General features: G+C 44.5%; 1 protein-coding gene and 1 long non-coding RNA gene across 7 annotated transcripts; one reads left to right on the top strand and one right to left on the bottom strand.

The window, feature by feature from the left end:
* Positions 1 to 597788: 597788 nt before the first annotated feature.
* Positions 597789 to 599017, bottom strand: LOC143781086 (uncharacterized). Of its 2 annotated transcripts, XR_013216542.1 has the most exons (5): positions 598866 to 599017; positions 598703 to 598767; positions 598549 to 598618; positions 598299 to 598351; positions 597789 to 598147 (listed from the first exon to the last, which is right to left on the bottom strand). It is a non-coding gene; the product is annotated as an uncharacterized LOC143781086 (long non-coding RNA). The 2 variants fall into 2 exon arrangements; XR_013216541.1 differs by lacking the exon at positions 598866 to 599017 and having other exon boundaries at positions 598549 to 598859.
* Positions 599018 to 601434: 2417 nt separating this feature from the next.
* On the top strand, positions 601435 to 605126 carry LOC143782289 (uncharacterized). Of its 5 annotated transcripts, XR_013216918.1 has the most exons (5): positions 603831 to 603982; positions 604081 to 604145; positions 604230 to 604299; positions 604497 to 604549; positions 604701 to 605126. XR_013216918.1 is itself a non-coding variant. In XM_077269605.1 (3 exons), exon 1 carries the CDS (start codon positions 601488 to 601490, stop codon positions 603417 to 603419), a length of 1932 nt encoding a protein of 643 aa, XP_077125720.1. In that variant the 5' UTR covers positions 601435 to 601487; the 3' UTR covers positions 603420 to 603577; positions 604497 to 604549; positions 604701 to 605126. The 5 variants fall into 5 exon arrangements, 1 of the variants encoding a protein (XP_077125720.1); XM_077269605.1 differs by lacking the exons at positions 603831 to 603982; positions 604081 to 604145; positions 604230 to 604299 and adding an exon at positions 601435 to 603577; XR_013216917.1 differs by having other exon boundaries at positions 604081 to 604549.
* Positions 605127 to 1153433: the final 548307 nt, after the last annotated feature.

The following is a 1153433-nucleotide window of genomic DNA, read 5'->3' on the forward strand; positions in this document are numbered from 1 at the left end:
CAAAATAATAAAATAGGCTCTATGCAGATTCCATTATGTGGCAGGGGTACACAGGCAGCGTTGATGTGTTCAGCGGAGGACAATTGGAAGGAGGGACCGCAGACAGACTTCCTAGGCCTAAAATAATAAAATAGGCTCTATGCAGCTTCCATTATGTGGCAGGGGTACACAGGCAGCATTGGTGTGGTCAGCGGAGGACAACTGGAAGGAGGGACCGCAGACAGACTTCCTAGGCCTAAAATAATAAAATAGGCTCTATGCAGCTTCCATTATGTGGCAGGGGTACACAGGCAGCATTGGTGTGGTCAGCGGAGGACAATTGGAAGGAGGGACCGCAGACAGACTTCATTGGCCTAAAATAATAAAGTAGGCTATATGCAGCTTCCATTATGTGGCAGGGGTACACAGGCAGCATTGGTGTGGTCAGCGGAGGACAATTGGAAGGAGGGAACGCAGACAGACTTCCTAGGCCCAAAATAATAAAATAGGCTCTATGCAGCTTCCATTATGTGGCAGGGGCACACAGGCAGCATTGGTGTGTTCAGCGGAGGACAATTGGAAGGAGGGACCGCAGACAGACTTCCTAGGCACAAAACAATAAAATAGGCTCTATGCAGCTTCCATTATGTGGCAGGGGTACACAGGCAGCGTTGGTGTGGTCAGCGGAGGACAATTGGAAGGAGGGACCGCAGACAGACTTCCCAGGCCCAAAATAATAAAATAGGCTCTATGCAGCTTCCATTATGTGGCAGGGGTACACAGGCAGCATTGGTGTGGTCAGCGGAGGACAATTGGAAGGAGGGTCTGACACAGTAAGTACTCCCAAAAACTAAATTGATGTTAATGTATCCCCCCAAAAAAAAACAACAACAAAAAAAGGGTGGCATACTTAGGTACAGGGGTGTGCTCCTATGCTGACTTTCAGACATTTTAAATAGGGGGAAAATATTTACTGGTGTAAATGTAGGACAGGGCCCCTGACTATTTTAACTAGCATCATACATGTCAACAAATTGTTATTGTCTGTGCCAGCCATTGAAGGATTTCAGCGCATAGATTAAACAGTGGTGGAGCAGCGACAGATAATTTTGCAAGTGGTAGAGCACTGTTTGACCTGGGGGGGACACTCTCTCCTGGCCGGCGGTACAAGCCCAGGGCCCCTCATGTTACAATGGTGTGTCTGACGTTGGGTGCGCGCCACCACCGCCAGAGACACTTCATTGTACTATGAGGGACCCAGTGCCAGTGCCGTCGACCAAAAGTGGGCACACCCACCTCTTCAGACAAACGGTACTCTGACGGGTGCTTGCACCAAGTGGCGAGACAACGGCCCTGTGGGGGGAGTTAGGCCAGTTAGGGAGGTGTAAACATGTCGTATGCTGGACAAACAGCAGCTGCAAATTAAGAGATTGGAACAGTCAGTAACACCAGTCCCAAAGCAAGACCTTTTTACAGGAAAGCTAGGTGTCAGCCGGGAAAGGTGGGGCAAAATAATTTGAAATCCATGAGTGGTTCATTTTAATGAAGGTTAGATCATCAACATTTTGGGTAGCCAGACGAGTCCTTTTTTCGGTCAGTATTGAACGAGCAGCACGGAATACTCTTTCTGATAGCACACTAGCCGCTGGGCAAGCAAGCTCCTGCAATGCATATTCAGCCAATTCAGGCCAGGTGTCTATTTTGGATGCCCAGTAATCAAAGGGGAATGACGGTTGAGGGAGAACATCGGTAATGGAGGAACAATAGTTAGTAACCATACTGGACAAATGTTGTCTCCTGTCACTTTGAATTGATGCTGCTGTACCTGTCGTGTCTGCGGTCATTGCGAAATCACTCCACAACCTGGTCAGAAAACCCCTCTGTCCTACGCCAATTCTGATTTGTGCACCTCTAACACCTCTGCCCTGTTGCCCCCTGAAGCTCGTGTGAGAACCATCACCGGCGCTGTGTGCTGGGAATGTCTGAATCAAACGATCTACAAGAGTAGCTTGTTTAGTTGCCAATATCTGTTCGAGGTTCTCATGTGGCATGATATTTTGCAATTTGCCTTTATAGCGAGGATCAAGGAGGCAGGCCAACCAGTAATCATCATCGGTCATCATTTTTATAATGCGTGGGTCCCTTTTGAGGATACGCAAGGCATAATCCGCCATGTGGGCCAATGTTTCAGTTGTCAAGTCAGTGCATATGCTGGGTTCAGGAGCACTTTCTGGCAAATCAACATCACTTGTCTCCCTCAAAAACCCTGAACCCAGCCTTGCACCGCCAGCAGTTTCTATTGCCCCCTGAGAAGCTTCCTCATCCAAAAAATGCTCATCCCCATCATCCTCCTCGTCCTCCTCCTCTTCGCCCGCCACCTCGTCCTGTAGACTTCCCTGAGCAGACAATGGCTGACTGTCATCAAGGCTTCCCTCGTCCTCGGCTGCAGACGCCTGCTCCTTTATGTGCGTCAAACTTTGCATCAGCAGACGCATTAGGGGGATGCTCATGCTTATTACGGCGTTGTCTGCACTAACCAGCCATGTGCATTCCTCAAAACACTGAAGGACTTTGACGCAGGTCTTGGAGCATCGACCACTGCACAGCTGACAACTCCATGTCTGCCATCCAACTGCCTGCCCGTGTATGTGTATCCTCCCACAAATACATAACAGCACGCCTCTGTTCACACAGTCTATGAAGCATGTGCAGTGTGGAGTTCCACCTTGTTGCAATGTCAATGATTAGGCGATGCTGGGGAAGGTTCAAAGACCGCTGATGGTTATGCATATGGCTGGAGTGTACGGGCGAACGGCGGATGTGAGTGCAAAGTCTGCGCACTTTCAGCAGCAGGTCGGGTAACCCCAGATAACTTTTCAGGAAGAACTGCACCACCAGGTTTAAGATGTGAGCCAGGCAAGGAATGTGTTTCAGTTGTGAAAGGGCTATGGCAGCCATAAAATTCCTTCCGTTATCACTCACTACCTTGCCTGCCTCAAGATGTACAGTGCCCAGCCATGACTGAGTTTCTTGCTGCAAGAACTCGGACAGAACTTCCGCGGTGTGTCTGTTGTCACCCAAACACTTCATTGCCAATACAGCCTGCTGACGCTTGCCACTTGCTGTTCCATAATTGGACACCTCGTGTGCAACAGTGTCATCTGCGGATGAAGTGGTCGTGCGACTGCGGTCTGTGAACGAGCTCTCGCTTCTGCTGGAGGACGAGGAGGAGGAGGGGTGACGAACGCCTACAGCCAACTGTTTCCTAGACCGTGGGCTAGGCAGAACTGTCCCAATATTACTGTCCCCTGTGGACCCTGCATCCACCACATTAACCCAGTGTGCCGTGATGGAGACGTAACGCCCCTGGCCATGCCTACTGGTCCATGCATCTGTTGTCAGGTGCACCTTTCTACTCACAGATTGACTGAGCGCATGGACAAAGCGGTCTTTTACATGCTGGTGTAGGGCTGGGATGGCTTTTCTGGAAAAAGTGTCTACTGGGTAGCTCGTAGCGTGGTACAGCGTAGTCCATCAGGGCTTTGAAAGCTTCGCTTTCAACTAACCGTTAGCGAGATTAGTCTAGCAATGTGGGCGTTCAAACCCTGTTTACGCGGATGCGAGGATGAGTACTTCATTTTCCTAATGAGAGTCTCATGTAGGGTGAGCTGGACTGGAGAGCTGCATAGGGTGGAACTGGCGGTGGTGCCGGTGGACATGGGTGACTGAGAGAGGGTTGGTGATGGTATTCTTGCTGTTGCCCTATATACAGTTTTTCCTACCACGAACCTGGTGATTCCCTAACTGCTTTGGCCTTGCGATGAAACCGCCACATTACCTGCAGGTGGTGTGGTAAATGGTGGGCTTACAGTGAGGGAAGGGATGTCGCATTGCTGACTAGCTTCATTGTGAGAGGGTGCTACAACGTTAAGGGACTTTTGGTAGTTTGTCCAGGCTTGCAAGTGCATGGTGGTTAAATGTCTACGCATGCAACTTGTATTTAGATTTTTAACATTCTGACCTCTGCTGAAGGTCCTTGATCATTTCTTACAGATGACTTTGCACTGATCATTGGGATCTTGGTTAAAAAAATTCCAGACTGTACTCTTCTTACTATCGGATACCTTTTCAGGCATTGCACACTGAGCTACTTTAACCGGATGGCCACGCTGTCCTACAACTGGTTTTGTTTTTGCCACATGTTTTTGACCAGATACGGGCCTGCCAGATGGAACCTGTTGCGATGTTGATGCCTGCTGCGGCTCCTCCTCCACTTCAGAGCTACTGCCGCCTGCACCCTGTTCCCCCAATGGCTGCCAATCGGGGTCAACAACTGGATCATCTATGACCTCCTCTTCTATGTCCTGTGCACCTTCCTCTGGGTCACCATGTAAGCCGGTGCTATAGCGTTCGTGACGGGGCTCCATAGTCTCATCGGGGTCAGATTCTGGATCAGTACACTGCGAGGGCAATGTTCTGATCTGAGTCAAAGGAACAGCATAATAATCTGGCTGTGGCTGTGCATCTGTGCACTCCATGTCCGATTCATCTTGTAATGGGCATGGCCTGTTAACAACTTCCCTTTCTAACCCAGGCACAGTATGTGTAAAGAGCTCCATGGAGTAACCTGTTGTGTCGCCTGACGCATTCTTCACTGTTGTTCTGGGTGAAGGACACAAGGAAGCGACTTGTTCCTGACCGGGAACATCCACTGATGACGCACTGCTCTGACATTTGGCACTTTCCGAGGAGGAGGCAAAAGAGCTAGAGGCAGAGTCAGCAATGAAAGCCAATACTTGTTCCTCCTGCTCCGGCTTCAAAAGCGGTTTTCCTACTCCCAGAAAAGGGAGCCTTCGAGGCCTTGTGCAGCCAGACGATGACGCTGGCTCAACAACTCGAGACATAGGGGCTATATTGCTTTACCCACGACCACCTGATGCTCCACGACCACCACCACTACCATCATTACCAGCTGGCAATGAACGCCCACGGCCACGACCTCTTCCACCAGACTTCCTCATTCTTGGAAAAATGTAACCAAACTAACAACCGTTATGTGGTCCTGTAAAACCAGGTAGAAGGTGTATGTGAACTTGTTGTGAATTTCGATCTCCCTTTTTTATGTGTGGGAGAATGCAGGAAAAAATCAGGCCCACTGTATTACACTACACAGTTTGATTGGCAGAAAGAGGCTGGCAGATATGGCACTAACAGGACTGATGCAGATGCACACACTAGCAATAGAAATGTCCCTCTTTATGTGTGGGAGAATGCAGGGAAAAATCAGGCCCACTGTATTACACTACACAGTTTGATTGGCAGAAAGAGGCTGGCAGATATGGCACTAACAGGACTGACGCAGATGCACACACTGGCAATAGAAATGTCCCTCTTTATGTGTGGGAGAAAGCAGGGAAAAATCAGGCCCACTGTATTACACTACACAGTTTGATTGGCAGAAAGAGGCTGGCAGATATGGCGCTAACAGGACTGACGCAGATGCACACACTGGCAATAGAAATGTCCCTCTTTATGTGTGGGAGAATGCAGGGAAAAATCAGGCCCACTGTATTACACTACACAGTTTGATTGGCAGAAAGAGGCTGGCAGATATGGCACTAACAGGACTGACACAGATGCACACACTGGCAATAGAAATGTCCCTCTTTATGTGTGGGAGAATGCAGGAAAAAATCAGGCCCACTGTATTACACTACACAGTTTGATTGGCAGAAAGAGGCTGGCAGATATGGCACTAACAGGACTGACGCAGATGCACACACTGGCAATAGAAATGTCCCTCTTTATGTGTGGGAGAATGCAGGGAAAAATCAGGCCCACTGTATTACACTACACAGTTTGATTGGCAGAAAGAGGCTGGCAGATATGGCACTAACAGGACTGACGCAGATGCACACAATGGCAATAGAAATATCCCTCTTTAAGTGTGGGAGAATGCAGGGAAAAATCAGGCCCACTGTATTATACTACACAGTTTGATTGGCAGAAAGAGGCTGGCAGATATGGCACTAACAGGACTGACGTAGATGCACACACTGGCAATAGAAATGTCCCTATTTTTTTGATATGGGAGACAAGGGATTTAATCAGTCCCACTATATCACAGTATAGTTCCTGTGGCACTAAATGACTGACAGATACCACAGACGGCACTGGCACAGATGCACAGATTTGGCAAGATTATTCTCCCCTTATTTTATTATTTTGGATATGGGAGACAAGTGATTTAATCAGGCCCACTGTTATACAGTAGGTTTTCTGTGGCGGAAAAACAAAGACATATGCCACACACAGGACTGGCACTGATGCAGATTTGCCAATCTTAATCTCCCACTTGTTTTATTTTTTATGGGAGAATTGTGAAGAAATCAGGCCCACTGTTGTACAGTAGGTTTTCTGTGGCAGAAAAACAAAGACAGATGCCACACACAGGACTGGCACTGATGCAGATTTGCCAATCTTAATCTCCCACTTGTTTTATTTTTTATGGGAGAATTGTGAAGAAATCAAGCCCACTGTTGTACAGTAGGTTTTCTGTGGCAGAAAAACAAAGACAGATGCCACACACAGGACTGGCACTGATGCAGATTTGTCAATCTTAATCTCCCACTTGTTTTATTTTTTATGGGAGAATTGTGAAGAAATCAGGCCCACTGTTGTACAGTAGGTTTTCTGTGGCAGAAAAACAAAGACAGATGCCACACACAGGACTAGCACTGATGCAGATTTGCCAATCTTAATCTCCCACTTGTTTTTTTTTATGGGAGAATTGTGAAGAAATCAGGCCCACTGTTATTCTGTAGGTTTTCTGTGGCAGAAAAACAAAGACAGATGCCACACACAGGACTGGCACTGATGCAGATTTGCCAATCTTAATCTCCCACTTGGTTTTTTTTTATGGGAGAATTGTGAAGAAATCAGGCCCACTGTTAAACAGTAGGTTTTCTGTGGCAGAAAAACAAAGACAGATGCCACAGACAGGACTGGCACTGATGCGGATTTGCCAATCTTAATCTCCCAGTTGTTTTTTTTATGGGAGAATTGTGAAGAAATCAGGCCCACTGTTATACAGTAGGTTTTCTGTGGCAGAAAAACAAAGACAGATGCCACACACAGGACTGGCACTGATGCAGATTTGCCAATCTTAATCTCCCACTTGTTTTATTTTTTTTATGAGAATTGTGAAGAAATCAGGCCCACTGTTATACTGTAGGTTTTCTGTGGCAGGAAAACAAAGACAGATGCCACACACAATACTGACACTGATGCAGATTTGCCAATCTTAATCTCCCACTTGTTTTATTTTTTATGGGAGAATTGTGAAGAAATCAGGCCCACTGTTATACAGTAGGTTTTCTGTGGCAGAAAAACAAAGACAGATGCCACACACAGGACTGGCACTGATGCAGATTTGCCAATCTTAATCTCCCAATTAGAGTATATTTTCTGTGGCAGAAAGTGGCTTGAATAGATATAACAAAAAAAAAAAAAGGACTGTACTACAATTACTATCTCCCTACAGTAATCTCAGAATCTCGCAGGCAGCAATAAAAAGGACTGCTGCACACAAAAGTCAAAAGGGTGGACAAACAAACAAGATAGCTGTGCAGAAAGGAAGGAGCAACAGGATTTGTGCTTTGAAAAAAGCAGTTGGTTTGCACAGCGGCGTACACACAGCAACGCAGCTATCAGGGAGCCTTATAACCTACAGAGCTGTTGCACAGAAATCTAACCTCCACTGTCCCTGCAAAGAAAAGGTGGTGTTGGACAGTGGAAATTGCTACAGAACAAGCGGTTTTGGGGTTAATTTACCCTGCCTAACGCTATCCCTGCTTCTGACGAAGCGGCAGCATCCTCTCCCTATGCTCAGATCAGCAGCAGTAAGATGGCGGTCGGCGGGAACGCCCCTTTATAGCCCCTGTGACGCCGCAGAAAGCAAGCCAATCTCTGCCATGCCCTTCTCTAACATGGTGGGGACCAGGACCTATGCCATCACGCTGCACACACTCTGCGTGCACCTTCATTGGCTGAGAAATGGCGCTTTAAGCGTCATAGGAAACGCGACTTTGGCGCGAAGATCGTGTACCGCATGGCCGATCCCACGCTGGGATCGGGTCGGGTTTCATGAAACCCAACTTTGCCAAAAGTCGGCGACTTTTGAAAATGACCGATCCATTTCGCTCAACCCTAGTTTGTACCTTTTAATGGCTAACTGAATAGATGTTGACACATTGCAAGCTTTCAAGACTACACAGTTCCCTTCATCAGGCATATAAAGAAAATGTCATTTAAACTGGATGGGTATGCTGGAATCTCCCCTGCTTCTTCCATAATTACTGAATGCCTAATCTCTGATGCCCTCATCTCCTGCAAACAAACAAAAAATAATAAACCAACATATAATACTATCCTGTCCGATGTAGTCCACTTAATACAGAGTGTCCCACGGCGAACTCAAGTGTAAAACAGTCACATCGGGAGATGTGACTGCTCTACCTGGCCGCCAGTGATACACTGACAGGAGGTAATCGCTCCCGCAGTGTATCACTGAGCTGCCTTCCATGAGAGTTCACCGGAGCTCATCAGCTCCGGTGCTCTCACTTATGACATTACCACTGTGTGAGAACTTTCTCATGCAGCGGTGCCATAAGTGAGAGCACTAGAGATGATCAGCTGATGAACTCTGGTGAACTCTCACGGTGGCTCAGTGACACACTGTGGGAGCGATTACCTCCTCTCAGTGTATTGCCGGAGGCCGAGTAAGATCGAAGTTGGACACTTGGTATTAAATGGACTAGGGTGTAAAGATAAGTATATGTTGGTTTATTGTTTTTGATTGGTTGCAGGAGACATAGGCATTGGGGATTAGGCATTCGGTGAGTATGTACTGTGTATGTGAATATGTATGTATGTATGTTTTTATTTTTTTTACATTTGAACACAGGCGCCGGATGATGAGACTGTTCTCCCATCATCAGCTCATGTTGTTTCTGTTACATGTGACAAAAGACGTAGCCAGATGGAAGCAGTAGTCCCATCAGACGAAGCATGGGTACACACAAACAAACACACACAGACAGACACGCACAGGCACACACACATATTCTCTGCCCACACACAGGGACAAGCACACACATTCTCTGCCCACACACAGAGACAAACACACACATTCTCCACCCACACCCAGAGACACACACATTCTCCACCTACACACAGAGACACACACACATTCTCTGCCCACACACAGAGACACACATGTTCTCCACCCACACAGGGACACACATACACATTCTCCACCCACACACATAGACAAACACACACATTCTCCACCCACACACAGAGACACACACACACATTCTCCGCCCACACACAGAGACACACACACATTCTCTGCCCACACACTCTTCCTCCTTCTGACATCATTTCCTTTGACAATTTACAGTGTTTCTGGCAGCAAATCTACATCAAATAAGCAGCAAATACGCAAACCTTTTACATCTGCGTTTTTGCTGCACTTGACTGACTCAATGAAGTCAATGAGTCAAAAACGCTGCAGAAATGCAAAAAGAATTGACATGCTGTAGTCATTGCATTACCATGCATAAGTATTCCATTGCATTTTTGCGCAATTTATGCGTGCAATAAAAATGTATCAACAACGCATCGTGTGCACATAGCCTTATTGTTCAGGTTGGTGCAATTACAGAGATTACCATTTTATATTTTTTTATGTTTTGCTGCTATGACACACTACAAGACACTTTTTTTTTCTTGCAAAATAAAGTTTTTGCATCGCCATATTTTGAGAACTATAATTTTTCCACAGAGTAATGTGAAGGATTTTTTGTGGGACGAGTTAACATTTTTATTGGTACCATTTTTAGGTATATTTTAGACGTAAAATCAAAGTTTGTCATTAGGGTTGAGCGAAACGGGTCGGCCATTTTCAGAAGTCGCCGACTTTTGGCAAAGTCGGGTTTCATGAAACCCGACCCGACCCCTGTGTGGGGTCGGCCATGAGGTCGGCGATCTTCTGAATCTGGTATCGGAATTCCGATACCGAGTTCCGATATGTTTGCGATATCGGGAATCAGTGTCGGAATCCATATTTAAGTGTAAAATAAAGAATCAAAATAAAAAATATTGGTAAACTCACCCTCGGATGCGCCCTGGTACTAATCGGCAGGCTTCCTTCCTAAGAATGAGCGCGTGAATGACCTGCGGTGACGTCGCGGCTTGTGATTGATCGCGAGCGGTCACATGGACAAGCCACGACGTCATCTAAGGTCCTTCACGCGCTCATTCTTAGGAAGGAAGGCTGCCGGAAAGAAGCAGGGCGCGTCCGAGGGTGAGTATATACCTAATAGGAATATACTCACCATCGGATGCGCCCTGCTTCTTTCCGGCAGCCTTCCTTCCTAAGAATGAGCGCGCGAAGGACCTTAGATGACGTCGCGGCTTGTCCATGTGACCACTCGCGACCAATCACAAGCCGCGACATCACCGCAGGTCATTCACGCGCTCATTCTTAGGAAAGAAGACTGCCGATTAGTACCAAGGCGCGTCCGAGGGTGAGTATATCAATATTTTTTATTTTGATCCTTTATTTTACACATTAATATGGATCCCAGGGCCTGAAGGAGAGTTTCCTCTCCTTCAGACCCTGGGAACCATAGTATCCCATTGCACTGCATTGGGTTTCGTGTTTCGGCCAACCCCGATCCCGACTTTTTTTTAGGATCGGCCGATTTCACTCGACCCGACTTTTGAGAAAGTCGGGTTTCGTGAAACCCGACCCGATCCTATAAAAATAAAAGTCACTCAACCCTATTTGTCATATTGTTTATTATTTTTCTTTACGGAGCTCACTTAAGAGGTTAAATAGTATGACAGTTTTATAGGTCCGGTCTCGGCGATACCAGATATGTTTTTATTTTGTTTCTTTTTTTACAGAAAAATACACATTTTTGTGTAATAATTTTTCTTTCTTTTGTGTGTTTATTTTATGAGTTTTTAAAAACTTTTTTTCTGTTTTTATTTACCTTTTTACTTAGTCCCTCTTTGGGGCTTTAACTTTCATTTGTCTGGTCACTGGTTCAACGCACTATACCTGTCAGGCTGGTTTCAGACTTGCGTTCCGGTGCGCTGTGAATGGCAGTGTACTTCCTCCTTGCTTCCTCCGTGAAGCTCTACCCAGGCTCCACCTACTGCCGGCTGCGTGCAGCGTTTCCCTGCATACCTATCTTTAACATTGGGTACGCAGGGACATGCATTGTATGTGGATGTGTCCGCATGCAGTGATTTCAGGTGTGCGGCACCCGCACGGAAATGCAAAGGAGGAAGTATGCTGCCATCTGAAACCAGCCTTAGACCATGCTCTCAGCATGGTTTAATAAGTTTCCTGAAGCTGTCTAACCTGCCGTGCTTTTCTTTTTTTCCTTTGTGAGTATATGGGTTTGCTCTTTTGATTGCAGCAGATTCTAAAATGAGTGAGAGTAGGTCAATAATGTTTTTACAGTTCTATAAGTGAACAAAAATAATCCCTTAATAAGAATCCTAAACCTAACACAAACATTAAAGGTACCGTCACACTCAGCAACTTTGCAACGAGAACGACAACAATCCGTGACGTTGCAGCGTCCTGGATAGCGATCTCGTTGTGTTTGACATGCAGCAGCGATCTGGATCCTGCTGTGCTATTGCTGGTTGGAGATAGAAGTCCAGAACTTTATTTCATCACCAGGTTGGCGTGTATCGTCATGTTTGACATCAAAAGCCAGCAATGTTTGAAATGGAGCTAACAACCAGCGAGTCGCCGTTACATCACTGGATCGCTCCTGCATCGTTCTGGAGTTGCTGTGTTTGAAGCCTCTACAGCGACCTAAACAGCGACGCTCCAGCGATCTAGTTTAGGTCGGCTCGTTGTCTATATCGCCGCAGCGTCGCTGCATGTGACTGTACCTTAAGGGTACTGTCACACTCTGCAACTTTCCAACGATCACGACCAGCAATACGACCTGGCCGTGATCGTTGGAATGTCGTTGTGTGGTCGCTGGAGAGCTGTCACACAGACCGCTCTCCAGTGACCAACGATGCCGAGGTCCCGGGTAACCAGGGTAAACATCGGGTTACTAAGCGCAGGGCCGCGCTTAGTAACCCGATGTTTACCGTGGTTACCAGCGTAAAAGTAAAAAAAAAAAAACGTACATACTCACATTCCGGTGTCCTTCAGGTCCCTTGCAGTCTGCTTCCCGCTCTGACTGAGTGCCGCCGTAAAGTGAAAGCAGATCACAGTGGTGACGTCACCGCTGTGATCTGCTCTTACTTTCCGGCTGGCAGTCAGTCAGAGCGGGAAGCAGACGGCAAGGGACCTGAAGGACACCGGAATGTGAGTATGTACGGTTTGGTTTTTTTAACTTTTACGCTGGTAACCACGGTAAACATCGGGTTACTAAGCGCGGCCCTGCGCTTAGTAACCCGATGTTTACCCTGGTTACAAGCGAACGCATCGCTGGATCGCTGTCACACACAACAATCCAGCGATGACAGCGGGAGATCCAGCAACGAAATAAAGTTTCAATCGATCTGCTACGACGTACGATTCTCAGCGGGGTCCATGATTGCAGTAGCATGTCAGACACTGCGATATCGTATGGATATCGCTGGAACGTCACGGATCGTACCGTCGTAGTGATCAAAGTGCCACTGTGTGACAGTACCCTAAGTCTAGTTCTCTCCAGGTGGAAATTTCTCATACTCATTTATTAAATAGAGGAAACAATGAGATCAGCAGGTTCCAAGAAAAACACTTTTACCTTTATATATACTACATTGTTTGTCAGGGAAACTAAACCACAGGTAACCATAGTGTTATCTACAATTCACAAGAAGGCAAGTAAATAAATAAAATAGCTCTGCATTTTATATACATAGGAGAGAAAAAGAATTGTGACCTATTCCATCAGATGCCATATTATGGGGCTAAACTTTCTTAGAAAGCTCCCTTGTATAGCTCTAAACTAGCACTAAACTATGATATTGGCCTATTCTCTAATAACATCTCAGCAGCTCCTGCAATAATGGAAGATCTCTTGGAGGAATTAGCAAACATCGCTAGCACTATCTTAGCACTAAAGGTACCTTCACACTCAGCAACTTTACAACGAGAACGACAACGATCCGTGATGTTGCAGCGTCCTGGATAGCGATCTCGTTGTGTTTGACATGCAGCAGCGATCTGGGTCCCGCTGTGATATCGCTGGTCGGACCTAGAAGTCCAGAACTTTAATTGGTCATCAGGTCGGCGTGTATCGTCATGTTTGACAGCAAAAGCAACAATGCCAGCAATGTTTTACATGGAGCTAATGACCTGTGAGAACGATAAGTGAGTCACCGTTACGTCACAGGATCGCTCCTGCATCGTTCTGGAGCTGCTGTGTTTGACATCTCTACAGCGACCTAAACAGCGACGCTGCAGCGATCGGCTCGTTGTCTATATGGCTGCAGCGTCGCTAAGTGTTAAGGTACCTTAAGCTCGCTGGAGGCCTCTTTGAAGCAAGCATGTTGATGGGCATTTCCTATGGGTTTTTAACAGGATTCTCCATCATTAGACTGAACCCCAGTAGCATTTTTGTAAGAGTCTAGAATGGACAGTAGAGGGGCTTTTAAAAATGAAAAGCACTCTGAATTCTTATGGAAAAACAGCTCAAATGTAACCATACCTCTATTTAGCAGAATTGTAGAATTGTGTGTGCCTCCACATAGGTTCAGTGGGCAAGTTTTAATTTCTTCCACTTGCTGTTTGGAGCATACCCATTTTTATAAGCCACAAAGTCATCTCAAGTTAAATAGTATTAATAAAAGTAAATTAATGTAAATGCAATATAGTAATACAAACTATATTTTCTGTAATTATTTAACCCATAAATAAGTTCCTTAAATGGGCAAACCCTTTAAAAAAATAATCAAACTACATATATGAATTACATCCCTTTCTTAATAAATCCTCTCAATTCCATTTGTGCATTGTAGCAAAACCAACACTAATAATGGCATAATAAATATATTTATATCCCTTCTTTTAGTGAATGATCTGTAAAGTAAACAGAATGAACTCCAATGATAAAAGCATTAATTTCTGAAAGCTTTATTTCCTTTTCAATCAATTAATTGTACTTAAAGTCATATGCCGTATGTCAAATGTTTATTAATGTTAACATTGAAGTGTGCAGAGCATTAAGGGGATTAAATTCTTAAATCTTCTGAACGCTAAGCCTTAGTACAAACATGGCTGAGATAGAGAATCTTTTAAGTGATTGTTTCAGAGTAGTTTTTTTCTTTTACTTTTTCAATTGTGAATGTTCTTTTCTTTGAAATTATTATTGGACATCTGTTCCATCTGATATCCTGTGCTAAACTATCTTTTATGAGGTTGAAAGGTTTTTTTCTCCTCACAGTGGCAGTGCATGCAAGACCCTCAGCTGATATTACAAAAAATGGCTCTTGTAATTTTGCTCTCTTTATATATTAGATCAGATAGGTATGATGGTGACAGTAAGTTGGAACACATGTTTCTTTCTCTAGAAATTGACAGCATGTGATTATTTCCTGTATAATAACAGTTTCAATTTCCTGTTCACCATTTTACCAGTTCCTGGTGAGACAATCATGAGATATCATCTTTGGGAAGGAGCAGAGTTTGATTTCTAAAGATAGCTATTAATATATTCTACACACAGAAATGACCCCTAACTAATTATAATTCTATGTCATTGCAATGTCTGTGTTTATTAAACACACATTTTCTTCAATGCCATATATCAAAGACCAATTTATTAAACTATCCGCCTTTCAAACTGACATCATATAAGGGTAGCAAAATTAATTTTGCAACTCAAATTGGATTACATTATGGTTCATATCTTTATCATAGATACTGTAAAATTAGAGTGCATAGTTGGTGGATACCATAGCTATTGAAATGGTGCTGCAACTAAATCACAATATCCCATGTGCAAATATTTTTAGACTGTTTTTGTAAAACAACAACCCAATGCAATGAATATACATTTTTTAACATACATATGCTAATAGCAGATCTTGCAAAATTCAAATTCACCTGTTGACCCAATTTCTCCTGAGGAAAAAAACAATAAAGTTTGCAATTATGCTATGAGATGGGGTAGTTCCAGAACCTAGGGCATAATAAATGTGAGATTTAAAAAAATCCTAATATCAACCTTACCACTCACTTCTCCATCTCCACCACTTCCCACTGTCACTGATCCTTGCAACATAACATCATTGATGCCAAGATGTTTCTCAAGCTTGAGTGGAATCCCATGGTTTTCAGCAGGAGAGGTAGCAATCTGAAGATGGTACAAGGATCCTTTGGGTGACATACAGTGGCCAGGTGAGCAATAAGTTGAGTATAAGGATTTTTTTTTCATTATTTATCCCTTTGATGGCCTTTAACAGTTTAGAAAAATGGTGACCGGCAGCCGCCATTTTGTTAAATTCACGTGGAAGCAACTAACAAAAAATCCACAATTTGGTGATTGTGGAGTTCTGTAAAATTTAGAATTTATTTGCCCATGCCTACTTGTTAATCCAGCTTGAAACCAAAATAGGCATAAATTATTTAAACCACATGACAAGATAAAGGAGACAGAGGAATAGCTGAATCCCTATGCAAATCAGCAACAAGACCTGTCGTATATAAGACTAGAGTTTTTTATGAGGCAAAGGGGTCATTGGTCTCCCTCAGACTCCAGGGTTTTGGTACAACTTTACACCCTATAACTGCACCTCTGAATGTCAAATGGATTATTTCATATGTAACTTATTAAGACATCAGAGTATTGGTTCTGTGGGATAGGCAACATTGATACTTTGAACCTGTTTACTGTGGCTTATTTATGTGCAGAAGACTTGGTTAAGAGTAATGGTAGACAATAGTACATTGGAGATGGCATGACATAGAAGTATTGAAGATGAGGTGCGATGGGTGCTACAGAAATATCAATGATGGTTTACTAATTTTTACTTGCACTGATTTTATACTGAGAAAGAAATGGGGAAAATTGTGCAACCACAGAAAAAAAGTGAAAAAAAGTTCAAACATTACATTTATTTGGTCCATTAAAACCAGGGATATGAAAAAAAAACAAATGAAAAAAAGAAAAAATAGACATTGGGTCTGCGCGTTTTGAGCTACCAGCTCTTAGTCCCCTATTTCTTTCCCATGATTTCCTTTGCCCAGGAAGTTTCCTTGCATTCCTTGTACCACGCTCTAATTCATGGATTTCCTATACCAGTGTGATCATGTCAGTTTCTCTTCTTTTTTTTGCCAACTAATTTTATAATATTAAGATTAAGCCCTTGAATTTTTTTGGTTGCTTATACCAATATTTCATTCAGTAGATTGTAATATGTATCATGAATGTGAATCATTTGATCATTGTCATGAATTTTTCTTATCAAATCACACTGATAAAAATCTGCACTTTTTTTTTACAATACCTGCATCCATATGTATTTAAGATATTTCAAGGAAGCAGTAAATGTAGTCCTATTCAAATGTTACATTGTTCATGTGTTGCAAGAACATTTTCAAGCGCAATATAAACCACAATTTTTTATTTCTTTAAGGCTAAAAAGAAGTGTTACAGCAATAAATACAAAATTCTGTTTGTGAAGAATACATTACATTTCCTAATATGGCTGATTAACAATGCCAAGAACTATTGTTTACGTGATGCAGAACAATAAGACCATTTTCAGTAGAGTTGTTTCATTCCACATGGGTTAGACAGACAGTAATAGATAATTGTATCAATTTGTAGAGAAGTAAGCCCAAACACTGTGTCTCTTCTATTGTATAAGTCACAGACTAGGAAACATTTTAGTGAAAGCAGCACTATGGGATGTATGTTTGTCTCTGTTTTGTCCGCAAATCTATTTTACACAACACAGCAGTATTGTGCTGCTAATCCTCAGTGCCTTGCCAGGGGTTACCTTATTGGTGTTATTACACTAGAAAATACATGAGATGACAATGTTGCTATACAAGGACTGCAAGATTTCCAGATAAACTGCTGTCACAGGAAAAAAAGAATCCTTTAGATCTGAGGACACGATGTGCAATCCTGTAGAAGAAGAGGATGTATTGAGAATACAATAGAATTCATAGACAGATATAACTAAGTTATCCTTATACCTGCCTGTCTGTTCTATCTGCTTTTATCAGGCGCTGGTGGTAATATACTTTACTCTTTCATTGTTTGACCTCACAAATCCATAAGCAGTTCTGTCTTTTTTAATATCTGGCTGTCATTTAGAGCCTAGATATAATTCCATTAGCGAATCGACTTCAGTTTATTTTCTTTTTTCAATCATGTTTCTTTCCCCAGCTCCTTTGCTTTTTATTCCACTCAAATGTTCTTTTATTGTTTAGTCTCAGATTTTCTGCTCAGTCTCAAGGACATATGAGTTTGCTGATTGATGATGATTATTATAACACAACCATTGGGCTCAGGGAGAATAAAACTGCAAAGTAGTTAAAAAAAAACTGGTAATTCTGAAGTCTGAAAGCAGAGGGGCCTATTTTCTTTAAGTTCATGATCTCCTGAATATTTGCAATGGCAATACAATATTTAAGGACACCTCTATTTTATTATGAACAAACTGTAGAACATTGCAAAAAAAAAAGATTTAATAATAAATAAAGTTCATTAAAGGGAACCTGTTGTTAGGGGTCAAGTTCCCTCCTCTGCACAGGGGGAATCTCGGTCCATCTCTGCTGCGGTCTCCCATTCTTCTCCTGCCGCAGTGGAGCCTGCTCAGCGGAGACGTCGGTCCCAGTGTCTCGCTCAGTCTGACTCTGTGCTAAGAGTTACTGCTGCCTTTCCTGCTTCCGCCATTGAAGTCGGTGCTGGGCAGCGACGAGCAGACGCTTCTGGGTCTAAGTCCTGCTTTGCTCGTTCTGAGCATGCCCAGAGTAAAATCTCTCAGTGGAGATCGAGGGTCACATGATCTGATACTGCAGCTAAGGTCATTGGCTACTTCAGGAAGGTCCTGTTCATGCTCTGGTGTAGCTTCTCATTGGTCCTTCTAGGAAGGTCCTGTATGTGCTGCAGCTATTTAAGGTTCACATGACTGCACGGCCATGCGCAATTATTGTTCTTTGTTAAGTGCTTTGCGCCAGTGTGGTCATTAGAGTATGTGTTCAGGGACTCGGCTGAAATAAGCCCCTAGAATGCTGGCACCTCCGGCGAGGAGTTTGTGTTTGAATGTGTTCAGGGACCCGGCTGAAATAAGCCCCTAGAATGCTGGCACCTCCGGCGAGGAGTTTTGTGTGCATGCATGACCACTGACTGCTCTCTGTGTGGGCAGTTAGCCTGTGCCTCTGTGAAGCCTAACAGGGCACAGTGCTTTTCTTTCACGACTACTCGGTGAAGTAACTGAGTTAGTCCATACCGCCATATCGTGCCCCCGTTGCTAGCAGCAGGCACTCGTGCATGGTGGACCCCGGGCTGCGAACGCACCAATATCAATAAAAACATCTCTATTTATTTGGTGCGTTCCGCTAGCCGTAACATAATACTAGTGCCAGGGTCTGGCTAGTAAATGGCGGACATTCAGCAAACTTTGCGGTATATCCAGCAGCTGGAGGGTAGGTTGGCGGCTCTCGAGAGCTCAACCCCAGCTGTGGATAATACCGCAGTTGCTGTACAGGCTGCTAGCGTGGTTGCAGCTACCTTGTCCACTGCCACCCCTGTTCCGACATTATCTCACCTCCCGCTGCCAGAAAAATTTTCTGGAGACAGCAAATCTTGTAGGGGTTTCGTGAGTCAGTGCTCTATTCATCTCGAGCTCCTGGCTGCACGTTTCCCTATTGAGCGGGCTAAGGTGGGATTTATTCTGTCTCTCTTGTCAGACAGGGCGTTGGAGTGGGCTACGCCGCTGTGGGAGCGTGGTGATCATGTGGTGCAGAGTGCTCCGCAGTTCCTGAGCACTCTGAAACAGGTCTTTTTAGGACCTCAAGTCACCCATGACACGGCGCTCCAACTGCTGGCATTAACTCAGGGTGAGTCCATGGTCAGCCATTTTGCCATCCGATTTCGGACTCTGGCTTCTGAGCTGGAGTGGTCAGATAAAGCCCTTATCCCCATATTTTGGAGGGGCCTGGCTGATCACATTAAGGACGCTCTGGCCACTAGGGAGATTCCTGCCACACTGGAGGAGTTAATATCGGTCTCTACTCGAATTGACCTCCGTTTTAATGAGCGGAGGTTAGAGCGAGCCCAGTGTAGGCAGAGGTTTCGGCTGGCTCCCACCTTCACCAAACCTCTCGAATCTTCGGTCATGGTACCTGAGTCACATGAGGCCATGGAAGTGGCATGAGCGGGTTCTAAGTCCCGGACTGCTCGTGCACTCCAGGTTTGTCATGTTTGCCAGCAGTCAGGACATCTGGCCACCAGATGTTCTCAGCGGTCGAGGAAACGTCTAGTGGTAGTAGGTGGAGGTACACTAGACACGGTGACGTTTGACTCCAAATTGTCCTTTAAGGGGACAATTATTATTGGCTTGTCCTCCCACTCGGTAGAGCTCTGCATGGATTCTGGGGCGGAGGGCAATTTTATGTCTTCTGCCTTTGCCCAACGCCATGCAATACCCCTGGTTATGCTTGCTCAACCAGTGACGGTACGATTGGTGAATGGGTCGACACTGCCCTCACAGATAACACACCAGACCATCCCTTTTACTCAGTCCATGTCACCATCCCATCAGGAGATTATATCTCTGCTCGTCATTTCTGAGGGAATTGATGAGGTCCTGTTGGGGATACCTTGGTTACGGTACCACTCTCCTCATATCGAGTGGTCCTCAGGCAGAATTCTGGGATGTGGTGAATCTTGTGGGGGTAGGTGTCAGAGGGAGTGCATTCAGGTTGCTACTACAGAGGTACCCGCAGATCTATCCTCTCTCCCCAAGCAGTATTGGTCTTAAGCGGACGTGTTCTCCAAAAAGGCGGCGGAGACCCTTCCGCCCCATCGCCCCTATGACTGTCCTATTGATCTCTTGCCTGGTGCTGAGCCTCCTCGGGGTCGAGTTTATCCATTATCTCTCCCGGAGATGGAGGCAATGTCTCAGTACATTCAAGAGAATCTGGCAAGAGGGTTCATCAGGAAGTCAGTGTCACCTGCTGGGGCTGGGTTCTTCTTCGTGCAGAAGAAGAATGGGGAACTGCGTCCATGCATAGACTACAGGGGTCTCAACGCCATCACCCTTAAGAATAAGTACCCTTTGCCCTTGATATCTGAGCTCTTCGATAGGCTTTGGGGAGCAAGGGTGTTTACTAAACTAGATCTGTGGGGTGCTTACAACCTGATTCGCATGAGGGGGACGAATGGAAGATGGCTTTTAACACCAGGGATGGGCACTATGAATTTCTGGTGATGCCCTTTGGGGTCTGTAATGCCCCAGCTGTTTTCCAAGACTTTGTGAACGACATCTTCCGGGATATGCTCACCACCTCGGTCGTAGTCTATCTGGATGATATTCTCATCTACTCTCCAGATATTGACTCCCACCGGAGAGATGTTTGCAAAGTCTTTGACCTCCTACGGGCAAACTTCCTATATGCCAAGTTGGAGAAGTGTGTGATTGAGCAGGAGTCCTTACCTTTCCTGGGCTATATCATCTCTGCCCAGGGCTTGGCCATGGATCCTGCCAAACTACAGGCTGTGACGGACTGGCAGGAACCCCATTCTCTTAAAGCGGTGCAGCGCTTTATGGGGTTCATAAATTATTATCGTCAGTTTATTCCGCACTTCTCGACTTTGGTAGCTCCCTTGGTTGCCCTCACCAAGAAGGGAGCAAATCCCAAATTGTGGTCGGTGGAGGTCTCCAAGGCCTTTAACTCCATAAATCTCACTTCGCTAGCGCTCCCATCCTACATCGCCCCGATGTAGATAGGCCATTTATCATGGAGGTGGATGCCTCATCTGTTGGTGCTGGAGCAGTCCTCTTCCAAAAGGATGCTCAAGGTTGGAAGCATCCTTGCTTCTTCTTTTCTAAGACCTTCTCACCAGCAAAGAGGAATTATTCCATCGGGGACAGGGAGTTGCTAGCCATGAAATTGGCGTTCTCGGAGTGGAGACATCTCTTGGAGGGAGCTCGTTTTCGCTTCCAAGTCTACACAGATCACAAAAATTTGGTGTACCTGCAGACAGCCCAGCGGTTAAATTCTCGCCAGGCCAGATGGTCCTTGTTCTTCTCCCGGTTTCATTTCACCCTCCATTTCCTTTCTGGGGAGAAGAACATTCGTGCCGATGCTCTCTCTCACTCCGTTGTGTCATCTGTGGAGGAGGAAGAGGAGCCTCGGCTTATTGTCCCTACTGAGAGCCTGAGAACTGTGGCCCCGGTTTCGCTAGAGTCTGTGCCTCCGGGCAAGACTTTTGTACCATCCAGTTTGCGACTGGAGGTTCTCTCTTGGGCACACTAGTCCAGGGTGGGTGGACATTTTGGTTCCAAAAGGACATCTGAGTTACTGGCGAGGACATACTGGTGGCCGCATATGGCTCGTGATGTTGCAGACTATGTTCAGGCGTGTGTCTCCTGCACCAAAAATAAGTCTCCTCGACAACGGCCAGCTGGGTTATTATATCCTCTGCCGGTGGCAGATAGGCCCTGGAAGATGGTCGGGATGGACTTTGTGGTGGGTTTGCCTAAGTCTCGTGGCTGTACCGTCATTTGGGTTATCACCGATCATTTTTCTAAAATGGTGCACTTGGTGCCGCTTCCACGGCTACCTTCTGCACGGGCCTTGGCAGCGTTGTTTATTAAACACATCTTCCGCCTACATGGTATGCCAGACAAAATTGTCCCCAGTTTGTGTCTCGGTTCTGGAGAGAGCTTTGTCATCTTCTCAGTATTGAGTTAAATCTCTCTTCTGCTTATCATCCCGAGACGAATGGGTTGGTAGAGAGGGCCAACCAGACCTTGGTCACATATCTGCGACATTTTGTCTCAGCCAGGCAGGATGACTGGGCATCCTTGCTATCGTGGGCAGAGTTTGCACTGAACAACGCTGTAGCCAACTCCACTGGACAGACACCATTCCTCCTTAATTATGGTCAGCATCCGCGGGTACCTGTGCCTATGCCCATGTCTTCCGCCGACTCCAGGGTGGCAGACTGGGCTGTGGAGGCATGGGACATTTGGGACCGCACTCAGGATGCCATTCGGGCCTTCAAGGAGAGAATGAGGTCTTCCGCCGATGCACATCAACTCCCCGCTCTGACCTTTGCTCCCGGCGATTTAGTGTGGCTCTCCGCCCGTAACATCAGGCTGCGTGTTGAGTCCACTAAGTTTGCTCCTCGCTACTTGGGTCCCTTCAAGGTCCTCGAACAGGTTAATCCTGTGGTCTGCCGTCTAGCTCTTCCTCCACGCCTAGGTATCACCAACACCTTTCATGTGTCCCTCCTTAAGCCCGTATACATGTCCCGGTTTTCTGAGTCATCTGCCGGGACATCGGGTTCATCTATGGACAATTACGAGGTGAACGCTATTTTGGGGTACAAGGTGGTTCATGGCAAAAAATTTTATTTGGTGGACTGGAAGGGTTACGGTCCTGAGGATAGGTCCTGGGAGCCTGCTGAGCACATTCGGGCTCCGCAGCTCATTGCTGCCTTCGAACGTAGCGAGACCCAAGGAGGGGGGGGCACTAGGAGGGGGGTAATGTTAGGGGTCGAGTTCCCTCCTCTGCACAGGGGGAATCTCGTTCCATCTCCGCTGCGGTCTCCCATTCTTCTCCTGCCACAGTGGAGCCTGCTCAGCAGAGACGTCGGTCCCAGCGTCTTGCTCAGTCTGACTCTGTTCTAAGAGTTACTGCTGCCTTTCCTGCTTCTGCCATTGAAGTCGGTGCTGGGCAGCGGCGAGCAGACGCTTCTGGGTCTAAGTCCTGCTTTGCTCGTTCTGAGCATTCCCAGAGTAAGATCTCTCAGTGGAGATCAAGGGTCACATGATCTGATACTGCAACTAAGGTCATTGGCTCCTTCAGGAAGGTCCTGTAGGTGCTCACTCTCTGGTGTAGCTTCTCATTGGTGCTTCTAGGAAGGTCCTGTATGTGCTGCAGCTATTTAAGGTTCGCATGACCGCATGGCCATGCGCTAGTATTGTTCTTTGTTAAGTGCTTTGCGCCAGTGTGGTCACGAGAGTATGTGTTCAGGGACCCGGCTGAAATAAGCCCCTAGAATGCTGGCACCTCCGGCGAGGAGTTTTGTGTGCATGCGTGACCACTGACTGCTCTCTGTGTGGGCAGTTAGGCTTCACAGAGGCACAGGCTTACAGGGCACAGTGCTTTTCTTTCACGACTACTCGGTGAAGCAACTGAGTTAGTCCATACCGCCATATCGTGCCCCCGTTGCTAGCAGCAGGTAGTTCTGCACGGTGGACCCCAGGCTGCGAACGCACCAATATCAATAAAATCATCTCTATTTATTCGGCGTGTTCCGCTAGCCGTAACACCTGTCACCCCCAAAATCGAAGGTGAGATAAGCCAACCAGCATCAGGGGCTTATCTAAAGTATTCTGGAATGCTGTAGATAAGCCCCCAATGTATCCTAAAAAATGAGAAAAAGAGGTTAGATTATACTCACCCAAGGGCGGTCTTGCTGCGGTCCAGTCCGATAGCCGTCGCGGTCCGGGTCCAACGCCTCCTATCTTTATCAGATGACATCCTCTTCTGTAATGCTGCAGCTCTGGTGCAGACTTATTTTGTCTGCCCTGTTGAGGACAGAGCAAATTACTGCAGTGCACAGGTGCTGGGCCTCTCTGACCTTTCCCGGCGCCTGCGCACTGCAGTACTTTGTTCTGCCCTCAACAGGACAAAGTACACCTGCGCAGGAGCCGCAGAGTGAAGACAAGAAGAGGACGTCATCGTAAGAAGATGGGAGGCCCTGGACCGGACCGTGATGCCCATCGGACCAGGACCGCCCCTGGGTGAGTATAATCTTATCTCTTTTTCTCATCTTTTAGGATACATTGGGGGCTTATCTACAGGATTACAGAATGCTGTAGATAAACCCCTGATGCTGGTGAGCTTAGATCACCTTCGATTTTGGGGGTGACACGTTCCCTTTAAATTGCTTTTAAAGGGAACTCGTCATGTAAAAAAAATTCTACTAACCTGCAGATGCAGGGTTGATCTGCAGTTTGATAATGTTTTAAGGTTGTGTAGCTGTCACACTAAAAGCCTGGCTATTGGGAAGAAATGAACTTCATTCCTCCCGGCAGCTTCCAGCTTTCAGTCATAGAGGCTCAGCCGATGAAGCTTTAGATGCCGCTCAGTACATAGTGAATGACTGCTGGCTTTGCACTATCAGGCAGTGCCAGGGCATTAATACAGCTGCTGATTACTGTGAATGAAGTGTTGACTGAAGCAGCATCGGCAGCACCTCTATGACTGAAAGCTGGAGATTGCTGGGGGAAATAAAGTTCATTTTCATCCAGTAGCAGGATTTAAAGTGTGGTTGCCGCACATCTTTACAATGATATTAACTTGCACATTAACCCCTTAATGACCACCAATATGTCATTTTGCTGACCTGCAATATAAGAGCCTAGCATTTCCCGATGGGTGACAACCCTGTAGATGTCAGTTGTACACTGTAGCTGACAACTTGCTCACTTGCTGTCAACTTGCTCAAGCCATTATCATTATTAGCATCAATTATGGCTCTTTTACCCCTTAAATGCTGCTGTCAGTAGTGACTATATCTAGATGGTTAACAGATTTTGGTGCTCCTCGTTAACACCAATGGTACCCTGAGAGCATGATTGTGTGGTCCTGATGGCTGCCATGGCAGTTCACAGCCAAATAACAGTCTTAAGGTACCGTCACATTTAGCGACGCTGCAGCGATCTAGACAACGATGCCTCACTAGGGTCAGGTGCAGCAACAGACACAGAGTTCAGCGGTATTCCCAGAGGGGATAAACTGACAAAAAGGACTCGGGTTACCCGTCGAACCAGGACCCGGGAGGGACAGATTGAGTCGGCAGCCAGTTCACATACAGCAGCAGGGCCACATGGAAACTGCGCATAATAAGAGATAGAAATCTTGACAAGGTCAGAGTAATTCAGAGTGCTCATACAGACTCCGGTGACAGTACTGATTGCAAATCCCTTCATGTTGAAGTAAACTGGTTAAATGTTTCAACGCCTCAGTCTTTCATTTGGATAATAATCATCTACTTAAGATCGGGATCATCACTACTGGGAGGATCTGCTGCTGATCAAGTAAGTGCCTGTTCCTTCACGATACCCCTTACACTGTGCATTGCCTGAGACCACAGCACTGGGTCAAGCCATTCGTGACATCCCCCTCAAGAGACAGACTTCATTGGTCTAGTGCTCGGTACCTCGGTCTCCCGGGCATCACAACTGGCGTCACGAACAGGATAGGGCCAACCCGTACACCAGGTATTGTGTGCCGTGATTGGAGCCTAAAACTGTGAAAACTTGGATGAAAAGTTTTGAAAATGAACTTTATTAAAGAAAATCCCGTTCTCCATTGAAAACTATTGAAAGTGACTTTTCTCCATTGGTTATAATGGCGTAAAAATGGCCACCATCCCCTGAGGTAATCATCTCATAACCGTTAGGCACAAAACTGTTAATCGAGCTACATCATTACCCAAGCCCCAGTCTAACTGAAAAACTTCAAAATCCACCATTACAGAGCATGCGGCAGATAGAGGCAGCAGGGGGCGTGTCATTGTGAGCGGTACCAAGCAGAGTGCTCTGACATCAGAGCGAGGGGAAAACCAATCCTGTTGCACAGAGGAACGAATCTACATTATCTAGACGGAAGCAGAGACCGGAAGGGTCTAGATTAACTAAGGGGGTACAGTATGTCGCAACACGGAGACGCCGAAGCACCCGGCGACGCTAATGCAGCTGAAAGACAGAGTGTCGATAGAGAGCCCGGCAGCGTAGCAGTGCAAGGAGTGGCGCCCATCATGCCGGTGTTGATGCCATATACCCCGGGTGGCCCGTGGCTTCCAATGTATGAAGGTGAACCTAATACCCTTGACGGTTTCAGGGAAAAGATGCTGGCTCATTTTGATGTTCCCCGTGGGTGAAGCTCAGCGTGTTAGTCTCCTGATGATGCAGTTAAGTGGCCATGCTAAGCGAGAAGTCACGGCATGGGCAACTGATCTAAAAGGTACGGTTGAACTTGTATTTGCTGGATTAAAAGCTACATTTGAAACCACTGCCAGCAGCAAAGCTAAAGTACGATTCTTTAATTGCAAACAAAAAGCTAATGAGGGCGTGAGAGATTTTGCCTTAAACCTACAGGAAGCCCTTAAATCACTTACACTGGCTGAACCCATTTTTAACACTGGAGTGGATAAACTACTAAGAGATCAATTTATTGAGGGACTCTACACCCCTTCTCACCGGGGGCATGTGAGCATGCTTGTTTTTAAGAACCCTGAATTGACATTTGCCCAATTAAAAGAGAGCGCTATACGTCTCCAGCTGGCAGAGGCACCTCGGGATCAGGATTTTGCGCAACCCATGGCAGGTGCATCTCAACAACAGGAAGTGCCAGTGACATCGGCTATGTCTGGGGCCATTGCTAAGCCCCAGGGGCCTAGTACTAATGAGACTCTTCAACAAAAGCTTGACTCTTTAACAGATATTGTTGCTTCAATGGCTAAAACCATGCAGGAGATGAGAGGACTGAAGATAGAGTTGGCAAACCATAGAGAGGATGTCCCATGGATGAGACCCCGGAGATACCTGACATGGAGAGGGCAACCCCACGACCGTTTCCAACCAGATGGACAGCCCATTTGCCGCCGTTGCCAGCAGCCAGGCCACTTTGCAAGAGATTGTGGTTTAAACGGGAATCCCCTGGGAATGCGTGCCGCTTCGCGGTTATTAAGTTTCAAGGCCCAACACCCTGGCACGACAGGTACATCGGAGGACGACCCATCATTAGTGTTGAGCATTCCGATACTGCAAGTATCGGGTATCGGCCGATACTTGCTGTATCGGAATTTCAGATACCGAGATCCGATACTTTTGTGGTATCGGGTATCGGGTATCGCAACAACATTAATGTATTAATGTGTAAAAAAGAGAATTAAAATAAAAAATATCGCTATACTCACCTGTCCGACGCAGCCGGGACCTCAGCGAGGGAACCGGCAGCGTTGTTTGTTTAAATTTCGCGCTTTTACTTGGTTACGTGAAGTCCCGGCTTGTGATTGGTCAGGGCGGCCATGTTGCCGGGACGCGGACCAATCACAGCAAGCCGTGACGAAATTACGTCACGGCTTGCTGTGATTGGTCCGCGTCCCGGCAACATGGCCGCCATTAACCAATCACAAGCCGTGACGTCACGGGAGGCTGGACATGCGCGTATTTTGAAAAGCGCGCGTGTCCAGCCTCCAGTGACGTCCCGGCAACATGGCCGCCATTAACCAATCACAAGCCGTGACGTCACGGGAGGCTGGACATGCGCGTATTTTGAAAAGCGCGCGTGTCCAGCCTCCAGTGACGTCCCGGCAACATGGCCGCCATTAACCAATCACAAGCCGGGACGTCACGGGAGGCTGGACACGCGCGTATTTTGAAAAGCGCGCGTGTCCAGCCTCCCGTGACGTCACGGCTTGTGATTGGTTAATGGCGGCCATGTTGCCGGGACGCGGACCAATCACAGCAAGCCGTGACGTAATTTCGTCACGGCTTGCTGTGATTGGTCCGCGTCCCGGCAACATGGCGCCGTGACCAATCATAAGCCGGGACGTCACTGGAGGCTGGACACGCGCGCTTTTCAAAATACGCGCATGTCCAGCCTCCCGTGACGTCACGGCTTGTGATTGGTTAATGGCGGCCATGTTGCCGGGACGCGGACCAATCACAGCAAGCCGTGACGTAATTTCGTCACGGCTTGCTGTGATTGGTCCGCGTCCCGGCAACATGGTCGCCCTGACCAATCACAAGCCGGGACCTCACGTAACCAAGTAAAAGCGCGAATTTTAAACAAACAACGCTGCCGGTTCCCTCGCTGAGGTCCCGGCTGCGTCGGACAGGTGAGTATAGCGATATTTTTTATTTTAATTCTTTCTTTTACACATTAATATGGTTCCCAGGGCCTGAAGGAGAGTTTCCTCTCCTTCAGACCCTGGGAACCATCAGGAATACCGTCCGATACCTGAGTCCCATTGACTTGTATTGGTATCGGGTATCGGTATCGGATTGGATCCGATACTTTGCCGGTATCGGCCGATACTTTCCGATACCGATACTTTCAAGTATCGGACGGTATCGCTCAACACTACCCATCATCCCTATCATGCTGGACGGAATTCCCCTCAACGCTTTGTTGGATACAGGTTCCCAGATTTCATCTATACCATATATCCTTTATAAGAGGTACTGGGCTGATGTAGATATTGATAAAGGGCCCTCTGATGTTGAACTAGATATATGGGCCAGTAATGGTAAGTTGGTACCGAAACTAGGATTCAGGGAGATGACCATAAAGATTGGTAAAGCAGAATTGAAGAAACAGGGTATAATTGTCGTTGATGTTGACCGGCAGAACTGTGAACCAACTGTATTGATAGGATTGAATGTGTTAGAGAACTGCTTTTCCGAAGTTATTTCTGTCTTACAGCAAATTGCTGAAACTGCCCGATCCTGCCAGCTGAGAGTTCTCAGGAGGGAAATAAAAGTATTAATGTTAAGGCAACAGGTAGAAGTTGCAGGTGGAGAAATCGGCAGTGTGAGGGTGAGTGATCCAACGTCTATTGTAATCCCACCAAAAACAGAAATGCTGGTATGGTGTAGAGCGGCCATTGGTACTAAAGGACAAGACTATCAAGCCTTAATAGAACCAGCGTACACCGACAGCAGGCCCACTATACTCACGGCACGAGGGGTGGTCGAGGTACACCGGGGACGGGTGCCGGTACGACTTTTGAACTGTTGAGAGGAAGAGGTCAATTTGCCAAGGTACGCTACAGTGGCAAAGTTATATACTGTTGACAACAATGCCATCACAACCGTTGAGCCCTTAGAATCGACCTGTCAGGTGGAAAATAACGGCTCAGATGGAGAATCGGAGGATTGGTGCCAACAGCTAGACGTGGGCGTAGATTCAACACCTACCCATCAAAGACAAGGGGTGTATAGATTAGTGACGGAATATGAACAGTTCTTCAGTAAACACCCATTGGACTTCGGACGGATAGAAGGGGTGGAACATACAATCCACACCGGTGACCATCCCCCGATAAAAGAAAGATATAGGCCCATACCGCCCGCTCGCTATCAATGCGCGAAAGACATGCTGAGAGAGATGAAACAGGCCGGGGTAATAAGAGATAGTTGTAGCCCTTGGGCGGCCCCTCTGGTGATTGTCAAAAAAAAGGACGGAACCATGAGAATGTGCGTAGACTACCGGCGGATTAATAACATCACCCATAAAGACGCCTATCCCTTGCCTAGGATAGAAGAGTCCTTGACCGCTTTGAAATCTGCTAATTATTTTTCCACCTTAGACTTAACAAGTGGGTATTGGCAAGTCCCTGTGGCTGAGAGGGATAAAGAAAAAATGGCATTCACCACACCAATGGGTCTAAGCGAATTTAATCGCATGCCGTTCGGACTCTGCAACGCATCCGGTACTTTCCAGCGACTGATGGAATGTTGCCTCGGACACAAGAACTTCGAGACCGTCCTCCTGTACCTAGATGATGTGATCGTCTACTCAAAGACTTACGAACAGCACTTAACAGACCTGGCAGAGGTGTTCGAAGCCTTATCCAAGTATGGTATGAAAATCAAACCATCCAAATGTCACCTTCTCAAGCCAAAGGTACAATACTTAGGGCACATCGTGAGTTCGGAGGGAGTAGCACCGGATCCCGAGAAAATAACTGCCATAAGGGATTGGCCAAGACCTACCAACGCAAAATAAGTGAGGCAATTCTTGGGATTGGTGGGTTACTATCGCAGATTTATAAAAGGATTTACCAAGTTTGCAGCACCCTTGCAAGACGCTTTGGTAGGGCAGACGAAGAAACCTTCGAACCGAAACCCTCCTTTTCAGTGGGACGACGAAAGAGAAGACTCCTTTGAGCAACTAAAGAAGGCACTAACTGGAGAAGAAGTTCTGGCGTATCTGGATTACCATCAACCTTTCATCCTCTACACCGATGCCAGTAATGTAGGATTGGGAGCGGTGCTGTCACAAAAGCAAGAAGGTCGGGAGAAAGTCATCGCCTTTGCAAGTAGAAATCTCCGGCCTACTGAAAGAAATTCAGAAAATTATAGTTCCTTCAAATTGGAGCTACTGGCAGTAGTTTGGGCAGTGACTGAACGTTTCAACCACTATTTGACCGGTGCAGAATTTATTGTATACACTGACAACAATCCGTTGACCCATCTAGACACGGCTAAATTAGGTGCGTTAGAACAGCGATGGATGGCCCGGTTATCTAAGTACAACTTCGTGATCAAGTATCGAGCAGGTCACAAGAATGGAAATGCCGATGCCCTATCCCGGATGCCACACTTAAGAGATGTAGAAGAAGAAACGGGGGAACTTGAAGAAATTGAACTACCAGCCTTTCATCAGCCCAAGGCAAAACATCGTCAGTCAAATACCTATCAGAAACAACAAGAAGTGAATTTTAATCCGTTAGCACACCGGATGGTTTGGACACCCAAGATAGCAATGGCTGACACCCAAGATAGCAATGGATGGCTGACACCCAAGATAGCAATCCGGCTGTGAAGTTAGTGAAGGAACTATTGACTGAGCAAAGTGCATATCCCGATGAGGATGCCCCAGAAGAGACGCATCAACTCTGGAAAGAGAGAGGTAAAATGTTCCTGTATCAAAAGAAGCTCTGTAGGAGGTACACCAATCCAAAAACACATGAATTGGTTTGGCAAATTATCGTGCCTAAACAAGATGTGAGGATGGTCCTCGAGGCATACAACAATGGTGCTGGTCACTTCGGTTGGAAAAAGTTAGAAGTGCTTCTAAGAGAAAGATTTTATTGGGTCGGGATGAGAAAATCAATCGAACAGTGGTGCAGAAACTGTGGCCCGTGCAACCTCAGAAGGAGCGATCAAAAGAGCCAAAGAGCACCACTGCAGCCCATAATCACCAAACAACCACTTGAACTTGTAGCCATGGACCACGTGAAGTTGACACCGAGCCGGTCTGGTTATGTTTATGCCTTGACCATCGTGGACCATTATTCGCGCTTCTTGGTAGTAGTACCTGTAAAAGATCTGACTGCAAAAACAGCAGCCAAAGCGTTCCAAACGTACTTTTGTAGACCCCATGGATATCCGGAACAGGTTCTCACTGACCAGGGTACAGCCTTTGAATCAGAGATCTTCAGAGAATTCTGTAATATGTATGGTTGCAAAAAGATCCGGACGACGGCCTATCATCCGCAAACAAATGGCTTATGTGAGAAGATGAACCATATTGTGATAGACCTACTAAAGACTTTACCTGAAACGGAAAGGAATCAATGGCCAGAGAAATTGCCTGACTTGGTGGATCTGTATAATCATGTCCCGGTGAGCTCTACCAACTGCACCCCAGCTTATCTTATGCGTGCACGATCCGGCCAATTGCCAATCGATCTAGAAATGGGAATTCTGAAACCAGACGCAGAAGTTCAAGACTCCAATTGGGATGTCGTATGGCAAAAGCAGTATCGCCAAGTGCAAGGGAGTGTGGAAAGAAGCCTCCAGCAAACCAGAGAAAGACAAGAGCGAACTTTCAACCAGAATGCTCTAGCAACTCCATTAAGACCTGGTGACCAAGTACTCAAGAGGAATCGTCGAACCAATAAACTGGATAATCAATGGGAAACCGTACCCTACACAGTTTTACCAACAAGAATGGATAATCCTAAAATGTGTCTCATTAGCAAAAACGGAGGTTTAACATTTGTACTAGTGTCAAGAGACAATCTTAAATTATGTCCGGAAACGTTGAAAGAGCCAGAAGTTGTCCAGCCAGAACCAGAAGTTATTCAACCCATACAGGTTCAACCAGTAAAGGAAAAAGAAGAGGAAATGTATCACACCTGTATAGGAGACTTTCCCAAAACCCTACTAACATACCATGGTGCGGTAGTGGTTCCCATGGTGGCCTTTTATCCAACACCGAACCCAATATTAGAAGTCCCAAGACAGGAAGAGGCTGATCCCGTACTGCAAGAGGTTCCAGACCAGGAAGAACAGATTCCTGATCAGAGTAATCTCATTCACGGTGGACTTGCCAACCCCATAGTTGTGGAATTATCTGTAGCAGAGAGGGCAGATACTATATCCGCAGTAGACAGAAGTACACCACATAAAGAGACACCGCTATTACGTAGATCCCAGCGTAGTACCCAGGGTCAATTACCGGCCAGGTATGCGGATTACCAACTATAAGACTATAGTCATTGTTATCGTTCTGTAACGTTTAAGCCCAGTACCTACAGAGACTTACCTGTATGAACTTCTTGCATATTCTTGAACTTTTTATCAGCCCGGAAACACCAAATCAAAGCTCCGGAAAGACTGCTTTGTGAACTTTACTTCATAGTACCTTCAAGGATAGAACTGTATTAATGGACGCTATTTGAAGTGACTTTTTACAGAATTCCATTTTTTTTGTTTCTTTGAGTGGTTTTTGTAACTTTTCATTTTTAAGACTCTGTACATACCAATTGTTATTTCAAAATGTTATTGTCCCACAGTCCCGGAGTACTGTTCTTAACTAAGGGGGAATGTGGCGCCCCTAGGGGTATTTGCCACAAAAATAGTTATTGACACCAAATACAAATACTAAAATAGCAAGACTGCACTACCATCTCTGGCCAGAAGGGGGAGCTCCAGAGACTCCCCTTGATCTATTCTGGTCTGAGAAAAGGACTGGCAGTTGGGCTAAGGAGCTAGGAGTGAAAGGTCATACAACTGATTTTCTAACTTCCCTATGACGGTTGATAAGTCAGGACCACCGACCTGAAGAGAAGGAGAATAGAGAAAAAGGACATTGTGAGAACCGGGTAGCATTAATTATTACCCAGAATAGGCGCAGAGACGGATACCGGATCCGCGGCTATATTCATTATATATAATACAGCAACCGGAAAGACGTGAGGTGATATCAGCCTCACTAGGGTCAGGCGCAGCAACAGTCACAGAGTTCAGCGGTATTCCCAGAGGGGATAAACTGACAAAAAGGACTCGGGTTACCCGTCGAACCAGGACCCAGGAGGGACAGATTGAGTCGGCAGCCAGTTCACATACAGCAGCAGGGCCACATGGAAACTGCGCATAATAAGAGATAGAAATCTTGACAAGGTCAGAGTAATTCAGAGTGCTCATACAGACTCCGGTGACAGTACTGATTGCAAATACCTTCATGTTGAAGTAAACTGGTTAAACGTTTCAACTCCTCAGTCTTTCATTTGGATAATAATCATCTACTTAAGATCGGGATCATCACTACTGGGAGGATCTGCTGCTGATCAAGTAAGTGCCTGTTCCTTCACGATATCCCTTACACTGTGCATTGCCTGAGACCACAGCACTGGGTCAAGCCATTTGTGACATCCCCCTCAAGAGACAGACTTCATTGGTCTAGTGCTGGGTACCTCGGTCTCCCGGGCATCACATAAGTATGTAGTGTTTTTTTTTTTTTTTACATTTACACTGGTAACCAGGGTAAATATTCGGTTACTAAGCGCGGCCCTGCGCTTAGTAATCCGATGTTTACCCTGGTTACCAGTGAATACATCGCTGAATCGGCGTCACACACGCCGACTCAGCGATGTCTGCGGGAGATCCAGTGACAAAATAAGGTGCTGGCCTTCTAGCTCCGAGCAACGATGTCACAGCAGGATCCTGATCGCTGCTGCGTGTCAAACACAACGATATCGCTATCCAGGACGCTGCAACATCACGGATTGCTAGCGATATCGTTGTTAAGTTGTTCAGTGTGAAGGTACCTTTTGAGTCTGCCGGTTATAGTGGTCTGTTCAAAAGTTAGCAACATTTAGGTGGCAAAACTAAAGTTTTTCATTCATGTTATGCCACATTGAAAGCAATTTTGAATACTTTGGGGTGTGCGGTTTTTAAAATGGTATCACTTTCTGGGGGTTTCCAATATACAGGACTCCCAAAGTCACTTCAAAACTGAATAGGTCCTCATAAAAATAAGTTTTGTAAGTTTTCTTGAAGAAATGAAAAATTATTGCTACATTATTAAACCTTCTAAAATGCTAACAAATTAAAACATCATTTTAAAAAGGTGCTCTTGTGAAGCAGACATGAGGGAAATGTCATTTATTATTGTTTTATGCGGTCTATCTGGATTAAAGAGATAATCATTCAAAGTTTGAAAATTGCAATTTTTAAAATATATTTTTGTCAAATTTATGAATTTTTTTTAATAAATAAACAGAAAACATATCAACCTAAATTTTCCATTACCATAATGTATAATTTGTCATGAAAAAACTTTCACAAACTCAATGGGATAAATTGAAGGATTCCAGAGTTATTGCTACATAAAGTGACACATGTCAGACTTTAAAAAAATGAGCCCGGTCACTAAGGGGTTAATTCCATATCTGCAAGTTAAAAGCCTTTCAGGACATGATAGGTTCCCTTTAATGACTGAAGGTATACAAGTGTGTAAAATGTGTGCTTACATAATTTTGAAGAGTTTGTAGCATAGCTGTATAGGTGGTTGTCCTCCAATAAAAATGTTACCTTTTTGTGGAGATTCATTATTCCAATTACAATGGAAAATGTATCATGGAAGCTATTTGCCAATCAGATTGCTAGTGTATTGGGACAAAGTGAATGCATTTTAACTGCTGCTTCAATCTTTGTTTCTCACCTACCAAAGCCACTCTACCCTCACTTATTGACAATTCTGGTCTCTGATACATTGTTTTTAACGGGCTGAAATTATAGTCTTCTGTTATTAGAGCCTAGACCGATGCAGATGCAGTATACTCTCATGTGCGAGCAAATGCAGCCATCGCATGATATAATGGAGGCAACAGCTGTCGATCAAGGAGAGGAGGATTGCAGTAATGCAGGGAAAAAAGCAGTCCAAGGCCATTGACATGCCCCAATGCACTTCCAGCTTGAATTGAATTTGGAGAGCCAGCTGTCGGGGCATGGTTACAGCCGCTGCTCACTATTCACTGAGCAGTGACAGGCCACGCGTGCCCACCCCTATGGCTGAAAGCTGGAGGCTGCCACGAGGCATAAAGTTCATTTCCTTCCGGCAGTGGGGCTCTCATTGGTGTTGGGCAGCTTCAGAGCACTATTAGCCTGCAAATTATCCCAATATATGCTGATTAATAGCCGTTTTATTAACATGACAGGACCCCTTTAAGTTAAAAAAACAGTCATATTCTATATTCCTAATTTCATATTTTGTATTGTAGAAGTTATGGCTGATAGTGTTCAGATAGACAAAGGCCAAGGTTAGATTCATACTAGAGGAATTAATGCAAATATGGCATAACCCTGTGAATAGCATTGGTACAGTATATCTGCAAAACAAACATGTAATAAACTGATATATTTCTACCACTTTGTGAACACTTCTTAAAGCAACATTAAAGTATAATTGCATTTACATCTCATATTAACTTTTATTTTATTTAAAAATTGCATTTAATCAGGGCAAGTAGAACATCAGCAACAATATGCACACATACGATGATACACACAAGGTCTGCATTGGGTGTCTGGAGACATTTATGTTTCTTCTCCGCGTCATGGATCAAACTTTACCATTCAAGTCTGTGATTCTGTGAATATCACTGACAACACATTTCCCAGTGTGCAATTCATCTCCTGTCCATGATTAACAGTGTAATTAATAGGAGAAGCTTTGCAATTAATATATTTTTTTCATATGTGAAAATCACTGATGAAACTCTAATTATTATTATTATTATTTATATTATTATTATTTATTTATATAGTACCATTGATTCCATGGTGCTGTACATGAGAAGGGGTTACAGATAAATTACAGATATCACTTACAGTAAGCAATGACAGACTGATACAGAGGGGCGAGGACCCTGCCCTTGCGGGCTTACATTCTACAGGATGGTGGGGATGGAGACAATAGGTTGAGGGTTGCAGTAGCTCCCATGTTGGTGAGGCTGTAGCTCCGGTAGTGGTGAGGAGGCAGCGGGGTCAGTGCAGGCTGTAGGCTTTCCTGAAGAGATGGGTTTTCAGGTTCCATCTGAAGGATCCGAATGTGGTTGATAGTCGGATGTGTTGGGGCAAAGAATTCCAGAGGATGGGGGATGTTCAAGAGAAGTCTTGGAGGCAGTTGGGTGAGGAGCGAATAAGTGTGGAGGAGAGAAGGAGGTCTTGGGAGGATCGGAGATTACGTGAGGGAAGATATCGGGAGATTAGTACAGAGACGTATGGAGGTGAAACGTGACACACTGAGGAAACACCAATGAAACTCTGATTCAAAACACTGATGAACAATGAACCAAGATTTCACGTGCAAGAAAAATAAATGAGGCCTTAAGCCGATTATCAGTGTGGCTCTTTATTTATCCATTAAAAGGAGTGTGTAATCAGAAAATGACAGACTGATATGTATATAAAAAAAAGCAATAATAATTAATTAAAAATTATTTGAATCACTTTGTCATTTTTCTTACATCAATAAAATCTACAGTATTATTATTATTTTTCATAATAACAATGTAAAACTCACATCTAACAAATGTAATAAAATACACAGTGATTTACAGTAAATAACATTTAATTAAATTATTAAAATTTTATTATTAACATTAATTTTTTCTTATTAGGAAAATACATTTGCTAGTTTTTTACATTTCCACATTTTTTGTATTCAAAAATGATGGAATTTTGACATATATTTAGCTAGTGATAGCCTTCTAGGACATTACAAGTATTCATCAGGGAAAGTTTTCAGAGTTTAAAGTAAACAATAACCCTAAGTGCTGCAGGCCTGTAAACATTGTGTAGAAATGTCCCATCTCACAGGCTTGTTTCACAAAGAATGAATTATTAGTGTAGTATCCAGTTATTGTGTTTCATATTAATAGAGATTCACATTTCATCAGGAAACCATACTTACTAAGCCAAGATGTTACCATTGTCAGGTTATTCATGCTAGACAGAATGGCTAATCTTGTTCCTAAGCCCGATAACATTTGGCATATTTGTGTAGACAATAAATTGACCATTAGCCAGTCCAAAACTGTCATTGATACCTCTTCCTCTAGGTAAAATATGTTATGCATTTTAAAAGCACAATTCATTCTTTCATTGATTTAGTGTTGAAAGGAGATATAGGTAAGAATCAAGCTCCTATAATGCTTTTGTTCAAATATTTCTCGAGACATAATAAAACACCAAAGATTGTGAGTGTAACGTATGCAATATTTGTTTTATTAGACAACAAATTTCTTCTGTCTTTCATACAGCTGCTCTTTTTAATTTTATTGTAATGCTCCCAGGCATTTGAGTCAGAGGTGAGCTGAACATCTGCAAACCACAGATGTCTGTCTTTCAGTTTTTTTTTCAAGAAGCTGTGGCATATGACACAGTAATCTTTTCTAGGCTGCTTTCAGTGTGAGAGGCACATTTACATCGCTGGATGGAATAATCTGGGGTTTACCCTTGGTAGATCAACTACACATACACTATATATTAGGGACTTCCATATATACTTTTCTTAATTTATATTTAATATAGGATGCATTTCCTTTACAATCTGCTTTAATCTGATAATAAGGTCAAAGGACTTCATAGAATTCAAGTTCCATGTCATATTCCTTATCATTCATTGGCAGAATCCAGACCATTTGCAATTTCTGTGCTCCACATACAGAATGAAGCTAAAGCAAAAAACTACTGCATGAAAGTCTATTTTGGCAGACTGGCAAGTCATACGATATTCCCAACTATTAATATTAGTTCTCACTTGCAAAAATCAGATTAGAATGGAAAGACAAACAACAGTAGTAGCTTATTATTGGTGCACCTATCACACAGTCATATCTCACTGCTGATTGGTAGAAACCTTCAGGTTTGAAACCCCATTGGTTTAAAATGAATGTCCTTTCCTTTATTTCTATTATTGGAATTTTTTTACCTTAATGTAGTATGAGGTATTGTCTTTTTGATTGATACATTTAATTTTTACATGGATTGCTTTTAAGTAACACATTTTCTCTATATTTTTTATTACAATGAAATGCCTAGTTTACATAATTTACATCCGTATATGATTCTTGAACATATTAGCCTTCCCTAAAATACTGGATCATAGGTCAACATAGAGATTTTTAGTTAAGGCTGTAATGAAAGAAGAAAAAACTTAACATAAGAGTATCACAAATGAAAATCTTTATCTTTGTGCACATACCATTACTGATATATAATTTTCATTAACGCCAAGTGTAAAACTGCTGTGCGATTCAACAACAAACAAATCTGACTGACTTCCTGTATTGTTGATTAGAGATTATTGTGCTCAATTTTGTTACAAACCATTATTCTACCAAAAAATACTTCTCTCCCGGACCAATCTGGCCAACGGGATTCATTAAAAAGTGAAGTGAAAGGGACATTAAGTCAGCGTAGCAGCATTTCTAAAAATGAAAAATTGATCTGCTATCAACAAATTTTGAACCCAAGTATAAGGCCTCATACAAATAAACCCAAATACCAAAAGATCGTGCCAGCCTACTGGAAGCATTGAATACGTTAATAGTCCCACTAGCCCAGAAATGTGTACGTTCCACAGGTTGGTCTTGACATTTCTTTTACAAATTATCCAATAAATTTGGTAGGCCTCTTACTATTTGCCTTCATGCCTTCAATTCTAAGCACCAATACTTCTATACATGCTTTCAAAACCACTCAGGTATTAGATAGACATGAGCCTGAAGATAATGTTAGGACACTCAAGGGCTATTATCACTCCCTTTACCACCTTGTAGGGCAACTGGTGAGCATGCACTACCATAATACCATCAAAAAGTACACTCCTTCTAATTGAAACTACCCTGGAAGAAGAATAAACTACCGTAGAAGTGATCTTTACAAAAGCAAATTAGAGGAAGATATTAAAGCCTCCCCAAAAAGGTAAATGTCCATGGCTGAATGACTATGCAGAGCAACTTTATAACATTTTTGCCACCAACTTACATCATCTATGTCCAAGATCTTCAGTTTCACAAGGTTCTCACTTTTATCTATAGACATTAATGGCCAGACTCTCTGTCATCTCAAGCCCCAAAAGATGCATATATATTTTCAGATAACAATTCAATCTCCATAATCACTATTAAAATCAAACATTATGATGAAATAATAGCCAACTGGCTATCCCTCTTCTTCCCTTCGGTTATCAATACTGGCAAAGTAGACTTTGGTTATCTAGAGATGCTTGAGATAACAATATATTGTTATTCATGATAGTGTTAAAATTTCTTTGGTATGACTTGCGTTTATTTGTGGAAAAAAAAATGGAAATTTGGCAAAAATTTTGCAATTTTCCAACTTTGAATTTTCATGCCCTTACATCACACAGATATGTCACACAAAATACTTAATATGTAACATTTCCCACATGTCTACTTTACATCAGCACAATTTTGGAACCAAATTTTTTTTGTTAAGGAGTTATAAGGATTAAAATTGACCAGCGATTTCATATTTTTGCAACACCATTTTTTTAAGGACCACATCACATTTGAAGTCACTTTGAGGGGTCTATAGGAAAGAAAATACCAAAAAGTGATACCATTCTAAAAACTGCTCCCCTCATGATGCTCAAAACCACATTAAATAAGTTTATTAACACTTCGAGTTCTTCACAGGAAGTTTTGTTATGTTTAAAAAAATGAACATTTAACTTTTTTTCATAAAATTTTTTATTCATATCCAATTTGCTTTATTTTACCAAGGGTAACAGGAGAAATTGGACACCAAAAGTTGTTGTGCAATTTTTCCTGAGTACGCTGATACCCCATCTGTGGGAGTAAACTACTGTTTAGGCACATGGCAAAGCTCGGAAAGGAAGGAGCATCTTTTGAGTTTGCAACGCAAAATTGGCTGTAATTGAGATTGGACGACATGTCGCGTTTGGAGAGCCCCTGATGTGCCTAAATAGTGCCTAAATAGTGGAAACTCCCCACAAGTGACAGTATTTTGGAAAGTAGACCCCCTAAGGAACTTATCTAGATGTGTGGTGAGGGCTTTGAACCCTCAAGTGTTTCACAGAAGTATATAATGTAAAGCTGTGTGATGTGAACACTTACCCATGGCTAATAACAGGATAAAGCCTACTTATATAGGAGGCTCAGAACCAATTGTGTTGAGATGTAATTAAAACCTGGAGAAGGGCAGGGCGTTCAAGTCAGAAAATAGTATATAATAAAATAGATCAACTGACCGAACAATATATATATATATATATATATATATATATATATATATATATATATATATATATATATATATATATATATATAAAAATAGTTTGTAGCCAAAAAAAGGTCACATACAAAATAGATCAATGGCCAAACTTATATGTGCTAAAAAACAAGGAAATGTGAAATATGTGAAATGTGAATAGCATACTGGCTTATGAACTTTATGAACAAACACATGAGATTTTTAGCACAAGATTTGCAAATGTTGTGAGCCCATTCACCAAAACGTCAAGGTAATCTCAGATCGAATGGGTAACTACACTGACTGTCTGGTGTGAACACTTACCTATGGTATCTGAGCTGAATGCCTAATGTGAACACTTACCCATGGCTAATAACAGGATAAAGCCTACTTATATAGGAGGCTCAGAACCAATTGTGTTGAGCTGTAAAGATAATAAATCATATTTTTTTTCACACAAAAAGATATTTTTGCTCACAATTTTTAATTTTCCCAAGGGTAACTGGAGAAATTAGACATCAAAATTAGTTGTGCAATTTGTACTGAGTATGCTGATACCCGATATGTGGGAGTAAACCACTGTTTGGGCGCATGGCAGAGCTCGGAAGGGAAGGGGCACCGTTTGACTTTTTCAACGCAGAACTGTCTGGAATTGAGATCAGATCCCATGTCGCGTTTGGAGAGCCCCTAATGTGCCTAAACAGTGGAAATCCCCTACAAGTGACCCCATTTTGGAAACTAGACCATCAAAGGAACTTATGTAGATATGTCATGAGGACTTTCAACCCCCAATTTTTTCACTAAAGTTTATAATGTAGAGCCGTGAAAATAAAAAAAAAATCATTTTTTTCCCACAAAAATGATATTTTAGCCTGCAATTTTTTATTTTTCCCAGGGTATCAGAAGAAATTGGACCCAAAAAGTTGCTGTGCCATTTGTCCTGAGTATGCTGATACAATGGCAAACTACGCTGAAGAAGAAAGATTGAACCCTGTGGTAAACATATTCTCAAAGTCTTTATCTAATGACCAAGTGTTCACATTAGGCATTCAGCTCAGATACCATAGGTAAGTGTTCACACCAGACAGTCAGTGTAGTTACCCATTCGATCTGAGATTACCTTGACGTTTTGGTGAATGGGCTCACAACATTTGCAAATCTTGTGCTAAAAATCTCATGTGTTTGTTCATAAAGTTCATAAGCCAGTATGCTATTCACATTTCACATATTTCACATTTCCTTGTTTTTTAGCACATATAAGTTTGGCCATTGATCTATTTTGTATTTGACTTTTTTTGGCTACAAACTATTTATATATATATATATATATATATTGTTCGGTCAGTTGATCTATTTTATTATATACTATTTTCTGACTTGAACGCCCTGCCCTTCTCCAGGTTTTAATTACATCTCAACTAGTGTTGAGCGATACCGTCCGATACTTGAAAGTATCGGTATCGGAAAGTATCGGCCGATACCGGCAAAGTATCGGATCCAATCCGATACCGATACCCGATACCAATACAAGTCAATGGGACTCAAGTATCGGACGGTATTCCTGATGGTTCCCAGGGTCTGAAGGAGAGGAAACTCTCCTTCAGACCCTGGGATCCATATAAATGTGTAAAATAAAGAATTAAAATAAAAAATATTGCTATACTCACCTGTCCGACGCAGCCTGGACCTCAGCGAGGGAACCGGCAGCGTTGTTTGTTTAAAATTCGCGCTTTTACTTGGTTACGTGAAGTCCCGGCTTGTGATTGGTCAGGGCGGCCATGTTGCCGGGACGCGGACCAATCACAGCAAGCCGTGACGAAATTACGTCACGGCTTGCTGTGATTGGTCCGCGTCCCGGCAACATGGCCGCCATTAACCAATCACAAGCCGTGACGTCATGTGAGGCTGGACACGCGCGCATTTTAAAATGGGCGCGTGTCCAGCCTCCCGTGACGTCCCGGCTTGTGATTGGTTGCGGCGCGGTCAACCAATCACAAGCCGGGAGGCTGGACACGCGCGCATTTTAAAATGCGTTTTAAAATGCGCGCGTGTCCAAATTGTACACTTATTTATATGTATACAGAAGTATGATGTTTTCAACCCTGTAGTTTGGCTTAGCTTGGCACTTTTTGATGTATTGCGAGGCTCAGGTCTTGATTGTGAGCTTGGTACACACTTGTGATTGGTTGACCGCGCCGCAACCAATCACAAGCCGGGACGTCACGGGAGGCTGGACACGCGCCCATTTTAAAATGCGCGCGTGTCCAGCCTCCCGGCTTGTGATTGGTTGACCGCGCCGCAACCAATCACAAGCCGGGACGTCACGGGAGGCTGGACACGCGCCCATTTTAAAATGCGCGCGTGTCCAGCCTCCCGTGACGTCCCGGCTTGTGATTGGTTGCATCGCGGTCAACCAATCACAAGCCGGGAGGCTGGACGCGCGCATTTTAAAATGTGCGCGTGTCCAGCCTCCCGTGACGTCACGGCTTGTGATTGGTCGCGGCGGCCATGTTGCCGGGACGCGGACCAATCACAGCAAGCCGTGACGTAATTTCAGGTCCTGCAGGATTTTAAAATTACGTTCCGGCGTTGTGATTGGTCCGCGTCCCGGCAACATGGCCGCCGCGACCAATCACAAGCCGGGACGTCACGGGAGGCTGGACACGCGCGCATTTTAAAATGTGCGCGTGTCCAGCCTCCCGTGACGTCCCGGCTTGTGATTGGTTACGTCGCCCATGTGACCACGACGCGCCCAATCACAACGCCGGAACGTAATTTTAAAATCCTGCAAGGACCTGAAATTACGTCACAGCTTGCTGTGATTGGTCCGCGTCCCGGCAACATGGCCGCCGCGACCAATCACAAGCCGGGACTTCACGTAACCAAGTAAACGCGCGAATTTTAAACAAACAACGCTGCCGGTTCCCTCGCTGAGGTCCGGGCTGCGTCGGAGAGGTGAGTATAGCAATATTTTTTATTTTAATTCTCTCTTTTACACATTATTACATTAATGTTGTTTCGATACCCGATACCCGATACCACAAAAGTATCGGATCTCGGTATCGGAATTCCGATACAGCAAGTATCGGCCGATACCCGATACTTGCAGTATCGGAATGCTCAACACTAATCTCAACACAATTGGTTCTGAGCCTCCTATATAAGTAGGCTTTATCCTGTTATTAGCCATGGGTAAGTGTTCACATCAGGCATTCAGCTCAGATACCATAGGTAAGTGTTCACACCAGACAGTCAGTGTAGTTACCCATTCGATCTGAGATTACCTTGACGTTTTGGTGAATGGGCTCACAACATTTGCAAATCTTGTGCTAAAAATCTCATGTGTTTGTTCATAAAGTTCATAAGCTATTCACATTTCACATATTTCACATTTCCTTGTTTTTTAGCACATATAAGTTTGGCCATTGATCTATTTTGTATACAGAAAACTGCCGGGGGACCCACAGCTTGAGATTGGTAAAAAAATAAAAATAGTACTAGATCAAGACAAACAAAAAAAACATAATTGATGATAAATTACATACATATCTTACAGTCGACAAGACTATTACACCAGTAATTTATATGTTACCAAAAATTCACAAGTCTTTGGATGACCCCCTCGGCAGACGGATTGTTTCAGGTTGTGATTAAAAAAAATCTTATTTTGTTCTTTTTTCAGGTTATATGGTCGTGCTTCACGACTTACCCCATTGAACAGAACTTGCAAGAATAATTTCTCATCTTCTTGGAATTTATTATCTATAAAGCAATAGTGGCAACCATAGGAATGAAACAAGAGAATGTATCACCCTGTATGTAGTTTAAATGGATCTGTGGCATTAAGGGAGCATTGCAGCCTTTAGAAATCTGGGGTTGAGATGCGGATCCCATATAGGGTTTCGTCTCCCCCATTTTTCCTATGGTGTGTAGCCAGACCCAGCTAATGGGGGGTATACGCACCTGACTGGTTGCACCCATAAATAGTACACTCATTCTCCATGCAGAAAGGAGAAAAACCAAGGCATACAAAGATTTAAAAAATGTCCAAAAGTTTTTATTAAGAAAAACATTTTTTTTCCATAACAATATGATTAGCCAAAAGGATCTATAAATACAGAAGAAAACTCAATAAAAACAAACAGCAACGGACCAAAATTGAAAAAAAATTACCTATAAATGGCATGAGCTATACGTGACAAAAAATTAGGATAAGGCACTAGAATAATATGTACAAAAAAATGTATATATGTACCCTGGGGTGGCAGCACGGACCTTATAGGTGCATCCTATTACACAGCATGTAAGTTGCATTCATTGCATTTAAGCTTCATGGCATTTGAGCTGCTGAATAGGTTTTAGTGATATATACAGGCAGCTAGTAAATGTTATCCTTTTTATGTACTGTTGCGCTTTAAGTGATTTGCGGTTCTACTGAGACTGCTGATCTTTAGCACATGGCACTTTGGTTGCGGCTTTGTACATATATACATTTTTTTGCACATATTATTCTAGTGCCTTATCCTAATTTTTTGTCACGTATTGCTGATGCCATTTATAGGTTATTTTTTTTTCAATTTTGGCCCGTTGCTGTTTGTTTTTATTGAGTTTTCTTCTGTATTTATAGATCCTTTTGGCTAATCATATTGTTATGGAAAAAATTTTTTTTTCTTAATAACAACTTTTGGACATTTTTTAAATCTTTGTATGCCTTGTTTTTTCTCCTTTCCGTATGGAGAATGAGTGTACTATTTATTGTTTTTGAGGTTAATATGTGCTAGTGTTGGATTTTGTTTGATTATTATGGTTGCACCCATAGCCAATCCTATCCACTTCCATGGGGCATTATTCAAAATCACTTTCATAATGTCTGGGCTAACCGACGCTTTGATACTCCTCTTTAAATGGCATGTTATTTCCATATCCTATTTCTGCTCATAACAGTGTGTTCTGTATTGTCCTATGGCTGCTTCATTTTCATGTCCCTTCAATGTGTGTGACATGCATTTGCTTGTACAAAAGTTAGCACTATGCTTCTGTATATGGCTCATTGCCACTAACCAAAATGGCGCTTGAATCACAGATATCGCCACTGCGCATGCGCCAACGAGTGCTTTCACCTTGCATTGAACTTTGCTTTTCCTGACATGCGCACTGGAGCAAACAAGACGCCGACAAACGCATTGTTTAGTTTGTGTTGTATGGTGTAAGCCATGGAACCAATCTGTTTGTCATTTTCTAATATCATACAACTGTATGTTGATTTTTAATTAGCTCAATAATGCGTATTTTACGAAGTTCTTTATATTTTTATCACTGCACTGCACTTTATGGCATATATGAACAATTGAATGATATCTGGCACTTGATGTATACTTCATATAAAGAGGGATTATGCTCTTATTTTTTTGATTATTGTTAAACTATGCAATTTTGCATATACTTTAAATGCTTAGTATTTGTCACCTGTACACTGCTTGAAAAAGGTTAATTTGTCCAAAACGTCGCTGTCATGAGCTAATTAAAAACTCCTCTTTTTTCCTTTTTTCACTGATCATTGTGTGCTGCTCCTATTTTTTTTGTGTGTATATATATATATATATATATATATATATATATATATACATATATATATATAAATATTTATATGTATGTATGTATATATGTGTGTATATATATGTATATATATATATATATATATATATATATATATATACATACATATATATATATATATATATATATATATATATATATATATATATATATATATATTTACAGGATGGGCCATATACATGGATACACCTAAATAAAATGGGAATGGCTGTTGATATCAACCTCCTTTTTATGGCACATTAGTATATGGGAGGGGAAAAACTTTTCAAGATGGGTGGTGACCATGGTGTCCATTTTGAAGTTGGCCATTTTGGATCCAACTTTATTTTTTCCAATGTAAAGAGGGTCATGTGACTTATCCCACTTATTGAGAATTTCACAAGAAAAACAATGGTGCTTGGTTTTAACGTAACTTTATTCTTTCATGAGTTGTTTACAATTTTCTCTTTGTTTACAGCCATTGACATGTCACAGAGGTTAACATGTGAGGAGCGGATAGACATTGTATTGATGTCTGCTGAACGCAGTACCCGGGTCACTGCAGCAGATTTCAATGCAAGACACCCTACGCAAGAAAACTGTTACCATTTCCATTTGATTTAGGTGTATCCATATAAATGGCCCACCCAAAAACGTTTGCCTCATCACTGAACATAATGTTCTGTGTAAACTGAGGGTCCTGTTCCAATTTTTGTTTTGCACATTCTGCAAATTCAGCGTGCCTATCTCGCATCAGTCCAACATCCTTTCGGCGGACTCACAAATGGCACCATTACAAAATCCAGCTGCTGCAGCATCTCATCAAGGATGACCCAGATACCTCTTTACCTTTTTACCTTTTGGTGAGTGTTTGTATGTTTTTTGGTTTCTGTTATCCCTGTTCTGTCTTTGTATCTTGTTTGCTTTATATTTCTGTCCCAATCCTCATGGACAGATAAGGGGATAACCGGAACACAGTAAGGTTGGAGACACTGATGTTTCTACCTTCAAGAGTACCCCTGAGACAGAGATAGCAAGTGTCCCAGATCCAGGGACAGTTTGAGGCCCCCTTCCTTACTGAAGATCGTCATAGCATGAAACTGGACTTCTCTAAGGATTTTGTGGTCCAGACAGATGCATCAGATGTCAGCCTGGGTGCTGTCTTGTCCCAGGACGTGAACAAGGAAGAGAACCCAATAATATATCTAAGTCAAAAGCTGTCTTCCTGCAGGAAGAACTACTCCACAATGGAGAAGGAAAGTTTGGCCATCAAGTGGGCATTGGACACTCTAAGGTACTACTGTTTGGCAGGAAATTCAAGCTGGTATCAGACAATGCACTGATAAGGTGAATGCAGGAGAAAAAGGGCAACAATGCCCAGGTAACAAGGAGTTTCATAGAACTTCAAGATTTTAGCTTCCATGTAAAATATAGGCCTGGGAACTACATGGCAATGCTTATGCTGTGTTGAGGGTCCATTATTTGATGGAGAAAGGTACCAAGCCCCCCATCTTTGAGCAGAGGGGTGGATATATATTGTGGCCACTGGACCTTTAAGGGAGATGTTTCATTGAGCCTTGTAGCCTTGGTGATGTAAGCCAGGGAAAGCAGGCTCCAGCATGTATAGTGCCGAGAGAGTTAATAGGGCATATCAAGGCCGTGTTTATGAGCAAAGAGATGGATGGGACTGGCTGCTCACATATCCCCACCTCTGGTGCATGGAATGACAGATAAAAAGGAGACCAGTTGTCTCATTCAGTGTCTGTGTCTGAAGGTATGCAGACCTTCAGTATTGTATGTATTTTTTAAAGTACTCAAGAGCTGGAAACTGACTTGAGTGGGTGAATCTGTACAACTGTATGGGCTATTTACCTTCTGTTTTCACTTTGTAAAAAGGCTGTCTTTTTGATTGATTATGTTGAGCGGTTTTTGAAGTTTTAATAAGCCAGTCTAGACATTTTACTGCAACCGCTTTCTGTGCCTACCTCAACCGTAGCAGGGTGATTAGAAACTCTACAGTAGATATACAAAGCAAATTCAGAAAACTGGTGCAACTTGCAATGTCTGGTCAGAATTCCAGAAGATCAGGCATCCAACATTTAATAGAAAAGTATGGAATTGCAGACTTTGGTTTCCATTGCAATTAGTCAATATGGAATTATGATAATATGAACCTGATAGGGGGTTGTAGTAATAACTAAAATAGTCAGAAATTAAGTTCTAATTCTCATACTTTAGGCTAAAAGCTGCACGTATCAGTGTGAGAGTTTGCGTATGCCGTGAGGACAAATATATGATGTAGTTTACTAGCTCACACAAGTAATATTGATGATCCAATTCTTTTCCAAAGGAATTGATCAATGGTTATTGTGTACATTCATGAAACCAGCCATCCAAATTCTGGGTGAATACCTTTTGTATAATCCTTTCAGTGTCTTGAAGATAATGTTCTATGGTGCGAAATAAAGTATGCTACATATTTCAAAGGCAATGTCTTTTTAAGCATTCAAAAATAAAGAATATATTCAGTACATTTTAAAAAATAACAATATTCATCTTTAACGTTTTGTTAGGAATCAGGAAGGCATTTAAAACATCCCTCCTACATCCAGATGATTTTGCTATATTTTATTGTTATTGCTCTTAAATCTGGTTGCATTTTGAAACATGTCAGAGAAGAACCTGCTTAGTTATGTGTATAATTCCATTATGATAAATGTAAGGATTAATCAACAAATCAATTAATTTAATGCTGATCTTTCAGGTAAGTGTATTGCTATGTATAAATGCTTTCTCATTTTTGTTTGTTCATAGACTTTATAGGCTTAATGAATAAATATTTTCCAATTCTTATTGAAGAGAAATTAATGTGGCATGCCCATAACACTTTTAATAACGTAAGGTCAGTTTTGTATAATGCATTACTCAGCATATCACATTGCATAGGGCCAGCTAGTGACTCAGTTATAGGGATTTAATACAAGCAGACATAATAAAAGAGTCAAGATTGAAAGCTATCTAACTATGATCTAGCTGATGCGGCATGACCACAGGGAAGAAAAATGAAAACTCAATAGGCTGAATTTCCTTATTTCATATTCACAGCCTTTCAGCCAAACTCAGTCACAACCTATGTTTCTCTGTCTTTTCTTCTTTGTTAGATTCACACACTACTCTTCCAATTGCTTTCGCCTGAAGCAGTTGACATTTACCCCAGCTAGATAATCGAGGAATAACATTTGCGTTACAGTTTAACATGACCCCTGCCTCTACAGCTCTTTTTAGATTACCTTCCAAAAAATGGTTGCTGACACCGTAGTGATGCGGAGGGTGGAAGAGTGGTGGGGGTACAGAGGATAAAGAAAAAGGAAAGCTTATTATTGTAGCAGCACAGTCAATGTCATGAGAAGCTGCTCTGCCCTTTTCAGTTCTGGGTGAGCTACTATTAAGGAAAAGGTATTAAAAAGAAGGACGCTTGTGATGCGTACGACACACAGGTTAAGAAAAAAGCAAAGGTTAATGGATTGACTGTTACCTGTGTATGAGGCTTAAGTGTTGCCCTACACACAAGAGGATTGAGTCTGCATTTTTTTCCTAGGGAAAACTGAATTAAAGACCTAATATATTCACAAAAGAGGGTGATGGTCTTTTTTGATAACCAAGGACAAATGCTAATTTCAGATTTACAAAGCTTATATTTGACTGCATAAACCATTTTTTATGTCTGTCTCTATGCTTTTATTGTATTGTTCAATTTCAGTAAATTATATGTACTTATTATCACTTAATTAAATGATGGACGTTTATCAACAGATTAGCTTTTAAATACTATGTGCAAGAGTAATATATAATCAGGATAGAATACACACTAGAGATTAAACTAATTCACATAAGTAAAGATTAGTTGTCTTATCTCTTTCAACTCATATAATTCATAGAAAGAAAAACGCAAGACTTTGGTTACTTTGGTCTGCACTGATTTTTTTACATGAATTTTGTTTCCATTTTCTTATAAATTATTATTATAATTATTTCTATTGTTGGTATTTTTTGCCATCCTCTGTGTCCCTAAATAAGGCGTGATTTTCATATTTAGGATTTATTGCTATTTTTGGTGGAAAAAGTTTTGAGGCACATCGCAACATTGCGATCTCCGTATATTACATTGTTGATGCATTAATTTTGATAGGCAAACATATTTTTCCAACATTCACTCTCTGCACAGGATATTATTACATATTCACTTTTGTCACATGGTATTAACAATTTATTTATTAATTAACCCTTTAAGAACAAGCATATTTTTCACTTTCTTGCCCTTCTACCAAGAGCCATAACTTTGCATTTATGTGTCAGCACTAAACAATATGACTTGTTTTTTGCTGGATAAATTTGTAGTTTTGAATGGCACCATTCATTTTATCCTGTAATGTACAACAATAAAAAGGGAGGTGAAATGATGAAAAAAGGCAATTCTGCCATGTTTTTTCCAGTTTGGTTTGTATGGTTTTTTTTGTGGCTCATAAATAACCTGGATTATTCAGGTTAGAGATATTACAGCAATGTAATACTTCTAGCTTTTTATATATATATTTCAAAGGCAAATTAAGATTCTGAACTTTCAATTGCCATTTTCTTAAATAAGTAATTTTTTACTCTTCCATTGATGGAGCTGTGTGAGGGCTTGTTTTTGCACATTAAGCTATAGCTGATATGGATAAAAAATATATACATATAATGTTTTTACTGCATTTGTGTGGAAGTATGGCTCTGGGATTTCTATATTTAAAAAAAAAATGTTTTCAAATATTGTGGTTCATCATATTAGAGGAATGTTTTTATGACTCAATAGTTTGTGTATTTATGAAAATTGCAATTTCAAATATATTATTTTATCATTTTATATACTTTTGTACATTTTAGAAATAAAAAAAATTATTGGACATGAACGTGCAACAGTTTTATGGCCTTAACAATACACTGAACTATATCAGGACTTTAGTGGAGCACATAAGCTGTTGTCATATGAAATTTGCACAGATACTGCTGATGGACTGTAAAAGCCTGTTTCAAAGTGACTAAGAATATAGTTACTCCAAAATGTAGTTCTTAGATCCATAAGGCCCATAGGATCCTCAGTAATAGAGATGAGCGGTTTAGGCAAAATTCCCAGGAAATTCAATTTGCAAAGAAGTTATGCCCATAAACTTAAAGTCCCTCATTGTGCTCTGGGGTCTTATGCTGAAATACTGATGAGGCCAAAGGGGTGATGTGTGCAAGCACTCAAAAAGTCAAAACATCATGACGTCAATGACATGCGTAATGACCTTACGCATGCATGCACAGAACTTAGCAATTTCAGCCCTTGTGGCTGTCATGAAAACATGCAATAAGGGCTGGGCAGGTGAAGTTGAGGAGCATAAGAACTGTACAGGTGAGCAGTGAGGTGAGCATTTTTTCAACCTTTAAGGCTCAGAAAAATAGCAGCCAGGATCTGTGATTTTTATGAATCTACGAGGAAGCCAATTAAAAAATACCGGTATCCGTATTTTAGCAAACATAGATTTTTGTAAAATTCATGTACAATTCAATATAATTCAAATAAATGTGCTTAACTATACTCATTTAAATTCACAAATTATTCATAATTGCTCACTACCCTTTAATATTTTTATCTAAAAGACTACAGCAAACTTACATTTTATATTTGATAAAAATTGAAAAAACTTATAACCTGTTTTTACCTATTTGAGTCCTTTATGTTTGATCACTGTAATTTAATGAAACCCAGAATATTTGATAACTCTTAATCATCCCTAATATTCAAAAGTTATTAATATTAATATTCAATTTTGATAAATAAATCTCCAACTTTTTCAAAAATGTTTGTTTTCATTATTTATATTAGATGCCACATTGTAGATAGAATAGAAAACCTTTGGAGGGAGTTGAAAGTCCATATTGACCAGCGACAGGTCCAAAACATCACTGCTTTAGAGGAGATCGGGATGGAGGAATGGGCCAACATACCACCAACAGTGTGTGCCAATCTTGTGAACACTTGTACTCTGTTATTGCCAACAAAGGATATATAACAAAATATTGACATGGACTTTTGTTAATTACCAAATACTTATTTTCCACCAAAATTTTAAAAATAAATCTTGCCAAATCAGACAAGGTGATTTTCTGGATTTGTTTTCTCATTTTGACTCTCATAGTTGTGGTCTGCTTATGATGTCATTTAAAGGCCTCTCTCATCTTTTTAAGTGGGAGAACTTGCACAATTGGTGGCTGACTAGATACTTTTTTTCCCAACTGTGCACCTATTCTATTCGGTTCTTATCTAGTTTCAGAGGTTGGCACTTTAAAATGATGATATGGTGCATCTCTTTGCCATCGACTTAAGGTACCTTCACACGAAGCGACGCTGCAGCGATAGCGACAACGATGTCGATCGCTGCAGCGTCGCTGTTTGGTCGCTGGAGAGCTGTCACACAGACCGCTCTCCAGCGATCAACTATGCCGAGGTCCCCTGGTAACCAGGGTAAACATCGGGTAACTAAGCGCAGGGCCGCGCTTAGTAACCCGATGTTTACCCTGGTTACCAGCGTAAAATCTAAAAAAAACAAACAGCACATACTTACATTCACGTCCCCCTGCGTCCACTTCCTGACTGACTGAGCGCCGTACAGTGAGAGCAGAGCGGTGACGTCACCGCTGTGCTGCTTTCACTTTCACTTTGCGGCGCTGAGTCAGAGGAGGAAGCAGACTGCAGGGGACGCAATGTGAGTATGTGCTGTTTGTTTTTTTTACATTTTACGCTAGTAACCAGGGTAAACATCGGGTAACTAAGCGCGGCCCTGCGCTTAGTAACCCGATGTTTACCCTGGTTACCAGTGTAAAATATCGCTGGTATCGTTGCTTTTGCTTTCAAACACAACGATACACAGCGATCGGACGACCAAATAAAGTTCTGGACTTTATTCAGCGACCAGCGACATCACAGCAGGATCCTGATCGCTGCTGCGTGTCAAACGAAACGATATCGCTAGCGAGGACGCTGCAACGTCACGGATTGCTAGCGATATCGTTATAATGTCGTTTCGTGTGAAGGTACCTTTACCCTCAGAGAACACTAGCGATCCTATATCAAAATTAACACTTTGCCACATACGGTGGGGACAATAAGTATTTGATAATCTGCTGATTTTTCAAATTTCCCTACCTGCAAAGAAAGGAGAGGTCTGTAATTTTTATAGTAGGTACACTACATCTGAGAGAGACAGAGTCTTAAAAAAGTACAGAAAATCGCAGTGTATGATTTTTACATAGTTAATTTACATTTTATTGTATGAAATAATATTTGATACAAGATAAAAACAGAACATAATATTTCTTATAGAAACCTTTGTTTGAAATTATAGATTGCAAACGTTTCTTGAAGTTCTTTATCTAGTTTGCACACACTGCATCAGTGATTTTGGCCCACTCCTCCATACAGATCTTCTCCAGGTCTTTCAAGTTTCAGGGCTGTCACTGGGCAACATTGAGTTTCAGCTCCCTCCAAAGTTTTTCTATTGGGTTTAGGTCTGGAAACTGCCTAGGCCACTCAAGGAACTTGAAATGCTTCTTACGGGGCCACTCTTTAGTTGCCTTTTGTGTTTCGGGTCATTGTCATGGTGGAAGATCCAGCCACGACCAATCTTCAATGCTCTTACTGAGGGATGGAGGTTGTTGGCCAAAATCTTGCAGTACATGACACAATCCATCCTGCCTTCAATATGGTGCAGTCGTCCTGGCCCCATTGCAGAAAAGCATTTCCAAAGTATGATGTTATCCCCACTGTGCTTCACGGTTGGGATGGTTTTCTTGGAGTTGTACTATTCTTTCTTCTTCCTCCAAGTACGGTCAGTGGAGTTGATACCAAAAAGTTCAATTTTGGGCTCATCTGACCACATGATTTCTCCCATGCCTTTTAGATTGATAAACTTCAAACAGGCCTGGACATGTTCTGGCTTGAGCAGGAAGACCTTAAGTGCCCTGCAGGATTTTAATCCATGGTGGCATAAGGTGTTATGAATGCTAATGTTTGAGACTGTGTAACCAGCGCTCTTCAGGTCACTGATCAGTTCCTCCTGTGTAGTGCTGTGCTGATTCCTGATCTTTCTCAGATTCATCCTTACCATACGAGGTGAGATCTAACATGGAGCAACACTCCAAGGAAGATTGACAATCAACTTGTTTTTCTTCCATTTTCTAATAATTATGCCCACAGTTTTTGCCTTCTCACCAAGCTGCTTGCTAGCCAATCCAGCCTTTTTTACGTCTACAATTTTGTCCCTGGTGTCCTTAGACAGCTCTTTGGTCTTGATCATGGTGGAGAAGTTGGAGTGTGATTGAGTTTCTGGACAGGTGTCTTTTATACAAGCAATAGGATCAAACAGGTGCAAGTAATACAGGTAATGAATGCAGAATAGGAGGGCTTCTTAAGGAAAAAATAACAGGTCTGTGAGAGCCAGAATTCTTGCAGGTTGGTAGGTGATCAAATACTTATTTCATGACAATAAAATGCAATTTAATTACTTAAAATCATAAAATGTGATTTTCTGGTTTTATTTTTAGATTCTGACTCTCACAGTTGTAGTGTACCTACAATAAAAATGACAGATCTCTCCATTCTTTAAAGGAGAGAAATCTTGCAAAATCTGTAGTGTATGAAACACATATTTTCTCGACTGTACATGTAATACATAATACTTATATGAAAATTTGTAAGAAACCAAAAAAATCAGTTTAACCCCTTCACCCCCAAGGGTGGTTTGCACGTTAATGACCGGGCCAATTTTTACAATTCTGACCACTGTCCCTTTATGAGGCTATAACTCTGGAACGCTTTGACGGATCTTGGCGATTCTGACATTGTTTTCTCGTGACATATTGTACTTCATGATAGTGGTAAAATTTCTTTGATATAACTTGCGTTTATTTGTGAAAAAAATGGAAATTTGGCGAAAATTTTGAAAATGTTGCAATTTTCCAACTTTGAATTTTTATGCCCTTAAATCACAGACATATGTCATGCAAAATACTTAATAAGTAACATTTCCCACATGTCTACTTTACATCAGTACAATTTTGGAACCAAAATTTTTTTTTGTGACGGAGTTATAAGGGTTAAAAGTTGACCAGCAATTTCTCATTTTTACAACACCATTTTTTTTTAGGGACCACATCTCATTTGAAGTCATTTTGAGGGGTCTATATGATAGAAAATACTCAAGTGTGACACCATTCTAAAAACTGCACCCCTCAAGGTGCTCAAAACCACATTCAAGAAGTTTATTAACCCTTCAGGTGTTTCACAGGAATTTTTGGAATGTTTAAATAAAAATGAACATTTAACTTTTTTTCACACAAAATTTATTTCAGCTCCAATTTGTTTTATTTTACCAAGGGTAACAGGAGAAAATGGACCCCCAAAGTTGTTGTACAATTTGTCCTGAGTACGCTGATACCCCATATGTGGGGGTAAACCACTGTTTGGGCGTATGGCAGAGCTCGGAAGGAAAGGAGCGCCATTTGACTTTTCAATGCAAAATTTACTGGAATTGAGATGGGACGCCATGTTGCGTTTGGAGAGCCCCTGATGTGCCTAAACACTGAAACCCCCTACAAGTGACACCATTTTGGAAAGTAGACCCCATAAGGAACTTATCTTGATGTGTGGTGAGCACTTTGACCCACCAAGTGCTTCACAGAAGTTTATAATGCAGAGCCGTAAAAATAAAAAATCATATTTTTTCATAAAAATGATCTTTTTGCCCCCAATTTTTTATTTTCCCAAGGGTAAGAGAAGAAATTGGACCCAAAAAAATGTTGTGCAATTTGTCCTGAGTACGCTGATACCCCATATGTGGGTGTAAACCATTGTTTGGGCGCATGGCAGAGCTTGGAAGGGAAGGAGCGCCATTTGACTTTTCAATGCAAAATTGACTGGAATTGAGATGGGACGCCATGTTGCGTTTGGAGAGCCCCTGATGTGCCTAAACATTGAAACTCCCTACAAATGACACCATTTTGGAAAGTAGACCCCCTAAGGAACTTATCTAGATGTGTTTTGAGAGCTTTGAACCCCCAAGTGTTTCACTACAGATTATAACGCAGAGCCGTGAAAATAATTTTTTTTTTTTCTCAAAAATGATTTTTTAGCCCCCAGCTTTGTATTTTTACAAGGGTAACAGAATAAATTGGACCCCAAAATTTGTTGTCCAATTTGTCCTGAGTACGCTGATACCCCATATGTGGGGGGGAACCACTGTTTGGGCGCATGACAGAGCTCGGAAGGGAAGGAGCGCCATTTGGAATGCAGACTTAAATGGATTGGTCAGCAGCCGTCACGTTGCATTTGCAGAGCCCCTGATGTACCCAAACAGTACAAACCCCCCACAAGTGACCCCATATTGGAAACTAGACCTCCCAAGGAACTTATCTAGATGTGTTTTGAGAACTTTGAACCCCCAAGTGTTTCACTAAAGTTTATAGCGCAAATCCGTGAAAATAAAAATTCTTTTTTTTTTTCACAAAAATGATTTTTTAGCCCCCAGTTTTGTATTTTCACAAGGGTAACAGGATAAATTGGACCCCAAAAGTTGTTGTCCAATTTGTCCTGAGTACGCTGATACCCCATATGTGGGGGGGAACCACTGTTTGGGTGCATGACAGAGCTCGGAAGGGAAGGAGCGCCATTTGGAATGCAGCCTTAAATGGATTGGTCTGCAGGCGTCACGTTGCATTTGCAGAGCCCCTGATGTACCCAAACAGTACAAACCCCCCACAAGTGACCCCATATTGGAAACTAGACCTCCCAAGGAACTTATCTAGATGTGTTGTGAGAACTTTGAACCCCCAAGTGTTTCACTACAGTTTATAACGCAGAGCCGTGAAAATAAAACATCTTTTTTTTCCCACAAAAATGATTTTTAGCCCCCCAAATTTTTATTTTCCTAAGGATAACAAGAGAGCTTGGACCCCAGAAGTTGTTGTTCAATTTGTCCCGAGTACGCTGATAACACATATGTTGGGGTAAACCCCTTTTTGGGCGCACGGGAGAGCTCGGAAGGGAAGGAGCACTGTTTTACTTTTTCAACGCAGAATTGGCTGGAATTGAGATTGGACGCCATGTCGCGCTTGGAGAGCCCCTGATGTGCCTGGACAGTGGAAACTCCCCAATTCTACCTGAAACCCTAACCCAAAGACACCCCTAACCCTAATCCCAACGGTAACCCTAACCACACCCCTAGCCCTGACACACCCATAATTCTAATCCCAACCCTAATCCAAACGTAAATGTAATCCAAACCCTAACCCTAACTTTAGCCCCAACCCTAACTTTAGCCCCAACCCTAACTTTAGCCCCAACCCTAACTTTACCTCCAACCCTAGCCCTAACCCTAACCCTACCCCTAACCCTAACCCTAAACGTGACTGAAATACGTGGCACTGAAATACGTGGCACTGAAATACGTGGCACTGAAATACGTGGCACTGAAATACGTGGCACTGAAATACGTGGCACTTAAATATGTGATACGTGGCACTTAAATACGTGGCACTGAAACACGTGGCACTGAAATACGTGATACGTGGCACTGAAATACGTGGCACTGAAATACGTGGCACTGAAATACGTGGCACTGAAATACGTGGCACTGAAACACGTGCAACTGAAATACGTGGTACTAAAATATGTGGCACTGAAATACGTGATACGTGGCACTGAAATACGTGATACGTGGCACTGAAATACGTGGCACTGAAACACGTGGCACTGAAATACGTGATACGTTGCCCTGAAATACATGGCACTGAAATACGTGGCACTGAAATACGTGGCACTGAAATACGTGGCACTATGACTGTCAGAAAATGTTCATTAAACGGTTAGGGGTGAGGTTAGGGGTAGAGTTAGGGTTAGGGTTTGGATCCCTTTATCACCTTGATGGTGGTGGGTGGCTTTTCAGTGTGTTTTCTGTTTTTTTTCGATAAAAATGCATGCGTTTTTAACGCAAACAAACGCATGTGCTTAAAAACACCAAGAAAATACTGCAGGTTGTATTTCTGAAAATTAACGCATGCAGAAAAAAACCGCATGCGTTTGAAAACGCGACCAAACGTGTACAAAAAAAACGCATGCGTTTTCAATGTTAAATATAGGGAAAAAACGCATGCGTTTTTTTGTGCAAAAAACGCTGCAGACAAAAACGCAAGTGTGAAACCAGCGACGCTTTTTATAGCAAAAAAGTTTTTGCGTCTCCACATTTTGAGAGCTATAATTTTTCCACATTTTGCTCCACAGAGTCATGTGTGGTCTTGTTTTTTGCGGGACGAGTTGACGTTTTTATTGGTAACATTTTCGGACACGTGACCATTTTTGATCGCTTTTTATTCCGATTTTTGTGAGGCAGAATGACCAAAAACCAGCAATTCCTGAATTTCTTTTGGGAGAGGCGTTTATACCGTTCCGCGTTTGGTAAAATTGATAAAGCAGTTTTATTCTTCGGGTCAGTACGATTACAGCGATATCTCATTTATATAATTTTTTTATGTTTTGGCGCTTTTATACGATAAAAACTATTTTATAGAAAAAATAATTATTTTGGTATCGCTTTTTTCTCAGGACTATAACTTTTTTATTTTTTTGCTGATGATGCTGTATGGCAGCTTGTTTTTTGCGGGACAAGATGACGTTTTCAGTGGTACCATGGATATTTATATCAGTCTTTTTGATCGCGTGTTATTCCACTTTTTGTTCGGCGGTATGGTAATAAAGCGTTGTTTTTTGCCTCGTTTTTTTTTTTTTTTCTTACGGTGTTTACTGAAGGGGTTAACTAGTGGGGCAGTTTTATAGGTGGGGTCGTTACGGACGCGGTGATACTAAATATGTGTACTTTTATTGTTTTTTTTTTTTATTTAGATAAAGAAATGTATTTATGGGAATAATATATATATATATTTTTTCATTATTTTGGAATATTTTTTTTTATTTTTTTTTACACATTTGGAATTTTTTTTTTTTACTTTTTTACTTTGCCCCAGGGGGGGACAATACAGATCGGTGATCTGCCAGTTTGCATAGCACTCTGACAGATCACCGATCTGCGAGAAGTACAGGCTGCTTCACAGTGCCTGCTCTGAGCAGGCTTCTGTGAAGCCACCTCCCTCCCTGCAGGACCCGGATCCGCGGCCATCTTGGATCCGGGTCTGGAGCAGGCAGGGAGGGAGGTAAGACCCTCGCAGCAACGCGATCACATCGCGTTGCTGCGGGGGGCTCAGGGAAGCCCGCAGGGAGCCCCCTCCCTGCGCGATGCTTCCCTGCACCGCCGGCACATCGCGATCATGTTTGATCGCGGTGTGCCGGGGGTTAATGTGCCGGGAGCGGTCCGTGACCGCTCCTGGCACATAGTGCCGGATGTCAGCTGCGATATGCAGCCGACACCCGGCCGCGATCGGCCGCGCTCCCCCCGTGAGCGCGGCCGATCGGCTATGACGTACTATCCCGTCGGCGGTCATACGGGCCCACCCCACCTCGACGGGATAGTACGTCGGATGTCAGGAAGGGGTTAAAATTGTTGCAGAAAAAGTACAAAGCTCCAATAAATAGGCTACTTATGTAGACATTGTGGTATAGCTTTTCCCTATATCATTTCCAGACATGTTAAAATTAATCTGCTAGCAGGTTTTTGTTATGTAACCTAATGTAATCTAATCTCTGCTCAATGTATGAATTTACCATCTCCCCTCTCCCGCTCTGACCACAACCTTCTTTCATTCTCTTTCAAGAACTGCCACCCCACTCAGGTCACCCCCACTTTCCACACTTGTAAAAATATACAGGCGATTAACACACAGAAAGCAGAAACTTATGAAGAACTTGCAGTCATCATTGACCCCAACCTCCTCCCTCTCATGTCATGATTATGCACTGAAGCATTGCAATGAAACACTGCAAAGTGCCCTGGATGAAACTGCTCCTCCTATACATAGAACAACTCGGCACATAGAGCAACAACCCTAAAACACGCTGCAAACATGTTTCCTACGGCGGTGCTCCAGGTGCACCGAACGTCTGTGGATAAAATCCAATCTACCCGAAGATTTCATCCATTATAAGTTTATGCTAAAAACATACAATACTGCCCTTCACCTTTCTAATCAAACTTATTTCAACACCCTCATCACCTCACTATCCAGTAACCCTAAATGTCTCATTGACACTTTTAATTCCCCACTCAACCCAAGAGTGCAGGCCCCAACCACGGATCTACGCACCGACTATCTGGCCAATTACTTCAAATAAAAAACTGACCACATACGACAGGAAATTTTCTCCCAGTCCCCTCATACCATGCACTGTCCTCCTCCAGTCCCTTTCCCCTGTTTTCACCACTCACCTAACAAAAATATTCAACCTCTCTCTCTCTTCCGGCATCTTTCCATCCTCATTTAAGCAAGCCATCATACATCCATTACTTAAAAAACCATCCCTTGACCAAAACTGTGACTATAACTATAGACCAGTCTCTAATCTCCCCTTCATCTCTAAACTCCTCAAACGCCTTGTCCACTCCCATCTTATCTGTTATCTTTCAGATAGCTCTCTTTTCGACCCTCTTCAATCCGGTTTCCGCTCTTTACACTTTACTGAAACTGCCCTCACTAAAGTCTCTAATGATCAATTGACAGCTAAATATAATGGTCACTGCTCCATGCTAATTCTCCTGGATCTCTCTGCAGCATTTGACACTGGATCATCAGCTCCTCCTCACTATGCTCTGCTCCATCAGCCTCAAGGACCCTGTTCTCTCCTGGTTCTCCTCCTATCTCTCTGACATTCATTCATCATATCTTTTGCTTGCTCCTCCTCCTCTCACCTTCCGCTTACTGTTGGAGTTACTTAAGGATCAGTCCTAGGCCACCTCCTCTTCTCTTTGTATACTGCCCTGTCATGATCTCAATGGCAAGAGAACATAGCATAAGCATATATAGGAACTAGCTCTTGGAAGATGGGAACTGAGCTGACCATGAACTAAACCTAACGCACAACTAGCAGTGGCCGGGTAGCATGCCTACGTTGATTCTAGATGCCCAGCCCAGCCGGAGGACTAAATAAAGCTAGCAGAGGAAAATATTAGTCCTAGCTCACCTCTAGAGAAATACCCCGAAAGGAGACAGAGGCCCCCCACATGTATTGGCGGTGAGTTGAGATGAAATAACAAACGTAGTATGAAAATAGGTTTAGCAAATTTGAGGTCCACTTACTACATAGCAGAAGACAGAAAGGACACTTTCATGGTCAGCTGAAAACCCTATCAAAAACACCATCCAGAAATTACTTTAAAACTCTGGCATTAACTCATAACACCAGAGTGGCAATTCCCGTTCACAAGAGCTTTCCAGACACAGTAACGAAACTACAGCTGTGAACTGGAACAAAATGCAAAAACAAACATGGACAAGAGTCCAACTTATCTAGTAGTTGTCTAGGAGCAGGAACAAGCACAGAGAGGCTTCTGATAACATTGTTGACCGGCAAGCAACTAACAGAGCAGCAAGGTTATATAGCGACTCCCACATCTTGATGGGAACAGGTGAACAGAGAAGATGAAGACACCAGTTCAATTCCACCAGTAGCCACCGGGGGAGCCCAGAATCCAAATTCACAACAGTACCCCCCCCTCAAGGAGGGGGCACCGAACCCTCACCAGAACCACCAGGGCGATCAGGATGGGCCCTATGAAAGGCACGAACCAGATCGGAGGCATGAACATCAGATGCATTCACCCAAGAATTATCCTCCTGGCCGTATCCCTTCCACTTGACCAGATACTGGAGTCTCCGTCTGGAAACACGAGAGTCCAAGATTTTCTCCACAACGTACTCCAACTCACCCTCAACCAACACCGGAGCAGGAGGCTCAACGGAAGGCACAACCGGTACCTCATACCTGCGCAATAATGACCGATGAAAAACATTATGAATAGAAAAGGATGCAGGGAGGTCCAAACGGAAGGAAACAGGGTTAAGAATCTCCAATATCCTATACGGGCCGATAAACCGAGGCTTAAACTTAGGAGAAGAGACCCTCATAGGGATAAAACGAGAAGACAACCACACCAAATCCCCAACAGAAAGCCGAGGACCAACACGACGGTGGCGGTTGGCAAAAAGCTGAGTCTTCTCCTGGGACAACCTCAAATTGTCCACCACCTGCCCCCAGATCTGATGCAATCTCTCCACCACAGCATCCACTCCAGGACAATCCGAAGATTCCACCTGACCAGAGGAAAATCGAGGATGAAACCCCGAATTACAGAAAAACGGGGACACCAAAGTGGCAGAGCTGGCCCGATTATTGAGAGCGAACTCCGCCAATGGCAAAAAAGCAACCCAATCATCCTGGTCAGCAGACACAAAACACCTCAGATATGTCTCCAGGGTCTGATTAATCCGCTCGGTCTGGCCATTCGTCTGAGGATGGAAAGCGGACGAAAAAGATAAATCTATGCCCATCCTAGCACAGAATGCCCGCCAAAATCTAGACACGAATTGGGTCCCTCTGTCAGAAACGATATTCTCAGGAATACCATGCAAACGAACAACATTTTGAAAAAACAGAGGAACCAACTCGGAAGAAGAAGGTAACTTGGGCAGAGGAACCAAATGGACCATCTTAGAAAAACGGTCACACACCACCCAGATGACAGACATCTTCTGAGAAACAGGCAGATCTGAAATAAAATCCATCGAGATGTGCGTCCAAGGCCTCTTAGGAATAGGCAAGGGCAACAATAATCCACTAGCCCGAGAACAACAAGGCTTGGCCCGAGCACAAACGTCACAAGACTGCACAAAGCCTCGCACATCTCGTGACAGGGAAGGCCACCAGAAGGACCTTGCCACCAAATCCCTGGTACCAAAAATGCCAGGATGACCTGCCAACGCAGAAGAATGAACCTCAGAGATGACTCTATTGGTCCAATCATCAGGAACAAACAGTTTATCAGGTGGGCAACGATCAGGTCTCTCCGCCTGAAACTCCTGCAAGGCCCGCCGCAGGTCTGGAGAAACGGCTGACAATACCACTCCATCCTTAAGGATACCTGTGGGCTCAGAGTTACCAGGCGAGTCAGGCTCAAAACTCCTAGAAAGGGCATCCGCCTTAACATTCTTAGAACCCGGTAGGTATGACACCACAAAATTAAACCGAGAGAAAAATAATGACCAGCGCGCCTGTCTAGGATTCAGGCGCCTGGCGGTCTCAAGATAAATCAAATTTTTGTGGTCAGTCAATACCACCACCTGATGTCTGGCCCCCTCAAGCCAATGGCGCCACTCCTCAAAAGCCCACTTCATGGCCAAAAGCTCCCGATTCCCAACATCATAATTCCGCTCAGCGGGCGAAAATTTACGGGAAAAGAAGGCACAAGGCCTCATCACGGAGCAGTCAGAACTTTTCTGCGACAACACTGCCCCAGCTCCGATCTCAGAAGCGTCGACCTCAACCTGAAAAGGTAGAGCAACATCAGGCTGACGCAACACAGGGGCAGAGGAAAAACGGCGCTTAAGCTCCCGAAAGGCCTCCACAGCATCAGGGGACCAATCAGCAACATCAGCACCCTTCTTAGTCAAATCGGTCAATGGCTTAGCAATATCCGAAAAACCAGCAATAAATCGACGATAAAAGTTAGCAAAGCCCAAAAATTTCTGAAGACTCTTAAGAGAAGAGGGCTGCGTCCAATCACAAATAGCTTGAACCTTGACAGGATCCATTTCAATGGAAGAGGGGGAAAAAATATATCCCAAAAAGGAAATCCTCTGTACCCCAAAAACACACTTCGAACCCTTCACACACAAAGAATTAGACCGCAAAACCTGAAAAACCCTCCTGACTTGCTGGACATGAGAGTCCCAGTCATCCGAAAAAATCAGAATATCATCCAGATACACAATCATAAATTTATCCAAATAATCGCGAAAAATATCATGCATAAAGGACTGGAAAACTGACGGAGCATTAGAAAGACCAAAAGGCATCACTAAATACTCAAAGTGGCCCTCGGGCGTATTAAATGCGGTTTTCCACTCATCCCCCTGCCTGATTCGCACCAAATTATACGCCCCACGAAGGTCAATCTTAGAGAACCACTTGGCCCCCTTTATGCGAGCAAACAAATCAGTCAGGAACGGCAATGGGTATTGATATTTAACAGTGATTTTATTCAAAAGCCGATAATCAATACATGGTCTCAAAGAGCCGTCTTTTTTTGACACAAAGAAAAAACCGGCTCCTAAGGGAGATGACGATGGACGAATATGTCCCTTTTCCAAGGACTCCTTTATATATTCTCGCATAGCAGCATGTTCAGGCACAGACAGATTAAATAAACGACCCTTTGGGTATTTACTACCCGGGATTAAATCTATGGCACAATCGCACTCTCGGTGCGGAGGTAACGAACCAAGCTTGGATTCTTCAAAGACGTCATGATAGTCAGACAGGAACTCAGGAATTTCAGAGGGAATGGATGATGAAATGGAAACCACAGGTACATCCCCATGAGCCCCCTTACATCCCCAGCTCAACACAGACATAGCTCTCCAGTCGAGGACTGGGTTGTGAGATTGCAGCCAAGGCAATCCTAGCACCAAATCATCATGTAGATTATACAGCACCAGAAAGCGAATAATCTCCTGGTGATCCGGATTAATACGCATAGTTACTTGTGTCCAGCATTGTGGTTTATTATTAGCCAATGGGGTGGAGTCAATCCCCTTCAGAGGAATAGGAGTCTCCAAAGGCTCTAAATCATACCCACAGCGTTTGGCAAAGGACCAATCCATAAGACTCAAAGCGGCGCCAGAGTCGACATAGGCGTCCGTGGTAATAGATGACAAAGAGCAAATCAGGGTCACAGATAGAATAAATTTAGACGGTAAGGTGCAAATGGAAACAGATTTACCAAGCTTTTTAGTGCGCTTAGAGCATGCTGATATAACATGAGTAGAATCACCACAATAGAAACACAACCCATTTTTCCGTCTAAAATTCTGCCGCTCGCTTCGGGACAGAATTCTATCACACTGCATACTCTCTGGCGACTTCTCAGTGGACACCGCCAGATGGTGCACTGGTTTGCGCTCCCGCAAACGCCTATCGATCTGAATAGCCATTGTCATGGACTCATTCAGACCCGTAGGCACAGGGAACCCCACCATAACATCCTTAATGGCATCAGAGAGACCCTCTCTGAAAGTCGCCGCCAGGGCGCACTCATTCCACTGAGTAAGCACAGACCATTTACGGAATCTTTGGCAGTAAATTTCCGCTTCATCTTGCCCCTGAGATAGGGACATCAAAGTTTTTTCTGCCTGAAGCTCCAAATGAGGTTCGTCATAAAGCAACCCCAAGGCCAGAAAAAACGCATCCACATTGAGCAACGCAGGATCCCCTGGTGTCAATGAAAAAGCCCAGTCTTGAGGGTCGCCCCGGAGCAAGGAAATCACAATCCTGACCTGCTGTGCAGGGTCTCCGGCAGAGCGAGATTTCAGAGACAAAAATAATTTGCAATTATTTCGAAAATTCTGAAACCCGGATCTATTCCCCGAGAAAAATTCCGGCAAAGGAATTCTCGGCTCAGATACAGGTGCATGACAAACAAAATCTTGCAAATTTTGTACCTTCGTGGCGAGATTATTCAAACCTGCAGTTACACTCTGAAGATCCATTACAAACAGGTGGACACAGAGCCATTCAAGGGTTAAGAGGAGGTAAGAAGCAGCTAGACAGCAATTAAGGGCTAGGCAGCAAAACTCTGAGGGGAAAAAAAAAAAATTTCCCTTCAACACTTCTTTTTCTCCTGCTTCAGCCCAAACAATTAACACTTTGCGGGCCGGTCAAACTATCATGATCTCAATGGCAAGAGAACATAGCATAAGCATATATAGGAACTAGCTCTTGGAAGATGGGAACTGAGCTGACCATGAACTAAACCTAACGCACAACTAGCAGTGGCCGGGTAGCATGCCTACGTTGATTCTAGATGCCCAGCCCAGCCGGAGGACTAAATAAAGCTAGCAGAGGAAAATATTAGTCCTAGCTCACCTCTAGAGAAATACCCCGAAAGGAGACAGAGGCCCCCCACATGTATTGGCGGTGAGTTGAGATGAAATAACAAACGTAGTATGAAAATAGGTTTAGCAAATTTGAGGTCCACTTACTACATAGCAGAAGACAGAAAGGACACTTTCATGGTCAGCTGAAAACCCTATCAAAAACACCATCCAGAAATTACTTTAAAACTCTGGCATTAACTCATAACACCAGAGTGGCAATTCCCGTTCACAAGAGCTTTCCAGACACAGTAACGAAACTACAGCTGTGAACTGGAACAAAATGCAAAAACAAACATGGACAAGAGTCCAACTTATCTAGTAGTTGTCTAGGAGCAGGAACAAGCACAGAGAGGCTTCTGATAACATTGTTGACCGGCAAGCAACTAACAGAGCAGCAAGGTTATATAGCGACTCCCACATCTTGATGGGAACAGGTGAACAGAGAAGATGAAGACACCAGTTCAATTCCACCAGTAGCCACCGGGGGAGCCCAGAATCCAAATTCACAACACTGCCCCTATTGGACAAACAATCAGAAGATTTGGTTTCTAGTACCACCTCTATGCTAATGACACCCAATTATACACTCCTTCTTCTGACAACACGCCTGCCTTTTTAGAAAACACCAGTGATTGTCTGACCACTGTCTCTAACATCATGGCCTCCTCTATCTAAAACTGAACCTGTCAAAAACTCCCTCTACTAACTTACTTATGCCCGACATTGCCATTTCCGTGTGTGGTTCCACCATTACTCCCCAGCAACATGCCCACTGTCTTGGGGTCATACTTGATTCTGAGCTTTCATTTACCCCCCACATCCGAACACTGGCTCGCTATTGCTATGAGCACCTCAAAAACATTTCTAGAGATCGACCTTTTCTTACTTTCAACTCTGCAAAATTCTTATTGCTTCTCTTATTCATTCTCGTCTGGACCATTGTATCTCTCTACTAATCGGTCTCCCTCTTACCATACTCTCCCCGCTCCAATCTGTCTTGAATGCTGCTGCCAGGATCATATTCCTCACCAATCGTTACACTGATGCCTCTACCTTGTGTCAATCATTACACTGGTTGCCCACCCACTCTAGAATCCAGTATAAACTTATTGCCCTCACCCACAAAGCACTCATTGGCTCAGCACCACTCTATATCTCCTCCCTCGTCTCAGTCTACCTCCCTACCCATGCCCTCCATTTTGCTAATCACTTGACGTTAACATACTTAATAATCAGAACCTCCCACTGCCGTCTCCAAGACTTTTCACATGCTGCATCAATTTTTTGGAATGCACTACCCAGGTTAATCCCCAAAACACACAGTTTTAAGCGTGCCCTAAATACTCATTTCTTCAGACTGGCCTACCACCTCAACACAATAACCTAACTATCCCTGTGTTGCCCATTCAAAATTGTTATCAAAACCAGGTTCCTCATATCATGTTCTAACATGCTTTATGCATTTAATAGCCCTCTGTGTCTGTGCTGTTACATACTTAGGCTGTTAACTGGTTCATGCAGCTTAACATGAACACCCAATTCTTACACTATAGCTGGTCCGAACAATGAAAGCAATTGTTACCATCCACCTTTCATGACTCCCGTTTTCCTCATAGATTGTAAGCTTACAAGCAGGGGCCTCATTCTTTTTGGTATCCGTTTTGATCTATGTGTTTATTGTTATGCTGCACTGTCTATTGTCTGTACAAATCCCCTCTAAAATGTAAAGTGCTGTGGAATATGTTGGCACTATAGAAATAACATTATTATTATTATTATTATTACTATTAGGACAGCATGAGTTAGGGGCTGAGACACTGATTTCAGAAATGTGTCACTTATTAGTGCTGTTGTTTCAATACAATAAGTGTTTTATCAGCAGGAGACAAACTGTTTTTATCACTTTTGGTCTAGCTGCCCACATGCATCCTGGTCCAGTCATGTATTGAGCACTAGAGAAAAAGTCAAATCACCGCACTCATCACGTTGATTTTTGCTACCGTGCAAATTTATTCAAGATGAAGACGAAAACAACAGGGCAATAGTATTTAATGTTTCGGCCACTCAGTGGCCTTGATCAAAAAATAAGTGCTGTAACAAGATAGAAAAAAGAATGTATGAAGACAAAATATATACAGTGCTCAAATATACAATATATACAAAGTTTGCTGTATAGGTTATATACATAATAAAATTTATAAAGAAAACAAGTCAGATGTCTATGGACAATAAGCGAACAAGTAGGGATTTATCAAAGTTCTGCAATCAAGGCATGGTTAGATGAGGGTTGGGTATAAATCTGAAAAAAGACTAGAGATGGTAAGATGAAGGAGGTAAAGACGGATTAACGTACCCTTTATGGTTGTTTTGTGTTCCGTCATGTGATATTTAGATATTCTACTGAATTCATAGATGGAGATGGCCCCGTATTTCCCAAGGTTGGGGGAATAAGGCCTTTAGTCCAATGAGCGGTTATCAGGGACAGGGTATATATGGTTCTAGTACCTCTGTCAACAGTTAGGTAGGCTGTAAAAAATATAAATTGTAGGTCTATATATATACACATATGTATGTGGCCTCCGGGCCCCGGGCGGAAAAACAGGGTTTCCATATAGAGAGTGGTAATACCTGGGTCTTGGTCTATATGTCTCGTTTTAACTGTAAGATCCGGTACAGACGCAGTGAGAGTTCTGTTAATTAGGAGCAAAAAAGCTCCAAGGTGTGTAGATCCACTTAAATGGAGTGGAGGTGTCTGCTCAGATCTGAAAAAGTACATATTACAAATAACTACCTGTTCCTATGTGCGTTAGAATTATCTGTTGTGCATCTGTTGCCTCACATCCAGTGTCAGGGGGAGCGCAATCCGAGAGCCTGAAATCTGCATTGGTTGTAAGGTGGGAGACGCCGACACAGACTGTGTCTTGGCGGTGAAGACAGCAGTGTCAGAAGCTGCACAGTGCCGCTTTTTAGAGACGCTCTGTCCGGTCATGTGACTGGAAGTATGGGGGATGCCGGCGCTTGCGCTGTATAACATGTGCAGAGCCCGGTGTCTGGCTGGCGTCTGCGCAGTGGGATCACAGCCGGCGTGAGCGTTGGGCGGTGTTTGACTGGCGCCTGTGTGGTAGAAGCACAGCCAGCACATGCGCAAGGCAGGGCAAGAGGAACAGCGCCTGTGTAGGCTGTGATGCGGCGGCACCAATGAATATCACCGGTGCCTGCGCACTGGAAGTTTCACCTGCGCCTGCGCTGTACATAGTTGAGGAGTCCTAATGCTAGGAGTTGATGCGTGGTTGTGGAGCACAGTAGGGTTTATTAAAGGGAGAGATATGGATAATAGTAAGCCCTCCCGGGTCTGTGTGGTATAGTATAGTAAAAAAATAGCACAGTTAAAGGAAATGCATATACCAATGTGTGAAACATGTATGGGGCTAGTAGAATGATATCACATAACATGACATAATAAAATAATAGGAAGTAGGAGTCCAAACATGATTATTCAAACTGAAAAGGAAACCTTGAGTTGAAAAATTGGGAAACAAAATATAGTATAGTAAAATAATCGAAAAAAATGAAATGAAATGGATAATGAAATAAATAGTGACATAATGAAATGAAAAAATGAAAAAATGAAAAAGATGAAATGAAAAGATGAAATGAAAAAATGAAAAAATGAATGAAATAAATAAAATAAATAGAATGAATGAATAAATAAAGAAAAATTAAAAAAATGAAAAAATGAAAAAAATGATGAAAAAAATGATGAAAAAAATGATGAAAAAAATGATGAAAAAAATGATAACTAAGAAAAAATCACAAAAAGGAAAAGATAAAAATTGAAAAATGAAACTTGAAAAATTACTACTAAGGGGTACAAGTCTTACCATCCTGCGTAAATAGAGTATGAATTCTATAGGTGCGGTGGGTCAATTCGCCTAAGGGAAATAAAAGTCTGGTTAGATAAACCACTCAAGTTCCCTGTTGAGACCTCTAGGATGGAGTGTGTCAAGCGTATAAATCCAAAAAGTTTCTCTTTGTTTAAGCAATTGGATGTGGTTACCCCCCTCCTTGGGCGATGGACTTTTTCAATAACCTGAAATCTTAATTGAGCGACACTATGTTGTGCTTCCTTGAAGTGTAGGGGAAGTGGTAGCCAGGTCTTATTGCACCTTATGGTGGATTTGTGGCTTGAGATCTCATCCCTGATCGCTTGGGTGGTCTCGCCTACATAGAGTAATCCACATGGACACTTGATAATGTAAACCACAAAATTCGACTCGCACGTGTGATATTCCCTAACGGGAAAAGCCTTTCCAGTGTGGGGATGTAGTATTTCACTACCCTTGATAATGTTAGAACAACACCTGCAATTTAGACAGGGGAATGTGCCCACCCTCTTTTGTCCTGTTAGTGTCCTGGGTGGAGGTGCTTTAGATGTGCCTAGGTCTGCCCGGACCACTCTATTTCTTACATTCTGTGGTCGTCTCATGCTCATCAAGGGAGGTTCTTTAAAGATTTGGATTTGTGGGTAGGCCTTTGTCAAGAGGGGCCAGTGTCCTTGGATGAGGTTGTGGATTCTGCGCATAGTGGGGTGATGGTTGTGAACAAAAGGAAGTCTAGGGTTCCTGTATGTGGTTGTGGCTACATTATCCATGTTGTTGAGGGCCCTGCAGGTTTCTAATTCAAGGAGCCCAGTAGGGTAGTTGCGTGCCCTAAATTTGTCGGTCATTTCATGCACTTTAATGTTCCTAGTCTCTGGGTTGGAGACAATCCTAGTGACTCTGCCAAATTGTGATCTAGGGAGACTATCCCTGGTAGATTTAGGGTGGCAACTATTGTATAGCAATAAACTGTTACAGTCAGTTGGTTTCACGTATAAATCTGTGCTCAAATTTCCAGACGTATCCTTCAAGATGTTGGTGTCTAAGAATGAGACCTCCTCATGATGGTGTACCAGAGTGAATGATAACTCCGGTCTAGCTGTGTTAATGATGTTGAAAAACTCCTGTAGGCTAGTTTGATCTCCTTTCCAGATGCAAAAGATGTCATCTATATACCTATACCATGTCAAGGCATTCTGTTGGAAAATGGGGTTCGAGTAGACATGTGTATGCTCAAAGTGATCCATATATAGATTAGCGTACACCGGGGCCACATTAGACCCCATGGCGGCCCCGCAGATCTGTAAGAAGAAGTCATCTTCAAACATGAAGAAGTTTTCCCTCAAGACAAGGTTAAGGAGATCAATGCATAGTTTTTGTGAGTCACTGTCAATATTAGCCTCACGGAGGGTCAATGCTACTGCTTCTATTCCTCTATCATGTTGGATGGATGTATAGAGACTATTTACATCGAGGGTAGATAAATTGCTTCTGGGTGGAACATTTTTGATGTCACAAATTTTCTTGAGAAAGTCACCTGTGTCCAGGATGTAGGACCTTGCTGAGCGAGCATAAGGGGTGAGGATTTTCTCAAGAAAAATGGATAGAGGATTCAAAATAGAATTGGTGGATGCCACCATAGGGCAGCCGGGAGGGTTATGGAGATCTTTGTGGATTTTAGGGAGAATGTATAATACTGGAGTTACTGGGTGGTGATTCATGAGATACATTCTAGTTTTGGTGTCGATAGTTTTGAGTTGTAAATGTTTGTCCAGTACAGTATTGATTTTCTCCATCTATGAATTCAGTAGAATATCTAAATATCACATGATGGAACACAAAACAACCATAGAGGGTATGTTAATCCGTCTTTACCTCCTGTATCTTACCATCGCTAGTCTTTTTTCAGATTTATACCCAACCCTCGTCTAACCATGCCTTGATTGTAGAACTTTGATAAATCCCTACTTGTTCGCTTATTGCCCATAGACATCTGACTTGTTTTCTTTATAAATTTTATTATGTATATAACCTATACAGCAAACTTTGTATATATTGTATATTTGAGCACTGTATATATTTTGTCTTCATACATTCTTTTTTCTATCTTGTTACAGCACTTATTTTGTGATCAAGGCCACTGAGTGGCCGAAACGTTAAATACTATTGAGAACTTATATAGGATAAAATATAACTTTTACTTATTATTTTAAAAGCCAAAAGCTCACATTAAAAAAGTGCAAGGTGCATAGTACAAACAGACATACAAATAACTGTGAAAGAAATATAGCGCTGAAAATCCTTTTCGGAAACCTATGGCCCTATAACCCTTTTAAATAGTTCAAAAAATAGGGTACAACAGCGCAAAAAAACCTCTATGGTCTCTAATACCTTATAGCATAGGTATAGAGCATTATTATTAACACCAAAGTAAGGACCTTGGACATATGACACCACTAAGAAGTTTTTATAATCCCAGTATAGCAGTAGAAATCATTCACATTTATAAACTGCAAACTGGAATACAACTATGGATTCAAACTTTGCCAAAATTACATCAGTATTCAGTCCATCCAAGACTGCACCGTAACCTTATTAGGCCCGCTAAAGAATCCATTAGTTGTGGCTGGTTTTACGCAGAAATAATAAAGAACGATCTCACCCGCATTGTATTCTATTGTACTGATGGCGGTGGATGTTCTCCCCTATTGTCCCGACGTGTTTCGTTTCCAACTCCTCAGGGGATATCATCGGGGTTAATCTAACATGCCCGTCCAGCCGACGCTGCCAATCCATGCGCGTGTTAGGTATAAGTATGCTAGCTTTTTATATAGTGCATCTTACATACCGGCATCCGGTCCGTCTCCCGCCCGAAGCTGAGCATCCGACCGGATGTGAGATCATTTGACCGCATCAGCTGACCGAAGGATAAGTCTGCTGTATACCACGCCTACTCTGGAATGCAAGCTTTTTCAATGCGCCTGCGCTCTCAGTTGCAGTATATTTGGAACGCAAACATTCTCAATGCGCCTGCGCTGCTAATTGCGGTCATCCATTTACTTCGAATACCGCTTGATAGCTGTGCAGCCCAGTTCTCATGCGTAAATCAGTAGATGGATGCATATATCAAATCTCATTTATCCTGCATCCCTAGTGTACAACCATATTATGTACATGTAATTTCTCTTATCGGTAAGACATTCATTAAGGTATCATCAGACATATTGGGCGTAGAACAAATTTGTATAGATCAAAGTACACTCCTACATTGGGGACTAGAAACCCATAATCAAAGCACCATAGATTATACCAGGGGAATCATTCATTCTTTACATTTTTAATTAATTACGACAGACTATTCTCAGGAGTATTGGAGGCATGGAGGGGATAGTTTTAGATAGAAAGAGACTGAGTGGAGAAAAAGCCTAGTACGCCCCTAGGGGACCCTAAACCTCCTTACCCTACCTCACGTGGAGGTTGGCACCCTAGGACCTACGCAGTGGCGCCCCCACTCAACGTTGACTCACCCTCTCTATTGACCCTAATATACCCTACATTAGAGGAAGGAAGCAAACGAGAGCTGGTCATTCAGACCATTTGGATGGACAGTACCCAGCCAAAAAATCCATTTACACTCCTTTTGGAGAATCATTTGATCCCAATTCACCCCTCTTACGGGTGGTTTGATTCTATCAATTCCTACAAAGGTCATCTTCTTGCTGTTACCTTGGTGATGTCTATTTACATGATTGGCTATAGAAGTATCCTTCTTATTCATAATGTCACGTATATGCTCTCTTATCCTTCTACAAAACTCCCTCTTGGTTTTTCCTACATATTCAAGTCCACATTCGCATTTAGCCTTGTACACCACTCCCTTTGTCTGGCAGTTAATAAATTGCCTAATCTGGTAGGTCCTTCCTGTATTATTTCCCACAAATGTCTTGCCTGTCTGTACAGAAGTACAGGCTTTACATCTGCCACATTTGTAGCAGCCAGCCGGCTGCGTACTGAGCCATGAGTGATTCCTTTTATTATAGTAGTGGCTATGGACGAGTCTATCCTTTATGGATTTCCCCCTACGAAAAGTAACCTGAGGCAATGAGTTTATGCTACTCTTGATGTCCGGGTCCATACGAGAATTTGCCAATGTTTTCCTAGGATTTTTCGAATCTCATTCGCTCCATTGGAAAACCGAGTTATAAATCGTGTGATCCCCTCCTCCCCCTTTTTTGGTTTTTGTATCAGCAACTCCCTGCGTTCTCTTGCAAGAGAGGATCTATATGCTTTGTTAAGTACATGCTCAGGGTACCCTCTATCACAGAACCTTCCTCTCAAATCATCCGCTTGTTCTTTAAAGTTACTTAGTTCAGAACAGTTTCGGCGGAGTCTTAAATATTGTCCTTTCGGTATACCCTGTTTAAGAGATCTAGGGTGGTTACTTTCCCACCTTAATAGCGAATTTGTAGCTGTGGGTTTTCGATAATTTTTTGTAACTATCATCCCGCCATCACCTCTTTGGACCAGGACATCAAGGAAAGCCAGACTGTTTTTATCCATTTCACATGTAAAGTGTAATCCAAGGTTATTCTCGTTCAGGTTGTCCAAAAAATTGTGAAAATCCAACTCACTACCCCTCCACAACACAAATACATCATCCAGATATCGTAGCCATAACGCCACTTTCTCTTCCAGACCCTTAGTTGTCTCGCCAAACACGACTTTTTCTTCCCACCAGCCCAGGAGCAGATTTGCGTACGTAGGGGCACAAGGGCTCCCCATCGCAGTGCCCCTGAGCTGGTGGAAGTATCTGCCGTCAAACAAAATCACGTTGTTGTCCAGGCAAAAACGTAGGGCTTTTAGCACAAACTCATTATGCCTATTAAATTGCCGGCCCCTTGTCTGCAAGAAATCACTCACGGCCCTCAGGCCTATATTGTGCGGAATTGAGGAATATAATGATTCGACATCAATACTACAAAGCATCATGTCTGTTTCCATATAAATGCCATCCAATCTCCTGAGAAAGTCAGTCGTATCTCTCACATAGGAATTTAGCGCCAAGACAAATGGTCTTAGTACTTGGTCGATGTATAGGCCAAGATTTTGAGTCATGCTGTTAATGCCCGCCACTATGGGTCTACCCCTCAAAGGGTTAGTCCCCTTGTGCACTTTTGGCAAACAGTAAAACGTGGCCATTACAGGATGAACAGGGGTTAGAAATTCTCTTTCATTTTGGTCTATCACCACAATTTCGTATCCCTCATTGATTATATTTTTAAGATCACTCATGATACTTTCACTCGGATCATGGGTGAGAATTTCATAACCATTAGTGTCCCCAAGTAGAGACATGCACATTGAATAGTTATATTGTCGTCATTCTCCAAATTCTTAAGACTCATCATTTCCTGCTTGGAGAGATTATGATTCCACTTATTAATTGACCTCGGTATTTTCAATAATTCCTCCGTCACCAAATTAACAAAAACATCCACCAAATTAACATCTGCCGTTATTGGAGGCATTTTTTTACTTTTAGTCCTTAAATTGGTAAACGGACCATCCCCCCTGCAATTAGGATTAACATCTCCAAGATGGAACAATAAACGCACATCGGATAACATTTCATCAGGGATACCCAATTCATTCGAAACCCTCTTCTCCTCTTTGGCAAAATGCTTCCTCCATTTTAGCTTACGTGCAAAGAGGTGCAAGTCTTTAATTGTTTCAAAACAGTCATAGTCATTGGAGGGGACAAAAGAAAGTCATTTACTCAGAACACACATCTCGCTAGTTGTTAAATTACGTGAGGATAAATTAAGGTCTTGGGGTTCTATGGAGCGTTGTGTAGGTTTTGCCAATTTCTGAGCGGATAACTTAGCTCTAAAAAATCCCTTTGTGGTGATCTTTTACCACTTCCTCTCGCACCTCCCTGTTATGGACCTGGTGGTTAGGAGCACCCGAAATGACCTGATGGTTAAAATGGAAAACCTGGGACAAGCTCTGAGGAAGTGGTAACTCTACTGACCGCAATCCCTAATCCTATCACACACACTAGAAATAGCCGTGGAGCGTACCTAACTCTCCCTAGACGCCTCTTCGCAGCCTAAGAGCTAACTACCCCTAAAGATAGAAATAGCAGCCTACCTTGCCTCAGAGAAATTCCCCAAAGTAAAGGTAGCCCCCCACAAATATTAACCGTGAGTTAAGAGGGAAGTAACAAACACAGGAATGAAACAGATTTTAGCAAAGGAGGCCGAATCTTCTCTAGATAGACAGAGGATAGGAAAGGGAACTATGCGGTCAGTATTAAAAACTACAAAAACCATGCAGAGTGTGCAAAAAGACCTCCACACCGACTCACGGTGTGGAGGTGCAGCTCTGCACCCCCAGAGCTTCCAGCTAGCAAGGAAATATCATAATAGCAGGCTGGACAAAAAACATAGCATGTACTGAGAAATATATTCAAAAACCAATGAAAAGCAAATGGACTAGCAAGGACTTAGCTTCTGCTGGAGTAGACAGGTCATCAGAGAAATCCAAAAGAGATCTGAACCAGTACTGAGACATTGACAGCTGGCATGAACCAACGACCTGGGCAGAGTTAAATAGGGAAGCCAGCCGCAGCAATAAACGAGGGCAGCTGAGAAAGCCAACCTCAAAGATCAGCAGTTCCACTCAAAGCCACCAGAGGGTGTCCAAGGACAGAACTCACCAAAGTACCATTAACGACCACAGGAGGGAGCACGAGAACGGAATTCACAACACCTCCCCGTCCCCCTTTTCCTCTTCCTCTACCTCTCTGATGTTTAAATTTTGTTTCCGAGTCCAAAAACTCTGCCTCAGAGGAGGAAATATCAGTCTCTGGGCCTTTGAAATTACGATTATTAGCTACAGAGTAAGCCTTGTTCTCTTTAAACTCCAAAAGGTCCCTGTTATAGAATTTATGTTTGCGTTCTTTTAAATGGAACTGAAATCTCTCTAAACTATTCTGCAAACCAGTCTCTTTTACTGAGAAGTCAAGCTCACTTACAAACTTCTTTGTGACCTCTATATCTTCCTTTAATGTCTCATTTAACTTGCTGAGAGTATTTTTCTCTTCTTCTAACAGCAGTCTCATTAATCTAATGGAGCTTTCAGTGGCCTCCTTCTCCCATTTTGCCAATAGACCAGAGTTCTTATATCTGTACCCCGGAGTCAGCGATATTCTTAGATGTCGTGGGACAATTCCTGCTTTTATATAACTGTCCAAACTTTGGACTTCCCACCACGATGTAATTTGGCTTTTGTATGTTTTTTCCAATTCCCTAAATGCAGTGTTGTAGGAAGGAGTGTACCTTTTCTGCACAAACTCTCTCTCTGAAAATACGTCCCTAGCTTCTGATATCCATGTATTTGTGTCTATCCCTGTTGAGAGAAAACCTGCCATACTATATATATAGAATATATTAATCAGCCGATGGTATTATCCCAAAATTTATATCAAGAACTTATATAGGATAAAATATAACTTTTACTTATTATTTTAAAAGCCAAAAGCTCACATTAAAAAAGTGCAAGGTGCATAGTACAAACAGACATACAAATAACTGTGAAAGAAATATAGCGCTGAAAATCCTTTTCGGAAACCTATGGCCCTATAACCCTTTTAAATAGTTCAAAAAATAGGGTACAACAGCGCAAAAAAACCTCTATGGTCTCTAATACCTTATAGCATAGGTATAGAGCATTATTATTAACACCAAAGTAAGGACCTTGGACATATGACACCACTAAGGCTACTTTCACACTAGCGTTAACTGCAAACCGTCTCAAAACGTCTTTTTTCAGAAAAAACGCATCCAGCAAAAGTTTTTGCTGGATGCGTTTTTTCCCCATAGACTTGTATTGGCGACGTATTGTGACGGATTGGCATACGTCGTGTCCGTTTTACAACGTATGCGTCGAAATTTGGCGACACGTCGTCGGCAAAAAACATTGATTGTAACGTTTTTTGTCTCCGCCTAAAAAACGTGTCGCGACGTATCCTGCGGCATACGTCGTTGGCTGCAATGGAAGCCTATGAGCGACGGATGCATCGGGACACGTCGTACGACGCAATACAGCGCTGCAATACGTTTTTTTACACTGAGCATGCTCAGAAGCAGGATTTTGTTGCCAATTGGCCAGACACCCCCAAATCTATATAAACCTGGCCTGGGCCTTCAACCCCACATATGCCTGCAAGACCCAAGAGAGAAGACTGCCAGCAAGACCCCAGCCAGCCACAAGACCCCAACCAGCAACAGGACCCCAGCCATAAGACCCCAGCCTGACACAGGAGCCAGCCACAGGAGCCAGCCACAGGAAGGAGCCAGCAACAGGACCCCAGCCATAAGACCCCAGCCTGACACAGGAGCCAGCCACAGGAGCCAGCCACAGGAAGGAGCCAGCCACAGGACTCCAGCCACAAGACTCCAGCCACCATAGAGCCAGTGTGAGTATTGCAATTTTTGTGTGCATCTGTGTGCCTGTGCATTTCTGTGTGTATGAGGTACTACTGACTACAGCAAGAGCTTAAAACCTGAAGAGAACCTGAGGCCTGCCATCGTCCTGCACCAGCCAGTGCCATGCTAGAGTCCAGATCCACCATGATGCCAGCCACTGTGAAGACCTGCAGCTCCAGCCAAAGGATTGTCAGCCTTTTGTATGTGTGTGTGTGTGTGTGTGTGTGTGTGTGTGTGTGTATGCGTCTTCTGATTGGGTTCACCTTTCTGCCTTTGTTGTACATATGTGTATTTGCATAAAGCTTATGTGTGTGTGTATTTTTGTATGGCTGTGTGCTTTTGTAAGTATGTCTTCATGTGCCTGCACCTTATTATGCCTTTGCCAATCTTATGCCTGTTCATGTGGGAGGGTATGTGTCCATGTTCAGGATTGCATCAGGATTTGGTCAGGATTTTCCATCAGTATTTGTACGCCAAAACCAGGAGTGGGTGATAAAAGCAAAAGTGTGCCTGTTTTCCTATTATACTTTCCCTCTAATTGTTACACTCCTGGTTTTGGCTTACAAATACTGATGGAAAATCCTGACCAAATCCTGATGCGATCCGGAATGTGGACACATACCATGCATGTTTGTGTGCGTCTTGTTGATTGCATGTGCATTTGTCCATGCTTTAATTGGTTAATTGCCTTTTTCTGATGTATTGACTGTATAGTGGTCTGTGCAGCATGTGGTTTAAATGTGTTTTTTTTTTTAATCTGATGTATTTTTTAAAAGTCTAGCGGTCTGCAGCTTGTGGTTTGAATGTGTGAGTGTGGTTTTTTTTTTCTACTTAAAAGTGTTGATTTTATTTTACTGTTAAAACCATTTGCAGTTGATGTACTTGTATTTAAAAAAAAGAGCATTTCAGCTCCTAATTGTGATTTAAAAAAAAAAAGAGTGAAAAAAAAGAAAATAATAAAATGTTTGTTAAAAAAATGTCCGTAGTATCATTTCATAAAGGTAAATTTAAAACTGGTGTATGTGCCAATGGTTACACATGCAATACAGAGTTGGTTGAGGGCTTATTTTTTAATAAAGGTTATACTGTAAAGGTTTTTTTGGGGGGGAGGTGATTTTTTAAAATAAAATGTGGCAAATATATTTTTGCATGGTGGGTTCACATTTCAAAATTTTTTTTTTAGGGACATGGAATTAATGGTATAACGTGCCTCTTTTTTTGGGTTTTGGTGTTCACCTTTAATGAACATTTCTCACATCATTTTAGCAGGGTGTTTATCTTTAAACATTGCCTACTTCGGGGGGTGGTCTAACTATAAATCCATTATACTTATTACAGATACACCAGGGACCACATCCACTGAGCAGCCCACCAGGACCACAGCCACAAATCTTTAAAAGTAAGTTTTGAAGACCCCAAATCTGCTGCTTCAATGTGTAGAGCAGATTGCAAGTGTTGTTTAACTTACAGACACACCAGGACCACAGCCGCCGCCTGTCGTCAGCCCAGGACCAGCCCACCAGGACCACAGCCACAAATCTTTACAAGGAAGTTTTGAAGACCCCACATCTGCTGCTTCAATGTGTAGAGCAGATTGCAAGTGTCTTTTAACTTACAGAGACACCAGGACCACAGCCGCCGCCTGTCGTCAGCCCAGGACCAGCCCACCAGGACCACAGCCACAAATCTTTACAAGTAAGTTTTGAAGACCCCAAATCTGCTGCTTCAATGTGTAGAGCAGATTGCAAGTGTCTTTTAACTTACAGATACACCAGGACCACAGCCGCCGCCTGTCGTCAGCCCAGGACCAGCCCACCAGGACCACAGCCACAAATCTTTACAAGTAAGTTTTGAAGATCCCACATCTGCTGCTTCAATGTGTAGAGCAGATTGCAAGTGTCTTTTAACTTACAGAGACACCAGGACCACAGCCGCCGCCTGTCGTCAGCCCAGGACCAGCACACCAGGACCACAGCCACAAATCTTTACAAGTAAGTTTTGAAGACCCCAAATCTGCTGCTTCAATGTGTAGAGCAGATTGCAAGTGTCTTTTAACTTACAGATACACCAGGACCACAGCCGCCGCCTGTCGTCAGCCCAGGACCAGCCCACCAGGACCACAGCCACAAATCTTTACAAGTAAGTTTTGAAGACCCCCAAATCTGCTGCTTCAATGTGTAAAGCAGATTGCAAGTGTCTTTTAACTTACAGAGACACCAGGACCACAGCCGCCGCCTGTCGTCAGCCCAGGACCAGCCCACCAGGACCACAGCCACAAATCTTTACAAGTAAGTTTTGAAGACCCCAAATCTGCTGCTTCAATGTGTAGAGCAGATTGCAAGTGTCTTTTAACTTACAGAGACACCAGGACCACAGCCGCCGGCCTTGCTACTGCAACAATGTCCTCTTCTGACAGCCCTCCTCCACAGCAACAGCGTGTATCGGTAAGTTAACACAAAAAATGTTTTTTATTTATTTTTTTCTTTTAATTTACATTTTTTTTGATCACTACATGCATAAATTATGTTTCAACAGGAAGCTGAATCAGAGGAGGAGCTGTCAGAAGGGGGCGAGACGGGTGGAGAGATGCAAGTGGAGGAGGAACCAAGTGTAAGTAGTGGTGAAACAGTTGCTTCGCACATCACACTGCACCATACACAAAACAGATTTTCATACATAACTAAACACAGAAAATATATGCCTACATTACTGAGAATTTGTTTCCTTTATTTCAGGCTGCTGCTGCTGCTGCTGCTCCTGCTGCTGCCGCTGAAGGTTCTCCCAGACACTCCCAGAGTCGGCAGACTCGTCGCCGCGGTCGGCCATCAGTGAGTTGTTTTTTTTTTGGGGGGAGGGGGATTCTATTGGTACTTTAGTGTTTCAGTGTACTAATTTGTTTGTTTTTCTTCTTCTTTTTTTTTGGCACAGGCTTCACAGCGTGCTCCCGCAGGAGATGACAATGACGATGATGACGACATCGACATAGATGGAAGTGGAACATGGCTGATCGCAGGCATGCCAATACCGGTGTCACCCGTCGGCTCTGGGACGAAGTGTGTCACAACCTCTTTCCAAGGTGGGAGAGCCTTCATCCTCAGCAGCTGAGCAAACTAGGTAAGTATTCACTTTCCAGTGATGTTTTGAGCTGACTGTAATGTATTGCATTTACCAATTTTTTTTTTTTCTTTTCATTCTTGTCTTCACAGTTGGAAAAGTTAGGAAGCGGTGGCGGTCACTGAGGGATCGCTTTAAGAGGGAATTCAACGCGGAGATGCAGGCCCCGACTGGCTCTGCAGGAAGGAAGAGCAAATACAAACACGGCCCGGCCCTCTCCTTCCTGAGGTGAACAATGCTGAGCAGAGTGTAAGTATTCTACAGTCCACTAATAACCATGTTAACCTGTCTACTTAGTTTGCTTTCAGTCAGGGCTTTTTCATATCAATGTATTAATTTATTTTGTTTTTTCTTTCACAGCACCTTCTCCAGCCACCGGGCACCTGAATCTTCCTCTGCGCCCTCTGGAGCGATCCCTCCTGAGTCCGCCACTGAGGGCCACGTCGGTAGGCCCCACACCACTGACCCCTCCTCTGACCCCTCTGTCCCCTCCTCTGACCCCTCTGTCCCCTCCACTTCATCCGCCCCAAGCAGTGGAGCATTATTGCAGCCTTCATTGCTCGCATCTGATGCTGAACAGTTAGCGTTCCCTTTACCCCACCCCTCTGATCCTGCCACCTCTAGACCACCATTAGGTTCTTGGCGGCAGCGACAGAGGGGTCAGGAAAGGAGCTATGCTCCTGAGTTCTTACACCTGAATGCATCCTTCCAAGGCTCTTTCAAAATTTTGGGAGTGCAAGTGACTGCTGGTTTCAACATGGTGCAGTCACGCATCAGTGAAACAAGCCAGGAAACCAGCAGTCGCTTGGATAGGCTGCATTCAGCTGTAAGTCCAGATCCGGCCAATATTTTTTTCCAATCCATGCTCAGGAGCATGGAGAAGCTTTCTTTTGAGCAACAGATGCGGGTAATGAATACCTGCCATAATGCTCTACTGCAGGCCATTAACGAGCCCCAATCGACCCACACACCTCCCCACACATCCACTATAATTCCACCCCAGGCCCCATTTCCACCCCAGGCCCAACCCCAGGCCCCATTTACACACCATGCCCAACCCCAGGCCCCATTTCCACACCATACCCACCATTACCAAACCCAGCCCCAATACCCACACCAGCACCATTACCAAACCCAGCCCCAATCCCCACACCAGCCCCATTACCAAACCCAGTCCCACTACCCAACCCAGTCCCACTACCCAACCCAGTCACAATACCCAACCCAGTCCCGATACCCATCCCGGCCCCCAAACCAAATTCATTCCCCACTGTTTTCTTCCTTGCCCAGCTTACCTTCCCCAGTAAGTATTCCCCCTACCCCAACACCACCCCCCTCTGGTCAGCCTACTGGTTTTACCCCCCCTTCCACTGCACCCCAAACAAGTAGGGTTTCCCCACCTATCGACGTGGTCCAACCTTCCTGCCCCTCCTCCCCTCGTATCTCCACCCCACACTTTGAAGAATTGTAAAAATGTATTTAAAATGTTAATGTTACAAAATGTTACAAAATGTTAAAAAAATGTGCAAATTTTTCAAAAAAAAAATTGGAAAATAAAAAATATATTTTTTTGGCAAAAAAAAAATTTATTTTAAAAAAAAAGTTAAAATACATTTTTCTCTGATTTAAATTCTAGTCTTTGTGTGTGTGTGGATTTATTAAGGTAATATAAATAAAAAAGGTAAAATAAAAACAAACACCAGACGTGTGAAAGGTATAACATATTGGTTTTACTAGCAAGAAAACCACGCTTTTGGGTCTTTTTTTTTTTGTTTTGGTAGAAACACATTTTTTACATAAACAAAACACATGGGAAACAGGTTACACAATCATGTCTTGCCATGGGATCTGCCCGACAGGTGACACAAAATAATCGGCAAACTGGTCCCTCATCCTTGTAACAGAACCTGTAGAGCGAACCGAGCTGCTGCGGTAGTCCCACAAGGTGGTCTCCAACTCTTCGTCATCCAAGGAAACGGGCTCCTTTGAAAGGACAAAGTTGTGGAGCACCACACAGGCTTTAACTACCTCATCTATAGTTGTGTTTTTCAGTTTGATAGCCGTCAGCAGAACTCGCCACTTCGCCGTCAATATGCCAAAAGAACACTCCACTACTCTTGCTCTAGTAAGCCGGTAATTAAAGACCCGCTTGGTATGGGTTAAGTTCCGGCTACTATACAGTTTCAGTAGGTGCAGCGACAGTTGAAAGGCTTCATCACCTACACAGACATATTTCATGGCTGGTTCACTTGTTCCTGGCAGTGGTCTGGCTGACGGGAAATCGTAGCTCTCTCCATAAAGGCAACGACCCATTGGTGAGTTTTTAAAAACTTGCAAATCGTTGGACCGTCCATACGCTCCGATGTCCACAGCAAGGAACCTGCAGTTGGCATCTGCAATAGCCATAAGGACGATGGAGAAATACTTCTTATAATTATAGTACTCCGATCCTGTTCCTGCCGGTTTCGCAATCCGTATGTGTTTCCCGTCAACTGCGCCCAAACAATTTGGGAAATTGCAAAATTGCTGAAACTCTTCTGCACTTCGCAACCATATTTCCATGGATGGTTGGGGGATATACTCTGGTTGCAAAGTGGTCCAAATAGCCCGACATGTGTCCTTCACTATTCCGGAAATAGTGGAAATGCCCAGCCTGAATTGGTAATGGAGCGAAGTCATAGATTCACCCGTAGCTAGAAAACTTAAAAAAAAAAAAAAAAATGTTAGAAAAAATTGCACAGACCAACAAGTTTCAATATGGCAATGTTAATTTTTTTTTAAGGACGGGACACACAATCAAACCATCATGAAACCGGTGTAAAAAAAAAAGGGGAATGTCCGCCAAGAAAACCAAAATTACATGCTGCAGAAAATAGTGTGCAGTATGCCAGGGCAGTATTGTCTGCAGCATGTAATATAACATTAAAAATGACCAATGACAGGAAAAAAAGCAGTGGAATGTCCGCCAAGAAAACCAAAATTACATGCTGCAGAATATAGTGCGCAGTATGCCAGCGCAGTATTGTCTGCAGCATGTAATATAACATTAAAAATGACCAATGACAGGAAAAAAAGCAGTGGAATGTCCGCCAAGAAAACCAAAATTACATGCTGCAGAAAATAGTGCGCAGTATGCCAGCGCAGTATTGTCTGCAGCATGTAATATAACATTAAAAATGACCAATGACAGGAAAAAAAGCAGTGGAATGTCCGCCAAGAAAACCAAAATTGCATGCTGCAGAAAATAGTGCTCAGTATGCCAGCGCAGTATTGTCTGCAGCATGTAATATAACATTAAAAATGACCAATGACAGGAAAAAAAGCAGTGGAATGTCCGCCAAGAAAACCAAAATTACATGCTGCAGAAAATAGTGCGCAGTATGCCAGCGCAGTATTGTCTGCAGCATGTAATATAACATTAAAAATGACCAATGACAGGAAAAAAAGCAGTGGAATGTCCGCCAAGAAAACCAAAATTACATGCTGTAGAAAATAGTGCGCAGTATGCCAGCGCAGTATTGTCTGCAGCATGTAATATAACATTAAAAATGACCAATGACAGGAAAAAAAGCAGTGGAATGTCCGCCAAGAAAACCAAAATTACATGCTGCAGAATATAGTGCGCAGTATGCCAGCGCAGTATTGTCTGCAGCATGTAATATAACATTAAAAATGACCAATGACAGGAAAAAAAGCAGTGGAATGTCCGCCAAGAAAACCAAAATTACATGCTGCAGAATATAGTGCGCAGTATGCCAGCGCAGTATTGTCTGCAGCATGTAATATAACATTAAAAATGACCAATGACAGGAAAAAAAGCAGTGGAATGTCCGCCAAGAAAACCAAAATTACATGCTGCAGAATATAGTGCGCAGTATGCCAGCGCAGTATTGTCTGCAGCATGTAATATAACATTAAAAATGACCAATGACAGGAAAAAAAGCAGTGGAATGTCCGCCAAGAAAACCAAAATTACATGCTGCAGAAAATAGTGCGCAGTATGCCAGCGCAGTATTGTCTGCAGCATGTAATATAACATTAAAAATGACCAATGACAGGAAAAAAAGCAGTGGAATGTCCGCCAAGAAAACCAAAATTACATGCTGCAGAATATAGTACGCAGTATGCCAGCGCAGTATTGTCTGCAGCATGTAATATAACATTAAAAATGACCAATGACAGGAAAAAAAGCAGTGGAATGTCCGCCAAGAAAACCAAAATTACATGCTGCAGAATATAGTGCGCAGTATGCCAGCGCAGTATTGTCTGCAGCATGTAATATAACATTAAAAATGACCAATGACAGGAAAAAAAGCAGTGGAATGTCCGCCAAGAAAACCAAAATTACATGCTGCAGAAAATAGTGCGCAGTATGCCAGCGCAGTATTGTCTGCAGCATGTAATATAACATTAAAAATGACCAATGACAGGAAAAAAAGCAGTGGAATGTCCGCCAAGAAAACCAAAATTACATGCTGCAGAAAATAGTGCTCAGTATGCCAGCGCAGTATTGTCTGCAGCATGTAATATAACATTAAAAATGACCAATGACAGGAAAAAAAGCAGTGGAATGTCCGCCAAGAAAACCAAAATCACATGCTGCAGAAAATAGTGCGCAGTATGCCAGCGCAGTATTGTCTGCAGCATGTAATATAACATTAAAAATGACCAATGACAGGAAAAAAAGCAGTGGAATGTCCGCCAAGAAAACCAAAATTACATGCTGCAGAAAATAGTGCGCAGTATGCCAGCGCAGTATTGTCTGCAGCATGTAATATAACATTAACAATGACCAATGACAGGAAAAAAAGCAGTGGAATGTCCGCCAAGAAAACCAAAATTACATGCTGCAGAATATAGTGCGCAGTATGCCAGCGCAGTATTGTCTGCAGCATGTAATATAACATTAAAAATGACCAATGACAGGAAAAAAAGCAGTGGAATGTCCGCCAAGAAAACCAAAATTACATGCTGCAGAAAATAGTGCGCAGTATGCCAGCGCAGTATTGTCTGCAGCATGTAATATAACATTAAAAATGACCAATGACAGGAAAAAAAGCAGTGGAATGTCCGCCAAGAAAACCAAAATTACATGCTGCAGAAAATAGTGCTCAGTATGCCAGCGCAGTATTGTCTGCAGCATGTAATATAACATTAAAAATGACCAATGACAGGAAAAAAAGCAGTGGAATGTCCGCCAAGAAAACCAAAATTACATGCTGCAGAAAATAGTGCGCAGTATGCCAGCGCAGTATTGTCTGCAGCATGTAATATAACATTAAAAATGACTAATGACAGGAAAAAAAGCAGTGGAATGTCCGCCAAGAAAACCAAAATTACATGCTGCAGAAAATAGTGCGCAGTATGCCAGCGCAGTATTGTCTGCAGCATGTAATATAACATTAAAAATGACAAATGACAGGAAAAAAAGCAGTGGAATGTCCGCCAAGAAAACCAAAATTACATGCTGCAGAAAATAGTGCGCAGTATGCCAGCGCAGTATTGTCTGCAGCATGTAATATAACATTAAAAATGACCAATGACAGGAAAAAAAGCAGTGGAATGTCCGCCAAGAAAACCAAAATTACATGCTGCAGAAAATAGTGCGCAGTATGCCAGCGCAGTATTGTCTGCAGCATGTAATATAACATTAAAAATGACCAATGACAGGAAAAAAAGCAGTGGAATGTCCACCAAGAAAACCAAAATTACATGCTGCAGAAAATAGTGCGCAGTATGCCAGCGCAGTATTGTCTGCAGCATGTAATATAACATTAAAAATGACCAATGACAGGAAAAAAAGCAGTGGAATGTCCGCCAAGAAAACCAAAATTACATGCTGCAGAAAATAGTGCTCAGTATGCCAGCGCAGTATTGTCTGCAGCATGTAATATAACATTAAAAATGACCAATGACAGGAAAAAAAGCAGTGGAATGTCCGCCAAGAAAACCAAAATTACATGCTGCAGAAAATAGTGCGCAGTATGCCAGCGCAGTATTGTCTGCAGCATGTAATATAACATTAAAAATGACCAATGACAGGAAAAAAAGCAGTGGAATGTCCGCCAAGAAAACCAAAATTACATGCTGCAGAAAATAGTGCGCAGTATGCCAGCGCAGTATTGTCTGCAGCATGTAATATAACATTAAAAATGACCAATGACAGGAAAAAAAGCAGTGGAATGTCCGCCAAGAAAACCAAAATTACATGCTGCAGAAAATAGTGCTCAGTATGCCAGCGCAGTATTGTCTGCAGCATGTAATATAACATTAAAAATGACCAATGACAGGAAAAAAAGCAGTGGAATGTCCGCCAAGAAAACCAAAATTACATGCTGCAGAAAATACTGCGCAGTATGCCAGCGCAGTATTGTCTGCAGCATGTAATATAACATTAAAAATGACCAATGACAGGAAAAAAAGCAGTGGAATGTCCGCCAAGAAAACCAAAATTACATGCTGCAGAAAATAGTGCTCAGTATGCCAGCGCAGTATTGTCTGCAGCATGTAATATAACATTAAAAATGACCAATGACAGGAAAAAAAGCAGTGGAATGTCCGCCAAGAAAACCAAAATTACATGCTGCAGAAAATAGTGCGCAGTATGCCAGCGCAGTATTGTCTGCAGCATGTAATATAACATTAAAAATGACTAATGACAGGAAAAATAGCAGTGGAATGTCCGCCAAGAAAACCAAAATTACATGCTGCAGAAAATAGTGCGCAGTATGCCAGCGCAGTATTGTCTGCAGCATGTAATATAACATTAAAAATGACCAATGACAGGAAAAAAAGCAGTGGAATGTCCGCCAAGAAAACCAAAATTACATGCTGCAGAAAATAGTGCGCAGTATGCCAGCGCAGTATTGTCTGCAGCATGTAATATAACATTAAAAATGACCAATGACAGGAAAAAAAGCAGTGGAATGTCCACCAAGAAAACCAAAATTACATGCTGCAGAAAATAGTGCGCAGTATGCCAGCGCAGTATTGTCTGCAGCATGTAATATAACATTAAAAATGACTAATGACAGGAAAAATAGCAGTGGAATGTCCGCCAAGAAAACCAAAATTACATGCTGCAGAAAATAGTGCGCAGTATGCCAGCGCAGTATTGTCTGCAGCATGTAATATAACATTAAAAATGACCAATGACAGGAAAAAAAGCAGTGGAATGTCCGCCAAGAAAACCAAAATTACATGCTGCAGAAAATAGTGCGCAGTATGCCAGCGCAGTATTGTCTGCAGCATGTAATATAACATTAAAAATGACCAATGACAGGAAAAAAAGCAGTGGAATGTCCGCCAAGAAAACCAAAATTACATGCTGCAGAAAATAGTGCGCAGTATGCCAGCGCAGTATTGTCTGCAGCATGTAATATAACATTAAAAATGACCAATGACAGGAAAAAAAGCAGTGGAATGTCCGCCAAGAAAACCAAAATTACATGCTGCAGAAAATAGTGCGCAGTATGCCAGCGCAGTATTGTCTGCAGCATGTAATATAACATTAAAAATGACCAATGACAGGAAAAAAAGCAGTGGAATGTCCACCAAGAAAACCAAAATTACATGCTGCAGAAAATAGTGCGCAGTATGCCAGCGCAGTATTGTCTGCAGCATGTAATATAACATTAAAAATGACCAATGACAGGAAAAAAAGCAGTGGAATGTCCGCCAAGAAAACCAAAATTACATGCTGCAGAAAATAGTGCGCAGTATGCCAGCGCAGTATTGTCTGCAGCATGTAATATAACATTAAAAATGACCAATGACAGGAAAAAAAGCAGTGGAATGTCCGCCAAGAAAACCAAAATTACATGCTGCAGAAAATAGTGCGCAGTATGCCAGCGCAGTATTGTCTGCAGCATGTAATATAACATTAAAAATGACCAATGACAGGAAAAAAAGCAGTGGAATGTCCGCCAAGAAAACCAAAATTACATGCTGCAGAAAATAGTGCTCAGTATGCCAGCGCAGTATTGTCTGCAGCATGTAATATAACATTAAAAATGACCAATGACAGGAAAAAAAGCAGTGGAATGTCCGCCAAGAAAACCAAAATTACATGCTGCAGAAAATAGTGCGCAGTATGCCAGCGCAGTATTGTCTGCAGCATGTAATATAACATTAAAAATGACTAATGACAGGAAAAAAAGCAGTGGAATGTCCGCCAAGAAAACCAAAATTACATGCTGCAGAAAATAGTGCGCAGTATGCCAGCGCAGTATTGTCTGCAGCATGTAATATATCATTAAAAATGACCAATGACAGGAAAAAAAGCAGTGGAATGTCCGCCAAGAAAACCAAAATTACATGCTGCAGAAAATAGTGCGCAGTATGCCAGCGCAGTATTGTCTGCAGCATGTAATATAACATTAAAAATGACCAATGACAGGAAAAAAAGCAGTGGAATGTCCGCCAAGAAAACCAAAATTACATGCTGCAGAAAATAGTGCGCAGTATGCCAGCGCAGTATTGTCTGCAGCATGTAATATAACATTAAAAATGACCAATGACAGGAAAAAAAGCAGTGGAATGTCTGCCAAGAAAACCAAAATTACATGCTGCAGAAAATAGTGCGCAGTATGCCAGCGCAGTATTGTCTGCAGCATGTAATATAACATTAAAAATGACCAATGACAGGAAAAAAAGCAGTGGAATGTCCGCCAAGAAAACCAAAATTACATGCTGCAGAAAATAGTGCGCAGTATGCCAGCGCAGTATTGTCTGCAGCATGTAATATAACATTAAAAATGACCAATGACAGGAAAAAAAGCAGTGGAATGTCCGCCAAGAAAACCAAAATTACATGCTGTAGAAAATAGTGCGCAGTATGCCAGCGCAGTATTGTCTGCAGCATGTAATATAACATTAAAAATGACCAATGACAGGAAAAAAAGCAGTGGAATGTCCACCAAGAAAACCAAAATTACATGCTGCAGAAAATAGTGCGCAGTATGCCAGCGCAGTATTGTCTGCAGCATGTAATATAACATTAAAAATGACTAATGACAGGAAAAAAAGCAGTGGAATGTCCGCCAAGAAAACCAAAATTACATGCTGCAGAAAATAGTGCGCAGTATGCCAGCGCAGTATTGTCTGCAGCATGTAATATAACATTAAAAATGACCAATGACAGGAAAAAAAGCAGTGGAATGTCCGCCAAGAAAACCAAAATTACATGCTGCAGAAAATAGTGCGCAGTATGCCAGCGCAGTATTGTCTGCAGCATGTAATATAACATTAAAAATGACCAATGACAGGAAAAAAAGCAGTGGAATGTCCGCCAAGAAAACCAAAATTACATGCTGCAGAAAATAGTGCGCAGTATGCCAGCGCAGTATTGTCTGCAGCATGTAATATAACATTAAAAATGACCAATGACAGGAAAAAAAGCAGTGGAATGTCCGCCAAGAAAACCAAAATTACATGCTGCAGAAAATAGTGCTCAGTATGCCAGCGCAGTATTGTCTGCAGCATGTAATATAACATTAAAAATGACCAATGACAGGAAAAAAAGCAGTGGAATGTCCGCCAAGAAAACCAAAATTACATGCTGCAGAAAATAGTGCGCAGTATGCCAGCGCAGTATTGTCTGCAGCATGTAATATAACATTAAAAATGACTAATGACAGGAAAAAAAGCAGTGGAATGTCCGCCAAGAAAACCAAAATTACATGCTGCAGAAAATAGTGCGCAGTATGCCAGCGCAGTATTGTCTGCAGCATGTAATATAACATTAAAAATGACCAATGACAGGAAAAAAAGCAGTGGAATGTCCGCCAAGAAAACCAAAATTACATGCTGCAGAATATAGTGCGCAGTATGCCAGCGCAGTATTGTCTGCAGCATGTAATATAACATTAAAAATGACCAATGACAGGAAAAAAAGCAGTGGAATGTCCGCCAAGAAAACCAAAATTACATGCTGCAGAAAATAGTGCGCAGTATGCCAGCGCAGTATTGTCTGCAGCATGTAATATAACATTAAAAATGACCAATGACAGGAAAAAAAGCAGTGGAATGTCCGCCAAGAAAACCAAAATTACATGCTGCAGAAAATAGTGCTCAGTATGCCAGCGCAGTATTGTCTGCAGCATGTAATATAACATTAAAAATGACCAATGACAGGAAAAAAAGCAGTGGAATGTCCGCCAAGAAAACCAAAATTACATGCTGCAGAAAATAGTGCGCAGTATGCCAGCGCAGTATTGTCTGCAGCATGTAATATAACATTAAAAATGACTAATGACAGGAAAAAAAGCAGTGGAATGTCCGCCAAGAAAACCAAAATTACATGCTGCAGAAAATAGTGCGCAGTATGCCAGCGCAGTATTGTCTGCAGCATGTAATATAACATTAAAAATGACCAATGACAGGAAAAAAAGCAGTGGAATGTCCGCCAAGAAAACCAAAATTACATGCTGCAGAAAATAGTGCGCAGTATGCCAGCGCAGTATTGTCTGCAGCATGTAATATAACATTAAAAATGACCAATGACAGGAAAAAAAGCAGTGGAATGTCCGCCAAGAAAACCAAAATTACATGCTGCAGAAAATAGTGCGCAGTATGCCAGCGCAGTATTGTCTGCAGCATGTAATATAACATTAAAAATGACCAATGACAGGAAAAAAAGCAGTGGAATGTCCACCAAGAAAACCAAAATTACATGCTGCAGAAAATAGTGCGCAGTATGCCAGCGCAGTATTGTCTGCAGCATGTAATATAACATTAAAAATGACCAATGACAGGAAAAAAAGCAGTGGAATGTCCGCCAAGAAAACCAAAATTACATGCTGCAGAAAATAGTGCGCAGTATGCCAGCGCAGTATTGTCTGCAGCATGTAATATAACATTAAAAATGACCAATGACAGGAAAAAAAGCAGTGGAATGTCCGCCAAGAAAACCAAAATTACATGCTGCAGAAAATAGTGCGCAGTATGCCAGCGCAGTATTGTCTGCAGCATGTAATATAACATTAAAAATGACCAATGACAGGAAAAAAAGCAGTGGAATGTCCGCCAAGAAAACCAAAATTACATGCTGCAGAAAATAGTGCGTAGTATGCCAGCGCAGTATTGTCTGCAGCATGTAATATAACATTAAAAATGACCAATGACAGAAAAAAAAGAGGCTTACTGCAAGGTCACCATCAGCCGCTGCGCCGGTGTGATGGCAAGCCTCATCCTTGTGTCCTGCCTTCGGATGACATCCTCCAGTTTTTGAAGCAAAAAGTCGAAATGTTCCATCCTCATCCGCACGTAGTTGTAGAATTTGTGTGGATTGTGCCGCAACTCCAGGTACAGAGTGGACTGGACACCCCGGGTCATCCGTAGTTCATTAATCGGATGAATCCACAGTCGTCTCCGTCTCCGTTGCTGCAGAAGCATCCTACGCCTTTCCGCTGCTGCCTCCTTCTCCCGCACTATGATATCTTGTGACACAATGTGACCCAGGTACTCGATCTCCCTCTTGAAGAGGTGGCATTTCTTTGGCTTCAACTTCAGGTTATGAGCACGCAATCTTCCGAGTACCTGTCCAAGCCGGGCAAGGTGGTCTTCGAAAGAGGATGAAAACACAATGATGTCATCCAGATAGATCAGGGTAGCCTCGAAATTTAAATCTCCCAAACACTTTTCCATCAGCCGTTGAAAGGTGCCTGGAGCATTGGAGAGCCCGAAGGGCATCCGGTTAAACTCGAACAGTCCCATAGGGAGGATGAAGGCAGTTTTCTCTCTGTCTTTCTCTGCCACGGCTACTTGCCAATATCCGCTTGCTAGGTCCAGGGTGGAGAAGTACTTGGCTTTCCCCAATGCTGTCAAGGATTCCTCGATGCGGGGCAATGGATACGAGTCTCGAACAGTGCAGGCATTGAGTTTTCTGTAATCTACACAGAACCGGATGGTCCCGTCCTTTTTCTTGACGAGCACCACCGGGGCTGCCCAAGGGCTCTGACTACTCTGCACCACTCCTGAATCCAGCATCTGCCTCAATAATGTTTTCACCTCTTGGTACATTTTGGGCGGGATCTGCCGGTATCGTTCTCAAATTGGACGAGCTTCCCCAGTCGGGATCTCATGCGTGATGGCTTCAGTACAGCCGAAATCTTCGGCATGACGGGCGAATGCGGCCTGATTCTTCCACAGCATAGTTTCTATCGCTTGCACATGCTCAGGGCCCATAGCCTTCACATCCACTTCCATTTGCTCAAGGATGACCCGTCCACTCCACTCCGGGGATGGTGTCTCTTCGTCTTCCGCAGCAACTGCTAGGGTCCACCCCACGCCTTCTTTCGGTGATAAAGACATCTCCTTCTGACTCACCACTTCACCCTTATGCAGGTACACCAGGGCCAGATCTGTCCCTCGTGGCAAGGCGACCTCCCTGGGGCTCACATTCAAAGCTCTTATGGGGACATGTCCTCGCTGGACCACAGCTATCGTACGAGCTATCATGACTTCTTGATCCACTCCTCCACCTACCACAGGCTGAACAACCACTTCCAACCCATCAAGGTTGCGGTGAGTCCCCACTGGGAGGTACACTATAGTTTCTTGCTCGGGAGGTAGGATTACAGGTTATTTCCCAGGTTACCGGATGACCCCTACCGTCTGATAAGATGGCACACTCTTCTGCGTCCCACAGACGCGGATCAGTCGTTGAAGGGCTTCTTGAGTAGGCTTATGTGGGGTAGCCTTCTTCCAATATCCAGGTCCCCGTTTGGTAAACATAATCTGATCGAGTTCACGTAGGATATTCATTCCCAGTACTACAGGCACATCTTTCTTGATAGGCTCAGGGACTAGCAGGATCCCTTTTCTCCCAACTTCTTGGCCACAGATTCGAATATTCATCCACACGACCCCTGTGACCGGGATCGGTTGTTGGTTGGCAGCAAACAACCGGATCAATGTCTCTTTTTCTGGCTTGGCCAGGTCCTGGAAATGCTGCTTGAAGTACGCTTCTGGCATCGTTGTCACTTGTGACCCAGTATCTACCAGGCAATCCACCAGAACTCCTTCAAATTCAGCACGTAGGATGGGGCTCCCAGCGATCAAGTGTTCGTTATGATATGGAGCGGCCTCTCTTCTCGCCTCCCCCGCAGAGTGCCGCACTACTGCGGGGGTTGGTAGTTTAACGGCGGCTTCCACTGGCCTTGAGTATAGTTCCGACAGTCTCTGGCAAGGTGCCCCCGTCCTCTACACTCCCAGCATTGAACGCCTCCCCCTCGCCGAGGGGTACTTCCAGCCTGTCCTCGGGCCGCCGATGTCTGACGGGAGGGGGCTTGTTCCCACTGATCCCTTGTCGATCGGGCCGAAGAATGGTTGTATGAGTATGGTGGGTCAGTTTCTTGTAGTTCCCCCACTCTCCGCTCCATCTGGGTCAGTTTCTCTTGTACGTTCACAAGGGACCGCTGCAAATCTTGCACTACCTGGACCAGCACTTCTTGATGGTTTGGGTCCCCTCTGGCATTGGCGCCCTGGACACGCATCACTCCAGACGCATAGCTTTCTTCTTTACTTCGGGCCACTGTTTCCGCCAGGACTTGACGAAACGTAAGGGCCGGGTCTGCCCGGACCCGTTCTGACAGTGCTCTCCTCAAGGATGTACTGTGTAGTCCCAGAATGAATTGCTCCCGGAGTATCCGGTCTTTAGAGCCCATGCCGCCAAGTCCATCTGCCTCCTTTCTCTGCACCTCTTCAAACACTTCTTGCAGTACTGTTGCATACTGAGAAATTCCTTCTTCTTCCCGCTGCAGCCTAGAGAAAAATTTGGCGCGAAGATGTCCCGCGCTAGCAGTCTCACCGTAGATCTCTTCCAGGAACTTCACTAGCTCCTTCAGGGTGCTGCGGATGAGTTCTGGTTGTAGGCAGACGTTTCTGCGGGCTTCCCCCTCTAGGGCAGTTAAAGCAATGTCCACTTCAAGGTCTGGGCTTATGTTATAAATCTTCAGGGTGCATTGCAGTCGGGACACCCAGTCGGACAGTGGCATATTCTTGCCGTCAAATTTTGGGAGCACACTAAATATGGTGCCCATAGGGAGTGTCCTTGCAGGGGTTCCACCAATGCCCACAGCATCCCCATTAATGTTAGCATTCCCGCCATTGCTGTCTGCTGCCTCCATCTTGTTGACAGTACCCTGCTCGCAGCGCCACTTGAAGCGATGGCCCGGGGACCACCACAGTGCAGGAAGACTACTGTACACAAGACGAGGTGCAAACAACAAAGGATAGATTTATTGGGAGACGGGATGAAAGGGACAAGGAAGGTGCAAACAGGAATTTACAATAGCAAAAGATAATGCACATGAGTCGACTTGTCTGTATAACAGCACGGTACTTCAACAATTACAAACTCAAAATCTATCTCACAAGCAACTGTACACAATGAAACATATATCGATGCTACTCTGCACATAGCCTCCCTGGCCTTTACTACTCAGGCCACACGGCTACCGTGCTCTAACTACTGGAGCCTGCACTATGCCCTAACTGGTGCACCAGGCAGGAACAGACTCACGGTGATGTTGGGGACACAGGTCCAGTCCCAGGGGGCCCCAGAAGTCCAAAACGGTGGTGCGCACAGATTCCTATCGGCTCTGCAAAGCGAGGTCTTCTCCTTGCTCCTGGAAACTGTAAGTCCCCTTTCAAGTATCTTCGTGGCTTCACAAACCAGCACAGAACAGCCACTCTTTGCTGTAACCGGGAAAGTCTATTTAACAAACGCAGTTCGTCTCAAGCTGTGTGATATTTCTTGTAGCCAACGACTCTTCCTTGCAAACAGACCAGCACACAGTTCTCTCAGTTCCCTCTGGAAACTTCTTCTTCCACACGCAGTCCAGGCTCAACTCCTCCCCTCAAGCTAGGGCAGTTCATCATCACAGCCCAAAGCAGGGGAAAACAGAACATTCCATCTCACACCAGACAAGGGGGTGCAGTCTCTTAAAGTGACAGTGTGTTCCTTACTGTGAATAACAGCACCACCCTCTTACATATTGAGCACTGATTAGCAGCTTACTGTCAATAGTTACAAAGAAAGTTGTGGTGAAGGGAAGGGCAAGTTTACCTTTATGAGCACTGCTACATCTACAGCAGAGAAAATCACAGCTGTTCACCCACCAAATGAAACATCACTACAATCAGGGTCTCTTTTCTAACATTATGCTGCTTAGATAAGATAAAAAAAAACCTTCTGACGGATTCCTTTTAAATTCCAACCCTCTGTTAAATACTAAGTTTTTTTGTCCAGCAAACAAAAAAAAAATAGCTTAATGTTTGCAGAATTATCTGGGAAATGTAATCTGGATCTGGCTTCACTAGTTTTTCCCAGTGATTTTGCATTTGAATTGAGTTTTTATCACTGGTCTTTCACCTTTTCCCTAAGCAGCAAGCATAATTTTTAATGAATAATTCTAGATTTTGTTATTTTTTTTATATTCCTTCACTAATAGTTTTTTCATTCAGAAAAACCTGTTTTTTTTCATTCAAGTACAATATAGTCTCATTTATGAATATGTATTATGGCTTTAATTTCTAGTGACTCGGACTGATCCATCATAGATAGCTTTAAAATAGTTAGTTTTGACTTCTGGCTGGTACATGGGCATAGAAATGCACCCTCATTATTCTGTGATCAAACAGGCCTTAATTAAAGCCAGCAAGTCTTTTTAGCCCCAAGGGTTAGCTTGCTATATATTTTCATTGCTGATGCTAATATAGAGATTTTTTTTTAGAAATGAGCAAATATTTTGTAATTTTAATTCACCAACTTCAGAAAATTTTTCCAAAATATTGAGTTTGAAACAAATTGATTTGCTGTGAATTACACAGGTCTACGAAAAAAAATTAGGTGCCAAGGGTTTTTTAATACAGGCAGTGCACACTTTCACTTTAGAAGTCATGTTTTTTGGCAAGTGATGGTACAGAAATTATCCCTATTTGGGGAGCAGCAATATTTTTTTGTTAAATGATGCAACAATAGGATTGCTCTTTGGAAAGAGAAGAAGAAATATATTTTTACAAGCTGTCCAAAGCAAAAATGATCCCTATTTAAGGATGAGCAAGCAACAGGTCTATGGAAAGAGAATAAGCAATAGCCCAAGTGCTTTTCTATTTAAAAATGTTCCCTCATTTTGTGATCAGAAACTTTTTTCCTGTTCTGGAAATGAAGAATAGTTTTATAATAAGTAGTGTTGAGCATTCCGATACCGCAAGTATCGGGTATCGGCCGATACTTGCGGTATCGGAATTCCGATACCGGGATTCCGATACTTGCCGCGTATCAGATACCGGAATCGGAAGTTCCCAGATTCAAAATTCCGAAATTCAGCCAATGAGAATGATTCCAAGTGTGGGCACATCCTGTTTAGCATGGAGGGCATGAAACTACTGGCAAGGCTGTGATTGGCTGCTGAAATGATGTCATGATGCAGATTAAAAGTCGCTGGCGCCATTTTGCGATCACTCTGCTGTGAATTCAGTTAGTGACAGGACGCTGTTTGCTGACTGAGGGACAGTTTAGAGATAGCGATTTGCTTCTTTGTGCTTTCCAAAGGCTAATTTAGCAACCGCTGTGTTCACCTACTATTCACCTTGCTTTTGCCTTGTAGCGCTGTTTTCACAGCGATCTGCAAGGTCTGTGTGTGTGTGTGTGTGTGAGTGCAGCCCACTCTCTAGTCTGAGTGCAGCCACATAGGCCATCCATAGCTGGTTGTATTCAGTTCAGGGAGGGTGGTTCATTGCCTCATACTGTTCTTTTTTTTTTTTTTTTTCAAGTAGTGTAGTCTGCTGCTAATTTATTCAAAAAAATCCTATTAGTGTCTTTCCACCCGTCTCCAGCTAATTTGTGGAAAAACACTACATAGGATAAAGTAGAGGAGGGTTTTTGGGCCTTGCAGCGCCGTTTACGGCTGTCTGCACGGTCTCCGTGTGACTGCAGCTCGCCCTGTAGTCTGTGAGCAGCCGTAGCCTGGTTGTCTCCAGCTCAGGGTTGTTCACTGCGTCATACCGCCAAATCAATTTTAATTTTTTTTCAAGTAGTGTAGTCTGCTGCTAATTAATTTAAAAAAATCCTATTAGTGTCTTTCCACCCGTCTCCAGCTAATTTGTGGAAAAACACTACATAGGATAAAGTAGAGGAGGGTTTTTGGGCCTTGCAGCGCCGTTTACGGCTGTCTGCACGGTCTCCGTGTGACTGCAGCTCGCCCTGTAGTCTGTGAGCAGCCGTAGCCTGGTTGTCTCCAGCTCAGGGTTGTTCACTGCGTCATACCGCCAAATCAATTTTAATTTTTTTTCAAGTAGTGTAGTCTGCTGCTAATTAATTTAAAAAAATCCTATTAGTGTCTTTCCACCCGTCTCCAGCTAATTTGTGGAAAAACACTACATAGGATAAAGTAGAGGAGGGTTTTTGGGCCTTGCAGCGCCGTTTACGGCTGTCTGCACGGTCTCCGTGTGACTGCAGCTCGCCCTGTAGTCTGTGAGCAGCCGTAGCCTGGTTGTCTCCAGCTCAGGGTTGTTCACTGCGTCATACCGCCAAATCAATTTTAATTTTTTTTCAAGTAGTGTAGTCTGCTGCTAATTAATTTTAAAAAATCCTATTAGTGTCTTTCCACCCGTCTCCAGCTAATTTGTGGAAAAACACTACATAGGATAAAGTAGAGGAGGGTTTTTGGGCCTTGCAGCGCCGTTTACGGCTGTCTGCACGGTCTCCATGTGACTGCAGCTCGCCCTGTAGTCTGTGAGCAGCCGTAGCCTGGTTGTCTCCAGCTCAGGGTTGTTCACTGCGTCATACCGCCAAATCAATTTTAATTTTTTTTCAAGTAGTGTAGTCTGCTGCTAATTAATTTAAAAAAATCCTATTAGTGTCTTTCCACCCGTCTCCAGCTAATTTGTGGAAAAACACTACATAGGATAAAGTAGAGGAGGGTTTTTGGGCCTTGCAGCGCCGTTTACGGCTGTCTGCACGGTCTCCGTGTGACTGCAGCTCGCCCTGTAGTCTGTGAGCAGCCGTAGCCTGGTTGTCTCCAGCTCAGGGTTGTTCACTGCGTCATACCGCCAAATCAATTTTAATTTTTTTTCAAGTAGTGTAGTCTGCTGCTAATTAATTTAAAAAAATCCTATTAGTGTCTTTCCACCCGTCTCCAGCTAATTTGTGGAAAAACACTACATAGGATAAAGTAGAGGAGGGTTTTTGGGCCTTGCAGCGCCGTTTACGTCTGTCTGCACGGTCTCCGTGTGACTGCAGCTCTATCTGTTGTCAGTTCAGCCCCCAAAAAAGAAATAAATAATAAAGTTCACCAAACACACCAGTTACACCACTTTACATTTCTGTAGGCCACATTAGCTCATATTAAAGTCTAGTCCACACTTTAGAAAATTAGTGTTTCTTATACCTGTTAGGAGGAGTTGCTCAGGAATAAGCACACAAATCTGTTAGTACTTTTCTGCTTATCTTTATCAGTCAACCAAGATGAAGAAGGCAGTGAGTAAGGCACGTGGGCGTGGGCGTGGGCGCGGAGCAGGGAGGGGACGTGGGGATTCTGTGCCTGCTGCGGGCACCGGTGACTCATCAGCACCCACTTTCACCAGGCAACAGTCGTTCATGCGCAGCTTTGTGTCAGAGCGCCGTACACCGCTGCTGCGTCAAGACCAAATTGAAGCTGTTGTCGGATGGATGGCAGCTAATGCATCAACTTCCATTAGTGCCACATCCTCTCAGACACAGAGCACTGGAGAGCAGCCATCTGTCTCTTCACCACCTGCCAAATTGCCCAGGCAGACAGAGAGCCCAGGACAGGAGCCGTCTCTACTTCTGTTCTCTGAATCTCTTGGCTTGGAAACAGGGGGCCAGCCAAGCAGCATTGGAGAAATGGAAGAAGAGGCAGGGTGCAGTGATGCCCAACAGCTTTTTCTGTCTTCCTCTGAAGAGGCGGGTGGGCCAGTGGCTCCGGTCACCACATCGCAGGCCGCATCAGCTGATGATGACACTCAGGTGCCACTTACTGGTGCGTGCTCTGCTGCTGAGACTACCCAGGAGGAGCAGTTGGGGGCAGAGGGTAGTGTAGATGATGAGGTCCTCGACCCATCTTGGCGTGAGGGACAGGAAGGTGGTGGGAGCAGCTCTGAGGAAGAGATTCCCCGTACGGCCCAAAGAGGGAGAGGGAGGGGGAAGACTGCGGATCCTGCAGCCTCCGCTTTGGCACCCGTTAGGAGCATGTCTCTTCCAAAAGCCAAAAAGGGCGCTCCCAAGACTTGCAGTGCCTGGTCCTTTTTTGACACAGTTGCAGATGACATTTGCTATGTCAGATGCAACGTGTGTCATCAAAAAGTCAAAAGAGGGAAAAATGTCAGCAACCTCAATACCTCCAACATGTGGAAACATGTGCGCAACAGGCACCCGGCGGAGTTAGAAAAACACACTGAAGAGGTAGGCCAACCAACAGCGGCAGCTACCACCTCTTCAGCTCGTGTTGCCTCTTCCTCTAGCTCACACGCAGCTGGTTCGGCTTCCTCCCAGGATCGCCGTGGAAGAACCTCTGGCCCTGTTGTCCAGAGACCCGCTGTAATTCCACCCGCAGCACCACTTTCCCAGTCATCCACACACTCCCAGCCCAGTCTACAGCCATCGGTAGTACAGGCATGGGAGAAAAGGCGGCCTTTCTCGTCAAACCACCCACGAGCACAGGCTCTGACTGCAGGCATTGCCAAACTGCTGTCACTGGAAATGCTGTCATTCAGGCTGGTGGAGACTGACAGCTTCCGTGACTTGATGTCATTGGCAGTCCCACAGTACAATGTGCCCAGCCGCTTTTACTTCAGCAGGCAAGCCGTCCCTGCCCTGCACAAGCATGTGGAGGGACACATAAAACACGCGCTTCTGAACGCCGTCAGTAGCAAGGTCCACCTCACCACCGATGCGTGGACCAGTCAACATGGACAGGGGCGATACCTTTCCCTCACTGCCCATTGGGTTAATGTCGTTGAGCCAGGTACAGACCGTGCGAGTGGCGCAGGACGTGTCCTGCCCACTCCAAGGATTGCAGGAATCCATTCTGTACGCATTGACTCCTCCTCTTACACCAGTTCCTCAGAATCATCGCTGCAGGAGCCGTCACAGTCCACCTCCACATGGACCCGTGATGAACGTGTACCTGTTACGACCGACATGAGCACAGCCGTGGCCAAACGTCAACAGGCCGTGTTGAAATTAATTTTTTTGGGGAATCGTAGCCACACAGCGCAGGAGCTCTGGAATGCCATCAAGCAGGAGAGCGATGTGTGGTTTGTGCCAGCGAATCTCCAGCCAGGCATGGTAGTGTGTGATAATGGCCGAAATCTGGTGGCAGCTCTGGGCCTCGGCAACCTCACTCACATCCCATGTCTGGCACATGTGCTCAATTTGGTCGTGCAGAGCTTTTTGAGGGACTATCCGGATCTTGATGCACTGCTGCACAAGGTCCGCCTAGAGTGTGCTCACTTGCGGCGTTCCAGCACGGCAAAAGCGCGCATTGCGGCTCTGCAGCGCCGACACCGCCTGCCGGAACATCGCATCATATGTGACCTACCTACCAGGTGGAATTCCACGTTACATATGTTGGAGCGGTTGTGTGAGCAGCAGCAAGCTGTAATGGAGTACCAGCTGCTTCAGGCGCAAAAAAGTCGCAGTCAGCGCCGTACAGACTTCACAACCACAGAGTGGGCCACTATGAATGACGTCTGCCAGGTTTTGCGTCCCTTTGATTATTCCACGCGGATGGCGAGTGCAGATGATGCACTAGTCAGCATGACTGTCCCCCTTATCTGCCTGCTTGAAAAATCACTGCAAGCGCTAAGGGATGATGTTGTGGAAGAGGTGGAGGATGAGGATTCACCATTTCCATCATCTTCTGGACAGTCAGCGCCACGTGGTTCCTCACAAGCGCGTAGGCAGGGGACAGTTTGTGAGGAGGATGAGGAGGAGTCAATGGAGGAGGAAGACGTCCGTCCAGAGGAGGGAGTTACCGAATTGTCCAGTACTCAGTGTGTACAGCGAGGGTGGGGTGATGACGAGCAGGCAGAGATCACGCCTCCAGCAGGGGACAGCGTTTCTTGGGCAGTTGGCAGTCTGCAGCACATGGTGGATTACATGCTGCAGTGCCTGAGAAACGACCGCTGCATCGCCCACATTCTCAACATGTCTGATTATTGGGTGTTCACCCTCCTCGATCCTCGCTACCGGGACAACGTAGAAAGCCTCATCACACCGTTGAACCGGGAGCGAAAAATGCGGGAGTACCAAGACACACTGGTCAATTCCATCATCTTCTCCATTCCAACTGAGAGAAGTGCTGCTAGTGCATTACAAAGCAGCTCAGTGCGTCCAGGCAGTGGAGGAGGCTCTGCACAAAGAGGGAGCAGAAGCAGTGCCTCTGCCCAAGGCAAGACCAGTATGGCCCAACTGTGGCACAGTTTTCTGTGCCCCCCACAAAAGTCTACACCATCACAGACGGCTCCAGTCAGCAGGAGGCAACGGTTCCGTCAGATGGTGACAGACTACATATCTTGCCCTCTTGCTGTACTCCCAGACGGCTCTTCCCCTTTCAAGTTTTGGGTCTCAAAGCTGGATACATGGCCAGAGCTAAGCCAGTATGCATTGGAGGTGCTGTCTTGCCCTGCGGCCAGTGTATTATCGGAACGTGTCTTTAGTGCTGCAGGTGGTGTACTAACTGACCGTCGCATGCGACTATCCTCCGATAACGTTGACCGGCTTACTTTCCTGAAAATGAACAAGGCCTGGATCTCGCAGGAATTTGCCACTCCTCCTCCTGATTAAACAATTAGGTCACTGTATACGTTATCCAGGTCTCCTGTTGTGTTCATCTTTCTACCACCTGAACTTAAATTCCTGTGCTCCAACACCGCCAGTTGAGGCTCAGAAGTGCCGTCTGCACAGTCAAAACATACGACCCAGTGTTATTGGGTTTCAGTAACGTCAGCTGATCCCCAGCTGTGTAGCCGGCAATGTGTCATGCGCCCGCCACGCTGACACAACAACTGAAATGTAAGGGAATCTGTCCCCCCCCCCCAAGGCGTTTGTTACTGAAAGAGCCACCTTGTGCAGCAGTAATGCTGCACAAGGAAAAGGTAGCTATTTTTGTTTAGCTCCTTGCACACGCAGAACTTAACACTTATAAAATGTGTCCACTGATACCGTAAAACCGTCCCGGAGGTGGGACTTTCCTTCGTAATGTGACGCAGCACAGCCGTCATTCCTACCCCCACGGCGCCGCGCACCGGCTCCTCAGCGTTGTTTTATTCCGTCCCGGAGCCTGCGCTGTTATGTTATCCCGTGGCCAGGCACACTTAGCGCTGCCCGTCTTCTGGCATCATTTGGTGTCAGGATGGCTGCGCCTGTGCGGCCGTGCTGGCAGAGAGCCCGCCTCGCAGTGTCTTCTGATTTAATCCCACTGGGGGCCTGGGATCCATGGACATGCGCAGTGCATATCTGAACCTCCACCTCTCACTCATTTCCCTATGGCTTCTTCAGACTGTTCGGTGTCAGCTGGTCCCTAATAGCATGCCACGGCCGTGACACCGCACAGTCTTAAGAAGCCGTAGGGAGGGGAGTGAGAGGCGAGGATATGCACTGCGCATGTCCATGGATCCCAGGCCCCCAGTGGGATTAAATCAGAAGACACTGCGAGGCGGGCTCTCTGCCAGCGCGGCCGCACAGGCGCAGCCATCCTGACACCAAATGATGCCAGAAGACGGGCAGCGCTAAGTGTGCCTGGCCACGGGATAACATAACAGCGCAGGCTCCGGGACGGAATAAAACAACGCTGAGGAGCCGGTGCGCGGCGCCGGGGGGGTAGGAATGACGGCTGTGCTGCGTCACATTACGAAGGAAAGTCCCACCTCCGGGACGGTTTTACGGTTGCAGGGGACACATTTTATAAGTGTTTAGTTCTGTGTTTGCAAGGAGCATGATGAAAAGAGCCACCTTTTCCTTTTGCATCTTTTGTGCTGCACAAGCTGGCTCTTTCAGCTACAAACGCCTTGGGGGGGGGTTAAAGGTTCCCTTTCGACTTTCTCAGGCTTCGGCCTACATTGTGTTCCTCTGCTTTTCCACCTGTCCCTGGGCTCCAACACCGCCAGTTGCCGTCCAGAAGTGCTGTACGCACAGTCAACAGTCCCTCCTCTGTTATTGGGGTTCAGTAACGTCAGCTGTTCCCCTGCTGTGTGTGTGGCAATCCCTCCTACCTCCTCCAACCTCCTCCTCCTCCACCTGTCCCTGGGCTCCAACACCGCCAGTTGCCGTCCAGAAGTGCTGTACGCACAGTCAACAGTCCCTCCTCTGTTATTGGGGTTCAGTAACGTCAGCTGTTCCCCTGCTGTGTGTGTGGCAATCCCTCCTACCTCCTCCAACCTCCTCCTTCTCCACCTGTCCCTGGGCTCCAACACCGCCAGTTGCCGTCCAGAAGTGCTGTACGCACAGTCAACAGTCCCTCCTCTGTTATTGGGGTTCAGTAACGTCAGCTGTTCCCCTGCTGTGTGTGTGGCAATCCCTCCTACCTCCTCCAACCTCCTCCTCCTCCACCTGTCCCTGGGCTCCAACACCGCCAGTTGCCGTCCAGAAGTGCTGTACGCACAGTCAACAGTCCCTCCTCTGTTATTGGGGTTCAGTAACGTCAGCTGTTCCCCTGCTGTGTGTGTGGCAATCCCTCCTACCTCCTCCAACCTCCTCCTCCTCCACCTGTCCCTGGGCTTCAACACCGCCAGTTGCCGTCCAGAAGTGCTGTATGCACAGTCAACAGTCCCTCCTCTGTTATTGGGGTTCAGTAACGTCAGCTGTTCCCCTGCTGTGTGTGTGGCAATCCCTCCTACCTCCTCCAACCTCCTCCTCCTCCACCTGCCCCTGGGCTCCAACACCGCCAGTTGCCGTCCAGAAGTGCTGTACGCACAGTCAACAGTCCCTCCTCTGTTATTGGGGTTCAGTAACGTCAGCTGTTCCCCTGCTGTGTGTGTGGCAATCCCTCCTACCTCCTCCAACCTCCTCCTCCTCCACCTGTCCCTGGGCTCCAACACCGCCAGTTGCCGTCCAGAAGTGCTGTACGCACAGTCAACAGTCCCTCCTCTGTTATTGGGGTTCAGTAACGTCAGCTGTTCCCCTGCTGTGTGTGTGGCAATCCCTCCTACCTCCTCCAACCTCCTCCTCCTCCACCTGTCCCTGGGCTCCAACACCGCCAGTTGCCGTCCAGAAGTGCTGTACGCACAGTCAACAGTCCCTCCTCTGTTATTGGGGTTCAGTAACGTCAGCTGTTCCCCTGCTGTGTGTGTGGCAATCCCTCCTACCTCCTCCAACCTCCTCCTCCTCCACCTGCCCCTGGGCTTCAACACCGCCAGTTGCCCTCCAGAAGTGCTGTACGCACAGTCAACAGTCCCTCCTCTGTTATTGGGGTTCAGTAACGTCAGCTGTTCCCCTGCTGTGTGTGTGGCAATCCCTCCTACCTCCTCCAACCTCCTCCTCCTCCACCTGTCCCTGGGCTCCAACACCGCCAGTTGCCGTCCAGAAGTGCTGTACGCACAGTCAACAGTCCCTCCTCTGTTATTGGGGTTCAGTAACGTCAGCTGTTCCCCTGCTGTGTGTGTGGCAATCCCTCCTACCTCCTCCAACCTCCTCCTCCTCCACCTGTCTCTGGGCTCCAACACCGCCAGTTGCCGTCCAGAAGTGCTGTACGCACAGTCAACAGTCCCTCCTCTGTTATTGGGGTTCAGTAACGTCAGCTGTTCCCCTGCTGTGTGTGTGGCAATCCCTCCTACCTCCTCCAACCTCCTCCTCCTCCACCTGTCCCTGGGCTCCAACACCGCCAGTTGCCGTCCAGAAGTGCTGTACGCACAGTCAACAGTCCCTCCTCTGTTATTGGGGTTCAGTAACGTCAGCTGTTCCCCTGCTGTGTGTGTGGCAATCCCTCCTACCTCCTCCAACCTCCTCCTCCTCCACCTGTCCCTGGGCTTCAACACCGCCAGTTGCCCTCCAGAAGTGCTGTACGCACAGTCAACAGTCCCTCCTCTGTTATTGGGGTTCAGTAACGTCAGCTGTTCCCCTGCTGTGTGTGTGGCAATCCCTCCTACCTCCTCCAACCTCCTCCTCCTCCACCTGCCCCTGGGCTTCAACACCGCCAGTTGCCGTCCAGAAGTGCTGTACGCACAGTCAACAGTCCCTCCTCTGTTATTGGGGTTCAGTAACGTCAGCTGTTCCCCTGCTGTGTGTGTGGCAATCCCTCCTACCTCCTCCAACCTCCTCCTCCTCCACCTGTCCCTGGGCTCCAACACCGCCAGTTGCCGTCCAGAAGTGCTGTACGCACAGAGCCAAACACCTCGCCAATGTGTTAGTGGGGTTCAGCACCGCCAGCTGTTCCCCTGCTGTGTATACGGCAACGTGTACTGCGACCGCCACGCAGGCACAACAAGTTAAATTTAAGGGAACCTGTCCCCCCCCCAGGCGTTTGTTACTGAAGGAGCCACCTTGTGCAGCAGTAATGATGCAAAGGGAAAAAGTGCCTCTTTTCGTGGTGCTCCTTGCAGATGCTGAACCTAACACTTATGAAATGTGTCCCCTCACAGCGTTCAACCGTCCGGTAGGTGGAACTTTCCTTTGTCATGTGACGCAGCACAGCCATCATTTTTACCCCCTTGTCGCCGTGCGCCGCCTCCTCAGCGTTGTTTGAATCTGTCCCGGAGCCTGCGCTGTTAGGTTACCCCTTGGCCATGCACACATTTTGCGCTGCCCGTCTTCTGACATCATTTGCTGTCAGGCTGGCTGCGCCTGTGCGGGTGCGCTGTCCGAGATTCAGCCTCGCGGTGTCGTCTAATGTAATCCCACCGCGGGCCTGGGATCCGTGTCCATGCGCAGTGCATATCCTCGCCTCTCACTCCCCTCCCTACGGCTTCTAAAGACTGTTCGGTGTCAGCTGATCCCTAATAGCATGCCACGGCCGGCCAGCTGTTCCCCTGCTGTGCAGCCGGCAACGTGTCCTGCAACAGCCACGCAGGCACAACAGACCCAAAGCTGCCGCCAGTGCAGGCTTCGGCCTACACTCTGCTCCCTCTCCTCCTCCTGCTGACCCCGGGCTCCAACACCGCCAGTTGGGGCCCGGTACTGCTAGCTGCACAGAGAAAAACACCTCGCCAATGTGTCAGTGGGGTTCAGCACCGCCAGCTGTTCCCCTGCTGTGCAGCCGGCATTGTGTCCTGCAAAAGCCACGCAGACACCAGAACTGAAATTGAAGGGAACCTGTCCCCCCTCCCCCAGGCGTTTGTACGTTTTTAAGGCCACCTTGTACAGCGGTAATGCTGCATGTGTGCAAGGTGGCTCATAAACGTATTCTCCTCGCACATGTGGAACGGAAAACACGTCTAAAATGTGTCCTCTGTGTGACCATTTAACCGTCCCGGTGGTGTGACTTTCCTTTGTAATGACACGCTGCAACCCCCTTGGTAGCGCTGCCCGTCTTCTGGCATCATTGTTTGGCTGCCTGCTCCTCTGCGGCCGCCCTGACCCACACAACGCCCCTCGGTGTCTTATTTCTTGGGACTGCGAGGGTGTGTTTGATGGGCATGAGCAGTGCATCAGTTCGCCTGTCCCTCATCTCCTTCCGCCTTCTTCAGACTGTGCGGCTTCATGGCCGTGGCATGCGATAAGGGATCAGCTGACGCCACATAGTCTGAAGCAGGTGTAAGAACCCAAGCGAGAGGCGAACATATGTACTGCGCCAGGCCATGAATCCCAGCCCCGCAGTGTTTTAACTATGTCAATACACTGCGGGGCTGTGATTCATGGGCATCGCGAACCGCACCAGCCAACATTAAATGAGGTCAGAAGATGGGCAGCGCTAACAGCGCTAGGCCAGGGGATAACACGACAGCGCAGACTCCTGTACAGCAAATAACAACGCTCAGGAGGCTGCACCCAGCACCAAGGTGGGATTCTTGACATCTGTGCTGCGTCTCATTACAAAGGGAACTCGCGCCTCCAACACAGTTTGACTGTTTAAAGGGCTAAATGTTATACGTGTTCCATTCAGCGTGTGCAAGGAGCCAAATTAAAAGAGCAACCTTTGACTTGTGCACCACTACTGCTGCATAAGCTGTGGCTCTTCTACTTTGTAACCCCTGAGGGGGGGTTAAAGGTTACCTTTGAAATTGGTTCGATTAGGCTTCGGCCTACACTCTGCTCCCCCTGCAGAGCCCGGGCTCCAACACCGCCAGTTGGGGCCCGGTACTGCTAGCTGCACAGAGAAAAACACCTCGCCAATGTGTCAGTGGGGTTCAGCACCGCCAGCTGTTCCCCTGCCGTGCAGCCGGCAACGTGTCCTGCAACAGCCACGCAGGCACAACAGACCCAAAGCTGCCGCCAGTGCAGGCTTCGGCCTACACTCTGCTCCCTCTCCTCCTCCTGCTGACCCCGGGCTCCAACACCGCCAGTTGGGGCCCGGTACTGCTAGCTGCACAGAGAAAAACACCTCGCCAATGTGTCAGTGGGGTTCAGCACCGCCAGCTGTTCCCCTGCTGTGCAGCCGGCATTGTGTCCTGCAAAAGCCACGCAGACACCAGAACTGAAATTGAAGGGAACCTGTCCCCCCTCCCCCAGGCGTTTGTACGTTTTTAAGGCCACCTTGTACAGCGGTAATGCTGCATGTGTGCAAGGTGGCTCATAAACGTATTCTCCTCGCACATGTGGAACGGAAAACACGTCTAAAATGTGTCCTCTGTGTGACCATTTAACCGTCCCGGTGGTGTGACTTTCCTTTGTAATGACACGCTGCAACCCCCTTGGTAGCGCTGCCCGTCTTCTGGCATCATTGTTTGGCTGCCTGCTCCTCTGCGGCCGCCCTGACCCACACAACGCCCCTCGGTGTCTTATTTCTTGGGACTGCGAGGGTGTGTTTGATGGGCATGAGCAGTGCATCAGTTCGCCTGTCCCTCATCTCCTTCCGCCTTCTTCAGACTGTGCGGCTTCATGGCCGTGGCATGCGATAAGGGATCAGCTGACGCCACATAGTCTGAAGCAGGTGTAAGAACCCAAGCGAGAGGCGAACATATGTACTGCGCCAGGCCATGAATCCCAGCCCCGCAGTGTTTTAACTATGTCAATACACTGCGGGGCTGTGATTCATGGGCATCGCGAACCGCACCAGCCAACATTAAATGAGGTCAGAAGATGGGCAGCGCTAACAGCGCTAGGCCAGGGGATAACACGACAGCGCAGACTCCTGTACAGCAAATAACAACGCTCAGGAGGCTGCACCCAGCACCAAGGTGGGATTCTTGACATCTGTGCTGCGTCTCATTACAAAGGGAACTCGCGCCTCCAACACAGTTTGACTGTATAAAGGGCTAAATGTTATACGTGTTCCATTCAGCGTGTGCAAGGAGCCAAATTAAAAGAGCAACCTTTGACTTGTGCACCACTACTGCTGCATAAGCTGTGGCTCTTCTACTTTGTAACCCCTGAGGGGGGGTTAAAGGTTACCTTTGAAATTGGTTCGATTAGGCTTCGGCCTACACTCTGCTCCCCCTGCAGAGCCCGGGCTCCAACACCGCCAGTTGGGGCCCGGTACTGCTAGCTGCACAGAGAAAAACACCTCGCCAATGTGTCAGTGGGGTTCAGCACCGCCAGCTGTTCCCCTGCTGTGCAGCCGGCAACGTGTCCTGCAACAGCCACGCAGGCACAACAGACCCAAAGCTGCCGCCAGTGCAGGCTTCGGCCTACACTCTGCTCCCTCTCCTCCTCCTGCTGACCCCGGGCTCCAACACCGCCAGTTGGGGCCCGGTACTGCTAGCTGCACAGAGAAAAACACCTCGCCAATGTGTCAGTGGGGTTCAGCACCGCCAGCTGTTCCCCTGCTGTGCAGCCGGCATCGTGTCCTGCAAAAGCCACGCAGACACCAGAACTGAAATTGAAGGGAACCTGTCCCCCCTCCCCCAGGCGTTTGTACGTTTTTAAGGCCACCTTGTACAGCGGTAATGCTGCATGTGTGCAAGGTGGCTCATAAACGTATTCTCCTCGCACATGTGGAACGGAAAACACGTCTAAAATGTGTCCTCTGTGTGACCATTTAACCGTCCCGGTGGTGTGACTTTCCTTTGTAATGACACGCTGCAACCCCCTTGGTAGCGCTGCCCGTCTTCTGGCATCATTGTTTGGCTGCCTGCGCCTCTGCGGCCGCCCTGACCCACACAACGCCCCTCGGTGTCTTATTTCTTGGGACTGCGAGGGTGTGTTTGATGGGCATGAGCAGTGCATCAGTTCGCCTGTCCCTCATCTCCTTCCGCCTTCTTCAGACTGTGCGGCTTCATGGCCGTGGCATGCGATAAGGGATCAGCTGACGCCACATAGTCTGAAGCAGGTGTAAGAACCCAAGCGAGAGGCGAACATATGTACTGCGCCAGGCCATGAATCCCAGCCCCGCAGTGTTTTAACTATGTCAATACACTGCGGGGCTGTGATTCATGGGCATCGCGAACCGCACCAGCCAACATTAAATGAGGTCAGAAGATGGGCAGCGCTAACAGCGCTAGGCCAGGGGATAACACGACAGCGCAGACTCCTGTACAGCAAATAACAACGCTCAGGAGGCTGCACCCAGCACCAAGGTGGGATTCTTGACATCTGTGCTGCGTCTCATTACAAAGGGAACTCGCGCCTCCAACACAGTTTGACTGTATAAAGGGCTAAATGTTATACGTGTTCCATTCAGCGTGTGCAAGGAGCCAAATTAAAAGAGCAACCTTTGACTTGTGCACCACTACTGCTGCATAAGCTGTGGCTCTTCTACTTTGTAACCCCTGAGGGGGGGTTAAAGGTTACCTTTGAAATTGGTTCGATTAGGCTTCGGCCTACACTCTGCTCCCCCTGCAGAGCCCGGGCTCCAACACCGCCAGTTGGGGCCCGGTACTGCTAGCTGCACAGAGAAAAACACCTCGCCAATGTGTCAGTGGGGTTCAGCACCGCCAGCTGTTCCCCTGCTGTGCAGCCGGCAACGTGTCCTGCAACAGCCACGCAGGCACAACAGACCCAAAGCTGCCGCCAGTGCAGGCTTCGGCCTACACTCTGCTCCCTCTCCTCCTCCTGCTGACCCCGAGCTCCAACACCGCCAGTTGGGGCCCGGTACTGCTAGCTGCACAGAGAAAAACACCTCGCCAATGTGTCAGTGGGGTTCAGCACCGCCAGCTGTTCCCCTGCTGTGCAGCCGGCATCGTGTCCTGCAAAAGCCACGCAGACACTTGCTCTTGTACCTTCTGCTCCCCATCCTGGTTCCAGTACCGTCAGCTGGTTCCGGGCAGAGCCTTTGGCTTAGGTGCCTCCCTCTGGGTATCCGAGTTCCACCAACGTCAGGTGGTCCTTGGTAGTGCTTTCAGGCACGGGTACCTCCTGCTTAGTAACCGGGTTCCAGTAACGTCAGCTGGTCCTCGGTAGTTCCATTGGCTCTTGGACCTTCGGCTACCCATCCGGGTTCCAGCACCGTCAGCTGGTTCTCGGCACTGTCTTTTGCTCTTGTACCTTCTGCTCCCCATCCTGGTTCCAGTACCGTCAGCTGGTTCCGGGCAGAGCCTTTGGCTTAGGTGCCTCCCTCTGGGTATCCGAGTTCCACCAACGTCAGGTGGTCCTTGGTAGTGCTTTCAGGCACGGGTACCTCCTGCTTAGTAACCGGGTTCCAGTAACGTCAGCTGGTCCTCGGTAGTTCCATTGGCTCTTGGACCTTCGGCTACCCATCCGGGTTCCAGCACCGTCAGCTGGTTCTCGGCACTGTCTTCTGCTCTTGTACCTTCTGCTCCCCATCCTGGTTCCAGTACCGTCAGCTGGTTCCGGGCAGAGCCTTTGGCTTAGGTGCCTCCCTCTGGGTATCCGAGTTCCACCAACGTCAGGTGGTCCTTGGTAGTGCTTTCAGGCATGGGTACCTCCTGCTTAGTAACCGGGTTCCAGTAACGTCAGCTGGTCCTCGGTAGTTCCATTGGCTCTTGGACCTTTGGGTAGCCATCCGAGTTCCAGTTCCATCAGCTGGTTCTCGGCATTTTCTCAGCCTTCTTGTACCTTCTGCTACATTTCCAAGTTCAAGAGACTAAACACGATGACCCGGAAGAACACCCCTAAGATGACGACGACACCAGAGACGACAACCACCGTGATGACGACGACCCTGGAGACGATGACCCTGAAGACCACCGTGATGACGACGACCCCGGAGACGACGACCCTGAAGACCACCCCGATGACGACGACCCGGGAGACGACGACCCTGGAGACGACGACGACCTGGAAGACCGAGAAGCAGAAGAACAAGAGGCTGCAGAACAAAGAGCAGAAGAACATTAAGCATAACACTAAATATCAGAGCAAAAAATATTATCTAAATTATAAGCAGAAGAAGACTAAGCAGTGTATGGGGGTGAGTCCGTTCCTCCTCGTGGTGCCCCTGGATAAAGCCTGATGCTGCAGGCCAAACTGAACGCGGACAAATGTAACTGTTTTGTGACAGGCAGAACGGAAGGTGTAATCTTCAAACTTTTATAGATAACAACTACAGGAATGCCTGTCACAAATAAGAATATGATGAAGAAGTAGAATATGATGAAGATAATAGTAAAATAAAAAGAATATGAACAATGTAACCCAAAAAATAATAGGTAGAAGATGAAGAAGAAGATGAATAAGGTGAAGAAGTTGATGTCAAAGAAGCTGATGATGAGGATAATGAAGAAGAAAGCGTGGGCGAAGAAAAAAAGAAGGTGAAGGGCGTTGAAGTAGTGAAACATCAATATGTGGCATAAAAAAAAAAAAAAATTAACATAGTCAAATTCTTTCTAACGCCGAACGTCATCCAAAAAAAAAAAAATCCTGCTATTCTATTACATTGGGCTAAACCTCTGTGCCTTTAATGTCTCCGCCACGTCCCCCAATACATCCTACATTATTCTTAGTTGTTTTCCTTCATGTAGAATGAACCTACAAGTGTATAAAGGGTTTATTTTAATTCCGATATTTTCGTCCCATTGACTTGCATTGGGATCGGGTATCGGTATCGGATTGGATCCGATATTTTGACGGTATCGGCCGATACTTTCCGATACCGATACTTTCCGATATCGGAAAGTATCGCTCAACACTAATAATAAGTCATCCAAAAAATATCCCTTTCTATGGGTGTAGTAACAGGTTTGCTGTTTTATAATTGAAGAAGCATTGGCTTCTTAAAAAGTTATGTAAAACCTATCCCTTTTGAGGTTTCACGTTTTAGCTGTTTGGCTGTCTATCGGCCGAGGCATTGGCAAAATCTATAGTGTTATTAAATGTGAGGGTACAAACAATTGAATGTCTGGCCGTGTAGTCAAAAAATGGTAGCTGAAGAAGCAACAGAAGCACAGTAGAAATATAGCATGATGAACAGAGAGAAAATTCCCAGCTGGTGGGGAGCATTGGCACTGATGGCAGTTGAACAGTGTAAATCACAATGGACAATTAGGCAAATGCAATGGCTGATGTAATCTTTGGCATAAGCTGTAGGTGTATTAACTGTGGCCCTGATTCAATTTAGGAAAGGTATGGTTTTCCACGTTTGCGCAGTAAAGCCTGGTTTGTTCGAGTGTGACAAAACCACTAGCCACACTAAATACTCTCTCTGATAGTTTACTGGAGATTGGATAACACAGTATGCATAAGGTAAATTGTGAATAGTTCTTGCCACTGGTCCAATCAGCTGACTCAGAAGTCGAGGCTGCCTGAGAAAAAACGCCATCCAAGTGTGAATGAACCTGGTTGAGACACTGTGTCTCTGTTTGCTGATGTGCTTAAGATTGGTGCATTGGCATATAAAACATCTGGTCCACCACAAAAAAATGGTAAAGCTGGATAGACAAAAAGCGCCAATAGGGTCTTATCTGATAGCAAAGTGGTGTAAGATATTTTAGGTACGCTCAACTGATAGGATTGTGACAGTAACATCAGCAATAGAAGTATGTAAAGGCTGCAGCAGGACCATCAAGGAGATACGATGCAATGAATGAGGAATTAATCACAGATGGGGTGCCCTATATATTGAATTTATATATTTTATAGGGTGGGTGTACTATTGGGTAATGCTGCGCTGTGTTACGGCGGCGTCCACTTCACCCACACCCTTTGCCCCAGCAACAGACATGGTGGAGGAGTTGGTCTTCTCCTTTCTTCAAACTGCATCTTTAACCCAATCCCACTGCTGTCCTCTCTTATCTTCCCCTCTTTTGAAGTCCACTCTGTCTCCACTCCACTCTCCCTCCAACCTCCAAGTGGCCATCATATACCGACCTCCAGGCCCAGCCACTGCCTTTACTGACCAATTCTCCAGCTGGCTTCTTCACTTTCTCTTTGCTGACATTCCCACCATCATCATGGGTGACTTCAACATCCCCACTGATACCCTTCAGTCAACAGCCTCCAAACTTCTGTCCCTTACTTCATCTTTTGGACTTACTCAGTGGTCCTCTGCAGCCACCCACACAGACATTCATTAGACCTGGTCTTCACCCATCTCTGCTCTCTATCTAACGTCACCACCTCACCTCTCCCTCTATCCAACCACCATCTGCTCACTTCTCATCCCTGTCCTCCTCACCGATCACCCATGTCCAGCAACATGCACACCCCTACAAACCTTGCACACCTAGATACCCACACACTCTCTGACTCTATCCTACCACTGGCATCCATATCCTCACTCTGCGACACAGGCAGTGTCACTGCTTTCTACAATGCCACTCTCGCATCAGCTATTGACATGGTTGCCCCTCTCGTTCATGGCAGAGTGCGACATATCAATAGACAACCCTGGCACACGCTGCAAACATGTTTCATATGTCGGTGCTCCAGGTGCACTGAACGTCTGTGGATAAAATCCAATCTCCCCGAAGATTTCATCCATTATAAGTTTATGCTTAAAACATACAACACTGCCCTTCACCTCTCTAATCAAACTTATTTGACAGACAACCCTGGCACAATAACACCACTAAAAAGCTCCAGCAATTGTCCAGGGTTGCAGAGCAACATTGGAAGAAATCACATTCGCAAGATGACTTCACTTCATTCAAACAGGCAACACTCGCTTTTAAATCTGCTCTCACCTCTGCTAAACAGGCCTACTTCACAACCCTCGTATCTTCCCTATCATACAACCCCAAACAGTTATTCAAAACCTTTAACTCCCTCCTCCACCCCCCACTGCCCACTCCAACCTCCCTCCTCTCTGCTGAGGACTTTGCCGCATACTTTAAAAATACAGTCATATGAAAAAGTTTGGGCACCCCTATTAATCTTAAGCTTAATGTTTTATAAAAAATTTTTTTTTGCAACAGCTATTTCAGTTTCATATATCTAATAACTGTTGGACACAGTAATGTTTCTGCCTTGAAATGAGGTTTATTGTATTAACAGAAAATGTGCAATCTGCATTCAAACAAAATTTGACAGGTGCATAAGTATGGGCACCCTTATCATTTTCTTGTTTTAAATATGCCTACATACTTTTTACTGACTTACTAAAGCACTTTTTTTTGTTTTGTAACCTCATTGAGCTTTGAACTTCATAGCTAGGTGTGTGCAATCATGAGAAAAGCTACTTAAAGTGGCCACTTGCAAGTTGTTCTCCTGTTTGAATCTCCTCTGAAGAGTGGCATCATGGGCTCCTCAAAACAACTGTCAAATGATCTGAAAACAAAGATTATTCAACATAGTTGTTCAGGGGAAGGATACAAAAAGCTGTCTCAGAGATTTAACCTGTCAATTTCCACTGTGAGGAACATAGTAAAGAAATGGAAGAACACAGGTACAGTTTTTGTTAAGGCCAGAAGAGGCAGGCCAAGAAAAACATCAGAAAGGCAGAGAAGAAGAATGGTGAGATCAGTCAAGGACAATCCTCAGACCATCTCCAGAGAGCTGCAGCATCAACTTGCTGCAGATGGTGTCACTGTGCATCGGTCAACTATACAACGCACTGTGTTTTTTTGCCGCCATGCATAACGCCTTTTTGTATTACCAAACAACTCAATCTTGGTTTTATCAGTCCACAGGACCTTCTTCCAAAAAGAAATTGGCTTCTCCAAATGTGCTTTTGCATACCTCAGCCGACTCTGTTTGTGGCGTGCTTGCAGAAACTGCTTCTTTCGCATCACTCTCCCATACAGCTTCTCCTTGTGCAAAGTGCGTTGTATAGTTGACCGATGCACAGTGACACCATCTGCAGCAAGTTGATGCTGCAGATCTCTGGAGGTGGTCTGAAGATTGTCCTTGACTGATCTCACCATTCTTCTTCTCTGCCTTTCTGATGTTTTTCTTGGCCTGCCACTTCTGGCCTTAACAAGAACTGTACCTGTGTTCTTCCATTTCCTTACTATGTTCCTCACAGTGGAAATTGACAGGTTAAACCTCTGAGACAGCTTTTTGTATCCTTCCCCTGAACAACTATGTTGAATAATCTTTGTTTTCAGATCATTTGACAGTTGTTTTGAGGAGCCCATGATGCCACTCTTCAGAGGAGATTCAAACAGGAGAACAACTTACAAGTGGCCACTTTAAGTAGCTTTTCTCATGATTGCATACACCTAGCTATGAAGTTCAAAGCTCAATGAGGTTACAAAACCAAAAAAAGTGCTTTAGTAAGTCAGTAAAAAGTAGGTAGGAGTATTTAAAACAAGAAAATAATAAGGGTGCCCATACTTATGCACCTGTCAAATTTTGTTTGAATGCAGATTGTACATTTTCTGTTAGTACAATAAACCTCATTTCAAGGCAGAAACATTACTGTGTTCAACAGTTATTAGATATATGAAACTGAAATAGCTGTTGCAAAAAAAAATTTTTTTATAAAACATTAAGCTTAAGATTAATAGGGGTGCCCAAACTTTTTCATATGACTGTAAGATAGACCAAACAAGGCAAGTCTTCATTGTTCAACCACCACAACCCATTCATATAATAGACCAATGCCCAAACCCCGTAACCTCCCTATCCAACATCACTGAAGGGGGCTTAACTGTCTCCTCCCCAAATCGCACCTCACCACCTGTGTGCTCGACCCCATCCCTTCTCACCTTCTCCCCAACCTCACCACCACTCTTATCCCATCCCTATCCCACCTCTTCAATTTATCACTAACTTCTGGCACCTTCCCTTCACATGTCACAATGACGCCTATCCTTAACCCCATTCTGCCAGCTGATGGAATAGTACATCAGCTGGCAGAACCCCCGCTTTGAGGTGGGCTCCGGCGGTAAGCCAACCTCAAAGCCGCGACATGTCAGCTGTTTTGTACAGCTGACATGTGCGCGCGATGAGCGCGAGCGGAATTGCGATCCACCCGCGCCCATTAACTAGTTAAATGCCGCTGTCAAGCGCTGACAGTGGCATTTAACTAGTGCTCCCTGCCGCGTGGCCGGAAATGCTCGCACCGCTCACCCCCGTCACATGATCGGGGGTCATCGGTGCATTGTCATAACAACCAGAGGTCTCCCTGAGACCTCTATGGTTGTTGATGGCCGATTGCTTTGAGCGCCACCCTGTGGTCGGCGTTCAAAGTACACCTGCATTTCTGCTACATAGAGGTGATCTGTACTTCACCTCTATGTAGCAGAGGCGATCGAGTTGTGCATCCTTCTGACCTCCTATGGAAACTATTGAAGCATGCCAAAATCTAAAAAAAAAAAAAAAAGTGTTTAAAAATTTAAAAAAATAAAAAATATATAAAAGTTCAAATCACCCAAAACTCAATAATGATCCCCCAAAATGGTACTAAAATTATTAATTTTATTGATATAACTTTTAAAATAAATACTTAAAAGAGTTAAGATGAGAGCATTAGAAAAGGGTGCTGAGTTCAAATGGAAAAAGGGACCATTGTACCATGGGAAAACACTAAATTACGGACGAACAATAATAAAGGTGTTCAAAACACAGTGAGGTGATGCATTCAGTGCAAGACAAATAAAATTAAAATTGTATAGAGGTTACAAATAATGTGTGCCTAAAATAATGGTAAATAGCCAAATCACAATGTGAATTTACCTAAGTGACCATGAGTTAATCTCCGGGCGTGCCTCGCCTGGCGTGCGTTTCGCTGTGCTTCTTCTTCACGCCTCCTGAAGAAGTACAACGAAACGCGCGTCGGGGCAAGGGACGCCAGGAGATTAACACACGGCCACTTAGATAACATGCTCAATTTGTTTCATTCAGTGTTCTACAGTCATAGGCATGGGCAGTACTCATTAGATTAGGAAGAAGATTTTCCATCCTGCACTATGCACATGACTATCCCATGACTATTACTTCTTCCCTAACATATTGGTGCAACATATAAATTCATATTGCGATTTGGCTATTTACCATTATTTTAGGCACACATTCTTTGTAACCTTTATACAGTTTTAATTTTATTTGTCTTGCATTGAATGCATCACCTCACATTACCTGTTTTGAACACCTTTATAATTGTTCAGCCGTAATTTAGTGTTTTCCCATGGTACAATGGTCCCTTTTTTCAATTGAAATCAGCACCTTTTTCTACTGTTCTCATCTTAACTCTTTTAAGTATTTATTTTAAAACTTATATCAATAAAATTATTAATTTTAGTACCATTTTTTGGGATCATTATTGAGTTTTGGTCACCAATACAGTGATTTAATGAATGAGGAATACGGTGATTCAAAGATCGCGCTTCCCAAGGCTCCAAAAATGCAATCACATGGAGGTGAAGCATGAACGCAGTTTATTTGTCAATGCATTTGAAGGTTTACAAACCTCTTCATCAGGACCAAACCACAGTGATAAGATTATTTTTGTTTAGTCCTGATGAAGAGGTTTGGAAACCTTGAAACACGTTGACAAATAAGCAGCTTGCCTGCTTCACCTCCATGTGTGATCACATTTCTGGAACGTTGGGCAGCAAGGGCTTTGAACCACCATATTCCTCATTTATTGCATCTGATGCACCATGTGATATATACTGTTATCACTGCTACTGCTGCTTTAGCTACTTTTTGCAATTGTTGGTGCAGGTGGGAATGCATTGGCCCCACAAGGAGTGGAAAGAGGGGTCTCCTGGTCAGACATGTGGCAGCAGGAAACTGCTCGACAAAAGCTTTGCCAATCAGGGAACCCAGATTAATTTAGTAAACACCGATTTAACTCCTTTTCCAAAGTAAAAAAAAAAATCCCTCCTTTTGTTTTCATAGCAAGGGTTTACAAGCATGGCTTCCAATAGTCATTCTGCTGCTTGATGCTAGTTTTCAAGCACTTGAGCACGCGGCTTGCCATGCTCAAGAGCATGATGGAGGGCATTGTTGGTTCACTAACAACAACATGCTGTGATGGTTGGTTATCAAGGCCAGCGTAATCTTTATTATCATCTGTTTCACACTGACTGTCAGTGTCTCTCATCCTGTCTGTGCCTGGGTTAAATCAATGTCCCCCTCTGTATCCACCAGATTATCTTCTTCATCCTTCTCCACATACTATGTCATGTAATATTGATATTTAAGGCCCTCAACAGTCCCAAGGATGGACGTGTAGAAATAGTTGTTCTTAGGTTTTGGTCACATGACAGTATAAAAAAAGAAAAGTGGCACGATTTTTTTCTCACTTACTGTCTGAGGGCTGTCTGTGTGCTGTCCACATGAAATCTGTTTTTTTACTCATCAGTTATTAATAATTTGCAGGACAATTTACAGTTTCTTATGTTACAGAATTGCAATGTACGTATACATAAAAATTGGATTCCCTAAGGTATCCAATATTTTTTTCACACCCACCCAATTTCAGAGTGAAATCGCAGCATGATGCAATTTTTTTCACAGATAAATTCTTTCTATAAAAAAAATGTCATTAACACTGCCTTATTAAATAACATTGGTCAGTGTGCTATGAGATAAAAAAAAATGGATAGCACTCATCCGATTTATACTGTGGTGTGAGCGAGCCATTACTCTTTCTCTCGTTGCATGTATCTTATTGTTTTTTTCCCAAGATAAATATAAGGGGAATGATATTGTTGATGCCATAGTTCTGCCTACTAACAAATTTAATACATCTAACATTTCAGATTTTTAGCGGGAATTTTTTAACAGCAAAGTGAACATATATCCCTTTAAAACGCAACTTTTAATAATATTAATATAAAATTTAACACCATACAGTGTGTCTCCCAGCAAAAAATATTGCTAAAAATTACCCAAGGTGACCACCTAGCAAATACCCTACAATGAACTAGCTATAACCTGCCTTGCTGTGGAGGTTGGCACCCTAAACACGCTTTTTTGGCGCCCCCACTCACCGTAGACTGTCCCTTTCTGCCCTATCTCACCCTATATACAAAGGTGAGAAAACAATATTTAATAGAACAGAAATGAAAAAAGCAAAATAATTTATTGGTCACACCAACCCATATATAAAAAATAAATATAATGAACTTAGCAAAAATAGGGAGGAGGGTGCAAGGCAGAGCAACATGCAGTCATATATAATTTAAATGTGCATCCAACTGACTGCAAAGTGATTACTCACAATAATAAGTATATTGCCAGGTTTTGCCATATCATAACGGCAATAAATCAGTATCAAAAAACAAACAAAACAAAAGAAAGAGGCACAGGAAAGCACCCATATAATATTATACCATCTAGAGTATCACCAGAGATAGCTTAAAGATTAGATAGTGCCCATAGATGAGGACACACATTCAATAATCCATACAAGATAAACTGTTTCTATGCAATAGTAAAGATGGGGATCACTTATCCTGATAATGTATGCCTCTGTACGCCTCAACGCGTTTCCCCGTGGTACGGTTCATCAGGAGGCCCATCACACGTCAGATACCAGATGCCATGGATAAAAAAAAGGCATAACCGGCGGTTACCCCCGGGCGGAATTAAGTACCCCCGTTTATACATATGCTCCAATCAGCGCCACCGCCAAATCAGCGGTGGCTAAGAGAAACAAGCATTCAGGTGTTTTACCTGCCATATCACAAACATAGATTACGCCATCCGGCGCGAGTCCCCAGACATTGCGCTCACCCACCGGTGCCTCCATTTTAGTTCTCAGCCACTTACAGCGCCGCAGCGTGTGTTCCACCTCAGGGCGCAGGACCGGAAGTGACTCCTACCGTTCATCTGACTGTGGTAAACCTTACACATCCAGAGATAATGCGCATGCCCAGTGGTGTCTACCCGCTTTGTAGAGAATCAGAGTAGTTCTATCCAACTCCAGCATATCACTCAAATACAGCGGTATTGCGCATGTCCAGGTTATTTATATAAGGTAAACCAGATATCTTATCAGTAAAACTGCGGTATCAGTGGGATTTTTAGGAGCTCAATATTAAAAGTATCCTTACAGAAGAATATGGCAGTATTATTAATAGAAAAACAGAACTAATGAACAAACAATAAATTATAATAGATCCCACAATGGGGTGTATGCAAACGCACCCAAGTAACATGGCTTCATTATTCAAAAAATACATGCCCAAAAACACTTAAAGAGCCCATAAATGGATCCAATCAGTAAAGGTACATAAAATCAAATAAAGCAGGTATATGAAAGATACTCATTAAGACCCTTCGGGGATAGAGATTGTAATCTATACATCCACTCTGTTTCTTTACGTAGGATGGCCCTATCCAGATTGCCACCCCTTACTTTAGGTCTAATCAATTCCACCATATTGAAAGTGATTTCTCTCAGATTCCCTGCATGTACCTCGTTCATATGTCTGGCAATCGGGGTATCCCTTTTATTTCTTACATCGCTCATGTGCTCTCCAACCCTTACTCTCAATTCCCTAATCGTTTTGCCGATATAGTCTTTCGGGCAAGAGCACGTGGCTTTGTATACCATCCCGGTTGACTTACAATTACCGAAGTCTCTGATCTGATATACTCTCCCATTTGACGCACTACAGAAGGTCTTGCACTGTACCATCATTGTACACTTTGAGCAGTTACCACATCTGAAAAAACCACATGGTTGCCTGTCAAGCCATGTACCCTCCTTCTTGGGCTTCTCATATAAGCTGTGAACAAGGGAATCCCCAATGGTTCTCCCTCTCCTGTATGTAATGCTTGGTCTAGGGGACACCAAATTGTTCAGTCTGGGGTCCGCAAGCAAGATATCCCAATGCTTGCGAAAGATCTGAAATACCCTATTAGACTGTCCATCATAGGTACCTATCATCCTGACAACCTTCTCAGTTGTTTCACGATCCCTCTTAGCCAACAGGGACTGCCTATTGGTTGTCAGGGCCTCCCTAAACGGGCCATCCAGTACCTCTTTGGGATACCCCCTTGCTCTGAACCTCCCATATAGGTCTTTAGCCTGTTTCCTAAAGACCCCCACATCTGAACAATTTCTCCTAACCCGTAGGAACTGCCCTTTAGGTATTCCTCTCCTCAAGGGCAAAGGATGATGGCTTGTCCACTTCAACAAATTGTTAGCCGCAGTGGGCTTCCGAAAGGTACACGTATCGATCCCTCCATCCTGTCTTTTTGAAATGGTTAAATCAAGGAAATTTATACTGTGCTCATGGTGTTCCGATGTAAATCTTAAACCGATAGCATTGACGTTCATACTCTCAACGAATCTGCAGAACTCACTTGACGACCCGGACCAAAATATCAGTATGTCGTCAATATATCTGGCCCATAGTGTAATCAGCGGGCTCCACCATGCCTCCTCCTCCCCAAAAACCTGGGTTTCCTCCCACCAGCCCAGGAAGATGTTAGCATACGTGGGGGCACAAGGGCTCCCCATCGCTGTACCTCTGAGCTGGTGGAAGTACCTCCCACTAAACAGGAAGTAATTGTGGGTAAGGACGAATGACAATAAACTCAACACAAACCCATTGTGTTCCACACACTCCACCGCCCTTGTTTTCAGGAAGTGCGCCACGGCTTTACTTCCAAACTCATGCGGGATACTACTATAAAGCGCCTCCACGTCTATCGACGCTAACAGTATGTCATTTCCTACAGTAATCCCATCTAGCATAGATAATAAATGGGATGTATCTCTCACATGAGATGGAAGCTGAGTAACAAATGGTCTTAATACCCTATCCAGGTACACCCCGCTATTTTGCGTGAGCGAGTCAATCCCAGATACTATGGGTCGGCCCTTCAAGGGCTCCAAGCCCTTGTGCACCTTGGGTAAGGTATAAAACGTTGCAGTCATGGGTTTTTTGGGTAACATAAATTTATATTCACTGTCAGATATTAAACCGTCCTCCTTAGCTTTGTCCAAAATATCCCCCAATTCCCTCCTGTATTCAATTGTGGGATCCTTCACCAACACCTCATAGGTGTCATGTTCATATAGTAAAGCATGGCACATATTCAGATATATCACATGGTCCATTATGACAAGGTTACCACCTTTATCCGAGGCTTTTATAATAATTTCCTTGTTCTTCTCCAGCCTCTTTAAGGATGCTCTCTCACCGTATGTCAAATTATTCGCCCATTCATGACCTTCACTCTTGATTTTAGACAGATCATCCTCCACCAACTTCATAAAAATATCTATACTAGTGATGTCACTGATGGGTGGCATCCCAGTACTTTTGTTCTTTAAATTCGTAAAGGGGCCCTTACCTCTCGCCTGATCATTCTCAGTTAACAGATCCGTAAGAGCACGCCAGCTTTCAATATCGTCCTCCGCTATACCCAGACTCCTACAGTGTTCCAAATCATTTTGTTGAAAAAACAGCCTCCATTTCAAATTTCGTCCAAATAGGTTTAGATCCTTAACCCATCTAAAACAATCATAAGAGCCCGTGGGGACAAAATTTAAACCCCTTCCCAGTAGGGAATAATCCTCTTTAGTTAGTACATATGAGGAAAGATTAATAATTTCACCTTGCCCTATACTGCTTTTCTCCTCAGGTCGTATCCTCCAGTGGGACCCCGATCTAAAAAAGAAGAAGATGTTTGAGGTACTAATGAAGAGGTAGATGATGAGGGTGTACCCTGATGCACTCTGGGCTCTCTGCCGCCCCCTCTTTGCCTTTGTTGATATCTCGGCATACGCCATTTTCCTCGCGGCTGCCTACCCCTCCCCCTAAATGTGGTGAAATTTTCTGTTCTCTCCGTATCTGATGTATCTATGTCAGATGACGATACCTCCGATTGAACACCACTCTGATAATTGTACGCTCTATTTTCTTTAAACTCGCTCAGGTCCCGTGTAAATTGCGTGTGTTTACGATCTTTTAAATTAGATTGAAATCTCTCCACAGATGTTTGTAGCGTGTTCTCACGCCTAATGAAGTCTGGGTCTAATTTATGCCTCTGAGCCTTTTCAATCAAATTATTCAATTTTTTGGTTGACTCCTCAAACAGCTTTTTCTCTTCTATAAGGAGCAATTGCATAAATCTTATCGACGCCTCAGTTGACTCCTTTGTCCACGCCACCAATAATTGAGGGTTAGCAGTCCTAGGTGAGGGTTGGATATCTATACGAAGGCCCTTAGGGACAATTTTGTTTTTTATATAATTTTCCAGCCCCTTAGTTTCCCACCAGGATTTTATGTTCTCCTTATAGGCTATATACAGTTCCTTAAATAGTGTTTTAAGTGATGGATTCTCTGCACTCTCAGTTGCTTCGTAATTGGTTGAAAACACCTGATTGGCGTCCTGCGCCCATACATCCGTGTTAATGGGATTTGACAAAAAACTAGCCATGTTACAATATATTTATTTCATCTAACATTTCAGATTTTTAGCGGGAATTTTTTAACAGCAAAGTGAACATATATCCCTTTAAAACGCAACTTTTAATAATATTAATATAAAATTTAACACCATACAGTGTGTCTCCCAGCAAAAAATATTGCTAAAAATTACCCAAGGTGACCACCTAGCAAATACCCTACAATGAACTAGCTATAACCTGCCTTGCTGTGGAGGTTGGCACCCTAAACACGCTTTTTTGGCGCCCCCACTCACCGTAGACTGTCCCTTTCTGCCCTATCTCACCCTATATACAAAGGTGAGAAAACAATATTTAATAGAACAGAAATGAAAAAAGCAAAATAATTTATTGGTCACACCAACCCATATATAAAAAATAAATATAATGAACTTAGCAAAAATAGGGAGGAGGGTGCAAGGCAGAGCAACATGCAGTCATATATAATTTAAATGTGCATCCAACTGACTGCAAAGTGATTACTCACAATAATAAGTATATTGCCAGGTTTTGCCATATCATAACGGCAATAAATCAGTATCAAAAAACAAACAAAACAAAAGAAAGAGGCACAGGAAAGCACCCATATAATATTATACCATCTAGAGTATCACCAGAGATAGCTTAAAGATTAGATAGTGCCCATAGATGAGGACACACATTCAATAATCCATACAAGATAAACTGTTTCTATGCAATAGTAAAGATGGGGATCACTTATCCTGATAATGTATGCCTCTGTACGCCTCAACGCGTTTCCCCGTGGTACGGTTCATCAGGAGGCCCATCACACGTCAGATACCAGATGCCATGGATAAAAAAAAGGCATAACCGGCGGTTACCCCCGGGCGGAATTAAGTACCCCCGTTTATACATATGCTCCAATCAGCGCCACCGCCAAATCAGCGGTGGCTAAGAGAAACAAGCATTCAGGTGTTTTACCTGCCATATCACAAACATAGATTACGCCATCCGGCGCGAGTCCCCAGACATTGCGCTCACCCACCGGTGCCTCCATTTTAGTTCTCAGCCACTTACAGCGCCGCAGCGTGTGTTCCACCTCAGGGCGCAGGACCGGAAGTGACTCCTACCGTTCATCTGACTGTGGTAAACCTTACACATCCAGAGATAATGCGCATGCCCAGTGGTGTCTACCCGCTTTGTAGAGAATCAGAGTAGTTCTATCCAACTCCAGCATATCACTCAAATACAGCGGTATTGCGCATGTCCAGGTTATTTATATAAGGTAAACCAGATATCTTATCAGTAAAACTGCGGTATCAGTGGGATTTTTAGGAGCTCAATATTAAAAGTATCCTTACAGAAGAATATGGCAGTATTATTAATAGAAAAACAGAACTAATGAACAAACAATAAATTATAATAGATCCCATAATGGGGTGTATGCAAACGCACCCAAGTAACATGGCTTCATTATTCAAAAAATACATGCCCAAAAACACTTAAAGAGCCCATAAATGGATCCAATCAGTAAAGGTACATAAAATCAAATAAAGCAGGTATATGAAAGATACTCATTAAGACCCTTCGGGGATAGAGATTGTAATCTATACATCCACTCTGTTTCTTTACGTAGGATGGCCCTATCCAGATTGCCACCCCTTACTTTAGGTCTAATCAATTCCACCATATTGAAAGTGATTTCTCTCAGATTCCCTGCATGTACCTCGTTCATATGTCTGGCAATCGGGGTATCCCTTTTATTTCTTACATCGCTCATGTGCTCTCCAACCCTTACTCTCAATTCCCTAATCGTTTTGCCGATATAGTCTTTCGGGCAAGAGCACGTGGCTTTGTATACCATCCCGGTTGACTTACAATTACCGAAGTCTCTGATCTGATATACTCTCCCATTTGACGCACTACAGAAGGTCTTGCACTGTACCATCATTGTACACTTTGAGCAGTTACCACATCTGAAAAAACCACATGGTTGCCTGTCAAGCCATGTACCCTCCTTCTTGGGCTTCTCATATAAGCTGTGAACAAGGGAATCCCCAATGGTTCTCCCTCTCCTGTATGTAATGCTTGGTCTAGGGGACACCAAATTGTTCTCTTACGCTCTCTCTTGTGCTCTTACGGATCTGTTAACTGAGAATGATCAGGCGAGAGGTAAGGGCCCCTTTACGAATTTAAAGAACAAAAGTACTGGGATGCCACCCATCAGTGACATCACTAGTATAGATATTTTTATGAAGTTGGTGGAGGATGATCTGTCTAAAATCAAGAGTGAAGGTCATGAATGGGCGAATAATTTGACATACGGTGAGAGAGCATCCTTAAAGAGGCTGGAGAAGAACAAGGAAATTATTATAAAAGCCTCGGATAAAGGTGGTAACCTTGTCATAATGGACCATGTGATATATCTGAATATGTGCCATGCTTTACTATATGAACATGACACCTATGAGGTGTTGGTGAAGGATCCCACAATTGAATACAGGAGGGAATTGGGGGATATTTTGGACAAAGCTAAGGAGGACGGTTTAATATCTGACAGTGAATATAAATTTATGTTACCCAAAAAACCCATGACTGCAACGTTTTATACCTTACCCAAGGTGCACAAGGGCTTGGAGCCCTTGAAGGGCCGACCCATAGTATCTGGGATTGACTCGCTCACGCAAAATAGCGGGGTGTACCTGGATAGGGTATTAAGACCATTTGTTACTCAGCTTCCATCTCATGTGAGAGATACATCCCATTTATTATCTATGCTAGATGGGATTACTGTAGGAAATGACATACTGTTAGCGTCGATAGACGTGGAGGCGCTTTATAGTAGTATCCCGCATGAGTTTGGAAGTAAAGCCGTGGCGCACTTCCTGAAAACAAGGGCGGTGGAGTGTGTGGAACACAATGGGTTTGTGTTGAGTTTATTGTCATTCGTCCTTACCCACAATTACTTCCTGTTTAGTGGGAGGTACTTCCACCAGCTCAGAGGTACAGCGATGGGGAGCCCTTGTGCCCCCACGTATGCTAACATCTTCCTGGGCTGGTGGGAGGAAACCCAGGTTTTTGGGGAGGAGGAGGCATGGTGGAGCCCGCTGATTACACTATGGGCCAGATATATTGACGACATACTGATATTTTGGTCCGGGTCGTCAAGTGAGTTCTGCAGATTCGTTGAGAGTATGAACGTCAATGCTATCGGTTTAAGATTTACATCGGAACACCATGAGCACAGTATAAATTTCCTTGATTTAACCATTTCAAAAAGACAGGATGGAGGGATCGATACGTGTACCTTTCGGAAGCCCACTGCGGCTAACAATTTGTTGAAGTGGACAAGCCATCATCCTTTGCCCTTGAGGAGAGGAATACCTAAAGGGCAGTTCCTACGGGTTAGGAGAAATTGTTCAGATGTGGGGGTCTTTAGGAAACAGGCTAAAGACCTATATGGGAGGTTCAGAGCAAGGGGGTATCCCAAAGAGGTACTGGATGGCCCGTTTAGGGAGGCCCTGACAACCAATAGGCAGTCCCTGTTGGCTAAGAGGGATCGTGAAACAACTGAGAAGGTTGTCAGGATGATAGGTACCTATGATGGACAGACTAATAGGGTATTTCAGATCTTTCGCAAGCATTGGGATATCTTGCTTGCGGACCCCAGACTGAACAATTTGGTGTCCCCTAGACCAAGCATTACATACAGGAGAGGGAGAACCATTGGGGATTCCCTTGTTCACAGCTTATATGAGAAGCCCAAGAAGGAGGGTACATGGCTTGACAGGCAACCATGTGGTTTTTTCAGATGTGGTAACTGCTCAAAGTGTACAATGATGGTACAGTGCAAGACCTTCTGTAGTGCGTCAAATGGGAGAGTATATCAGATCAGAGACTTCGGTAATTGTAAGTCAACCGGGATGGTATACAAAGCCACGTGCTCTTGCCCGAAAGACTATATCGGCAAAACGATTAGGGAATTGAGAGTAAGGGTTGGAGAGCACATGAGCGATGTAAGAAATAAAAGGGATACCCCGATTGCCAGACATATGAACGAGGTACATGCAGGGAATCTGAGAGAAATCACTTTCAATATGGTGGAATTGATTAGACCTAAAGTAAGGGGTGGCAATCTGGATAGGGCCATCCTACGTAAAGAAACAGAGTGGATGTATAGATTACAATCTCTATCCCCGAAGGGTCTTAATGAGTATCTTTCATATACCTGCTTTATTTGATTTTATGTACCTTTACTGATTGGATCCATTTATGGGCTCTTTAAGTGTTTTTGGGCATGTATTTTTTGAATAATGAAGCCATGTTACTTGGGTGCGTTTGCATACACCCCATTGTGGGATCTATTATAATTTATTGTTTGTTCATTAGTTCTGTTTTTCTATTAATAATACTGCCATATTCTTCTGTAAGGATACTTTTAATATTGAGCTCCTAAAAATCCCACTGATACCGCAGTTTTACTGATAAGATATCTGGTTTACCTTATATAAATAACCTGGACATGCGCAATACCGCTGTATTTGAGTGATATGCTGGAGTTGGATAGAACTACTCTGATTCTCTACAAAGCGGGTAGACACCACTGGGCATGCGCATTATCTCTGGATGTGTAAGGTTTACCACAGTCAGATGAACGGTAGGAGTCACTTCCGGTCCTGCGCCCTGAGGTGGAACACACGCTGCGGCGCTGTAAGTGGCTGAGAACTAAAATGGAGGCACCGGTGGGTGAGCGCAATGTCTGGGGACTCGCGCCGGATGGCGTAATCTATGTTTGTGATATGGCAGGTAAAACACCTGAATGCTTGTTTCTCTTAGCCACCGCTGATTTGGCGGTGGCGCTGATTGGAGCATATGTATAAACGGGGGTACTTAATTCCGCCCGGGGGTAACCGCCGGTTATGCCTTTTTTTTATCCATGGCATCTGGTATCTGACGTGTGATGGGCCTCCTGATGAACCGTACCACGGGGAAACGCGTTGAGGCGTACAGAGGCATACATTATCAGGATAAGTGATCCCCATCTTTACTATTGCATAGAAACAGTTTATCTTGTATGGATTATTGAATGTGTGTCCTCATCTATGGGCACTATCTAATCTTTAAGCTATCTCTGGTGATACTCTAGATGGTATAATATTATATGGGTGCTTTCCTGTGCCTCTTTCTTTTGTTTTGTTTGTTTTTTGATACTGATTTATTGCCGTTATGATATGGCAAAACCTGGCAATATACTTATTATTGTGAGTAATCACTTTGCAGTCAGTTGGATGCACATTTAAATTATATATGACTGCATGTTGCTCTGCCTTGCACCCTCCTCCCTATTTTTGCTAAGTTCATTATATTTATTTTTTATATATGGGTTGGTGTGACCAATAAATTATTTTGCTTTTTTCATTTCTGTTCTATTAAATATTGTTTTCTCACCTTTGTATATAGGGTGAGATAGGGCAGAAAGGGACAGTCTACGGTGAGTGGGGGCGCCAAAAAAGCGTGTTTAGGGTGCCAACCTCCACAGCAAGGCAGGTTATAGCTAGTTCATTGTAGGGTATTTGCTAGGTGGTCACCTTGGGTAATTTTTAGCAATATTTTTTGCTGGGAGACACACTGTATGGTGTTAAATTTTATATTAATATTATTAAAAGTTGCGTTTTAAAGGGATATATGTTCACTTTGCTGTTAAAAAATTCCCGCTAAAAATCTGAAATGTTAGATGAAATAAATATATTGTAACATGGCTAGTTTTTTGTCAAATCCCATTAACACGGATGTATGGGCGCAGGACGCCAATCAGGTGTTTTCAACCAATTACGAAGCAACTGAGAGTGCAGAGAATCCATCACTTAAAACACTATTTAAGGAACTGTATATAGCCTATAAGGAGAACATAAAATCCTGGTGGGAAACTAAGGGGCTGGAAAATTATATAAAAAACAAAATTGTCCCTAAGGGCCTTCGTATAGATATCCAACCCTCACCTAGGACTGCTAACCCTCAATTATTGGTGGCGTGGACAAAGGAGTCAACTGAGGCGTCGATAAGATTTATGCAATTGCTCCTTATAGAAGAGAAAAAGCTGTTTGAGGAGTCAACCAAAAAATTGAATAATTTGATTGAAAAGGCTCAGAGGCATAAATTAGACCCAGACTTCATTAGGCGTGAGAACACGCTACAAACATCTGTGGAGAGATTTCAATCTAATTTAAAAGATCGTAAACACACGCAATTTACACGGGACCTGAGCGAGTTTAAAGAAAATAGAGCGTACAATTATCAGAGTGGTGTTCAATCGGAGGTATCGTCATCTGACATAGATACATCAGATACGGAGAGAACAGAAAATTTCACCACATTTAGGGGGAGGGGTAGGCAGCCGCGAGGAAAATGGCGTATGCCGAGATATCAACAAAGGCAAAGAGGGGGCGGCAGAGAGCCCAGAGTGCATCAGGGTACACCCTCATCATCTACCTCTTCATTAGTACCTCAAACATCTTCTTCTTTTTTAGATCGGGGTCCCACTGGAGGATACGACCTGAGGAGAAAAGCAGTATAGGGCAAGGTGAAATTATTAATCTTTCCTCATATGTACTAACTAAAGAGGATTATTCCCTACTGGGAAGGGGTTTAAATTTTGTCCCCACGGGCTCTTATGATTGTTTTAGATGGGTTAAGGATCTAAACCTATTTGGACGAAATTTGAAATGGAGGCTGTTTTTTCAACAAAATGATTTGGAACACTGTAGGAGTCTGGGTATAGCGGAGGACGATATTGAAAGCTGGCGTGCTCTTACGGATCTGTTAACTGAGAATGATCAGGCGAGAGGTAAGGGCCCCTTTACGAATTTAAAGAACAAAAGTACTGGGATGCCACCCATCAGTGACATCACTAGTATAGATATTTTTATGAAGTTGGTGGAGGATGATCTGTCTAAAATCAAGAGTGAAGGTCATGAATGGGCGAATAATTTGACATACGGTGAGAGAGCATCCTTAAAGAGGCTGGAGAAGAACAAGGAAATTATTATAAAAGCCTTGGATAAAGGTGGTAACCTTGTCATAATGGACCATGTGATATATCTGAATATGTGCCATGCTTTACTATATGAACATGACACCTATGAGGTGTTGGTGAAGGATCCCACAATTGAATACAGGAGGGAATTGGGGGATATTTTGGACAAAGCTAAGGAGGACGGTTTAATATCTGACAGTGAATATAAATTTATGTTACCCAAAAAACCCATGACTGCAACGTTTTATACCTTACCCAAGGTGCACAAGGGCTTGGAGCCCTTGAAGGGCCGACCCATAGTATCTGGGATTGACTCGCTCACGCAAAATAGCGGGGTGTACCTGGATAGGGTATTAAGACCATTTGTTACTCAGCTTCCATCTCATGTGAGAGATACATCCCATTTATTATCTATGCTAGATGGGATTACTGTAGGAAATGACATACTGTTAGCGTCGATAGACGTGGAGGCGCTTTATAGTAGTATCCCGCATGAGTTTGGAAGTAAAGCCGTGGCGCACTTCCTGAAAACAAGGGCGGTGGAGTGTGTGGAACACAATGGGTTTGTGTTGAGTTTATTGTCATTCGTCCTTACCCACAATTACTTCCTGTTTAGTGGGAGGTACTTCCACCAGCTCACAGGTACAGCGATGGGGAGCCCTTGTGCCCCCACGTATGCTAACATCTTCCTGGGCTGGTGGGAGGAAACCCAGGTTTTTGGGGAGGAGGAGGCATGGTGGAGCCCGCTGATTACACTATGGGCCAGATATATTGACGACATACTGATATTTTGGTCCGGGTCGTCAAGTGAGTTCTGCAGATTCGTTGAGAGTATGAACGTCAATGCTATCGGTTTAAGATTTACATCGGAACACCATGAGCACAGTATAAATTTCCTTGATTTAACCATTTCAAAAAGACAGGATGGAGGGATCGATACGTGTACCTTTCGGAAGCCCACTGCGGCTAACAATTTGTTGAAGTGGACAAGCCATCATCCTTTGCCCTTGAGGAGAGGAATACCTAAAGGGCAGTTCCTACGGGTTAGGAGAAATTGTTCAGATGTGGGGGTCTTTAGGAAACAGGCTAAAGACCTATATGGGAGGTTCAGAGCAAGGGGGTATCCCAAAGAGGTACTGGATGGCCCGTTTAGGGAGGCCCTGACAACCAATAGGCAGTCCCTGTTGGCTAAGAGGGATCGTGAAACAACTGAGAAGGTTGTCAGGATGATAGGTACCTATGATGGACAGTCTAATAGGGTATTTCAGATCTTTCGCAAGCATTGGGATATCTTGCTTGCGGACCCCAGACTGAACAATTTGGTGTCCCCTAGACCAAGCATTACATACAGGAGAGGGAGAACCATTGGGGATTCCCTTGTTCACAGCTTATATGAGAAGCCCAAGAAGGAGGGTACATGGCTTGACAGGCAACCATGTGGTTTTTTCAGATGTGGTAACTGCTCAAAGTGTACAATGATGGTACAGTGCAAGACCTTCTGTAGTGCGTCAAATGGGAGAGTATATCAGATCAGAGACTTCGGTAATTGTAAGTCAACCGGGATGGTATACAAAGCCACGTGCTCTTGCCCGAAAGACTATATCGGCAAAACGATTAGGGAATTGAGAGTAAGGGTTGGAGAGCACATGAGCGATGTAAGAAATAAAAGGGATACCCCGATTGCCAGACATATGAACGAGGTACATGCAGGGAATCTGAGAGAAATCACTTTCAATATGGTGGAATTGATTAGACCTAAAGTAAGGGGTGGCAATCTGGATAGGGCCATCCTACGTAAAGAAACAGAGTGGATGTATAGATTACAATCTCTATCCCCGAAGGGTCTTAATGAGTATCTTTCATATACCTGCTTTATTTGATTTTATGTACCTTTACTGATTGGATCCATTTATGGGCTCTTTAAGTGTTTTTGGGCATGTATTTTTTGAATAATGAAGCCATGTTACTTGGGTGCGTTTGCATACACCCCATTGTGGGATCTATTATAATTTATTGTTTGTTCATTAGTTCTGTTTTTCTATTAATAATACTGCCATATTCTTCTGTAAGGATACTTTTAATATTGAGCTCCTAAAAATCCCACTGATACCGCAGTTTTACTGATAAGATATCTGGTTTACCTTATATAAATAACCTGGACATGCGCAATACCGCTGTATTTGAGTGATATGCTGGAGTTGGATAGAACTACTCTGATTCTCTACAAAGCGGGTAGACACCACTGGGCATGCGCATTATCTCTGGATGTGTAAGGTTTACCACAGTCAGATGAACGGTAGGAGTCACTTCCGGTCCTGCGCCCTGAGGTGGAACACACGCTGCGGCGCTGTAAGTGGCTGAGAACTAAAATGGAGGCACCGGTGGGTGAGCGCAATGTCTGGGGACTCGCGCCGGATGGCGTAATCTATGTTTGTGATATGGCAGGTAAAACACCTGAATGCTTGTTTCTCTTAGCCACCGCTGATTTGGCGGTGGCGCTGATTGGAGCATATGTATAAACGGGGGTACTTAATTCCGCCCGGGGGTAACCGCCGGTTATGCCTTTTTTTTATCCATGGCATCTGGTATCTGACGTGTGATGGGCCTCCTGATGAACCGTACCACGGGGAAACGCGTTGAGGCGTACAGAGGCATACATTATCAGGATAAGTGATCCCCATCTTTACTATTGCATAGAAACAGTTTATCTTGTATGGATTATTGAATGTGTGTCCTCATCTATGGGCACTATCTAATCTTTAAGCTATCTCTGGTGATACTCTAGATGGTATAATATTATATGGGTGCTTTCCTGTGCCTCTTTCTTTTGTTTTGTTTGTTTTTTGATACTGATTTATTGCCGTTATGATATGGCAAAACCTGGCAATATACTTATTATTGTGAGTAATCACTTTGCAGTCAGTTGGATGCACATTTAAATTATATATGACTGCATGTTGCTCTGCCTTGCACCCTCCTCCCTATTTTTGCTAAGTTCATTATATTTATTTTTTATATATGGGTTGGTGTGACCAATAAATTATTTTGCTTTTTTCATTTCTGTTCTATTAAATATTGTTTTCTCACCTTTGTATATAGGGTGAGATAGGGCAGAAAGGGACAGTCTACGGTGAGTGGGGGCGCCAAAAAAGCGTGTTTAGGGTGCCAACCTCCACAGCAAGGCAGGTTATAGCTAGTTCATTGTAGGGTATTTGCTAGGTGGTCACCTTGGGTAATTTTTAGCAATATTTTTTGCTGGGAGACACACTGTATGGTGTTAAATTTTATATTAATATTATTAAAAGTTGCGTTTTAAAGGGATATATGTTCACTTAACAAATTTAATAGCCATTTGAATGGCTTCAGCAGGTGACATCAGCTCCCAATGAAAAATGCTAAAGTAATCCAAGCTCCAGCTTGCCTGCTGCATGAAATAACCAGCCACAGCTTTATGCTGTTCATTCAGTGTTCCATCAAATGCAGCAATGAACTTCATCTAGATAAATATCCATTTTGGCAGACCATTCTATTTTTGCCATGCCCTAAAGGGCGTGCTTGGCCACATTGAAAGAACAGTTGAAATTAATTTAAGAAATTGTGAATAATTAAACTCAGGACATGTGCCATGCAAGGAGCATGAGTTACTTTGCCCAAAAGGTGTTGCAGAAAGAATGATCTGCGGTGAACACATTGAGCTGAACTGCGGTGAAAACACAAACTCTATCTCATGGTGCTGATGTCACCGCAGTTCAGCCCTGCTGGGAATGCAGCCTCAGTGACTGGAGGTAATCTTGATAATTTCACCGCTGCTCACTGATGCTGTGCTTGCAGCAGCTCATTCATCAGAGGCTCTCAGCTTAATCGTTCACATCTTGGCACCATCTAGGATGAAAACTTTTTATCCCCAGACAGGAATTACAGAGTGGGACAGAACAACAGACAGGTGAGGGATACGGTTGTTTTTTATTACAGGAGACAATGGCTTTAATGGAATGAGTGTTATGTGGGTATAACTGTTTGTTATTTTTAATTTAAAAAGGATGTGTTTTTTTATTTTGAATAAAGGACTTTATACTTGCTGAATGTTTATTTAGAATACGTACAACTATTGGATTAGAAATTCATAGGCGACTTACAGATGCCTATTCATTACAAAGCCTTGAGCTTGATGTCACCCAACAATACAAAGGTGACATCAACCTCACATATATGAACCCCACTTGCCACCACTAAGTTAGGCAATACAACTGCTTAGACAGCTAGTGCCCCTAGAGTTGACGGTGCGGCTGCTTGTGGCTCCCACATTCTTGGTTGTGGTATGTTGTTTTTATTGTTTTACACAGCACACCATCCATTGTCACTTTTTCTAGATAAAAAATATTTCCCATGAAGATTTTTTTTAGATACATCTGTGTATATGACAATGTAGTATGCTATGAATTTGTTAATATTCTCACCTACTGCCAACTTCAACAGGATCCAGGGCCATTCTGTTTCTCTTTTCAGTGACATCACTGTATTTCAGCTATCCTGCTCACTCTGTTCTTTGCAAGAGCTGGAAGTATATTTTACAATGTAATTCTATGAAGCCTTGCCACTTCTAGGTATGCAGAGTTCAGTGTGACCAGAAGAGTCACACCACTCAAAAGAGGAGAGTATCGCCACGTCCTGTAAGCTAAATGCACAAAATGTGAGAAGCAGTGTTGGTGTGCCCAAGTAAAAGTGTGCAAAAACAGTTATATGTCTGAATTTTATTTATTTTTTTCTTGCTTCTTTTTTAACTAAATTTTTCCCCATATCCCAATTAAAACATAACAGGAAACGGTAGTTAGGCATACCTTCAAAAAGCCGAATGCAACCACAATCGCAGTATTGATGTGTTGCATATGTTTATCAAATTTGGACTAGTAAAACTGGGGTACAAAACAGAAATGCAGTTATAAATCACAATTTGTATTATGATTTTTGCAATGTATTAAAAAAATGTTCCCAAAAAGAACACAACAGGAAATGCTAAGTAGATAAGAACACATCCAACAACCCAGCAAACAAACAGTCCACTGTATAGCATGACTCATAAGGGTGTCAAATTAGACTAGTAAAACTGATATTTATGGACAGTTAATTACCTGAATTGTTTTTCAGATCTTGTAAAACAAATTTTTTAAAAGAAACGCTAGGCAGATAAGTTGGTAGGTACACATGCAGGAAGCGAAATGCGGTAACAGTCCGCTGTATTAGTATCGAGTGCTAAATTACACTAATAACAAAAAAGGGATGAAAAACAGATGTGCAAAGTAAAAGATCTGGATAGTTTTAAGTTTTAAGTGATTAAAAATATATATATTACCCCCTCAAATTCAAAAAAAAGGACTTGAAATGTGAGATGAGTAAATGTCCAAAATGCCAGCAACTGAAACGGGTCACTGCATTGGTGTGGCATGTATAAATGCGGCATGTGACTAGGAAAATAGATGTCCTAAAACATTTTTGACATGCACACAACTTTGTGATGTAGACAGCTGTAGTTAAATGTCAGGTTTCTGGTTATTTTTAATCTTTAAATATTGAAATCATAATTATTTTCCCATTTGCCAATAGGAATGCACAAGACGTGCAAAAACTCAGTGGATGGGAACACATTCTCTGACTTAGGCCATGTTCACACGTTCACAAAGTATTTGGTCAGCATTTTGTCTCAGTATTTGTAAGCCAATATCATTAGTGGGTGAAAAATTCTGAAGTGGTGACGTGTTTCTATTATACTTTTCCTCTGATTGTTTCACTCTTGATTTTGGCAAACAAATACTGAGATAAAATAGTAACCAAATGCTGAACATATGAATGTAGCCTTACACTGAGTTCAATTTTTTTTAGATTGTGTTGGCTTGCTGCTTCCTAAATGCATAAAATATTAAGAACAAATCATTCAAATGCATCAAGACAAGCTGCCAACTTTTGTCATTGATCAAGCTGCTGGCACATTTCCTATTTCTCTCTCTCCAATCAATTGAATATTTTTATTAATGTTCGTGCACACAATCATATTTTTGGGCTGAGTGTAATTCATGAGAAAAGTGGCTTGCACTAGGTCCAAAGTTATTCAATGGCTGTGCATATGAAAGATTTTTTTCACTAACTGAATCAGCATGTGAAAAATTTTTTGGCATGCATGCTTTTCCTGCCATAAATGGATGAGACTTACCCAGTCAAGTCTATGGGTGTGAGAAAAAAAATCTGATACCACAGTGTAGCATACAATTTTTACAGATACATTGCAATTATTTAAGTTTGTCTTTAGTAAAAATAAAACATATTGATGAACTGTATAATGTAATGCATGGATGGATGGAGCCTGTACTGTCTCTGTAAGAAAGATGCAGAAAACATTCTATACAATATTGAATTGGAAAGTTTAAATATAATTTTATCTAATCTCTCTGGCTAAATAAATGTAGGTAAAATAGTGGAATTTTCTTGTAGGATAGAAAATGCTGCAAATGAAAATTTATATTTCTTGCTGCAGTAAGATATATTGTGGTGTGTAATAGTTTCCTCAGTTTTGCCTTTAGTTAAACACCAAATCATGGCTGTATCTTTCACTTGGATGTATTTTGTTTCATGGCTCTTAAAAGCTGACTTTTATGAGATTATTTCGGCAGTGATTATTTTTGTTGAGAAATGTGTGCTTTATCCTACTCATTCATCTGCAGCTACAATATTTCTGTTTGTCAGAATGCCACCCTCCCTGATAAATGACTGAAGACTGTCTGCTACACTTTATTAAAAAGAAATAACAATTTTTGTATGCACCCTTCACAATGTAAAAGGGGACCATGAATCAAAGGACACTGCCTGTCTGTGCCTGATAAATGCATCGTTTACCAGCTGAGGAGTTATTTAGGACTGGCTATTAATTTAAATCACATTTATCTTCCTGGAATGGGGGAAGGTTGCTGTGATAGGACTGTGAATGACCAATGGTGCAGCTAAGTGCACATTATTTATTGCCATTGCCTGGGAGCACAGCACAATATGTAAAAAAAATTACCATGGTTAATCTAGTAAGGGCAGTAACACTTTTCTTTCTAATAGCATTAGCATTTACATAGGTAAAATAGAAAAAGAAGCACTGTCAATTATTCTGATCACTGGCCTTATTACTGGACGTATATTTTCACATTTTTATAGTAACATACAGTATCATTACTATTTTTACAAATACTGTACAATATCTTAACCTGCAAATATTTACCAGAACTAAGAAGCATTCCGAAAGATAATTACATCACTGTTAATTATGAAATGCTCACAATCTTTTATTATTTCATCCTATCTGGTGCTAGAGAAGACCGACTATCCTCCATTTCACTTTGCACTCAGGACACCCTATATTCCCATATCATGAACTCAACACATTGCTTAGGCTCGGACTCTAGTAAAGAGACATTTACACGAACATGCATAATTAAAAACGTTCATTGGCACTCATCTTGTTGTGCGAACAGGCTGAAAATCACCGGATGAAGTTAAAATGCTTGTTCGTTGGGTAAAACGATCATTAATGAAGCGCTAATAGATCATCATTCTAGGCTATGTGACCCCGACTGTCCCAAGTTACAGCTGCTGCTAGCATGTACTGTATGATGGCCTTTTCTGTGGTTCCTATTATTTGTGCATATATGAAATGTAACATTTAATGGTTCTAGAGTCTCAAGCTCTGCACATGATGAAATGCACATTTTAGAGCACTTTATGCAAGTAATGTATCGCATTATTAATTGCATTTACAGAGGTTGACCATGTACCTTAAACCTGTAGAAAATGTAAAATAAAAATAAAATATTGAATAAAACAATCTTTTTCCATTTTTTGTCTCAAAGGTAAAAACTTTCACAGAAGTCTGCATAATATAGTCATTGCCTCTTCAGAGATGAAGAGGATTAGAACTCTAGCACCATTTATTGGATGCAGCAATCCTAAAATTTAATATTGACCATTTGAAAAACCTAGCTGCATGCCTTGGGATAAGAAGCCAAACCACAATCTCCATTTAAAGACGCATGTTTTGGGGTATTCAGTTAGGTAAGAAGCCTCTAACTTGGGATCTAAGAGGGAATGTTTCATGAGGAAATTTAATCATGCATAGTTAATTTATTTTTCACTATTTTAATAAAACCTAGGGCATGGGTGGGAAACTTTAATTCTGCCAAGGGGTATTTAGAAATTTAGGCCATCCTTCGGGGCCGTACAAATTATGTGCTATCTCTGCCCACAAAGTAAGTCTTGATGCTAGCATTGGTGTCAATCTTTCATTGCAAGCATTCAGTAGGCAACGCTGTGTGCATGTGCTCACAGAGCAAGAAGAAATTAAAAGGCCAATGGCCATCAAAACATGGCTGCTGACTAGAAATGGGTGAACTCGACCAATAAAGTTCGGCGTCCATACCGAACACCTACTGTTCGGGCACGGACACTGAACATCGACTTTGCCAGGAAGTCCATGTTACTGATCAGGTTCAGCTGAGCGAGCATCGGGTGTTTGTCGTGCTGTCATGCGCATGACAGAGCAGGAAACACTGCTTCGGATCTGGGATAAAATCATCATCGCCAGTCAGACAACCGCGGTTCCCACGCTGTCAAAATAAAGTGTGAGCGCACAGCTGTGACCAGAGGTATAAAGTTTGGTGTCAGCTGATGGGACAACTGCTCCCATTAGCCAACACCTGCTGCCGCTAATAAAAGTGAGAGCAGGAGCCGCTGATGGGAGTAATCATCAGCAGGCTAATGCTCTGTAAATAAATAATAATAAAAAAAGAGGCGTGAGTTTCCATTTATTTTTCATAACCAGTCAGGCAAGATCCACAGCTGGAGGCAACCCTCAGCTGTCAGTTTCAGCAAGGCTGGTTTTCAAGAATAGAGGGGTGGGTCTCCACGCCATATTTTTTAATTATATAAATAAATCATTTAAAAAAATGGCATGGGGTCTCCCCATTTTTGACAACCAGCCTTGCTAAAGTAGACAGCTGGGGCTGTTATTCTCAGGTTCGGTCCCAAAAAAGAGTGTGGACCTTTTTCAGGCAATACAAAGGTGCAAATGCATAGTATTTAAAGTAGCCAAATTATGTAGGTATTTAACAATTTAACATCAGTTATTAAATATAGACGATATACCACATTATTTTACATAATGCAAAAGCATAGTGATAAAGTGCATTAATAATGTGATGTGTTAAAGTGCATAGTATTATAAAAACACATACATATAGTCATTATTTACATGTCCAAAGCATAAATAACAATCAAAGACAGCTGTGTATTAAATATGACTCACCCCATTCATATTCAAAAAAATGGGGTGAGTCATATTTGATGTAATTAAATAATATGCATTTTAACACATCACATTTTTAGTGCACTTTATCACTATGCCTTTGCATTATATAACATAATGTGGTATATTGTATATATATATAATAATTTTTGTTAAATACCTAAATAATTTTGCTACTTGAAATACTCTGCATTTGCACCTTTGTGTTGCTTGAAAAAGGTTTTTTTGGGGAGTGAAACATCGCCATATGGGCAATTAAACTGCACGTAGATTGACTTTACCACGGTGTGCTGCTTCCATTTTTGTGGATATATTTACTAGGATGGGTACATACCTCGGAAGCTTTTGCACCCTATGACTATTTTTTGTGCTGCTTTTTCACTTTCCTTTTATCTATCTATCTAGCTATCCATCATATATCTATCTATCTATCTATCTGCGACTTTCCCCTCTCCAGTCTATCCTTAATGCAGCAGCCAGGGTCGTCCATCTGGCTAATCGTTACTCGGACGTGTCCGCTCTTCGCCAGTCGTTACACTGGCTGCCCATTCATTACAGGATACAATTCAAAGTACTTGTTCTCACCCACAAAGCTCTTCACAGTGCGGCACCCCCTTACATCTCCTCCCTCATTTCTGTCTATCGGCCTAACCGACCTCTGCGCTCTGCAAACGACTTTCGACTAACCTCTGCACTAATCCGTACCTCCCACTCCCGACTCCAAGACTTCTCCCGTGCTGCGCCAATCCTCTGGAATGCTCTACCCCAAGATATTAGGACCATCCACAACTTGCATAGCTTTAGGCGCTCACTCAAAACTCATTTGTTCAGAGCGGCCTATCGCGTTCCCTAATCAGTCATTTTATGTTTGTGCGTGTGTGTGTAGCCCATTCACTATCTCACCTACCCCCCACCCCCTGAAGATGGCTGGACCATCATTGTAAATACATCATTGTAAATACACACCTGTGCTTTGTATCTCCCCACCTCATTGTAGATTGTAAGCTCTCACGAGCAGGGTCGTCTTATTTTGCTTTATTGCTGTATTGTTAACATTGTTACCTATGCCCGTTGTGTTTGAAACTGTTAACCCCTTCCCGACATGTGACGGTATAGTACGTCACATGTCGGGACCCCCGCTTTGATGTGCGCTCCGGCGGTGAGCGCACATCAAAGTCGCGACATGTCAGCTGTTTTTTACAGCTGACATGTGCGCGCAATAGCGGCGGGTGAAATCGCGATCACCCGCCGCTATTAACTAGTTAAATGCCGCTGTCAAGCGCAGACAGCGGCATTTAACTACCGCATCCGGCCGTGCGGCCGGATATGAGCGCATCGCCGACCCCCGTCACATGATCGGGGGTCGGCGATGTGTCAGGAAGGTAACCATAGAGGTCCTTGAGACCTCTATGGTTACTGATTGCCGGTGGCTGTGAGCGCCCCCCTGTGGTCGGCGCTCACAGCACACCTGCAATTCTGCTATATAGCAGCGATCTTATGATCACTGCTGCATAGCAGAGCCGATCGGGCTGTGCCTGCTTCTAGCCTCCCATGGAGGCTATTGAAGCATGGCAAAAGTAAAAAAAAAAAGTTTTTAAAAATGTGAAAAAAATAAAAAAAATATAAAAGTTTAAATCACCCCCCTTTCGCCCCAATCAAAATAAATCAATAAAAAAAAAACCCAACCTACACATATTTGGTATCGCCGCGTTCAGAATCGCCCGATCTATCAATAAAAAAAAAGCATTAACCTGATCGCTAAATGGCGTAATGAGAAAAAAATTCGAAACGCCAGATTTACGTTTTTTTGGTCGCCACGACATTGCATTAAAATGCAATAACGGGCGATCAAAAGAACGTATCTACACCAAAATGCTATCATTAAAAACGCCAGCTCGGCACGCAAAAAATAAGCCCTCACCTGACCCCAGATCACGAAAAATGGAGACGCTACGAGTATCGGAAAATGGCGCAATTTTGTTTTGTTTTGTTTTTTGCAAAGTTTGGAATTTTTTTTCACCACTTAGGTGAAAAATAACCTAGTCATGTTAGGTGTCTATAAACTCGTAGTGACCTGGAGAATCATAATGGCAGGTCAGTTTTAGCATTTAGTGAACCTAGCAAAATAGGCAAGCAAAAAACAAGTGTGGGATTGCACTTTTTTTGCAATTTCACTGCACTTGGAATTTTTTTCCCGTTTTCTAGTACACGACATGCTAAAACCAATGATGTCGTTCAAAAGTACAACTCGTCCCGCAAAAAATAAGCCCTCACATGGCCAAATTGACGGAAAAATAAAAAAGTTATGGCTCTGGGAAGGAGGGTAGCGAAAAACGAAAATGGAAAAACGGAAAAAGCTCCGGGGGTGAAGGGGTTAAACTGTAAAGCGCTGCGGAATATGTTGGCGCTATATAAATAAAGATTATTATTATTATTATTATTATCTATCTATGTATCTATTTATCTATCTGTCTATCTATCCCATATCTATCTATCTGTTTATCTATCTGTGCAAAAAAACTGACCAGCACCTCCTAAGTGTTAACATGTGCAAGCTGCCAGACTGCATTATATAAAAAAAAGAAAGCACAGCAGCACTATGTATAAGTTTTGGCCGTGTGAAAACACAGAAAAACATTAAGAACATAACTAGATTTTAGAACTCAAAAAAACATTTCATTTTAATCTTTTTGAAATTAATGAAAATGAAGGTTCTTAGCGCATATATTGGCCAATTCATGTATGTCCATCAACCATGACAAGGTGACCTCCCTCTGATGGCTCCCTGCTCTACATGGGTACATGCCTTCTCTTGGACTATCAACCTAAAATTTTGGACACTCATGTCTACTCGTGGGTTTAGCCTACAATTTATGGGCAAGTAGAGCTGATTATGGCAACCTGCAGGTCAGTGGGATATCTGTCTATCTATCCCATATCTATCCATCCATCCATCCATCTAAAGCAACCATTCATTTTTACGGTAAGCAAATTATTATGTTCTTATTCCCTTTCTGTGGTCAAACGACTGAATATTAATTGGATATTACTGTGAAATATACTATTAAATAATATATCAATTTAACTGTTTTGCTTCCAGAGAAAGTAAAACATGTCTTATTTAGTGAAATCAAAATGTGGTTCAGCTCAGTCATTTACTGCTGTGTGTTGCAATAGACATGGGATATACACTCACCGGCCACTTTATTAGGTACACCATGCTAGTAACGGGTTGGACCCCCTTTTGCCTTCAGAACTGCCTCAATTCTTCGTGGCATAGATTCAACAAGGTGCTGGAAGCATTCCTCAGAGATTTTGGTCCATATTGACATGATGGCATCACACAGTTGCCGCAGATTTGTCGGCTGCACATCCCAAAGATGCTCCATACAAGGCAGGATGGATCCATGCTTTCATGTTGTTTACGCCAAATTCTGACCCTACCATCCGAATGTCGCAGCAGAAATCGAGACTCATCAGACCAATCAACGTTTTTCCAATCTTCTACTGTCCAATTTCGATGAGCTTGTACAAATTGTAGCCTCAGTTTCCTGTTCTTAGCTGAAAGGAGTGGTACCCGGTGTGGTCTTCTGCTGCTGTAGCCCATCTGCCTCAAAGTTCGACGCACTGTGCGTTCAGAGATGCTCTTAGGCCTACCTTGGTTGTAACGGGTGGCGATTTGAGTCACTGTTGCCTTTCTATCAGCTCGAACCAGTCTGCCCATTCTCCTCTGACCTCTGGCATCAACAAGGCATTTCCGCCCACAGAACTGCCGCTCACTGGATTTTTTTTCTTTTTCGGACCATTCTCTGTAAACCCTAGAGATGGTTGTGCGTGAAAATCCCAGTAGATCAGCAGTTTCTGAAATACTCAGACCAGCCCTTCTGGCACCAACAACCATGCCACGTTCAAAGGCACTCAAATCACCTTTCTTCCCCATACTGATGCTCGGTTTGAACTGCAGGAGATTGTCTTGACCATGTCTACATGCCTAAATGCACTGAGTTGCCGCCATGTGATTGGCTGATTAGAAATTAAGTGTTAACAAGAAGTTGGACAGGTGTACCTAATAAAGTGGCCAGTGAGTGTATATGTGTATGTGTGTGTCTTTATAACAATGGGCGTTAAAGCTACAAAAGTATTGAACTTAAAACAGTTATATAAAAACAGGTTTTTAAAAGTAATAAGTAATCATTTAATGCCCTGTTCTTCTCCTATATCACATCAAACCTGTTTTCTTTAAAACCTACTCCCCAGAAGTCTCTTCATTATTTATTAGAAAAAAGCAATCTGGTTTGCTATAAGCTATTAGCAGCTGAAATTCAATACAAAAAGGTCATCAAGGGAAATGATGAAAGAGAAGGTGTTAGCCTAAATAAAATACATCTTTTTAATTTTAACATGACTCATTAAACTACAATTGAGCAGAGTCACAGGTCACAAGGCTTCTATAGTTAGGGTCAGAGAGATAAACTAGCGCCCGAGGGTCTGATGATAGGAGATACTCTTAAAGCATCTTTGACACCTTTCTAATACAGGCTCCATGGTTTGCTATAAGAGTTTGAAAGAATAGTTACATGGAAAACAAAATTTTCTATAAGTACCAGTACCTTGTTTCCTATAGCTGTAGGCCATTTTTGTAAAGAACATCTTAAAGTTAACTACGCACATTGAAGAGAGATACCATTTGCTGTTTATAATTGTTACTACAAAATATATAAAAGCAAAAAAATTGCTCTTTTAGAATTAATAAATATGAATTAAACAATTTGTATGCAATTATTATTATCATTATTATTATTTTCAAAGTTTGTGCTAGTGGATAAAAAAAACCCTTCCTTTATCCGTTAACCAGTTTTTATATTTTTCGATACTTCTGTCATTGACAGCCATTAAACATGTGCATGGTGCAGTATGTTTTTTAGTCATTTGCAGTTACATTTAAATACAGTTGAAGCAAACGTGTAAGCTAACCAAAAGGTGGTTAAATTATATATGAAGGCCACAACATTTTTCCAGTCTTAGGCAGGGGACATACTATCATAAAATAAATTGTCCAAATTGTATCCGTATTATCATTGTCTGTTATCTGTGAGTCCATATTTTACATTCATGTGGATATATATACTGTATATCAACAGTTTAAAATATACATGATCAAATACAGTTTCCTACTTTAGTGAGGGCAAAATATTCATGAAAATCAGATACAATAAGAGCATTCCAAAAGACTTTGAATTTATTGTGCAGCCATAGACTTCAACGGGAGAGTTCATCTGAAACATGGAAGAGAATAATGCATGCTGTAATTTTTTTCACATGGAGACTTGGTCCATGTAAAGAAAATGTAATTTAAAAAGCCCTATTAAATTGCATTGGTCAGTGTGCTTTCCGATTTTAACCCCTTCCCGACTTCCGCCATACTAGTACTGCGCTGCGTGAGGTGCATTTCTGACAGTACTAGTACGGTGCCGCCATTTTCTGGTCACTAGGGTTGAGCGAAACAGATCGGCCAATTTCAAAATCACCGACTTTTGGGAAAGTCGGGTTTCGTGAAACCCGACCCGATCACACTGTGGGATCGGGTTGGCCGTCTGCGATCTTCGCTCCAAAGTCGGGTTTCGTTTTTTATATATATATAAATATATATATATGTCATTGAGACACACATATATATATATATATATATTTATATTTATATTTACTTCAGCGCGATATATGTGAAAAGCCGGTAATTCAATTGCCGGCTTTTAATTTCTCCTGCCTAAACCCGACATGATATGAGACATGGTTTACATACAGTAAACCATGTCATATCCCCCTTTATTTTGCATATTCCACACTACTAATGTTAGTAGTGTGTATGTGCAAAATTTCGGCGCTGTAGCTATTAAATTTAAGGGTTAAATCGCGGAAAAAATTGGCGTGGGCTCCCGCGCAATTTTCTCCGCCAGAGTGGTAAAGCCAGTGACTGAGAGCAGATATTAATAGCCTAGAGAGGGTCCATGGTTATTGGCCCCCCCTGACTACAAACATCTGCCCCCAGCCAACCCAGAAAAGGCACATCTGGAAGATGCGCCTATTCTGGCACTTGGCCACTCTCTTCCCACTCCCGTGTAGTGGTGGGATATGGGGTAATGAAGGGTTAATGCCACCTTGCTATTGTAAGGTGACATTAAGCCAGATTAATAATGGAGAGGCGTCAATTATGACACCTATCCATTATTAATCCAATTGTATGAAATGGTTAAAAAAAACATACACCAAATATTGCAAAGTATTTTAATGAAATAAACACACAGGTTGTTGTAATATTTTATTGTTCTCTCAATCCACCTGAAGACCCTCGCTCTGTAACAAAGGAAACATAATAAACCAACAATATACATACCATCTGTAGATCTGTAACGTCCCACGATGTAAATCCATCTGAAAGGGTTAAAATATTTTACAGGCAGGAGCTCTGCTAATGCAGCTGTGCTCCTGCCTGTAAACCCCGGGGAATGAAGGAAATGTAGGTCAATGACCTATAGTTACCTTCAGTCGCGGTGATGCGCCCTCTGCTGGATGTCCTCATATGACGTCGAGCGTGGGAAAAAGTTCCCAGGCTGCAGTTTATGGGGACATCCAGCAGAGGCCGAAATTTTGCACTTACACACTACTAACATTAGTAGTGTGGAATATGCAAAAAAAAGGGGGATATGACATGGTTTACTGTATGTAAACCATGTCTCATATCATGTCGGATTTAGGCAGGAGAAATTAAAAGCCGGCAATTGAATTACCGTCTTTTCACATATATAGCGCTGAAGTAAATATAAAAATATATAGATTTTCCATTACCTTGCATTGGGTTTCGTGTTTTGGCCGATCCCCGACCCCGACGTTTCAAGATCGGCCGATTTCATTCGACTCGACTTTTGAGAAAGTCGGGTTTTGTGAAACTCGACTCGACCTCAAAAAAGGAAAAGTCGCTCAACCCTGCTGGTCACCATGTGGCATGATAGCAGACCATTTCCGCATGTAGCCCCGGGGGGCTGCACCACCCCCCCACATCGGCGATCGCTGTGATTGGCTGGTCAATTCTGACCAGCCAATCACAGCAATAAAACAATAGTTATTAAAAAAAAAGCTTGTGACCCGCTGTGATCTGTGCTGAGTGACGTTGCACCAATCACAGCCGTCACAGTGCATGGGGTGATCACCACGTCACCTCACCTGATTAACCCCTAGGACACTGATTGGCTGAACAATAGCTTCTAGCCAATCAGCGCCAAAGGGGTTAATCTAAAATAGCTATCACCACCCTGCAAGCCATCTTTCTCTCAGATTTGGCATGCAGAGCAGTTGTCTAAGCCCCTCTGAGTACCTGAGTCAAAGAATCCATTGGTGGCCAGTGTGATCAACCCAGCGATCTCCTGCCTCCTTCTGCAGTGTCCTGCTCCAGCTTCGTGCTCTGTGCTTTCTGCTGCAATTTGCCTTCTGTGTGAGGCCTGTGATCACAGCAGAGCAGCAGCACTTCCCCCACCCCTTTCCCATCCCCCATCCCTGTTCCAGTACCTCTCCACCCTTCAACTGATTTTTTTGCGCACCTTTTTAGCACTTTTTTCCTGTGTGCTGCGTCCTGCACAGAGCATTAATGCTCTTCCCATGTCCGCAGTGCTCTGACCAGTATCGCTGCTGCTTTTTTTAGATAGTTAGCATAGCGGACTTCGCCGTCTAAGTGACGTCCGATTTTTTTTTTTTAGAAAATAATAATAGTAGTTAATACAGTGTAGTTTTAGAAATAGCGTAGCCGGTGTCAGTGTTTGGTGATGCCCCCTTTCCCATCCCCCTCCCTGTTCCAGTACCCCCTCCCCCACCTCCAATTGAATTTTTAGCCCTCTTTTTTGCACTTTTTTGTGTGCGCTGCATCCTGCGCAGAGCATTTGTGCTCTTCCTGTGTCTGCAGCGCTCTGATTGGTATCGCTGCTGATCAAAGGCTGCACCACAGGGATTTATCTCTTTTTAGCTAGCTAGCGTAGCGGACATCACTGTCTAAGTGAAGTCCGATTTTTTTTTTTAGAAAAAAGTAATTATAGTAGTTAGTACAGTGTAGATTTAAACGTAGCACGGTAGCGTAACCGGCGTCACAGCGTTAGTGACGACCGATCTTTTATAGAAAAAAAAATTGTATAGAGTAGTTTTATAGGTAGTGTATTAGGTATAGTAGGCCTCAGTGTTTGGTGATGTCCGATCTTGTTGTAGGGAAAAAATCATACAGAGTAATTTTATAGGTAGTGTGCTAGGTTTCAGTCAGTCGGCGTCAGTGTTTAAGTTTCAGTCAGTCGGCGTCATAGTTTGTTGCTATCGCCGGGTAATTTCTAGTGCATTAGGGGAGCGTACGTCACATTGTTGCTGACGTCCGTTTTTCTTTTGGAAAAAAAAAGAATTAGTTGCGTCAATTAACTTTTTAGCAAGTGCATTAGGGTAGCATACGTCACATTGTTGCTGACGTCCGTTTTTCTTTTGTAAAAAAAAAGAATTAGTTGCGTCGATTAACTTTTTAGCAAGTGCATTAGGGGAGCGTACATCACATTGTTGCTGACGTCCGTTTTTCTTTTGTAAAAAAGAATTATTTGCGGCAGGTAAATTTATAAGGAGGGCATTAGTGTAGTGAACATCTAATCTTTTCAACAAACTTTTTTTTTAACATCTGATTTTTCTTTTCATTTTTTTTATTTTCTACATTCTATCTCTCTACTTTTTTTCTCTCCGTTTTGTTATAATAAAGAGTACCCTATTACACAAGCTCCACACATTACACGTGTAAAAGCACCACTTACACACACATCCCCAGGGTTTGGGAAAAAAAATAAAAATGGCCCATTCGTCAACAAGGTGCTAGTCACTAGAGGAGGCTTACGCCATCCTTGCGTCCGACACAGATTCAGCCAGTGAGGAAGATCACACATTCCTCTATTCCTCATCATCCTCCTCCTCCTCTCATCTGGTGAGGAATGACCCCCAGCAAGGTGCCCTAGGACCCAGGCAACTCCTGCAGCAATTTATCCCATATAGATTGCACCCCCTGAACATTTTCAGCTCGTCATTCCAGATTTCAGCAGCAGCTCAGGAATCCAGTTTGACACCACTGGCCTAACTGAAATTGACTTCTTCAAATTCTTTTTCAGTGATGAAATAATAAATCTTATAATGGCCCAGACGAACCTGTGTGCCCAAAAATTTTTCACCCAAAATCCCACGTCATCATACGCCAGATGGACCCTCGTAAATGCAGCAGAGATGATGACATTTTGGGGAATTTTGCTGCATATGGGCATAATATAAAAACCAGAGATTCGTCAATACAGGAGTACTGATATTCTCTACAGTACACCGGTATTCCGCATGGCCATGACAAGGAAACGTTTTGAAGGGATCCATAAATTTTTGCTTTATAATGATAATGCTCAGTGTCCTCCCCGAGACGATTCCTAACTTTGATCGTCTATATAAAATTCAGCCAGTGGTTGAACACTTCAGCAGAAAATTTGCTGAGGCGTACATACCCCAGAGGGACATCGCTATTGATGAATCTCTCGTTCACTTCAAAGGGAGGCTAAAATTCCGACAATACCTGCCCAGTAAGAGGTCCAGGTATGGAATAAAGCTGTTCAAACTGTGCCAGAGTACCTCAGGGTACACCGACAGATTTAGGGTCTACGAGGGGAAGGACACCCAAATTAACCCCCCTGAATGCCCCTCCGTCCTGGGGGTGAGTGGGAAAATTGTGTGGGAATTGCTGCACCCACTGCTGGAAAAGGGTTATCACCTCTACATTGATAACTTTTACACCAGCGTCCCACTCTTCAAAGCCCTCTCTGCCAAAGGTACAGCAGCATGTGTCACTGTGCGAAAAAATTAGCAAGGCCTCCCTAAGCCGCTAATTGGGCAAATGCTGAGAAAAGGGGAAAGCAAAGCCCAATGCAGCGACAACATGCTGGTGGCCAAGTATAAGGACAAAATGGATGTCCTCATCCTGACCACCATACACCGTGACAACAGCACCCTTGTCATTGTTCGTGGAACCACAACACAAGTCCCAAAGCCAGATTGTATCTTGGATTACAATCGGTACATGGGGGGTGTGGATCTACCAGATCAGTTCAGAAAAAATATTGATAATAGTAATAAGACAAAACATTATAGTTCACAACTAGTGTTGAGCGATACCATCCGATACTTGAAAGTATCGGTATCGGAAAGTATCGGCCGATACCGGCAAAGTATCGGATCTAATCCGATACCGATACCCGATACCGATACCCGATACCAATACAAGTCAATGGGACTCATGTATCGGACGGTATCCCTGATGGTTCCCAGGGTCTGAAGGAGAGGAAACTCTCCTTCAGGCCCTGGGAACCATATTAATGTGTAAAATAAAGAATTAAAATAAAAAATATTGCTATACTCACCTCTCCGACGCAGCCTGCACCTTACCGAGGGAACCGGCAGCATTGTTTGCTTAAAATTCGCGCTTTAACTTCCTTACTCGAAGTCCCGGCTTGTGATTGGTCGCGCGCCGCCCATGTGGCCGGGACGCAACCAATCACAGCAAGCCGTGACGTAATTTCAGGTCCTTCAGGATTTTAAAATTACGTTCCGGCGTTGTGATTGGTTGCGTCGCGGTCACATGGGCGCACGTCTCCTGCCTCCCGTGACGTCACGGCTTGTGATTGGTTGCGTCGCCCATGTGACCGCTTGCTGTGATTGGTTGCGTCCCGGCCACATGGGCGGCGAGCGACCAATCACAAGCCGGGACTTCGCGTAAGGAAGTTAAAGCGCAAATTTTAAGCAAACAACGCTGCCGGTTCCCTCGGTAAGGTGCAGGCTGCGTCGGAGAGGTGAGTATAGCAATATTTTTTATTTTAATTCTTTATTTTACACATTAATGTTGTTTCGATACCGATACCCGATACCACAAAAGTATCGGATCTCGGTATCGGAATTGCGATACAGCAAATATCGGCCGATACCCGATACTTGCGGTATCGGAATGCTCAACACTATTCACAACCCTTTGTTGCACTTATCATACAACAAATGAAATGCAAATTAAATTTACTTTGTTCTCATACCTCCAATACATTTTTGAAATACAATGTTTTACTTGCGCAAAGCATTGACTTCTGTGAAATTATTATGACCATCTGTAGAATAATTTTGTCCTGACATTTCTCAGATGTTATATTAATATGCCCATCATGTTGAAAGCCCTCACCTATTCTGATGCTCAACGACCATACTACCTCCTCAGGAATTCTGTCTACTCAAATCATCCACAGAATCAAAAGGCAGTTATATTCAGTATGTTTCTAAGGTCCTTGAAAAGAGAGCTTCTTAAGATTATGAAGGCATATTTTAGAAACACCTGGTTTATATGTAGACTAGATGCTTTAACCCTTTAGTGACAGAGCCAATTTGGTACTTAATGACCGGAAACATTTTTACAATTCTGACCACTGTCACTTTACGAGGTTATAACTCTGGAATGCTTTAACGGATCCTGCTGATTCTGAGAATTGTTTTATGACATATTGTACTTCATGTTAGTGGTAACTAGGGTTGAGCGACCTTTACTTTTATAGGATCGGGTCGGGTTTCACAAAACCCGACTTTTTCAAAAGTCGGGACGAGTGAAATCGGCCAATCCTATAAAAAAGTCGGGGTCGGGGTCGGCCGAAACTCGAAACCCAATGCAGTGCATTGGGTTTCCAATGGTTCCCAGGGTCTGAAGGAGCGGAAACTCTCCTTCAGGCCCTGGGATCCATATTTAAGTGTAAAATAAAGAATTAAAATAAAAAATATCGCTATACTTACCCTCTGACGGGCTCTGGTACTAACCGGGAACCTTCCTTCCTTAGAATCAGCCTTCCAGGACCTTGCGGTGACGTCGCGGTGACGTCGCGGCTTGTGATTGGTCGCGCGGCTGCCCATGTGACCGCTCGCGCGACCAATCAGAAGCCGCGACGTCACCGTGACGTCACCGAAGGTCCTGGAAGGGCTGATTCCTATGAAGGAAGGCTGCCGGAAAGAAGCAGGGCATGTCCAAGGGGGAGTATATACCTAATAGGAATATACTCACCCTCGGTTTCATTCCGGCAGCCTTCCTTCCTAAGAATCAGCCCTTCCAGGACCTTCGGTGACGTCACGGTGACGTCGCGGCTTGTGATTGGTCGCGCGAGCGGTCACATGGGTAGCCGCGCGACCAATCTCAAGCCGCGACGTCACCGCGACGTCACCGCAAGGTCCTGGAAGGCTGATTCTAAGGAAGGAAGGTTCCCGGTTAGTACCTGGGCCCGTCAGAGGGTAAGTATAGCAATATTTTTTATTTTAATTCTTTATTTTACACTTAAATCTGAATTCCGATACCAATTCCCGATATCTTAAACATATCGGGAATCGGTATCGGAATTCCGATTCCAGATTCAGAAGATCGCCGATTTCATGGCCGACCCCACACAGGGGTCGGTTCGGGTTTCATGAAACCCGACTTTGCCAAAAGTCGGCGACTTCTGAAAATTGCCGACCCGTTTCGCTCAACCCTAGTGGTAACATTTCTTCAATATTACTTGCGATTATTCATGAAAAAACGGAAAGATGGCGAAAATTTTTAACATTTTGCAATTTTAAAATTTTTAATTTTTATGCCCTTTAATCAGAGAGATATGTCACACAAAATTGTTAATAAATAACATTTCCCACAAGTCTACTTTACAGCAGCACAATTTTGGAAACATTTTTTTTTGTTAGGAAGTTATAAGGGTTAAAAGTTGACCAGCGATTTCTCATTTTTACAACATTTACAAAACCATTTTTTAGGGACCATCTCATATTTAAAGTCACTTTGATGGGTGTACGTGACAGAAAATACCCAAACTTGACACCATTCTAAAAACTACACCCCTCAAGGTGCTCAAAACCAAATTCAAGAAGTTCATTAACGCTTTACGTGCTTCACAGGATCTGAAACAATGTGGAAGGAAAAAATGAACATTTAACTTTTTTTGCAAACATTTTAATTTAGAACCAATTTTTTTTATTTTCACAAGCGTAAAAAGAGAAAATGAACCACAAAATTTGTTGTGCAATTTCTCCTGAATACGCCGATACCCCATATGCGGGGGTAAACCACTGCTTGGGGGCACGGTAGGGCTTGGAAGAGAAGGAGCACCGTTTGATTTTTTCAATGCGGAATTGGCTGGAATTGAGATCGGATGCCATGTCGCGTTTGGAGAGCCCCTGATGTGCCTAAACAGTGGAAACACCCCACAAGTGACCCCATTTTGGAAACTAGATGCATTAAGGAACTTATCTAGATGTGTGCTGAGCACTTTGAACCCCCAAGTGCTTCACAGAAGTTTATAGCGTAGAGCCGTAAAATACAAAATCAAATTTTTTACACAAAAAACGATCTTTTCGCCCACAAATTCTTATTTTCACAAGGGTAACAGGAGAAATTAGATAACAAAAGTTGTTGTGCAATTTCTCCTGAGTACGTTGATACCCCATTTGTGAGAGTAAACCGCTGTTTGGGCGCACGGCAGAGCTTGAAAGAGAAGGAGCGCCGATTGCCTTTTTCAATGCAGAATTGGCTGGAATTGAGATTGAGCGCCATGTTGCGTTTGGAGAGCCCCTGATGTGCTTAAACAGTAGAAACCACCCACAAGTGACACCATTTTTGGAAACTAGACCCATTAAAGAACTTATCTAGATGTGTGGTGAGCACTTTCAACCCCCAAGTGCTTCACAGAAGTTTATAACGTAGAGCCGTGAAAATAAAAAAATCAAATTTTTTACACAAAAATGATCTTTTCGCCCACAAATTCTTATTTTCACAAGGGTAACAGGAGATATTAGACCATGAAAGTTGTTGTGCAATTGCTCCTGAGTAAGTTGATACCCCATATGTGTGGGTAAACCACTGCTTGGGCGCAAGACAGAGCTTGGAAGAGAAGGAGCGCCTTTTGACTTTTTCAATGCAGAATTGGCTGGAATTGAGATCGGATGCCATGTCTCTTTTGGGGATCCCCTGATGTGCCTAAACAGTAGAAACCCCCACAAGTGACACCATTTTGGAAACTAGGCCCTTTAAGGAACTTGTATAGATGTGTGGTGAGCACTTTAAATCCCCAGGTGCTTCACAGACGTTTATAACGTAGAGCCGTGAAAATAAAAAATTACATTTTTTCTACTAAAATTATATTTTCGCACCCAAGTTTTTATTTTCACAAGGGTAACAGGAGAAATTAGACCACTAAAGTTGTTGAGCAATTTGTCCTGAGAACGCCAATACCCCATATGTGGGGGTAAGCCACAGTTTGGGCGCATGGCAGAGCTTGGAAGAGAAGGAGTTCCGTTTGACTTTTTTCAATGGAGAATTGGCTGGAATTGAGATTGGACGCCATGTCGACCTTTGAAGAGCCCCTGATGTGCCTAAACAGTAGAAACCCCCCACAAGTAACCCCATTTTGGAAACTAGACCCATTAAGGAATTTATCTAGATGTGTGGTGAGCACTTTGAACCCCCAAGTGCTTCACAGAAATTTATAACGTAGAGCCGTGAAAATAAAAAATCATTTTTTTTCCTCAAAAATTATTTTTTTATTTTTTAGTTTGCAATATTTTATTTTCTCAAGGGTAATAGGAGAAATTGGACCCCTAAATTTGTTGTCCAGTTTGTCCTGAGTACGCTGATACCACATATGTAGGGGGGACCACTGTTTGGGCACACATCGGGGCTCAGAAGGGAAGTAGTGACGTTTTAAAATGCAGACATGGATGGAATGGTCTGCGGGCATCATGCTGCATTTGCAGAGCTCCTGATGTATGTAAACAGTGGAAACCCCACACAAGTGACCCCATTTTGGAAACTAGACCCCCAAAGAGCTTATCTGGATGTGTGGTGAGCACTATGAACCCCCAACTGCTTCACAGGAGTTTATAATGTAGAGCCATGAAAATAAAAAATCATATTTTTTCCACAAAAATTATCTTTTCACCCCCAAATTTTTACTTGCGCAAGAGTAACAGGAGAGATTGGACCCCAAAATTTATTGTGCAATTTATGCATGGTTCCGCATATGTGGGGGGGACCACAGTTTGGGTGCATGGCAGAGCTCAGAAGGGAAGAAGTGCCATTTTGGAATGCAGACTTTGATAGAATGGTCTGCTGGCATTATGCTGCTTTTGCAGAGCCCTTGATGTACCTAAACAGTAGAAATCCCCACAATTGACCCCATTTTGGAAACTAGACCCCCCAAGGAACTTATCTAGATGTCTGCTGAGCACTTTGAATGCCCAAGTGCTTCACAGAAGTTTATAATGCAGAGTTGTGAAAATAAAAATTATTTTTTTTTCACAGTAATGATTTTTTTTAGCCCCCAATTTTTTATTTTCCCAAGGGTAACAGGAAAAATTGGACCCCAAAATTTATTGTGCAATTTATTCTGAGTATGCTGATACCACATATGTGCAGCGCTGTTTTGGAATGCAGACTTTGATAGAATGGTCTGCCGGCATTATGTTGCTTTTGCAGAGCCACTGATGTACATAAACAGTAGAAACCCCCCACAAGTGACACCATTTTGGAAACTTGACCCCCCAAGGGACTTATCTAGATATATGGTAAGCATTTGGAACGCTCAAGTGCTTCACAGAAGTTTGACACAGAGCCGTGAAAATAAAACATCATTTTTTTTCCACAAAAATGATTTTTTTAGCCCCAAATTTTTTTTTTATTTTTGCAAGGGTTACAGGAGAAACTGGACCCCAAAAGTTGTTGTCCAACTAGTACTTAGTATGCTGATGCCCCACATATGGGGGTGAACCACTGTTTGGGTGCATGGCAGAGCTCAGAAGGGAGGGAGCACCATTTGACTTTTTGAGCGCAAAATTGGCTGTCTCATTTGGAGACCCCCTGATGTACCTAAACAGTTGAAACCCCCAATTCTATCACCAACCCTAGTTGAGTAGAGTAAAAAGTCATCAAATGTATTTCCACATATTTAAAATTCGGAAAAAGCTGCTTACAAATAGCTGCACAACAATTCCAGAAAAGAAGCCATAAGTTAGCTGAGCGCGTTTCGAGCACGCATGGTGTTCTTTGTCCACAGCATAAACTTGAATAGCCCAGCAAGTCATATAAAAACACATTAAAATGCGTTCAGCTAACTTATGGCTTCTTTTCTGGAATAGTTGTGCAGCTATTTGTAAGCAGCTTTTTCCGATTTTTAAATATGTGGAAATAAATTTGATGACTTTTTACTCCGGAGCTGGATTTTCTTCATAATCCCAATACACGCAAAACCATAATCCCAACCCTAACCTTAACCCTAATTTCAAACCTAACCGTAATCCCAAATGTAACCCCAATGCCAACCCTATCCCTAATGCCAACCCTAACCCTAATCCAAACCCCAATCCCAACCCTAACCCTAATCCCTACTCTAACCCTAACTTTAGCCCCAACCCTAACCCTAGCTCCAACCCTAACCCTAACTTTAGCCCCAACCCTAACCCTAACCCTAACCCTAACCCCAAATGTAACCTGTTGTGAAATTGGATTTTGGGCTCCCCCGGTGGCCACTGGTGGAATTGAACTTGTGTGCATCATCCCCTCTGTTCACCTGTTCCCATCAGGATGTGGGAGTCGCTATTTAACCTTGCTCCTCTGTCACTTCCATGCCGGTCAACATTGTAATCAGAAGCCTTTCTGTGCATGTTCCTGCTACCAGACAACTTCCAGCTAAGTCGGACTTTTGTCCTTGTTTGTTTTTTGCATTTTGTTCCAGTTCACAGCTGCAGTTTCGTTTCTGTGTCTGGAAAGCTCTTGTGATCTGAAATTGCCACTCTGATGTTATGAGTTAATACTAGAGTCTTAAAGTAATTTCAGGATGGTGTATTGATAGGGTTTTCAGCTGACCATGAAAGTACCCTTTCTGTCTTCCTGCTATCTAGTAAAGCGGACCTCGATTTTGCTAAACCTATTTTCATACTACGTTTGTCATTTTCATCTTAAATCACCGCCAATATATGTGGGGGCCTCTGTCTGCCTTTCGGGGAAATTTCTCTAGAGGTGAGCCAGGACTATATTTTCCTCTGCGAATGATTTAGAGCCTCTTGAAACTCCTATACCTCTGAAGGGGATTGACTCCACCCCATTGGCTAGTAATAAACCACAATACTGGACACAAGTAACTATGCGAATTAATCCGGATCATCAGGAGATTATTCGCTTTCTTGTGCTGTATAATCTACATGATGTGTTGGTGCTTGGATTGCCATGGCTGCAATCTCATAACCCAGTCCTCGACTGGAACGCTATGTCTGTGTTAAGCTGGGGATGTAAGGGGATGCATGGGGACGTACCTTTGGTTTCCATTTCGTCATCTATTCCCTCTGAGATTCCTGAATTCTTGTCTGACTATCGTGACGTTTTTGAAGAACCTAAGCTTGGTTCATTACCTCCGCACCGGGAGTGCAATTGTGCCATAGATTTGATTCCGGGTAGTAAATACCCTAATGGTTGTTTATTTAATCTGTCTGTGCCTGAACATGCTGCTATGCGAGAATATATAAAGGAGTCCTTGGAAAAGGGACATATTCGTCCTTCGTCATCTCCCTTAGGAGCCGGTTTTTTCTTTGTGTCTAAGAAAGATGGCTCTTTGAGGCCGTGTATTGATTATCGGCTTTTGAATAAAATCACGGTTAAATATCAATATCCGTTGCCACTGCTGACTGATTTGTTTGCTCGCATAAAGGGGGCCAAGTGGTTCTCTAAGATAGATCTCCGTGGGGCGTATAATTTGGTGCGAATTAAGCAGGGGGATGAGTGGAAAACCGCATTTAATACGCCCGAGGGCCACTTTGAGTATTTGGTGATGCCTTTTGGCCTTTCAAATGCCCCTTCAGTCTTTCAGTCCTTTATGCATGACATTTTCCGTGATTATTTGGATAAATTTATGATCGTGTATCTGGATGATATTCTGATTTTTTCGGATGACTGGGACTCTCATGTCCAGCAGGTCAGGAGGGTTTTTCAGGTTTTGCGGTCTAATTCCTTGTGTGTGAAGGGTTCTAAGTGCGTTTTTGGGGTTCAAAAGATTTCCTTCTTGGGATACATTTTTTCCCCCTCTTCCATCGAGATGGATCCTGTCAAGGTTCGGGCTATTTGTGATTGGACGCAACCCTCTTCTCTTAAGAGTCTTCAGAAATTTTTGGGCTTTGCTAACTTTTATCGTCGATTTATTGCTGGTTTTTCTGATGTTGTTAAACCATTGACTGATTTGACTAAGAAGGGTGCTGATGTTGCTGATTGGTCCCCTGCTGCTGTGGAGGCCTTTCGGGAGCTTAAGCGCCGCTTTTCTTCCGCCCCTGTGTTGCGTCAGCCTGATGTTGCTCTTCCTTTTCAGGTTGAGGTCGACGCTTCTGAAATCGGAGCTGGGGCGGTTTTGTCGCAAAGAAGTTCCGACTGCTCCGTGATGAAACCTTGTGCTTTTTTTTCTCGTAAATTTTCGCCCGCCGAGCGGAATTATGATATTGGGAATCGGGAGCTTTTGGCCATGAAGTGGGCTTTTGAGGAGTGGCGTCATTGGCTTGAGGGGGCTAGACATCAGGTGGTGGTATTGACCGACCACAAGAATTTGATTTATCTTGAGTCCGCCAGACGCCTGAATCCTAGACAGGCGCGCTGGTCGTTGTTTTTCTCTCGGTTTAATTTTGTGGTGTCATACCTACCGGGTTCTAAGAATGTTAAGGCGGATGCCCTTTCTAGGAGTTTTGAGCCTGACTCCCCTGGTAATTCTGAACCTACAGGTATCCTTAAGGATGGAGTGATATTGTCTGCCGTTTCTCCAGACCTGCGGCGGGCCTTGCAGGATTTTCAGGCGGATAGACCTGATCGTTGCCCACCTGGTAGACTGTTTGTTCCTGATGATTGGACCAGTAAAGTCATTTCTGAGGTTCATTCTTCTGCGTTGGCAGGTCATCCTGGAATCTTTGGTACCAGGGATTTGGTGCCAAGGTCCTTCTGGTGGCCTTCCCTGTCACGAGATGTACGAGGCTTTGTGCAGTCTTGTGACGTTTGTGCTCGGGCCAAGCCTTGTTGTTCTCGGGCTAGTGGATTGTTGTTGCCCTTGCCTATCCCGAAGAGGCCTTGGACGCACATCTCGATGGATTTTATTTCGGATCTTCCTGTTTCTCAGAAGATGTCTGTCATCTGGGTGGTGTGTGACCGTTTCTCTAAGATGGTCCATTTGGTTCCCCTGCCTAAGTTGCCTTCTTCTTCCGAGTTGGTTCCTCTGTTTTTTCAAAATGTGGTTCGTTTGCATGGTATTCCGGAGAATATCGTTTCTGACAGAGGAACCCAATTCGTGTCTAGATTTTGGCGGGCATTCTGTGCTAGGATGGGCATAGATTTGTCTTTCTCGTCTGCTTTCCATCCTCAGACTAATGGCCAGACCGAGCGGACGAATCAGACTTTGGAGACATATTTGAGGTGTTTTGTGTCTGCAGATCAGGATGATTGGGTTGCTTTTTTGCCTTTAGCGGAGTTTGCCCTCAATAATCGGGCCAGCTCTGCCACCTTGGTGTCTCCTTTTTTCTGTAATTCGGGGTTTCATCCTCGATTTTCCTCCGGTCAGGTGGAATCTTCGGATTGTCCTGGAGTGGATGCTGTGGTGGAGAGGTTGCATCAGATTTGGGGGCAGATGGTGGACAATTTGAAGTTGTCCCAGGAGAAGACTCAGCTTTTTGCCAACCGCCGGCGTCGGGTTGGTCCTCGGCTTTGTGTCGGGGACTTGGTGTGGTTGTCTTCTTGTTTTGTCCCTATGAGGGTTTCTTCTCCTAAGTTTAAGCCTCGGTTCATCGGCCCGTACAAGATATTGGAGATTCTTAACCCTGTGTCCTTCCGTTTGGACCTCCCTGCATCTTTTTCTATTCATAATGTTTTTCATCGGTCATTGTTGCGCAGGTATGAGGTACCGGTTGTGCCTTCCGTTGAGCCTCCTGCTCCGGTGTTGGTTGAGGGCGAGTTGGAGTACGTTGTGGAAAAAATCTTGGACTCCCGTGTTTCCAGACGGAAACTCCAGTATCTGGTCAAATGGAAGGGATACGGTCAGGAGGATAATTCTTGGGTGACTGCCTCTGATGTTCATGCCTCCGATCTGGTCCGTGCCTTTCATAGGACTCATCCTGATCGCCCTGGTGGTTCTGGTGAGGGTTCGGTGCCCCCTCCTTGAGGGGGGGGTACTGTTGTGAAATTGGATTTTGGGCTCCCCCGGTGGCCACTGGTGGAATTGAACTTGTGTGCATCATCCCCTCTGTTCACCTGTTCCCATCAGGATGTGGGAGTCGCTATTTAACCTTGCTCCTCTGTCACTTCCATGCCGGTCAACATTGTAATCAGAAGCCTTTCTGTGCATGTTCCTGCTACCAGACAACTTCCAGCTAAGTCGGACTTTTGTCCTTGTTTGTTTTTTGCATTTTGTTCCAGTTCACAGCTGCAGTTTCGTTTCTGTGTCTGGAAAGCTCTTGTGATCTGAAATTGCCACTCTGATGTTATGAGTTAATACTAGAGTCTTAAAGTAATTTCAGGATGGTGTATTGATAGGGTTTTCAGCTGACCATGAAAGTACCCTTTCTGTCTTCCTGCTATCTAGTAAAGCGGACCTCGATTTTGCTAAACCTATTTTCATACTACGTTTGTCATTTTCATCTTAAATCACCGCCAATATATGTGGGGGCCTCTGTCTGCCTTTCGGGGAAATTTCTCTAGAGGTGAGCCAGGACTATATTTTCCTCTGCCAGGATTAGTTAGTCCTCCGGCCGGCGCTGGGCGTCTAGGGATAAAACGCAGGCTACGCTACCCGGCTACTGTTAGTTGTGCGGCAGGTTTAGTTCATGGTCAGTTTAAGTTTCCATCCTTCCAAGAGCTAGTTCCTATGTATGCTGGGCTATGTTCTCTTGCCATTGAGAACCATAACAGTAACCCTAATGCCAACCCTAACCCTAATGCCAATCCTAACCCTAATCCAAACCCTAATCCCAACCCTAATCCTAATCCCTACTCTAACCCTAACTTTAGCCCCAACCCTAACCCTAACCCTAGCCCTAACCCTAGCACTAACCCTAAATCTAGCCCTAGCACTAACCCTAGCCCTAACCCTAACCCTAACCCTAGCCCTAAGCCTAACCCTAATTGGAAAATAGAAATACATACTTTTTTTATTTTATTATTTTTTCCTAACTAAGGGGGCGATAAAGGGGGGGGGTATTTACTATTTTTTTTATTTTGATCACTGTGATAGGATCTCACTGTGACCAAAATAAAACAAGAGGAAGAATCTTCCTGTGCCGGCAAGCAGATCACGGCGGGCACACTGCACATGCACCCACCATTTTCTTACCGAAGCAAGAAGCCGGTGGCCAGGATCATGTTCTTTGGGGTCTCGGCTACCCCCCGGCAACTGAGACCCCAAAGATCTGCCGGCAGTGCGCCCGCCATTTTTTTCAGAAAAAGATAGCGGCTCCCAAGGGAAATCACGAGGAGCACCGGGGGACACGGGTGAGTATCGGGGAGCGATTGGGGACCCCATTTTTCTGTCCTCTGATGTGCGACCACATCGGAGGACAGAGAAATTAAATGGCAAATCACTTTTTTCTTTTTTTTGCGACCTCCGGTAAACGGTTTATTACTGGCGATTGCAACTCGGGGGTCAGTAAAAACCAACCCGAATCATGCTCTCTGGGGTCTCAGCTACCCCTGGCAACCAAGACCCCAGAGAAAATCCGACGCTGGGGGGCGCTATACACTTTTTCCACAGCGCCGTTAATTAACGGCGCTGTGGTTTAAGTACCCTTAACTGCCGCAGTTAAAAGGCGTATCGGCAGTCGTTAAGGGGTTAGAGGGAATCTGTCAGTAGCATCAACTCTTCTATGTCATCTATATGGACATGTAGGTCATAGGAAGCTGAATAAAATGATACCTTGATATCTGCGATCCAATGTCTTATTCCAGGGAAATTAACATTTTTCTTATATGTAAATGGCATGTTCACAACTATGGATAGGGCACTGATATGTATGAGAATATGTCTCCACAAGATTATTTTTAGTGAAAGGGGGAGTTATCAGTGTGAGACATATGTGACTAACAGAGAACAGGAGAACTGAACTTTGTCTCATTACAAACACATTTGCTGTAGCTCTACAGCTCTGCTATATGTCAATGCTGTGATGACATAGCATTTAATCTTAATTAAAGGAAGATTACATATCTGCTCCACTGAACATCACTGAACCCATGGAGACATTCGGGGAAGCCAGGTTGGGACCATCTGGTCACCTGGCCCCATGGAGACATTTAGAGAAGAGAGGTTGTGACCCTCCTATCATCTGGCCACATGCCTCAATGGATTGTCAACTTCCTAAACTTGACATTCCATCCTCTCTATGGGTGTCTGCCAAAAGCAGGGTGCCACTGGTGAGGGTAGTCGGTCTTGGAAGCCATAAAGTCTCAGCTGCTCTAATCCCGGCAAGTCAGTGAGACTGTAATTTTGCGCCATCTTGGGCATTTTGCCTGGACTGTTCTATATGTTATTGTATGTTGGTGGTTCAATAAAGTATTGCCATACTTTTTTACCCTCACCCTGTGTTGTCTGAGAAGTAGTCTGCCCAAAGGAAAGGAAAGTGGGTGTTCAGCGGACGAGAGCACCCACTGACCCTCAATGTCTTCACAAATGCTTTACAATACTGGCTGCCTGCGAGGTGGAAGCTGAATCACTGAGAGGACACCTGCTGATTTGCCAGTGTTAATCACACGCATCTCTACAGTGAGTTCAGTAGAGCAGAGAGCGGCCATTACATTTAACACTGATAATGCCCCATTTTATTTAAAATGAGCTCTGGAGTCAGATTTTCATGCAGATTAGTGTACAGCCCATAGTCCTGAACAACTCATTTACATATAAGAAAAAATGTGGATTCCTCTGGAATAAGAAGACATTGGATCTCAGATACCAAATTATCATTTTATTCAGCTTCCTATGTCCTGCTTGCCCCCTATAGATGGCTTCTATTTTATTCCTGCTGCCTCTATGTATTCTGTTTATTTATTTATTTTTTTTAAATCTTTTAAATTCTTCCAAATTCTCAGAGGGCCACTTTATTTTGAACAAACTTTTCTGGTCTTTTCCAGGGCAGCAGACTAAAGGATTCAATGGAGGCATATGTTTAGGCTTCTTTCTCTTAATACACTCTAAGAATCATTCATTGAGTATAACGGGGGCATTGCGCGATATTCACCTGCACTCGTTCCACCACCAGGCTCCATCTTCCGCGTCCTCTGTCTGTGACATTCAGGTCAGAGGGTGCGATGACGTGTTTGTGTGTGCCGCCCTCTGCCTGAATAGTCACTGCGGGGGACGCTGAGGAGCAGCGGACAGCAACGAGAGGTAAGTATGTCATTTTTTTTTTGCAGCAGCAGCAGATATACTGTACAGTTATTATCAGCATAAACTGAAACTACATTTTATGGGGCCATAATCTACTTTTATACAGCATTATATGAGGCAAATTTCCTACGGAGCATGTTATGGGGCAATAATAAACTTTTATGCAGCATTATATGGGGCAAATGTTTCAATGGAGCATCTTATGGGGCAATAATCAACTTTTATGCAGCATTATATGTTGCAAATTTCCTATGAAGCACCTTATGGGGCAATAATCAGCTTTATGCAGCATTATATGGGGCAAATGTTTCCATGGAGCATCTTATGGGGCAATAATCAACTTTTATGCAGCATTGTATGGGGCAACTTTCCTAAGGAGCATCTTATGGGGCAATAATCAACTTTTATGCAGCATTATATGGGGCAAATTTCCTATGGAGCATCTTATGGGGCCATAATCAACATTTGTTCGCGTTACGGTTGGGGCTAAAGTTAGGGCTAGGGTTGCGGCTAAAGTTAGGGTTACAGTTAGGGTTAGGGTTTGGATTAGGGTTGGCATTAAGGTTACGTTTGGGATTAGGGTTAGGTTTGGGATTAGGGTTAAGGTTAGGGTTGGGATTAGGGTTAGGGGTGTATTGGGATTAGGGTTAGGTTTGAGGTTAGGGTTGAGATTAGGATTAGGGGTGTGTTGGATTTAGGGTTCTGATTAGGGTTTTGGTTACGGTTGGGATTAGGGTTGTTTTGGGGTTAGGGTTGTGATTATCGTTATGGTTGTGATTAGGATTATGGATTGGGTTGGAATTAGGGTTAGGGGTGTGTTGGGGTTAGGGTTGGAGTTAGAATTGGGGGGGTTTCCACTGTTTAGGTACATCAGGGGGTAAAACGCCACAGCCAATTTTGTACTCAAGAAGTTAAACGGTGCTCCCTCCCTTCTGAGCTTTGCTGTGCGCCCAAACAGTGCTTTACCCCCCACATATGGGGCATCAGCGTACTTGGGATAAATTGGACAATAACTTTTGGGGTCCAATTTCTCCTGTTACCCTTGTGAAAATAAAAACTTGGGGGCTAAAAAAATATTTTTTGTGGAAGAAAAAATATTTTTTATTTTCACAACTCCGCATTATAAACTTCTGTAAAGCACTTGGGCATTCAAAGTTCTCACCACACATCTAGATAAGTTCCTTGGGGGGTCTAGTTTCCAAAATGGGGTCACTTGTGGGGGGTTTCTACTGTTTAGGTACATCAGGGGCTCTGCAAACGCAACATAACGCCCGCAGACCATTCTATCAAAGTCTGCATTTCAAAACAGCGCTCCTTCCCTTCCGAGCTCTGCCGTACACCCAAACAGTGGTTTAACCCCACACATGGGGTATCAGTGTACTCAGGACAAATTGGACAACAACTTTTGGGGTCCAATTTCTCTTGTTACCCTTGTGAAAATAAAAATTTGGGGGCAAAAATATCTTTTTTGTGGAAATTTTTTATTTTTTATTTTCACGACTCTGCATTATAAACTTCTGTGAAGCACTTGGGCATTAAAAGTTCTCACCACGCATCTAGATAAGTTCCTTGGGGGGTCTAGTTCCCAAAATGGGGTCACTTGTGGGGGGTTTCTACTGTTTAGGTACATCAGGGGCTCTGCAAACGCAACATAACGCCCGCAGACCATTCTATCAAAGTCTGCATTCCAAAACGGCGCTCCTTCCCTTCCGAGCTCTGCCATGCGCCCAAACAGTAGTTTACCCCCACATATGGGGTATCAGCCTACTCAGCATAAATTGCACAATACATTTTGGGTCCAATTTCTCCTGTTACCCTTGTGAAAGTAAAAATTTGGGGGTGAAATATAATTTTTGTGGAAAAAATATGATTTTTTTTATTTTCATGGCTCTACATTATAAACTTCTGTGAAGCAGTTGGGGGTTCATAGTGCTCACCACACATCTAGATAAGCTGTTAGGGGGGTCTAGTTTCCAAAATGGGGTCACTTGTGGGGGTTTCTACTGTTTAGGTACATCAGAAGCTCTGCAAATGCAACATGCTGCCCGCAGACCATCCCATCAAAGTCTGCATTCCAAGTGGTGCTCCTTCCCTTCCAAGCCCCGATGGGTGCCCAAACAGTGCCACCCACATATGGGGTATCAGCGTTCTCAGAACAAATTGTTCAACAGATTTTGTGGTCCAATGTCTCCTTTTACCCTTGAGAAAATAAAAAAATGCAGGCTAAAAAATCATTTTTGAGGAAAAAAAAAGGATTTTTTATTTTCACGGCCCTACTTTATTAATTTCTGTGAAGCACTTGGGGGATTAAAGTGCTCACGACACATCTAGATAGTTCCTTAAGGGGTCTAGTTTCAAAAATGGGGTCACTTGTGGGGGGTTTCTACTGTTTAGGCACATCAGGGGCTCTGCAAACGCGAAATGGTGTTTGATCTCAATTCCACCCAATTCTACATTGAAAAAGTAAAACGGCACTCCTTCTCTTCCAAGCTCTGCAGTGCGCCCAAACAGTGGTTTACCCCCACATATGGGGTATCAACGTACTCAGGAGAAATTGCACAACAACTTTTGTGGTCTAATTTATCCTGTTAACCCTGTGAAAATAAAAATTTGGGGCCAAATGATCATTTTTGTAGAAAAAATGCAATTTTTTATTTTCACGGCTCTACGTTATAAACTTCTGTGAAGCACCTGGGGGTTTAAAGTGCTCACCACTAGGGTTGAGTGAAACGGATCGGACAAATTCAAAAATCGCCGACTTTCGGCAAAGTTGGGTCTCATGAAATTCAAACCGATCCCAGTGTGGGATCGGCCATGAGGTCGGCGATCTTCGCGCCAAAGTCGCGTTTCGTATGACACTTTCAGTGCAATTTTTCAGCCAATGAAGGAGGACGCAGAGTGTGGGCAGCGTGATGACATAGGTCTCAGTCCCCACCATCTTAGAGAAGGGCATGACAGTGATTGGCTTGCTTTCTGCGGCATCACAGGGGCTATAAAGGGGCGTGAACGCCGGCCGCCATCTTACTTCTGCCGATCTCAGCATAGGGAGAGGTTGCTGCAGCTTCATCAGAAGCAGGGATATCATTAGGGAGGGAAGATTAACCCCCAAACTGCTTGTGCTGTAGCGATTTGCACTGTCTAACACCACCTTTTCTTTGCAGGGACAGTGGAGGCTAGATTTTTGTGCATCAGCTCTGTAGCTTATTAGGCTGCATTATAAGGCTCCCTGATAGCTGCATTGCTGTTTGTACGCCGCTGTGCAAACCAACTGCTTTTTTAAAAGCAAAAATCCAGTTGCTCCCTTCTGCACAGTTATCTTGTTTATTTGTCCACACTTTTGTGTGCAGCAGTCCTTTTTATTACTGGCTGCCATACTTATCCTGAGATCATTGAAGTGAGATTGAAATTGTAGTACAGTCCTTGTATTCTTTGATATATCTTCCAGTCACGTTCTGCCACTTACATTGTATAGTCTAATACACAGGGCCTGTTTTTTTGCTGCAGTCTCCCCCCCCCAAAAAAGGGAGATTTAAATTGCCAACAAGTTTATATACGTCAGTTCTGTTTGTCGTATATCTGCCAGCCACGTTCTGCCTTTTACATTGTGTAGTGTAATACATAGGGCCTGTTTTTTGCTGCAGTCTCCCCCCGCCAAAAAAAGGGAGATTTAAATTGCCACTAAGTGGATCTACGTCAGTTCTGTTTGTCGTATATCTGCCAGCCACATTCTGCCTTTTACATTGTGTAGTGTAATACATAGGGCCTGTTTTTTGCTGCAGTCTCCCCCCCAAAAAGGGAGATTTAAAATGCCAACAAGTTTATGTACGTCAGTTCTGTTTGTCGTATATATCTGCCAGCCACGTTCTGCCACTTACATTGTATAGTCTAATACACAGGGCCTGTTTTTTGCGGCAGTCTCACCCCCAAAAAAGGGAGATTTAAATTGCCACTAAGTGGATCTACGTCAGTTCTGTTTGTCGTATATCTGAAAGCCACGTTCTGCCACTTACATTGTGTAGTGTATTACACAGGGCCTGTTTTTTGCTGCAGTTTCCCCTCAAAACAAGGGAGATTTAAATTGCCAACAAGTTTATATATGTCAGTTCTGTTTGTCGTATATCTGCCAGCCACGTTCTGCCACTTACATTGTATAGTCTAATACACAGGGCCTGTTTTTTGCTGCAGTCTCCCCCCCAAAAAAAAGGAAGATTTAAATTAATAATAATAATTAATAATAATAATAATAATAATTTTATTTATATAGCGCCAACATATTCCGCAGCGCTTTACAACTTATAGAGGGGACTTATACAGACAACAGACATTACAGCATAACAGAAATCACAGTTCAAAACAGATACCAGGAGGAAAGAGGGCCCTGCTGCTCGCAAGCTTACAATCTATGAGGAAAAGGGGAGACACAAGAGGTGGATGGTAACAATTGCTTTAGTTATTTGGACCAGCCATAGTGTAAGGCTCGGGTGTTCATGTAAAGCTGCATGAACCAGTTAACTGCCTAAGTATGTAACAGTACAGACACAGAGGCTATTAACTGCATAAAGTGTATGAGAACATGATGGAGGAACGTGATTATGTTGTTGTTTTTTATTAATAGGCCACACAGGGATAATTAGGTTAATGCGTTGAGGCGGTAGGCCAATCTGAACAAATGAGTTTTTAGTGCACGCTTAAAACTGTGGGGATTGGGGATTAATTGTATTAACCAAGGTAGTGCATTCCAAAGAATCGGCGCCGCACGTGTAAAGTCTTGGAGACGGGAGTGGGAGGTTCTGATTATTGAGGATGCTAACCTGAGGTCATTAGCAGAGCGGAGGGCACGGGTAGGTTGGTAGACTGAGACCAGAGAGGAGATGTAGGGTGGTGCTGAGCCATGGAGTGCTTTGTGGATGAGGGTAGTAGTTTTGTACTGGATTCTGGATTGGATGGGTAGCCAGTGTAATGACTGGCACAAGGTAGAGGCATCGGTGTAACGGTTGGCGAGGAATATGATCCTGGCAGCAGCATTCAGGACAGATTGGAGCGGGGAGAGTCTGGTAAAAGGTAGGCCAATTAGTAGAGAGTTACAATAGTCCAGACGAGAATGAATAAGTGAGACAGTAAGAGTTTTTGCAGAGTCGAAAGTAAGAAAAGGGCGAATTCTGGAAATGTTTTTGAGATGCAGATAAGAAGAGCGAGCCAGTGATCGGATGTGGGGGGTGAATGAAAGCTCGGAATCAAGGATGACTCCAAGGCAGCGGGCATGTTGCTTTGGAGTAATGGTGGAACCGCACACAGAGATGGCAATGTCGGGCAAAGGTAGGTTTGTAGAGGGAGAGAACACGAGGAGTTCAGTTTTTGACAGGTTCAGTTTCAGATAGAGGGAGGACATGATGTTAGAGACAGCGGTAAGACAATCACTGGTGTTTTCTAAAAAGGTCGGCGTGATAACAGGAGAAGAGGTATATAATTGGGTGTCGTCAGCATAGAGATGGTACTGGAAACCAAATCTACTGATTGTTTGTCCAATAGGGGCAGTATACAAAGAGAAGAGGAGGGGGCCTAGGACTGATCCTTGAGGAACCCCAACAGTAAGGGGAAGGTGAGAGGAGGAGGAACCAGCAAAACAAACAGTGAAGGATCGGCCAGAGAGATAGGAGGAGAACCAAGAGAGAACGGTGTCCTTGAGGCCGATGGAGCGGAGCATAGTGAGGAGGAGCTGATGATCCACAGTGTCGAATGCTGCGGAGAGATCCAAGAGAATTAGCATGGAATAGTGACCATTAGATTTAGCTGTTAGTAGGTCATTAGAGACTTTAGTGAGGGCAGTTTCAGTAGAGTGTAAAGAGCGGAAACCAGATTGAAGAGGGTCGAGAAGAGAATTATCTGAGAGATAGCGGGTAAGACGGGAGTGGACCAGGCGTTCCAGGAGTTTAGAGATGAAGGGAAGATTAGAGACAGGTCTATAATTAGCGGCACAATTTTGATCGAGGGAGGGCTTTTTAAGTAGTGGATGTATGATGGCATGCTTAAATGAGGAGGGAAAAATACCGGAAGTGAGGGAAAGGTTGAATATTTTTGTTAGGTGAGAGGTGACAGCCGGGGAAAGGGACTGGAGGAGATGCGACGGAATGGGGTCGCTGGTGCAAGTGGTCGGGCGAGAAGATGCAAGGAGCCTGCTTACTTCTTCTTCTGTAACTGGTTCAAAGTCAGAGAGTGAACTAGATGCAGTGGGGGAGGGAGGACAGTGCTTGGTATGAAGAGATTGGGAAATGATTTCCTGTCGAATGTGGTCAATTTTTTCTTTGAAGTAATTGGCCAGATCGTCAGCGTGGAGATCTGTGGTTGGGGCCTGCTCTCTTGGGTTGAGTAGGGACCGGAAAGTGTCAAAGAGACGTTTAGGGTTATTGGACAGCGAGGTGATGAGGGTGTTGAAATAGGTTTGTTTAGAGAGGTGAAGGGCAGAGTTGTATGTTTTTAACATGAACTTATAATGGATGAAATCTTCAGGCAGATTAGATTTTCTCCACAGACGTTCGGCGCACCTGGAGCACCGCTGCAGGAAACGTGTTTGCAGCGTGTGCCACGGTTGTCGCCGTCTGTGCCGAGTTGTTCTATGTATAGGAGGTGCAGCTTCTTCCAGGGCACTTTGCAGGGTTTCATTGTAATGCTTCAGAGCAGAATCAGGACAAGAGATGGAGGAGATTGGGGCCAATGAAGACTGCAAGTTCTTCATAAGTTTCTGGGTGTTAATGGCCTGTATGTTTCTATAAGTGTGGAAAGTGGGGATGACCTGAGCGGGATGGCAGTTCTTGATAGAGAATGAAAGAAGGTTGTGGTCAGAGAGCGGGAGAGAAGTGTTTGTGAAATCATCCACTGAGCAAAGCCGGGAGAAGACCAAATCAAGGGAGTTTCCATCATCATGTGTTGGAGAGTTAGTATGCTGCGAGAGGCCGAAAGAGGAGGTTAGAGATAAAAGGTGAGAAGCAGATGGGGAGAGGGGAGAAGCAATTGGGATATTGAAATCACCCATGATGAGGGTGGGGGTGTCATAAGAGAGAAAGTGTGGAAGCCAGGTGGCAAAATGATCCAGGAACTGGTGAGAGGGGCCGGGAGGACGATACACCACCGCCACTCGCATGGAGAATGGATCTACGTCAGTTCTGTTTGTCGTATATCTGCCAGCCACTTTCTGCCTTTTACAATGTATAGTCTAATACACAGGGCCTGTTTTTTGCTGCAGTCTCCCCCCAAAAAAAGGGAGATTTAAATTGCCAACAAGTTTATATACGTCAGTTCTGTTTGTCTTACATCTGCCAGCCACTTTCTGCCTTTTACATTGTGTAGTGTAATACATAGGGCCTGTTTTTTGCTTCAGTCTCCCCCCAAAAAAAGGGAGATTTATATTGCTACTAAGTTTATCTATGTCAGTTCTGTTTGTCGTATATCTGCCAGCCACGTTCTGCCACTTACAGTGTGTAGTGTAATACACAGGGCCTGTTTTTTGCTGCAGTCTCCCCCCAAAAAAGGGAGATTTAAATTGCCAACAAGTTTATATACGTCTGTTCTGTTTGTCGTATATCTGCCAGCTACGTTCTGCCACTTACATTGTATAGTCTAATACACAGGGTCTGTTTTTTGCTGCAGTCTCCTCCCCAAAAAAGGGAGATTTAAATTGCCAACAAGTTTATATATATATCAGTTCTGTTTGTCGTATATCTGCCAGGCACGTTCTGCCACTTACAATGTATAGTCTAATACGCAGGGCTTGTTTTTTGCTGCAGTCTCCCCCCAAAAAAATAGGGAGATTTACTTTGCCAACAAGTTTATATACGTCAGTTCTGTTTGTCGTATATCTGCCAGCCACGTTCTGCCTTTTACATTGTGTAGTGTAATACATAGGGCCTGTTTTTTGTTGCAGTCTCCCCCTCAAAAAAGAGAGATTTAAATTGCCACTAAGTGGATCTACTTCAGTTCTGTTTGTCGTATATCTGCCAGCCACGTTCTGCCACTTACATTGTATAGTCTAATACACAGGGCCTGTTTTTTGCTGCAGTCTCCCCCCAAAAAAGGGAGATTTAAATTGCCAACAAGTTTATATACATCAGTTCTGTTTGTCGTATATCTGCCAGCCACGTTCTGCCACTTACATTGTGTAGTGTAATACACTTGACCTGAGTTTTACTGCAGTCTCCCCCCTCAAAAAAGGGAGATTTAAATTCTCAACAAGTTTAAATTCACCTTCTACCTTGTTTTACAGTACCATATAACGGTTGTTAGTTTGGTTACATTCTCCCAAAAATGAGGAAGTCTGGTGGAAGAGGCCGTGGGCGGTCGTTGACAGCTGGTAATGATGGTGGTGGTGGTGGTGGTGGAGCATCTGGTGGTAGTGGGAAAATAGCACCTAAGGCTCGAGTTGTTGAGCCAGCGTCATCGTCTGGCTACACAAGGCCTCGAAGGCTCCCTTATCTGGGAGTAGGAAAATCGCTTTTAAAGCCGGAGCAGCAGGAAAAAGTTTGGGCTTTCCTTGCTGACTCAGCCTCTAGCTCTTTCGCCTCCTCTTCAGAAAGTTTGAAATATAAAAGCAGCGAGTCATCAGTGGATGTTCGCGGTCAGGAACAAGTTGCTTCATTGTGTCCTTCACCTAAAGCAAAAGTGAAGGATGCAGCAGGCGACACTACAGTTTACTCCATGGAGCTCTTTACACATACCGTGCCAGGGTTAGAAAGGGAAATAGTTAACAGCCCATTACAAGATGAATCGGACATGGAGTGTACAGATGCACAGCCACAGCTAGATTATTATGCTGTTCCATTGACTCAGATCACTACATTGCCCTCGCAGTGTACTGAGCCAGAATCTGACCCTGATGAGACTATGGGGCCTCGTCCCGAACGCTATAGCACCTTACACGGTGACACAGAGGAAGGTGCACATGACATTGAAGAGAAGGTCATAGATGACCCAGTTGTTGACCCAGATTGGCAGCCATTGGGGGAACAGGGTGCCGCTGGCAGTAGTTCTGAAGCGGAGGAGGATAATCCGCAGCAGGCATCTACATCGCAACAGCTTTCATCTGGCAGGCCCGTATCTGGCCAAAAAGGTTTGACAAAACCAAAAACACTTTTAGGACAGCCTGGCCATCCGGTGAAAGTAGCACAGCGTGCAATGCCTAAAAAGGTATTTGATAGTAGGAAGAGTGCAGTGTGGCAATTTTTTAACCAAGATCAGAATGATCAGTGCAAAGTTATCTGTAAGAAATGCTCAAAGGCCTTTAGCAGAGGGAAGAATGTCCAAAATTTAAATACAACGTGCATGTGTAGACATTTAACCAGCATGCACTTGTAAGCCTGGACTAACTACCAAACGTCCCGTAACGTTGGTGCACCCGCTCAGAATGAAGGTAGTCAGCAACGCTACATTGCTTCCCTCACTGTAAGCCCACCGCTTAGGACACCACCAGCAGCAAATGTGGAGGTATCGTCACAAGGCCAAAGCAGTCAGGGAATCACAAGGTTCTTGGTAGGAAGCACTGTATGTAGGCCAACATCAAGAATACCATCACCAACCCTCTCTCAATCTGCCATGTCCACCACCACCCCTACTAGTTCCACCATATGCAGCTCTCCAGTCCAGCTCACCCTACAAGAGACTCTCATTAGGAAAAGGAAGTACTCATCCTCTCATCCGCATACGCATGGTTTGAACGCCCACATTGCTAGACTAATCTCGTTAGAGATGATGCCCTACCGGTTGGTTGAAAGTGAAGCTTTCAAAGCCCTGATGGCCTATGCAGTACCACGCTATGACCTACCCAGTTGACACTTCTTTGCGAGAAAAGCCATCCCAGCCCTCCACCAGCATTTCAAAGACCGCATTATCCATGCACTGAGGCAATCAGTCAGTAGAAAGGTGCACCTCACAACAGATGCATGGACCAGTAGGCATGACCAGGGACATTACGTGTCCATCATGGCGCACTGGGTTCATGTGGTGGATGCAGGGTCCACAGGGGACAGCCATAGTGGGACAGTTCTGCCTAGCCCATGGTCTAGGAAACAGTTGGCTGTAGGCGTTCGCCACCCCTCCTCCTCCTCCTCCTCCTCCTCCTCCAGAAGCGAAAGCTCATCCACAGAGCGCAGTCACTCAACCACTCCATCCGCAGCTGCCAGTGTTGCACTGGAGGTGTCCCATTTTGGAACATCTAGTGGTAAGCGTCAGCAGGCTGTGTTGGTAATGAAGTGTTTGGGCGACAACAGGCACACCGCGGAAGTACTGGCCGAGTACTTGCAGCAAGAAACTCAGTCATGGCATGGCTGGGCAGTGTACATCTTGAGGCAGGCAAGGTAGTCAGTGATAACGGAAGGGGTTTTATGGCTGCCATAGCCCTTTCAGAACAGAAACACATACCTTGCCTGTCTCACACCTTGAACCTGGTGGTGCAGTGCTTCCTGAAAAATTATCCGGGGTTACCAGTCCTGCTCCTGAAGGTGCGAAGACTTTGCTCGCACATCCGCCGGTCGCCCATACACTCCAGCCGTATGCTGAACCATCAGCGATCGCTAAAGATTCCCCAGCACCGCCTAATAATCGACGGTGCAACAAGGTGGAACTCTACACTGCACATGCTTCAGAGGCTGTGCGAACAGAGGTGTGCTGTAATGTATTTGTGGGAGGATACACATACATGGGCAGGCAGTTGGATGGCAGACATGGAGTTGTCTGGTGTGCAGTGGTCGAAGCTACAAGACCTCTGTCAAGTCCTTAATTTTTTTTAGGAATGCACACGTCTGGTAAGTGCAGACGACGCCATCATAAGCATGAGCATCCCACTAATGCATCTGCTGATGCAAAGTTTGATGCACATTAAGGAGCAGGCGTCTGCGGCCGAGGAGGAGGGAAGCCTTGATGACAGTCAGCCATTGTCTGCTCAGGGAACTCTCCTGGATGAGGTGGCGGACGAAGAGGAGGAGGATGATGGGGATGATTACTTTTGGGAGGAGGATGCTTCTCAGGGGGCAATAGAAACTGGTGGCGTTGCAAGGTCAGGTACAAGGTTTTTGCGGGAGACAAGTGATGTTGATTTGCAAGAAAGTGCTCCTCAACCCAGCACAAGCAGTGAATTGACACCTGCAACATTGGCCTACATGGCTGATTATGCCTTGCGTATCCTAAAAAGGGACCCCTGCATTATAAAAATGATGACCGATGACGATTACTGGTTGGCCTGCCTCCTGGATCCACGATATAAAGGGAAATTACAAAATATCATGTCACATGAGAACCTCGAGCAAATATTGGCTACCAAACAAGCAACTCTTGCAGACCGTTTGGTTCAGGCATTCCCAGCACACAGCGGCGATGATGGTTCTCACATGAGCTGTAGGGGGCAACAGGGCAGAGGTGTTAGAGGTGCAAAAATCAGAAGTGGCGTTGGACAGTCAGGTTTTATGACTAGGTTGTGGAGTGATTTCGCAATGACCGCAGACACGACAGGTACTGCTGCATCGATTCAAAGTGACAGGAGACAGCATTTGTCCAGTATGGTTACCAACTATTTTTCCGCCATTATCGATGTTCTCCCTCACACGTCATTCCCCTTTGATTATTGGGCATCTAAAATAGACACCTGGCCTGAATTGGCAGAATATGCATTACAGCAGCTCGCTTGCCCAGCTGCTAGTGTGCTATCAGAAAGAGTCTTCAGTGCTGCTGGTTCAATGCTGACCGAAAAAAGGATTCGTCTGGCTACCAGAAATGTTGATGATCTAACCTTCATTAAAATGAACCAATCATGGATTTCAAATTATTTTGCCCCACCTTCCCATGCTGACACGTAGCTTGCCTGAAAAATGTCTTGCTTTTGGCCTCCTCTTACTGACTGCTCCAATTCCTCCATTTGCAGCTGCTGATTGCCCACCATAGGCCATTTTTATACCTCCCTAAATGGTCTGACTCCCCCCACAGGGCCATGGTCACCACTTGGCGCAAGCACCCGTGCGAGTGCCATTTGCCTGGACAGGTGGGTGTGCCCACTTTTGGGCAACGGCACTGGCACAGGGTCCCTCATGGTGCAATGAAGTGTCTCTGATGGTGGTGGTGCACACCCAACGTCAGACACACCATCGTAATATGAGGGGCCCTGTGCCAGTACCGCCGCCCACGAGAGAGTGTTCCTCCCAGCTCAAACAGTGATCTACCACTTGCAAAACTTACCTCTCACTGCTCCACCACTGTTTAGTCTGTGCTGTTAAATCCTTCAAATGGCACTGCCAATACAAATTTGTTGAAATGATAGTAAAAATATACAGGGGCTCTGCCCTCCATTTAGACCAGTTAATACTGTGCGCAAACTACCACTGTCTGCTACTCAGCAGAGGAGCCGACCCCTGTACCTAGCTATGCCACCTGTTTATTTAGGAACATTGTTTTGGCAGACATTTAGCCCACTTTACTATTTTGGCCTACTAACTGTGTCAGCCATTCCTTCCAGTTGTCCTCCACCGAACAAAGCAATGCCGCCTGTGTACTCCAGTTACCAATTTTGAACTGCATTTAGCCTACTTTTTAATTTGGGCCTACAAACTGTGTCTGCACCACTCATTACAGTTGTCCTCCATTGAACAAAGCGATGCCGCCAGTTTACTCCTGTTACCAGTTTTGAACTGGATTAGGCTACTTACTTTTTTGGGCCTACTAACTGTGTCAGCCCTTCCTTACAATTGTCCTCTGCTGAACAAAACAATGCCGCCTGTTGAGTCCTGTTACCAATTTTAAACTGCATTTAGCCTACTTTTTTATTTTAGGCCTACTAAGTCTGTCTGCGCCACTCATTACAGCTGTCCTCCATTGAACAAAGCTATGCTGCCTGTGTACTCCAGTTACCAATTTTGAACTGCATTTAGCCTACTTACTTATTTAGGCCTACTAACTGTGTCTGCCTCCCATTACAGTTGTCCTCCACTGAACAAAGCTGAGCCTCAATTTTAATCCTGTTTCAAATATTAAACTGCATTTGGCCTACTTGTTTGGTTGGGCCTACTAACGGTGTCTGCCGCTGCTTGTTGTTCTCCTCCATTGAACAAAGCTGAGCCTCAATTTTCATCCTGTTTCAGATATTAAACTGCATTTGGCCTACTTGTTTGGTTGGGCCTACTAACGGTGTATGCCACTCCTTGCTTTTCTCCTCCACTGAACAAAGCTGAGCCTCAATTTTCATCCTGTTTTGAATATTAAACTGCATTGAAAGACCTTAGATGACGTCGCGGCTTGTGATTGGTCGCGTGGCGGTCACGTGACCGCTCACGTGACCAATCACAAGCCGCGACGTCATCTAAGGTCTTTCAAGCGCTCATTCTTAGGAATGGAAGCTGCCGGTTACATCGGTAAGGTCCAGGCTGCGTCGGAGAGGTGAGCATATCAATATTTTTTATTTTTATTCTTTATTTTACACATTAATATGGATCCCAGGGCTTGAAGGAGAGTTTCCTCTCCTTCAGACCCTGGGAACCATCCAGGATACCTTCCGATACTTGGTGTCCCATTGACTTGTATTGGTATCGGGTATCGGTATCGGCGATATCCGATACTTTTCGGGTATCGGCCAATACTATCCGATACCGATACTTTCAAGTATCGGACGGTATCGCTCAACACTAGTCATCATACTATTCATCTGAAAGGTGCTGTGTTGGAATTCACTGTGTGGATATCATACCGACTTTGAGAAGAACATTTGTTGGCATCATACTTTATGAGGGCAATGAAAGAGGAATCTAGGACTTAAATAGGAGGAAAATTACTCTGTAAGAGCTGCTAAGTTGTGAGATATGCTCTTCTGTGCCCCATCGAATATTATTATTTATTTCTTGGGAGAGGGGGCGTGGGCCGATTATAATTTCTTCTTTTTTGCCCTATGGATTCTATAAAAGCTCCAGATCTGATCTATGGTGCTGTGTAACTTTAATGAGTCACTGGAAAGTATCAATACAATGAAGAAGAACAATGGAAGCATTATTTCTGTGTACAAGCACAAAGGGTATGGGTCTACAAGTATTGCACAAAGGGACATTGTTATTATCTAGGGCACTGGTTACAGCACTTTATGGTTTGTATAGAGGTGAGGGAATGTAAGAATGGTGCTAGAAAACCAGTAAGACAAAGATGTCTCTGTTTCATTTTACAGGAACAAATTATTAACCCCTTTAGCCCCTAGGGTGGTTTGCACGTTAATGACTGGGCCAATTTTAACAATTCTGACCACTGTCCCTTTATGAGGTTATAACTCTGGAATGCTTCAAGGGATCCTGATGATTCTGACATTGTTTTCTCATGGCACATTGTACTTCATGATAGTGGTAACATTTCTTTGATATTACCTGTGTTTATTTGTGAAAAAAATGGAAATTTTGCAAAAATTTTGAAAATGTCGCAATTTTCCAACTTTGGATTTTTATGCCCTTAAATCACAGAGATATGTCACACAAAATGCTTAATAAGTAACATTTACAAACATGTCTACTTTACATCAGCACAATTTTGGAACCAAATCTTTTTGTTTGTTAAGGAGTTAGAAGTAGTGTTGAGCGATACCTTCCGATACTTGAAAGTATCGGTATCGGATAGTATCGGCCAATACCCGAAAAATATCGGATATCGCCGATACCAATACCCGATACCAATACAAGTCAATGGGACACAAGTATCAGAAGCTATCCTGGATGGTTCCCAGGGTCTGAAGGAGAGGAAACTGAAATGAGGAGTTTAGGACCTGCGATGACGTCGCGGCTTGTGATTGGTCGCATTAGCGGTCACATGAGCGGCACGCGACCAATCACAAGCCGCGACATCATCGAGGGTCCTAAACTCCTCATTCTTAGGAATGGAGGCTGCCGGTTACAATCGGTAAGGTCCAGGGGCCGCCGGACCGGTGAGTATATCCATATTTTTTTATTTTAATTCTTTATTTTTTACATGAATATGGATCCCAGGGCCTGAAGGAGAGTCTCCTCTCCTCCAGACCCTGGGAACCATACACTGGGAACTTCCGATTCTGATTTCCGATACCACAAAAATATCGGAACTCGGTATCAGAATTCCGATACCGCAAGTATCGGCCGATACCCGATACTTGCGGTATCGGAATGCTCAACACTAGTTATAAGGGTTAAATTTTGACCAGCAATTTCTCATTTTTACAACACCATATAGAGGGGTCTATATGATAGAAAGTACCCAAGTGTGACACCATTCTAAAAACGGCACCCCTCAAGGTGCTCAAAACCACATTCAAGAAGATTATTAACCCTTCAGATGCTTCACAGGAATTTTTGAAATGTTTAAAAAAATGAACATTTAATTTTTTATCACAAAAAATTTACTTCAGCTTCAATTTGTTTTGTTTTACCAAGGATAACAGGAGAAATTGGACCCTGAAAGTTCTTGTGCAATTTGTCCTGAGTACGCTGATACCCCATATGTGGGGGTAAACCACTGTTTCGGTGAACAGCAGAGCTCGGAAGGGAAGGAGCAGTGTTTTGGAATGCAGACTTTGATAGAATGGTCTGCTGGCGCTATGTTGACATTTGACTTTTCAATGCAAAATTGACTGGAATTGAGATAGGATGCCATGTCACGCTTGGAGAGCCCTTGAAGTGCCTAAACATTAAAAACCCCAACAAGTGACACCATTTTCGAAAGTAGACCCCCTAAGGAACTTATCTAGATGTGTGGTGAGCACTTTGACCCACCAAGTGCTTCACAGAAGTTTATAATGCAGAGCCTTAAAAATAAAAAATCATATTATTTCACAAAAATGATATTTTCGCCCCCAATTTTTTATTTTCCCAAGTGTAGCAGAATAAATTGGACCCCAAATGTTGTTTTGCAATTTGTTCTGAGTACTCTGATACCCCAAATGTGGGGGTATACCACTGTTTGGGTGAACATCAGCGCTCGGAAGGGAAGCAGCACTGTTTTGGAATGCAGACTTTGATAGAATGGTCTGCTGGCGCTATGTTGATTTTGCAGAGCCCCTGATGTACCTAAACAGTAGAAACCCCACACAAGTGACACCATTTTGGAAAGTAGACCCCCTAAGGAACTTATCTAGATGTGTGGTAAGCACTTTGACCCACCAAGTGCTTCACAGATGTAGAGCTGTGAAAATAAAATTCTTTTTTTTCCACAAAAATTATTTTTTTAGCCCCAGTTTTGTATTTTCCCAAGGGTATCAGGAGAATTGGACCACAAAAGTTGTTGATTAATTTGTCCTGAGTACGCTGATACCCCATATGTGGGGGGAAACACCGTTAAAGCGCATGGCAGAGCTCGGAAAGGAAGGAGCACCGTTTGGAATGCAGAATTAGGTGGATTGGTCTGCAGGCTTCACGTTGCATTTGCAGAGCCCCTGATGTACCTAAACAGTAGAAACCCCCCACAAGTGACCCCATATTGGAAACTAGACCTCCCAAGGAACTTATCTAGATGTGTTGTGAGAACTTTGAACCCCCAAATGTTTCACTACAGTTAATAACGCAGAGCTGTGAAAATAAAAATCTTTTTTAGCCCCCAATTTTGTATTTTCCCAAAGCTAACAGGAGAAATTGGACCCCAAAAGTTGTTGTCCAATGTGTCCTGAGTACGCTGATACCGCATATGTTAGTGTAAACCAATGTTTGGGTGCACAGGAAAGCTCAGAAGGGAAGGATCACTGTTTTACCTTTTCAATGCAGAATTGGCTGGAATTGAGATCAGACGCCATGTCGCGTTGGAAGAGCCCCTGATGTGCCTAAACAGTGGAAACCCCCAATTCTAACTAAAACCCTAATCCAAACACACCCCTAACCCTAATCCCAATGGTAACCCTAACCACACCCCATTAACCCTGACACACCCTAAACCCTAATCCCAACCCTAATCCCAACCGTAAATGTAATCCAAACCCTAACCCTAAATTTAGCCCCAACCCTAACCCTAACTTTAGCCCCAACCCTAACTGTAGCACCAACCCTCTCCCTAGCCTTAACCCTAACCCTAGTCCCAACCCTAACCCTAGTCCCAACCCTAACCCTAGCCCCAAACCTAACCTAATCCTAGCCTTATCCCTAACCCTAGCCCCAATCCTAACCCTAACCCTAGCCCCAACCCTAACTTTAGCCCCAACCCTAACCCTAGCCCTAACCCTAGCCCTAACCCTAACCCTAATGGGAAAATGGAAATAAATACATTTTTTAAATTTTATTATTTTTCCCTAACTAAGGGGGTGATGAAGGGGAGTTTTATTTACTTTTATAGCTTTTTTAGCTGATTTTTATGATTGTCAGCTGTCACACACTAAAAGACGCTTTTTATTGCAAAAAATAGTTTTTGCACCTTCACATTTTGAGAGCTATAATTTTTCCATATTTTGGTTCACAGTCATGTGAGGTCTTGTTTTTTGCGGGACGAGTCGACGTTTTTATTGGAACCAATTTTGGGCACGTGACATTTTTTGATCGCTTTTTATTTTGAATTATGTGAGGCAGAATTACCAAAAACCAGCCATTCATGAATTTCTTTTTTTTTTTTTGGGGGGGGGCGTTTATACCGTTCCGAGTTTGGTAAAATTTATAAAGCAGTTTTATTCTTTGGGTCAGTACGATTACAGCGATACCCCATTGATATTTTTTTATGTTTTGGCGCTTTTATACGATAAAAACTATTTTATATAAAAAATAATTATTTTTGCATTGCTTTATTCTGAGAACTATAACTTTTTAATTTTTTTACTAATGACGCTGTATGGCGGTTCGTTTTTTGCAGGACAAGATGACGTTTTCAGCGGTACCATTGATATTTATATCTTTTTTTATCACGTGTTATTCCACTTTTTGTTCGGCGGTATGACAATAAAGCGTTGTTTTTTGTCTCTTTTTTCGTGACAGTGTTCACTGAAGGGGATAACTAGTGGGACAGTTTTATAGGTCGGGTCGTTATGGACACGGCGATGCTAAATATGCTAAATATGGGTACTTTTATTGTTTTGTTTTTTTTATTTAGATAAAGAAATGTATTTATTGGAACAATATTTTTTTTCTTTATTTAGGAATTTTTTTTTTTTACACATGTAAACATTTTTTTTTACTTTTTTACATTGCCCCAGTGGGGACATCACACTAGGCGCTGGTAAGCTACCTCCCTGCAGGACCCGGAAGCAGCCCCTCGGATATATTTGGATCCGGGGCCTGCAGGGAGAAGGAGGTAGGAGACCCTCAGAGCAACGCGATCACATCACATCACGTTGCTCCGAGGGTCTCAGGGAAGCACGCAGTGAGCCCCCTCTCTGCGCGATGCTTCACTATGCCACCGGAAAGCTGCGATCATCTTTGATCTCAGTGTGCCGGGGGTTAATGTGCCAGGAGCGGTCCGTGACCGCTCCAGGCACATAGTGCCGGATTTCAGCTGTGATAGTCAGCTGACACCCGGCCGCGATCTGCCGCACTCCCCCAGTGAGCGCAGCCGGTCGCATATGACGTACTATCCCATCGGTGGTCATATGGGCCCACTTCGACAGGATAGTCTGTCTAATGTCAGAAAGGGGTTAATGGAAAAAAATGTCACGATAGTCTGGGTCATATGGAAAAAAAACCAAGATAAAATGTATAACTACCATTATTAAGAACATCACTAATGAGTATTTTTACAGCATGAACTTATATTGTCTGCAGAACACTAGATTGGAACTGATATTACCAGTACATTTTTACTGTCTGGTGGTAATGTAAATCCTAGCAGATTTAATTAATGATTAGTATGGCCGTGTTATCACTACTGTATAGCCCGAAACACCGTGTCTGCAAATTGAGATTTCAATTTGGCTTTTATCCTAAGTCATATAGCAAGACATGTTAAAGGGTTGATTGTGACTTGTAGGATGGCTGCTTCCAAAAGGTGGCACTATGGAGTTCAAGTCCTCTTTCTGTCTGAAGAGGCAATTTGCACAGTACTGTTCAAAATTACTGTTATTGTGTACAGTTTAGCAAGTTGAAGATGAAATAATCTCTAAAAGGCATAACATTAAGTATGACACATTCCATTTGTACTTTAAGCAAAAAATACGTACCATATATATTCTCATCTTTTACATTTTAAAAATTACAAAAAAAGAAAATGAGTTGATGCTAAAATTTGGGCACCGTGCATGGATAGTACCCTTTTGAAAGTATCACTATGGGTGAATAGTTATACACTCTGAACTTTTCAGTTATTTTGTCCTATTTGTTGTTTGCTGCACAATAAAGAGAAAACCAAATGTTCACAGTTGTAGGCATGTTCTCTTACATGAACTGATGCAAACCTTCCAAAAAATACAGTGAATTTCCAGGTTGTGAGGTAACATGCCAAGGTGGGAGTGGGGGTGAATACTTTTGCATAGCGTTATAACTTGTCTGAACTAGCATTTCACAAAGATTAAGTGAGGGCAGGGGCTTTCTCATGGACAATATGGTCAATATCACTGTTCAATGATGCAATTTCACTCACTTGGAGCACTAGTCTTTTCGATTTTACATACGCATTTGTCTCAACAATTGCACTGATATGGGCCTGGTAATGGATTTATACTATTTAGTGTGACATTTTGTAGTTTCATCACTTTTTTTAATGTAGCAACAATTTTTACAGTGCAGTATATCACTTTGAGATTGTACACTACATGCACCATTATAGGGGTACATTTGTTACTTGACACGTTAAAATATTGTTCTTATTGAAAGGCATGCAGTTGTTACTGTCTGAGATAGTAGTTTGTTTAATTTGAAAAACTGAAGAGTTTCTCGGACCACCTAGATTGCTATTGCCACTTAATTCTCATGCTATATATTTGCATTAAAAGTTTGTTTCCTTTACTAGGTTGCTTATTTGAAGAACAACTCTTGACTGTATGGAGCTGTATTTTAAAGCATAATTTTCTAAGTCATGGAGTTCATGTTCAAGACTGTTTACAAATGATCAGATCTGAACTTAGGACTCTATCTTATTTGTGCTCATTAGTGATCTGAGTTTATAAATCAAATAACAATAGAGCACAATATATAAACTCCATGTTTGATGATAGGTTAAATCTCCAAAATAAAGTCATATTTCATCCAAATATCTTGCAGTGTGTGTGGCCTATAACATAAGAAAAAACAATCCTTATGCTATTTTATATGTGCATGAATGTATAAATATATTATATCGTATTAAAAGTGTATTAACAATAATAATAGTAATAAAAATAGCCATAATCATAAAATGAAAAAAGAAGAAAATTACTATGTGATGAATGAAACGTTTCTAAATGACAAACTTAAAATAAATAAATAAGTATAATAATAATAATAATAATAATAATAATTGTGAACTAGCATGCAAGAGAAAATATGTCTTGCAGTAATGTCAGCTAAATATCCACCATATGCAATGCAAACAAAAGTTTTCGTATACCTAGTATTAAAAAAAATCAGTACCATGTGCCATTATCTTCCAGTCAGACAGCTGATACACACCTAATAAATAATAATAATAATAATAATAATAATAATTTTATTCATATAGCGCCAACATATTCCGCAGCGCTTTACAAATTATAGAGGGGACTTGTACAGACAATAGACATTACAGCATAACAGAAATCACAGTTCAAAATAGATACCAGTAGGAATGAGGGCCCTGCTCGCAAGCTTACAAACTATGAGGAAAAGGGGAGACACGAGAGGTGGATGGTAACAATTGCTTTAGTTATTTGGACCAGCCATAGTGTAAGGCTCGGGTGTTCATGTAAAGCTGCATGAACCAATTAACAGCCTAAGTATGTAGCAGTACAGACACAGAGTGCTATTAACTGCATAAAGTGTATGAGAACATGATGCGAGGAACCTGATTATGGGTTTTTTTTTTTTTTTTTGTTTTTTTTTATGATAGGCCACACAGGGATCGTTAGGTTAATGCGTTGAGGCGGTAGGCCAATCTGAACAAATGAGTTGTTAGGGCATGCTTAAAACTGTGGGGATTGGGGATTATTCGTATTCACCTAGGTAGTGCATTCCAAAGAATCGGCGCAGCACGTGTAAAGTCTTGGAGATGGGAGTGGGAGGTTCTGATTATTGAAGATGCTAACCTGAGGTCAATAGCGGAGGGCACGGGTAGGGTGGTAGACTGAGACCAGAGAGGAGATGTAGAGACACCTCCTTTTATTTGTTTTGTTACTATCCAAGTAACAGTCAGCAGCCAATTACAAGATGCCTAACAATTACGTTTATTTCCATACTTATTGTGGTGTGAAAACAGGAGAATGTGGAGTATGACAGGTTTAGATGAAAAAGTTTTGTAATAGGTAAATCACATATAAAACAAAAATTAGTAATTAGTAGTTGGGAAAAGACAAAGACAAGCAAACGAATGGCAAGTACAAGTCAATCAGATATAGTAATGTTACAGTCTCACAAAATGTGATTGTAGATAAAGTGCACAGATGAAAACAACCACTATTATATATTAATCTCATTCTAAGTGGATATGCAAGCAGATATATGTACAGTTGGGAAAGGTGCCTCGAACCTATGTAGGGAAGAAGGGCTCAGGCTGTCAAGAAACCAGTTATTGGGGATATTGAGCATGGAACAAAGAAGGACCTTTTTATCCCCATGGTGACGGGTCAACACGATCAGTCACTGGGGACACTCACATACAGTCACATACAGCAGCACATGCACAGGAGCGCATCTGCTTCGTAGCTCACAGTCAGGTGCAGCAGAAATGAAGACGCTGGGCCACGTTTGAGACACACGGCAGCGTGACATGCATTGCACCTCAGCTCCAAGAGTGGATAGATGTTATTAGAAGCAGAGCCCGATTAAAGCAAATATAAAAAACATGGAAAAAATATATGCAATGCCACACAGCGCATCATGAGTTCAAAGCGTATGTACACATACAGGTAATTGATATTTTTTTAATATTCTAATATATGTCTATGGTGTGCAATATTATCGAAGGCACCAATAAAAGTTCTTATTCAGAGGGAGATCATAAATGTCGATGATGGCATCATAGATCAGTATGAACTCTAAAGGTGAAACATAAAACAAAGACTTAAATACAAATAACTTGATAAAATCAAGTATTCATAAATATGATAGGAATAGTAAGAGAATATTCAAAAAATAACTCATTTGTTTATTCAAAACAGGAAAAACTGAGAGACTCTGTCAAGCGGTTTGGAGTCAAAGTTCCTAGAGTCTCGATCCATGTTGCTTTACAATGGGCTAGAAGTTTTTTAATATTTCCCTCTCTAATCCCAGTATGGATAATGCCAATGTCCCTAACCATGAATGACCTCAGATCACAGTTGAGATGGGCCTTGAAATTCCAGGGAGTTGTTTTAAGTTGAGATGGATCAGCTAGTCTCTTGGCCATGTCAATGTCCCACACTCACACTCAAAGTTATCTGGATATCAATTTCGCATAAATTAGTGGGCAGCTACATGTAGCATAGCAGATTACCCTTATGCTACTTCATTAAATATGATGCCTAATGTGAAATTATGACCATTTGTTGAATCGAATGTTGAGCAGCAGAAAACATTGGCGCAGGCGAGACAGCGGTTGCGGGGGAAAACTACTAGCATTGGTCCTGTTGATCTAAAAAACTTTACCTGGAACATAATGACTTTTTACTAGAGTATTGTTAAGATTTTTAGATATCTTAGATGTCATCAATGGGAAATTGCCAAGGGAAGGTCCCAGGGATGGCTCTTTCCTCAATATTGTCCAATGTTTGGCCAGAATGTTCTGTATACTTGTCCACTCATGGTTATAGCTGGATATGAACCTGATTTTATCATTCTTGCCTGTATATTTCTTTTGGTACAGGAGGTTACTGAGAGAAGTCAACTGTGCCCTATTATTGCCATGCTTAATGCATCTCTAGCTATAGACTCGCTGTACAAATCTCATTTTCAAGTCACTAGTCTGCCCCTCGAATCTGTCATTCCAGGAGCAGATGTGCTTCATTCTCAGGAACTGTCCAACCAGGACGGCCCCTAATAGTGGCTGGATTGTAAGCTGAATCTGCATCTATCAGGGCACTGACAGAAGTAGGCTTTCCATAGACATCTGTCTGTATGCAGAGATTCTTGTGAATCTCCAGAGTGATGTCCAGGAAGTCAATCTTTTTGATGTTATATGTGTAGGTCAACCTGAAATTGCGTGACTTGTTATTAAAGGGAACCAGTCAGCAGACTTGTGCACAGTAACCTACAGACATTGTCAGGTTGATGCCGTTATACTGATTAAAATGATACTTTGGTGGATGAAATCCTTCTTGTGGTTGTTGTGTAATTTTGATTTTCTGTTATGAGCTAATGACATACTTGTGCTCAGGGGCGGGCCTCTGGGGGGTGTCATGTGGCACTCTGATTAGCTATTCATAATGAAGACTGTGACAGGTCACTGATCCCTCAGTCACCTGCCCCCTAGTTTACGTAATAAATATTATATACTGTAAATATTGATTGTCGGTAGCTGCTACTGCACAGGTGCAGGCGGTGCCATCTTGGAGGAGGACCTTTTTTTCTTCTCTAGCAAGATAGTGCCTCCAGCGCATGCACTATAGCTATTAGTGATCGCCAATAGCTGCTACTAGGCAGGCAACGGCGGCACCATCTTGGAGGAAATTTTTTTTTCCTCTAGCAAGATGGAGCCGCTGGCGCCTGTGCAATAGCCATGATGAGTGCAATTTTTTTTGTGGAATATCAGGATAACCTCAAATATATTACATATGCGATTATGCTGCAGCACAGGTGCCATGGCTGGCTCTTGCCTGCAGAAGAGTTTTTTTTTCAATATGTATCAATAATATTCATTTGTTCATTCATTCATGTAAACTAGGGGGCAGGTCACTGAGGGAGCAGTCTTCATTATGAATAGCTAATTAGAGCACCACATGAAGAACCCCCCAACAGGCCCGCCCTGAGGCACAAGCATATCAATAACTCAAAACTGAAAATAATGATTAAACAACAACCGCAAGACCGATTTCATTATATATATATCATTTTAATCAGAATAACGGCTCCGACATGACACGGACTGTAGGTTAATGTGCACAATCTTGCTGACAGGATCCTTGTAGGCTGGTCATTGAACATCTTGAGCTGCCACAGCAATAGAATATCATCTATATATCTGAGCCAGTGCAACAGATGGTAAGGGCACCTATGCCATCGTCGCCAAACAGGCATCTCTCCTAAAAGCCAAGGAAGAGATTGTTGTGCGAGGGTGAGCAGGCTGCACCCATGGCCGTGCCACATTTCTGCAAATAGAAGGAGTCATTTAATTAAATAAAAATGTGGGTAAGAACAAAGTGTAGCAGCGCAAGAATGAGCTCACACATATGGCCGTCCAGGTTGGAGGACCCAAGAAGAGGCGGGTTGCATCCAAACAGATGCAAGTCTATAGCATCTCAATATCAGCTGTGATGAGTAGAGTTTCCTCTTCCAAAAACATCCTGCCAACTCGGGTGAGGACCTCCATCATGTCTCTGACAAAGGTTGATAACGGATCTGGCATAGATTTTAAAGTAAATTAATTTGCAATTTGTATCACATAGTGCTTCCATTCCAGACACAATTGGATGCCCAGGTGGGTTGACTGCATCTTTGTTGATTTTGGGCAAGAGACAGAAGGTGGGGTTCTTTGCATATCTGACTGTTAGTCGTTCCAAAAGATTTTTATTAATAACTCCCGTTGTGAGGGGGAAAAAAGGTCCTTCTTGATTCCATGCTCAATATCCCTTTGAAAAAGCGTTATTCTAAAACTCAAAATGCACATTTGGGTTAATCATCTGGTTTCTTGACAGCCTGAGTGTTTGTCCTTACTCTGCATATATCTGCATGCATTGGCTCTCATGAAATGGCCAATTTCTGTAATAAGTACCTTCATTTTTCTGCTATATATCCTATATAGCAGCAATGCAGTTCAAATTTCGTATATCCAATATTTGCATACATCTTAGTGTGTACAGAGTGCTACTGTTTTCTCTTTGTTTCACATTTGCTTTATTATGTTTGGAGGTGCTGATCAGTTTTTATATATACAAAAGGCTTTTACTTATGGGTTTTTGTGCTTCCATACATGTTCTTCTGTTTTATAACCCTATATTGTTTACAAATATTTCTGTTTTGTCATGTACAAGTTCATTATTAGGTTTATTTAATAGAATATGTTCAGATACTACATCAATGGTATTCCATTATCAATTATGAACCAATCTGACTTTTTCCACTTCATGTGTTCTTTCTAATTGTTATACTGTAATTTGTGATTTTTCACCAAAATTTCATACTTTGTCAAGTTTCTTAACAGACATACTGTATAAAGTTTTTCTGCACACTAAGAATGCTATCTTATAAAATAAGTAGATTTTATTTAATTTGGCTACTGCACAATGACTTACAAAAATGTAGTGCCTTCTAAAAGCAGAAATTACCTGAACAGACCTGCATGGACATTACTTAAGCAAAAAAGTTTTGTCATTTCAGTTTGCAAAATTGTGACTGTAGGGTGAATTATACTGTAAGCAAAATTCGAAAAATTTTGAGCCAAAAGAACTGTCTTCAAAGTAAATACAAAATTGCATTTATTAAATATCAATATCACATAATATAGTGTAAAAATACAAAAGTACAACTAGACACACATAGAATTCAAATGGTATCTAGAACAAGAAGGACACAGGTAAATAAAGTCCAGAAAATCACACTAATAAAACAAAGTGAAGTCCGACCAGAGAAATCAAGGTCTTTAGGCTAATAGACCATATAATATAATGTGTGTACATATTTAAGAACAACTAATCAATTTGGTTAGCCAAAGATTGATCCTCAACCATATTGGTTGCAGTGTGGAAGCGGGCTGCCAGCCCCTACGCGCGTTTCACGTTCGTTTTGATGGCCCCCTGAAGAAGCCTATGCGAAACGTTGTTCTTAAAGATGTACACACATTATATTATATGCTATGTGCAAAAAGAAAAAAAAGAGCATGAACCGCACATCCCAAAATCATACGTTGATCTAAAGCCGCTAGGCAAAAATTTAAATACTGAACATGAGGTTTTCAGTTTAACATTCTGATCAGAATGTATGAAGCCCACTGCCCCTTCACGGCAAACCTCGTAGTGGGTCCTAACGCCCTAACGGAGCGGAGCCGTGCGGCGACCACCGCCGCAGCGGCCATGCACCAGCAGGGCGGACGGCCTGTTGCCGCACAGCACCCATGCTGCGAGACTGAGTCCCCAAGACTCCAGACCGCGCCGCCCCACCAGCACAAAGCCACAGCAACAATGGCCGCCACACAGCACCAGCACCAAAATGAAGGGAGCATTTAAACTCACCTTCCTCCAGCTCTTCAGTGAGAGCCAAAATGGGCTAGACCCCTTACTTTGCAGTCTCCTGCTAATTAAAATCACCTGAGCCAAATGGGAGGAGTGCTGGTCCAAAAAAAGAGACAAGTACATGCTATGTGCAAAAAGAAAAAAAAGAGCATGAACCGCACATCCCAAAATCATACGTTGATCTAAAGCCGCTAGGCAAATATTTAAATACTGAACATGAGGTTTTCAGTTTAACATTCTGATCAGACTGTATGAAGCCCACTGCCCCTTCATGGCAAACCTCGTAGTGGGTCCTAACGCCCTAACAGAGCGGAGCCGTGCGGCGACCACCGCCGCAGCGGCCATGCACCAGCAGGGCGGACGGCCTGTTGCCGCACAGCACCCATGCTGCGAGACTGAGTCCCCAAGACTCCAGACCGCGCCGCCCCACCAGCACAAAGCCACAGCAACAGTGGCCGCCACACAGCACCAGCACCAAAATGAAGGGAGCATTTCAACTCACCTTCCTCCAGCTCTTCAGTGAGAGCCAAAATGGGCAAGACCCCTTACTTTGCAGTCTCCTGCTAATTAAAATCACCTGAGCCAAATGGGAGGAGTGCTGGTCCAAAAAAAGAGACAAGTACATGCTATGTGCAAAAAGAAAAAAAAGAGCATGAACCGCACATCCCAAAATCATACGTTGATCTAAAGCCGCTAGGCAAAAATTTAAATACTGAACATGAGGTTTTCAGTTTAACATTCTGATCAGACTGTATGAAGCCCACTGCCCCTTCATGGCAAACCTCGTAGTGGGTCCTAACGCCCTAACGAAGCGGAGCCGTGCGGCGACCACCGCCGCAGCGGCCATGCACCAGCAGGGCGGACGGCCTGTTGCCGCACAGCACCCATGCTGCGAGACTGAGTCCCCAAGACTCCAGACCGCGCCGCCCCACCAGCACAAAGCCACAGCAACAATGGCCGCCACACAGCACCAGCACCAAAATGAAGGGAGCATTTCAACTCACCTTCCTCCAGCTCTTCAGTGAGAGCCAAAATGGGCTAGACCCCTTACTTTGCAGTCTCCTGCTAATTAAAATCACCTGAGCCAAATGGGAGGAGTGCTGGTCCAAAAAAAGAGACAAGTACATGCTATGTGCAAAAAGAAAAAAAAGAGCATGAACCGCACATCCCAAAATCATACGTTGATCTAAAGCCGCTAGGCAAAAATTTAAATACTGAACATGAGGTTTTCAGTTTAACATTCTGATCAGACTGTATGAAGCCCACTGCCCCTTCACGGCAAACCTCGTAGTGGGTCCTAACGCCCTAACGGAGCGGAGCCGTGCGGCGACCACCGCCGCAGCGGCCATGCACCAGCAGGCTTCATACAGTATGCTCAGAATGTTAAACTGAAAACCTCATGTTCAGTATTTAAATTTTTGCCTAGCGGCTTTAGATCAACGTATGATTTTGGGATGTGCGGTTCATGCTCTTTTTTTTTCTTTTTGCACAAAGCATGTACTTGTCTCTTTTTTTGGACCAGCACTCCTCCCATTTGGCTCAGGTGATTTTAATTAGCAGGAGACTGCAAAGTAAGGGGTCTAGCCCATTTTGGCTGTCACTGAAGAGCTGGAGGAAGGTGAGTTTAAATGCTCCCTTCATTTTGGTGCTGGTGCTGTGTGGCGGCCATTGTTGCTGTGGCTTTGTACTGGTGGGGTGGCGCGGTCTGGAGTCATGGGGACTCAGTCTCGCAGCATGGGTGCTGTGGGGCAACAGGCCGTCCGCCCTGCTGGTGCATGGCCGCTGCGGCGGTGGTCGCCGCATGGCTCCGCTCCGTTAGGGCATTAGGACCCACTACGAGGTTTGCCGTGAAGGGGCAGTGGGCTTCATACAGTCTGATCAGAATGTTAAACTGAAAACCTCATGTTCAGTATTTAAATTTTTGCCTAGCGGCTTTAGATCAACATATGATTTTGGGATGTGCGGTTCATGCTCTTTTTTTTTTCTTTTTGCACAAAGCATGTACTTGTCTCTTTTTTTGGACTAGCACTCCTCCCATTTGGCTCAGGTGATTTTAATTAGCAGGAGACTGCAAAGTAAGGGGTCTAGCCCATTTTGGCTCTCACTGAAGAGCTGGAGGAAGGTGAGTTTAAATGCTCCCTTCATTTTGGTGCTGGTGCTGTGTGGCGGCCATTGTTGCTGTGGCTTTGTGCTGGTGGGGTGGCGCGGTCTGGAGTCATGGGGGCTCAGTCTCGCAGCATGGGTGCTGTGGGGCAACAGGCCGTCCGCCCTGCTGGTGCATGGCCGCTGCGGCGGTGGTCGCCGCATGGCTCCGCTCCGTTAGGGCGTTAGGACCCACTACGAGGTTTGCCGTGAAGGGGCAGTGGGCTTCATACTGTCTGATCAGAATGTTAAACCAAAAACCTCATGTTCAGTATTTAAATTTTTGCCTAGCGGCTTTAGATCAACGTATGATTTTGGGATGTGCGGTTCATGCTCTTTTTTTTTTTTCTTTTTGCACAAAGCATGTACTTGTCTCTTTTTTTGGACCAGCACTCCTCCCATTTGGCTCAGGTGATTTTAATTAGCAGGAGACTGCAAAGTAAGGGGTCTAGCCCATTTTGGCTCTCACTGAAGAGCTGGAGGAAGGTGAGTTGAAATGCTCCCTTCATTTTGGTGCTGGTGCTGTGTGGCGGCCATTGTTGCTGTGGCTTTGTGCTGGTGGGGCGGCGCGGTCTGGAGTCATGGGGGCTCAGTCTCGCAGCATGGGTGCTGTGGGGCAACAGGCCGTCCGCCCTGCTGGTGCATGGCCGCTGCGGCGGTAGTCGCCGCACGGCTCCGCTCCGTTAGGGCGTTAGGACCCACTACGAGGTTTGCCGTGAAGGGGCAGTGGGCTTCATACAGTCTGATCAGAATGTTAAACTGAAAACCTCATGTTCAGTATTTAAATTTTTGCCTAGCGGCTTTAGATCAACGTATGATTTTGGGATGTGCGGTTCATGCTCTTTTTTTTTTCTTTTTGCACAAAGCATGTACTCGTCTCTTTTTTTGGACCAGCACTCCTCCCATTTGGCTCAGGTGATTTTAATTAGCAGGAGACTGCAAAGTAAGGGGTCTAGCCCATTTTGGCTCTCACTGAAGAGCTGGAGGAAGGTGAGTTTAAATGCTCCCTTCATTTTGGTGCTGGTGCTGTGTGGCGGCCATTGTTGCTGTGGCTTTGTGCTGGTGGGGTGGCGCGGTCTGGAGTCATGGGGGCTCAGTCTCGCAGCATGGGTGCTGTGGGGCAACAGGCCGTCCGTCCTGCTGGTGCATGGCCGCTGCGGCGGTGGTCGCCGCACGGCTCCGCTCCGTTAGGGCGTTAGGACCCACTACGAGGTTTGCCGTGAAGGGGCAGTGGGCTTCATACAGTCTGATCAGAATGTTAAACTGAAAACCTCATGTTCAGTATTTAAATTTTTGCCTAGCGGCTTTAGATCAACGTATGATTTTGGGATGTGCGGTTCATGCTCTTTTTTTTTTCTTTTTGCACAAAGCATGTACTTGTCTCTTTTTTTGGACCAGCACTCCTCCCATTTGCCTCAGGTGATTTTAATTAGCAGGAGACTGCAAAGTAAGGGGTCTAGCCCATTTTGGCTCTCACTGAAGAGCTGGAGGAAGGTGAGTTGAAATGCTCCCTTCATTTTGGTGCTGGTGCTGTGTGGCGGCCATTGTTGCTGTGGCTTTGTGCTGGTGGGGTGGCGCGGTCTGGAGTCATGGGGGCTCAGTCTTGCAGCATGGGTGCTGTGGGGCAACAGGCCGTCTGCCCTGCTGGAGCATGGCTGCTGCGGCGGTGGTCGCCGCACGTCTCCGCTCCGTTAGGGCGTTAGGACCCACTACGAGGTTTGCCGTGAAGGGGCAGTGGGCTTCATACAGTCTGATCAGAATGTTAAACTGAAAACCTCATGTTCAGTATTTAAATTTTTGCCTAGCGGCTTTAGATCAACGTATGATTTTGGGATGTGTGGTTCATGCTCTTTTTTTTTTCTTTTTGCACAAAGCATGTACTTGTCTCTTTTTTTGGACCAGCACTCCTCCCATTTGGCTCAGGTGATTTTAATTAGCAGGAGACTGCAAAGTAAGGGGTCTAGCCCATTTTGGCTCTCACTGAAGAGCTGGAGGAAGGTGAGTTTAAATGCTCACTTCATTTTCGTGCTGGTGCTGTGTGGCGGCCATTGTTGCTGTGGCTTTGTGCTGGTGGGGTGGCGCGGTCTGGAGTCATGGGGGCTCAGTCTCGCAGCATGGGTGCTGTGGGGCAACAGGCCGTCCGCCCTGCTGGTGCATGGCCACTGCGGCGGTGGTCGCCGCACGGCTCCGCTCCGTTAGGGCGTTAGGACCCACTACGAGGTTTGCCGTGAAGGGGCAGTGGGCTTCATACAGTCTGATCAGAATGTTAAACTGAAAACCTCATGTTCAGTATTTAAATTTTTGCCTAGCGGCATTAGATCAACGTATGATTTTGGGATGTGCGGTTCATGCTCTTTTTTTTTTTCTTTTTGCACAAAGCATGTACTTGTCTCTTTTTTTGGACCAGCACTCCTCCCATTTGGCTCAGGTGATTTTAATTAGCAGGAGACTGCAAAGTAAGGGGTCTAGCCCATTTTGGCTCTCACTGAAGAGCTGGAGGAAGGTGAGTTTAAATGCTCCCTTCATTTTGGTGCTGGTGCTGTGTGGCGGCCATTGTTGCTGTGGCTTTGTGCTGGTGGGGTGGCGCGGTCTGGAGTCATGGGGGCTCAGTCTCGCAGCATGGGTGCTGTGGGGCAACAGGCCGTCCGCCCTGCTGGTGCATGGCCGCTGCGGCGGTGGTCGCCGCACGGCTCCGCTCCGTTAGGGCGTTAGGACCCACTACGAGGTTTGCCGTGAAGGGGCAGTGGGCTTCATACAGTCTGATCAGAATGTTAAACTGAAAACCTCATGTTCAGTATTTAAATTTTTGCCTAGCGGCTTTAGATCAACGTATGATTTTGGGATGTGCGGTTCATGAGCTTTTTTTTTTTTTTCTTTTTGCACAAAGCATTATATTATATGGTCTATTAGCCTAAAGAACTTGATTTCTCTGATTGGACTTCACTTGTTTTATCAGTGTGATTTTCTGGACTTTATTTACCTGTGTCCTTGTTCTAGATACCCATTTGAATTCTGTGTGTCTAAGTAGTAGAGCATAGGGCCCTTTCGTCAAACTCAATTTGACAGGTGGACACGCCCCTATCAGAGTGTATCAAAGCGTGTAACCCCTCCCTGTCAGCCAGCTGTCCTCCTTGTCTGGCTGTCCCTTTTTGATATAGTTTAATTTAACACAGTGAATATTATCCCAGTAATTGTTTTATATTAGAGGTTTATATCTCATTTATATGTGTTTTATAATGGGCACATTATGTATGTGGCCATATTACAACACCCGCAAGTATGGAGCGCGGTGTTTTATACACGCCCCTATCAAAGTGTATCAAAGTGTGTAACCCCACCCCTCCCTGTCTGCTGACAATAGCTGTGTGCCTGCTCCCCCCTCCCTTTTTTTTTGACATAGTTTAATATTATTATCGCTGTATTTGATACAGTGTTTATTATCCCAGCAATTGTTTTATATTAGTTGTTTATATGCTATATTAAGAGTAGCCTTATTTGATAATCTGCTGGTAGGGAGAGTGAGGCTGTGTTTCTGTAGTATTATTCTGCTGTGAGCTTGAATGTTTCTAGTACTATAATTGCTAACAGATGCTAAGAGTTTCTGTGATGGAGATACAAACATTCCACTAGCTAGCAGCTGTTAAAATGTATTTGTACTGATCACTAACTAGATGTCAGGGTGTGTGTGTTAAGAGGTGTTTACCAAATATGTGAAACTTCTTACAAAATAATATGTTGTTACAAGTCATTTATCCACTATAAGATGTGCTTCTGACATTTTCATAAACCTATAGTAGAGCACCCGATCTGAGCATATGTGGCTGACAGTATAATGACTGTTGATTAGCGTTTATTTATAGTTAAATAATATTTTTCTCTTTTATTGACAATTTGATACAGCTACAGTATTTATATAGGTAGGACCCTCTTTTATTGACAGTTTGATACTATAAACAGAACTGATCTTTGTAAAATAAAGAACGAGAGAACTTTTTCAGATAAAAGTAATAACGTTTATACAAACTTCTTACAAAATAAATATCAATGCTGCATCGTACAAAATAAATAGCACAATGATTACACATCATTACACTTCTTATAATGCGCACATTATGTATGTGGGCCATGTTACAACACCCGCAAGTATGAAGCGTGGTGTTTTTATACGTTTATAAAAAGCAAAGACACGGTAATGTAAAAATGTAAAAGATTTTTATTGTAAAATAAACACATCTCAGAGACATTTCAATGATTCTTGCAGAGTATTGTTACAGTATTTTATTTTCCCGGTGTTACTTTTGTTCATGTATTACCGGATTCTTCTGCAGTTGTGATTCTCACCTTTCTATATAAATAGTGCAATAATTCACACCCATGGCCAGTTTTCCGTTAAAAATATGAATATTATTGAATATAATGTTTTACATATGTTACAGTTTTATTTTTTATTTTTATTTATTTATTTATTTATTTATTTATTTATTTTTTTCTGATGCTACTTTTGTTCGTGTATTATCGGCGGCTTCTTCAGTTGTGATTCTCACCTTTTCTATATAAATATGGGGCAAATGAATTGTCCAGTGCCAGCATAATTTTCAGCGTGGCCAGGGGTTGTGTTTAACTACCCTTTTAGAGTGTCTAGTAGTTTTATATTCTTTGTATGATATATTTCTACACAAAGCTTCAAAACTATTTTGTAATTTATAATGTATCACAGTAGTTTCATATGAAGTTACATCTTAGGCTCTGTTCAGACTAATGTAATATCTGTAGCTTAAAATAGAGCCAAATAGCTACTTTCAAATCCGGACACACACCATTGATTTTAATGGGGTCTAAGGGGATTCTATCAAGCTTTTCCACATAACAGTTATGGAAAGAATAATGCTACAGAATTGGCAGCTCCAGTTATAAAACAAAAATGATGAAAATTATCCTTGATGATAATGTGAAAAAGGCTTATGCAGTGGGTTTATGGATCTCTACAATAAACACCATGTGTGGAAATTTGGTTCTAGAACTTGTTGGATTAGTGAATATAATAACGTTTGGCATATTTTATAACATACAGCTAATGACTCATGCCTTTAACTTGTATGTAACTGGTTAGTGTTACTAATACCCTCTAACATGGGGTCATGGTTCTGCATTTTCTGAAGAGTTGTGTTTCATCTCCATCTTTCTTTAATTCTACATTATTTTATCACATATTAATTTCACAGTTGTCTGTGCGGGCTAATTGCACACAGCCTTCTTGAATTCAATGTTTGTAGATTTTTCTGTCATGGAAAAAAAAAAAAAAAAAAAAGTGTACAAAGTTAAACCATAATTAAAATAAAGAATAATGACCTAGCTTGTTGTTTGGGTGATATTGTAAAATCATTTACTGTTTCTACTACTTGGCAATTGTTACACTCAGTTATTTTTATTTATTTATTTATTTTTATTTTTATTTCCCTTGGATTTTGTTAGTCATTACAATTATTTCTGCTCCCAAGATAGGGTTTTAGAGTCACCAAGTAACATAAATGTGCAGACTCCTGACTATTACAATTACAAAACATTCAAAGTTTGTTTCTCCACTTTTTGCAGATAATAAATCTTAATTTCTTTATAATTTGACTTTTAGTTATAGTTTGTTTCAGCTCTTTGTCGTTCTATGTATACCGTAAATTTTGCTTCCTTTCAGTGAATAATATAAGACAAATTATTTTTATTCAAAGAAATCTAACTTATGTATACTTTTAAAGCTTTGTTACATTTCTATCCAGTCTACACCATGCTGTGCAACATAAATACATGTGGTCTTGTAGTATGGTTTTGGTTTCTCTGAACTGTCGCAAACAAAACATATAAGGTAGCACGGCACAAGATGTGAGCGTACCCGCAGCTCACTGAGCATTACCACCGCACTCATGGCCAATTCTCTTTGCAGCTTCTGAATGTACACTATTCTCACCCATGGAGAGATTTCCTTTAAAAATATGAATATTGTTGAATATAATGTTTTACATATGTTACAGTATTTTATTTTCCATGCAAAAATCCATCTTTGTGTGTGTTGTGTGTGTTGTGTGTGTTGTGTGTGTTGTGTGTGTTGTGTGTGTTGTGTGTGTTGTGTGTGTTGTGTATGTTGTGTATGTTTGTTGTGTGTGTTGTGTGTGTTCTGTATGTTGTGTGTGTATGTTTGTTGTGTGTATTGTATGTGTTGTGTGTTCTGTATGTTGTGTGTGTGTGTGTTGTGTGTGTTGTGTGTGTTGTGTGTGTTGTGTGTGTTGTGTGTGTTGTGTGTGTTCTGTATGTTGCGTGTGATGTGTGTGACTGCCTCCAACAGCACAAAGATGGATTTTTGCATGGAAAATAAAATACTGTAACATATATAAAACATTATATTCAACAATATTCATATTTTTAAAGGAAAACTCTCCATGGGTGAGAATAGTGTACATTCAGAAGCTGCAAAGAGAATTGGCCATGAGTGCGGCGGTAATGCTCAGTGAGCTGCGGGTACGCTCATCTTGTGCCGTGCTACCTTATATGTTTTATTTGCGACAGTTCAGAGAAACCAAAACCATACTACAAGACCACATGTAATTATGTTGCACAGCATGGTGTAGACTGGATAGAAATGTAACAAAGCTTTAAAAGTATACATAAGTTAGATTTATTCGGACTCCCATGACAGCACTACGAGAGAGGGGATCCGCCCTTCAGGAACAGGAAACCTACAGAGATACAAAAGGACGGCACCTCTCCCTATGCATCAGTTGGTTTCCTGTTCCTGAAGGGACAGGATCCTACAGATGAAATCTCCGTAATGGATCCCAGGCCGGCCGGCCGAATCTGGTAGCGGGGGGGTCTCCTACCTCGGCCGGTGCGGATGTCCCTGGAGACGCCACGGTGGTCCTGACTGGACTGCACGTCAGTGGCGTGTTGCAGCAGGGAGCAGGGTCCGGAGGAATTCCTGATCTCCATTTGGTGCCGGTGTTGGTAAGTATAACTGCCCCCCTTGGTCCATGCGGCGCTGCGGCGGTGCAGCGGTGTAGTGGGGTAGCGGTGACAGGAGAGCGGCGCCGACCGGAGCGCTGTCGTACATCTCTGGCGTCCTGCACCGTTCTCAGGAGCGTTTCCGGAGTGCTGTGATGCCGGGGGCGTAGTCGGCAGGCACTTCCGGGTTACTGGATGGCTGCGCATGCGCAGTCTATCCAAGATGGCGGCGCCCATCGATCCTGGACACCGGTTTCCTCACTGACTACCGCTGACCTCCCAGCTGCGGTCTGGTCAGCAGAAACCAATGGGAGGACGCCAGGCAGCCTGCTGACCGGAACTCAGGGGGATTTAAGCAGGTGTCGGATTTAGAGCCCTGCTTTTGGTCACATTTCCATCATGGAGAGTGATGGTGAGCAGCCTCAGCTACTGGAGGTGCGACAGAAGCCCTTGGAGAAGCAGCATGTCAGGAGTGACCAGTCCAGCCGCAAAAGCTCGTCCAAGCAGGGATCGAGAGCTTCGACTGGGAAAGAACCCCCTCGTGTTCCGGTACCTTTCTTGGCGTACGCTGGTAAGTGATCTACGTGAATGTTCACTCAGTGACGCGGGCCCCCTTATAGTTTGTCATTCTAGGGGAAGAAAAGTGCAAAGACGAAACATAAGGAGTGCGCCCTATGTGGAATCCCCTTACCAGATTCTTATCCCAAAAAGTTATGTGCCCCCTGTATACAGCAGACGGTGAGGTCTACAGGTGTGGTAGGGGTTAAGGGACATCAGGTCGGATAGATGGTATCACCTTATTGTCCTCCCCTAGGTAGCGGAAGAATCTGCAACTACGGCTAACTTAAAAGAGATGATCCGTATGGAAGTAAGGGAATCCCTGCGGTCTCTATCCCAGGCGGGAAGTTCAAAACCTAAAACTCCCTTAATCTGAGTCTTCGGAGGAAGAAAGAGAGGAAGGTTCCTATGGCTCTATTCCCTCTTCCTCGTCATCGGAAGAGGACTCTGGCCGTTTTTGTCTACCGCTGGACCGAGTTGATAAACTAGTTAAATCGGTCAGGGGTACGATGGGCCTGGAAGAGCCAAAAACTCAACCTTCCAGGCAGGAAATAATGTTCAGCGGATTAGCCCATAAGAAGCGCAGATCTTTTCCGGTGATAGATAAAGTTCAAGAGTTAATTCTCCGAGAGTGGAAGAAACCGGAGAAAAAAGGCTCGTTACCACCAGCCTTAAAACGCAGGTATCCCTTTGAGGATGCAGCCGTTGATACCTGGGACAAGGCCCCTAAGCTAGATGCTGCGGTGGCGAAAGCGTCCAAAAAAGCCGCATTACCCTTTGAGGATATGGGGTCCCTTAAAGATCCGCTTGATAGGAAGGCAGACACCTTCCTTAAAGGTACCTGGGAGATGGCGGCCGGATCTCTGAGACCAGCGGTGGCCGCAACGTGTACAGGAAGATCCTTAATGGTCTGGCTGAATCAGTTGGAGTCACAACTTAAGGAAGGTGCGTCCAGGAATACAATCCTGAATGCGCTCCCAGTAATTCAAGATGCTGCGGCCTTCCTGTCGGACGCTTCATTGGATTCTGTCAGAATGGCGGCCAGAGCAGCAGGTCTTTCCAACGCGGCTCGTAGAGCCTTATGGTTAAAATGTTGGTCCGGTGACATCCAATCAAGATCCAAGCTCTGCGCTATCCCATTTAAAGGGGAATATCTCTTCGGACCAACTCTGGATGACTTGCTTGAGAAAGCAGGAGATGATAAGAAGAAGTTCCCTAATCTGGCATCAGCATCTTACCGTCGCCCCTTCAACAGAAGGAGGTTTGGTCGCGGAAGGAAACGCGCGTCCTCACCCTCTAGAGATAATTTCAGATGGGAGGATAGACGCAAGAGAGGTACGGGCTATATGTTCCGCCGTTCCTCAAAAGAACGTAAAAAGTCAGACCAATGACTAGCAATCCCTGTGGGAGGGAGATTGGCAGCCTTCTCTTCCGCATGGTCTGACATCACTAATAGTGACTGGGTCCGAGGCATTATATCAGACGGTCTGAGACTGGAGTTTGACCATTGGCCTTGTGATAAATTTAAATTAACCCCCTTACGTTCCTCCTCTATTGAACAGACAGCTTTGGAAGCTGAAGTCATCAATTTATGTCTTAAAAAAGTGCTGATTGAGATCCCAGATTCAGAAAGAGGAAAAGGGTTCTACTCTCCTCTTTTTCTGATTCAAAAACCAGATAAGTCATTTAGGACCATCATTAATCTTAAATCTCTTAATTAATTCATGGTTAATAAAACCTTCAAAATGGAGTCTATCAGTACTACAATAAAGATGTTGTTCAAACACTACTTTATGGTAGTTGTAGATCTTAAGGACGCATACTATCATGTACCTATCCATGAGAACTTCCAGAGGTTCCTGAGGGTGGCGGTGTCTATAGAGGGAATTGTTCGTCATTTTCAATATCGAGCCCTTCCCTTCGGCATTTCTGCAGCTCCTAGGGTATTTACTAAGGTAGTCGCTGAGGTTATGGCATATTTGCGAGAATCCGATATCCTCATAATACCTTATCTGGATGATTTCCTTATTGTGGGGAATTCAGCAGATCATTGCCTTTCGCAAGCAAAGACGGCCATAGCCAAACTAGAACATCTGGGCTGGATTATAAATTATGACAAATCCCGTTTACAGCCCCTAAAAATTCAAAGATTCCTCGGACTGTTATTAAATTCAGAGACCCAACAATGCTGTCTGCCGCCTGATAAATTACTCCACATTCAACAACAGGTGTTAAAAGCAATCAATAAACCATCCATGACCCTTAGACAGGCTATGTCACTGTTAGGATCCCTAACTTCGTGCATTCCTGCTGTCCGTTGGGCCCAATTCCATACCAGACCTTTGCAGTTTGAGGTTCTGGACAATGATAGAGCCTTAGAGCCTTACAGGGATCCTTGCAGGGTCAGGTGACGTTAAGTCCAGTAGTACTTACATCTCTCAGATGGTGGCTAGTAGAAGACAATCTGTCGGCAGGAGTTCCCTGGGTGACCCATGTGACTCGTGTAATAACAACTGACGCCAGCCCTACGGGATGGGGGGCACACATGGGTGACATCGTAGTTCAAGGGCTATGGGACCCTCAAACATCAGCTTCTTCCAATCAGAGAGAGTTAATGGCTATCGAACTAGCAGTTAAAAAACTCCTCGTGTATCTACAGGGTCACCATGTCAAGATCCTCTCCGACAACCAGGTGGCAGTAGCCTACGTAAACCACCAGGGTGGAACACACTCCGAATCTCTGATGGAGGTAGCGGACCGCCTTCTCCAGACAGCAGAGAGCAATTTACTATCTTTAACTGCTCTACATTTAAGAGGGAAAGAAAACATAAAAGCGGACTTTCTAAGCCGCAACACCTTAAAACAAGGGGAATGGTCCCTGAACAAAGACATCTTCGGTCAGATTGTCCGCATGTGGGGTCATCCAGACGTGGACCTGTTTGCCACCAGGGACAACAGAAAAACAAAAAAATTCTGTTCTCTGAATCCCAGGGAGACGCCTTCCTGATCAAATGGGACTTCCGATTGGCTTATGCGTTTCCCCCGCTGGGCCTATTACCTCTTGTGGTCAGGAAAATAAGGGAGGACCGAGCAAGGGTCATACTGGTCGCCCCTTTCTGGCCCAAGAGAGCTTGGTTCGCGTGGCTCAGGACCATGTCGGTGGAAGACCCCTGGGTACTTCCGGACATTCCCAATTTACTCCATCAAGGTCCGATCACCCATCCGCAGGTGAAGGGGCTCCATTTGACGGCATGGTGTTTGAGAGGTCATTATTAAAAAAGAGGTTTTTCCCCAAACTTAATTGATACCCTTATGAAGAGTAGAAAAAATATAACAACAAAGATCTACTCTAGAACCTGGAGGAAGTTCTTGGCCTCTTCAGATTTCAGAATTGAAGAAGGGTTACCAATTAACCAAATTTTAGAATTCCTGCAGAAGGGGTTAGAGCTAAACCTATCTACGAGTACGCTAAAAGTACAAGTCTCAGCCCTGGGGGCCCTGTTTTCTTGTAACATTGCTAATAATTATTGGGTATCAAGGTTTATAAAAGCTTCTAGTAGAGCTAGACCTATACACAAGAACAGGTCGGTACCTTGGGATCTCAACCTAGTCCTGTCAGCCTTGACTGGAGAACCGTTTGAGCCCTTACATTCAGCTTCAGTTAAATTATTGTCCCTCAAGACAGCATTCTTGGTAGCGATAACATCTGCTCGTAGAGTAGGGGACATACAAGCGCTCTCTAGACTCTCCCCATATACAGAGTTTCTACAGGACAGAGTAGTCCTAAAACCGGACCCCGCCTATTTGCCAAAAGTCGCATCACATTTTCACAGATCACAGGAGATAGTGTTACCATCATTCCTCCCTAACCCCTCTAACACTAAGGAAGAACTACTTCATACATTAGATGTTAGGAGATGCCTGTTAGAATATATCACGGTCACTAACGCTTGGAAGAGAGAGGATGCATTATTTTTATCCTTCCAAGGTCCTAGGAAAGGGCTTAGAGTTTCGAAGTACACACTAGCGAAGTGGATTAGGGAGGCTATCTCTCTGGCTTATACTGCAGGTGGAGGTCCGGCTCCGCAGAATCTGAGGGCGCATTCCACCAGGGCCATGGCTACATCCTGGGCGGAAAGATCTGGAGTATCAATCGACCAGATATGTAAGGCAGCTACGTGGTCGTCCCCTTCCACCTTTTTCAAGCACTATCGGTTGGACTTGGGGTGCTCCTCTGATCTCACCTTCGGGTTAAGGGTGCTTCAAGCTATAGTCCCTCCCTAAGGTAGTGTTACATCTCTGTAAATCTCTCGTAGTGCTGTCATGGGAGTCCGAATAAAGCATTAAGCTACTTACGGGTAGCGGCATTTTTCGGAGGCCCATGACAGCACCCTTAGTTCCCTCCCTATTCACGTGGGGGTTGCACTTCCTATAATGTACATAATGAGATATATATAGATCTCACGTGTGGTATTTTTATTGGTTTAGTTTTGTATATAAACTGTATATAATATTTATGTGCTACTAACCGCGGTAGTCCTCTCAGGCTCTAATATACAACTGATGCATAGGGAGAGGTGTCGCCCTTTTGTATCTCTGTAGGTTTCCTGTTCCTGAAGGGCGGATCCCCTCTCTCGTAGTGCTGTCATGGGCCTCCGAAAAATGCCGCTACCCGTAAGTAGCTTAATGCTTTCTTTGAATAAAAATAATTTGTCTTATATTATTCACTGAAAGGAAGCAAAATTTACGGTATACATAGAACGACAAAGAGCTGAAACAAACTATAACTAAAAGTCAAATTATAAAGAAATTACGATTTATTATCTGCAAAAAGTGGAGAAACAAACTTTGAATGTTTTGTAATTGTAATAGTCAGGAGTCTGCACATTTATGTTACTTGGTGACTCTAAAACCCTATCTTGGGAGCAGAAATAATTGTAATGACTAACAAAATCCAAGGGAAAAAAATAAAAATAAAATAAAAATAAATAAATAAATAAAAATAACTAAGTGTAACAATTGCCAAGTAGTAGAAACAGTAAATGATTTTACAATATCACCCAAACAACAAGCTAGGTCATTATTCTTTTTTTTTTCCATGACAGAAAAATCTACAAACATTGAATTCAAGAAGGCTGTGTGCAATTAGCCCGCACAGACAACTGTGAAATTAATATGTGATAAAATAATGTAGAATTAAAGAAAGATGGAGATGAAACACAACTCTTCAGAAAATGCAGAACCATGACCCCATGTTAGAGGGTATTAGTAACACTAACCAGTTACATACAAGTTAAAGGCATGAGTCATTAGCTGTATGTTATAAAATATGCCAAACGTTATTATATTCACTAATCCAACAAGTTCTAGAACCAAATTTCTACACATGGTGTTTATTGTAGAGATCCATAAACCCACTGCATAAGCCTTTTTCACATTATCATCAAGGATAATTTTCATCATTTTTGTTTTATAACTGGAGCTGCCAATTCTGTAGCATTATTCTTTCCATAACTGTTATGTGGAAAAGCTTGATAGAATCCCCTTAGACCCCATTAAAATCAATGGTGTGTGTCCGGATTTGAAAGTAGCTATTTGGCTCTATTTTAAGCTACAGATATTACATTAGTCTGAACAGAGCCTAAGATGTAACTTCATATGAAACTACTGTGATACATTATAAATTACAAAATATTTTTGAAGCTTTGTGTAGAAATATATCATACAAAGAATATAAAACTACTAGACACTCTAAAAGGGTAGTTAAACACAACCCCTGGCCACGCTGAAAATTATGCTGGCACTGGACAATTCATTTGCCCCATATTTATATAGAAAAGGTGAGAATCACAACTGAAGAAGCCGCCGATAATACACGAACAAAAGTAGCATCAGAAAAAAATAAATAAATAAATAAATAAATAAAAATAAATAAAAAATAAAACTGTAACATACGTAAAACATTATATTCAATAATATTCATATTTTTAACGGAAAACTGGCCGTGGGTGTGAATTATTGCACTATTTATATAGAAAGGTGAGAATCACAACTGCAGAAGAATCCGGTAATACATGAACAAAAGTAACACCGGGAAAATAAAATAATGTAGCAATACTCTGCAAGAATCATTGAAATGTCTCTGAGATGTGTTTATTTTACAATAAAAATCTTTTACATTTTTACATTACCGTGTCTTTGCTTTTTATAAACGTATAAAAACACCACGCTTCATACTTGCGGGTGTTGTAACATGGCCCACATACATAATGTGCGCATTATAAGAAGTGTAATGATGTGTAATCATCGTGCTATTTATTTTGTACGATGCAGCATTGATATTTATTTTGTAAGAAGTTTGTATAAACGTTATTACTTTTATCTGAAAAAGTTCTCTCGTTCTTTATTTTACAAAGATCAGCTCTGTTTATAATATCAAACTGTCAATAAAAGAGGGCCCTACCTATGTAAATACTGTAGCTGTATCAAAATTACTTTTATCTGAAAAAGTTCTCTCGTTCTTTATTTTACAAAGATCAGTTCTGTTTATAGTATCAAACTGTCAATAAAAGAGGGTCCTACCTATATAAATACTGTAGCTGTATCAAATTGTCAATAAAAGAGAAAAATATTATTTAACTATAAATAAACGCTAATCAACAAAAATCTTTTACATTTTTACATTACCGCGTCTTTGCTTTTTATAAACGTATAAAAACACCACGCTTCATACTTGCGGGTGTTGTAACATGGCCTACATACATAATGTGCGCATTATAAGAAGTGTAATGATGTGTAATCATCGTGCTATTTATTTTGTACGATGCAGCATTGATATTTATTTTGTAAGAAGTTTGTATAAACGTTATTACTTTTATCTGAAAAAGTTCTCTCGTTCTTTATTTTACAAAGATCAGTACTGTTTATAGTATCAAACTGTCAATAAAAGAGGGTCCTACCTATATAAATACTGTAGCTGTATCAAATTTTCAATAAAAGAGAAAAATATTATTTAACTATAAATAAACGCTAATCAACAGTCATTATACTGTCAGCCACATATGCTCAGATCGGGTGCTCTACTATAGGTTTATGAAAATGTCAGAAGCACATCTTATAGTGGATAAATGACTTGTAACAACATATTATTTTGTAAGAAGTTTCACATATTTGGTAAACACCTCTTAACACACACACCCTGACATCTAGTTAGTGATCAGTACAAATACATTTTAACAGCTGCTAGCTAGTGGAATGTTTGTATCTCCATCACAGAAACTCTTAGCATCTGTTAGCAATTATAGTACTAGAAACATTCACGCTCACAGCAGAATAATACTACAGAAACACAGCCTCACTCTCCCTACCAGCGGATTATCAAATAAGGCTACTCTTAGTATAGCATATAAACAACTAATATAAAACAATTACTGGGATAATAAACACTGTATCAAATACAGCGATAATAATATTAAACTATGTAAAAAAAAAGGGAGGGGGGAGCAGGCACACAGCTGCTGTCAGCAGACAGGGAGGGGTGGGTTTACACACTTTGATACACTTTGATAGGGGCGTGTATAAAACACCGCGCTCCATACTTGCAGTTGTTGTAATATGGCCACATACATAATGTGCCCATTATAAAACACATATAAATGAGATATAAACCTCTAATATAAAACAATTACTGGGATAATATTCACTGTATTAACAAATTAAACTGTATCAAAAAGGGACAGCCAGACAAGGAGGACAGCTGGCTGACAGAGAGGGGTTACTCACTTTGATACACTCTGATAGGGGCGTGTCCACCTGTCAAATTGAGTTTGATGAAAGGGCCCAATGCTCTACTACTTGTCTATTTGTACTTTTGTATTTTTTACACTATATTATCTGATATTGATATTTAATAAATGCAATTTTGTATTCACTTTGAAGGCAATTCTTTTGGCTCCAAATTTTTCAAATTTTGCATGTGTATGGGAGTTTTTCTGTCATGCTGCATGTTGAATTTTTCCAATATTGCCAGATTTTATATAATACTATTGTTGCTCTGATCTATATTTTCACATGAATTATAATGTAAGCTGTAATTCAGGATAAGTACAAGGTACCACTACAAAGAAAGTCAACTTTTAAGTAATGTCATTGTACAGTATATGTGAACTGTAAAATGACATTAAAAGCTACACATACATATGTAGAAAATTGTTGTGTATTATAGTCTTGAATATGTAGAAACATCATAAACTGTCTTTTGTTTCCATTTCTAAACAGAAATGTAAGAATGTGTACTTTTAATTTCCCAATAACTTCTTTAATTTCTCAGATTACGCAGGAGTCTAAAAACTCTTCACAGTACTTCTCATTCTATTCATAATGCCTTCTTCAGTAAATAAGCACCAAAGCTTTCAAGTGGTTTCAGGGTTAATCGCTGTTTGCATAACCCCTTACTGAACTTTCTTTAGTCTGTAAAAACTGTTAGGGATCCCAAGCAGAGCCACTTGGATAGTAATAAAAGCCTCTTAATTTCTAAGCAAAAGGTTATGTAGCTGAATAAAGCACCTTATGTATAAAGAAACTTCAAGGGTAGTTCCTTAAAGAGAAGTAGCAATCTAATGCCATTTTGTGATTAATGCCATAAAACATGAGTCAGAATTTTTAGCGAATTAATTTACTTTGAAGTAAATTGTACTTTATTTTTAAACTGGTTTTCAAGTATAATTGTAAAGGTGGACCATATTAACAATTTACAGACAAGATTTTAAATTTTATTCTTCGGTGCTGAAATTGTAAAACTGTAAGTACAGGTGAGGTGATCCATTTGAGGAAAGTCACATTTGCCTCAAATTTACCCCAAAAAATTCAGAGTGACCAAAAACAAAATTTGTTGCAACTTACTTAGGGTAAATGAACCAAAATTGATGCAAACCAGTCAACATTTTTCAGAATTATATAGGGCCTAGAAGGTGTTAAAAGTATGTTATACTTACTTTTCATTGGCTCTGCCTGTTCCTGTCCCACCGCCAGTCCCCTGATTTGTTCTTCTATCTTCTATCATCCGCCTTTTATCTTCTACCTTCCTTCCAGCTGTATTCTTCCATTCACTAGGTCATTCAGTTTAGAAATTTTGTGGATATCATCCATGCTGCTGTTGAAAAATGAATGACCAGGCATATTGGAAATGAAGGATGATGGCTTATTTTCAACGCGTTTCAAAGTTATTAGGACTTCTTCCTCAGGAGATGCCAGGTGTCAGGTGTGAGGTGCAGTGTCAGTCTGGTGTGCAGAGCAGAGGCCTGCAGTGCACTGGCTGAGATCTTTTATTTTTTTCTTCTTTTGTCAGATTCAAGTTATTTCTATGATCATTGTTGGTATTTCTGTCATTAAACGAGGGGTACCAACAATTTTGACCACGTGTGTATGTGTAGTGTTGATGAGAAGTGAATACAAGTTTCAAAAGAAAAAAAAACAATGACACACTGGGGCTAATGAAAAATATATGTGCAAGCTGCTGATATCAGACAGGTACCGTGCCTCCCCTGTCACACCTACAGGTGAACAAAAACACACATAAAAATAAGATATCGCGCTAAAACACTATTGAACTATTCTGACTTATTGTAGATTATGCAGAAAACTTATCTGCAATCACAAGCTGCCGCTACTAGAAATGCCAAAAAGAATATTGATGATACAAAGAAAGGTGAGCAGAGCACTGCTCCTTACCTAGAAGATGGCACAATAGGGGTTACGACTGGCATAGCGGTGCTGGTTGTAGGTGTCGGTTGCTGCGAATACCGGACACCTGGCGGCAGGAGTGAGCTGTGGGAATGCCCGTAGTTAGAGAACGCGCAGAGCCAGAAGCGCTCCGGCCGGTAGCGATCCTGGATGCGCGTGTGAAAAAATGGCCGACACTGCTAACCCAGCAGCGTGTGACGTCACAAAAACTACGGCGTGTAGAGCGGGGCAAGAAGCTAACCAACGCGGTTTGAGGGACTCCGTCCCTCTTCGTCAGGGTTACCGCCCCCTCACTGCCGATCGCTATATATAGTTTACCAGTGTAATTGAGGAAATAACAAATTGACAAATCGACCCCTAAAAAGAATATGAATGCGCAATAATTGCTCACCTTGATTTGTTATAATAACACCCCTATATTTATATAATATGTGGGATGCTACAGCAATATGTAGTGGGACTGCCAACAATACTTATATAAAATACATATATAAAAAACAATCATTTTTATTTTTATTATAATTAAACAACCAAAACTATGGAAAAGGGGAAGGGAGGGGGATATGGAAAGGGAATATTAAAATGTATATACCACTACGGTAAAAAAATTTTTTTTGCTAAGGTATATGAATTAAAAGTTACTTATAAATAGGAAATAAAAATAAATGTATATGACCTATAATTATTATATAAATAAGAAAGTATATCCGTATATTTGAACATTTTTAATAAAACTAATAAAGTTAAAAAGAAATTAAAACGCATATAGTTCCAATTCATAGTTTAGGCCCATAGGGGCCAGACTATTTAAATTAAAAATCCATAGGGATTCAACCCTAGACATTTTCATCAGGTAGTCCCCACCCCTTTGGCTGTAAGGAACAATCTGTATACCACAAAAGGTGACATTTCTCAAGGATTGGTTATGTTTGTCCTTAAAATGATGAGAAAGGGGGTGTCCTAAGAAGCCTTTTTGTATGTTTCTAAAGTGTTCCTTGATACGCTCCATAAGACGGTGTTTGGTACGACCAACATATAACTTCCCGCATGGGCATTTAATAAAGTAAATAACTCCTGAGGAAAAACAGGAATTTTTTTCTTTGATTTGGAATTCTTTACCGCCGTCTGTGTCATAAAACGTACTTTGTCGGATCTTTTTAAAAGAAGTATGTAAGCAACCAAAACAGCCACCACATGGCAAAAAGCCAGCATTTGATTGGTTCGCTGTTTGAAAGCCCTTCTTACTGTTGATAGCCAAAGTAGGGGCTATGAGATTGCCCAATGTTTGTGCTTTCCTATATATAAATCTAGGGTGAGGAGGAAGAAGTTCACCTACCACTTTGACTTTCTGTAAGACAGGCCAATGTTTGCGGATAATGCGGGCAAATTTATTATAACCCGCATGAAATTGTGTCACAAATGACAGACCATACACTTGTTCCGGTAAATCACTATTCTTTAAGCCCTCTTTAGATGTTGGTCCGAGTAGAGCACCCCTATCTGTTTGGGCCAGCTCGTTTCTTGTTTTTTCCAACAGCGGCATAGGGTACCCCTTTTCCACAAATTTCTTAGTGAGAAAACTTGATTCCAAGTGATAGTCCTCAATTGTTGAGCAATTGCATCTAATCCTTGTAAACTACCCTTTCGGTATGTTTGTAAGCCAAACCGGAAGGTGGCAGCTGGTAAGATGTATAAAACTATTGGAGTCTACCGCCTTCCGGTGGCATTTGGTACGCAATTGGTTATTCTCCATATAGATGGTGAGATCCAAAAAGTTAGCCTCCACAGAACTTGTATGTGATGTAAATTCCAGGCCATAGGAGTTATTATTAAGTCCCAATAAAAAGGTACTAAGCTCAGTTTGGGACCCTTCCCATATAAACAAAATGTCGTCAATAAAACGACGCCACATCACCAAACCAGGATGTAGCTTACCCTCTTTATATATGTGGGACTCCTCGCACTTGGCCACATAGATGTTAGCATAACTTGGGGCAAACCGCGTGCCCATGGTGGTGCCCCCAGTTTGTAAATAATAGTGACCCTCATATATAAAATAGTTGTGTTGCAAAATGAACTTAATGCAATCCACAATAAAAAGAGTCTGTTCCCTTGTGTATGTATCAAGGGCCATAAGAAAAGACTCGGCCGCTTGGCATCCTTTATCCTGGTTGATGACCGTATATAATGACCTGATGTCTAATGTGCCTATTACATAATTCCATTCCCATTTTATAGTGTACAATATCTGTAGAGTATGGCCTGTATCTTTTAAATATGAAGGTATCCTTGACATACATTTTTGTAAGTGTGTGTCAACATATCGTGACAGATTAGATGTTAAACTGTTAATACCTGATATTATAGGTCTACCAAGGGGACAGGTGAGGCTCTTATGGAGCTTGGGGATATGATAGAATAAGGCCCTACTCGGATTCTTATTCATTATAAATTTAAATTCCTTAGCATTCAAAATGCCCGATGATTTGCCTTTCTGTGCTAGGACATTGCGCTTACTAATATAATGTGAAGTAGGGTCCCCAGTCAGCTGTTTATAGGTTACTTGATCCTGTAAAAGTCTAATTGATTCCTTATGGTACATAGATCGATCAAGAACTACTATCCCTCCCCCCTTGTCCGCAGGCCATACAATAATATCCTGATTATTTTAAAGATCTTTTATTGCCTTTTTTTTCCTTAGATGTTAAATTATGTGGAGCATATTTTGGGTTTCTGGGATTAATTCTCCTTATGTCCTTAGATACAAGCATATCGAATGTGTGGAAAGCACTAGAATATTCCTGAAGTGGGTTATAGGTGGAGGGGTTAGCCAGATTGGTGTGAACAATAGTTCCCTGGTGTATGCTAGCCGCAACAGATGGTCCCTTTTTAATAAAGAATTTTTTAAGTGCAAGGTTGCGCAGGTATTTTTTCATGGTGATATATAGGTTTCCTCAGGAGTTATTTACTTTATTAAATGCCCATGAGGGAAGTTATATGTTGGTCGTACCAAACGCCGTCTTATGGAGCGTATCAAGGAACACTTTAGAAACATACAAAAAGGCTTCTTAGGACACCCCCTTTCTCGTCATTTTAAGGACAAACATAACCAATCCTTGAGAAATGTCACCTTTTGTGGTATACAGATTGTTCCTTACAGCCAAAGGGGTGGGGACTACCTGATGAAAATGTCTAGGGTTGAATCCCTATGGATTTTTAATTTAAATAGTCTGGCCCCTATGGGCCTAAACTATGAATTGGAACTATATGCGTTTTAATTTCTTTTTAACTTTATTAGTTTTATTAAAAATGTTCAAATATACGGATATACTTTCTTATTTATATAATAATTATAAGTCATATACATTTATTTTTATTTCCTATTTATAAGTAACTTTTAATTCATATACCTTAGCAAAAAATTTTTTTACCGTATTGGTATATACATTTTAATTTTCCCTTTCCATATCCCCCTCCCTTCCCCTTTTCCATAGTTTTGGTTGTTTAATTATAATAAAAATAAAAATGATTGTTTTTTATATATTTATTTTATATATGTATTGTTGGCAGTCCCACTACATATTGCTGTAGCATCCCACATATTATATAAATATAGGAGTGTTATTATAACAAATCAAGGTGAGCAATTATTGCGCATTCATATTCTTTTTAGGGGTCGATTTGTCAATTTGTTAATTCCTCAATTACACTGGTAAACTATATATAGCGATCGGCAGTGAGGGGGCGGTAACCCTGATGAAGAGGGACAGAGTCCCTTGAAACGCGTTGAAACGCTTCTTGCCCCGCTCTACACGCCGTAGTTTTTGTGACGTCACACGCTGCTGGGTTAGCAGTGTCGGCCATTTTTTCACACGCGCATCCAGGATCGCTACCGGCCGGAGCGCTTCTGGCTCTGCGCGTTCTCTAACTACGGGCATTCCCACAGCTCACTCCTGCCGCCAGGTGTCCGGTATTCACAGCAACCGACACCTACAACCAGCACCGCTATGCCAGTCGTAACCCCTATTGTGCCATCTTCTAGGTAAGGAGCAGTGCTCACCTTTCTTTGTATCATCAATATCGTTTTTGGCATTTCTAGTAGCGGCAGCTTGTGGTTGCAGATAAGTTTTCTGCATAAGCTACAATAAGTCAGAATAGTTCAATAGTGTTTTAGCGTGATATCTTATTTTTATGTGTGAATACAATTTTCCCTGTGAGTATTTACTTGAGATAGGAAAATTAGATAATTACCCCCATTAGGGAAAAGTGCTGCTGTAAGTGGAGATAAGGATTGTACAAAATTGTGAATCTTGTTTTCAGAAAATTAAAAATAAATTTGCGGCATAAAACTTGAGAAAAAGGAAATCATAACACAAACAAAATCTTAGTGAACTTGTTATTTTTGTAAAGACCTGAAACAAGATTAACCCCTTCATGACCCAGCTGTAATGATTATAAGAGATAACTCAGGATACTCTTTGCATGGAACAAGACAACTACAGGACACAGTTTTATAAGTGGTAAAGTCTATATTATCACACGGTGATTCAAACAGGTGCAAATAGAAACTCAAGTCCACAACACTTGGTGTAAATATTAAATGCAGCTTAACAGTCTATAGGAAACTTCAGAGGAAAATGCAATCACGCAGAAAGTCTATGAAGCACAATTATCCTTGAGGATACTTGACACGAATAAGTCCTTGGCAGTCCAAAACACAGATAGATATGCTTATAAGGCAGTTCAAATAATATCTTAGCACAAGCAGGGAGGCCTGGGTAAAAGTCTCAGGTTTAAGCAGAGCAGCAACAGCTTACATGTCCAGCAAATGCAGATAAGAACAAACATAAGCAGCCAGATGGAGGATTACTGGAAACCAATGTATGCAGCAGAAACTCAGAGCTGAGTAGCAGGATCTCCATATAGGTTCACAGGAGCAGGTGCAGGTGCAGGTGCAAGTGCAAAGCCAGGGAGTCGTCAGGAGCTGGATGAAAAGCAGAATACTCTAGCACAGACTGAAGGCTGGGGTGGAGTTTTATAGCAGGAAGACACAGTGCACATGAGACCAAAGATGCCATCTTGGAAAAGGGCAGTAATGCACAAAAGGTAATCAAAATGTTCAGAGTCCTGACATTACTCCCTCCTTAGAAGCGGCCTCAGGACGATCCTGGACCTGGTTTCTCAGGGAATCTTTGATGAAAACTAGAGATCTTCTGTTGGGCATTGATGTTTTCCACAGGTTCCCAAGAGTCTTCCTCAGGGGGATATCCCTGCCATCTTATAAGACATTGGAGCCGATTCCTGCGTATCTTGTAATCAATAATTTCCTCCACCACAAATTGTTCTTGACCATCAATCACCACAGGCTGAGGAGGTGGCACAACACGTCCCTGGAAGGTATTAGGAGATACAGGCTTTAGTAAAGATACATGAAAAACTGGGTGTACCTTTATAGTCTTATTCAGCTTCAGACGGCAGGCCACAGAGCTCACAATACCGTTGATCTTGAAAGCACCAATGAATTTCTGTCCAAGTTTTTGTGAAGGAATGTTTAACTTCAGATTCTTAGTTGATAACCACACGAAATCTCCTACCTCCTACCTAGGGTTTATGGAATCTATTAGCCGATCTCTTATAACTTTCTTGAGCCGCGGTCAGGGATTCCTTCAGAACCTCCATATTTTGCCTCATCTCAGTCAGCCTTTCCTCAACTGCTGGAACCGGAGAATTAATCGGAGACCTAGGTAAGATACATGGATGATAACCCAGACTGGCAAAGAAAGGAGTGAACTTAGTGGAGGCGCTCTGAGAATTATTGTATGAAAATTCTGCTAACCGCAGTAATTCTCAAAACTTCTCACAAAATTTCAAATAGAACTGTCCTTTATTCAAATAACTCACCGAAAAATGACACTATGAACGATATAGTAAATGACAACAATAAAACTTAACATTTACTTATTATTTTTATAAAACAGTACAAACACACACGACCTCTAAAATTGTATGACTGCTAGCAAAGATACATGGTGCTCTCAATCCTTATAGGGCAAACTATCTGTACCCTACCTTGCAGCGGAGGTTGGCACCCAATAAATCCTGCGCAATGGCACCCCCGCTCAACGTAGTGTATCCCTAACTGTCCCTAATGGGCCCTATCGTGCGGAAAAGAGCACTCTCAGCAGACCATACATAACACAGACAAAAACCTATAAATAGTGACTGGATTGACATCATCCAAAAAAATGTGCTTGATAGAAAAAATGCACATATATTTATGGCACATATACTGTACAGGTAGAGATTCTTAAACAGATTTGTGCAACAAGTGTATTTAACTAATTAATCAATATCAACACTTGTATGTTGTATTGCACAATAGGGCCTTACCTTGCCCATTTACTCTATACTCTTATACTGTACCTAACAAATGCGCCCTACCTGCCTGCGGGGGTTGGCACCCTATAATCCTGCGCAAATGGCGCCCCCGCTCCAGTTGTCTGTCCCTATTACACCCTATGATAGAGAAACATGTGAGAGACAGCTTCTGCTATAATAAATACCACCAAGGCAGGTAAGCCATTCAAAGCAAACGCCAAAGCCTTCTGAAAGCTGACAGAGACCAGCAGTTGCTGGATGGATATTGTTCCCCACTGCGGCAGAGGGCACATCGCTCCCCTGATTATAGTCAGATAAGTTTTTAATAATCTCAGTTATGATATGGCTATGTCTCCTGATGAACCTACAGAGGGGAAACGCGTTGAGTAAAGCATACTCAATGCTATAAACAAGCTAAGCATATTTAATGCTAAAAACATACTTGGTCATATTAATCTAATGTCACTGGGTTGGGTCATTTTTGCACTATTTTTGCACTTTTGGCGTTTGCTTTGATTGGCTTACCTGCCTTGGTGGTCTTTATTATAGCAGAAGCTGTCTCTCACATGTTTCTCTATCACAGGGTGTAATAGGGACAGACAACTGGAGCGGGGGCGCCATTTGCGCAGGATTATAGGGTGCCAACCCCCGCAGGCTGGTAGGGCGCATTTGTTAGGTACAGTATAGGAGTATAGAGTAAATGGGCAAGGTAAGGCCCTATTGTGCAATACAACATACAAGTGTTGATATTGATTAATTAGTTAAATACACTTGTTGCACAAATCTGTTTAAGAATCTCTACCTGTACAATATATGTGCCATAAATATATGTGCATTTTTTCTATCAAGCACATTTTTTTGGATGATGTCAATCCAGTGACTATTGTTTTTTGTCTGTCTGTTATGTATGGTCTGCTGAGAGTGCTCTTTTCCGCACGATAGGGCCCATTAGGGACAGTTAGGGATACCCTACTTTGAGCGGGGGCGCCATTGCGCAGGATTTATAAGGTGCCAACCTCCGCTGCAAGGTAGGGTACAGATAGTTTGCCCTATAGGGATTGAGAGCACTATGTATCTTTTTTAGCAGTCATACAATTTTAGAGGTTGTGTGTGTTTGTACTGTTTTATAAAAATAATAAGTAAATGTTAAGTTTTATTGTTGTCATTTACTATATCGTTCATAGTGTCATTTGTCGGTGAGTTAACGGCAGTAATTCCAACCAATCATCTTGGAGATGGCTAACATAGCATCTTAGATATTGTTCCAACATCTGGTTGGTATGCTCAGTCTGACCATTTGCCTGGGGATGGTAATCGGAAGAGAGACAGACATTAATATTGAGTGCAGAGCAAAACCCCTTCCAGAATCTTGAAGTGAACTGTACGCCACAGTCAGAGATGATCTCATCCGGGACCCCATGCAGCCGGAAGACATTCTGAACAACCAAGTTCACTGTATCCTTAGCTGAGGGGAGGCCGGTGCATGGAACAAAATGAGCGGCTTTAGTCAGGCGATCAACTACTACCATGATCGTATTCATGCCCCCCGATGTAGGCAGCTCCACAATAAAGTCCATTGATGTAGACCCCCAAGGTCGGGACGGAACAGGTAATGGTTGCAGGAGTCTCGCAGGTGCCACACGAGGAGTCTTGTAATGAGCACATACCTCGCAAGAGAGAACATAGTCCTTAGTATCCTTCAGGCAAGTTGGCCACCAGAAAAATCGGCTTAGGAACTCTTGTGTCTTCTGTACCCCCCTGTGACCAGCCAACTTGGAGTCATGTACCAACTTGAGGATCTGCAGACGGACGGCCTCAGGGACGTAGATACGTCAATCTCTGAACCACATGCCACTCTTAAAGACAAGATTAATATCCACAGGTGGGTTGGCCAGAAATACATCACCGCCATAAGCCTCCCTGCACTTCTTCCACAAGTCCTGTTCGTGGATAACTCCGATGAAATTGGCATCAGATAGAATGGTCTTGGACGGGGCTCCAGGTACGGAATCCGCAGCATGGATTCAGGATAAAGCATCATCCTTCCCATTACGAGAACCTGGACAGTACGAGATAACAAAATTAAATTGATTTAAAAATAAATTCCAACGAGCCTGACGAGGAGAAAGACATCTAGCGGATCTGAGGAACTCTAAATTGCGATGATCAGTAAGCACTACGATCTGTTGTGCAGCTCCTTGCAGATTATGCCTCCATTCCTTGAAAGCTGCAATAATAGACAGCAATTCCTTGTCTCCCACATTGTAATTCTTCTCTGCTGAGGTTAGTCTACAGGAAACGAAAGCACAAGGATGTAGCAGACCCTTCTCTCCAGTTCCTTGGGAGAGAATAGCCCCCAAGGCATTATCAGAAGCGTCCACCTCCACAATGAAAGCAAGTGTTGAATCTGGGTGTATTAACAGCGGTGCTGAGGTGAAACAGATGTTAAGCCAATCAAAAGCTTCTTGAGCCTGTGATGACCACTTAAAGGGCTTTTCCTTCTTTGTCAAGGAAGTAATGGGACGGACAATATCAGAAAAATTTTGAATAAAACATCTGTAGAAATTTGCAAAAACAATAAAACGTTGGACCTCCTTAACGTTCTTGGGTACCGGCCAGTCAAGGAGAGCCTGAATCTTACCAGATTCCATGTTCAGCCCCTGGGGAGAGATGATATAACCTAAGAACTGTATCTCAGAACGATGGAACTCGCATTTCTCTGGCTTGATATACAGATGGTTCTCTTTCAGAAATCTTAAAACAGCTTTGACATGTTCTTCATGTTCCTGTAGAGAGTCAGAAAAGATTAGAATATCGTCCAAATAGATCACCACAAACTTTTCCAACAAATCTCTGAAAATGTCATTAGCAAGGTGTTGAAACGTTACAGGGGCATTACAAAGCCCAAAGGGCATCACGAGATATTCAAAGTGTCCATACCGGCATCGGAATGCTGTCTTCCACTCATCCCCTGGACGAATACGCACCAAATTATAAGCCCCACGAAGACCCAGTTTAGAGAACACCTTAGCATGGCGGACTCTTTCCAGTAATTCAGGAATCAGAGGCAAAGGGTTATGATTCCATACGGTTACCTTATTGAGCTCTTGATAGTCCACACAGGGTCTCAGGGACCCATCCTTCTTCTTTACAAAAAATATAGGTGCCCCTGCTGGTGAAGAAGTAGGACGTATGAAGCCTTTGGCCAGATTTTCATCAATATACTCCTTTAAGGCTTGAAGCTCAGGTGCCACAAAAGGATATACGTTACCAAAAGGAATAGCTGCCCCAGGAAGCAACTCAATGGGACAGTCTAAATGCCTGTGTGGAGGAAGCTGATCTGCATTCTTCTTGTCACAGATGTCAGAGAACTCTTTATATGCTGAAGGTAAAGTAAATACCTGTACCGGTGGTTCCGTAGCTGTGGACTCGGGGACAGCTTCAGTTAATGCTGAGTTGCTCCTTGTTGGAAAGATAATCTCCTTTGTCTCCCAGTTGATAGTTGGATTCTGACAACGCAGCCAAGTGATGCCTAAAATCACAGGAAAATGAGGAGAAGATATTAACAAGAAAGAGAGTGTTTCCATGGTAATTGGAGAGGCTCTTTGCTGAATTTCAATACCATGTTCCTTGGCAAATGCGATATCCATAAAATTGCCACCTGCACCAGAGTCAATCATAGCTGCACTGGAAATCCACTGTCCTGTACACAGGATCTTAATTGGGAGAGAACAGTGAGAGTTCTTTTCATTTAGCTCCTTGGCTGGTGAAGTCATAGAAAGTGAATGGAATACGCTGTTTAAAGGCAGGCTACATTCAGAGATGTCAGATTCATCATCATAGTTGTCATACTGCCGTACTGCTGCTAGCATCTTGTTAGGCCGCTTAGGACACTTGGGACAGTTGATTAGAAAGTGGTCAGACTGGCCGCAGTAGAAACATAGACATTCTTGAAGGCAATGCTCCCAGCGCTCATTACTCTCGCGCCTCTGAACAGAATCAATTTGCATGGGCACCTCCTCTACCTCTCGAGATGTTTTACCTGCAGGCTCTTTGGCAGGAAGTGAAAATTTAGAAATATGATTATATGCAGCAAACTTCTCCTGCCTACGCTCAGTAAGGCGAATGTCAATGCGCACACAATGCTGTATAAATGTCTCTAGCTTTTGTGGTGATTCAGAGCGAGCTAATTCATCCTTTACAATGCTAGACAGACCCCTTTATAAAATAGGTAATTGTGGATAACTGTCCCACTTAGTATCTACCGCTAATCTCCTGAATTCAGTAGCATACTTAATAACAGAACGTTTAGCCTGGCGTAAAGACAATAAAGCAGATTCAGCGGTTGCACAACGATTCGGGTCATCGAACACTAATGCCATAGCGGCCAAAAAATCGTCCAAATCGTCCAAATTATTTAGCCGCGGGTCACGAGACTCAATCATCGGATTCGCCCAGGCGAGCGCTCGTACGGTCAGCAGCATTATTACACACAATACTTTGGATCTATCATTAGGAAACGGTCAGCATGCACATCAAAATATAGCATACATTGATTCACAAAGCCACGAAATTTGTCGCGATCACCATTAAATCTGAATGGGGGCAACTTAGGTGGGCTAGCTGGTGGCGGTTGCCCAGATGGTAAAGTCACTTGTGCAGCCATTTGCGTGCATATGTCCTGAAAAGCCCATCCATACTGGGACTCTATGACAGCAAGTCTGGGCTGCCATGCGGGTGCTTAAGTCCTGCAAAGTTTGTCCAAACACTTGTTGATTGTGTTCAAAGCTTCCAAACTTCTTTTGTAGACCTTCCACATCTTTCTGCAGTGATCTAATTATGGAGAACACCTGCTCTAGTCTGCTTTCTGCAGTCATTGTTCCAGCAGTCTCCTCTTTTGAGGCTAGAGTATCCTGTAAGGATTATAAGAGATAACTCAGGAGACTCTTTGCATGGAACAAGACAACTACAAAACACAGTTTTATAAGTGGTAAAGTCTATATTATCACACGGTGATTCAAACAGGTGCAGATAGAAACTCAAGTCCACAACACTTGGTGTTAATATTAAACGCAGCTTAACAGTCTATAGAAAACTTCAGAGGAAAATGTAATCATGCAGAAAGTCTATGAAGCACAATTATTCTTGAGGATACTTGACACGAATAAGTCCTTGGTAGTCCAAAGCACAGATAGATATGCTTATAAGGCAGTTCAAATAATATCTTAGCACAAGCAGGGAGGCCTGGGTAAAAGTCTCAGGTTTAAGCAGAGCAGCAACAGCTTACATGTCCAGCAAATGCAGATGGAAACAAACACAAGCAGCCAGATGGAGGATTACTGGAAACCGATGTATGCAGCAGAAACTCAGAGCTGAGTAGCAGGATCTCCACAAAGGTTCACAGGAGCAGGTGCAAGTGCAAAGCCAGGGAGTCATCAGGAGCTGGATGCAAGGCAGAATACTCTAGCACAGACTGAAGGCTGGGGTGGAGTTTTACAGCAGGAAGACACAGTGCACATGAGACCAAATATGCCATCTTGGAAAAGGGCAGTAATGCACAAAAGGTAATCAAAATGTTCAGAGTCCTGACACCAGCCTATTTTGAACTTAATGACCTGGCCATTTTTTGCAATTCTGACCAGTGTCCATTTATGAGGTAATATCTCAGGAACGCTTAAACGGATCCTAGCAGTTCTGAGATTGTTTTTCCGAGACATATTGGGCTTCATGTTAGTGGTAAATTTAGGTCGATAATTTTTGCGTTGATTTGTGAAAAAAATGGAAATTTGGCTAAAATTTTGAAAATTTAGCAATTTTCAAATTTTGAATTTTTATTCTGTTAAACCAGAGAGTTATGTGACACAAAATAGTTAATAAATAACATTCCCCCATGTCTACTTTACATCAGCACAACTTTGGAAATATTTTTTTTTTTTTTGCTAGGAAGTTATAAGGGTTAAAATTTGACCAGCAATTTCTAATTTTTACAACAAAATTTACAAAACCATTTTTTTAGGGACCACCTCACATTTGAAGTCAGTTTGAGTGGGCTATATGGCTGAAAATACCCAAAAGTGACACCATTCTAAAAACTGCACCCCTCAAGGTGCTCAAAACCACATTCAAGAAGTTTATTAACCCTTCAGATGCTTTACAGCAGCAGAAGCAACATTGAAGGAAAAAATGAACATTTAACATTTTAGTCACAAAAATGATCTGTTTGTAACAATTTTTTTTTATTTTCTCAAGGGTAAAAGGAGAAACTAGACACTGAAAGTTATTGTGCAATTTGTCCTGAGTATGCTGATACCCCATATTTGGGGTGAACCACTGCTTGGGCACAACAGGGCTCGGAAGGGAAGGAGCGCCATTTGACTTTTTAAATGAAAAATTGGCTCCAATCTTTAGCGGACACCATGATGCGTTTGGAGAGCCCCTGTGTGGCTAAACAATGGAGCTGCCCCACAAGTGACCCCGTTTTGGAAGCTAGACCCCCCAAGGAGCTTATCTAGATGCATAGTGAGCACTTTGAATCCCCAGGTTCTTCTCAAATTGATCCATAAAAATGAAAAAGTACTTTTTTTGCACACAAAAATACTACTTTTAGCCTCAATTTGTTCATTTTCACATGGGCAACAGGATAAAAAGGATACTAAAATTTATTAGGCAATTTTTCTTGAGTACAACGATACCTCACATGTGGGGGTAAACCACTGTTTGGGCACACGGCAGGGCTTGGAAGGGAAGGAGCGCCATTTGAGTTTTTGAATGAATAATTTGCTCCAATCGTTAGCTGACACCATGTTGTTTTTGGAGAGCCCCTGTGTGCCTAAACATTGGAGATCACCCACAAGTGACCCCATTTTGGAAACTAGACCTCCCAAGGAACTAATGTAGATGTTCGTTGACCACTTTAAACCCCTAAGTGCTTCACAGAAGTTTATAACGCAGAGCCGTGAAAATAAAAAAAATATTTTTCTTTCCTCAAAAATTATTTTTTAGCCCACAATTTTTTATTTTCACAAGGGAAACAGGAGAAATTAGACCTCGAAAGTTGTTGTACAGTTTATCCTGAGTACGATGATACCCCATATGTTGGGGGTAACCACTGTTTGGGCACACGTCGGGACTCGGAAGGGAAGTAGTGACGTTTTGAAATGCAGACTTTGATGGAATGGTCGGCAGGCATCACGTTGTGTTTGCAGAGCACCTGATGTGCCTAAACAGTGGAAACCCTCTACAAGTGACCCCATTTTGGAAACTAGACCCCCCAAGGAACTTATCTAGATATGTGATGAGCACTTTGAACCCCCAAGTGCTTCACAGAATTTTATAATGCACAGCCGTGAAAATAAAAAAATATATTTTTCCCACAAAAATAATTTTTTAGCCCCCTTTTTTATTTTCTCAAGGGTAACAGGAGAAATTAGACCCTTAAATTTATTGTACAATTTTTCCTAAGTAAGCTTATGCCACATATGTTTGGGTAAACCACTGTTTGGGCGCACGTCGGGGCTCGGAAGGGAGAGAGCACCATTTGACTTTTTGAACGCAAGATGGGCTGGAATCAATGGTGGCGCCATGTTGCATTTGGATGTAGGATAGCTTCCCGAGGCCAATCATCTGTTCCTTCACAGCCTTTTACTAGGCACTGCTCCTAATAGCCAGATTCCTACTCCACACTGATGAGGGGCAAACACCCCAAAACAGCTGTCTGTGGATGGATACCATGCTTGGCATAGGTGGTTTTCCTGTATTGGATGTTTTCCTTTATTGGATGCTGCCCTTCCCGTGGTTGTTCCTTCCCGGGGAAAGGTCTGGCTATTCACTGCTTGCGTTGAGAAACACGTGATGGTGTCTCCGCAGCTATCCTACATGCATTTGCATATTTCCCATAAGGGATGGGGGCAGTGTTCTGGATCACTGCATTGAGAAACACGTGATGGTGTCTCCGCGGTGTTGGATGTTTTGGTCTCCCCGAGGCCAATCATCTGTTCCTTCACATGTTGCATTTGGAGACACCTGATGTGCCTAAACAGTGGAAACCCCTCAAATCTAACTCCAACACTAACCCCAACACACCCCTAACCCTAATCCCAACTCTAGCCATACCCTAATCATAACCCTAACCCCAACAAACCCCTAACCACAACCCTAACCCAACACACCCCTAACTCTAATCCCAGCCCTAACTCTAATCCCAACCCTAACAAAAACCTTAATCCCAACACACCCCTAACCCTAATAACAACCCTAACCATAATCCTAGCCACAAGCCTAATCTTAACAATATTTCCAACCATAACCCTAATTCCAAACCTAACTCTAATTCCAACCCTAACCCTAAGGTTATGTGCCCACATTGCAGATCTGTGTGAGGATTTTTCCACACCGTTTTTCAAAAATCTGCAGGTAAAAGGCACTGCACTTTACCTGCCGATTTACCTGCGGATTTCCAGTGTTTTTTGTGTGGATTTCACCTGCGGATTCCTATTGAGGAACAGATGTAAAATGCTGCCGAATCCGCACAAAGAATTGACATGCTGCGGAAAATGCAACGCAGCGTTTCCGTGCGGTATTTTCTGCACCATGGGCACAGTGGATTTGGTTTTCCATAGGTTTACATGATACTGTAAAACGTGATGGAAAACTGCTACGAATCCGGAGCGACCAATCCGCTGCGGAACCGTAGCCAAATCCGCAACATGTGCACATAGCCTAATTCTAACCCTAATTCTAACCCAAACCCTAATTGCAACCTTAACCCTAATTGTAACCCTAACCCTAATTCTAACCCTAGTTCTAACCTTAACTCTAGTTCTAACCCTAGCCCTAGTTCTAACCCTAGCCCTAGTTCTAACCATAACCCTAGTTCTAACCCTAACCCTAATTCTAACCCTAGTTCTAACCCTAACCCTAGTTCTAAACCTAACCCTAATTCTAAACCTAGTTCTTACTCTAACCCTAGTTCTAACCCTAACCCTAGTTCTAACCCTAACCCTAGATCTAACCCTAACCCTAATTCTAACCCTAACCCTAGTTCTAACCCTAATTCTAACCCTAGCCCTAGTTCTAACCCTAATTCTAACCCTAACCCTAGTTCTCACCCTAACCCTAGTTCGAACTCAAACCCTAGTTCTAACTAGTGTTGAGCATTCCGATGCTGCAAGTATCGGGTATCGGCCGATACTTGCTGTATCGGAATTCCGATACCGGGATTCCGATACTCTTGTGGTATCGGGTATCGGGTATCGGAACAACATTAATGTTAAAATGTGTAAAATAGAGAATTAAAATAAAAAATATCGCTATACTCACCTGTCCGACGCAGCCGGGACCTCAGCGCAGGAACCGGCAGCGTTGTTTGTTTAAAATTCCCGCTTTTACATGGTTACGCGAAGTCCCGGCTTGTGATTGGTCAGGGCGGCCATGTTGCCGGGCCGCGGACCAATCACAGCAAGCCGTGACGAAAATACGTCACGGCTTGCTGTGATTGGTCCGCGTCCCGGCAACATGGCCGCCATTAACCAATCACAAGCAGTGACGTCACGGGAGGCTGGAAACGCGCTCATTTTAAAAAGGGCGCGTGTCCAGCCTCCCGTGACGTCACGGCTTGTGATTGGTTGCGTCGCGGTCAACCAATCACAAGCCGGGAGGCTGGACACGCGCCCATTTCAAAATGAGCGCGTCCAGCCTCCCGGCTTGTGATTGGTTGATCGCGGCGCAACCAATCACAAGCCGTGACATCACGGGAGGCTGGACACGCGCCCATTTCAAAATGAGCGCGTCCAGCCTCCCGGCTTGTGATTGGTTGATCGCGGCGCAACCAATCACAAGCCGTGACGTCACGGGAGGCTGGACACGCGCCCATTTTAAAATGAGCGCGTGTCCAGCCTCCCGTGACGTCCCGGCTTGTGATTGGTCAGGGCGGCCATATTGCCGGGACGCGGACCAATCACAGCAAGCCGTGACGTAATTTCGTCACGGCTTGCTGTGATTGGTCCGCGTCCCGGCAACATGGCCGACCTGACCAATCACAAGCCGGGAATTCACGTAACCAAGTAATAGCGCGATTTTTAAACAAACAACGCTGCCGGTTCCCTCGCTGAAGTCCCGGCTGCGTCGGACAGGTGAGTATAGCGATATTTTTTATTTTAATTCTTTCTTTTACACATTTATATGGTTCCCAGGGCCTGAAGGAGAGTTTCCTCTCCTTCAGACCCTGGGAACCATCAGGGATACCGTCCGATACATGAGTCCCATTGACTTGTATTGGTATCGGGTATCGGTATCGGATTGGATTCCGATACTGTGACGGTATCGGCCGATACTTTCCGATACCGATACTTTCAAGTATCGGACGGTATCGCTCAACACTAGTTCTAACCCTAACCCTAGTGGAAAAATAAAAGTAAATATATTTTCTTTATTTTATTATTGTCCATACCAATGTGGGTGATAAAGGGGGGGTTAATTTACTATTTTTTTATTTTGATCACTGTGACAGGTATTATCACAGTGATCAAAATGTACCTGGAATGAATCTGCCGGCCAGCAGATTCGGCAGGCGCACTGCGCATGCGCCCGCTATTTTGGAAGATGTCGGCACCCATAGAGAAGATGGACGGACACTGGAGCTCGTTAAGTATGGGGGGTGAAATCGGAGCATAGGAGGGTGGGATCGGAGCACGAGGTAGCGGACAGGAGGATGGAGGGGAGTGGAGCACAATACAGGACAGGATGGAGGACTGGGGAGGAGATCGTTGGCGGAGGCAGATCAGGGTTTCCAGCCATGGCCGATGATATTGCAGCATCAGCCATGGCTGGATTGTAATATTTCTCCAATTTTTATTTGTGAAATACAACGATTGCTCTGATTGACTGTTTCACTTTCAACAGCCAATCAGAGTGATCGTAGCCACGGGGGGCAAAGCCACCTCCGGGGCTGAAGTACCACTCCCCCGTTCCTCTAGGTCGGTGAAATTACAGTTAACCCTTTCACCTGACCTGCAGGAACGTGATCATTCTGTGACACAGCATGTGTGTCACAGGTTGGATTGGCACTGTCTTTCATGACGCATATGCTGTGTCACAGGTCGGGAATGGGTTAACCCCTTAGTGACATAGCCAATTTGATGCTTAATGACTTTTACAATTTTTACAATTGTGAACACTGTCAATTTATGAGGTTATAGCTCTGGAACGCTTCAATGTAACCTACTGATTCTGAGAAAGTTTTTTAGTCACTTATTGTACTTCATGTCAATGGTAAAATTTCTTCACTATAACTTGCATTTATTGATTAAAAAGAAATTGGCAAACATTTTGAAAATTTTGCAATTTTCAAAATTTTTATTTTTGCATGCTTAAATCACAAAAATAAAATGAGTCATGTCACAAAAAAAGTTAATAAATAACATTTCCCACATGTATACTTTAAATCAGCACAATTTAAGAATCATATTTTTTTTTATTAGGACTTTATAAGGGTTAAAAGTTGACCAGCAATTTCTCATTTTTCCAGCAAAATATACAAAACTCTTTTTTTTAGGGACCATCTCACATTTGAAGTGAGTTTAGGGGTCAATATAACAGAAAATACCCAAAAGTGACACCATTCTAAATACTACACCCCTCAAGGAGAGCAAAACCACATTCAAGAAGTTTATTAACCCATCAGGTGCTTCACGAGAACTAAAGCAATTTAGAAGGAAAAACAAACGTTTTACTTTGTTCACAAAATAATTATTTTGGAACCAATTTTTTTCATTTTCACAAGGGTATCAGGAGAAAATAGACCACAAAATTTGTTGTGCAATATCTCCTGAGTATGCCAATACCCCATATGTGGGGGAAAGCCACTGTTTGGACGTATGGTAGGGCCCAGAAGGCTCAGAACTTTTTGAATGCAAAATTGGCTGGAATCAATGATGGTGCCATGTCACGTTTGGAGACCCCCTGATATAACTAAAAAGAGGAACCCCCCAATTCTAACTCCAACCCTAACCTCAACACACCCCTATACTATAATCCCAAACCTAAACATAACCCTAACCACAACTCTAACTCCAACACACCACTAACCCTAATCGCACCCCTAACCATAACCCTAACCACAAATCAAAGCCTAACTAACCCCTAACCCTAATCCCAACCCTAACCAAAACCCTAACTACAAACCTAACCCTAACAGACCCCTAAGCGCAACCCTAACCGTAATCCCAATCATAACCACAAGACTAACCCTAGCCCTACCCTAACTTTAGCCCAACCATAACTTTAACCCAACCCTAACCCTAGCCCCAACTTTCACACTACCCAACCCTAAGCCTTTAGCCCAACCCTACCTTTAGCCCAACTCTAACCCTAATTGAAAACTGGAAATAAATAAAAAAAAATTTTTTTATTATTTTTACCTAACTAAGGGGTTGATAAAGGGTGTTTGATTTCCTATTTTTAAATAATAATATTAACCAATAGGAAAAAATTGCTATTGCTTCTGGGTGCCGACAGGCAGATCTCAGGGGGGGGGGAGGGCTGCACTGTGCATGACCCGCCCCATTTTCTCCCGGAAGAAGAATCGCCATTATTGACCCCTGAACTTGATGTCAGAGGACAATACGCCACTGACATCAACTACAAAATCATTACTCTGCTTGCCAATGCACCAGGGCAAGGGGAAAAAGCCGAGGCTCTAATGGATGCACCATTTCTGGGTCAGCTGATGGCTTGTGTTACTAGTCTGGGGGGGGCTATATCCATGGCAACTTCCCACCCTATTAAGGTCAGCCCACAGCTGTCTGTTAACCCTTTGCTGGTTACTAAATATAGTGGGAAACCATTTCATTTTTTTGGGTCCCTCCTTTTTAATAACTAGTACAGGCTATGGAGACAGTGATGAGCTGTTATTAAAAGGCCGGCCAGGAACCCTTATGGATTTTGGCCCCTTCACAGAATAATAACACCAGCTCTCAGCTGTCTGCTTTCACTCAGATGGTTAATAAAATAAGGGAACCCAGGCAATCTTTTAAATTTTTTTACTTATGTAAAGGAAACTATTCTCAGGTGGCAATGCTGACTACAACTATCATCAGTGCTGCCTGATCTCACTGATCGCAAGGATACCAGGCGAAGATTATTAAGGTTGTAGTCATCAAACGAAGGCTGGGAGAATCGCTAATTGTACTGCTCTCCCCTGACGCTGAAGAATTTAATCTGGGTACGTGTCACACAGATGTCACACATATATCATCCATGTATCATCAGTGTGCACATGTGTGGTATTCATTAGCTCCGTGGTGCCAGAAAAAAAAGAACATGTCTGCAGGTTTTTCACACTGACACATAGTCCTTGTGATATGCCTGACCTGTGTGCACCACCAATGAATGCAATGGGTGTGCATGTTTCCGTATTTGCGGTTCTTAAAAAATGGACAGCATACAGTCATAAAAAACTGATGTGTGTGGGGGGGGCAAAAAGTGTTGCAATTATTTTTCTTTCTTTTTTTGAACATTTTCTATGTTTAGTATTTTTTTTCTTTTACAATACTATTAAAGGTTGAAGAGAAAAGTAAAATAAAGTTCAACTTACAATGAAATGCTTAATCCCTTCCCGACCTATGACACATGCGGGTGCAGAGAAGAGCGACCAAGGTTATTAGAGGACTGAGGGGTCTGCAATACCAAGATAGGTTATTACACTTGGGGCTATTTAGTTTGGAAAAACGAAGACTAAGGGGTGATCTTATGTTAATGTATAAATATATGAGGGGACAGTACAAAGACCTTTCTGATGATCTTTTTAATCATAGACCTGAGACAGGGACAAGGGGGCATCCTCTACGTCTGGAGGAAAGAAGGTTTAAGCATAATAACAGACGCGGATTCTTTACTGTAAGAGCAGTGAGACTATGGAACTCTCTGCCGTATGATGTTGTAATGAGTGATTCATTAATTCAATTTAAGAGGGGACTGGATACCTTTCTGGAAAAGTATAATGTTACAGGGTATATACACTAGATTCCTTGATAAGGCGTTGATCCAGGGAACTAGTCTGATTGCCGTATGTGGAGTCGGGAAGGAATTTTTTTCCCCATGGTGGAGTTACTCTTTGCCACATGGGGTTTTTTTGCCTTCCCCTGGATCAACATGTTAGGGCATGTTAGGCTAGGCTATGGGTTGAACTAGATGGACTTACAGTCTTCTTTCAACCTTAATAACTATGTAACTATGTAACTATGTAACATATGCTGCGTCATGAAAGTCGGTGCCAATCCGACCTGTGACGGAGCATATGCGTCATGGATAGTGTTGAGCATTCCGATACCGCAAGTATCGGGTATCAGCTGATACTTGCGGTATGGGAATCCCGATACCGAGATCCGATACTTGCTGCATATCGGATACCGGAATCGGAAGTTCCCAGGATTCAAACTGCATGAATTCAGCCAATGAGGAATGATTCTGAGTGTGGGCACATCCTGTTCAGCATGGTGGGCATGTAACTACTGGCAAGGCTGTGATTGGCTGCTGAAATGATGTCATGCTGCAGTTTAAAAGTCGCTGGCGCCATTTTGCGCTCACTCTGCTGTGAATTCAGTTAGTGACAGGACGCTGTGTGCTGACTGAGGGCCAGTTGAGATAGCGATTTGCTTCATTGTTCTTTTCCAAGGCTAATTTAGCAACCGCTGTGTTCACCTACTAATCACCTTGCTTTTGCTTTGCAGTGCTGTTTTCACAGCGATCTGCAAGGTCTCTGTGTGTGTGTGTGTGTGTGTGTGTGTGCAGCCCACTCTCTAGTCTGTGTGCAGCCATAGGCCATAGCTGGTTGTATTCAGTTCAGGGAGGGTGGTTCACTGCCTCATACTGTTCTATTTTCTTTTTTTTTTTTTCAAGTAGTGCAGGCTGCTGCACATTTTTTCTAATAATTCCTATTAGTGACTTTCCACCCGTATCCAGCTAAATTGTGGAAAAACACTAGATAGGATAACGTAGAGGAGTGTTTTTGGGCCTTGCAGCGCCGTTTACGGCTGTCTGCACGGTCTCCGTGTGACTACAGCTCGCCCTGTAGTCTGTGTGCAGCCATAGCCGGTTGTATCCAGCTCAGGGTGCGTCACTGCGTCATACCGTAAAATCCATTTTCCTTTTTTTTTAAGTAGTGCAGGCTGCTGCACATTTTTTCTAATAATTCCTATTAGTGTCTTTCCACCCGTATCCAGCTAAATTGTGGAAAAACACTACATAGGATAACGCAGAGGAGGTTTTTGGGGCCTTGCAGCGCCATTTACGGCTGTCTGCACGGTCTCCGTGTGACTGCAGCTCTCCCTGTTGTCAGTTCAGCCCCCACAAAATAAATAAATAATAAAGTTCACCAAACACACCACTTTACAGTTGTGTAGGCCACATTAGCTCATACTAAAGTCTAGTCCACACTTTAGAAAATTAGTGTTTCTTATACCTGTTAGGAGCTGTTCAGGAATAAGCACACAAAGCTGTTAGTACTTTTCTGCTTATCTTTATCAGTCAACCAAGATGAAGAAGGCAGGGAGTAAGGCACGTGGGCGTGGGCGCGGAGCAGGGAGAGGACGTGGGGATTCTGTGCCTGCTGCGGGCACCGGTGACTCATCATCACCCAGTTTCAGCAGGGAACAGTCCTTCATGCGCAGCTTTGTCGTAGAGCGCCGTGCACCGCTGCTGCGTGAAGACCAAATTGGAGTCGTTGTCGGATGGATGGCAGCTAACGCATCGACTTCAATTAGTGCCACATCCTCTCAGACACAGAGCACTGGAGAGCACTAATCTGTCTCTTCACCACCTGCCAAATTGCCCAGGCAGACAGAGAGCCCAGGACAGGAGCCATCTCTACTTCTCTGAATCTCTTGGCTTGGAAACAAGGGGCCAGCCAAGCAGCATTGGAGAAATGGAAGAAGAGGCAGTGTGCAGTGATGCCCAACAGCTTTTTCTCTCTGAGTCTGAAGAGGCGGGTGGGCCAGTGCCTCCGGTCACCACATCGCAGGACACATCCGCTGATGACAGTCAGGTGCCACTTTCTGGTGCGTGCTCTGCTGCTGAGACTACCCAGGAGGAGCAGTTGGTGGCAGAGGGTAGTGTAGATGATGAGGTCCTTGACCCATCTTGGCGTGAGGGACAGGAAGGTGGTGGGAGCAGCTCTGAGGAAGAGATTCCCCGAACGGGCCAAAGAGGGAGAGGGAGGGGGAAGACTGCGGATCCTGTAGCCTCCACTTTGGCACCCGTAAGGAGCATGTCTCTTCCAAAAGCCAAAAAGGGCGCTCCCAAGACTTGCAGTGCCTGGTCCTTTTTTGACACAGTTGCAGATGACATTTGCTATGTCAAATGCAAGGTGTGTCATCACAAAGGCAAAAGAGGGAGAGATGTCAGCAACCTCAATACCTCCAACATGTGGAAACATGTGCGGACCAGGCATGCGGCGGAGTTACAAAAACACACTGAAGAGCTAGGCCAACCAACAGCAGCAGCTACCACCTCTTCAGCTCGTGTTGCCTCTTCCTCCAGCTCACACACAGCTGGTTCGGCTTCCTCCCAGGATCGCCGTGGAAGAACCTCTGGCACTGTTGTCCAGAGACCCACTGTAATTCCACCCGCAGCACAACGTTCCCAGTTATCCTCACACTCCCAGGCCTGTCTACAGCCATAGGTAGTACAGGCATGGGAGAAAAGGCGGCCTTTCTCAGCAAACCACCCACGAGCACAGGCTCTGACTGCAGGCATTGCAAAACTTCTGTCACTGGAAATGCTGTCATTCAGGCTGGTGGAGACTGACAGCGTCCGTGACTTGATGTCATTGGCAGTCCCACAGTACAATGTGACCAGCCGCTTTTATTTCAGCAGGCAAGCCGTCCCTGCCCTGCACAAGCATGTGGAGGGACACATAAAACACGCGCTACTGAACGCCGTCAGTAGCAAGGTCCACCTCACCACCCATGCGTGGACCAGTCAACATGGACAGAAGTGATACCTTTCCCTCACTGCCCATTGGGTTAATGTTGTTGAGCCGGGTACAGATCGTGCGAGTGGCGCAGGACGTGTCCTGCCCACTCCAAGGATTGCAGGAATCCAGTCTGTACGCATTGACTCCTCCTCTTACACAAGTTCCTCAGAATCATCGCTGCAGGACCAGTCACAGTCCACCTCCACATGGACCCGTGAACGTTTACCTGTTATGACCGACATGAGCACAGCCGTGGCCAAACGTCAACAGGCCGTCTTGAAATTAATTTCTTTGGGGAATACAAGCCACACAGCGCAGGAGCTCTGGAATGCCATCAAGCAGGAGAGCGATGTGTGGTTTGTGCCAGCGAATCTCCAGCCAGGCATGGTAGTGTGTGATAATGGCCGAAATGTGGCAGCTCTGGGCCTCGGCAACCTCACTCACATCCCATGTCTGGCACATGTGCTCAATTTGGTCGTGCAGAGCTTTTTGAGGGACTATCTGGATCTTGATGCACTGCTGCACAAGGTCCGCCTAGAGTGTGCTCACTTGCGGTGTTCCGGCATGGCAAAATCGCGCATTGCGGCTCTGCAGCGCCGATTCCGCCTTCCGGAACATCGCATGATATGTGACCTACCTACCAGGTGGAATTCCACGTTACATATGTTGGAGCGGTTGTGTGAGCAGCAGCAAGCAGTAATGGAGTACCAGCTGCATCAGGCGCAAAGAAGTCGCACTCCGCGCCGTTCAGACTTCACAACCACAGAGTGGGCCACTATGAAGGACGTCTGCCAGGTTATGCGTCCCTTCGATTATTCCATGCGGATGGCGAGTGAAGATGATGCACTAGTCAGCATGACTGTCCCCCTTATCTGCCTGCTTGAAAAATCACTGCAAGCGCTAAGGGATGATGTTGTGAAAGAGGTGGAGGATGAGGATTCATCATTTCCATCATCTTCTGGGCAGTCAGCGCCACGTGGTTCCTCACAAACGCGTAGGCAGGGGACACTTTGTGAGGAGGATGAGGAGGAGTCAATGGAGAAGGAAGACATCCGTCCAGAGGAGGGAGTTACACAATTGTCCAGTAGTCAGTGTGTACAGCGAGGGTGGGGTGATGACGAGCGGGCAGAGATCACGCCTCAAGCAGGGGACAGCGTTTCTTGGCCAGTTGGCAGTCTGCAGCACATGGTGGATTACATGCTGCAGTGCCTGAGAAACGACCACCGCATCGCCCACATTCTCAACATGTCTGATTATTGGGTGTTCACCCTCCTCGATCCTTGCTACCGGGACAACGTAGAAAGCCTCATCACACCGTTCAACCGGGAGCGAAAAATGCGGGAGTACCAAGACACACTGGTGAATTCCATCATCTTCTCCAGTCCAACTGAGAGAAGTGCTGCTAGTGCTTTACAAAGCAGCTCAGTGCGTCCAGGCAGTGGAGGAGGCTCTGCACAAAGAGGGAGCAGAAGCAGTGCCTCTGCCCAAGGCAAGACCAGTATGGCCCAACTGTGGCACAGTTTTGTGTGCCCGCCACAAAAGTCTACACTATCACAGACGGCTCCAGTCAGCAGGAGGCAACGGTTCCGTCAGATGGTGACAGACTACATGTCTTGCCCTCTTGCTGTACTCCCAGACGGCTCTTCCCCTTTCAAGTTTTGGGTCTCAAAGCTGGATACATGGCCAGAGCTAAGCCAGTATGCATTGGAGGTGCTGGCTTGCCCTGCGGCTAGTGTATTATCGGAACGCGTCTTTAGTGCTGCAGGTGGTGTACTAACTGACCGTCGCATGCGACTATCCACCGATAACGTTGACCGGCTTACTTTCCTGAAAATGAACCAGGCCTGGATCTCGCAGGAATTTGCCACTCCTCATCCTGATTAAATAATTAGGTGACTGTCTACAGTATCCAGGTCTCCTGTTGTGTTCATCTTTCTACCACCTTAACTTTAATTCCTGGGCTCCAACACCGCCAGTTGAGGCTCAGAAGTGCCGTCTGCACAGTCAAAACATGCGACCCAGTGTTATTGGGTGTCAGTAACGTCAGCTGATCCCAAGCTGTGTAGCCGGCAATGTGTCCTGCGACCGCCACGCTGACACAACAACTGAAATGTAAGGGAACCTGTCCCCCCCCCAGGCGTTTGTTACTGAAAGAGCCACCTTGTGCAGCAGTAATGCTGCACAAGGAAAAGGTAGCTATTTTTGTTTAGCTCCTTGCACACGCAGAACTTAACACTTATAAAATGTGTCCACTGATACCGTAAAACCGTCCGGAAGGTGGGACTTTCCTTCGTAATGTGACGCAGCACAGCCGTCATTCTTACCCCCTTGGCGCCGTGCGCCGGCTCCTCAGCATTGTTTGATTCTGTCCCGAAGCCTGCGCTGTTATGTTATCCCTTGGCCAGGCACACTTAGCGCTGCCCCTCTTCTGACATCATTTGGTGTCAGCATGACTGCGCCTGTGCGTCCGCGCTGGCCGTGATCCCGCCTCGCAGTGTCTTCTGATTTAATCACACTGCGGGCCTGGGATCCATGGGCATGCACAGTGCATATCTTCATCTCCGCCTCTCACTCATCTCCCTTCGCCTTCTTCAGACTGTGCGCCGTCAGCTGATCCCTAATAGCATGCCACGGCCGTGACACCGCACAGTCTGAAGAAGCCGGAGGGAGGGGAGTGAGAGGCGATGATATGCACTGCGCATGGCCACGGATCCCAGGCCCACGGTGGGATTACATTAGACGACACTGCGAGGCAGGCTCTCGGCCAGCGCGGCCGCACAGGCGCAGCCAGACTGACATCAAATGATGTCAGAAGATGGGCAGCGCTAAGTGTGCCTGGCCAAGGGATAACATAACAGCGCAGGCTCCGGGACGGAATCAAACAACGCTGAGGAGCCGGGGCACGGCGCCAAGGGGGTAGGAATGACGGCTGTGCTGCGTCATATTACGAAGGAAAGTCCCACCTCCGGGACGATCTCACGGTATCAGGGGACACATTTTATAAGTGTTTAGTTCTGTGTTTGCAAGGAGCATAATGAAAAGAGCCACCTTTTCCTTTTGCATCCTTTGTGCTGCACAAGCTGGCTCTTTCAGCTACAAACGCCTTGGGGGGTTAAAGGTTCCCTTTTGACTTTCTCCAATCAGGCTTCGGCCTACACTGTGTTCCTCTGCTCCTCCTGCTGTCCCTGGGCTCCAACACTGCTAGTTGGTGCCTGGAAGTGCTGTCCGCACAGTCAACACTTGCTGCCGTGCTATTGGGGTTCAGTAACGTCAGCTGCTCCCCTACTGTGTGTGCTGCAAAACCTCCTATCTGCTCCTCCTGCTGTCCCTGGGCTCCAACACTGCTAGTTGTTGCCTGGAAGTGCTGTCCGCACAGTCAACAGTCGCTCCTCTGTTATTGGGATTCAGTAACGTCAGCTGTTCCCCAGCTGTGTGTGTGGCAATCCCTCCTATCTCCTCCACCTCCTCCTACTGCTGTCCCTGGGCTCCAACACCGCTAGTTGTTGCCTGGAAGTGCTGTCCACACAGTCAACAGTCGCTCCTCTGTTATTGGGGTTCAGTAACGTCAGCTGTTCCCCAGCTGTGTGTGTGGCAATCCCTCCTATCTCCTCCACCTCCTCCTCCTGCTGTCCCTGGGCTCCAACACCGCTAGTTGTTGCCTGGAAGTGCTGTCCGCACAGTCAACAGTCGCTCCTCTGTTATTGGGGTTCAGTAACATCAGCTGTTCCCCAGCTGTGTGTGTGGCAATCCCTCCTATCTCCTCCACCTCCTCCTCCTGCTGTCCCTGGGCTCCAACACCGCTAGTTGTTGCCTGGAAGTGCTGTCCGCACAGTCAACAGTCGCTCCTCTGTTAATGGGGTTCAGAAACGTCAGCTGTTCCCCAGCTGTGTGTGTGGCAATCCCTCCTATCTCCTCCACCTCCTCCTCCTGATGTACTTGGGCTCCAACACCGCTAGTTGCTGCCTGGAAGTGCTGTCCGCACAGTCAACAGTCACTCCTCTGTTATTGGGGTTCAGTAACGTCAGCTGTTCCCCAGCTGTGTGTGTGGCAATCCCTCCTATCTGCTCCTCCTGCTGTCCCTGGGCTCCAACACCCCTAGTTGTTGCCTGGAAGTGCTGTCCGCACAGTCAACAGTCGCTCCTCTGTTATTGGGGTTCAGTAACGTCAGCTGTTCCCCAGCTGTGTGTGTGGCAATCCCTCCTATCTCCTCCACCTCCTCCTCCTGATGTACTTGGGCTCCAACACCGTGTGAGTTTCCTTTTTAATGACACGCTGCACCCCCCTTGGTAGCGCTGCCCGTCTTCTCACATCATTGTTTGGCTGGCTGCGCCTCTGCGTCCACCCTGCCCGACATAACGCCCCTCGGTGTCTTAGGGACCCGAGTGAGAGGCGAACATATGTACTGCGCAAGGCCATGAATCCCAGCCCCGCAGTGTGAAACAATGTAAAGATTCTGGAGGAATTGGCGGTAGAGCATTTACATGAAGGAGGTAAGGTTCCTCCCTCTATACGGCCTCGGTCAAGAAAGTTTCCCCCCCTGTCCTCATGTGCCAACATAGACCTCTTTGTTAAGGTGGTTACGGAGGAGTTTAACAAAATCCCAGGGTTCATCCCTAGGGATAATCTGTCACGGGAGGAGAGAGCTAGGCTTGGGGCTCTTCAGAGGCTACCGGACGTTCTTGTGAAGCCAGCGGACAAGGGTGGTAACGTCGTTCTGTGGCCAACAGTTATGTATGAGAGGGAGGCATTTCGGCAGTTAAATAATACAACCTGTTATAAAAAACTGACCTACAACCCCCTCTCTGCATATTGTGCTCAGTTAGATACCATCATTAAGCGGGCTTTACAGAGCGACGTTATCACCAAGGACCTGGCCTCCGCCATGGTGGTGTCTGAACCTACCATAGCCACGCTGTATCTCCTCCCAAAAATACATAAAAATATCACGTCGCCACCGGGGAGGCCTATAATTTCAGGGAGGGGAAACTTCCTTGAGAACATTAATAGATGGATCGATTTCCACCTCCAGTCCTTGGTCATCAACCTTCCTTCTTTTCTTAAAGACACAGGGGAGTTGTTGCGCAAGGTCGATGGGTTGTGTCTTGGGGGTGATACTCTATTGGTTTCAGCTGATGTAGAGTCCCTCTATACTAATATCAAACATTCTGATGGTATTTTTGCTGTTCGTTATTATCTTGGCATGTCCACATTATCTTGTGGTTTGAGGGACCTACTGCTGGAGCTACTAGAGTTCACACTTACTCACAATTTTTTTGTGTTTAAGGGGTCGTTCTACCTACAGCTCCAGGGGACGGCTATGGGGGCCTCCTTTGCGCCCTCTTATGCCTGTCTCTTTCTGGGGCTGTGGGAGAGGGACCTCTTCCTGTCCGACGAACAGGGGTTGATAGACCGCGTCCCACTCTGGACGCGGTACATCGACGACATCTTCTTCGTATGGCAGGGCACACCCACCGACCTTGCGCAATTCATCTCTACACTTAATAGTAATGACCGTAATATCCATCTGACTTTTGTGTGGAGTACAGATAAGATTGACTTCTTGGATGTTACTATTTCCAGGGACTCTGCAGGGATGGCACAGACAGACATCTTTAGGAAAACCACTGCCACTAATTCACTTCTCCATGCCTCCTCTAGCCATCCATCCCATATGGTTAGGTCGATTCCGGTCGGACAGTTTTTGCGGCTGCGCCGCATCTGTTCGACCGAATCGGACTTTGAAAAGAGGTCCCGGGAATTAAGGGAACGTTTTAAGTCACGGGGATATAGCAATAGAGTGATAAAAATAGCATATCATAGGGCAAAATATACCCCGCGCCAGAATCTGCTTTATGGGATCAAAACTAAAAGTGGACGTCAGGGTAGTGAAGTTAGATTCATTACCTCGTTTAGCTCACAAGCTAAGAAAGTGAGGGCTGCATTGGAAAAAGCTTGGCCTATCCTGACTGTTGACCCCATAATTAGTAGATTTCTTCCAGCTAGGCCATCTATTACTTTCCGCCGGTCTAGGAATCTCAGAGATGTCTTAACTAAAAGTCATTATGTTGGGTCACGTCCATCCACTTTTTTGGATGATCGTCCCGGTAGGGGTGGTTGTGTCCCCTGTGGTAGGTGTGTCGCCTGTCCTAACATTGATCGATGTGCTTCCTTCACGGACTCAAGTGGCAGGAAAAGCTTTAGTATCAAACAACGTATCACATGTACTACAAGATATGTAGTTTATTATGCATCATGCCCATGTGGCCTGATATACGTTGGTTTGACTACACGCCAACTGAAGGTCCGTGTTAGGGAGCATGTCCTGGGTATTCAGGCGGCATCCACACAGGAGGACACTTCCACCCTTAAGACGCTACCTCGCCATTTTAAGACCTTTCATGACTGTGACGGTTCATTATTACGGGTACGTGGGATTGATGCCCTCCATATTAATATCCGGGGAGGCCAGCTGTCTAAACGTCTGGGTATGATGGAGTCGCGCTGGATTTGGACCCTTGGGACTGTCCATCCTCATGGATTGAATGAGAACCTTTCATTTGCCCCATTTTTGTGATCGCCCCACTGCTGCCGCTTTTATTATGCTGCAGTGTATTGTTTTTAACTGTTTTTAATGTTCTTTATTCTTTATAGTATACTATGTGCCTCTGGATTGTCATGTGCACACATGTGGACACAGCGCCTCGTCTGATCGTCGGTCTGGACATCGTATCTGCACAGCTAATAATTCGTCCATTATGGATTGTTTATCTGCAAGGAAATTACATGAATAATGAACTGAATATAACTAAGGAAATATTTATATGTCCTTCCTTTGTATATCTGTGTTAAATGGATTATTTTGGTCTTTAAGCTGTACTATGTTTCTAGTACACTCTCCTGATATTATGTGTTACAATGATGTTTGCTGTACTTTTATATTTATATACCGTTTTGGCTGTGTAGCACTGTATTATATTATATACTATATACTGCTGGAATAATAATGATGAGTGTTGCCATGACGCCGGTACGCACGTATTTATTCATTCATTTTCTATTTTCTGTTTATTTTTTGTTCATTTTTATGTTCCCCACTCAGTTTAGTGGTTATTTGTTGCCGATTTGGTCCGTATTTTTGGTTGTCGCCATTTGCATAGAGCAATGTTTAGCGTTTCATCTAATGTGGCTATCTGTTGCCGAGCCTTATATCTATTGCTCATTTGTACTTTGGGGCTGGTTCAGTTTTGTGTTGCCTTTGTTGCGCGATCGCGGTTGGTCTCTGGACTCCGTGTCCTGTGGTGGGTCTGGCGTCCGGTCACGTGGGGCCCCACGTGTGCCGGCATCAGCTAACCAATAGGCGCTGAGTGAGCCCAGCGTTTTAGTATCCCAGGAGACGGCGCTTCTCTTTTGCTGAACTGCAAACACTTGTTAATTTTGTCCCCATAGTAATCATGTCATTTCCGGTCTAGCGATATTTTACTTCCGGTCCAGCGGTAACAATACACGCTATAAAATGCTGTACACAGCTAACCACGGCACGCCCCCTGAGGAAGGTTTCACACCGAAACGCGCGTCGGGGTGAGCGGTCGACGGTGCGGTGGTGGTGTACATACTATCGGTAAGCCTGGGGATCTGTTCCCTCCCACTCTGCTATGTTCTTCTACGTTATATAACATGAATGGGATAATATATTCCACTACGGGAGTGGGGCTCTGCACTTGCATGTATATTAGCTTAGTGGCTTTATGTTAGCCTTGTGATATGGAATCTCCCCATGCATTATATTTGATCTACCCCATGTACCGTCGGTTGCTCCGTGTGGGCATATTGTGTTACACTGTGTGCATATCTCCCTTATGTTCACCCTCTACCTGTTGTTGGTATTTTACTGATTATAATAAACAATTTTGATATTTTGGACTACAATACTGCCTGGGTGCTTTTTTGTGTTTCAATGAATATATTGCAGTTTGTCCTGTGATTTGTCCTGGTTTCTTTGGGGTACTATCAGGACTGTTTTTGGGTGTCAGCCGATTGGTCATCTTGGTCCCCTTTTTATATATAATGTCACTGACTATATATCCTATAACAGCCACCTTGTACAGCAGTAATGCTGCATTTGTACAAGGTGGCTCATTAAGTTACTCTCTTTGCACACGCCGAACGCAACAAGTCTAAAATGTGTCCCCTGAGACCATTAAAACGTCCCTCAGGTGTGACTTTCCTTTGTAATGACACGCTGCACCCCCCTTTGTAGCGCTGCCCGTCTTCTCACAACATTGTTTGGCTGGCTGCGCCTCTGCAGCCACCCTGCCTGACACAATGCCCCTCGGTGTCTTATTTATTTTGACTGTGAGGGTGTGATTGACGGGCATGAGCAGTGCATATCTTCGCCTGTCACTCATCTCCTTCCGCCTTCTTCAGACTGTACGGCTTCATGGCCGTGGCATGCGATAAGGGATCAGCTGATGCCGCACAGTCTGTAGCAGGTGTAAGGACCCGAGTGAGAGGCGAACTTATGTACTGCGCAAGACCATGAATCCCAGCCCCGCAGTGTGAAACAATGTAAAGACACTGCGGGGCTGGGATTCATGGGCATCGCGAACCGCACCGGCCGACATCAAATGATGTCAGAAGACGGACAGCGCATGGCCAAGGGATAACGCAACAGCGCAGACTCCTGTACAGCAAAATGCGATGCTCAGGAGGCCGCGCCAAGCACCAAGTTGGTATTTTTGCCAGCTGTGCTGCGTCTCATTACGAAGGGAACTCCCGCCTCCAAGACAGATTGACTGTATAAGGGCTAAAATGTTGTATGTGTTTCATTCAGCTTGTGCAAGGAACAAAATTAAAAGAGCAACCTTTGATTTGTGCAGCACTACTGCTGCATAAGGTGTGGCTCTTCTAGTTTGTAACACCCGAGGGGGGGTTAAAGGTTACCTTTAAAATTGGTTCAATTAGGCTTCGGCCTACACTCTTCTACCTCTGCTCCTGCTGACCCTGGGCTCTAACAACGCCAGTTGGGGCCTGAAAGTGCTGGCTGCACAGAGCAAAACACCCGCCACTCTGTCAGTGGGGTTCAGCACCGCCAGCTGTTCCCTGCTGTGTAGCCGGCATCGTGTCCTGCAAAAGCCACGCAGACACAAAGCTGCCACCAGTGTAGGCATCGGCCTACACTCTGCTCCCTCTACTCCTCCTGCTGACCCTGGGCTCTAACAACGCCAGTTGGGGCCCGGAAGTGCTGGCTGCACAGAGCCAAACACCTCGCCAATGTGTCAGTGGGGTTCAGCAACGCCAGCTGTTCCCCTGCTGTGTAGCCGGCATCGTGTCCTGCAAACGCCACGCAGACACAAGAACTGAAATTGAAGTGAACCTGTCCCCCTACCCCAGGCGTTCGCATGTATAACAGCGACCTTGTACAGCAGTAATGCTGCATTTGTACAAGGTGGCTCATTAAGTTACTCTCCTTGCACACACCGAACGCAACACGTCTAAAATGTATCCCCTGAGACCATTAAAACATCCCTCAGGTGTGAGTTTCCTTTGTAATGACACGCTGCACCCCCCTTGGTAGCGCTGCCCGTCTTCTCACATCATTGTTTGGCTGGCTGCGCCTCTGCGTCCACCCTGCCCGACATAACGCCCCTCGGTGTCTTATTTATTTTGACTGCGTGGGTGTGATTGACGGGCATGAGCAGTGCATATCTTCGTCTGTCACTCATCTCCTTCCGCCTTCTTCAGACTGTACGGCTTCAAGACCGTGGCATGCGATAAGGGATCAGCTGACGCCGCACAGTCTGTAGCAGGTGTAAGGACCCGAGTGAGAGGCGAACATATGTACTGCGCAAGGCCATGAATCCCAGCCCCGCAGTGTGAAACAATGTATAGACACTGCGGGGCTGGGATTCATGGGCATCTCGAACCGCACCAGCCGACATGAAATGATGTCAGAAGACAGGTGCAGCGCCCCAGAGTCCTGGTCGTTGCAGTAATGTCGCTCTGCCACTAAGGGGAGTGATGTTACGTCTGACTGCACTAAAGGAGTTCACCTGACCAGGTAACACTCACACTACACTTCACACTCCGGCCACCAGGGGGAGTGGTCCTATCTAGTAGGCCACTCCTCACACTCTGGTAAAACTGGGGGTTGGACAGGAAGACAGAGAGAAGTAACTAGGAAGAGCTAGAGAGAGGACCTGTCAGGGATGGGATCCTGACAGATTGCTAAGAAAGGACAAAAAGAGAGAGAAAAACGGGAATACAGCAAAGAGGCGATAGGACCAGAAGGAGTCGTGCTGTAAGATCGAGGCAACATCCTTCTGAGGCGCAAACAGTCGGTGGCTGGAACGCCGAGAAAGTAAGAGACTTTAAGCATTACTTCAAACCACGGCCGGACAGTCAATTATAGGTTGGCTGTCTCACTAAAACACCTAAGCAGACAACGGAGGCAGCTGTGGGAGAGCGGCGACTCTAGAGTCCCGGAAGCACTCCAGGCCTACTCCGTCATACGGGTGCATCCTAACCATATCATCTGGGGGACGGAGAGAGAACGAACATCAGAGACAGACAGAATCAGTTGTGAGGACTATCCTGGGGAGCTCAGCAAGGAAGGACTACAACACACAGGCGCTAGAAGGTAGACACTGATTCCCACCTGCAAAGGGAACTCTGGATGTGCCGTCGGACCGGCCGGTCTCAGCCAGCCCTGTTAACAGTGCTCTGGATTGGGTACCTCCAAACCTTCAGTAAAAAGGTAAAGAGACTGCAACCTGGTGTCCTCGTTATTTACTGTGACCTGCACCGCACCACCACAACATCATCACCATTCCCTCCACCTTCATTGTACGCCCCTCAGCAGGGTCACGGACCGGGTCTAGCCACCGTGACAACCCCAGAGCAGAGACTCAGAGGCCTGGTACCGGGTACCCATCGGCCCTGCGGCAGTGGGGGCGCTACACAGGCAGCACAAACTGCACATGGCCAAGGGATAACACAACAGCGCAGACTCCTGTGCACCAAGGTGGGATTTTTGACAGCTGGGCTGCGTCTCATTAAGAAGGAAAGTCACGCCTCCAAGACAGTTTGACTGTATAAGTGGCTAAATGTTATACGTGTTTTATTCAGCGTCTGCAAGATTCAAAACTTAAAGAGCAACCTTTGACTTGTGCAGCATTACAGCTGCACAGGGTGTGGCTCTTCTAGTTTAAAACACCTGAGGGGGGGTTAAAGGTTACCTTTAAAATTGGTTCAATTAGGCTTCGGCCTACACTCTGCTCCCTCTCCTCCTGCTGACCCTGGGCTCTAACACCGCCAGTTGGCGCCCGGAAGTGCTAGCTGCACAGAGCAAAACACCCGCCAATGTGTCAGTGGGGTTCAGCACCGCCAGCTGTTGCCCTGCTGTGTAGCTGGCATCGTGTCCTGCAAAAGCCACGCAGACACAAAGCTGCCGCCAGTGCAGGCTTCGGCCTACACTCTGCTCCCTCTACTCCTCCTGCTGACCCTGGGCTCTCACAACGCCAGTTGGGGCCCGGAAGTGCTGGCTGCACAGAGCAAAACACCCGCCACTCTGTCAGTGGGGTTCAGCACCGCCAGCTGTTCCCCTGCTGTGTAGCCGGCAACGTGTCCTGCAAAAGCCACGCAGACACAAAGCTGCCGCCAGTGCAGGCTTCGGCCTACACTCTGCTCCCTCTACTCCTCCTGCTGACCCTGGGCTCTAACAACGCCAGTTGGGGCTGGCTGCACAGAGCCAAACACCTCGCCGATGTGTCAGTGGGGTTCAGCAACGCCAGCTGTTCCCCTGCTGTGTAGCCAGCATCGTGTCCTGCAAACGCCACGCAAACACAAGAACTGAAATTGAAGGGAACCTGTCCCCCTACTCCAGGCGTTTGTATGTATTACAGCCACCTTGTACAGCAGTCATGCTGCATTTGTGCAAGGTGGCTCATAAACGTATTCTCCTTGCACACGTGGAACTGAACACGTCTAAAATGTGTTCCCTGAGACCATTAAAACGTCCTTCAGGTGTGACTTTCCTTTGTAATGACACGCTGCACCCCCCTTGGTAGCGCTGCCCGTCTTCTCACATCATTGTTTGGCTGGCTGCACCTCTGCGGCCGCCCTGCCCGACACAACGCCCCTCGGTGTCTTATTTATTTTGACTGCGAGGGTGTGATTGACGGGCATGAGCAGTGCATATCTTCGCCTGTCACTCATCTCCTTCCGCCTTCTTCAGACTGTGCGGCTTCATGGCCGTGGCATGCGATAAGGGATCAGCTGACGCCGCACAGTCTGAAGCAGGTGTAAGGACCCGAGTGAGAGGCGAACATATGTACTGCGCAAGGCCATGAATCCCAGCCCCGCAGTGTGAAACAATGTAAAGGCTTTGCTGGGCTGGGATTCGTGGGCATCGCGAACCGCACCAGCCGACATGAAATGATGTCAGAAGACGGACAGCGCATGGCCAAGGGATAACGCAACAGCGCAGACTCCTGTACAGCAAAATGCGATGCTCAGGAGGCAGCGCCAAGCACCAAGGTGGTATTTTTGCCAGCTGTGCTGCGTCTCATTAAGAAGGGAACTCCCTCCTCCAAGACAGTTTTGACTGTATAAGGGCCTAAATGTGGTACGTGTTTCATTCAGCGTGTGCAAGGAACAAAATTAAAAGAGCAACTACTGCCCAAGGTGTGGCTCTTCTAGTTTTTAACACCTGAGGGGGGGTTAAAGGTTACCTTTAAAATTGGTTCAATTAGGCTTCGGCCTACACTCTGCTCCCTCTCCTCCTGCTGTCCCTGGGCTCTAACACTGCCAGTTGGTGCCCGGAAGTGCTGGCTGCACAGAGCAAAACACCCGCCACTCTGTCAGTGGGGTTCAGCACCGCCAGCTGTTCCCCTGCTGTGTAGCTGGCAACGTGTCCTGCAAAAACCACGCAGACACAAAACTGCCGCCAGTGCAGGCTTCGGCCTACACTCTGCTCCCTCTCCTCCTGCTGACCCTGGGCTCTAACACCGCCAGTTGGCGCCCGGAAGTGCTGGCTGCACAGAGCAAAACACCCGCCACTCTGTCAGTGGGGTTCAGCACCGCCAGCTGTTCCCCTGCTGTGTAGCTGGCAACGTGTCCTGCAAATGCCACGCAGACACAACAGACCTCCAAATGCCTCCAGTGCAGGCTTGGGCCTACACTCTGCTCCCCCTGCTGACCCTTTGCTCCAAACCCACTAGTTGGGGCTGTAAGAAGACAAGCTTGAATAGGTCCCCATCCTGGTTCCAGTACCGTCAGCTGGTTCCGGGCAGAGCCCTTGGCTTAGGTGCCTCCCTCTGGGTATCCGAGTTCCACCAACGTCAGGTGGTCCTTGGTAGTGCTTTCAGGCACGGGTACCTCCTGCTTAGTAACCGGGTTCCAGTAACGTCAGCTGGTCCTCGGTAGTTCCATTGGCTCTTGGACCTTCGGGTAGCCATCTGAGTTCCAGTTCCATCAGCTGTTTCTCGGCATTTTCTCAGCCTTCTTGTACCTTCTGCTACATTTCCAAGTTCAAGACCCTAAAGACGATGACCCGGAAGACCACCCCTAAGATGACGACGACACCAGAGACGACAACCACTGAGATGACGACGACCCTGGAGACGATGACCCTGGAGATGACTACGACATGGGAGACTGAGAAACAGAAGAACAAGAGGCTGCAGAACAAAGAGCAGAAGAACATTAAGCATAACACAAAATATCAGAGCAAAAGATATTATCTAAATTATAAGCAGAAGAAGACTAAGCAGTGTATCGGGGTGAGTCCGTTCCTCCTCGTGGTGCCCCTGGATAAAGCCTGATGCTGCAGGCCAAACTGAACGTGGACAAATGTAACTCTTTTGTAACAGGCAGAACGGAAGGTGTAATCTTCAAACTTTTATAGATAACAACTACGGGAATGCCTGTCACAAATAAGAATATGATGAAGAACTTGAATATGAAGAAGAATAAGAGTTAAATAAAAAGAATATGAACAATGTAACAAAAAAAATTATAGGTAGAAGATGAAGAAGAAGATGAATAAGGTGAAGAAGAACTTGATGTCAAAGATGCTGATGATGATGAAGAAGAAAGTGTGGGAGAAGTAAAAAAGAGGGTGAAGGGCGTGGAAGTAGTGAAACATCAATATCTGACAAAATAAAAAAAATCTTAACATAGTCAATATCTTTGTAACTCCGAACGTCTTAAAAAAAAATTAAAATTCCTGCTATTCTATTTGATTGGGCTAAACCTCTATGCCTTTAATGTCTCCGCCACCTCCCCCAATACATCCTACATTATTCTTAGTTGTTTTCCTTCATGTAGAATGAACCTACAAGGAAAGAAAGAGTTTATTTTAATTCTGATATTTTCGTCCCATTGACTTGCATTGGTATCGGGTATCGGAATCGGTGAGATCCGATACTTTGCCGGTATCTGCCGATACTTTCCGATACCGATACTTTCCGATATCGGAAGGTATCGCTCACCACTAGTCATGGAGGGATCGCGTCCCTGCAGATCGGGTGAAAGGGTTAACTCCAATTTCACCCGATCTGCAGGGACAGGGGGAGTGGTACTTCAACCCAGGGGGGCTTCACCCCCCGTGGCTACCATCACACTGATTGGCTGTTGAAAGTGAAACAGCCAATCATAGCGATTTGTAATATTTTTCCTATGAAAAGTGATGAAATATTACAATCCAGCCATGGCCGATGCTGCAATATCATTGGCCATGGCTGGAAACCCTGATCTTCCCCCCGCCACTGCCACCGATCTCCTCCCCAGTCCTCCGTCCTGTGCTCCGCTCCCCACCATCCGCCTGTCTGCTTCCCCGTCCTCCTGTACACTCTCCCAGTGCTCCGATTCCACCTTCCGTGCTGTGATCCCCCCCATGCTCCGATCCCCCCTCATACTTACCGAGCCTCCCAGTGTCCATCCGTCTGCTCCATGGGTGCCACCATCTTACTAAATGGTGGGCGCATGCGCAGTGCGCCTGCCGAATCTGCTGGCCGGAAGATTCGTTCCAGGTACATTTTGATCGCTGTGATAAAATCACAGTGATCAAAATAAAAAAATAGTAAATGAACTATTATCACCCCCATAGGTAGGGACAATAATAAAATAAAGAAAATATATTTACTTTTATTTTTCCACTATGGTTAGGGTTAGAACTAGGGTTAGGGTTAGAACTAGGCTTAGGGTTAGAGCTAGAATTAGGGTTAGGGCTAGGGTTAGAATTAGGGTTAGAATTAGGCTATGTGCACACGGTGTGGATTTGGCTGCATATCTGCGGCGGATTGGCCGCTGCTGATTCGTAGCAGTTTTCCATCAGATTTACAGTACCATGTAAACCTATGGAAAACCAAATCCGCTGTGCCCATGGTGCAGAAAATACAGCGCAGAAACGCTGCATTGTATTTTCCGCAGCATGCCAATTTTTTGTGTGGATTCTGCAGCGTTTTACCCCTGTTACTCAAAATGAATCCGCAGGTGAAATCCGCACAAAAAACACTGGAAATCCGCAGTAAATCTGCAGGTAAAACGCAGTGCATTTTACCTGCGAATTTTTCATAAATGGTGCGGAAAAATCTCACATGAATCCACAACGTAGGCTAGGCACATAGCCTTAGGGTTAGGGTTGCAATTAGATTTAGGGTTAAAATTAGGGCTGGGGTTGGAAATAGGGTTAAGATTAGGCTTGTGGTTAGGGTTATGGTTAGGGGTGTGTTGGGGTTAGGGTTGTGGTTAGGGTTGGGATTAGGGTTAGGGTTGGGATTAGGGTTAGGATTAGGGTTAGGGTTGGGATTAGGGTTAGGGGTGTGTCAGGGTTAGGGTTGTGGTTAGGGTTGTGTTGGAGTTAGGGTTGTGATTAGGGTTATGGCTAGAGTTGGGATTAGGGTTAGGGGTGTGTTGGGGTTAGTGTTGTAGTCAGAATTGAGGGGTTTCCACTGTTTAGGCACATCGGGGGTCTCCAAACGCATCATGGTGCCACCATTGATTCCAGCCAATCTTGCGTTCAAAAAGTCAAATGGTACGCCCTCCCTTTCGAGCCCTGACGTGCACCCAAACAGTGTTTTACCCCCACATATAAGGTACCAGCGTACTCATGACAAACTGGGCAACAACTATTGGGGTCCAATTTATGCTGTTACCCTTGCAAAAATAAAAAAAATTGCTTGCTAAAACATAATTTTTGTGGAAAGAAAAAAGATTTTTTTTATTTTCATGGCACTGCGTTATAAACTTCTGTGAAGCACTTGGGAGTTCAAAGTGCTTAACACACACATCTAGATAAGTTCCTTTGGGGGTCTAGTTTCCAAAATGGTGTCACTTGTGGGGGGTTTCTACTGTTTAGGCACATCAGAGGCTCTGCAAACGCAACGTGATGCCCAAACAGTGGTTCCCCCCAAATTTGGGGTATCAGCGTACTCAGGATAAACTGGACAACAACTTTTGGGGTCCAATTTCTCCTGTTAGTGTTGTGAAAATAAAAAATTGAGGGCTAAAAAAATACTTTTTTGAGGAAAGCAAAAATGATTTATTTTATTTTCACGGCTCTGCGTTATAAACTTCTGTGAAGCACTTGGGGGTTTAAAGTTGTCACTGCACATGTAGATTAGTTCCACGGGAGGTCTTGTTTCCAAAATGGGGTCACATGTGGGAGAGCTCCAATGTTTAGGCACACAGGGGCTCTCCAAATGCGACATGGTGTATGCTAACGTTTGGAGCTAATTTTTCATTCAAAAAGTCAAATGGCGCTCCTTCCCTTCCGAGCCCTGCCGTGTGCCCAAACAGTGGTTTACCCCCACATGTGAGGCATCAGTGTACTCAGGATAAATTGCCCAATAAATTTTAGGATCCATTTTATCCTGTTGCCCATGTGGAAATGAGCAAATTGAGGCTAAAATAATTTTTTTGTGAAAAAAAAGTACTTTTTCCATTTTTACGGATCAATTTGTGAAGCACCTGGGGGTTCAAAGTGCTCACTATGCATCTAGATAAGTTCCTTGGGGGGTCTAGTTTCCAAAATGGGGTCACTTGTGGGGGAGCTCCAATCTTTTGTTACACAGGGGCTCTCCAAATGCAACATGGTGTCTGCTAACAATTGGAGCTAATTTTTTATTCAAAAGTCAAATGATGCTCCTTCCTTTCCGAGCCTTGATGTGTGCGCAAACAGTAGTTTGTGACCACATATGAGGTATCCTTGTACTCAGCAGAAATTGACCAACACATTTTAGGATCCATTTTATCCTGTTGCCCATGTGAAAATGAACAAATTGAGGCTAAAATAAATTTTTTGTGAGAAAAAAGTACTTTTTCATTTTTACGGATCAATTTGTGAAGCACCTGGGGGTTCAAAGTGCTCATTATGCATCTAGATATGCATCTAGATAATCTCCTTGGGGGGTCTAGTTTCCAAAATGGGATCACTTGTGGGGGAGTTCCAATGTTTAGGCACACAGGGGCTCTCCAAACATGACATGGTGTCCGCTAAAGATTGGAGCCAATTTTTCACTGAAAAAGTTAAATGGCGCTCCTTCCCTTCCGAGCCTTGTCATGCGCCCAAACAGTGGTTGCCCCCCATATGGGGTATCGGCGTACTCAGGACAAATTGTACAATAACTTTTGGGGTCCAGTTTCTCCTTTTACCCTTGGGAAAATAAAAAAAATTGTTGCTAAAAGATGATTTTTGTGACTAAAAAGTTAAATGTTCATTTTTTCCTTCCATGTTGCTTCTGCTGCTGTGAAGCACCTGAAGGGTTAATACATTTTTTGAATGTGGTTTTGAGCACCTTGAGGGGTGCAGTTTTTAGAATGGTGTCACTTTTGGGTATTTTCCGCCATATAGACCCCTCAAACTGACTTCAAATGTGAGGTGGTCCCTAAAAAAATGGTTTTGTAAATTTCGTTGTAAAAATGAGAAATCGCTGGTCAAATTTTAACTCTTATAACTACCTAGCAAAAATATTTTGTTTCCAAAATTGTGCTGATGTAAGTAGACATGTGGATAATGTTATTTATTAACTATTTTGTGTCACATAACTTTCTCGTTTAATAGAATAAAAATTCAAAATTTGAAAATTGTGAAAATTTCAAAATTTTAGCCAAATTTCCATTTTTTTCACAAAAAAACGCAAAAATTATCGACCTAAATTTACCACTAACATGAAGCCCAAATATGTCTCAAAAAAACAATCTCAGAACTGCTAGGATCTGTGGAAGCGTTCCTGAGTTATTACCTAATAAAGGGACACTAGTCAGAATTGCAAAAAACGGCCAGGTCATTAAGGTCAAAATAGGCTGGGTCATGAAGGGGTTAAGAGAGTTTCCAAAATTTGTATCAAAAAGGCACATTGTGCTACAAATTGAAACATTCTCTAAAACTCTGTTTACTACTTACCAAAGACCATGAACTATGGAGCTGATGGAGGATTTGCTCTGAAGACTCAGCAATTATTGCCACTCAACGTAAATATAACATGTTTTCAGTTCTCAAATTTTACACTAAAATAATGTTTGCACTTATACGATTAATATAAATTTTCATTGGAGAAGAAAACAATCACAGCTTGGCATTTTTTCTTGGTGTTGGATTTAGAGATGGAAGAATTGTAGATATCCTCACCCATACTCATCAATTTCCTGAGAGTATTATGAGGATCAAGAAAATTGTTGTGGATAGTGGGATGAGAGTCCCCTGTTGTGTGACAAGAAAGGATAGGGGATGTTGGATTTCAAAACAATTTTGATGACATCAGCTAATACTCTTTCTCAGGAGAATCTGGATAGATGAATATGCTTTCTTTTTTAAATGGCCAGCATTGTGGACAGGGTCCATTGTATCATTTTGTATAATCACAACATCCGCTATCCATAAATACTGCACAAAAATTGTGAGCAGCACTATGTAAATAATGGTTAATTGGACTCCTTACACTTATCACTGTCCCCAATCTCTTCTTTTTCCTGTCCTGATCTGGCTGTACATCACTACAATGACACACTTAGAAGCACCCTAGACCAAGTAGCTCCCCTCACCCTCAGAACCTCCAAACGCAGAGTGAAACAGCCCTGGCTCACATCGCAAACACGATTTCTCCAGCGATGCTCTAGGAGTGCTGAACGCTTATGGAGGAAAACTCGCACCCCAGAAGACTTCGTACACTTCAAATTTATGTTAAGGACCTATAACTCTGCCCTTCACCTCGCCAAACAGTCCTACTACACCAACCTGATCTCCTCACTATCCAACAACCCCAAGAAACTTTTTAACACCTTTCACTCCCTCCTCAGGCCAAAAGCACAAGACCCTATCACAGACATTTGTGCTGATGACCTGGCCTCCCACTTTATAGAGAAAATAGACAATATCCGTCAGGAAATCCGCTCCCAGACACCAAGTGCAATGACTCCCATTCCTCCCTGCATCTCCCCTGCCTCACTCTCTACATTCGATCCCATCACAGAAGAAGAAGTCTCCAAGCTCCTCTCCTCTTCTCGTCCGACTACATGCACCACAGACCCCATTCCCTCACACCTCCTCCAGTCTCTCTCTCCAGTCGTCACAACTCACCTAACTACAATTTTTAATCTCTCCCTTTCCTCTGGCATTTTTCCCTCCTCCTTCAAACACTCTATCATTACTCCATTACTAAAAAAACCCACCCTTGACCCATCATGTACAAGCAACTACAGACCGGTCTCCAATCTCCCCTTCATCTCAAAACTCCTGGAGCGCCTAGTCTACTCCCGCCTTACCCGTTACCTCTCCACTCATTCCCTCCTAGACCCTTCACAGTCTGGGTTCCGCCCCCTACATTCGACAGAAACTGCACTCATCAAGGTGACCAATGACCTTCTGACAGCAAAATGTAACGGTGACCACTCTCTGCTCATTCTCCTCGATCTTTCTGCAGCTTTCGACACAGTTGACCACCCTCTCCTACTCTCTAGGCTCCAGTCACTAGGCATTAAGGATACTGCTCTCTCCTGGTTCTCTTCCTATCTTTCTGAATGCTCCTTCAGTGTTCTGTTCTCCGGCTCCACTTCATCTCCTCTTCCTCTCACTGTCGGGGTACCTCAGTCTCAGTCCTTGGCCCCCTTCTCTTCTCCCTCTACACGGCCCCAATTTGACAGACCATCAGAAGATTTGGCTTTCAGTACCATCTTTATGCTGATGACACACAACTATACACATCATCCCCTGACCTTACCCCCGCTGTACTACAGAACGCCACTGACTGTCCGCAGTCTCTGACATCATGTCTGCTCTCTATCTGAAACTCAACCTCTCCAAAACTGAACTTCTTCTGCTCCCACCTTCTACTAACCTCCCTAAATCTGACATTTCCCTCTCCGTGGGTGGCACCATAATAACACCCCGGCAGCAGGCACGCTGTCTGGGTGTTATGTTTGACTCCGATCTCTCCTTCACCTCCCACATACAATCTCTTGCCCGCTCGTGCCGCTTACACCTAAAGAACATCTCAAGAATCCGCACTTTTCTCACCATGGAGACAACAAAAACTCTCACTGTCGCCCTAATCCACTCCCGTCTGGACTACTGTAACGCTCTATTAATTGGCCTCCCCCTCACTCGACTTTCCCCTCTCCAGTCTATCCTTAATACGGCAGCCAGGGTTGTCCATCTGGCTAATTGTTACTTGGACGTGTCCGCCAGTGACTCTTCGCCAGTCATTACACTGGCAGCCCATTCATTACTGGATACAATTCAAAGCACTTGTTCTCACACATAAAGCTCTCCACAGTGCGGCACCCCCTTACATCCCCTCCCTCATTTCTGTCTATCGGCCTAGCCGACCACTGCGCTCTGCAACCGACTTTCGACTAACCTCTGCACTAATCCGTACCTCCCACTCCCGACTCCAAGACTTCTCCTGTGCTGCGCCAATCCTCTGGAATGCTCTACCCCAAGATATTAGAACCATCCACAACTTGCATAGTTTTAGGCGCTCGCTCAAAACTCATTTGTTCAGAGCGGCTTATCACGTTCCCTAATCAAACTCATTTTATGTTTGTGTGTGTAGCCCATTCACTATCTCCATCTACCCCCCACTCCCTGAAGATGGCTGGACCATCATTGTAAATACATCATTGTAAATACACACCTGTACTTTGTTTCTCCCCACCTCATTGTAGATTGTAAGCTCTCACGAGCAGGGTCATCTTATTTTGTCTTATTTTGCTTTATTATTGTATTGTTAACATTGTTACCCATGACTGTTGTGTTTGAAACTGTTAAACTGTAAAGTGCTGCGGAATATGTTGGCGCTATATAAATAAAGATTATTATAATTATTATTAGTGGTGTGGATTATTTTCGTTCTCATTTGTGTTGTGCGATGTTGCGTCGGAGACGCAACGCACAACGCAAACAAAATCGCAACAAAACGCATGCTAAAACGCTGCGTTTTGCAACGCATGCGTCCTTTTTTGACGAAAGTTGGACGCAAAAAAAATGCAACTTGCTGCGTTTTCTGCGCCCAACGCTTGCGGCCAAAAAAACGCATGCGTCGCAAAACGCAGCACAACGCATGTCCATGCGCCCTATGTTAAATATAGGGGCGCATGACGCATGAGGCGACGCTGCGGCGCCAAACGCTAATGTGAACGTAGACTAAAAGGCCTCCTCAAGCCACCAACTGGATAGTTAAAACTGGTAGTGTTGCATTGTAACTGAGGTATCATGTCATACAACTACAGCATACAGAAAAAGGTAGGAGACAACTTCTGTATTTCTCCTGGCTTATCTTTCCAGACTGGAAGCTTCTCCCACATTCTGTATTCTGAGTAGAACAGCTAAAGAATTGAGGAGGTTAACCAATATCTATACCCTTATAAAGCAAATTGGGAAAATTATTTTCATAATATTAGAAAGCTGTAAAGGATTAAATATGCTGACTTGTGTAGCTGCTACTATAAACAAAGGATTCTGATAAAGAAATTTCAGGAGAAGTTGGCAAGGAAAGCTTTAGCTTAGGATGGATACTGTAACTCATGATGGAAGAGTACAATATGAAAAAGGGAGTGGGAAAAAGGAGAGTCAGCTCACCAATGATGAAGCAGCATAGTCCTGCTGTGGATCCTACATGGAGTAGCCCGGCATCAGGGCATCTATTAAAGAAAAAAGAGAAAAATCGAGCTAAGCAGCAGGTATATATGAATAAAATACATGATTTATTGAATATCTTTAAAGAAAAAAACAAAGTTCCTCCAGTGGCCTGACAACTTACGCGTTTCAGCTACTAAGAGCCTTACTCATGGTAAATGACTTATACCACTCTTCTTATCTCTCTCTGGCTGGCTGCCTCTCTCTGTCTAGCTGTCTCTCTCTCACTGGAGGTCCCTCTCTGGCTGGCTGTCGCTCTCTCTAGTTGTCTCTCTATTTAGCTAACTGTCTCTATCTCACTGTGGACAGCTGGGGGCTGGTATTTTTAGACTGGGAAAAGGCCAATATCCATGGAGCTGCCAAGCCTATTAATATCAACCTACAGCTGTCTAATTTGCCTTAGCTGGTTATTTGTGGTCCCCTTATTTTTAACAACTAGTTAAGGCAAAGCAGACAGCGGCTGGCTGAGATTAATAGACTGTTAAGGGGCAATGTATATTGGCCCCCTCCCAGCCTAATACACCAGCCCTCAGCATGTCAATTATTTTTGAGGATCTGCAGCATTTCTGCAATCATTGACTTCCATTGAGTCAGTCAAATCCGCAGCAAAAACGCAGGTGTAAAAAGGTTTGCAGATTGGCTGCGGATTTGCTGTGAATTTGCTGCCAAAAACACTGTGATTTGTCAAATGGAAATTATGTCAGAAGGAGGAAGAGTGTGTGGGCGGAGAATATGTGTGTGTCTGTGTGTGGGCTGAGAATATGTGCGTGTGTCTCTGTGTGTGGATGGAGAATATGTGCATGTGTCTGTCTGTGTGTCTCTCTGTGTGTGTCTGTGTGCCTGTGTCTGTCTGTGTGTGTGTACCCATGTGATGTGTGTACCCAGGTGCTGTCTGATAGGACTACAAGTCCTATGAGGCTACATGTTTTGTCACAAATAACAGTGACAGCATGAGCCAATGATAGGAGAATAGTCTCATCATCCGGCACCTGTGTTCAATTGTAAAAAAAAAAATCAAAATATTTACATATTGACATACACAATACATACTGTACTCACCGAACGCCTAATCCCCGACTCCCACATCACCTACAAACAATCATAAATAATAAACAAACATATACTCACATTTCCGCTGTAGTCCATTTAATACCAAGTGTCCAAAGTCAATCTCATCCGGCTGCTTGCGATACATTGACAGGAGGTCATCACTCATGCAGTGTATCACTGAGCCACCGTGAGAGTTCATGAAGTTCATCAGCTGATCAGCTCCGGTGCTCTCACTTACAGCACCACTGCAATGTTACTGTTCTACATGTGAGATCGCCATGGGACACTCGGTATTAAATGGACTATGTAGGACAGGATAGTATTATATGTTGGTTTATTATTTTATTTTTGTTGCAGGAGATGAGGTGTCGGGGATTAGGCATTCAGTAAGCATGGTAACTTTAGATTCAATAAAGGAGTCTGTGTGATTATTTCAAATACTGAACTTTTTTCTGGCCATGTCTTTATTTACTATGTAACTATAGGATTAGTAACGGATAGGTGTCTTATAGATGCCTCTCCATTACTAAGCCTTGGGCTTGATTCCACCTGATAATGCAAAGGTGACATCAACCCCACAAATATGAACCCCACTTGCCACCACTACAGGGCAAGTGGGAAGAACAAGGTTAAGTGCCAGAATTGGCACATCTATAAGATGCTCCATTTGAGAGCTGATGTTTTTAGCCTGGGGGAATGCCAATATCCATGGCCCCTTCCCAGGCTATTAATATCATCTCGCAGCTGTCTGCCTAGCCTTTGCTAGTTTGATTTTATAGGAGGACCCCCATGTCAATTATGTCAATTTTTTTCTGGGGTTCACTTTTAAACTAGCAAATAAAGGCTAAGCAAACAGCTGTGAACTGATATTAATAGCCCTGGAACCTTTGGCTATTGGCTCCTTCCTAGAATATTAACATCTGCCCTCAGCCATCGGATTACCCTCTGCTGGTTATTAAAATTATGCTGGAGCCCACACATTTTTTAAATCTTTTTTTTTTTTTTTAATAAACAGATATTGCATTTCATGCAGATTTCTGTCAGTTGCTTTTTTGCTACAGCATATGTAGGTTAATTATGTTAATGTACCTCCATAGGCTGGTGTGTGTGTCTTTATTTAATATTAATGAGGGTAGCTGTCTGAAGAGATTGAACCAGAAAACACCATCACAATCCTTTTTTATATAATAATATCTTTATTTAGCTCTATGGATTTACAAAACCACATGAAATACCGCATCAAAAATGCCATAAAAAAGCATAAAACCGCATAAAACCACATAAAACATTTTCCACTGCATTTTTCTGACAAGAGATGCAGAAACCATGCAGAAATTTCTGCAAGCAAATGCACAATGTGCACGCACAGTCTTAGATTCACCAATTCTGGCACTTAGCTTTGACTCTTCCCACTTGCTCTAGTGTGTTGACAAGTGGGGTAATAGTTGATGTCAGTTTTCTAATGTCAGCTGATATCAAACCTATAGGTTAGTAATGGAAAGGCATTTATCAGATGCCCCCATTACTAACCGAGTAAGTTAAAAGAAAAAAATACACACACAAGAAAAAACATTTTATTTGAATAAAGACTCCCCTACACATTCCCTGGTTTGCACATTTAATAATAAAAAAAAATCTCCACAGATCCGACAACATCCAACTAGGTCCCTCATCATACACCAATTTTCTCAAGGGTAATAGTGTCAGTAACATCGTTGCCCTGAGCCTCCTTTTCCTTACAGACTAGAGTTGAGCGACTTTTACTTTTTTCGGATCGAGTCGGGTTTCGTGAAACCCGACTTTTTCAAAAGTCGGGTCTGGTGAAATAGGCCAATTATTGCAAAAAGTCGGGGGCCGACTGAAACATGAAACCCAATGCAAGTCAATGGGGAATCAATGTCGGCAGTGAGTGGAGGACAGGAAAACCCCTACAGTGCCCATTTTAATGCCAAAAACATCAATTCTTATTACTGAAGCTTGTCAATCTTAATTTACTTTATAATAATAGTTAGGCACTGAAAACTAAGGGTCATTTGGCTAAAGTTGTGGGGGGGGGGTAGGGCTGGCTCAAGATTTTCTTGGGCCCAGGAAACGCGGAATACGTCACGGCGGTGGAGCAGGGAGAGGTAAGTATTTCAACTTTGCAAGTGTTGTGATCCTGAGCAAGCAGGGGGGGCACTCGTTGGCATTGGCACTGGCACAGGTCCCCTCATAGTACGGCGGTGTGTTTGACGGCGGGTGGCACCTCCCACCGGCAGAGACACTTTTGCGTACTATGAGGGGCCCTGTGACAGTGACATCGCCAATGAGTATGCCCCCTCAGATGATGAAGGAGCCTGCACTTTCATCTGCACCTTCCTCTTTGTCCCCGTGTAAGGTGGTAAAGTATGCGAGAAGGGGAACCTGACTTTCAGCAGGGTCACATTCTGGCTGTGTAGAGTGCAAGGGGAATGTAGTAATCTGGGTCTATGTACCAGTAGACTCATCTAGCAGTGGTTGGGCAATGGGCAGGATGAGGAGGAAACACAGATATAGGCCCAAATAATAAAGTGGGCTAAATGCAGTTCAAAATTGGTAACAGGACTAAACAGGCAGCATTGCTTTGTTCAGTGGAGGACAACTGTAATGAGTGGCAGACACAGTTAGTAGGCCCAAATAATTAAGTAGGCTTAATGCAGTTCCAAATTGGTAACAAGACTAAACAGGCTGCATTGCTTTGTTCAGTGGAGAACAACTGTAATGAGTGGCTGACACAGTTAGTAGACCCAAATAAGTAGGCTTAATGCAGTTCAAAATTGGTAACAGGACTAAACAGGCAGCATTTCTTTGTTCATTGAAGGACAACTGTAATGAGTGGCTGACACAGTTAGTAGGCCCAAATAATTAAGTAGGCTAAATGTAGTTCAAAATTAGTAACAGGACTAAACAGGCGGCATTGCTTTGTTCAGTGGAGGACAACTGTAATGAGCGGCAGACACAGTTAGTAGGTTCAAATAATTAAGTAGGTTTGATGCAGTTCAAAATTGGTAACAGGACTAAACAGGCGGCATTGCTTTGTTCACTGGAGGACAACTGTAATGAGTGACAGACACAGTTAGTAAGCCCAAATAATTAAGTAGGCTAAATGCAGTTCAAAATTGGTAACAGGACTAAACAGTTGGCATTGCTTTGTTCAGCGGAGGACAACTGTAATGAGCAGCAGACACAGTTAGTAGGCCCTAATAATAAAGTAGGCTAAATGTCTGCTAAAAAATTGTTCATAAATAAACAGGTGGCATAGCTAGGTACAGGGGTGGGCTCCTCTGCTGAGTAGCAGACAGTGGTAATAGGTGCAAAGTGTTAACTGGTCTAAATGGAGGCCAGGGACCCTGTATATTTTAACTATCATCTATCAATTCAACAAATTTGTATTGGCAGTGCCATTGAACGATTTAACAGCACAGACTACACAGTGGTGGAGCAGGGAGAGGTAAGTATTGCAAGTGTAGAGCACTGTTCGAGCTGGGCTGAACAATCTCTCGTTGGCGGCGGTTCTGGCACAGGGCCCTTCATATTACGACAGAGTGGGCACACCCACCTGTCCAGGCAAATGGCATTCGCACAGGTGCTTGCGCCAGGTGGTGACCACGGCCGTGTGGGGGGAGTCAGACCATTTAGGGATGTATAAAAATGGCCTATAGTGGACATTCAGCAGCTGCAAATGGAGGAATTGAAGCAGTCAGTAAGAGGAGGCCAAAAGCAAGAAATTTTTCAGGCAAGCTATCTGTCAGCAGGGGAAGGTGGGGCCACATAATTTGAAATCCATGATTGGTTCATTTTAATGAAGGTTAGATCATCGACATTTCAGGTAGCCAGACGTTTCCTTTTTTCAGTCAGTATTGAACCAGCAGCACTGAAGACTCTTTCGGATAGCACACTAGCAGCAGGGCAAGCGAACCCCTGTAATGCATATTCTTCCAATTCAGGCCAGGTGTATATTTTAGATGCCCAGTAATCAAAGGGGAATGACCTGTGAGGGAGAACATTGATGAGGGAGGAAAAGTAGTTCGTAACCATACTGGAAAAATGCTGTCTCCTGTCACTTTGAATCGATGCAGCAGTACCTGTCGTGTGAGCGGTAGTGTTGAGCGATACCGTCCGATACTTGAAAGTATCGGTATCGGAAAGTATCGGCCGATACCGTCACAGTATCGGAATCCAATCCGATACCGATACCCGATACCAATACAAGTCAATGGGACTCATGTATCGGACGGTATCCCTGATGGTTCCCAGGGTCTGAAGGAGAGGAAACTCTCCTTCAGGCCCTGGGAACCATATAAATGTGTAAAAGAAAGAATTAAAATAAAAAATATCGCTATACTCACCTGTCCGACGCAGCCGGGACTTCAGCGAGGGAACCGGCAGCGTTGTTTGTTTAAAAATCGCGCTATTACTTGGTTACGTGAATTCCCGGCTTGTGATTGGTCAGGTCGGCCATGTTGCCGGGACGCGGACCAATCACAGCAAGCCGTGACGAAATTACGTCACGGCTTGCTGTGATTGGTCCGCGTCCCGGCAATATGGCCGCCCTGACCAATCACAAGCCGGGACGTCACGGGAGGCTGGACACGCGCTCATTTTAAAATGGGCGCGTGTCCAGCCTCCCGTGACGTCACGGCTTGTGATTGGTTGCGCCGCGATCAACCAATCACAAGCCGGGAGGCTGGACGCGCTCATTTTGAAATGGGCGCGTGTCCAGCCTCCCGTGACGTCACGGCTTGTGATTGGTTGCGCCGCGATCAACCAATCACAAGCCGGGAGGCTGGACGCGCTCATTTTGAAATGGGCGCGTGTCCAGCCTCCCGGCTTGTGATTGGTTGACCGCGACGCAACCAATCACAAGCCGTGACGTCACGGGAGGCTGGACACGCGCCCTTTTTAAAATGAGCGCGTTTCCAGCCTCCCGTGACGTCACGGCTTGTGATTGGTTAATGGCGGCCATGTTGCCGGGACGCGGACCAATCACAGCAAGCCGTGACGTATTTTCGTCACGGCTTGCTGTGATTGGTCCGCGGCCCTGCAACATGGCCGCCCTGACCAATCACAAGCCGGGACTTCGCGTAACCATGTAAAAGCGGGAATTTTAAACAAACAACGCTGCCGGTTCCTGCGCTGAGGTCCCGGCTGCGTCGGACAGGTGAGTATAGCGATATTTTTTATTTTAATTCTCTATTTTACACATTTTAACATTAATGTTGTTCCGATACCCGATACCCGATACCACAAGAGTATCGGAATCCCGGTATCGGAATTCCGATACAGCAAGTATCGGCCGATACCCGATACTTGCAGCATCGGAATGCTCAACACTAGTGAGCGGTCATTGCGAAATCACTCCACAACCTGGTCTTAAAACCCCTTTGTCCAATGCCACTTTGGATTTGTGCACCTCTAACACCTCTTCCATGTTGCCCCCTACGGCTCATGTGAGAACCATCACCGCCGCTGTGTGCTGGGAATGCCTGAACCAAATGATCTACAAGAGTTGCTTGTTTGGTAGCCAATATTTGCTCAAGGTTCTCATGTGGCATGATATTTTGTAATTTTCCTTTATATCGTGGATCCAGGAGGCAGGCCAACCAGTAATCGTCATCGGTCATCATTTTGAAAATGCGGGGGTCCCTTTTTTGGATACGCAAGGCATACTCACCCATGTGGCCAATGTTCCTGTTAGGGCTAGCGGAACGCACCGAGTAAATAGAGATGTTTTTATTGATATTGGTGTGTTCGCAGCCCGGGGTCCACCGTGCAGGAGTACCTGCTGCTAACAAACGGCAGCACTATATGGCGGTATGGGCTAACTCAGTTAATTCACCGAGTAGCCATGAAAGCAAAGCACTGTGCCCTGTTAGACTTCACAGAGACACAGGCTAACTGCCCAAACAGAGAGCAGTCAGTGGTCACGCATGCACACAAAACTCCTTGCCGGAAGTGCCAGCATTCTAGCGGCTTACTTCAGCCAGGTCCCTGAATACATACAAACACAAACTCCTCGCCGGAGGTGCCATCATTCTAACTGCTTATTTCAGCCGTATCCCTGAACACACTCTCACGTGACCACACTGGTGCAAAGCACATAACAAAGAACAATACTTGCGCATGGCCGTGCTGCCATGTGAGCCTTAAATATTTGCAGCACGTACAGGACCTTCCTAGAAGGACCAATGAGAGGCTGCCACAGAGTGTGAGCACCCACAGGACCTTCCTGAAGGCCCAATGGCCTTAGCTGCAGTATCTGATCATGTGACCCTCTATCTCCACTAAGAGATCTTACTCTGGGCATGCTCAGAATGAGAAAAGCAGGACTTAGTCCCAGAAGCGTCTGCTCGCCACTAGGGTTGAGCGAAACGGGTCGATCATTTTCAAAAGTCGCCGACTTTTGGCTAAGTCGGCGTCTCATGAAACCCGATCCGACCCCTGTGCTTGTCGGCCATGCGGTACGCGACTTTCGCGCCAAAGTCGCGTTTCAATGACGCGAAAAGCGCCATTTCTCAGCCAATGAAGGTGAACGCAGAGTGTGGGCAGCGTGATGACATAGATCCTGGTCCCCACCATCTTAGAGAAGGGCATTGCAGTGATTGGCTTGCTGTCTGCGGCGTCACAGGGGCTATAAAGGGGCGTTCCCGCCGACCGCCATCTTACTGCTGCTGATCTGAGCTTAGGGACAGGTTGCTGCCGCTTCATCAGAAGCAGGGAGAGCGTTAGGCAGGGTCCACTAACCACCAAACCGCTTGTGCTGCAGCGATTTCCACTGTCCAACACCACCTTCGGTGTGCAGGAACAGTGGAAGCTATTTTTTTTTTTTTTTCCCCTCAGCGCTGTAGCTCATTGGGCTGCCCTAGAAGGCTCCGTGATAGCTGTATTGCTGTGTGTACGCCACTGTGGAAACCAACTGCTTTTTTCAAAGCACATATCCTCTTGTTCCTTCCTTTCTGCACAGCTATCTTTTTTGTTTGTCCACACTTTTTATTTAATTTGTGCATCAGTCCACTCCTATTGCTGCCTGCCATACCTGGCTTACATTACTGCAGGGAGATAGTAATTGTAGGACAGTTTTTTTTTTTTTTTTGTTTTTTTTTTGTGGGAGATTAAGATTGGCATTTCTGCTACAGTGCCATCCCTGTGTGTGCCATCTCTCACTGAGTGGGCCATAGAAAGCCTATTTATTTTTTCCGTGATTTGTGTTCTAAAATCTACCTCAACACAGAAACACTACATCAATCAGTGGGAGAAAAATATTGGCCTCAGTCAGGGCTTGTGTGCCACTGCTGTGTGTGCGCTATCTCTCATTCAGTGGGCTATAGCAAGCCTATATTTTTTTTTTTTTTTTTTTTTTAATATTATTTGGTTTCAAAAGTCTCCCTGAAAAAAAAAAAAAACCTAAAAAAACAGTGGGAGAGTAATATTGCCCTTTCAGCTTGTGTGCCAGTCTTGACTCCTGGGTGTGCCACCTCTCTCCCTCTCATTCAGTGGGCCATAGAAAGCCTATTTATTTATTTTTTTAAATATTATTGGGTTTCTAAAGTCTCCCTGAAAAAAACAAAAAATACATAAAAAAACAGTGGGAGAGTAATATTGCCCTTTCAGCTTGTGTGCCAGTCTTGACTCCTGGGTGTGCCACCTCTCTCCCTTTCATTCAGTGGGCCATAGAAAGCCTATTTATTTTTTCCGTGATTTGTGTTCTAAATTCTACCTCAACACAAAAACACTACATCAATCAGTGGGAGAAAAATATTGGCCTCAGTCAGGGCTTGTGTGCCACTGCTGTGTGTGCTATCTCTCATTCAGTGGGCTATAGCAAGCCTATTTTTTTTTTTTTTTTTTTTTTTTAATATTATTTGGTTTCTAAAGTCTCCCTGAAAAAAAAAAAAAACCTAAAAAAACAGTGGGAGAGTAATATTGCCCTTTCAGCTTGTGTGCCAGTCTTGACTCCTGGGTGTGCCACCTCTCTCCCTCTCATTCAGTGGGCCATAGAAAGCCTATTTATTTTTTTTTTTAAATATTATTGGGTTTCTAAAGTCTCCCTGAAAAAACAAAAAATACATAAAAAAACAGTGGGAGAGTAATATTGCCCTTTCAGCTTGTGTGCCAGTCTTGACTCCTGGGTGTGCCACCTCTCTCCCTTTCATTCAGTGGGCCATAGAAAGCCTATTTTTTTTTTTTTTAATATTATTTGGTTTCTAATTCTCCCTGAAAAAAAAAAAAAAACCTAAAAAAACAGTGGGAGAGTAATATTGCCCTTTCAGCTTGTGTGCCAGTCTTGACTCCTGGGTGTGCCACCTCTCTCCCTCTCATTCAGTGGGCCATAGAAAGCCTATTTATTTTTTTTTTTAAATATTATTGGGTTTCTAAAGTCTCCCTGAAAAAACAAAAAATACATAAAAAAACAGTGGGAGAGTAATATTGCCCTTTCAGCTTGTGTGCCAGTCTTGACTCCTGGGTGTGCCACCTCTCTCCCTTTCATTCAGTGGGCCATAGAAAGCCTATTTTTTTTTTTTTTAATATTATTTGGTTTCTAATTCTCCCTGAAAAAAAAAAAAAAACCTAAAAAAACAGTGGGAGAGTAATATTGCCCTTTCAGCTTGTGTGCCAGTCTTGACTCCTGGGTGTGCCACCTCTCTCCCTCTCATTCAGTGGGCCATAGAAAGCCTATTTATTTTTTTTTTTAAATATTATTGGGTTTCTAAAGTCTCCCTGAAAAAACAAAAAATACATAAAAAAACAGTGGGAGAGTAATATTGCCCTTTCAGCTTGTGTGCCAGTCTTGACTCCTGGGTGTGCCACCTCTCTCCCTTTCATTCAGTGGGCCATAGAAAGCCTATTTTTTTTTTTTTTAATATTATTTGGTTTCTAATTCTCCCTGAAAAAAAAAAAAAAACCTAAAAAAACAGTGGGAGAGTAATATTGCCCTTTCAGCTTGTGTGCCAGTCTTGACTCCTGGGTGTGCCACCTCTCTCCCTCTCATTCAGTGGGCCATAGAAAGCCTTTTTTTTTTTTGGTTTTTTTAATATTATTTGGTTTCTAAAGTCTCCCTGAAAAAAACAAAAAAAACATAAAAAAACAGTGGGAGAGTAATATTGCCCTTTCAGCTTGTGTGCCAGTCTTGACTCCTGGGTGTGCCACCTCTCTCCCTTTCATTCAGTGGGCCATAGAAAGCCTATTTTTTTTTTTTTTAATATTATTTGGTTTCTAATTCTCCCTGAAAAAAAAAAAAAAACCTAAAAAAACAGTGGGAGAGTAATATTGCCCTTTCAGCTTGTGTGCCAGTCTTGACTCCTGGGTGTGCCACCTCTCTCCCTCTCATTCAGTGGGCCATAGAAAGCCTTTTTTTTTTTTGGTTTTTTTAATATTATTTGGTTTCTAAAGTCTCCCTGAAAAAAACAAAAAAAACATAAAAAACAGTGGGAGAGTAATATTGCCCTTTCAGCTTGTGCGCCAGTCTTGACTCCTGGTTGTGCCACCTCTCTCTCTCTAATTGTGGGCCATAGAAAGCCTTTTTTTTTTTTTTTTTTAATATTATTTGGTTTCTAAAGTCTCCCTGAGAAAAAAAAATAAATAAATTAGGTGGGAGATTAATATTGACATTAGTGCTTGAGTGACAGTCCTGCGTGTGTGTCATCTCTGTGATTTTGTGCCACAGAAAACAGAGTGTGTAACATTGTGCCTGATTTTCCTTGTGGTCTCACCAACCTGTTAAGGGATATTGAAATCATACTGAAGTTATAGCTCACCGTGTAAGTTGTTTGATAGCAACAAATAAAGTTACTTTGGTTAAGATTTTAAAACAATGAGGAAGTCTGGTGCAAGAGGTCGTCGTGGGCGTTCATTGTCAGCTGGTAATGATGGTAGTGGTAGTGGAGCATCAGGTGGTCGTGGGGATAAAAATATTCCACCTAAGTCTGGAGCTGTGGAGCCAGTTTCGTCGTCAGGCTACACAAGGCCTCGAACGCTCTCTTTTCTGGGAGTAGGAAAACCGCTTTTAAAGGCGGAGCAGCAACAGCAAGTTTTGGCTTACATTGCAGACTCAGCCTCTAGCTCTTTTGCCTCCTCTTCCGAAACTGGTAAATGTAAAAGCAGCGCGTCGCTTGTGGATGTTCACGGTCAGGGACAAGTCGCTTCCTTGTCCTCCTCAGCAAAAACTACAACAAGAGAGAAGGATGCAGCAGGCGACACAACGGGTCACTCCATGGAGCTCTTTACACATACCGTCCCTGGCTTAGAAAGTGAAACATTTAACAGGCCATGCCCATTACAAGTATATTCTGACATGGAGTGCACTGATGCACAGCCACAGCCAGAGTACTATGCTGCTCCTTTGACTCAGACCACCACATTGCCCTCTCAGGGTACAGATCCACAATCAGACCCTGATGAGACTATGTTGCCCCGCCACGAACGCTATACCACCGACCGACACAGTGACACAGACGAAGTTGCACACGAGCTCGAAGAGGAGGTAATAGATGACCCAGTTATTGACCCCGATTGGCAGCCATTGGGGGAACAGGGTGCAGGCGGCAGTAGTTCAGAAGCGGAGGTGGAGGAGGGGCCGCAGCAGGCATCAACATCGCAACAGGTTCCATCTGCCGGGCCCGTATCTGGACCAAAACGCGTGTCAAAGCCAAAACCTGTTGGAGCACAGCGTTGCCATCCGGTTAAAGCTCAGTCTGCAATCCCTGAAAAGGGATCAGAGTCTAGGAAGAGTGCAGTCTGGCATTTTTTTAAACAACATCCAACTGATCAGCGCAAAGTCATCTGTCAAAAATGTTCAACTAGCTTAAGCAGAGGTCAGAATCTGAAAAGTCTAAATACTAGTTGCATGCATAGACACTTAACCACCATGCATTCTCAAGCCTGGACTAACTACCAAACGTCCCTCAAGGTTGTAGCACCCTCGGCCAATGAAGCTAGTCAGCAACGCAACATCCCTTCCGTCACTGTAAGGCCACCATTTTCCGCACCACCGGCAGTATCTGTGCAGGTTTCTTTGCCAGCCAAAAGCAGTCAGGGTCAGGGAATCACCAGTTTTGTAGGAGGAAATATTGCATGTAGGGCACCGGCGGAAACAATACCGTCTCCAACCGTCTCTCAGTCTGCCATGTCCACCGGCACACCCGAAAGTTCCACGATCTACAGCTCTCCAGTCCAGCTCACCCTACATGAGACTCTGGTTAGAAAAAGGAAGTACTTATCCTCGCATCCGCGTACACAGGGTTTTAACGCCCACATAGCTAGACTAATCTCGTTAGAGATGATGCCCTACCGGTTAGTTGAAAGCGAAGCTTTCAAAGCCCTGATGGAGTACGCTGAACCACGATACGAGCTACCCAGTCGACACTTTTTTTCCAGAAAAGCCATCCCAGCCCTGCACCAGCATGTTAAACAGCGCATCGTCCATGCACTCAGGCAATCTGTGAGTACAAAGGTGCACCTGACTACAGATGCATGGACCAGTAGGCATGGCCAGGGACGTTATGTGTCCATCACGGCACACTGGGTGAATGTGGTGGATGCAGGGTCCACAGGCGACATCAATTTAGGGACAGTTGTGCCTAGCCCACGGTCTAGGAAACAGTTGGCTGTAGGCGTTCGCACCCCCTCCTCCTCCTCCTCGTCCTCCTGCAGAAGCTACAGCTCTTCCACAGAACGCAGTCGGCCAACCACTCCATCGGCAGATGACACTGTTGCACACCAGTTGTCCCATTATGGGCCAGCTACTGCCAAGCGTCAGCAGGCTGTATTGGCTATGAAGTGTTTGGGCGACAACAGACACACCGCGGAAGTTCTGTCCGAGTTCTTGCAACAAGAAACGCAGTCGTGGCTGGGCACAGTAGATCTTGAGGCAGGCAAGGTAGTGAGTGATAACGGAAGGAATTTCATGGCTGCCATCTCCCTTTCCCAACTGAAACACATTCCTTGCCTGGCTCACACCTTAAACCTGGTGGTGCAGTGCTTATTGAAAACTTATCCTGGGTTCTCCGACCTGCTCCTCAAAGTGCGTGCACTTTGCTCACATATCCGACGTTCGCCTGTACACGCCAGCCGTATGCAAACCTATCAGCGGTCTTTGAACCTTCCCCAGCATCGCCTAATCATAGACGTTGCAACAAGGTGGAACTCAACACTGCACATGCTTCAGAGACTGTGCGAACAGAGGCGTGCTGTTATTTATTTGTGGGAGGATACACGGGCAGGCAGTAGGATGGCAGACATGGAGTTGTCAGGTGTGCAGTGGTCGAAGATACAAGACATGTGTCAAGTCCTTCAGTGTTTTGAGGAATGCACACGGCTGGTTAGTGCAGACAACGCCGTAATAAGCATGAGCATCCCCCTAATGCGTCTGCTGATGCAAAGTTTGACGCACATAAAGGAGCAGGCGTCTGCACCAGAGGAAGAGGGAAGCCTTGATGACAGTCAGCCATTGTCTGGTCAGGGCAGTGTACAGGACGAGGTAGCGGGCGAAGAGGAGGTGGAGGACGAGGAGGATGATGGGGATGAGTATATTTTTAATGCGGAAACTTTCACGGGGGCACAGGAAATTGGTTGCGTGTCACGGCCGGGTTCTGGTTTTTTGAGGGACACAAGTGACGTAGATTTGCCTGCAACTGCCCCTCAACCAATCACAACCGGAGATTTGACAACTGGAACTTTGGCCCACATGGCGGATTATGCCTTACGTATCCTAAAAAGGGACACACGCATTACGAAAATGATGAACGATGACGATTACTGGTTGGCCTGCCTCCTTGATCCACGCTATAAAGGCAAATTGCAAAATATTATGCCACATGAGAACTTGGAACTAATATTAGCAACCAAACAATCAACTCTTGTTGACCGTTTGCTTCAGGCATTCCCAGCACACAGCGCACGTGATCGTTCTCACACGAGCTCCAGGGGGCAGCAGACTAGGAGTGTTAGGGGTGCACACATCAGAAGTGGCGTTGGACAGAGGGGTTTTCTGACCAGGTTGTGGAGTGATTTTGCTATGACCGCAGACAGGACAGGTACTGCTGCATCAATTGAAAGTGACAGGAGACAACATTTGTCCAGTATGGTTACTAACTATTTTTCATCCCTTATCGATGTTCTCCCTCAACCGTCATTCCCATTTGATTACTGGGCCTCCAAATTAGACACCTGGCCAGAATTGGCAGAATATGCATTGCAGGAGCTTGCTTGCCCGGCAGCAAGTGTCCTATCAGAAAGAGTATTCAGTGCTGCAGGGTCAATATTAACCGAAAAAAGGACTCGTCTGGCTACCCAAAATGTTGACGATCTAACATTCATTAAAATGAACCACAACTGGATTTCAAAATCTTTTGCCCCACCTTGCCCGGCCGACACCTAGCTTTCCTATGAAAAGCTCTTGCCTGTGAATTACTTTTCTAATGTCTAATTTGCTGCTGCAGATTGTACAGCATACGACATGTTTACACCTCCCTAAATGGCCAAACTCCCCACACGGGGCCGTGGTATCGCGACTTGGCGCAAGCACCCGTGAGACTGCTGTTTGTCTGAAGAGGTGGGTGTGCTCGCTTTTGGTTGACGGCATTGCTACTGGGTCCCTCATAGTACAATGTAGTGTCTCTGGCGGTGGTGGTGCGCACCCAACGTCAGACACACCGTTGTAACATGAGTGGCCCTGGGGCGGTCCCGCCGGCCTCAAGAGAGTTCCCCCCTACCCCAGCTCAAACTGGGCTCTACTACGTGCAAAATTATGTCGCACAGCTCCACCAATCTTTAGTCTATTCGCTGACATCATTCAATGTCTGGCACTGACAATACAAATTTGTAGACATCTATGATGCAACTTAAAGTAGTCTGTGTCTGTGTCCTATATTGGCACCATTAAATAGTTACTGCCAAATTACTATGTCAGAAACACAGCAGATGAGCCCACCCCTGTACCTAAGTATGCCATCTTTTTTTTTGTTTTGGTTGTTTTGCGAGACATTAACATCTATTTATATTTTGGGAGTACTGGGACAGACACTCCTTGCACTACTCCTCCACTCAGCACCAAGCTGCCTGCCCGTGTATCCATGTAACCGCTGTAAAACTGCCATGAGCCTATTGTTTGTTATTTTAGGCCTTTGATAGCCTGTCTGCGGTCCCTACTCCTCCACTGACCACCAAGCTGCCTGCCCGTGTATCCATGTAACCGCTGTAAAACTGCCATGAGCCTATTGTTTGTTATGTTAGGCCTTTGATAGCCTGTCTGCGGTCCTTACTTTAAATACTCCTCCACTCACCACCTAGCTGCCTGTGTATCCATGTAACCGATGTAAAACTGCCATGACTGCCTACTGTTTGTTATTTTAGGCCTTTGATAGCCTGTCTGCGGCCCCTACTTGCAATACTCCTCCACTGACCACAATGCTGCCTGGAGTGCCTGCCTGTGTATCCATGTAACCGATGTAAAACTGCCATGACTGCCTACTGTTTGTTATTTTAGGCCTTTGATAGCCTGTCTGCGGCCCCTACTTGCAATACTCCTCCACTGAGCACAATGCTGCCTGGAGTGCCTGCCTGTGTATCCATGTAACCGATGTAAAACTGCCATGACTGCCTACTGTTTGTTATTTTAGGCCTTTGATAGCCTGTCTGCAGCCCCTACTTGCAATACTCCTCCACTGACCACACCAATGCTGCCCGTGTACCCCTGGAACCTATTTAAAAGTTCATAGAGCCTAGTTATATATTTTATTTACTATTAATAAGGCCATGATGGACTACGCTGTACCACGCTACAAGCTAACCAGTCGACACTTCTTTTGCGAGAAAAGCCATCCCAACCCTCCACCAGCATGTAGAAGACCGCATTGTCCATGCACTCTGGCAATCTGTGAGTACAAAGGTGCACCTGACAACAGACGCATGGACCTGTAGGCATGGCCACGGAAGATTACGTGTCCATTACGGCGCAATGGGTTAATGTGGTGGATGCATGGTCCACAGGGGACAGCCTACTAAGTCTGTCTGCAGTCCCTAATTCAAATTGTCCTCCACTGTCTAAATCGGAACTTCCACCTTCTGGCTTTCGGCCTATAGTATCAGAAATTAAACTGCATTTGGCCTTCAACTTTGGTTAGGGCCTACTAACGGCTTCTGCCCCTCCCTGGTGTTGTCCTCAACTAAATAAAGCTGAGCTTCAACCTTCCGGCTCTCATTATGTGGTTTTAAAAAAAAAAATGGTGGTTAGGGCCTACTAACGGCTTCTGCCCCTCCCTGGTGTTGTCCTCAACTAAATAAAGCTGAGCTTCAACCTTCCGGCTCTCATTAAGTGGTTTTTTAAAAAAAATGGTGGTTAGGGCCTACTAACGGCTTCTGCCCCTCCCTGGTGTTGTCCTCAACTAAATAAAGCTGAGCTTCAACCTTCCGGCTCTCATTAAGTGGTTTAAAAAAAAAAAAAAATGGTGGTTAGGGCCTACTAACGGCTTCTGCCCCTCCCTGGTGTTGTCCTCAACTAAATAAAGCTGAGCTTCAACCTTCCGGCTCTCATTATGTGGTTTAAAAAAAAAAAATGGTGGTTAGGGCCTACTAACGGCTTCTGCCCCTCCCTGGTGTTGTCCTCAACTAAATAAAGCTGAGCTTCAACCTTCCGGCTCTCATTAAGTGGTTTTAAAAAAAAAATGGTGGTTAGGGCCTACTAACGGCTTCTGCCCCTCCCTGGTGTTGTCCTCAACTAAATAAAGCTGAGCTTCAACCTTCCGGCTCTCATTAAGTGGTTTTAAAAAAAAAAAAAATGGTGGTTAGGGCCTACTAACGGCTTCTGCCCCTCCCTGGTGTTGTCCTCAACTAAATAAAGCTGAGCTTCAACCTTCCGGCTCTCATTAAGTGGTTTTAAAAAAAAAAAAAATGGTGGTTAGGGCCTACTAACGGCTTCTGCCCCTCCCTGGTGTTGTCCTCAACTAAATAAAGCTGAGCTTCAACCTTCCGGCTCTCATTATGTGGTTTAAAAAAAAAAAATGGTGGTTAGGGCCTACTAACGGCTTCTGCCCCTCCCTGGTGTTGTCCTCAACTAAATAAAGCTGAGCTTCAACCTTCCGGCTCTCATTAAGTGGTTTTAAAAAAAAAATGGTGGTTAGGGCCTACTAACGGCTTCTGCCCCTCCCTGGTGTTGTCCTCAACTAAATAAAGCTGAGCTTCAACCTTCCGGCTCTCATTAAGTGGTTTTAAAAAAAAAAAAAATGGTGGTTAGGGCCTACTAACGGCTTCTGCCCCTCCCTGGTGTTGTCCTCAACTAAATAAAGCTGAGCTTCAACCTTCCGGCTCTCATTAAGTGGTTTTAAAAAAAAAATGGTGGTTAGGGCCTACTAACGGCTTCTGCCCCTCCCTGGTGTTGTCCTCAACTAAATAAAGCTGAGCTTCAACCTTCCGGCTCTCATTAAGTGGTTTTAAAAAAAAAAAAAATGGTGGTTAGGGCCTACTAACGGCTTCTGCCCCTCCCTGGTGTTGTCCTCAACTAAATAAAGCTGAGCTTCAACCTTCCGGCTCTCATTAAGTGGTTTTAAAAAAAAAATGGTGGTTAGGGCCTACTAACGGCTTCTGCCCCTCCCTGGTGTTGTCCTCAACTAAATAAAGCTGAGCTTCAACCTTCCGGCTCTCATTAAGTGGTTTTAAAAAAAAAATGGTGGTTAGGGCCTACTAACGGCTTCTGCCCCTCCCTGGTGTTGTCCTCAACTAAATAAAGCTGAGCTTCAACCTTCCGGCTCTCATTAAGTGGTTTTAAAAAAAAAAAAAATGGTGGTTAGGGCCTACTAACGGCTTCTGCCCCTCCCTGGTGTTGCCCTCAACTAAATAAAGCTGAGCTTCAACCTTCTGCTCCAAATTACCATTTTAAAAAATGCAATAGGCTTTTCCGGCCTACTAAAGGTGTCTGCCCCTCCCTGGTGTTGTCCTCAACTGAACAAAGCTGAGCTTCCACATTCTGGCTTTCGCCCTATACTATCAGATATTAAACTGCATTTGGCCTACTAGTGTGGTTAGGCCCTTGAAACAGTGTCTGCTGCTCTTGGGTTTGCTACTCCACTGAACAAAGCAATGCCGCCTGTTTAGTCCTGTTACCAATTTTGAACTGCATGTAGCCTACTTTATTCTTTGGCCCTATATCTGTTTCCTCCTCATCCTGCCCATTGCCCAGCCACTGCTAAATGAGTCTGCTGGTACATTGACCTAGACCACTACATTCCCCTTGTACTCTACACAGCCAGAATCTGTCCCTGCTGAAAGTAAGGTTCCCCTTCCCGCATGTTATACCACCTTACACAGGGACAAAGAGGAAGGTGCAGATGAAAGTGCAGGTTCCTTCATCAGGTGGGGGGGCATACTCGTTGGCGACGTCACTGGCACAGGGCCCCTCAGAGTACGCAAAAGTGTCGCTGCTGGTGGGAGGCGCCCCCGCCATGCAAACACACCGCCGTACTTTGAGGGGCCCTGTGCCAGTGGCAATGCGAACGAGTGGGCCCCCCCTGCTTGCTCAGGATCACAGCACTTGCAACTTTTAAATACTTACCTTTCCCTGCAACACCGCCGTGACGTAGTCCGCATTTCCTGGGCCCACGAAAAACTTGAGCCAGCCCTACTCCCCCCACAACTTTCCCCCAATTCCCTATGCCCAACTATTATTATACAGTTAATTAAGATTGGCAAGCTTCAGAAACAAGAATGGATGTTTTTGGCATTAAAATGGGCACTGTAGGTGTTTTCCTGGCCTCCACTCACTGCCGACTATGCTTCCCCATTGACTTGCATTGGGTTTCGTGTTTCGGTCGATCCCCGATTTTTAGCGATAATCGGCCGACTGCACTCGACTCGACTCTGGACAAAATCGGGTTTCCCAAAACCCTACTCGATCTTAAAAAAATGAAAGTCGCTCAACCCTACTCGCCACTGCCCAGCAATGACTTCAATGGCAGAAGCAGGAAAGGCAGCAGTAACCCTTTGTACAGAGTCAGACTGAGCGAGATGATGGGACCGACGTCTCCGCTGAGCAGGCTCCACTGAGGCAGGAGAAGAATGGAAGACCGCAGCGGAGATGGCCCGAGATTCCCCCTGTGCAGAGGTGGGAACTCGACCCCTAATATTACCCCCCCTCCCAGGGCCTCCCCCCCCTGGGCCTCGCTACGTTCGAAGGCAGCAATGAGCTGTGGAGCCCAAATGTGCTCAGCAGGCTCCCAGAACCTATCCTCAGGACCGTAACCCTTCCAGTCCACCAAATAAAATTTTTTGCCACGAACCACCTTGCACCCCAAAATAGCGTTCACCTCGCAATCGTCCGTAGACGAACCCGATGTCCCGGCAGATGACTCAGAAAACCGGGACATGTATACGGGCTTAAAGAGGGACACATGAAAGGTGTCAGTGATACCTAGGCGTGGAGGAAGGGCTAGACGGTAGACCACAGGATTAACCTGTTCGAGGACCTTGAAGGGACCCAAGTAGTGAGGAGCAAACTTAGTGGACTCAACACGCAGCCTGATGTTACGAGTGGAGAGCCACACTAAGTCGCCAGGAGCAAAGGTCTGGGCAGGGTGCTGATGTGCATCGGCGGAGGACCTCATTCTCTCCTTGGAGGCCCGGATGGCATCCTGAGTGCGGTCCCAAATGTCTTGTGCCTCCACTGCCCAGTCTGCCACCCTGGAGTCAGCAGAGGACACGGGCATAGGCACAGGAACCCAGGGATGCTGGCCATAATTAAGGAGGAAAGGAGTCTGACTGGTGGAATCAGCTACAGCGTTGTTAAGGGCAAACTCTGCCCACGGTAACAAGTATGCCCAGTCATCCTGCCTGACAGAAACAAAATGTTGTAAATAAGTGACCAGAATCTGATTGGCTCTCTCAACCAACCCATTCGTCTCGGGATGATAAGCCGAGGAGAGATTTAACTCAATACTGAGTAGACGACAAAGCTCCCTCCAGAATCGAGACGGAAACTGGGGACCCCAGTCACTGACAGTCTAGTCCGGCATACCATGTAAGCGAAAGATATGCATAATGAACAAGGCTGCCAGAGCCCGTGCAGAAGGTAGATGTGGAAGAGGCACCAAATGAACCATTTTGGAAAAATGGTCGGTGATCCCCCAGATAATGGTGCAAATACGAGACTTGGGTAAGCCCACCACAAAGTCCATCCCGACCATCTCCCAGGGTCTGTCTTCCACCGGCAAAGGGTAAAGCAACCCAGCTGGCCGTTGCTGAGGGGACTTGTACTTGGCGCAAGAGACACACGCCCGAACATAGTCTGTGACATCACGAGCCATATGCAGCCACCAGTATGTCTTCGCCAGTAACTCTGATGTCCTTTTGGAACCAAAATGTCCACCCACCCTGGAAGAGTGTGCCCAAGAGAGAACCTCCAGTCGCAAACTGGATGGTACGAAAGTCTTGCCCGGAGGCACAGACTCTAGCAAAACCGGGGCCACAGTTCTCAGGCTCTTGGTGGGGACAATAAGCCGAGGCTCCTCTTCCTCCTCCACAGATGACACAACGGAGCGAGAGAGAGAGTGTTGGCACGAATATTCTTCTCCCCAGAAAGAAAATGGAGGATGAAATGAAACTGGGAGAAGAAAAAGGACCACTAGCCTGGCGAGAATTTAACCGCTGGGCTGTCTGCAGGTACACCAAATTTTTATGATCTGTGAAGATTTGGAAGGGAAAACAAGCTTCTTCCAAGAGATGTCTCCACTCCGAGAATGCCAACTTCATGGCTAGCAACTCCTTGTCCCTGATGGAATAATTCCTCTCTGCTGGTGAGAAGGTCTTAGAAAAGAAGAAGCAAGGATGCTTCCAACCTTGAGCATCCTTTTGGAAGAGGACTGCTCCAGCACCAACAGATGAGGCATCCACCTCCATGATAAATGGCTTATCTACATTGGGGCGATGTAGGATGGGAGCGCTAGCAAAGTGTGACTTTATGGAGTTAAAGCCTTGGAGACCTCCACCGACCACAATTTGGGATTTGCCCCCTTCTTGGTGAGGGCAACCAAGGGAGCTACCAAAGTTGAGAAGTGCGGAATGAACTGGCGATAATAATTAATGAACCCCATAAAGCGCTGCACCGCTTTAAGAGAATGGGGTTCCTGCCAGTCCATTACAGCCTGTAGTTTGGCAGGATCCATAGCCAATCCCTGGGCAGAGATGATATAGCCTAGGAAAAGTAAGGACTCCTGCTCGAACATACACTTCTCCAACTTGGCATAGAGGGAGTTTGCCCGTAGGAGGTCGAAGACTTTGCAAACATCTCTCCGGTGGGAGTCAATATCTGGAGAGTAGATGAGAATATCATCCAGATAGACTACGACCGAGGTGGTGAGCATATTCCGGAAGATGTCGTTCACAAAGTCTTGGAAAACGGCTGGGGCATTACAGAGCCCGAAGGGCATCACCAGATATTCATAGTGCCCATCCCTGGTGTTAAAAGCTGTCTTCCATTCGTCCCCCTCACAGATGCGAATCAGGTTGTAAGCACCCCCCAGATCTAGTTTAGTAAACACCCTTGCTCCCCGAAGCATATCAAAGAGCTCAGATATCAAGGGCAAAGAGTACTTATTCTTAACGGTGATGGCGTTAAGACCCCTGTAGTCTATACATGGATGCAGTTCCCCATTCTTCTTCTGCACGAAGAAGAACCCAGCCCCAGCAGGTGACACTGACTTCCTGATGAACCCTTTTGCCAGATTCTCTTGAATGTACTGAGACATTGCCTCCATCTCCGGGAGAGATAACGGATAAACTCGACCCCGGGGAGGCTCAGCACCAGGCAAGAGATCAATAGGACAGTCATAGGGGCGATGGGGCGGAAGGGTCTCCGCCGACTTTTTGGAGAACACGTCTGCATAAGACCAATATTGCTTGGGGAGAGAGGATAGATCTGCGGGTACCTCTGTAGTCGCAACCTGAACGCACTCCCTCTGACACCTACCCCCACAAGATTCACCCCATCCCAGAATTCTGCCTGAGGACCACTCGATATGAGGAGAGTGGTACCATAACCAAGGTATCCCCAACAGGACCTCATCAATTCCCTCAGGAATGACCAGCAGAGATATAATCTCCTGATGGGATGGCAACATGGACAGAGTAAGTCTGGTGTGTTATCTGTGAGGGCAGTGTCACCACTCATACCCAGGGCCGTATTTAGAGTTTCTGCTGCCCTAGGCACTTTTAGTGCTGCCTCCCCCTTTGGTGAGTATGACACTATCGGCAGTGACTTTGGCAAGAATCGCTGATGTGAAAGTCACCTTTTGCAGCAGATCCGGCAGTTTTTCTGCATGTGCCACGTAACGGATCACTTACAGCAACACTGCGTTCAGCCTCATTCATTCCGTATGGGATTTGCTGCACTTTGCCATGATCTGGCAAATACATTACCATGCCTCCCAACTTTTGAAGGGAAGGAGGTACAAAGCTTGCGGCGCACTATGTGCGCCGCGGCAAATTTTAGGCCACGCCTCTGACCACACCCATTTCACAACTAGTCACACCCATATCCACGTCCCAACCACAGCCATTTAGCACTGCTGATCACACTGTTTTATATACAATAATTATAACCGAAAAAATATGGCCACACAGTGCCCCATACTGTATAATGGCCACACATGATGCTCCATACTGTATAAAGGCCACACATGATGCTCCATACTGTATAACGGCCACACATGATGCTCCATACTGTATAACGGCCACACATGATGCTCCACACTGTATAACGGCCACACATGATGCTCCACACTGTATAATGGCCACACATGATGCTCCATACTGTATAATGGCCACACATGATGCGCCATACTGTATAATGGCCACACATGATGCTCCATCCTGTATAATGGCTACACATGATGCTCAATACTGTATTATGGCCACACACAGTTCTCCATACTGTATAATGCCCCCCCTCCTGTATGCATGGCTCTTATTCCCCCCCGTATGCATGGCTCATATTCACCCCCCTACTGTATGCATGGCTCATATTAACCCCCCTTCTGTATGCATGGCTCATATTAACCCCCCCTTCTGTATGTATGGCTCATATTAACCCCCCTACTGTATGCATGGCTCATATTAACCCCCCTACTGTATGCATGGCTCATATTAACCCCCCTTCTGTATGCATGGCTCATATTAACCCCCCCTTCTGTATGCATGGCTCATATTAACCCCCCTTCTGTATGCATGGCTCATATTAACCCCCCTTCTGTATGCATGGCTCATATTAACCCCCCTACTGTATGCATGGCTCATATTAACCCCCCTACTGTATGCATGGCTCATATTAACCCCCCTACTGTATGCATGGCTCATATTAACCCCCCCTTCTGTATGCATGGCTCATATTAACCCCCCTTCTGTATGCATGGCTCATATTAACCCCCCTTCTGTATGCATGGCTCATATTAACCCCCTACTGTGTGCATGGCTCATATTAACCCCCCTTTTGTATGCATGGCTCATATTAACCCCCCTTCTGTATGCATGGGGCATGTTAACCCCCCTTCTGTATGCACGGCTCATATTAACCCCCCCTACTGTATGCATGGCTCATATTAACCCCCCTACTGTATGCATGGCTCATATTAACCCCCCCCCCCGGTATGCATGGCTCATATTCCACCCCCCATCTTGAATGGCGCGGCTTACCGTCCTCCTTCTTCCCCCCTCCCCTGTCCCCCCATCCCTCAGTCATACTCACCTGTTCCTCACCGAACGGCCGCGACGTCCCTCTGGCTGTCCCGACTCCCGGCGCGCTGCACCTTCTTCCTGCGTGAGCGGTCAGGTGATACCGCTCTGCTTAATTAAGGTCATGAATATGCGCATATTCATGACCTTAATTAGCAGAGCGGTATCACCTGACCGCTCATTCAGGACGAGCTCCAGACGCCGAGACCAGGCATCGCTGGAGCAGGTGAGTATCGTCTTCAAGGGGGGAGGCAGGGAGGCGGGGGGGCGGGTCGGGAGGTGACCCAGCTTTAAAAAAAAATAAATAAATAAAAAAAAAACACCAAACCTTGCTCAGGTGCCGCCCCCTGCAGTGTCCCCGCCCTAGGCACGTGCCCTCACGTGCCTAGTGGCAAATACGGCCCTGCTCATACCGTTACTGGTTGAGTTAGCATAACCAGGGGTATTGCATGATGTTGGGCGAAGGCAGAAGACATAAAATTGCCCTCCGCCCCAGAATCCACGCAGAGCTCTACCGAGTGGGTGGATGAGCCTATAATAATTGTCCCCTTAAAGGTCAATTTGGGAGCAAACTTCGCCGTGTCTAGTGTACCTCCACCTACTACCACTAGACGCTGACGTTTCCTCGACCGCTGGGGACATCTGGTGGCAAGATGTCCTGACTGCTGGCAAACATGACAGACCTTGAGTGCACAAGCGGTCTGGGACTTAGATCCTGCTCGTGACACTTCCATGGCCTCATGTGACTCAGGAACCAGGACCGGAGATTCCAGAGGTTTGGCGAAGGTGGGAGCCAGCCGAAACCTCTGCCTACACTGGGCTCGCTCTAACCTCCGCTCATTAAAATGGAGGTCAATTCGAGTAGAGACAGTTATTAACTCCTCCAGTGTGGCAGGAATCTCCCTAGTGGCCAGAGCGTCCTTAACGTGATCAGCCAGGCCCCTCCAAAATATGGGGATAAGGGCTTTATCCGGCCACTCCAGATCAGAAGCTAAAGTACGAAAGCAGACGGCGAAATGGCTGACCAAGGACTCACCCTGAGTTAATGCCAGCAGTTGGAACGCCGTGTCATGGGTGACTTGAGGTCCAAAAAAGACCTGTTTCAGAGTGCTCAGGAACAGCGGAGCACTCTGCACCACATGATCGCCACTCTCCCATAGCGGCGTAGCCCATTCCAACGCCCTGTCCGACAAGAGAGACAGAATAAATCCCACCTTAGCCCGCTCAGTAGGAAAACGTGCAGCCAGGAGCTGGAGGTGCATAGAGCACTGACTCACGAATACCGTACGAGATTTGCTATCTCCAGAAAATTTTTCTGGCAGCGGGAGGCGAGATAATGTCGGAACAGGGGTGGCAGTGGACAAGGTTGCTGCAGCCATGCTAGCAGCCTGTACAGCAACTGCGGTAACATCCACAGCTGAGGTTGAGCTCTCGAGAGCCGCCAACCTACCCTCCAGCTGCTGGAAATACTGCAAGGATTGCTCAATGTCTGCCATTTACTAGCCAGACCCTGGCGCTAGTATTCTGTTAGGGCTAGTGGAACGCACCGAGTAAATAGAGATGTTTTTATTGATATTGGTGAGTTTGCAGCCCGGGGTCCACCGTGCAGGAGTACCTGCTGCTAGCAAATGGTGGCACTATATAGCGGTATGGACTAACTCAGTTAATTCACCGAGTAGCCGTGAAAGCAGGGCACTGTGCCCTGTTAGACTTCACAGAGGCACAGGCTGACTGCCCAAACAGAGAGCAGTCAGTGGTCACGCATGCACACAAAACTCCTTGCCGGAGGTGCCAGCATTCTAAGGGCTTATTTCAGCCAGGTCCCTGAATACATACAAGCACAAACTCCTCGCAGGAGGTGCCAGCATTCTAGGGGCTTAATTCAGCCGGATCCCTGAACACACTCTCACATGACCACACTGGCGCAAAGCACATAACAAAGAACAATACTAGCGCATGGCAGTGCAGCCATGCGAGCCTTAAATAGTTGCAGCACATACAGGACCTTCCTAGAAGGACCAATGAGAGGCTGCCACAGAGCGTGAGCACCCACAGGACCTTCCTGAAGGACCAATGGCCTTAGCTGCAGTATCTGATCATGTGACCCTCGATCTCCACTGAGAGATCTTACTCTGGGCATGCTCAGAACGAGAAAAGCAGGACTTAGTCCCAGAAGCATCTGCTTGCCACTGCCCAGCACTGACTTCAATGGCAGAAGCAGGAAAGGCAGCAGTAACTCTTTGTACAGAGTCAGACTGACCAAGATGCAGGGACCGACGTCTCCACTGAGCAGGCTCCACTGCGGCAGGAGAAGAATGGGAGACCGCAGTGGAGATGGCCCGAGATTCCCCCTGTGAAGAGGGGGGAACTCAACCCCTAACAGTTCCAAGTCTCAATTCACTGCTTGTTCTGGGTTGAGGAGCACTTTCTTGCAAATCAACATCACTTGTGTCCTGCAAAAACCCTGTACCTGACCTTGTAACGCCACCAGTTTCTATTGCCCCCTGAGAAGCATCCTCCTCCCATAAATATTCATCCCCATCATTGTCTGCCACCTCATCCAGGAGAGTTCCCTGAGCAGACAATGGCTGACTGTCATCAAGGCTTCCCTCCTCTTCGGCTGCAGATGCCTGCTCCTTAATGTGCATCAAACTTTGCATCAGCAGATGCATAAGTGGGATGCTCATGCTTATGATTATGATAGCGTCGTCTGCACTTACCAGCTGTGTGCATTCCTCAAAACACTGAAGGACTTGACAGAGGTCTTGTAGCTTTGACCAATGCACACCAGACAACTCCATGTCTGCCATCCAAGTGCCAGCCCGTGTATGTGTATCCTCCCACAAATAAATTACAGCACGCCTCTGTTCGCATAGCCTCTGAAGCATGTGCAGTGTGGAGTTCCACCTTGTTGCAACATCAATTATTAGGCGGTGCTGGGGAAGATTCAGCGATCACTGATGTTTCAGCATACTGCTGGAGTGTACGGGCGACCGGCGGATGTGCGAGCAAAGTCTTCGCACCTTCAGGAGCAGGGTTGGAACCCCAGATAATTTTTCAGGAAGCACTGCACCACCAGGTTCAAGGTGTGAGCCAGGCAATGTATGTGTTTCAGTTCTGAAAGGGCTATGGCAGCCATAAAATTCCTTCTGTTATCACTGACTACCTTGCCTGCCTCAAGATGTACACTGCCCAGCCATGACTGAGTTTCTTGCTGCAAGTACTCAGCCAGTACTTCCACGGTGTGTCTGTTGTCACCCAAAACACTTCATTTGTAACACAGCCTGCTGACGCTTACCACTAGCTGTTCGATAATGGGACACCTTGTGTGCAACACTGGCAGCTGCGGATGGAGTGGTCGTGCGACTGCTCTCTGTGGATGAGCTTTCGCTTCCGGAGGAGGAGGAGGAGGAGGAGGAAGATGGGTGGTGAATGCCTACAGCCAACTGTTTCCTAGACTGTGGGCTAGGCAGAACTGTCCCACTATCCTGTCCCCTGTGGACCCTGCATCCACCACATTAACCCATTTCGCCGTGATGGACACGTAACGTCCCTGGCCATGCCTACTGGTCCATGCATCTGTTGTGAGGTGCACCTTTCCACTGACTGATTGCCTCAGTGCATGGACAATGCGGTCTTTGACATTCTGGTGGAGGGCTGGGATGGCTTTTCTCTCAAAGAAGTGCCAACTGGGTAGGTCATAGCGTGGTCCTGTGTAGGCCATCAGGTAGTGAAAGCTTCGCTTTCAACCAACCGGTAGGGCATTGCTAGACAAGATTAGTCTAGCAATGTGGGCATTCAAACCCTGTGTACGCAGAAGAGAGGATGAGTACTTTCTTTTCCTAACGAGAGTCTCTTGTAGGCTGAGCTGGACTGGAGAGCTGCATATGGTGGAACTAGCGGTGGTGGTGGACATGGCGGATTGAGAGAGGGTTGGTGATGGTATTCTTGATGTTGGCCCACATACAGTGTTTCCTACCAAAAACCTTGTGATTCCCTGACTGCTTTGGCCTTGCGACGATACCTCCACATTTGCTGCTGGTGGTGTCCTAACCGGTGGGCTTACAGTGAGGGAAGCAATGTAGCGTTGCTGACTACGTTTATTCTGAGCAGGTGCACCAACAGTACAGGACGTTTGGTAGTTAGTCCAGGCTTGCAAGTGCATGCTGGTTAAATGTCTAAGCATGCACGTTGTATTTAAATTTTGGAGATTCTTCCCTCTGCTAAAGGTCTTTGAGCATTTCTTACAGATAACTTTGCACTGATCATTCGGATCTTGGTTAAAAAATTGCCACACTACACTCGTCCTACTATGGAATACCTTTTCAGGCATTGCACGCTGTGCTACTTTCACCATGTGGCCATGCTGTCCTAAAACTGTTTTTGTTTTTTACAAACGTTTTTGGCCAGATACGGGCCTGCCAGATGACAACTGTTGCGATGTAGATGGCTGCTGCGGATCATCCTCCTCCGCTTCTGAGCTACTGGCAGCGGCACCCTCTTCCCCAATGGCTGCCAATCTGGGTCAACAACTGGGTCATCTATCACCTCCTCTTCAATGTCATGTGCACCTTCCTCTGTGTCACTGTGTAAGGTGCTATAGCGTTTGGGACGGGGCACCATAGTCTCATCAGGGTCAGATTCTGGCTGAATACACTGCGAGGGCAATGTAGTGATCTGAGTCAATGGAACAGCATAATAATCTAGCTGTGGCTGTGCCTCAATGCACTCCATGTCCGATTCATCTTGTAATGGGCAGTTAACAATTTTAACAATTTCACTTTCTAACCCAGGCATGGTATGTGTAAAGAGCTCCATGGAATAACCTGTAGTGTCGCCTGATGCATCCTTCACTTTTGGTTTGGGTGAAGGACACAAGGAAACTTCTTGTTCCTGACCGGGAGCATCCACTGACAACTTGCTGCTTTTATATTTTGAACTTTCTGAAGAGGAGGCGAAAGAGCTAGAGGCTGAGTCAGCAAGGAAAGCCCAAACTTTTTCCTGCTGTTCCGGCTTTAAAAGCTGTTTTCCTACTCCAAGATAAGGGAGCCTTTTAGGCCTTGTGTAGCCAGACGATGACGCTGGCTCAACACCTCCAGCCTTAGGTGCTATTTTGCTTTTCCCACTACCACCAGATGCTCCACCACCACCACCAGCATCAGTACCAGCTGGCAACGACCGCCCACGGCCTCTTCCACCAGACTTCCTCATTTTTGGGGAAATGTAACCAAAATAACAACCGTTATATGGTACTGTAAAACAAGGTAGAAGGTGTATATCAACTTGTTGAGAATTTAAATCTCCCTTTTTTTTGGGGGGGAGACTGCACCAAAACTCAGGCCCAGTGTATAACACAACACAATGTAAGTGGCAGAAGGTGGCTGGCTGATGTATGACAAACTAACATAACTGACGTATATTGTGACAATTTGAATCTCCTTTTCTGGGGGGGAGACTGCACCAAAACTCAGGCCCAGTGTATAAGACAACACAATGTAAGTGGCAGAACATGGCTGGCTGATATACGACAAACTAACAGAACTGACGTATATCCACTTTGTGACACTTTGAATCTCCCTTTTTTTGGGGGGAGACTGCACCAAAACTCAGGCCCAGTGTATAACACAACACAATGTAAGTGGCAGAAAGTGGCTGGAAGATATATGAAAAAATACTGTATAACAATTTCAATCTCCCTACAATGATCTCAGGACAAGTATGGCAGCAATACAAAGGACTGCTGCACACAAAAGTGTGGACAAATAAACAAGATAACTGCAAAAAGGAGCAACAGGATTTTTGCTTTTAAAAAAGCAGTTGGTTTGCACAGCAGCGTGCAAACAGCAATGCAGCTATCAGGGAGCCTTATAAGGCAGCCTAATAAGCTAAAGAGCTGATGCACAAAAATATACCCTCTACTGTCCCTGCAAAAAAAAGGTGGTGTTGGACAGTGGAAATCGCTACAGCACAAGCGGCTTGGGGGTTAATCTTCCCTCCCTAACTATATCCCTTCTTCTGGTGAAGCTGCAGTAACATCTCCCTCTGCTAAGATCAGCAGAAGTAAGATGGCGGTCGGTGTGCATGCCCCTTTATAGCCCCTGTGACGCCGCAGAAAGCAAGCCAATCACTGTCATGCCCTTCTCTAAGATGGTGGGGACCGAGACCTATGTCATCACGCTGCCCACACTCTGCGTCCTCCTTCATTGGCTGAAAAATGGCGCTGAACGCGTCATATGAAACACGACTTTGGCGCGAAGATCGCCGACCTCATGGCCGATCCCACACAAGGATCGGGTCGGGTTTCATGAAACCTGATTTTGCAGAAAGTCGGCGATTTTTGAATTTGTCCGATCCGTTTCGCTCAACCCTATTACAGACCATTGCACATGTGCATACTGCGCTGCTGCAGTTCGAGCCTCATCCTGACTTCTTTCATTTCCGGCCACCTCATATATAGAATGGTGCCCGGCTGCACTCTCCCACACACCACCGCAGCTCCTTGATGCAGCATACAAGTAGGTTGGTACGCTCTCCATTATCCTCTTTTCAAGCTCGCATCTACCTTTATCTTACTTCTGTGACATTCTCCCCCACAGTCCCTAATGGGACTCCAGCAATTTACATGAGAATGCCTCATCCTCTTGTTTTCTATTATGAGGTTAGTACCTACCGCTTTATAACTGCAATCCACATCCACCACTTGCCTGTTATTGTGATCTCTGTAGACCTTTATTATGATCTCTGTGGACATTTATCATTGTGATCTTTGTGAACGTTTAATATTGAGCTTTCTTTGGACATTTATTTCCTCTCTTAATACGTGTATATACACATAACTGGGTTCGTTTATAGCAGTCTCCTTGATATACCTTTGGTATTACCCATGAAACTACTAGATTGATGTATTTATTATTGTAACTAAGGGTACTTAAAATACCCACAATCCCCTCTGGGGTACCACCGCGCTATAGTTCATAGGATCTTGTTTTCTTGTTTTTTTGTCAGTGTTTCACTCTTGTATGAGTGTACAAATATATACATATCTATTCATTATTTAAAGGGCCTTTGTATAATTTTTATATTATTTTATATTGTATATTCTATTTGTTTTTTCACGTAAGACCAACACTTTGTATTTTTGCTTTTTCCAGTAAGGTTTGATAAAGACCCAGCGGGTCGAAACGTTAACTTATACCACTGCGGTGAACCACTTAGTTTTGGTGTATTGAAGATAAAAAGCCACAATTTTTGCAATTTAAAGGAACTTTGAGTGCGACTGTTCATTCTCGAGACTACATTTTGGTGGATTAACTCCACGTACAGTCAGCACCACCGAATGAACAAGAGTGCGCGACTTTCTCTTCTCTATTGCCCTGAGTCATGACAGTGTGAATGAGATTACAGAGCTTATTTGAGGTACTTTCTCTCAGGCGATAAATTATGATCCTGAGAAATGACTGCGAGCAACCTCTGCAGTCTTGCTCTCGCGGTCCTGGCTTACAGCGATGACATGACCACAACATTGAGACTGCAGAGGTTATGCAAGGTAATTTCTCATGAGTGATGACAGAGAGATTTGAAGTGATAAGATTGGGTTTGTTTTAACTTGTATCATTCAGACAGCAGCTTGAGAATGGTCTAGGATAACAGTTGCAAGTCCAGGGGTAGCTTTGCTATGGAAAATACAAGACAAGAGATTACATAATTCCGTATATACACCCTTCAGGTGTAGGAGAAATCGGAAGCAGCTCAGAGAGAAGAAACTGCCCTAACAAAAGCAGAATTGCATTTAGGATCCAGATTATAACATGGGTGGTAACAACCAGTCAATACCCACAGAATATATGCCAAAAGCACTAGTGGCTGAAAGAGAAGAGAAAAACGTAAAGACCGTCCTCACATTTTCAGGGCTATTAAACCATGGAGAAAGACTGGATGAGAAGAAATTGAAGGATGTGCTAAATGAAAAGCGACTCCTTATGGATCATAAAGCCATAAAGGATGTTGAGGCTTGTACAGAATGGCAAAGGAAGTGAGAAAATAGGTGTGGACTGAAACACATAATGTTGATAATGGATGTCATAAAGGATAGTATAATGTTTGTTATAAACCTCCATAAAGGTTGATGGTACCATAAGATGCTCAATAGCATAATATGCCCCATATGCTGCTCCATAAAGGTTGATGGCCCCATAAGATGCTCCATAGCATAATATGCCCATATGCTGCTGCGATAAAAAAATGGCATACTTACCTCTCATTGCTGGGCGCTGAGTGCTGGGGTCCTGAGCAAGCGGGGACACTGGCGCGCTATGGGGGTCAGGTGCCGGTGTCGTCACTGGCTCAGGCTCACAGCACCTGCAATATTAAGCTGTCCCCGTTTCACCGCCGTGCGCCTCTGTGTCTTCCGGGTCTCTGCAGTGACTGTTCAGTCAGAGGGCACTCACTAAACATGTCATCGTGCCCTCTGACCTGAACGTCACAGCCAGAATATGCGGAAGACACAACACGGCGGTGGAACGTGGACAGGTGAATATCGCATGGCTCACCCTCATCCATCCTACTCACCCCTTCCAGGCATGGTCTGTCTCTCTGCAAGTCCCTGCTTCTCTGATGGTCTCTGGTGCGTGCCGGCAGCTTGTTCCTGTGTTCATCGGTCACATGGTACCGCTAATTAAAGTAATGAATATGCGCGCAACGCCTATGAAGTGAAGTCACGTCCATATTCATTACTTTAATGAGCGGTACCATGTGGCCGATGAACACAGGAAGAGCTGCAGGAACCAGAGACCATCTGAGAAGCAGGGATGTGCAGAGATTGTGCCGGGAGGGTGAGTATGATGTGACAGCCACCACTCCTGCCACTCCCCCTCTGATCCCTGGGACTATGACTCTAGAATAAGCCGAGAGGGGCATAAAAAATGGGCTGAAAATCTCAACTTATACTCGAGTATATACGGTAACTTGTAGACATGTATCACCCATTAATATTCCTACTGATTCATTATGGTTTTTTAATGTTTCAGCAAATAAATGTTGGCTGTCTATGATTTTCGGGATAAGTTGTCCAGAAATAACAAAAAATCAAGTATTATATGCATCTTGAATTAAAACTTCTGTGAAAAGATATTAAAAAGCTAAAAATAAGTAAGGATGCATTAGCATAAGGCTGTGCTGAGAGAGTACATATTGTAAAAGCACATTAACAGTAAAATTCTGATACCTGAATTCCATTGAAATCTATGAGACCTGAACTTTGGACCCGGAAAATTTTCTCTCTCTTCTCCGAGCATTAAAATGGACTTCTGGGAGAAGTCTGTGTTCTGAGTTCGGTACCGGACACTAAGTGCCCAACATGAACTCAAACTGTAAAATAAGGATGAGAGAACTAGTGGAAGCTTGGGTTCTGTTATCCAACATGAACTTTATTTCAAAGTTTGTTTCAGGTGCCAGAACTATACCCGAACTTGAACCAGAACCCCATTGAAAACGATGGGAACCTGGACTTTTGAACCTCTCTACAATGGACTTCCCTCTGTAAGAATGCCAAACTTTTAAGTTCGGGTTCCCTCATCTCTAATCCCTACTGCTGACCAAAGGCCACAAAAACATCACAATATTTTCTTTACTAATATATCACCACCCACATTTGTCATTTGAAAACCTTGCCATGCCATTTTAACGCATATCATGGTTAAAACCCAAAATTTTTGATGTAATTCATGGTGGCAATAGGGGTGACATTGTTAAAAAATTGTTATCCCAAAGGGAAACCAGGTGAATAGTCTCTTTGATAACTTTGTCTACTGCTGGCCTTAATAAGGCACTCAGTTTTGCTCCTTTTCTGTACACATCTGCCATTCATCTTTTTAAAATTCTGTATTGTTTTTCACAGTATATTCCTGTATTTTTAATTAGTGTAGTGCCGCGGTAGCACACTTATGCAGTGATGTGGCGGTGTCCCAGCAAAGTTCCAACACAAAGTCTCTTTAATGCAGTTACTTCACAGCATTAAGGTCCAATTCACACAACTGCATAGCATTAATGTCCAGTTCATAGCACTACATACTACCCAATATCCTTTAGATTGCAGTCACTAAACACGTCAGTCTTCCTCTCACAGTTGCCATGGGGACTATGCCACCGTGTTAATGTTTCTTACTCACAGCATAACACAGTCCATGATATCCTCCGGATCACAGGCACTAAACACGTCAGTCCTCCTTTGACTGGTTGCCATGGGCGTCTGCACCACTGTGTCCATTGTGGGTACCTTTCATCTTCCTTGGCTGTTCAGCTCTGCTTGCTTGTGTCGCTTCACACACACAGCCAGTGCTCTGCAGGGCCTCTGCTATGCAGTCTCGTCGAACACCAGACTCACACTGACATTACACCTGACACACCCAAACCCTTTACTGCAGTACTTTTAACAAAGAAAACTGTGGCCTTTAGCCACATGAAAAACCCGGGCCTGAAATTAAACGGACTGCACGACTACCATCCTGCAATCTGTTCCACAACAACGCCCATGACTGCCATGCACTCCTATGGCCTTCATACACCTCCGTGCACAACTTGTGGAGAACACAAAGTGACCCCTACCTGTGACATCAGTCACTGCTTCATCATTGCAATCACAGCTACACCTGTGACTGCAATGCCACCCTATGGCCTCACTACACCTCTGTACACATCCTGGGGAGAACAAACAGTGACCCCTACCTGTGACACCAGTCACTGCCTCACATTAGTTATGTTTTTTCAAATTGGTGAGTTCTTTCTTTTTGTCAAACAACACTTTGCCCAGCGCCTATCCATTAGGAATCCTGTAGTCATTTTGTAAATAAACACAGAGCCATGCACATGACAGCGTGGCAAACACTGTATGTTCGGGCACCCCATTCAAGTAAACTTTTCGTAACTGTTTGGCTGAACCGACCGGGTTCAAACATCCAGGTGTTCCCCCATCTCTAGCTGCCATACAATACAAAGATGACATCAACCCCACGAATATGAACCTCACTTGCCACCGCCACAGGGCAAATAGGAAGTTCAGGGCAAAGCACTAAAAAGGTGCATCTAATTGAGGCGTCTTTCCAGGAGCGGTTGCAATGTACTATTTTTAGGCTAGAGGGGCCAATATCCATGGTACCTTACCAGCATGAGAGTACCAAACCCCAGCTGTCTGCTTTAGCTTGGCTGGTTGTCGAAAATGTGGAGAACTACATTCCGTTTTTGTTTTTTTTCTATTGTTGATAACCAGCCATGATAATGCTGACAGCTGAGGGCTGCAGCCCACAGCTGTCAATTTTGCTGGCTGGTTATCAAAAATACAAGGGAGCCTACTTCATTATTTTATTTGTTTATTTATTTATAGCACAGACGCCAGCTGATTAATACACATATCAGTGGCTCCCGTTCTCCCTGCTGTCAGTCACATCAGGCATAGGCTGAAGAAACTTTTTACCTCCGGTCAGAGCTCTGGACTCACGCTGTCATCTGACAGCGTGGAAACTGGAGTGCTCTGGCCAGTGGTAATGTGTGTTTTAAAAAAAAATCTTTTGTATAAATAAATTCATATATTTTAAGCCTAAAGCTTAATTTTCAGTCTTATTTGCTCTACATTTGTCATATGTAGAAATAATTTTTGAGGATGTTATACCTGTTGGTCAATCACTAGTAATTATTTTTTGTGATATATATTAAGATATTGCATAAGATAATTGCAAGTTTGGATTTCTTTAGAAAACTTTTAAACCTTGTCTATGGCTGAATGAGTAAATATTTGAACTGACATGAATTCAATTTTTTTTTCCTTTTTTCAGTTTCTTTATGTAAAACAATCAATAACACTTTGCACCTAATCTTTATTCCAGCTTTTAGGCTTTTGAATGCTCCATTTGCTGCCTTGTATCACTGATACAAAAGATTTAGTTTTATGCTATAGTAAACAAAGTGTAACCCTATTCTGCTTTATAAAAATATATATATATAAAAAAAAAAAAAAAATATATATATATATATATATATATATATATATATATATATATATATATATATATATATATATATATATATATATATATATATATATCCATGTATATATGTATATATTTATAATGCAGTATTATTATTAATGATCATTGCTTTAGGAATATTTGGATCTGTGTGATATGATTCAATCATGAGGATGCATTTCAATGAATAAAAGACCATATGCAATTCATGATTTTATTATTATTATTATTATTATTATTATTATTATTATTATTATTATATTTGTTTTCTCTGGTTATATCATAAAATTGCCACTGCTTATATAGAATGGTTGATAAATTATTCATACAAAAGCTATATAAATAGGAAGATGTTTCAAGAGTTTTAGGACTCCAGATTATGTGTATCCACTATCTTTCAATCTAGCCAGGATATGTCACACCAGTGCTCGCCAATGAAACTAAGGGTATATTTATGAAGTCTTTATTTAGAAAAATGATGCCGATATATTTTTTGTACTTTTTTGAAAAATGCCACTAAATTGCAGCAGCTGACACTAATTTATATTCAATTTCCAAAAATTGAGTTCTGCATATCTTTAGGTAGCCTTCCCTCATTCCAAAGGCTGGAATGTTTTTCATTTTTACATTGCTCCAACTATGTGAGGTCTTGTTGGTAAATCTTTTAGGGTATGTTTCCACGGTAAGTAAACGCTGCTTGTTTGACGCTGCAGCGTCAAACAAGCAGCGTCCAGATGTTCCAGCATAGTGGAGGGGATTTTATGAAATCCCGTCTCCACTATGCGTGGAAACCCGCACGCGGCGGCCCTGCGACTCCAGACATGCTGCTCGTCTTTTCAGAACGCAGCATGTCCGTACACCTTGCGGGGACGCAGCGTCCCCGCAAGGCATATCACAGGGCCCTATGGCGAGGGGTGCGATGATCCCGGATGTGTACTGTACACATCCGGCACCATCGCGTCCCATTAAGGGGGCGGGGCTTAGCGCCGAGCGGCTTCGTCGCTGCGGCGATACCGCCGCGTAGCCTTAACGTGGAGACATAGCCTTAGATAGCATTTTTTGAAACACATAAATCAGTTTAATTTCAGTGAACCTTTTCTTTGTTGCAATTGCAGAAGACAATTGAATTTTAACATATAATGATCACTGAAAATAATGGTTTGCTGTGGCATAGGCTGTTTCAATCAGGAGCAGACTTACTACTTGAGGCCGGTTTCACACGTCAGTGATTCCGGTACGTGAGGTGTCAGTTTTCTCACGTACCGGAGACACTGACACATGTAGACACATTAAAATCAATGTGTCTCTGCACATGTCAGTGTGTTTTCACGGACCGTGTGTCCGTGTGCAAAACACGGAGGCATGTCAGTGTTCGTGGGAGCGCACGGATCACACGGACCCATTAAAGTCAATGGGTCCATGTAAAACACGTACCGCACACGGATGCTGTCCGTGTGCAGTCCGTGTGCTGTACAGGAGACATGGCTACAGTAAGCGCTGTCCCCTCAGCGTGGTGCTGAAGCCGCCATTCATTTCTTCTCTCCAGCAGCGTTCGCTGGAGAGAAGAAATGAAAAATCTTTTTTTTTTGTTTTTTTTGTGTTTGAAATAAAGATCTTTGTCACCCCCCCTCCCACCCCCTGTGCGCCCTCCCGCTGGAAATTAAATACTCACCCGGCTCCCTCGAAGCATCCTCTCCATGCCACAGCTTCTCCTGTATGAGCGGTCACGTGGTGCCGCCCATTACAGTTATGAATATGCGGCTCCATTTCCATAGATATTAATAGCCTAGGAAGGGGCCATGGATATTGACCCTCTCCCAGATTAAGAACATCAGCTCACAGCCATCCCAGAAATGGCACATCTATAAGATACACCAAATCTGGCAATTTTCCACTTGTCCTGGTGTGGTGGCAAGGTGGGGTGATTGCTGGGGGATAGATGTGACCTTTGTATTGTCAGGTAACACCAAGCCCACAAGTTAGTAATGGAGAGGCATTTATAAGATGCCCTTATTACTAACCCAATATTATTGTATGAAAAAAACACACAGCAAGAATAAAGTCTTTAAATTGAAATAATAATAATCTTTATTTATTTAGCGCCAACATATTCCGCAGCGCTTTACAGTTTAACAGTTTCAAACACAACAGTCATAAGTAACAACATTAACAATACAATAATTAAAGCAAAATAAGACAACCCTGCTCATGAGAGCTTACAATCTACAATGAGGTGGGGGAGATACAAAGTACAAGTGGGTATTTACAGTGATGTATTTACAATGATGATCCAGCCATCTTCAGGGGGTGGGTGAAAGATGGAGATAGTGAATGGGTTACGCACCCAAACACAAAATGACTTTGATAAGTGAACGTGGTAGGCCGCTCTGAACAAATGTATTTTGAGCGAGCGCCTAAAACTATGCAAATTGTGAATGGTCCTAATTAGGGTTGAGCGACCTTAGCTTTTTTAGGATCGAGGTGGGTTTTGTGAAACCCGACCTTCTCGGATGTCGGATCGTATGGAATCGGCCGATTCTACTGTAAAGTCGGGTTCCGGACCCGGAACACGAAACCCAATGTATGTCAATGAAATTATTTTTTTTATTCTCTCTCTCTCTCTCTCTCTCTCTCTCTCTCTCTCTCTCTCTCTCTCTCCTCCGTGCAAGGCATATGTTATTTTTTGACTCCGGAAATTACTACGTCCGAAAACGTAACATAGCACTATGATGCCGCAGGACCCGGAACCTATGTCATCACGCTGCCCACAATTAATTGGCTCAAAAAAATGGCGGGGAAGGCGTCATTCGAAACGCGACTTTGGCGCCAAGTTCGCGTTCCACGTGGCCGACCCACACTGGGATCGGATCGGGTTTCATGAGACGCCGACTTTGCCAAAAGTCGGCGACTTATGAAAATGAACGACCCGTTTCGCTCAACCCTAGTCCTAATATCTTGGGGTAGAGTATTCCAGAGGATTGGCGCAGCACGGGAGAAGTCTTGGAGTCAGGAATGGGAGGTACGGATTAGTGCAGAGGTTAATCAAAAGTAATTTGCAGAACGCAGTGGTCGGTTAGGCCAATAGACCGAAATGAGGGAGCAGATGTATGGGGGTGCCGCACTGCGGAGAGCTTTTTTGGTGAGAACAAGTACTTTGAATTGTATTCTGTAATAAATGGGCAGCCAGTGTAATGACTGTCGAAGAGTGGATGCGTCCGAGTAACGATTAGCCAGATGGACAACCCTGGCTGCTGCATTAAGGATAGACTGGAGAGGGGAAAATCGAGTAAGGGGGAATCCAATTAATAGAGCATTGCAGTAGTCCAGGCGGGAGTGGATCAAGGTGACAGTGAGGGTTTTTGTTGTTTCCATTGTGAGAAAAGGGCAGATTCTTGAGATGTTCTTTAGGTGCAAGCGGCATGAGGGAGCAAGAGATTGTATATGGGATGAGAAGGAGAGATCGGAATCAAACATTACACCCAGACAGCGCGCCTGCTGCCAGGGTGTTATTATGGTGCCACCCACAGAGAGGGAAATGTCAGATTTAGGGAGGCTAGTAGATGGCGGGAGCAGAAGAAGTTCAGTTTTGGAGAGGTTGAGTTTCAGATAGAGAGCGGACATGATGTTGGAGACTGCAGACAGACAGTCAGTGGCGTTCTGTAGTACAGCGGGGGTAAGGTCAGGGGATGACGTGTATAGTTGTGTGTCATCAGCATAAAGATAGTACTGAAAGCCAAATCTGCTGATGGTCTGTCCAATTGGGGCTGTGTAGAGGGAAAAGAGAAGGGGGCCAAGGACTGAGACTGAGACCTGAGGTACCCCGACAGTGAGAAGAAGAGGAGATGAAGTGGAGCCAGAGAACAGAACACTGAAGGAGCAGTCAGAAAGATAGGAGAAGAACCAGGAGAGAGCAGTGTCCTAGTTACTGGAGCCTATAGAGTAGGAGAGGGTGGTTAACAGTGTCGAAAGCTGCAGAAAGGTTGAGAAGAATGAGCAGAGAGTGGTCACCATTACATTTTGCTGTCAGAAGGTCATTTGTCACCTTGATGAGTGCAGTTTCTGTCGAATGTAGGGGGCAGAAACCGAACTGTGAAGGGTCTAGGAGGGAGTGAGTGGAGAGGTAATGGGTAAGGCCGGAGTATATCAGGTGCTCCAAGAGTTTAGAGATGAAGGGGTGATTGGAGACCAGTCTGTAGTTATTTGTGCAGGATGGGTCAAGGATGGGTTTCTTTAGTAATGGAGTAATGATAGAGTGTTTGAAGGAGGAGGGGGAAATGCCAGAGGAGAGGGAGAGATTAAAGATTGTAGTTAGGTGAGTTGTGACAACTGGAGAGAGAGGCTGGAAGAGATGTGAGGGAATGGGGTCTGTGGTGCATGTAGTCGGACGAGAAGAAGAGAAGAGCATGAAAACTTCTTCTTCTGTGATGGGATTAAATGTGGAGAGTGAGCCAGGGGAGATGCAGGGAGGGATGGGAGTCACTGCACTTGGTGTCTGGAAGCAGATTTCCTGATGGATATTATCTATTTTCTCTATAAAGTGGGAGGCCAGGTCATCAGCACAAATGTCTGTGTTAGGGGCTTTTGCTTTTGGCCTAAAGAGGGTGTGAAAGGTGTAAAAAAAATTCTTGGGGTTGTTGGATAGTGAGGAGATCAGAGTGGTGAAGTAGGTCTGTTTGGCGAGGTGAAGGGCAGAATTATAGGTTTTTAACATAAGTTTGAAGTGGATGAAGTCTTCTGATGTGCGAGTTTTCCTCCATAACCGTTCAGCACACCTAAAAGCATCGCTGTTGAAATCTGGTTTGCGATGTGAGCCAGGGCTGTTTTACTCTGTGTTTGGAGGTTCTGAGGATGATGGGACCTACTTGGTCAAGGGTGCTTCTAAGAGTGTCATTGAAGTGATGTACAGCCAGATCAGGACAGGAAAAAGAGGTGATTGGGGACAATGATGAGTGTAGGGAGTCTGAAAGTGTGGGGTTAATAGCATGTAGATTTCTGAATGTGTGGTAGGTAGGAGAGCGTTGAGGTGGGCGAGGAATTGTGAGTGTGAAGGATAGAATGTTGTGGTCAGAGAGAGGAAGCGGTGAGTTATCTAGGTAGGATATTGAACAGAGCCAAAGACCAGGTCAAGGGTGTTACCGTCTTTGTGTGTTTCAGAGGTTGAAAGCTGTGAGAGTCCTAGAGAAGTGGTTCGTGATAGAAGCTGGGATGCAGATGTGGAAGTGGGGCTGTTAATGGAGATGTTGAAGTCATTTGAAAGAATGACACAGACAACTTAACCCCTTTCTGACAGTGGATGTAATATTCCTCCATGTTCCTAGGCCTATTTGACCATGGACGTAATATTACATCTGAGCGATCACCTGCACACGGGGGTGGGGGTGGGTGGTGGGAGATCACCGCCAGGTGTCTGCTGATTCTGACATCTGACACCTGACACTAGGTGCCAGGAGCGGTCACAGACCACTCCCAGCACTTTAACCCCCAAAATGCTGCAATTGAACATGAATGCAGCATTCTGGGAGCAGGCAGAGGGCTGACAGTCCCTCTGCCTTTGGATTGGAGACATGGGGTCCCGATTATTGCCATGGTGACCTGATGTTGTGATGATGACATCCGGGTCACCAGACCTAGCAAACTTGCTGATGATGCCCAGTACATGAAGAGCAGATGAGCAAGTTTGTCTGTCAGTGTAGAGCTGACAGTTTCTGCAGCGTGGAGATGCTGCTTCATCCCCATGCTGTAGAAGCGGTCAGCCAGCAAAAAATGATTGTCCCGTAGTGGGATGAAATAAATAAAAATAGAAAAATGGGAAAAAAATTACATAATTTTAAAAATATTTAAAAAATAATAATAAAAATATCCAAAGAAATTGTATGTCTAAATAAATATTAGATGGAAAAAACAAAACAATAAAAGTACACATATTTGGTATCACCACGTCCGCCATGACCCGACCTATAAAACTCCACTTGTTAACTCCTTTAGTGAACATTATTAAAAAAAACAAGGAAAAAGAAAAGCTTTATCATGATACTGCAGAACAAAAAGTGGAATAAAACGCTATAAAAAAGACGGATATAAATAAATATGGTACAGTTGAAAATGTAATTTTGTCCTGCAAAAAACAAGCCATCATACAGCTCCATCAGCGACAAAATAAAAAAGTTATAGCTCTCACAATAAAGCAATGCAAAAATAATAATTTTTTCTATAAAATAGTTTTTATTGTATAAAAGCGCCAATACATAAAAAAATATAAATAAGTTACCGTTGTAATCATACTGACCCAAAAAATAGAACTGCCTTATCAAATTTACCATGCACAGAATGGCATAAACCCCTCCCCCAAAATATGGAAAAATTATAGTTCTCAAAATGTAGTGATGCAAAAATCATTTTTTGCAATAAAAAGTGTCTTTTAGTGTGTGACAGCAGCCAAAAACCGATATAATTCTGGTATCTCTGTAATCGGACCGTCCCGAAGAGTAAAGTTGCCTAATCACTTATATCACACGAGGAACGGCCTAAAAAATAAATAAAACTAATTCTTCACCTACTGTTCATTTTTTCATTCTGCCTGCCAAAGATCACAGTAAGACTCAGCTCACATTTATCCTGCACTCTGCGTTAAGCGCTCACACCAGGGTTTCCATGTAAAACCCTGAAATACATGATTCAGACGGAACCCTCGGAGAAGATTCCCAATAATGAGGCAGATGGAGGCACTGTGCACGCCGTCTGGCCTGTGATCCAGTGATGTCCATCTGCATAAAAGTGCCATCAGCCACAGTTTTTTGCACTTCTGAAAAGGACATCACTGAACAGAAGCCAGATGGAGTCCAGAGTAACTCTTCTGCCTCATTATAGTGAATGGATCCCTCTGGGGGTTTCATCTGAATCACGTCACTCAGAGATTTAGATGAAAATCCCAAAGTAAGTGCCCAGCATAGAAAGCCAGATAAATGTGATCCCAAACATTATGTAAAATGTTCCCAATTAAAGCTTACTCAATCCACAAAAAAAGCAAGTCCTCACTCAGATCCGTTATCTGTTAACGTAAATATAGGTTACTATTAGTGTTGAGCGATACCGTATAGTATCGGATAGTATCGGCCGATACCGGCAAAGTATCGGATCTCGCCGATTCCGATACCCGATACCCATGCAAGTCAATGGGACACCAAGTATCGGACGGTATCCTGATGGTTCCCAGGGTCTGAAGGCAAGGAAACTCTCCTTCAGGCCCTGGGATCCATATTACTGTGTAAAATAAAGAATTAAAATAAAAAATATTGATATACTCACCTGTCCGGAGGCCCCTGGACATCACCGCTGGTAAACGGCAGCCTTCTTTGCTTAAAATGAGCGCGTTCAGGGCCTTGCATGACGTCACGGCTTCTGATTGGTCGCGTGCCGCTCATGTGACTGCCACGCGACCAATCACAAGCCATGACGTAATTCTCAGGTCTTAAATTCCTAATTCTAGGAATTTACGACCTGAGAATGACGTCACGGCTTGTGGGGAAGGAGCACCATTTGACTTTTTGAATGCAAAATTTGCTGCAACAATTAGCGGATGCCATGTCGTGTTTGGAGTGCCTCTGATGTGCCTTAATACTGAAGATCCCCAACAACTGACACCATTTTGAAAACTAGACCCCTCAGGGAACAGATCTAGATGTGTGGTGAGCACATTGAACCCTTAGGTGCTTCACAGAAGTTTATAACGTTGAGCTGTAAAAATAAAAAAGAAATCACATTTTCCCCACAAATATGTTTTTAGCACAAAATTTTGCATTTTCATAAGGCTAACAGGAGAAATTATACAATACAATTTGTTGTGAAATTTCTCCTGAGTACCCCATACCCCATATGAGGGAGAAAATCACTGTTTGGGCGCACGGCAGGGCTCAGAAGGGAAGGAGTGTTATTTGACTTTTTTAATGTAAAAATTCCTGGAATCATTAGCGCATGTCATGTCCCATTTAGAGAGACCCTGATGTGCCTCAGGTCCTAAATTCCAAATTCTAGGAATTTAGGACCTGAGAATGACGTCACGGCTTGTGATTGGTCGCGTGGCGGTCACATGAGCGGCACGCGACCAATCAGAAGCCGTGACGTCATGGAAGGCCCTGAACGTGCTCATTTTAAGCAAAGAAGGCTGCCATTTACCAGCGGTGATGTCCAGGGGCCTCTTGACAGGTGAGTATATCAATATTTTTTATTTTAATCCTTTATTTTACACACTAATATGGATCCGATACCGATTCCCGATACCACAAAAGTATCGGATCTCGGTATCGGAATTCCGATACCGCAAGTATCGGCCGATACCCGATACTTGCGGTATCGGAATGCTCAACACTAGTTACTATATACCCCGTAAAAAGGTTCTGGAAAAGCAAAATGGCTCCTCACGCACCAAAATAAATTCAGCAAATTCTGCTCTCCCAAACCCAAATTCTGCTCTCCACGTTTGGCATTTCTGAAGCAATGAGAGCCCACCTAACTTGCAGGTGCATATCTCCAGAAGCATGGGCTGGGCATAACATACTGGTGACTGAAACATACTGTTCACTACAGAGGCAGTTTGCAATTTTCACTTGTCAACATTCATTTCTGCTTGTTTCTGGAAAATTCCAATGGAGTCAAAATCAACACTACACCTGTAGATAAATTCCCAAAGGGGTATAATTTCCAAAATGGAGTCACTTGAAAGGGGATTCTGCTCTTCTAGCAATTAGGGGCTCTGTATACGGATTCCGCAAACTCTTCTAGGAAAATCTGCCGTCCAGGAGGCAAATAACGCTCCATTCCTCCCAAGTCTCTCTGTATGGCTAAATAGTACTGTACAGCCAGATATGGGGTATTGCCACATTCAGTAGAAATTGTGGCACATATTTTGGCTCCATTTTTACCCACTTCTTGTGTGAAAATGTAAAATCTGGGGCTAAAACTACATTTTGATTGTAAAAATGTAGATTTTTTTCTTCACTGCTCAATAGTATAAAATTCTATGAAACACCTGTGCTGTCAATATGATCACTGCATACCTAGATAAATTCATTGAGAGGTATAGTTTGTAAAATGGGGCCACTTATGGAGGGTTCTGCTGTTGTGGCACCTCATGGGCTCTCACAGTGGGTCATAGTGCCTGCAAACCACAACAGTAAAATCTGGTGCTCCTTGTCATCTGAGCTTTGCACTGTCCCTGAAGAATATTTCCTGATTACATGTAGGGTATTGGCAAACTCAGGAAATAATGGACCTCAGTTTGTTGCAAAAAAATCTTATTAGCCCTTAGAAAAATTAAAAACTTGTTGCTAAAACAACATTTTTGTGAGGAAAATGTGATTTTATTATTTTCACGGCTTAACATAATAAACTACTGTAAAGCACCTGGGGGTTCAAGGTGCTTACAATGCATCTAAATACATTCCTTTAGGGGTCAATCTTCCAAAATGGTGCCACTTGTGGGGATTTCCACTGTTTAGGCACATCAGGGTCTCTCTAAATGGGACATGACATGCGCTAATGATTCCAGGAATTTTTACATTAAAAAAGTCAAATAACACTCCTTCCCTTCTGAGCCCTGCCGTGCGCCCAAACAGTGATTTTCTCCCTCATATGGGGTATGGGGTACTCAGGAGAAATTTCACAACAAATTGTATTGTATAATTTCTCCTGTTACCCTTATGAAAATGCAATATTTTGTGCTAAAAACATATTTGTGGGGAAAATGTGATTTCTTTTTTATTTTTACAGCTCAACGTTATAAACTTCTGTGAAGCACCTAAGGGTTCAATGTGCTCACCACACATCTAGATCTGTTCCCTGAGGGGTCTAGTTTTCAATATGGTGTCAGTTGTTGGGGATCTTCAGTATTAAGGCACATCAGAGGCTCTCCAAACACGACATGGCATCCGCTAATTGCTGCAGCAAATTTTGCATTCAAAAAGTCAAATGGTGCTCCTTCCCTTCTGAGCCCTGCCATGTGCCTAAACAGTAGTTTTCTCCCTCATATGGGGTATTGGCATACTCAAGAGAAATTACACAACAAATTTTGGGATACAGTTTTTCCTGTTACCCTTGTCAAAATAAAAAAATTTGATCTGAAGTACATTTTTTGGGAAAAGAAGTTAAAAGTAAATTTTTTTCCACATTCTAAAAATTCCTGTGAGGCACCTGAAGGGTTAATTAACTTCTTGAATGTAGTTTTGAGCACCTTGAGGGGTACAATTATTAGAGTGGTGTCACTTTTGGGTATCTTCTATCATATAGACCCCTCAAAGTGACAATTCAAATGTTATGTAGTCCCTAAAAAAAATGGTGTTGTAAAAATGAGAAATGGTCAATTTTTAACTCATATAACTTCCTAACAAAAAAAAAATGTGCTGTTGTGAAGTAGACATGTGGGAAATGTTATTTATTAAGTTTTTGTGTGACATGACATATCTCTGTGATTTAAGGGCATGAAAATTCAAAATTGGAAAATTGCGACATTTTAAAAATTTTCGCCAAATTTCAGGGTTTTTTTTTTTTACAAATAAACACATCTCATATCAACATTTTTTTACCACTATCATGAAATACAAAATGTCCTGAAAAAACTGTCTCATAATCACCACTATCCATTGAAGCATTCCAGAGTTATTACCTCATAGAAAGACAGTGGTCTGAATTGTAAAATCTGGCCTGGTCATTAATGTGCAAACCACTCTCGTGGGTAAAGGCGTTAAATGAGCCTAAATTAAACCATACTCACATCATCACCCAGTCCACAGAAGCCAATGTCTCCTGTAACAGAATTAAAATAAAAAACAATATTCCTTACCTGTTCTCCGAGAATAAAATAATTCAATTGCATGTGCAAGTGCAGTGCCCCAGAGTCATGGTCGTTGCAGTACTGATGCTCCACCACTAAGGGGAGTGATGGTACGTCTGATGGCACTTAAGGAGTTCACCTGACCAGGTATCACAGTCACACATTACACGTCAAACTCTGGCCACCAGGGGGAGCAAAGGGTTCTATGTATTAGGCCACTCCTCACAATCTGGTAAAACTGGGGGCCGGATAGGAAGTTAGTCAGAAGCTGACTGGGTTGGATCCAGGCAACATCCTGTGGCAGAGGGTGTTGCGGGGGGAAGATTCAGGGGGGTCTCTGTCAGGGGTGGGATCCTGACAGTGGCCTAGCGAACAGAACAGAACGTTACGGAGCCGCGCCTGCACCCATTGCGGTGGCATCCTAAGAAAGGAAACAAAGCGAGGTTTATTGTGGAGAAGTGAGAAGCAAGATCACAGCAAAAAGGAGATAAAGCCAGTAGGAGTCGTGCCTTAAGAACGTGGCAACATCCTACTGAGGCGCGTAGCCGGTGGCCGGAACGCCGAGGAAGTATTAGGCTCCAAGCATTACATCAAACAGCGGCAGGACAGTTGATTATAGGTTGGCTGTCTCACCTAAAACACCTAAGCAGACATAGGGGGCAATTGTGGGACAGGGGCGACGCTAGGGTCCCGGAAGAACTCCAGGCCTACCCGTCATACGGGTGCGTCCTATCCATATCATCTGGGGGACGGAGAAGAACATCAGAACAGATACGAGTTGTGAGAAAGAACATCAGAAACAGACACAACAGTTGTGAGGACTATCCCGTGGTGCTCAGCAGGGAGGTACTACAACACTCAGGCGCTAGAAGGTAGGCACTGATTTCCACCTGAAAAGGGAACTCTGGATGTGCCTTCGGACCGGCCGGTCTCAGTCAGCCCTGTTAGCAGTACTCTGGATTGCAGATCCTGAAGCCTTCAGTAAAGAGGTAGAGAGACTGCCACCCTGTGTCCTCGTTATTCATCGCACCTTGCACCACGCACCACCATCACACCTTTCATTGGACGCCCCTTTGCAGGGTCACGGACCGGGTCTAGCCACCGTGACAACCCCAGGACCGAGACAGAGAGGCCCGGTACCGAGTACCCCGCGGCCCTGTGTCTGGGGGCGCTCCACAAGCACTGCTCAGTGTTTTGCAGTGAACTTCTATGACCTGACTGAAGTCACCGCAAGTGTGATAAAGTTCTCATGCTAAAATGAAAAACAGTGGGCCCCACTTAATCTAATGTGATTAATCCATATAGCCAGGTACTACTCAATGCGCAACCAAAGTTGTGAATGATAAGAAAAAGAGAGAGCGCAAAATTTTGTGCACACAAGGCAATCATGCATAAGAAAAAGGCTTTATTACAACAACAATGGCAGACAGACAAAGAATTACAATTTAAAACAATTTAAATCAATATGGAGCGACATGCAAGACAATGAAAGGCCAGTGAATAGAAAATGTGCACAGAATTAAATACAAAAATATATGAAAAAAAATGATTACAATGGCAGTCAAAAATATGAATATAAAGACAACAAAATATGAATATAAGACAACCTAGAGAAAGGGAGGCAATGAAAGGATTGCCAGGGGGAGTGATACCAATTATATATGGCTTGAGATGATGGCCAACAGAGGTATAAAAGTGTCTAATACAATATATAATGAACCGAAAAGAATTTGAATAATCAAGTATATCCTAATCCAGAGGACCACTCACCCTGAGAACCAAATCATATAAGAAAATATTCCAAGCAGTTTCTATGAAAATAAATGAAAAAAATATACTGACCCAAAAATGAGACCAGTGTATAGGTGGCTAAAGCGCAACTGTGGATATGTGTTATATGTATATCAATAAATACTAGGGCCAAAAATATGGCAATAAATAATCACACATAAGCACAAGCCACCAAAAATGAACTGACACCCATCAAGGTCTCAATAAAGACTGCACAAATGCAAAAACATACTTGCTGCATATGTGTTGCTGCCTAAAAGCAGCTTCATCAGGGGAAGTTGTCATGGTGTAAGTCAGAACCCATTTTTAGAAAGCAAGTGCACTTGCTAACCACTCAGCCAAACGTCGACACATGCAAGCGGTGTCCGCTGAGTGCTTACAGTCAGGTGAGGTAGGAAGATACGGTGATCAGTGCGCACGCTCTCAATAGATCATATGTGTTCCAACATACAGGAAGCAAAGTATCTGCATGTCAAATGCCGGAACAAGCCGTCCGGCCAACAATACGCATGCACAGATTAAATCTGTGTATACCGCAGCACTTGGAAAATCCAGCCAAGCGCATGCACAGATGAATTCAATGTGTCAAATACTAGCAGAAGAACAATATGTTTGAGTATAGCTACAAAAATTAAAAAAAAAACAATGAACATCCAGCAGCCGGAACGCACACTCGGATAGATAAAAGTACTAAACATAAGAAAAATTAACATCTAGTGCAAGAATGACATAAACAAGCACGCCAAGAGTGTGGGAGCATGCAATGCCCCACAACCTAAAGGCCCCAATGACCTATTCCCCTGTAATCCAAAAACCTAAGTCATGAGAAAGCCTGCAAAACATAAATCTTCATTGATGCCAAACGGCTTGACCGAGTTCAATTCATAGACCCACCGAGATTCCAATCACAGCAGCTCACCCTGCCGATACAATCTGCGTATATTGGGTTTAACCTTTCAAAGACCCAATACCCTTAAACCTCGTGTGATTCCCGCATGATACTCCACAAAATGAGAAGCTACAGTAGTTAAGGTATTCCCTTTAGCCATGTCAGATCTAGCCAAGCTTATGTTCGATATATGTTGCTGTATGAGTTTCCGCATTTCCTGCGATGTTTGACCAACATATAACTTGGAGCAAGGGCAGATGAGTGCATAAACAACATTATGTGTTTTGCAATTGATATAATCCTTCAATGCATAAGTACTGGAATCACCTGGATTAACAAAAGAGGTAGTATGCTCCACATACCCATAGATGTTGCACTCGCCACAAGGGTAAGTTCCCCGTAGCTGATAACCCATACCCAGCCTAATAGTAGGTTGAAAAATATGACTTTTCATCAAAGAGTAACAAAGGTTCGGAGCCCTTCTAGCAGTCAGTATCGGTCATTCCGGCAAAAATCAGAGATACGCGATTCAGTTTTAAGAATTTGCCAATGTGTCTGGAACAAACCTCTCATCCATTCCCATTGATTATGAAAAGTGGTTTTGAACCTCATATCATTATTAGGAGTACGTGGGCTTGGGATTAATAATTGATCTCGAGTCGTAGAGACCGTTGTGCGATAAGCCTGTGTGATCACTGATCTGGGATAACCCCTTCTGCGTAAACACACCGAGAGGTCCCTCGATTGGGTCTTGAAGTCCTGTGTCTCTGAACAATTGCGACGTAATCTTGTGAATTGTCCATAGGGTATGCCACATTTAGGATGTTCTGGGTGGAAACTCCTATAGTCCAATGACCCATTAGTTGCTGTCTTCTTCCGAAAAAGATTTGGGCACAAGTGGTTACCTTGGAGAGAAAGCCTGAGGTCCAAAAACTCTACAGTGGAAAAAGAAAAAGTGAGTCAAACAAATATTAAATGGATTCTGATTCAATGATGTAATGAAATCCTCACATTCAATTTGAGTACCAGTCTAAATAATAAAAAAAAAAGTTCTCATGCTCGTGATGCTCTCAGAAAGGACCTGGGAATTCAAAGCCAATGAACTCAGTTCAACTTACTGACGTCAGCATGAGCCTCATTACAACTTTTCCACTGTGCTCATGCTAAAGTCAGTGAGAGAACTGAGTTGAGCTTTCTCATGCTTGCGGTGATGTCAGTGAGGTCATAGGAGTTCATCACAAGACACTGAGCAGTGCTAGCACACACAAATGGATTATTATATTCTCAGGAGACAGGTAATTAATATTGTTGTTTATTATTTTAATTCTATTACAGGAGACCATGTCTTCTGTGTACTGAGTGATGGAGTGAGAATGGTTAAATTTAGATTAATTAACCCCTTCCTGACCTTTGACCTTTTGCAGCTTATGCGTCATGAAAACCTGTGCCAATCCAACCTGTGACGCAGCATATGCGTCATGGTTGTATCGCGCTCCTGCAGGTCGGGTGAAAGGGTTAATTGTAATTTCACCCGACCTGCAGGGACAGAGGGAGTGGTACTTGAGCCCAGGGGGGTGGCTTCACTCCCCCGTGGCTACGATTGCTCTGTTTGGCTGTTGAAAGTGATGTTTCACTTTCACTTTCAATCAGAGCAATCGTAATATTTCACCAATGAAAATTGGTGAAATATTACAATCCAGCCATGGCCGATGCTGCATTATCATTGGCCATGGCTGGAGACCACGATCTGCCCCTCCACCGCCACCGATCCACCGCCCCCATCCTCTGTCCTGTGCTCCGCTCCCCTCTGTCCTACTGTCCGCTCCCTCGCAGTCCAATCTCACCCCCCTGGGGTCCGATCCCACCCCCGCATACTTACCGAACTCCGGTGTCCCTCCCGGTGTCCGTCTGTCTTCTCCATGGGCACCACCATCTTCCAAAATGGTGGGCGCATGCGCAGTGCGCCTGCCGAATCTGCCTGCCGGGCAGATTCATTCCAGGTACATTTTGATCGCTGTGATAGGTTCTATCACAGAGATCAAAATAAAAAAATAATAAATAAACCCCCCTTTATCACCCCCATAGGTAGGGACAATAATAACATAAAGAAAATATATTTACTTTTATTTTTCCACTAGGGTTAGGGTTAGAACTAGGGTTAGGGTTAGAACTAGGGTTAGGGTTAGAACTAGGGTTAGGGCTTCAATTAGGGATAGGGTTAGAATTAGGGTTAGGGTTGCAATTAGGGTTAAGGTTAGAATTGGGGTAAGGTTTGCAATTAGGGTTAGAATTACAGTTAGAATTAGAATTAGGCTATGTGCACATGGTGTGGACTTGGATGAGGATTCATAGCAATTTTCCATCACGTTAACAGTACCATGTAGGGTTGAGCGAAACAGGTAGTTCATTTTCAAAAGTCGCCGACTTTTGGCTAAGTCGGCGTCTCATGAAACCCGATCCGACCCCTGTGCTTGTCGGCCATGCGGTACGTGACTTTCGCGCCAAAGTCGCGTTTCAATGATGCGAAAAGCGCCATTTCTCAGCCAATGAAGGTGAACGCAGAGTGTGGGCAGCGTGATGACATAGGTCCTGGTCCCCACCATCTTAGAGAAGGGCATTGCAGTGATTGGCTTGCTGTCTGCGGCGTCACAGGGGCTATAAAGGGGCGTTCCCGCTGACCGCCATCTCACTGCTGCTGATCTGAGCTTAGGGAGAGGTTGCTGCCGCTTTGTCAGAAGCAGGGAGAGCGTTAGGCAGGGTCCACTAACCACCAAACCGCTTGTGCTGTAGCGATTTCCACTGTCCAACACCACCTTCGGTGTGCAGGGACAGTGGAAGCTAATTTTTTTTTTTTTTCCTCTCAGCGCTGTAGCTCATTGGGCTGACCTAGAAGGCTCCCTGATAGCTGTATTGCTGTGTGTACGCCACTGTGGAAACCAACTGCTTTTTTCAAAGCACATATCCTCTTGTTCCTTCCTTTCTGCACAGCTATCTTTTTTGTTTGTCCACACTTTTTATTTAATTTGTGCATCAGTCCACTCCTTATTGCTGCCTGCCATACCTGGCTGAGATTACTGCAGGGAGAAAGTAATTGTAGGACAGTCCCTGTTTTTTTTTTTTTTTTTTTGTGGGAGATTAAGATTGGCATTTCTGCTAGAGTGCCATCCCTGTGTGTGCCATCTCTCACTGAGTGGGCCATAGAAAGCCTATTTATTTTTTTCCTTGATTTGGGTTTTAAAATCTACCTTAACAAAAAAACACTACATCAATCAGTGGGAGAAAAATATTGGCCTCAGTCAGGGCTTGTGTGCCACTCCTGTGTGTGCCATCTCTCACTCAGTGGGCCATAGAAAGCCTTTTTTTTTTTAATTTTATTATTTGGTTTCTAAAGTCTCCCTGAAAAAAATAAAAATAAAAAAAAAACAGTGGGAGATTAATATTGCCCTTTCAGCTTGTGTGCCAGTCTTGACTCCTGGGTGTGCCACCTCTCTCTCTCAAATTGTGGGCCATAGAAAGCCTATTTATTTTTTTGCTTGATTTGGGTTCTAAAATCTACCTTAAAAAAAACACTACATCAATCAGTGGGAGAAAAATATTGGCCTCAGTCAGGGCTTGTGTGCCACTCCTGTGTGTGCCATCTCTCACTCAGTGGGCCATAGAAAGCCTATTTATTTTTTTGCTTGATTTGGGTTCTAAAATCTACCTTAAAAATAAACACTACATCAATCAGTGGGAGAAAAATATTGGCCTCAGTCAGGGCTTGTGTGCCACTCCTGTGTGTGCCATCTCTCACTCAGTGGGCCATAGAAAGCCTTTTTTTTTTTTATTATTATTTGGTTTCTAAAGTCTTCCATTGAAAACACAGATATGGCATCCACCGAGTGTTGTCCTGTCGCGTCTTCTTTATATTATTGCCAAGAAGCTGCAACTGAATAAAGCTGAGCTTCTACCTTCGGCCTCTTATTAACTGCTTTTTTTAAAAAAAATTGGCCACCAGCTACAAAAACTTTCTCCTGCAAGTAGTTAACTGAAAGGTTTTTTTCCATTGAAAACACAGATATGGCATCCACCGAGTGTTGTCCTGTCGCGTCTTCTTTATATTATTGCCAAGAAGCTGCAACTGAATAAAGCAGAGCTTCAACCTTCTGTTCCAAAATAACGATTTTTAAAAATGAAATTGGCTGTTCCGGCCTAGTAAAGGTGTCTGCCCCTGCCTGGTGTTGTCCTCAACTGAATAAAGCTGAGCTTCAACCTTCTGTTCCAAATTACGATTTTTAAAAATGAAATTGGCTGTTCCGGCCTACTAAAGGTGTCTGCCCCTGCCTGGTGTTGTCCTCAACTGAATAAAGCTGAGCTTCTACCTTCTGCCTCTTATTAACTGCTGTTTTTTTTAAAAAATTGGCTGTTCCGGCCTAGTAAAGGTGTCTGCCCCTGCCTGGTGTTGTCCTCAACTGAATAAAGCTGAGCTTCAACCTTCTGTTCCAAAATAACGATTTTTAAAAATGAAATTGGCTGTTCCGGCCTACTAAAGGTGTCTGCCCCTGCCTGGTGTTGTCCTCAACCGAATAAAGCTGAGCTTCAACCTTCTGTTCCAAATTACGATTTTTAAAAATGAAATTGGCTGTTCCGGCCTACTAAAGGTGTCAGCCCCTGCCTGGTGTTGTCCTCAACTGAATAAAGCTGAGCTTCAACCTTCTGTTCCAAATGACGATTTTTAAAAATGAAATTGGCTGTTCCGGCCTACTAAAGGTGTCAGCCCCTGCCTGGTGTTGTCCTCAACTGAATAAAGCTGAGCTTCAACCTTCTGTTCCAAAATAACGATTTTTAAAAATGAAATTGGCTGTTCCGGCCTAGTAAAGGTGTCTGCCCCTGCCTGGTGTTGTCCTCAACTGAATAAAGCTGAGCTTCAACCTTCTGTTCCAAATTACGATTTTTAAAAATGAAATTGGCTGTTCCGGCCTACTAAAGGTGTCTGCCCCTGCCTGGTGTTGTCCTCAACTGAATAAAGCTGAGCTTCAACCTTCTGTTCCAAATGACGATTTTTAAAAATGAAATTGGCTGCTCCGGCCTACTAAAGGTGTCTGCCCCTGCCTGGTGTTGTCCTCAACTGAATAAAGCTGAGCTTCAACCTTCTGTTCCAAATTACGATTTTTAAAAATGAAATTGGCTGTTCCGGCCTACTAAAGGTGTCTGCCCCTGCCTGGTGTTGTCCTCAACTGAATAAAGCTGAGCTTCAACCTTCTGTTCCAAATGACGATTTTTAAAAATGAAATTGGTTGTTCCGGCCTACTAAAGGTGTCTGCCCCTGCCTGGTGTTGTCCTCAACTGAATAAAGCTGAGCTTCAACCTTCTGTTCCAAAATAACGATTTTTAAAAATGAAATTGGCTGTTCCGGCCTACTAAAGGTGTCTGCCCCTGCCTGGTGTTGTCCTCAACTGAATAAAGCTGAGCTTCAACCTTCTGTTCCAAAATAACGATTTTTAAAAATGAAATTGGCTGTTCCGGCCTACTAAAGGTGTCTGCCCCTGCCTGGTGTTGTCCTCAACTGAATAAAGCTGAGCTTCAACCTTCTGTTCCAAATTACGATTTTTAAAAATGAAATTGGCTGTTCCGGCCTAGTAAAGGTGTCTGCCCCTGCCTGGTGTTGTCCTCAACTGAATAAAGCTGAGCTTCAACCTTCTGTTCCAAAATAACGATTTTTAAAAATGAAATTGGCTGTTCCGGCCTACTAAAGGTGTCTGCCCCTGCCTGGTGTTGTCCTCAACTGAATAAAGCTGAGCTTCTACCTTCTGCCTCTTATTAACTGCTGTTTTTTTTAAAAAATTGGCTGTTCCGGCCTACTAAAGGTGTCTGCCCCTGCCTGGTGTTGTCCTCAACTGAACAAAGCTGAGCTTCCACATTCTGGCTTTCGGCCTATACTATCAGATATTAAACTGCATTTGGCCTACTAGTGTGGTTAGGCCCTTGAAACAGTGTCTGCTGCTCTTGGGTTTGCTACTCCACTGAACAAAGCAATGCCGCCTGTTTAGTCCTGTTACCAATTTTGAACTGCATTTAGCCTACTTTATTCTTTGGCCCTATATCTGTTTCCTCCTCATCCTGCCCATTGCCCAGCCACTGCTAGATGAGTCTGCTGGTACATTGACCTAGACCACTACATTCCCCTTGTACTCTACACAGCCAGAATCTGACCCTGCTGAAAGTAAGGTTCCCCTTCCCGCATGTTATACCACCTTACACAGGGAAAAGAGGAAGATGCAGATGAAAGTGCAGGTTCCTTCATCAGGTGGGGGGGCATACTCGTTGGCGACGTCACTGGCACAGGGCCCCTCAGAGTACGCAAAAGTGTCGCTGCTGGTGGGAGGCGCCCCCGCCATGCAAACACACCGCCGTACTTTGAGGGGCCCTGTGCCAGTGCCAATGCGAACGAGTGGGCCCCCCCTGCTTGCTCAGGATCACAGCACTTGCAACGTTGAAATACTTACCTCTCCCTGCAACACCGCCGTGACGTAGTCCGCATTTCCTGGGCCCACGAAAAACTTGAGCCAGCCCTACTCCCCCCACAACTTTTGCCAAATGACCCCCAATTTCCTATGCCCAACTATTATTATAAAGTTAATTAAGATTGACAAGCTTCAGAAACAAGAATGGATGTTTTTGGCATTAAAATGGGCACTGTAGGTGTTTTCCTGGCCTCCACTCACTGCCGACTATGCTTCCCCATTGACTTGCATTGGGTTTCGCGTTTCGGTCGATCCCCGACTTTTAGCGATAATCAGCCGACTGCACTCGACTCGACTCTGGACAAAGTCGGGTTTCACAAAACCCGACTCGATCTTAAAAAAATGAAAGTCGCTCAACTCTAGTACCATGTAAACCTATGGAAAACCAAATCTGCTGTGCCCATGGTGCTGAAAATACAGTGCGGAAACGCTGCATTGTATTTTCCGCAGCATGTCAATTCTTTGTGCGGGTTCCGCAGTGTTTTACACCTGTTTCTGAATAGGAAACCACAGGTGGAATCCACACAAATGACACTAAAAATCTGCGGTAAATCCGCAAGTAAAACGAAGTGTGTTTTACCTGCGGATTTTTCAAAAACTGTGCAGAAAAATCCTCACACGAATCCACAACGTGAGCACATAGCCTTAGGGATAGGGTTGGAATTAGAGTTAGGGCTGGAATTAGGGTTAAGATTAGGGTTAGAGGTGTATTGGGGTTAAGGTTAGACTTGTGGTTAGGGTTATGGTTAGGGCTGGGATTAGGGTTAGGGATGTGTTGGGGTTAGGGTTGTGGTTAGTGTTGGGGTTAGGGTTGTGGTTAGGGGTGTGTTGGGGTAAGGGTTGGGATTAGGGTTATGGCTAGAGTTGGGATTAGGGTAGAGGTGTGTTGGGGTTAGTGTTGGAGTTAGAATTGGGGGGTTTCCACTGTTTAGGCACATCAGGGGTCTCTAAACGTGACATGGCGCCACCATTGATTCCAGCCAGTCTTGCGTTCGAAAAGTCAAATGTGCTCCCTCCCTACTGAGCCCCGACATGCGCCCAAACAGTGGTTTACCCAACATATGGGGCACAAGCATACTCAGGAAAATTTGCACCCTTGTTACCCTTGGGAAATTGCACCCTTGTTACCCTTGGGAAAATAAAATAATGGGGGTTGAAAACTTATTTTTGTGGGGAAAAAAATATTTTTTATTTTCACGTCTCCGTTTTATAAATTTTTGTGAAGCACTTGGGGGTTCAAAGTGCTCACCACTCATCTAGATAAGATCCTTGGGGGGGGTCTAGTTTACAAAATGGGGTCACTTGTGGGGTGTTTCTACTGTTTAAGCAAATCAGGGGCTCTGCAAACATAACATGATGCATGCAGACCATTTAATCAAAGTCTGCATTCCAAAACATCACTACTTCCCTTCCGAGCCCCGACATGTGCCCAAACAGTGGTTTCCCCCCACATATGGGGTATCAGCATACTCAGGACAAACTGGACAACAACTATTGGGCAAAATTTCTCCTGTTACCCTTGTGAAAATAAAAAATTGCTTGCTAAAACATAATTTTTGAGGAAAGAAAAATTATTTTTTATTTTCACGGCTCTGCGTTATAAACTTCTGTGAAGCACTTGGGGGTTCAAAGTGCTCATTGCACATCTAGATTAGTTCCTTGGGAGGTCTAGTTTCCAAAATGTGGTCACTTGTGGGGGAGCTCCAATGCTTAGGCACACAGGGGCTCTCCAAATGCGACATGGTATCCGGTAACGATTGGAGCTAATTTTTCATTCAAAAAGTCAAATGTCGCTCCTTTCCTTCCAAGCTCTGATATGAGCCCAAACAGTGGTTTCTGACCACATATGAGGTATCGTTGTACTTAGGAGAAATTTCTCAACAAATTGTATGATCCATTTTATCCTGTTGCCATGTAAAAATGAAAAATTGAGGCTAAAAGAATTTATTTGTGAAAAAAAGTACTTTTTCATTTTTACGGATCAATTTGTGAAGCACCTGGGGGTTCAAAGTGCTCACTATGAATCTAGATAAGTTCCTTGGGGTGTCTAGTTTCCAAAATGGGGTCACTTGTGGGGGAGCTCCTATGTTTAGGCACACAGGGGCTCTCCAAACGCGACATGGTGTCCGCTAACGATTGGAGCTAATTTTTCATTTAAAAGTCAAATGGCGCTCCTTTCCTTCTGAGCCTTGCCGTGTGCCCAAACAGTAGTTTACTCCTACATGTCAGGTATTGTTGTACTCAGGAGAAATTGTCCAACCAATTTTATGATCTATTTTATCCTGTTGCCCATGTGAAAATGAAAAAAATTGAGGCTAAAAGAAATTTTTTGTAAATAAAAAAAAGTACTTTTTCATTTTTATGGATAAATTTGTGAAGCACCTGGGGTTCAAAGTGCACACTATGCATCTAGATAAGTTCCTTGGGGGGTCTAGTTTCCAAAATGGGGTCACTTGTGGGGGATCTCCAATATTTAGGCACACAGGGGCTCTCCAAACGCAACATGGTGTCCACTAAAGATTGGAGCCAATTTTTCATTCAAAAAGTCAAATGGCGCTCCTTCCCTTCTGAGCCCTGTCGTGCACTCAAACAATGGTTCCCCCCCACATATGGGGCATTGGCGTATTCAGGACAAATTGTAAAATAAATTTTGGGGTCCAGTTTCTCCTTTTACCCTTGGGAAAATAAAAAAATTGTTGCTAAATATCATTTTTGTGACTAAAAAGTTAAATGTTCATTTTTTCCTTCCATGTTGCCTCTGCTTCTGTGAAGCACCTAAAGGGTTAATAAACATCTTGAATGTGGTTTTGAGTGGAGACTACATGCATCTATGTTGGTCATGCCCAACTATAAAAATCTTTTGGTCATCAGTGGAGAAGTTCATTCAAGAAACTACGAGGAAAACACTGAAACTGACACCCGAAATTACACTCTTAAACTTCCCTATTGGGCCCGAGTATGCTTGTTCAACCACTCTTATCAGCAATATCATAGCTGCTGCTAAACTACTGATTCCGTTATACTGGAAGTCAACAAACATGCCCTCACACTCTCAGTTATTAGTGAAAATAGATCAACTATACCGCATGGCCGAACTAGTTGCTTCAGTACACCACTCACAAACAAAATTTACAGAGATGTGGCGTCCATGGGCCCTTTATGGAGCTCACCGTTATACAGAATCTGAAGACTCAATTTGAGGGTCATCTGAGGTTGCTATAGGGTGCTTTCCCCCCCTTCCTTCCCAATCTACGCCCTCTCTTCTCTCTCACCCGCTAACCCCCTCTTTTCTGTCCTTCTCTACTCTTCCATTGTTAATTATTCTTGTAGGATCACTTCTTGTTTGCAACTAAGGCAAGTTATAATCAGTGTCTCAAACCACAGTTCAACCGTTTTCTGATGAGACTTTTGAGATATTCCAATGCTAGACACAATAGAGTTACTGATCGAAGTGCAGAGCTCCATCGTTATTAATCTATACCAATTCTCAGGACTCTATATGTTTGTTTTATGCCTGATCATTTGTCTGCATGTAATGACCCAACTCTTTTTCTTTGATATAACTTGTTACAATTTGCTACTGTATGTTTCAACTTGTTAAATTTAATAAAAAAGAGCATTGAAAATAAAAAATAAATAAAAAAAAGAGTGTGGTTTTGAGCACCTTGAGGGGTGCAGTTTTTAGAATGGTGTCACTTTTGGGTATTTTCAGCCATATAGACCCCTCAAACTAACTTCAAATGTGAGGTGGTCCCTAAAAAAAAATGGTTTTGTAAATTTTGTTGTAAAAATTAGAAATCGCTGGTCAAATTTGAACCCTTATAACTTCCTAGCAAAAAAAAAAATTGTTTCCAAAATTGTGCTGATGTAAAGTAGACATGTGGGTAATGTTATTTATTAACTATTTTGTGCCACATCACTCTCTGGTTTAACAGAATAAAAATTCAAAATTTGAAAATTGCAAGATTTTCGCCAAATTTCAGATTTTTTCACAAATAAATGCAAAAATTATCGACCTAAATTTACTACTAACATAAAGCCCAATATGTCACAAAAAAACAGTCTAAGAATCACTAGGATCCATTGACGCGTTCCTGAGTTATTGCCTCATAAAGGGACACTGGTCAGAATTGCAAAAAATGGCTAGGTCATTAAGGCCAAAATAGGCTGGGTCATGAAGGCGTTAAAGAAGTCTATGTCATTCATTGAATTAAAGGACTTTATTTTGGGTATGTGTTTATTTACAATAAAACTATAGGATTAGTAATGGAGAGGCGTCTTATTGATGCCTCTCCATCACATAGCCATGGGCTTCATGTCACCGGACAATACAAACATGTTATCAACCCAACCAATATCAACTCCACTTGCGACCACTGCAGGGCAAGTGGAAAGAGTTGGGCAAAGCACAAGAATTGGTGCCTCTAATAGAGGCACCTTTTCTGGGGCAGCTGTAGGCTGCTATATTATGCTCAGGGGTCAATATCCATGGCCCCTTAGCAGCCTGAGAATACTATTACCCAGCTGTCTGCTTTTGGTTGGCTGGTTGCCAAAAAATGGTGGGACCCCACAATGTTTTTTTTAATCATTTATTTAAATTAATAAAAAATATTGTGTGGGACCCCTGTATTCATTATAAACAATAGTGATGAGCTAGTGTACTCATTCCTCGGGTTTTCTCGAGCACGCTGGGGTGACCTCCAAGTATTTATGACTAGGGTTGATCGATCACCCTAAAAATCGGATCGGAAAGGATCGGTCCGATCACACTTGAAAAGTGGCGATCGGGAATTCTGATTTCCGATCCTCATTGAAGTCAATGGGGATAAAAATTTGGAATTCCTAAAACACCTATTTTACATTGTGGTGTTTTCTAAATGAATAAAAGTGCCAAAATAACATGTAGAATTAGTAATCAGAGGCAGCGGAGCCAGAGAAATCAAATAATAATGGGCACAAGTACTGTTTTTAGTATGAATAGTAGGGTTGCTCTATCCGAACATGTAAAATTGGAATTATACCGATTTTCACTATATGATCGGAATTCCGAATCCTGATTCAGATCTTTGAATGTGATTGGAAATCGGAAATCGGAAATGCACTTTTTTTTTTGCAATGCTTGTGATTGACACATGAACCACCCAATGAAGAGCCTGTGTAATGTGGGCACATCCAGTTTGGGAGGGGGGAAGAGTGTGGGCGGAGTGTGGGCGGTGCATGGGTGGAGACTGTGCGTGTCTGTGCAGGCTGTCGGTGGTTTGTGTGGGCCTTTTGTGGGTCTGTGCAGGCCTGCCGGGGGTCTGTGTGGGCCTGCCGGGGGTCTGTGCGGGCTGCTGGGGGTCTGTGGGGGCTGCCGGGGGGTCTGATCGGGCCTGATAAGGGTCTGTGTGGGCTGCTGGGGGGTCTGCGTGGGCCAGTCGGGGGTCTGTGCGGGCCTGTCGGGGGTCTGTGCGGGCCTATCGGGGGTCTTTGTGTGTGTGTGCAGGCATTGTCCGATGGGACTACAAGTCCCATCAGGCTATGCCTGCTACAATGAGAGTGATTGACACATTAGCCTATGATGGGACAGTAGTATTCCCATCATCCGGCTAATGTGTTGAATGTAAAAAAACACACAAACATACATATTACATACTACATACAACATACTACATACATACAATATACATACTACATACATACTACATGCATACTACATACATCATACATACTACATACATACAACATACATTGTCATGATCTCCATGGCCAGAGAACTAGCATAAGCCTCTATAGGAACAAGCTCTTGGAAGATGTAACTATACTGACCATGAACTAAACCTACCGCATCATCTAGAAGTAGCCAGGTAGCATGTCCTACTTTTTATCCCTATATGCCCAGCGCCGGCCGGAGAACTAAATAATGCTAGCAGAGGGAAATATAAGACCTGACTCACCTCTAGAGAAATGCCCAAAAAGGAGACAGAGGCCCCCCACATATATTGGCGGTGATATGAGATGAAACAACAAACGCAGCAGGAAAATAGTTTTAGCAAATTTGAGGTCCGCTTTCTAGATAGCAGAAGACAGAAAGCATACTTTCATGGTCAGTAGAAAACCCTAACAAAACACATCCAGAAATTACTTTAGGACTCTGGCATTAACTCATAATACCAGAGTGGCAATTCCTGATCAACAAGAGCTTTCCAGACACAGTAACGAAACTGCAGCTGTGAACTGGAACCAAAATACAAAAACAAAACATGGACGAATGTCCAACTTATCTAGTAGATGTCTGGGAGCAGGAACAAGCACAGAGAGGCTTCTGATAACATTGTTGACCGGCAAGCATCTAACAGAGAAGCCAGGTTATATAGCGACACCCAGATCTAATCAGAACAGGTGAACAGGGAAGATGATGTCACAAGTTCAATTCCACCAGTAGCCACCGGGGGAGCCCAGAATCCAAATTCACAACAGTACCCCCCCCTCAAGGAGGGGGCACCGAACCCTCACCAGAACCACCAGGGCGATCAGGATGGGCCCTATGAAAGGCACGAACCAGATCAGAGGCATGAACATCAGATGCAGTGACCCAAGAATTATCCTCCTGGCCGTATCCCTTCCACTTGACCAGATACTGGAGTCTCCGTCTGGAAACACGGGAGTCTAGGATTTTTTCCACAACGTACTCCAACTCACCCTCCACCAACACCGGAGCAGGAGGCTCAACGGAAGGCACAACCGGTGCCTCATACCTGCGCAATAACGACCGATGAAAAACGTTATGAATAGAAAAGGATGCAGGGAGGTCCAAACGGAAGGAAACAGGGTTAAGAATCTCCAATATTTTATACGGACCGATGAACCGAGGCTTAAACTTAGGAGATGAGACCCTCATAGGGACAAAACGAGAAGACAACCACACCAAATCTCCAACACAAAGCCGAGGACCAACACGACGGTGACGGTTGGCAAAAAGCTGAGTCTTCTCCTGGGACAACTTTAAATTGTCCATCACCTGCCCCCAGATATGATGCAATCTCTCCACCACCGCATCCACTCCAGGACAATCCGAGGATTCCATCTGACCGGAGGAAAATCGAGGATGGAACCCCGAATTACAGAAAAACGGGGAAACCAAGGTGGCAGAGCTGGCCCGATTATTGAGGGCGAACTCCGCCAATGGCAAAAAAGCAACCCAATCATCCTGGTCAGCAGACACAAAACACCTCAGATATGTCTCCAGGGTCTGATTAGTCCGCTCGGTCTGGCCATTAGTCTGAGGGTGAAAAGCAGACGAAAAAGACAAATCTATGCCCATCCTAGCACAAAATGCCCGCCAAAATCTAGACACAAATTGGGTTCCTCTGTCAGAAACGATATTCTCAGGAATACCATGCAAACGAACAACATTTTGAAAAAACAGGGGCACCAACTCGGAAGAAGAAGGCAATTTGGGCAGGGGAACCAAATGAACCATCTTAGAAAAACGGTCACACACCACCCAGATGACAGACATCTTCTGAGAAACAGGCAGATCTGAAATAAAATCCATCGAGATGTGTGTCCAAGGCCTCTTAGGAATAGGCAAGGGCAACAATAATCCACTAGCCCGAGAACAACAAGGCTTGGCCCGAGCACAAACGTCACAAGACTGCACAAAGCCTCGCACATCTCGTGACAGGGAAGGCCACCAGAAGGATCTTGCCACCAAATCCCTGGTACCAAAAATTCCAGGATGACCTGCCAACGCAGAAGAATGCACCTCAGAGATGACTTTACTGGTCCAATCATCAGGAACAAACAGCCTATCAGGCGGACAACGATCCGGTCTATCCGCCTGAAACTCCTGCAAGGCCCGCCGCAGGTCTGGAGAAACGGCTGACAAGATAACTCCCTCCTTAAGAATACCTGTGGGGTCAGAGTTGCCAGGTGAATCAGGCTCAAAACTCCTAGAAAGGGCATCCGCCTTAACATTCTTAGAACCTGGTAGGTACGATACCACAAAATTAAACCGAGAAAAAAATAATGACCAGCGCGCCTGTCTAGGATTCAGGCGCCTGGCGGTCTCAAGATAAATCAAGTTTTTGTGGTCAGTCAATACCACCACCTGATGTCTGGCCCCCTCGAGCCAATGGCGCCACTCCTCAAACGCCCACTTCATGGCCAAAAGCTCCCGATTCCCAACATCATAATTCCGCTCAGCGGGCGAAAATTTACGGGAAAAGAAGGCACAAGGCCTCATCACGGCGCAGTCAGAACTTTTCTGCGACAACACTGCCCCAGCTCCGATCTCAGAAGCGTCGACCTCAACCTGAAAAGGAAGAGTCACATCAGGCTGACGCAACACAGGGGCAGAAGAAAAACAGCGCTTAAGCTCCTGAAAGGCCTCCACAGCATCAGGGGACCAATTAGCAACATCAGCACCCTGTCTAGTCAAATCGGTCAATGGCTTAACGACATCCGAAAAACCAGAAATAAATCGACGATAAAAGTTGGCAAAGCCCAAAAATTTCTGAAGACTTTTAAGAGAAGAGGGCTGCGTCCATTTACAAATAGCTTGAACCTTGACAGGATCCATCTCAATGGAAGAGGGAGAAAAAATATATCCCAAAAAGGAAATTCTCTGAACCCCAAAAACGCACTTAGAACCCTTGACACACAGAGAATTAGACCGCAAAACCTGAAAAACCCTCTTAACTTGCCGGACATGAGAGTCCCAGTCATCCGAAAAAATCAGAATATCATCCAGATACACTATCATAAATTTATCCAAAAAATCGCGGAAAATATCATGCATAAAGGACTGGAAGACTGAAGGGGCATTAGAAAGACCAAAAGGCATCACCAAATACTCAAAGTGGCCCTCGGGCGTATTAAATGCGGTTTTCCACTCATCCCCCTGCCTGATCCGCACCAAATTATACGCCCCACGGAGATCAATCTTAGAGAACCACTTGGCCCCCTTTATGCGAGCAAACAAATCAGTCAGCAACGGCAATGGGTATTGATATTTAACCGTGATTTTATTCAAAAGCCGATAATCAATACATGGTCTCAAAGAGCCGTCTTTTTTTGACACAAAGAAAAAACCGGCTCCCAAGGGAGATGACGATGGACGAATATGTCCCTTTTCCAAGGACTCCTTTATATATTCTCGCATAGCAGTATGTTCAGGCACAGACAGATTAAATAAACGACCCTTTGGGTTTTTACTACCCGGAATTAAATCTATAGCACAATCGCACTCACGGTGCGGAGGTAGTGAACCAAGCTTGGGTTCTTCAAAGACGTCACGATAGTCAGACAGGAACTCAGGGATTTCAGAGGGGATAGATGATGAAATGGACACCAAAGGTACGTCCCCATGAGTCCCCTTACATCCCCAGCTCAACACAGACATAGCTCTCCAGTCAAGGACTGGGTTGTGAGACTGCAGCCATGGCAATCCCAGCACCAAATCCTCATGTAGATTATACAGCACTAGAAAACGAATAGTCTCCTGGTGATCCGGATTAATACACATAGTCACCTGTGTCCAGTATTGTGGTTTATTATTAGCCAATGGGGTGGAGTCAATCCCCTTCAGAGGAATAAGAGTTTCCAAAGGCTCTAAATCATACCCACAACGATTGGCAAAGGACCAATCCATAAGACTCAAAGCGGCGCCAGAGTCGATATAGGCGTCAGTAGTAATAGATGACAAAGAGCAAATCAGGGTCACAGACAAAATAAATTTAGACTGTAAAGTGCCAATGGAAACGGATTTATCAAGCTTTTTAGTACGCTTAGAGCATGCTGATATAACATGAGTAGAATCCCCACAATAGAAACACAACCCATTTTTCCGTCTAAAATTCTGCCGCTCGCTTCTGGACAGAATTCTATCACACTGCATGCTTTCTGGCGTCTTCTCAGTGGACACCGCCAGATGGTGCACTGGTTTGCGCTCCCGCAGACGCCTATCGATCTGAATGGCCATTGTCATGGACTCATTCAGACCCGCAGGCACAGGGAACCCCACCATAACATCCTTAATGGCATCAGAGAGACCCTCTCTGAAAGTAGCCGCCAAGGCACACTCATTCCACTGAGTAAGCACAGACCATTTACGGAATCTTTGGCAGTAAATTTCAGCTTCATCTTGCCCCTGCGATAGGGACATCAAAGTTTTTTCTGCCTGAAGTTCCAAATGAGGTTCCTCATACAGCAAGCCCAAGGCCAAAAAAAACGCATCCACATTGCGCAACGCAGGATCCCCTGGTGCCAATGCAAAAGCCCAGTCTTGAGGGTCGCCGCGGAGCAAGGAAATCACAATCCCAACCTGCTGTGCAGGGTCTCCAGCAGAACGAGATTTCAGGGACAAAAATAGCTTACAATTATTTCTAAAATTCTGAAAGCTAGATCTATTCCCTGAGAAGAATTCCGGCAAAGGAATTCTCGGCTCAGATACCGGAGCATGAATAATAAAATCTTGCAAATTTTGTACTTTCGTGGTGAGATTATTCAAACCTGCAGTTACACTCTGAAGATCCATTATTAACAGGTGAACACAAAGCCATTCAAAGATTATAAGGAGAGAGAAAAAAAAAGAAAGACTGCAGCATAGACAGACTGGCAAGTGATCCAATTAAGAGCACAGAGAAAAAAAAAAAAAAAAAAAAAAAACTCTCAGCAGACTTCTTATTTCTCTCCTTTCTCAGCCAAGGATTTTAACCCTTTAGTGGGCCGGTCAAACTGTCATGATCTCCATGGCCAGAGAACTAGCATAAGCCTCTATAGGAACAAGCTCTTGGAAGATGTAACTATACTGACCATGAACTAAACCTACCGCATCATCTAGAAGTAGCCAGGTAGCATGTCCTACTTTTTATCCCTATATGCCCAGCGCCGGCCGGAGAACTAAATAATGCTAGCAGAGGGAAATATAAGACCTGACTCACCTCTAGAGAAATGCCCAAAAAGGAGACAGAGGCCCCCCACATATATTGGCGGTGATATGAGATGAAACAACAAACGCAGCAGGAAAATAGTTTTAGCAAATTTGAGGTCCGCTTTCTAGATAGCAGAAGACAGAAAGCATACTTTCATGGTCAGTAGAAAACCCTAACAAAACACATCCAGAAATTACTTTAGGACTCTGGCATTAACTCATAATACCAGAGTGGCAATTCCTGATCAACAAGAGCTTTCCAGACACAGTAACGAAACTGCAGCTGTGAACTGGAACCAAAATACAAAAACAAAACATGGACGAATGTCCAACTTATCTAGTAGATGTCTGGGAGCAGGAACAAGCACAGAGAGGCTTCTGATAACATTGTTGACCGGCAAGCATCTAACAGAGAAGCCAGGTTATATAGCGACACCCAGATCTAATCAGAACAGGTGAACAGGGAAGATGATGTCACAAGTTCAATTCCACCAGTAGCCACCGGGGGAGCCCAGAATCCAAATTCACAACAATACATACTACATACATACATACAACATACTATATACATACTACATACATTCAACATACTATATACATACTGCATACATACATACTACATACATACAACATACTACATACATACTACATACATACAACATACATACAACTTACATACTACATACATACAACATACATACAACATACTACATACATACTACATACATACAACATACATACTACGTACATACTACATACATACAACATACTACATACATACTACATACATACTGCATACATACAGGGGTTGGACAAAATAATGGAAACACCTGGAAACATCAACAAAAGTTAGTTTAATATGGTGTAGGTCCACCTTTTGCGGCGATTACAGCCTCAATTCTCCAAGGTATGGATTCATACAAGGTGTGAATTGTTTCCAAAGGTATATTAGCCTATTCTGCAGTTAAAACACCCTCCAGTTCTTTGAGTGACGATGGCGGCGGAAATTGACGTCTAACTTGAATCTCAAAAATCGACCATAAATGCTCAATAATGTTGAGGTTTGGGGATTGTGGGGGCCAGGTGAGATGCTCAACTTCATTAGAATGTTCCTCGTGCCATGCTTTAACGATTCTAGCTGTATGAATTGGTGCATTATCATTCTGAAAGATGTTGTTCCCCTCCGGGAACAGTGCTTGAACCATTGGATGCACTTGGTCGCCCAAAATGCCTAAATAATCTCGGCTGTTAATTCTTCCATGAAGGGATATCATTGGCCCAGCGGATCTCCACGAAATAGTGCCCCAGATCATCACAGAACCTCCACCATGTTTTACAGTTGGGAGAAGGCAGTCTGGATGGAATGCTTCTTTTGGCCGTCTCCAAACGTACACTCGACCGGAGGTCGGAAATAGGGTAAATGATGATTCGTCTGAGAATATCACATGTTTCCACTGCTCGAGGGACCAATTCTGGAGTTTTCTACACTACTCTAAATGCTTGGAAACATTTGTCATTAAGAGCAGCGGTTTTCTAATTGCAGCTCTTCCGTGGAATCCAGATTTGTGCAGCTCCCGATGAACAGTTTTCGTGGAAACTTGGTTCTGTAGGTGTTCATTGAGCTCAGCAGTGATTTTTGGAGCCGTGGTCTTGCAATCCTCTCTCACAATTCGCTTTAGAGTCCGACGGTCTCTCTCAGTCAACTTTGACTTTCGGCCGGACCTGTGCTTTGCTGCGGACGTTTTTCCTTCTCTTTCAAATGCAGTCATTACTTTGGAGACCTTACCTCTTGACACGCCAAGCATTCGGGCACTTTCTGTTACACCAGCGCCTGCCATACGAGCACCAACAATTTGGCCTCTTTGAAAATCCGAGAGGTCTGCCATTGGTATCAGGTTCTCATCAATGTTCTTACAATTCAGCAAAACAAACAGTTAATTTACATACACATATCACATGACACAAATAATCAACTACAAAATATTACCATATGTTACGGTTTGCATGTTTATCACATGTTCGAAGATTATGATGCCAAAATGTTAGGTGTTTCCATTATTTTGTCCAACCGCTGTACATACTACATACATAAAACATACTACATACAACATACATACATACATACATACAACATACATACTACATGCACACAACATATTACATGCATACTACATACATACAACATGCATACATACATACAACATGCATACATACATACAACATACTACATACATACTACATACATACTACATACAAAACATTCATACATTACATACAATACATACATATAACATACAGTGCATATAACATAGAGTACATACTGACCATCACTTGTCACTTTGATCCCCGAAGCCAGTGTCACCTGTAAAAAATATTAAAATAATAAACAAACTCTATACTCCCTGATCCACAGAAATCCAATTAAAACGAGTGTCCCACGACGATCTCCCGTGGAGAGCAGCAGCATCAGCTGATGCGACCGCTCTCCAGTGGCTCCAGGAATACAATGAAGGAAGGTATCCTTCCGCACTGTATTCCTCCACCACTGTAAAGAATAGTCCCTAGTCTCACTTGTGGCACTGCTGTGTAAGAAAGTTCCCACCCAGTAATGCCATAAAGTGAGACCCTGAACAGAGGTAACCAGAGGTCCTATTGAGCAGTGACATCACCCGATGTCATGGTTCTATAAGGGAGATCGTTGTGGGACACTCGTTATTAATGGGACTGAGTCGGACAGGGAGTATACGATTTATTATTTTACGTTTTTGCCAGCACTGAAGTATGGTAAGTATGGTTAAATTAAGAATAACAAAAATACTTTTTTCTGGCTGTGTCTTTATTTTTTTTAACTCTTTCACTACTCTAGGATTAATAATGGATAGGCGTCTTATTGACACCTCTCCATAATTAACCGGGCTTACTGTCACCTTACAATAGCAAGGTGACATTAACCCCTTATTACCCCATATCCCACCGCTGCATAGCCTTTCTGGCTATAAAATATAGGGGAACCCCACGTCAAAAAAGCGTCGTTTTTTGGTGGGCTCCCCTATTTTATTAGCCAGTAAAGGCTACGCAGACAGCTGCGAGCTGATATTCAAAGCCTGGGAGGGGCCATGGGTTCAAAAATTCACCGGATCCTGCCTGACAGAACCAAACTGATGTGTGAAAGTAGCATAACTATCCATATATCCATCTACATCTATCCATTAGGCAGGATCCGGCGAATTTTTGAAAAAAAAACAGATTCGTTGCAAATAGTGAAAAACTGATGCGATTGATCTGGATTTTTTTTAGAGAGAGAGAATGAAAGATGTGCATGATTCCAATGGAAAATATGCATGAAAAACTGGATTCGGAGGCCGGATTCATCATTTCAGATCTCAGCTTCATACATTTTTCGCTGGATCCTTTGCTGTTCGTTTTTTCTTCTGTACATTTTCTCAGTCCACCGGAAACAGCTTTTCTGAAGGATCTGGCAAAAAACAGATGAAACCTGTGGCCATTAGGCGTAATCCGGCGCTAATAAAACTCTATGAGAAAAAAACGGATCTGGCAGAAAAAAAGGATCCGTTTCTTTCAAAACTTGCGGGATTGTGGCTGACGGCAAAAACCTGATGTGTGAAAGCAACCAGATATATGGATAGATACATCTATGTATCTATAGATATATCTATCTATAAACATATCTATAGATCAACATATCCATAGATATATAATAGAAAGGCTGATGCTTCTTAATGAGCGTTTAATAAAAAAAAAAACGGAAAAAAATGGCGTGGGCTCCAGCGCAATTTTCTGCGCCAGAGGGGGAGAGCCGATGTCCGGAGGCCAATATTTATAGCCTGGGCAGGGGGTAATACCCATGGCCCCTCCCAGGCTATGAATATCAGACCGCAGCTGTGTGCGTAGCCTTTACTGGCTATTAAAATAGGGGGACCCTCAAAAAAATTGACGTGGGGTCCCCCTATATTTTATAGCCAGAAAGGCTATGCAGACAGCTGCGGGCTGATATTCATAGCCTAGAGAGGGGCCATGAATATTGGCCCCCCCGGCTACAAATACCAGTCCTCAGCCACCCCAGAATTGGTGCATCTGTAAGATGCACCAATTCCGGCACTTAGCCCCTCTCTTCCCACTCTCGAGTAGCGGTGGGATATGGGGTAATAAGGGGTTAATGTCACCTTGCTATTGTAAGGTGACATTAAGCTGGGTTAATAATGGAGAGGCATCAATAAGACGCCTATCCATTATTAATCCTAGAGTAGTGAAAGAGTTAAAAACAAAATAAAGACACAGCCAGAAAAAAAGTATTTTATTATTCTTAATTTAACCATACTTACTATACTTCAGCGCCTGCAAAAAATGTTAAATAATAAACCATATACTCCCTGTCCGATGCAGTCCAATTAATAACGAGTGTCCCACGATGATCTCCCCTACAGAACAGTGACATGGGGTGATGTCACTGCTCTATAGGACCTCCAGTGACACACTGACAGGAGACAATGGCTCAAGCAGTGCATCACTGAGAGGTTACTGTAGTTCACTGGTCTCACTTTATGCCATTGCTGCATGGGAACTTTCTCACACAGCAGTGCCAAAAGTGAGACTAGGGACTATTTTTTACAGTGGCAGAGGAATACAGTGCGGAAGGATACCTCCCACCCATCATTGTATTCCTGGAGCCCCTAGAGCGCGGTCGCATCAGCTGATGCTGCTGCTCTCAGCGGGATATTGTCGTGGGACACTCGTGGAATTCTGCGGATCAGGGAGTATATTGTTTGTTTGTTATTTTAATATTTTTTACAGGTGACACTGGCTTCGGGGATCAAAGTGACAAATGATGGTGAGTATGTACTCTATGTCATAAGTACTGTATGTTATATGTATGTATTGTATGTAATGTATGAATGTATTGTATGTAGTATGTATGTAGTATGTATGGAGTATGTATGTTGTATGTATGTAGTATGTATGTAGTATGTTGTATGTATGTATGTTGTATGTATGTAGCATGTATGTGTTATGTTGTAAGTATGTTGTAGGCAACCCCCACATGTACTTATGCTGGCTAATAGCTGTAAATCATTCAGCTGTTGCAATGAAAACTAAATCTACGAGCAGTCATAAATATTCAGAGGTCACCCCAGTGTGCTCGGGAAAACCCGAGCAATGAGTACACTCGCACATCACTAATAACCAACCTTGCTGAAGCTGACAACTGAGGGTTGCAGCCTGCAGCTGTCAGTTTTGCCTGGCTCGCTATCAGACATACAGGGGAACCCCTCGTCATTTTTTCTTTAAATTTATTTATTTATTTACAGCGCAGTCGACGACTGATGAATACACAGATCAGCTGATTGGTCAAACAGTTAAAAAAAAGTTTGGGTTCAGGTACCAGAACAGTAGACGGACCCCGTTCACTTGAATTGGGGGCCCAAACATCCAGTGTTTGCCATGCTGTCATGTGCATGACAGCGCAGCAAACACTACTTCTGATCAGCAATAAAATCATTGCCTGTGGCCTGACAGCTGTGGTTTCCACGTTATTAAATGACAGTGTGAGCCCGCAGCTGTGATTGGAGATATGAACTTAATCTTTGGGTACTGGCACCGGCTGATGGGACTACTGCTCCCATCAGCCTACGCCTGCTTCCACTAACAGCAGCATGAGCAGGAGCGACTAATGGGAGTATTCATCAACACGATCCTGCGCTCTAAATAAATAATTTAAAAGAAAACGTTGTAGGTTTCCCTGTATTTTTAATAACCAGCAAGGCAAAACTCAGCTGTCAGCAGTAGCAAGGTTGGTTATCATGATTAGAGGGTCCCCACAATGTTTTTTTTAAATTATTTAAATAAATAATTTTTAAAAATGATGTGGGGTTCCCCCCATTTTTGACAATCAGCCGTGCTAAAGCAGAAAGCTGGGGGCTGGTATTCTCAGGCTTGTAAGGGGCCCCCTCTAGCCTAAAAACTGCAGCATGCAGCTGCCCAGAAAAGGCACATCTATTAGATGCACCAATTTTGGTGCTTTGCCTGTCTATTCCCACTTGCCATGTAGCGGTGGAAAGTGGGGAACATATTTGTGGAATTGATGTCACCTTTGTATTGTCTGACATCCAGCCCTTGGCTCAGTAATGGAGAGGCGTCCATAAGACAGCTATCCATTACTAGTCCTATAGTTATATTGTAAATAAACACATAGCCAGAAAAAAAGTATTTTAATTGAAAGATTGACATAGACTTCTTTAATAAATCTAAATTTAACCATATTCACATTATTGCCCATTCCATTGAAGCCATTATCTCCTGTAATAAAAAAGAACAACAACCATGTCCCTCACCTGTCTGTCATTCTGTCCCACGCCATAATTCATGGGGATAAACAGTTTTCAATCTGGGCTATTCCAAGATACAGACATCCATACTGAGAACCATAGCATCAGTGACTAGCGGTGACATCATCAATGTTACCACTGGTCACTGAAGCTGTCTTCCCAGCCTGGCCCCTGAACTGCTGTGAACTTGGTGAAATCTCTAGTGCAGCGCTGAGCTCAGATAGTTCACCCCAGTTCACTGTGAGAAATTTCTCCACCCCTGCACAGTGAGGCTATTTCACACTTTGCTAGCATGGCTCTCGCAGCAGCTCATTCATTGGTGGTTCTCAGCCTGGATGGTCTCATCTTGGCACTGTCCATGTTTTAAACTGTTTATCCGCAGCCATGGAGTATGGCATGGGACAGAACGACGGACAGGTGTGGGCTATGGTTGTTTTTTTTTTTTTTCACTATAGGAGACAATGACTGCAATGGAATGGGCAATGGTGTGAGTATGGTTTAATTTTGAATCATTAATGGAGTCTGTGTAATTATTTCAATTAAAGAACTTTATTCTGGCTATGTGTTTATTTGCAATAAATATAGACGACTCTCATTACTAAGCCACACCGGACAATACAAAGATGACATCAATGCCACAAATATGAACCCCAGTTCCCACTGCTTTAAGGCATGATACCAGTTCTGGAATATAAATATATGAACTTCATGTGAAAAATTTGACTCATATGGACCCATCATAAATAGACATTATACCTGCTACCAAAGGAAACAATGATGTAAAAGTCCAAAATTAAAAATATAAATTCTTTATTATCACAAAAAAGATAACAAAATTCCCAAAAGTTGTTAGGCGCTGGGATTCTTCCGCTGTGTGGGATGGATTGGATCCCGGGCTTTGTCTGCCTTTGCGGTCCCCCATTTAGGCCCGGCTGCTGGGATTGTTGCTTAGAGCAGACTTTGGTCCCAGCATCTTGCACTGCTTTGTAGTGTCCATGTGGTTACTACTGGCTGTCCAGCTAAAGTCTATGGTAACCAGTGGTTTACAGAGGCCGCCCTTTGAACTTTATTATTTAATTTATTTAGTGCAATCCACCAACCCTAACAGTACGCTAGCACCAAGGTCTGGCTACTAATGGTGGATGAACGGTTGGAGCAAAGGAGTACTTTGTCCATCAAGCAAAAGCTCTTCCATGCCTACCAGCATGTGGTGGCTTGCTGACGTTGCCAGGAGGGGGATGTTAAGATGGGGGTAATGTAGGCACTGGGATTCTTCTGCTGCATGGGATGGATGCCAATCCTTCTCTGCCTCTGCGGTCCCCCATTCAGGCCCAGCCCCTGGGATTGTTGCTTAGTACAGACATCAGTCCCAGCATCTTGCACTGCTTTGTAGTGTCCATGTGGTTACTGCTGGTTCTCCAGCTAAAGTCTATGGTTACTAGTGGTATGTAGAGGCAGCCCTACCCTCTGGAGCTTAAGTCCAGAAATCATCTTACTGAGCATGTCCGTGATATGGCGTCTTCTCATTGGTGCTTGGATGCTGACTGCTCTGGTGATGTGGCAGCTCCGGATTTTCCCACGGGCGACACCCCGACCGACTGGGCATGAGTGTTTTGGGTAGAGCCTAGCACATAAAAGCCTTCCAGCGGTGCACGCAGGGGTGCTAGCATCAATTGTGTTTTGGTATGTGTGGGTGGATACGCTACCACTCTGTTTGCTCATGTTTGTGAGTCACTCTTGTTTCAGTGTCTGTGAGTCTAGGCAGGCAGTATAGGGTCAGAAACTCCGCTGGGCTCAGCATCTGTTTCCATCATGTTTGCGGTTAGCACAAACTGAGTTACAGAGCAAGTCCAATCTTATTCTAGACTTCCCTGGGAGAGCGATCGGGTAACACACCTAGCGTCATAGTTGCTTCTTATCCTGTGATGTTTTGCAGAGTTTTGTACTTCATTTACTGTTTGCATATCCGCTCTGTCTGTATGCCTTTGTGTGTGCTCAGCACGTGTCAGTTGCGGGGCAAGCTGATCCCACGTGCTTTTCCCTGCGGGTTTAACAGGGCATTGCACACTTCTTATTTTTCAGTGCCACTCAGTGGTTAGCTGAGTTTGGTACTTACATTTTTCTGTGCCTCTCGGTGGTTAGCTGAGTTTGATACTTATATTTTCTGAGCTTGTTACTCTGGATTAGAGTTGAGCGACTTTTACTTTTTTCGGATCAAGTTTGATTTCGTGAAACCCGACTTTGTCAAAAGTCGGGTCGGGTGAAATCGGACGATTATTGCGTAGAGTCGGGGGCCGACTGAAACACGAAACCCAATGCAAGTCAATGGGGAATCAAAGTCGGCAGTGAGTGGAGGACAGGAAAACACCTACAGTGCCCATTTTAATGCCAAAAACATCAATTCTTATTACTGAAGCTTGTCAATCTTAATTTACTTTATAATAATAGCTAGGCATTGAAAACTGGGGGTCATTTGGCTAAAGTTGTGAGGGGGTAGGGCTGGCTCAAGTTTTTCGTGGGCCCAGGAAATGCGGAATACGTCATGGCGGTGGAGAAGGGAGAGTTAAGTATTTCAACTTTGCAAGTGCTGTGATCCTGAGCAAGCAGTGGGGGCCCACTCGATGGCATTGGCACTGGCACAGGGCCCCTCATAGTACGGCAGTGTGTTTGATGGCGGGTGGCGCCTCCCACCGGCAGAGACACTTTTGCGTACTGTGAGGGGCCCTGTGTCAGTGATGTCACCAATGAGTATGCCCCCCACCTGATGAAGGAACCTGCACATTCATCTGCACCTTCCTCTTTGTCCCCGTGTAAGGTGGTATAGTATGCGGGAAGGGAACCTGACATTCAGCAGGGTCAGATTCTGGCTGTGTAGAGTGCAAGGGGAATGTAGTGGTCTGGGTAAATGTACCAGCAGACTCATCTAGCAGTGGCTGGGCAATGGGCAGGATGAGGAGGAAACACAGATATAGGCCCAAATAATAACGTGGGCTAAATGCAGTTCAAAATTGGTAACAGGTCTAACCAGGTGGCATTGCTTTGTTCAGCGGAGGACAACTGTAAGGAGAGGCTGACACAGTGAGTAGGCCCAAATAAGTAAGTAGCCTAAATGCAGTTCAAAATTGGTAACAGGTCTAACCAGGTGGCATTGCTTTGTTCAGCGGAGGACAACTGTAAGGAGAGGCTGACACAGTGAGTAGGCCCAAATAAGTAAGTAAGCTAAATGCAGTTCAAAATTGGTAACAGGACTAAACTGGCGGCATTGCTTTGTTCAGCGGAGGACAACAGTAAGGAGAGGCTGACACAGTGAGTAGGCCCAAATAAGTAAGTAGGCTAAATGCAGTTCAAAATTGGTAACAGGACTAACCAGGTGGCATTGCTTTGTTCAGAGGAGTACAAATGTAATGAGAAGCTGACACAGTGAGTAGGCCCAAATAAGTAAGTAGGCTAAATGTCTGCCAAAATTTTTTTCATAAATAAACAGGTGGCATAGCTAGGTACAGGGGTGGGCTCCTCTGCTGAATAGCAGACAGTGGTAGTAGGGGCAAAGTATTAACTGGTCTAAATGGGGGCCGGCCAGGGCCCCTGTATATTTTAACTATCATCTATCATTTCAACAAATTTGTATTGGCAGTGCCATTGAAGGATTTAACAGAACAGACTACACAGTGGTGGAGCAGGGAGAGGTAAGTATTGCAAGTGGTAGAGCACTGTTCGAGCTGGGATGTAATGCGGTAATGGCACAAGGCCCCTCATATTACGATGGTGTGTTTGACGTTGGTTGTGCACCACCACCATCAGAGACACTTCATTGTACTATGAGGGACCCTGTGCCAGTGCCGTCGCCCAAGAGTGGGCACACCCACCTGTCCAGGAAAACGGCACTCGCATGGGTGCTTGCTCCAGGTGGTGACGATGGCCCTGTGGGGGGAGTGAGCCAATTTAGGGAGGTATAAAAATGTCCTATGGTGGACACTCAGCAGCTGCAAATGGAGTAATTGGAGAAGTCAGTAAGAGGAGGCCAAAAGCAAGACATTTTTCAGGCAAACTACTTGTCAGCAGGGGAACGTGGGGCCAAATAATTTGAAATCCATGATTGGTTCATTTTAATGAAGGTTAGATCATCAACATTTCGGGTAGCCAGACGTGTCCTTTTTTTGGTCAGTATTGAACCAGCAGCACTGAATACTCTTTCTGATAGCACACTAGCAGCAGGGCATGTGAGCTCTTGTAATGCATATTCTGCCAATTCAGGCCAGGTGTCTATTTTAGATACCCAGTAATCAAAGGGGAATACCCTGTGAGGGAGAACATCGATGAGGGAGGAAAAGTAGTTCGTAACCATACTGGAAAAATGCTGTCTCCTGTCACTTTGAATCGATGCAGCAGTACCTGACGTGTCAGCGGTCGTTGCGAAATCACTCCACAACCTGGTCATAAAACCCCTCTGTCCAACGCCCCTTCAGATTTTTGCACCTCTAACACCTCTGCCATGTTGCCCACTACGGCTCGTGTGAGAACCTTCACCGCTGCTGTGTGCTGGGAATGCCTGAACCAAATGGTCTACAAGAGTTGCTTGTTTGGTAGCCAATATTTGCTCAAGGTTCTCATGTGGCATGATATTTTGTAATTTTCCTTTATATCGTGGATCCAGGAGGCAGGCCAACCAGTAATCGTCATCGGTAGTGTTGAGCGATACCGTCCGATACTTGAAAGTATCGGTATCGGAAAGTATCGGCCGATACCGGCAAAGTATCGGATCCAATCCGATACCGATACCCAATACCAATACAAGTCAATGGGACTCAAGTATCGGACGGTATCCCTGATGGTTCCCAGGGTCTGAAGGAGAGGAAACTCTCCTTCAGGCCCTGGGATCCATATTAATGTGTAAAAGAAAGAATTAAAATAAAAAATATTGCTATACTCACCTCTCCGACGCAGCCTGGACCTCACCGAGGGAACCGGCAGCGTTCTTTGCTTAAAATTCGCGCGTTTACTTCCTTACGTGAAGTCCCGGCTTGTGAGTGGTCGCGTGCCGCCCATGTGGCCGCGACGCGACCAATCACAGCAAGCCGTGACGTAATTTCAGGTCCTTCAGGATTTTAAAATTACGTTCTGGCTTGTGATTGGTCGCGTCGTGGCCACATGGGCGACGCGACCAATCACAAGCCGGGACGTCACGGGAGGCAGGACACGCGCGCATTTTAAAATGCGCGCGTGTCCAGCCTCCCGTGACATCACGGCTTGTGATTGGTCGCGTCGCCCATGTGACCGCGACGTGACCAATCACAAAGCCGGAACGTAATTTTAAAATCCTGAAGGACCTGAAATTACGTCACGGCTTGCTGTGATTGGTCGCGTCGCGGCCACATGGGCGATGCGACCAATCACAAGCCGGGACTTCACGTAAGGAAGTTAAAGCGCAAATTTTAAGCAAACAACGCTGCCGGTTCCCTCGGTGAGGTGCAGGCTGCGTCGGAGAGGTGAGTATAGCAATATTTTTTATTTTAATTCTTTATTTTACACATTAATATGGTTCCCAGGGCCTGAAGGAGAGTTTCCTCTCCTTCAGACCCTGGGAACCATCAGGAATACCGTCCGATACATGAGTCCCATTGACTTGTATTGGTATCGGGTATCGGTATCGGATTAGTTCCGATACTTTGCCGGTATCGGCCGATACTTTCCGATACCGATACTTTCAAGTATCGGACGGTATCGCTCAACACTACTTACCAGCCATATGCATTCCTCAAAACACTGAAGGACTTGACAGAGGTCTTGTAGCTTTGACCACTGCACACCAGACAACTCCATGTCTGCCATCCAAGTGCCTGCCCGTGTATGTGTATCCTCCCACAAATAAATTACAGCATGCCTCTGTTCGCACAGCCTCTGAAGCATGTGCAGTGTGGAGTTCTACCTTGCTGAAACATCGATTATTAGCCGGTGCTGGGGAAGATTCAGCAATCGCTGATGGTTCAGCATTCGGCTGGAGTGTACGGGCGACCAGCGGATGTGCGAGCAAAGTCTTTGCACCTTCAGGAGCTGGACTGGTAATCCCGGATAATTTTTCAGGAAGCACTGCACCACCAAGTTCAAGGTGTGAGCCAGGCAAGGTATGTGTTTCAGTTCTGAAAGGGCTATGGAAGCATAAAATTCCTTCTGTTATCACTGACTACCTTGCCTGCCTCAAGATGTACACTGCCCAGCCATGACTGAGTTTCTTGCTGCAAGTACTTGGCCAGTACTTCCGCGGTGCATCTGTTGGCACCCAAACACTTCATTTGTAACACAGCCTGCTGACGCTTACTACCAGCTGTTCGATAATGGGACACCTCGCGTGCAACACTGGCAGCTGCAGATGGAGTGGTCATGCGACTGCGCTCTGTGGAAGAGCTTTCGCTTCTGGATGAGGAGGAGGAGGAGGGGTGGCAAATGCCTACAGCAAATTGTTTCCTGGACCGTGGGCTAGGCAGAACTGTCCCACTATGGCTGTCCCCTGTGGACCCGGCATCCACCACATTAACCCAGTGTGCCGTGATGGACACGTAATGTCCCTGGCCATGCCTACTGGTCCATGCATCAGTTGTTAGGTGCGCCTTTCTACTGACCGATTGCCTTAGTGCATGGACAATGCGTTCTTTGACATGTTGGTGGAGTGCTGGGATGGCTTTTATCACAAAGAAGTGTAGACTGGGTAGGTCATAGCGTGGTACTGCGTAGGCCATCAGGGCTTTGAAAGCTTTGCTTTCAACCAACCAGTAGGGCATCATCTCTAAAGAGATTAGTCGAGCAATGTAGGCGTTCAAACTCTGTGTACGTGGATGAGAGGAAGAGTACTTTCTTTTCCTATCTAAAGTCTCTTGTAGGCTGAGCTGGACTGGAGAGCTGCATATGGTGGAACTAGCGGGGGTGGTGGTGGACATGGCAGATTGAGAGAGGCTTGGCGATTGTATTCTTGATGTGGGCCTACCTACAGTGTTTCCAACCAAGAACCTTGTGGTTCCCTGATTGCTTTGGCATTGCGACAATACCTCCACATTTGTTACTGGTGGTGCCATAACTGGTGGGCTTCCAGTGAGGGGAGCAAAGTTGCGTTGCTGACTAACTTCAATATCAGCAGGTGCATCAGCGGTACGGGAAGTTTGGTAGTTAGTCCATGCTTCCAAGTGCCTGCTGGTTAGATGTCTACGCATGCACATTGTATTTAAACTCTGTAGATTCTTCCCTCTGCTAAAGGTCTTGGAGCATTTCTTACATATAACTTTGGAATGATCATTCGGATCTTGGTTAAAAAATTGCCACACTGCACTCGTCCTACTATGGAATACCTTTTCAGGCTTTGCACGCCGTGCTACTGTCACCAGATTGCAATGCTGTCCTACACCTGTTGAGTTTTTTGACACATGTTTTGGGCCTGATGCGGGCCTGCCAGATGACAGCTTTTGCGATGTAGATGGATGCAGCAGATCATCCTCCTCCGCTTCTGGACCCTGCATCCACCACATTAACCCAGTGCGCCGTGATGGACACGTAACATCCCTGGCCATGCCTACTGGTCCATGCATCTGTTGTGAGGTGCACCTTTCCACTGACTGATTGCCTCAATGCATTGGCAATGCGGTCTTTGACATGCTGGTGGAGGGCTGGTATGGCTTTTCTCGCAAAGAAGTGCCGACTGGGTAGGTCATAGCGTGGTACTGCGTAGGCCATCAGGTCTTTGAAAGCTTCGCTTTCAACCAACCGGTAGGGCATCATCTCTAATGAGATTAGTCTAGCAATGTGGGTGTTCAAACCCTGTGTACACGGATGAGAGGATGAGTACTTTCTTTTCCTAACGAGAGTCTCTTGTAGGGTGAGCTGGACTGCAGAGCTGCATATGGTGGAACTAGCGGTGGTGGTAGTGATGGACATGGCGGATTGAGAGAGGGTTGGTGATGGTATTCTTGATGTTGGCCTACATACAGTGTTTCCTACCAAAAACCTTGTGATTCCCTGACTGCTTTGTCCTTGCGACGATACCTCCACATTTGCTGCTGTTGGTGTCCTAACCGGTGGGCTTACAGTGAAGGAAGCAATGTAGCGTTGCTGACTACCTTCATTCTGAGCAGGTGCACCAACGGTACGTGACGTTTGGTAGTTAGTCCAGGCTTGCAAGTACATGATGGTTAAATGTCTACGCATGCACATTGTATTTAAATTTTGAAGATTCTTCCCTCTGCTAAAGGTCTTTGAGCATTTCTTACAGATAACTTTTGACTGATTATTCGGATCTTGGTTAAAAAATTGCCACACTGCACTCTTCCTACTATCGAATACCTTTTCAGGCATTGCACGCTGTGCTACTTTCACCGGATGGCCACGCTGTCCTAAAATTGTTTTTTTTTTTAAAAAAAACCTGCCAGATGACAGCTGTTGCGATGTAGATGGCTGCTGTGGATCATCCTCCTCCGCTTCTGAGCTACTGGCAGCAGCACCCTCTTCCCCCAATGGCTGCCAATCTGGGTCAACAACTAGATCATCTATCACCTCCTCTTCAATGTCATGTTAACCTTCCTCTGTGTCACCGTGTAAGGTGCTATAGCGTTCAGGACGGTGCACCATAGTCTCATCAGGGTCAGATTCTGGCTCAGTACACTGCGAGGGCAATGTAGTGATCTGACTCAATGGAACAGCATAATAATCTAGCTGTGACTGTGCATCAGTGCACTCCATGTCCGATTCATCTTGTAATGGGCAGTTAACAATTTCCCTTTCTAACCCAGGCATGGTATGTGTAAAGATCTCCATGGAGTAACCTGTAGTGTCGCCTGACGTATCCTTCACTTTTGGCTTGAGTGAAGGACACAAGGAAACGTCTTGTTCCTGACTGGGAGCATCCACTGATGACTCGCTGCTTTTATATTTTGAACTTTATGAAGAGGAGGCGAAAGAGCTAGAGGCTGAGTCAGCAAGGAAAGCCAAAACTTTTTCCTGCTGCTCCGGCTTTAAAAGTGATTTTCCTACTCCAAGTTAAGGGAGCCTTCAAGGCCTTGTGTAGCCAGACGATGACGCTGGCTCAACATCTCCAGCCTTAGGTGCTTTTTTGCTTTTCCCATTACCTCCAGATGCTGCACCACCACCACCACCATCAGTACCAGCTGGCAATGACCGCCCACGCCCTCTTCCACCAGACTTCCTCATTTTTGGGAAAATGTTACCAAAATAACAACTGTTATATGGTACTGGAAAACAAGGTAGAAGGTGTATATAAACTTGTTGAGAATTTAAATCTCCCTTTTTATTTTGGGGAGACTGAACCAAAACTCATGCCCAGTGTATAACACAACACAACAAGAGGCAGAACGTGGCTTGCTGATATACGACAAACTAACAGAATTGACGTATATCCACTTTGTGACAATTTGAATCTCCCTTTTTTTTGGGGGGAAACTGCACCACAACTCAGGCCCAGTGTATAACACAACACAATGTAAGTGGCAGAATGTGGCTGGCTGATATACTACAAACTAATAGAACTGACGTATATCCACTTTGTGACAATCTGAATCTCCCTTTTTTGGGGGGGGAGACTGCACCGCAACTCAGGCCCAGTGTATAACACAACACAATGTAAGTGGCAGAACGTGGCTGGCTGATATACGGCAAACTAACAGAACTGACGTATATCCACTTTGTGACAATTTGAATCTCCCTTTTTTGGGGGGGGGAGACAGCACCACAACTCAGGCCCAGTGTGTAACACAACACAATGTAAGTGGCAGAAAGTGGCTGGAAGATATGTGAAAAAATCCAAGGACTGTAGTGAAATTTCAATCTCCCTACAATGATCTCAGGACAAGTATGGCAGCAACAAAAAGGACTGCTCCACACAAAAGTGTGGACAAATAAACAAGATAACTGCAGAAAGGAGCTACAGAGCTGATGCACAAAAAAATAGCCTCCACTGTCCCTGCAAAAAAAGGTGGTGTTGGACAGTGGAAATTGCTACAGCACAAGCGGTTTGGGGGTTAATCTTCCCTCCCTAACTAGATCCCTTCTTATGATGAAGCTGCAGCAACCTCTCCCTATGCTGATATCGGCAGAAGTAAGATGGCGATCGGCGTGCATGCCCCTTTATAGTCCCTGTGACGCCGCAGAAAGCAAGCCAATCACTGTCATGCCCTTCTCTAAGATGGTGGGGACCGAGACCTATGTCATCACGCTGCCCAAACTATGCGTCCTCCTTCATTGGCTGAGAAATGGCGCTGAACGCGTCATACGAAACGCGACTTTGGCGCGAAGATTGTCGACCTCATGGCCGATCCCACACTAGGAACGGGTCGGGTTTCATGATTTTAGAATTTGTCCGATCCGTTTTGCTCAACCCTACTCTGGATCCCATTCGCTCTGTTTGGTTTTAACGCAGTGTATTCTCTAGTTTTTTTTATCCGTCATTATTTACACTAGCAGCAGTTTTATATCTCTGAATGGTGGACACCAGGTTGCGATTGCACTTTATTATTTAATTTATTTAGTGCAATCTGCCAACCCTAACACAAGTAGACAGTGGGAACGAGAAATAACATATAATTTACACTTTAATTGTGCATGTATGCCGTTAGCAAAAAGGAGCACACCCACCCCACATGAAACCCCAACCCAGAATAATGTGGGCAAATTGAGATATTATTCAATCAGCAATAAATGTACCTACAATTCACATATGAATTCCTCACAAGCTTCATGATTGTTATATGGGGCTCATGCCCAGTGGAGTTACATTTATTGTGCAGGGTGTAATAATAAATTACACCCTGCACAATAAATGTAACTCCACTGGGCATGAGCCCCATATAACAATCATGAAGCTTGTGAGGAATTCATAATTCAGCCACCACAAAGCTCTTATAATAATCCATGATAAATTACCTGAGCAAAAAGTGCAAAGTGTGCTGCTCCTGATGAGGGTACAGAGGGGTGTGTGTGCCTGCTCTAATGTATGTTTCGGCACTACCTTCGTCAGGGGGCCCCTGCTTGGAAAGCATTGCCATCCGCGCGCCGTAGAACATTGTTGCAAGAAAGTTTGGCTGATTGAGTAGATTACACAAGAAGGAAAAAACACAGCAGATTGCACAAGAAGGTTACACACAGTAGATTAGAAAAGAAGGAAGACACACAGCAAGTCAGCAGGATCTAGGAGCAACATGGCAGATATGACAACCTACATGGTGAGCTGCAACATGTGCTACATGTTCACAGATCGACCAGAAGAAGCATCCATAACAACATACTCGGAAGGGAGGTAAGAAAATTTCTACAACAATCCACAGGGAGGAGATTGGAACAAATCCAAATTCTCTAAACTGTATGCTAGTAAACGCAAGAAGCCTGACAAACAAGGTGGAAGAACTAGAAGCAGAAATATCTACAGGTAACTGTGACATAGTGGGAATAACCAAGACATGGTTAGATGAAAGCTATGACTGGGCAGTTCACTTACAAGGTTACAGTCTGTTTAGAAATGATCATAAAAATCGGAGAGGAGGAGGGGTTTGTCTTTATGTAAAGTCTTGTCTAAAGTCCACTTTAAGGGAGGATATTAGTGAAGGGAATGAGGATGTCGAGTCCATATGTGTCGAAATACATGGAGGGAAAAATAGTAACAAAATTCTCAATGGGGTCTGTTACAAATATAACAGAAATCATGGACATTGGGGTCTGTTACAAACCCCCAAATATAACATAAATCATGGAAAGTCTACTACTAAGGCAAATAAATGAAGCTGCTACCCATAATGAGGTCCTGGTTATGGGGGACTTTAAGTACCAGGATATTAACTGGGAAACAGAGACCTGCAAAACCCTTAAAGGCAACAGGTTTCTGCTAATAACCAAGAAAAACTGTCTTTCACAACTGGTGCAGAATCCAACTAGATGAGCAGCAATTTTAGACCTAATACTATTTAATAGACCTGACAGAATAACAAATCTGCAGGTCGTCGGGCATCTAGGAAATAGCGACCACAATATTGTACAGTTTCACTTGTCTTTGACTAGGAGGACTTGTCAGGGAGTCACAAAAACACTGAACTTTAGGAAGGCAAAGTTTGACCAGCTTAGAGATGCACTTAATCTGGTTGACTGGGACAATGTCCTCAGAAATAAGAATACAGATAATAAATGAGAAATGTTTAAGAACATCCTAAATAAGCACTATAAGCGGTTTATACCTTGTGGGAATGAAAGGACAAGAAATAGGAAAAACCTAATGTGGCTAAACAAATAAGTAAGACAGGCAATTAACAGTAAAAAGAAAGCATTTCAACTACCAAAGCACAATGGCACCGCTGAAGCTCTAAAAAACTATAGGGAGAAAAATACTTTATCTAAAAAACTAATTAAATCTGCCAAAATGGAAACAGAGAAGCACATTGCTATGAAGAGTAAAAGTAATCTCAAACTATTCTTCAACTCTATCAATAGTAAAAGAATCAAAAGTGAAAGTGAAGACCCCTTAAATAATTGTGAGGAAAGAATGTTTGTAGATGACGAGGAAAAAGCTAATATATTAAACGTCTTCTTTTCCTTGGTATTCATGGTGGAAAACAAAATGCTAGGTGAAATGCCGAAAGACAAAGAAAACTCTATGTTAAGGGTTACCAATCTAACCCAAGAAGAGGTGCGAAACCGGTTAAAAATAATTAAAATAGATAAATGTCCGAGTACTAAGAGAACTAAGTAATGTAATAGACAAACCATTATTTCTTATATTTAGGGACTACACAGCAATGGGGTCTGTTCCACAGGACTGGTGCATAGCAGATGTGGTACCAATATTCAAAAAGGGCTCTAAAAGTGAACCTGGAAATTATAGGCCAGTAAGTCTAATCTCTTTTGTTGGTAAAATATTTGAGGGGTTTCTGAGGGATGTTATTCTAGATTATCTCAATGAGAATAACTGTTTAACTCTATATCAGCATGGGTTTATTAGGAATCATTCCTGTCAAATCAATCAAATCAGTTTTTATGAAGAGGTAAGCTGTAGCCTGGACCAAGGTGAGTCATTGGACGTGGTATATCTTGATTTTTCCAAAGCGTTTGATACCGTGCCACACAAGAGGTTGGTGCACAAAATGAGAATGCTGGATCTAGGGGAAAATGTGTGTAAATGGGTAAGTAACTGGCTTAGTGATAGAAAGCAGAGGGTGGTTATACATGATATATTCTCTAATTGGGGAGCTGTGACCTGTGGGGTACTGCAGGGGTCGGTGTTGGGACCTATTCACTTCAACATATTTATTAACGATCTGGTAAAAAGTTTACACAGTAAAATATCGATATTTGCAGATGATACAAAACTATGTAAAGCAGTGAATACAAGAGAAGATAGTATTCTGCTACAGATGGATCTGGATAGGCTGTAAACTTGGGCCGAGAGGTGGCAGATGCAATTTAACAATGATAAATGTAAGGTTATACACATGGGAAGAAGGAATCAATATCACCATTACACACTGAACAGGAAACCACTGGGTAAATCTGATATGGAGAAGGATTTGGGGATTCTAGCTAATGATAAACTTACCTGAAGCAGTCAGTGCCAGGCAGCGGCTTCCAAGGCAAACAGGATCATGGGGTGCATTAAAAGAGGTCTGGATACACATGAGAGCCTTATACTGCCTCTGTACAAATTCCTGATTAGACCACACATGGAGTACTGTGTACAGTTTTGGGCACCCGTGCTCAGTAAGGATGTAATGGAACTAGAGCAAGTACAAAGGAGGGCTACAAAATTAATAAAGGGGATGGGGGAACTACAATACCCAGAGAGATTAGCAAAATTAGGATTATTTAGTCTAGAAAAAAGATGACTGAGGGGTGATATAATAACCATGTATAAGTATATAAGGAGACAATACAAATTCTCTCCGAGGATCTGTTTATACGAAAGAAGGTGACTGTCACAAACGTTCATTCTCTGCGTCTGGAGGAGAAAAGGTTTTTCCACCAACATAGAAGAAGATTCTTTACTGTTAGGCCAGTGAGAATCTGGAATTTCTTGCCTGAGGAGGTGGTGATGGTGAACTCAGTCAAGGGGTTCAAGAGAGGCCTGGATGTCTTCCTGGAGCGTAACAATATTGTATCTTACAGTTATGAGGTTCTTTAGAAGGACGTAGATCTGGGGATTTATTCTGATGGAATATAGGCTGAACTGGATGGACAAATGTCTTTTTTCGGCCTTGCTAACTATGTCACTATGTTACTGTGTTACTATGATTTTGACTGTTTCCTGCTTGAAAAAAGTCTTCTAAAAATTGTCAGTAGGTTTTGGATTTGAGTTTGAGTCCATCTTCAACCCAAAATAATCCAACTGCCTCATCTTTATTAAAACTAGCTCATAGCAATACCCCACCACTACTTTGTTTCAGTCGAAGTAGAGGTCTGTGCCCCTTACTGATCCAACCACGAACCCATCTGGCCTATCAGACTCATTTCATAAGTCCATAAAACCATTAAAAAATCTGTGAACAGTTATTTCTTAACCCAGTCTTACATTGCAACGTATGTTCCTTGTTCAGTGTTGGTGATCGGGTTTCTACCTACATTATCTAAGCCATGTATCTCAGCACCGAGCATCTTGTACTTCTGGGCACTCCAGGGAGATTACAGTTCTTGAACATGATGGCACTAGAGGATAATGGGTTCCTGGTGACTTTACATTTGATTATTCTCAAATTTTTGACAGTCAATGGTACCTTTTTTCTTAACAGGTCTTTTGTGACACTGTTGACTATTTCATCAAAACCTTTGATTGTTCTGTGATCAGATCCCAATATCTAACAACTTCAAGATTTGCATACCTTTGTAATACGTAGCAAATTTTGTCTTTTCAGAATATACTGTATGCTGTCCCACTTTGCTTGGTAAATACAAACTGTCTAATAGCTAGGCACACCTTTATAAGGGGGGTTGATATCTTTAGACCACACCCTCCCTCATTACACAAATACACAAAACCTAATATGTTTCAAAACTATAAGCATTCAAATGTATACATCTTGGAGTTAAAAAATATGCATAAAAATGATGAAATTATCAAAATAATCACTTGCCTAGTAATTGTGCACGTATTGTATAATACACATACAGTCATGGCTGAAGTGTTGACACCCTTGAAATTATTCCAGAAAATGAAGTATTTTTGCCAAAAAATTATTGAAATTACACGTTTCATGATACACTTTTATTTCCTTTGCATCTATTGGACCAACACAAAAAAAAAACTCAGAAAAAAAGACAAATTGGTCATAATTTCACACAAAGCCTGAAAAATGAGGCAGACAAAATTTTTGGCATCTTTCCAAAAATGTGGGTAAACAATTTTGTTTAAAGCATGTGATGCTCGTTCAAATTTGTCTATTGTAAGTAACAGGTGTAGCAATATAAAAATCACACCTGAAACAAGATACTGTAAAAAGGGGATAAATTGACTATATCTTTGCATTTTGTGCCTCCATACTAAGTATGAAGAGGAACAAAACACTGGGGAGATAATAGCGCAAAATAAGGTCTTAGCCAAAAAACATTACACTGGTCAACAGCATTTTTGGTGCCAAAGATATTTCATCTAATTTAGGGTATTTTTGGGGTGCTGATTCTGAATATGTCATCAGTTTTGCCAGATTGGCTCAAGTTTTTGAGATTTTTGGTATCTTATTTATAGCACTTGTTGGTAAATGCGATGCATCATCTCATTAATTTCTTTGGATTAGTACTTGAACTGAGCAGTTCTCAATATAGTTTTGTGTTAATTAGTGTTCTAAAAGTTTGTTCATAGCTTGATTTTTGCACTAACTTTATGTTGTTGTCTGTTTTCCAGTGAAAAGCATGAACTCATCAAGAAGAAGTTGTCTTAACGATCCAGACTCATTCTGTTACATTTGTGGTGAATACACACTGCCAAAACATAGAAGAAACATAACAGACTTCGTAAAAAAAAGTGTATTTTGCCTATTTTGGGGTTATGCTTGGGGACCAAGACAAGTTTTGGGCACCACACATAGTGTGCAAAGCATGTATCGAATTATTACGAAAATGGAGCAAAGGACAAAGAAAAAGCTTCAAATTTGGTGTTCCAATGGTGTGGAGAGAGCCAAAATATCATCATGATGACTGTTATTTTTTGGTAAACACAGGTACAGGCACATCTTCACAATGAGGGACAGGCCTTCTTGCAGATTCCATGTTACTCCCATTTTCGTTTCTTATGCTTATTGAATCCTTGCACTTGCACTGCACAGAAATAACAGTCATCATGATGATTTTTTGGCTCTCTCCACACCATTGGAACACCAAATTTGAAGCTTTTTCTTTGTCCTTTGCTCCATTTTCGTAATAATTCGATACATGCTTTGCACACTATGTGTGGTGCCCAAAACTTGTCTTGGTCCCCAAGCATAACCCCAAAATAGGCAAAATACACTTTTTTTACGAAGTCTGTTATGTTTCTTCTATGTTTTGGCAGTGTGTATTCACCACAAATGTAACAGAATGAGTCTGGATCGTTAAGACACCTTCTTCTTGATGAGTTCATGCTTTTCACTGGAAAACAGACAACAACATAAAGTTAGTGCAAAAATCAAGCTATGAACAAACTTTTAGAACACTAATTAACACAAAACTATATTGAGAACTGCTCAGTTCAAGTACTAATCCAAAGAAATTAATGAGATGATGCGTCGCATTTACCAACAAGTGCTATAAATAAGATACCAAAAATGTCAAAAACTTGAGCCAATCTGGCAAAACTGATAGCATATTCAGAATCAGCACCCCAAAAATACCCCAAATTCATTAAAATATTTTGGACACCAGAAAAAAAATTTTTTTTTGTTGACCTGTGTTATAGGTATTAATACCAGATTGTGCTAAACTGATCGATTAGTAGTATGCATTTTCAAGATCTTCAGATGCTGAAGATCCACGAGTTACAAACTAACCATCAGATATCTGTGTCTGAAGGAATTTTATGGAGTTCTTCCGTGCTGTTGAGCTATTGAAGAGGTCAATCCAAGAGTACATTTGAAAAATATGTTTGCGGTTCTTATTCAGCGTGTTTCGAAGTGACAAGCATTTCTTCTTCAGGAAACAACCTCTATTTTTATTCATCTAATGTGTTGAATATAAATCACAAATATATTTATTAATTATGCTCTTGGATTGCCATGTTCAAAAACTCAGCAGCGCCGAAGATCTCCACAAAATTCCTTCTTACACAAGTATGGAAAAGAGAAAGAGGAGAAAAGAACTGTCTGAGGACTTCAGATCCAAAATTGTTCAAAAATATCAACAATCTCAAGGTTACAAGTCCATCTCCAGAGATCTTAACCCCTTCCCGACATGTGACGGTATAGTACGTCACATGTCGGGACCCCCGCTTTGATGTGCGCTCCGGCGGTGAGCGCACATCAAAGTCGCGACATGTCAGCTGTTTCTTACAGCTGACATGTGCGCGCAATAGCGGCGGGTGAAATCGCGATCACCCGCCGCTATTAACTAGTTAAATGCCGCTGTCAAACACAGACAGCGGCATTTAACTACCGCATCCGGCCGTGCGGCCGGATATGAGCGCATCGCCGACCCCCGTCACATGATCGGGGGTCGGCGATGCATCAGGACAGTAACCATAGAGGTCCTTGAGACCTCTATGGTTACTGATTGCCGGTGGCTGTGAGCGCCCCCCTGTGGTCGGCGCTCACAGCACACCTGCAATTCTGCTGTGTAGCAGCGATCTTATGATCGGTGCTGCATAGCAGAGCCGATCGGGCTGTGCCTGCTTCTAGCCTCCCATGGAGGCTATTGAAGCATGGCAAAAGTAAAAAAAAAAAGTTTTTAAAAATGTGAAAAAAAAAAAAAAAACATAAAAGTTTAAATCACCCCCCTTTCGCCCCAATCAAAATAAATCAATAAAAAAAGCGCCCAACCTACACATATTTGGTATCGCCGCGTTCAGAATCGCCCGATGTATCAATAAAAAAAAAGCATTAACCTGATCGCAAAACGGCGTAACGAGAAAAAAAATCGGAACGCCAGAATTACGTTTTTTTGGTCGCCACGGCATTGCATTAAAATGCAATAACGGGCGATCAAAAGAACGTGTCTGCACCAAAATGCTATCATTAAAAACGCCAGCTCGGCATGCAAAAAATAAGCCCTCACCTGACCCCAGATCACGAAAAATGGAGACGCTACGAGTATCGGAAAATGGCGCAATTTTGTTTTGTTTTGTTTTTTGCAAAGTTTGGAATTTTTTTTCACCACTTAGGTGAAAAATAACCTAGTCATGTTAGGTGTCTATGAACTCGTACTGACCTGGAGAATCATAATGGCAGGTCAGTTTTAGCATTTAGTGAACCTAGCAAAATAGGCAAGCAAAAAACAAGTGTGCGATTGCACTTTTTTTGCAATTTCACTGCACTTGGAATTTTTTTCCCGTTTTCTAGTACACGACATGCTAAAACCAATGATGTCGTTGAAAAGTACAACTCGTCCCGCAAAAAATAAGCCCTCACATGGCCATATTGACGGAAAAATAAAAAAGTTATGGCTCTGGGAAGGAGGGGAGCGAAAAACGAAAACGGAAAAACGGAAAAAGCTCCGGGGGTGAAGGGGTTAATGTTCCTTCGTCCATGGTGCGCAGCATAATCAAGAAGATTACAAGCCATGGCATTGTAGCTTATCTGCTTGGATGGGGTGGCATAGAAACATGAATAAAAGTTTGCAATGCAGGATAGTCCAGATGGTGGATAAGCTGCCCCATTCAAGTTCCAAAGAAAATCAAGCTGTCTTGCCAGCTCAGGGTGTATCAGTGTCAGCGTGAACTTTATCCATAGACATTTGCATGTAATAAAACACTATGGCAGGAGACCCAAGAGACCCAGGAGGACCCCACTGCTGACACAGAGTCATAAAAAGTTAGACTGCAGTTTGTCAAAATATACGTGAGTGAGCCTAAATGCTTCTGGGAAAGCATCTTGCGGACATATGAAACAAAGATAGAGCTTTTTGGTAAAGAACATTATCATGGAAAACATTAAAATCTATAAAGCCATACTAGTAGGGGGCATTCACCCCTGTCCCTGATCCTTTCTCACATGCAATTGCAGTAGAAAACAGAGTTTACATTCTAAGTCTCTTAGGCTACCGTCTCACAGTGGCACTTTGATCGCTACGACGGTACGATCCGTGACGTTCCAGCGATATCCATACGATATCGCTGTGTCTGACACGCAGCAGCGATCAGGGATCCCGCTGAGAATTGTACGTCATAGCAGATCGTTTGGAACTTTATTTCGTCGCTGGATCTCCCGTTGTCATCGGTGGATCGGTGTGTGTGACACCGATCCAACGATGCGTTTGCTTGTAACCAGGGTAAACATCGGGTTACTAAGCGCAGGGCCGCACTTAGTAACCCGATGTTTACCCTGGTTACCATCGTAAAAGTAAAAAAAACAAACAGTACATACTCACATTCGCGTCCCCCGGCATCCGCTTCCTGCACTGACTGAGCGCTGGCCGTAAAGTGAAAGCACAGCACAGTGGTGACGTCACCGCTCTGCTGTTAGGGCCAGCACTCAGTCAGTGCAGGGAAGCGGACGCCGGGGGACGCGAAGGTGAGTATTTACTATTTGTTTTTTTACATTTTACACTGGTAACCAGGGTAAACATCGGGTTACTAAGCGCGGCCCTGCGCTTAGTAACCCGATGTTTACCCTGGTTACCCGGGGACCTCGGCATCGTTGGTCGCTGGAGAGCGGTCTGTGTGACAGCTCCCCAGCGACCACACAACGACTTACCAACGATCACAGCCAGGTCGTATCGCTGGTCGTGATCGTTGGTAAATCGTTATGTGAGACGGTACCCTTAGATGTAGAGCTGCACAATGGACATAGGGAAGAGGGTAAATTACTTACAGCCAGAGGGTGAGGAAAACAATTAAGAGATGAATAGTTAACCATTCAAGTTCTCCTTGAAGCCAAGGCTCCATGGAGTGAACAAACAATTAAGGCATGCCACCTACTGTGCCCTCTCCAGTATGAGCTGCTTTGATTAAAGAACTTCCCACCAGATTTTGTGTCTCCAATGGAAAGTTATGAATATTGGGGTTTGTATAAATCCGTTATTGATGGGACATATATCTTCAACTTTAGGGCTACTCGGATAAAAATATGCATATGAGCCAGCAAGAAGACATGAGTACCAGCACTAAAACCAGAGTGCTGGTATATGCTTGCCAGATGCAGCTTTATAGGAATTGGGGAAGAAAGGAAAACTCAGGTGCTTTCCAAGAATAAAGCTAACAGCAATGTCCATAAATAGAAGGAGGCAGCACTCACCACTCCTGATGCAATTCTTTATTCAGTATCGTGCATACATGGCGGTGTGAGACGTGTGTTTAGACAAATGCAGACTACGTCCATTTCATGCTGCATGCACTTCAACTGGTTGGTTTGTTTATGATCAAATTTATAATCAAATTGTGTTAACTTCATGACAAATTGATCTCATATAAATCGTTGAATGGACCTACAGTGAATGGGGTATGGGGTATGGGTATATATGAACCACTATTGTAGAGATTCATCTGTGTGAGGTCACCTAGCTGTTTCAGGTGGGCTCCCAATAATGTAAACAATATTTGGATATACAGTATAAATGTGAGTCCACATTAGAATGTGAAAATTGAATGATCTGAGCAACATTGAGGGCTAGTAATGGGTACCAGGTAGTTGGCACTGTTATTTCAAAATTACCAATTGTTAGGGGTTTTGTCTTGTAATATTGTATGGAGTATACCAAGAATGTGGTGATCAAGATAAACATACAATGAATGAGAATCTTGGGCTGGAGACACACTAGAGATTTTAAAATCGGTCCGATTTTGATGCAGGAGAGTTGGACGAGTGTAATGCAAGTGGCATGCAAGTGTCATTCATTTTTTAAGTACAATCCGATTTTTCACACCTAGCATCTGATTTACATCAGAATGCAGTGTGATTGCTATCTGATTGCTATCTGATTTTAACATGAGCTTTTACATACAGCAATTCTCACCGATTTACACATCGTTTTCAAACAAAATATTCTTCAAAACACACATATACAGCTCTGGCAATAATTAAGAGACAACTGCAAAATGTTCAGTTTGTCTGATTTTTCTCTTTATAGGTATATTTTTGAGTAAAATGTAAATTGTTCATTTACTCTATAAACTACTAACAACATGTCTCCGAATTTCCAAGCAATGCATTTTGTATTTTTTTTCTAAAAATGAGAAAAGGTAAAAATAATAATAATAAAAAAACAGTGCTTTCAAACATCAAATAATGCACAGAAAACAAGTTCATAATCATTTAGAAACAACAATACTAATGTTTTAACCCAGTCATTTGCTTTCCCTCTGGTGGTTCCGAAAATTGCATGGGAGCTCACACCACTCTTTTCCCCAAAAAGAATATTTTATTAATTACATACATGTACCATAATTTGTACACACACTACTAATTATATTGGTCACTGACATCTATATATCTACCTATTCTGCATCTATTTACTGTATGTAAACCATGTCTTCTATACTGATCTGAGCTGGAAAAAAAATGTAGATGAGCACCCACTATAGATTAACACTGGTCCGAATTCAATCCGATTTTTTATCGGATTGCATTCGTCTAATTTCATCGCAAGTCGGCATGAGCCCTTGTGAAAGTAAGCAGCTCATCGACAAAAAGAGTTCGAGAAGGATACTTTTTGGTCTATGATTTCAGTTTCAGATAGAAATTGTAATTTTTACAACTTTAAATTTATGTTGAAGTCTTGTATTGTAGAACACTAGAAATATGGATAAAGTGGTTGCAGTGATGTAATAAATTATTGCAGTAGTAATATGTATTTGCTGTAAACTATCAAATTATTTGTTTATAATCTTGATTACTGAGTGATACAATTATCTCTCTTATGAAATATGTGTTACATATTTACTATTTATATACAAAATTTTATTATAAAAGAATCATTTTTTTTAACAAATAATATCCATCGGATCTATGTAAATGTTGATGTCAAACTATTTTGAGGGTATTTATTCCACAATATTTTATGTCATTTTGACTTCAAGTATTTCAAATATCCTTGCAAAATGCTATTATGACATATATTATTACATTGCACATTATTAGGATGGTAAAGTAAATAATTAATCACTCAGCTTCTATTCACTAATGGAGAGGTGAAATCAGAGATGTGTAGCTGAAGCTGTGTAGTCAGACATGGGAACAATGTCATGAAATAGCTTTGTTAGAAAAAATACAAAATTAATACCTGGATTACATAGGTTTATTAAAATTCATGTGCAAGCCATATTTAGATTTAAGTAATAGTGTTAGATAATTTGACTTAGGCCTGTCCCACACGTCCAGATAATTCCGGTACCGGAAAAATCGGTACCGGAATTATCCGTGTCCATGTGCCCGTGCGTTTCTGCGGCACATCAGTGTGGCACACGTGCGGCACACGTGTGCCTCCTGTGTGCCGACTGGGTACCACACGCACCGTGCAGGAGACAGCGCTAGAGATAAGCGCTGTCCCCCCCACGTGGTGCTGAAGCCGCCATTCATATCTTCTCTGCAGCAGCGTTTGCTGTAAAGAAGATATGAATAATCCTTTTTTTTGTTTGTTTCTCATGTTTAACATAAAGATCCATGTCCCCACCCCCTGTGCGGCCACCCGCTGGTATTAAAATACTTACCCGGCTCCCTCGCAGTGTCCTGTCCTGGCCGCGTCTACTGTATGAGCGGTCACGTGGGGCCGCCGATTACAGTCATGAATATGCGGCTCCATCTCCCATAGGGGTGGAGCCGCATATTCATTTCTGTAATGGGCGGCCCCACGTGACCGCATACAGTAGAAGCTGCGGCCAGGACAGGACACTGCGAGGGAGCCAGGTAAGTATTTTAATAACAGCGGGCGGCCGCACAGGGGGTGGGAGGGGGGTGGGGACATGGATCTTTATGTTAAACACGAGAAACAAAAAAAAAGGATTATTCATATCTTCTCTACAGCAAACGCTGCTGCAGAGAAGATATGAATGGCGGCTTCAGCACCATGTGGGGGGGACAGCGCTTACTGTAGCGCTGTCTCCTGCATGGCACACGGACTGCACAAGGACAACGTCCGTGTGTGGTACGTGTTTTACATGGACCCATTGACTTTAATGGGTCCGTGTAATACGTGCGCTCCCACGAACACTGACATGTCTCCGTGTTTGGCACACGGAGACACGGTTCGCAAAAAATCAATGACATCTGCACAGATGCATTGATTTCAATGTGTCTACGTGTGTCAGTGGCTCTGGTACATGAGGAAACTGTCACCTCACGTACTGGAGCCACTGACGTGTGAAACCGGCCTAAAAGCATAACATTTTGTAGTAGAGATATTGCCATTGAGAATAAATATGCTACATCACATAAAATAAAGAAAAAAAATTCTGTTTAAAAAAAGAAAGGTAAAGAAGAACTGACCTTTTTTTGCCCAGAAAAAGCTATTCATACTAAAGGATACCTGTCATGTTTTACAAGTAGTCTGCTCAGTTGACAGAGAAGGAAAAGCTGAGTAGAGATATATAGGTTTGTTGGAAAAGATTCACTATAACTTGTTTTTATTTTAAATCCCTAGTATTTGCATGCATATGTGTCTAGTTTGTGATTAAATACCATCTCTGCCTTCACGGACAAACTGGGAAGTCTGTCAATTACTGAATAGTACCACGCACTGTACTCATTTGCATGCAAACAATGGGGATTTCAATAAATAACATGTAAATACACTGCTCAAAAAAATAAAGGGAACACTAAAATACCACATCCTAGATATTACTGAATGAACTGAATGAAATATTTCAGTTGCAAATATATATTCATTACAAAGTGGAATGTGTTGAGAACAATAAACCATAAAAATGATCAATGTAAATCAAAATGAATATCCCATGGAGGTCTGGATTTGGAATGACTCAAAATCAAAGTGGAAAATCAAATTACAGGCTGATCCAACTTCAGAGAAATTGCCTGAAGAAAAGGAATTGATGCTCAGTAGTGTGTGTGTGTGTGTGTGTGTTGCCTCCATGTGCCTGTATGACCTCCCTACAATGCCTGGGCATGCTCCTGATGAGGCGGCAGATGGTTTCCTGAGGGATCTTCTCCCAGACCTGGACTAAAGCATCCGCCAACTCCTGGACAGTATGTGGTGTTACTGGATAGTGCGAGATATGATGTCCCAGATGTATTCAATTGGATTCAGGTCTGGGGAACGGGTTGGCCAGTCCATAGCTTCAATGCCTTCATCTTGCAGGAACTGCTGACACAGTCCAGCCACATGAGGTCTGGTATTGTCCTGCATTATGAGGAACTCAGGGCCAACCGCACCAGCACATGGTCTCAAAGGGGTCTGAGGATCTCATCTCGGTATCAAATGGCAGTCAGGCTACCTCTGACGAGCACATGGAGGGCTGTGCGGCCCTCCAAAGAAATGCCACCCCACATCATTACTAACCCACTGCCAAACCGGTCATGCTGAAGGATGATACAGGCAGCACATCGCTCTCCACAGCATCTCCAGACTCTGTCACATCTGTCACATGTGCTCATTGTGACCCTGCTTTCATCTGTGAAGAGCACAGGGCACCAGTGGTGAATTTGCCAATCCTGGTGTTCTGTGGCAAATGCCAATCGTCCTGCACGGTGTTGAGCTGTGAGCACAACCCCCATCTGTGGACGTTGGGCACTAAGACCATCCTCATGGAGTCGGTTTCTAACCTTTGTGCAGACACATAAGCATTTGTGGAATGTTGGAGGTCATTTTGCAGGGCCCTTGCAGTGCTCCTCCTCTAACTCCTTGCACAAAGACTGAGGTAGCGGTACTGCTGCTGGGTTGTTACCCTCCTACAGCCCCCTCCACATCTCCTGGTGTACTGACCTGTCTCTTGGTAGCGCCTCCAGCCTCTGGACACTATGCTGACAGACACAGCAAACCTCCTTGCCACAGATCACATTGATGTGCCATCCTGGATGAGCTGCACTACCTGAGCCACTTGTGTTGGTTATAGAGTCCATCTCATGCTACCACGAGTGTGAAATCACAACCAACATTCAAAAGTGAGCAAAACATCAGAAAGAAAGCATTGGTACTGAGATGTGGTCTGTGGTCCCCACCTGCAGAACCACTCCTTCATTGAGTGTGTCTTGATAATTGCCAATAATTTTCATCTGTTGTATATTCCATTTGTATAACAGCCTGTGAAATTGATTGTCAAATAGTGTTGCTTCCTAAGTGGACAGTTTAATTTCACAGAAGTTTGATTTACTTGGAGTTATATTCTGTTGTTTAAGTGTTCCCTTTATTTTTTGGTCATTGTATTATTGAAACTTTTCCTACAAATTTTATATCAACCTGAAAAGCTCCAGCTGTTCTACTGTTTCACTTCCTGCCTTCACATTAGATAACATTTTTAACATGAAAGACTCACTTTAAGTTTCATAATCTTGAAAAAGTACTTCACAGACATTAATGTAAAGCGAAAGAAGAAAAAGAACATATAACTTTTTTCACAAAAAATTTACTTTAGCCTCAAATTTTTTTGCAAAATGTATTGTGCAATTTCTCCTAAGTATGCCTATAACCCATATGTGGGTGAAAACTACTGTGTTGATGCATGGTAGGAGTCAGAAGAGATGGAGCAAATTTTGACTTTATGAATGCAAAATTGGCTGGAATCGAGAGTGCACATGATGTTGAGTTTAGAGAGCCCCTAATATGCTTAAATAGTGGAAACTCCCCCCACATTATAAATCTAGATGTGTGGTGAGCACCTTGAATCCTGCTCACAGAATTTTATTACATAGAAGAAAATAAAAAATGTCAAATTTTTTCCACAAAAATGTTCTTTTAGCCCCAAATTTTCAATTTTCATAAGGGTGACAGGAAAAAAAATGCACCATACAGTTTGTTCTGAAATTTCTCCTGAATATGCGCATACCCCATTTGTGGAGAAAAACTAGTGTTTGGGTGCATGTCAGGGCTTGGAAGTGATAGAGCACCATTTCACTTTTTGAACGCAAATTTTGATTGTATCGCTAGCGGATGCAATGCCACGTTTGGAGAACCCCTAATGTACCTAAACAGTGGAAACCCCCTACAAGAGACACCATTTTGGAACCTAGACCTCTCAAGGAATGTAACTAGATGTGTGGTGAGCACTTTGAATCCCAAGGTGCTTCACAGAAGTTTGTGACGTTGAACTGTGAACATGAAAAAATAAATTTTTCCCACAAAAATGTTGGTTTTGCCCCCAATTTTTTCATTTTCACAAGGGTAACAGGAGAGAAATGGACCATGCAATTTGTTCAATTTCTTCTGAGTACACAGATATATCACATATGATTAAAAACTGCTTTTGAGACACAGTGCATAGCCCAGAAGGGAAGAAACGACACATTGGAGTTCATATTTGCTTGGCTTGGGGGTGCCATGTCACATTGGCAGAAGCCCTGAGGTGCCAGAACAGAAGAAACTCTCTCATTTTACAAACTAAATCTCTCAATGTCACCTAATTTTATAGCAGTGAAGAAATAATAATTACATTTTTACCACAAAAATTTAGTGTTAGCCCCAAATTTTACATTTTCATATGTGAAATCAGTAAAAAGACACCATAATTTGTCACAATTTCTGCTGAAAGTAGAAAAACCCCAGAGACTCGAGTGGGACATATCACTATTTGACTCCTGGAGCGCAGATTTCCTAGAATAGTTTGCAGACTTCATATACAGTGCCCTTAATTGCTAGAAGAGCAGAATACCCCCTACAAGCGACCCCATTTTGGAAATCATACCCCTTTGGGAACTTATCTACAGGTGTATTGATGATTTAATTCCATGGGTGTTTACCAGAAACAAGCAGTAGTGAATGTTGCTGAGTGAAAATTGCAATTCTGCTATTGTAGTGCCAGTACATTGTAATGTCCAGTATGTTGTAGTGCCCAGTACGTTATACGGAACTTGTGTTATAGGAGACATGCACCCACAAACTAAACGGGCTCTCAGGCTATGTGCACACGTTGCGGATTCTCTGCGGATCCGCAGCATTTTTTGCAGTACAATGTAAATCAATGAGAAATTAAAAATGCTGTGCACACTTTGCGGAAATTCCACTGCGGAAACGCTGCGGTTTAAAAGAAGTAGCATGTCACTTCTTTTTTGTGAATCTGCAGCGTTTTTGTACCCATTCCATTATAGAAAACCGCAGGGGTAAAAAATGCAGCAAATCCGCAAGAAAACCGCAGCAAAAACGCTGCGGAACCGCACAAACACCGCGACAAATTCGCAGGTGCGTTTTCTGCCAGGAGAGGCAGAATCCGCGCCAGAAATTCCTAAGCCTAATCCGCAACGTGTGCACATAGCCTAAATGTGGTTTAGGCACACTGTGGGGATTAGAAAGGAGGGGGGGAAATTTGGATTTTTTTTATAGAGGGAGAGGAGCCATAGCGCTTTTCCAAAGCCTTTGTACTACCAGTAACGTGGAAGCCTCCTATATTTCCGTTAACAGATGACTGACATGAGTGGGGACTTGCTGTTTTTGTGGATTGAGTTTTTGCTGAAGGAGCTGTATGGCAGCTTGTTTTTTGTGGAACGAGATGATGTTTTCAAATGTACCATTTTTATTTGCAAACGTCTATTTGATTGCGTTTTATTCCATTTTTTGTTTAGTTGTATGATGAAAAAGCATAGTTTTTGGCTCATTTTCTCCCCTATCCTGGTATATATGGTCCCCTTTTCCCCATCCTGGCATATATGGCCACCTCATCACTAACCTGGTATACATGGCCCACTCATCCTTATCCTGGCATGCATGCCCCCCTCATCACTACCCTGGTATACAGGTCCCCCTCATCCATACACTGATATGCATGGCCTCCTAATGACTATCCTGGTATGCATAGCCTCATCATCCCTATACTGGTATGCATGGCCCCCATCTCCATCCTGGTATGCATGGCCCCCTCATCCCTATACTGGTATGCATGCCCCCCCTCATCCCTGTCCTGGTATGCATTATCCCCTTCATCCCTGTCCTGGTATGAATGGCTTCCTCATCCCTATCCTGGCATGCATGTCCCGCTCATCCCTACCCTGTGTGTATGTTCTTTTCAGGTTTGCTGTACAAATTCGGAGCAGCGAGGGATTTTAAATAAGAAAGTGATGAACAAGGGAATGTATTGGGGAGAGTTTATTTAAATAAATACATTGTTTTTTTCATGGGTTAGTAATAGGGGGTGTCTGAAGACACCTCTCTATGGGCAACACCAGTACTTGATGTCAGCTGTGTTTTGTAAAACTCACAGCTAATATTAACCCCAAACACCATTACCCTGACTGCCATGTGATATTCCACTTCTGGGGCAGCTGCAGGCTGGTATTTTTAAGCGGGGAAGGACCCAATAGCCAGAGACCTTCACAACCTGCTCTCAGCTGTCTATTTTACCTTTGCAGCTTACCAAAAATGGGGGGACCTGATGTCATTTTTTTCATTCATTCATTCATTCATTCATTCATTCATTCATTCATTTATTAGGTTACTACATGTACAGCAAGCTACATATGCACATATGCAAGCAATAAATTATATATCTCACAAATTTCTATTCATCTATGTATTATCTAAATATTTATCAATGTTGTATCTATCTACAGTGGGGATAAAATGGAATTAGACTTACCAGTAATTCGGTTTCTAATAACCTACCACTACAGCACACAGGAGGATGTCATCTTATCCTAATAGGGACAGGAAACACGAAAGAAGTCAAATAGCCCCTCCCACCTCCATTCCCCAGTGTTATTATAAAGATCCACAATATAATGAATGCTTAACTATATTTATTACTACTAGATCCAATAATTAAGTAGAGGGGTGGGAATTTCCCGTGCTGCTGTGGTAGGTTATTAGAAACCGAATTACCGGTAAGTCTAATTCCATTTTCTCTAATAACCCCCACGACAGCACACAGGAGGAATACCAAAGACTAATGCTTTAGGGAGGGACAACCACCTGAACAATCTTTCTCCCAAATGATAGGTCTCTGACGGATGTTAAGTCAAGTCTATAATGTTTGATAAAGGTGTTGACAGAAGACCACGTAGCGGCTCTGGATTTCTGCTCGATAGAGGCACTGCCTCTTTCCGCCCATGGAACCGCTACTGCTCTAGTGGAATTAGCTGTAAACCTCTCTGGAGGCTTGAGATTCTGAATCTGATAAGCTTCAATAATTGCTCTCTTGATCCAATTTGTCATTTTAGTCTTGGATACCTTTTTTCCCCTATTCTGGCCATAGGGTTGAATAAACAGGTTCTTATCTTTCCTCCACTCCTTGGATATGTGGACATAATGTAAGACCCCTTTCCTTACATCAAGAGAATGTAAATCCTCTTCATCCTTGTTTTTTTTTGGATTCTCGTAAAATGAAGGTATTATATCCTAATTCCTGTGGAAATCTGAAGCCACCTTTGGTAGAAACGAGGGATCCAGACAGAACACTAGCTGGTTTTCCAATACCCTCAGGTAGTGCTCCTCTATTGAGAGAGCCTGTAACTCCCCCATTCGCCTGGCCACTGTGATTCCTTCCAGGAATGCCATCGTACAGGACAATCGGTCCAACATTACTACCGGCAGGGGCTCAAACAGTGGGAGCATTAATCCTTTCAGGATGATGTTGAGGTCCCAAGGGGACCAGACTGATTGCTCTAGGATGGAGTTGTGTAGCCACTGTTATGAATTACTTTATCCACGGGTGTTCTGCAAAGACCTGGTCAAAGTATGCGCTCAATTCCGCCACCTGCACTTTAAGGGTACTGGGTCTAAGTCCATTCTCTAGTCCATTCTCCAGAAAATCTAGGATCCAGGTGATACTGGACTGTCGGAGATCCAGCCGTTCTGATGCACACCATGACACAAATCTCTTCCAGGTCTTCAGGTATATTGCGTTAGTCTCTGGCTTTCTTTTCTGAAGCATGTTGATGACTCTGTCTGAGATACCTTTGGGCTTCAGGATGGAAAACTCAGAAGCCAAGCTACCAGATGCAAGTTCTATATGTCCGGGTGATAGACTGGTCCCTGGTGTAGGAGATCCCTGATTGGTGGAAGGATTAGAGGACTGTCTATACTTAAGCTGGACATGGTGCCTTACTAGCTTCTCTTTGGCCAGAAGGATGCCACCAGAATGAACCTGGTCTGCTCATCTCATACTTTCTGAACAGTTCTTGGCAAGAGGGGGATCGGGGGAAAGGCATAAGCCAACTTCAATTGCCATTGGTGGGCCAAGACATCTATGCCTAGGCATCTGTTAACTGGGTTTAGTGAATAACAGAAGGTCACATTTGTATTCTGCCAGTCTGCAAATAGGTCGACCTCTGGGTAACCCCATCTTTCTGCCAACATCAGGAACACCTCTGGATTCAGACTCCACTCCCCTGGGTGGATATCCCTTCTGTTCAGGAAGTCAGCCTGCTTGTTGTCTGCTCAATTTATGTGAAGGGCTGAAACCGAAAGAAGCTTTTTTCGGCCCAAGAGAATATTGTTGCAAAAATGGCTTTTAGTTCCTCATACTTTGAACTTCCCTGGTGTCGGAGGTGTGCAATATTGGTTACATTGTCGGAGTAGACTCTCACATGGGCATCTCGGATTATTGAAACAGCTGCCCTGAGGGTCTCTTGCACAGTCTTCAATTCCCTGAAGCCCCAACCACTCTTGCTGGCATCCACCTCTATGGTGATTAGCAGGGCCTGGACCCAAGGCACCCCGCTGTTCAGTTTTCTCTAATTGTCCAACCAGGACAACAAGGCTCGCATCTGGGCTGGTATTGACACCTTCTTGTCCAGTGAACTGGGGAAACCATCCCATTCTGCTATTATATAACTCTGCAGGTCTCTGGTGTGTGCCTGGACCCAGGCTACTGACTGGATATAAGATATCCTGGAGCCTAGAACTGACATAGCAGACCTCATGGACACCAATCTTCTTCTCAGGATGTTTATCTTTGCCCTGTCTGCTGATATCTGATAAGGGCCATGGCTTCCGACATAATTTTTATGAAAATTCAGGGTGCTGATAGACCAAATGGGAGCATGTTCAATTGGTAATGAAATACCAATTTACATTGGATCACTGTGAATCTCAGGAACTCCTGATGGTTGGGGTGTATCGGAACATGATAATATGCATCCTGTAGATCGATTGTTGCCATAGCAAAACCTTTCCCTATCAGGGGAACTGCAGATCTGCCTAACTTTATCTTGAACCTTCTGTAATGGATATACTGGGTTAGAGGCCTCAGATTTATTATAATTCAGTGGGATCCATTTGGTTTCTTTATCATAAAGAGCCTGGAGTAGTAACCCCTAGGGTTGAGCGAAACGGGTCGGCCATTTTCAGAAGTCGACGACTTTTGGCAAAGTCGGGTTTCATGAAAACCGACCCGACCCCTGTGTGGGGTCGGCCATGAGGTCGGCGATCTTCTGAATCTGGTATCGGAATTCCGATACCGAGTTCCGATATGTTTGCGATATCGGAAATCGGTATCGGAATCCACATTTAAGTGTAAAATAAAGAATTAAAATAAAAAATATTAATATACTCACCTCTCCGGAGGCCCCTGGACATCGCCGCAGCCTTCTTTGCTTAAAATGAGCGCGTTTAGCGCCTTCCTTGACGTCACGGCTTGTGATTGGTCGCGGCCACCCATGTGACCGCTCACGCGACCAATCACAAGCCGTGACGTAATTCTCAGGTCCTAAATTCCTAATTCTAGAAATTTAGGACCTGAGAATTACTTCACGGCTTGTGATTGGTCCCGTGGCGGTCACATGAGTGGCCGCGACCAATCACAAGCCGTGACATCATCTAAGGCCCTTCACGAGCTCATTCTTAAGAAGGAAGGCTGCCGGAAAGAAGCAGGGCGCGTCCGAGGGTGAGTATATACCTAATAGGAATATACTCACCCTCGGCTTCTTTCCGGCAGCCTTCCTTCCTAAGAATGAGCGCGTGAAGGGCCTTAGATGATGTCACGGCTTGTGATTGGTCGCGGCCGCTCATGTGACCGCCACACGACCAATCACAAGCCGTAACGTAATTCTCAGGTCCTAAATTCCTAGAATTAGGAATTTAGGACCTGAGAATTACGTCACGGCTTGTGATTGGTCGCGTGAGCGGTCACATGGGCGGCCGCGACCAATCACAAGCCGTGACGTCATGGAAGGCGCTAAACGCGCTCATTTTAAGCAAAGAAGGCTGCCGGTTACCAGCGGCGATATCCAGGGGCCTCCGGAGAGGTGAGTATATTAATATTTTTTATTTTAATTCTTTATTTTACACTTAAATATGGATCCCAGGGCCTTAAGGAGAGTTTCCTCTCCTTCAGACCCTGGGAACCATAGTATCCCATTGCACTGCATTGGGTTTTGTGTTTCGGCCGACCCCGACCCCGACTTTTTTATAGGATCGGCCGATTTCACTCGACCCGACTTTTGAGAAAGTCGGGTTTCGTGAAACCCGACCCGATCCTATAAAAATAAAAGTCGCTCAACCCTAGTAACCCCTGTTCTACTCTCTCTGCGACTAGAGAAATTGCCTCTGAAGCTAGTCATTTCTTGAGACCTGACTCCAGGGTGGTCTGGAGTGTCTGTGTAGAGAGCTGCGTAACTCTTACTCTCTGAAGAGGGTAGGAAGTAAATTCTATTCTTACCCCCTCCTGGATGGATCTTAGGACCCATGGGTTGGTATATGTGTCCCGCCATTTCCGAAAGAAGTGAGAAATGCGACCTCCTACTTTTCTCTGAGCGTCATGGTTTACTTCGATGGTGGTCCTGGGAGAGAAAAATATTTCTGCCCCAGCCTCCTTTGGTATAGCTCCATCTCCTGTCTTTCTTTTGCCTCATTATTGGGAAGGCTACTCCTGTGAGGGCAAATAGGATCTCTTTTTGTATCCTTTTTGGTATTCTTCGGCTCTGGTAGCAAATTCTTTTTGTCTGAAACATTCTCTAATTACTCATCCAAAGCCGGCCCAAACATATATTTCCCTTTAAAGAGGATGGAACATAATTTGATTTTAGATGCTATGTTCCTGCTCCAAGATCTCAGCAACAGGGCTCGTCCTGCTTAGTTAGATAGGGCCACTGATTTAGTCGCCACTCTGACGGTTTCTGCCGAGGCGTCAGTCAGGAAGGCTATAGCATTTTGGAGAAGGGGAAGTGAGGCGAGGATCTCTTCTCTGGGGGTTCCTGATGCCAGGTGTTCCTCCAGCTGCCCCAACCAGCGAGACATTGATCTAGCGACGTCTCCCAGATTTTCCTGAGGAGACCCTCCATTTTGCACTCCAGGGGATCCTTCAACTTAGAGGATTCCTCAAATGGCATTCATCTTCTTGGCTACCCGGGCAACTTGAATGTCTACCTTGGGTACCTTGGACCAGCAGCCTGTAGTCTTGTCATTGACTGGGTATCTATCCTTTAATTCTGAAGGAGTTCTTAGACTCTTCTCTGGAGTCTCCCACTCTTCCAGCACCAGCTCCCGGATATTTTTGGGTATCGGGAAGAAAAGCTTCTTATAGGATTGGAGCCTTCCGAACATCTCTTGTACCAAATGTGCTGGCCTTTCTTTCTCTGCTTTAATGGTTCTTGTTACCGTTGTGATGAGCTCCTCCATGTTCACTGCTGATAAGTAGTACCTCTTCTCCTGTGACTCCAGATCAGAACTTAGTTTGCCTTTTTCCTGGAACTCCTCCGGCATAGACTCCTGGGAGTCTGAATCCTCTTCCTGTTGAATTCTTCTCTTTTTTGCTGCTTGAGAATCACTAGGGGCTGGTGTTATCTGGGAGAAGGATGCCAGGGAAGCTTTTATTTCCTGATTTACAATGCTTTTAATGTCCTCTCTTAAGAAGGGCTGTTACTCCTTCTTTAAAACTTTCTCAATACACTCCTGACATAAGGATTTGCCATGTGAGAAGGAGAGTCTTTTGGCACATAGCACACATTTGCGGCTAGTAACCTAGAATTTGCTCCTGGGTGCAGGATCCTTGTTCCCCTGAAAGAGAGGAGAAGGTAGAAAATGATCTCCGTAACCACACCTGCACCCTGGAGGAGACTCATTGTCTGAATACTCACAGGGATTGGAAGGGCGCTGGGCTCCACAGACGCAAAGCGGGAAGGATCATACTCCATGCTACTGTTTGTCCTACCTTACTTGATCTACTGTCTGGGGCTTCTTAAATAGGGCATTCAGACCAGCATCTCACTCAAAAGTGAGGGGCTCCTCCCCCCTCTTCCCTGGTTGGTGCAATCCTTCAATGGAGTTCAACTGGGTCCTCTATTCAAATCTCCTGCTGCGTTTAACCCTGGAAAGCAAAAAAACCGGAAGTGACTATCCCAGCATGCCGGCCGGCATCTGACTTCACTTTTAGCCACCGGGACCCCAAAGCTTACAGCGAGGGAAGCCTGAAGAAAGCCCCCTCACATCACAGCAGTCTGCCAGCTGGAACAGGGAGAAGAAAATGGGCACAGACAGCTCACAGGGGCCTCCTACCTGAGAACTTCTCAGACCTTACCTGAAGGCGCCGAAGGGGGGAATACATCCTGAGTGCATGCATGGCACATAGATGGCGCACGGATGATAACATGCACACATGGATTGCACACAGATGGTACACACGTACACAAGGATGGCCAACAGAAAACCTCACAGATGATAAAAACCAATTATCTTACTCATACATTTTTTTAAGCAGTCGTGTGAAGGGGGTCTTACTGGGTATAACAGAGCTGAAGAAACAATTTAGTAATTATGTCTTCTCTATATGCTCAATGGCCAACTTCCCAATACAAATATTTCCCACATTTGCTAAATTTATGCCCTTTCATTAAGGCAATTTTAACAATAGGTTAAAGTTATGGGAAGTTTAATTTTTGTCATCTATTTTTGATACTTACTGCAATATAGTTTTCAGTCTAATAATCAATATTTAAAGTTCTCTCATTTATCATTTGTATTACTATCAGTACCTTAGATTATTGGCTCCCAGTTAATGACTTGAAATGCAGCCTTCACTCTGGGAAATTTGCAATTTTAACCCCTTTCTGACATCGACATTTACGCCGATATCAGACTCTCCCCTTTGATGTGTGCTCCGGCAGTAAGCCCACATCTTAACGGGGACATGTCAGCTGTTTTGAACAGCTGACATGTGCCAGCAATAGCCACGGGTGGAATCTGACAGTGGCATTTAAATTGCACTTCCGGCAATCACGCTGGAAATATGCACACCGATGATCCCCATGAAGCAACCGTGGGTCACTGGTATGTTGGCACGACAACCTCAGGCCTCCTGGAGACCTCTATGGTTGTCAGTGCCAGCTTGCTGTGAGCGCCACACAGTGGTCGGTGCTAGAGTTGAGCAACTTTTACTTTTTTCAGATCGAGTCGGGTTTCGCGAAACCCGACTTTGTCAAAAGTCGGGTCGGGTGAAATCGGCCGCTTATTGCGTAAAGTCGGGGGCCGACTGAAACACGAAACCCAATGCAAGTCAATGGGGAATCAAAGTCGGCAGTGAGTGGAGGAGAGGAAAACACCTACAGTGCCCATTTTAATGCCAAAAACATCAATTCTTATTACTGAAGCTTGTCAATCTTAATTTACTTTATAATAATAGTTAGGCATTGAAAACTGGGGGACATTTGGCTAAAGTTGTGAGGGCATAGGGCTGGCTCAAGTTTTTCATGGGCCCAGGAAATGAGGAATACGTCATGGCGGTGGAGCAGGGAGAGGTAAGTATTTCAACTTTGCAAGTGCTGTAATCCTGAGCAAGCAGTGGGGGCCCACTCGATGGCATTGGCTCTGGCACAGGGCCCCTCATAGCACGGCGGTGTGTTTGACGGTGGGTGGGGCCTCCCACTGGCAGAGACACTTTTGCATACTATGAGGGGCCCTGTGCCAGTGACGTCGCCAACGAGTATGCCCCTCACCTGATGAAGGAACCTGCACATTCATCTGCACCTTCCTCTTTGTCCCCGTGTAAGGTGGTATAGTATGCGGGAAGGGAACCTGACATTCAGCAGGGTCAGATTCTGGCTGTGTAGAGTGCAAGGGGAATGTAGTGGTCTGGGTAAATGTACCAGCAGACTCATCTAGCAGTGGCTCGGCAATGGGCAGGATGAGGAGGAAACACAGATATAGGCCCAAATAATAATGTGGGCTAAATGCAGTTCAAAATTGGTAACAGGACTAACCGGGCGGCATTGCTTTGTTCAGCGGAGGACAACTGTAAGGAGAGGCTGACACAGTGAGTAGGCCCAAATAAGTAAGTAGGCTAAATGCAGTTCAAAATTGGTAAGAGGACTAAACTGGCAGAATTGCTTTGTTCAGCGGAGGACAACTGTAATGGGAGGCTGACACAGTGAGTAGGCCCAAAAAAGTAAGTAGGCTAAATGCAGTTCAAAATTGGTAACAGGACTAAACTGGCGGCATTGCTTTGTTGAGCGGAGGACAACTGTAAGGAGAGGCTGACACAGTGAGTAGGCCCAAATAAGTAAATAGGCTAAATGCAGTTCAAAATTGGTAACAGGACTAAACTGGCGGCATTGCTTTGTTCAGCGGAGGACAACTGTAATGAGAGGCTGACACAGTGAGTAGACCCAAATAAGTAAGTAGGCTAAATGCAGTTCAAAATTGGTAACAGGACTAACCAGGCGGCATTGCTTTGTTCAGCGGAGGACAACTGTAAGGAGAGGCTGACACAGTGAGTAGGCCCAAATAAGTAAGTAGATTTAATGCAGTTCAAAATTGGTAACAGGACTAAACTGGCGGCATTGCTTTGTTAAACGGAGGACAACTGTAATGAGAGGTTGACACAGTTAGTAGGCCCAAATAATTAAGTAGGCTAAATGTCTGCCAAAAAATTGTTCATAAATAAACAGGTGGCATAGCTAGGTACATGGGTGGGCTCCTATGCTGAGTAGCAGACAGTGGTAGTAGGCGCAAAGTATTAACTGATCTAAATGGAGGCCAGGGCCCCTGTATATTTTAACTATCATCTATCATTTCAACAAATTTATATTGGCAGTGCCATTGAAGGATTTAACAGCACATAATACACAGTGGTGGAGCAGGGAGAGGTAAGTATTGCAAGTGGTAGAGCGCTGTTCGAGCTGGGGGCGAACACTCTCATGGGAGTTGGAACTGGCACACGGCCCCTCATATTACGACGGTGTGCCTGACATTGGTTGTGCACCACCACCGTCAGAGACACTTCATTGTACTATGAGGGACCCTGTGCCAGTGCCGTCACCCAATAGTGGGCACACCCACCTGTCCAGGCAAATGGCACTTGCACGGGTGCTTGCACCAGGTGGTGACCACGGTCCTTTGGGGGGAGTCAGCCCATTTAGGGAGGTAAAAAAATGGCCTATGGTGGACATTCTGCAGCTGCAAATGGAGGAATTGAAGCAGTCAGTAAGAGGAGGCCAAAAGCAAGACATTTTTCAGGCAAGCTACGTGTCAGCAGGGGAAGGTTGGGCCAAATAATTTGAAATCCATGATTGGCTCATTTTAATGAAGGTTAGATCATCGACATTTCAGGTAGCCAGACATGTCCTTTTTTCGGTCAGTATTGAACCAGCAGCACTGAAGACTCTTTCTGATAGCACACTAGCAGCAGGGCAAGCGAGCTCCTGTAATGCATATTCTGCCAATTCAGGACAGGTGTCTATTTTAAATGCCCAGTAATCAAAGGGGAATGAACTGTGAGGGAGAACATCGATGAGGGAGGAAAAGTAGTTTGTAACCACACTGGAAAAATACTGTCTCCTGTCACTTTGAATCGATGCAGCAGTACCTGTCGTGTCAGCGGTCATTGCAAAGTCACTCCACAACCTGGTCAGAAAACCCCTCTGTTCAACGCCACTTCAGATTTGTGCACCTCTAACACCTCTTCCATGTTGCCCACTACGGCTCGTATGAGAACCATCACCACCGCTGTGTGCTGGGAATGCCTGAACCAAACGGTCTACAAGAGTTGCTTGTTTGGTAGCCAATATTTGCTCAAGGTTCTCATGTGGCATGATATTTTGTAATTTTCCTTTATATCATGGATCCAGGAGGCAGGCCAACCAGTAATCGTCATCGGTCATCATTTTCATAATGCGGGGGTCCCTTTTTAGGATACACAAGGCATATTCAGCCACGTGGGCCTATGTTCCAGGTGTCAATTCACTGCTTGTGCTGGGTTGAGGAGCACTTTCTTGCAAATCAACATCACTTGTGTCCCGCAAAAACCCTGTACCTGACCTTGCAATGCCACCAGTTTCTATTGCCCTCTGAGAAGCATCCTCCTCCCATAAATATTCATCCCCCATTATCCTCCTCCTCCTCTTCTTTGTCCGCCACCTCATCCAGGAGAGTTCCCTGAGCATACAATGGCTGACTGTCATCAAGGCTTCCCTCCTCCTCGGCTGCAGATGCCTGCTCCTTAGGGTATGTGCATGTAGCGCCCCCTCCACCGCCGCAGGGCCGAGGGGTACCCGGTACCGGGCCTCTGAGTCTCTGCTTCTGGGGTTGTCACGGCGGCTAGGCCCCGGTCCGTGACCCTGCCGTGGGGCGCACAGTAGAATGCAAGGTGTGGGTGTTGGTAGTAATGATAGCGATGTAGCGGTGCAGTTGTGGGGTGCAGGTCGCAGTAAATAACAAGGACACCAGGTTGCAGTCTCTTTACCTCTTTACTGGAGATCTCTGAGTCCTCAGTCCAGAACACGGTTCACCAGGCTACGCAAGTCCAGCCGGTCCAATGGCACCTCCAGAGTCCTCCTCTCAGGTGGAAATCTGTGCCTTCCTTCTAGCGCTATGTGTTGTAGTCCTTCCCTGCTGTGCTCACGGAAAGTGACCCCACAACGGTTGTGTCTGTTTCTTAAGTTCCCTCACAACTCGATTTGATGTTCCTCTGTAATCCACCCCTCCCTGTATTCAGGTTGGAATGGCACCCGTTTGTCAGGTAGGCCTGGAGTTCTTCCGGGACCCTAGAGACGCCCCTCTCCCGCAATTGCCCCCCAAGACTTCATAGGTGATATGTGGTAGACAGCCCGCCTGAGACCGACTGTCCTGCCGCTGTTTGGAGTATGGCTTGAAGCTGTATTCTAATCCACTCCCTCGGCGTTCCGGCCACCGGTATTGCGCCTCAGCAGGGTGCTGCCTCTTTCAACAAAACCCCTGCTGGTATTCTCCTTCTGCTTGATCTCGTTTCTCACTCAGCACAATCTGCCTCGCTTCTAGTCCTTTCTTGGGCACCGCCGCTAAGCTGAGCAGGCACGGTCCCGTTACGTTCTCTCAATGCCAAGCCTCTGCCAGGATCCCACCCCTGGCAGAGACCCTACAGTCTCTCCCTTCACAACACCCTCTGCCACAGGGTGTTGCTCTGTTCAATCCCGTCAGCGTTCTCTCTCTAACTTCCTGCCTGACCCCCAGTTTACCCACTATGGTGGGGAGTGGCCTAATGAATAGCACCCTTAGCTCCCCCCGGAGGCCCTGCTGTGAAACATATTGGTGTCTGTGATACCTGATTGGAGGAACTCCTTCAGTGCCATCGAACGTACCATGGCTCCCCTTAGTGGCAGAGCCACAGTACTGCAACGACCAGGACTCTGGGGCGCTGCACTCCCCCCTGGTTAAACACAGTACTCCGGGACTGGGAAGAAAAACAACAATACAGATTAGTAAACAGACATACAATTTTGTTGAGTGCAAAACAATAAGTATACTTGAACAGGCTTCCCTTTATGGGAGGTGAGGACACTTTTAACGTTACAAACATAGTCAACATTATAAATTACAGGCTATACATAACTCCTGTTACCCAACCGGGTATTCTACTTAGTGCAAATTCTGGAACAATAAATTAACATTGCCTTTAAGAAACATACACTCTTAGTTTACCAAAGGCCTTCCTATAATCACATTACAGGGTAGGGTAACTTCACATTCTCCTACTTTGAACCTGCAGGACCGCCTGTCCCTATGGCACCAGACCTACTGCCTCTCCTTTCTTTTACAGGACCGCCCCGTTCAGCCAGGGCCTACTGCCTTTCGCTACTATACATAGTATAGACATAACATTCCTTTCGTTTAAAGAACTCTGAGCCAGCTCTACTCGGCTCCTTTAAGGACTCACTCTCTAACCCCTACGGGTTCGCTTTCTGTCCTTAGTAACAAAGTAACTTTCTATGGGGACGCAGGGTTTACCTTCTATCCTCACCTTCATCATTACTTCTTTACTTTCAACTATGCAGATCTCTACTTCTACCCCTGCGGGCTCTCTGCATCTTTTCCTTTCACAAAACATTATTTTCAGATTTCACAATTCAAACAATTTAAACACATATAACTTTTCATGTAAAACAGTTACATTCTTTCTCAAAGCATCATCATATTACCGTTCTAAAACAGTATCGCTTTCAAGTTCAATTCCACGCATCCCCTTTAAGAGGGGACCAAGCCTTTCTGAGGTAGCTCGTCTTCTCAGCCTACCAGTCCACGCAAAGGCTCCGGAATGGCATCTTCGCAAAGTGTCTTTTAACTAAAACCAGTAGGAAAGGTATCTTCGCAAAGTGTCTTTTAACTAAAACCAGTAGGAGGCACCCTTAAGAAGGTGCAACTATTTACAAGGAAGTTCGAATCATGCACAGTCCATGATTACTACAGTTTGTGTAAAACTTCTGGAAAACAACAATAGTGACCCCGGGTCAACAAAGGGGTCACCTTTTAAAGTTTACCCTGGACGGGTTTAGCAACAAACAATCAGGAACAGTTAAAGGAAAACTATTTACATTTTTATAAAGCAATAAAATCTTACTGGGGTTCTGCGGAAGGCGACCTCTTATCCGGCCTCACCAGGCCAACAGATCGCACCGGTGAGCCAGGACGCCATTCCGGTCCCAGTAATGATAAAATCCCTCGCCGGGAGGTCCTCCTTGTCGGCAGGTGCACCCGTCCTTCTGGGGCGCGGCGAGGCTGTGCTTCTCGTGATTCCGCGGGGCCGGGTCCCGCTGCCTTCCCTGCGGGATCATCCCCTTCTTGTGTTCCAGCAGCCTGGAGGGCAACGCATCGCTGAACACCTCGGGCGAACCAGCCCGTCTCGCCAGTGTCCTTCCTCCACCTCGTGTAGGTGACGGTATCTCCTGGCTCCAGGTCACGATCGAGCCTCCCGCTGCAAGGCTCCACCTCCTCCCGATCCACGCGGACCTGCAGCGGCTCTCCAATTTCCTGAATCACCCCTCTTCCATACCGGGGATTGAAGGCCACCACTACACCCCAGTGTGAGGACGGAATCTCTGGAACACTGACCAGATCAATTTGCTCTGCAAGTTGGGGCCGGCTCCGCCATGCTGCCATCAGACGCCGTAGATGCTCGGCGTCCGGCATGATCTTTAAATCCGGTGTTGATAGCGTACTTCCAGCCGCGGTCAGTTGGGAGGGGACAGGAGACGCTGGAGTCAGACGGATCTCCGTGGGCTCACCTAACCGGGTGAGCACTCGGGCAGCGGCCTTCAGCCGGCGGCTTAGCTGTCTGGCCTCGGCTGCAGCCACACATTCCTCGGACAGCGGCAAAGGGGGTCGACCCATCGGTGGCTCTGTGGGGATCAGACCCCGCAGTGTTGGCGTCCCCGGGGTTATTTCAGGCTGTGCAGGCTCAGGCCGAACCGGGTCGGCGCCGCGTGGTGCTCCGGGTGTCGCCATTTCTCGTTCTTTTCCCGCGTCTTCCTCCCGCGGTCTCTTCCGTGGGCGGCCCCGTCCCCATGGTCTCCACCCTCCGACCAAGATCAGGAGGCGTACCTCGGCTGTTGACGGGCACGTCCTCAGGACACAGAAATACTTAGACTGGGCGGCCATTGCTGTTTGCGCTCTCCAGCTTGCCTACGCCCCCTTCACGCCCCTCTTCTCTTCCTGCGCTCTCCTCAGCGCTACAATGGCGGCGGATTTTGGCGGCAAATGGCACAACACACAGTCCTCTCAATAAAGTACAGTTCAAGCACAGTAAATCACAGTCTCTAGGCACACATGACCTGATTCTTCAGGCTTAAGTAGATCCTGTTCGTGACGCCAAGTTCTGTAGCGCCCCCTCCACCGCCGCAGGGCCGAGGGGTACCCGGTACCGGGCCTCTGAGTCTCTGCTTCTGGGGTTGTCACGGCGGCTAGGCCCCGGTCCGTGACCCTGCCGTGGGGCGCACAGTAGAATGCAAGGTGTGGGTGTTGGTAGTAATGATAGCGATGTAGCGGTGCAGTTGTGGGGTGCAGGTCGCAGTAAATAACAAGGACACCAGGTTGCAGTCTCTTTACCTCTTTACTGGAGATCTCTGAGTCCTCAGTCCAGAACACGGTTCACCAGGCTACGCAAGTCCAGCCGGTCCAATGGCACCTCCAGAGTCCTCCTCTCAGGTGGAAATCTGTGCCTTCCTTCTAGCGCTATGTGTTGTAGTCCTTCCCTGCTGTGCTCACGGAAAGTGACCCCACAACGGTTGTGTCTGTTTCTTAAGTTCCCTCACAACTCGATTTGATGTTCCTCTGTAATCCACCCCTCCCTGTATTCAGGTTGGAATGGCACCCGTTTGTCAGGTAGGCCTGGAGTTCTTCCGGGACCCTAGAGACGCCCCTCTCCCGCAATTGCCCCCCAAGACTTCATAGGTGATATGTGGTAGACAGCCCGCCTGAGACCGACTGTCCTGCCGCTGTTTGGAGTATGGCTTGAAGCTGTATTCTAATCCACTCCCTCGGCGTTCCGGCGACCGGTATTGCGCCTCAGCAGGGTGCTGCCTCTTTCAACAAAACCCCTGCTGGTATTCTCCTTCTGCTTGATCTCGTTTCTCACTCAGCACAATCTGCCTCGCTTCTAGTCCTTTCTTGGGCACCGCCGCTAAGCTGAGCAGGCACGGTCCCGTTACGTTCTCTCAATGCCAAGCCTCTGCCAGGATCCCACCCCTGGCAGAGACCCTACAGTCTCTCCCTTCACAACACCCTCTGCCACAGGGTGTTGCTCTGTTCAATCCCATCAGCGTTCTCTCTCTAACTTCCTGCCTGACCCCCAGTTTACCCACTATGGTGGGGAGTGGCCTAATGAATAGCACCCTTAGCTCCCCCCGGAGGCCCTGCTGTGAAACATATTGGTGTCTGTGATACCTGATTGGAGGAACTCCTTCAGTGCCATCGAACGTACCATGGCTCCCCTTAGTGGCAGAGCCACAGTACTGCAACGACCAGGACTCTGGGGCGCTGGACGCACACGTCAGGATTTCTTGCAGAAATTTCCTGAAGAAAACCGGAAATTTTCTGCAAGAAATCCGCATTTTTTTTTGCTTTTTTTTCCCGTTTTTTTCGCGTTTTTTTTAGCATTTTGCAAGCGTAATTAGCTTGCAGAATGCTAAAGTTTTTCAAGCGATCTGTAGCATCTCTTGGAAAACTGACCGACAGGTTGGTCACACTTGTCAAACATAGTGTTTGACAAGTGTGACCAACTTTTTACTATAGATGCTGCTTATGCAGCATCTATAGTAAGAGATAGAATGTTTAAAAATAATAAAAAAAATTAAGAAATGGTTATACTCACCCTCTGCAGACAGCCGATATCCTCAGCGGCGTCCGTTCCTATAGATGGTGTGGTTCAGGACCTTCGATGACGTCGCGGTCACGTGAGCGGTCACATGACCGGTCTCGCGACCAATCACAAAACAGCGACGTCATCGCAGGTCCTGAACCACACCATCTTTAGGAACCGAAGCGGCAGCATGCAGCGGTAAGAGGCGGGAACACTCCGGGGGCCATCGAAGGTGAGAATATGACTATTTTTTATTTTAATTCTTTTTTTTTGACCAATTATATGGTGCCCAGTCCGTGGAGGAGAGTCTCCTCTCCTCCACCCTGGGTTCCAACTGCATATAATCTGCTTACATCCCGCATGGTGTGCACAGCCCCATGCGGGAAGTAAGCAGATCAATGCACTCCTAGGTGTGCGGAATCCCCGCAATTCCGCATTTTTAATTAACATGTTGCTTTTTTTTCCACAATGCGATTTTTTCGCCTAAAAAAATGCAACATTTGCACAAAAAATGCGGAATACACTGTAAATAATAGGAGGCATATGTTAGTGTTTTTTTCGCGTTTTTATCACGTTTTTATAGCGAAAAAACGTGAAAAAACCGTGAAAAATACTGAACGTGTGCACATGGCCTCAATGTGTGTCAAAATTTGCATCAGCAGATGCATTAGTGGGATGCTCATGCTTATGATGGCATCGTCTGCACTTACCAGCCATGTGCATTCCTCAAACCACTGAAGCACTTGACAGAGGTCTTGTAGCTTCGACCACTGCACACCAGACAACTCCATGTCTGCCATCCAAGTGCCTGCCCGTGTATGTGTATCCTCCCACAAATAAATTACAGCATGCCTCTGTTCGTACAGCCTCTGAAGCATGTGCAGTGTGGAGTTCCACCTTGTTGCAACGTCGATTATTAGGCGGTGCTAGGGAAGATTCAGCGATCGCTGATGTTTCAGCATATGGCTGGAGTGTATGGGTGACCGGCGGATGTGCAAGCAAAGTCTTTGCACCTTCAGGAGCAGGGCTGGTAACCCCGGATAATTTTTCAGGAAGCACTGCACCACCAAGTTCAAGGTGTGAGCCAGGCAAGGTATGTGTTTAAATTCTGAAAGGGCTATGGCAGCCATAAAATTCCTTCCGTTATCACTGACTACCTTGCCTGCCTCAAGATGTACACTGCCCAGCCATGACTGAGTTTCTTGCTGCAAGTACTTGGCCAGTACTTCCGCGGTGTGTCTGTTGTCGCCCAAACACTTCATTTGTAACACAGCCTGCTGATGCTTACCACTAGCTGTTCGATAATGGGACACCTCGTGTGCAACACTGGCAGCTGTGGATGGAGTGGTCGTGTGACTGCACTCTGTGGATGAACTTTCGCTTCTGGAGGAGGAGGAGGAGGGGTGACGAATGCCTACAGCCAACTGTTTCCTAGACCGTGGGCTAGGCAGAACTGTCCCACTATGATTGTACCCTGTGGACACTGCATCCACCACATTAACCCAGTGCGCCGTGATGGACACGTAACGTCCCTGGTCATGCCTACTGGTCCATGCATCTGTTGTGAGGTGCACCTTTCCACTGACTGATTGCCTCAGTGCATGGACAATGCGGTCTTTGACATGCTGGTGGAGGGCTGGAATGGCTTTTCTCGCAAAGAAGTGCCGACTAGGTAGGTCATAGCGTGGGGACTGCATAGGCCATCAGGTCTTTGAAAGCTTCACTTTCAACCAACGGTAGGGCATCATCTCTAACGAGATTAGTCTAGCAATGTGGGCGTTCAAACCCTGTGTACACGGATGAGAGGATGAGTACTTTCTTTTCCTATCGAGAGTCTCTTGTAGGGTGAGATGGACTGGAGAGCTGCATATGGTGGAACTAGCGGTGGTGGTGGTGATGGACATGGCGGATTGAGAGAGGGTTGGTGATGGTATTCTTGATGTTGGCCTACATACAGTGTTTCCTACCAAAAACCTTGTGATTCCCTGATTGCTTCGGCCTTGCGACGATACCTCCACATTTGATGCTGGTGGTGTCCTTACCGGTGGACTGTAAGTGAGGGAAGCAATGGAGCGTTGCTGACTACCTTCATTCTGAGCGGGTGCACCAACGGTACGGGACTTTTTGCAGTTAGTCCAGCCTTGCAAGTGCATGCTGGTTAAATGTCTACGCATGCACGTTGTATTTAAATTTTGATGATTCTCCCTCTGCTAAAGGTCTTTGAGCATTTCTTACAGATAACTTTTGACAGATCATTCGGATCTTGGTTACAAAATTGCCACACTGCACCCTTCCTACTATTGAATACCTTTTCAGGCATTGCACGCTGTGCTACTTTCACCAGATGGCCATGCTGTCCTAATACTGTTTTTGTTTTTGACACACGTTTTTGGCCTGATACGGGCCTGCCAGATGACAGCTGTTGTGATGTAGATGGCTGCTGCGGATCATCCTCCTCCGCTTCTGAGCTACTGGCAGAGGCACCTTCTACACACAATGGCTGCCAATCTGGGTCAACATCTGGGTCATCTATCACCTCCTCTTCAATGTCATGTGAACCTTCCTCTGTGTCACCTTGTAAGGTGCTATAGCGTTCGGGACGGGGCACCATAGTCTCATCAGGGTCAGATTCTGGCTGAGTACACTGCGAGGGCAATTTAGTGATCTGAGTCAATGGAACAGCATAATAATCTAGCTGTGGCTGTGCATCAGTGCACTCCATGTCCCATTCATCTTGTAATGGGCAGTTAACACTTTCCCTTTCTAACCCAGGCACGGTATGTGTAAAGAGCTCCATGGAGTAACCTGTAGTGTCGCCTGACGCATCCTTCACTTTTGGTTTGGGTGAAGGACACAAGGAAACGTCTTGTTCCTGACCGGGAGCATCCACTGAGGACTCGCTGCTTTTATATTTTGAACTTTCTGAAGAGGAGGAGAAAGAGCTAGAGGCTGAGTTAGCAAGGAAAGCCAAAACTTTTTCCTGCTTCTCCGGCTTTAAAAACGGTTTTCCTACTCCAAGATAAGGGAGCCTTCGAGGCCTTGTGTAGCCAGACGATGATGCTGGCTCAACACCTCCAGCCTTAGGTGCTATTTTGCTTTTCCCACTACCTCCAGATGCTCCACCACCACCTCCACCATCAGTACCAGCTGGCAACGACCACCCACAGCCTCTTCCACCAGACTTCCTCATTTTTGGGAAAATGTTACCAAAATAACAACCGTTATATGGTACTGTAAAAAAAGGTAGAAGGTGTATAGAAAACTTGTTGAGAATTTAAATCTCCCTTTTTATTTTGGGGAGACTGCACCGCAACTCAGGCCCAGTGTATAACACAACACAATGTAAGTGGCAGAACGTGGCTGGCTGATATTCGACAAACTAACAGAACTGACGTAAATCCACTTTGTGACAATTTGAAACACCCTTTTTTGGGGGGGAGACTGCACCGCAACTCAGGCCCAGTGTATAACACAACACAATGTAAGTGGCAGAACGTGGCTGGCTGATATACGACAAACTAACAGAACTGATGTATATCCACTTTGTGACAATTTGAATCTCCCTTTTTTGGGGGGGAGACTGCAACACAACTCAGGCCCAGTGTATAACACAACACAATGTAAGGGGCAGAACGTGGCTGGCTGATATACGACAAACTAACAGAACTGACGTATATCCACTTTGTGACAATTTGAAACACCCTTTTTTGGGGGGGAGACTGCACCGCAACTCAGGCCCAGTGTATAACACAACACAATGTAAGAGGCAGAACGTGGCTGGCTGATATACGACAAACTAACAGAACTGACGTATATCCACTTTGTGTCAATTTGAATCTCCTTTTTTTGGGGGGGAGACTGCACCGCAGCTCAGGCCCAGTGTATAACACAACACAATGTAAGTGGCAGAATGTGGCTGGCTGATATACGACAAACTAACAGAACTGACGGATATACACTTTGTGACAATTTGAATTTCCCTTTTTTGGGGGGCAGACAGCACCACAACTCAGGCCCAGTGTATAACACAACACAATGTAAGTGGCAGAAAGTGGCTGGAAGATATCTGAAAAAATCCAAGGACTGCAGTACAATTTCAATCTCCCTAAAATGATCTCAGGACAAGTATGGCAGCAACAAAAAGGAGTGCTGCACACAAAAGTGTGGACAAATAAACAAGATATCTGCAAAAAGGAGCAACAGGATGTTTGCTTTTAAAAAAGCAGTTGGTTTGAACAGCAGCGTGCAAAGAGCAATGCAGCTATCAGGGAGCCTTATAAGGCAGCCTAATAAGCTACAGAGCTGATGCACAAAAAAATAGCCTCCACTGTCCCTGCAAAAAAAGGTGGTGTTTGACAGTGGAAATCGCTACAGCACAAGTGGCTTGGGGGTTAATCTTCCCTCCCTAACTATATCCCTTCTTCTGACGAAGCTGCAGCAATCTCTCCCTATGCTAAGATCGGCAGAAGTAAGATGGCGGTCGGCGTGCACGCCCCTTTATACCCCCTGTGACGCCGCAGAAAGCAAACCAATCACTGTCATGCCCTTCTCTAAGATGGTGGGGACCGAGACCTATGTCATCACGCTGCCCACACTCTGCGTCCTCCTTCATTGGCTGTGAAATGGCGCTGAACGCGTCATACGAAACGCGACTTTGGCGCGAAGATCGCCGACCACATGGCCGATCCCACACTAGGATTGAGTCGGGTTTCATGAAACCCGACTTTGCCGAAAGTCAGCGATTTTTTAATTTGTCGGATCCGTTTCGCTCAACCCTAGTCGGTGCTCATAGCTAGTGAGTAAATCTGCTATATAAAGGCGATCTGAGCATCGCCTTTATGTAGCAGAGCAGATCGGGTTGTGGCAGCTTCTAGTCTCTTATGAAGACTATTGAAGAATGCCAAAAGTAAAAAAAAAGTTTTTAAAATTATAAAAAAATAAATAAAAGTTTAAATTATCCACCTTTTGCCCAATTCAAAATAAAACAATAAAATTAATATTAAACATACACATATTTGGTATCGCCGTGTTCAGAATTTCCCGATCTATCATTAAAAAAAGGATTAACCAGAATTATGTTTTCTTGGTCAACACGACATTGCATTAAAATGCAATAATGGGCAATCAGAAGATTATATCTGCACCAAAAGAGTATCATTAAAAATGTCAGCTCAGCGCAAAAAAAATAAGCCCTCACTCATCCCGAGATAATGAAAAATGGAGAAGCTAAGGGTATCAGAAAATGACACAACTTTTTTTATTTTTTTAACAAAGCTTGGAATTTTTTTTCACATTTTAGATAAAAAAGATCCTAGACACATTTGGTGTCTCTGAACTTGTAGTGACCTGGAAAATCAGTAACGCAGGTCAGTTTTAGCATTTAGTGAAACTAGTAAAAAAGCCAAACAAAAAACAAGCGTGGGATTGCACTTTTTTGCAATTTCACCGAACTTGGAATTTTTATTTTCAATTTCTAGTACACGACATGGTAAAACCAATGATGTTGTTCAAAAGTACAATTCTTCCCCCAAAAAACAAGCACTCACATGGCCATATTGATGGAAAAATAAAAAAGTTATGGCTCTGGGTAAAAGAGTAGTGAAAAACGAAAACGCAAAACCGAAAAAAGCTCCGGGGGTTAAGGGGTTATAGTTAAGTGTTTTAGCTTCCTTTTTTTGTCAATTTAAGGAAAATGAAATGATATTTAGATCACTGATAGCAAATATTTCATTAAATGTGACATTGTCTTTCGTCGGGTTTTCCACAAACTTGCCCATAAAAATATCCTACAAGAAGCTGAGAATTTTTTCCCCTTTGCAGTAGAAGTAGAACCACAACCCTAGTCAAAATCTCAGTAGTTAAAATAGACCATATTCTCCACTGTACCAACCTATGCAGCCCTCCCATCTGATTATACAGATCACCTTCCAACTTTCCAGTAATGTCTATAGAGTACACCAAAAGTTAATTTTTTAGTGTTTTACCTCTAGTGATGACCAAGCACTAAAATGCTCGAGTGCTCGTTGCTTGGGTCGAGCAATTAATAATACTCGGGTACTCGGCCAGAACAATAAGCCCAATGTAAGTCTATGGGAAACCTGAGCATTTTTACCACGATTCTGCCTGGGGGTCCTTTTAAGGGCCCCTTTCCACTTGCGAGAAAAAAAACGGTCCGTAATCTGGACCGAAAAAACTGATGTAGTGTATGCGATTGTCATGCGAGTGTTATGCGAGTGCCATGCGATTTTTTAATCGCACCATCCGTATGCAATCCATTTTTTACGTACAGCAAAAACGCAAGCAATCAGAATTCATGTGTGCTATCCCTATATAAAGGCATTTAGCAACATGTGTGATTGCTTGTTGTGATGTTTTGGGCATTTTTGGATAAACACCAAGCAAGCATGGCTGCAAGAAATCTTAGTCTGGACCCTACTGAGGAGCTCCTCTTTAACTGGATGTTATCATGGGAATATGGAGTCAGATATCCCCTTGTTGATGCTCCCAGGAGGCGGCGTCGATTTTGGGTGCATCCGTTCCTCACCCATCGTCCGAGAAAAGGACAATTTGCGCGCCTATATGAACATCTGCGGATGCATAGGGATACATTTTTTTGCCTACACAAGGATGTCAGTTGAGGCCTTTGACTTTCTCCTTGCAGAGCTTCGTCCAGCCATTACGTTTCAAAATACCCATTTTTGTCGCTGCATTTCTGCAGAAGAACGTCTCCTGTTAACCTTAAGTTATATTTATAATTGAAAAGCACATATTGTAAACATATCTGAATGTAGATATTTCACAAAGCAAATTGACATGTTTGCTTAAATTTTTGGAAAGCCATTCCTGCACAATGGTTTTTGACATGTTAATGAATGGCCAAATTAAGACAATTAACATCACTCTCCCTTTATGATTTAAACTCAGGTATGTATCCTGATGATTCCGACATTGTTTGATTGCTACATATTGTACTTTAAGATATGAAAAGAAAATTATCATAAAATTTTTTTAATACAAACATTTTGTTCTGATACTATTTATTTCCTTTCAGCAAGGGTAACATGAAAAATGTTACTCACAAAGTTGGCCTATTTGCCCGGAGTACACAGATAACCCATATGTGTGCTTATCCCACTGTTTGGCCGTACCACTCTCCATAACCATAACCCTACCCCTACCTATACTTAGGGGTATGGTTACGGTTTGTATTTTTATTCTATTTCCTTTTTTTAGTATCCGAATATTTTTTCTTTATTTAAACATGGTCTGATATACATCATTTATAATTTTGGCTGTTTTGGTTTTGCTCTTTACATTTCTAGGTTTTTGTCAACGGGACAATCCTATGCTTCACTCCATCTAGCGTTTCTTCTGGGCGTACCAGCTATATCAAATATAGTGAAGCACACATGCTCCCAGATATGGATTGCCCTAAAGAACAAAGTGATGCCTCAGCCCACAACAGAAGATTGGGATTGTATTGCTAATGGCATCTACGACACGTGCCACTTTCAGAATTGTCTAGGTGCCCTAGATGGGAAGCACATCCGGGTCAAGAAGCCGCCGAACTCTGGGTCCCTATACTACAATTATAAGGGTTATTTTTCTGTTATCTTGTTGGCCTTAGTTGACAGCAAGTACAATTTTATAATTGTAGATATAGGGGCCTATGGAAGAACTGGAGATTCTCGAATCTTCAGTTCTTCCATTATGGGTAGGCGGCTGAAGGCCAATGAATTGGGTGTGCCACCCTCAAGGAGTCTTCCTTCTTCTGGTGGTCAACCAATGCCATATGTCGTAGTTGGTGATGAGGCATTTCAGCTAACACGGAATGTGATGAGGCCTTATCCACGATGGGGTCTGGACAGACATGGGCGCATTTTTAACTACAGATTAACTCGTGCGCGTCGTCTGGTGGAATGTGCATTTGGTATCTTGACAGCTAAATGGAGGGTCTTGCATAGTTCCATCCAGTTAAGCCCAAACAATGTGGACATAGTAGTAAAGGACTGCGTCATACTACACAACTTTACCCGTCAACATGATGCCTCTGTGTCTCTGGATGGCGTTTTAGGCTCAACAATCAATCCTCCACACATTGCACAGACTTTGCCCATACGCACCCAGCTGTCAGGCGTCAGAGTCCGTAACTTTTTCGCAAATTATTTTGTTTCGCAGGAGGGAGCAATACCCTGCCAAGAAAATGTTGTAATGATTGGTTAAAATTGTGGTGTATTCGTTATGTTTCTTCTAATTGTTCAAAAATTGAGTTTCTATCTGTATCCCAACAATGTTTATATTTTTCAAATAATGTAACAAATAAAAGCCAGAACAAACGAGTTGTTTAATTTAACAAACATAAAAACAATAATCAGCCTTCATTTTGAGAAACCAAAAAAGTGCCATACTTGGCAATGCCTTGCTAATTTCACAAATAACAAACATTACAAGTCAAACAAACAATGATTGGCTGTTGAGGGTGAGGTTGCTCTTTGTGATGTTTGCAATTACTAGTGATGTTTATTGTTTGTAGGCAAATGAACATTGTGTGAATGGGTGGGTCTATGATGTTCTGTTATGGATTCCTGACTGCGGATATACGCATCAGGTCATACATAACTGCAACCAGTATGTTTTCCCGAATGGCAGGATAGTCTTGTTTTGCGTTGCCCAAAAAGGCCTTGGTGTTGTGGTTGTTGTTGGCCAAATTGACCATGGCCATAAGCATTACAAAAATCATTTATTGGCCCATGGTGGTACCTCGCACTCCCTAAATGTGATCAATCAGATGATGGAGGCATGGTGGCATGAAGAGGCTAGTTACAAATAATGGCCTATGTTATGAGGGCTTATACTCGGCGGGGTCTTGACCGTCGTATGAGGAATTTGAATTACGTAATAATTTGGAACAACAAATATACTTTACTATATGCCGATATTTAATGGGCATTTATCAAGGCCACAAATTCCCCCTCTTGGCTTATACTCGAGTATCTTGGGCAATTATTTGTAATCATTACATTGGCTACATGTTGTAATGTAAAAATATACACAGATATTTTTGGTAACTACATTTTGCCTTGGAAATAGAACAACCAAAAATAACAAGGCTTCCTTTTGCCTAAAGTTTCAACTAGACAATGTTGGCAAATAATTTAACATTGAAACAGTTCCAAACATTACAAATCAATAAAAGAATGATGTGATGTGGTTGGTGAAGAGGTTGAAATGTGAATATTGCGGTCTTCTGGAAGAGTGCTTTGCTCACGTGGAGCATTTTGATTGCTGCTGGGGGGTTGGCCTGTGTTCGCATTGGTTGTTGCTGACTGGACACATAATCAGCTTGGCCATGAGAATAGAAAGCTGCTTGTTGTGTATGTTGCTGGGGAAATATGTTGCTGGGTTGGGCAAAATTATAATTTTGGTGTTGAGCCCGAGGAAGCCAGCCTTCACCCTGCCCAACTACATTTGCTGCCCTATACTGCTATACTGTGGACCATATTGGCCTTGCTGACCATAATGTCTTTGGTATGGGGGCCATGCTTGCTGAGTCTGTGTGGGGGGAATATTGCTGATGGTGTTTGAATAACCACCAAAAGGAGGCGGTTGGTGTTATGGACCTGGTGGTTAGGAGCACCCGGAATGACCTGATGGTTAAAACGTAAAACCTGGGACAAGCTCTGAGGAGGTGGTAACTCTACTGACCGCAATCCCTAATCCTATCACACACACGAGAAATAGCCGTGGAGCGTACCTAACTCTCCCTAGACGCCTCTTCACAGCCTAAGAGCTAACTACCCCTAAAGATAGAAATAGGAGCCTACCTTGCCTCAGAGAAATTCCCCAAAGTAAAGGTAGCCCCCCACAAATATTGACTGTGAATTAAGAGGGAAGTGACAAACACAGGAATGAAACAGATTTTAGCAAAGGAGGCCGAATCTTCTCTAGAAAGACAGAGGATAGGAAAGGGAACTGTGCGGTCAGTATTAAAAGCTACAAAAACCACGCAGAGTGTGCAAAAAGACCTCCACACCGACTCACGGTGTGGAGGTGCAACTCTGCACCCCCAGAGCTTCCAGCTAGCAAGGAAATATCATAATAGCAAGCTGGACTAGAAACATAGCATGTACTGAGAAATATATTCAAAAACCAATGAACAACAAATGAACTAGCAGGGACTTAGCTTCTGCTGGAGTAGACAGGTCATCAGAGAAATTCAAGAGAGATCTGAACCAGTACTGAGACATTGACAGCTGGCATGAACTAACGATCTAAGCAGAGTTAAATATGAAAGCCAGCAGAAGCAATAAGCGAGGGCAGCTGAGAAAGCCAACCTCAAAGATCAGCAGTTCCACTCAAAGCCACCAGAGGGTGTCCAAGGACAGAACTCACCAAAGTACCATTCATGACCACAGGAGGGAGCCCGAGAACGGAATTCACAACAGTACCCCCCCCCTTGAGGAGGGGTCACCGAACCCTCACCAGAGCCCCCAGGCTGATCAGGACGAGCCAAATGAAAGGCACGAACCAAATCGGCAGCATGGACATCGGAGGCAACAACCCAGGAATTATCCTTCTGACCATAACCCTTCCACTTAACTAGGTACTGAAGCTTCTGTCTCGAAATACGAGAATCCAAAATCTTCTCCACCACATACTCCAACTCCCCCTCAACCAACACCGGAGCAGGAGGATCAACGGAAGGAACCATAGGCACCACATATCTCCGCAACAACAACCTATGGAACACATTATGGATGGCAAAAGAAGCTGGAAGGGCCAAACGAAACGACACAGGATTGATAATTTCAGAAATCTTATAAGGACCAATGAAACGAGGCTTGAACTTAGGAGAAGAAACCTTCATAGGAACATAACGAGAAGACAACCAAACCAAATCCCCAACACGAAGTCGGGGACCAACACAGCGACGGCGGTTAGCAAAACGTTGCCCCTTCTCCTGAGACAACGTCAAGTTGTCCACCACTTGAGTCCAAATTTGCTGCAACCTGTCCACCACAGAATCCACACCAGGACAGTCAGAAGGCTCAACCTGCCTTGAAGAAAAACGAGGATGAAAACCAGAATTACAAAAAAAGGCGAAACCAAAGTGGCCGAACTAGCCCGATTATTAAGGGCGAACTCGGCCAATGGCAAGAAGGTCACCCAATCATCCTGATCAGCAGAAACAAAGCATCTCAGATAGGTTTCCAAGGTCTGATTGGTTCGTTCGGTTTGGCCATTTGTCTGAGGATGGAACGCTGAAGAAAAAGACAGATCAATGCCCATCTTAGCACAAAAGGACCGCCAAAACCTAGAAACAAACTGGGAACCTCTGTCAGACACAATGTTCTCCGGAATGCCATGCAAACGAACCACATTCTGAAAAAATAATGGAACCAAATCAGAGGAGGAAGGCAATTTAGGCAAGGGTACCAAATGGACCATCATAGAAAACCGATCACAAACCACCCAGATGACGGACATCCTTTGAGAGACAGGAAGATCAGAAATAAAATCCATGGAAGTATGCGTCCAGGGCCTCTTCGGGACAGGCAACGGCAAAAGCAACCCACTGGCACGAGAACAGCAAGGCTTGGCCCGAGCACAAGTCCCACAGGACTGCACAAAAGAACGCACATCCCGTGACAAGGAAGGCCACCAAAAGGACCTAGCAACAAAATGTCTGGTACCAAAAATCCCAGGATGACCAGCCAATACTGAACAATGAACCTCAGAAATAACTTTACTAGTCCATCTATCAGGGACAAACAGTTTCCCCACTGGACAGCGGTCAGGTCTATCAGCCTGAAACTCCTGCAGCACCCGCCACAAATCAGGGGAGATGGCAGACAGAATCACCCCCTCTTTGAGAATACCAGCCGGCTCAGGGACTCCCGGAGAATCAGGCAAAAAACTCCTAGAAAGGGCATCAGCCTTCACATTCTTAGATCCCGGAAGGTAAGAGACCACAAAATCGAAACGGGAGAAAAACAGCGACCATCGAGCCTGTCTAGGATTCAACCGCTTGGCAGACTCGAGGTAAGTCAGATTCTTGTGATCAATCAAGACCACTACACGATGTTTGGCTCCCTCTAGCCAATGTCGCCACTCCTCGAATGCCCACTTCATAGCCAACAACTCCCGATTGCCGACATCTGTCATGATCTCCATGGCCAGAGAACTAGCATAAGCCTCTATAGGAACAAGCTCTTGGAAGATGTAACTGTACTGACCATGAACTAAACCTACCGCATCATCTAGAAGTAGCCAGGTAGCATGTCCTACTTTTTATCCCTATATGCCCAGCGCCGGCCGGAGAACTAAATAATGCTAGCAGAGGGAAATATAAGACCTGACTCACCTCTAGAGAAATGCCCCAAAAAAGGAGACAGAGGCCCCCCACATATATTGGCGGTGATTTTAGAAGAAATAACAAACGCAGCAGGAAAATAGTTTTAGCAAATTTGAGGTCCGCTTTCTAGATAGCAGAAGACAGAAAGCATACTTTCATGGTCAGTAGAAAACCCTAACAAAACACATCCAGAAATTACTTTAGGACTCTGGCATTAACTCATAATACCAGAGTGGCAATTCCTGATCAACAAGAGCTTTCCAGACACAGTAACGAAACTGCAGCTGTGAACTGGAACCAAAATACAAAAACAAAACATGGACGAATGTCCAACTTATCTAGTAGATGTCTGGGAGCAGGAACAAGCACAGAGAGGCTTCTGATAACATTGTTGACCGGCAAGCATCTAACAGAGAAGCCAGGTTATATAGCGACACCCAGATCTAATCAGAACAGGTGAACAGGGAAGATGATGTCACAAGTTCAATTCCACCAGTAGCCACCGGGGGAGCCCAGAATCCAAATTCACAACAGTACCCCCCCCTCAAGGAGGGGGCACCGAACCCTCACCAGAACCACCAGGGCGATCAGGATGGGCCCTATGAAAGGCACGAACCAGATCAGAGGCATGAACATCAGATGCAGTGACCCAAGAATTATCCTCCTGGCCATATCCCTTCCACTTGACCAGATACTGGAGTCTCCGTCTGGAAACACGGGAGTCTAGGATTTTTTCCACAACGTACTCCAACTCACCCTCAACCAACACCGGAGCAGGAGGCTCAACGGAAGGCACAACCGGTGCCTCATACCTGCGCAATAACGACCGATGAAAAACGTTATGAATAGAAAAGGATGCAGGGAGGTCCAAACGGAAGGAAACAGGGTTAAGAATCTCCAATATTTTATACGGACCGATGAACCGAGGCTTAAACTTAGGAGATGAGACCCTCATAGGGACAAAACGAGAAGACAACCACACCAAATCTCCAACACAAAGCCGAGGACCAACACGACGGTGACGGTTGGCAAAAAGCTGAGTCTTCTCCTGGGACAACTTTAAATTGTCCATCACCTGCCCCCAGATATGATGCAATCTCTCCACCACCGCATCCACTCCAGGACAATCCGAGGATTCCATCTGACCGGAGGAAAATCGAGGATGGAACCCCGAATTACAGAAAAACGGGGAAACCAAGGTGGCAGAGCTGGCCCGATTATTGAGGGCGAACTCCGCCAATGGCAAAAAAGCAACCCAATCATCCTGGTCAGCAGACACAAAACACCTCAGATATGTCTCCAGGGTCTGATTAGTCCGCTCGGTCTGGCCATTAGTCTGAGGGTGAAAAGCAGACGAAAAAGACAAATCTATGCCCATCCTAGCACAAAATGCCCGCCAAAATCTAGACACAAATTGGGTTCCTCTGTCAGAAACGATATTCTCAGGAATACCATGCAAACGAACAACATTTTGAAAAAACAGGGGCACCAACTCGGAAGAAGAAGGCAATTTGGGCAGGGGAACCAAATGAACCATCTTAGAAAAACGGTCACACACCACCCAGATGACAGACATCTTCTGAGAAACAGGCAGATCTGAAATAAAATCCATCGAGATGTGTGTCCAAGGCCTCTTAGGAATAGGCAAGGGCAATAATAATCCACTAGCCCGAGAACAACAAGGCTTGGCCCGAGCACAAACGTCACAAGACTGCACAAAGCCTCGCACATCTCGTGACAGGGAAGGCCACCAGAAGGATCTTGCCACCAAATCCCTGGTACCAAAAATTCCAGGATGACCTGCCAACGCAGAAGAATGCACCTCAGAGATGACTTTACTGGTCCAATCATCAGGAACAAACAGCCTATCAGGCGGACAACGATCCGGTCTATCCGCCTGAAACTCCTGCAAGGCCCGCCGCAGGTCTGGAGAAACGGCTGACAAGATAACTCCCTCCTTAAGAATACCTGTGGGGTCAGAGTTGCCAGGTGAATCAGGCTCAAAACTCCTAGAAAGGGCATCCGCCTTAACATTCTTAGAACCTGGTAGGTACGATACCACAAAATTAAACCGAGAAAAAAATAATGACCAGCGCGCCTGTCTAGGATTCAGGCGCCTGGCGGTCTCAAGATAAATCAAATTTTTGTGGTCAGTCAATACCACCACCTGATGTCTGGCCCCCTCGAGCCAATGGCGCCACTCCTCAAACGCCCACTTCATGGCCAAAAGCTCCCGATTCCCAACATCATAATTCCGCTCAGCGGGCGAAAATTTACGGGAAAAGAAGGCACAAGGCCTCATCACGGCGCAGTCAGAACTTTTCTGCGACAACACTGCCCCAGCTCCGATCTCAGAAGCGTCGACCTCAACCTGAAAAGGAAGAGTCACATCAGGCTGACGCAACACAGGGGCAGAAGAAAAACAGCGCTTAAGCTCCTGAAAGGCCTCCACAGCATCAGGGGACCAATTAGCAACATCAGCACCCTGTCTAGTCAAATCGGTCAATGGCTTAACGACATCCGAAAAACCAGAAATAAATCGACGATAAAAGTTGGCAAAGCCCAAAAATTTCTGAAGACTTTTAAGAGAAGAGGGCTGCGTCCAATCACAAATAGCTTGAACCTTGACAGGATCCATCTCAATGGAAGAGGGAGAAAAAATATATCCCAAAAAGGAAATTCTCTGAACCCCAAAAACGCACTTAGAACCCTTGACACACAGAGAATTAGACCGCAAAACCTGAAAAACCCTCTTAACTTGCCGGACATGAGAGTCCCAGTCATCCGAAAAAATCAGAATATCATCCAGATACACTATCATAAATTTATCCAAAAAATCGCGGAAAATATCATGCATAAAGGACTGGAAGACTGAAGGGGCATTAGAAAGACCAAAAGGCATCACCAAATACTCAAAGTGGCCCTCGGGCGTATTAAATGCGGTTTTCCACTCATCCCCCTGCCTGATCCGCACCAAATTATACGCCCCACGGAGATCAATCTTAGAGAACCACTTGGCCCCCTTTATGCGAGCAAACAAATCAGTCAGCAACGGCAATGGGTATTGATATTTAACCGTGATTTTATTCAAAAGCCGATAATCAATACATGGTCTCAAAGAGCCGTCTTTTTTTGACACAAAGAAAAAACCGGCTCCTAAGGGAGATGACGATGGACGAATATGTCCCTTTTCCAAGGACTCCTTTATATATTCTCGCATAGCAGTATGTTCAGGCACAGACAGATTAAATAAACGACCCTTTGGGTATTTACTACCCGGAATTAAATCTATAGCACAATCGCACTCACGGTGCGGAGGTAGTGAACCCAGCTTGGGTTCTTCAAAGACGTCACGATAATCAGACAGGAACTCAGGGATTTCAGAGGGAATAGATGATGAAATGGACACCAAAGGTACGTCCCCATGAGTCCCCTTACATCCCCAGCTCAACACAGACATAGCTCTCCAGTCAAGGACTGGGTTGTGAGACTGCAGCCATGGCAATCCCAGCACCAAATCATCATGTAGATTATACAGCACCAGAAAACGAATAGTCTCCTGGTGATCCGGATTAATACACATAGTCACTTGTGTCCAGTATTGTGGTTTATTATTAGCCAATGGGGTGGAGTCAATCCCCTTCAGAGGAATAAGAGTTTCCAAAGGCTCTAAATCATACCCACAACGATTGGCAAAGGACCAATCCATAAGACTCAAAGCGGCGCCAGAGTCGATATAGGCGTCAGTAGTAATAGATGACAAAGAGCAAATCAGGGTCACAGACAAAATAAATTTAGACTGTAAAGTGCCAATGGAAACGGATTTATCAAGCTTTTTAGTACGCTTAGAGCATGCTGATATAACATGAGTAGAATCCCCACAATAGAAACACAACCCATTTCTCCGTCTAAAATTCTGCCGCTCGCTTCTGGACAGAATTCTATCACACTGCATGCTTTCTGGCGTCTTCTCAGTGGACACCGCCAGATGGTGCACTGGTTTGCGCTCCCGCAGACGCCTATCGATCTGAATGGCCATTGTCATGGACTCATTCAGACCCGCAGGCACAGGGAACCCCACCATAACATCCTTAATGGCATCAGAGAGACCCTCTCTGAAAGTAGCCGCCAAGGCACACTCATTCCACTGAGTAAGCACAGACCATTTACGGAATCTTTGGCAGTAAATTTCAGCTTCATCTTGCCCCTGCGATAGGGACATCAAAGTTTTTTCTGCCTGAAGTTCCAAATGAGGTTCCTCATACAGCAAGCCCAAGGCCAAAAAAAACGCATCCACATTGCGCAACGCAGGATCCCCTGGTGCCAATGCAAAAGCCCAGTCTTGAGGGTCGCCCCGGAGCAAGGAAATCACAATCCCAACCTGCTGTGCAGGGTCTCCAGCAGAACGAGATTTCAGGGACAAAAATAGCTTACAATTATTTCTAAAATTCTGAAAGCTAGATCTATTCCCTGAGAAGAATTCCGGCAAAGGAATTCTCGGCTCAGATACCGGAGCATGAATAATAAAATCTTGCAAATTTTGTACTTTCGTGGTGAGATTATTCAAACCTGCAGTTACACTCTGAAGATCCATTATTAACAGGTGAACACAAAGCCATTCAAAGATTATAAGGAGAGAGAAAAAAAAGAAAGACTGCAGCATAGACAGACTGGCAAGTGATCCAATTAAGAGCACAGAGAAAAAAAAAAAAAAAAAAAAAAAAAACTCTCAGCAGACTTCTTATTTCTCTCCTTTCTCAGCCAAGGATTTTAACCCTTTAGTGGCCGGTCAAACTGTCATGATCTCCATGGCCAGAGAACTAGCATAAGCCTCTATAGGAACAAGCTCTTGGAAGATGTAACTGTACTGACCATGAACTAAACCTACCGCATCATCTAGAAGTAGCCAGGTAGCATGTCCTACTTTTTATCCCTATATGCCCAGCGCCGGCCGGAGAACTAAATAATGCTAGCAGAGGGAAATATAAGACCTGACTCACCTCTAGAGAAATGCCCCAAAAAAGGAGACAGAGGCCCCCCACATATATTGGCGGTGATTTTAGAAGAAATAACAAACGCAGCAGGAAAATAGTTTTAGCAAATTTGAGGTCCGCTTTCTAGATAGCAGAAGACAGAAAGCATACTTTCATGGTCAGTAGAAAACCCTAACAAAACACATCCAGAAATTACTTTAGGACTCTGGCATTAACTCATAATACCAGAGTGGCAATTCCTGATCAACAAGAGCTTTCCAGACACAGTAACGAAACTGCAGCTGTGAACTGGAACCAAAATACAAAAACAAAACATGGACGAATGTCCAACTTATCTAGTAGATGTCTGGGAGCAGGAACAAGCACAGAGAGGCTTCTGATAACATTGTTGACCGGCAAGCATCTAACAGAGAAGCCAGGTTATATAGCGACACCCAGATCTAATCAGAACAGGTGAACAGGGAAGATGATGTCACAAGTTCAATTCCACCAGTAGCCACCGGGGGAGCCCAGAATCCAAATTCACAACAGACATCATAATTATGCTCAGCAGGCGAAAACTTTCTAGAAAAGAAAGCACATGGCTTCATCAAAGAGCCATCAGAACTTCTCTGAGACAAAACAGCCCCTGCCCCAATCTCAGAAGCATCAACCTCGACCTGAAAAGGGAGCGAAACATCTGGCTGACGCAACACAGGGGCCGAAGTAAAACGACGTTTAAGATCCTGAAAAGCCTCAACGGCCGCATGGGGCCAATTCACCACATCAGCACCTTTCTTCGTCAAATCAGTCAAAGGCTTAACCACACTAGAAAAATTAGCGATGAAGCGACGGTAAAAATTAGCAAAGCCCAGAAACTTCTGAAGACTCTTCACAGATGTAGGTTGAGTCCAATCATAAATGGTCTGAACTTTAACAGGGTCCATCTCGATAGTAGAAGGAGAAAAAATGAAGCCCAAAAAGGAAACTTTCTGAACTCCAAAGAGGCATTTAGACCCCTTCACAAACAACGCATTAGCACGAAGGACCTGGAACACCATCCTGACCTGCCTCACATGAGACTCCCAATCATCTGAAAAGACCAAAATATCATCCAAATATACAATCATGAACCTATCCAGATACTTCCAGAAGATGTCGTGCATAAAGGACTGAAACACAGATGGAGCATTAGAAAGCCCGAATGGCATCACCAGGTGCTCAAAATGGCCCTCGGGCGTATTAAATGCTGTTTTCCATTCATCGCCCTGTTTAATATGCACAGGATTATACGCCCCTCGAAGGTCAATCTTGGTAAACCAACTAGCCCCCTTAATCCGAGCAAACAAATCAGAAAGCAGAGGCAAGGGGTACTGAAATTTGACCGTGATTTTATTGAGAAGGCGGTAATCTATACAGGGTCTCAGAGAGCCATCCTTCTTGGCCACAAAAAAGAACCCTGCTCCCAACGGTGACGAAGACGGGCGAATATGCCCTTTCTCCAAGGACTCCTTTACATAACTCCGCATAGCGGCATGTTCAGGCACAGATAGATTGAAAAGTCAGCCCTTAGGGAACTTACTACCAGGAATCAAATTTATAGCGCAATCACAGTCCCTATGAGGAGGTAGGGCACTGGACTTGGGCTCATCAAATACATCCTGGTTATCCGACAAAAACTCAGGGACTTCAGAAGGAGTGGAAAAAGAAATTGTCATCAAAGGAACATCACTATGTATCCCTTGACAACCCCAACTAGTCACAGACATTGATTTCCAATCCCGTACTGGATTATGAACCTGTAACCATGGCAAACCCAACACAACAACATCATGCAAATTATGCAACACCAAAAAACGAATATTTTCCTGATGTGCGGGAGCCATGCACATGGTCAGCTGAGTCCAGTACTGAGGTTTATTCTTGGCCAATGGCGTAGCATCAATCCCCCTTAAGGGAATAGGACTCTGCAAAGGCTCTAAGGAAAAACCACAGCGCCTGGCAAACTCCAAGTCCATCAAGTTCAGGGCAGCGCCCAAATCCACAAATGCCATAACAGAGTAGGATGACAATGAGCAAATCAGAGTAACAGTCAAGAGAAATTTAGGCTGTACAGTACTAGCGGTGACAGACCCAGCGAACCTCCTAGTGTGCTTAGGACAATCAGAAATAGCATGAGTGGAGTCACCACAGTAAAAACACAGCCCATTCTGATGTCTGTGTCCTTGCTGTTCAGCTCTGGTCAAAGTACTATCACATTGCATAGGCCCAGGCCTCCGCTCAGAGGATACCGCCAAATGGTGCACAACTTTGCGCTCGCGCAAACGCCGATCAATCTGAATGGCCAAAGACATTGATTCATTCAGACCAGCAGGCGTGGGGAACCCCACCATAACATCTTTAAGGGCTTCAGAAAGACGCTTTCTGAAAATTGCTGCCAGGGCACACTCATTCCATTGTGTAAGCACAGACCACTTTCTAAACTTCTGGCAATATACTTCTGCTTCATCCTGACCCTGACATAGAGCCATCAAGATCTTTTCTGCCTGATCCATAGAATTTGGTTCATCATAAAGCAATCCGAGCGCTAGAAAAAATGCATCCACATTAAGCAATGCAGGATTTCCTGGCTCGAGGGAGAATGCCCAGTCCTGCGGGTCGCCTCGCAACAAAGAAATAACAATCTTTACTTGCTGAATGGGGTTACCAGAGGAGCGGGGTTTCAGAGCAAGAAACAGTCTGCAATTATTTTTGAAATTCAAAAATTTAGATCTATCCCCAGAAAACAAATCAGGAATTGGAATTCTAGGCTCTAACATCGGATTCTGAACTACATAATCTTGAATACTTAGTACCCTTGCAGTGAGTTGATCCACACAAGAGGACAAAACTTGAATATCCATATCTACACCTGAGTCCTGAACCACCCAGAGGTTAAGGGGAAAAGAAAGGCAAAACAAGCTGCAAAGAAAAAAAAATTGACTCAGAACTTCTCTTATCCCTCTTTTGAGATGCATTAACACTTTGTTGGCCAGCTGTACTGTTATGGACCTGGTGGTTAGGAGCACCCCGAATGACCTGATGCTTAAAACGTAAAACCTGGGACAAGCTCTGAGGAGGTGGTAACTCTACTGACCGCAATTCCCTAATCCTATCACACACACTAGAAATAGCCGTGGAGCTTACCTAACTCTCCCTAGACGCCTCTTCACAGCCTAAGAGCTAACTACCCCTAAAGATAGAAATAGGAGCCTACCTTGCCTCAGAGACATTCCCCAAAGTAAAGGTAGCCCCCCACAAATATTGACTGTGAATTAAGAGGGAAGTGACAAACACAGGAATGAAACAGATTTTAGCAAAGGAGGCCGAATCTTCTCTAGAAAGACAGAGGATAGGAAAGGGAACTGTGCGGTCAGTATTAAAAACTACAAAAACCACGTAGAGTGTGCAAAAAGACCTCCACACCGACTCACGGTGTGGAGGTGCAACTCTGCACCCCCAGAGCTTCCAGCTAGCAAGGAAATATCATAACAGCAAGCTGGACTAGAAACATAGCATGTACTGAGAAATATATTCAAAAACCAATGAACAACAAATGAACTAGCAGGGACTTAGCTTCTGCTGGAGTAGACAGGTCATCAGAGAAATCCAAGAGAGATCTGAACCAGTACTGAGACATTGACAGCTGGCATGAACTAACGATCTAAGCAGAGTTAAATAGGAAAGCCAGCAGAAGCAATAAGCGAGGGCAGCTGAGAAAGCCAACCTCAAAGATCAGCAGTTCCACTCAAAGCCACCAGAGGGTGTCCAAGGACAGAACTCACCAAAGTACCATTCACGACCACAGGAGGGAGCCCGAGAACGGAATTCACAACAGGTTGGCCTATATTGCCATACTCCTGTCCTAATTGCCCTTCCCCAATAATATGACGGGGCAATGTTTGTGTGGAAATTACAGACAAAGATGGCCACCCAGAGTCACTATTTTGACTACTTATAGCTGTTTGTTGTGACTCCCTAGTTGCAGGGACATGAGCAGCACCAGAGCTGGATGCATCGAGGCAGGCAGACAGCTGTTGGTGGTTTTTCTCAATTATTTCAAAAAGCTCACGGGGATTTTTTTGGGGGGTTACAGCATGTATGAGGTGCATTATCGATGTTTTGGTATTTAGCCTTAAATCCATTGGTATTCGGCGAAGATGTTGGGCCAAACTGCGACAAAATGCCTCCTCTCCATCATCTGAAATGGTGCGACCAATGTAATCCATGACATGTCTATCAATCTCCCTCCTTGTCACGAGATTTTGGGCTTCTCTCCTTCGGCGCATTCGCTGTGGTATTGATGCCAGTGGTGAGCTAGATAGGGGCAATGTTGGGCTGCTGCTCCTGGGCTGGTCTTCCTGCTGTGCATCATCCTCTGGAGGGTTTTGTGCTTCTCGACCTTCCTCCTCTGATGGTCCAGGGACATCTTCATCACTTTGGCGTTGTTGCTCATGTTGTGATGGCCCTGCCTCTGCCTCCGAGCCTGTGTCTGTTTCTCGTATGTTGGATTCAGTTCTGTTTATTACAAATTTGGACAATTAAGACATTTTTGTAAGACAAATAGGAATTAATTTCCTACAATTAGCAATGCCACTGAAAAACAGGGATGCAGGGACAGAGATGCAGCGACAGCGGGTGATTATGATGGGAAGGGGGGGAATGTCAGCCATGCGTACAACCAGGGTTAGAAGTGGTGAGCTGAGCAATGCGGGCCCAGGAGAGTCATGCATACAACAGGATGAGCCACACATACCAGGACAGGACAAGGCAAGCCACATACCACAACAGAACGGGGTTAGTCACGCATAGCAGGACAGGGATGAGTGGGACAACGCATACCCAGCTTCTACTCGTGTGTATACGGTACTTACGGTCTTAGGTCAATGATGCGTGCTAAAAAGTTTAAGCGACTCATATACAGGTATGGCCTTTTTTTTAAAGCCCCAGAACCACTTTGCTGACGTTGTTGGCGCTCTCTCCTGTATTGATCCTGGCAGCTCCGCCACCTCCGGGTGACATAATTCACTGCAAAGATAAATTTCATCCAAAAAATTACACATACAAATATTAGTCATGTGAAGGCAACAAAATATATCTACTATACAATTGTATAAGGGTACTTCCGTCTTTCTGTCTCTCTGTGGCGGTTATTGCATCCCTAATTGATCTCGGCAGGGGCCTGTCATGGCTGCCGTGACCAATTAGCGACACGCACAGTCCGGACAAAAATGTCCACTCCTTACTCCCTGCACTCAATGCCCGGTGCTCGCATACACTCCTCCAGTCAGCGCTCACACAGGGTTAATGCCGGCGGTACCGGACCGCGTTAGGCCTCGAGTAACACACTCCGTTAATGGTGAAATTAACTCTATGTGAACCAATTTAAAAGATTGATGATGCCTAGGCAGCATCAATATTTTAAAGAGATAATGAGAAAAATAAGAACAAACATCAAGAATCATTATATACTCACCCTCCAACAACGTTAGTGCTGTTGGGGAGGCTCAGGACCAAGCATTGCGAGCTTGCAAGATTATGACGTAGCGGTATTGTGAGGACGCACGTCATCATCTCTCGAGACGACAGTGCATTCTTCAGACCACCACCTCGCAACGTACAATGGTAAACACCTGCCTTGGATCCACAGGACGCCGGAGGGTGAGTTTATAATGATTTTGGCCAAACATTTGTTTGTCAACAATAATATCGTAGCAACATTGCAAAATAATATGTGGATGGTCTAGATAATACGTGGCCTCTGTTATATACTACGTGGCTATGCAATCTAGTACGTGACCTGTACTATATACTACCTACACATTCTAGAATACCTTATGCGTTAGAATTGGCCAAACATCTATTATATATATACACACATATCTCTCTCTCTCTCTCTCTCTCTCTCTCTCTCTCTATATATATATATATATATATATATATTTCTTTTTGGGAAAAAAAAGGAAGAAAGAAAAAATATATATATATATACAGATATCTATATATCTATCTATATATATCTATATATATATATCTATATATATATATATATATATAGATAGATAGATAGATAGATAGATAGATATGTATATATATACATATATACATATAAAGAAATTAAAGTTAATTCACACACACATATATATATATATATATATATATATATATATATATATATATATATATATAATATATATATAGAGACAGAGATATTAACATTTTACTTACTCAGCCTCATCTGGACATCTGGGCTGCTCTCTACATAATTGGGAAATAATTGCCGACAAATATATGTCCAGGAGGCGTCCTTGACAAGGTGGTTGTGATAATTTGAATCTTGAGGATCCCAAAGTTCGGGGCGCTCCTGGACTAACACCAAGAGCGTCTCCACATTAATTGCATAAGACATGGCAAACTGAGGACAAATTTACACTCCGTGGAGGTGTGACACAAACAGGGATTCCTGACATGTGCTGTAGGGGAGCCTGCCAACACTTCCCTGTAGGTCACTTCCTGTCATGGGAGCATTTCACTCTTTTGTGCTAAATTCTCTCACTTCAATCCGTTCCAAACAGATGTCATACGCATGGTGCGAGTGCTGTGCGTTTTTTTATCGCACCTATTGACTTGCATTGGCGAGTCTCATCCGAGAATCGCAGCAATACGCAGCATGCTGCAATTTTTTTCTCAGCCGATCCAGATTTTTCTCAGTCCGATTTCGGCTGAGAAAAAAAACGAAAATGAAAAGACACCTATTGAATAACATTGGTCCGAGTGCAATCCTATTTTTTATCGGATTGCACTCGTCCGTTTTCCTCGCAAGTGGAAAGGGGCCCTAAGGTCTAAAAACGTCTGGCAATGATGGAAACAGTGCTCCAATGACATGGGAACATCATGGGGAATGTCCCTGGAAGCATTTCTGACTCCCAAGTCACAGCTTTGAGCGATGATGTCAGAGTCTTATGGCATTTTTACAAGCACACCCAAAAACATACAAAAACAAAACCAAAATGGATTTTCCTGGGAAATATGTTAATGAACATCCTTTCCAGGGTAACAAATTAAGTATAAGGCAAAATAATTGACCAAAACCAAAAATGTTTCTCCATCACTTTGGCTATGTTCACACGTAGTATTTTTGATGTGTTTTTCAACTTTAGCATTGCTTTCAACCAATACAAATGCATTCACTGGAAATGTCATTGTAACATTGATCAATCTTAGCTGGCCATGTGGTGTGTGACACATCATCAGACACATCTTGTTTCATTTATGAAGGAGGGACTCTTAAAGTCACAAAGCCTATTTTTATAGTGGCATCAGGCGGCGTTAATATTCTTAAAGGTCCATTATTATACAGTGGGTCTCCTATACTGTTATTGCCTATGCAGTGAGTGGCTGGGCTGCCAAAAATTAGGATGCACCCCAATACCTCTTTCACGACACGTACAGGAGGGCCTCCTGAAAAAAATATTCCCATTATAAGAAAGTGGGTCTCCCATAGTGTTTGCCTATGCATTGAATGCAAGGCCTGCCCTGCACCCCAGTAAGCCTTTGAGCCCACTTACTGAATGGCCACATGAAACCAAAGTTCCCATTTTTTTTCATTTGGTACTGCCATACTGTTAGCTTATGCATTGAATGCAAGGCCTGCCCTGCACCAAAGTAACACACACTCCAATAAGCCTTTGAGCCCACGTACTGGATGGCAACATGAAACCAAAGTTCCCATTATTATGAATTTGTTACTACCATACTGTTTGCTTATGCACTGAATGCAAGCCCTGCCCTGCACCAAAGTTACATGCACCACAACAATCCACTGAACAGACGTCCTGGATGGCCACATGAAACCAAAGTTCCCATTATTAGGAATTTGTTGCTGCCATACTGTTTGCTTATGCATTGAATGCAAGGCTTGCCCTGCATGACAGTTACACGCACCACAACAACCTACTGAACAGACGTCCAGGATGGCCACATGAAACTAAAGTTTCCATTATTAGGAATTTGGCACTGCCATACTGTTAGCGTATGCACTGAATGCAAGACCTGCCCTGCACCAAAGTAACACGCACCCCAATAAGCCTTTGAGCCCACATACTGGATGGCCACATGAAACCAAAGTTCACATTTTTTTCATTCGGTACTGCCATACTGTTAGCCTATGCATTGCATGCAAGGCCTACCCTGCACTAAAGTAACACACAAACCAATATGCTTTTGAACCCATGTACTGGATGGCCACATGAAACCAAAGTTCCCATTAATATGAATTGGAAGAGACATAGAGGAGGGCCTCCTGAAAACAATGTTCCCATTATTATGAAGTGGGTCTCCCATATTGTTTGCCAATGCAGTGATTGCAAGGCCTGAAAAAAATTAGGAGGCACTCCAATGCCCCATGAAAGAGATGTGGAGGAGGGCCTAATAAAAAAAATGTTCCTATTATAAACGAGTGGGTCTCCCGTACTTGTAATGCCCATACACTAAGTGTAAGGGCAGACAAACATTTCCCCCTGGGGAGTAACCTTTTTTATTGAATTAGTTATGGGCATCATACACTCTTGCCAAAAATTAGAGTGACTATTGCATCATGGAATACGTTCACCCTCGTGTTCCAGTGGTGGTGTCTGAAGAGACGTGGAGGATGTCCTCCTAGGAATCTATTCCAAATTTAAAGGACTTTGTCTCCTATACTTGTAATGCCCATACACTAAGTGTAAGGGCTGACAAATATTTTCCCCTTGGGGTACACTTTTAAAAAAAAAAATATTTGCAGGCATCATAAACACCCTTGCCAAAAATTAGAGGGTTGCATCACGGAACTAGGGTTGAGCGACTTTTACTTTTTCAGGATCGAGTCGGGTTTCGCGAAACCCAACTTTTGTCAAAAGTTGGGTCGGGTGAAATCGGCCGATTATTGCGAAAAGTCGGGGATCCGACCGAAACATGAAACCCAATGCAAGTCAATGGAGAATCAAAGTCGGCAGTGAGTGGAGGACAGGAAAACACCAACAGAGCCCATTTTAATGCCAAAAACATCAATTCTTGTTACTTAAGCTTGTCAATCTTAATTTACCTTATAATAATAGTTAGCCATTGAAAATTTGGGGGTCATTTGGCAACAGTTGTGGGGGGAGTAGGGCTGGCTCAAGTTTTTCGTGGGCCCAGGAAACGCGGACTACGTCACGGCGGTGGAGCAGGGAGAGGTAAGTATTTCAACTTTGCAAGTGCTGTGATCCTGAGCAAGCAGGGGGCACACTCGTTCGCATTGCCACTGGCACAGGGCCCCTCAAAGTACAGCGTTGTGATTGACGGTGGGGGTGCCTCCCACCAGCAGAGACACTTTTGCATACTATGAGGGGCCCTATGCCAGTGACGTCACCGATGAGTATGCCCCCCCACCTGTTGAAGGAACCTGCACTTTCATCTGCACCTTCCTCTTTGTCCCCGTGTAAGGTGGTATAGTATGCGGGAAGGGGAACCAGACTTTCTGCAGGGTCAGATACTGGCTATGTAGAGTGCAAGGGGAATGTAGTGGTCTGGGTCAATGTACCGGCAGACTCATGTAGCAGTGGCTGGGCAATGGGCAGGATGAGGAGGAAACACAGATATAGGCCCAAAGAATAAAGTAGGCTCAATGCAGTTCAAAATGGGTAATGGGTACACAGGCAGCATTGTTTTGGTCAGTGGAGGACGATTAGTAGGACTGGCGCAGACAGACTTACTAGGCCTAAAATCAAAAAGTTGTCTCAATGCAGTTTAAAATGGGTAACAGGGGTACACAGGCAGCACTGGTTTGGTCAGCGGAGGACGATTGCTAGGAGTGGCGCAGACAGATTTACTAGGCCTAAAATAAAAAAGTAGGCTCAATGCAGTTCAAAATGGGTAACGGGTACACAGGCAGCATTGTTTTGGTCAGCGGAGGACGATTAGTAGGACTGGCACAGACAGAGTTACTAGGCCTAAAATAAAAAAGTAGGCTCAATGCAGTTCAAAATGGGTAACAGGGGTACACAGGCAGCACTGGTTTGGTCAGCGGAGGACGATTGCTAGGAGTGGCGCAGACAGACTTACTAGACTGTTATAGACCTGGTGTTTAGGAGCACCCGGAATGACCTGATGGTTAAAACGTAAAACCTGGGACAAGCTCTGAGGAGGTGGTAACTCTACTGACCGCAATCCCTAATCCTATCACACACACTAGAAATAGCCGTGGAGCGTACCTAACTCTCCCTAGATGCCTCTTCACAGCCTAAGAGCTAACAACCCCTAAAGATAAAAATAGGAGCCTACCTTGCCTCAGAGAAATTCCCCAAAGTAAAGGCAGCCCCCCACAAATATTGACTGTGAGTTAAGAGGGAAGTGACAAACACAGGAATGAAACAGATTTTAGCAAAGGAGGCCGAATCTTCTCTAGAAAGACAAAGGATAGGAAAGGGAACTGTGCGGTCAGTATTAAAAACTACAAAAACCACGCAGAGTGTGCAAAAAGACCTCCACACCGACTCACGGTGTGGAGGTGCAACTCTGCACCCCCAGAGCTTCCAGCTAGCAAGGAAATATCATAATAGCAAGCTGAACTAGAAACATAGCATGTACTGAGAAATATATTCAAAAACCAATGAACAACAAATGAACTAGCAGGGACTTAGCTTCTGCTGGAGTAGACAGGTCATCAGAGAAATCCAAGAGAGATCTGAACCAATACTGAGACATTGACAGCTGGCATGAACTAACGATCTAAGCAGAGTTAAATAGGAAAGCCAGCAGAAGCAATAAGTGAGGGCAGCTGAGAAAGCCAACCTCAAAGATCAGCAGTTCCACTCAAAGCCACCAGAGGGTGTCCAAGGACAGAACTCACCAAAGTACCATTCACGACCACAGGAGGGAGCCCGAGAATGGAATTCACAACACTAGGCCTAAAATAAAAAAGTAGGCTCAATGCAGTTCAAAATGGGTAACAGGGGTACACAGGCAGCATTGTTTTTGTCAGCAGAGGACGATTAGTAGGAGTGGCGCAGACAGACTTACTAGGCCTAAAATAAAAAAGTTGGCTCAATGCAGTTCTAAACTGGTAACAGGAGTAAACTGATGGCGCTGCTTTGTTTGGTGGAGGACAACTGGAATAAGTGGCTGACACAGTACGTTGGCCTAAATAGTAAAGCGGACTAAATGTCTGCAAAAAAAATGTTCGTAAATAAACAGGTGGCAAAGCAACGTACAGGGGTGGGTTCCTCTGCTGAGTACCAGATAGTGGTAGTTCGTGCACAGTATTCACAGGTCAAAATGGAGGGCATGGTCCCTGTATATATTTACTATCATCTCTCAATTTGTATTGGCAGTGCCATTGAAGGAATTAACAGCACCGACTAAACAGCGGTGGAGCACTGTTTGAGCTGGGGGGGGAACACTCTCTCGTGGGCGGCGGTACTGGCCCAGGGCCCCTCATATTACGACGGTGTGTCTGACATTGGGTGTGCACCCCCACCGCCAGAGACACTTAATTGTATGATGAGGGACCCTGTGCCAGTGACGTTGGCCAAAAGTGGGCACACCCACCTGTCCAGGCAAACGGCACTCGCACGGGTGCTTGCGCCAAGTGGTGACCACGGGCCCGTGGGTGGAGTCAGCCCATTTAGGGAGGTGTTAAAAATGGCCTATGGTGGACATTCAGTAGCAGCAAATGGAGGAATTGGAGCAGTCAGTAAGAGGAGTCCAAAAGCAAGACCTTTTTAAAGGAAAGCTACGTGTCAGCAGGGGAAGGTGGGGCAAAAGAATTTGAAATCCATGATTGGTTCATTTTAATGAAGGATAGATCATCAACATTTTGGGTAGCCAGACGTGTTCTTTTTTCGGTCAGTATTGAACCAGCAGCACTGAAGACTCTTTCTGATAGCACACTGGCAGCAGGGCAAGCGAGCTCCTGTAATGCATATTCTGCCAATTCAGGCCAGGTGTCTAGTTTAGATGCCCAGTAATGAAAGGGGAATGACCTGTGAGGGAGAACATCTATAAGGGAGGAAAAGTAGTTTGTAACCATACTGGACAAATGCTGTCTCCTGTCACTTTGAATCGATGCAGCTGTCCCTGTCGTGTCAGCGGTCATTGAAAAATCACTCACAACCTTGTCATAAAACCCCTCTGTCCAACGCCACTTCAGATTTCTGCACCGCTAACACCTCTGCCATGTTGCCCCCTACGGCTCGTGTGAGAACCATCACCGCCACTGTGTGCTGGGAATGCCTGAACCAAACGGTCTACAAGAGTTGCTTGTTTGGTAGCCAATATTTGCTCTAGGTTCTCATGTGGCATGATATTTTGCAATTTCCCTTTGTAGCGTGGATCCAGTAGGCAGGCCAACGAGTAATCGTCATCATTTTGACAATGCGGGGGTCCCTTTTTAGGATACGCAAGGCATACTCAGCCATGTGGGCCAATGTTCCAGGTGTCAATTCACTGCTTCTGCTGGCTTGAGGAGCACTTTCTTGCAAATCTACATCACAAGTGTCCCACAAGAAACCTGTACCAGACCTTGCAACGGCACCAGTTTCCATTGCCCCCTGAGAAGCTCCCTCCTCCCATACATATTCAGCCCCATCATCCTACTCCTCATCCTCTTCATCCGCCGCCTCATCCTGGACAGTTCCCTGACCAGACAATGGCTGACTGTCATCAAGGCTTCCCTCCTCCTCGGCTGCAGACGCCTGCTCCTTAATGTGCGTCAAACTTTGCATCAGCAGACGCATAAGTGGGATGCTCATGCTTATGATGGCATTGTCTGCACTTACCAGCCGTGTGCATTCCTCAAAACACTGAAGGACTTGACAGAGGTCTTGTAGCTTCGACCACTGCACACCAGACAACACCATGTCTGCAATCCAACTGCCTGCCCGTGTATGCGTATCCTCCCACAAATAAATGACAGCACACCTCTGTTCACACAGCCTCTGAACCATGTGCAGTGTGGAGTTCCACCTTGTTGCAACATCTATAATTAGGCATTGCTATGGAAGATTTAGCGATCGCTGATGGTTCAGCATACGGCTGGATTGTACGGGCGACCGGCGGATGTGCAAACAAAGTTTTCGCACCTTCAGGAGCAGGGCTGGTAACTCAGGATAATTTTTCAGGAAGCACTGCACCACCAGGTTCAAAGTGTGAGCCAAGCAAAGTATGTGTTTAAATTGTGAAAGGGCTATGGCAGCCATAAAATTCCTTCCGTTATCACTGACTACCTTGCCTGCCTCAAGATGTACACTGCCCAGCCATGACTCAGTTTCTTGCTGCAAGAACTCGGCCAGTACTTCCGCGGTGTGTCTGTTGTCGCCCAAACACTTCATTTCCAACACAGCCTGCTGACGCTTACCACTAGCTGTTCCATAATGAGACACCTCATGTGCAACACTGGCAGCTGCGGATGGAGTTGCCAGGTGACTGCGCTCTGTGGACGAGCTGTCGCTTCTGGAGGAGGAGGAGGAGGAGGGGTGTCGAATGCCTACTGCCAACTGTCTCCTAGACCGTGGGCTAGGCAGAACTGTCCCACTATGGCAGTCCCCTGTGGACCCTGCATCCACCACATTAACCCAGTGCACCATGATGGAAACGTAATGTCCCTGGCCATGCCTACTGGTCCATACGTCTGTGGTGAGGTGCACCTTTCCACTGACAGACTGCCTCAGTGCATGGACAATGCTGTCTTTGACATGCTGGTGGAAGGCTGGGATGGCTTTTCTCGCAAAGAAGTGGTGACTGGGTAGGTCATAGCGTGGTACTGCGTAGGCCATAAGGTCTTTCAAAGCTTTGCTTTCGACCAACCGGTAGGGCACAATCTCTAATGAGATTAATCTGGCAATGTGGGCATTCAAACCCTGTATACGCGGATGAGAGGATGAGTACTTTCTTTTCTGTTGTGAATTTACCTTTTGGCTCCCTCTAGTGGCTACTAGTGTTTTTACTCTGGGTATGTCTATCATTCCTTGTATGCTCACCTGGGTCGTTAGGTCAGGGGTGTTGCTATATAAGCTCCCTGGACCTTCAGTTCAATGCCTTACAACGTTGATATCAGAGCTAATCTGTAGTGCTCTTGTCTACTGATCCTGGTTCCTGCTTGATTAAGCTAAGTCTGCTTTCTTGCTTTTTGCTATTGTTTTTGTTTGCATTTTTGTCCAGCTTGTACATAATCTGTATCCTATCCTTGCTGGAAGCTCTAGGGAGGCTGGAGTTCTCCCCCCGGGCCGTTAGACGGTTCGGGGGTTCTTGAATCTCCAGTGTGGATTTTTGTAGGGTTTTTGTTGACCATATAAGTTATCTTACTACATTCTGCTATTAATGAGTGGGCCTCTCTTTGCTAAACCTAGTTCATCTCTGTGTTTGTCATTTCCTCTTACCTCACCGTTATTATTTGTGGGGGGCTTGTATCCAACTTTTGGGGTCTATTCTCTGGAGGCAAGAGAGGTCTTTGTTTTCCTCTTCTAGGGGTAGTTAGTCCTCCAGCTGGCGCGAGACATCTAGCGACCAACGTAGGCATGTTCCCCGGCTACTTCTAGTGTTGGCGTTAGGAGTAGATATATGGTCAACCCAGTTACCACTGCCCTATGAGCTGGATTTTTGTACTTCGCAGACTTGCTGATATCTCTGAGACCCTCGCCATTGGGGTCATAACAGTTTGCCAGGCCAGTATTAAATGTTAAATGCATTGCAGAAGCGGGATTATAAGAAAGAAAGTTCTGAGTTTTTTTTTTCTCTCTCTCATTTTTTTTTTCTTTTCCCCTTTACCTCTGAGTGGCTTGTGATTGCTGCAGACATGAATGTCCAGACCTTGATTACAAGTGTGGACCAGCTTGCTGCTCGTGTGCAGGGCATACAAGATTATGTTACCAGAAATCCTATGTCAGAACCTAAGATACCGATTCCTGAACTGTTTTCCGGAGACCGATTTAAGTTTAGAAATTTCAGGAATAATTGTAAATTTTTTTTGTCCCTGAGACCCTGTTCCTCTGGAGACTCCGCTCAGCAAGTGAAAATTGTTATTTCTTTTTTACGGGGCGACCCTCAGGATTGGGCTTTCTCGCTGGCGCCAGGAGATCCGGCATTGGCTGATATTGATGCGTTTTTTCTGGCGCTCGGTTTGCTTTATGAGGAACCCAATCTTGAGATTCAGGAAGAAAAAGCCTTGCTGGCTATGTCTCAGGGCCAGGACGAGGTTGAAGTGTATTGCCAAAAATTTCGGAAATGGTCCGTGCTGACCCAGTGGAACGAGTGTGCATTGGCTGCAAATTTTAGAAATGGTCTTTCTGAAGCCATTAAGAATGTGATGGTGGGTTTTCCCATTCCCACAGGTCTGAATGATTCTATGGCCCTGGCTATTCAAATCGACCGGCGGTTGCGGGAGTGCAAAACCGCAAATTCCCTCATGGTGTTGTCTGAACAGGCACCTGAATTAATGCAATGTGATAGAATCCTGACTAGAAATGAGCAGAAAATTCATAGACGCCAGAATGGCTTGTGTTACTACTGTGGTGATTCTACACATGTTATCTCAGCATGCTCTAAACGTCTTACTAAGGTTGTTAGTCCGGTCGTCATTGGTAATTTGCAACCTAAATTTATTCTATCTGTAACTTTGATTTGCTCACTGTCATCGTATCCTGTCATGGCGTTTGTGGACTCAGGTGCGGCCCTGAGCCTTATGGATCTGTCATTTGCCAAGCGCTGCGGATTTGTTCTTGAGCCATTGGAAAATCCTATCCCTCTTAGGGGTATTGATTCTACGCCATTGGCAAAAAATAAACCGCAGTTTTGGACACAGGTGACCATGTGCATGACTCCCGAACATCGGGAGGTAATACGTTTTCTTGTTCTGCATAAAATGCATGATTTGGTTGTTTTGGGTTTGCCATGGTTACAGACCCATAATCCAGTCTTGGACTGGAAGGCTATGTCAGTGTCAAGTTGGGGCTGCCATGGAATTCATGGAGATTCCCTGCCCTTGTCTATTGCTTCTTCTACGCCTTCGGAAGTTCCGGCGTATTTGTCTGATTATCAGGATGTCTTCAGCGAGTCTAAGTCCAGTGCACTGCCTCCTCATAGGGAATGTGACTGTGCAATAGATTTGATCCCTGGCAGTAAGTTTCCTAAGGGGAGACTGTTTAATCTGTCGGTACCTGAACATACCGCGATGCGTTCATATATCAAGGAGTCTCTTGAGAAGGGGCATATCCGTCCTTCTTTTTCCCCTCTTGGTGCGGGATTCTTTTTTGTGGCCAAAAAGGACGGATCTTTGAGGCCTTGTATTGACTATCGGCTTTTAAATAAGATCACTGTCAAATTTCAGTATCCTTTGCCGTTGTTGTCAGATTTGTTTGCCCGGATTAAAGGTGCCAAGTGGTTCACCAAGATAGACCTTCGTGGTGCGTACAACCTTGTGCGCATTAGGCAGGGCGATGAATGGAAAACCGCATTCAATACGCCCGAAGGTCATTTTGAGTACTTGGTGATGCCATTTGGGCTCTCCAATGCACCTTCAGTTTTTCAGTCCTTCATGCATGACATTTTCCGGAAGTATCTGGATAAATTTTTGATTGTTTATCTGGATGATATTCTGGTTTTTTCTGATGATTGGGACTCGCATGTGGAGCAGGTCAGGATGGTTTATGAGATTTTGCGTGAAAATTCTTTGTTTGTAAAAGGCTCAAAGTGTCTCTTTGGTGTACAGAAGGTTCCCTTTTTGGGGTTCATTTTTTCCCCTTCTGCTGTGGAGATGGATCCAGTCAAGGTCCGAGCTATTCATGATTGGACTCAACCCTCGTCAGTTAAGAGTCTTCAGAAGCTCTTGTGTTTTGCTAACTTCTACCGTCGTTTTATCGCAAATTTCTCTAGCGTTGTTAAACCGCTGACGGATATGACCAAGAAAGGCTCTGATGTAGCTAACTGGGCTCCTGCTGCCGTGGAGGCTTTCCAGGAGTTGAAACGCCGGTTTACTTCGGCGCCTGTTTTGTGCCAGCCTGATGTCTCACTTCCCTTACAGGTTGAGGTGGATGCTTCGGAGATTGGGGCAGGGGCCGTTTTGTCGCAGAGAGGCCCTGGTTGCTCTACTATGAGACCTTGTGCCTTTTTCTCTAGGAATTTTTCGCCGGCAGAGCGAAATTATGATGTGGGCAATCGGGAGTTATTGGCCATGAAGTGGGCATTTGAGGAGTGGCGTCATTGGCTCGAGGGTGCTAAGCATCGGGTGGTGGTCTTGACTGATCACAAAAATTTGATGTATCTCGAGTCTGCTAAACGCCTGAATCCTAGACAGGCCCGCTGGTCATTGTTTTTCTCCCGTTTTGACTTTGTGGTCTCGTATTTACCAGGTTCTAAGAATGTGAAGGCCGATGCTCTGTCTAGGAGCTTTGTGCCTGATGCTCCTGGAGTCGCTGAACCTGAGGGTATTCTTAAGGAAGGAGTTATCTTGTCAGCGATTTCTCCAGATCTGCGACGTGTGTTGCAGAGATTTCAGGCTGGTAGGCCTGACTCTTGTCCACCTGACAGATTGTTTGTGCCTGCTAAATGGACCAGCAGAGTCATTTCCGAGGTTCATTCCTCAGTGTTGGCAGGGCACCCGGGAATTTTTGGCACCAGAGATCTGGTGGCCAGGTCCTTTTGGTGGCCTTCCTTGTCAAGGGATTTGTGCAGTCCTGCGGTACTTGTGCTCGAGCTAAGCCTTGCTGTTCTCGTGCCAGCGGGTTGCTCTTGCCCTTGCCTGTCCCGAAGAGACCTTGGACACACATCTCTATGGATTTCATTTTGGATCTCCCGGTGTCTAAAGGCATGTCTGTCATCTGGGTGATATGTGATCGTTTCTCCAAGATGGTCCATCTGGTTCCTTTGCCTAAGCTGCCTTCCTCTGCTGATCTGGTTCCTGTGTTCTTCCAGAACGTGGTTCGTTTGCACGGCATTCCTGAGAATATTGTGTCGGACAGAGGATCCCAGTTTGTTTCCAGGTTCTGGCGATCCTTTTGTGGTAGGATGGGCATTGATTTGTCGTTTTCGTCCGCTTTTCATCCACAGACTAACGGACAAACGGAACGAACTAATCAGACTCTGGAGGCGTATTTGAGGTGTTTTGTCTCTTCTGATCAGGATGATTGGGTGACCTTCTTGCCGTTGGCTGAATTTGCCCTTAATAATCGGGCTAGTTCTGCCACCTTGGTTTCGCCATTTTTCTGCAACTCCGGTTTCCATCCTCGTTTTTCCTCGGGACATGTGGAGCCTTCTGACTGTCCTGGAGTGGATTCTGTGGTGGATAGGTTGCAGCGGATCTGGAATCATGTGGTGGACAACTTGAAGTTGTCACAGGAGAAGGCTCAGCGTTTTGCCAATCGCCGCCGCGGTGTGGGTCCCCGACTTCGTGTTGGGGATTTGGTATGGCTGTCTTCTCGATTTGTTCCTATGAAGGTCTCCTCTCCCAAATTTAAGCCTCGATTCATTGGTCCTTACAAGATATTGGAGATCCTTAATCCTGTATCCTTTCGCCTGGATCTTCCGGTGTCGTTTGCCATTCACAACGTATTTCATAGGTCCTTGTTGCGGCGGTACGTTGTGCCTGTGGTTCCTTCTGCTGAGCCTCCTGCTCCGGTGTTGGTTGAGGGCGAGTTGGAGTACGTGGTGGAGAAGATCTTAGATTCTCGTCTCTCCAGGCGGAGGCTTCAGTACCTGGTCAAGTGGAAGGGCTATGGTCAGGAGGATAATTCCTGGGTGGTCGCCTCTGATGTGCATGCGGCCGATTTAGTTCGCGCCTTTCACGCCGCTCATCCTGATCGCCCTGGTGGTCTTGGTGAGGGTTCGGTGACCCCTCACTAAGGGGGGGGGGTACTGTTGTGAATTTACCTTTTGGCTCCCTCTAGTGGCTACTAGTGTTTTTACTCTGGGTATGTCTATCATTCCTTGTATGCTCACCTGGGTCGTTAGGTCAGGGGTGTTGCTATATAAGCTCCCTGGACCTTCAGTTCAATGCCTGGCAACGTTGATATCAGAGCTAATCTGTAGTGCTCTTGTCTACTGATCCTGGTTCCTGCTTGATTAAGCTAAGTCTGCTTTCTTGCTTTTTGCTATTGTTTTTGTTTGCATTTTTGTCCAGCTTGTACATAATCTGTATCCTATCCTTGCTGGAAGCTCTAGGGAGGCTGGAGTTCTCCCCCCGGGCCGTTAGACAGTTCGGGGGTTCTTGAATCTCCAGTGTGGATTTTTGTAGGGTTTTTGTTGACCATATAAGTTATCTTACTACATTCTGCTATTAGTGAGTGGGCCTCTCTTTGCTAAACCTAGTTCATCTCTGTGTTTGTCATTTCCTCTTACCTCACCGTTATTATTTGTGGGGGCTTGTATCCAACTTTTGGGGTCTATTCTCTGGAGGCAAGAGAGGTCTTTGTTTTCCTCTTCTAGGGGTAGTTAGTCCTCCGGCTGGCGCGAGACATCTAGCGACCAACGTAGGCATGTTCCCCGGCTACTTCTAGTGTTGGCGTTAGGAGTAGATATATGGTCAACCCAGTTACCACTGCCCTATGAGCTGGATTTTTGTACTTCGCAGACTTGCTGATATCTCTGAGACCCTCGCCATTGGGGTCATAACACTTTTCCTCACGAGAGTCTCTTCTAGGGTGAGCTGGACAGGAGACCTGCAGATGGTGGAACTAGCGGTGGTGGTGGTGGTGGACATGGCGGATTGAGAGATAGTTGGTGATGTTGGCCTACATACAGTGCTTCCTACCAATAACCTTCTGATTCCCTGCCTGCTTTGGCCTTGCGACGATCCCTCCACATTTGCTGCTGGTGGTGTCCGAACCGGTGGGCTTACAGTGAGGGAAGCAATGTAGTGTTGCTGACTACCTTCATTCTGAACAGGTGCACCAACGGTACAGGACAATTGGTAATTAGTCCAGGCTTGCAAGTGCATGCTGGTTAAATGTCTACGCATGCACGTTGTATTTAAATTTTGAAGAATCTTCCCTCTGCTAATGGCCTTTGAGCATTTCTTACAGATCACTTTAGACTGATCATTGGGATCTTGGTCAAAAAAATGCCACACTGCACTCTTCCTACTATGGAATTCCTTTTCAGGCATTGCACACTGTGCAACTTTCAGCAGTTAGCCACGCTGTCCTAAAACTGTTTTTGTCACGCGTTTTGGGCCTGATACGGGCCTGGCTGATGCCAGCTGTTGCGATGTAGATTGGTGTTGCTGCGGATAACCCTCCTCCGCTTGTGAGCTAGTGCCAGCGGCACCCTCTTCCCCCAATGGCTGCCAATCTGGGTCAAGAACTGGGTCATCTATCACCTCCTCCTCCACAATGTCATGTGCACCTTCCTCAGTGTTACCGTGTAAGCCGGTGCTATAGCGTTCGGGACAAGGCACCATAGTCTCATCAGGGTAAGATTCTGGCTCAGCAAACTGCGAGGTCAATGTAGTGATCTGAGTCAATGGAACAGCATCATAATCTAGATGTGGCTGTGCATCAGTGCACTCCTTATCCGATTCTTCTTGTAATGGGCAGTGTACAATTTCCCTTTCTAACCCTGGCACGGTATGGGTAAAGAGCTCCATGGAGTAACCTGTAGTGTCGCCTGACGCATCCTTCACTTTCGGTTTGGGAGAAGGACACAAGGAAATGTCTTTTTATGGACCAGAAGCATCCATTGACGACTGGCTGCTCTTAGATTTTGAACTTTGGGAAGAGGAGGCAAAAGAGCTAGAGGCTGAGTCAGCAAGGAAAGACAAAACGTTTTCCTGCTGCTCCGGCTTTATAAGCTGTTTTCCTACTCGCAGGTAAGGGAGCCTTCGAGGCCTTGTGTAGCCAGACGATGACTCAGGCTCAACACCTCCAGCCTTAGGTGCTACTGTGCTTTTGCCACTACCACCAGATGCAGCACCACCACCACCATCAGTACTAGCTGGCAACCCCCGCCCACGGTCTCTTCCACCAGACTTCCTCATTTTTTGGGGGGAGACACTGAACCACAACTCTGGCCCAGTGGTATAACACAACACTATGAACGTGGCAGAAAGTGGCTGCCTGATATACGACACACTAGCAGTACAGCAGAATATAAACTGTGTGAGAAATACTATCTCACTTTTGGGGGGAGACACTGAACCACAACTCTGGCACAGTGGTATAACACAACACTATGAACGTGGCAGAAAGTGGCTGCCTGATATACGACACACTAGCAGTACAGCAGAATATAAACTGTGTGAGAAATACTATCTCACTTTTGGGAGGAGACACTTAACCACAACTCTGGCCCAGTGGTATAACACAACACTATGAACGTGGCAGAAAGTGGCTGCCTGATATACGACACACTAGCAGTACAGCAGAATATAAACTGTGTGAGAAATACTATCTCAATTTTGGGGGGAGACACTGAACCACAACTCTGGCCCAGTGGTATAACACAACACTATGAATGTGGCAGAAAGTGGCTGCCTGATATACGACACACTAGCAGTACAGCAGAATATAAACTGTGTGAGAAATACTATCTCACTTTTGGGGGGAGACACTAAACCACAACTCTGGCCCAGTGGTATAACACAACACTATGAACGTGGCAGAAAGTGGCTGCCTGATATACGACACACTAGCAGTACAAAAGAATATAAACTGTGTGAGAAATACTATCTCACTTTTGGGGGGAGACACTGAACCACAACTCTGGCCCAGTGGTATAACACAACACTATGAATGTGGCAGAAAGTGGCTGCCTGATATACGACACACTAGCAGTACAGCAGAATATAAACTGTGTGAGAAACACTATCTCACTTTTGGGGGGAGACACTAAACCACAACTCTGGCCCAGTGGTATAACACAACACTATGAACGTGGCAGAAAGTGGCTGCCTGATATACGACACACTAGCAGTACAGCAGAATATAAACTGTGTGAGAAATACTATCTCACTTTTGGGGGGAGACACTGAACCACAACTCTGGCACAGTGGTATAACACAACACTATGAACGTGGCAGAAAGTGGCTGTAATTATTATTAAAAAAAAACAAAATACTGCAATAACACGCTCCCTAGTCCCTACAATGATCTCAGGACAAGTATGGCAGCAATAAAAAGGACTTCAGAACAAAAAAGTGTGGACAAATAAACAAGACAGGTTGCAGAAAGGAGCAACAGGATTTTTGCTTTGAAAAAAGCAGTTGGTTTGCACAGCACCGTGCACACAGCTATGCAGCTGCTGCACTAAAATATGACCTCCACTGTCCCTGCACAAAAAGGTGGTGTGGGACAGTGAAAATCGCACCAGCACAAGCGGTTTGGGGGTTTATATTTCCTCCCTAACTCTGTCCCTGCTTCTGACTAACTGCAGAAAACTCTCCCTATGCTCAGATCAGCAGAAGTAAGATGGCGGTCGGCGTGCACGCCCCTTTATAGCCCCTGTGACGCCACAGATAGCAAGCCAATCACTGCCATGCCCTTGTCTAAGATGGTGGGGACAGAGACCTATGTCATCACACTGCCCACACTCTGCGTCCTCCTTCATTGGATGAAAAACTGCGGTAACAGCGTCATACGAAACGCAACTTTGGCGCTCTGATCGTGTACCGCATGGCCGATCCCACACTAGGATCGGTTCGGGTTTCATGAAACCCGACTTTGCCTTAAAGTCGGCGATTTCTGAAAATGACCGATCCGTTTTGCTCAACCCTACATGGAACACTTTGAGCCTGGTGTTCTAGTGGTTGTGGATGATGAGGATGAAGAGGAAGTAGATAACCCCAAATAGCCAAAATCAGGAAGCGTGTACCCATGTGTGGTGTGAAGAGGTGCAAGGGAATACACCTCCCAAAAAAAGACACTGTATTGGAGGTTATGTTTCGCTGTTATCATTCTGTGGCGTAGAGAAGACTGGCCCAATCCAGCCCTTGTTCATTTTTATAAGAGTCAGCCTGCCAGCATTTTCAGTTGACAGGCGGATGCGCTTATCAGTTATCATTCCACCAGCAGCACTAAAAACCTGCTCTGACAAAACACTAGCGACGGGGCAGGCCAGTACCTCCAAGTCGTAGAGAGCCAGTTCATGCCACGTGCCCAGCTTGGATACCCAATAATTAAAAGGCACAGATGAATTACGGAGGACATTGGTACAGTCAGCAAGGTACTCCCTCAGCATATTCCAAAACATTGCCCTCCTTGTGACAGTACCCCTTGCCTCTGTGTCAGGGTGTTCGAAGTGTCTGAGACAACTCTCCAAGAACTTTGCCAGTGTTCCCCTGCCTCTGCTGGATTGGAGTTGTGACCTTCTCACCTGTGCTCCTTGGATGTCCAACGAACTATGACATCTGCCGCCAGCGTTCTCAGATGGGATTTTTTTTTGTAATTCCACAACAAGGGCCCTCTGGTACTGCACCATTTTAGTAGACCTGTTTGCCTTTGGAAGAAGAGATTGAAAGTTCTCCTTGTAGCATGGGTCTAGAAGTGTCACCAACCAGTAATGTGTGTCACCGAAAATGTTCATAATGCGAAGGTCACTGGAAAGGCAGCGCAACATAAAGTCAGCCATGCATGCCAGACTCCTAACAGGAAAGACTTCCGTGTCCTCACCAACAGGACAACTGACCATGCTGTCCTCCTCCCCCTCCTCCTCCCTGTCCTCAGTTCAGCCATGCTGAACAGAAAGTATGACAGTTTGCTTGTAGTACAGTCTATAGTGCATGAAAGTAGCTCCTGTTCTTCCTCATCCTCCTCTTCCTCATTGTCTTCCAATCCACATTGGGACAACATGAGGCTGGGCTTTGTGTAATCACCCTGTATGGTTGCTTGCTCAATATCCTTGTGCTCCGCCTGCAATGCATCCTCTTTCATTGTGAGCAGAGAGCTTTTCAGAATGCTGGTAGTCAACAACTGCCCTCTTTTGCTCACAAATCCTTTCCAACATATGCAGTGTAGAGTTCCAACGCGTGGGGACATCACACACCAGCCGGTGAACTGGAAGCTGCAAACGCTGCTGAAGGTTGTAGTTTCAGCAGTATAGTATAGAAAATGTTTCAGCACAGCCTGCTAGGGAGATGCACAAATATAGGTTCCCAAACCTTAATACGTGAAATAATTTATAATTGGCAGACTCCAGAAATGTGATGCGAATGGGAATATTTAATGTACATACAGTAGTCACAAACGTTTTGGTCCGCATGGACCTTCATCAGTGTGCTAGATATATAGCTGAGGTGATGTGAACCATATGATGGGCCCCAATACAGTTAGTTTGCATCAACTGGAGAGTGTTGAGGAAAACACTAAATGATGTGGCAGTCCAGCCATTGAAGGAAAGGAAAAAGGCACGCAGAGGACTGGTGCAGCTACGCAGTATCCACTGCAAGTAGACTGTCTACTTGCGGTGGAAACCGCATAGCTGCACCAGTCCTCTGCACACCTTTTTCCTTTCCTTCAACGGCTGGACTGCCACATCATTTAGTGTTTTCCTCAACACTCTCCAGTTGATGCAAACTAACTGTATTGGGGTCCCATTATATGGTTCACATCACCTCAGCTATATATCTAGCACACTGATGAAGGTCCACGTGGACCGAAACATTTGTGACTACTGTATGTACATTAAATATTCCCCTTTGCATCACATTTCTGGAGTCTGCCAATTATAAATTATTTCACGTAGTTTCAGCAGTGTCAGCTACAAATCTGCGCTGTCCACAACTCTTCAGCATTGTGCGGTTTGTCACCTAAGCAGATTAGCTTCAGCACAGCCTGTTGCCGCTTGGCTGAGGCAGTGCTGCAGTGCTTCCAGCTTGTGACTGATGTGCTTATTTCAGAGAAGGAGGCTAAGGAGGAGGAGGAGGTGCAGGAGCTGTAGACTGTGGGAGCAATCCTGATTGACATAGGGCCCCCAATCCTCGGCGTCGGGAGGACGTCTTCCATCCCAAGGTCCGACTGGGTCCCAGCTTCCACTATGTTAACCTAGTGTGCCATCAGTGAGATGTACCATCCCTGCCCACAAGCACTTGTTAATGTGTCAATGGTTACGTGGACTTTCTCAGTAACAGAATTGTTGAGGGCACGGGTAATGTTGTGGGACACGTGCTGGTGTAATGCCGGTATGGCACATTGGGAGAAATAGTGGTGGCTGGGGACCGAGTACCTTGGGATGGCCGCTGCCATCAGGTTTCGAAAAGCTTCCGTCTCTACGAGCCTAAAAGGCAATATTTTGACTGCAAACAGACGAGAAATATGTGAATTTATTACTGTGGTCTGTGGGATGTTGGCTGCATATTTCTGGTTGCGTTCCAATGACTGGGGTATGGACAACTGAAGGCTGCGCTGGGATAAGGATGTGGACATGCTTGATGATGGTGCTAGTTGACTGTGGACAATGACAGGTGCAGGGCATGAGGCATCTTCGCATGCACCATGGACAGGAGATTGGATTGCACGCAAAACAGTGAAAGAAGCAGTGGGGTCACCTGCAGACACTATTCCTGGAGCCTGGGGTTCGGCCCACAAAGTCCGGTGCTTTACTGCCATGTGCCTGATCATGCTGGTGGTGGTCAGGCTGGTAGTTTTGCTACCCCTGCTGATGCGGCCATGGCAAGAGGTGCAAATGGCCTGTTTGGAGTTATCGGCAGAGTCTTTAAAAAACATCCAGACTCGGGAATACCTAAAAGTTGGAATTGCAGCTTCTGTCGTGTTGGTGTTACGGGGAATGTAGGCATGCCTTCCTGCCTGTTGTAGTGCTATGCCTCCTTCCCCATGTGTGCTGTTTTCCTCACTCTGCAAATCCTCCTGCTAGGTTGGGTAAGTTTCTATATCATTTAACACCTCACCTTCCACATCCACACCCTGCTCCTCCTCCTAATTTTCTGGCAATTGTGTCTCATCATAGTCCACCACTTGTGACACTTTCCCACCGTCGCCTTCGTGTGACCGTGGCTGCTCAAATATTTGGGCATCGCTACATGCAATCTCATCTTGCCCCACTTCAAGTGGACCGGCCGAGTGTCCCGTATCTATAAATGGAAAAGTGAACAGCTCTTTGGAGTGTCCAAGTGTGGGATCAGTTGTCTCCGGGCACTCGGCATGGTGGGAGGATGGAGGATCAGGGTGAGTAACCAGACTCACGGCTACTCAGACTTGAAAGTGTGGAAGATGTGGTGTGGGCAAAGTGACTGGAAGCATTATCCGATATCCAACCAACAACCTTTTGACACCGCTCTGGGTTCAATAGTGGTGTGCTGCGGTCCCCTAGTAATTGGTACAGGAGGGTTGAGCGAGAAGATGTGGGTGTTTGTTGTGGCCCACTTACAGCTTGCCCACAGCCTCGGCCTGCACCATCAGCATCACATCCACTTCCCTGACCCTTGCCACACGCCTTGCCCATTTTAAATGGATTACTAAAATATTTTCTCTGCTCACTACAAATAGCTGAATTTGGAGCAAACTTATATGTGATCACTGTGCGTAGAAAACACAGTTTTAATTCTCTGTAATGTAGGTGCATTTTTTTTATAATGTAACGGTAAGACGCAGAAAAAACAGTTCAAAGGATTCCTCAAATGCCACAATTTTTAGCCCACAGATAGATCAGGTGTCTGATGGAGATATCAGACTATTCAATATGTGGCCTGTATGTTTTTTTTTTAAAGAAAAATACTGTATAAAATTACGGTAAGACAAAGGCAAAAAAGGAGAATGTAGGCCTGAAATGCCACAATTTGTAGGCCACAGATAGATCAGGCTTCTGACGGAGATACCAGACTGTTCAGTATGTGGCCTGTATTTTGAAATTTTTACCCCAAAGTAATCTTTTGAACTAGGGTAAGACACAGCAAAAAAAGGGCAAAGTAGCCCTGAAATGCGACAATTTGTAGCCCACAGACAGATCAGGCATCTGACGAAGATACCAGACTGTTCAATATGTGGCCTGTATTTTGAAATTTTTTACCCCAAAGTAGTCTATTGAACTAGGGTAGCTAATTTTGGCAGATAAATATTTTTTTGCAAGCTAAATATTTTTGGGGTAGCTAAAAAATTTTTGGGCAGATAAACTTTTTTTGGGCAGAGAAACATTTTTGGGGTCAGCAAAATGGTGTAAAAAGTTTTATAAGTCATTTAAAGAATACTACAATACCACAAAAAATGCCACAATGTTTTGCCCACTCAGATGTGATGCCTGGGATGGGCAAAACCATTTAAAATTGCTGGATTTTCACACTGTAGTATTAAAATGATCTGGCTGTAGTCTGCATTGTCAACAAGCAAATGGAGAAAAAAAGTGGGTCTGGATTGCTTTGGAATAAAAAATTCAGGATTAAGGTGCAAAAAAAAAATATTGCTAGCCACTGATACCTGGAGCTAGATATTTATGTAATAGGCAGCAGCAGCATACAGTAATGGACCCTCTTGATGTATGCAATATCTAAATAGCCGCATACAGTGCCTGCATGCCTTGCACTGATGTGTATATACACACATACCCTCCCGAGCCTACCTAGCACTGCAATCTATAGACCATGTAATTAGTCCTTAGAAGGACTGTTGGTTTAGCTGGATATGTGGATTCAACGATGGCATACCTACACTAACTAATAAAAGCACAAACATGACCCTATCTCAGCAGCAGCTCTCCCTACACTGTCTGATTCCGGAGCTGAATACGATAAGCCGGGCGGTGCCAGGTCTCTTATAGACCTGATGACACTGTGCGGTCAGCCAATCACTGTAATACCACAAAAAATATGGCTGCAGCATTACAGTGCATGGCACACAATCCCTGTATGTTGATTGGCTCTGTAAAGAGTGCCAATCATATAGGGCGGAGACCCGAGCTCCAGGCGAGCAAACGTGGAAATGCTCGGTGCTCGCCAAGTAGAGCGATGCTCGGGCCATTATCGAGTATGCTCGCTCATCACTATTTACCTCCTTATTAGTGTTGAGCGATACCTTCCGATACTTGAAAGTATCGGTATCGGATAGTATCGGCCGATACCTAAAAAATATCGGATATCGCCGATACCGATACCCGATACCAATACAAGTCAATGGGACACAATTATCGGAAGCTATCCTGGATGGTTCCCAGGGTCTGAAGGAGAGGAAACTCTCCTTCAGGCCCTGGGATCCATATTCATGTAAAAAATAAAGAATTAAAATAAAAAATATGGATATACTCACCCGTCCGGCAGCCCCTGGACCTTACCGATTGTAACCGGCAGCCTCCATTCCTAAGTATGAGGAGTTTAGGACCCTCGATGACGTCGCGGCTTGTGATTGGTCGCGTGCCGCTCATGTGACCGCTCACGCGACCAATCACAAGCCGTGACGTCATCGAGGGTCCTAAACTCCTCATTCTTAGGAACGGAGGCTGCCGGTTACAATCGGTAAGGTCCAGGGGCCGCCGGACGGGTGAGTATATCCATATTTTTTATGAGTGATTCATTAATTAAATTTAAGAGGGGACTGGATACCTTTCTGGAAAAGTATAATGTTACAGGGTATATACACTAGATTCCTTGATAAGGCGTTGATCCAGGGAACTAGTCTGATTGCCGTATGTGGAGTCGGGAAGGAATTTTTTTCCCCATGGTGGAGTTACTCTTTGCCACATGGTTTTTTTTTGCCTTCCCCTGGATCAACATGTTAGGGCATGTTAGGTTAGGCTATGGGTTGAACTAGATGGACTTACAGTCTTCCTTCAACCTTAATAACTATGTAACTATGTAACTATGTAAGTATATCCATATTTTTTATTTTAATTCTTTATTTTTTACATGAATATGGTTCCCAGGGCCTGAAGGAGAGTCTCCTCTCCTCCAGACCCTGGGAACCATACACTGGGAGCTTCCGATTCCGATTTCCAATACCACAAAAATATCGGAACTCGGTATCGGAATTCCGATACTGCAAGTATCGGCCGATACCCGATACTTGCGGTATCGGAATGCTCAACACTACTCCTTATGTAATTCTACCCACAAGGTTTACATTTTTCTAAATCTCTATCCCAAACACAACAATTGCCTCGGTCACACTCACTTTCCAATAACTGCTAACATACAGACAAACTCTTCCTCGTTTGCCTTGTCATTCCAAAAGAACGTAAAACCAGGAACATTTGCAGCCCAATCATGTGATAAATCCAACTATGTTTCAGCAACACCAACTAAGTCAATGTATCACTGTAGAATAAAGGCTTCAAGCTCTCTCATTTTGATTGCCAGACTCCCGGCATTTGTGAACATACGCTTTGAGCTTTCATCCAGATTTACGTATTATCTTTCAGAAACATTAATTCCTGGTATTTTGAGGGGAAATATGTCTTCACAGTTTTTTGTAACACATTTATTTCTCTTTTTACTGCCCTAATCATGCCCCCACAGTCCACTTCTCCACCCTTCAATAAAATCTGACTCCATTCCAACCTGTCTACCCTTTTATTTTCTGTATTGTCTTTCCCCTCATCCCAATTTTTAATTCTCTAACCCCTGCTAGAATTCTCTTACCTAGCACACCAGACCCCCTTACTTGTAGGTTCCATTTAGACAGCATTCCAGATAATACTACCTTCAACTTTCAGCCTAATTCTTTAATTTTTTTCTTAAAGATCCATCACCTATCACTTACTCATCACATCTCAGGCGACAGCTGAATTATTATTAACCAGCATCAGTAATAAAGCAACCAGTTCTAATATGTATTTGGTTTATAAAATCTAGAAACATAAAATATAGCAAGGAATGAATAGCAAAACTTTACAACATGTTACCTTAATTAAAAGTCTTACACTCTATGGCTGCACTTTTTCCTAATAGCACATAGCTTTACTTTCATAATTGACATTACAATATAAAATCTAATGCATAAGAAAACAAAACTATTACAATTGGTAGAATATAATTTTGACAGAGTAAAACAATATGTCTCAATCTAATTTTATACTTGATTTACACTGTGTACTTGGAGTGTAGGAACATATGCTAAAGAAGGACTTGTCACTCAGGCCATCTATAATTAAAACAGGCCTTCAATTAAAACATTTCACAACAACCTCCATTAAGCTTTGTCATTCCGCAAAAAGAACATGAGCCTCTGTGTAAAGAAAAGTTAAACAATTGTCAGCTGAAAGCAGATGAGGTTTTTATTGAGTACTTGTATTATTAATGCATGAAGAAGTGCCCATGCAGAGCGCTGAGGTTCCAATCATTGCTGTACACATACTATAACTGTCTGGAGAGCTGAACAATGCAACCTAGGATAGATATTTTGTTGTAGGTAGCTATAGTCAAGCTCTGAGAAAATCAGTGACCTGGGTCATTCTCTTGTGAATGTCCCTAGTCAAAAGATCAACTCTATACCAGACGGCATCTATTGTTGCCACTTTAAGGTCTACTGGTCACAAAATATGACAGATTGCTTAATAGATGTCAAGGAAAGGTTAGCTAAATTATAACAAGTTGTGCAAGATAAAGTTCTAATGCTACTGTCACTAATCATATATTTAGTAATACAGCTGTGTTATCTTAACCCCTTAACCCCCAGAGCTTTTTTCGGTATTGCGTTTGATTTTTTTGCTCCCCTTCTTCCCAGAGCCATAACTGTTTTATTTTTCCATCAATATGGCCATTTGAGGGCTTTTTTGGGGGGGAGGAACGAGTTGTACTTTTCAATGACACAATTGGTTTTACCATGTTGGTAACTAGAAAACGGGAAAAAAAAATCCAAGTGCGGTGAAATTGCAGAAATTTTGTTTGGCTTTTTTACTAGGTTCATTAAATGCTAAAACTGACCTGTCATTATGATTCTCCTGGTCATTACGAGTTCATAGACATCAAACATGTCTAAGTTTTTTTTTTATCTAAGGGGTGAGAAAAATTCCAAACTTAGTACAAAAGAAAAGAAATTGCACCATATTCCGATACCTATAGCGTCTCCATTTTTCATGATCTTGGGTTAGGTGAGGTCTTATTTTTTGTGTGCCGAGCTATCATTTTAATGATACCATTTTGATGCAGATATGATCTTTTGATCACCCCTTATTGCATTTTAATGCAATGTCGCGGCAACAAAAAAACATAATTCTGGCTTTTGACTTTTTTCTCGCTACGCAATTAGTGATCAGGTTAATCCTTTTTTTATTGATAGATCTGGCGATTCTGAACGTGGCAATATTGTTTTATTTTGAATGGGGCGAAAGGGGGGTGATCTGAACTTTTATATATTTTTTATATATTTTATATTTTTAAAAACATTTTCTTTTTACTTTTGGCATGCTTCAATAGTCTCCATAGGAGACTTGAAGCTGCCATAACCCGATCGGCTCTGCTACATAGAGGCGATGATCAGATTGCCTCTATATAGCAGATTTACTCACTTGCTATGAGCATCGACCACTGGGTGGCGCTCACAGAAAGCCGGCACTGACAACCATAGAGGTCTCCAGGAGACCCTCGGTTATCATGCCAACACACAGTTGACCCGCGATCACGTATTTTCAGCGCGATTGCTGGAAGCGCTTGTTAAATGCCGCTGTCAGAGTTTGACAGCAGCATTTAATGGTGGGTGGATCATGATTCCACCAGTGGCTATTGCGGGCATGTCCCCAGAAAGATTTGGGCTCACCACCGGAGCCCAAATGAAAGCAAGGGAGTCAGACATCAGAGTACTATTACACCCAATATCGGAAAGGGGTTGAAGATGTGTTATGTCTGCAAATATTATGCCAAATAGATTCAATATCTGATGATATGCAAAGAGCCTGTCAAAGTGGCAAATGGCACGTGGACTTTCTTTGGTGTCCTTTGCTGCTGTGTGTCATCCATCGACTCTATAGGACCAGAATTAGACATAGCATAGTCTACGAGCTTACCTAAAGTGGTCCTTTAAAGTGTATCCACCACCAGTTTATGATTTGACTTTCTTCAGTACATTAGAGAAAATTATTTGGAGGGTCTTTAACCTGCTTGTACAAAGTACACACATGCATCAATGTTTAATTGCATGTACAGTGCGGGAAAAAGTATTTAGTCAACCACCAATTGTGCAAATTCTCCCACTTAAAAAGATGAGAGAGGCCTGTAGTTTAAATCATAGGTAGACCACAATAATGAGAGTCAAAATAAGAAAACAAATGCAGAAAATCACCTTGTCTGATTTGGCAATATTTATATTGAAAATTCTGGTGGAAAATAAGTATTTGGTCACCTAAAAACATGCAAGCTTTCTGGCTCTCATAGACCTGTATCTTCTTCTTTAAGAGCTCCTCTGTCCTCCACTCATTGCCTGTAGTAATGACACCTGTTTGAACTTGTTATCAGTATAAAAGACACCTGTCCACAACCTCAAACAGTCGCACTCCAATCTCCACTATGGTGAAGAAAACCAAAGAGCTGTCGAAGGGCACTATAAACAAAATTTTAGCCCTGAACCAGGCTGGGAAGAATGGATCTGCAATAGGCAAGCAGCTTGGTGTGATCAAATCAACTGTTAAAGCAATAATAAGAAAATGGAAGACATACAAGACCGCTGATAATCTCCCTCGATCTGGGGCTCCACGCATGATCTCATCCTGTGGTGTCAAAATGATCACAAGAACTGTGAGCAAAAATTCCAGAACTATACAGTGGGACCTAGTGAATGACCAGCATAGAGCTGGGACCACCATAACAAAGGCTACCATCAGTAACACACTACGTCACCAGGGACTCAGATCCTGCAGTGCCAGACGTGTCCCCCTGCTTAAGCCAGTATATATTCCCGTAGTCCTAGTTAGAAGGCGGTTAAGGAGCACTTCAACAATACATTATCAACATAATCTACTATGGTAGGTGCCATGTAGATAAGAAGTGAGAAGAAACACAGTAGTAAAATTAAAAGAAATACTTTATTAAATAACAAAGATAAAAAATAGTTAAAAAGACAGGGCATAGTAAAGCCTCTAAACAAAGCCTCTAAACAAATGGGGAGCAGTAGCAGCAGCAAGTAATAGAGTGCACAGTAAAGTAGAATGTAATTTAAAGCGCCCCTAATTAAAAAAAACAATTAGGCTCACATTTAGTCTTTAAATCCAAGGAGGTGGCAAAGGAAAAAAGGAGGGGGAAGGGAGGATGGTGGAAAATAGTTCAGCTGAAAAGCTATCCGGAGCTGCCGTATCAGCTAGTGAAAGTATGCCGTCTGTCTGTGCCTTTTAGAAAGTCAGCTACAGCTTCAGCCACCCTTGCTTTAGCAGCGTTTGCAGTTTCCGACATATCGACTGGTGTGTGATGTTCCCATGCATAGGAACTCTAAGCTGCATATTTTGGAAAGGATTTGTTAGCAGAAGACAGCAGTTGTTGACTACCAGCATCAACAAGGCCATCGTTATTCAGTTCAGACTCCACACATAAGACCTCAGGAGTGGACATGGATGTTAGACATATGTACCATTCTCAAAAACTTTGAGGACTGCAGCAAGATGGTGACACCATAATTAGCATCACCCACCCGCTTCTCTGCATTCTGTAAACCTCTGTGCTCACAATGAAAGAGGATGCATTGCAGGTGGAGCACGAGGACATAGAGCAAGTAACCATACAGGGTGATTACACTCAGCTCAGCCTCATGTTGTCCCAACGTCATTTGGTAGGGAATGAGGAAGAGGAGGAGGAAGAACAGGAGCTACTGTCATGCACTATAGACGGTACTACAAGCACAGCTGTCAAACTGTCTGTTCAGCATGGATTGCCTGAGGACAGGGAGGAGGAGGATGAGGAGGAGGACGTCTTGCTTGTTAGCAGTCTGGCACGCATGGCTGACTTTATGTTGTGCGGCATTTCCCGTGACCCTCACATTATTAAAATTTTCAGTGACACTCATTACTGGTTGGTAACACTTCTAGACCCACTCGACAAGGAGAACTTTCAATTTCTTCTGTCAGAGGCAGACATGTGTACTAAAATGTTGAAGTATCAGAGGGCCCTTGTAGCGGAATTACTAAAACAATACCCATCCGAGAATGCTGGCAGCAGACATCAGAGTTTGTTGTACAACCAAGGAGTCCAAGTGAGAGAGACAGAAGTACAATCCAGCTCAGGCAGGGGAACAATGGCAAAGTTCTGGGACAATTTTCTCAGACCCTCCCATAGTGCCGACACATAGGCAATGGGTGCTGTCACAACAAGTGCAATGTTTGGGAAGATGCTGAGGGAGTACCTAGCTGATCGTACAAACGTCCTCAGTGATTCCTTTGTACCTTTTAATTATTGGGTATCCAAGCTGGAAACCTGGCATGAACTGGCTCTCTATGTCTTGGAGGTCCTGGCCTGCCCTGCTGCTAGCGTTCTGTCAAAGTGGGTTTTTAGTGTTGCTGGTGGAATTATAACAGATAAGCGCATCTGCCTGTCAACTGAAAATGCTGACAGGCTGACTCATTAAAATGAACAAGAGTTGGATTGGGCAAGACTTCTGTACACATCCAAATGAAAACAGCGAAGGATAACCTCAAATACATTGTCTTTTTTGTGGAAGCGTATCCTCATGCACCTCTTCACAACAACACATGGGTATACGCTTACTGATTTGGTCTGTTTGGTGTTATCTTCCTCCTTATCTTCATTCTCATCATCCACAACCATACGAACACCAGGGTGACGTATTCTGTGATGCAAAAGTCACTCATTTTTGTGCAAGGGTGTTTTTATGATGCCCGTTAATAATTTTAAACCCCCAAAAAAATGTTCTCCCCCAGGGGAAAATGTTTGTCAGCCCATTCACTTATTGTATGGGCATTGCAAGACTAGGAGACCCGCTCCTTTACATTGGGCCTAGTTTTTAATGAGGCCTTCCTCAATGTTTCATCGTACTCCGCCACTTGATCAACATGGCTAACGTGTCCCTTTTTGCTACAGCCAGTAAATCTTTGGGCAAGGGTGTCTATGATCCCCATAAAATATTTTTTTTAAATGTACCCCCCATGGGGAAATGTTTGTCAGCCCATGCACTTAGTGTTTGAGCATTACAAGTCTAGTAGACCCGCTCCTTTACATTGGGCCTAGTTTTTAATGAGGCCTTCCTCAACATCTCATCATTCTCTGCCACTAGATCACCAGGGTTAACTTATTCTGTGCTGCTACAGCCAGTAAATCTTTGGGCAAGGGTGTCTATGATCCCCATAAAATATTTTTTTAAATGTACCCCCCATGGGGAATTGTTTGTCAGCCCATTCACTTAGTGTATGGGCATTACTAGTCTAGGAGACCCGCTCCTTTACATTGGGCCTAGTTTTTAATGAGGCCTTCCTCAACGTCTCATCATTCTCCACCATTAGATCACCAGTGTTAACATGTTCCTTTCTACTACAGCCAGTAAGTTTTTGGGCAAGGGTGCCTATGATCCCCATAAAATATTTTTTTTAAATATACCCCATGGGGAAATGTTTGTCAGCCCATGCACTCAGTGTTTGGGCATTACAAGTCTAGGAGACCAGCTCCTTTACATTGGGCCTAGTTTTTAATGAGGCCTTCCTTAACGTCTCATCATTCTCCACCACTAGATCACCAGGGTTAACGTGTTCTTTTCTACTACAGTCAGTCAATTTTTGGGCAAGGATGTCTTTGATCCCTATAAAATATTTTTAAAAAAGAAACCCCCATGGGGAAATGCTTTGTCAGCCCATGCACTTAGTGTATTGGCATTACGAGTATAGGAGACCCACTCCTTTGCAATGGGACAGTTTTTTTATGAGGTCCTCCTACATGTTTCTTCCATGGGGGGATTGTGTTTCGTTCCAATTTGGGTCAAGGCGGCCCTTGCATTCAATGCATAAAGAAACAGTATGGCAGGACCAACTGAAGAATGTGAAGTGGGTTTTCCTGTGCCATCCAGTACCTGGGTTCATAGCCTTATTGGGGTGCATATGACTTGGTAGCAGGGCAGGCCTTGCAGTCAATACATAAGAAAACAGTATGGGATTACAAAATGACTAATGTGAAGTGGATTTTCCTGTGGCCATCCAGTGCCTGGGTTCAAAGGCTTATTGGGGTGCATATAACTTGGTAGCAGGGCAGGCCTTGCTGTTAATACATAAGAAAACAGTATGGCAGGACCAACTGAATAATGTGAAGTGGGTTTTCCTGTGGCCATCCAGTACCTGGGTTCAAAGGATTCTTGGGCTGCATATGACTGCATATGAAAGGGTAAGCCTTTCATTCAATGCAAAAAAATTTCAGGAAGCCCTCCTGTACGTCTCGTGAAAGGGGTATTGGGGTGCGTCATAATTCTTGGCAGCCCAGCCACTCACTGCATAGGCAATAACAGCATAGGAGACCCACTGTTTAATAATGGACCTTTAAGAATATTAATGCCACCTGATGCCCCTCTAAAAATAGGCTTTGTGACTTTAAGAGTCCATCCTTCATAAATGAAACAAGGTGTGTCTCCTTATGTGTCACACAACACATGGACAGCTAGGGTTGCTAAATGTTAAAATGACATTTCCCAATGAATGCATTTGTATTGGTTGAAAGCAATGTTAAAGTTGAAAAACACATCAAAAACGCTGTGTGTTAACATATCCCAAGTGTAGGAGGAACATTTTGGACTGGGGTTAACTATTTTACCTTATATAGAAGTCATTACCCTGGAAAGGATGTACCTTAACATATTTCCCAGGAAAATCCATTTTGCTTTTGTTCTTGTATGTTTTTTGGTGCACCTGCAAAAATGGCTTGAAACTCTGACAACTTTGCTTACAGCTGTGACCTAGGAGTCAGAAATGCTTCCAGAGGTGATCCCCATGATGTTTCTGTGTCATTTGAGCAGTGTTTTCATCATTTTCAGACATTTTTAGACCTTAAAAGGACTCCCGGGGGGATCACAGTAAAAATACTCAGGTTTCCCATAGACTTACATTGGGATCGTTGCTCGGGTCGAGTACCTGAGTATTCCAATTTGCTCGACCCAAGCAATGAGCACCCGAGCATTTTAGTGCTCGCCCATCACTAAAAATTATGATAGTGGTGGAAAGGACAATGGTGGTGAGGGAGGAGGCAATGATGGAGGTGGTGGAATGGGCAATGATAGGGGTTGTGGGTGAGAAGGCAATGATGGAGGTGGTGATGAGAACAATGATGGAGGTGGAAGGGGGGCTGCATTATGCCCTATGAGGGGAGCTGCATTATACTTTCAGGAGGCTACATTATATTCTGTGGGGGGCTGCAATATATTCTGTGTGGGGGCTGCATTATTTTCTCAGGGTGCTACATTATATTCTGAGGGGGCTACATCACACTATATGAGGGGGCTGCATTATGCCCTAAGAGGGGGCTACAGTATATTCTATGGGGGGCTGCATTATATCTTATGAGGGGGTTGCATTATTCTCTGAGGGGCTACATTATATTCTGTGTGGAGGGGCTGCATTACACTGTATGAGGGGGGCTGCATTATACCCTATGAGGGTGCTACATTATATTCTATGGGGGGCTGCATTATACCTTATGAGGGGGTTGCATTACATTTTGTGGGTGCTGCATTATACTCTATGAGGGGGGCTGCACTATATTCTATGAAGGGTTGCATTATATTCTGTGAAGGAGCCTAAATTGTATTCCATGAGGTGGGCTGCATTATATTCCATGAGGTGGGCTGCATTATATTATACGAGGGAGGCTACGTCATATTCTATCAGGGGGCTACATTATATTTTATGAGGGGATTACCCCAACCCCTGCTACATAATTAAGACGTGTACTACCTTATTTTATATGTATGTGTGTGCATATTCATGTGTATGCATATTATATATGTGTATATGTGTGTGTATATATATATATATATATATATATATATATATATATATGTGTGTGTGTGTAAAATTCACATTTTAATTCACTTTTTGCACATATATTTACTTTTTTATTTTTTGTAAATTATGGGTATGTGGTTGTAATTTGGACATACATCTCTTTTTATTATTATGAAATTTTATTCATATGTATCTTTGTTTGTATATATTTGTGCACATGGAAAAATAAATATAGACTTTCTATTTTTATGTATTATGATTATATGTTTATCTAAAAAAAAATTTTTTTCTTGTGATATATATTGTATATGTACACTTTTTTGTTTTCTCACACTTTTTTTTGTGTACTATCAAATGCTTATTGTCTTTGATGTTGATTTAATTGCCTTATATGCATTCCTCTGGTATTTTTCTTGAATTATTAATTTGCCCTTACCTCTGCACAATACATTTGGTCAGGACCCGTTGAAGTGCCGTGGGCACGAAACGGCCATCGTCCATCTGTTTCCCACACCCCTCCTTGTTGTATTGTTGCATGTCCGAATAAACTGTGACGTTTTTACCTGGGTAAGTGCACTCCACCTTTATTTTATCTTCTGGATGGATTGTTGAATATGTCTTTTTTGGATTCAGCACCCCAACGGTTTATGGGGATAATCATTACGGCCACAGCAGATAAAAGGGTAAATAGCAGAGTCTAACGTATTGCAGCGGTGTGGAGGTGTTTTTTCTTTTCTTTGGACGTACTTCACAATACATTGGTATTTACCCTTAGTTTGGATGACTGCAGCGATGCCGTACGCCGCACTGCGCATGCGCCCGCCTCGCCGCTTGGATGGACGTCTGGATGGGGCATGGTTGATTGTGTCCTAGGACGCATTCGGTCACGTGACACCGGACTTCCGATCTGCGGTGATGGCGGCTGCATTCGTTAGTAGCGGCGTCACTTAGTATGACGTTCGCTGACTGTTATTTTCTTCAGCTGTCTGTTTGTCTATATAACATTCACTGGACCCCTGCCAAATCACTCCCTGACGAAGCGTTAGCGAAACGTGCGTTGGAGTGGTGTGAGCAGGGGACAGTTGAAGTCTCAGACTTTTTTACCCTGTTAATAGTATATATATAGAGATATTTTTTATCCTGGCTGATTGATTTCATACTGGATTATCTTTCAGCATTGTGCACTTTTTTATTAATTATATATGCTATGCAGCCTTATCAATTGGTAATATTTTTCTGCACATACACTTTATGATTAATTGTGTTATCAAATTGATGGTTTTCCAATATTATTCACCAGATTTGATTCATTATTTACTATGTTATTCACTGATGTATATATATATATATATATATATATATATATATATATATATATATATATATATATATATATATATATATATATATATGGAGCGGCCCCCAAACACAGGGCAGCGGGGTACTCGGTACCGGGTCTCTCGGTTCTAGGAATGTCACGGTGGCCCGACCCGGTCCGTGGCCCTGCTAAGGGGCGCCCAATAAAAGGTGTAGGTAATGGTGTAGGTCGCAGTAAATGACGAGGACACAGGGTTGCAGTTTATTTACCCTTTTACTGAAGGCTTCGGCATCCACAATCCAGAGCACTGCTAACAGGGCTGGCTGAGACCGGCTGGTCCGAAGGCACATCCAGAGTTCCCTTTGCAGGTGGAAATCAGTAGCCTGCCTACTAGCGCCTGGGTGTTGCAATACTTCCCTGCTGAGCACCACGGGATAGTCCTCACAACTGTCTTGTATGTTTCTGTTCTTTCTCTCTGTTCCCCAGATGATATGGATAGGACGCACCCGTATGACGGGGTAGGCCTGGAGTTATTTTATAGGGACCCTAGAGACGCCCCTCTGCCACAATTGCCTCCGTTGTCTTCATTAGGTGTAAAAGGTGAGACAGCCAACCTAAAGTTAACTGCCCTGCCGTAGTTCAAGTAATGCGTAGAGTCTATTACTTCCTCGGCGTTCGGGCCACCGGCTACGCGCCTCAGAAGGATGTTGCCGATCTCGGGGCACGACTCCTTCTGGTTCTTTCGCCTTTGTGCTGTGATCTCGTTTCTCACTTCTCCACAATATACCTCGCTTCATGTCCTTTCTTAAGATGCCGCTGCAATGAGGTGCAGGCACGGCTCCGTAATGATCTGTCCTTTCGCTAGGCCACTGTCAGGATCCCACCCCTGACAGGGACCCCCCTGAATCTTCCCAAGTAACGCTCTCCTCTCACTAGGTGTTACCTGGGCAAAACCCAGTCAGCTTCTCTCTAACTTCCTATCCAACCCCCAGTTTTACCAGAGTGTGAGGAGTGGCCTAATACATAGAACCCTTTGCTCCCCCTGGTGGCCAGAGTGTGAAGTGTAATGTGTGACTGTGATACCTGGTCAGGTGAACTCTTTTAGTGCAATCAGATGTACCATCACTCCCCTTAGCGGCAGAGCGACGTTACTGCAACGACCAGGACTCTGGGGCGCTGCATATATATATATATATATATATATATATATATATATATATATATATATTTATATTTAAGCAAAAATCAGGCAGCACTCCATTATTTCTTACTTCAGCGTGCAGTGTTTAATTACACCCACATGTCTGTCCGACGTTTCGGCTCTAAATGAGCCTTTCTCAAGCCTCTCTCTTGAGAAAGGCTCATTTAGAGCCGAAACGTCGGACAGACATGTGGGTGTAATTAAACACTGCACGCTGAAGTAAGAAATAATGGAGTGCTGCCTGATTTTTGCTTAAATCTATGGACATTGGATAGCTGGTGGACGGGCTTCCTGAAGGCTTTGCACCCAGAAGATAAGTTTAAGAGTGTTGTGCTGTTCCTTTTTTATACGAATATATATATATATATATATATATATACAGTATATATATATATATATATATATATATATATATATATATATATATATATATATATATTACTAAACATACTGATCTGCTCAACAGTTATTAAACTGCACGCTGAATCAAGAAGTGTTGTAATCTTTTTGATAAAAAGTTATAACTTTATTAAGACACACAATACAAAAAATAAAACAATGCCTCAAAACCATGAAGATCAATTATGCGATAGCAGATGGGCATAGAAAGAATCCTAATGGTAGCGGAAAGCACCCAGTAATACAGACAGTCTTTTATTTATTACACTAGCCAATAAAGCATGCTAAGAAAATATCTTTGGCACATATTGTTGTTTTCCTTGGTTGGAATGTTGATGTAAGTTGATGTAAGTATACTATATATAACCCTGCTACCTGCCACCATCGCACTCTAACAAGCATCTCTATTCTTCCAACAGGTATGTTCATCCAGCTCTCCTACATGAAGCGCACATAATACATCACCCAGCTTTGCGCATAGACTTTCCCCTGCTCCTAGCATTGTGATGGTATGTTCATCCAGCTCTCCTACATGAAGCGCACATAATACATCACCCAGCTTTGCGCATAGACTTTCCCCTGCTCCTAGCATTGTGATGGTATGTTCATCCAGCTCTCCTACATGAAGCGCACATAATACATCACCCAGCTTTGCGCATAGACTTTCCCCTGCTCCTAGCATTGTGATGGTATGTTCATCCAGCTCTCCTACATGAAGCGCACATAATACATCACCCAGCTTTGCGCATAGACTTTCCCCTGCTCCTAGCATTGTGATGGTATGTTCATCCAGCTCTCCTACATGAAGCGCACATAATACATCACCCAGCTTTGCGCATAGACTTTCCCCTGCTCCTAGCATTGTGATGGTATGTTCATCCAGCTCTCCTACATGAAGCGCACATAATACATCACCCAGCTTTGCGCATAGACTTTCCCCTGCTCCTAGCATTGTGATGGTATGTTCATCCAGCTCTCCTACATGAAGCGCACATAATACATCACCCAGCTTTGCGCATAGACTTTCCCCTGCTCCTAGCATTGTGATGGTATGTTCATCCAGCTCTCCTACATGAAGCGCACATAATACATCACCCAGCTTTGCGCATAGACTTTCCCCTGCTCCTAGCATTGTGATGGTATGTTCATCCAGCTCTCCTACATGAAGCGCACATAATACATCACCCAGCTTTGCGCATAGACTTTCCCCTGCTCCTAGCATTGTGATGGTATGTTCATCCAGCTCTCCTACATGAAGCGCACATAATACATCACCCAGCTTTGCGCATAGACTTTCCCCTGCTCCTAGCATTGTGATGGTATGTTCATCCAGCTCTCCTACATGAAGCGCACATAATACATCACCCAGCTTTGCGCATAGACTTTCCCCTGCTCCTAGCATTGTGATGGTATGTTCATCCAGCTCTCCTACATGAAGCGCACATAATACATCACCCAGCTTTGCGCATAGACTTTCCCCTGCTCCTAGCATTGTGATGGTATGCCTTTCAGCTAACCCCCAACTTACTGTGTGATATTTATGACCTTGTTTACTTAGTCCTGATTGTATGCATCTGGTCGACCCTTAATTCTCTGACCAAGATGAGCAGAGACCACTCCTCTCTGCTCCACACCTGACCGCACTTAGTTTTCCATATATTGCATAGCACAAGTCCGCCGGACTTTAGTCTGCCGTGTGATTTCTAGAAGTGTGTTCTAAAAGTGTGGATTACATTAGAATTAAAACCTGAATTGAACCTGAAGGAAACTGAAGGTAACTGGCCAGTCACTGCAAACAATGTTTCTGTTTGTTGTCACTTTTACCCCTATAATCTTTCACTTTCTGCAACCTCCCCCAATCCCCACACCAAGTAAGGAACTGTTCATCTCCTCTTCAATCCTCCCCATCCACCTCACCTCCTCCTCAGAACTGTTCCTTAACATACAATCCTCTGTCTCAAAGCACAGGCAGCCCCCTCACGCTCTCTCCTGCTCCCACCTGCTAACACTATCTCTGCTCCTTCTCACTGCTGGTGATATCTCTCCAAATCCTGGTCCTCCTCACCATATTCCCACAGTCATTTCTACCTCCCATCCACGCTCCACCACAAACTTCCGTAACCTCTCTAACCTTATACCCATTCGCCCAGCCCCCGCTTCCCCAGTCCCACTAACAGGAGCTCTGTGGAACGCTCGCTCTGTCTGTAACAAGCTTTCCTACATCCATGATCTTTTTGTTACTACCAAACTTTCCTTCCTCGCCATCACCGAAACCTGGCTCACCCCTTCTGACACGGCCTCCCCTGCTGCACTCTCTTACGGTGGCTTCCACCTTTCTCACACACCCCGCCCCAGCAGCAAGCATGGTGGAGGAGTTGGTTTTCTCCTGTCAGATAACTGCTCCTTCACCACAATCCCACTGCCACCCTCTGTTACCCTCCCTTCCTTTGAGGTGCACTCTGTGCGCATCTACTCCCCCTCCAACCTCCAACTGGCTGTCATTTACCGCCCCCCAGGGCCAGCCACCACCTTCTTTGACCACTTCACCACCTGGCTACTTCATTTCCTTTCTGCGGACATCCCCACTATCATCATGGGCGATTTCAACATCCCCATTGACACTTCCCTCTCAGCTGCCACTAAACTTCTATCTCTCTCTTCCTCCTTCGGCCTCACTCAATGGTCTTCTGCAGCCACTCACAAAGATGGTCACACACTGGACCTCATCTTCACCCGCCTCTGCTCCCTATCTAACCTCTCTAACTCGCCTCTTCCTCTCTCTGACCACAACCTTCTCACATTCTCATCTCTCTCCACTCCATGTCTAGAGTCCCCACCCCACAAACTTTCACACCCTCGCAGAAATCTTAAACATCTTGACCTACATTCATTCTCTGAATCCCTCCTCCCTCTCACAGACATAATTTCCTTACACAATGCGGATGACGCTGCCGCTCTATATAACACCACAATAGCTGTAGCTTTGGAATCTGCTGCCCCACTTACACATACCAAAGCTCGCAAAATCAACAGACAGCCCTGGCACACCAGCCTGACCAAAGAACTGAGGCGAGCTTCCAGGGCTGCTGAGCGCAGATGGAAAAGATCCCGCTCCAACGACCACTTAATCGCATTCAAACAGTCCCTCACTACTTTCAAGACCGCACTCGCCACAGCTAAACAAACCTACTTCTCATCTCTCATATCCTCCCTATCTCACAACCCTAAACAGTTATTCAACACCTTCAATTCTCTCCTCCGTCCCCCAGCACCTCCTCCCTCCTCACTTATCTCTGCTGAAGACTTTGCCTCATTCTTCAAGCAGAAGATTGATAACATCAGAGACAGTTTTGGTCAACAAGCCCCAGAGCCCTTCCTCCCAACTTCCCTACCCTCCACCTCCAAAACCAACTACTCCACCATTACAGAAGATCAACTCGCCACTCTACTCTCAAGATCGCATCTCACCACCTGTGCACTTGACCCGCTCCCAACCCACCTCATCCCAAACCTCACCACAATCTTCATCCCAACCCTAACCCATCTCTTCAACCTATCACTAACAAATGGTGTTTTCCCCTCAAGCTTTAAACATGCCTCCATCACACCTATCCTCAAAAAGCCCTCTCTTGACCCATCCTCTGTATCTAGCTATCGCCCTATATCACTTCTCCCCTATGCCTCAAAACTACTGGAACAACACGTCTACCTTGAACTGTCCTCCCATCTCTCTTCTTGCTCCCTCTTTGACCGCTTACAATCTGGCTTCCGGCCACACCATTCCACTGAAACTGCCCTAACTAAGGTCACCACTGACCTTTTAACCGCCAAGAGCAAGCGACACTACTCTGTTCTCCTCCTCCTCGACCTGTCGGCTGCCTTTGACACAGTGGACCATTCCCTATTATTACAGACCCTCTCATCCCTTGGCATCACAGACTTGGCCCTATCCTGGATCTCATCATACCTAACAGACCGGACATTCAGCGTCTCCCACTCACACACCACCTCCTCACCTCGCCCCCTATCTGTCGGAGTCCCACAAGGTTCAGTCCTTGGGCCCCTGCTCTTCTCCATTTACACCTTTGGCCTGGGACAGCTCATAGAATCTCATGGCTTTCAGTATCACCTCTATGCTGATGACACACAGATCTACATCTCTGGACCAGATATCACCTCCCTACTAACCAGAATCCCTCAATGTCTGTCCACTATTTCATCCTTCTTCTCCGCTAAATTTCTGAAACTTAACATGGACAAAACAGAATTCATCATCTTTCCCCCATCTCACGTGACCCCCCCAACGAACCTATCCATTACAGTAAATGGCTGCCCACTCTCCCCAGTCCCACAAGCTCGCTGCCTCGGGGTTATCCTTGACGCTGATCTCTCCTTCAAACCACACATCCAAGCCCTTTCCACTTCCTGCCGACTTCAACTCAAAAATATTGCACGAATCCGTTCATTCCTCAACCAAGAATCTGCAAAAACCCTAGTCCATGCCCTCATCATCTCTCGTCTTGACTACTGCAACCTCCTGCTCTGTGGCCTCCCCTCAAACACTCTCGCACCCCTCCAATCTATTCTAAACTCTGCTGCCCGACTAATCCACCTGTCCCCCCGCTATTCTCCGGCCTCTCCCCTCTGTCAATCCCTTCACTGGCTCCCCATTGCCCAGAGACTCCAGTACAAAACCCTAACCATGACGTACAAAGCCATCCACAACCTGTCTCCTCCTTACATCTGTGACCTCATCTCCCGGTACTTTCCTACACGCAACCTCCGATCCTCACAAGATCTCCTTCTCTACTCCCCTCTTATCTCCTCTTCCCACAATCGTATACAAGATTTCTCTCGCGTATCACCCCTACTCTGGAACCCTCTACCACAACACATCAGACTCTCGCCCACCATCGAAACCTTCAAAAAGAATCTGAAGACCCACCTCTTCCGACAAGCCTACAACCTGCAGTAACCACCGATCAACCAACCGCTGCACGATCAGCTCTATCCTCACCTACTGTATTCTCACCCATCCCTTGTAGATTGTGAGCCCTCGCGGGCAGGGTCCTCACTCCTCCTGTACCAGTTATGACTTGTATTGTTCAAGATTATTGTACTTGTTTTTTATTATGTATACCCCTCCTCACTTGTAAAGCGCCATGGAATAAATGGCGCTATAACAATAAATAATAATAATAATCAGGAACGCTAACCAATTTGATTAACATACCATGGACACATACACTGCAAGCAGTGAGCCTAATATCTATATACAAAAAGAAAGAGCAGGTAAACAATGGTCATTCCACTTTTTAATGCACGCTGAACTCAGCCATCAAAAACTACATTCAGATTGCCCAATAAGAGAAAAAATTATTCAAAACTGCTACTGTAAATAGTGCAGCAAAACACTATCTGACCAAATATTCCAGATCAATAGGCAAGCGATAGCAGCAACACAAAACACTGCATGGACTAATTTATCCCACAAAGTGAATGAAAGCCACTATGTATAACCCGTATGTACCAGCGCTAAAATAAAGCAAATACCAAGTTCAATATTTACAGTTGTTGAACAGCGCTGGAAACTAAGGCTCAGACCTGCAGGCTCCAAACTGCAGCTGCAGTGCTACAGCCGAGAGAAATGCAAATGTCTATATATAAATGTGTCTAATAGTTACTCTAAACCAAACCTTGCTGCCATGTAGACCCTTGCTTGCATCTAACCAGTTAGCGTTCCTGATTATGGGTTATATATAGTATACTTACATCAACATTCCAAACCAAGGAAAACAACAATATGTGCCAAAGATATTTTCTTAGCATGCTTTATTGGCTAGTGTAATAAATAAAAGACTGTCTGTATTACTGGGTGCTTTCCGCTACCATTAGGATTCTTTCTACGCCCATCTGCTATCGCATAATTGATCTTCATGGTTTTGAGGCATTGTTTTATTTTTTGTATTGTGTGTCTTAATAAAGTTATAACTTTTTATCAAAAAGATTACAACACTTCTTGATTCAGCGTGCAGTTTAATAACTGTTGAGCGGATCAGTATGTTTAGTGATTGAATGGAGTGTTACCCATCCCTAGCGTGTGGTAATGGGTCTGGGTCATATGTTCACATATATATATATATATATATATATATATATATATATATATATATATATATATATATATATATATATATATATATTTATATATATATTGTGATTGATTTTTTGGATTGATTTTTCACCTTATTTTTTGGCACCTCTTGCTGCATAAACTTGATATATATTTTTTTCTATATATATTTCTTGCACATATTTGGATATATTTATTTTGTTATAGTCCTTATCTATTACCGGTGCATTGTACATCTCTTTATATAAAGGTTTCTATATATAGATCCTTTTACCACTCATTCCACGTCCCCTGCCACATGCTGTTTTATTCATCATCTCCATTTTAATTTTTTTTGCATTTTGTGCATAATAATAAAAAAAAAATTCAAAATTCTTTTTGTACATCAATTTTACTTTATGTGTATATAAAGTAGTTTCTTATAAAATATTTTTTGGTGTAACCAAGGTCTGTTATTTTTTTATAAAAATTGGATACATTTTATTGATTTTGGCTTTGAATATTTTGTTTTGGGGTAAAATATTACTATTTGGTATTCTTAGTCTTTTTGATTTTATATTACTGTGGTATTTCTTTTCTATATAGGTATTATTTTTACCTTATATTATACCCTGATATTAGCATGTTTTACAACACAATTGGCGGTCTTGTATTTATTCCTACGTCACTACATAGTGGGCCCCAAGAATGATTTTCCCTGGTGGGCCCAAGGTGCTACAGTCCGACGCTGTTCCTGTGTATGATAGTGTTGGCTGAGATGGCTGTTAGCCGACACAGTGTAGTTGAAGCATCATTCAACTGAAAGCCATAAAGCGTGTTTTGCTACCTTAGGATACATTATCAATGCAAAGTATTGTGCTTACAACTTGAAAGGAATCCTTAAATGTCAATGATAAAGGGATTTTCAGTTTCCAATTTAGATTGTGAGACAGTGCCAATAATGAGTTAAATAAATAAAAAATATATATATTGAGGCCATAGGAATGCATGGCAGTCACAGGCATAACTGCGGTGATAAGACAAAGTCTGGCGTTATTGTGAATGGCCGGTATGTGTGTCACAGAGAAAGACACTCTGCACTGTCAGCCTGAAGTAAGGATGTTCTGGGACCTGTAGTCCTACAAGTAAATTGTGTTGCTTAACAAGGGAGACTGACAGGGCTAGTTATGAGAGATGGGAGGGTCAAACTATCCACACACACAACTCCCACCTATGGTAAGTATGTAATGTGACCAGGGTGTGGGTCACATGGTCTCTGAGTGTGGACCTGAATGGCTCTGTGCTGGAAGGTCCTGGAACCTACATGTTGGGAGTGCTGTCTCCCTGAAGAGCACGTGGTGGTACTCTGGTACAGGTGGCCTGCGTGTTGGACGGTCCCAGCCGGGGACACACCTCTTGAATAGCACCCGGACAGGTCACGTGTGTTGAGGACCTTGGACTGACGAGGAGTCAGCCTGTGGAGCAGGAGCTCCTGAGAGGTAACCCCTGGTATGGGGAAAGAACTGTGTGCGGTAACATAGAACAGTTGCTGAACTGTACAGTCACTCGGTGACTGGAGAGATACATGCTTGAAAAGTAAATGTTTTGTAAAGCAATATATGATGAAGTAAAACTATTTGAGGTCTGTGATACGTAACATGGCCTACAGTGGTTTATGCTGAGAGTATAATAAACCACATGGACTGTTTATGTGAAAAACCGTGCCTGTCTATGATTATCCTGCTGCCAAGCGAGTGTCCCCCAAAACACGTAGTAGGCGAAATGTTACAATAGATGTATACAGTAAATTACATAAATAGATAGATAGCTAGATAGAGGAAAAGCTGGAAATTCAGCAGCCACGTAGTGTAAAATCACAGCAGGAGCAGACAGGATAGAAGAGATTAAAAAAACATAAAAATTGAGCTTTACTTAAGTTGGTACACATGCATCACATAAACGCATGTTCACATTGGCCACAGAACATATAAAAACAGTTTTTAGTAATACTGTTTTTGATCAAAAATAGCATAAAAGCCATTCCACCATGTCACGGTAACTCTGATAGAGACAGTCCTACACTGTCTAATATCAAAAACCTTACCATGTGTCAATGTTGACCTCAGAGTGAATAAGGGCAGACAGCAGGACTGGGCCCAACCAGTAGAACGATAGCCTGGGGGGGCTCATTTTTTCTCTTATAAGATAGAAGAGATCCATAACATACAGTAAATACAAATAGAATAGGTAGATATAAAGATGTCTGTGACGAAATACACAGTGTGTGTGCAGCTTACTGTACATGCATTTAACTAATAAAAGATTTTTCTGAAAAAAATGGAGTGTGCTCCAGTGTAATTTTCATAAAAGCAAATTGAAAGCAGAAGGCTGGGGACCGATGTTTATAGCCTGGGAAGGGGGTATTATCCATGGAGCTTCCCAGGCTATTAACCAATAGAAATATTTTTTTTATTTTTTATATCACCTTTATGAGACACGCCAACAGCAGAGTCAGGGAAATTATTTGTAAATAGTAATATTTTCATAGCTCCTTAGGTTTTGCTTCAGTTGCACAACTGCTAGATACATATTAGCTATTTCAGCAATAGGCGAGGAATATTATTTAGTAATTAGCTTTTAACAAGGATGGTACTATATGCTGGCACTGATGAATATTATTTAGTTGTAAAAAAAAGTTTTTTATATGCTGGTACGCAAGAATATTATGTAGCTGCAAAATAATTGGTTTAGCATATGCTGATAGTTGCTAAAATTATTTGGCTCTAAAAAAGATCTGCTTTGCATATTATGGTAGTGGATGAAACCCTGCCTATCTCTCCCTAATCCCACAGTCTGTTCCTAAACTATACAACACAATGCAAACTAGCAGAGATCTGCAGCATGTACATGCAATGATGATGAAAACACTCAAATGCCTGCCTTTCACTCTCCCTAGTAGTAAATCTCTACCTATGCTATCTCCACCCAACGATGAATTATTATTCACCCTCATGAGTGCTTAAAAGAGGTGTTTGGAATCACAAACTCTCCATATAGGCTGCTTTCACTCTCCCTACACTCAATTAATGCTCCCCCTATGCTGTTTCTGGCTGCTATGTGTGCAAGATGGCACCGGCAAGCATTAAATATGCCCTATGATGCCGTAAGGCCAGCCAATCACAATAATGCCACACCAATGATGGCACCGGCATTATTGTGTTTGGCAAGCAAATCCAGCATGTTCATTGGCTGCAAATAATGAGCCAACCATGCTGGGTGGGTCAATCAAATATACCGAGGCAAATAACTAATTATTCGATGAGCAATGAATAGCCAGAATAGCGTACTATTTGTGCGAGTAACAAATAGTGCCATATGTATTCGCTCATCACTAAGGGCATACAGTACAAATGAAAGTCAGATATATGACCTATACAACCTCAAAGACTGTAAACAGGAACCCAGTGGGGTAAAAGTACTTATTTGATGCAGAGGCATGTGACTCTGAGAGACATCTGTAAGTGTCTTAGTGATCACTGTTGCCCTTTCCTTTTTTCTGGGGAGACTGTATGCCAATCATTTTCACTGCATCATCAGATTTTTCTCTGAAGGCTGATTCTGGATGAAGTCCCATTTTTTCAGGAGGTTCCTGTTAGGAGTCAAGCTCCCACTGCTGCACATGGGGAATCTCAAACCATGTCCACTGCGGTCTCCCATTCTCCTCCAGCCGCAGTGGAGCCTGCTCAGCAGAGACGTCGGTCCCAGTGTCTTGCTCAAGCTAATACTTTGCGCTTGGTAACTTCTTCCTTTCCAGTCTCTGCCTTTGTAGCCAGTACTGATCAGCAGCGAGCAGGTGTTTCAGGGACTAAGTCCTGCATTTTCCATACTGAGCATGCCCACAGGACAACCACCCATTGGAGGTCGGGCGTCACACGCTCAGGTCCTGTAGCAGCTATAAAAGGTTTGCATGGCCGCACGGCCATGCGCTAGGAGAAGTGTGTGTGCGTGTGCGTGTGCGTGTGCGTCTCTCATCTGGTGAAAGCTCTGAATCATTCCCATTCCTAGAGTTGTTGAATGCTCGCGAGTGTTGTAGCTGTCTAGTGCCAGATAGTGCCATCCAGCACCAGGCACAAAATATACTGCTTCTATCCTGCAGTGATTTCCGCTGAGGTACTGAACACACTCTGTGTGGCTATCTTTTGCATCTCCTGACAATCCATCAGTGTAGGGTGGGAACTCCCGTTTGATCCCAGCATCTGACTCAGGGCATCCTCAGGTGCAACTCAAAAGCCGCCAAGGGTCAGAACGGGATCAACCACTAGCATAGTGAGGGTGAGTTTCAGGGATCCCACTAGTATCCATTTGCTGCGCCCTGTGAATGCTAACAGGGCACAGCATTATCTTTAATCCCGGCGACTCTGTGAAGCAACAGAGTTCGCTCTTATACAGACCGGGTGACAGTACCCGTGTCTATTCAGGTGTAGTACTGCCATATAGTGCTGCCATTTACTAGCAGCAGGTTCCACTCCTGCACGGTGGACCCCGGGCTGTGAACGCACCTATACTATCTCTGTATTTACTCGGTGCGTTCCGCCAGCCCTAACATTATACTAGCCCCAGGGTCTGGCTAGTAATTGCAGACTAACAGCGACTGCAGCGGTACATCCAGCAGCAGGAGGGCAGATTGGCTGCTCTCAAGCATTCAACATCAAGCTGCAGCAAGTTTTTCCACTGCCACCTCTGTTCCGACTTTATCCCGCCTCCCGCTGCCAGATAAATACTCCGATGATAGCAAGTCATGTAGGGTATTCGTGAGCCAGTGCAAGATACAGCTCAAGCGGGCAAAGGTGGGATTCATTATATCCCTTCTGTCGGACAGGGCGTTTCAGTGGGCTACGCTGCTGTGGGAGCGCGATGATCATGTGATGCAGAGTGCTCTGCTGTTTCTAAGCACTCTGAAACAGGTCTTTTTAGGACCTCGAGTCACCCATGATACGGTGCTTCAACTGCTGGCATTGACTCAGGGCTCGTCCATGGTCAGCCATTTTGTCGTCCAGTCCTGGACTTCAGCATCTGAGCTGGAGTGGCCGGATAAAGCCCTCATCCCTGTATTTTGGAGGGGGCTGGCTGACCATGTAAAGGGCGCTTTGGCCACTAGGGAGATTCCAGCCACACTGGAGGAGCTAATAGCTGTATCAACTCGCATCGACCTTCGTTTTAACAAGCGACGGTTGGAGCGAGTCCAGTGTAGGCAGAGGTTTTCGGCTGGCTCCCACCTTCGCCAGACCTCTGGAATATCCGGTCCAGGCGTCCGAGTCACATGAGCCCATGGAGGTGTCACGAGCGGGATCTAAGTCCCGGACTGCTCGTGCACTCAAGGTCTGTCATGTTTGCTGACAGTCAGGACATCTTGCCTCCAGATGTTCCCAGCGGTCAGGAAAACATCAGCGTCTAGTGGTTGTAGGAGGAGGTACACTAGACACGGCAACATTTTCCTTTAAACTGTCCTTCAAGGGGACAATTACCATAGGCCCATCCACTCTTACGGTAGAGCTTTGCATGGATTCCGGGTTGGAGGGCAATTGTATGTCATCTGCCTTTGCCCAGCGACACACAATACCGCTGGTGATGCTCGCCAAACCTGTGACCGTATGAGTGGTAAATGGGTCAACACTGCCCTCTCAAATAACACACCAAACAATCCCATTTACTCTATCTGTGTCTCCATCTCATCAGGAGATTATCTCCCTGCTAATCATTCCAGAGGGAATTGATGAGGTCCTGTTGGGGATACCATTGCTACACTACCACTCTCCTTATATAGAGTGGTCCTCAGGGAGAGTTCTGGGATGGAGTGAATCTTGTGAGGGTAGATGTCTAAGGGAGTGCGTTCAGGTTGCTACAACTGAAGTACCCGCAGATTTTTCCTCCCCAAGCACTATTGGCCATATGCGAACGTGTTCTCCAAAAGGGCTGCAGAGACCCTTCCGCCTCACCGCTCTTATGACTTGCCCCATTGACCTCTTTTCTGGTATTGAGCCTTCCCGTGGTCGAGTCTACCTGTTATCTCCGCCCGGAGATGGAGGCAATGTCTCAGTACATTCAGGAGAATCTGGCAATGAGGATTCATTAGGAAGTCAGTGTCACCTGCAGGGGCGGGGTTCTTTGTGCAGAAGAAGAATGGAGAATTACATCCATGCATAGATTACAGGGGTGTTAAAGCCATCACCGTTAAGAATAAATACCCTCTGCCCCTGATATCTGAGCTCTTCGATAGGTTGCAGGGAGCGAGGGTATTTACTAAGCGTGATCTGCGGGGTGCTTACAACCTGATTCGCATCCGTGAGATGAATGGAAGACGGCTTTTAACACCAGGGATGGGCACTATGAATACCTAGTGATGCCCTTCGGGCTTTGTAATGCCCCAGTCATTTTCCAAGACTTTGTAAACGTTATCTTCCAGGATATGCTCTCCACCTCGGTTGTAGTCTATCTGGATGATATTCTCATCTACTCTCCAGATAACGACTCCCACTAGAGAGATGCTTGCAAAGTCTTCGACCTCCTACGGGCAAACTCCCTCTATGCCAAGTTGGAGAAGTGTGTGTTTGAGCAGGAGTCTTTGCCTTTCCTGGGCTATATCATCTCTGCCCAAGGATTGGCTATGGATCCTACCAAACTACAGGCTGTGGTGGACTGGCAGGAACCCCATTCTTTCAAAGCGGTGCAGCGCTTTATGGGGTTCATCAACTATTATCACCAGTTCATTCCCCACTTCTCAACTTTGGTAGCTCTCCTGGTTGCTCTCACCAAGAAGGGAGCTAATCCCAAATTGTGGAAGGAGGAGGTCTCCAAGGCCTTCCTCTCTATCAATTCACACTTTGCTGGTGCTCCCATTTTACATCGCCCCGATGTTGATAAACCATTTATCTTGGAGGTGGATGCCTCTTCCATCGGTGCTGGAGCAGTCCTCTTCCAGAAGGATGCTCAAGGTCGGAAGCATCCTTGCTTCTTCTTCTCCAAGACCTTCACAACGGCGAAGAGGAATTATTCCATCGGGGACAGGAAGCTGCTAGCCATGAAGTTGGCCATTTCAGAGTGAAGACATCTTCTGGAGGGGGCTTGCTACCCCTTCCAAGTATTCACCGACCACAAGAATTTGGTGTACTTACAAACTGCCCAGCGGCTAGACTCTCGCCAGGCCAGATGGTCCCTGTTCTTCTCCCGGTTCCACTTTACCCTCCATTTTCTCTCCAGGGAGAAGAACACTCGGGCCGATGCTCTCTCTCACTCCTTTGTGTCATCAGAGGAGGAAGAGGAGGAGCCTTGGCTTATTGTCCCTTCAGAGAGCCAGAGAACTGTGGCTCCGGTTTCACTAGAGTCTGTGCCCCCAGGCAAGACTTTCGTTCCATCTAACTTGCAACCGGAGGTTCTCTCTTGGACCCCCTCGTTCAGTGTGGGTGGATATTTTGGGACCAAGAGGACATCTTAGCTTCTGGCGAGGACGTAGTGGTGACCGCATATGGCCCGTGACGTCAGGGACTATATTCGGGCGTGTGTCTCCTGCGCCAAGAATTGGCCTGCTGGGCTACTTTACCCCCTGCCAGTGGCAGACAGGCTCTGGGAGATGGTTGGGATGGACTTTGTGGTGGGCTTACCCAAGTCTTGTAGCTGCACCATTATCTGGGTAGTCACCGACTATTTTTCTAAAATGGTGCACTTGGTGCCGCTTCCATGGTTACCTTCTGCACGGGCCTTGGCGGCATTGTTCATTAAACATGTTTTCCACCTACATGGCATGCCAGACAAAATTGTCAGTGACTGGGGTCCCAGTTTGCGTCTCGGTTCTGGAGAGAGCTCTGTCGTTTACTCAGCATTGAGCTGAATCTGTCTTCTGCTCACCACCCCGAGACGAATGGGGTGGTAGAGAGGGCCAACCAGACTCTGGTCACATACCTGCAACCTTTTGTCTCCGCCAGGCGGGATGACTGGGCATCCTTGCTACCATGGGCGGAGTTTGCATTGAACAACACCGTAGCCGACTCCACCGGGCAGACCCCATTCCTCCTTAACTATGGTCAGAATCCGCGTGTACCTGTGCCCATGCCCATGTCATCCATTGATTCTAGGGTGGCTGACGGGGGGGTGGAGGCACGTGACATTTGGGACCGCACACAGGATGCCATCCGGGCCTCCAAGGAGAGAATGAGGGTTTCTGCTGATGCAGATCGGCGCCCCGCTCGGACCTTTGCTCCTGGCGACTTAGTGTGGCTCTCCGCCTGTAACATCAGGCTGCGAGTTGAGTCCACTAAGTTTGCGCCTCGCTACATAGGCCCCTTCAAGATCCTGGAACAAGTCAATCCTGTGGTCTATCGATTGGCCCTTCCTCCACGCCTAGGTATCACCGACACCTTTCATGTGTCCCTCCTAAAACCCGTTCACATGTCCCGGTTTTCCGAATCATCTGCTGGGACATCAGGCTCATCCACGGTTGATTATGAGGTGAATGCTATCATGAGGTGTAAGGTGATACATGGCAAAAAATTCTATCCTGTGGATTGGAAGGGTCGTGGCCCAGAGGACAGGACCTGGGAGCCTATTGAGCACATTCGGGCTCCGCTGCTCATTGCGGCCTTTGAGTGTAGCGAGGCTCAGGGTGGAGGGGGCCCTAGGAGGGGGGGTAATTTTAGGCATCGAGTTCCCACCACTGCACAGGGGGAATCTCGAACCATGTCCGCTGTGGTCTCCCATTCTCCTCCAGCCACAGTGGAGCATGGTCAGCAGAGATGTCGGTCCCAGGGTCTAGCTCAAGCTGTTACTGTGTGCTTGGTTACTGCTGCTTTTCCATGCTCTATCTTTGTAGCCAGTACTGATCAGCAGCTAGCAGGTGTTTCAGGGACTAAGTCCTGCTTTTTCCATACTGAGCATGCCCACAGGACGACCTCCCATTGGAGGTCAGGCGTCACACGCTCAGGTCCTGTAGCAGCTCCTATTGGACCACTAGGAAGGTCCTTGAGTGCTACAGCTATAAAAGGTTTGCATGGCCGCACGGCCATGCGCTAGTAGAAATCTGTATTTCTGTGTGTGTGGATGTATGCCTGTTCAGGTGAAAGATCTGAATCATTCCCATCCCTAGAGTTGTTGAATGCTCACGAGTGTTGTAGCTGTCTAGCGCCAGATAGTGCCATCCAACACCAGGCACAAAATATACTGCTTCTATCCTGTAGTGACCGCCGCTGAGGTACTGTGCACACTCTGTGCGGCTATCTTTTGCGTCTCCTGACAATCTGTCTGTGTAGGGTGGGAACTCCTGTTTGATCCCAGCAACTGACTCAGGGCATCCTCAGGTGCAACTCAAAAGCCGCCAAGGGTCAGAGCGGGATCAACCACTAGCATAGTGGGGGTGAGTTGCAGGGATCCCACTAGTATCCTTTTGCTGCGCCCTGTGAATGCTAACAGGGCACAGCATTATCTTTAATCCTGACAACTCTGTGAAGCAACAGAGTTCACTCTTATACTGTCCGGGTGACGGTACCCGTGTCTATTCAGGCGTAGTACTGCCATATAGTGCCGCCATTTACTAGCAGCAGGTTCCACTCTTGCACGGTGGACCCCGGACTGCGAACCCAACTATACTATCTCTGTATTTACTCGTTGCGTTCCGCCAGCCCAACAGTTCCTGCCCTCTCCGTATGATGTAATATGATGTCAGATGTTGCTGTTGTTAATGAGAAGTTTCAGGGGGAAGCCTCTTCTGCAAGTGATTGATTTCTCTCTAAGTGTCGAAGTAATGGGTAGTAGGCTCCTGCGAAAGCGAAGGGTAGTAGATGACACATGAGAGAAGATTTTCACTTAGTTATAAGGTAAGGGGAGATATCCTCTCTTTCTTGAACAGAAGAGTTTTTCACACAACTGCATACAGTATTATGCAAAAAATTTTGACAGGTGTGGAAGTAAGAAAGCTGTTAAAGAATAGTAGTGTTAGTGGTTTATTCAAATTAATGTGATTCATATATATATATATATATATACATTGTATAGATAGATACAGTAGATACACTGTATATATTTAGTAAAATAGTGTTATCTATAGGAAATAAAAGGAAAAGTTTTTCACACAACTGCATACAGTATTGTGCAAAAAATTTTGACAGATGTGGAAGTAAGAATGCTGTTAAAGAATAGTTGTGTTAATGGTTTATTAAAATTAATGTGATTCATAATATATGTATCTAGCTGTACTACCCGGCTTCGCCCGGGTGAATTACTGCTGTTAGCAAAATAGAATGTGTTAACAAAAATTTATTCTGCACACAAAAACCACAAAACAAATAGATAGAAATGTAATTATTAAAAGGCAAAAACTAAGCTAATAGAAGCATTTCACAACATATATTTCAACACCAGGGATATTCCACACCGATTTAACTAAACTGGCCAAGTAATGGGAAGTAATCTTCTACTACTTATTTGAGAGCCTTTTGATAAACAACATTCTTAGTTTTTCCTTCAAGTGCAAAGACGAACAGATTTTTGGCTGTTCCAACTCTTGAACAGGCCACATAAAGTTGACCATGAGAAAAGAATGGAGATTGTAAATCCATTCCAACTACTTCTCCTGTGGCACATCCTGTCAAAATGGTTGCCTCAATTACATGTGGAAACAAGTTCTTATTCAAGACTCTTGTTCCATTACACAGCTTTGGTGGATCCAAATTTCTCAATAGCAGAATAGGTGCTCCAGGTTTTAGAAAGAGGTTGTGTGATGAGGAAGTCCTTGTGGCTCCAAGGAATTGAGGAACTCAGTTGGATAAAATAATGCTTGAGCAGGGTCTATTACTGTATCCACTGACTTGTAGGTTGTGCATACACCTGGAAGGAGATTTAGAATTTGAAGATTGATTTTGTTGACGCTGTCATTTTTGGGAGCTATAATAGCCCTTTCACACAGCCAGCCAGAATTTTTGAAGTGGAGTTGAATGTTTGGAAAAACCTTTGCTTTCAACTCGTCAATGGAAGTCACAATGCAACAAAAGTTGCTTGGGAAGGTGATCTGTCCAGTGGTTCAGTTTACTGGTGCCTTGGCATCTCCAATAGTCAACAGCTGGCTCGAAAACAGTCCAGCAGAAACATCGCCTGTCATGTAGAGACTCATGTTTGTGTTCAGTGACATTTTCTTTACTTTTCTCCAAAGCTATGATGCTTTGAGACAGGCATTGAGTTTGCCTGCAGGGGTTGATCTTGGAAAACAGGTAGTGTTTGGCAGAAGTCACCTGCCAAAACAACAACTACTCCTCCCATGATATATTTGTTGCTACGCAGGTCTTGCAGCACTCTGTCCACTGCTTCCAGAGCCCTTTTGTGTGACATGGTGCATTCATCCCAAATGATGGCACTGCATTTTTGAAGCAATTTGGCCAGTCCCGATCCCTTGGCAATATTACACATGGGGCTGTCACTATGAGACAGGTTAAGTGGTAGTTTGAGTGTCGAATGTGCTGTCCTGCCACATTTTAAAAGCGTAGCTGCAATTTCAGAAGATGCCATTGCAAGTGCAAACTTTTTTTGTTGTAAAAATTTTGCCAGGAGCAAGTTGATGACAAATGTCTTTCCTGTTCCACCTGGAGCATCAAGGAAGACAATCCCACCTTTCTTGGTTTCACTGAAACTTAAAATGTAGTTAAAGGCGTCCCTTTGATCTGGTACCAATATTGTCTCGTTCTGATACACAAATGCTGTCAGTTCATCAATATTGTAGTTTGTTTCTATGAAAATCTTCCTACACATTTGGATGCCTTCAGGATTTCTTATTGGAGCAGGCAAACCATGCAACTGTAAGGCTTTTCCTGACATTTATCAGCCAGTGGTATAATCCAACCAGTATTATTCTTACAGCAAATTCGGATTAAAATATAACCTTTAATGTAGATTTCTATAAAAGTATCACAAAATAATATTCACCACAAAGTGCAAAGGTGCATAAGACATACAACATTAAAACACTGACGAACAAAAAAGTGGAGTGCATATAATCAATGGGGTACTATTCACACTAGCCCCTTATATGCAAGAGTCTAACCCTCATATTCGATTGCATACAGCAAGTGGGGTATTTTTTCATATGAGCCACTTATACATAGGAAACCGACCATCAAATCCGCCCATATATACCATGCGGTTAGTAACGATCCTAAAAATTGACCCGGTTCTGTGGGCACTTATGAATAAAACCTATGTTGCCCTTTGTAACTCTACTCCGCATATTCCAGCTATCTCAGCATCACTTATTATGCATATAGAATAGAACCTGCTTCAGCCTTTTTACAGTCCATTCCTTAATAGCATACAAGACTAGTGTTGAGAGATACCTTCTGATATCCAGAAGTATCGGTATTGGATTAGATCGGCCGATATCCAAAAAATATTGGATATCGCCGATACTGATACCCGATAACAATGCAAGTCAATGGGACACAAATATCGGAATGTAAATAAGCCCTTTCTGTCCTTCTACATCCTGTTCCGGAGGGAGGAAGAGTGTGGGTGGTGCGTGGGCAGACACTGTGCGTGTCTGTGTGTTCAGGCGCAGTCTGTGCGGGCCTGCCGGGGATCTGTACGGGCTTCTCGGGGGGTCTGTGTGGGCTGCTGGGGGTCTGTGCGTGCCTGCCGGGGGTCTGTTCGGGCTGCCGGGGGTCTGTGCTTGCTGGTTGGGGGTCTGTGCGGGCTGCCTGGGGTCTGTGCGGGCCTGCCGGAGCTCTGTGCGGGCCTGCCAGGGCTCTTTGTGGGCTGTCGGGGGTCTGTTCGGGCTGCCGGGGCTCTGTGCAGGCTGCCGGGGCTCTGTGAGGGCCTGCTGGAGCTCTGTGTGGGCTGCTGGGGGTCTGTGCGGGCCTGCCGGTGCTCTGTTTGGGCTGCCTGGGGTCTGGGTGGGCCTGACAGGGGTCTGTGTGGGCCTGCCGGGGCTCTGTACGGGCCTGCCAGGGCTCTGTGCCGGCTGCTGGGGGTCTGTGCAGGCTTCTGGGGGTCTGAGCGTGTGTGCAGGCATCGTCCGATGGGACTGCAAGTCCCATCGGACGATGCCTGCTACAATGACAGTGATTGACACATTAGCCAATAATGGGACAGTAGTAGTCCCATCATCCGGCTAATGTATTAAATGTAAAAAAACAAAAAAAAACATACATACTACATACATACTACATGCAATAAATTCATACATTACATACAATACAAACATACAGACATACAGTACATTAAACATAGAGTACATACTCACCATTACTTGTCATTTTGATCCCCAAAGCCAGTGTCATCTGTAAAAAAGAATAAAATAAAAAACAACCAATATGCTCCCTGTCCGCAGAAATCCACGAGTGTCCCACGATGATCTCCCGTGGAGAACGGCAGCATCAGCTGATGCGACCGCTCACCAGGGGCTCCAGGAACACAATGACGGGAGTAAGGTATCCTTCCGCACTGTATTCCTCCGCCACTGTAAAAAATTAGTCCCTAGTCTCACTTTTGGCATTGCTGTGTGAGAAATTTTCCCACGCAGCAATTGCCATAAAGTGAGACTGAGAGGTTACTATAGTTCAGTGATGCACTGCAAGAGCCATTGTCTCCTGTCTGTGTGTCACTGAAGGTCCTATAGAGCAGTGACATCACCCGATGTCACTGTTCTATAGGGGAGATCGTCATGGGACGCTCGTTATTAATTGGACTACGGCGGACAGGTAGTATATGGTTTATTATTTTACGTTTTTTGCAGGCGCTGAAGTATGGTAAGTATGGTTAAATGAAGAATATTAAAATACTTTTTTCCTAATGTGTGTGTGTTATTAACCCTTTACTAGCATTGGATTAATAATGGATTGGCGTCTTATTGAGGCCTCTCCGTTTTTAACCCGGCTTAATGTCACCTTACAATAGCAAGGTGACATTAACCCCTTATTACCCCATATGCCACCGCTACACGGGAGTGGGAAGAGAGGGGCTGAGTGCTGGAATTGGCACATCTTACAGATGCGCCATTTCCGGGGCAGCTGCGGACTGGTATTTGTAGCTGGGGGGCCCAATATCCATGGCCCCTCTCTAGGCTATGACTATCAGCCCACAGCTGTCTGCGTAGCCTTTCTGGCTATAAAATATAGGGGGACCCCACGTAATTTTTTGGGTGGTCCCCCTATTTTAATAGCCAGTAAAGGCCACGCAGACAGCTGTGGGCTGATATTCATAGCAGGCTACAAATATTGGCCCCCGGCCATCGGCTTTCCCCCTCTGGCGTAGAAAATTGCGTGGGAGCCACACCGTTTTTTTTCCTTTTTTTTTTAATTCAACCATCATTAAGGTCTCTTTCACACTTGCGTCGGTATGGGTCCGTCGCTATGCATCAGGCCGACGTACCGACGCACGTTGTGAAATTTGTGCACAACGTGGGCAGCGAATGCAGTTTTTCAATGCATCCGCTGCCCATTCTGAAGTCCGGGAAGGAGGGGGCAGCGTTTCGTCCGCGCATGCGCGGTAGAAAATGGCAGACACGATGGACAAAAAAGCATTCACTTGAAAATTTTTTCAAGGAGCATCCAAAAAACTGAATCCGCTGCCCACGTCATGCACAATTTTCACAACGGACCCGTACCAACGCAAATATGAAAGAGGCCTTAATGAGCATTTAACTTTAAAAAAAAATGTTGTGGGCTTTAGCACAATTTTCTGCACAAGAGGGGGAAAGCCGACGGCCGGGGGCCAATATTTGTAGCCTGCTATGTATATCAGCCCGCAGCTGTCTGCGTAGCCTTTACTGGCCCCCCGGCTACAAATACCAGTCCGCAGCTACCCCGGAAATGGCGCATCTTTAAGATGCACCAATTCCGGCTCTTAGCCCCTCTCTTCCCACTCCCGTGTAGCGGTGGCATATGGGGTAATAAGGGGTTAATGTCACCTTGCTATTGTAAGGTGACATTAAGCCGGGTTAATAACAGAGAGGCGTCAATAAGACGCCTATCCATTATTAATCCAATACTATTAAAGCGTTAATAAAACATACACACATTAGGAAAAAAGTATTTTAATATTCTTCATTTAACCATACTTACCATACTTCAGCACCTGCAAAAAATGTAAAATAATAAACCGTATACTACCTGTCCGCCGTAGTCCAATTAATATTGAGTGTCCCACGACGATCTCTCCTATAGAACAGTGACATCGGGTGATGTCACTGCTCTATAGGACCTTCAGTGACATACTGACAGGAAACAATGGCTCCTGCAGTGCATTACTGAACTATAGTAACCTCTCAGTCTCACTTTATGACAATTGCTGCGTGGGAAAATTTATCACACAGCAATGCCAAAAGTGAGACTATGGACTTTTTTTTACAGCGGCGGAGGAATACAGTGCGGAAAGATACCTTCCTCCCATCATTGTGTTCCTGGAGCCCCTGGAGAGCGGTCGCATCAGGTGATGCTGCCATTCTCCACCGGGAAATCATCGTGGGATACACGAGGATTTCTGCGGACAGGGAGTATATTGGTTGTTGGTTATGTTAATCTTTTTTACAGATGACACTGGCTTCGGGGATCAAAATGACTAGTAATGGTGAGTATGTACTCTATGTTTAATGTACTGTATGTCTGTATGTTTGTATTGTATGTAATGTATGAATGTATTGTATGTAGTATGTATGTAGTATGTTTGTAGTATGTATGTATGTAGTATGTATGCAGTATGTATGTAGTATGTATGTAGTATGCATGTATGTATGTAGTATGTATGTAGTATGTATGTTGTATGTATGTAGTATGTATGTAGTATGTATGTATGTAGCATGTTGTATGTAGTATGTATGTAGTATGCATGTAGTATGTATGTTGTATGTAGTATGTATGTTGTATGTATGTAGTACGTAGTATGTATGTAGTATGTATGTAGTATTTTTTTTACTTTCAACACATTAGCCGGATGATGGAACTACTACTGTCCCATCATTGGCTAATGTGTCAATCACTGTCACTGTAGCAGGCATGGTCCGATGGGACTTGTAGTCCCATCGGACGATGCCTGCACACATGCACAGACCCCCAGCAGCCCACACAGACAGCTGGCACAGAACCCCGGCAGGCCCGCACAGACCCCCGGCAGGCCCGCACAGACCCCCAGCCAACCCGCACAGACCCCTGGCAGCCCGCACAGACCCCCAGCAGGCACACACAGACCCCCGAGAGGCCTGTACAGACCCCTGGCAGGCCCGCACAGACCCACCCATGGTCACGCACAGACCCCGCCCGCACACACACACACGCAGTCTGCACCCACACACCGCCCACACTCCATTATAGTGCATAATTAAACTATAGCAACTTCCAATTCCGGTATCCGATATCGCAAAAGTATCGGAACTCGGTATCAGAATTTAGATACAGCGAATATCGGCCGATACCCGATATTTGCAGTATCAGAATGCTCAACACTATACAAGACCCTTCTCTATGCACAGATTAAATATGTAGCAGATCCATAGGACTCTTGCCTTATTTGCTTGACTGTATAAGAGTTGGTGACTCTAGGTTCAGCACCTGTTCACACTTAGTCTATGTTTGGATGTGACGGTCAGTTTTTTCAAATGTATTATTTAGCCTTCTGACCGAGCACTCCGCCTCCTAGCCACAGGTGTTTTAATCGCAACAGGTCCATTACCCCTCCACAGAGAGAGAGAATGTTAGTCTAAGAAGAGGTTTTCATAGGTACTCATTCAGATGGAGACGTTTATTCTCAGCGAGGAAAGGAAAGCGTAGGACCTGGTATATGAGAGATGCCGTAAAGTGGCTACCAGGCACACATAAAATTGGCCATTTTTATGTGCTAAACGCTCTCATTTTTCATATTTCTAGTGCAGCAATGCAGTTCAATTTTCGTGTTTCATGTTTGCATGTTTCAGCGCTGCAGTGTGCTGCCTTATTTGCTTGACTGTATAAGAGTTGGTGACTTTAGGTTCAGCACCTGTTCACACTTAGTCTATGTTTGGATGTGACGGTCAGTTTTTTCAAATGTATTATTTAGCCTTCTGACCGAGCACTCCGCCTCCTAGCCACAGGTGTTTTAATCTCAACAGGTCATTTTTCATATTTCTAGTGATGTGACGGTCAATTTTTTCAAACAGTCTGACCATTTGATTGGGGATGGTAAGCAAAAGAGAGACAGACATTAATATTGAGTGCAGAGCAAAACCCCTTCCAGAATCTTGAAGTGAACTGCACTCCATGATCAGAGATGATCTCATCCGGAACCCCATGCAATGAAAGACATTCTGTATAACTAAGTTCACTGTATTTTTAGCTGAGGGGAGGCCGCCGGTGCACGGAACAAAATGAGCAGCTATAGTCAGGCGATAAACTACCACCATGATTGTATTCATGCCCCCCGATGTAGGCAGCTCCACAATAAAGTCCATTGATATAGACCCCCAAGGGCGGGATGGAACAGGTAATGGTTGTAGAAGACCCGTAGGTGCCACATGAGGAGTCTTGTAACGAGCACATACCTTGCAAGAGAGAACATAGTCCTTGGTATCCTTCAGGCAATTTGGCCACCAGAAGAATCAGCTCAGGAACTCTTGTGTCTTCTGTACCCCCCTGTGACCAGCCAACTTGGAGTCATGTACCAACTTGAGGATCTGCAGATGGATGACCTCAGGGACGTAGATATGTCGATCTCTGAACCACATGCCACCCTTAAAGACAAGATTAATATCCACAGGTGGGTTGGCCAGAAATACATCACCGTCATAGGCCTCCCTGCACTCCTTCCTCAAGTCCTGATCGTGGATAACTCCAATGAAATTGGCATCAGATGGAATGGTCTTGGATGGGGCTCCAGGTACGGAATCCGCAGCATGGATTCGGGATAAAGCATCAGCCTTCCCATTACGAGAACCTGGACGGTACGAGATAACAAAGTTAAATTGATTTAAAAATAAGTTCCAACGAGCCTGACAAGGAGAAAGACATCTAGCGGATCTAAGGAACTTTAAATTGCGATGGTCAGTTAGCACTATGATCTGTTGTGCAGCTCCTTGCAGATGATGCCTCCATTCTTTGAAAGCCGCAATAATAGCCAGCAATTCCTTGTCTCCCACATCGTAATTCTTCTCTGCTGAGGTTAGTCTATGGGAAAAAAAAGCACAAGAATGCAGCAGACCCCTCTCTCCAGTTCTTTGGGAGAGAATAGCCCCCAAAGCATTATCAGAAGCATCCACCTCCACAATGAAAGAAAGTGTTGGATCTGGGTGTATCAACAGCGTTGCTAATGTGAAACAGCTCTTAAGCCGATCAAAAGCTTCTTGAGCCTGTAATGACCACTTAAAGGGCTTTTCCTTCTTTGTCAAGGACGGACAATATTAAAAAAATTTTGAATGAAGCGTCTGTAGAAATTTGCAAAACCAATAGAGCGTTGGACCTCCTTAACATTCTTGGGTACCGGCCAGTCAAGGATAGCCTGAATCTTACCAGATTCCATGATCAGCCCGTGGTGAGAGATGATATAACCTAAGAACTGTATCTCAGAACGATGGAACTCGCATTTCTCCGGCTTAATATACAGATGGTTCTCTTTCAGACGTCTTAAAACAGTTTTGACATGTTCTTCATGTTCATGTAGAGAGTCAGAAAAGATTAGAATATTGTCCAAATAGATCACTACAAACTGGTCCAACAAATCTCTGAAAATGTCATTAGCAAGGTGTTTGAACGTTGCAGGGGCATTACAAAGCCCAAAGGGCATCACAAGAGATTCAAAGTGTCCATACCGGCATCTGAATGCTGTCTACCACTCATCCCCTGGATGAATACGCACCAAATTATAAGCCCCACGAAGATCCAGTTTAGAGAACACCTTAGCATGGGGACTCTTTCCAGTAATTCGGGAATCAGAGGCAAAGGGTAACGGTTTCGTACGGTTACCTTATTGAGTTCCCGATAGTCAACACAGGATCTCAGGGTCCCATCCTTCTTCTTTACAAAAAAGATAGTTGCCCCTGCTGGTGTGGAAGAAGGATGTATGAAGCCTTTGGCCAGATTTTCATCAATATACTCCTTTAAGGCTTGAAGCTCAGGTGCCGACAAAGGGTATATGTTACCAAAAGGAATAGCTGCCTGTTGTGGATTCTGTTTGTGGGCTCCCTCTGGTGGTTACTGCTGGTACTGGGTGACTTTGGTGGGTTGCGGCCTTTGGTTTCCACCTGTTCATCAGAGGCTGGGTGTTTCCTATTTTACCTGGCCTTTCTGTCATTCCCTTGCCGGCTATCAATGTATTCAGATGTGCTCTGTTTGGTTCCTGCCTACCTGCTCCCAGATCTTTCAGGATAAGCTAAGTGCTGATTTTCAGTTGTTTGGTTTTTTGTCCAGCTTGCTTATTATGTCTCTATGCTAGCTGGTAGCTCTAGTGGACTGAGATTCTCCCCATGTGCCATGAGTTGGCACATGGGTTCTTGTAATCTCAGGATGGTTTTTTGATTAGGGTTTTTTGCTGACCGCTCAGTCCCCTTTTGTATCGTTCTGCTTTCTAGTTTACAGCGGGCCTCAATTTGCTAAATCTATATATATCATCTCTATGTGTGTGCCTTCCTCTCATTTCACCGTCAATACATGTGAGGGGGCAACTATATCTTTTGGGGTTCATTCCTCTGGAGGCAAGTGAGGTCTTTATTTTCTCTGCAGTACTAGTTAGCTCTTAGGCTGGTGCGTGGCGTCTAGAACCAACGTAGGCACGCTCCCTGGCTATCTCTAGTTGCATTTGTCAGGCGTAGGGCAGCGGTCAGCCCAGGTTCCATCACCCTAGAGCTCGTCCGTTATTTATTTGTACTTTGCTTGTCCTGTGCTATCCCTAGCCATTGGGGATTCATGACAGTATAGCCGGCCAACAAAGTGTTAATTGTTTGGGCTGAAGCAGGAGAAAAAGAAGTGTTTAAGGGAATTTTTTTTTTTTTTTTTCCCTTCAGAGTTTTGCTGCCTAGCCCTTTATTGCTGTCTAGCTGCTTCTTACCTCCTCTTAACCCTTGAATGGCTCTGATCTTAGCTGTTTCACATGGATGTCCAGAGTTTGGCTTCCAGCCTGAGTAATCTCGCGGCAAAAGTTCAAAACATACAGGATTTTGTTGTTCACACTCCCATGTCTGAACCTAGAATTCCTATTCCAGAGTTCTTCTCTGGAGATAGATCTACCTTCCTGAATTTCAGGAACAATTGTAAATTGTTTCTTTCTTTAAAATCTCGCTCCTCTGGCGACCCTGCTCAACAGGTCAGGATTGTGATATCTTTCCTGCGGTGCGACCCTCAGAATTGGGCATTTGCATTGGCACCAGGGGATCCTGCATTGCTCAGTGTGGATGCGTTTTTTCTGGCATTGGGATTGCTCTATGAGGAACCCAACCTGGAGATTCAGGCTGAAAAGGCTTTATTAGCCCTCTCTCAGGGGCATGATGAAGCGGAAATATATTGTCAAAAAATTCGGAAATGGTCGGTGCTTACTCAGTGGAATGAGTGCGCCCTGGCTGCAAATTTCAGAAATGGTCTTTCTGAGGCCATTAAGGATATTATGGTGGGGTTCCCTACGCCTACAGGTCTGAATGAGTCTATGGCTATGGCCATTCAGATTGATCGGCGTTTGCGGGAGCGCAAACCCGTGCACCAGTTGGCGGTGTCTTCTGAACAGCCACCTGAGACTATGCAATGTGATAGAATTCAGTCCAGAAGTGAACGGCAAAATTATAGGCGGAAAAATGGATTGTGTTTTTATTGTGGTGATTCAGCTCATGTTATATCAGCATGCTCTAAACGCACAAAAAAGCTTGATAAATCTTTTGCCATTGGTACTCTGCAGCCTAAGTTCATTTTGTCTGTGACTCTGATTTTTTCACTGTCTTCCATTTCCGTTGATGCCTATGTGGATTCGGGCGCTGCCCTGAGTCTTATGGATTGGTCATTTGCTAAACGCTGCGGTTTTAGTCTGGAGCCTCTGGAAGTCCCTATTCCTCTGAAGGGAATTGACTCTACACCATTGGCTATGAATAAACCGCAGTATTGGACACAAGTGACCATGCGCATGACTCCCGTTCATCAGGAGGTGATTCGCTTCCTTGTACTGTATAATTTACATGATGTACTAATGCTGGGTCTGCCATGGTTACAAACTCATAATCCTGTCCTGGACTGGAAAACAATGTCTGTGTTAAGCTGGGGATGTCAGGGGGTTCATGATTATGCACCTTCGATTTCTATCGCTTCATCTACTCCTTCTGAGATCCCTGAGTTTTTGTCTGACTATAGGGATGTTTTTGAGGAGCCTAAGCTCAATTCGCTCCCTCCTCATAAAGATTGTGACTGTGCTATAGAATTGATTCCTGGCAGTAAGTTCCCTAAGGGTCGTTTATTTAATCTGTCACTGCCAGAGCATACTGCTATGCGGAATTATATTAAGGAGTCCTTGGAAAAGGGACATATTCATCCATCTTCGTCCCCTCTGGGAGCAGGTTTTTTTTTCGTGGCAAAAAAAGATGGTTCCCTGAGGCCTTGTATAGATTATCGCCTTCTGAATAAGATTACAGTCAAATATCAGTATCCATTGCCATTATTGACTGACTTGTTTGCTCGCATTAAGGGGGCTAGGTGGTTCACTAAGATAGATCTTCGCGGTGCGTATAATCTGGTGCGGATAAAACAAGGTGATGAGTGGAAAACCGCATTTAATACGCCTGAGGGCCATTTTGAGTATTTGGTAATGCCTTTTGGACTCTCCAATGCTCCGTCAGTCTTTCAGTCCTTTATGCACAATATTTTCCGTGAATATCTGGATAAGTTTATGATTGTGTATTTGGATGATATTTTGGTGTTTTCTGATGACTGGGAGTCTCATGTTCTACAGGTCAGGAAGGTGTTTCAGGTTCTGCGGGCCAATTCTCTGTTTGTGAAGGGCTCAAAGTGTCTCTTCGGAGTCCAGAAGATTTCTTTTTTGGGGTACATTTTTTCTCCTTCTACTATTGAGATGGATCCCGTTAAGGTTCAGGCAATTTGTGACTGGACACAACCTACATCTGTTAAGAGCCTACAGAAGTTCTTGGGGTTTGCTAATTTTTATCGTCGGTTCATTGCAAATTTTTCCAGTATTGTTAAACCTTTGACTGATTTAACTAAAAAGGGTGCTGATGTTGCTAATTGGTCTCCTGCGGCTGTGGGGGCCTTTCAGGAACTTAAGCGCCGGTTTTCTTCTGCTCCTGTGTTGTGGCAACCAGATGTTTCACTTCCTTTTCAGGTTGAGGTTGATGCTTCCGAGATTGGAGCGGGGGCGGTTTTGTCACAGAGAAGTTCTGATGGCTCGGTGATGAAGCCATGTGCATTCTTCTCTAGAAAATTCTCGCCCGCCGAGCGCAATTATGATGTGGGTAATCGGGAGCTTTTGGCCATGAAGTGGGCATTTGAGGAGTGGCGTCATTGGCTTGAGGGTGCTAAACATCGTGTGGTGGTCTTGACTGATCACAAGAATCTCATTTACCTTGAGTCTGCCAGGCGTTTGAATCCTAGACAGGCTCGTTGGTCGTTGTTTTTTTCTCGTTTCAATTTCGTGGTTTCATACCTGCCAGGTTCAAAGAATGTGAAGGCAGATGCTCTTTCCAGGAGTTTTGTGCCTGACTCTCCTGGAGACTCTGGGCCTACTGGTATCCTTAGGGATGGGGTAATATTGTCCGCCGTATCCCCAGACTTGCGACATGCATTGCAGGAGTTTCAGGTGGATAAACCGGATCGTTGTCCACCAGAAAGACTGTTTGTTCCGGATGATTGGACCAGTAGAGTCATCTCCGAGGTCCATTCTTCTGTGTTGGCTGGTCATCCTGGAATATTTGGTACTAGAGACTTGGTGGCCAGGTCTTTTTGGTGGCCTTCCTTGTCTAGGGATGTGCGTACCTTTGTGCAGTCTTGTGAAGTGTGTGCTCGAGCTAAGCCTTGCTGTTCTCGGGCCAGTGGGTTGTTGTTATCCTTGCCCATCCCGAAGAGGCCTTGGACGCACATTTCCATGGATTATATTTCTGATCTCCCGGTTTCACAGAAAATGTCCGTTATCTGGGTTGTGTGTGACCGCTTTTCTAAGATGGTTCATTTGGTGCCCTTGCCTAAGTTGCCTTCCTTCTCTGAGTTGGTCCCTTTATTTTTTCAGAACGTGGTTCGTTTGCATGGGATTCCGGAGAATATCGTTTCTGACAGGGGATCCCAGTTTGTGTCTAGATTTTGGCGGACGTTTTGTGCCAAGATGGGCATTGATTTGTCTTTCTCGTCTGCATTCCATCCTCAGACGAATGGCCAGACGGAGCGAACTAATCAGACCTTGGAAACTTATTTGAGGTGTTTTGTTTCTGCTGACCAAGATGACTGGGTTGCTTTTTTGCCACTGGCCGAATTTGCTCTTAATAATCGGGCTAGTTCTGCCACGTTGGTCTCTCCTTTTTTTTGTAATTCGGGGTTTCATCCTCGTTTTTCCTCTGGTCAGGTGGAGTCTTCGGATTGTCCTGGAGTGGACATGGTGGTGGACAGGCTACATCAGATTTGGAATCAGGTGGTGGACAATTTGAAGTTGTCTCAGGAGAAGACTCAGCAGTTTGCTAATCGCCGTCGCCGCGTGGGTCCCCGACTTCTTGTTGGGGATTTGGTGTGGTTGTCTTCTCGTTTTGTCCCTATGAAGGTCTCTTCTCCTTAGTTCAAGCCTCGGTTCATCGGTCCTTATAGGATCTCGGAGATTCTTAATCCTGTATCTTTTCGTTTGGATCTCCCAGCATCGTTTGCTATTCATAATGTGTTCCATCGGTCGTTGTTGCAGAGGTATGAGGTGCCCGTTGTTCCTTCGGTTGAGCCTCCTGCTCCGGTGCTGGTGGAGGGAGAATTGGAGTATGTTGTTGAGAAGATCTTGGATTCTCGTGTTTCCAGACGCAAACTCCAGTATTTGGTTAAGTGGAAGGGTTATGGTCAGGAGGATAATTCCTGGGTGGTCGCCTCCGATGTTCATGCGACTGATTTGGTCCGCGCCTTCCATAGAGCTCACCCTGATCGCCCTGGGGGTTCTCGTGAGGGTTCGGTGACCCCTTCTCAAGGGGGGGGGTACTGTTGTGGATTCTGTTTGTGGGCTCCCTCTGGTGGTTACTGCTGGTACTGGGTGACTTTGGTGGGTTGCGGCCTTTGGTTTCCACCTGTTCATCAGAGGCTGGGTGTTTCCTATTTTACCTGGCCTTTCTGTCATTCCCTTGCCGGCTATCAATGTATTCAGATGTGCTCTGTTTGGTTCCTGCCTACCTGCTCCCAGATCTTTCAGGATAAGCTAAGTGCTGATTTTCAGTTGTTTGGTTTTTTGTCCAGCTTGCTTATTATGTCTCTATGCTAGCTGGTAGCTCTAGTGGACTGAGATTCTCCCCATGTGCCATGATTTGGCACATGGGTTCTTGTAATCTCAGGATGGTTTTTTGATTAGGGTTTTTTGCTGACCGCTCAGTCCCCTTTTGTATCGTTCTGCTTTCTAGTTTACAGCGGGCCTCAATTTGCTAAATCTATATATATCATCTCTATGTGTGTGCCTTCCTCTCATTTCACCGTCAATACATGTGAGGGGGCAACTATATCTTTTGGGGTTCATTCCTCTGGAGGCAAGTGAGGTCTTTATTTTCTCTGCAGTACTAGTTAGCTCTTAGGCTGGTGCGTGGCGTCTAGAACCAACGTAGGCACGCTCCCTGGCTATCTCTAGTTGCGTTTGTCAGGCGTAGGGCAGCGGTCAGCCCAGGTTCCATCACCCTAGAGCTCGTCCGTTATTTATTTGTACTTTGCTTGTCCTGTGCTATCCCTAGCCATTGGGGATTCATGACAGCTGCCCTAGGAAGCAACTCAATGGGACAGTCATAATGCCTGTGTGGAGGAAGCTGATCTGCATTCTTCTTGTCACAGATGTCAGAGAACTCTTTATATGCTGGAGGTAAAGAAAATACCTGTACATGTGGTTCTACAGCCATGGACCAGGAACAGTTTCTGTCAACACTGAGTTGCTCCTTGTTGGAAAGATAATCTCCTTGGTCTCCCAGTTGATAATTGGGTTCTGAGAACGCAACCAAGGAATGCCTAAAATCACAGGAAAATGAGGTGAAGAAATTAGCAAGAAAGAAAGTTGCTCCTGATGATATGTAAAAGAAGGTGCGTGGCACTGCTGAACCTCAAATAGTTGTAGTCCCAACCATTTGCTGCCACTGCTATTGTGCTCCTGATGATTAGGCTCCAACAAAATTTCAAGGGGTACGGTCTCCTGATCCACAGGCCCAGAGATTAAAGGTGACCCATCCACTGTTTCCATGGTAATTGGAGAGGCTCTTTGCTGAATTTCAAAACCATGTTCCTTGGCAAATGCGATATCCATGAAATTGCCACCTGTACCAGAGTCAATCATAGCTGCACTGGAAATCCACTGTCCTGAACACAGGATCTTAATAGGGAGAGGACAGTGAGAGTTCTTTTCCTTAATCCCTTTACCCCCAAGGGTGGTTTGCACGTTATGGACCGGGCCAATTTTTACAATTCTGACCACTGTCCCTTTATGAGGTTATAACTCTGGAACGCATCAACAGATCCCAGTGATTCTGACACTGTTTTCTCGTGACATATTGTACTTCATGATAGTGGTAAAATTTATTTGATATTACCTGCGTTTATTTGTGAAAAAAATGGAAATTTGGCGAAAATTTAGAAAATTTTGCAATTTTCCAAATTTCAATTTTGATGCAATTAAATCACAGAGATATGTCACACAAAATACTTAATAGGTAACATTTCCCACATGTTTACTTTACATCAGCACCATTTTGGAACCAAAATTTTTTTTTGTTAGGGAGTTATAAGGGTTAAAAATTGACCAGCAATTTCTCATTTTTACAACACTATTTTTTTTTAGGGACCACATCTCATTTGAAGTCATTTTGAGGGGTCTATATGATAGAAAATACCCAAGTGTGACACCATTCTAAAAACTGCACCCCTCAAGGTGCTCAAAACCACATTCAAGAAGTTTATTAACCCTTCAGGTGTTTCACAGGAATTTTTGGAATGTTTAAATAAAAATGAACATTTAACTTTTTTTCACAAAAAAATTATTCAGTTCCAATTTGTTTTATTTTACCAAGGGTAACATGAGAAAATGGACCTCAAACGTTGTCGTACAATTTGTCCTAAGTACGCTGATACCCCATATATGGGGCTAAACCACTGTTTGGGCGCATGGCAGAGCTCGGAAGAGAAGGAGCGCCGTTTGACTTTTCAATGCAAAATTGACAGGAATTGAGATGGGACGCCATGTTGCGTTTGGAGAGCCACTGATGTGCCTAAACATTGAAACCCCCCACAAGTGATAACATTTTGGAAAGTAGACCCCCTAAGGAACTTATCTAGAGGTGAGGTGAGCACTTTGACCCACCAAGTGCTTCACAGAAGTTTATAATGCAGAACCGTAAAAATAAAAAATAATTTTTGTGAAAAAAATGATCTTTTCGCCCCCAATTTTTTATTTTCCCAAGGGTAAGAGAACAAATTGGACCCCAAAGGTTGTTGTACAATTTGTCCTGAGTACGCTGATACCCCAAATGTGGGGGTAAACCACTGTTTGGGTGCATGGGAGAGCTCGGAAGGGAAGGAGCGCCGTTTGACTTTTCAATGCAAAATTTACAGGAATTGAGATGGGAAGCTATGTTGCGTTTGGAGAGCCACTGATGTGCCTAAACATTGAAACCCCCACAAGTGATACCATTTTGGAAAGTAGACCCCCTAAGGAACTCATCTAGATGTGTTGTGAGAGCTTTGAACCCCCAAGTGTTTCACTACAGTTTATAACGCAGAGCCGTGCAAATAAAAATAAAAAAGTTTTTCCAAGGGTAACAGGAGAAATTGGACCCTAAATATTGTTGTCCAATTTGTCCTGAGTACGCTGATACCTGATATGTGGGGGGAACCACCGTTTGAGTGCATGGCAGAGCTCGGAAGGGAAGGAGCATCATTTGGAATGTTGACTTAGATGGATTGGTCTGCAGGCGTCACATTGCGTTTGCATAGCCCCTAATGTACCTAAACAGTAGAAACCCCCCACAAGTGACCCAATATTGGAAACTAGACCCCCCAAAGAACTTATCTAGATGTGTTGTGAGAACTTTGAGCCCCCAAGTGTTTCACTACAGTTTATAACGCAGAGCCGTGAAAAGAAAAAATCTTTTTTTTTCCCACAAAAATTATTTTTTAGCCCCCAGTTTTGTTTTTTCCCAAAGGTAACAGGAGAACTTGGACTGCAAAAGTTGTTGTCCAATTTGTCCTGAGTACGCTGATACCCCATATGTTGGGGTAAACCCCTGTGTGGGCACACGGGAGAGCTTGGAAGGGAAGGAGCACTGTTTTACTTTTTCATCGCAGAATTGGCTGGAATTGAGATCGGATGCCATGTCGCGTTTGGAGAGTCCCTGATGTGCCTAATTAGTGGAAACCCCCCAATTATAACTGATACCCTAATGCAAACACACCCTTTACCCTAATCCCAACGGTAAGCCTAACCACACCTCTAACCCAGACACACCCCTAACCCTAATCCCAACCCTATTCCCAACTGTAAATGTAATCCAAACCCTAACCCTAACTTAAGCCCCAACCCTAACTTTAGCCCCAACCCTAACTGTAGACTTAGCCCTAGCCCCAACCCTTACCCTAGCCCTAACCCTAGCCCTAACCCTAGCCCTAACCCTAACCCTAGCCCTAACCCTAGCCCTAGCCCTAACCCTAATCCTAACCCTAGCCCCAACCCTAACCCTAGCCCCAACCCTAACCCTAACCCTAGCCCTAACCCTAACCCTAGCCCTAACCCTAACCCTAACCCTAGCCCTAACCCTAATCCTAACCCTAGCCCTAATGGGAAAATGGAAATAAATACGTTTTTTTAATTTTTACATTTTTCCCTAACTAAGGGGGTGATGAAGGGGGTTTGATTTACTTTTATAGCGGGTTTTTTAGCGGATTTTTATGATTGGCAGCCGTCACACACTGAAAGACGCTTTTTATTGCAAAAAATATTTTTTGCATTACCACATTTTGAGAGCTATAATTTTTCCATATTTGAGACCACAGAGTCATGTGAGGTCTTGTTTTTTGCAGGACGAGTTGTCATTTTTATTGGTAACATGTTCGGGCACGTGACATTTTTTGATCGCTTTTCATTCCGATTTTTGTGAGGCAGATTGACCAAAAACCAGCTATTCATGAATTTCTTTTGGGGGAGGCGTTTATACCGTTCTGCGTTTGGTAAAATTGATAAAGCAGTTTTATTCTTCGGGTCAGTACGATTACAGCGATACCTCATTTATATCATTTTTTTTATGTTTTGGCGCTTTTATACGATAAAAACTATTTTATAGAAAAAATAATTATTTTGGCATCGCTTTATTCTGAGGACTATAACTTTTTTATTTTTTTGCTGATGATGCTGTATTGTGGCTCTTTTTTTGCGGGACAAAATGACGCTTTCAGCGGTACCATGGTTATTTATATGTGTCTTTTTGATCGCGTTTTATTCCACTTTTTATTCGGTGGTATGATAATAAAGCGTTGTTTTTTGCATCGTTTAATTTTTTTTTCCTTACAATGTTTACTGAAGGGGTTAACTAGTGGGACAGTTTTATAGGTTGGGTCGTTACGGACGCGGCGATACTAAATACGTGTACTTTTATTGTTTGTTTTTTTATTTAGATAAAGAAATGTATTTATGGGAATAATATATATATTTTTTTCTTTATTTAGGAATTTTTTTTAATTTTTTTTTACACATGTGGACATTTTTTTTTTTACTTTTTTACTTTGTCCCGGGGGAGACATCACAGATCGGTGATCTGACAGTTTGCACAGCACTCTGTCAGATTACCAATCTGACTTAGAGCACTGCAGGCTTACCAGCGCCTGCTCTGAGCAGGCACTCGGTAAGCCACCTCCCTCCCTGCAGGACCTGGATGCCGTGGCCATCTTGGATCTGGGACCTGCAGCGAGGAAGGAGGTAGGAGACCCTCGGAGCAAGGCGATCACATCGCGTTGCTCCGGGGTCTCAGGGAAGCCCACAGGGAGCCCCCTCTGCACGATGCATCCCTGTACCGCCGGCACACCGCGATCATGTTTGATCGTGGTGTGCCGGGGGTTAATGTGCCGGGGGCGGTCCATGACCACTCCTGGCACATGGCGCCCGATGTCAGCTGCGATAGGCAGCTGACACCCGGCCGCGATCGGCCGCGCTCCCCCCGTGAGCGCGGCCGATCGCGCTGGACGTACTATTCCGTCCTTGGGAAGTAGGGCCCACCCCACATGGACGGAATAGTATGTCCAATGACAGAAAGGGGTTAAGCTCCTTGGGGGGTGAAGTCATAGAAAATGAATGGAATACAGCGTTTAAAGGCAGGATACATTCAGAGATGTCAGATTCATCATCACAGTTGTCATACTCCCTTACTGCTGCTAGCACCTTGTTAGGCCGTCTAGGACACTTAGGACAATTGATCAAGAAGTGGTCAGACTTGCCGCAGTAGAAACATAGACTTTCACGAAGGTGATGCTCCTGGCGCTCATTGATCTCGCGCCTCTGAATGGAACAATTTGCATGGGCACCTCCTCCACCTCCCGAGATGTTTTTCCTGCAGGCTCTTTGGAAGGAAGGGAAAAGTTAGAAATATGGTTATATGCAGCAAACTTCTCCTGCCTACGCTCAGTAAGGCGAATGTCAATGCGCACACAATGCTGTATAAATGTCTCTAGCTCTTGTGGTGACTCAGAGCGAGCTAGTTCATCTTTTACAATACTAGACAGACCCCTTTTAAAAATAGGCAATAGTGCATAACTGTCCCAATTGGTATCTACCGCTAATCTCCTGAATTCAGTAGCATACTCAATAACAGAACTTTTTGCCTGGCGTAAAGACAATAAAGAAGATTCAGCAGTTGCACGGCGATTAGGATCATCAGACATTAATGCCATAGCGGCCAAGAAATCATCCAAGTTATTTAACCGTGGGTCACGAGACTCAATCATCGGATTCGCCCAGGCGAGCGCTCATGCGGTCAGCAGCATTATTTCACACAATACTTTGGATCTATCATTAGGAAAACGGTCAGCATGCACATCAAAACATAGCATACATTGATTCACAAAGCCACAAAATTTTTCGCAATCACCATTAAATCTGAATGGGGGCAACTTAGGTGGGCTAGCTGGTGGCGGTTGCCCAGAGGGAAAAGTCGCTTGTGCAGCTATTTGCGTGCTTATGTCCTGAAAAGCCAGTACATACTGGGACTCTATGCCAGCAAGTTTGTTTTCCTGGGCTGCCATGTGGGTGCTTAAGTCCTGCAAAATCTGTCCAAACACTTGTTGATTGAGTTCAAAGCTTCCAAACTTCTTTTGCAGACCTTCCACATCTTTCTGCAGTTATCTAATTATGGAAAACACCTGCTCTAGTCTGCTTTCTGCTGTCATTGTTCCAGCAGTCTCCTTTTTTTTTTTTAGGCTAGAGTATCCTGTAATAATTATAGGGGATAACTCAGGAGAGTTATACAACAGCATGTTGTACGTGGAATTTCCTGAAGAAGAGGTCGCACTGACCTTGAAATGCGTTGAATAAACCAATGTTTAAATTTACGATCCTTGGAACTTCATCATTAAGGCAGCGCAGATTTAACCCACACCTCCTGCACAGTTTATATTGTTATACGGCCATTGATCGGCTGGTGGATCTGCAGCAGCCGAAAACGCTATATGCTCTTCATTCAAGCAAATCAGGTGAGCAATTCTAAGAAAGCTCTCCTGGTTATCTGGAGGATAAGATCCTATTTTGCGCTTTGTGTCTCCATTTCTTTCCCCTACAGTCACACGGTGATTCAAACAGGTGCAGAGAGAAACTCAAGTCCACAACACCTGGTGCAAATATCAAATGCAGCTCAGCAGTCTATAGGAAATTTCAGAGGAAAATGCAATCATGCAGAAAGTCTATGAAGCACAATTATTCTTGAGGATACTTGACACGAATACGTCCTTGCTTAGTCCAAAACACAGATAGATCTGCTTATAAGGCAGTAAAATAATATCTTAGCTCAACCAGGGAGGTCTGGGTAATAGTCTCAGGTTTTTGCAGCGCAGAAACAGCTTACATGTCCAGCAAATGCAGATGGAAGTAAACACGAGCAGCAGATGAAGGAGGATTACTGGAACTGGTGTATGCAGCAGGAACTCAGAGCAGAGTAGCAGGATAACCCCACAGGTTCACAGGAGCAGGTATATAGCCAGAGAGTCACCAGAGGTCAGGAGGTGGATGCAAGGCAGAATACTCTAGAACAGACTGAAGGCTGGGGTGAAGTTTTATAGCAGGAAGACACAGTGCAGACCAAAGACGCCATCTTGGACATGGGCAGTAATGCACAAAAGGTAATAAAAAATGTTCAGAGTCCTGACAATATGGATTATTGGAGTGAAGGAACTGCTGCAAAATAGTGACAATATCAAGGCGAGTATTAGGAATTAAAGAGCATCTCCACTGAGCCTCTGCTTCTGCATTTCCCATGAAGAAGAGTTGAAGAAATTGAGGTTCTTCTCCTTGTAATGGAAGCACTGAGCCAATTAAGTGGTAAACCTGTCCTTGAACTTTAAATGTCAGCATAAATCCTGTTGTAAACATTTCTTTTGTTGCACCAAATGATGTCATTTGGAAGCAGGAGTTGTACTTCCTAATGTTGTGCAAGAAATGCTTTGATATAGTACTGGTACCTGTCATCAGAGACTTTAGGAGATCTTGTGATGACAGGAGAGGTGGAAGTTTTATTTTGCTATTTGCAAAGCATAAACCTGGCGGTTCATCTTTCCATTTCAGGGCACTGCAGTACATGCAGACCACATCCATTTTTCCTATCTGAACTTTAGGATTATCCTGATAGTTTATGTCTGACTGGTAACAAAAGGCAGCATGTTTCTAATCTCCAACTATTTCCTGTGCCCTCGTGGAAGAAATAGCAATTCTCTTAGTGTCAAGTGGGCCTTCTCTCTGCTGAGATGACTCATTGGCCCTTGAAGAAGCAGCTCTTCTTCTCTTATCTGCAAGCCTCGCTTCCCTCTCCTCAGAAAGTTCATTGGCACTTGAGGTAGCAGTTCTTGTTCTCTTGTCTGCAAGCCTCGCTTCCCTCTCCTCAGAAAGTTCATTGGCCCTTGAGAAAGCAGCTCTTGTTTTCATGTCTGCAAGCCTCGCTTCCCTCTCCTCAGAAAGTTCATTGGCCCTTGAGGACGCAACTCTTGTTTTCATTTCTGCAAGCCTCACTTCCCTCTCCTCAGAAAGTTTATTAGCTCTTGAGGAAGCAGTGCTTGTTTTCATGTCTGCAAGCCTCGCTTCACTTTTCTCAGAAAGTTCATTGGCTCTTGAGGAAGCAGTTCTTGTTTTCATGTCTTCAAGCCTCACTTCCCTCTCCTCAGAAAGTTCATTGGCCCTTGAGGAAGCAGCTCTCCTTCTCTTGTCTGCAAGCCTCGCTTCCCTCTGCTCAGAAAGTTAATTGGCTCTTGAGGAAGCAGCTGCTGTTCTCATGTGTGTCAGCCTTGTTTCTCTGTCTTCACATTTTTCATTGGCCCGTAATGCAGCTTTTCTTTTCACATCAGCTGACATTCGTGCCATGGAATTTCTTTTCTTATGAAGCATTTTTTGTTGTAAAAATAGTCTGCAACTGGCAGTTTCTATATCCTCTCACATAGAGGTAATGTGACTGACATCAGCCTTTCCACCAACACGCCCTAACTGACATGCTATTACCTCACACAAGCTTTGTTATACTGAGAATGTCCTGTGTTGCCTATATTAATCAATCAGAGCTCAGATTTATTAACTGTAGCAAAATAGAAGCTGAGCTGTGATTGGTTGCTTTTGGCAGCCTGATAAATCCCCAGCCAACAGGAAGCCCTCCACCCTGGCAGTATATATTAGCTCACACATACACATAACAGACAGGTCATGCGACTGACAGCTGCCATATTTCCTATATGGTACATTTGTTGCTCTTGTAGTTTGTCTGCTTATTAATCAGATTTGTATTTTTGAAGGATAGTACCAGACTTGTGTGTGTTTTAGGGCCAGTTTCATGTGTCAAGTTGTGTGTGTTGAGTTGCGTGTGGCGACATGCATGTAGCGACTTTTGCGAGAAGAGTTTTGTGTGGCGACATGCGTGTAGCAACTTTTTGTGTGTCAAATTTCATGTGACAGGTTAGTGTAGCAAGTAGTGTGCAGCAAGTTTTGCACATGGTGAGTTTTGCCCATGGTGAGTTTTATGTGTGGTGCGTTTTGAGTATGTGCAAGTTTTGTGTGAGGCAACCTTTGCATGTGTTGCAACTTTTGTGCATGTGGCAATTTTTCCACATGTGGAAGTTTTGCGTGTGGTGAGTTTTCCTTGAGGTGAGTTTTGCACTTCTGGCGAGTTTAGCGTGAGCCTATTTTTGCATGTGGCGAGTATTGCATGTGGCGAATTTTGTGCGTGGCGACTTTTGTGTGGCGACTTTTGTGTTTCAACTTTTATGTTGCGAGGTTAGTGTATGTGTGGTGAAATGTGTGCTGAGGGTGAAATGTGTGCTGAGGGTGATATGTGTGTTCAAGCACATGGTAGCATGTGGCGCATTTTGTGTGTGTGTTCATATCCCCGTGTGTGGTGAGTATCCCATGTCGGGGCCCCATCTTAGCAACTGTACGGTATATACTCTTTGGTGCCATCACTCTCAGTCTTTAAGTTCCCCTAGTTCACATCTGGCAGCTGTCAATTTGCCTCCAACACTGTTCCTTTCACTTTTTCCCCATTATGTAGATAGGGGCAAAATTGTTTCGTGAATTGGAACGCGCAGGGTTAAAACTTCACCTCACAACATAGCCTATGATGCTCTCGGGTCCAGACGTGTGACTGTGCAAAATTTTGTGGCTGTAGCTGCGATGGTGCAGATGCCAATCCCAGACATACATACATACATACACACACACACACACACACACACACACGCACACACGCACATTCAGTTTTATATAGTAGATGTATAGATACACTCTATATATTTTATCAACTAGTGTTATCTATAGGGAATAAAAGGAAAAGTTTAGAAAAAAAAAGTTTGAGTAAGATTAGGTTAACAAACTATTAGCCCTTGACAAAGTCGTGTGTGAACAAATAAGAGGCTTTGAATTCCCTACGGATTAGAGAAAAGCAAAACTGACTGTTGCAGTTTTACATAATCTGTACTGCATGGAAGATCTTATCCATTCATGTTACTGGACCAGGGTGCCTATTTTTTGTCTCACTCAATAGACACTTACAGAAGGCACTGCAAAAACTAACACAGATAATGGATTTAAAGTCTGTGATATTCTCTAAGCACACTGAAAAAAGGAAAATATAGAGAGCATTGTGCAATTTACACATTTTGAAATGGTGGTATTGATTCTTCACTGACTTTTTGTTTAGTGGAGCCAAAATGCAATGACCTGACTAGAGGAGTTTGTTCATACTTTCAAACAAATGCAGTATCCAGAGAGGAGAAGACATGACAGTTTTACTTGAAAATGTTCTTTTATGGTTCCTGCTTGTTAATCATCTGTGAAAATAAAGGGTGTGAAAATCTGCAAAAACATGCATGAAAATTGCAAGGTGTAGTAAAGTGACTTTAAACAACCTTGAAGTTAAGGTTAAACATCTAGAAGGAAATGTTGAATCACAGCAGATATGAAGTTTTTATTTCTTAATGATGCATGGTTAAGTTATGAAGAGAAGAAACATATAATAGCATACTAACAGACAAAATAAAAAAGGAGTTTAATGTAGATGCTAATTTTTGATTCTGTTGGAAGCTCTAACATTTGACCTTAAACTTTGATTAACATGATTTTGTACTAGATTATCATTTCTTAATAGGAATGTTTTGGATGCTCTCAATGATATATTTTTAGATATTTTCTAATAAAATGTACTATTAGGACTGGTGGAACGCACCAAATAATGATATTAGAGAATAGGAGGTGCATTCGCAGTCCAGGGTCCACCATGCAGAGATGACACCTGCTTCTCCCACATGGGTTAGACCTCACCCAGTATGAATGGAAGCAAACTCTGCTGCTTCACAGAGTCACCATAAATACGCTGCGCCCTGTAAACAGTCACAGAGTGCATCTGAAAGAGACTAGTGGGATCCCTATGAATCACCCCCACTAAACTGGTGATTGGACTCGCTCTGACCCTCGGTGGCTTTTGAGCCCGCGCCTGAGGATGCTCTGAGTCAGATGCTGAGTCCAAGCGGGAATTCCCACCCTACACTGACCAACTGTCAGGAAAGCGCACTGATTGCGCATGGTGCTACACAGGCGGGAACTGCGAATAGACACTGAATCATGTGCTAAGTGTGCAGGTAGCACTGTTGGGCGCTAGGTAGCTTCCACCATTCGCGAGCAGTCATCAACACTAGGAATGGGAATCATTAAGGAGCTTTCATCCATCAACCTGACATTCATCTACACACACACGTAATCAAGTTTATACTAGCGCATGGCCGAGCGGCCATGCGAACCTTTTATAGTAGTAGAGCTCCAGGACCTTCCAGATGGTCCAATAGGAGCCACAACAGGACCTGAGCATGTGACCCCTGTTCTCCGATGGTCTGGGTCATGATAGAGACCCTGTGAAAAGGCTTAAGCTACCTGTCATACAGGTTAATGTCCCACTTACACAAAAGGACAGAAATATCGTGAGGACCTTGCTGGACAGCTATAGGCAGCAGGGAACTACACCACAGTGCTAGAGGGAAGGCTTCTAACCCCACCTGGTAAGGTGGAAATCCCAACTTGCTTCCAAGCTGCCTGGACCACCTCCAGCACCTGTTATCCGGTACCCTGGACTTTGGCTGCCTGAATTGCTTCAGTAAAGAGGTAAAGAGACTGCAACCTTGTGTCCTCTGTTTCTTATTACACCATCTCCATCTACACATGGGAGCCCTGGGGACCTACATCACCTGTGGGAAGTTATACCATCCAGCTGCCATAACATCACTCCAGAGGACCCCTTTAAGCTGCGTCGGTCACCCCTGACCAGATACCACAGATGGCGTTACAAATGTTCCTTATTTCTACAAATCCCTTTAAAGACCATCCTTTTAACATGGGCGCCCAGGGCAACGAACTGGGTCATTGCCGCCGTGACACATCGCTTTAAGTACCAGACTTGGTACCAAGTGCCCCACAGCCCTGGCGGGCAACTTATATGAATATCATAGAAGTGTTACAAGTCTTTAAATGGTTTTCCACAGAATAACCCCTAGTTAAGTATTTTTTTTTATCATGAGCACATTAGCTTTTAAGAAGAAAACTTGTAGCTGAAAATTCCTTTATCTTTGACATTTAAGGATTCCTTTCAAGTTTTAAGCACAATACTTTGCATTATTAATGTATCCTAAGGTAGCAAAACACACTATATAGCTGTCGGCCGAACGATGCTTCAGCTGACTGTGCCGGCAAACAGCCATCTCAGCCGACACTCCCATACACAGGAGTGTTTGCAAACTGACTTGTTGGCCAGTGGCTCATCTCTGCGAAAACAATGCGATTATCAGTCAGAAATCAGACATGCATTACAATGACATCTCTCTCGACCATCAGTCGGCTGGCGCTCCCATTCCCCATTGGACAGTCAGCCAAACCCATCATCATCGGCAACTTCAGCCAACATTAGTCTAATGTAAATGGGGACCTTTAGATTTAGATTTTATTTATCCATGATACTGATAAAAATCTTTTTACCTTCTTTGTAAAATAGCATAAGCTTTAGCAAAAGCATCCATCAGAGCTTTTGAAAACTGTTTTCTACTTGAAAAAACAATGCACAAATCTCAAGAAGCTTTTTTTGTGGGGGGGGGGGCAGTCCTGTCAAGTTTTTTTTTCTAATTTATACGGTCTTACTGCTAGCTGCCTTACTTCAAGATTTTTCTCATTACTATTTCGATTCTTATGATTTAACAGAGTGATGAATTTAAAGAAGAAACATACTACACAGTTGTAAAGCATTTCATTATATAGTGATGGTACAGGAAAACTAGAATAAAAGATGTCTGTCATCTTTTTTTCTAGAAACATCATCACTTTTGTGCATGAGTGTATATGTTCACTATTGCAGTTGGCCAAAAGTAACATGTTTACTGGAAATAGAGCAGATGCTTCTTCTCTTATCCTAGACAACACTTCTAAGTTTCTCAATCTATCATGGAAGCAGACAATTCTGGAAGACAAATTAACAGGTCTAGAAAGGACAACATAGTCAAAATGCAAAGACAATTTACTAAAATTGGTATATACTGTATATATAGTTGCTTTTAATATTTGGAGGTATGTTATCTTTGTTACATCAATTATTTTTTTTCCAGAATTACCTGTTTCCATAATGAGCTGAGAAACTTAAAGGGGTTGACTTCCTTGTTTCTACTGTCCGGGCTCCTCTAGTCCCATTGCAACACAAAATGCATCCACCTATGCACAAGATTGGTGATGTTCCCAGATAAAAACAGACCATTTTCTTAATCCTGGACACTGCCTTTGCTATGTTTTCACACATAAACACACACTCTTAAAAAGTCTTACATAGGGACAGAGCACTCTTGAAATTGATAAGATATTGGGGCATGATCCCAGAACCATCATAAGTTTTATTGAAAATAGTCAACAGCGTAACAATAAACTTGTTGAGAAAAAAAAGACGCACATCAACAGTCAAAGATCTGAGAAGAATGAAAAGTGAAGCAACCAGGAGCCCATTATCCTCCAGTGCTCTCATACTTCAGAACTGCAGCCTCCCTGGAGTGCCCAGAGGTACAACGTGTTCAGTGCTCAGAGATAGAGCCAAAGTAAGAAAGTAAGGAAGGCTCAAACCCAACCACTACTAAGCAAAACAAATAAGTTGAAATGTCAAGACTTGGTCAAGAAATATCTGAAGATAGGTTTTTTTTGGATAATTGAGATGAAAGTGTCTTTTGATGGATTAAATGGATAGGAACGTAGCTGAATCCATAACGGGCACAGACCTCCACTTCAACTTAAATGCCAGCAAGGAGGGAATGAGGCAATGCTATTGGCTAGTATCATTAAAGAGGAGCTAGATTAAGCTTTTTAGGTTGAAGACTGGCTTAAAATCAAATTCAAATTCCAAACATACTGCCAGGTTTTAGAAGATACATCCTCCAAGAAGTGGTACAGGAAAATGTCTGCATCTTTTTATAAATCCATTATTTTTGTGCAGGACAATGTTCCTTTGCATGCATTGTACTACATCGTTTGGCTAGCCAGTAACCTTAATGAGAACTTGTAAGTTGCAGTAAATAATTGACTGTTGACAGATTAAGGAACCAACATACTCCATGGATGGAAGGCTTATGACTGCTAATGAAAAGAAGTGTAGCTATATATATATACAGTATGTATATATATATATATATATATATATATATATATATATATATATATATTAAAAAAAAAAAAAAATATATATATATATATATATATATATATATATATTGTGGTGCAGTGACCAATGTTACAGCCAGGGGGTGCTGTGTGTGCGCTGCAGGATGCACTTGGATTTATAACTGTGGTGGTGAGAGAAAATTCAGCAGGATTATAAATGGCCGGTATGTGTGTCGCAGAGGAGGACACTCTGCGCTGTCAGTCTAAAGTTATGTTGTGTTCTAGGACCTGTAGTCCCACAAGTAATTGTGTAGTTCTAATGGGAGATTGGCCGGGCTAGTTATGAGAGATGGGAGGGTCAAACTAGCCACACACACCCACACTCCCACCCAGGGGAGTGGTTAAGGGTAGATAATGTTACCAGGGTGTGGGTCACATGTGCCTGTGAGGTTCCTGTGTATGGATCCGTTTATTCCTGTGCAAGGTCCTGGACGGTCAGTGTTGGATGCTCCTGGGAGTGGAGTCATCCTGGAAACACCTAGAGACCATAGACCTGGACGGTCTGTGTTGAGGACCTGGGCCTGACGTGAAGTCAGCGTGAGGAGTGGAACTCCTGAAAGGTAACCCCGGACAAGGGGATTATAATATATGGCAGAGAAGCATATCTGCTACATGAACTGACTGATGTCCTAATATGTTTCGTGGCTGTATTGAAATGGACTGTACAATATCTGGTTTATGAAAACCACAACTTCATGAGAAACATGCCCTTATAGTAATTATAAATAGATTAATGAAGTCCAATTATATAGCAAGGGCCATGATGAACATATCTATGGGATACTCGCTAACTGAAGATATACTACCATAGAAAATTTGCGAACAAACACCCAACAAGAACCATATTATAAATACTTTATTGAATAAAAAATACAACATGATATTAAAAGGCCAGGGAGGGAAATAGAAAAACACTCAGGTCACAATGTGCACCATGAAACGGCCAGGGGCACCAGCATGTGGACCATGTGGAAAAAATAATTAATTCAAGTATGGGATCCAAGAAAGGAATCCTATATGGGCCATCACAGGAACAAGTAAGTTAACATTATACATACAATCCTGTAGCCGCCATTGTTCATATGCCGTCCACCAGTGATGACGCGTACATCACCGCGGCAACCCAGGATGCCGAGCGGCGCCGGCGTCTGACGCCTGGAGGGAGGGAACAAGTCCCTCACTCCACAGCGATGAAGACGCCGGAGTCCGGACAGCGGACCGAGCGCCACGGCGCGCACGCGTCAAAGTGGATGGTATGATATCAAAGTGTTATCTGCGGCAATATATAGGATGGTATAATGGGCGTAATACATTGTAACTACACTATACCAATATGGGTAACAACATGAATTGGCACATATAAATGCTGGCGTCCTGGGTTGCCGCGGTGATGTACGCGTCATCACTGGTGGACGGCATATGAACAATGGCGGCTACAGGATTGTATGTATAATGAGCGGCGTCTGCCTTAGCACTATTAGATGTCGGCGCCGCCTGGCGTGATCTATTGCCATGGGAACATGGCCAAAGGGCACATGTATGACATCACCTTTTTGACATATACGGATTAGTATTCCATTATTCAGCTGCGGCACTGAGCGGGGATTGGTGGGTGTTTCCTATTTTATGTCCGTCACTTCCCCTTACCTGTTACCCCTTGAGAAAGGCTCATCACGCCGAAACGCGCGTTGGGGTGGGTACTAGCTGTGGACCGTGGTGTAATCCGTGCCTGAGCAGGTAATTATATTCTCACTTTCAATAGCGGCCATTGTTGTTGTGCTATTAGATATGTTAACTTACTTGTTCCTGTGATGGCCCATATAGGATTCCTTTCTTGGATCCCATACTTGAATTAATTATTTTTTCCACATGGTCCACATGCTGGTGCCCCTGGCCGTTTCATGGTGCACATTGTGACCTGAGTGTTTTTCTATTTCCCTCCCTGGCCTTTTAACCCCTTCACCCCCGGAGCTTTTTCCGTTTTTCCGTTTTCGTTTTTCGCTCCCCTCCTTCCCAGAGCCATAACTTTTTTATTTTTCCGTCAATTTGGCCATGTGAGGGCTTATTTTTTGCGGGACGAGTTGTACTTTTGAACGACATCATTGGTTTTAGCATGTCGTGTACTAGAAAACGGGAAAAAAATTCCAAGTGCAGTGAAATTGCAAAAAAAGTGCAATCCCACACTTGTTTTTTGCTTGCCTATTTTGCTAGGTTCACTAAATGCTAAAACTGACCTGCCATTATGATTCTCCAGGTCACTACGAGTTCATAGACACCTAACATGACTAGGTTATTTTTCACCTAAGTGGTGAAAAAAAATTCCAAACTTTGCAAAAAACAAAACAAAACAAAATTGCGCCATTTTCCGATACTCGTAGCGTCTCCATTTTTCGTGATCTGGGGTCAGGTGAGGGCTTATTTTTTGCGTGCCGAGCTGGCATTTTTAATGATAGCATTTTGGTGTAGATACGTTCTTTTGATCGCCCGTTATTGCATTTTAATGCAATGTCGTGGCGACCAAAAAAACGTAAATCTGGCGTTTCGAATTTTTTTCTCATTACGCCATTTAGCGATCAGGTTAATGCTTTTTTTTAATTGATAGATCGGGCGATTCTGAACGCGGCGATACCAAATATGTGTAGGTTTTTGGGTTTTTTTATTGATTTATTTTGATTGGGGCGAAAGGGGGGTGATTTAAACTTTTATGTTTTTTTTATTTTTTTCACATTTTTAAAAACTTTTTTTTTTTACTTTTGCCATGCTTCTATAGCCTCCATGGGAGGCTAGAAGCAGGCACAGCCCGATCGGCTCTGCTACATAACAGCGATCATCAGATCGCTGTTATGTAGCTAAAATGCAGGTGTGCTGTGAGCGCCGACCACAGGGGGGCGCTCACAGCCACCGGCAATCAGTAACCATAGAGGTCTCAAGGACCTCTATGGTTACAATGGAGGAGCATCGCCGACCCCCGATCATGTGACAGGGGTCGGCGATGCGCTCATATCCGGCCGCACGGCCGGATGCGGTAGTTAAATGCCGCTGTCTGCGCTTGACAGCGGCATTTAACTAGTTAATAGCGGCGGGTGATCGCGATTTCACCCGCCGCTATTGCGCGCACATGTCAGCTGTAAAAAACAGCTGACATGTCGCGACTTTGATGTGCGCTCACCGCCGGAGCGCACATCAAAGCGGGGGTCCCGACATGTGACGTACTATACCGTCACATGTCGGGAAGGGGTTAATATCATGTTGTATTTTTTATTCAATAAAGTATTTATAATATGGTTCTTGTTGGGTGTTTGTTCGCAAATTTTCTATGGTAGTATATAATATCTGGTTTATGCTGAGTTAAATAAACCACAAGGACTGTTAATGTGAAAAACTGTGCCTGTCTATGATTATTCTGCTGCCAAGCGAGTGTTCCCCAAGACCCGTAGTGGGTGAAACGCTACTCTATCTATCTATCTATCTATCTATCTATCTATCTATCTATCTATCTATCTATCTATCTATCTATATACACACACACAGTGGGTGCGGAAAGTATTCAGACCCCTTTAAATTTTTAATTCTTTGTTTCATTGCAGCCATTTTGTGAATTAAAAAAAGTTCATTTTTTCACATTAATGTACACTCTGCACCCCATCTTGACTGAAAAAAAAATAGGAATGTAGAAATTTTTGCAAATTTATAAAAAAGAAAAACTGAAATATCACATGGTCATAAGTATTCAGACCCCTTGCTCAGACACTCATATTTAAGTCACATGCTGTCCATTTCCAAGTGATCCTCCTTGAGATGGCTCTACTCCTTCATTGGAGTCCAGCTTTGTTTAATTAAACTGATAGGACTTGATTTAGAAAGGCACACACCTGTCTATATAAGACCTCACAGCTCACAGTGCATGTCAGATGAAATGAGAATCATAAGGTCAAAGGAACTGGCCAAGGAGCTCAGAGACAGAATTGTGGCAAGGCACAGATCTGGTCAAGGTTTCAACAGAATTTCTGCAGCACTCAAGGTTCCTAAGAGCACAGTGGCCTCCATAATCCTTAAATGGAAGAAATTTGGGACAACCAGAAGTTGTCCTAGACCTGGCCGTCCAGCCAAACTGAGAAGAGCCTTGGTGAGAGAGTTAAAGAAGAACCCCAAGATCACTCTGCCTGAGCTCCAGAGATGCAGCAGGGAGATTGGAGAAAGTTCAATAAAGTCAACTATCATTGCAGCCCTCCACCAGTCGGGCCTTTAAGGCAGAGTCGGCCCGATGGAAGCCTTTCCTCAATACAAGACATATGAAAGCCCACATAGAGTTTGCTAAAAAACACATGAAGGACTCGCAGATTATGAGAAATAAGATTCTCTGGTCTGATAAGATGAATATAGACTTTTTTGGTGATAATTCTAAGTGGTATGTGTGGAGAAAACCAGGCACTGCTCATCACCTGCCCAATACAATTCTAACAGTGAAACATGGTGGTGGCAGCATCATGCTTTGGGGGTGATTTTCAGCTGCAGGGACAAGATGACTAGTTGTCATTGAAGGAAACATGAATGCGGCCAAGTACAGAGATATATAATATATTACAGTTGTGCTCAAAATGTATATGCCCCTGCAGAATTTTTGCTTTCTTGGCCTCTTTTCAGAGAATATGAATGATAATACCAAATCTTTTTCTCTACTCATGGTTAGTGGTTGGGTGAAGCCAATTTTTGTCAAACTACTGTATTTTCTCTTTTTAAATCATAATGACAACCCAAAACATCCTAATGACCCAGGTCAAAAGTTTACTTGCCCCATTTCTTAATACCGTATATTGCCCCCTTTAACGCCAACTTGAAGTCTTTTGTGGTAATTGTGGATGGGGTTATTTATTTTCTCAGATAGTAAAGCTGCCCACTCTTCTTGGCAAAAAGCCTCCATTTCCTGTAAATTCCTGGGCTGTCTAACATGAACTGCGTGCTTGCGATCTCCCTAGAGTGGCTCAATGTTATTGAGGTCAGGAGACAGAGATGGCCACTCCAGAAGCTTCACTTTGTTCTGCTGTAGCCAGTGATAGGTCGACTTGGCCTTGCGTTTTGAATCATTGTCATATTGAAAAGTCCAAGTACGTCTCATGCGCAGCTTTCAGGTTGATGAGTGCAAATTTGCCTCCAGTATTGTGTCCAGTATTTGCTGATAACATGCTGCATTCATCTTTTCATCAACTTTGACCAACTTTCCTGTGCCTTTGTAGCTCAAACATTCCCAAAACATCAGAGATTCACCTCCGTGCTTTACAGTAGGAATGGTTTTCCTTTCATCATAGGCCTTGTTGACCTCTCTCCAAATGTAATGTTTATGGTTTTGGCCTAAAAGTTCAATTTTGGTCTCATCACTCCAAATTACCTTGTTCCAGAAATGTTGAGGATTGTATCTGTGCTGTTTTGTGCATTGTAGGTGACATACTTTGTGGCATTTTTGCAGTAATGGCTTTCTTCTGGCGACTCGACCATGCAGCTCATTTTTCTTCAAGTGCCACTTTATTGTGCATCTTGTAACAGCCACACCACTAGTTTTCAAAGAGTCCTGTATTTCAGCTGATGTTATTTGTGGGTTTTTCTTTGCATCCCGAACAATTTTCCTGGCAGTTGTGGACAAAATTTTTGTTGCTCTACCTGGCTGTTGTTTTTGCTTTTACAGAGCCCCTGATTTTCCATTTGTTAATCACAGTTTGAATGCTGCTGACTGGCATTATCAAATCCTTGGATATCTTTTTGTATCCCTTTCCTGTTTTATACAGTTAAACTACCTTTTCCCGTAGATCCGTTGACAATTCTTTTGCTTTCCCCAGGACTCACAATCCAGAAATGTCAGTAGTTGGATGAAAGATGTAAGAGTCTGTCTGGATCCCAGAAACTCACTCAGCTTTTATGCACACACACTGATTACAAGCAAACAGGTCACAGGTGAGGATGTTACCTTTAGTAGCCATTCAAACCCATTTGTGTCTACTCCTGTGCATGTTATCAGGCCAAAATCACCAGGGTATGTGAACTTTTAATCAGTGTCATTTGGATGTTTTAGGTTGTCAATATGATTTAAAAAGAGAAAACACAATAGTTTTACAAGAAATGACTTCACCCAACCACTAACCATGAGTGGAGAAAAAGTTTTGATATTATCATTCATATTCTCTGAAATAAGTCCAAGAAAGCAAAAAATCTGCCGGGTTATGTCAATTTTTTAGCACAACTATGTACAGTATATATGTATATATATATATATATATATATATATATATATATATATATATATATATATATATATATATATACATACTTTTTTCAATAACACTCCAACATCATAATATATATATATATATATATATATATATATATATATATATATATATATATATATATATATATATATATTTATATATATGTGCGTGTTTTTATATTAATCAAGGCTGGTACATAAGCTGTTCTTTGTCTTTTTTCATTTTGTACATTAGGATCATGGCAGCGATAGCTTCCCAGTGTTTATGTTATGACATGTCCATTTGTGTGAAAGCCAAGAACATCTGATCAAAAATCTGGACCTCCACACGGGATTCTCTGCACAATGATAATCTTACTTGTTAATTTTACTTTAGACTCATTTATAAGATAAATGTTCTTATGAAGCCTAATAAGTTGAACTGGCCAGAACCCAATATGCTGAAGGTGGTTTAATTGGTGACAACAGCTTAAGAATGTGTTTCATGTTCCTTTTATGATATTTTAAGGACTTATTAAATCATTCTTTTCTCACAATATGGACAACCAGTGATTTACAGAAATCCACTAAGAACAGAATTGTATTATATTTCAGTGCAGCTCTTTAAATAGCTTGGTATTAAAACTAAATATAACTGCTGTCTAAGTGTGAAAGAAAATGGAGTCCTAAGGGTCCAAGTGCAAAATTTGGTCCTGGGCCACCACCAGCATGTTGTTTAGATGTATGGGCCCCTGTAGCATTCTAGATCTTATAATGACATTTGGTCTCTCTCCACTCCCCATGATTAAAAAAAGGACTACAGATAAAATATATAAAAGTCATAGAAAACAAAGCAATTAGTATTAGTCATACAGTTACCAAATAAAAACTATACCCATATTGTTACTGAACAAGTCCTCTAAACAAAATTAATATATCAATATTAAACTATATAAAGAGAAAACGTACTGCCACACTATGAACATGTATTATAACCACCTAGTGTCCATCCTGCTACTGAACAAAGACCTTTATTTCAAGACCAGTATATCAATGATATCACTTACAAGGTATAAATACAAGACTGGACCACATATTAATAGCAAATAGGGACCAAATAAGAACACCATACTCGTTATTATAAAAAAAAACCTATACTAAATTATGCCACCAGTGACATCATATTAAGGATCTATGTAGATCACATAAGTGTACATAGTACAGGCATTTGTAGTGACTTACCAGTATTACATTCAAATAAAGTCATTAATTTTCAATATTCCTCTTCATCCAGAGCAGACTGCTATGACTACTTCTGACCAGGCCTTGTCTGTGCAGAAAGTAACACACATAGATTTATGACTGATCACTTCTACAGCACATTTTATTTTTTTACCCCAACTTCTACACTGTGTGAAATGAAGAAAAAAATGTCCAATAGTACCACCCTGGTGCACTGTAACTCCGCTTTATACCCATCATGTTAAAAGTATCCACAAAAATAAATTATATTACTGTAGCGCTGTCTCCCTTTCTGACCCTCCCACAGTATAGATGTCCTCCTCTGTGGTGCCAGGAGAATATTTATGCATATATCCTCTTTTGAGGCCAATGTGCAATAGTAACATTTCTCTTTAAATTCTCAAACAGTAGTAATGCCTGTCTTTTTGCTCAAATACTACAGTAATGCCTCCTCCCCAGGAACAACAATACAGTAGTAATGTTCACCATTATAGCCTCCATAAAGTAATGATGTCTAACGTTTATGCCTCATTGCATTTCGATCATCCCATATTGTGGCTCCATAAATGAATAATCATTAATGTATGGAGCACAATGGGGAATATTATTAATGTATCTCATTGTGGATTAATAGTATTCCCAATTAGACTCATATAGCTATAATGTCCCCAAAATTGGCTCCATACTATAATAATTTTATTATTATTATTATTATACATTTGTATAGCGCCATTTATTCCATGGCGCTTTACACGTGAAAAAGTGGGCAAATATAGACAAATACAGTTAAACATGAGCAAAAAATAAGGCATACAGTTACATAAGGAGGGATGACCCTGCCCGCGAGGGCTCACAGTCTGCAGGGGATGGGTGAGGATACACTAGGAGAGGGTAGAGCTGGTTGTGCAGCTGTTCAGTAGGTTGAGGATCACTGCAGGCTGTAGGCTTGTCGGAAGAGGTGAGTCTTCAGGTTCTTTTTGAAGGTTTCTATGGTAGGCAAGAGTCTGATGTGTTGTGGTAGAGAGTTTATGAGTATGGGGGTAGCATGGGAGATGTCTTGGATGCAGTTGTAGGGAGAAGAGATGAGAGGGGAGTAGAGGTGGAGATCTTGAGAGGATCGGAGGTTGCGTGTAGGTAAGTACCGGGAGACCATGTCACAGATGTATGGAGGAGACAGGTTGTGGATGGCTTTATATGTCATTGTGAGGGTTTTGAACAGGAAGCCAGGGAAGGGTTTGGCATAGGGGAGAGGCTGGGGAATAGCGGGGAGACAGGTAGATTAGTCGAGCAGCAGTGTAGGATGGATTGGAGTGGGGCCGGAGTGCTAGAGGGGAGGCCAGAGAGTAGGAGGTTGCAGTAGTCGAGGCGGGAGATGATAAGGGCATGCACTAGTGTTTTTGTGGTGTCGCGGTCAAGGAATGTGCGGATCCGGGAAATATTTTTGAGTTTGAGACGTCAGGAGGAGGCAAGGGCTTGGATATGTGGCTTGAAAGAGAGGGCAGAGTCGAGGATCACCCCGAGGCACCGGGCAAGTGGGACTGGGGAAAGTGAGCAGCCATTGACATTGATAGATAGGTTTGGTGGAGGGGTAGAGTGAGATGGAGGGAAAGATGATGAATTCTGTTTTGTCCATGTTCAGTTTTAGAAAGCGAGCAGAAAAGAAGGCTGAGATAGCAGACAGACAGTGTGGGATTTTGGTAAGTAAGAAGGTGAGGTCAGGTCCGGATAGGTTGATCTGCGTGTCATTGGCGTACAGATGGTACTGCATACCGTGGGATTCTATGAGCTGTCCCAGGCCAAAGGTGTAGCTGGAGAAGAGTAGGGGTCCCAGAACTGAGCCTTGAGGGACACCGACAAACAAGGGGCGGAGTGAGGAGGTGGTGTGGGGGAGGGAGACACTGAATGTTCAGTCTGTCAGATATGACGAGATCCAGGATAGGGCCAAGTCTGTGATGCCGAGAGATGAAAGGATCTGCATTAGGAGGGAGTGGTCTACTGTGTCAAAGGCAGAAGACAGGTCCAGGAGAAGGAGGACAGAGTAGTGTCGCTTGCTTTTGGCAGTTAGTAGGTCGTTGATCACTTTAGTTAGGGCAGTTTCAGTTGAGTGATGGGGTTGGAAGCCAGATTGTAACCGGTCAAAGAGGGAGCAGGAGGAGAGGTGGGAGGACAGTTCAAGATGGACATGTTGTTCCAGTAATTTTCAGGCATAAAGGAGAAGAGATATCGGGCGATAGCTAGACACAGAGGATGCATCAAGGGAGGGCTTTTCAAGGATGGGTGTGATCTTGGCATGTTTGAAGGATGAGAAGAAGACACCTGTTGTGAGTGATAGGTTGAAGAGATGTGTTAGTGTTGGGATGAAGACTGTGGTGAGGTTAGGGATGAGGTGGGACCGGAGCGGGTCAGTCGTGCAAGTCGTGAGGTGTGACCTTGACAGGAGGGTGGAGAGCTGATCTTCTGCCATGGTGGAGAAGCTGGTTTTGGAGGAACATGGTTGAGCAGCTAAGAGAGGCATTGGGCGCTGTGGGACAAAGCTTTCTCTGATCATATTGATCTCCTGTTTAAAGAAGGAGGCAAAGTCTTCAGCAGAAATTACAGGGGAGGGAGGAGGTGGGGGGACAGAGTAGAGAATTGAAAGTGGTGAAATGCTGTTAAGGGTTGTGAGACAGGGAGGATATGAGAGATGAGAAGTAAGTTTGTTTTGCGGCAGTGAGCGCGGACTTGAAGATGGTGAGGGACTGCTTGTATGCAGTGAAATGGTCTGCAGAGCGGGATCGCTTCCATCTCCACTCAGCAATCCTGAAAGCCCGTCTCAGTTCTTTGGTCGGGTTGGTCAGCCAGGGCTGCCTGTTGAGTGTACGAGTTTTGCTATGCATGAGCAGGGCAGCCGAATCGACTGTTGCTGTTATTGTGGTGATTATAGAAAGGGGCCGTAACATATGTATCATGAAGGGAGGCTATGTCTGTAAGAGGGAGAATGGACTCAGGGAGTGATTATAAATTGAGGTGTTTGAGATTTCTGCGAGGGTGAGTGAGTTACAGTGCCTACAAGTAGTATTCAACCCCCTGCAGATTTAGCAGGTTTACACATTTGGAATTAACTTGGTATTGTGACATTTGGACTGTAGATCAGCCTGGAAGTGTGAAATGCACTGCAGCAAAAAAGAATGTTATTTCTTTGTTTATTTTTTTTTTAAATTGTGAAAAGTCTTTTCAGAGGGTCATTTATTATTCAACCCCTCAACCCACCAGAATTCTGTTTGGTTCCCCTAAAGTATTAAGAAGTAGTTCAGGCACAAAGAACAATGAGCTTCACATGTTTGGATTAATTATCTCTTTTTCCAGCTTTTTCTGACTATTTAAGACCCTCCCCAAACTTGTGAACAGCACTCATACATGGTCAACATAGGAAAGACAAAGGAGCATTCCAAGGCCATCAGAGACAAGATCGTGGAGGGTCACAAGGCTGGCAAGGGGTACAAAACCCTTTCCAAGGAGTTGGGCCTACCTGTCTCCACTGTTAGGAACATCATCCGGAAGTGGAAGGCTTATGGAACTACTGTTAGCCTTCCATGGCCTGGACAGCCTTTGAAAGTTTCCTCCCGTGCCGAGGCCAGGCTTGTCCGAAGAGTCAAGGCTAACCCAAGGACAACAAGGAAGGAGCTCCGGGAAGATCTCATGGCAGTGGGGACATTGGTTTCAGTCAATACCATAAGTAACGTACTCCACCACAATGGTCTCCGTTCCAGACGAGCCCGTAAGGTACCTTTACTTTCAAAGCGTCATGTCAAGGCTCGTCTACAGTTTGCTCATGATCACTTGGAGGACTCTGAGACTGACTGGTTCAAGGTTCTCTGGTCTGATGAGACCAAGATCGAGATCTTTGGTGCCAACCACACACGTGACGTTTGGAGACTGGATGGCACTGCATACGACCCCAAGAATACCATCCCTACAGTCAAGCATGGTGGTGGCAGCATCATGCTGTGGGGCTGTTTCTCAGCCAAGGGGCCTGGCCATCTGGTCCGCATCCATGGGAAGATGGATAGCACAGCCTACCTGGAGATTTTGGCCAAGAACCTCCGCTCCTCCATCAAGGATCTTAAGATGGGTCGTCATTTCATCTTCCAACAAGACAACGACCCAAAGCACACAGCCAAGAAAACCAAGGCCTGGTTCAAGAGGCAAAAAATCAAGGTGTTGCAGTGGCCTAGTCAGTCTCCTGACCTTAACCCAATTGAAAACTTGTTGAAGGAGCTCAAGATTAAAGTCAACATGAGACACCCAAAGAACATAGATAACTTGGAGAAGATCTGCATGGAGGAGTGGGCCAAGATAACTCCAGAGACCTGTGCCGGCCTGATCAGGTCTTATAAAAGACGATTATTAGCTGTAATTGCAAACAAAGGTTATTCCACAAAATATTAAACCTAGGGGTTGAATAATAATTGACCCACACTTTTATGTTTAAAATTTATAAAAATTTAACTGAGCAACAAAACTTTTTGGTTTGCAAGATTTATGCATCTGTTAATAAATCCTGCTCTTGTTTGAAGTTTGAAGGCTCTAACTTATTTGCATCTTATTAAACCTGCTAAATCTGCAGGGGGTTGAATACTACTTGTAGGCACTGTATAATGTCCCCCAATTGGCCTCCTACAGTGATTATGTTCCCTATTTGCTAAATTAAACTAATAAAGTATATTACTCCTTCTGGACCCCATAGACTAATTATTGCACTGTGAGGCAGTGACCGGGGTCATATGCAAGGGTTGCTATGTGTCCTCCAGGATGCGCAAAGTAGCATATTGAGGCCTCGGGAGTGCATTGCAGTCACAGGCATAGCTGTGATTGCAATGCAAAATAAAAGTATTGGTCTTGGGTAAGCTATGTGGCCAAGGCAGATTTAGGAAAACCTGCTATGGGCTTTTATATTTGAAATGGACTGCAGGAAGGCAGTGTGGCAGTTTGATTCCTCTCCGTCCCTGGTTTTCCATGTGGCTTACAGCCACAGGTTCTTTGGTAGAAACCCCTGCAGTAGGTGGTTGGATGTGTCAGCTTGGTTTTTGCAAGCATGCAGAGCAGAAAGACCTATTGAGCTCCACCTGTTATGACCTGGTGGTTAAGAGGCCACACCGATATGACCTGGTGGCTAAAACGCAACATGGGACGAGCTCTGAGGAGGTGGTATCTCTACTGACCGCAGTCCCTAATCCTAACAACAACACTAGTAACAGCCGTGGGATGTTCCTGACTCTCCCTAGACACCTCTTCACAGCCTAAGAATTAACTACCCCTAAAGGAGGAAATAGAAAGCTATCTTGCCTCAGAGAAAACCCCAAAAGGAAAGATAGCCCCCCACAAATATTGGCTGTGAGTGGAGAGGGAAATGACATACACAGAAATGAAATCAGTTTTCAGCAAAGGAGGCCAATACTGAACTTGATAGACAGAGAGAAAAGGATACTGTGCGGTCAGTATTAAAAACTACAAAAATCCACGCAGAGTTTACAAAAATGAACTCCACACCAACTCACGGTGTGGAGTGGCGAATCTGCTTCCCAGAGCTTCCAGCTAGCCTGAATATGACATAGTGACAAGCTGGACAAAAAGAGACATATTTGCAAAGCAATAATGTCCAAAGCAAATGGACAAATAAGAACTAGCAGAACTTATCTTTTGCTGACAAGGACAGGCCATATGAGAAATCCAAGGAGAGAACCAAATCCAACCTAAGACATTGACAGCTGGCATGAACTAAAGCCCAGAGCAGGTTTAAATAACAAACCCAGGCAAGGCGATCAGTGATGGCAGCTGCAACAGCTACCTAAAGGAGCAGCAGTTCAACTCGAAACCACCAGAGGGAGCCCAAGGGCAGAACTCACAAAAATACCATTAGCAACCACAGGAGGGAGCTCCAGAACGGAATTCACAACAGTACCCCCCCCTTGTGGAGGGGTCACCGAACCCTCACCAGAGCTCCCAGGCCAATCAGGACGAGCCAAATGGAAAGCACGAACCAAATCGGCAGCATGAACATCGGAGGCAACAACCCAAGAATTATCCTCCTGTCCATAACCCTTCCACTTGACCAGATACTGAAGCTTCCGTCTCGAAAAACGAGAATCCAAAATCTTCTCCACCACATATTCCAATTCTCCCTCAACCAACACCGGAGCAGGAGGATCAACGGAGGGAACCATAGGTACCACATATCTCCGCAACAAGGATCTATGGAACACATTATGAATGGAAAAAGAAGCTGGAAGGGCCAAACGAAAAGACACCGGATTGATAATTTCAGAAATCTTATAAGGCCCAATAAAGCGAGGCTTGAACTTAGGGGAAGAAACCTTCATAGGAACATGACGAGAAGACAACCAGACCAAATCCCCCACACGAAGCCGGGGACCAACACACCGACGACGGTTAGCAAAACGTTGAGCCTTTTCCTGAGACAACGTCAAATTGTCCACCACATGAGTCCAAATTTGCTGCAACCTGTCCACCACAGAATCCACACCAGGACAGTCAGAAGGCTCAAGCTGCCCTGAAGAAAAACGAGGATGAAAACCAAAGTTACAAAAAAAGGCGAAACCAAGGTAGCAGAACTAGCCCGATTATTAAGGGCAAACTCGGCCAACGGCAAAAAGGTCACCCAATCATCCTGATCAGCAGACACGAAGCATCTCAAATAGGTTTCCAAGGTCTGATTGGTTCACTCCGTTTGGCCATTTGTCTGAGGATGGAATGCTGAAGAAAAAGACAAATCAATGCCCATTCTAGCACAAAAGGACCACCAAAACCTAGAAACGTACTGGGAACCTCTGTCAGATTCAATATTCTCCGGAATACCATGCAAACGAACCACATGCTGAAAAAATAATGGAACCAAATCAGAGGAGGAAGGCAACTTAGGCAACGGTACCAAATGGACCATCTTAGAAAACCGATCACAAACCACCCAGATGACAGACATCTTCTGAGAAACAGGAAGATCAGAAATAAAATCCATGGAAATATGCGTCCAAGGCCTCTCAGGAATAGGCAAAGGCAAAAGCAACCCACTGGCACGGGAACAGCAAGGCTTAGCCCGAGCACAGGTCCCACAGGACTGCACAAACGAACGCACATCCCGCGACAAGGAAGGCCACCAAAAGGACCTAGCCACCAAATCTCTGGTACCGAAAATCCCAGGGTGACCAGCCAACACCGAACAATGAACCTCAGAAATTACCCTGCTAGTCCATCTATCAGGAACAAACAGTTTCCCCACTGGACAGCGGTCAGGTTTATCAGCCTGAAACTCCTGAAGTACCCGCCGCAAATCAGGGGAGATGGCAGAAAGAATCACCCCCTCCTTGAGAATCCCAGCTGGCTCAAGAACTCCCGGAGAATCAGGCAAAAAACTCCTAGAAAGGGCATCAGCCTTAACATTCTTAGATCCCGGAATATACGAGACCACAAAATCAAAACAGGAGAAAAACAGAGACCACCGAGCTTGTCTAGGATTCAACCGTTTAGCAGACTCGAGGTAAATCAAATTTTTATGATCAGTCAAGACCACCACGCGATGCTTGGCTCTCTCAAGCCAATGTCGCCACTCCTCAAATGCCCACTTCATAGCCAACAACTCCCGATTGCCGACATCATAATTACGCTCAGCAGGCGAAAACTTTCTGGAGAAGAAAGCACATGGTTTCATCAAAGAGCCATCAGAATTTCTCTGAGACAAAACGGCCCCTGCCCCAATCTCAGAAGCATCCACCTCAACCTGAAAAGGGAGAGAAACATCTGGCTGACGCAACACAGGGGCAGAAGTAAAACGACGTTTAAGCTCCTGAAAGGCCTCAACAGCCGCAGAGGACCAATTCATCACATCAGCGCCTTTCTTCGTCAAATCGGTCAGAGGCTTCACCACACTAGAAAAATTAGCAATAAAGCGGCGATAAAAATTAGCAAAGCCCAAAAATTTTTGAAGGCTCTTTACAGATAAGGGTTGAGTCCAATCATGAATGGCCTGGACTTTAACAGGTTCCATTTCAATAGCCGAGGGAGAAAAAATAAAACCCAAAAAAGAAACTTTCTGAACTCCAAAGAGGCACTTAGACCCTTTCACAAACAACGCATTAGCACGAAGGACCTGAAATACCATCCTAACCTGCTTCACATGAGACTCCCAATCATCAGAAAAAACCAAAATGTCATCCAAATACACAATCTTGAATTTATCCAGATAATTCCGGAAGATATCATGCATAAAGGACTGAAATACCGATGGAGCATTAGAGAGCCCGAATGGCATCACAAGATATTCAAAATGGCCTTCGGGCGTATTAAATGCTGTTTTCCATTCATCACCTTGTTTAATACGCACGAGATTATACTCCCCTCGAAGGTCGATTTTAGTAAACCAACTGGCACCCTGAATTCGAGCAAACAAATCAGAAAGCAAAGGTAAAGGGTACTGGAATTTGACCGTGATCTTATTGAGAAGGCGATAATCTATACAGGGTCTCAAGGAACCTTCTTGGCAACAAAAAAAAATCCCGCTCCCAATGGTGACGAAGACGGGCGAATATGCCCCTTCTCCAAGGACTCCTTTACATAACTCCACATAGCGGCATGCTCTGGCACAGACAGATTGAAAAGTCGGCCCTTAGGGAACTTACAGCCAGGAATCAAATTAATGGCACAATCGCAGTCCCTATGAGGAGGCAGGGAATTGGACTTGGGCTCATCAAATATATCCTGGAAATCCGACAAAATCTCAGGAACATCAGAAGAAGGGGACGATGAAATGGACATCAAAGGAATATCACTATGTATCCCCTGACAACCCCAACCAGTTACAGACATAGATCTCCAATCCAGCACTGGATTATGTACCTGTAACCATGGAAAACCCAGCACAACAACATCATGCAAATTATGCAACACCAAAAAGCGAATATTTTCCTGATGTGCTGAGCCATGTTCATGGTCAACTGTGTCCAGTACTGGGGTTTATTCTTGGCCAATGGCGTAGCATCAATCCCCCTTAAGGGAATAGGGCTCCACAAAGGCTCCAAGGAAAAACCACAGCGCTTGGCAAATTCTAAGTCCATTAAGTTCAGGGCAGCGCCAGAATCCACAAATGCCATAACAGAAAAGGACGACAATGAGCAAATCAGGGTAACAGACAAAATAAATTTAGGCTGTACAGTACTAATGGTAACAGACCTAGGGACCCTCTTAGTACGCTTAGGGCAATCAGAAATAGCATGAGTAGAATCACCACAGTAAAAACACAGGCCATTCTGAAGTCTGAATTTCTGCCTTTCTGCTCTAGTCAAAATCCTATCACATTGCATAGGCTCAGGACTCTGCTCAGAGGACACTGCCATATGGTGCACAACCTTGCGCTCGCGCAGGCGCTGATCAATCTGAATGGCCAGAGACATTGACTCATTCAGACGAGCAGACCCTTTCTGAAAATCGCTGCCAGGGCATACTCATTCCATTTTGTGAGCACAGACCACTTTCTAAATTTCTGGCAGTATACTTCTGCTGCTTCCTGACCCTGACACAGAGCCAGCAAAGTTTTTTCTGCCTGATCCACATAATTAGGCTCGTCATACAGCAATCCGAGCGCTTGAAAAAATGCGTCAATATTGAGCAATGCAGGATTTCCTGGCTCAAGGGAGAATGCCCAGTCCTGCGGGTCGCCACGCAGCAAAGAAATAACAATCTTCACCTGCTGAATGGGGTCACCAGAGGAACGGGGTCTCAGAGCAAAAAACAATCTGCAATTATTTTTAAAGTTCAAAAATTTAGATCTATCCCCAGAAAATAAATCAGGAATAGGAATTCTAGGCTCTAATACCGGAGTCTGGACAACATAATCTTGGATACTCTGTACCCTTGCAGCGAGTTGATCCACGCGCAAGGACAGACCCTGAACCTCCATATCAGCACCAAAATCCTGAACCACCCAGAGATTAAGGGGAAAAAAAAGACAAAACAAGCTACAAAGGAAAAAAATGACTCAGAACTTTCTTTTCCCTCTTTTGAGATGCATTTAACACATTGTTGGCCAGCTGTACTGTTATGACCTGGTGGTTAAGAGGCCACACCGATATGACCTGGTGGCTAAAACGCAACATGGGACGAGCTCTGAGGAGGTGGTATCTCTACTGACCGCAGTCCCTAATCCTAACAACAACACTAGTAATAGCCGTGGGATGTTCCTGACTCTCCCTAGACACCTCTTCACAGCCTAAGAATTAACTACCCCTAAAGAAGGAAATAGAAAGCTTTCTTGCCTCAGAGAAAACCCCAAAAGGAAAGATAGCCCCCACAAATATTGGCTGTGACTGGGGAGGGAAATGACATACACAGAAATGAAAACAGTTTTCAGCAAAGGAGGCCAATACTAAACTTGATAGACAGAGAGAAAAGGATACTGTGCGGTCAGTATTAAAAACTACAAAAATCCAAGCAGAGTTTACAAAAATGAACTCCACACCGACTCACGGTGTGGAGGGGCAAATCTGCTTCCCACAGCTTCCAGCTAGCCTGAATATGACATAGTAACAAGCTGGACAAAAAGAGACATATTTGCAAAGCAATAATGTCCAAAGCAAATGGACAAACAAGAACTAGCAGAACTTATCTTTTGCTGACAAGGACAGGCCATATGAGAAATCCAAGGAGAGAACCAAATCCAACCTAAGACATTGACAGCTGGCATGAACTAAAGCCCAGAGCAGGTTTAAATAACAAACCCAGGCAAGGCGATCAGTGATGGCAGCTGCTACAGCTACCTAAAGGAGCAGCAGTTCCACTCGAAACCACCAGAGGGAGCCCAAGGGCAGAACTCACAAAAATACCATTAGCAACCACAGGAGGGAGCTCCAGAACGGAATTCACAACATCCACCTGTGTGAAGCAACACTGAGCCAAGCAGAGCCAAAAGGCCTTGCATCCTCAGCATACACAGTGGTGCAGTCGCCCACGGCAACAGGTCCCTGTTACGGAATATCTTGTTGCCCAGCTGCGATCCGGAGTATAACCTTTTGTTTTCTACTTTGTGAGTACGCTAACATTAAAGAGACTTTTGGTTTTGGAACTTTCCTGTGGTTACTGCCTGTCTATCACACTGCATCAACCCTGCTGCACTACATGTGGTTGGAGAATGTGGGCAGGGTGATCTGAGGCATACCATAAAGTGTGCTGCATGTCAGTGATTAGACCTGTGACACTGAAGCCCAAGTCTGCCGACAAGATGGAGGAGCTTTAAACACAGTTTGATCTCACTCAGCAATGGCAGCAAAAGCAGCAGCAGCTACTGTTCCAGTGGCATAAGCAAGAGGCACTGCAGTTGCAGTGTCAGCAGCACTACCTTCAGCAATGACAGCAGCAAAAGGCACTGCAATTACAGCAGCAGATAACTAACCTGTTCATGCAGCAGATCGCGGCTTTTCTAGACATATCCACATCAGCGACCACGTTCCGATCGGTGGCCCGGTACAAAGTCCAGTCAGTGCTGAGGAAGGTGTGTCCAGAGGACAGCATGGAGGCCTTCCTCACTGTCTTCGAACGCACTGCAGAGCGGGAGAGCTTGCCAGTGACCCAGTGGACTTAAGTGGTGGTCCGCTTCCTGACAGTAGATGCCCAGAAGGTCTACCTGGATCTTAGTCGGGACGATGCACTGGACTACGAGAATCTGAGAGATGAGATCCTTGCCAGACTGGGAGTTAATACCTATGTGCAGGCTCGGACTGGCCCACAAGGTAACAGGGGAATCCTCCGGTGGGCCCCTGTGCAGATCTGGGCCCCAACCCTACAGTACTTGGTATAATTCACTTGATTCACTCTGCACAGAAAAAAGCAGCATCTCCTCATTCATTAACCAAACTACCCAGTTTATTATTATATAGAGATATAGGTAAATTTGTTAAGGAGGGCACTGTGATATTTTTATGCAGGTGAAAAGTGGGCCCCCACAGTCAATGTTACTGGTGGGCCCTTGGCACCCCAGTCCGACACTGCCTATGTGCAGGCTCAGCGGGTGTACCAATGGTCCTTTGTGGAGTCTTGTCATGCCTGGTCTCAGGCATATGACTTACTGCTGCTGGTAAAAAATTGGCTTCAACCTGAGACCTTAACCCCACTCCAGATAGTAGAGAGGGTGGTGTTCGACTAGCTGGTGAGGGCTCTGCCAGCAGCCACAGTATACTGTGTAAGGTGGGGCAAGGGGACCCAGGCGCTCTGGACCAGGTGGTGGAACTGATTGAGTGGTATACAGCCACTCAGGACTTCATATGGGACACTACTCCACTTTGGCTGTTACGTCGAGCCCCACCATCCCAGGAGCCTGGGAAAAGTCCACAGCCCTTTACTGGGGCCAATCAATTCTGAGCCCATACTGAGGGGGTATCGCATAAGAGGGAAAGCAGACCCATGTCCCCTAAATCAGCCCCAAGGCCTAGTCATGCCACAGCTATCAAGTGTTGATGGAGAGAAGGGTCCGGAGATATTGCTGCAAATTACCCCCTGACTGCTGAACCCATGGACTGTGGGTATATTCACAGTATATCTATGTACATCTGCACTACCACTACAGGCACAGCCGGCAGCGAGCTCCAACTGTGCAAGGTACTCATTAACGGGAACCAGATGGAGGCTCTCCTGGATCTTGGGAACCTAGTAACTCTGGTTCATGGGTCCCTGGTTGCCGGATGCAACTCCAATGGATGGAAAGTGGGGGTGGTGTGCATACATGGGGAACTCCAATAGTACCCGACCGCGGAGGTTATGTTTTCCTCCCCGTGTGGAAAAATGTGATGGGAGTGGTAAAGACATTTCCATATGAGACTGTATTGAGAAGAGACTTGCACCTGTTCTGGTCCCTGTGGGAGACCAGGGTTAATCCTCCCAAGGTAAATGCTATTCTGCGTGTGGAGCCTGAAGATCCCAAGTCAGGGATACCTGCCGTAGGGGTCGCCAACATAGGGACGGGGTGTAACCCTGATAGGCTTCCCCTAGAGGTATTGGCAGGAGAGGTCGAGGAGATGCCACCGAACCCCCACATGGAAGTGTGACCTGGAAAGATCGGGACAGCTCAGCTCCAGGATACCACCCTGGTCCAGGCACGAGAAAGGGTGATTTAAATTAATGGAGTAGCTCAGCGCCCAGGTGCTGAGGCAGTTTTTCCCCACATGGCTATACTCCAGGGGTTGTTATATCGGGTGGATAAAGTCCAGGATGAGATGGTGGAACAGCTCATGGTGCCCCAAGCCTATCATCTGGCGGTGCTTGACATGGCTCACACCCACATGCTAGGAGGACACTTGGGGGCCAAAAAGATGCAGAACATTCTGCAGTATTTTTTTGGCCTGAGGACTACACAAAGGTACAGAGGTACTGTGACATGTGTCCAGAGTGCCAACTAACCTCACCCACCATGAACTGCCAGCTTCCACCGGTACCTCTGCCCATCATAGATGTACCATTTGAGCGAATAGCAATGGATCTGGTAGGCCGCATAGTGAAATCCGGCCATGGCCATCAACATATTTTGGTCATAGTGGACTTCGTCACACGGTATCCAGAGGTGATACCTCTCCGCTATGCCTCGGCCAAGCTAATAGCCCTCAAGCTATTTGTGATATTTTGCTGACTTGGGCTACCAAAGGAGATCCTTACAGATCAGGGGACTGCTTTTATGTACAAGGTGACCAGGGAGCTATGTAAGCTGCTCTGGATTAAACAGCTCGAATGTCGGTGTACCACCCACAAACAGACGGGTTGGAGGAGAGGTTTAACAAGACCCTCAAAGCCATGCTCAAAAAGGTGGTCATCAAGGATGGGAGGGATTGGGACATGTTATTGCCCTATCTGATGTTCGCTATTCATGAGGTATCACACCCATCCACAGGTTTTTCCCCGATTGAGCTGTTGTATGGTAGGCATCCGAGGGGACCTCTAAAGAAGGGGACCGGGTGTTGTTACTGGACCTCATGTCCAAGTGGCAGGGGCCTTATTCGATATGGGGGAAGGTGGTAAAAGTGAATTATAGGGTGTACCAACCCGGAAAAAGGAAACCTGAGTAGCTGTATCATGTTAACCTGCTAAAATCCTGGAAGGACTGGGAATGTTTGGTCATAAAGGCGACTCCGGTCATACCACTGGGGATCCCACTGGCACTGGCCAAGGAAACAGCCAGGGGTCAGGCTAAAATTATTGACATGCTCACAAAACAGCAGCGACAGGAGTCTCAGGCTCTGGTGTAACAGAATACAGATGTATTCTCAGAGCTATCAGGGCAGACTTCGGTGATCCAGCATAGTCACTGAGCTCCAGGTAAGAGTACGGATGAAACCGTACCAGGTGCTAGAAGCCCGGAGGCAAGCCATCGCGGCTGAAGTGAAGCAAATGCTTCAGTTGGGAGTCATCGAGGAGTCCTGGAGTGAGTGGGTTAGCCCCATTGTACTGACAGCAAAGCCAGATGAGTCGCTATGCTTTTGTAATGATTTAAGAAAGCTAAATGAGGTGTCAAAATGTGACCTCTATCCCATGCCATAGGTGGATGAGCTAATTGAGAGACTGGGGGAAGCCCAGTACTTCACCTGCTCGATCACACCAAAGATTACTGGCAGGTCTTACTAACAGAGACGGCAAAAGAAAATAACGCTTTTATAAAACTCAAGGGTCTCTATCACTATGTCGTCCTGCCTTTCGGATTACATGGGGCTCCGGCCATGTTCCAAAGGCTGATGGACATAGTGTTAGAGCCACATCGTAAATACCCATCAGCATATTTAGATAACATAGTCATCTTCAGTTCGGATTGGAATACCCATCTGTCCCAGGTACAAGCAGTGCTGGAGTCCTTCAGAATTGTGGGGTTAACTGCAGACCCAAAGAAATGCGAGATTGGACTCATGGAAGCCCAGTACTTAGGTTATGTGATCGGCCGCGGGGTGATCAAACCCCAAGTAAACAAGATCGAGGCCATTCAGAACTTGCCCAAGCCATTAAGTACCAAACAGGTGAGGGTGTTCCTGGGCATCATTGGGTACTACCGCTGGTTTATACCCAATTTTGCTGGGAGATCAGCACCCCTAACTGACCTGCTAAAAGGTAAAAAGTTGGTAATGGTACGGTGGAATCCTCAAGCAAAGAAAGCATTCCAGTCCCTGAAGTTGGCATTGTGTGGCCAGCCGGTCCTCATAAGCCCCAACGTCAAGGAAACCTTTATCGTGCACACAGATGTCTCAGAGGTAGGTCTTGGAGCGGTGCTTGTTATGATCTGGTGACCTTGGAGCCGCATGAAATTTTCTCTGGAGTCGGTGGAACCTGTACTGACCGCAAATCCTGAACTAACACCGCAACTAGAAGTAGCTGTGGGGTGTGCCTAACATGCCCTAGACACCTCGACACAGCCGGAGGACTAAATACCCCTATAGATGGAAATAGGAAAGCTACCTTGCCTCAGAGCAGACCCCCAAAGGATAGGCAGCCCCCCACGAATAATGACTGTGAGTAGGAGAAGAATAGACACAAGCAGGTAGAAAACAGGATTTAGCAAAAGAGGCCACTCTAGCTAAATAGGAAAGGATAGGACAGATTACTAGGCGGTCAGTATTAAAACTCTTCCAAAAATATCGACAGCAGATAATACAAAAAGTTCCACAATCTAACTAAAGACATGGAATGTATATCTGCCACTCCAGAGAATCCAGCAAGACTGAGAAAATACTGACACAATCTAAGCTGGACAAGAAAACACAAAGAATAGCACTGAATTGTGAAGCACTCAACATGTGTGCCACAGGAAAAAAAAAACAGACACTTATCTTTGCTGATTTGGCAGAAAGGCAGGAGGAACCAGGCAGAGGTCCTACACCTCCCAACAACAATTGACAACTGGCAAGGACAAATGAATCCTGCACGCCTAAATACCCAAGTCAGAACTGCAATCAGCAGATACACCTGACCAGGACTGCAACTCAGGGGCAACTGCATTACCACCTACAACCACCGGAGGGAGCACAAAAGCAGAATTCACAACAGGTGCTGTCGCAAGAGGTGAATGGGGATGAGTATCCAGTCACCTACTTGAGGAGGAAACTGACCCTGGCAGAGAAGAATTATAGCATAGTAGAGAAGGAGTGCTTGGTGATTAAGTGGGCCTTGGAGTCCCTATGCTACTATTTGCTTGGGCATCAGTTTGATAACAGACCATACACCCCTCGTCTGGATGAGCAATGCCAAATGGAGGAATGCTTGAGTCATTTACTCACAGATATCCTCCCCTTTTTTAAAAAAAACCTTTAAACTCTTTATTAAATCTTAATTAAGATTTAATAAAGAGTTAAAAGTTTTTTTTTTTAAAAGGGGAGGATATCTGTGAGTAAAGTACGAGTAATCCCTCTGATATATTTACGTAGAAGCTGTAAAGAATGCTTGAGTCACCAGATGGTTCCTGTCCCTAAAAAACGTTAGGTTCTCAGTGGAACATTGGGAGGGGAAGTCACTGGGAAATGCAAATGCCTTGTCATGATGAGCCCCCTGTATGGTGACAAATGTTCAACTCCACAAATTTGAACCGAGGGGGGTATGTAAGGCAGTGACCGGGGTCATATGTGAAGGTTGCTATGTGTCCCCCAGGATGCTCAAAGAAGCATATTGAGGCCGCAGGAGTAGGGTTGAGCGACTTTTACTTTTTTAGGATCGAGTCGGGTTTCGCGAAATCCGACTTTGTCGAGTCGAGTGAAATCGGCCGATTATCGTGAAAAGTCGGGGATCGACCAAAACACGAAACCCAATGCAAGTCAATGGGGAATCAAAGTCGGCAGTAAGTTGAGGACAGGAAAACACCTACAGTGCCCATTTTAATGTCAAAAACATCAATTCTTGTCACTTAAGCTTGTGAATCTCAATTTACCTTATAACAATAGTTAGGCATTGAAAATTGGGGGTCATTTGGCTAAAGTTGAGGGTGGGTAGGGCTGGCTCAAGTTTTTTGTGGGCCCAGGAAATGCGGACTATGTCACGGCGGTGGAGCAGGGAGAGGTCAGTATTTCAACTTTGCAAGTGCTGTGATCCTGAGCAAGCAGGAGGGGCACACACTCGTTCGCATTGGCACTGGCACAGGGCCCCTCAAAGTACGGCGTTGTGTTTGACGGCGGGGGTGCCTCCCACCGGCAGAGACACTTTTGCATACTATGAAGGGCCCTGTGACAGTGATGTCGCCAACCAGTATGCCCTCCCCACCTGATGAAGGAACCTGCACTTTCATCTGCGCCTTCCTCTTTGTCCCCGTTTAAGGTGGTATAGTATGCGGGAAGGGGAACCTGAATTTCAGCAGGGTCAGATTCTGCCTTTGTAGAGTGCAAGGAGAATGTAGTGGTCTGGGTCAATGTACCAGCAGACTCATGTAGCACTGGCTGGGCAATGGGCAGGATGAGGAGGAAACACAGATATAGGCCCAAATAATAAAGTGGACTAAATGCAGTTCAAAATTGGTAACAGGACTAACCAGGCGGCATTGCTTTGTTCAGTGGCGGACAACTGTAATGAGAGGCAGACACAGATAGTAGGCCCAAATAATAAAGTGGGCCAAATAAAGTTCAAAATTGGTAACAGGAGTAAACAGGCGGCACTGCTTTGTTCAGTGGAGGAGAACACCAAAGGGTGGCAGACACTGTTAGTAGGCCCCAACTAAACTAGTAGGCCAAATGCAGTTTCATATTAAAAATATAGGCCGAAAGCCAGAAGATTGAAGCTCAGGAAAAAAAACCTGGAGAACAACACGGAGCAGCAGACACCGTTAGTAGGCCCCAAACAAACTAGTATCCCAAATGCAGTTTAAAATTTGTAAATATAGGCCGAAAGCCTGAAGATTGAAGCTCAGCTTTGTTCAGTCGAGGAGAACACCAAGGAGCGGCAGACACCGTTAGTAGACCCCAACCAAACTAGTAGGCCAAATGCAGTTTCATATTAAAAATATAGGCCGAAAGCCAGAAGATTGAAGCTCAGGAAAAAAAACCTGGAGAACAACATGGAGCGGCAGACACCATTAGTAGGCCCCAAACAATCTAGTAGGCCCCAACCAAACTAGTAGGCCAAATGCAGTTTCATATTAAAAATATAGGAGGAAAGCCAGAAGATTGAAGCTCAGGAAAAAAAACCAGGCGAACACCAAGGAGCGACACACACCGTTTGTAGGCCCCAACCAAACTAGTAGGCCAAATGCAGTTTAAAATTTGTAAATATAGGCCGAAAGCCTGAAGATTGAAGATCAGCTTTGTTCAGTGGAGGAGAACACCAAAGAGCGGCAGACACCGTTAGTAGGCCCCAACCAATCTAGTAGGCCAAATACAGTTTAATATCTGATATAGGCTGAAAGCCTAAAGATTGAAGCTCAGCTTTGTTCAGTGGAGGAGAACACCAAAGAGCGCCAGACACCGTTAGTAGGCCCCAACCAAACTAGTAGGCCAAATGCAGTTTCATATTAAAAATATAGGCTGAAAGCCAGAAGATTGAAGCTCAGGAAAAAAAACCTGGAGAACAACACGGAGCGGCAGACACCATTAGTAGGCCCCAACCAAACTAGTATCCCAAATGCAGTTTAAAATTTGTAAATATAGGCTGAAAGCCTGAAGATTGAAGCTCAGCTTTTTTCAGTGGAGGAGAACACCAAGGAACGGCAGACACCATTAGTAGGCCCCAACCAAACTAGTAGGCCAAATGCAGTTTCATATTAAAAATATAGGCCAAAAGCCAGAAGATTGAAGCTCAGGAAATAAAACTTGGAGAAGAACATGGAGCGGCAGACACCGTTAGTAGGCCCCAAACAAACTAGTATCTCAAATGCAGTTTCATATTAAAAATATAGGCCGAAAGCCAGAAGATTGAAGCTCAGGAAAAAAATCCTGGAGAACAACACGGAGCGGCAGACACCGTTTGTAGGCCCCAACCAAACTAGTAGGCCAAATGCGGGGGGGGAACTGTTATGACCCCAATGGCAGAGGGTCTCAGAAATAATTGCTAAGTCTGCAAACACAAAAAACCAGCTCATAGGGCAGTGGTAACTGAGCTGACCATATATCTAATCCTAGCACCACAAATAGAAGCAGCCGGGGAACGTGCCTACGTTGGTTCTAGACGTCTCGCGCCAGCCGGAGAACTAACTAACCCTAGAAGGGAAAAGAAAGACCTTTCTTGCCTCCAGAGAAAAGACCCCAAAAGTTGGATACAAGCCCCCAACAAATAATAACGGTGAGGTAAGAGGAAAAGACAAACGTAAGAATGAGCTAGGTATTTAGCAAAGAGAGGCCCACTAGCTAATAGCAGAATATAGTAAGATGACTTATATGGTCAGCAAAAACCCTATCAAAATATCCACGCTGGATATTCAAGAACCCCCGAACTGTCTAACGGCCCGGGGGGAGAACACCAGCCCCCTAGAGCTTCCAGCAAAGTCAGGAATCACATTTAGTACAAGCTGGACAAAACTAAGAGCAAAGCAAATAACCAAAAAACAAAGAAGCAGGACTTAGCTTAATTTTGCACGAACCAAGACCAGCAGACAGGAGCAAACAGAAAGGATCTGATTACAACGATGCCAGGCACTGGACTAAGGATCCAGGAAGTTCATATAGCAACACCCCTGGACTAACAACCCAGGTGGGTGCCAAACTGAGGAAAGACAATCCCAGAGTCATATCACTAGTAACCACAAGAGGGAGCCAAAAAGTCTAATTCACAACAGGGAACACTCTCTCGTGGGCGGCGGTACTGGCCCAGGGCCCCTCATGTTACGACAGTGTGTCTGATGTTGGGTGTGCACCACCACCGCCAGAGACACTTCATTGTACTATGAGGGAACCTGTGCCAGTGCCCTCGCCCAAAAGTGGGTGCACCCACCTGTTCAGCCAAACGGCACTCGCACGGGTGCTTGCGCCAAGTGGTGGCAACAGCCCCATGGGGGGAGTCAGCCCATTTAGGGAGGTGTAAAAATGGCCTATGGTGGACATACAGCAGCTGCAAATGGAGAAATTGGAGCAGTCAGTAAGACGAGTCCAAAAGCAAGATCTTTTTACAGGAAAGCTAGGTGCCAGCAGGGAAAAGTGGGGCAAAATAATTAGAAATCCATGATTGGTTCATTTTAATGAAGGTTAGATCATCAACATTTTGGGTAGCCAGACGAGTCCTTTTTTCGGTCAGTATTGAACCAGCAGCACTGAATACTCTTTCTGATAGCACACTAGCAACTGGGCAAGCAAGCTCCTGTAAAGCATATTCTGCCAATTCAGGTCAGGTGTCTATTTTGGATGCCCAGTATTCAAATGGGAATGACGTGTGAGGAAGAACATCGATAAGGGAGGAAAAATAGTTAGTAACCATACTGGACAAATGCTGTCTCCTGTAACTTTGAATTGATGCAGCAGTACCTGTCGTGTCTGCAATCATTGCGAAATCACTCCACAACCTGGTCATAAAACCCCTCTGTCCAACGCCACTTCTGATTTGTGCACCTCTAACACCATGTTGCCCCCTGCAGCTCGTGTGAGAACCATCACTGCCGCTGTGTGCTGGGAATGCCTGAACCAAGCAGTCTACAAGAGTTGCTTGTTTGGTAGCCAATATTTGCTCAAGGTTCTCATGTGGCATGATATTTTGCAATTTCCCTTTATAGCGTGGATCCAGGAGGCAGGCCAACCAGTAATCGTCATCGGTCATCATTTTGATAATGCGGGGGTCCCTTTTTAGGATATGCAAGGCATAATCCGCCATGTGGGCCAAAGTTCCAGGTGTCAATTCACTGCTTGTGCTGGGTTGAGGAGTACTTTCTGGCAAATCAACATCACTTGTCTCCCTCAAAAACCCTGTACCTGACCTTGCAACGCCACCAGTTTCTATTGCCCTCTGAGAAGCTTCCTCCTCCCATAAATATTCATCCCCATCATCCTCCTCATCCTCCTCTTCGTCCGCTACCTCATCCATGAGACTTCCCTTAGCAGACAATGGCTGACTGTCATCAAGGCTTCCCTCGTCCTCGGCTGCAGACGCCTGCTCCTTTATGAGCGTCAAACTTTGCATCAGCAGACGCATTAGGGGGATGCTCATGCTTATGATGGCGTCCTCTGCACTAACCAGGCATGTGCATTCCTCAAAACACTGAAGGACTTGACAGAGGTCTTGTAGCTTCGACCACTGCACACCTGACAACTCCATGTCTGCCATCCAACTGTCTGCCCGTGTATGGGTATCCTCCCACAAATACATAACAGCACGCCTCTGTTCGCACAGTCTCTGAAGCATGTGCAGTGTGGAGTTCCACCTTGTTGCAACATCGATTATTAGGCGGTGCTGGGGAAGCTTCAAAGATCGCTGATGGTTCTGCATACGGCTGGAGTATACGGGCGAACGGCGGATGTGCGAGCAAAGTCTTTGCACCTTCAGGAGCAGGGTGGGTAACCCCGGATAACTTTTCAGGAAGCACTGCACCACCAGGTTCAAGGTGTGAGCCAGGCAAGGAATGTGTTTCAGTTGTGAAAGGGCTATGGCTGCCATAAAATTCCTTCCGTTATCACTGACTACCTTGCCTGCCTCAAGATGTACATTGCCCAGCCATGACTGAGTTTCTTGCTGCAAGAACTCGGACAGAACTTCCACGGTGTGTCTGTTGTCGCCCAAACACTTAATTTCCAACACAGCCTGCTGACGCTTACCACTAGCTGTTCCATAATGGGACACCTCGTGTGCAACACTGGCAGCTGCGGATGGAGTGGTCATGCGACTGCAGTCTGTGGACGAGCTCTCGCTTCTGCTGGAGGATGAGGAGGAGGAGGGGTGGCGAACGCCTACAGCCAACTGTTTCCTAGACCGTGGGCTAGGCATAATTGTCCCAATATGGCTGTCCCCTGTGGACCCTGCATCCACCACATTAACCCAGTGTGCCGCAATGGATACGTAATGTCCCTGGCCATGCCTACTGGTCCATGCATATGTTGTGAGGTGCACCTTTCTACTGACAGATTGCCTGAATGAATGGACAATGCGGTCTTTGACATGCTGGTGGAGGGCTGGGATGGCTTTTCTCGCAAAGAAGTGTCGACTGGGTAGGTCATAGCGTGGCACTGCGTAGGTCATCAGGGCTTTGAAAGCTTCACTTTCAACCAACTGGTGGGGCATCATCTCTAACGAGATTAGTCTAGCAATGTGGGTGTTCAAACCGTGTATACGTGGATGAGAGGATGAGTACTTCCTTTTCCTAATGAGAGTCTCTTGTAGGGTGAGCTGGACTGGAGAGCTGCATATGGTGGAACTAGCAGGGGTGATGGTGGACATGGCAGACTGAGAGAGGGTTGGTGATGGTATTCTTGCTGTTGGCCTACATACAGTGTTTCCTACCAAGAACCTGGTGATTCCCTGACTGCTTTGGCCTTGCGACGATACCTCCACATTTGCTGCAGGTGGTGTCGTAAATGATGGGCTTACAGTGAGGGAAGGAATGTAGCGTTGCTGACTAGCTTCATTGTGAGCGGGTGCAACAACATTACGGAACGTCCAGACTTGCAAGTGCATGGTGGTTAAATGTCTATGCATGCAAGTTGTATTTAAATTTTTGACATTCTGACCTCTGCTAAAGGTCCTTGAGCATTTCTTACAGCTCACTTTGCACTGATCATTTGGATTTCGGATCTTGGTTAAAAAATTGCCAGACTGCACTCTTCCTACTATCGAATACCTTTTGAGGCTTTGCACGCCGTGCTACTGTCACCAGATTGCAACGCTGTCCTACACCTGTTGTGGTTTTTGACACACGTTTTGGGCCTGATGCGGGCCTGCCAGATGAAAGCTGTTGCGATGTTGATGCCTGCTGTGGCTCATCCTCCTCCGATTCAGAGCTACTGCCAGCAGAACCCTGTTCCCCCAATGGCTGCCAATCTGGGTCAACAACTGGGTCATCTATCACCTCCTCTTCTATGTCCTGTGCACCTTCCTCTGTGTCACCGTGTAAGCCGGTGCTATAGCGTTCGGGACGGGGCACCATAGTCTCATCAGGGTCAGATTCTGTCTCAGTACACTGTGAGGGCAATGTTGTGATCTGAGTCAATGGAACAGCATAATGATCTAGCTGTGGCTGTGCATCTGTGCACTCCATGTCCGATTCATCTTGTAATGGGCATGGCCTGTTAACAATTTCCCTTTCTAACCCAGGCAAGGTATGTGTAAAGAGCTCCATGGAGTAACCTGTTGTGTCGCCTGACACATCCTTCACTGTTGTTCTGGGTGAAGGACACAAGGAAGCGACTTGTTCCTGACCGGGAGCATCCACCGACGAAGCGCTGCTTTTAAATTTTGCACTTTCCGAAGAGGAGGCGAAAGAGCTAGAGCCAGAGTCAGCAAGGAAAGCCAAAACTTTTTCCTGCTGCTCCGGCTTTAAAAGCGGTTTTCCTACTCCCAGAAAAGGGAGCGTTCGAGGCCTTGTGTTGCCAGACGATGACGCTGGCTCAACAACTCGAGACTTAGGTGCTATATTGCTTTTCCCACGACCACCTGATGCTCCACGACCACCACCACTACCATCATTACCAGCTGGCAATGACCGCCCATGGCCACGACCTCTTCCACCAGACTTCCTCATTCTTGGAAAAATGTAACCAAACTAACAACCGTTATACGGTACTGTAAAACCAGGTAGAAGGTGTACGTAAACTTGTTGTGAATTTAAACCTCCCTTTATAGGTGTGGGAGACTGTTTGAAAAATCAGGCCCACTGTATTACACTACACAGTTTGAGTGTCAGAAAGCGGCTGACAGATATGCCACAAACAGGACTGACACAGATGCAGTCAGTGGCAATATAAATCTCCCTTTTTTATGTGTGGGAGAATGCAGAAAAAATCAGGCCCACTGTATTACACTACACAGTTTCAGTGTCATAAAGTGGCTGGAAGATATGCCACAAACAGGACTGACGCAGATGCACTCAGTGGCAATAGAAATCTCCCTTTTTTATGTGTGGGGTAATGCAGAAAAAATCAGGCCCACTGTATTACACTACACTGTTTGAGTGGCAGAAAGTGGCTGGCAGATATGCCACAAACAGGACTGATGCAGATGCACTCAGTGGCAATAGAAATTTCACTTTTTTTATGTGTGGGAGAATGCAGAAAAAAACAGGCCCACAGTTTTACACTACACTGTTTGAGTGGCAGAAAGTGGCTGGCAGATACGCCACAAACAGGACTGACACAGATGCACTCAGTGGCAATATAAATCTCCCTTTTTTATGTGTGGGAGAATGCAGAAAAAATCAGGCCCACTGTATTACACTACACTGTTTGAGTGGCAGAAAGTGGCTGGCAGATATGCCACAAACAGGACTGACACAGATGCACTCAGTGGCAATATAAATCTCCCTTTTTTATGTGTGGAATAATGCAGAAAAAAACAGTCCCACTGTATTACACTACACAGTGTCAGTGTCAGAAAGTGGCTGGCAGATATGCCACAAACAGGACTGATGCAGATGCACTCAGTGGCAATAGAAATCTCCCTTTTTTATGTGTGGGATAATGCAGAAAAAATCAGGCCCACTGTATTACACTACACATTTTCAGTGGCAGACAGTGGCTAGCAGATATATATATATATATATATATATATATATATATATATATATATATATATATATATATATATATATATATATATATATAAAAGGGGCTACAATAACAATCTCCCTACAGTGATCCCAGGACAAATATGGCAGCCAGCAATAAAAAGGACTCCTGCACACAAAAGTGTGGACAAACAAGAAACAATAGAACTGTGCAGAAAGAAGCAACAGGATTTTTGCTTTGAAAAAAGCAGTTGGTTTGCACAGCGGCGTACAAACAGCAATGCAGCTATCAGGGAACCTTATGAGCTACAGAGCTGATGCACAGATATCTAGCCTCCACTGTCCCTACAAAGAAAAGGTGGTGTTGGACAGTGGAAATCGCTACAGCACAAGCGGTTTGGGGGTTAATCTTCCCTCCCTAACGCTATCCCTTCTTCTGACGAAGCAGCAGCAACCTCTCCCTATGCTCAGATCGGCAGAAGTAAGATGGCGGTCGGCATGCATGCCTCTTTATAGCCCCTGTGGTGCCGCTGAAAGCAAGCCAATCTCTGTAATGCCCTTCTCTAAGATGGTGGGGACCGAGACCTATGTCATCACGCTGCCCACACTCTGCGTCCAGCTTCATTGGCTGAGAAATGGCGCTGAACGCGTCATATGAAACGCGACTTTGGCGCAAAGATCGCCAACCGCATGGCCGATGCCATGCTGGAATCGGGTCGGGTTTCAAGAAGCCCGACTTTGCCGAAAGTCGGAGATTTATGAAATTGACCGATCCGTTTCGCTCAACCCTACGCAGGAGTAAGGAGTGCATTGCAGTCCCAGGCATAGCTGTGATTGCAATGCAAAATAAAAGTGAGTATTGGTCTTGGGCAAGCTATGTATTCAAGGCAGATTTAGGAAAACCTGCCATGGGCTTTTATTTTTTAAATGGACTACAGGAAGGTAGTGTGGTTGCCCTTTTCCTTCCCGGCCTGGGTTTTCCATGTTGCCTATGGTCACAGGTTCATTGGTAAAAACTAGTGTTGAGCGATACCTTCCGATATTCGAAAGTATCGGTATCAGATTGGATCGGCCGATACCGGCAAAATATTGGATCTCGCCGATACCGATACCCGATACCAATACAAGTCAATGGGACACAAATATTGGAAGGTATCCTGGATGGTTCCCAGGGTCTGAAGGAGAGGAAACTCTCCTTCAGGCCCTGGGATCCATATTCATGTAAAAAATAAAGAGTAAAAATAAAAAAAATATGGATATACTCACCCCCTCTGGCGGACCCTGGACCTTAGCGATGTAACCGGCAGCCTCCGTTCCTAAGAATGCAGAGTGAAGGACCTTCGATGACGTCGCGGCTTGTGATTGGTCGCGTGACCGCTCATGTGACCGCTCACGCGACCAATCACAAGCCGCGACGTCATCGCAGGTCCTACACTCACTGCATTCTTAGGAACGGAGGCTGCCGGTTACATCGCTAAGGTCCAGGGTCCGCCGGAGGGGTGAGTATATCCATATTTTTATTTTTATTCTTTATTTTTTACATGAATATGGATCCCAGGGCCTGAAGGAGAGTCTCCTCTCCTCCAGACCCTGGGAACCATACACTGGGAACTTCCGATTCCGATTTCCGATATCACAAAAATATCGGAACTCGGTATCGGAATTCCGATACAGCAAATATCGGCCGATACCCGATACTTGCGGTATCGGAATGCTCAACACTAGTAAAAAACCCTGCATTAGATGGTTTGTTGTGTCAGTTTGGTTTTTGCAAGCGTGCAGATCAGAAGGCTAAGCAGAGCTCCACCTGTGTGAAGCAACACAGAGCCAAGCAGAGCCAAAAGGCCTGTCACCCTCAGCGCACATGGTGATGCAGTTGTCCACGGCAACAGTTCCCGGTTACGGACTATCTTTTTTCCTGGCTGCGATCCGGAGGATAGCATTTTGTTTTCTACTTTGTGAGTACGCTGAACATTAAAGAAACTTTTGGTTTTGGAACTTTCCTGATGTCACTGCCTGTCTATCACACTGCACCAATCCCACTGTACTACAGGCACCTAATCTTTAATAATGTCCTTTGTCCTGGCCCAATCCTGTAATAATGTCATCCATCCTGTAAGTGTCCTCCATCCTGGCCTCTGATTTTTATTAATGTCCTCGTACTGACCCCTATGCTGTAATATTGTCCCCTATCCTGGTCTTCATCCCATGATAGCATTCACATGCTGGCTGCCATCCTTAAATTATGTCCTTTAGCCTGACCCCATCCTGTAAAAATGTCGTCCCTCCTTGCCTCACCCTGCTATAATACCACAAATGCTGACCCCATCCTGTAGTATCATCTTCCATCATGGTCCACATCCTGCATTAATGTTAATCATCCTGAAACATATCCTTGACTCCTATCCTTTAATAATGTGCCTATTTTTTCCCCAATGCTGTAAGAAAGTCCTCCATACTGGCTAATTTCTTTAACTCCTCAACCTTAGGAGGTATTTTTGTTTTTGCATTTTCGTTTTTTGCTCCCCTTGTTCCCAGAGCCATAACTTTTTTATTTTTCAGTCAATATGGCCATGTGACGGCTTGTTTTTTGCCAGCACGAGTTGTACTTTTGAACTACACCATTGGTTTTAACATATCGTGTACTGGAAAACAGGAAAAAAATTCCAAGTGCGGTGAAATTGCAAAAAAAGTGCAATTCCCACAGTTGTGTTTTGGGTTTTTTTTTCAGTTTTTTACTATGTTCACTAAATGCTAAAGCTGACCTGCCATTATGATTGTCCAGGTCATTATGAGTTCATAGACACCAAAAATGTCTAGGTTCTTTTTTATCTAAGTGGTGAAAAAAATTCAAACTTTGTAAAAAAAAAAAAAAGTACGCTATTTTACGATACCCGTAGCTTCTCCATTTTTCGTGATCTCAGGTTGGGTGAGGGCTCATTTTTTGCACGCCAAGCTGACATTTTTAATGATACCATTTTGGTGAAGATACGATCTTTTGAATGCCCATTATTGCATTTTAATGCAATGTCGCTGCGACCAAAAAAGCGTAATTCTGGTGTTTTTACTTTTTCTCGCTACGCAGTTTAGCAATCAAGATAATACTTTTTTTATTAATAGAACTGGTGATTCGGAACACAGCGATACCAAATATGTGTATGTTTGATTTTTTTTATTGTTTTATTTTGAATGGGGTGAAAGGGGGTGATTTGAACTTTTATATTTTTTTACATTTTTAAAAACATTTTTTAAAACTTTTTGCATGGTTCAATAGTCTTCATAACCCGATCGTCTCTGCTATATGTAGGTGATGGTCAGATCGCCTGTATGTCGCAGAATACCTCACTTGCTATGAGAGCCGACCATTAAAAAACACTAAAACTTTGTCACACAATTGACAGTGCATACATTTTACCAAGGGTTCCGAATAGAACTAACCACCCTTAACTACCCTCTAAGGAATAATGAGCAATAGCATGGAATGGCAGCATTAGTGTAAAATACCCATGAGGAGTGGAGTCAGGGTGGAGCAAATGCCCAACACGTGTCGCCACCTTCACATTATATGTGGCTATTCAGGCTCTATTATAAACAAGTGCACCTCAGGGAGTCACACTATTTTGTGTTAATACTATGATTATGGCTATATACAGAGTCATGTAATATGTATTCAATATTTTCATTTTATATCTGCTCAGCTATTGTTTTTTTCTGTTTTCAGCCAGTTTTTGGATTACTAGGTCTCTCTATACATGCTGGATTTTTACAGCCGTAAGTGCTTAGCATACAATTCAAACCCGATATGCTGTTCATATAGGCAGCACACTTGTGTGCACGGTACATATATATTTCCTTAGAGGGTAGTTAAAGGTGGTTGGTTCTATTCTGAACCCTTGGTAAAATGTATGCAATGTCAATTGTGTGACAAAGTTTTACTGTTTTTAATGTTTTTTTGCTTATTTTCATGTGCGTTTAATTAAATAAAAATTGTATTGATCATATGTTGCATTCCAGCCTCAGGTGATCCCCCATTGTGACCTATTCCTTTCTTTCCTTTCTCTGTATGACATTTGTTGTATAGGCCGGGGTGGATCCCTTTTGGATCTGTCTGTGGTGCCCCCTAAACTTATACTATCAGCAAGTAATTTGATATTTGCTCGGTATATTCGAGTGACCTGCTCTGCATTTTTGGCACTATATTTGCAGCCAATGAACATGCTGAGCTGACTTGCCAATCCCAGTAATGCTGGCACCATCTTTGGTTTGGCATTACTGTGAATAGATGGCCTTCCAGCATCATAGGAACTATTAAAATCCCTGCCAGTGCCATCTTGCACAAATTGCAGCCAGAAACAGAGTAGTGAGAGCATAGTGTGAGCACAGGGAGAGTGAAAGGAACGTAGGGACAGTGATAGAAAGTTATAGTGAGCATTATTTATTCCAAAAAGCTCTTTTAAGAGCTTAAGACTGTCAAGATTACTTGTTTTTGTATGTTAGGTGGAGATTTATTAGGGAGATATTTATTAGGAGAGAGGGAGGGAGGGTGGGTGAAAGGCAGGCAGACATCTGGGTGTTCTTATCATTGGAAGTACATAATAATAATAAGTACATGCTACAGCTCTCTGCTATTGTCCACTTAATATACTTAATATTTGTCTAGCAGCTGTGTGACTGGCACAATCTGGGTAGAGACAATCATACGTTACAATTTATCCAGGACAAAAATCTTAATTTTTCTGCATTTGCAGTGTTACAGCAAGCCGATTAAAACAAAATCTTAAAATGTTCTAAAAAAAAAAAAGCGTATTTTTATCTAGCAGTTGTGCGACTGGTGCAATCTGGGTACACATAATCTTATGGGACAATTTAGCAGGGGCAATAATCTTCATACCTCCACATTTGCAATGTGTCAGCAAACCAATTTAAAAAAAAAAAAAATTATATTGTTCTAAAAAATAGAGTATCTTTATCTAGCAGTTGTGCGACTGGCACAATCCGAGTACAGATAATCGTATGTGACAATTTAGCAAGGGCAATAACCTTCATTACTCCGCTGTTGGAGTGTGTCAGCAAGGAAATCAATAGGGAGTACAAGTTTCACCATTGCGCAATGTGCCAAGTTTTCACAACATTAGCGATGTGGGGTAAACATACATGACTACTAAGTACTTGTTGCAGAAGCAGGAGGAGGAGATGATTTTATGAACAAAATGGGTTTGGATGGTAAGGCTACTTTCACACATCAAGTTTTCAGTGTCAGGCTAAATCCGGCTAATTTAAAAAAAAACGTATCAGGCGAATGTTGCCGCCGGATCACGTTTTTTTCCCATAGACTTGTATTAGTGCCGGATTGCACCGGATGACATTGCGTTTCGTCCGGTTTTCTCCGGATCCGGCAAATCTGCCACTTCCGGTTTCTTGAAAATACCTCCATAGCAACATTTTTTGTCTCCGCCAAAAAGTCTAGCTTCCGGCTGTTTGCTAGATTGGAAGCCTATGGGAGCCGGAAGGTGCCGGATCCGGAAAAAGGCGGATCCGGCGGCCTGATACGGTTTTTTAAACTAAGCATGCTCCAATTTTTTTTTTAATCCAATAATCTAAATAGGCTAGCCGGATCCGTCAAAAAAACGGATCCTTCGCATCAGTTTTTCACAATCTGCGCCGGATCCAGTTTTTCCAACATTCGCCGGATTTAGCCTGACACTGAAAACCTGATGTGTGAAATTAGCCTTAGGGTGGATGTTAAAACAACCTACCAACAAAAAAACATTTGGCCTGCTTTTACACCATGTTCCAAATTATTATGCAAATTATATTTTTCTCAGATTTTCCTAAATGGTCGGTGCAAATGACAGTCAGTCTAATAAAAGTCATCACCCGTTATAGTATACATCACATTTTTTGAAGAAACCTCCCAATGATAACAGTATAATCTCCCAAATGAATAAAAACTCAAAATGCACTGTTCCAAATTATTAGGCACAGTAGAATTTCTAAACATTTGATATGTTTTAAAGAACTGAAAATGCTCATTTGTTGAATTTGCAGCATTAGGAGGTCACATTCACTGAACTAAAAAGCTATTTAACTCCTAAACATCCTAACAGGCCAAGTTACATGTTAACATAGGAACCCTTCTTTGATATCACCTTCACAATTCTTGCATCCATTGAACTTGTGAGTTTTTGGAGAGTTTCTGCTTGTATTTCTTTGCATGAAGTCAGAATAGCCTCCCAGAGCTGCTGTTTTGATGTGAACTGCCTCCCACCCTCATAGATCTTTTGCTTGATGACACTCCAAAGGTTCTCTATAGGGTTGAGGTCAGGGGAAAATGGTGGTCACACCATGAGTTTATCTCCTTTTATTCCCATAACAGCCAATGACTCAGAGGTATTCTTTGCAGCATGAGATGGTGCATTGTCATGCTTGAAGATGATTTTCCTCCTGAAGGCACGTTTCTGCTTTTTATACAATGGAAGAAAGTTGTCAGTCAGAAACTCTATATACTTTACAGAAGTCAATTTCACACCTTCAGGAGCCTTAAAGGGCCCTACCAGCTGTTTCCCCATGATTCCGGCCCAAAACATGACTCCTCCACCTCCTTGCTGATGTCGCAGCCTTGTTGGGACATGGTGACCATCCACCAACCATCCACTACTCCATCCATCTGGACCATCCAGGGTTGCTCGACACTCATCAGTAAACAAGACTGTTTGAAAATTAGACTTCATGTATGTCTGGTCCAACTGCAATCATTTCTGCTTGTGAACACTGTTTAGGGGTGGCTGAATAGTAGGTTTATGCACCACAGCAAGCCTTTGAAGGATCCTACACCTTGAGGTTCGAGGGACTTCAAAGGCACCAGCAGCTTCAAATATCTGTTTGCTGGTTTGTAATGGCTTTTTAGCAGCTGCTCTCTTAATCCGATGAACTTGCCTGGCAGAAATCTTCTTCATTATGCCTTTATCAGCAGGAACACATCTGTGCTCAGATTCAGCTACAAATCTCGTAACAGTACTATGATCACGTTTAAGTTTTTGGGAAATATCTAATGTTTTCATCTCTTGACCAAGGCATTGCACTATTTGATGCTTTTCGGCAGCAGAGAGATGCTTTTTCTTTCCCATGTTACTTGAAACCTGTGGCCTGCTTAATTGCTTAATGATGTGGAACATCGTTTTTAAGTAGTTTTCCTTTAATTAGAATCACCTGGAAAACTAATTATCACATGTGTTTAAGATTGATTTCAGTGATCCATTGAGCCCTGAGACACAATACCATCCATGAGTTTATTTGAAAAACAAAACAATTAAATCTTTATGACGTTTAAATCCAATTTGCATAATAATTTGGAACACGGTGTAGAAATCTGAAAAATTGAGAAAGCTAAATGCTTAAATTGGTCAGTTCATGTGCACCTGGCAGCCACGTTAAGGCATTTCACACTGCCAGGACCTAATACCAATCCTCTCTTAGACAGTCTACATCTCTCTGGGAACCAAATATGAATCCTTTCTTGGACTAAAAGTCTATTTTGGTTCTGACCCCTATCTGTAATGAGCCTCTGTCCTGGCTCCATCCTTTTATAATGTGCCCTGTTCTAAACCCTATCGTGCAATAATGCCCTACCCAGGCTTTTACCCAGCAATAATGTCACCTATCCTGTAATGTTATCCCCCATTCTGGCCCCTGTCTTGTAACATTGTCATTTGTCCTGGTCCCAACCTTTAATAATGTTTGCCATGTTGAGCTACATTTTGTAAACATGTACCTGTCAGGACGCTGAACATTTGTATTACCTTTTGTACATTACTGCCCTTTTCCAAGATGGCATCTTTGGTCTCATGTGCACTGTGTCTTCCTGCTATAAAACTCCACCCCAGCCTTCAGTCTGTGCTAGAGTATTCTGCCTTGCATCCTGCTTCTGACTCTGGTGACTCCCTGGCTATATACCTGCTCCTGTGAACCTGTGTGGTTATCCTGCTACTCTGCTCTGAGTTCCTGCTGCATACACAAGTTTCCAGTAATCCTTCTTCATCTGCTGCTCGTGTTTACTTCCATTTGCATTTGCTGGACATGTAAGCTGTTGCTGCTCTGCAAAAACCTGAGACTATTAACCAGGCCTCCCTGGTTGAGCTAAGATATTATTTGAACTGCCTTATAAGCATATGTATCTGTGTTTGGACTAAGACAAGGACTTATTGTATTTGTGTCAAGTATCCTCAAGAATAATTGTGCTTCATAGACTTTCTGCTTGATTGCATTTTCCTCTGAAGTTTCCTATAGGCTGTTAAGCTGAGTTTAATATTTACACCAAGTGTTGCGGACTTGAGTTTCTCTCTGCACCTGTTTGAATCACCGTGTGATAACATAGACTTTACCACTTATAAAACTGTGTCCTGTAGTTGTCTTGTTCCACGCAAAGAGTCTCCTGAGTTATCCCCTATAATTATTACAGGATACTCTAGCCAGAAAAGAGGAGACTGCTGGAACAATGACTGCAGAAAGCAGATTAGAGCAGGTGTTTTCCATAATTAGATCACTGCAGAAAGATGTGGAACGTCTGCAAAAGAAGTTTGGAAGCTTTGAACACAATCAACAAGTGTTTGGACAAACTTTGCAGGACTTAAGCACCCGCATGGCAGCCCAGGAAAACAAACTTGCCGGCATAGAGTCCCAGTATGGACGGGCGTTTCAGGACATAAGCACGCAAATAGCTGCACAAGTGACTTTACCCTCTGGGCAACCGCCACCAGCTAGCCCACCTAAGTTGCCCCCATTCAGATTTAATGGTGATTGCGACAAATTTCGTGGCTTTGTGAATCACTGTATGCTATATTATGATGTGCATGCTGACCGTTTTCCTACTGATAGATCCAAAGTATTGTGTGTAATAATGCTGCTGACCTCACGAGCACTCGCCTGGGCGAATTGGATGATTGAGTCTCGTGACCCACGGTTAAATAACTTGGATGATTTCTTGGCCGCTATGGCATTAATGTTTCATGATCCTAATCACCGTGCAACTGCTGAATCTGCTTTATTGTCTTTACGCCAGGCTAAACGTTCTGTTATTGAGTATGCCACTGAATTCAGGAGATTAGCAGTAGATACCAATTGGGACAGTTATGCACAATTGCCTATTTTTAAAAGGGGTCTGTCTAGTATTGTAAAAGATGAACTAGCTTGCTCTGAGTCACCACAAGAGCTAGAGACATTTATACAGCATTGTGTGCGCATAGACATTCGCCTTACTGAGCGTAGGCAGAAGTTTGCTGCATATAACCGTATTTCTAACTTTTCCCTTCCTTCCAAAGAGCCTACAGGTAAAACCTCTTGGGAGGTGGAGGAGGTGCCCATGCAAATTGATTCCGTTCAGAGGCGCGAGATTATTGAGCTCTGGGAGCATCGCCTTCGTGAAAGTCTATGTTTCTACTGCGGTCAGTCTGACCACTTTTTAATCAACTGTCCCAAGTGTCCCAAGCGGCCTAAAAAGGTGCTAGCAGCGGTTGGAGAATATGACAACCGTGATCATGAATCTGACATCTCTGAATTTTACCTGCCTTTAAATGCTGTATTTCATTCACTTTCTATGACTTCACCCCCCAAGGAGCTGAAGGAGAAGAACTCTGACTGTTCTCTCCCTATTAAGAGTTCAGGACAGTGGATTTCCAGTGCAGCTATGATTGACTCTGGTGCAGGTGGCAATTTCATAGATATCACATTTGCCAAGGAACATGGTATTGAAATTCAGCAAAGAGCGCCTCCAATTACCATAGAAACAGTGGATGAGTCACCTTTAATCTCTGGGCCTGTGGATCAGGAGACCGAACCACTTAAAATTTTGTTGGAGACTAATCATCAGGAGCAACTTTCTTTCTTGCTAATTTCTTCTCCTCGTTTTCTTGTGATTTTAGGCATTCCTTGGTTGCGTTCTCAGAACCCAATTATCAACTGGGAGACCAAGGAGATTACCTTTCCAACAAGGAGCAACTCAGCATTAACAGAAGCTGTCCCTGAGTCCACGGCAACAGAACCACATGTACAGGTATTTTCTTTACCTTCAGCATATAAAGAGTTCTCTGACATCTGTGGCAAGAATAATGCAGATCAGCTTCCTCCACACAGGCATTATGACTGTCCCATTGAGCTGCTTCCTGGGGCAGCTATTCCTTTTGGTAAAGTATACCCTTTGGGGGCACCTGAGCTTCAAGCCTTAAAGGAGTATATTGATGAAAATCTGGCAAAGGCTTCATACGTCCTTCTTCCTCAAAAGCAGGGGCACCTATATTTTTTGTAAAAAAAGGAGGATGGGACCATGAGACCCTGTGTTGACTATCGGGAACTTAATAAGGTAACCATATGAAACCATTACACTTTGCCTCTGATTCCCGAATTACTGGAAAGAGTCCCCATGCTAAGGTGTTCTCTAAACTGGATCTTAGTGGTGCTTATAATTTGGTGTGTATTCGTCAAGGTGATGAGTAGAAGACAGCATTCAGATGCCAGTATGGACACTATGAATATCTTGTGATGCCCTTCGGGCTTTGTAACCCCCATGCAACGTTTCAACACCTTGCTAATGACATTTTCAGAGATTTGTTGGACCAGTTTGTGGTGATCTATTTGGACGATATACTAATCTTTTCTGACTCTCTACAGGAACATGAAGAACATGTCAAAACAGTTTTAAGACGTATGAAAGAGAACCATCTGTATATTAAGCCAGAGAAATGCGAGTTCCATCATTCTGAGATACAGTTCTTAGGTTATATCATCTCTCCCCAGGGGCGGAACATGGAATCTGGTAAGATTCAGGCTATCCTTGACTGTTCGGTACCCAAGAACGTTAAGGAGGTCCAACATTTTATTGGTTTTGCAAATTTCTACAGACGCTTCATTCAAAATGTTTCTGATATTGTCCGTCCCATTACTTCCTTGACTAAGAAGGAAAAGCCCTTTAAGTGGTCATCACAGGCTCAAGAAGCTTTCGATCGGCTTAAGATCTGTTTCACCTCAGCACCGCTGCTGATACACCCAGATCCAACACTTTCTTTCATTGCGGAGGTGGAAGCTTCTGATAATGCTTTGGGGTCTATTCTCTCCCAAAGAACTGGAGAGAAGGGTCTGCTACATCTTTGTTCTTTCTTTTCAGCAGAGAAGAAGTACGATGTGGGAGACAAGTAATTGCTGGCTATTATTGCCGCTTTCAAAGAATGGAGGCATCATCTGCAAGGAGCTGCACAACAGATCATAGTGCTAACTGACCATCACAATTTAGAGTTCCTTAGATCCGCTTGATGTCTTTTCCTCATCAGGCTCGTTGGAACTTTTTTTAAAATTAATTTAACTTTGTTATCTCGTACCGTCCAGGTTCTCGTAATGGGAAGGCTGATGCTGCGGATTCCGTACCTGGAGCTCTGTCCAAGACCATTCTATCTGATGCCAATTTTATCAGATATGCAAATTGCCTCTTCTGAGAAAAAGAGGACTTTACTCTATAGCGCCACCTGTTGGTAGTAGCGATCCTACAAGTCACAATCAACCCTTTAACGAGTCGTGCAATATGACTTAGGATAAAAGCCAAATCAGTATCTAAATTCGCAGACACGGTGTTTCGGGCTGTTGGCCCTCGTCAGTGCGAAGCATGAGAACTGATTTGGCTAGGTAAGAGGCTCTGGACTGGGGTCTAAGGGGTAACGTTTCTCCTTATGGAGAGTGACATACCATCTCTGGCTTGTCAAGGTAAGGAGGCTTATTCGCCGTGCAATGCTCCTCTGGGAATTTAAATATGCAAATTGCCTCTTCTGAGAAAAAGAGGACTTAACTCTATAGCGCCACCTGTTGGTAGTAGCGATCCTACAAGTCACAATCAACCCTTTAACGAGTCGTGCAATATGATAATAATAATAATTTTATCAGAGTTATCCATGATCAGGACTTGTGGAAGGAGTGAAGGGAGGCTTATGATGGTGATGTATTTCTGGCCAACCCACCTGTGAATATTAATCTTGTCTTTAAGGGTGGCATGTGGTTCAGAGATCGATGTATCTACGTCCCTGAGGTCGTCCGTCTGCAGATCCTCAAGTTGGTACATGACTCCAAGTTGCCTAGTCACAGGGGGTTACAGAAGACACAAGAGTTCCTGAGCCGATTCTTCTGGTGGCCAACTTGCCTGAAGGATACCAAGGACTATGTTCTCTCTTGCGAGGTATGTGCTCATTACAAGACTCCTCATGTGGCACATACGGGTCTTCTACAACCATTACCTGTTCCGTCCCGCCCTTGGGGGTCTATATCAATGGACTTTATTGTGGAGCTGCCTACATCGGGGGGCATGAATACAATCATCGTGGTAGTTGATCGCCTGACTAAAGCTGCTCATTTTGTTCCATGCACCTGCCTCCCCTCAGCTAAAGATACAGTGAACTTGGTTATACAGAATGTCTTTCGGTTGCATGGGGTCATGGATGAGATCATCTCTGACCGTGAAGTACAGTTCACTTCAAGATTCTGGAAGGGGTTTTGCTCTGCACTCAATATTAATGTCTGTCTCTCTTCCGCTTACCATCCCCAGACAAATGGTCAGACTGAGCGTACCAACCAGACGCTGGAACAATATCTAAGTTGCTATGTCAGCCATCTCCAGGATGATTGGTTGGAGTTGCTGCCGTTAGCCGAATTTTCATATAACAATTCTCAGAGCACCTCCACTAAATTTACACCTTTCTTTACCAATCTGGGTTATCATCCATGTATCTTACCTAGGTCTCCAATTAATTCTCCGATTCCTGCAGTGGAGGAAAGGCTGACTGCGATGAGGCAAAATCTGGAGGCTCTGAAGCAATCCCTGACCACAGCTCAAGAACATTATAAGAGATCGGCTGATAGATTCCTTAAACCTGCACCCATGTTCAAGGAAGGAGATTCCACGTGGTTAGAAACTAAAAAAACTGAAGTTAAACGTTCCTTCACAAAAACTTGGACAGAAATTTATTGGCTCTTTCAAGATCAACGGTATTGTGAGCTCTGTGGCCTGCCGGCTGAAGCTGCCTAGAACTGTGAAGGTACACCCAGTTTTTCATGTATCTTTACTAAAGCCCGTATCTCCTAATACCTTCCAGGGACATGTTGTGCCACCTCAGCAGCCTGTGGTGATTGATGGGCAAGAACAATTTGTGGTGGAGGAAATTATTGATTCCAGGATTCGCAGGAATCGGCTCCAATATCTGATAATATGGCAGGGATATTTCCCTGTGGAAGACTCTTGGGAACCTGTGGAAAACATCAATGCCCAACAGAAGATTTCTCGTTTTCATCAGAGATTCCCTGAGAAACCAGGTCCAGGATCGTCCTGAGGCCGCTTCTAGGAGGGAGTAATGTCAGGACTCTGAACATTTTTATTACCTTTTGTGCATTACTGCCCTTTTCGAAGATGGCATCTTTGGTCTCATGTGCACTGTGTCTTCCTGCTATAAAACTCCACCCCAGCCTTCAGTCTGTGCTAGAGTATTCTGCCTTGCATCCAGCTCCTGACTCTGGTGACTCCCTGGCTATATACCTGCTCCTGTGAACCTGTGTGGTTATCCTGCTACTCTGCTCTGAGTTCCTGCTGCATACACCAGTTTCCAGTAATCCTCCTTCATTTGCTGCTCGTGTTTACTTCCATCTGCATTTGCTGGACATGTAAGCTGTTGCTGCTCTGCAAAAACCTGAGACTATTAACCGGGCCTCCCTGGTTGAGCTAAGATATTATTTGAACTGCCTTATAAGCATATCTATCTGTGTTTGGACTAAGACAAGGACTTATTTGTGTCAAGTATCCTCAAGAATAATTGTGCTTCATAGACTTTCTGCTTGATTGCATTTTCCGTTTTGCGTTTAATATTTACACCAAGTGTTGTGGACTTGAGTTTCTCTCTGCACCTGCTTGAATCGCCATGTGATAACATAGACTTTACCACTTATAAAACTGTGTCCTGTAGTTGTCTTGTTCCACGCAAAGAGTCTCCTGAGTTATTCCCTATAATTATTACAGTACCCCATCCAGCATTAAAGCCTCTGTTCTGGCCCCAATCCTATAACATGTCCCCTATTGTGCCATTTATCCTGCAATAATTCACCACCTCCTGGCCCCCTTCTCAGAACAATGTCCATCATCCTGGCCCCCCTTCTTGTAACAATGTGTCACGGGGGGACTAGGTGAGCGAGAGCTAATAACCCGGGCCCCTGCAATTTCCCTCAGACTAGGGAAATCCTGACTGACCCTCTACCTGGAGTTTACACTGATAGTGTGCATGTCCAGGCCTCGACCCTCGCCTTGTCTCCCATTTCAACCCTAGGCTCAAACCTCCGCCCACCACCCAGTGAAGATGTAATTCACCAATACCCACAGTTAGCACAGACAAGGATAAAGGAAAATATACACCACGCCGCAGGCACTCAGGAATACACTATAAATGTGCAGGGCAAAATAAATACAAATATAGGAAGGAGTAAATAAGACAAAGGAAAATACACCACCAGCAACGACTCTCCAGCAACCAGCTCTCCACTCCAGACCGAGATAACAACGCACAAGACAGAAGCTATAATCGGCGACGCCCAATGATCAGGAGATCTATTTAAAGGCAATGGGCATGGCCCAGCTTCCAATCCGAGGATCAGGTAAATTAACCCCGGAACAGCTAGATAAAATCTAGCCAATGCCAATGAGCAAATAGTGGTCAAAAGTGGAATTATTGCTGTCTGTCGAACGACCTGGTCTGAACAGCATCTGACATGACAGTACCCCACGTTCTACGAGGGACCCCAGGGCCCTCACAGCTTATAGAACCCGGCTTGTCTGGATGGCGACAATGAAAAAACCTGACCAGCCGATCCGCATGAATATCCGAGGCTGGTACGCATGACCTCTCCTCAGGCCCATAACCATGCCAGTGTACCAAGTACTGTAAAGTGCGGCACACTACACGAGAGTCAACCACCTTGGAGACTTCAAACTCCAAATTACCATCCACCAAGACTGGAGGTGGCATAGGCGCCGCGTCCACAGAACCCACCACCTTCTTTAGAAGAGACCTGTGGAACACGTTGTGTATCTTATACACTGTAGGGAGCTCCAATCGGTACGCTACTGGGTTAATGACTGTGGTGACCCTAAATGGACCAATAAACCGTGGACTCAATTTAAGGGATGGTATTTTGAGTCTTATGTTCTTTGTGGATAACCACACCCAGTCATCCACACTCAGGTCCGGACCTGGCACACGCCTACTGTCAGCCACACGTTTGTACCTAGCACCCACACTCAACAGGCACTGTTTAACTCTCCTCCAGACCGATGACAATTGTGCTCCTAACCGGTCCTCCTCCGGAACGCCGGAAGAGCCCCTCTGACTCAAAGTACAAAATTGAGGATGTAGCCCGTAAACGCAAAAAAAACGGAGACACCCCAGACGACTCCTGGTGGTGATTATTGATGGCAAACTCAGCCAAAGGAAGAAAGGTAGACCACTCCTCCTGGTTATCAGAGACAAAGCAGCGTAAGTACTGTTCCAAATTTTGGTTCATACGCTCCGTCTGACCATTTGACTGAGGATGAAACGCCGAAGAATGAGACAACTTGATCCCCAGCCGTGAGCAAAATGCTTTCCAAAATTTTGCCACAAACTGAGACCCCCTATCAGACACGATGTCAGACGGAACCCCATGAAGTCTGACCACCTCCTGCACAAATACCTGAGCCAGAGTCTTAGCGTTAGGCAACGAAGGCAAAGACACAAAGTGCGACATTTTAGAAAACCAATCAACAATCACCAAGATGACCGTGTTCCCAGCTGATGAGGGCAAATCAGTGATGAAATCCATGGAGATTTCTGTCCACGGCTTACTAGGTACCTCAAGAGGAAGTAGTGTGCCAACAGGACGGGAGCGGGGCGTCTTAGCCCTAGCGCACGTGGTACAAGCTGACACGTATGAGACCACGTCCTGTCGGATCTTGGGCCACCAAAACCGATGTGACACCAACTCCAAGGTACCTCTAACCCCTGGGTGGCCAGCCAGGACAGCATCATGATGCTCCGCTAAAACCTTTAAGCGGAGATGAAGCGGTACAAAAGATTTGTTGATGGGAAGCTCAGATGGTACCTCCTCCTGAGCCTCGGCAATCTCAGCCTCAACCTCGGTAGTGAGAGCCGAAACCACAACACCCTTTTGGAGGATGGGTACTGGATCCTCCCGAGGTTCTCCCCCCAGAAAACACCTGGACAGAGCATCCGCCTTAGTGTTTTTAGAACCAGGTCTGTAAGTGACAACAAAATTGAACCACGTGAAAAACAATGCCCAGCGAGCCTGCCTGGGGGACAGACGCTTGGCTGACTCCAAATACAGCAGATTCTTATGATCGGTAATAAGTTACCTGATGTACCGACCCCTCCAAGAAGTGTCACCATTCCTCAAAGGCCAACTTAATTGCCAACAACTCCCTGTTGCCGATATCGTAGTTACGTTCGGCAGACGACAGTTTCTTGGAGAAATAGGTGCACGGACGCAAACCACTCAAAGATGAGCCTTGAGATAGTACCGCCTGTTGTGAATTAGACTTTTTTGGCTCCCTCTTGTGGTCACTAGTGGTATGACTCTGAGATTGTCTTTCCCTAGTTTGGCACCCACCTGGGTCGTTAGTCCAGGGGTGTTGCTATATGAACTTCCTGAATTCTTAGTCTGGTGCCTGGCATCGTTGTAATCAGTCCTTTCTGTTTGCTCCTGTCTGCTGGTCCTGGTTCATGCAAAATTAAGCTAAGTCCTGCTTCCTTGTTTTTTGGTTATTTGTATTGCTCTTATTTTTTGTCCAGCTTGTACTAAATGTGATTCCTGATTTTGCTGGAAGCTGTAGGGGGCTGGTATTCTCCCCTCGGGCCGTTAGACGGTTCGGGGGTTCTTGAATATCCAGCGTGGATATTTTTGATAGGGTTTTTGCTGACCGTATAAGTCATCTTACTATATTCTGCTATTAGTCAGTGGGCCTCTCTTTGCTAAATTCCTAGTTCATTCTTACGTTTGTCTTTTCTTCTTACCTCACCGTTATTATTTTTTGGGGGCTTGTATCCAACTTTTGGGGTCTTTTCTCTGGAGGCAAGAAAGGTCTATCTTTTCCCTTTTAGGGTTAGTTAGTTCTCCGGCTGGCGCGAGACGTCTAGAACCAACGTAGGCACGTTCCCCGGCTGCTGCTATTTGTGGTGCTAGGATTAGCTATACGGTCAGCCCAGTTACCACTGCCCTATGAGCTGGTTTTTTGTGTTTGCAGACTTGGTATTTATTGCAGAGACCCTCTGCCATTGGGGTCATAACAGTATGCCAGGCCTAAGTTGAATGTTTAATGCATTGCAGAAGTGGGATAATAAGAAAGGAAATTCTGAGTGTTTTTTTTTTTTTCCCTCTCTTTCTTCCTCCCCTTTACCTCTGAGTGGCTTAAGCTTGCTGCAGACATGAATGTCCAGACTCTGATTACAAGTGTGGATCAGCTTGCTGCTCATGTGCAGGGCATACAAGATTTTGTTACCAGTAGTCCTATGTCTGAACCTAAAATACCTATTCCTGAACTGTTCTCTGGAGATCGATTTAAGTTTAGGAATTTCAGGAATAATTGTAAATTGTTTCTTTCTCTGAGACCCCGTTCGTCTGGAGACTCAGCTCAGCAAGTTAAAATTGTTATCTCTTTCTTGCGGGGCGACCCTCAGGATTGGGCTTTCTCGCTAGCGCCAGGAGATCCGGCATTGGCGAATATTGATGCGTTTTTTCTGGCGCTCAGATTGCTTTACGAGGAACCCAATCTTGAAATTCAGGCAGAAAAAGCCTTGCTGGCTATTTCTCAGGGCCAGGATGAAGCTGAAGTGTATTGCCAAAAATTTCGGAAATGGTCCGTGCTTACTCAGTGGAATGAGTGTGCTCTGGCCGCAAATTTCAGAAATGGCCTTTCTGAAGCCATTAAGAATGTGATGGTGGGTTTCTCCATTCCTACAAGTCTGAATGATTCCATGGCGCTGGCTATTCAAATTGACCGGCGTTTGCGGGAGCGCAAAACTGCTAATCCTCTGGTGGTGTTGTCTGAACAAACACCTGATTTAATGCAATGTGATAGAATTCAGACTAGAAATGAACGGAAAAATCATAGACGGCAGAATGGGTTGTGTTTTTACTGTGTTGATTCTACACATGTTATATCAGCATGCTCTAAACGCCTTACAAGGGTTGTTAGCCCTGTCGCCATTGGTAATTTGCAACCTAAATTTATTTTGTCTGTGACTTTAATTTGCTCATTGTCTTCCTACCCTGTTATGGCGTTTGTGGATTCAGGTGCTGCCCTGAGTCTTATGGATCTGTCGTTTGCCAAGCGCTGTGGTTTTGTTCTTGAGCCATTGGTAAATCCTATCCCTCTTAGAGGTATTGATGCTACGCCATTGGCGGAAAATAAACCGCAGTTTTGGACACAGGTAACCATGAGCATGACTCCTGAACATCGGGAGGTGATTCGTTTTCTTGTTCTGCATAAAATGCATGATTTGGTCGTTTTGGGTCTGCCATGGTTACAGACCCATAATCCAGTCTTGGATTGGAAGGCAATGTCTGTGTCAAGTTGGGGCTGTCAGGGAATTCATTTTGATTCCCCACCGGTGTCTATTGCTTCCTCTACTCCTTCGGAAGTTCCTGAGTATTTGTCTGATTATCAGGATGTATTCAGCGAGTCCAGGTCCAGTGCTCTTCCTCCTCATAGGGACTGTGACTGCGCTATAGATTTGATTCCGGGTAGTAAATTTCCTAAGGGAAGATTATTTAATCTGTCTGTACCTGAGCATACCGCAATGCGTTCGTATATCAAGGAATCTCTGGAGAAGGGGCATATCTGTCCATCCTCTTCCCCTCTTGGTGCTGGATTCTTTTTTGTGGCCAAGAAGGACGGATCTTTGAGCCCTTGTATTGACTATCGGCTTCTGAATAAAATCACTGTTGAATTTCAGTATCCTTTGCCTCTGTTGTCGGACTTGTTTGCCCGGATTAAAGGTGCCAAGTGGTTCACCAAGATAGATCTTCGTGGTGCGTACAACCTTGTGCACATTAAGCAAGGAGATGAATGGAAAACTGCATTTAATACGCCCGAAGGTCATTTTGAGTACTTGGTGATGCCTTTTGGGCTCTCTAATGCTCCTTCAGTGTTTCAGTCCTTTATGCATGATATTTTCCGGAAGTATCTGGATAAATTTATGATTGTTTATCTGGATGATATTCTGTTTTTTTCTGATGATTGGGACTCGCATGTAGAGCAGGTCAGGATGGTGTTTCAGGTTTTGCGTGAGAATGCTTTGTTTGTTAAGGGCTCAAAGTGTCTCTTTGGAGTACAGAAGGTTCCCTTTTTGGGTTTTATTTTCTCCCCTTCTGCGGTGGAGATGGACCCAGTCAAGGTCCGAGCTATTCATGATTGGACTCAACCCACGTCAGTTAAGAGTCTTCAGAAGTTCTTGGGCTTTGCTAACTTCTACCGTCGTTTTATCGCTAATTTTTCTAGCGTTGATAAACCTTTGACGGATATGACCAAGAAAGGTTCTGATGTTGCTAACTGGGCTCCTGCAGCCGTGGAGGCTTTCCAAGAGTTGAAGCGCCGGTTTACTTCAGCGCCTGTTTTGTGCCAGCCTGATGTCTCACTTCCCTTTCAGGTTGAAGTGGATGCTTCTGAGATTGGGGCAGGGGCCGTTTTGTCGCAGAGAGGCCCTGGTTGCTCTGTAATGAGACCAAGTGCTTTTTTCTCTAGGAAGTTTTCACCTGCTGAGCGGAATTATGATGTTGGCAATCGGGAGTTGCTGGCCATGAAGTGGGCATTTGAGGAGTGGCGTCATTGGCTCGAGGGTGCAAAGCATCGTGTGGTGGTCTTGACTGATCACAAAAATCTGATGTATCTCGAGTCTGCTAAACGCCTGAATCCTAGACAGGCCCGTTGGTCATTGTTTTTCTCCCGTTTTGACTTTGTGGTCTCGTATTTACCAGGTTCAAAGAATGTGAAGGCTGATGCTCTTTCAAGGAGCTTTGTGCCTGACTCTCCTGGAGTCGCAGAACCAGTTGGTATTCTTAAAGAGGGAGTAATCTTGTCAGCCATTTTTCCGGATTTGCGACGTGTGTTGCAGAGATTTCAGGCTGGTAGACCTGACTCTTGTCCACCTGACAGACTGTTTGTTCCTGTTAAATGGACCAGCAGAGTCATTTCCGAGGTTCATTCCTCGGTGTTGGCAGGGCATCCGGGAATTTTTGGCACCAGAGATTTGGTGGCTAGGTCCTTTTGGTGGCCTTCCTTGTCGCGGGATGTGCGGTCATTTGTGCAGTCCTGTGGGACTTGTGCTCGAGCTAAGCCTTGCTGTTCTCATGCCAGCGGGTTGCTCTTGCCCTTGCCTGTCCCGAAGAGGCCTTGGACACACATTTCCATGGATTTCATTTCAGATCTTCCGGTGTCTCAGGGCATGTCTGTCATCTGGGTGGTATGTGATCGCTTTTCCAAGATGGTCCATTTGGTATCTTTGCCTAAGCTGCCTTCCTCTTCCGATCTGGTTCCTTTGTTCTTTCAGAATGTGGTTCGTTTACACGGCATTCCTGAGAATATCGTGTCTGACAGAGGATCCCAGTTTGTTTCCAGGTTCTGGCGATCCTTTTGTGCTAAGATGGGCATTGATTTGTCGTTTTCGTCTGCCTTTCATCCTCAGACTAATGGACAAATGGAGCGAACTAATCAGACTTTGGAGGCTTATTTGAGGTGTTTTGTTTCTGTGGATCAGGATGATTGGGTGACCTTCTTGCCGTTGGCTGAGTTTGCCCTTAATAATCGGGCTAGTTCCGCTACTTTGGTCTCGCCATTTTTCTGCAACTCTGGTTTCCATCCTCGTTTTTCCTCGGGACATGTGGAGCCTTCTGACTGTCCTGGGGTAGATTCTGTGGTGGATAGGTTGCAGCAGATTTGGAATCATGTGGTGGACAACTTGAAGTTGTCACAGGAGAAGGCTCAGCGTTTTGCCAACCGTCGCCGCGGTGTGGGTCCCCGACTTCGTGTTGGGGATTTGGTATGGCTGTCTTCTCGATTTGTTCCTATGAAGGTCTCCTCTCCTAAATTCAAGCCTCGCTTCATCGGTGCTTACAAGATATTGGAAATCCTTAATCCTGTGTCCTTTCGCTTGGATCTTCCGGTGTCGTTTGCCATTCACAACGTGTTCCATAGGTCTTTGTTGCGGCGGTACGTAGTGCCTGTGGTTCCTTCTGTTGAGCCTCCTGCTCCGGTGTTGGTTGAGGGCGAGTTGGAGTACGTGGTGGAGATAATCTTGGATTCTCATCTCTCCAGACGGAGGCTTCAGTATCTGGTCAAGTGGAAGGGCTATGGTCAGGAGGATAATTCCTGGGTGGTTGCCTCTGATGTGCATGCGGCCGATTTAGTTCGTGCCTTTCACGCTGCTCATCCTGATCGCCCTGGTGGTCTTGGTGAGGGTTCGGTGACCCCTTCTTAAAGGGGGGGTACTGTTGTGAATTAGACTTTTTTGGCTCCCTCTTGTGGTCACTAGTGGTATGACTCTGAGATTGTTTTTCCCTAGTTTGGCACCCACCTGGGTCGTTAGTCCAGGGGTGTTGCTATATGAACTTCCTGAATTCTTAGTCTGGTGCCTGGCATCGTTGTAATCAGTCCTTTCTGTTTGCTCCTGTCTGCTGGTCCTGGTTCATGCAAAATTAAGCTAAGTCCTGCTTCCTTGTTTTTTGGTTATTTGTATTGCTCTTATTTTTTGTCCAGCTTGTACTAAATGTGATTCCTGATTTTGCTGGAAGCTCTAGGGGGCTGGTATTCTCCCCCCGGGCCGTTAGACGGTTCGGGGGTTCTTGAATATCCAGCGTGGATATTTTTGATAGGGTTTTTGCTGACCGTATAAGTCATCTTACTATATTCTGCTATTAGTCAGTGGGCCTCTCTTTGCTAAATTCCTAGTTCATTCTTACGTTTGTCTTTTCTTCTTACCTCACCGTTATTATTTGTTGGGGGCTTGTATCCAACTTTTGGGGTCTTTTCTCTGGAGGCAAGAAAGGTCTATCTTTTCCCTTTTAGGGTTAGTTAGTTCTCCGGCTGGCGCGAGACGTCTAGAACCAACGTAGGCACGTTCCCCGGCTGCTGCTATTTGTGGTGCTAGGATTAGCTATACGGTCAGCCCAGTTACCACTGCCCTATGAGCTGGTTTTTTGTGTTTGCAGACTTGGTATTTATTGCAGAGACCCTCTGCCATTGGGGTCATAACAACCGCCCCCACACCAACCTCAGATGCATCGACCTCCACAACAAAGGGTTTTGATACGTCTGGCTGCACAAGAATGGGGGCTGAAATAAAACTGTTCTTAAGAAATTCAAATGCGCGCACAGCAGCCTCAGGCCAAACGGAGAAATTGGTACCCTTTTTAGTCATGTCAGTTAGCGGTTTAGCAATGATGGAAAAATCCTTGATAAATTTCCTATAGTAGTTAGAAAACCCAAGGAACCGCTGAAGTGCTTTCAGGTTATCAGGCCGTTCCCAATGCAGCACCGCTTGCACCTTAGCGGCGTCCATTTTAAAACCAGAAGCGGACACAATATAACCCAAGAAAGGCAACTCTTGAACAGAAAATACACATTTCTCAAGTTTAGCATACAGCTTATTCTCTCTGAGAAGCTGTAACATATGTAGAATGTCATCTAGGTACACGATAACGAATTTCCCCAAAACATGCGAGAACACATCATTGATGAAATGTTGGAACACTGCAGGTGCGTTAGTCAACCCAAATGGCATCACCAAATTTTCAAAATGACCATCAGGGGTATTAAAAGCCATCCTCCACTCATCACCTTGATGGACTCTTATGAGGTTGTACGCCCCCCTGAGGTCAAGCTTGGTAAACCACTTAGCACCTGCCACCTGGTTGAACAAATCTGGTATCAGTGGCATAGGGTATGGATCACGAACCGTAATCTGATTCAACTCCCTGAAATCCAAACACGGGCGTAATCCGCCATCTTTCTTCTTCACGAAGAAGAACCCTGCTGCCACCGGCGAGGATGACGGCCTGATGTGCCCTTTGCTCAAGCTTTCAGCAATGTAATCTTTTAACGCTTGTCTCTCCGGACCGGAGATGTTAAACATCCTTGCTTTAGGCAATTTGGCCCCTGGTTTAAACCTGATAGAACAGTCATAGGGACGATGTGGTGGCAACTCTGAACAACCCTTCTCAGAGAACACATCCACAAAATCCAGAAGTGACTCCGGAACGCTTGAAGTCACCGCAGCCACACATGTGGCCAGGCAATTCTCCTGGCAGAACTCGCCCCACTGAATTATGTCCTGAGTTTTCCAGTCAACTACGGGTTGTGCATAGACAACCAAGGAAAACCCAAAACCACCTGAGCAGGAAGATTCCTGAGCACCTTACATGTATCCCGCTCGGAATGTAGAACTCCAATGTGGAGTTTCACCTCAGCCACAAATTCAGTAATCTCCCCCTGAGAGAGAGGAGCAGCATTGATGGCGACCACGCAGATAGGATCAGACAGTTTTTCAATCCTAAAACCTGCTGTGCGCGCAAACTCCTCATCAATGAGATTTGTGGCTGAACCACTATCCACAAAAACAGTAATTGGCAGCTCACTGCCAGCGATAAAAACCTTAGCAGGGAGTATGCATTGAGAAACCACAATGGAGGATATACATAAGCTCAGATTGGTCTCCTCCACACCCTCTGAGCTTAGAAGTTTTCCGCCGTTGCATTTTTCTTAGACAGCAGAGGACAGATGTTAACAAAATGACCAGTGTTACCACAGTAAAAACAGGCTCCCTGCTTCCTGAGCTCAGGGACTCGATGCTTAACATGTGACACCCCTGCGATTTGCATAGGCTCCGTGGGCTCACCTGCAGCAACCACACATGAACCTAAACCCTCTCCCATAGGTGGTGTCTCATGCTCCCCCTGACGCAAACCTGACGCGATCAATGCGGACAACCAGACTCATAGCGGAATCTAGAGAAGTAGGAGTCTCGTACATCAGAAGGGCTTTTTTAACCCTTCCAGAAATCCCATGTATAAACTGACTCCGCAATGCTGGATCATTCTATTGTTTATCGATCGCCCAGCGACGAAATTCAGAACAGTAATCCTCTGCAACTCGCTCCCCCTGGCGAATAGTGCATATCTTAGATTCTGCTAGAGCCATTCTGTCAGGTTCATCGTAGATTTTCCCAAGAGAGGAAAAAAAACTCTCCACAGAGTCAAATGCAGCAGAATCAGATGGCAAAGAAAACGCCCATGCTTAGGGATCCCCGCTTAACAATGACAACACCAGGCCCACACTCTGAACCTCATTACCCGAGGAGATCGGGCGCATACGGAAATATAGTTTGCAAGCTTCACGAAAAGAAACAAATTTACTGTGTTCCCCAGCAAATTTTTCAGGCAAAGGAAATTTAGGCTCAGCAACTCTTCCTGTCGCTCCAGCTTGCACATTAGATACTGCTAGTCCCAGGTGCTGTACTGCCTGTTGTGAATTTGGTTTCTGGGCTCCCCCAGTGGTTTCTGGTGGTACTGCACTTGTGTGCTTCATCTCCTCTGTTCACCTGTTTTCCATCGGTGTGTGGGGGTTTTCTGTTTGGCCTTGCTCCTCAGTCATTTCTGTGCCGGCCGGCAATGTTACCAGAAGCCTTTCTGTTGCATGTTCCTGCTCCTAGACTACTATCAGCTAAGTTGGACTTGTTGTCCTAAGTTTGTTTTGCATTTTTGTTCCAATTCTCTGTGATTGAATATTTCTGAGGCTGGAAGCTCTTGTGAGCTGAAGTTGCCACTCTGGTGTCATGGGTTGATGTTGGAGTCTTGAAGTAGTTTCGGGATGGTATTTTGAAGGGGTTTTCAGCTGACCGTGAGGTTCCCTTTTCTGTCTTCCTACTGTCTAGTGGGCGGACCTCAATTTGCTAAACCTATCTTCATGCTTCGTATGTCATTTTCCTCTAGAGTCACCGCCGATATATGTGGGGGCTACTGTCTGCCTTTTGGGGAAAATTTCTCTAGAGGTAAGCCAGGTCTGTATTTTCCTCTGCTAGGGTCAGTCAGTTCTCCGGCTGGTGCTGGGCGTCTAGGGATAAAACGTAGGCACGCTGCCTGGCCACTGTTAGTTGTGCGGTGGGTTTAGCTCATGGTCAGCTCGAGTTCCCATCTTCCAAGAGCTAGTCCTTTTGTATGCTTAATTACGTTCTCTTGCCATTGAGAACCATGACAGTTTGGCCGGACCAAGGGTTAAAATAATTGGCAGAAGAAAGGAGAGAAAAGAAGTCTGCAGAGAATTTTTTTTTTTTTTCCTGAGTTTGCTCATTAGTTGATTCACTAGCATCTCTGCTTACTGCAGCCTTCGTCTCTCTCTCCTTCTAATCCTTGAATGGTTCTGATTTCACCTGATTAATATGGATCCACAGAGTTTAGCTACAGGTTTGAATAATCTCGCTATGAAGGTTCAAAGCTTACAGGATTTCGTTATTCATGCTCCTACATCTGAACCTAGAATTCCTTTACCTGAATTTTTCTCTGGGGATAGATCTCGCTTCCAGAATTTCAAACATAATTGTAAATTATTTTTGTCTCTGAGATCTCGCTCCGCTGGAGACCCTGCACAGCAGGTCAGGATTGTAATTTCCTTGCTCCGGGGCGACCCTCAGGATTGGGCATTTGCTTTGGCACCAGGGGATCCTGCGTTGCTCAGTGTGGATGCGTTTTTCCTGGCTTTGGGGTTGCTTTATGAGGAACCTCATTTAGAGATTCAGGCTGAAAAAGCCTTAATGGCCCTGTCTCAAGGGCAAGATGAGGCTGAAATATACTGCCAAAAATTTCGTAAGTGGTCTGTGCTTACTCAGTGGAATGAGTGCGCCCTGGCGGCGAAATTCAGAGAGGGTCTCTCTGATGCCATTAAAGATGTTATGGTGGGGTTCCCTGTGCCTACAGGTCTGAATGAGTCCATGACAATGGCTATTCAGATTGATCGGCGTTTGCGGGAGCGCAAACCTGTGCACCATTTGGCGGTGTCTACTGAGAAGGCGCCAGAGATTATGCAATGTGATAGAATTCTGTCCAGAAGCGAACGACAGAATTTTAGGCGAAAAAATGGGTTATGCTTCTATTGTGGTGATTCAACTCATGTTATATCAGCATGCTCTAAACGTACTAAGAAAGTTGATAAGTCTGTTTCAATTGGCACTTTACAGTCTAAGTTTATTCTATCTGTGACCCTGATTTGCTCTTTATCGTCTATTACCGCGGACGCCTATGTCGACTCTGGCGCCGCTTTGAGTCTTATGGATTGGTCCTTTGCCAAACGCTGTGGGTTTGATTTAGAGCCTCTGGAAGTTCCTATACCTCTGAAGGGTATTGACTTCACGCCATTGGCTAGTAACAAACCACAATACTGGACACAAGTAACTATGCGTATTAATCCGGATCACCAGGAGATTATTCGCTTCCTTGTGTTGTATAATCTACATGATGTGTTGGTGCTTGGATTGCCATGGCTGCAATCTCATAACCCAGTCCTCGACTGGAAAGCAATGTCTGTGTTAAGCTGGGGATGTCAGGGGACTCATGGGGACGTACCTTTGGTTTCCATTTCGTCATCTATTCCCTCTGAGATTCCGGAATTTTTATCTGATTATCGTGACGTTTTTGAGGAGCCTAAACTTGGTTCACTACCTCCGCACAGAGATTGCGATTGTACTATAGATCTGATTCCGGGCAGTAAGTTTCCAAAGGGTCGTTTATTTAATCTATCTGTGCCTGAACATGCTGCTATGCGGGAATATATTAAGGAGTCCTTGGAAAAGGGACATATTCGTCCTTCGTCATCTCCCTTAGGAGCCGGTTTTTTCTTTGTATCTAAAAAAGATGGCTCTTTGAGGCCGTGTATTGATTATCGGCTTTTGAATTAAATCACGGTTAAATATCAGTATCCTTTGCCACTGCTTACTGATTTGTTTGCTCGAATAAAGGGGGCCAAGTGGTTCTCTAAGATTGATCTTCGTGGGGCGTATAATTTGGTGCGAATTAAGCAGGGGGATGAGTGGAAAACCGCATTTAATACGCCTGAGGGCCATTTTGAGTATTTAGTAATGCCTTTTGGTCTTTCAAATGCCCCTTCAGTCTTTCAGTCCTTTATGCATGACATTTTCCGTGATTATTTGGATAAATTTTTGATTGTGTATCTTGATGATATTTTGATTTTTTCGGATGACTGGGACTCTCATGTCCAACAGGTCAGGAGGGTTTTTCAGGTTTTGCGCTCTAATTCCTTGTGTGTAAAGGGTTCTAAGTGCGTTTTTGGGGTTCAAAAGATTTCGTTTTTGGGGTACATTTTTTCCCCCTCTTCCATTGAGATGGACCCTGTCAAGGTTCAGGCTATTTGTGATTGGACGCAACCCTCTTCTCTTAAGAGCCTTCAGAAGTTTTTGGGCTTTGCTAATTTTTATCGTCGATTTATAACTGGTTTTTCTGATGTTGCTAAACCGTTGACTGATTTGACTAAGAAGGGTGCTGATGTTGCTGATTGGTCCCCTGCTGCTGTGGAGGCCTTTCGGGAGCTTAAGCGCCGCTTTTCTTCCGCCCCTGTATTGCGTCAGCCTGATGTTACTCTTCCTTTTCAGGTTGAGGTTGACGCTTCAGAAATCGGAGCTGGGGCGGTTTTGTCGCAGAAAAGTTCCGACTGCTCCGTGATGAGACCTTGTGCGTTCTTTTCTCGTAAATTTTCGCCCGCTGAGCGAAATTATGATATTGGTAATCGGGAGCTCTTGGCTATGAAGTGGGCTTTTGAGGAGTGGCGTCATTGGCTTGAGGGGGCTAGACATCAGGTGGTGGTATTGACCGACCACAAGAATTTGATTTATCTTGAGTCTGCCAGGCGCCTGAATCCTAGACAGGCGCGCTGGTCATTATTTTTCTCTCGGTTTAATTTTGTGGTTTCTTACCTACCAGGTTCTAAAAATGTGAAGGCGGATGCCCTTTCTAGGAGTTTTGAGCCTGATTCCCCTGGTAATTCTGAACCTACAGGTATCCTTAAGGATGGAGTGATATTATCTGCTGTTTCCCCAGACTTGCGACGGGTCTTGCAGGAGTTTCAGGCGAATAGACCTGATCGTTGCCCGCCTGGTAGAATGTTTGTTCCTGATGATTGGACCAGTAGAGTCATCTCGGAGATCCATTCTTCTGCATTAGCAGGTCATCCTGGAATCTTTGGTACCAGGGATTTGGTGGCTAGGTCCTTCTGGTGGCCTTCCCTGTCGCGAGATGTGCGAGGTTTTGTGCAGTCTTGTGATGTTTGTGCTCGGGCCAAGCCTTGTTGTTCTCGGGCTAGTGGATTGTTGTTATCTTTGCCTATTCCGAAGAGGCCTTGGACTCACATCTCCATGGATTTTATTTCTGATCTCCCTGTTTCTCAGAAGATGTCTGTCATCTGGGTGGTGTGTGACCGTTTCTCTAAGATGGTCCATTTGGTTCCCTTGCCCAAATTGCCTTCCTCATCCGAGCTGATTCCTCTGTTTTTTCAAAATGTGGTGCGCTTGCATGGTATTCCGGAGAATATCGTTTCTGACAGGGGAACCCAATTCGTGTCTAGATTTTGGCGAGCGTTCTGTGCTAGGATGGGCATTGATTTGTCTTTTTCGTCTGCTTTCCATCCTCAGACTAATGGCCAGACCGAGCGAACTAATCAGACCTTGGAGACTTATTTGAGGTGTTTTGTGTCTGCGGATCAGGATGATTGGGTTGCCTTTTTGCCCTTGGCGGAGTTTGCCCTCAATAATCGGGCTAGTTCTGCCACCTTGGTTTCTCCTTTCTTCTGTAATTCGGGGTTTCATCCTCGTTTCTCTTCCGGTCAGGTGGAGTCTTCGGATTGTCCTGGAGTGGATGCTGTGGTGGAGAGGTTGCATCAGATTTGGGGGCATGTGGTGGACAATTTGAAGTTGTCCCAGGAGAAGACTCAGCATTTTGCCAACCGCCGTCGTCGTGTTGGTCCTCGTCTTTGTGTTGGGGACTTGGTGTGGTTATCTTCTCGTTTTGTCCCTATGAAGGTTTCTTCTCCTAAGTTTAAGCCTCGGTTCATCGGCCCGTACAAGATATTGGAGATTCTTAACCCTGTGTCCTTTCGTTTGGACCTCCCTGCATCTTTTTCTATTCATAATGTCTTCCATCGGTCATTGTTGCGCAGGTATGAGGTACCGGTTGTGCCTTCCGTTGAGCCTCCTGCTCCGGTGTTGGTTGAGGGTGAGTTGGAGTACGTTGTCGAGAAGATCTTGGACTCCCGTGTTTCCAGACGGAGACTTCAGTATCTGGTCAAGTGGAAGGGCTACGGTCAGGAGGATAACTCTTGGGTGACAGCCTCTGATGTTCATGCCTCCGATTTGGTCCGTGCCTTTCATAGGGCTCATCCTGATCGCCCTGGTGGTTCTGGTGAGGGTTCAGTGCCCCCTCCTTGAGGGGGGGGTACTGTTGTGAATTTGGTTTCTGGGCTCCCCCGGTGGTTTCTGGTGGTACTGCACTTGTGTGCTTCATCTCCTCTGTTCACCTGTTTTCCATCGGTGTGTGGGGGTTTTCTGTTTGGCCTTGCTCCTCAGTCATTTCTGTGCCGGCCGGCAATGTTACCAGAAGCCTTTCTGTTGCATGTTCCTGCTCCTAGACTACTATCAGCTAAGTTGGACTTGTTGTCCTAAGTTTGTTTTGCATTTTTGTTCCAGTTCTCTGTGATTGAATATTTCTGAGGCTGGAAGCTCTTGTGAGCTGAAGTTGCCACTCTGGTGTCATGGGTTGATGTTGGAGTCTTGAAGTAGTTTCGGGATGGTATTTTGAAGGGGTTTTCAGCTGACCGTGAGGTTCCCTTTTCTGTCTTCCTACTGTCTAGTGGGCGGACCTCAATTTGCTAAACCTATCTTCATGCTTCGTATGTCATTTTCCTCTAGAGTCACCGCCGATATATGTGGGGGCTACTGTCTGCCTTTTGGGGAAAATTTCTCTAGAGGTAAGCCAGGTCTGTATTTTCCTCTGCTAGGGTCAGTCAGTTCTCCGGCTGGCGCTGGGCGTCTAGGGATAAAACGTAGGCACGCTGCCCGGCCACTGTTAGTTGTGCGGTGGGTTTAGCTCATGGTCAGCTCGAGTTCCCATCTTCCAAGAGCTAGTCCTTTTGTATGCTTAATTACGTTCTCTTGCCATTGAGAACCATGACAACTGCCCCCCTCAACTCAGTGGCCTGTAGGGACAGCGCCTCCAACTGGCGAGTTATGGAAGTCATGGGATCCATGACAAACACACAAAAAAAGAACCCCCTTTTTTTTTGTTGTTGGGCCGATTATAATGTCACAGGGGGACTAGGTGAGAGAGAGATAATAACCCGGGCCCCTGCAATTTCCCTCAGACTAGGGAAATCCTGACTGACCCTCTACCTGGAGTTTACACTGATGGTGTGCATGTCCAGGCCTCGACCCTCGCCCTGTCTCCCGTTTCAACCCTAGGCTCAAACCTTCACCCACCACCCAGTGAAGATGTAATTCACCAATACCCACAGTTAGCACAGACAAGGATAAAGGAAAATATACACCACGCCGCAGGCACTCAGGAATACACTATAAATGTGCAGGGCAAGATAAATACAAATATAGGAAGGAGTAAATAAGACAAAGGAAAATACACCACCAGCAACGACTCTCCAGCAACCAGCTCTCCACTCCAGACCAAGATAACAATGCACAAGACAGAAGCTATAATCGGCGACGCCCAATGATCAGGAGAGCTATTTAAAGGCAATGGGCATGGCCCAGCTTCCAATCCGAGGATCAGGTAAATTAACCCCGGAACAGCTAGATAAAATCTAGCCGACGCCAATGAAAAAATAGTGGTCAAAAGCGGAATTACCGCTGTCTGTCGAACGACCTGGTCTGAACAGAGTCAGACATGAAACAATGTCCATCATCCTGGCTATTTACTTTAGAAACGTCAATCTTCCTGACTCCCCTCTATAATATTGTCCTCCAATATTGACCTCTTTTTTAATAATGTCACCCATCCTGGCACCTTTCATTAATAATGTCCTCCATACTGGCCAAATCTTGTAATAACGTTCACTAACCTGGCCCTCATCCTGTAATAATTTCTCCACATGGTTGACCCTATCTGTAATATTTTCCTCCATTCTGGTCCGTTTTTTTAATAATGTTCAATGTTATGGCCCCAATCCTGTAACAATGTCCTCCATCCTTGGCCCCATCCTGTAATATTGTCTCCTATACTGAAATGATGCTCCCCATCCTGGCCCCATTCTTCAATAATGCTCCACATCCTGTACCCTTTTTTAATAATATTCCCAATGTCCCCCATCCTGGCCCATTCCTTCAGTAATGCCTTCTTCCCTGGAACCATCCTATATTAATGACTCCCTTTCTGGCCCCCGTCCTGTAATAATCTCCTTTTTCCTGAACCCATCCTATAGTTATACAGTGTGTAGGGAATATATTCAAACCCCTTTAAATTTTTCACTCTTTGTGATATTTCAGTTTTTCCTTTTTAATAAATTTGCAAAAATTAATACATTTCTGTTTTTTTCAGTCAAGATGGGGTGCAGAGTATACATTAATGAGAAAAAAATAACTTTTTTGACTTTACCAAATGGCTGCAATGAAACAAAAAGTGAAAAATTTAAAGGGGTATGAGTATTTCCGTACCCACTGTATACCCTGTCCTAAACCCCATCCTGCAATAATACCCTCATCCTGGCCAATATCTGGCAAATATCTTGTAATACAGTCCCCTAACCTCTAATATTACCCCCCTTCTGGCCATCATCCTGTAATAATCTCCTCTGTCTTGACCCCATCCTATAATAATGGGTGCTGTCTTAAACCTCATTCTGGAATAATGCCCGCATCTCAGCCCCTATCCTGTAATAATGTCCCCTATCCAGTAAGATTGTCCCCCTTTCTGGTCTTTATCCTGTAATAATGTCCTTTCTCCTGATCCCATCCTGCAATAATGTTGTCCCGCGTCCTGGCACCTTCCATTAGTTATGTCCTCCGTCTTGGCACCATCCTGTAATAATGTCTCCTATCTTGGCCCCCATCCTGTAATATTGCCCTATGTCTTGGCCCCAGCCTGTAATAACATGCCTCATCTTAAAACTCTTCTTGCAATAGTGTCTCCTGGACCATATCCTGCAATAATGTAATCTATCCTGTAATAATGTCAATCATTCTGACTCCCATCCTGGAATAATGTACTCTGGCAGACCCTATCCTGTAATAATGTCCTCATCAGTTACCCACATCCTCTAAAATATCCTGCATCTTGAATTAATGTCTCTGTCCTGGCTCCAATCCTGTAATAATGACCCCTAACGTGGCCTTCAACCTGTATCAATGCTCATCATCCTGGTTCTCATCCTGTAATAATATCCTTAATCCTGGTCCCTTTCTTTAATAATGTTCCCCAAAAGAGATAATCTTTTTAAATTTGAATTTGCCCACCCAACTGATTTTTCCCCCAAAAAAAATTGATTCACAAAAGCTTGAAAACTTGTAATTGCTCAAAAAATACATTTGTGTGTTATGCATTATGCCCAGTGAGGGGCTGGGATTCCTGGGCATGAGCACTGTGTGTGTCAGCCACTCACCCAGGTCCCCCGCCTTACAGCGTGTGTATCTTCCGCTGATCGAGACTGCATCTGAGGTCAGACGGGCAGTGCTCACTGCACCTGCCCCAGGCAGAACAAAACAGCGCAGGTGCTGGATTTGATTTGAAAACAGCGCGGAGGGGGTGGCGCCCGGCGCCGAAGAAGCCTTGATTGACGGCAGTGTGGCGTGTGCAGCAGGGGGGTTAAGACCTGCCTCCAGGACTAAAGACAGGTATTTTTGTGAAATTATAAAACGCTTTATTTCTGCTTTGACTGCACCAATAACTAAAAGAGCCACCTTGCCAGAATGCAGCATTACTGCTGTACAAGGTGGCTCTTTTAGTTTCTAACGGCTGGAGGGGGTGACAGAGTCCCTTTAACTGTGCTTCTCCTCTATGCTCCTGACTAATTTAGATTTTTGAGCTTGTTTATATCCACTTCATTATCACTTGCAGTCAATGAGCCATAGGTTGCTGGAAAACTGTGGCAATCATGACCTTTTCATAGCCAAAATGTTGTTAGGCAGGTGTCTCTTAGCTAACCATTGAAGTGATCTCGGAATGAATGGGAAGAAGGATGTGTTAGGGCTGGCGGAACGCACTGAGTAAATATAGAGATGTTATTTGGTGCGTTCGAAGCCCGGGGTCCACCGTGCAGGAAAATAACCTGCTGCAGGCAAATAGCGGCACTATATGGCGGTAGAAGCGATCTCTGTTGCTTCACAGAGTCGCTATAAAGAAAGGACTGTGTCCTGTTAAACTCCACAGGAATACACAGTAACTGCTGGGCAGATAGCAGCTTGTCGTCATGCAGTCAAGGAGGCAAACATACAATCTCCTCACCGGAGGAGCCGGTATTCTAAGTGGCTTATTTCAGCCGGGTCCCTGAATCCACACAAGCGTGACCACATTGGCGCAAAACTCATAACATGCATTGATACTAGCGCATGGCCATGCGCCCATGCGAACCCTACATAGCTGCAGCAAGTACAAGACCTTCCTAGAAGGACCAATGAGAGGCTGCCACAGAGCCTCAGCACCTTCAGGACCTTCCCGGAGAACCAATGGGCTTTGCTGCAGTATCCAAGCATGTGACCCTCGATCTCCAATGAGAGATCTTACCCTGGGCATGCTCAGAAGGAGAAAAGCAAAAAGTCCCAAAAGCGTCTGCTCGCCGCTGCCCAGCACTGGCTTCAATAGCAGAAGCTGGAAAAGCAGCAGTAACCCTTTGCACAGAGTCAGACTGAGCGAGACACTGGGACTGACATCTCCGCTGAGCAGACTCCACTGCGGCAGGAGAAGAATGGGAGACTGCAGTAGAGATGGCCCGAGAGTCCCCCTGTGCAGAGGCAGGAACTCGACCCCCAACAAAAAATAAAGCTACTGTTAAAAAGGTTACTAAATATAAAAATGGCAGTGGTATATGCTGTTGTTGCATTTTTTAATTTAACATTTAGTATTTCTCTTTCATGACTGTTACTAAAACATCTCCCTGAATCTGTATTCATCTTAATAATTTAGGAAAAATATTTGATTAAATCTATCATGCTAAGTTTATGCATAAAATTAATAGTTTATTATAAATGTATATATTTATTTCTCATTTGAAGGAGTGTCTTGAACAAAGAAGTCAAATTTTAAACAAGAGTAAAATATGTGTCTGTCTAATACATTAATGACATAATAAATAACTTTCTTGTTCATCTTAAGATTCATTTTTAACTGCTTGCAATTCTATTTATGGCGATAAAAAGGAAACTATATGTTTCACACTATAATTAAAGGATTAATTGTATTCTTTCAAGTAAATAATTTGATCTGAGACAAAGTTGAGGTTTGTCACTTCTTCTTTGAATTATAGCCTATTTAATGTGATGGTGGATTAATCAGACTTTATATGAAAAGGAATTACTGTATTTCCCATAAATTCCCCCAAGGTGTTTTTTCTTTTAATTACTGTAGGTATTCTTTGATACTAAACATGAAGGATTACTTGAAGGTGACAGTGTAGGTAGCCGACATCTGTCAGGTGTTCATGAACAAGAGCCAAGAAAGCTTAGTGAGTAACACTTGGGGCACATCTCTATGAAAACCAGATCATTAATCAAAGTGCAGCTGCATATCAGTATCTATCTATCTATCTATCTATCTATCTATCTATCTATCTATCTATCTATCTATCTATCTATCCCAAATCTATCTATCTATCTATCTATCTATCTCATATCTATCTATCTATCTATCTATCTATCTATCTATCTATCTATCTATCTATCAATCTATCCTATATTTATCTACTGTATCTATCTATCTATCTATCTATCTATCTATCTATCTATCTATCTATCAATCTATCCTATATTTATCTACTGTATCTATCTATCTATCTATCTATCTATCTATCTATCCTATATCTATCTATCTATTTATATATATATATATGTCCCATATCTGTCTATCTATCTATCTATCTATCTATCTATCTATCTATCTATCTATCTATCCCAAATCTATCTATCTATCTATCTATCTATCTATCTATCTATCTATCTATCCTATATCTATCTATCTATCTATCTATCTATCTATCTATCTATCTAGCTATCTATCTATCTATCTATCTATCTATCTATCCCATATCTGTCTGTCTATCTATCTATCTATCCCAAATCTATCTATCTATCTATCTATCTATCTATCTATCTATCTATCTATCTATCTATCCTATATCTATCTATTTATCTATCTATATATCCCATATCTATCTATCTATCTATCTATCTATCTATCTATCTATCTATCTATCTATCTCATATCTGTCTATATATCTATCCCATATCTATCTATCTATCTATCTATCTATCTATCTATCTATCTATCTATCTATCTATCTATCAATATATCTATCTCATATCTATCTATTATCTATCTATCTATCTATCTATCTATCTATCTATTTATCTATCTATCTTTCTCATATCTATTATCTATCTATCTATCTATCTATCTATCTATTTATCTATCTATCTATCTATCTATCTGTCTATCCCATATCTATCTATCTATCTATCTATCTATCTATCTATCTATCTATCTATCTCATATCTATCTATCTATCTATCTATCTATCTATCTATCTATCTATCTATCTATCTATCTATCTATCTCTATTAATTTTTGGCAAAAGCAAATTTAGACTATTTTTCTCTTTTACTATTGTTTAAAGTTATCTCATACACATATTTTCCTCTAGTTATATTATACCGTAGCTATATCGAAAAGCACTACAAACAAAAAGTAAAAAAAGAGAACTATCCTAACTAGGGTTGAGCGACTTTTACTTTTTGGGGGTCGAGTCGGGTTTTGCGAAACCCGACTATCTCAAAAGTCGAGTCGAGTGCAATCGGCCGATTATCGCGAAAAGTCGGGGATCAACAGAAACACGAAACCCAATGCAAGTCAATGGGAAAGCATAGTCGGCAGTGAGTGGGGGCCAGGAAAACACCTACAGTGCCTATTTTAATGGCAAAAGCATCCATTCTTGTTACTGAAGCTTGTCAATCTTAATTAACTTTATAATAATAGTTAGGCATTGGAAATTGGGGGTCATTTGGCTAAAGTTGTTGGGAGTAGGGCTGGTTCAAGTTTTTAGTGGGCCCAGGAAACGTGGACTACGTCACAGCAGTGGAGCAGTGAGAGGTAAGTATTTCAAGTTTGCAAGTGCTGTGATCCTGAGCAAGCAGGGGGGCCCGCTCGTTCACATTGGCACTGGCACAGGGCCCCTCAAAGTACGGCGGTGTGTTTGCACAGCGGGGGCACCTCCCACCGGCAGCGACACTTTTGCGTACTCTGAGGGGCCCTGTGCCTGTGACATCACCAACGAGTATGCCTTCCCACCTGATGAAGGAACCTGCACTTTCATCTGCACCTTCCTCTTTGTCCCTGTGTAAGGTGGTATAGTATGCGGGAAGGGGAACCTGACTTTCAGCAGTGTCAGATTGTGGCTGTGTAGCGTGCAAGGGGAATGTAGTGGTCTGGGTCAATGTACCACAATACTCATCTAGCACTGGCTGGTCAATGGGCAGGATGAGGATGAAACACAGATATAGGCCCAAATAATAAAGTGGGCTAAATGCAGTTCAAAATTGGTAACAGGACTAACCAGCCAGCATTGGTTTGTTCAGTGGTGTAGAAAACCCAGGAGCGGCAGACACCGTTAGAAGGCCCCAACCAAAATAGTAGGCCAACTGCAGTGTTATATTAACAACAACAACTTAATGAGAGCCTGAAGATTGAAGCTCAAGAAAACCAAACAGGAGAAAGCCCAGGAGCGGCAGACACCGTTAGTAGGGCCCAACCAGACAAGTAGGCCAAATGCAGTTAAATATCTGATATTATAGGCTGAAAGCCTGAAGACTGAAGCTCAGCTTTGTACAGCGGAGGACAACACCAGGGAGTGGCAGACACTGTTAGTAGGCCCCAACCAAACTCGTAGGCCAAATGCAGTTTAATATCTGATACTATAGGCTGAAAGCCTGAAGACTGAAGCTCAGCTTTGTACAGTGAAGGACAACACAAGGGAGTGGCGTTAGTAGGCCCCAAACAAACTAGTAGGCCAACTGCACTGTTATATTAACAACAACTACTTAATGAGAGCCTGAAGATTGAAGCTCAGGCAAGTAAACCTGGAGAACACCTTGGAGCGGCAGACACCGTTAGTAGGCCCCAACGACACATATTAACAACAACTACTGAATGAGAGCCTGAAGATTGAAGCTCAGCTTTGTGCAGTGTAGGACAACACCAGGGAGCGGCAGACACCGTTAGTAGGCCCCAACCAAAATAGTAGGCCAACTGCACTGTTATATTAACAACAACTACTGAATGAGAGCCTGAAGATTGAAGCTCAGCTTTGTGCAGTGGAGGACAACACCAGGGAGCGGCAGACACCGTTAGTAGGCCCCAACCAAAATAGTAGGCCAACTGCACTGTTATATTAGCAACAACTACTGAATGAGAGCCTGAAGATTGAAGCTCAAGAAAACCAAACAGGCGAAAACCCAGGAGCGGCAGACACCGTTAGTAGGGCCCAACCTGACAAGTAGGCCAAATGCAGTTTAACATCTGATAATATAGGCCGAAAGCCTGAAGCTCAGCTTTGTACAGTGGAGGACAACTGTAATGGGAGACAGACACAATAAGTAGGCCTAAATAAGTAATTAGGCAAAATGCAGTTCAAAATTGGTAAGTGGAGTACACTTGCAGCATAGCGTGGTTCAGCGGAGGAGGGCATGTGTAATTAGTGGCTCTGACACACGAAGTAGGCCTAAAATGAAAAGGAAGGCTATATTCAGTTCAAAATTGGTAAAAGGAGTGCACAAGTGGCATAGCTGGGTTCTGTGGTGGAGAACAACTGTTATGAGAGGCTTATTGTCAGTGCCAGGCATTGAAGGATTTCAGCGCATAGACTAACCAGCAGCACTGAATACTCTTTCTGATAGCACACTAGCTGCTGGGCAAGCAAGCTCCTGCAATGCATATTTGGCCAATTCAGGCCAGGTGTCTATTTTAGATGCCCAGTAATCAAAGGGGAATGACGTGTGAGGGAGAACATCGATAATGGAGGAAAAATAGTTAGTAACCATACTGGACAAATGTTGTCTCCTGTCACTTTGAATTGATGCTGCAGTACCTGTAGTGTCTGCGGTCATTGCGAAATCATTCCGCAACCTGGTCAGAAAACCCCTCTGTCCAACACCACTTCTGATTTGTGCACCTCTAACTCCTCTGCCCTGTTGCCCCCTGCAGCTCATGTGAGAACCATCACCGGCGCTGTGTGCTGGGAATGCCTGAATCAAATGGTCTACAAGAGTTGCTTGTTTGGTTGCCAATATTTGTTCAAGGTTCTCATGTGGCATGATATTTAGCAATTTGCCTTTATAGCAAGGATCAAGGAGGCAGGCCAACCAGTAATCGTCATCGGTCATCATTTTTATAATGCGTGGGTCCCTTTTGAGGATACGCAAGGCATAATCCGCCATGTGGGCCAATGTTACAGTTGTCAAATCAGTGCATGTGCTGGGTTGAGGAGCACTTTCTGGCAAATCAACATCACTTGTCTCCCTCAAAAACCCTGAACCCGGCCTTGCAATGCCAGCAGTTTCTATTGCCCCCTGAGAAGCTTCCTCATCCAAAAAATACTCATCCCCATCATCCTCCTTGTCCTCCTCCTCTTCGCCCGCCACCTCGTCCTGTTGACTTCCCTGAGCAGACAATGGCTGACTGTCATCTAGGCTTCCCTCGTCCTCGGCTGCAGACACCTGCTTCTTTATGTGCGTCAAACTTTGCATCAGCAGATGCATTAGGGGGATGCTCATGCTTATTATGGCGTTGTCTGCACTAACCAGCCGTGTGCATTCCTTAAAACACTGAAGGACTTGACACAGGTCTTGTAGCTTCGACCACTGCACACCTGACAACTCCATGTCTGCCATCCAACTGCCTATCCGTGTATGTGTCTCCTCCCACAAATACATAACAGCACACCTCTGTTCGCACAGTCTCTGAAGCATGTGCAGTGTGGAGTTCCACCTTGTTGCAACATCGATGATTAGGTGATGCTGGGGAAGTTTCAAAGACCGCTGATGGTTCTGCATACGGCTGGAGTGTACGGGCGAATGGCGGATGTGTGAGCAAAGTCTGCGCACTTTCAGGAGCAGGTCAGTTAACCCCGGATAACTTTTCAGGAAGCACTGCACCACCAGGTTTAAGGTGTGAGCCAGGCAAGGAATGTGTTTCAGTTATGAAAGGGCTATGGCAGCCATAAAATTCCTTCCGTTATCACTCACTACCTTGCCTGCCTCAAGATGTACAGTGCCCAGCCATGACTGAGTTTCTTGCTGCACGAACTCGGACTGAACTTCCGCTGTGTGTCTGTTGTCACCCAAACACTTGATTGCCAATACAGCCTGCTGACGCTTGCCACTAGCTGTTCCATAATGGGACACCTCGTGTGCAACAGTGGCAGCTGCGGATGGAGTGGTCGTGCGACTGCGGTCTGTGGAAAAGCTCTCGCTTCTGCTGGAGGATGAGGAGGAGGAGGGGGGACGAACGCCTACAGCCAACTGTTTCCTAGACAGTGGGCTGGGCAGAACTGTCCCAATATTGCTGTCCCCTGTGGACCCTGCATCCACCACATTAACCCAGTGTGCCGTGATGGAGACGTAACGCCCCTGGCCATTCCTACTGGTCCATGCATCTGTTGTCAGGTGCACCTTTCTACTCACAGATTGCCTGAGTGCATGGACAATGCGGTCTTTTACATGCTGGTGGAGGGCTGGGATGGCTTTTCTCGAAAAGAAGTGTCAACTGGGTAGCTCGTAGCGTGGTACAGCATAGTCTATCAGGGCTTTGAAAGCTTCGGTTTCAACTAACCGGTAGGGCATCATCTCTAACAAGATTAGTCTAGCAATGTGGGCGTTCAAACCCTGTGTACGCGGATGCGAGGATGAGTACTTCCTTTTCCTAACAAGAGTCTCATGTAGGGTGAGCTGGACTGGAGAGCTGCATAGGGTGGAACTAGCGGTGGTGGACTTGGCGGATTGAGAGAGGGTTGGTGATGGTATTCTTGCTGTTGGCCAACATACAGTGTTTCCTACCATGAACCTGGTGATTCCCTGACTGCTTTGGCCTTGCGACGAAACCGCCACATTTACTACAGATGGTGTGATAAACGGTGGGCTTACAGTGAGGGAAGGGATGTAGCGTTGCTGACTAGCTTCATTGTGAGAGGGTGCTACAACGTTAAGGGACATTTGGTAGTTAGTCCAGGCTTGCAAGTGCATGGTGGTTAAATGTCTACACATGCAACTTGTATTTAGATTTTTAACATTCTGACCTCTGCTGAAGGTCCTTGAGCATTTATTACAGATGACTTTGCACTGATCATTTGGATCTTGGTTAAAAAAATGTCAGACTGCACTCTTCCTTCTATCAGATACCTTTTCAGGCGTTGCACACTGAGCTACTTTAACAGGATGGCCACGCTGTCCTTCAACTGGTTTTGGTTTTGCCACATGTTTTTGGCCAGATACGGTCCTGCCAGATGGAACCTGTTGCGATGTTGATGCCTGCTGTGGCTCCTCCTCCTCCGCTTCAGAGCTACTGCTGCCTGCACCCTGTTCCCCCAATGGCTGCCAATCGGGGTCAACAACTGTGTCATCTATGACCTCCTCTTCTATGTCCTGTGCACCTTCCACTGGGTCACCGTGTAAGCCGGTGCTATAGCGTTCATGACGGGGCTCCATAGTCTCATCAGGGTCAGATTCTGGATCAGTACACTGCGAGGGCAATGTTCTGATCTGAGTCAAAGGAATAACATAATAATCAGGCTGTGGCTGTGCATCTGTGCACTCCATGTCCGATTCATCTTGTACTGGGCATGGCCTGTTAACAATTTCCCTTTCTAACCCAGGAATGGTATGTGTAAAGAGCTCCATGGAGTAACCTGTTGTGTCGCCTGACGCATCCTTCTCTGTTGTTCTGGGTGAAGAACAGAAGGAAGCGACTTGTCCCTGACCGGGAACATCCACTGACGACGCTCTGCTTTTACATTTTGCACTTTCCGAGGAGGAGGCGAAAGAGCTAGAGGCAGAGTCAGCAATGAAAGCCAAAACATGTTCCTGCTGCTCCGGCTTTAAAAGCAGTTTTCCTACTCCCAGAAAAGGGAGCATTCGAGGCCTTGTGTAGCCAGACGATGACGCTGGCTCAACAACTCGAGACTTAGGGTCCATATTGCTTTTCCCACGACCACCTGATGCTCCACGACCACCACCACTACCATCATTACCTGCTGGCAATGACCGCCCACGGCCATGACCTCTTCCACCAGACTTCCTCATTCTTGGAAAAATGTAAGCAAACTAACAACCGTTATGTGGTCCTGTACAAGCAGGTAGAAGGTGTACGTAAACTTGTTGTGAATTTAAATCTCCCTTTTTTATGTGTGGGAGAATGCAGGAAAAAATCAGGCCCACTGTATTACACTACACAGTTTGATTGGCAGAAAGAGGCTGGCAGATATGCCACGAACAGGACTGATGCACGCAGATGCACACACTGGCAATAGAAATCTCCCTCTTTATGTGTGGGAGAATGCAGGGAAAAATCAGGCCCACTGTATTACACTACACAGTTTGATTGGCAGAAAGAGGCTGGCAGATATGCCACGAACAGGACTGACGCACGCAGATGCACACACTGGTAATAGAAATCTCCCTCTTTATGTGTGGCAGGATGCAGGGAAAAATCAGGCCCACTGTATTACACTACACAGCTTGATTGGCAGAAAGAGGCTGGCAGATATGCCACGAACAGGAATGACGCACGCAGATGCACACACTGGCAATAGAAATCTCCCTCTTTATGTGTGGGAGAATGCAGGGAAAAATCAGGCCCACTGTATTACACTACACAGTTTGATTGGCAGAAAGAGGCTGGCAGATATGCCACGAACAGGACGGACGCAGATGCACACACTGGCAATATAAATCTCCCTCTTTATGTGTGGGAGAATGTAGGATAAAATCAGACCCACTATATCACAGTATATTTTCTGTGGCACAAAATGACTGACAGATACCACAGACAGCACTGGCACAGATGCACAGATTTGGCAAGATTATTCTCCCTTTATTTTATTTTTTTTTTATATGGGAGACAAGTGATTTAATCAGGCCCACTATATCACAGTATAGTTTCTGTGGCACAAAATGACTGACAGAGATACCACAGACAGCACTGGCACAGATGCACTGATTGGCAATATAAATCTCCCTTCTTAGGTGTGGGACAGTGCAGAAAAATACAGGCCCACTGTTTTACACTACACAGTTTCAGGGGCTGAAAGTGGCTGGAAGATATTGAAAAAAAAAAAAAAGAAAAAGGGACTGTACTACAATTACTATCTCCCTACAATAATCTCTGAAAAGTATGGCAGGCAGCAATAAAAAGGACTGCTGCACACAAAAAATGAGGACAAACAAACAAGATAGCTGTGCAGAAAGGAAGGAGCAAAAGGATTTTTGCTTTTAAAAAAGCAGTTGGTTTGCACAGCGGCGTACACACAGCAACGCAGCTATCAGGGAGCCTTATAAGCTACAGAGCTGTTGCACAGAAATCTTGCCTCCACTGTCCCTGTAAAGAAAAGGTGGTGTTGGACAGTGGAAATCGCTACAGCACAAGCGGTTTGGGGGTTAATTTACCCTGCCTAATGCTATTCCCTGCTTCTGACGAAGCGGCAGCAACCTCTCCCTATGCTCAGATCAGCAGCAGTAAGATGGCGGTCGGCGGGAATGCCCCTTTATAGCCCCTGTGATGCCGCAGAAAGCAAGCCAATCACTGCCATGCCCTTCTCTAAGATGGTGGGGACTGAGACCTATGTCATCATGCTGCCCACACTCTGCGTCCACCTTCATTGGCTGAGAAAAGGCCCTGAAAGCGTCATATGAAACGTGACTTTGCCACGAAGATCGTGTACCGCATGGCCGATCCCACGCTGGGATCGGGTCGGGTTTCATGAAACCCGACTTTGCCAAAAGTCGTCGACTTATGAAAATGACCGATTCGTTTTGCTCAACCCTAATCCTAACTAGTTGATGCTGCTGGTGGGCTTTAACAAGGTAGGACATATTATGTAAATTTGTGTGAACAAGGTAGGCTTGTTTGTTACAAAGAATTAGTTTGGTTTACTCTGAAACATTGTTGCGTACCTGAGAAAACATGGTTTGATGCTTTAAGAACCAGATCGCATTCGTTTTTTTGGGCTTTCATTTTTTTCCACCCTTTTTTTCCAAGATCTATAGCTTTTTTTTCTTTTTAGCATTTACATAGTTATATGCTTATATGACTTTTCTGTGGAACAAGTTGAAATTTTGATTGACTACTTTAATTTTACCATACAATGAACTGGAAAACGTGGGAAAAAAATCCAAATGCAATAAAATAGTGAAAAAAAAAATTAATTCTGACATTATTTTTGCTTTCACTGAGTTCTCTATGTGGTAAAAATGAATTTGATTTCAGTGATACCAAACATATTTTTTTTATTGTTTTAGTTGTTAAAAAAAGAAGCTTTTGTTTTCTGAGATGCTTGACTTTCTAAAAAATCTATGTAATTGGAGCAGTGTAAGGGGTTTATTTTTCATTGTTGCGGGACAATTTTTTATTGATACAATTTTAGTGTAATAAACATGTTGTTTAAATAATTTTTAATGTAATTTTTTTAGAGAGATGCTGCAATAAAAAACACAATTGTGCCACGTTTTCCAATAAAAGCTAACACAGTAGTACAAGGAAAGCAGTCATAAGGTCTCTCAGTATGCAAAAGATGTAAAAAATAAAAAATATATACTTGTACTCACCTTACTGCTCACCACTTCTGTCCATCCACTCCTCACCATCATCTGTCATCTTCTAATCATCGTTGGGAGTGCTGAAAACCCATGCTTCCTTATTCTAGGACTGCCAGCTCTGATGAGGCCCAGGATGGCACAGTGCAAGTGCATATCAGGTCACAGCACCATGGCATCATGATGTACATTCTGGTGATACAATGCTAGCACTGGTGATCTGAAGGTGCAATGATGATCAGATGGGTAAAACTGAGTGAAGGAGCTGCAGAAATAAGCAGTTAGGTGAGTATAAGTATTTTTTTTTACATTTTGTTGGCCCTTTACGTTTCAGAAAAAAAGGTATCCACCAGCCATCATTTTGGTGAATCGTCACAAAAGCAAATTGCAAAAAATTGGCAAATGTGTTTTTTGTAATATTTGATTACAATTCAATTCCACTTCAATACATTTGTTCATCTCTAGTAATTGCACACAGGCACCAAAGTAATAATGTATCGTTGGCTTCATTACACCTCTTCCAACAGCATAAGGATAACAATACAACCAATAGGTTATAATTCATGGAGAAAGTGAATCTCCCACTTTGAAATACAGCATATTGACATAAGCTGCTCAACCACTAAGCACTCTGGATATTTCTCCATATAAGTTGTGTTCTAAGTTCTAACTTTACATAAAGTTACTGTTTTCTTAGATTTCCATGTTAATACTTAATCTTTTGAAAATGTTGTGCTTGGTTTCCATATTTAAAACTTGCTAATTTTTATTTTTACATTCTATATCCTTTAAATCTGATTGAACATGTGGTCTCCAATTAATTGTACATGTGATTGGTGCTCCACAGATCATTTATAGGGATTCTGTCAGCAGGTTTTTAAAACCCAATCTGAAAGCAGCATAATGAGGAGAGAGAAAGGCTGATTTCAGCATGTATTCTTTACTGGGATGCTTGATGTAGTCTTGAAAAACTTACTGCTTTATGAGCAGCATGTGTCAAATGAGAACCATGTCTGCTGCATGTGTTTAAGGCTACATTCACATTTGCGTTGTGCGCCGCAGCGTCGGCGACACAACGCACAACGCAAATGTGAACGCATGCACAACGCAGCATTTTTTGACACATGCGTCAACTTTTGCATGGTTTTGGGCGCAGAAAAAACTGCAACTTGCTGCGTTCTCTGCGCCCTGACGCATGCACCACAGCGACGCATGCGTCACAAAACGCAAATGCAACGCATGTCCATGCGCCCCCATGTTAAATATAGGGGTGCATGACGCATGCGGCGATGCTGCAGCGCCCGACGCTGCGGCGCACAACGCAAATGTGAACATAGCCTAATATGTTAGCAGTGTGTACTGTATAAATGTCCAACATGTGAGTGGTATGTGCTGCATGTGTCTAATATGTAAACACTGTGTCTACTCTATGTGTCTAGAATGTGAATGGTGTGTACAGTGTGTGTCAAATGTGTACACCCTGTGTGTACTGTATTTGTCTGATATGTCTGCCATGTCTGCTGTATGTGTTTAATATGTAAGCAATGTGTATTGTATATGTCTAATATGGAAGTGCAGGGGCCACAAACACTTTAGCTGCCTTGTATATGTGTACAGCGTAGTGTTGGGACTTCAACTTTACTGTGCCTTATTCAGTGCAATATATCCGTCATTAGCTCACTATCTGCCGATCCTGTCCAAAGCTACATGGCTAAGCTGACAAGTGACCTATGGAACATAGGAAATATCAGCATTTTCTGTCTAATGTAGAGGAAAATAAACTTGGAGGCTAACAAGCATGAATTGCCCTTTGTCTCTATTGTTGGGTTTCCATTTAAATCTTTACCATTGGACCCTCTCATTTCTATAAACAGTTAACATTTTATCACATATTAGAACACTAATTCCAATTGTATTTTAAATTAAGACAGCAACAATAGGGATGATTAAATCCTAATAACCTTGCTTTTTTTTCTTTAATTTCAAACTTGTTTTATGCTGAAGTAATCTCAATTATCAGACTTAGGTACCTAATAAAGTACTAATACATAATGTGGATATAATATCTATGAATCACACTGTTTAAGTGAAACTAAACTTTGTGATTTGCGTAGTTGAACATCTTATTTAAGTCTCATTACATAGGAAAGTAAAGTGATTTCCATTTCTGAGATGTGATTAAACTCAAATTTACGCTTTGGTTAAGGTTTAGCTTTTCTTTGAAGGAAAAAATAGACCTCAGAAGCAGGCAGTCTTGTGCTATGGCACTCTGTGAGACCATTAAATTTAATCCTTCCTTCAAACTCACTCCAGGGGTGATTTCAATTAAATTTGTTCAAAATTTATCAGTTTCCTGCATGTAGGCATAAATGATTCAAGGCCACTTACATATTCACTGAGTGGAATGTATTGAAGAGGGTGTACAATGGTTATAACTTTCCACAGTTCCCTCATAAATTCACTTAATAGGAGCTTTTTGATGTAAATATTTTTCCTCTTGTATTATATATTTTTTTTATTTTCCAATTTATTCAAATGTTTTGTATTCTCAAACTAACCAAAACTTATTTTCATTTGCATCCTAAGGGTATGTGCATGCAATGTCTCTTTCAGGTCAGCTTTGTAAAAGAAAAAGTACTAAATGAACTAAAATAGCAATAAACATATGTACTGCAATGTAAAATCACCTTGCTGTGCTTATTTTCTATCTTTTGAGCTTCTTTTACCACTTTACATTTGTAAAGACGCCTAGTGATTTAAAGAAGTGACCTGACCACTGTTTATCGGCTTCTGCTTAGAAGCTTCTCACTATTTTAGGCTAGTTTCACACTAGCGTTTTGCTGAGCTGCGGAAGGCTGCGGACTTCCTCAGTGAAGCCCCGCCCATGGCCGCACCTCCGCCGCTCAGCTCCGCCTATGTCCGCATGCGGCCTGCATACGGCCTGCATACGTTTCTTTAACATTAGGTACGCAGGTCGTGCAGATGTATGTGGATGCGTCCGCATGCGTCATTTTGACGATGCAGTGACCCACGTCGAACGCAGCTGGTTGGAATTTCTTTTTTTCTCTGCAGCGTCAAAACGACTCATGCGGAGGCATCCGCATACATCCGCTTGACCTGCGTACCTAATGTTAAAGATAGGTACGCAGGCCGCATGCGGACATAGGCGGAGCTGAGCGGCGGAGGTGCGGCCATGGACGGGGCTTCACGGAGGAAGTCCGCATCCCTCCGCAGCTCAGCAAAACGCTAGTGTGAAACTAGTCTTGTACATACAAGTAAAAAAAACCATGTCCACAAAGCCACCTAAAAAAATATGCCAAAAATGATATACTGTACTTCAGAAAAAGCACCATCAGTCTTCCTCTAGAAAAACTCAGTGGGTACTCTAGGGTTTTAAAGTAAAAATGAACGGATCAGGCAAAATTTATATTTGCATATATGCATGGTTTTTCCCAGGAAATTCAATTCATGGAGAAGATATTCTCTGCAAATTTAATGTTTCTTTTTATGATCTGAGGTCTCTCTAGGCTCGAGAGCTTAATCATTATAAAGTGAAAAAAATTCTTAATACTCACCTCATTGGTATACTCTCCTGCCCCTCCACTACTCACTGCCACCAATCCACTTCTCATTTCATCTTCTTATCTCAGGCAGCTTGCTTTCATCCTCTCATGCTGCACCAGACTTTCATGTGTCATAGCACCCGAGAGGATTCTGTGCAGGTACTTGGAAGGTGAACAGCACATGTTGTGATTTCATGATTCCATCAACCTCCCATGTGCCTATGCAAAACCCTCCTACTCACCATGATAACCAATAGTCAAGAGCAGTGTGAAGCGTGAGAGGACCAAAAATTCCAATGCAAGTGGTGTGGGATTTTAAGATGCGTGGAAGACCAGATAGGTAGCAGTGAATCTCAGAAGGGTCAGAGAGGTGAGCTTTGAGATAAATATATGGACATTTTCATTTTCTTAACCATTTGAGGGCATATTATGGCTCCAGGAAATGACAACCAGCAGTCGCAATTTTACTGAATCCACACAGAAGCAAATTACAAAAACTGCATTTTGACAAATGTCGGTTTTTTAAAAGTTCAAGTAGACTGTAATTCCACATGAATTTATTTGCTCATCTCTATCTAAAAGGCATTGTGAAAGGCAATATGGTCGGAGAAATCGTCATGTCGGTCTTGGCCAGGTGGGAAAAATTGTAAAAATAAACAACTCCATAACAAAGAACTTCATCTATAACTGTACTGTAATCTTTTATATGGTTGCAAAGACTGGTATTCACTAGAGTTGAGCGACTTTTACTTTTTTCGCATCGAGTCAGGTTTCGCGACCCGAAACCCAGTGCAAGTCAATGGGGAATCAAAGTTGGCAGTGAGTGGAGGATAAGAAAATACCTACAGTGCCCATTTTAAAGCCAAAAACATAAATTCTTATTACTTAAGCTTGTCAATCTTAATTTACTTTAAAATAATAGTTAGGCATTGAAAACTGGGGGTCATTTGGCTAAAGTTGTAGGGGGTAGGGCTGGCTCAAGATTTTCGTGGGCCCAGGAAACGCGGAATACATCACGGCGGTGGAGCAGGGAGAGGTAAGTATTTCAACTCTGCAAGTGCTGTGATCCTAAACAAGCAGTGGGGGCCCACTCATTGGCATTGGCACTGGCACAGGGCCCCTCATAGCATGGCGGTGTGTTTGACGGTGGGTGGCGCCTCCAACGGCAGAGGCACTTTTGCATACTATGAGGGGCCCTGTGCCAGTGATATCGCCAATGAGTATGCCCCCCACACCTGATGAAGGAACCTGCACTTTCATCTGCACCTTCCTCTTTGTCCCCGTGTAAGGTGGTATAGTATGCGGGAAGGGCAACCTGACTTTCAGCAGGGTCAGATTCTGGCAGTGTAGAGTGCAAGGGGAATGTAGTAGTCTGGGTCAATGTACCAGCAGACTCATCTAGCAGTGGCTGGGCAATGGGCAGGATGAGGAGGAAACACAGATATAGGCCCAAATAATAAAGTGGGCTAAATACAGTTCAAATGTGGTAACAGGACCAAAAAGGTGGCATTGCTTTGTTCAGAGGAGGACAACTGTAATGAGAGGCAGACACAGTTAGTAGGCCCAAATAATAAAGTAGCCTAAATGCAGTTCAAAATTGGTAACAGGACTAAACAGGCAGCATTGCTTTGTTCAGTGGAGGACAACCGTAATGAGTGGCAGACACAGTTAGTAGGCTCAAATAATAAAGTAGGCTAAATGCAGTTCAAATGTGGTAACAGGACCAAAAAGGCGGCATTGCTTTGTTCAGAGGAGGACAACTGTAATGAGAGGCAGACACAGTTAGTAGGCCCAAATAATAAAGTAGCCCAAATGCAGTTCAAAATTGGTAACAGGACTAAACAGGCGGCATTGCTTTGTTCAGTGGAGGACAACTGTAATGAGAGGCAGACAAATTTAGTAGACCCAAATAATAAAGTGGGCTAAATGCAGTTCTAAATTGGTAACAGGACTAAAGAGGCGGCATTGCTTTGTTCAGTAGAGGACAAATGTAATGAGTGTCAGGCACAGTTAGTAGGCCCAAATAATAAAGTGGGCTAAATGCAGTTCAAATGTAGTAAATGGACTAAACAGGCGGCATTGCTTTGTTTAGTGGAGGACAACTGTAATGAGTGGCAGACCCAGTTAGTAGGCTCAAATAATAAAGTGGGCTAAATGCAGTTCAAATGTGGTAACAGGACTAAACAGGCGGCATTGCTTTGTTCAGTGGAGGACAACTGTAATGAGTGGCAGACACAGTTAGTATGCCCAAATAATAAAGTGGGCTAAATGCAGTTCTAAATTGGTAACAGGACTAAAGAGGCGGCATTGCTTTGTTCAGTAGAGGACAACTGTAATGAGCGGCAGACACAGTTAATAGGCCCAAATAATAAAGTGGGCTAAATGCAGTTCAAATGTAGTAAACAGACTAAACAGGCGGCATTGCTTTGTTCAGAATAATAAAGTAGGCTAAATGCAGTTCAAAATTGGTAACAGGACTAAACAGGCGGCATTGCTTTGTTCAGTGGAGGACAACCATAATGAGTGGCAGACACAGTTAGTAGGCTCAAATAATAAAGTGGGCTAAATGCAGTTCAAATGTGGTAACAGGACCAAAAAGGCGGCATTGCTTTGTTCAGAGGAGGACAACTGTAATGAGAGACAGACACAGTTAGTAGGCCCAAATAATAAAGTAGCCTAAATGCATTTCAAAATTGGTAACAGGACTAAACAGGAGGCATTGCTTTGTTCAGTGGAGGACAACCGTAATGAGTGGCAGACACAGTTAGTAGGCCCAAATAATAAAGTGGGCTAAATGCAGTTCAAATGTAGTAAACGGACTAAACAGGCGGCATTGCTTTGTTTAGTGGAGGACAACTGTAATGAGTGGCAGACCCAGTTAGTAGGCCCAAATAATAAAGTGGGCTAAATGCAGTTCAAATGTGGTAACAAGACTAAACAGGCGGCATTGCTTTGTTCAGTGGAGGACAACTGTAATGAGTGGCAGACACAGTTAGTAGGCCCAAATAATAAAGTGGGCTAAATGCAGTTCTAAATTGGTAACAGGACTAAAGAGGCGGCATTGCTTTGTTCAGTAGAGGACAACTGTAATGAGCGGCAGACACAGTTAATAGGCCCAAATAATAAAGTGGGCTAAATGCAGTTCAAATGTAGTAAACGACTAAACAGGCGGCATTGCTTTGTTCAGAATAATAAAGTAGGCTAAATGCAGTTCAAAATTGGTAACAGGACTAAACTGGAGGCATTGCTTTTTTCAGTGGAGGACAACTGTAATAAGTGGCAGACACAGTTAGTTGGCACAAATAATAAAGTAGGCTAAATGCAGTTCAAAATTGGTAACAGGACTAAACAGGCGGCATTGCTTTGTTCAGTGGAGGACAACCGTAATGAGTGGCATACACAAATAGTAGGTACAAATAATAAAGTGGGCTAAATGCAGTCCAAGATTGTTAACAAGACTAAACAGGCGGCATTGCTTTGTTCAGTTGATGACAACTGTAATGAGTAGCAGACACAGTTAGTAGGCCCAAATAATATAGTAGGCTAAATGCAGTTAAAATTTGGTAACAGGACTAAACAGGCGGCATTGCTTTTTTCAGTGGAGGACAACTGTAATGAGTGGCAGACATAGTTAGTAGGCCCAAATAATAAAGTGGCCTAAATGCAGTTCAAATGTAACAGGACTAAACAGGCAGCATTGCTTTGTTCAGTGGATGACAACTGTAATGAGTGTCAGACACAGTTAGTAGGCCCAAATAATAAAGTAGGCTAAATGCACTTCAAAATTGGTAACAGGACTAAACAGGCGGCATTGCATTGTTCAGTGGAGAACAACTGTATAGAGTGGCAGACACAGTTAGTAGGCCCAAATAATAAAGTAGGCTAAATGCAGTTCAAAATTGGTAACAGGACTAAACAGGCAGCATTGCTTTGTTCAGTGGAGTACAACCGTAATGAGTGGCAGACACAGTTAGTAGGCTCAAATAATAAAGTGGGCTAAATGAAGTTCAAAATTGTTAACAAGACTAAACATGTGGTATTGCTTTGTTCAGTGGATGACAACTGTAATGAGTGGCAGACACAGTTAGTAGGCCCAAATAATATATTATTCTAAATGCAGTTCAAAAGTGGTAACAGGACTAAACAGGCGGTATTGCTTTGTTCAGTGGAGGAAAACTGTAATAAGTGGCAGACACAGTTAGTAGGCCCAAATAATAAAGTAGGCTAAATGCAGTTCAAAATTGGTAACAGGACTAACAGGCGGCATTGTATTGTTCAGTGGAGGACAACTGTAATGAGTGGCAGACACAGTTAGTAGGCCCAAATAATAAAATGGGCTAAATGCAGTTCACAATTGGTAACAGGACTAAACAGGCCTGCATTGCTTTGTTCAGTGGAGGACAACTGTAATGAGTGGCAGACACAGTTATTAGGCCTAAATAATAAAGTAGGCTAAATGCAGTTCAAAATTGGTAACAGGACTAACAGGTGGCATTGCTTTGTTCAGTGGAGGACAACTGTAATGAGTGGCAGACACAGTTACTAGGCCCAAATAAGAAAGTGGGCTAAATGCAGTTCATACGTGGTAACAGGACTAAACAGGCGGCATTGCTTTGTTCAGTGGAGGACAACTGTAATGAGTGTCAGACACAGTTAGTAGGCCCAAATAATAAATTAGGCTAAATGCAGTTAGAAATTGGTAACAGGACTAAACTGGAAGCATTGCTTTGTTCAGTGGAGGACAACTGTATTAAGTGGCAGACACAGTTAGTTGGCACAAATAGTAAAGTAGGCTAAATGCAGATCAAAATTGGTACAGGACTAAACAGGCGGCATTGCTTTGTTCAGTGGAAGACAACCGTAATGAGTGGCAGACACATGTAGTAGGCCCAAATAATAAAGTGGGCTAAATGCAGTTCAAAATTGATAACAAGACTAAACAGGCGGCATTGCTTTGTTCAGTGGATGACAACTGTAATGAGTGGCAGACACAGTTAGTAGGCCAAAATAATAAAATGGCCTCAATGCAGTTCAAAATTGGTAACAGGACTAAACAGGCAGCATTACTTTGTTCAGTGGAGGACAACTGTAATGAGTGGCAGACACAGTTAGTAGGCCCAAATAATAAAGTGGGCTAAATGCAGTTCAAAATTAGTAACAGGACTAAACAGGCCTGCATTGCTTTGTTCAGTGGAGGACAACTGTAATGAGTGGCAGACACAGTTAGTAGGCCCAAATAATACAGTAGGCTAAATGCAGTTCAAATTTGGTAACAGGACTAAACAGGCGGCAGTGCTTTGTTCAGTGGAGGACAACTGTAATGAGTGGAAGACACAGTTAGTAGGCTGAAATAATAAAGTGGGCTAAATGTCTGCCAAAAAATTGTTCATAAATGAACAGGTGGCATAGCTACGTACAGGGGTGGGCTCCTCTGCTGAGTAGCAGACAGTGGTAGTAGGTGCAAAGTATTAACTGGTATAAATGGAGGCCAGGGCCCCTGTATATTTTAACTATCATCTATCATTTCAACAAATTTGTATTGGCAATGCCATTGAAGGATTTAACAGTCCAGACTACACAGCGGTGGAGCAGGGAGAGGTAAGTATTGCAAGTGGTAGAGCACTGTTCGAGCTGGGGGGGAACACTCTCTCGTGGGCGGCCGTTCTGGCACAGGGCCCCTCATATTACGATGGTGTGTCTGACGTTGGTTGTGCACCACCACCATCAGAGACACTTCATTGTACTATGAGGGACCCTGTGCCAGTGCCGTCGCCCAAGAGTGGGAACACCCACCTGTCCAGGCAAATGGCACTCGTACGGGTGCTTGCGCCAGGTGGGGACCACGACCCTGTTGGGGGAGTCAGCCCATTTAGGGAGGTATAAAAATGGCCTATGGTGGACATTCAGCAGCTGCAAATGGAGGAATTGAAGCAGTCAGTAAGAGGAGGCCAAAAGCAAGACATTTTTCAGGCAAGCTATGTGTCAGCAGGGGAAGGTGGGGCAAATTAATTTGAAATCCATGATTGGTTCATTTTAATGAAGTTTAGATCATCAACATTTTGGGTAGCCAGACGTGTCCTTTTTTCGTTCAGTATTTAACCAGCAGCACTGAAGACTCTTTCTGATAGCACACTAGCAGCAGGGCAAAAGTGCTCCTGTAATGCATATTCTGCCAATTCAGGCCAGGTGTCTAATTTAGATGCCCAGTAATCAAAGGGGAATGACCTGTGGGGGAGAACATTGATAAGGGAGGAAAAGTAGTTCGTAACCATACTGGAGAACTGCTGTCTCCTGTTACTTTGAATCGATGCAGCAGTACCTGTCTTCTTACCTGTACCTGTTGTGTCAGCAGTCATTGTGAAATCACTCCACAACCTGGTCATAAAGCCCCTCTATCCAACGCCACTTCGGATTTGTGCACCTCTAACACCTTTGCCATGTTGCCCCTAACAGCTCGTGTGAGAACCATCACCGCCGCTGTGTGCTGGGAATGCCTGAACCAAACAATCTACAAGAGTTGCTTGATTGGTAGCCAATATTTGCTCAAGGTTCTCATGTGGCATGATATTTTGTAATTTTCCTTTATATCGTGGATCCAGGAGGCAGGCCAACCAGTAATCGTCATCGGTCATCATTTTGATAATGCGGGGGTCCCTTTTTAGGATACGTAAGGCATACTCAGCCATGTGGGCCAATGTTCCAGGTGTTAATTCACTGCTTGTGCTGGGTTGAGGAGCACTTTCTTGCAAATCAGCATCACTTGTGTCCCGCAAAAACCCTGTACCTGACCTTGCAACACCATGAGTTTCTATTGCCCCCTGAGAAGCATCCTCCTCCCATAAATATTCATCCCCATCCTCCTCCTCCTCCTCCTCTTCATCCGCCACCTCGTCCAGGAGAGTTCCCTGAGCAGACAATGGCTGACTGTCATCAAGGCTTCCCTCCTCCTCGGCTGCAGACGCCTGCTCCTTAATGTGCGTCAAACTTTGCATCAGCAGACGCATTAGTGGGATGCTCATGATTATGATGGCGTCATCTGCACTTACCAGCCATGTGCATTCCTCAAAACACTGAAGGACTTGACAGAGGTCTTGTAGCTTCGACCACTGCACACCAGAAAACTCCATGTCTGCCATCCAAGTGCCTGCCCGTGTATGTGTATCATCCCACAAATAAATTTCAGCACGCCTCTGTTTGCACAGCCTCTGAAGCATGTGCAGTGTGGAGTTCCACCTTGTTGCAACGTCGATTATTAGGCGGTGCTGGGGAAGATTCAGAGATCGCTGATAGTTCAGCATACGGTTGGAGTGTACGGGCGACTGGCGGATGTGTGAGCAAAGTCTTCGCACCTTCAGGAGCAGGGCTGGTAACCCCGGATAATTTTTCAGGAAGCACTGCACCACCAGGTTCAAGGTGTGAGCCAGGCAAGGTATGTGTTTCAGTTTTGAAAAGGCTATGGCAGCCATAAAATTCCTTCCGTTATCACTGACTACCTTGCCTGCCTCACGATGTACACTGCCCAGCCATGACTGAGTTTCTTGCTGCAAGTACTCGGCCAGTACTTCCGTGGTGTGTCTGTTGTCGCCTAAACCCTTCATTTGTAACACAGCCTGCTGACGCTTACCACTAGCTGTTCGATAATGGGACACCTCATGTGCAACACTGGCAGCTGCAGATGGAGTAGTCGTGTGACTGCGCTCTGTGGATGAGCTTTCGCTTCTGGAGGAGGAGTAGGAGGAAGGATGGTGAACGCCTGCAGCCAACTGTTTCCTAGACCGTGGGCTAGGCAGAACTGTCCCACTATGGCTGTCCCCAGTGGACCCTGCACCCACTACATTAATCAAGTGCACCGTGATGGACACGTAACGTCCCTGGCCATGCCTACTGGTCCATGCATCTATTGTCAGGTCCACCTTTCCACTGCCTGATTGCCTCAGTTCATGGACAATGCGGTCTGTGACATGCTGGTGGAGGGCTGGGATGACTTTTCTCGCAAAGAAGTGCCGACTGGTTAGGTCATAGCGTGGTACTGCGTAGGCCGTCAGGTCTTTGAAAGCTTCGCTTTTAACCAACCGGTAGGGCATCATCTCTAACGAGATTAGTGTAGCAATGTGGGCATTCAAACCCTGTGTACGCGGATGAGAGGATGAGTAATTTCTTTTCCTAACGAGAGTCTCTTGTAGGGTGAGCTGAACTGTAGAGCTGCATATGGTGGAACTAGCGGTGGTGGACTTGGCGGATTGAGAGAGGGTTGGTGATGGTATTCTTGTTGTTGGCCTACATACAGTGTTTCTTACCAAAAACCTTGTGATTCCCTGACTGCTTTGGCCTTGCGACGATACCTCCACATTTGCTGCTGGTGGTGTCCTAACCGGTGGGCTTACAGTGAGGGAAGCAATGTAGCGTTGCTGACTACCTTCATTCTGAGCAGGTGCACCAACTGTGCGGGACGTTTGGTAGTTAGTCCAGGCTTGCAAGTGCATGCAGGTTAAATGTCTAAGCATGCACGTTGTGTTTAAAATGTGAAGATTCTTCCCTCTGCTAAAGGTTTTTGAGCTATTCTTACAGATAACTTTGCACTGATCATTCGGATCTTGGTTAAAAAAATTGCCACACTGCACTCTTCCTACTATGGAATACCTTTTCAGGCATTGCATGCTGTGCTACTTTCACCGGATGGCCACGCTGTCCTAAAACTGTTTTTGTTTTTGACAAACGTTTTTGGCCTGATACGGGCCTGCCAGATGACATCTGTTGCGATGTAGATGGCTGCTGCGGATCATCCTCCTCCGCTTCTAAAGTACTGGCAGTGGCACCCTCTTCCCCCAATGGCTGCCAATCTGGGTCAACAACTGGGTCATCTATCACCTCCTCTTCAATGTCATGTGCACCTTCCTCTGTGTCAATGTGTAAGGTGCTATAGCGTTCGGGACGGGGCACCATAGTCTCATCAGGGTCAGATTCTGGCTCACTACACTGCGAGGGCAATATAGTGATCTGAGTCAATGGAACAGCAAAATAATCTAGCTGTGGCTGTGCATCAGTGCACTCCATGTCCGATTCATCTTGTAATGGGCAGTTAAAAATTTCCCTTTCTAGACCAGGCACGGTATGTGTAAAGAGCTCCATGGAGTAACCTGTAGTGTCGCCTGACGCATCCTTCACTTTTGGTTTGGGTGAAGGACACAAGGAAACGTCTTGTTCCTGACCGGGAGCATCCACTGACGACTTGCTGCTTTTATATTTGGAACTTTCTGAAGAGGAGGCGAAAGAGCTAGAGGCTGAGTCAGCAAGGAAAGCCAAAACTTTTTCCTGCTGCTCCGGCTTTAAAAGCTGTTTTCCTACTCCCAGATAAGGGAGCCTTCGAGGCCTTGTGTAGCCAGACAATGATGCTGGCTCAACAACTCCAGCCTTAGGTGCTATTGTGCGTTTGCCACTACCACCAGGTGCTCCACCACCACCACCACCACCATCAGTACCAGCTGGCAACAACCGCCCTTTGGCTCTTCCACCAGACTTCCTCATTTTTTGGAAAATGTAACCAAAATAACAACCGTTATATAGTACTATAAAACAAGGTAGAAGGTGTATATAAACTTGTTGAGAATTTAAATCTCGCTTTTTTTGGGGAGACTGAATTAAAACTCAGGCCCTGTGCATAAAACAACACAATGTAAGTGGCAGAAAGTGGCTGGCTGATATACGAAAAACTAACAGGACTGAAGTATATCCACTTAGTGAGAATTTGAATCTCCCTTTTTTGGGGGGGGGACTGAAACAAAACTCAGGCCCAGTGTATAAAACAACACAATGTAAGTGGCAGAAAGTGGCTGGCTGATATATGACAAACTAACAGGACTGTAGAATATCCACTTTGTGAGAATTTGAATCTCCCTTTTTTGGGGGGAGACTGAACCAAAACTCAGGCCCAGTGTATAAAACAACACAATGTAAGTGGCAGAAAGTGGCTGGCTGATATACGACAAACTAACAGGACTGTAGTATATCCACTTTGTGAGAATTTAAGTCTCTTTTTTTTGGGGGGGAGACTGAACCAAAACTCAGCCCCAGTGTATAAAACAACACAATGTAAGTGGCAGATAGTGGCTGGCTGATGTACGACAAACTAACAGGACTGTAGTATATCCACTTTGTGAGAATTTGAATCTCCCTTTTTTTGGGGGGAGACTGAACCAAAACTCAGCCCCAATGTATAAAACAACACAATGTAAGTGGCAGAAAGTGGCTGGCTGACATTTTATGACAAACTAACAGGACTGTAGTATATCCACTTTGTGAGAATTTGAATCTCCCTTTTTTTTGGAGACTCAACCAAAACTCAGGCCCAGTGTATAAAACTACACAATGTAAGTGGCAGAAAGTAGCTGGCTGATATATGACAAACTAACAGGACTCTACTATATCCACTTTGTGAGAATTTGAATCTCCCTTTTTTGGGGGGGAGACTGAACCAAAACTCAGGCCCAGTGTATACAACAACAAAATGTAAATGTCAGAAAGTGGCTGGCTGATATATGACAAACTAACAGGACTGTAGAATATCCACTTTGTGAGAATTTGAATCTCCCTTTTTTGGGGGGAGACTGAATCAAAACTCAGGCCCAGTGTATAAAAAACACAATGTAAATGGCAGAAAGTGGCTGGCTGATATACGACAAACTAACAGGACTGTAGTATATCCACTTTGTGAGAATTTGAATCTCCCATTTTTGGGGGGAGACTGAACCAAAACTCAGGCCCAGTGTGTTAGGAGTCGAGTTTCCTCTGCTGCACAGGTGGAATCTCGATCCGTGTCTGCTGCGGTCTCCCATTCTGCATCTGCCGCAGTGGAGCCAGCTCAGTGGAGACGTCGGTACCAGCATCTCACTAGGACTGATACTGTGCAAAGGGTTACTGCTGCCTCTCCAGGCTCTGCTGTTGTACCCTGCACTGATCTGCGGTGAGCAGGCTTTTCTGGGACTAAGTCCTGCTTTGCACACACTGAGCATGCCCAGGGTAAGATCTCTCAGTGGAGATCAAGGGTCACTTGCTCAGGTACTGCAGCCAAATCTATTGGTCCTTCTAGGAAGGTCCTGTAGGTGCGCAGGCTCTAGCAGCCTCTCATTGGTCCTTCTAGGAAGGTCCTGTACATGCTGCAGCTATTTAAGACTCACATGGCCGCACGGCCATGCGCTAGTATCTTCCTAAAGTTATGTGCTTTGCGCCAGTGTGGTCATGTGTTTGTATGTGTTCAGGGACCCGGCTGAAATAAGCCCCTAGAATGCTGGCACCTCCGGCGAAGAGATTTGTGTGCATGCATGACCACTGACTGCTCTCATTTGGGTAGTTAGCCTGTGCCTCTGTGAAAGTCTAACAGGGCACAGAGCTTTGCTTTCTCGGCCGCTCTCTGAAGCTAACAGAGCTGGTTCATACCGCCATATAGTGCCACCAATTACTTAGCAGCAGGTACTTTCCTGCACGGTGGATCCTGGGTTGCGAACGCACCAATTCCATCTAATAAATATATTCGGTGCGTTCCGCCAACCCTAACAGTATACTAGCGCCAGGATCTGGCTAAGTAATGGCGGATGAACAGCCATTGCAGGGGTACTTCCAGCTGCTGGAGGGCCGGTTGGCGTCTCTTGAGCGTGCAACCTCTGCGGTGGATGTTACCCCAATAGCTGTTCAGGCTGCTAGCATGGCTGCAGCAGCTTTACCCGCTGCCACCTCTGTTCCCACATTAGCTCACCTCCCATTGCCTTAGAGATACTCTGGGGACAGTAAGTCCTGTAGGGGTTTTGTGAGCCAGTGTGGTATACTGTCATGAATCCCCAATGGCTAGGGATAACACAGGACAAGCAAAGTATAACAAATATCGGACGAGCTCTAGGGTGATGGAACCTGGGCTGACCGCTGCCCTACGCCTGACAAACGCAACTAGAGATAGCCAGGGAGCGTGCCTACGTTGGTTCTAGACGCCACGCACCAGCCTAAGAGCTAACTAGTACTGCAGAGAAAACAAGACCTCACTTGCCTCCAGAGGAATTAACCCCAAAGGTATAGTTGCCCCCCACATGTATTGACGGTGAAATGAGAGGAAGGCACACACATAGAGATGATGTATATAGCTTTAGCAAATAGAGGCCCGCTGAAAACTAGAAAGCAGAATGATACAAAAGGGGACTGAGCGGTCAGCAAAAAACCCTAATCAAAAAAACCATCCTGAGATTACAAGAACCCATGTGCCAACTCATGGCACATGGGGAGAACCTCAGTCCACTAGAGCAACCAGCTAGCATAGAGACATTCTAAGCAAGCTGGACCAAAAACCAAACAACTGAAAATCAGCACTTAGCTTATCCTGAAAGATCTGGGAGCAGGTAGGCAGGAACCAAACAGAGCACATCTGAACACATTGATAGCCGGCAAGGGAAATGACAGAAAGGCCAGGTAAAATAGGAAACACCCAGCCTCTGATGGACAGGTGGAAACCAAAGGCCGCAACCCACCAAAGTCACCCAGTACCAGCAGTAACCACCAGAGGGAGCCCACCAACAGAATCCACAACAGTACCCCCCCCTTGAGGAGGGGTCACCGAACCCTCACGAGAACCCCCAGGGCGATCAGGGTGAGCTCTATGGAAGGCGCGGACCAAATCAGTCGCGTGAACATCGGAGGCGACCACCCAGGAATTATCCTCCTGACCATAACCCTTCCACTTAACCAAATACTGGAGTTTGCGTCTGGAAACACGAGAATCCAAGATCTTTTCAACAACATACTCCAATTCTCCCTCCACCAGCACCGGAGCAGGAGGCTCGACCGAAGGAACAACGGGTACCTCATACCTCCGCAAGAATGACCGATGGAACACATTATGAATAGCAAACGATGCTGGGAGATCCAAACGAAAAGATACAGGGTTAAGAATCTCCGAGATCCTATAAGGACCGATGAACCGAGGCTTGAACTTAGGAGAAGAGACCTTCATAGGGACAAAACGAGAAGACAACCACAACAAGTCCCCAACAAGAAGTCGGGGACCCACGCGGCGACGGCGATTAGCAAACTGCTGAGTCTTCTCCTGAGATAACTTCAAATTGTCCACCACCTGATTCCAGATCTGATGTAGCCTGTCCACCACCACGTCCACTCCAGGACAATCCGAAGATTCCCCCTGACCAGAGGAAAAACGAGGATGAAACCACGAATTACAAAAAGAAGGAGAGACCAACGTGGCAGAACTAGCCCGATTATTAAGAGCAAATTCAGCCAGTGGCATAAAAGCAACCCAGTCATCCTGATCAGCAGAAACAAAACACCTCAAATAAGTTTCCAAGGTCTGATTAGTTCGCTCCGTCTGGCCATTCGTCTGAGGATGGAATGCAGACGAGAAAGACAAATCAATGCCCATCTTGGCACAAAACGTCCGCCAAAATCTAGACACAAACTGGGATCCCCTGTCAGAAACGATATTCTCCGGAATCCCATGCAAACGAACCACGTTCTGAAAAAACAAAGGAACCAACTCAGAGGAGGAGGGTAACTTAGGCAAGGGCACCAAATGAACCATCTTAGAAAAGCGGTCACACACAACCCAGATAACGGACATTTTCTGTGAAACCGGGAGATCAGAAATAAAATCCATGGAAATGTGCGTCCAAGGCCTCTTCGGGATGGGCAAAGATAACAACAACCCACTAGCCCGTGAACAGCAAGGCTTAGCTCGAGCACACACTTCACAAGACTGCACAAAGGTACGCACATCCCTAGACAAGGAAGGCCACCAAAAAGACCTGGCCACCAAATCTCTTGTACCAAATATTCCAGGATGACCAGCCAACACAGAAGAATGGACCTCGGAGATGACTCTACTGGTCCAATCATCCGGAACAAACAGTCTTTCTGGTGGACATCGATCCGGTTTATCCACCTGAAACTCCTGCAATGCGCGTCGCAAGTCTGGGGATACGGCGGACAATATTACCCCATCCCTAAGGATACCAGCAGGCCCAGTGTCTCCAGGAGAGTCAGGCACAAAACTCCTGGAAAGAGCATCTGCCTTCACATTCTTTGAACCTGGCAGGTATGAAACCACGAAATTGAAACGAGAAAAAAATAATGACCAACGAGCCTGTCTAGGATTCAAACGCCTGGCAGACTCAAGGTAAATGAGATTCTTGTGATCAGTCAAGACCACCACGCGATGTTTAGCACCCTCAAGCCAATGATGCCACTCCTCAAATGCCCACTTCATGGCCAAAAGCTCCCGATTACCCACATCATAATTGCGCTCGGCGGGCGAGAATTTTCTAGAGAAGAAAGCACATGGCTTCATCACCGAGCCATTAGAACTTCTCTGTGACAAAACCGCCCCCGCTCCAATCTCGGAAGCATCAACCTCCACCTGAAAAGGGAGTGAAACATCTGGCTGACACAACACCGGAGCAGAAGAAAACCGGCGCTTAAGTTCCCGAAAGGCCTCCACGGCCGCAGGAGACCAATCAGCAACATCAGCACCCTTTTTAGTCAAATCAGTCAAAGGTTTAACAATACTGGAAAAATTAGCAATGAACCGACGATAAAAATTAGCAAACCCCAAGAACTTCTGAAGGCTCTTAACAGATGTAGGTTGTGTCCAGTCACAAATAGCCTGAACCTTAACGGGATCCATCTCAATAGTAGAAGGAGAAAAAATGTACCCCAAAAAAGAAATCTTCTGGACTCCGAAGAGACACTTTGAGCCCTTCACAAACAGAGAATTGGCCCGCAAAACCTGAAACACCTTCCTGACCTGTAGAACATGAGACTCCCAGTCATCAGAAAACACCAAAATATCATCCAAATACACAATCATAAACTTATCCAGATATTCACGGAAAATATTGTGCAAAAAGGACTGAAAGACTGACGGAGCATTGGACAGTCCAAAAGGCATTACCAAATACTCAAAATGGCCCTCAGGCGTATTAAATGCGGTTTTCCACTCATCACCCTGTTTTATCCGCACCAGATTATACGCACCACGAAGATCTATTTTAGTGAACCACCTAGCCCCCTTAATGCGAGCAAACAAATCAGTAAATAATGGCAATGGATACTGGTATTTGACTGTAATCTTATTCAGAAGGCGATAATCTATACAAGGCCTCAGGGAACCATCTTTTTTTGCCACGAAAAAAAAACCTGCTCCCAGAGGGGACGAAGATGGACGAATATGTCCCTTTTCCAAGGACTCCTTAATATAATTCCGCATAGCAGTATGCTCTGGCAGTGACAGATTAAATAAACGACCGTTAGGGAACTTACTGCCAGGAATCAATTCTATAGCACAGTCACACTCTCTATGAGAAGGGAGCGAATTGAGCTTAGGCTCCTCAAAAACATCCTTATAATCTGACAAAAATGCAGGGATCTCCGAAGGAGTCGATGAAGCGATAGAAATCGGAGGTGCATCATCATGAACCCCCTGACATCCCCAGCTTAGCACAGACATAGTTTTCCAGTCCAGGACAGGATTATGAGTTTGTAACCATGGCAGACCAAGCTCTAGTACATCATGTAAATTATACAGTACAAGGAAGCGAATCACCTCCTGATGAACGGGAGTCATGCGCATGGTCACTTGTGTCCAATACTGTGGTTTATTCATAGCCAATGGTGTAGAATCAATTCCTTTCAGAGGAATAGGAACTTCCAGAGGCTCTAGACTAAAACCGCAGCGTTTAGCAAATGACCAATCCATAAGACTCAGGGCAGCGCCTGAATCCACATAGGCATCGACGGAAATGGAAGACAGTGAAAAAATCAGAGTCACAGACAAAATGAACTTAGACTGCAGAGTATCAATGGCAAAAGATTTATCAACCCTTTTTGTGCGTTTAGAGCATGCTGATATAACATGAGCTGAATCACCACAATAAAAACACAAACCATTTTTCCGCCTATAATTTTGCCGTTCACTTCTGGACTGAATTCTATAACATTGCATAGTCTCAGGTGCCTGTTCAGAAGACACCGCCAACTGGTGCACGGGTTTGCGCTCCCGTAAACGCCGATCAATCTGAATGGCCATAGCCATAGACTCATTCAGACCTGTAGGCGCAGGGAACCCCACCATAATATCCTTAATGGCCTCAGAAAGACCATTTCTGAAGTTTGCAACCAGGGCGCACTCATTCCACTGAGTAAGCACCGACCATTTCCGAAATTTCTGACAATATATTTCCGCTTCATCATGCCCCTGAGAGAGGGCTAATAAAGCCTTTTCAGCCTGAATCTCTAGGTTAGGTTCCTCATAGAGCAATCCCAATGCCAGAAAAAATGCATCCACACTGAGCAACGCAGGATCCCCTGGTGCCAATGCAAATGCCCAATTCTGAGGGTCGCCCCGTAGGAACGATATAACAATCTTGACCTGTTGAACAGGGTCTCCAGAGGAGCGAGATTTCAAAGAGAGAAACAATTTACAATTGTTCCTGAAATTCAGGAAGGTAGATCTATCTCCAGAAAAAAACTCTGGAATAGGAATTCTAGGTTCAGACATGGGAGTGTGAACAACGAAATCCTGTATGTTTTGAACCTTTGCCGCAAGATTACTCAGGCTGGAAGCCAAACTCTGGACATTCATGATAAACAGCTAAGATCAGAGCCATTCAAGGGTTAAGAGGAGGTAAGAAGCAGCTAGACAGCAATTAAGGGCTAGGCAGCAAAACTCTGAAGGAAAAAAAAAATAAAAATTTTCCTTGAACACTTCTTTTCCTCCTGCTTCAGCCCAAACAATTAACACTTTGTGGCCGGCTATACTGTCATGAATCCCCAATGGCTAGGGATAACACAGGACAAGCAAAGTATAACAAATATCGGACGAGCTCTAGGGTGATGGAACCTGGGCTGACCGCTGCCCTACGCCTGACAAACGCAACTAGAGATAGCCAGGGAGCGTGCCTACGTTGGTTCTAGACGCCACGCACCAGCCTAAGAGCTAACTAGTACTGCAGAGAAAACAAGACCTCACTTGCCTCCAGAGGAATTAACCCCAAAGGTATAGTTGCCCCCCACATGTATTGACGGTGAAATGAGAGGAAGGCACACACATAGAGATGATGTATATAGCTTTAGCAAATAGAGGCCCGCTGAAAACTAGAAAGCAGAATGATACAAAAGGGGACTGAGCGGTCAGCAAAAAACCCTAATCAAAAAAACCATCCTGAGATTACAAGAACCCATGTGCCAACTCATGGCACATGGGGAGAACCTCAGTCCACTAGAGCAACCAGCTAGCATAGAGACATTCTAAGCAAGCTGGACCAAAAACCAAACAACTGAAAATCAGCACTTAGCTTATCCTGAAAGATCTGGGAGCAGGTAGGCAGGAACCAAACAGAGCACATCTGAACACATTGATAGCCGGCAAGGGAAATGACAGAAAGGCCAGGTAAAATAGGAAACACCCAGCCTCTGATGGACAGGTGGAAACCAAAGGCCGCAACCCACCAAAGTCACCCAGTACCAGCAGTAACCACCAGAGGGAGCCCACCAACAGAATCCACAACAGTATACACCTCGAGCTCCTGGCTGCACGTTTTCCCACAGAGCGGGCAAAGGTGGGATTCGTAATCTCTCTCTTGTCGGACAAGGCATTGGAGTGGGCTACGCCGCTGTGGGAGCGCAACGATCATGTGGTGCGGAGTGTTCCTCGGTTTCTGGACACTCTGAAACAGGTCTTTGTAGGACCTCAAGTTACCCATGATACAGCGCTCCAACTGCTGGCTTTGACTCAGGGTTCAACCATGGTCAGCCATTTTGCGGTTCTCTTCCGGACTTTAGCGTCTGAGTTGGAATGGCCAGATAAAACCCTCAGTCCCGTATTTTGGAGGGGGCTGGCTGACCATGTGAAGGACGCTTTGGCTAATAGGGAGATTCCCGCCACACTGGAGGAGCTCATAGCTGTATCAACTCGCATAGACCTTCGTTTTCACAAGCGATGGTTGGAGGGAGCCCAGTGTAGGCAGAGGTTTTGGCTGGCTCCCACCTTTGCCAGACCTCTGGAATCTCCAGTCCAGGCATCCGAGTCACATGAGGCCACAGAGGTGACACGAGCGGGATCCAAGTCCCAGTCCGCTCATGCACATAAGGTCTGTCATGTTTGCCGGCAGTCAGGACATCTTGCCTCCAAGTGTCCTCAGCGGTCGGGGAAACATCAGCATCTAGTGGCAGTTGGAGGAGGTACACTAGACACGGCGACGTTTGCCTCAAAGTTGTCCTTCAAGGGGACAATTACCTTAGGCCCATCCACTCTTATGGTAGAGCTATGCGTGGACTCTGGGGCGGAGGGTAATTTTATGTCATCCGCTTTCGCCCAGCGTCATGCAATACCCCTTGTTATGCTCGCCAAACCAGTAACCGTTCGAGGGTTAAATGGGTTGACACTACCCTCACAGATTACCCATCAAACCATTCCTATCACGCTTTCTGTGTCTCCATCACATCAAGAGATTATCTCCCTATTAGTCATTCCTGAGGGAATTGATGAGGTCCTGTTGGGGATACCATGGCTACGCTATCATTCTCCTCATATAGAGTGGTCCTCAGGGAGAATTTTGGGATGGAGTAAATCCTGCGAGGGTAGATGTCAGAGGGAGTGCATTCAGGTTGCTACAACACAGGTACCTGCAGATCTTTTCTCTCTCCCCAAGCACTACTGGCCCTATGCAGATGTGTTCTCCAAAAGGGCTGTGGAGACCTTTCCGCCTCACCGCCCCTATGACTGTCCTATTGACCTCTTGCCTGGTGCTGAGCCTCCCCGGGGTTGAGTGTATCCATTATCTCTCCCGGAGACAGAGGCAATGTCTCAGTACATCCAAGAGAATCTGGCAAGAGGATTCACTAGGAAGTCAGTGTCACCTGCAGGGGCTGGGTTCTTCCTCGTACAGAAGAAGACTGGAGACTTAAGTCCATGCATAGACTACAGGGGTCTTAATGCCATCACCGTTAAGAACAAGTACCCATTACCCCTGATATCTGAGCTTTTTGATAGGCTACGGGGAGCAAGGGTATTTACAAAATTAGATCTGCGGGGTGCCTATAACCTGATTCACGTCCGTGAGGGGGACGAATGGAAGATGGCTTTTAACACCAGGGATGGGCAATATGAATACCTGGTGATGCCCTTCGGGCTCTGTAATGCTCCAGCTGTTTTCCAAGACTTCGTGAATGACATTTTCCGGGATATGCTCACCACCTTGGTTGTAATCTATTTGGATGATATTCTCATCTACTCTCCAGATATTGACTCCCATCGGAGAGATGTTCACAAAGTCTTCAACCTCTTATGGGCAACCTCCCTCTACGCCAAGTTGGAGAAGTGTGTGTTTGAGCAGGAGTCCTTGCCTTTCCTTGGTTATATCATCTCTGCCCAGGGTTTGGCTATGGATCCTGCCAAGCTACAGGCTGTGATGGACTGGCAGGAACCCCAATCTCTTAAAGCAGTTCAGCGCTTTATGGGGTTCATTAATTACTATCGCCAGTTCATTCCACACTTCTCAACTTTGGTAGCTCCCTTGGTTGCCCTCACCAAGAAGGGAGCAAATCCCAAGTTGTGGTCAGAGGAGGTCTCCAAGGCCTTTCTCTCAATTAAGTCACACTTCGCTAGCGCTCCCATCCTACATCGCCCCGATGTAGATAAGCCATTTATCATGGAGGTGGATGCCTCATCCGTTGGTGCTGGAGCAGTCCTTTTCCAAAAGGATGCTCAAGGTCGGAAGCATCCTTGCTTCTTCTTCTCCAAGACCTTCACACCAGCGGAGAGGAATTATTCCATCGGGGACAGGGAGTTGCTAGCCATGAAGTGGGCTTTTTCAGAGTGGAGACACCTCTTGGAGGGAGCTCGCTTTCCCTTCCAAGTGTTCACTGACCACAAGAACTTGGTATATATACAGATGGTCCAGCGACTGAATTCTCGCCAGGCTAGATGGTCCCTGTTCTTCTCCCAGTTCCATTTTACTCTCCATTTTCTCTCCGGGGAGAAGAACATTCGTGCCGATGCTCTCTCCCACTCCGTAGTGTCATCTGAGGAGGAGGAGGAGGAGCCTCGGCTTATTGTCCCTTCTGAGAGCCTGAGAACTGTGGCTCCGGTTTCGCTGGAGTCCGTGCCCCTGGGCAAGACTTTCGTACCAGTGAATTTGCGACCGGAGGTTCTCTCTTGGCCTCACTCGTCCAGAGTGGGTGGACATTTTGGGACCAAGAGAACATCTGAGCTTTTGGTGAGGACGTACTGGTGGCCGCATATGGCCCGTGATGTTGGGGACTATATTCGGGCGTGTGTCTCCTGCGCCCAGAATCGGTCTCCTCGGTACAAAGGAGGGCAACAAAATTAATAAAGGGTATGGGAGAACTACAATACCCAGATAGATTAGCGAAATTAGGATTATTTAGTCTAGAAAAAAGACGACTGAGGGGCGATCTAATAACCATGTATAAGTATATAAGGGGACAGTACAAATATCTCGCTGAGGATCTGTTTATACCAAGGAAGGTGACGGGCACAAGGGGGCATTCTTTGCGTCTGGAGGAGAGAAGGTTTTCCACCAACATAGAAGAGGATTCTTTACTCTTAGGGCAGTGAGAATCTGGAATTGCTTGCCTGAGGAGGTGGTGATGGCGAACTCAGTCGAGGGGTTCAAGAGAGGCCTGGATGTCTTCCTGGAGCAGAACAATTTTGTATCATACAATTATTAGGTTCTGTAGAAGGATGTAGATCTGGGGATTTATTATGATGGAATATAGGCTGAACTGGATGGACAAATGTCTTTTTTCGGCCTTACTAACTATGTTACTATGTTACTATGTTACTTGTGATAAAACTGTGTTTCACTGAGAAATTAGAAGGCCAGATTTCCCTTTAAAAAACGTTAGGCCCAATATTGGGGTATAGCCAGGAGGCCCAATTTGCTAATCCAAATCATTTGTGATAAAACTGTGTTTCAATGATAAATCAGAAAATCAGATTTAAAATAAGAAATTGTTATGCCTAATATTAGGAGTCGAGTTCCCACCGCTGCAAAGCGAAATCTCGAGCCATGTTTGCTGCGATCTCCCATTCTGCTTCAGCCGCAGTGGAGCCTGCTCAGCGGAGATATCGGTCCCAGCGCCTCACTCAGCCTTGTACTGTGCAAAGGGTTTCTGCTGCCTTTCCAGGTTCTGCTTTTGTAGCCAGCACTGGTCAGCGGTGTGCAGGCTTTTCTGGGTCCTGCTTTGCATACACTGAGCATGCCCACGGGAGGACCTCTCATTAGAGGTCAGGGGTCACATGCTCAGGCCCTGTAGCAGCTCCTATTGGACCACTTGGAAGGTCCTTGTCTGCTGCAGCTATAAAAGTTTTGCATGGCCGCACGGCCATGTGCTAGTAACCAAAGTCTATGAGCTCAGCGCCAGTGTGGTCATGTCTGGATGTGGTTAGGGTTTGGCTGAAATAAGCCCCTAGAATACCGGCACCTCCGATGAGAAGTTGTTTGCCTGTTTGTCTGACTGCATGACCACAGTTTTGCTCTGTTTGGTAGCTGTGTACCTCTGAGAGGTTAACAGTGCACATCTTGTTTCTAGCGAATCTGTGGAGTTAACAGAGTTAGCTTATACCGCCATATAGCGCTGCCATTTGCCAGCAGCAGGTTCCTCTCCTGCATGGTGGACCCCGGGTTGCTAACGCACCTATTAATACATATATACTCTGTGCGTTCCGCCAACCCTAACACCTAATATTGGGGGGCAGCCAGGTGGCTCAATTTGTTATTCCATTTAGTTTGTGAGAAAACTGTGTTTCAGTGACAAATCGGAAGGCCAGATTTCCTCTAGGCCTAATATTGGGGTACATGTAGAAAAGCCGCGGAGACACCGTCACGTGTTTCTCAACGCAAGCAATGAATAGCCAGGTCTTTCACTGGGAAGGAACAACCACGGGAAGGGCAGCATCCAATAAAGGAAAACCACCTATGCCAAAACATGGTACCCATCCACAGACAGCTGTTTCGGGGTATTTGCCCCTCATCAGTGTGGAGTAGGAAACTAGCTATTAGGGGCAGTGCCTAGTGAAAAGACTATAAACATAAGGATGAATGACCTCGGGGAGATCAAAATATCCAACACCGCGGAGACACCATCACGTGTTTCTCAACGCAGTGATCCAGAGCACTGCCCCCATCCCCAAAGGGAAATATGCAAATGCATGTAGGAAAGCTGCAGAGACACCATCATGTGTTTCTCAACGAAAGCAATGAATAGCCTGGTCTTTCACCGGGAAGGAACAACCATGGGAAGGGCAGCATCCAATAAAGGAAAACCACCTAAAGACTATAAACATAAGGATGAATGACCTCGGGGAGATCAAAATATCCAACACCACGGAGACACCATCACGTGTTTCTCAACTCCGAAGCCCGAAACAGCTGTCTGTGGATGGATACCATGTTTTGGCATAGGTGGATTTCCTTTATTGGATGCTGCCCTTCCCGTGGTTGTTCCTTCCCAGTGAAAGACCTGGCTATTCATTGCTTGCTTTGAGAAACACGTGATGGTGTCTCCGTGGCTTTTCTACATGCATTTGCATATTTCCCTTTAGGGATGGGGCAGTGCTCTGGATCACTGAGTTGAGAAACATGTGATGGTGTCTCTGCGGTGTTGGATATTTTGATCTCCCGAGGTCATTCATCCTTATGTTTATTATATTGGGGTGCAGCATGGAGAGCCAATTAGCCAATCCAAATAGTTTGTGATAAAACTGTGTTTCAGTGAGAAATTAGAAGGCCAGATTAAGACTTAAAAATTGTTATGCCTAATATTGGGGTGCACTCAGGAGGCCCAATTAGCTAATTCAAATTGTTGGTGATAAAACAATTTTACGTCTTAATCTGGCCTTCTAATTTCTCACTGAAACACAATTTTATCACAAACTATTTGGATTGTCTAATTGGCCCTCTATGCTGCACCCCAATATTAGGCCTAACGGTTTTTAAGTGAAAAACTGGCCTTCCGATTTCTCAGTGAAGCACAGTTTTATCAAAATTGATTCAGTGACAAATCAGAAAACCAGTTTTTCACTTAAAAATTGTTAGGCCTAATATTGGGGTGCAGCCACGAGGTTCAATTAGCTAATTCAAATCAATTTTGATAAAACTGTGCTTCATTGAGAAATCGGAAGGCCAGTTTTTCACTTAAAAACCGTTAGGCCTAATATTGGGGTGCAGCATAGAGGGCAGCATGGAGAGCCAATTAGCCAATCCAAATAGTTTGTGATAAAATTTTGTTTCAGTGAGAAATTAGATGGCCAGATTAAGACGTAAAATTGTTAGGCCTAATATTGGGGTGCACTCAGGAGGCCCAATTAGCTAATCCAAATTGTTGGTGATAAAACTGTGATTCAGTGACAAATCAGAAGGCCAGATTTTCACTTAAAAATCATTAGGCCTAATATTGGGGTACAGCCAGGAGGCGCAATTAGCTAACCCAAATCGTTTGTGATAAAACTGTATTTCAGTGAGAAATTACAATGCCAGATTTCCACTTAAAAATCGTTAGGCCTATTATTGGGGTGCAGTCAGGAGGACCAATTTGCTAATCCAAATCATTTGTGATAAAACTGTGTTTCAATGATAAATCAGAAGGTCAGGTTTCCAATTAAAAATAATTAGGCCTAATATTGGGGTGCAGCCAGATGGCTCAATTTGTTAATCCAATTAGTTTGTGTTAAAACTGTGTTTCAGTGACAAATCAGAAGGCCAGATTTCCACTTAAAAATCGTTAGGGATAATATTGTAGTGCACCTAATGTTAGGGCTAGCGCAATGCACCAAGTAATAGGGTGATAGACACGAGGTGCGTTTGCAGCCCAGGGGCCACCGTGCAGAGATACCTGCTGCAAGTAATGGCAGATGGACATTGAGCTCACACGTGGGTTAAGCTTCACCCCGTGTGAAATGAAAGCGAGATCTGTTGCCTCACAGAGACGCGCTGTACACAGGGACTAAAACCCTAACTAAAAGTTGTGCTTGCTCTGGAACTCTTCTGTGCTAACTGCACACATGAAGGAACCAGATGCTAAGCCAAGGCTAATTGTGCTAGCTGCCTGCCTGAGTGTACAGCCCCAAGGCTAAACAGACTCACACCACTTATATACAGTGTGGCAGAGTATCCACTGGCAACTGCCAAACACAAATGATAATAGCGCATGGCCGTGCGGCCATGCAAACCTTTTATAGCTGTAGCAGTTCAGGACCTTCCTAGTGGACCAATAAGAGCTGCTACAAGACCTGAGCGTGTGACCCCCAACCTCCAATGAGAGGTCTTCCCCTGGGCATGTTCAGGAGGGGAAAAGCAGGACTTAGTCCCAGGAGCGCCTGCTAACAACACTAGTTATAATGGCTGAACCTGGAAGGGCAGCAGTAACCAAATGTGCAGTATCTGTCCTGGCCAGGCGCTGGGACCGACATCTCCGCTGAGCAGGCTCCACTGCAGCTGGAGAAGAATGGGAGACTGCAGCAGACATGGCTCGAGATTCCCCCTGTGCAGCGGCAGGAACTCGATGCCTAACAGCCAGGAGGCCCAGTTAGCTAATCCAAATTGTTGGTGATAAAACTGTGATTTAGTGACAAATCAGAAGGCAAGATTTTCACTTAAAAATCATTAGGCCTAATATTGGGGTGCAGCCAGGATGCACAATTAGCTAACCCAAATTGTTTGTGATAAAACTGTGTTTCAGTGAGAAATTAGAATGCCAGGTTTCCACTTAAAAATTGTTATGCCTAATATTGGGGTGCAGTCAGGAGGCTCAATTTGATAATCCAAATCGTTTGTGATAAAATTGTGTTTGAATGATTAATCAGAAGGTCAGATTTCCAAATAAAAATTGTTATGCCTAATAATGGTGTGCAGCCAGGTGGCTCAATTTGTTAATAAAATATGTTTGTGATAAAACTGTGTTTCAGTAGTAAATCAGAAAGCCAGATTTCTACTTAAAAATAGGTTAGTCTAATATTGAGGTGCAGCCAGGAGTGCCGATTAGCTAATACACTTCGTTTGTGATTAGTGTTGAGCATTCCGATACCGCAAGTATCGGGTATCGGCCGATACCTGCCGTATCGGAATTCCGATACCGAGTTCCGATATTTTTGTGATATCGGAAATCAGAATCGGAAGTTCCCAGTGTATGGTTCCAAGGGTCTGGAGGAGAGGAGACTCTCCTTCAGGCCCTGGGATCCATATTCATGTAAAAAATAAAGAATTAAAATAAAAAATATGGATATACTCACCCTCTGACGCGCCCTGGTAGTAACCGGCAGCCTCCGTTCCTAAGAATGAGGAGTTTAGGACCTGTGATGATGTCGCGGCTTGTGATTGGTCGTGTGAGCGGTCACATGAGCGGCATGCGACCAATCACAAGCCGCGATGTCAGCCGCGACGTCATCGAAGGTCCTAAACTCCTCATTCTTAGGAACGGAGGCTGCCGGTTAACAGCGGTAAGGTCCAGGGGCCGCCGGACGGGTGAGTATATCCATATTTATTATTTTAATTCTTTATTTTTTACATTAATATGGATCCCAGGGCCTGAAGGAGAGTTTCCTCTCCTTCAGACCCTGGGAACCATCCAGGATACCTTCCAATACTTGAGTCCCATTGACTTGTATTGGTATTGGGTATTGGTATCGGCGATATCCGATATTTTTCGGGTATCTGCCGATACTATCCGATACCGATAGTTTCAAGTATCGGAAGGTATCGCTCAACACTATTTGTGATAAAACTGTGTTTCAGTGACAAATTAAAAGGCCAGATTTGCACTTAACAATCATTAGGCCTAACATTGGGGTGCAGCCAGGAGGTCCAATTTGCAAATCAATATGATTTATGATAAAATTGTGTTTCAATGACAAATCAGAAGGCCAGATTTTGACTTAAAAATCATTAGGCTTAATATAGGGGTGCAGCCAGGAGGCTCAATTTGCTAATCCAGTTCATTTGTGATAAAACTGTTTCAGTGACAAATCAAAAGATTAGATTTCCACTTAAAAATCTTTAGGCCTAATACTGATGTGCAGCCAGGAGTCACAATTTTCTAATTCAAAACATTTGTGACAAAATTGTCTTTCAGTGACAAATCAGAAGGCCGGATTTCCACTTAAAAATTGTTAGGCCTAATGTTGGGGTGCAGCAAGGAGGGCCAATTTGCTAATCCAAATCATTTGTGATAAAACTGTGGTGTTTCAATTGCCAATCAGAAGGCCAGATTTCCACTTTAAAAATGTTAGGCCTAACATAGGGGTTCAGCCAGGAGGCCCTATTTGCTAATACAAATTGTAGCAGTGTTGCAGTGAGGAATCAGGAGGCCACATTTGCTCATCAAAATCTGTGGGCCTAAGGTTGTGAAACAGCAGTTTACAAGAGGGGAAGGCTACATACTATACAACATAAGTGGGAAAAAGTGAGGTTGTGATGAAAGGGGGGATAGGATTGATGTTTGACGTGTACGTGGGTTAGGTGTTAATATTAATGAAAGCTCAACTGAACAAACACTGACTCATCCTATCCAAAGATCACTGACAACATCTGTTACACTGGATAGGTTTCTCGACTCCCTTTCTTTGGCAGCCACACAGCAGTATGCCTTGTAGACAAGATTCAGAAAGAGCATGTGCTCCACATGTGCTCCAGGGGATGGCAAGTGTTGCATCAAATGTCCTCTCCTCCTCTTTCTCCACCTTAACATCACACATAGTACAATCCTCAGAGGTGGCATCACAATAACCCTTGTCCCCCCGTGTCACTAATTTCCAAATGCCCAACTAACTGTGGGGAACCACATATGGGTCATTCTGCTGAGATGTTCACACATTCTATTCCATGGAGATCAGAGATCTGCTAGAAAGATTGACAGAATCCAGAGGAGGAAAGCATCTGCAATGATGCCCCTAATTATTTTATGTTGAATCCGGAGCACAACGAACTAGGTTCCGAGTAGAATTCATACCTTCATCACCAACCGGGGGTGCAAGTGGCCCTGTTGAGGATCAGATACCAGAGGCGCACAAGGGCTGAATCAGGGCAGAAAGAGGAGGAAGGTGACTACCAGGGTAAGGAGTGTGAAAATAGAGTGGATGACGATGAGGTTGTAGATCCCACTTGATGAGAACCCAGAGGTATGCAGCTGAGTAGCTCAGCAGAGAAAGTTGGCGAGGAGAAAAAAGAGGTTATGTTGCGGCTTCCCACACAGACACAAAGTGATGCAACTATGACAAGCACAGCATCTTCAGTCCCAACTCTGGCTTTGGCCAGCACCAATCATGAGTGTGCAGTTTGCAATGGTGACAAGGGTTGACTAGCCTGAGCCTTTTTTGAGACAGCAAAGGATGTCCCAACTCACGTTATCTGCCACATTTGTAAAGTAAAAAACTCTGTAGAGGCTAAAAATTGCAATAATTTGATAAGTATATGCATGAATCGGCACATACGTGATTAACCCCTTCATGACCTTGGGATTTTTCGTTTTTCCGTGTTTGTTTTTCACTCCCCTCGTTCCCAGAGCCATAACTTTTTTACTTTTCTGTCAATTTGGCCATGTGAGGGCTTATTTTTTGCGGGACGAGTTGTACTTTTGAACAACATCATTAGTTTTAGCATGTCGTGTACTAAAAAATGTGAAAAAAATTCCAAGTGCGGTGAAATTGCAAAAAAAGTGCAATCTCAATCTGGTTTTTTGTTTGGCTTTTTTGCTAGGTTCACTAAATGCTAAGACTGACCTGCCAATATGATTCTCCAAGTCACTACGAGTTCATAGACACCTAACATGACTAGGTTATTTTTTACCTATGTGGTGAAAAAAAATTCCAAACTTTGCTAAAAAAAATTAAAAAAAAATTGCGCAATTTTCTGATACTCGTAGCGTCTCCAATTTTCATGATCTGGGGTCGGTTGAGGGCTTATTTTTTGCGTGCCGAGCTGGCGTTTTTAATGATAGCACTTTGGTGCAGATACATTGTTTTGATCGCCCGTTATTGCATTTTAATGCAATGTCGTGGCGACAAAAAAACGTAATTCTGGCGTTTCTAATTTTTTTCTCACTACGCTTTTTAGAGATCAGGTTAATGCTTTTTTTTATTGATAGATCGGGCGATTCTGAACTCGGTGATACCAAATATGTGTTGGTTTGATTTTTTTTTATTGATTTATTTTGATTGGGGGGAAAGGGGGGTGATTTAAACTTTTATATTTTTTTTATTTTTTTCACATTTTTTTCCGTTTTTTTAACTTTTGCCATGCTTCAATAGCCTCCATGGGAGGCTAGAAGCGGGCACAGCACGATTGCCTCTGCTACATAGCAGCGATCTGCTGTTCGCTGCTATGCAGCAGAAAATCAGGTGTGCTGTGAGTGCCGACCACAGGGTGGCGCTCACAGCTGTCGGGGATCTGTAACCATAGAGGTCTCAAGGACCTCTATGGTTACCATTCTGAAGCATCGCCAACCTCCAATCATGTGACGGGGGTCAGCGATGCCGTCATTTCCGGCTGCCCCGCACTCAACTTAAGTATTTTTGATTTGCAGATTTTGTTAGTACTAAGGTAGCACTGGAAACGTTTCAGCCTTTGTCAGGCTTTCATCAGTCACGTGCTGTGCCTTTCAGAGTATGTAGATAATACTCATAAATAGGACGCCGATCAAGAGTGATGCAGTGGGTAGCTGCCTTGAATAGAGGTGGAGTGATTAGTGCAGCTGAATATGAAAAAGCTCAAACGCACATATATGGGGCTAGAGATAATCGCCTCTAATGGCCAGCAATGGCGATAGAAACCGGGGCTGGAGGGAAGCCCTTCTATTACGCGTGATTACCTCTCCGACGCGGTGTCCACCGTGCGAGACTTCTCTCTAGTTTACTATATGGTTTGGGTACCTAGTCTCTGCACCTGATGGTAGCAGTGCACACGGTGTTTATGTTTATATTTCCGGCTGCCCGGCCGGATGCGATAGTTAAATACCGCTGTCTGCGTTTCACAGCGGCATTTAACTAGTTAATAGGCGCGGGCAGATCGTGATTCTGCCCGCACCTATTGCGGCACATGTCAGCTGTTCAAAACAGCTGACATGTCCCGGCTTTGATGCGGGCTCACCGCCGGAGCCCGCATCAAAGAGGTGCTTCTGACTTCGGACGTACTATCCCGTCCGAGGTCAGAAAGGGGTTAACATGCCTTAGTCTGGGAATCTCACTGCACTAAAATGCAGACTAGCGTAAGTCTCTAACCACCTGCTGTCCCATCAACCACATCTGCTGCTTCTTCCTCTTCCGTAACCAGCCAAGTCTTCTCACACAGGTCTTCGGCCACAGAAACTCCAATTGTTTACTCCCTATAGTCATGGTGAGGGAGAGCCCGTCAGCTGTTACAGAAGTGGACATGACAGTTGTTGCTGTGTCACCTAGCAGAAGCACTTCTTTCTCAATCAACCATAACACCTCCACCTGCACCTCACTCACAGTCCAGCAGTTTGCCCTGTTCTCTGAACTCCACCATTTCTCAGGACAGCAGCCAACCCTTGGTCCCTCACACAGGTGCCTTGCATGGCTCATGTCCTCAAGCTGTCCTCAACTAATTTCTCCCTCACTATCCCAGCCTGGATGTGCTATTTCAAAAAGCAGAGTCTCTGTGTGTTTTCTTCCGGCAATTACACTCTGCAGGTCATCGACTTGCATCGCTACAGAATTCTTTCGACCTACCGGTTAACCATTTGATTTGCCATGTTCTGACATGGTGGAATTCAACACTCCACATTTTTCAGCAACTGTTGCAGCAGCGACGAGCCCTGGTGCACTATGTTCATTTACACAGCCTGGGACAACGCAGTACAGACGTAATGCAAATCATGCTTGCGGAGTGGGCACAGATGAAGTACTCCTGCACACTTCTGCACAGTTTTGAAATGGCTGCTAAGATGGTTAGCCCTGATGATGCCATCATCAGCATCTCTATGCCAGTCATCTACATGCTGGATCACACTTTGAATAGTCTGTGGGAGGAGGTGGTGGTTCCAGAGTAAGAGGTGAAAGCAGAGGAGGATGTGGAAGGTATAACAATATCTCTAAGATCCAGACTGTCATTGCATAGGCATGTGCCATGAGAGGATGGATTATAGAGATCGAGGAGGATTGTAGGAGTTGAGGAACAATTAAGGAGGATGAAGAAGAAAAGGTGATAAGCATGCAACAGTCAGGAGATGAAGGGGATAATGATCCTTACCTTTGTCCTTGGTTGGCGGGAGGGTACAGATGAAGCATGCTTGAGTGTTATCTCTCCACCAACACACCATGGACTTGGACCTCATGGAAGCGCCTGACACATGAGTGCCTTCTTACTGTACTATCTGCAACTATATGGCTGTATTGCTAGAAATCATGCTTACTACTGGGTTGTCACTCTGATAGATCCACAGTACAAGATTAAATATTGCCAGATGCTTTTCCCCCTGGAAAAGAATACACGCATGGTGGAGTAATGAAACAGGCTTATAGGCAATCTTAAAAGTGTTTTTTTCTCAAGACAGCAGTGAGGCACACAGTGTGCATTGCAGTTCTAGACTTCCAACTCAGTCAATGTCAAGTCATCAATGCAAAAACATTAGCAGCAGCAGTGTATGTGCCATAAGCAATTTCTCTTAGTCATTTCACACATTTTTTAGACCACTCCATGCTCCAGCAGAACAGAGTACAAGTCTGACATGTCATGTACGACTTGAGATGATGATGCAGGAGTATCTCGAGCTCAATATCAATGGGAATTTGGACCTTTTTACATTTTGGTATTCAAAAACGGAAGAGTGGCCTGAGCTTGCCTGTCATGACTTGAAGGCTTTGTCATGCTCGGCAGCCAATGTTCTCAGAACGTGTGTTCAGCTCTTCTGGTAGTATCCTGACGGATAAGCACATTTGGCTGTCACTTGAAAGTGTAGAGCTCCTAACTTTCATAAAAATGAACAAGTCATGGATCGCCAATGACTTTTGCACCCCAGTCATAGACTGGGAAGACTAGGCAATGGTGTTGTTATTACTGTCATGCATTGACCTCGCGTTACTGCAGTATGTGACTCCTTTGTTGTAACTTCTGTGCCTGCTGTTGCTACTGCTGCTAATGCTACAAAAAAAAATTTGAAATCTGGACTCTCCAAGTTAGTTCTCTGTCTTGTGGGTTGCATTCAGTGGAAGGCGTGTCAGAGGCCTGTTATACTGTTTCTACTCTGTACAAATTGATTGCACTTTAGTGGTGTGTGGCAATAATTTTTTGGGATATGGAGACTCTAAGTTGGGTCTCCATCTGGTGGGTTGCCTGTTGTGGAAAGTGTGTCAGAGGCGTAATATACTATTTCTACTTTGTGGAAATTAATTCCACTTTAGTGGTGTATGACATTATTTTTCTTAAATGTGGAGACTCCAACTTGGGTCTACATCTGGTGGGTGGGTTGCCTGTAGTGAAAGATGTGTCACAGGCTTATTATACTGTTTCTACTCTGTGGAAATTGATGAAAGTTTAGTAGTATGTGACAATACATTTTTGGAATGTGGAGACTACAAGTTGGGTCTCGATCTGGTGGGTTGCCTGTAGTGGAAGGTGTGTCAAAGTCTTATTAAACTGTTTCTACTCTGTGGAATTTGATGCCACTTTAATGGTGTGTGACATTATTTTTTTTTAAATGAGGAGACTCCCACTTGGGTCTCTATCTGGTGGGTGGGTTGCCTGTAGTGGAAGGTGTGTCAGAGACCTATTACAGTGTTTCTACTCAGTAGAAATTGATGCCACTTTAGTGGTGTGTGACAATAACTTTTTTAAATGTGGAGACTACAAGTTGGGTGTCATGGGTGTTGTGAATTCCGTTCTTGGGCTCCATCCTGTGGTTGCTAATGGTATTTTTGGGAGTTCTGCTCTTGGGCACCCTCTGGTGGTTTCAAGTGGAACTTAGCAGCTGCGTTCACTAATCGGTTTCCTGGCCTTGTTATTTAACTGGGCTTTTGGCTGTAGTGGATGCCAGCTGTCAAGGTATTTCCTGTGGATTCTGTCCTTTCTTGGAAGTTCTCTGTTGGCCAGTCCATTTCCAGCTTAAGATAAGTCTGCTAGTTTTTGGGTGTTTCCCTGCTTATGACCTTTTGTTCAGTTCAATTTATGTCTCTTTGTCCAGCTTGTCATTATGAAATATTCCGGCTAGTTGGAAGCTCTGGGGTTGCAGATTTGCCCCTCCACACCGTGAGTCGGTGTGGTGGTTATTTTTGTAAACTCTGCGTGGATTTTTAGTTTTTATACTGACTGCACAGTAACCTTTTCTATCTCTGTCTATTTAGATAGTACTGGCCTCCTTTGCTAAAAAAAAATAGTTTCATTTCTGAGTTTGTCATTTCCCTCTCCACTCACCGTCAATATTTGTGGGGGGCTATCTTCCTTTGGGGGTTTCTCTGAGGCGAGATAGCTTTCCGTTTCCATCTTCAGGGGTAGCTAGTTCTTAGGCTGTGCAGAGGCGTCTAGGCAGAGTTAGGTACGCTCCACGGCTATTTCTAGTGTTGGTGTTAGGAGTAGGGATTGCGGTCAGTAAAGTTACCACCTCCTCAGAGCTTGTATTACTTTTGTTTTGCCCACTAGGTCATTTCAGTGCTGCTCCATATTCACTAGATAATATCAGTGATTACTGTCTGTGGAGCTGCTACCTCCTCTAAGCGAGTCCATGATTGGTTTTACTCACCAGGTCATCTCAGTACTGCTCTGTGCCCACCAGGTCATAACAGTACAGCTGGCCCACAATGTGTTAACTGCATCTCAAAAGAGGGAAGAGAAAGTTCTGAGTCAGTTTTTTTTTTGTGTTGCTTGTTTTGTCTTTTTTTTCCCCTTGATTTTTGGATGGTGCAGGAGCTGGGTGCTGATATGGAGGTTCAGGGTTTGTCTGCGCGTGTTGATCATCTCGCTGCAAGGGTACAGAGTATCCAAGACTATGTTGTTCAAACTCCTTTTTTCTGAGCCTAGAATTCCTATTCCTGATTTGTTTTCTGGGGATAGATCTAGGTTTTTGAATTTTAAAAATAATTGCAGATTATTTTTTGCTCTGAGACCCCTTTCCTCTGGTGACCCCATTCAACAGGTGAAGATTGTTATTTCTCTGCTGCGTGGCGACCCGCAGGACTGGGCATTCTCCCTTGAGCCAGGCAATCCTGAATTGCTCAATATAGATTCGTTTTTTCAAGCACTGGGACTACTTTATGACGAACCCAATTCTGTGGATCAGGCAGAAAAAAATTTGCTGGCTCTGTGTCAGGGTCAGGAAGCAGTAGAGATATATTGCCAGAAATTTAGAAAGTGGTCTGTGCTTACAAAATGGAATAAGGATGCCCTGGCGGCTATTTTCAGAAAGGGTCTTTCTGAAGCTCTTAAAGATGTTATGGTGGGGTTTCCCACGCCTGCTGGTTTGAACAAATCAATGTCTCTGGCAATTCAGATTGATCGGCGCTTACGTGAACGTAAGGAGGTGCATCATATGGCGGTGTCCTCTGGGCAGAGTTCTGAGCCTATGCAATGCGATAGAGTTTTGATGAGAGCAGAACGGCACGAGTTCAGACGTCAGATTGGGCTGTGTTTTTACTGTGGTGACGCTATTCATGCTATCTCTGACTGGCCGAAGCGAACTAAGAGGGTTGCTAAGTCGGTTACCATCAGTACTTTACAGCCTAAATTTCTCTTGTCTATTACCCTGATTTGCTCATTGTCGTCCTTTTCTGTAATGGCATTTGTGGATTCTGGCGCTGCCCTTAACTTAATGGACCTGGAATTTGCTAAGCGCTGTGGTTTTTCCTTGGAGCCGTTGCAGAGTCCTACTCCCTTGAGGGGGATTGATGCTACGCCATTGGCCAAGAATAAACCTCAGTACTGGACACAGTTAGCCATGATCATGGCTCCAGCACATCAGGAAAATATTCGCTTTTTGGTGTTGCATAATTTGCATGATGTGGTTGTGCTGGGGTTTCCATGGTTACAGGTACATAATCCAGTGCTGGATTGGAAATCTATGTCCGTGATTAGTTGGGGTTGTCAGGGGATACATAGTGACATTCGTCTGATGTCAAATTTCCTCGTCCCCTTCTTCTGAAGTTCCTGAGTTTTTGTCGGATTTCCAGGATATATTTGAGGAGCCTAAATCCAGTCCTCTGCCTCCTCATAGGGACTGTGATTGCGCTATTAATTTGATTCCTGGCTGTAAGTTCCCTAAGGGTCGACTTTTCAATCTGTCTGTGCCAGAGCATACCGCTATGCAGACTTATGTAAAGGAGTCCTTGGAGAAGGGGCATATTCGCCCGTCTTCGTCACTGTTGGGAGCGGGGTTCTTTTTTGTTTCCAAGAAGGATGGCTCCTTGAGGCCCTGTATAGATTATCGCCTTCTCAATAAGATCACGGTCAAATTCCAGTACCCTTTGCCTTTGCTCTCTGATTTGTTTGCTCGGATCAAAGGGGCTAGCTGGTTTACCAAGATTGACCTTCGAGGGGCGTATAATCTGGTCCGCATCAAACAGGGTGATGAATGGAAAACAGCATTTAATACGCCCAAAGGCCATTTTGAATATCTTGTGATGCCTTTCGGGCTCTCTAATGCTCCATCTGTGTTTCAGTCCTTTATGCATGATATTTTCCTGGAGTATTTGGATAAATTTATGATTGTATATTTGGATGATATTTTGTTTTTTTCCGATGATTGGGAGACTCATGTGAAGCAGGTCCGGATGGTATTTCCGATTCTTCGTGCTAATACACTGTTTGTGAAGGGGTCTAAGTGCCTTTTTGGAGTTCAGAAGGTTTCTTTTCTGGGGTTCATTTTTTCTCCCTCGGCTATTGAAATGGACCCTGTTAAGGTCCAGGCTATTTATGATTGGACTCAGCCCACATCTGTGAAGAGCCTTCAGAAATTTTTGGGCTTTGCTAATTTTTATCGCCGCTTCATTGCTAATTTTTCTACTGTGGTTAGACCTCTGACCGATTTGACCAAGAAAGGTGCGGATGTGGTGAATTGGTCCTCTGTGGCTGTGGAGGCCTTTCAGGAGCTTAAGTGTCGTTTTTCTTCTGCCCCTGTGTTGCGTCAGCCAGATGTTTCTCTCCCTTTTCAGGTTGAGGTTGACGCTTCTGAGATTGGGGCAGGAGCTGTTTTGTCTCAGAGAAGCTCTGATGGCTTTGTGTTGAAGCCGTGTGCCTTCTTCTCCAGAAAGTTTTCGCCTGCTGAGCGTAATTATGATGTCGGCAATCGGGAGTTGTTGGCTATGAAGTGGGCATTCGAGGAGTGGCGACATTGGCTTGAGGGAGCCAAGCATCGTGTTGTGGTCTTGACCGACCATAAGAATCTGATTTACCTTGAGTCGGCCAAGCGCTTGAATCCTAGACAGGCTCGGTGGTCTTTGTTTTTCTCCCGTTTTGATTTTGTGGTCTCGTATCTTCCGGGATCTAAGAATGTGAAAGCGGATGCCTTGTCTAGGAGTTTTTTGCCTGATTCTCCTGGAGTCCGTGAGCCGGCTGGTATTCTCAAGGAGGGAGTGATTCTTTCTGCTATCTCCCCTGATTTGCGGCGGGTGCTTCAGCAGTTTCAGGCTAATAGACCCGACCGCTGTCCTGTGGGGAAATTGTTTGTTCCTGATAGATGGACTAATAAGGTGATTTCTGAGATCCATTGTTCGGTGTTGGCTGGTCATCCTGGGATCTTTGGAACCAGAGATTTGGTTGCCAGGTCCTTTTGGTGGCCTTCTTTGTCATGGGATGTGCGTTCCTTCGTGCAGTCCTGTGGGATTTGTGCTCGGGCTAAGCCCTGCTGTTCTTGTGCTAGTGGGTTGCTTTTGCCCTTGCCTATCCCTGAGAGGCCCTGGATGTATATTTCCATGGATTTTATTTCCGATCTTCCTGTGTCTCAGAAGATGTATGTCATCTGGGTGGTTTGTGACCGGTTTTCTAAAATGGTCCATTTGGTACCTTTGCCTAAGTTGCCTTCCTCCTCTGATTTGGTTCCTTTGTTTTTCCAGCATGTGGTTCGTTTGCATGGTATTCCGGAGAATATTGTGTCTGACAAAGGTACCCAGTTTGTTTCTAGGTTTTGGCGGTCCTTTTGTGGTAGAATGGGCATTAATTTGTCTTTTTCTTCGGCATTTCACCCTCAGACAAATGGACAGACGGAGCGAACCAATCAGACTTTGGAGACCTACTTGAGATGCTTTGTGTCTGCTGATCAGGATGATTGGGTTACCTTCTTGCCGTTGGCCGAGTTTGCCCTTAATAATCGGGCTAGTTCGGCTACTTTGGTTACAACTTTTTTTTGCAATTTCGGTTTTCATCCTCGTTTTTCTTCAGGGCAGGTTGAGCCTTCGGACTGTCCTGGGGTGGATTCTGTGGTGGACAGGTTGCAGCGGATTTGGACTCATGTGGTGGACAATTTAACATTGTCTCAGGAAAAGGCTCAACGTTTTGCTAACCGCCGTCGGTGCGTTGGTCCCCGGCTTCGGGTTGGGGATTTGGTCTGGTTGTCTTCTCGTCATGTTCCTATGAAGGTCTCTTCCCCTAAGCTCAAACCTCGTTTTATTGGTCCTGATAGGATTTCGGAAATTATCAATCCGGTGTCTTTTCGTTTGGCCCTTCCAGCTTCGTTTTCCTTTCATAATGTGTTCCATAGATCTTTGTTGCGGAGATATGTGGTGCCCATGGTTCTCTCCGTTGACCCTCCTGCTCCGGTGTTGGTTGAGGGGGAGCTGGAATATGTGGTGGAGAAGATTTTGGATTCTCGTCTTTCAAGGCAGAAACTTCAGTATCTGGTCAAGTGGAAGGGTTATGGCCAGGAGGATAACTCTTGGGTTTTTGCCTCCGATGTCCATGCTGCCGATTTGGTGTGTGCTTTTCATTTGGCTCGTCCCGATCGGCCTGGGGGCTCTGGTGAGGGTTCGGTGACCCCTCCTCAAGGGGGGGTACTGTTGTGAATTCCGTTCTTGGGCTCCATCCTGTGGTTGCTAATGGTATTTTGGGGAGTTCTGCTCTTGGGCTCCCTCTGGTGGTTTCAAGTGGAACTTAGCAGCTGCGTTCACTAATCGGTTTCCTGGCCTTGTTATTTAACTGGGCTTTTGGCTGTAGTGGATGCCAGCTGTCAATGTATTTCCTGTGGATTCTGTCCTTTCTTGGAAGTTCTCTTTTGGCCAGTCCATTTCCAGCTTAAGATAAGTCTGCTAGTTTTTGGGTGTTTCCCTGCTTATGACCTTTTGTTCAGTTCAATTTATGTCTCTTTGTCCAGCTTGTCATTATGAAATATTCCAGCTAGTTGGAAGCTCTGGGGTCGCAGATTTGCCCCTCCACACCATGAGTCGGTGTGGTGGTTATTTTTGTAAACTCTGCGTGGATTTTTAGTTTTTATACTGACCGCACAGTAACCTTTTCTATCTCTGTCTATTTAGATAGTACTGGCCTCCTTTGCTAAAAAAAACCTAGTTTCATTTCTGAGTTTGTCATTTCACTCTCCACTCACCGTCAATATTTGTTTGGGGCTATCTTCCTTTGGGGGTTTCTCTGAGGCGAGATAGCTTTCCGTTTCCATCTTCAGGGGTAGCTAGTTCTTAGGCTGTGCAGAGGCGTCTAGGCAGAGTTAGGTACGCTCCATGGCTATTTCTAGTGTTGGTGTTAGGAGTAGGGATTGCGGTCAGTAAAGTTACCACCTCCTCAGAGCTAGTATTACTTTTGTTTTGCCTACTAGGTCATTTCAGTGCTGCTCCGTATTCACTAGGTCATATCAGTGATTACTGTCTGTGGAGCTGCTACCTCCTCTAAGCGAGTCCATGATTGGTTTTACTCACCAGGTCATCTCAGTACCGCTCCGTACCCACCAGGTCATAACACATGGGGTTACCGCGACAGTAAAGAGCCAAAAGACCGCAGCATCTGATTGCTCTTACTCCGGTTCTGAGAAGCTCTTCTGCATTTTAAATGTTTATTCCTTCTGACAGAACAGGGGTTAATATGCCAGGTTGGAAATCCCTGGTTTATTCCCCTACCTTCACACCCTAGTACATTCCTCTGTTATATGTGAGTGAATATTTTGTATGCCTGGAGTTTTCTGTTAACCCTTGTTTGTCAGGTTGGTGTACTACGGTGCACAGTAGTGCTCCCTCTTCACTGGATTGGGAAGAGAACAGATGGAGTGCTAACTCAGGAGATAAGGGAAGAGCGGAGGCCCCCGGCATCTTCGCCATCTGAAGTATCCTGGTGAGCAGGGCGAGCTAGGGCACCCCCTAGTTTTAAGGACAGTGAAGGAGCCCCTGGTCCCAGGTCACCCAACAGCTGTGTCGTGACATTAGGTCTCCATCTGGTGGGTGGGTTGCTAGTAGTGAAAGGTGTGTCAGAGGCCTATCACACTGTTTGCACTCTGTGGAAATTTACTGGTGCTTCTCACAAAATTAGAATATCATCAAAAAGTTACCTTATTTCAGTTCTTCAAGACAAAAAGTGAAACTCATATATTATATAGAGTCATTACAAGCAGAGTGATCTAGTTCAAGTGTTTATTTCTGTTTATGTTGATGATTATGGCTTACAGCCTATGAAAACCCAAAAGTGATTATCTCAGTAAATTAGAATACTTTATAACACCAGCTTGAAAAATGATTTTAAAATCCAAAATGTCGGCCTACTGAAATGTATGTTCAGTAAATGCACTCATTACTTGGTCAGTGCTCCTTTTGCATCAATTACTACATCAATGCGGCGGAGAATTGAAGTGATAAGCCTGTGGCACTGCTGAGGTGTTATGGAAGTCCAGGTTGCTTTGATAGCAGCCTTCTTCTCATCTGCATTGTTGGGTCTGGTGTCTCTCATCTTCCTTTTGACAAAACCCCATAGATTCTCTATGAGGCTAATGTCAGGCGAGTTTCCTGGCTAATCAAGCACAGCAATACAGTCGTTTTCAAATCAGGCATTTTTATTTTGGTAGTGTGGGCAGGTGCCAAGTAAATGCTGGAGAATTAAATTTCCATCTCCAAAAATCTTGTCGGCAGAGGGAAGCATGAAGTGCTTTAAAATTTACTGGTAAACAGCTGCGCTGACTTTGATCTTGATAGAAGACAGTGGACCTACACCAGCAGATCACATGGCTCCCCAAACCATCACTGATTGTGGAAACTTCATACTAGACCTCAAGCAGCTTGGATTGTGTGCCTCTCCACTCTTTCTCCAGACTCTGGGACCTTGATTTCCAAATGAAATGCCAAATTCAATTTCATCTGAAAACAACACCATGGACCACTGAGCAATAGTCCAGTTTGTTTTATCCTTGGCCCAGGTAAGAGGCTTTTGGCGTTGTCTATTGATCATGAGTGGCTTGACACAAGGAATGCAACACTTGTAGCCCATGTCCTGGATACATCTGTGTGTGGTGGCTCTTGAAGCAATGACTCCAGCATAAGCCCACTCCTTGTAAATCACCCCCAAATTTTTGAATGGCCTTTTCTTAACAATACTGTCAAGGTTATGGTTATCCCAGTTGCTGGTGCACCTTTTTCTACCACACTTTTTCCACTCATCTTTGTATTAATATGCTTGGATACAGCACTCTGTGACCTTTTGTGGCTTACCCTCCTTGTGAAGTGTGTCAATGACTGCCTTCTGGACATCTGTCAAGTCAGAAGTCTTCCCCATGATTGTGGACCATACTGAAACAGACTAAGGGACCTTTTAGGAGTCTAGTTCCCCCCGCTGCACAGGGGGAATCTCGAACCATATCTGCTGTGGTCTCCCATTCTGCATCAGCCACAGTGGAGCCTGCTCAGCAGAGACGTCAGTCCCAGCGTCTCACTCAGTCTGATACTGTGCAAAGGATTACTGTTGCCTTTCCAGGCTCTGCTGTTGAAGCCTGCACTGGTCAGCGGTGAGCAGGCTTTTCTCTGACTAAGTCCTGCTTTGCACACACTGACCATGCCCACGGGAGGACCTCTCATTGGAGGTCGGGGGTCACACGCTCAGGCCCTGTAGCAGCTCACATTGGACCACTAGGAAGATCCTTGTCTGCTGCAGCTATGAAAGGTTCGCATGGCCGCACGGCCATACGCTAGTGTCAACCTGTGTTATGAGCTTTGCTACTTGGTGGTCATGTCTGCATGTGGTTAGGGTTGGCTGAAATAAGCCCCTAGAATACTGGCACCTCCAGTGAGGAGTTTTGTATGCTTGGATTCAGAACCTGGCTGAAATAAGCCCCTAGAATACCGGCATCTCTGTTGAGGAGTTGTTTGTGTGCTATGCTGACTGCATGACCACGCTTTGCTTTGCCCAGTTAGGTAGCTGTGATCCTCTGTGAGGTTAACAGGGCACAGCGTTTTCATATCTTTGCGATTCTGTGAAGTTAACAGAGTTCGCTTATACCGCCATATAGTGCCGCCAAAAGTTTTCATTGGCTATAAGCCATATTCATTAACATTAACAGAAATAAACACTTGCAATGGATCACTCTGTTTGTAATGATGATATATAATATATGAATTTCAAATGTTGTATTGAAGAACTGAAATAAACTAACTTTTTGATAATCTTCTAGAGAAGCACCTGTATGCGACTTTAGTGGTGTGTGACAATAATTTTTTGAAATGTGGAGAATCCAAGTTGGGTCTCCATCTGGAGGGTTGCCTGTAGTGGAAAGTGTGTTAGTGTCCCTTTAAACTATTTCTACTCTGGGGAAATTGATGCCATTTTAACAGTGTGTGCCACCTGAGTGTGGCTCAGAAAAAAAATTGAGCTTTTGCATCAGGAGTCAGGGCTCCCAGCAAAGAAGGCTTACATCACTCTCTTAACCACCAGGTCTTAATTGAAATTTTAATTCAAAGCTTTAAATGCTAGCCCAAACCCTGATACCTCATGCATGGCCCATGGCTGACTGCTGCTGTGCCATTTTAAAATGTTCTACTGTAGGTCAATTGGTTAGTCAACTACCTGTTTTGCTTGCTTTCCATTTTTCTATGAAACTGATGTTTGTGCCACCCGAGTTTGGCTGGGAAAAAAATAAAAAAAATGATCTGTTGCATGAGCTTTCAGGGCTCTCAGCAAATAAGGCATACACCATTCCTTTAACCACCAGGTCTTAATAGAAACTTAAATTCAAAGCTCTAAATGCTGGCTCAGACCCAGACCCAGACCTCTAAACCTGAACACCACCTGCATGATCATGTTTCTGAAATGTAAGCATGAGCTGCAGTGGAGCACACATGTTAAAAAGCATGACATATCAGAACCTTCTCCTGCTCGCTCTTCTGCTGCAGTCTCAGTTTCTTTCCCCTTTGATGATCAACAGAGCCATGTGACTTCCCACAAAGAGAGGATGTGGCATTGCCACCATTAATAGTGTCATTGAGCATCTCCACACCGGAAATTGGTCAAAATTCATCCGCTAAACCCTGGAGAGAATGACTAAATTGCCCCTAACCACTCACGAGTAGTATTGAGTGATACCTTCCAATATCCAGAAGTATCGGTATCGGATTGGATCGGCCGATATTCAAAAAATATCGGATGATACCGATACCAATGCAAGTCAATGGGACACAAATATCGGAATGTAAATAAGCCCTTTCTGTCCTTCTACATCCTGTTCCGAAGGGGGGAAGAGTGTGGGCGGTGCATGGGCAGACACTGTGCGTGTGTGTGTGTGTGCGGGCGGGGTCTGTGCGGGCCTGCCGGGGATCTGCAAATATAATAATTCTTGGCACTCAGGAGAAATTTGTAGAATGATTCAAAAAGTAGATTTTTATTCTAGTGCATCCAGCTCAACATATAAACGTTTTCGGTCTCGACAACTGAGACCTTCATCAGATATGGTTGTCAAATGCTGTAATGTATATACAAAAGAGATGAGAGAAATATTTTTTAAAATAAAGAAAATACTGTTTGCACAATTATACAAAAACAAAATGATGAATAATATGATCCATATTATACTAAACAAAATGACGGTCTGCATACAAATATCGATAGTAGCATGCAGCGCAGAAGGCAGAAAAAGGTGGATCCGGCCTGAATCAGCGTGCGTTGTGAGTCCTGTTCAACAGAGTGCTGGAGAGTGTACATATGTTAAGGATATACTAGGTAGGAGAGAAAATAAACATGGGTAACATGGAACAGGTAGCATAAGTAGACATCGGGATGTGATCTGGTGATGGATATGATAAGATATAAAGCACACACTGTCCTAGGTAAAGGATACGGGAAGTGGACCAACCTCCACTAGTAGGTGTAGGGCTACGCACAGTGAGCTATCTGTAAACATGAAAGAAATTATACGCATCAGAGTGTACATGGTAGACAAGACAAGAAGGACAAACCATGAGGATGGCACAGTGACGGAACACGAGATAACCTGTGGAATGCATGACATAATGACTAACGGGGTGACCACCCTAAAACCAGATTGCTGCTGAGTGATAAACGGGCACCCATGGTCCAGGGAAGTTTACCTGGAGGACACTGGTAGTGTGTATGAGTCACACACTGTGTGTGTAGCCGAGGAGCGGGAGAGCAATGCGTCTGTGAATGCAAAGATATGGGACCGTGTGAGGCAGCTTTAAGGGTACCACAGGAGGCTATCATGGGCCTGGAAGTCAGTCATACCTGAAAGCACTGGACGGCAGTATAGGCGCTTGTGGTAATGCGAGATACTCGCAAAGTGAGGAGCGCTGTGGACAGAAGTTATGAGCAGGGGGGTTAAATAGGACTAAAGCCAACGTGGATAAAGGCCAAGCCAGCGGGGAGCTGGAACCGGTTATGGTATTACCTGGATGTTGCCGCTGTCAGGGGTGGAGAGGACGCTGCGCTGCTGTGCAGGAGGGAGCTCCCGGGGCTGCTAGGGGAAGCGCAGCACTTCCGGGTATAAGAGCACACAGGGAAGAGTCACCTGACGTGTGACGTCATCAGGTCATGTGATCGGAGAGGCCGGCTTATGCGCAGAGGAGCTGAGGGGCTAACAGGGAATCAGCACAGGGAACAGACAGCGCTTGTATGGCAAGCTCAAGGGGACACAGTGAATGAATGTAACGCTGCATTGCAGCATATAGAGAAGGCTAAATGATGGGAACAGTAGTGTGAACTAGACTATCAAAAGGCTATCTGGTATGGGTCACCCCGATTATATAGAGACATGATTAACCCTCTATATAAAGGCATACAGTGCATACTATACCGTGTGCAGTGTTACGTGCGAGAGGTGCGTTTAACGGTTCTGTGGAGAGAAACAAAAAAGGAGCACAAGTTAAAGACATCCATACTAGCTACAATGTTACATTATACAAAACAGTGTTAAAATACATATGAAATAAATGATAACATATGTGTACGATATTACAAAAATGCCGAGACGTCGTAGTCTCTATTGAGTCCCTTTGGTTCTAAGGTCTGCAGGGAGTAAATCCAGTAAGCCTCCCTTTTGAGAAGTAAACTAACGCGGCTTTGGCCCCTTCTTGGAGTATCTACCTGTTCCAGGACTTGAAAACGGAGCTGCGAGATATTGTGATTTTGTTTAGAAAAATGGTAGGGGAGGGGTAGATGTGTCTTGTTGCAACGGATTGTAGATTTGTGTTGAGCCACTCTGTCTCTAATTGGCTGTGTGGTTTCACCCACATATGCCAACCCACAGGGGCATTTGATGATATATATCACATGTGTGGATTCGCAGGTAAAGAAACCTTTTATGGGAATGGCCTTGCCCGTCTGGGGGTGAGAAACTGACGGACCCCTCTGGACATTGCTACATTGTTGGCAACTAAGGCACGGGAATGTACCTTGTTTCTGGGTTTGTAAGAACAATTGTTTGGGCACCCTGATGTTAGAGCCAATGTCCGCTTTGACCAGCCTATCCCTAAGATTTCTAGCTCGTTTGTAGCAGGGCATGAAAGGTGCTCCAAATTCTGGAATACCAGGATAGCTTTTTGTCAGGATACTCCAGTGTCTCCTGATGGTAGACTGAACCATATTGGAGAAGGGATGAAATGTGGAGACAAAAGGGATTCTCTTGCGGTTATCTTTGGGTCTAACCACTGAGGTATTACGTTGGGCCTCTGTGAGGATGTGTTGTGGATACCCCCGATTGGAGAATTTTTGTTCCATCTCACCTAGTCTAGTTTTCTTGATCTTGTCATCTGAGACAATCCATTCAACCCTGTGGAATTGGGACTTCGGGATGGAATTTTTTATGGAAGGTGGATGGCAACTGGTGAAGTACAGGAGGCCGTTACGGTCCGTTGGCTTGGTGTATAAATCAATAGAAAGGCGGCCGTCCCTTTCCTTGTAGATAAGGGTATCTAGAAAGCTAATTTTAGAGTTGTCATGTTGTAAAGTGAAACCGAGTTCGGGCCAGATACTATTGATGTGTTGATCAAAGATTATTAACGACTCAAGAGGACCGTCCCACACGCAGAAAATGTCGTCGATGTATCTGCGCCATACCCTACAGTGGGAGGTGAATAGAGGATGTTCATACACAAAGTCATTTTCAAAGGCTGCCATGTATGCATTGGCGTAAGGGGGCGCTACGTTCGCGCCCATTGCAGTACCCTGTAGCTGGGCATAATATGAATCTTGGAACATGAAGTAATTGTCTCTCAGGACTAGATTTAACAGATCTGCACAGAAGTGGCGAATTTTAATGTCAACTTTATTGTCTAGCAGGAGCCTATCGGTAGCAGCCAGGCCTTTATCATGAACGATGGATGTGTAGAGACTATTCACGTCCCATGTGATTAGTAGGGAGGAGGGAGATATGGGGCCTAAGGTTTTTATGACTTGAATGAATTCACCAGTGTCCAAAAGAAAGGACCGGGTGGTTTTGACGAGTGGAGTGAGAATTTTCTCTAGGACTATGGACAGTGGCGAGAGTACAGAGTCTGTCAGGGACACAATGGGCCGACCTGGAGGTTTGGCTAGTCTTTTGTGTATTTTGGGTAGGATGTACAGGATGGGAGTTATCGGGTCTTTCTTAATGAGAAAATCTCTCATTTTACTGTCTATGGTGCCATTTTGTATGTGAAAATCAATGATTGGTGCAATTTTTTTCACCAATTCATTGAGAGGGTTGTGTGGTATTAGTTTATATACCGTAGTGTCCCCCAGTTGCCTGTACACCTCCTCCAGGTAATCAGTTCTATCCATTATTACCGTTGCTCCCCCCTTATCCGCCGGTTTTATAATAAGGGATTTATCAGACGCCAGTGGTGGCATGTAGGAACTGTGGTTCCGGAGCCCCAGGCTCTGGAGTTCCAGGAGAGTTTTTTCACCCCTGGCAGGGTTTACCACCAGCCTGGGGCTCCGGAACCACAGTTCCTACATGCCACCCCGGTCGGATCCCCCAGTTGAAACTTTTGTATCCCTTGTTGAAAGGGACATCCACTCACTAACTCGAAAAATGGAACAAGGGAAGTTCCATTTTCAGCCCAACCTTTCACCTTCTGAAAGACTGTCATTAGAGCAACTGGCGTCTGATAAATCCCTTATTATAAAACCGGCGGATAAGGGGGGAGCAACGGTAATAATGGATAGAACTGATTACCTGGAGGAGGTGTACAGGCAACTGGGGGACACTACGGTATATAAACTAATACCACACAACCCTCTCAATGAATTGGTGAAAAAAATTGCACCAATCATTGATTTTCACATACAAAATGGCACCATAGACAGTAAAATGAGAGATTTTCTCATTAAGAAAGACCCGATAACTCCCATCCTGTACATCCTACCCAAAATACACAAAAGACTAGCCAAACCTCCAGGTCGGCCCATTGTGTCCCTGACAGACTCTGTACTCTCGCCACTGTCCATAGTCCTAGAGAAAATTCTCACTCCACTCGTCAAAACCACCCGGTCCTTTCTTTTGGACACTGGTGAATTCATTCAAGTCATAAAAACCTTAGGCCCCATATCTCCCTCCTCCCTACTAATCACATGGGACGTGAATAGTCTCTACACATCCATCGTTCATGATAAAGGCCTGGCTGCTACCGATAGGCTCCTGCTAGACAATAAAGTTGACATTAAAATTCGCCACTTCTGTGCAGATCTGTTAAATCTAGTCCTGAGAGACAATTACTTCATGTTCCAAGATTCATATTATGCCCAGCTACAGGGTACTGCAATGGGCGCGAACGTAGCGCCCCCTTACGCCAATGCATACATGGCAGCCTTTGAAAATGACTTTGTGTATGAACATCCTCTATTCACCTCCCACTGTAGGGTATGGCGCAGATACATCGACGACATTTTCTGCGTGTGGGACGGTCCTCTTGAGTCGTTAATAATCTTTGATCAACACATCAATAGTATCTGGCCCGAACTCGGTTTCACTTTACAACATGACAACTCTAAAATTAGCTTTCTAGATACCCTTATCTACAAGGAAAGGGACGGCCGCCTTTCTATTGATTTATACACCAAGCCAACGGACCGTAACGGCCTCCTGTACTTCACCAGTTGCCATCCACCTTCCATAAAAAATTCCATCCCGAAGTCCCAATTCCACAGGGTTGAAAGGATTGTCTCAGATGACAAGATCAAGAAAACTAGACTAGGTGAGATGGAACAAAAATTCTCCAATCGGGGGTATCCACAACACATCCTCACAGAGGCCCAACGTAATACCTCAGTGGTTAGACCCAAAGATAACCGCAAGAGAATCCCTTTTGTCTCCACATTTCATCCCTTCTCCAATATGGTTCAGTCTACCATCAGGAGACACTGGAGTATCCTGACAAAAAGCTATCCTGGTATTCCAGAATTTGGAGCACCTTTCATGCCCTGCTACAAACGAGCTAGAAATCTTAGGGATAGGCTGGTCAAAGCGGACATTGGCTCTAACATCAGGGTGCCCAAACAATTGTTCTTACAAACCCAGAAACAAGGTACATTCCCGTGCCTTAGTTGCCAACAATGTAGCAATGTCCAGAGGGGTCCGTCAGTTTCTCACCCCCAGACGGGCAAGGCCATTCCCATAAAAGGTTTCTTTACCTGCGAATCCACACATGTGATATATATCATCAAATGCCCCTGTGGGTTGGCATATGTGGGTGAAACCACACAGCCAATTAGAGACAGAGTGGCTCAACACAAATCTACAATCCGTTGCAACAAGACACATCTACCCCTCCCCTACCATTTTTCTAAACAAAATCACAATATCTCGCAGCTCCGTTTTCAAGTCCTGGAACAGGTAGATACTCCAAGAAGGGGCCAAAGCCGCGTTAGTTTACTTCTCAAAAGGGAGGCTTACTGGATTTACTCCCTGCAGACCTTAGAACCAAAGGGACTCAATAGAGACTACGACGTCTCGGCATTTTTGTAATATCGTACACATATGTTATCATTTATTTCATATGTATTTTAACACTGTTTTGTATAATGTAACATTGTAGCTAGTATGGATGTCTTTAACTTGTGCTCCTTTTTTGTTTCTCTCCACAGAACCGTTAAACGCACCTCTCGCACGTAACACTGCACACGGTATAGTATGCACTGTATGCCTTTATATAGAGGGTTAATCATGTCTCTATATAATCGGGGTGACCCATACCAGATAGCCTTTTGATAGTCTAGTTCACACTACTGTTCCCATCATTTAGCCTTCTCTATATGCTGCAATGCAGCGTTACATTCATTCACTGTGTCCCCTTGAGCTTGCCATACAAGCGCTGTCTGTTCCCTGTGCTGATTCCCTGTTAGCCCCTCAGCTCCTCTGCGCATAAGCCGGCCTCTCCGATCACATGACCTGATGACGTCACACGTCAGGTGACTCTTCCCTGTGTGCTCTTATACCCGGAAGTGCTGCGCTTCCCCTAGCAGCCCCGGGAGCTCCCTCCTGCACAGCAGCGCAGCGTCCTCTCCACCCCTGACAGCGGCAACATCCAGGTAATACCATAACCGGTTCCAGCTCCCCGCTGGCTTGGCCTTTATCCACGTTGGCTTTAGTCCTATTTAACCCCCCTGCTCATAACTTCTGTCCACAGCGCTCCTCACTTTGCGAGTATCTCGCATTACCACAAGCGCCTATACTGCCGTCCAGTGCTTTCAGGTATGACTGACTTCCAGGCCCATGATAGCCTCCTGTGGTACCCTTAAAGCTGCCTCACACGGTCCCATATCTTTGCATTCACAGACGCATTGCTCTCCCGCTCCTCGGCTACACACACAGTGTGTGACTCATACACACTACCAGTGTCCTCCAGGTAAACTTCCCTGGACCATGGGTGCCCGTTTATCACTCAGCAGCAATCTGGTTTTAGGGTGGTCACCCCGTTAGTCATTATGGCATGCATTCCACAGGTTATCTCGTGTTCCGTCACTGTGCCATCCTCATGGTTTGTCCTTCTTGTCTTGTCTACCATGTACACTCTGATGCGTATAATTTCTTTCATGTTTACAGATAGCTCACTGTGCGTAGCCCTACACCTACTAGTGGAGGTTGGTCCACTTCCCGTATCCTTTACCTAGGACAGTGTGTGCTTTATATCTTATCATATCCATCACCAGATCACATCCCGATGTCTACTTATGCTACCTGTTCCATGTTACCCATGTTTATTTTCTCTCCTACCTAGTATATCCTTAACATATGTACACTCTCCAGCACTCTGTTGAACAGGACTCACAACGCACGCTGATTCAGGCCGGATCCACCTTTTTCTGCCTTCTGCGCTGCATGCTACTATCGATATTTGTATGCAGACCGTCATTTTGTTTAGTATAATATGGATCATATTATTCATCATTTTGTTTTTGTATAATTGTGCAAACAGTATTTTCTTTATTTTAAAAAATATTTCTCTCATCTCTTTTGTATATACATTACAGCATTTGACAACCATATCTGATGAAGGTCTCAGTTGTCGAGACCGAAAACGTTTATATGTTGAGCTGGATGCACTAGAATAAAAATCTACTTTTTGAATCATTCTACAAATTTCTCCTGAGTGCCAAGAATTATTATATTTGCTACTACGGGTTGGATCCCCTACTTGAGCACCTCCCAAGAATCCCTGAGTGCCGTGGCCAATACTTTCTATCTGCCGGGGATCTGTACGGGCCTGCTGGGGGTCAGTGCGGGCTGCCGGGGGTCTGTGCGTGCCTGCCGGGGGTCTGTGCATGCCTACCAGGGGTCTGTGCGGGCCTTCCGGGGCTCTGTGTGGGCTGCCAGGGGTCTGTGCGGGCCTGCCGGGGATCTGTGTGTGCTGCCGGGGGTCTGTGCAGGCTGACGGGGGTCTGTGTGGACTGCCGGGGCTCTGTGTGGGCTGCCAGGGGTCTGTACGGGCCTGCCGGGGCTCTGTGCGGGCCTGCCGGGGCTCTGTGTGGGCTGCCAGGGGTCTGTGTGGGCTGCCGGGGGTCTGTGTGGGCTGCCGGGGGTCTGTGCAGGCTGCCGGGGGTCTGTGCTTGTGTGCAGGCATCGTCCGATGGGACTACAAGTCCCATCGGACGATGCCTGCTACAGTGACAGTGATTGACACAGTAGCCAATGATGGGACAGTAGCAGTCCCATTATCCGGCTAATGTGTTAAATGTAGAAAAAAAAAAAAAACATACATACTACATACATACTATATACATACTACATGCATACATACATACTACATACATACAACATGCATACTACATACATACTACATACATACTACATGCATACTACATGCATACTACATACAACACATTCATACATTCCATACAATACATACATATGGAACGCCGAAACGTGCGTTGGGGACGGTGGCACCTCAGAGCTCCAGAGTATCCTCAGGTATATTACTTTTTAGCATTTAGTCACTTTACTTGCGTTATTTGCTTACTTTGCATGGGTGGTATACAGCCCCTTTGCTCCCTACTCGCTGTTTATGCTTCTTTGCACAATTGCTGGTATATTACAATTGAGCATGCACCTTGTATTTTCAATACATACCTGAGTGATTATCTGTTCTCGCCTGTGGTGCCATCTACTTCTGGCTTACCGTGTCACATCCCAAATATACTTGTATCTTTCCTGTTTTTTAATGTTCTTTGAATAAACTTTTGCATTTTTACTGGTATTTATGGTGCTTTTCTCTTGTATGATTGTTCATTATCATCGGCACTTTACCTCTACTTATGCACCGTCCCTATTTTGGTGGTGGGTGCAGGCCTTGTTTATTTTGATTTATACATATGGACATACAGTACATATAACATAGATTGCATACTCACCATTACTTGTCATTTTGATCCCCGAAGCCAGTGTCATCTGTAAAGAATATTAAAATAACAAACAACCAATATACTCCCTGTCCGTAGAAATCCTCGAGTGTCCCACGACGATCTCCCATGGAGAACGGCAGCATCAGCTGATGTGACCGCTCTACAGGGTCTCCAGGAACACAATGGCAGGAGGAAGGTATCCTTCCGCACTGTATTCCTCCGCTGCTGTAAAAAATAGTCCCTAGTCTCACTTTTGGCATTGCCATGTGAGAAATTTTCCAACGCAGCAATTGCCATAAAGTGAGACTGAGAAGTTACTATAGTTCAGTGATGCACTGCAGGAGCCATTGTCTCCTGTCAGTGTGTCACTGAAGGTCCTATAGAACAGTGACATCACCTGATGTCACTGTTCTATAGGGGAGATCGTTGTGGGACATTCGTTATTAATTGGACTTCGGCGGACAGGTAGTATACGGTTTATTATTTTACGTTTTTGCAGGCGCTGAAGTATGGTAAATATGGTTAAATGAAGAATATTAAAATACTTTTTTCCTAATGTGTGTGTTTTATTAACCCTTTACTAGTATTGGATTAAAAATGGATAGGCGTCTTATTGACGCCTCTCTGTTATTAACCCGGCTTAATGTCACCTTACAATAGCAAGGTGACATTAACCCTTATTACCCCATATCCCGTTACACGGGAGAGGGAAGAGAGGGGCTAAGTGCCGGAATTGGCGCATCTCACTGATGCGCCATTCTGGGGCGGCTGCGGACTGGTATTTGTAGCCGGGGGGGCAATATCCATGGCCCCACTCTAGGCTATGAATATCAGTCCGCAGCCGTCTGCATAGCCTTTCTGGCTATAAAATATAGGGGGACCCCACGTCATTATTTGGGAGGTCCCCCTATTTTAATAGGCAGTAAAGGCTATGCAGACAGCTGTGGGCTGATGTTCATAGCAGGCTGCAAATATTGGCCCCCGGCCGTCGGATTTCCCCCTCTGGCGCAGAAAATTGCGCTGGAGACCACACCGTTTTTTTCTAATTAAACGCTCATTAAGGTCTCTTTCATATTTGCGTCGGTACGGGTCTGTCGCTATGCGTCGGGCCGATGTACCAATGCACGTGAAATTTGTGCACGACGTGGGCAGCGAATGCAGTTTTTCAATGCATCTGCTGCCCATTCTGAAGTCCGGGGAGGAGGGGGCGGAGTTTTGCGGTAGAAAATGGTAGATGCGACGGACAAAAAACATTCACTTGAATGTTTTTTCGTGCCAACGGTCCGCCAAAACACGATGGATGCATTGCACGACGGACGCGATGTGTGGCCATCCTTCGCGATCCGTCGCTAATACAAGTCTATGGGTAAAAAACGCATTCTGCGAGCACATTTGCAGGATCCGTTTTTTTCCACTGGACCCGTTTTTTCTTATAGAGTTGTATTAGCGCCGGATTGCGCCTGATGGCCACACGTTTCATCCGTTTTTTGCAGGATCCGTCAAAAAAGCTGTTTTTGCCAGACAGAAAACACATACAGAGGAACGGTTTTTCTGTCTGGCGAAAAACCGCACAGCGATGGATCCGGCAAAAAACAGTTGAAACTGAGATGTGAAATGATGAATCTGGTCTCCGAATCTGGTTTTTCATGCATGTTTCCATTCAAATCATGCACATTTTCCGTTTATTTATTTATTTCCAAAAACTGCATTAAAACCTGCATCAAAAATTGCACCAAAAGCTGCATCAAAACTGCACCAAAAACTGAATAAAAAAACGGATCAAAAACTGCACCAAAAACTGCATCAAAACTGCACCAAAAACTGCATCAAACACCACATCAAAAACCGCACCAAAAACCTGCATCAAAAACTGCACCAAAACTGCATCAAAAACAGCATCAAAAACTACACCAAAAACCTACATCAAAAACTACACCAAAAACTGCATCAAAACAGCATAAAAACTGCACAAAAAAACTGCACCAAAAACTGCACCAAAAACTGCATCAAAAACCGCACCAAAAACCTGCATCAAAAACTGCACCAAAAACCACACCAAAAACCTGCATCAAAAACTGCACCAAAAACTACAACAAAAACAGCATCAAAAACCGCACTAAAAACCTGCATCAAAACTGCACCAAAAACTGCATCAAAACTGCACCAAAAACTGCATCAAAACTCACATCAAAAACCGCACCAAAAACTGCACCAAAAAAGAGCATCAAAAACCGCACTAAAAACCTGCATCAAAAACTGCATCACAACTGCACCAAAAACTGCATCAAAACTGCATCAAAAATAGCACCAAAAACTGCATCAAAAACTGCACCAAAAACCTGCAACAAAACTACATCAAAAACAGCACCAAAAACTGCATCAAAACTGCACCAAAAACTGCACCAAAAAAGCATAAAAAAACCACACCAAAAACTGCACAAAAAAGTGAATCAAAACTGCTTCAAAAACTGCACCAAAAACCTCCATCAAAAACTGCATCAAAAACAGCATCAAAAACCACACCAAAAACTGCATCAAAACCTGCATAAAAAGCTGCACCAAAAACTGCATCAAAACTGCACCAAAAACTGAATCAAAACTGCACCAAAAACTGCATCATAACTGAACCAAAAACTGCATCAAAAGCAGCACCAAAAACTGGTGCAGTTTTGATGCAGTTTTTGATGCAGGTTTTGACGCAGTTTTTGGTGCGTTTTTTTATGCTGTTTTTGGTGCAGGTTTTGACACAGTTTTTGGTGCGGTTTTTTATGCTGTTTTTGGTGCGGTTTTTGATGCAGGTTTTTGGTGCGGTTTTTTATGCGTTTTTTGATGCAGTTTTTGGTGCAGTTTTGATGCAGTTTTTTGTGCAGTTTTTGGTGCAGTTTTGATGAAGGTTTTTGATGCAGTTTTTGGTGCAGTTTTGATGCAGTTTTTGGTGCAGTTTTGATGCAGTTGTTGATGCAGGTTTTGAGATTCGGAGGCCAGATGCATCATTTCACATCTCAGTTTCAACCGTTTTTTTGCCGGATCCATCGCTGTGCATTTTTTTGCTGGACAGAAAAACCGTTCCTCTGTATGTGTTTTCCGTCCGGCGGAAACAGCTTTTTTGACGGATCCTGCAAAAACCGGATGAAACATGTGGCCAACAGGTGCAATCCGGCGCTAATACAACTTTATGAGAAAAAAACAGATCCGGCGGGAAAAAATGGATCCTGCAAATGTGCTCGCAGGATGCGATTTTTACTCATAGACTTGTATTAGCGACGGATTGCGATGGATGGCCACACATCGCGTCCATCGTGCAACGGATCCGTCATGTTTTGGCGGACCGTCGGCACGAAAAAAAGCGTTCAAGTGAACGTTTTTTTGTCCGTCGTGTCCGCCATTTTCTACCGCGTATGCGTGGATGAAACTCTGCCCCCTTCTCTCTGGACTTTAGAACGTCGTGCACAAATTTCACAATGTGCATCGGTATGACGGCCCGATGCATAGCGACGGACCCGTACCGATGCAAGTATGAAGGAGGAACTAAAGAGCGTTTAATTAAAAAAATGTAAAAAAAGGCCTGGGCTGCCACGCAATTTTCTGCGCCGGAGGGGGAAAGCCGACAGCCGGGGGCCAATATTTGTAGCCTGCTATGAATATCAGCCCGCAGCTGTCTGTGTAGCCTTTACTGGCTATTAAAATAGGGGGACCCCCCAAAAAATGACGTGGGGTCCCCCTATATTTTAAAGCCAGAAAGGCTACCCAGACAGCTGTGGGCTGATTTTCATGGCCTAGAGAAAGGCCATGGATATTGGCCCCCCCAGCTACAAATACCAGTCCGCAGCCGCCCCGGAAATGGCGCATCTGTAAGATGCACCAATTCTGGCACATAGCCCCTCTCTTCCCACTCCCGTGTAGCGGTGGGATATGGGGTAATAAGGGGTTAATGTCACCTGCTATTGTAAGGTGACATTAAGCCGGGTTAATAGCAGACAGGCTTCAATAAGACGCCTATCCATTATTAATCCAATACTAGTAAAGGGTTAATAAAACAAACGCACATTAGGAAAAAAGTATTTTAATATTCTTCATTTAACCATACTTACTGTACTTCAGCGCCTGCAAAAACTGTAAAATAATAAACCGTATACTACCTGTCCGCCATAGTCCAATTATTAACGAGTGTCCTGCGATGATCTCCCCTATAGAACAGTGACATCGGGTGATGTCACTGCTCTATAGGACCTTCAGTGACACACTGACAGGAGACAATGGCTCCTGCAGTGCATCACTGAACTATAGTGACCTCTCAGTCTCACTTTATGGCAGTTGCTGCGTGGGAAAATTTCTCACACAGCAATGCCAAAAGTGAGACTAGGGACTATTTTTTTACAGCGGTGGAGGAATACAGTGCGGAAGGATACCTTCCTCACGTCATTGTGTTCCTGGAGCCCCTGGAGATCGGTTGCATCAGCTGATGCTGCTGTTCTCCACAGGAGATCATTGTGGGACACTCGTGGATTTCTGCGGACAGGGAGTATATTGGTTGTTTGTTATTTTAATCTTTTTTGCAGATGACACTGGCTTTGGGGATCAAAATGACTAGTGATGGTGAGCATGTACTCTATGTTATATGTACTGTATGTCTGTATGTATTGTATGTAATGTATGAATGTATTGTATGTAGTATGTATGTAGTATGTTTGTAGCATGTATGTAGCATGTATGTATGTAGTATGTATGTAGTATGTATGTAGTATGTATGTGGTATGTAGTATGTATGTAGCATGTACGTATGTAGTATGTATGTATGTAGTATGCATATAATATATATGTAGTATGTATGTAGTATGTTGTATGTATGTAGTATGTATGTAGTATGCATGTATGTATGTAGTATGTTGTATGCAGTATGTATGTAGTATGTATGTATGTAGTATGTATGTAGTATGTATGTATGTAGTATGTATGTAGTATGTATGTAGTATGTTTGTAGTATGTCGTATGTATGTAGTATGTAGCATGTATGTAGTATGTATGTAGTATGTATGTAGTATGTAGTATGTATGTAGTATGTATGTAGTATTTTTTTTATTTTACACTTAACACATTAGCCGGATGATGGGACTACTACTGTCCCATCATTGACTAATGTGTCAATCACTGTCACTGTAGCAGGCATCGTCCGATGGGATTTGTAGTCCCATCGGACGATGCCTGCACACACGCACAGACCCCCTGCATCCCGCAAAGACCCCTGGCAGGCCCGTACAGACCCCCGGCAGGCCCGCACAGACCCCCGGCAGGCACACACAGCTGTTGTGGACCTGGTGGTTAGGTGCACCAGGAATGACCTGATAGTTAAACACGGAATCGGGACGAGCTCTGGGGAAATGGGAACTCTGCTGACCGCAAACCCTACTCCTATCAACACAACTAGAAAGAGCCGTGGAGCGTGCCTGACTCTGCCTAGACGCCTCTTCACAGCCTAAGAGCTACCTACCCCTAAAGAAAGGAAACAAAGCCTCACTTGCCTCAGAGAAATTTCCCCAAAGGTAAAAGCAGCCCCCCACAAGTATTGACTGTGAGTTAAGAGGAAATCACAAACACAGGATGAAATAGGTTTTAGCAAAGGGAGGCCAGTCTAACTAAACAGATAGAGGATAGAAAAGGGATCTTTGCGGTCAACACAAAACACTACAAAAACCACGCAGAGTGTGCAAAAAAAAAACCCGCACCGGCTCACGGTGCGGTGGTGCCACTCTGCACCCCCAGATGTTGTGATCCGCTTTTTGGGCTCCCCTAGTGGTGGCTGGTGTTACTGGAGACTTGTGTGTTCTTTTCTGCCTCAGCTCACCTGCTTCCATCAGTTTTGGGAGTTCCCTATTTAGCCTTGCTCTCCAGTCACTTCCTTGCCGGTCATCATTGTAACCTGAGTCTTTCAGTTGCATGTTCCTGCTACCAGTCTGCTGATCAGCTAAGTGGACTCTTGTCCTTTTTGTTTTGTATTTTTTGTCCAGTTTACAGTTTGTCATTTCCTGTTACTGGAAGCTCTTGTGGACTGAAATTGTCACTCCTGTGTCATGAGTTGACACAGGAGTCTTAAAGTAATTTCAGGATGGGTTTTTGAAAGGGTTTTTCAGCTGACCATGAAGTCCTCTTTTGTATCCTTCCTCTATCTAGTAAGTGGACCTCGCTTTGCTAAATCTACCTTCATACTGTGTATGTCTTTTCCTCTGAACTCACCGTTAATATATGTGGGGGCTACTATCATCTTTGGGGAATTTCAATAGAGGTAAGCCAGGTCTGTTCCTTCCTCTTCCAGGCGTAGTTAGTTCTCCGGCTGGCGCATGGCATCTAGGCAGCCGTAGGAATGCTTCCTGGCTACTGTTAGTTGTGTGGTAGATTTAGGTCACGGTCAGCTTGAGTTTCCATCACCCGAGGGCTAGTCTGTTATTTTGTGTTTCTGATGTTCCCATGCCATTGGGGAATCATGACAGTATGACCGGCCACTGTTAAAGTAATTGGCAGAAGAAAGGAGAGTAAAAGAAGTCTGTAGATTTGTTTTTTTTTGTTTTTTTTTTTTTTCCCCTCACATGTTTGCTACTTAGTTGGCTCAGTTGTATTTCTGCTCTATTTACAGCCTTGCCTTTCTCTCCTTCTAATCCCTGAATGGCTCTGATCTCTCCGGTTTAAGGATGGACTCTCAGAGTTTGGCTGCAGGTTTAAATAATCTTGCTACGAAGGTTCAGAATTTACAAGATTATGTTATACGTACTCCTATTTCTGAACCTAAGATTCCTACACCAGAGGTTTTTTCCGGAGATAGATCTCGGTTTCTGAATTTCAAATGTAATTGTAAATTATTCCTTTCTCTCAGACCTCACTCCTCTGGAGATCCTGTTCAGCAGGTTAAGATTGTGATTTCTTTGCTGCGAGGTGACCCTCAAAATTGGGCATTTTCATTGACACCAGGGGATCCTGCGTTGCTCAATGTGGATGCGTTTTTTCTGGCTTTAGGGTTGCTGTATGAGGAACCTAATTTGGAGATTTAAGCTGAAAAAGCTTTAATAGCCCTGTCTCAAGGGCAAGATGAAGCTGAGATATACTGCCAAAAATTTCGTAAATGGTCTGTGCTTACTCAGTGGAATGAGTGTGCCCTAGCGGCAATTTTCAGAGAAGGCCTTTCTGATGCCGTTAAGGATGCCATGGTGGGGTTTCCTACGCCCACAGGTCTGAATGAGTCCATCACAATGGCGATTCAGATTGATCGGCGTTTGCGGGAGCGCAAACCCGTGCACCATTTGGCGGTATCTTCTGAAGGGACGCCAGAGAAAATGCAATGTGACAGAATTCTGTCAAGAAGCGAGCGGCAGAATTATAGGCGCAAAAATGGCTTGTGCTTCTACTGTGGTGATTCCGCGCATGTTTTATCAGCATGCTCTAAACGTACTAGGAAGGTTGACAAGTCTGTTTCTATTGGCACTTTACAGTCTAAATTTCTTCTGTCTGTAACTCTGATTTGTTCATTATCAGTTATTACCGTGGATGCCTATGTGGACTCTGGCGCCGCTCTGAGTCTCATGGATTGGTCCTTCGCCAGGCGCTGTGGGTTTGATTTGGAGCCTCTGGAAGTTCCTATACCTCTGAAGGGTATTGATTCTACACCTCTGGCTTGTAATAGACCACAGTTCTGGACGCAAGTGACTATGCGTATGACTCCAGACCATCAGGAGATGATTCGCTTCCTCGTGTTGCATAATATACATGATGTGTTAGTGCTTGGATTACCATGGTTGCAATCTCATAACCCAGTACTGGACTGGAAAACTATGTCTGTGTTAAGCTGGGGATGTCGGGGGGCTCATGGGGACATACCTTTGGTTTCTATCTCGTCATCTATTCCCTCTGAGGTTCCGGCATTTTTGTCAGATTTTGGGGATATTTTTGAAGAGCCTAAAATTGGTTCTCTCCCTCCCCACAGAGAGTGTGATTGCGCCATAGATCTGATTCCAGGCAGTAAATTTCCAAAGGGTCGTTTGTTTAACCTATCTGTACCTGAGCATGCTGCCATGCGAGAGTATGTTAAGGAGTCCCTGGAAAAGGGACATATTCGTCCTTCTTCATCACCTTTAGGAGCTGGGTTTTTCTTTGTCTCTAAAAAGGATGGCTCGCTGAGGCCTTGTATTGATTATCGACTCCTGAATAAAATTACTGTCAAATATCAGTATCCGTTGCCGCTGCTTACTGAATTGTTTGCTCGCATAAGGGGGGCTAAGTGGTTCTCCAAGATTGATCTCCGTGGGGCGTATAATTTGGTGCGAATTAAGCAAGGGGATGAGTGGAAAACCGCATTTAATACGCCTGAGGGCCACTTTGAGTATTTAGTAATGCCTTTCGGCCTTTCGAATGCACCTTCAGTTTTTCAGTCCTTTATGCATGATATTTTCCGTGAATATCTGGATAAATTTATGATTGTGTATTTGGACGATATTTTGATTTTTTCTGAGGACTGGGAGTCTCATGTTCAGCAGGTCAGGAGGGTTTTTCAGGTCTTGCGGGAGAATTCTCTGTGTGTAAAGGGTTCTAAGTGTGTTTTTGGGGTTCAAAAGATTTCCTTTTTGGGGTACATTTTTTCCCCTTCTTCTGTTGAGATGGACCCTGTTAAGGTTTGGGCTATTTGTGACTGGACGCAGCCTACTTCTCTAAAGGGTCTTCAGAAGTTCTTGGGCTTTGCTAATTTTTATCGTCGATTTATAACTGGTTTTTCTGGTGTTGCTAAGCCTCTTACGGATTTGACTAAGAAGGGTGCTGATGTTGCCAATTGGTCCTCTGCCGCTGTGGAGGCCTTTCGGGAACTTAAGCGCCGCTTTTCGTCTGCCCCTGTGTTGCGCCAGCCTGATGTCTCTCTCCCCTTTCAGGTTGTGGTCGATGCTTCCGAGATCGGAGCGGGGGCGGTTTTGTCGCAGAAAAGTTCCGATTGCTCAGTGATGAGACCTGGTGCGTTCTTTTCTCGAAAATTTTCTGCCGCCGAAAGAAATTATGATGTCGGTAATCGGGAGCTTTTGGCCATGAAGTGGGCATTTGAGGAGTGGCGTCATTGGCTTGAGGGTGCTAGACATCAGGTGGTGGTTTTGACTGATCACAAGAATCTGATTTATCTTGAGTCTGCCAGGCGCCTGAATCCTAGACAGGCGCGCTGGTCGTTGTTTTTCTCTCGGTTTAATTTTGTGGTCTCATATCTACCAGGTTCTAAGAATGTGAAGGCAGATGCCTTTTCTAGGAGTTTTGAGCCTGATTCCCCTGGTGATTCGGAACCTACAGGTATCCTTAAGGATGGGGTGATATTATCCGCTATTTCCCCAGATCTGCGACGTGCTTTGCAAGAGTTTCAGGCGGATAGACCTGATCGCTGTCCACCTGGTAGACTGTTTGTTCCTGATGATTGGACCAGTAGAGTCATCTCGGAGGTTCATTCTTCTACACTGGCGGGTCATCCTGGAATTTTTGGTACCAGGGATTTGGTGGCTAGATCCTTCTGGTGGCCATCTCTGTCTCGAGATGTGCGTGTTTTTGTGCAGTCTTGTGATGTGTGTGCTCGGGCCAAGCCTTGTTGTTCTAGGGCTAGCGGGTTGTTGTTGCCCTTGCCTATTCCGAAGAGGCCTTGGACGCACATCTCGATGGACTTTATTTCTGATCTTCCTGTCTCTCAGAGGATGTCTGTTATCTGGGTGGTGTGTGACCGTTTTTCTAAGATGGTTCATTTGGTGCCATTGCCGAAGTTGCCTTCCTCGTCTGAGTTGGTTCCTTTGTTTTTTCAAAATGTGGTTCGCTTGCATGGTATTCCTGAAAATATCGTTTCTGATAGGGGTACCCAGTTCGTTTCTAGATTTTGGCGGGCATTCTGTGCCAGGTTGGGCATTGATTTGTCTTTTTCGTCTGCCTTCCATCCTCAGACTAATGGCCAGACGGAGCGAACTAATCAGACTTTGGAGACGTATTTGAGGTGTTTTGTGTCTGCGGATCAGGATGATTGGGTTGCCTTTTTGCCGTTGGCGGAGTTTGCTCTTAATAATCGGGCTAGTTCGGCCACTTTGGTTTCCCCTTTCTTTTGCAATTCGGGGTTTCATCCCCGTTTTTCTTCTGGTCAGGCGGAGTCTTCGGATTTTCCTGGAGTAGATGCTGTGGTGGATCGGTTGTATCGGATTTGGGAACAAGTGGTGGACAATTTGAATTTGTCCCAGGAGAGGACTCAGCAGTTTGCTAACCGCCAGTGTCGGGTTGGTCCTCGCCTTCGTGTTGGGGACTTGGTGTGGTTGTCTTCCCATTTTGTCCCAATGAGGGTTTCTTCTCCTAAATTTAAGCCTCGGTTCATCGGTCCCTATAGGATTTTGGAGATTATTAACCCTGTTTCCTTTCGTTTGGACCTCCCGGCATCTTTCGCTATCCATAATGTGTTCCATCGGTCGTTGTTGCGGAGATACGAGGTGCCGGTGGTTCCTTCTGCTGAGCCTCCTGCTCCTGTGCTGGTTAAGGGTGAATTGGAGTACGTTATAGAGAAGATCTTGGACTCCCGTATTTCCAGGCGGAGACTCCAGTATCTGGTTAAATGGAAGGGCTATGGTCAGGAAGATAATTCTTGGGTAACTGCCTCTGATGTTCATGCCTCGGATTTGGTTCGTGCCTTTCATAGGGCTCATCCAGGTCACCCTGGCGGTTCTTGTGAGGGTTCGGTGCCCCCTCCTTAAGGGGGGGTACTGTTGTGATCCGCTTTTTGGGCTCCCCTAGTGGTGGCTGGTGTTACTGGAGACTTGTGTGTTCTTTTCTGCCTCAGCTCACCTGCTTCCATCAGTTTTGGGAGTTCCCTATTTAGCCTTGCTCTCCAGTCACTTCCTTGCCGGTCATCATTGTAACCTGAGTCTTTCAGTTGCATGTTCCTGCTACCAGTCTGCTGATCAGCTAAGTGGACTCTTGTCCTTTTTGTTTTGTATTTTTTGTCCAGTTTACAGTTTGTCATTTCCTGTTACTGGAAGCTCTTGTGGACTGAAATTGCCACTCCTGTGTCATGAGTTGACACAGGAGTCTTAAAGTAATTTCAGGATGGGTTTTTGAAAGGGTTTTTCAGCTGACCGTGAAGTCCTCTTTTGTATCCTTCCTCTATCTAGTAAGTGGACCTCGCTTTGCTAAATCTACCTTCATACTGTGTATGTCTTTTCCTCTGAACTCACCGTTAATATATGTGGGGGCTACTATCATCTTTGGGGAATTTCACTAGAGGTAAGCCAGGTCTGTTCCTTCCTCTTCCAGGCGTAGTTAGTTCTCCGGCTGGCGCATGGCATCTAGGCAGCCGTAGGAATGCTTCCTGGCTACTGTTAGTTGTGTGGTAGATTTAGGTCACGGTCAGCTTGAGTTTCCATCACCCGAGGGCTAGTCTGTTATTTTGTGTTTCTGATGTTCCCATGCCATTGGGAAATCATGACACCCAGAGCTTCCAGCTAGCCAGGCAGTTTCATGATAGCAAGCTGGACTAGAACTTAGCAAGAAAAACCATATGTAACAATTGAACAAGCAGGAACTTAGCTTTTGCTGGAGTAGACAGGTCCTAAGAAAGATCCAGGAGAATTCTGAACCAGTACTAGAACATTGACAGCTGGCATGGAGTAACGATCTGAGTGGAGTTAAATAGAGAATCCAGCCTAGCCCATAACGAGGGCAGCTGGGGAAGGAATCTCAGAACCAGCAGCTCCACTCACAGCCACCAGAGGGAGTCCACGGACAGAACTCACCGAAGTACCATTCATGACCACAGGAGGGAGTTCGAGAACGGAATTCACAACACACAGCCCCCCGGCAGGCATGCACAGACCCCCACCAGCCCACACAGAGGCCCGGCAGGCCCGCACAGACCCCCTACTGTTATGATCCTTAGTGGTTGAGGATCACGAATTACTCCAGCTAAGTAACAAACATAGGACAAGCTCTAGGGAGGTGGCAAACTGGACTGACCGCAAATCTGAACCTATCCAAACACACTAGAAGTAGCCGGTGAACGTGCCTAAAAATCCTAGACGTCTCGAGCCAGCCTGAGGAACTAACTACCCCTAGAGAGAAAGAAAGACCTCTCTTGCCTCCAGAGAAATAATCCCCAAAGATATAGAAGCCCCCAACAAATAATAACGGTGAGGTAAGAGGAAGGCACATACACAGGGGTGAAAACAGATTCAGCAAATGAGGCCCACTAATACTAGATAGCAGAAAATAGTAATGGGGTCTGTGCGGTCAGTAAAAAACCCTTAAAAAATATCCACACTGAGATTTCAAGAACCCCCGCACCAACTAACGGTGTGGGGGGAGAAACTCAGTCCCCTAGAGCAACCAGCAAGCGAGGAGATCACATCTTAGCAAGCTGGACAAGAAACATGATGAATGCTGATAATCAAAAAATGAACAAACAAAAACTTAGCTTGTCTTGGAGAGACTGGGAGCAAGGTAATCACCAGGAATCTGAAGAGCACTGAATACATTGATAGCAGGCAAGGAACTGAGTATCCAGGTGAGTTAAATAGGAAACCAACCAAGGATAACGAACCAGCTGATGCAGCCAACCTGCAGAAAGACAACACTACACAGTACCACTTGTGACCACCAGAGGGAGCCTAAAAATAGAGTTCACAACACCCGACAGCCCTCACAGACCCCCGGCAGCCCACATAGACCCCTGGCAGTCCGCATAGAGCCCCAGCAGACCCGCACAGACCCCCGGCAGGCACGCACAGACCCCCTGCATCCTGCAAAGACCCCCAGCAGACCCGCACAGACCCCCGGCAGGCACGCACAGACCCCCGGCAGCCCGCACAGACCCCCGGCAGCCCACACAGACCCCCGGCAGGCACGCACAGACCCCCGAGAGGCCTGTACAGACCCCCCACGGTCACACACAGACCCTGCCAGCACACACATGCAGTCTCCGCCCACGCACCACCCACACTCCATTATAGTGCATATTTGCACTATAGGAACTTCCGATTCTGGTATCCGATATCGCAAAAGTATCGGAACTCGGTATCGGAATTCCGAAACAGCGAATATCGGCCGATACCCGATATTTGCCGTTACAGAATGCTCAACACTACTTATGAGCCATGCTCCTCAATTACAGCATTTCAAAATGTACTGTATCTCCTTCAAAATAATTCCATTCTGGCTGGTGGAGATGAACAGTTTGAAAAATATGATTGCAGTGGCTGTCCCTCAGTACGATGTTCCCAGTACTTCTCCAGGTGGGCCATCCCTGCCCTGTACACACAAGTGGAAATCAAAATCAGGTGTGCCCTACATCATCAGTGGCAAGGTCCATATGACGACTGATATGTGGACCAGTAAGCTTAGACAGGGATGTTACATCTTCCTAACTGTCCACTGGATAAATGTAGCGGAGGCTGAGCCAGAGGTAGAAAGCATTTTAACGGATGTCCTACAACCACCGTGGGTTGCTGGATGTTCCTTTGGCCAGGTTGCCACTTTCTCCATCACCTCATGATCTGCTCACAATAAAAAAAAGGTAAATGACAGCAAGCAGTTTTTAAACTGTTGTGTTTGGGGGAGAGATCCAACACCGCACAGAAGTTGTGGACGGGATCAAAGAGTAGACAGATGAGTAGGGTTGAGCGAAATGGATCGGTCATTTTCATAAGTCGCCGACTTTTGGCAAAGTCGGCGTCTCATGAAACCCGACCCGATCCCTGTGTGGGGTCGGCCATGCGGTACGCGACTTTTGCGCCAAAGTCGCGTTTCAATGACGCTAAAAGCGCCATTTCTCAGCCAATGAAGGTGGACGCAGAGTGTGGGCAGCGTGATGACATAGATCTCAGTCCCCACCATCTTAGAGAAGGGCATTGCAGCGATTGGCTTGCTTTCTGCGGCGTCAGAGGGGCTATAAAGGGGCATTCCCGCCGACCGCCATCTTACTGCTGCTGATCTGAGCGTAGGGAGAGGTAGCTGCCGCTTCGTCAGAAGCAGGGATAGTGTTAGGCAGGGTAAATTCACCCCCAAACCGCTTGTGCTGTAGCGATTTCCACTGTCCAACACCACCTTTTGTTTGCAGGGACAGTGGAAGCTACATTTTTTTCCCTCAGCGCTGTAGCTCATTGGGCTGCCCTAGAAGGCTCCCTGATAGCTGCGTTGCTGTGTGTGTACGCCGCTGTGCAAACCAACTGCTTTTTTAAAAGCACAAATCCTGTTGTTCCTTCCTTTCTGCACAGCTTTCTTGTTTGTTTGTCCACACTTTTGTGTGCAGCAGTCCTTTTTATAGCTGCCTGCCATACTTTTCTGAGATTACTGCAGGGAGATAAAGATTGGCAAGTCTGCCTCTGTGCCAGTGCTGTGTGTGGCATCTGTCTCTCATTGTGTTCCACGGAAAACCTAGTGTGTAATACTGGGCCATTTTTTTTTATTTCTCCCTGAAAAAAAAAAGGGGGAGATAAATATTGGCAAGTCTGCCTCTGTGCCAGTGCTGTGTGTGGCATCTGTCTCTCATTGTGTGCCACAGAAAACCTAGTGTGTAATACTGGTCCATTTTTTATTTTTTTTTATTCTCCCTGAAAAAAAAAATAGTGGGAGATAAAGATTGGCAAGTCTGCCTCTGTGCCAGTGCTGTGTGTGGCATCTGTCTCTCATTGTGTGCCACAGAAAACCTAGTGTGTAATACTGGGCCATTTTTTTTTATTCTCCCTGAAAAAAATAAATAAATAGTGGGAGATAAAGATTGGCAAGCCTGCCTCTGTGCCAGTGCTGTGTGTGGCATCTGTCTCTCATTGTGTGCCACAGAAAACCTAGTGTGTAATACTGGGCCATTTTTTTTTTATTCTCCCTGAAAAAAAAATAGTGGGAGATAAAGATTGGCAAGTCTGCCTCTGTGCCAGTGCTGTGTGTGGCATCTGTCTCTCATTGTGTGCAACAGAAAACCTAGTGTGTAATACTGGGCCATTTTTTTTATTCTCCCTGAAAAAAATAAATAAATAGTGGGAGATAAAGATTGGCAAGCCTGCCTCTGTGCCAGTGCTGTGTGTGGCATCTGTCTCTCATTGTGTGCCACAGAAAACCTAGTGTGTAATACTGGGCCATTTTTTTTTATTCTCCCTGAAAAAAATAAATAAATAGTGGGAGATAAAGATTGGCAAGTCTGCCTCTGTGCCAGTGCTGTGTGTGGCATCTGTCTCTCATTGTGTGCCACAGAAAACCTAGTGTGTAATACTGGGCCATTTTTTTTTTTTTTAATTCTCCCTGAAAAAAATAAATAAATAGTGGGAGATAAAGATTGGCAATTCTGCCTCTGTGCCAGTGCTGTGTGTGGCATCTGTCTCTCATTGTGTGCCACAGAAAACCTAGTGTGTAATACTGGGCCATTTTTTATTTTTTTTTATTCTCCCTGAAAAAAAATAAATAAATAGTGGGAGATAAAGATTGGCAAGTCTGTCTCTGTGCCAGTTCTGTGTGTGGCATCTGTCTCTCATTGTGTGCCACAGAAAACCTAGTGTGTAATACTGGGCCGTTTATAATTTTTTTTTATTCTCCCTGAAAAAAAAAATAGTCTGAGATAAAGATTGGCAAGTCTGCCTCTGTGCCAGTGCTGTGTGTGGCATCTGTCTCTCCTTGTGTGCCACAGAAAACCTAGTGTGTAATACTGGGCTATTTTTTTTTTTACTTCTCCCTGAAAAAAAAATAAATAAATAGTGGGAGATAAAGAATGGCAAGTCTGCCTCTGTGCCAGTGCTGTGTGTGGCATCTGTTTCTCATTATGTGCCACAGAAAACCTAGTGTGCAATACTGGGCCATTTTTTTTTATTCTCCCTGAAAAAAATAAATAAATAGTGGGAGATAAAGATTGGCAAGTCTGCCTCTGTGCCAGTGCTGTGTGTGGCATCTGTCTCTCATTGTGTGCCACAGAAAACCTAGTGTGTAATACTGGGTCATTTTTTTTTTATTCTTCCTGAAAAAAAAAAATAAATAGTGGGAGATAAAGACTGGCAAGTCTGCCTCTGTTCCAGTGCTGTGTGTGGCATTTGTCTCTCATTGTGTGCCACAGAAAACTTAGTGTGTAATACTGGGCCATTTTTTTTTTTTTATTCTCCCTGAAAAAAATAAATAAATAGTGGGAGATAAAGATTGGCAAGTCTGCCTCTGTGCCAGTGCTGTGTGTGGCATCTGTCTCTCATTGTGTGCCACAGAAAACCTAGTGTGTAATACTGGGCCATTTTTTTTATTCTCCCTGAAAAAAATAAATAAATAGTGGGAGATAAAGATTGGCAAGTCTGCCTCTGTGCCAGTGATGTGTGTGGCATCTGTCTCTCTTTGTGTGCCACAGAAAACCTAGTGTGTAATACTGGGCCTTTTTTTTTTTTATTCTCCCTGAAAAAAATAAATAAATAGTGGGAGATAAAGATTGGCAAGTCTGCCTCTGTGCCAGTGCTGTGTGTGGCATCTGTCTCTCATTGTGTGCCACAGAAAACCTAGTGTGTAATACTGGGCCATTTTTTTTTATTCTCCCTGAAAAAAATAAATAAATAGTGGGAGACAAAGATTGGCAAGTCTGCCTCTGTGCCAGTGATGTGTGTGGCATCTGTCTCTCTTTGTGTGCCACAGAAAACCTAGTGTGTAATACTGGGCCATTTTTTTTTTTATTCTCCCTGAAAAAAAAATAAATAAATAGTGGGAGATAAAGATTGGCAAGTCTGCCTCTGTGCCAGTGCTGTGTGTGGCATTTGTCTCTCATTGTGTGCCACAGAAAACCTAGTGTGTAATACTGGGCCATTTTTTTTTTTTTATTCTCCCTGAAAAAAAAAATAAATAGTGGGAGATAAAGATTGGCAAGTCTGCCTCTGTGCCAGTGCTGTGTGTGGCATCTGTCTCTCATTGTGTGGTGTGCCACAGAAAACCTAGTGTGTAATACTGGGCCATTTTTTTTTTTTTTATTCTCCCTGAAAAAAAAAAAAAAATAGTGGGAGATAAAGATTGGCAAGTCTGCCTCTGTGCCAGTGCTGTGTGTGGCATCTGTCTCAAATTATTGGGGCACAGAAAACCTAGTGTGTAACACTGGTCCAATTTTTTTTTTTTTAATTCTCCCTGAAAAAAAAAAAAAATAGTGGGAGATTAAGATTGGCATTTCTGCTTGAGTGCCGGTCCTGTGTGTGGCATCTGTCTCAAATTATTGGGGCACAGAAAACCTAGTGTGTAACACTGGTCCAATTTTTTTTTTTTTTAATTCTCCCTGAAAAAAAAAAAAATAGTGGAAGATTAAGATTGGCATTTCTGCTTGAGTGCCGGTCGTGTGTGTGCCATCTGTATCGGGCCAAAAACGCATGGCAAAACCAAAACCAGTTGGAGGACAGCGTGGCCATCCAGTTAAAGAAGCTCAGTCTGCAATGCCTGAAAAGGTATCCGATAGTAGAAAGAGTGCAGTCTGGCATTTTTTTAAACAACATCCAAATGATCAGCGCAAAGTCATCTGTCAAAAATGTTCAACTACCTTAAAGAGAGGTCAGAATCTTAAAAGTCTAAATACAAGTTGCATGCATAGACATTTAACCACCATGCATTTGCAAGCCTGGACTAACTACCAAACGTGCCTAAAGGTTGCAGCACCCTCGGCCAATGAAGCTAGTCAGCAACGCTACATCCCTTCCCTCACTGTAAGCCCACCATTTCCCACAACACCTGCAGTATGTGTGCAGCTTTTGTCTCCAGGCCAAAGCAGTCAGGGAATCACCAGGTTCGTATTAGGAAACACTGCATGTAGGGCACCGGCAAGAATACCATCTCCAACCCTCTCTCAGTCTGCCATGTCCACCGGCACCACCGCTAGTTCCACGATCTCCAGCTCTCCAGTCCAGCTCACCCTAAATAAGACTCTTGTTAGGAAAAGGAAGTACTCATCCTCGCATCCGCGTACACAGGGTTTGAACGCCCACATTGCTAGACTAATCATATTAGAGATGATGCCCTACCGGTTAGTTGAAAGCGAAGCTTTCAAAGCGCTGATGGACTACGCTGTACCACGCTACGAGCTACCCAGTCGACATTTCTTTTCTAGAAAAGCCATCCCAGCCCTCCAACAGCATGTTAAAGACCGCATCGTCCATGCACTCAGGCAGTCTCTGACTACAAAGGTGCACCTGACAACAGATGCATGGACCAGTAGGCATGGCCAGGGACGTTACGTGTCCATCACGGCACACTGGGTGAATGTGGTGGATGCAGGGTCCACAGGGGACAGCAATATTGGGACAGTTCTGCCTAGCCCACGGTCAAGGAAACAGTTGGCTGTAGGCGTTCGCCCCCCTCCTCCTCTTCCTCGTCCTCCAGCAGAAGCGAGAGCTCGTCCACAGACCGCAGTCGCACATCCACTCCATCTGCAGCTGCCACTGTTGCACACCAGGTGTGCCATTATGGGACAGCTAGTGGCAAGCGTCAGCAGGCTGTATTGGCAATGAAGTGTTTGGGCGACAACAGACACACCGCGGAAGTTCTGTCCGAGTTCTTGCAGAAAGAAACTCAGTCATGGCTGGGCACTGTACATCTTAAGGCAGGCAAGGTAGTGAGTGATAACGGAAGGAATTTCATGGCTGCCATAGCCCTTTCCCAACTGAAACACATTCCTTGCCTGGCTCATACCTTAAACCTGGTGGTGCAGTGCTTCCTGAAAAGTTATCCGGGGTTACCCGACCTGCTCCTCAAAGTGCGCAGACTTTGCTCGCATATCCGCCGTTCGCCCGTACACTCCAGCCATATGCAGAACTATCAGCGGTCTTTGAACCTTCCCCAGCATCGCCTAATCATCGACGTTGCAACAAGGTGGAAATCCACACTGCACATGCTTCAGAGACTGTGCGAACAGAGGCGTGCTGTTATGTATTTGTGGGAGGATACACGGGCAGGCAGTTGGATGGCAGACATGGAGTTGTCAGGTGTGCAGTGGTCGAAGCTACAAGACCTGTGTCAAGTCCTTCAGTGTTTTGAGGAATGCACATGGCTGGTTAGTGCAGACAACGCCATAATAAGCATGAGCATCCCCCTAATGCGTCTGCTGATGCAAAGTTTGACGCACATAAAGGAGCAGGCGTCTGCAGCCGAGGAAGAGGAAAGCCTTGATGACAGTCAGCCATTGTCTGGTCAGGGCCGTGTAGAGGACGTGGTAGCGGGCGAAGAGGATGAGGAGGACGAGGAGGATGATGGGGATGAGAACTTTTTTAATGAGGAAGCTTCTCCTGGGCCAACAGAAATTAGTGGCGTTGCAAGGCCGGGTTCTGTTTTTTTAAGGGAGACAAATGACGTAGATTTGCCTGTAACTGCCCCTCAAACCAGCACAACCGCAGATTTGACAACTGGAACTTTGGCCCACATGGCAGATTATGCCTTACGTATCCTCAAAAGGGACCCACGCATTATTAAAATGATGACCGTTGACGATTACTGGTTGGCCTGCATCCTTGACCCTCGCTATAAAGGCAAATTGCAAAATATTATGCCACATGAGAACCTCGAACAAATATTAGCAACCAAACAAGCAACTCTTGTAGACCATTTGATTCAGGCATTCCCAGCACACAGCGCCGGTGATGGTTTTCACACGAGCTGCAGGGGGCTACAGGGCAGAGGTGTTAGAGGTGCACAAATCAGAAGTGACGTTGGACAGAGGGGTTTTCTGACCAGGTTGTGGAGTGATTTCGCAATGACCACAGACAGGACAGGTACTGCAGCATCTATTCAAAGTGACAGGAGACAACATTTGTCCAGTATGGTTACTAACTATTTTTCATCCCTTATCGATGTTCTCCCTCAACCGTCATTCCCATTTGATTACTGGGCATCCAAATTAGACACCTGGCCTGAATTGGCAGAATATGCATTGCAGGAGCTTGCTTGCCCAGCAGCTAGTGTGCTATCAGAAAGAGTATTCAGTGCTGCTGGTTCAATATTAACCGAAAAAAGGACTCGCCTGGCTACCCAAAATGTGGATGATCTAACCTTCATTAAAATGAACCACTCCTGGATTTCAAATTATTTTGCCCCACCTTTCCCGGCTGACACCTAGCGTTCCTATAAAAAGGTCTTGCTTGTGGACTGGTCTTACTGAGTGTTCCAATCTCTTAATTTGCAGCAGCTGTTTGTCCAGCATACGATATGTTTACACCTCCCTCAATGGGAAAACTCCCCCCATGGGGCCGTGGTCTCGCCACTTGGCGCAAGCACCCGTTAGAGTGCCGTTTGTCTGAAGGAGTGGGTGTGCCCGCTTTTGGTCGACGGCACTGCCACTGGGTCCCTCATAGTACAATAAAGTGTCTCTGGCGGTGGTGGCGCGCACCCAACGTCAGACACACTGTTGTAACATGAGGGGCCCTGGGACGGTAACGCCGGCCACAAGAGAGTTCACCCACCCCCAGCTCAAACTGTGCTCTACCACGTGCAAAATTATCTCTCACAGCTCCACCAATGTTTAGTCTATGCGCTGATATCATTCAATGCCTGGCACTGACAATACCAATTTGTTGACATCTATGATGCTAGTTAAAATAGTCTGGGTCAGTGTCCTATATTGACACCAGTAAATACTTACTGCCAAATTACTATGTCAGAAACTCAGCAGATGAGCCCACCCCTGTACCTAAGTATGCCACACTTTTGTTTTTTTGTTGTTTTGCGAGACATTAACATCTATTTATTTTTTGGGAGTACTAACTGTGTCAGACACTCCTTGCAATCGTCCTCCGCTGACCACACCAATGCTGCCTGTGTACCCATGTAACCTATTTAAAACTGCATAGAGCCTATTTTTATTTATTTTAGGCCCAGTAAGCCTGTCTGCGGTCCCTCCTTGCAATCGTCCTCCGCTGACCACACCAATGCTGCCTGTGTACCCCTGCAAGATAACTCTAAGTGCCTTGAGCCTATTTTTATTTATTTTAGGCCCAGTAAGCCTGTCTGCGGTCCCTCCTTGCAATCGTCCTCCGCTGACCACACCAATGCTGCCTGTGTACCCCTGCGAAATAACTCTAAGTGCCTTGAGCCTATTTTTATTTATTTTAGGCCTAGTAAGCCTGTCTGGGTTCCCTCCTTGCAATCCTCCTCCACTGACCACAACAATGCTGCCTGTGTACCCATGTAACCTATTTAAAACTGCATAGAGCCTATTTTTATTTATTTTAGGCCCAGTAAGCCAGTCTGCGGTCCCTCCTTGCAATCGTCCTCCGCTGACCACACCAATGCTGCCCGTGCACCCCTGGAACCTATTTAAAAGTTCATAGAGCCTATTTATATATTTTATTTAATAATAATAAAGCCATGATGGACTACGCTGTACCACGCTACAAGCTAACCAGTCGACACTTCTTTTGCAAGAAAAGCCATCCCAACCCTCCACCAGCATGTAAAAGACTGCATTGTCCATGCACTCTGGCAATCTGTGAGTACAAAGGTGCACTTGACAACAGACGCATGGACCTGTAGGCATGGCCACGGAAGGTTACGTGTCCATTACGGCGCAATGGGTTAATGTGGTGGATGCATGGTCCACAGGGGACAGCCTTCTAAGTCTGTCTGCAGTCCCTAATTAAAATTGTCCTCAATTCAAGTTTTCGGGCTTTTTAAAAAAATAGGAAACTGCATTTGGGCTACTAATTTGGTTGGGGCCTACTAGTGATGTCTGCCGCTCCTGGGTGTTCTCCTCCTCCTTGGTGTTCTCCTCCTCCTTGGTGTTCTCCAGGTTTCCTTGTCTGAGCTTCAACCTTCTGGCTCTCATTAAGTATTTGTTGGTAAAAATTGGTGGTTGGGGCCTACTAACGGTGTCTGCCGCTCCCTGGTGTTGTCCTCCACTGTATAAATCTGAGCTTCAACCTTCTGGCTCTCATTAAGTATTTGTTGGTAAAAATTGGTGGTTGGGGCCTACTAACGGTGTCTGCCGCTCCCTGGTGTTGTCCTCCACTGTATAAATCTGAGCTTCAACCTTCTGGCTCTCATTAAGTATCTGTTGGTAAAAATAGGTGGTTGGGGCCTACTAACAGTGTCTGCCGCTCCCTGGTGTTGTCCTCCACTGTATAAATCTGAGCTTCAACCTTCTGGCTCTCATTAAGTATTTTTAAATGTAACACTACAGTTGCCATACTACTTGGGTTGGGGCCTAGTAACGGTGTTCTACTCCTCCTTGGTGTTCTCCTCCTCCTTGGTGTTCTCCTCCAGGTTTCCTTGTCTGAGCTTCAACCTTCTGGCTCTCATTAAGTATCTGTTGGTAAAAATTGGTGGTTGGGGCCTACTAACGGTGTCTGCTGCTCCTGGGTGTTCTCCTCCTCCTGAGTGTTCTCCTCCTCCTTGGTGTTCTCCTCCAGGTTTCCTTGTCTGAGCTTCAACCTTCTGGCTTTCATTAAGTATCTGTTGGTAAAAATTGGTGGTTGGTGCCCACTAACGGTGTGTGCCGCTCCATGGTGTTGTCCTCCACTGTATAAAGCTGAGCTTCAATCTTAAAGCTCTCGTTAAGTAGTTGTTTTTAAAATGTGTGGTTGGGCCCTTAAAACGGTGTCTGACGCTACTGGGTTTTCTCCTGTTTTGTTGTCCCGACCTTCAATGTTTAGGCTTTCAGCTTACATTTTAAATAATTAAACTGCAGTTGGCCTACTACTTTGGTTGGGCCTAGTAACGGTGTGTGCCGCACCTTGGTGTTGTCCTGTGTTATTTTCCTGACCTTTAATCTTCAGGCTTTTGGCCTTCATTTGTAATATTAAACTGCATAGGGCCTACTAGTGTGGTTCGGCCCTACTATTGGTGTCTGTCTGCCGCTCCTGGGTTTTCTACTCCACTGAACTAAGCAATGCCACCTGGTTAGTCCTGTTACCAATTTTGACCTGCATTTTACCCACTTTATTATTTGGGCCTATATCAGTGTTTCCGCCTCATCCTGCCCATTGCCCAGCCGGTGCTAGATGAGTCTTGTGGTACTTTGACCCAGACCACTACATTCCCCTTGCACGCTACACAGCCAGAATCTGACCCTGCTGAAAGTCAGGTTCCCCTTCCCGCATACTATACCACCTTACACAGGGACAAAGAGGAAGGTACAGATGAAAGTGCAGGTTTCTTCAACAGGTAGGGGGGCATACTCGTTGGCACAGGGCCCCTCAGAGTACGCAAAAGTGTCGCTGCCGGTGGGAGGCGCCCCCGCCGTGCAAACACACCACCGTACTTTGAGGGGCCCTGTGCCAGTGCCAATGCGAACTAGTGGGCCTCCCTGCTTGCTCAGGATCACAGGACTTGCAAAGTTGAAATACCTCTCACTGCTCCACCGCCGTGACATAATCCACGTTTCCTGGGCCCACTAAAACCTTGAAGCAGCCCTACCACCCACAACTTTTGCCAAATGACCCCCAATTTCCAATGCCCAACTATTATTATAAAGTTAATTAAGATTGACAAGCTTCAGAAACAAGAATGGATGTTTTTGGCATTAAAATGGGCACTGTAGGTGTTTTCCTGGCCTCCACTCACTGCCGACTATGCTTCCCCATTGATTTGCATTGGGTTTCATGTTTCGGTCGATCCCCGACTTTTCGCGATAATCGGCCGACTTCACTCGACTCGACTTTGGACAAAGTCGGGTTTCGCAAAACCCGACTCGATCTTAAAAAAATGAAAGTCGCTCAACCCTACAGATGAGTGTTTGGTGTCATTGCACCTCTAGCCTGGACTGAATTTGTGAGATAATGGGTGAAATCTAGTACCATCTGGGCCTAGCAGGGTTGATGCACATCCCTTGTCTGGCACATGTTCTTAATTTGGTCATGCAAGGTTTCCTCAAAAATGACCCAGATTTGTCCAATCTGCTGGTGAAAGTGAGGGCAGTGTGGGCATACTTATGGCATTCTTGCCTGTTTGCATTGAAGCTTCAATTCTCTCTTCCTGCTCACCACTTCATATGCGATGTACCAACAATGTGGAACTCCACCCTGCCCCTGCACAATGCGGAGAGTGTTGTGAACTCTGTTTTTGGGCTCCCTCTTGTGGTCACAGGTGGTATTGCGTGAGTTTTATTTTTGGGCTCCCCCTGGTGGCTTTGTTTGTTATCTTGCGGGTCTGTGGCTGGATCAGCTGCCTCATTATTCTCTAGGGAGGTTCCTATTTAGCTCTGCTTCACCTCCACTTGTTGCCGGCTGTCGATGTATTCAGTGCTATTCTGATTACTCCTGACTATCTTGGTTTTCTGTCTCTTCATGAGAAGCTAAGTTCTGTTTGATTATTTTTTGCTCATCTGTCTGCAATATGATTTCTGTTTATGATGAGTTTAGTCCAGCTTGCTAATATGTGATTTCTTGCTGCTGGTAAGCTCTGGGGTACGGAGTTGCTTTCCCCGCACCGATAGTTGGTGCGGGGGCTCGAGCAATCTCTGCGTGGATATTTTGAATAGGGTTTTTCATTGACCGCACAGTTCTCTTCCTATTTTCTGCTATCTAGTGTTAGTGGGCCTCATTTGCTAAATCTATTTCATCTCTGCGTATGTGCTTTCCCCTTAACTCACCGTTAATATTTGTGGGGGGCTTTTCTATATCTTTGGGGGTCATTTCTCTGAGGCAAGTGAGGACTTACTTTCTCTCTAGGAATAGTCAGTTTCTCAGGCCGTGACGAGACATCTAGGATTTCTAGGTAACGTTCCACGGCTACTTATAGTTGTTTGCGGATAGGATCAGTTGCAGTCAATTTAGTTACCACTTCCCCAGAGCTAGTCGTTGGTTCAGTTTCTTAGCTAGTCAGATTTGCGATCCTTGCCACTAGGATCATAACAGTACAGCCGGCCTATAAAGTGTTAATTACATGGCAGAAGCAGGAGAAGAAAAGCCTTGAGGTTTTTTTTTTTTTTTCTGTGTGTCTAGCTGCTGTGTGTCTAGCCTCTCTCCTCCTCTTAATCTTGATGTGGCTCTGAGTTCAGCTGCTGACATGGATATCCAGAGTTTGGCCTCCAGTGTAGATCATCTTGCTGCAAGGGTACAAAGTATTCAGGATTTTGTTGTTCACAGTCCTATGTCAGAGCCTAGAGTACCTATTCCGGAGTTGTTTTCTGGAGATAGATCTAGGTTCCTGAATTTTAAGAACAATTGCAAGTTGTTTCTTTCTTTCAAACCTCATTCCTCTGGTGATTCCGTTCAGCAAGTTAAGATTATTATTTCTTTCTTGCGCGGCGACCCTCAAGATTGGGCCTTCGCATTGGCGCCAGGGGATCCTGCATTGCTCAGTGTGGATGCGTTTTTTCTGGCCCTTGGATTGCTCTATGAGGAACCTAATCTTGAGAACCAGGCTGAAAAAGCTTTGTTGGCCCTCTCTCAGGGGCAAGATGAAGCAGAGGTGTATTGCCAGAAATTTCGGAAATGGTCGGTGCTTACTCAATGGAATGAGTGTGCCCTGGCTGCAAATTTCAGAAAAGGTCTTTCTGAAGCCATTAAGAATGTCATGGTGGGGTTCCCTACGCCTGCAGGTCTGAATGAGTCAATGACTCTGGCCATTCAGATTGATCGGTGTTTGCGGGAGCGCAAACCTGCGCACCATTTGGTGGTGTCTTCTGAACAGACACCTGAGTCTATGCAATGTGATAGAATTCTGACCAGAAGTGAACGGCAAAATTATAGACGGCAAAATGGGTTGAGCTTTTACTGTGGTGACTCAGCTCATGTTATCTCAGCATGCTCTAAGCGCACAAAAAAGATTGATAAGTCTGTCATCATAGGTACTTTACAGCCTAAGTTCATTTTGTCTGTTACCCTGATTTGTTCCCTGTCATCTTACCCGGTTATGGCTTTTGTGGATTCAGGTGCTGCCCTGAGTCTGATGGATTTGTCATTTGCCAGGCGCTGTGGTTTTGTTTTGGAGCCTTTAAAATTCCCTATTCCACTAAGGGGAATTGATGCTACACCATTGGCTACGAATAAACCTCAGTACTGGACACAAGTGACCATGTGCATGACTCCTGTTCATCAGGAGGTGATTCGCTTTCTTGTATTGCATAATTTGCATGATGTTGTCGTGTTGGGCCTGCCATGGTTGCAGACTCATAATCCAGTCCTGGATTGGAAAGCAATGTCTGTGTCAAGTTGGGGTTGTCAGGGAATTCATGGCGACGCTCCTGTGGTGTCAATTGCTTCATCCACTCCTTCTGAGGTCCCTGCGTTTTTGTCGGACTACCACGATATATTTGATGAGCCCAAACTCAGTTCTCTGCCTCCTCATAGGGATTGTGATTGTGCTATAAATTTGATTCCTGGTAGTAAGTTTCCTAAGGGAAGACTCTTCAATTTGTCAGTGCCGGAGCATGCTGCTATGCGGAGTTATATAAAGGAGTCTTTGGAGAAAGGACTTATTCGCCCCTCCTCCTCCCCTCTTGGTGCGGGGTTCTTTTTTGTGGCTAAGAAGGATGGTTCCCTGAGACCTTGTATTGATTATCGCCTTCTAAATAAGATCACGGTCAAATTTCAGTATCCTTTGCCATTGTTATCTGATCTGTTTGCTCGCATTAGGGGGTCTAGTTGGTTCACCAAGATACATCTTCGTGGTGCTTATAACCTTGTGCGTATTAAGCAGGGTGATGAATGGAAAACTGCATTTAATACGCCCGAAGGCCACTTTGAGTACTTGGTGATGCCTTTTGGACTTTCTAACGCTCCTTCTGTCTTTCAGTCCTTCATGCAAGACATCTTCCGCGAATATCTGGATAAATTTATGATTGTGTATCTGGATGATATTCTGGTTTTTTCTGATGATTGGGAGTCCCATGTTAAGCAGGTCAGGATGATGTTTCAGGTCCTGCGTGCCAATGCTTTATTTGTGAAGGGCTCAAAATGTCTTTTTGGAGTCCAGAAGGTTTCTTTTTTGGGTTTCATTTTTTCTCCTTCTACTATTGAGATGGACCCAGTCAAGGTTCAGGCTATTCATGACTGGACTCAGCCTACATCTGTTAAGAGTCTTCAGAAGTTCTTGGGTTTTGCTAATTTTTACCGTCGCTTCATCGCTAATTTTTCTGGTGTTGTTAAGCCTTTGACGGATTTGACCAAGAAGGGTTCTGATGTTACTAATTGGTCTCCTGCGGCTGTGGAGGCCTTTCGGGAGCTGAAGCACCGGTTTTCTTCTGCTCCGGTCTTATGTCAGCCAGATGTCTCTCTTCCTTTCCAGGTCGAGGTTGATGCTTCTGAGATTGGAGCGGGGGCTGTTTTGTCGCAGAGAAGCTCTGATGGCTCTGTGATGAAGCCATGTGCTTTCTTTCAAGAAAGTTTTCGCCTGCCGAGCGGAATTATGATATCAGTAATCGGGAGTTGTTGGCTATGAAGTGGGCATTTGAGGAGTGGCGACATTGGCTCGAGGGAGCTAAGCATCGTGTGGTGGTCTTGACTGATCACAAAAATCTGATTTATCTCAAGTCGGCCAAGTGGCTGAATCCTAGACAGGCTCGTTGGTCGTTGTTTTTCTCTCGTTTTGATTTCGTGGTCTCGTACCTGCCTGGTTCGAAGAATGTGAAGGCTGATGCTCTTTCTAGGAGTTTTGTGCCTGACTCTCCTGGAGATTCAGAGCCGGCTTGTATCCTCAGAGAAGGGGTGATTTTGTCCGCCATCTCCCCAGATTTGTGACGAGTGTTGCAGAAGTTTCAGGCGGATAGACCTGACCGTTGTCCACCGGATAGACTGTTTGTCCCAGATAGATGGACCAGTAGAGTCATTTCTGAGGTTCATTCTTCGGTGTTGGCGGGCCATCCTGGAATATTTGGTACCAGAGATTTGGTGGCCAGGTCCTCTTGGTGGCCTTCCTTGTCGCGGGATGTGCGTTCCTTTGTGCAGTCTTGTGGAGTTTGTGCTCGGGCTAAGCCTTGCTGTTCTCGTGCCAGTGGTTTGTTGTTACCTTTGCCTGTCCCGAAGAGGCCTTGGACGCACATTTCCATGGATTTTATTTCAGATCTCCCTGTCTCTCAGAGAATGTCTGTCATCTGGGTGGTGTGTGATTGTTTTTCTAAGATGGTCCATTTGGTGCCCTTGCCTAAGTTGCCTTCCTCCTCCGAGTTGGTTCCACTGTTTTTTCAAAATGTGGCTCGTTTACACGGGATCCCTGAAAATATTGTTTCCGACAGAGGATCCCAGTTTGTGTCTAGATTTTGGCGGACTTTTTGTGCTAAAATGGGCATTAATTTGTCTTTTTCATCGGCCTTCCATCCTCAGACGAATGGCCAAACCGAGCGAACTAATCAGACCTTGGATATTGTGGTGGATAGGTTGCATCAGATTTGGGATCATGTGGTGGACAATTTGAAGCTGCCACAAGAGAAGGCTCAGCGCTTTGCCAACCGCCGTCGCTGTGTGGGTCCCCGACTTCGCGTTGGGGACTTGGTGTGGTTGTCTTCTCGCTTTGTTCCTATGAAGGTCTCCTCTCCTAAGTTCAAGCCTCGGTTTATCGGTCCTTATAAGATTTTGGAAGTCCTTAACCCTGTGTCATTTCGTCTGGACCTCCCAGCATCGTTTGCTATTCATAATGTGTTCCATCGGTTGTTGTTGCGGAGGTATGTGGTGCCTGTGGTTCCTTCGGTTGAGCCTCCTGCCCCTGTGCTGGTTGAGGGTGAATTGGAATACGTGGTGGAGAAGATCTTGGATTCTCGTGTTTCTAGATGGAGGCTTCAGTATTTGGTTAAGTGGAAGGGCTATGGTCAGGAGGATAATTCATGGGTTGTCGCCTCTGATGTTCATGCGGCCGATTTGGTTCGTGCCTTCCATGTGGCTCACCCTGATCGCCCTGGGGGTTTTGATGAGGGTTCGGTGACCCCTCCTCAAGGGGGGAGTACTGTTGTGAACTCTGTTTTCGAGCTCCCTCTTGTGGTCCTAGGTGGTATTGCGTGAGTTTTATTTTTGGGCTCCCCCTGGTGGTTTTGTTTGTTATCTTGCGGCTCTGTGGCTGGATCAGCTGCCTCGTTATTCTCTAGGGAGGTTCCTATTTAGCTCTGCTTCACCTCCACTTGTTGCCGGCTGTCGATGTATTCAGTGCTATTCTGATTACTCCTGACTATCTTGGTTTTCTGTCTCTTCATGAGAAGCTAAGTTCTGTTTGTTTATTTTTTGCTCATCTGTCTGCAATATGATTTCTGTTTATGATGAGTTTAGTCCAGCTTGCTAATATGTGATTTCTTGCTGCTGGTAAGCTCTGGGGTATGGAGTTGCTTTCCCCGCACCGTTAGTTGGTGCGGGGGCTCGAGCAATCTCTGCGTGGATATTTTGAATAGGGTTTTTCATTGACCGCACAGTTCTCTTCCTATTTTCTGCTATCTAGTGTTAGTGGGCCTCATTTGCTAAATCTATTTCATCTCTGCGTATGTGCTTTCCCCTTAATTCACCGTTAATATTTGTGGGGGGCTTTTCTATATCTTTGGAGGTCATTTCTCTGAGGCAAGTGAGGACTTACTTTCTCTCTAGGAATAGTCAGTTTCTCAGGCCGTGACGAGACGTCTAGGATTTCTAGGTAACGTTCCACGGCTACTTATAGTTGTTTGCGGATAGGATCAGGTTGCGGTCAATTCAGTTACCACTTCCCCAGAGCTAGTCGTCGGTTCAGTTTCTTAGCTAGTCAGATTTGCGATCCTTGCCACTAGGATCATAACAGGAGAGGCTGTGTGAGCAACAACAGGCATTTGTAGGCTTCCAGCTGCAGCATGCACAGGTGAGTTGCTCTGCAGAACAACCACACTTCACCACCAATGACTGGGCCTCCATGTGTTTCATGTGTGCCGTGTTGCGCTACTTTGAATGTTCCAACAATACGATAGCACGATAGCAAATGTTTGTCTGTTTGGAAAAACACTAAAGGCAATGAAGTGGGAGAACAAGAAGAGGAGCATTAAGAGCATGGCACATTTGCAATGTTATTAGGCCTGTTGTGAACACAAGTGTACAGCCAGGGGATAGTTTTGGAGAATGAGGGGCATAAACAACAGCCCTGTACACAACAGGGTGGCTCTCAGAGCAGCTCACTGACATCACTGGAGCCTGAATGGGGGTTAATGAGGACACAGACAATACATCTCCCACTGAGGACATCCTGTCACTGCCTCTGGGCAGCCTGGCACACATGAGCCAGTACATGCTGCAATGCCTGAGCAATGACAGCAGAATTTAATTTATTGTCACCAGTGCAGATTACTGGGTGGCCACCCTGCTAGATCACCGCTACAAGATCAACGTACCATCATTGCTTTCTTCAGCGGAGCGGAATCTAAAAATACGTAAATGCAAGCAGGTGCTGGTACAGCCACTAATGTTGGCTTTCCCACCTGACATCGGTGGCTCAATGGAACGATAAGGCAGAGACAGAGGAGGAAGTCACCCACACAGCTCTTTCACCACCAAAACCTCGAAAGGCAGGGTTAACATAAAGCATCACCAAGTGCCACTGCCCGTATCAGCAGGAGTCAGTGTTTCCAAAACATTTTGGAAGAGTACTTTTTTACACATATCCATGTACTAACTGATGGGTCTTGCCCCATTTAACTATTTTTGTCAAAATTGGACACGTGGCCACACCTTGCCCTGTATGCTTTGGAGGTGCTGGCCTGCCCTTCTGCAAGTGCCATGTCAGAGAGTGTCTTTGGCACTGTAGGTTATGTCGTCACAGAACAGGCTCATGCGTCTGTCCACAGACAACGTGAAGAACCTAACATTCCTAAAAATGAACAAGGAATGGATCACAAAGGATGTAACCGTACCTTTGACTGACTAAGCAATTATACCTGCCATACCCAGCCATGGTTACACTGTATTTTGCATTTGTTTAATATGTTGCATCTCAAAATTTAAATAATACAAAAAAAATGAACACAGCGTTGGCCCCCATTCCCTCTTCCACATACACCACCACGTCTGTATACATAACCTCCTCCACTTGAACCTCAGCCTCATGGTTCTATTTTTTTTATTGTTGTTAATTTTTGTTTATTATTTTTTCTCTATTATTTTAAATAATTTGTTAAAAAAAGGGCTGCCCTATTCTTCTTCTTCCAGGTATACCACGCACACCAAAACCATCCACCTCCACTTGGACCTGTGCATCATGGTTCTATTTGTTTTATTTTTGTCAATTTTTTGTTAGCTATGTTATTTTAAGTTATTTTTTTAAATTTAAAAAATTGTAGACCTCCTCTGCTTCTTCAACATACACCGCCACGTCTACCTCTGCCTCTGTGTCATAGTTCTATTTTTTTCTTTTTGTGTATTTTATTATTTGTCACTGTTATTTTAAGTCATTTGCCTAAAAAAATGTGAAATGGATAATGGATGGCAAGATGAGGGCGGGATGAATGCATGAATGGATCAGGAAGGGAGGGATGTATAGATGGGGATGGATGGATGGAAGGATGGATGAGGGATGGATAGATGGATGAGGGAGGGATGGATGGACCAATTTCTGATAATCAACCAAGGGAAAGCAGTGAGCAAGGGGCTGCAGCCCTAAACTGTTTGCTTTCCCTTTGCTGGCTAATAGAAATAGTAGGTTACCCCTAAAAATTTGTGTTAATTTATTCATTACTAATATAACTAAATAAATAAATAAATGAAAAAAAAAACAGCCTGGGGTTCCCTGTAATTTGCATAACCAGCAGAGGGAAAGATGGTGATTGGGGGGGCTGATGTTAATATTCTGTAAATTGGGCCAATAGCCCAAAATGTTCCCAGGTTATTAATATCAGCTCAAAACTGTTTGCTTAGCTTTTACTGGTTATTATAGGGGAGAAACCCCTAAAAAATGAGGTGCCCCCTATATTCAATAACATGCATTGGCTAAACAGACAGCTGCTGGCTCATAATGGCTTAGCAGTGGCCTGATACAACTGCTCAGCTGTGAATCCATGACACACTGAGCTGGAGCTGAGCCTGAGAACTCAGCTGCAGCTCAGAGCGGTAATGTCAATAAGGTGAGCATAATAATAATATTTTTTTTTTGTATAGCGCTAACATATTCCACAGCGCTTTAGGCCATGTGCACACGCTGCGGATTCAATTGCGGAATTTTCTGCAGCGGTTTTGATAAATCCGCAGTGCAAAACCGCTGCAGTTTTATCGCGGTTTCCGCTGCGGGATTTCACCTGCAGTTTCCTATTGGAGCAGGTGAAAAACCGCTGCATATTCTGCACAAAGAATTGACATGCTGCGCTAAATAAACTGCTGCGTTTCTGTGTGTTTTTTTCCACAGCATGTGCACTGCGGATTTCATTTCCCATAGCTTTACATGGTACTGTAAATGCATGGGAAACTGCTGTGGATCCGCATCTGCGGAAACGCTGCGGATCTGCACATACCCTCACAGTTTTGCACCCATTATCATCGCTGTCCCCAATGGGGCTCACAATCTAAATTTCCTATCAGTATGTCTTTGAAATGTGGGAGGAAATTAGAGTACCATGAGGAAACCAGCGCAAACACAAGGAGAACACACAACGCACAACACAGGACAATGCAGATGTTGTCCTTGGAGGGATTTGAACCCAGGACTCCAGTGCTGCAAGGCTGCAGTGCTAACCTCTGAGCCATTGTGCTGCCCCGCTGGTGATCTCACTGACATCAGCATTCGTGAGAGAAGTTCTGACAGCGCTGACATCATGAAAGTCACCAGAGTTTGTTTACTATGAACTCCATTCACCTCATAGACATCACTGCTCTGCGCTGCAGCTGAGTTTTCAGCCTCAGGTCAGTGTGTCATAGTTTCACGGCTGATCAGTTGCATCATGCCACTACTCTGCCATGAAATCCAGATTAGTATTATCAATTGCGGACTTACATTAACTTGGCCGCATGAAGAGACCCATACCAACAATTTATAAAAACAATTTCTTTATTTAACATAACCCAATAAAATACATTAATGACAAAACAAAAGACATTAAAAAAGGCAAAGTGTCCCAGGAATAGAAAGGAACGGTCCTGTTCCAGATCTGTTATAAATATACAATCAAAGGTAAGTGGATACATGCATGTCCGCCCAAAATCCTATACTATCAGTTTGCTACTATAGATAAATGGAATAATATCCATGGGGTGACATTTTCACATCCTGAGCAACCCAACACTGCTTTGTAGACTGCACCTATCACCGCTAGATTCCCATGTTTTATTAAACATCAATTACTGCCTCAAAAGCTGTATAAATCTCAATAGCATGGGATAGCGGGCGTTGAGAACGTTAGTACTTTAAAGCATATGGAACAGGGATTACTTACAGGATAGCAGTATCCAAGGCGGTAAAGTCAATACAGGACCGGCCGATCCCTCCACGTGCGCACGTGGAGGGATCGGCCGGTTCTGTATTGACTTTACCGCCTTGGATACTGCTATCCTGTAAGTAATCCCTGTTCCATATGCTTTAAAGTACTAACGTTCTCAACGCCCGCTATCCCATGCTATTGAGATTTATACAGCTTTTGAGGCAGTAATTGATGTTTAATAAAACATGGGAATCTAGCGGTGATAGGTGCAGTCTACAAAGCAGTGTTGGGTTGCTCAGGATGTGAAAATGTCACCCCATGGATATTATTCCATTTATCTATAGTAGCAAACTGATAGTATAGGATTTTGGGCGGACATGCGTGTATCCACTTACCTTTGATTGTATATTTATAACAGATCTGGAACAGGACCGTTCCTTTCTATTCCTGGGACACTTTGCCTTTTTTAATGTCTTTTGTTTTGTCATTAATGTATTTTATTGGGTTATGTTAAATAAAGAAATTGTTTTTATAAATTGTTGGTATGGGTCTCTTCATGCGGCCAAGTTAATGTAAGTCCGCAATTGATAATACTCATTTGAGAAGTGCCATAAAATTGAGAACAGTGAGGACTATATGGTAATCCATGAAATCCAGATGTAGCAGAGTTGGAGTGCATCTTGGGATGATATGGATTATCTTATTGTTGGAGTGGTGAGAAATATGGTGTTTTTATTTTTGAAAATAAATGAGTAAAAACGGGTTGGAAGCTTAATTTCAAATAAAGGATTTTATTCTGGCTGTGTCTTCTTTATAACAATTTGACTATTTTAGACACCTCTCCATTAAAAACCTGTGGGCTTGATGTCAGCTGATATTACAAAGCTGACATCAACCCCACAAATATTACCCCACTTGCCACCACACCAGGGCAAGTAGAAAGAGTCAGGCAAAGTGCCAGAATTTGGGCATCTAAGATGTTTAGGCTGGGTGTAGTGAAACCTCCACCAGGGGGAGCTGGTGAGGGAAGAGAGGTTAAACACTTAGTGTGGTAACACAGAGCTCAGGCACAAGGGGCCACAGGTAATGAGAGAAGTCAGACAAGCCAAGGTCATACACAGAGATATCAGCACTGTACACAGGGGCAGTCAGGAGAATAGTCAGGGACACACAAGAAATTAGAGCCTACCAGGAACGTGGTAACCAAAATGAGAGACGTAAGACAAAGTCGGGGTACAAGCCAAAGTCGGAACCAGAAGGCGAGCGTGGAGTCAGAGACGGAAAACAAGAGGCGAAGTCCAGAGATCAGATCGAGTCATACACGGGTACAGGCAGATAGAGACACAAGGATCACCAAAATCAGAATACAGGTCAGGAGCTCAAGCTGGGAAGTATGAACTATCACTAACACTGGTCAGCAGGCTGTGAGGGACTGAAATAGCCCAGCTAGCTCAAGAACGAGGCTGAGGAGATTAACCCCTGCATGACCAGTCCCAAGAGAGGAAAGATGAAAATAAACTCTGGACTGGACCATGACAGTACCCCCTCTCAATGGGGGGCCACCGGACCCCCAGGCTTCCCTGGATGATGAGCGTGAAAGGCCCGGACGAAGCTATCAGCATGGACCGAACGCGCCGTCACCCATGACCGGTCCTCAGGACCGTATCCTTTCCAATGGATCAAGTATTGAAGTGACCGGCAGAGCATATGAGAATCCACCACCTGTTCCACCTCGTACTCGGTCTGGCCATCTACCACAACAGGCGGCGGGTGCGAGGGAGACTCACCAGAGGAGGGCACCGACTACTTCAGAAGTGCCTTATGAAACACATTGGGGATCCGCAAAGATGGAGGCAAATGCAGGCGAAAGGTCACAGGATTAATCACCTCTAAAATTTCATACGGACCAATAAACTTGGGGCCCAACTTAGCAGAGGGAATTCTCAGCCTTATATTTTTGGTGGATAACCATACCTTATCCCCCACCTGATAAGTCGGCCCCACAGAACGTCGTTTATCCGCAAAAAAATTATATTTGCCCTGAGCCTCCCCAATGTTTCTCTGAACCTCCCTCCAGATCTCCCCCAACCACAGAAAGGCCGAATCAGCCCCTGGTCACCCCGAATCCAGCCGGGAAAACTCACCAAATTGAGGGTGAAACCCATAATTGCAGAAGAATGGAAAAGTACCAGTGGACTGATTGACACGATTATTGTAAGCGAATTCCGCTATAGGAATTGCAGAGAACCAATCATCCTGTCTAGAAGTGACAAGACATCGTAAAATCTGTTCCAAAGACTGATTGGTCCTTTCAGTATGACCGTTGGCCTCAGGATGGTAGGCCGATGAAAAGGTCAGACTGATGCCCAGCCTTTTACAAGAAGCCCTCCAAAATTTTGTCACAAATTGCACACCTCTATCAGACACAACTCTGACTGGCACACCATGCAACCGGATAACATGCTCAATGAACAGTTTAGATAGAGTCTCAGCATTAGGAAGGCCAGTTAATGGTACAAAATGTGCATGTTTACTGAACCTATCAACCACTACCCAGATCACGGTTTTTCCATTAGAGGGGGAAGATCACTGAAAAATTGGCAGTGGTACCAATTCCCCGGCCGGCCGGTTGCGGGACGTTTTTGAGCGGGCACAAGATTCACAGGACGATACAGACCCTATGACGTCAGAAGTCAATGAGGGTCACCAGAACAGCCTAGTGATGGCTTTACGAGTGGCTGAGATTCCAGGATGCCCACTCAAAGCAGAGTCGTGGAACTCCTGAAGCACCCTCAACAGATACTGGACAGGCACAAAGAGCTTATTTTCAGGTATGGACAATGAAGCATGAGATTGGGCCTCACGAATCTCCTGATCCAATTTCGGGGACACCACAGCCACCACCACCCCATGCTGGAGAATGGAGGAAGGAGGCTCAGGAGGTGATACTGGATCTAGACTGCGAGACAAGGCATCCGCCTTCACATTCTTGGACCCTGGTCTGAAAGTGATGGAAAACTGAAATCAGGAAAAAAAAGTGACCACCGTGCCTGTCTCGGAGTCAAACATTTGGCTGACTCGATGTAAGACAGGTTCTTCTGATTAGTAATGACAGTTATACGATGGACCGCCCCCTCCAAAAAATGCCTCTATTCTTCAAACACCAATTTAATGGCCAATAACTCCCAGTTACCCACATCATAATTCCTCTCAGAAGAGGAAAATTTTCTTGAAAAGAAGGCACAGGGTCTTAAGTTAGTTAATGTGGTGGGACCTTGGGACAACACAGCCCCCACCCTCACCTCAGAAGGGTCCACCTCTATGATAAATGGTTTAGATAAATCAAGTTGAATCAGTACAGGGGCAGTCATGAAACGGGTTTTAAATGAAGAAAACACCGCCACTGCTGGAGCTAACCAGTTTTTGAGATCAGCCCATTTTGAGTGAGATCAGTGAGGGGTTTGACCACTTGAGAAAACCCCTTGATGAATTTTCTGTAGTAATTGGCGAAACCCAGAAATCGCTGAAGACTAGTGTTGAGCATTCCGATACCGCAAGTATCGGGTATCGGCCGATATGTGCGGTATCGGAATTCCGATACCGAGATCCGATACTTGCCGCATATCGGATACCGGAATCGGAAGTTCTCAATTCAAACAGCATGAATTCAGCCAATGAGGAATGATTACAAGTGTGGGCACATCCTGTTCAGCATGGTGGGCATGAAACTACTGGCAAGGCTGTGATTGGCTGCTGAAATGATGTCATGCTGCAGTTTAAAAGTCGCTGGCACTATTTTGGGCTCACTCTGCTGTGAATTCATTTAGTGACAGGACGCTGTGTTCTGACTGAGGGCCAGTTGAGATAGCGATTTGCTTCTTTGTGCTTTTCCCAGGCTAATTTAGCAACCGCTGTGTGTTCACCTTGCTTTTGCCTTGCAGCGCTGTTTTCACAGCGATCTGCAAGGTCTCTGTGTGTGTGTGTGAGAGTGCAGCCCACTCTCTAGTCTGTGTGCAGCCATAGCTGGTTGTATTCAGGTCAGGGTGGTTCACTGCCTCAAACTGTTCTATCCATTCCATTGTCCTTTTTTGCAAGTAGTGCAGGCTGCTGCACATTTTTTTCAAATAATTCCTATTAGTGACTTTCCACCCGTATCCAGCTAAATTGTGGAAAAACACTACATAGGATAACCTAGAGTAGTTTTTTTGGGCCTTGCAGCGCCATTTACGGCTGTCTGCACGGTCTCCGTGTGAGTGCAGCTCGCCCTGTAGTCTGTGTGCAGCCACAGCCGGTTGTATCCAGCTCAGGGTGGTTCACTGACTCATACAGTTCTATCCATTCCATTGTCCTTTTTTGCAAATAGTGCAGCCCGCTGCACATTTTTCAAATAATTCCTATTAGTGGCTTTCCACCCGTATCCAGCTAAATTGTGGAAAAACACTACATAGGATAACGTAGAGGAGGTTTTTGGGGCCTTGCAGCGCCGTTTACGGCTGTCTGCACGGTCTCCGTGTGAGTGCAGCTCGCCCTGTAGTCTGTGTTCAGCCACAGCCGGTTGTATCCAGCTCAGGGTGGTTCACTGACTCATACAGTTCTATCCATTCCATTGTCCTTTTTTGCAAATAGTGCAGCCCGCTGCACATTTTTTCAAATAATTCCTATTAGTGGCTTTCCACCCGTATCCAGCTAAATTGTGGAAAAACACTACATAAGATAACGTAGAGGAGGTTTTTGGGGCCTTGCAGCGCCGTTTACGGCTGACTGCAAGGTCTCCGTTTGAGTGCAGCTCGCCCTGTAGTCTGTGTGCAGTCACAGCTGGTTGTATCCAGCTCAGGGTGGTTCACTGACTCATACAGTTCTATCCATTCCATTGTCCTTTTTTACAAGTAGTGCAGCCCGCTGCATATTTTTTCAAATAATTCCTATTAGTCGCTTTCCACCCGTATCCAGCTAAATTGTGGAAAAACACTGCATAGGATAACGTAGAGGAGGTTTTTTTGGGCCTTGCAGCGCCGTTTACGGCTGTCTGCACGGTCTCCGTGTGAGTGCAGCTCGCCCTGTAGTCTGTGTGCAGCCACAGCCGGTTGTATCCAGCTCAGAGTGGTTCACTGACTCATACAGTTCTATCCATTCCATTGTCCTTTTTTGCAAATAGTGCAGCCCGCTGCACATTTTTTCAAATAATTCCTATTAGTGGCTTTCCACCCGTATCCAGCTAAATTGTGGAAAAACACTACATAGGATAACGTAGAGGAGGTTTTTGGGGCCTTGCAGCGCCGTTTACGGCTGTCTGCACGGTCTCTGTGTGAGTGCAGCTCTCCCTGTTGTCAGTTCAGCCCCCAAAAAATCAATAAATAATAAAGTTCACCAAACACACCACTTTACAGTTGTGTAGGCCACATTAGCTCATATTAAAGTCTAGTCCACACTTTTTTATTAGTGTTTCTTATACGTGTTAGGAGCTGTTCAGGAATAAGCACACTAAGCCGTTAGTACTTTTCTGCTTAACTTTATCAGTCAACCAAGATGAAGAAGGCAGGGAGTAAGGCACGTGGGCGTGAACGCGGAGCAGGGAGAGGACGTGGGGATTCTGTGCCTGCTGCGGGCACCGGTGACTCATCATCACCCAGTTTCAGCAGGGAACAGTCCATCATGCGCAGCTTTGTCAGAGAGCGCCGTACACCGCTGCTGCGTGAAGACCAAATTGAAGCCATTGTCGGATGGATGGCAGCTAACGCATCGACTTCAATTAGTGCCACATCCTCTCAGACACAGAGTACTGGAGAGCACCCATCTGTCTCTTCACCACCTGCCAAATTGCCCAGGCAGACAGAGAGCCCAGGACAGGAGCCGTCTCTACTTCTGTTCTCTGAATCTCTTGGCTTGGAAACAGGGGGCCAGCCAAGCAGCATTGGAGAAATGGAAGAAGAGGCAGTGTGCAGTGATGCCCAACAGCTTTTTCTCTCTGAGTCTGAAGAGGCGGGTGGGCCAGTGCCTCCGGTCACCACACCGCAGAACGCATCCGCTGATGACACTCAGGTGCCACTTTCTGGTGTGTGCTCTGCTGCTGAGACTACCCAGGAGGAGCAGTTGGTGGCAGAGGGTAGTGTAGATGATGAGGTCCTTGACCCATCGTGGCGTGAGGGACAGGAAGGTGGTGGGAGCAGCTCTGAGGAAGAGATTCCCCGAATGGGCCAAAGAGGGAGAGGGAGGGGGAAGACTGTAGCCTCCACTTTGGCACCTGTTAGGAGCATGTCTCTTCCAAAAGCCAAAAAGGGCGCTCCCAAGACTTGCAGTGCCTGGTCCTTTTTTGACACAGTTGCAGATGACATTTGCTATGTCAAATGCAAGGTGTGTCATCACAAAGTCAAAAGAGGGAGAAATGTCAGCAACCTCAATACCTCCAACATGTGGAAACATGTGCGGACCAGGCACGTGGCGGAGTTACAAAAACACACTGAAGAACAAGGCCAACCAACAGCGGCAGCTACCACCTCTTCAGCTCGTGTTGCCTCTTCCTCCAGCTCACACACAGCTGGTTCGGCTTCCTCCCAGGATCGCCATGGAAGAACCTCTGGCACTGTTGTCCAGAGACCCACTGTAATTCCACCCGCAGCACCACGTTCCCAGTCATCCTCACACTCCCAGCCCAGTCTACAGCCATCGGTAGTACAGGCATGGGAGAAAAGGCGGCCTTTCTCGGCAAACCACCCACGAGCACAGGCTCTGACTGCAGGCATTGCCAAACTTCTGTCACTGGAAATGCTGTCATTCAGGCTGGCGGAGACTGACAGCTTCCGTGACTTGATGTCATTGGCAGTCCCACAGTACAATGTGCCCAGCCGCTTTTATTTCAGCAGGCAAGCCGTCCCTGCCCTGCACAAGCATGTGGAGGGACACATAAAACACGCGCTACTGAACGCCGTCAGTAGCAAGGTCCACCTCACCACCGATGCGTGGACCAGTCAACATGGACAGGGGCGATACCTTTCCCTCACTGCCCATTGGGTTAATGTTGTTGAGCCGGGTACAGATCGTGCGAGTGGCGCAGGACGTGTCCTGCCCACTCCAAGGATTGCAGGAATCCAGTCTGTACGCATTGACTCCTCCTCTTACACAAGTTCTTCAGAATCATCGCTGCAGGAGCCGTCACAGTCCACCTCCACATGGACCCGTGAACGTTTACCTGTTACGACCGACATGAGCACAGCCATGGCCAAACGTCAACAGGCCATCTTGAAATTAATTTCATTGGTTAATCGAAGCCACACAGCGCAGGAGCTCTGGAATGCCATCAAGCAGTGGGCATCCATGGGCATGCGCAGTGCATATCTTCACCTCCGCCTCTCACTCATCTCCCTCCACCTTCTTGCGCCGTCAGCTGATCCCTAATAGCATGCCACAGCCGTGACACCGCACAGTCTGAAGAAGCCGGAGAGATGGGAGTGAGAGGCAAGGATATGCACTGTGCATGGCCACGGATCCCAGGCCCGCGGTGGGATTACATTAGACGACACTGCGAGGCGGGATCTCGGCCAGCGCGGCCGCACAGGCGCAGCCAGACTGACACCAAATGATGTCAGAAGATGGGCAGCGCTAAGTGTGCCTGGCCAAGGGATAACATTACAGCGCAGGCTCTGGGACAGAATCAAACAACGCTGAGGAGGCGGCGCACGGCGCCAAGGGGGTAGGAATGACGGCTGGGCTGCGTCACATTACAAAGGAAAGTCCCACCTCCGGGACGGTTTAATGGTGTGAGGGGACACATTTCATAAGTGTCTAGTTCAGCCTTTGAAAGGAGCATAATTAAAAGAGCCACCTTTTCCTTTTGCATCATTAGTGCTGTACAACATGGTTCTTTCAGTAACAAACACCTGGGGTGGGGGTTAAAGGTTCCCTTTCAACTTGCTCCAGTGCAGGCTTCGGCCTACACTCTGCTCCTCCTGCTGACCCAGGGCTCTAACACCGCCAGTTGGCGCCCGGAAGTGCTAGCTGCACAGAGAAAAACACCAGCCAATGTGTCAGTGGGGTTCAGCAATGCCAGCTGTTCCCCTGCTGTGTAGCCGGCATCGTGTCCTGCAAACGCCACACAGACACAACAGACCTAAAACTGCCTTCAGTGCTGGCATTGGCCTACACCCTGCTCCCCCTCCTCCTGCTGTCCCTGGGCTCTAACACCGCCAGTTGGTGCCTGGAAGTGCTGGATGCACAGATAACACTTGCTGCCATGTTATTGGGGTTCAGTAACGTCAGCTGCTCCCCTGCTGTGTGTGCTGCAATACCTCCTATCTGCTCCTCCTGCTGACCCTGGGCTCTAACACCACTAGTTGGCGCCTGGAAGTGCTAGCTGCACAGAGAAAAACACCAGCCAATGTGTCAGTGGGGTTCAGCAACGCCAGCTGTTCCCCTGCTGTGTAGCCGGCAACGTGTCCTGCAAACGCCACGCTGGCACACTAACAGACATTTACATGCCTCCAGTGCAGGCTTCAGCCTACACTCTGCTCCCTCTGCTCCTCCTGCTGACCCTGGGCTCTAACACTGCCAGTTGGCTCCCGGAAGTGCTAGCTGCACAGAGAAAAACACCAGCCAATGTGTCAGTGGGGTTCAGTAACGCAAGCTGTTCCCCTGCTGTGTAGCCGGCATCGTGTCCTGCAAATGCCACGCAGACACAAGAACTGAAATTGAAGGGAACCTGTCCCGCCCAGGTGTTTGTATGTATAACAGCCACCTTGTACAGCAGTAATGCTACATTTGTACAAGGTGGCTCATTCAGTTACTCTCCTTGCACACGTCGAACTCAACACGTCTAAAATGTGTCCTCTGAGACCATTAAACCGTCCCTGAGGTGTGACTTTCCTTTGTAATGACACGCAGCAGCCCCCTTGGTAGCGCTGCCCATCTTCTGACATCATTGGTTGGCTGGCTGCGCCTCTGCGGCCTCCCTGCCTGACACAATGCCCCTCGGTGTCTTATTTATTTTGACTGCGAGGGTGTGATTGATGGGCATGAGCAGTGCATATCTTCGCCTGTCCCTCATCTCCTTCCGCCTTCTTCAGACTGTGCGGCTTCATGGCCATGGCATGCGATAAGGGATCAGCTGACGCCGCACAGTCTGAAGCAGGTGTAAGGACACGAGTGTGAGAGGCAAACATATTGACTGCGCAAGGCCATGAATCCCAGCCCCACAGTGTGAATTACTGAAAAGACACTGCGGGGCTGGGATTCATGGGCATCGTGAACCGCACCGGCCGACATGAAATGATGTCAGAAGCCGGGCAGCGCTAACAACGCATGTCCAAGGGATAACACGGCAGCGCAGACTCCTGTACAGCAAATAACGACGCTCAGGAGGCTGCGCCCAGCACCAAGGTGGGATTTTTGACAGCTGTGCTGTGTCTCATTACGAAGGGAACTCCCGCCTCCAAGACAGTTTGACTGTATAAGAGGCTAAATGTTATACGTGTTTCTTTCAGCGTGTGCAAGGAGCAAAATTAAAAGAGCAACCTTTGACTTGTGCAGCACTACTGCTGCACAAGGTGGCTCTTCTAGTTTGTAACACCTGAGGGGGGGGTTAAAGGTTACCTTTAAAATTGGTTCAATTAGGCTTCGGCCTACACTCTGCTCCTCCCGCAGAGCCTGGGCTCTAACACCGCCAGTTGGTGCCCGGAAGTGCTGGCTGCACAGAGAAAAACACCCGCCAATGTGTCAGTGGGGTTCAGCAACACCAGCTGTTCCTCTGCTGTGTAGCTGGCAACGTGTCCTGCAAAAGCCACGCAGACACAAAGCTGCCGCCAGTGCAGGCTTCGGCCTACACTCCGCTCCCTCTGCTCCTGCTGCTGACACTGGGCTCTAACACCGCAAATTGGTGCCCAGAAGTGCTGGCTGCACAGAGAAAAACACCCACCACTCTGTCAGTGGGGTTCAGCACCGCCAGCTGTTCCCCTGCTGTGTAGCTGGCAACGTGTCCTGCAAAAGCCACGCAGACACAAAGCTGCCGCCAGTTCAGGCTTCGGCCTACACTCTGCTCCCTCTGCTCCTCCTGCTGACCCTGGGCTCTAACACTGCCAGTTGGTGCCCGGAAGTGCTAGCTGCACAGAGAAAAACACCAGCCAATGTGTCAGTGGGGTTCAGTAACGCAAGCTGTTCCGCTGCTGTGTAGCCGGCAACGTGTCCTGCAAAAGCCACGCAGACACAAGAACTGAAATTGAAGGGAACCTGTCCCCCCCCAGGCATTTGTATGTATTACAGCCACCTTGTACAGCAGTCATGCTGCATTTGTGCAAGGTGGCTCATAAATTTATTCTCCTTGCACACGTGGAACTGAACACGTCTAAAATGTGTCCCCTGAGACCATTAAAACGTCCCTCAGGTGTGACTTTCCTTTGTAATGACACGCAGCAACCCCTTTGGTAGCGCTGCCCGTCTTCTCACATCATTGTTTGGCTGGCTGCGCCTCTGCGGCAGCCCTGCCCGACACAACGCCCCTCGGTGTCTAATTTCTTTAGACTGCGAGGGTGTGATTGACGGGCATGAGCAGTGCCTATCTTCGCCTGGCACTTATCTCCTTCCGCCTTCTTCACACTGTGCGGCCTCATGGCCGTGGCATGCCATAAGGGATCAGCTGGCGCCGCAAAGTCTGAAGCAGGTGTAAGGACCTGAGTGAGAGGCGAACATATGTACTGCGCAAGGCCATGAATCCCAGCCCCGCAGTGTGAAACAATGTAAAGACACTGCTGGGCTGGGATTCATGGGCATCGCGAACCGCACCAGCCGACATCAAATGATGTCAGAAGACGGACAGCGCATGGCCAAGGGATAACGCAACAGCGCAGACTCCTGTACAGCAAAATGCAATGCTCAGGAGGCCGCGCCAAGCAACAAGGTGGTATTTTTGCCAGCTGTGCTGCGTCTCATTAAGAAGGGAACTCCCTCCTCCAAGACAGTTTTGACTGTATAAGGGCCTAAATGTGGTACATGTTTCATTCAGCGTGTGCAAGGAACAAAATTAAAAGAGCAAACTTTGACTTGGGCAGCATTACTGCTGCTCAAGGTGTGGCTCTTCTAGTTTGTAACACCTGAGGGGGGGTTAAAGGTTACCTTTAAAATTGGTTCAATTAGGCTTCGACCTACACTCTGCTCCTCCAGCAGAGCCTGGGCTCTAACACCACCAGTTAGTGCCCAGAAGTGCTAACTGCACAGAGAAAAACACCCGCCAATGTGTCAGTGGGGTTCAGCAACGCCAGCTGTTCCCCTGCTCTGTAGCTGGCAACGTGTCCTGCAAAAGCCACGCAGACACAAAGCTGCCGCCACTGCAGGCTTCGGCCTACACTCCGCTCCCTCTGCTCCTCCTGCTGACCCTGGGCTCTAACACTGCCAGTTGGTGCCCGGAAGTGCTGGCTGCACAGAGAAAAACACTCGCCTGTTATGATCCTAGTGGCAAGGATCGCAGGTCGGACTAGCTAAGTATCTAAACAGACTACTAGCTCTGGGGAGGTGGTAACTAGATTGACCGCAACCTGATCCTATCCGCAAACAACTATAGGCAGCCGTGGAACGTTACCTAAAAATCCTAGATGTCTCGTCACGGCCTGAGAAACTGACTATTCCTGGAGGGAAAGTAAGTCCTCACTTGCCTCAGTGGAATGACCCCAAAGATATAGAATAGCCCCCCACAAATATTAATGGTGAGTTAAGGGGAAAGCACAAACGCAGAGATGAAATCAGATTTAGCAAATGAGGCCCGCTAATACTAGATAGCAGAAAATAGGAAGGAAACTGTGCGGTCAATAAAAAACCCTATTCAAAATATCCACGCAGAGATTGCTCGAGCCCCCGCACCAACTAACGGTGCGGGGGAAGCAACTCCATACCCCAGAGCTTACCAGCAGCAAGAAATCACATATTAGCAAGCTGGACTAAACTCATCATAAACAGAAATCATATTGCAGACAGATGAGCAAAAAATAAACAAACAGAACTTAGCTTATCCTGAAGAGGCAGAAAACGAGATAATCAGGAGTAATAAGAATAGCACTGAATACATTGACAGCCGGCAACAAGTGGAAGTGAAGCAGAGCTAAATAGGAGCCTCCCTGGTGAATAACGAGGCAGCTGATCCAGCAGACCCGCAGGATAATAAACCAAACCACCAGGGGGAGCCAAAAAACCAAAGTCACACAATACCATCTGTGACCACAAGAGGGAGCCTGAAAACGGAGTTCACAACAGTACCCCCCACTTGAGGAGGGGTCACCGAACCCTCATCAAAACCCCCAGGGTGATCAGGGTGAGCCACATGGAAGGCACGAACCAAATCGGCCGCATGAACATCAGAGGCGACAACCCAGGAATTATCCTCCTGACCATAGCCTTTCCACTTAACCAAATACTGAAGCCTCCGTCTAGAAATACGAGAATCCAAGATCTTCTCCACCACGTATTCCAATTCTCCCTCAACCAGCACAGGGGCAGGAGGCTCAACCGAAGGAACCACAGGCACCACATACCTCCGCAACAACGACCGATGGAACACATTATGAATAGCAAATGATGCCGGGAGGTCCAAACGAAATGACACAGGGTTAAGGACTTCCAAAATCTTATAAGGACCGATAAACCGAGGCTTAAACTTAGGAGAGGAGACGTTCATAGGAACAAAGCGAGAAGACAACCACACCAAATCCCCATCGCGAAGTCGGGGACCCACACAGCGACGGCGGTTGGCAAAGCGCTGAGCCTTCTCTTGTGACAGCTTCAAATTGTCCACCACATGATTCCAAATCTGATGCAACCTATCCACCACAACATCCACTCTAGGACAGTCAGAAGACTCCACCTGACCCGAGGAAAAACGAGGATGAAACCCTGAATTACAAAAAAAAGGCGAAACCAAAGTAGCAGAACTAGCCTGATTATTAAGGGCAAACTCGGCCAATGGCAAAAAAGTCACCCAGTCGTCCTGATCAGCAGAAACAAAACATCTTAAATAGGTTTCCAAAGTCTGATTAGTGCGCTCGGTTTGGCCATTCGTCTGAGGATGGAAGGCCGACGAAAAAGACAAATTAATGCCCATCTTAGCACAAAAGGTCTGCCAAAATCTAGACACAAACTGGGATCCTCTGTCGGAAACAATATTTTCAGGGATCCCGTGCAAACGAACCACATTTTGAAAAAACAGAGGAACCAACTCGGAGGAGGAAGGCAACTTAGGCAAGGGCACCAAATAGACCATTTTAGAAAAACGATCACACACCACCCAAATGACCGACATTCTCTGAGAGACAGGGAGATCTGAAATAAAATCCATGGAAATGTGCGTCCAAGGCCTCTTCGGGACAGGCAAAGGCAACAACAAGCCACTGGCACGAGAACAGCAAGGCTTAGCCCGAGCACAAATTCCACAAGACTGCACAAAGGAACGCACATCCCGCGACAAGGAAGGCCACCAGAAGGACCTAGCCACCAAATCTCTGGTACCAAAAATCCCAGGATGGCCTGCCAACACCGAAGAATGAACCTCGGAAATAACTCTGCTGGTCCATCTATCCGGGACAAACAGTCTCTCCGGTGGACAACGGTCAGGTCTATCCGCCTGAAACTCCTGCAGCACTCGTCGCAAATCTGGGGAGATGGCAGACAAAATCACCCCTTCTCTGAGGATACCAGCTGGCTCTGAATCACCAGGAGAGTCAGGCACAAAACTCCTAGAAAGAGCATCAGATTCTTCGAACCAGGCAGGTATGAGACCACAAAATCAAAACGAGAGAAAAACAACGACCAACAAGCCTGTCTAGGATTCAGCCACTTGGCCGACTCGAGATAAATCAAATTCTTGTGATCAGTCAAGACCACCACACGATGCTTAGCTCCCTCGAGCCAATGTCGCCACTCCTCAAATGCCCACTTCATAGCCAACAACTCCCGATTACCAACATCATAATTCCGCTCGGCAGGTGAAAACTTTCTTGAAAAGAAAGCACATGGCTTCATCACAGAGCCATCAGAGCTTCTCTGCGACAAAACAGCCCCCGCTCCAATCTCAGAAGCATCAACCTCGACCTGGAAAGGAAGGGAGACGTCTGGCTGACATAAGACCGGAGCCGAAGAAAACCGGCGCTTCAGCTCCCGAAAGGCCTCCACAGCCGCAGGAGACCAATTAGTAACATCAGAACCCTTCTTGGTCAAATCCGTCAATGGCTTAACAACACCAGAAAAATTAGCGATGAAGCGACGGTAAAAATTAGCAAAACCCAAGAACTTCTGAAGACTCTTAACAGATGTAGGCTGAGTCCAGTCATGAATAGCCTGAACCTTGACTGGGTCCATCTCAATAGCAGAAGGAGAAAAAATGAAACCCAAAAAAGAGACCTTCTGGACTCCAAAAAGACATTTTGAGCCCTTCACAAATAAAGCATTGGCACGCAGGACCTGAAACACCATCCTGACCTGCTTAACATGGGACTCCCAATCATCCGAAAAAAACAGAATATCATCCAGATACACAATCATAAATTTATCCAGATATTCGCGGAAGATGTCGTGCATAAAGGACTGAAAGACAGAAGGAGCGTTAGAAAGTCCAAAAGGCATCACCAAGTACTCAAAATAGCCTTCGGGCGTATTAAATGCAGTTTTCGATTCATCACCCTGCTTAATACGCACAATGTTATACGCACCACGAAGATCTATCTTGGTGAACCAACTAGACCCCCTAATGCGAGCAAACAGATCAGATAACAATGGCAAAGTATACTGAAATGTGACCGTGATTTTGTTTAGAAGGCGATAATCAATACAAGGTCTCAAGGAACCATCCTTCTTAGCCACAAAAAAGAACCCCGCACCAAGAGGGGAGGAGGAGGGGCGAATAAGTCCTTTCTACAAAGACTCCTTTATATAACTCCGCATAGCAGCATGCTCCGGCACTGACAAATTGAAAAGTCGTCCCTTAGGAAACTTACTACCAGGAATCAAATTTATAGCACAATCCCAAGCCCTATGAGGAGGTAGAGAACTGAGTTTGGGCTCATCAAATACATCCTGGCAATCTGACAAAAACGCAGGGACCTCAGAAGGAGTGGATGAAGCAATTGACACCACAGGAGCGTTGCCATGAATTCCCTGACAACCCCAACTTGACACAGACATTGCTTTCCAATCCAGGACTGGATTATGAGTCTGCAACCATGGCAGGCCCAACACGACAACATCATGCAAATTATGCAATACAAGAAAGCGAATCACCTCCTGATGAACAGGAGTCATGCACATGGTCACTTGTGTCCAGTACTGAGGTTTATTCGTAGCCAATGGTGTAGCATCAATTCCCCTTAGTGGAATAGGGAATTTTAAAGGCTCCAAAACAAAACCACAGCGCCTGGCAAATGACAAATCCATCAGACTCAGGGCAGCACCTGAATCCACAAAAGCCATAACCGGGTAAGATGACAGGGAACAAATCAGGGTAACAGACAAAATAAACTTAGGCTGTAAAGTACCGATGGTGACAGATTTATCAATCTTTTTTGTGCGCTTAGAGCATGCTGAGATAACATTAGCTGAGTCACCACAGTAAAAGCACAACCCATTTTGCCGTCTATAATTTTGCCGTTCACTTCTGGTCAGAATTCTATCACATTGCATAGACTCAGGTGTCTGTTCAGAAGACACCGCCAAATGGTGCGCAGGTTTGCGCTCCCGCAAACGCCAATCAATCTGAATGGCCAGAGTCATTGACTCATTCAGACCTGCAGGCGTAGGGAACCCCACCATGACATTCTTAATGGCTTCAGAAAGACCTTTTCTGAAATTTGCAGCCAGGGCACACTCATTCCATTGAGTAAGCACTGACCATTTCCGAAATTTCTGGCAGTACACCTCTGCATCATCTTGCCCCTGAGAGAGGGCCAACAACGCTTTTTCAGCCTGGTTCTCAAGATTAGGTTCCTCATAGAGTAATCCAAGGGCCAGAAAAAATGCATCCACACTGAGCAATGCAGGATCCCCTGGAGCCAATGCGAAAGCCCAATCTTGAGGATCGCCACGCAAGAAAGAAATAATAATCTTAACTTGCTGAACAGAATCCCCAGAGGAACGAGGTTTCAAAGAAAGAAACAACTTGCAATTGTTCTTAAAATTCAGGAACCTAGATCTATCTCCAGAAAACAACTCCGGAATAGGTATTCTAGGCTCTGACATAGGACTGTGCACAACAAAATCCTGAATACTTTGTACCCTTGCAGCAAGATGATCTACACTGGAAGCTAAACTCTGGATATCCGTATCAGCAGCTGAACTCAGAGCCACACCAAGATTAAGAGGAGGAGAGAAGCCAGACACACAACAGCTAGACACACGGAAGCAAAAAAAAAAAAAAAAAAAATATCTCCAAGCTTCTTTTCTCCTGCTTCTGCCATGCAATTAACACTTTATAGGCCGGCTGTACTGTTATGATCCTAGTGGCAAGGATCGCAGGTCAGACTAGCTAAGTAACTGAACAGACTACTAGCTCTGAGGAAGTGGTAACTAGATTGACCGCAACCTGATCCTATCCGCAAACAACTATAGGCAGCCGTGGAACGTTACCTAAAAATCCTAGACGTCTCGTCACGGCCTGAGAAACTGACTATTCCTGGAGGGAAAGTAAGTCCTCACTTGCCTCAGTGGAATGACCCCAAAGATATAGAATAGCCCCCCACAAATATTAACGGTGAGTTAAGGGGAAAGCACAAACGCAGAGATGAAATCAGATTTAGCAAATGAGGCCCGCTAATACTAGATAGCAGAAAATAGGTAGGAAACTGTGTGGTCACTAAAAAACCCTATTCAAAATATCCACGCAGAGATTGCTCGAGCCCCCGCACCAACTAACGGTGCGGGGGAAGCAACTCCGTACCCCAGAGCTTACCAGCAAAAAGAAATCACATGTTAGCAAGCTGGACTAGACTCATCATACACAGAAATCATATTGCAGGCAGATGAGCAAAAAATATTCAAACAGAACTTAGCTTATCCTGAAGAGGCAGAAAACGAGATAATCAGGAGTAATAAGAATAGCACTGAATACATTGACAGCCGGCAACAAGTGGAAGTGAAGCAGAGCTAAATAGGAGCCTCCCTGGTGAATAACGAGGCAGCTGATCCAGCAGACCCGCAGGATAATAAACCAAACCACCAGGGGGAGCCAAAAAACCAAAGTCACACAATACCATCTGTGACCACAAGAGGGAGCCTGAAAACGGAGTTCACAACACCCGCCACTCTGTCAGTGGGGTTCAGCACCGCCAGCTGTTCCCCTGCTGTGTGGCTGGCAACGTGTCCTGCAAAAGCCATGCAGACACAAAGCTGCCGCCAGTGCAGGCTTCGGCCTACACTCTGCTCCCTCTGCTCCTCCTGCTGACCCTGGGCTCTAACACTGCCAGTTGGTGCTCGGAAGTGCTGGCTGCACCGAGCAAAACACCCGCCACTCTGTCAGTGGGGTTCAGCACCTCCAGCTGTTCCCCTGCTGTGTAGCTGGCAACGTGTCCTGGAAAAGCCACGCAGACACAAAGCTGCCGCCAGTGCAGGCTTCGGCCTACACTCTGCTACCTCTGCTCCTCCTGCTGACCCTGGGCTCTAATACCGCCAGTTGGCGCCCGGAAGTGCTAGCTGCACAGAGAAAAACACCAGCCATTGTGTCAGTGGGGTTCAGTAACGCAAGCTGTTCCCCTGCTGTGTAGCCGGCATCGTGTCCTGCAAATGCCACGCAGACACAAGAACTGAAATTGAAGGGCCCCTCCCCCCCCGGCGTTGGCATGTATAACAGCCACCTTGTACAGCAGTAATGCTGCATTTGTACAAGGTGGCTCATTAAGTTACTCTCCTTGCACACGCCGAACCAAACACGTCTAAAATGTGTCCCCTGAGACCATTAAACCGTCCCTGAGGTGTGACTTTCCTTTGTAATGACACGCTGCAACCCCCTTGTTAGCGCTGCCTGTCTTCTGACATCATTGGTTGGCTGGGTGCGCCTCTGCGGCCGCCCTGCCCGACACAACGCCCCTCGGTGTCTTATTTATTTTGACTGCGAGGGTGTGATTGACGGGCATGAGCAGTGAATATCTTCGCCTGTTGTCACTCATCTCCTTCCACTTTCTTCAGACTGTACGGCTTCATGGCCGTGGCATGCAATAAGGGATCAGCTGACGCCGCACAGTCTGAAGCAGGTGTAAGGACACGAGTGTGAGAGGCAAACATATTGACTGCGCAAGGCCATGAATCCCAGCCCCGCAGTGTGAATTACTGAAAAGACACTGCGGGGCTGGTATTCATGGGTATCGCGAACCGCACCGGCCGACATTAAATGATGTCAGAAGACGGGCAACGCTAGCAGCGCATGGCCAAAGGATAACACGACAGCGCAGACTCCTGTACAGCAAATAACGACGCTCTGGAGGCTGCGCCCAGAAGCAAGGTGGCATTTTTGACAGCTGTGCTGCGTCTCATTACGAAGGGAACTCCCGCCTCCAAGACAGTTTGACTGTATAAGGGCCTAAATGTTGTACATGTTTCATTCAGCGTGTGCAAGGAACAAAATTAAAAGAGCAACCTTTGACTTGGGCAGCATTACTGCTGCCCAAGGTGTGGCTCTTCTAGTTTGTAACACTTGAGGGGGTTTAAAGGTTACCTTTAAAATTGGTTCAATTAGGCTTCGGCCTACACTCTGCTCCTCCCGCAGAGCCTGTGCTCTAACACCGCCAGTTGGTGCCCGGAAGTGCTGGCTGCACAGAGAAAAACACCCGCCAATGTGTCAGTGGGGTTCAGCAACGCCAGCTGTTCCCCTGCTGTGTAGCCGGCATCGTGTCCTGCAAATGCCACGCAGACACAACAGACCTCCAAATGCCTTTAGTGCAGGCTTCGGCCTACACTCTGCTCCCCCTGCTGACCCTTTGCTCCAACCCCATTAGTTGGGGCTCTAAGAAGACAAGCTTGAATAGGTCCCCATCCTGTTTCCAGTACCATCAGCTGGTTCCGGGCAGAGCCTTTGGCTTAGGTTCCTCCCTCTGGGTATCCGTGTTCCACCAACGTCAGGTGGTCCTTGGTAGTGCTTTCAGGCACGGGTACCTCCTGCTTAGTAACCGGGTTCCAGTAACGTCAGCTGGTCCTCGGTAGTTCCATTGGCTCTTAGACCTTCGGCTACCCATCCGGGTTCCAGTACCGTCAGCTGGTTCTCGGCAGTGTCTTTTGCTCTTGTACCTTCTGCTCCCCATCCTGGTTCCAGTACCATCAGCTGGTTCCGGGCAGAGCCTTTGGCTTAGGTGCCTCCCTCTGGGTATCCGAGTTCCACCAACGTCAGGTGGTCCTTGGTAGTGCTTTCAGGCACTGGTACCTCCTGCTTAGTAACCAGGTTCCAGTAACGTCAGCTGGTCCTCGGTAGTTCCTTTGGCTCTTGGACCTTCGGGTAGCCATCCAAGTTCCAGTTCCATCAGCTGTTTCTCGGCATTTTCTCAGCCTTCTTGTACCTTCTGCTACATTTCCAAGTTCAAGACCCTAAAGACGATGACCCGGAAGACCACCCCTAAGATGACGACGACACCAGAGACGACAACCACTGAGATGACGACGACCCTGGAGACGATGACCCTGAAGACCACCCCGATGACGTCGACCCCGGAGACGACGACCCTGGAGATGACGACGACATGGGAGACCGAGAAGCAGAAGAACAAGAGGCTGCATAACCAAGAGCAGAAGAACATTAAGCATAACACTAAATATCAGAGCAAAAGATATTATCTAAATTATAAGCAGAAGAAGACCAAGCAGTGTATGGGGGTGAGTCCGTTCCTCCTCGTGGTGCCCCTGGATAAAGCCTGATGCTGCAGGCCAAACTGAACGCGGACAAATGTAACTCTTTTGTGACAGGCAGAATGGAAGGTGTAATCTTCAAACTTTTATAGATAACAACTACGGGAATGCCTGTCACAAATAAGAATATGATGAAGAAGTTGAATATAAAGAAGAATAATAGTTAAATAAATAGAATATGAACAATGTAACAAAAAAAATAATAGGTAGAAGATGAAGAAGAAGATGAATAAGGTGAAGAAGAAGTTGATGTCAAAGATGCTGATGATGATGAAGAAGAAAGTGTGGGAGAAGTAAAAAAAAGGTGAAGGGCGTGGAAGTAGTGAAACATCAATATCTGACAAAATAAAAAAAATCTTAACATAGTCAATATCTTTGTAACTCCGAACGTCTTAAAAAAAATTAAAATTCCTGCTATTCTAATTGATTGGGCTAAACCTCTATGCCTTTAATGTCTCCGCCACCTCCCCCAATACATCCTACATTATTCTTAGTTGTTTTCCTTCATGTAGAATGAACCTACAAGGAAAGAAAGGGTTTATTTTAATTCCGATATTTTCGTCTCATTGACTTGCATTGGTATCGGGTATCGGTATCGGCGAGATCCGATATTTTGCCGGTATCGGCCGATACTTTCTGATACCGATACTTTCCGATATCGGAAGGTATCGCTCAACACTACTGAAGATCCTTGAGATCTCTGGGTTGCACCCAATCCACAATGGCCTGTACCTTCGTAGGGTCCATACAAAACCCCTCAGAGGACAAAATGACCCCTAGTAAGGACAATTCTTGAGTGAAAAATGAACACTTCTCCAGTTTGTCAAAGAGTGAGTTCTCCCTGAGCCTCTGGAGAACCGCACGAAGATGACTCATGTGACTTAGTCTATCAGAGGAATATATGAGTATATCATCAAGATAAACTACCACAAAGCACCCAATAAAGTCAGAAAAAACATGGTTAATGAATTTCTGGAATACCGCTGGTGCGTTATTCAAACCGAACGGCATGACCAGATGTTCAAACAGACCCTCAGAAGTGAGAAATGCAGTTTTCCACTCATCCCCCTCCCGCATACGGATGAGATCATATGCTCCCCTGAGGTCCAACTTAGAAAACCACCTAGCCCCCGACAATTGATTGTACAAATCAGGTATAAGAGTAGGAGAGGATAAGTGTTTCTAACAGTGATCTTATTCAGTTCTCGAAAATCAAGGCATGGGCATAAACCACCATCTTTTTTCTTTAACAAAAAATAACCCCGCCGCCACGGGAGACACAGATGGCAGAATATGCCCTCTACGGAGGTTTTCAGAGTTATACTCCTTCATTACATCCCGCTCAGGGCTGGAGAGATTGTACAGGTGGGCTTTGGGCAATTTGGCACCGGGAACAAGATCAATGGCACAATCGAATGGGCAGTGTGGTGGTAGAACCTTAGCCTGCTTTTCGGAGAACACATCCTCAAAGTCCTTCAGGTACTCCGGAATACCCTCCAGACTGACGGATGACATAGACACAGTAACAACACAATTTTCATAACAACTAGGTCCCCATTTAACAATATCCCGGGACCCCCAGTCAATAACCGGGTTATGCCGTTGCAACCAGGGAAACCCCAACAACAGGCCAGCAGGGAGGTTATCCAAAGTAAAGCATGTCATACGCTCCTGGTGCAGGGCCCCCACCCTGAGGGTTTATTCTTTAGAAATGAAATGGAGACCATCCTTAGTGAGAGGTGTAGAGTCAATAGCCACAATTTTAAGGGAGTCTCCAACCTAACTGTCCCTAATCTACAGCGGGCCACCAGCTTAGAGTCAATCAGGTTCAGGGATGACCCACAGTCTACAAATCCGAAGTATGAGCAAAGCTGTTCTCCACACCAAGTTCCACCTTTAACAGTATCTTTGCAAATGAAGAAAATGGTACTTGAGAGTCTGAGTGACGTCCACGAAGATCACCCAGACTCAGCCGCTTGTTAGACGGAGGACAGGAGGGGCAATCCTTTTTCCAGTGTCTGGGATCTCTGCAGAAAAAACACAGCTTTCCATCACGCCACCGTTTCCTCTCTTTCTCTTTGAGGTCGGTAGCTCCCACCTCCATAGGTTCAGATGGAAGCAAAACATCAGGGTTAGCAGGGAACAATGGAATCCCTCGTTGTGTAAGACCTCTTTCCCATAGCCTCCGATCCATACGGATAGCCTGAGTCATAGCCTCATCCAAAGAGCTGGGAGCTGGATGGAGAGCCAGAGCGTCCTTCAAGCAATCCGACAGTCCCTTTCTGAATTGACATCTCAGTGCGGAGTCATCCCAAGATACCTCAGTGGACCATCGACGGAACTCAGAGCTACAGTGGGGCAAAAAAGTATTTAGTCAGTCAGCAATAGTGCAAGTTCCACCACTTAAAAAGATGAGAGGCGTCTGTAATTTACATCATAGGTAGACCTCAACTATGGGAGACAAACTGAGAAAAAAAAATCCAGAAAATCACATTGTCTGTTTTTTTATCATTTTATTTGCATATTATGGTGGAAAATAAGTATTTGGTCAGAAACAAAATTTCATCTCAATACTTTGTAATATATCCTTTGTTGGCAATGACAGAGGTCAAACGTTTTCTGTAAGTCTTCACAAAAGGTTGCCACACACTGTTGTTGGTATGTTGGCCCATTCCTCCATGCAGATCTCCTCTAGAGCAGTGATGTTTTTGGCTTTTCGCTTGGCAACACGGACTTTCAACTCCCTCCAAAGGTTTTCTATAGGGTTGAGATCTGGAGACTGGCTAGGCCACTACAGGACCTTGAAATGCTTCTTACGAAGCCACTCCTTCGTTGCCCTGGCGGTGTGCTTTGGATCATTGTCATGTTGAAAGACCCAGCCACGTTTCATCTTCAATGCCCTTGCTGATGGAAGGAGGTTTGCACTCAAAATCTCACGATACATGGCCCCATTCATTCTTTCATGTACCTGGATCAGTCGTCCTGGCCTCTTTGCAGAGAAACAGCCCCAAAGCATGATGTTTCCACCACCATGCTTTACAGTAGGTATGGTGTTTGATGAATGCAACTCAGTATTCTTTTTCCTCCAAACACGACAAGTTGTGTTTCTACCAAACAGTTCCAGTTTGGTTTCATCAGACCATAGGACATTCTCCCAAAACTCCTCTGGATCATCCAAATGCTCTCTAGCAAACTTCAGACGGGCCCGGACATGTACTGGCTTAAGCAGTGGGACACGTCTGGCACTGCAGGATCTGAGTCCATGGTGGCGTAGTGTGTTACTTATGGTAGGCCTTGTTACATTGGTCCCAGCTCTCTGCAGTTCATTCACTAGGTCCCCCCGCGTGGTTCTGGGATTTTTGATCACCGTTCTTGTGATCATTCTGACCCCACAGGGTGGGATTTTGCGTGGAGCCCCAGATCGAGGGAGATTATCAGTGGTCTTGAATGTCTTCCATTTTCTAATTATTGCTCCCACTGTTGATTTCTTCACTCCAAGCTGGTTGGCTATTGCAGATTCAGTCTTCCCAGCCTGGTGCAGGGCTACAATTTTGTTTCTGGTGTCCTTTGACAGCTCTTTGGTCTTCACCATAGTGGAGTTTGGAGTCAGACTGTTTGAGGGTGTGCACAGGTGTCTTTTTATACTGATAACAAGTTTAAACAGGTGCCATTACTACAGGTAATGAGTGGAGGAAAGAGGAGATTCTTAAAGAAGAAGTTACAGGTCTGTGAGAGCAAGAAATCTTGATTGTTTGTTTCTGACCAAATACTTATTTTCCACCATAATATGCAAATAAAATGATAAAAAAACAGACAATGTGATTTTCTGGATTTTTTTTATCAGTTTGTCTCCCATAGTTGAGGTCTACCTATGATGTAAATTACAGACGCCTCTCATCTTTTTAAGTGGTGGAACTTGCACTATTGCTGACTGACTAAATACTTTTTTGCCCCACTGTATACCATTCAGCTGAATGCTTCCCCTGAACCAGATCCATAATGGTGTCCTCTGCCACCCTGACACGGCCCGGTTCATAATAAATAAGTCCTAGGGCCTCAAAGAACCTATCCACCGACCTCCATTCAGGGGCAGTAGGGGGCAGAGAGAAAGCCCAGGATCGGGGACCCTTCCTTTCACAGAAAAACCCCGCACCATCTGTGCCAAACTGGACACTTGATCTGCCAAGTTATGCAGCCGGTCCATGACCAGAGAAAAAAGAATGCAAAATCCCGTTTAAATGCATGGTTAGTGATAATGTAGTGAAACCTCCACCAGGGGGAGCTGGTGAGGGAAGAGAGCTTAGCGTAGTAACACAGAGCTCAGGCACAGGTGTCACAGGTAAAGAGAGAAGTCAGACAAGCCAAGGTCATACACAGAGATATCAGCACTGTACACAGGGGCAGTCAGGAGAATAGTCAGGGACATGCAAGAAATCAGAGCCTACCAGGAACATGGTAACCAAAACAAGAGACGTAAGGCAAAGTCAGGGTACAAGCCAAAGTCAGAACCAGAAGGGGAGCGTGGTATCAGAGACGGAAAACAAGAGGCGCAGTCCAGAGATCAGATTGAGTCATACACGGGTACAGGCAGACAGAGACACAAGGATCACCAAAATCAAAATACAGGTCAGGGGCTCAAGCTGGGAAGCATGAACTATCACTAACACTAGTCAGCAGGCTGTGAGGGACTGAAATATCCCAGCTAGCTCAAGATCGAGGCTGAGGAGATTAACCCCTGCATGACCAGTCCCAAGAAAGGAAAGATGAAAATAAACTCCGGACTGGACCATGACACTGGGGAGAGCCAATATCCATGGCCACTTCCCAGTCTGAGGATAGTAGCCTACAGCAGTCTGCTTTAGATTGGCTGGTTGTCAAAAATGGAGATCACCCAATGCTGTTTTTTTAGTTATTTATTCAATTAATGAACACTAACATTAGTTGAACTGTGTAGCAAAAATACAGGGGAACCCACACCATTTGTTTATTTAATTTATTGTACCGGTGTCGGCTGATTAATACTCTCATCATCGTACACCTGCTTTCACTGCTATCAGCAAGACCAGACATATGATGATGACAGTAGTACTCTTATCATCAGTTGACTTCTGTGACCATTTGTGACCTTTTTAGCTTGGAAACCGCAGCTCTCTGACTGGCAGTAATGATCTTACCGCCAGTCAGAGCCGATGTTTTTCACACTGTCGCACAAATAACAGTATGGGAAACACCCGATGTTTGGGCTGCCGGACTTGAACAGCAACACAGACTTCAGGGAGAAGTCTGTGTTCAGGGTCTCTGCACAGACACTTGGTGTTTGGTACAGACCCCAAACTTTACAGTTCAGGTTTGCCCATCTCTACTCTCAATCTACTAGTACAGATTAGTCATTTACTCACTACTGCAAATGAAAATAATATCAAACTTTTTTGAAGACCTTATAAAACAATTTTACCATCCTCATCACTACTTCTCACATAGCTTTTACTGTTGAATGCTGTATATTAGAAATAAAATCTGCATTTCCAAAAGCTAAAAATGTTTTGTCTAACAACTCTGTCCAAGCATGCTGGGAAATAATTTAGTTTTCCATTTTCCATCTTAGACAATCAGCAAGGACTCAACAGAGATTACTACAGGCAATACCCCTAAGCATGTTTTCCGATCTTACACTTTTTATTGAAAGTACCGAATGTTAGAGAATTATGCAATTTAATGACTGGGTAAGAGAAATGTGCACATATATGTTTTATTATACATGTAATATTTACTATATTTACTTTATTTATTTCATAAATTAGATTTACTTTGGAAGAGCTTCAGGACATTACCTACTTGAGTTTAATTTACGCTGTACAGATTATGTCCTGACTTTGGTGTGAATTATTCAAACAAAAAATTGACTGCGATTACAATTAAGTTATTTCTAGATTTAAATATAAATATAATATAGAAAGCTAATGGAAATTAAGCTGGGTCACTGATGCTTCCCTGAGGCGTTGCCTCTTGTTTTATAACAATAATCTCTTCTGACAAGATTCTAACCATGAGAACTTGTATATGTGTATCCTATAAAAAGAGGAGCGTGCACGGACAAATGAATTATTTAATTATGTAAATCATTAAAATGTTTACGAAGCTGAGAAGTAATTTTAGCTTGGTATGTGTAGTATAGAAAAAAAACTGTTTTCTATTAGGTTATAAAATTGTTATGCAAATATATATTTGTGTATTAGTAGTATGATCAGTAAATTCAATAGAATATTACTGTATATCTTAGCAAACCTTTTCATCCATATAACTTTTTCTGCAGCATGTTATATACTCCCTAAAATATATTTTGATGAAGTTTGTGTTGCTCAGTTGATCTATTCATCTTATCCTGTACATACATTTAAGAGCTAGAGCTGTAATTATGAAATAAATGAGAGTTACAGTAAGATGAATATTTGCAAACCTGAGTCAGGTTTCAGGAATAATAAGTATCAGAGTGGATTTAGTATTACTTTTTGATAAACAAAATGGTGAGGTGACATAGCTAGAAGCACAAATTTGCAATATGAGAAATGATTGTCTTTAGAGTTGGGAAAATGTATTAAAATTTCACAAAAATTGGTGCATACTTTTTAGAATTGAGAGTCCTCAGTGGTTGATACCTTTTAATGGCTAACTGAAAAGATGGTAACAAATTGCAAGCTTTCGAGACTACTCAGGTCTCTTCATCAGGCATAGACTAATAGAAACTAGATGGGCATTTCCTGAAGGAAATACATGGTGCTTGAACAGTGCTGCCAGCTTTACAGCAGTGTATCAGGTGTCGAAATATTTTGTGGACATTCTTGTGGTGCGAATCATCTTATGTTGGTAAAAGCCAGAGCGACTGCATAGTGGAGACACTCACAAGCCATTTTGGTATGGTGTGGCCCTTCAACAGCCACAATGTTGTTCGGGCCTTTCAGGAGCCAGTCTGGCATGCGAGGACTCTCAGGGGCCACTTTAGTATGTGAAGTCCAAGACCCAGTTTGTTGTGCGGGCCCCCTCAGGAGCCAGTCTGGTTCCCAGGGCCCCTCAGAAATCACTTTGGTGCCAATGAACCAAAGGAGCAAGTCTGGCATGCAGGGTCCTGCCCCCGGGTAGCTATTTTGGCCCCTTGGTAGCCACTTTGATGTTCGGGGCCCCTTATTAGCCACTTTGGCCCATTGGTAGCCATTTTGGCATGCAGGAATCTTGGTAGCCACTTTTGTGCACACAGCTCCTCGGTAGCCACTTTGTGTCAGGAATCTGAACATTTTTTACATTTTGTGCATTACTGCCCTTTTCCAAGATGGCGTCTTTGGTCTCATGTGCACTGTGTCTTCCTGCTATAAAACTCCACCCCAGGCTTCAGTCTGTGCTAGAGTATTCTGCCTTGCATCCAGCTCCTGACCTCTGATTACTCCCTGGATATATACCTGCTCCTTTTAACTCTGTGTTGATCCTGCTACTCTGCTCTGAGTTCCTGCTGCATACACCAGTTTCCAGTAATCCTCCTTCATCTGCTGCTTGTGTTTACTTCCATCTGCATTTGCTGGACATGTAAGCTGTTTCTGCTCTGCAAAAACCTGAGACTATTAACCAGGCCTCCCTGGTTGAGCTAAGATATGATTTGAACTGCCTTATAAGTTTATCTATCTGTGTTTGGACTAAGACAAGGATTTATTCGTGTCAAGTATCCTCAAGAATAACTGTGCTTCATAGACTTTCTGCATGATTGCATTTTCCTCTGAAGTTTCCTATAGACTGCCGAGCTGCGATTAATATTTACACCAAGTGTTGTGGACTTGAATTTCTCTCTGCACCTGTTTGAATCACCGTGTGATAATATAGACTTTACCACTTATAAATCTGTGTCCTGTAGTTGTCTTGTTCCACGCAAAGAGTCTCCTGAGTTATCCCCTTTAACACAGGTCAACAAAAAAAAAATTTTTTTCTGGTGTCCAAAATATTTTAATGAATTTGGGGTATTTTTGGGGTGCTGATTCTGAATATGCTATCAGTTTTGCCAGATTGGCTCAAGTTTTTGACATTTTTGGTATCTTATTTATAGCACTTGTTGGTAAATGCGACGCATCATCTCATTAATTTCTTTGGATTAGTACTTGAACTGAGCAGTTCTCAATATAGTTTTGTGTTAATTAGTGTTCTAAAAGTTTGTTCATAGCTTGACTTTTGCACTAACTTTATGTTGTTGTCTGTTTTCCAGTGAAAAGCATGAACTCATCAAGAAGAAGTTGTCTTAACGATCCAGACTCATTCTGTTACATTTGTGGTGAATACACACTGCCAAAACATAGAAGAAACATAACAGACTTCGTAAAAAAAGTGTATTTTGCCTATTTTGGGGTTATGCTTGGGGACCAAGACAAGTTTTGGGCACCACACATAGTGTGCAAAGCATGTATCGAATTATTACGAAAATGGAGCAAAGGACAAAGAAAAAGCTTCAAATTTGGTGTTCCAATGGTGTGGAGAGAGCCAAAAAATCATCATGATGACTGTTATTTATGGTAAACACAGGTACAGGCACATCTTCACAATGAGGGACAGGCCTTCTTGCAGATTCCATGTTACTCCCATTTTCGTTTCTTATGCTTATTGAATCCTTGCACTCGCACTGCACAGAAATAACAGTCATCATGATGATTTTTTGGCTCTCTCCACACCATTGGAACACCAAATTTGAAGCTTTTTCTTTGTCCTTTGCTCCATTTTCATAATAATTCGATACATGCTTTGCACACTATGTGTGGTGCCCAAAACTTGTCTTGGTCCCCAAGCATAACCCCAAAATAGGCAAAATACACTTTTTTTTACGAAGTCTGTTATGTTTCTTCTATGTTTTGGCAGTGTGTATTCACCACAAATGTAACAGAATGAGTCTGGATCGTTAAGACAACTTCTTCTTGATGAGTTCATGCTTTTCACTGGAAAACAGACAACAACATAAAGTTAGTGCAAAAATCAAGCTATGAACAAACTTTTAGAACACTAATTAACACAAAACTATATTGAGAACTGCTCAGTTCAAGTACTAATCCAAAGAAATTAATGAGATGATGCGTCGCATTTACCAACAAGTGCTATAAATAAGATACCAAAAATCTCAAAAACTTGAGCCAATCTGGCAAAACTGATGACATATTCAGAATCAGCACCCCAAAAATACCCTAAATTCGATGAAATATCTTTGGCACCAAAAATGCTGTTGACCAGTGTAATTATTACTGGATACTCTAGCCATAAAAAAAGGAGACTGCTGGAACAATGACTGCAGAAAGCAGATTGGAGCAGGTGTTTTCCATAATTATATCACTGCAGAAAGATGTGGAAGGTCTACAAAAGAAGTTTGGAAGCTTTGAACACAATCAACAAGTGTTTGGACAAACTTTGCAGGACTTAAGCACCCGCATGGCAGCCCAGGAAAACAAACTTGCTGGCATAGAGTCCCAGTATGGACGGGCTTTTCAGGACATAAGCACGCAAATAGCTGCACAAGTGACTTTACCCTCTGGGAAATCGCTACCAGCTAGCCCACCTAAGTTGCCCCCATTCAGATTTAATGGTGATCACGACAAATTTCGTGGCTTTGTGAATCAATGTATGCTATATTTTGATGTGCATGCTGACCGTTTTCCTATTGATAGATCCAAATTATTGTGTGTAATAATGCTACTGACCTCACGAGCGCTCGCCTGGGCGAATCCGATGATTGAGTCTCGTGACTCATGGTTAAATAACTTGGATGATTTCTTGGCCGCTATGGCATTAGTATTTGATGACCCTAATCACCGTGCAACCGCTGAATCTGCTTTGTTGTCTTTACGCCAGGCTAAACGTTCTGTTATTGAGAATGCCACTGAATTCAGGAGATTAGCAGTAGATACCAATTGGGACAGTTATGCACAATTGAAAACCATAAGAAAAAAGAAAGAGTTTACAATTCCCAACTATAACCAATAAATATAGATAAATAATAATAAATGCCATGAAAAATATACTAAGTAGAAAAATAGTACAAAGCTTTATTAGCACATAAATACAGAAATAAACAAATAAATACACACAATAAAATCCAAAATTTCTGGACAGGTAATTTATGCGATGACACATACAGGCAGTGACAGACTGTCTATGATACGAGGGTACTCAACTAATAACACCATATACTTATAGTAAGAAAAAATACATATATGAGTATCCCCAGCAAAAACGTGCATAAATGTGTGAGCAGCATATAACCACCAGCCTTTTCCTAAAGCTATACGTGTGGTGTGGTATAATAACCACACAACTCATCCATAATATATGTATAAACAAGGTAAGGGGTCTGTCTAGTATTATAAAAGATGAACTAGCTCGCTCTAAGTCACCACAAGAGCTAGAGACATTTATACAGCATTGTGTGTGCATAGACATTCACCTTACTGAGCGTAGGCAGGAGAAATTTGCTGCATATAACCGTATTTCTAACTTTTCCCTTCCTTCCAAAGAGCCTGCAGGTAAAACCTCTCGGGAGGTGGAGGAGGTACCCATGCAAATTTATTCTGTTCAGAGGCGCGAGATCAATGAGCGCCGGGAGCATCGCCTTCGTGAAAGTCTATGTTTCTACTGCGGCCAGTTTGACTACTACTTGATCAATTGTCCTAAGTGTCCTAGATGGCCTAACAAGGTGCTAGCAGCAGTAGGGGTGTATGACAACTGTGATGATGAATCTGACATCTCTGAATGTAGCCTGCCTTTAAATGCTGTATGCCATTCACTTTCTATGACTTCACCCCCCAAGGAGCTGAAGGAGAAAAACTCTCACTGTTCTCTCCCTATTAAGATCCTGTGTTCAGGACAGTGGATTTCCAGTGCAGCTATGATTGACTCAGGTGCAGGTGGCAATTTCATGGATATCACATTTGCCAAGGAACATGGTATTGAAATTCAGCAAAGAGCCTCTCCAATTACCATGGAAACAGTGGATGGGTCACCTTTAATCTGTGGGCCTGTGGATCAGGAGACTGTACCCCTTGAAATTTTGTTTGATCCTAATCATCAGCAACAACTTCCTTTCTTGCTAATTTCTCATTTTCCTGTGATTTTAGGCATTCCTTGGTTGCGTTCTCAGAACCCAATTATCAACTGGGAGACCAAGGAGATTATCTTTCCAACAAGTAGGAACTCAGCGTTAACAGAAGCTGTCCCTGAGTCCATGGCTACGGAACCACATGTACAGGTATTTTCTTTACCTCCAGCATATAAACAGTTCTCTGACAACTGTGACAAGAACAAGAAGAATGCAGATCAGCTTCCTCCACACAGGCATTTTGACTGTCCCATTGAGCTGCTTCCTGGGGCAGCTATTCCTTTTGGTAACGTATACCCTTTGGTGGCACCTGAGCTTCAAGCCTTAACGGAGTATATTGATGAAAATCTGGCCAAAGGCTTCATACGTCCTACTTTCTCATCAGCAGGGGCACCTATATTTTTTGTAAAAAAAGAAGTATGGGACCTTGAGACCCTGTGTTGACTATCGGGAACTCAATAAGGTAACCGTACGAAACCATTACCCTTTGCCTCTGATTCCCGAATTACTGGAAAGAGTCCACCATGCTAAGGTATTCTCTAAACTGGATCTGCTTGGGGCTTATAATTTGGTGCATATTCTGTTGTGAATTCCGTTCTGGAGCTCCCTCCTGTGGTTGCTAGTGAAATTTTTGTGGGTTCTGCTCTTGGGCTCCCTCTGGTGGTTTTGGGTGGAGCTGCTGCTCCTTTGGGTGGCTGTGGCAGCTGCCGTCACTGATCGCCTTGCCTGGGTTTGTTATTTAAACCTGCTCTGGGCTTTAGTTCATGCCAGCTGCCAATGTCGTAGGTTGGATTTGGTTCTCTCCTTGGATTTCTCATATGGCCTGTCCTTGTCAGCAAAAGATAAGTTTCTGCTAGTTCTTGTTTGTCCATTTTCTTTGGACACTATTGCTTTGCAAATATGTCTCTTTTTGTCCAGCTTGTCACTATGTCATATTCAGGCTAGCTGGAAGCTCTGGGAAGCAGATTTGCCCCTCCACACCGTGAGTCGGTGTGGAGGTCATTTTTGTAAACTCTGCGTGGATTTTTGTAGTTTTTAATACTGACCGCACAGTATCCTTTTCTCTCTGTCTATCAAGTTTAGTATTGGCCTCCTTTGCTGAAAACTGATTTCATTTCTGTGTATGTCATTTCCCTCTCCACTCACAGTCAATATTTGTGGGGGGCTATCTTTCCTTTTAGGGTTTTCTCTGAGGCAAGATAGCTTTCTATTTCCTTCTTTAGGGGTAGTTAATTCTTAGGCTGTGAAGAGGTGTCTAGGGAGAGTCAGGAACATCCCACGGCTATTACTAGTGTTGTTAGGATTAGGGACTGCGGTCAGTAGAGATACCACCTCCTCAGAGCTCGTCCCATGTTGCGTTTTAGCCACCAGGTCATATCAGTGTGGCCTCTTAACCACCAGGTCATAACAGTACAGCTGGCCCACAATGTGTTAAATGCATCTCAAAAGAGGGAAAAGAAAGTTCTGAGTAATTTTTTTTTCCTTTGTAGCTTGTTTTGTCTTTTTTTTCCCCTTAATCTCTGTGTGGTTCAGTATTTTGGTGCTGATATGGAGGTTCAGGGTCTGTCCTTGCGCGTGGATCAACTCGCTGCAAGGGTACAGAGTATCCAAGATTATGTTGTCCAGACTCCGGTATTAGAGCCTAGAATTCCTATTCCTGATTTATTTTCTGGGGATAGATCTAAATTTCTGAACTTTAAAAATAATTGCAGATTGTTTTTTGCTCTGAGACCCCGTTCCTCTGGTGACCCCATTCAGCAGGTGAAGATTGTTATTTCTTTGCTGCGTGGCGACCAGCGGGACTGGGCATTCTCCCTTGAGCCAGGAAATCCTGCATTGCTCAATGTTGATGCATTGTTTCAAGCGCTCGGATTGCTGTATGACAAGCCTAATTCTCTGGATCAGGCAGAAAAAACTTTGCTGGCTCTGTGTCAGGGTCAGGAAGCAGCAGAAGTATACTGCCAGAAATTTAGAAAGTGGTCTGTGCTCACAAAATGGAATAAGTATGCCCTGGCAGCGATTTTCAGAAAGGGTCTTTCTGAAGCCCTTAAAGATGTTATGGTGGGGTTTCCCACGCCTGCTGGTCTGAATGAGTCAATGTCTTTGGCCATTCAGATTGATCGGCGCCTGCGCGAGCGCAAGGTTGTGCACCATATGGCAGTGTCCTCTGAGCAGAGTCCTGAGCCTATGCAATGTGATAGGATTTTGACTAGAGCAGAAAGGCAGAAATTCAGACGTCAGAATGGCCTGTGTTTTTACTGTGGTGATTCTGCTCATGCTATTTCTGATTGCCCTAGGCGTACTAATAGGGTCCCTAGGTCTGTTACCATTAGTACTGTACAGCCTAAATTTCTTTTGTCTGTTACCCTGATTTGCTCATTGTCATCCTTTTCTGTTATGGCATTTGTGGATTCTGGCGCTGCCCTGAACTTAATGGACTTAGAATTTGCCAAGCGCTGTGGTTTTTCCTTGGAGCCTTTGCGGAGCCCTATTCCCCTAAGGGGGATTGATGCTACGCCATTGGCCAAGAATAAACCCCAGTACTGGACACAGTTGACCATGTACATGGCTCCAGCACATCAGGAAAATATTCGCTTTTTGGTGTTGCATAATTTGCATGATGTTGTTGTGCTGGGTTTTCCATGGTTACAGGTACATAATCCAGTGCTGGATTGGAGATCTATGTCTGTAACTGGTTGGGGTTGTCAGGGGATACATAGTGATATTCCTTTGATGTCCATTTCCTCGTCCCCTTCTTCTGATGTTCCTGAGTTTTTGTCGGATTTCCAGGATATATTTGATGAGCCCAAGTCCAGTTCCCTGCCTCCTCATAGGGACTGCGATTGTGCCATTAATTTGATTCCTGGTTGTAAGTTCCCTAAGGGCCGACTTTTCAATCTGTCTGTGCCAGAGCATGCCGCTATGTGGAGTTATGTAAAGGAGTCCTTGGAGAAGGGGCATATTCGCCCGTCTTCGTCACCATTGGGAGCGGGATTTTTTTTGTTGCCAAGAAGGATGGTTCCTTGGGACCCTGTTAAAGTCCAGGCCATTCATGATTGGACTCAACCCACATCTGTAAAGAGCCTTCAAAAATTTTTGGGCTTTGCTAATTTTTATCGCCACTTTATTACTAATTTTTCCAGTGTGGTGAAGCCTCTGACCGATTTGACGAAGAAAGGTGCTGATGTGATGAATTGGTCCTCTGCGGCTGTTGAGGCCTTTCAGGAGCTTAAACGTCGTTTTACTTCTGCCCCTGTGTTGCGTCAGCCAGATGTTTCTCTCCCTTTTCAGGTTGAGGTTGATGCTTCTGAGATTGGGCAGGGGCCATTTTGTCTCAGAGAAATTCTGATGGCTCTTTGATGAAACCATGTGCTTTCTTCTCCAGAAAGTTTTCGCCTGCTGAGCGTAATTATGATGTCGGCAATCGGGAGTTGTTGGCTATGAAGTGGGCATTTGAGGAGAGGTGACATTGGCTTGAGGGAGCCAAGCATCGCGTGGTGGTCTTGACTGATCATAAAAATTTGATTTACCTCGAGTCTGCTAAGTGGTTGAATCCTAGACAAGCTCGGTGGTCTCTGTTTTTCTCCCGTTTTGATTTTGTGGTCTCGTATATTCCGGGATCTAAGAATGTGAAGGCTGATGCCCTTTCTAGGAGTTTTTTGCCTGATTCTCCGGGAGTTCTTGAGCCGGCTGGGATTCTCAAGGAGGGGGTGATTCTTTCTGCCATCTCCCCTGATTTGCGGCGGGTACTTCAGGAGTTTCAGGCTGATAAACCTGACCGCTGTCCAGTGGGGAAACTGTTTGTTCCTGATAGATGGACTAGCAGGGTAATTTCTGAGGTTCATTGTTCAGTGTTGGCTGGTCACCCTGGGATTTTCGGTACCAGAGATTTGGTGGCTAGGTCCTTTTGGTGGCCTTCCTTGTCGCGGGATGTGCGTTCGTTTGTGCAGTCCTGTGGGACCTGTGCTCGGGCTAAGCCTTGCTGTTCCCGTGCCAGTGGGTTGCTTTTGCCTTTGCCTATTCCTGAGAGGCCCTGGACGCATATTTCCAGGGATTTTATTTCTGATCCTCCTGTTTATCAGAAGATGTCTGTCATCTGGGTGGTTTGTGACTGGTTTTCTAAGATGGTCCATTTGGTACCGTTGCCTAAGTTGCCTTCCTCCTCTGATTTGGTTCCATTATTTTTTCAGCATGTGGTTCGTTTGCATGGTATTCCAGAGAATATTGTGTCTGACAGAGGCTCCCAGTTCGTTTCTAGGTTTTGGCGGTCCTTTTGTGCTAGAATGGGCATTGATTTGTCTTTTTCTTCAGCATTCCATCCTCAGACAAATGGTCAAACGGAGCGAACCAATCAGACCTTGGAAACCTATTTGAGATGCTTCGTGTCTGCTGATCAGGATGATTGGGTGACCTTTTTGCCGTTGGCCGAGTTTGCCCTTAATAATCGGGCTAGTTCTGCTACCTTGGTTTCGCATTTCTTTTGTAACTTTGGTTTTCATCCTCGTTTTTCTTCAGGGCAGCTTGAGCCTTCTGACTGTCCTGGTGTGGATTCTGTGGTTGACAGGTTGCAGCAAATTTGGACTCATGTGGTGGACAATTTGACGTTGTCTCAGGAAAAGGCTCAATGTTTTGCTAACCATCGTCGTTGTGTTGGTCCCCGGCTTCGTGTGGGGGATTTGGTCTGGTTGTCTTCTCGTCATGTTCCTATGAAGGTTTCTTCCCCTAAGTTCAAGCCTCGCTTTATTGGGCCTTATAAGATTTCTGAAATTATCAATCCGGTGTCTTTTCATTTGGCCCTTCCAGCTTCTATTTCCATTCATAATGTGTTCCATAGATCCTTGTTGCGGAGATATGTGGTACCTATGGTTCCCTCCGTTGATCCTCTTGCTCCGGTGTTGGTTGAGGGGGAATTGGAATATGTGGTGGAGAAGATTTTGGATTCTCGTTTTTCAAGACGGAAGCTTCAGTATCTGGTCAAGTGGAAGGGTTATGGCCAGGAGGATAATTCTTGGGTTGTTGCCTCCGATGTTCATGCTGCCGATTTGGTTCGTGCTTTCCATTTGGCTCATCCTGATCGGCCGGGGAGCTCTGGTGAGGGTTCGGTGACCCCTCCTCAAGGGGGGGTACTGTTGTGAATTCTGTTCTGGAGCTCCCTCCTGTGGTTGCTAGTGGTATTTTTGTGGGTTCTGCTCTTGGGCTCCCTCTGGTGGTTTCAGGTGGAGCTGCTGCTCCTTTGGGTGGCTGTGGCAGCTGCCATCACTGATTGCCTTGCCTGGGTTTGTTATTTAAACCTGCTCTGGGCTTTAGTTCATGCCAGCTGCCAATGTCTTAGGTTGGATTTGGTTCTCTCCTTGGATTTCTCATATGGCCTGTCCTTGTCAGCAAAAGATAAGTTTCTGCTAGTTCTTGTTTGTCCATTTTCTTTGGATACTATTGCTTTGCAAATCTGTCTCTTTTTGTCCAGCTTGTCACTATGTCATATTCAGGCTAGCTGGAAGCTCTGGAAAGCAGATTTGCCCCTCCACACCGTGAGTCGGTGTGGAGTTCATTTTTGTAAACTCTGCGTGGATTTTTGTAGTTTTTAATACTGACCGCACAGTATCCTTTTCTCTCTGTCTATCAAGTTTAGTATTGGCCTCCTTTGCTGAAAACTGATTTCATTTCTGTGTATGTCATTTCCCTCTCCACTCACAGTCAATATTTGTGGGGGGCTATCTTTCCTTTTGGGGTTTTCTCTGAGGCAAGATAGCTTTCTATTTCCTTCTTTAGGGGTAGTTAATTCTTAGGCTGTGAAGAGGTGTCTAGGGAGAGTCAGGAACATCCCACGGCTATTACTAGTGTTGTTGTTAGGATTAGGGACTGCGGTCAGTAGAAATACCACCTCCTCAGAGCTCGTCCCATGTTGCGTTTTAGCCACCAGGTCATATCAGTGTGGCCTATTAACCACCAGGTCATAACAGTATTCGTCCAGGGGATGTGTGGAAGACAGCATTCCGATGCCGGTATGGACACTTTGAATATCTTGTGATGCCCTTCGGGCTTTGTAATGCCCCAGCAATGTTTAAACACCTTGCTAATGACATTTTCAGAGATTTGTTGGACCAGTTTGTGGTGATCTATTTGGACGATATTCTAATCTTTTCAGACTCTCTGCAGGAAAATGAAGAACATGTCAAAGCTGTTTTAAGACGTCTGAAAGAGAACCATCTGCATATCAAGCCGGAGAAATGCGAGTTCCATCGTTCTGAGATACAGTTCTTAGGTTATATCATCTCTCCCCAGGGGCTAAACATGGAATCTGGTAAGATTCAGGCTATCCTTGACTGGCCGGTACCCAAGAACATTAAGGAGGTCCAACGTTTTATTGGTTTTGCAAATTTCTACTGACGCTTCATTCAAAATTTTTCTGATGTTGTCTGTCCCATTACTTCCTTGACAAAGAAGGAAAAGCCCTTTAAGTGGTCATCACAGGCTCAAGAAGCATTTGATTGGCTTAAGATCTGTTTCACATCAGCACCGCTGTTGATACACCCAGATCCAACACTTTCATTCATTGTGGAGGTGGATACATCTGATAATACTTTGGGGGCTATTCTCTCCCAAAGAACTGGAGAGAAGGGTCTGCTACATCCTTGTGCTTTCTTTTCCCGTAGACTAACCTCAGCAGATAAGAATTACGACGTGTGAGACAAGGAATTGCTGGCTATTATTGCGGCTTTCAAAGAATGGAGGCATCATCTGCAAGGAGCTGCACAACAGATCATAGTGCTAACTGACCATCGCAATTTAGAGTTCCTTAGATCTGCTAGATGTCTTTCTCCTCATCAGGCTTGTTGCAACTTATTTTTAAATCAATTTAACTTTGTTATCTCGTACCGTCCAGGTTCTCGTAATGGGAAGGCTGATGCTTTATCCCGAATCCATGCTGCGGATTCCATACCTGGAGCGCCATACAAGACCATTCTATCTGATGCCAATTTCATCGGAGTTATCCACGATCAGGACTTGTGGAAAGAGTGCAGGGAGGCCTATGACGGTGATGTATTTCTGGCCAACCCACCTATGGATATTAATCTTGTCTTTAAGGGTGGCATGTGGTTCAGAGATCGACATATCTACGTCCCTGAGGTCATCCATCTGCAGATCCTCGAGTTGGTACATGACTGCAAGTTGGCTGGTCACAGGGGCATACAGAAGACACAAGAGTTCCTGAGCTGATTCTTCTGGTGGCCAACTTGAACTATGTTCTCTCTTGCGAGGTATGTGCCCTTCACAAGACTCCTCATGTGGCACCTACGGGTCTTCTACAACCATTACCTGTTCCATCCCGCCCTTGGGGGTCTATATGGACTTTATTGTGCTGGCTACATCGGGGGGCATGAATACAATCATGGTGGCAGTTGATCGCCTGACTAAAGCTGCTCATTTTGTTCCATGCACCGGCCTCTCCTCAGCTAAAGATACAGTGAACTTGGTTATACAGAATGTCTTTCGGTTGCATGGGGTTCCGGGTTAAGATCATCTCTGTCATGATTCCCCAATGGCATGGGAACATCAGAAACACAAAATAACAGACTAGCCCTCGGGTGATGGAAACTCAAGCTGACCGTGACCTAAAACTACCACACAACTAACAGTAGCCAGGAAGCATTCCTACGGCTGCCTAGATGCCATGTGCCAGCCGGAGAACTAACTACGCCTGGAAGAGGAAGGAACAGACCTGGCTTACCTCTAGTGAAATTCCCCAAAGATGATAGTAGCCCCCACTTATATTAACGGTGAGTTCAGAGGAAAAGACATACACAGTATGAAGGTAGATTTAGCAAAGCGAGGTCCACTTACTAGATAGAGGAAGGATACAAAAGAGGACTTCACGGTCAGCTGAAAAACCCTTTCAAAAACCCATCCTGAAATTACTTTAAGACTCCTGTGTCAACTCATGACACAGGAGTGGCAATTTCAGTCCACAAGAGCTTCCAGTAACAGGAAATGACAAACTGTAAACTGGACAAAAAATACAAAACAAAAAGGACAAGAGTCCACTTAGCTGATCAGCAGACTGGTAGCAGGAACATGCAACTGAAAGACTCAGGTTACAATGATGACCGGCAAGGAAGTGACTGGAGAGCAAGGCTAAATAGGGAACTCCCAAAACTGATGGAAGCAGGTGAGCTGAGGCAGAAAAGAACACACAAGTCTCCAGTACCACCAGCCACCACTAGGGGAGCCCAAAAAGCGGATCACAACAGTACCCCCCCCTTAAGGAGGGGGCACCGAACCCTCACAAGAACCGCCAGGGCGACCTGGATGAGCCCTATGAAAGGCACGAACCAAATCCGAGGCATGAACATCAGAGGCAGTTACCCAAGAATTATCTTCCTGACCATAGCCCTTCCATTTAACCAGATACTGGAGTCTCCGCCTGGAAATACGGGAGTCCAAGATCTTCTCTATAACGTACTCCAATTCACCCTCAACCAGCACAGGAGCAGGAGGCTCAGCAGAAGGAACCACCGGCACCTCGTATCTCGGCAACAACGACCGATGGAACACATTATGGATAGCGAAAGATGCCGGGAGGTCCAAACGAAAGGAAACAGGGTTAATAATCTCCAAAATCCTATAGGGACCGATGAACCGAGGCTTAAATTTAGGAGAAGAAACCCTCATTGGGACAAAACGGGAAGACAACCACACCAAGTCCCCAACACGAAGGCGAGGACCAACCCGACGCTGGCGGTTAGCAAACCGCTGAGTCCTCTCCTGGGACAAATTCAAATTGTCCACCACTTGTTCCCAAATCCGATACAACCGATCCACCACAGCATCTACTCCAGGACAATCTGAAGACTCCGCCTGACCAGAAGAAAAACGGGGATGAAACCCCGAATTGCAAAAGAAAGGGGAAACCAAAGTGGCCGAACTAGCCCGATTATTAAGAGCAAACTCCGCCAACGGCAAAAAGGCAACCCAATCATCCTGATCCGCAGACACAAAACACCTCAAATACGTCTCCAAAGTCTGATTAGTTCGCTCCGTCTGGCCATTAGTCTGAGGATGGAAGGCAGACGAAAAAGACAAATCAATGCCCAACCTGGCACAGAATGCCCGCCAAAATCTAGAAACGAACTGGGTACCCCTATCAGAAACGATATTTTCAGGAATACCATGCAAGCGAACCACATTTTGAAAAAACAAAGGAACCAACTCAGACGAGGAAGGCAACTTCGGCAATGGCACCAAATGAACCATCTTAGAAAAACGGTCACACACCACCCAGATAACAGACATCCTCTGAGAGACAGGAAGATCAGAAATAAAGTCCATCGAGATGTGCGTCCAAGGCCTCTTCGGAATAGGCAAGGGCAACAACAACCCGCTAGCCCTAGAACAACAAGGCTTGGCCCAAGCACACACATCACAAGACTGCACAAAAACACGCACATCTCGAGACAGAGATGGCCACCAGAAGGATCTAGCCACCAAATCCCTGGTACCAAAAATTCCAGGATGACCCGCCAGCGTAGAAGAATGAACCTCCGAGATGACTCTACTGGTCCAATCATCAGGAACAAACAGTCTACCAGGTGGACAGCGATCAGGTCTATCCGCCTGAAACTCTTGCAAAGCACGTCGCAGATCTGGGGAAATAGCGGATAATATCACGCATAAAGGACTGAAAAACTGAAGGTGCATTAGAAAGGCCGAAAGGCATTACTAAATACTCAAAGTGGCCCTCAGGCGTATTAAATGCGGTTTTCCACTCATCACTGAGCAATCGGAACTTTTCTGCGACAAAACCGCCCCCGCTCTGATCTTGGAAGCATCGACCTCAACCTGAAAGGGGAGAGAGACATCAGGCTGGCACAACACAGGGGCAGACGAAAAGCGGCGCTTAAGTTCCCGAAAGGCCTCCACAGCGGCAGAGGACCAATTGGCAACATCAGCACCCTTCTTAGTCAAATCCGTAAGAGGCTTAGCAACACCAGAAAAAACAGTTATAAATCGACGATAAAAATTAGCAAAGCCCAAGAACTTCTGAAGACCCTTTAGAGAAGTAGGCTGCGTCCAGTCACAAATAACCCGAACCTTGACAGGGTCCATCTCAACAGAAGAAGGGGAAAAAATGTACCCCAAAAAGGAAATCTTTTGAACCCCAAAAACACACTTAGAACCCTTTACACACAGAGAATTCTCCCGCAAGACCTGAAAAACCCTCCTGTCCTGCTGAACATGAGACTCCCAGTCCTCAGAAAAAATCAAAATATCGTCCAAATACACAATCATAAATTTATCCAGATATTCACGGAAATAACTGATAATGAACAAATCAGAGTTACAGACAGAAGAAATTTAGACTGTAAAGTGCCAATAGAAACAGACTTCAACCTTCCTAGTACGTTTAGAGCATGCTGATATAACATGCGCGGAATCACCACAGTAGAAGCACAAGCCATTTTTGCGCCTATAATTCTGCCGCTCGCTTCTTGACAGAATTCTGTCACATTGCATTTTCTCTGGCGTCCCTTCAGAAGATACCGCCAAATGGTGCACGGGTTTGCGCTCCTGCAAACGCCGATCAATCTGAATCGCCATTGTGATGGACTCATTCAGACCTGTGGGCGTAGGAAACCCCACCATGACATCCTTAACGGCATCAGAAAGGCCTTCTCTGAAAATTGCCGCTAGGGCACACTCATTCCACTGAGTAAGCACAGACCATTTACGAAATTTTTGGCAGTATATCTCAGCTTCATCTTGCCCTTGAGACAGGGCTATTAAAGCTTTTTCAGCTTGAATCTCCAAATTAGGTTCCTCATACAGCAACCCTAAAGCCAGAAAAAACGCATCCACATTGAGCAACGCAGGATCCCCTGGTGTCAATGAAAATGCCCAATTTTGAGGGTCACCTCGCAGCAAAGAAATCACAATCTTAACCTGCTGAACAGGATCTCCAGAGGAGTGAGGTCTGAGAGAAAGGAATAATTTACAATTACATTTGAAATTCAGAAACCGAGATCTATCTCCGGAAAATACCTCTGGTGTAGGAATCTTAGGTTCAGAAATAGGAGTACGTATAACATAATCTTGTAAATTCTGAACCTTCGTAGCAATATTATTTAAACCTGCAGCCAAACTCTGAGAGTCCTTCCTTAAACCGGAGAGATCAGAGCCATTCAAGGATTAGAAGGAGAGAAAGGCAAGGCTGTAAATTAAGCAGAAATACAACTGAGCCAACTAAGTAGCAAACATGTGAGGAAAAAAAAAAAAAAAAACAAATCTACAGACTTCTTTTACTCTCCTTTCTTCTGCCAATTACTTTAACGCTGGCCGGTCATACTGTCATGATTCCCCAATGGCATGGGAACATCAGAAACACAAAATAACAGACTAGCCCTCGGGTGATGGAAACTCAAGCTGACCGTGACCTAAAACTACCACACAACTAACAGTAGCCAGGAAGCATTCCTACGGCTGCCTAGATGCCATGCGCCAGCCGGAGAACTAACTACGCCTGGAAGAGGAAGGAACAGACCTGGCTTACCTCTAGTGAAATTCCCCAAAGATGATAGTAGCCCCCACATATATTAACGGTGAGTTCAGAGGAAAAGACATACACAGTATGAAGGTAGATTTAGCAAAGCGAGGTCCACTTACTAGATAGAGGAAGGATACAAAAGAGGACTTCACGGTCAGCTGAAAAACCCTTTCAAAAACCCATCCTGAAATTACTTTAAGACTCCTGTGTCAACTCATGACACAGGAGTGGCAATTTCAGTCCACAAGAGCTTCCAGTAACAGGAAATGACAAACTGTAAACTGGACAAAAAATACAAAACAAAAAGGACAAGAGTCAACTTAGCTGATCAGCAGACTGGTAGCAGGAACATGCAACTGAAAGACTCAGGTTACAATGATGACCGGCAAGGAAGTGACTGGAGAGCAAGGCTAAATAGGGAACTCCCAAAACTGATGGAAGCAGGTGAGCTGAGGCAGAAAAGAACACACAAGTCTCCATTACCACCAGCCAGCACTAGGGGAGCCCAAAAAGCGGATCACAACACATCTCTAACCGTGGAGTACAGTTCACTTCAAGATTCTGGAAGGGGTTTTGCTCTGCACTCAATATTAATGTCTGTCTCTCTTCCACTTACCATCCCCAGACAAATGGTCAGACTGAGCATACCAACCAGATGCTGGAACAATATCTAAGATGCTATGTCAGCCATCTCCAGGATGATTGGTTGGAGTTGCTGCCATTAGCCGAATTTTCATATAATAATTCTCTGAGCGCCTCCACTAAATTTACACCTTTCTTTGCCAATCTGGGTTATCATCCGTGTATTTTACCTAGGTCTCCAATTAATTCTCCGGTTCCAGCAGTGGAGGAAAGGCTAACTGCGATGAGGCAAAATCTGGAGGTTCTGAAGGAATCCCTGACCACAGCTCAAGAACGTTATAAGAGATCGGCTGATAGATTCCGTAAACCTGTACCCATGTTCAAGGTAGGAGATTCCGTGTGGTTAGCAACTAGGAATCTGAAGTTAAACATTCCTTCACAAAAACTTGGAGAGAAATTCATTGGCCCTTTCAAGATCAACGGTATTGTGAGCTCTGTGGCCTGCCGGCTGAAGCTGCATAGGACTATGAAGGTACACCCAGTTTTTCATGTATCTTTACTAAAACCTGTATCTCCTAATACCTTCCAGGGATGTGTTGTGCCACCTCCGCAGCCTGTGGTGATTGATGGGCAAGAACAATTTGTGGTGGAGGAAATTATTGATTCCAGGATTCGCAGGAATCGGCTCCAATATCTGATAAGATGGCAGGGATATCCCCCTGAGGAAGACTCTTGGGAACCTGTGGAAAACATCAATGCCCAACAGAAGATTTCTCGTTTTCATCAGAGATTCCCTGAGAAACCAGGTCCAGGATCATCCTGAGGCCGCTTCTAAGGAGGGAGTAATATCAGGACTCTGAACATTTTTTACCTTTTGTGCATTACTGCCCTTTTCCAAGATGGCGTCTTTGGTCTCATGTGCACTGTGTCTTCCTGCTACAAAACTCCACCCCAGCCTTCAGTCTGTGCTAGAGTATTCTGCATTGCATCCAGCTCCTGACCTCTGATTACTTCCTGGTTATATACCTGCTCCTGTGAACCTGTGTGGTGATCCTGCTACTCTGCTCTGAATTCCTGCTGCATACACCAGTTTCCAGTAATCTTCCTTCATCTGCTGCTTGTGTTTACTTCCATCTGTATTTGCTGGACATGTAAGCTGTTTCTGCTCTGCCAAAACCTGAGACTATTAACCAGGCCTCCCTGGTTGAGCTAAGATATGATTTGAACTGTCTTATAAGCTTATCTATCTGTGTTTGGACTAAGACAAGGATTTATTCGTGTCAAGATCCTCAAGAATAACTGTGCTTCATTGTCTTTCTTTGTGATTGCATTTTCCTCTGAAGTTTCCTATAGACTGCTAAGCTGCGTTTAATATTTACACCAAGTGTTGTGGACTTGAGTTTCTCTCTGCACCTGTTTGAATCACCGTGTGATAATATAGTCTTTACCACTTATAAAACTGGGTCCTGTAGTTGTCTTGTTCCACACAAAGAGTCTCCTGAGTTATCCCCTATAATTATTACACTTTGGCCACTTGGTAGCCACTTTCGCACATTTGGCACGGCACCTCAGTAGCCACTTCAGCCACTTGGTAGCCACTTTAGCACATTCGGCACCTCGGTAGCCACATTGGCCACTTGGTAGACACATTGGCATATTCGGCACCTTGGTAGCCACTTTGGCCACTTGGTAGCCACTTTGGCACATTCGGCATGGCACCTCGGTAGCCACTTCAGCCACTTGGTAGCCACTTTGGCACATTTGGCACCTCAGTAGCCATTTTGGCCACTTGGTAGACACTTTTGCCACTTGGTAGCCACTTTGGCACATTCCGCACCTCGGTAGCCACATTGGCCACTTGGTAGCCACATTGGCATATTCGGCACCTTGGTAGCCACTTTGGCCACTTGGTAGCCATTTTGGCATGCAGGAATCTTGGTTTCCACTTTGGTGCACACAGCCCCTCGGTAGCCACTTTGGCCACTTTTTAGCCACTTTGGCACATTCAGCACATCGGTAACCACTTTGGCCACTTGGTAGTGACATTGGCATATTTGGCACCTTGTTAGCCACTTTGGCCACTTGGTAGCCACTTTGGCATATGTGGCACCTCGGTAGCCACTTCAGCCACTTGGTAGCCACTTTGGCACATTCGGCACCTCGGTAGCCACTTTGGCCACTTGGTAGACACTTTTGCCACTTGGTAGCCACTTTGGCACATTCGGCACCTCGGTAGCCACATTGGCCACTTGGTAGCCACATTGGCATATTCGGCACCTTGATAGCCACTTTGGCCACTTGGTAGCCATTTTGTCATGCAGGAATCTTGGTAGCCACTTTGGTGCACACAGCCCCTCGGTAGCCACTTTGGCCACTTGTTAGCCATTTTGGCACATTCGGCACCTCGGTAACCACTTTGGCCACTTGGTAGTGACATTGGCATATTTGGCACCTTGTTAGCCACTGTGGCCACTTGGTAGCCACTTTGGCATATTTGGCACCTCGGTAGCCACTTTGGCCACTTGGTAGCCATTTTGGCCACTTGGTAGCCACTTTGGCACATTCAGCACCTCGGTAGCCACTTTGGCCACTTGGTAGCCACTTTGGCCACATTCGGCACCTCGGTAACCACATTGGCCACTTGGTAGCCACATTGGCATATTCGGCACCTTGGTAGCCACTTTGGCCACTTGGTGTGATAATATAGACTTTACCACTTATAAAACTGTGTCCTGTAGTTGTCTTGTTCCACGCAGAGTCTCCTGAGTTATCCCCTATAATTATTACACTTTGGCCACTTGGTAGCCTCTTTGGCACATTTGGCACGGCACCTCGGTAGCTACTTCAGCCACTTGGTAGTCACTTTGGCACAATTGGCACCTCGGTAGCCACTTTGGCCACTTGGTAGCCACTTTAGCACATTCGGCACCTCGGTAACCACATTGGCCACTTGGTAGCCACATTGGCATATTCGGCACCTTGGTAGCCACTTTGGCCACTTGGTAGCCACTTTGGCACATTCAGCACGGCACCTCGGTAGCCACTTCAGCCACTTGGTAGCCACTTTGGCACATTCGGCACCTCGGTAGCCACTTTGGCCACTTGATAGCCACTTTGGCACATTTGGCACCTCGGTAGCCACTTTGGCCACTTGGTAGCCACTTTAGTACATTCGGCACCTCGGTAGCCACATTGGCCACGTGATAGCCACATTGGCATATTCGGCACCTTGGTAGCCACTTTGGCCACTTGGTAGCCACTTTGGCACATTCGGCACGGCACCTCAGTAACCACTTCAGCCACTTTGGCACATTCGGCACCTCGGAAGCCACTTTGGCCACTTGATAGACACTTTTGCCACTTGGTAGCCACTTTGGCACATTCGGCACCTTGGTAGTCACATTGGCCACTTGGTAGCCACATTGGCATATTCGGGACCTCGGTAGCCACTTTGGACACTTGGTAGCCATTTTGGCATGCAGGAATCTTGGTAGACACTTTGGTGCACACAGCCCCTTGGTAGCCACTTTGGCCACTTGGTGGCCACTTTGGCACATTCGGCACCTCGGTAGCTACTTTTCCACTTGGTAGTGACAATGGCATATTTGGCACCTTGGTAGCCACTTTGGCCACTTGGTAGCCACTTTGGCACATTCAGCACCTCGGTAGCCACTTTGGCCACTTGGTAGCCACTTTGGCTACTTGGTAGCCACTTTGGCACATTCGGCACCTTGGTAGCCACTTTGGACACTTGATAGCCACTTTGGCACATTCGGCACCTCGGTAGCCACTTTGGCCACTTGGTAGCCACATTGGCATATTTGGCACCTTGGAGGCTAATTTGGCCACTTGGTTGCCACTTTGGCACATTCGGCACCTCGGTAGCCACTTTGGCCACTTGGTAGTGACATTGGCATATTTGGCACCTTGGTAGCCACTTTGGCCACTTGGTAGCCACTTTGGCACATTCGGCACCTCGGTATCCACTTTGGTCACTTGGTAGCCACTTTGGCCACTTGGTAGCCACTTTAGCACATTCGGCACCTCGATATCCACTTTGGCCACTTGATAGCCACTTTGGCACATTCGGCACCTTGGTAGCCATTTTGGCCACTTGGTAGCCACATTGGCATATTTGGCACTTTGGAGGCCAAATTGGCCACCTGGTTGCCACTTTGGCACATTCGGCACCTCGGTAGAAACCTTGGCCACTTGGTAGCAACATTGGCATATTTGGCACCTTGGTAGCCACTTTGGCCACTTGGTAGCCACTTTGGCACATTCGGCACCTCGGTAGCCACTTTGGCCAGTTGGTAGCCACTTTAGCACATTCGGCACCTTGGTATCCACATTGGCCACTTGGTAGCCACTTCGGCACATTTGGCACCTTGGTAGAGACTTTGGCCACTTGATAGCCACTTTGGCACATTCGGCACCTTGGTAGCCACTTTGGCCACTTGGTAGCCACTTTGGCACATTCGGCACCTCGGTAGCCACTTTGGCCACTTGGTAGCCACTTTGGCACATTCGGCACATCGGTAGCCACTTTGGCCACTTGGTAGCCACTTTGGCACATTCAGCACCTTGGTAGCCACTTAGGCCACTTGGTAGCCATTTTGGCCACTTGGTAGCCACTTTGGCACATTTGGCACCTCGGTAGCCACTTTGGCCCCTTGGTAGTGACATTGGCACATTCGGCACCTCGGTAGCCACTTTGGCGCGGTTTGTGGATCCCAACCGGTGTGCTCTGCCTGGTACTTCCTGCTGGTAAGCGCTGCTCTCTTAATCTTTCATTTCTTTACGACATATGATTAGCTTATCGCTACTATAGCGAAATAGATATGAGCAGCAGCTGGCCTTACGTTATGGACCTATGCATGATGATTATGTTGCAAGCGCACACCGGGGGTTATCCACTCTCGTTTTAAACCATCCTTATATAAGTGCACATTTTTGTATGTTCTGTGCTTTTTTGTATTTTTGCTATTAAGCTTGTTATCTGGATGTTACTTAATAAAGCATTTTTCTTATTTATAAAATATCCATATGCTCCTATGTTCCTCTTTGCTCAAATGACTTCTATGGAGCTGGTTTTCTCCTCTGGTGGGGGGTTAGTGTGCACTATTTAGTGCCTGTTGCTTCTTCCTTTCCCCCCACTGGTGATATGTAATATGTTGCCTGATTTTGCTATTAACTTTGGCCACTTGGTAGCCACTTTAGCACATTCGGCACCTCGGTAACCACATTGGCCACTTGGTAGCCACATTGGCATATTCGGCACCTTGGTAGCCACTTTGGCCACTTGGTAGCAACGTGTGATAATATAGACTTTACCACTTATAAAACTGTGTCCTGTAGTTGTCTTGTTCCACGCAAAGAGTCTCCTGAGTTATCCCCTATAATTATTACACTTTGGCCACTTGATAGCCACTTTGGCACATTTGGCACGGCACATCAGGAACCACTTCAACCACTTGGTAGTCACTTTCGCACATTTGGCACCTCGGTAGCCACTTTGGCCACTGGGTAGCCACTTTAGCACATTCGGCACCTTGGTAGCCACTTTGGCCACTTAATAGCCACTTTGGCACATTCAGCACGGCACCTCGGTAGCCACTTCAGCCACTTGGTAGCCACTTTGGCACATTCGGCACCTCGGTAGCCACTTTGGCCACTTGGTAGACACTTTTGCCACTTGGTAGCCACTTTGGCACATTCGGCACCTCGGTAGCCACATTGGCCACTTGGTAGCCACATTGGCATATTCGGCACCTTGATAGCCACTTTGGCCACTTGGTAGCCATTTTGTCATGCAGGAATCTTGGTAGCCACTTTGGTGCACACAGCCCCTCGGTAGCCACTTTGGCCACTTGTTAGCCATTTTGGCACATTCGGCACCTCGGTAACCACTTTGGCCACTTGGTAGTGACATTGGCATATTTGGCACCTTGTTAGCCACTGTGGCCACTTGGTAGCCACTTTGGCATATTTGGCACCTCGGTAGCCACTTTGGCCACTTGGTAGCCATTTTGGCCACTTGGTAGCCACTTTGGCACATTCAGCACCTCGGTAGCCACTTTGGCCACTTGGTAGCCACTTTGGCCACATTCGGCACCTCGGTAACCACATTGGCCACTTGGTAGCCACATTGGCATATTCGGCACCTTGGTAGCCACTTTGGCCACTTGGTGTGATAATATAGACTTTACCACTTATAAAACTGTGTCCTGTAGTTGTCTTGTTCCACGCAGAGTCTCCTGAGTTATCCCCTATAATTATTACACTTTGGCCACTTGGTAGCCTCTTTGGCACATTTGGCACGGCACCTCGGTAGCTACTTCAGCCACTTGGTAGTCACTTTGGCACAATTGGCACCTCGGTAGCCACTTTGGCCACTTGGTAGCCACTTTAGCACATTCGGCACCTCGGTAACCACATTGGCCACTTGGTAGCCACATTGGCATATTCGGCACCTTGGTAGCCACTTTGGCCACTTGGTAGCCACTTTGGCACATTCAGCACGGCACCTCGGTAGCCACTTCAGCCACTTGGTAGCCACTTTGGCACATTCGGCACCTCGGTAGCCACTTTGGCCACTTGATAGCCACTTTGGCACATTTGGCACCTCGGTAGCCACTTTGGCCACTTGGTAGCCACTTTAGTACATTCGGCACCTCGGTAGCCACATTGGCCACGTGATAGCCACATTGGCATATTCGGCACCTTGGTAGCCACTTTGGCCACTTGGTAGCCACTTTGGCACATTCGGCACGGCACCTCAGTAACCACTTCAGCCACTTTGGCACATTCGGCACCTCGGAAGCCACTTTGGCCACTTGATAGACACTTTTGCCACTTGGTAGCCACTTTGGCACATTCGGCACCTTGGTAGTCACATTGGCCACTTGGTAGCCACATTGGCATATTCGGGACCTCGGTAGCCACTTTGGACACTTGGTAGCCATTTTGGCATGCAGGAATCTTGGTAGACACTTTGGTGCACACAGCCCCTTGGTAGCCACTTTGGCCACTTGGTGGCCACTTTGGCACATTCGGCACCTCGGTAGCTACTTTTCCACTTGGTAGTGACAATGGCATATTTGGCACCTTGGTAGCCACTTTGGCCACTTGGTAGCCACTTTGGCACATTCAGCACCTCGGTAGCCACTTTGGCCACTTGGTAGCCACTTTGGCTACTTGGTAGCCACTTTGGCACATTCGGCACCTTGGTAGCCACTTTGGACACTTGATAGCCACTTTGGCACATTCGGCACCTCGGTAGCCACTTTGGCCACTTGGTAGCCACATTGGCATATTTGGCACCTTGGAGGCTAATTTGGCCACTTGGTTGCCACTTTGGCACATTCGGCACCTCGGTAGCCACTTTGGCCACTTGGTAGTGACATTGGCATATTTGGCACCTTGGTAGCCACTTTGGCCACTTGGTAGCCACTTTGGCACATTCGGCACCTCGGTATCCACTTTGGTCACTTGGTAGCCACTTTGGCCACTTGGTAGCCACTTTAGCACATTCGGCACCTCGATATCCACTTTGGCCACTTGATAGCCACTTTGGCACATTCGGCACCTTGGTAGCCATTTTGGCCACTTGGTAGCCACATTGGCATATTTGGCACTTTGGAGGCCAAATTGGCCACCTGGTTGCCACTTTGGCACATTCGGCACCTCGGTAGAAACCTTGGCCACTTGGTAGCAACATTGGCATATTTGGCACCTTGGTAGCCACTTTGGCCACTTGGTAGCCACTTTGGCACATTCGGCACCTCGGTAGCCACTTTGGCCAGTTGGTAGCCACTTTAGCACATTCGGCACCTTGGTATCCACATTGGCCACTTGGTAGCCACTTCGGCACATTTGGCACCTTGGTAGAGACTTTGGCCACTTGATAGCCACTTTGGCACATTCGGCACCTTGGTAGCCACTTTGGCCACTTGGTAGCCACTTTGGCACATTCGGCACCTCGGTAGCCACTTTGGCCACTTGGTAGCCACTTTGGCACATTCGGCACATCGGTAGCCACTTTGGCCACTTGGTAGCCACTTTGGCACATTCAGCACCTTGGTAGCCACTTAGGCCACTTGGTAGCCATTTTGGCCACTTGGTAGCCACTTTGGCACATTTGGCACCTCGGTAGCCACTTTGGCCCCTTGGTAGTGACATTGGCACATTCGGCACCTCGGTAGCCACTTTGGCGCGGTTTGTGGATCCCAACCGGTGTGCTCTGCCTGGTACTTCCTGCTGGTAAGCGCTGCTCTCTTAATCTTTCATTTCTTTACGACATATGATTAGCTTATCGCTACTATAGCGAAATAGATATGAGCAGCAGCTGGCCTTACGTTATGGACCTATGCATGATGATTATGTTGCAAGCGCACACCGGGGGTTATCCACTCTCGTTTTAAACCATCCTTATATAAGTGCACATTTTTGTATGTTCTGTGCTTTTTTGTATTTTTGCTATTAAGCTTGTTATCTGGATGTTACTTAATAAAGCATTTTTCTTATTTATAAAATATCCATATGCTCCTATGTTCCTCTTTGCTCAAATGACTTCTATGGAGCTGGTTTTCTCCTCTGGTGGGGGGTTAGTGTGCACTATTTAGTGCCTGTTGCTTCTTCCTTTCCCCCCACTGGTGATATGTAATATGTTGCCTGATTTTGCTATTAACTTTGGCCACTTGGTAGCCACTTTAGCACATTCGGCACCTCGGTAACCACATTGGCCACTTGGTAGCCACATTGGCATATTCGGCACCTTGGTAGCCACTTTGGCCACTTGGTAGCAACGTGTGATAATATAGACTTTACCACTTATAAAACTGTGTCCTGTAGTTGTCTTGTTCCACGCAAAGAGTCTCCTGAGTTATCCCCTATAATTATTACACTTTGGCCACTTGATAGCCACTTTGGCACATTTGGCACGGCACATCAGGAACCACTTCAACCACTTGGTAGTCACTTTCGCACATTTGGCACCTCGGTAGCCACTTTGGCCACTGGGTAGCCACTTTAGCACATTCGGCACCTTGGTAGCCACTTTGGCCACTTAATAGCCACTTTGGCACATTCAGCACGGCACCTCGGTAGCCACTTCAGCCACTTGGTAGCCACTTTGGCACATTCGGCACCTCGGTAGCCACTTTGGCCACTTGATAGCCACTTTGGCACATTTGCCACCTCGGTAGCCACTTTGGCCACTTGGTAGCCACTTTGGCCACTTGGTAGCCACTTTAGCACATTCGGCACCTCGGTAGCCACATTGGCCACTTGATAGCCACATTGGCATATTCGGCACCTTGGTAGCCACTTTGGCCACTTGGTAGCCACTTTGGCACATTCGGCATGGCACCTCAGTTACCACTTCAGCTACTTTGGCACATTCTGCACCTCATTAGCCACTTTGGCCACTTGGTAGACACTTTTGCCACTTGGTAGCCACTTTGGCACATTCGGCACCTTGGTAGTCACATTGGCCACTTGGTAGCCACATTGGCATATTCGGGACCTCGGTAGCCACTTTGGACACTTGGTAGCCATTTTGGCATGCAGGAATCTTGGTAGCCACTTTGGTGCACACAGCCCATTGGTAGCCACTTTGGCCACTTGGTGGCCACTTTGGCACATTCGGCGCCTCGGTAGCTACTTTTCCACTTGGTAGTGACAATGGCATATTTGGCACCTTGGTAGCCACTTTGGCCCCTTGGTAGCCACTTTGGCACATTCGGCACCTCGGTAGCCACTTTGGCCACTTGGTAGCCACTTTGGCACATTCGGCACCTCGGTAGCCACTTTGGCCACTTGATAGCCACTTTGGCACATTCGGCACCTCGGTAGCCACTTTGGCCACTTGGTAGCCACATTGGCATATTTGGCACCTTGGAGGCTAATTTGGCCACTTGGTTGCCACTTTGGCACATTCGGCACCTCAGTAGCCACTTTGGCCACTTGGTAGTGACATTGGCATATTTGGCACCTTGGTAGCCACTTTGGCCACTTGGTAGCCACTTTGGCACATTCGGCACCTCGGTAGCCACTTTGGTCACTTGGTAGCCACTTTGGCCACTTGGTAGCCACTTTAGCACATTCGGCACCTCGGTATCCACTTTGGCCACTTGATAGCCCCTTTGGCACATTCGTCACCTTGGTAGCCATTTTGGCCACTTGGTAGCCACATTGGCATATTTGGCACCTTGGAGGCCAACTTGGCCACCTGGTTGCCACTTTGGCACATTTGGCACCTCAGTTGCCACTTTGGCCACTTGGTAGCAACATTGGCATATTTGGCACCTTGGTAGCCAGTTTGGCCACTTAGTAGCCACTTCGTCACATTCAGCACCTCGGTAGCGACTTTGGCCACTTGATAGCCACTTTGGCACATTCGGCACCTTGGTAGCCACTTTGGCCACTTGGTAGTTACTTTGGCACATTCGGTACCTCGGTAGCCACTTTGGCCACTTGGTAGCCACTTTGGCACATTTGGCACCTTGGTAGCCACTTTGGCCTCTTGGTAGCCGCTTTGGCACATTCGGCACCTCGGTAGCCACTTTGGCCACTTGGTAGCCACTTTGGCACATTCAGCACCTTGGTAGCCACTTTGGCCACTTGGTAGCCATTTTGGCCACTTGGTAGCCACTTTGGCACATTTGGCACCTTGGTAGCGACTTTGGCCACTTGATAGCCACTTTGGCACATTCGGCACCTTGGCAGCCACTTTGGCCACTTGGTAGTTAATTTGGCACATTCGGCACCTCGGTAGCCACTTTGGCCACTTGGTAGCCACTTTGGCACATTTGGCACCTCGGTAGCCACTTTGGCCACTTGGTAGCCACTTTGGCACATTCGGCACCTCGGCAGCCACTTTGGCCACTTGGTAGCCACTTTGGCACATTCAGCACCTTGGTAGCCACTTTGGCCACTTGGTAGCCATTTTGGCCACTTGGTATCCACTTTGGCACATTTGGCACCTCGGTAGCCACTTCGGCCACTTGTTAGCCACTTTTGCACATTTGGCACCTCGGTAGCCACTTTGGCCACTTGGTAGTGACATTGGCACATTCGGCACCTCGGTAGCCAATTTGGCCACTTGGTAGCCACTTTAGCACATTCGGCACCTCGGTGTCCACTTTGGCCACTTGGTAGCCACTTTTGCACATTCGGCACCTTGGTAGCCACTTTGGCCACTTGGTAGCCACTTTGGCACATTCGGCACCTCGGTAGCCACTTTGGCCACTTGGTAGCCACTTTGGCACATTTGGCACCTCGGTAGCCACTTTGGCCACTTGGTAGCCACTTTGACACATTCAGCACCTTGGTAGCCACTTAGGCCACTTGGTAGCCATTTTGGCCACTTGGTAGGCTCTTTGGCACATTTGGCACCTCGGTAGCCACTTCGGCCACTTGTTAGCCACTTTGGCACATTCGGCACCTCGGCAGCCAATCTGGCCGCTTGGTAGCCACTTTGGCCATTTGGTAGCCACTTTGGCACATTCGGCCCCTCGGTAGTCATGAGTCAGAGTCAAGAGTCAGAGTCATGAGTCAAAGTCACGAGTCAGAGTCACATTATGCTAATGTTTGACTTTGATAAATGATCATGTCCTAAAATGGACACCGTACATTTGCATAGCTGCCATCTTTGTAGGGTCAGTGCACCTGCGCTGTGGCTTGAATCCATATCAGTTGGGGGTCATGGAAAGGTCGACATTAATTCCTATGGAAAAGGTTTTCTTAAAATGCGATTTTTTAAAAAACTACAAATCGGATCGACTCCAAAAATACATAGCACACTTGTCCCCACCGAGGGCTTCGAAACGCCACCTGAACGGGGTCTCTGCGCCGAGCGGAAAACGCGGAGAAGAAGAAGTAGAATAACAATAAAATATAAGAAATCGGATTACAATATGTTGCTTGAACCTAGAGGGTTCATGCACCATCATTCTGAAGAATCACATATTTATGCACAACACAGCACAGAAAAATGCCATAGATAAGGCAGGTGACGTGAAGCAGAATTACCATTAATTCTGCTTCACGTCAACTGTCTTATCTATGGCATTTTTCTGTGCTGTGATGTGCATAAATATGTTATTCTTCAGAATTTTTATTAGTCTGTGCTAGTGTTGAGCATTCCGATACCACAAGTATCGGGCGATATTTGCGGTATCGGAATTCCGATACCGAGATCCGATACTTTTGTGATATCGGGAATCGGTATCGGGATCGATATTAATGTGTAAAATAAAGAATAAAAATAAAAAATATTGATATACTCACCTCTCCGACGCAGCCTGGACCTTACCGATGTAACCGGCAGCTTCCGTTCCTAAGAATGAGCGCTTGAAATACCTTAGATGACGTCGCGGCTTGTGATTGGTCACGTGAGCGGTCACGTGACCGCCACTGTTGACTGTTAGAGTAGTGAATGGGTCGACACTTCCCTCACAAATCACACACTAGACTATCCCTTTCACGTTATCTATGTCCCCTTCCCACCAGGAGATTATTTCCCTTCTTGTTCTTCCCGATGGAATGGACGAGATTCTGCTGGGAATACCCTGGCTCCATTTCCACTCCCCACATATTGAGTGGACCTCTGGGAGGATATTGGGTTGGAGTGATTCATCTAAGGACAGATGTGTGAGGGAGTGCGTTCAGGTTTCCTCTACTGAGATACCCGCAGATCTCTCTTCCCTTCCCAAGTGCTATTGGTCCTATGCAGACATCTTCTCAAAAAAGGCTGTGGAGACCCTTCCGCCTCACCGTCCCTATGACTGTCCTACTGATCTCTTGCCTGGAGCAGAACCGTCCTCGGGGACGGGTCTATCCCCTCTCTCTCCCAGAAACGGAGGCTATGTCCCAATACATCCAGGAGAATTTGGCAAGAGGGTTCATTAGGAAGTCAGTGTCACCTGCAGGGGCGGGGTTCTTCTTCATGCAGAAGAACAGAGAATTATGTCCTTGCATAGATTACAGGGGTCTTAACGCCATCACCGTTAAGAATAAATACCCGTTGCCCCTGATTTTTGAGCTCTTTGATAGGCTACGGGGAGCAAATTAGATCTGCGGGGTGCTTATAACCTGATTTGCATCCATGAGGGGGACGAGTGGAAGACGGCGTTTAATACCAGGGATGGGCACAATGAGTATCTGGTGATGCCCTTCGGGCTCTGTAATGCCCCAGCCATTTTCCAAGACTTTGTCAACGATATGTTCCGGAATATGCTCTCCACCTCGGTCGTAGTCTATCTGGATGATATTCTCATCTTCTCTCCAGATACTGTCTACCACCGGAGAGATGTTGGCAGAGTCTTCGACCTCTTACGGGCAAACTCCCTCTATGCAAAGTTGGAGAAGTGTATGTTTGAGCAGGAGTCTTTACCTTTCCTGGGCTCTATCATCTCTGCCCAGGGACTGGCTATGGATCCTGCCAAACTACAGGCTGTAATGGACTGGCAGGAACCCCATTCTCTTAAAGCGGTGCAGTGCTTTATGGGGTTCATAAATTACTATTGTCAGTTCATTCCCCACTTCTCAACTTTGGTAGCTCCCTTGGTAGCCCTCATCAAGAAGGGAGCAAATCCCAAATTGTGGTCTGATGAGGTTTCCAAGGCTTTTTCTTCTATTAAGTCTCATTTTGCTAGCTCTCCCATCCTACATCGTCCCGATGTTGATAAGCCGTTTATAATGGAGGTGGATGTCTCATCCGTTGGTGCAGGAGCAGTCCTCTTCCAAAAGGTTGCTCAAGGTCGGAAGCATCCTTGCTTCTTCTTCTCCAAGACCTTCACATCAGCAGAGAGGAATTATTCCATTGGGGACAGGGAGTTGCTAGCAATGAAGTTTGCCTTCTCGGAGTGGAGACATCTTTTGGAAGGGGCTCGCTTTCCCTTACAGGTCTTCACGGACCTCAAAAATTTGGTTTATTAACAAACAGCCCAGCGGCTAAATTCTCGTCAGGCCAGAGAGTCCTTGTTCTTCTCCCGATTCCACTTCACCCTACATTATCTCGCTGGGGTGCAGGACATTTGTGCTGACGCCCTCTCTCACTCCGTTGTGTCACCTGAGGAGGAGGAAGGGGATCCTCGGCTTATTGTCCCTTCTGAGAGCTTGAGAACCATAGCTCCTGTTTCGCTAGAGTCTGTGCCTCCGGGCAAGACTTTTGTACCCATTAATTTGCAACCGGAGGTTCTCTCTTGGGCTCATTCGTCCAGGGTGGGTGGACAGTTTGGGACAAAGAGGACATCTGAGCTGCTGGCGATGACGTACTGGTGGCCACATATGGTCCGTGACGTCGGAGATTATTTTCGGGTGTGTGTCTCCTGTGCCAAAAATAAGTCTCCTCAACAACGGCCAGCTGGGTTACTCTATCCCTTGCCTGTGGCAGACAGGCCCTGGGAGATGGTCGGGATGGATTTTGTGGTGGGTTTGCCCAAGTCTCATGGCTGTACCACCATTTGGGTTATCAACGATCATTTTTCTAAAATGGTGCATTTGGTGCCGCTTCCACGGCTACCTTCTGCATGGGCCTTGGCAGCATTGTTCATAAAACACATCTTCTGCCTACACGGTATGCCGGACAAAATTGTCAGTGACCGGGGTCCCTAGTTTGTGTCTCGGATCTGGAGAGAGCTTAGTTGTCTTCTCAGCATTGAGTTGAATCTCTCTTCCGCATATCATCCCAAGACAAATGGGTTGGTAGAGAGGGCCAACCAGACCTTGGTCACATATCTGCAACATTTTGTCTCAGCCAGGCAGGATGACTGGGCTTCCCTGCTACCGTGGGTGGAGTTTGCGCTGAACAATGCCGTAGCCAACTCCACTGGACAAACCCCATTCCTCCTTAACTATGGTCAGCATCCGCGGGTACCTGTGCCTATGCCCGTGTCTTCCGCTGACTCCAGGGTGGCAGACTTGGCTGTGGAGGCACGGGATATTTGGGACCACACTCAGGATGCCATTCGGGCCTCCAAGGAGAGAATGAGGTCCTCTGCCGATGCACATCGGCGCCCCGCTCCGACCGTTGCTCCTGGCGACTTGGTGTGGCCCTCCGCCCGTAACATCAGGCTGCGAGTTGAGTCCACTAAGTTTGCACGGCGCTACTTGGGCCCTTTCAAGGTCCTCGAACAGGTTAACCCTGTGGTCTACCATTTAGCCCTTTCACCACGCCTGGGTATCACCAACACCTTTCATGTGTCCCTCTTGAAACCCGTATACATGTCTTGGTTTTCCGAGTCATCTGCCGGGACATCGAGTTCGTCTACGGATGATTACGAGGTGAACCCTATTTTGGGGTGCAAGGTGGTACATGGCAAAAAAATTTATTTGGTGGACTGGAAGGGTTATGGTCCTGAGGACAGGTCCTGGGAGCCTGCTGAGCACATTCAGGCTCCGCGGCACATTGCTGCCTTTGAGCATAGTGAGGTCCAAGGAGGGGGGGTAATGTTGGGTGTCGAGTTCCCACCTCTGCACAGGGGGAATCTCAGACCATCTCCGCTGCGGTCTCCCATTCTTCTCCTGCCGCAGTGGAGCCTGCTCAGCGGAGACATCGGTCCCAGTGTCCCGCTCAGTCTGACTCTGTGCAAAGGGTTACTGCTGCTTTTCCAGCTTCTGCCATTGAAGCCAGTGCTGGGCAGCGGCGAGCAGATGCTTTTGGGACTAAGTCCTGCTTTTCTCCTTCTGAGCATGGTCAGGGTAAGATCTCTCATTGGAGATCGAGGGTCACATGGTTGGATACTGCAGCAAAGCCCATTGGTTCTCCAAGAAGGTCCTGAAGGTGCTGAGGCTCTGTGACAGCCTCTCATTGGTCCTTCTAGGAAGGTCTTGTACTTGCTGCAGCTATATAAGGTTCGCATGGCCGCACGGCCATGCGCTAGTATCAATGCATGTTATGAGTATTGCGCCAATGAGGTCACGCTTGTGTGGATTCAGGGACCCAGCTGAAATAAGCAACTTAGAATACTGGCACCTCCGGTGAGGAGATTGTGTGTATGGTTACAGGGCCCCGGCTGAAATAAGCCACCTAGAATACCGGCTCCTCCGGTGAGGAGATTGTATGTTTGCCTCCTTGTCTGCATGACCACAAGCTGCTATCTGCTCAGCAGTTACTGTGTATTCCTGTGGAGTTTAACAGGACACAGTCCTTTCTTTATAGCGACTCTGTGAAGCAACTGAGATCGCTTCTACCACCATATAGTGCCGCCGTTTGCCAGCAGCAGGTTCTTTTCCTGCATGGTGGACCCCGGGCTGCGAATGTACCAAACAACATCTCTATATTTACTCGGTCCATTCCGCCAGCCCTAACAAAAAAGTATCAACCACTGAGGCCTCTCAATTCTAAATATTTTTCTATCCACTGGCTAACACCGTACCAAGATATATATCTTTCCTGCATCCATAATACTTTGAAATTCACTTCACTCAAACCCAGCAAGATGGTATCTGGTAGGCCATAGATGGCCATCAAAAGAAAATAAAATATTCACCACACGACTCACCTCTCAACCACACCCTCCCCCGTACAATTCTCTCCGCATCATCATATCACCACACCAGGACAGGACTTAACGTGATGACTTCAGCAAGTGCACCATGACCTTACGATATGCACTGTAGGCAGGGACATTCTGGTCTAACTTTCAGTCAGCAGTCATAATCTACCTTGAAGATTCCCAGAGTGTCAGGACATGATGGTGGTAGGAAGTTGTGCCAAGGACTGTACGGGAACAGTAGGCATCGGTGGCAAGCGGTGAGGTAAGTATCGGTTACTTTTTTTTATTTCCACATCTAACGTTTATTAGCAAATCCAATTATCTACATATAAAATTTCCTGCTGCTCTCTTGACATAACAATATCACACCAGCCCCAGGAGAATCAGTGCCATCATCATTGGAATGGCACCAAAACCAGGGGTAAGTTTAGGCTGCTTCTTATTTATAAGGTGGGAATATAGCCATTGAAAAGAGGCTGTGCTAGGGTTGGTGGATTGCACTAATTGAAATATAAAATGAAGTGCAATCGCAACCCAGGGTCCACCGTACAGAGAAGAACTCTGCTGCTAGAGTACAATGACGGAACACAACAGCAAGTGTTACCGTGAACACACTGAGTTAGTGCCTCTCAGTGTAAACAGAACACAGAGTACCAAGCTCAGTTACTTCACCAAAAGGTACGGTATGAGTATGCGAATTGCTATACGATGTTATCGTCACAGTGATAACAGCATGTGGATTGGGCTAGCTCTGCAACTAAACGGTGCTAACCACACACACGAATGAAGCAGATGCTGAGCCTAGAGAAAGAGCTCTTTGACACTAGAAACAATACTGTGTCGCTTTCACCGAGGAGTATAGCAAAAGGGTTGAGCCTTCTCTGTAACTAAACTGTGCCAATCGCACACATGTACTAAACAGATGCTAATGCAAGCAGCTAGCTACCCCAGTCCTGACACTACTGAGCCTGTACCTGACCAGCACCCTAAGCATGTTGCAAGCTAGAGACTCAGGTGTTGAGCAAAGGGTATGAAACCACATAAGCATGCAACCTGCCTGCCAATTTGTACAGTCTCTGAGAAAAGACACACACACAAACGTGCAGACAGAGTGGTACAGTAGCCACCCACACACGCTAAACATAGATGACACTAGCGTGCCCACATGCGCCACTGAAAGCCTTTTATATGCTAGGTTCCAACCCAAACACTGATGCCCAGTTGGTAGAGACATCGCCCGTGGGCCAATCCAGAGCTGCTACATCACCAGAGTAGCTAACGTCCGACCACCAATGAGAAGCTGCCACATCACGGGCATGCTCAGTAAAGTGATCTCTGGACTTAGACTCCAAAGCGCAAGGCTGCACCCGCATATCATTGGTTACCATAAACTTGACTGGAGAGCCAGCAGTAACCAAACATAAACCATGAGCCTGAGCAAGGCGCTGGGACTGATGTCTGTGCTGAGCAGCAATTGCAGTGGCTGCACCTGAATGGGAGACTGCAGAAGCTGATAATTCTTAGGATCTACCCTGTGCAGCAGGAGTATCCCAATGCCTAACAGGCTGTCCAAGGTACTTCCAAAGTTGTTCATGTACTTCCAAAATGTTAAACCAACAAAATTGTGTACTGCAATATATGGTTCTGAAAATAAAGCTTGTTTGCTTACACCACTGCTGCCTCTTCTGTCTTCTCTACATTTTATTCAAGGGAGAGGAGTGTCACTGGCTTTATTTGGCTGCAGTCTTCTTCTCCTTAGGCTTTGCTCTTCAGTGCCTCTACCTTTGAATAGGTCTCACAAGGCACAAAAGAATAAAGAAAGACTGAAGTGAAGAAGACCTCAGCCTGAAGGACAAGGCCAGTAAAGGACTAAATAAGCTGCGACAGTGGGAAAAGTGAGTGAGTAGGTGAATATAATATTTGTTTTATTTTCTTAACATTTTTTACCTCAATTTTGGCACATTCCAATCATATCAAGTAAATCTGATGAAAATTGAATTTCTTAGTAATTTGAGGAAATCACCTATGTTCAAATTTCAGATCTGACCCCCTTAGACTTTTATCTTTGGGGTCATCTGAAGGCAATTGTCTATGCTGTTAAGATACGAGATGTGCAGCATCTGAAACAACTGATACCAGAAGCCTGTGCTAGCCTTTCTTCTGCGGTGTTGCTATCAGTGTGTCAAGAGTGGGATAAGAGGGTTGCATTGACAATCCAACACAATGGGCAACACTATGAAAACATTTTATAAGTGGTCATAAACTTGTAAATAACTCATGAAAAAATAAAGTTACATTAAAACCAAGCACACCATTTTTTTTGTTAAATTCTCAATAACTTTGATGTGTCACATGACCCTCTTCCCATTGGAAAAAATAAAGTTGGATCCAAAATGGCCAGCTTCAAAATGGCCACCATGGTCACCAACCATTTTGAAAACTTTTCCCCTCCCATATACTAATGTGCCACACACAGGAAGTTTATATCACCAACCATTCCCATTTTATTTTGATGTATCCATATAAATGGTCCACCCTGTATACACACACACACACACACACACACACACACACACACACACACACACACACACACACACACACACACATATATATATATATATATATATATATATATATATATATATATAAATTTCCTTATTTTTGAAAGAAAAGAACAGTTTTTTCCCCATTAAGCTAACATTAAATGATTCAGGAATGTTTTCTATAGATTGTTAATGTGGTAAGTGACTATTCTAGCTGCAAACGTCTGGTTTGTAATGCAATATCTTCATAGGTGTATAGAGACCCATTTCCAACAGTCATCACTCCAGTGTTTTTATGGTACTTTGTGTTTGCTAACTGTGTAAGAAGGCTAATGGATGGTACATTTGATGGTTCCATTAAACTGTCAAAATGGCCAGAAAAAAAGAACTTTCATGTGAAACTCGACAGTCTATTCTTGTTCTTAGAAATGAAGGGTATTCCATGAGAGAACTTGCCAAGAAACTGAAGATTTCCTACAATGGTAGGTACTACTCCCTTCAGAGGAGAGCACAAACAGGCTCTAACCAGAGTAGAAAGAGAAGTGGGAGGCCCCACTGCACAACTGAGAAACAAGACAAGTACATAAGAGATTGTAGTTTCAGAAATCGACGCCTCATAGATCCTCAACTGGCAGCTTCATTAAATAGTACACACAAAATGCCAGTGTCAACGTCTACAATGAAGAGGCAACTCTTGGATGCTGCCCTTCAGGGAAGAGTGGGAAAGAAAAAGCCATATCTGAGACTGGCTAATAAAAGGAAAAGATTAATATTGGCAAAAGAACACAGACATTAGACAGAGTAAGATTGGAAAAAGTGTTATGCACAAGCAAATCCAAGTTTGAGGTGTTTAGATCACACAGAAGAACATTTGTGAGAGGCAGAACAACTGAAAATATGCTGGAAGTGTGCCTGACACCATCTGTCAAGCATGGTGGAGGTAATGTGATGGTCTAGGGTTGCTTTGGTGCTGGTGAAGTGGGAAATTTGTACAAGGTAAAAGGGATTTTGAATAAGGAAGGCTATCACTCCATTTTGCAATGCCATGCCATACCCTGTGGACAGCGCTTGATTTGAGCCAATTTCATCCTACAACAGGACAATGACCCAAAGCACACCTCCAAATTATGCAAGAACTATTTAGGGAAGAAGCAGGCAGCAGGTATTCTATCTGTAATGGAGTGGCCAGCGCAGTCACCAGATCTCAACCCCATTGAGCTGTTGTGGGAGCAGCTTGACCATATGGTAGGCAAAAAGTGCCCATCAAGCCAAACCAACTTGTGGGAGAAGCTTCTGGAAGCATGGGGCGAAATTTCTCCTGACTAACTCAGCAAAATAACTGCTAGAATGCCAAAGGTCTGCAATGCTGTAATTGCTGCAAAGGGAGCATTCTTTGATGAAATCAACGTTTGAGGGAGAAAATTATTATTTCAAATAAAAATCCTTTTTTTGAAACTTTTAAATGTCTGGGCTAGATTTTCAATTCTTTTGGCTCATCAACTCATTTGATTAAAAAAAAGTATGCGTTTTCATGGAAAACACAAAATTGTCTTGGTGACAATAAACCTTTGAATGGTAGTATATATATATATTTATATGTTTTGAAGAATATTTGGTTTTAAAACAATGTGTACAGTAGAGTATTACAATGAAATTTTTGCATGAGCTTTTACATACAGAGAATTGCTGTATGTAAAAGCTCATGTTAAATTTCCATTGCACATGTGGAGGTTCAATCGCCACAGAGGTACTGCACCATGGATGAGGTGTGGTGCTCCGCTCTCAGATGATGGGGGCACTACTCAGAACCCACACACTTACATCCAACACCAGACCTCTCAAGGCAAGGGAGGAGCAAGGTAGAGGGTGTGGGTGGAGAGAGTAGAGTTGTCATGGAAACAGTAGCAAGAGGCAGGAAAGGTCTAAAAAGTTAGTCAGTCTGTGGGGAGGAGGAGAGCAGAGCAGACGTGAGCGAGAGTTGAAGCTGGGGACTTGAGCTGTGAGGAGCTCATCACAGCACCAGAGAAAACCAGAATGATAGAGAGAAGCTCCTGACAGAAAGAAGAGAGAGAAGGGGTCCTAGTGGCATGGGTAGTGAGGAATCCACCTGTGGGGCCCGAATCCAAGCTGACCATAGTTGGGTGGAGGGACCAGGTCATAGTGGGGGAAACGGCCCCCAGACTAGTGAAGAACTACAAAGCTCAGTTAGCCTGCCGAAGGCTGTGGTAATTGTATGTGCCACAGCCACAACCACACAGATTCGGTGAAAAGGCAGCCACATAGGATCCAGGGGACCAGGAGTATGTTGCCCGACAAGACCCGAGACCACTGGCTTGGGATACTGTGTTTGAAGGTGCAGGGCAGGAGAGGCAGGAGCCAGCACAGTGAGACGGCCAGGAAAAGAAGGGGGTTCTGGCAAAGTGTACCCCAAATTACTTGAGAGCTGACTGGACCACAAACCTGGAGGACATAGCGCCTGGCTGGGACTGCTTATAAGAACTGTGAGAAAAGTATGGAAACTGCACCCTGCTGTGTCCTCTGATTTATTCCTGCGCCACCTGCCCTGCACTACAACCATCACCATCACATTTAACACCATTACTGCCCTGGGCCCTAGCTCTACCCATGGAGAACTGTACCAACTCTGCTGTGTCACCAACTTCCCCAGTGGACCGGAACCACAGCATCAGCCATCCATTGCCGAACACCACAGGTGGTGACACAAACGATCTCCCCATAAACTTTATTCCCCTTTAATTTCATTGACTCTTTTATTGCATGCCCATTGCCATGGACCGGGTCACTGCTACCATGACCACCCCCTTAAGAACCATCGGACCTGGCTTGAGTACCCCATGGCCCTAGCGGGCGCTCCACATACGGATGTCACACGGTTACTTGATGTGAGGAAATCACATCATCGTAGAGCAAACGGATTACACACGGATCCCTGTTCGGAGAACATTGTTGCAATTCTCGTCCATCAAAATCGGACTGATTTTTTTATACGGCAAGTGTGACTGCAACCAAAAGCAGAGAACCCACGCAAATGACTATGTTTTACTTGGTGGGATTTGAACTCAGTACTCCAGTGCAGCAAAGCAACAGTGCAAATCACTGAGCCACCATGCTGCTCACAGTAGTCCAAGCTATAAAAAATCAGCCAAGAAAATGTGAGTGTAGTGCTGGTAGCTCATGATTCCTTCAGCTACATTCAAAATGTATGTTATTGATGATGATGATGGTGATCAAACTCTTTACAGGTTTTTAAGTATATAATTTTTATTTCAAATATATATAATCATTTGATGTAAAAAAGATAGAATACAAATATAACAACCATTTCCTTCCTGTAATAAGTAAGTCAAATTCAATTCTCATACCTCAAAAATACAGGATTCTATTTTCAGGTCATACTTGCAAAATCTGTGTGGCTTAAAGCTCCATGGTGTATTAGTATCCTGGAGGTCTTTGTGTTGTCACAAGATGTGAGGCTTCAGTGAAAGCTTTGCATTAGTTTTCTAGCACTTCTGTGAATCAGAGTTAAGGGAAAAATTAGATATTCCTTACTGAAGATTAATGCCGCGCCTCACTTAATACCTCCGTATGGAAATGCTAATATGAAACTTCTAATAGAACTAAAGAGATTGGTGAATTTTGAAGACAAAACAGTTTGCATTATAAACTAATTACTAAAGATCTCCACATCAATTTCCCTAAGTTAAAATTGTATCAGTTATATCTCATAGACTGGAGAAACACTATTTTGTAATGGTTTACAAAAAAAATGATCATAATGGACACAAATATGGGGCATGTTGAAGACAATGCTTAAGTGCTCGCATTTTTCAAGGTCATTTAGACAACTTTCCTGGGAACTAAAATTAATAAAGACAAGAACAGAAAAATGGCGTTAGTTATATTTTCAGAGTGGCTGTTCTAATGTGCACAATGTCTGCCTGAATGCTGAATAATCTTGTAATCTAGCAATCAAGATAAAAAAAATGCTGAAATACTGTTAATTGATAGGATAATTCATCATGCTCAATGCATAACATATGTAATGTGCTCTAGGTTCTGCATCACATGATTTTCTTTCGTATTTAGCTCATTTTACAATACTAATTCCACAGCACTTTACATACATCATCCCTGTTCCCATTGGGGCTCACAATCTAAATTCCCTTTCAGTATGTCTTTTCCAATTAAAATAATCTAAAGAAAATGGCCCCTATATCTAGATACTGCTGTTACATATTTGTTATGATGGTTCCTGGAATCTTTTTAATTCCCCTTTCAGAATATAAAACTAATATGTTAAGGTTCAGGAGCCACATGAGTTGGTATTTCCACTGCTTGGCTCCCCTTGAACATGAGTGTTGCAGTGATGTTTCTTTTTTTCAGTCCAGCCTATATGAATCAGTGAATAAGAAGTGACTTGTCAGTACTGAACACACTTTAGATGAGTGTTCTGAAAAGGAGCAAAAAAACACTAGAGGAAGACATATCAAGTATGATGTAGCAATGTAAAGACAGGAACATTTTTTAATGGAAATGTTATTGAAGTCCAAAAACTGTAACTGATGTTGGCTCATGCACTGAACACATAAAATTGGATTTCATGTTCAAGGTGTTGCGCACAAGCCCAGTATCACCATGTGCAATGTCAGTAATCAGCAGCAGTACCAAAAAGCTTGTCACTATTGGACTCTGGAGCAGTGAAAACGTTCCTTGTAAAGATTAATTTATTTCACTATTAGTCAGTTTGAAGGACAAACCTGAATGTGGGAGATACTTGGAGAATTCTGACAACCAGAATGCTTAGTTCTTACTGTAAAATATGGAAGAAGAGGTGTAATAGTAGAGGGGTACAAAGACATTTTAGACAATTGTATTTTTCCAGTTATATAGCAACAGTTTGAGTAAGGCTCTTTCCTGTTGCATGCTAAACCTCTCTTGTCCGAAATCTGTGCTTAACCTTACAAATACTCTTGGGGACGAAATTTCTTAAAAAGGGGCCCAAAAACTTATTAACACTCATAATTTTATAAAGGGATGACCAGCAGGCTCATGTAAGTGTGATAGTTTGAGGTCCATATACAGTGGACCAAATAGTGTGTATGATATATACATATGGAAATCACTGACAAAAAAATCTTTTTAGAGATTGTCTATGTGCAGTTATAATGTACTTTATGTAGCATTGGTCAATGATATAAATTTGTCCCACCACAGATTTCAAACATTGATTTGTAAATAAAGTAAGATCTGATCAGACTTTCATTGTATGACACTTCTTATAGTATATACATTTATTTATATATTTTACAATGGAAAAATCTGAAGTTTGAAAATTGCATGTATTTATGTGTACATTACTTTCATCACTTTAGTAAATACATAGAGGGAAAACTGTATAAAGAACATTTCCAGACAACTTGCTATATTTTACAATCAAGTGACATGGCATCCTGACCATTACTTATCAACTCATCATTAAACATTAATGGATTAATCATTAATTATTGAGGAATTAATGTTGAGATCCAGCTGTGTTGTCCCAGTTCACTTCACAAGCCTGGACAGAGATACTTTAAGGCCGATGCTGTTCAGTGTTTAGTTTCTCTCTTGTTACTTCCTCTTACCTCTTAGTCTCATGAAGCAGAAACATGAGTGTTTAGCTGCTCTTCATTTCCCTTTGAATTTGAGTAGATACATTGCAATTTACTTTTTCATCTATTATTATTAGCCTATTGACAAAATGTTATCTGGAGTACAGTATTATACACAGTGAATATAAAAAAATTATACAACCTTGTTATAATGTCACGTTTTGTCATGTAAAAACTATGGAAAAATAATAATTTCATATATTTTTCCATCTTAAACATCACCCATAATCTACTCAATTCAAATTGCAATAAACATTTTTATAAAATCATTTTTAGGGGAGAAAATAAAACTAAAGTAATGAGATTGAATAAGTGTAAACACCCTTTCATGATTGGGGATGTGGCTGCAGTCAGAATAAGCCAATCACAATTAAACTCTCTGAATGGCTTAAGTAAAACAAAATTAAGACTTTGAAGTGACTTCCTGACCTTAATCCAATTAAGATGCTGTGGCATGAAAATAAAATGGCGGCTCATGCTTTGAGACCCTCCAATGTGGCTGAGTTACAATAATTCTGCAAAGATGAGTGGGCCAAAAGTCATACAGAGCATCATGGGTTTACCACAATAGAGAGGAGCCAGAAGACTATAGCATCTGATTTTTTCTAATTGTGCACTGATTAGAAGCACTTCACCTTCATGTTAAACGGTGTAAATTTCTATTAGCAGTGCAGGGATTAATCTGCTCAGTTGAGAGCTTCTGAAAGCTTTCCTTCATTAAGGTTCTCAGTTGTGTACTGCTAGCCACTCCAATCACCTATAAAAGCTAGGCCCTGGCTAGCACTCATTGTCAGAGCTAGCTTATGCTGCATGGCTGGAGGATGTTAGTGGTTGTTGTTGGAAAAGGCGCTTGGTAAATTTATCTGTAACTGCTGCTAGGTTTTGAATTTATGATAATTCCCTTTCTTCTTCTACTTTTGGTTTAACCCCATCCTCAACTCCACTCGCATTCCTCTGTTGTCTCTGTGTGTATATTTGTATGTTTGGTATTTTTCGTTATACCTGTTCGTATTACCTTGTTAGTCTGGTTGGTGTATTATGGTACCCTACTACTCCCCTTTTCCCTGGGTAAGGGAAGGGTGCAGACTGAGGGTGGATTCAGAAAGTAACGCAAGGTATGTGGCCATGGCATCCTGACCATCAGAAGTAATCCGGGGATGAACTATGTTGCCCCTAGATTTAAGGACCGGGAAGGTGCCCCAGGTTATAGGGCATTCAACAACATAATTGTGACAAGATTGTTGTAAAAGACCCATTCCCAGTTATCGCAAATGCTTGATTGCAATTTTGGCTGCTAAGGATGGCTCAACCAGTTAGGTTTAGAGTGCAACCAGATTTTCACACAGAGCCCTGTAGGTTTGGATATCTTTTTCCTTTACCAATAAAGGCCATCAATTAAAAACTGCATGTTGTGTTTACTTGTGTTATCTTTGCCTAATATTTAAATTTGTTTATTATTATTATTATTTATTGTTATAGCGCCATTTATTCTATGGCGCTTTACATGTGAGGAGGGGTATACATAATAAAAACAGGTACAATAATCTTGAACAATACAAGTCACAACTGGTACAGGAGGAGAGAGGACCCTGCCCATGAGGGCTCACAATCTACAAGGGATGGGTGAGGATACAGTAGGTGAGGATAGAGCTGGTCGTGCAGTGGTTTGGTCGATTGGCGGTTACTGCAGGTTGTAGGCTTGCCGGAAGAGGTAGGTCTTCAGGTTATTTTTTAAGGTTTCGATGGTAGGTGAGAGTCTAATATGTTGTGGTAGAGAGTTCCAGAGTAGGGGTGATGCGCAAGAGAAATCTTGTATTCGATTGTGGGAAGAGGAGATAGAAGGGGAGTAGACAAGGAGATCTTGTGAGGATCGGAAGTTGCGTGCAGGAAAGCACTGGGAGACGAGGTCACAGATGTATGGAGGAGACAAGTTGTGGATGGCTTTGTATGTCATGGTTAGGCTTTTGTACTGGAGTCTCTGGGTAATGGGGACCCATTGAAGGGATTGACAGAGGGGAGAGGCCGGGGAATAGCGGGGGGGACAGGTGGATTAGTCGGGCAGCTGAGTTTAGAATAGATTGGAGGGGTGCGAGAGTGTTAGAGGGGAGGCCACTGAACAGGAGGTTACAGTAATCGTGGCGGGAGATAATGAGGGCATGGAATAGGGTTTTTGCAGATTCTTGGTTTAGGAATGTACGGATCCGTGAAATATTTTTGAGTTGAAGGTGGCAGGAAGTGGAAAGGGCTTGGATATGTGGTTTGAAGGAGAGATCAATGTCGAGTATTACCCCAAGACAGTGAGCTTGTGGGACTGGGGAGAGTGGGCAACCATTTACTGTAATGGATAGGTTCATTGGGGGGGTCGCGTGAGATGGGGGAAAGACAATGAATTCTGATTTGTCCATGTTAAGTTTTAGAAATCTAGCGGAGAAGAAGGATGAAATAGCGGATAGACATTGAGGGATTCTAGTTAGTAGGGTGGTGATATCTGGTCCAGAGATGTAGATCTGTGCATCATCAGCATAGAGATGATACTGAAAATCGTGAGATTCTATGAGCTGTCCCAGGCCAAAAGTGTAAATGGAGAAGAGCAGGGGCCCTAGAACTGAACCTTACGGGACTCCGACAGATAGGGGGCGAGGTGAGGAAGTGGTGTGTGAATGGGAGACTCTGAATGTTCAGTCAGTTAGGTATGACGAGATCCAGGATAGGGCCAAGTCTGTGACGCCAAGGGATGAGAGGGTCCGTAGTAATAGGGAATGGTCCACTGTGTCAAAGGCATAGTATAGTGATCTGAAACATTTAAGTGTGATAAACATGCAAAAGAATAGGAAATCAGGAAGGGGGCAAACACTTTTTCACACAGCTGTACATCATTCAAGGAATTCAAGCTTATAACATTGGGACATGAAAATATAATGATTTTTTTCCAAAAATATTGTAGCCCCAGCTTTTTCTTTTTCACAAATGTGTCAAGAGAATATAGATCATACAATATGTAAAGCAATTTGTAAAGCTATGATTGGTAGTCAACTACTTTTAGGGCACAGGCATTGCACAGAAGGAAATTGGTTTGTTTCTCTTTTGGAGCTTAATTTTGGTTTGAATAAATTGTTGATGTCATGATAAATTTAAAGAGCAAAATGCAAAATTGCAGAAATCCCATAAATGACCCCTTATTGAAATTCTAAAAAAAAAATAATATTATGGTGTAATTACCTTTTCTCACTCCTAGGTACTAGCAGTAGCTCGAACTAAGGCTAGGTTCACTCTGTGCCTTTGGATGCATATGCTTAGAAGTATGCTACCAACAGTGTACACTCTCAGAATTGATCCAGAAGTATCGATACTAGTGTTGAGCGATACCGTCCGATACTTGAAAGTATCAGTATCGGAAAGTATCGGCCGATACCGGTAAAGTATCGGATCTAATCGGATACCGATACCCGATACCAATACAAGTCAATGGGACACCAAGTATCGGACGGTATCCTGTATGGTTCCCATGGTCTGAAGGAGAGGAAACTCTCCTTCAGGCCCTGGGATCCATATCAATGTGTAAAAGAAAGAATTAAAATAAAAAATAGGGATATACTCACCCTCCGACGCAGCCTGGACTTTACCGCCGTAACCGGGAGCCGTTGTACCTAAGAATGCGCGCTTGAAGGGCCTTAGATGAGGTCATGGCGCTCTGATTGGTCCGTAGTGGTCGCGTGACCGCTACGCGACCAATCACAAAGCCGTGATGTCACCTAAGGTCTTTCAAGCTCTTGAAATACCTTAGAAGACGTCCGCAGCTTCTGATTGGTCGCGTAGCGGTCGCGTGACCGCTACGCGACCAATCACAAAGCAGTGACGTCACCTAAGGTCTTTTAAGCGCTTGAAATACCTTAGAAGACGTCCGCAGCTTCTGATTGGTCGTGTAGCGGTCGCGTGACCGCTACGCGACCAATCACAAAGCAGTGACGTCACCTAAGGTCTTTCAAGCGCTTGAAAGACCTTAGGTGACGTCACTGCTTTGTGATTGGTCCGTAGCGGTCACGCGACCGCTACGGACCAATCAGAGCGCCGTGACGTCATCTAAGGCCCTTCAAGCGCGCATTTTTAGGTACAACGGCTCCCGGTTACGGCGGTAAAGTCCAGGCTGCGTCGGAGAGGTGAGTATATCCCTATTTTTTATTTTAATTCTTTCTTTTACACATTGATATTAATCCTGATACCGATTCCCGATACCACAAAAGTATCGGATCTCGGTATCGGAATTCCGATACCCGCAAGTATCGGCCGATACCCGATACTTGCGGTATCGGAATGCTCAACACTAATCGATACACCAAAGGAACCCAATTTAAATAGACATGTAACACATGCTGCGCTTTCATATACAGTTACACAAGTGCATGCAGCCAAGTCTAGTCAAGTTTCCAGACATACAATGTAGGATATTTGCATATTTGAATTTAGAAAAATGCATAGTGCTTACAATGTAACATGGTGGTAGCAGTGAACTTATTTGAGGCTTTATGAGTCCTACTGGGTTCAGGGATCTACATTTTTTGATGTATAATGATTTCACATATGTACTGTTCTATACTGAAGGAGAATATGCTACCATCACTACGTGCCCTTGGCAGATGTTCACTTTTCCAAAAGACAATGATCCAAAGTCTCTTGCATTTCTTAAGAAGAACAGGGTGAAAGTGATTAAATTGGCCAAATATATCTCTTTATCTGAACCCAACCAAAACACCTATGGGGAATTCTGAAGAGACAATTTGAGAATCATTCTCTGTCCAGCATCCAGACTTTAAAAGAGGTCGTTCTTGAAGAATGGTAAAATATAGATGATGCAATATATAGACAACTTGCTCTTTCCATCTCTAAAAGACTTTGTCCTTAAAAATCATAAAAATCATACAAAATACTAAATTTAGTTTTGGATGTTGGTGTATTCATTTTTGCATCAATTAGTTTAATTAGAAATGAAGATTTTAATAATAATAATTTTATTTATATAGCGCCAACATATTCCACAGCGCTTTACAAGTTATAGAGGGGACTTGTACAGACAATAGACATTACAGCATAACAGAAATCACAGTTCAAAACAGATACCAGGAGGAATGAGGGCCCTGCTTGCAAGCTTACAAACTATGAGGAAAAGGGGAGACACGAGAGGTGGATGGTAACAATTGCTTTAGTTATTTGGACCAACCATAGTGTAAGGCTCGGGTGTTCATGTAAAGCTGCATGAACCAGTTAACAGCCTAAGTATGTAGCAGTACAGACACAGAGGCTATTGAATGCATAAAGTGTATGAGAACACGATGCGAGGAACCTGATTGTTTTTTTTTTTTTTTTTTATTAGGCCACACAGGGATAGTTAGGTTAATGCGTTGAGGCGGTAGGCCAGTCTGAACAAATGCGTTTTTAGGGCACGCTTAAAACTGTGGGGATTGGGAATTAATCGTATTAACCTGGGTAGTGCATTCCAAAGAATCGGGGCAGCACGTGTAAAGTCTTGGAGACGGGAGTGGGAGGTTCTGATTATCGAGGATGCTAACCTGAGGTCATTAGCGGAGCGGAGGGCACAGGTAGGGTGGTAGACTGAGACCAGAGAGGAGATGTAGGGTGGTGCTGAGCCATGGAGTGCTTTGTGGATGAGGGTAGTAGTTTTGTACTGGATTCTGGAGTGGATGGGTAGCCAGTGTAATGACTGGCACAAGGTAGAGGCATCGGTGTAACGGTTGGTGAGGAATATGATCCTGGCAGCAGCATTCAGGACAGATTGGAGCGGGGAGAGTTTGGTAAGAGGGAGGCCGATTAGTAGAGAGTTACAATAGTCCAGACGAGAATGAATAAGTGAGACAGTAAGAGTTTTTGCAGAGTCGAAAGTAAGAAAAGGGCGAATTCTAGAAATATTTTTGAGATGCAGATAAGAAGAGCGAGCCAGTGATCGGATGTGGGGGGTGAATGAAAGCTCGGAATCAAGGATGACCCCAAGGCAGCGGGCATGTTGCTTGGGAGTAATGGTGGAATGGAGATGGCAATGTCAGGCAAAGGTAGGTTAGTAGAGGGAGAGAACACGAGGAGTTCAGTTTTTGACAGGTTCAGTTTCAGATAGAGGTAGGACATGATGTTAGAGACAGCGATAAGACAATCACTGGTGTTTTCTAAGAAGGTCGGAGTGAAAGCAGGAGAAGAGTTGTATAATTGGGTGTCGTCAGCATAGAGATGGTACTGGAAACCAAATCTACTGATTGTTTGTCCAATAGGGGCAGTATACAAAGAGAAGAGGAGGGGGCCTAGGACTGATCCTTGAGGAACCCCAACAGTAAGGGGAAGGGGAGAGGAGGAGGAACCAGCAAAACATACAGTGAAGGATCGGTCAGAGAGATAGGAGGAGAACAAGAGAGAACGGTGTCCTTGATGCCGATGGAGCGGAGCATAGTGAGGAGTAGCTGATGATCCACAGTGTCGAATGCTGCGGAAAGATCCAAGAGAATTAACATGGAGTAGTGACCATTAGATTTAGCTGTTAGTAGGTCATTAGAGACTTTAGTGAGGGCAGTTTCAGTAGAGTGTAAAGAGCGGAAGCCAGATTGAAGAGGGTCGAGAAGAGAGTTATCTGAGAGATAGCGGGCAAGACGGGAGTGGACCAGGCGTTCCAGGAGTTTAGAGATGAAGGGAAGATTAGAGACAGGTCTATAATTAGCGGCACAGTTTTGGTCGAGGGAGGGTTTTTTAAGTAATGGATGTATGATGGCATGCTTAAATGAGGAGGGAAAAATACCGGAAGTGAGGGAAAGGTTGAATATTTTTGTTATGTGAGAGATGACAGCCGGGGAAAGGGACTGGAGGAGATGTGACAGAATGGGGTCACTGGTGCAAGTGGTCGGGCGAGAAGATTCAAGGAGCCTGCTTACTTCTTCTGTAACTGGTTCAAAGTCAGAGAGTGAACTAGATGCAGTGGGGGAGGGAGGACAGTGCCTGGTATGAAGAGATTTGGAGATGATTTCCTGTCGAATGTGGTCAATTTTTTCTTTGAAGTAATTGGCCAGATCATCAGCGCGGAGATCTGTGGTTGGGGCCTGCTCTCTTGGGCTGAGTAGGGACTGGAAAGTGTCAAAGAGACGTTTAGGGTTATTGGACAGTGAGGTGATGAGGGTGTTGAAATAGGTCTGTTTGGAGAGGTAAGGGCAGAGTTGTATGTTTTTAGCATGAACTTATAATGGATGAAATCTTCGGGTAGATTAGATTTTCTCCACAGACGTTCGGCGCACCTGGAGCACCGCTGCAGGAAACGTGTTTGCAGCATGTGCCACGGTTGTCGCCGTCTGTGTCGAGTTGCTCTATGTATAGGAGGAGCAGCTTCATCCAGGGCACTTTGCAGGGTTTCATTGTAATGCTTCAGAGCAGAATCAGGACATGAGATGGAGGAGATTGGGGCCAATGAGGACTGCAAGTTTTTCATAAGTTTCTGGGTGTTAATGGCCTGTATGTTTCTATAAGTGTGGAAAGTGGGGGTGACCTGAGCGGGGTGGCAGTAATTTCAAGATTTTGAAATTATTGTTACGTTATTAACCTTACTTCTATGTTATGGGTTTTAAAAATGTTCTATGAAGTTCAGTCTTGTTAACATTTTGGAAATTGTTCTTGTGTTCTGTAAATTATTGAATAAAACTTACTTTTCAAAGGAGATGTACTCATTTGTCCTAAGCACGGAGCATTATTGCAAGCTTTAGGCTTTCTTGAAGAGATGAGTTTTCAGGTTGCGTTTGAAGATTTCAATTTTGTGAACAATCTCGTGCTGAGTAGTGAATTCTAGAATATGTGGGATGCTTGGGATAATTCTTGGAGATGATTGAGTCAGAGATGTCCAAGGTTGGAGGAAAAAAGGAGATCTTGTGAAGACTGTACATTAATGCCCCAATTTATCATATGCATTTTTTAAGTAGTTTTCCTTTGTTGTCTTATTGTATTTGCTTTCATTTTTTGGGAGTCAAATTCTTTAAAATGGTGCACATGTTTCAAGAATTTGGTGTAAAGTCAAGAATAGGTTTTTTTCTGCCTTGAGCTGGTTTTGCAACATTCATTGGCACCAAAAGTCACAAAAATGGCATAGTTAAAATACATGAGGAGAGGGAATGAACTGAAGTTACGCTAAATATTGCAACTTTTCAAAAAGTTGCTATTAATGAATCATGCAAGAAAAAACTGGAATCATTAATCTCCACCAACAAAGTGGAAACAAGTGAGCACATAAAATGAACCTGAAAAAAAGTGCGATCAGAATATTTAATTGGGTGCAAACAAAAATATGCATAAAACACACAAACCTAGACAAAAAAAGCAGGTGCAAAGAAAATAATGAATTAAGGCCTCAATATGGGAAGGTATTGGAGATCACATTAGAGATGTATGAAAGAGACCGATAATGGCAGCCTTCTATGTCACTCTTAGTAATTTAAACTGCATTTGCTAGGCAACTGAAAGCCTGTGAAAGGATTGGCAATGGCAGAGAAGACTCAAAGGTATATACACTGTGTTCCAAATTATTATGCACAAAGAGTTTAGGAGTGATAAGGTTAGAATTTTTTTGTTTGTCATTTGAACTCATTGATGGTGATGTGTGTCAGGGCTCTTTATATCACTGAAAGCAATTGCAGATACCTGTGAAAATTAGTTTGGCAGGTGTGTCCAAATAAAGGCAAGACTACTTAAGAAGGCTGTTCCACATTATTAAGCAGCCTACATTTTTTGCCAAAATGGGAAAGAGAAAGGATGTGTCGGCTGCTGAGAAGCAACAAATTGTGGAGTATTTAGGTCAAGGCATGACTACAATCAACATTGCCAAGACACTTCATCGTGATCATCGCACAATTAAGAAGTATGCAGCTGATTCCCAGCACACACGTGTGCGTGCTGATAAGAAAAAATTGAGGACTCTTTCCAACAGGCAACTGCGTAAGGTTAAAAGAGCAGCTGCAAAAATGCCTTGTCATAGCAGCAGACAAGTTTGAAGCTGCTGGTGCCTCCAACGTCCCCAGAACAACAAGATACAGGGTCCTTCAGAGGTTTGCAGCTGTGCGTAAGCCATCCTGTTGACCACCTCTATCCACTGCGCACAAGCAGAAACGGCTCTAGTGGGCCAAACAATACATGAAGACTCACTTCCAAACTGTTTTGTTCACCGATGAGTGCCGTGCAACGCTCGATGGTCCAGATGGATGGAGTGGAGGATGGCTGGTTGATGGACACCCCATGAAAACACAGCTAAGGCGCCAACAAGGAGGATGTGGAGTAATGTTTTGGGCTGGAATCATGGGGAGAGAGATTGTCGGCCCCTTTATGATCCCTGAAGGGGTAAAGATGAACTCCATAATCTATGTGGAATTTCTAAAACAACACTTCTTGCCGTTGTTCAAGAAGAACTGTGCTTTCCGCAGCAAGATCATTTTCATGCATGATAATGCACCGTCTCATGCTGCAAAAAACACATCTGCATCTCTGGCTGCTATGGGCATAAAAGAGGACAAACTTATAGTGTGGCCACCATCTTTCCCTGGCCTCAACCCCATTGAGAACCTCTGGAGCATCATCAAAAGGAGTGTCTATGATGGTGGGAGGCAGATCACATCTAAGCAACAGCTCTGGGAGGGTATTCTGTCCACATGCAAAATAATTGAAGCAGAAACCATCCAAAAACTGACAAATTCAATGGACGAGAGAGTTCAGAAGCTTCTTTCGAACAAGGGGTCCTATGTGCAAATGTATCATCACCTAGAATAAAGTTGTCACTTGAAATCTGCTTGATTTCATTTTGTAATAAGCTGATAATGCTTATAACTTCACAATTGACCATTTTTTTGTTCAAAATAAAAAAAAAGGTTGAAAACTCTGCTGTGCATAATAATTTGGAACATGCATTTTGAGTGTTTATTTTTTAAAAAAAGATACTGTTTTCATAGGCAGTTTGTTCCAAAACATTGCAATTATACTAGAATAGTAGATGACTGGAAAATAACAATGACTGCAATTCAGATAGGTAATTTAGAGAAAATATGAGGAAATATTATTTGCATAATAATTTGGAACACAGTGTATGGTTTATTCAGGCAGTATTGTTAAGGGTATATTGAAGGTGTGCGGGAGTGTTTTTTAATGAGGCCACAAGAAGGATATTGGAGTATTGAAGGTCACACTTAGGTAGGAAAAAAGGATCATCCCTGCGCTGCCGCAAGAAGAATTCCAAAAATTGTAGAGGTTTCAACGTGGTTTATTCTACGTGTTTCAGGGTTCAGGTGACCCCTTAATCAGGACATGCCACAAATATTGTACAAGAGTCTAAGGTATACAGGGTTTAAGTACATTTCAGCATTTGGAAGCGACGCCCAATGGCCCAATCAGATAACACCCAGGGTCAGAGTTCAGGCTCATCAGGAAGTGTCATTAGCATGAAAGTGGTAATGGATCCTTATGAGTTGTTCCAGTCCAAAAATAGAAAAAAAATAATGTGTCCCAGGAAAGAGTATTGATGGAAAACGACAAAGTTAGGCAGGAAGAGGACATAGTGTGGGGATGGGAGACATTAAATGTTTGATTAGAGAGGTATGAGGATTTGAATTTTAAAGCTGCATGATTGGATGTGATAAAGTCTTCCTGTGAGTGTGTTTTCTTGCAGTACTTCTCTGTAACCCTAGATTCATGCAATAGCTTTTTTGTGATGTTAGTGTACCAGGGTCTGTGACCGCTCTGCTGGGGAAGATTGGTGACGTCCACAACAGGCAGGAAAAAAGCAATTACCTGCCTGTTAGTGCTCAGGTATATTTTTTGTTTTTTATAAAGTCACGTATATCCCCTTTAAGAAGAACTAAACACAGATCATGCAACAACATACTGCATGTAAAGCAACATTTGTCACTATCTATAATGATAAATGTGCAGAGGTCATTTTATGCTTAGTGTGTTAGCTGAAGTGCTCTAACTGTTAAGTGTTACATTTTAATGGCAGGAACACAATCCTACTCATGTAAACTCACATTTCTCTTCTTGAGAAATAATTTATTAGCTGCTGTTTATACAACAAAATCAACATTGAAAATGAAAAAAAGCCTATTATGGACTGTACAGTTTACAAAGTATTAGTGAGAAGTAATCTCCATAATACAGTACAGGTTCCAGTTTCCAGGGCTTATTATGTGCACATAGACATATTTACTGTGCTACGTGATATGGACATTAACACCAACATATTGATTACAAAATACTGTACCTGTTCTTAACACCCTGCAACAGATATCCAACAAGATAATAGAAGGCCCGATGAAGACTACATGTTCTTGTTTCACAACTAATTATAACATTTAAAAGGAAAAACTCCCAGGCCCATAAGGTGAACACCATTTCAATTCACTACAACATAGTGTCATTATTATGAGATGCTTTCAATTACTTTGCCTTTGCCAGCTTGACCTGTCTGACATTGCACACGTTTAATGTTACTCTCTGTGAGTTTTCTTTTGAATTGGAGCCTAGTATAATCAAGGGCCTTCTAGATTTACACCAGCAAACATAAAATTGAAATTCTGTACTACATGATTGATGTGAAGAAGCCATTTCAAGGACTAACTAGAGCTTTACTTGCTAAAATACTATTGTTGGGCAACCTGCATTTATTCTAAGTAAGACAATCCAAGACAATAGGATTGCTAGCTTATTTTTCCCTGCACTTTGTATTATGCTACATTGTCTGCCATTCACACAGAAAAAAGAAAAGGATGCTACTGACATGTTGTTGAAAGAAGCCACCCCGCATTACAAGTTCAAACAAATTCTGGGAACTGCTCTACCGAGCTGTTAAAAAAATACAGTACTGTTATGAATCTTGACAGATCTATATAAAGTATTTCAAGATGACTTCATATTCACTTTTTTGTTTTTATTTTCTTTATGTGTTTTGATCATAAGCAAAGGAATCTCAAAGATGCACACTCTCTTTGCAGGAGTCCAAAAGTTATGTTGCAGCTTTGACTTTGATTAGCTGTCTTGCTTATATTTGCACTCTGATGTTTTGTTTACCTGTAACTATCGCTTTCATTATTTAAACATCTGTAGTAGCCATGGAAAATATCTTTGAACAGAAGCATATTATTGACAATCATTTGAGCAATCAAAGTATCCTTTCAACACAATGGGGAAATTTGCCAATGGCTTAATGACCACAGAAAAAGGCAATAGAGGTAGATATATTAAGGACATCGTTTGTAATGGATTTTTCCTTTAACCCCATAATGACTGCAGCAATATATTTTTTTATGCTGACCGTTGATAAGATGATTGGGTCAGTATTTACTTCACAATCCTAGTGCCTAAGCAGCCTTAAGCATCAGGTATTGATCAGTAGATAGTGGCATGTAAAAGTTGTGGCACCCCTGTTCAAAATTACTGTTGTTGCAAACAGTTTAGCAAGTTGAAGACGAAATGATCTCTAAAAGGCCTAAAGTTAAGGTTGACACATTTCCTTTGTATTTTAAGCAAATAAAAATATATTTTCATAGTTTATACTTTAAAAACTATAAAAGGAAAATAGGCAAATGCAAAAGTTTGGGAACCCTGCATGCTTAGTACCTATTAGTACCCCTTTTTGAAAGTATCACAGCTTTTAAACATTTTTTGTTGCCAGATAAGAGTCTTTTAACTCTTGCTTGAAAGATCTTCATTTATTATTCCTTGGAAAATTTTTCCAGTTCTGTTAGATTGCTGGGTCGTTTAACATGCACTGCTATTTTGAGGTCTAGATTTTCAATGATGTTCAGATCAGGGAACTATGAGGGCTATGGTTAACCCCTTCATGACCTTGGGATTGTCCATTTTTCCGTGTTTGTTTTTTCGCTCCCCTCCTTCCCAGAGCCATAATTTTTATATTTTTCCGTCAATATGGCCATGTGAGGGCTTATTTTTTGTGGGACAAGTTGTAATTTTGAACGACATCATTGGTTTTAGCATGTCGTGTACTAGAAAACGGGAAAAAAATTCCAAGTACGGTGAAATTGCAAAAAAAGTGCAGTCCCACACTTGTTTTTTGTTTGGCTTTTTTGCTAGGTTCACTAAATGCTAAAACTAAGCTGCCATTATGATTCTCCAGGTCATTACGAGTTCATAGACACCTAACATGACTAGGTTATTTTTTATCTAAGTGGTGAAAAAACAAATCCGAACTTTGCTAAAAAAAAAAAAATTGTGCCATTTTCCGATACCCGCAACGTATCCATTTTTCATGATCTAGGATCAGTTGAGGGCTTATTTTTTGCGTGCCAAGCTGGTATTTTTAATGATACCATTTTGGTGCAGATACGTTCTTTTCATCGCCCATTATTGCATTTTAATGCAATATCGCGGCGACCAAAAAAAGGTAATTCTGGCATTTCAATTTTTTTTCTCGCTACGCTGTTTAGCGATCAGGTTAATGCTTTTTTATTGATAGATTGGGCAATTCTGAACACGGCCATACCAAATATGTGTAGGTTTGTTTTGTTTTTTTATTGATTTATTTTGAATGGGGCGAAAAGGGGGTGATTTAAACTTTTATATTTTTTTATTTTTTTCACATTTTTTTACTTTTTTTTAAACTTTTGCCATGTTTAAATAGCCTCCATAGGAGGCTAGAAGCTGGCACAACACGATCGGCCCTGCTACATAGCAGCAATCATCAGATCGCTGCTATGCAGCAGAAATGCAGGTGTGCTATGAGCGCCGTCCACAGGGTGGTGCTCACAGCTATCGGCGATCAGTAACCATAGAGGTCTCAAGGACCTCTATGGTTACTATTCAGAATCATCGCTGACCCCCGATCATGTGACGGGGTCAGCGATGCGCACATTTCCGGCCACCCGGCCTGAAGCGCCGGTTAAATGCCGCTGTCTGCATTTGACAGCGGCTTTTAACTAGTTAATAGTGGCGGGTGAATCGCGATTTGACACACCACTATTGCGGGCACATGTCAGCTGTTTTAAACATGTCCCGACTTTGATGCGGGCTCACCGCCGGAGCCCTGCATCAAAGCGGGGTATCTGACCTCGGACATACTATCCCGTCTGAGGTCAGAAAGGGGTTAAACCTTCAGATTGCGCCTTTTAAGGTTGTCTATTGTGGATTTTTTTGTGTGTTTAGTATCATTATCCATTTGTAGAAGACATTCTCTTTTGAACTTCACCTTTTTTTTTTACAGATGGTGCTATGTTGCATCAAGATTTTGTAGAAATCTCATTGAATCCATTCTTCTCCATGCCATTGGCGCAACCCTAAAGCATAATTAATCCACCCCCATGCTTATTGGTTTGTGAGATGTTCTTTTCCTGAAATTCTGTGCTCTTTTTTCTCCACACAAACCTTTGATCATTGTGGCCAAAGAGTTATATATTAACCTCATCGGTCAACAGGACTTGTTTCCAATATGAATCAGGCTTCATTACATGTTTTCTTGCATACTTCTGATGCTGAATATTTTGGTGAGTTTGCAGGAGAGGTTCTTTTATGATGACTCTTCCATGAAGGCCATATTTGTACAGGTATCTCTGAACAGTAGAACAACGTACCACAACTCCACAGTCTGCTAAATCTTTCTGAAGGTCTACTGCAATTCAGGGGGGTTATGATTTACCTCTCTAGCAATCAGAAGAGCAGCTCTCATGAAAATTTTGCTTGGTCTTCCAGAACTTATCTTGACCTCTACTCTGCCTATTAACTGCCATTTCTTAATTACATTTCGAACAAAGGAAAGGGCAACTTGAAAACCCTTTGCTATCTTCTTATAGCCTTCTCTGGCTTTGTGAGCCTCAAACAATTTTATTTTTAGAGTGCTAGGCAGCTGCTTAGAAGAACCCATGGCTGTTTTCTTGGCACAAGGCTAGATTAGGTCGGCTTTTATAAAGCTGGGAAATTACCTTTCCTAACAATGATAGTGAACAAGCCATAAAGTTAGCAGGCTAATTAAAGGGTACCTATTACCAGAAATAATGATGTTAAACTACAGATATGTGGTTAATCTGCAGGATAACAGCTTTATTACGCTACCAGGTGCCAGCACAAATCTGAAAGCAGCGGGGAGAATACTAACTTTAATCTCTCCGCCAACATTGGTTATTCAGTCATGGAGGCGGGGGGTGATACCAGTTTAGTCACTGCTCTAAATATGCAGAGTGGCTGCTGTACCCAGCACTGACTGACAGCCAGCCTCAATGTAGAGCCAGTATCAGTCAGGGCCAGGTATGCGGTTACAGAGGCTGCTTTGCATTATCAAAGTAGTGATTGAAATGGTGCCTCTCTCGCCTTCATGACTAAAACCGAATGTTGGTGGGAAGAATAAAGTTCATTTTCTCCTCACTGCATTCGGCTACATTCAGGCGCTGGGAAGCATAACGTTGTTAACCTGCTGATTAACCGCTTATCTGGAGGTTAACAGCATCATTTCTGGTGACAGGTTCCCTTTCAGATCTGAAACCTTGGTCAAAGAAATCTGAGCACAAAAATCTCTAAGGGTGCTGAGACATTTGCATAGACCCATTTTCTATTTTGCAATTTAAAAATGTAAAAAATGACAATATATTTTATTTTGCCTACAATACAAATGAAATGTGTCATCTTTAACTTTATACTAGAGAAGGGCGAACCCGAAAATTAAAGTTAGGCATCCGAACCGAACACCTACTGTTCAGGCACGGACACCTAATGCAGACTTCACCAGGAAGTCCATGCTAGTGTTCAGGTTCGGCTGCCTGAACAGCAGGCATGACAGCATGGCAAACACCGCTTCTGATCGTCAGTGAAATCCCCACTGGTCAGAGAGCCACGGTTCCCACGCTGTCAAAAGATAGCGTGAGCGCTCAGCTGTGATCAAAGATATAAAGTTTACCTCTGGTCACTGGCTTCAGCTGATGGGACAACAGCTCCCATCATCACACATTTGCTGCCGCTAATAACAGCGAGAGCAGGAGCGGCTGATGGGAGTATTCCTCAGCCGCTCCTGCGCTATAAATAAATAATTAAAAATAAAAATAGCAAGAGTTCCCCTGTATTTTTGATAAACAGCCAGCAAAACTCACAGCTGGGAGTTGCATTTCTCAGCTGTCAGCTTCAGCAGGGTTAGTTATCAAGAATAGAGGGGTCCCTATGCTTTATTTTTTAATTATTTAAATGAATAATTTAAAATAAGTCATGGGGTCACCCCATTTTTGACAACCAGCCTTGCTAAAGCAGACAGCTGGGGGCTGGCATTCTCAGGCTGGTAAGGGGCCATGGATATTGCCCCCCAGTCTAAAAATAGCAGCCTGCAGCCACCCAGAAAAGGCACATATATTAGATACAACAATTCTGGTTCTTTGTGTGGCTCTTCCCATTTGCCCTGTAGCGGTGGCAAGTGGAGTTAATACTTGTGGGGTTGATATCACCTTTGTATTGTCCAGTGACATCAAGCCCGCAGCTTAGAAATGGAGAGGCTTCTATAAGACACCTATCCATTACTAATCCTATAGTGGTTTGGTAAATAAAGACACAGTCAGAAGTCCTTTATTTGAAATAAAACAAAACACACTTTTCCTTTTTTTTTATTTAAAACCAACACAGTTATATTTGCCTTATGCCTATTTCACGAAAGCATTCATTCTCCTGAAATAAAACTAAAATAAAAAAAACAATATACCATACCTGACTGTCATTCTGTCCCACACCATAATCCATTTCTGGGGGATAAACAGTTTTCAACCTGGACAGTGCTAAGATGCGACAGTCCAGGCTGAAAACCACTAGTGACTGAACTGCTGTGGCCGCAGCCTCAGTGAGCGGTGGTGACATCATCAAGGTTACAGCAGCCCCCAGCTATGAGTTTTGCTGCCTGGCTATCAAAAATACGGGGAACCCACTCCATTTTTTATTATTTATTTACAGCGCAAGAGCTGGCTTATGAATACACCCATCAGCCTCTCCTGCTCTCGCTGTTATTAGTGGCAGCTCGCGTTGGATGAAGGAAGCTGTAGTCCCATCAGCTGACATCAGTGACCGGAGGTAAACTTTATATCTCTGATCACAGCTGAACGCTAAAGCTGTCTTTTGGCAGCATGGAAACTGCGGCTCTCTGACCGGTGGGGATGATCTCACCACTGATCAAAAATGGTGTTTACCACGCTGTCATGCACATGACAGCATTGCAAATACTGGATGTTCAGGCCCCCCTTTCAACTGAATGGAGTCTGGGTTTGGGTTCGAGTCCGGGTCTCGGTACTGTTGCGTGCCCAAACCTGAACTTTTTGTAACTGTTCAGCCGAACCCAAACATCCAGATGTCCGCCCATCTCTACTTTAGACCTTTTAGAAATTATTTAATCTTCAGTTTGCTTAACTGATCACAATAAGAGAATATTTGACCAGGGGTGCCCAAACTTTTACTAGCCACTGTATGTAGCTCTAGATAGTTCTACTAAATAAAGGTTTAACCATTTCCACTAAAAAATAAGCCCCAACATTGCGACACTGTTGTATAAATAAAAATGTATGGATTTGGAATGTAGGTACACAAAAATGTTTAATTCTCAGAAAACATTTTTATTGTGCAATGACTAATAAAAGGAAAACACAAATTAAACTATCTTGGCATCATCATATTCCTGCCAACCACAAAATAAATATAAAGAGATTGTGTCCTTTCATAAAATCTTTGTCCCTGTTTGCAGAATTGTTTTTAAAAAAACAAACCATGTTTTAGTCACGATCTCGGGTCTCCACCATTGCTCCTAGTGGCCAATCAGTCAGTCCAGCACTTCTGCTCATGTAAAATGAAGATAAGATTCAAAGCTGCTAATTCAAATGTTTTTCTGCCGATATGATATAAGCACTGCAGCCAATACTAGACAATGGGAGCAGCAGTAGAGACTCTGGAACTGAGGATAGGAAGAAAAATGCAGATTTATTTTTTATAACAAACCGTATACATGGACCAAACATTTTTTAAAAGGGCCAATCCTTTAATTTTTTACCTCAACCACATGATAAGCTTGTTCAGTCAACAGCCATGTCCTCCCAAGTCTTCCATACACAGCATTGCTTACTCTGCCAAGAACTTCTGTGTTCCCTGTGAGATAGCGCCTGCCAGAAATCTTTGGCGCTATATCTCAGGGAGAACAAAAGGATTAAAAGTCTGAAACTGGAAATGCCAGATTCTAAACTCCTCCCACAATTTTCTGTCCGGAGACCCCATGCATATTATATTGGGATGAGCGCACGTGCTCAGTGATACTCGGATATCACTCGAGTATCTGGGTGCTTGGATGTGCTTGTTACTCAGTGAGCATTGGGTGTTGAACAATTTAAAGCTAAATCCCTGACCCGCATGTTTGATGCCTTTTACACAGCCAATAAGTATGTGGAGATTACCTGCATTTCACTGTAAAGCCGTAGCCACCTTGGTTGTGGCATTACTGTGATTTACTGGCCATGTGACATCATCTGGGGTTATAAAACAACAGGCACCTCCTGGCTCGGCACACTGATGTCACTGCACAGCTCTGTGCCAGTTCATATTGGAGGGAAAGAGTGCTTGTCCAGACCTGTCTCTTGGAAAATATATAGCTGGGGAATTTTTTTTTGTTTATGAAAAATGAATGTATTGTGTGATCCATCGAATATTACATTCTTTGTGGTACGAGTTGGTGTAATATAGCACTCAAAAAATCTGTTGAATTTTTTTTCTGGATTAAGTTACTCATCCATAGAGTATTCAATGGTCTGGGGTACATTTCTATTGTGTGTAACTCTCAAAAAAAGTTAACATTTTTTGCTGTATTCAGGTAGTCATCCATACAGTGTAATGTGCTTAGTGGGCTACAAAGATGGCAGGACCGTTCTAAACTTAGGAGGGAGTGACCACAGGAATATTGGAGCCAGAGAAAGCTGGCACAACAGCAGAGGTGGCAGGAGCCTGGTCTCTGGATCTGGTCGATTGTTATGATCCGATGACCTTGGAGCCACATGAGACTTTCTCAGGAGTAGGTGGAACCTGTACTGACCGCAAACCCTAAACTGTCACCACAACTAGAAGTAGCCGTGGGGTGTACCTAACACATCCTAGACACCTCGACACGGCCGGAGAACTAAATACCCCTATAGATGGAAATGGGAATTCTATCTTGCCTCAGAGCAGAACCCCAAAGGATAGGCAGCCCCCCACAAATATTGACTGTGAGTATTAGAGGAAAGACACACGCAGGCAGAAAACAGGATTTAGCAAAAGAGGCCACACTAGCTAAATAGGAAAGGATAGGACAGAATACTAAGCGGTCAGTATTAAAACCCTAAAAATATCCACAGCAGATAATACAAAAATTCCACTATCTAACTAAAGACATGGAATGTATATCTGCATCTCCTGAGAATCCAACTTGACTGAAATATCCAAACACAGTCTAATCTGGACAAGAAAAAACATTGAATAGTACTGAATTGTAAAGCACACAGCATGTGTGCTGCAGAAACAAAACCAGACACTTATATTCGCTGATTTGGCAGCAGGGCAGGAGGAAACAGACAGAGATGCAAAACCTCCAAGAACAATGGACAACTGGCAAGGGCTAATGATTCCTGCACACCTAAATATCCCAGTCAGAGCTGCAATCAGCAGGGACACCTGCCCAGGATTGCAACCCAGGGACAACTGCATTACTACCAACAACCACCGGAGGGAACCCAAGAGCAGAATTCACAACAGTCGATTTACTAAATCCACCAAGAGCCAAACCCCATCAGCATCCTTTACCACTGGGGTTCTTGCGGATTACGGACAGGAGAGCCAGGATCCATCAACTGGTGAGCAAACTGTGGGACCCTAGGGTAGAGTTGAGCCAGGACCAGGTCTGGATAAATGCTATCAGACCTGCCAGCAGCAAGGTGCGGAGAGATGTCATCCCCAGGGGGTGGTCATTAATTAAGACCATGGACAGAGAAGGGGGTCCATTGAAGAGTTTAGGACCTATCATCACATCTCATTCCACCATCAAGCAGTAGAGATTAAACACTTGCCTCAATAGCAGCAAGACTTGATGCCTGGAACCAGGGTCACGTTCCTCAAAATGGAGGGGCAGCATTGCTGGTATGCATTGGATATGATCCAAGATGGAAGGGGGCAGGATGAAACCTGCTTGAGGGATGAACTAGCCTGGGAGAGGCTCCTTGAGGTGGCTTGAGACTGGGCTACCACCGCCCCAAAATAGTGTTCTGTCCTTTTGGTTCTCTACCATTTATGCGGGAGCAGCCAATGGTGCAGGTGACTAGCTTGATAAAAGAGAAAAGGTGCTTAAGTGCTATAGTAGAGAGACTTGTAGTCCTTCCACTCTCTTTGATGAACTGCAGAGAGTGAGAGGTAAGTAGGGCAGTCTTTAAATAGAGGAAGGTATGTTGTAAAAAAACCTCACCACTTCCTGTTAGGCAATCCCATAATAATCAGTATCGCTTCACCCATATTCGCGTGTATATGATCAGTGATCACACAAAAATTCTATGATGGCATTTTCGGTACTTGAAATGCATGCTGTGGCTATTTCCCGGTGAGTGGATGGCATAATGATCAACTATCAACCTGAGGGAATTACCTCATTGGTGCTGTCATATCCGGTTCACGCAGAGTTTACGGTATATGGAACACAGGCTGAGGCTATTTCCAGGTGGGTGAACCGCATAATAGTCATCTGACAACCAGAGGGAGTTAACTCATTGATACTGTCACATCCGGTTCACACAACGCTAGCCAGAAATCACAATGAAGTGGCCTTTCACAAATAATAAGCAACAGTCAGAAAGAGGCCTGCATGTGAAACACATGACCGGAAAGTGCGGAACTTTAAATTGAACGCAAACCCAGAAGAAGGGTTTCGCTTGTCAGTATGCCATGAATATTCATTGCTGGGAAACTGGAACACAAGCAAAAGACTGACAAAATAGCAACATTACCCATAGAGCTGAATAAATCCTGCAAACATATATAAGTAGGTTAAAAAATAACCTCCAATCATAATTCATATGCCAGCAACTTCTGGTAGGGGAAAACAAGACAAGGGGTAATCAGATACCATACTTGTTCAATATGGATAACATGGTGCAGATAACAATATATACTTGCTGGTCCTATATATGGATGACATAGAATTACAGAATTTAGGAATAAATGGGATAATCCTGTCCATATAACACTAAAATTGATGAATGAACGAAACAAAGAGAGGGAGGAATTAGGTGATACAGTATTCAAATAAAAAAATCCACTTGGCTTCTTTTTGCAATAAAAACTAATCCCAGTTGCCCCCTCTCAAGGGTTTGGAAAAAACTGGTGGAATTTTTTTTTTCATAAACAAGGATCTCATACATGTTCTGAACTAGGTATACCAGAGGATTTCTTAGCGGATGTCAGATTGCTACACAGCATTGTTGAGGCAGATCCCAATTCATTGGGTGTGGGCCCTTTTACTCAATTGAAAGAAAAGAGCTCCAAGATGCCACTGTCCTCTGGTGATCTATCAGCTATCAATATCTTTTCTAATTTGGTAACTACAGAACTAACTGAACTTTCCCAGAGTCATATACAATGCAAATTTAATTACTCTAAAAAAGAGATGGAGGCAATTAGTCATCTTGAACAGGATGACAGTGTTGTGATAAAACCCTCTGCTAAAGGGGACAAAATTGTCATCCTTGGAGTTACCAATACCAAATGTGTGAGTCCATCATTGTGGATAGAGATTCCTATAAAATACTCCTATATAATCCTAGCAATAAATATCGCGAAGAACTGCAACAGATCTTACTTGAGGGCCTATAGAATAGGATCATTAGTAAAACAGAATTTGATTTCATTATTCCTAGTTATCTCATAATCCACACTTTCTACTGCCTGCCAAAGATTCACAAGTGCCTGCACCCTCTTAAAGGCAGGCCCATTGAGTCAAGGGTGGGCAGATTGTGTCAAAACGTGGGTATCTATTTGGACCACATACTGTCCCCATTTGTGTTTTCTTTACAATCCTATGTACGAGATACACCTGATCTTCTTCGTCGCTTTAAGGGTCTCACCATTAATCCAGAATCATTTCTTGTGAGTATACAGTACAGACCAAAAGTTTGGACACACCTTCTCATTTAATGATTTTTCTGCATTTTCATGATGACTATGAAAATTGTACATTCACACTGAAGGCATCAAAACTATGATTTAACACATGTGGAATTATATTCTTAATAAAAAAGTGTGAAACAACTGAAATTATGTCTTATATTCTAGGTTCTTCCAAGTAGCCACCTTTTGCTTTGATGACTGATTTGCACACTCTTGGCATTCTCTTAATGAGCTTCAAGAGTTAAGGTACCTTCACACGAAGCGACGCTGCAGCGATAGCGACAACTATGTCGATCGCTGCAGCGTCGCTGTTTGGTCGCTGGAGAGCTGTCACACAGACCGCTCTCCAGCGATCAACTATGCCGAGGTCCCCTGGTAACCAGGGTAAACATCGGGTAACTAAGCGCAGGGCCGCGCTTAGTAACCCGATGTTTACCCTGGTTACCAGCGTAAAATCTAAAAAAAACAAACAGCACATACTTACATTCACGTCCCCCTGCGTCCACTTCCTGACTGACTGAGCGCCGTACAGTGAGAGCAGAGCGGTGACGTCACCGCTGTGCTGCTTTCACTTTCACTTTGCGGCGCTGAGTCAGAGGAGGAAGCAGACTGCAGGGGACGCAATGTGAGTATGTGCTGTTTGTTTTTTTTACATTTTACGCTAGTAACCAGGGTAAACATCGGGTAACTAAGCGCGGCCCTGCGCTTAGTAACCCGATGTTTACCCTGGTTACCAGTGTAAAATATCGCTGGTATCGTTGCTTTTGCTTTCAAACACAACGATACACAGCGATCGGACGACCAAATAAAGTTCTGGACTTTATTCAGCGACCAGCGACATCACAGCAGGATCCTGATCGCTGCTGCGTGTCAAACGAAACGATATCGCTAGCGAGGACGCTGCAACGTCACGGATTGCTAGCGATATCGTTATAATGTCGTTTCGTGTGAAGGTACCTTTAGTCACCGGGAATGGTCTTCCAACAATCTTGAAGGAGTTCCCAGAGATGCTTAGCACTTGTTGGCCCTTTTACCTTCACTTTGCGGTCCAGCTCACCCCAAACCATCTCGATTGGGTTCAGGTCTGGTGACTGTAGAGGCCAGGTCATCTGGCATAGCACCCCATCACTCTCCTTCTTGGTCAAATAGCCCTTACACAGCCTGGAGGTGTGTTTGGGGTCATTGTCCTGTTGAAAAATAAATGATGGTCCAACTAAACGCAAACCGGATGGAATAGCATGCCGCTGCAAGATGCTGTGGTAGACATGCTGGTTCAGTATGCTTTCAATTTTGAATAAATCCCTAACAGTGTCACTAGCAAAGCACCCCCACACCATCACACCTCCTCCTCCATGCTTCTCAGTGGGAACCAGGCATGTAGGGTCCATCTGTTCACCTTTTCTGCATCGCACAAAGACATGGTGGTTGGAACCAAAGATCTCAAATTTGACTCATCAGACCAAAGCACAGATTTCCACTGGTCTAATCTCAATTCTTTCTGTTCTTTAGCCCAAACAAGTCTCTTCTGCTTGTTCCCTGTCCTTAGCAGTGGTTTCCTAGAAGCTATTTTACCATGAAGGCCTGCTGCACAAAGTCTCCTCTTAACAGTTGTTGTAGAGATGTGTCTGCTGCTAGAACTCTGTGTGGCATTGACCTGATCTCTAATCTGAGCTGCTGTTAACCTGCAATTTCTGAGGCTGGTGACTCGGATAAACTTATCCTCAGAAGCAGAGTTGACTCTTGGTCTTCCTTTCCTGGGGCGGTCCTCATGGGAGCCAGTTTCTTTGCAGCACTTGATGGTTTTTGCCACTGCACTTGGGGACACTTTCCAAGTTTTCACAATTTTTCAGACCGACTGACCTTCATTTCGGAAAGTAATGATGGCCACTCATTTTTCTTTTCTTAGCTGCTTTTTTCTTGCCATAATACAAATTCTAAAAGTCTATTCAGTAGGACTAATAAATAAACAATAGTCCAGAGGGCGCTGCACAAATAACTGAAACCAATTGCAGCAAATATAAGGATGAAAACCACTCAGTTCATCCGTAGAATAAACAATATAGAAATAAATATAAAAATATTTGCGCTAAAAATTCCAGTAAAATAAAATGAATAGGGACATAACACTGTATAGAACATAAAAAAATCCTGCCATAGGTGCAGAAAAAGTATTACCTCCATCTTTAGTGCTGTATATGGGTGATATCTCCTGAATCCTAGAAGGTCCTTCAAAGGGCCTCGTTTTGATCTCACGTCACAGTTCAAATGAGTGTCCCAAAAAGGGATGAATAATAAGGTGCTGGGCAAGTATTTGGTTCTTTCACTTGGATCTTTATGGTGGACACTTGTCCATATGGGAACCAGTATTGTATCACATTACCATGTGCTAAATAGGTACATTTATTTATAACTTTATACCATGGTGTAATATACAGTTACGTGCCTGTGATGAGGATGTTTTTGTACTAGGGTCTCCTTTCGTTTTTTCATGTGTATTTTTGTACTAAACACTAGTTTTTATATATTTCTACAATAAAACATTGATTTTATAATTAAATTTGTATAGAACTCCTTTTTTCTCCTTTTTTGATTAATGAATATTTGGAGTATACATTATTGTCCTCATACACACATGGGTAAAATTAGACATCTTTTTACAACTACGCACGGAGTGTGTGGGATCCATGTTGTTTCTGTTGGTGTGCTTCCCTCCTACATTGGAGTAGTCACCATCTGAAACATCTCAAGAGGGGTATCCCTAAGGGTCAGTACCTCAGAGGTCATAGGAATTGTTCCAAAAACTGTTTTTGAAACCCAGGCCAATGAATTAATGGATAGATTCCAGACCAGTGGCTATCCTCAGACCTCTATAACAAAAGCTTATCGAGAGGCAAATAGTAGAGATCGTACTGATCTGTTAAATCCTACAATTAAAAAACAAGACAGTGACACTTTAAGATTTATTACCACCTTTAACAATGGCGCTACGTGTGTAAGGGATATCATAAAGAAACACTGGCCTATTTTGCATATGGACAAGGATATCTCCACTTATTGGAGCAAGGAACCAATGATCACAAATAAAAAAGCTCGGTCCCTGAATGACAGGCTTGTTCATAGTCATTTTACAGGTCTATTAACTTAAACTTGGCTAAACAGCGACTTAACGGGTTGCTATAAATGTGGTCACTGTACAGTTTGCCAGCATATAGACACAGGTAACAGTTTTGTGAGCAATGTTACAGGCGAGAGGTACATGATCAAACAATTCATCAACTGTAGTACCAAAGGTGTCATATATCAAGCCTCCTGTTCCTGTGGGTTAGAATATGTTGGGAAAACTATTAGAGAGTTCAAAAGGAGAGTTGGTGAGCATGTTGGGGAAGTACAATATAGGAGAGATACTTCTACTCCTGACAAATTAACAATCAGCACAATGGCCAAATCAGAAATTTGAAATTTATGGCAATAGAGTGTCCAAACGCTTGAAAGGTGGCAACTGGGATTAGTTGTTATTGCAAAAAGAAGCCAAGTGGATTTTTTATTTGAATCACCTAATGGCCTTAATGACCAAATCAACTATGGATGTTTCATCTAATTCCTCCCTTTGCTTCATTCATTAATCAATTTTAGTGTTATATGGACAGGATTATCTTGGTTATTCCTAAATCCTGAAATTCTATGTCATCCATATATAGGATCACCATTTATATACTGTTATCTAGAACACATTCTCCATATTCAACAAGTATGGTATCTGGTTATCCCTTGTCTTTTTTTTCGCCACCAGAAGTTGCTGGCATATGAATTATGATTGAAGGTTATTTTTTAACCTAGTTATATATGTTGGCGGGATTTATTCAGCTCTATGGGTATTGTTGCTATTTTGTCAGTCTTTTACTTGCGTTCCAGTTTCCTAGTAATGAATATCCATGGTATACTGACAATCAAAACCCTTCTTCCGGGTTTGCGTTCCATTTAATGGAGGTTCGGCACTTTCCGATCATGTGTTTCACATGCAGGCCTCTTTCTGACTGTCACTCATTATTTTTGCGAGGCCAATAGCAATGAAGTAACTCCCTCTGGTTGTCAGATGACTATTATGCAGTTCATCCACCTGGAAATAGCCTCAGCCTGCATTCCATATACTGGAAACTCTACGTGAACCGGATATGACAGCACCAATGAAGTTTTTCCCTCTGGTTGCTAGTTGATTATTATGCGGTCCACTCACACAAAGATAGCCACAGCGTGCGTTTCATGTACCGAGATCACGTCATAGTTTTTGTGTGATCATATACAAACGAACTATGAAGCTGTGATGGCCCGCACACGACAAAATTGAGGGTGACGGTGCTAGTGAAAGGAGCCAGAGGTTCCTAATATGCTAGGTATGGAGATCACTGCACACGTACAAATGGAAAGTATGCTTCAAGTGAAAATTTATTTATAGTGATTTTCAGAAAAAAGGGGCGACTTGGTGAGCGTTGACGTTTCGGCTAATGTATAGCCTTGATCACAACGTCGCTAGGGAAAATACAAATATTTACAATTAGATTTAAACAATAAGTGGTGTATATACATAAATCAAAGAATGTACATCAATATACAGAATTTACAATTGAGGTATTCATGTACAGAGAATAGGTCTCTGTGTAACCTAGTAGCGAGATGTCATAGAAAAACATATGCAGATAAATAGGCATAAAGACATATCTATTTAGAGAGACAAGTATAGGGAGATTCATATCATGGTGTATATCCTATATAGAGTGAGTAAGGTAATACGGTGGCCTACCCAATATATGAAGAGTCTATCTTGGTCTGAGACCGTGGTGCTGTAGAGCCATGGAAATGGTGTATCCTGTCAGAGTGAATAAAAAAGAGGGGCATATACACGTTGATGTCCCATGGGGTATACATGATGTGTCTTTATCATGTGAATAGGTAACTAGGACCTACCCTTGAAATTTAGTTGGTTGTCATATAGTATAGAGTATCCTCTGTATAGTGCGGCACAATCACCGTAATGGTTGGAATGAGGATGGGACTCCTATGTCAAGGGGCCTGTGAAGAAGGTATGATAAAGTCATTCTGGAACAGGTTATCTAATGTGTCCTGTACGATATGGTTGGAACCTACCCCAGTGGTAAGCACGGGGATTTTCGTGTCTCCAGGTATGGGGTCCAGACCCCAATGGGTATGTTATTGTGATGCCCAGCGTTTGTCCGGCAATGACTGTGAAAATTAGTAATAATGCATTAGCCACCGTAAGGCATAATGAGGGTATACTTATCTTTGTGATTGTAACCTACGTCCATGGGTGGCGCAGTGGATGTGCGGCTGACACTTCCGTGTCTAAGCTGGGACTGGCGCTGGGAAACTGTGCGCGCTTTTAATCATGGAGCGCTGTGGGGTCATGTGACCGGAAGCGGTGGGGACGCTGGCGCTTGCGCTGTTCAGGCTATGCGTTGTCATGGGGATCGAGTGGGGAGATCAGCGCCTGCGCAATGGCGCCCTGATAGAGACGCTGGTAATAACGCTGTAAAAGCTGACAGGGATTTTTTTGTTGTCATGAGGATCAAGTGGGGAAGAGGTGGGGAGAACGGCGCCTGCGCAGTAAAGTCCTGTGGTGGACCTAGTGACATGGAAAGGAAGAAGGGGCAGTAATATTGGAAGCAATGTGCAGGGTGAATACATATATGGAATTCTATATACATATCAGTCATTTAAAATGCAATGTCCAATGACAGGATATAAACAAAAATGGTCACAGAGATATATTGTGTTGTATATACAGGCAATTTGCAGATGTATATGTTATAAGCATACAAATGACATTTGAGTAGGAGTCCAAACTATATAATGAAAAAAAGGGGGAAAGGAGAACAAAAGCAGAAGGAGAGGGGGAAAAAAGGAAACTTAGATAGACTCTATATAGTGGTAGGGGATCTTACCAACTCCACCGGTGGGTAAAGCCGAGTGGATGCGTGCGATTATTCAATGGGTCTAGGGAGAGAAATGCATTACGTTAGCCAGTCTATTTCTCGATTAAGGCCTCTCGGGCTGAGTGTGTCCAGTGTATAGATCCAGTATGTCTCACGCTGTTTTAATAATAGGGTATGATTACCACCCCGTCTTGGTCTGGGAACTTTTTCGAGAACTTGGAATCGTAATTGAGATATATTGTGTCTAGCTTCCTGAAAGTGGGCGGGTAGAGGTAGCCAGGTCTTACCACATCTGATGGTTGATTTGTGGCTTGAGATACGGTCTCTGATAGCCTGGATGGTTTCTCCTACGTAAAGTAAGCCACAGGGGCACTTGATGATGTATACCACATAGTTGGATTCGCAGGTGTGATAGTCCTTTATGGGGTAGGTTTTACCTGTACGTGGATGAACTACCTCACTTCCTTTAATGATATTAGAACAGCACATACAATTCAAGCATGGAAATGTGCCCCTTCTTTTTTGTCCACTCAATGTGCGAGTAAGTGTTTGTTTATGTGATCCTATGTCAGCCCTAACCAATTTGTCCCTAATGTTCGGTGGTCTACGTAGGCACATAAGGGGGGGATTTTTGAAGATCTCCACTTTGGGATAAGCTCTGGTGAGTAGGGGCCACTGTCTTTGGATCAAATTGTGAATTCTTTGCATGGAGGGATGATGGCCATGGACAAAGGGTAATCTTGGTGGTTTCTGTGGCGGGATTGCTGCAGAATCTACGTCTGACAATATTTTGGTCATTTCCGTGTTAAGAAGTGTACGTGGGTACTGTCTGTCCTCGAACTTTTTGGCCATTTCACTAAGTCTGGTTTGTCTGACAGTGGGACTTGATACGATTCTGGAGACTCTTTTAAATTGAGATCGGGGAAGGCTGTTTCTTGTGGATTTGGGATGGCAGCTGTTGTACAATAGGAGGTTGTTGCGGTCAGTGGGTTTGCTGTAAATGTCGGTGGTGAGAACCCCTTGGATATCTTTACATATTTTGGTATCCAGGAAAGTGATGGTCTCTGTGTGATGTGAAATTGAAAATTTGAGTTCCGGTCTCACTTCGTTGATGGTATTGTAAAATGTGGTTAAAGTGGTGTGATCACCCTGCCAAATACAAAAAATGTCATCTATGTAACGGTACCATAGAAGAGCATGTTGTTGAAATAGTGAGTTGGAGTAAATGAAATCCTGCTCAAAGCGGTCCATATATAGATTGGCGTACGCCGGGGCTACGTTTGAGCCCATAGCGGTCCCGCACGTTTGGACGTAGAATTCATCCTCAAAAAGGAAGTAATTCTCTCTAAGTACCAAATTGAGTAATTCCAGACAAAGGTCGTGGGAACGTGTGTCGATATTAGCCTCTGTTAGTGTGAGGGAGACTGCCTCAATCCCCTTGTCATGTGAGATTGAGGTATACAGGCTACTGACGTCTAAGGTGTATAGGATACTGTTAACTGGAACTATCTTGGTATCTTGGATTTTTTTCAGGAAGTCACTAGTGTCCAGGATGAAAGATTTAGTTTTGTGAGTATATGGTGTGAGCAATTTCTCTAGGTAGATAGATATGGGGTTAAGAATGGAATCGGTGGATGCTACAATGGGGCGTCCCGGTGGATTTTGCAGATTTTTGTGGATTTTTGGGAGGATGTATAGTATTGGGGTTACTGGGTGTTCATTTGTCAAGTATGTTTTGGTTTTGGCATCAATGGTTTTAAGTTGTGAATGTCTAGTGAGAATAGCGTCAATCTTTCTCCGGATGTTGTAAACAGGGTCTGATTGAATTTTTTGGTAAGTAGTGGTGTCTGATAACTGCCTTTTGACCTCAGCTGTATATTGATTTTTATTCATCACTACGACAGCTCCTCCCTTATCCGCAGGTTTGATAACAATATTACTATTGTTTTTAAGTGAAGAGAGTGCTTGTTTTTCAGGTGGTGTTAGATTGTGACGGACTGGGAGGAGACCTACACGTTGGTCGTGGATAGTCTCCTTGATGTCTTTATCTAGGAGATCAATAAAGGTCTCTACGGCATGGTTTGTCTTGGGGGGCATGAATTTGCTGGGGTTTCTCAGTCCCAGTTGGTCCAATGTAATTAATGATCCTTCGTCCCGATTGGGTAATGTCCCTAATGCGTTGCCAATGGGGTGTGAGTTACCCTCAAAATGTACTTTTAATCTTATATTGCGGTAGAAACTTTGTAGATCCTTTTCTAACTGGAAAGAGTCCCATCTGGGGGTGGGGCAGAAAGATAGGCCTTTGTTCAATACCTTAAGCTCCAAGGGAGAAAGAGAGTAGTCAGAGATGTTTACAACTAGGTTTGGACCCCTACCTGTGATCGAAGTGTCATCTGGCGTTCTCGATCTTTTCCTTCTCGACCTCCTGCATGGCGTCCGCTTGGGCCTAAAAAAGCCGTTCTTGTGGTTGAGGCTCCGCCAGTGTCGCTTCCAGAGCCAGGGGAGGATCCCCCAGCCGGTGAGGAGTCCCCGGATGCTGTGTTTCTTCCTGGGCGGCGTGATCTCGGATACTGTCTTCTGTGGGCTGTGTCCTCCCATCGGTAGACTCTATTGTTCAGGTAGTCCTCGGTGTCTCTTTGAAATTTGGTCCGTTTTCGTTCCTCGAGAGTCTTTTGGTGTGTAGATAAGATGGAATCAACCTTGCTTTTCAAGGTGTTGAACTCGGTGCTGGTAAGGGTAGAGGTGAGCTGCGTCTCGATGGTAGTGATCTTTTCCTCAGTTTCTTTGATGGCTTCCTGTAAGAATTCAATTGTTAGTAAGATGATATCAAGTGAACATTTATTAAGTATTTTTTGAAAGGTAGTGCAATATTGTGGGTTGTCTGAGAACAAGGTTGGTCGTAGGTTACAGCGTAGGCCTCGTGGTATCTTCCCTTGTCTATGATATTCCCCAAGAGTGGCGCAATGCAGATCATATGCTATAAGTCTTTTTTTCTCCTTTTCCCAATCTCTCGTTTTGATGTCTTTGTTGGGTATACGTAGAAAGTCAGTATTTGTTCTTATCTTAGATAAGATTGTAGATCCAGTGACATCATCGTACACGTAGGTTTCGGAGGACATGAGTTCGGTCGGTGCTGGTAGCCAAAAAAAATTCTTAGAACTATGAAGCTGTGATGGCCCGCACACGACAAAATTGAGGGTGACGGTGCTAGTGAAAGGAGCCAGAGGTTCCTAATATGCTAGGTATGGAGATCACTGCACACGTACAAATGGAAAGTATGCTTCAAGTGAAAATTTATTTATAGTGATTTTCAGAAAAAAGGGGCGACTTGGTGAGCGTTGACGTTTCGGCTAATGTATAGCCTTGATCACAACGTCGCTAGGGAAAATACAAATATTTACAATTAGATTTAAACAATAAGTGGTGTATATACATAAATCAAAGAATGTACATCAATATACAGAATTTACAATTGAGGTATTCATGTACAGAGAATAGGTCTCTGTGTAACCTAGTAGCGAGATGTCATAGAGGCCTTAATCGAGAAATAGACTGGCTAACGTAATGCATTTCTCTCCCTAGACCCATTGAATAATCGCACGCATCCACTCGGCTTTACCCACCGGTGGAGTTGGTAAGATCCCCTACCACTATATAGAGTCTATCTAAGTTTCCTTTTTTCCCCCTCTCCTTCTGCTTTTGTTCTCCTTTCCCCCTTTTTTTCATTATATAGTTTGGACTCCTACTCAAATGTCATTTGTATGCTTATAACATATACATCTGCAAATTGCCTGTATATACAACACAATATATCTCTGTGACCATTTTTGTTTATATCCTGTCATTGGACATTGCATTTTAAATGACTGATATGTATATAGAATTCCATATATGTATTCACCCTGCACATTGCTTCCAATATTACTGCCCCTTCTTCCTTTCCATGTCACTAGGTCCACCACAGGACTTTACTGCGCAGGCGCCGTTCTCCCCACCTCTTCCCCACTTGATCCTCATGACAACAAAAAAATCCCTGTCAGCTTTTACAGCGTTATTACCAGCGTCTCTATCAGGGCGCCATTGCGCAGGCGCTGATCTCCCCACTCGATCCCCATGACAACGCATAGCCTGAACAGCGCAAGCGCCAGCGTCCCCACCGCTTCCGGTCACATGACCCCACAGCGCTCCATGATTAAAAGCGCGCACAGTTTCCCAGCGCCAGTCCCAGCTTAGACACGGAAGTGTCAGCCGCACATCCACTGCGCCACCCATGGACGTAGGTTACAATCACAAAGATAAGTATACCCTCATTATGCCTTACGGTGGCTAATGCATTATTACTAATTTTCACAGTCATTGCCGGACAAACGCTGGGCATCACAATAACATACCCATTGGGGTCTGGACCCCATACCTGGAGACACGAAAATCCCCGTGCTTACCACTGGGGTAGGTTCCAACCATATCGTACAGGACACATTAGATAACCTGTTCCAGAATGACTTTATCATACCTTCTTCACAGGCCCCTTGACATAGGAGTCCCATCCTCATTCCAACCATTACGGTGATTGTGCCGCACTATACAGAGGATACTCTATACTATATGACAACCAACTAAATTTCAAGGGTAGGTCCTAGTTACCTATTCACATGATAAAGACACATCATGTATACCCCATGGGACATCAACGTGTATATGCCCCTCTTTTTTATTCACTCTGACAGGATACACCATTTCCATGGCTCTACAGCACCACGGTCTCAGACCAAGATAGACTCTTCATATATTGGGTAGGCCACCGTATTACCTTACTCACTCTATATAGGATATACACCATGATATGAATCTCCCTATACTTGTCTCTCTAAATAGATATGTCTTTATGCCTATTTATCTGCATATGTTTTTCTATGACATCTCGCTACTAGGTTACACAGAGACCTATTCTCTGTACATGAATACCTCAATTGTAAATTCTGTATATTGATGTACATTCTTTGATTTATGTATATACACCACTTATTGTTTAAATCTAATTGTAAATATTTGTATTTTCCCTAGCGACGTTGTGATCAAGGCTATACATTAGCCGAAACGTCAACGCTCACCAAGTCGCCCCTTTTTTCTGAAAATCACTATAAATAAATTTTCACTTGAAGCATACTTTCCATTTGTACGTGTGCAGTGATCTCCATACCTAGCATATACAAACGAATACAGGGGAAGCGATATTGATTATTATGAGATTGCCTAACAGGAAGTGGTGAATTTCTTAGTACATACCTTCCTCTATTTAAAGACTGCCCTACTTACCTCTCACTCTCTGCAGTTCAGGAAAGAGAGTGGAAGGACTACATGTCTCTCTACTATAGCTCAAGCTAGTCCCCTGATGATTCAGCTTGGAAGAAATGCGTTGGGACAACCTGTGAGGGAGAGTGCAGGCCATGTTTAGTGCTGGGGTAGCTGTGGACTGCCCTTTTCAGGGGGGATAGATTATAGCCCCATAGGGATTGACAGGGTATTGTCTTCCCCACAATTGGCCTGTTGGATCACCATTGACCCAGGCTCATCTTCTGCTCCCATACCTGGTCTTTGGATTTGATGAGATTGTTTCTCTTTTCTACTTTATTCAGTCTCACAAACTGCATTACTTTTGGTGATATCACTGTTATAGATATCATCTATATATGCAGTCAAGGTAATAGTGTTGTGCTATTATGTGGTTGGTTTCCATTTACATCTATACCCACAACATTATAACTTGGGTTATATGGATTTCACTGTAGCCACTTCAAGTGAAATCATTTTATCCTAGGGGGTTATTGTCTCATGTCTTATAGGTTATTGATTCTTGACTCTTGACTGAAACATAATCCCTAGTATTTTATTTCACTTAGGGTGACACTTTTTTTTGGTACTATGAGAGTGGCTAGCAGTGAATATTCATTTACTTAAGTAGCTGGGACACGCGAAAGCCCGGAAGCTGCAGGAAGCTGGTGGCTGCAGCTAACAGCATGTCCGCTATTAAAGAGAAATTAATATTCACAGCTTTCCACTCCCATAGGTGTGTGTTATGATCCTAGTGGCAAGGATCGCAAGTAGGACTAGCTAAGTAACTAAACCGACTACAAACTCTGGGAAGTGGTAACTGAATTGACCGCAACCTGATCCTATCCGCAAACAACTATAGGCAGCCGTGGAACGTTACCTGAAAATCCTAGACGTCTCGTCACGGCCTGAGAAACTGACTATTCCTAGAGGGAACGAAAGTCCTCACTTGCCTCAGTGAAATGACCCCAAAGATATAGAATAGCCCCCCACAAATATTAACGGTGAGTTAAGGGGAAAGCACAAACGCAGAGATGAAATTAGATTTAGCAAATGAGGCCCGCTAACACTAGATAGCAGAAAATAGAAAGGGAACTGTGCGGTCAATTAAAAACCCTATTCAAAATATCCACGCAGAGATTGCTCGAGCCCCCGCACCAACTAACGGTGCGAGGGAAGCAACTCTGTATCCCAGAGCAAACCAGAGCAAGAAATCACATATTAGCAAACTGGACTAAACTCATCATACACAGAAATCATATTGCAGACTGATGAGCAAAAAATAATTAAACAGAACTTAGCTTCTCCTGAAGAGACTGAAACCGAAGATAATCAGGAGTAATCAGAATAGCACTGAATACATTGACAGCCGGCAACAAGTGGAAGTGAAACAGAGCTAAATAGGAAACTCCCAAGTGAATAACGAGGCAGCTGATCAGCCACAGACCCGCAGGATAACAAACAAAGCCACCAGGGGGAGCCCAAAACAAAAGTCACACAATACCACCTGTGACCACAAGAGGGAGCCTGAAAACAGAGTTCACAACAGGTGTGGAATGCAGTAAATATTCATTTTTCTTAGCAGTGAGCACAGGAGTTAGCCACAGCCGCTGGTTCCTGCCTCCTGTCACCCATTGCTTTCCTGATGCCGCTCCTCCACCTCCGAATCCACAGCTAGAGTTGTGAGCCAGAGTACATCTGGACTTAAAGACGCACCACACATTATTTCCACATTTCTGGAGGAAAGATGTGTGTCTTATTGTCTGAAAAATGTGGTACTCATCCATACAGTTTTATGTGCTTTGTTTTACATAAAACTCCAAAGAAATTGAAATGTTTTTATTGATTTAATTACTTATCTATACACAATTACGTGCTTTCTGTTACATTTTGGTGTTATATAAAAATTTAAAAAATAGGAAAATATTTATGGATTCAATGATTCATCCATACACTGTAAAGTGGTTTTTGTTACATTTCGTTGGAATGATAACCTGTAAAAAAACTTCCAAAAGTTTTAATGGATTCAAGAATTCATCCATACACTGTAAAGTAGTTCTTGTTAAATTTTGCTGGTATACAGCTGTGCTCAAAAGTTTACATGCCCAGGCAGAATTTTTGCTTTTTTCGCCTTTTTTTCAGAGAATATTAATGATAACACCAAAACGTTTTCTCCACTCATGGTTAGTGGTTGGGTGAAGCCATTTATTAATAAACTACTGGGTTTTCTCTTTTTAAATCATAATGACAGCCCAAAACATCCAAATGAGCCTGATCAAAAGTTCACATACCTTGGTGATTTTGTCCTGATAACATGCACAAAAGTTGACAAAAATGGGCTTGAATGGCTACTAAAGGTAATATCCTCACCTGTGACCTGTTTTTTTGTAATCATTGCTTGTGCATAAAAGCTGAGTGAGTTTCTGGGATCCAGACAGACTCTTGAATATTTCATCCAGCCTCTGACTTTTCTTTTTCTGGATTGTCAGTCATGAGAAAAGCAAAAAAATTGTCAACGGATCTATGGGAAAACGTAGTTGAACTATATAAAACAGGAAAGGGATACAAAAAGATATCCACGGAATTGATAATGCCTTTCAGCAGCGTTCAAACTGTGATTAACAAATGGAAAATCAGGGACTCTGTAAAAACAAAATCATGGTCCAGGAGACCAACAAAAATTGTGTCCACAACTGCCAGGAAAATTGTTGAAATTTGATGACAAAAATTGAACTTTTTTGACAACAAACATAAACGTTACATTTGGAGAGAGGTCAGCAAGGTCTATGATGAAAGGAGCACCAGTCCTACTGTAAAGCACGGAGGTGGATCCCTGATGTTTTAGGAATTTGTGAGCTACAAAGGCACAGGAAACTTGGTCAAAGTTGAAGGAAAGATAAATGCAGCACATTATTAGCAAATACTGGAGGCAAATTTGCAAACATCAGCCTGGAAGCTGTGCATGGGACGTACTTGGACATTCCAACATGACGATCCAAATCACAAGGTCAAGTCAACCTGTCATTAGCTACAGCAGCATAAAGTGAAGGTTCTGGAGTGGCCATCTCAGTCTCTTGACCTCAATATTATTGAGTCACTCTGGGGATATCTCAAGTGCGCAGTTCAAGCTAGATAGCCCAGGAATTTACAGAAATTGGAGGCTTTTTGCCCAGAAGAGTGGGCAGCTTTACCATCTGAGAAAATAAAAACTGTCATCCACAACTACAGGAAAAAACTTCAAGCTGTCATTGATGTTAGAGGGGGCAATATACTGTATTAAGAAATGGGGTATGTGAACTTTTTATCAGGGTCATTTGGATATTTTGGGTTGTCATTAGGATTGAAAAAGAGAAAACACAGTAGTTTGAAAATAAATGGCTTCACCCAACCACTAACCATGAGTGGAGAAAACGTTTTGGTGTTATCATTCATATTCTCTGAAAAAAGGCCAAGAAAGCAAAAATTCTGCTGGGGTATGTAAACTTTTGAGCATGACTGTATTAAACTCACAAAAACCCTTCCACACTTTTTATGGATTCAATGATTAATCCATGCACTGTAACACATTTCTTGTGACATTTCGCTGTTATATTAAACTCTAAAATAACTTTTTATGGATTCAATTGTTCATCCATACACTGTAATGTGGTTCTTGTTACATTTCGCTGGTATATTAAACTCACAAAAAAAGTTCGAAAACTTTTTATGGATTCAATTATTCATTCATACACTGTAACATGGTTCTTGTTACATTTTGAAGATATGTTAAACTCACAAAAAACATTCAAAACTATTTTATGGATTCAAGGATTCCTTCATACACTGTGGTTTTTGTTACATTTTGCAGGCATATTAAACTCACAGAAACCCTTCCAAAACTTTTTTTAGGATTCAAAAATTCATCCATACTCTGTAATGTGATTCTAGCTACATTTTGCTGGTATATTAAACTCTAAATCAATCTTCCAAAACTTTTTATGGATTTAATTATTCATCTATACAGTGTAGTATGGTTTTTATTACATTTTTCTAGTATATTAAACTAACAAAAAACATTCTAAAACATTTTATGTATTCAAGGATTCATACATACACTGTAATGTGGTTCTTGCTACAGTTTGCTGGTATATTAAATGCTAAAAAAAGCTTCCAAAAATTTTTATGGATGCAATAATTCATGCATATAGCACACAGTTTAACGTGTTTTGTCTAAAATTACGCTGGGTTAAAATATTTAACAAACCGCTTGGCATGGTATAGTTCACAAAATTTGGGGGGTTAAAAAATTGACTATTGTCATCTATACTGTACAACCTGTTTTGTATAAAATTTTGTTAGTTTGAAATACAAGCCGAAACTGGCCTGTTACAGGTGTACAGTTTCTTAATGTTTTAAAGAGGCCACCCAGTTGTTGCCTTTTAGGCTGTGGTCACACGTTCAGGATTTTTGGTGCTTTTTTCACGTTTTTCGCTATTAAAGAGCGATAAAAACACTTAAAAAATGCATACATATGCATCCCATAATTTATAATGCATTCCGCAATTTTTGTGCATATGTTGCGTTTTTTTCCGAAAAAAAAACGCATTGCGGTAAAAAACGCAGCATGTTCATTAATTTTGCGGATTTTTTGCGGATTTCCCACTATATTTGTAATAATTATAGGGGATAACTCAGGAGACTCTTTGCGTGGAACAAGACAACTACAGGACACAGTTTTATAAGTGGTAAAGCCTATATTACCATACGGTGATTCAAACAGGTGCAGAGAGAAACTCAAGTTCACAACGCTTGGTGCAAATAATAAACGCAGCTTAGCAGTCTATAGGAAACTTCAGAGGAAAATGCAATCAAGCAGAAAGTCTATGAAGCACAGTTATTCTTGAGGATACTTGACACGAAAAAATCCTTGTCTTAGTCCAGGCACAGATAGATATGCTTATTAGGCAGTTCAAATCATATCTTAGCTCAACCAGGGAGGCCTGGTTAATAGTCTCAGGTTATTGCACAGCAGAAACAGCTTACATGCCCAGCAAATGCAGATGGAAGTAAACACGAACAGCAGATGAAGGAGGATTACTGGAAACTTGTGTATGCAGCAGGAACTCAGAGCTGAGTAGCAGGATCACCACACAGGTTCACAGGAGCAGGTGTATAGCCAGGGAGTAATCAGAGGTCAGGAGCTGGATGCAAGGCAGAATACTCTAGCACAGACTGAAGGCTGGGGTGGAGTTTTATAGCAGGAAGACACAGTGCACATGAGACCAAATACGCCATCTTGGAAAAGGGCAGTAATGCACAAAAGGTAAAAAATGTTCAGAGTCCTGAGATTACTCCCTCCTTAGAAGCGGCCTCAGGACGATCCTGGACCTGGTTTCTCAGGGAATCTCTGATGAAAACAAGAAATCTTCTGTTGGGCATTGATGTTTTCCACAGGTTCCCAAGAGTCTTCCTCAGGGGGATATCCCTGCCATCTTATCAGATATTGGAGCCGATTCCTGAGAATCCTGGAATCAATAATTTCCTCCAGAACGAATTGTTCTTTCCCATCAATCACCACAGGCTGCGGAGGTGGCACAACACGTCCCTGGAAGGTATTAAGAGATACGGGCTTTAGTAAAGATACATGAAAAACTGGGTGTACCTTCATTGTCCTAGGCAGCTTCAGCCGGCAGGCCACAGAGCTCACAATACCGTTGATCTTGAAAGGGTCAATGAATTTCTGTCCAAGTTTTTGTGAAGGAACGTTTAACTTCAGATTCTTAGTTGCTAACCACACGGAATCTCCTACCTTGAACATGGGTGCAGGTTTACGGAATCTATCAGCCGATCTCTTATAGCGTTCTTGAGCTGTGGTCAGGGATTCCTTCAGAACCTCCAGATTCTTTCTCATCACAGTCAGCCTTTCCTCCACTGCCAGAACCGGAGAATTAATTGGAGGCCTAGGTAAAATATACGGATGATAACCCAGATTGGCAAAGAAAGGTGTAAATTTAGTGGAGGCGCTCTGAGAATTATTATATGAAAATTCGGCTAACGGTAACAACTTAACCAATCATCCTGGAGATGGCTGACATAACATCTTAGATATTGTTCCAGTGTCTGGTTGGTAGGCTCAGTGTGACCATTTGTCTGGGGATGGTAAGCAGAAACGAGATAGACATTAATATTGAAGGCAGAGCAAAACCCTTCCAGAATCTTGAAGTGAACTGTACTCCACGGTCAGAGATGATCTCATCCGGAACCCCGTGCAACCGAAAAACATTCTGTATAACCAAGTTCACTGTATCTTTAGCTGAGGGGAGGCCGGTGCATGGAACAAAATGAGCAGCTTTAGTCAGGCGATCAACTACCACCATGATTGTATTCATGCCCCCCGATGTAGGCAGCTCCACAATAAAGTCCATTGATATAGACCCCCAAGGGTGGAACGGAACAGGTAATGGTTGTAGAAGGCCCGTAGGGGCCACATGAGGAGTCTTGTAACGGGCACTTACCTCGCAATAGAGAACATAGTCCTTGGTATCCTTCAGGCAAGTTGGCCACCAGAAGAATTGGCTCAGGAACTCTTGTGTCTTCTGTACCCCCCTGTGACCAGCCAACTTGGAATCATGTATGTTGAGGATCTGCAGACGGACGACCTCCGGGACGTAGATACGTCGATCTCTGAACCACATGCCACCCTTAAAGACAAGATTAATATCCACAGGTGGGTTGGCCAGAAATACATCACCATCATAAGCCTCCCTGCACTCCTTCCACAAGTCCTGATCGTGGATAACTCTGATGAAATTGGCATCAGATAGAATGGTCTTGGATGGGGCCCCAGGTACGGAATCCGCAGCATGGATTCGGGATAAAGCATCAGCCTTCCAATTACGGGCACCTAGACGGTACGAGATAACAAAGTTAAATTGATTTAAAAATAAGTTCCAATGAGCCTGATGAGGAGAAAGACATCTAGCGGATCTAAGGAACTCTAAATTGCGATGGTCATTTAGCACTATGATCTGTTGTGCAGCTCCTTGCAGATGATGCCTCCATTCTTTGAAAGCCGCAATAATAGCCAGCAATTCCTTGTCTCCCATGTCGTAATTTTTCTCTGCTGAGGTTAGTCTACGGGAAAAGAAAGCACAAGGATGTAGCAGACCCTTCTCTCCAGTTCTTTGGGAGAGAATAGCCCCCAAAGCATTATCAGAAGTGTCCACCTTCACAATGAATGAAAGTGTTGGATCTGGGTGTATCAACAGCGGTGCTGATGTGAAACAGATCTTAAGCCGATCAAAAGCTTCTTGAGCCTGTGATGACCACTTAAAGGGCTTTTCCTTCTTTGTCAAGGAAGTAATGGGACGGACAATATCAGAAAAATTTTGAATGAAGCGTCTGTAGAAATTTGCAAAACCAATAAAACGTTGGACCTCCTTAACATTCTTGGGTACTGGCCGGTCAAGGATAGCCTGAATCTTACCAGATTCCATGTTCAGCCCCTGGGAAGAGATGATATAACCTAAGAACTGTATCTCAGAACGATGGAACTCGCATTTCTCCAGCTTGATATGCAGATGGTTCTCTTTCAGACGTCTTAAAACAGCTTTGACATGTTCTTCATGTTCCTGCAGAGAGTGAGAAAAGATTAGTATATCATCCAAATAGATCACTACAAACTGGTCCAACAAATCTCTGAAAATGTCATTAGCAAGGTGTTAAAATGTTGCAGGGGTATTACAAAGCCCAAAGGGCATCACAAGAGATTTAAAGTGTCCATACGGGCATCTGAATGCTGTCCTCCACTCATCCCCTGGACGAATATGCATCAAATTATAAGCCCCACGAAGATCCAGTTTACAGAACACCTTAGCATGGCGGACTCTTTCCAGTAATTCGGGAATCAGAGGCAAAGGGTAACGGTTTCGTATGGTTACCTTATTGAGTTCTCGATAGTCAACACAGGGTCTCAGGGTCCCATACTTCTTCTTTACAAAAAAGATAGGTGCCCCTGCTGGTGAGGAAGAAGGACGTATGAAGCCTTTGGCCAGATTTTCATCAATATACTCTTTTAAGGCTTGAAGCTCAGGTGCCGCCAAAGGGTATACGTTACCAAAAGGAATGGCTGCCACGGGAATCAGCTCAATGGGACAGTCATAATGCCTGTGTGGAGGAAGCTGATCTGCATTCTTCTTGTCACAGATGTCAAAGAACTCTTTATAAGCTGAATGTAAAGAAAATACCTATACATGTGGTTCCGAAGCCGTGGACTCAGGGACAGCTTCGGTTAATGCTGAGTTGCTCCTTGTTGGGAAGATAATCTCCTTGTTCTCCCAGTTGATAATTGGGTTCTGAGAATGCAACCAAGGAATGTCTAAAATCACAGGAAAATGAGAAGAAATTAGCAAGAAAGAAAGTTGCTCCTGATGATTAGGCTCCAACAAATTTTCAAGGGGTACGGTCTCCTGATCCACAGGCTCAGAGATTAAAGGTGACCCATCCACTGTTTCCATGGTAATTGGAGAGGCTCTTTGCTGAATTTTAATACCATGTTCCTTGGCAAATGCGATATCCATGAAATCGCCACCTGCACCAGAGTCAATCATAGCTGAACTGGAAATCCACTGTCCTGAACACAGGGTCTTAATAGGGAGAGAACAGTGAGAGTTCTTATCCTTCAGCTCCTTGGGGGGTGAAGTCATAGAAAGTGAATGGAATACAGCGTTTAAAGGCAGGCTACATTCAGAGATGTCAGATTCATCATCACAGTTGTCATACTCCCCTATTGCTGCTAGCACCTTGTTATGCCGTCTAGGACACTTAGGACAATTGATCAAGAAGTGGTCAGACTTTGACGAAGGCGATGATCCCGATGCTCATTGATCTCGCGCCTCTGAACGGAATCAATTTGCATGGGCACCTCCTCCACCTCCCGAGAGGTTTTACCTGCAGGCTCTTTGGAAGGAAGGGAAAAGTTAGAAACACAGTTATATACAGCAAATTTCTCCTGCCTACGCTCAGTAAGGCGAATGTCTATGTGAACACAATGCTGTATAAATGTCTCTAGCTCTTGTGGTGACTCAGCGTGGGCTAGTTCAACTTTTACAATATTAGACAAACCCCTTTTAAAAATAGGCAATTGTGCATAACTGTCCCAATTGGTATCTACTGCTAATCTCCTGAATTCAGTGGCATACTCAATAACAGAATGTTTAGCCTGGCGTAAAGACAACAAAGCAGATTCAGCGGTTGCACGGCGATTAGGGTCATCAAACATTAAAGGGAACCTGTCACCTGAATTTGGCGGGACCAGTTTTGGGTCATATGGGCAGGGTTTTTGAGTCACCCTTTGCTTACCCGCTGGCTGCATGCTGGCCGCAATATTGGATTGAAGTTCATTCTCTGTCCTCCGGAGTACACGCCAGCTCAAGGCAATATTGCCTTGCGCAGGCGTGTACTCCGGAGGACAGAGAATGAACTTCAATCCAATATTGCGGCCAGCATGCAGCCAGCGGGTAAGGAAAGGGTGAATCAAACACCCGAAAACCCCGCCCATATGACCCAAAACTGGTCCCGCCAAATTCAGGTGACAGGTTCCCTTTAAGGCTATAGCGGCCAAGAAATCATCCAAATCATTTAACCGTGGGTCACGAGACTCAATCATCAGATTCGCCCAGGCGAGCGCTCGTGAGGTCAGTAGCATTATTACACACAATACTTTGGATCTATCAGTAGGAAAACGGTCAGCATGCACATCAAAATATAGCATACATTGATTCACAAAGCCACGAAATTTGTCGCGATCACCATTAAATCTGAATGGGGGCAACTTAGGTGGGCCAGCTGGTGGCGGTTGCCCAGAGGGTAAAGTCACTTGTGCAGCTATTTGCGTGCTTATGTCCTGAAAAGCCCGTCCATACTGGGACTCTATGCCAGCAAGTTTGTTTTCCTGGGCTGCCATGCGGTTGCTCAAGTCCTGCAAAGTTTGTCCAAACACTTTTTGATTGTGTACAAAGCTTCCAAACTTCTTTTGCAGACCTTCCACATCTTTCTGCAGTGATCTAATTATGGAAAACACCCGCTCTAATTTGATTTCTGCAGTCGTTGTTCCAGCAGTCTCCTTCTTTTTTTAGGCTAGAGTATCCTGTAATAATTATAGGGGATAACTCAGGAGACTCTTTGCGTGGAACAAGACAACTACAGGACACAGTTTTATAAGTGGTAAAGTCTATATTATCACATGGTGATTCAAACAGGTGCAGAGGGAAACTCAAGTCCACAACACTTGGTGCAAATAATAAACGCAGCTTAGCAGTCTATAGGAAACTTCAGAGGAAAATGCAATCAAGCACAAAGTCTATAAAGCACAGTTATTCTTGAGGATACTTGACACGAATAAATCCTTGTCTTAGTCCAGGCACAAATAGATATGCTTATTTGGCAGTTCAAGTCATATCTTAGCTCAACCAGGGAGGCCTGGTTAATAGTCTCATGTTATTGCAAAGCAGAAACAGCTTACATGTCCAGCAAACGCAGATGGAAGTAAACACGAACAGCAGATGAAAGAGGATTACTGGAAACTTGTGTATGCAGCAGGAACTCAGAGCTGAGTAGCAGGATCACCACACAGGTTCACAGGAGCAGGTGTATAGCCAGGGAGTAATCAGAGGTCAGGAGCTGGATGCAAGGCAGAATACTCTATCACAGACTGAAGGCTGGGGTGGAGTTTTATAGCAGGAAGACACAGTGCACATGAGACCAAAGACGCCATCTTGGAAAAGGGCAGTAATGCACAAAAGGTAGAAAATGTTCAGAGTCCTGACAATATTATTGCATTGGAACCTCCGGAAAAATCCGCAAGAAATCCACAAGAAATCCGCAAGAAATCCGCAAAAAACGAGAGAAAAACGCGAAAAAAAACATGCAGATTTCTTGGAGAAAATGTCCGGTTTTGTTCAGGAAATTTCTGCATGGAATCCTGATGTGTGCACATAGCTTTAGGGTGTATAGATCACACTGCTTGTAATTTTTGGAAGGCTTTGCTCTCTACATAGCGTTTAGGAGTGTAGGAGTATCACAACTATACTTTGCTCACAATATTTGAATGAGGCACTACAGTTGGTGCCTTCAAGGTTGTATGGATGACCCTGCTTGTAATTTCTTCAAGGCTTTGTAATACGTGCACAGCCTTATGGGTCTTAGTGTACCACTATATGACAATTTGAACAGAATGTGTATGAGGCCATCCTTTATGTTTAATACAGGGTTTACAGTATCTGAGTCCCTCTTACATCACATTTTTGGAAGTTCTTGCTTCCTTCATAAATTACATTGAAATTTCCAATTTTTATACTAAAAATTTTATACTAAAAAATTTATTTTTGGTTTACTTAAATTATAATTTTTTTCAAATTATTTTTAAATTTTGCCCTATATAAAACTTGTTATAGAGGAAAGAATGTTTCTTAAAATGTTTTCCTGTAAACTCCAATTTCATGTCTGTTTTGACTGTTTTATGGAATAGAAATGTGACACCATTGTTCTCAGCAGCGATCTGAAAGTCAGGGATTCTTCCAAGGGTCTTCCCCATCCTGTTCTTCCATTCAGTACTTTTTCCATCCATTTCAACATTTTCACTGTCCCACAGACCAATTTGTATGGTCTGCAGGAAATATTTTTTGGATTTCCCTTTGACTCCCATTATACTCATTACTTTAAATGAGCATTTGAGCACTAGGAATTGCTTGGTTTGAGTAAGGAGTATCTGAGCATTTTAGTGCTTGATCAACTCTAATTTTAGATCGCAGACTGAACCCATTTATATCGAAGGGTTCAGCTCATATTTGTCTAATGTGTATGGGGAGTTTAGTTTGATTTAATTTATAAAAGTAGATTCATAATAGTTTATGATATCAACTGATCCATAAAAGGCAGGAACCCAGCCATTTAGCTGTGGTAGGGAGGACTTTGAATGCAGTGGCAATGCAGATTCTTGACCATAATTCAGTTATACCTCTCCTCACCAAGGTTATGCAGTTGAGGCAGGGACATAATAATCTCCATACTCTAGTGATCTGTAAGGATCCCAACATTCAGAATTAACGTGAATGATGTATCCAGGTTGGATTAATGACAACGATTTTTGATAAGAATCCCCATTTACGGGTTTGTTTCATATCTCTTTATCCTGATGGTGGTCATTACAAGGAACAAACGCAGACTAAGATTTGTTTTAATAGGCAATGCAAAAATAACCTAAAGGGCGCACAAACAGTTGATGTACTAAATACTTAAACAATGTACACATGACCAAGTTATCCATATAAAATAAAAATAATTTATTGAACCTTAAACTGGTTTATAATCACGCTTTTTCCCTAAGTTTGTTATGATTTAGAGCTTATAAATGAACAAAAGATTTTCCACTAGTTTTTTTTGCTCTTTTAAAAAGTAGCTGGATTAGAAATAAACTATTTCCTACTCTTCAATAAACACAGCATCACTCCTCTGTTTTCTGTTCTTTATTTCACCTCTGTAGTAGTGTCATTAATTTGAGTTTCCTGCCCTTAGCATTATACTCACTAGCTGCTGTCTTGATCTGTTATCGGCATCGCTTTGGTCGTCTACTGCAGGTTGTGACCTACCGGATATCTGTAATGTTTGTTGGTCAAGCCAGAAATCACTACTTATTGTAAGTCTATGGGAGCAGAATAAGGCTCTCATATACTTACATTGAGAGCTTGTGACCGCTACCTCTGACTTCCCATCAGTCAGAAGTTGCGGTCACAAGATGGCAAATTGGCACTGGCGCGCCACTGGGAAGAGGTGAAGATAGCAGCTGGTAAGTATATTACTAGGGGCAGGGAGCTTACATTAGTAGCACAACTCCAGTGTAAAATTGAAAAAAAATGTTGGAGTGGTGCTTTAAATATATCACCTTTTGATGCTATATTTGGAAGCAAATCCATTATAGCATTATTGGATACTGCATACATTAATATTGCATCTATAATTTGTGCATAATAAAAACAATTCAAGCTCTATGTTTTTTTAAATGCATGCTCTAAAGGCAGATTAAGAGTCTTAATCCTTTTTGTTAATAACTTGGTTAGCCATTTATGTCAATTAAATGTGTCTTAAATAATAAGTATCTGCAATCAATTTCAAGTGACATTGAATTATATACACTGTGTAAGTCAATATAGTACAACAGTGTAGAGTTCAGAGTGTGCATGAAAGATTTCCCAGCCATTGATTTACAGTAAAAATGTTATTGTAATACATTATCAAAATTCAAGAGAAGGTATTTTGTAATTGGAATGACAATATTATTCACAATTTTAAAAGTAGAAACTATTAAAAACACAGGGCAACTTCCATCTTGAATTTTGCAAACAAGCCTAAAACTTATTTAACTTCCCTTAACCTCTTCATAAAATGTCAATTTTCTGGTTTTTGTTTTTGTTTTTTCCACCCCTTCTTCTAAGAGCGATAACTTTTTTATTTTTCCATCCATGTAGCCATATGAGAACTTGTTTTTTTGTGGGAGAAGTTGTACTTTTTAATGACACTATTCATTCTACCACAAAGTGTACTGGAAAACAGGAAAATACATTCCAAGTGCATTGAAATTGAAAAACGTGCACTTTTACAATTGTTCTTTTGTTTTTTATTCACCATGTTCACTATATGGTAAAACTGATAAACCCTTATAAACCTCAGCCACAGGCTGGCTTTCACAGAAGGATTGTAATGACAGGCACGGGAGTCTTCAGCAGACCGCTGGCTATCATAACTACCTATTGACACCCAGAGATCACGTCTAGGTCGCACTGATGGGAGCATGGATTGATGCACCAGCCTGACAGCGTGAGTTAAATGACACTGTGAGAGATCATCAGCTGGATTTAACATATTAACACCTAATAGAAGCACATGGTGGCTGGTTAAATTAGTCATCATGTGCCACGAAAGATGCAGGCTTATTGTGTGAGCCCGCATCAAAGTCAGGGACACGACTTATGATGTAAGTATAAGTCATATATCATGAAAGGGTTAAGGCAGGTGCCAAAAGAAGTTGTGTGTCCTACTGAGCTATCCGAGAGATGTTAGCTCCCTTCTTTCCATATTCAAATGTATTCATGCTATTCAGACTCAAATACATTTGAACACTGGGGCGCTGGGACTAGGATAGAGGAACACTTGTCATGCCCTGCCCTGACATGTTTCGCTTAATGAGGTCACAATGCATCTGATATCATCAAACTGCTGTTGTCAGCAAGCACTGCATGGAGGAGCTCAAGATTAAATGTCATTTTATTTTAGATGTGAGGGGCAGGTTGTGTTACTGCCAGGGCACATAATGTGGGAATGAGGGACATTATAGGGCACTTTGAGATTTTAAGGGGACATTAGGGGAGATTGTGAGTGGGGGCATTGTATAGTGGGAAGCAGTGGGGTTGTGGGGAAGTGTAATGAAGGGAGGCAGTGTGGGAGTTTTGAATAAGAGCTGTGTGCAGGGGGTGTTATGGAGAGGGGTAGTGTGGGAAATAATATGTTGAGAGATATTATGAAGAGGGACTTTATGTGGGAGGGATAATATGGAGAGGGGTACTGTAGAGGATTTTATGTGGGGGAGCATTATCAGCATGTTCAGGAGAAATTGGACAACAAATTTTGAGGTCCATTTTCACAAATAAATGCAAGTCATATCAAAGAAATTTTACCACTATCATGAAGTACAACATGTCACCAAAAACATTCTCAGAATCAGTGGGTCTGTTGAAGCACTCCAGAGTTATTACCTCATAAAGGGACAGTGGTCACAATTGTAAACATTGTCCTGGTCATTAACCCCTTCCCGACCCATGACGCCACATAGGCGTCATGAAAACCCGTGCCAATCCGACCCATGACGCCTATGTGGCGTCATGGAATGATCGCGTCCCTGCAGATCGGGTGAAAGGGTTAACTGCTATTTTACCCGATCTGCAGGGAGAGGGGGAGTGGTGCTTCAGCCCAGGGGGGGTGGCTTCACCCCCCCGTGGCTACGATCGCTCTGATTGGCTGTTGAAAGTGAAACTGCCAATCAGAGCGATTTGTAATATTTCACCTAAAAAACAGGTGAAATATTACAATCCAGCCATGGCCGATGCTGCAATATCATCGGCCATGGCTGGAAAACCTGAAGTGACCACCCCCCACCCCACCGATCGCCCCCCCACCGCTCCGTTATGGGGTCCGGTCCCTTCCGTCCTGTGCTCCGCTGCCCCGTGCTCCTGCCCGCTCCCCCGTCCTGCTGTCCGCTCCCCCCGTCCTCCGATCACCCCCCCTGTGCTCAGATCCACCCCCCCACCACCCCTTCATACTTACCGATCCTCCCGGTGTCCGGCCGTCTCCTCGCTGGGCGCCGCCATCTTCCAAAATGGCGGGCGCATGCTCAGTACGCCCGCCGGCCGGCAGATTCCTTACAGGTACATTTTGATCGCTGTGGTAGGTTCTACCACAGCGATCAAAATAAAAAAAATAATAAATAAACCCCCCCCTTTATCACCCCCATAGATAGGGACAATAATAAAATAAAGAAAATATATATATTTTTTTTCCCACTGTGGTTAGGGTTAGAACTAGGGTTAGGGTTAGAACTAGGGTTAGGGTTACGGGTAGGGTTAGGGTTATGGCATGTGCGGATTTGGCAGCGGATCCGCAGCGGATCGGCCGCGGATCCGCAGCGGATCGGCCGCGGATCCGCAGCGGATTGGCCGCTGCGAATTCGTAGCAGTTTTCCATCAGGTTTACAGTACCGTGTACACCTATGGAAAACCAAATCCGCTGTGCCCATGGTGCGGAAAATTCCGTGCAGAAACACTGCGTTGTATTTTCCACAGCATGTCAATTCTTTGTGCGGATTCCGCAGCGTTTTACACCTGTTCCTCAATAGGAATCCGCAGGTGAAATCCGCACAAAAAAACACTGGAAATCTGCTGTAAATCCGCAGGTAAAACGCAGTGCCTTTTACTTGCAGATTTTTCAAAAGTCGTGCAGAAAAATCTCACACGAATCCGCTATGTGGGCACATACCCTTAGGGTTAGGGTTGGAATTAGGGCTAGGGTTGGAATTAGGGTTACGGGTGTGTTGGGGTTAGGGTTGTGGTTAGGGGTGTGTTGGGGTTAGGGTTGGGATTAGGGTTATGGCTACAGTTGGGATTAGGATTAGGGGTGTGTTGGGGTTAGTGTTGAAGTTAGAAATGAGGGGTTTCCACTGTTAGGGCACATCAGGGGTCTCCAAACGCAACATGGCGCCACCATTGATTCCAGCCAATCTTGCATTCAAAAAGTCAAATGGTGCTCCCTCCCTTCCAAGCCCCGACGTGTGCCCAAAGAGTGGTTTACCCCCACATTTGGGGTACCAGCGTACTCAGGACAAACTGGGCAACAACTGTTGGGGTCCAATTTCTCCTGTTACCCTTGCAAAAATAAAAAATTACTTGCTAAGACATAATTTTTGAGGAAAGAAGAATTATTTTTTATTTTCACAGCTCTGCGTTGTAAACTTCTGTGAAGCACTTGGAGGTTGAACGTGCTCATCACACATCTAGATAAGTTCCTTGGGGGGTCTAGTTTCCAAAATGGGGTCACTTGTGGGGTGTTTCTACTGTTTAGGCACATCAGGGGCTCTGCAAATGCAACGTGACGCCCGCAGACCATTCCATCAAAGTCTGCATTTCAAATGTCACTACTTCCCTTCCGAGCCCTGACGTGCGCCCAAACAGTGGTTTACCCCCACATATGGGGTATCACTGTACTCACAACAAACTGGGCAACAAACATTGGGGCCCAATTTCTCCTGTTACCCTTGTGAAAATAAAAAATTGCTTGCTAAAACATCTTTTTTGAGGAAAGAAAAATGATTTTTTATTTTCACGGCTCTGCGTTGTAAACTTCTGTGAAGCACTTGGGGGTTGAATGTGCTCATCACACATCTAGATAAGTTCCTTGGGGGGTCTAGTTTCCAAAATGGGGTCACTTGTGGGGTGTTTCTACTGTTTAGGCACATCAGGGGCTCTGCAAATGCAACGTGACGCCCACAGACCATTCCATCAAAGCCTGCATTTCAAATGTCACTACTTCCCTTCCGAGCCCTGACGTGCGCCCAAACAGTGGTTTACCCCCACATATGGGGTATCACTGTACTCACAACAAACTGGGCAACAAACATTGGGGCCCAATTTCTCCTGTTACCCTTGTGAAAATAAAAAATTGCTTGCTAAAACATCTTTTTTGAGGAAAGAAAAATGATTTTTTATTTTCACGGCTCTGTGTTGTAAACTTCTGTGAAGCACTTGGGGGTTGAATGTGCTCATCACACATCTAGATAAGTTCCTTGGGGGGTCTAGTTTCCAAAATGGGGTCACTTGTGGGGTGTTTCTACTGTTTAGGCACATCAGGGGCTCTGCAAATGCAACGTGACGCCAGCAGACCATTCCATCAAAGTCTGCATTCCAAAACGTCACTACTTCCCTTCCGAGCCCCGGCATGTGCCCAAACAGTGGTTTACCCCCACATATGGGGTATCAGCGTACTCAGGAGAAACTGGACAACAACTTTTGGGGTCCAATTTCTCCTGTTACCCTTGCAAAAATAAAAAATTCTGGGCTAAAAAAATATTTTTGAGGAAAGGAAACACATTTATTATTTTCACGGCTCTGCGTTATAAACTTCTGCAAAGCACTTGGGGGTTCAAAGTGCTCACCACACATCTAGATTAGTTCCTTGGGAGGTCTAGTTTCCAAAATGGGGTCACTTGTTAGGGAGCTCCAATGTTTAGGCACACAGGGGCTCTCCAAACGTGACATGGTGTCCGCTAATGATTGGAGCTAATTTTCCATTCAAAAAGCCAAATGGCGTGCCTTCCCTTCCGAGCCCTGCCGTGTGCCCAAACAGTGGTTTACCCCCACATATGGGGTATCATCGTACTCAGGACAAACTGGACAACAACATTTGGGGTCCAATTTCTCCTATTACCCTTGGAAAATTAAAAAATCCTGGGCTAAAACTCATTTTTGAGGAAAGAAAAATTATTTTTTTATTTTCACGGCTCTGCGTTATAAACTTCTGTGAAGCACCTGGGGGTTATAAGTGCTCACTATGCACCTAGATAAGTTCCTTGGGGGTCTAGTTTCCAAAATGGCGTCACGTGTAGGGGAGCTCCAATGTTTAGGCACACAGGGGCTCTCCAAACGCGACATGGTGTTCGCTAACGATTGGAGCTAATTTTCCATTCAAAAAGTCAAATGGCACGCCTCCCCTTCCGAGCCTTGCCGTGCACCCAAACAGTGGTTTACCCCCACATATGAGGTATCAACATACTCAGCAGAAATTGCCCAACAAATTTTAGGATCCATTTTATCCTGTTGCCCATGTGAAAATGAAAAAATTGAGGCTAAAAGAAATTTTGTGTGAAAAAAAAGTACTTTTTAATTTTTACGGATCAATTTGTGAAGCACCTGAGAGTTTAAAGTGCTCACTATGCTTCTAGATAAGTTCCTTGGGGGGTCTACTTTCCAAAATGGGGTCACTTGTGGGAGCGCTCCAATGTTTAGGCACACGGGGGCTCTCCAAACGTGACATGGTCTCTGCTAGCGATGGAGATCATTTTTCATTCAAAAAGTCAAATGGCGCTCCTTCCCTTCCGAGCCTTACCATGTGCCCAAACAGTGGTTTACCCCCACATGTGAGGTATCAGTGTACTCAGGAGAAATTGTCCAACAAATTTTAGGATCCATTTTATCCTGTTGCCCATGTGGAAATGAAAAAATTGAGGCTAAAATAATTTTTTTGTGAAAAAAAAGTACTGTTTAATTTTTACGGATCAATTTGTGAAGCACCTGGGGGTTTAAAGTGCTCACTATGCTTCTAGATAAGTTCCTTGGGGGGTCTAGTTTCCAAAATGGGGTCACTTGTGGGGGAGCTCCAATGTTTAGGCACACGGGGGCTCTCCAAACGCGACATGGTGTCCGCTAAAGATTGGAGCCAATTTTTCATTCAAAAAGTCAAATGGCGCTCCTTTCCTTCCAAGCCCTGCCGTATGCCCAAACAGTGGTTTACCCCCACATATGAGGTATCAGCGTACTCAGGACAAATTGGACAACATCGTTCATGGTCCAGTTTTTCCTTTTACCCTTGGGAAAATAAAAAAATTGTTGCTAAAAGATCATTTTTGTGACTAAAAAGTTAAATGTTCATTTTTTCCTTCCATGTTGCTTCTGCTGCTGTGAAACACCTGAAGGGTTAATAAACTTCTTGAATGTGGTTTTGAGCACCTTGAGGGGTGCAGTTTTTAGAATGGTGTCACTTTGGGGTATTTTCAGCCATATAGAACCCTCAAACTGACTTCAAATGTGAGGTGGTCCCTAAAAAAAATGGTTTTGTAAATTTTGTTGTAAAAATGAGAAATCACTGGTCAAATTTTAACCCTTATAACTTCCTAGCAAAAAAAAAATTTGTTTCCAAAATTGTGCTGATGTAAAGTAGACATGTGGGAAATGTTATTTATTAACTATTTTGTGTCACATAACTCTCTGGTTTAACAGAATAAAAATTAAAAATGTGAAAATTGCGAAATTTTCAAAATTTTCGCCAAATTTCTGTTTTTTTCACAAATAAACTCAGAAATTATCGACCTAAATTTACCACTAACATGAAGCCCAATATGTCACGAAAAAACAATCTCAGAATCGCTAGGATCCGTTGAAGCGTTCCTGAGTTATTACCTCATAAAGGGACACTGGTCAGAATTGCAAAAAACGGCAAGGTCATTAAGGCCAAAATAGGCTGGGTCATGAAGGGGTTAACATGCAAACCGCATTGGGGGTAAAGGGGTTATTATGTTTTTAAAAATATGCTTATGTGTTTCTATAATCTAATAAAGATTTTTTTAATTTTATTTATTTGACAAATATTCTTCTTATTTTTCTGTAGGCTTTTGCTATTTATTTAAATGATGATCATTAACACCTCTTTGGTATAACTGGTTACTCATGCACTTAACAATAATCCTACAAAATCATTGACTTTGTATAAGTATACCAAGAAGAATTGATGCTGTTTTGAAAAAAAGGTCATAATAAATATTGAAGTGATTTAGATCTCTATTTTGTTTAATCATTTTTCATTTTGATAATTAATATGCAGTGTATATATATTAAGAATTCTATTTTTGAACAGTTGCACAGAGGTTGTTCCAGCACTTCAATAAAATATAAATAGTTTTTTTCTTCATTTTAAAAACATATGTCACCAAGACATTTTTTGGACATCCTTAGTATAATGGCAATATCATTAGATTAAAATCCCAAGCCTCTTGGGGATTTTTCCTCTAATATTTTGCCAATATATTGATGATGTCCAAAATATTTTTTGCGACATATGCTTTTAAAATGAAGAAATAAAAAGTTTTATATGTTATTGAAATGCTGGATCAACCTCTGTTTGTGGACTGTTGCACACTACTGTTGTGCCTAAAACTGTGGCACTGTACTAAATCTATGTATTTGATATTGTTTACACTGTTATCCCCATTTAAGTATGTACTCCACTAGCAATGCTACCAGTGGTGTATTATTTTACATTTATTCATGCCTTTAAAGGTAACTTTTCACGTGAAAAAAATACTATTAACCTGCAGATATGGGGTCAGTCTGCAGGTTATTGTCACTCCAAACCTGCCCAGTGCCTGCACTTAGGGCCCCGCTACTGGGAGGAAATGAACTTTATTCCTCTCTGCAGCATTCGGGTTTCAGTCATGGGATTGTTGCCAGTGCAGTTTCAGTCACTGCTTTGTGCATACAGATTGCTGGCTGTAACCTCCCCCCTTGCAGTTACTTGACAGCATGCTCAGAATTAGTGCCACCTGTCAGTCAGTGCAAGGGGTGCTGTTAAACCTGTGGCTCTCTATACACAGAGTGGTGACTGAAACCGTGCCGGCACTCGCTGTGCATGCTCTTCCTGCTGTCATTAACAAGGATGAAATAGGCAAAATAAGAGCAAAGAGGAAGGTAGCTGGATAAAAGTGAGGGGGGAAAAATATAAGGGAGGCAAGTATTTTTAAATGTGCCTATTTTGCAGACATTAGGGATGCAAGTCCAGGATTATCATCACTATAGCAGGACATTTTTCTACTAACTGGAGAATGACTGCTGTAGGGAGGAAAGCTATAAGAGGCACTTGGCTAGTGTGATGGAGGCTTTAAATGACTGTCATGCTATCTGTTCTATTTTATATTGTGTGGAATGCAACATGCACCACTAGCATTCTGCATTAGTCAATATACACTGTGTGCCCAATGATCAATTTTGTATTTTGGATAATTTATTTAATTTTGAACAACTAGTGATTAATCCAAAAGGACAACATAACATGAAACCTAGATATTTAAGAAAGTAAAAGTAAGTTTTTGTCTTTCTCAAGAGAATATCTATGTGTGCAGAATTATTCGTCAACAATCAGTGTGTAGAATTATGTGACTACATGAAAAATGGAAATATTCCTATCTCATTTGTTTATTTCCATCTGTTAAAGGGAGAATAATAATCAAACACCTCAAAATGTACAAAAACACATTTCTGACATTTCAAAAAAATATTAGCGACCAATATAGCCATCCTTCTTTTCAATAATAGTCATAGGCTTCTATTCATGGAGTCTATTGGTTTCTTAATCTGTTGATGGTCAACATTTTGGGCAAAACCAACCACAGCCTCCCAGATAGTGTTCAAACAGGTATAATGTTCTCCATCATCATAACAATCTAATTTAAAATGGGGGCACAAGTCCTCAATAGGGTTTAGGTCAGGTGTGGTAGGGGCCATGTCATTATTCTTTCATCTTTAAGGCCTTCATTGGCTAGCCATAAAATGGAGTATTTCAAAGCATTTGGTGGATCATTATTCTGCAGTACCCCACATGTACCTTGTTGGCATCTCAGTCAAACTGGATGTCTGTGTCTGGTACTGATCCAGCCATGGCCCGTGAACAGTCATTCTCATCTCATCAGTCCAGAAAAACGTTGAAAAAAATGGGCCCAGTCTGGACATTTCAACTTCTATGTCTTGTTCAGTAGTATTGGGGTTCAGCCTTTCTTACCTTGGCCATGTATATTAGCACTGAACACATTATATTTCGGGGCACTCCATGCAGGTTGCAGTTCTGGAATTACAGGTTTTCTTTTTTTCTCAACATTTTGTTAAGGCCCTGTTGACTGCTTCTTCCTTCTCCATCCCCATGTCAAGTGTTCTCACACAAGTCTTCACTTGTTTACATCCTACAGTCAGGGTCAGTGAGAGCCCATCAGCTGTTACAGATAGGACATGACTGCTGTTTTTGTGTCACCTAGCACAACACATCTTTCTCAATCCACTATAACATCTCCAATCCACTATAACATCTCCACGTGCACCTCACTCACAGTCCAGCAGTTTGTCCTGTTCTTCGTACTCCACCGTCTCTACAAACAGCATCCAGCCCTCGGTCCGGCAGTTGTGATCACGTAAAATAATTTTTCCTCCAACACATGCCTTGATCTCCACCATCTCCAATTTGTTAGCCACGGAAATGCTACCTTTCCGCCTGGTGGATACAGATGGTTTCAGAAAGTTCTTGGTTGTCGTAGTCCCCTTATACCAGTTGCCCAGGAAGCTTTGCCTGTTCTACACCATCATGTCACAGACAACATCACCCATTCCCTGAAAAAATCTATGTCTGCCAGAGTGCATTTCACCACTGTCACCTGGATGAGCAAACATGGACAGGGCGGTACATCTTGCTGACTGGGCACTGGGTGAATATGGTGGCTGTGGGTGTAGGTAGTCAAGGGGCTGCTCCTCAAGTATTTGAATCCCCCAAGGTTTGTGGGACAAACGTCTGTATGTAACACTTACTCCACTATTTCTGGCTCCTCCACCTCTTCTAAGTACTCCAGCTGTACCCCCAACCTCTCCTATAATCAGACGTGCTCCAACAGTGCAGATAGAGTTTTTCTCATCTCTGTACTGCAGAGACATGGCTCACCACAATCAGGCAGTGTAAAAATTATTATGCCTTGGAGATTTCAGTCACATAGCTCAAGAGTTGTTGACAACTATCCAGGCTGAGTTAGAGCAATGGCTGCCTCCACTGAACTTGGAGCCAGGGAAGGCCGTGTGTGATATCCGTTGTATCCTGATGGCAGCCTTACACTGGAGCAACCTCACACATATGCCTTGTATGGCTTACATCCTCAACCTGGTGGTATAGCAATTTCTCCATCACTATCCCGGTCTGGATGTGCTGCTGCAGTAAGCATGGTCACTGTGCACTCACTTCTGACAATCGCACCCCGCAAGTCATAAACTTGCATCACTACAGCGGTCTTTCAGCCTTCCGGTCAATCATGGATTTGCCATGTTCCTAAACAGTGGAATTCCACTCTGTATGTGTTGCAGTGAATGTGGCAGCAGTGACTAGCCCTGGTGCAGTATGTCCTGTTGCATAGCCTGGGCCAACACAGTACGGACGTGGTGCAAGTCAAGGTTGAGGAGGAAAAAATAAATGAAATATTCATCTCTCCACATTCCCTGCTGCCCAATCTCTGCAGCATATCTTCTCACCTCAGCAGCTCCACTGCCTGGCACAGCATGGTGTGCAATGAAGTATTGTCCTCTAGCCCACTGTGTCAAAGGCAGAGGGAGGATGATTTGAGAGGGAGCATCACGTGACACTCAATCCTCCATCATTGCTTTCAACTTTATCAGCATCTTTGTGGTGGGAAGGCGCTGGCACCAGGCACACCTTACTCATGGACCCAATAGCGGCTGCATCGTCTGCCTCTATTAGCAGCATGCTACTGACTGGGATAATGGGGGCAATATGCAAATTCTTAGTTTGCCTGCCCGTATTGCCTACCTAGCAGAGGTAATTCTTCATCTTCATTTTCATGGACTGTCCTCATGTGAGCCAGTTTCATCACAGTTGATGGTTTTCATGACTACACTTGAGGAAACCTTCAAGGTTCTAGCAATTCTCTGGCTTGCTTGACCTCCATGCCTGAAATTAATGATGGACTGTCATTTCTATCTACATAGCTGAGTGGTTCTTGCAATATTCTTTATTAAAATAATAGTAACACCTTTCAGGATAAATATATATATATATATATATATATATATATATATATATATATATATATATATATATATATATGTGAAACATGATATAGAAATAGGAAAATATATAGAATAAAACCACCTGGTGTGCTAAAAACAATTGAGTAAATAATTACTCACAGAGTACAAGGAACCAACACTATGGAAAACCATAAAAGTTCCCAGACAATAGACATAATAGTATTAAAAATGTCTTTATTGACACAAATGACAGTAGTGAAATAGTTAGAATAATTAAAAAGTGTGCACACAATAAAATGAAATTTCAACCAGACTGAAAATAGAATGGGATAAAATAATATATATATTACGACCAACGAAAATATATTGCTTATTGGACCTAGGGTATATCATAAGGGAATGAAACATATGCAGCAATACTGCCTAAAATAGGATAGGCAGTGAAACAATTTTTTGCTATAAAAATATAAAAATATATAGTGTAAAAAATGTACAAAATGTGCAAAAAAGTATATCACATAGAAAAGGTACCGACCTAATCAATCATTTTCCATGTAGGAATACAGTGCAATGTGAATAGTAGTCACAAATTAGGTGAAAACCAAGAAAAAAATTGTGCCATTAAGATATAGGGTGAGCAGGATTATGCCAAAGTATCCAAGAGAAGAAAGTATATATATGGGGGATATACCTTTAAGGTCAGTCTGGTCCAAGTAATGTGCTCAGAGACCAAAAAACACAATTCTAATGTTTTTACTTTTTTTTGTCGCCACGCCATTTAGTGATCAGGCTAATCCTTTTTTTTTTTAATTGATAGATCGGGCAATTTGGAAAATGGCAATACCAAATATATGGAATTTTTTATTCTTTTATTTTGAATGGGGCAAAAGGGGGTTGACTTGAACTGTTATATTTTTTTTATTTTTTTAACATTTTTAACCCCTTTCTGACATCTGACGTACTATGCCGTCGAGGTGGGGTGGGCCCGTATGACCACCGACGGGATAGTACGTCATACGCGATCGGCCGCGCTCACGGGGGGAGCGCGGCCGATCGCGGCCGGGTGTCAGCTGCATATCACAGCTGACATCCGGCACTATATGCCAGGAGCGGTCACGGACCGCCCCCGGCACATTAACCCCCGGCACACCGCGATCAAACATGATCGCGGTGTACCGGCGGTATACGGAAGCATCGCGCAGGGAGGGGGCTCCCTGCGGGCTTCCCTGAGACCCCCACAGCAACGCGATGTGATCGTGTTGCTCCGTGGGTCTCCTACCTCCCTCCTCGCCGCAGGTCCCGGATCCAAGATGGCCGCGGCATCCAGGTCCTGCAGGGAGGGAGGTGGCTTACCGAGTGCCTGCTCAGAGCAGGCGCTGGTAAGCCTGCAGCCCTGCACAGCAGATCGACGATCTGACAGAGTGCTGTGCACACTGTCAGATCACCGATCTGTAATGTCCCCCCCTGGGACAAAGTAAAAAAGTAAAAAAAAAATGTTTCCACATGTGTAAAAAAATAAATAAAAAATAAATTTCTAAATAAAGAAAAAAAAAATATTATTCCCATAAATACATTTCTTTATCGACATTAAAAAAAAAACAATAAAAGTACACATATTTAGTACCGCCGTGTCCGTAACGACCCAACCTATAAAACTGTCCCACTAGTTAACCCCTTCAGTAAACACCGTGAGAAAAAAAAAAAACAGGCAAAAAACAACGCTTTATTACCATACTGCTGAACAAAAAGTGGAATAACACGCGATCAAAAAGACAGATAAAAATAACCATGGGACCGCTGAAAATGTCATCTTGTCCCGCAAAAAACGAGCCACCATACAGCATCATCAGCAAAAAAATAAAAAAGTTATAGTCCTGAGAATAAAGCGATACCAAAATAATTATTTTTTCTATAAAATAGCTTTTATCGTATAAAAGCGCCAAAACATAAAAAAATTATATAAATGAGGTATCGCTGTAATCGTACTGACCCGAAGAATAAAACTGCTTTATCAATTTTACCAAACGCGGAACGGTATAAACGCCTCCCCCAAAAGAAATTCATGAATAGCTAGTTTTTGATCATTCTGCCTCACAAAAATTGGAATAAAAAGCGATCAAAAAATGTCATGTGCCCAAAAATGTTACAAATAAAAACATCAACTCGTCCTGCAAAAAACAAGACCTCACATGACTCTGTGGACTCAAATATGGAAAAATTATAACTTTCAAAATGTGGTAACGCAAAAAATATTTTTTGCAATAAAAAACGTCTTTCAGTGTGTGACGGCTACCAATCATAAAAATCCGCTAAATAACCCGCTATAAAAGTAAATCAAACCCCCCTTCATCACCCCCTTAGTTAGGGAAAAATAAAAAAAGTAAAAAAATGTATTTATTTGCATTTTCCCATTAGGGTTAGGGTTAGGGCTAGGGTTAGGGTTAGGGCTAGGGTTAGGGCTAGGGTTAGGGCTAGGGTTAGGGCTAGGGTTAGGGCTAGGGTTATTGCTAGGGTTAGGGTTAGGGCTAGGATTAGGGCTAGGGTTATTGCTAGGGTTAGGGCTAGGGTTAGGGTTATTGCTAGGGTTAGGGTTAGGGCTAGGGTTAGGGTTATTGCTAGGGTTAGGGCTAGGGTTAGGGCTAGGGTTAAGGCTACAGTTAGGGTTGGGGCTAAAGTTAGGGTTAGGGTTTGGATTACATTTACGGTTGGGAATAGGGTTGGGATTAGGGTTAGGGGTGTGTCAGGGTTAGGGGTGTGGTTAGGGTTACCGTTGGGATTAGGGTTAGGGGTGTTGTTGGATTAGGGTTTCAGTTATAATTGGGGGGTTTCCACTGTTTAGGCACATCAGGGGCTCTCCAAACAGGACATGGCATCCGATCTCAATTCCAGACAATTCTGCGTTGAAAAAGTAAAACAGTGCTCCTTCCCTTCAGAGCTCTCCCGTGTACCCAAACAGGGGTTTACCCCAACATATGGGGTATCGGCGTACTCAGGACAAATTGCACAACAACTTTTGTGGTCTAATTTCTTCTCTTACCCTTGGGAAAATAAAAAAATGGGGGCGAAAAGATCATTTTTGTGAAAAAATATGATTTTTTATTTTTACGGCTCTGCATTATAAACTTCTGTGAAGCACTTGTTGGGTCAAAGTGCTCACCACACATCTAGATAAGTTCCTTAGGGGGTCTACTTTCCAAAATGGTGTCATTTGTTGGGGGTTTCAATGTTTAGGCACATCAGGGGCTCTCCAAACGCAACATGGCGTCCCATGTCAATTCCAGTCAATTTTGCATTGAAAAGTCAAATGGCGCTCCTTTCCTTCCGAGCTCTGCCATGCGCCCAAACAGTGGTTTACCCCCACATATGGGGTATTAGCGTACTCAGGACAAATTGTACAACAACTTTTGGGGTCCATTTTCTCCTGTTACCCTTGGTAAAATAAAACAAATTGGAGCTGAAATAAATTTTGTGTAAATAAAAATGAACATTTAACTTTTTTTCAAACATTCCAAAAATTCCTGTAAAAACACCTGAAGGGTTAATACATTTCTTGAATGTGGTTTTGAGCACCTTGAGGGGTGCATTTTTTAGAATGGTGTCACACTTGGGTATTTTCTGTCATATAGACCCCTCAAAATGACTTCAAATGAGATGTGGTCCCTGAAAAAAAATGGTGTTGTAAAAATGAGAAATTGCTGGTCAATTTTTAACCCTTATAACTCAATAACAAAAAAAAAATTTGGTTCCAAAATTGTGCTGATGTAAAGTACACATGTGGGAAATGTTACTTATTAAGTATTTTGCATGACATATGTCTGTGATTTAAGGGCATAAAAATTCAAAGTTGGAAAATTGCGAAATTTTCGCCAAATATCCATTTTTTTTACAAATAAACGCAAGTTATATCGAAGAAATGTTACCACTATCATGAAGTACAATATGTCACGAGAAAACAGTGTCAGAATCACCAAGATCCGTTGAAGCGTTCCAGAGTTATAACCTCATAAAGGGACAGTGGTCAGAATTGTAAAAATTGGCCTGGTCATTAACGTGCAAACCACCCTTGGGGGTGAAGGGGTTAAAAACTTTTTTTTTACTTTTTGCATGCTTCAATAGTCTTCAATAGACTATTGAAGCATGCAAAAAGTAAAAAAAGATGATCAGATCTCCTGTATGTAGCTGAATCATTCACTTGCTATAAGCGTGGACCACATGGCGGCGCTCATAGAAAACTGGTTCTTCCCTGACGAAGCTTGCTTGTCAGGCGATACGCGTGGGCATCGCCCTACAGTACCAGGTTGTATCCTTATGGAGGGTTTTCTCCTTATATATATTCTGAGATCTAGCTCAGTACTCATTTATATGGGTTATATTTAACCCCTTTTTTCCCCCTCCCTTCCCCTGCTTTGGCTCCTCTCTTTCTGTTCACGACTCCTTGGGCAGCTTTTTTGTATATGCTTTTGCATAGGCTATATGGTATGCATTAATCAGGTGTACTCTTTGCTGCCCTGTTCTGGTGCATTTATGTATATTTCCCCATGAGCCATTAGTTTGGGGTGGGTTTTGGGTGGCTATATTATATATTGCTATTGATCTCTATGTCCTGTGCATTTTGGATGGTGTGTATTTTTAATTATGTTTTAACTGTTTGTGATGTTTTTGTATTGTCCAATAAAATCAGCTTGTTATTTTTATTAATTATTGTGCAGCATCATTGGTGTGCGAGCTCTGGCAGTAATGCTTTCTCTTTCTGGTTTTGCAATTTTGTTTATTACTGACTTTGCACCCATGACTTGCTTTATTACTATATGGTAGTGCGCCCAATCTCTTTATTATTACATAGAAAACCGGCAGTGACAAAAATAGAGGTCCACAGGTTGTCGTGCCAACCCATCGGTGACCTGCGATCATGTGACGGGATCACTGATTTCCAGCGTGCTTGCTGGAAGCACAAGTTAAATGCCGCTGTCAGAGTTTGACAGTGGCATTTAATGGGTTAACAGCTGCGGGAGGATCGCAATTCCTCCCGCGGCTGTTAGCGGCACATGTCAGCTGTTCAAAACAGCTGACTAGTGCCGGAAAAAATGTGAGTTCACTGCTGTAACCCACATCAAAGGGAGGGTGTCCGTCATCGGCGTACTATTATGTCCGATGTCTGAAAGGGGTTAATCCATATTTCATTTGGTTTCACAAGTGCTTCTTTATTCAATGCTTCCATGGAGTCTTTTAAAGGGAATCCGTCACCCCAAAAATTGTATATGTGCTAAGGTCACCAGCATCAGGGGCTTATCTATAGCATTCTGTAATGCTGTAGATAAGCCCCCGATGTAACCTGAAAGGTAAGAAAAACAGGTTATATTATACTCACCCAGGGGTGGTCCTGCTGCGGTCCGGTCCGATGGGTGTCACGGTCTGGGTCCTGCGCCTCCTATCTTCATACGATGATGTCCTCTTCTTGTCTTCCTGCCGCGGCTCCAGCACAGGTGTACTTTGTCTGCCCTGTTGAGGGCAGAGCAAAGTACTGCAGTGTGCAGGCGCTGGGCCTCTCTCACCTTTCCTGGGCCTTTCTTACCTTTCAGGTTACATCAAGGGCTTATCTACAGCATTACAGAATGCTCTAGATAAGCCCCTGATGCCGGTTGCCTTAGCTGATATACAGTATGATTTTTGAGGTGACAGAATCCCTTTAAATCTAAAAAGGCTCCATGGAAGAACAAGGAGAATCATGGCATGAACAGGGCTGTACAAACCTTTGACCAGAGCTGTATTTTTATTTAACCTTAGGTGTAAGCATATTCTTGGGTTTAGTTTGCTATTTTTTTGCAATTTTTTTTCATTGGACCATATTTCATACCACTCTTGTGCAACCAATTCCAACCCCCATCTATGAAAAAGAGATAAATATGTTGTACTGTGTCTATGAAGGTAGCTAAATCTACTAAAATTAACCCTATAGTAGTAATAATCTTTATTTTTTTATATAGCGCTAACATATTCCACAGCGCTTTACAGTTTGCATACATTACCATCGCTGTCCCCAATGGGGCTCATAATCTAAATTCCCTATCAGTATGTCTTCGGAGTGTGGGAGGAAACTGGAGAACCCGGAGGAAACCCACGCAAACACGGGAAGAACATACAAACTCCTTGCAGATGTTGTCCAAGTTGGGAATAGAACCCAGGACTCCAGCCACTGAGCCACTGTGCTGCCCATAGTAGTCATTGTATCTGATCTTCTGTTCAGCTTCATTCTACTAACATGCCAGAGACTTAAGCAGTAAGATCTCCTCTTCTGGAAATATTAGCAATGCAGTTTACTTTGAAGGGGATCAATGGTATTAGCAGTTACAAGTAAAAACACCCAACTGTAGTAACATGCTAGGTCCTGCCTGCAGAAGGCATATGTACCATCATTTGATTTCTGAACCCACAGATGCAATGACATTGACTTTGCCTCTCTTCAGCACATATAAGTTTTACCTCCATGTTATTGAGATTTTAGTGGCGTTCAGATTCTAACCTTTAACAATTTTTTTTAAACCAATATAGTTAAACTATAAAGATGAATCAATATGCAAAGTGCGTAATTTCTCTGCAAGAACTTTGACTTGTAACTATGGCATTATAGCATGGTTTCAGTGGCATTGTTTTGGCACAGTTCACTTGACCCTTTGATTTTTTACCACCCATTGTTTTCTGATTCATTTCCAGTATGGAGCACCTGCCTAGATAAAACAGATGACTTTCTGGGCCTGTTTCTGCTAACAGCAGGCTAGAGCAGTGGTGACTGATTGGCTGAAACATGAGGATTAATGGGTATTTATATTTCATTAAATTTTATGCTCACTGGAGAATAATGTATCACTCGCAGATATTGAAACATATGTCAACCCTATCCACTTACATATAATTCAATTTGACTTAAATGCATTGATCAAATTTTATTAAAGTCCAATAGATCTTCTAAAAAGGCCTACTAACATAATATTGCTGCTTCACATTCATCAGATAAAAGGGGGCAAATGTGTTGTAATTCTATTTATACAATTTTTCGAGAAAAGAGAGATTATTGTGGAGAGAATACTCATTACAAGGTGACTGGAGCTGTCTGAAGGACTTCACATTGAAATGATGAACAGAATTCTCAATTGGTGGCTTTCTTGTTAGAGCTAGAATCAGAGTATACAATGCTACAGTCTGTCCAGTATTTAATGATAGCACCGCTCCATGCATTACATATAGACACGCTTCAAATCAGGAACGTAATAGTTGATATTTTACTGATTTACATTCTATTTAAAGTGAAGATAATGTTTTGAGCTTCTCTAAAGTTTATGCTAGTGAGCTAACATAGTAAAAGAACACTTAGCATAATTGTATAGAATGCACATTCCCTGCCCTGTGCCCTGTGGCTGCCATCAGTAGAATGCAGGTGCCATTTACTGAGTAATTTATTGAGCTCAAAATTATTATTAGTGGTCTAATTGGTCTAATATTTAATTTTTTATTTTTAAGTTATTCAGCTATGAATACTGTTTTTGTTTTCTATTTGAATTGTATTGAATTTATTTATAAGTAATTGCTAAAAAATATATAATAGAATAGTATATCTGAAACAGGGATGAATACAGCGCTTCCTAAATTTTGACTACAATGTTCTAATGCATTAAGAAGAGTAGTACTCAAACGTTTTATACTGTATGCTTGACCTGGGAAGAAAGGCAGTTTCATTTTATACACTATTGATGGGTCCACCACATTAAAAATCATTCAAACGAATATGATGAATACGATTTTATGAGTGTATACAGAATTCTTAGGACCCCAAAACTCAGGATGTATCTGATGTTCCACTATTAAATCTGCAAAAAAAAAAGTATATCAATAACTGGGTATTGTGATCTCAGTAAGTGATGAGATGACATATTGCCAGGATGTGTAATCACTTTAAGCCCAACCCAAGCGTTTTTTTTATTGCAGCGTTTGAGTAGAGCAACTAACCTAACTTACCTTCCTCTAGTAAGATACTTACTAGCTGCTGTCAAAACTCAAAATAATTCTATGAGAGCCAGAAAGAGGGTCTCATAGACTTACGTTCAGAGTTTGTGTCCGCTACCTCTTACTTCAGGTCAGTCAGAAGTTGTAGTCAAAAGATGGTAATGTGGGACCAGAGCGACTCTGCGAACAGCTGAAGACAGCAACTTGTAAGGCTGCCGTCACACTAGCAGTATTTGGTCAGTATTTTACATCAGTATTTGTAAGCCAAAACCAGGAGTGGAACAAATAGTGGAAGAGTATAATAGAAACATATGCACCACTTCTGCATTTATCACCCACTCCTGGTTTTGGCTTACACATACTGATGTAAAATACTGACCAAATACTGCTAGTGTGACGGCAGCCTAAGTGTAAGGCTAAGGTCAGGGAACTTAGATTAATTGCACCACTCCAGCGTTGAAATAAAAAAAAATGCTGAAGGGGTACTTTAACACCTTCCCGACCCATGACGCCTATGCGGCGTCATGGAATGATCGCATCCCTGCAGATCGGGTGAAAGGGTTAATTCCTATTTTACCCGATCTGCAGGGAGAGGGGGAGTTGTACTTCAGCCTAGGGGGGGTGGCTTTGCCCCCACGTGGCTACGATCGCTCTGATTGGCTGTTGAAAGTGCAACAGCCAATCAGAGCAATTTGCAATATTTCACCTATGAAAATGGTGAAATATTGCAATCCAGCCATGGCCGATGCTGCAATAGCATCTGCCATGGCTGGAAATCATGTTCTGGCCCCCCCCACCGCCCCCGATCTCCTCCCCAGTCCTCCGTTCTGTCCGGTACCCCCCTCCGTCCCCCTGTTCGCTCCCCCGGGCTCCTGTCCCCTCCCCCCGTCCTCCGATCCCCCCCCCTGTGCTCCGATCCACCCCCCCACCACCCCCTCATACTTACCGAGCCTCCCGAAGTCGGTCCGTCTTCTCCCTGGGCGCCGCCATCTTCCAAGATGGCGGGCGCATGCTCAGTGCGCCCGCCGAATCTGCAAGCTGGCAGATTCGTTACAAGTACATTTTGATCGCTGTGGTAGGTTCTACCACAGCGATCAAAATAAAAAAATAATAAATAAACCCCCCCCTTTATCACCCCCATAGGTAGGGACAATAATAAAATAAAGAAAATATTTTTTTTTCTTTTTCCACTAGGGTTAGGGTTAGAACTAGGGGTAGGGTTAGGGTTACGGGTAGGGTTAGGGTTAGGGGTAGGGTTATGGCATGTGCACACAGAGCAGATCGGCCGCGGATCCGCAGCGGATCGGCCGCGGATCCGCAGCGGATCGGCCGCGGATCCGCAGCGGATCGGCAGCGGATCGGCCGCGGATCCGCAGCGGATCGGCCGCGGATCCGCAGCGGATCGGAAGCGGATCGGCAGCGGATTGGCCGCGGATCTGCAGCGGATCGGCAGCGGATTGGCAGCGGATCGGCCGCGGATCCGCAGCGGATCGGCCGCGGATCCGCAGCGGATCGGCAGCGGATCGGCCGCGGATCCGCAGCGGATCGGCCGCGGATCCGCAGCGGATCGGAAGCGGATCGGCAGCGGATTGGCCGCGGATCTGCAGCGGATCGGCAGCGGATTGGCAGCGGATCGGCCGCGGATCCGCAGCGGATCGGCCGCGGATCCGCAGCGGATCCGCAGCGGATTGGCCACGGATCTGCAGCGGATTGGCAGCGGATTGGCCGCGGATCCGCGGCGCGGATCGGCAGCGGATCCGCAGCGGATTGGCCGCGGATCTGCAGCGGATTGGCCGCGGATCCGCAGTGGATTGGCAGCGGATTGGCTGCGGATCCGCAGCGGATCGGCAGCGGATCCGCAGCGGATTGGCCGCGGATCTGCAGCGGATCGGCAGCGGATTGGCCGCGGATCCGCAGCGGATTGGCAGCGGATCCGCAGCGGATTGGCCGCGGATCTGCAGCGGATTGGCCGCGGATCTGCAGCGGATTGGCAGCGGATCGGCAGCGGATCGGCCGCGGATCCGCAGCGGATCGGCAGCGGATTGGCCGCGGATCTGCAGAGGATTTTCAGCGGATTGGCCGCGGATTGGCCGCGGATCCGCAGCGGATTGGCCGCTGCGAATTCGAAGCAGTTTTCCATCAGGTTTACAGTATCATGTACACCTAAGGAAAACCAAATCCGCTGTGCCCATGGTGCGGAAAATTCCGTGCAGAAACGCTGCATTGTATTTTCCACAGCATGTCAATTCTTTGTGCGGATTCTGCAGCGGATTGGCCGTGGATCCGCAGTGGATTGGCAGCGGATTGGCTGCGGATCCGCAGCGGATCGGCAGCGGATCCGCAGCGGATTGGCCGCGGATCTGCAGCGGATCGGCAGCGGATTGGCCGCGGATCCGCAGCGGATTGGCAGCGGATCCGCAGCGGATTGGCCGCGGATCTGCAGCGGATTGGCCGCGGATCTGCAGCGGATTGGCAGCGGATCGGCAGCGGATCGGCCGCGGATCGGCAGCGGATTGGCCGCGGATCTGCAGCGGATTTTCAGCGGATTGGCCGCGGATCCGCAGCGGATTGGCCGCTGCGAATTCGAAGCAGTTTTCCATCAGGTTTACAGTATCATGTACACCTAAGGAAAACCAAATCCGCTGTGCCCATGGTGCGGAAAATTCCGTGCAGAAACGCTGCATTGTATTTTCCACAGCATGTCAATTCTTTGTGCGGATTCCGCAGCGTTTTACACCTGTTCCTCAATAGGAATCCGCAGGTGAAATCCGCACAAAAAAACACTGGAAATCTGCTGTAAATCCGCAGGCAAATCGCAGTGCCTTTTACCTGCAGATTTTTCAAAAATCGTACGGAAAAATCTCACACGAATCCGCAACGTGGACACATAGCCTTAGGGTTAGGGTTGGAATTAGAGTTAGGGTTGGAATTAGGGCTAGGGTTTGAAATAGGGTTAAGATTAGGCTTGTGGTTAGGGTTACGGATAGGGTTAGGGGTGTGTTGGGGTTACAGTTGTGGTTAGGGTTGGGATTAGGGTTACGGTTGGGATTAGGGTTAGGATTAGGGTTGGAATTAGGGTTACGGTTGTGTTGCGGTTAGGGTTGTGGTTAGGGGTGTGTTGGGGTTAGGGTTGTGATTAGGGTTATGGCTACAGTTGGGATTAGGATTAGGGGTGTGTTGGGGTTAGTGTTGAAGTTAGAATTGAGGGGTTTCCACTGTTTAGGCACATCAGGGGTCTCCAAACGCAACATGGCGCCACCATTGATTCCAGCCAATCTTGCGTTCAAAAAGTCAAATGGTGCTCCTGCCCTTCCAAGCCCCGACGTGCGCCCAAACAGTGGTTTACCCCCACATTTGTGGTACCAGCGTACTCAGGACAAACTGGGCAACAACTGTTGGGGTCCAATTTCTCCTGTTACCCTTGCAAAAATAAAAAATTACTTGCTAAAACATAATTTTTGAGGAAAGAACAATTATTTTTTATTTTCACGGCTCTGCGTTATAAACTTCTGTGAATCACTTGGGGGTTGAAAGTGCTCACCACACATCTAGATAAGTTCCTTCGGGGGTCTAGTTTCCAAAATGGGGTCACTTGTGGGGTGTTTCTACTGTTTAGGCACATCAGGGGCTCTGCAAATGCAATGTGACGCCCGCAGACCATTCCATCAAAGTCTGCATTTCAAATGTCACTACTTCCCTTCCGAGCCCTGACGTGTGCCCAAACAGTGGTTTACCCCCACATATTGGGTATCAGCGTACTCACAACAAACTGGGCAACAAATATTGGGGTCCAAATTCTCCTGTTACCCTTGTGAAAATAAAAAATTGCTTGCTAAAACATCTTTTTTGAGGAAAGAAAAATGATTTTTTATTTTCACGGCTCTGCGTTGTAAACTTCTGTGAAGCACTTGGGGGTTGAACGTGCTCACCACACATCTAGATAAGTTCCTTGGGGGGTCTAGTTTCCAAAATGGGGTCACTTGTGGGGGGTTTCTACTGTTTAGGCATATCAGGGGCTCTGCAAACGTAACATGATGCCCGCAGACCATTCCATCAAAGTCTGCATTCCAAAACGTCACTACTTCCCTTCCGAGCCCCGGCATGTACCCAAACAGTGGTTTACCCCCACATATGGGGTATCAGCGTACTCAGGAGAAACTGGACAACAACTTTTGGGGTCCAATTTCTCCTGTTACTCTTGCAAAAATAAAAAATTCTGGGCTAAAAAAATATTTTTGAGGAAAGGAAACACATTTATTATTTTCACGGCTCTGCGTTATAAACTTCTGTGAAGCACTTGGGGGTTCAAAGTGCTCACCACACATCTAGATAAGTTCCCTTGGGGGTCTAGTTTCCAAAATGGAGTCACTTGTGGGGAGTTCCTACTGTTTAGGCACTTCAGGGGCTCTGCAAACGCAACCTGATGCCCGCAGAGCATTCCATCAAAGTCTGCATTTCAAAACGTCACTACTTCCCTTCCGAACCCCGACGTGTGCCAAAACAGTGGTTTACCCCCACATATGGGGTATCATCGTACTCAGGAGAAACTGGAAAACAACTTTTGGGGTCCAATTTCTCCTATTACCCTTGGGAAAATAAAAAATTGTGGGCTAAAAAATCTTTTTTGAGAAAAGAAAAATTATTTTTTATTTTCATGGCTCTGCGTTATAAACTTCTGTGAAGCACTTGGGGGTTCAAAGTGCTCACCACACATCTAGATTAGTTCCTTGGGAGGTCTAGTTTCCAAAATGGGGTCACTTGTGCGGGAGCTCCAATGTTTAGGCACACAGGGGCTCTCCAAACGCGACATGGTGTCCGCTAATGATTAAAGCTAATTTTCCATTCAAAAAGCCAAATGGCGTGCCTTCCCTTCCGAGCCCTGCCGTGCGCCCAAACAGTGGTTTACCCCCACATATGGGGTATCATCGTACTCAGGACAAACTGGACAACAACATTTGGGGTCCAATTTCTCCTATTACCCTTGGGAAAATAAAAAATTCTGGGCTAAAAATCATTTTTGAGGAAAGAAAAATTATTTTTTTATTTTCACGGCTCTGCGTTATAAACTTCTGTGAAGCACCTGGGGGTTATAAGTGCTCACTATGCATCTAGATAAGTTCCTTGGGGGGTCTAGTTTCCAAAATGGGGTCACTTGTAGGGGAGCTCCAATGTTTAGGCACACAGGGGCTCTCCAAACGCGACATGGTGTCCGCTAACGATTGGAGCTAATTTTCCATTCAAAAAGTCAAATGGCACGCCTCCCCTTCCAAGCCTTGCCGTGCACCCAAACAGTGGTTTACCCCCACATATGAGGTATCGGCATACTCAGGAGAAATTGGCCAACACATTTTAGGATCCATTTTATCCTGTTGCCCATGTGAAAATGAAAGAATTGAGGCTAAAAGAAATTTTGTGTGAAAAAAAAGTACTTTTTCATTTTTGCGGATCAATTTGTGAAGCACCTGGGGGTTTAAAGTGCTCACTATGCCTCTAGATGAGTTCCTTGGGGGGTCTAGTTTCCAAAATGGGGTCACTTGTGGAGGAGCTCCAATGTTTAGGCACACAGGGGCTTTCCAAACGCGACATGGTGTTCGCTAACGATGGAGATAATTTTTCATTCAAAAAGTCAAATGGCGCTCCTACCCTTCCGAGCCTTACCATGTGCCCAAACAGTGGTTTACCCCCACATGTGAGGTATTGGTGTACTCAGGAGAAATTGCCCAACAAAATTTAGGATCCATTTTATCCTGTTGCCCATGTGAAAATGAAAAAATTGAGGCTAAAATAATTTTTTTGTGAAAAAAAAGTACTTTTTCATTTTTACGGATCAATTTGTGAAGCACCTGGGGGCTTAAAGTGCTCACTATGCTTCTAGATAAGTTCCTTGGGGGGTCTAGTTTCCAAAATGGGGTCACTTGTGGGGGAGCTCCAATGTTTAGGCACACGGGGGCTCTCCAAACGCGACATGGTGTTCGCTAAAGATTGGAGCCAATTTTTCATTGAAAAAGTCAAATGGCGCTCCTTCCCTTCCGAGCCCTGCCGTGCGCCCAAACAGTGGTTTACCCCCACATATGAGGTATCAGCGTACTCAGGACAAATTGGACAACAACGTCCGTGGTCCAGTTTCTCCTTTTACCCTTGGGAAAATAAAAAAATTTTTGCTAAAATATCATTTTTGTGACTAAAAAGTTAAATGTTCATTTTTTACTTCCATGTTGCTTCTGCTGCTGTGAAACACCTGAAGGGTTAATAAACTTCTTGAATGTGGTTTTGAGCACCTTGAGGGGTGCAGTTTTTAGAATGGTGTCACTTTTGAGTATTTTCAGCCATATAGAACCCTCAAACTGACTTCAAATGTGAGGTGGTCCCTAAAAAAAATGGTTTTGTAAATTTTGTTGTAAAAATGAGAAATCACTGGTCAAATTTTAACCCTTATAACTTCCTAGCAAAAAAAAAATTTGTTTCCAAAATTGTGCTGATGTAAAGTAGACATGTGGGAAATGTTATTTATTAACTATTTTGTGTCACATAACTCTCTGGTTTAACAGAATAAAAATTCAAAATGTGAAAATTGCGAAATTTTCAAAATTTTTGCCAAATTTCCGTTTTTTTCACAAATGAACTCAGAAATTATCGACCTAAATTTACCACTAACATGAAGCCCAATATGTCACGAAAAAACAATCTCAGAATCGCTAGGATCCGTTGAAGCGTTCCTGAGTTATTACCTCATAAAGGGACACTGGTCAGAATTGCAAAAAACGGCAAGGTCATGAAGGGGTTAATAATGATATAATCACTGGAGATCTGACCTCTGGAACCCTCACAGATACTTAGAATGAGGGATGAAATTAAACCTATTCCTCTTTGCAGTTTTCCTGGTGACCCAGCCCAGCAATTGAGATGAGCAATGCTGCATGGGGTGGCTAGGAATTCCCCAAGCAGAGGAAAGGGTCTTGCTGATGTGGTGTTAATCTGCAGGTTAATAGTGTTAATAACCTTCCCGGTGCCCGCACTTAGCTGAACACTGCGGGTAGAAAATGAATCAATTCTTCCCGACAGCATTCCGTTTTCAGTTATCGGGGCGGCGCGGGTTCTGTCACCGCTGTGAGACTACATAACGACAGCTGTAACTGCACCACTGGCACTTGACAGCCAACCCCAATGCATAGCCATTGTCAGTCAGGGTCGGGGACGAGGTTAACGGGGTCAGTCTGAACCCACACTGGCACTGCACCGTGACTGAAACCGGAATGCTGTTGGGGAGAATAAAGTAAATTTTTCCCTTCAGCGTTCTGGTGAGTGGGATCGCCGGGCAGGTTAGTAACCCTATTAACCCTGTAGATTAATGCAATTTCTGCAGGTTAATAGCGTTTTTTTTTTCCAATGACAGGTTCCCTTTAAAAAGAGATCACAATGTTTTTCAAACATGAAATTCCATATTGCCTGCTATCATCCGCATAGACAAGACTCAAGAGTAATATAATAAAATCCTTCCTGCCTGCAGAACCCCAGATATATACATCTGTATGCATTAAGCTCCCTCTATTGACAGCTGTATGCTGCTACGATTGAGAGAAAGCACATAATTCAATTAATTTTGTGCGCCTTTCACTACTTGTCATAAAGCTGTCTTTTAATTCTGTATCTATGGTATGCATGCCACTGCTTTCTTTTTGTAAAAAAAATTCAAATGAGATCCTGTTGAGAAGCTTGAAAAATACAACTGTTAGACCAGCTTCCAGAAAATATATATTGTTAAACACTAACATAAATTAATTATTTTGTAATTTTTTTTTATGTCTAGGTCTATATGTGATGAGATGGACTCATAAAGATCTCCAGTTTTTGAGGATGTGTGATGGCATGAGTGCTCATATTGCTCATATTGTATACCAAATATACACACTCATCGAATGATATAGCATGAAGGGGGTCACAGAAGTGATTGTTCTGAGTGTCAAAATGTTTGAGGGCACAAAATTTGTCCTTAACCTTATAGTTGCTTTTTCTTGTAGTCTTGCAGCGGTGCAGTAAATTTTAAGTGTTATGTTTTATGTGTGTTTCAATAAAATATTGTTTTTTAATTCATGGTTCACTTCATTACTCAGCCATATTTACACTGCTGAAAAAAATAAAGGGAACAGTTAAACAACAGACTACAACTCCAAGTAAGTCAAACTTCTGTGAAATCAAACTGTCCAACAGTTTGTCCAGCACTGTTTGACAATCAATTTCACATGCTGTTGTGCAAATGAAATAGACAACAGATGGAAATTATTGGCAATTATCAAGACACCCTCAATAAAGGAGTGGTTCTGCAGGTGGAGGCCACAAACCACATCTCAGCAAAAATGCTTTCTGGCTGATGTTTTGGTCACTTTTGAATGTTGCTTGTGCTTTCACACTCGTGGTAGCATGAGATGGACTCTACAACCCACACAAGTGGCTCACATAGTGCAGCTCATCCAGGATGGCACATCATTGCGAGCTAAGGTAAGAAGGTTTGCTGTGTCTGTCAGCGTAGTGTCCAGAGGCTGGAGGTGCTACCAGGAGACAGGCCAGTACACGAGGAGATGTGTAGGGGGCCGTAGGAGGGCAACAACCCAGCAGCAGGACCACAAGGAGGAACAGTGCAAGGAGGAACAGGAGGAGCACTGCCAGAGCCCTGCAAAATGACCTCCAGCAGGCCACAAATGTGCATGTGTCTGCACAAACGGTTAGAAGCTGACTCCATGAGGATGGTCTGAGTGCTCGACATCCACATGGGGGTTGTGCTCACAGCCCAACACCGTGCAGGACGATTGGCATTTGCCACAGAACACCAGTATTGGCAAATTGGCCACTGGCGCCCTGTGCTCTTCACAGATGAAAGCAGGTTCACACTGAGAACATGTGACAGATGTGACAGAGTCTGGAGACGCCGTGGAGAGCAATCTGCTGCCTGCAACATCCTTCAGCATGACCAGTTTGGCAGTGGGTCAGTAATGGTGTGGGGTGGCATTTCTTTGGAGGACCGCACAGCCCTCCATGTGCTCGCCAGAGGTAGCCTGACTGCCATTAGGTACAGAGATGAGATCCTCAGAACTCTTGTGAGACCATATGCTGGTGCAGTTGGCCCTGGGTTCCTCCTGCAGGACAATGCCAGACCTCATGTGGCTGGAGTGTGTCAGCAGTTCCTGCAAAATGAAGGCATTGAAGCTATGGACTGACCCACCCGTTCCCCAGACCTGAATCCGATTAAACACATCTGGGATATCATATCTCACACCATTCACCAACGTCACGTTGCACCACAGACTGTCCAGGAGTTGGCAGATGCTTTAGTCTTGGTCTGGGATGAGATCCCTCAGGAGACCACCTGCTGCCTCATCAGGAGCATGCCCAGGCATTGTAGGGAGGTCATATAAGCACATTGAGACAACACACACAACTGAACATCATTTCCTTGTCTTGAGGCATTTCCACTGAAGTTGGGTCAGCCTGTAATTTGATTTTCCACTTTATTTTGAGTATCATTCCAAATCCAGACCTCCATGGGATATTCATTTTGATTTAAATTGATCATTTTTATGTTTTTTTGTTCTCAACACATTCCACCATGTAATGAATAAAGATTGGCAACTGAAATTCTCAATTCAGTGATATCTAGAATGTGGAATTTTAGTGTTCCCTTTATTTTTTTGAGCAGCGTATTTCATTGCTTGGGTTGATTGTTGTTACATTTAGTATGAAGTGCCACACAACACTATTTAGGACTTTTTGCATTTAATAATGTTGCCTCTTGTAGTGTTGCAGTAGTGTAGTGAATTCCCACCAGGCAGCCTGCAAAATAGATGAGCTTTTCAGGTTCTTTTGCAGAGATCACCAGTCAAGATGAGCCTGTTGTCACTAACTGTAGCACTCTGTGTAGGTAGCAATGAAGACAATATACCTTCCAGTGTAACCTTGTCATCTCAACAGCAGATAACAAAATCATTTGGTTGCACTGTGTCACCTGCCTGTCTTTTCACTGTAGTTTTGTAAAAGGAAATTTAGAGACCAGGGAAGTTGTCCTTAATTTAAAAAAGTATCCCCTATAAAAATAAAACATGATGTTGCCATTTTACTGAAGCATAGAGGTCAGAGAAGGCCACAGAAAGGTTAGATATATATAAAAAAGTAATAGTGATCTTACCAATCAACCCCATCCAGCTCCATTCCATGATCTTTTCCATAAGATCTTTGATTCCTCTTCTTACTGCCACCACATGCTGAAGGAAGTCCAGGCCCTTTTTAGCCAGGCATTTTTGGCAATGTTCTGACTTCAGGATGTGTGCCACAATCTTATGATGGAGACTCTAGGCAAGGATTTCCACCTGCAACTAGGCCCGGGATATACGCAGGGACATCCCTGGGCCTAGTCATAGCAAAAGCCCCTTCCTACCGTGAAGATAAGATGCCTGGGGTTTCACGCGGTGGCAGTAAGAAGATGCACAGAGGACTTACAGAGAACTGTGAGCAGCGGAGGTGAGTATTGATTTTTTTTTTTAATTTCTACATGTTATTATTATTTTTTATTATAGCACCATTTATTTAATGACACTTTACATGGGAAAATAGGTATACGTAATAACATAAAATACAAAAATCTTGAAAAAAACAAGTCACCAACTGGTACAGGAGGAAAGATGACCCTGCCTGCGAGCGCTCACAGTCTTCAAAGGATGGGTGATGATACATTTTGTGAGGGTACAACTGATCATGAAGCGGTATAGTAGGGTTAGGTTGAAGGCTTATTTAAAGAGGTACATCTTCAGTTTCCTTTTAAAAGTTTCCATGGTAGGCGAGACTATGATATGATGGACTAGATAATTCCAGAGTAGGTGGAAGCACAAGAAAATCTTGTATAAGATTGTAGGAAGAGGAGATAAGAGGGGAGTAGAGAAGAAGATCTTCTGAGCTTCGGAGGTTGCGTACAAGTTAGTACAATTACACTTGGTCATAGATGTATGGAGGAGAGAGGTTGTGGATGGATTTGTATGCCATGGTTAAGGTTTTGAACTGAAGTCTCTAGGCAGTGGGAAGCCAGTGAAGAGATTGACAGAGAGCGGAGGCCAGGGAATAGTGGGGATACAGGTGGATTAGTCGGTCAGCAGAGTTTAGGATAGATTGGAGGGGTGCAAGTTGTAGAAGGTAGGTCACAGAGCAGAAAGTTGCAGTAGTCGAGCCAGGAGATAATGAGAGCATGCGCTAGCATTTTTGCAGACTCTTGATTAAGGAATGTACTGATCCAGGAATTGTTTTTGAGTATATGGCTTGTAATTATCAGGGAATCTTCACATGTTTTGTGGCTGTCCACCACAGGCATCCCCACATTACGGAACCGCAGCCCTCTTTGGGACCATATTCCCTGCCCGTTCTTTACCGGACCTCTGAACGCTATACAATTAGCTCTTCCTAGGAGCCTCTACAATTCTCTTCAATGCAGTGTTTTTCCCTCCTTTGTATCTCTACTGTAAAGTGAGGTTTGATAAAGGCCCACCAAGGGGTCGAAACGTTACCTCGATACTTTATTACCACTGTGGTGTTTCTAATAAAATTTCTCCTATATGATGCATTTGAAAATCCTTCTTTTGAGTGCGGCTGTTTTTTCAAGTATATAACAGCCACAAAACATGTGGTTGAGGGAATTCGAACATGTCACTAAAGCACCCGTGATACTTGGTGCATACCGGCGCACCCTAAGAAAACTCAAGTAATGTGCTCTTGTGCTCATCACTATTAAGGATATCTTCATATCATTCCAAATGATGGGACCTTAGGGAGTATATTCCAATAAAGCACTGCATAGTACTTGGACCAATGTTATTCTATTGCCCATATTGCATCCTGCGACGGAAAATTGCAGCATGCACAAGTTGTATCCAATTCAGATCTCACTCAGCCATGCACCTCCATGGAAAACATCAGACTGCCTTTGGATGACATTACAACACAACCCATAGTTTAGGGAAAAGAGGATCAATTGCTGAAGAGTATTTTTAAGAATCACTACATTTTAATTCATAGTATGAAAATAGTATAAAAATTCAAGCAGGTTAAACAAAAAAGTGACACGTATACACATAATGAGTGTATCCTGTTTAAAGTCATCATCACGGGCAACAAAAAGTGTATATTAAGGTTGACCAAAACAATCCTAACCTTGTACTCCTCACATTCAGAATCAAAGTATAAGTAAATCCACAACTTTACTTTGTAAAGTACATGTGCTTATATACGAAAGCCTTGAAAATGCTTATTGTATTGCTGAAGCAAAAGGATATCCGAAAAAGTACAAGAAAGACAAAGGTCCAATCTAAATAGATAGATACAGTATATTTACAAAGGTGCCCAGTGTTTATGAGGTAGACTGTAATGTGTCACCACTAGTGTTGAGCATTCCGATACCGCAAGTATCGGGTATCGGCCGATACTTGCGGGTATCGGAATTCCGATACCGAGATCCGATACTTTTGTGGTATCGGGTATCGGTATCGAAACAACATTAATGTGTAAATAAAGAATTAAAATAAAAAATATTGCTATACTCACCTCTCCGACGCAGCCTGGACCTCACCGAGGGAACCGGCAGCGTTGTTTGCTTAAAATGCGCGCTTTTACTTCCTTCCGCGACGTCACGGCTTGTGATTGGTCGCGTGCCGCCCATGTGGCCGCGACGCGACCAATCACAGCAAGCCGTGACGTAATTTTCAGGTCCTCAATGCCTAATTCTAGGCATTGATGATTTTAAAATTACGTTCCGGCTTGTGATTGGTCGCGTCGCGGTCACATGGGCGACGCGACCAATCACAAGCCGTGACGTCATGGGAGGCAGGAGACGCGCGCATTTTTAAAATTACGTCACGGCTTGTGATTGGTTGCGTGACGCCCATGTGACCGCGACGCGACCAATCACAGCAAGCCGTGACGTAATTTCAGGTCCTGATGCCTATTTCTGCATTCAGGACCTGAAATTACGTCACGGCTTGCTGTGATTGGTCGCGTCGCGGTCACATGGGCGGCACACAACCAATCACAAGCCGTGACGTAATTTTAAAAATGCGCGCGTCTCCTGCCTCCCGTGACGTCACGGCTTGTGATTGGTCGCGTCGCCCATGTGACCGCGACGCGACCAATCACAAGCCGGAACGTAATTTTAAAATCATCAATGCCTAGAATTAGGCATTGAGGACCTGAAAATTATGTCACAGCTTGCTGTGATTGGTCGCGTCGCGGCCACATGGGCGGCACGCGGCCAATCACAAGCCGTGACGTCGCGGAAGGAAGTAAAAGCGTGCATTTTAAGCAAACAACGCTGCCGGTTCCCTCGGTGAGGTCCAGGCTGCGTCGGAGAGGTGAGTATAGCAATATTTTTTATTTTAATTTTTTATTTTACACATTAATATGGATCCCAGGGCCTGAAGGAGAGTTTCCTCTCCTTCAGACCCTGGGAACCATCAGGAATACCGTCCGATACTTGAGTCCCATTGACTTGTATTGGTATCGGGTATCGGTATCGGATTAGATCCGATACTTTGCCGGTATCGGCCGATACTTTCCGATACCGATACTTTCAAGTATCGGACGGTATCGCTCAACACTAGTCACCACCCAGTTCTCTCCAGTGGGAATATATACTGTTATCTGCCCCTGCGCTTATACTGGACCATTTTATTTCTGCTATTCTCATCCCAAAATTGATTCAAAAACATAAATTCTTATGGGACAAGTGAATATAGCTTAATAATTTTGTACAACACCTTCCAAGATATCTCTTTAATTCCATCCCTGATTGGGTAGCAAAACATCTAGCAGAGTCACACTGCTAGGGTGCTTGCAACAATTTACCTTGAGTGAGTCCCGTTTTTCTAAATATTGTGACACATGATGTCTGCAACGTAATGTATTAGGCTGTTTGGCGTGCAAATAAACCAATGCAAGCAGTCTATTACATTGCTTGCATGTCTTTTATTTCCACACAACACCACCACTTTTATGCTTTGGAGAGAAACATGTGGCACACCACAAAAAATGCCCCAACGCACTTTTCGCCCATGTGCTTTCTCAAGGGGAGTGTGAAAGTACGTGGGTGAAACGCGCATCGGGGCGTTTTTTGCGGTGGTGTCTGAGATCTGTTTGACAACATCATGGGTAAGCACTGAGCTGTTATTAGGTCTATAAGGGTGGCCCCAGCGATTGATCCTTTTATTTAAAGTCCTTAAAATGGTCCCTTTATAGTTTTCCTAGAGACAGAATCTATGCAGATAGGCAGTCAGCTGTGCAAAAAACAGGTTTTGCTTTAAAGCCATTTAAGGGAACCTGTCACTTCAAGAAACACTATTTAGCTGCAAGTAATTTTCAAGTAAATAGCATTTAATCCCTCTGTAGCCTAATTACTGGAAATACAGCTACAGGAAAAATGTGACGTTTTATTCTCCCTGCAGCCTCCTGTTTCTAGTCATTGGGGTGGTGCATTGAGTGACTACAGTCACCTCTCATTATACAGTGAGTGTGGTTATAATCACTCCCCAACATATCGATTGACAACCTACTCTCCCGTGTTAGGCTTCTTTCATACTTGCCTTGGTTTTTGTGGCCTTTATTGCGGGCCTTTTTTGCCGTATTGCCGTAATTTTCACCGTCTGCTGCAAAAACGGGCAGCAAAAATATTCTCAGATTGCCGTTTTTCTGGTTTGGAATAGGCTTTGAAATATAGGGGGGAGAAGGGAAATTGTAAATAAAATTGAAAAAAAAAAAGCAGGAAATTGTGAATAATGGAACAATAAAAAAAAACACCTCAGAGAAAGGATCCGCCCTTTCTCCAGTGCCATTTTCTTCTGGTCTTCACAGTGTTCAGAGCTCTGTGTCCTTTGTTTGTTGCATACTTTGGACTTCAGTTTTCTGAACACGTTGAGGCATTTTGAAGATGATGTGCTTTGGTGTGGGTTGCTTAACCAGCATTTAGAGCATGAGCAGAGATCAGCAGCAGCTGTACTTGCACCAAGGAGGCTGTGGGTGCACCCAATTCTGTCACAGCATTCGTGGAAGGGTCATTTCCATACACTGTACAGTGACTTGCATCAGCACCCGCAGAAATTCTTTAAATACTGACGTATGTCCGTGGCAATTTTTGATTTGCTGTTGTCGGAGGTGTGGCCCTGAATAACTTTCAAGGATACCAGAATGCGTTGCTGCATTTCTCCGGAACAGCGGCTTATTGTGACATTGAGGTAATTACTACCTTTTTTTAAATAGCTCATTTCAGCTTTTCATGTTTCATAATAGATTACTAATGTCAACCTCCCCATTTTTTTAAATTACAGATTCCTTGCAACAGGCAAATCTTTTTTGGCACTTCATTTAGAGTTCCTGTAAGGGATTACTACAGTGTCCAAGATAGTTGCACATACCTGTTTGGTATTGTGGGAGCGGCAAAAGGAAATTGTTTTTAGCTCCACCAAAGCAGGAAGAATGTCTAGCTATAGCAGCGGACTATCAAAAAAATGCACAGTTTCCACACTGTATCGGTGCGCTGGATGGGAAGCATATCAGGGTCAAAAAAACAGCCTTCTCTGGCTCCAAATTTTTCAATTATAAACATTATTTTTCAATTGTACTAATGGCTATTGCTGAAAGCAATTACAATTTTGTTATGGTCAGCATTGGGGCTTATGGGAGTACATCTGATGCAAGGATCTGGATTTGCTTTCAAATTGAATACCATTTCAAAAACAACTAATTAAATGTCCCTGAACCTGCTGCAGTACTGGACTACACCAACCATCAAATTCTATTTGTCCTGGTTGCTGATGAGGGTTTTAGACTCTCCCCAAATGTAATGCGGCCTTTTCCACGACAATCTTTAGATTTACGGAAGAGGATCTTTAATTATAGACTTACTAGAGCACAAAGGTACGTTGAGTGTGCCTTTGGGATCCTGCCGGGAAAGTGGCGTGTACTCATGAGCTGCATGGAAGTAGGACCACAGAGTGCAAAAAATAATGTAAAGGCGTGTGTGGTAGAGTTGAGCGACTTTTACTTTTTTCGGATCGAGTCGGGTTTCGCGAAATCCGACTTTGTCAAAAGTCGGGTCGGGTGAAATCGGCCGATTATTGCATAAAGTCGGGGGCCGAATGAAACACGAAACCCAATGCACGTCAAGGGTGAATCAAAGTCGGCAGTGAGTGGAGGACAGGAAAACACCTACAGTGCCCATTTTAATGCCAAAACATCAATTCTTATTACTGAAGCTTGTCAATCTTAATTTACTTTATAATAATAGTTAGGCATTGAAAACTGGGGGTCATTTGGCTAAAGTTGTGGGGGTAGGGCTGGCTCAAGATTTTCATGGGCCCAGGAAACGCGGAATACGTCACGGCGGTGGAGCAGGGAGAGGTAAGTATTTCAACGTTGCAAGTGCTGTGATCCTGAGCAAGCAGTGGGGGCCCACTTGCTAGCATTGGCACTGGCACAGGGCCCCTCATAGTAGGGCGGTGTGTTTGACGGCGGGTGGCACCTCCCACCGGCAGAGACAATTTTGCGTACTATGAGGGGCCCTGTGCCAGTGACGTCACCAACGAGTATGCCCCCCACCTGATGAAGGAACCTGCACTTTAATCTGCACCTTCCTCTTTGTCCCCATGTAAGATGGTATAGTATGCGGGAAGGGGAACCTGACTTTCAGCAGGGTCAGATTCTGGCTGTGTAGAGTGAAGGGGAATGTAGTGGTCTGGGTCAATCTACCAGCAGACTCATCTAGCAGTGGCTGGGCAATGGGCAGAATGAGGAGGAAACACAGATATAGGCCCAAATAATAAAGTGGGCTAAATGCAGTTCAAAATTAGTAACAGGACTAACCAGGCGGCATTGCTTTGTTCAGCGGAGGACAACTGTAAGGAGTGGCTGACACAGTGTCTAGTCCCAAATAAGTAAGTAGGCTAAATGCAGTTCAAAATTGGTAACAGGACTAAACAGGCGGCATTGCTTTGTTCAGCGGAGGACAACTGTAATGAGAGGCTGACACAGTGAGTAGGCCCATATAAGTAAGTAGGCTAAATGCAGTTCAAAATTGGTAACAGGACTAAACAGGCGGCATTGCTTTGTTCAGCGGAGGACAACTGTAATGAGAGGCTGACACAGTGAGTAGGCCCAAATAAGTAAGTAGGCTAAATGTAGCACAAAAGTGGTAACAGGACTAACAAGGCGGCATTGCTTTGTTCAGCGGAGGACAACTGTAAGGAGAGGCTGACACAGTGAGTAGGCCCAAATAAGTAAGTAGGCTAAATACAGTTCAAAATTGGTAACAGGACTAAACAGGCGGCATTGCTTTGTTCAGCGGAGGACAACTGTATGGAGAGGCTGACACAGTGAGTAGGCCCAAATAAGTAAGTAGGCTAAATGCAGTACAAAATTGGTAACAGGACTAAACAGGCGGCATTGCTTTGTTCAGCGGAGGACAACTGTAAGGAGAGGCTGACACAGTGAGTAGGCCCAAATAAGTAAGTAGGCTAAATGCAGTTCAAAATTGGTAACGGGACTAACCAGGCGGCATTGCTTTGTTCAGCGGGGGACAACTGTAAAGAGTGGCTGACTGTTATGACCCCAGTGGACAGGGTCTCAGAGGAACGTGTAAGTCTGCGAGATTCAAAAATCCAGCTCATAGGGCTGTGGTAACTGGGTTGACCAAATAGCTACTCCTAACGCCAACACTAGAAGTAGCCGGGGATCATGCCTACGGTGATCGCTAGATGACTCGCGCCAGCCGGAGAATCTAACTACCCCTAGGAGAAGAAAACAAAGACCTCTCTTGCCTCCAGAGAAAGGGACCCCAAAGCAAGATACAAGCCCCCCACAAATAATAACGGTGAGGTAAGAGGAAATGACAAACACAGAAATGAACCAGGTTCAGCAAAGAGAGGCCAGCTTACTAATAGCAGAATATAGCAAGATAACTTATCTGGTCAACAAAAACCCTATAAAAATCCACGCTGGAGATTCAAGAACCCCCGAACCGTCTAACGGTCCGGGGGGAGAACACCAGCCCCCTAGAGCTTCCAGCAAAGGTCAGGATACAGATTGGAACAAGCTGGACAAAAATACCAAACAAAACAAAAGCAAAAAGCAAGGAAGCAGACTTAGCTTGAAATACAGGAACCCGGATCATAGGACATGAGCACAACAGATTAGCTCTGATTTCAACGATGCCAGGCATTGAACTGAAGGTCCAGGGAGCTTATATAGCAACGCCCCTGAACTAACGGCCCAGGTGAGGATATAGGAAAAGACAGAAGCTCCAGAGTCAAATCACTAATGACCACTAGAGGGAGCAAAAAGCAAAATCACAACAGCTGACACAGTGAGTAGGCCCAAATAAGTAAGTAGGCTAAATGCAGTTCAAAACTGGTAACGGGACTAACCAGGCGGCATTGCTTTGTTCAGCGGAAGACAACTGTATGGAGAGGCTGACACAGTGAGTAGGCCCAAATAAGTAAGTAGGCTAAATGCAGTTCAAAATTGGTAACGGGACTAACCAGGCGGCATTGCTTTGTTCAGCGGAGGACAACTGTCAGGAGAGGCTGACACAGTGAGTAGGCCCAAATAAGTAAGTAGGCTAAATGCAGTTCAAAATTAGTAACAGGACTAAACAGGCGGCATTGCTTTGTTCAGCGGAGGACAACTGTAAGGAGAGGCTGACACAGTGAGTAGGCCCAAATAAGTAAGTAGGCTAAATGCAGTTCAAAATTGGTAACGGGACTAACCAGGCGGCATTGCTTTGTTCAGCGGGGGACAACTGTAAAGAGTGGCTGACACAGTGAGTAGGCCCAAATAAGTAAGTAGGCTAAATGCAGTTCAAAATTGGTAACGGGACTAACCAGGCGGCATTGCTTTGTTCAGCGGAAGACAACTGTAAGGAGAGGCTGACACAGTGAGTAGGCCCAAATAAGTAAGTAGGCTAAATGCAGTTCAAAATTGGTAACGGGACTAACCAGGCGGCATTGCTTTGTTCAGCGGAGGACAACTGTCAGGAGAGGCTGACACAGTGAGTAGGCCCAAATAAGTAAGTAGGCTAAATGCAGTTCAAAATTAGTAACAGGACTAAACAGGCGGCATTGCTTTGTTCAGCGGAGGAAAACTGTAAGGAGTGGCTGACACAGTGAGTAGGCACAAATAAGTAAGTAGGCTAAATGCAGTTCAAAATTGGTAACAGGACTATCCAGCAGCATTGCTTTGTTCAGCGGAGGACAACTGTAAGGAGAGGCTGACACAATGAGTAGGCCCAAATAAGTAAGTAGGCTAAATGCAGTTTAAAATTGGTAACGGGGCTAACGAGGTGGCATTGCTTTGTTCAGCGGAGGACAACTGTAAAGAGAGGCTGACACAGTGAGTAGGCCCAAATAAATAAGTAGGCTAAATGTCTGCCAAAATTTTTTTCATAAATAAACAGGTGGCATAGCTAGGTACAGGGGTGGGCTCCTCTACTGAGTAGCAGACAGTGGTAGTAGTAGGCGCAAAGTATTAACTGGTCTAAATGGAGGCCAGGGCCCCTGTATATTTTAACTATCATCTATCATTTCAACAAATTTGAATTGGCAGTGCCATTGAAGGATTTAACAGCACAGACTACACAGTGGTGGAGCAGGGAGAGGTAAGTATTGCAAGTGGTAGAGCACTGTTCGAGCTGGGGGGAACACTCTCCTGTGGGCAGTGGTACTGGCACAGGGCCCCTTATAATATGACGGTGTGTCTGACGTTGGTTGTGCACCACCACCATCAGAGACACTTCATTGTACTATGCGGGACCCTGTGCCAGTGCCGTCGCCCAAGAGTGGGCACACCCACTTGTCCAGGCAAACGGCACTCGCACGGGTGCTTGCGCCAGGTGGTGACCACGGCCATGTGGGGGGAGTCAGCCCATTTAGGGAGGTATAAAAATGGCCTATGGTGGACATTCAGCAGCTGCAAATGGAGGAATTGAAGCAGTCAGTAAGAGGAGTCCAAAAGCAAGACATTTTTCAGGCAAGCTATGTGTCAGCAGGGGAAGGTGGGGCCAAATAATTTGAAATCCATGATTGATTCATTTTAATGAAGGTTAGATAATCAACATTTCGGGTAGCCACGTCTGGACGTTTCATTTTTTCGATCAGTATTGAACCAGCAGCACTGAAGACTCTTTCTTATAGCACACTAGCAGCAGGGCAAGCGAGCTCCTGTAATGCATATTCTTCCAATTCAGGCCAGGTGTCTATTTTAGATGCCCAGTAAGCAAAGGGAAATGACCTGTGAGGGAGAACAATGATGAGGGAGGAAAAGTAGTTTGTAACCATACTAGAAAAATGCTGTCTCCTGTCACTTTGAATCGATACAGCAGTACCTGTCGTGTCAGCGGTCATTGCAAAATCACTCCACAACCTGGTCATAAAACCCCTCTGTCCAATGCCACTTCGGATTTGTGTACCTCTAACACCTCTTCCATGTTGCCCCCTACGGCTCATGTGAGAACCATCATCACCGCTGTGTGCTGGGAATGCCTGAACCAAACGGTCTACAAGAGTTGCTTGTTTGGTAGCCAATATTTGCTCAAGGCATGATTGCTTGTGGCATGATATTTTGTAATTTTCCTTTATATCGTGGATCCAGGATCCAGGCCAACCAGTAATTGTCATCGGTCATCATTTTGATAATGCGGTGGTCTCTTTTTAGGATATGCAAGGCATACTCAGCCATGTGGGCCAATGTTCCAGGTGTCAATTCACTGCTTGACCTTGCAACGCCACCAGTTTCTATTGCCCCCTGAGAAGCATCCTCCTCCCATAAATATTCATCCCCATCATCCTCCTCCTCCTCTTCGTCTGCCACCTCGTCCAGGAGAGTTCCCTGAGCAGACAATGGCTGAATGTCATCAAGGCTTACCTCCTCCTCGGCTGCAGACGCCTGCTCCTTAATGTGCGTCAAACTTTGCATCAGCAGATGCATTAGTGAGATGCTCATGCTTATGATGGCGTCGTCTGCACTTACCAGCCATGTGCATTCCTCAAAACACTGAAGGACTTGAGAGAGGTCTTATAGCTTCGAGCACGGCACACCTGACAACTCTATATCTGCCATCCAAGTGCCTTCCCGTGTATGTGTATCCTTCCACAAATAAATTACAGCACGCCTCTGTTCGCACAGCCTCTCAAGCATGTGCAGTGTGGAGTTCAACCTTGTTGCAACGTCGATTATTAGGCAGTGCTGGGGAAGATTCAGCGATCGCTGATGGTTCAGCATACGGCTGGAGTGTACGGACGACTGGCAGATGTGCGAGCAAAGTCTTCGCACCTTCAGGAGCAGGGCTGGTAACCCCGGATAATTTTTCAGGAAGCACTGCACCACCAGGTTCAAGGTGTGAGCCAGTTCTGAAAGGGCTATGTCAGCCATAAAATTCCTTCCATTATCACAGACTATCTTGCCTGCCTCAAGATGTACACTGCCCAGCCATGACTGAGTTTCTTTCTGCAAGTACTAGCCAGTACTTCCGCGGTGTGACTCTTGTCACCCAAACACTTCATTTGTAAGACAGCCTGCTGATGCTTACCACTAGCTGTTCGATAATGGGACACCTTGTGTGCAACACTGGCAGCTGCGGATGGAGTGGTCGTGCGACTGCGCTCTCTGGATGAGCTTTTGCTTCTGGAGGAGGAGGGGTGGCGAATGCCTACAGCCAACTGTTTCCTGGACCGTGGGCTAGGCAGAACTGTTTCACTATGTCTGTCCCCTGTGGACCCTGCATCCACCACATTAACCCAGTGCACCGTGATGGACACGTAACGTCCCTGGCCATGCCTACTGGTCGATGTATGTGTTGTGAGGTGCACCTTTTCACTGACTGATTGCCTCAGTGCATGGAAAATGCAGTCTTTGACATGCTGGTGGAGGGCTGAGATGGCTTTTCACGCAAAGAAGTGCCGACTGGGTAGGTCATAGTGTGGTACTGCGTAGGCCATCAGGTCTTTGAAAGCTTCGCTTTCAACCAACCGGTAGGGCATCATCTCTAACGAGATTAGTCTAGCAATGTGGGCGTTCAAACCCTTTGTATGCGGATGAGAGGATGAGTACTTTCTTTTCCTATCGAGAGTCTCTTGTAGGTTGAGCTGGACTGGAGAGCTGCATATGGTGGAACTAGCGGTGGTGGTGGTGGACATGGCGGATTGAGAGAGGGTTGGTGATGGTATTCTTGATGTTGGCCTACAAACAGTGTTTCCTACCAAAAACCATGTGATTCCCTGACTGCTTTGGCCTTGCAACGATAACTCCACATTTGCTGCTGGTGGTGTCCTAACTGGTGGGCTTACAGTGAGGGAAGCAATGTAGCGTTGCTGACTACCTTCATTCTGAGCAGGTGCACCAACAGTTCAGGACGTTTCGTAGTTAGTCAAGGCTTGCAAGTGCATGCTGGTTAAATGTCTACGCATGCATGTTGTATTTACATTTTGAAGATTATTTCTTCTGCTAAAGGTCTTTAAGCATTTCTAACAGATAACTTTTGACTGATCATTCGGATCTTGGTTAAAAATTTGCCACACTGCACTCTTCCTACTATTGAATACCTTTTCAGACATTGCACGCTGTGCTACTTTCACCGGATGGCCACGCTGTCCTAAAACTGTTTTTGTTTTTGACATACGTCTTTGGCCTGATACGGGCCTGCCAGATGACAGCTGTTGCGATGTAGATGGCTGCTGCCGATCATCCTCCGCCGCTTCTGAGCTACTGGCAGCGGCACCCTCTTCCCCCAATGGCTGCCAATCTGGGTCAACAACTGGGTCATCTATCACCTCCTCTTCAATGTCATGTGCACCTTCCTCTGTGTCACCATGTAAGGTGCTATAGCGTTCGGGACGGGGCACCATAGTCTCATCAGGGTCAGATTCTGGCTAAGTACACTGCAAGGGCAATTTAGTGATCTGAGTCAATTGAACAGCATAATAATCTAGCTGTGGCTGTGCATCAATGCACTCCTTGTCCGATTCATCTTGTAATGGGCAGTTAACAATTTCCCTTTCTAACCCAGGCACGGTATGTGTAAAGAGCTCCATGGAGTAACCTGAAGTTTTGCCTGATGCATCCTTCACTTTTGGTTTGGGTGAAGGACACAAGGAAATGTCTTGTTCCTGACTGGGAGCATCCACTGACAACTCGCTGTTTTTATATTTGGAACTTTCTGAAGAGGAGTCGAAAGAGCTAGAGGCTGAGTCAGCAAGGAAAGCCAAAACTTTTTCCTGCTGCTCCGGCTTTAAAAGCGGTTTTCCTACTCCAAGATAAGGGAGCCTTCGAGGCCTTGTGTAGCCAGACGATGATGCTGGCTCAACACCACCAGCCTTAAGTGCTATTTTGCTTTTCCCACTACCACCAGGTGCTCCACCACCACCACCACCATCAGTACCAGCTGGCAATGACCGCCCACGGCCTCTTCCACCAGACTTCCTTATTTTTGGGAAAATGTTACCAAAATAACAACCATTATATGGTACTGTAAAACAAGGTAGAGGGTGTATATAAACTTGTTGAGAATTTAAATCTCCCTTTTTATTTTGGGGAGACTGCACCGCAACTCAGGCCCAGTGTATAACACAACACAATGTAAGTGGCAGAACGGGGCTGGCTGATATACGACAAACTAACAGAACTGACGTATATCCACTTTGTGACAATTTGAAACACCGTTTTTTTGGGGGGAGACTGCACCGCAACTCAGGCCCAGTGTATAACACAACACAATGTAAGTGGCAGAACGTAGCTGACTGATACACAACAAACTAACAGAACTGACGTATATCCACTTTGTGACAATTTGAAACACCCTTTTTTGGGGGGAGACTGCACTGCAACTCAGGCCCAGTGTATAACACAACACAATGTAAGTGGCAGAATGTGGCTGGCTGATATACAACAAACTAACAGAACTGACGTATATCCACTTTGTGACAATTTGAATCTCCCTTTTTTGGGGGGGAGACTGCACCACAACTCAGGCACAGTGTATAACACAGCACAATGTAAGTGGCAGAACATAGCTGACTGACAAACAACAAACTAACAGAACTGACGTATATCCACTTTGTGACAATTTGAATCTCCCTTTTTTGTCAGGGAGACTGCACCGCAACTCAGGCCCAGTGTATAACACAACACAATGTAAGTGGCAGAACGTGGCTGGCTGATATACGACACACTAACAGAACTGACGTGTATCTACTTCGTGACAATTTGAATCTCCCTTTTTTTGGGGGGAGACTGCACCGCAACTCAGGCCCAGTGTGTAACACAACACAATGTAAGTGGCAGAAAGTGGCTGGAAGATATCTGAAAAAAATCCAAGGACTGTAGTACAATTTCAATCTCCCTGCAATGATCTCAGGACAAGTATGGCAGCAACAAAAAGGACTGCTGCACACAAAAGTGTGGACAAATTAACAAGATAGCTGCAGAAAAGAGCAACAGGATTTTTGCTTTTAAAAAAGCAGTTGGTTTGCACAGCAGCGTGCAAACAGCAATGCAGCTATCAGGGAGCCTTATAAGGCAGCCTAATAAGCTACAGAGCTGATGCACAAAGATATAGCCTCCACTAACCCTGCAAAAAAAAGGTGGTGTTGGACAGTGAAAATCGCTACAGCACAAGATGTTTGGGGGTTAATCTTCCCTCCCTAACTATATCCCTTCTTCTGACGAAGCTGCAGCAATCTCTCCCTATGCTAAGATCGGCAGAAGTAAGATGGCGGTCGGCATGCACGCCCCTTTATACCCCCTGTGACGCCGCAGAAAGCAAGCCAATCACTGTCATGCCCTTCTCTAAGATGGTGGGGACCGAGAACTATGTCATCACGCTGCCCACACTCTGCGTCCTCCTTCAATGGCTGAGAAATGGCGCTGAATGCGTCATATGAAACGCGACTTTGGCGTGAAGATCGCCGACCGCATGGCCGATCCCACACTAGGATCGGGTCGGGTTTCATGAAACCCGACTTTGCCGAAAGTCGTCGATTTTTTAATTTGTCCGATCCATTTCGCTCAACCCTAGTGTGTGGTGTTACACAATTTTGTTCTGCAACATGAAGTTAACCAAGACCACTTGCTTTCTCTTGAAACTCTAACGGACAGCACTATCAACTCCTCGGATGAGCACGTTAATTTTGGACACCCTGCTACAGCTGCATTTGCAATTCAAAAGATTTTTGCAGATTATTTTGTGCCTTCCCAGGAAACCGTCTCCTGGCAGCATGCGGCCATTTCATCAAATGATTATTAGGTCCAAAAGTGTGTAAAAACAATTAAAAAATAGTTACGGTAGTTTAGGACAATCATATTCTCTATTAAGTAGTTAGGTTAGGGACCCACAACACAATGAGGAGAAATTGGCTTGTGGGCTAAAGGATGTTAATATGGTGGTAGTAAATCTTTACTGATCATACTTCAACGTATAATCAATAAAGAGGCTATGCAGCCTTTAACATTCTTTCTAATGCCTCATTAAGAACATGATTTCTGTCCCTAAAGTGTGTGTAAAAGCATATGAAAATCAGCAACTTTGGAAGAGGTGAGTATTTGTGTACGTCCACATGTGGAGGGATTGTGGCGGATAGTTTCCCTGCAGGTTTTGAAAAACACACAAGGAAATCAGGTTTTTTTTTCCATCTGAAAATTTACAGTCAATGTGAACTGCTTTTGGCATTAGCTTCAATGTCACATAGAAACACGTTGCATTTTACATATGGGTTCCATATTTCTAAACCCGGTGCAGACAAGTCACATGTGGATGTACACAAATGGGTTTTTTGCTACAGACATTTTTGGTTCCAGCCTGTATGCAGCTACGGACGCGCCTGCCAGGTACATGGGGTACCCGGAATCGGACAAGGCGGTTCTATGGGGGAGGTCACGTAGCCGTGATCCTTTTCCGTTGCCCTGGTCATGTCATAATATGGAGAATAATTGTGTTTGGTCATGACGCCACCCGTGGTGTTCAGCAATGGGTGGCCGACGCTGCAGTTTAGGTCCACTGGGGCTTATGGTAACGCAGCAAAGATTGTTCAGCTCCCCATGGGTAGAGCGGCGCCCCAGGGCAAATATATGTGATTGTTCAGATGGTGGTGATGAACATTGAGGTGCAGAGAATAAGTGTAGGACACAGAGAGGTGTAGTTTTCTTTACCGGTTACTTGAACGTAGATGCAATCTGGGGTACCAATTACAGATGACGGATTGAGTCCGGCTTGCCTGGAGGTTTTCAGGGGATCCACCCTGCCAGGTGGGGTTGGTGACCTTCCTTCTGTACTCTATTTTAGAGTCCCTGCTGCTTGTAGCTAAGCTGCGACCCTCTCCTGCGTGATGATTTCTAACCTGTATGGCAGACAGCGTCAGCCTATTTCACGGGCACTGTACTTTTCACTGTCAGCCCCGGGCTCTTGGTCTGCTATCGTGCCTAGAAGTGATCAGTGTGGCCAGGGAACTTGCAGTCCCCTGCCCTCCAGATTTGGCTGTCAGGGCGTACAGCACCCTCCCAGCCAAGGACTCTGGCATCCCTTTTTAACAGTGCTCCACCCTGGGGTCAGCTATATACAGTTTTTATTCCCCCGTGCTCTTGTCTCTGCTCCTGTCCCTTCCCTCTCCACAGACCAACAGCCAACTCTCCGCTCTCACTTTCCTGTCACGAGCTCCAGCTGACTCCCGTTTCCATGACAACTCATCTGTTTACTCTCTCAGCTGACTTCTTTCTGACTCACTAACCCCACCTGCTGGCCAGAATTTATAAGGAAGCCCCCCTTTCTGGCCTGGAGCAGGAATTGACATGTACACTGTGCTACCTGGCATGGAGACCTTCCTTCTTGTTGCCAGGCATGACATCACCCCTTAGAGGGAGGCAATGTCACCATGGCAACGGGACTCTGGGGTGCCACATTACGTGCTTACAGACTTGTAAACTGATGTCACTCAGTTCAAATGTCACTAATCCAATATGATCTACTTACTACAATTATCGCTTGTTCCGATCTTGCGTGGCACACTGAAACTAGAGTACTAATCTAGTCTCAGTCTGCCACACAAGATCTGAACAAACGGCTGCACTTACTCATCCCAATAAAAAAAAACTTTCTCACAAAGTTTGGTTGATAAATTTTATTTTGCAAAACGCTTTTTTTGGATAAAAAATTTATTGCACATCAAATTTTTGGATAACCAAAAAAAAAATCATTATCTTCATGGTTTACAAACAAAAAAAAGAAACCATTCTCTTCATGGACTATATAGAAACATTTATCAAAATAAACATTTTTGAAAAAAATAAAAATGGCTTGAATTTTCTATTTTTTTTAAAAAAGGGTCATGTTCAAAAGTCACATGATTAGAAAGTTTGGGATATCGTAGTCAAGCATCCCCATCTGTGAATGGTCAGAAGGTTGGTAGGAGCATTGAAGAGTGCTGCAAAGACTTGATGAGCCTATCTTTGATGAGCCTTGGAACTGCACTATGCCCCCGGAAGACTGGGGCTGATTAGCACTAGGCCTCGTTGCTTGCTTAAACCCATCAATAGCCTCCTCCAAATCGATTGGATGGGGTTCGTGAGTACATATGTAAAGGATACTATTTATCATAGTAATGCAGCTCTGCTTGTTTTCTGGGAGCACAGCACAGAAATATGGGCTAAAGCTCCGTAATAACTCCTCCTCTGGGCTTTCTGCCTTTTTTTGCGCAAAAACTCAATTATTTCCTGGGTTGTCTCAGATGGTGGCATCAGTTGAAGCGCAAAAGCAGCAGCAGCAGCTCTCCGCTTGGCACGGCTACCTCCACGAGTGCTTGGCTGCGTCGTTAAGTCTACAGTGACCACCTTTTCTGCATTACATTTCGAGCTTTCTTCTTAAACGATGGTTGGTTCGCTGGAATCAAATGATGTACTTGCAGCACTGCTGCTTGACTGCTGCTGAGAGTGTCTGGACTGCACAGGAAGACTTTCTTCAGTTCTGCAAATGAGAACAGACAATTATAGAAGCTAGACAACAAACATCAGCATGGAGGATTCATGCAGTATAAATGTATATATACTTAGGCTGCCGTCACACTAGCAGTATTTGGTCAGTATTTACATCAGTATTTGCAAGCCAAAACCAGGAGTGGGTGATAAATGCAGAAGTGGTGCATATGTTTCTATTATATTTTTCCTATAATTGTTCCACTCCTGGTTTTGGCTTACAAATACAGATGTAAAATACTGACCAAATACTGCTGGTGTGACGGCAGCCTTACTCGCGCATGCCAAGGACAGGAATAAGAAATTGAAGCTGTTTGGTGAGTCTGTAGGGCTTCTTTTTTTCCACCAGCCTCTCCAGATCTCTCTCTCTCAGCTTTGGCCTTTAGTTCACGCTTTAATTGATCCCTTGCAGATCCCCACTTAATGGATTTTACTGTAGTAGAAGAAAAAATATCCATAAATCAATAACTCAATTTCACACTTTTTAAATTTTAAAAAACAAGTATATCATGTCATGTGCCGAGTACTTAAATAGCAATTCTTGTTCCTTAAAATCTGCATGCTGCCAGCGGTTTGGGATGAGGGATTGGGCCACATCCTCCCAGGCCCGTTCTTTCATATCATGGTCATGATATCTCTCACGCCTGGAATCCCAAATGCAGGGATGATCCTGAAGCAAAAAAAGGGGGGTGTTCAGCAATAGCATATTTTTGAAAAACATACAGCACTGAAAGAAAATTACTCCTCTGCCACTCCTTTTTTGAACTCTCTGCCACCCCTCTTTTGCACTCTCTGCCGCTTCTCTTTTGCACTCTCCACCACCCCTCTTTTGCACTCTCTGCCACCCCTATTTTTCTATCTGTAACACCCCCTCCCATCTCTGTCCTAACAAAAACCAACAGTACAGGGAGTCGGTGAGGGCTCTTCACCCACGGTCCCCCAAAATAACCTGGAGTCTCCCCTACACTCCCCTACACTGAACGGGGGGGCTTTTCAGCACCCCTACATACCTGAACAAGAATGATGATTCTTTCCAGGTCCATCTCGTGTCTCTGCAGGCCTTCGAAGTAATAAACAGGAAGTACATGGGACTGTCCTAGTCAAAAATACGGCGTTCCGCAAATACGGTCTTCACTGTGTACCGCAAAATCAACACACTGGGCAAGCTTCCATTGTTTTTGCAGCCCCATTGATTTCAATGTGGGCTATGTCTGTAAGCCGTGAAAAATATCGAGGAGACTCAATATTTTTTCATGGCTGTAAGTACGGCCCTCACGGCCATACTGTGTACAGCGCTCCGCAAAAACATGACAAGTGTAACAGAAGCCTAAGTGTGCCGAGCAGGCATCAAAGTGTCTGGAAGTGATTATAGCCACAATTAGGCTTGAACTGTCCGACAGGAGAACAAGAGAATCTTTTGGTGGGCCCCTGTGCAAGTGTAGGCCATCACCCTCTTATATAAGCAGTACTGGGCACAATATATTTGAATCACTATGTACAGACAAAGGCAGCATCTTATTCGTTTAACAATCTACCCAGTTCATTGTTATATATATTTGTGATTAAGGATAATGTCACATTTGCATGTAGTTGAAAAGTGGGGACCTAGTGTTGGTTACTGTTGGACCCAGTCTGACACTGACCACAATAACTGAGTAATAAATTGTAATGACCAGACCGAAAGCTCCCTGTCATCCACCCCCACACAGTGTCCGCAGCTGAAGGAATTATGATACACACCGGTCTCCGGGATAACAGTTGTTTTTACTTCAGCAGGAACGGGAATTATAACCTGGAACAAATGAAGAACAGTCTCTCATGAGTAGTATATGGAAATTACAGTTCACACTTAGATACTGAGATGTGATTGGGTCTGTAGCTTTAAGAGCACTGGACAGTGTTTTTTGTTATTTTACAGAAGGAGGTAGATGCAGCAATTAGAGGTTATGACCTGTACTCGGGGTTAGGTTCACAGTGAGTCACGGCACAGGTGAATGTAAAAACTGTGGTGAATCCAGTCAGAAAAACTTTAGAATGATGTCTGTACAGGTTAGAGAGGGAACACAGGTTCTTAGGCCTGCAGGAGATCTTGAGGTAAAAACAGCCTCCACATGTGTTCTGCTCTCAGTGAAGGCATCCCTCAGACTAAAGAACATTCTAGACTTGCCTGGATAACAGCTCCTCCTATTGACCATGTGACTAGGAGCTGGCCAATAGGACACTAAATTCACATCTCAGTTCCTTACAAAACAATAATTATGAGTCATTGTACGTTGTAAATGCATTATATCTAAAATGGAGGTGACTGGAGATGGAGAAATACAGCTCACAAATGCAGGGAATAATGTAGAGGGGCAGTTAGAGAGTTAGCAGTAGTGTTCAGAAGCCACTCATAATCCAGGATTACTTAAAGGGACGGACAAACTCTGGACTGGGTTACTACAAAATGGTCACTGTAACAGCTTCCTGCACTACCTCAAAAACTGGAGAAGAGTGAGTACACTGAGAATAAAACTCCCTTTTCTCCCTGTAATGGCACTTCCAGTAAACGGGCTACGGAGGGATTAAATATTATTTACCCGCAAATTACCATTATATCTGCAGGCTAATAGTGCTTTTAGAAGTGACAGATTACCTAAGGGGCAATAACACATGATCTGGGACAGTACATGAGGTAATGTTAAACTCTTTGATTGTCTTATGAAGTTAAATGGATAGTAATAACTCTGGCAGTCAATGCGTCAATGTGAGAGAACAGATTGATGCAAAAGCCAAGGTGGTGTAGGGCAGTAATAGGGAAAATAATAAAATTCAAGATATTCTAGAGCAATATATGGATTAATAATACCATCAACTGATGGTTAGACCAGTGAAAAGGTTAATAAAAACATCGTCAGTGAGCTTATGCTGAGAACGAGTTATTAATAAGATTGCCAATAGGCTAGATCCACTGTCAATTTTTATGAGCTATAAGAATAAATGTTGTGTGCAAGTCTAAAATAAAAATAATACTCCAGCTTTAACCCTTTTAACCTTGAAGGTGGTTTGCACATTAATGACCAGGTCATTATGATGGTTTTTACAATTCTGACCACTTTAATTTTATGATGTTATAACTCTGGAATGCTTCCATGGATCCTGATGATTCTGAGATTGTTTTCTCATGACATATAGTACTTCATGATAGTGGTAACATTTCTTAGATTTGAACTGTTTTTATTTGTGAAAAAAATGGAAATTTGACAAAAATTTTGAAATTTCACAATTTTCAAACTTTGAATTTTCATGCCCTCACATCACAGAGATATGTTACCCAAAATAGATAATACATAACATTTCCACATGTCTACTTTAAATCAGCACAATTTTGAACCAAATGTTTTTTTGTTAGGAAGTTATAAAGGTTAAAAGTTGACCAGCAATTTTTCATTTTTCAAACAAAATTTACAATACCTTTTTTTAGGGACCACATCACATTTGAAGTCACTTTGAGGGGTCTATATGACAGAAAATACCCAAAAGTTACACCATTCTAAAAGATGCACCCCTTAAGATGCTCACAACCACATTCAAGAAGTTTATTAACCCTTCAAGTGCTTAATAGGAATGTGGGAAAAAAAACCATTTAACTTTTTTCACAAAAAATTTACTTCAAATCCCATTTTTTTATTTTGTCAAGGGTCACGGGAAAAAATGGACCAAAAAGTATGTTGTGTAATTTATCCTGAACATGCTGGTACACTATATGAGGGAGAAAACCTCTGAGAGCTCAGAAGGAAAGGAGATTGCCTTTTTAAATGCAAAATTTGCTGGAACAATTGGTGTATGCTATGTCACATTTTGAGAACCTCTGATGTTCATCTTTCCCCCATCTCACGTGACCCCCCCCAACGAACCTATCCATTACAGTAAATGGCTGCCCACTCTCCCCAGTCCCACAAGCTCGCTGCTTCGGGGTTATCCTTGATGCTGATCTCTCCTTCAAACCACATATCCAAGCCCTTTCCACTTCCTGCCGACTTCAACTCAAAAATATTGCACGAATCCGTTCATTCCTCAACCAACAATCTGCAAAAACCCTAGTCCATGCCCTCATCATCTCTCGCCTTGACTACTGCAACCTCCTGCTCTGTGGCCTCCCCTCAAACACTCTCGCACCCCTCCAATCTATTCTAAACTCTGCTGCCCGACTAATCCACCTGTCCCCCCGCTATTCTCTGGCCTCTCCCCTCTGTCAATCCCTTCACTGGCTCCCCATTGCCCAGAGACTCCAGTACAAAACCCTAACCATGACGTACAAAGCCATCCACAACCTGTCTCCTCCTTACATCTGTGACCTCATCTCCCGGTACTTTCCTACACGCAACCTCCGATCCTCACAAGATCTCCTTCTCTACTCCCCTCTTATCTCCTCTTCCCACAATCGTATACAAGATTTCTCTCGCGTATCACCCCTACTCTGGAACCCTCTACCACAACACATCAGACTCTCGCCCACCATCGAAACCTTCAAAAAGAATCTGAAGACTCACCTCTTCCGACAAGCCTACAACCTGCAGTAACCACTGATCGACCAAACCGCTGCATGACCAGCTCTACCCTCACCTACTGTATTCTCACCCATCCCTTGTAGATTGTGAGCCTTCGCGGGCAGGGTCCTCTCTCCTACTGTACCAGTTATGACTTGTATTGTTCAAGATTATTGTACTTGTTTTTATTATGTATACCCCTCCTTACATGTAAAGCGCCATGGAATAAATGGCGCTATAACAATAAATAATAATAATAATAATAATAATAATAATGTGCCTAAACAGTACAAATCCCAAACAAGTGACACTATTTTGAAAACTAGACCCCTCAGGGAAATGACCTAGATGTGTGGTGAGCACATTGAACCCTCAGGTGCTTCACAGACATTTATTATAACATTTAGCCATGAAAATAAAAACAATCACCTTTTGCCCATAAATTTGTTTTTAGCCCCAAATGTTGCATTTTCATAAGGCTGACGGGATAAATTGCACTGTACAATTTGTATTCCACTATTTCACGAGTATGCCGATACCCCATATGGATGAAAAAAAAACTACTGTTTGAGTGCATGGCAGGACTTGGAAGGGAAGGAAGTCATTTGACTTTTTGAATGTAAAATGTCCTGGAATTATTAGAGTACGTCATGTCCCTTTTGGAGAGCCACTGATGTGCCTAAACAGTGAAAATAATAAAATCACATTTTCCTCACAAAAATGTTATTCTAGCCCCAAATTTTGTATTTTCATTAGGGTATCAGGAGAAATTACACCATAGAATTTGTTGTGCAATTTCTCCTGAGTACGCCAATACCCCATATATTGAGGAATACTACTTTTGAGTCACAGTGCAGAAGGGAATGGGCGCCATATTAGAGCTCAGATTTTGCTGGAATGGTTTGAGGGTGCCATGCCACATTGGCAGAGCCCCTGATGTGCCACAAAATACAGTCCTCAATGAATTCATCCAAGGGTGTAGTGATCATATTGACATCACAGTTGTTGTCCAATTTGCCCTGAGTACGCTGATACCCCATAAGTGGGGGGAACTACCGTTTGGGCGCATTGCAGAGCTCGGAAGGGAAGGAGCGCTGTTTGGAATGTAGACTTAGATGGATTGGTCTCCAGGCATCACATTGCATTTGCAGAGCCCCTGATATACCTAAACAGTAGAAACCCCCCACAAGTGACCCCATATTGGAAACTAGACCCCCTAAGGAACTTATCTAGATGTGTTGTGAGAATTTGAACCCCCATGTGTTTCACTACAGTTTATAACGCAGAGCCATGAAAATAAAAAATCATTTAGGGGTTCTTTAGCCCCCAAATTTTTATTTTCCAAAGGGTAACAAGAGAAATTGGACCCCAAATTTGTTGTGCAATTTGTCCTGAGTACGCAGATACCCCATATTTTGGGGTAAAGCTCAGAAGGGAAGGAGCACTGTTTTACTTTTTCAACGCAGAATTGGCTGGAATTGAGATCGGATGCCATGTCGCATTTGGAGAGCCCTAGATGTGCCTAAACAGTGGAAACCCCCAATTCTAACTGAAACCCTAACCCAAACACACTCCTAACCCAAACACACCCCTAACCCTAATCCCAACTCTAACCATAACCCTAACCACCCCCTTAACCGGAACATGCTCTTAACCCTACTCCCAACCACGCCCCTAACCCCAACCACACCCCTAACTCCAAAACACCCCTAACCCTAATCCCAACCCTAACCACACCCCTAAATCCAACACACCCCTAAAACTAGCTAAACTAAACTAATGTGACATTTTTGATCGCTTTTTATTCCGCTTTTTGTGAGGCAGAATGACCAAAAACCAGCTATTCAAGAATTTCTTTTTTTTTGGGGGGGGGCGTTTATACCGTTCCGTGTTTCATAAAATTGATCAAGCAGTTTTATTCTTCGGGTTAGTACAATTACAGCGATACCTCATTTATTTCTTTCTTTATGATTTGGCGCTTTTATACGATAAAAACTATTTTGTATATAAAATAATTATTTTTGCATCGCTTTATCCTGAGGACTATAACTTTTTTTTTTTTTTTGCTGATAATGCTGTATGGGGGCTCGATTTTTTGCGGGACAAGATGACGTTTTCAGTGGTACCATGTTTTTTTATATCCGTATTTTTGATCCCGTGTTATTCCACTTTTTGTTTGGCGGTATGATAATAAAGCGTTGTTTTTTGCCTCGTTTTTTTTATGGTGTTCACTGAAGAGGTTAACTAGTGGGACATTTTTATAGGTCAGGTCGTTACGGACGCGGCAATACTAAATATCTGTACTTTTATTGTTTTTTTATTTAGATAAATGTATTTATGGGAACAATATATATATATTTTTTCTTTATTTAGGAATTATTTTTTTTTACACATCTGAATATTTTTTTGTACACTATAACATTGCCCCGGGGGGGACATCATGTTACAGGGTCAGATCGCTGATCTGACACTTTGCACAGCACTGTGTCAGATCAGCGATCTGACAGGCAGGGCTGCAGGCTTAGTACTCCAGTGCGCAGGCGCCGAGACAGGTCAAAGAGGCCCGGCGCCTGCGCACTGCAGTACTTTGCTCTGCCCACAACAGAGCAGACAAAGTATGCCTGCACCGTGGCTGCGGCATGAAGACCAGAAGAGGACATCATGGAATGAAGATGGGAGGCTCCGGACCAGACCTGAGAAACCTATCGGACCCGGACCGCAGCGGGACCGCCCCTGGGTGAGTATAATCTAACCTCTTTTTCTTCTCATTTAGGTAACATCGGGGGCTTATCTACAGCATTACAGAATTCTGTAGATAAGCCCCTGATGACGGTGAGCTTACCTCACCATCAATTTTGGGGGTGACAGGTTCCCTTTAAGGGGATTTGTAAAGTTTGGGTTTGTGATGCCACCTATGGTTCTCAGTCAGAGGGGACTGTCTCTGCTTAAAGGGGTCCTCTGGGTGATGTTACTGCAGCAATGACGTTGATGCTTAACACAGGTGAAGAAGAGTCCCCAGGGCTCCCGGTGTGCTGGGTAGGGATGGTGTATGCCAGCAAATAAATGGAGGACACAGAGTTGTAACCTCTTTACCTGGTTTACTGGTTGTAAGCAGGCCCCTGTCCAGGGTACCAGGAACAGGTGATGATATAGTCCGGCCAGCCTGGAAGCAAAGGTGATCCCTCTCCCAGATGCGGTCTGTAAGCCTTCCAACTCTCTCTCATATGCGAGGTCCTTGCTGCCTGTGGCTTCCGTACAAATTCCTCTCCTGTCCTGGGACAGTTACCCATATGGTGGGCAGTGTGAGCCATTTTATAGGATCTCTATCACGACCCGGGCTCTTAGTGTACTGCTACACCTTCAGGTGTGGGTGTGGGCAAATAACATAAAGTCCTATGCCCTCCTGTTCAGCCGTGTGACCTGGAGTACAATACAGCCTTGGGCTCCTGGTGCCGGTTCCTGTGCTTCGGCTCTGAGGGTGCCCAGTCACAATTCCCCTATGAGCCCCTTTCCTTCTCCTCTGCTTCTTTCCTCTGATGCTTCTCTACATTTAACACCTCAGGCTTCACTTCCTTTCCTAGAGCTGCAGCTCAGTGCTGGCTGCACGGCTCCACTGTCTGCTCCCCACTCCTACTCCTTCACTGTCTGCTCCAGACTAAACTGACTTCTCCTCCTGACCAGAACACTTAAAGCTAGGGAAGCTCCCCTGAATCCAGGTTCAGAGCTTCCACTTCTGGCCTGGATTCAGAATGTGTTGTATGTAGGTGTGCTACCTGGTAAAGGTAATCCTCCATGCCTCCCACATGCGCATATACTAGTTATCTTAGATGCAGATTCCAAGTTTCATACGGAGGAAGAAATTGACAACATAGTGTGGGCTGAAATTCCTAACCAAGAAAAGTATCCTGAACTGTATAATATTGTAGTCTCTCATATGGTTCATGGCCCATGTGGTGTAGAAAATCCAAAAAGTCCATGCATGGAAAACAAAAAGTGTACAAAAGGGTTTCCAAAGGAGTTGAAACAGCACACTATTAAAGACTTGAATGGCTACCCATCCTACCGGCGTCAACACATTGACAACTTTGCTTGCAACAAAAAAATTATAAATAACTCATGGATAGTCCCATACAACCCATACTTATCAAAACGCTACAACTGTCACATCAACGTAGAAATCTGTGCTTCAATAAAAAAAAAGTGTAAAATATCTTTTCAAGTACATCTACAAGGGGCATGACAAAGATAACATCGAAATACAACAGAAAACAGTCAGTCATGATGAATCATCAACTTTTGTTGACTCAAGATACGTTAGTGCTCCAGAAGCTGCTGGGAGGATATTTGCGTTTCCAATGCATTCACAGTCCCATGCCATTATACGTTTAGCTATTCATTTACCAAATCAACAGCAGCTTTATTTCTTTGAAGATGCTGAAGTCAAAGATGTCTCAAAAACTTTAAGCACGACATCAACATTAATGGAATGGTTTTTGCTGAACCAAAGTGATGAAAATGCAAGGCAGTATTTGTACCGAGAGATTCCAGAGCATTACGTTTGGAATAAAACTTGGAATCCAAGACAACGAGGAGTTAGCAGAATAATTGGACGCATGTATACTGTTAGAGTCAAGGATCAAGAAAGATATTACCTTCAGCTGTTACTACTGCATGTCAAAGGAGCTACAAGTTATGATGACGATTTGAAAACAGTTAATGGAGTATTGCAGGATATATTTAAAGCTGCATCTTTGGCTTTAGGACTTCTATTGGATGATACTGTATGGAGACTTACTTTAGAAGATGCAGTTGCCCTACATATGCCTAAGCAACTTCGTGAATTGTTTGCCTACATCTGTGTATTTGGACCACCTACAAATCCGGCTCAACTTTGGGCAAATTTTAAAGAAGATCTAATCGAGGATTACTGCTTACATTTTCACAACAGAAGTGGAAATTGTCAAAATTGCAAATCTTATGCCATGCAAGATGTCCAAAATGTCTTACTACTGCATGGAAAAACGTTTTCAGACTTTAATTTGCCACAGCCTGCAATTCAAGTTCCACAAGTTCCAGAGAATGATGAAGCTTACGAATTGTTGTTGGCAACAGAGAAAATAAACTCCTTAAATGAACAACAACAGATTGCATATGACTAGTGTTGAGCGATACCATCCGATACTTGAAAGTATCGGTATCGGAAAGTATCGGCTGATACCGGCAAAGTATCGGATCTGATCCGATACCGATACCCGATACCAATACAAGTCAATGGGACTCAAGTATCGGAAGGTATCCTTGATGGTTCCCAGGGTCTGAAGGAGAGGAAACTCTCCTTCAGGCCCTGGGATCCATATTAATGTGTAAAATAAAGAATTAAAATAAAAAATATTGATATACTCACCTCTCCGACGCAGCCTGGACCTTACCGCTGTGAACCGGCAGCCTTCTTTGCTTAAAATTAGCGCGTTCAGCACCTTCCATGACGTCATGGCTTCTGATTGGTCGCGTGCCGCTCATGTGACCGCCACGCGACCAATCAGAAGCCGTGACGTCATCCCTCAGGTCCTAAATTCCTAGAAGGGAATTTAAGACCTGAGGGATGACGTCGAGGCTTGTGATTGGTCACGTGGCGGTCACATGAGCGGCACGCGACCAATCAGAAGCCGTGACGTCATGGAAGGTGCTGAACGCGCTCATTTTAAACAAAGAAGGCTGCCGGTTACCAGCGGTGATGTCCAGGGGCCTCCGGACAGGTGAGTATATCAATATTTTTTATTTTAATTCTTTATTTTACACATTCATATGGATCCCAGGGCCTGAAGGAGAGTTTCCTCTCCTTCAGACCCTGGGAACCATACACTGGAAACTTCCGATTCCGATGATTCCCGATACCACAAAAGCATCGGACCTCGGTATCGGAATTCCGATACCGCAAGTATCGGCCGATACCCGATACTTGCGGTATCGGAATGCTCAACACTACATATGACACTATTGTGAGCGCTATAGAAAACCAAGCAGATGGAAGGCCAAAATGTTTCTTTATTGACGGTCCAGGAGGGAGCGGTAAAATGTACCTCTATGAAGTTTTAATGCATCACGTTAGAGGGTTGGGAAAAGTCGTAATGCCATCGGCTACAACAGGTATTGCAGCAAACCTTTTACGAGGAGGTCGCACTATCCATTCACTCTTTGGGATACCAGTTCCAGTCAACAAAATCTCTGTTTCCAGAATAAAACAAGACACATTTGCAGGAAGACTGTTAAAGAACGCAAATCTTTTCATACTTGACGAGTGCACCATGGCACCCAAATACGCTTTGAGCTTAATTGACAGACTTCTGCGTGAAGTAATGACTACAAATGTTGCTGAAAAAAATGAAATTTCGTTTGGGGATAAAGTTTTTGTCATTGGTGGAGATTTTAGGCAATGCCTTCCAGTCATACCAAATGGAACAAGAACAGATGTTATCGAGACCAGCTTTAAAATGGCTGACCTTTGGAAACAGTTTAATAAACTCCAACTAATTAACAACATGCGATCTTCTGATCCAGAGTATAGCAACTGGCTTCTTAAACTTGGTAACGGTGAACTTAGCAATGAATACAACCTTGGAGAAGACATTATTGAAATACCAGAAGACATGTTGTGCACTGACTGCATCGTAAGTGATGTTTTTGGACAATGCATTGAAATTGATGTGAACGACCAAAGTAGTGTTGAGAGGGCCTCTTTTCATGCAATTCTCTGTCCCAAGAACGATGATGTGGCTCTGCTAAATTCCTGTGTGATGGATAGAATGCCTGGAGAGTATAAGTTGTACATGAATGACTGGAGAGTATAAGTTGTACAAAAGTGATGATTCAGTGGATGTAGATAATGAAGATGAGCGAGAACATTATCCAGTTGGATTTTTAAATAGTTTTACGCCATCAGGAATGCCATCCCACAGACTAAAACTCAAAGTTGGAACAATCATAATATTGCTGCAGAATCTAAATACAAAAAATGGTCTATGTAATGGAACTCGCCTTATTGTTACTGGACTCCATTCTGATGTCATTCAAGCAAGAGTGATCACTGGATCACGAAAAGGAGATGAAGTGTTCATTCCACGGATCGATTTATGTCCTTCAGACACCGGTCTTCCATTTAGGCTTCGGCGTCGACAGTTTCCAGTTAAACCAGCTTTTGCGATGACAATAAACAAGTCACAAGGTCAAACTCTACACCGTGTTGGCATATATCTACCGGAGCCTGGTTTTGGTCATGGACAACTCTACGTTGCATTTTCAAGAGTTAAAATGAGATCCAACATTAAGGTGCAAGTTCTTCCTACCCCGTTACAAGGAAAGTTGCTTATAGGTAGTGAAAAGGTATTCACAAAAAATGCGGTGTACAAAAATATTTTAGGTTGATATTGTTAACAAATATATTAGTGTTGATGTACTTCTTTTGTTTGATGATTTATTTAAATACAGTTAGATTTTCATGTAATGGCTTATTTATTTTGATGATCTGTTTCATAATTTAATTCAATTGTATTAAGTTCTATGAGCAATAAAATTTAATGATAATAAATAAATTTTACCCAGTAAATTCTGTGTATTCATTGTATTATTCTGAAATCTTCATAAATAAACTATATTACATATTCTAGAATACCCGATGCGTTAGAATTGGGCCACCATTTAGTTTATCATAATCTATGACACAAAAGTGGCATACATTTTTGATGATGGCACATGACATCATGTGCAACAAATTTATTAGAGAGGCACATGTCTCCTAATGAAATCAATGCAGGTGTACAAATCACCAGTCTTAATTAGGGTTGAGCGAAACGGATCGGACAAATTAAAAAATCGCCGACTTTCGGCAAAGTCGAGTTTCCTGAAACAAGACCCGATCCCAGTGTGGGATCGGCCATGCGGTCGGCGATCTTCGCGCCAAAGTCGCGTTTCGTATGATATGTTCAGTGCCACTTCTCAGCCAATGAAGGAGAACGCAGAGTGTGGGCAGCGTGATGACATAGGTCTCGGTCCCCACCATCTTAGAGAAGGGCATGACAGTGATTGGCTTGCTTTCCGCGGCATCACAGGGGGTATAAAGGGGCGTGCACGCCGACCACCATCTTAGGCTACGTTCACATTTGCGGCCAGCGCCGCAGCGTCGGGCGCCGCAGCGGCGCCGCATGCGTCATGCGCCCCTATATTTAACATGGGGGCGCATGGACATGCGGCGCACTTGCGTTTTGCGCCGCATGCGTCGCTGCGGCGCCCGCGTCCAGGCGCAGGGGACGCAGCAAGTTGCATTTTTGCTGCGTCCAAATTCAATGAAAAAAACGACGCATGCGGCGCAAAACGCAGCGTTGTGCATGCGTTTTGCTGCGTTTTTGTTTGCGTTGTGCGCTGCGGCGCCGACGCTGCGGCGCACAACGCAAATGTGAACGTAGCCTTACTTCTGCCGATTGTAGCATAGGGAGAGGTTGCTGCAGCTGCATCAGAAATAGGGATATAGTTAGGGAGGGAAGATTAAGGCCCAAAACTGCTTGTGCTGTAGAGATTTCCACTGTCCAACACCACCTTTGTTTTGCAGGGACAGTGGATTCTATATCTTTGTGCATCAGCTCTGTATCTTATTAGGCTGCCTTATAAGGCTCCCTGATAGCTGCATTGCTGTTTGCACGCTGCTGTGCAAACCAACTGCTTTTTTAAAAGCAAAAATCCCGTTGCTCCTTTCTGCAGTTATCTTGTTTATTTGTCCACACTTTTGTGTGCAGCAGTCCTTTTTGTTGCTGCCATACTTGTCCTGAGATCATTGTAGGGAGATTGAAATTGTACTACAGTCCTTGGATTTTTTTCCGATATCTTCCAGCCACTTTCTGCCACTTACATTGTGTTGTGTTACACACTGTGCCTGAGTTGTGGTGCTGTCTCCCCCCAAAAAAGTGAGATTGAAATTCTCACAAAGTGGATATACCTGTTGTGAACTCTGTTTTCAGGCTCCCTCTTGTGGTCACTGGTGGTATGGTGTGACTTTTGCTTTGGGCTCCCCCTGGTGGCTTTGCCTGTTATCCTGCTGGTCTCTGGCTATCAGCTGGTTCGTTATCCTCTGGGAGGTTCCTATATAGCTCTGTTTTGCTTCCACTTGTTGCCGGCTGTCGATGTAATCAGTGCTACTCAGATTCCTTCTGACTACCTTGCTCCCAGTCCATCCAGGATAAGCTAAGTTTTGTTTGCTCATTTTTTGATCAGCATTGTTTATCATGTTTTCTGTTCCAGCTTGCTAAAATGTAATTCCCTCGCTTGCTGGTTGCTGTAGTGGGCTGAGTTTCTCCCCACACACCGTTAGTTGGTGTGTGGGTTCTTGAAATCTCAGGATGGATATTTTGTAAGGGTTTTTTATTGATCGCATAGACCCCTGCTCTATTTTCTGCTTTCTAGTACTAGTGGACCTCTTTTGCTGAATCTGATTTCATCCCTATGTATGTGCCTTCTTCTTACTTCACCGTTAATATTTGTTGGGGGCTTCTATATCTTTGGGGATTATTTCTCTGGAGGCAAGCGAGGTCTTTCTTTCTCTTTAGGGGTAGCTAGTTCCTCAGGCTGGCTCGAGACGTCTAGGAATTTTTTAGGCACGTTCACCGGCTACCTCTAGTTGTTTTGGATAGGTTCAGATTTGCGATCAGTCCAGTTACCATCTCCCTAGAGCTCGTCCTTAGTTTAATCACTTACTGATCTATTTGTGATCATCAGCCACTAGGGATCATAACAGTACAGCCGGCCCGCAAAGTGTTAATTGCATGGCAGAAGCAGGAGAAAAGAAGCCTTGAGAATTTTTTTTTTTTCTTGTTGTTGCCATGTGTCTAGCTGCTGTGCTAGCTTCTCTCCTCCTCTTAATCTTGGTGTGGCTCTGAGTTCAGCTGCTGACATGGATGTCCAGAGCTTGGCTTCCAGTCTGGATCATCTTGCTGCTAGAGTTCAGAGTATTCAGGATTTTGTTGTTCACAGTCCTATGTCTGAGCCTAGGATTCCTATTCCGGAGTTGTTTTCTGGAGATAGATCTAGGTTCCTAAATTTTAAGAACAATTGCAAGTTGTTTCTTTCTTTGAAACCTCGTTCCTCTGGTGATGCCGTTCAGCAAGTTAGGATTATTATTTCCTTTTTGCGTGGTGACCCTCAAGATTGGGCCTTCGCATTGGCGCCAGGGGATCCTGCATTGCTCAGTGTGGATGCGTTTTTTCTGGCCCTTGGATTGCTCTATGAGGAACCTAATCTTGAGAACCAGGCTGAAAAAGCGTTATTGGCCCTCTCGCAGGGGCACGATGAAGCAGAGGTGTACTGCCAGAAATTTCGGAAATGGTCGGTGCTTACTCAGTGGAATGAGTGTGCCCTGGCTGCAAATTTCAGAGAAGGTCTTTCTGAAGCCATTAAGAATGTCATGGTGGGGTTCCCTACGCCTGCAGGTCTGAATGAGTCAATGACTCTGGCCATTCAGATTGATCGGCGGTTGCAGGAGCGCAAACCTGTGCACCATTTGGCGTTGTCTTCTGAACAGACACCTGAATTTATGCAATGTGACAGAATTCTGACCAGAAGTGAACGGCAAAATTATAGACGGCAAAATGGGTTGTGCTTTTACTGTGGTGACTCAGCTCATGTTATCTCAGCATGCTCTAAGCGCAAAAAAAGGTTGATAAATCTGTCACCATTGGTACTTTACAGCCTAAGTTCATTTTGTCTGTTACCCTGATTTGTTCCCTGTCATCTTACCCGGTTAATGCCTTTGTAGATTCAGGTGCTGCCCTGAGTCTGATGGATTGGTCATTTGCCAGGCGCTGTGGTTTTGATTTGGAGCCTTTAAAATTCCCTATTCCACTAAGGGGAATTGACTCTACGCCATTGGCTACGAATAGACCTCAGTACTGGACACAAGTGACCATGTGCATGACTCCTGTTCATCAGGAGGTGATTCGCTTTCTTGTATTGCATAATTTGCATGATGTTGTCGTGTTGGGTCTACCATGGTTGCAGACTCATAATCCAGTCCTGGATTGGAAAGCTATGTCTGTGTCAAGTTGGGGTTGTCAGGGAATTCATGGTGACGCTCCTGTGGTGTCAATTGCTTCGTCCACTCCTTCTGAAGTCCCTACGTTTTTGTCAGACTACCAGGATGTATTTGAGGAGCCCAAACTCAATTCTCTACCTCCTCATAGGGACTGTGATTGTGCTATAAATTTGATTCCTGGTAGGAAGTTTCCTAAGGGACGACTTTTCAATTTATCTGTGCCGGAGCATGCTGCCATGCGGAGTTATATAAAGGAGTCTTTGGAGAAGGGACATATTCACCCGTCCTCTTCCCCTCTTGGTGCGGGATTCTTTTTTGTGGCTAAGAAGGATGGTTCCCTGAGACCTTGTATTGATTATTGCCTTTTGAATAAAATCACGGTCAAATTTCAGTATCCTTTGCCATTGTTAACTGATTTGTTTGCTCGCATTAGGGGGTCTGGTTGGTTCACCAAGATAGATCTTCGTGGTGCGTATAACCTTGTGCGTATAAAACAGGGTGATGAATGGAAAACTGCATTTAATACGCCTGAAGGCCATTTTGAGTACCTGGTGATGCCTTTTGGACTTTCTAATGCTCCTTCAGTCTTTCAGTCCTTTATGCACGACATCTTCCGTGAATATCTGGATAAGTTTATGATTGTGTATCTGGATGATATTCTGTTTTTTTCGGATGATTGGGAGTCGCATGTTAAGCAGGTCAGGATGGTCTTTCAGGTCCTGCGTGACAATGCTTTATTTGTGAAGGGCTCAAAATGTCTTTTTGGAGTCCAGAAGATTTCTTTTTTGGGTTTCATTTTTTCTCCTTCTACTATTGAGATGGACCCAGTCAAGGTTCAGGCTATTCATGACTGGACGCATCCTACATCGGTTAAGAGTCTTCAGAAGTTCTTGGGTTTTGCTAATTTTTACCGTCGCTTCATAGCTAATTTTTCTGGTGTTGTTAAGCCTTTGACGGATTTGACCAAGAAAGGTTCTGATGTGACTAATTGGTCCTCTGCGGCTGTGGAGGCCTTTCGGGAGCTGAAGCGCCGGTTTTCTTCGGCTCCGGTCTTATGTCAGCCAGATGTCTCACTTCCCTTCCAGGTGGAGGTTGATGCTTCCGAGATTGGAGCGGGGGCTGTTTTGTCGCAGAGAAGCTCCGATGACTCTGTGATGAAGCCATGTGCTTTCTTTTCAAGAAAGTTTTCGCCTGCCGAGCGGAATTATGATGTCGGTAATCGGGAGTTGTTGGCTATGAAGTGGGCATTTGAGGAGTGGCGACATTGGCTCGAGGGAGCTAAGCATCATGTGGTGGTCTTGACTGATCACAAGAATTTGATTTATCTCGAGTCGGCCAAGCGGCTGAATCCCAGACAGACTCGTTGGTCGTTGTTTTTCTCTCGTTTTGATTTTGTGGTTTCGTACCTGCCTGGTTCGAAGAATGTGAAGGCTGATGCTCTTTCTAGGAGTTTTGTGCCTGACTCTCCTGGAGATTCAGAGCTGGCTGGTATTCTTAGAGAAGGGGTGATTTTGTCTGCCATCTCCCCAGATTTGCGACGTGTGCTGCAAGAGTTTCAGGCAGATAGACCTGATCACTGTCCACCGGAGAGACTGTTTGTCCCGGATAGATGGACCAACAGAGTCATCTCCGAGGTTCATTCTTCGGTGTTGGCGGGCCATCCTGGAATATTTGGTACCAGAGACTTGGTGGCCAGGTCTTTTTGGTGGCCTTCCTTGTCGCAGGATGTGCGTTCCTTTGTGCAGTCTTGTGGAATTTGTGCTCGGGCTAAGCCTTGCTGTTCTCGAGCCAGTGGTTTGCTGTTACCTTTGCCTGACCCGAAGAGGCCTTGGACGCACATTTCCATGGATTTTATTTCAGATCTCCCTGTCTCTCAGAGAATGTCTGTCATCTGGGTGGTGTGTGATCGTTTTTCTAAGATGGTCCATTTGGTGCCCTTGCCTAAGTTGCCTTCCTCCTCCGAGTTGGTTCCACTGTTTTTTCAAAATGTGGTTAGTTTGCACGGGATTCCTGAGAACATTGTTTCTGACAGAGGATCCCAGTTTGTGTCTAGATTTTGGCGGACCTTTTGTGCTAAATTGGGCATTGATTTGTCTTTTTCGTCGGCCTTCCATCCTCAGACGAATGGCCAAACCGAGCGAACTAATCAGACCTTGGAGACTTATTTAAGATGTTTTGTTTCTGCTGATCAGGACGACTGGGTTACTTTTTTGCCGTTGGCCGAGTTTGCCCTTAATAATCGGGCTAGTTCTGCTACTTTGGTTTCTCCTTTCTTTTGTAATTCGGGGTTTCATCCTCGTTTTTCCTCGGGTCAGGTGGAGCCTTCTGACTGTCCTGGAGTGGATGTTGTGGTTGATAGGTTGTATCAGATTTGGAATCATGTGGTGGACAATTTGAAGCTGTTTCAAGAGAAGGCTCAGCTCTTTGCCAACCGCCGTCGCTGTGTGGGTCCCCGACTTTGCGTTGGGGACTTGGTGTGGTTGTCTTCTGAAAGGGCTATGGTCAGGAGGATAATTCTTGGGTTGTCGCCTCTGATGTTCATGCAGCCGATTTGGTTCATGCCTTCCATGTGGCTCATCCTGATCGCCCTGGTGGTTTTCATGAGGGTTCGGTGACCCCTCCTCAAGGGGGGGGGGTACTGTTGTGAACTCTGTTTTCAGGCTCCCTCTTGTGGTCACTGGTGGTATGGTGTGACTTTTGCTTTGGGCTCCCCCTGGTGGCTTTGCCTGTTATCCTGCTGGTCTCTGGCTATCAGCTGGTTTGTTATCCTCTGGGAGGTTCCTATATAGCTCTGTTTTGCTTCCACTTGTTGCTGGCTGTCGATGTAATCAGTGCTACTCAGATTCCTTCTGACTACCTTGCTCCCAGTCCATCCAGGATAAGTTAAGTTTTGTTTGCTCATTTTTTGATCAGCAGTGTTTATCATGTTTTCTGTTCCAGCTTGCTAAAATGTAATTCCCTCGCTTGCTGGTTGCTCTAGTGGGCTGAGTTTCTCCCCACACACTGTTAGTTGGTGTGTGGGTTCTTGAAATCTCAGGATGGATATTTTGTAAGGGTTTTTTATTGATCGCATAGACCCCTGCTCTATTTTCTGCTTTCTAGTACTAGTGGGCCTCTTTTACTGAATCTGATTTCATCCCTATGTATGTGCCTTCTTCTTACTTCACCGTTAATATTTGTTGGGGGCTTCTATATCTTTGGGGATTATTTCTCTGGAGGCAAGCGAGGTCTTTCTTTCTCTTTAGGGGTAGCTAGTTCCTCAGGCTGGCTCGAGACGTCTAGGAATTTTTTAGGCACGTTCACCGGCTACCTCTAGTTGTTTTGGATAGGTTCAGATTTGCGATCAGTCCAGTTACCATCTCCCTAGAGCTCGTCCTTAGTTTAATCACTTGCTGATCTATTTGTGATCCTCAGCCACTAGGGATCTGTTTTGACCCCAATGGCAGAGGGTCTCAGAAATAAATACCAAGTCTGCAAACACAAAAAACCAGCTCATAGGGCAGTGGTAACTGGGCTGACCGTATATCTAATCCTAGCACCACAAATAGCAGCAGCCGGGGAACGTGCCTACGTTGGTTCTAGACGTCTCGCGCCAGCCGGAGAACTAACTAACCCTAGAAGGGAAAAGATTGACCTTTCTTGCCTCCAGAGAAAAGACCCCAAAAGTTGGATACAAGCCCCCAACAAATAATAACGGTGAGGTAAGAAGAAAAGACAAACGTAAGAATGAACTAGGTATTTAGCAAAGAGAGGCCCACTGACTAATAGCAGAATATAGTAAAATGACTTATACGGTCAGCAAAAACCCTATCAAAAATATCCACGCTGGATATTCAAGAACCCCCGAACCGTCTAACGGCCCTGGGGGAGAACACCAGCCCCCTAGAGCTTCCAGCAAAATCAGAAATCACATTTAGTACAAGCTGGACAAAAAATAAGAGCAATTCAAATAACCAAAAAACAAGGAAGCAGGACTTAGCTTAATTTTGCAAGAACCAAGACCAGCAGACAGGAGCAAGCAGAAAGGACTGATTACAACGATGCCAGGCACCAGACTGAGAATTCAGGAAGTTCATATAGAAACACCCCTGGACTAACGACCCAGGTGGTGCCAAACTGAGGAAAGACAATCCCAGAGTCATATCACTAGTGACCACAAGAGGGAGCCAAAAAAGTCTAATTCACAACAGGGATCATAACATATATCTCAGTCCTCTTAGTTTGTGGTGTATCAGCCAGACACTTGCTGCCACTCACATTGTGTTGTAAAATACACTGGGCCTGAGTTTGGGTTCAGTCTCCCCCCCAAAAAAGTGAGATTGAAATTCTCACAAAGTGGATATACCTCAGTCCTCTTAGTTTGTGGTGTATCAGCCAGCCACTTGCTGCCACTCACATTGCGTTGTAAAATACACTGGGCCTGAGTTTGGGTTCAGTCCCCCCCCAAAAAAAGTGAGATTGAAATTCTCACAAAGTGGATATACCTCAGTCCTCTTAGTTTGTGGTGTATCAGCCAGCAACTTGCTGCCACTCACATTGCATTGTAAAATACACAGGGTCTGAGTTTGGGTTCAGTCTCCCTCCAAAAAAAGTGAGATTGAAATTCTCACAAAGTGGATATACCTCAGTCCGATTAGTTTGTAGTGTATCAGCCAGCCACTTGCTGCCACTCACATTGCGTTGTAAAATACACTGGGCCTGAGTTTGGGTTCAGTCTCCCCCCAAAAAAAAGTGAGATTGAAATTCTCACAAAGTGGATATACCTCAGTCCTCTTAGTTTGTGGTGTATCAGCCATCCACTTGTTGCCACTTACATTGCGTTGTAAAATACACAGGGCCTGAGTTCGGGTTCAGTCTCCCCCCAAAAAAGTCAGATTGAAATTCTCACAAAGTGGATATACCTCAGTCCTCTAAGTTTGTGGTGTATCAGCCAGCCACTTGCTGCCACTCACATTGTGTTGTGTTATACACTGGGCCTGATTTGTGGTGCAGTCTCCCCCCAAAAAAAGGGATTAAATTCTCAACAAGTTTATATACACCTTCTACCTTGTTTTACAGTACCATATAACAGTTGTTATTTTGGTTAGATTTTCCCAAAAATGAGGAAGTCTGGTGAAAGAGGCCGTGGGCGGTCGTTGCCAGCTGGTACTGATGGTGGTGGTGGAGCATCTGGTGGTAGTGGGAAAAGCAAAATAGCAGCTAAGGCTGGAATTGTTGAGCCAGCGTCATCGTCTGCCTATGCAAGGCCTCGAAGGCTACCTTATCTGGGAGTAGGAAAAGCGCTATAAAGCTGAAGCAGCAGGAAAAAGTTTTTGCTTTCCTTGCTGACTCAGCCTCTAGCTCTTTCGCCTCCTCTTCCGACAGTTCGAAATATAAAAGCAGCGAGTCGTCAGTGGATGCTCCCGGTCAGGAACAAGTCTCTTCCTTGTGTCCTTCACCCAAACCTAAAGTGATGTCACGGGGAGACTAGGTGGGCAAGAGCTAATAACCCGGGCCCCTGCAATTTCCCTCAGACAAGGGAAATCCTGACTGACCCTCTACCTAGAGTTTACACTGATGGTGTGCATGTCTAGGCCTTGATCCTCGCCCTGTCTCCTGTTTCAACCCTAGGCTGAAACCACCGCACACCACCAAGTGAAAAGATCATACACCAATACCCACAGTTAGAACAGACAAGGATAACGGAAAATATACACCACGCCGCAGTCACTCAGGAATACACTATAAATGCGCAGGGCAAAAGAAATACAAATATAGGAAGGAGTAAATAAGACAAAGGGAAATACACCACCAGCAACGATACTCCAACTTCTAGCTCACCACTCCAGACCGAGATAACAATTCACAAGACAGAAGCTATAATCGGCGACGCCCAATGTTCAGGAGAACTATTTAAAGGCAATGGGCATGGCCCAGCTTCCAATCCGAGCATCAGGTAAATTAACACCGGACCAGCTAGATAAAATCTAGCCGACATCAATGAGCACATAGTGGTCAAAAGTGGAATTACCGCTGTCTGTCGAACGACCTGGTCTGAACAGCGTCCGACATGACAGTACCCCGCCTTCTACGAGGGACCCCAGGGCCCTCACGGCTTATAGGACCCGGCTTGTCCGGATGGCGACGGTGAAAAACCCTGACTAGCCGATCCGCATGAATGTCCGAGGCTGGTACCCAGGACCTCTCCTCAGGCCCATAACCACACCAGTGTACCAAGTACTGTAAAGTGTGGCGCACTACACGAGAGTCAACCACCTTGGAGACTTCAAATTCCAAATTACCATCCACCAAGACTGGAGGTGGCATAGGCGCCGCGTCCACAGAACCCACCACCTTCCTTAAAAGAGAACTGTGGAACAAGTTGTGTATCTTATACACCGTAGGAAGCTCCAATCGGTACGCTACTGGGTTAATGACGGCGGTGACCCTAAATGGACCAATAAACCGTGGACCCAATTTAAGGGATGGTATTTTGAGTCTTATGTTTTTTGTGGATAACCACACCCAGTCATCCACACTCAGGTCCAGACCTGGCACACGCCTACTGTCAGCCACATGTTTGTACCTAGCACCCACACTCAACAGGCGCTGTTTAACTCTCCCCCAGACTGATGACAATTGTGCTCCTAACTGGTCCTCCTTCGGAACACCGGAAGAGCCCCTCTGACTCAAAGTACAAAATTGAGGATGTAGCCCATAAACACAAAAAAACAGAGACTCCCCAGATGACTCCTGGCGGTGATTATTGATGGCAAACTCAGCCAAAGAAAGAAAGGTAGACCACTCCTCCTGGTTATCAGAGACAAAGCAGTGTAAGTACTGTTCCAAATTTGTTTCATACGCTCAGTCTGACCATTTGACTGAGGATGAAACACCGAAGAATGAGACAACTTGATCCCCAGCCATGAGCAAAATGCTTTCCAAAATTTTGCCACAAACTGAGTACCCCTATCAGACACAATGTCAGATGGAACCCCATGAAGTCTGACCACCTCCTGCACGAATACCTGAGCCAGAGTCTTAGCGTTAGGCAACGAAGGCAAATACACAAAGTGCGACATTTTTTAAAACCGATCAACAATCACCAAGATGACCATGTTCCCAGCTGAGGAGGGCAAATCAGTGATGAAATCCATGGAGATTTCTGTCCATGGCTTACTAGGTACCTCAAGAGGAAGTAGTGTGCCAACAGGACGGGAGCGGGGCGTCTTGGCCCTAGCACACGTGGTACAAGCTGACACGTATGAGACCACGTCCTGTCGGATCTTGGGCCACCAAAACCAACGTGATACCAACTCCAAGGTACCTCTAACCCCTGGGTGGCCAGCCAGGACAGCATCATGATGCTCCGCCGAAACCTTTAGGCGGAGATGTAGCGGTACAAAAGATTTGTTGATGGGAAGCTCAGAAGGTACCTCCTCCTGAGCCTCTGCAATCTCAGCCTCAACCTCGGTAGTGAGAGCCGAAACCACAACACCCTTTTGGAGGATGGGTACTGGATCCTCCCGTGTTTCTCCCCCCCGGAAAACACCTGGATACAGCATCCGCCTTAGTGTTTTTAGACCCCGGTCTGTAAGTGACAACAAAATTGAACCGCGTGAAAAACAATGCCCAGCGAGCCTGCCTGGGGGACAGACGCTTGGCTGACTCCAAATACAGCAGATTCTTATGATCGGTAATAACAGTAACCTGATGTACCAACCCCTTCAAGAAGTGTCACCATTCCTCAAAGGCCAACTTGATTGCCAACAACTCCCTGTTGCCGATATCGTAGTTACGTTCGGCGGACGACAGTTTCTTGGAGAAATAGGCGCATGGACGCAAATCACTCAAAGATGAGCCTTGTGACAGCACCGCCCCCACACCAACCTCAGACGCATCGACCTCCACAACAAAAGGCTTCGACATGTCTGGCTGCACAAGAATGGGGGCCGAAACAAAACTGTTCTTAAGAAATTCAAATGCGCGCACAGCAGCCTCAGGCCAAACGGAGAAATTGGTACCCTTTTTAGTCATGTCAGTTAGCGGTTTAGCAATGATGGAAAAATCCTTGATAAATTTCCTATAGTAGTTAGAAAACCCAAGGAACCGCTGAAGTGCTTTCAGGTTATCAGGCCGTTCCCAATGCAGCACCGCTTGCACCTTAGAGGCGTCCATTTTAAAACCAGAAGCAGACACAATATAACCCAAGAAAGGCAACTCTTGAACAGAAAACACACATTTCTCAAGTTTAGCATAAAGCTTATTCTCTCTGAGAAGCTGAAACACCTGCCTGACATGATCTAAATGAGTATCATGGTCGCAAGAATATATGAGAATGTCATCAAGGTACACGATAGCGAATTTCCCCAAAACATGCGAAAACTCATCATTAATGAAATGTTGGAACACTGCAGGTGCGTTAGTCAACCCAAATGGCATCACCAAATTTTAAAAATGACCCTCAGGGGTATTAAAAGCCGTCTTCCACTCATCACCTTGATGGACTCTTATGAGGTTGTACGCCCCCCTGAGGTCAAGCTTGGTAAACCACTTAGCACCTGCCACCTGGTTGAACAAATCTGGTATTAGTGGCATAGGGTATGGATCACAAACCGTAATCTGGTTCAATTCCCTGAAATCCAAACACATGCGTAATCTGCCATCTTTCTTCTTCACGAAGAAGAACCCTGCTGCCACAGGCGAGGATGAAGGCCTGATGTGCCCTTTGCTCAAACTTTCAGCAATGTAATCCTTTAATGCTTGTCTCTCCGGACCGGAGATGTTAAACATCATTGCTTTAGGCAATTTGGCCCCTGGTTTAAATCTGATAGTACAGTCATAGGGGCGATGTGGCGGCAACTCTGAACAACCCTTCTCAGAGAACACATCCACAAAATCCAGAAGTGACTCCGGAACGCTTGAAGTCACAGCAGAAACACATGTGGCCAGGCAATTCTCCTGGCAGAATTCGCTCCACTGAATTATGTCCTGAGTTTTCCAGTCAATTACCGGGTTGTGCATAGACAACCATGGAAAACCCAAAACCACCTGAGCAGGAAGATTCCTGAGCACCTTACATGTAACCTGCTCGGAATGTAGATGTAGAACCCCAATATGGAGTTTCACCTCAGCCACAAATTCAGTAATCTCCCCCTGAGAGAGAGGAGTAGCATTGATGGTGACCTCGCAGATAGGATGAGGCAGTTTTTCAATCCTAAAACCTGCTGTGCGCGCAAACTCCTCATCAATGAGATTTGTGGCTGAACCACTATCCACAAACACAGTAATTGGCAGCTCACTGCTAGCGATTATAACCTTAGCAGGGAGCATGCATTGAGAAACCACCATGGAGGATATACATAAGCTCAGATTGGTCTCCTCCACACCTTCTGAGCTTAGAAGTTTTCCGCCGTTGCGTCTTTCTTAGACAGTAGAGGACAGATGTTAATAAAATGACCAGTCTTACCGCAGTAAACACAGGCTCCCTGCTTCCTGAGCTCAGGGGCTCGACGCTTCACATGTGACACCCCTGCGATTTGCATAGGCTCCGTGGGCTCACCTGCAGCAACCACACGTGAACCTAAACCCTCTCCCATAGGCGGTGTCTCATGCTCCCCCTGACGCAAACGGCGATCAATGTGGACAGCCAGACTCATAGCGGAATCTAGAGAAGTAGGAGTCTCGTACATCAGAAGGGCTTTTTTAACCCTTCCAGAAACCCCATGAATAAGCTGACTCTGCAGCGCTGGATCATTCTACTGTGTATCGATCGCCCAGCGATGAAATTCAGAACAGTAATCCTCTGCAACTCGCTCCCCCTGGCGAATAGTGCGTATCTTAGATTCTGCTAGAGCCATTCTGTCTGGCTCATCGTAAATATTTCCAAGAAAGGAAAAAAAACTCTCCACAGAGTCAAATGCAGCAGAATCAGATGGCAAAGAAAACGCCCATGCTTGGGGATCCCCACTTAACAATGACAACACCAGGCTCACACGCTGAGCCCCATTACCTGAGGAGATTGGGCGCATACGGAAATATAGTTTGCAAGCTTCACGAAAATAAATAAATTGACTGCATTCCCCAGCAAATTTTTCAGGCAAAGGAAACTTAGGCTCAGCAACTCTACCTGTCACTCCAGCTTGCACATTAGCTACTGCTAGTCCCTGTTGCTGCACTGCCCCCCTCAACTCAGTGACCTGTAGGGACAGCGCCTCCACCTGGTGGGTTATGTAAGTCATGGGATCCATGAAAAAACAAAAAAAAAGGAAACCCTTTTTTTTTGTTTTTGTTTTAAAGGCCTATTATAATGTCACGGGGAGACTAGGTGGGCAAGAGCTAATAACCCGGGCCCCTGCAATTTCCCTCAGACAAGGGAAATCCTGACTGACCCTCTACCCAGAGTTTACACTGATGGTGTGCATGTCTAGGCCTCGACTCTTGCCCTGTCTCCTGTTTCAACCCTAGGCTGAAACCACCGCACACCACCCAGTGAAAAGATCATACACCAATACCCACAGTTAGAACACACAAGGATAACGGAAAATATACACCACGCCGCAGTCACTCAGGAATACACTATAAATGCGCAGGGCAAAATAAATACAAATATAGGAAGGAGTAAATAAGACAAAGGGAAATACACCACCAGCAACGATACTCCAACTTCTAGCTCACCACTCCAGACCGAGATAACAACGCACAAGACAGAAGCTATAATTGGCGACGCCCAATGTTCAGGAGAACTATTTAAAGGCAATGGGCATGGCCCAGCTTCCAATCCGAGCATCACGTAAATTAACACCGGACCAGCTAGATAAAATCTAGCCGACGCCAATGAGCACATAGTGGTCAAAAGTGGAATTACCGCTGTCTGTCGAATGACCTGGTCTGAACAGCGTCCGACATGACAAGTGAAGGATGCGGCAGGCGACACTACAGTTTACTCCATGGAGCTCTTTACACATACCATCCTGGGTTAGAAATGGAAATTGTTAACAGCCCATTACAAGATGAATCGGACATGGAGTGCACTGATGCACAGCCACAGCTAGATTATTATGCTGTTCCATTGAATCAGATCACTACATTGCCCTCGCAGTGTACTGAGCCAGAAAATGACCTTGATGAGACTATGGTGCCCCGTCCCGAACGCTATAGCACCTTACATGGTGACACAGAGAAAGGTGCATATGACATTGAAGAGTAGGTGATAGATGACCCAGTTGTTGACCCAGATTGGCAGCCATTGGGGGAAGAGGGTGCCACTGACATTAGCTCAGAAGCGGAGGAGTATGATCCGCAGTAGCCATCAACATCACAACAGCTTTCATCTGGCAGGCCCGTCTCAGGCCAAAAAAGTTTGTCAACCAAAAAATCACAGCGTGGCCATCCGGTGAAAGTAGCACAGCGTGCAATTCCTGAAAAGGTATTGCATAGTAGGAAGAGTGGAGTGTGGCAATTTTTTAACCAAGACCCGAATGATCAGTGCAAAGTTATCTGTAAGAAATGCTCAAAGACCTTTAGCGGAGCGAAGAATCCCCTTAATTTAAATATAATGTGCATGTGTAGACATTTAACCAGCATGCACTTGCAAGCCTGGACTAACTACCAAACATCCTGTACCGTTGGTGCACCTGCTCAGAATGAAGGTAGTTAGCAACGCTACATTGCTTCCCTCACTGTAAGCACACCAGTTAGGACACCACCAGCAGCAAATGTGGAGGTATCGTCACAAGGCCAAAGCAGTCAGGGAATCACAAGGTTTTTGGTAGGAAACACTGTATGTGGGTCAACATCAAGAATACCATCACCAACCCTCTCTCAATCGGCCATGTCCACCACCACCACCACCGCTAGTTCCACCATATGCACCTCTCCAGTCCAGCTCACCCTGCAAGAGACTCTCTTAGGAAAAGAAACTACTCATCCTCTCATCCGCGTACACAGGGTTTGAAAGCCCACATTGCTAGACTAATCTCGTTAGAGATGATGCCCTACCGGTTGGTTGAAAGCAAAGCTTTCGAAGCCCTGATGGCCTACGCAGTACCACGCTATGACATACCCAGTCAACACTTCTTTGCAAGAAAAGCCATCCCAGCCCTCCACCAGCATGTCAAAGACCGCATTGTCCATGCACTGAGGCAGTCAGTCAGTAGAAAGGTGCACCTCACAACAGATGCATGGACCAGTAGGCATGGCCAGGGACGTTACGTGTTCATCACGGCACACTAGGTTAATGTGGTGGATGCAGGGTCAACAGGGGACAGCCATAGTGAGACAGTCCTGCCTAGCCCACGGTCTAGGAAACAGTTGGCTGTAGGCGTTTGCTCCTCCTCCTCCTCCAGAAGCGAGAGCTCGACCACAGAGCACAGTCGCACGACCACTCCATCCGCAGCTGCCAGTGTTGCACACGAGGTGTCCCATTATGGAACAGCTAGTGGTAAGCGTCAGCAGGCTGTGTTGGAAATGAATTGTTTGGGTGACAACAGATACACCGCAGAAGTGCTGGCTGAGTACTTGCAGCAAGAAACTCAGTCATGGCTGGGCAGTGTACATCTTGACACTGGCAAGGTAGTCAGTGATAATGGAAGGAATTTTATGGCTACCATAGCCCTTTCAGAACTGAAACACATACCTTGCCTGGCTCACACCTTGAACCTGGTGGTGCAGTGCTTCCTGAAAAATTATCTGGGGTTACCAGCCCTGCTCCTGAAGGTGCGTAGACTTTGCTCGCACATCCGCCGGTCACCCGTACACTCCAGCCATATGCTGAACCATCAGCGATCGCTGAGGCTTCCACATCACCACCTAATAATCAATGTGGCAACAAGGTGGAACTCCACACTGCTCATGCTTCAGAGGCTGTGCGAACAGAGGCGTGCTGTAATGTATTTGTGCGAGGATACACATACACGGGCAGGCAGTTGGATGGCAGACATGGAGTTGTCAGGTGTGCAGTGGTCGAAGCTACAAGACCTCTGTCAAGTCCTTCAGTGTTTTGAGGAATGCACATGGCTGGTAAGTGCAGACGACGCCATTATAAGCATGGGCATCCCACTAATGTGTCTGCTGATGCAAAGTTTGATGCACATTAAGGAGCAGGTATCTGCAGCCGAGGAGGAGGGAAGCCTTGATGACAGTCAGCCATTGCCTGCTCAGGGAACTTTCCTGGACGAGGTGGTGGACGAAGAGGAGGAGGATGCTGGGGATGAATATTTATGGGAGGAGGATGCTTCTCAGGGGGCAATAGAAACTGGTGGCGTTGGAAGGTCAGGTACAGGATTTTTGCGGGAGACAAGTGAAGTTGATTTGCAAGAAAGTGCTCCTCAACCCAGCACAAGCAGTGAATTGACACCTGGAACATTGGCCCACATGGCTGAGTATGCCTTGCGTATCCTAAAAAGGGTCGCCCGCATTATCAAAATGATGACCGATGACGATTATTGGTTGGCCTGCCTTCTGGATCCACAATATAAAGGAAAATTACAAAATTTCATGCCACATGAGAACCTTGAGCAAATATTGGCTACCAAACAAGCAACTCTTGTAGACCGTTTGGTTCAGGCATTCCCAGCACACAGCGCCGGTGATGGTTCTTACACGAGCTGTAGGGGGCAACATGGCAGAGGTGTTAGAGGTGCACAAATCAGAAGTGGCATTGGACAGAGGGGTTTTATGACCAGGTTGTGGAGTGATTTCGCAATGACCGCAGACACGACTGGTACTGCTGCATCGATTCAAAGTGACAGGAGACTGCATTTGTCCAGTATGGTTACGAACTATTTTTCCTCCCTTATCGATGTTCTCCCTCACAGGTCATTCCACTTTGATTACTGGGCATCTAAAATAGACACCTGGCCTGAATTGGCAGAATATGCATTACAGGAGCTCGCTTGCCCTGCTTCTAGTGTGCTATCAGAAAGAGTCTTCAGTAGTGTTGAGCGATACCTTCCGATATCGGAAAGTATCGGTATTCGAAAGTATCGGCCGATACCGTCAAAGTATCGGATCTAATCTGATACCGATACCCGATCCCAATGCAAGTCAATGGGACGAAAATATCGGAATTAAAATAAACCCTTTCTTTCCTTGTAGGTTCATTCTACATGAAGGAAAACAACTAAGAATAATGTAGTATGTAATGGGGAGGTGGCGGAGACATTAAAGGCACAGAGGTTTAGCCCAATCAAATAGAATAGCAGGATTTTTTTTTTTATGACGTTCGGCGTTAGAAAGATTTTGACTATGTTAATTTTTTTTTATTTTGTCAGATATTGATGTTTCACTACTTCCACGCCCTTCACCTTCTTTTTTACTTCTCCCACACTTTCTTCTTCATTATCCTCATCATCAGCTTCTTTGACATCAACTTCTTCACCTTATTCATCTTCTTCTTCATCTTCTACCTATTATTTTTTTTGTTACATTGTTCATATTCTTTTTATTTTACTATTATCTGCTTCATATTCAACTTCTTCATCATATTCTTATTTGTGACAGGAATTCCCGTAGTTGTTATCTATAAAAGTTTGAAGATTACACCTTCCGTTCTGCCTGTCACAAAAGAGTTACATTTGTCCGCGTTCAGTTTGGCCTGCAGCATCAGGCTTTATCCAGGGGCACCACGAGGAGGAACGGACTCACCCCCATACACTGCTTAGTCTTCTTCTGCTTATAATTTAGATAATATCTTTTGCTCTGATATTTAGTCTTATGCTTAATGTTCTTCTGCTCTTTGTTCTGCAGCCTCTTGTTCTTCTGCTTCTCGGTCTTCCAGGTCGTCGTCGTCTCCAGGGTCGTCGTCTCCGGGGTCGTCGTCATCGGGGTGGTCTTCAGGGTCATCGACTCCAGGGTCGTCGTAATCTCAGTGGTTGTCATCTCTGGTGTCGTCATCATCTTAGGGGTGGTCTTCCGGGTCATCATCTTTAGTCTCTTGAACTTGGAAATGTAGCAGAAGGTACAAGAAGGCTGAGAAAATGCCGAGAAACAGCTGATGGAACTGGAACTCGGATGGCTACCCGAATGTCCAAGAGCCAATGGAACTACCGAGGACCAGCTGACGTTACTGGAACCCGGTTACTAAGCAGGAGGTACCCGTGCCTGAAAGCACTACCAAGGACCACCTGACGTTGGTGGAACTCGGATACCCAGAGGGAGGCACCTAAGCCAAAGGCTCTGCCCGGAACCAGCTGACGGTACTGGAAGCAGGAAGGGGAGCAGAAGGTACAAGAGCAAAAGACACTGCCGAGAACCAGCTGACGGTACTGGAACCCGGATGGGTAGCCGAAGGTCCAAGAGCCAATGGAACTACCGAGGACCAGCTGACGTTACTGGAACCCGGTTACTAAGCAGGAGGTACCCGTGCCTGAAAGCACTACCAAGGACCACCTGACGTTGGTGGAACTTGGATACCCAGAAGGAGGCACCTAAGCCAAAGGCTCTGCCCGGAACCAGCTGACGGTGCTGGAACCAGGATGGGGACCTATTCAAGCTTGTCTTCCTAGAGCCCCAACTAGCAGTGTTGGAGCAAAGGGTCAGCAGGGGGGGCAGAGTGTAAGCCGAAGCCTGCACGGGTGTCAGCTTTGGGTCTGTTGTGTCCGCGTGGCGTTTGCAGGACACGTTGCCGGCTACACAGCAGGGGAACAGCTGGCGGTGCTGAACCCCACTGACAGAGTGGCATGTGTTTTGCTCTGTGCAGCCAGCACTTCCGGACAGCAACTAGCGGTGTTGGACGGTTTAATGGTCACAAAGGACACATTTTAGACGTGTTCAGTTCCACGTGTGCAAGGGGAATAAGTTTCTGAGCCACCTTGCACACATGCAGCATTACTGCTGTACAAGGTGGCTGTGAAACATACAAACGCCTGGGGGAGGGGGGACAGGTTCCCTTCAATTTCAGTTCTTGTGTCTGCGTGGCTGTTGCAGGACACGATGCCGGCTACACAGCAGGGGAACAGCTGGCGGTGCTGAACCCCACTGACACATTGTCGAGGTGTTTGGCTCTGTGCAGCCAGCACTTCTGGGCCCCAACTGGCGTTGTTAGAGCCCAGGGTCAGCAGGAGGAGGAGAGGGAGTGGAGTGTAGGCCGAATCCTGCACTGGCGGCAGCTTTGTGTCTGCGTGGCTGTTGCAGGACACGATGCCAGCTACACAGCAGGGGAACAGCTGGCGGTGCTGAACCCCACTGACAGAGTGGCGTGTGTTTTGCTCTGTGCAGCCAGCACTTCCGGACAGCAACTAGCGGTGTTGGAGCCCGGGCTCTGCAGGTGGAGCAGAGTGTAGGCCGAAGCCTAATTGAACCGATTTTAAAGGTAACCTTTAACCCCCCCTCAGGGGTTACAAACTACAAGAGCCACAGCTTGGGCAGCAGTAATGCTGCACAAGTCAAAGGTTGCTCTTTTAATTTTGCTCCTTGCACACGCAGAAAGAAACACGTATAACATTTAGGCCCTTAAGCAGTCAAACTGTTTTGGAGGCGTGAGTTCCCTTTGTAATGAGACGCAGCACAGCTGTCAAAAATCCCACCTTGGTGCTGGGCGCGGCCTCCTGAGCGTCGTTATTTGCTGCACAGGAGTCTGCGCTGTCGTGTTATCCCTTGGCCTTGCCCTGTTAGCGCTGCCCATCTTCTGACATCATTTAATGTTGGCCGGTGCGGTTCGCGATGACCATGAATCCCAGCCCCGCAGTTTCTTTACATTGTTAAAACACTGCGGGGCTGGGATTCATGGCCTGGCGCAGTACATATGTTCGCCTCTCACACTCGGGTCCTTACACCTGCTTCAGACTGTGCGGCGTCAGCTGATCCCTTGTCGCATGCCACGGCCATGAAGCCGCACAGTCTGAAGAAGGCCGAAGGAGATGAGGGACAGGTGAACATATGCACTGCTCATGCTCATCAATCACACCCTCGCAGTCAAAATAAATAAGACACCGAGGGGCGTTGTGTGGGCCAGGGCGGCCACAGAAGCACAGCCAGCCAAACAATGATGCCAGAAGACGGGCAGCGCTACCAAGGGGGTTGCAGCGTGTCATTACAAAGGAAAGTCACACCTCAGGGATGGTTTAATGGTCACAGAGGACACATTTTAGATGTGTTCAGTTCCACGTGTGCAAGGGGAATAAGTTTCTGAGCCACCTTGCACACATGCAGCATTACTGCTGTACAAGGTGGCTGTGAAACATACAAACGCCTGGGGGAGGGGGGACAGGTTCCCTTCAATTTCAGTTCTTGTGTCTGCGTGGCTGTTGCAGGACACGATGCCGGCTACACAGCAGGGGAACAGCTGGCGGTGCTGAACCCCACTGACACATTGGCGAGGTGTTTGGCTCTGTGCAGCCAGCACTTCTGGGCCCCAACTGGCGTTGTTAGAGCCCAGGGTTAGCAGGAGGAGGAGAGGGAGCGGAGTGTAGGCCGAAGCCTGCACTGGTGGCAGCTTTGTGTCTGCGTGGCTGTTGCAGGACACGATGCCGGCTACACAGCAGGGGAACAGCTGGCGGTGCTGAACCCCACTGACAGAGTGGCGTGTGTTTTGCTCTGTGCAGCCAGCACTTCCGGACAGCAACTAGCGGTGTTGGAGCCCGGGCTCTGCAGGTGGAGCAGAGTGTAGGCCGAAGCCTAATTGAACCGATTTTAAAGGTAACCTTTAACCCCCCCTCAGGGGTTACAAACTACAAGAGCCACAGCTTGGGCAGCAGTAATGCTGCACAAGTCAAAGGTTGCTCTTTTAATTTTGCTCCTTGCACACGCAGAAAGAAACACGTATAACATTTAGGCCCTTAAGCAGTCAAACTGTTTTGGAGGTGTGAGTTCCCTTTGTAATGAGACACAGCACAGCTGTCAAAAATCCCACCTTGGTGCTGGGCGCCGCCTCCTGAGCGTCATTATTTGCTGCACAGGAGTCTGCGCTGTCGTGTTATCCCTTGGCCTTGCCTGCCCATCTTCTGACATAATTTAATGTTGGCCGGTGCGGTTCGCGATGACCATGAATCCCAGCCCCGCAGTGTCTTTACATTGTTAAAACACTGCGGGGCTGGGATTCATGGCCTGGCGCAGTGCATATGTTCGCCTCTCACACTCGGGTCCTTACACCTGCTTCAGACTGTGCGGCGTCAGCTGATCCCTTGTCGCATGCCACGGCCATGAAGCCGCACAGTCTGAAGAAGGCCGAAGGAGATGAGGGACAGGCGAACATATGCACTGCTCATGCCCATCAATCACACCCTCGCAGTCAAAATAAATAAGACACCGAGGGGCGTTGTGTGGGCCAGGGCGGCTTCAGAGGCGCAGCCAGCCAAACAATGATGCCAGAAGATGGGCAGCGCTACCAAGGGGGTTGCAGCGTGTCATTACAAAGGAAAGTCACACCTCAGAGACGGTTTAATGGTCACAGAGGACACATTTTAGACGTGTTCAGTTCCACGTGTGCAAGGAGAATAAGTTTATGAGCCACCTTGCACACATGCAGCATTACTGCTGTACAAGGTGGCTGTAAAACATACAAACACCTGAGGGAGGGGGGACAGGTTCCCTTCAATTTCAGTTCTTGTGTCTGCGTGGCTTTTGCAGGACACTATGCCGGCTACACAGCGGGGGAACAGCTGGCGGTGCTGAACCCCACTGACACATTGGCTGGTGTTTTTCTCTGTGCAGCTAGCAGTACCGGGCAACAACTGGCGGTGTTAGAGCCCAGGGTCAGCAGGAGGAGAGGGAGCAGAGTGTAGGCCGAAGCCTGCACTGGCGGCAGCTTTGTGTCTGCGTGGCTGTTGCAGGACACGTTGGCGGCTACACAGCAGGGGAACAGCTGGCGGTGCTGAACCCCACTGACACATTGGCTGGTGTTTTTCTCTGTGCAGCTAGCAGTACCGGGCAACAACTGGCGGTGTTAGAGCCCAGGCTCAGCAGGAGGAGAGGGAGCAGAGTGTAGGCCGAAGCCTGCACTGGCGGCAGCTTTGTGTCTGCGTGGCTGTTGCAGGACACGTTGCCAGCTACACAGCAGGGGAACAGCTGGCGGTGCTGAACCCCACTGACACATTGGCGGGTGTTTTTCTCTGTGCAGCCAGCACTTCGGGGCACCAACTGGCGGTGTTAGAGCCCAGGCTCTGCAGGGGGAGCAGAGTGTAGGCCGAAGCCTAATTGAACCAATTTTAAAGGTAACCTTTAACCCCCCCTCAGGTGTTACAAACTAGAAGAGCCACGCCTTATGCAGCAGTAGTGCTGCACAAGTCAAAGGTTGCTCTTTTAATTTTGTTCCTTGCACAAGCTGAATGAAACACGTACAACATTTTGGCCCTTATACAGTCAATCTGTCTTAGAGGAGGGAGTTCCCTTCGTAATGAGACGCAGCACAGCTGGCAAAAATACCACCTTGGTGCTTGGCGCGGCCTCCTGAGCATCGCATTTTGATGTACAGGAGTCTGCGTTGTTGCGTTATCCCTTGGCCATGCGCTGCCCATCTTCTGACATCATTTCATGTCGGCTGGTGCGGTTCGCGATGCCCATGAATCCCAGCCCCAAGGTGGCTGTAAAGCATACAAACACCTGGGGGAGGGGCGACAGGTTCCCTTCAATTTCAGTTCTTGTGTCTGCGTGGCTTTTGCAGGACACGATGCCGGCTACACAGCGGGGGAACAGCTGGCAGTGCTGAACCCCACTGACACATTGGCTGGTGTTTTTCTCTGTGCAGCTAGCAGTACCGGGCCCCAACTGGCGGTGTTAGAGCCCAGGGTCAGCAGGAGGAGTAGAGGGAGCAGAGTGTAGGCCGAAGCCTGCACTTGCGGCAGCTTTAGGTCTGTTGTGTCTGCGTGGCTGTTGCAGGACACATTGCCGGCGACACAGCAGGGGATACAGCTGGCGTTGCTGAACCCCACTGACACATTGGCTGGTGTTTTTCTCTGTGCAGCTAGCACATCTGGGCGCCGACTGGCGGTGTTAGAGCCCAGGGTCAGCAGGAGGAGCATAGTGTTGGCCGAAGCCTGCACTGGAGCAAGTTGATAGGGAACCTTTAACCCCCCCCAGGGGTTTGTAGCTGAAAGAGCCATATTGTACAGCACTAATGCTGGAAAAGGTAAACTTAGCTCTTTTAATTATGGTCCTTGCAAACGCTGAACTTGACACTTATGAAATGTGTCCCCTCACACCGTTAAACAGTCCGGTCGGAGGGACTTTCCTTTGTCATGTGACGCAGCACAGCTGTCATTCTTACCCCCTTGGCGCCGTGCGCCGCCTCCTCAGCGTTGTTTGAATCTGTCCCGGAGCCTGCGCTGTTATGTTAGCCCTTGTCCATGCGCACAGTTTGCGCTGCCCATCTTCTGACATCATTTGGTGTCAGGCTGGCTGCGCCTGTGCGGCTGCGCTGGCCAAGATCCCACCTCGCTGTGTCATCTAATGTAATCACTCTGCGGACCTGTGATCCATGGGCATGCGCAGTGCATATCCTTGCCTCTCACTCCCCTCCTTCCAGCTTCTTCAGACTGTGCGGCGTCATGGCCGTGGCATGCTATTAGGGATCAGCTGACGGCGCACAGTCTGAAGAAGGCTGAGGGAGATGAGAGAGAGGCGGAGGTTAAGATATGCACTGCGCATGTCCATGGATCACAGGCCTGCAGTGGGATTAAATCAGAAGACACTACGAGGCGGGATCTCGTCCAGCGCGGCCGCACAGGCGCAGCCAGCCTGACACCAAATGATGTCAGAAGATGGGCAGCGCAAACTGTGTGCATGGACAAGGGCTAACATAACAGCGCAGGCTCCGGGACAGATTCAAACAACGCTGAGGAGGCGGCGCACGGCGCCAAGGGGGTAAGAATGACAGCTGTGCTGAGTCACATGACAAAGGAAAGTCCCTCCGACCAGACGGTTTAACGGTGTGAGGGGACACATTTCATAATTGTCAAGTTCAGCGTGTGCAAGGAGCACCACAAAAAGAGCCACTTTTTCCTTTTGCATCATTACTACTGCTGCACAAGGTGGCTCTTTCAGTAACAAATGCCTGGGGGGGTGGCTTCCAGGTTCCCTTAAATTTAAGTTGTTGTATCTGCGTGGCTGTTGCAGGACACGTTGCCGGCTACACAGCAGGGGAGCAGCAGGCATTACTGAACCCCACTAACACATTGGCGAAGTGTTTGGCTCTGTGCGGACAGCACTTCCGGACAACAACTAGCGGTGTTGGAGCCCAGGGACAGCAGGATGAGGAGGAGGAGGAGGTGGAGGAGATAGAAGGGATTGCCACACACACAGCTGGGGAACAGCTGACGTTACTGAACCCCAATAAGAGAGCAGCGACTGTTGACTGTGCGGACAGCACTTCTGGACAACAACTAGCGGTGTTGGAGCCCAGGGACAGCAGGATGAGGAGGAGGAGGAGTGGAGGAGATAGGAGGGATTGCCACACACACAGCTGGGGAACAGCAGACGTTACTGAACCCCAATAACACAGGAGCGACTGTTGACTGTGCGGACAGCACTTCTGGACAACAACTAGCGGTGTTGGAGCCCAGGGACAGCAGGATGAGGAGGAGGAGGAGGTGGAGGAGAGAGGAGGGATTGCCACACACACAGCTGGGGAACAGCTGACGTTACTGAACCCCAATAACAGAGGAGCGACTGTTGACTGTGCGGACAGCACTTCTGGACAACAACTAGCGGTGTTGGAGCCCAGGGACAGCAGGATGAGGAGGAGGAGGAGGTGGAGGAGATAGGAGGGATTGCCACACACACAGCTGGGGAACAGCTGACGTTACTGAACCCCAATAACAGAGGAGCGACTGTTGACTGTGCGGACAGCACTTCTGGACAACAACTAGCGGTGTTGGAGCCCAGGGACAGCAGGATGAGGAGGAGGAGGAGGTGGAGGAGATAGGAGGGATTGCCACACACACAGCTGGGGAACAGCTGACGCTACTGAACCCCAATAACAGAGGAGCGACTGTTGACTGTGCGGACAGCACTTCTGGACAACAACTAGCGGTGTTGGAGCCCAGGGACAGCAGGGTGAGGAGGAGGAGGAGGTGGAGGAGATAGGAGGGATTGCCACACACACAGCTGGGGAACAGCTGACGTTACTGAACCCCAATAACAGAGGAGCGACTGTGCGGACAGCACTTCTGGACAACAACTAGCGGTGTTGGAGCCCAGGGACAGCAGGAGGAGCAGAGGAACACAGTGTAGGCCAAAGCCCAATTGGAGAAAGTCGAAAGGAAACCTTTAACCCCCCCCCAAGGCGTTTGTAGCTGAAAGAGCCAGCTTGTGCAGCACAAAGAATGCTAAAGGAAAAGGTGGCTCTTTTCATTATGCTCCTTGCAAACACAGAACTAAACAGATATTATAAAATGTGTCCCCTGATACCGTGAGACCGTCCCGGAGGTGGGACTTTCCTTCGTAATATAACGCACCACAGCTGTCATTCCTACCCCCTTGGCGCCGTGCGTCAGCTCCTCAGCGTTGTTTAATTCCGTCCCGGAGCCTGCGCTGTTATGTTATCCCTTGGCCACGCACACTTAGCGCTGCCCATCTTCTGACATCATTTGGTGTCAGTCTGGCTGCACCTGTGCGGACGCGCTGGCCGAGAGCCCGCCTCGCAGTGTCATCTAATGTAATCCAACCGCGGGCCTGGGATCCGTGGCCATGCGCAGTGCATATCCTCGCCTCTCACTCCCCTCCCTACGGCTTCTTCAGACTGTGCGGCGTCACGGCCGTGGCATGCTATTAGGGATCAGCTGACGGCACACAGTCTGAAGAAGGCATAGGGAGATGAGTGACAGGCGGAGGTTCAGATATGCACTGCGCATGTCCATGGATCTCAGGCCTGCAGTGGGATTAAATCAGAAGACACTGCGAGGCGGGATCTCGGCCAGCGCGGCCGCACAGGCGCAGCCAGCCTGACACCAAATGATGTCAGAAGACGGGCAGCACTAAGTGTGCCTGGCCAAGGGATAACATAACAGCGCAGGCTACGAGACAGAATCAAACAACGCTGAGGAGCCGGCGCACATCGCCGGGGGGGTAAGAATGACGGCTGTGCTGCGTCACATTACGAAGGAAAGTCTCACCTCCGGGACGGTTTTACGGTATCAGTGGACACATTTTATAAGTGTTAAGTTCTGCGCGTGCAAGGAGCAAAACAAAAATAGCTACCTTTTCCTTGTGCAGCATTACTGCTGCACAAGGTGGCTCTTTCAGTAACAAACGCCTTGGGGGGGGGGACAGGTTCCCTTACATTTAAGTTGTTGTGTCAGCGTGGCGGTCGCAGGACACATTGCCGGCTACACAGCTGGGGATCAGCTGACGTTACTGAAACCCAATAACACTGGGTCGTATGTTTTGACTGTGCAGACGGCACTTCTGAGCCTCAACTGGCGGTGTTGGAGCCCAGGAATTTAAGTTCAGGTGGTAGAAAGATGAACACAACAGGAGACCTGGATACTGTAGACAGTCACCTAATTATTTAATCAGGAAGAGGAGTGGCAAATTCCTGCGAGATCCAGGCCTTGTTCATTTTCAGGAAAGTAAGCCGGTCAACGTTATCGGAGGATAGTCGCATGCGATGGTCAGTTAGTACACCACCTGCAACACTAAAGACGCGTTCCGATAGTACACTAGCTGCAGGGCAAGCCAGCACCTCCAATGCATACTGGCTTAGCTCTGGCCATGTATCCAGCTTTGAGACCCAAAACCTGAAAGGGGAAGAGCCGTCTGGGAGTACAGCAAGAGGGCAAGACATGTAGTCTGTCACCATCTGACGGAACCGTTGCCTCCTGCTGACTGGAGCCGTCTGTGATGGTGTAGACTTTTGTGGCGGGCACACAAAACTGTGCCACAGTTGGGCCATACTGGTCTTGCCTTGGGCAGAGACACTGCTTCTGCTCCCTCTTTGTGCAGAGCCTCCTCCACTGCCTGGACGCACTGAGCTGCTTTGTAATGCACTAGCAGCACTTCTCTCAGTTGGAATGGAGAAGATGATGGAATTGACCAGTGTCTCTTGGTACTCCCGCATTTCTCGCTCCCGGTTCAATGGTGTGATGAGGCTTTCTACGTTGTCCCGGTAGCGAGGATGGAGGAGGGTGAACACCCAATAATCAGACATGTTGAGAATGTGGGCGATGCGGCGGTCATTTCTCAGGCACTGCAGCATGTAATCCACCATGTGCTGCAGACTGCCAACTGGCCAAGAAACGCTGTCCCCTGCTGGAGGCGTGATCTCTGCCCGCTCGTCATCACCCCACCCTCGCTGTACACACTGAGTACTGGACAATTGTGTAACTCCCTCCTCTGGACGGATGTCTTCCTCCTCCATTGACTCCTCCTCATCCTCCTCACAAAGTGTCCCCTGCCTACGCGTTTGTGAGGAACCACGTGGTGCTGACTGTCCAGAAGATGATGGAAATGGTGAATCCTCATCCTCCACCTCTTCCACAACATCATCCCTTAGCGCTTGCAGTGATTTTTCAAGCAGGCAGATAAGGGGGACAGTCATGCTGACTAGTGCATCATCTGCACTCGCCATCCGCGTGGAATAATCGAAGGGACGCAAAACCTGGCAGACGTCCTTCACAGTGGCCCACTCTGTGGTTGTAAAGTCTGAACGGCGCGGAGTGCGACTTCTTTGCGCCTGATGCAGCTGGTACTCCATTACAGCTTGCTGCTGCTCACACAACCGCTCCAACATATGTAACGTGGAATTCCACCTGGTAGGTAGGTCACATATGATGCGATGTTCCGGCAGGCGGTGTCGGCGCTGCAGAGCCGCAATGCGCGCTTTTGCCGTGCTGGAACGCCGCAAGTGAGCACACTCTAGGCGGACCTTGTGCAGCAGTGCATCAAGATCCGGATAGTCCCTCAAAAAACTTTGCACGACCAAATTGAGCACATGTGCCAGACATGGGATGTGAGTGAGGTTGCCGAGGCCCAGAGCTGCCACCAGATTTCGGCCATTATCACACACTACCATGCCTGGCTGGAGATTCGCTGGCACAAACCACACATTGCTCTCCTGCTTGATGGCATTCCAGAGCACCTGCGCTGTGTGGCTTCGATTCCCCAAAGAAATTAATTTCAAGACGGCCTGTTGACGTTTGGCCACGGCTGTGCTCATGTCGGTCGTAACAGGTAAACGTTCATCACGGGTCCATGTGGAGGTGGACTGTGACGGCTCCTGCAGCGATGATTCTGAGGAACTGGTGTAAGAGGAGGAGTCAATGCGTACAGACTGGATTCCTGCAATCCTTGGAGTGGGCAGGACACGTCCTGCGCCACTCGCACGATCTGTACCCGGCTCAACAACATTAACCCAATGGGCTGTGAGGGAAAGGTATCGCCCCTGTCCATGTTGACTGGTCCACCCATCGGTGGTGAGGTGGACCTTGCTACTGACGGCGTTCAGTAGCGAGTGTTTTATGTGTCCCTCCACATGCTTGTGCAGGGCAGGGACAGCTTGCCTGCTGAAGTAAAAGCGTCTGGGCACATTGTACTGTGGGACTGCCAATGACATCAAGTCACGGAAGCTGTCAGTCTCCACCAGCCTGAATGACAGCATTTCCAGTGACAGAAGTTTGGCAACGCCTGCAGTCAGAGCCTGTGCTCGTGGGTGGTTTGACGAGAAAGGCCGCCTTTTCTCCCATGCCTGTACTACCGATGGCTGTAGACTGGGCTGGGAGTGTGAGGATGCCTGGGAACGTGGTGCTGCGGGTGGAATTACAGTGGGTCTCTGGACAACAGGGCCAGAGGTTCTTCCACGGCGATCCTGGGAGGAAGCCGAACCAGCTGCGTGTGAGCTGGAGGAAGAGGCAACACGAGCTGAAGAGGTGGTAGCTGCCGCTGTTGGTTGGCCTAGCTCTTCAGTGTGTTTTTCTAACAACGCCGCGTGCCTGGTCCGCACATGTTTCCACATGTTGGAGGTATTGAGGCTGCTGACATTTCGACCTCTTTTGACTTTGTGATGACACACCTTGCATTTGACATAGCAAATGTCATCTGCAACTGTGTCAAAAAAGGCCCAGGCGCTGCAAGTCTTGGGAGTGCCCTTTTTGGCTTTTGAAAGAGACACGCTCCTAACGGGTGCCAAAGTGGAGGCTGCAGGATCCGCAGTCTTCCCCCTCCCTCTCCCTCTTTGGCCCGTTCGGGGAATCTCTTCCTCAGAGCTGCTCCCACCACCTTCCTGTCCCTCACACCAAGATGGGTCAAGGACCTCATCATCTACACTACCCTCTGCCACCAACTGCTCCTCCTGGGTAGTCTCAGCAGCAGAGCACGCACCAGAAAGTGGCACCTGAGTGTCATCAGCGGATGCGTCCTACGATGTGGTGACCAGAGGCACTGGCCCACCCGCCTCTTCAGACTCAGAGAGAAAAAGCTGTTGGGCATCACTGCACCCTGCCTCTTCTTCCATTTCTCCAATGCTGCTTGGCTGGCCCCCTGTTTCCAAGTAAAGAGATTCAGAGAACAGAAGTAGAGACGGCTCCTGTCCTGGGCTCTCTGTCTGCCTGGGCAATTTGGCAGGTGGTGAAGAGACAGATGGGTGCTCTCCAGTGCTCTGTGTCTGAGAGGATGAGGCACTAATTGAAGTCGATGCATTAGCTGCCATCCATCCGACAACGGCTTCGATTTGGTCTTCACGCAGCAGCGGTGTACGACGCTCTGCGACAAAGCTGCGTATGAAGGACTGTTCCCTGGTGAAAGTGGGTGCTGATGAGTCACCGGTGCCCGCAGCAGGCACAGAATCCCCACGTCCTCTCCCTGCTCCGCGCCCACGCCCACGTGCCTTACTCCCTGCCTTCTTCATCTTGGTTGACTGATAAAGATAAGCAGAAAAGTACTAACGGCTTTGTGTGCTTATTCCTGAACAGCTCCGAGTTCTAACAGGTATAAGAAACACTAATTTTCTAAAGTGTGGACTAGACTTTAATATGAGCTAATGTGGCCTACAGAAATGTAAAGTGGTGTGTTTGGTGAACTTTATTATTTATTTATTTTTGGGGGGCTGAACTGACAACAGAGAGAGCTGCACTCACACGGAGACCGTGCAGACAGCCGTAAACGGCGCTGCAAGGCCCAAAAACCCTCCTCTACGTTATCCTATGTAGTGTTTTTCCACAAGTTAGCTGGATACGGGTGGAAAGACACTAATAGGAATTTTTTGGAAAAATGTGCAGCAGCCTGCACTACTTAAAACAAAAGGAAAATTGATTTTACGGTATGACGCAGTGAAGAACCCTGAGCTGGATACAACCAGGCTATGGCTGCTCAAAGACTACAGGGCGAGCTGCAGTCACACGGAGACCGTGCAGACAGCCGTAAACGGCGCTGCAAGGCCCAAAAAAACTCCTCTACTTTATCCTATGTAGTGTTTTTCCACAAGTTAGCTGGATACGGGTGGAAAGACACTAATAGGAATTTTTTGAAAAAATGTGCAGCAGCCTGCACTACTTAAAACAAAAGGAAAATTGATTTTACAGTATGACGCAGTGAAGAACCCTCAGCTGGATACAACCAGGCTATGGCTGCTCACAGACTACAGGGCGAGCTGCAGTCACACGGAGACCGTGCAGACAGCCGTAAACGGCGCTGCAAGGCCCAAAAACCCTCCTCTACTTTATCCTATGTAGTGTTTTTCCACAAGTTAGCTGGATACTGGTGGAAAGACACTAATAGGAAGTTTTTGAAAAAATGTGCAGCAGCCTGCACTACTTAAAACAAAAGGAAAATTGATTTTACGGTATGACGCAGTGAAGAACCCTGAGCTGGATACAACCAGGCTATGGCTGCTCACAGACTACAGGGCGAGCTGCAGTCACACGGAGACCGTGCAGACAGCCGTAAACGGCGCTGCAAGGCCCAAAAACCCTCCTCTACTTTATCCTATGTAGTGTTTTTCCACAAGTTAGCTGGATACAGGTGGAAAGACACTAATAGGAAGTTTTTGAAAAAATGTGCAGCAGCCTGCACTACTTAAAACAAAAGGAAAATTGATTTTACGGTATGACGCAGTGAAGAACCCTGAGCTGGATACAACCAGGCTATGGCTGCTCACAGACTACAGGGTGAGCTGCAGTCACATGGAGACAATGCAGACAGCCGTAAACGGCGCTGCAAGGCCCAAAAAAACTCCTCTACTTTATCCTATGTAGTGTTTTTCCACAAGTTAGCTGGATACGGGTGGAAAGACACTAATAGGAATTTTTTGAAAAAATGTGCAGCAGCCTGCACTACTTAAAACAAAAGGAAAATTGATTTTACGGTATGACGCAGTGAAGAACCCTGAGCTGGATAAAACCAGGCTATGGCTGCTCACAGACTACAGGGCGAGCAGCAGTCACACGGAGACCGTGCAGACAGCCGTAAATGGCGCTGCAAGGCCCAAAAAACCTCCTCTACTTTATCCTATGTAGTGTTTTTCCACAAGTTAGCTGGATACGGGTGGAAAGTCACTAATAGGAATTATTAGAAAAAATGAGCAGCAGACTACACTACTTGAAAAAAAAAAATAGAACAGTATGAGGCAATGAACCACCCTCCCTGAACTGAATACAACCAGCTATGGCCTATTGGCTGCACACGGACTAGAGAGTGGGCTGCACTCACACACACACACACACAGACCTTGCAGATCGCTGTGAAAACAGCGCTGCAAGGCAAAAGCAAGGTGATTAGTAGGTGAACACAGCGGTTGCTAAATTAGCCTTGGAAAAGAACAATGAAGCAAATCGCTATCTCTAAACTGGCCCTCAGTCAGCAAACAGCGTCCTGTCACTAACTGAATTCACAGCAGAGTGAGCGCAAAATGGCGCCAGAGACTTTTAAACTGCAGCATGACATCATTTCAGCAGCCAATCACAGCCTTGCCAGTAGTTTCATGCCCTCCATGCTGAACAGGATGTGCCCACACTTGGAATCATTCTCATTGGCTGAATTCGTGCAAATTTGTGCAGTTTGAATCCTGGGAACTTCCGATTCCGGTATCCGATACGCGGCAAGTATCGGATCTCGGTATCGGAATTCCGATACCGCTAAGTATCGGCCGATACCCGATACTTGCTGTATCGGAATGCTCAACACTAGTCTTCAGTGCTGCTGGTTTAATACTGACCAAAAAAAGGACTCATCTGGCTACCCAAAATGTTGATGATCTAACCTTCATTAAAATGAACCAATCATGGATTTCAAATTATTTTGCCCCTCCTTCCCCTGCTGACACGTAGCTTGGCTGAAAAAAGTCTTGCTTTTGGCCTCCTCTGACTGACTGTCCCAATTCCTCCATTTGCAGCTGCTGAACGTCCACCATAGGCCATTTTTTTACCTCCCTAAATGGGCTGACTCCCCCCACAGGGCCGTGGTCACCACCTAGCGCAAGCACCCGTGTGCGAGTGCCATTTGCCTGGATAGGTGGGTGTGCCCACTCTTGGGCGACGGCACTGGCACAGGGTCCCTCATAGTACAATGAAATGTCTCTGATGGTGTTGGTGCACAACCAACGTCAGACACACCATCGTAATATGAGGGGCCCTGTGCCAGTACCGCCGCCAACAAGAGAGTGTTCCCCCCAGGTCGAACAGTGCTCTACCATTTGCCAAACTTACCTCTTCCTGCTCCACCACTGTGTAGTCTGTGCTGTTAAATCCTTCAATGGCACTACCAATACCATTTTTTTGAAGTGATAGATGATAGCAAAAATATACAGGGGCCCTGGCCTCCATTTAGACCAGTTAATACTTTGCGCCTACTACCACTGTCTGCTACTCAGCAGAGGAGCCCACCCCTGTACCTAGCTATGTCTCCTGTTTATTTATGAACATATTTGGGGCAGACATTTACCTCACTTTATTATTTTGGCCTACTAACTGTGTCAGCCTCTCCTTACAGTTGTCCTCCACTGAACAAAGCTATGCCGCCTGTGTACTCCTGTAACCAATTTTGAACTGCATGTAGCCTACTTTTTTATTTTAGGCCTACTAAGTCTGTCTGCGCCACTCCTTACAGTTGTCCTCCACTGAACAAAGCTATGCCGCCTGTGTACTCCTGTAACCAATTTTGAACTGCATGTAGCCTACTTTTTTATTTTAGGCCTACTAAGTCTGTCTGTGCCACTCCTTACAGTTGTCCTCCACTGAACAAAGCTGAGCCACCTGTGTACTCCTGTAACCAATTTTGAACTGCATGTAGCCTACTTTTTTATTTTAGGCCTACTAAGTCTGTCTGCGCCACTCCTTACAGTTGTCCTCCACTGAACAAAGCTATGCCGCCTGTGTACTCCTGTAACCAATTTTGAACTGCATGTAGCCTACTTTTTTATTTTAGGCCTACTAAGTCTGTCTGCTCCACTCCTTACAGTTGTCCTCCACTGAACAAAGCTATGCCGCCTGTGTACTCCTGTAACCAATTTTGAACTGCATGTAGCCTACTTTTTTATTTTAGGCCTACTAAGTCTGTCTGTGCCACTCCTTACAGTTGTCCTCCACTGAACAAAGCTGAGCCACCTGTGTACTCCTGTAACCAATTTTGAACTGCATGTAGCCTACTTTTTTATTTTAGGCCTACTAAGTCTGTCTGTGCCACTCCTTACAGTTGTCCTCCACTGAACAAAGCTATGCCGCCTGTGTACTCCTGTAACCAATTTTGAACTGCATGTAGCCTACTTTTTTATTTTAGGCCTACTAAGTCTGTCTGCGCCACTCCTTACAGTTGTCCTCCACTGAACAAAGCTATGCTGCCTGTGTACTCCTGTAACCAATTTTGAACTGCATGTAGCCTACTTTTTTATTTTAGGCCTACTAAGTCTGTCTGCACCACTCCTTACAGTTGTCCTCCACTGAACAAAGCTATGCCGCCTGTGTACTCCTGTAACCAATTTTGAACTGCATGTAGCCTACTTTTTTATTTTAGGCCTACTAAGTCTGTCTGCACCACTCCTTACAGTTGTCCTCCACTGAACAAAGCTGAGCCGCCAGTTTTCTCCTGTTTCGAATATTAAACTGCATTTGGCCAACTTGTTTGGTTGGGCCTACAAACTGTGTCTGCCGCTCCTTGTTTTTCTCCCCCACTGAACAAAGCTGAGCCGCCACTTTACTCCTATTTCGAATATTAAACTGCATTTGGCCTACTTGTTTGGTTGGGCCTACTAAATGTGTCTATCGCTCCTTGCTTTTCTCCTCCACTGAACAAAGCTAAGCTGCCAGTTTACTCCTGTTTCAAATATTAAACTGCATTTGGCCTACTTGTTTGGTTGGGCCTACTAATTCTGTCTGCACCACTCATTACAGCTGTCCTCCATTGAACAAAGCTATGCCGCCTGTTTACTCCTGTTACCATTTTTGAACTGCTTGGAGCCTACTTTTTTAATGTGGGCCTACAAACTGTGTCTGCGCCACTCATTACAGCTGTCCTCCAGTGAACAAAGCTATGCCGCCTGTTTACTCCTGTTACCAGTTTTTAACTGCATTTAGCCAACTTTTTTTTTTTTAGGCCTACTACCTGTGTCTGTCTGCGCTACTCAATACAGCTGTCCTCCACTGAACAAAGCTATGCCGCCTGTGTACTCCAGTTACCAATTTTGAACTGCATTTAGCCTACTTTTTTATTTTAGGCCTACTAATTCTGTCTGCGCCACTCATTACAGCTGCCCTCCAATGAACAAAGCTATGCCACCTGTTTACTCCTGTTACCATTTTTGAACTGCTTGGAGCCTACTTTTTTAAAGTGGGCCTACAAACTGTGTCTGCGCCACTCATTACTGCTGTCCTCCATTGAACAAAGCTTTGCCGCAGGTTTACTCCTGTTATCAGTTTTGAACTGCATTTAGCCTACTTACTTTTTTGGGCCTACTAACTGTGTCTGCCACTCCTTACAATTGTCCTCCGCTGAACAAAGCTATGCCGCCTGTGTACTCCTGTTACCAGTTTTGAACTGCATTTAGCCTACTTACTTTTTTGGGCCTACTAATTGTCAGCCTCTCATTATAGTTGTCCTCCGCTGAACAAAGCTATGCTGCCTGTGTACTCCTGTTACCAATTTTGAACTGCATTTAGCCTACTTTTTTATTTTAGGCCTACTAAGTCTGTCTGCACCACTCCTTACAGTTGTCCTCCACTGAACAAAGCTGAGCCGCCGGTTTTCTCCTGTTTCGAATATTAAACTGCATTTGGCCAACTTGTTTGGTTGGGCCTACTAACTGTGTCTGCCCTTCATTACAGCTGTCCTCCACTGCACAAAGCTATGCCACCTGTGTACTCCAGTTACCAATTTTGAACTGCATTTAGCCTATTTTATTATTTTAGGCCTACTAATTCTGTCTGCGCCACTCATTACATCTGCCCTCCATTGACCAAAGCTATGCCACCTGTTTACTCCTGTTACCATTTTTGAACTGCTTGGAGCCTACTTTTTTAAAGTGAGCCTACAAACTGTGTCTGTGCCACTCATTACTGCTGTCCTCCATTGAAAAAAGCTTTGCCGCCTGTTTACTCCTGTTATCAGTTTTGAACTGCATTTAGCCTAGTTTTTTTGTTTTAGGCCTACTACCTGTGTCTGTCTGTGCCACTCAATACAGCTGTCCTCCACTGAACAAAGCTATGCCGCCTGTGTACTCCAGTTACCAATTTTGAACTGCATTTAGCCTACTTTTTTATTTTAGGCCTACTAATTCTGTCTGCGCCACTCATTACATCTGCCCTCTATTGACCAAAGCTATGCCACCTGTTTACTCCTGTTACCATTTTTGAACTGCTTGGAGCCTACTTTTTTAAAGTGAGCCTACAAACTGAGTCTGTGCCACTCATTACTGCTGTCCTCCATTGAAAAAAGCTTTGCCGCCTGTTTACTCCTGTTATCAGTTTTGAACTGCATTTAGCCTACTTACTTTTTTGGGCCTACTAACTGTGTCTGCCACTCCTTACAATTGTCCTCCGCTGAACAAAGCTATGCCGCCTGTGTACTCCTGTTACCAGTTTTGAACTGCATTTAGCCTACTTACTTTTTTGGGCCTACTAATTGTCAGCCTCTCATTACAGTTGTCCTCCGCTGAACAAAGCTATGCCGCCTGTGTACTCCTGTTACCAATTTTGAACTGCATTTAGCCTACTTTATTTTATTTTAGGCCTACTAAGTCTGTCTGCGCCACTCCTTACAGTTGTCCTCCACTGAACAAAGCTATGCCGCCAGTTTACTCCTGTTACCGATTTTGAACTGCATTTAGCCTACTTACTTTATTGGGCCTACTAATTGTCAGCCTCTCATTACATTTGTCCTCCGCTGAACAAAGCTATGCTGCCTGTTTAGTCCTGTTACCAGTTTTGAACTGCATTTAGCCTACTTTATTATTTGGGCATATATCTGTGTTTCCTCGTCATCCTGCCCATTGCCCAGTCACTGCTAGATGACTCTGCTGGTTTATTGACCCAGACCACTACATTTCCCTTGCACTACACAGCCAGAATATGACCCTGCTGAAAGTCAGGTTCACCTTCCCGCATACTATACCACCTTACACGGGGACAAAGAGGAAGGTGCAGATGAAAGTGCAGGTTCCTTCATTCAGTGGGGGGGCATACTCGTTGGCAACGTCACTGGCACAGGGCCCCTCATAGTACGCAAAAGTGTGTCTGCCGGTGGGAGGTGCCCCCACCGTCATACACATCACCGTACTTTCAGGGGCCCTGTGCCAGTGCCAATGCGAACGAGTGGGCCCCCTTTCTTGCTCAGGATCACAGCACTTGCTAAGTTTAAATGCTTTCCTCTCCCTGCTCCACCGCCGTGACGTATCCCGCGTTTCCTGGGCCAACAAAAAACTTGAGCCAGCCCTACCCCCCACAAATTTAGCCAAATGACCCCCAGTTTTCAATGCCTAACTATTATTATAAAGTAAATTAAGATTGACAAGCTTCCGTAATAAGAATTGATGTTTTTGATATTAAAATGGGCTCTGTATGTGTTTTCCTGTCCCCCACTCTCTGCCGACTTTGATTCCCCATTGACTTGCATTGGGTTTCGTGTTTCAGTCGGCCCCCGACTTTTCGCCGATTTCACCCGACCCTACATTTGAGAAAGTCGGGTTTCACGAAACCCGACTTGATCCTAAAAAAGTAAAAGTCGCTCAACTCTAGTCTTAATGAAGCAAGATCAATGAGTCTCATGTACCTAAGCAGCCTAGCAGCCTTCATATATTGTACATGAAGCTGACTATATATTTACTACTGTTTTATTAAATAAGTGCATTTCAGTAATAATTCAATGCAATTTTTTTGGGGGAAAACATCTGGTTAATCTTATGTGCTTTTATTATTGGGTTTATTAGCATGTACTGTTGTCTAAATATAGCTATATATTACAAAGTATGTATGTTAATTGTGCCATATTTATGGCTATTACTCTGAAAGTGGCCATTTCATTGTGAGAAATATTTAATATCACATTTGATTGAGAAGATAGCAGTATCAGGTAACATGCACTCATCATATCAGTTTCAGCTAATGTCACCTCTAAAATACTAAATTATGTCTTCAAAATGATTTTTATTCTATGAAAACAAAATACGGTAAATGTAAAATTGTTTGTTTTTTATTTAAAAAAAGGAATTAATTGCTTTACCATCAGCTGCCTATCAATTATGCAGTGAATATTAGCATTCGCTAACAGACCACTATGTGCTATGTGCAACATACCTCTACAGTAATGCTTGTCCAACTGTTAAGGAAACAAACTGCCTGGATATTTAGCTCTAGTGGTACCTAATCGGACGCTATCAATTTTTTATTGTAAGAGAATACATAAATTACCTACTAATATGTCCTTTGGTTTAGTAGAACAGCATAATGATCAAAGACACACAATAGAAATGTATTTGCTTCTGTAGAAAGCTTATTCCCTTAGCCCTCCATCTGTGGTGATGGACAGGCAGTAAGCTGTCAGGTTTTGTTCTGTCTGTCACACTACACTTACCTCCTGATGTTTTAAGTAATCAATATGGGGGCTGAAATCACCTACCGCTACCTCTGCTACCTCCTATTTTGTCCACTCATAAATTATGAATCCCTGCACAACATCAAGTCTACAATTTCGATTGCATTTGCTAATCATTGATCAATAATTCAGAGGTTCTTCTTCAAGGGTCCCTGGCTTCCTGGAACATATGGCACAAAGCTGACAGCATTCACATGACTATTCCCTTATCACAAAGAGCAGCCAGGGAAAACAAGTTGTTTAAAGTAGTTTCTTCTCTTTTATACGCCAGACTTTGTACTTTTTTTTTCTTTTTGTTCCCCTTGCTTGTTACACTTAATGACTGCACAACCACAGCAGCTACAGAGTGAAGTACCAGCCAGTATAATTTACAGTCTGGATAGACATGGTACTTATCTACAAACCTGCATGTCATTTTTTATTTTCTATGATTGCATCTTTTTTCTCTTTTTTTCCCTCCTTCTTTTTGGCAGAGGAGGGTGTTTTGATTTTCTCAGGTTTTATTGCATTATTTATTAGACTTGTGCGGACGCAAATACTAAGATAAAAAGCTTTGCTTTACACACGCATAAGGCTGTTGACTATGACGACGACAGCCAAAGGTATTTATATTGTTTACAAGCCCCGACTTGAAGTCTCTAGATGAAATGACAACCTAGCAAACTGCTCCACTTTCTGTATTTTCTATCCATAGTGACCGAGTTGGAGTTACCGTACATATTTTTCACATTTTTCTTATTTTCAATTAATCGCACCTAAATGATAAGTAATAAATATAAGAAAAATAATGTAAGATAATATAAATATATATATAATTATTATATTATATATATATATATATATATATATATATATATATATATATATATATATATATATATATATATATATATATATATATATATATATATATACGCAGCATATATCATTATTTGCCTTCACTTAAATATCATTAACCCCTTCACCACATTGGGGTTTTCCATTTTCGAGTTTTCATTTTTTGCTCCCCTTCTATCTCGATCCATAACTTTTTTATTTTCCATCAATATTTCTGGGTAAGAGCTTGCTTTTGTGGGTTGTACTTTTGTATGGCATCATTGATTTTACCATACAGTGTACTGGAAAATGGGAAAAAATTCCAAGTGCTATTATGATTCTCCAGGTCAGTATGAGTACGCAAATACCAAACATGTATAGGTTATTTTTTTCAAGCGGTGAAAAAAAATTCCACAGTTTGTAAAAAAAAAGCCCAATTTTCTCGAGACCCGTAGCATCTCCATTTTTCAGCCTCTGGGGCTGGGTAAGGGCTTATTTTTTGCTTGCAGAGCAGACATTTTTATTTATAACATTTTGGGGTAGATATGATATTTTTATTGCCTCTTATTGCATTTTATTGCAATGTTGCAGCGACCAAAAAAACTAATTATGGCGTTTTGATTTTTTTTCTCATTACATCATTTAACAGTCAAACTAATTTTGTTTATATTTTAATAGATCGGGCATTTCTGATTGCAGTGATACCAAATATGTGTATTTTTTAATTGTTTTATTTTGAATGAGCCAAAAGGGGTGATTTGAACTTTTATATTTTTTTATTTATTTAATATTTTTTTAAACATTTTTTTCTACTTTTTACTGGCTTCAATTGTCCCTTTACGAGACTTGAAACTGCGATCGTCTGATCGCCTGTGCTGCACATAGCAGGGCTTCAGCCCTGCTATGTGTAACAAAGATCATCATTTCCTATGAATGCCGGGCACGGGCCGGCATTCATAGCATATCTGCAATGACAAGCACAAGGTTTTCTGAAGACCCCCAGTTGTCATGTCAACCCATCGGCACCCCACGCCTAGGTGACAGGCGCGCCGATGGGTGGGGCTTGTACCGGTGTCAGAGATTGACAGTGGATTTTAATATGTTAACAGTCCTTGATGGATCATGATTCAACCTGTGGCTGTTGGTTGCACATGACAACTGAATAAATCAGCTGTCATGTGCGGAAAATATGAGGGCTCAGAACCAGTTCCTGCATCACATGCTGGGATACGACATATGATGTACCTATACGTCATAGGTTGTAGAGGGGTGACGGGTGGTTTTACATATAGGAATTTTGTTTAACTTTTTCTGACATTTTTTACAGCTTTCTTTTTGTGGTAACATACATTGTAGGCAGATGTTGACTTTGAGTCAATAGCAAAGTGTAAAATGTACTAGAAATAGTGCATGGTTTGTTTATTTGTTTTATTTTCCTTTTTTAACACTTTGGGATGTCTGACTTTTTTATCTAGCATATTATTGATGCATTTTTTGTGTTTTCCTATTTACTTCTCTTCTTCTTTATGGGAAAGTAAAAATAAAGACACAAAACGAATGCACAAAAAATCATGATATTTTAGAAGCAAGATACAGTTATATGAAAAAGTTTGTGCATCCCTATTAATCTTAAGCTTAATGTTTTATAAAAATTGTTTTTTTTGCGACAGCTATTTCAGTTTCATATATCTAATAACTGTTGGACACAGTAATGATTCTGCCTTGAAATGAGGTTTATTGTACTAACAGAAAATGTGCAATCTGCATTCAAACAAAATTTGACAGGTGCATAAGTATTGGCACCCTTATCATTTTCTTGTTTTAAATACTCCTTCCTACTTTTTACTGACTTACTAAAGCACTTTTTTTTGTTTTGTAACCTCATTGAGCTTTGAACTTTATAGCCACGTGCCGTGTATGAAATCATGAGAAAAGCTACTTAAAGTGGCCACTTGCAAGTTGTTCTCCTGTTTGAATCTCCTCTGAAGAGTGGCGTCATGGGCTCCTCAAAACAACTGTCAAATGATCTGAAAACAAAGATTATTCAACATAGTTGTTCAGGGGAAGGATACAAAAAGCTGTCTAAGAGATTTAACCTGTCAATTTCCACTGTGAGGAACATAGTAAGGAAATGGAAGAACACAGGTACAGTTCTTGTTAAGGCCAGAAGTGGCAGGCCAAAAAAAACATCAGAAAGGCAGAGAAGAAGAATGGTGAGATCTGTCAAGGACAATCCTCAGACCACCTCCAGAGAGCTGCAGCAGCAACTTGCTGCAGATGGTGTCACTGTGCATCGGTCAACTATACAATGCACTTTGCACAAGGAGAAGCTATATGGGAGAGTGATGCGAAAGAAGCCGTTTCTGCAAGCACGCCACAAACAGAGTCGGCTGAGGTATGCAAAACCACATTTGGAGAAGCCAATTTCTTTTTGGAAGAAGGTCCTGTGGACTGATGAAACCAAGATTGAGTTGTTTGGTCATACAAAAAGGCGTTATGCATGGTAGTAAAAAAACACAGCATTCCAAGAAAAACACTTGCTACCCACAGTAAAATTTGGTGGAGATTCCATCATGCTTTGGGGCTGTGTGGCCAATGCCGGCACCGGGAATCTTGTTAAAGTTGAGGGACGCATGGATTCCTCTCAGTATCAGCAGATTCTTGACAATAATGTTCATGAATCAGTGACAAAGTTGAAGTTACGCAGGGGATGGATCTTTCAGCAAGACAATGATCCAAAACACCGCTCCAAATCTACTCAGGCATTCATGCAGAGGAACAATTACACTGTTCTGAAATGGCCATCCCAGTCCTCAGACCTGAATATCATTGAACATATGTGGGATCATTTGAAGAGGGCTGTCCATGCTCGGCGACTATCAAACTTAACTGAACTGGAATTGTTTTGTAAAGAGGAATGGTCAAAAATACCTTCATCCAGGATCCAGGAACTCATTAAAAGCTACAGGAAGTGACTAGAGGCTGTTATTTTTGCAAAAGGAGGATCTACTAAATATTAATGTCACTTTTCTGGTGAGGTGCCCATACTTATGCACCAGTCAAATTTTGTTTGAATGCAGAATGCACATTTTCTGATAGTACAATAAACCTCATTTCAAGGCAGAAACATTACTGTGTCCAACAGTTATTAGATATATGAAACTGAAATAGCTGTTGCAAAAAAAACAATTTTTATAAAACATTAAGCTTAAGATTAATAGGGGTGCCCAAACTTTTTCATATAACTGTAAGAACTACAGTATATGTACAAGCTCATTCACACTATCATATTTTTGATCCAAGTGATGTCTGTGAAAAAAACTGGACAGCACTCAGACCAATGTTATTCAATGAGCCAGTGCAGATGAATGATTTTTCTTCACTGACAGTGTGTGGGAAAAATTGTAACATACACTACTCTTTTTCCCGTAAATCAAATGAGACTCCCCCTTTCAAATCTATGGGTGTGTAAAAAAAAAACTGGATGATATTCAGAGCCACAAAATAGCATCCAATTTTTACAGATACACTGCGATTCTGTATCAATCTGTAAATGGTCTTGAAAATGATTAATAGCTCCTGTAAAAAAATTGATTGTACACGGACAGCACACGGATTACATACAGATGACAAGTGAGAATCTTTTTTTCACACTTTTCTAGATGAGTCTCTGAAGATTTTTCATATGCTTATGTGAACCTACCTTTAATGGAAACAATTTAAGAGTTTAAAGGGAACCTGTCACCCCGTTTTTTCAGTATGAGATAAAAATACCGTTAAATAGGGCCTGAGCTGTGTGTCACAATAGTGTATTTTGTGTACCCTGATTCCCCAACTATGCTGCCGAAATACCTTACCAAAGTCGCCGTTTTCGCCTGTCAATCAAGGTGGTCTGATCAAATGGGCATGGTGACATCGCTGTTTCTTCGCCCAGATCTTGCTTATCTTTCCGTTGGTGGCATAGTGGTTTGCGCATGCCCAACTGCCGAATCCACTGGGCAGGTGAAGAAAAAGAGTGAGATATGCGCTATTCCCCTGGTTATCGGTGGGGGCGGCCATCTTCCTGAGGCCGCGCGTATGCAGATGGAGTGCTCTGCTGCCCGGGGCTTCAGGAAAATGGCCGTGGGATGCTGCGCATGCGCAGATGGAGATCGCGGTGGCCATTTTTCTGAAGCCGAGTTCGCATCTCGGCTTCAGGAAAATGGCCGACGCGATCTCCATCTGCGCACGTGCGGCATCCCGCGGCCATTTTCCTGAAGCCCCGGGCAGCAGAGCATTTCATCTGCGCATGCGCGGCCTCAGGAAGATGGCCGCCCCCACCGATAGCCAGGGGAATAGCGCAGATCGCGCTCTTTTTCTTCACCTGCGCAGTGGATTCGGCAGTTGGGCATGCGCAAACCACTATGCCACCAACGGAAAGATAAGCAAGATCTGGGGGAAGAAACAGCGATGTCACCATGCCCATTTGACCAGACCACCTTGATTGACAGGCGAAAACGGCAACTTTGGTAAAGTATTTCGGCAGCATAGGTGGGGAATCAGGGTACACAAAATACACTATTGTAACGCACAGCTCAGGCCCTATTTAACGGTAATTTTATCTCATACTGAAAAAACGGGGTGACAGGTTCCCTTTAAACTAAATCTATCAATGTATGCACTGAAAAGGAGTCTTGATGGATGTTCTAGTCCTTGAAGTGGATAACACTACCTTCCCTTCAGCTCCCACAGTTTGGAAAGTGAGTGGCAAAACAAAAATACAGGTAGTATTTGTTGACTGTTTAAGCAAATAATTTTTAAGCCGGCGTCACACTACCGTATAATACGGCCAAGTGCTATGCGAGAAAATATCACATAGCACTCAGCCCAGTGTTAATCTATGGGGCAGCTCACATTGCGTATTCAGCGCGCCTGTAAATTCGCAGCATGCTGTGATTGTCACCGAGACTCGGCTGAGACTCGCCAATGCAAACCTATGGGTGCGAAAAAAAAAATTGCATACAGTAAAATCACACTGACAGGTTAGAATAGAATAGATAGAATAGATATATACACATAGAATACATAGATATATACTGTATGATAGATAGAGGCTTGAGAAAACTTGTCTCGTATGTAAAAAATACTGATGAAACTCTAATGGTAAAAACTGGCAAACTGACCAAAACACTCATAAAAATCTGATCCAAAATACTGATGATAAATTGTCAGTCTTTTTTATTATAGCAATGCAAACTATTTTAAGCTGTTCATTTATAAACTGAAGACCATGTGGGAAATTGCAAGGTGTGACAAAAGTCTGTAAATTCACAAGCAACACATCATAGCGGCAGAATGAATCTCACTCTATAGTAAGTCCAAATTATAACTGAACCATATGTTAAACTGTCTTGAATGGCCGGACTTTCTCAGTGGGATAGTATGCAGTTATTTCTTCTCCGGTGGAGAGGCATTCATTTTATACAAAGTCTTCAAACAGTAAGACTAATTTCAAGTGGCTGTGTTTCATGGTTTGTATATTGCCGGTCTTCTGACCTAAACTAGCAATGTCATATAAGCCTATGAGGCTGAGGAGGTGGCCTACATAAGCTTTTCAGCTGAGATACTCAGGCAAAAACCCAGACCTCCAGCACCATCCATCCTTACTACATTATGCCCACAATTTCTGCACACTACCATACAGGTCTGTTGTTTGGGGATTTTGTCTTATGTATTCTCAATCCCATGTAAGAAATAAGGTGTTTTCTGGTCCAAGGTGCACAACATATGGAAAATATCCACTAATCACACAAAAATATTATTGGTAACATATAGTCCATACACATTGGGTTTCTATGACTGGAGACCATTGCACTTGGTGCAGAACCTGTTTTGGAAAAAATGCATTAATCCCACAAAGATCTAAGAGTATCCTATCTCCTTAGGGAGAGTGTCAAGAAAGGGTAAGGAGACTTATAGGCCATGCAATACTCTGCTAGTACCTCCAACTGCAAGTAGAAATCTTCGAAGGCAATATTAACTCTTTAATGAGCCTTGTCACATGGCTATAGATAAAAGCCAAACCAGTCATCCTATTTGCAGACATGTGTTTCTGTGTGTTTGCTTATTCTCAGTTCAAAGCAAAAGGTACAATTTGACTGCAAGAGAGGGTCTAAAAGTAACATCTCTCCTCATGGAGAGTGGCAAACCAACATAGAGACTTATAGGCCATGCAATGTTCCTGTTGAAAATGAAATATGCAAATTGTCTCTTCAGAGAGAAAGAGGACTTGAACTCTATAGCGCCACTTATAGGAAGTAGCAATCCTAAAAGTCAGTATTGACCACTTGTCGAGCCTTGCCAAATGATTTTGAATAAATCCTACAAGAAAGAATGGGGAAAATGTATTTCACATTGCACATAGCTTAATTTATTAATTACTCTCCTACCCACTTTAAGCAAAAAGGGTTCTCTGGGTGACGGGACTAACATGAGAGAGTAGAGAGTATTAAAGGTGTGTCACAAATATTTTTTCTCTTTTTGCCCTGGCAAACCCTAAATGATCCTATATACTAGAACCCCTCACATGAGGAGAGAGTTTGTGCAGGCCAGCATTTGGCTTACGATACACAGAAATACCCAGAGGGTGACCTAAAATAAAGTGGCAGTGCATAAGACAAGCATAGGTGGCAATAGTCCCAATATATGCTCCCAAAGATACCGTATGGATCATATACAAAATGACATAAAAGTAGCATAGACACAATAAATGCTTCCATGGATACTATATGCATCATATACAAAATAAGTTAATACCATAAAGTCTCAATGACCATAATAAAGTGCTACTTGTGCTCAAATAATATCCCATAGGGAACAAACTCCATTCTACATTGAAAATGTGAGTGATAGATCCATAACAATTGTAGTAAGTCTCAGCCTGTCATTAACCATAGAAACCCCACCCCACATAGCTACCAGTTTACCACAACCTCAACGCATTTCCCCATATCCATTCATGGTTTATCAGGAGGCTTTTGAGAGGTAACCTTTTGGGAGGTAGAAGATTCATTGTGTTTGCAAAAGGTTATGATGGTAAATTGGCAAGCAATGTGGGATTTCTACCTTTAATGACAGGATGAGACTTACTACAATTTTGTTAAGTTAGGGATTTATTATTTATAAGTTACTTTGTGAGTGATCCATAATGTATTTGTGGGAGCATATATTGAGGTATTGAGACCTATGCTTGTTTTATGCACTGTCACTTTATTTTGGGTCACCTTTTTAGTATTTCTGTGTATCATAAACTAAATGCTGGCCTGCACATACGCTATTCTCTTGTGTGGGGTTATGATTAGTGTTGAGCACTCCGATACCGCAAGTATCGCGTATCGGCCGATACTTGCGGTATCGGAATTCCGATACCGAGTTCCAATACTTTTGTGATATCGGGAATCGGTATCGGAACCATATTCATGTGTAAAATAAAGAATTAAAATAAAAAATATGGATATACTCACCTCTCCGGCGGCCCCTGGATCTTACCGCTGTAACCGGCAGCCTCCGTTCCTAAGAATGAGCGCGTGAAGGGCCTTCGATGACGTCGCGGCTTCTGATTGGTCGCGTGAGCGGTCACATGAGCGCTCACGCGACCAATCAGAAGCCGCAACATCATCGAAGGCCCTTCACACGCTCATTCTTAGGAATGGAGGCTCCCGGTTACATCGGTAAAGTCCAGGGGCCGCCGGAGAGGTGAGTATATCCATATTTTTTTATTTTAATTCTTTATTTTACACATGAATATGGATCCCAAGGCCTGAAGGAGAGTTTCCTCTCCTTCAGACCCTGGAAACCATTCCGATACTTTGCGTCCCATTGAAATGCATTGGTATCGGGTATCGGTATCGGCGAGATCCGATATTTTGCCGGTATCGGCCGATACTATCCGATACCGATACCAATGCATATCGGAAGGTATCGCTCAACACTAGTTATGATGTCTAGGATCATTTAGAGTTTACCAGGTCGAGACTATGGCGAGAAGGGTGACATAACTTGTGGTTATGAAAGCAAGAGGGGATTATAGGGAGAGAAATGGGAAGCGCAGGCTTCTGAGTGTAGTAGTTAGTTACCAAAGGTACAGTATATGCTGAGTGTGAATCCATTTACCTTTTTGGTGTCTTGAGATACTGCATATAGATCCAATCCATGGATCTCTCCATTCTTCTTTCCATTCAGTTTGCTGCAGAGATCTGGGAACTGATGAGCACACTGAAAAGCGCTTTTATAGGCGATAACAGTTTGTAAATGTTTTTCACAGCAATATGCGCTCCTGAAGGATGATGATGGAACTCGATAATCTGATTCAAGGATGATTTTTATTTCAAACTAGAACACAACCTGTTTCGACTTCTTAGAGTCTTCCTCAGGTATAATGTCATGCATATAAACAGATCTCTCTGATCACATTTTATAGCAGATATAACTTGTGGTTAGGTAGTGACACAAATGGGGGACAGTTTAAAGGGAAAGCATTAAGGTACATTAATTCCCTGCTCACGTTCCTATTTTAAAGCCTTCTTCTCTGGGTGAAAACAAGTTTTTGCCTGTCTCCAAAATAGCCGTTAACTTATTGATCTGCGTCTGGCCGGCCACTCAGACTCAAACTGATTAACAGAAAAAGGAACTTTTATCCCTGTTCGAATGGGTCAGCAGTGCACATGCTCATCTGCAGCTCTAATAAGCTTTTACTGGCAGCCCCATAGTGAATAAATGGAGCAGTGGTAGGTCATGTGTGCTGCTCCTCCATTGTAACTGGGATGAAACTGCCTCATCAAGGATAAAGGTTCCTCATTCTGCCGGATCAGTGCAAGTCCCAACAGTCAAAATCCCATCAATCAATAAATTATTACCTTTTGTAACAGGTGATAACAATTTGTTTTCAGCAGAGAACTTTAAAATGGCTGTTAGGTTACTACTTGTTCTGACAGCAACTCCTGTTGACTTAGACAAATACTTGCACACTTCGCCAAGATTTCATGTGTTTTAATAGGGCAATGGAAAAAGCAGATACTCTGATAGCAATTAGTCTCTCATTGGAACAAAGGATTGAGCATATTTAAAAACAGTTTACTCAATCATTATTTCCACTGTTATCTGGTGTCAGGAGGAAAGCCTGGTGACATTTAATGCGCATATGCCCCTTTATTCTTCGCATGGATTCATCAAACAAAAAAACACACATGCATATGCAGCGCACCAGGGTCCAGGTCATCACAGTAGTATTGCTTTCCTCTTGGGGAGAGTGATGCTTTGTTTGGAGGCAAAGAAGGATAACTGCATCCAGGTATCACAAACATGCAACACATTTCACACTCCAGGCCACCAGGGGGAGCTCCTATTTATTAGGTCACTCCCCACATAGGTAAAACTGGTCACCTGTAGGGAAAGTTAGTTAGTTGCTGGCTGAGCTCAGCTCAAGTTAGTTGGTCCATGACAGGGGTGGGATCCTGTTAGAGAATGAAGGAGAAAGGAGACGGAGGTGTGCATGCCCTAAGTATCCAGAAGCTGCAGTTAATTCAACAGCCCAGGAATTAACATCCATCTCCTCTCCTCTCTTCACACATGTATAACACTGCTTGCTCTCTATCATCTGTTGCTTTATCCCCCTGCAACATATTTTATTGGTATAACACTGCTTGCTGTCTATCATCTGATGCTTTATCATCCTGCAACATATGACCTCCTTCTCTCCTCCCCACTTATTCGCTCCTCACCTAATCGCCTCCAAGACTTCTCCTGAATATCCCCCATCTTCTGGAATTCTGTTCCCCAACACCTCCGACTATCAACCACATTTGGACCCTTAAGATGTAACCTGAAAATCAACCTCTTCAAGAAAGCTTACAGCCAGCAATGACCCCGCTGCTTCCTCACCACTACCGGAGATACCGCCTCACCAACTCTGGAGCTGCTACGACCCCCCAACTTACTGTCTCCTTCCCCACCATCCTGTAGAATGTAAGTCCGCAAGGGCAGGCTCCTCTCCCCTCTGTATCAGTCTGTTATTGTTAGTTTGCTTACTGTAAGTGATATCTGTAGTTTGCATGTAACCATTTCTCATGTGTAGCACCATGGAATCAATGGTGCTATATAAATAAATAATAATAATAGTTAAGTTGCTTCTCAAGTTAAAGGTCAATGAATCGAATTGAGGAAGAGCCATGAAGAAGATTTCCCAAGAAAAGAAAAAGAGCATCATCCAGTTTCTCTGCTAAGAAAATTGCCAAACTACATCATGTGAGTGCCAAGACAGTTATAATAATATGAAATTAAGTTTGTACATCCATTCAAAAGCCAAGAGGAGGGTGTCCAGGTAAAATATCTGAGCCATCAAGTTGGCTCATCACAAGGTCTATCAGTTCTGACGCGACAAACAGAGCAGTGGAGGTGGCTCATGTGCTTCATAATAGTGATATAACAGACATCCATGCAAATATTGTGTGATGCAGGTTGCACAATTATGGCATGGTGGCCAAAAAAAGGTGAGAAGCCTCAACTTCAATATCAATGTAAGAAGCATTGGATCGAGAAATTAGAGGAACTGTCAAGTTCGGTGGAAGAAACCTGATGATATGGGGTTGTTTCACTGTCAAAGGTGTTGGACACTTGACCAAGATTAATGGTCGTCTTAATACAGAGCTGTATGCAAGTATCCTAAAAGATGTACACGTTATATGTTTTACCTGCGCTATAGGATAAAGTACATTAGTCAAACATCTGCAATGCGTATTTACCTGTTTGATGGGAAGAGTGCTCGAGTTCCTCTGTTGCTCTGCATCACGCAAGGATCCTCAAGCACAGGCCGCGCGAGCATCTGTCACCGGCCGGGACAGTGCTCGCAGAAGCCGCCTGGAAGCCGACGGCAGCATCCACTAAGCTAAGTAACCTGCTCCATTATTACCGCCAGGGATTCACGGACAGCTTTTTAATTTTTGCAAGTATCTGCATTACAGGTACCAAACTGAGACTATATCCCTTATTGAATTCCTTACATAATTATACTCACCTGCTTAAACAAGCACTGGGGCTCTTTTCGGGCAGTCCACCTGTGGGGTATTAGCTAAAGCACTCCTCAATCATAGTATCACATTTATATTTTATAATATTTTAATTGTTTTTTACTGCCAATTAGCACTATGGTATTTTATGTATAATAAACAAGGGGCACACTAGCAATCTGGTTACACTTTGAAGTAGTAGTGACTGAGATGTATCTCTTTGTCTTTTCCTCACCATAGTTCTTGTCCCCATCTACTGTATTCTTTGACCTGATACACATTCTAACAGAGCAACTCGACCACTCTTCCCATCAAACAGGTAAATACGCACTGTGGATGTTTGACTAATGTACTTTATCCTATAGTGCAGGTAAAACATATAACGTATACTTTTTATAATTATCCATTCCTTTGTGTGGTATGGAATATTACCCGCAGCTATTCCTATTTATCTACACGGGAGCCACTACCCTGTAAACCCTTCCTTTATCCTAAAAGATGAGTTACATTGTACACTCATGTACTATTGGTATGAAAAAGACGACATATTGATCCAGTAGGAAAACGATCTGAAGCATACATTGACAATGCGAAGAAATGGTTCGATGACAATAAAGTAGAGGTGCTCGATTGGCCTCCACAGTCTCCAGACCTCAACCCATCGAACACTTGTAGGTTGAGTTGAAGAAGAATCTGTATACATACCCAAGTGAGTCAAGCAGTTTGCACCAAGTTTGCGAACTTGTAGAAAAGACATCGTATCAGATTTTGGTCAAAACATGCTTGAATATGATCAATAGATTGCCAAGAAGGATTCAGGCAGTGTTGAAAGCCAAAGGCTGATTTACAAAATACCAACAAAACATTAAAATTTAGATTTTTAGGAGTAAAACAGTAACAATGCAGTGACATGACAAGAATATGCATAACAAATTATATGCAAAATAGTTTCAAGTTAAATATATGTATTAGACAGTCAACATGATTGCCTATAAAATGATGGTAGTCTCATGTTCGAAGCAGTAGTAGATGGTGAGATATGGAGCCTGAAAGTCAAAAGTTCAAAACATTGTTATGCCTTTGCTTGTCAGTGTATACACAGCATCTCCAGTTTATCCTATGTCATGAATACAGCAATCTCAGTGTCTCCTATGTGATGTATAAAGAGCTGTTTTTGTATCTTCTATTTGATGTAAACAGTAGTTTCAGTGTCTCCGATGTCATGGATATACAGCAGCCTCAGTGTTGTCTCCTATGTGATGCATATAAATCAGTCTTGTATTCTCCTATGTGATGAATACACAGCAGTCTTAGTATCCACTAAAGTGATACGATACGATACGATACGATACACTTTATTGATCCCTGGGAGAAATTACAGTATTACAGCATCAATACAAACAGCAGTACATAAAATATTTGGACACAAATCTTGCACAGGCATACCAACATTACATGACAATTAAATGTGGGTGGTTCAGGTATATAAAGCACTGTTAATTGACATTAGTACACCAACAATCAGTTATTATTGTCTACCACCCTTAGGAAAATTATTATACATCCCCATAGCAGTAGGTACAAACAATTTCCTGAATTTCTCCTTCTTGCACCTTAGTAGGATTAGACGGCTGCTGAATGTGCTCTTCTGCCTCAAGTACAGCTCGTATAGTGGGTGTGTATTATTGTTCATTATAGCCCTACACTTCTTCTGAATTCTATCCTCCACTACCTCCTCAAAATAGTCCAGATGGAGGCCAACAGCCGCGCTTGCCTTCTTGATAAGTTTGTTGAGCTTATTAGCGTCAGCTACTCGCACACTACTGCCCCAGCATATGATAGCAAAATAGATGGCGCTTGCCACAACAGACTGGTAGAACATTTCCAGCATTTTACTGCACACATTGAATGACCTGAGCTCCCGAAGAAAGTAGAGTCTGCTCATTCCCTTCTTGTAAACCTTTTCTGTATGACACCTCCAATTGAGTTTACTGTCAAGGTGAACCCCCAAATATTTGTAGCTCTCAACAATCTCAACCTCCTGGCCAGCAATATTGATCGGTAAGTAATCCACCTTTTTCTTTCTATAACTCACCACCAACTCCTTGGTTTTCTTTACATTTAGTTCTAGATAGTTAGTCTGGCACCAATCCATAAAGTCAGAAACCACCCTTCTATATTCCTCCTCCCCCCAGCCCTCCACATGAGAATTTTTGGAGGTGACAAAAATCTGATTTATACTGAAAGTTAGCTGTATACAATGTGAAGAAGAAGGGTGACAGCACTGTACCCTGAGGGGTTCAAACACTGCTCCATACACTGCCAGATAACACCTGCCCCATCCTTACAAACTGCGGCCTGTCTGTCAGGTAGTCGTTTATCCAGTTCACCATCCCCTCATCTACGGCCATATCAGTCAGCCTATTAAGTAGTAAGGGTGGCTGTAAGGTATTGAAAGCACTTGAGAAGTAAAAAAAGTGGCGCGCACTACAGTTCCATCATTTTCCAAGAATGAATATACCGTATGTAGCAGAGACACTACAGCATTATCCACCCCCAATCTCTGCTGGTACGCAAACTGCAGGGGGTCAGTAAAAGCCCTCACCCTCGGACACAAGTAGGCAAGTATTATTCTCGCCAAGAATTTTATAGCATGTGATGTTAAGGCCACTGGACGATAGTCTTGCAGGGAAGTTGGAAAAGTGGTCTTAGGAACCGGCACCAAGCAGGTGGTCTTCTACAGTTCTGCTACCCCCTGTGATTGAAGGCTCCAGTTAAACAGGTGCTGGAAGACAGTACACACTTGGTTTGCACACGCTCTGAGGACACGTGGGTTGAGGCCATCAGGTCCAGCTGCTTTGCCAATAACAAGTCTACTAAACTGTCTTCTCACGTCGCTTTGGGAAACAGTGAAAGCAGGCAGCTTATCCGACAATGTCAATGCTGCCGATGTTCTCCCAGCTCCATCCCCCATTCCTGATGACGCTGTGCTTGTGTTGGTGAATCTGATGAAAAACTCGTTCATTTCTTTAGCCAAGGGAAGATCCACTTCTCCATGCTCCAGCTTTGCCTTAAACCCAGTTAGCTGTTTCATGCCTGACCACACCTCCATTGAATTGTTGTGTGACAATTTATTTTCTAATTTAATTTGGAACGCCTCACAGGCATTCTTAATTTCCCCCTTTAAATCCCTTTGTATCCCTTTGCCTTATATAGCCTCATATATAGATATCTGTCTGAGATGGTTCAGTAAATCCTGCATTGAGCAGAGGAGGTTGGACGCGATGACATTTGATGCCCCTTTCAACCTCAACTTTTTATGATTCTATGATGTATACAGCAGTCTGGGGGTCCTCTATGGGATGTATATTCAGCAGTCTAGGTGTCTCCTATGCGAAGTATACAGCAGTCTTGATTACTTCTATGTTATGTATACAGCCATCTCAGTGTCTCCTGGTTGACATATAATGCAGATTTTATAATGTTTGAGTTCTATAAATGTAATGTAAGCAGTAATTAATTTCCCCGTTTCATGAGACCTGCAGTATAGCAACTTACTGCTGCAAGTTTTTTACAATATTTATCTCAAAGAGTTGACTGTGCTCCAGATCAAATCAAATCTTGAAAAGCAGTTGCTAATAGCAACATTATCAATACCAACTAATATCACATGCCTCACGAAAGAGATGCTGTTCCAGCCATCACATTAAGGGTGAGTGAATTGTTTGATCAAATTGAGCAGAAACTTTTTCAAGTTTATAATTTGCATAGCCTCTGACTATTGTTATAAATATCCAAATTTTTTTGGTGGAAAAAAGATTCCCCACCCCTACTCTAAAGCATGAAGCCTGCTAGCGGCACATGGTCGTTAGTTAAGTAACTGACCATTTTGAGAATTCAGGGTGGCCCGTAACCTGGGCACTAAGCTGTATACTATTAAATGTAAAATTTTTACTTTCTTAAAAAAGTGATGATTGCAGGAGTTTTTGTTTTTACAAACACTCCGCAATTTTAACTATTTAAGAATTGCAGACAACATCATTAACAATGAGATTTTTTTTTGTAGGTGGTAATTGATACAGATTAAAATGGGCCATCTGGTATTATGTTTTATATAAAAGATTTTATCTTAGAAAAAAGAAAATGTATTGCTAACTCAAATGCAGCTTTGTTCTGCATATTTTAGAGATCATATTGTATATGGTATAAAGCTATATGTCAACATTATATAAATAGCAGGAATAAATTAGTAAAATGTATAAAAGTTCTACAAAAAATAAAAACATGTCTCAATTATTCTGATTGGGATTTTTGTGTATTGCTATTAGTTCTTTCACATCTGCAATATGTTTAATACAGCATGCAGAGTAAAATTCATTCCCAATGGACCCTATTGGCTTAAATTGACGTCCATCAGTTTCCACTGAGAATTTTTGTTATTTTTACAGGAGCAACATTGTTTCATGCGGAATTATTTTTCCTATTAAATATTGTGAAATTTGCAATACAAGCTTGCAACAAGGCCTCTAATGCAGATGTGATCAAAGCCTTAAGGTACCTTCACACGAAACGACTTTACAACGAGAACGACAACGATCCGTGACGTTGCAGCATCCTGGATAGCGATATCGTTGTGTTTGACACGCAGCAGCGATCTGGATCCTGCTGTGATATCGCTGGTCGTTGATTAAAGTTCAGAACTTTATTTGGTCGTCAGATCGGCGTGTATCGTCGTGTTTGAAAGCAAAAGCAACGATGCCAGCAATGTTAAACATGGAGCTAACGACCTGTGAGAACGATAAGTGCATCACCGCTACGTCACAGGATCGCTCCTGCGTCGTTCTGGAGCTGCTGTGTTTGACATCTCTACAGCGATGTAAACAGCGACGCTGCAGCGATCGGATCGTTGTCGTTCTCGTTGTAAAGTCGTTTTGTGTGAAGGTACCTTTAGGCGGAGATAACATGTTGTTTTTTGGTTTATGTTTTTGAACTTAGGCTCTACATTTATTGGGAATCTGTCCATGCGATCTACATCTAACCTGCCAATAGACTTTTACAAGTAAACATATTCCAGTGTCACTGCTAGAAACTACGATCTACATAAAATAAAATATAAATGTTTCAGATTTTAACCCAATAGATATGACTTTAGTGGCTCCTATCATCCAAGTTCTAACTTTTACACTTGCCAACATAAGTTTATTTAATGCTATGGAAGTTCATCTCTCAGCATCAACTTTTTATGACAAAAATAAATGAACAAATAAATGAACAAAATAGTTATTAATGCACAAAGTTTTCAAATAAAATAAGACAAATATGAGCAAAAAGAACACAAGAAATGTGTCCCAGATAATAAATGTTACAGTGAACATGAATGCTAACAATGTCCTGTAATTGGTTTATCTTCCTGAACTGCCCAAATGCCAACAAGGAATAAAAATGTTCTGCAACTTGATTTTTAGCTTGCAGTTAATTCAAATGAAGGAGCCTCCAATGGCTTAGTTAGAAATTAAGGTAATTGGGTTTGGTATAAGGTTGATGTACTTCCTGCTGGAAAGTTTCCCATGTTTTCTTCAGTGTAAGTAGTGACTGAGCTCCCATGTCACCCTGTTAGCCCAGACTTTAATTAGATCTGGCATTCTCCTCATAATGATAAATGCTGAGATGATGAATGGAAATGCAAATGAGTGTGAAGTGGCTCAGCCATCAGAGCTGCATATCATTAACACCTTCCTACTGTTAAATCGATCAATGTCATCTTTAGATCCCTGTGTTCGGCGGGTGCAGGTGGCGGTTCACCAGAATGCCTTCCACAATATTGGCTGTCCAAACTTTGTAGGTTTTTCCTCCCCATATGCTTTTATTCATCTTCTGTTAAATATTTTCCTGGCTCATGTCTACTTCCAGCTGAGAAGCAAACCATTTATGTGAATAGGGAAATAGTAGCTAGATGAAATCTCTGCATAAGTCTCAAGACGTTGTCATTTATTCAAAGGAAATCGAGCAGAGTGACACTATCACAACTGTTTTAACTCATAAATAATAACAAACATTTTGCTTAGTCTCAAAAGATTTTATTCCTACAGTGCCCATTAGCTTTGCAGAACATGGGATTATTGAACACGACAAAAGTACTTTTTGCTTCATATCACACTGTATTGCATTACAATTAAATTAAAATTAAATTTTCAAAGTTTTGCTATTCTCAGATGACAAAATTTTCATGCACATACATGAAATTTTCAAGTTCGGAAATCTGAACCCTTTATTCTGTAAAACTCATGCACCATTTATTTTTATGCCCACCCATAACTTACTTAGATAACCCTGCCCAACATCTTTTTCAGTAGTTGAGGTTAGCTTATCCCTACTGGCATGTCAGTACTGGGTCAGCATTAATCAAAATGTGGGGACAAATAGCAAAACTCATGGTCCAAGAAACATAAGACCAAGGAATTATTTACTCATTCATTGCAAAAAAACAAAAACATAAAACTATAATCATTGAAGTCAAACAAAATAAAATTACAGTTTTGAGTATTTTTTTTCTAAATATAACATCGTGGAAGTATCTCTTTTAGTTTTGTAAAAATGCCATAAAGAATATACTGACTGATGTGTGTAGCTAGTACTATTAGTAAATGTAATAGTTAACCCCTTCCCGACCTTTGACGCCACGTAGGCGTCATGAAAGTCGGTGCCAATCCGACCTGTGACGCCTATGTGGCATCATGGAATGATCGCGTCCCTGCAGAGCGGGTGAAAGGGTTAACTCCATCTTCACCCGATCTGCAGGGACAGGGGGAGTGGTAGTTCAGCCCAGGGGGGGTGGCTTCACCCCCCCGTGGCTACGATCGCTCTGATTGGCTGTTGAAAGTGAAACAGCCAATCAAAGCGATTTGTAATATTTCACCTAAAAAACTGGTGAAATATTACAATCCAGCCATGGCCGATGTGCAATATCATCGGCCATGGCTGGAAACACTTATGTGACCCCCCCACCCCACCGATCACCCCCCCAAGCCACTGATCTGTGCTCTGCTCCCCTCCGTCTTGTGCTCTGCTCCCACGTCCTCCTGTCCGCTCCCCCATGCACCTATGCCACCCCCCGTGCTCCGACGCCCCCCCTGTGCCCCGATCTCCCCCCCTTATACTTACCGAGGCTCCTGGTGTGCATCCGTCTTCTCCATGGGCGCCGCCATCTTCCAAAATGGCGGGCGCATGCGCAGTGCGCCCGCCGAATCTGCCGGCCGGCAGATTCGTTGCAAGTACATTTTGATCGCTGTGATAGGTTCTATCACAGCGATCGAAATAAAAAAAATAATAAATAACCCCCCCTTTATCACCCCCATAGGTAGGGACAATAATAAAATAAAGAAAATATTTTTTTTTCTTTTTCCACTAGGGTTAAGGTTAGAACTAGGGTTAGAACTAGGGGTAGGGTTAGGGGTAGGGTTAGGGTTAGGGTTATGGCATGTGCACACAGTGCGGATTTGGCTGCGGATCCGCCGCGGATTGGCCACGGATCCACAGTGGATTGGCCTCTCTCTGCATCTAGATAAGTTCCTTGGGGGGTCTAGTTTCCAAAATGGGGTCACTTGTAGGGGAGCTCCAATGTTTAGGCACACAGGGGCTCTCCAAACGCGACATGGTGTCCGCTAACGATTGGAGCTAATTTTCCATTCAAAAAGTCAAATGGCACGCCTCCCCTTCCGAGCCTTGCCGTGCACCCAAACAGTGGTTTACCCCCACATGTGAGGTATCAGCGTACTCAGGAGAAATTGCCCAACAAATTTTAGGATCCATTTTATCCTGTTGCCCATGTGAAAATGAAAAAATTGAGGCTAAAATAAATTTTGTGTGAAAAAAAAGTACTTTTTCATTTTTACGGATCAATTTGTGAAGCACCTGAGGGTTTAAAGTGCTCACTATGCTTCTAGATAAGTTCCTTGGGGGGTCTAGTTTCCAAAATGGGGTCACTTGTGGGGGAGCTCCAATGTTTAGGCACACAGGGGCTCTCCAAACGTGACATGGTGTCCGCTAGCGATGGAGATAATTTTTCATTCAAAAAGTCAAATGGCGCTCCTTCCCTTCCGAGCCTTACCATGTGCCCAAACAGTGGTTTACCCCCACATATGAGGTATCAGCGTACTCAGGATAAATTGTACAACAATGTTCGTGGTCCAGTTTCTCCTTTTACCCTTGGGAAAATAAAAAAATTGTTGCTAAAAGATCATTTTTGTGACTAAAAAGTTAAATGTTCATTTTTTACTTCCATGTTGCTTCTGCTGCTGTGAAACACCTGAAGGGTTAATAAACTTATTGAATGTGGTTTTGAGCACCTTGAGGGGTGCAGTTTTTAGAATGGTGTCACTTTTGGGTATTTTCAGCCATATAGACCCCTCAAACTGACTTCAAATGTGAGGTGGTCCCTAAAAAAAATGGTTTTGTAAATTTTGTTGTAAAAATGAGAAATCACTGGTCAAATTTTAACCCTTATAACTTCCTAGCAAAAAAAAAATGTGTTTCCAAAATTGTGCTGATGTAAAGTAGACATGTGGGAAATGTTATTTATTAACTATTTTGTGTCACATAACTCTCTGGTTTAACAGAATAAAAATTCAAAATGTGGAAATTGCAAAATTTTCAAAATTTTCGCCAAATTTCTGTTTTTTCACAAATAAACTCAGAAATTATCGACCTAAATTTACCACTAACATGAAGCCCAATATGTCACAAAAAAAACAATCTCAGAATCGCTAGGATCCGTTGAAGCGTTCCTGAGTTATTACCTCATAAAGGGACACTGGTCAGAATTGCAAAAAACGGCAAGGTCATTAAGGCCAAAATAGGCTGGGTCATGAAGGGGTTAATATAACAGGATGCCAAGCAGTGTGCCACCCAACGAGGCAGACATTCCTCTCACTGGGTCATTGTGATTTTCTATTTTGATTATTCCGGGGATGATACCCGAGATGAGGGGTATCTTAATGTGTTTAAAATACTAGAAGATTTAGCTTCACTTCTTTGCTTTTGCATTACCCACTACAGTATAAACATAACTGATTTATTCAATTTTTTTTTACATTACAGATTTTTTCTAAATCCGTTTTTGTCATTGTATATATATATATATATATATATATATATATATATATATATATATATATATATATATATATATATATATATACATATCTATGTATATACTGTATATTATAAATTGCGTTAAATTGCATCAGTCATCAACTAAGCATAGGCTGAATCCTTATTAAAATAGGACATATTGTAGCTCTCTGTCAGCCAGAACATGTTAACCTTTAGTATCAAAGAAAGACTATCACCCAACGTAATAAGTTCTTTAGTTGGTGCTCAAACCACTCATTAACAAGTAATTGGATCAAAAGTTCATTGGCCATTATTGCTGTCATTTAGACAGCGATGGCTTCTAAAGTTGAAACCAAATGAGCTGGTCACTAAGTTATAAATAATTTGCATGGGGTACTCCGTTTACCTGAGACTGTTTACAAAGAGGACATAATTTGTTCTTTCTGTACTGTGCACCGTTCATTTTAAAACCTGTCTAATACAAGTGTGTCAATTAATATAAACAACTCCCATTAGAAAAATTGGGATCACAGCAAAACACACAGATCATAGATACTGTTTGACACAAAACCATAATTAAATTAAATTCATTAAACTAAAACATTCTGGCTTCATGGAACGTACCACAACCAAATGAAAGTTGCATTTTGTTTATAATAACATTTCCAGATTAAGTAGAGGCAAAATTTAGACAATCACTCAATGTTGAACAAATCACGGCCCAAGTCCAAAATAATCTGCAATAGGACCAATAGGATATGAGTTCTTCACCCCTGATCCCTGTCAGTTGTTAGGGACTTCAAACAGGGAATCGCCTGATTGCTACTCCACAAATAATTGAAGAAAAAGGAATTGATGGCAAGGAGAGATATTTAACTACTTGCGTCTCATTTAGAATATTATTTTATATACATTTTTCAGTTTTAACTGCAGCATGAGAAAAATGTGAAAAAAGAAATACCATAAGAGAAAGACAAGAATAAAAGGTAAAATATTTAGTTTTTTTTTTTAAACTTGCACATTTTCAATGCTTATTGTTCCTCTAAGCATCTAATGCTCGTATTTCATCATTTTACCCATGGCTGGGGCACATAATTTGTGGGGGGATGGGATATTTGTTGATATGTTAATTCTACATAAGGTATCAAAATAAGATTAAGTATTTAACAAACGGCTAGAATGATAGAAATATATTGCATTGTTTTAAAAATAGTCTTTAGTTATCTATTATAGCTTACAGTCTTAAATATTCCTAATAATAATAAAATTATAATATAGTCATTGGGAATATTACACTCGTGCCTTTAATATGAAGCTATATTTGTACACATAAAACTTAGCTATTCCCCTAGGCCTTGAATAAGGGACTCAGAAGAATCTGCTTATTCACATGGTTTTAATTTTTAATATTAAAATGCTCTGAGATTTGCTATACACATGCTTCAAGATGTATTGCCCCAAGCAAAACAGTGTTTTATAGGTGGACATGCAATTGTGTTAGTTTCATTATAGACCACAGTTTTTAGAGTGATAATCAGAAGTGTTTGCATTTCATAAAAAACATGACAAGATGACATTTTGAGACTTTTTAAAATCTTAGTGTAATGAATAAAATAAATTATTGAAATTACTTGCAAAAGGGTTTTTGTTGCACAATTACAAAGTCAGAAACTTCATGAAAAAGGAAAGTACTAAATGTATTTTACATTTAAAGTTTATTGTATTTAATGTAAAAGTACACTTTGCTGGTAATATCCACAGTACAAACAGCACACATTACAGATCTGTCATTTATATGAAACATAGAATTGGGACAGTTTTGCTCTCCTATTAGCCAAAATGCACAGATGTCATGAGTAATGCAAGTGAATGACAATTTGTGGGAAAAATGCCTCAGCCTAATTATGTCTGGCAGGATTCATCTGATAGCGGTTAAGGGTACTGTCACACAGTGGCACTTTGGTCACTACAACGGCACGATCCGTGACGTTCCAGCGATATAGTTACGATATCGCTGTGTCTGACACGCTACTGCGATCAGGGACCCCGCTGAGAATCGTACGTCGTAGCAGATCGTTTGAAACTTTATTTCGTCGTCAAGTGTCCCGCTGTGGCGGCATGATCGCAGCGTGTAACAAAAGTGTGCACGATATTCCCAATGTCCCGTATGACTTCTACATCGCAACTACGTCATGAAATTATCGCTCCAGCGCCGTGCATTGCAAAGTGTGACTGCAGTCTACGACGCTGGAGCGATAATCAAGCGACGCTGCAACGTCACGGATCGTGCCGTTGGAGCGATCAAAGTGCCACTGTGTGACAGTACCCTTAGAGGTTTGAAGTGTTGCACAGTTGGGGCAAGGGTTGCTCTGCATCGTTGTAAGAAATAATGCATTTAGTTGCTTGTGTCAGGGCTGTGGAAGAGGGGAGCATGTAGGCTACATTAGAATGGCTGTCCTCAGTACTGGTAACTTAACAAAGTTCATTAAAAAAGTCATTTTTCCTGCCACTGGGACCAGATAGCCTGGCAGATTGATAAAAAGCAGTGTAGCCCATTAGAAAGTGTCTGCTTCATAGCTAGCTAAAAGTAGGGCAAGGTAGCACATGCTATACACTAGTGGCAGAAAGTGTTGGCTCCCTTGACATTATTTGATAAAATGAAGTATTTCTCCCAGAAAAATATAGCAATTACACATGTTTTGTTATACACTTTTATTTCTTTGTGTGTACTGGAACAACACAAAAAAACAGAAAAAAAAGATAAATTGGACATAATTTCACACAAAACTGCAAACTGGGCTGGACAAAATGGTTGCCACCTTTCAAAGTTGTGGGTAAACAACTTTGTTTCATGCATGTGATGCTTTCTCAAGCTCATTTGTGGCAAGTAAGAGGTGTGGGCAATATGAGAATCACACCTGAAATCAGATAAAATGGGAAGAAGTTGAGTCAATCTTTCCATTGTGTGTGTAAGTTCCACACTAAGAATGGAGAACAGCAAGAGGAGAAGAGAACTGTTTGAGGACTTGAGAACCAAAATTGTTGAAAAATATCAACAATCTTAAGATTATAATCTTACAGCTCCAGAGATCTTCATGTTCTTTTGTCTACAATGTGCAACATAAATAATAATTTTACAACCCATGGCACCGTAGCTAATCTGCCTAGAAGTGGACAACAGAGAAAAATTGATGAGAGGTTGCAATCCAGGATAGAATGGTTGGTGAATAAGTAGCCCCAATCAAGTTCCAAAGAAATTCAAGCTGACCTGCCGGCCCATGGTACATCAGTATCAGTGCAAACTATCCATCGACGTTTGAATGAAATGAAATGCTATGGCAGGAGGGCTCCAATGCTGACACAAAGATATTATTATTATTATTTATTAATTATTATAGCGCCATTTATTCCATGGCACTCTACATGTGAGGAGGGGTATACATATTAAAAAAAGTACAATAATCTTAATCAATACAAGTCACAACTGGTACAGCAGGAGAGAGGACCCTGCCCATGAGGACTCACAATCACAAGGCATGGGTGAGGATACAATAGGTAACGGCAGAGTTGGTTGTGTAGCGGTTTGGTGGATCGGTGGTTACTGCAGCTTGTAGGCTTGTCAGAAGAGGTAGGTCTTCAGGTTCCTTTTGAAGGTTTCCACAATAGGCGAGAGTCTGATATGTTGGGGTAGAGAATTCCAGAGGAGGGGGGATGTGCGGAAAAATCTTATATGCGATTGTGAGAAGAAGAGATAAGAGGGGAGGCGAGAAGGAGATCTTGTGAGGAACGGAGGTTGTGTGCTGGTAGGTACCGGTAGACAAGGTCACAGATGTATGGAGGAGACAGGTTGTGGATGGCTTTGTATGCCATGGTTAAGGTTTTGAACTGGAGTCTCTGGGTATTGAGGAGCCTGTAAAGGGATTGACAGAGAGGAGAGGCCAGGAAATAGCGGGGGGATAGGTGGATTAGTTGGGCAGGAGAGTTTAAGATAGATTTGAGGGGCACAAGAGTGTTAGAGGGGAGGCCACGCAGCAGAAGGTTGCAGTAGTCAAGATGGGAGATGATGAGGGCATGCACTAAAGTTTTTGCGGATTTTAGATTGAGGAATGTACGGATCCGGGAGATGTTTTTGAGTTGAAATCATCAGGAGGTGGAAAAGGCCTGGATATGTGGTTTGAATGAGAGATCAGAGTCAAGGATTTCACTGAGGCAGTGAGCTTGTGGGACTGGGAAGAGTGAGCAGCCATTTACTTTAATGGATAGGTTTGTTGGGAGAGTCAAGTGAGATGGGGAAAGATGATGAATTCTGTTTTGTCCATGTTAGGTTTTAGAAATCTAGCAGAGAAGAAGGATGACAGACAGACATTGTTGGATTTTGGTTAGTAGGGAGGTGATATCTGGTCCAGAGAGGTAGATTTGTGTGTCATCAGCATAGAGGTGATACTGCAGGCCATGAGAATCTATGAGCAGTCCCAGACTGAAGGTGTAAGTGGAGAAGATCACGGGCCCTAGGACTGAATTTTGCGGGACTCTGACAGATAGGGGGCGAGGTGAGGAGGTGGTGTGTGAGTGGAAGACATTGAATATCCAGTCTTTTTGGTATGATGCATTTCAGGATAGGGCCAAGTCTGTGATGCCAAGAGATTAGAGGGTCTGTAGTAATAGGGAGTGGTCCATTATGTCAAAAGCAGAGTACAGGTGCAGTAGAATGAGGATGGAGTAGTGTCGCTTGGCTGTGGCAGTCAGCAGGTGATTGGTGACTTTAGTTAGGGCAGTTTCAGTCGAGTGACGAGACCAAAACCCAGATTGCAAGCGGTCAAAAAGGGAGCAGGAAGAGAGGTGGGAGGACAGTTCAAAATAGACATGTTGTTTCAGTAGTTTTGAGGCAAAGGGGAGAAGTGATAATGGGCAATAGCTAGATGCAGAGGATGGGTCAAGAGAGGGCTTTCTGAGGATAGGTGTAATTGAGGAATGTTTGATGCATGAGGGGAAAACAACAGTTGTTATTGATAGTTATAGGTTGAAGAGATGGGTTACAGTTGTGATGAAGACCGTGGTGAGGTTTGGGATGAAGTGGGATGGGATCAGGCCAAGTGCACAGGAGGTGAGATGTGATCTTGAGAGTAGGGTGGAAAGTTGGTCTTCTATAATGGTGAAAAAGCTGGTTTTGGAGGAAGAGGGCTGAGTAGTTAGAAATAGGGGTTGTGGGGGTTGTAGGCCAAAGCTTTCTCTGATGTTATCAATCTTCTGTTTGAAGAATGAAGCAAAGTCTTCTGCTGAGATGAGAGGAGAGGAAGGAGGTGCTGGGGGACGGAAGAGAGAAGTGAAGGCATTGAATAGCTGTTTAGGGTTGTGAGACAGGGAGGATATGAGAAATGAGAAGTAAGTTTGTTTTGATGCAGCGAGTGTGGTCTTAAAATTAGCGAGGGATTGTTTGAATGCAATGAAATCCTCTTTGGAGTATGATCTTTTCCATCTCCACTCAGCAACCCTGGAAGCCCACCTCAGTTCTTTGGTCAAGCTTGTGTGCCAGGGTTGTCTGTTGATTTTGGGAGCTTTGGTATGTGCGAGAGGGGCGACTGATTCAAGAGCTGCAGGATAACAAACAAGCCACCAGGGGGAGCCCAAAACAAAAGTCACACAATACCACCTGTGACCACAAGAGGGAGCCTGAAAACAGAGTTCACAACAGTACCCCCCCCCTTGAGGAGGGGTCACCGAACCCTCATCTAAACCCCCAGGGCGATCAGGGTGAGCCACATGGAAGGCACGAACCAAATCGGCCGCATGAACATCAGAGGCGACAACCCAGGAATTATCCTCCTGACCATAGCCCTTCCATTTAACCAAATACTGAAGCCTCCGTCTAGAAATACGAGAATCCAAGATCTTCTCCACCACGTATTCCAATTCTCCCTCAACCAGCACAGGGGCAGGAGGCTCAACCGGAGGACCCACAGGCACCACATACCTCCGCAACAACGACCGATGAAACACATTATGAATAGCAAACGATGCTGGGAGGTCCAAACGAAATGACACAGGGTTAAGGACTTTCAAAATCTTATAAGGACCGATAAACCGAGACTTGAACTTAGGAGAGGAGACCTTCATAGGAACAAAGCGAGAAGACAACCACACCAAGTCCCCAACGCGAAGTCGGGGACCCACACAGCGACGGCGGTTGGCAAAGCGCTGAGCCTTCTCTTGTGACAGCTTCAAATTGTCCACAACATGATTCCAAATCTGATGCAACCTATCCACCACAACATCCACTCCAGGACAGTCAGAAGGCTCCACCTGACCCGAGGAAAAACGAGGATGAAACCCCGAATTACAAAAAAAAGGAGAAACCAAAGTAGCAGAACTAGCCCGATTATTAAGGGCAAACTCGGCCAATGGCAAAAAAGTCACCCAGTCGTCCTGATCAGCAGAAACAAAACATCTCAAATAGGTTTCCAAGGTCTGATTAGTTCGTTTGGTTTGGCCATTCGTCTGAGGATGGAAGGCCGACGAAAAAGACAAATCAATGCCCATCTTAGCGCAAAAGGTCCGCCAAAATCTAGACACAAACTGGGATCCTCTGTCGGAAACAATATTTTCAGGGATCCCATGCAAACGAACCACATTTTGAAAAAACAGCGGAACCAACTCGGAGGAGGAAGGCAACTTAGGCAAGGGCACCAAATGGACCATCTTAGAAAAACGATCACACACCACCCAGATGACAGACATTCTCTGAGAGACAGGGAGATCCGAAATAAAATCCATGGAAATGTGCGTCCAAGGCCTCTTCGGGACAGGCAAAGGTAACAGCAAATCACTGGCTCGAGAACAGCAAGGCTTAGCCCGAGCACAAATTCCACAAGACTGCACAAAGGAACGCACATCCCGCGACAAGGAAGGCCACCAAAAGGACCTGGCCACCAAATCTCTGGTACCAAATATTCCAGGATGGCCCGCCAACACCGAAGAATGAACCTCGGAAATAACTCTGCTGGTCCATCTATCCGGGACAAACAGTCTCTCCGGTGGACAACGGTCAGGTCTATCTGCCTGAAACTCCTGCAGCACTCGTCGCAAATCTGGGGAGATGGCAGACAAAATCACCCCTTCTCTGAGAATACCAGCCGGCTCTGAATCTCCAGGAGAGTCAGGCACAAAACTCCTAGAAAGAGCATCAGCCTTTACATTCTTCGAACCAGGCAGGTACGAGACCACGAAATCAAAACGAGAGAAAAACAACGACCAACGAGCCTGTCTAGGATTCAGCCGCTTGGCCGACTCGAGATAAATCAGATTCTTGTGATCAGTCAAGACCACCACACGATGCTTAGCTCCCTCGAGCCAATGTCGCCACTCCTCAAATGCCCACTTCATAGCCAACAACTCCCGATTACCGACATCATAATTCCGCTCGGCAGGCGAAAACTTTCTTGAAAAGAAAGCACATGGCTTCATCACAGAGCCATCGGCGCTTCTCTGCGACAAAACAGCCCCCGCTCCAATCTCGGAAGCATCAACCTCGACCTGGAAAGGAATAGAGACATCTGGCTGACATAAGACCGGAGCCGAAGAAAACCGGCGCTTCAGCTCCCGAAAGGCCTCCACAGCCGCAGGAGACCAGTTAGTAACATCAGAACCTTTCTTGGTCAAATCCGTCAAAGGCTTAACAACACCAGAAAAATTAGCGATGAAGCGACGGTAAAAATTAGCAAAACCCAAGAACTTCTGAAGACTCTTAACAGATGTAGGCTGCGTCCAGTCATGAATAGCCTGAACCTTGACTGGGTCCATCTCAATAGTAGAAGGAGAAAAAATGAAACCCAAAAAAGAAACCTTCTGGACTCCAAAAAGACATTTTGTGCCCTTCACAAATAAAGCATTGGCACGCAGGACCTGAAACACCATCCTGACCTGCTTAACATGGGACTCCCAATCATCAGAAAAGAAAAGAATATCATCCAGATACACAATCATAAATGTATCCAGATATTCGCGGAAGATGTCGTGCATAAAAGACTGAAAGACAGAAGGAGCGTTAGAAAGTCCAAAAGGCATCACCAAGTACTCAAAATGGCCTTTGGGCGTATTAAATGCAGTTTTCCATTCATCACCCTGCTTAATACGCACAAGGTTATACGCACCACAAAGATCTATCTTGGTGAACCAACTAGACCCCTTAATGTGAGCAAACAGATCAGATAACAATGGCAAAGGATACTGAAATTTGACTGTGATTTTATTTAGAAGGCGATAATCAATACAAGGTCTCAGAGAACCATCCTTCTTAGCCACAAAAAAGAACCCCGCACCAAGAGGGGAGGAGGAGGGGCGAATAAGTCCTTTCTCCAAATACTCCTTTATATAACTCCGCATGGCAGCATGCTCCGGCACTGACAAATTGAAAAGTCGTCCCTTAGGAAACTTACTACCAGGAATCAAATTTATAGCACAATCACAATCCCTATGAGGAGGTAGAGAACTGAGTTTGGGCTCATCAAATACATCCTGGTAGTCTGACAAAAACGCAGGGACTTCAGAAGGAGTGGATGAAGCAATTGACACCACAGGAGCGTCGCCATGAATTCCCTGACAACCCCAACTTGACACAGACATTGCTTTCCAATCCAGGACTGGATTATGAGTCTGCAACCATGGCAGACCCAACACGACAACATCATGTAAATTATGCAGCACGAGAAAGCGGATCACCTCCTGATGAACAGGAGTCATGCACATGGTCACTTGTGTCCAGTACTGAGGATTATTCGTAGCCAATGGCGTAGCATCAATTCCCCTTAGTGGAATAGGGAATTTTAAAGGCTCCAAAACAAAACCACCTTTGCGCCTGGCAAATGACAAGTCCATCAGACTCAGGGCAGCACCTGAATCTACAAAAGCCATAACCGGGTAAGATGACAAGGAACAAATCAGGGTAACAGACAAAATGAACTTAGGCTGTAAAGTACCAATGGTGACAGATTTATCAACCTTTTTTTTGCGCTTAGAGCATGCTGAGATAACATGAGCTGAGTCACCACAGTAAAAGCACAACCCATTTTGCCGTCTATAATTTTGCCGTTCACTTCTGGTCAGAATTCTATCACATTGCATAGACTCAGGTGTCTGTTCAGAAGACACCGCCAAATAGTGCGCAGGTTTGCGCTCCCGCAAACGCCGATCAATCTGAATGGCCAGAGTCATTGACTCATTCAGACCTGCAGGCGTAGGGAACCCCACCATGACATTCTTAATGGCCTCAGAAAGACCTTTTCTGAAATTTGCAGCCAGGGCACAATCATTCCACTGAGTAAGCACCGACCATTTCCGAAATTTCTGGCAGTACACCTCTGCTTCATCTTGCCCCTGAGAGAGGGCCAACAACGCTTTTTCAGCCTGGTTCTCAAGATTAGGTTCCTCATAGAGCAATCCAAGGGCCAGAAAAAACGCATCAACACTGAGCAATGCCGGATCCCCTGGCGCCAATGCGAAGGCCCAATCTTGAGGGTCAACACGCAAGAAAGAAATTATAATTTTAACTTGCTGAACGGAATCACCAGAGGAACGAGGTTTCAAAGAAAGAAACAATTTACAATTGTTCTTAAAATTCAGGAACCTAGATCTATCTCCAGAAAACAACTCCGGAATAGGTATTCTAGGCTCTGACATAGGACTGTGAACAACAAAATCCTGAATACTTTGTACCCTTGCAGCAAGATGATCTACACTGGAGGCCAAACTCTGAATATCCATATCAGCAGCTGAGTTCAGAGCCACACCAAGATTAAGAGGAGGAGAGAAGCTAGACACACAGCAGCTAGACACACGGCAAAAAAAAAAAAAAAACATTTCTCAAGGCTTCTTTTCTCCTGCTTCTGCCATGCAATTAACACTTTACCGGCCGGCTGTACTGTTATGATCCTAGTGGCAAGGATCGCAAGTAGGACTAGCTAAGTAACTAAACCGACTACAAACTCTGGGGAAGTGGTAACTGAATTGACCGCAACCTGATCCTATCCGCAAACAACTATAGGCAGCCGTGGAACGTTACCTGAAAATCCTAGACGTCTCTTCACGGCCTGAGAAACTGACTATTCCTAGAGAGAACGAAAGTCCTCACTTGCCTCAGTGAAATGACCCCAAAGATATAGAATAGCCCCCCACAAATATTAACGGTGAGTTAAGGGGAAAGCACAAACGCAGAGATGAAATTAGATTTAGCAAATGAGGCCCGCTAACACTAGAAAGCAGAAAATAGAAAGGGAACTGTGCGGTCAATTTAAAACCCTATTCAAAATATCCACGCAGAGATCGCTCGAGCCCCCGCACCAACTAACGGTGCGGGGGAAGCAACTCTGTACCCCAGAGCAAACCAGCAGAAGAAATCACATATTAGCAAGCTGGACTAAACTCATCATACACAGAAATCATATTGCAGACTGATGAGCAAAAAATAATTAAACAGAACTTAGCTTCTCCTGAAGAGACTGAAACCGAAGATCATCAGGAGTAATCAGAATAGCACTGAGTACATTGACAGCCGGCAACAAGTGGAAGTGAAACAGAGCTAAATAGGAAACTCCCAAGTGAATAACGAGGCAGCTGATAGGCACAGACCCGCAGGATAACAAACAAAGCCACCAGGGGGAGCCCAAAACAAAAGTCACACAATACCACCTGTGACCACAAGAGGGAGCCTGAAAACAGAGTTCACAACAACCAACATAGAGTATTTTGGTAAAGTACATTATTCTACTGTTTACAAAAAACAGAATTAGGCCTACAAAGAAAATAACACACTAGGTTCAGTCAAATATGCCTGAGGTTCACAATATTTTGGGGGTTGCTTTGCTTCCTTTGGCACTGGGTGCCTTTACTGTGTGCAAGAACAACGTTTCGGCTCCGCCGGAGCCTTTGTCACAAATCGCTGTGAATAAAGAAAAAAAGGAAACCAAATAAATGAAAATTCCAAATAATAGAGAACATCTGCTCTATAGTATGGAGTCCTCCTGGTGCAAATAGATATATACAGAATATGGATACACACACAATCTGTAAATACAAGGGAAGAAAATATATACATAGTAACAGGTCCACCTGAATATGTGAACTAGGAATCCTAGATAAAGTTGTGACAAAGGCTCCGGCGGAGCAGAAACGTTGTTCTTGTTCTTATATATCGCTTATTACTTAAGATTCTGTTACGCTAACAAATTATGCTACAATAAATTTTGATTTTTTTGCATGATATTCAAAGGAGAGTGCGGTGAACTTTATATATTATCTAGATTTGGGCCATCTGGTTCATTACGCCAGCACCTCGCCCTATCTGGCAGAGTGCACGCTAAAATTATTCTTATATTATATCTTTTACTGTGTGCAAGGCATCATAAAATCTGAAGATAACTAAAGGATTTTAGGTTGTAATGCAGTGCCCAATGAGACAAAGCTGGGTTAGCATCCTAGGTCATGGGTCTTCTAGTGTGACAATGACCCAAAACATACTTCAAGAAGCACCCATAAATGGTTGTAAGCAAAGCTCTGAAGAGTTCTGAAGTTGCCAGCAACGAGTCTTGATTAAAATTCATGCCAGTAGAAAGAGACTTACACACCTGTAAGAGAGTATATCTGCCATTGCGGAAAGATAAAACTGTAGTATACAAGATGTCCATTGTGAAGCAAAGAGGACAAACAGTTAAGTTCAGATAAATAGGAGTACTTACATAAGGTGCCCAGTGCTTCTATGAGGTAGATTGCTAAGGTCACCAAAATTGCTAAAGTCACACCTGGGTGGTGAAACTTAGCAATCTACCTCATAGAAGCACTGGGCACCTTATGTAAGTACTCCTATTTATCTGAACTTAACTGTTTGTCCTCTTTGCTTCACAATGGATATCTTGTATACTTAAGCATATTGCAGCTTATAGGTTTCACTGAGCTTTCCATTATAAGCACATGCACTTTATGTAGAAAAGCTATTGTTCTGCCTATATGCACTCATTTTCTAAGAAGTTATGAGTGACAATTTAAGAATATACTATATGCCAAGTAGCTAATACCCATTAGGATTAATTTTACTATGAATATGAGTATATAGATTTGCACGTGTCACTTCTTGTACTACCTGCTTGAATTTTAATATTATTTTAAAATTATTTTAAATACAATTTTGTGAATTTTTAAATTTATTTTTGCAGAATGGATCCTCTTTTTTCCTTATATTAATCTAGATTTGGGATTGTGTTGATATCTAATATTTGAGAGGAATATTTTTCATTGACTATATGCACTTTATTAGACTGTTTATAAATTTATTTTTTGTGAGTAGAAAAACATGAAACATTCCTCAAGGTATGAATACATTTTCAAGGCACTGTATATGAAAAAGTGAATCCTATTTTTCCACAAAGTCATTAACTAAAAAGCAGCTCAACTAAAAACCTTTAAGTCATGTCTTTACCTTGTACCAATGCAATAACAATATATTTTATAAAGTAAATTATCTGGAAAACATCTGGATTTTTTTATTCTATCTCCTTGAAAGTGTTCAGCATGTCAGAACAAATACAGTAGTTCTCAATAACAAATTCTGACATAAAATGCTCATGCAATAAACTTTCAAATGAATACCATATACAAAACAATTATATGTACTTAAAGGGCCACTGTCACCCCCCTCCAGCCATTATAAACTAAAAGAGCCACTTTGTGCAGCAGTAATGCTGCATTCTAACAAGGTTGCTCTTTTAGTTTTAGGTTCAAGTATACCCCAAATAAAACATTTTTATACTTAGCCACAATTCCTGTCTCTAGCCAGGTAGGCGGGTCCTCACTCCCCAGCTTGACCAGCTCCTCTGCTGTCACTCCAATCTTCCTGCGCTTTCGGCGCCGCCCCCTCAGCGCTGTTATCATTTCAAAACCGGCGCCTGCGCTGTGTACTGGTGTCTGGCGCAGGTGCAGTAAGCTCTGGCCATCTGACGTCCCAGCCAGGCTTGCACACTGCGCCTGCGCGGGCATTGCGGCCAGCCACCTTTGGAATCCCAGCCCCGCACTGTGCATAATGCATAACACATAGTGCGGGGCTGGGATTCCAAAGGTGGGTGGCCGCAATGCCCGCGCAGGCGCAGTGTGCAAGCCTGGCTGGGACGTCAGACGGCCAGAGCTTACTGCGTCTGCGCAGGACACCAGTACACAGCGCAGGCGCCGGTTTTGAAACGATAACAGCGCTGAGGGGGCGGCGCAAAAAGCGCAGGAAGGTTGGAGTGACGGCAGAGGAGCTGGTCAAGCTGGTGAGTGAGGACCTGCCTACCTGGCTAGAGACAGGAATTGTGGCTAAGTATAAAAACGCTTTATTTGGGGTATACTTGAACCTAAAACTAAAAGAGCCACCTTGTTAGAATGCAGCATTACTGCTGCACAAGGTGGCTCTTTTAGTTTATAACGGCTGGAGGGGGGTGACAGTGGCCCTTTAAGAATTCATGAGAAGCAGATACAATTCAAAATGTCCTAAAAAGAGAAAATAAGAATGATCTGATCAGCTTTACAGCAATATCTGTAACTCGTTACTAAGTAATTTCTCAGATGTTTAAGCACTTAAAGATAATGCATTATGTTTCTACATTAAAAAGGGTAAAGACTGAATATCATACCATGATATCATAATAACGACAGAAATAGTAAACATTGATTTCATAATAAACTGAACATGTGCTTCTCCTTCTGGGATTTGCATGATACAATTTTTAGCTTTCATTCTGTATTCCCTAAAACAAGCCACTGGTGGGCAGCAGCTAAATGCATTAAAATTATATCAGTAAACAATATCATGCAGCATTGTGAAGCCAATACCCACATCTTACATGCAGCGTGCAGTCTATGGAACCCTTCCAGTGACCTGTGTTTGTAGTGTAACTAGTTCAAGGTTAGCGTTTGCACTGTGCTCCGATGCATCACACAGAAATGTTTTTGCTCACGTCATTGATAACTTTTAGCAGGGCTTTAATTATGTGTCACAGACATGTTATTAATGGCTGCTGCTTTATTTGCTTTTCAAAGAACAGAAACATTTTACAACAAGTTATTATAAGGAATTCTTCAGAATCATTGCTCTGTATCAATCAGCAAGTCTCCATGTCCGTTATCTCTCAGACTCTATTTTGTTCTTCCTTTTGCTAAACAATCACTGTGGTGGTCAAAAAGTTAACATTTTGATGGAAATCAGTTAATCATACTGCGTTCTGCCTTCACAATATTTATACCATGGGTAATTGGTAAAATGTCAATCAACACATTGATCTCTATCTGCTGGACAAACAGTAAAATGGAGTAAGAATGTAGATAGTAATCACATCAATATTTCTTGCATATTGTCAAAAGAAAAAGTTGCCCATTTTCTTTTTTACATATTTGCAGCTAAATGGTTTTCAGAACCTTTATCAACATACGGAAAAAAGTAATAAACCCAATGAATATAGTTACCCAACACCCAAAAAATGTGAGCAGCTTTGCCCTCTAAGGCTTTGTTTCCATGATGAACTTTAAGTAAGTTTTTGAAGCTTCGTATTTTTAAAAATATTGCAAGTATATAATGGGTGCCGAAATGCTGCAGAAAATCTGCAACATCAAAAACTCACCTAAGAGCTCATCATGGGAACGTAAAGGATGGGAGAAGTTAAACAGTTTAAAGAGTAACAATCATTTCATTTTTTAATGGTTGTGTAGTCCCCTGACTACTCCTATATACCCCTAAAAAACCTTTTGAAGTTCTCCCTCTTTGTATGTTAATAATGTTGGTCCGGTCTGATAGGCATCATCTCTGTACTCTCTATCCCTCGTTTTTTCTGCTGTTCGCCGTCCTCCTTCTCTGACTGATGTAGATAATGCCTCCTGCATCATCCACATTGCTGGGCGAAACCTCGCACCTCTGCAGAGAAATCACGACACTCACCTGCGCTCTATGCTTTGCCCTACTGCAGGTGTATGCCACTTACGTTTTTGGCTCTGCCCGCATTAGGTCAAAACATAGTGTGCCAGCACGAGCCATGATTTCTCTGTGCAGGAGTGAGATTTCGCCTGGCAATGTATGAGGTGTCATCCACATCAATAAAGGCAAGAGGAAGAAGAGCAGCAGCTGGGAGAAGGGATAGAAAAGAGAGAAAGGATGCTTATGAGCAGACAGGATTACCATACAGCGCCTGAGAACTTCAAAAGATTTTTGTGGGGTGTACATGGAGAGTCAGGGAGTTATATAACCATTTATGGAATTCCGCACAGGCACTGAATAAGGTGATAGTTTTAGGTAATATATGACAAAACTGGTGATAGGTTCCCTTTAAATGTACTCAAGAGAATTTGAAACTTTGTAATAAATCTTATAAGAGAAATCACTTCTGGACTGATCATTCATTCTCAAAATTCTCAGGTAAAGTTTGTAATCAGTAAATACAGGTTTTCCCATCATAGAGCTAAGTAACAGTTGGTGCTCATAAAGTTCTATAGAACTTGCACAAAAAATGTCAATGTCTGCCTCTAACTTCTCCCTCCATCCCCCTTTCCATAGAATTTTAAAAACACTAATTGTCATCTCTTGTCTCAGTATTTTGAAAATCCCTCTTCAATGATTACAGTTATCACGCATAAATTGAGAATAATCAACCCGGAAGGAGAAAGAAGCACATTTTCTTCTAAGATATATTAGACAGTTGATTATTTTCATATGAACTATTGACTTTTGAAATAATAATTAAAATGACAGTTACTCTTAATCCTACCTGGGTTGATAGTGATGCTCAAGATAAACAGTTTTTAAACCTTACTCTGGTTTGTGACTTATGGTCGTTCATTTTATCTAAGCTTATAATTGACAACTCTAGCAATCATCTAGTAGACCATTAGAACTATTACCCACATGGAGAAGGAAGGCACTAAAAAATGTTCACTGGAAGCTCGGGACACTTTACAAGAAAAAAATGCCCCCAGAGGACCTGTGATGAGGGCACAAGAAAGATAAAAATGTGTTTTATTTGATCATGCAACCAGAATGATCATTAATGTAGGTAAGTTTGAACTGCCGTATCGACCAGCAATTAAGTGCTGTCAGATGTGCAAAAGTCCCGATCATGATAAAAAGGGTGCAAAACAGTCAGTGTCGTGATTTCTTGGACATCCTCACAGGCCAAACAAGTCAAAGTTGAGGAGGTTGTCTGAGCTGTTAGTACAAATTAAATCTGTGTGACTCTTAGGCTACGTTCACATTTGCGTTGTGCGCCGCTGCGTCGGTGACGCAACGCACAACGCAAACAAAAACGCAACAAAATGCACGCTAAAACGATGCGTTTTGCGACGCATGCGTCCTTTTTCGCCGAAAGTTGGACGCCAAAAAAATGCAACTTGTTGCATTCTCTGCGCCCAACGCTTGCGGCAAAAAAAAAGCATGCGTCGCAAAACGCAGCACAACGCATGTCCATGCGCCCCCATGTTAAATATAGGGGCGCATGACGCATGCGGCGACGCTGCGGCACCCGAAGCTGCGGCGCCGAACGCTAATGTGAACGTAGACTTAGACACATTTTGACCTGCAAAAAAAATGAAATCTACAGCTAAGTTTACTTGATAAAAGTTGCCTAAATCAAAAATCTTTGGAGATCTAGCCCACTTTGTGTAATCAATTCTGAAATTAGAATTGTGGCAAAAATTGTCGTAATTCTGAAACTATGATGATATTTTTTAACTGCTTCCCGAACTTAGACATACTTGTAAATCCTAAATGTGAAGGTCTTCTCCAAATGGACATAAATATGTCCTGGTGAGTGATGGGGCACAAGAATTGTGTTCATTAGGCTCAACACAGGAGCTCAGCTTAACTGACAGTCGAAATGAAGTAGCAACAACCCATGTCAGTACCAGCACCGATCCAAGCTCTTTAATAAATCTCGCAATACCAACCAATAGCACCCAAATTTATATGATTGAGAAGAAAAGGTCCATTGACCCCCTGCAATCTAATAACAAGGTGCAAATAGTTGCTATAACAAGAGGAGGTTATGTAAAGGCCTTCAGGATTCCCAACTTTGGTGACTTATTATGCACCCCCATAAGAAGGTTTTAATATACTATGTGTCAGCATAGATAGGTGTAAAACTTTGCAAAACATAACTATTACAATGTATTATAACAATGATCAGCCTCCTGAAAGTTAAAGTCCATATTTTATGAAAACAAGCAAACAAAAAAGCAAAGCAGAAAAAGATTTAAAATGTTTTGAAAGTAAAAATAGTGGTTTCATATAAAAACTGAATTTTTAACAAAAAATGGTTTTGCAGCCCATACCAGTTTTGTGCAGGTCTATGATCTTTTCCCTGACATCCTTAGAAAGCTCTATGGTCTTGCCCATGTTATAGAGGTTAGAGTCTGACTGATTAATTGAGTGTGTGAACAGGAGTCTTTTATAAGGGTGACTATGTAAGACAGCTGTCTTTAATGCAGGTTACAAGTTGATTAGGAGCTTCTAACTGGTATGCAGGAGTCAGAACTATAAATAGTTGGTAGGGGATCAAATACTTATTTCTCACTGCAAATTCAAATAAATTTATATAATTTATACAATGTGATTTTCTGGATTTTATTTTTGATAGTCTCTCTCTCAATGTAGAAATTAACCTACCCTTAAAATTATAGACTGCTCGTGTCTTTGTCAGTGGGCAAACTTGCAAAATCAGCAAGGAATCAAATAATTATTTTCTTTACTGTATATATATATATATATATATATATATATATATATATATATATATATATATAAATATACAGTCATATGAAAAAGTTTGGGCACCCCTATTAATCTTAAGCTTAATGTTTTATAAAAATTGTTTTTTTTGCAACAGCTATTTCAGTTTCATATATCTAATAAATGTTGGACACAGTAATGTTTCTGCCTTGAAATGAGGTTTATTGTACTAACAGAAAATGTGCAATCTGCATTCAAACAAAATTTGACAGGTGCATAAGTATGAGCACCCTTATAATTTTATTGTTTTAAATACTCCTACCTACTTTTTACTGACTTACTAAAGCACTTTTTTTGGTTTTGTATCCTCATTGAGCTTTGAACTTCATAGCCAGGTGTATGCAATCATGAGAAAAGCTACTTAAAGTGGCCACTTGCAAGTTGTTCTCCTGTTTGAATCTCCTCCGAAGAGTGGCATCATGGGCTCCTCAAAACAACTGTCAAATGATCTGAAAACAAAGATTATTCAACATAGTTGTTCAGGGGAAGGATACAAAAAGCTGTCTCAGAGATTTAACCTGTCAATTTCCACTGTGCGGAACATAGAAAGGAAATGGAAGAACACAGGTACAGTTCTTGTTAAGGCCAGAAGTGACAGGCCAAGAAAAACATCAGAAAGGCAGAGAAGAAGAATGGTGAGATCAGTCAAGGACAATCCTCAGGCCACCTCCAGAGATCTGCAGCATCAACTTGCTGCAGATGGTGTCACTGTGCATCGGTCAACTATACAACGCACTTTGCACAAGGAGAAGCTGTATGGGAGAGTGATGCGAAAGAAGCCGTTTCTGCAAGCACGCCACAAACAGAGTCTGCTGAGGTATGCAAAAGCACATTTGGAGAAGCCAATTTCTTTTTGGAAGAAGGTTCTGTGGACTCATGAAACCAAGATTGAGTTATTTGGTAATACAAAAAGGCGTTATGCACGGCGGCAAAAAAACCACAGTGCGTTGTATAGTTGACCGATGCACAGTGACACCATCTGCAGCAAGTTGATGCTGCAGCTCTCTGGAGATGGTCTGAGGATTGTCCTTGACTGATCTCACCATTCTTCTTCTCTGCCTTTCTGATGTTTTTCTTGGCCTGCCACTTCTGGCCTTAACAAGAACTGTACCTGTGTTCTTCCATTTCCTTACTATGTTCCTCACAGTGGAAATTGACAGGATAAATCTCTGAGACAGCTTTTTGTATCCTTCCCCTGAACAACTATGTTGAATAATCTTTGTTTTCAGATCATTTGACAGTTGTTTTGAGGAGCCCATGATGCCACTCTTCAGAGGAGATTCAAACAGGAGAACAACTTGCAAGTGGCCACTTTAAGTAGCTTTTCTCATGATTGCATACACCTAGCTATGAAGTTCAAAACTCAATGAGGTTACAAAACCAAAAAAAGTGCTTTAGTAAGTCAGTAAAAAGTAGGTAGGAGTATTTAAAACAAGAAAATGATAAGGGTGCCCATACTTATGCACCTGTCAAATTTTGTTTGAATGCAGATTGCACATTTTCTGTTAGTACAATAAACCTCATTTCAAGGCAGAAACATTACTGTGTCCAACAGTTATTAGATATATGAAACTGAAATAGCTGTTGCAAAAAAAACAATTTTTATAAAATATTAAGCTTAAGATTAATAGGGGTGCCCAAACTTTTTCATATGACTGTATATATTGTGAGACAGTGACCGGCATTGTTGTGAATGTCCAGCATGTGTCGCAGAGGAGGAGGTCCTCTGCGCTGCAAGCCTGAAATGTTGCTCTGGAACCTGTAGTAACATGAGCTTTGTTTAGCTTGCAAGGGGCTGGGCTTCCAGAGTTGGCAGGGCAGCTGGGCAGGCCTGGCCAACATCCTACCTCCCATTAAGTGGTGTGTCAGATGATATAGTGAGACTGTGGTGTGATCACATGGTCTCTGTGTTGTAAGGTCTTGCGAGTGGACCGGATTCCTGAAGATCACGTGGTGAGACCACATACTTGCAGAGCCTGTGATGGCTAACTATGTTGGGGAAACTACCGTCCTTCTAAGGGTCTGGAACTGTCAGTTGGGACGTTGTGGAGCAAGTCATCATTCAGGACAGTGATCCTAGTAAGGCAGTTTCCCTGGAAGCCAGGACTGACAAGGAGTCAGCTTGTGGAGCAGAGCTCTTGGAAGGTAACCTCAGACAAGGGGGTTGTAATAAATGGCAGAGGGGTTTATCTGCTACATGAACAGACTGATAGTCATGATATGTTTGTGGATGTAATGAAATGGACTTTCCGTTATGTGGTTTATGCTAAGTAAATAAACCAAATAGACTGTTTTTATGAGAAACCGTTCCTGTGTGCCTTAATACCATTGCCAAGCAAGCATCCCCAACACACTCAGGAAGCGCTATCTTACATTTGGTGGAGAATGCGGCCAATGGTCCAGAAAGCACGTGCGGAGGTGATTGCTGTTAATCGTCGAGTCCATGAAAAAATTCTCAAGACAGCTTGCTGTGGCTCGGCGGGGCCGCGAAGATTACAAGCTTCTGATGGTATCTCGGTGGGGTTACGAAGTTGGCTGGAGCCGTTTGGAGGTCCACAGGCATTATGAGGTCCGCAGACCAGTAGGGAGGTCCACAGAGCAATCCAGAGGTCCCCAGAGCCATCTGGAGCCGTGCAGAGCTTGGCAGCATGGTACGGAGCTGTGCAGAGAGATGCAGAACCTTGCGGAGCCATGCTGAACTTGGCATAGGTGTTGCAGAGCTTTGCTGTACAAAGCCATGCAGAGCCTTGCTGAGCTAGACAGAGCCTGGCTGAGCGGTGCAGAGCCTGGTGGAGTGGCTGCTTGTGATCAGCAGGCGGAGGTGCCAGGAGAGCCAGTGGCTGCAGCAGGAGCTGTGGCAGTGCCAGCAGGAGCTGGAGAGGTGTTGTAAAAGGACATTGGTCATCCAGTTCATGCAAACTCTTAAAGGGCCAGTGTACCCCAGAGAGGGTTGGTATCCCAAAAGGGGGTGGAGTCCCAAAAAGGTAGTGAAGTCCCAAACTGGGATGGAGGCCCTAGAGGGGATAATGGCTGAAAAGAGGGTGGAGTCCCGGAAAGTGGTAGTTATCCAAAAGATGGTGGAGCATCCTAAAGTCAAAGGGTTGGTGCAGATGGATTGTTGCCAGAGACAGTGGTACTATGTGTGTCCATTCTGCCATATGAACTACCTTCCCAGCAATAGGCTACTTGGGAGTGCCATGCAGATGAATGTAGAGGATGTATTCTGACTAGTGTGTTGAGCATTCCGATACTGAAATATCGGGTATCGACCGATATTCGCTGTGTCGGAGTTCCAATACTGAGTTCCGATGCTTTTAGAATATCGAATACCGGAATCGGAAGTTCCCATAATGCAATGAGCCAGTTTGATTTTATTCAGCCAATGAGGATCCTAAGAAGTGTGGGCACATCCTGTTAGGCGTGTTAGGCATGTTAACTAATGGCATGGCTGTGATTGGCTGCTGAAATGATGTCATGATGCACAATAAAAGCCGCCGCCACCATTTTGGGTTCACTCTGCTGTGAATTTACTTAGGGACAGGATGCTGCTGTTCTGACTGAGGGATAGTTTGAGATAGCGATTTGCTTCATTGTGCTTTACCCAGGCTAATTTAGCAACCGCTGTGTGAGAACCTTGTTTTTGCCTTGCAGCGCTGTTCACGGCTGTCTGAGAGGTCTCTGTGTGTGAGTGCAGCTCACGCTGTAGTGTGTTCTGCAGCCACCTCCGATTGTAGTCCGCTCAGCGTGCATCACTGCCTCATACATTATCCTTTTTTTGCATTAGTGCTGCTCATTTTTCCTGATTTCTCCTATTAGTGTGGTTCCATCCATATCCAGCTAGATTGCTTGCAAACACTATATAGGAGTAGATAGAGGAGCCTTTCTGCAGCCTTGCAGTGCTAGTGCACAGTTCTCTGAACTGTTCATGGCTGTCTGGGAGGTCTGTGTGTGTGAGTGCAGCTCACGCTGTAGTGTGTAAAGGCTCTATGCCTTTAATGTCTCCTCCACCTCCCCCAATACATTCTACATTATTCTTAGTTGTTTTACTTCATGTAGAATTAACCTACAAGGAAAGAAAGGGTTTATTTTAATTCCGATATTTGTGTCCCATTGACTTGCATTGGTTTCCGGTATCGGAATCGTCGAAATCCGATATTTTGTGGGTATCGGTCCAATCCAATCCGATCCGATATTTCCCGATATCGGAAGGAATCGCTCAACACTAATTCTGACTGGTCGATTCTGGGAGCTCGGTGACCCTAGTGAGGGCTGTGCCCAATAAATGTGTAATATCCAAAAGGAAGATCGAGGTCACATGCATCCATGGGGGCACTAAGGACTATTCAGTGGCCTTGGTGATCCTCAAGACGGTCAGAGACATTGCAGGCCATGATGTCACTATGGTCCCAAACTTAGCCTGTCATATGAGAGTAGACCAGGTCTCTAGGCAGTTCTCAGACTTGTGGGAGGAGGCATTTCCTTTATAGCAGGAGGATGGAGGTCTATCTACTGTTGGGGTGGCATACATTAAGGCAGTAACACCTCCCAAAATGGATGGGTCAGATGTAGGAGTGACCGGAAGAAAGTGTGGGTCTGACCAACTCTGGGACTGGTGACCAACAGTGTAACCGCTGAAAATGGGGTAATTCCAGGAAAGGGGTCCAACACCTGTTTAAGTGGGGACTTGTGCCAAATTGACAGAGTGAGTAGTGGTGACTCCCATTCAGACTGTGACTCTAACGCAAGGGAATGGGAGTACAGTAAGGTTGACCCGGGTACCAATGGCAAGTCTTCTTCCCATCATCGAAGACGTAAAGGGCACAAAGAGGCTGAACAGGTTGAACCCTTTGAGGATGTCAATAAAAAGCACAGACTTGTGCTTTTTGTCAAGATGTGAGAACTCCTCCAGACACTGAAGAGATCAGGAAGGAGGGTGAAATGGCTTAGTATGGTGAAGGCTCCAGGAAATTTGATGCTGAAGAACTAGAGAGTGTGGAGTTCTCTGAAGTTCCAGAGAGTTGAGAGGTACCTAAGGGTGACTGGACAGAGCCTCAAGAGAGGTTGAAGGTGTCAAGTATGAAAGCTGCCATCTCCGTGCAGCTGGATCAGGTGCATCACCTGGAGTCCGAGCTCTTGGCAGTCAAGGTGTAGCTCGAAGAAAAGGAGGTGCAGGAGGAGAAGCTGCAATCTCCTCGGCAGAAGGATGCAGAACACGTGTCTCAGCTGGAAATGACCTGCTGCAGCAAAGAGCAGGATTTCCAGGACCTCGCAAAAGAGTTGTGTGTCAAGGGAAGCAAAAAGTGACAAATTTACAGGGCAAAGTAAAGCATCAGAAAGGACAGAAATCTGAGGAAAATGAGGCTTTGGAGTCTGGGAGTGAGAACAGTGATTCTTCAGGGAGCCCAGCAGAGACTCTAGAGGCAGTCAAAGGTGATGGAGGGATGACCCAAGAGAAAGCTGAACTTGTTGATGAAGGAACAGGTAGAACTCTGAAGTGGCAGATTGTGAGTGGGCAAGCTGGCCCATCTGAAAATATAATTTAAGAAGTTATGGTGCGACACATGCTAGCCAAAAGAGAACAGGATCAAGAAATAGAGATGCTTAAAGAGACAGTAAAAGAGCATGTCGAATGAGAAAGGGTCCTGAGACAAGTGGCTGAGCACAAAGTGGATGAGCTCTAGAAGGAAGTCTCTGAGCTCAGAGTTCACCTGTCAATGTGTCAAACAATGAACAAGGCCATATTGGAAGATATGGAGGTGCTCAGAGAAGTGTTAGGAAGACTTCTATCAGAGAAGGAGTTGGTGGTCGCAGACTTGCAGTGGCAGTGCCAGAGTGGTAATGAGGCGGAGCTGCAAATGCCCATCTTGGCAATGGGTCTTGAATAGTATAAAGCTCAGGGAGAGTTTGTGCTAAGAGCTGAACAAGACAATCACCCGGTCGTAGCAGATGTCTTGATTGAAATGTCCAAGGCAAAACAGGAGCCATTCGCCCTTGAAGAGAATGAGACTTTGCTCTTCAAGTGTGTGATAGAGGTACCTGAAGACGTGCGAGAAGCGTGTGCCAGTGAGGCTGCGCATGAGGCCTTTAGAAAGGCAGTAGAAGGGTGTAGTGTGTACTGGGTGCCAGAGACTCAGCAGTTGGTCATACTGTTGACTAGGGAAGTCACAGTGAAGCGGTTAGCTATCCTGAGTGACATGCACCTACACTTTCTCTGCACGAAACAGAGGATCCTATTGAGGAATAAGGAAGCAGCTCGACGTCTAGAGCATGTGAGGAAAGCTCAAAGCCTTCAGGGCTTTGTGGAAGATATTGTTCAAATGCCCAGAAATCTGATGAGGAAAGTCATTGGGAGACTTGGAAAAGTGATGCAAGAAATCGTGAATAAATCCGGTGTGGCGAGAGTGAGAATCCCGGCTGATGACGAAGCCCAGTTAGCTGGTGAAGATGGGATGGTTCCATTCATCATTGTTGGGTCAATGGAAAGCTATTGGAATATCCAAATGCTCCTTGAGTATCCGGTGGTGTACCTGGAGGAAATAGAGCAGCTAAGACTTGAGAGACTGCAGACTTATAAACAGCTGCCAGAAAGGGAAAGAAGATGGCTACCTTTTTCAACCCAAGGACTGGAGAAATGCAGGGGTTCCCTAAAGAATAGAAGAATTCAAAGTAGTGACCCCTCTGTTAGCTCAGTGCAGAGTGACCTAGGCGGGAGACCCTGTTCCGTACTAGATGGGTAAGACTCAGACCAGACAGTAAGCTCGACTATAAGTTAGTCTTGTGAATTCAATAATCATTGGAGGCGGTCATGAAGAAAGAAGTCTGGTAAAGAAGCATACTTTAGAGATGTGGTGGCTAAAAAGGGTCTGGTGGCATGGACAGACTATGGCTCAAGGGCTGAAGCCCAAGGCCAGACAGTAGTTAGGGGTGCAAAGGAATTGTACCTACATACTGACTGCTGGGGGCGGGGGAAGCCTAGCAAAGTTATGACTCTGAAACATGTGGTGACAAGATCTGACAGTGCATTGTTCACAGAGTTCACAGAGTTTGTGCTAAGAGCTGAACAAGACAATCACCCAGTTGTAGCAGATGTCTTGATGGAAATGTCCAGGGCAAAACAGGAGCCATTCGCCCATGAAGAGAATGAGACAGTGCATTGTTCACAGACAGGAATTTAGTGACAGTGATTAACTATGTTTTGAGAATTGAAGCTCCGAACTGACTGGAAAGGCTATCTTGACTGGTAAGGCAAGGTGACATGGGTGCCCCACCTCAGGGGCTCTGGTTTATGTCAAGTGTTAAACCCCGCAAATTTGAACAGAGGGAAGGGGTATGTGAGAAAGTGACCGGCGTTGTTGTGAATGGCCAGGAGGAGTAGGTCCTCTGCTCTGTAAACCATGTTGCTCTGGGACCTGTAGTTACATGAGATTTGTTTAGCTTGCAAAAGGCTTGGCTTACAGGGTTGGCCAGAGAGCTAGGTGGGTCTGGCCAACCACCTACCTCCCATCAAGTGATGTGTCTCAGACGATATAGTGAGACTGTGGTGTGATGACATGGTCTCTGTGTTCGAAGGACCTGCAAGTGGACCGGATTCCTGAAGAGCACGTGGTGAGACCACATACCTGCAGAGCCTGTGATGGCTAACTGTGTTGGGAAGCTACCTTCCTTCTAAGGGTCTGGAACTGTCAGGTGGGATGTTGCAGAGTGAGTCATCATACGGGACAGTGATCCTAGTAAGGCAGTTTCCCTGGAGCCAGGACTGACAAGGAGTCAGAGTGTGGAGTGAAGCTCCTGTAAGGTAACCTCAGACAAGGTGGTTGTAATAAATGGGAGAGAGGTTTATCTGCTACATGATCACACTGGTAGTCATGATATGTTCGTGGATGTAATGAACTGGACTTTACGTTACTTTACGTTATGCGGTTTATGGTAAGTAATTAAACCAAATAGACTGTTTTGTGATAAACTGTTACTGTGTGCCTTAATCCCATTTCCAAGCGAGTGTCCCCCAACACACTCAGGGAGCGCTATCTTACAATATATAATATATATATATATATATATATATATATATATATATATATATATATATATATATATATATATATATATATATATAGTGGTAGTTCAAGTCACGTGGTGGTATATTGAGCTAGAAAATAGGAACACCGTCTCTTTATATCCTTTGGTTGGTTTATTATTATGCGGCATAAACCAACAAGTGGCGAAAAGAAACCCAGCCATTCCGGCTAAAACAGGAAAACAATAAATGAAAAATATATGCTGCAACACAGTCCATACTTATGTGGGTAACATCCCGCACTGGAGCAACACGGGTTCAGTCTTTCTTCCACAAGACCCAAAACCATTGGAGAATCCTCTTTCCAGTTTTGCTGATCCAAAGGCTGCCTCTAGATACCAGTTATTTAAACTCAAGACCAAATGACACTTTCCATCATGTGACTGACCACATGATTATGACGTCACACAGATGGATACTTCACACTAGACCTTGGAAATAAAGGACCCAGATTCTGGAGGATGAGTGGAGAGACATACTATCCAAGCGGTTTTAGGTCTAGTGTGAAGTTTCTACAATCAGTGATGGTTTGGGGAGCTACATCATCTGCTGGTATAGGCACACTGTGTTTTATCAAGACCAAAGTCAGCACAGCTGTCTACCAAGAAATGTTATAGCACTTCATGCTTCCCTTTGCCGACAAGCTTTTTGGAGATGGAAATTAAATTTTCTAGCAGGACTTGGCACCTGTCTACACTGCCAAAAGTACCAATACCTGGTTTAAAAGCAACAGTATCACTGTGCTTGATTGGACAGAAAACTCGTCTGACATTAACCCCATAGAGAATCTATGAGGTTTTGTCAAGAGGAAGATGAGAGACACCAGACCCAACAATGTAGACGAACTGAAGGCTGCTATCAAAGCAAACTGGGCTTCCATAACACCTCAGCAGTGCCACAGACTGATCGCCCCCATGCCACACCTCATTGATGCAGCAAGTGATGTAAAAGGATCCCTGACCAAGTATTGCATGGATTTACTGAACATACATTTCAGTAGGCCAATATTTCAGATTTTAAAATCATTTTCAAGCTGAATTTATAAAGTATTCAAATTTACTGAGATAATGACTTTTCTTCATTGGCTGCAAGCCATAATCATCAACATTAACAGAAATAAACACTTGAAATAGATTAGTCTGTTTGTAATGACTTTATCTAATATATGAGTTTCACTTTTTGTATTGAAGAACTGAAATAAATTAACATTCTGATGATATTCTAATTTTGTGAGATGCACATGTATATAAATGTTTTTTTTTTTCTTTTTTGTGAAAAAAACATTTTGAATATACAGATGCACTAAAACTTAACAAAGATTATATGAAGCTGGTAACACTGTAATCATACTGCAATCATACTGACAAGAGGTCAGTAGATCATTTAAAATTCTAATTTGCTGATTTTGCCAAATTTCCCCCACAAAGATGATTTTTATTGAATATATTTGAGTAAATCAGTAAATTGCCCATATTTTTAGCTCTGTTATGCAAACACAAACCTTTTAATGTCCAAATGCATTCAACCTATCTAACTAGTAAAAATTGGATGGAAACCAGAGGTAACAACATCATATGGTAAGAACACGATGTTTAACAACCCACTGGAGTATTAAACTTTTTAGTCTATCTAAATTGTACATACTATTTAAAAATGCATGCATTCTGGATGCTTATAGGCAGATGGTGAAATGGAAACAGCTATTACAGTCTTGCATGGTTGGATGGAGCATTGAATTTTGTTAAGTGAAGAATAGTATTGAGTAGGGTTGAGCGAAACGGGTCGGCCATTTTCAGAAGTCGCCGACTTTTGGCAAAGTCGGGTTTCATGAAACCCGACCCCTGTGTGGGGTCGGCCATGAGGTTGGCGATCTTCTGAATCTGGCATCGGAATTCCGATACAGAGTTTCGATATGTTTGCGATATCGGGAATCGGTATCGGAATCCATATTTAAGTGTTAAATAAAGAATCAAAATAAAAAATATTGATATACTCACCCTCGGACGCGCCCTGGTACTAACCGGCAGGCTTCCTTCCTAAGAATGAGCTCGTGAATGACCTGCGGTGACGTCGCAGCTTGTGATTGGTCGCGAGCGGTCACATGGATAAGCCGCGACGTCATCTAAGGTCCTTCACGCGCTCATTCTTAGGAAGGAAGGCTGCCAGAAAGAAGCAGGGCGCGTCCGAGGGTGAGTATATACCTAATAGGAATATACTCACCCTCAGACGCGCCCTGCTTCTTTCCGGTAGCCTTCCTTCCTAAGAATGAGCACGTGAAGGACCTTAGATGACGTCGCGGCTTGTCCATGTAACCGCTCGTGACCAATCACAAGCCGCGACGTCACCGCAGGTCATTCACGCGCTCATTCTTAGGAAGGAAGCCTGCCGGTTAGTACCAGGGCGCGTCCGAGGGTGAGTATATCAATATTTTTTCTTTTGATTCTTTATTTTACACATTAATATGGATCCCAGGGCCTGAAGGAGAGTTTCCTCTCCTTCAGACCCTGGGAACCATAGTATCCCATTGCACTGCATTGGGTTTCGTGTTTCGGCCGACCCCGACTTTTTTATAGGATCGGCCGATTTCACTCGACCCGACATTTGAGAAAGTCGGGTTTCGTGAAACCCGACCCGATCCTATAAAAATAAAAGTCGCTCAACCCTAGTGTTGAGCATTCTGATACCGCAAGTATCGGGTATCGGCCGATATTTGCGGTATCGGAATTCCGATACCGAGATCCGATACTTACCACATATCGGATACCGGAATTGAAAGTTCTCAATTCAAACAGCACAAATTCAGCCAATGAGGACTGATTACAAGTGTGGGCACATCCTGTTCAGCATGGTGGGCATGAAACTACTGGCAAGGCTGTGATTGGCTGCTGAAATGATGTCATGCTGCAGTTTAAAAGTCGCATTTTGGGCTCACTCTGCTGTAAATTCAGTTAGGCATAGGACGCTGTGTTCTGACTGAGGGCCAGTTGAGATAGCAATTTGCTTCTTTGTGCTTTTCCCAGGCTAATTTAGCAACCGCTGTGTGTTCACCTTGCTTTTGCATTGCAGCGCTGTTTTCACAGCGATCTGCAAGGTCTCTGTGTGTGTGTGTGTGTGTGTGTGAGTGAGTGCAGCCCACTCTGTAGTCTGTGTGCAGCCATAGCTGGTTGTATCCAGCTCAGGGTGGTTCACTGATAACATAGGACATAGGATAACGTAGAGGAGGTTTTTGGGGCCTTGCAGCGCCGTTTACGGCTGTCTGCACGGTCTCCGTGTGAGTGCAGCTCGCCCTGTAGTTTGTGTGCAGCCACAGCCGGTTGTATCCAGCTCAGGGTGGTTCACTGACTCATACAGTTCTATCCATTCCATTGTCCTTTTTTGCAAATAGTGCAGGCTGCTGCACATTTTTTCAAATAATTCCTATTAGTGGCTTTCCACCCGAGTCCAGCTAAATTGTGGAAAAACACTACATAGGATAACGTAGAGGAGGTTTTTGGGGCCTTGCAGCGCCGTTTACGGCTGTCTGCACGGTCTCCGTGTGAGTGCAACTCGCCCTGTAGTCTGTGTGCAGCCACAGCCGGTTGTATCCAGCTCAGGGTGGTTCACTGACTCATACAGTTCTATCCATTCCATTGTCCTTTTTTGCAAATAGTGCAGGCTGCTGCACATTTTTTCAAATAATTCCTATTAGTGGCTTTCCACCCGTATCCAGCTAAATTGTGGAAAAACACTACATAGGATAACGTAAAGGAGGTTTTTGGGGCCTTGCAGCACCGTTTACGGCTGTCTGCACGGTCTCCGTGTGAGTGCAGCTCGCCCTGTAGTCTGTGTGCAGCCACAGCCGGTTGTATCCAGCTCAGGGTGGTTCACTGACTCATACAGTTCTATCCATTCCATTGTCCTTTTTTGCAAATAGTGCAGGCTGCTGCACATTTTTTCAAATAATTCCTATTAGTGGCTTTCCACCCATATCCAGCTAAATTGTGGAAAAACACTACATAGGATAACGTAGAGGAGGTTTTTGGGGCCTTGCAGCGCCGTTTACGGCTGTCTGCATGGTCTCCGTGTCAGTGCAGCTCGCCCTGTAGTCTGTGTGCAGCCACAGCCGGTTGTATCCAGCTCAGGGTGGTTCACTGACTCATACAGTTCTGTCCATCCCATTGTCCTTTTTTGCAAATAGTGCAGGCTGCTGCACATTTTTTCAAATAATTCCTATTAGTGGCTTTCCACCCGTATCCAACTAAATTGTGGAAAAACACTACATAGGATAACGTAGAGGAGGTTTTTAGGGCCTTGCAGCGCCGTTTACGGCTGTCTGCACGGTCTCCGTGTGAGTGCAGCTCGCCCTGTTGTCAGTTCAGCCCCACAAAAATAAATAAATAATAAAGTTCACCAAACACACCACTTTGCAGTTGTGTAGGCCACATTAGCTCATATTAAAGTCTAGTCCACACTTTAGAAAATTAGTGTTTCTTATACCTGTTAGGAGCTGTTCAGGAATAAGCACACTAAGCCGTTAGTACTTTTCTGCTTATCTTTATCAGTCAACCAAGATGAAGAAGGCAGGGAGTAAGGCACGTGGGCATGGGCACGGAGCAGGGAGAGGACGTGGGGATTCTGTACCTGCTGTGGGCACCGGTGACTCATAATCACCCAGTTTCAGCAGGGAACAGTCCTTCATGCGCAGCTTTGTTGGAGAGCGCCGTACACCGCTGCTGTGTGAAGGCCAAATTGAAGCCGTTGTCGGATGGATGACAGCTAACGCATCGACTTCAATTAGTGCCACATCCTCTCAGACACAGAGCACTGGAGAGCACCCATCTGTCTCTTCGCCACCTGCCAAATTGCCCAGGCAGACAGGAGCCGTCTCTACTTCTGTTCTCTGAATCTCTTGGCTTGGAAACAGGGGGCCAGCCAAGCAGCATTGGAGAAATGGAAGAAGAGGCAGTGTGCAGTGATGCCCAACAGCTTTTTCTCTCTGAGTCTGTAGAGGCGGGTGGGCCAGTGCCTCCGGTCACCACACTGCAGAACGCATCCGCTGATGACACTCAGGTGCCACTTTCTGGTGCATGCTGTGCTGCTGAGACTACCCAGGAGGAGCAGTTGGTGGCAGAGGGTAGTGTAGATGATGAGGTCCTTGATCCATCGTGGCGTGAGGGACAGGAAGGTGGTGGAAGCAGCTCTGAGGAAGAGATTCCCCGAACGGGCCAAAGAGGGAGAGGGAGGGGGAAGACTGCGGATCCTGTAGCCTCCACTTTGGCACCCATTAGGAGCATGTCTCTTCCAAAAGCCAAAAAGGGTGCTCCCAAGACTTGCAGTGCCTGGTCCTTTTTTGACACAGTTGCAGATGACATTTGCTATGTCAAATGCAAGGTGTGTCATCATAAAATCAAAAGAGGGAAAAATGTCAGCAACCTCAATACCCCCAACATGTGGAAACATGTGCGGACCAGGCATGTGGCGGAGTTACAAAAACACACTGAAGACCTAGGCCAACCAACAGCGGCAGCTACCACCTCTTCAGCTCATGTTGACTCTTCCTCCAGCTCACACACAGCTGGTTCGGCTTCCTCCCAGGATCGCCATGGAAGAACCTCTGGCACTGTTGTCCAGAGACCCACTGTAATTCCACCCGCAGCACCACGTTCCCAGTCATCCTCACACTCCCAGCCCAGTCTACAGCCATCGGTAGTACAGGCATGGGAGAAAAGGCAGCCTTTCTCGGCAAACCACCCACGAGCACAGGCTCTGACTGCAGGCATTGCCAAACTTCTGTCACTGGAAATGCTGTCATTCAGGCTGGTGGAGACTGACAGCTTCCGTGATTTGATGTCATTGGCAGTCCCACAGTACAATGTGCCCAGCCCCTTTTATTTCAGCAGGCAAGCCGTCCCTGCCCTGCACAAGCATGTGGAGGGACACATAAAACACGCGCTACTGAACGCCGTCAGTAGCAAGGTCCACCTCACCACCGATGTGTGGACCAGTCACCATGGACAGGGGTGATACCTTTCCCTCACTGCCCATTGGATTAATGTTGTTGAGCCGGGTACAGATCGTGCGAGTGGCGCAGGACGTGTCCTGCCCACTCCAAGGATTGCAGGAATCCAGTCTGTACGCATTGACTCCTCCTCTTACACAAGTTCCTCAGAATCATCGCTGCAGGAGCCGTCACAGTCCACCTCCACATGGACCCGTGAACGTTTACCTGTTGCGACCGACATGAGCACAGCCGTGGCCAAACGTCAACAGGCCGTCTTGAAATTAATTTATTTGGGGAATCGAAGCCACATAGCGCAGGAGCTCTGGAATGCCATCAAGCAGGAGAGCGATGTGTGGTTTGTGGCAGCGAATCTCCAGCCAGGCATGGTAGTGTGTGATAATGGCCGAAATCTGGTGGCAGCTCTGGGCCTCGGCAACCTCACTCACATCCCATGTCTGGCACATGTGCTCAACTTGGTCGTGCAGAGTTTTTTGAGGGACTATCCGGATCTTGATGCACTGCTGCACAAGGTCCGCCTAAAGTGTGCTCACTTGCGGCGTTCCAGCACGGCAAAATCGCGCATTGCGGCTCTGCAGCGCCGATTCCGCCTTCCGGAACATCGCATCATATGTGACCTACCTACCAGGTGGAATTCCACGTTACATATGTTGGAGTGGTTGTGTGAGCAGCAGCAAGCAGTAATGGAGTACCAGCTGCATCAGGCGCAAAGAAGTCGCACACTCAGTTTTGTGTGCCTGCCACAAATGTCTACACCATCACAGACGGCTCCAGTCAGCAGGAGGCAACGGTTCTGTCAGATGGTGACAGACTACATGTCTTGCCCTCTTGCTGTACTCCCAGACGGCTCTTCCCCTTTCAAGTTTTGGGTCTCTAAGCTGGATACATGGCCAGAGCTAAGCCAGTATGCATTGAAGGTGCTGGCTTGCCCTGCGGCTAGTGTATTATCGGAACGCGTCTTTAGTGCTGCAGGTAGTGTACTAACAGACCGTCGAATGTGACTATCCTCCAATAACGTTGACCGGCTTACTTTCCTGAAAATGAACCAGGCCCGTATCTCGCAGGAATTTGCCACTCCTCTTCCTGATTAAATAATTGGGTGACTGTCTACAGTATCCAGGTCTCCTGTTGTGTTCATCTTTCTACCACCTGAACTGTAATTCCTGGGCTCCAACACCGCCAGTTGAGGCTCAGAAGTGCCGTCTGCATAGTCAAAACATACGACCCAGTGTTATTGGGTGTCAGTAATGTCAGCTGATCCCCAGCTGTGTAGCCGGCAATGTGTCCTGCGACCGCCACGCTCACACAACAACTGAAATGTAAGGGAACCTGTACCCCCCCAGGCGTTTGTTACTGAAATAGCCACCTTGTGCAGCAGTAATGCTGCACATGGAAAAGGTAACTATTTTTGTTTAGCTCCTTGCACACGCAGAACTTAACACTTTTAAAGTGTGTCCACTGATACCGTAAAACCATCCCGGAGGTGGGACTTTCCTTTGTAATGTGACGCAGCACACCCGTCATTCCTACCCCCTTAGCGCCGTGCGCCGCCTCCTCCGTGTTGTTTAATTCTGTCCCGGAGCCAGCGCTGTTATGTTATCCCTTGGCCAGGCACACTTTGCAGTGCCCGTCTTCTGACATCATTTGGTGTCAGGCTGGCTGCGCCTGTGCGGCCGCGCTGGACGAGATCCCGCCTCGCAGTGTCTTCTGATTTAATCACACTGTGGGCCTGGGATCCATGGGCATGCGCAGTGCATATCTTCACCTCAGGCTATCACTCATCTCCCTCTGCCTTCTTCAGACTGTGCGCCGTCAGCTGATCCCTAATAGCATGCCACGGCCGTGACACCGCACAGTCTGAAAAAGCCGGAGGGAGGGGAGTGAGAGGCGAGGATATGCACTGCACATGGCCACGGATCCCAGGCCCGCAGTGGGATTACATTAGACGGCACTGCAAGGCGGGATCTAGGCCAGCGCGGCCGCACAGGTGCAGCCAGCCTGACACCAAATGATGTCAGAAGATGGGCAGCGCTAAGTGTGCCTGACCAAGGGATAACATAACAGCGCAGGCTCCGGGACAGAATCAAACAACGCTGAGGAGGCGGCGCACGGTGCCAAGGGTGTAGGAATGACGGCTGTGCTGCGTCACATTACAATGGAAAGTCCCACCTCCGGGACGGTTTAACGGTGTGAGGGGACACATTTTAAAAGTGTTTAGTTCTGTGTTTGCAAGGAGCATAATGAAAAGAGCCACCTTTTCCTTTGGCATCCTTTGTGATGCAAAAGCTGGCTCTTTCAGCTACAAACGCCTTTTGGGGGGGTTAAAGGTTCCCTTTCGACTTGCTCCAATCAGGCTTTGGCCTAAACGGTGTTCCTCTGCTGTCCCTGGGCTCCAACACTGCTAGTTGGTGCCTGGAAGTGCTGTACGCACAGTCAACAGTCGCTCCTCTGTTATTGGGGTTCAGTAACGTCAGCTGCTCCCCTGCTGTGTGTGCTGCAATACCTCCTATCTGATCCTCCTGCTGTCCCTGGGCTCTAACACCACCAGTTGGTGCCTGGAAGTGCTAGCTGCACAGAGAAAAACACCCGCCAATGTGTCAATGGGGTTCAGCAACGCCAGCTGTTCCCCTGCTGTGTAGCCGGCAATGTGTCCTGCAAACACCACGCAGACACAAAGCTGCCACCAGTGCAGGCTTCGGCCTACACTCTGCTCCCTCTCCTCCTGCTGTCCCTGGGCTCTATCACCGCCAGTTGGTGCCCGGAAGTGCTAGCTGCACAGAGAAAAACACCCGCCAATGTGTCAGTGGGGTTCAGCAATGCCAGCTGTTCCCCTGCTGTGTAGCCGGCCTCGTGTCCTGCAAACGCCATGCAGACACAAAGCTGCCGCCAGTGCAGGCTTCGGCCTACACTCTGCTCCCTCTCCTCCTGCTGTCCCTGGGCTCTAACACTGCCAGTTGGCGCCCAGAAGTGCTAGCTGCACAGAGAGAGCCAAACACCTCACCAATGTGTCAGTGGGGTTCAGCAATGCCAGCTGTTCCCCTGCTGTGTAGCCGGCATCGTGTCCTGCAAACACCACGCAGACACAAGAGACCTAAAACTGCCTCCAGTGCAGGCTTCGGCCTACACTCTGCTCCCTCTGCTCCTCCTGCTGACCCTGGGCTCTAACACCACCAGTTGGCGCCCGGAAGTGCTAGCTGCACAGAGAAAAACACCAGCCAATGTGTCAGTGGGGTTCAGCAACGCCAGATTTTCCCCTGCTGTGTAGCCGGCATCGTGTCCTGCAAACGCCACGCAGACACAAGAACTGAAATTGAAGGGAACCTGTCCCCCCCCAGGCGTTGGCATGTATAACAGCCACCTTGTACTGCAGTAATGCTGCATTTGTACAAGGTGGCTCATTAAGTTACTCTCCTTGCACACGCCGAACGCAACACGTCTAAAATGTGTCTCCTGAGACCATTAAACCGTCCCTGAGGTGTGACTTTCCTTTGTAATGATACGCTGCAACCCCCTTGGTAGCGCTGCCCATCTTCTGACATCATTGTTTGGCTGGCTGCGCCTCTGCGGCCGCCCTGCCTGACACAACGCCCCTCGGTGTCTTATTTATTTTGACTGCGAGGGTGTGATTGACGGGCATGAGCAGTGCATATCTTCGCCTGTCACTCATCTCCTTCCGCCTTCTTCAGACTGTACGGCTTCATGGCCGTGGCATGCAATAAGGGATCAGCTGACACCGCACAGTCTGTAGCAGGTGTAAGGACACGAGTGAGAGGTGAACATATTTACTGCGCGAGGCCATGAATCCCAGCCCCACAGTGTGAATTAAGGAAAATAAACTGCAGGGCTGGGATTCATGGTCAATGCGAACCGCACCGGCCGACATGAAATGATGTCAGAAGACGGGCAGCGCTAACAGCGCATGGCCAAGGGATAACACGACAGCGCAGACTCCTGTACAGCTAATAACGACGCTCAGGAGGCTGCGCCCAGCACCAAGGTGGGATTTTTGACAGCTGTGCTGCGTCTCATTAAGAAGGAAAGTCACGCCTCCAAGACAGTTTGACTGTATAAGGGGCTAAATGTTATACGTGTTTCATTCAGCGTCTGCAAGATTCAAAACTTAAAGAGCAACCTTTGACTTGTGCAGCATTACAGCTGCACAAGGTGTGGCTCTTCTAGTTTGTAACACCTGAGGGGGGGTCAAAGGTTACCTTTAAAATTGGTTCAATTAGGCTTCGGCCTACACTCTGCTCCCTCTCCTCCTGCTGACCCTGGGCTCTAACACCGCCAGTTGGCGCCCGGAAGTGCTAGCTGCATAGAGAAAAACACCCGCCAATGTGTCAGTGGGGTTTAGCAACGCCAGCTGTTCCCCTGCTGTGTAGCCGGCATTGTGTCCTGCAAATGCCATGCAGACACAACAGACTTCCAAATGCCTCCAGTGCAGGCTTCGGCCTACATTCTGCTCCCCCTGCTGACCCTTTGCTCCAACCCCACTAGTTGGGGCTCTAAGAAGACAAGCTTGAATAGGTCCCCATCCTGGTTCCAGTACCGTCAGCTGGTTCTGGGCAGAGCCTTGGGCTTAGGTGCCTCCCTCTGGGTATCCGAGTTCCACCAACGTCAGGTGGTCCTTGGTAGTGCTTTCAGGCACGGGTACCTCCTGCTTAGTAACCGGGTTCCAGTAACGTCAGCTGGTCCTCGGTAGCTCCATTGGCTCTTGGACCTTCGGCTACCCATCCGGGTTCCAGTACCGTCAGCTGGTTCTCGGCATTTTCTCAGCCTTCTTGTACCTTCTGCTACATTTCCAAGTTCAAGACCCTAAAGACGATGACCCGGAAGACCACCCCTAAGATGATGACGACACCAGAGACGACAACCACTGATATGATGACGACCCTGGAGACGACGACGACATGGGAGACCGAGAAGCAGAAGAACAAGAGGCTGCAGAACAAAGAGCAGAAGAACATTAAGCATAACACTAAATATCAGAGCAAAAGATATTATCTAAATTATAAGCAGAAGAAGACTAAGCAGTGTATGGGGGTGAGTCCGTTCCTCCTCGTGGTGCCCCTGGATAAAGCCTGATGCTGCAGACCAAACTGAACGCGGACAAATGTAACTCTTTTGTGACAGGCAGAACGGAAGGTGTAATCTTCAAACTTTTATAGATAACAACTACGGGAATGCCTGTCACAAATAAGAATATGATGATGAACTTGAATATGAAGAAGAATAATAGTTAAATAAAAAGAATATGAACAATGTAACAAAAAAAAAATTATAGGTAGAAGATGAAGAAGAAGATGAATAAGGTGAAGAAGAACTTGATGTCAAAGATGCTGATGATGATGAAGAAGAAAGTGTGGGAGAAGTAAAAAAGAGGGTGAAGGGCGTGGAAGTAGTGAAACATCAATATCTGACAAAATAAAAAAAATCTTAACATAGTCAATATCTTTGTAACTCCGAACGTCTTAAAAAAAAATAAAATTCCTGCTATTCTATTTGATTGGGCTAAACCTCTATGCCTTTAATGTCTCCGCCACCTCCCCCAATACATCCTACATTATTCTTAGTTGTTTTCCTTCATGTAGAATGAACCTCCAAGGAAAGAAAGGGTTTATTTTAATTCCGATATTTTCGTCCCATTGACTTGCATTGGTATCGGGTATCGGTATCGGCGAGATCCGATATTTTGCCGGTATCGGCCGATACTTTCCGATACCGATACTTTCCGATATCGGAAGGTATCGCTCAACACTAGTGAAGAAGCAATAACGTTTTCATTTTCACTTTAATGAATGCGACAAATCAGGAGAACTGTAATGTTTTGAATGTAAAAAATTGTTGACTAACAAATAAAAGTGGAAAAAAACATCATTTTGGGGGGATTATCTACTGGTTTGCTAATTACGAAATAATAAGGCAATTATTTATATCAAGCCGTTCAAATAATTTCTGCATTCAATACAGCTGCACTGTTTTTAAATTTTGGCTTCATGTCACTAAGACTTTTTAAAAACTAGCCGCTATTTTGAGAACTTTTTTTTGAGTGCATAAAAACATGAGATTACGTTTCCCAGCATCAATAGTACTGTTTATGATTATAAAACACAGTGCACAACCAGGAGGTGTTTGGCTCGCATGGACCTGCATTGACTGTGGCAGTATCAGCATGGTAAAGAGTTAAGATGGGGCAGGCATGGAGAAGCTTAGCAGTTTAGGGCAGCAATCGTAGCCCCGTCAGCAGCAGTACAGTCAAGTCAAGGGTGTATACATGAGGTGTGTAGCTGGCATGGCTGTACAGTGGATGTGGCAGGAGAAACTTGGTAAGAGTTAAAGGTCAGGCAAGGAGATGTTTGGCAGCCATAGGACTACACTGTAGATAACATTATGGACAGGGAGCAGATGACTGCAAGAATGTGATCTAATGGCACTGGCAGGCACAGAATGGAGTAGACCACAGTCAACAGACAGTCTGGCAGGTAGACACATTGTATATTGATGCCAATGACTTAATCATTGACATCAGCCGACATGTCATAAAAATCTTTTGCAGTCCGCTCACCATCTTTGTAGCTCTTCTCTAAACTTGCTCCTGCTTTTCAATGTATTTTTTAAATTGTGGTGCCCAGAACTGGACACAGTATTTCAGATGACACCTGAGCAAGGAGGAGTAGAAGGGGATAATTATGTCATGTGATTTAGACTCTATGCTTCTCTTAATACATCCCAGAGCTGTATTTGCCTTTTTTCTTGCTGCATCACACTGTTGCCTCATGTGCATTCTTTGATTTATTCATATACCCAAGTCTTTTTCACACTTTCTGTTGTTTAGTTCGAATTCTGTAAATGTATTTTAATTTTTCTTGCCCAGATGTAGATTGTTGTATTTCTCACTGTTAACTACCATTCTATTGGTCGCTGCCCATTGTTCAAGCTTATCGAGATCCTTCTGAATCCTTTCTCTTTCTTCTCTAGTGTTAGCTATCTCTCCTAGATTTGCATCATCTGGAAATTTGATTAGTTTACATTTAATTTCCTTTTCTAGATCTTTTTTAAAAATGTTGAACAACACTGGAGCCAGGAAAGAGCCTTGTGGTACTCCACTTAAAACAATATTCCAGTTGGATGTGCAACCATTCATCACCACTCTTTGAGCATGATCACTGAGCCAGTTATGAATCCGCCTAACCGTAGTCTTGTCAGTCCCATGCTTGATCATTTTTTCAATAAGGATAATGTGAGATACTTTATCAAATACTTTGCTGAAGTTGAGATATACTTTATATACCGCATTTCCCTGATCCACCCAGTCAGTGATTCCATAATTGAAGGAAATTAGATTGGTCTGGCATTACTTACTGAATTCTTATCCAAGTGCATATATACATGCTGTTTAATAATTTATTCAAAGATATTTTCTCGTACAGAAGTAAGGATCACTGGCCTGTTATTTCCTGGCTCCATCTTCTTACCTTTTTGAAAGAAAGGGACAACATTTGCCCTTCTTCAATCTTCTAGGGCTTCTCTTGGTCTGCATGATTATTCAAAGAATCTGGCAAGGGGTTCTGCAATTTCCTCTGCTAACTCTTTCAGTACCCCAGGATGTAATTCATCTGGACCCGGATAATTAAATTCATTTAAATTAGCTAAGTGTTCCCTCACCATCACTCTGCTTATTCATACTGTGGATTCCTTTAATCGATTGATAGCACCCTGAAGATCAATTGATGTTACAATTGCTTTCTTTGAGAACATAGATGCAAAATAGGAATTTACAAATTCAGCCTTATCTCAATGTATTTTTTCACCACTTCAACCTTTTCATTCTGTAAAAATCCTGTAGCACCTTTGACTTTTCTTTTGCCTTTGACATGCCCCCCAAATCCTTTCTCATTACTTTTCATCTCCTCTGCAAGCCTAACTTCATTACTGGCTTTAGCTCTTCTAACTCTTGTCCTGGATTGCATGCAAGCAGCATTTTATTCATCTTTAGATATACCCCCTATTTCCATTTAATATACATTTCTTTTTTACTTTTTAACAAGTGATTAAGTTCTGTGTTCTTTTATCCTTGGCTCTTTAACTGCTTCTAATTCTTGCTTCTTAGTTAGCATATTCTAAGAAAGTACCATAATTAGTGTTGAGCAATACCGTCCGATACTTGAAAGTATCGGTATCGGATAGTATCGGCCGATACCCGAAATGTATCGGATATCGCCGATACCGATACCCGATACCAATACAAGTCAATGGGACACCAAGTATCGGAAGGTAGCCTGATGGTTCCCAGGGTCTGAAGGAGAGGAAACTCTCCTTCAGGCCCTGGGATCCATATTAATGTGTAAAATAAAGAATTAAAATAAAAAATATTGATATACTCACCTCTCCGGAGGCCCCTGCACCTCACCGCTGTTAACCGGCAGCCTTCTTTGCTTAAAATGAGCGCGTTTAGGGCCTTCCATGACGTCACGGCTTCTGATTGGTCGCGTGCACTCATGTGACTGCCAGGCGACCAATCACAAGCCGTGTGTGACGCCCGAGGAGACGGACAGAGAGTGGACCCTCTGGGTCACGGTACTGATGCACCCTAGTGCGAGCGATCCCGAGGGCTACCCCTATACAGGGACAGTTGGGAGCAGGCCGGAGGAGGTCGAATACCGCAACAGCTGGTGCCAAGAGGGACGGCTCAAGGAGAGGCGGGTAGGAATATCAACAGAAACAGGAGGAAGGAAGTAGGAGAGAACCGGAGGCAGGCAAGGGGAATGGAGGAAGGGAAAAGGGAAAAACAAGGGAATAAGTCTGCGAGGGCAGACCAGGCAGGAACGGTAGGAGACCGAACCACAAGGACCTGAGTTAAGCACAAAAAGCACAATAATAATCAGGCGCCTCCAATATGGAGGAGCCGCCTGATATAGCCGGAGGAGGTACCTGATTGAAGGAAGGGGAGGCGTGGAACAGGTTAAGAGGAGTGAGGGGCGCGCGCCCGCGTCCTAAGGCGCATGTGCGGGGCAGACACAGGACGGGGAAGAGAGGAAGCGCGGACACCACGCCGGAATCCCCGGACAGCAGGAGGAGGAACCAGGGAACCGGTGCGGCGCAGAGAGCGGCGACTGCAGCGAGAAGAGCCGGCAGGAGCAGGGACTGCAGCAGCGGGTATGACAGTACCCCCCCTCTTAAGACTCCCCCTCTGAGGCTGGCCCAGAATCTATTCAGGATCCGTGGGGCGTTAACGTTCTCCCTAGGTTCCCAAGACCTCTCTTCAGGACCAAACCCCTTCCAATCAATAAGATAGAAGATTCTCCCTCTAACCCTCTTCATGGCCAGAATATCCTTTACTTCGAAATCCTTGTCACTGCTTAGAGGCAGAGGAGAGTCAGGTGGTGCAGGACAGAACTGATTAAGGACGAGAGGCTTCAGGAGCGAGACATGGAAGGCATTAGGGACTCGGAGCGAAGCCGGCAATCTCAACTTGTAAGCGACGTCGTTGATACGTCCCAGAATCTCGAAGGGGCCGATGTATCGAGGACCCAACTTGTAAGAAGGGATCTTCAAACGGATATGTTTAGTTGAAAGCCAGACTTTGTCACCAGGACGGTATGGTGGAAGATCTCTTCTCCTCTTATCAGCGTGTCTCTTCATTTGGGCAGAGGCCCGTACGAGTGCCTCCTTCGTCTCCCGCCAGACTTGAGAAAATTCAGAAGAGAGAGCATCCGCAGCAGGTACACCCGAAGGAGAAGATATGGGGAGGGGTACTCCCGGGTTCAGACCGAAGACCACAAAAAATGGAGATTTAGAAGTAGCCTCACTAGAATGATTATTATGGGCAAACTCCGCCCAAGGGAGAAGAGTCACCCAATCATCGTGATGAGCGTTGGTAAAGTTGCGTAGATAGGAGGTCAAGATCTGATTTATCCTCTCCACTTGCCCGTTGGTCTGAGGATGGTAGGCGGAGGAGAAATCCAGGGATACGCCTAAGAGCTTACAGAGTGCTCTCCAGAACTTGGAGGTAAATTGAACCCCCCGATCGGATACAATTCGCAGAGGAAGTCCATGTAATCTGAAAATATGAAGGAAAAAAATTCTTGCTAATTCAGAAGCTGAAGGTAGTCCCGGTAGGGGAATAAAATGGGCCATTTTGGAGAAGCAATCCACAACTACAAGGATGGTTGTACACCCAGAGGAGCGAGGCAAATCTGTGACAAAATCCATGGCTATCTGTTGCCAAGGGGCTTCAGGAACGGGTAAAGGATGTAAGAGACCAGAAGGTAGTTCTCTGGGTACTTTGTTTCTAGCACAGGTTATGCAGGAGGCTACGAAATCTGAAACATCTTGTCGTAGAGATGGCCACCAATAATATCGGGAGAGAAGAAAAAATGTCTTCTTAGTACCGACATGTCCGGCAATCTTAGAGGAATGTCCCCAATGCAATACCTCTGTTCTCTTGTCACACGGGACAAAAGTTCTGCCAGGCGGAACAGAGAGGAGATTTGAAGGAGCAACCATGATGAATTTGGCAGGATCGATGATGTGAGAAGGGACCTCTTCCACCTCGGAAGATTGCAAGGACCGAGAAAGCGCATCTGCTTTAGCGTTCTTGTCTCCGGGTCGAAAATGAAGTTTGAAATCAAAACGAGAAAAGAACAAAGACCACCTAGCTTGCCTGGAATTGAGTCTCTGAGCGGATTGAATGTAGGCTAAGTTCTTGTGATCAGTGAAAATTACAAAGGGATGAATGGCCCCTTCCAAGAGATAACGCCATTCCTGTAGAGCCAATTTTATAGCCAGCAATTCTCGATCTCCAATAGAATAATTGCATTCCGCGGGAGAAAATGACTTTGAGAAGAATCCACAAGGAACCAGATGACCAGAGAGAGACCGTTGGGAGAGAACCGCCCCAGCACCAGTAGAGGAGGCATCCACCTCAAGGATGATGGGTCTGCTGGCTACAGGCCGATGAAGAACAGGAGCAGAAGCGAAGGCCCATTTCAAGGAAAGAAAGGCATCTTCAGCCTCCTGAGACCAAACGTTTGGTTTTGCTCCTTTCCGGGTAAGGCCGACGAGAGGTTTAGTTACTGAAGAGAAATGCGGGACGAACTGTCTGTAGTAGTTCGCGAAGCCTAAAAATCGTTGGATAGCCTTGACTCCAACGGGACGAGGCCACTTGAGAATGGCAGACAATTTCTCTGGGTCCATCTTCAGCCCCAAGTCAGAGATAATGTACCCCAGGAAGGGCAGGGAAGTTTGTTCGAACAAACATTTCTCGATCTTCGCGTAGAGACGATTCTCCCGAAGTCGTTGTAGAACAAGACGGACGCTTCTCCTATGGGAAGACAAGTCGGGAGAAAAAATAAGGATGTCGTCTAAGTACACTACTATGCAGGAATACAGTAAGTCACGGAAGATCTCATTCACGAATTCCTGGAAGACTGCTGGAGCATTACAGAGACCAAAGGGCATGACCAGGTATTCATAATGACCATCCCGAGTGTTAAAGGCGGTCTTCCACTCGTTTCCAGCGCGGATTCGGACCAAATTATAGGCCCCTCTTAGATCAAGTTTGGAAAAAATTCGGGCTCCCCTCAACCGGTCGAAAAGCTCAGGGATCAGTGGTAGAGGATATCTATTCTTGACTGTGATGGCATTCAGACCCCGGTAGTCTATACAAGGCCGAAGGGATCCATCCTTCTTCCGGACGAAGAAAAAACCGGCTCCAGCCGGGGAAGACGACTTTCGGATGAAACCCTTGGCTAGATTCTCTTGGATGTATTCAGACATGGCTATGGTTTCTGCAGGAGACAAAGGATAGGTTCTTCCCTTAGGAAGAGAAACTCCAGGGATTAGCTCGATAGGGCAGTCGAAGGTTCGATGTGGAGGAAGGGTCTCTGCATCCTTCTTATCAAAGACATCGGCAAACGAAAGATAAGCAGAAGGAAGATTTGGAAGGTTGACGGACGCTTGAGGGGGGACTGAACGGGAAATGGACTGCAGACAACGTTCATGACAACCATGCCCCCATCGAAGAATCTCCCCAGAGCGCCAATCCAGAACTGGCTCGTGCGACCTGAGCCAGGGTAAACCCAAAAGCAGGGCATGAGACAGGTAGGGCAAAACATAAAATGCAATCTTCTCCCGATGTAGAGCTCCAATCTGCATCTCCAACTCGAGAGTGACCATCTTAATGGGAACAGAAAGCAGTCTGCCGTCTACTGCAGAGATTTGACGCGGAGTCTCAAGGGCAACCACCGGTATCTGAAACTGGTTCACCACATCCTCACAAATGAAATTACCAGCCGCACCCGAGTCCACATATGCCTCCACAGACCTGCGCTCCAGACCTAAAAAGATCAATGCTGAGATAGTTAAGGGTAGAGAGGGATTAGAGTCACCTAGGAAGGCCTCTCTTACCTGGCCTAGGTGGAGGTGTTTCCCGGCCTTTCTGGGCAGGCCCGTAGGAAATGATTGACCCCTCCGCAGTAGAGACACAAACCCTGTGCCAACCTCTCTTTACGTCGCTGCTCCGACAATTTAACACGATCTACCTGCATAGGCTCTGGAGGAGGAAAAGCGGGAGGTTTGAACGAAGGAGAACCGGATGCCAAATTGGTTTTAAAGGGTCTCCTCTCCCTGACTAACTCCCGAGAGCGTTCCTGAAAGCGTAAATCAATACGCGTGGCCAGAGATATAAGGTCCTCCAAGGTAGTGGGAGTATCCCGGCCAGCGAGCTCGTCCTTAATCTTGGACGAAAGTCCTCTCCAAAAAGCCCCTACCAATGCCTCATTATTCCACCCAAGCTCAGAGGAAAGAGTTCGGAAGCGGATAGCATACTGCCCAACTGTGAGATTTCCTTGTTGCAGGTTAAAGAGGGATTCAGTAGTAGAAGCCACCCGACCTGGCTCATCAAAGACTCTACGAAAAGTATCTAAGAAAATCTGTATGCTGGCAACTACCGGATCATCCCGCTCCCATAAAGGGTTTACCCAGGACAGGGCCTCCCCCTCCAGATGAGACACAATGAAGGCCACTTTAGCACGATCAGACGGGTACTGCTGGGGTAGAAGTTCGAAGTGAAGGCGGCACTGGTTCAAAAAACCCCGACACAATTTGGGGTCACCGCTATACCTAGGGGGCTTTCCCAAACGAGGAGGAGGAGCAGGTACTGGATCACGGTGAGAGACAGAAGCAGCGGCCGTAGATTGTAGAGACAGTAAACGGTCGTCTACGGAGGCCATATAAGTGAGGATATGGGATTGGGTATCACGCTACTGCGCAAGCTCCTGCTGGAGACCTGCCAGCAGTGGAGCGTTACCAGGGTCAGAAGTCTGCAGGGCTGTCAAACGGGAGTCCATAGACTTCATGACAGACATGATCCGGGTCTGATTCTCCCGTAAGAACAACAACTCTTTCTGAGTTGCTGCAGAAGCACCAGCGGGGTCCATGGCCTGATTATACTGTGACGCCCGAGGAGACGGACAGAGAGTGGACCCTCTGGGTCACGGTACTGACGCACCCTAGGGCGAGCGATCCCGAGGGCTACCCCTATACAGGGACAGTTGGGAGCAGGCCGGAGGAGGTCGAATACCGCAACAGCTGGTGCCAAGAGGGACGGCTCAAGGAGAGGCGGGTAGGAATATCAACAGAAACAGGAGGAAGGAAGTAGGAGAGAACCGGAGGCAGGCAAGGGGAATGGAGGAAGGGAAAAGGGAAAAACAAGGGAATAAGTCTGCGAGGGCAGACCAGGCAGGAACGGTAGGAGACCGAACCACAAGGACCTGAGTTAAGCACAAAAAGCACAATAATAATCAGGCGCCTCCAATATGGAGGAGCCGCCTGATATAGCTGGAGGAGGTACCTGATTGAAGGAAGGGGAGGCGTGGAACAGGTTAAGAGGAGTGAGGGGCGCGCGCCCGCGTCCTAAGGCGCATGTGCGGGGCAGACACAGGACGGGGAAGAGAGGAAGCACGGACACCACGCCGGAATCCCCGGACAGCAGGAGGAGGAACCAGGGAACCGGCGCGGCGCAGAGAGCGGCGACTGCAGCGAGAAGAGCCGGCAGGAGCAGGGACTGCAGCAGCGGGTATGACACCGTGACGTCATTCTCAGGTCCTAAATTCCTATTTCTAGGAATTTAGGACCTTAGAATGACGTCACGGCTTGTGATTGGTCGCGTGGCGGTCACATGAGCGGCACGCGACCAATCAGAAGCCGTGACGTCATGGAAGGTGCTGAACGCGCTCATTTTAAGCAAAGCAGGCTGCCGGTTACTACCAGGGAGCGTCAGAGGGTGAGTATATCCCTATTTTTTATTTTAATTCTTTATTTTTTACATGGATATGGATCCCAGGGCCTGAAGGAGAGTTTCCTCTCCTTCAGACCCTGGGAACCATACACTAGGAACTTCCGATTCCGATTCCCGATACCACAAAAGTATCGGATCTCGGTATCGGAATTCCGATACCGCAAGTATCGGCCGATACCCGATACTTGCGGTATCGGAATGCTCAACACTAACCATAATGTATAACAAACATAAAACAGAAAAGAAAAGGGTTTTTTTATTTTTATGGAATAAAAGCTATTTTTTTACCAACATAAGCCATTCACTGGACTTTTTCTCTATTGGATTTTCTGTGGCTGCTTCAACCTTGTCCGTGCGAGGCGTTGGCTTGCAAACAGGAGGTCAAGATACTTGGACTGGTAAGCTGACTTTTTGCTATATGCTTCATATGTATGCTAGTGATAACCATTAGAAATAGTGAGATATTGTCTAAATTATTATAATTTTTTATTTTTTTTATTTCTCCCCTTGCTGAAGTTGTATTCTTTGGTAGTGGTCAGATTACAGCACCACAGAAGTGCATCAAAGACACACTTTGCAATGGTAGTGGGCTTCATGCAGTCTGATGAAAATGTTAAACTAAGGATCTCATGTTCAGTCTAATAAACTTGTTCTCAGCTGTAATAAGTGAATGTATATGTTTTGAACTTGCGGCCTTTTTTCTATAGCTATGGAGTACGTTTTTTACATTATATGCATAGTACTATATAAGTTAATGATGTTATAATCTAAATAATACACTAAAACTTAGTTGATTTCTATATTAAAGGGTTATTCACATTATAATAGCTAAAACTGTAATGGTTAAAATTGCAAAGTTCTTAAAAAACAAGCAACTTAAAAATCTGTTATCGAGAATAGAATCATTTGTAATTCTTTTGTCTCCTGCTTATTGCTCAGGTTACTAGCTGTCACTGCACTTTATCTGTGGTGGCTAGTCTCCTAGGCAAGGAGCGGAAGAGTTACAAGTAGTGTTGAGCATTCCGATGCTGCAAGTATCGGGTATCGGCCGATACTTGCTGTATCGGAATTCCGATACCGGGATTCCGATACTCTTGTGGTATCGGGTATCGGGTATCGGAACAACATTTTATTTTAATTCTCTCTTTTACACATTTTAACATTGTTAAAATGTGTAAAAGAGAGAATTAAAATAAAAAATATCGCTATACTCACCTGTCCGACGCAGCCGGGACCTCAGCGCAGGAACCGGCAGCGTTGTTTGTTTAAAATTCCCGCTTTTACATGGTTACGCGAACTCCCGGCTTGTGATTGGTCAGGGCGCCCATGTTGCCGGGCCGCGGACCAATCACAGCAAGCCGTGACGAAAATACGTCACGGCTTGCTGTGATTGGTCCGCGTCCCGGCAACATGGCCGCCATTAACCAATCACAAGCCGTGACGTCACGGGAGGCTGGACTTGCGCGCTTTTGAAAAAGCGCGCGTGTCCAGCCTCCAGTGACGTCCCGGCTTATGATTGGTTGCGCCGCGATCAACCAATCACAAGCCGGGAGGCTGGACACGCGCGCAATTTTAAAAAGCGCGCTTGTCCTGCCTCCCGTGACGTCACGGCTTGTGATTGGTTAATGGCGGCCATGTTGCCGGGCCGCGGACCAATCACAGCAAGCCGTGACGTATTTTCGTCACGGCTTGCTGTGATTGGTCCGCGTCCCGGCAACATGGCGCCGTGACCAATCATAAGCCGGGACGTCACTGGAGGCTGGACACGCGCGCTTTTTCAAAAGCGCGCAAGTCCAGCCTCCCGTGACGTCACGGCTTGTGATTGGTTAATGGCGGCCATGTTGCCGGGACGCGGACCAATCACAGCAAGCCGTGACGTATTTTCGTCACGGCTTGCTGTGATTGGTCCGCGGCCCGGCAACATGGGCGCCCTGACCAATCACAAGCCGGGAGTTCGCGTAACCATGTAAAAGCGGGAATTTTAAACAAACAACGCTGCCGGTTCCTGCGCTGAGGTCCCGGCTGCGTCGGAGAGGTAAAGTATAGCGATATTTTTTATTTTAATTCTTTCTTTTACACATTTATATGGTTCCCAGGGCCTGAAGGAGAGTTTCCTCTCCTTCAGACCCTGGGAACCATCAGGAATACCGTCCGATACTTGAGTCCCATTGACTTGTATTGGTATCGGGTATCGGTATCGGATTGGATCCGATACTTTGCCGGTATCGGCCGATACTTTCCGATACCGATACTTTCAAGTATCGGACGGTATCGCTCAACACTAGTTACAAGTCCTTTGCTGTAGCTAAATCATTGGAGCCGGTCAGCTTCAGTGCCACTCTCCGATAAATAAAGCTTGGACAGTGAAATTAGAGAGCGGACAGTGAAATTAGAGAGCGCACAATTCAGGCCAGCAGCTTGACCGTATTGATGGTCTGATCTTTTAATCAAGCAGGAATCTGCTAGGCAAAGAGACAGTGCACTCCTTAAGATAGTTAATGAGAACATACCCTCAATGGAATTTAGGTCTTGTGAAGACCTAAATGATTATATATTTATCTCATGATAGGAGTATTTGGAACTATAACGACCTAACACACTATATGTTGAAATGTTGGGGTTTAGTTACTATCCGTAGAATAAGTTTTAATGATTAAAATTAAATTAATTAAAAATTTAATTAAAAAATTAAAAGTAATTTTGGGTATTTTGTTTATTTGTTTTTTTTCAAACACCAGAAATCTCTTCTTGGACAGTTGGAAAATTAGTGCTTATTTAAAGTGTCTTTTGACAAGATACCTAGAAATTAGATGTACTCTTTATAAAATCTGATGTTTAAAGGGAACGGGTCATGTTGCACATGCAGTTTGATCTGTGGATGGCATGATATAGATAAGGAGAAGTTGAGCTGAATGATATGGAGCTTTGTTTCAAAAGATTCAATATACCGTATATACTCGAGTATAAGCCGAGAATTTCAGCCCATTTTTTTAGGCTAAAATTGCCCCTCTCAGCTTACACTCGAATCATTCCCAGGGGTCGGCAGGGGAGGGGGAGCGGCAGCTGTCTAATAATACTCACCTGCTCCTGGCGCGGTTCCTGCAGGTCCCATGTGACCACTCAATACAGGAAGAAGCTGTCAGCGCCCGGAGAACCAGGGATGTGCAGGGACCGCGCCAAGAGCAGGTGAGTATAACGAGGGCAGTGCGGATATTCACCTGTCCCCGGTTCTACCGTCGGCGCCGCTCCGTGTTCCGCATCCTCTGCAGTGACACTCAGGTCAGAGGGAGCGATGACACGATTAGTGTGCGTGCCGCCCTCTGCCTGAACAGTCAGTGCAGAGGATGTGGAAGACACAGCAGCGCCCAGCGGTGGAACGGGGGACAGGTGACTATAGCAAGTGCTGGGGGCCTGAGCAACGAGAGGTGAGTATGTGATTTTTTTTTTAAATCACAGCAACAGCATATCGGGCAAAATAGTCTATGGAGCATCTTATGGGGCCATAATCAGCATTTGTGCAGCATTATACGGGACAAATATTTCTATGGAGCATCTTATGGGGCCATGTGCAGCATTATATGGGGCAAATATCTCTATGGAGCATCTTATGGGGCAATAATCAGCATTTGTGCAGCATTATATGGGGAAAATGTGTCTATGGAGCATCTTATGGGGCCATAATCTGCATTTGTGCAGCATTATATGGGGCAAATATCTCTATGGAACATCTTATGGGGGCCATAACAAGCATTTGTGGAGCATTATACGGGGCAAATGTGTCTATGGAGCATCTTATGGGGCCCATCATAAACCGTATGGAGCATTATATGGGGATCCTGATTCAATATGGATATTCAAAAACACAACCTACTGATGTCTCAATTAATTTTACTTTTACTGGTATCTATTTTTATTTTTGACATTTACCGGTAGCTGCTGCATTTTCCACCCTAGGCTTATAATTGAAGTCATTAAGTTTTCCCAGTTTTTTGTGGTAAAATTAGGGATTTCGGCTTATACTCGGGTCGGCTTCTACTCGAGTATATACGGTACCTTTTATTTTATCCCTTGAATTCCTGGTTTTTGCATGCAGACGAGTCCAGTGGTTGGACCTACTTTGTAATTGGCAGCTATCTAAGCAAGCACAGTCATACAGAGAAGACTGTTAATCACTGAGAAGGACCACCAATGGGGCTCACGTGCATACAAACACCAATAATTTAAACTTTTTCCTCAAAGATAAATAACAAACTGATCAGCTCCTCCTGCTCTATAACACCTTGCTTGCAGATTAGATGCTATTTTCAAAATGAAAGGTTCCCTTTAATTTCTCTGAAATGCCATAATTAAAAAAATAAAGCCTTGGGCTATGTGCACATGTTGCAGATTTTGATGCAGACCTGCATCGTTTTTGGACATGCGGAATTGCATCAAATCCACAGTGTAGCGCACAAGCATTGTTAGTCTATGTGAAATTGACATTTGGTGGGCAAATGCTGCAGAAAAAAGCGAGAGGAATTGCAGCGTTTTTCTTTCCGCAGCATGTCAATTCTTTTTGCGGATCTGCAGCGTTTCTGCACCCATTGACTTCCATTGTGTCAGGCCATTCTGCAGCAAAACCGCAGGTTTAAAAAAGATCTGCAGATTTGCTGTGGAGTTGTGTGCGAGAAACGCTGTAGATTGGGAGGGGTAAGAGTGTGTGGGCCAAGTCTGGGCGGATACTGTGTGTGTGGGTGGAGATTGTGTGTGTGCATAGAAGATGTGCGTGTCTGTGTGCAGCTGTTTGTGTGTCTGTGGGGGTCTGCGGGGCTGTGTGTGCCTGTGTGTGTGCGCACGACTGTGTGTGGGCGGAGACTGTGTGCAGAGAAGATGTGCGGGGCTGTGTGTGGGTGTTTGTGTATGTCTGTGTGTTTCTGGATGTGTGGGTGTGCGGGGCTATATGTGTGTGTGTGTGCGGGGCTGTTTGTAGGCAGGTATCGTTCGAAGGGACTACTGGTCCCATCTGGCTATGCCTGTTACAGTGACAGGTAGCCGGATGATAGGACAGTAGTAGTCCCATCATCTGGCTATTGTGTTCAAGTGTATAAAAAAGAAAACATACACACATATACAGTACATAGATATAGACATACAGTACATACAACATACAACATACAGTACATACTAACCATACACCTAGTCCCCGAAGCCCTCGATCACCTGGAAAAAACAATAAACCACCATATACTCCCTGATCCAATGTAATCCATGTAATAACCAGTGTCCCACGACAATCTCCTGTGAAGAGCGGTCACATTGGCAAATGCGACCTCTCTCCAGGGGCTCCTGGTTACAATGATGAAAGGTATCCTTCCACACTCCCTCCGCCGTCAGAGCTCACTGTCACTTGTGGCACCGCTGCATTGGAAAATTCACAGGCAGCAGTGCAGCAAAGTGAGAGGTCATTGAACCCTTAGTGATAACACTGCAGGAGCCATTGTCTCCTGTCAGTGTGTCATTGGAGGCCCATAGAGCTGTCACATCTCCTGATGTGACAGCTCTATAAAGGAGATCATCATGGGACACTCGTTATTAAAATGGACTGTGTTGGACCAGGGAGTATTTGTGTTGGTTAATTATTTTTTCTTTTTTTCCAGGAGATAGAGGGCGTTGCATGAATTAGCAGAAAAATAAAGATGGCAAAACTGTGTGGTGTTTTATTTCATTAAAATACTTTATTCTGCATGTGTGTGTTTATTTAACCAATTAACAGCTATAGGATTAGTAATGGATAGGTGTCTTATTAACGCCTTTCCATTACTTAGCCAGCTTAATGTCATCTTACAATTCAAAGGTGACATTAACCCCCTATGCCACAATTATAGGACAGTGGGAAGAGAGGCTAAGTGCTGCCATTTCTGGGGTGGCTCAGTGCTGGTGGTTGCAGCCGGGGTGGGCAATATCCATGGTCCCTTCCTAAGCTATGAATATCTGCCCACAGCTATCTGCATAGCCTTTTGTGGCTATTAATTATAGGGGGACCCCATGTTGCTTTTTTAGGGACGTCCCCCTATTTTAATAGCCAGTAAAGGCTAAACATACAGCTGCGGGCTGATATTCATAGCCTGGGAAGATCCATGGGTATTTAACCACTTCCCAGGCTATAAACATTGGCCCCAAGTCGCTGGCTTTCCTTCTCTGGTGCAGAAAATTGCACAGGAGCCCACACCATTTTTTTTTCATTTTTTTTTATAAAGTAAACAGATATTGCGTTTAAGGCCAGGGTCACACTTGTGAGAAACTCGCACGAGTCTCTTACATCAATACCCAGCACTGCAGCCGGCACTGAGGACCTGAGTGTATAGCTGCATGTATTTCTATGCAGCTGAACGCTCCGGTCCCGAGTGCCGGTATCAGTGTCGGGTACTGATGCGAGAGACTCATGCAAGTTTCTCACAAGTGTGACCCCGGCATAACGCAGATTTTGTGTGTGTCTTTATTTAACTCTTTTATGTACCATTTTGTTATGTTTATTACAAAACATCGGGCTTGGTATTATCTATCTATCTATAGATACAGTATATCTATCTATAGGAGGTTAGCCCAGTTAGAGTCCAGGTGGATATGGACATTGGGTACAGTCCACCCATCTGGACTCAATGAGAATCTTAGTTTCACCCCATTTCTTTGATCACGTGCTCTGTTCTATATGGAGTACTGTCCATTCTGTGTGTGCATTTTTTAATTGTTTTTATATCTATCACAGTGACAAGTAATTGGGGAGATATCATGGATCACACGGAATGACGTATTCGCATTGGACACACCATGATATAATTTATTGGGAAATCTACAAAGCCATGAAAGAATGAATTACAACTGACATCGTTACAAGTGAAGAATTTGTGGGCCATTGCCCGGACTTATGGTTAATATATCTTACCTGTATTATGGCAGTGTCGGTAGATTATGCATGTACACATATGTGCTGTGTTATTTGTGATAATTTTGGGTATAACTATTTGATATGCGGCTGTAAATATGTTATGTAATATACTTGTCTATATAAGTCTATCCGACCCTTGGTTATACCCTCTACTATATAGGATTGATGTGTACCAGTGTTTTTTATCTTTATGTATATATAAGCTTTCTATAGTATTCGTAGTATCCATTGATTTGTCCCCGTTGACCTTGGCTGTGCCTTCTGTTTTATTCATGTTTTTATGTAATATATGTAATATTGGGCAATGTCCTTCTCAGATGGGTTGTTGCGGTCCCTGCTCTGTACGCACTCGCCGTCTGGGTGCCATGGTGACCGCGGGTTCATCGGTATCTTTACATGGTGGTTCGGTCATATGACCTTCCCTCCCTGTGACGCCGATGCCCGCTGTTTACTGTGGTTACCTTGAAGGCGTGGCGCGTCATTTCCGGGCCGGGTGCGCAACTTCCGGTGACGTTGTCACCATACACGCGGGAAGGATACTGTTTAAAGATCAGTGGTAGATAGTTTAATCAGGCCCCTTGAAAAAGGATACGGTCCGAAACGCGCGTCGGGGCAGACGCCACCGCCCGATCTCCTGTCTCACCCTGGTACCCCCACTATAGAGGTAATGTTTCTGGCTGATTTATCGGCATTCACTTGTTCCCTTGGTGGTAATGCTATGTGGGGATGCGTGTTATAATTAATGCCAGCAGATAGGGCTAAAATTAATAAGAGACTGCATTAATATCATTATTGTTATAGCAGCAGCAGCTGGCATTTGTCCACAGTATTGGACTATACACACATCTATAGGTGCCTAGTGGTTGGCTCTTGTGCCGGGTAATGGTGTCAGTCACCTATGCAGCACACAGCATGTATAAAGTGCTCCAATTTCACCCTTTGTCCCAAATCTGGTCTGATGTTATGTTTTTAAATTTCTATTAATAAAGATTATATTGAGTTTTTTCTATACAATTGACCAGTTGCATCATTTCTTCTTTGATGGTGTCCTTATTAGAGTTGAGCGACTTTCATTTTTTTAAGATCGAGTCGGGTTTTGTGAAACCCGATTTTGTCCAGAGTCGAGTCGAGTGCAGTCGGCCGATTATCGCTAAAAGTCGGGGATCGACCGAAACACGAAACCCAATGCAAGTCAATGGGGAAGCATAGTCGGCAGTGAGTGGAGGCCAGGAAAACACCTACAGTGCCCATTTTAATGCCAAAAACATCCATTCTTGTTTCTGAAGCTTGTCAATCTTAATTAACTTTATAATAATAGTTGGGCATAGGGAATTGGGGGTCATTTGGCAAAAGTTGTGGGGTGAGTAGGGCCGGCTCAAGTTTTTCGTGGGCCCAGGAAATGCGGACTACGTCACGGCGGTGTTGCAGGGAAAGGTAAGTATTTCAACGTTGCAAGTGCTGTGATCCTGAGCAAGCAGGGGGGGCCCACTCGTTCGCATTGGCACTGGCACAGGGCCCCTCAAAGTACAGCGATGTGTGTTTGCATGGCGGGGGCGCCTCCCACCAGCAGCGACACTTTTGCGTACTCTGAGGGGCCCTGTGCCAGTGACGTCGCCAACGAGTATGCCCCCCCACCTGATGAAGGAACCTGCACTTTCATCTGCACCTTCCTCTCTGTCCCTGTGTAAGGTGGTATAACATGCGGGAAGGGGAACCTTACTTTCAGCAGGGTCAGATTCTGGCTGTGTAGAGTATAAGGGGAATGTAGTGGTCTAGGTCAATGTACCAGCAGACTCATCTAGCAGTGGCTGGGCAATGGGCAGGATGAGGAGGAAACAGATATAGGGCCAAAGAATAAAGTAGGCTAAATGCAGTTCAAAATTGGTAACAGGACTAAACAGGCGGCATTGCTTTGTTCAGTGGAGTAGCAAACCCAAGAGCAGCAGACACTGTTTCAAGGGCCTAACCACACTAGTAGGCCAAATGCAGTTTAATATCTGATAGTATAGGGCGAAAGCCAGAATGTGGAAGCTCAGCTTTGTTCAGTTGAGGACAACACCAGGCAGGGGCAGACAGACACCTTTAGTAGGCCGGAACAGCCAATTTTTAAAAAAAACAGCAGTTAGTAAGAGGCAGAAGGTAGAAGCTCAGCTTTATTCAGTTGAGGACAACACCAGGCAGGGGAAGACAGACACCTTTAGTAGGCCGGAACAGCCAATTGCATTTTTAAAAATGGTAATTTGGAACTGAAGGTTGAAGCTCAGCTTTATTCAGTTGAGGACAACACCGGGCAGGGGCAGACAGACACCTTTAGTAGGTCGGAACAGCCAATGGCATTTTTAAAAATGGTAATTTAGAACAGAAGGTAGAAGCTCAGCTTTATTCAGTTGAGGACAACACCAGGCAGGGGCAGACATTCACCTTTAGTAGGCCGGAACAGCCAATTGCATTTTTAAAAATGGTAATTTGGAACAGAAGGTAGAAGCTCAGCTTTATTCAGTTGAGGACAACACCAGGCAGGGGCAGACATTCACCTTTAGTAGGCCGGAACAGCCAATTGCATTTTTAAAAATGGTAATTTGGAACTGAAGGTTGAAGCTCAGCTTTATTCAGTTGAGGACAACACCAGGCAGGGGCAGACAGACACCTTTAGTAGGCCGGAACAGCCAATGGCATTTTTAAAAATGGTAATTTGGAACTGAAGGTTGAAGCTCAGCTTTATTCAGTTGAGGACAACACCAGGCAGGGGCAGACAGACACCTTTAGTAGGCCGGAACAGCCAATGGCATTTTTAAAAATGGTAATTTGGAACAGAAGGTAGAAGCTCAGCTTTATTCAGTTGAGGACAACACCAGGCAGGGGCAGACATTCACCTTTAGTAGGCCGGAACAGCCAATTTTTTAAAAAAACAGCAGTTAGTAAGAGGCAGAAGGTAGAAGCTCAGCTTTATTCAGTTGAGGACAACACCAGGCAGGGGCAGACAGACACCTTTAGTAGGCCGGAACAGCCAATTGCATTTTTAAAAATGGTAATTTGGAACTGAAGGTTGAAGCTCAGCTTTATTCAGTTGAGGACAACACCAGGCAGGGGCAGACAGACACCTTTAGTAGGCCGGAACAGCCAATTTTTTAAAAAAACAGCAGTTAGTAAGAGGCAGAAGGTAGAAGCTCAGCTTTATTCAGTTGAGGACAACACCAGGCAGGGGCAGACAGACACCTTTAGTAGGCCGGAACAGCCAATTGCATTTTTAAAAATGGTAATTTGGAACTGAAGGTTGAAGCTCAGCTTTATTCAGTTGAGGACAACACCAGGCAGGGGCAGACAGACACCTTTAGTAGGCCGGAACAGCCAATGGCATTTTTAAAAATGGTAATTTGGAACTGAAGGTTGAAGCTCAGCTTTATTCAGTTGAGGACAACACCTGGCAGGGGCAGACAGACACCTTTAGTAGGCCGGAACAGCCAATTTTTTAAAAAAACAGCAGTTAGTAAGAGGCAGAAGGTAGAAGCTCAGCTTTATTCAGTTGAGGACAACAACAGGCAGGGGCAGACAGACACCTTTAGTAGGCCGGAACAGCCAATTGCATTTTTAAAAATGGTAATTTGGAACTGAAGGTTGAAGCTCAGCTTTATTCAGTTGAGGACAACACCAGGCAGGGGCAGACAGACACCTTTAGTAGGCCGGAACAGCCAATGGCATTTTTAAAAATGGTAATTTGGAACAGAAGGTAGAAGCTCAGCTTTATTCAGTTGAGGACAACACCAGGCAGGGGCAGACATTCACCTTTAGTAGGCCGGAACAGCCAATTTTTTAAAAAAACAGCAGTTAGTAAGAGGCAGAAGGTAGAAGCTCAGCTTTATTCAGTTGAGGACAACACCAGGCAGGGGCAGACAGACACCTTTAGTAGGCCGGAACAGCCAATTGCATTTTTAAAAATGGTAATTTGGAACTGAAGGTTGAAGCTCAGCTTTATTCAGTTGAGGACAACACCAGGCAGGGGCAGACAGACACCTTTAGTAGGCCGGAACAGCCAATTGCATTTTTAAAAATGGTAATTTGGAACTGAAGGTTGAAGCTCAGCTTTATTCAGTTGAGGACAACACCAGGCAGGGGCAGACATTCACCTTTAGTAGGCCGGAACAGCCAATTTTTTAAAAAAACAGCAGTTAGTAAGAGGCAGAAGGTAGAAGCTCAGCTTTATTCAGTTGAGGACAACACCAGGCAGGGGCAGACAGACACCTTTAGTAGGCCGGAACAGCCAATGGCATTTTTAAAAATGGTAATTTGGAACAGAAGGTAGAAGCTCAGCTTTATTCAGTTGAGGACAACACCAGGCAGGGGCAGACAGACACCTTTAGTAGGCCGGAACAGCCAATTTTATAAAAAAAAAACAGTTAATAAGAGGCAGAAGGTAGAAGCTCAGCTTTATTCAGTTGCAGCTTCTTGGCAATAATATAAAGAAGACGCGACAGGACAACACTCGGTGGATGCCATATCTGTGTTTTCAATGGAAAAAAACCTTTCAGTTAACTACTTGCAGGAGAAAGTTTTTGTAGCTGGTGGACAATTTTTTTTAAAAAAAGCAGTTAATAAGAGGCAGAAGGTAGAAGCTCAGCTTTATTCAGTTGCAGCTTCTTGGCAATAATATAAAGAAGACGCGACAGGACAACACTCGGTGGATGCCATATCTGTGTTTTCAATGGAAAAAAACCTTTCAGTTAACTACTTGCAGGAGCAAGTTTTTGTAGCTGGTGGACAATTTTTTTTAAAAAAAGCAGTTAATAAGAGGCAGAAGGTAGAAGCTCAGCTTTATTCAGTTGCAGCTTCTTGGCAATAATATAAAGAAGACGCGACAGGACAACACTCGGTGGATGCCATATCTGTGTTTTCAATGGAAAAAAACCTTTCAGTTAACTACTTGCAGGAGAAAGTTTTTGTAGCTGGTGGACAATTTTTTTTAAAAAAAGCAGTTAATAAGAGGCAGAAGGTAGAAGCTCAGCTTTATTCAGTTGCAGCTTCTTGGCAATAATATAAAGAAGACGCGACAGGACAACACTCGGTGGATGCCATATCTGTGTTTTCAATGGAAAAAAACCTTTCAGTTAACTACTTGCAGGAGCAAGTTTTTGTAGCTGGTGGACAATTTTTTTTAAAAAAAGCAGTTAATAAGAGGCAGAAGGTAGAAGCTCAGCTTTATTCAGTTGCAGCTTCTTGGCAATAATATAAAGAAGACGCGACAGGACAACACTCGGTGGATGCCATATCTGTGTTTTCAATGGAAAAAAACCTTTCAGTTAACTACTTGCAGGAGAAAGTTTTTGTAGCTGGTGGACAATTTTTTTTTTAAAAAGCAGTTAATAAGAGGCAGAAGGTAGAAGCTCAGCTTTATTCAGTTGCAGCTTCTTGGCAATAATATAAAGAAGACGCGACAGGACAACACTCGGTGGATGCCATATCTGTGTTTTCAATGGAAAAAAACCTTTCAGTTAACTACTTGCAGGAGCAAGTTTTTGTAGCTGGTGGACAATTTTTTTTAAAAAAAGCAGTTAATAAGAGGCAGAAGGTAGAAGCTCAGCTTTATTCAGTTGCAGCTTCTTGGCAATAATATAAAGAAGACGCGACAGGACAACACTCGGTGGATGCCATATCTGTGTTTTCAATGGAAAAAAACCTTTCAGTTAACTACTTGCAGGAGAAAGTTTTTGTAGCTGGTGGACAATTTTTTTTAAAAAAAGCAGTTAATAAGAGGCAGAAGGTAGAAGCTCAGCTTTATTCAGTTGCAGCTTCTTGGCAATAATATAAAGAAGACGCGACAGGACAACACTCGGTGGATGCCATATCTGTGTTTTCAATGGAAAAAAATCTTTCAGTTAACTACTTGCAGGAGAAAGTTTTTGTAGCTGGTGGCCAATTTTTGTACTGTACCAGTTTTTTGTTGTATGTGTTTTTGTTTTTAATGTTAAAATGTCTGCATTTGATATCTCTCCAGTATTTTCTTTTTTATAAGCAAAATACTGCAGTTTTACATCGGTTACATGGATACACAGGCAGCTTGGTGGTGAGTGGAGGAGTATTTAAAGTAGGGACCGCAGACAGGCTATCAAAGGCCTAAAATAACAAACAATAGGCTCATGGCAGCTTTACAGCGGTTACATGGATACACAGGCAGCTTGGTGGTGAGTGGAGGAGTATTTAAAGTAGGGACCGCAGACAGGCTATCAAAGGCCTAAAATAACAAACAATAGGCTCATGGCAGCTTTACAGCGGTTACATGGATACACAGGCAGCTTGGTGGTGAGTGGAGGAGTATTTAAAGTAGGGACCGCAGACAGGCTATCAAAGGCCTAAAATAACAAACAATAGGCTCATGGCAGTTTTACAGCGGTTACATGGATACACAGGCAGCTTGGTGGTGAGTGGAGGAGTATTTAAAGTAGGGACCGCAGACAGGCTATCAAAGGCCTAAAATAACAAACAATAGGCTCATGGCAGTTTTACAGCGGTTACATGGATACACGGGCAGGCAGCTGGTGATGAGTGGAGGAGTATTTAAAGTAGGGACCGCAGACAGGCTATCAAAGGCCTAAAATAACAAACAATAGGCTCATGGCAGCTTTACAGCGGTTACATGGATACACAGGCAGCTTGGTGGTGAGTGGAGGAGTATTTAAAGTAGGGACCGCAGACAGGCTATCAAAGGCCTAAAATAACAAACAATAGGCTCATGGCAGTTTTACAGCGGTTACATGGATACACGGGCAGGCAGCTGGTGATGAGTGGAGGAGTATTTAAAGTAGGGACCGCAGACAGGCTATCAAAGGCCTAAAATAACAAACAATAGGCTCATGGCAGCTTTACAGCGGTTACATGGATACACAGGCAGCTTGGTGGTGAGTGGAGGAGTATTTAAAGTAGGGACCGCAGACAGGCTATCAAAGGCCTAAAATAACAAACAATAGGCTCATGGCAGTTTTACAGCGGTTACATGGATACACGGGCAGGCAGCTTGGTGGTGAGTGGAGGAGTATTTAAAGTAGGGACCGCAGACAGGCTATCAAAGGCCTAAAATAACAAACAATAGGCTCATGGCAGTTTTACAGCAGTTACATGGATACACGGGCAGGCAGCTGGTGATGAGTGGAGGAGTATTTAAAGTAGGGACCGCAGACAGGCTATCAAAGGCCTAAAATAACAAACAATAGGCTCATGGCAGTTTTACAGCGGTTACATGGATACACGGGCAGGCAGCTGGTGATGAGTGGAGGAGTATTTAAAGTAGGGACCGCAGACAGGCTATCAAAGGCCTAAAATAACAAACAATAGGCTCATGGCAGTTTTACAGCGGTTACATGGATACACGGGCAGGCAGCTGGTGATGAGTGGAGGAGTATTTAAAGTAGGGACCGCAGACAGGCTATCAAAGGCCTAAAATAACAAACAATAGGCTCATGGCAGTTTTACAGCGGTTACATGGATACACGGGCAGGCAGCTGGTGATGAGTGGAGGAGTATTTAAAGTAGGGACCGCAGACAGGCTATCAAAGGCCTAAAATAACAAACAATAGGCTCATGGCAGCTTTACAGCGGTTACATGGATACACGGGCAGGCAGCTGGTGATGAGTGGAGGAGTATTTAAAGTAGGGACCGCAGACAGGCTATCAAAGGCCTAAAATAACAAACAATAGGCTCATGGCAGCTTTACAGCGGTTACATGGATACACAGGCAGCTTGGTGGTGAGTGGAGGAGTAGTGCAAGGAGTGTCTGTCCCAGTACTCCCAAAATATAAATAGATGTTAATGTCTCGCAAAACAACCAAAACAAAAAAAAAGGTGGCATACTTAGGTACAGGGGTGGGCTCATCTACTGAGTTTCTGACATAGTAATTTGGCAGTAACTATTTAATGGTGCCAATATAGGACACAGACACAGACTACTTTAAGTTGCATCATAGATGTCTACAAATTTGTATTGTCAGTGCCAGACATTGAATGATGTCAGCGAATAGACTAAAGATTGGTGGAGCTGTGCGACATAATTTTGCACGTGGTAGAGCACATTTTGAGCTGGGGTAGGGGGGAACTCTCTTGAGGCCGGCGGGACCGCCCCAGGGCCCCTCATGTTACAACGGTGTGTCTGACGTTGGGTGCGCACCACCACCGCCAGAGACACTACATTGTACTATGAGGGACCCAGTAGCAATGCCGTCAACCAAAAGCGAGCACACCCACCTCTTCAGACAAACAGCAGTCTCACGGGTGCTTGCGCCAAGTCGCGATACCACGGCCCCGTGTGGGGAGTTTTGCCATTTAGGGAGGTGTAAACATGTCGTATGCTGTACAATCAGCTGCAGCAAATTAGACATTAGAAAAGTAATTCACAGGCAAGAGCTTTTCATAGGAAAGCTAGGTGTCGGCCGGGCAAGGTGGGGCAAAAGATTTCGAAATCCAGTTGTGGTTCATTTTAATGAATGTTAGATCGTCAACATTTTGGGTAGCCAGACGAGTCCTTTTTTCGGTTAATATTGAACCTGCAGCACTGAATACTCTTTCTGATAGGACACTTGCTGCCGGGCAAGCAAGCTTCTGCAATGCATATTCTGCCAATTCTGGCCAGGTGTCTAATTTGGAGGCCCAGTAATCAAATGGGAATGACGGTTGAGGGAGAACATCGATAAGGGATGAAAAATAGTTAGTAACCATACTGGACAAATGTTGTCTCCTGTCACTTTCAATTGATGCAGCAGTACCTGTCCTGTCTGCGGTCATAGCAAAATCACTCCACAACCTGGTCAGAAAACCCCTCTGTCCAACGCCACTTCTGATGTGTGCACCCCTAACACTCCTAGTCTGCTGCCCCCTGGAGCTCGTGTGAGAACGATCACGTGCGCTGTGTGCTGGGAATGCCTGAAGCAAACGGTCAACAAGAGTTGATTGTTTGGTTGCTAATATTAGTTCCAAGTTCTCATGTGGCATAATATTTTGCAATTTGCCTTTATAGCGTGGATCAAGGAGGCAGGCCAACCAGTAATCGTCATCGTTCATCATTTTCGTAATGCGTGTGTCCCTTTTTAGGATACGTAAGGCATAATCCGCCATGTGGGCCAAAGTTCCAGTTGTCAAATCTCCGGTTGTGATTGGTTGAGGGGCAGTTGCAGGCAAATCTACGTCACTTGTGTCCCTCAAAAAACCAGAACCCGGCCGTGACACGCAACCAATTTCCTGTGCCCCCGGGAAAGGTTCGGCATTAAAAATATACTCATCCCCATCATCCTCCTCGTCCTCCACCTCCTCTTCGCCCGCTACCTCGTCCTGTACACTGCCCTGACCAGACAATGGCTGACTGTCATCAAGGCTTTCCTCTTCCTCTGGTGCAGACGCCTGCTCCTTTATGTGCGTCAAACTTTGCATCAGCAGACGCATTAGGGGGATGCTCATGCTTATTACGGCGTTGTCTGCACTAACCAGCCGTGTGCATTCCTCAAAACACTGAAGGACTTGACACATGTCTTGTATCTTAGACCACTGCACACCTGACAACTCCATGTCTGCCATCCTACTGCCTGCCCGTGTATCCTCCCACAAATAAATAACAGCACGCCTCTGTTCGCACAGTCTCTGAAGCATGTGCAGTGTTGAGTTCCACCTTGTTGCAACGTCTATGATTAGGCGATGCTGGGGAAGGTTCAAAGACCGCTGATAGGTCTGCATACGGCTGGCGTGTACAGGCGAACGTCGGATATGTGAGCAAAGTGCACGCACTTTGAGGAGCAGGTCGGAGAACCCAGGATAAGTTTTCAATAAGCACTGCACCACCAGGTTTAAGGTGTGAGCCAGGCAAGGAATGTGTTTCAGTTGGGAAAGGGAGATGGCAGCCATGAAATTCCTTCCGTTATCACTCACTACCTTGCCTGCCTCAAGATCTACTGTGCCCAGCCACGACTGCGTTTCTTGTTGCAGGAACTCGGATAGAACTTCCGCGGTGTGTCTGTTGTCGCCCAAACACTTCATAGCCAATACAGCCTGCTGACGCTTGGCAGTAGCTGGCCCATAATGGGACAACTGGTGTGCAACAGTGTCATCTGCCGATGGAGTGGTTGGCAGACTGCGTTCTGTGGAAGAGCTGTAGCTTCTGCAGGAGGACGAGGAGGAGGAGGAGGAGGGGGTGCGAACGCCTACAGCCAACTGTTTCCTAGACCGTGGGCTAGGCACAACTGTCCCTAAATTGATGTCGCCTGTGGACCCTGCATCCACCACATTCACCCAGTGTGCCGTGATGGACACATAACGTCCCTGGCCATGCCTACTGGTCCATGCATCTGTAGTCAGGTGCACCTTTGTACTCACAGATTGCCTGAGTGCATGGACGATGCGCTGTTTAACATGCTGGTGCAGGGCTGGGATGGCTTTTCTGGAAAAAAAGTGTCGACTGGGTAGCTCGTATCGTGGTTCAGCGTACTCCATCAGGGCTTTGAAAGCTTCGCTTTCAACTAACCGGTAGGGCATCAACTCTAACGAGATTAGTCTAGCTATGTGGGCGTTAAAACCCTGTGTACGCGGATGCGAGGATAAGTACTTCCTTTTTCTAACCAGAGTCTCATGTAGGGTGAGCTGGACTGGAGAGCTGGAGATCGTGGAACTTTCGGGTGTGCCGGTGTACATGGCAGACTGAGAGACAGTTGGAGACGGTATTGTTTCCGCCGGTGCCCTAGATGCAATATTTCCTCCTACAAAACTGGTGGTTCCCTGACCCTGACTGCTTTTGGCTGGCAAAGAAACCTGCACAGATACTGCCGGTGGTGCGGAAAATGGTGGCCTTACAGTGACGGAAGGGATGTTGCGTTGCTGACTAGCTTCATTGGCCGAGGGTGCTACAACCTTAAGGGACGTTTGGTAGTTAGTCCAGGCTTGAAAATGCATGGTGGTTAAGTGTCTATGCATGCAACTAGTATTTAGACTTTTCAGATTCTGACCTCTGCTTAAGCTAGTTGAACATTTTTGACAGATGACTTTGCGCTGATCAGTTGGATGTTGTTTAAAAAAATGCCAGACTGCACTCTTCCTAGACTCGGATCCCTTTTCAGGGATTGCAGACTGAGCTTTAACCGGATGGCCACGCTGTCCTCCAACAGGTTTTGGCTTTGACACGCGTTTTGGGCCAGATACGGGCCCGGCAGATGGAACCTGTTGCGATGTTGATGCCTGCTGCGGCCCCTCCTCCACCTCCGCTTCTGAACTACTGCCGCCTGCACCCTGTTCCCCCAATGGCTGCCAATCGGGGTCAATAACTGGGTCATCTATTACCTCCTCTTCGAGCTCATGTGCAACTTCATCTGTGTCACTGTGTCGGTCGGTGGTATAGCGTTCGTGGCGGGGCAACATAGTCTCATCAGGGTCTGATTGTGGATCTGTACCCTGAGAGGGCAATGTGGTGGTCTGAGTCAAAGGAGCAGCATAGTACTCTGGCTGTGGCTGTGCATCAGTGCACTCCATGTCAGAATCTACTTGTAATGGGCATGGCCTGTTAAATGTTTCACTTTCTAAGCCAGGGACAGTATGTGTAAAGAGCTCCATGGAGTGACCCGTTGTGTCGCCTGCTGCATCCTTCTCTCTTGTTGTAGTTTTTGCTGAGGAGGACAAGGAAGCGACTTGTCCCTGACCGTGAACATCCACAAGCGACGCGCTGCTTTTACATTTACCAGTTTCGGAAGAGGAGGCAAAAGAGCTAGAGGCTGAGTCTGCAATGTAAGCCAAAACTTGCTGTTGCTGCTCCGCCTTTAAAAGCGGTTTTCCTACTCCCAGAAAAGAGAGCGTTCGAGGCCTTGTGTAGCCTGACGACGAAACTGGCTCCACAGCTCCAGACTTAGGTGGAATATTTTTATCCCCACGACCACCTGATGCTCCACTACCACTACCATCATTACCAGCTGACAATGAACGCCCACGACGACCTCTTGCACCAGACTTCCTCATTGTTTTAAAATCTTAACCAAAGTAACTTTATTTGTTGCTGTCAAACAACTTACACGGTGAGCTATAACTTCAGTATGATTTCAATATCCCTTAACAGGTTGGTGAGACCACAAGGAAAATCAGGCACAATGTTACACACTCTGTTTTCTGTGGCACAAAATCACAGAGATGACACACACGCAGGACTGTCACTCAAGCACTAATGTCAATATTAATCTCCCACCTAATTTATTTATTTTTTTTTCTCAGGGAGACTTTAGAAACCAAATAATATTAAAAAAAAACAAAAAAAAAAAGGCTTTCTATGGCCCACAATTAGAGAGAGAGAGGTGGCACACCCAGGAGTCAAGACTGGCGCACAAGCTGAAAGGGCAATATTACTCTCCCACTGTTTTTTTAAGTTTTTTTTCTTTTATTTTCAGGGAGACTTTAGAAACCAAATAATATTAAAAAAACTAAAAAAATAAATAGGCTTTCTATGGCCCACTGAATGAGAGAGAGAGGTGGCACACCCAGGAGTCAAGACTGGCACACAAGCTGAAAGGGCAATATTACTCTCCCACTGTTTTTTTATGTATTTTTTGTTTTTTAAGGGAGACTTTAGAAACCAAATAATATTAAAAAAACCAAAAAAATAAATAGCCTTTCTATGGCCCACTGAATGAGAGAGAGGTGGCACACCCAGGAGTCAAGACTGGCGCACAAGCTGAAAGGGCAATATTACTCTCCCACTGTTTTTTTAAGTTTTTTTTCTTTTATTTTCAGGGAGACTTTAGAAACCAAATATTATTAAAAAAACCAAAAAAATAAATAGCCTTTCTATGGCCCACTGAATGAGAGAGAGGTGGCACACCCAGGAGTCAAGACTGGCACACAAGCTGAAAGGGCAATATTACTCTCCCACTGTTTTTTTATGTTTTTTTTTTTTTTTCAGGGAGACTTTAGAAACCAAATAATAAGAAAAAAAATAAATAAATAAATAGGCTTTCTATAGCCCACTGAATGAGAGATAGCACACACAGCAGTGGCACACAAGCCCTGACTGAGGCCAATATTTTTCTCCCACTGATTGATGTAGTGTTTTTGTGTTGAGGTAGATTTTAGAACACAAATCAAGGAAAAAAAAAAATGCTTTCTATGGCCCACTGAATGAGAGAGGTGGCACACCCAGGAGTCAAGACTGGCACACAAGCTGAAAGGGCAATATTACTCTCCCACTGTTTTTTTATGTATTTTTTGTTTTTTAAGGGAGACTTTAGAAACCCAATAATATTTAAAAAAAAAATAAATAGGCTTTCTATGGCCCACTGAATGAGAGGGAGAGAGGTGGCACACCCAGGAGTCAAGACTGGCACACAAGCTGAAAGGGCAATATTACTCTCCCACTGTTTTTTTATGTTTTTTTTTTTTTCAGGGAGACTTTAGAAACCAAATAATATTAAAAAAACCAAAAAAATAAATAGGCTTTCTATGGCCCACTGAATGAGAGAGAGAGGTGGCACACCCAGGAGTCAAGACTGGCACACAAGCTGAAAGGGCAATATTACTCTCCCACTGTTTTTTTATGTATTTTTTTTTTTAAGGGAGACTTTAGAAACCAAATAATATTAAAAAAACCAAAAAAATAAATAGCCTTTCTATGGCCCACTGAATGAGAGAGAGAGGTGGCACACCCAGGAGTCAAGACTGGCGCACAAGCTGAAAGGGCAATATTACTCTCCCACTGTTTTTTTATGTATTTTTTGTTTTTTAAGGGAGACTTTAGAAACCCAATAATATTTAAAAAAAAAAATAAATAGGCTTTCTATGGCCCACTGAATGAGAGAGGTGGCACACCCAGGAGTCAAGACTGGCACAGAAGCTGAAAGGGCAATATTACTCTCCCACTGTTTTTTTATGTTTTTTTTTTTTTCAGGGAGACTTTAGAAACCAAATAATATTAAAAAAACCAAAAAAATAAATAGGCTTTCTATGGCCCACTGAATGAGAGAGAGAGGTGGCACACCCAGGAGTCAAGACTGGCACACAAGCTGAAAGGGCAATATTACTCTCCCACTGTTTTTTTATGTATTTTTTGTTTTTTAAGGGAGACTTTAGAAACCAAATAATATTAAAAAAACCAAAAAAATAAATAGCCTTTCTATGGCCCACTGAATGAGAGAGAGAGGTGGCACACCCAGGAGTCAAGACTGGCACACAAGCTGAAAGGGCAATATTACTCTCCCACTGTTTTTTTATGTAGTTTTTGTTTTTTAAGGGAGACTTTAGAAACCCAATAATATTTTTTTAAAAAAATAAATAGGCTTTCTATGGCCCACTGAATGAGAGAGGTGGCACACCCAGGAGTCAAGACTGGCACACAAGCTGAAAGGGCAATATTACTCTCCCACTGTTTTTTTATGTTTTTTTTTTTTCAGGGAGACTTTAGAAACCAAATAATATTAAAAAACCAAAAAAATAAATAGGCTTTCTATGGCCCACTGAATGAGAGAGAGAGGTGGCACACCCAGGAGTCAAGACTGGCACACAAGCTGAAAGGGCAATATTACTCTCCCACTGTTTTTTTTATGTATTTTTTGTTTTTTAAGGGAGACTTTAGAAACCCAATAATATTTTAAAAAAAAATTAAATAGGCTTTCTATGGCCCACTGAATGAGAGAGGTGGCACACCCAGGAGTCAAGACTGGCACACAAGCTGAAAGGGCAATATTACTCTCCCACTGTTTTTTTATGTTTTTTTTTTTTCAGGGAGACTTTAGAAACCAAATAATATTAAAAAAACCAAAAAAATAAATAGGCTTTCTATGGCCCACTGAATGAGAGAGAGAGGTGGCACACCCAGGAGTCAAGACTGGCACACAAGCTGAAAGGGCAATATTACTCTCCCACTGTTTTTTTATGTATTTTTTGTTTTTATGGGAGACTTTAGAAACCAAATAATATTAAAAAAACCAAAAAAATAAATAGCCTTTCTATGGCCCACTGAATGAGAGAGAGAGGTGGCACACCCAGGAGTCAAGACTGGCACACAAGCTGAAAGGGCAATATTACTCTCCCACTGTTTTTTTATGTATTTTTTGTTTTTTAAGGGAGACTTTAGAAACCCAATAATATTTAAAAAAAAAAATAAATAGGCTTTCTATGGCCCACTGAATGAGAGAGGTGGCACACCCAGGAGTCAAGACTGGCACACAAGCTGAAAGGGCAATATTACTCTCCCACTGTTTCTTTATGTTTTTTTTTTTTTCAGGGAGACTTTAGAAACCAAATAATATTAAAAAAACCAAAAAAATAAATAGGCTTTCTATGGCCCACTGAATGAGAGAGAGAGAGGTGGCACACCCAGGAGTCAAGACTGGCACACAAGCTGAAAGGGCAATATTACTCTCCCACTGTTTTTTTTTTTTTTTTTTTTTTTTTTCAGGGAGACTTTAGAAACCAAATAATAAGAAAAAAAATAAATAAATAAATAGGCTTTCTATAGCCCACTGAATGAGAGATAGCACACACAGCAGTGGCACACAAGCCCTGACTGAGGCCAATATTTTTCTCCCACTGATTGATGTAGTGTTTTTGTGTTGAGGTAGATTTTAGAACACAAATCAAGGAAAAAAAAAATGCTTTCTATGGCCCACTGAATGAGAGAGGTGGCACACCCAGGAGTCAAGACTGGCACACAAGCTGAAAGGGCAATATTACTCTCCCACTGTTTTTTTATGTATTTTTTGTTTTTTAAGGGAGACTTTAGAAACCCAATAATATTTAAAAAAAAAAATAAATAGGCTTTCTATGGCCCACTGAATGAGAGGGAGAGAGGTGGCACACCCAGGAGTCAAGACTGGCACACAAGCTGAAAGGGCAATATTACTCTCCCACTGTTTTTTTATGTTTTTTTTTTTTTTCAGGGAGACTTTAGAAACCAAATAATATTAAAAAAACCAAAAAAATAAATAGGCTTTCTATGGCCCACTGAATGAGAGAGAGAGGTGGCACACCCAGGAGTCAAGACTGGCACACAAGCTGAAAGGGCAATATTACTCTCCCACTGTTTTTTTATGTATTTTTTGTTTTTTAAGGGAGACTTTAGAAACCAAATAATATTAAAAAAAAAAACAAAAAAAAAAAGGCTTTCTATGGCCCACAATTAGAGAGAGAGAGGTGGCACACCCAGGAGTCAAGACTGGCGCACAAGCTGAAAGGGCAATATTACTCTCCCACTGTTTTTTTAAGTTTTTTTTCTTTTATTTTCAGGGAGACTTTAGAAACCAAATAATATTAAAAAAACCAAAAAAATAAATAGCCTTTCTATGGCCCACTGAATGAGAGAGAGGTGGCACACCCATTAGTCAAGACTGGCACACAAGCTGAAAGGGCAATATTACTCTCCCACTGTTTTTTTATTTTTTATTTTTTTCAGGGAGACTTTAGAAACCAAATAATAAGAAAAAAAAATAAATAAATAAATAGGCTTTCTATAGCCCACTGAATGAGAGATAGCACACACAGCAGTGGCACACAAGCCCTGACTGAGGCCAATATTTTTCTACCACTGATTGATGTAGTGTTTTTGTGTTGAGGTAGAATTTAGAACACAAATCACGGAAAAAATAAATAGGCTTTCTATGGCCCACTCAGTGAGAGATGGCACACACAGGGATGGCACTGTAGCAGAAATGCCAATCTTAATCTCCCACAAAAAAAAAAAACAGGGACTGTCCTACAATTACTATCTCCCTGCAGTAATCTAAGCCAGGTATGGCAGGCAGCAATAGGAGTGGACTGATGCACAAATTAAATAAAAAGTGTGGACAAACAAAAAAGATAGCTGTGCAGAAAGGAACAAGAGGATATGTGCTTTGAAAAAAGCAGTTGGTTTCCACAGTGGCGTACACACAGCAATACAGCTATCACGGAGCCTTCTAGGGCAGCCCAATGAGCTACAGCGCTGAGGAAAAAAAAAAAAAATAGCTTCCACTGTTCCTGCACACCGAAGGTGGTGTTGGACAGTGGAAATCGCTACAGCACAAGCGGTTTGGTGGTTAGTGGACCCTGCCTAACGCTATCCCTGCTTCTGATGAAGCGGCAGCAACCTCTCCCTAAGCTCAGATCAGCAGCAGTAAGATGGCGGTCGGCGGGAACGCCCCTTTATAGCCCCTGTGACGCCGCAGACAGCAAGCCAATCACTGCAATGCCCTTCTCTAAGATGGTGGGGACCAGGATCTATGTCATCACGCTGCCCACACTCTGCGTTCACCTTCATTGGCTGAGAAATGGCGCTTTTCGCGTCATTGAAACGCGACTTTGGCGCGAAAGTCGCGTACCGCATGGCCGACAAGCACAGGGGTCGGATCGGGTTTCATGAGACGCCGACTTAGCCAAAAGTCGGCGACTTTTGAAAATGATCGACCCGTTTCGCTCAACCCTACTCGACTATATACGGTATACAGTATATTTGATACATTGATATTGTCACGTCCAGAATGACTCAATCTATAACACTGTCACACTATTTAACCCCTGCAATAAACTTTGTTAAAAATTAATAAGAAAATGTGGCAAAAAAAAATGTTTTGTCATCACACTGCCAATAAAGGTGGAATAAAACACGATCAAGAAGACATAAATAAAAATAACATAGCTGAAAACATCATCTTGTCCTGCAAAAAACAAGCTGTCATACAGCTTAGTCAATGGAGAAATAAAAAAGTTCTAGCTCTCAAAATGTACTGATGCAAAAACAATTCTTTTTTCTATAAAATAGTTTTTATTGTGTAAAAGCAGCAAAACATAAAACATGATATATGTGTGGTATCACTGTAATAGTACTGACCCAAAAAAATAAAGCTGTCTTACTACTTTTACCACACAGTGAACAGCATAAAAAAATTCTGAATTGCTGGTTTTTGTTCATTCTGCCTCTCAAACGTCGAAATATAAAGTGATCAAAAATATTATGTGCCCAAAAATGTTACCAATAAAACATCAGCTTGTTACTAAAAAAGCAAGCATGATTCACAAGATTCTGTCTGCAGAAATATAGAAAAATTATTGTTCTGAAAAATGGAAATGCAATTTTATTTAGCAAAAAATTGCATCTTTTAGGGTGTGATAGTAGCCAAGCATGAAAAAAGATGTAACTTTGTGCAATTTCTTAGACCGCTTTAATCGCACTGATCCAAAGAATAAAGTCATCAAATCACTTATACCGCATGCAGAACGGTGCAAAAAAATAAGTAAAACACATTCTTCATCTCCTGTTAATTTGTTCATTCTGCCTCCCAAAGATCTCAGTAAGACTTGTCTCACATTTATCTTGCGATCTACCCTGAGTGCTTACACCAGGGTTTCCGTGTACATTTTTTAAATAAGTGATTCAGACAGAAACCTATATAGATTCCCTATAATGAGGCAAATGTGGATACTGTTAACTCTGTCTGGCCTATGATCCAGTGGTATTTGTCTTTTTAAGCATGCATAAAAGAGCGGTCAGCCACAGTTTTGTGCCTTTTGAAAAGTAGGACACCGCTGAACAGAGGCCAGATGGAGTCCAGAGTAACTCTGTTTCCTCCTTATAGTGAATGGATCAGGGGTGTAGCTAGGGATTTTGTTTGTGGGTGTGTGGAAATGTCTGAGTGGGCCCCTTAATATGTAACCCTGATTACAAATATGGTGGTGCACCCTAATAGTGGATGAAGGACAACCTCAGCAGATGACAGAGCTGTTACTAAAAATACACTCTATACAAAGGCTAACACTGATATTACCACCATATGGTAACATATAGTGATAGATACCAGTCCTTCAGAACATATAAGAGGTTATAGTATAGTTACAGATAGTGAATTACAGTTGACATTCTTTATGGTGGAGCCTTTAAGAATCCCCATCTTTTCTATTGGCCAAAATAGCAACTTTTTCCAGCCAGGACTCAGCTGCAGAAATTACAGCAAAGACACATATGACTTATCACATTTCAGGCACCGTCCCCATTTAAACCCAACCTGCACAAACTCTTTAACCTGCTAATTTACCCAATACTGAGCCACTTCTCCCATATGTGTCCCTATTACTTCATCTACTGTGTTGCACTGCATGCCCCCTAATTTTCCTTATACTAAAGCCCTAGATTCCCCATTTCATTGCAGTATGATTTTAACAGAAGAGCCCACAAACACTGTAAGATAACCTACAGTGAATTCCTCCACAGTACCCTCCACACACAGTATGATGTTCCTACTGTACCCCACTCCTCAACTGCCCCGGAAAAGTATGGTGACCTCAACACAGTATGATCCCCCAATTGTGACCCCCACATAGCCCTTCATGTAGTATAATGGGCCTACATATAATGTTATAGTATAATGGCCCCACAGCCCTCCACACGGTATGATGGACCATGCCTAAACCTTCACACTGTATAATTGCTGGTATACAGTTTAAAGGCACCTACATAGCTCTCCAAACATTTTAATAACCTCCACATAGTCCTCCAACAGCATAATGTACCCTATAGCACATATAGCATAATGCACCCCATAGTCCGTACAGCATATTGCACCCTGTAGCGTGTACAGTATAATGCACCCCACAACCTATACAGTACAGTTCACTTCATAGCCCTTGCAGTATAATGCACCCCATAGCCCTTACAGTATAAAGCACCCCATAGCCCATACAGTATAAAGCACCCCATAGTCCATACAGTATAATGTACCGCATTGTCATGGATTTGTCAGAGGCTGCAGACCATTGCACTGCATCTGTCTGCAGAAGGTCTCGGTTGTTTGCTTTGCCAACTAGTGGCCACCTCCCCCGGTACTAATGACCACACCTGGACCTGGGTGTTTATAACTCGCTACTTCCTCTTGGAAGGTGTGGATGTTATTTCCTGTTTGCACTTCTCTGTTGAGACTTGGAGCTGTAGGTGTTTGCTAGCATCCTCTTGGAGTTTGGAGGGCATTGGCGTGTCTCTCCGAGTCTACTCAAGCTAAGTGTCACCCTTGCTGCATTTATCCCTGCTGTCTTTAGTGCTATTGCGATTGACTAGTGCTCATCCTGTCCTTCCTGGTGCAGGGCTTATTGTCAGGGTCACAAAGGGATTAGGTATCCTGCCTGGCGATAGGTGCCAAACCTATATAGGGATAGTAGGACACACAGGGTGATGTTAGATCAGTTCAGGGGTCTCCACTTCCTCCTTCCCTAGTGTTTGATTCCCCTTTACTTATCCCTTTGTGTTGCACTTAGTCCGTCCTACTCTGTGCGTGACATTCATAGTTCATACAGTATATTGCATACCATCTATACAGTAAAATGCACCCCATAGTCTATACAGTATAATTCACCCCATAGTCTATACAGTATAATTCACCCCATAGTCTATACAGAATAATGCACCCCATAGTCAAAACAGTATAATGCATCCCATAGTCCATACAGTATAAATCACCACATAGTCCATATAGTATAATGCACCCTATAGCCCATAAAGTATAATGCATCCCATAGTCCATATAATTAGTGCATTCCATAATTTCCATACAGTATAATGCAACCCATAGTCCAAGTATTAATGCACCCCATAGTTATCCATGCAATACAATGCAACCCATAGTCCTTAGTACAGTTTATGGCCCCCACAATGTTCTAAAAAAAAAAATACTCACCTCTCCTTCTCATTTCTTTGCTGCTCTGGTCTCCGCAGCTGGTCTTCTGAAGCATCGCACATCTCAGCATAGAAGATGCCATGTAGTGACATCATCACGCTGAGACGTCAGCCGCCAAGGAAGAATGATAACAGAAAAAGCGTGGGGTGACGCTCCCTCCTCCATCTTTGCTTTCAACTGTATCAGCATATGCTGATACAGTTGAATTTGCAAGGGGAGGGGACCAGGTACTGGTGCTAACACAGGGCCCCCCAACTCGCAGGCCCCATAATGGCCATGCGGCAGTGCAGGGAGATCGTGTCTCCCTGCTTTGTGGTAGAGTTTAACTCTATTGACTCACTGCGCACACTGACACAGTTAAAAGTATCATAGCTCAGGGTGGGCCCCTCAGAGTGAGGCCAAGGGCATCCCAACCCTCTGCCCCATGGGTTGCTACTCTACTGGAATGCATCCTTTTGAGGTTTCATATAAATCATGTCATTTGGAGATTTAGATAGACACCCCAATTTAAGTTCTCAGCATAGAGCGCAGGAAAAATGTGATCCAAAATGTTATGAAAAATGTTCCCAATAAAATCTTCAACTCAATCCACAAAAGAATTCAAGTCCCCACTCAGGTCCGTCATCTGTCAATGGAAAGATAGGGGGCATGGCAGTACAAAGACTCTGGAAAAGTGCTGTGGCTCCTCATCTCCCTAAAGAAATTGAGCAAATTCTGCACTCCCAAATTCAAATGCCCATCTCTCTTCTGAGCCCCACAGTGTGCCTAAACCACAGTTAGCAACCACATATTTGGCATTTCTGTAGCGATGAGAACCTGCTTTATTTGGTGCAAGTTTCCAGAAGCACAAGCTGGGCATGATGTACAGACACTTCAATGCACTGGGCATTAAAATAACAGGCTTGCAATTTTCACTTGCAACATCCACTGCTACTTGTTTCTGGAACACACGCATGGAGTAAAAGTCATCAATACACCTGTAGGTAAATTCCTACAGAGGTGCAATTTCCATAAAAGGGTCACTTGAGAGGGAATTCTGCTCTTCTGGAACTTAAGGGCTCTGTGTATGGAGTACACAAACTGTTGTGGAGTAAACAAACTGTTCTACAATAATTTGTTGTCCAAGAGTCAAATAACGCTCCTTTGCACCCAGGTCTCGCTTTGCGGCTAAGCACAGCCACATATGGGGTATTGTCATGTTCAGCAGAAATTGTGGGACAAACAAAGTTTTAGTTGTAAAAATGTAATTATTTTTTCTTCACTGCCCAATGGTATAAACTTCTATGACACATCTGTGGAGACAATACACCCTAAAGGAGTCAATATGAACAATACACCGTAAAGGGTTTAAAATAGGGTCACCTATATGGGGGGTCTGATGTTCTGGCACCTCAGAGCCTCTTCCAATGAGTCATGGCACCCTCAAACAATTTTTCTGCATTCAAGGACATGCATAGACAGTATCAAGTTCATGAATTCATATTGCATACACTGTACCCACCATTTTTGGACAGTGTAGGGTGTCCTAGGGATGGCCATCGTGGACCAGGGGCATCACAATCGTATTGCTGAGGTACCATCCTCTGCTGTCAGGCAAAGATCCAGAAATTAGGGAATTATCGGGAAGCAGTCAGTACTTTCCAGTTAAACATCTTAGCTGTATTGCACAGCCATTTAGCCAATTTTTTTTATTCCCCTTTACCTTCCGCCCACTCCCCTAGCCTCCATTTTTTGCTGGTTGCTGTATGTGGTTTTGATACGGTATACACTATCCCTCATTTATAAGTACAAAATAGCATCTTTGGATACATTAGGTTTATCTTGCTTGGGGTTACAATATGTACATATTTATGCCAGCACTAACAAGGGAGTATTAGGAATACAAAGGAGAGCCAGTGAGGAGCAGGGGCACCATTGCCAAATTCAAAAGGGTGCCAACTTCCTTGGGGTCTATATTTATATAATCCACCTGTAAACCATAACACCAAAATCTGCACTACAGGGTGGACCATTTACATGGATACACCTAAATAAAATGGGAATGGTTGGTGATATCAACTTCCTGTTTTTGGTACATTAGTATATGGGAGGGGGAAAACTTTTCAAGATGGGTGGTGACCATGGCAGCCATTTTGAAGTCGGTCATTTTGGATCCAACTTTATTTTTTCCAATGGGAAGAGGGTCATGTGACACATCAAGCTTATTGAGAGTTTCACAAGAAAAGCATTGGTGTACTTGGTTTTAACATAACTTTATTCTTTTGTGAGTTATTTACAAGTTTATGACCACTTATAAAATGTGTTCAAAGTGCTGCCCATTGTGTTGGATTGTCAATGCAACCCTCTTCTCTCATTCTTGACACACTGATAGCAACACAGCAGAAGAAATGGTAGCACAGGCTTCCAGTATCCATTGTTTCAGATGCTGCACATCTCGTATCTTCATAGCATAGACAATTGCCTTCAGATGACCCCAAAGATAAAAGTCTAAGGGGGTCAGACCAGACTTTGTTGGTCATTCAACTCGCCCACGATCACCAATCCACTTTATTAGGTACACCATGCTAGTAACGGGTTGGACCCCCTTTTGCCTTCAGAACTGCCTCAATTCTTCGTGGCATAGATTCAACAAGGTGCTGGAAGCATTCCTCAGAGATTTTGGTCCATATTGACATGATGGCATCACACAGTTGCCGCAGATTTGTCGGCTGCACATCCCAAAGATGCTCCATACAAGGCAGGATGGATCCATGCTTTCATGTTGTTTACGCCAAATTCTGACCCTACCATCTGAATGTCGCAGCAGAAATCGAGACTCATCAGACCAAGCAACGTTTTTCCAATCTTCTACTGTCCAATTTCGATGAGCTTGTGCAAATTGTAGCCTCAGTTTCCTGTTCTTAGCTGAAAGGAGTGGTACCCGGTGTGGTCTTCTGCTGCTGTAGCCCATCTGCCTCAAAGTTCGACGCACTGTGCGTTCAGAGATGCTCTTAGGCCTACCTTGGTTGTAACGGGTGGCAATTTGAGTCACTGTTGCCTTTCTATCAGCTCGAACCAGTCTGCCCATTCTCCTCTGACCTCTGGCATCAACAAGGCATTTCCGCCCACAGAACTGCCGCTCACTGGATTTTTTTTCTTTTTCGGACCATTCTCTGTAAACCCTAGAGATGGTTGTGCGTGAAAATCCCAGTAGATCAGCAGTTTCTGAAATACTCAGACCAGCCCTTCTGGCACCAACAACCATGCCACGTTCAAAGGCACTCAAATCACCTTTCTTCCCCATACTGATGCTCGGTTTGAACTGCAGGAGATTGTCTTGACCATGTCTACATGCCTAAATGCACTGAGTTGCCGCCATGTGATTGGCTGATTAGAAATTAAGTGTTAACAAGAAGTTGGACAGGTGTACCTAATAAAGTGGCCAGTGAGTGTATGTGTATATATATATATATATATATATATATATATATATATATATATCACATGTTGACAAAATGACCAGTGAGACAGACAGCATATGCAAATTGACAAATAAAAACATGCATGTATAAGATAAAAGAAACAATTGGAATAAAACTCTGAATCAGTATCGCAAAATTAAATATTGCTTAGTATTCATACTTGTGGTGACTTTCTAAAGTGAAGATCCATATAGGCTCTTTATTCAGAAGGTTTTTTTATGATCTACTCCCCTAGATGGCTTGCGCACCCTTTCAATACCAGAAAATTTGAATGAATAGATGTCACCTGTACGTATGTGTGGAAAAGCCTGGAAACAGCAGAAAAGTTCAGTGTCATTCAACTTGTGGCATCTGATGAGTGTATACTTATACAACCCCTGGCAAAAATTATGGAATCCCCGGCCTTGGGGGATGTTCATTCAGTTGTTTAATTTTGTAGAAAAAAACAGACATGGCACAAAACTAAAGTATTTTCAAATGACAACTTTCTGGCTTTAAGAAACACTAAAAGAAATCAAGAACAAAAAATGTGGTAGTCAATAATGGTTACTTTTTTTAACCAAGCATAGGGGAAAAATTATGGAATTACTCAATTCTGAGGAAAAAATTAAGGAATCACCCTGACAATTTTCATAACCAAAACTAACACCTGCATCAAATTAGATCTGCTCGTTAGTCTGCATCTAAAAAGGAGTGATCACATCTTAGAGAGCTGTTGCACCAAGTGGACTGACATGAATCATGGCTCCAACACGAGAGATGTCAATTGAAACAAAGGAGAGGATTATCAAACACTTAAAGGAGGGTAATGTTGTGAACTATACTTCTTGGCTCCCTCTTGTGGTCACTAGTGATTTGGCACTTGGATTGTCTTTTACCAGGTTGGTACTCACCTGCTTCGTTAGGCCTGGGGTGTTGCTATTTAAACTTCCTGGATTCTCAGTCCAGTGCCTGGCATCGTTGTAATCAGTTCATTTCTTTTTGCTCCTGTCTTCAGGTCCTGGTTCTTTGCAAGATAAGCTAAGTCCTGCTTTCTTATTTTTTGTTATTTTGCTTTGTTCATATTTTTGTCCAGCTTGTACAATATGTGATTCCTGATATTGCTGGAAGCTCTAGGGGGCTGATATTCTCCCCCCTCACCGTTAGTCAGTTTGGGGGTTCTTGGATATTCAGCGTGGATATTTTGCAGGGTTTTTTGCTGACCATATAAGTCATCTTACTATTTTCTGCTATTAGTCAGTGGGCCTCTCTTTGCTAAAATCTAGTTCATTCTTACGTTTGTCTTTCCTTCTTACCTCACCGTTATTATTTGTTGGGGGCTTGTATTACTTTGGGGTCTTTTCTCTTGAGGCAAGAGAGGTCTTATTTTCCCTGATAGGGTTAGTTAGTTCTCCGGCTGGCGCGAGACGTCTAGGATCAACGTAGGCACGTTCCCCGGCTACTGTTAGTGTTTGTGTTAGGATCAGGTATATGGTCAGCCTAGTTACCACGTCCCTATGAGCTGGTATTTATGTTTGCAGACTTTTGCTGTAATCTCTGAGATCCTTGCCATTGGGATCATAACAGGGTAAATCATCATGCAATGTTGCAAAAGATGTTGGTTGTTCAGTCAGCTGTGTCTGAAATCTGGACCAAATACAAACAACATTGGAAGGTTGTTAAAGGCAAACATACTGGTAGACCAAGGAAGACATCAAAGCATCAAGACCGGACACTTAAAGCAATATGTCTCCTAAACAGGACATGCACAACAAAACAAATAAGGAACAAATGGGTGGAAACAGGAGTCAAAGTCTGTGACCGAAATGTAAGAAACTGCATAAAGGAAATGGGATTTACATACACAAAAGCTAAATGAAAGCCATCATTAACACCTAAACAGAAAAAAACAAGGCTACAATGGGCTAAGAAAAAGCAATTGTGGACTGTGGATAATTGGATGAAAGTCATATTCAGTGATGAATCGCGAATCTGCATTGGGCAAGGTGATGATGCTGGAACTTTTGTTTGGTGCCGTTCCAATGAGATTTATAAAGATGGCTGCCTAAAGAGAACATGCAAATTTCCACAGTCATTGATGATATGGGGCTGCATGTTAGGTAAAGGCACTGGGGAGATGACTGTCAATACATCTTCAATAAATGCACAAGCTTATGAGGATATTTTGGACACTTTTCTTATCCCATCAATTGAAAGGATGTTTGGGGATGATGAAATCATTTTTCAAGGTGATAATGGATCCTGCCATAGAGCAAAATCTGTGAAAACATTTCTTGAAAAAAGACACAATAAGGTCAATGTCATGACCTGCGAATAGTCCGGATCTCAATCCAATTGAAAATCTTTGGTGGAAGTTGAAGAAAATGGTCCATGACAAGGCTCCAACCTGCAAGGCTCATATGGCAACAGCAATCAGAGAAAGTTGGAGCCAGATTGATGAATAGTACTGTTTGACACTCATTAAGTCCATGCAAGCTGTTATAAAAGCCAGAGGTGGTGCAACAAAATGCTAGTGATGTGTTGGAGTGTTTTTTTGTTGTTTTTCATGATTCCATGACTTTTTCCTCAGAATTGAGTGACTCCATAATTTTTCCCTTTGCTTGGTTAAAAAAAGTAACCATTACAGACTGACACATTTTTTGTTCTTGATTTCTTTTAGTGTTTCTTAAAGCCAGAAAGTTGCCATTTGAAATTACTTTAGTTTTGTACCATGTCTGTGATCTGCTTTTTTTCTACAAAATTAAACAACTGAATGAACATCCTGTAAGACTTGTTAAAGTTTGATTGTGACTTGTCACTTCCAATAGGTGGCGCTATAGAGTTCAAGTCCTCTTTTTCTCTGAAGAGGCAATTTGCATATGCAATTAATATTGTCTTTTATAGAAAATGTTTGACTGTATTTAATAGAAAAAAAAACTAAATCTTAATTCAAGGGTTGTTTCCATTTTGTTAATTAAAGTGTGATCCTTGTGTTTTGAAATGTGTCCTTTTTGTTAAAAATAAATCTTCCAAATCCTGAAACTTAAACAGGATTCTAGTAGTATATCTTTAACCATGCCACATTTATGTTCTGTATCCCCAGTTACCTGGACATGATCCTGCAGCGCCCCAGAGTCCTGGTCGTTGCAGTACTGTGGCTCCGCCACTATGGGGAGCCATGGTGCGTCTGATGGCACTGAAGGAGTTCCCCTGATCAGGTATCACAGACACCAATACATTTCACAGCTGGGCCTCCGGGGGGAGCTAAGGGTTCTATTCATTAGGCCACTCCCCACCATAGTGGGTAAACTGGGGGTCAGGCAGGAAGTTAGATCAGAAAGCTGACTGGGTTGGAACCAGGCAACACCTTGTGGCAGAGGGTGTTGTGGGGGAAGATACAGTAGGGTCTCTGTCAGGGGTGGGATCCTGACAGAGGCTTGGCAACTTGAATGAACGTAACGGGACCGTGCCTGCTCCGGGTAGCGGCGGTGCCCAAGGAAGGACTAGAAGCGAGATAGATTGTGCTGAGTGAGAAACGAGATCAAGCAAAAGGAGAAATACCAGTAGGGGTCGTGCTGTAAGACCGGAGCAACACCCTACTGAGGCGCATTACCGGTGGCCGGAACGCCGAGGGAGTATTATAACATTCAGCTTCAAGCAATACTCTAAACAGCGGCAGGACAGTCAGTCTAAGGCGGGCTGTCTAACTAAAATCACCTATGCAGTCTTGGGGGGCAACTTGTGGAGAGGGGCGACTCTAGGGTCCCGGAAGAGCTCCGAGCCTACCCGTCAAACGGGTGCCGTCCCAACCAGAACACCAGGGAGGGACGGAGGACTAGAAGAACATCATTTAATCGAGTTGTGAGGGAACTTAAGAAACAGACACAACGGTTGTGGGGGACTTTCCGTAAGCACAGCAGGAAAGGACCACAACACATAGCGCTAGAAGGAAGGCACCGATTTCCACCTGTGAGGAGAACTCTGGAGGTGCCATTGGACCGGCCAGACTTGCGCAGCCTGGTGAACCGTATTCCGGACTGAGGACCCAGAGATCTTCAGTAAAGAGGTAAAGAGACTGCAACCTGGTGTCCTCGTTATTTATTGCACCGCACCACCACAGCCTCACCCCCCATCTACATCATCCACACCTGTTATTCACGGTGCGCCCCACGGCAGGGTCACGGACCGGGGCCTAGCCGCCGTGACAACCCCAGAGCAGAGACTCACCCAGGCCCGGTACCGGGTACCCCTCGGCCCTGTGGCGGTGGGGGCGCTACAATCCCATTATACAAGATTAAGCTGTTTCCTTAATATATTGAAATCAGTTTTTCCAAAGTTCCAGGTTTTTTAATTTCCCTTTTGAAATGTTTTATTGAATATCACTTTGACTTACCATTTACAACTTACCATATTATGGTCACTGCTGCTTAAAGGGAACCTGTCACCTGAATTTGGAGGGACCAGTTTTGGGTCATATGGGCAGGGTTTTCGGGTGTTTGATTCTCCCTTTCCTTACCCGCTGGCTGCATGCTGGCAGCAATATTGGATTGAAGTTCATTCTCTGTCCTCCGGAGTACACGCCAGCGCAAGGCAATATTGCCTTGTGCTGGCGTGTACTCCGGAGGACAGAGAATGAACTTCAATCCAATATTGCAGCCAGCGGGTAAGGAAAGGGTGAATCAAACACCCGAAAACCCCGCCCATATGACCCAAAACTGGTCCCGCCAAATTCAGGTGACAGGTTCCCTTTAAATACTTCTGAACCTGTATATCGGAAATTGTATCTGGTCTATTTGACAGGACCAGATCCAGCAGATTATCTCCCCTGTTTGGTTCATCAACTGAGAGAGGTAATTGTCTTGCACTGTAGATAGGAACTTGCAGCTTTTTGCACATCTAGAAAATTCTATGTCCCATTGAATGTCTGGTTAGATAAAATCCCCCATAATAAGGACACTAATATAATTTTCTGCCGTTTTAATTTGTTGCAGCATTTGTTGCTACCTGTTCAGCTATATTAGAAGGCTTATAGCAAACTCCAATTAGCAGCTTTCCATTATTGCCATCACAATTCATATTTACCCATACTCACTCTACATTGCCTACATTTAAATTGGATTTTAATGAAAATACACCCCTCTACCTTTTTTGCCTTTCATTTCCTTTCTGAATCTACTATAACCCTCTCCTTTTGTCACACAGACAGGGCTTTCATCAAGCCAGGTTTCCGTAATGACCACCATATGTGCATAAGGGTCTCCAATTCTTAATTTTGTTCTCTTCTTGAATTTGCCAGCAGACATTTAATACTATTATCACATTAATTACTCCTATTCACCTCCCTACTTTCTTTGCTTGTTCCAGACCCCCTATATCCGCATTAATCCTTACAGTCTCACTCTCTCTGTCTACATTATCCCCTTATCTGCATAACTATCCTCCCTCCACCAAGATCCTAGTTTAAAAGCTCTTTCATATATCTGACCATTTTCCCCAATACATCTGCACCCTCAATATTGAGGTGCAGACTGTCTCTATTGTAGAGCTTGTAGCCAACAGAGTAGTCAGCCCAGTTCTCCATGAACCCAAACTTTTCTTTGCTGCACCAATTTCTAAGCTAGTTATTTATTTTCCTAAGCTCCCGCTGTCTTGCAAGTAATGCTCATGGCATCTGCGGTTTTTCTGAAAACACAGCCAACCAATTTTTAAAGACATTCCACCTACCTCTAACTTTCTCATTAGTGCAAATGTGTACCATAACCACTGAGTTTTCCTAACCCCACCCAGCTGTCTATCCAATCCGCAATATGCCAAACCTGAGCACAGAATGCAATGTTCATGGTCTCTGCAGCAGATGACCCTGTCTGTCTGCTTAAATATAGACTCCCTTACCACTAACATCTGACCTTTGTGCACTCATATTTCCCTCCTTCCCTCGGCAGTCATGTTATTGGTTTGTAGGAGCAACGTCCTGCTGTAGTGATCCTAGTCCTGGGCTTGCATTCATTATATCAGCCAAACAGGCTTATTTACTAGGTTGTGCCAGATCAGTACTAGACTCTTTGACACTTTTCCCCATCCCTTCTTCTAAATGTTACCCAGCTACTTGCTTTTAAGTCCTGATCTTCCACACCTCCATAAAACTGGCCCCAGCCAGTGCATGCTCAGTGAGCTCTAAACTCCTCTCTAGGCTCCAGGTTTGCAGTGCTCCTGAATGTTCCAAGCTGCATATTTAGATCCATTACCTGTTGTGTTCTGTTTGTGAAACTGTGAAAGTACAGATTGATCATTATTATGCTCTATATTTCAGTGTTAGAGACACTTTGTAAATTTTTCTTTGGCTGGACATACTATATAACTGTAATCAGGAGTTAAAGAATACCAGACACACTTGAGGCTCAATGTGATGATTTAAACATTATTTGACAATTTCAAAAATTCTAGGGTCCAAAAATTAAAGAAACCCCTGAAAAATGATCAAATTGAAAGCTACATCCTTTTAGGGTTTTATGATTATTTGATGTGAACTTATTTGCCCCATGGGTATTTTCAGAAACTTAGTGAGCCAGATATGCTATTTTAGCCCAGTTTATGTCACTTTAACCCCTTCGTGACCGGAGGTATTTTTGGTTTTGTGTTTTCATTTTTTGCTACCGTTCTTCCCAGAACCATAACTTTTTTATTTTTCCATCATTGTGACCACGTGAGGGCTTGTTTTTTGCAGGATGAGTTATACTTTTGAATAACATCATTGGTTTTAAAGTATTGTGTCCTGGAAAATGGGAAAAACATCAAAGTGTGGTAAAATTGAAAAAAAGGTGCAATCCCATAGTTGTTTTTTGTTTTGCTTTTTTATTAGTTTCAATAATTGCTTAAACTGTCCTACCATTATGATTCTTCAGGTCATTACAAGTTCACAGACACCAAACATGTCTACGTTCTTTGTTATCTAAGTGGTGAAAAAAATTCCAAACTTTTGTTTAAAAAAATTGCGCCATTTTTCGATTCCTGCCAGCGTCTCCATTTTTCGTAGTCTCGGGTCGGCTTGTATTTTGCATGCCAAGGTGACATTTTTATTGAAACCATTTTGGTGCAGATACAATCTTTTGATTGCCTGTTATTGCATTTTAACCCCTTTCTGCCAGCTGACGGAATAGTATGTCAGCTGGCAATATCCCCCGCCTTGAGGTGGGCTCCGGCGCTGAGCCCACCTCAAAGCTACATGTCAGCTGTTTTCAACAGCTGACATGTATGCGCAGTGGGCGCGAGCAGAATTGAGATCCGCCTGCACCCATTAACTAATTAAAAAAAGCTGTCAAACGCTGGCAGCGGCATTTAACAAGTGCTGCAGGACACTTGCACCGCTGATCCCGCCACGTGATTGAGGGTCATCGGTGCATTGCCATCACAACCAGAGGTCTCCTTGAGACCTCTATGGTTTTTGATGGCAGACTGCTATGAGCACCACCATGTGGTCGGCGCTCATAGCAAGCCTGTAATTCTGCTGCACAGAAGCAGAGGCAATCGAGTAGTGCATGCTTCTTGCTTCTCATGGAGGCTATTTAAGCATGCCAAAATTTTTAAAAAAGTGTTTAAAAATATAAAAAAAATAAAAAAAAATATAAAAGTTCCAATCACCCCCCTTTCGCCCCAATCAAAATAAAGCAATACAATAAAAAATATCACACCTACACATATTTGGCATCGCCGCTTTCAGAATCGCCCAATCTATCAATAAAAAAAAGGATTAACCTGATCACTAAACAGCCTAGCTAGAAAAAAAGATCAAAGCGCCAAATTAAAATGCAATAACAGGTGATCAAAAGAACGTATCTGCACCAATATGGTATCATTAAAAACGTCAGCTCGGCATGCAAAAAATAAGCCCTTACTCAACCCCAGATCACGAAAAATGGAGACGCTAGCTGTATCGGAAAATCGTGCAGTTTTTTTAAGCAAACATTAGTAAAAAACACATATAAAAATGTGAGGTATTAGTTGATATTTTGGCCAAAATACATAAGCTCATAACCCTAGTCACTTGTCCCCTCCCTTATGAGTCCTAACACTAAACAGCAATAGCACAAAAAGAGGACTTGAAAATCCTCCAAAAATTCAAAAACACAGCAAAAAGGCAGAGATGTTTAGCTGCCCAGGCCTCCAAACAAATGCACTATCAGGATGCAGTGGACCCATATAGTCAAGAGTTAACGTTAATGTGTTTTTTGCACTTTATTTTTCAGGGTTCAGTTGGGCCCATTCGATCTTATAAACTGTGGTGTCTGTTCACATGGGATGCATTTGGATGGCGCTGTGCAGCCCGCCTGATCTAACAGAAGGGCGCAACTAGTAGGCTGTTAACCTGGATGCTGTGCATTACCATGGTGTGAACAGCGCCGCATACAAGTCTTCATTGTGCATTTATATACCAAGCAAACGCCCACTCCATGGATTGGTAGGCTGTGAGCAGTTGTCTCATCGGTATTCTTGCACCTGTGTTGCCGCCATCTTAACTATATGGGTCCACTGCATCCTGATTCCGACGTAGGCTTACTATTAAGCGCAATGTTGGAAATGGGTTAAAGACATTGTGATATTATTATTTATTAGATATATTTGTATATTAGATATTATTCATATTGTTTTAGTTTTAATTTCTTAGTGAAATAAAATCCATTTTTTAAATCATTGCTCTTTTTTGTAATCGAATTCTAGATATCATAACTAACAATGAGCAAACCTGAGGAATTACAATTTAGCAAAATGTACTTGCATTCGGCAGGAAAATTGAAATGGCATTTGTCCAAATATAGGGTGTTAATGATAAATAAAGTTATACTCGCCTCTCCCTAGCCCTTACTTTCTCCCTGCAGCTCCTACAGCATTGCATGAGCCTCATAATGTCATGGCTGTTATTGCCCCATGATGACATGGCATTACAATGTCTAGTCAGTGCTGGTTTCGCCAAAGACCAGAATAGAATAGAGAAGGAGTAGATCAAAGACCAGTGAAGATTAAAACAAAAAAATTGTGAAGAAAAAAGTGGTAACTATGAGGACTAGACAGGAAGCTGTGCTGAAAATTTGAAGATTGGAGAGAAATCAATAAATATTTTTTATTTTTTCAACCCCTTCCCGTTCTCTTCTATCTATGAAAATAGGGGAAGGCTGGCCACCATTTTGTTGGATTTGTATGAAGCAAATCAGAAAAGGTTTTAAATAAATTCAGCCATACCTTTTATTAATCTATAGGAATGTATTGGGACTTGATTTTGATGGACTAAATGCAGTTTTATTGGCATCATTTTAGGGTACATATGACATTTAGTTTGCTGTTCATTCCAATTCATAAGAAGCAGTGTGGTTGAAAAAACAGCAATTTTTTGTTACTTTCACTTAGAGTGTTCTTTGGTTGGGATAAATAGCATGATGACATAATAGATTTGTTCATACCAGACTAGTAGAAACCAAACATGCATGGTTTATGTCATTTATATGTCAATTGTTCAAGTTAGGGACTTTTTTTCTGAGTATCCAGTTCTTTGTAATTAATGATTCTAATAATTTATTTTCTCTGAACAAAAGTAGCTAATACATAACATACTGTGAAAAATTCAATGCAAGCATTTTTCATCCACCACTTCCTCCTTTCCTAAGTGGACACATGAAACAACCAACAATGGGAGAAGTATCACTTGCTCGTATTCTGACTAAGGAGACACATGAAACAACTGCAGATATTGAAGTGCTTTTTCTGAACAGGAGAAAATGGTCATCACAAACTCCTGCCTTGAATCCTTGACATCATGCTACAGAGGAACAATCTTCTTAAGTGGAAATTTGGAGAAAGAAGCATCTCTGAGTCTGAACAATCAATAGTTCATAACCTGCACAATAGAAATATGTAAAAATTTGGGATGCTTTAGAACATTGTCCTACTTTTGTGCTTTAGCTCAGTTGTGTACTGCTAATATTGGTAGACCCCATGGCTGTGAGTTGGGGGGGCTGGTGCCAACACTGCATTCTGAATACAGATTCAATCAGGATCCCTATTTGTCTGAGCTCAGATGTCTCAGTGCAGGTGGTTCGTTGCTGTTACTACATCATGCCTGCTGTACAAAGATTCAGACCACATGCTGCAGAGACCAAAGCATCTGGGCAACATATTAAAAATGCCGGCAGCCTGCCTATTACATCAGGCGGGCTTCCAATACCATATATACACCCACAGGCCAGACACCCCACATTACCCAGCCACCACTGAAGAGACTGGGTCTGCACTCTGCACCTTGCAAGAAAGAAAATGTGCACAAAAAATGAATAGAATACATGAGGTATTGGTCGATATTTTGGCCAAAATACACAGGCTGGCAACCCACGGTCAAGGGTCCTCATTATCTTTCGAGTACCTATAATACATTAAAAAAGGACTAAAAAATCAATAAAAACATCACTGAAAGAGAGAAAAAGCACTCATTCTTGCAATACCATGTCCAGACAGAAATGAACAAACAGGGTACACAAACAGGATGTATTATATACATCTTTTTTGCACATTTTTCACGCAAGGTGTAGGACGGGTCTTTCCAGTGGTGGCTGGGTAATGTGGGTTGTCTGGCACTGTGGGTGCACATATGGTATTGGTAGCCTGCCCGATGTGATAGGAGGGGCGTCAGTAATAGGCTGCTATACGGATAGAGGTGAGTCTCACGTAATGGTGTGAATAACACCATATGCAGAGCTGTGTGTGTGGCAACTCAGGAGTTCAGGTACCACAGTGCTGCCTTCCTCTCGGGGGGGTAGTGCCATGCCTGGAGACAAGTGGGATCCCTTTGGCAGGTAAATCTCACACACAACATATTTTACCTACTCCAGGCCAGAAGGGGGAGCTCAAAGCCCTGTTTTCGGGGAACCTCCCTGATCTACATCCTGGTCTGGAGGAGGAGTCAGTTCAGTCTGGATCAGAAAGTGAAAGGAGAGGTGTAATTAGGAGCTCAGGGAGGCTGCAATTGGGCCTCCTGTGAGCCAGAGTGCAGAAACGCTGAGATTGTGGATAACTGCAAGGTCTACAGTAGAACCAGAGGGCATAGGACTGTATGTTAATTGCCCATACCATACCAGAGGTAAAGCAGCAGATAGAGCCTGAAGTCACCCTGTCAGAGACCCGCCAAGAGAACAGCTCAAGCTGCCTGCCGTGCAGGTACTGTCCCAGGACAAGAGAGAGAAACCTTGAAAGCAAACTACAGGTAGCAAGGGACCAGAAAACCAGTGCATAGAGTAAGGCTCCCAACCTGACCTGCCTAGGGAGATTACTACTTGTTTTCAGGCTGCCTGGATTCCTTCTGCACCTGTTGCTGGTACCCTGATTGAGGCCTGTTACCATCAGTAAACCAGGTAAAGACTGCAACTCTGTATAATCCGTTATTTACCGGCAACCCACCATCCTTGCCATACACCTTGGGAACCCTGGGGACCCCGCTTCACCTGTGGGAAGCGTCACCATCTTGCTGCAACAACATCACCCCAGAGGACCCCTTTAAGCAGTGTCGGTCCCTCTGACCAAGAGCCACATGTGGTGTCACGAATAAACTTTATTCCTTTATTTCTTTATTCTAATTCCCTTTAAAGACTTTTCCCCTTTTATTGAGTACGCAGGGCCACGGACTGGGTCGCAGCCACCGTGACATCCCCTTTAAGAACGACCAGACCCGGTATCAAGTATCCCCATTGCCCTGGTGGGCGACTCATGTGCAATTAGAATACTAGGCAGCTGCCCCACGGATGATGGGTGGGTGAGTAAGTGTTATTTTCAGTATTTTACACTTGTGTTGCCCGCACATTTATCATGGGGGACCTTCTTACATCCTGTTTGTGCATTTGTGTCTGGACATGGTATTGCAAGTATGGCTGCTTTGTCCCTCTTTCAGTGATGTTTTTATTGAGCTTCTTAGCCTTTTTCTCAGTGAATTTATTGTCCATGGAGTGTGAAGGTGGAGTACCCAGAGGAAACCCACACAAACAAGGAGATAACATATAAAATCTTTGCAGATGCTAACCATCTTCAATGAAACAATGAATTCTGAATGTTATTAGAAATTTTTAAAGGAAATTGTAATTTGTCAATACGCTTAATCTCAAGAGAATGTGGGTCATACAACAATCTAAAAAAACACCATTGGAGGAAAACCTCCACTAAACTCAAAAAAAACACCAGAACACAGGCATGCTTACCTGTTCAAGGCCTCCAACAATTGCACTACCCAGGGTGCACCAGGCCCAAGTAAAGATAGCAAACAACACAGGTGCAAATAATACCGATGCAGCCAACCTACAATCAGGAATTGGCTGCTTGGAGCACCCATGCAAAAAAATAGTCTGTATGTGGCATGTTCACACAGGACTGCAAAGTATATGGTGAAAAGCCTATTAATGACGCCATAAATATAGCGGGCTAACCATGATGCATCCTGTGTGAACAGAGGCCACAGTGTACAGAGCCATCTAGGGCCCAGGCGCACCCTGGAAAAATGTACAGTGCACCAAAAACATAACAATGTATGCAAGGTATTGGTTGATATTATGGCCACAATATTGAAGCTGCCAACCCACGTCAAGGGTCCTTGTATCTTGGCAGTCCTAATCTAAAAAAACACCATTGGAGGAAAACCTCCACTAAACTCAAAAAAAACACCAGAACACAGGCATGCTTACCTGTTCAAGGCCTCCAACAATTGCACTACCCAGGGTGCACCAGGCCCAAGTAAAGATAGCAAACAACACAGGTGCAAATAATACCGATGCAGCCAACCTACAATCAGGAATTGGCTGCTTGGAGCACCCATGCAAAAAAATAGTCTGTATGTGGCATGTTCACACAGGACTGCAAAGTATATGGTGAAAAGCCTATTAATGACGCCATAAATATAGCGGGCTAACCATGATGCATCCTGTGTGAACAGAGGCCACAGTGTACAGAGCCATCTAGGGCCCAGGCGCACCCTGGAAAAATGTACAGTGCACCAAAAACATAACAATGTATGCAAGGTATTGGTTGATATTATGGCCACAATATTGAAGCTGCCAACCCACGTCAAGGGTCCTTGTATCTTGGCAGTCCTAATCTAAAAAAACACCATTGGAGGAAAACCTCCACTAAACTCAAAAAAAAACACCAGAACACAGGCATGCTTACCTGTTCAAGGCCTCCAACAATTGCACTACCCAGGGTGCACCAGGCCCAAGTAAAGATAGCAAACAACACAGGTGCAAATAATACCGATGCAGCCAACCTACAATCAGGAATTGGCTGCTTGGAGCACCCATGCAAAAAAATAGTCTGTATGTGGCATGTTCACACAGGACTGGGTAGTGCAATTGTTGGAGGCCTTGAACAGGTAAGCATGCCTGTGTTCTGGTGTTTTTTTTGGGTCATACAACAATACCACAACCCATAGCACACAGGTTGTTCTACAAAATAATGGAGAAAGAAGAAGAAAGCTAAAATTTTGCCATGGCGAAGTCAAAGTTCTGACATTAATCTTACAGAAATTACCTAAAGTAAGAAATTCTTGGAAGAAAATACACCGATATAACAGAGTTGAAGCTTTTTTTGTGGGGTGAAATAAGCAGATGTGTAGGACTAATCAACATTGCCAGAAATGTTTAGATAAACCTATTTCTGCAAAAGGGGTCATGCCAGATACTGAGACTAAAGGTTCACATACTTTTGCCACTCACAGACATGAGATATGGGTTCATTTTCCTCAAAACAAAAATTGTCAAAGTGTTATGTCTTTGACTATTTTTTATTTTATTTTGATGTGGTTCCCTTTATCTATTTGTAGGACTTGTGTGAAAATATGATGTAGTTTTACGTCAAATTTCTACAGAAATATGGTAGATTTCAAAGGTTTTACAAACTTTCAAGCACCACTGTATGTCACTAGATATAAGCACTTATCTGTAATGTTTCATTAAGGAAAACCAATGACAAAGATTGCACTAATATATACTGTATATTGATGGCTGTCTCGCAGAGGTTATTGTTTATCAGGAACTGAAATTACATGCGGAGAATGTTTACATTGTATATTGCATTTAGAGATTATGTTATTTCATATTTTGTTTGATAAATACCAGCACAGAAATTAATCACACATCATACTAGATATACTAACATCAGCATTTTACAGGAACAAATTTTAAAACCCAGAATATTATTAGATATGTGTTTTGAGGCTTTTAAAAATTTGGGCATATTTCTTGCGCTTTTGAAGACAGACACATACGCATCAATCTTAGTCTAGAGACATTAATGTAGGCATTATTTTTGGCAATCCCCTTTTACAAGTGGTACTTGAACTTTCTGGTTTGGATTCATTTTGTATATTTTCATTTCCAAAGCCAAGCCATGATTTGTGAAACATTTTAATGGAAAGCCATTACTGCACAGAATGAATTTAAAAAATAAACATAAATTTAAACATACGCCTGTTAAAAAGAAGATATATAAATAGCCAGAACCAAGTGATGCATTTGCCAAACGTGACCAAAGCTATGTCTAGGAGTAATATCTAAAAAAAAATACAGTTTTGCGTAATAAAGAAATTAAGAAATGTAATTGTGATAATGATAGCAAAGAATAAATAATCTAAGCAATACATAGATAAATTAGTTTTCATTGAAAATATAAACTTTCAAATTTATCATAGCTATTTACTTTACTCTCAACTCCTCCTTGAATGAAGACCCTAAGAGGAAAATATTTAGAATTGAGGCTCCTCAGTGGTTGATACCTTTTAATAGCTAACTGAAAAGATGGTAACAAATTGCAAGCTTTCGAGACTACTCTGGTCCCTTCATCAAGTAAGGACTAATAAAAATTCTAAAGAATCACATATTTACGCACAACTAGTGTTGAGCATTCCGATACCGCAAGTATCGGGTATCGGCCGATACTTGCGGTATCGGAATTCCGATACCGAGTTCCGATATTTTTGTGGTATCGGAAATCGGAATCGGAAGTTCCCAGTGTATGGTTTCCAGGGTCTGGAGGAGAGGAGACTCTCCTTCAGGCCCTGGGATCCATATTCATGTAAAAAATAAAGAATTAAAATAAAAAATATGGATATACTCACCCCTCCGGCGGCCCCTGGACCTTACCGATTGTAACCGGCAGCCTCCGTTCCTAAGAATGAGGAGTTTAGGACCCTCGATGATGTCGCGGCTTGTGATTGGTCGCGTGCCGCTCATGTGACCGCTCACGCGACCAATCACAAGCCGCAACGTCATCGTATTGGTATCGGGTATCGGTATCGGCGATATCTGATATTTTTCGGGTATCGGCCGATACTATCCGATACCGATACTTTCAAGTATCGGAAAGTATCGCTCAACACTACGCACAACACAGCACAGAAAAATGCCATAGATAAGACAGGTGATGTGAAGCAGAACTACCATTATGTGAATGATAAACATTAAACAGTCATGTCCATAAATATTGGAACAGTTCATAGATAAGGAGTGTGATTGTTTTATTGTCCTCTGATTGGGTTCTATGTTATGATGCCCCCACACGGTCTGAGGAGCAAATTCCTTAATTGATGTAAAAAAGACATAAATCCATGTGACACATTCATTTCTGCACTGAGAGTGTCAAAGGTCATCATCGGCTTATATTCCCAGACTCTTCTGTCTCTCTGAGATTTGAAGTTACCTTTTAATACAAGTAATTTCATGTCCATGGTGCTATGATCAGGGAGACAAAGATGTGTTGCCACAGGTAGATCCATTCTTTTTTCTCTTATTGTATGGCGATGAGAGTTCATCCTTGTTCTCAGTTTTTGCACTGTCTCCCATACATAGAGACCCCCAGTTGGACATTTAGTACAAATAATTAAGTACACCACATTAGGAGTGATCCGGCTGAAAGTACCTGGTATCTTGTAGTACTGATGTGAATTGGAGATCTTTATCTTGTCCGTGGTCATTATAAATGGACAGGTTTTACATTTTTTCTGGTTGCAAGGAAGGGTTCCTTCAGATTTTGAGAGGACAGGGAGCTTCTGACAATGATGCTTCTTAGATTTGGGGGCTGCCTAAAGCACAGTAGTGGGGGGTCTGGGAAAATGGATCGTAAGCGGGCATCTTTTTGTAGTAAAGGTTGTAATTTCCATGCAGCTTCCCTTAGCACCTCCAGATTTTTATTGTAGGTGGCTACTAGAGGCACCTGATTATTTTCTTCTTTAGCTTTGTAATGTATCAAGTGATTCCTTGACATTCCAGTTGCTCTTATAATTTGGTTTTGAATTGTTCTTGGATGGTAGTATTGATTCAAAAAGGTCTTTCTGAGGAGATCAAGGTGTTCATCCCTATCCATGGGGTTGGAACATATACAGTACAGACCAAAAGTTTGGACACACCTCTCATTTAAAGATTTTTCTTTTTTTTTCATAACTATGAAAATTGTACATTCACACTGAAGGCATCAAAACTATGAATTAACACATGTGGAATTTATATACTTAACAAAAAAGTGTGAAACAACTGAAATTATGTCTTATATTCTAGGTTCTTCAAAGTAGCCACCTTTTGCTTTGATGACTGCTTTGCTCACTCTTGGAATTCTCTTGATGAGCTTCAAGAGGTAGTCATCGGGAATGGTTTTCATTTCACAGGTGTGCCCTGTCAGGTTTAAAAAGTGGGATTTAATGCCTTATAAATGGGGTTAGGACCATCAGTTGTGTTGTGCAGAAGTCTGGTGGATACACAGCTGATAGTCCTACTGAATAGACTGTTAGAATTTGTATTATGGCTAGTGTTGAGCATTCCCATACCGCAAGTATCGGGTATCGGCCGATACTTAGCAGTATCGGAATTCCGATACCGAGATCCGATACTTGCCGCGTATCGGATACCGGAATCGGAAGTTCCCATGATTCAAACTGCACAAATTTGCACGAAATCAGCCAATGAGAATGATTCCAAGTGTGGGCACATCCTGTTCAGCATGGAGGGCATGAAACTACTGGCAAGGCTGTGATTGGCTGCTGAAATGATGTCATGATGCAGTTTAAAAGTCGCTGGCGCCAATTTTCGCTCACTCTGCTGTGAATTCAGATAGTGACAGGACGCTGTTTGCTGACTGAGGGCCAGTTTAGAGATAGCGATTTGCTTCTTTGTGCTTTTCCAAGGCTAATTTAGCAACCACTGTGTTCACCTACTAATCACCTTGCTTTTGCCTTGCAGCGCTGTTTTCACAGCGATCTGCAAGGTCTGTGTGTGTGTGTGTGTGTGTGTGTGTGTGAGTGCAGCCCACTCTCTAGTCTGTGTGCAGCCATAGGCCATCCATAGCTGGTTGTATTCAGTTCAGGGAGGGTGGTTCATTGCCTCATACTGTTCTTTTTTTTTTTTTTTCAAGTAGTGTAGTCTGCTGCTCATTTTTTGTAATAATTCCTATTAGTGACTTTCCACCCGTATCCAGCTAACTTGTGGAAAAACACTACATAGGATAAAGTAGAGGAGGTTTTTTGGGCCTTGCAGCGCCGTTTACGGCTGTCTGCACGGTCTCTGTGTGACTGCAGCTCGCCCTGTAGTCTGTGAGCAGCCATAGCCTGGTTGTATCCAGCTCAGGGTTGTTCACTGCGTCATACCGTAAAATCAATTTTCCTTTTGTTTTAAGTAGTGCAGGCTGCTGCACATTTTTTCAAAAAATTCCTATTAGTGTCTTTCCACCCGTATCCAGCTAACTTGTGGAAAAACACTACATAGGATAAAGTAGAGGAGGTTTTTTGGGCCTTGCAGCGCCGTTAACGGCTGTCTGCACGGTCTCCGTGTGACTGCAGATCGCCCTGTAGTCTGTGAGCAGCCATAGCCTGGTTGTATCCAGCTCAGGGTTCTTCACTGCGTCATACCGTCAAATAAATTTTCCTTTTGTTTTAAGTAGTGCAGGCTGCTGCACATTTTTTTAAAAAATTCCTATTAGTGTCTTTCCACCTGTATCCAGCTAACTTGTGGAAAAACACTACATAGGATAAAGTAGAGGAGGTTTTTTGGGCCTTGTAGCGCCGTTTACGGCTGTCTGCACGGTCTCCGTGTGACTGCAGCTCGCCCTGTAGTCTGTGAGCAGCTATAGCCTGGTTGTATCCAGCTCAGGGTTCTTCACTGCGTCATACCGTAAAATCAATTTTCCTTTTGTTTTAAGTAGTGCAGGCTTCCTATACCTGTTAGGACTCGGAGCTGTTAAGGAATAAGCACACAAAGCCGTTAGTACTTTTCTGCTTATCTTTATCAGTCAACCAAGATGAAAAAGGCAGGGAGTAAGGCACGTGGGCGTGGGCGCGGAGCAGGGAGAGGACGTGGGGATTCTGTGCCTGCTGCGGGCACCGGTGACTCCTCAGCACCCAGTTTCACCAGAGAACAGTCCTTCATGCGCAGCTTTGTCGCAGAGCGCCGTACACCGCTGCTGCGTGAAGGCCAAATTGAAGCCGTTGTCGGATGGATGGCGGCTAACGCATCGACTTCAATTAGTGCCACATCCTCTCAGACACAGAGCACTGGAGAGCAGCCATCTGTCTCTTCACCACCTGCCAAATTGGCCAGGAAGACAGAGAGCCCAGGACAGGAGCCGTCTCTACTTCTGTTCTCTGAATCTCTTGGCTTGGAAACAGGGGGCCAGCCAAGCAGCATTGGAGAAATGGAAGAAGAGGCAGGGTGCAGTGATGCCCAACAGCTTTTTCTCTCTGAGTCTGAAGAGGCGGGTGGGCCAGTGCCTCCGGTCACCACATCGTAGGCCGCATCCGCTGATGAAGACACTCAGGTGCCACTTTCTGGTGCGTGCTCTGCTGCTGAGACTACCCAGGAGGAGCAGTTGGTGGCAGAGGGTAGTGTAGATGATGAGGTCCTTGACCCATCGTGGCATGAGGGACAGGAAGGTGGTAGGAGCAGCTCCGAGGAAGAGATTCCTAGAACGGGCCAAAGAGGTAGAGGGAGGGGGAAGACTGCGCAGCCTGTAGCCTCCACTTTGGCACCCGTTAGGAGCATGTCTGTTCCAAAAGCCAAAAAGGGCGCTCCCAAGACTTGCAGTGTCTGGCCCTTTTTTGACACAGTTGCAGATGACATTTGCTATGCCTGCCTGTGTTCCTCTGCTCATCCTGCTGTCCCTGGGCTCCAACACCGCTAGTTGTTGTCTGGTAGTGCTGTACGCACAGTCAACAGTCGCTCCTCTGTTATTGGGGTTCAGTAACGTCAGCTGTTCCCCAGCAGTGTGTGTGGCAATCCCTCCTATCTCCTCCACCTCCTCCTCCTGCTGTCCCTGGGCTCCAACACCGCTAGTTGTTGCCTGGTAGTGCTGTACGCACAGTCAACAATCGCTCCTCTATTATTGGGGTTCAGTAACGTCAGCTGTTCCCCAGCTGTGTGTGTGGCAATCCCTCCTATCTCCTCCACCTCCTCCTCCTGCTGTCCCTGGGCTCCAACACCGCTAGTTGTTGTCTGGTAGTGCTGTACGCACAGTCAACAGTCGCTCCTCTGTTATTGGGGTTCAGTAACATCAGCTGTTCCCCAGCTGTGTGTGTGGCAATCCCTCCTATCTCCTCCACCTCCTCTTCCTGCTGTCCCTGGGCTCCAACACCGCTAGTTGTTGCCTGGTAGTGCTGTACGCACAGTCAACAGTCGCTCCTCTGTTATTGGGGTTCAGTAACATCAGCTGTTCCCCAGCTGTGTGTGTGGCAATCCCTCCTATCTCCTCCACCTCCTCCTCCTGCTGTCCCTGGGCTCCAACACCGCTAGTTGTTGCCCGGTAGTGCTGTACGCACAGTCAACAGTCACTCCTCTGTTATTGGGGTTCAGTAACGTCAGCTGTTCCCCAGCTGTGTGTGTGTGGCAATCCCTCCTATCTCCTCCACCTCCTCCTCCTGCTGTCCCTGGGCTCCAACACCGCTAGTTGTTGCCTGGTAGTGCTGTACGCACAGTCAACAGTCGCTCCTCTGTTATTGGGGATCAGTAACGTCAGCTGTTCCCCAGCTGTGTGTGTGGCAATCCCTCCTATCTCCTCCACCTCCTCCTCCTGCTGTCCCTGGGCTCCAACACCGCTAGTTGTTGCCTGGTAGTGCTGTACGCACAGTCAACAGTCGCTCCTCTGTTATTGGGGTTCAGTAACGTCAGCTGTTCCCCAGCTGTGTGTGTGGCAATCCCTCCTATCTCCTCCACCTCCTCCTCCTGCTGTCCCTGGGCTCCAACACCGCTAGTTGTTGCCTGGTAGTGCTGTACGCACAGTCAACAGTCGCTCCTCTGTTATTGGGGTTCAGTAACGTCAGCTGTTCCCCAGCTGTGTGTGTGGCAATCCCTCCTATCTCCTCCACCTCCTCCTCCTGTTGTCCCTGGGCTCCAACACCGCTAGTTGTTGCCTGGTAGTGCTGTACGCACAGTCAACAGTCACTCCTCTGTTATTGGGGTTCAGTAACGTCAGCTGTTCCCCAGCTGTGTGCGTGGCAATCCCTCCTATCTCCTCCACCTCCTTCTCCTGCTGTCCCTGGGCTCCAACACCGCTAGTTGTTGCCTGGTAGTGCTGTACGCACAGTCAACAGTCGCTCCTCTGTTATTGGGGTTCAGAAACGTCAGCTGTTCCCCAGCTGTGTGTGTGGCAATCCCTCCTATCTCCTCCACCTCCTCCTCCTGCTGTCCCTGGGCTCCAACACCGCTAGTTGTTGCCTGGTAGTGCTGTACGCACAGTCAACAGTCACTCCTCTGTTATTGGAGTTCAGTAACGTCAGCTGTTCCCCAGCTGTGTGTGTGGCAATCCCTCCTATCTCCTCCACCTCCTCCTCCTGCTGTCCCTGGGCTCCAACACCACTAGTTGTTGCCTGGTAGTGCTGTACGCACAGTCAACAATCGCTCCTCTGTTATTGGGGTTCAGTAATGTCAGCTGTTCCCCAGCTGTGTGTGTGGCAATCCCTCCTATCTCCTCCACCTCCTCCTCCTGCTGTCCCTGGGCTCCAACACCGCTAGTTGTTGCCTGGTAGTGCTGTACGCACAGTCAACAGTTGCTCCTCTGTTATTGGGGTTCAGTAATGTCAGCTGTTCCCCAGTTGTGTGTGTGGCAATCCCTCCTATCTCCTCCACCTCCTCCTCCTGCTGTCCCTGGGCTCCAACACCGCTAGTTGTTGCCTGGTAGTGCTGTACGCACAGTCAACAGTCGCTCCTCTGTTATTGGGGTTCAGAAACGTCAGCTGTTCCCCAGCTGTGTGTGTGGCAATCCCTCCTATCTCCTCCACCTCCTCCTCCTGCTGTCCCTGGGCTCCAACACCGCTAGTTGTTGCCTGGTAGTGCTGTACGCACAGTCAACAGTCACTCCTCTGTTATTGGGGTTCAGTAACGTCAGCTGTTCCCCAGCTGTGTGTGTGGCAATCCCTCCTATCTCCTCCACCTCCTCCTCCTGCTGTCCCTGGGCTCCAACACCACTAGTTGTTGCCTGGTAGTGCTGTACGCACAGTCAACAGTCGCTCCTCTGTTATTGGGGTTCAGTAACGTCAGCTGTTCCCCAGCTGTGTGTGTGGCAATCCCTCCTATCTCCTCCACCTCCTCCTCCTGCTGTCCCTGGGCTCCAACACCGCTAGTTGTTCCCTGGTAGTGCTGTACGCACAGTCAACAGTCGCTCCTCTGTTATTGGGGTTCAGTAATGTCAGCTGTTCCCCAGCTGTGTGTGTGGCAATCCCTCCTATCTCCTCCACCTCCTCCTCCTGCTGTCCCTGGGCTCCAACACCGCTAGTTGTTGCCTGGTAGTGCTGTACGCACAGTCAACAGTCGCTCCTCTGTTATTGGGGTTCAGTAACGTCAGCTGTTCCCCAGCTGTGTGTGTGGAAATCCCTCCTATCTCCTCCACCTCCTCCTCCTGCTGTCCCTGGGCTCCAACACCGCTAGTTGTTGCCTGGTAGTGCTGTACGCACAGTCAACAGTCACTCCTCTGTTATTGGGGTTCAGTAACGTCAGCTGTTCTCCAGTCAACAGTCGGTCCTCTGTTATTGGGGTTCAGTAATGTCAGCTGTTCCCCAGCTGTGTGTGTGGCAATCCCTCCTATCTCCTCCACCTCCTCCTCCTGCTGTCCCTGGGCTCCAACACCGCTAGTTGTTGCCTGGTAGTGCTGTACGCACAGTCAACAGTCGCTCCTCTGTTATTGGGGTTCAGTAACGTCAGCTGTTCCCCAGCTGTGTGTGTGGCAATCCCTCCTATCTCCTCCACCTCCTCCTCCTGCTGTCCCTGGGCTCCAACACCGCTAGTTGTTGCCTGGTAGTGCTGTACGCACAGTCAACAGTCGCTCCTCTGTTATTGGGGTTCAGTAACGTCAGCTGTTCCCCAGCTGTGTGTGTGGCAATCCCTCCTATCTCCTACACCTCCTCCTCCTGCTGTCCCTGGGCTACAACACCGCTAATTGTTGTCCAGAAGTGCTGTCCGCACAGAGCCAAACACCTCGCCAATGTGTTAGTGGGGTTCAGTAATGCCTGCTGCTCCCCTGCTGTGTATACGGCAACGTGTCATGCGACCGCCACGCAGGCACAACAACTTAAATTTAAGGGAACCTGTCCCCCCCCCAAGGCGTTTGTTACTGAAAGAGCCACCTTGTGGCCACTGCGGGCCTGTGATCCATGGACATGCGCAGTGCATATCTTAACCTCCGCCTCTCTCTCATCTCCCTCAGCCTTCTTCAGACTGTGCGCCGTCAGCTGATCCCTAATAGCATGCCACGGCCATGACGCCGCACAGTCTGAAGAAGCTGGAAGGAGGGGAGTGAGAGGCAAGGATATGCACTGCGCATGCCCATGGATCACAGGTCCGCAGAGTGATTACATTAGATGACACAGCGAGGCGGGATCTTGGCCAGCGCAGCCGCACAGGCGCAGCCAGCCTGACACCAAATGATGTCAGAAGATGGGCAGCACAAAATGTGTGCATGGACAAGGGCTAACATAACAGCGCAGGCTCCGGGACAGATTCAAACAACGCTGAGGAGGCGGAGCACAGCGCCAAGGGGGTAAGAATGACAGCTGTGCTGCGTCACATGACAAAGGAAAGTCCCTCCGACCGGACGGTTTAACGGTGTGAGGGGACACATTTCATAAGTGTCAAGTTCAGCGTTTGCAAGGACCATAATTAAAAGAGCTAAGTTTACCTTTTCCAGCATTAGTGCTGTAAAATATGGCCCTTTCAGCTACAAACCCCTGGGGGGGGGTTAAGGATTCCCTTTCAAATTGCTCCAGTGCAGGCTTCGGCCTACACTATGCTCCTCCTGCTGACCCTGGGCTCTAACACCGCCAGTTGGCGCCCAGATGTGCTAGCTGCACAGAGAAAAACACCAGCCAATGTGTCAGTGGGGTTCAGCAACGCCAGCTGTACCCCTGCTGTGTAGCCGGCAACGTGTCCTGCAACAGCCACGCAGACACAACAGACCTAAAGCTGCCGCCAGTGCAGGCTTCGGCCTACACTCCGCTCCCTCTACTCCTCCTGCTGACCCTGGGCTCTAACACCGCCAGTTGGGGCCCAGAAGTGCTGACTGCACAGAGCCAAACACCTCGCCAATGTGTCAGTGGGGTTCAGCACCGCCAGCTGTTCCCCTGCTGTGTAGCCGGCATCGTGTCCTGCAACAGCCACGCAGACACAAGAACTGAAATTGAAGGGAACTTCAACTCCCCCAGGCATTTGTATGTTTCACCGGCCAACATTAAATGATGTCAGAAGATGGGCAGCGCTAGCAGCGCAAGGCCAAGGGATAACACGACAGCGCAGACTCCTGTGCAGCAAATAACGACGCTCAGGATGCCGCGCCCAGCACCAAGGTGGGATTTTTGACAGCTGTGCTGCGTCTCATTACAAAGGGAACTCACAACTCCAAAACAGTTTGACTGCTTAAGGGCCTAAATGTTATACGTGTTTCTTTCTGCGTGTGCAAGGAGCAAAATTAAAAGAGCAACCTTTGACTTGTGCAGCATTACTGCTGCCCAAGCTGTGGCTCTTGTATTTTGTAACCCCTGAGGGGGGGTTAAAGGTTACCTTTAAAATCGGTTCAATTAGGCTTCCGCCTACACTCTGCTCCACCTGCAGAGCCCGGGCTCCAACACCGCTAGTTGCTGTCCGGAAGTGCTGGCTGCACAGAGCAAAACACATGCCACTCTGTCAATGGGGTTCAGCACCGCCAGCTGTTCCCCTGCTGTGTAGCTGGCATCGTGTCCTGCAACAGCCACGCAGACACAAAGCTGCCGCCAGTGCAGGCTTCGGCCTACACTCTGCTCTCTCTCCTCCTGCTGACCCTGGGCTCTAACACCGCCAGGTTTGGGCCCGGTACTGCTAGCTGCACAGAGAAAAACACCAGCCAATGTGTCAGTGGGGTTCAGCACCGCCAGCTGTTCCCCTGCTGTGTAGCCGGCAACATGTCCTGCAACAGCCACACAGACACAAGAACTGAAATTGAAGGGAACCTGTCCCCCCTCCCCCAGGTATTTGTATGTTTTACAGCCACCTTGTACAGCAGTAATGCTGCATGTGTGCAAGGTGGCTCATAAACTTATTCTCCTTGCACACGTGGAACAGAACACGTCTACAATGTGTCCCCTGAGACCATTAAAACGTCCCTGAGGTGTGACTTTACTTTGTAATGACACGCAGCAACCCCCTTGGTAGCACAGCCCTTCTGCTGACATCATTGTTTGGCTGGCTGCGCCTCTGCGGCCGCCCTGCCCGACACAACGCCCCTCGGTGTCTTATTTATTTTGACTGCGAGGGTGTGATTGACGGGCATAAGCAGTGCATATCTTCGCCAGGCTGTCACTCAGCTCCTTCCGCCTTCTTCAGACTGTGCGGCTTCATGGCCGTGGCATGCGATAAGGGATCAGCTGACGCCGCACAGACTAGCAGGTGTAAGGACACGAGCGAGAGGCGAACATATGTACTGCGCCAGGCCATGAATCCCAGCCCCGCAGTGTGAAACACTGTAAAGACACTGCGGGGCTGGGATTCATGGGCATCGCGAACCGCACCAGCCGACATGAAATGATGTCAGAAGACGGGCAGCGCATGGCCAAGGGATAACGCAACAACGCAGACTCCTGTACAGCAAAATGCGATGCTCAGGAGGCCGTGCCAAGCACCAAGTTGGTATTTTTGCCAGCTGTGCTGCATCTCATTACAAAGGGAACTCCCGCCTCCAAGACAGATTGACTGTATAAGGGCCAAAATGTTGTACGTGTTTCATTCAGCTTGTGCAAGGAACAAAATTAAAAGAGCAACCTTTGACTTGTGCAGCACTACTGCTGCATAAGGCGTGGCTCTTCTAGTTTGTAACACCTGAGGGGGGTTAAAGGTTACCTTTAAAATTGGTTCAATTAGGCTTCGGCCTACACTCTGCTCCCTCTCCTCCTGCTGACCCTGGGCTCTAACACCGCCAGTTGGGGCCCGGTACTGCTAGCTGCACAGAGAAAAACACCAGCCAATGTGTCAGTGGGGTTCAGCAACGCCAGCTGTTCCCCTGCTGTGTAGCCGGCAACGTGTCCTGCAACAGCCACGCAGACACAAGAACTGAAATTGAAGGGAACCTGTCCCCCCTCCCCCAGGTGTTTGAATGTTTTACAGCCACCTTGTACAGCAGTAATGCTGCATGTGTGCAAGGTGGCTCATAAACTTATTCTCCTTGCACACGTGGAACAGAACACGTCTACAATGTGTCCCCTGAGACCATTAAAACGTCCCTGAGGTGTGACTTTACTTTGTAATGACACGCAACAACCCCCTTGGTAGCACAGCCCTTCTTCTGACATTATTGTTTGGCTGGCTGCGCCTCTGCGGCCGCCCTGCCCGACACAACGCCCCTCGGTGTCTTATTTATTTTGACTGCGAGGGTGTGATTGACGGGCATGAGCAGTGCATATCTTCGCCTGGCTGTCACTCAGCTCCTTCCGCCTTCTTCAGACTGTGCGGCTTTATGGCCATGGCATGCGATAAGGGATCAGCTGACGCCGCACAGTCTGTAGCAGGTGTGAGGACACGAGCGAGAGGCGAACATATGTACTGCGCCAGGCCATGAATCCCAGCCCCGCAGTGTGAAACACTGTAAAGACACTGAGGGGCTGGGATTCATGGGCATCGCGAACCGCACCAGCCGACATGAAATGATGTCAGAAGATGGGCAGCGCATGGCCAAGGGATAACGCAACAACGCAGACTCCTGTACAGCAAAATGCGATGCTCAGGAGGCCGCGCCAAGCACCAAGTAGGTATTTTTGCCAGCTGTGCTGCATCTCATTACAAAGGGAACTCCCGCCTCCAAGTCAGATTGACTGTATAAGGGCCAAAATGTTGTACGTGTTTCATTCAGCTTGTGCAAGGAACAAAATTAAAAGAGCAACCTTTGACTTGTGCAGCACTACTGCTGCATAAGGCGTGGCTCTTCTAGTTTGTAACACCTGAGGGGGGGTTAAAGGTTACCTTTAAAATTGGTTCAATTAGGCTTCGGCCTACACTCTGCTCCCTCTCCTCCTGCTGACCCTGGGCTCTAACACAGCCAGTTGGGGCCCGGTACTGCTAGCTGCACAGAGAAAAACACCAGCCAATGTGTCAGTGGGGTTCAGCACCGCCAGCTGTTCCCCTGCTGTGTGACCGGCAACGTGTCCTGCAACAGCCACGCAGACACAACAGACCTACAAATGCCTCCAGTGCAGGCTTCGGCCTACACTCTGCTCCCCCTGCTGACCCTTTGCTCCAACACCGCTAGTTGGGGCTCTAGGAAGACAAGCTTGAATAGGTCCCCATCCTGGTTCCAGCACCGTCAGCTGGTTCCGGGCAGAGCCTTTGGCTTAGGTGCCTCCCTCTGGGTATCCGAGTTCCACCAACGTCAGGTGGTCCTTGGTAGTGCTTTCAGGCACGGGTACCTCCTGCTTAGTAACCGGGTTCCAGTAACGTCAGCTGGTCCTCGGTAGTTCCATTGGCTCTTGGACCTTCGGCTACCCATCCGGGTTCCAGTACCGTCAGCTGGTTCTCGGCAGTGTCTTTTGCTCTTGTACCTTCTGCTCCCCATCCTGGTTCCAGTACCGTCAGCTGGTTCTGGGCAGAGCCTTTGGCTTAGGTGCCTCCCTCTGGGTATCCGAGTTCCACCAACGTCAGGTGGTCCTTGGTAGTGCTTTCAGGCACGGGTACCTCCTGCTTAGTAACCGGGTTCCAGTAATGTCAGCTGGTCCTCGGTAGTTCCATTGGCTCTTGGACCTTCGGGTAGCCATCCGAGTTCCAGTTCCATCAGCTGTTTCTCGGCATTTTCTCAGCCTTCTTGTACCTTCTGCTACATTTCCAAGTTCAATACCCTAAAGACGACGACCCGGAAGACCACCCCTAAGATGACGACGACACCAGAGACGACAACCACTGAGATGACGACGACCCTGGAGACGATGACCCTGAAGACCACCCCGATGACGACGACCCCGGAGACGACGACCCTGGAGACGACGACGACCTGGAAGACCGAGAAGCAGAAGAACAAGAGGCTGCAGAACAAAGAGCAGAAGAACATTAAGCATAAGACTAAATATCAGAGCAAAAGATATTATCTAAATTATAAGCAGAAGAAGACTAAGCAGTGTATGGGGGTGAGTCCGTTCCTTCTCGTGGTGCCCCTGGATAAAGCCTGATGCTGCAGGCCAAACTGAACGCGGACAAATGTAACTGTTTTGTGACAGGCAGAACGGAAGGTGTAATCTTCAAACTTTTATAGATAACAACTACGGGAATGCCTGTCACAAATAAGAATATGATGAAGAAGTTGAATATGAAGAAGATAATAGTAAAATAAAAAGAATATGAACAATGTAACAAAAAAAATAATAGGTAGAAGATGAAGAAGAAGATGAATAAGGTGAAGAAGTTGATGTCAAAGAAGCTGATGATGAGGATAATGAAGAAGAAAGTGTGGGAGAAGTAAAAAAGAAGGTGAAGGGCGTGGAAGTATTGAAACATCAATATCTGACAAAATAAAAAAAAAATTAACAAAAAATTAAATCTTTCTAACGCCGAACGTCATAAAAAACAAAACAAAATCCTGCTATTCTATTAGATTGGGCTAAACCTCTGTGCCTTTAATGTCTCCGCCACATCCCCCAATACATCCTACATTATTCTTAGTTGTTTTCCTTCATGTAGAATGAACCTACAAGTTAAGAAAGGGTTTATTTTAATTCCGATATTTTCGTCCCATTGACTTGCATTGGGATCGGGTATCGGTATCGGATTAGATCCGATACTTTGATGGTATTGGCCGATACTTTCCGATACCGATACTTTCCGATATCGGAAGGTAACGCTCAACACTAATTATGGCAAGAAAAAAGCAGCTAAGTAAAGTAAAATGAGTGTCCATCATTACTTTAAGAAATGAAGGTCAGTCAGTCCGAAAAATTGGGAAAATTTTGAAAGTGTCCCCAAGTGCAGTGGCAAAAACCGCATTACAAAGAAACTTGCTCACATGAGGACCGCCCCCGGAATGGAATACCAAGAGTCACCTCTGCTTCTGAGGATAAGATTACTTGAGTCACCAGCCTAAGAAATCGCAGGTTAACAGCAGCTCAGATCAGAGACCAAGTCAATGCCACACATAGTTCTAGCAGCAGACAAATCTCTACAACAACTGCTAAGAGGAGACTTTGTGCAGCAGGTCTTCAAGGTAAAATAGCTGCTAGGAAGCCACTGCTAAGGACAGGAAACAAGCAGAAGAGACTTGTTTAGGCTAAAGAACACAAGGAATGGACATTAGACCAGTGTAAATCTGTGCTTTGGTCTGATGAGTCCAAATTTGAGATCTTTGGTTCCAACCACAGTGTCTTTGTTCAAAGCAGAAAAGGGGAACATATGGACTCTACATGCCTGGCTCCTACCATGAAGCATGGAGGAGGAGTGATGGTGTGGGGGTGCTTTGCTGGTGACACTGTTGGGGATTTATTCAAAATTGAAGGCATACTGAACCAGCATGGCTACCACAGCATCTTGCAGCGGCATGCTATTCCATCCATTTTGCGTTTAGTTGGACCATCATTTATTTTTCAACAGGACAATGACCCCAAACACACCTCCAGGCTGTATAAGGGCTATTTGACCAAGAAGGAGAGTGATGGGGTGCTACGCCAGATGACCTGGCCTCCACAGTCACCAGACCTGAACCTAATTGAGATGGTCTGGGGTGAGCTGGACCACAGAGTGAAGGCAAAAGGGCCAACAAGTGCTAAGCATCTCTGGGAACTCCTTCAAGATTGTTGGAAGACCATTCCCGGTGACTACCTCTTGAAGCTCATCAAGAGAATGCCAAGAGTGTGCAAAGCAGTCATCAAAGCAAAAGGTGGCTACTTGCTACTTTGAAGAACTTAGAATATAAGACATATTTTCACTTGTTTCACACTTTTTTGCTAAGTATATAATTCCACATGTGTTAATTCATAGTTTTGATGCCTTCAGTGTGAATGCACAATTTTCATAGTCAAATGAGAAGGTGTGTCCAAACTTTGGTCTGTACTGTATGATTCTATCTGATGGCATAGCTGTAGACCAAATAGTTTTTATGTGTTTTGGATGTACACTGTCCCATTTAAGATATGTTGGGCTGTAGATTGGCTTCTGATACAGGGATGTCTCTATTTAATTCTTCTGCAGCTTAATGATGGTGTCCAAAAAGTTAATTTCAGTACGGGAGTAGTTGAGTGTTAAGTTGACAGTAGGATGAAATTGATTAAACTATTCATGGAACGTCTTTAGCTGTGGCTCAGACTCAATCCAAATGATAAAAATATCATCAATGTCGTGGTAGTAGGCAAGAGGCCTGATGGGACATGAGGACAAAAATTTGCTTTCAAACTTGGCCATGAAAAGATTTGCAAACTGTGGGGCCATTTTACTTCCCATTGCTGTGCGAGTCTCCTGTAGCTATATCTTGTGTTCAAATTCAAAGTAATTGCGAGTGAGGATGAATTTTATAAGTTTCACCACAGAATCAGCATCAGTCCATGTGTTTTCCAGGAAGAATTTGGACCGGAGTAGTCTTGAAAGCTTGCAATTTGTTACCATCTTTTCAGTTAGCCATTAAAAGGTATCAACCACTGAGGACTCTCAATTCTAAATATTTTTCTATCCACTGGCTAACACGGTACCAAGATATATATCTTTCCTGGACCCTAAAAAGAAGAATTTGTTTAGCTCGCTTCATGGGTGCATGTGTTTCAGCATTGAGGTTGAAAGTAAAAGATTTATAGTCTGTGGGGAATTTACAGATAATACTGGCATTTAACAAGTCTCAAAAAGCCTACTGGTGTACATAAAGTACCTAAATGTATAGGCACTTCAGGCTGTCTGAGCTCAAAAACTCAATTCTAAGCAGCTACGGGCAGCATAGAATTGCACTACATTTCATCCCAACTTTTGGAGTAGATTATTATTATTATTATTATTATTATTTATTTATATAGCACCATTGATTCCATGGTGCTGTACATGAGAAGGGGTTACATACAAATTACAGATATCACTTACAGAAAGAAAACTAACAATTATAGACTGACACAGAGGGGTGACGACCTTACCCTTGCGGGCTCTCATTCTACAGGATGGTGGGGATGGAGACAATAGGTTGAGGGTTGTAGGAGCTCCGAAGTTGGTGAGGCAGTAGCTTCGGTAGTGGTGAGGATTTAGCAGGGTCAGTGCAGGCTGTAGGCTTTCCTGAAGAGGTGGGTTTTCAGATTCTGTCTGAAGGTTCCAAATGTGGTTGATAGTCGGATGTTTTGGGGCAAAGAATTCCAGAGGATGGGGGATATTCTGGACAAGTCTTGGAGGCGGTTGGGTGAGGAGCGGATAAGTGTGGAGTAGAGAAGGAGGTCTTGGAGGACCGGAGATTACGTGAGGGAAGATATCGGGAGATTAGTTCAGAGATATATGGAGGAGACAGGTTATGGATGGCTTTGCAGGTCAATATTGATAATTTGAACTGGATACGCTGAGGGAATGGGAGCCAGTGAAGAGATTTGCAGAGGGGGAAATAGCGAGGAGAGAGATGAATTAGCCGGGCAGCAGAGTTAAGGATTGACTGGAGAGGTGCAAGGGTGTTAGCAGGGAGGCCACAGATAAGGATGTTGCAGTAGTCAAGGAAGGAGATGATGAGGGCATGCACAAGCATGTTAGTAGATTAACGGTTGAGGAAAGGACAAATTCTGGAGATATTTTTGAGCTGGAGGTGACAGGAGGTGAAAAGAGCTTGGATGTGCGGTTTGAAGGACAGGGCAGTCAAGGGTTACTCCGAGGCAGCAGATTTCCGGTATGGGGGAAAGCGTGATGTCGTTAATTGCAATAGATAGGTCAGGTATGGAAGATCTAAGAGATGGAGGAAAGATGATGAGTTCAGATTTGTCCACATTGAGTTTGAGGAAGCGAGAGGAGAAGAAGGAGGATATGGCTGATAGACACTCTGGGATTCTGGACAGCAGAGAGGTGACGCCTTGACCAGAAAGGTAGATCTGAATGTCATCAGCATAAAGGTGGTACTGGAATCCATGGGACTTTATGAGTTGTCCTAGGCCAAGTGTATAGATTGAGAAGAGTAGGGGTCCTAGAACAGAACCTTGGGGGACTCCAACAGAGAGAGGGTGGAATGAGGAGGTAGTGTGGGAGTGGGAGACACTGAATGTGTGGTTGGAAAGGTATGAGGAGATCCACGATAGGACGAGGTATTTGATGCCAAAGGAGGAGAGGATCTGTAGTAGGAGGCAATGGTCAACTGTGTCAAAAGCAGAGGACAGGTCTAGAAGGAGGAGTACAGAGTATTGTCCGTTAGCTTTGGCTGTAAGTAGGTCATTAGTGATTTTGGTCAGGGCTGTCTCAGTTAAGTGATGGGGCGGAAACCAGATTATAGATTGTCAAATAGCAAGTTAGATGAGAGGTGGGAGGAAAGTTCAGCGTGGACGTGCTGCTCCAGGATTTTGGGAGCGAATGGAAGCAGCGATATTGGGCGATAGCTGGACATAGCTGTTAGATCAAGGGTTGGCTTTTTAAGGATAGGCGTGATTGTGGCATGTTTGAAAGCAGAAGGGAAGATGCCAGAAGGTAGTGATAGGTTGAAGAGGTGGGTTAGGGATGGGATAAGTGCGGTGGTGAGGTTGGGGAGGAGGTGGGATGGGGTCAAGCGCACAGATGGTGAGGTGCGATTTGGAGAGGAGACAATTAAGCCCCCTTCAGTGATCTTTGAGAGGGAGGTTATGGGATTTGGGCATTAATCTGGTATATAAAGGGATAGTGGTGGTTGAACAAGGAAGACTTGCCTTGTTTGGTCGCTCCTATTTTTAAAGTGTGTGGCAAAGTCCTCAGCTGAAATGAGGGAGGTTGGAGGGGCAGTGGGGGGCGGAGGAGGGAGTTAAAGGTTTTGAATAACTGTTTATTGGTAATTGTTTTGACCTGTGTGACACCAAGCCACATATTTCTCCAGCTTTTAAGAAAGATAGATACAGATTATGTCAATGATATGGGGTGCACAATAATTTGTGACTTTTTAAGGCAAAGAACTGGAGTTGGGGAAATGGAAACTTTTAGTCTGCTTGTATATTGTATGATCATGTGACCAAAGATAAACCGAGATTAGAACATTCGTGCTTATTAAAGGGAACCTGTCTGTTATGATCCCAGTGGCTTAGGATCACAAATCTAACCAGCTAAGTGAGAGATAATAGGACGAGCTCTGGGGATGTGGTAACTGGACTGACCGCAAAACCTGATCCTAACCAAACACACTAAAGGTAGCCGTGGAACGTATCCTGAAATCCTAGACGTCTCTTCACGGCCTGAGAAACTGACTACCCCTAAAGAGAAAGTACATACCTCACTTGCCTCAGAGAAATAACCCCAAAGATATAGAAGCCCCCACAAATAATAACGGTGAGTTAAGAGGAAAAGACAAACGCAGAGATGAAACAGATTAAGCAAATGAGGCCCGCTAACGCTAGATAGCAGAAAATAGCAAGGGATCTGTGCAGTCAGTAAAAAACCCTATGCAAAAATATCCACACAGAGAATGCGAGAACCCCCACACCAACTAACGATGTGGGGGGAGCAACTCAGCACCCCAGAGCACCAGCAAGCAGGGAAATCACATATTAGCAAGCTGTAATAAACAAATCATATACTAGGACACATCTTGAACACAGATGAGCAAAAGTAAGCAAACAAAACTTAGCTTCTCTTGGAGAGACTGATAACGGATGTAGACAGGAGCAGAATAGCACTGAATACAACGACAGCAGGCATGAACTGAGAGTCCAAGTGAGCTTAAATAGAAAACCAGACCACAGATAACGAGACAGCTGAAGCCAGTCACAAACCTGCAGAAAGACAGCACTCACACAGTACCACTTGTGACCACAAGAGGGAGCCCAGAAATAGAGTTCACAAGACCTGTCACCCCGTTTTTTCCGTATGAGATAAAAATACCGTTAAATAGGGCCTGAGCTGTGCGTTACAATAGTGTATTTTGTGTACCCTGATTCCCCACCTATGCTGCCGAAATACGTTACCAAAGTAGCCTTTTTCGCCTTTTTTTAGCTCAGGCCCTATTTAACGGTATTTTTATCTCATACGGAAAAAACGGCGTGACAGGTTCCCTTTAAAATTTATTTTTCTATTTGTCAATCTTTAAAATATTTTAGAAAAATGCTAACTGGTTTTTTTTTTACTATTTTTTCTATGCCTGCAAAATAATAGCGAAAATTAATTACAATAGCACTGTGGGCCTAATAACAGACCCTGGCCTGCTACATTATGCTTTAGTTCTCTTATTAAGCCTGGATGACTTAACAGAAATCTGTCGCAATGTTTTTGCTATCTCATCCAAGAGCAGCAGAATGAAGGAAAAGAGACCCTGATTCTGGCGATGTATCACTTAGATTACTGGATGCAGCAGTTATGACCAGGGCTGTGGAGTCGGAGTCTATATAATTTGACTCTGACTCCTAAAATATATAATAAATTTGGTACAGTAGCTCAATGCAGAATGTGTTGTAAATTTTTCATAAAAATTTGGGAAAGTTCTAAGGATCTAGGCTTTTAGTTAAGATGAATCTGTTCTGCCCTTTATATACATGCTCAGTATTAAGAGTAGTAAGCCAGTGCTATGGAGTCAAAGTCAGAGTCAGGGAAATTGAGGAGTCGGAGTCAAAGGTTTGGCTTACAGTCTCCTTGGCCCTGGTTTTGCCAGAGTTTTAAGATGCAGCCTATAACAGACCTCAAAAGCTGCCCCCGCCCACACCACAGCTTTCTGCGCACATTGTCTATTGAAAGTAAGCTGCTTATCAGAGGAGGGGCATGGTAAGACTAGGGCTCATGTGCCCTATGGTCCAGGCAGTGATAACCTTCTCGCGAAAAAATTTTATTGCATAGAATCAATAGCACACAGCATAGTAAGTGACAAACCCCTATTTCAGCTACAAAAAATGAATATACACAAAATTAGTGGTTTTAATGTTATGGCTGATTGGTGTATAATTTAACAGACTCAATTGCCTTAAATATATTTTCTGCTGACAAATTATAATATTCCTAAAGGAAGTTTTAAGTTATGTCTTTAAGATCCATAATAATATGTCTTACCACAAGTTTGTAATTAAACTATAGTTCCACAATAAAAGCAACTCTGCCGTGGATCTGCTTCCAAATCTATTTTTCTATTTTACTTGTTCCTTTTAGAAAATCAATACTCTTCTCACCTTTGTCAGCATTTCCTACCTCTGCTAAGTATCTCTCTCTTTCCTGTGACATAATCAATATACATATAGCTGAGCAATGAGTTATGAATAGTACAAAAAGGAGAGAAAATGAATTGATTTGTATTAAATATTCAAAGTGGAAGTAGTTATTAAAACAAATATAGTTCATAACAGGCCAACTTTTAACCTCTGGGGTATTAAAACATGACATTATTTAGACTACTAAGGCAACCTAATTTAATTTAAGATCAACTGGTGCGCAGTTTTAAGTCATATTAAAACAGTAATATCACTTGGCCCATATACTATTCTTAATGACTGGACTGAGCTTTCCTTCTGCTCAGCTGAATAGCCATTACACTGATTGCACCTCTTGCATTCCATCACTTAATCCATATTCTGTCCTTGTTAATTCAGCAACCTTTAAACATTTGTGCTTCTATGATAAAGTTTTATTGTTAGTCAGCAGTTACTCGCTTTCTTCTCTTTAAAGAAAACTGTAGACCAAATAAATAATAGTTGGTAAGGCTTTTTAGGCAGTTTAATTTGCTTTAATTACTTATAAAAGTGTTCACAGGATGTTTAATAAATTGGAATTGTTTTGGCAAAGCACATAACATTTCGTATATGACTTTTTATATTTTAGAAGAATAAAATTGACTATATTCAGCTAATACAATTTATATAGTGTATTACAAAAGTTTAAGTATTTCTATCACAAAATAAAACACCTTAACACATCTGCAAAGAACACAGTTAAAAAGATACTTTTATGCAAATTTGCATACACTCTCAGGGTTCATGCAAATTAGCCCAAGTATAGCTTTGATTTGTACATAGCAATATGCATCTTTGTCTCCAGGAATTTTCACCCCTAAAACTAATGATTCTAAGGGTAGATGTATACAATATATTTTTTGCATTTTTCAAGAGGAAGAAACCTAGGAAAAAGCATTTTTTTTAAATGGTAAAATCATTTCTTAAGACTGCAAATCCTAAAGTGCTTATGAGAAGCTCAAAGTAATTGATCATAGGCACAGCAAGTCATTTTTAATTGTTTTTACAATTTGTAAGCACTATTTTAGGGGCATTTTAGGCTGAATACTCCTGAAAAAGTGCACATACCCAAAGTGTCAACTAGGAACTAGACTTTCTAAAGCTCAAGATAAACCAAAGGTTTGATATATTTTATTTTCAGGTTTTTTTTCAGTTATTTTGAGACATTCAGACTTGCAAATTTTTAGCCGGCTTAAAAAAACACAAATATCACAGAACAACTACGAAGAAAAACAGAACTGTTAAGACGCAGTACATACATTTCTATTATTATCATAACCATTGTATTTCATAATGTTTAAATATTAAGCAACAATGGATCTCAAATTGATAGGGTACAGCTAAAACAGCCAAAGGAATAACTGTTAATTTTAAATTCCAGACCTAAGTGGTCCAATATAAAACCTCTTAAGTCTTGAATTTTGTCATGTCAATGCGCTTTGCACTTAGCTAGAGTCATGGTGTCCTATACAAAATTCTCAGTTTGTAGTTGTAGTGAGCACCTGTACCTAATAGAATGGTTTGTTTAGAAGTAAAAGTTTTTTTTATATATTATTTTGCTGGAGTTTTACTTTTATTACTTTTACAAACTGATTATTTAAAGGGTTTGTCCACTAGTCATATTATTCAATTACTATAGTTCTTCTTGCAAAATTAGCCTATAATCACCTCCGGTGTCTGTGCAGTTTCAGATGTGTTGGAGCTGTTTTTCCCAGGCTAGCATGTCACGCAAGTGCTGCAGCCAATGAGCTGCTTCAATCTCCTATCCTTTGGACGTAAATAACAAAGTATAAAACAAGAGAAAAACAATGGGTATACATAAGTGTTAAATATAACCTACATTGTAAATAATGTAACCCAATGGACTGGACTGTATTAGGTTATAGGGACAGTTGGTGAAAATACATGAGGAAAAGAAGAGAGGAAGAACTGACAAAAACAGTCCCAGTACAAAAGATAGTGATTACAAGAAATACTTTATTGACACCAGGTATTAACAGGGGTGACAGAGCAATGATAAAAGTTACTTCTAAAAATATATATATTAAAACAGGGATGCACACCCAGGAGAGTAAAGTCGTTCTGGAAGGAGAGCCAATAAGGCTAGCACAATATAATTATAGTCATCATAGGAGTAAATGCAATAAATCAAAACAGAAGTATATAGATTCTATCGGGATAAATAAGGTGCAAGTGTGGTAAGTCAGTGTATGTTAAACAACTTAGGAAAGGTCCATATGTTGTAGGTATAGAGGTATTAGAAAATACATATATGTGAGACAGTGCTCATATTGTAATGGTAATGGCCCTATTATAGTGAATCACCTAATAGTGTAAGCCATAAGGTAGTGGAATAGTAAGGACAGTAGACTTCATCCGAGCTCCTTCATCCGAGTGGCGTCCAGATGCTGGGTAACAATATCCATGTTCCCTTACCTGCTTGAGAATACCAGACCCCAGCTGTCTGCTTTAGCTTGGCTTGTTGTTAAATATGGGGGGACCACAAGCCATTTTTTAAAATTATTTATTTAAATAATTAAAACAAAAAAGGTGTGGGACCCCTCTATTCTTGATAACCAGCCTTGCTAAAGCTGACAGCTGAGGGTTTCAGCCCACAGCTGTCAGTTTTGCTTGGCAGGTTATAAAAAATACAGGGGAATCCATGTAATTTTTAAAAAAAGTATTTATTTATAGTGCAGGCTGATGAATACACCCATCAGAGGCACCTGATCTTGCTGTTATCATAGACAGCAGGCATAGGCTGATGGGAGCAGTATAGTTAGCAAACGTTGAACAATCTGTAAAGCATAATAAACAGTATAAGACCAAAGGTCAAGCACAAAAATATGAATGGATCATATAGAAAAATGGTGGAAAAATAGACCATACCACAAAAAATATCTAAAAAATACAAAATTTTATTTAAAGAATATTAGTAAGATACATAAAACATCAGCTGAACCAAATGATGGGACAGGTCACAGAATGGGTTAATCAAATATAAATGGTAACATTATCTCCAGATTAGTTGTGCTAGGAACATGTACAATTAAATATATAGTCCTGACTAGAAGAAGCCAGCTTGCAAAAATATGCAATTAGTATTTTAGGCTACGTTCACATTTGCGTTGTTGTGTGCTGCGTCGGCGACGCAACGCATGCAAAAACGCATGCAAAACGCAGCAAAACACAGCGTTTTGTGACGCATGCGTTCATTTTTATAGCGCAAAAAAATGCAACATGCTGCGTCCTCTGCGCCCTGACGCTTGCGCCAAAAAAACGCATGCGTCACAAAACGCAACACAACGCATGTCCATGCGCCCCCCATGTTAAATATAGGGGCGCATGACGCATGCGTCGCCGCGGCTGCGCCCGACGCAACGCAAATGTGAACGTAGCCTTAATTAATACCTTTGTAACATAAGGCAAATGAAAGATAATACATTATGTCAGGAGTATGTAGGTACCAATGATAATCATATAAATAATAAATGTATAATGCACAATAGATTTTTAAATGAATGGTATTGGTTAAGAGTAGGGTTGAGCGACCTTTACTTTTATAGGATCGGGTCGGGTTTCACGAAACCCGACTATTTCAAAAGTCGGGTCGAGTGAAATCGGCCGATCCTATAAAAAAGTCGGGGTCGGGGTCGGCCGAAACTCGAAACCCAATGCAGTGCATTGGGTTTCCAATGGTTCCCAGGGTCTGAAGGAGCGGAAACTCTCCTTCAGGCCCTGGGATCCATATTTAAGTGTAAAATAAAGAATTAAAATAAAAAATATCGCTATACTTACACTCTGACGGGCCCTGGTACTAACCGGGAACCTTCCTTCCTTAGAATCAGCCTTCCAAGACCTTGCGGTGACGTCGCGGTGACGTCGCGGCTTGTGATTGGTCACGTGGCCCCCATGTGACCGCTCGCGCGACCAATCACAAGCCACGTCACGTCACGGCCGTGGCATGCTATTAGGGACCAGCTGACACCGCACAGTTTGAAGAAGCCGTAGGGAGATGAGTGAGAGGTGGAGGTTCAGATATGCACTGCGCATGTCCATGGATCTCAGGCCCCCAGTGGGATTAAATCAGAAGACACTACGAGGCGGGCTCTCGTCCAGCGCGGCCGCACAGGCGCAGCCAGCCTGACACCAAATGATGTCAGAAGACGGGCAGCGCAAAATGTGTGCATGGCCAAGGGCTAACCTAACAGCGCAGGCTCCGGGACTGATTCAAACAACGCTGAGGAGGCGGCGCACCGCGCCAAGGGGGTAAGAATGACGGCTGTGCTGCGTCACATCACAAAGGAAAGTTCCACCTTCCGGACGGTATCACGGTAGGAGGGGACACATTTCATAAGTGTTAGGTTCAGCATGTGCAAGGACCACCACGAAAAGAGGCACTTTTTCCCTTTGCATCATTACTGCTGCACAAGGTGGCTCCTTCAGTAACAAACGCCTGGGGGGGGGGACAGGTTCCCTTAAATTTAACTTGTTGTGCCTGCGTGGCGGTCGCAGTACACGTTGCCGTATACACAGCAGGGGAACAGCTGGCGGTGCTGAACCCCACTAACACATTGGCGAGGTGTTTGGCTCTGTGCGGACAGCACTTCTGGACAGCAACTAGCGGTGTTGGAGCCCAGGGACAGGAGGAGGAGGAGGTGGTGGAGGAGGAGATAGGAGGGATTGCCACACACACAGCTGGGGAACAGCTGACGTTACTGAACCCCAATAACAGAGGAGGGACTGTTGACTGTGCGTACAGCACTACTGGACGGCAACTAGCGGTGTTGGAGCCCAGGGACAGGAGGGGGAGGTGGAGGAGGTAGGAGGGATTGCCACACACACAGCAGGGGAACAGCTGACGTTACTGAACCCCAATAACAGAGGAGGGACTGTTGACTGTGCGTACAGCACTACTGGACGGCAACTAGCGGTGTTGGAGCCCAGGGACAGGTGGAGGAGGAGGAGGTGGGGGAGGTAGGAGGAGGTAGGAGGGATTGCCACACACACAGCAGGGGAACAGCTGACGTTACTGAACCCCAATAACAGAGGAGGGACTGTTGACTGTGCGTACAGCACTACTGGACGGCAACTAGCGGTGTTGGAGCCCAGGGACAGGAGGGGGAGGTGGAGGAGGTAGGAGGGATTGCCACACACACAGCAGGGGAACAGCTGACGTTACTGAACCCCAATAACAGAGGAGGGACTGTTGACTGTGCGTACAGCACTACTGGACAGCAACTAGCGGTGTTGGAGCCCAGGGACAGGTGGAGGAGGAGGAGGTGGAGGAGGTAGGAGGAGGTAGGAGGGATTGCCACACACACAGCAGGGGAACAGCTGACGTTACTGAACCCCAATAACAGAGGAGGGACTGTTGACTGTGCGTACAGCACTACTGGACGGCAACTAGCAGTGTTGGAGCCCAGGGACAGGAGGGGGAGGTGGAGGTGGAGGAGATAGGAGGGATTGCCACACACACAGCAGGGGAACAGCTGACGTTACTGAACCCCAATAACAGAGGAGGGACTGTTGACTGTGCGTACAGCACTACTGGACGGCAACTAGCGGTGTTGGAGCCCAGGGACAGGAGGGGGAGGTGGAGGAGGTAGGAGGGATTGCCACACACACAGCAGGGGAACAGCTGACGTTACTGAACCCCAATAACAGAGGAGGGACTGTTGACTGTGCGTACAGCACTACTGGACGGCAACTAGCGGTGTTGGAGCCCAGGGACAGGTGGAGGAGGAGGAGGTGGAGGAGGTAGGAGGAGGTAGGAGGGATTGCCACACACACAGCAGGGGAACAGCTGACGTTACTGAACCCCAATAACAGAGGAGGGACTGTTGACTGTGCGTACAGCACTACTGGACGGCAACTAGCGGTGTTGGAGCCCAGGGACAGGAGGGGGAGGTGGAGGTGGAGGAGATAGGAGGGAGTGCCACACACACAGCAGGGGAACAGCTGACGTTACTGAACCCCAATAACAGAGGAGGGACTGTTGACTGTGCGTACAGCACTACTGGACGGCAACTAGCGGTGTTGGAGCCCAGGGACAGGAGGGGGAGGTGGAGGAGGTAGGAGGGATTGCCACACACACAGCAGGGGAACAGCTGACGTTACTGAACCCCAATAACAGAGGAGGGACTGTTGACTGTGCGTACAGCACTACTGGACGGCAACTAGCGGTGTTGGAGCCCAGGGACAGGAGGGGGAGGTGGAGGAGGTAGGAGGGATTGCCACACACACAGCAGGGGAACAGCTGACATTACTGAACCCCAATGACAGAGGAGGGACTGTTGACTGTGCGTACAGCACTACTGGACGGCAACTAGCGGTGTTGGAGCCCAGGGACAGGTGGAGGAGGAGGAGGTGGAGGAGGTAGGAGGAGGTAGGAGGGATTGCCACACACACAGCAGGGGAACAGCTGACGTTACTGAACCCCAATAACAGAGGAGGGACTGTTGACTGTGCGTACAGCACTACTGGATGGCAACTAGCGGTGTTGGAGCCCAGGGACAGGAGGGGGAGGTGGAGATGGAGGAGATAGGAGGGATTGCCACACACACAGCAGGGGAACAGCTGACGTTACTGAACCCCAATAACAGAGGAGGGACTGTTGACTGTGCGTACAGCACTACCAGGCAACAACTAGCGGTGTTGGAGCCCAGGGACAGGAGGAGAAGCAGAGGAACACAATGTAGGCCGAAGCCTGATTGGAGAAAGTCGAAAGGGAACCTTTAACCCCCCCCAAGGCGTTTGTAGCTGAAAGAGCCAGCTTGTGCAGCAAAAAAGATGCAAAAGGAAAAGGTGGCTCTTTTCATGATGCTCCTTGCAAACACAGAACTGAACACTTATAAAATGTGTCCCCTGATACCGTGTGACCGTCCCAGAGGTGGGACTTTCCTTCGTAATATGACGCAGCACAGCCGTCATTCCAGCCCCTTGGCGCCGTGCCCCGGCTCCTCAGCGTTGTTTGATTCCGTCCCGGAGCCTGCGCTGTTATGTTATCCCTTGGCCAGGCACACTTAGTGCTGCCCGTCTTCTGACATCATTTGGTGTCAGGCTGGCTGCGCCTGTGCGGCCGCGCTGGCCGAGAGCCCGCCTCGCAGTGTCTTCTGATTTAATCCCACCGCGGGCCTGAGATCCGTGGCCATGCGCAGTGCATATCCTCGCCTCTCACTCCCCTCCCTACGGCGTCTTAAGACTGTGCGGTGTCACGGCCGTGGCATGCTATTAGGGACCAGCTGACACCGCACAGTCTGAAGAAGCCGTAGGGAGATGAGTGAGAGGTGGAGGTTCAGATATGCACTGCGCATGTCCATGGATCTCAGGCCCCCAGTGGGATTAAATCAGAAGACACTGCGAGGCGGGCTCTCGGCCAGCGCGGCCGCACAGGCGCAGCCATCCTGACACCAAAAGATGTCAGAAGATGGGCAGCGCTAAGTGTGCCTGGCCAAGGGATAACTTAACAGCGCAGGCTCCGGGACGGAATCAAACAACGCTGAGGAGCCGGGGCACGGTGCCAAGGGGGTAGGAATGACGGCTGTGCTGCGTCACATTACGAAGGAAAGTCCCACCTCCGGGACGGTTTTACGGTATCAGTGGACACATTTTATAAGTGTTAAGTTCTGCGTGTGCAAGGAGCTAAACAAAAATAGCTACCTTTTCCTTGTGCAGCATTACTGCTGTACAAGGTGGCTCTTTCAGTAACAAACGCCTTGGGGGGGGGGGACAGGTTCCCTTACATTTCAGTTGTTGTGTCAGCGTGGCGGTCGCAGGACACATTGCCGGCTACACAGCTGGGGATCAGCTGACGTTACTGAAACCCAATAACACTGGGTCGTATTTTTTGACTGTGCAGACGGCACTTCTGAGCCTCAACTGGCGGTGTTGGAGCCCAGGAATTTAAGTTCAGGTGGTAGAAAGATGAACACAACAGGAGACCTGGATACTGTAGACAGTCACCTAATTATTTAATCAGGAAGAGGAGTGGCAAATTCCTGCGAGATCCAGGCCTTGTTCATTTTCAGGAAAGTAAGCCGGTCAACGTTATCGGAGGATAGTCGCATGCGACGGTCAGTTAGTACACCACCTGCAGCACTAAAGACACGTTCCGATAATACACTGGCCGCAGGGCAAGACAGCACCTCCAATGCATACTGGCTTAGCTCTGGCCATGTATCCAGCTTTGAGACCCAAAACTTGAAAGGGAAAGAGCCGTCTGGGAGTACAGCAAGAGGGCAAGACATGTAGTCTGTCACCATCTGACAGAACCGTTGCCTCCTGCTGACTGGAGCCGTTTGTGATGGTGTAGACTTTTGTGGCAGGCACAGAAAACTGTGCCACAGTTGGGCCATACTGGTCTTGCCTTGGGCAGAGGCACTGCTTCTGCTCCCTCTTTGTGCAGAGCCTCCACCACTGCCTGGACGCACTGAGCTGCTTTGGAATGCACTAGCAGCACTTCTCTCAGTTGGAATGGAGAAGATGATGGAATTGACCAGTGTGTCTTGGTACTCCCGCATTTTTCGCTCCCGGTTCAACGGTGTGATGAGGCTTTCTACGTTGTCCCGGTAGCGAGGATCGAGGAGGGTGAACACCCAATAATCAGACATGTTGAGAATGTGGGCGATGCGGCGGTCGTTTCTCAGGCACTGCAGCATGTAATCCACCATGTGCTGCAGACTGCCAACTGCCCAAGAAACGCTGTCCCCTGCTGGAGGCATGATCTCTGCCCGCTCGTCATCACCCCACCCTCGCTGTACACACTGAGTACTGGACAATTGTGTAACTCCCTCCTCTGGACGGATGTCTTCCTCCTCCATTGACTCCTCCTCATCCTCCTCACAAAGTGTCCCCTGCCTACGCGTTTGTGAGGAACCACGTGGCGCTGACTGTCCAGAAGATGATGGAAATGCTGAATCCTCATCCTCCACCTCTTCCACAACATCATCCCTTAGCGCTTGCAGTGATTTTTCAAGCAGGCAGATAAGGGGGACAGTCATGCTGACTAGTGCATCATCTGCACTCGCCATCCGCGTGGAATAATCAAAGGGACGCAAAACCTGGCAGACGTCATTCATAGTGGCCCACTCTGTGGTTGTGAAGTCTGTACGGCGCTGACTGCGACTTCTTTGCGCCTGAAGCAGCTGGTACTCCATTACAGCTTGCTGCTGCTCACACAACCGCTCCAACATATGTAACATGGAATTCCACCTGGTAGGTAGGTCACATATGATGCGATGTTCCGGCAGGCGGTGTCGCAATGCGCGCTTTTGCCGTGCTGGAACGCCGCAAGTGAGCACACTCTAGGCGGACCTTGTGCAGCAGTGCATCAAGATCCGGATAGTCCCTCAGAAAACTCTGCACGACCAAATTGAGCACATGTGCCAGACATGGGATGTGAGTGAGGTTGCCGAGGCCCAGAGCTGCCACCAGATTTCGGCCATTATCACACACTACCATGCCTGGCTGGAGATTCGCTGGCACAAACCACACATCGCTCTCCTGCTTGATGGCATTCCAGAGCTCCTGCGCTGTGTGGCTTCGATTCCCCAAATAAATTAATTTCAAGACGGCCTGTTGACGTTTGGCCACGGCTGTGCTCATGTCGGTCGTAACAGGTACACGTTCATCACGGGTCCATGTGGAGGTGGACTGTGACGGCTCCTGCAGCGATGATTCTGAGGAACTGGTGTAGGAGGAGGAGTCAATGCGTACAGAATGGATTCCTGCAATCCTTGCGCCACTCGCACGGTCTGTACCCGGCTCAACGACATTAACCCAATGGGCAGTGAGGGAAAGGTATCGCCCCTGTCCATGTTGACTGGTCCACGCATCGGTGGTGAGGTGGACCTTGCTACTGACGGCGTTCAGTAGCGCGTGCTTTATGTGTCCCTCCACATGCTTGTGCAGGGCAGGGACGGCTTGCCTGCTGAAGTAAAAGCGGCTGGGCACATTGTACTGTGGGACTGCCAATGACATCAAGTCACGGAAGCTGTCAGTCTCCACCAGCCTGAATGACAGCATTTCCAGTGACAGAAGTTTGGCAATTCCTGCAGTCAGAGCCTGTGCTCGTGGGTGGTTTGATGAGAAAGGCCGCCTTTTCTCCCATGCCTGTACTACCGATGGCTGTAGACTGGGCTGGGAGTGTGTGGATGACTGGGAAAGTGGTGCTGCGGGTGGAATTACAGCGGGTCTCTGGACAACAGGGCCAGAGGTTCTTCCACGGCGATCCTGGGAGGAAGCCGAACCAGCTGCGTGTGAGCTGGAGGAAGAGGCAACACGAGCTGAAGAGGTGGTAGCTGCCGCTGTTGGTTGGCCTAGCTCTTCAGTGTGTTGTTGTAAGTCCGCCGCGTGCCTGTTGCGCACATGTTTCCACATGTTGGAGGTATTGAGGTTGCTGACATTTCGACCTCTTTTTACTTTGTGATGACACACCTTGCATTTGACATAGCAAATGTCATCTGCAACTGTGTCAAAAAAGGACCAGGCACTGCAAGTCTTGGGAGCGCCCTTTTTGGCTTTTGGAAGAGACATGCTCCTAACGGGTGCCAAAGCGGAGGCTGCAGGATCCGCAGTCTTCCCCCTCCCTCTCCCTCTTTGGGCCGTACGGGGAATCTCTTCCTCAGAGCTGCTCCCACCACCTTCCTGTCCCTCACGCGAAGATGGGTCAAGGACCTCATCATCTACACTACCCTCTGCCCCCAACTGCTCCTCCTGGGTAGTCTCAGCAGCAGAGCACGCACCAGTAAGTGGCACCTGAGTGTCATCATCAGCTGATGCGGCCTGCGATGTGGTGACCGGAGCCACTGGCCCACCCGCCTCTTCAGAGAAAGAGAGAAAAAGCTGTTGGGCATCACTGCACCCTGCCTCTTCTTCCATTTCTCCAATGCTGCTTGGCTGGCCCCCTGTTTCCAAGCCAAGAGATTCAGAGAACAGAAGTAGAGACAACTCCTGTCCTGGGCTCTCTGTCTGCCTGGGCAATTTGGCAGGTGGTGAAGAGACAGATGGCTGCTCTCCAGTGCTCTGTGTCTGAGAGGATGTGGCACTAATTGAAGTTGATGCATTAGCTGCCATCCATCCGACAACGGCTTCAATTTGTTCTTCACGCAGCAGCGGTGTACGGCGCTCTGCGACAAAGCTGCGCATGAATGACTGTTCCCTTGTGAAAGTGGGTGCTGATGAGTCACCGGTGCCCGCAGCAGGCACAGAATCCCCATATCCCCTCCCTGCTCCGCGCCCACGCCCACGCCCACGTGCCTTACTCACTGCCTTCTTCATCTTGGTTGACTGATAAAGATAAGCAGAAAAGTACTAACGGATTTGTGTGCTTATTCCTGAACAACTCCTCCTAACAGGTATAAGAAACACTAATTTTCTAAAGTGTGGACTAGACTTTAATATGAGCTAATGTGGCCTACACAAATGTAAAGTGGTGTCACTGGTGTGTTTGGTGAACTTTATTATTTATTTATTTTTTTGGGGCTGAACTGACAACAGATAGAGCTGCAGTCACACGGAGACCGTGCAGACAGACGTAAACGGCGCTGCAAGGCCCAAAAACCCTCCTCTACGTTATCCTATGCAGTGTTTTTCCACAAGTTAGCTGGAGACGGGTGGAAAGACACTAATAGGAATTTTTTAAAAAAATGTGCAGCAGCCTGCACTACTTAAAACAAAATGAAAATTGATTTTGCGGTATTACGCAGTGAAGAACCCTGAGCTGGAGACAACCAGGCTATGGCTGCTCACAGACTACAGGGCGAGCTGCAGTCACACGGGGACCGTGCAGACAGACGTAAATGGCGCTGCAAGGCCCAAAAACCCTCCTCTACGTTATCCTATGTAGTGTTTTTCCACAAATTAGCTGGAGACGGGTGGAAAGACACTAATAGGAATTTTTTGAAAAAATGTGCAGCAGCCTGCACTGCTTAAAACAAAATGAAAATTGATTTGGCGGTATGACGCAGTGAACAACCCTGAGCTGGAGACAACCAGGCTATGGCTGCTCACAGACTACAGGGCGAGCTGCAGTCACACGGAGACCGTGCAGACAGCCGTAAACGGCGCTGCAAGGCCCAAAAACCCTCCTCTATGTTATCCTATGTAGTGTTTTTCCACAAATTAGCTGGAGACGGGTGGAAAGACACTAATAGGATTTTTTGTTAAAAATTAGCAGCAGACTACACTACTTGGAAAAAAAAAAAAAAAAAAGAACAGTATGAGGCAATGAACCACCCTCCCTGAACTGAATACAACCAGCTATGGATGGCCTATGTGGCTGCACTCAGACTAGAGAGTGGGCTGCACTCACACACACACACACACAGACCTTGCAGATCGCTGTGAAAACAGCGCTACAAGGCAAAAGCAAGGTGAATAGTAGGTGAACACAGCGGTTGCTAAATTAGCCTTTGGAAAGCACAAAGAAGCAAATCGCTATCTCTAAACTGGCCCTCAGTCAGCAAACAGCGTCCTGTCACTAACTGAATTCACAGCAGAGTGATCGCAAAATGGCGCCAGCGACTTTTAAACTGCATCATGACATCATTTCAGCAGCCAATCACAGCCTTGCCAGTAGTTTCATGCCCTCCATGCTGAACAGGATGTGCCCACACTTGGAATCATTCTCGTTGGATGAATTTGTGCATTTTGAATCTGGGAACTTCCGATTCCGGTATCCGATACGCGGCAAGTATCGGAATACCGGTATCTTGAATTCCGATACCGCAAGTATCGGCTGATACCCGATACTTGCGGTATCGGAATGCTCAACACTACCTATATATTCACTTGAAGCAAATCTCCTGTTACGAGTGCAGTGATTATAGACCTCACTTTCCTGATGAGTATAGACTGTGATAGGGAAATCAGGGACCACCTTGATATATTCTTATAATTCATACACATATACTTGTTAGTCTAGCAGTATATGCCCAGACATGTCCAGATTTGCTAAGTCATTAACTATTGATTAGAATTGCTGACAAGGGTGAGGTTAATCAGATGAACTTTAGGACTGTACGTGTCGTGCGTGTCTGTCTGCAAGTTACCTCTTATGTAAGAATCACCAGATGAATTAACCCCTTCACCCCCAAGGGTGGTTTGCACGTTAATGACCAGGCCAATTTTTACAATTCTGACCACTGTCCCTTTATGAAGTTATAACTCTGGAACCCTTCAACGGAGCTTGGCGATTCTGACACTGTTTTCTCAAGACACATTGTACTTCATGATAGTGGTAAAATTTCTTTGATATTACCTGCGTTTATTTGTGAAAAAAAGGAAATTTGGCGAAAATTTAGAAAATTTAGCAATTTTCCAACTTTGAATTTTTATGCAATTAAATCACAGTGATATGTCACACAAAATACTTAAAAAATAACATTTTCCACATGTCTACTTTACATCAGCACAATTTTGGAACCAAAATTTTTTTTGTTAGGAAGTTATAAGGGTTAAAAGTTGACCAGCAATTTCTCATTTTTACAACACCATTTTTTTTTTAGGGACCACATCTCATTTGAAGTCATTTTGAGGGGTCTATATGACAGAAAATATCCAAGTGTGACACCATTCTAAAAACTGCACCCCTCAAGGTGCTCAAAACCACATTGAAGAAGTTTATTAACCCTTCAGGTGTTTCACAGGAATTTTTGGAATGTTTAAATAAAAATGAACATTTCATTTTTTTTCACATAAAATTTACTTCAGCTCCAATTTGTTTTATTTTACTAAGGGTAACAGGAGAAAATGGACACCAAAAGATGTTGTACAATTTGTCCTGAGTACACAGATGCCCCATGTGTGGGGGTAAACCACTGTTTGGGTGCATGATAGCGCTCGGAAGCGAAGGAGCGCTATTTGACTTTTCAATGCAAAATTGACTAGAATTGAGATGGGACGCCATGTTGCATTTGGAGAGCCCCGATGTGCCTAAACATTGAAACCCCCCACAAGTGACACCATTTTGGAAAGTAGACCCCCTACGGAACTTATCTAGAAGTGTGGTGAGCACTTTGACCCACCAAGTGCTTCACAGAAGTTTATAATGCAGAGCCGTAAATATAAAGCAAAAATTTTTTCCCACAAAAATTATTTTTTAGCCATCAGTTTTGTATATTTTCAAGGGTAATAGGAGAAATTGGACCCCAACAGTTGCTGTCCAATTTGTCCTGAGTAAGCTGATACCCCATATATGGGGGGAAACCACCGTTTGGGCACATGGGAGGGCTCGGAAGGGATGGAGCGCCATTTGGAATGCAGACTTAGATGGAATGGTCTGCAGGCGTCACATTGCATTTGCAGAGCCCCTAATGTACCTAAACAGTAAAAAAATCCCACAAGTGACACCATTTTGGAAAGTAGACCCCCTAAGGAACTCATCTAGAAGTGTTGTGAGAGCTTTGACTCCCCCAAATGTTTCACTACAGTTTATAACGCAGAGCCGTGAAAATTAAAAAAAAAAAATTGTCCCCAAAAAATTATATTTTAGCCCCCAGTTTTGTATTTTCCCAAGGGTAACAGGAGAAATTGGACCCCAAAAGTTGTTGTCCAATTTGTCCTGAGTAAGCTGATACCCCATATGTGGGGGGAAACCACCGTTTGGGTGCATGGGAGGGCTCGGAAGGGATGGAGCGCCATTTGGAATGCAGACTTAGATGGAATGGTCTGCAGGCGTCACATTGCGTTTGCAGAGCCTCTAATGTACCTAAACAGTAAAAAAATCCCACAAGTGACACCATTTTGGAAAGTAGACCCCCTAAGGAACTCATCTAGAAGTGTTTTGAGAGCGTTGACCCCCCCAAACGTTTCACTACAGTTTATAACGCAGAGCCGTGAAAATTAAAAAAAAAAATTGTCCCCAAAAAATTATTTTTTAGCCCCCAGTTTTGTATTTCCCAAGGGTAACAGGAGAAATTGGACCCCCAAAATTGTTCTCCAATGTGTTCCGAGTATGCTGATACCCCATATGTTGGGGTAAACCCCTGTTTGGGCGCACGGGAGAGCTCGGAAGGGAAGGAGCACTGTTTTACTTTTTCAACGCAGAATTGGCTGGAATTGAGATTGGACGCCATGTCGCGTTTGGAGAGCCCCTGATGTGCCTAAACAGTGGAAACCCCCCAATTATAACTGAAACCCTAATCCAAACACACCCCTAACCCTAATCGCAACGGTAACCCTAGCCACACCTCTAACCCATACACACCCCTAACCCTAATCCCAACCCTATTCCCAACTGTAAATGTAATCCTAACCCTAACTTTAGCCCCAACTCTAACCCTAACTTTAGCCCCAACCCTAACTGTAGCCTTAACCCTAGCCCTAACCCTAACCCTAGCCCTAACCCTAGCCCTAACCCTAGCCCTAGGTCTAACCCTAGCCCTAGCCCTAACCCTAGCCCTAACGCTAACCCTAACCCTAGCCCTAGCCCTAACCCTAACCCTAGCCCTAACCCTAACCCTAGCCCTAACCCCAACCCTAACCCTAACCCTAGCCCTAACCCTAGCCCTAGCCGGAAAATAGAAATAAATACATTTTTTAAATTTTTTAATTTTTCCCTAACTAAGCGGGTGATGAAGGGGGGTTTGATTTACTTTTATAGCGTTTTTTTAGCGGATTTTTATTATTGGCAGCCGTCACACACTGAAAGACGCTTTTTATTGCAAAAAATATTTTTTGCGTTACCACATTTTTCCATATTTGAGTCCACAGAGTTATGTGAGGACTTGTTTTTTGCGGGACGAGTTAACGTTTTTATTGGTATCATGTTCGGGCACGGGAGATTTTTTGATCGCTTTTTATTCCGATTTTTGTGAGGCAGAATGACCAAAAACCAGCTATTCATGAATTTATTTTGGGGGAGGCGTTTATACCGTTCCGCGTTTGGTAAAATTGATAAAGCAGTTTTATTCTTCGGGTCAGTATGATTACAGTGATATCTCATGTATATCATTTTTTTATGTTTTGGCGTTTTTATACGATAAAAACTTTTATAGAAAAAATAATTATTTTGGCATTGCTTTATTCTGAGGACTATAACTTTTTTATTTTTTTGCTGATGATGCTGTATGGCAGCTCGTTTTTTGCGGGACAAGACGACGTTTTCAGCGGTACCATGGTTATTTATATCGGTCTTTTTGATCGTGTGTTATTCCACTTTTTGTTTGGTGGTATGAGAATAAAGCGTTGGTTTTTGCCTCGTTTTTTTTACGGTGTTCACTGAAGGGGTTAACTAGTGATATAGTTTTATAGGTGGGGTCGTTACGGACGCGGCGATACTAAATATTTGTACTTTTATTGTTTGATTTTTTTTTAATTTAGATAAAGAAATGTATTTATGGGAATAATATATATATTTTTTTTCTTTATTTAGGAATTTTGTTTTTATTTTTTTTTACACATGTGGAAATTTTTTTTTTAACTTTTTTACTTTGTCCCAGGGGGGGACATCACAGATCGGTGATCTGACAGTTTGCCGAGCACTCTGTCAGATCATCGATCTGATTTAGAGCACTGCAGGCTTACCAGCGCCTGCTCTGAGCAGGCACTCGGTAAGCCGCCTCCCTCCCTGCAGGACCCGGATGCCACGGCCATCTTGGATCCGGGACCTGCAGCGAGGAAGGAGGTAGGAGACCCTCAGAGCAACGCGATCACCTCGCGTTGCTGCGGGGGTCTCAGGGAAGCCCGCAGGGAGCCCCCAGCTGTGATAGGCCGCGCTCCCCCCGTACTATTCCGTCCTTGGGAATTAGGGCCCACCCCACATGGACGGAATAGTATGTCCAATGGCAGAAAAGGGTTAATGATGGTCTCATATGTAATAAACAGCTGATTCACGCTCAAACATAATGTATACGCCTACTCAAAAGGGTATATAACTACATGTAACCAGTAAACTTTATGGCATCTGAACAGATTACGTCTGTCTCTGTCCATCATTGCTTGAGCATCCTCATATCTGGCAGCCATCCAATATCCCTGAGGGTCTGACTTGCAGACCACCCTAACAACGTTTTTAAAGAGCCATCTCCTTACCAAAGACATACTGATAGTAAATTTAGATTGTGAACCTCATCAGGGACAGTGATGATAATGTGTGCAAACTGTAAAGCGCTGTGGCATATGTTAATGCTATATAAAAAATAAATATTATTATTACCAATGCAAACAGGATTACGAAGAAACCGAGAAAAGTAACATATTCAAATATAACACAAGATTCACCACTGACAATAGGTTTCGGTTACAGCTTAGATGCTCCCTATTTGTGCACAATAACCTGCAAGTCACAGAACAATCTCGGAACACTTTTTCGTAGAAGTCAGTGGGTATCTCCATATTGCAGCATTCTCCTTGACATTTGACTGCTGTAAAGCCCATATTGAAATGTATTTGAAAGTAGCTCAGGCAATATGATTGACTATAATCATGAAAAAAAGATCCAAGGGGATAAAGTAAAACTGTCACATGATTCAGATTGCATGGGCAATTTTAATTAGAAACTGTTAGGCATCGAGTTCCTGATGCTGCACAGGGGGAATCTCGAGCCATGTCTGCTGCGGTCTCCCATTCTTCTCCAGCCACAGTGGAGCCTGCTCAGCGGAGATGTCGGTTCCAGCGTCTGGCCAGGACAGATACTGCATGTTTGGTTACTGCTGCCCTTCTAGGTTCAGCCATTATAACTAGTGCTGTTCGGTGGTGAGCTCCTGGGACTAAGTCCTGCTTTTCCCCTCCTGAGAATGCCCAGGGGAAGACCTCTCATTGGAGGTCGGGTGGTCACACGCTCAGGTCCTCTAGCAGCTCCTATTGGTCCACTAGGAAGGTCCTGAACTGCTACAGCTATAAAAGGTTCTCATGGCCGCACGGCCATGCGTTAGTATCATTTGTGTTTGGTATCCAGTGGATACTCTGCCACACTGTATATAAGTGGTGTGAGTCTGTTTAGCCTTGGGGCTGTACACTCAGGCAGGCAGCTAGTGTCAGTGGGGGCAATTAGCCTTGGCTTAGCATCAGGGTTCCTTCTTGTGTGCGGTTAGCACAGAAGAATTCCAGAGCAAGCACAACTTTTAGTTAGGGTTTTAATCCCTGTGTACAGCGTGACTCTGTGATGCAACAGTGCTCGCTTTCATTTCACACGGGGTGAAGTTTAACCCATGTGTGAGCTCAGTGTCCATCTGCCATTACTTGTAGCAAGTATCTCTGCACGGTGGACCCCGGGCTGCAAACGCACCTTATATCTATCACCCTATTACTTGGTGCGTTCCGCTAGCCGAAACAGAAACTTGCTTTGACATTACAAACATAAATATTGTAATTTTAAAACTTGATTATCAATATACCAAACATTTTTCTTTGGTTTCCAAAATTATAATCCAAAGAGTCCCTAGCTTCCTTAGAGCTCAGAAAAATCAAAGTGCTCACTTTATAAATCAAATTGATCTAGGGCCTTCCCCAGAGGGTGCCAATTTAACCCCTTACTGACTGCCGATAAGCCCTTTAACAGCAGTAGTTAAGGGTACTTAAACTTAAAAAAAGTGTATAGCGCCCCCCAGAGTCGGATTTTCTCTTTGGTCTCAGCTGCCAAGGGTAGCCGAGACCCCAGAAAACATGATTCCGGACCCCAGGTTACGATTGCCAGTATTAACTGTTTACCGGTGACCGCAAAAAAAAGTCCGCTGTGCCATTTAATTTCTCTGTCCTCCAATGTGATCGCACATCAGAGGACAGAGAAATAGGGCCCCCGATCGCCCCCCAATACTTACCAGTGATTTGGGCTAAAGTTAAGGTTAGGCTGGAGGCTGGAGTCACACTAGCGAGTTTTACGGACGTATGAGCGCAGAAAATACGTCCGTAAAACTCGCCAAACAAACGGCACAATTATTCTCAATGGGTCTGGTCCTATCAGCCGTATATTACGATGTATTGCGATGTATTATACGGCTTTCTACGGCCGTAGTAAATCGCAGCATGCTGCGTTTGTCAGCGTATTGCGCAAATAATACGCCAATGAAAGTCTATGGGGCGAGAAAAATACGGATTCCACACGGACCAGCAGTGTGACTTGCGAGAAATACGCAGCGGTGTTAGTGAAAAGCCAGTTATTCAATTGCCAGCTTTTCATTTCTCCTTCCCCAACCCGACAGGATATGAGACATGGTTTACATACAGTAAACCATCTCATATCCCCCTTTTTTTGCATATTCCACACTACTAATGTTAGTAGTGTGTATGTGCAAAATTTGGTTGCTGTAGCTGCTAAAATAAAGGGTTAAATGGCGGAAAAAATTGGCGTGGGCTCCCGCGCAATTTTCTCCGCCAGAATGGTAAAGCCAGTGACTGAGGGCAGATATTAATAGCCTAGAGAGGGTCCATGGTTATTGGCCCCCCCGTGGCTAAAAACATCTGCCCCCAGCCACCCCAGAAAAGGCACATCTGGAAGATGCGCCTATTCTGGCACTTGGCCACTCTCTTCCCACTCCCGTGTAGCGGTGGGATATGGGGTAATGAAGGGTTAATGCCACCTTGCTATTGTAAGGTGACATTAAGCCAGATTAATAATGGAGAGGCGTCAATTATGACACCTATCCATTATTAATCCAATTGTATGAAATAGTTAAAAAAAACACACACACATTATTAAAAATTATTTTAATGAAATAAACACACCGGTTGTTTTAGTATTTTATTGCTCTCTCAATCCATCCGGAAGACCCTTGCTTGGCAAAATAATAAACCCACAATATACTTACCATCCGAGGCTCTGTCAGGTCCCACGATGTAAATCCTTCTGAAGGGGTTAAATCAATTTACAGGCAGGAGCTGCGCCAAAGCACTCGCTCGTACCTGTAATCCCCGGGTGCTGAAAGGAAAGGTGGGTGATCTGTACTTACATTGAGTCGCGGTGAGGCGCCCTCTGGTGGATGTTCTCATGAACTGCAGCCATGGAAAAGTTCCCACGCTCCAGGTCATATGAGGACATCCAGCAGGGGGCGCATCACCGTGACTGAAGGTAACTATAGGTCATTGACCTACATTTCCTTCATTCGCCGGGGCTTACAGGCACGAGCACAGCTGCATTAGCAGGGCTCCTGCCTGTAAAATATTTTAACCCCTTCAGATGGATTACCTCGTGGGACCTGACAGTTCATCAGAGGGTATGTATATTGTGGGTTTATTATTTTGCCAAGCGAGGGTCTTCAAATGGATTGAGAGAACAATAAAATATTAAAACAACCGGTGTGTTTATTTCATTAAAATACTTTTTAATAATGTGTGTGTGTGTGTTTTTTAACCCTTTCAAACAATTGGATTAATAATGGATAGGTGTCATAATTGACGCCTCTCCAATATTAATCTGGCTTAATGTCACCTTACAATAGCAAGGTGGCATTAACCCTTCATTACCCCATATCCCACCGCTACACGGGAGTGGGAAGAGAGTGGCCAAGTGCCAGAATAGGCGCATCTTCCAGATGTGCCTTTTCTGGCGTGGCTGGGGGCAGATGTTTGTAGCCAGGGGGGGCCAATAACCATGGACCCTCTCCTGGCTATTAATATCTGCCCTCAGTCACTGGCTTTACCACTCTGGCGGAGAAAATTGCGCGGGAGCCCACGCCAATTTTTTCCACCATTTAACCCTTTATTTTAGCAGCTACAGTGCCCAAATTTTGCACATACACACTACTAACATTAGTAGTGTGGAATATGCAAAAAAAGGGGGATATGACATGGTTTACTGTATGTAAACCATGTCTCATATCCTGTCGGGTTTTTGTGAAGGAGAAATGAAAAGCCGGCAATTGAATTACCGGCTTTTCACATATCTCGCGCTGAATTAAATATAAATACAGAATATATATATATGTGTCTCAATGACATATATATATATACTGTATATATGTTTTACCGAACATTTGAGCACATAAATCCATTAGATGTCGGTTTTGCAAGCCTGCGAGAAAATATCGCAGTACGGATGCCATACGGATTACATACGGAGGATGCCATGCGCAAAATACGCTGACACACCCTGCCTACGGAGGACATACGGATCACTATTTTGGGAACATTTCTCCGTATTACGGCCGTAAAAAACGGACCGTATTGTCTTACGCTGAGTGTGACTCCAGCCTTAGTGTTGGGGATAAAGTTAGGGTTAGGGTTGGGGATAAAGTTAGGGTTAAGGTTAGGGTTGTGGCTAAAGTTAGGGTTAGGGTTGAGGCTAAAGTTAAGGTTGGGGCTAAAGTTAGGGTTAGAGTTGGCATTAGGGTTTGGATTAGGGTTAGGGTTGCGATTAGGGTTAAGGTTGGTGATTACAGTTAGGTTTGGGATTAGGGTTAGGTTTGGATTAGGGTTAGATTTGGATTAGGGTTAGGGTTGAGATTAGAGTTAGGTTTGGGATTAGGGTTATAGTTAGGATTAGGGTTAGGGGTGTGTTGGGGTTAGAATTGGGGGGTTTCCACTGTTTAGGCTCAGGGGTCTCCAAACCCGACATGGCGCCACCATTGATTCCAGCCAATTTTGAGTTCAAAAAGTAAAATGGTGCTCCCTCCCTTGTGAGCTCTGCCGTACACCCAAACAGTGGTTTACCCCCACATATGGGGCATCAGGTTACTCAGGACAAATTGGAGAACTTTTGGGGTCCAGTTTCTCCTGTTACCCTTGGGAAAATAAAAAATTGTGGCTGAAAATATCATTTTTGTGGAAAAAATGAATTTTTTTATTTTCACGGCTCTGCATTATAACCTTCTGTGAAGCACTTGGGCATTCAAAGTGCTCACGACACATCTAGATAAGCTCCTTTGGGGATCTAGTTACCAAAATGAGGTCATTTGTGGGGGGATTCTACTGTTTAGGCACATCAAGGGCTCTGCAAATGCAACATGATGCCCCCAGACCATTCCATCAAAGTCTACATTCCAAAACATCACTACTTCCCTTCCGAGCCCTGACGTGTGTCCAAACAGTAGTCTTCTCCCACAAATGGGGCATCAGCATACTCAGGAAAAATTGGACAACAACTTTTATGTTCCAATTTTTACTGTTTTCCTTGGGAAAATAAAAAAAATGGGAGCTAAAAAATCATTTTTGTGGAAAAAAAAAAAGATTTTTTATTTTTACAGCTCTGCATTACAAACGTCTGTGAAGCACTTGGGTGGTGAAAGTGCTCATCACACATCTAGATAAGTTCCTTAAGGGGTCTAGTTTCAAAAATAGTGTCACTTGTGGGGGGATTCTACTATTTAGGCAGATTAGGGGCTCCCCAAAAGCTATATGGCGTCCAATCTCAATTCCAGCCAATTCTGCATTGAAAATTTAAATGGCACTCCTTTTCCAAGCTCTGCCGTGCGCCCAACAGTGGTTTACCCCACATATGGGGTATCGGCATATTCAGGAGAAATTGCTCAACAAATGTTGTGTTTCATTTTCTCTTTTACACTTGTGATAATAAAAAAAATTGGTTCTGAAGTAAAATGTTCGTAAAGAAAAGTAAAATGTTCATTTTTTCCTTCCACATTGCTTCAACTCCTGTGAAGCACGTAAAGGGTTAATAAACTTCTTGAATGTGGTTTTGAGCACCTTGAGGGAGTAGTTTTTAGAATGCTGTCACATTTGGGTATTCCCATCTTGTACACCCCTCAAAGTGTCTTTAAATGTGAGATGGTGTTAGGGCTAGCGGGACGTATCAAATTATAAGAGAGATGGTATAAGGTGCGTTCACAGCCCGTGGTCCACCGCGCAGAGAGGGAACCTGCTGCTGAGTAATGACAGACATCAGAATATTTTTCTGGCAGCGGGAGGTGAGATAGAGTTGGAACAGGGGTGGCAGTGGACAAGGTTGCTGCAGCCACGCTAGCTGCCTGAATAGCAACTGCGGTTACATCTACAGCTGAGGTTGTGCGCTCGAGAGCCGCCAACCTACCCTCCAGCTGATGGATGTACAGCAAGGATTGCTGTTTGTCCATCATTACTAGCCAGACCCTGGCGCTAGTGTAATGTTAGGGCTAGCAGAATGCTCCAAATTATAAGAGTGGTCTCTGCAAATGCAACATGGAGTCCGCTTTCTATTATGCCCATTTTTGCTTTAAAAAAGTCAAACCTTGTTCATACCCTTCTGAGCCCTGCCATGTGCACAAACAGTAGATTTCCCCCACATACAGGGTATCTGTATACTCAGGAGAAATTTCACAACAAATTTTGAGGTCCATTTTCTCCTGTTACCCTTGTGAAAATAAAAAAAGTGTGGCTAAAGTAACATTATGGCAAAAAAAGTAACATGTTCATTTTTTCCTTCCACATTGTAATAATTCCTGTGAAGCACCTGAAGGGTTTATAAATGTCTTGAATGTGGTTTGAGAACTTTGAGGATTGTAGCTTTTAGAATTATGTCACTTTTGGTATTTTCTGTCATTTAGGCCCCCAAAGTTACTTCAAATGTACTGTAATGTGGTCCCTAAAAAAATATTTTTGTAAGTTTTGTTGGAAAATGAGAAATTGCTGATTAACTTTTAACCCTTCTAACTTCTTGGTATGTATATTCCCCCAATCCCAGGTATACATGGCCCCCCATTCTGATATATATGATGCCCATCCTGGTATACATGGCACCTTCATTCCCTATCCTGGTATATATGGCCACCTCATCCTCCATCCTGGTATACATGGCACCATCATCCCCATACTTGTACACATGGCCACCTCATCCACATCCTAGAATACATGGACTCCTCCTCCCCATCCTAGTATGCATGGCCCCCTCATCCACATCACTCTGCACACATAAAAAAATTAAACCATTCTACTTACCTTCCCTCCACTCTCTCACAGCATCATGTCCTGATGCCAGCAGCTGATTTCAGCTTGTAAGCAGCACATGGCAGTGCTGAGGTCAGCTGCCGGAATACTCACTGCTCCCCACACCCAGGATTATTCATTTTCTTTTAACAGCAGGCACAGATGTCAGCAGCAGGTTTGTGACACCTTTTACCAGCCTGTCCGCAGCTGTTGCTTCTCAACCCCCCCATCCACAGTCACAGGCTGGTACATCCAGACTGTAAGACACCTCCCCACTTCCTTCAACAATTTTATGCTATAGTCTGAAAGATACATATATCTCAAAATGTGTGCTGATGTAAAGTAGACATGCGGTAAATGCTTTCATTAACTATATGTGTGATATAATTCTTTGGTTTAAGGGCATAAGAATTAAAATTGTAAAAATTGTGAAATTTGACAAATGTCTATATTTTCACAAATAGACACAAGTCTTATCAAACAAATTTTACCTAGGTCATGAATTACAATATGTCACAAGTAGTGTTGAGCATTCCGATACCGCAAGTATCGGGTATCGGCCGATACTTGCGGGTATCGGAATTCCGATACCGAGATCCGATACTTTTGTGGTATCGGGTATCGGTATCGAAACAACATTAATGTAATAATGTGTAAAAGAAAGAATTAAAATAAAAAATATTGCTATACTCACCTCTCCGACGCAGCCTGGACCTCAGCGAGGGAACCGGCAGCGTTGTTTGCTTAAAATTCGCGCGTTTACTTCCTTACTTGAAGTCCCGGCTTGTGATTGGTCGCGTGCCGCCCATGTGGCCGCGACGCGACCAATCACAGCAAGCCGTGACGTAATTTTAGGTCCTTCAGGATTTTAAAATTACGTTCTGGCTTGTGATTGGTCGCGTCGCGGTCACATGGGCGACACGACCAATCACAAGCCGTGACGTCACGGGAGGCTGGACACGCGCGCATTTTAAAATGCGCGCTTGTCCTGCCTCCCGTGACGTCCCGGCTTGTGATTGGTCACGTCGCCCATGTGGCCGCGACGCGACCAATCACAGCAAGCCGTGACGTAATTTTAGGTCCTTCAGGATTTTAAAATTACGTTCTGGCTTGTGATTGGTCGCGTCGCGGTCACATGGGCGACGCGACCAATCACAAGCCGTGACGTCACGGGAGGCTGGACACGCGCGCATTTTAAAATGCGCGTGTGTCCAGCCTCCCGTGACGTCACGGCTTGTGATTGGTCGCGTCGCCCATGTGACCGCGACACGACCAATCACAAGCCAGAACGTAATTTTAAAATCCTGAAGGACCTAAAATTACGTCACGGCTTGCTGTGATTGGTCGTGTCGCGGCCACATGGGCGGCACGCGACCAATCACAAGCAGGGACTTCAAGTAAGGAAGTAAACGCGCGAATTTTAAGCAAACAACGCTGCCGGTTCCCTCGCTGAGGTCCAGGCTGCGTCGGAGAGGTGAGTATAGCAATATTTTTTATTTTAATTCATCTTTTACACATTAATATGGATCCCAGGGCCTGAAGGAGAGTTTCCTCTCCTTCAGACCCTGGGAACCATCAGGAATACCGTCCGATACTTGAGTCCCATTGACTTGTATTGGTATCGGGTATCGGTATCGGATTGGATCCGATACTTTGCCGGTATCGGCCGATACTTTCCGATACCGATACTTTCAATTATCGGACGGTATCGCTCAACACTAGTCACAAGAAAACACTCTCAGAATCACTGGGACCCATTGAAGTGTTCCAGAGTTATTACCTCATAAAGTGACAATGGACAGATTTAAAAAATGAGATTTGGTCATTAATGTGCAAAGTGGCTCTGTCCTTAACCCCTTCCTGACATCAGACGTACTATCCCGTCGAGGTGGGGTGGGCCCGTATGACCACTGACGGGATAGTACATCATCACCGATCAGCGGCGCTCACGGGGGGAGCGCGGCCGATCGCGGCCGGGTGTCAGCTGCATATCGCAGCTGACATCCGGCACTATGTGCCAGGAGCGGTCATGGACCGCCCCCGGCACATTAACCCCCGGCACACTGCGATCAAACATGATCGCAGTGTACCGGCGGTATAGGGAAGCATCGCACAGGGAGGGGGCTCCCTGCAGGCTTCCCTGAGACCCCCGGAGCAACGCGATGTGATCGCGTTGCTGCGAGGGTCTCCTACCTCCTTCCTGGCTGCAGGTCCCGGATCCAAGATGGCCGCGGCATCCGGGTCCTGCAGGGAAGGAGGTGGCTTACCGAGTGCCTGCTCAGAGCAGACACTTGGTAAGCCTGCAGCCCTGCACAGCAGATCGTCGATCTGGCAGAGTGCTGTGCACACTGCCAGATCAATGATCTGTGATGTCCCCCCCTGGGACAAAGTAAAAAAGTAAAAAAAAAAAATTTCCACATGTGTAAAAAAAAAAAAAAAAAAAAATTCCTAAATAAATAATAATAAAAAAATATATATTATTCCCATAAATACATTTCTTTATCTAAATAAAAAAACAAAACAATAAAAGTACACATATTTAGTATCGCCGTGTCCGTAACGACCCAACCTATAAAACTGCCCCACTAGTTAACCCCTTCAGTAAACACCGTAAGAAAAAAAAAAAAAAACGAGGCAAAAAACAACGCTTTTTTACCATACCGCCGAACAAAAAGTGGAATAACACACGATCAAAAAGACTGATATAAATATCCATGGTACCGCTGAAAACGTCATCTTGTCCCGCAAAAAACAAGCCCCAATACAGCATCATCAGCAAAAAAATAAAAAAGTTATAGTCCTGAGAATAAAGCGATACCAAAATAATTATTTTTTCTATATTTTAGTTTTTATCGTATAAAAGCGCCAAAACATAAAAAAATGATATAAATGAGATATCGCTGTAATCGTACTGACCCGACGAATAAAACTGCTTTATCAATTTTACCAAACGCGGAACGGTATAAACGCCTCTCCCAAAAGAAATTCATGAATAGCAGGTTTTTGGTCATTCTGCCTCACAAAAATCGGAATAAAAAGCGATCAAAAATGGTCACATGTCCGAAAATGTTACCAATAAAAACGTCAACTCGTCCCGCAAAAAACAAGACCTCACATGACTCTGTGGAGCAAAATGTGGAAAAATTATAGGTCTCAAAATGTGGAGACGCAAAAACTTTTTTGCTATAAAAAGCGTCGCTGGTTTCACACTTGCGTTTTTGTCTGCAGCGTTTTTTGCACAAAAAAACGCATGCGTTTTTTCCCTATATTTAACATTGAAAACGCATGCGGTTTTTTTGTACGCGTTTGGTCGCGTTTTCAAACGCATGCGGTTTTTTTCTGCATGCGTTCATTTTCAGAAATACAACCTGCAGTATTTTCTTGCGTTTTTAAGCACATGCGTTTGTTTGCGTTAAAAACGCATGCATTTTTATCGAAAAAAAACAGAAAACACACTGAAAAGCCACCCACCACCATCAAGGTGATAAAGGGATCCAAACCCTAACCCTAACTCTACCCCTAACCTCACCCCTAACCGTTTAATGAACATTTTCTGACAGTCATAGTGCCACGTATTTCAGTGCCACGTATTTCAGTGCCACGTATTTCAGTGCCACGTATTTCAGTGCCACGTATTTCAGTGCCATGTATTTCAGTGCCACGTATCACGTATTTCAGTGCCACGTGTTTCAGTGCCACGTATCACGTATTTCAGTGCCACATATTTTAGTACCACGTATTTCAGTGCCACGTATTTCAGTGCCACGTATTTCAGTGCCACGTATTTCAGTGCCACGTATTTCAGTGCCACGTATCACATATTTCAGTGCCACGTGTTTCAGTGCCACGTATTTAAGTGCCACGTATCACATATTTCAGTGCCACGTATTTAAGTGCCACGTATTTAAGTACCACGTATTTCAGTGCCACGTATTTCAGTGCCACGTATTTCAGTGCCACGTATTTCAGTGCCACGTATTTCAGTGCCACGTATCACATATTTAAGTGCCACATATTTAAGTGCCACGTATTTAAGTGCCACGTATTTCAGTGCCACGTATTTCAGTGCCACGTATTTCAGTGCCACGTATCACGTATTTCAGTGCCACGTATTTCAGTGCCACGTATTTCAGTGCCACGTATTTCAGTGCCACGTATTTCAGTGCCACGTATTTCAGTGCCACGTATTTCAGTCACGTTTAGGGTTAGGGTTAGGGGTAGGGTTAGGGTTAGGGCTAGGGTTGGAGGTAAAGTTAGGGTTGGGGCTAAAGTTAGGGTTGGGGCTAAAGTTAGGGTTAGGGTTTGGATTACATTTACGTTTGGATTAGGGTTGGGATTAGAATTATGGGTGTGTCAGGGCTAGGGGTGTGGTTAGGGTTACCGTTGGGATTAGGGTTAGGGGTGTGTTTGGGTTAGGGTTTCAGGTAGAATTGGGGAGTTTCCACTGTCCAGGCACATCAGGGGCTCTCCAAGCGCGACATGGCGTCCAATCTCAATTCCAGCCAATTCTGCGTTGAAAAAGTAAAACAGTGCTCCTTCCCTTCCGAGCTCTCCCGTGCGCCCAAAAAGGGGTTTACCCCAACATATGTGTTATCAGCGTACTCGGGACAAATTGAACAACAACTTCTGGGGTCCAAGTTCTCTTGTTATCTTTAGGAAAATAAAAATTTGGGGGGCTAAAAATCATTTTTGTGGGAAAAAAAAGATGTTTTATTTTCACGGCTCTGCGTTATAAACTGTAGTGAAACACTTGGGGGTTCAAAGTTCTCACAACACATCTAGATAAGTTCCTTGGGAGGTCTAGTTTCCAATATGGGGTCACTTGTGGGGGGTTTGTACTGTTTGGGTACATCAGGGGCTCTGCAAATGCAACGTGACGCCTGCAGACCAATCCATTTAAGGATGCATTCCAAATGGCGCTCCTTCCCTTCCGAGCTCTGTCATGCACCCAAACAGTGGTTCCCCCCCACATATGGGGTATCAGCGTACTCAGGACAAATTGGACAACAACTTTTGGGGTCTAATTTATCCTGTTACCCTTGTGAAAATACAAAACTGGGGGCTAAAAAATCATTTTTGAGAAAAAAAATAAAAATTATTTTCACGGCTCTGCGTTATAATCTGTAGTGAAACACTTGGGGGTTCAAAGCTCTCAAACACATCTAGATAAGTTCCTTAGGGGGTCTACTTTCCAAAATGGTGTCACTTGTAGGGAGTTTCAATGTTTAGGCACATCAGGGGCTCTCCAAACGCAACATGGCGTCCCATCTCAATTCCAGTCAATTTTGCATTGAAAAGTCAAATGGCGCTCCTTCCCTTCCAAGCTCTGCCATGCGCCCAAACAATGGTTTACACCCACATATAGGGTATCAGCGTACTCAGGACAAATTGCACAATATTTTTTGGGGTCCAATTTCTTCTCTTACCCTTGGGAAAATAAAAAATTGGGGGCAAAAATATCATTTTTGTGAAAAAATATGATTTTTAATTTTTACAGCTCTGCATTATAAACTTCTGTGAAGCACTTGGTGGGTCAAAGTGCTCACCACACATCTAGATAAGTTCCTTAGGGGGTCTACTTTCCAAAATGGTGTCACTTGTAGGGAGTTTCAATGTTTAGGCACATCAGGGGCTCTCCAAACGCAACATGGCGTCCCATCTCAATTCCAGTCAATTTTGCATTGAAAAGTCAAATGGCGCTCCTTCCCTTCCAAGCTCTGCCATGCGCCCAAACAATGGTTTACACCCACATATGGGGTATCATCGTACTCAGGACAAATTGCACAACATTTTTTGGGGTCCAATTTCTTCTCTTACCCTTGGGAAAATAAAAAATTGGGGGCAAAAAGATCATTTTTGTGAAAAAATATGATTTTTTATTTTTACGGCTCTGCATTATAAACTTCTGTGAAGCACTTGGTGGGTCAAAGTGCTCACCACACATCTAGATAAGTTCCTTAGGGGGTCTACTTTCCAAAATGGTGTCACTTGTAGGGAGTTTCAATGTTTAGGCACATCAGGGGCTCTCCAAACGCAACATGGCGTCCCATCTCAATTCCAGTCAATTTTGCATTGAAAAGTCAAATGGCGCTCCTTTCCTTCCGAGCTCTGCCATACGCCCAAATAGTGGTTTACCCCCACATATGGGGTATCAGCGTACTCAGGACAAATTGTACAACAACTTTGGGGGTCCATTTTCTCCTGTTACCCTTGGTAAAATAAAACAAATTGGAGCTGAAATAAATTTTGTGTGAAAAAAAGTTAAATGTTCATTTTTATTTAAACATTCCAAAAATTCCTGTGAAACACCTGAAGGGTTAATAAACTTCTTGAATGTGGTTTTGAGCACCTTGAGGGGTGCAGTTTTTAGAATGGTGTCACACTTGAGTATTTTCTATCATATAGACCCCTCAAAATGACTTCAAATGAGATGTGGTCCCTAAAAAAAAATGGTGGTGTAAAAATGAGAAATTGCTGGTCAACTTTTAACCCTTATAACTCCGTCACAAAAAAAAATTTTTGTTCCAAAATTGTACTGATGTAAAGTAGACATGTGGGAAATGTTACTTATTAAGTATTTTGCGTGACATATGTCTGTGATTTAAGGGCATAAAAATTCAAAGTTGGAAAATTGCAAAATTTTCAAAATTTTCGCCAAATTTCCATTTTTTTCACAAATAAACGCAAGTTATATCGAATAAATTTTACCACTAACATGAAGTACAATATGTCACGAGAAAACAATGTCAGAATCGCCAAGATCCGTCAAAGCGTTCCAGAGTTATAGCCTCATAAAGGGACAGTGGTCAGAATTGTAAAAATTGGCCCGGTCATTAACGTGCAAACCACCCTTGGGGGTGAAGGGGTTAAAGGGTTAATACAAACACATTATAGAGTTTAACACTTATTAACAAGATAACATTTTTTTTTCTTAGTGTGGCATTAAGCAAATGAGTATAAATCTTTAAAACAAATATTTTCATGAAACATATTGTCAACAGAAAATTACAGGGTAAGAAAATGTAATTAATACGATTTTCACATGTCTTGAATGACTGTACACTTGAGTTATGTGCTTGAAAGGCACAGTACTTCATGATTTTTGTAGGTTTACAGTGAATTTCTACAGATATGCAGTCAAGTAAATTATTAATTTTACTGCCAGAGCAATTTCATAATTTGACAAACCTAAATTAAATCTCAATTATAAAGAAACCAACAATAATATTATAACAAACTACCCCTATATTTTCTAAAATCAGACAACTACCAAAGTAAGTGAAAGGTTAAAGGGAATCTGCCACCATATTTGAGCTATCTAACCTATTAATTTGGACATACAGGTTATAAACTGCTGAAAAAAAGTCATGCTTGTGTGCATCACATCAGATTTCTTGTTGAGAAAACTTTTTTTATCCAATTATGTAAATTACTTGTTGCAAGCTATGGCAAGGATGCTGCATGGTAGAGAACTCTGCTTCTTCACTTTATTATCCTATGATGCACCTCCCACAGCATAACTCTGCCCTGTGACGTTGAGTGCTCATTCATAATTCTTGCATCTGTGGATTCCATCTCCTGGTGTTCCTCTTCAGTGTTCTGCCTTTCTATAGACATAGGCTTCACTTTCCTACTGCGCAGGTACCAGCAAGTGACTAGTATTTTTGCTCCCAGTGTTCTCTGGCACGCAGAACCTCCGAACTACTCAAAAACCAGTGATTGTAGGATCGAGAAGACTACGCTTTTACACAGGCAGAAAACTGAAGATGAACAATGGGATAAGGAATGTACAGGCGCAATATTTGCAGACAAGCACCCAACGTCATATGGACAGAGTGATGCTGTGAGAGTTGATTTATAGGATAGGCAGAGGGTTGAGTTATTGGGGTTAAAATATTTTTAAGTTTAATTATATTGTTGTATAAAATGTATGGTAATGCAGGTGCATTACTGGTGTCCCGCTCAGCATTCCATCTGGACGTAGCAGAGTCAGGGATTGTCATGGGACCTCACCATTATGGATTAAAGGCAGACAGGAAGAGCTGAGGAAAAGCATCAGAAATGGTGCATCTAATAGATGCACCATTTCTGGGGCTACTGATGGCTGATGTTATTAGACTGGGAGGGAGCCAATATAATGACCCCTTCCAGTCCATTAATATCAGCCACACCTGTCTGCATAGCCTTTGCTGGTGATCAAATTTAGGTGGACCCCACATCATTTTGTTTTTGGGTCCCCTATTTTAATAAACATTTAAGACTATGTAGACAACTGTGAGTTGATATTGATAGACTGGGAATCTTTAAGGATATTGGGCCCTTCCCAGAATAATAACATCAGCTCAGAGCTGTCTGGTTTTCTTGCTAATGTGATTTACATTTAGTTTTCAATCAATAGATAGATATTTACACATGACATTGATAAGAGTAGTCTATATTAATTTACATTGTCTTTGGACTGTGTGTTGTATAGCCTCACACCATTCTATTTATTCTATCCAGCCTGTTGGGTAAACTAATTAACTCAATGTTTACTGTCTAATTTATGATATTTAAGTAATTTTTCTATCCACATTTGACTGCAGGGTAATTGTCCCACTCTTACCCCCATTTTGCTTCCTTTTGCAGCCCCCTAACCCTTACTACGACCATTTTACAGCCATTTTACAGCACCAATGTTTGGGTCCCCATTGACTTGTATTCAGCTCGGGGTCAAGTTCGGGGTCAAATTCAGACACGAACCAAACTTTTAACTGTATATTAGTCAATCCTGCCAAACCCAAACATTCACAGGTCCGCACATCACTTGTGATAGATTGTTTTGAAGTAAAACTAAATGACAGTTTCCCTTTAACCTGAGCTTGAGTTCTCGAGTTCTTCAATAGCCTCTAGTAATTGTGTTGTCTTGTGATGAGGACATGTTGTAATTTAAATCTTTACTTTTAATCAAAGATTCAAATTCTGATAAACTGTTTGACTTAGCTTTCTATTAATCACCTTAATGACTGAAACTATTACAGGTACCATAAACAACTATGCTGAATCTATAAGGCCCTTTCGAAACCAGGACAATTTCTTCTCCCCATAACCAATATATATCTTCTAAAAGTAGATATTTAGTTCACTTCATAAACACAAGCAACTTTACAATTGTTCTAAAGAAAAAATCATTATCTATCCTTTTTATTAATAAAACGTTTGCAAAAATCGTAGCATGAGGCCTACAACATCTTCCATCATGCATAAGCCTTCAAAAATTACAACTCGTGTCTTAGCAGGTAGCAAGGTTTATTGAGTTGGACTTTGATGAAAATTTGATGAAGATTAGAGTCAGTTTAGTTTATAGTGTTTTAATACTTGACTGCATAAAATACATGTTGCAAATATTTTTCAAATAGTTGTTAAATCAGTGTTTGAAAGTAATTCAATTAATTACTTTGTGATTTTTTTTAATTCACGCAGTCCCTGACTTACGAATATCCGACTTACATACAACCCCTAGTTATGAACATCGAATGTTAAAAAAATAACGCTAATATACCTCTCCACCTTTTTGGTTTACGTCTTTCCACAATAGCATGTCAAATTCCTGGTCATTTCACTACACAGCAGGACTCACAGCCCAAAGCTCACTGCATGTCATAGGTCGCTTCATCATTGCTATCTTATGATGCACAGTAAGCTCCAGTCTGGATGCGATCAGAAGTCCTGATTTACATTAAAGAGTTCAGAGAAGTGACACTTCCAACAATGTAGAACATCATAAGAGCAATAATAGCCTCTCCAGACACCAAATCCTGGTTTTGACTTACAAATACTGATGTAAAATACTGACCAAATACTGATACTGTGACCATAGCCTAAGAGATACATGTCCCTATTATTTCATCTGCCTCCTGCTTGCAGGAGCTGACATGAAGAAACATTTCTTAAGCAATAATTGGTGACGATAGGCTGAAGCAGCATCACACAGATTTCACAGGCTGCCGTATAAGTCAAGGCCAAAATTATCTATTACTGCTGCCAGAGATAGAATTTAGAGGAATAAGAAGAAGCAATGATGAGACACTGGCCCAATGTAAAGCCTGAGGCATCAAAGGAATTTTAGTGTGCATAAAAGAAATAGCATGGAGCTGTGATTTATTGTAATTGCCGTTTTATTTGATGCAAAGGTACTTTTACCATTGTTCACTAATATTTACCTATGTTAGAAACAATATGCACACTGGGACACTTTAACATGGGTACTAAAGGTATGTATTTACCTATTTTTATTTTAAACTTCTTGCATTTAACAGTTTTGTAATTTAGTAAGTCTTTAATACAATACAATATTGTGTTATCATACAGTACCTACAATAGATTAGAACCCCACTGTACACCTGTTTGATTGATTAATAAATCAATTTTGTAAGTTAAAATGGAGCAAGAACATAATCCGTGATATTGTTGTTGTGTATGACTTCAAAGATCACACATTGTCTTTCACTGTTTTTAAGCAGTATTTTACCTGCAGCTAGAATTGTCTAGTCACATAGCCTAAAGCAAATTTAGGGCTACCCTGTAGTCAATGACACACATGAATTGGCTATATATAATGTCAAAGTGTTGTAAAAATACAGAAGGTAAAATGTAATTGGTCTGGATTGCAGTTCCATGGGGTGAAGAAAATACTTCAGTTAGTAATTTACATTGTCATTGTGCAGAGTTTCCTATTTCTTAAGTTCGCTGGTTATAATTCATTTGAAGATGGTAAAAATTGTTCTGGGGACTTTTTTAAAGCAATGGACAGCTTAATGAAGACTGATCTGTCCTTTTCACATCCAGCCTGCAAGGTAGAGTTTGATATAAAACAGAAAGTGAAGCCCTGAGGATACACAGCAAAACAGAAAGAGTAACATAGCTCAGCGTGTTTGTGGGAAATCCAATTATTTGTCTCAAGCTTAGAATTCAGAAGTGGATTCAGAAACTCCTAAAGCAATTATGATTTGCACTAAGAAGACAAACTGACTCTAAAGCCCCCGTCTCACTAAGCGAGATCACTAGCGAGATCGCTGCTGAGTCACAAGTTTTGTGACGCAACAGCGACCTCAGTAGCGATCTCGCTATGTGTGACACGTAGCAGCGACCAGGCCCCTGCTGTGAGATCGCTGGTCGTGTCGGAATGGCCTGGACCTTTTTTTGATCGTTGAGGTCCCGCTGGGTAGCACACATCGCTGTGTTTGACACCTTACCAACGACCTCGTTGACAACTCAGACACTGAATCGTCATAATAGCTCCCATGTGACATCGTTGTACAGGTCGCTACAGGTCGCTGGTGAGATGTCAAACAGTGAGATTGCAGCAGCGATCGTTGGGAAGATCTCACTGTTTGACATCTCACCAGCGACCACATAGTGACGCAGCAACGATCCCTGACAGGTCGTATCGTTGTCGGGATCGCTTTAGCGTCGCTAAGTGAGAAGGGGCCTTAAGGCCAGAAGATAAATGTTTGTATTGTTTCTGGCTCTTGTGTGGCACTAGTGAGACCACCAGGGAATTAGCCATTTAACTCTATCAAAAGAGAGCAACAAGCTGCGTATGGAAAAAAAAATTTATTCTTTTTAAAGTTAGGGTTTTTTTTCCAATCAGTGATGTTTACGTATCAAGGATACTTATGCACATTAAAATGTTAAAGAGCATCATGAAAATGCTATGATATAGATAGCTACAGTTGTGCTCAAAAGTTTTCATACTCCAGCCGAATGTTTGCTTTCTTGTCCTTTTTTTCAGAGAATATGAATGATAACACCCAAACTTTTTCTCCACTCATGGTTAGTGTTTGGGGGAAGCCATTTACTATCAAACTACTTTGTGTTCTCTTTTTAAATCATAATGACAACTTAGTGGTATGCGTTAAAAACAATAAAACATAAAAATGATCAATGTAAATAAAAAAATGTATCCCAAGAAGGTCGGATTTTTGAATAATAATCAAAATTATGGTAAAAAATCCAATTACAGTATGATCCACCTTCAGTGGAAATGCCTCAAGACAAGGAAATGATACTCAGTAGTGTGTGTGGCCTCCACGTGCCTGTATATCATCCCAACAATGCCTGGGCATGGTCCTAATGAGGCGGCGGATGTTCTACTGAGGGATATCCTCCCCAATCTGGATTAAAGCATCAATCAACTCCAGGACAGTCTCTGTGCAATATGGCGTTTGTGGACATGATGTTTGAGATGTGTTTGATTGGATTCTGGTCCTGGGAATGAGCAGGCCAGTACATAGCATCAATGCCTTCATCATGCAGGAACTAATGACACCCTTCAGCTACATGATACCTAGCATTTTCATGCATCAGAAGAAACCCAGGGACCAGTGCACCTGTATATGGTCTCACAATGGATCTGAGGATCTCATCCTGATACATAATGGCAGTCATGGTACCTCTGGCTAGTACATGGAGGGCTGTTTTCCAGCCTCCAAAGAAATGCCTGCTTACATCATTACTAAGCTACTGCAAAACCAGTCATGCTGGAGGATGTTGCAGCCAGCAGTACATTCTCTACAGCATCTCCAGACTGTCACAACTGTCGCATGGGCTCAGTGGGAACCTGCTCTCATCCGTGAAGAGCACAGGGTGCCAATGTCAAATCTGCCAATCTTGGTGTTCTCTTGCAAATGCCAATCACCCTGCACTGTGTTGGCCTTTAAGCACAACATCCAGTTGTGGACGTCAGGCCATCATACCATTTGAGCAGACACATGGATGTTAGTGGCCTGCTGGAGGTCATTTTGCAGGGCTCTGGAACTGCTCCTCCTGTTCCTGCTTGCACAAAGAAGTAGATAGTGGTCCTGCTGCTGGGTCGCTGTCATCTTCTGGTGTACTGGCTTGTCTTCTGGTATCTGCTCCATGCCCTGGACACTGTGCTGACAGAAACAGATACCCTTATTGCCATAGCTCACATTGATGTCACATCCTGGATCAGCTACACTACCTGAGAAACTTACGTGGATTGCTAATGTATCTCTAGGGATGAGAACAATTCAAAAGTGACCAAAACAACAGGCAAAAATGTTGAGAACAGAGAAATGGTCTGTGGTCACCACTAGGGTTGAGCGACTTTCATTTTTTTAAGATCGAGTAGGGTTTTGGGAAACCCGATTTTGTCCAGAGTCGAGTCGAGTGCAGTCGGCCGATTATCGCTAAAAGTCGGGGATCGACCGAAACACGAAACCCAATGCAAGTCAATGGGGAAGCATAGTCGGCAGTGAGTGGAGGCCAGGAAAACACCTACAGTGCCCATTTTAATGCCAAAAACATCCATTCTTGTTTCTGAAGCTTGTCAATCTTAATTAACTTTATAATAATAGTTGGGCATAGGGAATTGGGGGTCATTTGGCAAAAGTTGTGGGGGGAGTAGGGCCGGCTCAAGTTTTTCGTGGGCCCAGGAAATGCGGACTACGTCACGGCGGTGTTGCAGGGAAAGGTAAGTATTTAAAAGTTGCAAGTGCTGTGATCCTGAGCAAGCAGGGGGGGGGCCCACTCGTTCGCATTGCCACTGGCACAGGGCCCCTCAAAGTACGGCGGTGTGTTTGCATGGCGGGGGCGCCTCCCACCAGCAGCGACACTTTTGCGTACTCTGAGGGGCCCTGTGCCAGTGACGTCGCCAACGAGTATGCCCCCCCACCTGATGAAGGAACCTGCACTTTCATCTGCACCTTCCTCTTTGTCCCTGTGTAAGGTGGTATAACATGCGGGAAGGGGAACCTTACTTTCAGCAGGGACAGATTCTGGCTGTGTAGAGTACAAGGGGAATGTAGTGGTCTAGGTCAATGTACCAGCAGACTCATTTAGCAGTGGCTGGGCAATGGGCAGGATGAGGAGGAAACAGATATAGGGCCAAAGAATAAAGTAGGCTACATGCAGTTCAAAATTGGTAACAGGACTAAACAGGCGGCATTGCTTTGTTCAGTGGAGTAGCAAACCCAAGAGCAGCAGACACTGTTTCAAGGGCCTAACCACACTAGTAGGCCAAATGCAGTTTAATATCTGATAGTATAGGGCGAAAGCCAGAATGTGGAAGCTCAGCTTTGTTCAGTTGAGGACAACACCAGGGAGTGGCAGACACCTTTAGTAGGCCGGAAAAGCCTATTGCATTTTTTAAAATGGTAATTTGGAGCAGAAGGTTGAAGCTCAGCTTTATTTAGTTGAGGGCAACACCAGGGAGGGGCAGAAGCCGTTAGTAGGCCCTAACCACCATTTTTTTTTTTAAAACCACTTAATGAGAGCCGGAAGGTTGAAGCTCAGCTTTATTTAGTTGAGGACAACACCAGGGAGGGGCAGAAGCCGTTAGTAGGCCCTAACCACCATTTTTTTTTTTAAAACCACATAATGAGAGCCGGAAGGTTGAAGCTCAGCTTTATTTAGTTGAGGACAACACCAGGGAGGGGCAGAAGCCGTTAGTAGGCCCTAACCACCATTTTTGTTTTAAAACCACTTAATGAGAGCCGGAAGGTTGAAGCTCAGCTTTATTTAGTTGAGGACAACACCAGGGAGGGGCAGAAGCCGTTAGTAGGCCCTAACCACCATTTTTTTTTTTAAAACCACATAATGAGAGCCGGAAGGTTGAAGCTCAGCTTTATTTAGTTGAGGACAACACCAGGGAGGGGCAGAAGCCGTTAGTAGGCCCTAACCAAAGTTGAAGGCCAAATGCAGTTTAATTTCTGATACTATAGGCCGAAAGCCAGAAGGTGGAAGTTCCGATTTAGACAGTGGAGGACAATTTGAATTAGGGACTGCAGACAGACTTAGTAGGCTGTCCCCTGTGGACCATGCATCCACCACATTAACCCATTGCGCCGTAATGGACACGTAATCTTCCGTGGCCATGCCTACAGGTCCATGCGTCTGTTGTCAGGTGCACCTTTGTACTCACAGATTGCCAGAGTGCATGGACAATGCGGTCTTCTACATGCTGGTGGAGGGTTGGGATGGCTTTTCTCGCAAAAGAAGTGTCGACTGGTTAGCTTGTAGCGTGGTACAGCGTAGTCCATCATGGCCTTATTAATAGTAAATAAAATATATAACTAGGCTCTATGAACTTTTAAATAGGTTCCAGGGGTACACGGGCAGCATTGGTGTGGTCAGTGGAGGAGTATTGCAAGTAGGGGCTGCAGACAGGCTATCAAAGGCCTAAAATAACAAACAGTAGGCAGTCATGGCAGTTTTACATCGGTTACATGGATACACAGGCAGGCACTCCAGGCAGCATTGTGGTCAGTGGAGGAGTATTGCAAGTAGGGGCCGCAGACAGGCTATCAAAGGCCTAAAATAACAAACAATAGGCTCATGGCAGTTTCACAGCGGTTACATGGATACACGGGCAGGCAGCTTGGTGGTGGTGAGTGGAGGAGTATTTAAAGTAGGGACCGCAGACAGGCTTCAAAGGCCTAACATAAGAAAATGGGCTGGCTGTAGGCACTTTATAATTGGTTCCAGGGGTACACGGGCAGCAGTGGTCTGGTCAGTGGAGGAGTATTTAAAGTAGGGACCGCAGACAGGCTTCAAAGGCCTAACATAAGAAAATGGGCTGGCTGTAGGCACTTTATAATTGGTTCCAGGGGTACACGGGCAGCAGTGGTCTGGTCAGTGGAGGAGTATTTAAAGTAGGGACCGCAGACAGGCTTCAAAGGCCTAACATAAGAAAATGGGCTGGCTGTAGGCACTTTATAATTGGTTCCAGGGGTACACGGGCAGCAGTGGTCTGGTCAGTGGAGGAGTATTTAAAGTAGGGACCGCAGACAGGCTATCAAAGGCCTAACATAACAAACAATAGGCTCATGGCAGTTTCACAGCGGTTACATGGATACACGGGCAGGCAGCTTGGTGGTGAGTGGAGGAGTATTTAAAGTAGGGACCGCAGACAGGCTATCAAAGGCCTAAAATAACAAACAATAGGCTCATGGCAGTTTTACAGCGGTTACATGGATACACAGGCAGCTTGGTGGTGAGTGGAGGAGTATTTAAAGTAGGGACCGCAGACAGGCTATCAAAGGCCTAAAATAACAAACAATAGGCTCATGGCAGTTTCACAGCGGTTACATGGATACACGGGCAGGCAGCTTGGTGGTGGTGAGTGGAGGAGTATTTAAAGTAGGGACCGCAGACAGGCTTCAAAGGCCTAACATAAGAAAATGGGCTGGCTGTAGGCACTTTATAATTGGTTCCAGGGGTACACGGGCAGCAGTGGTCTGGTCAGTGGAGGAGTATTTAAAGTAGGGACCGCAGACAGGCTTCAAACGCCTAACATAAGAAAATGGGCTGGCTGTAGGCACTTTATAATTGGTTCCAGGGGTACACGGGCAGCAGTGGTCTGGTCAGTGGAGGAGTATTTAAAGTAGGGACCGCAGACAGGCTTCAAAGGCCTAACATAAGAAAATGGGCTGGCTGTAGGCACTTTATAATTGGTTCCAGGGGTACACGGGCAGCAGTGGTCTGGTCAGTGGAGGAGTATTTAAAGTAGGGACCGCAGACAGGCTATCAAAGGCCTAACATAACAAACAATAGGCTCATGGCAGTTTCACAGCGGTTACATGGATACACGGGCAGGCAGCTTGGTGGTCAGTGGAGGAGTATTTAAAGTAGGGACCGCAGACAGGCTATCAAAGGCCTAAAATAACAAACAATAGGCTCATGGCAGTTTTACAGCGGTTACATGGATACACAGGCAGCTTGGTGGTGAGTGGAGGAGTATTTAAAGTAGGGACCGCAGACAGGCTATCAAAGGCCTAAAATAACAAACAATAGGCTCATGGCAGTTTCACAGCGGTTACATGGATACACGGGCAGGCAGCTTGGTGGTGGTGAGTGGAGGAGTATTTAAAGTAGGGACCGCAGACAGGCTTCAAAGGCCTAACATAAGAAAATGGGCTGGCTGTAGGCACTTTATAATTGGTTCCAGGGGTACACGGGCAGCAGTGGTCTGGTCAGTGGAGGAGTATTTAAAGTAGGGACCGCAGACAGGCTTCAAAGGCCTAACATAAGAAAATGGGCTGGCTGTAGGCACTTTATAATTGGTTCCAGGGGTACACGGGCAGCAGTGGTCTGGTCAGTGGAGGAGTATTTAAAGTAGGGACCGCAGACAGGCTATCAAAGGCCTAAAATAACAAACAATAGGCTCATGGCAGTTTCACAGCGGTTACATGGATACACGGGCAGGCAGCTTGGTGGTGGTGAGTGGAGGAGTATTTAAAGTAGGGACCGCAGACAGGCTTCAAAGGCCTAACATAAGAAAATGGGCTGGCTGTAGGCACTTTATAATTGGTTCCAGGGGTACACGGGCAGCAGTGGTCTGGTCAGTGGAGGAGTATTTAAAGTAGGGACCGCAGACAGGCTTCAAAGGCCTAACATAAGAAAATGGGCTGGCTGTAGGCACTTTATAATTGGTTCCAGGGGTACACGGGCAGCAGTGGTCTGGTCAGTGGAGGAGTATTTAAAGTAGGGACCGCAGACAGGCTATCAAAGGCCTAAAATAACAAACAATAGGCTCATGGCAGTTTTACAGCGGTTACATGGATACACAGGCAGCTTGGTGGTGAGTGGAGGAGTATTTAAAGTAGGGACCGCAGACAGGCTATCAAAGGCCTAAAATAACAAACAATAGGCTCATGGCAGTTTCACAGCGGTTACATGGATACACGGGCAGGCAGCTTGGTGGTGGTGAGTGGAGGAGTATTTAAAGTAGGGACCGCAGACAGGCTTCAAAGGCCTAACATAAGAAAATGGGCTGGCTGTAGGCACTTTATAATTGGTTCCAGGGGTACACGGGCAGCAGTGGTCTGGTCAGTGGAGGAGTATTTAAAGTAGGGACCGCAGACAGGCTTCAAAGGCCTAACATAAGAAAATGGGCTGGCTGTAGGCACTTTATAATTGGTTCCAGGGGTACACGGGCAGCAGTGGTCTGGTCAGTGGAGGAGTATTTAAAGTAGGGACCGCAGACAGGCTATCAAAGGCCTAACATAACAAACAATAGGCTCATGGCAGTTTCACAGCGGTTACATGGATACACGGGCAGGCAGCTTGGTGGTCAGTGGAGGAGTATTTAAAGTAGGGACCGCAGACAGGCTATCAAAGGCCTAAAATAACAAACAATAGGCTCATGGCAGTTTTACAGCGGTTACATGGATACACAGGCAGCTTGGTGGTGAGTGGAGGAGTAGTGCAAGGAGTGTCTGTCCCAGTACTCCCAAAATATAAATAGATGTTAATGTCTCGCAAAACAACCAAAACAAAAAAAAAAGGTGGCATACTTAGGTACAGGGGTGGGCTCATCTACTGAGTTTCTGACATAGTAATTTGGCAGTAACTATTTAATGGTGCCAATATAGGACACAGACACAGACTACTTTAAGTTGCATCATAGATGTCTACAAATTTGTATTGTCAGTGCCAGACATTGAATGATGTCAGCGAATAGACTAAAGATTGGTGGAGCTGTGCGACATAATTTTGCACGTGGTAGAGCACATTTTGAGCTGGGGTAGGGGGGAACTCTCTTGAGGCCGGCGGGACCGCCCCAGGGCCCCTCATGTTACAACGGTGTGTCTGACGTTGGGTGCGCACCACCACCGCCAGAGACACTACATTGTACTATGAGGGACCCAGTAGCAATGCCGTCAACCAAAAGCGAGCACACCCACCTCTTCAGACAAACAGCAGTCTCACGGGTGCTTGCGCCAAGTCGCGATACCACGGCCCCGTGTGGGGAGTTTTGCCATTTAGGGAGGTGTAAACATGTCGTATGCTGTACAATCAGCTGCAGCAAATTAGACATTAGAAAAGTAATTCACAGGCAAGAGCTTTTCATAGGAAAGCTAGGTGTCGGCCGGGCAAGGTGGGGCAAAAGATTTCGAAATCCAGTTGTGGTTCATTTTAATGAATGTTAGATCGTCAACATTTTGGGTAGCCAGACGAGTCCTTTTTTCGGTTAATATTGAACCTGCAGCACTGAATACTCTTTCTGATAGGACACTTGCTGCCGGGCAAGCAAGCTCCTGCAATGCATATTCTGCCAATTCTGGCCAGGTGTCTAATTTGGAGGCCCAGTAATCAAATGGGAATGACGGTTGAGGGAGAACATCGATAAGGGATGAAAAATAGTTAGTAACCATACTGGACAAATGTTGTCTCCTGTCACTTTCAATTGATGCAGCAGTACCTGTCCTGTCTGCGGTCATAGCAAAATCACTCCACAACCTGGTCAGAAAACCCCTCTGTCCAACGCCACTTCTGATGTGTGCACCCCTAACACTCCTAGTCTGCTGCCCCCTGGAGCTTGTGTGAGAACGATCACGTGCGCTGTGTGCTGGGAATGCCTGAAGCAAACGGTCAACAAGAGTTGATTGTTTGGTTGCTAATATTAGTTCCAAGTTCTCATGTGGCATAATATTTTGCAATTTGCCTTTATAGCGTGGATCAAGGAGGCAGGCCAACCAGTAATCGTCATCGTTCATCATTTTCGTAATGCGTGTGTCCCTTTTTAGGATACGTAAGGCATAATCCGCCATGTGGGCCAAAGTTCCAGTTGTCAAATCTCCGGTTGTGATTGGTTGAGGGGCAGTTGCAGGCAAATCTACGTCACTTGTGTCCCTCAAAAAACCAGAACCCGGCCGTGACACGCAACCAATTTCCTGTGCCCCCGTGAAAGTTTCCGCATTAAAAATATACTCATCCCCATCATCCTCCTCGTCCTCCACCTCCTCTTCGCCCGCTACCTCGTCCTGTACACTGCCCTGACCAGACAATGGCTGACTGTCATCAAGGCTTCCCTCTTCCTCTGGTGCAGACGCCTGCTCCTTTATGTGCGTCAAACTTTGCATCAGCAGACGCATTAGGGGGATGCTCATGCTTATTACGGCGTTGTCTGCACTAACCAGCCGTGTGCATTCCTCAAAACACTGAAGGACTTGACACATGTCTTGTATCTTCGACCACTGCACACCTGACAACTCCATGTCTGCCATCCTACTGCCTGCCCGTGTATCCTCCCACAAATAAATAACAGCACGCCTCTGTTCGCACAGTCTCTGAAGCATGTGCAGTGTTGAGTTCCACCTTGTTGCAACGTCTATGATTAGGCGATGCTGGGGAAGGTTCAAAGACCGCTGATAGGTCTGCATACGGCTGGCGTGTACAGGCGAACGTCGGATATGTGAGCAAAGTGCACGCACTTTGAGGAGCAGGTCGGAGAACCCAGGATAAGTTTTCAATAAGCACTGCACCACCAGGTTTAAGGTGTGAGCCAGGCAAGGAATGTGTTTCAGTTGGGAAAGGGAGATGGCAGCCATGAAATTCCTTCCGTTATCACTCACTACCTTGCCTGCCTCAAGATCTACTGTGCCCAGCCACGACTGCGTTTCTTGTTGCAAGAACTCGGACAGAACTTCCGCGGTGTGTCTGTTGTCGCCCAAACACTTCATAGCCAATACAGCCTGCTGACGCTTGGCAGTAGCTGGCCCATAATGGGACAACTGGTGTGCAACAGTGTCATCTGCCGATGGAGTGGTTGGCCGACTGCGTTCTGTGGAAGAGCTGTAGCTTCTGCAGGAGGACGAGGAGGAGGAGGAGGGGGTGCGAACGCCTACAGCCAACTGTTTCCTAGACCGTGGGCTAGGCACAACTGTCCCTAAATTGATGTCGCCTGTGGACCCTGCATCCACCACATTCACCCAGTGTGCCGTGATGGACACATAACGTCCCTGGCCATGCCTACTGGTCCATACATCTGTAGTCAGGTGCACCTTTGTACTCACAGATTGCCTAAGTGCATGGACGATGCGCTGTTTAACATGCTGGTGCAGGGCTGGGATGGCTTTTCTGGAAAAAAAGTGTCGACTAGGTAGCTCGTATCGTGGTTCAGCGTACTCCATCAGGGCTTTAAAAGCTTCGCTTTCAACTAAACGGTAGGGCATCATCTCTAACGAGATTAGTCTAGCTATGTGGGCGTTAAAACCCTGTGTACACGGATGCGAGGATAAGTACTTCCTTTTTCTAACCAGAGTCTCATGTAGGGTGAGCTGGACTGGAGAGCAGGAGATCGTGGAACTTTCGGGTGTGCCGGTGTACATGGCAGACTGAGAGACGGTTGGAGACGGTATTGTTTCCGCCGGTGCCCTAGATGCAATATTTCCTCCTACTAAACTGGTGATTCCCTGACCCTGACTGCTTTTGGCTGGCAAAGAAACCTGCACAGATACTGCCGGTGGTGCGGAAAATGGTGGCCTTACAGTGACGGAAGGGATGTTGCGTTGCTGACTAGCTTCATTGGCCGAGGGTGCTACAACCTTAAGGGACGTTTGGTAGTTAGTCCAGGCTTGAAAATGCATGGTGGTTAAGTGTCTATGCATGCAACTAGTATTTAGACTTTTCAGATTCTGACCTCTGCTTAAGCTAGTTGAACATTTTTGACAGATGACTTTGCGCTGATCAGTTGGATGTTGTTTAAAAAAATGCCAGACTGCACTCTTCCTAGACTCGGATCCCTTTTCAGGGATTGCAGACTGAGCTTTAACCGGATGGCCACGCTGTCCTCCAACAGGTTTTGGCTTTGACACGCGTTTTGGGCCAGATACGGGCCCGGCAGATGGAACCTGTTGCGATGTTGATGCCTGCTGCGGCCCCTCCTCCACCTCCGCTTCTGAACTACTGCCGCCTGCACCCTGTTCCCCCAATGGCTGCCAATCGGGGTCAATAACTGGGTCATCTATTACCTCCTCTTCGAGCTCGTGTGCAACTTCGTCTGTGTCACTGTGTCGGTCGGTGGTATAGCGTTCGTGGCGGGGCAACATAGTCTCATCAGGGTCTGATTGTGGATCTGTACCCTGAGAGGGCAATGTGGTGGTCTGAGTCAAAGGAGCAGCATAGTACTCTGGCTGTGGCTGTGCATCAGTGCACTCCATGTCAGAATCTACTTGTAATGGGCATGGCCTGTTAAATGTTTCACTTTCTAAGCCAGGGACGGTATGTGTAAAGAGCTCCATGGAGTGACCCGTTGTGTCGCCTGCTGCATCCTTCTCTCTTGTTGTAGTTTTTGCTGAGGAGGACAAGGAAGCGACTTGTCCCTGACCGTGAACATCCACAAGCGACGCGCTGCTTTTACATTTACCAGTTTCGGAAGAGGAGGCAAAAGAGCTAGAGGCTGAGTCTGCAATGTAAGCCAAAACTTGCTGTTGCTGCTCAGCCTTTAAAAGCGGTTTTCCTACTCCCAGAAAAGAGAGCGTTCGAGGCCTTGTGTAGCCTGACGACGAAACTGGCTCCACAGCTCCAGACTTAGGTGGAATATTTTTATCCCCACGACCACCTGATGCTCCACTACCACTACCATCATTACCAGCTGACAATGAACGCCCACGACGACCTCTTGCACCAGACTTCCTCATTGTTTAAAAATCGTAACCAAACTAACTTTATTTGTTGCTGTCAAACAACTTACACGGTGAGCTATAACTTCAGTATGATTTCAATATCCCTTAACAGGTTGGTGAGACCACAAGGAAAATCAGGCACAATGTTACACACTCTGTTTTCTGTGACACCAAATCACAGAGATGACACACACGCAGGACTGTCACTCAAGCACTAATGTCAATATTAATCTCCCACCTAATTTTTTTTTTTTTTTTTCTCTGTGAGACTTTAGAAACCAAATAATATTTAAAAAAAAACAAAAAAACAAGGCTTTCTATGGCCCACTGAATGAGAGATGGCACGCACAGGAGTGGCACACAAGCCCTGACTGAGGCCAATATTTTTCTCCCACTGATTGATGTAGTGTTTTTGTGTTGAGGTTGATTTTAAAACACAAATGAAGGAAAAAAATAAAAAGGCTTTCTATGGCCCACAATTAGAGAGAGAGGTGGCACACCCAGGAGTCAAGACTGGCACACAAGCTGAAATGGCAATATTACTCTCCCACTGTTTTTTTATGTATTTTTTTTTTATTTTCAGGGAGACTTTAGAAACCAAATAATATTAAAAAAAAAACAAAAAAACAAGGCTTTCTATGGCCCACTGAATGAGAGGGACAGAGGTGGCACACCCAGGAGTCAAGACTGGCACACAAGCTGAAATGGCAATATTACTCTCCCACTGTTTTTTTATGTATTTTTTTTTTATTTTCAGGGAGACTTTAGAAACCAAATAATATTAAAAAAAAAAAAAAAACAAGGCTTTCTATGGCCCACTGAATGAGAGGGACAGAGGTGGCACACCCAGGAGTCAAGACTGGCACACAAGCTGAAAGGGCAATATTACTCTCCCACTGTTTTTTTATGTTTTTTTTTTTTTTATTTTCAGGGAGACTTTAGAAACCAAATAATATTAAAAAAAAAACAAAAAAACAAGGCTTTCTATGGCCCACTGAATGAGAGGGACAGAGGTGGCACACCCAGGAGTCAAGACTGGCACACAAGCTGAAATGGCAATATTACTCTCCCACTGTTTTTTTATGTATTTTTTTTTTATTTTCAGGGAGACTTTAGAAACCAAATAATATTAAAAAAAAAAAAAAAACAAGGCTTTCTATGGCCCACTGAATGAGAGGGACAGAGGTGGCACACCCAGGAGTCAAGACTGGCACACAAGCTGAAAGGGCAATATTACTCTCCCACTGTTTTTTTATGTTTTTTTTTTTTTTATTTTCAGGGAGACTTTAGAAACCAAATAATATTAAAAAAAAAACAAAAAAACAAGGCTTTCTATGGCCCACTGAATGAGAGGGACAGAGGTGGCACACCCAGGAGTCAAGACTGGCACACAAGCTGAAATGGCAATATTACTCTCCCACTGTTTTTTTATGTATTTTTTTTTTATTTTCAGGGAGACTTTAGAAACCAAATAATATTAAAAAAAAAAAAAAAAACAAGGCTTTCTATGGCCCACTGAATGAGAGGGACAGAGGTGGCACACCCAGGAGTCAAGACTGGCACACAAGCTGAAAGGGCAATATTACTCTCCCACTGTTTTTTTATGTTTTTTTTTTTTTTATTTTCAGGGAGACTTTAGAAACCAAATAATATTAAAAAAAAAACAAAAAAACAAGGCTTTCTATGGCCCACTGAATGAGAGGGACAGAGGTGGCACACCCAGGAGTCAAGACTGGCACACAAGCTGAAATGGCAATATTACTCTCCCACTGTTTTTTTATGTATTTTTTTTTTATTTTCAGGGAGACTTTAGAAACCAAATAATATTAAAAAAAAAAAAAAAAACAAGGCTTTCTATGGCCCACTGAATGAGAGGGACAGAGGTGGCACACCCAGGAGTCAAGACTGGCACACAAGCTGAAAGGGCAATATTACTCTCCCACTGTTTTTTTATGTTTTTTTTTTTTTTATTTTCAGGGAGACTTTAGAAACCAAATAATATTAAAAAAAAAACAAAAAAACAAGGCTTTCTATGGCCCACTGAATGAGAGGGACAGAGGTGGCACACCCAGGAGTCAAGACTGGCACACAAGCTGAAATGGCAATATTACTCTCCCACTGTTTTTTTATGTATTTTTTTTTTATTTTCAGGGAGACTTTAGAAACCAAATAATATTAAAAAAAAAAAAAAAACAAGGCTTTCTATGGCCCACTGAATGAGAGGGACAGAGGTGGCACACCCAGGAGTCAAGACTGGCACACAAGCTGAAAGGGCAATATTACTCTCCCACTGTTTTTTTAGGTTTTTTTTTTTTTTTTCAGGGAGAATTAGAAACCCAATAATATTAAAAAAAAAAAATAAATAGGCTTTCTATGGCCCACTGAATGAAAGGGAGAGAGGTGGCACACCCAGGAGTCAAGACTGGCACACAAGCTGAAAGGGCAATATTACTCTCCCACTGTTTTTTTATGTATTTTTTGTTTTTTCAGGGAGACTTTAGAAACCCAATAATATTTAAAAAAAAAAATAAATAGGCTTTCTATGGCCCACTGAATGAGAGGGAGAGAGGTGGCACACCCAGGAGTCAAGACTGGCACACAAGCTGAAAGGGCAATATTACTCTCCCACTGTTTTTTTAGGTTTTTTTTTTTTTTCAGGGAGACTTTAGAAACCAAATAATATTAAAAAAAAAAAAAAAAAAAAAAAAAATAGGCTTGCTATAGCCCACTGAATGAGAGATAGCACACACAGCAGTGGCACACAAGCCCTGACTGAGGCCAATATTTTTCTCCCACTGATTGATGTAGTGTTTTTGTGTTGAGGTAGATTTTAGAACACAAATCACGGAAAAAATAAATAGGCTTTCTATGGCCCACTGAATGAAAGGGAGAGAGGTGGCACACCCAGGAGTCAAGACTGGCACACAAGCTGAAAGGGCAATATTACTCTCCCACTGTTTTTTTATGTATTTTTTGTTTTTTCAGGGAGACTTTAGAAACCCAATAATATTTTAAAAAAAAAATAAATAGGCTTTCTATGGCCCACTGAATGAGAGGGAGAGAGGTGGCACACCCAGGAGTCAAGACTGGCACACAAGCTGAAAGGGCAATATTATTCTCCCACTGTTTTTTTAGGTTTTTTTTTTTTTTTTCAGGGAGAATTAGAAACCAAATAATATTAAAAAAAAAAAATAAATAGGCTTTCTATGGCCCACTGAATGAAAGGGAGAGAGGTGGCACACCCAGGAGTCAAGACTGGCACACAAGCTGAAAGGGCAATATTACTCTCCCACTGTTTTTTTATGTATTTTTTGTTTTTTCAGGGAGACTTTAGAAACCCAATAATATTTAAAAAAAAAAATAAATAGGCTTTCTATGGCCCACTGAATGAGAGGGAGAGAGGTGGCACACCCAGGAGTCAAGACTGGCACACAAGCTGAAAGGGCAATATTACTCTCCCACTGTTTTTTTAGGTTTTTTTTTTTTTCAGGGAGACTTTAGAAACCAAATAATATTAAAAAAAAAAAAAAAAAAATAGGCTTGCTATAGCCCACTGAATGAGAGATAGCACACACAGCAGTGGCAAACAAGCCCTGACTGAGGCCAATATTTTTCTCCCACTGATTGATGTAGTGTTTTTGTGTTGAGGTAGATTTTAGAACACAAATCACGGAAAAAATAAATAGGCTTTCTATGGCCCACTCAGTGAGAGATGGCACACACAGGGATGGCACTGTAGCAGAAATGCCAATCTTAATCTCCCACAAAAAAAAAACAAAAAAAAAAAAAAAACTGTCCTACAATTACTATCTCCCTGCAGTAATGTAAGCCAGGTATGGCAGGCAGCAATAGGAGTGGACTGATGCACAAATTAAATAAAAAGTGTGGACAAACAGAAAAGATAGCTGTGCAGAAAGGAAGGAACAAGAGGATATGTGCTTTGAAAAAAGCAGTTGGTTTCCACAGTGGCGTACACACAGCAATACAGCTATCACGGAGCCTTCTAGGGCAGCCCAATGAGCTACAGCGCTGAGGGGAAAAAAAAAAAAAATAGCTTCCACAGTCCCTGCACACCGAAGGTGGTGTTGGACAGTGGAAATCGCTGCAGCACAAGCGGTTTGGTGGTTAGTGGACCCTGCCTAACGCTCTCCCTGCTTCTGATGAAGCGGCAGCAACCTGTCCCTAAGCTCAGATCAGCAGCAGTAAGATGGCGGTCGGCGGGAACGCCCCTTTATAGCCCCTGTGACGCCGCAGACAGCAAGCCAATCACTGCAATGCCCTTCTCTAAGATGGTGGGGACCAGGATCTATGTCATCACGCTGCCCACACTCTGCGTTCACCTTCATTGGCTGAGAAATGGCGCTTTTCGCGTCATTGAAACGCGACTTTGGCGCGAAAGTCGCGTACCGCATGGCCGACAAGCACAGGGGTCGGATCGGGTTTCATGAGACGCCGACTTAGCCAAAAGTCGGCGACTTTTGAAAATGATCGACCCGTTTCGCTCAACCCTAGTCACCACCTTCAGAACCACTTCTTTATAGGGGTTGTCTTGCAAATAGCCTATAATTTCTACCTGTTGTCTGTTCCATATGCACAACAGCAAAGGAAATTGATTCACAATCAGTATTGCTTCATAACAGGTTAGTTTCAATGAAAAAAATGACTCTTATCATACATATTGTATTACCTGCTTTGTGTGAAATTTTGTTGGCTTGAAATTAAAAAGAAAAATTAGCCTGATACAGGTGTACAAATTTTTTTGTTGAGAAATTGACTACTGTCATTTACAGTGGGGAAAACATTTTTAGTCAGACACCAATTGTGCAAGTTCTACCACTTAAAAAGATGATAGAGGCATGTAATTGACATCATAGGTATACCACAACTATGAGAGTCAACATGAGAAAACAAATCCAGAAAATTACCTTGGCTGATTTGGCAAGATTTATTTTGCAAATTATGGTGGAAAATAAGTATTTGGTCATTAACAAAAGTTCATCTCAATATTTCATTACTTATCCTTTGTTGGCAATGACAGTGGGCAAACGTTTTCTGTAAGTCTTCACAAGGTTGGCACACACTGTTGGTGGTACGTTGGCCCATTCCTCCATGCAGATCTCCTCTAGAGCAGTGATGTTTTTGGCCTGTCGCTGGGCAACAAGGACTTTCAACTCCCTCCAAAGGTTTTCTATGGGATTGAGATCTGGAGACTGGGTAGGCCACTACAGGACCTTCATATGCTTCTTACAAAGCCACTACTTTGTTGCCCAGGCAGTGTGCTTGGGATTATTATCATGCTGAAAGACCCATCCACATTTCATCTTCAATGCCCTTGCTGATAGAAGGAGGTTTACACTCAAAATCTCATGATACATGGCCCCTTTTATTCTTTCATGTACACGGATCAGTCATCCTGGTCCCTTTGCAGAGAAAGAGCCCCAAAGCATGATGTTGCCACCCCCATGCTTCACAGTAGGTATGGTGTTCTTTGGATGCAACTCAGCATTCTGTCTCCTCCAAACACGATGAGTTTTGTTTCTATCAAACAGCTCTACTTTGGTTTCATCAGACCATATGACATTCTCCCAATACTCTTCTTGTTAGGGCTAGCGGAACGCACCAAATAATTAGAGAAAAGGAATAAGGCGCGTTCACAGCCCGGGGTCCACCGGGCAGAGATGGAACCTGCTGCTAAGCAATGACAGACTATATGGTGGTACAATGAAGATACACACATGGGTTAGCTTCACCCTGTGTGAAAGAAGTGAACCCTGTTGCATCACAGGGCCGCAGTACCGCACGTAACAGAAATAATAAAGTAGCATGAGAGTGCATGCGGTGCCACACTGGCAGAAGCCACTAGCCAAACAGATATGAGTTTGGAAAGTGCAGTGATAGCGCATGGCGCCACACTGGCGGTTACAGCAATAGACACTGTTTGTGTACTTGTGTTGGTAACAAGTCGGGCGCTAGATTACAATCATCCTCCTTATGCGAGCATTCAAACACAAGGGAGGGGATGATTAAAGAGTGACTTTCACTCACAACACACACACATAAACAAGTGTATACTAGCGCATGGCTGTGCAGCCATGCAAACCTTTTATAGCTGCAGCAAGTTCAGGACCTTCCTAGAGGACCAATGAGAACAGCTACAGTAACTGAGCAACTTCAGGACCTTCCTAGAGGACCAATAGGAGCTACTGCAGTACCTGTGCATGTGACCCCAGACCTCCACTGAGAGGTCTTCCTTTGGGCATGGGAGAGCAATTCACATAAAAAATTTTAAGATCTCCTAGTTGGTCCATTCTGCGACTGCAAAAGTGAAAAACTCATTGGAGAGCGATGATTTGTTCATCATGATGAAAGTTAGGCAGCCTATGCTTTCAGGGGACAGCTGAATGCACTTTTCCATCAAGACACCAACAGTAGCGCTGAAGAGAAATTCTGAGAGAATGATGGCTTCTGGGCATGACAAAACCTCCAAGGCTTGATAAGCAATCTCAGGTCACGCTTCCATTTTTGCAGACCAAAATGAAAAAGGGTCAAAATTCCTCCTGATGGCATTGATACTGAGCTTGAGTTACTCTTGCACCATCCTCTCCAGTCGTTAACAGAGTGTCAGAACTTCCTTCTGCCACTTATACTGCTGCTGCTAACGCTTTTGTGTTGAAGACTCAATGTTCCCAGGGTTGGAAGTGCATCACTGCAATGCACACTGTGTGCCTCACTGCTGTCTTGAGAAAATCCACTTTTAGGATTGTCTACAATCGTGTTTCGATACTCCAGCATGCGCGCATCCTTTTCCAGGGGGGAAAGCATCTGGCAAAATTTACTCTTGTAACGTGGATCTAACAGAGCAGTCAATATTCAGCATTATTTCTAATTCTAACAATATGGGCATCATGTTGCAGATAGTGCAGCAAGAAGCCGCTCATGTGTAAAGATGAGTGAATATTTCATTGTTCAGTTCAGATTACGATCACCAAATTTGCAATATTCGCTGATTTATTTGTTGAATATTTTCCAAACATAGCCGAATGCCATAGGAGTCAATGAGATGCAAAAGTAAACGCATGCACAACACCTTCAAACGTTACCAAAAGCTGCCAAAACACATCAAATTAGGGAAAGACCTGGAAAGTGGCATCAATTTACCCGCAGTACAAATTTTAGAATGGCACGACAGCAATCAGCCATGCATGAGGTATCAGGGTCTAGGACAGCATTTACAGCTTTGAATTTAACTTCAAATTAAGATGAGGTGAATGAGAGATCGGTGTAGACCTGTTGTGCTGGGAGCCCTGATACCACATGCAACAGCTCAACTTGCTTTCATGCTCATCCACACTCAGATGGCACAAATATCAGTTTTGTAGACTGCTATAATCAGAAAAATGTAAGGATAGTAACATGGATAGTTGTCTCAGGTAGTGGAGGCCAGCCGGTCTTGGAGGCCTACTGCTACAGGCAACACACATGAAAGAGACCCTACTAGGAGTCTACACATTTCCAAAATGACCAATTGCAACAGAGTAGAACTAGCATATTATTACTAGTATAATGGTCTCTGACACCTCTTCCATTACAGCCAACCCAGCAGATGTAGACCCAACCAGGAGTGTTCACATTTCAAAAAATTATTTGAAGACACCATCAAAGTGGCATAAATTTCACCAGAGTAGAAAAAGTATAATGGAGACCGACACCTCTTCCACTACAGCCAACCCAGCAGATGGAGACTGTAACGGGTAAGGTTGTGGAACCACTGTGCCATAGCCCTCGGAAAGCCTTGAGGGGCATTGCTAGGTGGTCTAGCAAATCCAACCTCGGATAAGTAGCAGCAGGTGAAAACCGTGACTCAAAGGTGGACAACGAGGTGGCACCAGGTGCTACTCCAGGGCTGACCTACAGAGGGTGACAGCTTACCCCCGAAAGCAGGTATGCTGGTATGGCCCACAGGAGGGATGAAGAATGCAGGCAGGCACTGTAGGGACACAGGAACCACAGGTGCAGATGGGACCAGCTGAGGAACAGAAAAGCACTGGCAGGTGAAGACTGGAGGAGGTGTTAGACAGATGGGCACTGGCAGATGTTATCTGGACTTGCTGATGGACAGAAGAGCCTAGACAGGTACGAGCATAGACATGCAGACAGGTGGACCTGGGGAACATGACAATTAGCAAGCAAGCAAGGCAAACTAGCAACATTGCTCAGGCTCCTCCATATTTGAGGAGGAGCTTTAAATAGAAGGTGTTGCCCAGCAATTGGCTGGGAACACCTTAGGGTGTCATGCACGGTCCCTTTAACAGGGACGGAGCACACACAAAATAAGCATAGTTTCCAGGCCTATAACTGAACTGTGGGGGACACTGACACATGGGGGTGAGATGAGGAGGTGGTGTGTGAGTGGGTGACACTGATTGTCCTGTTTGTTAGACACAAAGAGATTCAACAAAGGGCCAAGTCTGTAATGGAAAGAGATCAGATAGTTTGTAGTAAGAGGGAATGGACCACTGTGTCAAAGGCAGGTGCCAGGTCCAGGAGAAGAAGGAGGACAAATTAGCATTGCTTTCATTTGGCGATTAGTAGGTCGTTGGTGACTTTAGTCAGGGCAGTTTTAGTGGAATGGTGAAGTCGGAAGCCATATTGTAAGCAGTCAAAGAGGGAGCAAGAGGAAAAGTGGGAGGACAGTTAAAAATGGATGTGTTGTTGCAGTGGTTTGGAGGCATAGGGGAGAAGTGAGATTGGGCTACAGCTAGACACAGAGGATGGGTAAAGGGAGAGCTGTTTGAGGATTGGTGTGATCGAGGTATGTTTGAATAAGATGTGGAAGACTCCAGTTGTTAGTGACAGGTTGAAGAGGAGGGTTATGCTTGGAATGAAGACTGTAAGGTTTGGATTGAAGTGGGACGTTATTGAGTCAAGGTCACACAAGGATGGTGATGCAAAGTCTTCAACTGAGATGAGAGGAGACGGAGGGGGAGCTTGTGGACATTGGATAGAATTTAAACTACTGAATAGCTGTTTAGAGTTGTGAGACAGGTATGATATGAAAGATGAGAAGGTTTGTTTTGCTGCAGTGAACAATTGCATAGCATATTTTACAAATTCTGTTACTGGAGGGCTACTCCACTCCCTTTCTTTGGCAGCCGTACAGCAATACACTTTGTAGAAGAGGGCCAGAAAGAACATGTGCTGGAGTAGATGGCAAGCGATGCATCATGTGGTCTCTGCTCCTCTTCCTCAACATTAACATCACACACAGTACAGTCTGCAGAGGTGGCACCCCAAATACCCTTGTTTTTCCCCTCGTTACAACTCTCCAACCACCCAACTAACTGTAGGGAACCATAGATGGCTGAGTCTGCAGATCTGCTAACACATTCTACGCCATGGCCATCTGAAGTGTACCCCAAAGATTCATAGAGTCAAAAGGAGGAAATCATCTTCACCGATGCTCAATTTTTTTTCAGCTTTATCAAGGGCCAGACAAAGTAGGGTCCAAGCAAGTGGTCCAAGCAAGTGGAAGTGATCCTGATGATACTCAGATACTTGAGGCACCCGTAGACTGTACTGTGGTGTCAGGGAGAGAAGACAAGGAGGGTACCTCTCAGGGTGAGGAGTGGGAGAACAGAGAAGAGGACAATGAGGTAGTAGATCCCACAAGTATGCAGCTGAGTAGCTTAGCAGAGGAGGAGGAGGAAGATGAGGAGGGTACATTGCAGCTTCCAGCAGAGACACAGTTATGCAACCATGACAAGCATCCTCATCCCCAATTCTGTCAGTGGCCAGCAGCGTTTGCAGTTCTGCAGTTGCCTAGCTTGAGTCTTTTTTTCAGACAGACAAAAATGACAAAAATCACGCTATCTGCCAACTTTGTTAAAAAGTAGAGTTAAAAAATGCAATAATTTGACTGCTACATGCAGGAACTGGCACATGCGTGATCAACATGCATTAATCTGGGAATCTCATTGAGCTAAAATGCATGCTATTGGGCTTTGCCAACCACCATTCACCCCATCTTCCCATCAACGATATTTTCTGATTCTTCCTCCTCCCTTACCATGGCAAGTGATGTCACACAGGTCTCTGGCCGCAGAACCTCCACTTGTTTACCTGCTACAGTCGAGGTGTGTGAGAGCCTGTCAGCTGATATAGAAGTGGACATGCCTGCTGCTTTTGACTGATCTTAGCTACCAAGCACACCTCATATTTTTCAATCCACTGTAACATCTCCTCCTGCACCTCTCTCACAGTCCATTAGCTTGTCATATTCACTCTACTCCAAACTCTGACAGCACAGCAGTCAGCCATCATTTGTACAGTTGTGCTTACGTAAAAGACTTTTTCCTTCTACACATGGCAAACCTAAGCACTTGAACTTCACCATCTTCAATCTACTAATAATGATAACCTTTATTTATATAGTGCAAACATATTCCCCAGAGCTTACAAGTCAGCAGTTTATATAAAACAGAGTTCAGAGAAGTAGAGAATAGGCTATATATAAAAAGGACTTTGATTAGGGAACGTGATAGGCCGCCCTAAACAGCACCTAAAATGTGTACGCTGTGGCTATACTCCTAATTTCAAGTGAAAAAAGGGTAAGAGATGAATTATCTAGGTAGGAGATTGAACTGAGCCAGACAAAGACCAGATCAGGTGTGTTACCGTCTTTGTGTGTCTCAGAGATTGAAAGTTGTGAGAGGCCAGGGGAAGTGGCTAGAGATAGAAGATGGGATGCAATTTAGGGAGGTGGGGCTGCTGAAGTCTCCCAGGATAAGGGTTGGCAATTCTGAGGAGATTTAGTGTGGCAGCAAGGCAGAAAAGTGGTCAAGGAAGACACACGTTCCAACACTGCAGATATAATGTGAATACTACCGGTGGCTCCCAGAAGCAGACTGGGAGTCTATAAACACCCAGGTTCAGGTGTGTCAATTAGATCCAGAGGGAGGTTGCCACTGAGTCCAAAGTCAGAAGGATTAAGAAGGCATCTGCAATGCCAAATGCAGAGACCTTCTGCAGCCAGATGCAGAGCGACTGTCGTAGCTTCTGACACACCCGTGACACTCAACCTGATGCTACAGAAATTCTTCTGCCTCTGTCCCAAGATGGATAAGCTGCTGTAGAAACCACTGTTGCTGTGTGCTCACTTCCACTACTCCATTTAAGTTAGTCAATAGATCTTTTAGCCCACCAGTTATCCGGCTGATATGCAATTTGACTACACCATGGAATTCAACTCTGCACATGTTGCAGCAACTGTGGCAGCAGTGCCGATACCTGGTGGAGTATAACATTTTGCATAGCCTGGCACAATGCAGTAGAGATGTGGTGCAATTCACATTTGTGGAGTGGACACAGATGAAGGATCACTGCACCCTTCTCCACTTTTTCGTAATACTAAGATGGTTAGCGCTTACGATGCCGTCACTATTACTGTCATCACCATGCTGGAGCACACTTTGAATAGTCTGTATTAGGAGGCTGTGGTGGTCCCAGGCGAAGAGGAGGAAGCAGAGGAGGATGTGCACATGTTAACAATAACTCTAAGTTCATGTCTGTAATTTCACAGGCGGTAGCAACGCGAGGAACAAATAGAGAAGGATGAGGAGAAGGATGAGAAAGAACAGGTGATGGATGTGCAACAGGTATTAAATGAAAAGGATAATGACTTCCTCTCTGTCGTCCATGGTTGCCAGGAGGGAATGGAGGAATCAAGCTTGAGTGTTATCCCACCACCAACACACTATGGATTTGTACTTCATGAAGGAGACCGACAGATAAGCGCCTTCTTGCAGCACTATCTGCAACATGATTGTTGCCCGTATTGTTAGGATTCAAAATAGTGATGACTACTGGGTTGCCAGTCTGTTCGATTCACAATACAAAAGTAAATTTTAGCAGTTGCTTTCCCCCTGGAAAGGGACATGCCCATGCTGCAGTATCAAAATGTGCTTGAAGACAATCTTGACAGTTGCTTTCCCCAAGACAGCAGTGAGACACACAGTGTGTACCACAGTGATAGTCTTCAACCCCGGGAACATTGAGTCATCAATGCAAAAACATTAGGAACCTTGCAGCACTGGAGTCCTGGATTCCAACCCCACCAAGGACAGCATCTGCAAAGAGTTCGTATGTTTTTCCAGTGTTTGCGAGTATTTCCTTCCAGTACTCATTTTCCTTCCCACACTCCAAAGACAAACTGATAGGAAATTTAGATTGTGAGTCCCAATGAAGATAGTGCCACTTGTTAGGGTTGGTGGATCGCACTAAATATAAATTATGATTAAGTGCAATCGCAACCCAGGGTCCACTGTGCAGAGATGGTAAACCGCACCTAGTGAACAATGGCAGAGCGAAATTGCGAGCAAGCACCTTAAACACACTGAGTTAAATGTCACTCAATGTGAACGGTGCACAAAGTAATTAGCTCTGTTACTCCACAGAGCGGTACTGTACCAGGGAGCACTTAGAGCTATACCCTGTTAAACAACACAGTAGTAGAGCAATAATGACGCCAGTTGGGGGGCCCTATAGTAACCCCCACAGATGTCTAGGCTGGTGATTGTGCTTGCTCCGAAACTCAGCTGTGCTAACTGCACACACAACCGGAGTCATATGCTAAGCCAAGCAAGAGATCCCACCCTACACTGCCTGCCTAGACACTCAATCACCATGCTAGAAGCAGTAAAATAGTTTTTTTAGTCTGTACGAGCTTAAATTCACCACCACAAAAATACAACATGGAAGATGGTGTGCTGAATCACGTTAGCAACAGAGAAAAACATTTTTTTTACTATACAACAGCTCTACACACAGAACAATTTCACCACCACAAAATTACAACGTTGGATATGGTGGGCTGTGTCATGTTTAGCAACAAATTTTTTGTTGTTTTTTATTCTGCATGATCTATGCAGACAGGTGAATTTCATCAACACTAAATGACAAGGTGACATATGGTGTGCTGATTCACGTTAGCAACTGCTTAAAAATATATCTTTACTGTGCCACAGCTGTACACACAGAACCATTTCTCTGCCACAAAATTACAACATGGGATTTGACAGGCTGTATAACATTTAGCAACAGATTATTTTTTTAATGTGCATGAGCTCTGCAGACCGCTTAATTTCACAGCCACAAAATTACAACTTGGGATATGGCAGGTGGTATCATGTTTAGGAACAGAATTTTTATTTTTTAAATGTGCATGAGCTCTGCAGACAGCAGACAGTCTGCATTTCACTGTGGCATTTCACTGCCACAAAATTACAATGTAGAATATGGAAGGCTGTATCACATTTGGCAACAGATAAAAATATATATAACCCTCCAAAAACTTTGTCAATATTACATGCCCCCAATGGAAGAGGCCTGTTAGACAAATGGTGCTGTCAGAAACAGTGTAGGGAGAGCATGGTTTGAGAGTAAAGAAAGTGAAAGTAGTGTAGGGAGAGTGATAGGAATTTATACTGAGCATTTATTCATTCCAAAAAGCTCTTTTAATAGCTAAAGTCTGTCCAGATTACTTTTTTTGTTTGTTAGGTGGGGTGATCTGATCAGTGCAATTACTTGCTGCAGCTCTCTGCTATTTTCCTCTAATATCTAATATTTGTCAAGCAGTTGTGCAAGTGGCGCAATATGGGTGCAGATAATCATACATGACAATTTAGCTGGGGCAAAAATCTTCATTATTCCACATTTGCAGTCTGATAGTAAGCCGATTGAAAAAAATCTTAGTTTTCTATTATTGTTAAAATAGCATATTTTTAGCAATATCTGGATACAGATAATTGTACGTGACAATTTTAAAAAATAGAAAATAGATATTTCTATCTACTAGTTGTGTGACTGGTGTAATACGGGTACAGATAATCGTATGTGACAATTTAGCAGAGGCAATAATCTTCATTACTCCGCATTTTGAGTGCATCCGCAAGATAATCTCCAAAAAAGTAGCCACACATTGCTGGATACAGTAAATTTGAACATAAGACCTTTGTGAAAAGTAAAGCCAGTATTTTTAGGTATCATAAAACATAACAGTTTCAAGATGTAAAAGCATGACATTAAGGGACATGGATGTGATCGTGCTTGCCAAGGCTGTGTGACAGACCTGAAGGTGACTTTATCTCGTTCTAGGTTCCTATGAAAAGTTGGTCAGCATGCTACATCACTAACAAATCCAGACAATTGCTTGGATGTTGTGGGTTGGATGGCAGAAAAAGGCTCCAGTGTGTTGACAAGCAGCACCACGAAGTCTTCCACATGGTCCAGTCTTAGTAGCCTAGAGGATGGGCCTCTGAATTCTCAACCTTGTCCTTCTTCATCCCACCTGTTATGGACCTGGTGGTTAGGTGCACCTGGAATGACCTGATGGTTAAACTATAAAACAGGACAAGCTCTGGGAAGTGGGAACTCTGCTGACCGCAATCCTAATCCTATAACACACACACTAGAAATAGCTGTGGAGCGTACCTAACTCTCCCTAGACGCCTCTTCACAGCCTAAGAGCTAACTACCCCTAAAGATAGGAAAATAAGCCTTTCCTTGCCTCAGAGAAAATTCCCCAAAGGTAAAGGAAGCCCCCCACATATATTAACTGTGAGTTAAGAGGAAAGTCACAAACACAGGGATGAAACAGGTTTCAGCAAAGGAGGCCAGACTTACTAAATAGACTGAGGATAGGAAAGGGATCTATGCGGTCAGCACAAAAATCTACAAAAAGCCACGCAGAGTGTGCAAAAAGACCCCCGCACCGACTCACAGTGCGGAGGTGCCACTCTGCAACCCAGAGCTACCAGCTAGCAAGGCAATATCATGTTAGCAAGCTGGACTAGAAATTAGCAAGTACTAAGAAATATATATTCAGTACACAATGAACAACAAATGAACTAGCAGGGACTTAGCTTCTGCTGGAGTAGACAGGTCATCAGAAAGATCCGAGAGAGATCTGAACCAGTGCAGATACATTGACAGCTGGCATGGAGTAACGATCTGAGTGGAGTTAAATAGAGAAACCAGCCTAGCCGCAAACGAAGGCAGCTGAGGAAGGAACCTCAGAACCAGCAGTTCCACTCACAGCCACCAGAGGGAGTCCACGGACAGAACTCGCCGAAGTAACATTCATGACCACAGGAGGGAGTTCGAGAACGGAATTCACAAGAGTACCCCCCCTTGAGGAGGGGTCACCGAACCCTCACCAGAGCCCCCGGGCTGTTCAGGACGAGCCAAATGAAAGGCACGAACCAACTCGGCCGCATGGACATCGGAGGCAAAAACCCAGGAATTATCCTCCTGACCATAGCCCTTCCATTTGACCAGGTACTGAAGTTTCCGTCTCGAAATACGAGAATCCAAAATCTTCTCCACCACATACTCCAACTCCCCCTCGACCAACACCGGAGCAGGAGGGTCAACGGAGGGAACCATAGGCGCCACATATCTCCGCAACAACGACCTATGGAACACATTATGGATGGCAAAAGAAGCTGGAAGGGCCAAATGAAACGACACAGGATTGAGAATTTCAGAAATCTTATAAGGACCAATGAAACAAGGCTTAAACTTAGGAGAAGAAACCTTCATAGGGACATGACGAGACGACAACCAAACCAAATCCCCAACACGAAGTCGGGGACCAACACAGCGACGGCGGTTGGCGAAACGTTGAGCCTTCTCCTGAGACAATGTCAAATTGTTCACTACATGAGTCCAAATTTGCTGTAACCTGTCCACCACAGAATCCACACCAGGACAGTCCGAAGGCTCAACCTGCCCTGAAGAAAAACAAGGATGAAAACCAGAATTACAAAAAAAAGGCGAAACCAAAGTAGCCGAACTGGCCCGATTATTAAGGGCGAACTCAGCCAATGGCAAGAAGGTCACCCAATCATCCTGATCAGCAGAAACAAAGCATCTCAGATAGGTCTCCAAAGTCTGATTAGTTTGTTCGGTTTGGCCATTTGTCTGAGGATGGAAAGCCGAAAGGAAAGACAAATCAATGCCCATCTTAGCACAAAAGGACCACCAAAACCTTGAAACAAACTGGGAACCTCTGTCCGACACGATGTTCTCCGGAATGCCATGCAAACGAACCACATGCTGGAAAAATAGTGGAACCAAATCAGAGGAGGAAGGCAATTTAGGCAAGGGTACCAAATGGACCATCTTAGAGAAGCGATCACAAACCACGTAGATGACCGACATCCTTTGAGAGACAGGGAGATTTGAAATAAAATCCATGGAAACATGCGTCCAAGGACTTTTCGGGACTGGCAAGGGCAAAAGTAACCCACTGGCACGAGAACAGCAGGGCTTGGCCCGAGCACAAGTCCCACAGGACTGCACAAAAGAACGCACATCCCGTGACAAGGAAGGCCACCAAAAGGACCTAGCCACCAAATCTCTGGTACCAAAAATCCCAGGATGACCAGCCAACACCGAACAATGAATCTCAGAGATAACTCTACTAGTCCATCTATCAGGGACAAACAGTTTCTCTGCTGGACAACGGTCAGGTCTATCAGCCTGAAACTCCTGCAGCACCTGCCGCAAATCAGGTGAGATGGCAGACAGAATTACCCCCTCTTTGAGAATACCAGCCGGCTCAGGAACTCCCGGGGAATCAGGCACAAAACTCCTTGAAAGGGCATTGGCCTTCACATTCTTAGAACCCGGAAGGTATGAAACCACAAAATTGAAACGGGAGAAAAACAGCGACCATCGAGCCTGTCTAGGATTCAACCGCTTAGCAGACTCGAGATAAGTCAGATTCTTGTGATCCGTTAAGACCACTACGCGATGCTTGGCTCCCTCAAGCCAATGTCGCCACTCCTCGAACGCCCACTTCATAGCCAACAACTCCCGATTGCCAACATCATAATTACGCTCAGCAGGCGAAAACTTTCTAGAAAAGAAATCACATGGCTTCATCACAGAGCCATCAGAACATCTTTGAGACAAAACAGCCCCTGCTCCAATCTCAGAAGCATCAACCTCGACCTGAAAAGGGAGCGAAACATCTGGCTGACACAACACAGGGGCCGAAGAGAAACGACGTTTCAACTCCCGAAAAGCCTCAACGGCCGCAGAGGACCAATTCACCACATCAGCACCTTTCTTGGTCAAATCAGTCAACGGTTTAACAACACTAGAAAAATTAGCGATGAAGCGATGGTAAAAATTAGCAAAGCCCAGGAATTTCTGAAGGCTCTTCACAGATGCAGGCTGAGTCCAATCATAAATGGCCTGAACTTTAACAGGATCCATCTCGATAGTAGAAGGGGAAAAAATGAAGCCCAAAAAGGAAACCTTCTGAACTCCGAAGAGACATTTAGACCCCTTCACAAACAAAGAATTAGCACGAAGGACCTGGAACACCATTCTGACCTGCTTCATATGAGACTTCCAATCATCCGAAAAGACCAAAATATCATCCAAATATACAATAATGAATCTATCCAAATACTTTCGGAAGATGTCATGCATAAAGGACTGAAACACAGATGGAGCATTAGAAAGCCCGAATGGCATCACCAAGTACTCAAAATGGCCCTCGGGCATATTAAATGCTGTTTTCCATTCATCGCCCTGTTTAATACGCACAAGATTATACGCCCCTCGAAGATCTATCTTGGTGAACCAACTAGCCCCCTTAATCCGAGCAAACAAATGAGACAGTAGAGGCAAAGGGTACTGAAATTTGACCGTGATTTTATTGAGAAGGCGGTAATCTATACAAGGTCTCAGAGAACCATCCTTCTTGGCCACAAAAAAGAACCCTGCTCCCAACGGTGACGACGACGGGCGAATATGCCCTTTCTCCAAGGACTCCTTTATATAACTCCGCATAGCGGCGTGTTCCGGCACAGATAAATTGAAAAGCCGTCCCTTAGGAAATTTACTACCAGGAATCAAATTAATAGCACAATCACAATCCCTATGAGGAGGTAGGGCACTGGATTTGGGCTCATCAAATACATCTCGGTAATCCGACAAAAACTCAGGGACTTCATAAGGAGTAGAAGGAGAAATTGACAACAACGGAACGTCACCATGTACTCCTTGACAACCCCAACTGGACACAGACATTGATTTCCAATCCCATACTGGATTATGGACCTGTAGCCATGGCAAACCCAACATGACCACATCATGCAAATTATGCAACACCAAAAAGCGAATATCTTCCTGATGTGCAGGAGCCATGCACATGGTCAACTGAGTCCAGTACTGAGGTTTATTCTTGGCCAAAGGCGTAGCACAGGGCGCTATCGGATTAAATGACAAATTGGATATGTCTGTTTTTCTCTAAAAGCCGCAGATTTTGTACTTTTTATATGTAAATATATATGTATGTTCCCAATATGTTTATTTTGCTTATCGGCATAATTTGGTGTGTACGTCCAAATGTGTTTTTAATGATCTCACCTGTTCACATGAAGACGTTTAGTTTCCTATATAGGACATGACGTTCTTAACTCACGCACCTGGACCCGTGGAAGCGCGCAGGCGCGAAACGGCCGTCGTCCTCTTGCCTCCTCTTTCACTCCTCTCCTCACCAGCCGCCTCTCCATTTTATGTCTGCGAGTATATGCTCTGAATAAAGGACATTCTTTTGTACAGCATTTTGGGTGAGTGCCACTTCTGTTTCTCATGTTTTCGTAGCATCAATTCCCCTTAATGGAATAGGATACTGCAAGGGCTCCAAGAAAAAACCACAGCGCCTGGCAAACTCCAAGTCCATCAAATTCAGGGCAGCGCCTGAGTCCACAAATGCCATAACAGAGTAGGAAGACAAAGAGCAAATCAGAGTAACGGACAAAAGAAATTTAGGCTGTACAGTACCAATGGTGACAGACCTAGCGAACCGCTTAGTGCGCTTAGGACAATCAGAGATGGCATGAGTGGAGTCACCACAGTAAAAACACAGCCCATTCTGACGTCTGTGTTCTTGCCGTTCAGCTCTGGTCAAAGTCCTATCACATTGCATAGGCTCAGGCCTCTGCTCAGAGGATACCGCCAAATGGCGCACAACCTTGCGTTCACGCAAGCGCCGATCGATCTGAATGACCAAGGACATTGATTCATTCAGACCAGCAGGCGTGGGAAACCCCACCATAACATCCTTAAGGGCTTCAGAAAGACCTTTTCTGAAAATTGCTGCAAGGGCACACTCATTCCATTGAGTAAGCACAGACCACTTTCTAAACTTCTGGCAATATACCTCCGCTTCATCCTGACCCTGACACAAAGCCAGCAAGATTTTCTCAGCCTGATTCACAGAGTTAGGTTCATCATAAAGCAATCCAAGCGCCAGAAAAAACGCATCTACATTAAGCAATGCAGTATCTCCTGGCGCAAGGGAGAATGCCCAGTCTTGAGGGTCGCCACGTAACAAAGAAATAATGATTTTTACTTGCTGAATGGGGTCACCAGAGGAGCAGGGTTTCAAAGCAAGAAACAGTCTACAATTATTTTTGAAATTCAGAAATTTAGATCTATCCCCAGAAAACAAATCAGGAATTGGAATTCTAGGCTCTAACATAGGATTCTGAACTACATAATCTTGAATGTTTTGTACCCTTGCAGTGAGTTGATCAACACAAGAGGACAGACCTTGAATGTCCATATCTACACCTGAGTCCTGAACCACTTAGAGGTTAAAGGGAAAAGAAAGACAAAACACACTGCAAAGAAAAAAAAATGGTCTCAGAACTTCTCTTATCCCTCTATTGAGATGCATTAACACTTTGTTGGCCAGCTGTACTGTTATGGACCTGGTGGTTAGGTGCACCTGGAATGACCTGATGGTTAAACTAAAAAACAGGACAAGCTCTGGGAAGTGGGAACTCTGCTGACCGCAATCCTAATCCTATAACACACACACTAGAAATAGCTGTGGAGCGTACCTAACTCTCCCTAGACGCCTCTTCACAGCCTAAGAGCTAACTACCCCTAAAGATAGGAAAATAAGCCTTTCCTTGCCTCAGAGAAAATTCCCCAAAGGTAAAGGAAGCCCCCCACATACACTCACTGGCCACTTTATTAGGTACACCTGTCCAACTTCTTGTTAACACTTAATTTCTAATCAGCCAATCACATGGCGGCAACTCAGTGCATTTAGGCATGTAGACATGGTCAAGACAATCTCCTGCAGTTCAAACCGAGCATCAGTATGGGGAAGAAAGGTGATTTGAGTGCCTTTGAACGTGGCATGGTTGTTGGTGCCAGAAGGGCTGGTCTGAGTATTTCAGAAACTGCTGATCTACTGGGATTTTCGCGCACAACCATCTCTAGGGTTTACAGAGAATGGTCCGAAAAAGAAAAAAAATCCAGTGAGCGGCAGTTCTGTGGGCGGAAATGCCTTGTTGATGCCAGAGGTCAGAGGAGAATGGGCAGACTGGTTCGAGCTGATAGAAAGGCAACAGTGACTCAAATCGCCACCCGTTACAACCAAGGTAGGCCTAAGAGCATCTCTGAACGCACAGTGCGTCGAACTTTGAGGCAGATGGGCTACAGCAGCAGAAGACCACACTGGGTACCACTCCTTTCAGCTAAGAACAGGAAACTGAGGCTACAATTTGTACAAGCTCATCGAAATTGGACAGTAGAAGATTGGAAAAACGTTGCTTGGTCTGATGAGTCTCGATTTCTGCTGCGACATTCGGATGGTAGGGTCAGAATTTGGCGTAAACAACATGAAAGCATGGATCCATCCTGCCTTGTATGGAGCATCTTTGGGATGTGCAGCCGACAAATCTGCGGCAACTGTGTGATGCCATCATGTCAATATGGACCAAAATCTCTGAGGAATGCTTCCAGCACCTTGTTGAATCTATGCCACGAAGAATTGAGGCAGTTCTGAAGGCAAAAGGGGGTCCAACCCGTTACTAGCATGGTGTACCTAATAAAGTGGCCGGTGAGTGTATATTAACTGTGATTTAAGAGGAAAGTCACAAATACAGGGATGAAACAGGTTTCAGCAAAGGAGGCCAGACTTACTAAATAGACTGAGGATAGGAAAGGGATCTATGCGGTCAGCACAAAAATCTACAAAAAGCCACGCAGAGTGTGCAAAAAGACCCCCGCACCGACTCACGGTGCAGAGATGCCACTCTGCAACCCAGAGCTACCAGCTAGAACTTAGCAAGTACTAAGAAATATATATTCAGTAAACAATGAACAACAAATGAACTAGCAGGGACTTCGCTTCTGCTGGAGTAGACAGGTCAACAGAAAGATCCGAGAGAGATCTGAACCAGTGCAGATACATTAACAGCTGGCATGGAGTAACGATCTGAGTGGAGTTAAATAGAGAAACCAGCCTAGCCGCAAATGAAGGCAGCTGAGGAAGGAACCTCAGAACCAGCAGTTCCACTCACAGCCACCATAGGGAGTCCACGGACAGAACTCTCCGAAGTACCATTCATGACCACAGGAGGGAGTTCGAGAACGGAATTCACAACACCCACCATCAAGAGTTCCAGGATACATATGACCCCAACACTGGCCACTCTGAGGAACTGCTTAGGTTCCCTTGTAATTTGTCAGGCCTCTCAATGTCCACCATTAGAGAGGGTCATGTGGAGGCGGAGTGCAATGATGCCCAAACATTTGAGCACCCATGGCCAGGATAAAGCCACATTGGAGAAGGTCAATTGATGTCTGAAGAGGTGTAAGATAATCATGAGGCATAGTTGCCAGCAGGTCAGCCTCTAATCGCAGCTCAGAAAGAGGATCAGATTGATGAATTGGAAGACGAGGTGGTCAATGATGAGTCCACTGATCCAACCTGGCATAGTGGCATGCCTAGCGAGCACAGCAGAGCAAAGAGGGATGGATCTGTAGCATGAAAACAGGCAAGAAGAGGTAGTGGTTTGCCCAGAGGTAGAACTCGTTCAACTGTTTCACAAATCTCCCCCACTCGGCTAGATAACAGGCCAAGGTTGCATTGTTCCCCTGAATGTCAGTTTGTATTCTGAAAATCCTTTCGATAAAACAACTGTAATTTGCAGCATCTGTCAAATCAAGCTAAGGAGAGGCAAGAACTAGTGATGAGTGAGCATGCTCGGTAATGCTTGGTGCTCGCCCAAGCATCGCAGTGCTCGCGATGCTCGGTGAGTGGTGAGCATTTCCAGAGTTGCTTAGCGGGAGCTGGGGTCCCCGTTCTGCATCTTTAGAGTGCCAGTCAACTTGCAGGGATTGTCTGCCACACACTGTAATGCCGTAGCCATGTTCACTGTGGCATTACACTGATTTGCTGGCCACACAGTGTCTTCAGGTCTATATCAGACCTGGCGCCCCCCAGCTCATCACACAGCTCTGGAATCAGCCAGTGTAGGAACAGATGCTGAGGAGATAGGGAGAGAATTATAATTGTATTAGTGTGGGTATACCATTTTTGAAATCCAGCTAAACCAACAGTCCTTCTCCTTCTAAGGACTAATTATGGGGTATGTAGATATCAGTGCTAGGTAGGCAGGCAGTGTATGTGCTTATATATATATCAGTGCTAAGCAGGCAGGCAGGCAGTGTATGTGGGTATATAGATATCAGTGCTAGGCAGGCAGACATTGTATGTGGCACACTTCATTGCATACAGCAAGAGGGTTCATTCTATTACTGTCTGCTGCTGCCTATTACATATATTGACCATATATACATAGCCCCAGGTATCAGTGGCCAGGAATATATATTTTTTTTTTGCATCCTAATCCTGATTATTCCAAAGCAATCCACAGCAAACAGATTTTTTTTCTCCATTTGCTTGTTAGCACTGCAGAATACAGCCAGATCCTTTCCATAGCACAGCGTGAAAATCCAGCTATTTTAAACAGGGGTTTCACCATCACAGCGATCAAATGTGAGTGCGCTGAAAATTCTGCCTGTTTAGTGGTACTGAAAAATTTTGTTGGAGTGTCTTATTCAAGTTATTGACAACAGTTTGCTGCCAAAAAATATTTACCTACAGGGGACATATTTTACACTGGGATTTGTCCGCCACAGAGACTGCATATCATTGTGTTCAAAATTGTGCCATTTCAGGAATCCTAATTCCGTCCATTACACCATATTCCATAAGGAAGTGAACAGAAATGCACTATTTCTTCATGATATCATAAAATCGTCTTTTATTGAATAATTTAAAGATATAGAACAGAAACAATATAAAACTAACAACCAGTGAACCTCAGATGTAAGGGACACAAATGGCTACCAGTCTCTTTAACCACACCGCTGAATATATAATCAAAGTAATTGGGAGTTACAGACAACCACTGAGCCAAATGTCATTTAATGGTAAACATCATACTTTCTCTAAAGGGATACTAAAAACATCCACAATTGGATACATGGTCAGACAATATTGCAGATTTCTCATGCCCCATATAGATGTATAATAATAGCTCCAAGTACCAAATAACAATACTGACTTGAACTACAACGATGGTGTCCAAAAGATCTCCTTTATACTTACAGTGTGTGAGGCAAGTGCTGTGTCCCTCCTCCCCGACGTGCGTTTCGTCCATGCTTCCTTAGGGGGCATGTCAGGGGAGAGGGAGATCCGGTCTTTTATACCGCTACGCTACCTATGGGCTGTCTCTACTGGGATCATGTGAGTTGAAGTCACCCTGGAAACCCGGCGCACCACATCATTACATCGCCTGCCGGAAATGACTCGTCACCTCCGGCCGGCGAGCCACAAACAAACAGGAAACCATGGTAACGGCTGCCGTGTATGTCAGCTGACTCTCAGTGGCATGGAGAGTTTCAAGTTGGAGGCAGATGAATCTGCTGTGGTGCGCTCTATTCCCGGCGCTGCAAGTCACAACAATACTGCTGTGAGAAATATAGGTTCTATGAGTTCTAAACTCATGTGAGTGAAAGAAATACAATAATTATGTGACATCTATTAACTGTGAATAGTGCTAATCATAAATTTATAACTATTATTACTAACATGTATAGTTAATTATGCAGCTAATGAATATATAGATTTTATTATGACAGATGCGCTCGCAGCCCAGGGTCCACCGTGCAGGAGAACCTGCTGCTAGCAAATAGCGGAACTAAATGGCGGTGTTAGCTAACTCTGTTACTTCACACAGCAGCCGTGAACTCAAAGCACTGCACCCTGTTAGACTCCACAGAGGCACTGGCTAACTGCCTAAACAAGAGCAGTCAGTGGTCATGCATGCACACGAAACTCCTCGCCCGAGGTGCCAGCATTCTAAGGGCTTATTTCGGCCAGATCCCTGAATACCCAAGCATAAAAACTCCTCGCCGGAGGTGCCAGCATTCTAGGGGCTTATTTCAGCCGGGTCCCTGAACACACTCATACAAGACCACACTGGCGCAAAGTACATAAATGAAGAGCAATACTAGTGCATGGCCGTGCGGCCATGTGAGCCTTAAATAGTTGCAGCACGTGCAGGACCTTCCTGGAAGGACCAATGAGAGGCTGCCACAGAGCGTGAGCACCAAAGGACCTTAGCTGCAGTGTCTGATCATGTGACCCTAGATCTCCACTGAGAGATCTTACTCTGGGCATGCTTAGAACGAGAAAAGCAGGACTTAGTCCCAGAAGCGTCTGCTCGCCGCTGCCCAGCACTGACTTCAATGGCAGAAGCAGGAAAAGCAGCAGTAACTCTCTGTACAGAGTCAGACTGAGCGATATGCTGGGACCGACATCTCCGCTAAGCAGACTCCACTGCGGCAGGAGAAGAATGGGAGACCGCAGCGGAGATGGCCCGAGATTCATCATCAAGTCCAAAAATTACAAGAAAAAGTGAATAGCGAGTCAGATTTTCTCTGGTGTCTCGGTTACCGGGGGTAGCCGAGACCCCAGAGAACATGATTTGGGGTTTTTTTTACCCCCGGGTTGCGATCGCCGGTAATAAACCGTTTACCGGCGGTCGCAAAAAAAAATAAACGCGATTTCCCATTTAATTTCTCTGTCCTCCGATGTGATCGGACACCAGAGGACAGAGAAATAGGGGTCCCCGATTGCCCCCCGATACTCATCTGTCTCCCCCGGTGCTCCTCGTGGCTCCCGATGGGCTTGTTCCGGCCAAAAAATGGCGGGCGCATGCGCAGTGCACCCGCCGGCCGGTACCCGGAATATCTTTGGGGTCTCGGCTGCCAGGGTAGCTGAGACCCCAGAGAACATGATCAGGGTTAGTTTTTACCGACCCCTGTTTTGCGATCACCAGTAATTAACTGTTTACCGGCGACCGCAAAAAAAAAGCCGTGTGTCAGTCTCTGTCCTCTGATGTGATCGCACATCAGAGGACAGAGAAATAGGGGGATTTGGGGACCCTGTTATACTTACCAGTGTCCCTGGCTCCTTCTGCATCCCCTCCTGCCCGCCGGCTTCTTCATCCGGTAAGAAAATGGCTGGCGCATGCGCAGTGCGCCCGCCATGATCTGCCGGCCGGCAGCTGGAGGAGTTGGGGCTAACTTTAGGGTTAGGGTTAGGGTTGGGGCTAAATTTAGGGTTAAGGTTAGGGTTGGGGCTAAATTTAGGGTTAGGGTTAGGGCTAGGATTAGGCTTCTTTCACACTTGCGTCGGTACGTGGCCGTCGAAATGCATCGGCCCGACGTACCAACGCATGTTGTGAAAATTGTGCACAACGTGGGTAGTGGATGTAGTTTTTCAATGCATCCGCTGCCCAGTCTATGTCCTGGGGAGGAGGTGGTGGAGTTAAAGCGGCACATGTGCGGTCAGAAATGGCGGCCGCGACGTACCAAAAAACATTACATTGAACTTTTTTGTGATGACGGTCTGCCAAAACACAACTGATCCAGTGCAGGATGGACACGAAGTGTTGCCATCCATCGTGTTTGTCGGCAAAACAAGTCTATGGGCAAAAAACGCATCCTTTGCCACAGATACCACACGACGCAAGTGTGAAAGTAGTCTTAGGGCTAGGGTTAGGGTTGTAGCTAAAGTTAGAGCTAGGGTTAGGGCTAGGGTTAGGGTTGGGGCTAAAGTTAGAGCTAGGGTTAGGGTTAGGGTTGGGGCTAAATTTAGGGTTTGGGCTTGGGTTAGGGCTAGGATTAGGGTTGGGGCTAAAGTTAGGGCTAGAGTAGCGGCTAAAGTTAGGGTTAGAGTTGGGATTAGGGTTAGGGTTTGAAATAGGGTTGGCATTAGGATTACATTTGGGATTAGGGTTAGGTTTGGGATTAGGGTTAAGGTTAAGGTTGGAATTAGGGTTAGGTTTGAGGTTAGGGTTGAGATTAGGATTAGGGGTGTGTTGGATTTAGGGTTTTGATTAGGGTTATGGTTAGGGTTGGGATTAGGGTTGTGATTATCATTAGGGTTGTGATTAGCTTTATGGATCGGGTTGGGATTAGGAATAGGGGTGTGTTGGGGTTAGGGTTGGAGTTAGAATTGGGGGGTTTCCACTGTTTAGGTACATCAGGGGGTCTCTAAATGCCACAGCCGATTTTGCGCTAAAAAAGTCAAATGATGCTCCCTCCCTTCTGAGCTCTGTCGTGCACCCAAACAGTGGTTTACCACCACAATATGGGGCATCAGCGTACTCGGGATAAATTGGACAACAACTATTGGGTTCCAATTTCTCCTGTTACCCTTGTAAAAATAAAAACTTGGGGGCTAAAAAATATTTTTTGTGGAAAAGAAAATATTTTTTATTTTCACGACTCTGTATTATAAACGTCTGTGAAGCACTTGGACATTCAAAGTTCTCACAACACATCTAGATAAGTTCCTTGGGGGGCCTAGTTTCCAAAATGGGGTCACTTGTGGGGGTTTCTACTGTTTAGGTACATCGGGGGCTCTGCAAATTCAACATAACGCGGGCAGACCATTCTATCAAAGTCTGCATTCCAAAACGGCGCTCCTTCCCTTCCGAGCTCTGCCGTGCACCCAAACAGTGGTTCCCCCGCACATGGGGTATCAGTGTACTCAGGACAAATTGGACAAAAACTATTGGGTTCCAATTTCTCCTGTTACCCTTGTAAAAATAAAAACGTGGGGGCTAAAAAATCTTTTTTGTGGAAAAAAAAATATTTTTTATTTTCACGACTCTGCATTATAAACTTCTGTGAAGCACTTGGGCATTCAAAGTTCTCACCACACATCAACATAAGTTCCCTGGGGGGGTCTAGTTTCCAAAATGGGGTCACTTGTGGGGGGTTTCTACTGTTTAGGTACATCAGGGGCTCTGCAAATGCAACATAACTCCCGCAGACCATTCTACCAAAGTCTGCATTCCAAAACGGCGCTCCTTCCCTTCCGAGCTCTGCCATGCGCCCAAACAGTGATTTACCCCCACATATGGGGTATCAGCCTACTCAGGATGAATTGCACAATACATTTTGTGGTCCAATGTCTCCTGTTACCCTTGTGAAAGTAAAAACTTGGGGGTGAAAATATCATTTTTGTGGAAAAAATTTAATTTTTTTATTTTCATGGTTCTACATTATAAACTTCTGTGAAGCAGTTGGGGGTTCATAGTGCTCACCACACAGCTAGATAAGCTCTTTGGGGGGTCTAGTTTCCAAAATGGGGTCACTTGTGGGGGGTTTCTACTTGTGAAGAGCGGAACAAAAATGGTTACCTAAATGAACCAAAAAGAATTTGTGATCAATGTTGACCTGTCCATTCAAGGACATTTTAGCTATAGTGTGAAATCCTATTTTTTGTTTGTGAAACTGCCACTTAGGCGAAACTGTACTGTTTTGTTTGTTGTGAAACTATCACATAGCCGAAACTGTTTTTTTTGTCTTCTCTTTTCTCTCTTTGTTTAAACAAGCAAAACTTGTATAACCACTGAAACTACCTGTACAACTATATAAAGAGGGGATAGCACCTTGAAGGCAGGCGTGCTTCAAAGGCTTCCCAGTGATATATTATACGAGACGTGTCTTGTGTATTATTTCTGGTGATTCCCCACTCCCAAAGGCTGCTCCGACTGAGTGTGGTCCCGACATTTCCTGGCGCCTGAACAGGGACCCGAGGTCTGTGTACTCCTTCAAGAACACCGGCAGAATACGAACGAAAAGAGAATCTGGGATAATGGACGGCAGATGAATAAAAACCTGGCCAGGTAATAGACACTGTTAGATCTCTTATATCTGCCCTGCACTGTCCGTAAGATTTTCTGTGTCGTGTCCTTTAGCGGGTAGTTCTAGTAGAGGAGGATACCTATAGCTCGGGTTCTTGAACTACTTAGGAATTGACCACCTCACGGAGTACGGCATTGAATGAGAGTGAATGTGAATAGAAGGTGTGTGGAAGTTGGGAATAGCCCTATAAGCCGCCCAGGGTGTTGAAACAGAAGAAGTGACTGTCCCACTGGGCAACGTGGTTGTGTCCTTTCGGGGAGACCTCCGCGCCTATGTTCAATCTCTGATCCTGTCTTTGACGAAAACCTGGTGACGGATAAGTGTATGATAGTATGAGCCCAGGACAGATAAATTAGCCTGGGACAAGATACGTTGTATTTTGATCCTCTGTCTGGTTGCATTTGTGTTGTTTGCTATAGGTGTAGGAATCAGGATTTTCTTACATCAACACGGTACGCAGAAGCCGTTAAACATCCTAGCTCCTTAGGAAGAAGGTAACGAGGTATTCTCATACCCAAACGCCACCTAGGGCAAGAAAAGAAAAAAGCTCAGGATAAGAAAATGGGAATAAGCAAACAAAGTCGGAACCAGAAGAATTAGATATCTATACTATCATAAAGGAGAGAAGTGGTGAAGATGCCACTAAGGGGCTGAGAAAGATTTTTAGTAAGTTTGGAGTTACTAAGGCAGAAGCCTTTAGTAGAAAAAAATGGGAAGGAATTCAGGAAAAAAAAAAAAGGCATAATCAGAGACAAGAAATGGATAGATCAGATCCAAGCGTTGATTGATGTCTCTAGGGTAGCAGAAAAAGAGGGATGGACATATAATCAACAGAATAAAAAGTGGTGTATTAGACCCACAGGCTATGGAGAAAAACAAAATGTGGAATATAAGAACACCCCACCCCCATACCTTAACCCACATGCCCCATCTTTTCTCCAAACACCACCTCAAAGTTTAGCCGGACCAGGAGGATGGGTATGTCCGCACTGTGGACAACAAAATCCAGACTGGAGAAATGATTGCCTAGCCTGTGGTACACCTAGACATGGCGCTGTACTTGCCCCTGTTAGGGTAGTACCAAGACCCTTTAGGGAACCTGGTGCTGACGGAGTAATGGGAACTAGATATCACCAAACTCGACAATATTTCCCTTGGTCCCCCGCTGAAGGCATGTCTCTCTTGCATAACGCACCAGATCCCACCCAGTGTCCAGTTAGATTTGCACAATATATACAGCAAATTATGCAGACTCACGCTGGAGTTTGGGCAGATGGAGAAGAATTATGTAGAATGAAAATGACTCCTGGACTCTTCCAGGAGCTATTAGCAAATCTACAGGTACATAGGCCCCAGGCAGGAGATGGTGCCTTACAAACGATAGAATCAGGTACGCAATTTGTAGATCACTTAATGGTTTTCATGAGGGAAAAACAGAGGCAGAGAGGAACAACGGGAGTGGTGGCTCAGAAATCTGGACAATCAGTAGACGAATATTATCTAAGTGTAGAAAATAATTTCAGAGATGAAGGCATGGATCTAACCGCTTCAGGAATGATGAGGTTAGTTACAAAAACCTTTATAGATGGATTGTCTCCAAAAGTGAAGGAAAAGCTTAAGGCCGCAACCCCTGATTGGAGAACCTTGGAAGACCCACACCTGGCTAGACAGGAAGCTGTAGGGATAGAAATGGACTTAAGAGAAAATTCTAAGCCAGTAAGAATTGCACAGGCTAATACTGGCTCTGCTAATCAAAAGTTTACTTGTCATTACTGTAAGAAGCCAGGACATTTCCAAAGGGAATGTAGGAAGAGAAAAGCAGATATAGATTCAGGAACCTTTGTACCCAAAAATAGGATAAATAACCCAGCGCCTGATCAAACAGACAGCTCAGAATGACTGAAGGTTATGCAGGTCTCTCTTCCTTCTAGAAGACCAATAATACAAGTTGAGGTTGAGGGTAAAAATGTACCTTTTCTGATAGATACGGGAGCAACATCCTCCATTTTAAATCAAGACTTTTTACCATATCCTGACAATATATCCTCAAAGGTAACATATGCAGAAGGATATGATGGTAAAATTCAGGCGTTGCCCTTTACAAAACCTTTAAATGTGAGTTTTGGCCCTAAAACCTTTGTATCCAAATTTTTATTTGCTAAAGGTGCACCTACCTGCTTGCTGGGTACTGATGTCTTAAGTAAAATGCACGCAAACATCCATTTTAGAGAATTGGACAAGATACTCAGGGCTTACATAATGTACGTGACAAGCCACTCTATAATGCTACATTTGAACTTTTCATAGATGGCAGTAGATATGCAGATATGAATGGACAATTTCATACAGGTTATGCGGTAGTAACTCAGCATGAAGTGCTGAAAGCAGAACCTCTCCCTGCTAATCAGTCTGCACAAGAAGCAGAACTTACGGCATTAGTTGAAGCTCTAAAAATAGCCAAAGATCAGACAGCAAACATATACACTGATTCTAGATATGCACATGGCATTATTTTCGATTTTGGCGTAATATGGAGAGCCAGAGGTTACATGACTGCTTCAGGCCAACCTGTTAAACATGCCTCCCTCATTAGACAGATTCTGGAGGCAGCACAAGAAACTAAAGAAATAGCGGTGATAAAGGTAGCTGCACATGTGAGACTCGACACCGAGGAAGCCAGGGGTAACGATAAAGCCGGCAAAGCAGCAAAACAGGCAGCACGTAAACCCTTACATCATGCCCACACACTAGATAGCTCTGAAGATGATGAGGAGAGATTGAAGGAAGCTCAGAAACAGGTAGACGACGAAGAACGAGGGCAGTGGCAGAAAAAAGGGGCAGAAGATCAGCAAGGATTATGGAAAAAAGGAACTTTGTTGTGTTTACCCAGAGCCTGGTACCCCGCAGTGGCGAGTGACCTCCACCTACCTACGCATGTATCGGCAAACGGTATGACGCTCAAGGTAAAAGAAAGGTGGTTGGCTCCAGGCTTTGGTAATTTCGCTCGGAACATGTGTGCTGCTTGCGCTATGTGCCTGGCACACAATCCAGGTCAGACCATTAAAACCCCAACCAAGCATCATGTAAGACCACTGTATCCCTTTCAAAGACTCCAGATCGACTACATCCAGCTTCCTAGGTACAATGGATACGAATATGTGCTTGTGTGTGTGGACATGTTCTCAGGGTGGCCAGAGGCTTATCCAGTTCGTAAAGCCTCAGCAAAAACTACTGCCATTAAAATAGCACAAGACTCATGATATTGATGTTAATAATGTTAACCTCAACGGAGGCATGGGAAAGATTGAATTCTCTAGCCCCTTTGAACAATAGATTCGTACAACATCATAGAAAATTAGTGCATGATTTGTTAAATAATACGCAACCCCTGGCAGATTGTTGGATCTGTACCCATTCACCAGTATCAGCCACAAGTATACCTTTTCTAGCAGTTCCCGTGTCAGCTGAAGAAATATTCGCTTGGCCTAATTGTTCAGACAACCTGGCCAACAACCAACCTGGCAATACTAGACTATGGAATACTACAATCGCCATACCAGTTGTGGGATGGGTAGAATTTCCTTGGTGGCAGGGCAATCTTACAGGAAAAATAGGCAACTTACAATATTTAGCACTCAGAGGAGGAACATGGGTACCTAGGAATAAGACTGGATTAACTGATTTAGGACAGGTCCCCACTGAAAATCTACAGCTCAGTTTCAGTACAACCACCCCTTCCTCTGATGCTTTCAAACCTACAGTATTAGAAAGGTACATACATAATAGAAAATGGGAACATTCCGAGTTGTTCCCCCAAGGTGATGCAAACAGTTGTACAAGTAAGCCGGGGAACCTGGTTTGTAATGAATCCGATGAGTATGTCAACGGAATGCATGTATGTGGGAATCCCGCAGCCGGGTACTGTAGCCCCTTGGGACAAAAACCCTCTTGGTGTATGCTTCAGAATGTATCTAGTTTTGTGGATTTGGCTCACAGATTGGTATTGCAGCACTCAGCTTTGTGGGATCTGCCTGAGGGTACATTTTGGATATGCGGAGAAGGAGCATATAAATGGCTTCCCGTAGGTATAAAGGGTACTTGTACATTAGGACGCCTAACCCCGGCTACTTTCATAATTTCGAACAAACAAGTGAATATGCAAGCCGTGCCCAAGCACACACTGTATAAAAGAGCTGCAGATAACTCACCACGTCCCTCGGGGAGGCCACATATAGTACAAATGGGAATTCCCAACAAAATTGCTAGTACCATTTTTATTTATCCTATGTTAACACAGATGTGGGATAAATTAGTTAGAGCCACGGATTATCTAGATGACCAGATTTGGGATATATTGGACATATTAAATACTAGTATAGCTGTACAGAATCAGCTTATAATAGTCACTAACCAACATACCCTGGTATTGGATTACCTAACTGCCTCACAAGGGGGTATGTGTCAAATCATCGGACCCACCTGCTGTCATTATATAGACCCGAATAGTACTATGAGTATGAGATTTAAATTAGAAGACGTACAACGACTCAGGGATCAGTATGACAAAGACAATGACCAAAATAAGGATAGCTGGTGGTCAGATACCTTTTCTTTTCTTAACCCGGCCAATTGGTTCAGGGGGATCGGTGGGTGGGTTACCGGGATTATGCAAAGCCTAATACATACAGTTATAGTTATTGTAATTATATATGTATTATTCAAGGTTGTACTCAAGGGTATCTCGGTATGCACAAATAAATTTTGTGTAATGGATGCGAGAATATAAAGTTGTTTTTTTTGGAATATCATACAAAGAATGACTAAAATAATCGTCTATATGACAAGGTTTTGAATGGAATATGTCAAAGGGGGGATTGTGAAGAGCAGAACAAAAATGGTTACCTCAATGAACCAAAAAGAATTTGTGATCAATGTTGACCTGTCCATTCAAGGACATTTTAGCTATAGTGTGAAATCCTATTTTTTGTTTGTGAAACTGCCACTTAGGCGAAACTGTTTTGTTTGTTGTGAAACTATCACATAGCCGAAACTGTTTTTTTTGTCTTCTCTTTTCTCTCTTTGTTTAAACAAGCAAAACTTGTATAACCACTGAAACTACCTGTACAACTATATAAAGAGGGGATAGCACCTTGAAGGCAGGCGTGCTTCAAAGGCTTCCCAGTGATATATTATACGAGACGTGTCTTGTGTATTATTTCTGGTGATTCCACACTCCCAAAGGCTGCTCCGACTGAGTGTGGTCCCGACATACTGTTTAGGTACATCAGGAGCTCTGCAAATGCAACATGACACCCGCAGACCATCTCATCAAAGTCTGCATTCCAAGCGGCGCTCCTTCCCTTCCGAGCCCCGACGGGTGCCCAAACAGTGCCCTCCCCATATATGGGGTATCAGCATATTCAGGACAAACTGGTCAACAGATTTTGGGGTCCAATGTCTCCTGTTACCCTTGAGAAAATAAAAAATTGAAGGCTAAAAATCATTTTTGAGGAAAAAAAAGGATTTTTTATTTTCACGGTTCTACTTTATAAATTTCTGTGAAGCACTTGGGGGTTTAAAGTGCTCACCACACATCTAGATAAGTTCTTTAAGTGGTCTAGTTTCCAAAATGTGGTCACTTTTGGGGGTTTCTACTGTTTAGGCACATCAGGGGCTCTCCAAATGTGACATGATGTCCGATCTCAATTCCAGCCAATTCTACATTAAAAAAGTAAAACGGCACTCCTTCTCTTCCAAGCTCTGCAGTGCGCCCAAACAGTTGTTTACCCCCACATATGGGTTATCGACGTACTCAGGAGAAATTGCACAACAACTTTTGTGGTGTAATTTCTCCTGTTACCCTTGTCAAAATAAAAATTTGGAGGCAAAAAGATCATTTTTGTAGAAAAAATGTGATTTTTTTATTTTCATGACTCTATGTTATAAACTTCTGTGAGGCACCTGGGGGTTTAAAGTGCTCACCACACATCTAGATAAGTTCCTTAAGGGGTCTAATTTCCAAAATGGTGTCATTTGTGGGGGGTTTCCACTGTTTAGGCACATCAGGGGTTCTCCAAACCCGACATGGCGTCCGATCTCAATTCCAGCCAATCCTACATTGAAAAAGTAAAACGGCACTCCTTCTCTTCCAAGCTCTGCGGTGCACCCAAAGAGTGATTTACCCCCACATATGGGGTATCGACGTACTCAGGAGAAATTGCCCAACAACTTTTGTGGTCTAATTTCTTCTGTTACCCTTGTGAAAATAAGAATTTGTGGGCGAAAAGATCATTTTTGTGTAAACAAATGCGATTTTTTTATTTTCACGGCTCTACGTTGTAAACTTCACTGAAGCACTTAGGGCTCAAAGTGCTCACTACACATCTAGATTAATTCCATAAGGGGTCTAGTTTCCAAAATGATGTCACCTGTGGAGCGTTTCCACTGTTTAGGCACATCAGGGGCTTTCTAAACGTGACATGGCATCCGATCTCAATTTCAGCCAATTCTGCATTGAAAAAGTCAAACAGCGCTCCTTCTCTTCCAAGCTCTGCGGTGCACCCAAACAGTGGTTTACCCACACATATGGGGTATCGCCGTATTTAGGAGAAATTGTACAATAAAACTTATGGCTAAATTTCTGTTTTTACACTTGTGAAAATAAAAAAAAAAATGGTTCTGAAGTAAAATGTTTCTATCATATAGACCCCTCAAAATAACTTCAAATGTGATGTGGTCCCTAAAAAAATGGTGTTGTAAAAATGAGAAATTGCTGGTCAACTTTTAACCCTTATAACTCCCTAACTAAAAAAAAATTGTTTTCAAAATTGTGCTGATGTAAAGTGGACATGTGGGAAATGTTATTTATTAACTATTTTTGTTATATATCTCTCTAAATTAAAGGGCATAAAAATACAAAGTTTTAAAATTGCAAAATTTTAAATGTTTTAATTTTCACCATACAGTATTTCCATTTTTTTCATAAATAATCACAAGTAATATCGAAGAAATGTTACCACTATCATGAAGTACAATATGTCATGAAAAAACATTCTCAGAATCAGCGGGATCTGTTAAAGCATTCCAGAGTTATAACCTCATAAAGTGACAGTGGTCAGAATTGTAAAAATTGGCTCGGTCATTAAGTACCAAATTAGCTCTGTCACTAAGGGGTTAATATGATTTTACCATTCACCAAATATTCACTGTATAATTAACTATACATGTTAGTAATAATAGTTATAAATTTCTGGTTAGCACCAATCACAGTTAATAGATGTCAAATAATTATTGTATTTCGTTCATTCACATGAGTTTAGAACTCATAGAACCTATATTTCTCACAGCAGTATTGTTGTGACTTGCAGCGCCGGGAATAGAGCGCGCCACAGCAGATTCATCTGCCTCTGACTTGAAACTCTGCGTGCCACTGAGAGTCAGCTGACATACACGGCAGCCGTTACCACGGCTCCCTGTTTGTTTGCGGCTCGCTGGCCGGAGGTGACGAGTCATTTCCGGTGAGGCGATGTAATGATGTGGCGCGCCGGGTTTCCAGGGTGACTTCAACTCACATGATCCCAGTAGAGACAGCCCATAGGTAGCTTAGCGGTATAAAAGACCGGATCTCCCTCTCCCCCGACATGCCCCCCTAAGGAAGCATGGACGAAACGCACGTCAGGGAGGAGGGACACAGCACTTGCCTACTTTGATTATATATTCAGCGGTGTGGTTAAAGAGACTGGTAGCCTTTTGTGTCACTCACATTTGAGGTTCACTGGTTGTTAGTTTTATATTGTTTCTGTTCTATATCTTTAAATTAGTCAATAAAAGATGATTTTACGATTTCATGTAGAAATTGTGCATTTCTGTTCACTTCCTAATGGAATATGGTGTAACGGACGGAATTAGAATTTATGAATAGCACTTTATTATTTTTGGATCACTTTTGCTGATAAATTTCAGAACTCAGTTGAATTTTTTTTTGTTGTGTCTTATGCCTAGTTATTGACATCAATTTTTTCTCCCCCCCCCCAAGAAAAAAAAATACAGGACAGATATTTTAAAATTGGGTATCTCTGTCACAGAAATCACATATCATTGCACTCAAAATAGTGTCATTTCAGCCCTCCGTTGATTTTTTTTGCTGTGTCTTAGCCTAGTTATTCACACCACATTTCTGCCAAATAAAAAATACAGGCCAGATATTTAAAAATGAGGTATCTCCGTCACACACCTCACCTGTCACTGGGCTATAAATTGTGGCATTATAGGCCTCCATTGAACTTTTTTTGCTGTCTTAGCCTAGTTATTGACACTATTTTGCTGTTTTTAAAAAAAATACAGGCCAGATATTTTAAAGTGGGGTATCTCCGTCACACGCCCCAGCTCTCAGTGGGCTAAAAATTGAGGTATTTCAGGCCTCCATTGAACTGTTTTGGCTGTGTCTTAGCCTAGTTATTGACATAATTTTGCTGTTTTTTTTTTTTTTAATACAGGCCAGATATTTTAAAATGGGGTACCTCCTTCTCACGCCTCATCTATCTGTGGGCTAAAAATTGTGGCATTTGAGGGCTCCATTGAACTGTTTTTGCTGTGTCTTAGTGCCTAGTTATTGACACTATTTTGCTGTAAAAAAAGGCCAGATATTGTAAATCACAGTAAATGTTTGTCAGCAAGTGTTTGTCTACAAGTGTATGAGACCCACTCTTTAACATTGGGCCTAGTTTTTAATAAGGCCTTCCTCCACATCTCATCATTCTCCGCCACTAGAACACCATAGTGAACGTGTTGTATGCGGCTACAGCAATTCATGTTTTGGGCAAGGGTGTCCATGATCCCCATAAATATTTTTTTTATTTTTAAATGTACCCCCCATGGGGAAATGTTTGTCAGCTCATGCTCTTAGTGAATGGACATTACAAGTCTAAGACATCCGCTCCTTTCCGTTGGGCCTAGTTTTTAATGAGGCCTTCAAAAATGTCTAATTATTCTCCACCACTAGATCACCAGGGTTAACATGTTCCTTTCTGCTACACCCAGTCAATTTTTGGGCAAAGGTGTCTATGATGCCCATAAAAAATTTTTAAAAATTGCACCCCGCATGGGGAAATCTTTGTTAGCCCCTGCACTTATTGTATGGGCATTACAAGTCAATGAGACATGCTCCTTTCCATTGGGCCTAGTTTTTAATGAGGCCTTCCTCCACGCCTCATCATCCACCACTAGTAATCACTGATAGTGTTGAGCGATACCGTCCGATACTTGAAAGTATCGGTATCGGAAAGTATCGGCCGATACCGGCAAAGTATCGGATCCAATCCGATACCGATACCCGATACCAATACAAGTCAATGGGACTCAAGTATCGGACGGTATTCCTGATGGTTCCCAGGGTCTGAAGGAGAGGAAACTCTCCTTCAGGCCCTGGGAACCATATAAATGTGTAAAAGAAAGAATTAAAATAAAAAATATCGCTATACTCACCTGTCCGACGCAGCCGGGACCTCAGCGAGGGAACCGGCAGCGTTGTTTGTTTAAAATTCGCGCTTTTACTTGGTTACGTGAATTCCCGGCTTGTGATTGGTCAGGGCGGCCATGTTGCCGGGACGCGGACCAATCACAGCAAGCCGTGACGAAATTACGTCACGGCTTGCTGTGATTGGTCCGCGTCCCGGCAACATGGCCGCCATTAACCAATCACAAGCCGTGACGTCACGGGAGGCTGGACTTGCGCACTTTTTAAAAAACGCGCGTGTCCAGCCTCCCGTGACGTCACGGCTTGTGATTGGTTAATGGCGTCCATGTTGCCGGGACGCGGACCAATCACAGCAAGCCGTGACGTAATTTCGTCACGGCTTACTGTGATTGGTCCGCGTCCCGGCAACATGGCGCCGTGACCAATCATAAGCCGGGACGTCACGGGAGGCTGGACACGCGCGTTTTTTAAAAAGTGCGCAAGTCCAGCCTCCCGTGACGTCACGGCTTGTGATTGGTTAATGGCGGCCATGTTGCCGGGACGCGGACCAATCACAGCAAGCCGTGACGTAATTTCGTCACGGCTTGCTGTGATTGGTCCGCGTCCCGGCAACATGGCCGCCCTGACCAATCACAAGCCGGGAATTCACGTAACCAAGTAAAAGCGCGAATTTTAAACAAACAACGCTGCCGGTTCCCTCGCTGAGGTCCAGGCTGCGTCGGACAGGTGAGTATAGCGATATTTTTTATTTTAATTCTTTCTTTTACACATTTTTACATTAATGTTGTTTCGATACCGATACCCGATATCACAAAAATATCGGATCTCGGTATCGGAAATTCCGATACAGCAAGTATCGGCCGATACCCGATACTTGCAGCATCGGAATGCTCAACACTAATCACTGATGATCGAAAGTGCTCGCCATTACTCTGTACTTGTACTTTACTTGGTGTACTCGGAGAGCACCAAGCATTTCCAGATTTATTAGGCAGGAGCTTGTGTCACTGCCCTGCAATTTTGGTGCTCTTTACAGTGCCAATGAACATGCAGGGATTGTCTGCCATGCACTGTAATACCACAGCCATCTTTGTTGAGATATTACAGTGATTGGCTGGCCGCACAGCGGCATCAGGTCTTTAAGAGACCTGATGCTGCCCTGCTCGGAGCATTCTGCTCCGGATTCAGTTAGTGTATGGAGAGCTTCTGCTGAGATAGGGTCAGATTTGTTCTTTTTTTAGTTAGTGTGGGTCTAATAGTGTACAATCTACAAATCCAGATAAACCATCAGTACTTTTTAGGGCTATTTCGGGGGTATATAGATCATTGTGCTAGGTAGGCAGGGGAGCCTTTGTGCACATATCCACATCACTGCAAGGCATGCAGGCACTGTATGTGAGTCTGTAGGTCTCCCTGCATACATCAAAAGGCTCCATTACTGACTGCTGCTGCATATTTTATATATACCTAGCTGCAGGTATCCTTGGCCATGATTTTTTTTTTTTGGGGGGGGCACCTTATACCTCCTTATTTTAGTACAAAGCAATCCAGAGCCCCATTTTTTTCAACATTCATTTGCTTGTTCATACTGCAGACTACAGGCTGGTAATCTTAATACAAGAGCGTTAAAATCTAACAATTTAAAAGGTTGTTTTTGTCCCACGCATCAGATGTGAGTGCGCATAAAATTCTGGCCTTTTTTTGGTACAATAGTTTTTTTTGGAGTGTCTTACAACATTTTTGGACAACATTTTGGTGACCAAAAAAGCTTTAGCTGGCAAAAAAATATTTAGCTACAGTTCTTATATTTAGCACTGTGATTTGTAGGCCACATGCATCGCATATCATTGCTCTAAATATTGCACAATTTTAGTACTCCAAATTTTTTATTTTAGTGTTATAGCCTACTTATTGACAGAATTTTTTTTGTCCCCAAAAAATCAAGGCCACATTTTGTTCAATCTGTTATCTCCGTCAGACGCACGGTGTATCTGTGGTGTCCAAATCCTCAATTTGCAGGCATACATTGCATTTTTTGGTCTGCTACCCTTGGTGTATACAGAATTTTGTGGTTTAAAAAATATTACAAAATACAGGCCACATATTGAAAGTCTGTTATCTCAGTCAGACACCTGATCTATATGTTGTCTCCAAATCCTTGCTTTTCAGGCATACGTTCCAGCTTTTGGTCTGCTACCCTTGGTGTATACAGAGTTTTGTGGTTTAAATTTTTTTACAAAATACAGGCCACATATTAAAAGTCTGTTACCTCAGTCAGACGCCGGATCTATAATAATAATAATAATAATAATAATAATAATATTTTTTTATTTATATAGCACCAAGATATTCCGCAGTACTTTACATTATAGAGGGGACTTGTACAGACAATAGACGTAACAGCATAACAATAAACACAGATCAAAACAGATACCAAGAGGTATGAGGGCCCTGCTCACAAGCTTACAAACTATGAGGGAAAAGGGGAGACATGAGAGGAGGATGGTAACAATTGCTTTTGTTGATCAGACCAGCCATAGTGTAAGAATCGGGTGTTCATGTAAATCTGCATGAACCAGTTACCAGCCTAAATATGTAACAGTACAGACACAGAGGGCTATTAAATGCATAAAGCGTATGAGAACATGATGCTTGAACCTGATTATAGTTTAAGTTTGTTGATTGGACCACACAGGGATAGTTAGGTTAATGCGTTGAGGCAGTAGGCCAGTCTGAACAAATGCGTTTTTAGGGCACAATTAAAACTGTGGGGATTGGGAATTAATCACATTAACTTGGGTAGTGCATTCCAAAGAATTGGCACAGTACGTGAAAAGTCTAGGAGACGGGAGTGGGAGGTTCTGATTATTGAGGATGCTAACCTCAGGTCATTAGCAGAATGGAGAGCACGGGTAGGGTGATAGGCTGAGACCTGGGAGGAGATGTAGGGTGGTGCTGAGACATGGAGCGCTTTGTGGATAAGGGTAATAAGTTTGTACTGTATTCTGGAGTGGATGAGTAACCAGTGTAATGACTGACACAAGGTAGAGGCATCGGAAAAACGGTTGGTGAGGAATATGATCCTGGCTGCTGCATTCAGGACAGATTGGAGAGAGGAGAGTTTGGTAAGAGGGAGGCTGATAAGTTGAGTGTTACAATAGTCCAGACGAGAATGAATAAGAGAGACAGTAAGAGTTTTTGCAGAGTCAAAAGTAAGAAAATGTCGAATTCTAAAATGTTTTTGAGGTGCAGATAACAAGAGTGATCCAGTGATCGGATATGGGGGGTGAATGAAAGATCGGAATCAAGTATGACCCCAAGGCAGAGGGCATGTTGCTTGGGAGTAATGTTGGAACCACACACGGAGATGGCAATGTCAGGCAAAGGTAGATTAGTAGAGGGAGAAAGCACGAGGAGTTCAGTTTTTGACAGGTTCAGTTTCAGATAGAGGAAGGACATGTAGCTGCACTGGTAAGACAATCACTGGTGTTTTCTAAAAAGGCAGGCATGATATCAGGAGAAGAAATTTATAATTGGGTCTCATCAGCATAGAGATGTTACTGGAACCCAAATCTACTGATTGTTTGTCCAATATAGGCTGTATACAAGGAGAAGAGGAGGGGGCCTAGGACTGATCCTTGAGGAACCAAAACAGTAAGAGGAAGATGAGAGGAGGAGGAACCAGCAAAAGATACAGTGAAAGAGCGGCCAGAGAGATGGGAGGAGAACCAGGAGAGAACGGTGTCCTTAAGGCCCATGGAGTGGAGAATAGTGAGGTGGAGCTGGTGATCCTCAGTGTCGAATGCTGCAGAGAGATCCAAGAGAATTAGCATGGAGTAGTGACCATTAGATTTAGCTGTTAGTAAATCATTAGACACTTTTAGTAAGGGCAGTTTCAGTAGAGTGTAAAGAGTGGAAACCAGATTGAAGAGGGACGAGAAGAGAGATAACTGAGGGATAACGGATAAGACGGGAGTGGACCAGGTGTTCGAGGAATTTACAGATGAAGGGAAGATTAGAGACAAGCCTATAATTAGCGGCACAGTTTTGGTCAAGGGATTTTTATAACTAATGGATGTATGATGGCATGCTTAAATGAGGAAGGAAAGATACTGGATGAGAGAGACGTTGAATATTGTTGTTAGGTGAGAAGTGACAACAGGGGAAAGGGACTGGAGGAGATGTGACGGAATGGTGTCACTAGTGCAAGTGGTCGGGCAAGAAGATGCAATGAGCCTGATTGCTTCTTCTTCTATGACTGGCTCAAAGTCAGAGTGAGCTAGATGCAGTGGGGGAGGGAGGACAGTGCATGGTATGAGGAGATTGGGAGATAATTTCCTGTTAGATATGGTCAATTTTTTCTGTGAAATAATTGGCCAGATCGTCAGCACAGAGATCCATGGTTGGGGCCTGCACTCTTGGGTTGAGTAGGGAATGAAACATATCAAAGAGACGTTTAGGGTTATTGGACAGTGAGGTGATGATGGTGTTGAAATAGGTTTGTTTAGAGAGGTGAAGGGCAGAGTTGTATGTTTTAAGCATGCAAATTGCCTCTTCTGAGAAAAAGAGGACTTAACTCTATAGCGCCACCTGTTGGAAGTAGCGATCCTACAAGTCAAAATCAACCCTCTAACGAGTCGTGCAATAAGACTTAGGATAAAAGCCAAATCAGTATCTCAATTCGCAGACACGGTGTTTCGGGATGTTGGCCCTCGTCAGTGCGAAGCATGAAAACTGATTTGGCTAGGTGAGAGGCTCTGGACTGGGGTCTAAGCGGCATCATTTCTCCTTATGGAGAGTGACATACCATCTCTGGCTTGTCAAGGTAAGGAGGCTTATTTGCCGTACAATGCTCCTCTGGGAATTTAAATATGCAAATTGCCTCTTCTGAGAAAGAGAGGACTTAACTCTATAGCACCACCTGTTGGAAGTAGTGATCCTACAAGTCACAATCAACCCTCTAACGAGTCTTGCAATAAGACTAAGGATAAAAGCCAAATCAGTATCTCAATTCGCAGACACGGTGTTTCGGGATGTTGGCCCTCGTCAGTGCGAAGCATGAAAACTGATTTGGCTATGTGAGAGGCTCTGGACTGGGGTCTAAGCGGTATCGTTTCTCCTTATGGAGAGTGACATACCATCTGACGAGGGTTGATTGTGACTTGTAGGATCGCTACTTCCAACAGGTGGCGCTATAGAGTTAAGTCCTCTTTTTCTCAGAAGAGGCAATTTGCATATTTAAATTCCCAGAGGAGCATTGTACGGCAAATAAGCCTCCTTACCTTGACAAGCCAGAGATGGTATGTCACTCTCCATAAGGAGAAACGATACCCCTTAGACCCCAGTCCAGAGCCTCTCACCTAGCCAAATCAGTTCTCATGCTTCGCACTGACGAGGGCCAACAGCCCGAAACACCGTGTCTGCAAATTGAGATTCTGATATGGCTTTTATCCTAAGTCATATTCCATGACTCGTTAGAGGGTTGATTGTGACTTGTAGGATCGCTACTTCCAACAGGTGGCGCTATAGAGTTAAGTCCTCTTTTTCTCAGAAGAGGCAATTTGCATATTTAAATTCCCAGAGGAGCATTGTACGGCAAATAAGCCTCCTTACCTTGACAAGCCAGAGATGGTATGTCACTCTCCATAAGGAGAAACGATACCCCTTAGACCCCAGTCCAGAGCCTCTCACCTAGCCAAATCAGTTCTCATGCTTCGCACTGACGAGGGCCAACAGCCCGAAACACCGTGTCTGCGAATTGAGATACTGATTTGGCTTTTATCCTAAGTCATATTGCACGACTCGTTAGAGGGTTGATTGTGACTTGTAGGATCGCTACTTCCAACAGGTGGCGCTATAGAGTTAAGTCCTCTTTTTCTCAGAAGAGGAAATTTGCATATTTAAATTCCCAGAGGAGCATTGTACGGCAAATAAGCCTCCTTACCTTGACAAGCCAGAGATGGTATGTCACTCTCCATAAGGAGAAACGATACCCCTTAGACCTCAGTCCAGAGCCTCTCACCTAGCCAAATCAGTTCTCATACTTCGCACTGACGAGGGCCAACAGCCCGAAACACCGTGTCTGCGAATTGAGATACTGATTTGGCTTTTATCCTAAGTCATATTGCACGACTCGTTAGAGGGTTGATTGTGACTTGTAGGATCGCTACTTCCAACAGGTGGCGCTATAGAGTTAAATCCTCTTTTTCTCAGAAGAGGCAATTTGCATATTTAAATTCCCAGAGGAGCATTGTACGGCAAATAAGCCTCCTTACTAGTGATGAGCGAACGTGTTCACTCGAACCTGGTGTTCGATCGGACATTAGGGCGTTCGAAGGTGTTCGGTATTCGGCCGAACATCTCGCGGTACTCGAGTGAAATCTCGTTTTTGTTTTTCTCATTTTTGGCGGTTTTTCAAGGAGCCAATCATGTTAGGTGAGCCTTCTAAGCTACTAGCATGACGTAGGGACATGTACAAGACGAGAGCAGTGAGTGGCTGGCCAGATCAGGTGACCTGACCAGCCAATAGACTGCTTTCATTATGTTCGGCGCTTTCAGCCATTTGCAGTGTGAAAGAGCATAGGGACAGACGTGCTGGGGGGACTGGGAATTGATAGGGACTAGAGCAGGGACAAAGACCAGAATTAATCAGGCAGGCAGGGTGCAGAAATCAACAGCCCTTGTCAGGGCTAATCTACGTTTACTACTACTAGTCCTCTCTTGTATTTGCTGGCTAGCTGTGTGGCAGCTGGGACCAGGAGTGCAGCGGCCGCCATCTTAGCTGCGCACTCACTGTCTCAGTGCCAAGTCTCAATCTCAGTCTCCAAGTCAATCTTTATAGGCATTAGGCATTAGGCAGGGATCGTGTGTGCATTAGGCTGGGCTTTATAGTGCGGCGTCCGCCATTTTGGGCGAACGCCGCACTATTAGAATATCGGCTGCTGGATGTTCCTCAGACTCCATTTAGCCTCCAGCACACGCTGTCTGTAACCTCATTTGTGCTGCTGTCTGGGACTTGTAGTGCCTCAGACTCCAGCACACGCTGTAACCTCATTTGTGCTGCTGTCTGGGACTTGTAGTGCCTCAGACTCCAGCACACGCTGTAACCTCATTTGTGCTGCTGTCTGGGACTTGTAGTGCCTCAGACTCCGTAGAGTGGTACAGCACACGCTGTCACCTCATTTAATAATAATAATATTAATTAATAACAATAATTAATAAATTAAAAAAGGAAATATTTGCGGCCTAAAAATAAAACCGCATAAGATATAAAAATGCATTTTTGAGTGATACAGATATACCACACCTGGCCCAAAAATATTTGTTTAGCGTACACATAAGCGCAGTGTACAGAATACGCAATTCTGCCACATATATAGTATATATATATAGTATAGAATACCCTACATTCTAATCCAAGGTTTTGTGTGTCCAAAAAACCGCATTAGATAAAAATTGCATTTTTATAGCACGCCATATCTAATAGTTAAAGAAATAAAGGGTATTTGATGTGAAGAAATACCACAAATATAAACACAGTTTTATATCTGTTACTGGTACCCAAGTTTTGTGGTTCAAAAATACGCTCTGTATTTAGTGACTAGGCCTGTTGCCAGATTTGTGCACGCCATATCTTATAGTTAAAGAAATAAAGGGTATTTGATGTGAAGAAATACCACAAATATAAACACAGTTTTATATCTGTTACTGGTACCCAAGTTTTGTGGTTCAAAAATACGCTCTGTATTTAGTGACTAGGCCTGTTGCCAGATTTGTGCACGCCATATCTAATAGTTAAAGAAATAAAGGGTATTTGATGTGAAGAAATACCACAAATATAAACACAGTTTTATATCTGTTACTGGTACCCAAGTTTTGTGGTTCAAAAATACGCTCTGTATTTAGTGACTAGGCCTGTTGCCAGATTTGTGCACGCCATATCTAATAGTTAAAGAAATAAAGGGTATTTGATGTGAAGAAATACCACAAATATAAACACAGTTTTATATCTGTTACTGGTACCCAAGTTTTGTGGTTCAAAAATACGCTCTGTATTTAGTGACTAGGCCTGTTGCCAGATTTGTGCACGCCATATCTAATAGTTAAAGAAATAAAGGGTATTTGATGTGAAGAAATACCACAAATATAAACACAGTTTTATATCTGTTACTGGTACCCAAGTTTTGTGGTCCAAAAATAAGCTCTGTATTTAGTGACTAGGCCTGTGGCCAGTTTTGTGCACGCCATATCTAATAGTTACATAAAGAAGGGGTATTTGATCTGAAGAAATACCACAAATATAAAACACAGTTTTATATCTGTTACTGATACACATCAGTTTGCTGTAAACCAAGGTTTGGTTGCATAAAATACGCTCTTTACCGAATAGTCCTTTTTGCAACAGGCAATATATCCTCTGTTTGGACAAATAGAGTGTATTTCACCTTCATAACTAGCTTTTCTAGCATAACCTTTACAATGGTGAACCCCAGGGGTAAGGGACGAGGACGAGGACGTGGTCGTGGGCGTCAAAGTGAGGTTGCAGGCAGAGGCCGTAGTCCTGGGCAGGGTGACACAGTACCTGCTTCTGATGGAGCACTGGAACGCCGCAGAGTACCCTTTTCTAGCTTCCTGTCCCAATTTACAGTGTCACGTGGCACACCCCTATTGGATCCCCAGCAGTGCGAACAGGTGATCAACTGGATAGCGGATAATGCATCCAGTAGTTTATCCACCGCCCAGTCTTCCACGCAGTCCACCAACGCTAGCCAAGGGAGTGGACCTCAGGATCTTTCAGCTCAACCTCCTCCCGCCCAGCCTGGCCCCTCCTTGGAAATTAGTGATTCAAATCCTGCATACTCCCAGGAACTGTTTTCCCAACCCTTCCTAGATTCACAAAGCACTGCTGAGCAGCAACCTGACCAGTGGGTCTGTCCCGATGCCCAAAATAGAGAGCTTTCCCAGTCTGTGGGTGATGAAAGTGGGGATTTACAAATAGTCTGTGGAGAGGTGTCTGAGGATGAGACACGGGTGTCAGACAGTGAGGTGCTTGTCAGTGCAGTAATTCCCAGGGGGGAGCAGGCTGATGAATGGGAGGAGGAGGAGCCGGTGGATGATGAGGTGACTGACCCCAGCTGGGTTGTTAGGCCTAGTCAAGAGAGTGCTTCGGAGGGGGAGGCAAGTGTAACATCAGAAAACGTTGCAAGAGGTAGACGTGCGACCAGAGGGAGAGGCAGGGCCAGAGTAATTTCATCAGACAGAGGTTCAACAAGTGAACCAGTTTGGTCGAGGCCTCGGTGTTCTAAAGTCTGGAGCTTCTTTAAAGAAAGTGAGGAGGACCGACGGACTGTGTTGTGCAACCTGTGCCACACCTAGCTCAGTAGGGGAGCCACCACTAGCAACCTAAGCACTACCAGCATGCGCAGGCATATGAGTGCTAAACACCCAACTCATTGGAATCAAGGCCGTTCACCTCCTTCTGGTCGCACCGCTGCTCCTTCCCCTGTGTCACATGCTGGCTCTGCCAGTAACTCCCCAGCCCAGGAGCCCGGCACCAGCGACTCCCGCCATGCAACCACCCCTGCACCTTCACCATCCCCCCCACAATCCACCAATGTGTCCCAGCGCAGTGTTCAGCTGTCTTTGCATGAAACATTTGAGCGCAAGCGCAAATATGCCTCCACCCACCCACATGCACAGGCCTTAAATGTCCACATCTCCAAACTCCTGAGTTTGGAGATGCTGCCCTACAGGCTGGTGGAGACGGAGGCATTCCGCAACCTGATGGCGGTGGCTGCCCCTCGCTACTCCGTCCCAAGCCGCCACTATTTTTCTCGATGTGCCGTCCCAGCACTACACCAGCACGTGTCTCAGAACATCAACCGTGCCCTGACCAACGCGGTTACAGAAAAGGTCCACTTAACCACGGACACGTGGACCAGTGCTGGGGGGCAGGGATACTATATCTCCCTGACGGCACATTGGATTAATTTGGTTGAGGCTGGGACAGAGTCTGAACCGGGGTCAGCTCATGTGTTGCCCACACCCAGGATTGCGGGGCCTACCTCGGTGACTGTTTCCCAGGATTACTATACTTCTCCCCCCTCCTCCTCCTCCTCCTCCTCCTCCTCCACCTCCTCCTCCTCCACAAACACCACTTGTAAATTTCCATCCGTGGACACGCCACCTTCAGTCGGCAGCTGCAGTCGCAGCAGGACCGCAGTGGGCAAGCGCCAGCAGGCGGTGCTAAAACTGCTGAGCTTAGGTGACAAGAGGCACACTGCCCAGGAGCTGTTACAGGGCATGACGGCTCAGACGGATCTTTGGCTGGCGCCGCTGAACCTGAAAGCAGGCATGGTCGTGTGTGACAACGGGCGTAATCTGGTGGCGGCTCTGCAACTGGGCAGACTCACACACGTTCCATGCCTTGCCCACGTGTTCAATCTGGTGGTTCAGCGGTTCCTCAAGACCTACCCCAATCTGTCAGATTTGCTCACCAAGGTGAGACGCATCTGTGCCCATTTCCGCAAATCCACCACTGATGCTGCCACCCTGAGGGCAGTGCAACGGCGCTTGCAACTGCCAGCTCACCGACTGTTGTGCGACGTGCCAACGAGATGGAATTCCACCCTACACATGTTAAACAGGGTTTACCAGCAGCGCAGAGCCATTGTAGACTGTCAGATGACCACTTCCACCAGAACCGGTAGTCAAGTTAGTCAGCTTCCTCAAATCTACAATGAGGAGTGGACGTGGATGTCTGATATATGTAAGGTGTTAAGCCACTTTGACGAGTCAACACTGATGGTCAGCGGGGATGACGCCATAATCAGCGTCACCATCCCGCTGCTTTGTCTGCTGAAAAAATCATTGCTCAGCATGAAGTCTGAGGCGCATCGATTGTCACAGGAGATGGGGGAAGAAGAGTTGACTGAGAGCCAGAACACCAGCCAGTCTGTTTCTCAGAGTGTAACTGAGGAGGGGGAGGAGGAAGATGAGGATGAAGAGGAGGAGACTGTGGGCGAGACTGAAGACGGTACCCATTCCCTCTTCTCAGTTCAGCGTGTTTGGGCTGAGGAGGAGGAGTTGGAGGAGGAGGAGGAGGAAATGGAGAGTCGGCCTGTTGCGGAGGGGGAATTCTTACGTGTTGGGACTCTGGCGCACATGGCTGACTTCATGTTAGGCTGCCTTTCCCGTGACCCTCGCGTGAGAAAAATATTTTCCACCAGCGATTACTGGGTGTTCACCCTCTTGGACCCCCGGTACAAGCACAACTTTTCCACTCTAATTCCTATAGAGGAAAGGAGTATGAGACTGCATCAATACCAACTGGCCCTGGTGCACAAGCTGAAAATAGCCTTCCCATCTGACACCGCTAGCGGCAGAGGACGTGGTTCTGAGGGCCAACAAGCGAGGGAGAGGAGGGGAGCAGGCAGCTTGTCAAGCGCTGGCAGAGGATCAATCTCCAAGGCCTTTGCCAGTTTTATGTCACCCATGCAAGAGTATGCCACCAATCCACAGTCTAGACAGAGTAGAGGCGAGATTTACAGAAAGATGGTGAAGGACTACCTAGGTGACCATACCAACGTCCTGCATGATCACTCTGCTCCATACAACTACTGGGTTTCAAAGCTGGACACGTGGCCAGAACTGGCACTGTACGCCTTGGAGGTGCTGGCTTGCCCTGCCGCTAGCGTGTTGTCAGAGCGGGTCTTCAGTGCAGCTGGTGGCATCATCACCGATAAGCGTACACGCCTGTCAACTGACAGCGCTGACAGGCTGACGCTTATCAAGATGAATAAAGCATGGATTTCTACAGATTTCCACTCGCCACCGTGTTAAAGCAGCTCAAACTGAAGTCTGTCATGTCACCGTGCCACTCTCCGTGCTGACGCTGCTGACGCCTCCACATGCTGGGTCTTCGCTACCTCCAAACTATGTAATTGTGCCACTCTGTGGCCTCAATGTGTAAGGAATGATGCTGCTGCCGCCTCCTCAAGGGTCCGTCACCGTGCCACTCTCCGTGCTGACGCCTCCACATGCTGGGTCTTCGCTACCTCCAAACTATGTAAATGTGCCACTCTGTGGCCTCAATGTGAAAGGAATGATGCTGCTGCCGCCTCCTCAAGGGTCCGTCACCGTGCCACTCTCCGTGCTGACGCCTCCACATGCTGGGTCTTCGCTACCTCCAAACTATGTAATTGTGCCACTCTGTGGCCTCAATGTGTAAGGATTAAGGAATGATGCTGCTGCCGCCTCCTCAAGGGTCCGTCACCGTGCCACTCTCCGTGCTGACGCCTCCACATGCTGGGTCTTCGCTACCTCCAAACTATGTAATTGTGCCACTCTGTGGCCTCAATGTGTAAGGAATGATGCTGCTGCCGCCTCCTCAAGGGTCCGTCACTGTGCCGCTCTCCGGCCTGATGCTGCCTCCGCATGCCGTGCCCATAGCTGCCATGCTGTGTCAGGCTCAATTTCGGTGTGTTTCACCTGCTACCTCATCAAAGTGGGTCACTCTGTCACCACAAAGCTGTTGGCCATAATTTGGCGTAATGGTGCATTTGGGCAGCCTCAGAGGCAACTATGCATGCTGCCCCTGCTGTTTCCTGTCCATTCCAGTGTTGTTTCCATCATTTTCTGAGCTTCCCAGGTTTTTAGGCGACCTTCCCTGTGCAGAGCTTTGGTCCCGCTGAAAAATGTTCGAGTCTCCCATTGACTACAATGGGGTTCGTTATTCGAAACGAACACTCGAACATCGGGAGATGTTCGACTCGAACAACGAGCACCCGAACATTTTAGTGTTCGCTCATCACTACTCCTTACCTTGACAAGCCAGAGATGGTATGTCACTCTCCATAAGGAGAAACGATACCCCTTAGACCCCATGTTTTAAGCATAACTTTAGAATGGATGAAATCTTCGGCTAGATTAGATTTTCTCCACTGGTGTTTAGCGCACCTGGAGCACCGCTGCAGGAAACGTGTTTGCAGCGTGTGCCACACTTGTCGCCCTCTGTGCCGAGTTACTCTATGTATAGGGGGGTGCAATTTCATCCAAGGCACTTTGCAGGGTTTCATTGTAATGCTTCAGTGCAGAATCAGGACATGTGAGGGAGGAGATAGGGGACAATGAGGACTGCAAGTTCTTCATAAGTTTCTGGGTGTTACTGGCCTGAGTGGCAGTCCTTGATAGTGAATGAAAAAAGGTCATGGTCAGAGAGCAGGAGAGGGGAGTTTGTGAAATCATCCACTGAGCAAAGCAGGGTGAAGACTAAGTCGAGGGAGTTTCCGTCTTCATGAGTTGAAGAGTTAGTATGCTGAAAGAGGCCAAAAGAGGAGGTTAGAGATAAAAGGTGAGAAGCAGATGGGAAGAGGGGAAAAGCAATGGGGATGTTGAAATCACCCATGATGAGGGTGGAGATGTCACAGGAGAGAAAGTGTGGATGCCAGGTGGCAAAGTGATCCAGGAACTGATGGGAGGGGCCGGGAGGACGATACACCACCACCACTTGCATGGAGAAGGGGATGTAGAGTCTGACCACATGGACCTCAAAAGAAGGGAAGACAAGTGAGGGTACTTGGGGGAAACCTGAAAGGTACATTCGGGTGATAGAAGCAGACCAACGCCTCCACCTGCTCTGTTGTCAAATCTTGGGGTATGAGAAAAGTCCACCATATGAAAGAGCAGCAGCGGTGGTGTCTGACTGCTGGATCCAGATTTCAGTAAGAGCTAGAAGGTTAAGAGAATCAGAAAGGAAGAAGTCATGGATGAAGGAGAGTTTATTACACACTGAGCGAGAATTTCAAAGGGCACAGCTGAAAGTGACAGAAGGCAAGCAGGGAATATTAATAAGGTTAGAGGGGTTTCTGTGTGTAGCAATTGGGAGGATTGACTTGCTATAACATGGAAGGCCAGGGTTGGGAGAGATGTCTCCTGTGACTAGGAGAAGGAGGATAGAAAGAGTAAGATGGTTAAATGATTTGTGAGAGTGCCTCGTGTGTTGGATGGTGGGACTGAATGGATCTGCACTGTTTAACAATGTGAACAGAGCGGGAGTGCTATACATAGGAGAGGAAAGGACAGAGAGGCCAATATTGATGGAGTGTAAAGAGTTAACGCAAGGGTGGTGAATGTGAGTGAATGCAGCAGCCAGGATATAGATTAGACAAATGCATACAGTGAATATTTGTTGTGTTTAGTGATGAGCGAATATAGTCATTGCTCGGGTGATCTCCGAGTATTTGTTAGTGTTCGGAGATTAAGTTTTCATTGCTTCAGCTGAATGATTTACAGCTACCAGCCAGGCTGAGTACATGTGGGGGTTGCCTGGTTGCTAGGGAATCCGCACATGTAATCAAGCTGGCTAATAGCTGTAAATCAATCAGCTGCTGTGATGAAAACTTAATCTCCGAATACTAACAAATACTCGGAGGTCACCCGAGCAACGAGTACACTCGCTCATCACTAATTGTGTTCCAAATGTACAGGGAATAGATTTATTCCATTGTCTTACCTATCTCCTTCCCTGTCTAACTGCCATGTTGTAACTGCCAGTACTATGATACATGTACTTCGATTAAATGTGCACAAATAAATGTGCACGAATGCACCCCTGCATGAATGCTTCCCAAAGCTATGTCTCAATTTATAGGAGGCTAGTTCTTAGATCTTATTTTTTTCCCTCTCATTAGCAATCAATCAGACTAAGTTGAGACAGCAGGACAAAATAAATGTAGTGAGCAGATAAACAAATGTGCAGGCCTACATGGATCATAAACCACTTAGAGAAGTTTGTTCACCTCATAGCATAAGATGACAAACAGAGTAATTTGTAATAACTAAATACCATTTTCTATGCAGGAAAGATGAAGAACATTTGTGGGACTCATGCAGGAATTGTGTGCAGTAGCTGAAATTGTATACCATTATAAAATCTATCAGGAGATGAGACAGCAATCAGAGGTGGGAAGCTGTACCATTAGAATATATTGCAGGAGATGAGACAGCAATCAGAGGTAGGAAGCTGTACCTGTATGAAGAGAATAGAGATACGTGTTAGATTCATCCATGCTGTAACTGCCAGTACTGTGGTCTCCAAATCCTTGCTTTTCAGACATACATTCCAGTTTTTGGTCTGCTACCCTTGGTGTATACAGTATTTTGTGGTTTTAAAAATTTTAAAAAATACAGGCCACATATTGAAACATATATGTTATCTCCGTCCGATGCCCGTTCTATGTGTGGTCTAAAAATAGTTGTTTTTCATGCATACATTCCAATTTTTGGTCTTTCTAATACCCTAGGTTATACACTATTTTGGTAAAAAAAAAAAAAAAAAAAAAAACAACATATATTACAGTGTGGTAGTTCCGTGACACGCTTCATCTATCTGAGTGCTACAAAATGTGCTTTTGAGGCTTCCATTCACTTTTTTTGCAGTGTGGCTTCCATTCACTTTTTTTGCAGTGTGTTACCCTAGCTCTAAACACTATTTAGCAGTAAAAAATAAATATGCAGGCCACATATTGAAGAGTCTGGTATCTCAGTCAGACGCCAGATGTATCTATGTAGCACAAATTGTGGTATTTCAGGGCTACATTCCCCAGCATTTGCTGTCTTTGACCTGATTTCTATACACTATTTTTGGGGCCAAAATAAAAAAACAGGCCACATATTTTACAGTGTGGTATCTCCGTGACACACCTCATGCATCTTTGGTCTACAAAGTGTGCTTTTCAGGCTTCCATTTGCCTTTTTTTGCTGTGTGTGCTAGCTGTAAACAGTAAACACTATTTTGGGGTGATTATTTTTTTAAAAAAAAGGCCCCATATATTACAGTGTGGTATTTCTGTGACACACCTCATCTATTTGTGGCCCACAAAATGTGCTTTTGAGGCTTCCATTCACTTTTTTTGGATGTGTGTTACCCTAGCTCTAAACACTATTTATCAGTAAAAAAAATAAATATACAGGCCACATATTTAGAAGTCTTGCATCTCGGTAAAAATCATTAGTTTCAAGTTGTTATGGCTGATTCTTGACTGTGTCTTAAATGCACCAACTACTATCATCATCTTATTCTGCCTAGAGGCAGTTACTGCGAAGATAGAAGGTCTGAGGAGCAGAGGGTGAATGTTTGGCTGGTTTTGGACTCTGTGTCTGGATTGCGAAGGTGAAATCTTCTAGATAAAATCAAGACTGGAAAAGCCAGAGCAAGAGCACGGGGCCAGTACTCGCAACTACTGAAGCCTTGTGTTCCTTTGCCGGATTCTGACAATCCATCGCCTACTAATACAGAACTTTTTGGACGAGGACATCAAAAAGGAGACCCTGCAGTTTCTGAAACAGAAGCTGGATATTTTGACATTTCTGCTGTATTTCAAGAGATGTCAATTGGAGAGCGTGGTGGTCGTAGATGTAACTTCAACTATGTGGGTGTTTCCACTAGACAATCCATCCAACATGTTATTGCATCAAAATGTTGTTTTTCTCATAACTCTGTTCAGCTGTGCACAAACTATTGTCAAACTTATTATCTGGATGCATAATAAATGTCCACACCATTTTTTTCACAAAATTCTGAGTGCCAAGTTACTTTGAACATTTGATATAAAGGGCTGGATACCCTACTTGGGCACCTACAAGTAACTTTCTGGAGTGCCATGTTTTTTCATATGTCAAATTGGTAGCTAGACCATATTGGTTCTTGTCACAGTGTCATGTTGACTACAGTCCACAGATGTTATGTAGATCCCTAATCTCACCTCTACTTTACCAGCATGATGGATTAATAGGAAAAGCACATGGTATTGATAGAGCGGTTGCTTTCTTGACAAAAAAAAAAGTTCAATGAGGTGGTTAGCCGCACACGCAATGGAGAAATACTCAAGATGACAATTACTTTCACATTTCAGTTAGCACACACTTCATCAACTTGCATTAACTTTTACAACATTATATTCAGAAGCCTTGAAGAAGAAGATGAATATATTGTGAAGCAAATAGGTCAGAATAATTATCACCCAAATGATGTTACAGAAGTCAGAACATACACAACCTATCTGTGGGGAAATTATTTAATTACCACTAAAATTTTGAAGTATGAGACTAGTGTTATCTTGTGGATTGATATGAGCCACAAAGTCCTTCACAGTGAGACTGTTCTGGATGTAATGTACAATTTGTTATTTAAAATTATAACATGTATTCTATGATTCTTGTATTAAAGAACTGTTTGGTCAGATATGTATGGACTCAGGATGACCGGACTTCGGGGACCTGTGCTACCTGAGTACAGAACTGTCAAGGCTGTGTCCCCTGTTTCCCGGGGGGGAGGAATAGGGGAAGGGACAGGCCCCATTACCCAGGAAGAGGGGGAGTGTTTAGACAAGGAACCTGCACAGAAGCTGAGGGAAAAAACATGCAAAGCAGGAGTGAGTACCCAGCTGTCAGCAAGGGGGACAGTGCACTATGCACCTGAAGCACCGGCGCTGCAACGAACTGCAGCTGACAGACCCAATGACCTAGAGGCAGGAGGGCCAGCTTAAGAGAAAGCATGCACAACAGCAGAAATTTTTGTCATGGACAACCAGCACAAAGGAGGCTGAGCAGCATGCTTCATCCTTAGAGCACTGGCTCTGCAAAGGACTGTTCACGTTTTCTCATGCAAACTACCAGAGAGAGAGGTGTCGTGTGCCCAGTGACCACCATAGAGCGAGGTACCGTGCACTCCATGACTGTGAGTACAGCGCACTTGGCAAGTAGAGAGAGCCAGTTCATGCCACGTGTTCAACTTCGCTAACCAATGATTATAAGGCACAGAGGAATGACAGAGGATGGAAGATCCAAAGAGAGAAAAGACTAGACTAATGAAGGTTTGCACATCCTCAGCATAGTAAGAAAATATAACACCCTTTATTACACTTCAAGCCAAACAATGATTAAAAACATTTAAAAACATGTATACATAACCAACAAACCAACACCCCTCCAAGCTGAATATATAATGGAGTAGAACAATATGCAGATAAGTTGATGGACTAACTAATTATAAGTACAAGCAAATATTGAATATTAACTCCAATAACAATTAAATAAGTACCCTTATCGCACAATAATGCACAAAATTAGTACACAATGCAATAATAGCTATACAATAACATACCAATTAGGATAATAATTCAGTATAAAAGGCATATCATAGTGTACACTCAATAATGAGTCACAACACCGACCTATATTTCCCCTTGGGATATAGCAATGAATATCCACTCTAGTGGGGTCCCAGGCAACCAAATAGCCAGAAACCACAGCAAGAACATGCCATAATAATGGTATTATATAGACTGGAAAAGATAATAGTGAGGCACAAATATATAAACTGACACGTAATTGCTGTGCGTGATGTTAGTTCCTTTGTTATAAACGGGCAAATACCCACAAATGTAGGATGTAGGATCCCATGTGGATAGAAATAGCCACAAAGATACAAAAGGAAGGCTACAGTGATGGTTGAATAGCCAACCTGGGAAATGAGGGTCCCAACATACAACCTGTCATGTAGTCACCTGGCGTGGTGCAGCAAAAGAAAGGGCTAAAGAGGCTAGAATAGCCTATGGAGCAACAATTCTTGCGATCATAATGCCAGTGTTTGATGAAAAATAATCACTGGAGCAAGATGGGCTTAAAGTCCAAGAATAGAGGAAGGGAGAGGTGCAGGCCCCACTCGTATCACTGCCGCCACAGCTTCGTCAGAGGGAGTGACGATAGAGCAGGCACATGAGGTTTAAATAAAGGCATTAATTAATTGTGAAACCATATCGGTGTGAAGACATGTGTAGGGATTAGTGATGAGTAGTGTTGAGCGATACCTTCCGATATCCAGAAGTATCGGTATCGGATTGGATCGGCGGATATCCAAAAAATATCGGATATCGCCAATTCTGATACCCAATACCAATGCAAGTCAATGGGACACAAATATCGGAATGTAAATATGCCCTTTCTGTCCTTCTACATCCTGTTCCGAAGGGGGGAAGAGTGTGGGCGGTGAGTGGCGGACACTGTGCGTGTCTGTGTGTGTGGGCGGGGTCTGTGCGGGTCTGCCAGGGATCTGTACGTGCCTCTCGGGGCTCTGTGCGGGCTGACGGGGGACTGCGCGGGCTGCCGAGGCTGTGTGCGGGCCTGCCGGGGCTCTGTGCGGCCTGCTGGGGCTCTGTGCGGGCCTGCTGGGGCTCTCTGCGAGCTGCCGGAGGCTCTATGTGGGCTGCTGGGGCTCTGTGTGGGCTGCCAGGGGCTCTGTGCGGGCCTTTGGGGGCTCTGTGTGGGCTGCCGTGAGCTCTGTGCGGGCTGCCGGGGGCTCTGTGCGGGCTGCCGGGGCTCTGTGCGGGCTGCCGGGGGCTCTGTGTGGGCTGCTGGGGCTCTGTGTGGGCTGCCAGGGGCTCTGTGTGGGCCTTTGGGGGCTCTGTGCGGGCTGCCGTGAGCTCTGTGCGGGCTGTCGTGAGCTCTGTGCGGGCTGCCGGGGCTCTGTGCGGGCTGCCGGGGCTCTGTGCGGGCTGCCGGGGGCTCTGTGTAGTCTGCTGAGGGCTCTGGGTGGGCTGCCGGGGCTCTGTGCAGGCTGCCGGGGGTCTGTGCATGTGTGCAGGCATCGTCCGATGGGACTACAAGTAAATGGAAAATGTGCATGATTTGAATGGAAACATGCATGAAGAAACGGATTCGGAGGCCAGATTCATCATTTCACATCTCAGTTTCATACGTTTTTTGCCGGATCCGTCGCTGTGCGTTTTTTCGCCGGACAGAAAAAATGTTCCTCTCTATGTGATTTCCGTCTGGCAGAAACAGCTTTTTTGATGGATCCAACAAAAAACAGAAGAAACGTGTGGCCATCCGGCGCAATCCAGTGCTAATACAAGTCTATGAGAAAGAAACGGATCCGGCGGAAAAAAATGAATCCGGCGGAAAAAACGGATCCGGCGGAATAAAAAAGGATCCGGCGGCAAAAAACGGATCTGGCGGAAAAAACGGATCCGGCGGAAAAAAATGGATCCTGCAAATGTGCTCGCAGGATGCGTTTTTTACCCATAGACTTGTATTGCCGACGGATCACGATGGATGGCCACACGTCACGTCCGTCCTGCAACGGATCCGTCATGTTTTGGCGGACCGACGGCACAAAAGAATGTTCAAGTGAACGTTGTTTTGTCCCTCGTGTCCGCCATTTTCTACCGCACATGCGCGGCCGAAACTCCGCCCTCTCCTCCCCGGACTTCAGAATGGGCAGCGGATGCGTTGAAAAACTGCATTCGCTGCCCACGTCGCGCACAAATTTCACAACATGCGTCGGTACGTTGGCCCGACGCATAGCGACGGACCCGTACCTACGCAACGGTGAAAGAGTCCTTAATGAGCATCGAATTAAAAAAAAAAAAAACGGAAAAAAAACGGCGTGGGCTCCCGCGCAATTTTCTGAACCAGAGGGGGAAAGCCGATGGCCGGGAGCCACTATTTGTAGCCTGCTATGAATATCAGCCCACAGCTGTCTGCATAGCCTTTACTGGCTATTAAAATAGGGGGACCCCCCCAAAAAATGACTATATTATATAGCCAGTAAGGCTACGCAGACAGCTGCAGACTGATATTCATAGCCTAGAGAGGGGCCATGGATATTGCCCCCCCTGGCTACAAATACCAGTCCGCAGCCGCCCCGGAAATGGCACATCTGTAAGATGCCCCCATTCCGGCACTTAGCCCCTCTCTTCCCACTCCCATGTAGCAGTGGGATATGGGGTAATAAAGGGTTAATGTCACCTTGCTATTGTAAGGTGACATTAAGCCGGGTTAATAACGAAGAGGCGTCAATAAGACGCCTATCCAGTATCCATTATTAATCCAATATTAATAAAGGGTTAATAAAACACACACACATTTGGAAAAAAGTATTTTAATATTTTTCATTTAACCATACTTACCATACTTCAGCGCCTGCAAAAAAGTAAAATAATAAACCGTATACTTCCTGTCCGCCATAGTCCAATTAATAACGAGTGTCCCATGACAATCTCCCCTATAGAACAGTGACATTGGGTGATGTCACTGCTCTATAGGACCCTCAGTGACACACTGACAGGAGACAATGGCTCCTGCAGTGCATCACTGAGGTTACTATAGTTCAAAGTCTCACTTTATGGCAATTGCTGCTTGGGAAAATTTTTTTACAATTTTTTTTGCAATTTTTTTACAGCGGCGGAGGAATACAGTGTGGAAGGATACCTTCCTCCCGTCACTGTGTTCCTGGAGCCCCTGGAGAGCGGTCGCATCAGCTGATGCTGCCGTTCTCCACGGGAGATCGTGGATTTCTGTGGACAGGGAGTATATTGGTTGTTTGTTATTTTAATCTTTTTTTTACAGATGACACTGGCTTCGGGGAACAAAGTGACATGTAATTGTGAGTATGTACTCTATGTTTAATGCACTGTATGTCTGTATGTATGTATTGTATGTAAGCGCTTGAAAGACCTTAGATGACGTTGCGGCTTGTGATTGGTCGCGTGGCGGTCACGTGACCGCTCACGCGACCAATCACAAGCCGAGACGTCATCTAAGGTCTTTCAAGCGCTCATTCTTAGGAACGGAAGATGCCGGTTACATCGGTAAGGTCCAGGCTGCGTCGGAGAGGTGAGTATATCAATATTTTTTATTTTTATTCTTTATTTTACACATTAATATCGATCCCGATACCGATTCCCCATATCACAAAAGTATCGGATCTCGGTATCGGAATTCCGATACAGCAAATATCGGCCGATACTTGCGGTATCGGAATGCTCAACACTAATAAAAACTCAAAATGCACTGTTCCAAATTATTAGGCACAGTAGAATTTCTAAACATTTGATATGTTTTAAAGAACTGAAAATGCTAATTTGTGGAATTTGCAGCATTAGGTCACATTCACTGAACAAAAAAAGCTATTTAACTCCAAAACATCCTAACAGGCCAAGTTACATGTTAACATAGGATCCCTTTGATACCACCTTCACAATTCTTGCATCCATTGAACTTGTGAGTTTTTGGAGAGTTTCTGCTTGTATTTCTTTGCATGAAGTCAGAATAGCCTCCCAGAGCTGCTGTTTTGATGTGAACTGCCTTCCACCCTCATAGATCTTTTGATTGATGATACTCCAAAGGTTCTCTATAGGGTTGAGGTCAGGGGAAGATGGTGGCCACACCATGAGTTTATCTTGTTTTATGCCCATAGCAGCCAATGACTCAGAGGTATTCTTTGCAGCATGAGATGGTGCATTGTCATGCATGAAGATGATTTTGCTTCTGAAGGCACGTTTTGCTTTTTATACTATGGAAGAAAGTTATCAGTCAGAAACTCTATATACTTTGCAGAGGTCATTTTCATACCTTCAGGAACCTTAAAGAGTCCTACCAGCTGTTACCCCATGATTCCGGCCCAAAACGGACTTCTCCACCTCCTTGCTGATGTCGCAGCATTGTTGGGACATGGTGGCCATCCACCAATCATCCACTACTCCATCCATCTGGACCATCCATGGTTGCTCGACACTCATCAGTAAACAAGACTGTTTGAAAATTAGTCTTCATGTATGTCTGGGCCCACTGCAACCGTTTCTGCTTGTGAACACTGTTTAGGGGTGGCGGAATATTAGGTTTATGCACCACAGCAAGCCTTTGAAGGATCCTACACCTAGAGGTTTGAGGGACTCCAGAGGCACCAGCAGCTTCAAATAACTGTTTGCTGCTTTGTAATGGTATTTTGGCAGCTGCTCTCTTAATCAAATGAATTTGTCTGGCAGAAATCTTCCTCATGCCTTTATCTGCATGAACTCTGTCTGTGCTCTGTTTCAGTCACAAATCTCTTCACAACATGATGATCACTCTTAAGTTTTCGGGAACTATCTAATGTTTTCATCCCTTGATCAAGGCATTGCACTATTTGATGCTTTTCGGCAGCGGCAAGATCCTTTTTATTTCCCATATTGCTTGAAACCTGTGGCCTGCTTAATAATGTGGAACATCATTTTTATGTACTTTTCCTCTAATTAGAATCACCTGGAAAACTAATTATCACATGTGTATAAGATTGATTTCAGTGATCCATTGAGCTCTGAGACACAATACCATCCACAAGTTTATTTGAAAAACAAAACAATTAAATCTTTATGATACTTAAATCCAATTTGCATAATAATTTGGAACACAGTGTATGTAATGTATGTAGTATGTATGTAGTATGTATGTAATTTATGTAGTATGTATGTAGTATGTATGTATGTAGTATGTATATAGCATGTAGTATGTATGTAGCATGTATGTACCCTGTAGTATGTATGTAGCATGTATGTAGTATGTATGTATGTAGTATGTAGCATGTATGTAGCATTTATGCAGTATGTATGTATGTAGCATGTATGTATGTAGTATGTATGTAGTATGTATGCAGTATGTAGTATGTATGTAGTATGTATGCAGCATGTATGTAGCATGTATGAAGTATGTATGTAGTATGTATGTAGCATGTATGTAGCATGCAGTATGTATGTAGTATGTATGCAGCATGTATGTAGCATGTATGTAGTATGTATGCAGTATGTATGTATGTAGTATGTATGTAGTATGCAGTATGTATGTAGTATGTATGTATCATGTATGTAGCATGTATGTAGTATGTATGTAGCATGTATGTAGTATGTATGTAGTATGTATGTAGCATGTATGTAGCATGTATGTAGTATGTATGTAGCATGCATGCAGTATGTAGCATGTATGTAGCATGTATGTAGTATGTATGTAGCATGTATGTAGTATGTATGTAGTATGTATGTTGTATGCATGTAGCATGTATGTTTAATGTATGTATGCATATTAGTCCAACAAATATATATGAACACATTCAAAATAACCTGAGTACATAAGGGCCTGCTACATGAATAGACAAACCACCAGAATGTATAGTTCAAAAGATGAATAAAAAAACCTTTATTAATACAACATGGTTAAAACCAGGTGCTAGTATTACACCCATTAGAACATTAAAAGAATGCCTCCAGTCATAGTGATCAGGGCTCAAGCAACCACCAATTGATGCCTAATATATTGACACACAGAATGTGATTGTCATAATGGCAATAGGATAAATAGTAAAGGAGAAAGTTAATACATTATGAAACTGTTGTACTGACTATACCCAAAAGAATTTAGGCATATATATGTTACTTAAGTAGCTAAAATAAATGCCAGATGGAAGTAGTCACAAGAAAAACTAATATAATGTAGCTGTTATAACATCTCCTGAACAAATTTACCTAATGGAGGCTGCACGAGACCTGAGGGTTCCCCAACGCGCGTTTCAAATTGAATTCTTCTTCCGGGGGTGTGTGACAAGGAGGGAAAGGGAAGTCTATTTAAATGCAGAGCAGCCAATCCAAAGCCCGCATGTGCCACGATAGTTAACACCCTTTATGATGTCACAAGCGCACGTCTGGCCGTAGCTAGGGAACACAACAACACTATGAAGTGCGCAATTGCGGAGATACCCCGGCATCACTAAAGTGTAATTTATAAATAGCAATGATGGAACAGATATATTAAAGTCATGGCCACAGCGGTATGCGTTAGATGCCATGTAATTAAAAGAAACCGCTGAGCGGTAGACGGCAATGTGAGTACCGCCCACTATGACGTAACAATCAGAGCCGTTGCCAAGGAACATAGCAACGCAGCTAAATGCAGGTGTGCGCTGCAATGCTCTATCATGGAAAAGGGGTGCCGAAGTGAGCAAAATGGGTGAAAGTGACATTGAATACCGAAATACACATCGCCGCAATGAAAAAGCGATGGGCTGGTAAGTGAATCAGGAGATGAAGCGGCGCATGCGCTGTCGGACCCACATGTCAAAGGATACTACCCCCCAGCGGCAGTGACAGGCAAGCGCACTATCCCGGGCAATCAGGGGAGTGCGATAACCGATCAGTTGCCGGCAGGAGGAAGATCCGACCATGGGTCAAAGGCGCATGCGCACCACCTGAGAGGAGGAGGCAATACCAATACCAAAGGTTGGCGCCAAACTAAATATCTCTGTGGGGGGATAAAGTGCAAAGTGCTGTGAAAGTGCACTAACAAGGTGACCGCTAATAATAACGGATGAAATTAATAAGGACCAATATATATAATAATAAATAACACAATAAAGGCTAACTAAAGTGTGTGTACAAACAAAAACAACTGTATAATACATCATAAAATACATATACATAAATGTCCATGATGGTCATCTTAAAAGCAGCTCTGGGGCATGGAGCAAATTGCACTCGTCACTTGAAAGGGCAGCAATCAGGGCAATGCAACAACTAGGATAAATATCCATGATGGTAATCTTGAGAACAGCTAGATGGCAAGAAACAAATTGCACTTGTAACTTGAAAGGGCAGCAATCCAGGGCAATGCGACAGCTAGGACATGGACAGCTGTAAATTATCACTAAAGATACAGTAAATAGAAACAATTAGTACAAAATAAAAACACAAAAACAAACCCTAACCCTTAAAAATAACGGATAAGTACTAAAACCACGCCTATGTACTAGAAAAGTAATAGAGCAGTTAAATACACAATTCAAAAGTGCACTTAAGGCATGCACTAGAGAACGCCTGTGTACTTAAAAGATCATGGGACAATCAGATACACAATTCAGAAATGCAGATAGGCATTACAAAAAAGATCCAAAACCATGACTTTCATTTAGCCCGTGCGGGGCCATGGTACCCAGCCTATAGATCCAACGACTCTCAGTTTGTGCGAGGAGTTGGCTCAGGTTGCCACCACGTATCCCCATGGACACTGAATCAATACCTCTCACCACAAGGCCAGTGGGATTACAATTGTGAAATGATTTAAAATGGCGGGCCAAGGTTTTTAACTTAACGTCCTTCCCATCACTTTCATCAACAGTTTTTGCTTTTGCAATGTCTAAACAATGTTCCCTAATCCGAACTCTTAGTTCACGAGTGGTGAGGCCAATGTAGATTTTCCCACATGGACAAGTTGCGTGGTAAATTACACCTTTGGTTGTGCAACTGATGTATTTCCTAATTTCATATGTTTTTGATCCGTCAAAATTGATGAACGTCTTAGCCTTGATTGTATTAGCACAGGCTTTGCATAAGCCACATGGAAAAAAGCCACTGTTGGCTCCCACCACCCGTGAATCCCCGATGGGTCTATTAGGATTGTAAAAACTGTGTACTAGAGTATCAGACAAATTTTTAGATCTTCTGGCCGTTACAAGAGGTTTTGTAGGCAAAATTTTTTTCAAAACTGGGTCCGTAAATAGCACTTGCCAATGTTTGTCAATGATGTTTCTAAATTGGCGCCATTTGTTATGATAAGTAGTAATTAACCTAACATGACCAGGATTTATTTTGTCGTCTCTATTGCTTTGTCCATATAAAAGCTCACATCTTGAGCTACGCACTGCTCTCTTATAACCCCTCTTAATGCTTTTTTTGCTGTATCCCCTATCATGGAACCGTTCCGCCAGATCCCTGGCCTGGGACTCAAAGTCCTCTGATTTTGTACATATCCGTTTTGCCCGAAGGAATTGTCCCACAGGGATACCTCTGATGGTAGATTGTGGATGGGACGATGTAGCATGAAGGAGGGAATTTGTAGCCGTAGGCTTTCTATATAGATTAGTCTGTAAACAGCCATTTTGAGCAGTGCTAATACTGAGATCCAAAAATTCCACCTCCCTTCCTGCCTTGAATGTGAGTTTGATATTTAAATCATTATTATTCAGCTGGGTCATGAGAGCGTTCAAATCACACAAGGGTCCGTCCCATATGAACCAGATGTCATCAATAAACCTCATCCAGCCCGATATGGAGCTGGATGAGGATATTGGGTTACATACAAAAATGTCACGTTCCCATGCCCCGAGAAACAGTTTGGCGTACGAGGGGGCACAACTGGCCCCCATCGCCGTGCCCTGTAATTGCAAATACGTGATGTTTTTAAAAATAAAAATGTTATGCGTTAGGGCATACTCCAATAGTTGTAACAACAGATCCACCATGTCGTCATCAATGTTACTTGAATTGAGGAAAAATCTGGTGGCACGCAGGCCATCACCATGCCGAATGGGAGTATATAGTGATTCGACGTCGGCAGTGACCATTACTGCCGAATCACTAAGATATATGTCCTCAATTCTACGTAATGCCGCATTGGTGTCCTGAATGTATGATGGTAATTCATGTACAAGGGGCTTGAGATAGTGATCTATAATTTTGGTGACAATATCACATAAACCCCCTCCCCCAGATATGATTGGTCTACCAGGGGGGTCGATTGGATCCTTATGGACTTTCGGAATGAGATACAGAGTTGGAAGTCGTGGATGCATATTCTTTATAGTTTCCACAAATTTTTTTGGAATAATGCCTTTGATGAATGCTTGTTCCAAAATAGTGATTAATTCATCATGGAAATCAAGCATTGGGTTTGAACACCACATCGGTAAGATTAGAGAGGGTTTTGACAGCTTCACGCTCGTCCCTGTGGTGTTCAAACCCTCTGATAAGGGCGGAAACATCGTTATTTGGCCAAATACGATGTATGAAAAGCAAGCCTTAAAACTATTAAATGACAAACAGTGCTATCGTCGCCTCCATGGTAATCCAATGCTTGATTTCCATGATGAATTAATCACTATTTTGGAACAAGCATTCATCAAAGGCATTATTCCAAAAAAATTTGTGGAAACTATAAAGAATATGCATCCACGACTTCCAACTCTGTATCTCATTCCGAAAGTCCATAAGGATCCAATCGACCCCCCTGGTAGACCAATCATATCTGGGGGAGGGGGTTTATGTGAAATTGTCACCAAAATTATAGATCACTATCTCAAGCCCCTTGTACATGAATTACCATCATACATTCAGGACACCAATGCGGCATTACGTAGAATTGAGGACATATATCTTAGTGATTCGGCAGTAATGGTCACTGCCGACGTCGAATCACTATATACTTCCATTCGGCATGGTGATGGCCTGCGTGCCACCAGATTTTTCCTCAATTCAAGTAACATTGATGACGACATGGTGGATCTGTTGTTACAACTATTGGAGTATGCCCTAACGCATAACATTTTTATTTTTAAAAACATCACGTATTTGCAATTACAGGGCACGGCGATGGGGGCCAGTTGTGCCCCCTCGTACGCCAATCTGTTTCTCGGGGCATGGGAACGTGACATTTTTGTATGTAACCCAATATCCTCATCCAGCTCCATATCGGGCTGGATGAGGTTTATTGATGACATCTGGTTCATATGGGACGGACCCTTGTGTGATTTGAACGCTCTCATGACCCAGCTGAATAATAATGATTTAAATATCAAACTCACATTCAAGGCAGGAAGGGAGGTGGAATTTTTGGATCTCAGTATTAGCACTGCTCAAAATGGCTGTTTACAGACTAATCTATATAGAAAGCCTACGGCTACAAATTCCCTCCTTCATGCTACATCGTCCCATCCACAATCTACCATCAGAGGTATCCCTGTGGGACAATTCCTTCGGGCAAAACGGATATGTACAAAATCAGAGGACTTTGAGTCCCAGGCCAGGGATCTGGCGGAACGGTTCCATGATAGGGGATACAGCAAAAAAAGCATTAAGAGGGGTTATAAGAGAGCAGTGCGTAGCTCAAGATGTGAGCTTTTATATGGACAAAGCAATAGAGACGACAAAATAAATCCTGGTCATGTTAGGTTAATTACTACTTATCATAACAAATGGCGCCAATTTAGAAACATCATTGACAAACATTGGCAAGTGCTATTTACGGACCCAGTTTTGAAAAAAATTTTGCCTACAAAACCTCTTGTAACGGCCAGAAGATCTAAAAATTTGTCTGATACTCTAGTACACAGTTTTTACAATCCTAATAGACCCATCGGGGATTCACGGGTGGTGGGAGCCAACAGTGGCTTTTTTCCATGTGGCTTATGCAAAGCCTGTGCTAATACAATCAAGGCTAAGATGTTCATCAATTTTGACGGATCAAAAACATATGAAATTAGGAAATACATCAGTTGCACAACCAAAGGTGTAATTTACCACGCAACTTGTCCATGTGGGAAAATCTACATTGGCCTCACCACTCGTGAACTAAGAGTTCGGATTAGGGAACATTGTTTAGACATTGCAAAAGCAAAAACTGTTGATGAAAGTGATGGGAAGGACGTTAAGTTAAAAACCTTGGCCCGCCATTTTAAATCATTTCACAATTGTAATCCCACTGGCCTTGTGGTGAGAGGTATTGATTCAGTGTCCATGGGGATACGTGGTGGCAACCTGAGCCAACTCCTCGCACAAACTGAGAGTCGTTGGATCTATAGGCTGGGTACCATGGCCCCGCACGGGCTAAATGAAAGTCATGGTTTTGGATCTTTTTTGTAATGCCTATCTGCATTTCTGAATTGTGTATCTGATTGTCCCATGATCTTTTAAGTACACAGGCGTTCTCTAGTGCATGCCTTAAGTGCACTTTTGAATTGTGTATTTAACTGCTCTATTACTTTTCTAGTACATAGGCGTGGTTTTAGTACTTATCCGTTATTTTTAAGGGTTAGGGTTTGTTTTTGTGTTTTTATTTTGTACTAATTGTTTCTATTTACTGTATCTTTAGTGATAATTTACAGCTGTCCATGTCCTAGCTGTCGCATTGCCCTGGATTGCTGCCCTTTCAAGTTACAAGTGCAATTTGTTTCTTGCCATCTAGCTGTTCTCAAGATTACCATCATGGATATTTATCCTAGTTGTTGCATTGCCCTGATTGCTGCCCTTTCAAGTGACGAGTGCAATTTGCTCCATGCCCCAGAGCTGCTTTTAAGATGACCATCATGGACATTTATGTATATGTATTTTATGATGTATTATACAGTTGTTTTTGTTTGTACATACACTTTAGTTAGCCTTTATTGTGTTATTTATTATTATATATATTGGTCCTTATTAATTTCATCCGTTATTATTAGCGGTCACCTTGTTAGTGCACTTTCACAGCACTTTGCACTTTATCCCCCCACAGAGATATTTAGTTTGGCGCCAACCTTTGGTATTGGTATTGCCTCCTCCTCTCAGGTGGTGCGCATGCGCCTTTGACCCATGGTCGGATCTTCCTCCTGCCGGCAACTGATCGGTTATCGCACTCCCCTGATTGCCCGGGATAGTGCGCTTGCCTGTCACTGCCGCTGGGGGGTAGTATCCTTTGACATGTGGGTCCGACAGCGCATGCGCCGCTTCATCTCCTGATTCACTTACCAGCCCATCGCTTTTTCATTGCGGCGATGTGTATTTCGGTATTCAATGTCACTTTCACCCATTTTGCTCACTTCGGCACCCCTTTTCCATGATAGAGCATTGCAGCGCACACCTGCATTTAGCTGCGTTGCTATGTTCCTTGGCAACGGCTCTGATTGTTACGTCATAGTGGGCGGTACTCACATTGCCGTCTACCGCTCAGCGGTTTCTTTTAATTACATGGCATCTAACGCATACCGCTGTGGCCATGACTTTAATATATCTGTTCCATCATTGCTATTTATAAATTACACTTTAGTGATGCCGGGGTATCTCCGCAATTGCGCACTTCATAGTGTTGTTGTGTTCCCTAGCTACGGCCAGACGTGCGCTTGTGACATCATAAAGGGTGTTAACTATCGTGGCACATGCGGGCTTTGGATTGGCTGCTCTGCATTTAAATAGACTTCCCTTTCCCTCCTTGTCACACACCCCCGGAAGAAGAATTCAATTTGAAACGCGCGTTGGGGAACCCTCAGGTCTCGTGCAGCCTCCATTAGGTAAATTTGTTCAGGAGATGTTATAACAGCTACATTATATTAGTTTTTCTTGTGACTACTTCCATCTGGCATTTATTTTAGCTACTTAAGTAACATATATATGCCTAAATTCTTTTGGGTATAGTCAGTACAACAGTTTCATAATGTATTAACTTTCTCCTTTACTATTTATCCTATTGCCATTATGACAATCACATTCTGTGTGTCAATATATTAGGCATCAATTGGTGGTTGCTTGAGCCCTGATCACTATGACTGGAGGCATTCTTTTAATGTTCTAATGGGTGTAATACTAGCACCTGGTTTTAACCATGTTGTATTAATAAAGGTTTTTTTATTCATCTTTTGAACTATACATTCTGGTGGTTTGTCTATTCATGTAGCAGGCCCTTATGTACTTATGTTTAATGTATGTAGCATGTATGTAGTATTTTTTTTTACATTCAACGCATTAGCCGGATCATGGGACTACTACTGTCCCATCATTGGCTAATGTGTCAATCACTGTCATTGTAGCAGGCATCGTCCGATGGGACTACAAGGACGATGCCTGCACAGACACAAAGACCCCCAGCAGGCCCACACAGATCACAGAGAGGCCCGCACAGACCCCTCGGCAGCCCGCACAGACCCCTGGCAGGCAGCATAGACCCCCCCGGCAGGCCGCACAGACCCCCGAAAGGCCGCACAGACCCCTGACAGGCCGCACGGATCCCCCTTGTAGGCTGCACAGACCCCCAGCAGGCCCGCACAGACCACCGGCAGGCTGCACAGACACCCCGGCAGCCCACACAGACCCCCGGCAGGCTGCACAGACCCCCAGCAAGCACGCACAGAACCCCCACGATCCCGCACAGACCCCGCCCACACAGAGACACGCAGTCTCCGCCCACGCACTGCCCACACTCAATTATAGTGCATTGTTGCACTATGGGAACTTCTGATTCCGGTATCCGATATCGCAAAAATATTGGAACTCGGTATCGGAATTCCGATACAGCAAATATCGGCCGATACCCGATATTTGCAGTATCGGAATGCTCAACACTAGTGATGAGCGAATTTACTCGTTACTCGAGATTTCTCGAGCATGCTTGAGGGGTCCTCCAAGTATTTTTTAATGCTCGGAGTTTTAGTTTTTAGTGCCACAGCTGACTGATTTACATCTGATAGCCAGCATAAGTACATGTGGCGGTTGCCTGGTTGCTAGGGAATCCCCACATGTACTTATGCTGGCTATCAGATGTAAATCATTCAGCTGCAGCAAGAAAAACTAAAACTCCGAGCACTAAAAAATACTCGGAGGACCCCCGAGCAGGCTTGAGAAATCTCGAGTAACGATTATATTCGCTCATCACTAGTAGGGATGGTAGAGTATCCGATTAGCTCACCAAGCTCGTTGGAGCATGGATGATGCACCTGGCCAGAAACGGAAGTGTAAATGACGTGCCTGGTCAAAAGCGAAAGTATCTCCGTTGCCATGGCGTTTCGTGCGCCTGCGCAGTATTAAACCTCCATGAAGAACGCAAGCGCTAATACCAGCCGGAACAAATAGTAAAGACTCAACCAAGGAGCGACATAAACTTCTCACCACAAGAACAAGATAATGATTTACAAAAAGTAAAAGAAGAAAAAGAAAGGACCCCGCATCGAATTGGAGAGTCGAAAAAGAGAAAATAATACCATCAATGAATATATAGATATGTATATCATAAAACCAAATAAATATAAGGGATGCAGTTGCTTTGCTGTGGTTTATTAGAATTTTAGTTGGAGTCAATTATGATGGCATACAACAATCAAAGCCCCATATGAGTTACAGAATGTACTGTATACTTGGGCCTCACTATTAATTGTTCCAGTCTACATAATACCATTATTCTGGCACGTTCTTGCTGTGGTTTCTGGCTATTTGTTTGCATGGGACCCCACTAGAGTGGGTATTCCTTGCTATATCCCAAGGGGAAATATAGGTCAGTGTTGGGACTCAATATTGATTGTACACTATGATATGCCTTTTATACTGAATTATTACCCTAATTGGTATATTATTGTATAGCTATTATTGCATTGTGTACTAATTTAGTATTATTGTGTGATAAGGGTACTTATTTAATTGTTATTGGCGTTAATATTCAATATTCGCTTGTACTTATAATTTTTTAGTCCATCAACTTATCTGCATATTGTTCTACTCCATGATATATTCAGCTTGGAGGGGTGTTGGTTTGTTGGTTATGTATACATGTTTTAAAATGTTTTTAATCATTGTTTGGCTTGGGGTGTAATAAAGATTGCTATATTTTCTTACTATACTGTGGATGTGCATACCCTCATTAGTCTAGTCTTTTCTCTCTTTGGATCTTCCACGCTTTTTACAGACTAGGTTTTGCACCCCAGTTTTTTGTTATTTCCATGATATTTGAGATAATAGTGCACCCTCTATTTTGATTGAATGACAGAGGACATTGATACGGTCAGCAAGGTAATCCCTCAGCATCTTCAAAAACTGTGCACTTCTTGGGAGAGTCCCCAGCACCTCAGGGCAATGAGAGGGTCTAATGAAACTCTCCCAGAACTTTGCCAGTGTTCCACTGCCTGTGCTGGATTGGAGTTGTGTCTCTGTCACCTGTACTCCTTGCTTAGGCAATGAACTGTGTCTGTGACCTCTGCTGCCAGCGCTTTCTGATGGGAATTTTTTTAATAATTCTGCAAGAAAGGCCCTCTGGTCCTCCAACATTTTAGTCCACCTGTCTGCCTGTGGAATAAGAGATATAAAGTTCTCCTTTTGGCGTGGGTCTAGATGTGTCACCAATCAAAATTGCCTGTCACCCAAAATTTTGAGAATGCAAGGGTGACGGAAAAGGCAGCGTAACATTGCCTCAGCCATGAGTGCAGGACTGCTAACAGTCCATACTTCCGTGTCCTCACCAAGAGGATGACTGACCATGCTCTCCTCCTCCTTGTCCTCAGGCCTCCAAAACTTTTGACTAACCTCAGTGCTATCATTGTAAATACATATTTGTTAATACACCCCTGTAGTTTTTATCTCCCTCATCTTATTGTAGATTTTAAGTTGTAACGAGCAGGATGTTTTTTTTATGGTTAATTTATTGTTACTGTTATTACTTACTGCACATTGTAAGTTGTGATGAGCAGGGTCGTTTTATTTGGGTTTAATTATTGTATTATTGTTATCATTGTTACTTAGGACTGTTGTGTTTTAAACTGTTGAACTGTATATATATTTGTGTTATATAAATAAATATAAATATTATTATTAGAACAAAGGCAAGCAGGATGGAGACATTAATTATGGCATCATTGACGCTCAACATCTTGGTGGATTTCTCAAAGTTTTGGAGGATGGTACATATGTCTGACATCCATGTCCAATACTGAGATCTTATGTGTGAAGCCAGAACTGAATACCGACAACCTTTTTGATGCTTGTAGTCACCGACTGCCCTCTTCTGCTCACAAATCCTATCCAACATCTGCAAAGTAGATTTAGAAGGCATGGGGACATCACACCAGTCGGTGAGCCATAAGCTACAAACGCTGATGAAGCACGGCAAGGGTGGATGAAGCTCTAGCTGACTTTCTAAAATGGGTACACAGTGCGTCATACTTCCCCTAGCAGATAAGGCACTTCTGTGTCACTTTTCCTAAACCATTGAACAATTAGGTTAAGCACATAGGCCAGGCATAGCACGTGTGTGACCTCGGCTTGCCTCAGAGCAGCCACTAGGTTCCAGCCTTTGTCACACACGAGCATGCCTGGCTGTAGGTTCAGCGGTGTCAGCCACAGATCTGACTGCTCTTTCACAGCTGTCCACAACTATTCAGCACTGTGTGGTTTGTCACCTAAGCATATTGCCACTTGGATGAGGCAGTGTTGCAGTGCTTCCAGATTGTGACTGATGTGCTACTTTCAGAGATGGAGGCTGAAGAGGAGGAGGAGGTGCAGGAGCTGTAGACTGTGGGGGCAACCCAGATTGGCATAGGGCATGCAATGTTCAGGGTTGGGAGGACATGCACCATCCCAAGGTTGAACTGGTTCCCGGCTTGCACTTTGTTATCCCAGTGTGCTGTCAGAGAGATGTAACATCCCTACCCGCAAACACTTGTCAGCGTGTCTGTGGTTTAGTAGACTTTCCCAGTAAGAGCATTGTGGAGGACATGGGTAATGTTGTGGGACACGTGCCTGTGTAATGCCGGGACGGCATGATTGGGGCCTCGGGGTGATCCTCGACTATGCCCTCTCTTTCAAGCTACATATACAAGTACTTGCCTCCTCCTGCCCACTGCAACTCAAAAATATTTCCTGGATGCGTACATTCCAAAAAAATGTAAAAACATTTGTGCATGCCCTCATCATCTCCCACCTCAACTATAACAATCTTCTACTCTCTGGCCTCCCCTCTAGCACTCTTGCACCACTCCAATCTATACTAAACTCTGCTGCCCAAGCAACTGTCTCTCCTTCATTGCCCAGCCTCTCCTCTATGCCAGGCCCTTCTCTTCCTTCCTATTGCCCAGGGGCTACAGTTCAAAACCCTAACTATGATATACAAATCCTTCCACAACCTGTCTCCTCCATACATCTGTGACATGGTCTCCCAATGTCCAACTGGATTATGGCTTCCTCTACACTAACCCAGTGTGCTGTCATCAAAATGTACCATCCCTGCCCCCAACCACTTGTCCATGTGTCCGTATTTAGGTGCACTTTCCCAGTAACAGCATTGTTGAGGGCACGGGTACTTCTGTGGGAAACGTGCTTGCTTGTGTAATGCCATGATGGCAGACTGGGAGAAATTGAGGTGGCTAGGGACCGAGTACCTTGTGACAGTTTCCGCCATCAGGTTGCGGAAGGCATCCGTCTCCATTTCAATTACAAGCAGACGAGAAATGTGTGAATTTACTATTGTAGCCAGTGTGTGACGTTGGCTGCGTTCCAAGGACTGGGGTATGGACAACTGAACGTTGCACTGTGACAAGGACTTGGACGTGCTTGATGATGGTGGTAGTTGAGTTTGTGTGCAACTACAGATGCACAGCAGGAAGTACGGTATCTTTGTATGCACGATTGACAAGGGATTGGCTTGCATGCACAACAGCAGAAGAAGCAGTGGTATCACCCACAGACCCCTTCATGGAGCCTGGTGTTCAGCCAACAAAGTTGGGTGCTTTGCAGCCATGTTTGCTGGTGGTGCTTAGGCTCGTAGTTTTGCTACCCCTACTGATGCGGGCATGGCCGGTGGTGCAAATGACATTTTTGTGGTTATCAGATGAGTCTTTAAAAAACAACCACCCATGCATACAGACATTAGCCTTTGGTAAGTGTTCACATTTGGACAGGGAGGTCATGGACCCATTAGATTAATGAGTCCACCTTGACGATGGTTGATGGGCTCACACTATTTGGCCAAATTCTGTGCAAAGCATCTCAAATATTTTTCCTAATGTTCAAAAAGCCATTTTGCTATTCATACTTCATGTATTTCATATTCGACATGCTTTGGCACGATAGAGTGCAACCTTTTTTTTGAATATTGTATATGGAGGTAGCTGCTCCTGGTATGCACCTATTCACACTAGTTTGGATGTGCCAGTCGTTTTTCTGTCATTTAGAAAACAAAAAGACTGTTATGGGGACATTCAGTGTCTTCATCTCACACACCTCACTATGAACCCTGTCTTTCAGTGTTTCCCAATGCTCAGTTTCTGGACCCCTACTCTTCTCCATTTACACCTTTGGCCCAGGACAGCTCATGTAATGGCACGGGTTGCAATATCATCAGTACACAAAGATCTACCTATCTGTACCTGACATCACCTCCTTACTAACCAAAATCACACATCTTCCCGCTATTTCATTCTTCTTGTCTGCTTGCTTTCAAAAAGTGTACATGGACAAAACAAAATACATCATCTTTCAACCATCTAACGCTAAATAGACATGAGAGCTGTGGATGCATCATTCTGTACCACTTTAGTAAGAGGGAAAGTTTGCCAAAGAGAAAATGATTTTCCAGACATTCGCGGCCTTTTATGTACATTTTTTGCAGCAGTGATCTTCATCTACTTGGTGTGGATGTGGTAAATTTCAAAGCCGTCATCAATACCATCATCGCCCAAATCTTGTAAAGAATAAAACTGGTGTTTTCCAGGGTCGTGGTTATCTACGTTTAGCGGCATTCTTTTAACAGTGTCCTTTACACTAGAAAAAATAATTTTCGACTGTGACATTTGGATATTATTGGTAATATGTATGGGTGAAGATGAAGAAGCTTGGGCCATGGTTGAGTTTATAGTTATGGATGGTGCACTCCTCTTTCAACTTAGTATTTCACATACATCCATCAGCTTGATTGGTTTTACTCCAACACTGATCTGCTTTCTCTATTTCAGCAAGTCATGAACATGTTGCACTTTGCCCTTTAGACAGACACATGAGTCTTTGGCACCATATTATTGACGGCCATTTTTTAGGCCGAGTCTAACACATGCATCTATTACACTGATCTTCTGACGGGCATGAAACACATTCTGGTAATTGGTGGTGGTGTGGCTAAACGACTAATCATTGTAGGCTGTACCCTGGATCTCATTCCTCCCATAGCCCCCCGCTGTTATTAATCATGTGCGTTCCCATTCCTGTCAGCACCATGGCCCTTTTCCTGATCACTTCTTCCAACGATTCATCCGCCATATTTTTACTAAAGACATGCACGTTCTCATCAGCAACTGCGTAGTAAACCACTTTACAGTTTTGCAAGGTGTTTATTAAGCTCGTAAGCAATTTTTTTTTTAAATTTACCCCTCCATGGGGAAATGTTTGTCAGCCCATACACTTATTGTATGGGCATTTCAAGTCTAGGAGACCAGCTCCTTTAAATTGTGATTTTTTAATGAGGCCTATCTCCACTTCTCATCATCCACCGCCACTAGAACACCAGGGTGAACATGTTCTATGCTGCTACAGCCAGTCAATTTTTTGCCAAGGGTGTCTATGATTCCCATAAAAAATTGTTTAAAAAATGTACCCCCCATGGGGAAATGTTTGTCAGCCCACACACTTAGTGTATGGGCATTATGAGACTAGGAGACCTGCTCCTTTGTAATGGGACATTTTTTTTATGAGGCCCTCCTCCTGTTTCTTCCAAGGGGGGATTGGGGAGAAAGCAAATTTGGGTCAAGGCGGCCCTTGCATTAAGTGCATAAGGAAACTGTATGGCAGGGCTGAAGACTGTGAAGTGGGTTTTACTGTGGCCATCCAGTACCTCTGTTCAAAGGCTTGTTGGGGTGTATATGACTTGATAGCAGGGCAGGCCTTGCATTCAATGCAACATTTTTTCAGGAGGCCCTCCTGTACCTCTCATGAAAGGGGTATTGGGGTGTGTTGTAATTCTTGGCAGCCCAGCCACTCACTGCATAGGCAATAACAGCATAGGAAACCCACTGTTTAATAATGGCCCTTTAAGAATATTAATGTCGCCTGATGTCCCTCTAAAAATAGGCTTTGTGACTTTAAAGAGTCCCTCCTTCATAATTGAAACAAGATGTGTGTCTCCTTATGTGTCACACACCACATGGCCAGCTAGGGTTGTTAAATGTTACAATGACATTTCCCAGTGAATGCATTTGTATTGGTTGAAAGCAATGTTAAAGTTGAAAAACGCATCAAAAATGCTGTGTGTGAACATAGCCCAAGTGGTGAAGGAACATTTTGGTCTGGGGTAAATTATTTTGCATTATGTGCAAGTCATTACCCTGGAAAGGATGTACCTTAACATATTTACCAGAAAAATCCATTTTGGTTACATTTTTGTTTGTTTTTTGGTGGACCTGTAAAAATGGCGTGAAACTCTGACAACATTGTTTACAACTGTGACCTAGGCATCAGAAATGCTTCCAGAGACAATCCCCATGATGTTCCTGGGTCATTTGAACAGTGTTTCCATCATTTTCTGATGTTTTTAGACCTTAAAAGGACCCCCGGGGGGATCGCAGTAAAAATACTCGGGTTTCCCATAGGCTTACATTGGGCTCGTTGCTCGGGTCGAGTACCCGAGTATTCCAATTTGCTCAATTTGAGCAACGAGCACCCGAGCATTTTGGTGCTCACTCATCTCCAGTAACAATGCTTTCAGGTGACCATCCACGATGTCTGTTCAATGGGTTATTGTGGTGCGTCCAAATTTGGAGCAGGCCTTGCATTCGCTTCATGGCCAAAAACACTATGGGAGTACAAAATTAATAATAATGGGAACTTTGGTTTCATGTGGCCATCCAGGACGTCTGTTCAAAGGGTTTTTAGGGTGCATTACCTTTGGGGCAGAACAGGCCTTGCATTAAATACATAGGCAAACAGTATGGGAGTACCACATTTCTAATAATGGGAACAATACTTTCATGTGGCCATCCAGGACGTCTCTTCAAAGTGATATTGGGGTGCATCTAAATTTGATGCAAGGCAGGCCTTGCATGCAATACATAAGCAAACAGTATGGGAGTACCAACTTCCTAATAATTGCTTTCAGGTGGCCATACTGTACTGCTTTTTAATGCAGTACATGCATTTAATGCAGAATGCAGAATTAGGCATTCAGGACCTGAAATTACGTCACGGCTTGCTGTGATTGGTCGCGTCGCGGTCACTTGGGCGGCACGCATCCAATCACAAGCCGTGACGTAATTTTAAAATGCGCGCGTTTCCTGCCTCCCGTGACGTCACGGCTTGTGATTGGTCGTGTTGCCCATGTGACCGCGACGCGACCAATCACAAGCCGGAACATAATTTTAAAATCCTGAATGCCTAGAATTAGGCATTCAGGACCTGAAAATTATGTCACGGCTTGCTGTGATTGGTCGCATCGCGGCCACATGGGCGGCACGTGACCAATCACAAGCCGTGACATCACGGAAGGAAGTAAACGCGCGCATTTTAAGCAAAGAACGCTGCCGGTTCCCTCGGTGAGGTCCAGGCTGCGTCGGAGAGTTGAGTATAGCAATATTTTTTATTTTAATTCTTTCTTTTACACATTAATATGGATCCCAGGGCCTGAAGGAGGGTTTCCTCTCCTTCAGACCCTGGGAACCATCAGGGATACCGTCCGATACTTGAGTCCCATTGACTTGTATTGGTATCGGGTATCGGTATCGGATTAGATCCGATACTTTGCCGGTATCGGCCGATACTTTCCGATACCGATACTTTCAAGTATCGGACGGTATCGCTCAACACTAGCAGTGAATTAATGTATTATTATTAATGTTTGATTGTATTATTTTCTGTGTTTTTAATGTTTTGTGTTTTGAGTTTTTTTATTTTGTTTCTAATTTATTTCACCCGCATTTGTTTTGCTTTAGATGTTTAGGACCCTTGATAGGTCATGTGACTCATTGCAGGAATTTCATTTGTCATGAGTCTCTATATATTGTTAACATGAACCCACATTCATAGCTTGGATAAAGATCCTGTCGTATCGAAACGCGTCACTTGTTTTTTCCCGTGTGCCTTTGGAGGGCTCTCCAGCCACTGTTTTAAACAGGATTCAATAAAGTTATAAAGCCTGAATTTTATCATGGAGATGGAACAAGTTTTTTGTTTTCCTTGGATTTGACCTCGTTGATCAGCGTGGAGTTCCGTGCACCTGCGGTGGTTGCTTGGTGAGCTGGCTTTTCTTCTCTATTGACGTTGAAACAGGCACTGATGCCTCCTGCCCACAATCAGCGGTTGAACACACACAACATTCAGCAATCGAGTCCACTTCGTTGTCCATGCCCCAGACATTTACTAAAAAGCAGAAATATCCAGCCACCCACCCACAGGCCCAAATGCTAAACACCCACATTGCCAGATTGCTAGCACTGGAAATGTTGCTGTTTTGACTTGTGGAAACTGAGTCTTTCTGCAACCTCTTGGCAGTGGCAGCCGCCTGGTACTCGATTCCCAGCTGACACTATTTTTCCCTGTGTGCCGTCCCTGCATTATACAAGCATGTGTTAAACAATATAAGTTGTGCTCTGGCCACCGCTGTCACAGGGAAGGTCCACCTAACTACAGGCATGGACAAGTTCTTGTGGACAGTGCATTTCCCTGAAGGCACACTGGGTTAACTTGATGGAGTCTGGGACAGAGTCATAGGCTGGGACATCACACATCTTACCCACACAAAGAATAGCGGGCCCATCTTCCATCAGGGTTTCAGTCTCCTCGTATTCCACTTTCTGTCTCTTCTCCTCATCCTTAGTGGAACTAGCCTCCCCATCACTCTCCAGATGGTGAAGCGATTGCACGCTCTGCTGAAGCTCATCTGTTTAGGTGATAAAGCTCACAACTCAGCCAAGCTGTTCAAAGGGATAAAAGAACAGACCAATCAGTGACTCTCCCAGCTGAACCACCAACCTGGTCTGGTGGTGTGCGATAATGGGCACAACTTGGCTTTAAAGCTCGGCAAGCTGGTACACGTTCCATGCATGGCCCACGTGCTGAACTTGGTTGTACAGAGGTTTTTAAAAACACACCCTGACTTGCCGGACCAACTTGCCAAGGTACGCCGTGTCAGCGCACATTTCCGAAAGTCATCTCAGGCTTTCGCTGGTCTGCCTTCACTGAAGCAGTGCTTACATTTGCTTCATCACCGACTGATTTTTGACCTGCCCACAGGCTGTAATTCAACCTTCCATATGTTGGCAAGGCTTAGTAAGCAGCAGATGACAGTTTCTAAACCTCATAAACAGCTGAGGGAAAGCCAACAGTTGAGTGCTGATGTTAATATTCTGGTAGTGGGCCAATAGACATAAAAAAATCCAAGGCTATTAATATCAGCTCACCATCTGGATATTGGCCCTCTCCCAGTCATCCCAGAAATAGCATGTCCATTAGATACGCCAATGCTGATGCTTAGCCTCTGCTCTTCTCACTTGCGCTGGAGCGGTGGCAAGTGGGGTAATAGTTCTGGGGTAGATGCCAGCTTTGTAATGTGCTCTCCAAACCATCCAGTTTGTCATGTGACATGACAATAATGGATTATCATTGGACAGGTGAGGAATATGTTTTATAAATTTTTATTTTATAGTAATGAATGGTCAAAAGAGGGTGGGAAGTTTTTTTTTTAAAATAAAGGAGTTTGTGTGTTTATCTCAAATACAGGACTTTATTTTTGCTGTGTCTTAATTACAATATGACAATGGGGTTAGCAATAGGGTTATCTTATAGACGCCTTTCCATTACTAATCTAAGGGCTTGATAGCAGCTGACATTACAAAGCTGTCATTAACCCCACAGATATTACACCACTTGCCACGGCACCAGGGCAAGTGGGAAGAGCTGGGCAAAGTGCCAGAATTGAAGCATTGAATAGATGTGCCATTTCTGAGGCATTTGCTATTTTTATTTTGGGAGGGGTCAATATCTATGGCACCTTGCCAGTCTGAGAATATCAGCCCCCCATTGTCGCTTTAGCTTGGCTGGTTGTGAAAAATGAGAGGGAATCTCTATGTAGATTTTTTAAATAATTTATGTAAATTATTTAAAAAATCGGCGTGGGGACCCCTCTATTTTTTAACCAGCCAAGATAATGCTGACAGCTGAGGGTTGCAAACTGCAGCTGTCCATTTTACCTGCACTGGTTATGCCATTTTTTTTAATTAATTTATTGCACAGGTGCTGGTGGATGAATACTCTTGCTGCTATCAGTGTATGATGGTGAAACAAGTACTCTTATCATCCGACCCCTGTCACTGGCTATAACCTTTTTATGGCCGGTCAGAGGTGCTGCCTCACATGCTGTAATCTGTCTGACAGTGTGGGAATGAACTTACCAACAATCATAGCCAATGTTTCTGGTGCAGTCACACAGACGATAAAGTGGGAAACACCCATTGTTTGGGCTGCCAAACCAGAACAGTGTCATCTATTTCCTTGAGAAGTCCATGTTTGGGGTTCAGGCATGGACACTAGGTGTTCAGCATTGACCCCTAACTTTACTGTTCGGGTTTGCCCATTGCTAGTTATTAATACATTGTGCAACAAAGCCAAATTACATGTGAGCAATATATTCCATAACTAGCAATTTCATGGTCCACAAAGTTAATTAATTCTAAAACTAAATTTAAATTAATTTAACCCCTTAGTGACAGAGCCAATTTGGTACTTAATGACCGAGCCAATTTTTACAATTCTGACCACTGTCACTTTAAGAGGTTATAACTCTGGAACACTTTATCGGATCCCGCTGATTCTGAGACTGTTTTTTCGTGACATATTGTACTTCAAGTTATTGGTAACATTTCTTCGATATTACTTGCGATTATTTATGAAAAAAATGGAAATATGGCAAAAATTTTTAAAATTTTGCAATTTTCAAACTTTGTATTTTTATGCCCTTAAATCAGAGAGATATGTCACGAAAAATAGTTAATAAATAACATTTCCCACATGTCTACTTTACATCAGCATAATTTTGGAAACAAATTTTTTTTTTGTTAGGGAGTTATAAGGGTTAAAAGTTGACCAGCAATTTCTCATTTTTACAACACCATTTTTTTTAGGGACCACATCACCTTTGAAGTCATTTTGAGGGGTCTATATGATAGAAAATAACCAAGTGTGACACCATTCTAAAAACTGAACCCCTCAAGCTGCTCAAAACCACATTCAAGAAGTTTATTAACCCTTTATGTACTTCACAGGAACTGAAACAATGTGGAAGAAAAAAATGAACATTTAACTTTTTTTGCAAACATTTTATTTCAAAACCATTTTTTTTAATTTTCGCAAGTGTAAAAACAGAAATTTAACCACAAATTTTATTGTGCAATTTCTACTGAGTACGGCGATACCCCATATGTGGAGGTAAACCACTATTTGGGCACACCGCAGAGCTTGGAAGAGAAGGAGTGCCTTTTGACTTTTTCAATGCAGAATTGGCTAGAATTGAGAACGGATGCCATGTCGCGTTTGGAGAGCCCCTGATGTGCCTAAACTGTGGAAACCCCCCACAAGTGATACCATTTTGGAAACTAGACCCCTTAAGGAACTTATCTAGATGTGTGGTGAGCACTTTGAACCCCCAAGTGCTTCACAGAAGTTTATAACGTAGAGCCGTGAAAATAAAAAAATCGCATTTTTTCTACAAAAATGATCTTTTTGCCTCCAAATTTTTATTTTACCAAGGGTAACAGGAGAAAATGGACCGCAGATGTTGTTGCACAATTTGTCCTGAGTACGCTGACACCCCATATGTGGGGGTAAACCACTGTTTGGGCGCATGGCTGAGCTTGGAAGCGAAGGAGCACCATTTTGGAATGCAGGCTTTTGATAGAATGGTCTGCTGGCGTTATGTTGCGTTTGCAGAGCCACTGATGTACCTAAACAGTAGAAACCCCCCACAAGTGACCCTATTTTGGAAACTAGACCCCCCAAGGAACTTATCTAGATATGTGGTGAGAACTTTGAATGCCCAGGTAGTTCACAGAAGTTTATAATGCAGAGTAGTGAAAATAGAAAATATTTTTTTTTCCACAAAAAAGATTTTTTAGCCCCCAAGATTTTATTTTCACAAGGGTAACAAGAGAAATTGGATGCCAATATTTGTTCTCCAATTTGTCCTGAGTATGCTGGTACCCCATATGTGGGGGTAAACCACTGTTTGGGCACACGGCAGAGCTCGGAAGAGAAGGAGCGCCATTTTGGGATTCAGACTTTGATAGAATTGTCTGTGGGTGTTATGTTGCGTTTGCAGAGCCCCTTATGTACCTAAACAGTGGAAACCCACCACAAGTGACCAAATTTTGGAAACTAGACCCACTAAGGAACTTACAGTTAGGTCCATATATATTTGGACAGAGACAACATTTTTCTAATTTTGGTTATAGACTTTACCACAATGAATTTTGAACAAAACAATTCAGATGCAGTTGAAGTTCAGACTTTCAGCTTTCATGTGATGGTATCCACATTAAAATTGGATGAAGGGTTTAGGAGTTTCAGCTCCTTAACATGTGCCACCCTGTTTTTAAAGGGACCAAAAGTAATTGGACAATTGACTCCAAGGCTCTTTCATGGACAGATGTGGGCAATCCCTTTGTTATGTCATTCTCAATTAAGCAGATAAAAGGCCAGGAGTTGATTTGAAGTGTGGTGCTTGCATTTGGAAGATTTTGCTGTAAAGTAAACATGCGGTCAAAGGAGCTCTCCATGCAGGTGAAACAAGCCATCCTTAAGCTGCGAAAACAGAAAAAAAACATCCGAGAAATTGCTACAATATTAGGAGTGGCAAAATCTACAGTTTGGTACATCCTGAGAAAGAAAGAAAGCACTGGTGAACTCATCAATGCAAAAAGACCTGGGAGCACAAGGAAGACAACATTAGTGGATGATCGCAGAATAATCTCCATAGTGAAGAGAAACCCCTTTACAACAGCCAACCAAGTGAACAACACTCTCCAGGAGGCAGGCATATCAATATCCAAATCTACCATAAAGAGAAGACTACATCAAAATAAATGCAGAGGGTTCACTCCATAGTGCAAGCCACTCATAAGCATCAAGAATAAAAAGGCTAGACTGGACTTTGCTAAAAAACATCTAAAAAAGCCAGCACAGTTCTGGAAGAACATTCTTTGGACAGATGTAACCAAGATCAACCTCTACCAGAATGATGGAAAGAGAAAAGTATGGCGAAGGCATGGTACAGCTCATGATCCAAAGCATACCACATCATCTGTAAAACACGGCGGAAGTACTGTGATGGCTTGGGCATGCATGGCTGCCAGTAGCACTGGGTCACTAGTGTTTATTGATGATGTGACACAGGACAGAAGCAGCCAAATTAATTCTGAGGTATTCAGAGACATACTGTGTGCTCAGATCCAGCCAAATGCAGCCAAACTGATTGGTCATCGTTTCATACTACAGATGGACAATGACCCAAAACAAAAAGCCAAAGCAACCCAGCAGTTTATTAAAGCAATGAAGTGGAATATTCTCGAATGGCCAAGTCAGTCACCTGATCTCAACCCAATTGAGCATGCATATCACTTGTTAAAGTCTAAACTTCAGACAGAAAGGCCCACAAACAAACAGCAACTGAAAACCACCGCAGTGAAGGCCTGGCAGAGAATCAAAAAGGAGGAAACACAGCGTCTGGTGATGTTCATGAGTTCAAGACTTCAGGCAGTCATTGCCAACAAAGGGTTTTCAACCAAGTACTGAAAATAAACATTATATTTAAAATTATTGAATCTGTCCAATTACTTTTGGTCCCTTTAAAAACAGGGTGGCACATGTTAAGGAGCTGAAACTCCTAAACCCTTCATCCAATTTTAATGTGGATTCCCTCAAATGAAAGCTGAAAGTCTGAACTTCAACTGCATCTGAATTGTTTTGTTTAAAATTCATCGTGGTAATGTCTATAACCAAAATTAGAAAAATGTTGTCTCTGTCCAAATATATATGGACCTAACTGTATCTAGATATGTGGTGAGAACTTTGAATGCTCAAGTGCTTCACAGAAGTTTATAATGCAGAGTAGTGAAAATAAAAAAATATTTTTTTTCCCACAAAAAAGATTTTTAGCCCCCAAGTTTTTATTTTCACAAGGGTAACAGGAGAAATTGGACCCCAAAAGTTGTTGTCCAATTTATCCCAAGTACGCTGATGCCCCATATGTGGGGGTAAACCACTGTTTGGGCGCACGGCAAAGTTCAGAAGGGAGGGAGCACCATTTGACTTTTTTAGCGCAAAATTGGCTGTCGTGTTTGGAGAACCCCTGATATACCTAAACAGTGGAAACCCCCCAATTCTAACTCCAACCCTAACTCCAACACACCCCTACCCCTAATCTCAACACGATCCATAATCCTAATCACAACCCTAACGATAATCACAACCCTAACCCCAAAACAGCCCTAATCTCAACCCTAACCATAACCCTAATCAAAACCCAAAATCCAACACACCCCTAACCCTAATCTCAACCCTAACCTCAAACCTAACCCTAATCCCAATACACCCCTAACCCTAATCCCAACCCTAACCTTAACCCTAATCCCAACCCTAACCCTAATCCCAACCCTAATCCCAAATGTAACTCTAATCCCAACCCTAATCCCAAACGTAACCCTAATCCCAACCCTAATCCCAAACGTAACCCTAATACCAACCCTAATCCAAACCCTAACCCTAATCCCAACTCTAACCCTAACTTTAGCCCCAACCCTAACCCAAACTTTAGCCCCAACCCTAACTATAACTTTAGCCCCAACCCTAACCCTAACCCTAATTTTAGCCCCAACCCTAGCCCTAACCCTAACTTTAGCCCCAACCCTAACCCTAAATTTAACCCTAACCCTAGCCCTAACTTTAGCCCCTACCCTAACCCTAAGGCTACTTTCACACTTGCGTTGTGTGGCATCCGTCGCAATCCGTCGTTTTGGACAAAAAACAGATCCTGCAAATGTGCCCACAGGATGCCTTTTTTGCCCATAGACTTGTATTACCGACGGATGGCCACACGTCGCGTCCATCGTGCACTGGATCCGTTGTGTTTTGGCGGACCGTCGTCACAAAAAAAGTTCAATGTAACCTTTTTTTTTGTACGTTGCGTCCGCCATTTCCACGCATGCGTGGCCGTAACTCTGCCCCCTCCTCCCCAGGACATAGACTGGGCAGCGGATGCGTTGAAAAACTGCATCCGCTGCCCACGTTGTGCACAATTTTCACAACGTGCGTCGGTACGTCGGGCCAACGCATTGTGACTGCCCCGTACCGATGCAAGTGTGAAAGAAGTCTAAGGCTACTTGCACACTAGCGTCGTACTCGGCCCATCGCAGTGTGTCGGGCCGACGTACCGACGCTGGCGTTGTAAGCGCCGAACAATGGGTGCAGCGGATGCTGTTTTTTCAACGCATCCGCTGCCCCATTGTGAGGTGCGGGGAGGCGGGGGTGGAGTTCCGGCCGCGCATGTGCGGTCGGAAATGGCGGACACGTCGCACAAAAATTTTTTACATGTAGCGTTTTTTTGTGCTGACGGTCTGCCAAAGCACGACGCATCCGTCGCATGACGGATGCAACATGTGGCAATCCGTCGCAATCTGTCGCTAATGCAAGTCAATGGAGAAAAAACGCATCCTGCAAGCACTTTTGTAGGATGCATTTTTTCTCCAACGACGCATTGCGACGGAAGCCAAAAAACCCTAGTGTGAAAGTAGCCTAACCCTAACCCCTAGCCCTAACCCTAAATTTAGCCCCAACCCTAACCCTAAATTTAGCCCCAACCCTAACCCTAGCCCTAACCCTAGCCCTAGCCCTAACCCCAACCCTAACCCTAACCCTAATTTTAGCCCCAACTCGTCTCTCCTGCCGGCCGGCAGATGGCAGCAGATGGCGGGCGCACTGCGCATGCGCCCGCCATTTTCTTTGCCGAGGAAGAAGCCGGCCGGCAAGAGGAGACGCAGGAGGACCCGGGGACACCGGGTGAGTATGATAGGGTCCCCGAATCCCCCTATTTCTCTGTCCTCTGATGTCCGATCACATCAGAGGACAGAGAATTACAGATCGCTTTTTTTTTTTGCGGTCGCCGGTAAACAGTTAATTACCGGCGATCGTAAAACAGGGGTCGGTAAAAACCGACCCCGATCATGTTCTTTGGGGTATCGGCTACCCCCGGCAGCTGAGACACCAAAGATCTTCCGGGTGCCGGGCGGGGGGCGCACTGCGCATGCGCCCGCCATTTTTTCCCGGAAAAAAGATGGCGGCACCCATCGGGAGCCACAAGGAGCACCGGGGGAGATAGGTGAGTATTGGGGGGCTATTGGGGACACTATTTCTCTGTCCTCCGATGTGCGATCACATCGGAGGACAGAGAAATTAAATGGCAAATCGCGTTTTTTTTTTTTTTGTTGCGACCGCCGGTAAACGGTTAATTACCGGCGATCGCAACTCGGGGGTCGGTAAAAAACCCCCGAATCATGTTCTCTGGGGTCTCGGCTACCCTCGGCAACCGAGACCCCAGAGAAAATCCGACTCTGGGGGGCGCAATTCACTTTTTCCACAGCGCCGTTAATTAACGGCGCTGTGGTTTAAGTACCCTTAGCGGCCGCCGTTAAAAGGCGTATCGGCGGTTGTTAAGGGGTTAAAGTAAAATAATTACAAAATCACTATTACCTTCTGACATTGTAAAAACCTCATAATAAAACACTCTAAACCTTTCAGCCTTGCATTTGCCCACAGTGAGAACATGCACATAAATTGTATGGCAGCATGGTGGCTCAGTGTTGCTTTGCATCTAGGTTTAAATCTCACCAAGGGCAATATCTGCAAGAATTCTGTATGGTAACTTCATTTAAGCATGGGTACTCCATTTTCCTCAAACATTCTAAAGATGTACCCATAGCAAATTTAGCTTGCAGCCTAGTCCACAAGTTCACATGCATACAGTTACAATGAATTCAACTTAAAATATAACTGAAAAAGGTGCTAACCCTAAACAAAGGTTCTAACCCTAAACTTTTTAGAACCATATACTGTTAAGGGATCACACTTAAAGTGATCTGAAAAATGTTATAGGCATACAGTGAGTGAAATACGTATTGAATAAATCATCAATTTTTTAATTAAATATATTTCTATGTAATTTTAAATTTTCACCAGAACGGGGACGGGACGCACCTTCTTCCAGCCAGGCCCCTTTTTTAGGACCAACAAGACGCTTTCCACGAAGAAGACAAGACGGGGTCGGAAACAGAGACAACAACTTGGACAGGATGAGGGTTACGCGCTCCATTGTATGGAATCACTGGTGGTAAACATTTCTTCCAGATCTTTAGGGATTGCTGAACTAAGTGTATTACAAAAAGGTCTCTCCTTTTGTCCTTCTTACAAGTGCCAGACATTTCAATTGGAGATGGACCTGCAACGCCTCCTCAGATTGAAAGTCCACTTCTCTTTAGTTCCACCTCCACCACCCTGTACTAATGCACCCCCCAACCCCCTTTCCATTACCCAATTAGGACTACGTAATAAGAGCAAATTTCGCCCACCCCAAGGGTCACACGCAGTGGAGACCTTTATTAATTTTGTACAAAAATCATTTTCTGATATACGGGACGATATTGGGAAGGGGAGACTCTTCTTTCCCCCTAATTTATCCACCATTGAAAACCAGGCCCTCAGAACCCTACGAGAGGATGGGAATTTAGTTATCAAACCAGCTGACAAGGGGGGAACCCTGGTAGTCATGGACAAAATCTGTTATCTTTCAGAAATCACACGACAACTACAGGACGAATCGGTCTATACCAAACTAACTAGGGACCCCACTAATGATATCTGGGTAAAAATAGAGGCCATTCTTAAAAAGAACTCTGATCTTGGGATTTTGGACTCCAAAACTGTGGAATTCCTATCCAAAAGAAATCCGGTTATACAGGTTTATTATACTCTACCCAAGATTCACAAGAATCTACAGAACCCACCAGGGAGGCCCATAGTGGCCACCACGGAATCTATTATTTCACCAATTTCCATGTTTCTAGAAAAAATCCTTACACCTATTGTCCAATCCACCCCATCATTCCTCCTGGACACAGGGGCATTCCTGAATAAGATTCGGACAATAGGCACCGTACCACCACATACCATTTTAGTTACGATGGATGTTAAAGACCTTTACACCTCAATCCCCCACGTTGAGGGTATCAAATCAGTCCATCATCTCCTAACATCAGTGGGCATGGACATCAATCAAATTCACTTATGTGTGGACTTTCTTTCTTTGGTCCTATTTAACAATTATTTTCTATTTCAGGATCAGTTCTTCCTCCAGACCCGTGGGACCGCTATGGAGTCCAATGTAGCGCCCCCCTACACAAACGCGTATATGGCCCATTTTGAGGAATCCTCCATCTACAAACATCCCCTATACAGTATACTGCTAATGTCCTACATTGGACACGCTATATAGATGACATCTTTTGCTTATGGGGGGTCACGTTGGAATCCCTGGAGACTTTCTTTACATTTCTGAATGGTACATGGCCTGGTATTCAATTTAAAATTACCCATGATGCCAGATTGGTCAATTTCCTTGACACGGTTGTTCAGAAGGATACAGACGGACACCTTACAACTGACCTACACATAAAACCCACTGACCGCAATAGTATCCTACATTACCAGAGCTTCCATCCACCAGCGGTTAAATGGGCTATACCCAGATCCCAATACCAGCGGGTTAATCGTATTGTCTCCGATAGGGAGACATGAGAGTTACGTCTACATGACATGACAACCAAATTTCGCCATTGTGGCTACCCAACAAAAATTTTGAATGAACAACTCGATCCTCCCTCACGTACCCAGAATAAGAACCAGGGTGGACGTATTCCATTTGTACATGTCTACCATCCTGTCACCTCCATTCTTCATAGGAGCATTAGGAAACACTGGCCTTTACTTTCTACGGCGTACCCCAATGTCCCGGAGTTTAAACTCCCATTTCTCCCATGCTTCAAGAGGCCACAAAATCTTAGAGACAACCTGGTGAAGGCAGACATTGGTTCTTCCCACCCAAAGAAATCTCGATTCTTATCACAACCCAGAATGGGTACGTTCCCCTGCCTACACTGCGCTCAATGTGGCAATATGCAAAAGGATAACACTTTCCAACATCCCCACACAGGAAAAAGTTTTCAGATCAAGGAATACTACACATGTGAATCATCCTTTGTCATTTATTTGATTAAATGTCTGTGTGGTTTATTGTACATTGGGGAAACTACGCAGACTGCAAGGGAAAGAATATCCAAACATAAATCCACTGTTATGATCCCAATGGCAAGGATCTCAGAGATTACAGCAAAGTCTGCAAACATAAATACCAACTCATAGGGACGTGGTAACTAGGCTGACCATATACCTCATCCTAGCACAAACACTAACAGTAGCCGGGGAATGTGCCTACGTTGATCCTAGACGTCTCGCGCCAGCCGGAGAACTAACTAACCCTATCAGGGAAAATAAGACCTCTCTTGCCTCCAGAGAAAAGACCCCAAAGTAATACAAGCCCCCAACAAATAATAACGGTGAGGTAAGAAGAAAAGACAAACGTAAGAATGAACTAGATTTTAGCAAAGAGAGGCCCACTGACTAATAGCAGAAAATAGTAAGATGACTTATATGGTCAGCAAAAAACCCTGCAAAATATCCACGCTGAATATCCAAGAACCCCCAAACCGACTAACGGTGAGGGGGGAGAATATCAGCCCCCTAGAGCTTCCAGCAATATCAGGAATCACATTTTGTACAAGCTGGACAAAAATATGAACAAGCAAAATAACAAAAAATAAGAAAGCAGGACTTAGCTTATCTTGCAAAGAACCAGGACCTGAAGACAGGAGCAAACATAAATGAACTGATTACAACGATGCCAGGCACTGGACTGAGAATCCAGGAAGTTTAAATAGCAACACCCCAGGCCTAACAAAGCAGGTGAGTACCAACCTGGTAAAAGACAATCCAAGTGCCAAATAACTAGTGACCGCAAGAGGGAGCCAAGAAGTATAGTTCACAACAGTACCCCCCCTTTAAGGAGGGGTCACCGAACCCTCACCAAGACCACCAGGGCGACCAGGATGAGCAGCGTGGAAGGCACGAACCAAATCGGCCGCATGAACATCAGAGGCGGCCACCCAGGAATTATCCTCCTGACCATAGCCCTTCTATTTGACCAAATACTGAAGCCTCCGTCTAGAGAGACGAGAATCCAAGATCTTCTCTACCACGTACTCCAACTCGCCCTCAACCAACACCGGAGCAGGAGGCTCAACAGCAGGAACCACAGGCACAACGTACCGCCGCAAGAAAGACCTATGGAACACGTTGTGAATGGCAAACGACACCGGAAGATCCAAACGAAAAGAAACCGGGTTAAGAACTTCCAAAATTTTATAAGGACCAATAAAGCGAGGCTTAAACTTAGGAGAGGAAACCTTCAGAGGGACATACCGAGAAGACAACCAAACCAAATCCCCAACACGAAGTCGGGGGCCCACACCGCGGCGGCGGTTGGCAAAACGCTGAGCCTTCTCCTGTGACAGCTTCAAGTTGTCCACCACATGATTCCAAATCCGCTGCAACCTATCCACCACGGAATCCACCACAGGACAGTCAGAAGACTCAACATGACCCGAGGAGAAACGAGGATGAAAACCAGAGTTGCAGAAGAATGTCGAAACCAAAGTAGCAGAACTAGCCCGATTATTAAGGGCAAACTCCGCCAATGGCAAGAAGGTCACCCAATCATCCTGGTCCGCAGAAACAAAACATCTCAAATAAGCCTCCAGTGTCTGATTAGTTCGCTCCGTTTGACCATTAGTCTGAGGATGGAAGGCAGATGAAAACGACAAATCAATGCCCATTTTAGCACAAAAAGATCGCCAGAATCTGGACACAAACTGGGATCCTCTGTCGGACACGATATTCTCCGGAATGCCGTGCAAACAAACCACATTCTGAAAAAACAGAGGAACCAGATCGGAAGAGGAAGGCAACTTAGGCAAGGGTACCAAATGGACCATCTTGGAAAAACGATCACACACCACCCAGATGACAGACATTCCTTGAGACACCGGAAGATCAGAAATGAAATCCATGGAAATGTGTGTCCAAGGCCTCTTCGGGACGGGCAAGGGCAAAAGCAACCCGCTAGCATGAGAACAACAAGGCTTAGCCCGAGCACAAGTCCCACAGGACTGCACAAATGACCGCACATCCCGTGACAAGGAAGGCCACCAAAAGGACCTAGCCACCAAATCTCGGGTACCAAAAATTCCCGGATGCCCCGCCAACACCGAGGAATGAACCTCGGAAATGACTCTGCTGGTCCATTTATCAGGAACAAACAGTCTGTCGGGTGGACAAGAGTCAGGTCTACCAGCCTGAAATCTCTGCAACACACGTCGCAAATCAGGAGATATGGCCGACACGATTACTCTCTCTTTAAGAATACCAGCTGGCTCCGAGACTCCAGGAGAGTCAGGCACAAAGCTCCTAGAAAGAGCATCAGCCTTAACATTCTTCGAACCAGGCAGGTACGATACCACAAAGTCAAAACGAGAGAAAAACAATGACCAACGAGCCTGTCTAGGATTCAGGCGCTTAGCAGACTCGAGATACATCAGATTTTTGTGATCAGTCAAGACCACCACACGATGCTTAGCACCCTCGAGCCAATGACGCCACTCCTCAAATGCCCACTTCATGGCCAACAACTCCCGATTACCGACATCATAGTTCCGCTCAGCAGGCAAAAACTTCCTAGAGAAAAAGGCACATGGTCTCATCACAGAGCAACCAGAGCCTCTCTGCGACAAAACAGCCCCAGAACCGATCTCAGAAGCATCCACTTCAACCTGAAAGGGAAGTGAGACATCAGGCTGGCACAAAACAGGCGCCGAAGTAAACCGGTGCTTCAGCTCCTGGAAGGCCTCCACGGCTGCAGGGGCCCAATTAGCCACATCAGAACCTTTCTTGGTCATATCCGTCAAAGGTTTAACAACGCTAGAAAAATTAGCGATAAAGCGACGGTAGAAATTAGCAAACCCCAAGAACTTCTGAAGACTCTTAACAGACGTGGGCTGAGTCCAATCATGAATAGCTCGGACCTTGACTGGGTCCATCTCCACAGCAGAAGGGGAGAAAATAAAACCCAAAAAGGAAACCTTCTGCACTCCAAAGAGACACTTTGAGCCCTTCACAAACAAAGCATTATCACGCAAAACCTGAAACACCATCCTGACCTGCTTTACATGAGAATCCCAATCATCCGAGAAAACCAGAATGTCATCCAGATAAACAATCATAAATTTATCCAGATACTTCCGGAAGATATCATGCATAAAGGACTGAAACACTGAAGGAGCATTAGAGAGCCCAAAGGGCATCACCAAGTATTCAAAATGACCTTCGGGCGTATTGAATGCAGTTTTCCATTCATCTCCCTGCCTAATGCGCACAAGGTTGTACGCACCACGAAGATCTATCTTGGTGAACCACTTGGCACCCTTAATCCGAGCAAACAAGTCTGACAATAGTGGCAAAGGATACTGAAACTTAACAGTGATTTTATTCAGAAGCCGATAGTCTATACAAGGTCTCAAAGACCCGTCCTTCTTGGCCACAAAAAAGAATCCCGCACCAAGAGGGGAAGAGGATGGACGAATATGCCCCTTCTCCAAAGACTCCTTGACATAAGAACGCATCGCGGCATGCTCGGGTACAGACAAATTAAATAATCGTCCCTTAGGAAATTTACTGCCAGGAATCAAATCTATAGCGCAGTCACAGTCCCTATGAGGAGGAAGATCACTGGACCTGGACTCACTGAATACATCCTGATAGTCACACAAATACTCAGGAACCTCTGAAGGAGTAGAAGTAGCAATAGACACCGGCGGAGAATCGCAATGAATTCCCTGACAACCCCAACTCGACACAGACATAGCCTTCCAATCCAAAACAGGATTATGGGTCTGTAACCATGGCAGACCTAACACGACCAAATCATTCATTTTATGTAGAACAAGAAAACGAATCACCTCCCGATGTTCAGGAGTCATGCACATGGTCACTTGTGTCCAAAACTGCGGTTTATTTTCCGCCAGTGGCGTAGCATCAATTCCTCTGAGAGGAATAGGAATTTTTAAAGGCTCCAGGACAAAACCGCAGCGCTTGGCAAACGACAAGTCCATAAGACTCAGGGCAGCACCTGAATCCACAAACGCCATAACAGGGTAGGAAGACAATGAACAAATTAAAGTCACAGACAAAATAAATTTAGGCTGCAAATTACCAATGGAGACAGGACTGACAACCTTGGTAAGGCGTTTAGAGCATGCTGATATAACATGTGTAGAATCACCACAGTAAAAACACAGCCCATTCTGTCGTCTATGATTTTGTCGTTCGGTTCTAGTCAGAATTCTATCACATTGCATTGCTGGATCGGGGTTTCTATCACATTGCATTGAAACAGGTGTCTGTTCAGACAACACCGCCAGAGGATTAGCGGATTTGCGCTCCCGCAAACGCCGATCAATCTGAATAGCCAGCGCCATAGAATCATTCAGACTTGTAGGAATTGTGAAACCCACCATCACATTCTTAATGGCTTCAGAAAGGCCATTTCTGAAATTTGCGGCCAGAGCACATTCATTCCATTGAGTAAGCACGGACCATTTCCGAAATTTTTGGCAATACACTTCGGCTTCATCCTGGCCCTGAGAGATAGCCAATAGAGCTTTTTCTGCCTGAATTTCAAGATTAGGCTCCTCATAAAGCAATCCGAGCGCCAGAAAATATGCATCAACATCCGCCAATGCAGGATCTCCTGGCGCTAACGAGAAAGCCCAATCCTGAGGGTCGCCACGCAAGAAGGAGATAATAATTTTAACTTGCTGAGCTGAATCTCCAGACGAACGAGGTTTCAAAGATAGAAACAATTTACAATTATTCCTAAAATTCCTAAATTTAAATCGATCTCCAGAGAACAGCTCAGGAATAGGTATCTTAGGCTCAGACATAGGACTGCTAACAACAAAATCCTGAATGCTCTGCACTCGTGCAGCAAGCTGATCCACACTAGTAATCAAGGTCTGAACATTCATGTCTGCAGCAAAGCTTACAGCCACTCTGAGAAAAAGGGGAAGGAAGAAAGAGGAGAAAAAAAAACTCAGAACTCCTTTTCTTTTAATCCCACTTCTGCAATGCATTAACTATTCATGGCCTGGCATACTGTTATGATCCCAATGGCAAGGATCTCAGAGATTACAGCAAAGTCTGCAAACATAAATACCAACTCATAGGGACGTGGTAACTAGGCTGACCATATACCTCATCCTAGCACAAACACTAACAGTAGCCGGGGAACGTGCCTACGTTGATCCTAGACGTCTCGCGCCAGCCGGAGAACTAACTAACCCTATCAGGGAAAATAAGACCTCTCTTGCCTCCAGAGAAAAGACCCCAAAGTAATACAAGCCCCCAACAAATAATAACGGTGAGGTAAGAAGAAAAGACAAACGTAAGAATGAACTAGATTTTAGCAAAGAGAGGCCCACTGACTAATAGCAGAAAATAGTAAGATGACTTATATGGTCAGCAAAAAACCCTGCAAAATATCCACGCTGAATATCCAAGAACCCCCAAACCGACTAACGGTGAGGGGGGAGAATATCAGCCCCCTAGAGCTTCCAGCAATATCAGGAATCACATTTTGTACAAGCTGGACAAAAATATGAACAAGCAAAATAACAAAAAATAAGAAAGCAGGACTTAGCTTATCTTGCAAAGAACCAGGACCTGAAGACAGGAGCAAACAGAAATGAACTGATTACAACGATGCCAGGCACTGGACTGAGAATCCAGGAAGTTTAAATAGCAACACCCCAGGCCTAACGAAGCAGGTGAGTACCAACCTGGTAAAAGACAATCCAAGTGCCAAATCACTAGTGACCACAAGAGGGAGCCAAGAAGTATAGTTCACAACAATCCACTATTCGTTGTGGCAATCTACTCTTGCCTATCCCCCATCATTTTACAACACATGGACATACTATTTCACAGTTAAAATATCAGGTGATTGACTTGGTCCCCCCACAAAGACGACAGGATCTTGTTGTTAAAAAAACGAGAAGCGTTTTGGATCCATACCCTACAGACTTTACACCCTAAGGGGTTAAATAGGGACTACGACCTACTGGCCTTTATTTGAATTGACATATGTGATTGTACAATATACCATGCCTATTGTCTAATAATGTCTTTTTCATTTCTCTAGAGTTGGCTTTAATGATCCCTGGACCCAAACCTTCTTAGAGCACTCACTATCCACGGCTCATCACCATCCACCTGCATGCATCCTTCTGAGATCGTATTATCTTTATTACTCTTCTGGGGTCCAACCATAACTCGTTTACCATTATTCATAAGAATCCCATTCCTTATAGGGATGGCGCGCTGCCCTCCATATACTTATTAGAGGTGGAACGCAAGTGCTTTCCTTGAAACGCACCACCATTGTGATGATGTCACTCCCATATCACAACACTCAGGGCCGAACACGCCCACTTCCGGTTAGCAATACCCACCCCCTTCCTGCCTCCATAGTGCATTTAATGCAAGTGGTCGCCTGTTGGAGGCCAGACAAGTGGCGGACACCGCGTCAAACGGCTTCACATGTAGGGTAAGATATCCTGATCCTTCCGCTCACTGTTTCAGACGGATGCCTGCACCTCACCATGTATACTTTGCATTATAACAGGCTGCCATCCTGAAAATACTCCCCGCATGAACTAAGGGTATGTCACTAACTTTATATGATGTTTCGTCGTCAGGCTCTCTTTCTCATGCACATTCAATCCTATAATACAGAAATGCACACTACCTGCCTAGTTAAATAGGCCTTCACACTACCATCCATAAAATGGTATGTGACCCCCCCAATTAAATTATCATCTTTCTATCCTCTATCACCAATTTAGTGCCAGGATCGGTCGGTTCTTTATCTGTATGCATTGATGTACTATACAAGATCGCTACACCATACTATGTGTTTACCAGCTATTCTATTCTGTATATACTTTATTTTATCTTTTTTTTTTTCAGTGTATTTAGTGTCATTATATTTTGTCCACAGTAACTGATGAAGGTCAAAATTGTGACCGAAATGTTTTCTCTGTTGCTGTAAAATAAACCACTTGCATATAAGTTGAGTGCCAGGTTTCATTATATAATGTTTCTGGTGCAGTCACACAGACGATAAAGTGGGAAACACCCATTGTTTGGGCTGCCGAACCAGAACAGTGTCATCTATTTCCCTTAGAAGTTTGTGTTTGGGGTTCAGGCATGGACACTAGGTGTTCAGCATTGACCCCTAACTTTACTGTTCGGGTTTGCCCATTGCTAGTTATTAATACATTGTGCAACAAAGCCAAATTACATGTAAGCAATATATTCCATAACTAGCAATTTAATGGTCCACAAAGTTAATTCATTCTAAAACTAAATTTAAATCAATTTAAAGTAAAATAATTACAAAATCACTATTACCTTCTGACTTTGTAAAATCATCATAATAAAACACTCTAAACCTTTCAGCCTTGCATTTGCCCACAGTGAGAACATGCACATAAATTGTATGGCAGCATTGTGGCTCAGTGTTGCTTTGCATCTAGTTTTAAATCTCACCATGGGCAACAACTGCAAGAATTCTGTATGGTAACTTCATTTAAGCATGGGTACGCCATTTTCCTCAAACATTCTAAAGACGTACCCATAGCAAATTTAGCTTGCAGCCTAGTCCACAAGTTCACATGCATACAGTTACAATGAATTCAACTGAAAAAGGTGCTAACCCTAAACAAAGGTTCTAACCCTAAACTTTTTTGAACCATATACTGTTAAGGGATCACACTTAAAGTGATCTGAAAAATGTTATAGGCATACAGTGAGTGAAATACTTATTGAATAAATCATCAATTTTTTAATTAAATATATTTCTATGAAATTTTAAATTCTCACCAGATGTCATAACATTCCATCCAATCCACACCACACAGGCAAATAAATTAAACCATAGATGTCCATAAATTAAGTTATGTGTAACCGTGAGAACTGACATAGGGTAAAGGTATTGAACCTGCTTGCTGCAACTTACTTTGTACAAAAGCCTTTGTTGGTAATGACAGCTTCAAGATTCCTCCTGTATGGAGAAACTAGTTGCATGCATTGCTCAGGTGTGATTTTGGCCTCTTCATCCACACAAACTCTCTACAAATCCTGAAAGTTCTGTGGGCTTCTTCCATGCATTCTGAGCTTTAGTTCCTTCCATAATTTTCTCTTGGAGTTAGGTCAGATGGTTGTCTGGGCCATTCTAGCTGCTTTATTTTCTCTCTTTTAAACCAATTGAGAGATTCCATTGAGAGTTTCCTTGGCTATGCGTTTGAGATCATTGTCTTATTGAAATGTCCACCCTCATTTAATCTTCATCATTCTGATAAATGGCAGCAGATTTTTATCAATAATGTTTTGGTGCATTTCTCCATTCATTTTTCCTTCATTTTTCCTTCAATGACATGAAGTTTGTCAGTGCCAGATGCTGAAAAACAGCCCCACACCATGATTTGCCCACCTCCAAACTTCACTGTTGGTATGGTGTTTTTGGAGTGACTTTTGGCCGCCAAACATGATGTGTAATGTGGTATTCAAAGAGTTCAATTTTGGCCTCATCTGACTAGATTATGTTCTCCCAGTAATTCACAGGCTTATCTAAATATTTTTCATCAATCTTTAAATGCACTTGAACATGGTTTTTGTTTAGCAATGGAGTATTTTTTGATGAGTGTGCATTCAGGCTATCAAGGTTGAGAGTAGTTTAGAAAGTCTTCACCTGAACCCAATGAATGTCTGGGCAGAGAGTCTGGGGTATCCTAACATTCCCTTGACTAACAGTGTCACAGTTACTTGGACAAGAATGCTCAGATGTACAAGGCAGAATAATTTGTAGTGTAGCACAGTCCTATGGGCCTCAGTTGGTCAAAACATCTGAAACCGTCCTATTGCTCATATATTTTCACTGAATAAGTGTGATCAATAAGCTTTTATGTCCCTTAAAGAGACAGAGGCAGCACTAAACTGTGTTGCCTCTTTGGGGAGAAAATAAATCATTGTTTACACTGAAACACATTTGTTTCATTTTAAAAGATTACCACTTCCCAAAGGAATGATGATATGACATTTTTGCTGAGCTACATTAAAATATGTAAAAGCTAATGAAAATAAAAATAACAGAAACATTATTTTACTAGACTTTTAGGAAAATTATAATATAAACTAAAGCAGACTAAACTTCACTAATTGGTGGCCGTTACTTCCTGAAGATAAAATTATGGGTTCAGTTTATATTTTTTCTGTTGACAAATTTCTAATTACGTTAAACTCTGAGTATCCTCTATTAATTCAACTGTTTGCACTTTCTCTACCACAAAGAATTTAAAACTGTAACCATGTGAGGTCTTTGGTAATTTGATATTGTATTGTTGCATAATTTCACAAAATTGGCAAGGGATAGTAATTTGATTGCTTCTCACTTTCGGACATTTGGTCATAACTTATAAGGGTTCTGTTGGGGACTTTACAGGGCATTTTAACATGGGTCTGAGCTACATTAAACATGTGACATCAATCCATCCTAAAAATTTAAAATGTTTACTGTGCAAACTTTTCTTATACCCTTGTTCATGCACAATCATTATGATCACACATTCAATAGTTACTTATCCACAAAACCTTCCCTAGCAGAAACCTACAGCCAAGGCAAAACTTAATATGAAATGAGCATTACACAGCACGGCAAATGTTTTACATATCTTTAACCCATTCTCGGGCATTTTTCTGCTTTTGTGCTTTCATTTTTTTCCTTCACTTTTTGCAAGAGTCAAAAAATTTAAATTTTTCTGTCAATACAGCCTTAAAGACTCAGTCTTCAAGAGAAAAGTTGTAAAAGATGCCAAACGATTAAAAGGAGTGAGCTGATGATTTTTCAGTTGTCTTCCACACCGAGGACAATCTATACTTTACAATACAAGACAATAAAGACAGACAAAAAAAAAACACTCAGAAAGCATGGAAAAATGTAAGAAACAAGATGCTTTTTAAAGTGTTCTAAAATGTTTGTTTCTTGAAAAACTTGGTGGATTTGTCAACCATACAACAATGTCTTATGCACATGCCCTTTATGTGTTTAATGCTCATCACTATAAATGTAATAATATTTTCAGAAATTTGCAAATTCTTAATTATAAAGCAAAATGTTTTTCCAAAAATATATTACATTTTATTGCCACTGAAGGAATGAACTCTGTGTATTATCTTTCTACAAAAATATAGCATGAATGTTTACAAATGTGTTAATAACAGTGCCATTGTTTTAATTAGAGGGGATAGTTCCTGTTCTCACGAAAGTGTTTCTGTTTGTCTTCAAGCAATTTGGAACAAAGAGTGTAATGCTCTCAGATCAAACAATTTGACACAAACAGCCACACTAAATGACAGTTGATTAATTGAAAAAATGTTAAAATTACATGTTTACATGAAGACAACAGACATTACTGTGCTTGGTTTGCTTAAATTATATTGTTCATGTGTCTTGTGACAGCTAAGAATATTAATATGGGATTTTAACAATGCCTTACAAAAAAAATGTTGAGAATTTATCTTTAAAATATATACAAGAGATTTTAACTTGTTATATAAAAAATACACTTTCAACCATATTCTAAGTATGTCCCCAAAGAATAAATATTATACTTCTTTTGTTTTCATAGTTTTCATAGTTTCATAGTTTTTAAAGTTTGAAAGTAGAAATAATTTAATCGAGTTCATCCTATAGCCTAACATATTGCTTTGCTTATGCAAAACATATCTTCTTTTATTGGAATCTTTACATTGGTGTCCAATACTTTTTTAAGTGGTCACTAGAGTTGAGCGACTTTTACTTTTTTCGGATCGAGTAGGGTTTCGCGAAACCCGACTTTGTCAAAAGTCGGGTCGGGTGAAATCGGCTGATTATTGCATAAAGTCGGGGGCCGAATGAAACATGAAACCCAAAGCAAGTCAATGGGGAATCAAAGTCGGCAGTGAGTGGAGGACAGGAAAACACCTGCAGTGCCCATTTTAATGCCAAAAACATCAATTCTTATTACTGAAGCTTGTCAATCTTAATTTACTTTATAATAATAGTTATGCATTGAAAACAGGGGGTCATTTGGCTAAAGTTGTGGGGGGGTAGGGCTGGCTCAAGATTTTTTTTGGGTCCAGGAAACGCGGAATACGTCACGGCGGTGGAGCAGGGAGAGGTAAGTATTTCAACTTTGCAAGTGCTGTGATCCTGAGCAAGGGGGGGGGCCCACTCGTTGGCATTGGCACTGGCACAGGGCCCCTCATAGTACAGCGGTGTGTTTGACGGCGGGTGGCGCCTCCCACCGGCAGAGAAACTTTTGCGTACTATGAGGGGCATTGTGCTAGTGACATCGCCAACGAGTATGCCCCCCACCTGATGAAGGAACCTGCACTTTCATCTGCACCTTCCTCTTTGTTCCCGTGTAAGATGGTATAGTATGCGGGAAGGGGAACCTGACTTTCAGCAGGGTCAGATTCTGGCTGTGTAGAGTGCAAGGGGAATGTAGTGGTCTGGGTCAATGTACCAGCAGACTCATCTAGCAGTGGCTGGGCAATGGGCAGGATGAGGAGGAAACACAGATATAGGCCCAAATAATAAAGTAGGCTAAATGCAGTTCAAAATTGGTAACAGGACTAAACAGGCGGCATTGCTTTGTTCAGTGGAGGACAACTGTAATGAGAGGCTGACACAGTGAGTAGGCCCAAATAAGTAAGTAGGCTAAATGCAGTTCAAAATTGGTAACAGGACTAAACAGGCGGCATTGCTTTGTTCACCGGAGGACAACTGTAATGAGAGGCTGACACAGTGAGTAGGCCCAAATAAGTAAGTAGGCTAAATGCAGTTCAAAATTGGTAACAGGACTAAACAGGTGGCATTGCTTTGTTCAGCGGAGGACAACTGTAAGGAGAGGCTGACACAGTGAGTAGGCCCAAATAAGTAAGTAGGCTAAATGCAGTTCAAAATTGGTAACGGGACTAACCAGGCGGCATTGCTTTGTTCAGCTGAGGATAACTGTAAGGATAGGCTGACACAGTGAGTAGGTCCAAATAAGTAAGTAGGCTAAATGTCTGCCAAATTTTTTTTCATAAATAAACAGGTGGCATAGCTAGGTACAGGGGTGGGCTCCTCCGCTGAGTAGCAGACAGTGGTAGTAGGCGCAAAGTATTAACTGGTCAAAATGGAGGCCAGGGCCCCTGTATATTTTAATTATCATCTATCATTTCAACAAATTTGTATTGGCAGTGCCATTGAAGGACTTAACAGCACAGACTACACAGTGGTGGAGCAGGAAGAGGTAAGTATTGCAAATGGTAGAGCACTGTTCAAGCTGGGGGGAACACTCTCTCGTGGGCAGCAGTACTGGCACAGGGCCCCTCATATTACGATGGTGTGTCTGACGTTGGTTGTGCACCACCACCATCAGAGACACTTCATTGTACTATGAGGGACCCTGTGCCAGTGCTGTCGCCCAAGAGTGGGCACACCCAATTGTCCAGGCAAATGGCACTCGCACGGTTGCTTGCACCAGGTGGTGACCAAGGCCCTGTGGGGGGAGTCAGCCCATTTAGGGAGGTATAAAAATGGCCTATGGTGGACATTCAGCAGCTGCAAATGAAGGAATTGGAGAAGTCAGTAAGAGGAGGCCAAAAGCAAGACATTTTTCAGGCAAGCTAAGTGTCAGCAGGGGAGGGTGGGGACAAATAATTTGAAATCCATGATTGGTTCATCTTAATGAAGGTTAGATCATCAATATTTTGGGTAGCCAGACGTGTCCTTTTTTCGGTCAGTATTGAACCAGCAGCACTGAATAGGGTTGAGCGACTTTTCCTTTTTTGAGGTCGAGTCGGGTTTCACGAAATCCAACTTTCTCAAAAGTCGAGTCGAGTGAAATCAGCCGATCTTCTTGAAAAGTCGGGATCGGCCGAAACACGAAACCCAATGCAAGTTAATGGAAAATCTATATATTTTTATATTTACTTCAGCGCGATATATGTGAAAAGCCGGTAATTCAATTGCCGGCTTTTCATTTCTCCTGCCTAAACCCGACATGATATGAGACATGGTTTACATACAGTAAACCATGTCATATCCCCCTTTTTTTTGCATATTCCACACTACTAATGTTAGTAGTGTGTATGTGCAAAATTTCGGCGCTGTAGCTATTAAATTTAAGGGTTAAATCGCGGAAAATTTGGCGTGGGCTCCCGCACAATTTTCTCTGCCAGAGTGGTAAAGCCAGTGACTGGGGGCAGATATTAATAGCCTAGAGAGGGTCCATGGTTATTGGCCTCCCCTGGCTACAAACATCTGCCCCCAGCCACCCCAGAAAAGGCACATCTGGAAGATGCGCCTATTCTGGCACTTGGCCACTCTCTTCCCACTCCCGTGTAGCGGTGGGATATGGGGTAATGAAGGGTTAATGCCACCTTGCTATTGTAAGGTGACATTAAACCAGATTAATAATGGAGAGGTGTCAATTATGACACCTATCCATTATTAATCCAATTGTATGAAATGGTTAAAAAAACACACACAATATTGCAAAGTATTTTAATGAAATAAAGACACAGTTTGTTGTAATATTTTATTATACTGGTAATCCACCTGAAGACCATCGTTCTGTAACAAAGGAAAAATAATAAACCAACAATATACATACCCTCCGTAGATCTGTAACGTCCCACGATGTAAATCCATCTGAAAGGGTTAAAATATTTTACAGGCAGGAGCTCTGCTATAATGCAGCTGTGCTCGTACCTGTAAAACCCCAGGAATGAAGGTAATGTAGGTCAATGACCTGTATTTACCTTCATTCGCGGTGAGGCACCCTCTGCTGGATGTCCTCATGATCTGCAGCCTGGGAACTTTTTCCCACGCTCGAGGTCATATGAGGACATCCAGCAGAGGGCGCATCACCGCGACTGAAGGTAACTACAGGTCATTGACCTACATTACCTTCATTCGTGGTGATGCGCCCTCTGCTGGATGTCCTCATATGACCTCGAGCATGGGAAAAAGTTCCCAGGCTGCAGTTCATGAGGACATCCAGCAGAGGGTGCCTCACCGCCAATGAAGGTAAATACAGGATATTGACCTACATTACCTTCATTCCTGGGGTTTTACAGGCACGAGCACAGCTGCATTATAGCAGAGCTCCTGCCTGTAAAATATTTTAACCCTTTCAGATGGATTTACATCGTGGGACGTTACAGATCTACGGAGGGTATGTATATTGTTGGTTTATTATTTTTCCTTTGTTACAGAACAATGGTCTTCAGGTGGATTACCAGTATAATAAAATATTACAACAGCCTGTTTCTTTATTTCATTAAAATACTTTGCAATATTGTGTGTGTGTTTTTTTTAACCATTTCATACAATTGGATTAATAATGGATAGATGTCATAATTGACACCTCTCCATTATTAATCTGGCTTAATGTCACCTTACAATAGCAAGGTGGCATTAACCCTTCATTACCCCATATCCCACCGCTACACGGGAGTGGGAAGAGAGTGGCCAAGTGCCAGAATAGGCGCATCTTCCAGATGTGCCTTTTCTAGGGTGGCTGGGGGCAGATGTTTGTAGCCAGGGGGGGCCAATAACCATGGACCCTCTCTAGGCTATTAATATCTGCCCTCAGTCACTGGCTTTACCACTCTGGCAGAGAAAATTGCGCGGGAGCCCACGCCAATTTTTTCCGCGATTTAACCCTTAAATTTAATAGCTACAGTGCAGAAATTTTGCACATACACACTACTAACATTAGTAGTGTGGAATATGCAAAAAAAAAGGGGGATATGACATGGTTTACTATATGTAAACCATGTCTCATATCTTGTCGGGTTTAGGCAGGAGAAATGAAAAGCCGGCAATTGAATTACCCGCTTTTCACATATATGGCGCTGAAGTAAATATAAATATATATATATATTTGTGTCTCAATGACATATATATATATATATATATATATATATATATATATATATATATATACGAAACCCGACTTTGGAGCGAAGATCGCCGACGGCCGACCCGATCCCACAGTTAGATCGGGTCGGGTTTCACGAAACCCGACTTTCCCAAAAGTCAGTGACTTTTGAAATTGGCCGATCTGTTTCGCTCAACCCTAGCACTGAATACTCTTTCTGATAGCACACTAGCAGCAGGGCATGCGAGCTCCTGTAATGCATATTCTGCCAATTCAGGACAGGTGTCTATTGAAGATGCCCAGTAATCAAAGGGGAATGACCTGCGAGGGAGAACATCGATACGAGCGGAAAAGTACAGCCTATAAATTTTCTTCCAAAATTAAGTTTTTGCTTCCAAAACAACAGAGAGCATTTAAACCTACAGCACTACAGTCCAAATACTCATAATAATATTTTTTAGGACTGTATAACATAATGGAAAATTTATAAAGATAACAAACTTTATTTAAATATTATAAATGATAACATCATATCAGCAATATATATGTGTGAATCACTAAAAACAGACAAAAAAATAGGAGATAAGGGATTTTGCCAGGCAGCAAAATGTAGGGTGAAAACCACACCACACTAAATTCCTAAATATATAAAAGGCCCCAATCTGAGATTCCATATGTAGAAACAACCATGGCATTTAAGTCATAATGGACTTAAAAGAAAGGTTCAAACAGAGTATGATTGAAATAAGATAACATACCAAGTTCAAAAAGGTAACTAACTAGTTTAAACCTCTAGCACAAAAAGATGAGGAAAATGTAAGATGTAGCATATTAGCTTGCTGTACCTGTAGCGATGGTTGATCTGTAGAGGGTGGGTAAATCCTGCTGCCGTGGTGCCAAGCGCCTCGACGCACGTTTCGCCCGATGAGCTTCGTCAGGAGGCGTGGCTAGTGGGGCAGGAGAAGTTCCCTATATAGTGCATGCAATTAAAGTATAATGGAGGGCCGGTGTATAGCATACCACAGATATTATAATGCTAATGATGTAATCAGAGCGGGCGTTTATCCAAAACAGTTAGCCAATGAAAAGCGCAAGAATGAGCTAACTACCATAATGTAGAAAAGGACCTTCCAAAATTTGCACCAATAACAATGCTCATAAACAGTCACATGATGCAGTCATGTGAACAGCAAGAGCATCAGTAGTGTGCAGAAGGACCTTCGAGTTTGGACCAATGAAAGTACTCCATTGCGGTCACATGGGACTTTCTATGTAAAGTCCATGGTAGCGGCATAATACACCAATCGGCGCATTACCCTGTAATGCCGTGCTCCCAAAGGATCGACGCTGGCATCCCGCACCGCATGTAACCAGAGGGAGGAGCAGAGTCATCCCCATGGTAACTACAGTAACCGGACACCGCAAGAAACCCAGGAGCCACGGCAGTGCACATGGGCCATGCGTCTGGGTGTGAAAAAAAAAAGTAATTATTAAAATAATGAATCAGGATGTATCATAAATCTAAATAATATTAAAGAAATAATAGATATTGCATAACATGAACGAGTTTGAATAGAATTAGACGGACACAAACATAACAATGTCCTATTAGTACAACAGAGTATAAAATATTATATAATCAGTTAAGATGATGATATTCATAGCCAGTTAGAATTTCAAATGTAGTCCAGAAGTTTCAGGTATATCTCTGCTATTGTTGTTGTCCAATTCCAGTTCGTATTTGTATGCAATTTCCCTCATTATCTCTCACCTTTACTACTGCAACCTCCTGCTCTGTGGCCTCCCCTGTAACACTCTTACACCCCTCCAATCTATTCTAAACTCTGCTGCCCAAGTAATCCACCTGTCCCCCTGCTATTCCCCGGCCTCTCCCCTCTGTCAATCCCTTCACTGGCTCCCCATTGCCCAGAGACTCCACTACAAATCCCTAACCATGACGTACAAAGCCATCCATAACCTGTCTCCTCCATACATCTTTGACCTCGTCTCCCTGTACTTACCTACACGCAACCTCCGATCCTCACAAGATCGCCTTCTCTACTCCCCTCTTATCTCCTCTTCCCACAATCATATACAATATTTCTCTCGCGTATCACCCCTACTCTGGAACCCTCTACCACAACACATCAGACTCTTGCCTACCATCGAAACCATCAAAAAGAGCCTGAAGACCCACCTCTTCCGACAAGCCTACAACCTGCAGTATCCACCGATCAACCAAACCGCTGCATGACCAGCTCTATCCTCACCTACTGTATTCTCACCAATCCCTTGTAGATTGTGAGCCTTCACAGGCAGGGTCCTCTCTCCTCGTGTACCAGTTATGACTTGTATTGTTTAAGATTATTTTACTTGTTTTTATTATGTATACCCCTCCTCACATGTAAAGTGCCATGGAATAAATGGCGCTATAACAATAAATAATAATAATAATAATAATAATAATAATAATTGCTTGTATAAGGGAATTTTTTTATATACCTGGTCATAAAACCCCACTGTCCAACGCCACTTCGGATTTGTGCACCTCTAACACCTCTGCCATGTTGCCCACTACGGCTCGTGTAAGAACCATCACCGCCGCTGTGTGCTGGGAATGCCTTAACCAAACGGTCTACAAGAGTTGCTTGTTTGGTAGCCAATATTTGCTCAAGGTTCTCATATGGCATGATATTTTGCAATTTACCATTATATCGTGGATCCAGGAGGCAGGCCAACCAGTAATCGTCATCGATCATCATTTTGATAATGCGGGAGTCCCTTTTTAAGATACGCAAGGCATACTCAGCCATGTGGGCCAATGTTCCAGGTGTCAAATCACTGCTTGTGCTGGGTTGCGGAGCACTTTCTTGCAAATCAACATCCCTTGTGTCCCACAAAAACCCTGTACCTGACCTTGCAGCGCCACCAGTTTATATTGCCCCCCTGAGAAGCATCCTCCTCCCATAAATATTCATCCCCATCATCCTCCTCCTCTTCGTCCACCACCTCGTCCAGGAAAGTTCCCTGAGCAGACAATGGCTGACTGTCATCAAGGCTTCCCTCCTCTTCGGCTGCAGATGCCTGCTCCTTAATGTGCATCAAACTTTGCATCAGCAGACGCATTAGTGGGATGCTCATGCTTATGATGGCGTCATCTGCACTTACCAGCCATGTGCATTCCTCAAAACACTGAAGGACTTGACAGAGGTCTTGTAGCTTCGACCACTGCACACCAGACAACTCCATGTCTGTCATCCAAGTGCCTGCCCGTGTATGTGTATCCTCCCACAAATAAATTACAGCACACCTCTGTTCGCACAGCCTCTGAAGCATGTGCAGTGTGGAGTTCCACCTTGTTGCAACGTCGATTATTAGGCGGTGCTGGGGAAGATTCAGCGATCGCTGATGGTTCAGCATACTGCTGGAGTGTACGGGCGACCGGCGGATGTGCGAGCAAAGTCTTTGCACCTTCAGGAGCAGGGCTGGTAACCCCGGATAATTTTTCAGGAAGCACTGCACCACCAGGTTCAAGGTGTGAGCCAGGCAAGGTATGTGTTTCATTTCTGAAAGGGCTATGGCAGCCAAAAATTCCTTCCGCTATCACTGACTACCTTGCCTGCCTCAAGATGTACACTGCCCAGCCATGACTGAGTTTCTTGCTGCAAGAACTCGGCCAGTACTTATGCGGTGTGTCTGTTGTCACCCAGTGTCTGTTGTCACCCAAACACTTCATTTGTAAAACAGGCTGCTGACGCTTACCACTAGCTGTTAGATAATGGGACACCTCGTGTGCAACACTGGCAGCTGCGGATGGAGTGGTCATGCCACTGCGCTCTGTGGATGAGCTTTCGCTTCTGGAGGAGGAGGAATGGCGAACGCCTACAGCCAATTGTTTCCTAGACCGTGGGCTAGGCAGAACTGTCCCACTATGGCTGTCCCCAGTGGACCCTGCATCCACCAAATTAACCCAGTGCGCCATGATGGACATGTAACGTCCCTGGCCATGCCTACTGGTCCATGCATCTGTTGTGAGGTGCACCTTTCCACTGACTGATTGCCTCAGTGCATGGACAATGCGATCTTTGACATGCTGGTGGAGGGCTGGGATGGCTTTTCTCACAAAGAAGTGCCGACTGGATAGGTCATAGCGTGGTACTGCGTAGGCCATCAGGTCTTTGAAAGCTTCGCTTTCAACCAACCGGTAGGGCATCATCTCTAACGAGATTAGTCTAGCAATGTGGGCATTCAAACCTTGTGTATGCAGATGAGAGGATGAGTACTTTCTTTTCCTAACAAGAGTCTCTTGTAGGGTGAGCTGGACTGGAGAGCTGCATATGGTGGAACTAGCGGTGGTGGTGGACATGGCAGATTGAGAGAGGGTTGGTGATGGTATTCTTGATGTTGGCCTACATACAGTGTTTCCTACCAATAACCTTGTGATTCCCTGATTGCTTTGGCCTTGCGACGATACCTCCACATTTGCTGCTGGTGGTGTTCTAACCGGTGGGCTTACAGTGAGGGAAGCAATGTAGCGTTGCTGACTACCTTCATTCTGAGCAGGTGCACCAACGGTACGTGATGTTTGGTAGTTAGTCCAGGCTTGCAAGTGCATGCTGGTTAAATGTCTACGCATGCACGTTGTATTTAAATTTTGAAGATTCTTCCCTCTGCAAAAGGTCTTTGAGCATTTCTTACAGATAACTTTTGACTAATCATTCGGATCTTGGTTAAAAAATTGCCACTCTGCACTCTTCCTACTATCGAATACCTTTTCAGGCATTGCACGCTGTGCTACTTTCACCAGATGGCCACGCTGTCCTAAAACTGTTTTTGACACACGTTTTTGGCCTGATACGGGCCTGCCAGATGACAGCTGTTGCGATGTAGATGGCTGCTGCGGATCATCCTCCTCCGCTTCTGAGCTACTGGCAGCGGCACCTTCTTCCCCCAATGGCTGCCAATCTGGGTCAACAACTGGGTCATCTATCACCTCCTCTTCAATGTCATGTTCATCTTCCTCTGTGTCACCGTGTAAGGTGCTATAGCGTTCGGGATGGGGCACCATAGTCTCATCAGGGTCAGATTCTGCCTCAGTACACTGTGAGGGCAATGTAATGATCTGAGTCAATGGAACAGCATAATAATCTAGCTGTGGCTGTGCATCAGTGCACTCCATGTCCGATTCATCTTGTAATGGGCTGATAACAATTTCCCTTTCCAACCCAGGCACGGTATGTGTAAAGAGCTCCATGGAGTAACCTGTAGTGTCGCCTGACGCATCCTTCACTTTTGGTTTCACACAAGGAAATGTCTTGTTCCTGACCGGGAGCATCCACTGACGACTGGCTGCTTTTATATTTTGAACTTTGTGAAGAGGAGGCGAAAGAGCTAGAGGCTGAGTCAGCAAGGAAAACCAAAACTTTTTCCTACTGCTCCGGCTTTAAAAGCGGTTTTCCTACTCCCAGATAAGGGAGCTTTTGAGGCCTTGTGTAGCCAGATGATGACGCTGGCTCAACACCTCCAGCCTTAGTTGCTATTTTGCTTTTCCCACTACCACCAGATGCTCCACCACCACCACCATCAGTACCAGCTGGCAACGACCGCCCACGGCCTCTTCCACCAGACTTCCTCATTTTTGGGAAAATGTTACCAAAATAACAACCATTATATGGTACTGTAAAACAAGGTAGAAGGTGTATATAAACTTGTTGAGAATTTAAATCTCCCTTTTTATTTTGGGGAGACAGCACTGCAACTCAGGCCCAGTGTATAACACAACACAATGTAAGTGGCAGAACGTGGCTGGCTGATATACGACAAACTAAAAGAACTGACGTATATCCACTTTGTGACAATTTGAAATACCCTTTTTTGGGGGGGAAACTGCACCGCAACTCAGGCCCAGTGTATAACACAACACAATGTAAGTGTCAGAACGTGGCTGGCTGATATACGACAAACTAACAGAACTGACGTATATCCACTTTGTGACAATTTGAATCTCCCTTTTTTGGGGGGAGACAGCACCACAACTCAGGCCCAGTGCGTAACACAACACAATGTATTTGGCAGAAATTGGCTGGCTGATATACGACAAACTAACAGAACTGATGTATATCCACTTTGTGACAATTTGAAACACCCTTTTTTGGGGGGGAGACTGCACTGCAACTCAGGCCCAGTGTATAACACAACACAATGTAAGTGGCAGAACGTGGCTGGCTGATATACGACAAACTAACAGAACTGACGTATATCCACTTTGTGACAATTTGAATCTCCCTTTTTTGGGGGGAGACAGCACCACAACTCAGGCCCAGTGCGTAACACAACACAATGTATTTGGCAGAAATTGGCTGGCTGATATACGACAAACTAACAGAACTGATGTATATCCACTTTGTGACAATTTGAAACACCCTTTTTTGGGGGGGAGACTGCACTGCAACTCAGGCCCAGTGTATAACACAACACAATGTAAGTGGCAGAACGTGGCTGGCTGATATACGACAAACTAACAGAACTGACGTATATCCACTTTGTGACAATTTGAAACACCCTTTTTTGGGGGGGAGACAGCACCACAACTCAGGCCCAGTGTGTAACACAACACAATGTAAGTGGCAGAAAGTGGCTGAAAGATATCTGAAAAAATCCAAGGACTGTAGTACAATTTCAATCTCCCTACAATAATCTCAGGACAAGTATGGTAGCAACAAAAAGGACTGCTGCACACAAAAGTGTGGACAAATAAACAAGATAACTGCAGAAAGGAGCAACAGGATTTTTGCTTTTAAAAAAGCAGTTGGTTTGCACAGCAGCATGCAAATAGCAATGCAGCGATCAGGGAGCCTTATAAGGCAGCCTAATAAGCTACAGAGCTGATGCTCAAAAAAATAGCCTCCACTGTCCCTGCAAAAAAAGGTGGTGTTGGACAGTGGAAATCGCTACAGCACAAGCGGTTTGGGGGTTAATCTTCCCTCCCTAACTATATCCCTTCTTCTGATGAAGCTGCAGCAATCTCTCCCTATGCTAAGATCGGCAGAAGTAAGATTGTGGTCAGCGTGCACGCCCCTTTATACCCCCTCTGACGCCACAGAAAGCAAGCCAATCACTGTCATGCCCTTCTCTAAGATGGTGGGGATCGAGACCTATGTCATCACGCTGCCCACACTCTGCGTCCTCCTTCATTGGCTGAGAAATGGTGCTGAACGCGTCATACGAAACGCGACTTTGGCGCGAAGATCGCCGACCGCATGGCCGATCCCACACTAGGATCAGGTCGGGTTTCATGAAACCCGACTTTGCCGAAAGTCGGCGATTTTTTAATTTGTCCGATCCGTTTCGCTCAACCTTAGTGGTCACTGGTTTAATTTTTATCCCTCTATTATAATGACTAGCAATACAAGAACAACCAAATTATTATTTTTTTAAATCTAACAGAAAACTTAAATACTTTAAATAGTTACAAAGTAGAAATGATCAGATTGATCTGCTGAAGTTCAAATAGAATTTCCTGAAATTTGAGGTTTCAAGTGATCTAAAACACTTTGAAATTTGATTCATAGTTGTCAAAAAGAAAATAACTTTCCTGGCACCATTTCCAACAGTGATGAAGCATCAGAGAGTGAGTGGATGTCTTTTTGTGTGGCAGCACAGGCTTCCACCTAATTTCCTTCAGCAGTAAAATCTTATGGCTTATCTCGCCTTGTTCAGTGGGGGTCAGTACCTGGGCCATCTAAGATCGCCAGTTCTGAGTGAAACAGTTTGTACGGCAGAGTCATTATCCATCTCTAGAGTCACTGGGTAAGTCTTTCTCTCCTGTAGAGTGTAAGCTCTTAAAGTCAGTGGGTTCTCTCCCTTTGTCTCTCCTGTAAAGCATAAGCACTTATGATCATCAGGGTCCTCTCTCTTCCTTCTATAGAGTGTAAGCTCTTATGGTCACTAGGGTCCTCTTTCTATCTCTCCTGTAAAGTGTAAGCTCTTATCGTCAGTGGGGTTCTCGCTATCTCGCTCTCTCTACTTTCCACATATGTGTTTTCTGAGCAATTACAAGCTTTCTAGTATTAAGATTCACACAAATTTATTTGAGACAAAAGCACAATATCATAGTTTAACACGAGATCATAGTTTGCCATCAGACAGATGTTGGTGATAATGGACTCTACAATTAGGGGGAATAAAAAGGTCACGTTCTACTGTGACCATGAATGCCGAACATTGTGTTGTCTGCCGGGTACTCGTATTCGGCATACTGCGAATCTGATAGACATATTATTGTTTGAGGCTGGGAGAAATACAGTGGTCATGGTATACATCGGTTCTGATGACAAAGTTAGAGGGAAGTGGAAAGTCCTTAAAAATTATTACAGAGCATAGCAGAAAATTGGCTTAACGAAAGCCATGACAGGGTGACAAACGTAGAGGGTTACACTGCATTTAGAAAGAACAGGACACAAAAATGTGAAGAGGTGTGCTTTTTTGGTAAATGATTCTTAAGACCTGTGCTGAATCATGACATTGGGGGAACTGCCACAATGTAGAGTTAGTATGGGTAAATGTGCATGTGAATGGCAATAATGGAAAGCTGCTAATTGCAGTTTGCTGCAAGCTTCCTAATATAGCTGAACAGGTAGAGCATGAAATGCTGCAACAAGTTAAAATGGCAGCTAATAGGTTTCTTTATTATGAGGGATTTTAACTATCCTGACATTCAATGATACCTAGAATATTTTGGTTGTGCTAAAATCTGCAAGTTCTTGTCCGCAGTTCAAGACAATTATCTGTAGTGCCAACCTCTCTGCATGTTGTCCTCTTCCCCAGCAGAGACACTGGCTTACTCATCACCTCGGCCCCCATCCTGCACCTGCACATCCTCCTTCATCTCTGCTACTGTCCGGTGTGCTCCCACTGCGCACAGATCCCCAGGCAGCATGCTTAGGACGTGGGCATGTGCTCCCTCCTACCTCATACTTAAAGGGGCCACACGCATGGTTCTAAAGTGTTCCCAGACAATATCTGATTGATACCTTCTATTTAAGGCACCTCCTCCAGCATGGAGATGCCTGAGCAATGTTGTTAGTTAGCCCTATGCACGCTTGCTAGTTTGAAGGGCCCCAGTACCCATCAGTCAGTCTATCTCAGCATACTTGCTTGTCTATCTCAGTTTCAGCCAGTCCAGTTTGCACCTACCATTGCTCATTTGTACAAAAGCTGGTCCAGTCCGCATCTGCCATTGCTCATCTGTGCATCAGCTGGTCCTGTCCGCACCTGCCAGTGCTCATCTGTATGTCAACTGGTCCCCATCTGTATCTGTGGTTCCGGTGTTCCTTCAGTGCCTGCCTGTATCTACAGTTCTTTCGTTCTGGCTGTCCCTGCTTCCTATTCCTAGGGGGTCAGCTGCCATCTACCCGAGGTCAGTCCTGGTGTAGCACCTGGTCCCACCTCATTAGTCTCTCCTCAGATAGCGGTATCATCAGCCACCATGTATCTGAGATCGGATTTGATGAGGCACCTAGTTATGCCCTACAAGTTTTCCTTGGGCCTCTGCACAGTAGTTACATTACCTCTATCAGCTGTTATATGAACAAACTAGGGGAGATAATCTACTTGATCTGGTCCTGTCAAATAGACCAGATACAATTTCAGAGCTACAGGTCAGTTGGCATTTGGAATGCAAGCGACCATAACATGTTAAGTTTCAGTGTAATATTCAATAAAATATTTCAATGGGGAAATGAAAAAAACTGGAACTTTAGGAAAGCTAATTTCAACAAATTAAGGGAAGAGCTTAATTATATAGTGTGGCAACATGCCATGGTAACTGGGGATACTTAAGGATATACAAAGTTTAATAAGGCAAAAACAAAGGGCACTCAAAATCTTGAAGGTTAAGAGTACAGAAATAGCATTTTAGGAGTATAAGGTTTAAGGATTATAAGGAGTATAACGAAATTCAAATAAATCCTCAAAAATGTTATAAAAACATCAATGCCAAAAAGAAAAACATGATTGGCTTCTGCCCTTTAAAAGATGATAAAATAATTATAGAGACAAATAAAAAGCTGAGATGTTAAACAGCCACTTTTCAGCCGTATTCAACAAGTAACTGATGGTTACAGGGATCATTCAGAAAAAATCAAAGTTCACCACCCAATATAACTAGTTTAACAAAACAAGAAGTTCACCTTCATGTGAGAAAATTAAACATTAATAAATTCCAATGCCCAGATGACATTCATGTCCAGATATTAACCCCTTAGTGACAGAGCCAATTTGGTACTTAATGACCGAGCCAATTTTTACAATTCTGACCACTGTCAATTTAAGAGGTTATAACTCTGGAACGCTTTATCGGATCCCGCTGATTCTGAGACTGTTTTTTCATGACATATTGTACTTCAAGTTAGTGGTAACATTTCTTCGATATTACTTGCGATTATTTATGAAAAAAATGGAAATATGGCGAAAGTGTTTAAAATTTTGCAATTTTCAAACTTTGTATTTTTATGCCCTTAAATCAGAGAGAGATATCTCACAAAAAATAGTTAATAAATAACATTTTCCACATGTCTACTTTACATGAGCACAATTTTGGAAACAAATTTTTTTTTTTAGTTAGGGAGTTATAAGGGTTAAAAGTTGACCAGCAATTTCTCATTTTTACAACACCATCTTTTTTTTAGGGACCACATCACGTTTGAAGTCATTTTGAGGGGTCTATATGATAGAAAATAACCAAGTGTGACACCATTCTAAAAACTGCACCCCTCAAGCTGCTCAAAACCACATTCAAGAAGTTTATTAACCCTTTACGTGCTTCACAGGAACTGACACAATGTGGAAGAAAAAAATGAACATTTAACTTTTTTTTGCAAACATTTTACTTCAGAACCATTTTTTTAATTTTCACAAGTGTAAAAACAGAAATTTAACCACAAATTTTGTTGTGCAATTTCTCCTGAGTACGCCGATACCCCATATGTGGAGGTAAACCACTGTTTGGGTGCACCGCAGAGCTTGGAAGTGAAGGAGCACGGTTTGACTTTTTCAATGCAGAATTGGCTGGAATTGAGATCGGACGCCATGTCGCGTTTGGAGAGCACCTGATGTGCCTAAACAGTGGAAACCCCCCACAAGTGAAACCATTTTGGAAACTAGTCCCCTTAAGGAACTTATCTAGATGTGTGGTGAGCACTTTGAACCCCCAAGTGCTTCACAGATGTTTATAACGTAGAGCCGTGAAAATAAAAAATCGCATTTGTTTACACAAAAATGATCTTTTCGCCCACAAATTCTTATTTTCACAAGGGTAACAGGAGAAATTAGACCACAAAAGTTGTTGTGCAATTTCTCCTGAGTGCGTCGATATCCCATATGTGGGGGTAAACCACTGTTTGGGCACACCGCAGAGGTTGGAAGAGAAGGAGTGCCGTTTTACTTTTTCAATGTAGAATTGGCTGGAATTGAGATCAGACACCATGTCGCGTTTGGAGAGCCCCTGATGTGCCTAAAAAGTGGAAACCCCCCACAAGTGAAACCATTTTGGAAACTAGTCCCCTTAAGGAACTTATCTAGATGTGTGGTGAGCACTTTGAACACCCAAGTGCTTCACAGAAGTTTATAACGTAGAGCCGTGAAAATAAAAACTCGCATTTTTTCTGCAAAAATGATTTTTTGCCCCCAAATTTTTATTTTCACAAGGGTAACAGGAGAAGTTAGACCACAAAAGTTGTTGTGCAATTTCTCCTGAGTATGTCGATACCCCATATGTGGGGGTAAACCACTGTTTGGGCGCACCGCAGAGCTTGGAAGAGAAGGAGTGTCGTTTTACTTTTTCAATGTAGAATTGGCTGGAATTGAGATCGGACGCCATGTCACGTTTGGATAGCCCCTGATGTGCCTAAACAGTGGAAACCCCCCACAAATTACACCATTTTGGAAACTAGACCCCTTAAGAAACTTATCTGTCATGATCTCAATGGCAAGAGAACATAGCATAAGCATATATAGGAACTAGCTCTTGGAAGATGGGAACTGAGCTGACCATGAACTAAACCTAACGCACAACTAGCAGTGGCCGGGTAGCATGCCTACGTTGATTCTAGATGCCCAGCCCAGCCGGAGGACTAAATAAAGCTAGCAGAGGAAAATATTAGTCCTAGCTCACCTCTAGAGAAATACCCCGAAAGGAGACAGAGGCCCCCCACATGTATTGGCGGTGAGTTGAGATGAAATAACAAACGTAGTATGAAAATAGGTTTAGCAAATTTGAGGTCCACTTACTACATAGCAGAAGACAGAAAGGACACTTTCATGGTCAGCTGAAAACCCTATCAAAAACGCCATCCAGAAATTACTTTAAAACTCTGGCATTAACTCATAACACCAGAGTGGCAATTCCCGTTCACAAGAGCTTTCCAGACACAGTAACGAAACTACAGCTGTGAACTGGAACAAAATGCAAAAACAAACATGGACAAGAGTCCAACTTATCTAGTAGTTGTCTAGGAGCAGGAACAAGCACAGAGAGGCTTCTGATAACATTGTTGACCGGCAAGCAACTAACAGAGCAGCAAGGTTATATAGCGACTCCCACATCTTGATGGGAACAGGTGAACAGAGAAGATGAAGACACCAGTTCAATTCCACCAGTAGCCACCGGGGGAGCCCAGAATCCAAATTCACAACAGTACCCCCCCCCTCAAGGAGGGGGCACCGAACCCTCACCAGAACCACCAGGGCGATCAGGATGGGCCCTATGAAAGGCACGAACCAGATCGGAGGCATGAACATCAGATGCATTCACCCAAGAATTATCCTCCTGGCCGTATCCCTTCCACTTGACCAGATACTGGAGTCTCCGTCTGGAAACACGAGAGTCCAAGATTTTCTCCACAACGTACTCCAACTCACCCTCAACCAACACCGGAGCAGGAGGCTCAACGGAAGGCACAACCGGTACCTCATACCTGCGCAATAATGACCGATGAAAAACGTTATGAATAGAAAAGGATGCAGGGAGGTCCAAACGGAAGGAAACAGGGTTAAGAATCTCCAATATCTTATACGGGCCGATAAACCGAGGCTTAAACTTAGGAGAAGAGACCCTCATAGGGACAAAACGAGAAGACAACCACACCAAATCCCCAACAGAAAGCCGAGGACCAACACGACGGTGGCGGTTGGCAAAAAGCTGAGTCTTCTCCTGGGACAACCTCAAATTGTCCACCACCTGCCCCCAGATCTGATGCAATCTCTCCACCACAGCATCCACTCCAGGACAATCCGAAGATTCCACCTGACCAGAGGAAAATCGAGGATGAAACCCCGAATTACAGAAAAACGGGGACACCAAAGTGGCAGAGCTGGCCCGATTATTGAGAGCGAACTCCGCCAATGGCAAAAAAGCAACCCAATCATCCTGGTCAGCAGACACAAAACACCTCAGATATGTCTCCAGGGTCTGATTAATCCGCTCGGTCTGGCCATTCGTCTGAGGATGGAAAGCGGACGAAAAAGATAAATCTATGCCCATCCTAGCACAGAATGCCCGCCAAAATCTAGACACGAATTGGGTCCCTCTGTCAGAAACGATATTCTCAGGAATACCATGCAAACGAACAACATTTTGAAAAAACAGAGGAACCAACTCGGAAGAAGAAGGTAACTTGGGCAGAGGAACCAAATGGACCATCTTAGAAAAACGGTCACACACCACCCAGATGACAGACATTTTCTGAGAAACAGGCAGATCTGAAATAAAATCCATCGAGATGTGCGTCCAAGGCCTCTTAGGAATAGGCAAGGGCAACAATAATCCACTAGCCCGAGAACAACAAGGCTTGGCCCGAGCACAAACGTCACAAGACTGCACAAAGCCTCGCACATCTCGTGACAGGGAAGGCCACCAGAAGGACCTTGCCACCAAATCCCTGGTACCAAAAATGCCAGGATGACCTGCCAACGCAGAAGAATGAACCTCAGAGATGACTCTACTGGTCCAATCATCAGGAACAAACAGTTTATCAGGTGGGCAACGATCAGGTCTCTCCGCCTGAAACTCCTGCAAGGCCCGCCGCAGGTCTGGAGAAACGGCTGACAATACCACTCCATCCTTAAGGATACCTGTGGGCTCAGAGTTACCAGGCGAGTCAGGCTCAAAACTCCTAGAAAGGGCATCCGCCTTAACATTCTTAGAACCCGGTAGGTATGACACCACAAAATTAAACCGAGAGAAAAATAATGACCAGCGCGCCTGTCTAGGATTCAGGCGCCTGGCGGTCTCAAGATAAATCAAATTTTTGTGGTCAGTCAATACCACCACCTGATGTCTGGCCCCCTCAAGCCAATGGCGCCACTCCTCAAAAGCCCACTTCATGGCCAAAAGCTCCCGATTCCCAACATCATAATTCCGCTCAGCGGGCGAAAATTTACGGGAAAAGAAGGCACAAGGCCTCATCACGGAGCAGTCAGAACTTTTCTGCGACAACACTGCCCCAGCTCCGATCTCAGAAGCGTCGACCTCAACCTGAAAAGGTAGAGCAACATCAGGCTGACGCAACACAGGGGCAGAGGAAAAACGGCGCTTAAGCTCCCGAAAGGCCTCCACAGCATCAGGGGACCAATCAGCAACATCAGCACCCTTCTTAGTCAAATCGGTCAATGGCTTAGCAATATCCGAAAAACCAGCAATAAATCGACGATAAAAGTTAGCAAAGCCCAAAAATTTCTGAAGACTCTTAAGAGAAGAGGGCTGCGTCCAATCACAAATAGCTTGAACCTTGACAGGATCCATTTCAATGGAAGAGGGGGAAAAAATATATCCCAAAAAGGAAATCCTCTGTACCCCAAAAACACACTTAGAACCCTTCACACACAAAGAATTAGACCGCAAAACCTGAAAAACCCTCCTGACTTGCTGGACATGAGAGTCCCAGTCATCCGAAAAAATCAGAATATCATCCAGATACACAATCATAAATTTATCCAAATAATCGCGAAAAATATCATGCATAAAGGACTGGAAAACTGACGGAGCATTAGAAAGACCAAAAGGCATCACTAAATACTCAAAGTGGCCCTCGGGCGTATTAAATGCGGTTTTCCACTCATCCCCCTGCCTGATTCGCACCAAATTATACGCCCCACGAAGGTCAATCTTAGAGAACCACTTGGCCCCCTTTATGCGAGCAAACAAATCAGTCAGCAACGGCAATGGGTATTGATATTTAACAGTGATTTTATTCAAAAGCCGATAATCAATACATGGTCTCAAAGAGCCGTCTTTTTTTGACACAAAGAAAAAACCGGCTCCTAAGGGAGATGACGATGGACGAATATGTCCCTTTTCCAAGGACTCCTTTATATATTCTCGCATAGCAGCATGTTCAGGCACAGACAGATTAAATAAACGACCCTTTGGGTATTTACTACCCGGGATTAAATCTATGGCACAATCGCACTCTCGGTGCGGAGGTAACGAACCAAGCTTGGATTCTTCAAAGACGTCACGATAGTCAGACAGGAACTCAGGAATTTCAGAGGGAATGGATGATGAAATGGAAACCACAGGTACATCCCCATGAGCCCCCTTACATCCCCAGCTCAACACAGACATAGCTCTCCAGTCGAGGACTGGGTTGTGAGATTGCAGCCAAGGCAATCCTAGCACCAAATCATCATGTAGATTATACAGCACCAGAAAGCGAATAATCTCCTGGTGATCCGGATTAATACGCATAGTTACTTGTGTCCAGTATTGTGGTTTATTATTAGCCAATGGGGTGGAGTCAATCCCCTTCAGAGGAATAGAAGTCTCCAAAGGCTCTAAATCATACCCACAGCGTTTGGCAAAGGACCAATCCATAAGACTCAAAGCGGCGCCAGAGTCGACATAGGCGTCCGTGGTAATAGATGACAAAGAGCAAATCAGGGTCACAGATAGAATAAATTTAGACGGTAAGGTGCAAATGGAAACAGATTTACCAAGCTTTTTAGTGCGCTGAGAGCATGCTGATATAACATGAGTAGAATCACCACAATAGAAACACAACCCATTTTTCCGTCTAAAATTCTGCCGCTCGCTTCGGGACAGAATTCTATCACACTGCATACTCTCTGGCGACTTCTCAGTGGACACCGCCAGATGGTGCACTGGTTTGCGCTCCCGCAAAAGCCTATCGATCTGAATAGCCATTGTCATGGACTCATTCAGACCCGCAGGCACAGGGAACCCCACCATAACATCCTTAATGGCATCAGAGAGACCCTCTCTGAAAGTCGCCGCCAGGGCGCACTCATTCCACTGAGTAAGCACAGACCATTTACGGAATCTTTGGCAGTAAATTTCCGCTTCATCTTGCCCCTGAGATAGGGACATCAAAGTTTTTTCTGCCTGAAGCTCCAAATGAGGTTCGTCATAAAGCAACCCCAAGGCCAGAAAAAACGCATCCACATTGAGCAACGCAGGATCCCCTGGTGTCAATGAAAAAGCCCAGTCTTGAGGGTCGCCCCGGAGCAAGGAAATCACAATCCTGACCTGCTGTGCAGGGTCTCCAGCAGAGCGAGATTTCAGAGACAAAAATAATTTGCAATTATTTCGAAAATTCTGAAACCCGGATCTATTCCCCGAGAAAAATTCCGGCAAAGGAATTCTCGGCTCAGATACAGGTGCATGACAAACAAAATCTTGCAAATTTTGTACCTTCGTGGCGAGATTATTCAAACCTGCAGTTACACTCTGAAGATCCATTACAAACAGGTGGACACAGAGCCATTCAAGGGTTAAGAGGAGGTAAGAAGCAGCTAGAAGCAATTAAGGGCTAGGCAGCAAAACTCTGAGGGGAAAAAAAAAAAAAATTTCCCTTCAACACTTCTTTTTCTCCTGCTTCAGCCCAAACAATTCACACTTTGCGGGCCGGTCAAACTGTCATGATCTCAATGGCAAGAGAACATAGCATAAGCATATATAGGAACTAGCTCTTGGAAGATGGGAACTGAGCTGACCATGAACTAAACCTAACGCACAACTAGCAGTGGCCGGGTAGCATGCCTACGTTGATTCTAGATGCCCAGCCCAGCCGGAGGACTAAATAAAGCTAGCAGAGGAAAATATTAGTCCTAGCTCACCTCTAGAGAAATACCCCGAAAGGAGACAGAGGCCCCCCACATGTATTGGCGGTGAGTTGAGATGAAATAACAAACGTAGTATGAAAATAGGTTTAGCAAATTTGAGGTCCACTTACTACATAGCAGAAGACAGAAAGGACACTTTCATGGTCAGCTGAAAACCCTATCAAAAACACCATCCAGAAATTACTTTAAAACTCTGGCATTAACTCATAACACCAGAGTGGCAATTCCCGTTCACAAGAGCTTTCCAGACACAGTAACGAAACTACAGCTGTGAACTGGAACAAAATGCAAAAACAAACATGGACAAGAGTCCAACTTATCTAGTAGTTGTCTAGGAGCAGGAACAAGCACAGAGAGGCTTCTGATAACATTGTTGACCGGCAAGCAACTAACAGAGCAGCAAGGTTATATAGCGACTCCCACATCTTGATGGGAACAGGTGAACAGAGAAGATGAAGACACCAGTTCAATTCCACCAGTAGCCACCGGGGGAGCCCAGAATCCAAATTCACAACACTTATCTAGATGTGTGGTGAGCACTTTAAACCCCCAGGTGCTTCACAAAAGTTTATAACGTAGAGCCGTGAAAATTAAAAAATCACATTTTTTCTACAAAAATGATATTTTTGCCTCCAAATTTTTATTTTACCAAGGGTATCAGGAAAAAAGAGACCACAGATGTTGTTGCACAATTTGTCCTGAGTACGCTGACACCCCATATGTGGGGGTAAACCACTGTTTGGGCGCATGGCTGAGCTCGGAAGCAAAGGAGCGCCATTTGACTTTTCAATGCAAAATTGACTGGAATTGAGATTGGACGCCATGTCGCGTTTGGAGAGCCCCTGATGTGCCTAAACAGTAGAAACCCCCCACAAGTTACCCTATTTTGGAAACTAGACCCCCCATGGAACTTATCTAGATGTGTGGTGAGAACTTTGAATGCCCAAGTGCTTCACAGAAGTTTATAATGCAGAGTAGTGCAAATAAAAAATATTTTTTTTTCCACAAAAAAGATATTTTAGCCCCCAAGTTTTTATTTTCACAAGGGTAACAAGAGACATTGGACCCAAAAAGTTGTTGTCCAATTTGTCGTGAGTATGCTGGTACCCCATATGTGCGGTTAAACCACTGTTTGGGCACACGGCAGAGCTCGGAAGAGAAGGAGCGGCATTTTGGAATGCAGACTTTGATAAAATTGTCTGTGGGTGTTATGTTGCGTTTGCAGAGCCCCTGATGTACCTAAACAGTAGAAACCCCCCACAAGTGACCCCATATTGGAAACTAGACCCCCTAAGGAATTTAACTAGATATGTGGTGAGAACTTTGAATGCTCAAGTGCTTCACAGAAGTTTATAATGCAGAGAAGTGAAAATAAAAAATATTTTTTTTTCCACAAAAAAGATTTTTAGCCCCCAAGTTTTTATTTTCACAAGGGTAACAGGAGAAATTGGACCCCATAAGTTGTTGTCCAATTTATCCCGAGTACGCTGATGCCCCATATGTGGGGGTAAACCACTGTTTGGGCGCA

This window comes from Ranitomeya variabilis, chromosome 6, assembly GCF_051348905.1.
Source record: "Ranitomeya variabilis isolate aRanVar5 chromosome 6, aRanVar5.hap1, whole genome shotgun sequence".
Lineage (NCBI taxonomy): Eukaryota > Metazoa > Chordata > Amphibia > Anura > Dendrobatidae > Ranitomeya > Ranitomeya variabilis.

Bases quoted from the DNA above. Each gene is read 5' to 3' on its own strand.
- LOC143782289 (XM_077269605.1), top strand. From the start codon at position 601,488: ATGGAACAAGGGAAGTTCCATTTTCAGCCCAACCTTTCACCTTCTGAA.